The sequence below is a fragment of the Lepisma saccharinum genome, chromosome 1 (genome assembly GCF_977018435.1).
Source record: "Lepisma saccharinum chromosome 1, izLepSacc3.1, whole genome shotgun sequence".
NCBI classification, from domain to species: Eukaryota; Metazoa; Arthropoda; class Insecta; order Zygentoma; family Lepismatidae; genus Lepisma; species Lepisma saccharinum.
Genome location: NC_139229.1, coordinates 889,907 through 1,849,444, shown reverse-complemented (window position 1 = coordinate 1,849,444; position 959,538 = coordinate 889,907). Strand labels below are relative to the sequence as shown.

Sequence of the window (959,538 nt, the reverse complement as noted above, 5' to 3'; positions counted from 1 at the left end):
AGGCGGTGCGCGGACTCTCGTGTTAAATAAATTGCTTATCACTGCCTGCGAGCGTGCATGACCCAACAAATTATAATTTTTAACTTGTGCGAATCAGTATGTACGCGCGCGATTCGTGATTAAAGATTTTGGACATTTTAATTATAAAGTATTTGGAATTTTATTTACTGTCACGTGTCGCAATTCGGTGGTTTCCTTCCTGGAGGAAGGGTGGATCGTCTTAATCCCGATCCCTGGGTGAGAACTGGTGCTCCCAACTGACCAGCCGGAGCAAGGAGCGGTGTGTTGCCAATTCGGATCTCCATACCCTGGAGTTACGAGTGGTGGCACGTTGCAGCTTTATACTCCGAAGTCGATACCAAAGGTTCATGGACGTCTGAGGGATTTTTTTTCCAGGGAGGGGCAAGCAAGGTACTTTTTTTTTTCAGGGGGGGGGGGCAAATAAGGTGCATGTTCCCCCATAACAGTGTTGTCTCCTCAAAAACCATTGCTTTAATTTGAAGTTATCATGTTAATGCAATAATTAACCTATATTATTATAGCTAAAATGCAATTGCGCGATATATATAATTTTTGGTTGACTTTCCTTTTCCAGGTGGGTCGTGCCCTTGCCTCTCTTTCGGACATTCATGCAAAGGTTCTATTTTTATTTCGAGTCTACCACTTTCGGTTAATCGCGATGATACAGGATGTGATAGGTGATGGAAGTGGTATAAAGACAAATGACCCATCCATATTTTCTAATCCGACATTAGACTTCGCAGTGTATTACGCTAACTAATTTTCCACGGGATCGGCTTCTTCGTGTTTGTCTGCTCATAAAATGATTGATTAGTTATTCAAACTATATAGATAGCAAAGCTATATAAAATAACGAAACAGGAAAAAAATCCGCTTGACGTCTTGTAGTACTATCATCAACCTACAATTTCATGCTCACAAATCCACACAGAAAACTTCTTGTGGCATTAGTTTTACGGAATGGCCTTCGGGAATAAGATCGCCCATTACCTGGTTCAGCTCGAAACAATTCAGGTGACTTATCGAAGCTGCTCTTGAGCACGCAGGGTTTCTAACCTACTTCGCCGTAATTCAGTTGTTGTATCTTGTTTAATATGATGTATTATGAATTCAATTACAATTTTATGATCTGTAAAATAATTAGGGCTGAGCCGATACCACTTTGAACCGATACCGATGCTGATACTCTCACCGATACCCACCGATACCGATACTTGAAAATTGCAATAATTAAAATTTGTTCAAAATATTGATCAATATTGGTGTGTAAATATTCTTCTCCAATTATATGTATCGATTTACCAAGAAATTTGCTTTATAATATTCAAGAATTGCATCAGAATATTAAAATATATATTATGTCATAAAGAAATATAGTTTGTCTTGCAAAATTGGTGCAAAAATTGGTGAAAAGAAAATTTGAATTTTGCATAATTTCCAGGATAATTAGACTCTACGAAAGGGTTGCGCGGCATTTTTGCGGATCTCGTGAAGGACCAAAATGCCGGGAAAGTGTCGGCTGATATCGGTGGAAGAATTCTCTTAATAATATTAATATAGGTAATATATATTTTCCTAATGACTAAAGATGAAGACATGCCTCACCTTCCTGCAGACAAAAATTCTTCGGGCGCCCTAGGTCGTCAGAGGAATGAAATGAATTAACTTTACTCCCATTTTTATGTGATAAATTAAATAATAATGTATTTATGTTTTTGGGTATTTTTCAAACACCATAGCCTACATTACCGTTTACCAAAGTCTCCAACGGGGGGACATTATCGAACAGTAGGTCTCTGTCTCGTCTCGATTTTACAAAGTTTGTCTTGTTCTCGGCCCTGTCATTACAATTTTGAATATTGAGATGTAACAAACTTGTACCGATCCCTTCGAGTTCTGAGGTCTCGCGCGATTTTGGTTTAGGTTAATTTCTCGAAGGCCACACATTCTGATTGACCAGCTATCCAACGAGACGAGAGTGTCGAACAGTAGGTCTCGGTGTTTTCAGTCTTTAGAGAAGCACGTCTCAACGTTGGTCTCGTCTTTTGGAAGTCAAGGCAAAGTTCCCCGTGCTTGTAGGACCGTGCAGAGGAGGCACATTTAGTGGATGTGGGGTATAGGGCCCCACATATTCTCGATCTCGACCGCTTTGGAGGTGATGTTATCAGCACCACTCTCCGACCGCCTTCACCTCCCACGGTTTCCTCCAGGTAACCACTGATTTGAGGCTGGGTGAAAACCGGAGCCGTTTTAAGTGGGGACAAGGCCGGAAAAATTCCAACCTTAATCGAATCCGGGTATCTCGCATGCCAGTCAGATACCATACCGACTAGTCGCAAAAACCTGCCCTTCACTCAACCGGTAAACTATCGTTTTCTACTGAATAATAAGTTTCCTGGCTTTCTCCCACATTGCTGATTTGAAAATCGCATTCTAAAAATGTGACCCATAAAGAGCATCCGAAAAGTAAAAAAAAACGCCAAATGAGAAAAGATTACACACACACACACACAGAGAGAGACAGAGAGAGACAGAGAGAGACAGAGAGAGAGAGAGAGAGACAGAGAAATGTGTGTGCGAGCGTACAACCATTATATACACATACAGGGTGGGCCAAAAGTCGCAATACATAGGAAAAAAAATTGCTTTTAAGTTTCCATATTTATTTATTCTTTAACGTGTTCATTTCTAATGGTTGTTCATCAAGAGTGGGAGAAACGTATTGCAAACCAGTGATAATGACGTAGAGCATATTATATAAACACGTTGTTTCTTAACACAACATATTTATTTTTCCTATGTATTGCGACTTTTGGGCCACCCTCTGTGTGTTTGTATATATATATTATACCAGTGGCGGCTATTATATTAGGGAGGCGTTGAGGGCAGTTGCCCCCTACTTTTTGTCTCCGCACTATGGCCTCTTATTTATCAAGAAAAAGTAAAGTGTCCTTCCCTCCTAGTTTTGGCACCCAATCGCCTCTTCTGTATATTACCATATAACCAGAACATTTTGAACTGCACATATATTCTTGTTCTAGAAATCGAGATTTGTGCATATTGTATGATCTAGGGCTCGCGTACATTATACCATGAAGGTCTCCGCAATAATATTTCCTTCGGAAAATAGATCAAAATATTATATTATTTACTATTATTATTATTAACTACTATTTGTCACAACACAATTTACTGCAAACTAAAACCATGAGTCAGGTTAAAAAAATAAAGATGTAAGTAATTACGTTCAATTTCACAGATAATCACGCAAACCACACACACATACAAATATTCATACATAATTTGTCTGTGTAACATATTCAACACGTAATTACTAGAAAGTATAATAATATCATGGCTGAGGTTGAACATTAGGAAAATGAAAAAAAAACATAAGTGATGCTAAAAATCTATTGAAATGGACAGATATACAATACGTCATTGTTATGAAAAATTTACAATAACTTTGAAAGTGAGTTATTATTCTCTTTCGAAGCAAAAAAAAACCTGTTCTAATCAACATGTACAACTGTTTTAAGTGACCGAAACAAATACAGATACTTTTTTTCTCTTACGAAGATTGAAACTTTTGGCAACACAATATGGCAATTTTACGCAGAATACATAAACTAGCAGTATTAACAGTATTAACAAAACCTCTCTGTAGCAATTTACTTGAAACCCACACATGTTTATTCAAGATATTTCAAAGACCTTCACCTTCATTGACAATTTTCATGGAAATTGAAATTTGCACATCCTTTACATAAAATCAGGCGATTACTATATCGACTGTGAAACTTTGTCAGAATGTTCTGCGAAAATATGCAAGAAGATATGCTTAGTACGTATATTTAGGACTAACCATTAGATTTTTGATTTGAATTCACCAGGTTATGAGTCAGAAATATGAAGAAACATTCTATCATATATCATAACTACATATTCTATTATGAAGAGCGTGAAACGTCACGTGGAGTGAGGATACAAAAGTAAATATTGTGAACATACGATACTTTGGGTCAAATAGGCTAAAGGCTAAATATCCTGCTTATATTGAAGCGAAAATACAACAAGCGGCATAGTAGGCCAACTGCTTCCTATTTTGATCAATCGGCTTGTTTTACAGCGAATTAAAAAGAGATAACCAAGAAAGCAGAGGACACGCTTTGCCTCAATAGCAGCACAATGGATATTCAACTTGACGTCATCAGGCAGTGCACTTTGGGAAGAAACACTAGGTAAAAGTTCTGATTTGTATGTGCCAAAAGCTCACCGATAGAGTAGCTGTAACCCATAGAGATGTGTCCTTTTGTTTGTTCATAAATAGATTTACACTGTCCATTGTAAAACACATGAAGTTGAAGGAGAAATTTGGAAAACAAAACTGTGGGTACCAACATGAGTACATTTTATTTCTTTAAAAGCACTATGTAAAATACCAGTTCATTTTGGGGGTTAGGCGTAGAGCTGACAACTCTGCACTGTAAAAAGACATGTCAAGAAACAGCAATATAAGGCCATGGATGTTCCCAAGGTAAAATATTCCGGAGGTAAAATAGTCCCCCGTTCGGATCTCCGGGTGGGGACTACTTTGGGAGGTCCCTGGACTAAGGATAAGATCTACGTTAGGAATAAGGATATTAAATTAGGCACCTGGAATGTTCTGAGCCTTTACCGACCTGGGGCATTTCAGTGTACAGTTAATGAGATAGTCAAGTATAAATTAGATGTAGTAGCTGTCCAGGAAGTTAGGTGGCCAGGAGAAGGGAATTGTAAAAGTAAAAATTATACTTTTTTCTATGGTGGTACTGAAAATCATAATTTTGGAACAGGCTTTTTCATAAATAATAGAATTATCTCGGCTCTTAAAACAGTAGAATTTATTAATGATAGGATATCATATGCAGTTTTACAGGGTAGGTGGTGTAAAATTATTTTAATAAACATACATGCACCAACGGAAGATAAAGATGATAATACTAAAGATGATTTTTATACAGAGTTAGAACAGGTCTTTGATAAATTTTCTCAATATGATATGAAAATTCTGTTAGGTGACTGTAATGCACAGATTGGCAAAGAAGAGACATTTAAACCCACAATTGGTAAAGAAAGTCTTCATGAATTAAGTAATGATAATGGTATAAGATTGATTACTTTTGCAACCTCAAAGAATTTAATTGTGAAAAGTACCACTTTTAAACATAAAGATATCCATAAATATACCTGGTCTTCTCCAGATGGTAAAACTCATAATCAGATAGATCATATTCTCATTGATAAGAGAAGGCATACTAGTATAATTGACGTTCGTACACATAGAGGTGCTGACTGTGCCAGTGACCATTATTTAGTAATTGCTAAATTAAGAGAAAGACTCTCAGTGATAAATCATAAGCAACAAAATCTAAAAGTTCTAAAATTTGATACAGGAAAGTTTACTGATGAAAGAATTAAGAAAGATTACCAAATTAAACTGTCAAACAGATTTGATGTTTTGCAGGATTTAAATGATGATGAAAATATAAATGAAACAGACGTAAACAAGAATTGGGAGCACATACGTAATGCAATAGAATCAGCAGCTAAGGAAAGTATAGGATACCATAAACCGAGAAAAAGTAAGCCATGGTTTGATAATGAATGTCATAACCTAATAGAAATAAGAAATCAGGCTAGACTTAGGTGGTTAAATAACTCTGATGATACAAATCTAAGCAATTATAATAGAATAAAGCGAGAAGTTAACCGCACGTTTAGAAGTAAAAAAAGAGATTACTTGAAAAGCAAAATTAACGAAATTGAAACAAACAGCAAAAATAAAAATATCAGAGATTTATATAAAGGTGTAAATGAGTTTAGAAAGGGGTGGCAACCTAAAGTAAACTTGATAAAAGATAAAGACGGTGATTTTCTAGCTGACCCAAGCGATATTCTGAATAGATGGAAGAACTACTTTAATGACCTTTTAAATGTCCATGTAGGAGATAAATCAGAAGTGAATGAAGTACACACAGCAGAACCTTTAGTTCCAGAACCTAACTTGACTGAAGTTAAAGATGCTATTAAAAGGCTAAAGAATAACAAAGCACCTGGCATTGATTTAATACCAGCTGAGTTAATTAAATATGGTGGAAATTCATTAATATGTCAAATTCATAAATTAATTTGTTTAATATGGAATAAAGAAGAAATCCCTCAACAGTGGAAAGAATCCATAATTGTTCCTGTGTTTAAGAAAGGTGATAAAATGAACTGCAATAATTACCGTGGAATTTCTCTACTCTCAACAACATATAAAATATTATCTAACATTCTTTTAACAAGACTAACCCCATATGCTAATGAAATTATAGGTGATTATCAATGTGGATTTAAACGTAACAGATCAACTACAGATCAAATTTTTCACATCAGACAGACACTTGAAAAAAAGTGGGAATATAATCAAAATGTCCATCAGCTATTCATTGATTTCAAAAAAGCATATGATTCGGTGAAAAGAGATAAATTATATAATATATTAGTAGAGTTTGGAATACCTAAGAAGCTTGTTAGTATGATAAAAATATGCACCAGTGAAACAGAAAGTAAAATTCGTGTGGGTATTAATATGTCTGACAAATTTACAATTCATGATGGGTTAAAACAAGGAGATGCATTATCTCCATTGCTCTTTAATTTTGCCTTAGAATATGCTGTTAGGAAAGTAAAAGAAACTCAAGAAGGACTAAAATTAAATGGTGCGACTCAGTTGTTAGCATATGCAGATGATGTAGACTTACTAGGGGATGATGTGAATACAATTAAGAATAATGCTAAAATATTTTTCAAAACTGCTAAAGAGATAGGTTTGGAAGTTAACAAAGAGAAAACTAAATATATGCTTACAGGCCGAAACCAAGTGTTAGGTAATAATCAAAATCTAATTATTGATAACAAATCGTTTGAAACAGTTTCCAAATTCAAATACTTAGGAGTAATATTAACAAATGAAAATTATATTATAGAGGAAATAAAAAGTAGGCTTAATTCAGGAAATGCATGTTACTTCTCTCTTCATAAACTTTTGTCTTCTCGTTTAATATCTAAGAAACTAAAAGTTAAAATATACAAAACCGTAATTTTGCCTGTAGTATTATATGGGTGTGAAACTTGGTCCCTTACATTGAAAGAGGAACATAAATTGAGAGTATTTGAAAATAGGATCCTTAGGAAAATATTTGGACCTAAAAGGGATGAGGAGACAGGTGAGTGGAGAAGGTTACATAATTTAGAACTACATAATTTGTATTCATGTCCAGACATTATTAGAATGATTAAATCAAGAAGACTTAGGTGGGCAGGCCATGTGGCACGAATGGGAGAGGAAAGAGGAGTTTACAGGATTCTTGTTGGGAAACCTGATGGTAAGAGACCAGTAGGAAGGCCAAGACGAAGATGGAGGGACAACGTCGAGATGGACCTAAGGGAAATCGGTAGGGATGGAAAAGAGTATATAGATCTTGCTCAAGATAGGGACAGATGGAAGGCCTGTGTTGCTGCAGCCATGAACCTTCGGGTTTAAGAAGGCTAGAGAGTTAGTTAGTTAGTTAATGTAAAATACCAGAAAAATTGTGAAAAAAAATGTGCACATATATCTTTGTGGGTCACGGTATCAACCGGGGTGTGAATTGATTGATTTGTTGTTTTAAGTCCACTTTATGCACAGTAAGGCTAATTGGGACTGGACCTACAGTTTAAAGTGGGATCCGAACCACTTGTGCCTCCACCGGGTATCGAACCCGGGACCCCTTGATTACAAGGCAACAACGCTACCACTGCGCCATCGGGGAGGCCCCGGGGTGTGAAATCGTTTCCTGGTACCAAGTTTTTTTTATTTTTATTTGCTTTATTTTACTTCGCTTTTTGTATTTTGGCTAATTTGCGAAGATGGAGATGAGTGATGACATGATGAAATTGATGAATGGACACTCATAAAGATCCATGCCCAGGCCTGGATTCGAAACCGGAACCCCTAGCGTCGTAGGGCGATGTGCTAACCACTCCACCACGGGAGCCGGCACCTGGTACTAAGTAAAAATAATCATAGCATTTCATTAAACTCTGATAATTTCCAAGGTATTTCCAAGATTGAAAATGAATTTTAAGAAACAGTTGTATGCTTGAAAGTAGAACACTTAATGTAATATTATAAAATGTTGCAAATTCATTGTGAAATTTACATTCAGTAATAGCTAAATAAAGTTTCAATACACAAAAATCCTGTCTACTTATCGTCCAAAATATAAGGGCCTTTCAAAATTATCCGAATATTTTTCTTTAGAAAATTTTAGAAAACATGAAAATTAAATAACATGATTTCATTTCACACCCTCGCACCAATAAATCATCGTTCTGGAAGCATAGATGTCCCAAAGCTTAAAATACATTCTACGGAAACGGCAAAATTTCAATGAGGAGAAAAACAGGTTTTAGTACACACATAAGTTAGTTCAAACGTTTTTGTGGCCACTGAATTCAAATCCATGAAGAATTGCATAATTGTAATCATTCCAGGCGTTTCCTGCATTTTGCCCATAATTTTCCAGTTGTATTCAGGTACGTAGCTACTCCCTGCTGTCTGCTTTTCTTTTTCCTCCCTTTCTACTTTCCAGAGCTTCCTGGGCCTCCTTGACAAACCTGGGCTCGCGAATCCCACCTATATTATAGCGCGGACTTGCGAGCTCAGGTAGCAGACAACAGTGGTAAAAGCGATGGAGCTTTGGGTACATCACACTATTCCAAAACGTATCATCCCTCACAATTCTTTCTATCGAGGTCCCCTTCGGAGTCCAAATAACAAAATCGCACCACTGTCTTCTTGTGATGTGAAGTTGTCCTTGGATCTGATAGTAATAATTGTGCGAGACTTTCAAGTGCAGTTGATTTCCAGGATCAACTACACTACAAAATTGCTTCAGACACCGGGGAGCCTCAACAGGTGTCATATTTCTGGCACTGAAAGGACATTTCACCTCCAAAACACCTTCATATGGCGATAGCCAATAGCAGCGCACTGCAGCGCGAAGATGTGAATGGGTGATGATATGATGAAGATACACTCATAAAGAACACCCTAACCGGAATTCGAACCCGGGACCCCTGGCGTCGTTGCACGACGTGCTAACCACTCCGCCACGGAGGCCGGCATATGTACTGTTCAGTTTGAAGATTTCCGTCATGTGAAGTAAAGTTGAAGTTGTTGCATTTTTTCTCCATAAGGAATGAATGGGATTCTATAAACATTTATTCATCATGATTTTCGAATATAGTGTATTGCTAATGGACTAGAAATCGCTTGCACTTGCAACATGGGGAGAAATTCACACTATATCACGTGGTATGGTTATATTTTAGTAGCAGTACCCATTCCGACGATGTAGAAATAAATGTACACCTGGTACGAAACTGCCAAGTCTTCTAATATATGCAATTAATATGAACATCAAACCCAAATATGCACAAAGTGTTTCAAATCGAGTCAAATGAATTAATTCGTTAAAAGCATTTGAATTTTCCTCAAGGAAAAAAAATATGCAAAAATTCGCCAGCGAATCATCATCACTCATCTTCATCGTCGCCATTAGTAAAAAGTGGCAAAAAAAAACAACGGTAAATAGCAAAACTTTAAAAACCAAGCGGGACTCCAACCAAGTATAAAAAATTGAAGGGAAGGACTTCACTTCTCTATACATTGCTAACAAAAGTAACAAGAGTGAAGTACTGGTCTGGGTTTGTAAATAAAGATACAGAAGGTTGGAAACATGTAGGGGAATTCGTACCTGTAAGTCCCATGACGTTACTAACATCTTATACTAACACGACGCCCTCTCTTTTTTACTCTTGGAAACAAATGATTTTCAAATTACTGACTAAATGTTGACATTCCTACAGTAGCAACCAATGCCCTGGATGTTAGCTCCCAAACAAACTTTCACACCCCGCTTGCTTCTTGCCTTTGTCCTTGAAAATGTATCAGAAAGAGGTAACTTTTGTTACAGTGACAACAGTTAGAAAATAAAGTATCAGTGAATATATAGAATATATATATATATATATATATATATATATATATATATATATATATGTGTGTGTGTGTGTGTGTGTGTGTGTGTGTGTGTGTGTGTGTGTGTGTGTGTGTATAATAATAATAATAATAACCCATGGCTTAAATAGCCCTCGAAGGGCCTTGGCCCTATCTCCCGTATATATATTAATACTTACTTACAGATTAGGGGTTAATTAAGTAATAACATAAGAAAATCGGATTTAATTTTGTAAATGCATGGGAAATTGAAAACTGATTATTAAAGGTTATCTTTTGTTAGAGTGACAGAAGTTAGGAAACAGCTATCATGTATCAGTGTAAACATTAGATTCTGGAGAATGCCTGGATAATTTGCCCATTCTTCGCAGATTAGGAGTTTATAAACAAATGATGCAAGGAAACCGGATATTTTTCAAAAAACGATTGATACACACTCATACATACATAGAGAATGAACTTCGATGGAAAATATACCACTTTCAAGTTTTCCAAAATGCACTTTAGATCCACTTTATGCTCAGGTAGGCAAATCGGGACTAGACCTACAGCTTGAAATAGGATCGAAACCACTGAGTCACGTGCCTCTAGCAGAAATCGAACCTGGAGCCAGGTCACTGGCACTGTCACGCTTAGCCAGTCCATTGTTCCTCAAGGACTCATCGGTTATGACGCACAAGCGGCTAGAATCAGTATTCCTTGAAAAGCATAATGTTTGAAAAATACACGAAAAAATCTGACAAAGTTTGTCAATTTGTGGATCACTGTATGAATCTGTTTGAAATAGTTCCCTGGTACGAAGAAAAAGTAAACATAGTATTCGATGGAATTCTGATCATTTCCAAAGTATTTCCATGATGGAAAGTAAATTCGGCAAAATACAGAGCGTTCCCTGACATTCGGTACGAGACTCGGCGGAAAGCGGCTCGGCATCGGCGCTTGTCTTTCCCGGTGAATGGGTCCGCGACAGTCGCTTATATTAAACCTCGTAAAAATGTTTAGAGTAACAGGGTCAGTTCTGAATAAAAGAGGAAAGAAAAATGGGAAAGTAAAGTATACAAAGACAATCCGCACACCATCCGTGAGTTAAAAGAGAGTATTGTACGAAAAATTGGGAGAATTACAGTAGACGAACTTGCACGTGTAAATGTCAATTTCCTTCGGAGATGACAGGAATATGTTGCAGCAGAGGGACATCATTTTCAACACCTTCTGTAGTCAAGGTTAGTACACAATATAAAAACTGTAATTTTAATAGCCGATTCTAGCGACTGTCGCTGACCCGTTCACTGGGAAAGACAAGCGCTGATGCCGGGCAGCTTGGCGCCGAGTCTCGTAGCGAATGTCAGGGAATGCTCTGTAGTAGTATGCTTGAAAGTAGGAAATGCAAAGTTTTTTTTTATATATATAAACATACGTTCAGTGTGAAATTCACATTCAGTAAAAGCAAAATAAACATTCAATACACAAAAACCTGTCTATTTATCGTCCGAAATCACAGAGCATCCCAAAATTATCGGAACAATTTGTTCAGGGAGATTTAAAAGAGCCCTGTGAACAAAATAACACCGTTTTATTTCCCACCCCAGCACTAATAAATCATCGTTCTTGAAACAGAGATGTCCCAAAGTTTAATATATATTGTGCGGAAACGAAAAATTGCAATGAGGAGAAGTACAAGTTACAGTAAAACAATAGGTAAACAATGGTAAACCAAATAAATATAGATATAATGTAAATATGTACTGTATTTGTTCGGTTACATATATATTGAGACAAATCCATGAAGAATTACATAATTATTATAGTAACTCCATGCCTCTCCCGTATTCTGCCCGTACTTTTCCAGGCATGTTCAAGTACGTTACTGCATATTACAAGAAACTGTATAATATGTTTCCTGCCTTTCTACCTGAAATCTATTCCCTGCTGTCTGCTTTTGTTTTTCTACCGTCCCTACTTTTCATAGCTTCCAGGGCCTTCTTGCCTAGCATGCCTTGGTCGCGAATCCCACCCTGCAAGCTTGTTTACTCTGGTGGACCCTTCAGAAATATTTTTCCTCTAAAACGAACATGTGTTTCTCGTTCGGTGACCAGTAGACAGACCTCTTCTCGCCCCTCCCCCTCTGCCCTCCGCGACGAGCCTCGAGGGGTGAAGCGTGTGCCGGGGTAGCTGTAGCAGATAGGCAGAAATTTAACATTACGCATATGGGAGAATTACTTTACTGGTTCTCTTGGGAATATCAAACTTCCGATGGCGGAAAAAAACATATGATGTGGTAGAGGATCCATTGAAGATTATATTTTCCAAAGGAAAATACAAAACTCCCATTGGTTTAGCCGTAACTTGAATTTAAAGTTGCTCCTCCATAAGGAATACATGGGATTATGTAAATACTAATTCATCATATTTTTCAAAGACCGTATAAGGCGTAATAATCAACTTGAGAAACCGCTTCCACTTGCCACATAGGGAGAAATTCATACTCTTCATTTCTGGCGGAGATCTTTTTAGTAGCATTGCTCATTCCGACGATATTGGAATAAATGCATGCCTGGTGCGTAATTGTCCCTCTTCGCCTTAAGCAGTAAATAAGGTCTTAAACCTTCCCCGGAAGCGTATTTACAAACCCTATAGTACTGCAGAACCTCCAGCGATATTTGGCTTCTGATTGGTTGCCATTCCGGAAGTTAATGCAGCGTTTCTTCAAGTTAACGCTAGATGGCAGGGTTCAAATTAACAGTGTAGATTTCAAATATCCATTCCAGAAAGATAAGAAACCCATTTATACTAAGGTTGATATTTTAGCACAATTAATTAAATCAATGTTTTGGAAAACAGAAATCAGAACTCATCTTGAAGTGAATGATTTTTCTATTTAAATTCACATTGTAACTACCAATGACAATTGAGAAAATTATGTATGTTCAACGTGTATCATTTTAAACATTATATTTATTATATAAACTATATTTCTTAACGTAATATCGACAATCTGATTACATACTTTATTACTATATAATCACAAGTCTTATTTTTGCATACGAATAAACAAGGAACAATGGACTCGGAACATAAACACTTCCGGTGCACACAGCCAATAAGAAAGCTTTATATACCTCTGGTTCTGCAGCACTATCGGGTTTGTAAATACGCTCCCCGGAAGACTTCATTCTATAAAAAAGAACCCCTGCTACGTGTTTTCTACCCGCTGGCTGCGACATTTGCTCACCAGATGACGTAATGAGCTGGAAGGGACGAGTCGTCCGCCGGATGAGCCAACCTACTACTCTTAGAAGTTAGAACCATCCATGAGTAGGAGGAGAGACGTCCAGCCTCCGGAGGCCGGGCCTCATGCGAGGCTGAAGCCGTGTGAGGCCAAAGCCGAGTTGGAGTTCGGAGGCTGAGGTTGCGTGAGGTCGGAGGCGTACCTTGAGCTTGGAGGCTGAGGCCGTGCGAGGCTGGAGGTTGGGCCTCGCAAGCAAATCAAATGAACAGCTCTCGCTACACGATAGCAGAATCCGATTTGCATCTCGCTTCCAATGGATTGTACACTGGCCTCAACTAGTAGTCCGTTTCCCTCCCCCTCCCGAACCGAGCCCCGGCTAAATGAAAAACCACGGTTAAGGTCTCAAGGCAGCCAACTGAGCGTGGCGTGTTGTGTGTGCGCGAGGGGGGTGGGGTAGGGGGCACAGAGACACGCACGCGTTCATCGAAATGTAAGACACACGTGTCAAACTCTTGACTCACACTGCTGAGTTACATGGTGGACTGGTAAGCAGAGCACACTACGTCAAGGACCCGGGTTCGATTCTCTGATGCCTGGGAATGGGTGTTCTTTAGGAGTGTCCCTTCATCAATTTCACCATATCGTGATTAGCCAATAGTAGCAGAAAAGCGAAGAAAACAAACAAAAGCAATCAATCAATCAGTCTTAATCCCCTTTTCTCATACGTGACACCAAAAAAGTCTCGACATGAACCCCTCCCGGTTATTCTTAAATATAACTCAGGTCTTCTAATGGTTGTTAACATATTTTTAAAAACAGAAAAAGAAAGCACGAATGATTTCCCGATTACGTGCGTTTCATGACGAAAAATTTGTTAAAAGTTTATCAAGCGATTAACATGCAGGCCTCCCCGATGTTGTACTCGTAATATCGTCCCTTGCAAACGAGTTCAGTTTCAATACTCGGTGGAGACACATAATGATTCGGATCCCACTTTAACCTGTAGGTCCAGCCCAGATTAGTCTGTCAGCATAAGAAGTGGACTTAAACAACATCCTAACAAACTAATTTAGCTGCTGTAATTATTAATATTAATACGTGGCTAAATTTTCAATTATTAAAAACATTTTAAAATTTCATATCGATAAAGTAACGATAATAATGGAAAATAATGCAATCCAACATAAATAACTAACTTTGATTTTTATTTTATTTTGCGTAAAATAAACTAAATCAATCAGTACCTTCTTATATATTCTGAAAAGGAAGAGAGCCTAAACTTTACTTTAAAACAGCCCTCCTTCGGGGCCGTGATGTCTGAGGCGCTGTGCTTGGAATTCCGACTGCGGGACGGCATGGGTTCTGGTCTCTTACAACGGCTGAGGGTTCGACGTGCTGACCCCACGTCACCCCATTACCGATGGAAGATTGTGAGAGGACGACTGGCAGTCGGGAGATAGACCAAGGCACTTCCTGGCCTGTAGAGCCATGGATTATGTTAAAATTTCCAACATATTTTTGGTTTCGTTTTCCGTTTGATTCCTTTGGAAGATTCACGTCTGTCCGATGTTCTAACCTGGGACCTCTGGATTCGTAATGCGTTATCCTTAGCACTCCAAAGGCCGAGAAATATATACGTATTCGTATTAATTTCATTAGGCGAAATGACTTCCGTCCGTAGAACATCATGTAACTAGTGATGAACTCCTAACATGTGCAAACCGATGCCCAAATTACAAGCAAGGAAGTGTGCACGTGTAGAAGATGCATTTTTCTACCAAAGGTAAAGCACGTCGATCACTGACAAACTTAAAATACCCCTCCCTCCACCCCATTTGCAGGATGAAACCATACGTTTTAGTTTACTTGAGTTTTCATCTCTGCCATATGATCTCCGGCCAGATGTTAGCCTAACTACTCATTTATTTAATCCGTAGCGATTCAAGGAAGCAATGGTCTTTACCCTCCCGTCACTTACAACCAATCAGACAAAAAAATCTATGATAACATGTTGAATATTTCTTGAAATATACGTATCTGTGAGATGTGACTAATATTTCGGCGCCCACAAAATATTCGCCCCCATCTGTGACTCGCCACATACGCCTCTCTGTCTTTAATATACTAATGATCATACATAATTTAAGTTCACAGGTTGCAGTTTCACGGATATTGCTAATTATTAATTTTTATTTTATTTATATATTTAAAATTTACAATGACACACAATACTATTATTTCCCTTGGACCAGGCTTTGAGATGTCATCTGTCTCTCTAGAAACTGGCATTTTTCTTATTTAACGTCGCTTCTCTCTGCCGCTCTTGCCCTTTGGCAAGGATGAAAATGAACGAATGTTGGGTGACATTTGTGAAAGGGCACATCCAATGGACACTTCTATGTCCAAGCCGAGACTCGAACCCGCTACATTCGACGACGAGATCGTGAAGAGACAACTAAGGCAGCGAAGGTTTTTGTTACTTTGTACGTCGCTTTTCTATATCCTATGTTAATATGGACGATGAGAAAGAATGAACTGATGAAATGACGACAGCACAAATCATTCGACTGACAAGGGTTCGAAGCTGGGACCTCTGTCTTTGCAACGCATAACGTTGTCCATTTTTTCAGATATCTTGATTTGACTCTTAATTTCCTTAGATTTGTTGTAATAAACATATTTTTTGTAACAAGATCAACACGTCAAATGCTGTTTTCGAATTGACACTCACTCATCTTAGAGATTACGTGTGTGAGCGAAAGCACACGCACACTAAAACACCAGATACACACATTTGTCACTATCATACAGAATCCCAACTCCCACAGATACACGTAGATTCATGCCCCGTGTTGCATTTGTAAATCCACCGTTCCTTTTTCTGGTATGATAATATTACAGTGAAATTATCCTGTATTAAACTGTAAATCAGTCGCGATTGGATCTGCATGAAGTTGTTTTCAGGTAAAAAAAAAAGGTGTTATATTTGATGTATTGTTGCCGGTGCATATGAAATTAAATAGGAACATATTCACGGGTGGGCATACGCACGCAAACATACCTGCAACCACATCACTAATGTATTTGTATTTTTTGTTATATCGAGTCGCTTTTCTACCACTTCTGGCTAACGTGATGATCAGGATGTATAATATATTAGATGGAATTAAAAACATTCATGTGCAGACCGTGAATCGAAACCGGGAACTTCGGTGGCAAGATTGAAAATCGACTACGTAATGGCTTTGGCTATCGAAGGGGTCCATGCTTTAGAGGTCTGCACGGGCCTAAATTGTAAGGCCCGAGTCCGGCCAGGCCCGAGGAAAATAAACCCGAACCCGAGTAAACATGAGTCCGGCCCGAGCCCGAAAACATAATTAAAATTACTTTCCAATTCAGCATTTGAAAAAAAAATGGGCACTGTTGTACTTCGTTAACTAGCTGTTATAAAAAAATGTAAACAATCGATGAGAAAAAAAATACTGTTACTTTTGCTACATCTACTATTGGTGAAACAAATATTAACAAAACATGCGCTACTTTAAAAAAAAAAAAAAAAGATGTAGGCCTACTTACTGACTGGTTACTGGTTAGTGTCCCATGTTACTGTGCAGAAAAAGTACAGAGTCCACACTTCGAGAACTGAGGCTGGTTCGTCTCTGTTGGATCAGCAACCCAACTGCACTAAAATTCCTTTCACTGCTAGCACTTGAAGCTGGTATACATAGGAATTGTCTGGCAAGCCACGTTATATACGGTAACTCCTGTTCGTGATCTTTCCACCATTCCACTAGGTCTTTAATGTCAACCGAACCATAAGTATGATTTAAATATTTTTCAATTTCTTCGGCCTCGTTTTCACTTCGGGCATCAATATTTTCATCTTCGATACTCGTGAAATCCAGTATTTTTAGTCTTTTGGCAACTTGAGATTGAGAAGGGACGGAAGAACTATTTCACTGAGAATGATCTTTACGTTGGGATTCTGGCTCTGTGCTCTTTAGATCCCGTATTAAGGAACACACATCGAGTCTTGTCTCCTCTTTCTCTGTATTTTAAAGCATTCTCAACTGACGGAAATTAGGCCACAAGAAGCAAGCAATCTTATGAAATTTGTGCAAAACAAACTTTTCTGCGAGTAAATTTAATGCAATTTGTTTTAACTGCAACAGATCCTCTGGATCTGAGAGATTCTGTTCTTTAAGGTGATGTATTAAATTGAATCGCAAAGGAAGCACAAGTGGTAGTGTGGGGTATGTATCTGCTTCTAATTTCAGAGAAGCGTCTTTGAATGATAAGCATTCTCAGGATATCTCGTTAAACGTGTGCCATTCTCCCTTCTTCCTGGCGTTCGATTAGAATATTTTCAATGTCATTGTAGTTGACATCAAAAGATTTGTACATGTCAATCCTACTGTACCATCGAGTTTCACATTCTTGATATAGGGTAGTTTTCAAATGTTGTGTAAGACCTGTGTGTTTCATGTACCGCACTATGTCCTTTACCTCTGTTGTCAGTGTGTCTATATACGATAAATGAACTTCCGCCGAGAGTTTCTGGAGTAAGTTCCTCTGTATTGTGTTAAGTAGATGGGAAAAACAGTTTAATTTGATGTACGCCTGAAGGGCACTCACGATGTTACTTCCCTGGTTCGATACAAAAACAATTTGAGAAAGACTGCCTTGTTCAAGACCCACTGAAACTGCTTTTCGATTTAATTCTCTTTTTATGTTCATTCCCGTTTTCTGGTCAGGTGTAAATTCTGCTGTGAAAAGCACTTTACTACACAACCCCCATTTCTCATTAACGAAACGAACAGTAAGAGTTATGTAAGAAATGTGTTTAAAATCATCACTCCACATATCAGTAGTAGCAGCACACTCCCGCCTATCAATCATTGTTTGCACCGTACGAGCCAGCGATTTTCGGAGGATTTCAGCGTCTTTCACTACATTACGTGACACTGTGGTAGGGTGGGGGAGCAATTCTTTTATGTTCACATTACCATGTTGGGAACCTATTTTAACCAATATCTGAGAGTATTCTATGATTCCTTCACCTTGCACAATGTCAAAAGGTCGTATATCTTTGCAACACAAAGAGACACATGCTTTTGTAACTTCATCTTTAACATTTTGTGGAAGACGCGATGAGGAAGACTGAAAAAAGGATAGAATTTTACCTTGTCCCGAAATTACTTTACAAACATGCCTTCTTAAATGAGAACTACCGGTTTTCGAAGCAGAATAACTTAAAACCACATTGCACTTCATACACTGCACAGCACAAATCTTCTCATCGCTATCCCTCTTCTTTATCTCTCGAAACTTTTTCCACGCGTATTCTCCACTAACACATATTCCCCATCCTTCAGTTTAGTTTTAATTTCTTCTGCGTTCATTTTCGAAAGTAAAAACAAAACCCGAGCGCGTACAACAGAACAACAAACACCGGCACTTGACTGACGAATGAACGATGCACACTCTCTTGCCGTGGAAAGGGGAAGTCCCAAATTTTGCTGACTGCTCGCCTGGCGCCGCTCTGGCTGTGTGGCGGTTAAGCTTGGCGACAGTGAAACTTGTGCACACCTGACGGCAAAGCTGAGTTCGTGCAGTCCTTCAAATGACGAGACATTTAAAAAATGCTCCTATTCTCGTTCTCGAAGTAAACCATAATTTCAATAATTAAAATTTTTTTTTCGATGACAATAATCGCTAACAAAATAGCCACGAGGCCCGGGACCGACCCGAGCCCGAGAAGTTCTGGTTATTTATGGCCCGAGCCCGTGCAGACCTCTACCACGCTTCTCAACTCTCAAGTGAATATCAGCGATACTACACTCCCTCTCCCCTCCTCCTTTTGGTTCTGTAGATCGTGAGCATTCAAGGTCTTGTTTGCATCGTGTTCGAGCGATAAACAGTTGGCTGGTGTGGGTGGAGTGCAGTGGCGTATGCTGGTTTTAACTAGTGGGTCATCTCCGACACTTCTCCCTGCAAATTTACCTCAACATCCATACAGGATTTATATATATGTGTGAAAAATTTTACCTTATTGTTGCGACCACTGTCGAATATTGTGATTGCACTTGCAGTTAATCTAAGTTTAGAATGTCAAATAATAAAACAAGAAAATATAATAAATCTATAAGAAAGAAACCTGTAACAAAGAATATGAAAGGAATACGGTAGTGAAATAAATACCCTCAATATTAATTGAAGCGTAAAATTCAAGTTACCCAAGTACCCAGTTGCTCGTGCATTCTCGATTTTTGTTTTGTTTTGTTTTAACACGGAAGTTTAAGTTCAAAACCTGTGGCACAAGAGATGCTACTGGCCTACCTACATTAACTATTTCCAATTTCTCCGGAAAAGATCCCGTTCCAAATATTTTCAGACGCAAATTGTGAGGCAACCACCACTTTAGTATTTCTTTTATTTCTTTTTCAATAATAATATACATATTATTTTTCTGTATGTGTGTCGTGTGTAGTTTGCGCTCTTCTCTGGAGTATAAGTGATCCAGTCAAGGAGGACTCTGACGAGAAGGTGCGGGTAGAAATTTCGTATTATAGTTATATATATATTTTTTTTCTTGGGTTTATATTCAACATTAATCTATTCCTATTCTCCTGGGGTATTTGGGTTATAGTTAGGGATTAGTTGAGGTCCAGTACTACCAGTGTACCCTCATATACGGTCCATAACATTTTACGGGCAGCTAGATGTGGAATTTTAACATGTAGTGTAACAAAATACGCAAGGGGGCAGCACCTCGTGTGACTGACCAAAAAGGACTCTTGTTGGACACCCCTCTGCCGGTCAGTCCAAGAACCACCCTAGGAGGGAGAAGGGGGAAGTTTTTTTTATGTTTTTTTTTTCTCTCTCTTCGAGGAGAGAGTCTACAAAAGGACAACAAAGATATAATATGGCGGAGTAGAAGGACATAGTAAAACCAGGGGCGTGCCGTGACCTTTCGTGATAGGCAAGCGATGGGTTAATTTTTCGTTTTGGTTAATTATAACAATTTCAAATATAATATAAGCCTACACACATCCCTATCTACAATAATGTGCATAATGGTGAAGTATCGGGTTTGAGCGTGTGAAGTGCATACATACCGTAAAATCAAATCTTCGCTGCAGGTTTATAAAGAAGAAAAAAACCTCTCGATATAAAATTGTAAATTTCAACCATGAAGAAAATAATGATTTACTTGATATTTGAGGGCAACTGTAAATTTTACGTTCTTTTTTAACCCTAAAAATAATAAACATCCTATTAGCATAAAGTTTCAATCTTAAATAAGCGGACGGGTTTCGGTTTCTTACTTGGCTAGAATTATGAATCATGACTTGTCTTCAGTTGGATGCAAGCGTAGATGTGATTCTGGGAACGTTCATGTCTTTGCACTGCATTATAAAAATTGCTCAAGTCACTGTAGCTTGTTCCTAAATTTGTATTGAACAAAACACATGGCCAACAAAATAATTTATTAAGATCGTTGCTACCACATAATATTGTTGTACTGACATGTTTTAAACTGCCTAATGAAAACTTTCCCATCTTTCTTAGTTGGTTTGGTTGTGCACAGTTCAGGACACGGTCGCTCGACTCACAATCACAAGCTCCAACTTTACACCATATGTTCTCGAACTGAATGGTTTTCAAAGAAGGTCCCTAATCAAGGCCTTACCTGCAGCACTGCAAATTGATGGCTCTTCTGGTATGTCAACCCTGGCGGAAATTTTCAATGTACTTTTACACCAGGTACAAAAACACGACACAAAGAACAGGAAAAAACATCACAATATCACAGTAAAAAACAACACGCAACAGCAGCACACACGCTTCTAAATTAACCTTCCTTTTCACCCTAACCTGCAGTGTTACATACCCTCCATATTTCCGAGTAACCGACCACATGACGAATATGTTCAAGTACCGGCTGTGATTTCATTTCTTATAAATAGCATACGACTTGTGATCACTGGCTAACTTCATAATGTAATTTGTTGATTACTATAGAGTTTCAAACATGAAAATCGTACCGCGTTAGGTGGTGCTACGGATGCACAGAAAATTCTGGAAGTTAGCAACACTTGTGGCCCGTGTGGACGAATTCTTTCCAACACCCTTGCCAAAGACAGATGCGGTCTTGGTGTTGCTTGCCCTCGGCCTTTTTTCTTCGTGAACGGGGATGGACAGTGTCCATGCAAGAACTGCATAAGTCACTCGAAAAGCGGGGAGAAAGGCGAGCAGTCCTCTTCTTCTAAACGCGGTCAGTCGTTGCGCATCGCCCAACGTCGTCAAGGGTGTAGCCGGTTTATGTTTCAAGCCAAAAGAACAGAAAATAGAGGAAATGAAAATTCTGCAATGTAAATATCTTATAGTAAATAAATTCCATTCTAATGTGTATAGAGGCATTGAAAAACACGAACTTTAAATATCAAAAGTGTTTTAAAAAAGAACGCAAGCGGCGCTTGCCCCGCCTTTCCTTACCGCACGCTTCTGAGTAAAACAGCCTGTAGAGAGTGTGCGAGTGGGCATTGGGCAAATAGTGCGGATAAGGATTTTTTGACATGTGTAATATCGAAGCAAGGATCTTAGGAAAGGATTGGACATAGTGAAAGAAAGAAGCCGCCGAAGGAAAGTGTGTAAAAGAAGAGGACTGGACTAGCTTAGAAGGAATATGCAGGTGAGAGTGCAGTGAATAAGGGCCCCAACGAAAGGCGCCGGGACTTAGTTAGTGTGTGTGCATGGAATAAGTAAAACAAATAGTAGAGGCCTCTAATAACTAAGACGGAACTGTAAATACAACAAGAAGCAAAAGTATATACTTATAATGTTCATAATCATTTAATCATCTTTTTTTTAACAACGCAGAAATAATAAATTCAATATTTGTATAAATATTATTGTCCTAATTGTTTTTTTTTTATGAACAAATTATAGTGCTCACGGCGGCGAGGTGGGGAAAGGGTTAACACCTACGTAAACTTTCATAAAGAGTCTCATGCCATCCCTTTCGCCTCTCCCCGTTGTGCGTCACATGGCGCCCAATAGCGTGGCGCGAATCCACGTGAGCTGTAGAAAGAATCAAAAGAAGGAAACGAAAGATTAGTAACTCAGTTTTAAATCTGAAAAAATGAAAATCAAAATGCCAGTTCCGTTGTATTTGCCATGGATCGTATGTGAGGATGCATGCTGTAGTGTAGAATAGAAAGTAAATTTTATAAGTAATTTTAAATCTTTATTTCAGGACTTAAGCAAAGTTATATTTTTGTGGGGTATTTCTAAATTTGTGTTGTTGTTAGTGTTTTATTTAAAGTGAGAAAAGGAATAGATTCATGTCTAGCATTATGGGGAGGTGTACGCGTGATAATGTCACGTCTAGTTTTATTCCTTCTCCAAAGGGTCCTCCTAAAGACGCCACTGTGGAGGGAACGCTTAGTCCAGAGAGGAGTGCTAAATGCACAGGGGCGGTTCATAAATCTGTCGGTGGTAATTGCTTGGGGGGAGGCCAGATAACTAATGAAGAAATTTTTGCCTTACTCCAAAATGTCCAAGGTACCCTGGAAGAAATGAAAAAAGATCAGCAGGAAACACGGAAGAGGTTAGAAAAAAATCATGAAGAGCTTCAGAAAAATCATAACAATTTAAAAGATGATGTAAAACGCTTGGAAAGAGGTCACCAAGAACTAAAAGGGGAAGTGAAGAAAAATTTTAAAGATTTGTCCCAATCCAATAGGGGTATTGAGGAAAGGATGGGTCAGCTTGAGAGCGAATTCATTGAGATTAATCAGATCACTGGCTCCAGAATAGATTGCGTAAGCGATAGGGCAAACAAATTAGAGGAAAGGGTCACCACTCTCAACAATAATAGAATGGAGGATATACGTATCCACACAGGAGGTGATTGCGAGAAAACTGCACAAAGTGTAATACAAGCAGCTATGGCAGAATTCAACAACGCACTGCAGCAACAGTATGACGCATTCCATCAAGAGGTTGCTTTGTTGAGAGAGGAAGTGTCGGGCCTTAAAAGTGACATCGTCTCTGTAAGAAAGGATACAGAATCGGCTATCTCCGCGGTCACTCGACGGTTAGATACTTTCATAGATAAAGGTGAGAGGCAAAGTTCACGGCCAAGCTCAGTTACGCCCTCTAATAATGGCAATAATGCATACTTACATAGAGATTTGAAATTGCCCACCTATCACGGAACAGAGGATGAATTAAAAACGCACAATTACATGCAAGAAATGAGGACATATTTAGCGTTGTCTCAGGTACCCTACGATCAACAAGCCCAGGTCGCGGGGCTGTCGTTGAGAAACGCGGCTGCTAATTGGTTTACTATCCACAAAGGCAATATTACGGATTACAAGGGGTTTGAAAGCTGTTTTTCTCAAGAGTACCTGAGTGAAGAGAGACTCCTGAGACTGCGTGCTGAGCTCTTTACTTCTCGATACAATCCAGCCGACGGGAAATCTTTATGTGAATATGTTATGACCCTTGTCCAGAAGAACGCAATATTACCTTCGCCGCTCGATGACAGGATGTTAGCTAAAATGGCTATAAAGCAATTGCCTGCGTACGCTCAGAGGTGCCTCATAGGGTCACCGGTCGACGCCTCTAAGCAGCTAATTAACCTTCTTAAGGAAATCCAAGAAACGTCGCATGCTGCAACTTTTCAACCAAACAATAGAGCGAGGATGAGACAGGTAAATTCGGTGCGTGGCGGAGAAACTGATAGAGACAGACGGAATAATTACGTCAGCCCAAGTGCGAGTTATCCTCGCGACAATGAGAGGAATGTCAACAGGTTCGAGAGTCAACCGCCTCAGGGCCCCAGACCCTTCACGCAGCAAGGCCGAGGAGGGGGGAGCTACGGCAGACGTAATGGTGGCAACCACGGGTCTAGGGGGGAGGAAGAGGCTAGTCGCGGACAACAGAGCTCGCGGTTCTTTTCTGCCAACAGTGTTTCCGTGGTAAGGCGAAATGAGGAAGACTGTCCCTCCAATAATGAAGCATGACAAAAGGGAAATATCCGAAATTCGGAAAGACACATAGGAAACCGGACTGCGATAAATGGATCTTTTGATTTATCTGGGGAAGAAAATACAAATTGTGAGGATGAAATGGATGAATATGAAACTAAAGTAATGCAAGTTTATACGAGAAATGCAGTAAATATTAACCACAATAACAATGGAAATGGAGACGTTGTTTGTTCGATATTTGACCAGCTCCTTCAGGATGAAAATGAAGATTCGAAAAGCGAGGTGCTAAGAATGCCTATTATTTCAGTTGGTATAGGTGGAAGCCATTATGAAGCATTGGCCGACTCAGGAGCTATGGTCACTTGTTTATCAGAAGAAGTGTGGTTAGAAATAGTAAAATGGAAGCCTGATATCCCTCAGTTAAGCGTAGGGAGCATCAAGGTAATATCAGCCTTTGGCAACAAAGCATCAAAGGTGGTGACGCGAGCATACGTTCCGCTGTCATTTGGGGAAGTGACCACTGATGTCGTGTGTCTTGTAATTCGAAATCTAGTGAAACCAATTCTATTAGGATCAAATTTCTTGAAGGCATGTCGAGCTGGCATTGATTATGATCGAAGCATTGTAGCGATGACAATAGAGCAACAATGTGTTGAAATTAAATTCTTGTCGCAGGAAGAGGTGCAAATAGCCGACGGGGTGCCGACCCTTTTTCTATCTTATGAATGCAAGGAGCCTATATGTTGTGACGAGGCTGAGATAAAATCGTTAAGGGGTTATGTAAATGATAGTTTGAAGAAAAACATGAACTCTAAGGAAGCGAAACCTCAAGTGACTAAGGCTGACGTGTATGTGTGCACAATGGAAAATAATAGCACAAAAGCATCTCCGTATGAAATATTTTTCAACCGGAAACCTGATCAGGATCTTATGAAGCTGTTTCACTTGCCTCAGCTGAACGCTTCCCCTCCATATGAGTATAAACTTCTGAAAGTTAAAGAGAACATACAACTAGAAGCAGAGAGAAGAAAGAGAATATATGACAAACATCATACAATATCCTACAAACCTGGTGATCTAGTTCTCCGCAAGACCAACGTGTCCTCGGAGGTTGCAAAAGGGGTCTTTAAGAAGTTCGCCCAGCTGTACGAAGGGCCCTTTTCGGTCAGAAATGTTGTAAGAATTAATTCCTATCAGCTGTGGGACGTAAGAAACAACAAAGACGCCGGGGTTTATAACAGCAGCCATTTAAAGCCCTACGTCACGGCCCAGGAAACAGCCGGAGAAAGCCAAGGAGGGTCGAGGTGAGAAGAGCTGGTCATACAAGAGACCGTATTGTGCCGCTGGCATTGGAAAAAGAAAGAAAAAAAAGAAACAAAATAAAGTTCACAATTTTAAAGAATATTAGTGTTATAATCTTGTTCATGTGTGTAATATAATGTTGTAATATCAATTTGCATATATATTTCTTATTAGTTATTATGGCGTAGTCTTATAGGTAGCAGGGGCTATGTCCCCCTAAAAAAATAATAAGAAGAATAATCATTTATTAAATTACAAGGAGTACGAAATCATACTGTAGAGGGCTTGCCCTACTGTATGATTACGTAGGGGGGATGTGAGGCAACCACCACTTTAGTATTTCTTTTATTTATTTTTCAATAATAATATACATATTATTTTTCTGTATGTGTGTCGTGTGTAGTTTGCGCTCTTCTCTGGAGTATAAGTGATCCAGTCAAGGAGGACTCTGACGAGAAGGTGCGGGTAGAAATTTCGTATTATAGTTATATATATATTTTTTTTCTTGGGTTTATATTCAACATTAATCTATTCCTATTCTCCTGGGGTATTTGGGTTATAGTTAGGGATTAGTTGAGGTCCAGTACTACCAGTGTACCCTCATATACGGTCCATAACATTTTACGGGCAGCTAGATGTGGAATTTTAACATGTAGTGTAACAAAATACGCAAGGGGGCAGCACCTCGTGTGACTGACCAAAAAGGACTCTTGTTGGACACCCCTCTGCCGGTCAGTCCAAGAACCACCCTAGGAGGGAGAAGGGGGAAGTTTTTTTTATGTTTTTTTTTTCTCTCTCTTCGAGGAGAGAGTCTACAAAAGGACAACAAAGATATAATATGGCGGAGTAGAAGGACATAGTAAAACAGCCTGTAGAGAGTGTGCGAGTGGGCATTGGGCAAATAGTGCGGATAAGGATTTTTTGACATGTGTAATATCGAAGCAAGGATCTTAGGAAAGGATTGGACATAGTGAAAGAAAGAAGCCGCCGAAGGAAAGTGTGTAAAAGAAGAGGACTGGACTAGCTTAGAAGGAATATGCAGGTGAGAGTGCAGTGAATAAGGGCCCCAACGAAAGGCGCCGGGACTTAGTTAGTGTGTGTGCATGGAATAAGTAAAACAAATAGTAGAGGCCTCTAATAACTAAGACGGAACTGTAAATACAACAAGAAGCAAAAGTATATACTTATAATGTTCATAATCATTTAATCATCTTTTTTTTAACAACGCAGAAATAATAAATTCAATATTTGTATAAATATTATTGTCCTAATTGTTTTTTTTTATGAACAAATTATAGTGCTCACGGCGGCGAGGTGGGGAAAGGGTTAACACCTACGTAAACTTTCATAAAGAGTCTCATGCCATCCCTTTCGCCTCTCCCCGTTGTGCGTCACACAAATATTGTATTATATATCCATTGCCTTTAACTTCATTAAACACAGCACTAGCACGAATACTAAACCACTAACAGCTAAACAAATATTAAATTCTCGAATCGCTACAACACGCATTCAATTCCCTGCGACAATCTTCTATTGTGGGTCCTTCCTGCTTGACAGAGAATTAAATTCCCTATGTATGCTGAAAAATTCCCTTTCCCAGCTTTATATTCCCTGCCATGCGCGATGTGTTATAAGTTGGAATCATTGCGTTTTTTGTTTATATATTTTACATTCAAACATCTTTTATCATTATGATCATTATTAATCTAAAGAGGGGGGAAAGCAACTTAAATTACCTAATATATGTGTACGTATATATATATATATAATTTATTTCTGATAGCTTTCCCTTTTAAAAATTATTCATTTCTGTGAAAGAAGTACTCTCACTGGTTTTGAAGGCTACAAAGAAAGTAATCACGCATTTTAAAATACAAATATGAAAAAAGTAAGCATATAAATAGTTTAATTACTTCATTAATCGATTGATTAAATTGTTATTTGACGTCGCTTTTCTACCACTTTTGGCTAATCACTACGAGTGATGATATGAAATCAAATACAGTATGTAACATTCTATTCATACACACAGATTTTCAAAGAAAATGCTTTAATATCTGAAAGGAAATACACTCTTCTGAAATTGTTTCTTTACAATTCAACAAGTAATATCATGAGGAACATAAAATCGAACCCTGGAGCTCCGGCGTCGTAGGGAGCTGTGGTAACCACTCCGCCACAGGGTCGGTGTAATTTCTTGAATTTCTAGTTAAAATTTTAATTTATTTAATTACCTTCATCTTCAATATTAAGGTTTTTTTCTTTGACAATATCTGTTGAAATAGCAGAGATCAGGAAGACAGACTCAAATGTAAAATGAGAATTAACATAGAATTGGTTCGCAAATGTTGTTCAGATTTCCCTGTTTCTCGCGCATCTTCAGATGTATTTTCCCTACTTTCCTTTTCAGTACGTAATTTGTGAACCCAGAATTCTGTTTCCTGAGAAATTTCCCTGTCGTAAACAACACAGCTCCTACGATACAAAGGCCATCGGGGAAGAATGGCAGAAGAGGGTGCCAACCGAGGGAACGGCAAAGGCTCTGGGGTGGAGAGTGCGACCGATGGACTCTCTCCAGAAGGAGATTACCCTTGCCACGGAATCACCGCGCCTGAGAAGCAGTGTTTCCCTTTCCTTCCCCTCCCTCCCGTCAAGGGATTTAAAGGGAGCCGGTGGAATCTCACCCTGACGTCACCAGATTCCACCAGCTGGAGAAAAGGCCTCACGGACATTCCGCGGCAACCGGTTGAAAACATTCGCGCGCTGAAAGCAAAGAAATATGTGAATCAAAGATAGGTTCGGAAGAATATTGCGAAGAAATAAAAAACAACTTTTTTTAAAAATTATAGCCGGGTCATCTCCGATTACCTAGGTGACCCAGAGTATACGCCGCTGGTGGAGTGAGGCCTCGGACATGTTTTCTTGCTAGCCAGGACTGCATTAGGTAGCACAGCATTATCAGATTAGATAAAGGAGTTCTTTCTGAGCTGACTGTACTACGGGAATTTTTAAGAAGTTCGAACTTTATGAAACTGTCTTGTTCTTCAGAAAGGAAGCCCGCCTTCTATCAGTTGTTGATATGAGCCATGCCAGAGGTGATTTTTGGCCTCGAGGGTAGGTTGCATTCCTTTATTTGGCATCTCGCTTGGCTCTCTGTGGCGTAGGGTGCAGTCTTCCTTCTTCTCCGTTTTACTTTTGTCAGGTGTTATTTCGAATGTATTCTGAAAAGAAAGTCCGTAACTTCTGGACTATCTAGAAACCATATCCAGAAATTGTACAGTCGTTGTCGCGTGCCTCCTGGAAAGGAAAGTATGCTCCTGTTCACCACCTCTGTTAGGAAACTCGAGCACAGCAGACTATAACTAAGGTTCTTATTAGAGTGCTGCATCGAGGCTTTTTTGCTCGATCGTCTAATAGTTCGCACGGATGACACTAGATGGCTTAAGGAATGTACAGTTTCTTTGCTCGAGCGAATAACGCTCGAACAGGCAAACGATCGATATACGCTCGAATTCCAGTAGTTCACGTACAACAGTAATTTGTCTGTAGTAGTGGACCTTCAAATATACTTCGTGAAGTGAAAGACGCAGTGAAATTGAAGCTCAAGTGAACATAGTCAACAACTCCATGTTAAATTGTAATTTAGTCTATCTGACCTTAATAAACTTGATCTGAACAATACATAGCAATATATGAAAATGAATAGATGATTATGGGCTGAAACTACCAGGACGAATTTTACACATATTTGTACGATTATTGTCACATTGAAATGATATTTGATATTATATATTCGAGCGTATCACGCTCGAGCGTGGGAGATTCGATCGAGTTTGAGCGAGCGAAAGTGGTTCAATGCAGTACTCTAGTGTTTATGTTCTGAAGAAAGTGAAAATATAGACACGTTCCATACCTCGTAAAATTCTATGTTAAATCTAACATGATTATTAATACGGGTGTGCTGGACAGAATTTTTTTGGTTAGGATGGGAATATTTTTTAATCCCGATATTCGGGGAACATTCGCCATTACCCGACAAAGTCTGGAAATCATAGCAATTTCCCGAAGCTCTTAAAATCTCGAATTCCACATGTAATTTTCACTATAAGTGATTGTTTTTGCATTTCTGCAATAAAAACTAACAATTTGCGATAAGTACCAGAAATTTACAATGCAGGAAACGTAAAAAATTAAAGACTTTTTAAAATTGCCATTCGATATTTCCCGATTGCTCGGGATCCAGAAAAGTCGGGAAGTCATTTCCCGAAGTCGTGATCGCGACGGGAAATTTTTTTCCCGATCCTGGTCCCGACTTTTCGGTATCCCGCACACCCCTGATTATTAATATTGTGTAATCATTAGCCCCTTCTCTTAACACACACAGGGTTTCCCATGAACTGTAGAAGAAATTGGCCAACTTCTTGTTAGATCAGCAGAGATGTCCAGGCTCATGAGCCTTGCGAGGATGAGGCCGAGTTGGAGTTCGGAGGCTGAGGCAGTGTGAGGCTGGAGGCCATGATTGAGCTTGGAGGATGAGGCCGGAGGCTGAGGCCGAGTTGGAGATCGGAGGCTGAGGCTGTGTGAGGCCGGAGTCCGACCTTGAGCTTGGAGGTCAGAGGCTGAGGCCATGTGATGTCAGAGGCCGATCTTCAACTCGGAGGCTGGGCCTCGCGAGGCTGAAGTCAAATGGTCATCTCTGGTTGGGAGTTGGAAAGAGAGGCAGTTGGAGTTTAACGAAGTGGTTGGTTTTGAGTTTGGAAGAGAGTCTGTTTAGCTTGAAAAGTAAACGAGATCTGAAAGTTGTCCGGGGAAGAAGTAGTTTTAAGAGACAGGTGGGAGAGTGTGTGTGATAGTTGATTTTGGACTTATTGATCATCTCTTCGAGAACGAGACAGGTAATATCTTTTTCTATCAAAGCTAACATAGCCAATGCAGTCTTAAAATCATTTACTAAAATGTGTGAGTTGCCATTCATTTAAGAGTTGTGTAGGTTACACTTTTATCTAGGTACCTCCGCAGAGATGAAGATTTCAGCTAAGTGAGTGCTTATGAGCTTACATAACCCCAATGGTAAGATCCTGAACCTTTACGGTTCCTTACATCCTTTTTGAGGTATGATACGATATTATTATTCTTGTTAATAAACGGTTTTCTTAGCCACCTACTTTTCTCCAAGTTGCTTTCATATCAAGTTGTGCTCGGGAAATTATTTAATGCAAGTTGTATCGTGACGGGTAGTTTTCTTGTTAGTACATTCTATTTGTTCTAAGTAACATGTCTGGTAAACATGCCATTTCAGACTCTTACAAAGAGGCCTAAAGTTCGCGAAGAAATGTTACAGTTTGTTGTTGGGAAAAGTGCGACAGAAGGAATTTTAACGAAAACGAAGTTGCTGTTCACTTCACGTATTGTCCTGACAACGTGCTTCATTATTACTAAACCATGGACATGGAACAGATCATATGAACAAAGTAGACTTTCAGCCACACCAGGTCCGTACCCAGGGGAGGGGTAATGCCCCCCTCAAACTATTAAATATAATACATGAACTTATAAAAACCTACAAAAATGGCATCGGCAAATTTTCATATTTTCCAAGAATTTCAATTTCGTTTTTGCATAAATAAATGGGCTTATTGTGAAGAGAGGCAAGCTCCAGAAGTCTACAGTCTGCAATATTGAGTAAATTTAGTTTTATCATCATCGATGTGAAGCTACCAGACTTTTAGTTGGGACAGTCCATTCTATTTTAATCCCTGTTCCAACTTCATTCGAACTGTAGTTGTGTTGAAAAAAATGTATCTTTTTTTTTTATTTACTCATATTTTCTTTACTTTCATAAGCATTGCCAATACGTATAATTTAATTTTCAATAAATTTGTTAATTTTCGGAACACAGTACTATTCGAATACTTCTGAGAATTGAATGTAAACAATAATCAGTGAACTACAGATTTATCTCCCATGGGCAAAGATTGGATACCTTCATGTTTGATTGATTGACTGAGTTGGTGTTTGAAGTCCACTTTATGCACAATATGGCTAACTGGGACAGGACCACTATGTACCTCCACCAGGTATTGAACCCGGGACCCACGACGATGCTACCACTATGCCATCGGGATGGCGATACCTCCATGTTAGAAGCATAATTTTAATATATTTGATTCCAGCACCATCGCCGGGAAAATGTTAAAATACATATTATTTGTCTCCCTTCAGAAAAGATTGGATACTCCATGTTAAAAACAGTGATTTTAATATAGTTGATTCCAGCGCCATCATTGGGAAATTGTTGAGCTACAGATAATTTACTTCCCTTTGGAAAAAAAAATGGATACTCCATGTTAAAACCATGATTTATTACGTAGAAATTTCAGTGAAAAATGCAGGCTTGACCAGGACTTGAACCAAGGTGTCTTGCATACCGTGCCATTGCTCTACCACTGAGCTACCGAGCTGTAGTTCAGCCATATTCATCTCTTGTGTATTACTATTACGTCTTAAGACTGTTGCAGAAGTTCTGGTGTGGGGACTGAGAATTATTGTTTTGGGAGGGGCAATATCCACTCTTTAATGTCAACAGTACATCTAAAATGGGGATGGAAATTTTGGTGGGAAGATTGAGTATTAAATGTGAGGGGGGGGGATATGAAGCTCTTGATAAAGTGTTTCATTCTGTCTGTTTTATATATATAGTCTATATATATATATATACAGGGAGGTTATTTCAGTCGTTCACCGCCTACGTGTCGGCCGTTCGGCGGACTCTTCATGCAACAGGTCCCGGCAAATTGCGTTCAGGAAGTCCGTAACAGAAACAGCTTGTTTTGTAATGTTTCCACTTTTCACAATTACAGTTACAATTACAATTGAAATAAGCACGTACCTTGTCGCAAGGATGCTGTGTGTGTGTGTGTGGAAAAGGTGTCCTCCCAAATACAAATATTTCTGGCACCTTATTTCTGACAGAAAATCTTAGATTAGACATCGCTACTTTATCGTCAGTTGTCAGAAAGGGAAGACAGCATCCCGGCGCATAAAGCAAACCGAAAGCGTAAAATGATATTTAAAAGTAATAATAATGATGATCACTAACCTCCTGTGTTATAAGAGATGTTGAAAATGACCTCCTTTAACAGCAATACAACACGTTTCTTAGGTTGAAGAGATCCTGTCTATCGTAATTCCCTGACCACTTTTCTGCAAGAATTCGTTTTCACGTAATTATCGTACATAAAAACTCTCTGTTCAAGACTATATTTGTTTAACGACATAACTAATGAATGAATAACAATTAACACACAATAAAGCACTGGCCATGAGTAGCACATTACAATAACACAGTATAAGCAACACGTGTACTGATAAACGCAAACAGAAGTGAACATGAAAGTACACTGACGTCTGGTAGCCGACAGTGTTGCTAACCATTTTTCGGCAATGTCCCTACAGACGTAGTCAAAATGTCCCTACAACTGACCAAATGTCCCTACGCCAAGTAAAGCGACTAAAAAAATTATCACCTCATGAGCATGCAAAACAGAAGATAAAATATACACATTTACTTACCAAATCTTTCTGCTCGGTGCTTCCACAATTAATGAAGGAGCGAATTTACATTTGCCTATCCTAACTTAACCTAACCGTACCTGGAAGCGGCCCCGGCACCTACCCAGCGTCGAATAACATGGGCACCTGGGGGAAACCCTGGGGGGTAAAGGCGGTCAGGGGCGTGATGTGATACCCTCACACCCCCTATACGCCTTCATGGCGTGGTGCTATGCACAGGGGAACACTTTACCTTTTTTGTACCTGAATGGTTCGTGGGGCTATCCGTCAATGGTTTGTTGGGCTACCCGTTTTTCGAGCCCAAATTTTAACTATGTTTGCCTTGCCTAACCTTACCGAGAATGCTCAGTGGGGCTATTCCTGAATGGTTTTGCGGTAATTGTGATTACGAACCGATAAAAAATTATTTTTTTCGTAGCACTTTAACATCATCGAAGACGCCATTTTCGTATCCTGCAATTTTATGATTGATGTAATGTTGCCAAATTTACCTGTAATCAAATCAGTTCTTCTACATCGTGATTGTCGCTGTCACATGTAAGCATGTTCTTTGGGCAATATACTGAAATGAATAAGTTTATTAATTAGCCCTCCTGCACACTTCACCTAACAATCTGTATAACATTAACAACTTTTTTACTGTTCTCTTCCGCTATTCTTACACAATCCATGCTCTCCAAGTATGAAATCAACAGTGTGGCAACGCTGTAGACAGCGTAACTAATTGTAATTTGTTCATATCAACAAATATGGCTACCATACTTGTATACGGAGAATCATTGCGAGAATTGAAATGCTTATTTTACAACTTTTACACGTTAATTAACATTTTTTCCCCCCTCACCCCAACATGTTAACTTGAGATAAATCATCACGAATAATTATTTCGTGAGTATAAGACGTAGCATAGAAATTACAGAAGGGTCCGGTATTGGAAATTCTTGCCTTAATGAATAATAGGGGTGTGCGGGACAGAATTTTTTGGGTCGGGACGGGATCGGGACGGTAATTTTTTTAAATCCCGACATTCGGGACTGAAAAATTTGCAATTTCCCGACCAAGTCGGAAAATTTTCGGGACGGGAAATGTTCGAAATTTCCCGAAGCACTGGAAATCTCGAATTTTACAAGTCATTTTCACTTTAAGTGATTGTTTTTGCATTTCTAGAATAAAAACTTACAATTTTCGATAAGTTCCAGAAACTTACAAGGCAGAAAACGTCGAGAATTAACGACTTTTTAAAGTAAAGGATCCCGCACACCCCTAATGAATAACGTTGAGTCGTTTACTGTTGATTATGTTATTTGAAGTCATACATGCTGCTGCTGTGCAGAGATAGATGTTGGTTGGTGATGCTGTATTTCCTGCAGTCTTTAACAATTCTGGTCCCATTTTATTTCCCTTTTTTGTTTGTGTATCACTTAACATTGAAAATATTCTTTCCGTTTCCACTTTAGAATGTGGCAATGTTAGCACTATTTTCGCGAGAGTGGAAATGTTTTCAAAAAGGAACTTGCCTTGAAAGTTTTTGGTAACCGATAACATGTTCCAAAATTCTGATGGAGATTTGTTAGTTAGTTCTTTTTTCTCCTCTTCGCTAAAGTATCCAGATAAACTAATTCATAAAATGTCATTTACCAAGATTGAAAAAAGTACCTACGTTTTCCCTCATTTGGCAAAATCTGTCCCTACGTTCCTACGCGGGCGAAATTTAGTGAAAAGTCCCTATGCTTAGGGACATGTCCCTACGGTTGGCATCACTGCCGACACGTGCAGTATGAAGCACCCTCTCGCGGCTGACAGACAACTCACCCAACCCCCGATAAGCTGCCGGCGCTGTCGCGACAACTGAGGATAAAGTAGCGATGACTAATCTAAGATTAGATGTCAGAAATAAGGTGCCAGAAATATTTGTATTTGGGACAAGGCACGTGCTTATTTCAATTGTAATTGTAACTGTAATTGTGAAAAGTGGAAACATTACAAAACAAGCTGTTTCTGTTACGGACTTCCTGAACGCAATTTGCCGGGACCTGTTGCATGAAGAGTCCGCCGAACGGCCGACACGTAGGTGGTGAACGACTGAAATAACCTCCCTGTATATACACACACACTTTACTAGTAAACAAGATGTGAGATAATGCAGGGTTGCTACCCATAGCTGGAAAACCTGGAAAACAGGGAAATATCAGGGAATTTGGCAGATCATCTGGAATTTATGTGAATTTTGGAGTCTGCAAGAGAAAAAGTTGCAAAATGAACAAGCAGTACACTTCCACTTCTGGATTAGGTTCTTGCGATCCACTCCCAAAAAAGATTCAGTTGAAAACTAGTTTCTTTCATTCTCATGATTCTCAGTCTTGTGCAAAATTATGGTTCCTTCGAATTTCTGTAATAAATTTTCAATTTTATAATACTAGATATTAGAAAGAATATCAAAGTAAAACTTGCAGTCCAGATATCTGATTGATAACTAAAGTACATTGACAATATGATCCTAATTATTGGAAAGGTTGGTGAAAATGAAGTTATCGTCTATTATTTTATAGATCTTAGTCTTGTTGGCATTTCCTATAGAATTCTTATATGCAACAAAAAAGTTCTCCAGATGCTGTGTACTTATAAATCAAAGCAAGAAAGCAGCATTTTCTATGACATTATAAATCTGCCAGAAAAAATACAGTAGTGTATGGTTTACGAACTTTTTCTGTTTTTTATATATACAGGATGTCACCTAAAATTACCACCAGAAATATTTCGTGAACAACAATAAATATTGAAAAACTGCTTCGCAGATGAGAGAGGCTAATGAAATTAGTGGGCACAATACGTTCAACTATGTAAGGAAATATGATTTTCAACACAAACTTAGTTTCTTTTAATTGGAAACCTCATTTTATTTTTAGCTCATTTGAAAGTATGGAAAAATTAATTAAGAATGATGTTTGTTACATTGTAATATGTCAAGTAGTTCTGAAGTAATTGTAGCATGAAGTTGACGCTTTAAACAAATATTCTCGCAAGTTGATTCGTGAGTCGTAGCATACATATCCACCTTTTGACGCCATTCGTGATCATAACATGTTACTCTTCTGCATACTATGCGTTGAGCTTATGAAAGTTGTTACGTTCGAACAACTGCGGGTTACAATAAAATGTGTAGTTAGTACATAAGTAAGCTTTGACAAATTATCTAAATGGTTGTGATACATCTTTCTGAGTTAACAAATATTTGTACATTAAAAAGTATAAATTTAAAACATTCCGCCATCAGTTACATACATAAAGGTTAGTACATTAACATCTTTCTAAGTTTTAATTGCCATTCATTCATTTACGTTATAATTTTTAGTACATCGGAACTATCAACTCTTCTTGTTTGGCCATGACAAATCTTTTAAGTTTTCAACTTTTTAACTTTGCACCTTATACATTTTTTCTTTATTTCAAATTGATTTATCAAATTTATCACATAAAGCAAGGGTGTAACAAAGTGCATTGATTAACCAGACATTTGTGATAGTATACGTACGTCAGAACTGTTTCTGAGAAAATAGTATTTTCAAACTCTGAAAAGGCCAAGATGATACTTATCTATGGCGAGTGTAGGAAAAATGCAGCACAAGCATGCAGGCTGTGTACACGACGACATTTGCCCTCGGCTCTGCCAACAGGCATAGTGGGGATGCGCCTTCACGCTCAACTTCACGTTACAATTACTTCAGAAGTACTTGACATATTACAATGTAACAAAGGCCACTGTTAATGAATTTTTCCGTACTTTCAAATGAGCTAAAAAAAATTGGGTTATCATTTAAAAGAAACTAAGTTTGTGTTGAAAACCATATTTCCTTATGTAGTTGAACGTATTGTGTCCATTAATTTCATGAGCCCCTCTCATACCTTTACATCTGCGAAATCAGTTTTTCAATATTTATTGTTGTTTACGAAATATTTCCAGTGGTAATTTTATGTGACCCACCCCGTATATAGATATATTGTGGAGATGATCTGTTAGGGTGAAATAATGTACCTCTTTTACCTTAGCCTGAAGGCTAGATGCACGTGATTTTTCAGGGAAATAACTATGGCATCGGAGACTTCCATCCTTCGTCTTCAAGCAGTGTCAGTTTTGTGTGCTAGGTGGCAGTAGTTGAGTGACAGTGCCTGAAGGAGTAAGACGTGTTTCTGATACTGCCTGGGGAAATGGAATTTCCACTTGAAGAGCAACGGGTAATTGTGAAATTCCTTACCACAGCTGGACGTTGTGCAGCCGATATTCATCGCCAAATGGAGGCCGTGCGTGGTGATAGTGCTCTTGCAGAAAACACTGTTAGAAAGTGGGTGCGTGAGTTCAAAGATGGACGAACGAGTGTGAAAGACGAGCAGAGGTCTGGAAACATCAACTGATGCTAACATTGACCATGTTGAACATTTTATCATGGAAGATAGGCGTGTCACCATGCAGGAGATACCCTGGGGCTAACAATGGGAACAGTAGAACGAATAATCACCAAAGATTTGTGCCTAAAGAAAGTTTCCTCTCGCTGGGTTCCACGATTGCTTAGTGACGATCAAAAAGATGCTCGCGTTCGATCCAGTGTTGCTAATGCTGTGACCTCATTCTTGGCTGACCACGGTATTGAACTTCTGACACATCCACCATACTCACCAGATTTAGCCCTGAGTGACTTCTGGTTGTTCCCAAACCTCACGAATTCTCTTCGTGGACGCCATTTTGCCAATAGATCATCCCTGGGAAGTGCTGTTTTCCAGTATCTAAAACATACCTCCAAATATGACTATGCCGCATGCTACACAAAATGGACTGAGCGATGGCAACTATGTATCAATAAAGAGGGAGAGTTTGTTGAAAAATAAACACAGGTTATTTCATTGTATTTCATTTTTCTTGAAAATTAGAACGAAACGGCACGTACTTTTGGTGTACACCTCGTATATTTAATTGAAATACACAAGGTTCAAGAGCAAAAATCATGATGATAAACATGTCTGGAAAAATTTCATTTGTGGACTGGAAAGCCTGGAAATGTCAGGGAATTTGATAGTCAAAAAATTGTAGCCTTAACTTCACCATGTATATAAAGCTGAAATACAGGGTGATTTAGAAGTGAAATAACTAAATTGCTCTATGTTCTTTGGAAAATTTGGGCCAAATGATGGAATGGACTGAGGCCTCCATATCCCCACCTCTTCCATTGCATTCATATTAGTGTGAAATAAAATTGATACATAATTTCAGATTTTCATATGAATTTTTATGAACTTCAAAATCGTAAATCCTATAAGGTTCTTTCCAAATTCCTGATAAATCATAGTTTCTAAAGTTGAAATATTGATTATTATTAACATTTTACCACTGCAGGTATGTATATTCTTTATTTATTATAGTCAGTGCTCGAAAAATATTCTTCCGAGCTAGACGCCAGGAAACCACCTGCTAGCAATTGTGCATACTATAATAAGTTGAGCATCACCGTATTCAAAACATCGTTAAATCATGTGAGAAAGCGGGAAATGCGGGGTTGGGAGACAAAGAGTCACAAATTGTTTCCGATTCTATGGAATGTACACAACGTTGATAAAAGAATCATTTGCTAACTTACGCTGTACTGCAATTTGAACTTAAAATCCAATTGTTGTTAGCATCAAATGATGCACTTAACACATTTATAAAACAACACATACAGCAAACTTTCTTTTATAGTCTCTAAAATTTACACCATTGATCTAATTTTGTACAAGGCACAATTACACCATTATACAAGTATTTCTTCATCAGAAACAAGTAGTTATAAATATATAAAATCACTTCAATACAAACATGAAAATATAAATTGCATGTGATGTAAATATAGAACACTGACATGGTATTTCAAGGTGAGCAGTACAAAAATATTAACATTATACAGTGCATTCAATTTAAAATTGTACCCATCAGAAAAGCATCCATCCTCTCCCCTCCTTTCCTCTTCCCCTACTTCCTTGCCTCTTCATCCCACACCAAGCAACATGACTATACAGCAGGCGCGGTTGGCCCTATAGCGCACAGGATCAGTGAACCCCCAGTAATATACGATAATCACCTCGAGAATGAACAATGAACAATGTCTTTAAATTTTCATATTATTTCGCTAAAAATTCTACACAATAAGTCATGTATTTGTGCCCGTAACACGGCGAACTCTCTTGCTGAGAAGAAGAAACCGCGAATCGGCCGCCCTGATACAGACCCTCAGTTGAACCCCCACAGGACAGCTCGTGCCATTGTGAAAGCTTCGTGCGGGAGCAGAAGCGCGAGGAGGGTATAGGACAAAATACATGGGAGATGAGATTCCAGAACCTATGTCTCTTCCCAACGGTCATGCGCAGTTCGTTCTCTCGCACAAGCCGCGGGACAAGGCTCCTTTCTCGCTGCTTCCTCCCTTCCAGTGTTGCTGTGTGCGGTTCAAGTTTGAAGCGCACACATTACATATTCAATCTTCTCTTGTATCATTTTTGCACCGAACTTCTTGGAATAAATGCAAGATTGTGTCAGAGATGGATGAGTGGAAACAAATAGAAGCTGGAATTAGATGCGATGAATTAAAATAAAGGAGATAATTACCAAAATACCTTGTGCATGCATTCAGAGGTTTTTCCTTAAAGGTGGAAACACTTCGGGTTCGCGAAAGAGAAAGAATGGCGCGAAGACGTGACTTGCTGTCGCTCGGTGTCAAAGTCTCAAGTTTTTTAGTTTTTGAAGTGCTTGGATACTTGTTGGAAAGTATTAAGTGATGCTGCGAGTGAAACGAGGGATGGACTTTACCTAGGTTATGTCATTTGATGCAGTGTAGGCGTTGCTGTCCGCGCAGGTAAGAAATGACCGATAGAAATGCACATAATTAACGTAAACAAACTTCCTTGTCCACTGAAAAAAAGTGTGTGCTGGTCGATCAGCCCCAAATTTGAACAAACCTGTCGCGTATAAATGAAAGGGTCTCAGGTTCGATTTCTAGTATGCGCATGCCATTAGTTGCCATTTCCCTTTAACAAATGTAGGACCAGTTCTGATTAGTCAGCATGGACGTCCGGAAGGGGAAAAGGGGGCCGCCCCCCCATGGAAATTGAATGTAAACCAAAAATTATATATTACACGCATATAATTTAATTTCAGTCACAGTAATTTTTGGTAATTATTATAAAAGCGTTGCAGTAACTTCAGACTGAAGGAGTGTTTTTTGCTCCTCGTGGGGAAAAAATATATTACTTGCCCCTACTTGAGGACGTCCATGATATTCCAACAAAACTCAACTTTTTTCATAAAGGCACAATTTATTGTAGTTTCAGCCCTAAATTTATTCGCACACCCCTACAACAAAACCTTATACTCCCAGATAAAAATAATTCTTGACAAAGCTTTTAAACCCTCCCCCATCCTTTTGTTGGGCGAAGGAAGTATATTTTGCGGAAAGTGAATATATGTCACATCACTTCAGTGAACCCCCGGGTAAATAATGCACGAGCCGCGCCTGCTATACAGCCATTCGGTTACCATTGCAAACAAAATAAATGCATTCCATTACGTATTCAGAGTACAATTTTAAATTGAACAACCTGTACATTTTAGATAACTTTTGAATGACACATATAATCAGTAATTTTCAGGTTAAATGTAAATCTAATAACAATATTATTATTAGTTTGTTTCTATTATATACAGGATGTCTCTTGTTTGTTTCTATTATATACAGGATGCATCTTGTTAAAAGCAATGTTTGTGTATAAGTTTAGGAGATTAGTTTATGAGGGAATGTTAAGGCTAATTTGGATATAAACATGTCATGAGAATTAATGAGAATGTTTGCTTATTGAAATTGTAATTAAGTTGAATGTTAACCATTCACCATTTAGGAATTATATGATATCAAATGGCATTTGAATGAATACAATTGAACCATGATTTTATGTTTCTCGGGAACAAAATGTAAAATTCAGGAAAATTTTATAACATGAGTTTGTATGAGTTTATGGAGACTAAATGTATAATGTAGGAACATAAGTAAAATCTGGCAACAAGTAAAATCACCAGTCAATTTAGCTAAATGACATGGGGAAAGGGGAGGCTTATGGAAAATGTACATGAACAACCTATTTTTGCAGTTTTCCTTAAAAGAAAAAGAACATGAGATACAATAAAAACATGGACAAATAAGAATGTCATATCTTCCCCATCTCTATTCCTTAATATAGCTTTTCAAAATATTTTTCCACTATTAAAATTTCATTCATGGTTTTGTCTTTATTCTTGTGTACAGAATTGTACGCTATTTACCATATTTGCTGGCATACACATTTTTCAGGAAAAAGCTTAGTACACTGAATTTATAATTAATTTACAGCATTTCAAATATAAAGTAATATGCTATGCAGGTCTACTTTCAACAAGTAACTTGCATAATCTAACTAGGAGAGAATACATTTAAATCTTATTCATCACACACCACAAGGAAATCATCCAACTCAGAACAGAGACATGTTCTAGAAATGAAAGTAATCAAAAACTGATTATTGATATGTAAAACGTACCCTGTTTTTCAGACATATTTTTAAAGGTAAAAAGTGTGTCTTATACGACAGCAAATACGGTAATTATTAATCCAATTTACAGCCTTAAAATTATAGTTTTACAGTGGTTAATATCCTACTTTAGCAGAGAGTGGTGTATTTCTGGAACTAATGATTAGCTCAAATGCCTATTCGCCTATGGTGTTAGCAGGTTTTTGGGATTACATGCTGACCTCAAAGGTTTTGAAGATTATCATGTTCCATGATGTGACTGGAGATGGATGTGGTCATATTCCAAGCCCTTTCCTGCCAATGGCTAATTTACCCAAGAGTGATTAACTGTCTTCAGTTTCTTTCTGCCATGCTTGCATTGCTGTTTTGTTAGTTTCAAAAATATCTTGTGAAGTTCAGAGAGAAACTTTTGTGAGCATAAAGAGTGATGGCACCGGAAAGGAAATGAGTTGGAGAGCCACAACTATTTTGTATGGGGAAGAGAGGGGTGGGTTGTGGCAGTCGCATTTCTTACCACATAAACTAAAATACCATTTATTTTTAAAGTTTCTTGTACCTAGTTATAGTTATTCATTTAAAAAGTAACTTGGTTATGGTTACTGGTACTTGAAATGTAAGTTACGTTTATTGTTACTTTCTACTGCAAACTTTCTTGCAAGCAAATTACGCATGAACAATGATCATTAATTGTATTAAAATACAAATATGAAGACTTACATATGCTTTGAAGCAAGTCTTGAAGCTTTCCTGGTGACGAATGATGAAAAGATACTCTCGTGCGACCAGGTGAGATGTGGCGGATTCAAGCTTTTGAGAGCTAACATCACTCTCATCCTCAGGGCAGAAGTGCAGTGCCGAGCGTCAACCAGGTGTATATAGATTTCAGCAACACAGAAATTATCGCAAAATCATCAAAGTACTGGGACCTTATCATCGAAGATGAAATAGCCATTCAGGGGCAAAAGCAGAATCTGAATCGCGACATGGGGATCGAACTGGACCCGGCTTGGTCAGCGGTAGTCAACCAGGAGAGAGGATGCAACAGCTCCCGATTGGTCTACCATCTTCACCAGGAACCTCCAAATACATATACACTGGGTTGTCAGCACAGAACATCTACCCTGAAGATGAGAGTGACGTTAGCTGTCGAAAGCTTGGAATCCTTTCGAAAACTCAGCTCCTCCAGTTTGAAATTGCTAGGAACACTAAGTGTACTACAATTAAATTTAGAAAATAAGCTTATGACGACTTCCGTGAATTAAAATTAGCATTCTTTACACAAATCCAGTTTAAAACGTATTGAGTTTATATTACACATAATGTTTTTATAGAAATGTAAATTAATTTTTTAAAAAAAATAGCTCAGAAAATGAGCTGAAAGGCACCAAATACTTGTAACTTTCTCCTTGATTATGGGCCATAAGTCTAATCTCTAAAGCTTTTACAACAGTTCAAATTGTAAATGCAATTATAATATAAAATTCTACACTATATTTGAAACACTATTGATGTAACGATCAGCACACACCAACAGCTTGACTTCATAAAAACAACGCATTAAAATATACATTCTGAAGTAAAAAATTTAAAATATCACAATACTTGGTTATTACAACAAACAAGCTATTTCACTTGTTTTCAAAAAGTTCTTTGATTTCCCTCAAACTCTCAAACAAAAGTGACATAAACCGTTCAGAATCTGTAAGCTTAGACGAATGTTTGGATGATATATGAAAGAATATCTTTGCCTCAGACGGAAACATGTAAGACACGCCATAACCATCATCAGACACTGGACCAAATCCACCACCTGGGCAAATCTGAAAGAAAAAAATAACATGTTCGTAAACATTTGTATTTATGTTCAATTTCATAATGGCTAAATTTAATTGTTCACAGAACGTATTACAATCTGGAACATGAATGCCGTATTATGTATAATCAGTAGGGGATGGATTTTAAGGTGCATCACCTTTCCAAAAATTTAGCCGTTTTCATACCGATCGTTTGAGATACATATTTTAGGACATGAAATCAATTTCAGTTGGTGTTTTTAAGTCCACTTTATGCACAGTAAGGGTAATCGGGACTGGACCTACAGTTTAAAGTGAGATCCGAACCACTTGTGTCTCCACCAGATATCAAATCTGGGACCCATTGATTACAAGGTGGTGACCCTACCACTCCGCCATCGGGGAGGCCCACATGAAATCAAGTAAAATAAACACACTTTGTTGCACCTTTTCACGAAATCAACACATTTATCCCCTTTTTACCCCTTCAGATGCTTCAGCACCTTTTTCTTTCATGTTTTGTTAAAACAATGGACAAAAAAATAAATGATTTTCACCAGTGGCGGAGCGTGACCTTTCCAACAGTGTAAGCCTAGCATGATGAAGGCTTGTGTTTATTTTTGGGTTGGGTCAGTGATTTATCCACAATCATCAATCCCTCCCCCATTTTTTCAGAACACTTCCCTGAAATTTTTCACATTACCCTAATTTTGGCACTAAATTTAACCTTACACCCTTTAAAAACGAAGTTACACTAAATCAGATTAAATATTCTGGATAAATCCCTGAGCCTGGTGTTTTCTTTGCTAGGCTGTATATCTCCTACATTTCAACTGATAATTACGTCACTTTTATTCCTATCGCAATGAGTAACGTAACCATAAAAAAATGCAATGTTAGATAAAATGAAGAATAATGATAATAAAGAAACGAAAACCGAAAGAAACAGAAAAGTGCTGAATACTTTTTACAACCGCTGCATAACCAAGTATCAGCTCGTACCGAATCACAAAATAGGGGCACTTTATTTTTCGTTTCTGTTACCGTGCCTGCTAGAGAAGTGGTGGTGGGCCTACCTACATCCACAAGTTTCTTCTTGGCAGCAAAATCCTTGCTGGACAACGGCGTCTTCAACAAGTTCTCCACCCCACCGCACAATCATACTCGTTTTCTTTCATAATGCAGTTGTTGTTGTTCACTATAACACTACAGCAGAGGAATGACAGCCCCCTTTTCAATGGATGGAAGTCGCAAAGAAATACCGCGAGACTTTAACCATGCACACAACACATGAAAGGGGAAACAAAAACAAATCACATCCAAAAGCTGTCACTGCTCAATGCACTGATGTTTCGGACTCAGAGGGGAATATCCCTTTCGGACATAAATAAATGCCCTCTCTTGCCTTAAAATTCCCTTATATTTCGTTAAAAAAGAAACACAAAATAAAATATGAAAGAAATGCTCGCTAATTCTGAGGATTTATCCAGAAATTTCTGTGAAAGGAGATGTAAGTGCTATCTAAGGGTAGTGTAAAAGAAAATCCTGCACCTGAAAGACCATAAACAGCCATTTCGTACGTTGTTCGAAGAGTGTTTAAACCACGGACTATGTAATTAATAATATTTTGTTCACATTTGACATGAGATTTATAAAACTGGTTCAATATTCAGTTTTAATTAAACATTTTAATTTTTGAAAAAGTTATTGCACTCAATTACTACCAGCTGAGTTCAAATATAAACGAAAAATAGAAATCTTAATGTTTCGAATGTTTGTGCTCTCCTACAAGCGAAAAACAGAAACAAGAGTTTGTATATCTAATTTTCCCGTTTCTCACTCATTTTTAGGTGTTTCTCCTTTTCCCCCTTCCTGTTAGTTTTTTGCTTCAGAATTCCCTGTTCCTGAAAAAAAAAACCTCCTTGAAACACCTCTGGCTCAAATTTCCTTTGCAGCCAACCATTCATTCATACCCGACAACGCTGGAGAACTCTCCTCTTGCAGGACCTGGGTCTTGCTCGCGCGTGTTCACGGTTAGCCAGTGAAGCCAACCCAAGCATAATGGTGCTAAATCTCGCACAAGTTTCAAAAGTCGTTTGGAAGTTGGGGATATAAATTAAACAAGAGGTAGTTGAATTTTCTCAAACTTTTCACGTATGACGTCGAACTCATCCCGTTGGTTGAACCATTCGAATTTATATTTATTTCTTGTTACAAATAAATATTAATAATATGTAGTAGTATGTAGCATAATTACGGAGTTTAAACGAGACCATGGATGTCCAGAAGGGGCAAGGGGAGGAAGCTCTTCCTGGAAAATGAATGTCAACCATAAAAGAATATATTTCACACATATCATTTCATTTCAGCCACATCAAATTATGTTAATTATTGTAAGGGCGTTGCAGAGAAATGTTAACTTCAAATTGAATTTGTATCTTTTGAGGAGGCAACTTTATTATGGGGAAAATATACCTAGTTTACCCCCACCCCTGAAAAAATTACTATGCTTAATCCTCCCTGGTGGAAAGAAATACTGCGGACATCCATGAACAACACTTTTTGTAAACATATGGTTTGCAACGCTGTTGTAAGCCTCTGGCCGGAAGGTTTACACACGTGGGTTTTGGCCCGCTCTTCTCCACCCAGAGAACGGGCCTTGCACCCAGATAGGGTAGGCACTGCTCGTTCGCGGTCAGAAATTTGTAAGGCAAAATTCAGAAGGCTTACAGCTTTCCACAAGCAGAAGGCGGGAGATCCCATGTGCCGCCTGGCGCTGAAGTGTTGCAATCTAACAAACATGATCTCGAACATTGGTGTCGACCCGATTTGAACTTGGAAGTTGTTTACGAATTTTGCCATATAATTACATACATTTTACTAGAACTAATGAAGTGTAAGCCCGGCTTACACGGCTTACATGGACGCTCCGCGCCTGATTTTCACTCTTCTTGAGCAGCTACATAAAATCCTATAGTCTCACCTTGTAGAGCAGAACGAGAGCTATAAAGTGGTATAATATAATCATTGCAGCCCCAATAGATCCCAAGATAATGTAGCAAAACCCGCGAGAGACAACACAAACTTCAACAAAACCTATTCGGCAGAACCTCAGTTCTCTATGTGGTCTGCGCGCATTATATACAGAAGGCGTGGAAAAAGAGAGCAGTGAATAAATGTATTTTACCAGTGCCCTTTTTTGCATCTCTTTAAAAACATTTTCAGAAGCTTGTTTTCCCTTTCCCAGCCATAATCTTGCACCTTACAATACATTCCCTAATAATAAGGCTTTACTGGATCTTTGACCTGTGTCAACAAAACTTCTTGAAAATATTTCACATTTTGAAGAAAGAAAACAAAAATGATATTCTAAAATCTTAAAGAAATACAGTGTGTTCAGCTATTTTTCACCATATGCGTTCGCACGGGGGTAATCGTTTGGAGCAATCGCCCCCCCCCCCCATAAACATGGACGTTCTCAGTTTTTTTCCACTAAGGGACAAGCAAGATATTTTTCCATGGGGCATATTACCCCAATAATAGTGCTGCCCCCCACTTGAATTTGTAATTATCGCATTCCTGCACCCCTCCATTAAATAATAATTAATGTAAATTACTATGACTGAAATCAAATCATACGTGTGAAATATATACTTTTAGGTTGATATTCATTTTCGAAGAGGGAGGTGTGGTAATCCTTGCACCTCCTCTTCCAGTAGTTCAATGCCCTACATTATTATACTTTCACCTAGAAATTTAGTATAGAGGAATCTTATCACTCTTATTAAACAGTATTATAGGAGAAAATGAAGTATTTTTAAGCCCATGAAAGTTCAAAGCAACTACGAAGGAAGGGGGCACAGAGGGGGAATTGCCCCTTCGACTTCAAATTTTATAGAAATAAAAATACATTTTGTAAAATTGTCTTGCTTGCTTCGCTCACAATGTCAGTTTTTCTTAGTCTTGTCAACTTCCTAGCCATAGCTAGGAAGCAGAGGAGTTGTCCCTGGGTGCCAAACAATCTGAATAAGAAAAATTGTAAAAGAGAATGCCATGGCCTTTCGTGGAAATTTTTGCACTCTATTAAATCAATGCTGTTTTCAATTTACAAAAATTTGGTTGAAAGAATTTTCTTGCTCGCTTCACTCGCAATTTCTTTCCTGTAATTCATTCTATATTACCAGAGAGAACCAAGAAGAACTAAGTGCTTCAGACAGTTGCTGTTTTGACAGTTTGGTTTGGAGGAAAAGGAGCGCACACATTTCAGATACCATTTAAATCATTTTTGCTGTTGGTTTGTTATGAGGCAGATGAATTGATTATGTATTGTATTTAAGTAATATATATATATATATATATATATACACACACCCCCATCAATAAAACTAAAATGGTGAGATAAAATGAGGTTTTTCTTCACAGACTGAACTTTCAAGGCTTTTACCCCCCCCTAATCAGAGTGTGTGCGCACGCCTATGTTTTTCACCCCATAAAGGTTGTCCACAAGAAACTTCCTACGCAAGTGGAGTGGTAGTCATTAGTACTGTATTAATGTGAAGAACATCTAAAAGAAATTTTTTGCATGTACTTGGCAATTGTGGCACTGCATAGTGAGAGAACGGTGAACTTCGAGGTCATGCAATAAAATTCTTTGAGTTTCTCTTTCGTCTAGTACCACTCACATTCCACTATGTTTCATAACACGCTGCATATATGCAACTGCACAAAAGTTTTTCAGAATTCTCTCGCAGAATTTCTAAAATTTCTTCCATGATAGACATTCAGAATGGTTCTTCAAAATGATACATTTTGAAAATGGTCATAGGTCTAGCAGAACCTTAGATGCCATAAAGATAGTTGATTCCACAGAAAATATAATTTTAGGAAACAAAGAATAAAAAAAAATAATTAATGTTTCAGTTCTATGACCATCATGCTATGATCTCTATACAATATTTGCTTAGATCTCCACGTTAGTTAGTTAATTAAAATATGCATTCATCACGTAAATCTAGGATGTCAAAAAGAGGTTAAGATAGAAAAATCTAGTGCAATTCATTGCATGAAGTAGTATACTTTGTACATAATTTATATCCACAACAAAAAAATCTCTAGTGAAATGTTATCCAATGACAACCATGAATGTACTTATTCTAAAGGTGAATAAAACTATCTATCTACTTTAACATATGACATTATCAATAATTTATTCAAAAAATGTGAAATTTAATATAATTACTAAACTTACCATACAACATTACACAATTACACATCATATTATCAGTTTTTTTAGGGGGTGGATAAACTGCACTATTGGTTCATGTTAAAGTTCAGCTGGGCCTCAATTAATGTATGAATTTCTTCAGAAGCCTGAAGATTATCAAATATTCTTTATGAGAACTTCAAATGCAAGAATATCTAAAATCGACCACAAACTGCTGACAGTTGGAACCATAAGCACAATTATTCACAAACAGATTATGCAGGAACCAAATTTATCAGAAACAATCATATCCTAAATCTGCAGCAAAGCACTTGTAATGAAATAAAGAAAAGAAGTACTACCTTGTCCACAAATACATCCAAGTTGCAGTCAGGAGTCTCCTGGAGTTGTTGATGTGGTTGCTGACTTGTGGACAGGGTCCATGGCTTTGATAGAACCTCTTCGAGAAATGGACTCTTCTGCAATTGCACGGAAACAAGGAACTTTTAAGTAAATCAAACAGATTAAATTTGTTAAATACTATGTCAACAGAAAGGACAAATAAACAAGAAAACAATTTATCAAGCATGGTTCTGTGATTCCATCGTTATGGCAAATAACCGTGCCAATACATGTAAGCCACAGAATGAATTTATTAGAAATGACACTACAAAAATTGGTATTCTTGTTTAAAAACGCTCCTTGTTTTGAAATTGCTTGCCATCAAACTTCTTAAAAAATTGTGAATCATTAACAAAGAAATTCATTCCATTACAGAGTTTTATCATGTATATCAAGCATTTAAATATCTTAAATAGTGATGTAGAGATATTATAAATTATCGTTTTGCTATTAAGAAATCTCCAATTCATATAATTTCATCACAAAGGTTACATTGCATTCAATTTTTTTTATAGAAAAAACACTACCACAATACACACATAAAAAATAGAGAGTACATAGCACACCACTAGTTCCTGTAAACTGGTCAAATTGGGTGACTGAGTTGCTAAGTTGTTTCAAAACCGGTGATAATGTACAGGAATAGCATTAAGCAAAATTTTTAAACTCGTGTTCTGAATTTTTATAACTCAAATATCAACTCAGTCAACTTTGAGTTGTCAATAAAATACTAAAATAGTTTTCTCTAGGATTCTAGAATACTGGAATGTAGGGAGCAACTTTGAATATTTGTATGGTTACCAGGAGAAGAAGAGAAACAGAAGGAAGAAAGAGAGAGAGAGGAGAAAAAGCAAGATAGAGAGGAAAAGAAAAGAGAGAAATGATTAACTGAAGAGGCGGAGAGAGAGAACAAACAAGCAAACAAAAAAAGAGATGAAATGAGTAAGAGTACTGGCATCAGTTTGGGTATTGGATCGAAGTGGGATTAGCTCAGCCCTAAATGAATGTGTTAATTAGTCAAGCATTCGTCTTAATTTACCTTATATCTTTTCTACCCGTATTATAAAGGATTTTTATTTATACTAGATATTCACAGTGTAGATATGTACCAAGACTAAAGATGGACATGGAAGAGTTGAGGGTAGTGGAGAGTTTCAAATACCTAGGAAGCATAATTGAGAGAAGTGGAAGAATAGATGAGGAGGTAAACAGAAGAGGACAAATGGGTGGTGGACTATTTCAAAGCGTTCGAAGACTAATATGGAACAGGGATGTACCTATGAAATGCAAGAAGGTAATATAACACATACCATGTGCAAATAATTATGTATGGAGCAGAGATTTGGTCAATGACAGAGAGAGACAAAAGAACGATGCAGGCAATGGAGATGAAATTAATTTTGAAGGATTATATTGGTGAAGACTAGAAGGGATAGAATAAGGAATGAGGAGATCCGAGAGACAGTGGGTGCGGTGAAGCTCTAGGATAGATCAGGCACAGATGAGGTGGTTTGGACACATGAAGAGTGAATGCAGAAAGACTACCAATAAGAGTTTACAATGCACAAGGAGTGGAAATAAGGCCAAGGAAGAGACCAAGGTGTCGGTGGAAAGAGCAGATAGCGGAGAATGTTAGGGGAAGAGGACAAGATTCGAACACCGTGGAAAGAGAGGAGTGGTGGAAGACCAGGAAAAAATTGAATGGCTCGACTTCTATGCCAACCCAGCCAGAGACAGGAAACGGCAAAGAATGATGATGATTCACAGTGTAACAAAAGAACATCCAACTATCCCATTTTAAATTTTGCTCTTACTGAAATCTGTAATCGAATGTAGATGTAAACAAGTGAAAGACTTACATAGCCCCGGCCTCTGCAGCACACATACAAGGCAAAGAGGTGTCTGTCTACTCCCCTCCCACACATTGCGTCCTTCGCCAGCTCTTGGTGCCTGTCTGCTGCTTTGCATAACAGTTGAACCTTCTCTTGCGTGCTCACTTCATTACTCATCATTGCTCTGAAGATGAAATTTAGTAAAACTTGAATACAAAAACAACTTTTCTTTTAACAAATAATAAGTAAAATCTATAATATACAGGCACTAGGAGATCAAATCAAGAAAATTCCTGAAACTCTATATTAAGAAAGGTATCATTCATGAGATTGTTTTTAATGCAGATATGTAATTCATACATGTGAAATATTTCATATTATGTGAAATACTTTGTTAAAATGGACACTTAATCAATATTTAAAGGCATGATGGATGTTCTAAATTAATATTTAATAGAGATCAAACCAATTTACTGGTACTGATTAAAAATAGAATATCGAGATAATGGTCAATAATTTTAACGATCTTGTATTTTATAGATATTCTGCAATTGAGTGCACAATTGTGCCATTTTGTTATACTTCTTATGAATATAATATATAATGATTCATGTGCACTACTTTGTTCAAATAATATTCTATAAACTGCATTTCATATTTGTTTAGTTTATAAATGGATGGTTTTATCTATTTTGAACAGCAGTTGTCATTACCAGGAACATTTCCACTAGCAAAATGCATTTTACTTCCTGGTCTCTAATTCTAAAATTGTAGCATTCATAGAATTTCAAACCAATATACAGACTGACTTCAGTAATTAAATATATCCAATAATTTTCACCCGACAGAATAAATTTGTAAACTGACAATTGCATTTTAATCAGGGCATATGCTTTTGCTGACCATGTAAGTACTTGCATATCTAGTATTAATTGTTTGATGTGAATTCATTATAAGATTCTATTGTATCAACAGAGTATATTAAAATGAATTTGAATCTAAGTACCAACAGAGCAGTTTAATGTATGCTATCATAAATTGAAAGAATTATAAAACTTATTTAAAAGCTACGTGAAAATTATATCTCAACCAGTGATCAAAGTAAAGGGAGATGTTGGGGGATGGTGGCTAGCAAAATTTTCAACCCAGCTGTCTTATTGTCACCATGTTAACCCCCTCCCCCCCAAGCTAACAATTTCTACTTCAAGCACTGGTAGGGCCTCACTGATGGTGTAGTGGTAATGTCGTCACCTTGTAATCAAGGGGTCCAGGGTCGAGGCACATTACACAGTGGTTTGGATCCCATTTTAAACTGTTCAGTCCCAATTAGCCTATATGTGCATAAAGTAGACTTAAAACTCATATTAAAGAACTAGAGATCTTATGTGGGCCTAGATAGATATTTATGTATGTTGTAGTTAAGTCAGGGGTTATCTTTTGAATAGGATACTGTATACTCTGAATATCATAAGTTATTCCCATTCAAGTAACTTGAAATAGCCTATATATAGAAAATATTGTTAGTGTAATATTAAAAGTTAAGAATACTTTATAAAACAAGGAACATGAACAACTATGACTCACTTAACAAAAGATACCGCTTCTTCTGTACACGAACGGACAGTTTCTGTTCTCCCATTGAGGAACAGCCTGGTCATGCTTGCCTCGTACGTGAGCACAAACTTCCCCGTGTCTTTGTAGTAAGCAAGCTGCAGGGCCATTTGAACAAATGCATCAGGACTGACTTTGCACTTTTTCATTACCCCTTTGCCAAATGCATCATGGTCCTTCACGCACAGATCGAGATCATCATTGTTCTGCAAGGAAAAGACCACGTACATGAATTAAGACTAAATGTTTCAAAATTTATGTAAATCATATTGTTTCATTATGTGCTGTGCTAATTTTTAAGTTCTGCTGCAAACTTAACCTGTTGTAGCTCAGATCCTGCAGATTACATTGAACCAAATAAAGTCGTGAGGAAATGAAAATGAGTCTCCATGGAAATGACGTTCTGGTATTTTAAGGTACCAGATCATAAGCACATACCCTCGTATGTATGCGGGTGGATGTATCCAGGGGTTCTCCCCTGTCCATTCCTCAATATCATCATATCATCATTCACCCCCATCTTCACGATTAGCCAAATGTGGCAGAAAAGTAAAGCAAAATAAACCAAATCAATCAATCAGTGGGAAAAAGGGAAAACCCTCGGAGAAGAAAGGTTATTTTTAGAGCAGCTACCACTATTAGGGTATGCTAGCAAATGAGAAAGGTTTTGTAACTGATCATGTTTTTATATTTTTTATTTTATGTTTGTTTCTTATTCATGCTTCTCTAAAGCAGATCTTTTATGCTCTCAGTAACCCAGCTGTCTCACTAATCTGCTAGGTTAATACAAATCAGATGTACTAATAAACTATATTTAATTTAAATTATCGTGGCTTAAAATACACAAGATGAACTATGAATAAAATGGGATACTTTTGAACATTGTAAGACTTACACTTGCTGCTTTTTTTGAGGGGCAGGAATGCTCTCTATTGCTGTCATCAGATTTAAGAGGGAATGTATATATTTGCAAGAAAATCCACTTTATTTTAGGGGGGCAGATAATTGCATATTACTACAGAGCATTCCCTGACATTCTCTACGAGACTCAGTGGCAAGCGGTCCGGCGTCAGCTCTTGTCTTTCCCGGTGAACAGAGTCCACAACAGTTGCATGTTACAGGGTGTCATTTTAATGGCACCCACAGAGCACAGATTTGTATAGAGGACATCAAAACAAACAACTTTTCTCAGTAACATTTTTCTCGTTGGTGCGTTGTTTCGGCGTTACAGTCATTCATAAACTCCTGTTTTGCCGCCTGAATGCTGGCAACCACACACAACATTTGATCGTATCTGTGACGTGATTTCCCACAGAGACACAGCGCACGGCAGGGTTGCCAGGAACACACAAATTTTGTGAAAAATGACAAACTACCAACCACATTATTAGTTGTAAAACGAAGCGAGAAACACGTCCAGTAGACCGAACATCATAGCCAGAAGATCAGCAGTCATCTCAGAGGAAGGGGGAAGTGAACAAATGATATGAGAAATGGTAAAGATACGTATTCAAAATGAAGTGCCAATATTGGATTTTGTCTCAGCCTACATGTCAAATTTCAACAACAATAAATTTTATTGGACTTACAGCTTACATGTGGCTGTTTACGCCCAGCTACATGTCAATTATATTTGCTTATCTCGTTGCAAGGTTGATATCTACAGGTGTGTGTCAAGATGCCTTGTGGTACTTTTGTGCTGATAACAGAAATATCCGAGGTTCACGTTGTTACATTACGGCTTAAACACATACAACCACAGTAACAATCTAATGATGAATCAGTAGCGAATATACTGCCCTGTTCACAATTGCAAACTTTTACATGTGTATCCGGTGCGTAGATAAACACAGTTGTCGGAGAGTTTGTTTTACTACTACTTATATCCAGAGCTAGGAATTTTAGGTGCTGCACCTTAAATTTTTTTGTGTGAAAATGGGTAAAAAAGTGACTCATCCCCAAAATAAGCATGTATTGAACTTTACTCATGGTGTTTCGGTTGCACCTTTTTGCACCTTTTTCACAATCTCGGAACCTTTTCCACCTTTTTCACAATCTCAGAACCTTTTGCACCTTTTCGCCCTTATTGCATCTTTATCATTTTTTTAAATACAACTCGCGCGCTGTTTAACTCCACCTACATTCGAGGCACGGCTTCTTGGCACGCGATTCTTGTTTACCGCACAACAATGAATCGGCTTTCTTCAGTTCTTGGACATTAATGTAGTAAGCACGCGGACTTTAAACTGTGTCAACAATGACGCATTACAATTGCTAGAAGTTGTGCTCTTTTTGTCCTATGCTGTATTGTTTACGAATTGTTGTAGGAGAGCTGTTTTGTTTTCGTTTCTTTCTCTTGTCTCAGCGAGCAAGGTAACTGCAGTCTGTGATCGACTGATCGATGCATCGGATTTGCTTGTTCACCATGCCAAAACATAAAGTAAATGTTGGGAAACTGCAGGACATTGTTAAACAGTTTAGCGGTGACGGCATTCAGAGTGATGGATCTGTTCTGAGGTGTGATGTGTGTGATATTTCTATTGCTGTTGATGACAAACACCAACGCACTCGGGTTGTGCAGCATCTACAAAGTGGGAAGCACGTCAGGAATAAAGAACTACGAGATGGTAAAGATGGGAAGCGACAGCAATTCATTGGTGAGGCGCTTGCATCTTCGAGTTCCAGAAATAAAAATGAATTTTTCAGTGAGACAGCAAGGACATTTATAGTGTGTGGAATACATCTTTCGAAACTTAATAATCCTGTCATGAAATCATATTTGTAAAAATATACTGGGAAGTCAGTTCCAGATGAGACCACCTTAAGGAAATCTTACCTTCAACCTCTATATGAAGCTAAACTCTCGCAGATCAGGCAAGTAGTAGCTGACCATCCAGTCTATTTCATACTAGATGAAACCACAGATAGGCAAAACAGGTACGTTTTGAACATTTTAGTAGCACCTCTCAATGGACATCAAGTGAAACCCATGCTTTTAAAAACTTATTTTCTCGGCAAAACAGATAATGCAAGTGCAATGCAAAGTTTCAATGATGCATGTTTTGTATTGTGGCCAGAGGGAGTAAAATATGATAGTGTGTGGTTAGTTCTTACAGACCAAGCATCTTACATGTTAGCTGCATTTTCTAATCTAAAGAATATGTACCCTAACGTAAAACATGTGACCTGCATTGTTCATGCTTTGCATCGAGTTTGTGAAGCTCTTAAAGATGAATATACATATGTGAACGAATTTGTTTCTAGTATTAAGAAAATACTGAAAAATGCTCCTTCTAGAATACAGAAGTACGTAGAAATTACGAAACTTAAACTACCACCCTCTCCCATCCTCACTAGATGGGGTACATGGTTAAAAGCTGCAGTGTTTATTTGCAATCATTTCCATACAATATCGAAATTTTTAGATGCTTTCCCTAGTAATTCCTCAGCTGTAGAAAAAGCCAAAAAACTTGCACTTAAACAGGAATTGCAAGATGAACTTTATATTGTACATTGCTTCTCTTTCCTTACTACTGCAATCACAAAACTGGAGGAGCAGTGTCCTGAAAAGGAAGCACAGTGGGCTGTTTTGATGGATGTGCAACGAGAGCTGCAAGGGGTCGGGAAAAAGAAGTTAGAACAAAGTTTAGCCAAAAACCCTGATGTTCAAGACGTCACAACCAACAAGGATGTGGATTACTGGTTGAAAACAAAATACACACCACTTGTGTCTCTTGACGTTGAACGTTCTTTTTCAACTTACAAGTATCTGCTTAGTGTCCTCAGATGTAGCTTCACTCAGAAGAACATAGACATTTTGAATGTAATCTATTTTAACAGTTTTCTAGATGACTAATTCTAAGCAAGTAAGAAGAAGCATGTTTTCCTTTATGTAGCTTTCTAATGTATCAGAGAATTTTCTTTGCTTAGTTATATTAAACGATTTAAAACCAGAGAATACTATATGTGTTTAATCCAGACAAGTTCAATCATATATGTATGCACTGCTCACAATAAATTTTACATCTGAAAATTAGCACCTATTTTAGCACCTTTTTTGTACAAAAATTGGCACCTTTTTTGCACCGTTATTGGCAAATTTTTGCACCTAAAATTCCTAGCTCTGCTTATATCCCCGTATTTTCAACCATTTTTGCCACTTGACTCATAATGCCCTGAATATACATTATATTATGTGTTGCTTATCTTTGGAATTTTGAGTCCTTCCATTTCTATTTTGTCATGTGTTCAGTGTGTCACAGACGAAGGACGAAGTGGATAGACTAAATTGTAGATGCCAACTTGGTAACTAGATTTGCAAATATTTGACATGTAAGCTGAGACAAAATTCGATATGACCACTTCTACTTGAATTATATTTTCTCTCTACCATTTTTCGCATCGTTTCTTTACTTCCTATTAGGTTACAGAACTTGTTTTCTCGTTTTGTTTTACAGTACATAACGTGGCTGATTGTAGCTACATCATTTTCAACAGAATATGTGTTCCTGGCAACCCTAGAACACATTGCTTCACGATGGGATATGACGTCAGAAATGCAATCAAATGTTGTGTGTGGTTGCCAGCATTCAGGCGGCAAAATGGGCTTTTTTGAACGACTGTAGCATCGAAACGATGCACCAATGAGAAAAATGTTACGGAGAAAAGTTGTTTGTTTTGATGTCCTCTATACGAATCTGTGGTCCATGGGCGCCATTAAAATGACACCTTGTATAAGATCAAATCTTATGACAGGGGTCCCCAAACTGTGTGCCAGTGCTGTGGCTGGCTTACAGGGTCACCACGAAATGTTCCAAATTATATGCCTGTTCCAAATATGTGCTCATTTAGTAGTTTTAACACATTAACTGTTTCTGAATTTAAAATATGTTTATTTTTTAACTCAAGGCAAGAAACCTAACCACACTAACTGAACATTGCAAGTGTTAGATAGGAGTACATTCTGACTTGGGTGCCGCAGAAAAATCTTGAAACACTAAGAATGCCGCAAAACGGAAAGATTGGGAACACTATCTTATGAGAAGGAAGTAATATTTCATTACATTTAAAGATACTACACACTGAATTCTTCAGCCATACCTTGACAGCGAAGTCATATGCTTGACAAATTGACTTATGAAGTTCCAATGGCACCTCCCAGATTAAAGGCTTTGGCAGTCGAAACTTCCCTTGCTTGAATCCTCTAGTCCCAGGCATGCAGTGTCCCCCGTCAGTATACTTCCTCTCCAGGCACCTGCAAGACGAAAGCCAATTAACATGGTTTCAACTGTACACATGTAATACACATTTCACTTGCAAGTAAGGTAATAGTGTACATAAAGTCGTCAGGCATAACACACTCTCTAGTCTTCTTAAACCTGAAGATTTATGGCTCCCGCAACACAAGCCTTCCATCTGTCCCTATCCTGGGCAAGATCAATCCAATCTTCTCGATTCCTACCAATTTCCTTTAGGTCCATCTCAACTTTATCCCTCCATCTTCATCTTGGCCTTCCTACAGGTCTCTTACCATCAGGTTCCCCAACAAGAATCAGGGCCTCCCCGATGGCGCAGTGGTAGCGTCGTCGCCTTGTAATCAAGGGGTCCCGGGTTCGATACCCGGTGGAAGCACAAGTGGTTCGGATCCCACTTTAAACTGTAGGTCCAGTCCCGATTAGCCTTACTGTGCATAAAGTGGACTTAAAACACCAAATCAATCCAATCCAAACCCAACAAGAATCCTGTAAACTCTTCTTTCCTCTCCCATTCGTGCCACATGACCTGCCCACTTAAGCCTTCTTGATTTAATTATTCTAATAATATCTGGACATGAATACAAATTATGCAGTTCTAAATTATGTAACTTTCTCCACTCACCTGTCTCCTCATCCCTTTTCAAAAATTCAGTATGTAACTTTTGTAGGAATCTGAACATTATTGGACCTTTCTATGCTAGATCATCTTGGATAATACAGATATTATGGCCCCTCCCAACTGCCAGATTTTTAGATATATTACCATTGCTAATGTTTTTGAAGTCTCAAATGTTCTTTCATCACGGAGAATATTTTTAATTTGATTAAAACCCACTTTATGCCCATGATAGGCCTATTGGAACTGGATCTACAGTTTAAGTATTGATTAGAATCACTGTGGAATGTGCTTCAAAAGGGGTCAAACCTGAGACCCCTTGAGAGAATGTCTTTGTTTTCTTGGCTTATTTTCTTTACTCCTCATACCTGATCATTAAATTTACCATGGCAATTGGAGGAATTATGTAAACAACATACAATAATAACTATGTATTCAGAGCCTCCCTGATGGCGTAAGGGTAAGGTTGTTACCTTGTAATCAAGGGGTTCAGGGTTCAATATGAGGTAGAGGCACATACAGTTTTGCATTCCACTTGAAACTGCAAATCTAGTCCCGATTAGCATATCTGTGCATAAAGTTGGCTTAAAGCAATAGGGGTGACCTTCCACATAGTACACCCTGGACTCAATTTTGCAGACAGACGAAGCTCTGGCATCTGGACCAACGGCCAGTAAAATCTTCGTAGGACCGTGTGTGTGTTGTCCTGTGTTTTGTCCTTACGTGTGCCGAGTGTCCCTTTACAGCCTCAGCTTTTAACCTAAGGCAGAATATTTAAATGATACATTACAGTTATGTTATGGTAAGGGGCTGGACCCTTTATAACATGACGGGTGCAAAATAGCCTAAGTGCTGACGCACCTAAAATTTTAAATTCAAATTCGAATAAAGCAATAACCATCTATTTCAGCCCTGGACTCCTATTTTTGCAAAACAATATGTCAATGGAATATGGAAATCTGCTTACTTCCTGTTCACACTACTATATACACTTTATATATAAAACAGTGCAAGTGTAGGTTAGATGCGATTCTTGGTGAGGTGTGGTACCTGACTGAAATTCGCCCCTCCCAACTGGAACTTCTGGATACGGGAGAGCCTGGAATTACTCCTATGAAATATAAGAAAATATAATGAATCATATGATTACCTTCATGAAGTTTTCCCGAGATATAAGCTAGGTGATTTCCGGATAGGCTTCCAAGCTTTAGAGAACTAACGTCACTCTCATCTTCAGGGATTGAAGTTGAACCCAGCCTGGTTAGCAACTGGGAGCGCGAACATCGCCACCCGATTGGCCTGCCACCTACACCTGACCCATCCCGCACCAAACACATATAACCTTACCCTGACATATCTGCACTTCAATCCCTGAAGATGAGAGCAACGTTAGCTCTGTAAAGCTCGGAAGCCTATCCGGACATCACCTGGCCGATATCCCGAGAAAACTTCCTCATCATTCGCCGCCAGGAAAGATTCAAGAATTACTTCAATATGGTTACTTTGTTCATAAGTACTAAAGTGTCAACTTACTCTTTTGACAAGATAAGCTCCCAAAGATGGCAGAAAGCAGGGGCATCAGCCATGGAGTGCTCGACGTTGAGGCCACACTTCGCATTCTTGAAGACTATCACGTGGAAGCTCTTATCAAACCATATAGATTTCCCATCACCATGCAAATACCATTTCCCTTTCTCTGAGAATGTAGAAGGAGCATCGTCGGACAGAACAAGCTTGAAAAATTGAAAACAAATGCCCTATTAACATCTAAATATTCATATTTATCTTTAATCCGTAAATGTACGTACTGGAGTATTTCTCACAAGTAAACTAAACTATTTGGATCTTGAAGGGCCAAAGCCTGCCAATGGCATTGGCAAGGAGTTCCAGGTTCGAATCCCATCCTGGGTATGGGTGTCCCTTCATCATGTCATCACTTATCTTCATCTTTGAAATTAGACAAAAGTGGCAGAAAAGCAAAGTAAAATAAAGCCAATCAATTAATCAATACTTGAAGTGGAAATTCCTAGGTAAGAGGGATGCTTGGTAGTTTGGTTTGATTGATTGGTGTGGGGTTCAACATGGATATTGATTGATTAATTGAATTGGTGTATTAAGTCCACTTTATGCACAGTAAGGCTAATCAGGACTGGACCTACAGTTTAAAGTGGGATCCGAACCACCATGTGCCTCCACCAGGTATCGAACCTGGAACCCCTTGATTACAAGGCAATGACACAACCACTGTGCCATTGGGGAGGCCCTGGTTCAACATGGAGAGAATGATTGATGGTGTTTGCCTTTTAATCAAGGGGTTCCAGGTTCAATACTCGGTGGAGGCACAAGTAGTTCGGATCCCACTTTAAACTGTAGGTCCAGTCCCGATTAGCCTTCCTGTGCATAAAGGGGACTTAAAAACCAAAACTCGTGAGAGAGTGATGCAGATATGGTCATATTTATGGAAATTATTCTCGTTGGGGGAGGATTTATGCAAATGTTCTTCACCGTGTGGTAGCCTCTTGGACATTCCACCAACTTCGAGCACTGGCCATACTAAATATGTATTCGCCTTCATGAATTATATGATTCTCAAGTCATATAATTACTTGCCCCTTGCACTAACAGATGAAAATTATACAAACATACAATGGATTTAAACTTGGAAATTTAGCATGTTGTCTTTCGTATCAAAGATGACAGATTCTCAAGTGAAAGTCATAAAATATTCTAAATATTGGAATTTCAATATAAATAAATATTTCACATAAGTTCACATACTTATAGATATCACATTTCCGTGATTGAAGTGTACTTACTGAATAAAACTTCAATTCAATCAGACACAATTGAGAACAATTTATTTGTCAGTTCTTTTTTTAATTTCAATTCACTTTATGTTGTGCGAGATTTAAATAATGCTGATCAATCATCTTGCTGAAAAGATTATGTATTATTAATAGGCAAATACTACAAACAACTTTCAATTGTAAATACATCAATATATATATATTTAAAAAAGATTCAAACTATGTATTTATACAAGGTTTATAACAATACTCACCACAAACACTGCTTTTTCTATATAGTCCAATGTTTCCTTATTAATGCCAGATGAAAAGTTATGTTTCTGAATTTTCCACCATTGGACTCTGGGTAATGCAGTCAAGGCAGGTATCTTATGAGATTCCTCTGCCACATCATCTGAAATGAACAAAAAATATCAGAAAATAAAGTGAAATGAAACACTTTTAGTGCCGGAAATTATTACATATTTTAATTATGAAAAAACACAAAACAAATTACTCTACTAAACTCTTCCATGTGCTAGGTCAAAACCAAAAAAGCTAATAAATATAAACTTTCAAACATCTGTGATGATAAGTGAATGTACAAATATATTATTCTGATTATGCCACATTTATGGAGAGCCTGATTTGATTTGATTTGATTTATATTACAGCGCCTTTTGTGCCACTTTGGCTAATTTGCGAAGATGGGGATGAGTGATGATATGATAAAATTGATGAATGGACACTCGCAAACATCCATGCCCAGGCCAGGATTCGAACCCAAGACCCCTGGAATCGTAGCACGATGAGCTAACCACTCCACCACAGGGGCCGGCTATTGAGAGTTTTTATCAGATAATGTAGAAGAAAATCTCAAGATATATACCTATCAAAGATGTTGATTGATTGACTGAATTAAAATTGTTGCGAGCATTGGCAAATATGGCCACTTTGCACTCTTTTATGTATATGGGGAAATATCCCCTTATCTAAAATTATTACTTAAAGGTTAAAAGAACGAGTGTAAGAAGCCCCTTGAGAAAAATTAAAAGTGCAAGGTTGTAATTGACTGATTGATTGATGTACTCTATTTTACTTTGCTTTTTGTGCCACTTTCGGCTAATTTGCGAAGATGGGGATGAGTGATGAGATGATGAAATTGATGAATGGACACTCTCAAACATCCCCGCCCAGGTTGGGATTTGAACCCAGGACCCCAGGTGTGGAAGCACGATGTGCTAACCACTCTGCCACAGGAGGCCGGCGCAAGGTTGTAAGGGACCTGCGCAAGACAAACACAACACATTAAAAAATCAAGACAGCGGAAGAGTCTGACTTTTTGCAAAAAGTTAAAACGTTTGATAAAAAACTGTCGTCGTCTCCCAACAGGGATGACAAACAGTTGGGAAGATTAAAAGTCTGCCTGAGGAAAGCAAAATTTCCCATTCAACAAGAATATGCTGAACACTTTAAACGACATTGCAGACATGACACATTGGAAGGTCCAGCACTTGCAGCAAGCAATCATGGGTTAGACGGTTCTTCTTGACAAGAGGGATGGGACGAGGAACGCAATGCACCTATGGTGGGCTTAATAGCATAAAGCTTGAATTCCTCGTTACTTCATCCTACTCTTCCTGCCAAGTGTCAAGAAGGCAACAACGAAACACATTCTGTAGGTTGCTAGCTGGCAGAAAGTGGATGAGAACATCGCAAGAAGTATTAGTGTTTATGCCAAGGCTACTCCATGGCAAGACTAATGCAGTCGATATCGAGTGTCCATAATAAGGGTCAATCACCTCTTCCCAAACACCACACCATACTACTGTTTATCCCCACACTGCGTGCTGCCTTCATTTTATTCCTTGAGCCTGTACGAGCCATAAAGGCTGATTTATACAAGGAGGACATCATTAGAAAAATCCCCACTTGAAATCACCCCCCACAGGCATTGAATCTGTGTCTCCAGCATGGGCAGGACATCCCCGATGGCACAGTGGTAGCGTCGTCGCCTTGTAATCAAGGGGTCAAAAGTTTGATACCCGGTGGAGGCACATAGTGGTTCGGATCCCACTTTAAACTGTAGGTCCAGTCAAGATTAGCCTTACTGTGCATAAAGTGGACTTAAAACATCAAATCAAATCAAATCAAACCAGCATGGGCAGTCTGATAGTCACATGACTGGACCACTTCAGTTCTAAGATATCTGAATAAAAGTAGTAGTGTGGAAATAAGAAAGTATTTCTATCTTCATACAAATTATTTCTGTACCTGATTACTGACATAATGCAATCTATCAACAGAATGTGAATTAAAAAGATCTATCAACCTGCCTCAAATTGATCCAAATAACAATAACAACATCCCTGCCTGATCTAACCCCCCTTGAAATAACAGTCACATTTCTAACAGTGGATGACATGTATACGGTAGAAAATTACTACTGAAAAAGACATACAATGATGTCTATGAAATGACCCTTAGGTCTCACATATGGTATCCAAAAATTACTGTTGTTTAAAACTGATACAAAACTAAAAGTGCAAGTTACACTTAATAAAATGAAAAGCTTAATTATTATTATTATTATTATTATTATTACTATTATTATACAAACCTTTGTGTTTTTCAGAATGCCTCAAAATCCAATTGAACTGGTCTTCTAAGTTATGGGGAGCTATTATTTGATTTTTAGAATCGTAAACATCACAACTGTAGTATATGCCACGTGAATACACGACTATGTGCCGTGACTCGGAAGAATCAAAATGCACTAACTCGTCTACATCTTCTCTTGGTCTCCTAAAAGAAGTGGAAAGAAAATTGGTAATGCAATGCATAATTGTTTTTCTTTTATTACATTATGAAAAGAACTAGTACTTCATGATATAAACATGCTTCCAAAAGTTAAGCATGCGATGGCATAATCAACAAAAATGGAAAGTAAAGCTCTGATTAACATAAAATTGCACATGAAAGTAGCAAATGTGTTCATGCATTAAAGAAAACAAGAATTGTGCACAAAGATAAAAAAAAATATTTACTTTTCGTAAGTTATATGATGACGTCATATTTGGGTCATTAACATAATGTTGTTTAAAGGCAAACAAAACTTACATTAATATGGTATGTGACACCCCGGACCTTCACACAAACTTTACAACAATTTTCCATGCTTTCAATGAGGTGATCAACCATCGCAGATGCAAGCAAAGGCCATTGCTCTATTAGGGCAGTTTCCAACTCTCTGAGACTGACTGGAGGAGGTAAACGTACAGAGACAGCACGCTCGAGGACATCCCAAAGATTTTCAATGGGATTAAGGTCGGGGGAATATGCCGGCCACTCCATACGAGAAATGCCTTCACTTTCCAGGTACTCATCAACGATATTGGTTCGATGGGGACGAGCATTATTGTCCATAAGGAGGAAATCAGGACCAACTGCTGCAGCGTAGAGACTCACAATGGGGTCTAGGACTTCATCCCGATACTGGGCAGCCGTCACAGAACCACCTTTAAAGATGTTCAGATCGGTGCGATATCCCATTGAAATTCCAGCCCACACCATGATGCTGCGACCTCTGAATGCATGATTCGATGATGTTCTTGGCCTGATTGCGTGTGCCTCGTTCTCTCCAGACCCTCACATGCTTATCATCTGATTCCAGGACAAATCTGGACTCGTCTGTGAACAGGATGTTGCACCAATCTGAGACAGTCCAATTGACATGCTGACGACACACTTTAATCTTGCCCCTCTGGCTTGGATGGTTAGTGCAACACAAACACGTGGTACTTGGGCGTACAATCCCTTCATGTGGACACACAGTACTGGCAGATATTGTCTTACCAAGTGCCGCTCCAACCATGGATGTAACAGTTGTGGAGGTCGCTCGTTGATTCCGCTTGGCTACTATAGCAATATATCGATCATAAGAGGGGGAGTTAACCCTTGGACAACCGGGCACAGGTCTTCGGACAACTGTTTGACTTGTTTGGAATTGTTTCCATAATCGAGAAATTACCGAATGATCAACGCCAAAAGAAATAGCAACATCTTTGATTGACTGTCCTGCTTCAATGCATCCAACAGCATGCCAGGGCTCACTATCTTTCATTCGTCTTTTTTCGGCCATAGAAACACGAATGTTATCAAAAATAATCCTACAAAAGTTATAAACACTTCGTATCAGCTTTTAAATGCACGTCAAACCCTTCAGAATACTGGTGTCTTCAACGAGTGTGATGATTCTTGCACGAAATCCTTGCTCTTATGCCATTTCAAGAGCACAAATTAAGCACCTATTATAGGTACAGATGATTCACTCTACTCTCTACTTACAAAAAAGGAAGCTACACATAAAAACTTACATCTACATACGCAGCGATTTTCAGCCACTCAAATTCAAATACGCTCTCGAAAATTTGCATTGCATGCTTAACTTTTGGAAGGCAGTGTATTTCATAAAATATCTACTTATTATTTTATCTTTGCCATCCATGTGAAAAATTTCAAGATATCTCTTCATTACATAACATTTAATAGCATTTCCTTATCAACTCAGCTATGTAAAAGAACTATATTCCAACACATTTTATTTCAATCTGAACTTGAAAACCTTTGTTCTGTCCAGCTATACATTTTTTGTAAATATATATATATACATATATTTCCTTTTTGTCAACACTTGGATTATACCTACAACTTTTTTTTTTTTGTACAAATATATTTATAATCATGATGGAAGAATAGATGAGGAGGTAAACAGAAGAGGACAAATGGGTGGTGGACTATATCAAAGCATTCAAAGATTAATATGGAACAGGGATGTAACTATGAAATGCAAGAAGGTAATATATAACACATACTATGTGCTGATAATTATGTATGGATCAGAGACTTTGACAATGACAGAGAGAGAAAAAACAAAGATGCAGGCAGTGGAGATGAAATTTTTGAGGAAGACTAGAAGGGATAGAATAAGGAACGATGAGATCCGACAGACAGAGGGTGTGGTGAAGCTTCAGGACAGGATAGATCAGGTACAGATGAGATGGTTTGGACACATGAAGAGGATGGATGCAGAAAACCAGTAAGAGCTCGACAATGCACACGGGATGGGAATAAGACCAAGGGGGAGACCAAGATGTGGGTGGAAAGAGCAGATAGAAGAAGAGGACAAGATTGGAACACCATGGAAAGAGAGGAATGGTGGAAGACCAGGGAAAAATGGAGAGGCTTGACTTCTATGCCGACCCAGCCAGAGACAGGATACGGCGCAGCATGATGATGATGATATTATTATTAATAATAATTCAATTATTTGTATCATTTTATCATATGCATACCCACATGCACTTACAAATACTCATACCCCATCTCCCCTTACACACACACACAAACACAATTCACATTTAATAGATGTGTCATCATTAGGGAACAAATTTTAAGGTGCAGCACTTTTTAAAAAATATAGCTGTTTTCATACCGATCGTTTGAGATATGCATTTTGGGTGTTACCCCCACACCCCCTATATGCCTTCATGGCGTGGTGCTATGCACAGGGGAGCACTTTCATTTTTTTATTTTAGGACATGAAATCAAGTAAAATGAACGAACTTTGTCGCACCTTTGGGCACCTTTTCATGAGATTAGCACATTTATCTCCTTTTTCCTCCTTCCTTGATTCTTCAGCATCTTTTCCTTTGCTTTTCCTTCATGTTTTGTTAAAAAATTGGACAAAAAAATAAAAATGATTTTCACTCTTCTTGAGCAGCTTCATATAATCCTATAGTCTTATTTTGTAGAGCAGAACGAGAGCTATAAAATGGTGTAATATAAACATTACAGCCCCAATAGTTCCCAATATATTGGTGCCGAAAAAGAGAACATTCAATAAAGGCATTTTATCAGCATCTTTTTTAAAACATTTTCAGAACCCTTTTTTGCCCTTTCCTGCCCATAATTTTGCACCTTAAAATCCTTTCCCTAGTCATCATCACTCTTCACTGTTTTCAGTCTCTGGCTGGGTCAACATACATGTCAACCCTCTATCTTCTAATCTTCTACCACTGCTCTCTTTCCACTGTGCTTCAAACATCTCACTCTCTCTACCATCTGCACCTTATATAGACACTTTCTCTCCACTCCCTGTGCATTGCATGCTTTCAATGTCACTGTTTCTGGTCCTATCTTTTAATATGTCTGAACTATCTCATCTGTACAGTTTCCTGCATGGTGATTCATATCCCATACTCAACTGTAAGTTCAGTCTTGATTAGCCTGCATGTGCATCAAGTGGACTTAAAACATTAAAAAAAATTATATTAAGAACACAATAAAAATATCATATAAGAGCTATTTTACTTACGTATCTGTGAGTCTACTCCTTGAGTTAGCTACATTTTGGGGAAGCGACTGCCCCCTTCTTCAGGCGTTCTTTAAGCATACAATACTGCCATGCCATACTGCATGATTAAAGAACGCCTGAAGAAGGGGCAGTCGCTTCCCCGAAATGTAGCTAACTCAAGGAGTAGACTCACAGATACGTAAGTAAAATAGCTCTTATATGATAGTTTTATTGTGTTCTTAATAGAAATATTTTTAATATTTAATAATGTGAGTAATACGCACCAAATCAAATATGGATTTTGAACTTAAAACAACGCTAAAAAGAGAACTCTTCCCTGCAGTTTCTCAATGCACAATCTGTTGAATATTTTCTCATTTCTTACTTTGTCTCTTCTTGTCTTCCTCCTAGACTCCTTAAGAATTTCATCTCCACTACCTGCATCTTACTTCTGTCTTGTGTTTCTCTTCCTTATTGCCCAATCTCTGCTCCATATGTAGGATGTGTTACTTCCTTGGATTTTACGGGCCCCGGTTCCATGTCTATCTCCCAACAGCTGGATACAGTGCACTTTTCAATTGTCCTTTTGTGATTATGTATAAGTAAACTAATTAACCCATAATGCATCAGCCCTTGAGGGCCAGGGCCAACCTACCGACTGCCTACCTCACTTCCTTTCACATCAGCAGAGGCGAGCGATCATTCAACATATTACAGGGTGACGTGAGATCAGCGATGGACCCCCATTCATTGTTGTAGGTTTCCATAATCGGGTTATGCTACTCATTCACAGCTCCCCAATTTCCTCATGATGGTGGGTGGCCACCAGTCCCTTACACTGGCCAAAATCTCAGAAGAAAAGTTGTTACACCCCCCACCTTCCCTTTCCCCAGGAGACTTGAACCTGCGCACGTCCCGTAGCCAGAGGCTGTATGGCCATGGTATGGGACATGTAAACTAATTACGATACTAAAAATTTTAGTAGATTGTTAGACTGAAGAAATAAAAGTCAACAGTAACTGTGCATCTCTCAGAACACATGGATATTATAATGTTTATGAATGTTTCCTGGCACCTGTTTTCAATGAAGTCTTTGAACAGTTATTTTTTTCCTGTTTGCCACAGTAGTTCAGTCTTTATAGCACCTGACTACCTTGCGAGAGACCCGGGTTCGATCCCCAGCAGGGGAGAACTGGGATTCTTTCCACCTGTTCAAGTGGCTCTGGTTGTATAAAGTGGGTACCTGGAAGAAACTGTTGGGGGGGGGGGGGTAAAAGTGGCAAAGAGCCTGGAGCTGATCAAATCACCCCCAACTTCGGTCATCATCAAGAAAGTGTGAGACCTTAACTCCACACCCTATATGACTTCATGGCATGATGCCCTACTTTTTTTTTTTTCTTTTTTTTTTTTTTTTTTCAAATAAGATATGTGTAAAATTCAATCTCCATTCATGGTTTCACTAAATTCTTCACAGCTCGTGGAATTATTGGCATTGCATATGAGAAGAAACTTTGAAAATGCATTCAAAAACTTACCTAATAGTTGAAAACAGCTTCTCATACTGTGCCATGCATATGGGTATTGTGCTCCTTAATAGCAAAGGAGGCATCTCTTCTCGATCCAACATTCTCTTAAATAACAGAATATCATACACTATGCTGGCAGCCCTTGCTGTTTGGAATGGCGTAGGATGCCAGTAGCTGTGGTCAATCCCATAATAGTTGGAGTTCACAGGCAATGGTACACGTGAACTCAGGTACACATACTTTTCCCTAAAAGTGAAGAAGGTTACTTCATTAATCTCAAATTAAAAAATAATAGGACACTAAAATTATACACAGGAGGAAAGCAATGAATTTAACATGAAAGAAACTGTAACATCACTACTGTAACATAGCAGATGTTAATAACAATAGTCTTGGTAGCCCTTCAGCGTATATTGATAACATAAAATGCATGAGCGTTAAGTTACTACTGTAATTGTTATTACTACAATACTGCATGGTATGTATTTTACATTTACATTCAGTAGTAGCTTAGTGAGATTAGCTTAAGTAGCATAGCGTGATTCACAAATGATTACATAAATAAGCGTATTATTTTTACAATTACCTTTCATTAGTAATAAAATAATGATTATTTTCTTGTAGTTTACGGTTATTACAAGCATAAGAAAACAGTTTTTCTTTGTGACGTTTCAGGAGAACACACGCTCCTTTCATCAGACATTTATTTTCATTTTGACTAAAGATACAGTTATAACAATGGTTAGTAATTTTTAAACAAAAAGAATCCGTTATATAATGGACGTTGTCAATGTTACATTGTTGTAATATAGCAACTTAACTGTGGAAAAAAAAAAAAAAAAAAAAAAACAGTCTGTTGTATTTTTATTTGAGATTTTTTAAATTATGAATCCCAAATATCATCAGGTAATTCAAATTCATCATTGTTTTCACACAGTCTCTTGATGTTTTCTGTTACATTAAATTTCAAAGATGGTGGCTTACTCCATTTGTGAAAAAGAAAACTCCATACTGGATCTACATTACCATTTTCATTATTTAATTTATTCCAGTGTTCTTCTGCAATGAACGAAGCTTCCCAGACATTCAACTCTGTGTTTCCCGTTAATCTTTTTAAAACCCTTCTCTTTTTAATCAAATGTTTCTCTTCGATGATATGAGTTGACAAACCTGTTCTTGGGTTTAGATTTATAATGTCCAAATCGTGTTCGTGCCATCTTATTGCCATTTTCCTTGCTGTTTGTCCCACATAATCCTTTGAACATGAACAACTTATATTATATATTCCTGTGGTTTCCGCATCTGGTAGAGAGTTTCTCATTTTGAATTCATTAAATGTACATTCCAAACTCCTTGGTGATTTAAAAACAATTTTGAAATCAAAACTTCTGAAAATTTTTGCAATTTTATGTGAGAATCCCTTGTGGAATGGAATGCACACAAATTTCTTTTCAACAGATTTTTCATCTTTGTCTGTATTTCTCTTTTCCTTTAGTTTTCTTGCTACTTGTTTTTTGATTTGGTTTATTCTGTTAGTGTGAAAGCCATTTTCATTTGCTATATTAAAAAGCCTTTCTTCTTCATTTTTGATATCCTCATTATTAGAACATAGTCTTTGTGCTCTCAGGAAAAAATTTAAAAATATGTTATCCATTGTTATACGCGAATGTTCTGAATTGGCATGGATGTATTTTTCACCCGCTAATTTTTTTCTATGGACTGATGTTTGAATTGTTGAGTCAGTTGTCTTAATTTGCAGATCAAGGAAAGAAATTACATTGTTATTCATGGGTTCACAAGTGAATTTTATGCGACGATGTGATTCATTTAACAATTTAAATACGTCCATGATGGTGTTATCATTTTTAGCAATAATTAGCACATCATCTACATATCTGATGTAGAGTTTGATATCCGCACCTATTGCATTAACAATTGGAGATTCTATGTAATGAAGGAAAATGCTGGAGATGATTCCGGATACTGGGTTTCCCATTGATAGACCATTACTTTCCTGATAGATTTTGCCATCAAATATAAAGTAATTGTAATTTGCACATACAGTAAACCATCGAACCATTTCCCATGATTCTACTGGGTTAACCTTCATCTCAATAAGCCATCTGTGTAATGCATCTGTGGCACCTTCTATTGGGACACTTGGATATAAATTTTCAACATCAAAACTTGCAATACGATACTCATTATTCCAAACAATATTTTTTAGTTTCTGTTTCACTTCATATGCATTTTTAACACTGAATGGTGTTTGTTGTTTAATTATAGCAAGTCTTTCAACTAAATATTTGGATAGTTTGTATGCAGGATGTGTGAAAGTTGCAATGATGGGTCGTATTGGAGTTCCTGGTTTGTGAGTTTTTGGTAGTCCAAAGGCAATCGGCAGGGTTGAATTTTTGACAATGAGTTTTTTCTTCATTTCCCTTGGTATCGTGATACTGCTTTCAATTACTTTCTTTACCTCATTTATTATTTTATTTATGGGGTTTCGAGAGGTTTCTGTGAAATTGTTTACTTTGAAACATTCTTCCATTTTTTCTTTATAGTCCTTAATTCGGATAAGGACAGGTTTATTTTCCTTGTCTGATTTTATTAAGAAAATGTTGTTTTCTTTCAACCAGATCTTGAAGCCATGAACTTTTTTCCCCAACCTTATATGCTCTTTCTCCCGTTCTGTGTATTTTGGACCTCTGTTATTTCTTCTGTTGTATTCAAAACTTAACCGTTCATCAAGAGCATCATGTGTGAGACTTCGTAATTTTCTCTTTTCCTCCTCATCATCTAAGAAATTCAGTGCTTTTTCTATTGAAATCACAAAATCTTCTTTGTGTATATAAGCATTACCAACTGCAAATTTCATTCCGAATTGAAAAATTTGTATATACTCATCAGGTACCTCAATATCCGTAAGATTTATAAATAATCTGTTGTCAATGTTCTTAGTTTCTATTTTACCAGTGACATTAACTGCTTCTCTTCTTTCATTGTTGTTGTGTGTAACTTGTTCTTCTTGAATTAGCTGGTAGAATTTCCTATCAAGTCTCCTTTCTGAAAGCTTGCTGTAGTGTTCTACAACTTGTTGTGTAGCTCTGTTTACTTTATCCCATATGAGTGGATGCAAAGAATTTGACAAGGTGATGTGGAGATCATATGTCTTTCGAGAAAGGCTGTCCAATTCTGAGTACGAGTCCCTCATTAGTCGTCCTATCATTAACATTTGTAGCTTGCCTTTAAATTCACTGGTGTAGGTATTACGAGTTCTAACTTTCCACTTCAAAAAATTTGGCACTATATTGTTTAACTTGCATCTTCTCAAAAATCTGATTCTCTGAAGTGTTGTTTGAATCTTGATTTGATATTTCTGGAAGGTACGTACCTCTCTCCCCGTAATAGATGAATAATAGTTTTTCTTGTATGTACGCATTGCTTGCATTATAGAATTATTTTCTTGTAGTTTACGGTTATTACAAGCATAAGAAAACAGTTTTTCTTTGTGACGTTTCAGGAGAACACACGCTCCTTTCATCAGACATTTATTTTCATTTTGACTAAAGATACAGTTATAACAATGGTTAGTAATTTTTAAACAAAAAGAATCCGTTATATAATGGACGTTGTCAATGTTACATTGTTGTAATATAGCAACTTAACTGTGGGGAAAAAAAAAAAAAAAAAAAAAAAAAAAAAAAAAAAAAAAAAAAAAAACAGTCTGTTGTATTTTTATTTGAGATTTTTTAAATTATGAATCCCAAATATCATCAGGTAATTCAAATTCATCATTGTTTTCACACAGTCTCTTGATGTTTTCTGTTACATTAAATTTCAAAGATGGTGGCTTACTCCATTTGTGAAAAAGAAAACTCCATACTGGATCTACATTACCATTTTCATTATTTAATTTATTCCAGTGTTCTTCTGCAATGAACGAAGCTTCCCAGACATTCAACTCTGTGTTTCCCGTTAATCTTTTTAAAACCCTTCTCTTTTTAATCAAATGTTTCTCTTCGATGATATGAGTTGACAAACCTGTTCTTGGGTTTAGATTTATAATGTCCAAATCGTGTTCGTGCCATCTTATTGCCATTTTCCTTGCTGTTTGTCCCACATAATCCTTTGAACATGAACAACTTATATTATATATTCCTGTGGTTTCCGCATCTGGTAGAGAGTTTCTCATTTTGAATTCATTAAATGTACATTCCAAACTCCTTGGTGATTTAAAAACAATTTTGAAATCAAAACTTCTGAAAATTTTTGCAATTTTATGTGAGAATCCCTTGTGGAATGGAATGCACACAAATTTCTTTTCAACAGATTTTTCATCTTTGTCTGTATTTCTCTTTTCCTTTAGTTTTCTTGCTACTTGTTTTTTGATTTGGTTTATTCTGTTAGTGTGAAAGCCATTTTCATTTGCTATATTAAAAAGCCTTTCTTCTTCATTTTTGATATCCTCATTATTAGAACATAGTCTTTGTGCTCTCAGGAAAAAATTTAAAAATATGTTATCCATTGTTATACGCGAATGTTCTGAATTGGCATGGATGTATTTTTCACCCGCTAATTTTTTTCTATGGACTGATGTTTGAATTGTTGAGTCAGTTGTCTTAATTTGCAGATCAAGGAAAGAAATTACATTGTTATTCATGGGTTCACAAGTGAATTTTATGCGACGATGTGATTCATTTAACAATTTAAATACGTCCATGATGGTGTTATCATTTTTAGCAATAATTAGCACATCATCTACATATCTGATGTAGAGTTTGATATCCGCACCTATTGCATTAACAATTGGAGATTCTATGTAATGAAGGAAAATGCTGGAGATGATTCCGGATACTGGGTTTCCCATTGATAGACCATTACTTTCCTGATAGATTTTGCCATCAAATATAAAGTAATTGTAATTTGCACATACAGTAAACCATCGAACCATTTCCCATGATTCTACTGGGTTAACCTTCATCTCAATAAGCCATCTGTGTAATGCATCTGTGGCACCTTCTATTGGGACACTTGGATATAAATTTTCAACATCAAAACTTGCAATACGATACTCATTATTCCAAACAATATTTTTTAGTTTCTGTTTCACTTCATATGCATTTTTAACACTGAATGGTGTTTGTTGTTTAATTATAGCAAGTCTTTCAACTAAATATTTGGATAGTTTGTATGCAGGATGTGTGAAAGTTGCAATGATGGGTCGTATTGGAGTTCCTGGTTTGTGAGTTTTTGGTAGTCCAAAGGCAATCGGCAGGGTTGAATTTTTGACAATGAGTTTTTTCTTCATTTCCCTTGGTATCGTGATACTGCTTTCAATTACTTTCTTTACCTCATTTATTATTTTATTTATGGGGTTTCGAGAGGTTTCTGTGAAATTGTTTACTTTGAAACATTCTTCCATTTTTTCTTTATAGTCCTTAATTCGGATAAGGACAGGTTTATTTTCCTTGTCTGATTTTATTAAGAAAATGTTGTTTTCTTTCAACCAGATCTTGAAGCCATGAACTTTTTTCCCCAACCTTATATGCTCTTTCTCCCGTTCTGTGTATTTTGGACCTCTGTTATTTCTTCTGTTGTATTCAAAACTTAACCGTTCATCAAGAGCATCATGTGTGAGACTTCGTAATTTTCTCTTTTCCTCCTCATCATCTAAGAAATTCAGTGCTTTTTCTATTGAAATCACAAAATCTTCTTTGTGTATATAAGCATTACCAACTGCAAATTTCATTCCGAATTGAAAAATTTGTATATACTCATCAGGTACCTCAATATCCGTAAGATTTATAAATAATCTGTTGTCAATGTTCTTAGTTTCTATTTTACCAGTGACATTAACTGCTTCTCTTCTTTCATTGTTGTTGTGTGTAACTTGTTCTTCTTGAATTAGCTGGTAGAATTTCCTATCAAGTCTCCTTTCTGAAAGCTTGCTGTAGTGTTCTACAACTTGTTGTGTAGCTCTGTTTACTTTATCCCATATGAGTGGATGCAAAGAATTTGACAAGGTGATGTGGAGATCATATGTCTTTCGAGAAAGACTTTTAATATAGCAAAAGAAAATGGCTTTCACACTAACAGAATAAACCAAATCAAAAAACAAGTAGCAAGAAAACTAAAGGAAAAGAGAAATACAGACAAAGATGAAAAATCTGTTGAAAAGAAATTTGTGTGCATTCCATTCCACAAGGGATTCTCACATAAAATTGCAAAAATTTTCAGAAGTTTTGATTTCAAAATTGTTTTAAAATCACCAAGGAGTTTGGAATGTACATTTAATGAATTCAAAATGAGAAACTCTCTACCAGATGCGGAAACCACAGGAATATATAATATAAGTTGTTCATGTTCAAAGGATTATGTGGGACAAACAGCAAGGAAAATGGCAATAAGATGGCACGAACACGATTTGGACATTATAAATCTAAACCCAAGAACAGGTTTGTCAACTCATATCATCGAAGAGAAACATTTGATTAAAAAGAGAAGGGTTTTAAAAAGATTAACGGGAAACACAGAGTTGAATGTCTGGGAAGCTTCGTTCATTGCAGAAGAACACTGGAATAAATTAAATAATGAAAATGGTAATGTAGATCCAGTATGGAGTTTTCTTTTTCACAAATGGAGTAAGCCACCATCTTTGAAATTTAATGTAACAGAAAACATCAAGAGACTGTGTGAAAACAATGATGAATTTGAATTACCTGATGATATTTGGGATTCATAATTTAAAAAATCTCAAATAAAAATACAACAGACTGTTTTTTTTTTTTGTTTTTTTTTTCCCACAGTTAAGTTGCTATATTACAACAATGTAACATTGACAACGTCCATTATATAACGGATTCTTTTTGTTTAAAAATTACTAACCATTGTTATAACTGTATCTTTAGTCAAAATGAAAATAAATGTCTGATGAAAGGAGCGTGTGTTCTCCTGAAACGTCACAAAGAAAAACTGTTTTCTTATGCTTGTAATAACCGTAAACTACAAGAAAATAATTCTATAATGCAAGCAATGCGTACATACAAGAAAAACAATAAAATAATGGTTAGGTAGTTGTAGGCTCGAAAATATTTATCCACAAACTGACTCAAATGATGGAATCTGATGAAGGTTGACATTTCTTTATCACTGACAATCTTTGGAAGTAATTAGTTAATTGTAATACAAGTAACAGTTACTTTCTAAGAGTAAAAGAAACTGTAACTGAGTTACTTTTATCAAATAACAAGTAGCAAAATTAACAATCACTTTTCCTTACTTTATCTCTGGAAGGAAATTTTGGATTACTTCGAATTTTCTTACCTGTTACAATGAATTAATTACAATTTAATGGAATTATTTAACGTCAGCTGGTCATTATTGAAAAAAACCTAATTGCAGTTATTAGAGTTATAATTTAGAATGAAATATTTTTATGTTGCTTTTCTGCCATGTTCATGGGAATGAAGATGAGTGATGACTAAATGAAAGTGATGAAGGGACACCCATAAAGAATATCCATGCTGTTCTTAGAACTCAAACCTGGGGACATCAATGGTGAGATAGAATAAAGTAACTGTTAAAGGAACTGCCAGTTACTTTTAAGGAAACCTGTAACTCAGTTCTTCTTCAAAAAGCAACTTTCCGAAAACTGATCAGGGTTAAATATGAACTTAAAGTTAGTAATCTACTTATTGTTACTAAACTGGATGAAAATTTACAGTAATATGATGAAGTAAAACATATCTTACATCTGATTTGTAAAATATGATGAGAATCTACAATATGGATATTGTTTTTCAAAACATTCTCCATTGGCACCGAGACATTATTTGAACTATTTAACAAGGTTCAAAACGAGTGCTAAAGGTCTTTTCTACTGTTACGGCGGCGGATCCTCATGCTGGCAAGGGAAGTGGGGAGCGGGGAAGCCACCAATCCAGCACGATAAGAAATGCAGCAGCCAGTAGAACGAGCTGCACGTAGTACTTCGTACCGCTGCGTTGTAACTCTCGGCGCCACCGCCGTTGTCTGGTTGGTCTGCAGTGTAATCCACGCTCCCCACTTCCCTTGCCAGAATGAGAACCGGCCGCCGTAAGAGTGGAAAAGACCTATAATAAACAATGCTAGACTTTGAGCAGCAACTTTGACTATTCAACGATGCCAATAAGAATCAGTTAATAGTTGTATGACAACATATTTCTCTTAGGCAGGGCTTATTGTAATAAATATTCCTTTCTGCAGCTTTGCTTTTTGAGTCTGCAAATGCTTTCATCACAAGTCACCAATGTATTCTTCACCATAAGTTTATTGGCTTCAAAAATATAGCTATTGGAAACTTATTTGGTGGCCGCGGTGGCTCAGTCGGTAACGCGTCTGACTACCATGCTAAAGGTCCCGGGTTCGATCCCCGGCCGGTTCAAATCCGGGAACTTTCCTAACGTTGGAAGCGGCCCCGGCACCCACCCAGCATCGAATAACATTGGTACCTGGGGGAAACCCTGGGGGGTAAAGGCGGTTAGGGGTGTGATGCTGATCACATCACCCCCACTCATGACCGGATCAAGAAAGTGTGGGGCATTACCCCCCACCCCCTATACGCCTTCACGGCGTGGTGCTAAGCACAGGGGAGCACTTTACCTTTTTTTTTATTGGAAACTTATTTATGGAGAGGGCTGTAATAAATGCAAACTACATAATTGAAAGACACCGATAACACCATACTATATTGTTGCAAGCCATACTCACCACCAATCTGTTACATAGTTAGGAACCCATAATCGCCTTAACACTAACATCCTTTGAAGGACGGGGCCAAGATTAGCTTCAAAATCCTTTGCTCCTTTTTCCAACTTCTCAAATTCTTCTTTTGTACATACAGGCCTTAAACTTATCATTAATTTTTCTGAAAAGAGGAAAATATGAATGTATTATTTTCAAATAATATTTCAAAGTATGTATATAATATTATATTGCGATTGGTTATGAATATACAGATATAATGAAGAAATTACTACTACTACTACAGAGATATGATATTGTGCCACTAAAATTCCAATTATGTTGTCTAGAATGGACGACTTCAGAAAATAGTGGAAGTAGTTGATTATTCATGATTTGAACATTAGATCTTGATACTCTATGATATTACCAACGATTAACCAACTTGCCAAACCAAACTTCAGTCACGCCACACAAATAAAGAAATACATAGCTTGCAAAAATAATATTAATTTTTTTTAATTTTGATATTTACTAAGATTTCAATGTTGCGCATAAAAGCAAAGGTAAGTGTGGAAGTCTCAACACTTATGAGAAGGAAGCTAATAAGGATTGATGGGGGGGATCAGAAGTTGGCACATCATCCTGAAAAAACTAGGGTCATGTACCAGGTGTTCCATATAATTGAGTGGTTACAAAAATTTATTGCAAGTAAACTATTGAACTTACGATAATGAAACCAGTTCAGAACGATCGAGGAATGCAAACAGTTTGTGTGTGTATGTTTTGTTAAGCTGAGAGTTCACATCTGAAATCACCCACATCACTCACAGTGTTTTGTGCAATGTTTTGGTCCCCAAGATCACCGGACCTTACACACTGTGTGACTTCTCTTTGTGGATTTTCATGAAACACAGTGTATTCGTCTCACCGATATCGCGTGATATCGCAGCCCTAAGGGAACGTATCATCGCAGTGATAGACACTATCGACAGGCCCACGTTGATGTGAGTGTGGCAAGAATTAGACTATCGTGTCGATGTGTGCCGTGCCGCCCGTGGTGCATACATTCAACATTTGTAGCTGTTAAAAAAACTGTTGGAGTTCGTCGATCGTTCTGGACTGGTTTCATTAACGAAAGTTCAATACTTTACTTGCAATAATTTTTTGTAACCCCTCAACTATTTATGAAACACCTGGTATTTTTTAATTTGAATTTGAATTTAAAATTTTGGGTGCATCAGCACTTAGGCTATATTGCACCCATCACGTTATATGGGGTCCAGCCCCTTACCATAACTAAAATAACGTAACTGTAATGTTGTATAACTAAAATCTTAAAATATTCTGACTTAGGTTAAAAGCTGAGGCTGTAAAGGGGCACTCAGCACACATAAGGACAAAACACAAGACAACACAAACAGTCCTACGAAGATTATACTGGGTGTAGATCCAGATGCCAGAGTCTCGTTAGTCTGCAAAATGCAGTCCATGGTGTATTATGTGGAAGTGAGGTTGACAATTGGGTGTATTATGTTGATGTGTCACCCCTTTCACCCCTAAGGTCATGTATAATAAAACAGTTGCTTTAATCTGTCCTATTATAAGAGGTAGATCCACGGTGGTCTAGCCAGTATGGCATCTAATTGCCATGCGCGAGACCCGGGTCGATTCCCAGGGTGGGTGGTCAAAGGTCAGAATGTTTTTCAGTAGCTGGTTTTGACCTATGCAACTGAATCTAGGAACTTTTTTTTTTATTATCTAGCATCCTCCTATCTATAAGCCACAATGTGTAGCCCTTGTCCTGTACAGCACATTCATTTTAACAATTAATTTTCTGACAATAGATATACAGTACAAATTTCCTTACCTAAAGTTTGATGGAGAGGAGGCACTGGAAGTTTGGGAAGAGATCGCTGGCAGCTGAATAGAGACGGATGATACCCTGACACAAATTTCACTAGAAGTCCCCATATTATCATTTTAATTGGCATCTTCCTTTGGGATTCATCTGGAATGATAACACATATTGAAATTTCAACTCCTCTTTCTAACATGTTGAAGATTGATCTCGAGTCACAAGAGCAGGGCCAACCTTAAGGAGGGACAACTCAGACACTTACCCAAGGCCCAGTGCTTCAGGCAACCCTGCACCAGATAAAAATAGTGGTTTGTGTGTGATTTGTTACAAGCTTATAGGATGCTATTGCTTATTAAGCCCGCTTTAGATTAAAGCATTTCCTTTAACATCTTTGCTAGAGTACACGTCAAATCTCCTGCATATGGTGATAGCCAATAGCAGCGCACTGCAGTAGTGCCATGTTTTACATGGAAAAGAGACAGCGTGTTCGAGCGAAACGCCTTGTCACAGAGAGCAAGGAACTAGGCAACGCCGCACGTCTGTGATTCGCTGGTGCTGTTCAGACTTTCAAGGCCATATGCAGGAGATTTGACGCGCACTCTAGCATAATTGCTATGTAAATACTTCCAAAAATCTTATAGCATTACGGAAGCATTTCATGTAAAATTTCTGTAAGCTTTTGCGATTACAACGTATAACATATACAGCACAAAAGACACGTTGAGTTACACCATCTATGCTGAGTGCAGGGTGTTTAAAATTGAAACAACTAAAATATTCTTCCATACGTGCACAGTTAATGTTGTAAAGTATATATTTATGGAACGCCATTGTTTTGTACCTAATATTGTTTTATATGAAATGTTATTCCTCTCGGTTGAATAGTTATCGGCTTTTAAAAATGTGAAGCGATGCAGTGTTTACATCTTGCGCGGCTGCCATTACAGCTGCACTCGTGACCTAGAGGTCACTTCTGATTGGTTATGCTATGAAAAATGCTACGGAAAAAGGACGGGTTCTATCCATGAGAAATGCCATAAGATTTTTCACCTTACACGAACATTTTGGTCATAGCGTAAATGTTAAGAAAAATGCTAAGGAAAATGCTTTTGTCTAAAGCAGACTTTAAGCAACTAATTTGATTTTTCTTCATTTCATGCACTGTTTTGACACAGTTCAATCACAGTATTATTACTGCAATCATATTTTAAACAAAGTACTATATAAAACTCATGTTCAATTTTTTTCAAAAATAGAATGAAATCATCAAGTGAAAATATAATTTTACATAAGAAAATGTAAATTCAATACAATGTCAAAATTCAATTAAAATTAAAAAAATATATAAATTAATTGGGTATAAATTAAAATAATGTTCAAATTGTGATCATATAGGATGCTTCTACTTCAGACTAAGGAACAAAAAACTCTAATTTTGTTTACATCTCTGAAAAATTTTGGTTATAGGTCGTGCATATATTGTATGCCCGAGGCTCCACACCCACCTAGGCCCCAACCTGCACCAGACAGATCTTCTATTACATCTCTTCTCATTGATCTCCCCTCTATACTGATATTATATGCATTCTACAATAAATACTAAAATTTAAGGAGGGAGAAAACTATCATTTTGTTGTAATTATTAATATAATGAGGTGACAATCAATGTGTTCTGGTGGTTCATTCAAATGCAAAGTTAATTTTTCTGCATTGTTCTAAGCTTGACTGTAATGAAGTGCAAAAATTAACACAATAACAGCAATTCACGTGCCTCATGTATACCAGTGGTTCCCAAAGTGTGCACCGTGGCACCCTGGGGAACCGTGGGTGGCTTACAGGGGTGCCGTGAAATGTTCTAATATTTTCACTATAAGATTGTTCCAAATATATGCTTATTTAGAACTTTTTACACATAAAATGTTTCTGAATTTGAAATATGAGTTTATTTTTTAACTGAAGGCAAGCAACCTACCCACACTAACTGACCGTTGCAAGTGTTAGATAGGCCTACATTCTGACTTGGGTGATGCAGAAAAATCTTGAAACACTAAGGGCGCCATGAAACGAAAAAGTTTTGGAACCTCTGATCTATTGTTTCTATCAACTGGCTGTTATGAAATGATTAAATAAAAAACGAGAGAGAAAACAAATCATACTTACACATCCACCCGTGGTACGAGAGTAAAATCTGCAGCAAATATTGGCGGACTTTCATCAGAATCAAGAAGAAGATTACAGACACTGTTAACGCCACAATTATGGCTTTCAACCATACTGGAGAACCTGGGAAAAAGAAGCACAACTTGCAGTTAGAATTGTACTTACAATAGCGTCTATTGTTGACACAATATCAAAATGTCAAGCCTTTCACAAAAACACTGATACAAGAGAATTACTAGTTTTTGGGGCAATACTAATTTGATAGTTAAGATTAATTAATATAAATTATTTTAAAAACAAAACTAAAAACTTATAGGTACATGCAAAATACATCAGAGAGCTGTACATCTATCTAGAAGACAATGATCATTGTTACAAAGTATTCTGTGATGAGATTGTGAGTTGCTACTAGAAATTGAATTATTTATTTATTTATTTTACTTTGATTTTCTGCCACTTTTGGCTAATCGTAAATATGAAGATGAATGGTTTGATTGATTGGTTGTTTTAAGTCCACTTTTTGCAAAGATAGGCTAATTGGGACTGAACCTACAGAATAAAGTGGGATCCGAACTACTATGTGCCACCACTGGGTATCAAACCCCTTGATTACAAGGTAACGATGTTACCACTGCACAATCAGGGAAGCCCTAAGAGGATGAAGGGTGATAAGATGAAATGGATGAATCACAAACACATATGGACAACACAACACAGGCCCATGGAGGATTATAGTCGCCATGAGTCGAGCCACCAGAGCCTTTCTAGTCTGAAAAATTCATTCCAGGGTGTAATACGTGGAAGGGAGGTTGACATTAGGGTGTCCCTTACACCCTTGATCACTAGAAATGTGAATCACATGATATTTATGGTAAAATAATAGTTTGGTATTGAATACACCTACTTTGCAATTAAATATAATGAACGTGGTACCAGTGGCACATCAGAAATGAAGAGAAACGCTACTTTAGAAACTTTTACTAACCTCTCACAATTCTTGGCTTTTACCTTCAACACCTGTACTTCATGTTCCGGGTTCGATACTTGGTGGAGACACATAGTGGTTCGGATCCCACATTAAACTGTAGGTCCAGTTTCGATTAGCCTTCTGTGCATAAAATGAACTTTAAAAAAACTCAAACCTGTACTTCAGACAAAGGGACAAAAAACTATGAAAATTTTTGGTTATAGGCCTCTTGTGTATTGAATGCTCCAGGTCTCGCACCCATCCAGGACCGGCCCTATAGGACATAATGAACGGAGAGAGATAAAAACAGGCGTAACTGAACTATGGCTCGAGTGCTAAAGAAATTCAAATGACTTTGAAATGGCCTCTAAAGATATACCCTGTAAAAATAAAAACATTCTACTACAAATTAACAAACTCTGCTTGCAATTATCTCGTACGATGATAACATGGTTAAATAAATATATGGATATTGAAGGTTTGGTTCATTATCATTATATATCAACAGGGTGTACCAAAAAATGTATACACACTCAAACAGGAATTTCAAAATCAAGTGTCCATGCATTTTGAAGCACTGACATTGGAAGAGTTGCATTCCAAGAAGAGTCCATGCTCTCAGTCCAGATGGTCCAGACCGGAGATTGCAGTTTTGAGAGTGGTACAGTCAACGGCAAATATAATTGTAGGCAAATTGTCCATCACTAACTTCATTACTTTTTATTCCACATCTTGTGTTGTTCTAAGGAATGGAATTCTGTTGATGCAAAGCAGGTGTAGCCCTCTGCCGATAGACGTTTTTATTTCAATTTATGATTATCACATTGTGGAAAACGGAATGAATGAAAATGGTGGTGGACAATTCACCTACAATTTATTTTGTTGTTGGGTGTACTTGGCAAAATGTGCAGAACAGGTGACCTGAACGACGGGGTACACAAGAATGCCATTCGCATTCACCAAATCTCACACCACTAGACTTTTGGGCCTCTCCGATGGCGCAGTGGTAGCGTCGTCGCCTTGTAATCAAGGGGTCCCGGGTTCGATACCCGGTGGAGGCACATAGTGGTTCGGATCCCACTTTAAACTGTAGGTCCAGTCTCGATTAGCCTTACTGTGCATAAAGTGGACTTAAAACACCAACTCAAACCAAAACCACTAGACTTTTTTGTAAGGGATACATAAAATATAAAGTTTACCGCACAAAACTGGCAAGAGATGACGAATTGAAGGCACTATTGAGAGAGAATGCGCAAAATATGATTCTTTGTGTTTGCGATTCTACTGCTTCGCGTTTCCAGCAGTGCCTGGACTATAACGGCCATCAGTTTGAATTGTGTACACATTTTATTGGGACATCCTGTATATATTTACATACTTTATTATCAAGCAATTTCCCAATTCCTCCTCACGATGCCGAGTCCGAAATTTTAGGATTGCAACGTGCGATCGTACTAAGGATCGTTCGCACCGAAGGTGAGAGTGCTAACCATGCGTTTACGCGGAAACGAGCTGGCCTATTAATTTTTTAAAGGGGAAGAAAAATGGATAGAAGCGTGACACACTTTTCCAATCCGAGAGGACATATTGATGCATATTTTACACACAATGGACACACGAGACAAATGCTTAATCATCGAAGTAAACACAAGAAAAGAAGCACGCTTTACGGCGCATCATGCAACCAACACAATGACATTTCCGCGCAGCATAATGTTTACGTAAGGTATCGGCAGCCTTGCTTTTGTCCCTCAGCGAATAGGTTACACGGGTGAAGAAGTACTTGTTGTTGTATTACGTAACATACACCTTAGACTTCTAGCAGCTTGACTTGTAATTTGTGAGTCACTCTACGAAGGAAGTTAGAAGGGGCGGCTCGAAATAAAATTTGCACCTGGACAAAGTGGCTTTTCCATCTCCCTGTTTTAAGCGAGCAACAAATTTTACGAAAAGTATTTTTATTTGCATAAAATTTGAAGTTGTGAGCGGTAATTGCCCCCTGCAGGTACACTTGGCCGTCAAAGTTTGCCCCCCTAGAATTCATTTCCGTCCAAGGTTGGGGGAGGGGCAATGCTACCCCTGCACCCCTTGTGGTTGCTCCACTGAGAGAGAGATATTGATTTTTGATTTGGTGTTTCAAGTCCACTTTATGCGCAGTATGGCAAGGCTAATCGAAACTGGGCCTACAGTTTAAAGTGGGATCCGCACCACTATGTGCCTCCATCGGGTATCGAACCCGGGACCCCTTGATTACAAGGCGACGACGCAACCACTGCGCCATGGAGGAGGCAGAGAAAGTGTGTGTGAGAGATAGAGTAGATAAGCAACAGATAGAGGGGGGAAATAGGAAAGAGAAATAGAAAAGCGAGAGGTACAAATAGGAATATAGAAGAAAAAGGCAAAAAATAGAGAAGAAAGAGGAATAACAGAAAATTGATAGGGAGAAAGAATAAAGACGATATTAATAGAAGATGGGAAACAAAAAGAAATCGTCAAGAAAAGATGAAGTACTAAAAGTGAGAAAATGTCGAATGTTGGGAAGACGATACAAGAAAAGAGAGACAAAAGAGTTAAAAATAAAAGAGGACGAGGAAGTAGGCAACTTTTCCTATGCCCATAGGCGTAACTTGGCGGGGGCAAGGGGGGGGGGGGCACTTGCCTTCCAAAATGTTCAGGTTTGCTAAAATTTACAACTTAAGGAAACTTATGTTTCCAAATTCAAGTACTTAGGAATAATACTAACAAATGAAAATTACATTAAAGAGGAAATAAAAAGCAGGCTTAATTCAGGAAATGCATGTTACTTCTCTCTTCATAAACTTTTGTCTTCTCGTTTAATATCTAAGAAACTAAAAGTTAAAATATACAAAACTGTATATTGGTCCCTTATATTGAAAGAGGAACATAAATTGAGAGTATTTGAAAATAAGATCCTTAGGAAAATCTTTGGACCTAAAAGGGATGAGGAGACAGGTGAGTGGAGAAGGTTACATAATTTAGAACTACATAATTTGTATTCATGTCCAGATATTATTCGAATCATTAAATCAAGAAGACTTAGGTGGGCAGGCCATGTGGCACGAATGGGAGAGGAAAGAGGAGTTTACAGGATTCTTGTTAGGAAACCTGATGGTAAGTGACCTGTAGGAAGGCCAAGACGAAGATGGAAGGACAACGTTGAGATGGACCTAAAGGAAATCGGTAGGGATGGAAAAGAGTATATAGATCTTGCTCAGAATAGGGACAGATGGAAGACCTGTGTTGCTGCAGCCATGAACCTTCGGGTTTAAGAAGTCTAGAGAGTTAGTTAGTTAGGGATTATTTTGTTAACATCGTAAGACCTGAGGAGCTAAGTAATAAATAATAATATTTATGATTTCGCAAATGTAACAGTTATTTAGCAAATAATCCTGGACACTATTCTTACGGGATGAAAAATTTTCGACTCCCCCCCCCCAAGTTAAGCCTCAAGTTCGCACCTGCCCCCCCCAAAAGTTAAGCCTCAAGTTCGCACCTGCCCCCCCAAAAGTTAAGCCTCAAGTTCGCACCTGCCCCCCCCAAAAGTTAAGCCTCAAGTTCGCACCTGCTCCCCTAAAGTTAAGTCCTAAGTTACGCCCATGAGTTCTTATGATGAACACAATAACAAACCAAATTGAAAAGCACCAGAACCATTCGTTCCTTTAAAAAAAAAACAAAAAAAAAACACTGAATATGTGTAATTTTTACTGTTCCTCGTCATTTTGCTCGAAAATTGATATCTATACCACGTGATTATTCAGAAGCACTGATTGTTTGACAGCGGTTTGAATGGTACTTCTAGAGCCGTTCCTGAAATAATATAAAATGTCAATTATGGCCAATTTACTTTTAAAAATGACGTCAGTTATGGTGTAATTTCAATTCAGTGGGTTGCTTAACGCACCTGTTCAAGCTCTCTTCAATCGTGCGGAGTATTCGCCTTCATAATTTCCGACATTTCACTGTCCCGGCAACAGGAAAAATGTCCAAATTTTAAAAAGAATTTCGTACCAACAGGCTGTGCATAGCACACTACCGTACTTCATAATCGACAAGCCAATAAATTCCAAAAAAAATTATGGGACATTCTCCATTGCAAATAGCAGTAAAATATGTAAAATTTCCATGACTATTTCAGCCGGTTCGGTAACCGTGAGCGTAAAGTGGTGGACTATAGGACTCCACACCGAAGTACCCGAGTTCGAATCCCGGCCTGGGCATGGCTGATATTTATGAGTGTCCCTTCGTAAAATCCATCTAAAGACTAACTCATTCTCGTCGTAGCGATTAGACAAACGTAACAGAAAAGCGACGCTAAATCACAGCAATGCAAATTATACAAACATAATGCAAGTGATAAAAACACAACAATACAAGCCGGCCCCCGTGGCGGAGTGGTTAGAACATCGCGCTACGACGCCAGGGGTCCCGGGTTCGAATCCCGACCTGGGCATGGGTTTCTGCGAGTGACTATTCATCAATTTCATATCATCACTCATACTCCATCTTCGCAATCAGCCAAAAGTGGCAGAAAAGCGAAGTAAAATAAACCAACAAAAAAACCAAATAACCATATCAGATTACTATAAAATTTTGCACATTTATAGTGATGAAAATTAATTGATTGATTGATTGAGCTAGTGTTTTAAGTCCATTTTATGCACAGTAAGGCTAATTGGGACTGGACCTACAGTTTAAAGTGGGATCCGAACCAGTATGTGCCTCACCGGGTATCAACCCGGGACCCCTTGTCTTATAGTGAAAAAAGGATAAGATACATGGGAAGTAAAAGAAACTAGAGAAAATTAGATCAGATGGATTTACAGGCATCCCCAATGGCGAAGTGGTAGCGTCGTCGCCTTGTAATCAAGGCAGAGGGGTCTCGTGAACGCATGCGTCAATTGTGGGAAAAAGGACAGCTTGCTCTGCAACGACGTTCATGAGCATTTCTACATTCTAAGTTCTTCATATAGGAGAAGTATTTATTTTACACGAGAGCGCTCAACTAAGCTTATATTACATTTCTTGGATCTCAAGTGAAAGAAAGTAATAATTATTTTCCCACAATTGACGCATGCGTCACTTCAGATCCAAGAAATGTAATATAAGCTTAGTTCAGAGCTCTCGTGTAAAATAAATACTTTTCCTATATGAAGAAATTAGAATGTAGAAATGCTCATGAATGTCGTCGCAGAGCAAGCTGTCCTTTTTCCCACAATTGACGCATGCGCAGCAAGGGGTCCCGGGTTCGATTCCCGGTGGAGGCACATAGTGGTTCGGATCTGCAAAGCGTAAACTAACCAACTCTTTGATACTCTGTGGAGCAAGCCCGCGCATAACGGTAAAGAAGGGGAGAAAGCGAGTGGGTGGAGCTAAGCAGTGCGCGCAGGTGTAAACGGCTGGTGGCTGACACGTTTTCCCCTCTCACGCGTTCAGTGGTTGAGCCCTGTTCAGTCCTTCTTGCGCAGATGACTTGTTTTCGTTCACTTGCTCCAGAGATTCCCGAAACATAGTGTAAACATGGGGGATTGTCGTAACATATCATTAAACGGTTACACTTATGGACGTCCGCAGGATTTTTTCCAGGGAGGAGCAAGCAAGGTAATTTTTTTCCAGAGGGGGCAAAGGAGACATATTCCCTCATAATAGTGATGCCCCCTGAAGAAACACTATTTCATGTTTCTTTAACGAATCTATAATAATTAGCATAAATTACTGTGACTGAAATGACATTATGTGTGAAATATATTCAAATAATTTTTAGGTCCCCTTGCCCCCCCCCCCTTTCCGGACGTCCATGGTTACACTACGCTTTTCTGCCTATTTAGACCAATCGCGACCACGATAATAAATTATGATTAGATGAAATTTGGGACACCCAGAAAGAAATACATACCCATGCCCAGGACAGGGCTTCAACCTGAAACCTTCGGCGAGTCTTCCATTTAGGCACCCAGGCAGCTCATCATAGGCGTGCTAGACCCCCTGATTAACGGGGACAAAAGCCGGGATGAAAGTTCAGTCGGAGAAAGAAAAACCTCATTCAATCTTATAACGGTCAAATATTGAGTGGCAAGTAATTATTCTAATTGCCCGTTAGTAGGAATTAATTGCAATTGGTAATATTAATATCCGTCGCGAATACAGGTGTCTAGCGAACTGTCTTAGCCAGCACTAGCTTGCTCAACCGCCGTTTTTCGCCCGAATTCGGATTTACATGCATTCTTATGGGAATATCAAGAAAAATGCAACTTCTAAACCAATGGACCGAATTGGATGAGATTTCAACCAGCGGAAGACCACATCATCAAAGTACTGATTCCAAGATTTGAGCCTAATCAGAACAGAAATACGGGAGTTATGATTTATTAAAGATTCATCGCTGGATTGAATAGAAGGCGGAACCCTACTGAGTTGGCCTCTCTGAACGTGTCGAATACAATGGAGGAAGAGTTAGCCTAATCTCTGCGCGAGGGGCTGCTACCAGGGGTTAAGGACCGGAGTGAGCATTGACCAGGATAGGAGGACAACGGTCAAAGCACCAGAAACAATAAACAAGCACCTGATCATAGAGGGTACAGCGTCACTACGTTCAAATCTGGAATAAAAGGGATGATTTGGAATAGCGAGGGACAGTTTTGACACAGTTTTGCCTACAATCGCCACCGGAGTGTGACCGAGCTGCGAGCAGTGTTGCCACAATATGAAGGCACAATTTCCCTTTCAAAGGGGAAATATTTCCCTTTTTGGACCAATTTTCCCTTCACCTAAGCAAATTATATAATAATAATTAGTAGTAGTAGTAGCGGCATTATTAGTGGTGGTGGTGGAAGCAGTAGTAGTACGTAGTAAAGTATTCCGTTGAATTCGTTATTCTTTGAATATAAAATATTTTTTTAAAAAAATCACATTTCAGTTTCATCAGTTCCTGACCAGATGTCCCAGGTTTGAATCCTGGTCAGGAATCAATTTAATCGTTAATCCTCATCGTTACTATTTATCCAAAGATGTACCAGGTGGTTATAATTAAAGTGACGGTGTTCAGAGTGGTACAGCACGGGCTGTAATGAGAGTAGCAGTCTGAAACTTCGTAGATATGCTAATGAAGCAATGCGCTCGCGAATTATGAAAAAAAAAAAAAAAAAAAAAAAATAGTTCCAATTCTCGCCACCAGGGTAAAAAATGGTGCTGTAAGCAGTCAAAACGTGGAATTTTCCGTAACTCTGACGTCAAAGTCGGTGACATTGCCTAACCATTGTGTGAGCTCCCTGGTTGTTGTTGGTGACGCTTGTTGATTTTTAATTTAGTAATGTTCATGTAATTCGAATAGTGAAATTGTAGCGATATTTTATTACAAAGAGCATTGTTTTCTGCGATTTATAGCGTTTTTCCTGTAACTATACCAAGTTGTGACTGCTTACAGCGCCATTTGTTACCCTGGTGGCGAGAATTGGAACTTTTTTTTTTTTTTGCATAATTCGCGAGCGCATTGCTTCATTAGCATATCTACGAAGTTTCAGACTGCTACTCTCATTACAGCCCGTGCTGTACCCCTCTGAACACCGTCACTTTAATTATAACCACCTGGTATAAAAGCAACGTACAATAGACTTAAAAGGAGCACAAACATGTAAGAATAGCAAAATAAATAAATAACATAAAAATGTGGATATGAAAATCGAAATTAACATAAACTGTAGTAATGTAGTCAGATGACCTTAAAATTTCCCTGCAATTGTGGTATTTTTCATCAAAATTCCCTTTTCCCTTTTGGCTCAAATTTCGGTCCAAATTTCCCTGCAAAAGGGAAATTTCCCTTCATGTGGCAACACTGGCTGCGAGTTGCAAGCAGACTCGAGGTCTGGATTTGTTTTTCCTCGAGTGAGTGTTTCAGAGCCATGGAGTAGAGCAGAATAGAACCAGGGGTTCGTTACTCCCCCTCGCCGTCAACGCATCCGTGCACATACGTGTGGTTATGTGAGAATAACGCCAGACACGTCCACCCGTGTCAATCGTCCGAAACAACGTCCAAAGTAGTGAAAGTTAATAACATTTGATATCCATGTGAAACCGCGAATGGCTCATCGCGTATATTCGTCTCATCGCCCAAGTCACGTATCTGTACTTACGAGTGACCGCGAAGAACTGACCTATTATTGCGCAAGTTGTCGTATGGAGTCGACAGTGAACGTGTACCGTCCGGGACGTCCCTGCGAAGTGCACGAGTGAAGCCAGGATCCGATGATGCCAGATGGAGCCGCCGACTGATCCACTTTCGCCAACCAGGATAACCGTGAAGTGCAACACTGGAGTGTGGAGGCCTTCCAGAACTGTAGGACCACTTTCACCCAACCCAGGTCAGAGGGAATGCAGCGAAGGTAAGATCCAACCATGTGCGTGTGTGAGAAAGATGACGACTATCTACCGCGAATCTGCGTAAATCAAATCATTGCATAACTTAAATCAGTGCTATGGCAACCCTAGACATCTGTTTTCCGGCGGAGTAATCAAATGTTAAAGATGAGAGTTTATGTTAACAGCAAACAATAGTTCATTGAATATATTTATACCTTCAGAAAAGATAGAAGGGGTTCGCACAAGGAACAATTATTCACTTTATACTTAAAATCCTAAACGATAAATTGTAATAGGCAATGTAGCCAAGACATAGCAAGAGTATGGTCAAAGTAGTAAATAATCTAACCTTTGTATTTGTCATATTGTCGCAATATGCCATAGAATGAGAGAATGAATGTGAGATCGAGTGAAAGAGGGCAAGATGTAATGTGTATTTATCTGTGCTTTAATATATGTGTATATTCAGAAACACCGTAGTATTATGTAACGTCATTTCAGGTATTTAAAATCAAATCCTCCTAGGTTTATTCTTGGTAACTCCGACTGTTAGGCACTTATCCTGACCGTATTATATTTCATGTAATGTTTAATTCGCCCAGCAGGTGAGGCGAGCGATTCTTCGTTGTTGCGTTGCTAAGCTCAGTTCAGTTGAGTTAATTGAGTTAATTAGTTAGTTATTAAATTAGCAGCACGTAACAATCTCACCGTTTTATTGTATTGATGGGCACTGAGCAACGGGTGTCCGGACCCACCGAAATCACTGTATTAGAAGAATTCCAGCTTTCGTGGGACAAAAGTTCTGTTCTCCTCCTCTTTTTTTCTTCTTTGTGGTCCAGATTAATTTACACATAAACATGATTTAGTACAACAGATTCAATACAACTATACATAATTTATTCATTTCCAAGTGTGACCAATTTATTCTGCGACGACACAGGTGTAACATAACTAGGCTAATGAATAAAATGCGCGAGTGTTAATAACAAGTAATTTGCTGGAGAACGAAGTTACATAGGAAATAAACCCGCCGTGGTTGCTTGGAACTTTCGTCGGCTTGAAAATTCTATATTTTAAAAGAGAATAATATTGTTTAATAACGGTAATAAGATATCTCTACACTAAATTTCTGAGTGAGAGTATTAGGAGGGGCAACTCCCCCCACACACTTGCAACCCTGTGCGCATGCCTATGCAGCTGTTATTTTATTTAAAATTTACAAAAGGTTATCAAGGCATATCTCAATGAGAGATGTAGCAGCCGGCCGGACCCATTAACGCCGTCTCCTTGTAATGAAGGTGGTCGGTCCCGGTTGGGACACACTACACAGTGGTTCGGATACCACTTTAAATTTGTAGTTCCAGTCAAGATTAGCTCACATGATAGTGCATTAAAACCGCTCACCGAAACTGTATACGATATCTTCACATTTTCTTCAATAACCTACAATTTCAGCAGGGAGTGTTGTAACTTAATAATACGATTTCGATTTCAGATACAGGTGTTTCTGTGTGTGTACACGACCGAAAGATAAACTCATTCCGGCAAAACACAAACTTAAACTATGTCGCCAAGTCAACAATGTCACAATCCGAACCACAAAGCCTCTAATCATTGAAGGCCTGCGCGGCATGAAACCAGCCATCGTTGTTTACTATCAGCGAACTCTAAAAATGTATCAACAACGGGAGTCACCTCTGTGGTATGCCATGGAACTTTTCCACGTGTAGCGAGTATACTCCGCAAACTTTGATTAATGATACTGTGCCCTCACTTTTCAATCCAAACCTCAAATGAGATGATATCATAAGGCGAGACTATCTTGGACACACACTGCCGCCGGCGCAGGAACAACAATTGAGGTGTTAAAATTGAACCTACCCAAATTTTGGAAAAAGGCGTACTAATACGGCGAATTGATATTGTATTTATACATTCACTTTCATAAAATCACATTAAATTACTTACTGAGACTTGCATTTCACATTTCAGATCAATCTATTTAATCTCCATATTTCATTGGCCAGATAAGATGCGACCGACTTTAGTGATGTGCGAATTTATTGCTATCTGATCACATGAAAATTACAGAAGTTACATTTACCATTCATTTAATTGTTCAGCACAAGCCCGAAGCCAGACTTATGTTGATTAGTATTTAGCTAGCCTATACAAGAAGATGCAATGTTACAAGAAATAACTGAAGGGAATTACAACATATTATAAATGCATTTCAAACATGGTTTGTAGTCTAAATAAAAAATAATAATTCAGCGTTACTAAATTTTGAGCTTAGACACAATGTATGCATAAAAAATGTCTAAATCATATAATACAAATTCGTTAAAAGATCCGTGCATTCTCATAAGTGAAGAGTTGTGATAATTCACTCTGGAGAATGGAGTGTATAAAGTTGTTGTATGCCTTCAGTTACAGTTCACCTGTAAAACATGTCACAAAACATTTTTTTCCAGCAGTTCTGTACACAGTCAGTCTTGCCTTATCTCGTATCTTTCAAAGTCATGAGTTTAAAATGACTACTTTAAGTGACGTAATCCTTATTATCATATTCAACATTGCCGGCCCCCGTGGTGGAGTGGTTAGCACATCGCGATACAATGCTAGGGGTCCCGGGTTCGAATCCTAGCCTGGGCATGGATGTTTATGAGTGTCTATTCATCAATTTGATCATATCGTCACTCATCCCCATCTTCGCAAATTAGCCACAAGTGGCACAAAAACCGAAGTAAAGTAAAACAAATCAATCATATTCAACATTGATTTTTAAAATACCATTTCACCATCTGCATTTTTTACAATTTCATACAATTGCCATTTTTTGCTTGTTTGCTGTTCGGGAAAATTGGCTGATTAGGGGGAGCCCGCTCCCCCTTTCCGAAGTCGCATTACGGTGTAGCATTCGTGATTATTTTTTTCAACAAGGTCCCAGCACACTTTACAGGGGGCAAAAAAAAAAAGCCGCGCTACGTCACTGTCATTATATTAATACTTATTAAAAGTAGTAGAATAAAATATGTTTCTTACTTGCCAGTTACGTTGGATAAGCAAAAAATGCTATTCTGTAACGGTTTACAAATTTGTGATTGTGAAATTGTTAAGCTTTGCCTCAAAATGAAAAACCCAGTACACTTACTTGGTACCAAAGTGCAAGCACCCTGTCGTGTACACAGAAAGGCAGAAGTGTTAATAATTTAACTCAGAGTAAACAGCGGTAAGTGCAATTTTGTGTTTCAATCGCAAAGCGAATAGCCCATTAAATTATCCTTGTATCATTCGCCATCTGCTCTTTCAAACAGTTGTTAAACGGAGATAATGCGAGGAAGACTGGCGATTGTTGAAGGATGCTGTATAAAAAGCAGGTGCTCAACTTTTATGGCATTTATTTTATGCCTTATTTACCATGTTTTATCCAGTAAATAGAAGTGACCTCCTGGAGGGGGCGGTGCTCTTGTGATGTCGACCAATGATTTACTTAACGGTCTGCCCGGGTAACCTATCACCGAGCGGCAACTTCATTTTCATGCAGTTCTAGATTTTAGTGCTTCTAGACCAGGGGTTTCCAACTGGCGGCCTGCGGGCCGCATGCGGGCCCCGTTGCCTTTTTCTGAGGCCCGCGAAGCCAGTTTGCAAAATACATTAATTTTATTTATTAAAATACGTTTTTTACTGAAGGAACGGATGTTCTGTGAAGAAAGACAATATCACAGGTACAATTGATTTTGCAGTCAATAATGATAATCAGAAGAATCTAAAGTGACGTAACTTTCTCTTCACATCATGCATTCCACCCCTTCGCTATGTGGAATGAACTCTGCCGCTTCACTTTGTGTTTAGAAACAAACTGCAGAGCGGCGCTATAGAGATCTGTTTTACTACGCACGAAGTACGAAGAGATTTCCAGTGTTCCAACTCGGATTGTACTGTGACTGATTGTTAAAGTTTGTGCAAATATCGAAATGAGCAATATCTCCAAAAAACGTATGATTGAAAATTAAAATAGCTTCTCTCCAACTTGAATTACGTGATTTGCAAGGCGATGTGTTCCTTCAAACTAGGCAAGAAAAGGAGCCAGAGTTTTTCAAATACCTTTCAAAAGAACGCTTTCCAAACCTTCGTAGTTTTGGGCAAAGAATGACATCGATGTTCGGCAGCACATACACTTGTGAAAGTGTTTTTTCTTCAATGAAGTTCATCAAGAACCGCCACAGAAGCAGACTGGCAGATTCTTCACTGCTTCACCTTCTGAGACTTTCAAATACAGAAATTTAAATACAACTTTAATAAAAGAAGCAGATCGGGCTCAATTTTCACATTGAACACTTACTATGAAGGATTCTTATTTGTATGGTGTGTCTTTATAATTTCTTTCAATTCATCAATAAGTATTGGGTTTTTGTGAAATAAATTGTAATTATACAATTTTGATTTGTAATTCCAATGTTTTATTGCCTCATTTTAGAAATTTAGGTCATGCGAAAGTACTACATTTTCAGTTCAGTACTTACAATTTTTGTAATTTTTAATCTCCACTCCCCCTTCCCCAAAAAATAATGCGGCCCGCCTATCAACTGCTGGATATAATTTTGGCTCTCACTGTTCTAGACCAAGTGTTGCTAGATCAATATTGTTACATTTAACTTGTATAATTTTCAATTGCCTTGATGGAACTTGGCCTCTCGAAGAAGAAACTATTAAAAATAACCTCAGAAGAGTTTTTGTTTTTAGTTTGATGGAATTTGTAAAGAAGGAACAATGTGAAAATTATTAAATTATTATTATTATTACCGAGTGAATTGCTGAAGTCAAGCGTAAACAGGAAATGATTTTGCACGGATATCCATCTCTTTGAGATATATAGAGTGGGCCAAAAGTATCCTTACAGTTGTTTCACTATTCGTTTCACGTTTATGATCTAGTTTTTAAAATAATTCCGAACCAGTATTCTTACGAGATTAAACTGTGTTAGAAAGGTAAGTGAAGTGTTAAATAAATGTGCATGAAGAGTATTGAGCATGTAAATGTACTGTACAGTCCATATACTAAGTGTAAGGTTACGTTTGGCCCACTGTATGAACAGGGTAGAAGTTCAATCTAATAATCCTTAACCGTATCATTTCATTTTTAATTTGACGCTAGTGCACATTTATGTTACATGTATGGCAAAAGATTTAGCAATTCTCTCATGAGTAAAACAAGTTATCGAATAAAAAGATCAAAGTTACGGCAAAAACTATATAAGTGCAAGAGTCAGTGATGAAAATCTCAGATTATGCCATTAAACTATTAGAGGTCGTGTTTTGTATTCTAGCATAAGCTTTGCACGTCTGGGGTAATGGGCACACACACCTGAGTGGAGTAATATTAATATATTCCAACGTCACTTCCTTCGCTGAAAGGGTCAAGGAGACCTGCACAGTCACAATGATCAAGGGAAACAGCGGCGGCTTCGAGGCCTTTGTGTTTGTCACGTGCTGTTGGCTTCCAGAGTGCTCACGGCACGTTTAAGACTGCAATAACGAACAAGTGTGAACGATATTGTCACTCTGTAAGAGTCAACATCAAAGGACAGCAACGGCCTCCTTTTGAAAATTGTGTTTTAAACAGGGATGCCAACCTTTGGAGGGTTGCCATCAGTTGGTAAGCACGGGCAGACCCGGCCCTAGGAAGGGCCAACTCGGGAAGTCGACCAAGGATTCTCGCTTCAAGGGTTGGGGGGTTGCCAGATGAAAATAATTGTTTGTGTGGGGTTTATTACTACGACGCCGGTGCTTTCAATTAAGCAATTAATTTGATATATCCTCACTTCATGGATTGTTTTGGCAGTCATTTTTTTTTTCAAAAAACCTTGTGGGTACAGGGGCCCCATCCACTTTTCGGTTTGGGCATTGCCCACCTTGTCCCCCTCCCCCTATAGCGTCGCTACTGGATGTAAGTTTGTTTTCAGATGAGTATAGGGGTATATTTAGCGCCAAACTGGCCTTAAATCGCGCCTTTGTGAAATATTTGAGGGTGTGTGTGTGTATAAATCACTGATGAAAACAACGTTAAAGGAAAATGAAGTTATTACAATCGAGAAAATTAAATAATATTATCACTTTCAGCTTAATATCAAGGTTTCAACGTTCTTATTGGTTTCAGTGTTCAAACATTGAGATATTAAAATGTCTAATTACATTTTTTAAAAAGAACGACGTTTGCTAGTAGTTTGTATGATATTATGATCAACCAATACGCTTCCATGAGAATATGTTATCACACTCAGATTTTAAAATGAGTATGCGATTTTTGGTAATTTGGCAGTTTCAGAAATTAGGCCATGAATATATATATATATATATATGTTATATGTATGTATATAATACATATATTTTCGATTTATCTGAAAATGAAATACTACAATTGTTACTTAACAATGTAAAGTTCTGTCCCCCTTGTAGCCTAGTCAATAAAGGTTACATGTCGGGAATTAATTCCGTAAAAGCTGAATTTTGGTCACTTGTTAGAACACTACTAGTAGTAGTGTACCTCCCGGCGGTGCTTCCCCCACAGCGACCCTCCAAACATCAATTTCGCAGACTCTCAGTTAATGACCGATATCTCCGTATTAGTGAAATTCGTTTATGGATGGGTTCGTTACCCGGTGGAGGCACATAGTAGTTCGGATCCCACTTTAAACTGTAGGTCTAGTCCCGATTAGCCTTGCTGTGCATAAAGTGAACTTAAAACACCAAATCAACCAATCAAATCAATTGTTTATGGATGGCACGAGGGTTCATGCTACTAAACGGTGGAAAGACGTAAGTGTTGTGAACAAAGTTTTAGTGCTTCCGGTCAACTTGTCTTCACTCCCTCGCGGCGAAAGTGCCGGATATTTCACATTAAAATAAAGCTTTCTCCTATGCTTTCCAAGACTCGGCAACGTGCTTTGAATTCACCCCTATTCTGTTATTCACGGGAAATGAAATTACGGAACATGCTAGCGTAGAAACACAAGACATGAGGACATTGCACTGTCCAAGTTTCAACGTGATAAGAAGGCAGAATGTGACGAGCCCGATTGTTAACACTCTGATAATTTCTTCAGGGGTTTATCAAGAATTTTCCATCTGGAAGTGTAAGTGTACATTTAGAGCCAAAATGACTATAAAGTGGGCCTTTGTGAAAAATTTTAAGGAGTGTCAAGAAAATTTGGGGGTGTTCAGTGCCGTATTTTGAGTTTCCCCGCAAAATATCAAAGGCCCCTCTATTTATCTACTTCTATACCTACATGAGCGTGTGCGTTCGACATAAAATACACGTACTTCTGAAAAGAAATGTCCAAGCTTTGCTTTAATTCAGTTTGTGCGTGTGTACGCACACACGGCAGGGGCGCCTTCTTTATTTGAGTTTATTTTTAACTCAGCTGTATGCACAGAAAGACTAATCGGGACTGGATCTACAGTTTAAAATGGGGTCTGAACCATTACGTGCCTCTAACAGGCACAAAGAGTTGGATTTATTTTTGACAATAATTAACTGAAGTTACAATTGCATAACATAATGAGTATATTGCAAAATCATGTAGCAATTTCAGCCAACAGATTGCTGTTATTTTTATGTCATTGTGTAGATTAAATAAACACATACTTAAAACAATAAACGTGTTCTTTAACAGTAGAGGAAAATAACCAAACTGGACCCCACTCCCTAAGCCGGACCCCCTTCCTGTTTCCGTAAGTAGGTGCTGCCAAGTGGTGACAATGGGAGAAAAGCGCCAAGAATAACGAAAAGATTGTGTAGGGAAGGTATCAGCAGTAACTTGCAAGTATCAGGTGCTGTGGTCCGCCATGACTTGTTTTTGTGTGAATGAAAGTTTGTACATCGGTGCACAACAGTGGGAATTTTGCTAATTAAGAGAGAGGTAAGTAGCAATCTTGTTACAATGTAGACACTAGTAAGTATTGTACTTTGAAATTACGGTAATGGTTTGTTTGAAGATACGTGTGGTTTTATTGTATAAACAATAAGACTCCACGAGTAAAATGCCCTAAGTAGGACCGCTCAATGAATGCCTAACATTACAATTGTAATTGAAGCAAAGGGTCTTCACTCGTTAGTTAAGTCCTTTAAATATTGTTTCAAATGTTCAAGGGAAAAGGCAATGCAGGTGGGAGAAGGTGGGATGTCCAAAAAATGGAAAGGGCGATTGACGCAGTTAGGATATTGGTAGTCTATATTATATTACTTTTGTACATCTATATTCTTTACGCAAGCTCAATAAATGTAATTCATTTACTAAATATCATATATTTACATTTCTTTGCGTCTTTTCCAATTTTTGGAACTTGTTAAAGGAGGGGTCCGACTTCGGCCACTTTTTCTCCGTTGTCACTTTTCGTCCCTTTTTACAGAAATGCTTACTGGCAAAGCAGCATGCGCTTTAAGGTGGATTAAGTTACTCAAAACGTTAGCAAACATATCAAAGAAACCATTTTATTAAATTTCTAACAGGAATAATATGCCATAATGACACCAAGGATGAAAAACAAAACGGGGGGCCTACTTTGGTCACTTTCCTCTAACATTTGAAGTATTTTAGAAATAAGGCTATTATTCTTCGTCATTAAAACCGTAAATATATGACATGGTCATGTTTTTATTAGGAAAAGGTGGAACATAGGAGGATCAGGGAAGAAAGATGGGGGGCAGGGTGGAAAGGAAAGTAGGGGGGGGTGAAAATTTTTGAGCTGCCCCTGAGTGAAGGCTAATGGAAATTAAATAAGTGAAGCAAACAGAATGTCAGCGACAGTAGCCAACAATTCATCAGATATGACTGACAAGGTTAATTTTCGAACTGATTAAAACACAAATATGTAATTCGAATACAATTTCCATAAAAGATCATGAGGATAACATATTAAACCTTGCCCTTTGTACGTACACAATGTGAACAATGCAAGTGACGTGATCAAGGCTTAATGATAATCTACGCACTACGCAGAATACAGGACAGAGGACAATGGTACCTGACCTATACATCAGTATTGTTTCCTTGTTTTGATAATAACCTATGTCGTAAGTTGTTCTTTATCAAGACTTGAAGTCTAGGAATGTATTAGTTATATCCATTCATCCTTCTCTGTACTGAAAAATTGCTGCTCAGTGGTGTTTGCCACCCTTTCGCGTCCTGTCCTTTTGCTACCTCATACGAAGCCTGTCCTTATGTGACCCGTCCTTTTGTTACCCTCTTTTGCGACCTGTCATTAGATTACCAAATAAACTTAGAAAAAAAAGCCCTCGATTTTGGTTCTATTATGTTTTTCATATTTTACGCTACTTTTCTACCTCTTGAATTAATGGCGACGATGAGGATGAATGATGATATGGACAAACACAGTGATACATCCATGCCCTACGCCAGAGGCCGGCTGACCATAATATTTTGATCCAAAAACAGGACATCCCAAGGAGGTCAGTTCACACCCCCTCCCCCTCCTGAAAAATCTGTTAGACTAATTATAAAATAATAGTTATTATTAACGTATTATTAAAGTATGGATCACATAAACGATATACCATAAACAGTAAATGAAATATGATCGCCCGTTTTCAATTATTATAATCTCGGTACGACTTACATTGCGTTTCTCGCCCCTTCAGATCAACCTTAGATGGTAGTCCTACGCTGAAGTTGAGGAATGCCAGTATTTATCAGAACAGCTTTATTCGTCACCAACCGTTCATAAAACTCCCCACATAACTGACACACAACACGAGATTTGTCTTTTGAGTTTGTGCCATGATGCAGGAATTTAAATTCTTGTGGCAAGTCCGTATTGAAACTACATGTACGCTTCTTCATTGCTCTAGAAATAATGTCACACACACCAAACAACACGACCTGACATTAACTCAAACAGTAAACTGCTGTCTGGTCGAATGTTCTCGACGATAATGGAGCGTTTCGATTGTTATGAAGTGCTTGAAATACAGTACAAATTCCGTCAACATTTTATTTTAGGATGAAATGTCTCTCAAATGTAGACTTGGTTTTCAAGTTATCTCCTAAACTTTTAAAAAACGGGACAAATAGCGCGTTTTAAACAATATCGACAGGACGATCGGGGCACGCCTCTGGAACGGGACTTATGGTCACACTAGCTAGGTTCGAATCCCGGTGTGGGCAAAGTTGTTGTTTGGGAGTGTCCTTCATCATTTTCATATCACTCATCCTTATCGTCGCGATTAGCCAAAATTGGAAGAAAAGACGTAAGACGTAAAATAACCTGATATAATCAATCAAACAAACAGGGTTTGAACCTGGGACTTCTGACTTCCCAGCGCCTGATGCTAACCACTTTTTTGTGTGGGGAAGATACAGAAGTGATATGTATACTACAAAGAAATATGTTTTAAAATAGGTTTATTTATTTATTTACTAATTATTATACCGGGTGTCCCAGAAGTCTTTCCCTGATTACAAACTTTATTCATATCCGCTACATGCAATGTAGAGAAGCGCTATATGCAAATTAGAGATGTGAAAGTGGTGCCAAAATGTTGGAAAACTAACCAAGTTTATGTGTTGCATGTTTCAGTAATGTGGCTGTAGTGTAGCAGTGCCAGTGCAAGGAATCCGGAATTAAAGCTCTTGACATCGGGTGGGATCTTTCCATACAATGTTTCTTGGACTTGACAGGATTTGGGAATGAAGATAAATTCAATTTTTTTAAATACCAACTTATTGATGGCAGATATTCTAGACGAAAGTATTCTGTACATTTGAAAGTTCCTCTGCACTGTTATTGGTGACCGGGTCTCTTGATACCAGAGGACATGCTGAGCTTTTTCCTGATTTGTGAACATTTCCGGTTTTCTGGGAACTGGCACTGCTACACTACAGCCACGTTACTCAAACCTGCAACAAAAAAAACCTTGGTTAGTTTTCCAACATTGGCACCACTTTCACATCTCTACCTTTCATATAGCGGATATGAATAAAGTTCGTGTCGTATATTCACACGCAGAGGTTAATTGATTCACACACGTAGGTACTTCACAGTATAAAGATAAAAACGAGGATACAAAATAACGATTTAATAATAAACTTACAATAACAATTTTAAGATGGCTGAACTCCCAATTTTATCAATAACAACTTTACAAACAATTGAATATCGATTCAGATATTATGCACATTTAACATTCCCCCTCTTCCTTATTTGACTTAGTTATATTTCAGTCTATCAGGCGGTTCTCTCTGTCGAGAGGACCTCCTACACTGATGCTGCTGTTGTCGCTGATGTTGGCTGGAGGAATCATCCAAGTACGAGGTAGACGGTTTGTCATTTGCCGCAGAAGCTTCCGGCGCCACAGAACCACTGCCATTACATCCACTTTTTCCTGTAATGAATAAGTCTTCATCGCAGAAAACTGATCCGCCGTCTTGACCTGTATCTGGTCCATGAATTCGTTCATCATTATCCTCCTCCTTCTTCTGACTTTCAAAATGATATCTATCTTTCTTGTCTTGTATCCATTTTAACTGATCTTCATGCACGACCCGGTTTCTACCTTCAACATTCACCAGCCATGTAACTTTGCTTTTCCGTGCTATAATTTTTCCCTTGACATACCTCAAAGCAGTTTGTAATCAGAGAAAGACTTCTGGGACACCCGGTATTACCGAACTTCAATTATTTTTTTATCACCCAAAAATTACCATAACGAGGCGGGTGTCATGACACCTCTCTTTAGGCGCCCCTTCAGTTTCAAAAGTAAGGGTACTATTAAACAAAAATGAATTATTGACTGAAAAAACTGACATCATCATTGTCTAAGCATGTTTCTTTTATTTAGTTACGACAAATAAATACAGCTAAATTTGACCGGTTTTGTTCATTTTACAAGGGAGAGAAATGAAAACCTTAATTTGTTTTTGTTTCTTATGTAGTACATTTCTGTATGGAGGGTTGCACAAGTATGCTGCATTTTAGTACAGGCCTATAGCTGATCTACATATATTTTCAACTCTGAGTTACTACCTTTAGAAGAATAAGTCTTTGGGGTCCACGTGCAGTCACTGCGAGGACCTTTTCACCCATCTGTCTGCGAACTGAGGCCATTGTCGAACTTTCTCCTCCATTAGCAAACTTGCTCGTGTGGTAAACATGCACAGAGATATTGAATTTTCATTAGGCGAGAAATATCTGTAAGTTTTAGTCTGAGTGGGCAAGACACCACCCTTCTTCACTGGTGCAAGTGTATACGGAAGGCGCCACCTTTAAAATAACAAAAATGGCGTTGAAGCTCACTTGATTAATGTTGAAGCCTTGATCGTTTTGTAAATAACAGTTGGTATCTCATGTAAATTTTGAGCTGCATACAGTCTGTCCTACAATTTTTATTGGACTTTTTAAGGTTTTTATTTGACTCTTGTGATAGATTTAAAGCACGAATCCTTTCTCCGACGAAAACGATGAACTGACGATCCAAATAACCTCAGGAATACTGAACTCATTAGAAGCTTCTAGAAAGAATTGATCACAATACCACTGGCGTCCTTATGTCCTGTAATATTTCAACAATGAGCTTGCGACCCATTCACGTCTATGAAGCGGAAAAGGAAACTGCCACAATGACCGATTATACCCAGGAAGTCCATTGTTCGTGGCAGTATCATTTGCAGTACCCTGTGTTAGCTTCTTCCCGTTCTCTATATACAAATACAGTATATGTGTGTACAATATACTTCCTTTTGATTGCACGGACAAACGTCACGAACCGGAAACTCCATAACACATTCAACAATAAACTTTAACAATATGAAACCTTATGTAGTCCACACAACTAGATTTATTGGAGGCGAAATAAGAAGAACAGAGGCTGACATCGGAATTAATTGCAATACAAGTGATGCACAGAAGTAAGAGATCATCCAACCAGTTACGGGGTGACGTGTGGTACGCACGACGAACCCCCAGTCGTTGTAAGTTTCCATGACCGGGTTACGCTACTCATTCGTAGCTCCCCAATTTCCTCACGATGGTACGTGACCACCGGTCCCATACACAGGCCGAAAGGAGAAAAGTTGTTACTCTTCCCCTAGGAGACTCGAACCTGCGCGCGTCCCGCCGCCGGAGCCCAAAGCTTGCGCCACGCCGAGGGACACTCAGTAGAACAGTACGTCAAAAATCCACCAAAATCTATGCAAGCAGCCTCAAAAATCTAGAAAAACTCTTGGATTTTTCTTTTAAAAAACAATAACTACTGAACGGTTCATTTTGCTGGGAAAAGGGAAGATGATGAAATTGGGGAAGGGACACCCACAAAGACACTCGCCATGCAACAACGAAAGCAGATTCTCGTGAATGGTCTAGAAGGAGTTCTAAGTAATTTCTCTGATTTTTGGGACGTTATAGCGGTTTTCGAACGGAGGAAAAAGTGCGAAAAGAACTGCCCTGTCTGACTCGAGTCGAGTCTTAGCGTATTATGTTATCGTTAATACAACCCTGTGAGGTTATAAAGAAAATGTAATATTTATCTTATAATTGTTTGTATTAACGTTTATATCATGAGATTTATATAGGGCTGTCATTTCCTGTTCTCGCGTTAAGTGGCGCTGACGTAGACCACTTTTGGCTAATCGCTAATTCATGAAAGGGATCTCACAAAGAATGCCCGTGCAGGGATTCGAACCCGGAACCTCTGGTGTTTATTTTAGACGGATACATATGCCCAGTTCCTCCCTCCCCCCTTTCCTGCCCCAATGCAAACTGAGGACATTTATTAGCCACAAGACACGTAAATAAATGAATAAATAAATAAGAGACTCACCCCGTATAAGAGGTAAGTACGAAGATACCGGCCACAGCCACCGAGCAAAGCCTGAGGGATGAGGGAGCGGGTCTGCCAGGAGGACGACCAGGGCGATCACGAAGGCAGAGGCCAGGTTGTTGGTGGACGTTGGCCACGTGCCATTTCGGATGGAGTTCCTGAAAAGAAAGGGAAAACAGCTCTGAAAAAGATCCACACTAGAATAGCAATCGCAAGAACGGTTTATTTATACAGCGCGGAGCAAACGCTCTCGGGATCAAAGCCTTCCTCACGCTTAATGAAGCTTTACTCAGGGTTGTTAAAGGTCCAGGGATTTTAAATAAATTCAATTCCGGTCCAGGAGAGAAAATCAGCAAGCGTAAATGGGTTCTAGACCGTAAAGAACATTTTTATCTGTAAAGTATTTCAATTCAGTCCAGGAACCTTTTTTCCGGATCATTTTAAATACGGTCTAGGAACTTTTCCCGAATCAATTTAAATACGGTCCAGGAACCTTTTTTCTGGAACAATTTAAATACGGCCCAAGTTCCGTATTGAATGAAACAATACGCAACTTGGACCGAATTTAAATTGTGCGAGGAAAAATATTCCGGTCCTGTTGCGGAACCCATTAGAATTTATGGGTTCCTGGACATTTAACAACTCTGGCTTTACTCATAAGAATTAAACCTTTTTTGCCGATTCCAATAAAGTAACATGAAATTTACCGATACGGTGATCCAGGCCCGTACCCATGGCCCCCCCTCGAACCATGAAAAATTTCAATTTGAACGTATAAAAACCTACAAAAATTACGTTGACGGTTTTTCAAATTTTGCATGAATTTCAATTTTGTCCTTGCGCAAATGAATAGGTTATTTCTGGACAGAGGCAGGCTCTAGAAGTCTGCAGTCTGCAATATTGCGCTATTTTAGTTCTATAACTACTGATGCAAAGCTATCAGACGTTCCGATTTAGTCAGGACAGTCCATTCCTTATTAATCAATGTCCCGACTTTTTCGTCTCGGCTCGGACACTACTTGCTATAAGGGAAGACAGACTCTTGCGCCACTACAGACATTGTACTGGTTATGTAGGAATTTCTGTAGAATACTGTGCACATTATTAAAAATGTCTGAACTTTTTATGAGTCAAAAACAGTTGTTTGACACTCCACAAAATAGGAACCCCTTGATTGTTGAATGGTTTCTTCTATTACAGTGTCACACATGTTTCACAAAATTAGAATACAGGGGAATTTTCTATACTCTTTACAGTATGGAAGAAAGGTTCCTCAATGACTGCAATACAAAACCTACCATATAAGGGGCATTTAGCTCTCCACCCGCACCACAAGCTCTGTGATCCCTTTTCGCCACCACTGAGCAGAAGGACAAAAAACTTTGTTTTCTTTCTCCAACATCAGGGGTTTTCTGCAACTGATGTCCATTCTACCACTCAATGGCTTAGGGTTAATTAATATTATGTAAATAGGAAAATCCACTTCACAGCCGAATCCTTGCTAGATTTTTGGGGCAAAAAATTGCCTGAAGTACGTTTAAGGTTTAACATATATTGTTAATATTGTTATTTGTCCAAAACACTAGAAATTAAGTACATTATTATTTACGAAATTCTGTCAATCGAGATTTGTTTTACTGCAAACTTTCTTCTTTTCTACTTGTAATTGTCGTGAACATAAATACACGGGGGTGTGACCGTACAACAGACAACTTTCACAGTGCGCAGAGGACATCAAGGCCAAAAAATTCGATGCTAGGAGCCTTTGAAAATGGCATTTTCTATCCCACATGTATGCATCCCCATTTAATAGCTTCTTGGTTGCCACTGGCATTTATTTTTACTGTCGAATAAGATTCTAAAAGCGAAAATACACCATAGAAACAATATTACGCCAGCAGACACACTGCCAGGGTGAGGTCACTTACACGTTCCTTCAGATAATTTATTTACAGGGTTTGCACTGACTCCAAAGTACTGGACAACTGTAGGAGTCAGGAAAACAAGGCTAGGACTGAGGTCATTGGAAACAAATTATTTCTTAAAAAAAGCTTTCAAAACCTGGAAAAGTCAGAGGAATTAAATGATTTTTGCTTGGCAGAGTTTGTAACCGGAAACACGTTTCGTTTTATCTTCCCAACAATCTTCCTTTTTGGGTAATATTGCTTAAAAAGGTTGCTTCATTTTATTTTTCATTTATTTTGAAAGGTTTTCAACAAACGTGATTCATTTGATTAACTTACAAAGTTGAAGTGTAACTCTTATTTTTCAGCACGTTAAATCATTACACAGCTATGTAAAATACCTGGAAAAGTCAGGGACTTTGCAAGATGGGTGTGAACCCTCATATATCAACCTACACACACACACGTTGCTTTTCGTAGGCTATTTGAATTGCTTGTATTATGCATAAATGTAGTCTACCCGTATCCTACAATTTTTATTTTCAGTCTCTGACAGAAACAAATGTCAGGGTCAACTGCAAATATTTGTCATGTGGTTGTTTATATATAGGTTAGAAAATGCTGTTCTTCAACAATTCGTAGCAAAATGAGTAAATTTATCTAACCCCATATATATATATATATATATATATATATATATATATATATATATATATATATATAGTGTATAATATGAGAGAACATTTATGGGAATTCGCCTTAGGGTCTGCCCCCCGCCCCGCTCAAAAAAATCCTGGGTACGGGCCTGCGGTTATCTGAAATAAAATTGTTATATGAAGAATATTCTTTAATTTGAATTTTGGTTTTAAGTCCGCCTCCATCGGGTATAGAACCTTGAAACACTTGATAACAAGCCGACGACGTTACCACTACGTCATCGGGGAGACCCCAATATGAATGGTTCATTTTTCTATGGAATTAACGCCGGACCCTGTGGCCGAGTGGTTAGCACATCGCGCTCCGACGCCAAGGGTCCCGGGTTCGAATCCCGCTCGGGCTTGGTTGTTTGTGAATGTCCATTCATCAATTTTCATCATTTCATCACTCATCCCCATCTTCTCAAATTAGCCAAGAGGCACAAAAAGCGAAGTAAAATAAACTAAATTAATCCAATCCAATCTTGAATTAATGTATGAAACTAGGTAAAAGTGATACTTTTTACGATAGAAAATTGTGCTACATCATTAAACCTTTAGGTACAGCCACCGGCAAAAAAAATCGGACACCTAGATTCTGAAAATGGTCGCTTCCCTGCAAGATGTCATGTGTGTTGCCTAAGTCTACGGCGAAAAGTGGATTCTAATAGCAAATTTTGAATGGCAACTTCTACCAGCGCCGTAGGGTTAGGGAACACGCCTTGCAGGGAAGCGTGTACGAAAGCAAAGCACCCACTCGAATGCAACGAATGTTGATATTTTGGGTTTATCTCCAATATTTGGTAGCTATTCTATTTCAAACTTTAACTGAAGATCTGGGCAACTGGGCACACAACATTTTGTTGCACTCTAAAAGGACAAAATACCTCTTGAGCGGACCTACCTAAACACTGTGCACGTTATACATATTGTTCAAGAACAGAAATCATATCTAAATACGTATGGTATATACAGTAATATTTTATAACTGAAAACAAAATAATAATCGTAGAACAGTTCATGAATGTGTAAAAATACACTTACAAAATGAATTAAAGATGAAACAAATATCTTAAAAAATATATTTGTCTAATCAGAAAAGCAAGGCAAATACTATAACTTAAAAAATATAACTAGATAAAAGATAAATGTAAAATAAGAAACATTTATTATTATTAAGTACCAAAAACATGGTAGATTACAGTTTAATACACCTTTAAAGGACCATATTAATGCACTCAATAAAAGAATGCTAATTGAACGCCATTCATTGTGCATTACATATTATTCAAGTGTGCTAACGCTGTCGCCTTATAATCAAGGGGGTGTCGGGTTCGATTCTCGGTGGAGACGCTAAATACAAGGAAAACACGAAGAAAATGTTTTCTTTTATATTTAATTACGTGGGAGGTTGACTAAACTCAACCTAGTGCTTTGTCAATATTCTGATCACGCTTCGCCACAAACTTTAATTTGGACCTGCACAGGTAATAAATAACCCAGGAGGTCAAAAGTCAGACATGCGTGTTAGAGAACACGCATTAAATAGTGTGTACGTAACTCTTAACAGAACAATGACGTGCTTCGTGAGAATGACATCTGAAACCGACAGTTGTTGAATCAACGGACTTAAGAAATCCTGTAGGTGGAGCAAGTTTTACGTGTGAATTTTTTAGCCGGAAGTGACGAAACAACCTGAATTACACTAGTCCAATTTTAGGTTAAGCTATAAGGGCAATGTGCTCCAGATCAGAAATGCGGCTGATCAAGCAAGAACAATGTCACCGAAGAGAGGGAGCTTATGCTCCAAGACAACTCAACTTTGCAGCAACACTTCACAAGTCAAAACGTATTCGTTCGCGCAGAATATAGTTCTGCATACAAATGCCCTATTTTCGCAGTATCGACCTAATCGGTTGCAATCTCTTAGCACGCGAACTTGGGACCATACTTAGCCAAGTGGGCGTTCGACTGAAAGAAGAGCTTATCTAGATTTGTAATATGTAACACTGAAACAGCTGTCTGACGATGTCTTAGTTTCGCTTGCTCAAAGTTGGGTCACAAGTCGCGCTGCTGTTAAGCACATACTTGGAACGTTTGCAACGATCTGAAAGTTGTGGCGCTACTTATTGGTTGGCAAGGAAGCTATGCAAAGTAATGATGTTTCTTGTGTCTCTGGGACACACGTGATACGACAGAGTAGCCAAAACTGGGGAGTACAATGCTTGTCAAACACCCTTAGTTCCCCCAGCAAAAATAATCCTACCTCCAGGATGCGAAATCCTGGGGGGACTGGAGGAATTTCCCCCTCATCAACAATCTTGACCTCAAACAACCCCACGGAAAATTTCCTTGGGGGAGTTTTTGTTACAACAACAGAAGATAAGCAATTAGTTTTGACTTCAAATATACTTTACTAAGGATAATATCGAAAACACGCAAATAGTAGTGTGGTTGTGAGTATTGAATGTTCTCTCTCTCTCTCTCTCTCTCTCTCTCTCTCTCTCTCTCTCTCTCTCTTTTTCAAGTAATCATTAACAGATCTACACCAATAACAATATGCGCATAATAAAAGTAACGCAAGAATGCAAGACAAATGCCGTATAATTATGAAATCTAATTGATTTATATTGATAGAATGCAAAAACTAAAACAAAAACCTATCATAATAAAACTTTTCCAACTATTTCGTAATTTATTAACATATTTAACCAGTTAGTAAATGAATTAGTTTGCTACTTTATAAATTTCTGATATGTATAAAAGTAATAAATTAATTCCTTAACATGTAATTATCAATAATGTATTTTAAATATGCAGTAACATGTATAACATTATAAATATGCATATCATATAATAATTTATGTATATGTGTGTGAAGGGGTGGATCGTGGATTAATATCTGCCTCCCTACCCCCGACCAGTTTTCAATAATGTCGCACCCTTCCCACCTCTACTTCACATCAAACTTCAGAATTATTGTGAAAGCTTTGGGCAAGAGTAGCAACACTTTTCTGCACATAAGAAACAAGTTTCCGAAACTGGGTGAATCTAAAGTAACGGAAGGGGTTTTGATATGATCACGAATTAGAATTCTCCTCAATAACAAGGAATTTGAAGCAGTATTAAACACAGTTGAATCAGCAGCATGGAAATCTTTTGCAGTTGTGATCTGGTTTCTTGGGAAATACGAAGAAAGCAAATTACGTGCAACTGGTCAATGTTCACATTGAAACATTCCTTGTGTTAAGGTGGCGCTTGTCACTTAGGATGCACCTACTGCATTCGCAACTGGAGTTCAATGTGGCCGGGGGGCGTTTTCATCAGAACATAAGTGAAATGGAAAGATGATACCAGTTTTCGGACTTTTTTTGTTTTCTCTACAGGCAGTCTACAAGTAGAGGAGCCCACTTCCAAATGCAACATTATGATTTTTCATTTCCAAACATAATACTGTATATACTTTTGCTCCATGATTCCAAATATATTTCGTCTTCTTGTAACGTCTTGTTATTCCTTCGGAATATTATACTTAAATCATGAAAGCTTGAAAGATATGCTGCCTCATTGGTGACACCTTGTGCATCTAAAACTGTGACGTGGCACGCGATTTTGAAAGTTATTTCTGAAATTAGTATATACAAATTAGAAAAAAACATCTCATGTCGTTTCTTGTGCAAAGGAATAACGGTAAAATTTGTTGCACTATGTGACTATGCGAAGCGAGTCCTGTCACTATCTGCTTGCTCCTGGTGAGAAAATCAGGTGTGCTTGCAACACTATCTTCTCACAACGATGAAGTAAAATGACGTAAATAAACAGCACTTTTAGTTTCTTCATGCAATGTAAATTTATCCTCGTGTACATAATTATATATATTTTGCTGCATACACTTCGCTGGTAATTGACTTTGTCTACATGCTTTTTAATTCCACGTTATGCACAGTAAGGCTAATCGGAACTGGACTTAAAGTTTAAAGTGGGATCAGAACTAATATGTGCCTTCACCGGGTGTCGACCCTTTGATTGCAAGGCGACGATGTTACCACTACGTTATCGGGGAGACCCTATATATTCGGCTGCCCTAAATGCCCTAAATATATTGACCAAGTTCAAATGGTTCCGGCTGGTTGCGAAATGTCGCACTGCACGCTTGTAACTTTGGTCCTATTCTGGAAGTTTCATGGAGATTCTCGTCAGGAGTTTTTGGAAACATTCCCTGTACTGTACTGTACGTACATGCACTGAGAAAAAAGAACATGGTTTCTTGTTATTGTGGGTATGGCTTGACACAGACTAACTCTCTAGCCTTCTTAAACCAGAAAGTTTATGGCTGCAGCAACACAAGACTTCCATCTGTTCCTATCCTGGGCAAGATCAATCCAATCTTGTCCATCCTTACCGATTTCCTTTAGGTCCATCTCAACGTTATCTCTCCTTATTTGTCTTGACCTCCCTACAGGTCTCTCACCATCAGGCTTCCCAAAAAGAATCCTGCAAACTATTCTTTCCTCTCCCATTTGTGCCACATGACCTATCCCCCTAAGTCTTCTTGATTTAATCATTCTAATAATATCTGGAGATGAGTACAAATAATGTGATCTTTCCCATTCAACTGTTTCCTCGTCCCTTGTAGGTCCAAATATTCTTCTAAGGGTTTTATTTTCAAATGCTCTTAATTTATGTTCCTCTTATAATGTAATGGACTGAGTTTCACATCCACATAATACTACAGGCAAAATTACTGTTTTGTATATTTTAACTTTTAGTTTCTTAGATATTATACGAGAAGATAAAACCAACACGCAAATAGGCGTTCTCAAAAGATTTCCTCATCCTAGTGTTTCCTTCCCTTGTGAACACAGAGGCAGCCTGGATACGAGGGTCACTATTTATATTTTGAGCCTAACAATGAAAAAACAGGAATTTGGCATTGAAAACTGCTTTATTGTTTTTCGAAGTATTCTCCTTTATGGTCAATACACTTTTGCATTCGTTCGAACCATTTGTCAAAGCAGATTTTCCAACCTTCTTGAGACACCTCCATAATATGGTTTTTGAACGCATCAACGGCGTCTTCCGCCGACGAAAATCGTTGTCCACGCAATTTATTCTTGACATTCGGGAACAAGAAGAAGTCATTGGGTGCCAAATCAGGACTGTACGGTGGATGACCCATCAATTCGATTTTTTGACGGTTCATAAAGTCGGTTGTTAGACGAGATGTGTGACAACTGGCATTGTCTTGATGAAGAATGATCCGACGGCGTTTGTTTGTTTTCCGTATTTCACCGAAGACCTCTGGCAAACAAATTGTTGTGTACCATTCAGAGTTGACCGTTCTACGTTCCTCTAAAGGCACAGTTGCCACATGACCAGTTTTCCCGAAAAAACAGGCGACCATTTGTTTCGATGTGCTTCGAGCGCGAACAACTTTTGTTGGATTGGGTTCATCTTCAAACATCCATACAGTCGACTGCTGTTTACGTTCCGGCTCATATGCATATATCCATGATTCGTCACCTTTTACAATCTTATATACGTCTTTTGAAGCACCACGATTGTATTTATTGAGCATTTGTTTGCACCAATTGACGCGAGCGTCTTTTTGAGTTTTTGTCAAATGGTGTGGGATCCAACGAGAACATACCTTTCTCACAGCTAAATGATCATGTAATATTTTATATATGCTGGTTCAACTAATGCCTATGGTTGCCTCAATCTCACAGTATGTCACATGACGATCTTGCAGTATTAGGTTTTGAACAGCATCAATGTTTTCTTGAACAACAACTGATTTTGGACGACCTTCGCGAATCTCGTCGGTGAGCGAATGGCGGACACGATTAAATTCGTTATACCAGCGTTTCACAGTGGCAAAGGATGGGGCTTCATCGCCAAATGTGGAAGTAAGTTGATCGATGCAGTCTTGTCTTGATAATCCACGTCGAAAATCGTAAAAAATCATCGCACGAAAATGTTCACGAGTTAATTCCATTTTATTGTTGTCGCGCAATCTCCAAGGCAACATAAACAACACAAATCAAGCTATTGACAAAACATTTGAAGTACATTATGGTCAATAATGCCAGACGATTCCGTGCAAACGTCAAATCGCGCCTAACTTCAATCAGTGTTGCCAAGGCTCAAAATATAAATAGTGACCCTCGTATTAAAAAGCGCGAGGTCAAGAGCGAAATATTAGGTGCGAGGCATTTACACAAAGTTTCTTCATTTTGAAAAGTGAAATTACAACTTCATTGCCAGTGAGGACACTGAAAAGAGGGCTGTTGGCCAAGTTCTTCCTTCAGGAAATTAGATTTATGCTACTCCGTACTACAAGTTTCAAAACAAAATTATTTTAACTATCGATATACCGATATCATCTTTAAAACGGTAATCCCACACTTGAACTTCCAGAAATTAGTGTAGTCGCCTTGTAATGAAGGGATCCCATATGGAATGGAAACATAATCCAGTCAATGAAAGCATGGTCTCCACTTATTCCTTCTGAAAATGTTGTAACTACACGACTGGAAGTATGATAAAGAAATGAAAGATGGAATCTTTATAGACTGGAGACTGAAGAAGGGGAGTGAAAGTAATCTTCAATAGAAGATGGAAGATGTTTCATATATAACATATTGTGTTTCGCTACTGTGTATCCGCGACATGCTCTTTGTTCTTATCGCAAACTGATATTTCGTTGATTACACAATCTTAAACTGACAAATCAAGTTAAATAAACTGGTTTATCGTACTGTCGGTGTACCAAAATATTCTCTTTGTCTTTATAATAGTATAAAAAAGATTAGTATATAATAATAGTACTACACACACACACATATTAAAGTGCTCCCCTGCGCATAGCGCCACGCCATGAACGCGTATAGGGGGTGTGGGGGTAACGCCACACACTTTCTTGATGCGGTCGTGAGTGGGGGTGATGTGATCAGCATCACGCCCCTGACCGCCTTTACCCCCCCAGGGTTTCTCCCAGGTACCCATGTCATTTGACGCCGGAGCCGATTCCAACGTTAGAACCGGCCGGGGTTCGAACCCGGGACCTTGAGCATGGCAGTCGGACGCGTTACCGACTGAGCCACCGCGGCTCATACACACATAACTATTAGACATTATTTCATAATAGTATGTGGCACGAATGAGAGAGGAAAGAAGAGTTTACAGGATTCTTGTTGTTGGAAAACCTGATGGTAAGAGAGCTGGAGGGATAACGTTGAGATGGACCTAAAGGAAATCGGAAGGCTGGAAAATATTTGATTGATCTTGCCCAGGATAGGGACAGATGGAAGACTTGTGTTGCTACAGCCTTCGGGTTTAAGAAGGCTAGAGAGTTAGTTAGTATTGCCTTTATAATAGTTAGTAAGTATTCAATATAGATTCTTTCGAATAACGAACACAAAACTGAACAAGCTAATGAGAAAAGATTAGCCAACCGTTGCAGAAAAGCGAAATACACTAAACCAACTCAATCAATCAATCAATCGATACAATTTTTATCAGAGTCCTGGAATTGCGTATTTTCGTAATACTCCAGAAATGGGATTTTATCTGCAAATCTAGCCCTCTTAGCTACTTTAGATTTAGTTGCGACAAATTTTATGCATTTTTAGCTGCGCGACATCACTCCAGCAAATGTTTATGGAATATAATTTAAACAAAAGAATTAATTTACATTTTATACAATAGAGAATACAAATTTTCAAACCTGTACGTTTCTTAGTTGTAACCCATATGTGTATTTGTCCACTGATGCTGCAGAACTAAGCATATACAGGGTGACTGGTAATTAGATGTATTCCCTGAAAGGGGTTAAAGTAGAGACAATTTGCAATAAATTTGACCATATGATACCCCGTCCGAAAATTAGTAGTTTTCGAGATAATCGAGTTTCTATTGTTTTTTCTAAAAATGACAATTTTCCACATAAAAAGATGAATTGAGAAAAAACTGATAATTGTAGGGAACTTATTTAAGCGTTTTCTGATAGCTAACAAACAAGTGGTTCGTTTAAAAAAAAGTTTTTCCAAATAACAATCACATGTAAGTACCGGGTGGGTCTAAACTTACAAGTGATGATAAAAAAACGCACTCTTAGTTTACTTGGCAACGTATTAATAACAAAAATGGTATGACACGAACCGTACAAATTACTTAAATTACTTCCTTCAGTCATCAGCTATCCAACAAGGTACAAATGTTGCTAACATTTACATTTGTGTACAAGAAATAATACTTCATTCATCTTCATGTGTATGGAATCAATGAACAATACAATTAAAGAACATTACACGTCTTGCTCAAAGTGGGCACCTCCGTTACGAATGCAGGCACGTAAGTTTTTACGGACATTTGTTCTCTTAACTCGTGATGTGATGGTGACCTTGACGTGTTGACCAGCTGTTAAGATCCTCTCCCTGAACTCTTCTTGCGAGTTTACCGGTGCCTTGTCATGTGGCTCCAAATGTAAAAGTCGCAAGGCGTCAAATCGGGGGATCGAGCCGGCCAGGGAATCGGTCCGCCTCGGCCAATCCATTTCTTTGGGTACTTTTCATCCAGCCACTGTCGCACGCCCAGGCAGAAGTATGGATGGGCGTAATCAACAATCATTTCATCGAGCCATTTTTCCTGCCCCAAATCTTAAATGGCATCGCTTATGAACATTTTTTGCGGAACGGGATGGCAATGTTGTTGGAGGATGTGCCTCTAGCTACAAGACGTGACATGATTTATCAGCATGATGACTGCCCAGCTCGATCCCCCGATCGATTTGACGCCTTGCGACTTTTACATTTGGAGCCACATGACAAGGCACCGGTAAACTCGCAAGAAGAGTTCAGGGAGAGGATCTTAACAGCTGGTCAACACGTCAAGGTCACCATCACATCACGAGTTAAGAGAACAAATGTCCGTAAAAACTTACGTGCCTGCATTCGTAACGGAGGTGCCCACTTTGAGCAAGACGTGTAATGTTCTTTAATTGTATTGTTCATTGATTCCATACACATGAAGATGAATGAAGTATTATTTCTTGTACACAAATGTAAATGTTAGCAACATTTGTACCTTGTTGGATAGCTGATGACTGAAGGAAGTAATTTAAGTAATTTGTACGGTTCGTGTCATACCATTTTTGTTATTAATACGTTGCCAAGTAAACTAAGAGTGCGTTTTTTTATCATCACTTGTAAGTTTAGACCCACCCGGTACTTACATGTGATTGTTATTTGGAAAAACTTTTTTTTAAACGAACCACTTGTTTGTTAGCTATCAGAAAACGCTTAAATAAGTTCCCTACAATTATCAGTTTTTTCTCAATTCATCTTTTTATGTGGAAAATTGTCATTTTTAGAAAAAACAATAGAAACTCGATTATCTCGAAAACTACTAATTTTCGGACGGGGTATCATATGGTCAAATTTATTGCAAATTGTCTCTACTTTAACCCCTTTCAGGGAATACATCTAATTACCAGTCACCCTGTATAGACTACTGCGAGATATGACGTCACTTCCGCCCGTCAAAGGGTAAAGATCTTGCAGTCGTATTGAAATTTTTTATGATTCACCTAGTTGAAATTTCGCGACTTGGTTGTTAATGAAATATACGGAAGAAATAGAATGTCAATACGGAAGCCGGGAGGATAAAAAATAAATAGCTCTAATACGGGAGATTCCGGGAAATACGGGATCAGGGTTAGTGTTGCCCACGGGACGAGACGGGACAGGCTTTTAAAAATTCGAGACGAGACGAGATTGACCATGTGTCATAAGGCAAACGAATATTTTCGAGACGAGACAGCATTTCCACGAGACTCCACGAGACGAGACAGGCCAAAGTCTCGTCTCGTGGGCAACACTAATCAGGGTTGTTAAAGGTCCAGGAACCCATAAATTCTAATTAGTTCTATCGGGTTCCGTAACAGGACCGGAACCATTTTTTCTCGCACAATTTAAATTCGGTCCAAGTTGCGTATTGTGTCATTTCAATACGCAACTAGGACCTTATTGAAACTAATTCGGCAAAAAGGTTCATTAACCGTATTTAAATTCATCCGGAAAAAAAGTTCCTATACCGTATTGAAATACTTTACAGGTAAAAAGGTCCTTTACGGTCCAGAACCCATTTACGCTTGCTGATTTTCTCTCCTGCACCGGAATTGAATTGGATCTTTGCTACTCTTATTACAGGCGGGTTTGACTTTTAAAACACACTATGATCACTACAAGAGCACGAAGACAAGTTCGTATAGGTGGTTCCTTGAAAGTGATTTCAAACTCCTTTTCAGGTGCAATTAAGTTTATGCTCTGGCAACACATGTAGTGGACGCGGACTAGCTTTCCTCATAAGCAAACTAAAAGCGTTTCGTTGCGTCAGGAGATAACTATTAGAATCTTTAAGACTATAATTTAACAACAACAATAACAGGTTGTAAACGAATTACACCTTGTCGAAAAGGTACGCAAATAAGCTGTTTTTTCAACAGATGGCACAATCATTACACGTATTAAAAAATTGCCCCATTTTGCCCTCGCGCCATGTGGTCAATGGTTGAACAATAAATCTGTGTGCATTATTTTTTAATTCTCTACAACTTCCATCTTAACGACGAGCTCCTCGTTTGAAGTATGTATATAGTCTCATAGATAAGTGCTTGTAATCTTTCTTGTTCATAAAAATTTCAGTAGTAAAATACTGGTTGTAAATCGAATCCTCTTTAGAATGACTTTAACGCATTTAGAAGTAGAATAGTAGATTAACATCAAGTTTGGACTTATGTGTTAGCTGAAGCGAAATGCATACAGGTTGTCCAGAAAGTAAGGTGCAATTAACTATAAAATATGATAACTTTGTATATTGGCTACACATGAAGTCACCAGTACACAGTATATTCAATAACAATTTAGGCCGGCCCCCGTGGCGGAGTGGTTAGCACATCGCGCTACGACGCCAGCGGTCTCGGGTTCGAATCTCGGTCTGGGCATGGATGTTTGTGAGTGTCCATTCATCAATTTCATCATATTATCCATCACTCATCCCCATCTTCGCAAATTAGCCAAAAGTTGGTGGCACAACAAGCGAAGTAAAATAAAGAAAATCATTCAATCAATAATAATTTAGATTTTTCCTTGCATCATGAAGGATTTTCAAAGATTTGTTTTTCTGTCAGCCGAGACAAAAAAGTGACAGAGGTATATGTGTGATATATTTAGAGGGTGTATTCCAAATAAAGAACATGGCAAACAATTATGTGGCTTACCAGCGGGTTTGTATCATGTGTATTGACTTGTTGAAGAATTTATTGTTACAAATTCCTTGTAACAATAACAAACTGTTTTCGCTGTGGTGTGGAGTGGATATAAGTACAAGTAGTCAACCAATCAGAATTAGGCTAACGTTGCAGATTGTACATGTTTCTCAACAGATGGCGTAAATAAAAAATAATGACGTTATGCAACAAAAAAAAATGGCACCACGAAGCTTCCTTATAATGATGTACCCTGTAATGAATGATGAACAACGTGTAAAGATACGAAAATTACAACCCGGGAAAATGTATCGACTTGAAGCGAAATGTGTTCTGTCATTTGCCTCACAGTATCGGCCTTTGCACGTCTAATTACCTTTATCGCTGATGCTCCTGATTCTTCCTATTTGAATACAAGATTTGCATGATTACTAGTCATAGACTGGTGATCCGATTCCAAATTCTGCTTTATCGAACTCCCATAATTCATTTCTTGACTTGCCTCCACTAGTAAACTAGTAATTAGATTCACGGTTCTCTTTGGCTCAAATCCCAGATCTAATTTTCAGTTTTGCACAGAATATTCAACGAACTTATGCATCTCGAAGCTGTTTCTGCTTTCTTGCCAAGGTGAAATTTGATTTCTGTTCACGAGAAACAGACAAGTTTCTTAATTCGAAACGCGTGTCACATAACAAAGTGTTTGTCACAGAGAACTTGCAAATATGTATACGCTCTGTCTCGGGAATCTGTGGCGCGCATAACGGTATAGAAGATGAGAAAGCGAGTGGGTGGAGTAAAGCGAACGGCTGGTAGCTGCAGCCGCGTTTCCCCTCCATGTGCTCACTTCCCCTCTCACGTGTTCATTGGCCGAGACCTCTCGAGTTTAACTTGCGCAGAGGACTTGTTTTTGTTCTCTTGCTCCAGGGATTCCCGGGACATAGAGTAGACTCGACAATGACACTGTTGGTTGCAGTGGACGGCTACTGGACGACTTTTAAAGAGTTTGGATTACGACGTGATCCAAACAATATTGGATTTATTATAAAAAAATCATAGGAAGTCTAAATATTGGAAGACTCATAGATGGGTAGGCCATGTGGCACGAATGGGAGAGGAAAGAAGAGTTTACAGGATTCTTGTTGGAAAACCTGACGGTAAGAGACCTGTAGGAAGGCCAAGAGGAAGATGGAGGAATAACGTTGAGATGGACCTAAAGGAAATTGGTAAGGATGAAAAAGATTGTATTTATCTTGCCCGGGATAGGGACAGGTAGTGGTGATTCGTGGCTTTTTCGAAGTGTAGGAAGAAGTTATGGTAAACTGAGGAATGTTTGAAAAAATGCTTTCAATTACAGTCGCACAAATCGCTCGTACTATCCATTGCATTTAGAATGTTACCTGCAGGCCCACGCACAAGGTAGGGCAAGGGGGCCCTGCCCCCTTGAACTATGAAATTTTTCAATGTGAACCTATAAAAAACAACGGAAATATATGACGATATTTCAGATTTTGCAAGAATGTCGATTTTGTCCCCTCTCCGTGTCCTGTGGATTGAGGATAATAAAAGGTGCTGCTTAAACTTTGAAATTATGATAAATGCTTCTAAATTGTGCTAGAATTTATTATTAATTACTTTTTTCGGATAACTACAGTTTGAAGTTCAATTATGCATATATTTTTTCGAGTTATGAACTTGCGTTACTTATTATTCACTACACAAAATTGTGTAGAATGGCTCAACAAACTAGATGGGTTGAGCATAGAACTTGAAACGGTTTGAGAAAATGGTTTGTTTACCGCCAACCTTCTATAGATTTACTCCCGTAAAATCTCCTCAGGAAATCGACAGGATAAAGAAAAGATAGAGGATGATGGATCGTCACTTGGTTGTAAAAAAGCGTGTCGCTGTGTATGCATACTCCCTTTTATTTGAAACAAGTCCGCTGGTGAAGTATAAATAAGATTTGAACGTAATTTTATTTCAATTTCCTGAAAAGCTATTCCTTTGAATTCGATTTCCCTCTCCCAGGGACTCGCGTTTGCAGATTATACTAGATTTGACCATTATGTCAAAAGCAGGATGTTAGGGGCCAACGAAGATCAAACTGTGCTACGTTTAGTTCAATTTTGATGGGGTTGGCACCACTGATGTAGGAACCCCTCGACGATTCCTCGCTGGATGCTTTAAAACCGCTACCTTCCTTCCCCCTGCCCCTTTCCCACTCCTCACCCATCTGTTTGTAGTGATACCAGCGAGGTTCCTCAAGAGGGGCAGCAAAGTGTGTGTGTCCATCTCCTTTTGGCTGCGGCTGGAAGGAGCGCCACCAGTCAACTCTTGACAGTAGCTAACCTAGTCAATTGTACGTACATTGAGCTCATAATTTTATAACGCGCATTATTATTAAACTCCTAAAAAGTAGAGAAATGGAAGCAAGTATAAATGAACTGTAGGAAGTTCCTCGCTTCCTACATGGAGGAATCGCCCCTGCGGACAGGTGGAAGGCTTATGTTGCTGTAGCTATAAACCTTCTGGTTTAAGAAAGCTAGAGAGTTAGTTAGAGTTAAATATTGGGAGCAAAAATTAAGCAGAATCAAATGTTGGATTTAAAATATGTTAAATTTCAGGTTGAGACCTCTACGATCCAGGAGTGTGCTTCGAAATAAGAGATTCTAGATTCAAATTCCGTATTGATATTCACATTGTTATTATGAGAACCATTATCTTTACTGGGTCAGGCCGACTCTTGCCGACAGCAGGGTAACTTGGAGACTAAATCTGAGGAGGCGGGGGGGGGGGGGGGAGCTGATTGTCAGGTTCCAGAAAGTTTAATACCGTCCTCTTAACATGCAAATTTTACTAAATAACTAAAGAATACAGTTCATGTGCCCGCTCCAAGGATATTCCACGAATGCATTTCACTTGTATAACTTCTTTACAGTTACATCACCCGAAAAGTAATATAAAACATTTGTAGATTAATAAATAATAAAGATAATATTTATTTGCTGTCCGAGATCGTTCCAGCGGCATCAAGACCGTCTGCAACTCCTTAAATATGCTATTGTACACTCATGTAGACGTATAGTGGCACGTACTTCAACTGTTAAACCCCACAATGAATGCCACTTTATGTGACATGGGGTATACATTCAGATCAATGAAATTGTCAGGACATGTCTTATCGATAGTGGCAGGGCACCTCCTAATGTGTCCTAAAAATTAACATATCGAAACTTCCACTGAAGTAATGAAAATACTAATATCCGTCCTTTTTTTAAGTAAACTTTTTCATTTTAGATGCCTCTCTATCTCTCTCACTCACACCCCGCACACACACCAAAACAATGTGATACTGCTTACTATAATAATCAGTAGTAATCATGTAGCAAAAATGATGTTCTTCACTTTGCAAATAGCAAATAATTAAGTGATCATATAAATTTTATATTTTATTAACTAATGCCCATTAGAAAACGAGAAAAACTGAAGCTACATATTTATGTAATGCTGAAGTCATTACGAATACTCAGATAATGTTCAAATTTCATCTTCATACACCTAATGGTTTCCATATAAAATAAACATGAAGTTATGACAATTAGGCTAACATTGTCCAGATAGGCAATTAAAATCTTCCTGTTAGGCGACCAGGTTATGACGTTGTAAATCAGGGAGGTGCATTTCGGTGGATCGGATACCCTTGAAAACTGTTGGGTCGGTCCCGATTAGCCTCTGCATATAATTTATGATGATGGTATTCGAGAACACCCATGCGTTGCCATTCCGAACGTACCAACGCCATGAATCAATCGTGTGCGCTGTAGCCACGTTGACCCGACTGACATTATGAGATATGAAAAGTGCCGTTGCCCGTTGCTGAATAATCCAGTGTAGTAAAGCGTCGTAACGGTTCGCTCTGCAACACCACGAGGTTTGTGCGATGCATTAAAATATTTATGGCTGCACTTAACTTCTCGTCAGAGGAAGGAGAAAGGAAGCACGCTGATAAAAATGATGCGAAGCAGGGGGAAGTTAAGAGAAGAAGCTTTTGCTGTGAGGTTGAGAATTTATCGTCAAGTGGATGGACAATTGCGAAAATTTTACCGCTATGCTATGGTTACAAAATTAACTGTAGTAATGTACCGCTCGGATATAGAATGGTAAATATTTAGGGTGTACGGTGGGCGCCCTCTTAACCGGTCTCGCTCAACCGGCAGCTCAGCTGAAAAAAAATATTGATTTCCTCTAAAATACAGAACAGCCTTCTTTATATACGTTTAGTTACTGTGTGTAATTTAAAAGATGTAGTCTACAATTGTTTTATCTTTAAAATGCGTACATAATGTACAGTGATACACAGTGGCGCCGATTGGGTTCCAAAACTGGGGGCAAAAGTTGGGGGGCAACTGCACCTCCCACGTCTCCCCTAATCGCCGCCACTGGTGATACATATACAGTAGTTTCCTGTGTTCTTTCCTGCCCATCTTGTGAAGTGATGTTTACTGTATTCCATTATATAATTCGGTTTAACTGGCCAAGGCTCCGGACCCGTGGTGACCGCCCCCGATGACGCAGTGGTCGTCGTCGCCTTGTGATCAAGAGGTCCCGGGTTCGATACCCGGTGGAGGCACATAGTGGTTCGGCACCCACTTTAAACTGTAGGTCCAGTCCCAATTAGACTTACTGTGCATAAAGTGAACTTAAATCACCAAATCAATCAATCGTGGTGACCAGTTAACAGGACGCCCGCACTGTATATGCAAACCTTGGACAATTAATTCTTCTCCAGCCAGTGTTTGAATTTACAAAATACCATTTCTGTTTCCACCCTTAGATAATCTTAGGTATTACTACTCTAAAAAGTATGCAACGAAAGGGGTGTAACACCGTAACTGGTGTAACGAGGCCTCAGTGGCGGAGGGGTCGCGGTTTCGAATCCCATCCTGGACATGGGTGTTCTTTGTGTGTCCTTTTCATCAATTTCATCATATCATCACTCATCCTCATCTTCGCGTTTAGCCAAAAGTGGCAGAAAAGATAAGTAAAATAAACCCAATCAATCAATGTTAAAGATATCTATGCTTCATGCTGTTTGAGAGTGTTTTTTCTTAAGTTTCCCGCGTTACCCAGATGTGCATGGGCGTCGCCTTGGGGGGAAATGTGGGTAACTGCCTGAAAGGGGGTTATCTTCACATGAGGTTCTTCTGCCAATTTGGCAACTGTGGAATAACCATGGCCACACTCCTCTAATGTTTCACAAAAATCCTTGTGAATGTCTCACTTCGCCATATACTTCAAACATCAAACACAAATATTTGATTACGGTCGGATTTCGTTTTGCTACATTCTTGGAATTTGGACTAACGTTCTTCAGAATCCAGCTAAAGTAAAACATAAAAAATGAATCAAGGATGTAATTGGGCAGGAAAACTTCCAATCAGCTGTAGTTCGATTTACCACACTCCTTAACTTTCGTTCTGCGAACTCTTTGATCGGTCCTCGTAAGTTTTTTTTCGCGGTGAAGTCCTTGCACCACAACAGAGAATTGAACTATTCACTGCCTATTGATTAGTTAGAAAGTGCTTCAGGTACGAAGACAAGATACTACTAAAATTCGTAACAAATACTATGAACATTTCTGGTCCTGATTAGTAGGCTAGTAATGAAGCATATGCGATTGTACAGTAAATACAGGTTCAACTTGTTACAGGTAAGCGCATGACACAAATTCAAGAACAGGAAACTGATCGCTGTCAGTTGTGAGGCTAATACCATGTAAAGCCTGGAAAACGGAACAAATTGAATCGCTAGTGCCTCCCCCGCCCCCGAGTAGGAGCTGTCCCTTTTTTTATTATTATTATTATTCAATTTGCAAGTAGTAAGACCCGTTCAACAGTGACGTATTTGGGGTTATCGAGAGTGAACCTCCCACAAATATCTTCAAACTGTAAAAATGATGGTTATAAACCCTAGTTGGCTTACAAACGTAATGCAATCGGGCCACCACAGTAGAGTACCATTTGACACTGTCGCCGTGTAATCAAGGAGTCCTAGGTTCGATCCCCGTTGGAGGCAGATTGTACGGTGGATCAGGTTCTACTTTAAACTGTAGGTCTCCGATTAGCCTACGGTGGCATAAAGCACTGGCGTACTCCGAGGAGGGGCTGATAGGGCTACATCCCTCTACGAAATATTGAGAAAATCAAATTATTATGGCAACGAAAGCATTGAGGTTATTTGCCACCTTCACTTAGACAAAAACTCAGTGAGCTAACATCCATAGAAGAGTGGTTATAACAGCGCGCTACAACGTAACGGGTCCCGGGTTCGAATCCCGGCTTGGACATGGGTATTCTCTTCATCAATTTCATCATAGCATCACTCATTGTGATCGTCACGATTAGCCAAAAGTGTCAGAAAAGTGACTTAAAATAACCTAATTCAACACACTCCTTGAAAACAAAAGCATATTTGAATCAGAAGATAAAGACGAAAGTCTTGACGTAAACGAGTGTTGAAGTACCAAAAAACACCACGTCTTTGATTCAAAATTGGCGCTGCACAGTGCACTAATGAGAAGACATAGAAACATTTGAGTATTCATAAAATATCACCCCCTTGCAGTCTACGCCTCTCAGGGAGGTCGAGAAATACGACTGTAAGATATAACCTTGACGTCTCGCTTGTTATCACACAGTTCCTGCTCAATAAAAGCACCCAGAAGTGCAATGGAACACACGCAACACGTTCCGAATTCTATTTACACACGCTGGCACGGGAATATGAATCCATAAAATTAATTCGTACAATGTCCGCTAGAGAGAGTGAGAGGTGGAATGCCGCTTTCAATTGTTTCTTACGTAACCGCGCTGTGTTTCCGCCCAGGGGCAGGAACTAACGTAGCCCCGAATCGACCCATCGATTTCTCTCTTCGTGACTTTTGATGACCGATGTTGCAATAAGTTTTGAAACTGTTATTTTGGGTCCTTTCACTTCTTAACGAGTTCAAGTATTGAGCTGGCGTTTCCCAACGAGGTGTCAGGATTTTTAAGCTGAAGTTGGTGGCATACAATTACATCGTACTACAGCAGACCACACATGCCGGTTTCAGGACAAACATACAGTGGGATCAATGAGTATTACCGTGCAAATTGTCCATGACTATTTTCATTAATTTTTCTCTTGCATCCTATAAGTTTTTAAGCGATGAATTTTTATGTATGCTGCTGCAGAAGTTGTCAACAGCTTGTTTTGAGTTTTCTTTTAATTCTTGAAGCTCTTATTGGATCAAATAAAGTGCACGAATATGGTGATGGATAATTTGCACGGTAACACTCATGGATCCCACTCTACTAGCGCAGAGGATCATATGCATAACCAAGTGACGAGGGTTGTTAAAGGTGTAGAAACCCATGGGTTCTATTGGGTTCCGCAATAGGACCGAAACCTTTCTTCTCGCATAATTTTAATTCGGTCCAATTGATTGATTGTATTGTTGTTTAAGTCCATTTTATGCACAGAAAGGCTAATCGGGACTGGACCTACATATTCAAGTGGAACCCGAACCACTATGTGCCACCAACAGGTATCGAACCCGGTACTCATTGATGAAATAAAATTCGGTCCTAGTTGCGCATTGTTTAATTGGGTTTCTGGACCGTATTTAAATTGATTCGAAAACAAAGTTCCTGGACCAAATTAAAATACTTTACAGATAAGAAGGTTCTTTACATTCCAGAATCCATTTACGTTTGCTGATTTTCTCTCATGGACCGGAATTGAATTTATTTAAAATTCCTGGACCTCCACTAACCCATAAATTCTAATGGGTTCCGCATCAGGACCAGAACTTTTTTCCTCGCACAATTTAAATTCGGTCCAAGTTGCGTATTTAAGTTGATCCGGAAAAAAAGGTTCCTGGACCGTATTTAAATTCATCCGGAAAAAGATTCCTGGACTGTATTTAAATTCATCCAGAATAAAGGTTGCTGGACCGAATTGAAATACTTTACAAATAAAAAGGTTCTTTACAGTCAAGAACCAACTTACACTTGCTGATTTACTCACTTGGACCGGAATTGAATTTATTTAAAATTTCTGTACCTTTAACAACCCTGCCAGTGACGAAGATATAATACAAGCAACGCCACAATGGTTTACATTCACATAAATTAGAAATACAACGGGGTCGCCAACTATGCACTCCGATGTTACGCTTTTTGCTACATTCAGGTAAGTGGGTTGAAAAAATATGTCAGCAAGGAGAGGGTTTAACCATCATAGTTACCCATACAATAAAAGAGAGAGAGAGAGAGTACTTTCTAATAAATAAGGTTATGTTTGTTTCTCGTAAAGATAATTGATATATCCCGGGGTGTGATACCCGGAGGGAGCACATAATGGTTCGGATCCCACTTTGAACTGCCGGTCCAGTCCCGGTTACTCTATCTTTGCATAAAGTGAACTTAAAAATTCAAGATAATGGATTATATGCAGTGGCGTGCTCACGATTTTCATAAGGGTTGAATCTGTGCATGTGCATACATGGCATCAAGGCATATAGGGTGATGTGATAAACATATGCCCGGCCGCCTTTAACCCCAGGGTTGCCCTCAGGTACGTATTGATATGAGGCTGGGTGGGCCTCAGAGCCGCGCACAAACAGAGAAATGACTGGAAAAAATCCTGGTCCAGATCACCTATTCGAACCCAGGTCTTCCTCATGGTAACCAGATGCTCTACCAAATGAGCTACCGAAAGGAGAAGTTATCAATCAATTCATTTCTAGTAGAATCTCCTATATTTCGTCATCTTCTGCTATGTTTGAAGTTCTATGTTTTTACAGAAAAGCTGGAACAAAGGGAAGTTATGACTCCCACCAACCCCTCTTGGAATATGTACAAATATACAGCGCGATTCAAAAAGAATATACGTATTTCTTACGTTTACATAAACAACCCGTGTCTACGAACTGTCTATACCATCTACGAATGTTCCATTCATTAGGAGGATCGATTTGGTACTCCACACGCAAACGTCTTTGCACTGCAATCACCGAGTAACACTTAGCAAACTCGAGGACACAAAACGCGTTCTGCGGCTGAGTCGCCATTTTCACTCTGACTGAATCAGTGGGTGAAACAGCGCCACACGAGCGATTTAGCGACAATTGATTGAAACTAGACAACGTTATCTTCCGCCTGGAAGCGCCATGCTGTTCAGTGATCAGTAGTTTCGACAACATACTGGTCTAAAATAAGTATATTCTTTTGGAATCGCCCGGTATAGTAAGAACAACATTTTCAAATTTTCAAGCGTACACGAATTGGTAGTTCAAACAGTAAACGAACCACCCTGCTCTGGGGTGCACTCAGCCTCTAATCAACGGATACTTTGGAGCGGAAGGGAAGGCATGGTGTTGACCACGTCGCTACCACTCAAGTCGTGAACGTGTGGGGCATTACGCATTACGTCCACACCAGCAATATGTTTTTATGTAACAGTGCAATGTACGCCCTACAGCGGAGATCACTCTTTTATTTAATCAATTTAGTTTAAGAGGAGAAGGCGTTCATGCCCAAGAGACATGCGTTCAGTATGCCACTAGATTGATACATTCAAATGAACACAAAAATGAATGGCATTATTCCAAATTCGTCAAACTGGGTTTACTTGAATAGCTAAAGATCTAGAGCATCATTTCTCAACCTATAGGGAGCGACCCACTGCTGGGTCCCGAGGGGGCGTTTGGGGGGCGCAAAGTTGGGCTTGAAAATGTATTTACTGTGTCTTAAAAAACTGATTACATGTAAATTACTAAGTCTTTAAATTACATATTTACTTTTCTAGAATGAAGTATGTGTAATTTGATTAAGCATAAAATAGGGCTTCTTCAAGTACACGATGTTAGCAAAAACATTATAAACTGGGTGCACACCCCTACAAGTAATTCTGCCGGCGCCCATGCTTATGGGTCCCATGAAGTGTAATATTCAAGGTGGGTCCCCGACTGAAAAAGAGGTTGAGAACCACTGATCTATATTCCTTTTCCGGCATGTCTGGAGTAGGGACGCGCAGAGGCGACAGCTTGTGGGCGGGGCCAGTTTATGCGGCGCTGTCCTGAATGCAGAATTCCCACAGAACTACTGGACGGCGCATGACCAGTCGAGTCGCCCCCTCCGCGCGTTCATTGGACGAGGCACACGCCGCAACGTGCGCGCAGGACGCGTTCGCGTTGTCTTACATTCCGGAAAAGGAATATAGTGTATCGTATAGGAAACTTTCTGCAATCCATTTTCATTCAACAACAGAAATATGTCAATTTAGTCCCATAAAGAGTAAGAAATTAACATTTTTTTAAAGCTCCACCAACGGTGACAGCACTAACCAATAGGCTACGCGGGAGCTCAACGGTTAGTAACTAAAGATGATAATAATATAAGCAACCATAACAAAAACAACACATTAGTACAATGATATCTATTCGATATAATAGTGACCTTAGGTTAATGAAAATTAACTTTTCCCATTACAGGGTCAAGTAGAATGGGTGAGGACCCTTTAGCAATCTTGTTTTCCGTTTTCATCTCATAGGACAAAGTACAAGCTTATCATTTCTTAACAAGAATATTTATAATTGTGTCCACGTCTCAAAGTTTATCAGCACGGACTTTAATAACAGTACGTAAGTGCTAACAGGATACAATGATTGGCTTACCTCCGAGAACCTTGCTGTGAGGAAAGCTCATAGTTAAGAAGTTGGGGCTCAGATAAGAATGAAGTTTGCAAAAGAACGGAGCAACATTGCCTTGCCGGAGAGGTGGGAGGGAAGGCATAGCATGTATTCGTGGAACACAAGGATGTATCAGATATCAGGAAGAAAGTGCAGTGTTCTCAAAATGTTGTGCCTCTTGACCCAAAGGTCGAAGGCTAGATACCAACGACATATTTGAACCTCAGGCCAGGATTGTTAAAGGTCTGGGTTCCGCTGCAGGACCGGAACCTTTTTTTTGTAGCACAATGTAAATTCGGTACAAGTTGTGTATTGTTTCATTGAAAAAAGGTTCCTGGACCGTATTTAAACTGATCCGGAAAAATATTCCAGGACCGAATTTAAATTAATCAGGAGAAAAGGTTCCTGGACCGAATTTAAATTCAGCCAAAAAAGGTTCCTGGACAGTATTTAAATTGATCCGGAAAAAAGGTTCTTGAACCAAATTGAAATATTTTACAGATAGAAAAGGTTCGTTACGGTCTACAACCCATTTACACTTGCTGTTGTTCTCTCCCTCACGGAAATTAAATTTATTTACAATTCCCGGGACCATTAACAACCCTGGGATTGTTAAAGATCCAGGAACACATACATACATTCTAAAGTAGGCGTAATGGGTTCTATTGGGTTCCGTTAAGGCCCGGAACCTTTTATCACGCACAATTTTAATTCGGTTGCGTTTTGTTTCATTTCAATACGGAACTTGGATCCTATTTAATGTGACCCTGAAAAAATGTTCCTGGACCGCATTTAAATTGATCCGGAGAAAATGTTTCTGGATCGAATTGAAATACTTCCAGAACCCATTTATGCTTGCTTACTTTCTCTCCTGGACCGGAATTAAATTTATTTAAAATTCCTGGACCTTTAACAACCCTGCCTCAGACCTGATATTGGCGCTATTGTCGCGTCGCATGTTTAAATAACAGTGAAGAAAAGTACATACGGTTCGCGTAACTTCGGAGGTACAGGTATCTTTGCGTCATAGTAGACTCAGGTTTATAGATCTTGCAGTAGAATTCTTTGGCATGTTTGTCAATAGAATTCGAATGACCCAAGTGCCCAAAGAGTGACGTCATAGTGAAACTGGCCGGATTAAGTGAAATTCTGCAATCCAAGCCAGTTGCTCCATATTTTTAAAGGCATGTTTTTTAACTGCCTTTCTTTCAACTAGTGCAGCTAAGCATGACTGGTCATATGGCGTTTTGCGACAGCGGTGCTACCAGTTTGCCATGCAATTACTACTAAATGCTATTTTATCACCCAACACAGTGATGTGTTGGTGTGTAAACTTACATATTATAAGAACCAGCCCCCGGGTTCGAATCCCGGCCTGGACATGGAAGTGAGTGTCCATTCATAAATTTCATCATGTCATCACTAGGGGCATGCATATTTCGTTTTTGACGAAAAAACGAAATTTGAAAAAACACATTGTAGTGTTAATTTTTCATGTTTTTGAAAGGTGTGAGATGCATTTTGCTACCATGTTTTGTCATGAAATAATGCGAAATTAACTGCAAAATGCGAAATTAACTCTTAAACACGAAATTTAGGGTTTATTTACCTACGCGATACCTTCTGAGGTCTGAATTATCCTGAGAGTTATGCAATTCATGGAAAATACACACACGCATGATAACATGTGAGATAGCCTGAATAGCTATTACCGTTAGGAAGAGCTAAATGTTGATAAACACAAACTGTGTTTACCGCAGAATAACCCCGTTAATAGGAAGACTAACCGTTGAGGGCAAGCACGAGGAAGGAGATTTCAAATATTGACATTTTTATGCTTATGCCGACGCACTGGCTTCAGAGCACGTTCTGTTGTTCTGTCCTCTGAGTGCAAACTGCGAAGTCAATTCTGCATATTGCGATTGTAATTAATTTGTATGACGAAATAATGCACCGAGTCGAAAGCAATTATACATATCTTGATTTTAAATAAAACGTATCTATGACAAAATATTGCACGAAGAATGTCAAGGTGTGCATTCTTACCGTGACGAAGCTTGTGGCCTCAACCAGGGTTTCTATTGAGGGGCGAATCGGAATCTATCATGGATTCGGACATTGATGATTTGAGGTTCGGATAACGACTCGACCATGGATTCGAGATTTGGATAGTGAATCGATATTGGATTCGAGATTGGCACAACCAACTGATTCCAGACTCGAGATTCGTATAGCGAAAAAATGGGTGTAATAATACTAGTATACCTAGGTAGTTAGTTTTTTTTTTATCGTTAATCGAACGAAAAATATTGTCCGTGACAGATAATAATGTTGTACAGTACTATGAGAAGCACGGAAACCTAATTGAGAACCAGGTAAGATTTTACATTTTGCAATGTACTCTTTTAATTGTATAGATACTATCTTTTCTGTGACTTTTGAAAATATTGATAGAACGCTGATTGGTCTTAAATCGCTTAGAGGTAAACGTCTGCTTTTTGGGAAGCAGAATAATCGAGCTTCTTTCCATGCATTTGGAAATTGGCCGGTTTTCAGAGAAAATTTTTTGGTATGTGTGAGTGCCGTAAGTATGAAGGGAAGGGCCAGTTTAAGCATTTTGCACGTAATGTTGTCCACTCCTGCAGCATTTGATCGAGTCCTGTACACTGCCTTTTCAACCTCAGAATCTTGAACCTGGAGAAAGGATTATTCTTTTGCATCGTTTCGAAAGCAGTTCTCCAAGAAATACTTGCACTGGTTTGCAATAATGGCGTTGTCACGAGGAACACAGTCGTAGACATTTGCAAAATGTTGATTAATTTCAGAGGGACTGCTCAGATGAGGAGGAAGTTCTCGCGCGTTCCGTTTGCTACCGATGCCGATTGTTTTCAGGCTATTCCACATATTCTTTGAATTTCTCTTATTGTTATTTACAATAAAAGAAAAATAAGCTCTTTTTTCTCTTGCCTCATAACAGAGGTGGTAATATTTCTTAATCTTTTAGATTCGTCCCAATGTAAAATTAATTTACTTCGCTTGTATTTACGCTGCGCACCATCCCTCAGTTTCATAAGCAGCTTAAGATTATCCGTTAGCCACGGCGCTGGCTCTTTCGTCACCCAAACAGTTCGTAACGGGGCGTGAACATTAAACAGGTCGACAAATTTTTTCTCAAGAAATTCTATTTTAGAATCGATATTTCCAAGTTTAAACGTTTCATTCCAATTGATGTCTGCAGCATTTAGACAAAAAATTTAAATTATTATTAAATTATCAATTATTAAATCTAACAATGTTTCGGAAGATTCGGTTATTCTAGTGAGTTTATTAATCAATTGTGTTAAACTATACGATGTAATAATATATTTAAGAAACGGGGTCTACGCTTTTTGTGTGCTGAGCATATCGCAATTAAAATCGCCTAAAGTTGACGAGCTGTATCTCTGCGGGTGACCTTGACTAATTGGCGCAGATACATGTCCGTAGATGCTACCTACTCGCCGTTGAGTGGTCGACAGCTCTTACAAAGTTAGAGGAGAATGACACCCATTGGCTAACGCAGCCGGTAGCTCCTCCCTTTGCTACTGCGCAGCCAGTTGTGGTCAAGGTTCACCGCAAAGATACAACTCGTCCACTCTAGCATGAGGAAAGTGTCTACACTGGCATAGTTATCTGTAATAATTTCTTCCATGATGGCGAGATTTGTATAGGCTACATTCGGTGGACGGTAAAACGTGCAAATACCAAATTTTAAGTCACTTACACTAACTACCATGTTAATATATTCAATGTCATTGGCTTCGGATGGTCGGAAGTCTGCGAATTTTACTTATAGCGCCGAGAGGGTAAATATGGCAATACCCCCGCCTTCTTTCTTGTTTCTGTCGTTACGGAAAACCGAGTAACCGGGAATGTTGATTTCGTTCGTCCCGTCTGCGCTACAGAGCCACGTTTCCGTTATTGTTACGATATCGTACGCACGTTGAGAACCTTGCTGTGAGCAAAGCTAAAAGTTAAGAAGTTTCCAACGCTAAGCATACAATAGTGCAAACAACCTTCACTTGCAATTAGCATATGCTACCTGATAGGGGCACTTATTCACCCTACGTATGCCCTGAAATAGCAAAAGAAGGCACCATACTATAACATGAAAAAAATATTTCTAATGACCTAAAGTAGTTTGGATCTCACTTTAAACTGTAGGTCCAGTCGCGATTAGCCTATCTGTGGATAAAGTGGGCTTAAAACCCTTAAACTGTAATGGCCTATGTACCTTGCATGAGAAACGATGTCAATTTGTGTCTACTGATTTAATTTTTTGTTGTTTCATTCTTAAAAATCTGCAGCTTTATGTAGGAATGTAACCTTCCTTGAAATAACCACGAGTCGTTGCACTTGAACATAATTGTGATTACTAGGATTTTCATGACTTAGCATATTTTTCTTGGTAAGGGCGATGTGTTCCTTAAATATATAGAAATTCATATTATGAAGAAACTTAATTGAATTAAGGTGCTTTTTTTCAGCATATTTTGGCATATTTGGCCATTTCTACGTGATAAAGCATATTTTGATGGATTTTCGCTTTTTCAAGAAATATACAGTCATTTTCCAAGTGGATTCGTTCTTACTCCCATGTTCACTCGAGTTTGTTTTTTTTACTGCAGCAAAATCTTTTTCTTTTAATTGATTGATTGATTGATTGATTTAGTTTATTTTACTTCGCGTTTTGTGCCTCTTGGCTAATTTGAGAAGATGGGGATGAGTGATGAAATTGATGAATGGACATTCACAAACAACCAAGCCCGACCGGGATTCGAACCCGGGACCCTTGGCGTCGCAGCGCGATGTGCTAACCACTCGGCCACAGGGTCGGCCTTTCTTTTAATTGAAAATTTACAAAAAGTATTAATGCACTTCAACTAATCAGGGCCCATAAAGTGAACTAAAATAGTATGTAAGTATATGAAAATATTTCAGCATAAGTTAGATATTGATGTTTGAAACAGTCTAGTTATAAGGGCATATTTTTCAAAATATAGTGCATATTTTGTAAACTTTTAGGTCATAAGAGCATATTTTATTTTGCTATTTTGGTGATTTTTCGGTCATAAAGTCCTATTCCTAGTGATTACTAACCCACCCATGGTAGCCAACATTCCTACATGACTCAAAATGTCTTCCTTGTTGACACGTGTCTAGACAGACGATCTGTGACAAGTTTTAAAAATGATAGAAAAAAAATTGCTACTTTGATTCCAACGAAAACTATAGAATAAAAATTTAAAATGAACAGTAAACAACACAGTTCGACAAAAACATCATAGCACTTAGACTGAGGAAAAAATGTGTAATGGGTCCACCTCTTCAATCACAACACATTCACGTCGACATTTATAAATACCCTCTTCAACATGGCAAATAATTTTCACGTCACCATTATTTGCATTCTTAATGAAAGTCCTAAGTTCATATTAATATCTAAAAGCATGTGGACTTTGTGTACTCCTTGAGTGTGGCAACTGGAATCTTTGGCAACTGTTGGAGTGTTTTGACTGACGTTTTAGTACATTGACCATTGAAACTAACAATCTTTGCAAGTACATTGAACATTGGAACCTCATTACTGAAGAGATAAGTTTAATTAGAAAACAAAGTGTCAAGTAAGCTTCTATTTGATAGGAACCATTTTTGTTTTGACACTCAAATCACGTTTCAGTTTTATCTTCTTTGAGGTGTGGAAGACCGTACCGATTCAACTATGCTTGGATCAAAGTACAACGTTCCAATCAGGTAGTAAGGTGGAATGCGAGCAGTTGGAACACCTTATCTACAGGCACGTAGCCAGGAAGAGGGCTAAGGGGGCTGAAGCCTCCCCCAAATTCTACAAATATCTAATTTAAATATAGTATAGTGGTAATTAATTTTACTTCATTAGCAGAATTAAACGTCTTGAATAATAAGTTGTAATATACTGAAAAATTCATTTTCAGGGATTCCACACCAGTGATGTGCGTCTACACGTAAACAACGATAGTCTACACTCTACACGTAGATAACGTAACCTATGTACACAACATGGCGAGAAGTGGTGACTTAGCAAAGGGCGGTGTACAAGTTAAACAAAATTATACTGGGTATTAGTTGCCGGTGTGTGAGAAGAACCTTGTGTACTCTTCTTTAGGATTGCGAACAATTTCTCACCGAGGAAAAAAACGCAACGTACGAAATATTCTAGTGTTTTATGAGAAAAATACTACTTTTGCCCCACACCACCATTTGTGTTTTGTTTTTTCAGGTAATTTCGCCTTTTCACAGTTGATTTGTAGAAAAAGAGATATTTTGTTGTAAAAAAGATTCATGTCAGTTCGTTAGGAACAAATCTAGTTGAAATTGTCACTTTCCTTTTACGAAAGCCTTGAAAATTAATTTTAATATAGTTTAGATTGTATGTGTAGTCTATGTAAACTACAATCCAATGTAATCTAAATCTACACGTAGATTCCATGTAGACAACGCATGTAGACGTAAACTTGTAGTGTACGGCACATCACTGTTCCACACCCATTTTTTCACCTTTACATGGCGGCTGCTGATGGGTGTCGGGAGCGGAGGTCGAATGGGTCCGTCGACCCCCTCCCCAGGAATATTTACATCCTTCAAGTTTTAAAAAATGCATATGTTACTTTTACTGTTAATAACAGAAATAAAGTTATAACCAAAGTAAAAACTGCATTAGATCGAAAAACATTTAGTGTATAATAGAGGAACCAGATTATATTATTTATATTCTACCATTTAATTTTATTTTTTTTCATTTAATTTAATCCAAAGAATAAATGGATCGACAGCTCTCAAAATATGCAGTTTTCTTTGTGAGAGGTCACGCAATATAAACTTTATGACTAAAATTTGCCCCTAACTTTTAGAACCTTTTTTTGAACGGAATGTATAAAAGTTAATAACAAAATACTAAGAAAAATAATGGACAACAGTTGTGTTGGATATTCACTCACACGGTGGATCGAGTAGCAAAGTCTATCCATTTATATAATAACAATAAATTTGGATTAAAATTGGTTTATTCTTTAATAACTTATAATAGTTATTGTAAAATAGCAATTATAACAGTGTTAATAATCATTATTTCTACTAATCAATGGCCTGATCTGACCCCACCGAAATAAAATTCTGGCTATGGGCCTGATTCGGTAATGTAGAGATATCTCGAACTGTCTTCCGCATAGTGTTTATGTCGATTCTCAACTAAACAGCCCCGTTTACATACCTACACGGAAACGAAGGGACGTTGTTCAAGTATGTTTTCTTAACAATACAAACTTCACTGTGTGTATTTGCAAAAGAGGGGTGTGGTATAAATGGACTTCTCTTACGTTACGGCATTTAAACTTGAAGATTACGAGCCAAGAAGAACCTCGTGTGCAACCACACAAGGCAGTGGCTTGACAGTAGTCAGGTCGTTATAAGATTGCATGGAACAATACAATGAATATGCTTTACAAGGTCTATGAAGGTTACAGAACATATTATCGCTTCATGATGGCGTTACTCGTAAAGTTATAGAATAAAACTATGGAAATATGGCGAGGACAAATAAATATGCAACGTTACACAATACTAAATAAATAAATAATATTTTTAAAATAGAAACTTCACAGTATGGACAGGCAAGTATCTAGAAATAAATTTTGGGGGGTCCAGGAATAATAATAATAATGTCTGAATTAAAATAATTTTATTATAATTATATTAAATACAATTAACACTAATTAAAATATAAATTAATTAATGTTATATTATTATTACATGAATAGGTAAAAAGACCGAATAAGAATAGAGATATAACAGCACGTATTCATTATCTAGCTTATCTGTGGTTAAGATCGGCATAATTTGCATAAAAACAAGTCACCCTGGCAAATAAATTAATGTCAAATGGAGGAAGAATAGAATATGTATTGAATAAATAAATGATGCTAAATTCAGCTGGCGAAAAGTGAAGTTCCTGATTAATATTTTACGCATATTATTTTAAATAGTAGTGTGCAAGTATAAATCTTTGTCACTGTCCTTCAAAGCCGTACGATCCCAATATAATCCTTGCCTTCCAATAAGTTCAGAGGAAATTATAACCATCGATTATACAATAAATGCTAAACAATATTTTCATTATTTAATTTTAGTACTTGGTAATTCTTTCGGGGGGAAGGGGGTCCGGACTCCCTCTCCCCTACATGCATCCTTGAGTATGAAACATTCGTTTGGGTTCCGTGCAGTGGCGTACCCAGGATTTTCGAAAGGGATGGGTTTTGTATACTTTTTCTTGGTAGTCACCCCTCATTTTGTCATATTTTCCTACCTTTGACGTTCTTTTCTTTAGGAATACTGGACGAAAGGGGGGGGTTATAACCCCCATCAACCCCCCCTTGGGCACGCCACTGGTTCCGTGCGACTCGCCCTAGCGGTTTCCCCACCTCTGCAGGAAAGCGACGTTGAACAGCTGAAATACAAAAAGCCATGCCAGGGCATTCCTGCTAGCGAATGACTAAGAACGGGATACAGGAAAACCGCTAACACAAACACACCAGAAATAATCTAAACCCAAGGCTGGTCGCCTACCAACAGCCTTCACGGCACAGCGAGAGCACGAATGGTGTTCTTCCACAAAAGCCGAGAAAACGGTGTTTGTTCGCTTCAAGGGCCCGCTTTCCTCTTTAAAACTTCCAAGCATAAACAAATGCCCATTTTTAAAACAAAGCGTCCCTCGAATACGGCTTATGCACAATGTTTTTGAAGGCTTGGAAGGGAACTGCGTTGCCAACAATTCATCGAGAAATGCGTTGCAGCAGTGGCGCTGGTAAGGGACCCAAAGATCTCGAGGGGGGGGGGGGCTAAACGAGTTCTACAAATGATTGGTTGGTTTCGTACCCAAGTCATCAATGATTGAGTGATTTGCTTTATTTTACTTCGCTTTTTGTGCCACTTTTGGCTAATTTGCGAAGATGGGAATGAGGGATGACATGATGAAATTGATGAATGGACACTCACTCGCAAACATCCATACCCAGGCCGGGATTCGAACCCTGAACCACTGTCGTGGTAGCGCCAAATGAAACTTTGTTCTACCCATTCATAATTTCATGACCAGGCTACTTACACTGAAAAAGGATATCATACTGATTGAAACAGCAATATTAGCATCCTTCTTTTCTTTTTATGGTTACATTAATTCATTCTCAAACTGTTTTCATCTTCGCACTTAATCGACTTGCATTTGCTCAAAATTTCATACATAATACATTATTTATCTGGATGCAATGGACAAGACGCTTCATATATTTCCGAAAAAAAAAACTGATTTAGTTATAGGGTACAATTGTCTGGTAATATGAAGGCTAATCTTCTTTCGAAAAATTAAGCATTCGCCAGTCCGCTATATGCTCAGATGACTTCAATCTCTGTGCAATGTGCCTCCATCGAGAATCCAACCCAGAGCTCCTTGACTACAAAGCGACAACGTTACAACTATGATATCGAGAAGGCACTCGTTCAATTTCTTGGGCGATATATTCCTCTGTATTAACTTTATAACATAGCACTGTTATCCTTTACCGATGTTTCTTTCAGGAAGCTTCTTTATGCGAGGGAAATTAAAAATTCCAAGATAGTCTTCGGTGCGGAAAATAAAATTTGTTAATTTCATGCACACGAGGTCGCCAGTACGAAAAAGTAAGTTACTATGATCGATTTACTTTCTTTTACTTCGCATTTCTGACACTTTTGGCTAATTGTGAATAGTGTGCCCACGAGACGAGACTTTGGCCTGTCTCGACTTGTGGAGCCTCGTGGAAATGCTGTCTCGTCTCGAAAATATTCGTTTGTCTTATGACACATGGTCAATCTCGTCTCGTCTCGAATTTTTAAAAGCCTGTCCCGTCTCGTCCCGTGGGCAACACTAATTGTGAAGATGAGGAGTGATGATATAATGAAATTGATAAACGAACACTCACAAAGAACACCCGGAATTCGAATCCGGAACCTCTGGCATCGTAGCGCGCTGTGCTAGTAAGTTATTATGGGCTGCTGTTCCAACGCGTGGCTGAGTTAAAGAGCTCGTCATTTTTTGGGCAGGAGATCAAACTGATCTTCCTAGAATGTAATTCTGAAAATCATAGCTGTAACAGAATGGGTGTAACTTTATAAAAAGAACACAGTATAATACAAGGTGGCACAGAAAAGGTAAGCGAACATATTAAGTAATCAGTATTTTGGGTGTCTTTTTGGGTTACCCTGTATATAAAATAAAAGTCGATTATCCCATAAAGCCACTGCTACAATTTTTTTTGGCGAACATAACGATGGGAAAATAGGTACCATGAATATTTCTCAAAAAGGGTGGCCCATCTTGCCCACAGCATTCATTTGAAGTTGGGGCACTGTTAATAACTTAACATGGCTACCAAAAAACGTTCTTATTGTTATTTTCTGAAAATTTCCATTGTAGGTGCATTAACTATAATGCTCACCCTCACGCAGCCTCCTATTTTGACAATGACAGCCTTGGACGTTAGCCATCCAATAAATTTTCTTTCTCTAGCGTGAGTACTATACGTATTCAAATATCGATTATGCAAACACAGCCCATAGCAGTATTTTCCCGAAGTTGCTCTTATAACAACAGTGTGTGTGTTGATTCTTTTTCTAATCAGTACATGACGACAATTTCCTGTCATGTGTAAATCGAAGTATTGACAGTAAACAAAATCCTCAAGATCTAACAAGCACTTTCACCTTGAACTCAACTATCTGCCTTCGCGGGTTTTTCGAAGCTATTTTCACTCGGACGAACCTGTTGCTTTCAAGTTGCCCACTTGTGATTATTTACACTCGAACCACACCGTCCAAGACATGTTTACAAGACTCGTATACGCTAGGAATCAACATTCTTTGCATAGCCTATTTGTCAAAAGCGCTATGTTTAAGTTCACCTTACCTGGTTCTGTAATATCGGCGAAGCATTGACTTTCTAAAGGCACGTAAAAAGTCATTCCAAGAACTGCGTCCCTCTTCCATATCAGGTGGAACGTGTAGTTCACTAACAGCACTTCTAGCTTCAGCCATTGTGTGTTGTTTTATGACACTGTCACAGCTGTTGAAAGTGGTAAAGAATGTTCATAAACGGGCAGCTTATTACGCGTCAACCGCGCTACAGGTGAGCACGATATAAACAAAACATTCCGTGCGCTTGCTTCTGTGATACCACCACCCGATACCGCCGCGTCTACTGCTGCTCAGCTGTTTCTGCCAATACGTAATTAGCCTCGTGACTATCAGTGCCATCTAGTTGAAACTGTCCGAACTCCTTCCATTGTGTTTCCTGCGTCAGCAAAGGAAAGTGCAAGATCAAGGTCGTGTTCATTACGTGACAATGACAACAGAGAAAAAATTAACTGTTGGGAACTTGATTTTGCTTGTTATGCAAGTAAATAACCCAATGGCCCAAGCCGGTTGGTCTTTAGGTGGAACTTGATGGTCTGCAGACGAAAGGGTGCAAGGAACTGTAACGGGCGAGATCAGCAGTTAACAAGTAGTGAAATAAGGAAAGATTAAAGAATGTTAAGAGGAAAACTTTTCTCACAAAGAATAAAATAGACAAATGCATTACTACCTAATCAAGAACTATTGGGAGTTTTCTCACCAATCGTCATTTGCGAAGAAAACTTGCAAGATTGTTTAAATCATACAAGAGGTCCGAATTCTCTCACAGGAATGAGATCCTTTTCTTTTTTAACTGATTGGAGTTGATCTTTTTGCGTGTACGATCGGTTACATAAAAAAAATATTTTCTGCAATAAAATACTATTGAATAACGTGTTGGCTAACGGATTTTTTTTATTTGTTTTTTGAATCACCTTACCCCGAGTGGGTGATCTAAGGTCGGAACTTTTCCGCCCTTGTCCTCGCATAAAGCGGCTCTGAGGCTCACCCAGCCTCAAATCAATGCGTACCTGGGGGCAAATGCAGCCGGAGCGTGGTGCTGAGCACATAACCTCCGAGATCGATAATGTGGCCCTGCCCTAACATTTGCCATCATGGCACGGTGCTATATGCACGAGGATCTTTTAACCTTTTCTCGTAGCACGCACTTCAATCTAACCATGATCTCATATCAGGGATCCCAGGTTCGAATTCCGGCCTGAGCATGGGTGTTCTTTGTGAGTGTGAATTCATCAATTCCATCATATCATCACTCATCTTCATCGTCGCTATTAGCCAGCGCCGACTCCATGGGGCTTGGGGGGGCTCGAGGCCCCCCCCAATGTTAACGATGTGGGGGCAGAGCCTCCTAATAATTTTGCTTTAGAGGATCTAATGTATTATTTTGCTTCTCTTGTAAAGTTTACTCTGAATTGTGCCACATGAACTTAACTTTAAATACACATTTGAAATGTCCTAGACTAGACCATCAATTTGATGGGCTGAGACCGCTAAACCATCAACTTTGGGGGGGGGGGGGGGCTATGACCAGAGACAGCAAAACACATGACTTATTACTATATACTAAGTATGTAATTATGAGTATTGTTAAAATTTTTACTAAAAAGAGTTTCAAAAGACGATGTGCATGAACTAGGATAGTGGATGAGACTTTTGGGCTACAAATGGCTCTAACATGACATTCAGAACGAGATCATTGATATATTAGGGAGATCTGTTTCGCGCTCCGTGGTAGCAGATATTGCAAGTCGGGAATATTTTGCTATTATGGTTGACGAAACTTGTGAAATATCCATTCGTGGGCAATATTAATATTCTGCATTAGAACTGTGAAAAAAATTTTTGATATTTTTGAGGAATTCATGGGCTTTTACGTGATTCCGAACACTGAGATCAAAACTTAAAAAAGGGAGAGAGTGAGTCCGTCATTCATTAATTTATTCAGTGATCAGAGCCCCCCAATAATTTTGATAAGTCGGCGCCCCCGGCCAGAGGGGGCAGAAAAGAGACGTGAAATTTAATCAGTATGATATATTCATGATACAAAAGTTGTGGTCAGGGCCGTGCAGTGTCCTCGGCACTTGTGTTATCAGCTGATGTTGGGTAAACAATTCATTTTAAAATGTGTGTATGCACAAATCGACATAATTAAAATGTTCGTGATTAGTGCTTTAATTAAAGCATTGTGCATCCCCTCTCCTATACACAAATACATGGACTGCAGCGTTATTTACTTAACTAAAAGTTCTCACCGGCCCTTTGTACATGACCTCTGTTTGACACTTAGTCCGGAGACCGAAGTCCCCTTCCTAGGTGCCGGGCCCAGCTAAACGGTTTGATTCCAGGGTACGTGTGACCGGATCGGTTTTTACCCCCGACGAATAGCCGACTCGTGCATAAAGTGACGTTGAATAATAATAATCAATAATAATAATGACGTAGATAATAATAATAATTGATGTTAGCCAGCAGAAATGCTTTGCTGACTTAACGTTGACTAAAATATAAATACCAATAGTTATGAGGATTAGTATACTATTTGTATGAACACAAATCATAGTCAAATCATAGATAACAAAAATGTATATTATATAACACACAAAAATAATACCTATTACACAACCCCTCGCTATCACTCAGCATTCACACACTCTCTCATACCGCAGGGGAAAAATTACATTAACATAAATACATTGGCCCTTTTTAGACACCATGCAATATTTAGTTTTTCTTATGAATATTAAACTGCGCCCGAAGACGTTAATTTGCTTAGAATTAAAGATACTAAACTTTCATCTGCGCGTGCTCATTACATTCTGCCAACGGGCATGACACGTAAACTTTTTATTCTTGCAATTTATTTAGACATTTAAATAATTGTGGTAGAATTATCACTAATGCGCCTTGGAACTTCAATAACATTAGGCTTAGATATCAACTGCAAGGCACACATGTTTACAGACTGAAAAGTGAAGACACTTATGTATGAATATATTAAAAATAGCACGAAGTTAACTTACTTCCTCACTTAGCAAACTTGAGAGGTGATCTCTGCAAGAGATACACGATTTATGCCGTTTTAAACAAATATTTACCGAGTAAAGCATATAAGGTGACATCAATAAACATTATTACTCAACAGCTCGGCGCAGAGCGTGGAAAAACAACAGTATGCTGTGAATATCTCTTCCGAATTAGCAATTGTGAAATTTAGATGATGTTGGCAAGAAATAATTTAATCAATACCTTTGCGACTTTTAACTTTAAATACTGGTATCTTTCCGTCCGACGGCCGATCTTGGATTCTTGGGTAGATGATCACTCACACATATAAAAAATTAACAGTAGTATACTATACCATCTCGGCGTTATAGACGTTCCAGCGACGTTTACCGTAGTCCTCTAAACGTCGGTGTGACGTCAATCCGCGGTCCTCCTTGCGACACTAACACTTCCCCACATTACTTATTTGTAGTGGCACTTCGCAATCTTCTTGGACACACCTTCCTTCTACGCTTCAACATCACGGCGATAATCTTGTCGGCCTCGTAATGGAGTGATTAATTGCTTCGCATCGTCTCTCTCTCTCTTTCTGGGGGGACGGCGAAAACGGGCGAAGTTTCTTTACCGGGGGTACTCGTGGATTCTCGCTGCTAATCTCACGCGGGACGTCGGCGTCGTCTTAAGACGCAGTAGGCGTCGCTTCATTATCTCAATCTTCTCTTCCAGACGGTAGATCTAAGTGTGGGCTGGTGTCGCTTCATCTTCCAATTTCTCTCTCTCTCTCTCTCTCTCTCTTTCTCTCTCCGTAGAATTCTCGTCGGGCGTCGGCGTCTCGACTGGCGGCTTTCGGCGGTATCATTTCATGACTTCTAATCGGGCTGTGGGCGTCATTTGTGGCGATGTGGCGTTTGTGGCTTTTGTGGCGGCGTTTTAGTGGTGTGACGTCGCGACGCTGAGCGATGATCTGCTGCGTTGTCGGCTTCATGTAGGCTAGGAAGACCCATAGCCCTCCTTCTCTTGATTTTAGCCCGCCATAGTTGTATTAATGTTCCTCGTCACAAAACGAATAACGCGAATCCAGTGCACAGGTCACTAATTAACACTGCGTATTCGTACACCTAGTCACTGTCACTCACTCACGCAGGATAAAATACACGGCGCGGTAGAAAAAAGACAAAGTCCCGAATCTTTACTCCGACTGTCGCAGAGGTGTTGTCGGTTCAAAAACTGGCGGTAGACTGTACGCGTTTGTTCGTTCTGCCACTATTTAAAGACGACTTGAAATTTCGAATACAACAGACTGACTTTTAGGCGCGGAAATCTGAAGTTACGACGTTGGTGGTCAGGCGTCCCTTTTTGGCTAGGTCCAGCTTCCTCAAGCACACGTGTTGCGTTAGAATGGGGTGAAAAGAATAGTTCTACCCTCATCCGGTACGTAACATGTTCCTCCAGTAATTGGCCTCCCACGTGGACTTTCCTTCGCCGAATGCACAAAAGTCGCTCAAAAATAGTGAAAGATTTATCACAGCACATTGTTAGTTCCGAGCTCCTACGACCGAAAGGGGGAAAAGTCGACAAAGGCAGAAAAACACAAAAGGTTCAGAAACGTGGTGTTTTTCTACCGAAGCTTCAAGCGGATACAAAGGTTATCAAAAAAAAAAAAAAAAAAAAGTATGTGACAAAAACTGATTGTCACAAAGTAAACTTCCTAACGCAACAGCACTTCAAGGGCCAAGACACATTTCATTAGTCAGAGCATCAAGTCCCATTGTTGCTGTTCTCTGGCATGTTGGATAATAAGTGCATGTAATATAAAATTTTCAATGGCAACTTCTACCATCACCGTGGCCACTGAAATAAGCCAATGCTATTTTGAACTGCACGCAAATCACATGCGTTTGAAAATATAACCCTCATATCACAGTTGGTGGTTGCCAGCTTGAGCTGCAAGTCGCTTCACCCTTCCGGCTCTTACTCGAGAAAGGTCCGATTGTAAACCTCCAAATTTGGAGGTGGGAAGCAACTTGCATCCCGATTAGGCTGTTTGATCCATCACTGCTTCTGACGCGAAAGGCAATCTTTCTATAGTGCGACCACAAACAAAAGAACCTTCGGCGAAAAGTATTGGAATCACCTCCCCCTTCTTCCGTTCAACTCGAGCCACAAGGAAGCATGTTCCACTCTGCCCCTCCCCTCCATGTGGGAGTATGGTGCATAGGAGTCGTGGGTCTGCGCAGGCTTCTTTGCTTGTGGTTCCACTATAGGCGGTTGCCAGCCTGTACTGCAAGTCGGTTAACCCTTCCGGCTCTTAATAGAGTTTGAGTTTGTGTTTTAAGTCCACTTTATGTACAGTAAGGCTAATCGGGACTGGACCTACAGTTTAAAGTGAGATCCGAACCACTATGTGCCTCCATCAGGTATCGAACTGGGTCCCCTTGGGCTCTTAATCGAAAAAGCTCGATCGTAAACCTCCAAATTTGGAGACGGGAATCAACTTGCATCCCGATTATGTCGTATGATCCATCATCGCCATGTCGCGAAAAGACATCTTCAGGTTCTAACTAGCAAAAGGAAAGTATAAATGCAACAGCATTTTTTTTAAACTTGGCAAATAACCTGGTACTTTAACAAAACTAATGAAATTCAATAGGTTTGGATATTTATGTTTGTTTGAAATTAAAAATGGGTCATGTTGACTTCACATTCTGTCCACAAATTCGTATCAATCCCTAAGATTATATGTTTATTTTATTTAAGTCTCTCTGAACGCTTCACGTTGACCAGGGCATTCACTTGTTTTTCTCAGTTGTCTCAAGCCTCTGAGGCATGTTTACAATGCATTGTGTTGTGCCATGCAAACCTCCTGAGCATTCAGGAAACAGGTAATACTTCTGGTTATAGAGTCAGCGGTTTGCATGGTGGCAATTAATAACACGATTCGGCATAGAGGAAGAGCTCGATGGCCTAGTAATATAGAGGTGAGACAAGCTGAGAGAGGACTGACTTTTGGGATTGAGTTGAGAGAGAAAAGGTGGTCAGCAAGGCAGTAGGTCAGAAGTGGAACGACGCTTTGGTCGACGAATTGGAGAAGCTTACAGAGGACTTCACTTATTTAATTCAGCTTAATACTTCAGATAGACAGGTAATTATCCTAACACCCAGCCATGATTCAGGTTCAACGGTTCACAAAGCCCAACGAGTGACCATTGTCTTTTCTGTAGTTTAGTTCCTTAGTGTGATTTGGTACCTTTCGCATTGCCAAGCCTTAACTCGTCATGCCCATGACGAGTGGTCTCATCAGAGGATGAATGATGAGTAATTTACATCACCCCAGCAATTAATTGCATAAACAACTGGTTCAGATCCCCTCATTCTTTAGAATGACACGCATTTATATTTGGTGCGGAAACTGAAAATCAGTCAAGTCAACTTCGCATTGTTGATAAAACTTGTTAGTGTGAATGAAAAGTTTGATTACTTCTCTGACATTTCTAGGTTTAAACCCATGCAGCTGTGGATCTTTGTGTGACAGACTGCTAGGACAAAAGTGACATAGTTTGTTCCACACAGTCAGTAGCATACGCAGGATTTCATCAAGGGGGGTGTTATTTCTAAAACTTTTTTTTCCAAATTCACATTACCATTGTTTTATTATACTTTAATTAAATAATAATAATAATCAAAATTAATTAATAATACTTATAATTAATTAATTCGCTGAATTAATACTAATAATACTACTAATACCACTACTACTACTATTAAGTAGTAGAGATCTACATCTATTAAAATTACTTAGGAGTAATATTAACAAATGAAAATTATATTAAAGAGGAAATAAAAAGCAGGCTTAATTCAGGAAATACTTCTCTCTTCATAAACTTTTGTCTTCTCGTTTAATATCTAAGAAACTAAAAGTTAAAATATACAAAACTGTATATTGGTCCCTTATATTGAAAGAGGAACATAAATTGAGAGTATTTGAAAATAAGATCCTTAGGAAAATCTTTGGACCTAAAAGGGATGAGGAGACAGGTGAGTGGAGAAGGTTACATAATTTAGAACTACATAATTTGTATTCATGTCCAGATATTATTAGAATAATTAAATCAAGAAGACTTAGGTGGGCAGGCCATGTGGCACGAATGGGAGAGGAAAGAGGAGTTCACAGGATTCTTGTTGGGAAACCTGATGGTAAGAGACCTGTAGGAAGACCAAGACGAAGATGGAGGGACAACGTTGAGATGGACCTAAGGGAAATCGGTAGGGATGGAAAATAGTATATAGAACTTGCTCAAGATAGGGAAAGATGGAAGGCCTGTGTTGCTGCAGCCATGAACCTTCGGGTTTAAGAAGGCTAGGGAGTTAGTTAGTTAGTTAGATCTACATAAATATAGTATTTATGAAAACAATAGAACGAAATTACTTTCTAGTCATTCGATTTTTATCAAATCCTGGGAGCATTTTTTTTTTTTTGTTTCTTTGTTACGAAATAATTGTCTGGTCAACGAGGTGAGACATTTCAAGGGTGAAGAAGATCCATAAATACAAGAAAATATATTAAAATAATTTGAAATAATCAAAGTATGTAACTCATCCAAGGAGCTGCAGTGATCTGGTCGGTGGAGCGTCTGGCAAGTAACAATAAGCGTGAGATCCGGATTCGATTCCTGAAATTGGTTGGAATTTTTCCGGCTTTTTCCCGATAATTCACATCTGGATTATCTCACTGTTCTTACCAACAAAACATTTTACAATAGTTAAAGTTATTGTCCTTTGAATAATTGTCTAGTCAACAAGGTGAAATATTTTAAAGAGAGGCATTCAAACGTGCTGCGGTAAACAATACAATGGGAAGGCAAACTGGTGACTGTATTCTTGTCCGCCTAGCCTTTGTCTATACAGGGTGTACCAAAAGTCCTATTACCCTCCCCATCCCCCCTTTGAATTGTAGACAAACCTGCAAAATGTTATTTTAACAGCATGCGTATGATGAGAGGATGGTATACCATGAAATCAGACCAATGACCACCATTTACTCCAGAGGATCTGTGTGCACACCGCCATTTTCATGGCACAGTATTATTCGCCTCCAGGTGCAATGTGAAATCCTCCGTAACATAAGATGTCAGATCTGGATTTCGAAGCGGCCATTTTAAGAGAATTCCTCAATGATGTGTTCAGAGACAAATGGATTGGACGAGGATCGCCAAATTTACCAGCACCTCTAAAATTGCCACCCCGAAGTCCAAATCTGACATCTTGTGATAATGCGCTATGGGGGCACATCAAACAGAAAGTAGCCCATAATCGTTATCAGACAACTGAGGAACTTCAAGAAGCTGTTCACAGTGCGTTTGCTTCCCTCACGCCAGCCATGTTATGGAGGAAATCACATCGCACCTGGAGGCGAATAATACTGTGCCATGAAAATAGCTGTGTGCACACAGATCCTCTGGAGTAAATGGTGGTCATTGGTCTGATTTAATGCTATACCATCCTATCATCATACGCATGCTGTTAAAATAACATTTTGCAGGTTTGTCTACAATTCGGGGGGGAAGGGTTAATGGGACTTTTGGTACACCCTGTACATTAGCCTCTTTCAACGAACCAAGAACTTTATTTAGTTAATTCTCATTGTTCACACACAAAAAAATATATGTTCGTTGAACACTGGCATACGTAGAGGGATGGCTGATGTTGTTCCAGCCCCTACCGAAAATTTGAGAAAATCAGAATTTTCAAATAAAAATCCGTTAAGAACTTTAAAAAATCAAAATGTGTAAATGCGAAACCTCTTTTAAAGTAAATTCCGATTACCATTTTTGACTTTGAATGCAATTTTAATAGACTGAAAAGCTCCAAAAATACGAAATATTTTATTATGCATCTATGCATCCTGCCCTCCAATATTCCAGCCCCTCCCGAAAAAAAGAATCCTGCGTACGGCAGTGTATTGAACATTGTTGCAAGTGAGATACAAAACAACTTTTTTCTCTTTTAAATCATAGTTACCCTAACCTAACCTCATAAACTCGTGTTTATTTTTTGAAGGCATCACTCTGAAAGACGCGTGTCTTTGGAATGCTGTGCTTTTCTCCATGCTGCATGGAAATAATAATTCAAATTATTATTATTATTAGTAGTAGTAGTAGTAGTAATAGCAATATTATTGTCCCAGATCTTTGACTGAAAAATTGGCCATTTATTTTTTTTCCACAGCAATTTTCATATTTCACAAGCTCAAGGGGAGTGGGGGTTAAACCACCGTACCCCCCTTGCGTACGCCACTGCACACAGTTCATTATTTCTTGGGGGGAAATAGCAAATCATAATGAAATATGTGTACTTTTACCTGTTCAACGGATTTCAAGATTTTTATTTTACGTTTCTAAACAATAGTTTTAAAACAACTTGGGGGCCTCCCAATGGTATAGTTGTAATGTCATCGCCTTGTAATCAAGGGGTCCCGGGTTCGATACCTGGTGGAGGCACATGGCACAGTGGTTCGAATCAAACTTTAAACTCTAGGTCCAGTCGTGATTAGCCTTTCTATGTATAAAGTGAACTTAAAAACAAGAAATCAATCAAACAATAAAAACAACTTCAGCAGAGGATTAAGGTGAGGTAAAGTTCACACATTACGCATATATTATTTTTATTGTAACTTTGAAATGATGTTGCAGATTCAGAAAGGAGTCTCAAACGTCTGTTTATAAAGTGGTACTCAGTGTTGCTATTATATGTACTAGAGTGCTGAACCGAGAGTAGTACATGCATAACCGTAATTTGCCTGTTTGATTGATGGATTTAGTTTACTTTACTTCGCTTTGGTGCCACTTTTGGCTAATTGCGAAGATGGAGATGAGGGATGCCCAGGCTGGTATTCGAAACCGGGACCCCTGGCATAGTAGTGTGATGTGCTAACCACTCCACCGTGGGGGCCGGATAATTTGTGTGTGGTAGTGCACTCTCAAATATGGACCGTGATGTAAACGACGCAGTGAAATTAAAGTTTAAGTGAACATAGTCATCTCCATGTTAAAATGTACTTTAGTCTTTCTTACCAATACAAAATGATAAATGAAATAGATGATTGTGGGCTGAAACTACCAAGACGAATATTTTACATGCCGGGTGGCCAGAATTAAAGTTACCCAACTCAGAGCCCTCTGTAGCCTGTTTGAGGCATCGTGGAACTCTGAAATTTGGTGAATCCACTATGCAGACCATGGGGAAGAGGATGGCAATAAAAAGAAAATAGTTCAATTTTCTGCCACCAGGTTGAAATGGGCACTGTACTTTCATAATGGCTTGTAATAATGACATAAACTGCCCCAATTGGTTATGGATTTGCCTTTACTTTGCAATAAATGAGAGATTATTTTTTTGCAACTTCCAGCCACTAACAAATGAAGGGCTCGGATGTAAAGCATGGTAAGTGACAAAATGCAGGTTTCGAGATATTGGAAATTGATGTTTCAAAAAAATCTGATTTACAAATTAAAATAAATTTCTAAATGATTTACAGCAAGTATAATTCACTTGTATGTTTACTATCATACAAACATGATATTTCATCCGAAATTTTTTTTTTGGTGGTGCTACATGCGATTTGTTTGAGGCTTGTTCAAGGAATTGTTGTAGTTACCATGCTTTACATGCAACAATACAGTATTATCAAAATGAGTGATCACACATACCACTTTGATGTCAGTTCAATAATAATATTTTGACATTACTTTTTATAGCAAGCTGAACAATTTGTAACACAAAAATGAAAGCCTTTAATAATAATAATAATTTCATTCAATAAACAATAACCTGAGTTACTTGTTGTAACAAGTGTTTGCATTAATAGTTTTCACTGATATTTAGCTCTTATGGATTAAAATAGTTATAATTTAGAACCAAGAAGACATATTTACAATATGAACAATAAAATAATTTGCTAAAGAAATCTCAGCTATTTGAGAGAATGGAATGAAAGGCCGCGAACTGCAACTGATGGAGGTCATCGGAATAGTGTTCAGCTAGGGTTATCTTTATGAGCATGAACAGCCCATGATTGCACATTACTGATGTCTACACATTCATCCCCATAAAGTGCCCTCAGTCTCAGATGAATGTCAATTTGTAGCACATTTTCTGCGTTTAGAAACTCAATCACTGCACGCTACTTCAGGTGCTCCACCGACATTGCATGGTTACATGCTGACATTTTCCTCGCAATAATTCAGCACCCCCTGGCGATAGAAGTTTGAAACCTTCAATGGAGAAGCGGGAAAGTCTTGTAAGTGCAATGTATGGTTGCTCAAAATCCAAAATGTGTTTACAAGGTAACAAAGAAAATAAAAACATAGGAAGTGTTTCTTTTCAGCACACCCTCGTATATATACTTTATTGCAGAGCCATTTCAGGATTGTAATGTTGTTCATTGACATTCCAAATTACAGTTTGCAGAATTTCAACACAAAATATTAATAAGAAATGAAATTAGACATGCCATATTTAATGCAAAATGTTGAATTTTTCACGAGTTTTGTATCTCTTAAACTAATTAAATCTCAAACTCAAAATTTTTACTGAAGTTACTTATCCTGAAGTACTGTATTGTGTACAAATTTCAGATTTTTAAACAACTGCCCACCAGAGATATTTAACCCTGAACTTGGAATTTTTTAACAAAAAGTACATGTTTATGACCCTGTAGAAAAACAAATATTAAAGTCTCAAGTTTCAAATAATTTTGACGTACTCTATTGGTACACAGGTACGTGCACAAAAAAATTCAAGTGTCAAGCAAACTGCCTTCCCCCTCAAAAAAATGTCCGAAACTGTCATTTTGAGCGATTAAAATACACAATTTTAACCTTAAAATTTATTATAAAGGAATAATATTTTGAAAATTACACAGAAATATAATTGTAGCCTATAATGTGCTTAACATCACAGATTTTGTCTCATTGTCGTAGGACTTACCAGAGCTGAGACAAAAAAGTTGCCGCTGATGCTTACGAATGGAGAAAATGACGCGCGCCATGATCAAAAAATGCCCACCATGTTCAAATCGGTGATAGTAAAAATAAAATAAGAGTGGTTCTGAACTGTCAATATATGAGGCTCACACCACTCAAAAAATAAACTTTTTTAAAAATGGTCAAGAAACCAGGTTGTATGACTTCATATGGATTGACCCAAATACGTTATTAGGTCCACCATAAAAATATTATAACTATTAAAATGCGCATTACAGATTTTTGAAAGAATATTTTATAAAAAAACTAAACTGTTCCAAATAATTGATATGATTCAGATCAAATTACGTATTCCTTAAGCGTAATATATTTTTGACGTTGCTTGTAAGGCATGGTACCTTAAAGCAGGCTTAAATGTGCATACCCACTTAAAAATCAAACGAATTTTTATGTGAGTGCAGTTATTTATATCTAGTAGAAGAAAAGTATGTGCTTCTCTACTAGATCGCAGTTCACATCCAGGTATGAGAGCAAAATTTAATTCGAAACTGTTATTATGAGCACTGCTGCATGTAAACAATGGTATCTACAGTAGATACCATGCTTTACATGAAATAGAATGTACGTGGCCATGCACAGTTTTAGTCGCATTTTTGATTGGCAACCTCTTCATTCTCCTCATTCTTAGTCGGTTGTACATATTCCGGGTCATTATGGGAATCATATACACTTTCTAACTCGTTCTCATCTTTGCTGTTGCCTCAATACTCACAAACGTCCTGAGACACGTTGCAATTCAGTAACAGCCGTTTCGCCGCCTTCTTTGCTACTTACCATACTTTGCATGAAACAACTGGTAGGTACCTTAACTTTAAACACGTCTAGCTCTGTCATCTGTTGACGAAACGAAACACTTCGAGTACGATGGTAGTGGAAAATTGAACTATTTTTTTTTATCGCCATCCTCTTCGCCATAGTCTGTAAATTCGATTCACCAAATTTCAGAGTTCTACGATGCCTCAAACAGGCTACAGAGGGCTCTGAGTTGGGTAACTTTAATTCTGGCCACCCGGTATGTTTCCACGATATGATTCTCTACACTCGAGGAGACTCAGACGATTACAAGTGAGCCAAAGAGGTCCCGTAGAGTACTCTAATGTGTACTATGTCACATGTAACCTATTGAAAATGTACAAAATGAAAGAAGTAAAAATAAAATGATTATTGGTACTTTGAAGAATCAGTATATTGTTGTCTCATTCCAATGCACATACTGTTGGTCTCCCTGATGGCATAGGGGTAACCTCATCGCCTTGTAATCAAAGGGCCCCGGGTTCAATATCCGGTGGAGGCTCACAGTGGTTCGGATCCCACTTTAAACTGTAGGTCCAGTTCCGATTAGCCTTACTGTGCGTGTAGTGGACTTAAAGAACAAAATCAATGAAAGCAAATACTGTTAGTATTGGTTTCGGACAGTCCGTGATGTGGATTCTTTCATGTATTCAGAAGTCTTCAGTCTATTATTTGCAATAAAAGCATTACTTGGGTGAATTAATTTTTACACAATAGTTTTACATTAGCAATAGTTCAACAGAAAATCTACTAGTATTTTTTAGCATTTATTTAAAAATGTACAAAAATCGTTATACTGTACAAACTTACACATATATACATATTTACATCATGTAAATGAAAATTTTGCAACAGTCAATTAAATTGTAGGAAACCATCCTGTGGTTAATTTTTTTAGAACAATAATACATTGAAAAGAAAGGATCATTCTTTGCAATGTTTCCAGTTTTAAAATGGCAAATATTACCAATTGAAATTTATTAGTGTTAATTGGATATAATATATTTTGTATTCAAAAAGAAGGATGCTGATTTTATACGTACACCTATATTTGCATACTGCACTATGATTGTATAATAATTATTGTAATGATTCATAATGGGGTAGAGTTTTCACCATCCTATACTAATACTGGAACCACTTGTAAATATTCATTAGTGACAACAATGTGCATTCAGTCTATTATTTCCTAAAGCTCGAATTTATTGAGAATAAGATCATACTGTATTAAACAATTTCTATATTTCTTGTAATGAGTCTAATAACCATTACACTACATAATAAAAAATGGTGTGCAATCTGGTACCACGTATATACACCATTGTATTAAAACGTAATTACTGTGATCAATTCCCATAACTTAATTGACAAGGCTTTTAAAACTTAACAGTGTAGTATTACTGAATAAAAATATGGCACACTAACATTGTAATAAGATCCAATTGCAGAATATACATTTTTTGTTAATGTTCTGTAGCCCTTGTGAATTTAAATTGTGTATACATAATACTGTTTATATCAAAAAGCTACAAAATTCTATCCTTTCAATAGAAACATATCATTTTTAACAGACTATTCATGAAACTAATGTAATTATTATAATTGAAAGTAGTAATATAAGAAAATAAGCTGAACATTTCTATATGAACACATAAATGCATGTATTCTTAAAGTAACTGTAACATGTGAAGTACAACTTTCGTTAATCTGCAAGGATTTCTATCACGATGTTCTAACTTTTCATTCTACATATCATCCTGCTATCAATTATACTATTTTTTAGAAGTAAACAAGTGGAAAACTTAGGCTAACTTATTCTGTTAATACAAAATCTAGAACTTTGCTATTTACAAGTTCTGGGACGGGAGATTTGTTTGGCAGGGTTTGCTGAATAATTCAGCTGAGGAACATTTAAGTACGTCACCATTTGTAACAAGTATGAAGAAACTAAGTACCTGTGCTACCTGCAGAACTTTTCTTCTTCAACTTCTCTATCTTCTTCTCGTACATCTTTTCTATTTCAACAACCTTCCTTTCAAGTTCCTCATTTCGTTTTGTGCACACGTTATCCATCTTTTCCTTAACCTTCAACAATGAATCCTTAAATCCGTCTTCTATACGTTTGTATTCACCTCTGTAATGGCTTTCCTTCTCCACAATGTATTTCTTGTATGCTAGGACCTTTTGCTTCAAGGCTTGCTTTTTAGTTTCCATCTTCTCGTACTTTTCAGTCTCACTCGACAATTTCTCTTTCAATTTTTGTACTTCCTCAGTCCATACTTTCAGTGCATTGTCCATAGCTTCTTTCTCCTTGACGATCTGTTGCTCTTTCGCTCGTAAGTTGTCCGTAAGCTGTCGAACTTTCTCTTCCAGTTGTTTAACTGCTGCTACATGCTCAGAATTACTCGCGTCTCTTTCCATTTCAACGTTCGCTTTCAGTTTTTCCTGTTCTTCAGCCATGGCTGTCTTCAGCTTCTCAATCTCCACCGCTTTAGACTCCATGATGGCTTTCAAAGCTGACAAATTATTGGTGTATTCCGTTTCGGCATGAATCAGCTGAGAGTGAAAATCTTCCTCCTGTTTTTGAAAGTTTTTCTCCAGCTGTTGTATCTTTTCCTTCAGCACTTTCACCTGCTGTTCACCTTCTTCAAACATATTCACTGTGTTAATGCCCTGTTCTCTATGTCTTACGGGTGACGTAGCTATGCATTTCGAAGGAAGTCTCCTCCTCTTGTCTACAATTGATTGGATGTCTCTGTCATATCTTTCTACAAAAGCTGCCTGGAAATAACAAATATGACAAGCCTGTAAAAGTGATGGCCTACAATAACTGAGTTACGTTAACCAACAAATTCAGGGTCTGCAAGTGAATCGGGCAATTTGGCAACAGTGTTTTCTATTTTTAGCATGAGCGGGGAAGGGGAATGTTACCATCAGGTGGCATGCCTTGAATAACATTCAGTTTGAAATGAAGTCGTGGACTGGCACATAGTGTCGTAAAAGCATTTTATAAGAACAATGATAGCTATGCCATCAACGTGAAATTTTGCAAGAATTCAGGATTCATCATCGAAAAAGTAAAGTACTGTCAGCTCAGGCCATAAATATTTGAGTAAACAACTTTGAAGAGACCGGCTGAACTGTTAAGAACAAAGGTGGCAGTGTTAAAACTGTTCACACCCCACAGATGTGTTACGTATGACCATGAGTAGTGTTGCGATTGACTTGCTGAGTGTGTATGCAGAGTAATGGAGAGCATCTTGAGGATGTAATATTTAAGTAATATTTTCAGTGGAATGATGTGTTATGTTTCATTCTGCAAATGCTCAGTTATGCACTTCCTAATAAATGTAACTGTATCATGATATCCAATACTCAGAGGCATGCATATTTCGTTTTTGACGAAAACAGAAAATGTGAAATAACACAATGTAATGTAATGTTTATTTTACATGTTTCTGAAAGGTGTGAGGTGCATTTTCCTACCCTGTTTGTCAGGAAATGAACTGAAAAATGCGAAATAGACCCCTAAACACGAAATTTAGAGTTTATTTAGAGACGCGACACTTTTTGAAGTTTGAATTATCCTGTGAGTTATGGAATTCCCGGAAAATGGATTAATTCTGCTGTAAATATTTGAAAAGCAAAAATGGACCCTTTTATACAGGAATAAACTTAATATTCTGGTAATGACATAAATGTGCTGTTAGAAGGGATATGTTTATTTTGTGTAGTAAGGGCAGTTTTTAAATCAAATTTTGGATTATATTCACATTTTTAAAACCAAAATCTAATTTTATATACTGCTTTTTCACCGCTATAACAGCAAAATGTTATTTTATTTACAGCTTTCGAACCCGAAATTGACTCGGTTTTTGTACGAAAGTTTTGCTTCTTTATTTACAAAAACTATGTGCCTCTACCAATACTTTTAATATTGTGTTAACACTTAAAAATCACCTCATTCACTGGCAGACCGTGTATATACTGCTTTTCAAAGCACTCTATTTCAATTGTAACTATTGTGGGTACAGACAGCAAGTAATATGAAAGAAGGTGGAAGAATCAGAATTCTTGTCCTTACACTGAAAAACAGAGTATTGCCATAATCCTGAATAAAAGTTAACAACTATATATCACCAATGTAAAACAAGGTCTTCATACCTTTATAATTTTGTAGACCTGTTATTTGTCGTTCCTGCTACTTTTGTCTAATGACAACAATTGTTGAAGCAACACTCACAAAGAACCACCCATGCCCATTTTACACACTAGATATTTAGAATGATGGTAATGGCATACCAACACCAGGTATGCGTTTCCAGGGGTCATGTACGTAAGTCCAATAAACCAGTCAAAAAGGGTTTCCGTCTAGTGTTCTATGAGCGGTGTTCATTAGGATGGTCATTTAGCCTAGGCTCATAATTACCATTGTACATGGTGGACGTGCCGGGTACCGATCATAATGGATCTCGCATAAGGGTTAAGACCTGCCAAGCAGCTTTTCATTGCATGGTGCGTGGTCAGTACAGTGTTTTCTGGCATTTCAGACCGGAGCCAATGACTTCTTCTTTTCAAGCAGCTTCCCAATTGTACTCAATATGCTGGGTCGATTGATTCTTCTCAGCTCTAACCAGGAATCGAACCCAGGACTGCTTACACAAAAGGCGAGAGCAGTAACCAATTGGCTACATGGGGAGTCCTACACTCTTTATGAACTTTCAGTAAACCATATATGGAACTAAGCTGTGGAGGCTTCATGATAGGATCGAGTTGGTGTTTTAAGTCTACTTTATGCACAGTAAGGCTAATCGGGAATGGACCTACAGTTTAAAGTGAGATCCGAACCACCATGTGCCTCCACCAGGGATCGAACCTGGGACCCCTTGATTACAAGGCAAGGATGCAACCACTGCACTGGAACTGATTCAACAAACTATGTAACCCACAATAGTGACCCACACAAAAAAAAATGATTGGGTATGATGGTGCAAATGAAAGTTTGCGAAACATTAAGTGAAAAAAATAATCAATGAATACAGTAGAACCTCAATTTTACATTTTTCAGGGGATTGAATTGGAAAACAAATGAAACTGCAGGAAAATATAAAATCTGAGAAAACTTTAAAGCATTTTGCTCTACTGCCACCATGAAGATTGAATGTATTATTCAGGAAGTCTAAATACAGTAATATGTAAAATTGGAGTCGCACTGTGATAATGTATTTTCCAGCATAAGGTATAAAGCAATTTCTTGTATAAGAATACATGTAGTTTCCACACTTTGATTTGATTTGTGTTATTTTACTAGCAATTCTGCAGCGCTGTCCTGTTTGTGGGCATCTGGGCAGTGATTCTTATTGCATGACAATGCAAGGCCACATAGTGCTTTATCAGTGCAGGAATATCTGGCCAATCATCGTATCTCTGCTGTACCACTTGCTCCATATTTACCCGACCAGTTATCATGTGATTATTTTTTGTCTCACCGTGTGCAAACACCGCTGAAAGGGAAGATATTGGTAGCAGATGTGCTGAGAAGCATCCTAGATGAAGCTTTCCCTGCTTGCTTCCATTACCTCCAGCAATGGTAGCAGCTGTGTATAGATAGCCGAGGGGAATATTTTGACAAAACCTAGGACCATTAGTTCCTAAGTTGAATAAATTATTTTTTACGAGCTCAGTCCTGGAACTTTTCTGACAAAGGTTTATATCTTCACCTTTGCTCTATTCAGATCTGTCATGTTATCTAGGGTGATTTCCATGAAGTACAACATTTGCTTTCTCAAACTGTAGTCCAGTAATATAGCTGTGATGAGATATTTTAATGATACTACATCTTGTGTACCACCTTGTAGAAATAAGCTGCCAAACTTCAGCTGCATAAAAATGGCAGACGTTGTTAAATCTTAGAAGGGTGGATAGAAGCTCTTCTTCCTAGGATATGTTTAAACAAAGCAGTCTGAACTGAAGAATGTTATAAGGTGGAGGTGTGCTGATAAGGAAAATTTCAAGTATTGAGGAATTCCCAAAATGAATTTATTGATATACATTGCTGACCATACAAATCAACATAAATATTTTGCTGTGGTGTCGCAATGATACAAAGGACAAAGCCAAACTCATAACTGATGTACCATTCTTCAAGAGCGAAAAGATTGTGTATGCAGGTGACTACCTCCAGAAGATACCTGCAAATGTACTGTGAGGAATCAACGTGCTTGTAAACCTATGACATTATAAGAGTTGGTTTTAGGAGGTAGGAGAGACTATTTTGTAAAGTAGAAATTAACTCTTTGAATAGAATTGCCTTTATTCAGCAGGTGTGTTTCGGCCTCACAGGCTGAAAGTAATGAACAATTTCTTATCCATGATAATGGTGCTAACTCTCGAAGTTGCATCCTAATATTTGCTATGATGGAATGCCTGTAATTTCTTACAAAATTTGAGACTTGGTTTATGGATAGACAACATCTGTTCAGTCAGTTGTATGTTATACTGATGTCACTAGGATAAATTTATGTATTAGTTGTCTACTAACTATACTGAAAATAAAAACACAGGTCACTTGAGGAATTATTTGAGGTAAACAAAAGTTGTACGAAGATTTGATTCATTTCTAAAAGCACAAGAAGTCAAAGAAGATAAAAAGGTTCATTTATACTTTACAATATCCTCTTCCAACTTTTGACGAGCTTTATCATAAGTTAGGTTCATATAAGTGGTATATGAAGATTGATCTACGTTCAGCTTTTCATCAATTATTAGTCGAAGAAAAAGTCTCAACGTGTTCTTACCATTGTAAATGAAGGTCATTTGTATGTACATAAACGTTTACCATTTGGAACTAAAATAAGTTCTCAAGTATTTCAAAGAGCCATGGACACAATACTTGGTGGTATTGATGGAGTGCTATCATTTATTGATGACATTCTTTTAGGAGCAGATACATTGTATGACTGTTACAAACTAACTGTATTAGTTTTGGAAGGATTGATGCAGTACAATGTGAAAGTAAATTTGCAGAAGTCTGAATTTTTTGTTCATGAAGTAAATTTTCTAGGAAGGAAATTCACGGAACATGGAATTTTTCCTACGAATGAACATGTTCTGGCAGTGTTAAAATGTAAGGTGCCTGAGAATAAAAAGGAATTGGCGACTTTCATGGGTTTAGTGGCGTAACATGCACGATTTTTGCCTAATTTGAGTTCTAGGATACCTAATCTTTATTTATTGCAAAAGAAGAGTGTACAATTGTTTTGGAACGAAGAATGTGAGACGGAGTTTCAGCTAGTTAAGCAGCTATTAGTTTCTGCACCTGTTTTAGTAGCATTTGACACTTGATTGCCATTAGTTTTAGTCACGGATGCAAGTGGCTATGGGATAGGTTGTCAGTTGATACATGAAATAGAAGGAGTGCTGAAGCCTATTGCATGTTTTTCAGCTACTTTAACAGATAGTCAGAAAAGTTACTCTCAAGCTGACAAGGAAAGTTTGGCAGTAGTGGAAGGTATAAAACATTTTCATATATATATTTGGCAGGAAACAAATTTAAAATTCTAATAGATTCTTCATTTACAATATCCTCTGTGTGTGTGTGTTTTTGTTTGTTTGTTTGTTTTTATATTGTGTAGTAGTTGTGGTGTGTGTGTGTTTATATTGTGTTATAGTTGTGATGTGTTTGTGTGTGTCTTGTGTAGTAGTTGTGATGTGTTTGTGTGTGTCTTGTGTAGTAGTTATGCTGTCTAATGTGTTTGTGTTCGTCGTGTGTAGTAATTATGCTGTCTAATATGTTTGTGTTTGTCTTGTGTAGTAGTTCCTCCATTCATATTGGGGGTTAGGCGTAGAGCTGACAACTCTGCACTGTAAAAAGCCATGTCAAGAATCAGCAATATAAGGCCATGGATGTTCCCAAGGTAAAATATTCCGGAGGTAAAATAGTCCCCCGTTCGGATCTCCGGGTGGGGACTACTTTGGGAGGTCCCTGGACTAAGGATAAGATCTACGTTAGGAATAAGGATATTAAATTAGGCACCTGGAATGTTCTGAGCCTTTACCGGCCTGGGGCATTTCAGTGTACAGTTAATGAGATAGTTAGGTATAAATTAGATGTAGTAGCTGTCCAGGAAGTTAGGTGGCCAGGAGAAGGGAATTGTAAAACTAAAAATTATACTTTTTTCTATGGTGGTACTGAAAATCATAATTTTGGAACAGGCTTTTTCATAAATAATAGAATTATCTCGGCTCTTAAAACAGTAGAATTTATTAATGATAGGATATCATATGCAGTTTTACAGGGTAGGTGGTGTAAAATTATTTTAATAAACATACATGCACCAACGGAAGATAAAGATGATAATACTAAAGATGATTTTTATACAGAGTTAGAACAGGTCTTTGATAAATTTTCTCAGTATGATATGAAAATTCTGTTAGGTGACTGTAATGCACAGATTGGCAAAGAAGATACATTTAAACCCACGATTGGTAAAGAAAGTCTTCATGAATTAAGTAATGATAATGGTATAAGATTGACTACTTTTGCAACCTCAAAGAATTTAATTGTGAAAAGTACCACTTTTAAACATAAAGATATCCATAAATATACCTGGTCTTCTCCAGATGGTAAAACTCATAATCAGATAGATCATATTCTCATTGATAAGAGAAGGCATACTAGTATAATTGACGTTCGTACACATAGAGGTGCTGACTGTGCCAGTGACCATTATTTAGTAATTGCTAAATTAAGAGAAAGACTCTCAGTGATAAATCATAAGCAACAAAATCTAAAAGTTCTAAAATTTGATACAGGAAAGTTTACTGATGAAAGAATTAAGAAAGATTACCAAATTAAACTGTCAAATAGATTTGATGTTTTGCAGGATTTAAATGATGATGAAAATATAAATGAAGCAGATGTAAATAAGAATTGGGAGCACATACGTAATGCAATAGAATCAGCAGCTAAAGAAAGTATAGGATACCATAAACCAAGAAAAAGTAAGCCATGGTTTGATAATGAATGTCATAATCTAATAGAAATAAGAAATCAGGCTAGACTTAGGTGGTTAAATAACTCTGATGATACAAATCTAAGCAATTATAATAGAATAAAGCGAGAAGTTAACCGCACGTTTAGAAGTAAAAAAAGAGATTACTTGAAAAGCAAAATTAATGAAATTGAAACAAACAGCAAAAATAAAAATATCAGAGATTTATATAAAGGTGTAAATGAGTTTAGAAAGGGGTGGCAACCTAAAGTAAACTTGATAAAAGATAAAGACGGTGATATTCTAGCTGACCCAAGCGATATTCTAAATAGATGGAAGAACTACTTTAATGACCTTTTAAATGTCCATGTAGGAGATAAATCAGAAGTAAATGAAGTACACACAGCAGAACCTTTAGTTCCAGAACCTAACTTGACTGAAGTTAAAGATGCTATTAAAAGGCTTAAGAATAACAAAGCACCTGGCATTGATTTAATACCAGCTGAGTTAATTAAATATGGTGGAAATTCATTAATATGTCAAATTCATAAATTAATTGGCTTAATATGGAATAAAGAAGAAATCCCTCAACAGTGGAAAGAATCCATAATTGTTCCTGTGTTTAAAAAAGGTGATAAAATGAACTGCAATAACTACCGTGGAATTTCTCTACTCTCAACAACATACAAAATATTGTCTAACATTCTTTTAACAAGACTAACCCCATATGCTAATGAAATTATAGGTGATTATCAATGTGGATTTAAACGTAACAGATCAACTACAGATCAAATTTTTCACATCAGACAGACACTTGAAAAAAAGTGGGAATATAATCAAAATGTCCATCAGCTATTCATTGATTTCAAAAAAGCATATGATTCGGTCAAAAGAGATAAATTATATAATATATTAGTAGAGTTTGGAATACCTAAGAAGCTTGTTAGTATGATAAAAATATGCACCAGTGAAACAGAAAGTAAAATTCGTGTGGGTAATAATATGTCTGACAAATTTATAATTCATGATGGGTTAAAACAAGGAGATGCATTATCTCCATTGCTCTTTAATTTTGCCTTAGAATATGCTGTTAGGAAGGTAAAAGAAACTAAAGAAGGACTAAAATTAAATGGTGTGACTCAGTTGTTAGCATATGCAGATGATGTAGACTTACTGGGGGATGATGTGAATACAATTAAGAATAATGCTAAAATATTTTTCAAAACTGCTAAAGAGATAGGTTTGGAAGTTAACAAGGAGAAAACTAAATATATGCTTACAGGCCGAAACCAAGTGTTAGGTAATAATCAAAATCTAATTATTGATAACAACTCGTTTGAACCAGTTTCCAAATTCAAATACTTAGGAGTAATATTAACAAATGAAAACTATATTAAAGAGGAAATAAAAAGTAGGCTTAATTCAGGAAATGCATGTTATTTCTCTCTTCATAAACTTTTGTCTTCTCGTTTAATATCTAAGAAACTAAAAGTTAAAATATACAAAACAGTAATTTTGCCTGTAGTATTATATGGGTGTGAAACTTGGTCCCTTACATTGAAAGAGGAACATAAATTGAGAGTATTTGAAAATAAGATCCTTAGGAAAATCTTTGGACCTAAAAGGGATGAGGAGACAGGTGAGTGGAGAAAGTTACATAATTTAGAACTACATAATTTGTACTCATGTCCAGATATTATTAGAATAATTAAATCAAGAAGACTTAGGTGGGCAGGCCATGTGGCACGAATGGGAGAGGAAAGAGGAGTTTACAGGATTCTTGTTGGGAAACCAGATGGTAAGAGACCTGTAGGAAGGCCAAGACGAAGATGGAGGGACAACGTTGAGATAGACCTAAAGGAAATCGGTAGGGATGGAAAAGAGTATATAGATCTTGCTCAAGATAGGGACATATGGAAGGCCTGTGTTGCTGCAGCCATGAACCTTCGGGTTTAAGAAGGCTAGAGAGTTAGTTAGTTAGTTAGTTAGTTATTTTACTATGCATTTCTACCACTTTTAGTTAATTACAACGATTAGGATGAGTGATAAGACGAAACTTACGAAGGGACACTCATAAAGAACACCCATGTGCAGGTCAGGATTCGAACTCACCATCATATTCTCTTATTGAGTAAAGTTGATTGATGGAGATGGGTTTTTGGTCCACTATATACACAGATAGGCTAATCATAAATGAATCTACAGTTTAAGTGAGATCCGAACCACTGTGTAATGTGCATCCAACAGGTATCGAACCAGGAACCCCTTGATTACAAAGCAACAACATTACCACTATGACATTGGTAAAGGCCCTTATCGAATAAAAATATGCATAACAATACTTATATTCATACATCTGACATGATACTTGTACACAACCTAAAACATCCTATTACAAATGATTTTATTTTATTATTATTATTTCAATCTTCCTTAGGCAATGCCAGGACTTGACGATTCAAAATGTTACTTGCATATTTGCCATTTGCTTTTAAGTACACTTTATGCACAGGAAGGCTAATCAGAACTGGATACAAACCACTTGTACCAACAGGTATCGAACCCAGGATGCCTTGATTACAAGGCAACAACATTAACATTAAAAATGTTACCTGCATATTGTCTGATATGTGCTCCATTCTTGTGGCATGAATTGCAGACTTACTGATGATACTTTTTGGAGAAAAAATATTCTAGTGTAAAAGTTATGCTTGTTTTCTGCAAGAAACTCAACATTCCGAAAGATATCTGTGATCATTTCCTGAGTCAAAGTATATTCCAAAAGTGAAAAACATTAAATGTGACATATACAGGGTGTTCCGGGAGGAAGCGGCAATACTTTGGGAACTGGTAGTATGGGTGATTCTAAGCAAAAAATTTCATATGAACATGGGTCCGATTTTGAACGATAACGGAGATATGAACAGAAATAAAAATGATGTAGGAAAACGTAAACAAAAACAGTAACAAGTAAAACATGGCAATGTAATGGTAATTGTGTAAGTAAATACGAGAAGGGACATGCTGATATTTATCTTTATTGCATGAATTTGTGGTGTAGCAGTAATTAAGTAATGAAGCAAGCAATAAATGTAGAAAAATGAAATGTTAACACCTGCTGGTCAGTACTCACATGAACGAATGTAAGGAGGGAAAAGGCCACAGAAATGATAGCAGGTCAGAGCAGATTCTCTGAGCGCACCTCTCTGCACTTCTGAGCATATCAGAGGACATCTTGTGTTGCACTACAAAGTTCCCGATGATGTTCCCAGATTAACGCAGCAGCATTCATAATGCAGTTCATCCCTTGTATTCACCCTTTCCCGGTAATCCTCCTGCTTCATCCACCCCCATAAACAGAAAGAGGAGTTAGGTTGGGAGAACAAGGTGGCCACGGAACCAGACCACTACCACGATGACAACGACCAATCCATCGATTAGGGTAGGTGGAATTCAGATGCTGAATGATCAACTGACTGGAATGAGCAGTTCTACATTTATTGCTTGCTTCATTATTTAATTATCGTGTACTAATTGCTGCTACACCACAAATTCATGCAATAAAGATTAGTATCAGCATGTCCCTTCTCATATTTAGTTACACAATTACCATTACATTGCCATGTTTTACTTGTTACTGTTTTTCTTTACGTTTTCCTACATCATTTTTATTTCTGTTCATATCTCCCTTATCATTCAAAATCGGACCCATGTTCATATGAACGTTTTTGCTTAGAATCACCCATACTACCAGTTCCAAAGTATTGCAGTTTCCTCCCGGAACACCCTGTAATGTCCAGGCGTTAGCAACCTCACCTAAATGTGACACACGTCACATCAGGAATTTAAGGGTTGAGCCTGGCAAACACTTTCAGTGCATCTGGTCTGTTGGTTGAGGAAAGAGGAACAAATTTTGTTTCATTTCCCAGCTAGGGATCCTGATGAATTTCAAATTATCTGATATCCATTTTGAAAAAAACAGATAATCTGGGTATCTGAATATCCAGATAAGCCAGATACAGCTGTATAATTTGGATATCCAGATAGAAGAGGTTTGATGAAGGATTTGTAGAAAATCCATAGAGTGAAATATGAAAATGACAAATAAAAGAATATGAAGATAGCCCATAAAACATATAAATGATAAAACAGTCCGGATAATTCACAGATTCGGATAATCAGACATTTTAGATAATCCGAATATCTAGATAATGCAAATATTCAAATAATTTCAATAATCCAAATTTCCAGATAATGTGAACGATTCAGACATCTAGATACAGTATCAGAATATCTGATATCCCGATAGAAAAATATCCAATATCTGGATAAAATTTTAACCAGATTTGGCCATCTCTACTCCCAACATTGCTTTCACTTCACAATTATTTCACACTGAACTCATCCGGAAAATACAGAGACCATGAATCACAGCCATAAATTACATAATGAATAATAATAAATACCTTTTCTGCTTCAACCTGCTGCCTCATCTCCTTCATCAGCTTCTCTCTCTCCTCCTCGATTTTCTTGATCTCCTCTTGATACTCTTCCCTCAGTTTCTGTTCCAGGTCCTTCTGCTGACTTCTTAAAACCATTTTAATCGCCTCTTCGGACCTAATTTTCATCATCTCCATTTCTTTCTGATGATTCTGAACCAAGAGCTGGAGCTCAAGTTTCAGTTTCTTGCTTTCAGTCTGCAACTATAGTTAATAGAATTATTATTAATAATAATATATTTATATTTATTTATATATTTATATATTTATTGTCGTTACTATTACCACCACTTGCTGACTGATAAAAGGTATTTCTGAACATCAATGCATCAATAAAATAGCTTATAATTTTAGTAATCTGACATTTCTATAAACAGTCTATAATTGAGTAGTCCTGAGTCGATACCGATACATCGTGGTATTGGTACCGGAAAGTATCAGTTGTAATTTATTTACTGATACCAGCTGATATTTTTCCGACATTTTGGACTTTCATGAGGCTTAAAACTTTGGTGGAATATAATTTTTCATAAAATTATGCAAAATTCAAAGTGCCTTCTTATTTTACAACATTTTTGTGTGAAAAACTTAATTTTGTGACAACATAACATGTAGTTTATTATTCTGACATAATATTGAATATTTCAAATAAAAAAATTTGGAAATTGATGCATATAATTGGAATGAAATAGTTACAAACAAGTATAATCAATATTGCGAACAACTTTTAATTAATTATTGGTATCGGTGAGACTATCGGCATCGGTTTAAAGTAGTATCAGCTCGGCCCTATAATTGTGTACATGTAAAGCTGCCCTCCATGGCAACATAATGGTTCTCAACCTTCGTGCAATTGTGACCCGGCAAATTCTTATTTTTAAAAGCCAATTGTATTCATAAAAAAACTTCATATCTTTTTAATGTTTATACCTTAATTAATGTATGCCCTTGAAATTAAATATTAACGAATAAATTATGGCACCATCATAAGGAGTATTAGTTTAATTATGTCTAGATTTGATGACAAATAAAAAAAATGGTTTAAATTAGTTGACAACTGGATCTAATGGAATCTTTTAGTATCTTCTGGCCAATACCATTAACTCAATTTGGTTAAGTGCTGATTTTCTTTCTCATGTTGCATTTAGGATACGGAAAAATTACAATTAATCAGAATATTTCCACTTCAAAATATTTCTTAAAGAAAACAGCTGCACAAGCTAAAATGACACTCTTCATTGATTCCACATAAACTCTCGCAGCCTGGTACAACTGATGCCAGAGCCCGGCACCACGCTGTGGCCTCGAGGTTGAAAATCACTGAGTTAACAAATTGCACTATGATGTCCGAGCCTGGGCATAGGTGTTCTTTGTGAGTGTCCCTTCATCAATTTCATCATACATCACTCATCTTCATCTTCGCGATTAACCAAAAGTGGCAGCAAAGCGAAGTAAAAAACAAACAAATCAATCAATAATTTACATAAAGTGACTTTCAACACTGCCAGTACTAGCTACAATTGCCAGAGATGACATTTCTAAGGTATTCCCTTTCTTGCCTGTTCTAGCAAAATCAGTATTACAAATACAGTGGAACCTCGAATTTAGATTTTTTTCAGGAGACCAATCTGAAAGAACTTAAAATGCGGGAAAACATAAAATCCAGGAAAATTTCTCAATATTTTGCTATGTTGGGACCATCTAGAATGAATGTACCGGGTGTCCGAGAAGTCTTTGTATGAAAACAAAAATTAACTGTATCCGCTATATGCAACATAGACATGAAAAAATGGTACCAAAATGTTCGGAAATTATTCAAGTTTTATTGGCAATAGGAAAGAAAACAATAAATCTCCACGTGAGCACCCTTGGTAGCACGGAGTACATCTAGTCGAAATTCAACTTTTCGCCATGCATTAGCCAACATCAAAGGAGGGATTGATGTGATGACTTGGGTTATCCGTTGTTGCAGAGTTGCAAGATCGGATACAGGAGTTCTGTAGACATTGTCTTTCACATAACTCCATAGAAAAAATCTAAAGGGGTTATGTCTGGAGATCGTTCAGGCCACGCCGTCGGTCCATCTCAGCCAATCCATTTTCCAGGAAATGTCTGTTCAAGGTAGGAACGAACCTCCAGACTCCAATGTGGCGGTGCACCGTCTTGTTGAAAGATAACATCTGGGTGGTATTCTAGCAATTGAGGAACAGCAAACAATTGCAACATGTCGAGATACACTCCAGATGTTACGGTGTCCTCACAGAAAAAGAATGGTTCGATTATTCTGTCATGCAGCACCGCGCACCAAACGTTCACCTTCAGGTTGCCCATGGTCGACTTCCTCACCTCATGAGGGGGCTCTTTACCCCAGATACGCACGATGTTTGAAACTGTCTCTGCACTGTTTTTTGTGACCTGCTCTCGTGAAACCACAGGACACACTCAGCCATTTTCTGATTTGTGTACATTTCCGGTTTGCTGGACACTGGCACTGCTACACTACTGCAACGGTACAGAAATCTGAAACAAAAAAACTTGAATAGTTTCCGAACATTTTGGTACTATTTTTTCATGTCTATGTTGCATATAGCGGATACAGTTGATTTTTGTTTTCATACAAACACTTCTCGGACACCCGGTATAATGCGGAAAAATGTAAAATCCGGGAACGTAAAATCGGGTTTCACTGTATGCAGGGTGAGACAAAACTCATAACAACAATAATGAATGCAAGATACCTGACTCATCTTCTCATTTTCTTCCTGCGAAAATGTGCAGCAGCCGCCGTGCTCTTTAAGCCACTCCAACTTGGCCTCTGCTATGCCCACCTGCATGTCTGCCTTCAGCTTTTCCGCATAGTCTTGCTCGAGTTCTTTCTGTATTTTCTCACATTTCTTCTTGCACTGAAGCTCCATTTCTTTTGTTATTTGAGCTCTTGCTGCAAAATAAATATGCAACACTATAAAAGTGACAATTGACATTAAGAAAATGTTAAATGGGAATTATTTCATGGAGAATTCTAATATATATTCACTTCCCATCCCTTTAGATCACTGTAAGTGATCACAAGTGATGGTTTCTTCTTGAGAAACCATGCAATGGAAATTAGTAGAAGCATGTAACACAAAATGTGAAATAACACATTGATCTTCACTTTTCATGTTTTTGACTGGTGAGGTGCATTTTTCTACCTGTTTTGTCACGAAATGATGCAAAATGTAAAACAGACTCTTAAACACGAAATTTATAGTTTATAAAAGTCTATAAAAGTGACAATTGACATTAAGAAAATGTTAAATGGGAATTATTTCATGGAGAATTCTAATATATATTCACTTCCCATCCCTTTAGATCACTGTAAGTGATCACAAGTGATGGTTTCTTCTTGAGAAACCATGCAATGGAAATTAGTAGAAGCATGTAACACAAAATGTGAAATAACACATTGATCTTCACTTTTCATGTTTTTGACTGGTGAGGTGCATTTTTCTACCTGTTTTGTCACGAAATGATGCAAAATGTAAAACAGACTCTTAAACACGAAATTTATAGTTTATTTACTGACCTGACACTTTCTGAACTCTGAATTATCCTGCGAGTTATGCAAATCACAGAAAATTGATTAATTCTGGTGTAAATATTTGAGAAGCAAAAATGAGCTTACACAGGAATAAACTTAATACTCTGATAACTGCATAACTGTGCTATTAGAAGGGAAATGTGTGTAAATCTTGTGTTATAAATATAGTTTCTAAATCAAATTTACGTTTTTATTCACCATTTTAACAGCAAAATGTCATTTTATATATCACTTTGATCCAAAAATGTGCCCACTTTCTGTACCAGAATCTTGACCTTAGAATGAATAATGATATGAAACAGTTGAAAGGACAATGCAATGAAATATCCATACCTTGGCCAGGACATGATGAGATTGTAAGGTGAGCATTGAACATGCTCAACCGTCAAGATGGTACTGAATCAATATATTAGCCAATCAGAGGACTTTCCACAGCGTTAAGACAACAAAAATGAAGCAATGAAGAAATACCTCTTGAAATCTCCTCTGTTGCTTTGGAAGAAGAGAACTCCTGAACCATTTTCTGCTGCTCCTCAAGGAACTTTGCCTTCTCCTTCTCCCAAGCATCAGACATCTTTCTAAGCAATAATTCCTTCTCTTCCTTGAACACTTTGAACTTTGCTTTCTCTTCCTCTAGTTTCTGTTCGCAATGCTGCAACTGAGCTTTCATTGCTTGGAGAACCTCCTCAACATGTTGTTTTTCATTGCTCAAGTCTATGTATGCTTGTTTCACCTCGTCACAGTCTTTAAGGGCACGCTCCAGGCGGAAGCTGAAAAACAAGCATATAGTTATAACAACATGATTCAGAATTAAGAAACTAATTTATTATAAATTAGGGTGATCCAAAAAAAAAAATTCTTTGAATTTTATTTCACATAGTTGCAAATTTTGTTCCTTTCCCATGAACATATTTTACTGCAAAAATTAAGCCACATTAAAAAAAAAAAAAATAGAGGTCACTCAAGCAACATGAAGTTTTACCATAAGGATGTATAGTCACGGACACTGCTGGATTATAATGAATACATTGACTTTCAATGGAATCGTTACAACCCGGCAGTGTCCGTGACCGTACATGTAACGTATATGGGATATATGTGACATTTGCATTCATAATTAATAAAGAAATTGTACAATTTGCACCATGAAATGAATCACAAAAATACAATTATTTATTACAGAATTGCAATTCATTACAAAAATAAATGATAAATTTAGATATTCAATGGGTGTTCATTTCAAAATCAACGTTTAAAATCCAAATCCAAGTGTCTGAAACGTGACTTCCATGGTGCCCCACAACCTGGATTAGGCTCTCCATTTCACTTTTTTCCTTATTAACTCATTAAAGTTGGATATAAGAGCCACTGAACATTCAACAGCATCGCTGACAACCACCTTCAGTGACAACAATTGGTTTGACTTCTTAGAATTTGTACGAGTCACTCCAGCTGGAACCTGAAATCAACATTAGCTGGAAGCAAACATAAGATGCAAAGACTAACTAACTAACTCTCTAGCCTTCTTAAACCCGAAGGTTCATGGCTGCAGCAACACAGGCCTTCCATCTTTCCCTATCTTGAGCAAGATCTATATACTCTTTTCCATCCATACAGATTTCCTTTAGGTCCATCTCAACATTATCCCTCCATCTTCGTATTGGCCTTCCTACAGGTCTCTTACCATCAGGTTTCCCAACAAGAATCCTGTAAACTCCTCTTTCCTCTCCCATTCGTGCCACATGGCCTGCCCACCTAAGTCTTCTTGATTTAATTATTCTAATAATGTCTGGACATGAATACAAATTATGTAGTTCTAAATTATGTAACCTTCTCCACTCACCTGTCTCCTCATCCCTTTTAGGTCCAAATATTTTCCTAAGGATCTTATTTTCAAATAAGATGCAAAGGGAGACTGAATTAATAAAAAAGATATGTAAAATTGGGGTTTTATTGTTTACATTCTTTAACGTACCTCAAATCCTTAATTTTCATTTCTAATTCCTCGTTCTTTTCTGCTCTGATTTTAGCCACAGCTTCATTATGAAAAGTAAGAAATTGGGAGCTGTACGCTTCGGAAGTTTCAGCTTGTTCTTTCTTTGACCTTTCAAGGACCTCATCCAACTGTTTCTGCAGTTCTTCATTCTTCTTCCTGAAATTGTCGTTTTCTTCAAGTAGTCTATCACTCTCTCTCTTCTGGGAAGCTAGTTGTTCTTCAAGAGTGGATCTGAGGTTCTGAAACTTTAGCAGTTCATTCAGGTTGTTGTTATTACTGCCTTGAAATGACAGCTTTTCCTTCTTAAGTTGAGCCAGCAACTTCTCCGTATCAGCCTAATAAAGAATTGAAGTCATCAGCTAGTTACAAATCCCTATTTTTCCTAGCACAAAAATTACAAACATCTTAATAAATACGGAGAACCTTAGTATTCACTTTTTCCATGAAGCTGCTTTTGGTAGTTCTATTAATTTCTACAGGAGCATGCCAAGGAACAGTGTAATAAGTTTCACCGAGGATGGTGGCAGTGGCTACCAAATTTACCAAAAATCAGCTTCGGGGAAAACGTGAGCACTAAGGTTCTCCGTATTTATTAAGATGTGTATAATTTGTAATTACTACTATCATGTCTCTCATTTCCAAAATATAAATATACACACATCTTGCTTGCTTAAATGTCTTAAAAATAAGAAATCTTACTAGTTTTAAACATAAAAAAACACTGTACTATTCACTTTCAATAGGGATATACAATTGTAACCAGTACCTATATATAGGGCCACATATTTATGGTAATAACACATTAAAATGCTGACCAAGGCAAACTTTTATAGTATAAAAAAAATATACATAAAAACATAATGTTTCCACCCTCTAACAGGATCTTCTTCACACAAAATTTCACAATAAATTTATTTTAATGTTTTATTAACATGGAAACAAGGCTTAACAGTGTTACCATATTTATGGTGAGTAAAAGATCAAGATTTTGGTACAAAAACTTGGCACATTTCGGAATCAAAAGTGGTATACAAAATGGCATTTCGCTGTTCAAATGGTGACTATAACCCTAAATTTGTTATTATACAAAATAAACATTTCCCTTCTAATAGCATACTTATGTATTAAGTTTATTTCTGTGCAAAATAGTCCATTTTTGTTTCTCAAATATTTACAGCAGAATTAATCAATTTTCTGTGATTTGCATAACTCAGGAGAATTCAGACTTCAGGAAGTTTCACATCTGTAAATAAACTCTAAATTTTGGGGTTAAGACTTTATTTTGGAATTTGCAGTTCATTTTGCATCATTTCATGACAAAACATGGTAGGAATATGCACCTCACATATTTCAGAAACATGAAAAATTGAACATTACAGCATGTTATTTCACGTGTCATGTTTCCATCAAAAACGAAATAGGAAAGTCTCTATCTATAAATTACACAACATTGATACGAGATATTCTATTGCTATGAAATATAGGGTGGTCCAAAAAAAGGTAATAATTTTAGTTACCTTATGTTTCGGTTACCTTTTTTTGGGCCACCCATTATTATATGGCAAACAATCCAAGCAGTGCCTGAATTAACTCAATTTTACAAATGATCCAGATGTCTTTGTTTCCTTCAGTTATTTTGCACTACTTTTCTAGGCAACCATGGGGAGGGGGGAGGGTAAAGGTGGCCATATCAACTCCAAAAATGGCTGAGATTAAGAATGTGTGGAGTCCTACCCCCACATTCACTAAATGTGCCTTCTTGGCATAGTGCTATATGCATGGGAAACTTTACTTTCATATCTTCTAACACCTCACTCTTTGCAAGGGTTCCACATCTATACTTACCTTGAATCTTTCTACTTCCACGACATATTTCTTTTCCTGCTCTTTCATGTGAAGAATCTCCTTCTCCCTAGTTTCCAGCCTCTTCGTCAACTTATTGATCTCTTCTCGTTTCATGCGTTGCCCAACAAGGCTTCTTGTCAGTTCCTCTCGAAGCTTGGAATTCAAGTCATTCGTGGGATGTTTGGAGACGGCTTTCCGCTTGCTCAAACCAAGCTGTATGAGGGAATCGCTATCCGTATCCCCTTCAAGATTTACAATTCCTAACTTCATTGCAGTCTCATAGTGTGACAGATCCGTATGAACACTTTCATATTGTTTCTGAAAAACAGAAAGACAAGAATGACCAGGACTTGAAAATTAACTCCCAGAAGCATTAAAAATACCATATTTACGCATGTATAATTCATATGCATGCATAATGCGCACCCTGGTTTTTGATGGGGAAAAGCGTCAAAAAATTGTATCTCGTATATATAGTGCACACGGGTTCAAGAAATGACTTTCTTAGTTGAAGGTCATAAAGCTGTTGCTATGCTGATCAAGAGCGAATGACATCATACCTATTCGATGAGTCATCTGTTGCTATGTGGACCAAGACTAGACAATAGTCTTGTGTATACTATGAGTCACCAACCCACACTAATAAAAATTCTAACAATGCACACAATATTTTGCAAAAAGATTTATATAATTGTACATCATCTATAATTCTGCAAGGGTTTGCAATCCATAGTACTGTAAACATGCTGTGAAAAAAAATTAAGCCAAATACATAATTCTTCAATTCTAGTTAAAATAACAATTTTTTTTTTTCTTTTTTTTTAACTGTGAACATTGCTACTTCATAAATAGTAAATTGACTCATGTCTAGACATAGACCTTCAACTAAAATCAGAATTTTTTTAACCTGCCTGCAGGAAATAAAAACTAACTAACTAACTCGCTCTCGCCTTGCTAAACCCAAAAGTTTATGGGTGCAACAACACAAGCCTTCAATCTGTCCCTATTCTGGGCAAGATCAATCCAATGTTTTCCATCCTTAATGATATCCTTTAGTTCCATCTCAACATTATCCCTCCATTCTCGTCTTGGCCTTCCTACTGGTCTCTTACGATCAGCTTTCCCTACAACAATCCCGTAAACTCCTCTTTCCTCTACTATTCGTGCAGGAAATAAATAAGCATTACAAACTCTACATACCTGTAGTGATTTATATGTTTCTTCTAAGGAGATCTTCTCATTCTGAAGGGCATTCAACTGAACCTTCAAAGAAATGTTTTCTTTGCTTAATTCGGAAGACATCAGTTCTTGGCACTGCTTTTGGCTTTCACTAACAGTCTGAGCAAGCTTGTTGATTGTTTCAGTCTTTTCCACGAGAACAGTGTCACGATTCTTCATTGCTTCCTTCAGTTGGTTTTCAAGGCTTTTGCACTCTTCTTCCTGCAGAGAATTGGTAATGAAACACATTGGGGTCTAAATTTCAGACATTTTTTTAAACTTTTTTCTGGAACAAAATTCATCTTTTTGGGAGCATGCCTTTATAATCTGGTTAATACTGAACAAAACGAAGTATGATTTCTAATTGTGTTACAATTGGTTTTCAACGTCAATATTTTTTAAAAAACATGTTTTGTTTCTATATATACACAAGGCATGATAATATTTGTAATCCAAAAATTACAAAATACATTAATATGTAGACTTCAACATCAACCACTCAGCTTGTAGTTATGGTTTTCATATGGAAGTCAACAAATTAAGCAAATTTTACACACATTCCAATACAAAAAAAAAATAATTTTCGTATGAACCCACTGCTATCTCATTTTGAAATTTTGCACACAAATAATGAATTGATCTCATCTCTCTAATACATATATCTATATCTTTTCAAAAAAATTAAAGAGGCAGTTTTGAGACTTTCAAAAAAATTTTGAAGTTTTAAAGAATTTCAAAATTCAAATAGCACAGTCATGTTGCATTTCAAATTAAAGCTCATTAAAAGCAGAAGAGAATGACATCAATTTGAGCTCTCTAGCGCAAATAGTTTTTGATCTACAGCTGTTTAAAGATTTCAAAATGTCATCAAATTTTTTGAATTTTGCTTTTTTGAAAGTCAATAACTCAAAAAGTAAGAGCCCAAAACATCTGACATTTGGCAGTTTTTGTACTGTTGATAGGTACAATGAATAAACAAAAAATCTTGAAAATCTGAATTCTAAAGGTTCAAAATATTTATCCTATTGGTTGATTTGATATAGAATGATTAGACTATCTGAGCATATCATTGCCAGCACCTACATCATCTTTTTCTGCCACTTTAGGCTAATCGTGAAGATGAAGATAAGTGATATATGATTATATTGATGAAGGGACACACACACACACACACACAAATAGCATCTATGCCCAGGCTGGGATTCGAACAAGGGACCCCTGGCATCGCAGAGTGGTGTGGTGTGCAACCCACTCTGCCAAGGAGGTCCGCTCAATCATTCACGAGCCGCTGAAAATATCCACATGAGCTAGTGCTACTAGTAGCTTGCAAAAAACTGTTTTCCAACTCTGTTCTAGAATAACACATACAGGAAAACCTCGTTAATACGATATTGGTTAATACGAAGTACCCTTTAATCCGAAGTTCTTCCTATTCCCCAGCCGATAAGATAGGATTTATAATGTATTTCAGTACGGATAAATCGAAATACGGATAATTTTTAATACGAAGTTGTTTACAAGCCCCTTCCGCAAAACTGGTTTCGCTTAATTCGAAGTAGACACCTGCGTAAGTCGACAAGAGAAGATCGAATGTGGAGAGAGCTTGGACGTTATTTTAACTTGACCTTGACATGTTTCCTTGTCCTAAGAGCTGCTGACAACTCCAGGGAAGTAGCCGAAATGCCCGCTGGACATTGACATTCTTTGTCAATGTGCATGGGAGGTCAAGCTCTTTCCCCGCTGAATGCGCCACCTTGGAAATATTCACCAGTGCTAGGTGAGACATGCGAGATAAGATCGCACGAATGTTCCAAAATACAAGATGCGTGGCACCTGGAAGTCTCACCCATCTGTCTAGATCTGAGCTCGAGATACAGCAATTTCCCGTGAGCGAGCAACTTTTGGCCTGGTAGCCGACAACTTCCGGTAACCACTTTCATTAAAAGCATGTTCTTTGTGCCCTGTAGAACTTCATTAAAAAAAGGGAAACTGTTACAGATAATCAAAGCCGCATAGGCCAACTAAAGATCGTCAACCTGCTTAATGCGTTGTCATCTAGGTTTCCCGCAAAAGTTGACGTCGATCTTATATGTTGCAACTCCAGTTTCCCGTTTCATACGTTTCTCAACTGTGCCGGTCATAAAATTTGCCAAAACAGTGTTTTGTTGTCTGCATGACTTCTCCCCTTTTGCTATCAGCAAATGGGGGGGGGGGGATCCCTTGCTAATTGTTTCGGCCACAATTTTCTTGCTCGTGGGCGCACACTGGCTCCTTTCCTTTGGCGTCTAAAGAAAAGCAAACAGTTCTGATACCTTCTTCAAAACGAACAAAAACTGCATGATAAGTAAAAGAAAAGTGACCCCTTCCTTCTACTACAACAGCTCATTATCCGCCACTGGTGTGCATGGTAATGCGATAATTGCAGAATTCAGGTCCCTCTTTCTTGTTTGAATGCAGCTGTCTGGATAGGAAATATTGCCCGTATTATTGTCTGTTGTATGGTAAAAGGTAATACAAGGATCATTTTTTTTCACACTGCTGATAAAAGTTCGATCTTTGACAACTGCGTTATCTTTAAAATGCCCATGATTTCCCTTCTCCCACCTGCTGCTCTAACTTCCAGCCGGTCTCATTGTGTTTACGCTGCAGCTGGCGCCAGTGTTTAGTCTAGCGTCTGGAAAACTCTCGCTTGCCGGTAACTGCAATGACTCATCCAGTGCTAAGGAATAAGCATCATTGTTTTGAATCTCGCAAAGCCATATAATCCCCGCTTTTCTTCAGAACCATTAGCGTGCTGCTGTTATAAAAAAAAAAAAAAAAAAAAAAAAAAAAATGCTCAATGTAGGAATACGAGAGTTTTCGCGGAGCGAGTGTTTGACCTCCAGAATACTCCTGAAACCTACAATAAATTGTCGATTAATCTGAAAATACGCAAGTTTCGTAAAGCTTGTTTTTAGTTCATTTTATGCTGATGAGCTAAGCGGGATTAAATATACAGTTTAATGTGGGATCCAAACCAGAGTGATTATCGAGTGCGCCGTGCAAACAGATCGCAAGTTGTGTGTTTACTTTTTCAAAGTGGATTACAATGCAAGTTGAGGAAGAGTTTGAACTGATCTCTGCAAAGGGGGAGGGGGGGGGGGGCGATTATGAAGTTAACTGAAGCAAAGAATACGTGATTTTTTTTTTGCGATGTCTTTTTAACAGCCGAACCAGAACGAAATTTACAGCCCCGATTTTTTTGTTTTTTGCCAGGGAAAGGTTGTGTTCTCTCCCAACAGAATCTTCTGTTACCAGTTAATCCTGTAACGGACAATGTTCTAGTGAACGCACATAAAATCCAATATTCATTCTGTCCGATTATCTCCCGTCTCTTGCTTGCGCCAGTGACTATCAAGATTCTTCGGAGTTTCACTTCTTGCAGTAAACGAGATTGTTTTCCTTTCCCTAGGTCTCCTGCAAACGGGTTTCTTATGAACTAAAATTGTAAGAATTTCGTGGAAGAGCAACGACTTTGCACAATTAAAAGAAAATACCGTTTGTTAAAAGACTTTTTGCCACAACATGCATTCCGTGCATAACCGGTTGTATAACTAGGCAGGATAAATGGTGTTAACCGTCTCCTTGGAATCTTTGTGTCCGCGTTAAGCTCCGTGTTCTAATTTTGTGTAACATTTTTTACACTTTCTTTAAAACATACAATATTATTATATAGTACATATAAAGCTTATTTTCTGAGCTACCACCAAGTATAAAACAGATGTTGGGGGGGGATTTATACTCTACTTTATTTACACCTGAAAACAGGCACCATCTTGAAACGTTTGGATAACTCGAAGTCGTTTAATACGAAGTTGACATTTTTTGGTCCCTTGAACTTCGTATTAACGAGGTTTTCCTGTATAATGCTACACAATAAAGTCTCATGAAATAAAGCATAATGTATTACCTTGTGTTTCAATTTCAATTCGGTGGAACCGAACTTTTCTTCAAGGGCAATTATTTCCCTCTGGCAGCGTTCCTGGAGAGATCTCATCTTTGTGTCATGATCCTTCTTCAAATCCCTTATCGTCGTTCCCTTTTCAATCATAACAATCTGCTGCTGAAGATCTGTTATTGTCACTTTGGAAATGTCAAGTTCTTCTTTAAGCTGTCAAGTAAAGAAGCCACTTTTGTTTACAGGTTTATGCATAAAAGTACACATGATTGTTCAAAAGTTTACATAGATTTGTGCCACACTACTATTTATCTAAAGCTGAACCAATACAATATGTATAATGATTAAAGCTCTGATATTTATATAGTCAAAACATGCAAAATGTGTACATAAAATATTTAGAAAAAATATCACGGTAATTAGGGGTAGAAAAAACTAAAAATATTTCAGGCACCAGCCCCTTTTCTTAGGAGCCAGCATTTTTTTTAAACACATGCTAAAAAAAGCCATAAATACAACTAAGATAATTACGTACGTGAGATTTTCCACGTTGCGATTTAATGGTTAAATCCTATTAATTTCAGACTTCATTCACTAACAGGCATCTGAAGTGGAGACAGTACCGTGTCACTGCTTTCTTTGTTCCCATGCGGCGGCAGTTGCAGTTTCTCCCGTTCAGCGGAGCTGGCGTGTGCATCCTGGTTTGCATCGTCTGCTGTGCTTTCTGCTTCCTTTTGCCAGGTGGTGCTGCCGGGTGGTGATTGGGGGTCCAGGTTGAGTGCTGGTTTCTGTTGGATGATAGCATGGGTTTCTATGACAGAGCCGGTTGAGTAAAGTATGGATGTGGAGGAGATGGTGTGGTTTATGGAGTGGAGGTGTTGAAAAAGACACACCAAAATCAGGCCTTTCTCAACACCTCCACTCCACAAACCACACCATCTCCTCCACATCCATACTTCAACCAACCGACTCTGTCTTATAAACCCATGCTATCATCCAACAGAAACCAGCATTCAACCTGGACAATGGAGAAGCACACCCGACTTGGCACCCCATCCTCAAAAAGATCCCAGACCAGAAAAAGAAAAGAAGCGGTGTACATACTCGAACCGCCTCCAACCACGCGGGGAACAGGAATTGCACCGAACAGAGCAGCACGGACCAGCCACCCAACCACCACCCGGCAGTGCAACCTGGCAACAGGAAGCAGAAAGCACAGCAAACAATTCAAACCAGGATACACACCCCAGCTCCACCAAATGGGAGAAACTGCAACTACCGCCACACGGGAAGAAACAAAGCAGTGACGCGGTACCGTCTCCGCTCCAGACACCGTACCCTTAGTGAATGAAGACTTTGAAATTAATAGGATTTAACCATTAAATCGCAACACGGAAATACGAAATTTCACGTAAGTAATTTTAAACCACGTTTACCGCATCAATCATGAATTCAACTATGATCAATATAAAATATAGTCATAGTCACTAATATACCGGGTGAGTTTTTTAGCTTGACACAACGAAATATCTCGAAAAGTACCATCTGATCAAAAAAAAGTTCTGAATGAAATTTGTTCGTCTCGAAGGGGCTCATCCAATGATGCCAACTTTCCACCCCCACCTCCTGGGGGGTGGGGCAAGGGGCAACATTCAAATCTCAAATGGGAACCCCCAATTTTTATTGCAGATTCGGATTCTCCAGACAAAAATACGTAGGTTTTGTCTGAAACTTTTTTTTTGGATTTGTGATAGATGGCGCTGTAATCGCAAAAATGAAATATTGCGGAAATGGTAAAAAATGCACTTTTAATCGCAAAATGACATGAGGCATGTTGAATTTTTATAAGGAACTGCATTTAGCATAACCCAGGAACAACGACGTGGATGTAGCAGTATTTTGTTCCCATCGAGGTGCTTTTGTAAGGTGAGTCCCCTCGCCTCTCACCATCAGGGTGCTTGTTTGTAATAATCATTTTACAATAAGTGCTCGAAAATGTCACCACCCACTTCGATACACTGATTTATCTGCACTTGGAATGATTGGACACAACTGAGAAGTGTGCCCGGTGTAATCTTTCGACATGCATTGGTGATTCACTCAATCATGTTCCCACACGTTGTTGGCAGTTCATGATAAACTTCACTCTTCACGTAGCCCCACAAACAAAAGTCAGGCGATCTTGCAGGCCAAGACACTGGACCACCTCTTCTGATCCACCGACGGTTGTACACACGATCTAATACTTCCCGTGCTGCAACGGAATAATGTGCTGGTCAACCGTCATGTTGCAACCACATTGTTTGTCGCACGTCTAAGGGAAGGTCTGCAAGCAATACTGGATGTTCGGTCTGCAAGAAGTTTCGATATTTCTCACCATTTAAGTTCCCATCGATAAAATATGGACCAATAAGCTTATCGCCAATTATTCCACACCAAACATTTACATTCCAAGGGCGCTGATGTTCAACTTGGCGTAACCAATGCGGGTTTTCGACACTCCAATAATGCATGTTGTGTCGATTAATCGTACCGTGGTTTGTAAGGGGTCTCCTTGTATTTGCTGAAGTGCCCATTGACAGAATGTCACTCGGTTCTGAAAATCATTGCCATGAAGTTCTTGATGCAACGAAACATGAAACGGATGATATTTTCTACGCTTCAGTATTTGGCACACAGTAGTCTGCGAAATTCCCAATTCACGACTTATTTGTCGAGTACTAACGTGGGGGTTATGAGCCACTGCAGCTAATACTGCAATTTCATTATTTTCTCCAGCAATTGTTCTTCAGCGATTCCTTTTTTTTTGGTTGTACAGTTTCCTCGGTGGAGAACTGTTGAACAACTCTGCGCAAAGAAGCGTGCGATCGCACCCGGTCTGGAAAACGTTGAGCATAAAGAATCACAGCATCATTGATATTCTTGTCACTTTCTCCATAAATGTACAGCATTTCAATTTTCTCTTGCACCGTTATAGTCTGCATTATAACCAATAATGGAGTCACAGAAGAAAAAACACTACTTCCGTCCTCTTCTCCAGGCTTCGTGGCAGATTATGCCGTGTCTGCTTGACTAGGAAACAAGTTCAAATGGTCTTTAGGAGAAAACATGCAGTCTTGAAACATGCTCGGCAATCTGTTCAAAACGTTGTTAACCACTTATAAAACTGTAAAACGTTGAAGATTTCAAAGCTCCGTAAAAACCTTTTACCATGTGAAAATAAACAATCTCACTTCTGCGGAATGGATCGTCGAGTTAGTCGTCTTCACAGCTAATGTTGTGCTGCCGATGGCTGGTACTGGCCCCGCCCACTTGCTTCCTCCCTCCCCCCTCCTTTTCCCTGCTACTCCTGAATTATTACGTCATCCCTCCGCCTTGGAACTCCTCTATCATCATGAACGCTCGTGCCATTTTCTTCGTTACATTAAAGCCTATTTGTTTTTATCTTCTTCCATTTTGTTTAACATCTTTATCCATCTTTCCTCTACATTCCCTTTCTGCAACGTTTTACAGTTTTATAATTGGTTAACCTCATTTTTAACAGATTGCCGAGCATGTTTCAGGACCGCATGTTTTATCTTACAAACCATTACACCTTGTTTCCTGGTCAAACAGACACGGCATAATCTGCCACGAAGCCTAACAAAGAGGACAGTGTATTTCTTGAGAATTGAGCAAAATCTTACATTTTGCAATTACAGCGCCATCTATCACAAATCCAAAAAAAAGTTTCAGACAAAACCTACATATTTTTGTCTGGAGAATCCGAATCTGCAATAAAAAATGGGAGTTCCCATTTGAGATTTTAAAGTTGCCCCTCACCCCACCCCTAGGAGGTGGGGTGGGGGTGGAGTTTGGCATCATTGGATGAGCCCCTTCGAGACTAACAAATTTCATTCAGAACTTTTTTTTGATCAGATGCGTACTTTTCGAGATATTTCATTATGTCAAGCTAAAAACTCACCCGGTATATGTATAAAAATGGATGTATGTATGTATGTATGTTTATATCGGCATAACTCTCGAATGAATGGAGCGATTTCAACCAAACTTGGTATATGTATTACTTGCAATCTCGAAAGAAATACTGTGTGGGTATGACACCCCTGGAACCCCTAGAGGTGGGGGTGGGAAGGGGTCATAAAATAACATTCTGTTGCATGGCATTTTCGTGTTATATCCTGCAACACAGCACTGCAAAGTTGGTTGCCTGCACATAAGGTGAGATATTGCTATCCTCGAGCAATTTCAACACATATCACTTACAATCTGGAAAGAAATACTGTGGGGGTAAGACACCCCTGGGGGGTGAGGGTGGGAAGGGGGTGACATGTAAAAATAATCAAAAATCACTGATATTAGTGTGGAATCCATAGTTTTCGGGGTCACTAAGATGAATAGTGACACTCCCAATGCATTTCAACTCCAAGTTAATTTTACACTATAGTTACAATTCATTATTTTCCTGTCTAATAGAAGATTGAGATAAATAAATACCTGGGCAACGATGGACAATCAGCTAGTAAGTTATAAAATGTGATCTTAAAACGTTTAAGTTATTAATTAATACCAGATTGGATAAAAAGTAATTAATTTTTACACCCTGTAACGACCCTGTGTGGTCACCACATTTAACGATCCTGCATGATCACCATATTCTTTAATGTATAATTATTAATGCTTGCGAAATGCCCTGCAAGGCTTACACTTTTGGTTTATCTTTATCTAATTTTGACTGCATTGTTGTTAAGCATGAAACATATATTGTTGTGCATAGTTTATTGTAACCTATTTAGTTTGGGAAAGCATGGTAAATGCCCTGCGAGGCTTATGCATTCAGTTATCTTTTGTTTAATCTTAAGCACAGTAATTGTTGCTTAATATGTAACTTGCATTGTTGAATCTCTTTGTCTTGTGCATAGATTGTAAAATCATTACTGTAACGTGTTTAGTTTAGCACAAAAGTGTTAAGTTTGTATCGCCACATGCTAGTGGCTTTAACAATGAAAAACATGATAATTCATAGCGCATAGGTTGCTACTCTTAAAATTTAAGGGAGTTTGCAATGCTGCAGCCGGCTTAGTTCCAATCTTCTCCACCTGCCTCAGTGCTGCCACCAAACAGTATATAAATGGAGCAGCGAGGCCCAGAGCTCAGTCGACTGCCAGTTGTGAAAGACCTGGTTCCCAGATCTAGTCTGGATGCTTTTCCCCTACCGGGATCAAATAGCTAAGCAACCAGAAGGAAGGAGGAGAATAAGAAAAGCAGATTACCTACCTACCTGGTCTGCCCCATAAGAGCTTGGTGTGCTACCCTTAGGTCGTGGCAGCCTAAGCCCAAGTCTCCTGGGTGCTCCCAGACCTTCCCTTTGTACCTTGCCGTCTCTTGCTACTGACTGGACATACCAAGGGACCGGACCGGACCGTTCCCTTGCAGTAGCCTGATTGACTTTGCGGCATCCTTTCAGACAAACACCCTTGTGAACCCGTGGGCCTCGGTCCATCCCTCGCTAATTATTGGACGCTTTCGCATGTGGTCCCCAGACGGCGTGGCACGTGACGACTACCAAGGTTGCTATTGGTTATCTGCACTAGTTGGTTACCCCTAAATTAGATAAGGTCACTAACACTCCCCAGGTACCTCACTGTGAGGAAATAAGGGTGTATGTGCTAAACTGATAATTTACATGCGTGTATAAATAAACTTTTACTAGTTGACTTTTGACCTTTCCATACTAAACCTCGCAAGCCCCGAGATACTTTGAGTTCATGCCTTCGGCTGGCTACAAGCTAGCATATATGGGTACACTTTTGCACCACTTCATGGTGTAGTGTGCAGTGTTCCGGCACGAACGTTGCAACCAGAATGGCATTCCTAAAGAAGGTTCAACTGGTGCTTTGCACCATGCCATGAAGGCAAAAAGAGGGTGTGGAGTTACGGCCCCACACTTTCTTGATCATGGGCAAAGGCGGGGATGATGTGATCAGCACCACGTCCCTGGCTGTCTTTAGTCACCAGAGTTTCCGCTAGGTATCTACTTTATATGATTCTGGGTGAGTGCCGAAGCCACTTGTACAGGTGGAAAAAATCCCGGTTCTTCCCCTGCTGCAGATTGAACCCGGGTCTCTCACATGGTAGTCAGACAGAATGTATAACTATGCAATGCATTCTAATATATGGCCATCTCTACCATATCACTGCAGATTTTATAATTCCGCAAGCAAAAGCGCAAACATTTATAATCACATGTTTTTATTCTGATTTAATGATACACATGATACAGAAAACACAAACATTAAAAAACACATACTGTACTTAATGACTCCAAATTATAAAGCCATCTCTAAATTGCTCTATAAAATAAAATATTCAACGCCTATTATAACTTACATTTTGCTATTAAAAAAAGTAATGGAAATTTCTGTAACAGAACTTGAAATATATATATATTTTAAAAAATTAGTACTGAATTTAAAAGTATTTCTCTACCACTGACTGTAACATATGAGTAATAAAATGTGTCATATTTTTGAGTGTTAAGTCAGTTCCTTCATTCCTATGCCATTCTTTAGGTTATCACAGTAAAAAAAAGTAAACTACATAAACTTTTTATTTTAAAAAAAAGCTACTTTGAAATAATGAAAATGCTATGAGCTTTTTTCTTGTATGTAAGCATTGCTTGCATTGTAGAATTATTTTACGGTAGTTTACGGTTATTACAAGCATAAAATAATATGAAATGAAAATAAAACAGACTGCTTCTTTTCACAGTTAAGTTGCTATATTACAACAATGTAACATTGACAACATCCATTATATAAGGGATTCTTTTTGCTCAAAAAAATACTAACCATTGTTATAACTGTATCTTTAGTCAAAATGAAAATAAATGTCTGATGAAGGGAGCGTGTGTTCTCCTGAAACGTCACAAAGAAAAACTGTTTTCTTATGCTTGTAATAACTGTAAACTACAGGAAAATAATGCTATGAGCTAAATAACAAAAAAAAAAAATGTCATTGCATGATGCTGATAGCTTCACTAAGTACCGAAACACTTAAAAAAATAAAAATGAATATGCACTGGAAATAAAATACTGCAAGTTTGCAGCTTTCTTGTTGAAATTTCACTCCAACCAGACATAATTTCCTTGGCAGGAAGATTGGTTTAATGATTTGGTGTTTTAAGTCCACTTAATGTACAGTAAAGCTAATCGGGACTGGACCTATAGTTTAAAGTGGGATTCGAATCACAATGTACCTCCACCAGGTATTGAACCCAGGACCCCTTGATTACAAGGCAACGACGCAACCACCGTGCCATCGAGGAGGCCCCTTGGCAGGAAGAATTGCAAAAAAATCAACCACTGGCTCACTCACCTTTGATTTGGCTTCTTCTAACTTGAAATTAGTTTCCTTCAGACTTTTGATTTCTCTCTCCAGTTCACCTATCTTTTCCTTGCTATTTGCTAAAATAAAATAAATAAAACAATAATTAAGGAAAAAGGAAGTCCACATATCAAATATAAAATAGGTCTGTTTTGCTGACCAATTTCACACATGCATGGGCCTGCACCTACATTTGGGGTGGGTGAACTGCAGCCCTGCATACAAACATATTTGTGCTTGGAAGTAAATACACAGTTGCTCTCTTACACCTGAAAACACAATAAACATGAGAATATTATAAAATTCAGGCAAGGAAAAAATTTCCCGTATGTGAAGGCACATTTTGGGAATGTGGGGGTAGTGATGTGATCAGCACCATGCTCTAGACACCTTTACACCCCCAGGGTGAGCCTCAGAGCCATTTTATGTGGGGAGAAGGCCAGAAACTGAACCTAACCTAACCTCAAATCACCCACCCAGGAATCGAACCTGGGTATTCTGCATGGCAGTCAGATGCCCTACTGACTAGCCCACCTTTAGGTTAACTGCATGATCTTATAAAATTACAATCATAATTTAAACACAACATATGCAGAATGTGTTGAGTATTAATTGAAGGGCTCAGGTGTAAAACATGGTAAGTGACATTTTGGTCATTTTGGAGTTACAAAGTAAAATGCGCCATCCTTCAATTTTCGAGTGAAATTGCCACATCATACAATTTGCATTGGACTCAGTAAAGTCTTCTGAAATTGGTAAACACAACACAGAAACAATTTATCTACAGTGTAGCTTATAAAAACCTTTTCTCTTAATGAACTCAGAAATGACCAAAATGTCACTTACCATGTTTTACACCAGAGCACTTCAATTTTATTTTAGGGCTGACCCGATTTGGACAGATATTGTTATCTACAGATATCACAATATCATCACTGACACGGTAACAGTTGCATAACTATGAAGCTTTGCTTCATTTTACTAGAAAATTGTATGAAAAAACAGAATCTATGGTATTGTAGACCAAATTCTCCTTCGTGGACATAACAAAGTTCTATTGTAATATATTTATGCATTTATAAGAATTTATAAATTCCTTAAATAGTGGTAGTTTAACTAATCAGTGGGCTAACCAAAATGATGGGGTTGACCCAACATTGTGAGTGAGGACAACTGGGTAGTCACTTGAAATATATAGATAGTAGCAAAAAAGCTGCTCAGTAAACCTTGGCTTCAGAATCATTGTTCAAATGTTGCACAACAGCTCTTGAGGGCCTACCTATTGACTTCCAGCCTCACTCCCAAATGCCTCAGGAGCAGGAGAGGTGGGAGATCATCCAACCTGTTATGGGGCAACGTGTGGTCAGCACAACGAACTGAACTCCCAGTCATCGTAGGTTGCCATGACTGGGTTCTGCTGCTTGTTCATAGCTTCACAATTCTGGGTGGACACAGGTCCGATATATACTGTCCGAAATCTCACGAGAAAATTGCCCCCAGAGGCTAAGCAGCATGCCTTCCATAGCCCGAGCCCAAAGCCAGGGACCTTAGACCACACAGTCATGGTGCAGGACAAAAAAAAGTCTAGTCTAATTATAAATGGTTGAAATTTTCATGAAGCTGTAGGGGTATCAGCAAAAATCAGGAGTTAAAAAAGTTCATTTTTAATCCACTTTATACTGTTAGGCTAATCAGGTTTGAACCTTTAAAGTTTAAAGTTGGATCTGAACCATTGTGCAATGTGCATCCACTAGAGATCAAACCTGAGACCCCTTGATTACAACGCAACAGCATTAGAAATCAATGGTAGCAACAGCATCTGTCATAGCAAAAAAGTGATGTGTGCTTTTACCTAATATTGAAATTTTTCTCCATGTATACAAGCAATACAATCCATGTTACCATTCAGTAAAAGTGCTGGCAACAATGATTTTCTCACTTACCAAGCAAAGTCTGTGCCTCATTTCGAGTGAGCTGAGCACCCGTTTTCTCCGCTTTCAACACAGCAACTTGGTGATGCAATGAGCGTATCTCATCATTTGCCGTCTCCCTTGTTTTCTGCAATTCTGAATGCAAATGGTCTATCTCTCGTAGACGGACATCATATAAAGTTTTCAGTTGCTCTACACTGTTGTAATCTAAAAACAAACCCATGTAACAAAAAACAAAATAAAATAAACAAACTGGAAAATAAAACATTCAAAACTAAAAAAATATGTAAAATAAACAAACTGGAAAATAAAACATTCAAAACTAAAAAAATATGTATCTAAAAACTAAATACAGAAAGTAACCAAAATAAATAAGAAACATTATATATTTTTATAAAAAAACCTTATCTAATGAGAAATTTCGGGTAGATTAAAAACATGCAGTGTGCCACATAAAAGTATTTAATATGACACTTTCATATTGAGAATTTTAATGAAGTATTGTTGCATGAATTATTGAAATACTTTCAGATCTTTCAGTTCATTTTGACTCAACAAAATTCACAACGAAAAACTGTTTTCTTATGCTCGTAATAACCGTAACCTACAGGAAAATAATTCTACAATGCATGCAATGCGTACATACAAGAAAAACTTTTAATTAAGCTGGTCATTGGATAATACCTTTTTTTCTAACTGCCAGATTTTGAGCAACAAGTGAATTTGTAATTTGGTACTTACTTGTGCGAGCATGTTAGAGTTATGTTTATTTTATATGCACGTCAAACCAAGGGTAAGTTACATATGCTAGATATCCTTATTGAACAAATGTTTGTTCTCATTCTTCACTTGTCATGTATCCATGCAGGAGCTGCATTGAGGTTCCAACTTTCAGGTGTTCCGACAAACGGAACAAGAACCTCCACCACAATACTTGTATCGTTCTACTACTTTAGTGAATAGACAACCAGGCCTCTGATGAAATACACGCGTTCCTCCCTTTTAAGCTTTAAATTATAAGGGTTAGCAAGTAGAACGTTACACATTGTAGAAGAAGATGCAGACAAAGCTGAATATGTCAGTGAGACTGACAAAAGACTAATTTCTTTTGTAGTGAAAACCGGTATAAGTTTCAAGTATAAGTATAATATTCCAGCAGTATGTGATAGAATTTCGCAACACAATATTATGCCTTGAAGTCTCGCTCTGAGATTTTGATCAAATTGTATTTGTGTTATTTTTCTTATTCCTGTGTTTTATAATTAATATAATGAGTATGTAATTATTAGCACATTTGGTCATCTCTTGGTAAAGGGTTAATCAACTGTCATTTTAACAATATTTAACAGTATGAATCATCACCCATCATACTACTACTTTGACAAAAAATTGTATGAATTCACTATTTTGATACAGACTGTTCACTTTAAATATAACTGTTCTTATTTAACATTTGAATACAGTAGTCAACCAGTACAAAGGATCACATACCTGCAGCAAGATATTTCTGTTCTTCCCCTTGCATATCACCTGATGAAATATTCTTGGCATTTTCCATACTTTCGTGAGTCTGTTGGAGTACATGAGCCTGTTGGAGTGCATAAGGAGATAGTCGCCAACCTTGTAAATAATGCTGACGTGAAACTTCAGAATTATCAACAGCAAACTGTTCCCCATTATAATTCATTGCAATCGTTGGATCATAATGGGCGTTGTACCTGACATCCTGGGGCATAAAATGTGATGCGTCTCCACCTGCCAGGTTTCTAAAAGCTCCGTTAGGAAATATTTCACTTGGCTGCTCATAGTTTGTCAAATGTTCACCATTCTTTGAGGTTTCGGATGCACCTGCGCTATGATCTTGGATATGATGTTCTTCACCTAAAACAATAATGGTTCATTAGTGATGTTACAAAAAGTGTGTTAATAAAAATAAATAATTTCATTTTTAATTTAAAGTCCCCTGTGCACTTTGTACCATGCCATGAGGGATATATATGGGGATGTGCGGGTAGGGGCCAACATATTCTATCGACCTCAGCCATTTTGGAGATGATGTGATCAGCAGCATGCTCTGGCCACATTTACCACCCAGGTACCCATTTAATTGAGGCTGGGTGAGCCCCAGAGCTGTGGGGACAAGGCAAGAAAAATTTCGAGCATATATCACTCACCCCAGGAATCGGAACCGGGTCTCCCGTGTGGCAATCAGACACCCTACCGACTAAAACATCGCGGCTCCTTAAGAAATAATTACAGTATTGAAAACTTCAAAGTTAAATTTTTATTTACTTACTGTTTTTACTCAATATACTAAAACCCCTTCCTATAGTCCATGTTACTACTATTTTCATAATAAAAGATTAGGTCTGAGTTAATATGACTTCAAATTGATAATGATCTCAATGCTGATTATCTTACACTCTCTCACTGGCCTCTGTAGAATAGTGGATAGGACAGCATGCTTTGATGTCAGGGGTCCCTGGTTTAAATGCCAGCCTGGGCATTGGTGTTTTGTGATTGTCCCTTCATCAATTTTATCCTATCATCACTCATTTTTGCAATTAGCCAAAAATGACAGAAATGCGAAGTAAAATAAACCAAAAAAATCAATCTAACAGATTCACATCAATACAGACACCAATATTTGAAAACTCTAACGACTGGAAATAGTTCAGAATATTTATAATGCTAACTTTGATAACAGTATTAAGCCTTGTTTCCATGTCTAATGAAACACTCAAAATGCTGACTAAGGCAGAATTAATTGTTTACGGTATGTTTATTTGACAATAAATTCTGTCTTGGTCAGCATCTTGAGTGTTTTATTCTAACTTAGAAATGAAATACAACATAAGAATGATAAGGAAAATTAATGCATTAAAATTTAAGTATTCCAAGCAAAAATAACAATTTACTAATTTCAGGGTGCTCCCAGTATCCCTCGTTGAGAATCACCGATAACAAGATGGTTCGAATATACAAATCATTTGGATAACTGGAAAAATAGAATACCCAGGTAATCTGGATATCTGAAATTAGGATGAAATATTATCCCATATCAGGATAACATTTTACTGGATATGGTATGGATATTGTCCACACATACAAAATAATTTCTACAGGTTGAACTCATTCCCATACCATTTTCCAAAGAGAGGGACAGTTAATCGCCTGATGACAACTGCTGCATTCAAAAAAATGTGCATAAAAAGATAATCTGTGTCTGAAATATAAACAGAACACACGTAAGTGTTCACATATATCTGTTTGATATATGTATATAATGAATATAATGGCACAAGGTGTTTTCTCCGTATTATTAAAAAATAAATTTATTGTCGTGAAGTTAAGTTGCGAACAGGGGGATGTATGATGTTAATAATTAATGAATAATAAAAATGTAAACAATGTATTGTGCTTGCAAATAAAATTCAAACATATAGGAAAATTCTTTCTGAATTGCTGAAATTATTAAATGTTGGTAAAGCTTTGTAACTAGCAGTCTTGTTTTCCACATGTACGAGGGCTGCTGGAAAAGTTTATGCAACCAATATGAAAAAAGACATGTGAAATTCAGGGAATGGCTTTATTGTTTTTTTTTCAAAATATTCACCCTTAAGATCGATACACTTTTGCATATGCTCAAACCAATTTTGAAAGCATTTTTTCCACTCTGTAGCTGATACCTAGAAACAGCTGTTCGGAATGCATCAACAGCTGCTTCAGGTGACACAAATCGATCATTTCACGCACATCATCAACATTACTGGCTACAACAGATGTGGATGGACGACCTTCACGAAATTCATCACTGAGAAATGTGCAACCATGCTGGTCGGAAAACCAATTGTACACAGTCCTATTGGATGGTGCTTCAAACCCAGAAGCCAAATGAAGTCGCTCGATGCATTGTTTCGGTGTTAAACTACATTTGAAATCATAAAAAACCATTGCCTGAAAGTTTTCACAAGAAATTTCCATTTCTCACACGAAACTACTTCTTCAAACTGCTGTGAAAAATAAACAAATAGGCTTAAGCAAACAAAGATAATTTAAACATAAAAAAGGTCTATCTTTCAGATTTTTATAATAGCGGAACACTAGCGCCACTGTTGGTGGTAGTTTGCAGAAACTTTCCAGGCAACCCCGTATAGTTCATTTAAAAGTCATATTATTTCTACTAGCTGGAATTGTGAAGGAGATACTGCGAAGGGTCAGAATAACTTAAAAAGGTTCACACTTACATTAACATCAACGTTTATTCTACAATAAATGTATACTCACTTTGACTATGGTCTCCATGGTTCATGCTGTCAAAGTTTGGTGTGGTCCCTGCAGTCGTATGTCCTTCATCTCCATCACCAGCACTCTCATCATCATCATCAAATTCACTCAGGTCATCAAATGCATTTGTTATGATATCCTGAAGCTATAAAGAACAATTATAGACTGTTAGTTTATTTAAATTGAAGAATGTGCATTTTTCACAGTTTAATTCAAATTTGCACATCTTTAACTTTGATTACTTATACTGGAAGATACTCCGTATTTAAAGATACATAATGCAGTGGTTTCCAAAGTGAGTGCTGCGGCTAGCTTTCAGGTGCAGCGTGAAATGTTCCAACATTTTCACTGAAATGATAGTCATCATCATCATCATCCTTTGCCATTACTTGCCTCTCGCTGGGTTGGTATAGAAGTCAAGCCTCTCCATTTTTTCCCGGTTTTCCACCACTCCTCTCTTTTCACGGTGTTACAATCTTGTCCTCTTCTCCAAACACTCTCCACAATCTGCTCTTTCCTCCGACATCTTGGTCTCCCCCTTGGCCTTACTCCCACTCCTTGTGCACTGTAAGCTCTTACTGGTAGTCTTTCTGCATCCATCCTCTTTACGTGTCCGAACCATCTCATCTGTGTATTACCTATTCTGTCCTGAAGCTTCAATACTCCCACTGTCTCTCGGATCTCCTCATTCCTTATTCTATCCCTTCTATTCTTCCCCAATATGCTCCTTAAAAATGTCATCTCCACTGCCTGCATCTTTCCTTTGTCTCTCACTGTCACTGTCCAAGTCTCTGCTCCGTACGTAATTATTGGCACATAGTATGTCTTCCGTGTCCATCTTTATTCTTGGTTCATTTCTGGCTCTGTTTCTTGTTGCTATTAACACCTTGCTCTTTTCTGCACTGAGTTTAATTCCTGCTCTTCTGATTTCCTCATTCCAACTATCAAGCTGTCTCTGTACTTCTTCACTGTTTACCCATATAACTAAGTCATCAGCGAACAACAGGGCCCTCATCTCTTCCTCTCCTATCTTCTTCCCCACCTCTTCGTTAATTGCATCCATTGTATTTATGAAGAACAGTGGGGAAAGAGCACTTCCCTGTTTTAGTCCATTACTTATACTGAACCACTCCGTTCTTCCCAATGGTGTCTTCACACAGCTCGGGTTGGCCTTGTATGTGTCTGCACTCTACACACCATCTCTTCCTCGACTCCTTTCTCTCTTAGAGCCTTCCAAATCTTTGTTCTGTCCATGCTATCGTATGCCTTTTCAATATCTAGGAATGCCATAATCAAATCATTTCCATACTCTTAGTGCCTTTCCTGCATTTGCCTTATGGTGAATATCAGGTCTACTGTTGATCTGCCTCTTCTGAATCCATACTGTTCCTCTCTCATGTTCAGCTCTGTCACTTCCCTTACTCTTTTCTCTAATACAGGGTGCGGCACTTAAAACCAGCCCGTCCATTCATAAGATATCATTAGATGAACAATTTGAATGATTAAGTGAAATTAAAACAAAATCAAACAAAAGCAATACACCAAATGAAATTTAATGTTGTGTGTTAAGATTTCTCACCTTCACAACAGATGCTGAAAGTGTCCTCCACCCACTTCAACACACGTCTGAGCACGTTTCAGGAGATTCATGTACACCTTTGTTAATTCTTGAGTGGTGATGCTGTTCATGATATTCTGGATGGAGGTCTTGAGTTCTTCAATTGTGTGTGGATTTGTTTGGAATACTTTCCCCTTTAACATTCCCCACAAGTAAAAGTCACAAGTTTTACAAGTCGGGTGACCGAGGAGGCCACAGGCCTTTGCTAATTGTCCTCTCTGGAGTAAACATTTCATGCACATGGGATAGTGAAGCATTTGATGTGTGGCTTGTTGATCCATCCTGCTGAAAGTAACAGAACTGACGCTCCTCTTCTGTCAATTGTTCATAAAACTCTTCCAGAATTCCCAAATACACGTTACTGTCTACTGTGGTTTCAAAAAATATGGGCCCCATAACACGTTGTGCAGAAATTGCACACCAAACACCAATCTTTTCGTCATGCAATGGCTGCTCGTGGATTACGTGTGGATTCTGTGTCGACCAATAGCGATTGTTTTGGGAATTTACGTATCCCGACAGGTGGAACCACGCCTCGTCACTCATGATGAGCATCAATGGATCCAAAACACCTCTGGCAACATTCGTCAATAGCCATGAACAAAAATCCACCCTCTTCCCCGGGTCAAGCTCCCTCAGTTGTTGCACTACACTTATCCGGTAAGGTTTTAACTTCAGCACCCTTAACACACGTCTACAACTTCACTCACTAATCGAGGACTTCTCGCCATTATGTTCTGCACCTGCCTCCGTAATTCAGGTGTGCAGACAGATGGTCGTCTGTACCTGGGAGCATTTGCAACAGATCCTGTATGCCTCCATTTCCCAATCAAATCCTGTATTGTGCATTTTGCTGGGACAGGACGTCCTGGAAATTTCTCCTGAAACAACTTCCTTGTTTGCACAAAGGATCCGGTGCACACAAAAGCTTCAACAATTGCAACACGCTCAGGAATCAAATACGGCATTATCACGGCTTCACCCAACAAGGCCTGATTCTCAACTACTTTCACTCGACCACGGGTTCACAAGTCACCTGTTGGTGAGAAACAGAATTAGTAACTCATGCAACGCCATCTTCTGTTGACATGTTCATTAGCAAAGCAATTACATCGGGATTACAGAGGGCTGGTTTTACGTGCTGCACCCTGTACTTTCTCATACACCTTTGCTGAGTGGCACATAAGTGTTATTCCTCTGTAGGTTTTACATTCCTTTCTGTCAGCCTTCTTGAATATGGGAACTATTTGTCCCTTTGTCCAATCTCTTGGCACTTCTCTCTCTTGCCACACTGTTTTCAACACTCTGTACAGCCACTACACACCAATCACACCTGCTCCTAGTATAATTTCCACTGGCACTTATTCTACTCCAGGTCCTCTATCTCTCTTCAGTGCTTCCAGTGACGTGCACTGAGAAGTAGCTAGTCTAGCAGAGATAGATCAATCAATCTCAAATCTCTAATTATTTTCAAATCACAATATTTATTGTTTTATTGAAGGTACAGTTCATATGCAACACTTTTTTCACGCGCTTCTCGTCCCTCGGTGTGTTCAGCTGCCTAGCTCGCTCTTTCTCCACCTCACAGTTCCAGGTAGAAATGGGTTTTCGAAGGGAAAGGCAAGATTTCTGCCTCTACCTCCCTTGCCCTCTCGCCCCCGCTCCCACAGTTGGAAGCCCGTGCTTTCAGGTCCTCCAGTCTATCTCCTATAGGACAGATAAGGGATTGGATTCCCTTCGCTTCCTTTGTAAATCCTCTAAAGAACTCAGGGGAAAGTTTTCTGCAGTACTTCTGTTCTCTGTATTTACACTACATTTTACACGTTGTACAATATGTATGTATAATATGGGATGTACTTTTATTATTTATGCAAATGGAACGTCTTATGTGCAGAAAAAATTTTATGCTTTTTTTTAAATATGGAATATATAATTATTAGATAACAAATAATTGCTCACGCTCTCTCTTGCTCTCGTTTTAGTAGTGTTTTATTTAAATATACTAACCTCTTGGCCTCCAATTAAAAAATGGATAAGCTAAACAATCATAAATACGGAAGTATTTATTTGGGCAAGTGAACGCGCGTTCTAATTCTTGTTGTTGGTTTGATTTCTTTTACTTTGCTTTTCTGCCACATTTGGTTATCGCGAAAATGAGGATGAGTGAAGATATGATGAACGGACCTCACAAAGAACAATTCAGGCCGGAATGCGTGAGGAGCATGCATTCTTGTTCTTGTGTGTTGTACTCTGCCTGCAGTGAATAATGAAAAAAATAGAAATGAAAAATGTATCAGAACTCAAAAAGCCAAATGAATATCATTGAAGAAAGTACAAAAAAGGTTTGTTTAAAGGTGTGTTTTGTTACCCATCGCTTTTTCTAGCTGTATAGATTTAATCGGAATAAGTAGCTAAGAGCTTGGAAAGTCGTGAGGGACAATCATAAACAGAGAATTCTAGGCTCCTGGTTTCACAGTGCCCTGCAGATGCACTGGGAGGAGATTATTTGTATTTTCTTCTCTCTCCCATCGCTTTACCTAATTTCTGCCATGACGATGAACGTTGATTAAATTAAACGGGTGAAGAGTGGTTGCAAGAAACACTCATGCAAAGGCCAGGGCTCGAGCCCGGATCCTTCAGTAAAGAGATCGTGAGATGGGGAAATTAAGGAAATCAAGCAATGCAAAATTTTTGAAAAAACGTTAATCATAAATAAAGATGGTATTTAAAAAATTTAATTGAAAATTACTACTCAGGAAAAATTCAGTTTGCTTTACCAATACCCACGTATCCGAATGGTTAGCGCCTTCCTCACATGTTTGTTGTCGGCCGACTTCCATGGGGGAGTGCAAGTGGTCCCGGATCTGTACCCGATGGAGGTATATAGTGGTTCGGATCCCACATTAAACTAGAGGTCTAGTCCCGATTAGCCTTTCTGTGTATAAAATGGACTTAAAACGTCAACTCAACCAACAGTGGGGGAGTGGTTACCACAGCGGGCTACAACACCATGAGTCCCGGGTTCGAACCCCTACCTGGACATGGGTGTTCTTTGTGTTTGTCCCTTCATTACTTTTGTCGTATCATCTTCGCGATTAGCCAAATGTATCAAAAAAGCAATTCAAATCAAATCATTCATTGATTGATTGTTTGATTTTGTTTATTTTACTTCGCTTTCCAGCATTTTTGGCTAATCGCGAAGACGATATGATAAAAATTGATGAAGGGACACACAAAGATCACCCATTGCCAAGCCGAGATTCAAACCCGGCATCTCTGGCTCAGTAGTCAAATCAAATGGTTTTTGATTTTCGAAAGTGGGTGGAAGTTATGTGTACAATTTTTTGTAGTCATTCCTAACTTTGCAATTTTTCCTGTATTTGACGTTCTTCTTTTAGGAATACTGGGCCCTAAAAGGGGGGGGGGATTATGACCCGTTGGGTACGCCACTCATTGCTACCCCAAGTGTCGACGTCACCGCACGTCACTGAGTGCTTCCTGCACTTATTTCCATGCGAGATTCATTTTTTTCTTTACTCCTTCATGTTCATTTAATTTTTTCACATTCAGAAATTTCTTGAAATGATTTCTCCACATTTCTTCATCCTCTTCTACCATGTTTTCCCCTTTCAGCCCTTAACTTATAACTGTCTCCTCTTTATCTTCTCCACTCTCTCACCAATCCATACAATACTTACTTGTTCCCATCTACATCTTCTTCTAGCACTTTGGCCCATTCTTCCATCCACTTTCTTCTTTTCACGGTGTTCCAATCTTCTCCTCTTGTACTTTACTACTGTTCTTGCCTCTTTATTCTTTTCCATGTACTCTTTTTATTTTTCACTGCCTCTCTAGTTCTTTCATTCCACCATGGTGTTTCTTTCTTTTCTTTTCTTGCTTGTCCTTCCACATACCTTTTCAGCTGCCTCTACTAATTCTGTTTTAAATCTTGTCCATTCTGTTTATACTCTTTTCGGTTCATCTCTTGGCACTTTTGTTCACAATATTTCTCTTATATCATTTTATCCTTCAATTTCCACACTCCTACCCTTCTCTCTTGTTGCTCCCTCCTATCTTTTACTTTCCATCTCCTCACATCTCCAACTAGTATCCTGTGGTCACTGTCTAAGTTCTCACTGGGTATTACCTTAATGGTGTTCATTTTCTTCTTTACTTCCTCGTTTACCAATATATAATCTATTATGGATTTTGTTCATTACTTCAACTGTATCTTGTAATCTTATGGCTGTCATATTTCTTCTTAAACCAGCTATTACCTACTAATAGTACATTTCTCTTTCAAAAGTCCAGTAGCTTCCTTCCCTTCTCATTCCTCTGTCCCCATCCATCTGCTCCAAGTACATCCATATACTCTTTCCTGTCTCTTCCCACTTGTGCATTAAAATCACCCATCACAATTTGCCATTCCTTTCCTACGTATTCTTCAAATTCTTCTTTCTCCTCCTTTGTACATCCTGTTTGTGGGGCATACACTTGAATTATTTCTATTACCTTCCCTCTTACATTCATTCTTACTTTTATTATTCTGTCATTTACCCTTTCTACTTCCTCACTTATTCCACTTCTGACTACAAATCCAACCCTACTTCTCCTGCCCAGTACAGTTTATAGTCTTTACTCAATTTCATTTCTCCTCTTCCTTTCCATTTTTCTCATTCCAAAGATGTTGATTCATCTTGTGACTGTTGTTAATATGAATATGATTGTTCCAAATATGTAAATATTTAGCACTTTTTACACAGAAAATGTTTCTGAATTTGAAATATATTTTTATTTTTTAACTCAAGGTTAGCAACTTAACCACACTAACTAGTGTTGCAAGTGTTAGAAAGGCCTACATTCTGACTTGAGCAGCACCGTGGAAAAATCTTGAAATGCTAAGGGTGCTGTGAAACGAAAATGTTTGGGAATCCCTGTTATAAAGAAAGCTTCATCCATTTTAGTTGTTTTTTTGATTTTCTTTAAGTCTGCTCCGTGCAGGTGGAACACTTTGTGTTTCAAATATTACACGACAAGGAAAACCAATGTAATTGTCTCATCAGTATTTAAAAATGTAATTAACTTAAAGTGCTGATTTTGCAGCTTCATCACTCAACGTGTTCTGTCACTGAGGCAGAACAATATAAATATATACAAGGTAATCATTCAAAAATAAAATAAAATGGAGTACCTTCCGATTTACCTTTGATCTAAAATAAGAAGAAATGAAAAGCAGAGAGAGAATTGTTGTGGATACTTTGTAAATTATATAAATTACCTCCTCATTTCTTCTTTTCTCTTCCTCCAGTGCTTCTTCTTCTTCATCGTGCTGGTTTGAAGGATCTACGTTCAAATCAACTACACCATTGAACAAAGAGATTCCAGGATTGTCCATAGCAGGTCAGTCATGAGACTATATGTGAAGAAATTAAGATAACTAAATAGACAAAAATTACAAATAAATTTAAAAATATATCCGGTAAAAGTTTACTATCCATCGGACACCTATAAATTCTGAGTTTCGTCAATTTTTGACATTCGTACTTACCTATCTGCTTTGCGGAACCTTCCGTCCTGGAATCGGTGCAAAATTTAAACAAAAAAATTATTTTCGTTTGAAATTTTTGAGTCCAAATTTCCCACTGATTCCGAGCTACACCCCTGGGGTAATTGACTTACCGCCCCCAACTGCTAACGTGGCCCCACCTCCGCTCCGGCTTTTTCTATAGACTCCCTGTTAAAGGCATGTTAGAAATTGGCCGGAGTCACCTGCCTACAAATGAGCCCCAAACTTTTAAATTTGAAGAAATCCGTTTCCATGATAAGGAAAACTTACCTGAATTTCACACAAAACACCTTCCCGATGTTAGACAATACTACAGGAACTTATTACGGTAAGTAGTTTCTTCTGTAGAAATGAAGAAACCTGTCTGACGGATAGTAAACAAGTACCGGAATAAATAATCAAACATTACTAACATTTTTTATATAAAACTTTATCTTGGACGGAATTTAAGATAAGGCACATTTGCATTTTGATATCTTTACTAGGGCTGAGCTAATACCGATGACCCGATACATCGGTATCGGTTGGAATTCATTTACCGATAACAGCCAATACTTTCCTGGTTGATCTTTTACTGGGTCCGCAAAAATGTCAGGTGACACTTTCGTGGAGTCTAATTATCCTGTAAATTTTGCAAAATTCAAACTTTATATTATTTTACATCAATTTTGCACAAAAAACTGTATTTTGTAATTACGTAACATTTATAAATATTCTGAAGCAACTTTCTTGGTAAATTAACGTGCACATAATTGAAAAATATTTACATATCAATATTGATCAATATTTTGAACAAATATTAATTATTGATTATTGGGTAAGACTGCAGAATATGGGTTGCTTAGGAGGAACGTGGTTCATAATTTTTTGGTAACGTTTTGTAGTTAGTAATCGGGAAAAGTAAGTTTTAAGGTACAGAAAAAAATGTTTTCTCTAAAGAAAACAGAAAAAAACGTGTCCAGGTTGGGCGGTATTGAAATCGTAGCAACGAAGGAAAAGGCATATTCCTGCACAAATCAAGTGAAAGCAAAAAATGCCTATGTTGTTAGGTAGCTAGGTTTAGTTCACTTAGCCTAAATAATAATTAGTCATTGTATTTATGCTAATGAAACCTAACCTAACCTTGTTGGCATTCCTCGAAGAAATAAGGAAAGAAACTGTGCGTAAACAATATGGACACGAACGAATGGAGAAATGCATTGCTTTTAGTAGCAGGAAAAACATTTTTCATTGTATTTATGCTGTTGGAACCCAACCTAACAGGCCTAACCTAACCTTGTAAGCATTCCTCGTCTGAAATAATGAAAGAAACTGTGCGTCTGTGGGTGGAATCTGGAGTGACAAATCAACTCGAATGCCGTGAAACGAAGGGTCTCACTTATCGCACAACACTTGAGCGCGTAAACAATATGGACGCTAACAAATGGAGAAATGCATTGCTTTTAGTAGCAGGAAAAACATTTTTTATGGGCAATAATATAATAGTAATCGTAAAAGGAACACCGGAAAATGGAAGTAGAAAGTACGTACTTTCAAGGGATATAAATTTTGTTCGTCTATTTAGAGGAAAAAAGCAGCCCATGTTCTGCAGTGAGACCTAATTATTGCAATTTTAAAGTATCAGTATCGGTTGGTATCCAATACTGGTTGAAGATCTCCACGCTTAGAGGTGACGAAGGAAAGCGTGGGAGGGAGACCGGCAGTCGGTAGGTATGCCTAGGCCCTTAATGGGCTGTTGCGCGACGGATTATTATTATATATCGGTTGGAATCGGTAAAAGTATCGGCATTGGTTCAAAGTGGTATCGGCTCAGCCCTAATCTTTACACTGTTGCATTCCAGCAGTGTACTATGAATTTTTCAACAATAAATGTGAATGATATTATTGGAAAACTGCCATGTATGTTCTAATTCACCTATATTAATGCAATTAAATTTAACAATTCAAATATCTAGTTAAAATCCGCACATTTTAAGAACGTAAACTATTTCAACAGGGAAATTATTCATGTATATCTTCCGAAAGAGACAAAAACAATTGTTCATTTTATACTCACGATGAGTAAACACCTATATCCAGTCGTTTCGCACGCTATTACATACGATCACACGTTCAAAAAATAGAAAAATAGAGAAATCACACACTTTTCTTTACTTTGCGGCCTTTCGTACAGCCATCATTTCTCGTACAGTGTACACAATCGAATATGTATGCTTTCGATATAATTATCCTTTGCAAATTATCGATATGCGACCACGGCAAAAACTCTGCACCTGGGACATATCTTTAAAACACTCCAAGCTTATGAGTCAACTACAGTTTCAATGAGAAAATATGTTGAATGTTTCCATAATGAACCTATAACATAACTTTCTAACAGCTAGAAATTGAGAAATCCGATATCGAGATCACGTCGAGAGCTACCTCGATATGTGGGGTCTCCCCAAACGCTCAACGTTGGAGATGAGAGAGGGTTGGACGTGTTTCATGGCAATTGACAAACATCTTGCAATCCATGCTGTTCACACTGCACCTTAAACTTGCCTTAATTTAACAAGAAGATCTATTTATATTAAAAAATTACTACCGTGGCTCAGTCGGTAACGCAACTGACTATCATGCTCAAGGTCCCGGGTTCGATCCCCGGCCGGTTCAAATCCGGGAACTTTTCTAACGATGGAAGCGGCCCCGGCGCCCACCCAGCGTCGAATAACTTGGGTACCTGGGGGAAACCCTGGGGGTAAAGGCGGTCAGGGGCGTGATGCTGATCACATCACCCCCACTCACGACCGGATCAAGAAAGTGTGGGGCGTTACCCCCACACCCCCTATACGCCTTCATGGCATGGTGCTAAGCACAGGGGAGCACTTTACTTTTGTAGCTGCGTGGTCCTCTGTGCACCATGTTGTCACCAGCATATGACTATTTTGACCGCAGTTAGTGCTTGGTCCTCGCAATATCCAGGGAGCAAGTGGCCCCTGTTGTATTGCTACCTTACTTTGTTCCAACGTTGAGCATTTCTGGAGGCACCCGAAGTTTTGTTTTGCTTTTCGAGTGAAGATGGCGGACAAGGAAGTGAACGGTGATGATGTGCAGCAAGAAAAGAGCCAAAAGAAAGCCGCGAAATATGATAGTGGTGCTGCGGATCTTGAAAAAGTTACTGATTACGCAGAAGAGAAAGAGATCTTCTCGTCAAATGATTTTGCAGGGGTAAGGAAATGCAAGAATTCGTAAGGAACTATTTCAACATTTGTCATGTAGACCACATGGAGCAGATGTGTTACTGAAATGTTAATGCACTTCTTTTTTTTTAAAAAAAAAAAAAAAAGCTCATTACGAATTACTGTGTACTGCGTTGTCACCGTATCGTAAGGTAAATCACTAATGCAACACCGTTAACCATGGGTCATGGTTTGTGAGAATTGCATAATAATTTACAATGTTTTTTGGAGAGCCACCGAACTCAATAACCAGCTCAGAAAATACATAAATAAATGGCCCCTCAAAAGTTTCGAATTCTAATTCTTTAATCCGGAGATCTCGATGTTTTAAACAAAATTGCAATCAGCATCAATTCTAGCACCCCTCCCCAAATGCAACAAATCTTATCAAGAAGAGAACCTAAAGCAATATGGCCACCACGAATTTCACCATGTGGTGAGAATAGCGTATGTGGCTATTTTCATCAGATGGTGAGAATAGCAAAGTGTCGAAAACCAGAAATCACATGATAGGGTTTTGGAAGTAATTTTGGTACTATTATGGTATGGGTGAAACACCTACGAATCATATATTTCGGACTTCTTTACATTGCTAACGTGTTGCGGAACATTTCTTAAGGCGAAATAATGCATTTCTAACTAAGATAATGTTTATTTTCTCTATTTACGAGTACTTACTGTTACTTGTTGTTTCGAATCTGTAACACATTATGGCCGTGATAGCATACTGGTTTAGGGGGCGTTCTGAGAGTGTTTTGTCGATTTATGCAGTGGTGCAACCTCGTTCACCGGAAAATATCTACTTTTGTGCCCCTATTTGAAATTATGCTAATACGTCGCATTTACGTGTAGAACTTGTAAAATAACCTTGCGATTTACCACGTTCGGTAACACTTTACTATACCTGAGACGGATTCCTTCAAAATTACAGGAGAAAGTACTTACGGAATTCATTTTCTGGAGTGTTGTTGATGTTCCGGAATGTAGTTTTGGTCCATTTTAATGCGAATCCATGTGGTTTTATACGAAAAAATCTCTCTCCAACGTGCTATTTCTGCTCCCGCCATTTGCTTTTTACAAGAGCACAATACGCGATATTGCTGCTGCTACAAGCCGATGTTGCCCGTATATGCTAAATTGAACGAAAGAAGTGCTAATGGAACCTAACCTAACAGGCCTAACCTAACCTAGTAGGCATACCTCGTCTCCGTAAGTAAGTAAAAAAGTCAATTTAAAATTCCTAAAGTGTTTTTAATTTTTAAAAAAATTATTTCCGACGCGCTATTTCGATCAACGGTAAGCTACCGCCATGTTTTGTGTGGAAATAAACAAGAACAGTAAGTACTCGTAAATGTAAGAAATATACATTATTTTCGTTACGAATTCCATTATTTCACGTAAATAAGTGTTCCGGAATGCAGAATAGTACGTTAGCAATGTAAAAAAGTGCGAAAGGAATCATTTCCAGGTGTCTCAGGTATAGTAAAGTAGTACCCCACGTTCATTGTCCATACACAGCAATTCGGAACCATGTTTCTTTCGCAATTCGGAACCATCTTTCTTTCGCAATTCGTTAATGCTCTTCCTTTACGCACAACACTCTTGCAAGCTTGAATATTGACGTCAGACGAGGAATGCCTACGTGGTTAGGTTAGGCCTGTTAGGTTAGGTTCCATTAGCATAAATACAAAGAAAAAATAATATTTTCGCTAAGAGACGCGTTACCTTTGTATTGCCTAACATGAAAAAGGTCTCTCCTGTGACGTCAGAACACAATGTTGCTAGAGTGTTGTGCGATAAGTGACACCCATTCGGGTCGGAACCATCTTTCTTTCGAAATTTGTTTATGCTCTTCCTTTACGCACAACCATCTTGCAACCTTGAATATTGACGTCAGACGAGGAATGCCTACGTGGTTAGGTTAGGTTCCATTAGCATAAATACAAAGAAAAATTGTAAAAACAGCTCTATCCTGTGACGTCCGAACACAATGTTGCTACAATGTTGTGCGATAAGTGACACCCATTCGGGGAAAAATGGCTTGTTCCGAACTCGACAGGTGGTTCTAGTGAAAACACGGTGAGGCTGAAACACTGGCTACGGGGTTGCATTGTCTTAACACACGGAACATTGCACTCTCATGCAAAAAGCAAATGGCAGGAGCAGAAACAGCGTGTCGGACAGAGATTTTCGCAGAAAACAAAACGCATTCACATTAAAATGGATCAAATCTACATTCAGGAACTTCCAAAACGCTCAAGAAAATGATTTCCATAAGTACTTTCTCCTGTAAATTTGAAGGAATCCGTTTTACCCATACGATAATGTTACCGTAATTTTAATTCTAATGTCCTTAAACCTAACCTGCCGAACCTAATAATGGTAAAAATTTACTATCCTTCGCACCTCTAATTTTTTCGTTTCGTCAATTTTTGACATTCGTACTTACGTATCTGCTTCGCGGAACATTCCTGAAGGTGTATCAACGTTGTTTTGATGAAATTTGAACTATGTTTCCTAACCTAACCACATGCCAGTGGTTCACAATTATTTCCAATTTCTAGTTCCTGATACTAACACGACACCAAATTTTAACTATGTTTCCTAACCTAACAGAACTAACCTATCCACGAGCCAATGGTTCGTGGGGCTAGCTATTCTCCGTCGAAGAATTAATTTTCAACGAACAACATGAATTTCAGCTATGAAACATTCCCACATCACACAAAACATTCCCGATGGTCGACAATGCTACAGGAACTTATTACGGTAAGTAGTTTCTTCTGTAAAAATAAATAAATGTGTCCGAAGGATAGTAAACAAGTACCGAAAGTACTTACGGAAATCATTTTTGAGGTTCGGGAATGTAGTTTTTATCCTTTTCAACGCCAATTCAGGTTTTCTTCTGGGAAAAATCTCTCAAGACACGGAATTGCTGTTCCTGCCATTGCTTTCTGCACGTGAACACGATGTTCCATGTTTTAGATGACATAACTTGCAATAAGTGTTGCAAATCACGCCGTATTTTCGCAAGAAGATGACGTGTCTATGGTGCGTCGTGAAGTTTTTTAACTATGTTTGCCTAACCTTACTCGAAATGGTGTGTGGGGCTAACGAGGTATTAGCATAATTTCCAATCCGGCCACGAAATTAGGTATTTTTAGGTGAATAAGGTTGAACTGCCACATCGCGCGATGAACCATTACGCTATCGCCATATTGCATGTTAAGAGAACCGAGAAAAGGAAGAAGAGTAAGTACTCGTAAATGTAAGAAATATACATTATTTCCATTAAAAATTCATTTTTACACCTAAAGAAATGTTCCGCAATGCAGAATTGTACGTTAGCAATGCATAAAAGTGCGAAATAAATAATTTCTAGTTGTCTCCACTATACGGAACTAGTACCAGAAAATCCTTCATACCTTCGTCATGTGTCATTTTAACAGGAGCAGTCCATATTGGAACAGCTTGTGGTGTTTTCCAAGGCCCAAGTTCCTTTTGTTGGTGTGCTGCTGTGACATGTGTAGGCAGTTACATGAATCATACTACAAACACTAATCACATGAACAGAGTGACTAGCTTCAGAGCTATATTCACCATGTTTTAAACTGAAACTGTGCATGGACATAATCCACTTGGCATAAGTCTACCAGAACATTAGAATAATTTTTCAGCGAAAAATGCAGGCTTGACTAGAACTCGAACCCAGGTCTCTGGCATACTGTGTCATTGCTCTACCACTGAGCTATTTACCCGGTCTGGCCTCGCCTAATTTTTCGCTATCGCTGTTTTACCTGCATGGAATCATCTCTGCCAGTGCTACCATAACAGGATCTGTTGCCTTTGAAACACAGTAGACTTCGACGTTGCCTGGTTCTTCCCAGCGTAGAACTCAGTGGTAGGGCAATGGCACGGTATGCCAGAGACCAGGTTCGAGTCCTGGTCAAGCCTACATTTTTTGCTGAAAAATTTCTACGTAGTACATCTCCTGTGTGTGCCTAATCTTCAATAATTAACATCTCTACGCTGGGAGGAACTAGGCAACGTCGAAGTTTACTGTGTTTAAAAGGCAAAAGATCCCGTTGCAGTAGCACTGGCCAAGACGATTCCACGCAGGTAAAACAGCAATAGCGAAAAATCATGCGAGACCAGGCCGGCTCGGTAGCTCAGTGGTAGAGCAATGGCGGTATGCTAGAGACCCGGGTTCGAGTCCTGGTCGAGCTTGCAATTTTCGCTGAAATATTTTACATCGTACATCTCCTGTGTGTGCCTAATCTTCAAGAATAATTTTTGTTTACACATAATGAAAATTATTGCATATGTTAGATTCCGTAGACTACAGAAAATAATTGGATCATGTCCGTTTATAATTTAAACTGAAACTTTCTAAAGCCAATATCACTGAACATACAACACTGTTATTAAAACAGAAGGTACTTGAGAGCAATTCCTAATGTGAGATTGATGTAATGTATGCAAGTTATATTTGTTTCAACTTAAAACAGAATTGTTTTTAAGCAAAACCAGTGGCGTATTCTCCCATGTTACCTGGTTGACCGCCAATAAGCTAACTTTCTTTCACATATGCAGAAATTGCCATAAAATTTAAAAGTTGTCAGACTTCTGTTTTTATTTTACTTGCATTGGTGCTTTATTTCTATTATATCTAATTATGGTAAAAATTTAATATCCTTGGGACACCTATAAATTCTTTGTTTCGTCAATTTTTGACACTAGTACCCTAATTACAGTAAAACCTTGTTAATCTGGGCTAATGGGGGGATAAGTTGACCGGTGTAACGAAAGTCACATTACGAGTACTTTTTTTCCCCGTAGTCTTTTCGCTTGCCTGAGACACAGTATGGTGCGTACAACTTCCTACATAATCACACGTTGTGCTTGTGTTTTGTCGATTTTCAATCGTTATGCAGTGTTTCAACCTTCGGAGCCCAAGGTGAACAAAACTCATGTGATCTATTTTTTTAATAACTTTTTCGCATTGTTTTATGAAGAAAATTGTAATGTTTCGTGGTGCTATCCGTGAATGGTTTTTGGGGCTATCCATCCCGAAATTGGTGGGAAATTTGAAGTATAAAATTCTTTTCATTCGAAATTTTTGAGTCCAAATTTTCCACCGATTCCGGGCTCCGCCTTTGGGGTAATTGCCCTACCGTGGCCCAGCCTCCGCTCCAGCTACCCGGCTTTCTCTATACAATCCCTGTTAAAGGCATTTTAGAAATTGGCCGGAGTCACCTAACCCCAAATGAGCCCCAAACTTGTAAATTTGAAGAAATCCGTTTCCAGGATACGGAAAATTTACCTGATTTTCACCACGCATCCTCGACACGTCATATTAGGCAAACATAGTTACAATATAATCATGCACATTTCAGCAGGTTAGATTACATAAACATACTTAAAAACACCTCATCAATAGATAACATATATTATCTTTTTTCCCTTTGCATTATACACGTTTTCATCAAAACTTCTCTTCAAATCTGCAAAAGTTCTGCACTTACAATTAAAAAATCCACTGGATCTTCCACACCCGGTACAAACTTCACCATGCATCCACAACATGTCATGCTTCTAACTAACTTTCGTTGGAAACCCAGACGGTTCGAAACACTGGATACCCAATGAACATGAACAAAACACAATCACGACGTGTGATGATGTACGAAGGTGTACACACCAAAGGCTATTCTCCATCGGAGAATTAATTTTCAACTATCATACATTCCCACATCGCACATATCATCTTCCCGATGTTAGACAATGCTACAGAAACTTATTACGGTAAGTAGTTTCTTCTGTAAAAATGAAGAAATCTGTCCGAACAATAGTAAACTAGTACCTTTAAAGGGCAGTACAGTACAAAGTCTGCGGAAAACAGAATTTCATCAGTGCTTGCATTCTGTTTTTTTCCTGTCCGGATTAATGGGGTTTTACTGTAACGTGTAATAAATATATGTAATAAGTAAGAATTGTTGAAGTAAATCACGTCAAATTTTCGGAATAAGCCACTGAGCAGTACTTTGTGTGCACAAAGACACCCTGTTGATGTCTTCTTTATCTGCTGTAATTTTGTAAAAAATTATAATTATCCTCCATTTTGTTTCATTTTAGGCAATGACTATAATTGGTGACAGACGAAATAAAGAAGCAGAAGCAAAGTTGGCTAAAGAACGAGAGCTGGCAAAAGTATCAATTAAGAAAGAGGACGTAGAGCTAATTGTGAGTAGCCTGTATGCTTTATTTTTCTATTTCTATCTATAATTTGATTAATGTAATGGTTCTCATTGCAGTGTGCAGTGTCTCGAAGCTGACACAGTTTTGACTGTATTTTTGCAGTGGAAGTTATTATAGGGGCATTCCAGCATTACGTGTGTGACATTCCACACACAAAATATAAGGTTTGTGAGACATGAGACTGGATTAAAATATTCAGAAAGAACTGAGTTCATAGAATTATGAATTCCTTTGTGGTGTCTGTTACAAATGAAAAAACAAACCTTGCGTATGATGATATTAATGCAAATATGTTATATGTGTGACACTTTAAAAATGTAACAGAATTTAACTTCATTTGTCTGTGAAACATATGGGGTTCAGATGCTAATAATAATTTGTGTTGGTGAAATATGGAAATTATCTGCGTTCAGAAACATTTAAAACTTTATGTGATTGAAAACAACAATGATTTCTGGATTAATTAATTTTGTTCTTTACATGAAGTAGGGCCCCTTTTCATGGAATGGCCCTATAATTGTTCCTCAGCTTATTTAAAAATTAGAAAAACAAACCAACTTACATGTTCACGTAAAAAAAATCACTACATATTTCATAACAAACACCACTTAATGCTTGGTTAATTATCACAAGCACTAATTGTATTGACGAACTTTTCTCGGGATATCAGCCAGATGATTTCCGGATAGGTTTCTGGGCTTTCGAGAGCTAACGTCAAAGTGCTCAGTTGTGAACTCTGCATCCTGGAAAAAGTATTTATTCTAGTTTACCAAGCTCTGGCACCCAGATCCACTGTTTTGCTCTCAGCTTTCATCACAAGTATTGAGATTGTAATTTTGTTCCTCATAGACTTTTAGGCTATACTGCATAAGCAACCCTTGTGTTTTACCGTTTTGGAATAAAAAAGAAATATGTTCACTCTTAGAACTTAATTCGTGCTTTGAATTGGCACTGTGCATTATTTTTTCACTAAAAAGTTCCTGTTCTGTGAAATAAAATTAAACTTTCTTACGTTACTTACCATAGCTGTTTTCCTGAATTGAAATCCATGTTGTAAACACACAGTATTGCCAGATCGAACTTTGGTTTTTATGTTTATCCTTTTGAGTCCCAAGGCCATTTTCACATGTAAGCCTGTTGGTACCAATCCAATTTTGAGCAAAATGCAGAGTTTGAATTAAATGAGTGTAGATCGGAGACTAATTGCCCTAGAGAGATGAGTGATATACCGTTGTACGCGGAATGAACCAGAGATTCAGACTATATGAAATGTATGCAAATTCGGCATATATGTGGCAGGGGGAAGGAGCTAACTCTCAAAATTCCAAAATTTCAGAAAAAAAATTTGGTTGCCCCCCCCCCTCCCAAGAAAAAAGTACATGACAGTGTCGACATGCACATAGAAATGATCGCTGACATGTAAGGAACACAAAAATATTTGCATTATTATCATATGACCAATGTAACTTGAGTTGTACCCCCAAGAGGAATGGTTTGCACGCCACTGATTCAAGCTTCAAAATGCAGCGGTACCTTAAAATGACTTTAGCTCAGAGACTATTTGCCCTGGAGATATGAACGATATACCGTTGTACGCAGAATGAATCACAGATTCAGACGATATATAATTTATGCATATTCGGCGTATATATGGAGGGGGAGTGGGGGAAAATCCCCTCAAAAGTACTTTTCTTAAAAAATATGGTGTTTCCCCCGCCCCCCGAAAAAGAATGTCAAAATGCACATAGAAATTATCGCTGGCATGTAAGAAACAGAAAAATATTTTCATTTTTGTCATATGACCAATATTACGCGAGTTGTACCCCTGAAACGAAAGGCTTGAACGCCAGTGTGTCAAGCTTCGGAATTGAGCGAACTGCAGAGTTACATTGAAATGACTATAGCTCAGAAACTAAATGCCCTAGAGATATGAAAGATATACCGTTGTACGCAGAATGAATCACAGATCGATATATAATTTATGCACATTCGGTGTACATATGGAGGGGGAAAGGGGGAAAATCCCCTCAAAAGTACTTTTCTTAAAAAATATGGTGTTTCCCCCGCCCCCCGAAAAAGAATGTCAAAATGCACAAAATGCAAAATTTATGCAAATTTGGCATATATATGGAGGGGATGGGAGAAAACCCCCAAAAATGATTTTAAAAAATTGTCACCACCCAAAAAATGTCCGCACTTGGGCACATTGTGGCCGCGGTGGCTCAGTCGGTAACGTGTCTGACTACCATGCTAAAGGTCCCGGGTTCGATCCCCGGCCGGTTCAAATCCGGGAACTTTTCTAACGATGGAAGCGGCCCCGACGCCCACCCAGCGTCGAATAACATGGGTACCTGGGGGAAACCCTGGGGGGTAAAGGCGGTTAGGGGCGTGATGCTGATCACATCACCCCCACTCACGACCGGATCAAGGAAGTGTGGGGCGTTACCCCCACACCCCCTATACGCCTTCATGGCATGGTGCTATGCACAGGGGAGCACTTTACCTTTTTTTTTTTACTTGGGCACAAAACGACACCTATGCACAACATTCACGGATGAGAAGCTAGAATGCAGTGAAAAATGAGCGCCAATTCTTGCAGCTGCTTGAAATTCAATTTTTAGACAATGCTGGGTAACCCCTGTTGCAACTTGTGGACACTTGTGCTAAAAAAACAAAGGTTTCCTTCAGCGCACTTCGAAATTCCATTCTCACAACGCAGATTTAACAACCAGTCTTCCCCCTCTCTCACCCCCCACCCCCTGCTTGAGCCCTCAAGGAAAACTTCCATTTTGACATCGGATACTGATGAACAAGTTTCCTTCGAATGCAGTTAACAGCTGGGAGTGAAAAGCATTGCTTTAGAACAACAAAGCCCATCTTCCTTTGTCGGCAAAAAGTTGACCTTGAAAAGAGACTCAAAAGAGAAGTCCCCTTTTCCCGCCCTTTCACCTCCATTTTCATGAAGAAAAAAAGAAGTGCAAGAAACATTTCTGTTAAATACATGTGTTAGGAACAATATAAGAAAAAAATCGAAATTCAAGCCAAAAATAGAAAAGTTATAACGTAAAAACTACGACCTTGACACAGCATCTCGATCAAGATGCTTGGGACCGTGAGGGTTACATTTGGGTATCTCGATCGAGACGCTTGGGAAACTAAAGGTTATGTGTGTGTGTGTGTGTGTGAATTTCCACTAGGATTGAACTTTCTATATTTCGTGTTTTCATCCATATTTATGATTTTTATTTCATTTTGGTATATTGAAGTTCCCATTTTTTAATAACTGTAAATTATTTTTGTTAATTTAAATTGTTTTTCTTTAATTTCTTTGAGGATGTATGTTTTTTTTTTATTGTTGAAGATTGTCCTAGCTTTGTGCAATAAGGGAGACCCAGCCTTCGCTTGTCTCCCTTATCGCACAACTTGAGGACAACCTTGCGTTGTGACGTTTGTCGAGGAATGCCTATCTTGTTAGGTTTGGTTCTCTTAGCATAAATACACTGTAAATGTATTATTTATGCTAAGATAACTAAACCCAACGAGCCTAACATAATAAGTTTAGCCTTACATCTGCATGTAAATTAGGCTCAGTATGTTTAATATATAATGGTGGTTTCTGAAACTTATACTACGTTTATTTTCCACTTCCAATTGTTTCCTCACCGTAAATCCCACATTTCTGGAATCCTTGATTCATACTCTTTCCAACGATGTATCATACATGTTTCTCTTAGGAAAGGTCGATTCGACAACCTTACTGCCTTTTATTTTTGCCAGCCTCCGTAGCAGAGTGGTTAGCACAGTGTGCCACGACACCAGGAGTCCCAACCTGAGCATGGGTATTTGTGAATGTCCCTTCATCACTCATCCTCATCTTTTGCGCGATTAGCCAAAAGAAGCAGAAAAGTGAAGTAAAATAAACCAAATCAATCAAATTCTTTTATTCTAATTTTTGCATCATACACTTTAGTTGGAACACCTTAATTTGTGGGGTGTCCCCTAAGTTTTAGCATTTATCTCCACATAATTGCAATAAAAGTGATAATGCATCCTGCACCCAAACATGGTGGAACTTTCAATGGTGGAAAAATTGGTCAGTAATGTGGCTGCAATTTGTAAGGTCTTTGTTATTGCATTATGATGAGCACTACCAGGTAGCTGCCCTGTTTTATGAGTATCTTGCATGTCAAGCTTATGACAATCCAAACATGTACAAAATAATTTTTCTAAATTTTAGCACACACGGTTGGTGCACTTGAAAAACCTCTTGTACACTACTTATTAATGATGAGCCTGAAAATCATTTATAGAAGTTTTATGATGCTGTATCAAAACTCTGTATTTTTTTCTGAAGTAATAAAATAACAAATATGGAGATAATTATATACAAATTGTAACAAAGAAATTCCTGAATTCATATTTGGGAAATGAGAGATGCAGTAGTAAATCAATACAGAAGGTCGTTTCACGTCCATGGTAACAAAGTTAGAACCCACCTCACCTTAAGAAAAACCGTGACATCACGAGCGGTGATGCTCGACATGATACCCCTGTCTTGCAGCTATGGCCCTGCAGCGGAGTTTCCATTGGAGGAGACTGCGTTGAAGAACACATTAGTCCAAACGATCGTATTCCTCCTAACAAGCTTTCCAAGGCTCGTTTCAACAACGGAAACCCACAAAAATCCATTTAAGAGGCATCGGGGGATTTCACAGGGATGTCTGTAAAGGGGATTGCATGAATGCCCGTTTCACGTGCCATCCGATCCATGTATGTCTGCGTGGACTTTGCCGTATGACTGCAAGCCTTGTCCTGGTGGATGACAACACGAGATGTGTCGCTGCCATAGAGAGAAGGAATATCATGTCTGTAAATTGGCTCCAAAATATTCGTCTGGTAATAGGCTGCATTTATTTTAGCCTTTTTTCCCACTCTGCGCAGTGGAAGTTTGCCGTTATGCAGTAACCACCAACAACCATGAACCCGCGTGGAAAACTTTCAGCACATTCACGTACCCACTCAGATCGACCTCTTGCATTACGTCGACGATAGTAGATGGCCCTTTTTTACCACATCCCGACAGATACACCCATGCTTCATCCAGGGACACCACATACTTCCAGCGGTCCCCTGCCAGATGGCGTTCGTAGAGCTTCCGACTGTTGGTCTTCCTCTCCTGGACATGTGAGGCACGCAGTTTATGAACTTGAGCCTTGTGCTTCCGCACAAGTTGTAAATCTTGGGCTATGATGCGATTCACAGTTGCAGGGAAACATTGCACTGCCTGTGCAATCACTCTTTGCGTTGCAGGCTTTTCACATCGCACCAAGGATCTCACTTCCCGCACAACATCGGAGGAACGCTTGGGCTTCCGATATGTCCGAGTCCCACTTTGACTGGTTCCAACAACAGGTACGGTGCAAGCTTTATGGCGATTCAACACTGCATTGATGCCCTTCTTTGACACATGGAATGCTTTCATGTGGCACTGTTTAATTATCTGGCTATAACTATAACCAACTTCGGAAAGGGCACAGATGTACCCCTCCCAAAAGACTGCAATTTTTGGTGCCATATAAACACTCACTCACACACCAACCATCGTCCTTGAAAGTCAACACACAGTACTTTCGTCCTACTGGCTCTGGCTGCTCTGTGCTGTGCCTACGTGCTGCTCCCTGGTGATCGAAATCGTTACCATCAACGTGAAACAACCTTCTGTACAAAGAACCTTAGTACTCATTCTTCTGCAAAGTTTTTTTTTTGTAGTAGTTCTATTAATTCGGTGGCAGGCTGTCACCATCGTTCTTGGAGCTTTTTGTTTGTTGTGCTTCTGTTTTTGTTTAGTTTGTCAGCTGCCTCTAGGTGCGCTGTTGTCTGCTATTGCCCATTGTTAGCTGCTGCATTAGGGGAATAATCCATGTGGGGTGTGCTTGACCTTTATTGTTTAGCTCGTGTGTGCTTGACATGTACTTTTGGGGTTTTTATGGTTACTGTAGTTGATGCTTAGCAAGTCCAGTGGTAGGTTGGGCTTTTTTTTTGCATCGGGTATTGCTGGATTATTTCATTAATAGATCTGCCAATGTAAAGTTCCTTGCACTCACACTCCGCATCATACACATGCAGCTTATCAAGGGAAGGGGGAAGGAAGTACCCTTTATTGTTTGATCAGTTTGTCAACTATTTTGGTGGTAGGCTTGTGTGGTACATTGATGCAGGGGAGAAGGGCTTTGGATAGGCAGTTGGATGTGGTAGGATGGTAGGGGAACCACTTGTACTTGCTGTTGGGAGTTAGTTGTGGCTGGTCAGGGTGCCTGAAATGTAGTTTTGCTTTACTGCACCAAGTGGAAAGTTGGGATTCTGCATAACCATGTTTTAGAGCAATTTCAGTAATGGTGGCTATCTCTTCCTGTAGATCTTCTGCTCTCGAAAAGTAGGAGAAGGCTCGTTGATAAAAGTTAAGCCACACGTTTGTTTGGGTTCATGATTGGATAGAGCCTATACTGGTTCCCTGCATCTGGTTTCCTACAGACAGTAGTTATGAATGTGTCGAGTCTGCATCTGATGGTGAGGCCTAGTAAATTGAGTCTGGGATGGATGCTGTCCAGTTTTTGCACTAAAAAGTTGAGCTCTTCTGTTTGTTTTTTGTATGTGACTATATTAACATTGTGCAATAGCAGACGACATGTACACAGGCAGCACACCTAGCGGGAGCCTAAGAACTAGAAACAATAGAAGCGAAGCACACCAAGCAACCATGCAGTAAGTTGCGATGAGGTTGGCAGTGAATACCAAAAAAAAATAGAACTACAAAAAACAGCTTCACGGGAAAGTTAGTATGAAGGTTCTCGCTATTTATGAATTTCCTGAAGTTTGAAATTTCATATTGAGATTTATTGATCATTCTTTTTATGAAAGTATCTGTATGGTCAATCAATTCATTTCTTTCCAGATGAGAGAGATGGAAATATCGAGAATAAAGGCAGAGCGCACATTGAGGGAACACCGTGGAAATGTTGTGAATGCTTTAGTGGCTCTTACAGATTGAAAGCTGTTGGCATAAGTTAAATTTCTTCAAAAGTTCTCTGTCGAGAATATGTGTCATGTGACAGCTGGCAGAGAGCATGTACATTTTTACTATATTGTATAAATTTCATGTCGTTTTGAATGATGTATGTATGTGTGAATAACTTGGGCTCTTTCATGTTTTTTTGCAAATAAATATTCAATTTTTAAAACTAGCGTTTAATTTTTCTATGTATTAGAATGCCTGACTAACATGTCTGTCTGGATCCTAAAATCAATTGCAATAATATGTAGATGATGTACAGACATGTACCACTCTCAAAATTGATCGGACACCAAAAAATTTTAAATCAATTTCTCAAAAAAATTATTCCCAAAGTTAATCTATCCAAAATTTTCAGAATTGTCTTGCAAAAAAAATTCTCAAAATTAATCAATTCAAAAGGAGCATGAAAACCATGCTTTGCTACCAGGAATTTTGTAATGTGCTGCTTGAGCGTGATAAAACTGGACCAGAGGTCTATCGTGGAATTTAATTGAACTTAGCAGAACGCACACATTTTTACGTTGAAGTATCTGCACCAGGGTTGTGGTACACTTCAGGGTTCGTACAGAACCTCCATTGCAAATTTATCGAATAGTATCAAGATCCTATGATTCATCAATAGGAAAACGAGGTGGGGTGGATAAGAGTACTTTCAATGATACCATTCAACTTATGGTACACTCTAGATCAAGCATTTGCGATCCGTAGGCATTCTACAAAATAACCTGGTAAAGAACAATCTCATGGTTGACAGACAAGTTATTAGAATATTCACTATTATGCATACCCAAAAACCAATTTACATTCTCACTTTTCTTGGTATTTGCGTCACATCCATAACCTGCCCCTTCAATCTTTTATACTCTTTCCTGAAACATAATTTTAGGATGGAAGAATGTTTCTCAGAATGTTAATTTTAACTATTTATTCTCTCTCAAAATTAAGTAACAACAACGAGATTATAACAATCAAACGCAAGCTTCTCACAAAATTGTTCTATAGATATGTGCAACATATACTAACGTAAAAATCTGGAATAATCTTCAACAAACAAACATGTCTCAACATAATTGACATACAACCATGAAGGTTATTCATTTACGTTTATTTAGATTGATTATTACTTGTTCCAATCATTCATTCATTCATCTCGATATTTCGACCAGTGAAAATATAAACAAGTTATTTCCAGCATTAACACACAGATATTCTTATTTAGATAATAATAATAATCTGGTTTAATAAAAGAACGTACGACAATTTTGCCTCTCTCAACAATTTAAATCCTCATTTGATTTAGACAGAAATTTGGCTAGAAAAGAGAGAGAGTTCGTAGTTCGCTTTCAGTTGCTCATTTCTGCCCAAAACTCGCAATAGTGTAAGTTGTATGATTACGCGACGTTTTTTCATGAAATCCATTTGTTCCAAAACATAATTTTGAACATTACATATCTGTACTCTTGTTTCTCATTAAACACTTTTCGAGAGTGAACAACATGCACTTTCCGATATGCAAGAAATCCTGATAACACGTGAAAAACATCACCTAGTTGGTTCACAACTACACTGTTGCCACATATACTTCTGGTTAGAATGGTCCATCAGAAAGCCATAACACCGGTAGATTTTCGTATCCCTCCAATACTGTAAATCACGGCTGCTAATGACAACATCTAAGTTACAAGGAAGTAGCCTCTCAAAACTTCCATGCATCCATCAATTTCCAGTAGGCATACAGAAGAAACTTGGCAACATCGCTTCCTCGTGGTAGTTTTCTCGAATCTTCAATTCACCTGTGACTTATAACACCATAAGGCATAGGAAAGAAACTGCAAACTTCCGTAAACTCCAGCCAGAATGTTCTTATACGTATCTCTTGTCAAAATTACAGGAACGTAATATTCTTTACACTTTGACGTTCACCCAAAATGGTCATCTTTCATTTTTCTTCATCTAAAATCTGCACGGCTATGCACAGAAGTGCCATCGTTCTACGTGCATGTTCATTGAAAGAAGTCAAATGCATTTCGTAACAAAAATAGGAGTCCATTGTACTTCATGTCAGAAAATAACACCTTCATGCTGACCGTTGTAAACTTGTCTTTTCATTGTAGTTGGCCAAACTCGAGAAACTTCGTCGTCTAACTATCTTGTACACCTCACATCCACGTAATATGCAACCAAGTCCAGCAGGTTGATGACGAGGAGAAGTTCAGCATGAAGTAGATCAAATTGCTGTGGTTGCCGATAGAAGGTCTAGTTCCTGGCAGGCATAAAGAACAACTGTTTCTGCGTTGTAGAGATAACGACAACATTTTTTTTATCTTGCCAGACAAAACAAATCGACATCAGGCACAATACTGGCATCTAGCGTAATCAAGGTGAACCATTTACAAATAAAGGGGAATCATTGCGGCCTTACCAAGAACAGGGTGGGGGGACAACTGAATTGTGATGGGAAATCACGTAAATGTAATTTAAATATAGTTTGCTTCGTGATTTCCATCACAAGCTTGACCCAAACTTACACGTTCCAAAGCCCAGATTAACATCACAGTTGGGTCTCCCTTGTTATAAGTTTTAGGTCAAGTTATGTTATGATAACAACTCGTTTGAAACAGTTTCCAAATTCAAATACTTAGGAGTAATATTAACAAATGAAAATTATATTAAAGAGGAAATAAAAAGTAGGTTTCATTCAGGAAATGCATGTTACTTCTCTCTTCATAAAGTTTTGTCTTCTCGTTTAATATCTAAGAAACTAAAAGTTAAAATATACAAAACCGTAATTTTGCCTGTAGTATTATATGGGTGTGAAACTTGGTCCCTTACATTGAAAGAAGAACATAAATTGAGAGTATTTGAAAATAAGATCCTTAGGATAATATTTGGACCTAAAAGCGATGAGGAGACAGGTGAGTGGAGAAGGTTACATAATTTAGAACTACATAATTTGTATTCATGTCCAGATATTATTAGAATGATTAAATCAAGAAGACTTAGGTGGGCAGGCCATGTGGCACGAATGGGAGAGGAAAGATGAGTTCACAGGATTCTTCTTGGGAAACCTGATGGTAAGAGACCTATAGGAAGGCCAAGACGAAGATGGAGGGACAACGTTGAGATGGACCTAAATAAAATCGGTGGAGATGGAAAGGAGTATATAGATCTTGCTCAAGATAGGGACAGATGGAAGGCCGGTGTTGCTGCAGCCATGAACCTTTGGGTTTAAGAAGGCGAGAGAGTTAGTTAGTTATGTCCGATGTTTAGTTATATTTTTACCACACATCTTATATTTCATTTTGAAAGTACATGGTGACATGACCTTTAGCATGAAGCGTTTTTTATTTGGTTTATTTTACTTTGCTTTTCTGCTACATTTAACTAGTCACAAAGATGAGGATGAGTGATGATGAAATTGATGATACCGCTACCGCATGGGAATTTGTAATCTCACTGCCAAATATTCAGGATTTGGGGGACTCCCCAACAACATAGTGGTAACATTGTCACCTTGTAATCAAGGAGTCCCAGGTGGAGGCACATTTCATAGTGGTTCGGATGCACTTTAAACTCTGTATGTCCGGTCCCAATTAGCCTTTCTGTGCCTAAAGTGGGCTTAAAAGAACAAGTCAATCAGGATTTGGGTCCCAGGTTGACCGGTTGGACATAGATGTTAACTCTGCCAGCATCATTTAATCGCTTGCAATGTTCCCCACTGTCGACAGCTTAGCTGTCTGAGTGAATGTGTATGCAAGCGCACACAGAAAGCAAGGTGATTTCAACTAGTGTAACTCGACACTACACAGGTAGATGGGATTACGTCCCCTTCTCACTGCAAAGTGTTCTCCATAATGCTTACTTTTTACGCCATCATGGCATGAGACTGTCTTATATACAAGGATCAGCTGAAAGTACACGCTTTAAAGAAAGGAGTCTAGCAGGCGCGGTTGGCCCTATAGCGCACAGGATCAGTGAACCCCCAGTAATATACGATAATCACCTCGAGAATGAACAATAAACAATGTCTTTACATTTTCACATTATTTCGCTAAAAATTCTACACAATAAGTCATGTATTTGTGCCCGTAATACGGTGAACTCTTTTGCTGAGAAGAAGAAACCACGATTCGGCCGCCCTGATACAGACCCTCAGTTGAACCCCCACAGGACAGCTCTTGCCATTGTGAAAGCTTCGTGCGGGAGCAGAAGCGCGAGGAGGGTATAGGACAAAATACATGGGAGATGAGATTTGCAGAACCTATGTTCAACCCAACGGTCATGCGCAGTTCGTTCTCTCGCAGAAGGCGCGGGACAAGGCTCTGATCTCGCTGCTTCCTCCCTTCCAGTGTTGCTGTGTGCGGTTCAAGTTTGAAGCGTACACATTACATATTCAATATTCTCTTTGTATCATTTTTGTACTGAACTTCTTGGAATAAATGCAAAATTGTGGCAGAGATGGATGAGTGGAAACAAATAAAAGCTGGAATTAGATGCGATGAATTAAAATAAAGGAGATACATTACCAAAATAGCTCGTGCATGCATTCAGAGGTTTTTCCTTAAAGGTGGAAACACTTCGGGTTCGCGAAAGAGAAAGAATGGCGCGAAGACGTGACTCGCTGTCGCTCGGTGTCAATCGTCTCAAGTTTGTTAGTTTTTGAAGTGCTTGGATACTTGTTGGAAAGTATTAAGTGATGCTGCGAGTGAAGCGAGGGATGGACTTTACCTAGGTTATGTCACATGATGCAGTGTAGGCGTTGCAGTCCGCGCAGGTAAGAAATGACCGATAGAAATGCACGTAATTAACGTAAACGAACTTCCTTGTCCACTGAAAAAAAGCGTGTGCTGGTCGACCAGCCCCAAATTTGAACAATTTCTCTATCTTGTATCAATGAAAGGGTCTCAGGTTCGATTTCTAGTATGCACATGCCATTAGTTGCCATTTCCCTTTAATAAATGTAGGACCAGTTCTGATTAGTCGGCATGGACGTCCGGAAGGGGAAAAGGGGGCAACCCCCCATGGAAATTGAATGTAAACCAAAAATTATATATTACACGCATATAATTTAATTTCAGTCACAGTAATTTTTGGTAATTATAATAAAAGCGTTGCAGTAACTTCAGACTGAAGGAGTGTTTTTTGCTCCTCCTGAGGAAAAAATATATTACTTGCCCCTACTTGAGGACGTCCATTCCAACAAAACTCAACTTTTTTCATAAAGGCACAATTTATTGTAGTTTCAGCCCTAAATTTATTCGCACACCCCCAATACAAAACCTTATACTCCCATATAAAAAAATTCTGGACAAATCTTTTAAGCCCGCCCCCCCATCCTTTTGTTAGGCGAAGGAAGTTTATTTTGCGGAAACTGAATATATGTCACATGACTTCAGTGAACCCCCGGGTAAATAATGCACGAGCCGCGCCTGGAGTCTAGGAACATTGGATGGAATAGGTAGGCTATCTCCCATTGGTAAATACTGCTGTCATCATTTGGAGGCCGTAACTAGAGTTTCGCTCCACCTGACGTAAGTCCAGTCCACTACAAGTGCCATAGTCTTTTACAGGGAAACTGTTGGCTTTGAGGACAAGGGCATCAAGTAAGGTCACACGGTAACCGTCGTAATTTATTAGGCCTGTAAATTTACAGTCTAAGGTACATCTTGCCCTTTGAATAAGTATTTACAGAATGGATACATCTTGCCCTTTGAATAAAGTATTTACAGAATGGATATTTCATGCAAATGACAAATAAAATTGACCACTGACATGTGCGAATCCTGACGTCAAATGAAACCAGCGGATGCTCTAAGGGGAGAGCCGCCGTGCCATGGCTCTACCCTCAGAAAGAGAGAAAGCACTTGCTTTGCCAAAATATAGTTAAATTAATAAATTTACGAACGAGGAGATTTGAATCTCGTAAGCGTTTGAGCTTACGGTCGCCTCAATTCCTGCGCCGCATCCCCAGCTGTTCTCTCACTTGCTCTGGGCCAGCATAGTCTGGCCTGTGCGCAGAGGCATGAAAAAGTCTCCGCAGTTAACAAGCGAGGAGGTGGTAGCCATAAGAGAACCAGCCGTGCCCCTTTTTGACTGGCACGACGCGAGAGCTTTCGCATTGTGTTGACATAGTCGCAAACTTCACAGAGAAGTGACATCCTGACCGATTTGTTCGTTGGAGGAGTAATTCTCGAGAAAGATACTTTCCTGCATACTTGGCAAGAACGAACGTAATATCTTCCCCAAATGTATATATCTATTTAGATAGATGCGTCTAAAGATCCATCCAGACTTTTTTGTTATCGATTTCTTCCTTAAGAAAAGATATATCCCTTGCTCTCACGCACCAGACACTCATGTGTTGCAACTGACGTTGACAACATTGAAGACATTTTCTGTACAAAAGAATTGGCTAAATATCAAAGGGAATTCACATCACCAGGTTATTTTTTACTTTAATATTTGTAAAGAATCACACGGAAAATCTATCAGTATAAGAATTTCACTTGGAGATAAAATTCAATTTCTTGCATTGAATTCTAAAAATTGTAGATCTACAGTTCATTTAGGAGATAATCATATTTCAGTTGTTAGTAACACCGATTTTTGATGTACGTCTGCCGTGCTGGGGTTGCAAATTATAAACAAAGCAAGGCGAGAATACCGTGATCGACTCCATGTCTCAAGTTGTTCAGTGTTTTTCTTTTTAGTGAAGTGAAAGTGTCGGATGGTGTGTGAAAGGAAGGGTAGTTAGTAAAGATCAGATTAGAACATTATTACATACACCGTTTTCCAAGGTACTATAGGATATTAAATTAAAAGTTAAACAACTTGGTAGTCCCACGCCAGATTTAAACATCAATTCTATTTAAAAATATTAAAAAAAAATGGTAAAGGTGACAGGCCTCGAAATTTTAATAGTCGCATTTATTTCCCAGAAACTCTGCCCGACCTCCGCACAGCATGCTACGACGCCAGGGATTGCGGGTTCGAATCTCGGCCTGGGCATCTGTGTTCTTTGTGAGTGTTCACTCATCCTTATCTTCGCGATTAACCAAAAGTAGTACAAATGCGAAGTAAAATAAACCAATCTTAGGAACTCTGAATTTTTGTCTGCAATTTTAGTAAACAAAGTTCCATTAAAATTACATCTTTCATTAGATTTCTATGACATATTTTAACAAATACCTCAATTGCATGCACCATTGTTCACAATAAAAAAGAAAATTGCACTCTTTTAATAAATAAAAATGCTTTAAAGGATGTTCTCATTAAAATTTCTCTGAAAAAATGAACTTGTGGTACCTATTGTGCTAATTGTGCACAAATAATTCTCAATAGTTTGAATTAAAAGAAGGATAACATAACCTGGTTAACTTAAAGCATTTACATTACTTTTTTTTGTACGAGTATGTGACCTGTTTATCTGTGTATGCGCATGAAATTTTATAATAAATCATATCGTTTGAATTGGTGTAATTTTCTTTGTGCAATATGAGGCCACTAAAGTATGTTTTTCACATATCTTAATCTCAGGATTGTTGTATTCGGAACTGAGGTAATGTTAGATCATAGGCGTAACATGGCGGTGGCAAGGGGCACTCCCCCCCCTTCATTTTCAAGTTTATTAACGTTTACGAGTTTTTGTTGGCCTCCTGTGACCTGAGAAAAAGATAAATAATTAAATTTTATAATTTCCGAAGTGTTGCAAACTAGTTGTGGACGTTATTCTAATGGAATGGAAAACTTCTCGATTCTCCCTTCCCCATAAATGTTAAGCCCTCTATTCGATTCCCCCGCCTCCCGATGTTTGGTCCCAAGTTACGCCCATGTGTGAATTGATGGCTCGTCACAGTATCCATTGTTCACCATTAAACTGTTTCTTTCCGAAAAACTCAAAAACAAACTCTGTCCTGGAAACATTTTCAGATTAGTCGGAAACAGAGATGTCATGTCCAGCCTCCTAAGGCCCGGCCTAGAGCTCGGAGGCTGAGGCCGTTGGAGGCCGGAGTCCGATGGGGAGTTCGGAGGCCGACCTTGAGCTCTGAAGCTGAGGCCGGAGTCCAAGATGGAGCTCGGAGGCCGGACCTCGCAAGGCCGAAGTCAAATGGACATCTTTGGTCAGAGCCACAGGCATCATGGCAGATGGATAGATTGGCTACGAAATTTTATGTTTATTTTTCCTGGAATGCCTAGACACATCGCACAGGTGTTCACCATCGGGAGGGCGACCCTCATCATCATCATCACCGTCCGGAATATTTGTTAGGGTGAGAGCGGGCCGTGAGATGAGGCGTACACCGCTCGCATTTCTAGATGGCGGCTGGGAAACAACGAATCAGCGATCAGTTCAGTTCTCTTCGACTGACATCGGGCATTTTCGTATGTCAAGGTACCCGAACATCGTCGAATGCACCGCATGTTGCCAAACGTACTGTAAAGCTTAAGGCCCACTGAGACACGGAGAAACGCGGCAACAGAAAGCAAGGGAGCTTCTGTTGTTGTCTGCTTCTATTGAAATCAAACGGTGCAACGCCCAATACAGAGAAACGCGTGGGACCGAAGCAGGAATTTCCGTGCCAGAAGTTTGCAGGGTATCTTAAAGGTTATCGCCCACTGAGACGCCGGAAACGCTTCTGTTGCCGTGCCTCAGCGTGCGTCAAGCTTAAAATGGGAGAGAGAGATTGATTGAGTTGGTGTTTAAGTCCACTTTATGCACAGTAAGGTTAATCGGGACTGGACCTACAGCTTAAAGTGGGATCGGAACCACTGTGTGCCTCTACTGGGTACGGGGGAGAGAGAGTTGATCAGCGCCGGATAAACGTTGTACAGTAGTACACAAAAGAACCAACAATTAGTACATAAACTAATAAAAACAAGTGACAAAAACAGACGTACGCTTGGCAAAGTTGTAGCGATGTTACTCCTACAACTTTTACTTCGCAACTGAGGTTGTTGACACTCATCGAGCCACACACCCCCGAAGACGATTGGTGGGGACAGAAGGTGCTATGTAGTCCAGCCGCCAGTTGGGCCTGTATAATAATGATGACGGCGACGTCAGTTCGAGAGGGTCGGTGCAAGGGAAAGTCGTAAGTGTGGTTGATTTAAAATGAACACCTCTGCTCTGATCCAGTGATTTATCCACACACACCCCAACACCCTCCCAAATTTTGACGAACAGAAAAGTGGAACACCCCTTGCAGGGGTGGTGTAAATGTGGATCTTTATATGAACAATAGAATGACAACACCTCAACATAAAGGAATCATTTGTATAGCTACAAGGAGCGAAGTCCAATTCAAAGAAGGAGGGTGGAATGTTCAGCATGGTCATTTCCTGGAAACACCAGGCTCCCTTAATAAGGCTTCGGTCAGCTTTAGGGAAGGGGCACTGCCATCTGGAAAATGTCAAACTGACCTCTCGCCCTCCATCCAGGGAGACATACCGCACACAGTGTTGACAGTTCAGCGTTTGAATACCTAAATAAATATTTCTTAAATACGTTACAGATTTGTAAATTCAACCCCCGAGTCAATGAAATTTATATTTCGTTGCATTTTCCTTTCGATTCCGTCATGTGAAAAATGTACGATAAAAGTAAGGGAAGAAATTCAAAGATACAGGTTTGACTACTCGTAGTGAATTGTGTTACTATGGTTAGCAACACTATTTTCTGTAACTTGGGCAAGATGGATGATTTTGGAGTGGTAAAAAAGAGAACAGTCAAATGGCTTAGAACTTAGGTCAGTCTTAGTGTAGCATGTCATTTCGTGTGTTGTCGTTCTGCTTAGTGTAACAATGTCTGAAACTTTACTACAAAACTGGCTGAAGAAGGTAGAGAAAATGAAACCAGACAGAAAGAAACCGAAAGTGGTGAGTAGAAAAGCAGTGACACTATATGTAGGTACAATTTCTTTCAACGGATATTCATAAAGTACGAATATAAAATTTACTGACCGAGTATTCGATATAAAACGGCAAGTAAACCATGAAGAACCTAAGTGATTCATTCACGTCTATAGTTGATGCATGTAACCATTTTTGTGGCTCCAAGAGTTCTTACCTTTGTAAAATAAATTATATATTAGAAAGAGAGTTGTAAACGGAAGGAGGGGGGGGGGGCGTTTGGTCGCAAAGCACAAATGGGCTGCCGAACAAGCAAACCGATATAAATAGAAAAGCGTAGTGCCCTGTGAAATTACTGGCACCCTATTGAATTAAAGTTATTGTCAGTTTGCAAAGATATTGTAAAAATTGTCTTCCTCTTTCTATCTAGTCTGTTCCCTGACATAATGACATTTAATTTTTTCCAACTTTGCAGAAGAACAAAGGAAGTATAAGGAATTAAATATAAAAATAAATTTTATTTACATTAAGTCCCAAATTTGTATTAGACCCCAGGCGCACCAGTGGGGGCACGACGGTGCTTGTCACTGCCTGCTGGAAAACGTGGAGAGAAAATATTAGCTTGTTTCATTGTGCTCTTTGTGTTGCAAAGTGAAATAAATGCTATTCAGTTTCTAAATAATTGAAAATACAAGCATTACATCAAATTAGAAGTGAAAATTCCTTGTCTTCCCTTTGCAGCTAACATGCCATGCGTTTATTTGCACATGTTATTTCGTTTTATTTTAAGGCAAAGAGGCACAATTCCCTAGAGTCTCTCGTTCAGTATTTGAAAGATAAACTCTGAACAGCGCCAAGCGTATTTTCCAAAGTTTTGTAAGGGTATAAGACTTCAATATCAAATTCCTTGACCGATTCCATTCAAAAGCAATACCAGGTATCTATAAAACGTGCATCCAAACTTCCGACTATATTTTAAAGTCTTCATGGCCGTGCTAGAGTTTCATTACTTTATTTTAGTTTTGTGAATCATTGTTTAAACAGAGATTTGAACACACTCGCAACATAGAATTATTATTATTATTATTTTATTATATATTCATATTTTCTAACTGAAGCTGGTCTCTCTGATGGCGCAGTGGCAGCGTCGTCGGCTTGTAATCAAGGGGTCCCGGGTTCGATATCCGGTGGAGGCACATAGTGGTTCGAATCCCACTTTAAACTGTAGGTCCAGTCTCGATTAGCCTTACTGTACATGAAGTGGACTTAAAAGACCAATTCAATCACTCAATAAATCTAACTCAAGGTAGAACAAGAGGGGGCAGGGGGCATGTGCTGAGGTAAAGAGGACACCGAAAGCAAGATTCTACAGAGTAAACGTACTGTGAAATGAAAGTATTGTCGCTATGCTTAATTAATAATATGCATTATCAGTTTGCAAATAAATAGTTCTAAAAATTTTCTTGGTCGCTTCGCTCGCAGTATGGTCGTTTATTTAAGAGTCATATTATATCTGTAGATACATGCACTTATTACTACTACTTCAGACAGGCAAGAGCGCACGCACCCATGCAATGCATTCTCGCCAATATTTCATCAATGAATTGGGCTGAGTTACACCTACGATAAGAACCATACAAATACAGTAAAAAAATATTGCGCAAGTGTTCCTAATTTCTTTATAACCAGCTGAAGAAATGAATGAAATAATCCCTGGTAATAATATGTTTAAATGTTGTAAGGTAGGTGTGCGCAATTTCGCCACGTTAAGCTTTGAACGACCGTTACAAATTCCTGATAAGTATGATGATAACGTCTGTACTGGAAATGGATAGTATATATGTTACGGTATGTGTGGGGAAAAAAACACGTTCATGCGCTATTATTCAGGTACTTCAAAAGACAAAAGAAAAAAACCTTGCAACTGGCGAAATTGCATACACCCTGTACACAATTTTGCCACCCACTGTAAACAGAGGGAACAGGACAAACCGCGCTACAAAACAAACATATTTTCACCCCATGAATATAATGAAAAAAGTATAGATAGTAATGACATACATAATATACAGGGTGGGCCAAAAGTCCCTTACCACCCCTTGTAAAAATCGTTTTAGTGGAAATTGATGAATAACAATTTGTGTGACCACATTAAGCCTAGGGGGAAGTCATAAGGGGGGTGCCCTTGACGGCGGCCATCTTGAAAGCCGCCATCTTGGATACAAGTCCAGTTTTGTAAATAGGAAGGTAGGCATGCGATACATGGCGAAATTGCAAGCACTTCCAATGACTACACAAATGGGGTGAAAATATGACTCTCAATGTATACGACACAACACTACACATATCATTGTAGGCAGAAAGCGTTCGTCTTCACAATGCAATACTTGCTACATAGCTTCGAACCCTCCTTCCTGGACAAAAGGACCGCACTTTGTTGCTCTCGATCTTGAAAGCCGCCATCTTGGATACAAGTCCAGTTTTGTAAATAGGAAGGTAGGCATGCGATACATGGCGAAATTGCAAGCACTTCCAATGACTACACAAATGGGGTGAAAATATGACTCTCAATGTATACGACACAACACTACACATATCATTGTAGGCAGAAAGCGTTCGTCTTCACAATGCAATAGGCTGCCTGTCTTTTCCGTCTAGCTCCTCCCCATCAACATGAGACAAAACACGATCAGCGTGCGCTACCTACCTATACACTAGCACCATCTGCCGACTTAGGCCGACGTGTTGGGAAATACAGGTATCTGGCAGAATTGAAAACATGGCGAAATTGCGCACACCCACCTTATTTGTCACTGTCATGACTTGTGTTTGTCTAACGACTGATTGAATCAAGTACATTATTGAACATTATTGGAAAACAATACTTGAAAAGTTAGACTTAAATGTTAACATTACCACAAAAATCTATTTTCCAGCATTTGACATCTTTTCTTCTTCTAAAACGTTACGTGAAGGGAAGGGAAACATCTATGAACAAATTGAATTAGGGCGAACATTTTAAAAACAGTCCAAAATATGCACATAACATCCCCAAACGTACACCCCCAAAAGTTTCCAACACTCCCCCCCCCCCTCCCAAGGGAAAAATCCTTGATAAACCCCTGCTCTGATCACAGGTAGATCTGTAAATCAAGTGCATCAAGAATAGCCGCAATATATTTTCAGCAAGGAAGCAAGGTATTCAATTTCCAAAACATTACTACCAGACCCATAAATTAAAGTATAGGGGCGGTTGTCCGGGCGCCGAGACAAGGGGAGTACCAGACGAATAAAAAATGGAAAAAGTTTGATAAGTTGTAAACATCACGGTGCCCCGCGAAAGTATTGCCGCCCTATTAAATAAATATTATTGTCGATTTTTGACTGTACCAGAATTTGCAGTACATTTTAAACTTATTGCTTAAACTTTAAAAATATATATAAGTACTATTTGTTCGTTGTTATATATGTATGCTACTGTGTAATGGAGAAGTTTTGAAATTACAAACGGGCAAAACATTGTTTGTTTTAACCAATTATAATAAAACATTGTTTGTTTTAACCAATTATAATACATTACGTCCTAAGTGTTATCACAAAACCTGCGGGAAATATATCAGAGTGACGTGCTTCTCACGTCACGGAAGATTAGATTGGGATATCGATGAGATAGTAACTATGGTATCTTAATCAGGTGGGCTTGGATAATGGGCTTGTAATGCAGTGCTTTTAAAATGGCCCGTGATTGTTCTAATTTTTTGTTATTGTGTATTTTCCCAGTGTTGTTTTGCTACGTACAAGTAGATAGTTATGTGCCTGGAATGATTGGTAAGTCATATTACAGTTCTTTTAGTATCGACACATCATCAAAATGCAAAAAAAATTGTTTCAATTGACAGTGAAGGCTCCAATATGGCTTACTTATGAAACGAAATCGTATTGTCATAGATACATACTAATCGCCCCCTTTGCTCGCCTGTTTAGAGAATACGAAGTTAATTTTGAAACATGCATAAAAGAATTTTGCCACAAACTTGAAGTTTCGAAAAATATTCTCGTACTTAAGAGAAACAAGAAGACTTATGCAAGTCTAGGCGCCGACAAAACGCTTCATTTTCAGATAATTAATGTATCTTCTCAAGCAAATTGTAGATGGCGGCACGATATGTGTCTCCTTGCGCTTCAGACGGGCTCGTTTAAATACTTGTGGAATTATATATGCTTGACGTGCTGTTATTAAATTGCACTTTAATTTTGAGAAATTATGTCGCAAAATGATATATGAATAATCAATCATTTCTTTAAAACTAGGATTTTTTAAAAAAATATATGGTCTTTGACAACAGAAAAGGCATCAGAATTAAAAAGAGAAACTTAAAATTTGCATAATGTTTGTTTACGTCACTTGCATTTTTTTACAGTATTTTATTGTAGTGAGTTGGCGCGTTAAAGAATAATATTTTACTATATTTCACTGTATCCATGAATTTTATTTCATTGCATTATTATATTGCAATGTTTATGATATTGTAAACACATATTGACATGTCCGATATCACAGCATGTGAATGCAAACAAGTGATTCGTGGACGAAATAAATCTATTTATCTATTCATAATAATTAAGTACGACTGTACTTACATTTTCATGGTTGTTGTTAATAATCGACTTTTTTACATGTCACACTTTTCGACGTGGTTAGTAAAAAAGTGGTCCCCCTGTTCTAGAAATTTGTCAAGAATAATTATTTTTAAAAATCTGTTTCAGGTCTCGCATCTTCTAGGGCGTTCATATTTACAGAAATTATAATTTGAAAAGTGTTGTAACAAAAAATAGGAGAAAAGTAGAAGGGGAAAATGTCTTCTTAATACAAAGGAAGCGTATGTTAACATTAAATTATTGGAGAGGACATACTGTATAATAATAAATATCATTGGCGTACGACATTCCTTTCTGCATTATTGGGAGCAGTGATTTATCCACACACCCCTAAAATGCTTTACAAAGGCCCAATTTTTTGGCCAGGATCTTAACTAGGCTGGGGTAGCCGGGTCCCCCGATCTAAAGTGTCCCCAAAAGGGGTGACGTGTGAGGCCCAACGCCGGTGGTTTCGTTTGGATGGATGCAGTAATTATGCCACAATTTCCCATTATGCTGAGCAAAGAATGCAATCTTTTCCTGCCTTTCACTTTTTTTTTCTGGGCCAAAGGGGGATGCGTTATGTGTGTTGCCTAACTCAACGGTGATGGCAGAACTTTCTATTTAAGAAGTTGCTATTGAAGTCGATTGATGGCCGTGGAATTAGGCAACACGCGTAAAGTAATGCAGGAAAGTGAGTATTTCAGGATGTATATGCCCTATTTTTATTACCAGTGACTGTATAGTCCTCGCGTTTACTTCTTTAACGTCGCAGAACTGAAGAAAGCTGCCGCCACGAACGTGGGTGGGGATAAACAGCGGGCGAGCTGTTTTCGTCCAATCACACTCAACCTTCAGCCAATGGGCGCAGCTGTCATTCTGCTCGTCTACTCCACGTGGAGTCTCAGTCACATGACTGCAGATACGCTGTTGCCGTACTTTGCAACTTCAATGTGGAGACGTGGGAAGGTGCTTGTGCGCGGAGGGACAAGGTGGCGTAGAGTAGATGTGTGGCAACACTGTGCGTTGAATGTGATTGTTGCAGCTGGTGGGCGCGCTCCGTGGACTTCAAAGCCAGCCGGTCGTTAACGTAGCTAGTGCGTCGACTATACCTTACTGTTCCTTTCACAGCAGCAAAGACAGAGAGATCGTTTCGTAAATTTAAAATTATTTGGAAACCTATTTACACAGTACTAGGAGTCAGAAACGTCTTAGTGGTCTGGCTTTATTTTCAACTGAAAATGACAGAGCCAAATAGAATCAAGTTTAAGAAAGTAATCGATGCTTTTGCGCAGGAACGGCGCCAGGGGTGGGCACGGGTGGGCAAGCGCCCACCCAAAAATTCCTGTGCCCACCCGATTGCCCACCCAATCAAATCCAATAAGTACATATACTTGGAGATATATGAATAATTCGATAAATAAGTGTATTCTGGTGTTCATAACATGTACTATATTTTACTTGTGAATATTATCTATGCTAGAAATATTCATATCTTATCAACCGATAAAAAGCCAATTTTGTCATTAGAAAGTGAAAGTAAATACTAGAGCTATTGAAACAAAAACTGTGATCAAATGAATACTTCCATGATTAAAAGCAGCTAGTAGGCTTAGGAGGTTCAAAATTATGCAGGGTATGATCAAGATTAGATCAGAATTTAGGTTGAACTTGTGGACTGCAGCTCCGAGCCTCCACATTACGTATATAAATTCCGGCTTGGGTATGGTTAAAATAATATCCAAATAAACAAATAAAAACATCATCTTAGCGTTACTTCCTCCGGCAACACAATACATTAGTTTGATTTTTTAATTATTATTATTAGAATAATTTAATCAAGAAGACTTAGATGGGCAGGCCATGTGACACGAATGGCAGAGGAAATAAACAGTTTACACGTTTCTTGTTGGGAAACCTGATGGTAAGAGACCAGTAGGAAGGCCAAGACGAGGATGGAGGATAACGTTGAGAAGGACCTAAAATAAATCGGCAAGGATCGAAATCATTGGATTGATCTTAACCCGAATAGGGACAGATGGAAGGCTTCTGTTGCTGAAGCCATAAACCCTCGGGTTTAATTATGCTAGAGAGTATAATATAGTTTTAATTAGCTCTGCATTAAAATTCCAGAAGTGTCCCTTTTTTATTTCATTACAATTTTTATATATTTGTTATCTTCAAATATCAATATGGTATGTGAAATATCAACTTTATATTCATTCTACTAATAAGAAGGAATCATAATAATCACTACAATACTGCAGTGAATAAATTTTAATAAACCAGTTATGTATGGAAAAAGCTACACAATTATTCAATTGCTAATGAGTGGCTTATCCTATTTAGAAATCCTCGTTCCACACATAAATTTTGCCACATGAATCAGCCGAAAATGTCAACAGAATCGGTAGATGCAGCTCAAGTATCCAGAAGACGATTTTATTAGTTTGTTTTTAAATCCACTTTTATGCTCAGATAGGCTAATCGGGACTAAACCTACAGTTTAACGTGGAACCGTGTGCATTGTGCTTCCACCAGAGGAGGGGGGAGTGGAACACAGGACGTCTTCATTATAATGCGACAGCGTTATGCCTTTGGGGAAAAATATACAGAAAGATCTCGCACCAAACGTGGCATTTTATCACCACAGAAGATGCGTCCATTTTAGGAGGGTGATTGCCTGAGACAAATATTTGAGACTTTCGGAAAACAGCATCATTGTTCACGGAATTAGCTGCCTTGACTTGATCCACTAATGAAACGCTGTGCAATTGAAACTACCTTCTCGACTTTCTAAGAGGTATGAACTAATGCAACTCCATTTTTGGAAGAGTAAGTTGTGGTTGATTTTTTATATTTAACCTTTAAAGAGCCGAGCCGGTTTTCGAAAGTAACCCCCTCTCGCGGCGGCCTTTGCGCGCGATTTTTAAATTTTTACACTTATTTCAGAAAAAACGTTATATCTCTGAGACTATTTGAGCAATCTACTTCGGATAAATTTTGTTTGAAAACAAAAACATCGGAGCAGGCGACCGTGTACAATTTAGAAAACCCAAGTGAAAAAAACGGGGTTGGGAGGTGCCAAGTTCCCAAATTTCAATGAAAAACAAATCTGGCGTTCGCCCCCTCTTTTCCCGTTATTTAGGAAAAAGGACGCAAACTTTTGCATTGTTTTCAAAGAGTAGACCTTTTGAAACAAAGTGAAACTTGTTTCAAGTTCTAGTTCTCATACAAGCTGAAATATGACGCAATATGTACAATTTTCATTTTGGCTAAAAATAGCTAATTTGCATATTAGAGAAAGGGGGAGGGGGTGGGTTTAATTCCACATGGCATTTCAGTCTTATCTCAACATCTGTCAGCGTTTACAACCTCACATACAAGTATGAAGGTCCTAAAAGCACGTGAATGTTGTAATCGGCACAATGGGTCATATATGACCCATTGGCTGTTTAAAGGTTAAAGTCATTTTTCTGCTAATTTTGATAATGATGACGGTAAGGTTCAATGGTGATTAGATTCAAGTTAGGAAGGGGCGAAAACAAACACAAGCTGACACTCAAAATACAAACCCTCATAAATTATTACTATGACAGTAGTTCCAAGCACCAGGGACTCGTTGCCCTGAAAGAATAAAGTTTCCAGGGTATGCTGCACAGGATAGAGGTTGACATTCTAGTGTGTTCGAAATGGTCACGCCATGCAACCCAAGTCATTATAAAAAATATATGAATTATTACTGGCACGGTGATCAACTTCGATGAATTCCTTGTCCTAAATCATTTTGTTACCTCAAAATTATGTTCATGTAACCAACCATACGTGTGTTGCTTCACCCGTATTAGTAACATGAGAGTTCAGAAAACAAATAGCAACTTAGCTAATAATCTCTTCAATTCTGAACAGATTTTTTGATCTTACTTGTTTGTGAGTGATAGATATTCTGTCAAAATAGCCTTTCATTAGCCTAGGAATACTTCATGGAAAATGAACAAAGAATCTGATTTCGGTGTGTGTTTTAAATCATTCCTCATAAGAAGGTGCCAGCGATTAGGAGGAGCGAGAAGTGGGGGATGCAGTCCCACCGCCACATTTTGCCACTTTTTGCCCCCGCACTATGGTCTCTTTATGCTAAGCCTTTCCTACCAAGAAAAGGTATATTGTCCTTGCCCCTCAAATGTTGGCACCCAATAGCCGCTACTACAAACATTCAGTTAAGATTTCTCAGTTGTACAAACCTTGTAAGCTAAGAAAAGTGACCCCCAAGGAGTAAGAAAACTCTTTCAGTCAAAAACTCATACGATGAAAATACTATGCTCAGGAACATGCATTTAAATTACGAGAAACTTCACGATTGTCTACCGTCGCACTTTCTATCATTGACGTCGAATACATAAAATCAAGTATGTGCCTTGTATTTGCAACACAAGCTTAAACCTAATTCACATTTATTTCACTGTATTAACATGCATGATAGAATGTGATTTAGAATATATGACTGGGGTATGGCTGCAAAAAAAAAAAAAAAAAAAAAAGGTAAAGTGCTCCCCTGTGCTTAGCACCACACCATGAAGGCGTATAGGGGGTGTGGGGGTATGGCTGCGCATGGGTAAACACTTCCTTGAAATAATTGTGTCCATCAGAGACAAAGCGAAAGGAAATGGAACAAGATTCGACAATAGATTAGAAAAGAATAAAGAGGAAAACAAGAAAAGGAAAGGGAAAAGAAGTAAGAGGAAAATCTGGAGTGTGAGAGAGAGGGGGATACATACGTCTTACGTACACATACATGGTCTTACATTTATACTGCCCACCCTAATATATCAATAAGGAGCTTCTGCCCACCCGGTCGGAAATTTCTGGCGCCGCCCCTGCTTTTGCGTAAATGATAGTAAATTAATCTATAATGTTATCGTAATCATTAATCTTAATTGTTAATGAGTATAGAATTTATTTCACAGTATCTATTTTATTAGTTGTTTTGTACTATTCGTCTCTAGCATTTATAAAAAACAAACACTTGTTTAGTTATAACAAAGATAATTATATTTGCTTATGCGTTATGTGCTAACTCTTCGCGATAGCAGAATTTTGTATTAAACAAAGTTGCTATTGAAGTCGGCTGATCGCCGTAGAATTGGGCAACACAAACATCGTTTTTTTTTGTATACGTATATCCAGCCACTATAATACTGTAGCAGTAACTGGGTATATACCCACTATGGTAGTCTGCCATGGAGCCCCCATGAGTCTCGTTACGACCCGTACATCGCCGTAAAAAGGAACCTACACCCCCAAAATGAATAACTCTGGATGATCCCCTGTTGGAGAGTTTCTCCGATTCTGATACCCGCCTTTGAGTTCCAACCAGAAATAACCTAAAACATAGTGCAGGTAGAATCTACATGTTTGAACTGTGAGTCTACGGCAGCTGAAAATGACCCAAATGACAGTGTTTACTGTTTAGTGCTCTTTGTGCATAAATATGCTCTATTTACGCCGTTCGAGCTACCCCTGCATTTGAACTTTAACATGTTAATTCTTAGTTTCGCAAGAATGTCATTTTCGGAAACTTATGAATTGCTACATTAGCTAAAAGGTTTACGAAACATTTTTGTTACAGCTCACTTCGGTGAAAATAACGTTTGAACTTGGGGTAATCAACTGACGGACGAAATTTGCCAAAGACTAGGGTGATCATACGACCTGTTTTGACAGGGACAGTCCCGTTTCAGAGTTATGTCCCGGTCGTCCCGTCGATATTATTAAAAACCTCTATTTGTCTAGGAGTTAGCTTGAAAACCAAATATAAATTCGAGAAGCTTGAAAACCAAATATAAATTCGAGACATTTCACGTTAAAAAGAAGTTGTATTGCTTTGTGTGCGTTCCGTTATCTGTAGAGCAGTGAATAAGCATCGCCTACATGAGTTTCAATACGAACTTACAACAAAAATGTAAATTTCAGCACCTTGACTCAAACTCCAAAGACAAATCTCGCGTTGTGTCAGATATGTAGGGCTAATTTTTCGGGAAGTTTTATGAGGTGAAGTATAAAGCTGCTCTCATTCACTGCTCTACAAATATTGGGTTGGTGCGAATGAAATGTCCGGCCCAGGTGCGTCATTGCCAAAGGCCAAAAAAATCAAAAGTACAATACCTGGTTAATCAAAATAGTCGCCGTCTGCAGCCACACACTTTTGTCATCGCTCAGCCAACAATTGGATTTCATGGCGAAAGAAGTCTGGAGTGTGCGACGCAAAGATCTCCTCCACGGCATGTTGCACCGCTCGAACATCAGCAAAGTTCTTCCCTATCAGGAAGTGATCGAGATGCCGAAAGAGATGGTAGTCAGTGGGAGGGAGGTAGGGAGAATATGCTGGATGAGGAAGGGTTTCATATTGCAACTCATGGAGAGCCTGCACCGTCCTTTGCGCGACATGTGGGGAGCATTGTCGTTCAACATGAGGACACCATGTCTGTGGACCATTTCTGGATGCTTGCGGAGAAGTTTGCGGTGCATTTCATGGAGTTCAGCACTGTAACGATCTGTATTGATGGTTTCACCTCGCCTGAGAAAGACATGATGGATCACATCCACCATAGACCACCATACCAGCAACAACACCTTCCGTGGGTGGAGAGGTGGTTTCGGAAACAGCCCTGGACGTTGATCACGACCCAACCATTGTCCTGACCGTTTACGATTGTCATAGCAGATCCATTTTTCATCTGAAGTGAGAATCCGATGCAGGAAACCATCCCGGTTATTCCTTACACTCAGAGAACTGCACACCTCCAGACACGCCGAGTCTTGTTGACCGGTGTCAATTCATGTGGTACACATGAGTCCAAATTTTTCACTTTACCGATCGCACGGAGCCGCCGAACGACAGTGGTATGGTGTATGCCTAACTCGTCTGCAATGGCCTGACCGGAACACTTTTCTGAGGGTCCGCTTCCACGGGGTTCCTGATGAGCTCATCCGAACATGATGTTGGTTGATGACTACGGGGTTCATTTTGCAATGCTGTGTCACCGGAATGACACTTGATAAACTAGCAGCGAATGGTGCGTTCATTTACCATTCCTGGCCTAAATGCACTGTTAGTGTTTTTGGTGGCTTGCTGAGCAGAATGTCCCAGTTTGAATTCGTAAAGACAAATCACTCGCAATTGTGTGTTCTCCATGGTGCACTTTCAGACGACCCTGTCCAGCAACACACTGCCTCCTGACTATCTGGGTGCTTCAGCCTGTTTGCTGGACATATACAGAGTTTATGACGCTAGACCTGTGACCTCAGTCAATCCCCGTGTTGTGTTGTTGAGGTGAGTTTCCCACCAGACGTCAAAGCGGACATTTCATTCGCACCAACCCAATACTTCTGGCATTCCTCAATGTCAACATAGTACGAACATCAAAGCTGAAGGACCAGAAACGTTATGTGAGTTACACCGAGTTTGAAAAAGGGAGATCATATTTGTATGAATCATTTATGAGATCCATATTTTAATAAATATTAATAATACGTTAATGATTGATAACAATAATTTTATAGCCGGACCCTGTGGCCAAGTGGTTAGCACATCGCGCTGCGACGCCAAGGATCCCGGGTTCGAACTTGGGCTTGGTTGTTTGTGAATGTCCATTCATCAATTTCATCTCTAATCCCCATCTTCGCAAATTAGCCAAGATGCACAAAACGCGAAGTTTGAGTTTGAGTTTGTGTTTTAAGTCCACTTTATGCACAGTAATGCTAATCGGGACTGGACCTACAGTTTAAAGTGGGATCCGAACCACTATATGCCTCCACCGGGAATCGAACCCGGGACCCCTTGCTTACAAGGCGACGACGCTACCACTGCGCCATCGGGGAGGCACTACAAAATGCGAAGTAAAATGAACTCAATCAATCAATAATTTTATAATTAGGCATAACAGAATTTTCAGGAGGGGTGTAAACTGACCTCCTTCGATGAATACATTTAGAATGTTCGAAAATACTTCGTAACATATAATGTTGATGTGGAAAAATCACGTTTTTAGGCAGAAATTTCAATTCGGAAGCATGGGAAACATCGCACCGCAAATGTCGAAGTGATGCAAGAACTTGTTCAGTGCAACATTTTTTTCACCAGATGTGTGCGGACTGCTTCATCCTTTCCTATCGCCTTTGCTGATTAAAGCTGCGGTGATAACGATAAGAAGTATGCACAGGGACTTATTTTTACTTTATGTCAGAGGAAGCTTGAAGTGTGTCCTTTTCTTCTTTCTTTCTTAAGATAGCCAAAACAACACGATTATAAAGGACATAAATTTGAACGGCCACAATTTACAATGGAATATTACAATGAAGTGACCCGGCCTGACATGGGTGTTCTTTGTGAGTGTCCCTTCATCATACCATCTCTCATCCTCACCGTCGCGATTAGACAAAAGTGGCAGAAATCGATGTAAAATAACCAAATCAATCAATCATGCAACTGAATATACGAGGGCGCACTGAAAAGTAATGCGTCCTAATTTTTTTGTTACTGTGTAAACGCACTTTGGATTTTGAGCAACCATGCACTGTACTCATCAGACTTTCCCGCTTCTCCATTGCACGTTTCATACTTCTATCGCCAGGGGTAGCTGAACTATAGCGAAGAAAATGAAGGCATGAAACCATACTGTGTCGGTGTTGAAGCAGTGTAAGGTGATCGAGTTTTTAACCGCAGAAAATGTGCCCTCAATGGACATTTCCACTTTGACATGAAAAACATTTTAAATTTATTCATTTTACGAATATGATACAAATATGAAATGTTTAAAATATCTCGGCGATATTTGTTTTTGTTCTCGAGAAACACGCCTTCAAACACCGCTGAAATTCACCTCCTACGTCACTGATTTGAAAACGTCCTCTGCACAGACTAGAGGTCCTCTGACGTCACCACGTAGATATGCGTGCAGCTCAACTTAGCATGAGCCGTGAAAGCGACAGCAAAGACACTTGTTACTGTGTAAAACAAGTATCTTGTAACTTCCAGTGCAAAAATGTGTGCTCCATTTCTAGGAGATGAATTATGTCCTAAAAGTGTAGCAGTATTTACTATAATTCAGCCACTCGGTAGAGGGTTTTCCCATTAGGCTGACAAAGCAAAACATGTAACAGTCAATGGCTGAACACGTGAACAGCCTTGTTCATTGCGAATACATAGGTTGGTTCTGACTGGCAAGAATTTATTGTTATAGCAATGCCTTTTCTGGAATTACAATTATTTTCGTCATAATATTTTCTGCGCAAATTTTAAAATAACAATACGTTTAGAACACTCTGATTCACATGCCAATTTCTGCAATATAAGAGGTGATACGGTATAAAAAGGTACGAGGAGTTTTTTTTTTAATTCATCGGAGAGTTATGGCTTTGTTATGGGATGAATGTGTAGGCGGTGCGACGCTGGGCTGTTCGTGCTCGTGATGAAAACCCCAGCCGATGAACTCCCAACGTGTGTGACAAAGAACGGAGTGGAACGATCTTCTTGGACATTGAAGGTGTAATGCACTTGGAATTCATGCATAAAAGCCCGACCATAAATTCCGACCAATACTCTTAAGACTAACACAACTGAAGGCAGGCACGAATTCGTAGAGTTCATCCTGATATGGAGCAATATCTCCTTCAGCACAACAATGCTCGAACTCGTAGTCTTGGTTTCACTGTCGTAAGTCATCCACCATACAGTCCGGATCTGGCTCCGTCAGATTTTCACGTGTTTCCAAAGCTTAAGGAACACTTGAGAGGAGTTCACTTTGATTCTGATGATTCAGTGCAAACAGAAGCGAGACTGTGGCTTATCGAGATCGCCAATTCTACAGTGATGGCATTAAGGGGACAGTTACAGTCTCGCACCATTTGTTCATTTATCTCAGCATCGTCCGAATGGACACTTATATGCGTAATCCTTATAGGGAATCAACTTCAAGTTACGGCTAATCAAATTGAAGTTCCGACTTTTAAACCTATCAATTACATGTTCAAACTGTCCCCTTCCCGTTGATTTATTTTTCTATGCCATCGGATATTCCCAAGAGAACAAATAAAATAATACTCCCATGAGCGTAATGCATTTCTCCTTGCCTCCTACAGCCATCCTGGCAGTGTTGCCAAACGTGATGGCCATGAAAGAGCTAAATTTCACCTTAAATGGAGTTAAAACTTACTTTCAAGGAGCTAGATTTACGAAGGCTGGATAAAGTACCTCCTAGGATAATTTTAGTTGTCAAGGAGGTGGGGGCCGCTGATATTACCATTACCTTTAAAGCAATGCAATTTATTCTTAGTTTTCACCATCTAGATCTGGAGGCATCACCCATCTCAATAATCCACCGATGGTCGTATGAAATCGAAAATAAAGTATTCCCGGACATTACATAAAAGTAGCTGGGGAGATAAGAGGGGGTGGGGTGACGTAGCCAATATGACAATATCACGTCACGTGCAAAATGTATATATATGGTTAAATTTGGTCTGTGGGCCGGAGCCAGTGATGGCATCATAGTGGGGCACGGAGGGCGGGCGCCCCAGTTCGCAGCCAAACGAGTCCACCAAAGAGCCAGATCTGGCTCCAAAAGAGCTAAGTTGGCAACAGTGCCGCAGAGGGAAGAGCCTTACGGAAACTGTACCTCATGCACTTAAGAACCTGGTCTCTCGTTGGCAGACAGTTGATCGCCAGGGTGATTATGTGGAAAAGTAATTGTGTAGATGTGGACAATAAAGTTCTAGAAAGTTACCTGCATTTTTTTCATTCAAATAAATTCAACCATTTTCCAATAATAAAATTAGGAGTCACTACATTTCAGCATGCCCCCGTATATGCATTTATATTAATGGCTCGTGCAAAAGTATAATCTTTTATGAATACACTTGTCACAATTTGATTTGATTTTTGTTTTTTAGCCTCACTTCTCTGCCACTTCTGGGCTTCAATACCCGGATGAGACACATAATGGTATGGATCCCACCTTAAACTGTAGGTCCAGTCCCTATTAGCCTTTCTGCGCATAAAGTGGACTTAAAAACAAACTCAAACAAACATGGGGTGTCAATTATACATGTCTGTCGTGTGACCAGAGGCGTCGCCTGAAGGGGGTTCACAGAGCACACAAACCTCCAACCGAAAACGGAAAATTTTCAATTTCTTTTCTTTTCTGCAATATAAAACACTACATTTCAATATACTCATTTTACAAAGCAGCTATTTTCATTCATAAAGTCTTCACAATGCTTAAAATTTCCCAATTTCCCCCGACTGTTGACAAGAAAGGCTCACCAGGTTAGGCAGCGAGAGCCCGGGTCACATCTGGCGTTGTGGACTCCCTCTGCTGTATTCTTCCCGTGTTCTCCTACAGGTAAATTTTAAAACAATAATTTTAAGTTTCGCGAATTGTTTGATTGATTGATTTGCTTTATTGTATTTCGCTTTTTGTGCCACTTTTGGCTAATTTGCGAAGATGGGGATGAGTGATGACATGATGAAATTAATGAATGCACACTCACAAACATCCATGCACAGGCCAGGATTCGAACCCGGGTATCCACTCCGCCACGGGGGCCGGCTCGCGAATTTCAATTCTCATCATGAATCATGAAGTTTGAGCATTGCCAGGGGCTTACTTACCAAGCCAAGCTGCTGTCAAATTTCAAATGGCTATCGAATTTTTTTTTTTAAAAAAAATCAAACATGTTCGTCGATATCACGGTTAGTAGAAATGGTGGAGGTTAATTCTTAGGAACAGGCAAAATAATTTCCAATGAGGAGAGAAGTAAGGCATTTCAATATCTTACACGGGAAAAAAATATATTGTTTATCTTAGTAATGTCCCCATGTTTTTGAGGGCATTGAAGGGCGAGGAGGGGGGGGGGTGTTAAGCGGAAACTATAATAATTCACAGTAAATGAAAATTGGCCTGTGTTTTTTTGTAAATGGATTTTCGTTTGGCGTTCTGGCGGACTGGCTAGCACAGTACAAGGTCCCATGTTCTTCATAAAACATGAATTATTATAATTATTCATATTTCTTGTTTTACTTTAATTTATTATTTTTTCTTGTACTCTAAAATTTATTAAATAAATATATTCTGACTTCACTAGAACAGTTCTGTACCGTTTAAATGTGTATAACTAAAATATAAATTTTATTATATATATATATATATATATATATATATATATATATATATATATATATATACATACATAATAACCTATGGTGCGACATCCCTCGAAGGGCCTTGGCCTATCTCCCGAATGCCAGTCTCCCTCCCACAATCCTACCTAGAGGTGTGAAGTTCTTCAACCAGTAATGGGGTGAAGTGTGGTCAGCATGTGTTCTTTCTGAATTAGTGGTTTGTGTATCAGTGATTCACATTTGGGAGGTCGTGGGTTAAAATTTCGTGGCTCGACATTCTGAGGTTATCCGTGGCCTCCTTCAGTCACTCCCGATGGATGGTGGGGTGATACATTTGATGAACGCCGCTTACCACTTTCTAGGGCTTTCCTGCGTTCTGTCATAACGTCGAGATGAATGACGTTAATCAAATCGATCAGCATAGGTTCTTGTAGCCTTGTGTAAAACTTGGTAAACAGTGATATGTTTTTGCGAGTATTGACGCAGAATAGTTGATAGTTGTTGGTAGTGTCAATTTGAAAAGTTTCAGCTCTTAATGTTTACTAAATTTGCTTACTATTTTTGTCCTCAGAAACTCTATACAAATACCGAGATAATCTTGTTACTTGGCTAATGTAGGGTACTCTAAAAACGGAAGTCATAGCTTCGATTCTTGTCTCAAATTTCGCCTTTTTGTATGCTCAATTAATCAGTTGTCCACATTTACCGTTTTCTTCTCTGTGATTGTGATCAACAAATTGGTTCTCAATGTGTTTGTATCCCCCCGGTCTTGGGAAGGGGGGCGGGGTAAAATTTTCTGTGAATTTAGGCTGGGTGTGAACACGGGGGGGGGGGTAAATTTTCTCTGAATTTAGGCTGGGTGAACACCAAACGCGACGCCACTGTGTGTAACCCCTTGTGATGCAACCTGCATGGTGTAGGTTTACATCATCTTGGAAGGCAGTGATCATGAATATATCTCGTGACTTTGGTAACCTGCAAATTCCGTAACTTTGAGCACCAGCATGTATAAAGAGAGTAGTCATTACATGATTTTTTCTTGATATTTCTTTGAAAGAATAACAATATTCTTGATGTGCTTTTACCTCAATGCACTCTTTTGCACCTTTCATATTCTCACTAAAATCAAATACTACATAAATTTTTTTCTATGAACCAATTTTTACCCCTGTTACCATAAATATACACTAAAAATATAAATTGAAAACAGATTTTCTGTGAGGACAATTGCACAGTATTTTAAAGTAATTCACAGTTTTGGAAAATATTTTAGAGATAAATATAAAATGTGTTTATCAACTAATTTCTGTTGAATTTCTTTTAGGTTTCAATTTTTCGAATGGTTTATACAGCTTACTTTCTGAAGACTTTATTCGCGACAATTCAAGTTTTACATCAGAGGCTAATGTTGAAGAGGAGGAAGATGAAGAAAAGTATGAAGTGAAAGAGCCAGACAAACATCATAATTTTGGATATTCTTTTACTACCCTGCCAGAAAGTAGTAAGTGTTCACATTGTTACTTCTGATTTTTAGGCTGAGAATAATAAAAATTTTAAAAAAATTATTAATAAACTTGGATTCTCTTCTCCTTGTTAATATTAATTTATTTATCGCACTGTTGTTATTGAAAAACAGGGGTGATGGGATCTGATGCGCCGACCACGTGTCACCCAATGAAAAGTCATTCTGGTAGGCCCTGGCACTTCGAGGGTTGTTGCACTACGGACTTTAGTTTTGGTTGTTCTGCAGCTGGTTCATCAAAAATAGTTATTATTAGGAAATAATCAAAATTAAAAATGTAATTAATTCAAACAACTCGTTTGAATCAGTTTCCAAATTCAAGTACTTAGGAGTAATACTAACAAATTAAAATGATATTAAAGATGAATTGAAAAGCAGACTTAATTCAGGAAATGCATGTTACTTTTCTCTTCATAAACTTTTATCTTCTTGTATAGTATCTAAGACACTAAAAGTTAAAATATGCAAGACAATGATTTTGCCTGTAGTATCAGGAACGTCGGAACCGGGAGGAGGAGGGGGGGAGACTTGCCCCTACTCATCATGGAGGGGGGCAATATAGTATTTTTGCCCCCCCCCCCCGGTCGCATGCTAAAAATGAGACTATATTTCTTTCAACTTACCTCTGGTTTTTAAAAAATGGGAAAAAATGTTTTGTGCTAGTTGGATCAACGTGACACAAAGATTGACGTGTAGATTAGAATTGCAGCCATACTTACTTACTTACTTACTCCTTGGCTGCTACAGCCCCTAAAGGGCCTTGGCCTCTCTCACAATGATAGCCCATTCTCTTCTGTCTTCTGCTCGACGTCTCCACCGTCTTACTCCCATCCTCCTAAGGTCCTCCTCAACGTCCTCCAACCATCTTTTCCTTGGCCTTCCTCTTAATCTTCTCCCTCCTGGTGTCCCTTTATAGACCTTTTTAACCGCTCTGTCTTCAGGCATTCTTTCCACATGTCCTAGCCACCTCAGTCTCATGCTTCTTATATAGGAAACTATATCTGGTTTTTTGTAGAGTGCTCTAATTTCATCGTTTCTCCTTATTCGCCATTGTCCATTCTCATTTACTGGTCCGTATATTTTCCTCAGTATCCTTCTTTCCCATCTTCGCAAAAGTTCTTCATCTGCTTGCACCAAAGTCCATGTCTCTGCTCCATATGTCACCACTGGCTTTACGACTAGCTGATATACTTTGATTTTCAAATTTCTACTCAGGCTGCGAGATTTGAAAACTCTTAACAGTGAGAAATAACTTCGATTACCAGCTGCAATTCTTGCTTTTATTTCCTCCTTAATATTATTATCCATGGTAACTAATGTTCCAAGATATTTGAAACTTTTGCATTTTTCATAGGTGCCTCCATTAAGTTGTATATGTTGGCCTTCCCTGAAATCCATATTTCGCGCTGAGAACATGTATTTAGTCTTGGGTTGGTTTACTTGGAGTCCCATCTCACTAGCTGTGTTCTCCAATCTTTCCAGTCCTTCCTTCACTTCTTGCAATCTTCGTGCCATCATATCAATGTCATCAGCATATGCTAGATTTTGGTTCACTCTATTGAAGAGAGTTCCTCCTGGGTTACACCCTTGACCCACTCTTCTCATGATCTTTTCTAAAGCTATATTGAATAATATCGTAGATAGCACATCTCCTTGTCTCAAACCTTGGTTCACTGCAAATTCCCTTGTGAGCTCTCCTTCAATCTTCACCTTGCATTTAGTACCCCTAAGCGTCATTCTGGTTAATCTTATTAGCTTGCTTGGGATCCCTAGCTCCTTCATTGCCTCATACAATTTTCCTCGTATGATACTGTCGTATGCCTGCTTAAAGTCTATAAATAACTGATGAATATTAATGTTATATTCATAACATTTCTCCATTATCTGCCTGACCATAAAGATTTGATCCGTAGTGGATCTGTTTGGTCTAAAACCACACTGATAATCCCCAATTATTCCCTCAGTCAGTGGTGACAATCTTCCTGCTAGGATCTTTGCAAGCACTTTGTATATTACGCTCAGTAGGGCTATACCTCTATAGTTCTCGCAGCAGGTTTTATCGTTCTTTTTATGTATAGGGCAGATTATTGCCATACTCCATTGATCGGGCATCTGTTCATGTTCCCATACATCAGATAACAATTTGTGTATATACTTTATTAGTTGATTTCCTCCGTTCTTAACCATTTCAGCAGTGATATTATCAATCCCTGGGGCTTTGTTATTCTTAAGAGACTTAATAGCTGTTCTAACTTCTTCTAGTGTTGGAGATGTTCCGGTTTCGCCATCATGGTCCTTATCTGGGTACTCCTCTTCATCACTCAATTCTAGATCTTGGAACCCATCTTCCACATTAAGTAGCTGACTGAAGTATTCTGCCCATCTCTCTAAGATCTCATTTTTCCCGCCTATTAGGTTTCCTACTTGGTCTTTACAGAAAGCTGTCTTCGGTTGGAAGCCTTTCCTTATATCCTTCACCCTCATATACATTTTCCTTACTTGCTGATTACTATTATATTCTTCAAGTTCCTCAATCCACTCTTTCTCAAAGCATCGTTTCTTTCTCCTGCACACACAGTCTGCTTCCTTTCTTTTAAGTCTATATTGTTCTGTGTTATATCTGGTTTTTCTATTAAGCATTCTCTTTCGTGCCTCATTTCTTTCATTTATTGCTGTTCTACATTCCTCATCAAACCATTTACCTCTTCGGATCTTCGTCTTCTCTCCCAGTACTTCCTGTGCTGTTTCATGTAGGATATCCTTTATTATACTCCATTTCCCTTCAATACTTTCGCTTTCCCACCTTTGACTTGTTTGTTGAAGTTGGTTGCCTATCATTAAACGGAATTGTTTGGCAATGGCTTCATCTCTTTTTAACTTCTCATCATCATACCTTGAGGTCACTTTCGCTCTTCTTCTATCCCTATATGTCGCTATTCTCTGTCTGTATTTAATGCGTACTAAATAATGGTCCGAATCACTGTCTGCTCCTCGACAGCTATCTACTTGTAGTATATCAGAGGCATGTCTTCTGTCTATCAGCACATGGTCAATTTGGTTTTGTGTTACACCATCTGGTGAACACCATGTCATTTTCCTCACGTTCTTCCTTTGATGCCAGGTGCTTCTAATGACCATTAAGTTACACATAGCCAGATCTATCAGTCTCAGACCATTATCATTTGAAATTTCATGCAAACTTTCCTTTCCTATAGTGTCTTGGAATGCTTCTTCGCGTCCAACCTTGGCATTGAAGTCTCCCATTATTATCTTAATGTCATGTTTTGGTATACGATCGATTACCTGATCCAGCTGCTGGTAGAATCCATCCTTTTCATCTTCTTCTGCCTCTTCCGTTGGGGCATATACACATACTAAGGTAATGTTGAAGAACTTGGCTTTCATTCTCAGCGTACATAGCCTCTCATTTATTGGTTTGAAGTTCTTTACTACAGTTTTATATTTATTGTTTACTAGGAATCCTGTGCCACCTCTTGTACTTTCACTGCTTCCACTATACATTAATGTATAATCCCCAGTAGATAACATTCCATTTCCTTGCCACCTGATCTCCTGCAATGCCGCTACTATTATTCTGTATGTCTTCATTTCCTCCTTTAGGTTTTGCAATGCACCTGGTTTACTTAATGTTCTAACATTCCATGTGGCCAGGCATATATCATTCTTCCGTTTACGTAGTCCTTTAGCATGCCTGTGTCTTTCCATAGAATCCGTCCGGCTATCATTGTTTCTGAGTTCCGTAACAATGTTTGTTTTATGGGATAGGGTCGTTAGCCCCATGCTCAACCCCCAACCTGGAGGACCAGGGTTTGTATCAGGTTTGCTCCTTTAGAACGGTTGCCATCACTACGGCTGAGGAATCCGCTCCATCCCCCTCGTAACCCTGAGGATGGGACTAGGGACTAGGTAGGAATATTGGGATAGGATACAATAGGTAAGATGTGACGTTGCAGAACGCCTTAGTCTGGCTTCTCTTCTGAGACCTGTCCAGCATGGGTGACCCTGCTGGTAGAAAATCTACCGCTGGCATAGCTCTCAGCCTCAACAAAGCACGCAAACCCCTCCGCCCGCACGGTCAGTGCTACTATAAGGCGGCGTTCCCTGGAGGGGAGAATTGCAGCCATGTCTCCACAAATCAAGTGTAACATGGAATAATTCCCTTATTATTATTCCCTTAGGAATTAGCTGCCTCCGTTTCCAGGTTTCCATTGAATCTACCACAGGCGAGGTCGGTGTGAAACAATAAACCCAGTGTACCCCGGTGAGAAAGGAGTGGGAGACAAGGGGGCAGAGGACAGCTTCATTTTAAATCTCTTCTTTTCCATCTACAACTACATGGCAAGGGCTCCGAACAAGGGGGTACATGGAGCTTGAGCCTTTTATGTTAAAAATTCAAGGTGGAAAATATTCGAGACGACCTCTTAACAATAACGATAAGACGAGACTAGATCCTCCAAGACTTGTAGAAACAAGACCAAGAATGAGACAGACCTCTGTAAAGTCTAGAAGGAGAATCGAACAGAACGGCTATTTACACTTCAAGACGAGACCAGTACATGATAAGCATTTAGAACTGGAGACAAGGCCGAGAACGAGGTAAACCATTCCTTCGACACAAGACGAGAGACTGACAAGTACCGTCTCAATCATATCGATGCTGTTCCCTCAGTGGCGGAATAACAACTTTACGGCGCTCCCTTCCCAACATAACAGAAAAAATATATTTCTCCTGTCCTCAATTATCTCCACCATTTGCCTTAAGTTTTTCCAGTGTTTCGATCTTTCGTCCCCGCCCATCCTCACAAAATTCAGCACATATGCCCCTTAGTTACAGACCTACCATGCGTTTCGTAAAATGTCACAGAATTTGCTCTTATTCAATCTAGCTGTGCAAATTATTTATCAATATCAGAGAAATTTGAATTAGCCGCCCCTTGTGATCCACGCAAACACACACATACACAAGATCCTCAGGTGAAAGTTGACACCCCACAGCCTGCCCCAATCTGCTTTTGCAGAAATTTTGGCAATAAATTCTCTCGAAATTACTTATCTTTCAGCGCCCGGGGCCACAGTCGTTGTCAAGCTAGGGTTCCCCGGACCAACGCTTCTCCGAAAATTTTGAAAGTTATCTGGAAATTGCTCTGGAGCCGTTTTATGCAGAAACAAGACCAAAAACTTCCCACCCTAGGAATCGAACTCGGGTCTCCTGCATGGCAGTCAGACTAGACCACAGCGGCTCCAGGAAGTTAACATTTCATTCCAACTGTGCAAATTATTTTTCAAAATATGAGAAAGATAAAATTAGGCTCTTCGTAGAAGACGCTCACGATGCCTCCTCAACTAGCTTCAGAGGGAAGTGGTTAGTCTATTTTGAAACATACAGCAATGAGGAAGTGAATATTCCAACTTTTTTTTTCAAATCGTGTTCAGTTTCTTGACAAACTAACATTCCAAGCTGAAGCAAGAGATGATGTAGGTCAGGAAGCCGCATTCACTTTGCCAACACAGTAGCCGAGGACTCGTTCACGATTAGAGTAGTTTCAGATCAAGATCCATTTGGAAATATCCTGACCGCTACTTTGGTCTTTGTGGAAATAATCCCTTGTTAGAAACCTCCACAGTCAAGAAGGTCATTGGCCATGCGAGAAAGAGTACCCGCCTCCGACATAGTACATTGCATGTTCTTGGGAATTCCAGTCCCTTTCCAATGACCGAAAGTACAGGAAAAGTCAGGTGGGAAGATCACTGTACGAAAGTCAGTACCCTGACATAGAAGCAATAGACTGGTAAGTTGTACTTCTCTCCTTGCATTTTATTGACTAATTTGTTTTCTGTGTTGAAGGACAGATAAGGACGAGACGAAGTACCGTCTCAATATATCATCCCTTCTTCACGCTCTCGGTATTTAGTGCTGCAAACTTTGAAGTGTATATTTTGTTGTTTATATTCCAACCTATAGTAATGAGAAATAGAAAATTGAGATATGAAAAAAATCTTGTCATTCATTTTTTTTTTTTTACAAAAGACAACATACTACACTTGTGACGTGGAAAGGGAAGAGCAGATGACCTTTTATTTTTTTTTTGTTCTCTTAGTTTTGAATGTCGTGTCTAAACGAGGCTGAATGCTCACTTAGTTTTAGAAGTATCGTAATTTATTTTTATGTTCACGGGTTATTTAATTTTACTTCGAGAGGGTGATTTTGTTTTCGATATCGACAAGGCATGATCTCCTTCTTTCACATCTCAGTTGGGGGGGGGAGGGTAATTCGCTTCCTCCGCCTTCCATATCATTCTCATGAAAAATTTATTTCAAATCTGAAACATCTGACCTAAGAGTTATTGATTTGTGAAGGCTTGTGAGGTTGAGAGGGATGAAAAACAACACCTTCTGGTGCAATTTATTTTTTCACACTAAGCAATGTGTTTGATAGCGAAAATATTAACAATATTATATATTTTTTTGTGTGGATAAATTGGAGATGGCCTATGAAAGTGAAATGTGATTGGGAATAATGCATATTACAGAGGAGGTTCTACCAGAGATAGTTGAAAATACACAGAGTTTGATAGCATGCACCTTCGATAAGTCACAAGGCACTGCTGGTATTACATATATTTATGTTGCTTTTAATCATTTTGGTACTATGATATAATAATGTCCGTGTTAGATAAGTGATGTGAATTATATTAAATTTAATGAATATCTTTTCAGAAACTACAACTTCCGAACAACCATGCGATCACTATGGTCAATGTGGTGTTACTTGCACCTGTCCAAGTGGGTACGTTTGCAAAACAAGAAACTGCGAGTGAGTAAAATTGCTGATAATTAATCTTGTGTTGTCTTCATGCTTCATTTCTTATACAGGGAGCCAGCCCCGTGGCAGAGTGGTTAGAACATTGCTGCGACCCCAGGGGTCGAATCTAGGCTTATGCAGGGTAGTTTGTGACTTTTCATCAATTTCATCATATCATCACTCATCCCCATCTTAGCAAATTAGCCAAAAGTGGCACAAAAAGCGAAGTAAAATATAGCAAATCAAATCAAATCTTATGCAGGGAGTAACACAGGGTGCAAAATCCTGGGGGGACAGGGGGGGGGGATAGCCTCAAAAATTTCCAGGGGGGGAGAATTTTTGTTGTAACAACAGAAGATAAACAATTAGTTTTCACTTCAAATATACCTTACTAAGGATAATATTGAAATAGTACACTCAGCTACTGGACGGGTCACAGGTGGCGGATAGTGAAACCTCCCTCAGATATGAGGGGGAGCTGCGAATAAGGGAGACCCAAATAAGCAGTATCAGACCGAGGTGGCAAGGCTATCAGGGTGTCCAGCGGCATGGACATACTCAGGAAATACCACAGATACCCATCGACAGCCTTGTGACATGGCAAATAAACACCGCCATAAAAGTGTTTGCCCCCACTGCCTTGTGGGCCTGGAGGGATCCAGAAAGGCTAAGGGAGTTGGAACCCTGACAGAAAACAAGGGTGTACCTGAGAACCCACAGGTGGCAGCCCCACCACTCAGGTGTAGGTTGTGACAGGCCCAATTAGCCGACAGCCAAAAACAAAACAATCGAGTAAAGAAAGAAGCAAGCAGGACTGGAAATTGTATACGACACGGGCTACGAATAGGGACATTGAATATTGGAACACTGACTGAAGAAATTGTGGATCTAATGGAGAGAAGAGGGATCGACATCTTTGGAATGAGCAAAACAAAATGGAATGGAAGAGAAGAAATGAAATTGAGGAAAGACTATAACCTGTTCTGGGCAGGAACTGAAAAGGGCAGGAGAAGTAGGGTTGGATTTGTAATCAGAAGTTGAATAAGTGAGGAAGTAGAAAGGGTAAATGACAGAATGAACAAAAAATGAATGTAAGAGGGAAGGTAATAGAAATAATTCAAGTGTATGCCCCACAAACAGGATGTACAAAGGAGGAGAAAGAAGAATTAGAAGAAGACTTGAAAGAACACGTAGGAAAGGAATGGCAAATTGTGATGGGTGATTTTAATGCATAAGTGGGAAGAGACAGGAAAGGGTATACAGAAGTACTTGGAGCAGATGGATGGGGACAGAGGAATGAGGAGGGAAGGGGGATACTGGACTTTTGAAAGAGAAGCAGACTATCAGTGGGTAATAGCTGGTTTAAGAAGAAATATGACAGCCATAAGATTACAAGATACAGTTGGAATCATGAACAAAAATCTGTAAGAGAATATATATTGGTAAACAAGGAAGTAAAGAAGAAAATGAACAACATCAAAGTAATACCCAGTGAAAACTTAGACAGTGACCACAGGCTACTAGTAGGAGATGTGAGGAGATGGAAAGAAAAATATAGAAGGGAACAACAAGAGAGAAGGATAAGAGTGTGGAAATTGAAGGATAAAATGATAAAAGAGAAATATCAAAAAAGATTACAAACAAAAGTGCCAAGAGATGAACCGAAATGAGCAGAAACAGAATGAACAAGATTTAAAACAGAATTAGTAGAGGCAGCTGAAAAGTTATGTGGAAGGACAAGCAAGAGAAGAAAGAAACACCATGGTGGAAAGAAAGAACTAGATGGCAGTGAAAAACAAAAATGATGCATTTAAAAATGGTTTAAAGTTAAATCACAAAAGAGTACGTGGAAAAGAAGAAAGAGGCAAGAACAGAAGTAAAGGAGGAAAGAAGAAAGTGGATGGAAGAATGGGCCAAATTGCTAGAAGAAGATGTAAATGGGAACACGAAAGTATTTTATGGATTAGTGAGAGAAAGAGGAGACAGCTGTAAGTTAAGGGATGAAAGGGGAAATGTTGTAGAAGAGGATGAGGAAATACGGAGAATGTGGAGAAATGGTTTCGAGAAATTGCTGAATGTGAGAAAAGGAAATAAACATGAAGAAGTGAAGGAAAAAGAAAAGAGGAAGGAAAAAGTGAATCTCACATGGAAAGAAGTGGAGGAAGCACTGAAGAGAATGAAGAGAGGTAGAGCACCTGGAGTAGATGAAGTGCCAGTGGAAATGATACTAGGAGCAGGAGTAATTGGTGTGCAGTGGCTGTACAGAGTGTTGTAAACAGTGTGGCAAGAGAGAGAAGTGCCAAGAGATTGGACAAAGGGACTAATAGTTCTCATATTCAAGAAGGGTGACAGAAAGGAATGTAAAAACCACTCAGCAAAGGTGTATGACAAAATATTAGAGGAAAGATTAAGGGAAGTAACAGAGCTGAATATGAGAGAGGAACAGTATGCATTTATTAGAAGCAGGTCAACAGTAGACCTGATATTCACCATTAGGCAAATGCAGGAAAGGCACTACGAGTATGGAAATGATTTGATTATGGCATTCCTAGATATATATAAAAGGCATACGATAGTAGCATGGACAGAACAAAGATTTGGAAGGCTCTAAGAGAGAAAGGAGTCGAGGAAGAGATGGTGTGTAGAGTGCAGAGCACATACAAGGCCAACCAGAGCTGTATGTAGACACCAGTGGAAAGAATGGAGTGTTTCAGTATAGGTTAAGGACTAACACAGGAAAGTGCTCTTTTCCCACTGCTCTTCATAATTACAATGGATGCAATTAACAAAGAGGTGGGTAAGAAGATAGGAGAGGAAGAGATGAAAGTTCTGATGTTTGCTGATAACTTAGTAATATGGGGGAACAGGGAAGAAGAAGTACAGAGACAGCTTGATAGTTGGAATGAGGAAATCAGATCAGGAATGAAATTCAGTGCAGAAAAGCGTGAGGTGCTAATAACAACAAAAAACAAGCCAGAAGAGAACCAAGAATAAAGATGGACACTGAAGAGTTGAGGGTAGTGGAGAACTTAAAATATCTAGTAAGCATAATTAACAGAAATGGAAGAATAGATGAGGAGGTAAACAGAAGATGACAAATGGGTGGTGGACTCTATCAAAGCGTTCAAAGATTAATATGGAACAGGGATGTAGCTATGAAATGCAAGAAGGTAATATATAACACATACTATGTGCTGATAATTATGTATGGATCAGAGACTTTGACAATGACAGAGAGAGAGAAAAGAAAGATGCAGACAGTGGAGATGAAATTAATTTTGAAGGAGTATATTGGGGAAGACTAGAAGGGATAGAATAAGGAATGATGAGATCCGACAGACAGTGGGTGTGGTGAAGCTTCAGGATAGGATAGATCAGGCACAGATCAGATGGTTCGGACACATGAAGAGGATGGATGAAGAAAAACTACTGTAAGAGCTTACAATGTGCAAGGAGTGGGAAAAGGGCCAAGGGGGAGACCAAGATGTCCGTGGAAAGAGCAGATAGCAGAGGGTTAGGAGAAAAGGACAAGATTGGAACAAAGTGGAAAGAGAGGAGTGGTGGAACACCAGGAAAAAATGGAGAAGCTTCACTTCTATGCCAACCCAGTCAGAGGCAGGAAATGGCAAAGGATGATGATCTTCAAGAGATCATTAACAGATCTACACCAATAGCAATACATTCATAATAAAAGTAAAACAAGGTTGCAAGGAACACACAAATTTTGTGAAAAATGACAAACTACCAACCACATTATTAGCTGTAAAACGAAGCGAGAAACACATCCAGAAGACCGAATATCATAGCCTACCAGCCAGAAGATCAGCAGTCATCTCAGGGGAAGGGGGAAGTGAACCAATGAGAAATATGAGAAATGGTAAAAAAACACATTCAAAATCAAGTGTTAATATCGGATTTTGTCTCGGTTTACATATCAAATATCAACAACAATAAATTTTATTGGACTTGCAGCTTACATGTGGCTGTGTACGCCCAGGTATATGTCAAATATTTGCAAATCTTGTTGCAAAGTTGATATCTACAGGTTTACGTCCAGATGCCTTGTGTTACTTTTGTGCTGATAACAGAAGTATCCAAGTTCCACGTTGTTACATTATGGCTAAAACACGTACAACCACAGTAACAATCTAATCATGAATCAGTAGCGAATATACTGCCCTGTTCACAGTTGCAAACTATTACATGTGTGTCCGATGCAGAGATAAACACAGAAGACGTTGGAGAGCTTGTATTACTACTACTTATATCCCTATGTTTTCAACAATTTTTGTCACTTGCCTCATAATGCTCTGAATATACATTATATTATGTGTTACTTAAATTTGCAATTTTGAGTTCTTTCAATTCTATTTTGTCATCTATTCAGTGTGTCGCAGACAACTAGTATCAGAAGGACGAAGTGGATAGACTAAATTGTAGATGCCAACTTCGTAACTAGATTTGCAAATATTTGACATGCAAGCTGAGACAAAATTCGATATTACCACTTCCATTTGAATTCTAATTTCCTTCTACCATTTTTCGTATAGTTTGTTTACTTCCTGTTAGGTTACAGAACGTGTTTCCTTGTTTTGTTTTACGTTACATAATGTGGCTGATTGTAGCTATGTCATTCTTCACAGAATATGTGTGTTCCTGGCAAACCTGGAACGCATCGCTTCACGATGGGATATGACGTCAGAAATGCAATCAAATGTTGTGTGTGGTTACCAGCATTCAGGTGGCAAAAAGGTTTTTTTTTGAACGACTGTAGCACCGAAACGATGCACCAACGAGAAAAATGTTAGTGAGAAAATTTGTTTGTTTTGATGTCCTCTATACGTTTCCGTGGTCCGTGGGCGCCATTAAAATGACACCCTGTATATATATATACAGGGTGTCTCATAAGTAATAGCACAAACTGACACAGGTGAAAGTACACTATAATAGAAGCAAAAAAGTCTCAGTAAAAATGGGTCTGCAAACGAGCAGTTTGAGAGCCGTTTGAGATAATTGTGAATGTATGATTACAAGCTGCCACTGACTTCATTGTTTGTAAACATCGTCCTAGTTCGTAAAATGCTAATAATGTCTGCGAATGTGTGGTTAGAAGCTGTCACTGATCGCATTTTGTAAACACCGAGTGCTTTACTCCTTGCGCGTTCCGAGGTTTGCTCTTCGTTTACAAAACAAAACATTTACGAGAGGTAGCGTGGGAATCAAACATATATCTCTGTGTGCACATGTATGTAAATTAAGATGTTTCTCTGCCTTCCCCCCCCCCCCCTGGATAACAGATGAAAAATTGTGTTTATTATGTCTCACACACTTTAGAAAGATAACTAAGTAATAAATATGGACACCAAAACGAATTAACCATGATCTAATCAAAATATATGTATTATATTAACTCTATATACTAATATCATCATCACGAGTATTCTGCAAACAGATTGTGCTACTTGTTTTGTCTTTCCTCTTACATTTCGTCCATTTACAATGTAAATGTTCTATCTCCAAATTGTAAAGAAATTGAGATGATTTGGCTGTGGTCTATTTAGGATACAATTATTTCATCTCTGCTGCAACGGTATGGGTTGCATGTCCCCATGTCTACCGTTAGGGAAACGCGACTCAGATGATTGGGTTTGAGCTGTAAGAGAATACACTGATTATTTAGGTAGAATTTTAATCTTAAGTGGGAAGACATGTAGGGTGTAGACTCAATTAGACACACAGATAACAATAACAGGGTTTATTATAAAAACAGTAGCTGTCGATATATATGGGGATTGTCTCGACCTAAGTGTTAGAGGTAAGAGAGCTGCTTGGAAAGAAGGGTACAAGATTAGTGATAAGTGTAAGTGTTGGTCCTTGTCCATCTTCTAAATCTCTGCAGACAGCCTGGATGTGACTGGGTGGATAGCCATCCAGAGTAAGAGACTGAACACCACCTCTGGCCACTCTTCAGTTCTGTTAGTCGACTTCCACACCACTAGTCTTGTGACGAGAGTTTATATACTTCGGGGTGCTTTGGGTGTAGCCGTAGCAGACACATGCAGGGTTATTTTTGTTGCCACGTGTCTATCTCAGAAAGTCTAGAAGGTCAGGAATATGTGAACACGAGGGTTGATCGTCATCGAGACACTAGGGTCTTTCGCATGTGGTGTCCTCACATGTAGGGTTTCTCTTATGTGGTGTGGCTGATCGTAATTGGTGCCAAGTAACTAGCACAGTAACCATAGTTTCCTGTCGTTATTGACCTTACTCCTCTGAAGGGTAGAGAGGGCAAGTAGACAGCGGTGCCTGGCGAAGAGAGAATCTACAGCACCTTGGGTGGTTTCTGTTGTGAACTGCACCCAAAAACCAAGTTGGCAGAAAAGTTATGAACATTCAAAAACTTGCACGTTACACTGCTAATCATCTGATGCCTACATACAACCAATATTGATATATTGAGTGTTTTTGGTTCATCTACAAAATTTGGAAACAGCCACGAGAATGCAAACGTAAACAGTCAATGAAAATTTATCTCGACCAACCACAAGTGCTATCTGAGTATGAGATAAATCACTTGCATTCTAACCTTAGACACTTATGGGAGCTGCTTAGAAGTAGTAGTGGACTTCTGTTCTTACTTTTGTTGTTAACAGACAAAAGTTTTGAATAAGAGTGGAATCAAAGTAGTTGATTGATTGAATTTATTTATTTTATTTTGACAAATTTATAATGAAATTGTTCCATCTCCATTACAGAACAACTACCTAATCTCATTTCTAAAATGCAGTGTTCTATCTGCCACTGCCTATCACTTTCATTTATCCACAGTGACTTCAAAAGTTGTTTTCAGAAATTATCACATTTTAAACTATTGACTATGCAGTTATGCTGTCATCCAGCCATACACATTTTCAGATATGCATTTACGAGGGTCGTTCAAGGAAAAAGTTTCCCCCTTTTTTTTTTTGGAGAAAGTATGAGCCCGATAAATGAAATGAAACTAGCAATGTGTTCTTTCGTCTTTCCTCTACATTTACACACAATGCAATGTTTGTGTGGGCTACAGCGCATAGCGTGAGCCATGCAGTGAGAAACGTGCCCTGGCCATAAGGAGTAGCGAGTCATGGCGGAACGTGTTTTGGCGGTGTGGAGTAAAGAAGAGATTCGTTCTGTGATCCTGTATGAGTGAGCAAATGGTCTTGCTCCTATTGACATCCACAGGAAGCTGGTTTGTTGTTTATGGAGACTCTGTAATGTCAGTGCAAATGGTGCGAAGGTGGTGCAAATTGTTTTCTGAAGGACGAACAAGCATATTCGATGAAGATCGGCCCGGTGGCCCACCTGTAGTCAGTGACGCAACATTGGTTGATAAAGTGAATGCACTGGTTTTGGCCAACCGTTGAATCAAGGTTCGTGAAGCAGCCGCTGATTTGAACATTTCTGTCGGGACTGCACACAAAATCATCCATGAAAAATTGGGATACATGAAGGTTTCATCGCGTTGGGTCCCACGACAACTCACTACAGAACATCTCACGACACGTATGACATGTTGCCTGGATTCTCTGACCCGGTACCACAATGAAGGAAACAACTTTCTCTGCTGTATTGTGACTCAGGATGAGAGCTTCGTTCATCACTAAATTCCAGAATTCAAACAGACATCGATGGAATGGAAACAGCCGTGAAAAGTGTTCTTCGTTCCCTGGACCCCAAATTTTGTGCAGATGGCTTTCAAAAACTTGTGCAACGATGGGACAAATGATTGTGCCACCTTGGAAATTATGTTGAAAAGTGAGAAAGGACCATGCTACTTGGTGCAACTTGATTCTTGTCTGTAAGTTAAGAAATAATTTTTTTGCAACATAGGGAAACTTTTTCCTTGAATGACCCTCGTATCTCTAGGTGCAGAAATTTAACCGAAAAATAGGTTAAACTAAGATTTTTACTCTGTTCTCTTGCATAGCATACCATGGTTTTAACAACTGAGATGGCTGGTTCGGTAGTTCAGTTGGTAGAGCATAGTATGTGCGAGATCCAGGTTTGAGTCCTGGTCAAGTTTGTATTTTATATTTGCATTTTCTGGAATTGTTGTTAAAAACTACATAAAACTACTATTTGATGAACCAATATTTTAGATTTTACTGTATTAATTCTTGATGTTCTGCCCATTAGATTTGATATATAATACCATATGTTATTTATTAATAGTTTCCCAATGAAAAAGAAAATTGATACTATCAATTTGAGGAAATTTAGCAAAATATTTCTTTAACTTGAATTTAGCAAGTGACCATTCTTGAAAGGCAAAATATTAAATACAGAAATACGTTTCTTAACAATGATTAAATTTTAAAGTAAATTCAACACAAGTAGAAGCCTAAAAGTAAATGTTCTCTTTGAATATGCATGTACTAAATTGAATTTTATTTTGCAGGCCATACCCACCATTCATACTGGCAGCTGAAATAGCAGTTGGATGTGCCCTGGTCATAGCAATTGCAGCTTTAACAGCCATTGGTTGGAAAATGTGCCTTAGGTATGTTCGAGTTTATCCTTTTATTTACTAGATCAACCTCATTCAAACTGAGCCAGCAAATTAATTACTTTTTTTGTGTTTGTTTTCACTGGCATATTCTGAAAATTTGACCTGGTTCACTGCAACAATTCTTATTTATTGTATCTATTTATACTCACATTAAGCTGGAGACTGCGCTAAACAAAAGATATTCCATCCCATTTTTGTTAACAGCCAGACTGTTACATTTTAATGGTAGAAAATATTTGCTTTGATGGTCTCTACATGCTGTCAAATTTTGCCACTGTTTGCGTGTGCATACATAAAAAAGTAAAGTAAAGAGTAAAGTTCTCCCCTGTGCTTAGTACTACGCCATGAAGGCGTATAGGGGGTGTGGGGGTAACGCCCCACACTTTCTTGATCCGGTCGTGAGTAGGGGTGATGTGATCAACATCATGCCCCTGACCACCTTTACCCCCCAGGGTTTCCCCAAGGCACCCATGTTATTCGACGCTGGGTGGGCGCCGGGGTCGCTTCCAACGTTAGAAAAGTTCCCGGATTTGAACCGGCTGGGGATCGAACCCGGGACCTTTAACATCGTAGTCAGACGCATTACCGACTGATACATAATAAGTACATAATACCAATGACCATCTTGGTTTTAGTGCGGAATTTTTATGGGAAACTGAAGTTGTCTATGCTTTCACATTTAAAAAAAGGCTTCACGGATTTAGATAGCACCGGGCCTCGCATTTCTTAATAGCTGCCCTTCTTTTCGTTGTAAAATTATAACATATATACAGGTGTGAACTATATTAATAAATAACTGGTTGCACAACAGACCATGAGGGCCAGGGCTTACCTACCGACAGCCAGCCTCATTCCCACCTGTGAAGGTGGAAGATCATCCAACCAGTTAAGGGGTGATGTGTGGTCAGCACGACAAACCCATTGTAATTGTAGGTTTCCATGACTGGGTTATGCTACTCATTTGTAGCTCCCCGATTTCCTCACGGTGGCCACCGGTCCCATACACAGGCCGAAATCTCAGGAGAAAGGTTGTTACACTTCCCCCAGGAGACTCGAACCTGCACGTGTCACATAGCCGGAGCCGAAAGATCGCACAGTCACGGTGTGGACGAACTAAACTGCAATAATACAGATAGAATTTCCAGTGTGAGGCACTGGAAAAATTATATTCTTTTCAGTTGGCAAGCAATGAGGTTAAGTAAATTTTGTTGGTGTATTAGGGAGGGAGGCAGCAGGGGTATAGTAGTTTTTAAAATTCATCCAGACCAAGAGTTTTTTTTTTACATGCTTTGATCGCCCCAACTATCTATCTCTAGTTCACAGTGGCATGTTTCTATCTTTCAGGAGAAGAATTTGTGGTTTTAACTCAAGACCAAGAGAGCCAAGTCTGAGTTCCGTTGATCGTTACGTTGTTGAAAGACTACAAGATAGACCACCAAGTTATTATGAGGCAGGAAATTTCCCAGAGAAGCCTCCATCATATGACCAAATTGCTGGGGTAATGTAGCACAAAGTTTTTTTTCTAACATATTCTACTTCCTTGTTTTCATTGACAGTGTGGTTAATTCACATAAAAACGTTTCTTTTCCAGCACTTTTTGACAAGTTACAGGTATATGTAACCCGTTGGTGTGTAATCTACACACACACATATTTCAGGAACAGAGCTACTACATGGATAAGAGTTATTTAAAATTACACTATTTTACTTTAGATATCTTTGGCAAGTTATCCTTTGTTCGTAAAAATGAAATTAAAACAATGTATCTTTATTGTGGATTTTCTTTTCTCAAGTGTAATATTTCAACTATAATGCACAAATCTATAGCAAGTAATATGTTAACTTTCTTCAGACAGGAAAAATGTTCATTAAACTGTCACGTCAATTTGACGTATTCAATTTTAATGTGTATTCACAAGTATTATGTGCATTTTTTAAATATCAGCACAGTTTTTTTTTTTAAAAAAAAAGAGCTTCATATAATGGTCACACCCTGCTTTTTTTCAAAACAATTTGGTACAAAAGCTGTGACGATATGCAGTGAAATACGGTAATCTATATGCTAATGAGCCCAGAGATCTCTAAATCATCAATGTGTTAATATCATTGTTACCATTACAGGCTAGTGGCGCAACTGAATTAGACAATCCTGGCTTCAGTCCAGACGATGCGAGCCCTCCACCAGCATACTCAATGGTGATGGAGGAAGCAGAAAATTGCCCACCGCAGAGTCCATATAGTGAAAGCAATAGCAACCAGTCAATAGAGTTTACAAATCCTTGTTTTGAACCTACATCTATAGATGGTTTCATAGAAGTGTTGCTTCGCAATGCAAGAGGAGCAGACGGGGCATGTCAGTTTGAAGACTGCTACAATCTTGAGAGTCGTAACAACAGTGCAGATTGGGTGCAGTTTTCCGATGACACAGGTGATGACGTTAGACTGGCAGAAGTAACAGATCAAGGCCTACCCAGTTTCTTCAGCATTTCAGGAAGTCTGAATCCAGAGGATAATTCTTCGCTCTCAAATTCATCATAATCTTATATACGTAATTTATGATATTCAAGATGTATTATCACACCCGGTGATAAGCATTTCTTCTGCGTGTACATCACTGTGATATATACTGTCGTTGTTGTGCTCATTTACAATAATGTGGACATTCTTCAGAATGCAGAATTAAGATTATGCGAGGCAGAAATACAATTGCGTGGCTTGGGAGTAAAACTTGATAACCCACAAAAGTATGAAACTGAGAAAAAAGCAGATCAAAGTTTGTCCATTACAGGTGTCTTATGGGTTACGTAGATGTTCCTGTGTGTTTGTGACCATCAGTGGTTACTGAAGGAACTTTATTCACTATTGTACAGCAACTAAATCCAATCTTAACTCAATATTGAATCGAGTATGGGTTATCAAGTTTTACTCCTGAGCTGCTCAATTAATAATATAGTTATATAATTTTGTTACGGACCGAATAACATGGACAATACTGACAACTCTTAACGGCATTAATATATCCTAAATTTTATGTGTATGTATGTATGTGTAGCAAGAACATGCACAAAAAAGTGGTATTTCATGTCACACGTCATAACAAATTAAAAATGAGAAAACGTTTGTCTTCCAAAAACACACATCTTGAACTTTAAAAAATTATGTTCCCTGTACATTACTCTGATAGTTGTGCAACCCCCTCCCTCTCCTGGGTAAATAGTTTAGTTCACATGACTACACATGAATTGTTACCTATCTAATAACTAAGCATTGTGATACTTGAGTACTGGGAAAATAATGTAGAGCATGGGTCTCATATATATTTAGATCAGCAAGTAATAAGTTTCACAACAATAATGCATGCACACACATTTATTTACTGTGCTCAGATCTTAACTTCATTTCTGTTTGCAGGAAATGTTTTCTTCATACAATTTCCTGTATTCAAACTTTCCATTTGGAACTTCCTAGCCACGGTGGCCTAGTCGGTAGGGCTTCTGACTGCCACGTGGGAGACCCAGGGTGGGTCATCTGTCGGAATTTTTCCAACCTTGTTCCCGCATAAAGCAGCTTTGGAGCTCACCCAGCTTCACACCAATGGGTACCTGGGGGTAACCCTAGGGGGTAAGGGTGGCCAGAGCATGGCGATGATCACATGAACTCCAAACTGGCGGAGATGGAGAATGTGTTGAACCCTACCCCCACATCGGTGACATGTGCACCGGGAACTTTACCTTAACTATCATTATTATTACAACAGAACCATTGTAGTGTGAAAGGGGAAAGGTTGATAGTAGTACTTTGACTTTTCGGTGTCATATTTTCCAGTAGTTTCACATATCCTTTTATGATATGTGACAAGTAGCAAGTATTAAAATTAGATAATATTTTTTTGTACTTGTAATTTTTATGCATTCCTTTTATGTGTATTCTTAGAACATTTTCCCACTGCTGTAAGTCAATGAGCATTTGCAGAAGTATAGCAGTCTTAGGTAACTAACTAACTAACTAACTAACTCCCTAGCCTTCTTAAACCTGAAGGTTCATGGCTGCAGCAACACAGGCCTTCCATCTTTCCCTATCTTGAGCAAGTTCTATATACTCTTTTCCATCCCTACCGATTTCCCTTAGGTCCATCTCAACGCTGTCCCTCCATCTTTGTCTTGACCTTCCTACAGGTCTCTTACCATCAGGTTTCCCAACAAGAATCCTGTAAACTCCTCTTTCCTCTCCCATTCGTGCCACATGGCCTGCCCACCTAAGTCTTCTTGATTTAATTATTCTAATAATATCTGGACATGAATACAAATTATGTAGTTCTAAATTATGTAGCCTTCTCCACTCACCTGTCTCCTCATCCTCTTAGGTAACTTAAGCAGAGAATAATGGAATTCTGCAAACCTGCAGTACTCACAATTTGACAATACACTCTTCTTCTTTGTAAAAATCTGATAAATGACACACAAAATTATAAAATAAAACAACGTTCCAAAGATGGACTGACTGATTATTCTGAATGTGTTGGCATCTTGCTATAGATGCACCAAGCTTTCTGAAACCTTGGAAAATATGCGAATTATAGGCTTCCCCATAGTTTTAAGTAGCGATACTTGCGCCACTGCTCCTGTGCCAGGGTTTCAGATGGGTTGGTGGATCTATACTTACTTCTTGAGAGGCCTGTCTGACATTACATAAACCAACAGTTGAGAGACAGGTGAGCACTGGATAAAAGACAAACCTGTGTTTCAATTGCCAGACTGGAATATTCATTTGAGTTTACTGTATCAGTATATCAAAATAAAATTATCTAGATTCACAATAATAAGTTGTACAAAAATACAAATAGTAAGTTGTATTCCATCAACAGTAGTTGAATGCTACTTCAAGATGCCTCGATACAGAGACGATTGTGGTTATAAAACTGTAACTTCCATCACACAAATGTTAGCACAACAATGAACTGCATTAGCTGATTATGAATGGTACGAACAAAGTAAGTGGAATTTTATGGAAAAAATGCAAAACAATTGTATGTACATACTTGTAACTATTAAATCAAGAAAGGTTATCTTGCCAACATCTGTTCATTTCTTTGTTTGGTCTGAGATGGTAAAACACTATGAAAGTTGTACAGTGGAGCCTCAATTTTAGCAAGGAAAAAAAAAATATGTGTGAAAAAGTAAAACTGAGGAAAATTTTATGACATTCTGCTTTGTTGGGACCATCAAGAATGAATGTATAATTCGGGAAAATGTAAAATGAAAAAACGTAAAGTCTGGGTTCCATGTATAATAAACTATGGAATGCAATTAGTAACTGCTCACAAAACACAAACTTCTAATTGTTTATGAATTTTCCGTGAACAAATGTGAGGGAGAGATGAGCGAATGTGTTGAAATGTGAATAATAAAGATATTTCTTAAGCTTTACGAAGGCCTTTTTGATTTAAAAACAGATACCGCGGGAAAAGCCTATGCAGATACATAACCATTTGCATTGTCTATAAAAATGATCTAGCATGCCAAAAGTTGGTTGTTGGTGCTTTAAACTTTAGCTGACGGAGTCTTGTCTCTGTAAAGACTCTCTGAATGAGAACTTTTCAAACTTGTCGCACATATCTAGGGTTGTGCTAGATCCCGAAAAGTTGGGACTGGGATCAGGAAAGAAAAATTCCAGCCCCAGATGGTCATTTTAAAAAGTCATTAATCCATTACATTTTCTGCATTGCAAGTGTCTGGAACTTATTGGAAATTGTTAGTTTTTATTGCAGAAATGCAAAAACAATCACTTAAGATGAAAATGATGCGTGGAATTCTAGATTTCGAGAGCCTTGGGAAATTTTGAACATTTCCAAACGTAGTTTGGAAACTGCAAATTTTTCCTGTCCCAATTACAAAAATTCTGTCCTGCACACCCCTACAAATATCATAGCTGTCGCAGAGAGCTGAATTATTTTGCATCAGATGACCTTTTCTTTTTCTTCTTCTCCCTTTTGCAGTGATAGAGCTTTTATACATTGTACCTCCTGGTAATGAAAGTTAAAGGAAGAAGAAAATTGAAATATTAAAAGAAAATGTTGTTAGGCATGCTCCTGTGGCCACCACAACAGACCGTAGTGAATGAAAAATGCAGTATGTAGAAGTGGTACATTCCTATTACCATGCAAAGTTTCTTTGAAAATAAGACTCATACTTTGCGAGGGGAAAAAGTAATAATTGCAAAAATAGATAATACGGGAACATACTGGTGCCTATAAAACTCTCTAGAAACAACTCACTGCCTACTCGCACTCTAAATTAAAATAATCTCATCAATGTACCCATGCACAGATTTACCACACTCTCAAGATACTCTTTGCTGGTTTTTCTTGTATGTACGCATTGCTTGCATTGTAGAATTATTTCTCTTGTAGTCTACGGTTATTACAAGCATAAGAAAACAGTTTATCGTTGTGAAGTTTCAGGAGAACACACGCTCCCTTCATCAGACATTTATTTTCATTTTGACTAAAGAAATGTCACAACGAAAAACTGTTTTCTTATGCTTGTAATAACCGTAGACTACAGGAAAATAATATTACTCTTTGCTGTTTTACATGTGTGGAATTGTATGTTAGTGTTATTACAAAAAGATCTGTTGCCTCTGAAACAGACAATTTCACACAGGCACTGGCATATGCAGATTTTTTTTTCGGAGGGGGCTAGAATTGTAAATGTGGACATTACAAGGTTGCATTCTAGAGGGGGGTACACTGTAAAATATTTCTTAAGTACCATTTATAACCTTTATCTCAAAGATTGTTCAAAGACAAAAAATTGCAATTGGCGGTTATTTTAAGGTGGTGTTTCAGTTATGACTTTCGTTTCCTGCTTTCTTTTGAGTATTTTGATTTTCTCAAAATTTTGGGTGGGGCTGTAGTCCCCCCCCCCCCCTTTACTGTGTATGTCAGTGCACATAGATAAAACAGCAAGAATATTGATATACCAGAGACCAGAGTTCTAGTCCTCCGATGAAATTTCTGTGTAATGAAAGAGAAAATGTTAACAGTGATCTTTAATGAAACACGCATGCCTGCTTTGATAAATTTATTCCTGAAAACTGCTCTACAAACCATAGAAAAAATGTAGTACCAAATACCTGACCATTATGCATCTACAAAATGTATTTTTTTAAAAAGCTCCAAAGCTAGAGCAAACAATATAAAAACATCGCTACTAAAAAATATTAACATCACAATGTTTTGATTACTACTGGTCACTATTTGCAATGCATTGACTACAAATACTAACAAAATAATGTAAAGCATTTTAGAAAATGGTAAACTAAACCTACTGAAATGAGTAATGGAAAAAAATAATTATATGAATAGGGTCATGGGTCTCACTAAAATATCTTAACAAGAATTTGCACCATGCATTAACGATATATACATGTCACATTCGTAAATCAGTCTTATTTACAAGCATGTACATTTAATTAACAAGCTTATTTTGTGAATTATATTTTCATACCTCTAAATAAATGTTAAAGAATTTGACTAGACAAGCTTTCCTGTCTTTGCCTGTTGCAAGATATTTGACTTAAGGCATCTCGAAGATATACTTTTCAATTTCAGAAATAATTATTCCATCAAATATTTTGGTGTGTGGAATCTATATTGTACTCATTTCTGATTTACAACAAAAATATAAGAATTAACAATTTCATTATTCATACCCATCATAAACTCCCTTAAACATTACAAAAATATTCTGAAGCTCTTTTTTTTCAGTTTGTACAAAATATGGAAACAATGTTCTATATTTAAACATACATATATCAATGTACTCATTGGTCATTCACATTACTACTATAAATATTTGAAAAAAAAAACACCACTTTTACAAAATGCCACTAATGCAATTAGAGGAAATTAGCCATCACTAATTTGCAGTGTATCCTACTATAGACAGATTGTTTGCACCAATCATTTAAAGTTCTACAGCATGTATTTGCCTTGTACATCACATTCATAGAACACATTTCCACTATACCTGACCTACAGAATAACATGTATCACGCTCGCAACTTGAGACCACCCACTTTGATATTTCACTAGCATGCCTGGGATTGGGGATCTATAATGGTGTGTAAAAAAGAACATTCAACATGGAAAAAAGGGAAAAAAATAACCACCGAGTGCTGATCCTCATCTGAAAGGGTGCATGCCAGTTATATAGGCTGGGCGATTGAACCATGCAATCACAAAAGTACTACCGCTAATGTTAATATAACCCATATTTCAGAATTTTTGCTTTAATATGAAAACTGGGTGGGAGTGGCACAGTGAATGCTTACTGAAAATGTACCACTTGACAGGATGATGTTTTAACAATTCCTAAGTAATGTACAGGCCTTGCCTCACTTTTGTAACAATAGCCAGAGTGTTACTTGAAAGTCAAGAACAAAACATTAAAATACAAATAACATTTCTCTGTCATCTTTGAGGATTGTGAGCATGGAGAAACTTAAAAGGTTGTTACAATAGATGATTACTTTTGTTGCAGGAACGCACAAACATTTCAAACCTTACTTGTCACATCGGGCAATGCCAAAAATACATAGTTTCCTTCCTGGCCAGGATTTGCAAAGATGTGCAGTGTGTCCAACTTTGATTAACAGCAACCATTCAAAAACCCTGTAATATTTCTCGGCAACAATTATGAGTGTCAAAAAGAGCAGCAAACTAGACAGGGCCATTGAGCTGTGTATTGCCAATCCAGTGTCAGGCTGGCGCAAGGAAATTGTGTTCAACGAAGAAGACACTGTATGCAAGACTGGTAGTGTTCAAGTTTACAATTTTCAACAAATATCTTCCCTGCTTTGCAGAAATTTCAACGAAAAATGCAGGCTCGACAAGAACTCAAACCCGGGTCTATGGCATACCGTGCCATTTCTCTACCACAGAGCTAAGGAGCCTGCCTGGCTTTGCCTGATTTTTTGCTGCTGCAGTTTTAGGCGAAGCCAAGCCAGCTCAGTATGCCAGAGATCAAGGTTCGAGTTCTGGTCTAGCCTGCATTTTTTGCTGATAGTTCTACATAGTAAATTTCCTGTGTGTACCAAAACTTACTGAATTTTCCCTGGTGTTTTTAACATTGATTTGATTGGTCAGAATGTACCAAGTGACTGTACACCACACTGTAAACTTCTCCCAAATGTAGTGCAAATGGTGCAGGCCTGAAATACACCACGTGACACCAAATCAACGAAGTAGAAGACTGTTCACTTCATAACCAACTAAACACGTTAGTGCACAGTGAACTAAACAGGACTAATGTGTTCAGTACTGTGAGATAATGTACGGAAATAGTAAGGTAATCAAAGCAAACTCACCTAACCCCTTTCCTTATGATCTCAGAATAATGTAATCAAAACTTAGTTTTAAATTTACCTATCGACAAATGAAAATGTGTAAAATAAGCAAAACTTTATAAAATTAAGAAAACTTATCCCAGGAAGGCACCAAGCTGAACCAGGGAGCATTCCCATGCTCTAAATCTAAATCTTTAGCCTGTAATAAAAAATTCAAAAATATTTGCAGAAATTTTAAGTAACAGTAATGATTTCTTGCAAGTGTTATAACAGTATTAGGAAGTATATTAGAATGCTGGAAATTATTGTGGAGCTAAGTTCAAAGCTTTGAGAAACTAATTAGCACAGTTAAAAGTGTCACTAAGTACAACTTACAGGAGAAATTGTGATTTGAAAAGTATTTATGGATGTAAATATGTATGCATCAGTCCACATCCAAGACAACATTAATCTAATGGCTCCTTGTAAAAAAAAAAAAAAAAAAAAATCACAGTAGTATATGGAAGGGAAAATAATTATCCAGAAACATCCAGCAAGTAATCGCAAAGACACTGATGTATGTGTTAACAAACAAATAAAAATCGAACCATGTAAAAAATATGTGGGTAAAACTTCGATAAGATCCCAACGGATTTCTTCATTTTTACACAAGAAGCTACTTACGGAAATGAGTTTCTGTAGCATTTAGAAGTTCATGCAGGTATTTTCTTTCATCGTGGAATCTATTTCACCGGGAAATCATGTATTTTTGAACAGAAATATCTCTCCGACATACAATTGTCGTTCCTTTCATTTCCTTGCACTACGTGAACCAAATGTTGCAAATGACATAACTCCCTATCAGTGTTTCCAACCATGCCGTTTTTTGCAAGATGACAATTTTAATTATGTTTGCATAACATAACCGAACCTAACCTAACCTTGCCGTGCATGGTTTGTGGGGCTATTCATGAATTGGGGCTATCTGTGAATGGTTTGTGGGACTAAGCGTGCATGGTCCTTGGGGCTATCTGTGAATGGTTCGTGGGGATTTTTTGGTTGACGAGGTTGGAAACACTGCATACCCAATGATGATGTACCACGCTAGTCAAGCTGTCTCACCATATTGGGTAAGATTATCGTATGAGGGAAACAGATTCCTTCAAATTTACAGGAGAAAGTACTTACGGAAATCATTTTCTTTAGCGTTGTGGAAGTTCCTGAATATAGATTTGATCCATTTTAATGTGAATGCGTGTTGTTTTCTGCGAAAATCTCTGTCTGACATGCTGTTTCTGCATGAGAGTGCAATGTTCCGTGTGTTAAGATGATGCAACCCCGTAGCCAGTGTTTCAGCCTCGCCGTGTTTTCACTAGAACCACGTGTCGAGTATTTTTAATTTTTTTTTTTTAAAAATGCTTGCCTAACCTAACTTAACCTAACCTTACCTTACGGAAAATGGTTTTTGGGGCTAACGTGAATGGTTTTTGGGGCTAACGTCAATGGTTTGTGGGGCTAACGTCAATGGTTTGTGAGGCTAACGTCAATGGTTTGCGAGGTATTAGCATAATTTCAAATCCGGGCACGAAAGTAGATATTTTCCAGTGAATGAGGTTGCAACACTGCATAAATCGACAAAACACTTTCAGAACGCCCCCTAAACCAGTACGCTATCACGGCCATAATGTGTTACAGATTTGAAACAACAAGTAACAGTAGGTACTCGTAAATAGAAAAAATAGACATTATCTTAGTTAGAAATTCATTATTTCACCTTAAGAAATGTTCCGCATTCAAAAATAACACGTTAGCAATGTAAAGAAGTCCACAATATATGATTCGTAGGTGTTTCCCTCATATGATAATAGTACCCCATATTGTGTTACGGAAGTGAAATAAGTAAAAACAATAATTACTCATGTCACAAATTGAAATTATTTTCGTGACAAAAGCAAATTACCACCTTGAAGAATCTTTCGTAATGCAGAATACGTAAGTACGAATGTTAAAAATTAAGAAAGAATGAGTCAGACGTCTTGGGACCATACCGAAGTTTTACAAATGCGTGTGTACTATGATTTGTTCGGAATTAAACAATGGAGACTTGGGCAGACTTTAGTTTTATACAGACTCGTCTTGACATTGCATTCTATTTTACTTTATAACTATGACACACTGTATTATCAACTGACACACACTTTCACTTATGAACATGGTCATCTTTATGTGCATTCTTTACTAGTAGGAATACTGACTGCATCCTGTAATGATAATGATTAAGTAAAATATTCTCCAACAATCACATCACTATATGTTACTAATTACTAAGTACCCAGTACTGAGTACTGTACCCAGCACCTTGTTGATTATTGCTTCCTGGTATGTGCAGTTTGGAGAAATTACGGTTGCATTCGTAAAGCGCCATCTAGACGTATAACCTCTCCATTCAATATTGGGTTAAGTATAATGCTTTCGACAAGCTGAGCATATTCATCAGGTTTCCCTAACCTCTGAGGAAATGGTACAGTCTTTGCCAGAAAAGCTTTTACTTTATCTGGCAAAGCTGCCAAAAGTGGAGTGTTAAAGAGTCCTGGTGCTATTGTACAAACTCTAATACCCTGAGTTGCCAGATCTCTTGCTATGGGCAGTGTCATGCCTACAATAGCTCCTTTGCTGGCTGAATAAGCTGCTTGTCCCATTTGTCCATCATAAGCTGCTACACTTGCAGTGTTAACAATAACACCTCTTTGGCCATCTTCATTAGGTTCATTTCCCCCCAACAAAGCACAGGACAGTCTAATGACATTAAATGTTCCAACTGTATTAACCATTAAAACTCTAGTAAAATCTTCTAGTTTGTGTGGGGTGCTTTTGTTAAAATTGTATGTCTTAAAAGCAACACCTATGCCAGCACAGTTTACCACAACATTCAAGCTGCCAAAGTTCTTCTTTGTAAGCTCTAGAGCATTGAGGATATCATTCTCAGATGTTACATCTGTTGGTGCAAATATAACATTTTCACCTAATTCTTTTGCGACAGCCTCCCCTTGTGATGTGGGCAGGTCACAGAGCACAGCTCTTCCGCCGTTTCGCACAAGTCGTTCAACAGTTGCCCGTCCGAGTCCTGAAGCTCCTCCCGTTACTAAACCAACAACTCCTTTCAACATATTGTAAAATAACTATGAAAATGACTGAAGTAAAACAATCACTGACAGAGAACTCGACTACCTAGTTTAGGCACAACTATTTGTTACAGATAAAGTCTTCTGAATGCACTTTGGAATGCAGAGATATGATGGACAGGACATGCAAAGTTCCCGCAAGTCACCAACACAACGCAGCAGTAATTCTGTTTGTTCAGAGCGTGACAAATTGTCCATGGCTATTTTAACTAATTTTATTTATGTAATGGATCCTACATGTTTATAAGGACAGTGTTTTTACGTATGCTTGTGCAGAGTTTGCCAGAAGGTTCATTTTTAGCGTTTCGTTTTATTTCAATTCTTGAAGCTCTCGTTACGAGAGAATTAACATGGGGATGGACAGTTTGCTTCGTTATGCCTATATATTTCATTCTACATTTACACCGTAATTGAATTTTGCAGATCATTTCAATGTCTTTATCGGAAAATATTGTTACATATGTTACTTTGGTATCTTTTGATATCTTTGTAACCAATTAAGATCTTTATTTAACAGTTAGTATATGTAATATATTATTGTTGAAATTCGTGCGAATCGTTAACCAGAGTGGTCCTATTATTGCGCCTGGCGATTAGGTTTCGTTTTATTTTACTATTAGACATCTGACTAACATGGTGCATCTCAGATGAATTCTGTGGCTCTTGATAATTGTTTATTCTGATGATAAAAATGTATGAAAAACTCATTTATAATACATTCATGTGTATATATCGGCACAGCAACTAGTTTATTCGGGCAGGTTACTGAGGTGAGTTCCTGAATGCTGAAACAACACTATTCTCGTATGTTACTTGCACTATTTTGTTTTAACTTTCATCTCTATGAAAGAAAGTAAACGTCTTAAAATTGGATTAATTTGCTGTGCTTGTAAAATGCCTTGCACTGAAAATAATCATCAAACCTCAATAATTCAATTTGCCGGCCTGACTTTCGATTGCTAGAAACTAATATCTTTATTATATATGCGTCTGTACTACAACATGCTAATTCTCTACAGATCCAAGTGATTATACTAAAAAGGTGTCATGATAAAAGCGCTATTAAGATAATCAAATCAAACAATCCTAACTTAAAATGTATGAATAGTAGCACCCCAAACGCACACGAGATATAATGCTAGGAGCACAAAACCTGATGTAGGCATGAGCATATATAAGTGGTACGGAAAATACAAAAGAAACTACTTACGGAAATGAGTTTGTCTAAGGTTTACAACGTTCGTCGAGGTATCTTCTTGGTAAATTTCTCGTATCGGACAAACTGCTGAAATTTGCTAGTTCATTTAATTTGAATATTTGTACTTACGTATTCTGCATTGAGAAACATTGCTGAAGGTGGCATTTCGATTATTTCATGGAAATAAGCTCTATTTGCGACATATCGAGTAAGTTTTCTTCTTTTCTTTTTGCCTTCGGTAACACGCAAAATGGCGGTCACGGTTTCACTTTTCGTACTCGGCATGCAGTGTTTCCACCCCACTGCACCCAAAAATACCTGTTTCCACCTCACTGCACCCAAAAATACCTATGTAGCCCCACAAACCATTGATGCATAGCCCCACGAACCATTTCCAGTAAGGTTAGGTTAGGTAGGTTCACGTATAGGTTACAATAGTGAAAAATTGGTTTCGAAAAAAATATGCATAGCCCCATGGACCATTGACACATAGCCCCACAAACCATTTGCGGAAACGTACCTTCTTCAGTTACAAAAACACGTGTTTGGAAACACTGACCGGGATTACATCATCACACACAGGCTACATCCAAATGGAAGTATATGGATGCAAGAGCTTTCATGCATCGGTCACACATTTATATTGAAAAATAGATGATTTACCGGCCAAATTCAATGAATGATGCGAGAAAACACTTCCCCGAACTTCCACAAGTATAAAGAAACTGCATTCAGTAAATAATTTCTCCTGCAAATTTGAAGAAACCCGTTTGTCTCATACAAGAAATTTACCATTTTCTTTCATCGTGGAATATATTTGACCAGGAAATCATGTATTTTTCAAGAGAAATATCTCCGACTCACAATTGCCATTGTTTTGATTGGTAACAGTTTCATAGATCGGAGACACATTAAAATCTGATATTTTGTGTTTCGCATGGTTCGTATTTTCCAATTGTGTATTGTGGAACATAGTTCATGCTGCCATTAACTTTTTACACGAAAACAAATGCAATTTTTCACATTCTGAGTGCTTTTTTATTTCTTTCTTCGCTTCCGGAACACAATATGGCGGGCACATCTTGACTCATGTTGTGGGTATGCAGTGTTTCAAACTTCTGCACCAAAAAATACCTACTATCGTGTTCGTCACCGGTGGAAATTATACATTATGCACGAGTAGCTGACGGATAGCCCCACGAACCATACACGGATAGCCTCATGAACCATTCACGGATAGCCCTATGGTTATGTTAGGCAAGCATAGTAAAAGAAATGGGAGTTGAAACACTGACAGAGGGTTACGTCATCAAATGTACGCAACATCTGGTTGTCGTAAGGCAAGCAAATGAAAGCAATGGAAATTTTGTGTCGGTGAGCTATTTCTCTTGAAAAATACATCATTTCCCGGTCAAATATATTCCACGATGAAAGAAAATACCTCAACGAACGTTGTAAACCTTGAAGAAACTCATTTCCGTAAGTAGTTTCTTGTGTAAAATTGAAGAAATGTGTCTCTGATGTATGAAACTGTTACTGTTTTCATTTGCCTCCCGTACCTAAACCAGATGCAGCGTACGTTTCATGACGTAACCCCCCCCTGTCAGTGCTTCCAACCCCCCTTTTTTATTTTCACTGCTTGCCTAACCTAACCTTATCGGGAATGGTTCGTTGGGCTATCAGTCAGCTACCATGCATAATGGTTCATGGGGCTATCGTCAGCTACTGTGCATAAAGGTTCATGGGGCTATCAGTGAATGGTTCGTGGGGCTATCCGTCAGCTACCCGTGCATAATGTATAATTTCCACTGGTGAACACAATAGTAGGTATTTTTCGGTGAGAAAGGTTGGAAACACTGCATACCCACAACATGAGTCAAGATGTGGCTGCCATATTGTGTGTTACGGAAGCCAAGGAAAGGAATCAAAGAAATCACTCTGTATGTGAAAAATTGTGTTTGTTTTCGTGTTAAAAGCATAATGGCACCTTGAACTATGTTCCGCAATACACAATTGGTAAGTACGAACCATGCAAAACACAAAATATCTGATTTTAATGTGTACTAAACTGTTACCTTTTATTTAATCCTACACTGAATGTTTGTCTCATATTTACATAAAATTAATGAAAATCATTCTTCAAAGGAAACTTAAATCAATTCCCATTTCTAGGTATGTGTACGTATCATCTTATTTGGATCAATCATATCTTTCCTTTCCATGTAAAAATTGCTTTTTTATTATTTTTTTAAACTTTATTATTAACCTGAACATAACTATTGAATTAAATAAATAGTAATATTCCATTGGAATTGTTTGGTATAAAAGTAACTGGAGAGGTTCATGTTGTGATAACCTTCTAGGATCCAAGGCACTCAGACTATTTGGGTGGCTCAGTGTCACAGGTGACTAAGTGCCAATGGTCTATTTTGAGCTATGCAGTCCAGTGAGCAGTCAAAACTACTCTTGTGTGTTCCAAACAGTGATAGGAACGATTTTACCTGTCTGAAGGTCCAGAAACATTAACAAATCTTGCTCAAAGGTCCCAGATTTTAAATGTATTACCATTTTACCATTCGTTTTCTCAGAACTTACTAATGGCACTTAGTCGACTGTTGCACTGAGTCATCCATTTAGTGGTTGATAAATGGTATGAGAGCCATGATTCATTCATGTCTAGTATTAACAAATTAGGTTTCAATATATATTTCCATGAGATATCCATCCACCCCTGGTTTTTCAGGTGGTACTAGTTAACTATCCACAAACAGATTTCTTCATTTTTACAGAAGATACGACTTACAGTAATAAGTTTCTGTAGCGTTGTTGAACATCTGGAGGGTGTTTTCTGTCATGTTGGAATGTGTCATAGCGGAAATTCATTATTTTTGTTGAAAATTAATTCTCTGACGCACAATAGCCTTTGGCACGTATTCCTTCATAGATTGTCGTGCTTGTGTTTTGTCGATTTTCATTGGGGATGCAGTGTTTCCAACTACGCCATTGTTTTCCGAAAATATGACGTGTCGTGGATGCGTGGTGAAATTCATACTGGGTGTGGGAAACCATTGACGGATAGCCCCAAAAACCATTCACAGATAGCCCCATGAACCATTTCCGGCAAGGTTAGGTTAGGCAAGCATAGTTAAAATTTTGTTCGTAAAATGATGCAAAAAGAAAAAGTTAGTATTTTTTGGGTTTCGAAGGTTGGAAACCCTGAATATCGAATGAAAATTGACAAAAAACAAGTACGATGCGTGATGATCTACTAAGGTGTAAGCGCCATGTTGTGTCTTAGGCAAGCAAGAAAACTAAAAGAAAGAAGTACTCGTAATGTGAAAAATTGAAATTACTTTCATGAAAAAAACATGAATACACCTTAAAGAATGTTCCGCGAAGCAGATACGTAAGTACGAATGTTAAAAATTATGAAACAAAGAAGTTACACGTGTTTGTGGATAGTAAATTTTTACCCTAGCCATTATAGCTTCCGGGTTCAAACTCTAGCTTCAACATGGATATACCTTTGGATTTTTCCCTTAATTAATTTCATCTGGTCATCCATTATTCATCGCAAACACTTAATGAAGTCTAAAGACAATTAAAAATAAGCAGAAATGCAAAAGAATCATTTCACTTGGTGGTATCATTTGGTGCCTTGTTTTTTTTTAAAGCAAGATTACATTTTGTTTAATTTCCTTTTCATTTCAATTTTTAACCTGAAGCTAACAAATTTAATGGTAATTTCTTTGCATTTTTACGTCATTTTCCTCCATTTTTTAGGACATTCTATAGGTCATATACCTATATTTTTTAGGTCATCAACTTCCGCTCCCTAGCCATATATTTTATAGTATACACAGGGTGTCATTTAAATGGCATAGAGGACATCAAAACAAACAACTTTTCTCAGTAACATTTTTCTCGTTGGTGCGTCGCTTCGATGCTACAACCGTTCAAAAAAGACCATTTTGCCGCCTGGATGCTGGCAACCCAACACAACATTTAATCGTATCTGTGACGTCATTTCCTGCGGCGAAACAGAGCACGGCAGTGTTGCAAGGAACACACAAATTTTCTGAAAAATGACAAACTACCAACCACAATATTAGCTGTAAAACGAAGCGAGAAACACCTCCAGTAGACCGAACAACATAGCCTACAAGCCAGAAGATCAGCAGTCATGTCAGGGGAAGGGGGAAGTGAACCAACAATATGAGAAATTATAAAAAACATATTCAAATTGAAGTGTCGATATCGGATTTTGTTTCAGCCTATGTATCAAATATTAACAACAATAAATTTTATTGGACTTACAGGTTACATGTGGCTGTTTACGCCCAGCTACATGTCAAATATTTGCAAATCTCGTTGCAAGGTTGATATCTACAGGTTTGGGTCCAGATGCCTTGTGGTACTTTTGTGCTGATAACAGAAGTATCCGAGGTTCACGTTGTTACATTACGGCTAAAACATGTACAACCACAGTAACAATCTAATGATGAATCAGTAGGGAATATACTGCCCTGTTCACAGTTGCAAACTATTACATGTGTAACTGGTGCGTAGATAAACACAGTCGTCGGAGAGCTTGTATTGCTACTACATATATCCCTGTATCTTTTAGTCATTTTTGTCACTTGCCTCATAACGCCCTGGATATACGTACATTAATTACATAATGTGTTACTTATGTTTGGAATTTTGAGATCTTTCATTTCTATTTTATCATCTGTTCAGTGTGACACTGACAACTAGAATCAGAAGGACGAAGTGGATAGACTAAATTGTAGATGCCAACTTGGTAAGAAGATTTGCAAATATTTGACATCTAAGCTGAGACAAAATTCGATATGGCCACTTCCACTTGAATTGTATTTTCTTTCTACCATTTTTCGTATCGTTTGCTTACTTCCTGTTAGGTTACAGAACATGTTTTCTCGTATTGTTTTACGGTACATAATGTGGCTGATTTAACCTATGTCATTTTTCACAGAATATGTGTGTTCCTGGCAACCCTGACACGCTTCGCTTCACGACGGGATATGACGTCACAAATGCAGTCAAATGTTGTGTGTGGTTGCCAGCATTCAGGTGGCAAAACGGGCATTTTTGAACGACTGTAGTGCCGAAAAGATGCACCAACGAGAAAAATGTTACTGAGAAAAGTTTTGTTTTGATGTCCTCTATACGTTTCCGTGGTCCGTGGGTGCCATTAAAATGACACCCTGTATAATTCTCACTTCGTTGCATACTTAAAGGATAAATTTTGAATTATCGCAGTTCCAAAATTAAGTGTTGCCATGTCAACAAGAGTTACTTGTTTTCATGACCCCTAGCACCTCATAGTTTAATTCCTATATCTCAGAATCATACAAAAGTTTGCCAAGGGTCCCGGGTTTGAATCCTGGTTGGGCTTGGTTGTTTGTGAATGTCCGTTCATCAATTTCATCATTTCATCACTCATCCCCATCTTCGCAAATTAGCCAAGAGGCACAAAACGCGAAGTAAAATAAACTAAATCAATCACTCAATTAAATCATACAAAAGTTTACTGTGACATCAGTTCAGTGGCCAATCAAGTAGAGTGGGTTACTTTTGGACTTTCCCCTGAAGATTCAAGGTGTCATGGCCTCGGCATGGGTGTTTTCTGTCAGTGCCTTCTCCATCATTTTCATGTAATCATCAGACCTCCTCGATGGCACAGTGGTAGTGTTGCAACCTTGTAATCAAGGGGTCCTTGGTTCGATCCCTGGTGAAGGCACACAGTGGCTATGATGCCACTTTAAATTGTAGGTTCAATCCCGTTTAGCCTCTCTGTGCATAAAGTGGTCTTAAAACACAAACTCAATCAATCAATCATGTAATTATCACTTATCCTCATAGTCATGATTACCAAAAGGGGCAAAACGGTAGTGCTAAATAAAAAAAATATATAAATAAATACAATTTTTCTGTGGTTGTAATTTTGATATTTATGTTTCTTGCAGTGTTGACGCAGCTAGATGATGGGATCAGTATTTGGCCACTCATCACAGTTCTGGTCAAAAATGAACCTAGGTGAGTACATTTTTAGTTAGTTTTTTTTTGTAAGTTGGGAATCTAATTAATGCCCAAGAAAGATGTTTGAAAATTATAATTTTCTGTTCAATAGGACTTGTAACAGTGATTTTGTTCAATAATTTTGATTTTTTTTAGTAAGATTCCAAATTAGAAGTCAGATTTTCACTAGGGGTTCCATTTCATTGTAGTAGAACTCTCCAATAGTTGGCATTATTCCATTTATATTAATCCAGTTTCTGTCATTCTCTTTCAACGATTTCAAGCTTCGGAAGTTTTTTCTGTTCATTTGTTATCTGTGAGTAGCAGATCAACATAATTGCTTTCACATTCAGTGTTTTATTTGATATTTTCACAATGGTGGTTTACTTATTCAGGGTTCCCGGGTACCTGGAAAACCTGGAGAACCTTGAAATCTCATGGAAAATCATCAAACTGATCGGTGTGTCCCAACGAAGCACATGTGAAGGACTAGAATATACTCCTGATTGTTGATAATAATAATTTATTGTTGATAATAATAATTTCAACTCATATTTAGCCTAATTACAGCTTCAGTAACTTGCTTTCCTACTTTGAAGATGTTGGCTTTATATATATATATATATATATATATATATATATATATATATATATATATATATGTGTGTGTGTGTGTGTATGTGTATATATATATATATATATATATATATATATATATATATATATATATATATATATATATATATATATCAAAGAAGGTAAAAGGAAACACTCACCGGACAGTAGAAAAATTCAAAATTTTCGCTAATTTCATAGCATCATCGCTTCTTCTTCAATGGGGACCTGGCAACTCTGCAGTGCCCCAACTTCCGGTTCCGTCTATTTCTTCTCACACCGATGATGCTATGAAATTAGCGAAAATTTGGAATTTTTCTACTGTCCGGTGAGTGTTTCCTTTTACCTTCTTTGATTTTTACTTAGCCCTTTTGGCCCTCATTGCTTTTATCCATTATATATGTATATATTTATGTTTATTTTGCATTACAGATTAATTGTTATTGCATTCATTTGTAAATCTGTGTTTAACAACATTGTTCTACATAGGGTGACCCGGGGTAAATATTGGACAGGGAACAAAAACAATGTTCTATCATAATTTGTGACATCTAACCAATCAACATTTGTTAATTGCATATCCAGCAATGCTGTGATTAATTATTGGGATGAGATTAGTACATTTTCTCAAAAAATATATTAATAACCCAAAGCATTTGAATAAAATGATTTTAACATTTTTTCAAGTGAAACAAAATTGTGTATATGTTTGTTTTCTTTTACTTAATCTTGAATTTTGTAATGCCTAGTCTTGGATATGTGTATGAAGGTGATTTGACACATCAGAGTAATTGGTGGACATGCTATGGGGTAATTATTGGACTGCATATTGCATCTCGTAAACGGAAACTTGATCAGAAAGCAGCTGTCATTACATCAGAAGAATACGCAAAGGAAATTCCAAGAAAAAGAAAAGTAAATTAAGGAAAAACAGCTTGAAAAAGAAAACAAGCGAAAACTTAGAGAAGAAGCAAAAAAGCAAAGGTGGATTGCATTGGATAAAAGAAAGCAGATCAGGTAAAGAAAGCTCAAGAGAAAGCTTTATGTAAGAAGAAATCAAAAAATAACCCCAAGAGTTCTGAACAAGCCAAAAAGAAAAAGAAGTTAGCCCTACGTACACCTATTTCTTCAGATTCTGAGAGTAAAGACAAGTATGAAATTGAATTACACTACTCGACAGATATTTCTTTTGGTGAGTCTGATGGTGAAACCAGTGTACTAGCACAATATGGGAAACGTACACCACGAAGTGTTCGACAACTGAAACTTCACATTCAGAGTGTGAGTGAACATATTGAAGAAGATCGTATATATGTTGTGTACTACGATACAAGTTACTCTTATGGAAAAGTACAAAATATGTTTTATGAAGACAAAGAAGAAACCTCAGACAAATTACTTAGCGTTTAAATGAAATTTCTCAGATGGTTTGGAAACAACAGGTACTGGTGGCCAGCGGTGCCACAGATTGAAATTGTGTTTTATGGTCCTGTGCAAACCATATCAGTTAATCCATTTCAAATAACTTGTAATGATGAAGTAAGGTCAATGCTTCAAAGTATCTCTAGACTCGGGAACGAAATAATCCCTTTTATGTATTTAGTTGTTAGTTATAACTGTATTTAGTTCTAATCAGTTCAGTTAGTTAGTTGTAGTTTGGTGATAGACAGCACCTCAATATGCTTAAATTTAATTGTTATAGTTTGTGTGATTAAAAAACAACATTTGTGCAATGTTTGTACTTGAACAAAGTCAAAATGATTAAAGGCTTGCCCGAAATATGAAAAGTTTTGCTATTTTTTTATTAGATTTCACTGTTATACATGTTTTACAGCAGTCATGTGGTGTTCAATAATTACCCCTCACACAGCACCTATAGTACACAACATTGTCCAGCATTTACCCCCTGTAGCTCATCTCTGTACTGTGCAGAACAGATTGAAAACTACTGTCCAATATTTACCCTGCTGTGTCCAACAATTACCCCAAGAGCGGGGTAATTCTTGGACACAGTTTTATTATTTTTTTTCTACTCCTGAAAGGAATTAGTAAATTTCAACAATGGTACCCGACAGATATATCAAATAGTAATTACAAAAAAAAAAAACCTGGCTAGAAAAGTACATAAATGTGGGAGCTATGGTAAAAGTTTGATTTTTGTCCAATATTTACCCCAGGTTACCCTATATGTGTCATGTTTGAAATTTATTTTGTGCACTGTAATACATTTTGAAAACTCCCACAAAAACCTGCAACCTAAGTACTTGATTACAAGGGAGAGTCAGATGAGGCGTATTTTTTAAGTAAGTACCGTTTTGATATGTACAAAAAACAAGTAAACTTTTTGTAACGATTTTATTGTTACATGAAAGACCACACTTTTATCTACTTTTCCACATAATTGCCACCTATATTAAGGCACTTATCATATCAAACCACGAGCTTTTGTATTCCGTTGTCATAGAAGTTTGCTGCCTGAGTTGACAGCCACTGCAACACGGCCGTTTTGAGGCTATCGTCATCATCATGGCGCTGACCTCCGAGATGCTTCTTCAGTTGCAGAAACACATGGTAGTCACTGGGTGCTAGATCGGGGCTGTATGGAGGATGTTCAAATTGTTCCCAGTCACCTTCAGCTTCATAACGCACAAGAAAAGTCAAGGCGCTACCTAAATGTTTGCTTTTGTGTGCCTCAGTTAACATTTTTGGTACCCATCGTGAGCACAGTTTTCGATAGTTTAAGCATTCGGTAACAATTTCATAGATAACACTTCTTGAAACTTCAGGGAACTCTTCTGATAACGAAGAAATCGTGAAGGGTCTGTTCTCTTTCACTTTTTTTGTCGACTTTCTGTACCAAACCGACAGTGATCACTGAGGGTCGCCCACTCCTTTCCTCGTCATGAACATTCTTTCGGCCATCTTTGAAAGCTCTTACCCATTTGCGTACCATTCCATCACTTGTAATGTTTTGTCTGTACACTTCACAAATCTGACGGTGAATTTCAACTGCTTTCACGCCTTTAGCACTAAGAAAACTAATAACAGTCTCAATCGGCGGAGGCATTTTAAATATGCAAAAGCAAATGTATACACGGTCGATCGTTGCTGCAATGGCGTCTGTGGATTGCCAACAGATGTAGGTAGACAGTGCACATGCACGGGACACCGACCGCAGCGCTGCAGTGGCGGAATTTCAAAACTGTACTTACTTTAAAAATACGCCTCGTATATGTAGATCAGCAATATGTCTATACTAAAATGTGGCAAGCTTTTCAAGCCTACATGCAGAAATATATATAAGAGGGATGATCGAAAAAAATAATACAAAGCCTGTAAATTCCAGTGGATATTTTTTACACCAATAAAAATTGACTCACGAGAAAGGACACTTCATACACTACTTCTCAACTTAGTCTCTCCCTGGGTCAGGCATTAATCCCAGTGCTTCCATGAGGGTCATGATTCCTGTCTCGTAGAATTTGAGTTCCAGTTGTCGGAGCCCAACTCTTATGTCCTGGCCTGGCGAGTTTTCGGGTGGCATTTGCTCCATTATCCAGCATACCTCCTGGAGCTTGCTCCGAGCAATTACCATCCCTTCACTGCTTTGAAGAAGCTTCTCAGAGGATGCCGGTTTCATTCAGATGATGTTGTCAAGCACCAAGCAAGGCTTTGGAAAATGCATGTTTAAACATTCACTTTACAAAGCTATGACAAATCAATTATTGTTTTGTTCATAAAATTAATAACAAGATGGCAGAACATTGCATTAAATTACCTGCTATTCATAAATACGTCACGTTGGTAATATTGCTGATATTGTCAATACTGAGTACAGATTAATTTGTCCCTACACTAAAAATAATAAAGAAGGTGAGGATGGTATAGCTATTAGGGGAAATGTAGGTGGCTGTTGTAAAATAAATTCAAATAGTAATGTACTAGCAATTGAGTACTCTGGGAAGAAAGTGGGATTCTGGAAAACTCAAGGAACTCTCATGGAAAATACATTCGGAGTTCATGTGAGTTATAATTAAGATCGTTTTGGTCTATGTATGAAGAAACGTTGTTTGAGATTTGATTTGAGTCCACTTTATGCACAGAAAGTCTAATTTGGACTGGACCTACTGTTTAAAGTGGAATCCAAAGCACTTGTACCTCCACCAGGTATCAAACCCGGGACCCCTTGATTACAGTGCGACAGCATTACCACTATGCCATTGGGGAGGCCCCTATGTTTTAAAAAAGTATATCGTAATTTGATATCAAGTTGTAGGTTATTGGGTTCAAGCTTGAGTGTTTCCATTGCTTTCTTTGTTCTTTTGGTAAAAAATCGTGGACCCATGTCTCGTGGATAGTTACCAATCAATGATTGACAATCATGATACAAATTCATTTTGCATTTCAAATTAAAGTTAAAATCCTTTGAAATATATTTGGAGCTAAATGGGATGAGGAGACATATGAGTGGAAAAGGTTACACAATTTAGAACTGCATAATTTGTATTCATGTCCAGATGATATTAGAATAATTAACAAGACTTAGCTGGGCATGCCCAAAGGCACGAATGGGAGAGGAAAGAAGAGTTTAAAGGATTATTGTTGAGAAACCTGATGGTAAGAGACCTGTAGGAAGGCCAAAACGAAGATGGAGAGATAACGTTGAGATGGACCTAATGGAAATTGGTAAGGATGGAAAAGATTGGATTGGTCTTGCTCAGAATAGGGACAGATGAAAGGCTTGTGTTACTGCAGCCATAAACCTACGGGTTTAAGAAGGCTGGAGAGTTAGTTAGTCCCAAACACATGTGAATTTGGTTGGGCAATTTCACTTTCCATCAGAGGCTCGCACAGGAACGCACAACCCCCAACTGAAAAAAAATTCGAAATTGTTTTCTTTTCAGCACATCATTTTAAGTTATGTCTTTCGTACAACAGTTTTTTTGTTTTGTTCATAAAGTCATTTTGATGCTTCAAATTTCACAATTTCCCCCTATTTTTTGCAAGAAAAGAATAGGGGGAAATGTGCACAAAACTTGCCTGGTGAACCTCTTTTGCTTCCTAGCTTCACTGAGGAAGCCAGGAGAAACAAGAGAAAGTTGTCACAAAGATAGGAATAGATGCACACTGAGCGCTGTGAAGTTCTGCGAAAGACTTCTTTCTTGTAAGAATTTACAGAAATATCAACAGATGGCAGCAACTTTTAATGGCACAGATCTCTACTCTGTAGTGTTGAGGGAAAATACACAGTTGCACTCTGCACTACTGTAATAATTATTAGGATGTTGTAGCGTTACGTGTGTCACATTTCACACACAAAATGTAAGGTTCTAGACATGCGATTGGATTGAAATATTCCTAATGAACTTATGTCATAGAATTATGGAGTATTCTGTGATGTCTGCTAACAAACGAAAAAGAAAAACTTGAGTATGATGACTAGACCTAGGATTTTAGGTTTTTAACCTATTTTTTCCTTTGCAGGTAAATAAGAAATAAGTGATGTCAGAGTTTCATTAAAAAGTGCAACAACTGACAAAGTTTTATAGTGCCTAAAATAACCTATTTTGCTTGTTAGAACCTATTTTTGGTTTATGTGCCTAAATTAAACCTTTTTATTAGATTTTACAGATTTTTATATATCACAGAGGTATTGAATCTGTTTGGTAACTAAGAAATTCAATGATTGGCATGTTTGAAACATGTTTTCTGTCAATTTCTCTCTCGTTATTAATGTTCTTTTTTTTAAGGCTCTGAACAAAAACACAGTGGGGACGATTAGAGGGGGCAATTTCCCCCTACTTTTGCCCCTGCACTAACGACTCTTTAATGTTAAGAATTGTCTGCCACGAAAATAAACTGTCCTGGTCCCCCTCCTTTTCCCAGTTTTGGCACCCAATCGCCTCTACTATCTGCAACAGTCCAAATTGCAAACTTCTGTTCCATGTGGTCTTGCTCACTTTCACGTCAGTTTGGTCCTTTTGTGGCATTCATGCCGTGCGAAGTACCGTTTCAGTATTCAAATTTTCACTACTGGCTATGTTCCTGTTGAAATATAATTTTCAGCACATAAAATTATCCTTACAGACAAAAGATGGGGCTTGACTGTGGATAAAATTAAAAAAGTTTCAGGGTGGTCATTAGGACCATGTGCGTCCGGAAGGGGGGGGGGCAAGGGGAGGCCGTGGCCCCTCCCTGGAAAATGAAAGTCAACCAAAAATTATGTATTTCACACATATAATTTCATTTTAGCCACAATATGTGTTAATTATTTCATCAACACCATAAATTCAAATTTAAGCAATGTTTTTTTTAGGGACCAACACTATTTTTGGAGAAAATGTGCCTTGTTTGCCGCCCCCCCCCCCCCGTTGGAAAAAAAATACCTTCCTTGCCCCTCCCTGGAAAAAATCCTGCGGACGTCCATGATTAAGGACCATGACAAAATTCAAGTGTAATTCCCAGTTTTCAAGGCAAACTTTCCAAAAATTCATGGGTACAAGCAGATGTTTTCTCTATTCCAACCAGACTCTCACCCACCCCCCTCCACACAAATATATTAATAATATAAAGGATCTGTGTGATTCCCATGCTCTCAAAAATTTACCTAATCAACTTCAAGATATCTTATTTTGCAATAATCTTCTGTCAGATAGAATGTTCTGCAAAAGACACTAACAAAGTAAACAGATTGAGAAAATTCTGTTTTATTTTCCACACAGCATTCTTTTTCTTCCTAGGATTGATAAAAGTCTACGTCTACGGAGAAAAAATTGTAATAGAGAAAACATCTACTTGTACCTCTTTTTCATGTTTTTCCAAAATTTATGCATAATTCCCAGAGCCAATAATTCACGTATAGTTCCCAGAACTCAAGAAATTCCAAGTCAGTTGCCACTTTGATATTTTACATACGCAATTAATTTTTCACATCAACAAGTAACTTTTGCTAACAGCACAAGTATAGTATTACAATAATTCGTGGATAATTTGGAAAATGATGCAAAGAAAGGAAAATTTGGCTAGAAAATTAATATATACACACACACACATTAAAATTTCATACGGTTCTTGTGAAATTTTGTTTTTAACGATTGTATCTAATCAGTAGTTTTCGTGAATATTGTACCATTTTAAGTTTTTTGGAACCTGCTTCAGGATTTTTCAATCCTAACGTAAGGTTTTTAGAACCTATTTTAAGATGAGAAGCATTAACAAAAATGTGTTACGTGTGCATGTGTGAAGCTTTAGAAATGAAGCACTCTCATCTTTTACCCTGAACATGAGAGTGATGTTAGCTCTCAACAGCTTGGAATCTTTTCCACAACTGACCTGGTCGATAGCCCGAGAGAATCTTTTTATTATTTGTCGCCAGGAAAGCTTCAAGACTTACTTGACTTCTTTTGTTTGTGAAGCATATAAGCTACAGTTGCTAATTAATAATGCAGGACACTTCCAGCTTGCAACAAATGCTAAGATCTGTCGATCTGACCCTCCTAACCTAATCTGCTGTGCAGGCAAGTAGCCAGGGGGAAGGCTAAGGGGGCTGAAGACCCCCCCCCCAATCCTACAAATGTCTAAATATTATTTTTATTGTTAATAGAAATAGAGTTATAACCATAGTAAATACTGCATTATGTCGTAAAAAGCTTAGTGTATAATAGAGGAACCAGGTTATAATTTTATAATCTATCATGTAATCCAAAGAATAAATGGATCCACAGATTCCAAGACTCACAGTTTTATTTGTGAGAGGTCGCAGAATATGAACTTTGAGTAAATTTAAAACTAAGTGGTAAAGCCTTTTTTTAAATGATTGTGTAAAAGTTAATAACAAAATACAATAACTATAAATTTTAGTACACTAACTGTACACAATACTATAAGAAAAATAATGGAGAACAATTGTGTTTGATATTCACTGATACGGTGGATCGAGTAGCAAAGTCTCTCCATTTATGTAATACTAACAATAAATTTGGATTGAAATTGGTATATTTTAATAACTTATAATAATAATTGTTGTAAAATTAACAACCGTTATTGGTGTCATCATTATTTGTGCAAGTTGTATGTATGGCCTGATCCCCTCCACAAATATTTCTGGCGATGCCCGTACTGATAAGGGATGACACCCCCCCCCCCCCCCGGGCCTGATATAAAATTCTGTCTACGGGCCTGCTGATATGCATTATTAGACCTAAGCAGAATTGTAGGTCAGGAATTCGTTAGGTTAGAAAGGTCAGGCTTAGAGCTCATAGCATTTAGAACAATAGAATTTGACATTCCCCTGCACGGCAGTGGGAGTCAATGATCATTTCTTGGCACGTAAGTCACAAACTCCATTTTTCTGTCAGTTTCCATCCAAGTCACACTGTGTCAATTAAAATAAATATTAACAGCACAATTTTACATTGGGCATGTGTAAATATTGTAAACAAAAAACTTCTCTCCTGTAATATTGCTTTTTTTTTGGCTCTTGTTCTCCCTAGATTTATTCGACGAAAGGAATATATATTATTTTTCCCAGCTCAGAAAAAAAAAGCTTGATTCTAATATGTAAGTCCTATATATTTCAATTTTCTTTGCAAATTTGGTATTCGCTGAAGTAATCTTCCTTCATATGGCAACACTGACTGAAAGTTCGTTGCTCGAGTTGCCAACAGATGGCAGAATAACCTCATAACCGTGGCGCTCCAAGTGGGAGGATCGGGAACTAGAACGAGATCTTCAAGTACTTGTCATCATCCTCCTTGCGCACGTCCTTCGCGTATATCGACCTTGTCTTGTGTTTTCCTCAACCTTTTTCGTTTATCCAGCATAAAAAGAAAGCTACATCGAGTTTCAACTTCCCAGATATAATTTGCATTTGAATTCAATGAGAACCAAGTAAATAAAATGTAAATGCTGTTCACTGGCTGAACATAGAATGCCAACTGTTGCTAACTCACGTTTCTTTGCGTATGCGCACGTTAGCAGGGGATCAGGAAGGATTTTTCCGAGCACGCTTCATCAGTGTCTTCTCTTCACAGATAAAACGTACTTTGCTGGTGGTTTTGTAATAAATCGGGGACGTATCTAGGCTGATGTGTTTCGAGGAGAGGGGGCAAATTTGAATATGTGTGTGTATCATAATTATTCTTTTAAAATAATAATGAATATTAGGATCCAATATCTTTTTTGCATTTCACACAGTCTGAAATGCATAGTTATTCTGTTTCGACCTCGTTCAAGAAAAAGTTTCATTGTGGAATTGTGAAAACTGTGGAACTATTTATTTATTCTATGAATTAACTTTAAATGGTAGAATATCAAAACCTGGTTCCTGCATTTTACACTCAATTTGTTCGATCTAAGGCAGTTTTTACTGAGGTTATTCCGTTCGAATATAAGCTAATTGAATTTTATTTCCTGTTATTAAATAATAAAGATAACAAGCTTTCTTCTTTTTTGTAACTTGAAATAAACGATGTTAATTTCCACGGGAGGGTCGATGCTCCCCCTTCCCTCCCGACGTCCATGTAATACGAATACCTTGTAATTAAAATGCAATGAAAAAAAAAACATTTGCAAACACGTAGTGGTGTGGTTATTTGCAACGAAAATCTGCGTTATCCGTCCTTAAGGTGTAATATGGTTCGGGGTACTAAGAATGTCAACCCACTTGGTTTATTTTCGGTGTGGTTCTGTTTTGGATGTAGAACGCGCTTGGTTGCAAGAAAGGGTTTGCAGTCTGCGTCAAATGGCGCGCTAATAAAGGCAGAGCTATATTAATCTTGAGGGAAAGGAGTGGCCAAAAATTATTCGTGGTACCAAGAATGTGTGTCTCGTTCTTGGGTCGTGGATGAAATCAGATACCATTAAAAGGTGACAAACGTTCCATAATAGCCATGACAATCAGGCCTGTAGCCAGAATTTTATTTCGGGGGGGGGGGGGGAGGCTCATCCCTTTTGAGCACGGGCGTTGCCAGAAATATTTGTAGAGGGGGTCAGGCCATAGATACAATTTGATTAGTACAAATAATAATGACTAATACTTATTGTTATTTTACAATAATAATTATTATAAGTTATTAAAAGATACCAATTTCAATCCAAGTTTATTATTATTACTTAAATGGTGAAACTTTGATACTCGATCCACCGTATCAGTGAACATCTAACACAATTGTTGTCAGTTATTTTTCTTGTATTTTGTAGTTAGTGTACTGAATTCATAGTTATTGTATTTTGTTTTTAACTTCTACGCAATCGCTCAAAAAAGGCTTTTAACAGTTAGTGGTAAGTTTTACTCATAAAGTTTAAATTCTGTGACCTCTCTCAAAGTAAACTATAAGTTTTTGAAGCTGTGGATCCATTTATTCTTTGGATTAAATGGTAAAATAGAAAAATATAAGCTGAACCTGGTTCCACTATTATACACTATTTTTTCGATGTAATGCAGCTTTTACTGTGATTATGACTTTGTTCTATTATTAACAATTGAAATAACATTTAAATTTGATATTTGTTCGATTTCGGGGGGCTTCAACCCCCTTAGCCCTCCCCTAGCTACGTGCCTGATGATAATTCCTTTTTGAGTCTTTGTCCCGATATTTTGGGAACATAAAACGAGAGTCCAAAATGTCCCTTGATGTGACAGTGACTTATCGGCATAGAATTGCTGCAACAATACAACTTCTCTGCCATTTCTATGAACTAGGGTATTGTTGGGTAGAAATTCTTTCACATTTCAATGACAACAATTAGTCCAATTTTCTTAAAATATCTGAGTTTCTTCTCTGTTTATCTGGAACTAATGCGAACGAGTGTTTTCGTAAAAGGGTGGTTTGTGGGCAAGTGACAAGAACGCTTTTTCAGTATAAACTTTGAAAGCTATGTTCATTAATAATGTGAACTTTAATCACACATGTAAACTTTTACAAAAATATTATTTTAAAGAAGGGTGGACTGAAGAAGATCCATTTATCGGTAAAATATCAATGAATGACTTCCGATTCTAAAGAACGGCTTGATTGGTGTGCAGTGCGTATCACCATATTATGTACGATATTTAGGAAGTATTTAGTTATTTAGTAAATACTTTTTCAAACATACGTATTTGTGACGAAACAGATTGTATATTTAAATGTGTATATTTTGCCTTTCCGTCGTGCCTTCGGGAAAATGTGAAAATGTTCCGTTTTGTTGTTTTAAAAATCTGGTCAGCTTAGATTAAGTACATGATGTTCACGGGGCTAGATCTAAGCTTCGTCAACAATACACTTGCCTTGTGGGAAATTCTGTTGGTTATTTCGATGGCAGCTTGCCGGAATCTTGCACGTAAGAATACAACGCGTATGGTACGGTAAAACCTAACCACTCGATATCGTTTCGATTTAAGATTGTAGTTGTTTGATCTTAATGGGTATGTAGCTAATCTGTTTTCTGAACACTTATTTACAGCATTTTTTTTATAGCGGGGGAGTAAGCCTGACAAATCAACTGACCTAAAATTTATTATGATTGTTTTAAAACTATGCATTTAGTAACAACAATAATATTAAAGTTCTTTAAACAGCACCAGAAAACCTTGTCAAGTTCATTCCGCTTACATTTTCCGAATTGTTGAGCATAATACTAAAAGCTTCAATAGAAAGGTTGAAACACGCTTTCAGGTTTATGAGATGAGTATTAAGTGTTTCCAAATACCGCTCATGGACAATTTCAAAATAAATTGGATTTTCCAGATTCTTGCATGATTTTGATAGTTTTTGTGCATTTGAAACTTTGTCTTATCAGGTCTGAGGAGAGTAACAGCGGGGCAAACTAAAGAAAAATATCACTAAATTTGGTCGTACGCTTTTTATATTGAGTTTATTCGGAGATATGAGAAGAATTATCAATATGATAATTTTTCACGTTTTAAGTAGTAGATAGGCTTCTATATGCTATCAGGCGACACACGATGTTGATAAATATAAATATCTTGATGAAGGACGTTGGAACTGCATTATGGTTTGTTAAGAATAGATACATTTGAAGATTCCACTTTCATTTTTAAGTAGGTTTTTAACTTTGCGACAGGTTACTGTATATTGAAGTGCGCGTCTATCGGTCTTTTGTTTACAAAATAAATAATTGTACTGGTTGAAAATAGTAACATTTTAATAATTTGAACCGGGATAATAGCTTTCCATCTTCATTATTTGATAAACGTGACGCTCATATTCAGATGCGTTTGATGCAAGTTTTCTTCTGTCCTCTGATGGGTTTGCATATAGCCCGTAATTATTTTTCTTTATTACGATCTGAAGTAGAATTTTTAAAACCAGCTGAATGTATTATAACTCCCATACCTGTAGTGTAACCAACTTGGAATATATCGTTAAAGGCTTGTAAGACAAACGATTCAAGGGTGGTCTAGTCTAGTTGCTAGGACGTCTGGCTTCCACGCAGGAGTCTCGGGTTCGATTTCCGGTGTGGGTGATCCAAGGTCAGATTTTTTCCGGCCTTGTCCTCGCACAAAGCGGCTCTGGGGTTCACCCAGCCTCAAATAAATGGGTAACCGCGGGATAAAGGCGGCTAAAGCGTGGTGCTGATCACATCACCTCCAAAATGGCCGAGGTCGATAATGTGAGGCGGCTGGCCTCAAATCGGTGGGGTGACTGGGGTGTAAAGGCGTCAGGAGCGTGGTGCTGATCACAACATCCCCTAAATGTGCCTTCATGGCACGGTGCTATACGCACGGGAACTTTAACTTTGCCTCATGGGGCGTCCAACCACAAAACTAACACAAGTTGTTCCTAATTTATTTATTAATAAATTTAATTAAATCCATTTTCATGCCTGATTGTACAAGTATATTCATCTGAGACCCTCGCTTTAGGCGCAAAAGTTCAGCATGACTTTTTTAGTTCGTTGAATAACGTGACCAAGATAAGCTTATTCCTCGTATTCGGTTTCTGGGAATGTCTGCTTGCTCTTACAGTGCGTTTTGGTGTCTGCCGTATGTTGCGACGTCACGTGGCTGAACGGTCTCGTTATGAAACAAATCTTTGAATCCCCGCGCGTGTAGACCGTGGTTCGGCTGGGGTCTCCCTTATCGCACAACACGAGGACAACCTTGGGTTATGGCATCACCGGGAAATATTTTCATTGTTGACTGCCGGTATCCGTGCCGGTATCCGCGCTACGACGCCAGTGGTTTCGGGTTGGAATCCCGGTCTGGACATGGATGTTTGTGAGTGTCCATTCATCAATTTCATCATATCATCACCCATCCCCATCTTCGGGATTAGCCAAAAGTGGCAGAAAAGTGAAGTAAAATAAAGCAAATAAATTATTACTTATCTTTACTCCACAGTATACATACTGATCAATCCAATGTGTTATTTTATCATTGTATAATCGTTATTGTATTATCATGATCATTACGTTTTTCCTCTTTGTTTTTATTGATTTATTGTATCTCTGACAAGTGTTGGTTGTAAGAGCGGCCCCTGAGGCCGAAACACGCCTGCTTAAATAAATACCATTCTATTCTAATAAGTATATTTATTGAATACATATTCAATTCATTACACAGGTCTGCAAATAATAAAAAAAAATAACAGCTGCATGAGTTCTTTTTAGTGAATTTTATGTTTTTTGGTGTGCTGAATCTGTATATGACCTCCATTTTTTCCCCAGCACGTATCGTTTTCTTGCAAAAGAAGAGAGAAGGGTATTGAATCCACAATTCTCGGTCAAAAAGCATAATGTTATTATCAACTAAAACACAATTAAATTTGTCATCCATGAAACACAGTTGATTGATACATGTTCAATATTCACAATGTTGACCTGGGTGCGCTTTCGTTTCTCGGTATTTCCAGTTTCCCGCTTAAGCCTCCAGCAATAGTCGGCGGCCATCATATTCACGTCTAGTGTTGCCCACGAGACGAGACTTTGGCCTGTCTCGTCTCGTGGAAATGCTGTGAAATGCTGTCCCGTCTCGACAATATTCGTTTGTCTCGGGACACATGATCAATCTCGTCTCGTCTCGAATTTTTAAAAGCCTGTCCCGTCTCGTCCCGTGGGCAACATTATTCACGTCCCATCTTCCTTGGTAGTGTTGCCCACGAGACGGGACAGGCTTTTTAAAATTCGAGACGGGACGAGACTGACCAGCTATCTCGTCTCTTTTTCGAGACGAGACACGAGACGGGACGAGACGGCTCCTGAAAAGTATCGTCTCGTCTCGAAAAAATATAAACAAAATAACTAATCAATTGCATATATTTATTTATTCGGAACAAAGTATTTTGTTTGGAAACCCAAAACAGCTTCTATTACAGGAATAGAGATCTGTAAGATTCCCCCTCGAAAAATCCTAATTCGTCACACGTTGTCCGTAACGAATTTGCCCAGACTTTAGCCTCGTGTCCATTTCCTCATGGTAACTATCTGCTACCCCAACCATACTGGCGACAATCGTCATAAAATTTCTCGCCCAAACAGACCCTTCTTTCATTTGCGACCGTCTTCTCAAAATCCACAGCAGCCTCGAGTGCTGGTTGCAAACTTCAAAGATTTCGCACTAAAACTGTAGGTAAAGGTAAAGTTCCAAGTGCATATAACACAGTGCCATGAAGGCACATTTACGGGAAGTCGGGGAAAGGTCATTTTGGAGGCGAAGTGATCAGCATCACACTCCGGCCGATTTTGCCCTCCAGGATTGCCCACATGCACCCATTGATATGAGGCTGTTGAGACCCTGAGCTACTTTATGAGCTACTACATGTGTCGCGTGTCGCTCCGGTCTGAAATCTCCCTAAAGGAGAGTGTCGCTCGTTGCTTTGGTGTGAAACCCTGTGTCGCTTTGTCGCCTGTCACTTCAACCTGAAAGCTATCTTGAGGAAATTTCGCACCGAAGCGACAATTCATACCCAACTGACAAACGGCACGTAGAATTCAAACCCAACCGACAAGCGACACAATTCCCTTCAGTCTGAAGGAAAACATACACCCCACATCCGTGAACAACGGACCGAGGCTACAAGAGACACGTGCAGCTTTTCGTGTGTCTTCTGTTCGAAAGGTTGCATTGACTACTGAAAGTTCGCTTCCAAGCGACTCGTGTCGCTTGTCGCCTGTAACTTTGGTGTGAAGAAATCTTCCTCACAGGAATCTCTTCGAACCGAAGCTGCACGTCTCGCTTGTCGCTTGCTTGTTGTTCTGCTTAGGCCGTTTTCTGGATACCGTATAGACAGTATAGTCGCGAGGGTTGTTATCCGCGTATGCGCGATGAAGGCTTGCTTATAAACTAAAGTGTCCCTGTCGTTCGTTGCTTCAGTGTGATACTTCCGTGTCGCTTGTCACATTGAACAAACCACAGGAGAGAAGCAACAAACATGTTTCGCTTGGATACGAACCCTCAGTAAACGTAATCTTCCGAACCGAAGCACCACGTGTCTCTTGTCGCTCAAATTGGGCCGTTTTCTTAATATCGAGCGTAGAATCGCCTCGATCTGTTGGTACTGCCCGTGCGGTGAATACTTTTATCATAGACGGAACGGAAGATGATCCTGTCGCTTGTAACTTCAGTGTAAACCCCTGTGTGGCTTGTCGCCTGTCGCGTGTTCCTTCTGTCTGAAAGCTCCCTGCGTGTACGATGGATAAAGAGTGGATGGGAGCTAGAAAAACAAGGCAGATTCTATACATTATCTAGCTATTGATAATCAACAAACTTTATTTTATATACTCATGTTCTTATGATTAAGGAATCATATTTATTCTCACTATAGCTACAGTGAGCAAAGTGATTACAGGTTTAACCAATTTTCGAGAATAATATTTGTGATGTCTCCCAGTTATAACTTTTGTTGGCATAATATCCTGGAGAATTTTCACGAGACGGGACGAGACGAGACGAGACACGAGACGGGACAAACGAATATTTTCGAGACGAGACAGCATTTTCAGGAGACGAGACAGACCAAAGTCTCGTCTCGTGGGCAACACTATTCCTTGGCAACGTCTCTCCATTTCCATACCATCTTGATGGAATCTTTCCCCCTGCTCCTCACTGTAGGCTCCTAAGTTTTCAGGAAAGTAGTCCACGTGGGAACCTTTTAAGTTCATGTTGCAGCCTTGAGCTTTAAATGCAGACAGCATTCGTTCTACAGTGTTTTTGTAATCTGGATCTTTGTTATTTCCCAAATTTTTGTGCACTTTATCTTTAAATGAATCCTATGCTTCTCTTTCAATTTCATTCATGGAGTCTGGAAACAAGGAATCGGACGAAAGTTTACGTATGTCGGGTCCTACAAAAACTCCCTCTTTCAACTTGGCTTCAGACAGTTTCGGGAACTTGGAGCACAGGTGTTTGAAACACTCCCCATCTCTTGGTAGAGATTTCAGAAACTGCTTCATAAGTCCCAATTTGATGTGAAGAGGTGGGAGTAGAACTTTTTCACGTGGAACCAGGCTTTTACTTAGGACGTTCTTTTCACCAGGAGACAGGGCACCTCGAAGTGGCCATTGGTTTTTTTTCCAATGAAGATCTCGGGCTCGACTATCCCACAAGCACAGGAAGCAGGGATACTTTGTATATCCTGACTGTTGGCCCTCCACAAACCATCCAGCGATGACCCGTACTTGATTTTCTCAAGAATTAGATGCACCGAGTGTCCAACAGGAATTGAAGCGAATTCATTTCCATTATGCAGCAAGACTGCTTGCTTTGAGACTTGTTTTGGAAGAGTCTATAAATAAGCGCCATTGGAATGATTCGTATTCTATGTCAAATTGCCTCATGAGCCCAGGGACATCACTACAAAATGCAAGATTTCCCACTTTAGAATAAAACGATGTGCAATCTCTCTATGTACCACGAAAACGACGTTCCAGGTGATAGAATGTTTTTATTCTTGAGTCTTGATCCGAACAATTCAGCAGATCTTTTGAAAGGCCCAAATCTCTAACAAGATCATTTAACTCGTTCTGAGGGGAAAGTAGACGCAACTTCATCGACAGAAAAAGCAGAGCCAGAATCTTCCTGTGCTGGTATTGCACCTTCTTCTGATTCCAATCTGATATCATCCAAATTAGGGGGTGGATGTGGTATTGGTATTTCGCTGGAGTGAAGGACTGGACGAATAGCAGGATTTAGGTTTGGGTAAGTTATTTATTTTTTTGTTTCGTCTATTGAAACCTTTAACATTGACCGAACAAAAGTAACAGTTATTACTGTGGTTCTGCTGTTCACGCCACATCATTGGGATGCCAAAACTAAAATATTGCTTCTTACCCTTATACCATAAGCGGAGATCTTCTTCGCACCTCCTGCACACCTTATGGGGAGCCTAGGCCTTGCCTTCATCCACAAGTTTCAGTTTGAAGTATGCGAAATAAACTTTTTTCACAAAATCACTTATGTTTCTTCGTTGCTCTTTAACAGTGTGTTCTCCAAAAAATAAAACAAAAGCTATCCGGAGAAATAACATAGCCTCTTGGAGCCATATTTCGCGAAGATGAAAAAATCGTACTGGCAGGCTTGAATGCAGAGCTAGTAATGATGGTAACTGTTCGTACAGTTACTGAATAGAACAAGTCAGGGCTTGTTTAATCTTGTCGTCACCCACACCTGCATGACAACTTTTCCCAAGAACCGATTGAATCACGTCAAGACATGATGGCCCTGTGAGCTGGCCCAAATCCCCCTCCCCCACAATATCCAATCCACTATTTGCTTCTCCTTTCCCCTTCACTGTCCTCCATTTCTCTTTTTTTAATCTTTATTTTAGAAGTCATTTTCGAATAAGAATTTTCAAGTCGAGAATAAATTTCACGATTTTTTGTTCAGTGTAAGATTCCACAAAGAACAACTTTTGCGAGAAACTCTGACGTGATGGAATTTTCCTAATATTTTTCCGTATTCAGCATACAAAAATCTATAATAAATAGTTTAAATATCCTATGCATTTTTTGTTGCAGACCTGTGATCTATTTGATATTAATTTCCTAGCCAGGGCAGTTGTTTTTGTGCAAATTTTGGCCATTTTAACTGCACTTAAGCTAGATAATGAATACATGCTGTTATATATATATTATTGTACCGCTTTTTTATCTACTCATGTAATAATAATACAATATTAATTAATTTACATATTTCATTAATTTTAATTATTTTATATAATCAGTTACATCGGGTAAAGTTCTCCGTGCATACAGCACCGTGCCATGGAGGTACATTTAGGCGATGTGGGAGTATGGCCTCCACATATTCTCGATCTCGGCCATTATGAAGATGATGTGATCAGCATCACGCTTCGGTCGCCTTTGCCGCCCTGGGTTGCCCCCAGGTACACATTGATTTCAGGCTGGGTCAGCCCCAGAGCAGCTTTATGCAGGGACAATTGATTGATTGATTTGCTTTATTTTGCTTCGCTTTTGTGCCACTTTTGGCTAATTTGCGAAGATGGGGATGAGTGATCATATGATGAAATTGATGAATGGACACTCGCAAACATCCATGCGCAGGCCGGAATTCGAACCCGGCACCCCTGGTGTTGTAGCGCGATGTGCTAACCACTCCGCCACGGGGCCGGAAGAATTGCGGCCTTAGATCACCCCTGGAATCGAACCGTGGTTTTCCCGCGTGACAGTCAGACGCCCTTCCGACTAGACTACGGAGGCTCTAAAGGAATATGTGAATAGCCCGTCAAACGGGGAAAAAACGATACAACTGTCCGGATAATGCATACACGCGCAAGCAGTTGTCCTCCTGTTGTGCGATAAGGGAAACACGTTTCGGCCAAGCGCACGACCCGTGGCTCCCTCTCCCGCTACACTTGATCTTCTGCGAATGGTTCAATGATCGCATGCGTTGGCAGCCAGCATCGAACCAGTGTCTTCGGGCCATTGCCCCGGCCAGCGAGATTCATGCTGGAGCCACGCTTGCAGCAGTGGCGCTGCATTCCTTTCGGTGGTTGTTATCCTCGCCTACAGTCTCGTGGCCAGTAGTTTTATCCGTTCGCAGTTCCTGTTCTCGGATGCGGCCAACCCCAATCCCCCCCCCCCCACTCGTTCGATTCCGATTAACGTCGGCCTTGTGCTTGTAATGGTCACGAACAGCGGTGAGAGGGAGCGGTGTTTCCACCCAACGGAGAATATCCCTAGGAATAATTCCCTCCAAGGGAAATTGGACATTTTTTGCTGTATTGTGTATCTAATTTTTTGTGGCTTTTCTCCCTCTGTGGGCTCATCGTGGACAGCGCGGTACTAGGCCAGGGGTTCAGGGTTCGAATCCCGCCCTCATCATGGATGTTCTTTGCGAGTGTCTCTTCGTCAGTTACATCATATCATCACTCATCCTCATCTTCGCGATTAACCAAAAGTGGCATAAATGATAAATGTAAAATTCCCCGTGCATATAACACCGTGCCATGAAAGCACATTTAGGGGATGTGGGGGTAGGGCCCCACATATTCTCGATGTCGGCCATTTGGGGATATTATGTGATCATCACCACGCTCCAGTCACCTTTGCCCCCAGGTATCCCTTGATTTGAGGCTGGGTGAGCCCCAGAGCCGCTTTATGCGGGGAAGAGGCCGGAAGAATTACGACCTTAGGTCACCCGCCCCGGGAATCGAACCCGGGTCTCCTGCGTAAATGTCCGACGCCAAATCGCGAATTAAAATATACCAAATCAATTAATCAATAATCGCGACGATGAGAATGAATGAAGAATGGGCAAAATTCATGATGAGACGAGTTCTACACCCGGTGGAGGCACACAGTGGTTCGGATGCCACTTTAAAAAGTATAAGTTCAGTTCCGATTAGCCTATCTGTGCATGAAGTGGACTTAACAAAATCTCATGATGGGACACGCGCCCAAAGGAATACCCCGCATATGCAGGGACTCGAAGCCGAACTTTCGGAGGAATCCACTCTATGCTCTCGGCCGTCTCGCTGAAATTTGCTGCTGCATTTTCAAGTTTTGGTTTGATTTTTATTTTATATAATTTTTGTTATTTACTGTCGCTTTCGTGCCACTCGTGTCTAATCGCGATGATGATTGATTGATTGATTTAATTTATTTTACTTCGCGTTTTGTGCCTCTTGGCTAATTTGCGAAGAAGGGGATGAGTGATGAAATGAATGGACATTCACAAAGAACCAATCCTTGGCGTCGCAGCGCGATGTGCTAACCACTCGGCTACAGGGTCCGGCGTATAGCGACGATGAGAATGATTGATAATATGATGAAATTAGATAGAAAGGGGCCGACCTCCGATGCGTGGGGTCCCGGGTTCGAATCCAAGTGTGAGGATGGGTGTTCTTTGTGACTGTCCGTTCATCATATCATCACTCATCCTTGTCGGTACAATTAGCTAAAAGAGGCAGAAAGCGACTCTATATAAAAATAAAAAATCAGATCAAATTAAAAAAAGGGATATTTTGAAGTTTCGAACGGGAATTTTGTATCCATCGCGTGGCAACACTGAAGAGATCCTTTGAACAAAATCCAGCTAGACCTCTTGACACAAATAAGTGCCGCTTTAATGCTCCAGAATAAACAAGACCTGAAATGTATAAGAAAGCGTGTGATCTTGCGCGGGTGCGTAATGATGCGTGCGACGGAGTCGAATATGCACAGATGAAGAAAGGAAGGTGTGACCTAGCTGATGGCAACTGGAGCGCGGCTCGCTGACTCGGAGCGACCCCGATTCGACTCACCCACTTCGTATGTCACGCCCTGGCCCGCCTAACACGTATTCGGATCAGGTCATCGCAGAAAAGTTTATTTAATGAAGCGTGACTCTGGGTCGCTTGCATTATATTGGCCACTTGTTGCTTTTGTTTTGTTTTTCCCCCCTCCCTTTCTCTGCAACCTCGGAAATATTGCTTCATTAAAAGTGGGGAATAAAGTTCCCTGTTCTGGCGTCGATTGCGGTAAGAAGGAAACTGGGATACGGAGGATAATTAAATTCTTTTTGCTGGTCTTTTGTAAGTGGTGGAAGCGGCTTAGCATTGGCACGTTTTGCGTGAACTCAATCCCCCGATTCTAATAGGTCTAGAGCGATATACTGGATAGATAGTCGTGGATGCACGCCGCGTTTCGGAAGGTCACTGCTTTTTTCATGGCATTGTTTCCTTCCCTCCGGCTCCGCCTAGCCAGTTGCGGATGCAGGGGTTACGGTTGGGAGGGAACCTTACCTCACGGAGAATCAATTGTAACCGACACTTGGCTTTTTGTATACCGTAAACATGAACCGCAGGAGGATTTTTTCCAGGGAGGGGCAAGCAAGTAATTTATTTTCCAGAGGGGGGCAAGCTAGTCATATTTTGCCCCCATAATAGTATTTTCCCCTAAAAAAACATTGCTTCAATTTTTTAGTTATGTTCATGCAATAATTAACGTATTATTGTGGCTGAAATGAAATGTGTGAAATATATAAACTCAGGTTGACTTTCATTTTCCTGAGGGGAGGGGACGTTACACCCCTTGCCCTCCCCACCGGACGCCCATGCAGGAACCAAACTGGCTTCCATGTTTTGCAAGAATAGCGGTCCAAGAATAGATGGGCATTATTGTATGTCGTTATCATAATTGCATCCATTGCCACGATAAATGAACGACAAGATGAATAGTAAAATGAATAAACAAGAGACAAAAATCTATTCTCTGAATTGGTCTCAGGTTCGATCCCCCGGTTCGAAATTTAAACTCGTAAATGTAATTCCGATCAGCCTATCACGAGCATCAAATGGACTTCAATCAAACTTTAGAAAATGTATGTTAAACTTAGTGAGAAAAAACAAAAGTATTAGGTATAATAATATGTACAAGATCGTGGCTGTCGGGAAAGGGGGGGGGGTGCGATCGCCCCTATCGCTCTCCCCCTGGACCACATTCGTCTTCATCTTGAGCATCCCTTCGTATCATCATCGTTGCTAGTTCAATTTAGGCAGGAATTTTAAATAAATTCAATTCCGGTCCAGGCGAGAAAATCAGCAAGAGTAAATGGCTTCTGAACCGTAAAGTACCTTTTTATCTGTAAAGTATTTCAATTCGGTCCAGGAACCTTTTTTTCGAATCAATTAAAATACGGTCCAGGAATCTTTTTTTCCGGATGAATTTAAATCCGGTCCAAGTTCCGTATTGAAATTAAACCATTCGCAACTTGGACCAAATTTAAATTGTGAAGAAAAAAAAAGGTTCCGGCCCTGTTACGTAACCCAATAGAACCCTTTCGAATTTATGGGTTCCTGGACTTTTAACAACCCAGATTAAGGGTATGGGCGAAGATGATGATGACCCATGGTCAGTTCATGAGTGGTTCTACAATTATTTTGATTTAGAAAAAGATTGAAGGTCGAAAACTTATGAATTTTCTCCTTCATACCAGATGTAATTCAGCACAACTGAATTTTCACTAATAACGTTTTTTTTAATTATTGAAAATGTTCGTGCTCCATGCTAATGATGACAAAGCAGATATTTTGGATTTTTCTTTGCTGAACGTTGAGTTGAATGACCTCCAGCATTGGGCTTCTGATTTCAAATCATTCAACAAGTAAATTCTAATGTTGTTATAACTTTATTATTACTCTGCTGAATGAAACTTAGTCCACGCTCATGACAACAAATTAGTATACTGACTTTGGTTTCAGAAGAAAAGTATTTGTAATCCAATCAGTCAAACACTATTCCTCCAGAGCACATGGTCATTCTCTCTACCTTGCCTATATATTATATATTTTTCGCAGCACGTACATTACCCTAAATCAGCTTTATTTTTCGATTTTTTTCTCGCTGCAGGGTGGTTGCTCACCGGGAATTCCTTGAATTCCAGAAATTATGCGTGAATTATTGAATTTTTCTCCGTAGACGTGGAAAATTGCAACTTCTATTAATTGAAATCCCATTGAATTTACACATAGCCTATTTATAAATGGCCTGAGGTACATTTTTCATAATTTAACTTCTATTTTTATCGAAGAAAGAAAAGAGAAAGCTACGTGGAAAATAGAACATAATTCTCTCAATCCGTGTACTGTGTTAGTGTCCTTTGCAGAACAATCTATCTGACAGATGGCAGAATATTGCAAAATAAGATATCTTCAAGTTGATTCGTCAAATTTGAGTGCGTAAATTAGTATATCCCGTGACATTTGTGACTTGTGTTCGTAGATGTATTTCCATTCTGAGTATATATTTTAAATATATATAACGTTTAATTGAATTAAATTAGATTTTTGGGATACATTGGAATCTCACAGACCCTTTATATTGTTAATGTACTGTATTTGTCTAAGTGTGTGGGTGGTGAGAGGCGAGAAAGAAATAGAGAAAACATGAAAAATTTGCCTCGAAAACCGGGAATTATACTTGAATTCATCATGGTCCTAGCGTGGCCGGCCACTCTGCATTGCAGATTCACAGAAAGGCGAGAACTTGAACCATTCGGATTCAGGAGTTCCATGTTTGTAGTTTTAAAAATTAGAATGTAAGCATTTTGACCCACAAAATGTTTTCAAAATCCTCTCTGATTATTATTTTAAATATCGTGAAACATTAAAGAACTGTGAAAGAACTATTCCCGTCTCTATCTTCGAAGCCAACCAGACTTTCGAGATTCCAAAAGTCGGAACTGTTAGGGAAATATTCACGAACGACTCATCCATACAAGCCAGTCGCTGCACAATCTTCAATGCTCTAAAAAGACAGTTAATTATGCCTAACTAACAACGCGCCAGTTGTGAAGGAGACCGCCTATATATATTTTTCGCAACGTCTACATTACCCTAACCCAGCTTTATTTTTTCAATTTTTTTCCACGCTGCAGATTCACCGATATCACCGCCGCTTGGACCGCTGGAAAGTGAAAACGTCCTTTTTCCAACCGCCGTGAGAACCGTCGAACAGAGTTCCTGACACAGTTAACAGAGAAACAATCATGGCACATTAAATATTCAGGTCTGTGTGCGTGAAATTACGGTGAAAATTGTAGCGGAAAGCGAGGGAATATGAATGTAGGATTGGAAAGCTTGCCGTTTACTTTCTCGTATATCTTCGGGTCGCCCTCTTGCGGCACAATTGACACAGATGAGTATCTATCGGTTTTTAAGGTCAAAGAAATGTCTCGGGGTTTTCTTTCGCCGTCCTTTCCCCCCGCAATCGCTAAAGTAAATATGCCATCATGTGTACCAGTTGCCACTCTTTTGGGGCCTTTCTCCTTCGTAATTAGCGTGGATTCGCACAATTACTGCTGCACTTTCTTTTGTGTTTTTTCTTAATAGAAATGCGTTCTAAATTGTGATCTTGCTCATGGCACGGGGCAGCAGTTTTTGCCTCTCATTTTTCAAGTGTTGTCTGAAGTAAGTGGGAATGTTTTAAGGCTACGGGGGCCAGTTTCGAACCAGTGGACTTTTTTTCAATAACGTCGAAATGTGAACTAACTAACTCTCTAGCCTTCTTAAACCCGAAGGTTTATGGCTGCAGCAACACAAGCCTTCCATCTGTCCCTATCCTGGGCAAGATCGATCCAATCTCAACGTTATCCCTTCGTCTTCGTCTTGCCATTCCTATAGAGTCTCTTACCATCAGGTTTCCCAACAAGAATCCTGTAAACTCTTCTTTCCTCTCTCATTCGTGCCACAATAGGAAAGCCTACCCTCCTAATTCTCGTAGATTTAATTATTCTAATAATTAAAAATGAAAACTGCTACTGAAAAAACTGCATGCAAAAGAGATGATACATTTCTTCCCATGTTCGAAGTTGAAGCGGTTTTTTGGTTGATTATTAAGCCAGATACGATCTGTGAAGAATATGACGAATAAGTATTTACAAGATCCCATATATTATTTATGGAGGGGCAACTACAACTTCAAGTTACGTCTAATCAAATGGATATTTCGACTTTCCCAACCGGAAATGAAATCTTCAGACTCTTCTTTTTCCGTTCATATGTTTTTCTACACAATCGGAAGTTTGGTATTCCCAAAAGAACAAGTAAAATAATACTTCCATAAACGGAATGCTAAGTTTTCTCCCCCTTCTACAACCATCCAGCGCACAGACCTCTCTTTTTGCAGCTCGCATCGGGGAAAGGTCCTCGCGTCTGGCTGGATACAATCACTGTTTCTCGTGCCCTTAACAAATAGGAAAGCAAATCACGTGGTTTTCTTTACATTGACTTCATCCCTGCAGTGGAGAGAGGATAGAAGTCAGTTATCATAAGATAATTATTCTTTGTCTGTAAAAATTTATGTCAAGTACTATTCCACTAACTTTGATTCAGGGTGCCAATTTTGTCAGTCCGTTGCATTCAAATTTATAGTGCTGGGAGAATTTATTTGAAGAAATTTTGCTGTGCATGAAGAAACTACTTTTATATTTCCTGGGTTTTATTTTTTCATTGGGGTGTAAGGGGTGACCCTTTGCGAAGACACCCAAATGTCAACCCCCCTTTCACGTAGTGCACCCTAGACTGCATTTTGCAGACTAGCGAGGCTCTGGCGTGGCTCTCGTGTTGTCTGCTGTCTTTGTGTGTTTGTGATTCTCATGGATTTCATCATATTAACAACCATTATCATCTTCGCGATTAGCCAAAGGTGACAAGAATCCGAAGTGAAATAAAACCAATCAAACATGAGGGAAATTATATCCTCAGTCCGCCCCTTGACAGATCGACAACCCGAATTGCTTTGCAGATTTGCGGGGTTGTCTATAATTCAAGGATATAACACATGCTCGAGAGCAGAGTGCTGCTATGCAGCGATTTTTTTACATCAACTTTACTACACCCAATCTCGGTAACTGTTCGTATATCCTCAAGATGTTCAATGTCATGCTTCCATTCTCCGTAACATCCTGTGAGAGCCTTCATGAGGAGGTGCTGTAGATCGCCTATTTACGATGAACGCGCGTAGGATGAATCGAATTCGAAAAAAGCGCTTTGCAAAATGAGGGAAGGCTTCAACGAGAGTGTCTTTGCAGTTGTTGCTGGAGCAATGTATTAGCGGGCTTCCGTGGCGGAGTGGTTAGCACACCGTTCCCGGGTTCGAATCCTGACCTGGACATGATTTAACTAAAAGAGCAAATAATAAGTTCACATGAAAGACTCGAAAGCATTCGCGTGATGCCTCTCAGGGTATGGGGTCATATCTCTCTGCTAGTTCGTCAAATAAAAATCAAAGTTGAGTTTGCACTAAGAAAAAGGAAGTCTATTTTACTTATTTGCAAACTAAATACTTATATGCCTAACATATAATCCATTTCACTCCAAGAAATTGAACTTCTTATAATTCAACTTGATCACTCTATTTAAAAACCGAGCTCGAACTTCAAAGTCAAGACAAAACACACTCGTAATTGCCATTGTAACAGCCCTTACAAGATAAGTATATACAGGTTAGTCACTATCCTGACATCAGTGATAGGTAAATTACAGAAATTAAGATTAAAGAACAATAAACATTTGTACAAGAGAAAATATAATTAATAACAATAAATATTAGTGCAATGGGAAAGGACGTGTCAGAGTGTCTATGCAGTTGTTGCTGAAGCAATGTATTAGCGGGCTTCCGTGGCGGAGTGGTTAGCACAGCGCGCTACGACACCGTTCCCGGGCTCGAATCCTGACCTGGACATGGATGTTCTTTGTGAGTGTCCCTTCATCAGCTTCATCACATCACTCATGCTCATCTTCGCGATTAGCCAATAGTGGGAAAGAGAGGTGAAGTAAAATACACCAAGCAGCCAATCAGAGTAATATATTGCATTGGCAGACCATTATGAATATATTTCCTTTTGAATGGTATCTCGTCTCGTTCTTGGTATCATCTAGGATTTTAAATATCTTGCACTCGGTCTCGAGAGCAAAGTCTCGGTCAGTCCCGTAGCCAGAATTTTATTTCGGGGGTTGGGGGCTGATCCCTTATCCGAACCGCCTTCTTAAGGCGAAGAAGTGTTGGGTAGGATCCCTGAAGATAAATTTCTCAGTATATTACAACGTATTGTACAATATGTTTGTTTTACTTATTTATATTTATTTATTTTTATCGGCTTTGTATAGCGAAATTAAGGCTTTAATTTATGCCTTTTCTTCACTTTACCATCTACTTACATTTGTTTACAAATAAAGTATGGAAGAGAAAAATAATTTTAAAAAATACTACTAAGGAAGTAACATTAATTACCACCATAGGCGTGCACACGGGGGACAAGAAGGGCGGGCAGTTGTCCATCCCTAATCCTCTCACTGAGAAATTTAGTGGAGTGTAACCTTATCACCGTTAGTAAACAATATTATACTCTTTAAAAAATTAAGTATTTTCAAGCCGACGAAATTTCCAAGCAGCTACGGAGGGGGAGGAAGGTGTATTATTTCCTATGAAATTGAAATATCCAACGTCGGTCTCCAGCAAATTTCTTGTTATGAATACTTACACCTTATTCGTTACTTATATTACCTCAGTGCGTTTGCAGAATAAATTGTCCCTACATTGGAAAATCGGCGTTTGTGTGACAAAAGTGGGGAGAGGCCAAGGACAATTTATTTTCTTTTTGTAGACATTAAACTATGGAATAGAACTGTGGGGGTTAAGGGGGGACAACACAATAATTGGCATACAAACAGAATTTTATAAGAGAGTAATGGGCGTAAGCAGAGGCACGGCCAACTGTGGGATTCTTAAGGAATTGGGACTGAACAGAGACGCGGTACAAGCACGGATGAGGGTTGTTAAATATTGGATGCGATTATCACAAGAGGGCCAAACTACGCTGAGGGGACAATGTTTGGAAATACAGACAAGAGAGCATAAAGTTTACAGCTGGGGCCTGGAAGTGAAAAATCTCTTATATAATAGCGGAATGGGTTTGGTATGGGAAGAGGCAGGAAGGGGGGGCATCTCAACAGAAAATCAAATCAGGGACAGGTTACTCGACATAGACAGACAAGAAATAATAGCAGACTGCCAAACAAAGACCTCAATCAGGGAACAGCTAAGAGTAAGAGAATGGGGGAAAGCGAAATATATCCAGGTTGTGGGGAAAAGTGAAAGAGGCGCGCTGGCATGGTTCAGATTAGGGGGATGGAAACAACTAAGAAAGAGAAACGAAGCAGGGGAAACGATATGTCCTTTGTGCGATGGGGAGGAGACGGACAAGCATATCCTACTGAACTGCCCTTCTACACGTGACCTAAGGGACAAATGGATGACAAACTTAACAGGTAGTGAGGTGATAGAAGTGGTAGACGACAGAATAAAGATAAAAGAAGCGGGGCAGCAAGTGGGGAAATGCCTGGGGGAAGTAAGAGAACGGCGGGGGAAAGCTATTAGAGAAGGCAACGAAATGAGTGATCATGCTCCAGACGAGCCATCTTTATAGTGTAAGTGTGTGTAAAGCAACATGTATGCGTGTTTTGGTGAGAGTGCAGGAAAAGAGAAGTGAGGAGAAAGACTGGAAGAAGAACTGTCGAGGGAGGGGAAGAATGTGTATATAGGGAACAAAGTAAGAGACAGCTTAAACGAAGACTAAATGTAACAAAATAGTGTAGAAAAATCAAAAATATGTAGTGCGTACAGCCTATGGCTCGCACAAAAATAAAATAAATCTAATCTAATCTAATCATTAATAGGCCATAGTGAGGGTGTAAAAAGTGTGGGAGACAACTGCCCCCCGCGCCCCCTAATCGTTAGTGCATTGATTTTCGGCGGGTCCGGGCACACTATATACGCCCCTTTTCCATACCGATCAATACAATAAAACAGTGAGATGAAATGAGGTTTTTCTTTCTCCGATTGAACTTTCAACCCCCCCCCCTAATCAGAAGGTCTGCGCACCCCTATGATTACCACTATACACTATTTAAATTAGATATTTGTTGGATTTCGGGCGGCCGGGGATTCAGCTCACCGTGCTCATCCCATGGTTACGTGCCTGATCTCGGTGTTTGGGGCCCGATTTGCCCTTCATTCTGGGAAATCCTTTATCTGCACGTATTCTGAAAAGAAAAATCGAGATTCCTCAGGTACTTTAACAATCGATTCAGTAGTTCTATTTACTTTTGTTTACTGACGAAAATCCCCCCCCCCCCCTTTCCTGTAATAGAGTTCTTGCTTATCTCAGACACGGTACCGTTGATGCGACGAAGAGAAAGTTTGCAATGTTGAAAAGGAAAGTGTTCGCACGTGTTTACCGCTAGAGGGAACCCGCGTAGAACTCCTGCGCTTCGGATATCATCGTGTCCACATGGCTAGGAAGGGTTCTCCGAGAACATCAGTGTTACCATCCACGTACAGAATGAGCTGACTGCGAGAGAGCGTCGGAAGGAAGAAGGTAAAATGCTATTGACCCCTAAAGTGACGTTCAAGCCAAGAGAGGAAAAGAAAGGCGCATTCACAAATTATCGTTGGCATTTTTTTAAACCGTCTCTGTAGCGAGAGATTTAAGAGGCCGGTGCATGGATGTTCCTTTGTAAGCGTCCCTTTAATAATTTCATGTAATCACCATTCATCTTCGTCGCCGCGATTGACTTTACGGCAGTGGCGTGCGGTGACATTTAAACTAGGGTACGCAACATGGGCCATCCGAAATGGATTATGGGGACCAGAACCCCCCCCCCTGGCCATCATGTTATTCAGAAAATAACTTCTTTCTACAATTTTATAATGGAAAATTTCTCGTCCTTGTATCAATATCCAAATGTAACGAGGTAAAATATATGTATGATATTTTATATTCGGAAATATATTCTGATAGTAGCTACGTAGAGTCCAACAATTCAACTTCGATTATTTCCTGCATGCCGTGCGATGAACATTGAACGGAAAGAAATGGCACAATCATTTTCCGTCCTTTCAAATTTCATGTAATAAATTTGATAAATCTCAGTATCCTCTACTATTTCACACCTTTCGCAGAGGAAACCAACCAACGAATAAGGCCAACAATAAAGTTTCACTGTTTTTCTACTGTCAATCACTCTGCAGAGATATTTTTTTTTCTTCTCAAAAATCAAAATGCCTAATATACTACTTACCATCCTTCACAACTCCTGCCTGAAACAATTCTTCCAACTCAGGAACAGACCTTCCATTTCGGATTGTTTACACTTTTTTCGTAAATTCCGAAAATCCCTTCTCCAGAACGTCATCAATAACTCCCGTTCCCCCTATTTTATCACTTCACAGCACCGACAAACAATAGAGATCCTGTAATGTAAATAATATGAACGAAACACTCGCTGCAAATTTCACACGACAGAAGAAAGCAAAAGTCAACCTCCCACGGTATGTTGTGTCCGGTCCCGCTATGCCCGAAAACCACGCGTTCTTGTGGACGAATGAATCGGAGTTGCCAGTCGACAAAGTATTTTGTAGAAGGGAGATAATTAAGGACAAGTAGAAAATACGTCAGCATAGATCCCAGAACACTTCAAAAGCTAAACTACCGTACATCACTTTGCAATGTCTGGCGGGAGGGGGTCTCATTCAAATCCCATTGTAAGTGTTGTGTTTTATTATGTTTTTCTTTTATCATTCATTCATATCGTCGGGTCACCAATCAACACCCATGCTATGGAACTCAAAGGAAATGTTGATCCCGAAAGGAGATAAACAGATACTTTCATACACTGAGAATTGTGCGAAACTTGAAAATTGTTCACATATTTTCCCCTCGACACAGTGACAGTCCAGTCTGGTCCTCACCTCCCTATACGAAAAAAAAACCTTGCTAGTGTAACTTTACCCTCACATAAATATTTTATATGTGATAGTTTACGCGTATATTAAATATGATCTTCCACCACTACATATTCTTGCCCTCCTCTCTGATTCCTGTATCACTTTTTATAATGTATTTTTATTGCAACCCAACACAGTGATCTATCTACGCGTGGCTGCTAAATGCTAGTAAGCTAAGCATTCCAGAAAAAAATATATGTTGACTACTGTCAACACTGCATACGCTGTCAAAATCTTGGGTACCCTCGCCGCTTAGAACCGGGAAAAAAGTGGGAGAGAGGGTAAGCGCGGGCGAGCGCGGGCAGACCCAAACACGTGTTCGGGGCTGATATGAGCCAATGGGGCTACCTTCCGAATTTCTAGGGTACCAAGCAGAAGAAACAGCGTCTTTCTGCGGAAATCGGCAACGCGGATCGGGTGGGTGCCGAAGTCACAATCGGGATCATTCGGGACTGCCTTCAGGAAGGCAGCAGCGTGTTCGTGCGGAAATCGGAATTTCTTGCAGTGGAACTGCTTTCGGAGCGATTACTGTTGAATTTTCATGTTCGGGGAAGACGAAAAAATGTTCATTTTTTCTTATTTCGTTGTGGGTACGCAGAGCGTACCTTGCGTATCCCGAATGCACGCCGCTGCTTTACGGGACAGAAAAGCTGTGCAAAATAAAAACACAAGTTTTTTAACTGCGCAAGCTGAATGACTGTTTATCAGTATACTGCAGAAATTATTTAGTTCAGCTTTGTATACATGGCGAAATTAAGGCTACAGTACCTTTTCTTCCACTTAAGCATTGCTTCGACATTATCTCACACTTGTTTACTAATAAACTATAAAAGAAAAAGAAAAAAAAATAGAAAGTATACTGCTTCTGGATGTTCAGGATTCGAATCGTAGTTGGGCACATAGTGGCTCGGACATCTCTTTCAACATAAGTCCAGTCCCGATCAGTCTGCCTGTGCATAAAGTGAATCTAAAACTGGAGAAGTATAATAGAACGCAACAGCCACAGCCACAGGCTGAACTTCGCCCATGAATAAAGAAATTCTAAATTCTAAAATTCTAAACAACAATACCGATGTTAATAATAAAAGTAATAATCGTATTTATAAGAAACGGTGTGTTAAAATCCTCATTGGTCGCCGTGGCGGTGTGTTAAAAAAGCGCGCTATGGCGTCAGGGGTTCCAGGTTCGAATCCCAGCCTGGGCATGGGTGTTGTTTGTGTGTCCCTTCATCAATTTAATCATATCCTCATCGCGATTAGCCAAACTGGCAGAAAAGAAACGTAATAACCTAATTCATTAAATCAATCAAGACCTCGAGGTTTGCTTTACGATAAGCACTTAAAATATATATATATATATTTATGTGGAGCAGTGCACAAATGAGAGTGAGCGATATTTTGAGACGAATGTTAGTTATGAATGAAATTGGTAATAAAACAGAAAACTGATATATAACCAATTACTGCTCACAGATCAAATGAATCATGTTTCAATTAACCACTGTAAACTTTAAAGGCAAACACAGCTAAGATTTTTTTTTTACTGAATTATCAACTTCTCCCCGCAGAATCGACAACTCTTTATTTTGTTTTTATCGCGCGTGAAGTTGGAAACACTGTCGTTTCCCGAGCGCTGCAGTCACATAGCTGCAGATATTTCTGGGAGGTTATTGACCCCGGCTGGCCGAGTTCGGATGCTGTGTGCTCTTGATGCTGGCCTGTGTCATCTTTTCCACTTTTTTTATTCTTCGTTTCTTTCTTCTGCAAAGCGGGACTTGCTCCACTTCGTGAAGTGCCGGCAAACACCTTGCATCGGCAGAAGGTGATTGTCCGGGGGAGAGAGGGGGGGGGGGGGGTCGGGGAAAGCGAGCGCTCATCCATGCCAATCTCACATCCGTTGCTTTCATCTGGTTTAATCACAAAACTCCAGGTTTTTTTCAGCCCTCTTTGTTCTTTGCTCACGATACCTCCCCCCCATCTTTCTGTTTTTGCGAGTCGCTCCAGGTTCCTTTGTTTTGTATCAAGCAGGATGGAGCTTCGTTTACGGCGTGTGGCGAGCGTACATACATATTACGGTCCAAGAACTTTTTTTCGGATCAATTTAAATACGGTCCAGGAACCTTTTTCCCGGATCAATTTTAATACGGTCCAGGAACTTTTTTTCAATGAAAACACATAACATGGACCGAATTTAAATTGCGCGAGAAGAGAAGGTTCCGGTGCTGTTGTGTAACTCAATAGAGCCCATATGAATTTATGGGTTCCCAGACCTTTAACAACCCTGCTTTTTTCTTTCCACGTCACAAAAAATGTGGTACAGCAAGGTCCATAGGATAGCGCCAAGAGATAGTACTATGAATGCTGATCTGAAAATAACCCCAATTGGCCTGTTCGCAGTGTGAAGGATGCCAAACTCTTGTCTGCTCCCAATAATCGCACGGCCAATATAATACATCGTCGCCGATGGCCTTAATATTCACTTACCCATGGGTTCAGAGCGATGTGACCCTTTCTTGTAATCCGGGTCGCCTGCGATTTTGTATTGCTTCCCCTCCCGCCGCTCGTCGTGTATAATTTAGTGGCGTGTCAGAAGAGGTCAGGCCTGTTTCTCACACGGTTGATCCGCTCGCTTCACATTAACCCACCTACTCGTTCAGCTGGCAGCGGTTCAAATGCGGGGCCCTAAAAAGTCATTGGAGCCCGGACACTTATGCAAACGGGGTGCGTTCGATCGGGGATCGGTTTTCTTGACTTTCCATCGCGGGCCTTCAAGTGCGGGTGCCTGGTTTCGCCCAGAGGCCGCGGTAGTCTATACTCTGTCCAGGGAATCCGTGCAGCAAGGGCGCGCGTAAGAACAGCGATGGGGAGAAAGCGAATGGGCTGAAGCAGTAGACCTTGCTGCAAAGGCTGGTAATCGCAGTCGCTTCCTCCCCTCCACGCAATCCCATTCCGTCTCGCGTCACTACTTGCCCAGAGACTTGCTTTCGTTCGCTCGCTCCGGAGATTCCCGGGACAGAGTATAGTCGGTATTGCGTCAGACTGCCACGCCGGAGACCGGGGTTCGATTCCCGTCGTGGGTGCCCGAGTTTTCCCGGCCCTGTCCTCGCATAAAGCGACTCTGGGGCTCACCCAGCCTCAAATCAATGGGTAAAAGCGGTCGGAGCGTGGTGATGGTCACATCCTCAAAAAATGGCCGAGATCGAGAATGAGTGAGGCCCTACCCGTACATCCCCTAAATGTGCCTTCATGGCACGGGGAACTTTACCTTACCTGATGTTTATTGTCGACCTCCGTGGCGCTCCAGGAGTCCCGAGTTCGAATCTCGGCCTTGGCATGGATGTTCTGTGTGTGTGTCTTCATCAATGCTATCATTCATTCATCCTCATAGTTGCGGTTAGCCAATAGTGGAAGAAATGCGAAGCTAAATAAAGAGTAGCTGATATTGACACTACTAGCACACACACATGCGTGCGTGTGTGGCCATATGTCGGTGAAAAGACGAGAACGTCCACCAGACAGATACCATGTCTAATATAGCAATATTCCAAACTTTTTGTGAGGAGTATATTTATATATATACTCGCCCGAGACCCTTCGCCAGGCCATTCCCATACAGAATAAAAATAAAATATTTATCCTCATCGGCAAATGCAATATTAAAAATACTTGTAAGATGATACTTTTGTTTTACATTTACAATGCGTAAAGGTGCATGACTCAAGAAGAATTATCCAAGCATTGGGACATAACATTGAGCCATGGCGAATGTCGCGATATTATTGGCGGTGATTTATCTTCAGAACTGAAAGTGTTCCGTGATCTCTTATCTCAGGAAATTGAAACAGCAGAAGAAGCCCTTTCAGACTTCTTTCCAAACACCTACATTGCATGGAGAATTTTGCTGACAATACCTGTTACTGTAGCTAGTGCTGAAATAAGTTTTTCGAAGCTTAAAGTTATCAATTGCTTGAGATCAACGACGTCGCATTGGGAAGAGAATTTCGTCTCTAGATTCCTGGGACCTCATTAAGAACTTTGCTTAAAGAAAGACAAGAGAAGTGAAATTTTGGTAGACAAAGTAATACATAATGCCAGTAAATGCAATTAAAGTGAAAAATGGAACACGTAAATGATACTACGTAGTTTCACATTACCCAAAATATGTAATAGCTACATTATTGTTTGTTATTTAGGGAATCAACTTTCAGAATGAGCAAGAGTATATCCAGAATTTTCGATTTTGACGGCTGTATGTACGATTTTTATGGGATATACGTATAAATCAATGAGATCTCGGATTTTTAAAATAAATCGGAACAATTTTCGTTGTAGGCCCCGCGCATGTTAATGTGCCCTAGGCTCCACACCCACCTGATTGAACCCATCGAACAAAATCGTCTGCAGCTTTAAACAGAGGAGGTCTCGAGTTTCACGGGCCGTAGTTTTGATAGTCTGTGGTGTTTTTGGGTCGAGGGTAACTCCATTCCAAGCTTTCTTTTTCAGTTGAAAAGGGGAACCTTTTAATAAGTGGGGAAGGGGAAAGAGAGAGACTTTCCCTCTGCCAGGTCAACTATATAAATGGATTTGGATGAATTCCACTGTGTACCTTTCAACCTCCTATGGTCCCTACCTGAAATGCGAAGGAAAAATGCAGGGTTGCCAGGCTCCAAAATATTATAGTCTGAATTTGAAAATTCCATTGTATGAGAGTAAATTGAATTCAATAATAATCTCGGCTTATTCCGGACATGCCCGTAGCTGTAATTGATATCCAGGGGGAAGGGGGGTTTTGTAAACAAAATCATTTTTTAAAAAAATAACAGTATTGAATGAAGGTAAATTATGTGTGTTGGGGAGGAAGGGGTCATTACGTTAATGTAAAATTTAGAAATATACATTTTTTTCTATATCTTCTAAAACATCTCTTGAGGTGTTAATTGACTGCTACTGACATCATCCCTTACTCCATACAACTTTGGATGATACAGATATTTATATCATACAGGAAAAAATGCACAAAATTCAATCATTCCACCCCGGCCGAATCAATAAAACTCCCCTTTGTTCGCAAAACTTGGGAGCTGTTGACCTTTGACGCAGATGTGGAAGGAATGTAGATGATGACGTTAAAGTCACAGTTTTCTGTCTAAACAGGAGACTGCAACAAGGCAGCGAAGGTACAGATGAAGAAGCTGTAGCTCGCCTACGAAAGAACTATCTAAAGTCTAGAGAATCTTCTAAATACTTGCCGCTGCTTAGACTCATAAACAAGATGAACGAATGTAATAGCTGCTGTTCAAGTTCTCTGTCTGAATCTATCTTTCACCAAGTTGTGAGCAAAATAATATCTGCTGTCTACATTTTCACTGTTCAGTCCAAAGAAATTCTACACCCCTGCCTGGCTACGGGCCTGAATTCCGGCTCCCGACCGTTTTGAGGTTAATCGTGTTCGGGTCTCGGTAGGGTGTTTTGTTACCTTCTTCCCGTGATGCCTTGCTTCAATGGTTCGTCAGTTTCGGAATCCGAGGGTTAAAGGAAAAAGTTCTTTGTAGCATTTTGAAAGCGGTTGCCCTATTTTTCTTTTTCTTGGTTTAGAAACACACAAAGTGAGTGGTAGGTATCCTTTCTTGTAGTTTTTCATTTTGAAGACAAACGTGGAAAAAAGGTTTTGGTCTTCTTAGCACAGCCTCGTCCCGTGAAAACATGAAGCCTCTATGAAAGTACGCATTTAAGGGAAAGGTCCAAGGGGGGGGGGGGGGTTGGACCGGTTGGAGCCCCTCCATCGAAATAATTACGAAGTATAAATAATGAAAATATACTTGTTTAGCATTTGTTGTATAATCGATGGTTATTTATTTGTACCGAAATTGTTAGAAGGCATGAATTATATTGGGATCATTCGATTTTCATTGACAGTAAGTACACTCACCTCAATACCTCACCTCAGTACTCTGACAGTTTGTTTCTTCATACAGCATATTTGCAGAAGATACAATTCAATCTACAGGTGTATCAATATACGCTGTATAAAACACCTTATTACTAACTTCGTTGACCCTGTACCAAGGAAGATTCGTACACGCTACTACTTACAGTAATATGCATAAACTATTCATCAGGAACTTTACTATCGCCAACTGGATCTAATATCCTTTTTTATTATTCAATAATTATTCAATTGAAGTTATTGCTCTTTCACTTGTGGAATAAAAACTGTCAATTAAAAAAAAATCTAGACGCTTATAGTGCAGAAATTACCAGGAATTAACCGCTTTTAAGAGCGAACCTTTGAAATTTCTAGACTGTTTGGGATACAGAAAAATCAGGAAATGTTTTCCCGAAATTGGGATCTAGCCTTGACAATTCACGAGCAGTCATTTTGAATTACCTTCGGCGGGTAAAAACCTGGATCAGAAGTACCATGAAGGGAGAACAGATTAAATGGTCTCAGTTAGATATCTGTGAAAAAGGACTAAAAGATAAAGAAGTGGTCAAGAACAAAGTTATAGACATTTATGCCAAGGAAGCAAAGCGATTCACTTTCTATTTAAATTGTGGACTCAAGTCTCAAAATGTCAACAACGCCAAAGTATTTTTAATTCAATTACAATTTTACGATGTTACAATACTAATAATAACATTAGGCGCATCCAGAAAGTAAGCTTCCCTGGGGTTGTGCACAAAAAGGAAACATTATTTCATTCAATGATTTATTGCCACAGATACAGCACTTGTCCAGTTACTTGTCAACATAATTCCCGCCGAAATTCAGGCACTTCTCTTAGCGTGGGACCAACTTCTGTATACCTGCGTCGCAGAAGTCCGCCGCCTGGGCGCCGAACCACTGAATATCTTCGTCGCTGTGAAAATGTTGACCGGGCAGGAACTTTTTCAGGTGCAAGAACAGGTGGTAATCACTGGGAGCGAGATCCGGGCTGTACGATGGATGATCGAACACCTCCCAACCGAACCTGTCCAGAAGGGCTGCATTGAGACTAGCCATATACGTTTTCCTTTGTGTTCGGGCGTCAGTTGTTTCGGCACCCACCGGGCACACAATTTCCGGAACAAGAGGCGTTTGTTAACAATGTATTGCAACAACGACCGAGAAATCTCCTGGAAATGGCTGGTGAGTTTATTCCATAACGGCCAATGACCACCCTCTGCGCTCGCCGTCATGCACATTTTGCCGGCCTTCAGTAAATGTCCTGCACCAACGACGCACCATCTGCTTGCTCGTGACGTCTGGCCCATACACCTGGCATAGCTGACGATGAATTTCGATCGGCTGTATGTTTTGTGCGTTCAAGAACTTGATCACCGAACGAACCTCGCAAGCGGCGGGAGATGGAATAAGAACCGCCATGTTTCATCGCTGCCGCGACGCTACGGAGGACTTTCGGTAGGCGTCTTCGACTCTTCGAGGACATTCAGTAGCCAGGGCATGTGCCTATCACGCATTCGCAAAACCGGTTTCAATACGCATGGCCTGCCACCTGTGGGCGAGTGGGAATCTTATTTTCTGGATGCGCCTAATATAATAACTACAATAATAATGATAATACCACAAAATGTAAAATTTAAGTTTCTATGACTGAAGAGAAGATGTGAAATCGCCCTTCAGGTTGCCAGAAATTAATATTTGGCGACTGGTAGCCTTATTCCGAAGTATTTCCATGACGTTTTGCACGTCATCGATCTCTTGCGACACGCGTTCTACATTTTGGTGCGAAAGTGAAGAAAAGGATTGAAAATGTAGTGGCAAATTTTCTGCCCAACCTGGAGGACGCATGCATCAATAATGAAGGGTGCTGTGCCACATAACTTAATGCTTGGCGAACTTTTCATTCACGTAGCAGGGTTTCCACCTCAAGGGAATATTTCCCTCAGCAAACCAAATATATGTATTTTTTCCCCGTAGAGAAGGGTTAATTATTTTATTAGGATTGATGTAATATCTTATTCTTTGTTTTTTACTTAGTATTTGAATTTTTTTAAAAAAATATTATAGAAGCAGCCGTAGCTTATATTCGATCTTATGTATTTGCACTCCTCGTTGGTATTTATTCTAGAGAATCCAAATAACTAATGTCAACGAGCCACTCTTACTACTAGTGAGAGTAAAAATAAAACCTTAATTTGATTTTGTTTATGTAGTAGATTTCTGTATGTAGGGTTGCACAACTTCGCTGCATTTTAGCACAGACCTATCGCTCATCTACATATATTTTCAAGTTTGAGTTACTGCCAGTATACCTTAAGAAGAATAGGTCTTCGGGGTCCACTTGCAGTCACTTATGAGTCTTTCCACCCATCTAAGACCATTGTCGAACTTTCTCCTCCATTAGGAAACTTGCTGGTGTCATAAGCATGAACAGAGGTAATGAATTTTCATTTGCCGAGAAATTTCTGTAAGTTTTAGGCTGACAGAGGGCAAGAAACCACTCCTCTTCCCTGGTGCAAGAGGCACCATCTTTATGATGGAATTTTGAAGCTCATTAGATTAGTGTTGCGGCCTTGAGGTCATTTTGTAAATAACAGTTGATCTCTTGTAAATATGAGCTGGATACATACAGTCTGTCCTGAAATTTTTATTGGACTTTTAAGATTTTCATTTGACCCTTGTCATAATTATCTCAGTGCATAAATACATCTCAAATTATAAATACTTTATATCGAGAGATTTAATTTTATTTTCAGCTCTCGTGGACCCCCCCCCACCCCCCACAATGAGGGGAATATAAATAAAATGCAAAAGAAAACATTGATGGATTCGAAATTCGAACTTAATATAATCTGTACTAATACCCTTTTTCGCTAAAGGGAAATTTCCCTTCGTGTGGCAACACTGCTGTGTGATTGTGGGATCTGTTATACTTTGCTTTCTGTGGAGCGAAGAATATGGGAAATTTGACCCCGACCGACTGGCAACACTGGCGCACAGGGGTTTGTAGAACGACGGAAGGGTCTCTCTGTCCTTGCTGGCGCATATTATGCTCTGAAGCCCTTGAAACAGAAAAAAGGGAAGAATAGGTCGCATGGGTCGATGCTAAGAGGAAAAGTAGGTTGACCCAGATAGCGAAGAATATCACTAATTCTCTGGCAGGCATTGTCACTGAAGAGAGGCCGGAGGGAAACGTGGTCACGTAGTTAGGTTCCGAAAGGTTATTTCCGTTGTTTATTTTCCCCGTCCTGTGCATTGACAGTGTGAATTGCAGATCCGCGGGCCTCCCCGATGGCGTAGTGGTAACGTCGTCGCCTTGTAATTAAGGCTTCCCGGGTTCGATACCCGGTGTAGGCACGTGGCATAGTGGTTCGGTTTCCACTTTAAACTGTAGGTCCAGTCCCGATTAGCTTTCCTGTGCATAAAGTGGACTTAAAGCAACAATTCCATTAATTGCAGATCGAAGCCCGTAGCTAGAAGCGATATCCAGGGAAGGGTTTTTTGGGGGGGTGGGTTCACGGGTTATCAGGAGAGGGCTTTGTAAACAATGTCCATTTTCCAAATGATTTAGAAATATCATGCAAATACTACAGTTTTTTTATACATCTTGTAAAACATCTCTTGAAGTGTTAATTGACTGCTTCTGGCATCGTCCCTTACTACACACTCCATACTACTTCTGATGATACAGATATTTAAATCATACAAGATAAAATGCACAATATATAATCATAGTTCCTAATCGTACATTCCACCCCCGGCCGAAGCAATAAAACTTGACCTTTCACGCAGATGTGTCAGGAATGTAGATGATGACGTCAAAGTCACAGATTTCTTTCTTAAACTGGAGGCTGCAACAAGGCAGCGAAGGTACAGATAAAGATGGTCCCCTGTGAAGGAACATTCTAAAGTCTAGAGAATGATCTAAATATCTTGCCGCTACTTACACTTATGCTCATAAACAACATGAACGAATGTCATTGCTGCTGTTCAAGTTCTCTGAATCTATCCTTCACCAAGTTGTGAGCAAAATAATATCTGCTGTCTACATTTCACTGCAAGCAAATTGTACAATATAGTTTTACCTAATGTCAAGTTGCTGACGGCGGGGGGGGGGGGGGGCTCAGCCTGCGCAGATCCGGCTGTGCTTTTGATGAAACTGTGCAGTGCTTAGACAAATAATGTACTGTACACGTTTAACATACATAGTTGTGCCCTGTATATTCAATTGGTTCAAATTACCGACGGAGCTGTTAAAGTGACACCAAACGACCTGAAGAGCCTTAGTTTTGAATCTATTTATAAATGGTGAAGTCTGTCTTGTGTGTTCTTTGTGAGTGTTCTTGCATCAATTTCATCACTTATCCTCATCTTCGCGATTGTCCAAAAGTGGCAGAAAAGCTAAGTAAAATAATCCAAATCAATGAAACGAAGAAGTGGTCCTCTGGAATCTTCTACAGTGTGTTTCAAAAATCACGCAACCCAAACTTAGAAAACAAGAAAATCGTAAGAGATATTTACACCGGCTTTTTTGCATTTTAAAGCCTCATTCATTGAGATATCTTCTAGTGCTTAGTTTACGCCAAACAGAAATTTATGTAAATTAAAAACTGACGGAAGCAGCGTTAAAAATTTTCCACAATGCCACTTTTCGGCGAGAAAAATATACAAGAAATTATCAAAGGGTCATAGTTAGACGTCCGATGACTGGTGACATGTCAATTTGTCATTTGCAACCAATATAGATCTTGTGCAGCATTGGGTGGACTCGCGATTATATGGTTTATGTGAAAAAGTGACATGTTAGAGACATATTACCTTAGCTGGCAACATTAGTGGGTCGCAGTTTTGTCAGCTGACGCAAGCAACATGCGCCTAATTATTGTAGAATAGAACAGAAAATTTAGTTTATACTTAGTGAGGATTTTGATTAGAGATAGATGCAGATAATATAACACCAGTGGCACTCTAAATAAGGCTGTGATTTCATCCTATTTCTATGAATCATCATGTTTGGTTTGGAGTTTATTTCCCTGGTGGTGTAGAACCTGCGTGGCTTAAGCATGTGTGCAAATGGTGCGTTATCTGCAAGGGAGCGGCCCAAAAGTGGGGCATTTTCTTATCAGGACACAACGGAAAGCTCTCGCGGAGATACAAGTGGGGAATCAAGGCTGGTTAATGATATGGTAAAACAGGGGAAGGTACGAGTGGCGTAGATTACGCAATTGAGAACATCTGTTAACACTTGTAGGCTTCCCTGTATCTTCGTCGTTATTTGTAATGTCCAATTATAAAGTAAATAACATTTTCAGGAACATAAGGGCAGATATAATTTTTTTGAAAAAATCCCTTGTATGGTCATTGATTCTACGTCAACTGGGTTTCCATTTACTTTAGATTCCTGTTTTCCAGAATTTCAGAAATATATACTCCAGACCACTTTGTAATGTTCTGACATACTTGTAAGTAAGTGTTATATTTTGAAAAGTGAATGTCAATTAAATAAGAGAATCTTCATGTAATTCGAATGGTGAATTGTAGCTTGAAAACATGGACGAGGGGTGCCAGGAAAGACTAAGTGGTCTCTTATGTATGTGTGCAGTGAATAAGTACAAAGAGAGAAAGATTTGTTCAACAAAGTGGTAGATATTTATGGAAAGGAACTAAGGCGAATCCTGTTTTCATTAAACAGTGGACTCGCGCCTGAACTTGAAAACAACAACAAGATATTTCTAATTGTTTCATTTTTATCTTTTTTTATAATAATTATACTAAGTCACTCATTCTCGAGCTTTCTTAAACCCGAAGGTTTATGGCTGCAGTAACACAAGCCTTCCATCTGTTCATATCCTGGGCAAGATACAATCTTTTCCATCCTTACCGATTCCCTTTAGGTCCATTTCAACGTTATCCCTCCATCTTGTCTTGGCCTTCCTACAGGTCTTTTACCATCAGGTTTCCCAACAACAAGAATCCTGTAAACTCTTCTTTCCTTTCCCATTCGTGCCACATGTCCTGGTGACCTAAGTCTTCTTGATTTCATTATCTAAAAATATCAGGACAGGAAAAGAAATTGTGCAGTTCTGAATCATGTAACCTTCCCCACTTACCTGTCTCCTCATCCCTTTAAGGTCCAAATATTTGTAATTTGTAAACTGATAATAAAGTGGCCGCGGTGGCTCAGTCGGTAACGCGTCTGACTACCATGCTCAAGGTCCCGGGTTCGATCCCCGGCCGGTTCAAATCCGGGAACTTTTCTAACGGTGGAAGCGGCCCCGGCGCCTACCCAGCGTCGAATAACATGGGTACCTGGGGGAAACCCTGGGGGGTAAAGGCGGTCAGGGGCGTGATGCTGATCACATCACCCCCACTCACGACCGGATCAAGAAAGTGTGGGGCGTTACCCCCACACCCCCTATACGCCTTCATGGCGTGGTGCTATGCACAGGGGAACACTTTACCTTTTTAAACTGATAATAAAAGGTAATATATGAGTTTTTATGACTGAAGGGCAAGATATGAATTTGCCCCCAGTGCTGGAAGTAGAAATTCCTACCCGGGAAGGGGGGGGGGATGTTCTGCCCAGTTTGGGGACAGTTGCTTGTTATGCAAATTATCCTAGTGGGGCGGTGCTTTATGATAAGGGGTTACTACATCCACCCAAGTTTGAGCACTGCTTCTTCCCCTGAGAAGAATTCCACGGGCCACACCATGATATTTCCCGGAATAGGAAATTGATGTCACTTGGCGGGAGATAAATCAGAAGCGAGGAAAGTAGGAAGGCGAATCGAGGCAAGGCGAGTCTTAGAGAAAGGAGGAGGATGATCTGCGAGGAAACGACTTATTTCGCGCCAGTTATACTTTTGAGCGTATGTAACTGGGTCTTTGATCGAAGGCTCTACGGCAATCGGACCAGAAATGGGCATTTAGGTCGGGGTTCAAGAGCTTCAGACAAGAAGATGGCTCGGATTCAGAGCAAGGAGAGGCTTCGAAAGTCGGGGGAATTGCAAATGACAATGCATCGTGCGTGGAAATCGATCTTCGTTCCTTTCCTTTTGCGCCACGTGCGCCGGTTCTACCGTGCTGGCTGCGATGTTTGTACGCTGCGTGGGGGGGAGTAAACCAGGACGCAATTTTCCGCCATGTTCACTTATTACCGTCTTGTCGGATGAAAAGAGAGCATCTGCATTGTTTTTATGGTTCCGTTCGTCAGAGCTGCCCACCCGTACGTGTCAACTGTCCTCATCTCTGCAACTATTAGAGCTGCGGCGATGAAATTTTGGGGCAGAATTGAATTCAAGTTTGATTGATTGAATTAGCACTTAGGCTACCCGTCACTTTATACGGGCCCCAACCGGATAACTAACTAACTCTCTAGCCTTCTTACACCGAAGGTTTATGACTGCAGCAACAGAAACCCTATCCTGGGCAAGATCAATCCAATCTTTTCCATCCTTACCGATCCCTCCATCTTCGTTTTGGCCTTCCTACAGGTCTCTTACCATCAGGTTTCCCAACAGGAATCCTGTAAACTCTTATTTCCTCTCACATTTGAGCCACATGGCCTGCCTATCTAAGTTTTTCAGCCCGTTACCATATCTAAGATAAGAACGTGTCTGAGGATTAAAATATTCTGACTTCAGTTAAAAGCTGAGGCTGTAAAGGGGCACTCAGCTCATATAAGGACAAAACACAGCCCTACTGAGGATTATACTGGCCGTAGATCCAGACGCCAGAGCCTCGTTGACCTGCAACAATGCAGTTACCGAAACACGCCCGCTCAATAAATGCTATATTATTATTATTAGTTACCACCCCTTACACGACCTAAATTGAAGTTTGCTTTTAGGCTAATCGGCACTGGACCTACAGTATAAAGTTAGATCCGAACCAATGTTGGCTCCACCGGGTGTCGAACCCTGGACTCCTTGATTACAAAGCAACGACGTTACCACTACGCCATCGAGGATGCCCAAGACATGACCTGGGGTCAACCCTGGGGGTTAGAGTCGTGGTACTGATCACATTACCTTCAAAAAATTACCGAGATCGAGAATGTGTGTATCCCCACATCCGCTAAAATGTGCCTTCATTGCACGGGGAACAAAGAAAAGGATAAAATTACAGGGTGGCCCAAAAGCAAGGTAACCGAACAGACAAGGTAACGTTCTATCTTTCGGTTACCTTTGAGCCACCCTGTACTTTCAAGTTTATTACCAAAATGATTCATAATGTTGAATCACCACTGAAATTTTGTTTATGTAATCGGAACCGATTGTAACTAAAGGCAATTGCCTCAATTTTTCCAATATCGTCCACATCCATTTTGATATTTCTCTTGTTCCATCCTTGACCTCATCACCACTTATGGAATCATCACGATCTTGTAAATCATCTTTAACCTTCCAGTGTTACATAGAGTGGAAAGTAAACCCACGTCCTTTTTTTGTCCTGTCCTGTAGTAGGCATGCGTCGGTAGATCAAATTATAGAGTAGAACCAAACAACATCCCACATTCAACTTAACTCGGAGATTGCCTCCTTTCTTCAGTTGCCATTGCCAGGTTTAATGCTATAAATAATGATGAGCGTACAATGGAAAAACTTGTGATTGTTGCCCACTACCGCATATTCATTTCTGACTACTACATGATATCATCATATTTGCCCCTTTAACTGCATTTCTATTCGCAGGAGACTTCCCTTACCAGCTATAACTTTAGAACTCCATAAGTGTTCTTTCAATTTTGATCGCATCATATACATGCAGAGAAATAGTACTATTTTTACAAATACAAATGATACTATATTTATATGAAGAAATCTGTTTGTTTTTTTTTAGTCCTTGAATGGCAATCGCAGATCAATGACATGGTATAGAAGTAATCACATAACAAACGCTTGTAATAAATGATATTCGGTGAAATAGACATTAGAATTAGTTTGCTTGTAGTTGTTTTAGAGCAACGAATAAGATAATGTCTCACAAATTGTGAGGATTCAAGAATCGTCTAATGAGTTATTACTAGTATATTAGTGAAAATTTGACTTGGAAACCCTCTTACCGAGAACACCAGACCCTATGTTAAATTCGCATGAACAAAATAAACAAATCGGGCTCATTCATTAACGAAGTAACTCTGTAGCTTTCTTAAAGGTTTATGGCTGCAGCAACACAGGCCTTCCATCTGTCCCTATCCTGGGCAAGATCAATCCAATCTTTTCCATCCTTACCGATTTTCTTTAGGTCCATCTCAACATTATCCCTCCATCTTCGTATTGGCCTTCCTACAGGTCTCTTACCATCAGGTTTCTCAACAAGAATCCTGTAAACTCTTCTTCCCTTTCCCATTCTTTGTCACATGGCCTGCCCACCTAAGTCTTCTTGATTTAATCATTCCAATAATATATGACAGGAATACAAATCGTGAAGTTATATATTATGTTATCTTCTCCACTCACCTGTCTCCTCATCCCTTTTAGGATTTTACTTTCAAATACTCTTAATTTATGTTCCTCTTTTAATGTAAGGGACCAATGTACAATGTTGTCTTGAACAGCGAAGAAGATAATGACTGATGTACTGATTGCTACGAAATTGATGATAACGACACCAAGATGTGAAAAAGTTGAGATTGGTTGAGTGATTGATTCAATGATTGAGTTGTTTGTTTTAAGTCCACTTTATGCACAGTAAGGTTAATTGGGACTAGACCTACAGTTTAAAGTGGGATCCGAACAACTATGTGCCTCCACCAGGTATCGAACTCGGGACCCCTTGAAATTGAGATCCACAACAGTGATTGATATTCATTCTCCCAACATCCTCTGTGGACCTACACACATAAACACATAAAGATATAAATTCTGATAATTTTGGTTTCTTCCCTGAAATTAGGAAATTTTACCTGGAATGAATCACCAGAACTAGCATCGCATAAACAAGTAAACTAATTGGTCAGAATTCATTACTTGATCTTTTCAACAATTAAACTGAATAACACTAATATTTAATAGAAAACTTGTTTTTTCGCCGTTGAAATTTTTTTCCGCTTCCAAAATCATTAACAAACTATCAGTGCAGTTCGTTGAGGCATTTATTATTCCGGAACTTGTTCCGTGCCAGGCGTAACCCTTATAATGTAATTTTAGGGCCCTGCATTAATAAACAATTAGAAATTCCTCCTGTGTATTACTTTCGAATCACTTAAATACACTTTACCGTCCATTCGGGCATGTTAATGTCACGGAAAGAAGCAAAAAGCGGCTGCGTTACGATTTTTATTGCCCAACTTGGGAATGATGGACACGTCCAGGTACTTGACTCTCATAACTTTCGCATGCTGCTGGGTGTGTTCCTAATTGTTGCTATATTAACGTAATAATCCCCGTTCAGTCGGGAGGTCCTGGATGCTACCGATGAGCCTAGTGACTAGCGCTGTAATTGCTCCTAATTGTTGCTTTGACGTGCTATACTTATTGCAAGAGGCCAGCAAACTCATGCATGCTGGTTTTTTCCTCTCTCCTTTTTTTTCCTGCTTGACGTGATGCAAAAAAGACGTTCGCCCAGAACCTGTTTGACCGTCCACCTGAGTTCGAGAGTGGTAAAAATTGGAGATGATGTTGTACTGCACGCTGTTTTTTTCCCAACTTTTTTTTTTCAAGGTACCTAACCTTTAGCGGCGGGTTCAGTGTTCGCACACTAAGCCCACGGTGCCACGTTTGCTTATAGATGGGTGTGATGCAGAGTACCTAGGGCCTATAAATCAGGGTAGAAGAAATTGCCCACAGTGTTTGTGGTTATTCAACCGCAGTGCTTATAAAGCGAGTAATTAAGAAAGCCCGTGCTTTTTCAGTAGTATTATAGGGTGTCTACCTGTCAAGAAATCAACAGGTAGGTCAAAAAAAGTCAAGAAATCAACAGGTAGGTCAAAAAAAGTCAAGAAATTATGTTTATTGTCAAAAGAATTTTTGCTATTTTTTACAGTAGCCTATAGTGAATGTACACGACACATCTGTACTGGGATTTGATAAAATTCGATATTCGGAAATCTAATATTGTATTATTGAGTTGTGGTTAAGATTTTTTCGCTTTGTTTTTTAAGAATTACATTCTTATATGTGAAACGTGAAGTTTTGTAAAAATATTAAAAAGTAATGTGGCCATTCTACATCCAGGATGAAATCCGAAGCATTAAATTTTACATGCACTAATAACACAGTGCAACAAATTTGAACTTTGTGTCTTGCCGCGACATGAAAGAAGGTGTTCTTTATTAAATCAAATACGCTGATTACGATTTTGATTTGATTTATTTTACTTCGCGTTTTGTGCCTCTTGGCTAATTTGCGAAGATGGGGATGAGTGACGAAATGATGAAATTGATGAATGGACATTAACAAACAACCAAGCCCGACCGGGATTCGAACCCGGGACCCTTGGCGTCGCAGCGCGATGTGCTAACCACTCGGCCACAGGGTCGGGCGCGCTGATTACGAAAATGAAATCAGAAATGTTCCATCACGTACCAATTTTTCTGGAAAAGATATGTTACATGTACCACTTAGCCTATATTTCATATAGTAAGCAATATATTGTAATTCATAAAAAACAAAGTAGCAACTTTCGCGACACTTGGAAACTATTCCATTACAGTACAGGAGGAACCTGTAGCTGGATAAAATACAGATCATGGAACAGAATTAATTGTTTGTATTACAAAACATAAAAAAGGTACGAGAAAGCTGCAAAAAGCTTGAAATGTATATATAAGTTAGAAACATGTCCTGGAAACTTTCCGTTTGTGAGGGGATGGTGAAACTTCTTGCCGAGTGTCCAGCAGTAATCTCCCAAAAAGTTTGGTGACTATCTTCCCTTATATCATCTTTCCATGACAGCGATATCTTGGTGAAATCGCTCACCATGTTCGTCACCCACATCTCCGAGATTAGGCGTGAAAAAATCCAAATGAGAATGCAGGAAATGTATTTTGAAAGACATGTTGCACCCCACAGCCAGTGGCGTGCCCAGGGGGGGGTTGGTGGGGGTTAAAACCCCCCCATTGGTTTCGTCATTTAAAAAAATTCAAAGCAGAAATACATTTTATTTCATAAATTGCCAATATTGTAAAATGTTTACATTTGGCAATGAGAAATGTATTTGCTTCTTCAATTACTTTTGATAATATTGGAGGTGAGTTACAGCAATGCACAGCATTCCTTAGTCACTGAAAACGAAGGAGAATTTCCTTCTCAGTATGGTCAAGGAAAGAGCCGTAACCCTTGGAATGCGAACTGAAGGAATCCCTCCTCCCCTTTCTTTCACCCACGATGACCCTCTTAGGAGAACGACCCTCCCTTTCCTGTTACGACAGTGCTGCTAACTTCCCTTTTCTTTCTTTCCCCTTCTTATACCATTTATACCAGCAGAGCAAAGTTCTGTGAGATTTGAATCACTACAATTACTAGGCAAAGTAAGTCAAAATCTTATTTTGCACCTGGATGCATATTTATTTCAAAATATCAATAATTATAATAATAATAATAATAATAATTGTTGCAGGAAGTAGCGAAGCATGGTTTTACGAAGGAGGCAAGCGATGTTTTGTACAATAGCATGCCGGGAGGAAGGGAGGGGTAAAGGATGCGTTATATAGCCCAACTGGCCCAGTCAGTTTCATAAACAAAATAAAAGCAATTAATATGCCAAAATATTATACGTTTTACTCTTGTGCTCTTTACAAATTAGATATTTTTTTCTCAATCAATTTCCAGCCTTCAGTTTATTGAATTTTCTTGTAACATGTGTGAAAGATCTCACTTGAATTTGTGCGTAAATAATTTAGCAGTTGCCAACACTACTGACACTGACACTACTGGTTGCTGTCAACACTGGTGACGTAATTTGAGCTGGACCAAGCTGGATGCATGGTTCAGACATTCGACCGCCCGGTATCTTTGTCCCAAGTCCTGGTGTTCACTGGGGTTGTAGCGAGTTGCAGTCTGCAAGGTAGCAAGTCGAAGTGGTCGTGTTGTGTGTTACGTTTCTGCGTGTGTAATAGAATTTTGACGTGGAACTAAAGATGGATAGAGAAAAGAGGAGAAATACATATTAGATTATTTCCAAAAGAAACAAAAAATGGAAGTTGAAGCTTCACCTTCCACAAATAGAACGTCAGAAAAGATCGATTTAAGTTCAGAGGAATTCCATCCGAATTGCGAGCGTGAAACGTGCGAACTTTCAGACTCTTGATATTCAACAAGAAGGCATAACAGAAGATATTGCAAACCTTGTTGCAAAATTATGTCAAGGAACTGTGGAGGTAAGTGACGTTCATTATTTGATAGCAGATATATCCATAGGCGGATTTAGAATTATTTTTCTGGGAGGGCACAGCATGTGCTGTAAGCATACAATCGTGTGTGTGCAGGGGAGGGGGGTGCCCGCGTGTGTATGTCTGGAAGACGTGTGTAGGATGTCACCCTATATCACCAATAAACTTTCGCAGGGCGAGAGAACATTAAGATGAACAAGTTTCCTCAATGATTTCAGGGGCCTCACCGATGGTGGTGTAATCAAAGAGGTCCTGGGTTTGATCCCCTGTGAAGGTGCATTGCACAGTGGTACGTATCCCGATTTAAACTTTAAGACTAGTCCCGATTAACGTATGTGAATATAAAATGGACTTTAAAATCATTTACTTTTTGTTTTGTTCACGAACCCTCGAAAAACGATATTACCTATCTTATAGATCCACCAAGGCATTTGAAACCCTGGCGTCGAAGCAGTGGCAGTAGTGTCGCTAGTTAAAGCCACGGGGAAGCCTGTGGTTCACGTATTTTCCGAGGTCCCAGAAAGCTTGGTGCTACTATACAGTGTATATGTATGCAACCACATTATAAAATCACGGTTGCCATGGACAGTTTTATTATTTTGTAGGAAAGGGATAAAATTTGTATTACGACACGGGATAGACTAGGTAGGCATCCTATGAACTGTAAATATTCCTTACAAATCTTCTGAATATTTCTCTTATACAAACGCAACAAATACAATAAGTAATATCCGTGTGCAGTAATAAATTCATTTTCTGAAAGCATCTTTTCTGGCATCAGTGGTCGAAGTAGGGGATGCTGCCTTCAGTTAAGAAAGTTTCACAAATCATACCCCCAATTAGAATAATTTTCATATTGAGCATCCTCCACCTACTGTATTGTCTCCATGTTGATCCGTACAAGGATGTACCCCCTCGTATTTCCAAAATCGATCAAACATCCCCTCCCTTTTCGGCTACGAATTTGCATTTCGAGCACTGTCTGGCAAGATTTTGTCGGGCTCAGTGACAGATCCTGTGGTGCGGTACTGGGCTTCGGAGGGGAAGGGGGGAGTGGCCCCTTCAACAGTTGGTTTCGCAGTTCCATAACGTTAACATTATACAAATTCCTCTCCATAGACCTAATATGAAAATGAATATGACACATTAATGACACTGTAGTAGAAAATGTTAATTACTGAAGAGGTTCGTATTTGTTTGTCGAATGTCAAACAAATGTTTTGACCAATAATATAATAATACAATGCCAAAAATGTACACAATATTTAGCAAAACCATCTCCACAACAAGTACAATGTTGATTGAATTGATGTTTTAAATCCACTTTATGTACAGTAAGGCTAATCGGGACTGGGCCTAAAGTTTAAAGTGAGACCCGAACCACTATTAGCCTCCACCGGGTATTGAACCCGGGACACCTTGATTACAAGGCGACGACGCTCACACTGAAATGAAACTGTGGTATCGTCATCTTGCAGCAATGCAAACACGTCCAGTAAATGCTCTTGAAGCAATTGATATATGCAGTGAAGTAATATTTCCCTGGGTAAACACACGTTTGCGCATATTATGTACAATCCCGGTAACAACAACATCAAATGAGAAATCATTCTCAACTTTGAGGCGGTTGAAGACCTATCTTCGAAATACCATTTGCGAAGAAAGATTAAATGAGTTAGCTGCTCTGAACATTCACTGGGATATAAAAGTTACTTGTGACGACGTATTGTCAGAACTCGCACAGAAATCTCGATGCCTAAATTTCAGAATTTAAATTGTTGAACTGTGGTACCTTATTTATTACTGTCTTTAAGACATCAAGTAGTATTAATCTCTTTAATGTTGTTACAATGTTGAGTGTACATATTTTTTGTTTAAAAATTATATTTGAGGAATTAAATATAAAATATTAATAATTTGGAAATATTCAAGCAGGTGCTTTTATATGATGCAATAAAAACATGAAGCATCCATAGCAAATACATTGATTGCGTTCATTGGGGTAAAATCCAAGTATATTAATAATCTAATTTATTACAAGAAATTTGACCTGTGAACTGGAAAATGTGTTGGATTCATAACCCCCCCCCTTACGAAAATCCTGGGCACGCGCCTGCCCACAGCCTTGTAACAGTCCAGCATGTGTTCCGTCAGTTCCCTGTAATTGTCAGACCTGACGTTACCCAAGAAATTGTTGCATACATCTTTGAAGGCAAGCCAAGCTGCCTTCTCAGTATCTGTCAGCAACTCTTCGAAGGTTGTGTCATTCATCAAGTCACGAATCTGAGGACCAATGAAAATACCTTCTTTAATTTTTGCAGTACTAATGGCAGGAACTTTGGACAGTAAAAATTTAAAACCCTGCCATCTTTGTCCATTGCTTTCACAAAATTCTTCATGAAGCCCAATTTCAGATGGAGTGGTGGTAACAGCACACTGTCTTTGTCAACAAGCATGCCAATTCTGCCTGTGACAATGGCCGTGGTTGGGGCTGTGATGTAGATGGCGTGTAATCAAGATCTTCGTGATCTATTGGATGGTCACTACCATCGTCTGTTTCATCTTCCAGTGTCCATTCCGTTGGTGGTTTTGGAACTGGGAGAGAATCGGAATGCTGAACTCGGCGCACTGCAGATTCCCAAATTTGGATATGAAACTGTGTGTTTTGATTTACTTGAGATTCCAGTTAGTTTCATTAAACAAAAGTAGCAATCTGTTACGTGATCTCTATGTTCGCACCACAACTGTGGTACGGCAAATGGCATAGATAGGTGGGTTCCATGCAACCAGCCTCTTAAATAGCAAGAGTAACGTGAGCAACAGTTCTGTGTTGACCAACACTTACAATCATCTACCTTTGATTTAAAATACAACTCGTACGCCTTTTTGACAAGCGGGGATGTCTTTGGGACTTCGTCGTAAACTCACCACACACATATCAGAAAAGGTTTGGTAAATTAACACACTTCCTAGCCATCGCTGAACACAAGAAACACGCGAACACGCACAAACAGTATTCTTCACGTTAGGGGTTTTGCATGACACACACTGCAGGAAAAGACACTGGGTGATCCCACTAGCAACTGACGGATGCAAATAACTGCAACCCCATTATACCTTACTATACCTCAACCAAGTGGCTCTCTATCCCTTCTCTCTCCACCCTCTCCCCTATGCACTGTCGAGCCCTAGTAACAGGCTGTGCTGATAAGTGCCGCAACAACAATAACATGCAGTCGTGCGCTGATAAAATTGCGTTTCCAGAGAAAAGTTTAGGTGATATCGAAAAACTGTTTTCACTATCGTCATCAGGGCACTGAAGTCCATAGGAATCACATGTTTTTGTTCTGCGGCAATTTTCATTGTCGCACAGTGTAATTAAAGCAAGTGTAAATCTCTTGTTAAAGTACAGCTTCAATTTTCATCTTAACCGGCCTTGTGCTAATGGGTTTTCATTCAGTAACAAATATATATTTTCGTAATTTAAATAAATGTTAAAAAAATGGTCAAGAAAAAGTAAAGAATTTTGGATGTGTTATTTTGGTACGATCTCGACGCGTTAGGGGCATTCTGGCACTGGAAAATGAGATATTTGTTACAATCATGCAGTCATAAATTTTTCCTTGATTAAAACCCTTCTCCATTGCATTTCACGTGAAATTTAGCCTGATTTCATATATCACATAATCCCCTTCCCATTTAAATATTTTGAGTTGAATTCAATATGGCGGCCACCAATATGACGGGCGTCCACTTGGAACACACCAATATTGTTCCCCTTAGACCGGTTAACGAAGTTAGTAATAAGGTGTGTTTTATACAGCGTATATTGATACACTTGTAGATTGAATTGTAATTAATGCAATATGCTGTCTAAAGAAACAAACTGCCGGAGTACTAATTGAGGTGACTGTACCCAGCCTAACTCGTTTACATTTTATAGGGGGTGTTAAGCGACTTTTGAATCACCCGTCTTTCCCCCCCCCTTTTTGTAAGGTAAAGTTCCCCGTGCGTATATTTAAGGGATGTGGAGTAGGGTCCCGCACATTCTCGATCTCGGCCATTTTGGAGGTGATGTGATCAGGATCACGCTCCTGCCGCCTCCCCCCAGGTATCCATTGGTTTGAGGCTGGGTGAGCCCGAGAACCGCTTTCTACGGGGACAATCACCCACCCCGGGAATCGAACCCGGGTCTAGGGAGTCCGGATCACCCCTCCCCTTCGAGAGACTTACCAAGTACTAAATTAAATAATGAAAATATAATTGTTTAATATTTGTTACATAATCGATGGTTATTTTTCCCGCTAACTTATTGGAAGGCAAGGAATTGGGATCATATAGCTTCGAAGGATTGTTCCAAAGATTTATGCACTCTACTGCTTATGATAATATGCATAAAATATTAATCAGGAACTTTACTTTTCGATCTAACTCCTTTTTTTTATTATTCAATAAATTTTCAATTCTTTATCTATTTGACATTAATTTCCTTGCCAGAGCAGTTGTTTTATACAAATTTAGATAAGCTAGATAATGAATACGTGCTGTTATATCTCTATTCTTGTACCATCTTTTTACATATTCATGTAATAATAACAATACAATATTAATTAATTTACATTCGTAATTTTAATTATACGATTATTATTATTATTATTGAGACACTTGATCGGACCCCCCGCCCGAAATGTATATCTAGATACGTACCTGCACATGCCCTACTTCTAGACCACCGCGGCTTTATTATTATTATTATTATTGTGGAGAGGGAATTGTATGGTAGAAAAGGGAATTTTGTGGTATATGGCAGGGTAATCTTCTTATTGGGCAGGAACATCACTGTCGGTGAATGAGTGATTGGTAGGAGACTCCTGAAGACAAAGGCCAGCGAGGGTCGTGAAAGCTCTGCTAATCTGGGTCTTTTCCCACAAATGTCGAAACGAATGACTTTCTAGGCGGAGACCGAAATACGGCCGGCCACACCAAATCCATACGAACTCAAAACTTTCACCACCCGCAACAGATCCCACTGTCTTCTTCCGTAACGCACTACACACGCGGTTGGCCTCGTTTAACAGCCATGCGCTTAGTGTTGGCATCACTTGAGACACAAAAATCACTAAACCACTACGTGAAAATTAGAAATCTCCAAGATTATTCATAAAAAGTTTTTGGATGCCCGAATTAATTTAGTGTTTGAGCTGCATTACTCTGACGACTGGCAAATCGTACAATAGTTACTATCGAGAACAAAACTATTTAGCCCTTTGTTTATTATAAAATTGAAAGAAGAAAGAAAATTACTTAATGGGAAAGGCAAGATTGTCTATTTTTAGAGAGAAGTGGAACTACTCAATTTTTCACTCTAAATCTATCCAATGTACAGATTTTGCTTTTATCTCTAACCATTTCCGAGTTAGGAAGATTTCCTGGTGTTGGGCGTTATATCGTCCAGACAATATATCGCGATATTGAAAGAAATATTGTCCAGGCGATATCAACTAGACGATATATCGTCACGATATTTTGCTGATTTATCGTGTCGGCGATATATTGTCACGATATTTGCCAATATATCATCACGATATTTTGGAGATATATATATATATCGTGTCGGCGATATATCGTCACGATATTTTGGAGATATATATCGTGTCGGCGATATATCGTCACGATATTTTGGAGATATATATCGTGTCGGCGATATATCGTCACGATATTTGGCGACATAAATTGTGGAAACGATATATCGCCGATATCACGATACGGAAAAAATATCATGTATCGTCTGTGACGATATATTCTTGATATATCGCGATATCGTCCATCCCTAGATTTCACATAAAAAATCGCTTTTATATTTTATGCGTGATTATTTTGGAATGTGTTAATAAGATCCGATCCCCGTGGCGGAGTGGTTAGCACCTCGCTATGGCGTCAGGGGTCCCGGGTTCGACTCGCGGGCTCTGCATGGGTGTTCTTTGTGAGTGTCCCTTCAAACCGTGTGCAAGGCATGGATGTGCCATTTGTCCCGTTCTCCATTTCATCTTCATCGTCCGGATTAAGCCAGTAAATAGAAAGTTTGTTCTGGTGTCTACCAGTGTTCCAACATGCCCATTTGGCTTACAAACGCTTGTAAATCGATGTCAAGACGTACTGTAATCATCCACTTATCCGACAAAGTAGCTAGATAAGCCTGCTTTCATTTTCCATTAGAAATCCACCAGATCTAGCTTCTTGCAGCTGCAGTTGGCAACTCTGTACACGCTCCTCCATCGTCGCTGGGTCCCACCTATTTGTCATACTTATACAAAGCAACAACAGGCTTCACGCACACGCATGTTAACAGCAGCTGTGCTTTGTTCAAATGGAAGGCTTTCCATTCTTTGATCACCCATTACATAGATATTAATTCATGTCATTTACGTATGTTCAGATGTAGGTGGCATTATGCGTTTTGTTTGTGCAATCCTGTTAACCTATCGAGGAGACTATACCGAATGTTTAAGTTCAATGATCGATTTTAGTGACAATTACAGTCAGTCCATTGCAATGTGCACCGAAAGGAGTCTCTATTTTTTCCTCGTGTTACAACACCAGGGATTCCGGGTTCGAATCCCGGCCTGGGCATTGGTGTTCTTTGTGAATGTCCCTTCATCATATCATTACTCATCCTCATCTTCGCGATTAGACAAAAGTGGCAGAAAAGCAAAGTAAAATAAACAATGAATCAATCTACTTTCTACCCAACAACGTGATAATCAGATGGGAGAGATGAAGGGACTATCAGAAAACACGTGAAGAAGACACAAACCACACAGAGAATTATATTTGTCGTATGTCCAGTCACCAGAGCTTCGTTTGCTTGCAAGAACGTAGTTTTCAAGGTGTACAACTGGAAAACAGGTTTATATTTGAGTGCTCTCCGAAAATGCCATCCAATTTTACCCCGAAGTTGTGGACTGATGAAATTGTTGATGCTTTGCCACTTGTACAAATTACAGTTCATTGTTGTGGTTGTATCAGCAACAAAATATGAGGAATAAAAAAAGAACTTGTAATTTTTAGAATTGGAAACGGCCTTACCCCCACATTCTCTAATGTGCCTTCATGGCACGGTGCTATATGCACGGGGAACTTTACATTTTTAATTTTTAGAATAATATGCCACTTCAATATATTAATGAGTTCAGTACGTTAGGTTAGATTCGGATCCTACTTTAGGTGCAGTCCCGATTAGCCTTTCTGTGCACAAAGTGGACTAAAAACCAAACCAAATTCAGCATATTAATTAATACCTATAAATGAATACAAGTTGAGCGGAATAAAGTGTAAAAATATAGTTCAGAGCCACATGTATACCGTAAAGTGTGAGTAACGAGATATGAACACGGAAACTGCGATGTGGAAGGAAACGGCAAGAGTCGAATGCAAGGTCAGCAACCTCGTGAACGCACCAGTTCCTCATTGTTACCTGCTACAGCGGAAGGTAACCCGTTTGAGCACTTTCCCAGGCGGTGCAGTGGCGAGAAAAACGGTGCTGCTGGGAGCAATCTCAATGTCTTTTAGATACGTGCATATCCCCACACGATTCACGCAGCATACCCGGGTATACAAAAACACTAAGGTGTTGACCAAGGCAGTTTATATGAAGATTTAAAAACACTTTACATGTAACATTTTAACCAACAATGTATCAGGGTCTTCCTCAGACTAAGAACTAAACTCAAGTTCTTAGTCTGAAGAAGGCCCTAATACAGGGTTGAAACGTTACATGTAAAGTGTTTTTAAATCTTTATATAAACTACCTTGGTCAGCATCTTAGTGTTTTTAATATGGAAACAAGGCTTAATTATATTACCGAGTGTACAGTGTCGGCATGAAGTGAGGTTATACCATTTGACCTAAAATTGAAGAGTCAATCTTTTCGGAAGGCCCTCAAACGTCGACCACTGAGAACATATTGGGAACTGCATTTTTTTCAGGGTGGTTAGGATGAGTACTCAAAATGACTGGATTCGATTTTTGGTATTTAGCGTCGCTTTTCTGCCACTTTTGGATAATTGCAAAGATGAGGATGAGTGGTGATGTGATTAAATTGATGAAGGAACACTCGCAAAGAACAGCCATGCTGAGGCCGGGATTCGAACCCGGGATCCCTGGCGTCGTAGCTCGCCGTGCTAACTACTTTGCAGCTTTCCCTTTTAAAAAGAAGAAACTTCCATAGTACAAATTACCTAATTTCAGATGCTAGCTCTAAAACCGAAATTATTCTATATGCTTTAAGTACTTGTACTGCTACATCTTCTTAACATATTCATGCTAATCCTGTACACAAGGCTTTGAAAGTAACATTGATTTATTAATTCGGAAATGGGACCGTATATCGCCTTTAGTAAATAACTAACTAACTCTCTAGCCGCCTTAACCCCAAGGTTTGTGGCTGCAGCAACACAAGCCTTCCATCTGTCCCTATCCTGGGCAAGATCAATCCAATCTTTTCCATCCTTACCGATTTCCTTCAGGTCCACCTCAATGGTGTCCCTCCATTTTCGTCTTGGCCTTCCTACAGGTTTCTTACCATCAGGTTTCCCAACAAGAACTCTTCTCTCCTCTCCCATTCGTGCCGCATGGCCTGCCCACCTAAAGCGGCTTTAAACGATAGCATTTCCTTTAACATTTTTTCTAGCATAAATGCCATGTAAATTCTTCCAAAAATCTCATAGCAGATAGTATACTTTTCACGGAAGCATTTCATATAACTTTTCGTTTACCTTTTGTGATTACAATGTATAATATACAGCATGAAAGGCACGTTGAGTTACACATTTATGCTGAGTGCACGGTGTTTACAATTGAAACATCTAAAGTATTCTTCCATGCGTGTACAGTAAACGTTGTAAAGTATGTATTTAAGCAGCGCCATTGTTTTATACCTAATAATGTTTTATACGAAACGTTATCCCTCTCGGTTCATTACTTATCGGCTTCTTAAAATTTGAAGTTATACATTGTTTGCATCTCACGCGGCCGCCATTACAACTTCACTTGTGACCTAGTGACTAGTGACCGGGATTAGCCCGGACAGTCCTGTTTTTTTAGTGCTGTCCGGGGTGATGTCCGGGATTGAAAAATGTCTGGGGTTTTGAGAATCTGAACATGAAAATAGCTACTGGTATTGAATAGTCACCACCAGAATTTATGACAAGGTAATTCAAATCCTGCAGGTTCAAGCTCTGAAGAAGTACCAGATACTATTGAAGAGAAGTGGCAAGCAATTTTTAAGGTGTTTCAAAAGACTGATATTTCATGTACCAACATTTCTAAAATGGTTGAGTTTGCTATGTCTTTGCCTGGAACATTTGCTCCAGCTGAAAGAATATTTTCAATTATGGGGAATATTTGATCTGCAGAAAGAGATAGACTTCTAGTATCCACTGTTAAACATCTGCCGAATGTTAAAAATAATTCAGAACTTTCATGTTGTGAATTTTATGATGTTATTAAAACAAACAAGCCATTTCTATTAAAGTCATGTCTTGTGAAAAGTACAACTGAATCAACTAACAGATAATGCTACCTAGAACAGAGAGGCTTCCTAAACATCAGAAAATGTATTATTCAATGAAACATTTGAAAATTAATCGATTGATTTTAGATAATAATGTTAATATTTTTTCTTGTACAATTTATGGTTTAATGTTCCAATAAAATGTTAAGGTTTTTAAGTAATTTCAATTTATTTTTGTAAAAAAAAACAACATGAAATTCAGCAGTAACGACTTGATTGCGAATATGCCCTGGGTTGGACCCAAAAAAATATGGTGAGCCTACCTAGAGGTCGCTTCTGATTGGTTATGCTACGGAAATAGGACGGGTTCTATCCTTGAGAAATGCCATGAAATATGCCATGCCATAAGATTTTTCACTTTACACGGTAGCATTTTGGTCATGGTACAAATGTTAAGAAAAATGCTAAGGAAAATGCTTTCGTCTAAAACGGGCGTAAGTCTTCTTGATTAAAAGGTTCCACCCCGACGTTAACCCTTCTAAATACAGCCCTACATGGTACTGGGTTTCGAAAGTAACGTGAAATGAAAGTGTTTCATACCGACTCCTTTGTTACCTGACGTTCCAGTCCGTTTGTTTAATGCATTGTTATCAATGAACGCAGACAAATATCCTGACCTTTAAGAGTTGTGGGTGAAACTTTTCCCCTCTCCTTGCCCTACATCGGAGTAAACTTAACCCTTGGAGAAAGAAAGGTGTAGCTGTCCCATATTTAACGCCAGTTTCAATAACCCTACTCTGACGTTCCTCTTGGTAAAAAAAAGAAAAACAGTTTGTGGGTCATGGATTTTTCGCTTTCTCTCTCGCTCGGAATTGTTTAATATAATACGTGGTAGGTCTCACCTCTCGCTCCCTGAGTGCTGGCTGGCTTTCTCAACAGGCGTTTCGGAGTATCTCACCCGGCCATCGTCCTTTCACGACCGTCTTTTGTCACCATTGTTGTCGTCGCCAAATATCCTCATTGTTTGGTTTGATGGTTGGGAAACTCGTTCTTATAATCCTTGTCGGTAAAAGGTTTTGTTATATGGAATAGAGGTTGCGGATTACAATCCCCATATTACACACACATACATACATACACTGACGTATGGAGGAGTTTTCACAGTGGGGCTGGAATTCTATATTACATATCTGCGTTCTAAAAATAGCTATTTTATAATTACTATTTTTAACGGTAATCAGGGTTATTTTAAGGTTGCTTTGCATTTAGTATTTTGTTTTTTCCCTAGTTCTTTTATTGCTTTCAATGTAAAATTTTGATTTGCTCAAATTTTCGGGAGGAGCTTTACCGTCATCAGCTCCCCCTCTCCGAGCTCCACGTAATTAAAGATTTTATAAGTACAAGAAAAATAAACTTTCTTATATTTATGGAAAGAAATGTTTTCAGGATTCTTGTTGGGAAACCTGATGGTAAGAGACCTGTAGGAAGGCCAAGACGAAGATGGAGGGATAACGTTGAGATGGACCTAAAGAAAATCGGTAAGGAGGGAAAATTGATTGATTGATTGATTTGGTGTTTTAAGTCCACTTTATGCACAGTAAGGCTAATCGGGACTGGACCTACAGTTTAAAGTGGGATCCGAACCACTATGTGCCTCCACCGGGTATCGAATCCGGGACCCCTTGATTACAAGGCAGTAACGAGGGAAAAGATTGGATTGATCTTGCTCAGGATAGGGACAGATGGAAGGCTTGTGTTGCCATAAACCTTCGGGTTTATTAATGCGAGAGAGTGAGGGAGTGAGTAAATATATTTATTCCATATAAACCAGCACCTTAAAAGTGGAAAATGTTAGCTGGAACTTATCGAGCGTTGTGGTTAGATGGAGGCATGTTACTATGGTTTAACATGGTGACAATGAGAGAGCTGAGGAGGTGCTTGGCGAAAATTTTGCTAGCTGCGGGATACCATTCCATCCCCTCTAACTTCGAGCACTGATAAGCAATGACGGTACTAAAATTTATTTCTGATATCTGCTTCGCATAAGAATATTTTTTCCAAAGCTTGTTTTTTTTTTAAGTCCATGTAGGTATGCACAGATAGGCAAATTCAGATTGGACTTACAGTGTTAAAAGTTATCCGATCCATCATGCGCCTTCACCAGTGATCGAACACGAGTCCCGTTGATTAGAATAATTTTTGCAAATTTTCATTTCGGAAGCTTTTAAGAATTGCTTTGGAGGAACCTGGACTTGGGTGTCTCAGTAAGCGTTTTCCTGGTAGACAGGACTTACTTACGAAAACTGGGACGCTTAATCGGGCCAAGCAAGATCTTCCCTTCAAAACAAAATTGCGCGTCGATTCTTGTCAGGGTTGCATTGTTACCTACAATATGTGAACTTTAAAACCAGATGAATAATCTAGTCAGGGAGCTCCTGAAGCACAAATTGCCTGTCCTCCCGGCCAATAACAGCGAAGTGGAGCAAGCGAGGCATTCGCCCTCCACAGAACTCGAATAAAGCGAAACACACACATAAAGCATGACCCCATTCAGCCCCCGCCAAAATAGGTCGCGTACAGAACTTTTGAGCAGGTTGCGCCCTCTCCAGGAGGAAGATTTGAGTCGATTCCGCAAAGTAGGTGAAGGGGATTTCAGATTACGGGCCCCCGCTTACCCCCCGCGCTGCTCCCTTCCAGCCTTGGCGGTATCGATCAAATATTGTTAACGTGCGTGCATATGCGTACGTGGAGCCCAACCTTCATTAATAATAAATTTGAATACCTTTCTTCATGGCCTCGTCATTTTAATGGTCAGCGCCATTACAAAATCTATAATAGTGGTGGAGAGGTTGGTTCGCGCACTGGGTTTGTAGTAAATCACAGGTCCGTCGTAGGTTCGAACCTCATCACTGGCCTTGTTAAACCCGAAGGTTTATGGATGCAGTGACACAAGCCTTCCGTCTGTCCCTGGCCTGGGCAAGCAAGATCAATCCAATCTTTTCCATTCTTATCGATTTCCTAAGTCTTCTTGATTTAATTGTTCTAATAATATCCGGACATGAATACAAATTATGTAACATTCTCCACTCACGCGTCTTCTCATTCCTCTTAGGTCCAAATATTTTTCTAAGGTTTTTATTTTCAATTACTCTGGAAACGTAATGATAAAATAAGTAAAAGTTTAAGCAGTAGACAATGGATCATGTCCAATTAACATTGCGTGCTAGTGTACAATCATTGTCAATGATATTCATGGAATTATTAAGTGGTGTCTGATTTGAGGTAAGTCCATATTTTTAAACAGGTAAGCTAATCACGACTGAGCCCACAGTTTAATGTGGATCGGAGTGTTTCCACCGGGTATCGAGTAGTGGTGAGATATTGCACATATTGGAATATGACAGAAACGCCATTGCATAATGGTACTATTTCCTGCATTTTGACGATCACCACTGCAAATATCGTTCTTACGTGCAGCTGGGCGTAGGAACCGGACACAAGGCAGCGAAAATCCCTTTCTCCTCTGAACGTACTCTGAAATGGAGAGTGGCAAGGCTCTTACGTAACAACACGGAAGGTCACTGATACGCTCTTCCTGCTCGCCTATCGTGTACTTTACCGTGACTGCAGCTGTGAGCTCAGGTGCGTGTGTGTGTGTGTGTGTACTGGCTCGCAGATTAGACCTAAATCCATCGCATTTGGAAGTACCCTCACGTTTTCTGCGTTGCAGTGGGAAGCGCTAAGATGGAGAGGTAAGCTCTTTGAGCACAGATTACGTGTTAGTTACGTAATCAGGTCGTCATTCCGATTTTTTTTTTTAACGATTCCTCTTTTACGTACAGCCTCCGTCAATGAGGTTATGCCTTGGTTAACCACCAAATTCAAATAAAATTTCCCTGCGCTGAAGGGGCTGTTGCACAGATCAAGAATGCTTAGATGGTTGGCACGAATGGGAGAGGAGAGAAGAGTTTGCAGGATTCTTGTTGGAAAACCTGATGGTAAGAGACCTGTAGGAAGGCCAAGACAAAGATGGAGGGATAACGTTAAGATGGACCTAAAGGAAATTGGTAGGGATGGAAAAGATGATATAGATCTTGCCCAGGATAGGGACAGAGGGAAGGCTTGTGTTGCTGCAGCCATGAACATTCGGGTTGAAGAAGGCTAGCGAGTTGGTTAGTTAGAAGGTGTTGTTACACACAGGAACTTCCCCAAATGTTTCTCTACGTGGATTTCCCCATGAGGAAGCTCGTTGGACACTGCTGCTCTTGTACGCATCTACTTCCCCATCATTTTATCAATCTTTGTCGTTTTGACGCGAGAGTATAGTGGTATAGAACAAGTTGTGATTGATTTTTATATTACGGTCGTATCAGCACATAGCTAGACTCGTTTTGCCCGTCAAACAACAAGGGAGTAAGCCCCTTAACGAAAACAAGAAAATAAAATTTCTTCACTCAGTTTTTAAAGCTCATTCGTTCATTACTTATCAAGAACTAAAACCACTGTTTTCGTGGACAAAATCTCCTTACCTGTTAAGAGCAGAGGCATTCAGGACAGACAAGGACAAACACAGGATAAAACGACTTCACAGAGGATCCTGGCCGTGGGTCCAGGCACCATATCCTTGTTTGCCTGAGAGAATCAGTTAGCGGGGAAGTGAGGTTGACTTTTGGGTGCCTTACCAGAAGGTCACCCCTTAAAAAAAAAAAAAAAAAAAAAACTTCTCGCATACTTTGCACGGTAAAATGACGTCAGCAAAGTAGTACATAATAATAATAATAATAATAATAACCCGTGGCGTAACAACCCGCCAAGGCCTACCTGCCGGCCTCGCTTCCATCTGCTGAGGCGAGAGATTATCCAAGTTACGGGATGACGTGTGGTTAGTGCGACGAACCCCCAGTAATTGTAGTTTTCCATGACCAGGTTACGCTACTCATTTGTAGCTTCCCAATTTCCTGGCGATGGTGCGTGGCCACCGGTTGTTGAGCTTCCCCCAGGTGACTCGATTGATTGAATTGCTTTATTTTACTTCGCTTCTTGTGCCACTTTTGGCTAATTTGCGAAGATGAGTGATGATATGATGAAATTGATGAACGGATGCTCACAAACATCCATGCTCGGGCCAGGATTCGAACCCGGGACCCCTGGCGTCGTAGCGCGATGTGCTATCCACTCTGTCACGGGGGCCGGCCCTAGGAGACTCGAACCTGCTCACGTCCTGTAGCACGAGCCCGAAGCTTGCGCCACGGTGCGCAGCAGAAACTTTGAGTAGCTTTGCATAATTTTCAGTTTTAATCTTCAACTGCAATACGAAATATAGGCTATTAATTAAATGTAATAATGTTTATATCTGATTTTATGTAAGGTGCAGCACCTTTTCAAAAATATAGCTGTTTTCATACCGATCGTTTGAGATATGTATTTTAGGACATGAAATCAAGTTGAATGAACATACTTTGTTACACATTTTCCTGAGATTAGCACATTTATCACCTTTTTACCCCTCTTTCATGCTTCAGCACCTTTTTTTTCCCTTTTTTTTCATGTTTTGTTAAAACATTGGCCAGAAAAATAAATGATTTTCACTCTTCTTGAGCAGATTCATATAATCATATGGTCTCATTTTGTAGAGCAGAACGAAAGTTATAAAATGGTATAATACAATCACTGCAGCCCCAATATGTCTCGCGAGAGAAAACACAAACTGCAACAAGACCTATTTGCCAGATCCACAATTCTCTATGCGGTCTGCATGAATTACGAGATACAGAAGGCGCAGAAAAAGAGAGCATTGAATAAATGTATTTTATCAGCAGGTTTTTTTTGCACCTTCCCCCCCCCCCCATTTTCTCGACCATAATTTTTTCACCTTAAAATCCTTTACCTACTGATTGAGACCTGCGCTTTAAAGCCCCGGACCCACCTAGGGCCGGCCCTGGTTGTACCCAATTCAATACACTTGAGGTCAATTGATTGGGTCACATTTTGGTACGTGCCTTATCGTATTACCGCCTAATCGGAACGTATCAATCCCCCTCTCCCCACCATTTGCCCTGTGTACTTCCTTTCTATTATCTTTCCGTAAGCTGGCTGCGATAACGTCAGACACAGTTGCGTAACCCATAGTAAAAAGTCTGACCTTCACGTATTATCCTGTTTGCGCTCGCAAGTGTGTGTGCTTTATTGCTAATTGTTATCGATCATTTGTCCTTGGCGGTGAGGCTTAACGACTTTCTGCACGAATAGGACACAAGAGCTGTCGTGTGTGTGTGTGTGTGTGTGTGTGTGCCCCCTGCTGAAGTGCCGGGCGGATGAAGGAAGTAGGCCATGATTCTGTCTTGCAGCGGTGAAAACATTGGGAGAGATAGTTTCTAATGTCGCCTTTATGCACAGGAATTGAGTTTTAAGTCCACCTTATGCACACGTAGGATAATTGGGACTGCGCATGAAGTTTAAGGGATGCGAACCACTTTGTGCCTCCACCGAGTTCCGAACCCGAGACCCCTTGATTACGAGGCAACAATGTTAACCACTACGCCATCGGAGAGGCCCCTCATACACAGGGAATAATTGGTTGATCATTTGGTTTATTTTACTTAGCTTTTCTTCCACTTTTGGTCAATATGAGGATGACTGACGGTAGGAAGAATTTGACGGAGACACTCACAAAGGACACCCAGGCCGAGATTCGAACCTGGAACACACTGAGGGATTAATTGGGTCTGAACCGGTAGTTTTAAGTGTTGTCCAAAGCAGTGGATTTACCTTAACCAGGAGTCGAACTGAGGACCTTCACTAACAATCATTGGTAACAATTTGTATTAAAGTATATACGTATAATGAGATTGTTGTTATTATTGTTACACGATTATAACTTTCATAAATTGTAAAAATGAAAAATTGTATTCCACTCGATTCACCAGTTGAGGGAACATCGAGCACAACTTTATCATTTTAACATTTTACGCAGTTATTCTGTACAGCTCTGTCTAAAAAACAAACTTTAAAAATTATGGGAAATTTTACTCAGGAAGTTTTTGTTGTGTGACCAGTCAAATAAAACTCTAATTGTTGCAACTTTTAAAACTATGGATCCATTTATTATTTGGCGTTCCCGATGGCATAGTGGTATTAAACTGCAGGTCCAGTCCCGATTAGTCTATCTGTGCATAAAATTGGACTTAAAACTCAAATCCACATTCATTTATTATTTGCTTTCTCTCTTTCTTACTGGCTTCCAGTAGATTCACTGTCTTAATTCCTTCTTTAGCTAACTTGAATTTTTCTCTCTCTCTTCTTTTTCTCCTAGATCACTATCCAACATTTGATATACCATCATTTCATACTCTTATCCACTATCAACTCCCAACTACTAACAATAGTCGGTATATTGTTCTGGTTACCTAAATATCTGATCAAATATATTGTATTTGCTTTTGTACGTAGTATCATTGTATTGTAATGAACTATGAAATAAAAGAAAGAAAGAAAAGGGGGGGACCGTAAAATTCCGCGAATAGGATGCCCTGATTTATCTTAAAGGCACCAGGGCACTACCCATTAATGTTTCTGTATGTGTACTTGCTGTACTGTGTCAGAATATATATACTTGTATATGTGATTTATATGGCAGAATATGAAAACAATGCAATTGCCATGTGTTTTGCATAAAGTTTTCGTCAGGCTAAGTAACTGTAAGGAAAATGCTGTTGGAAAATGGAAAGTTTTAGCGAATATTTCGAAATGATGAAAAGAAGAAATATCTAGCGTTTCTGGTCATAAGCAACACAAGCGAAGAAAGCTGTTCATGGGTTTGAAATCAGGAAGAGATTTGTGAAAGCGTCATCTGTGAAATAAATTTTTACCGTTAACCGAAAACCAGGATGTATGTAGTTATTGTTACTTAACGCTCGGTAAAGTTGTACATGCAAGTGACAGTGGTAAGTGGGTGGTTGATCGCACACGCTTCCTCATGATTTCTGGAGTTCCCAGGTTGAAATCCTAGGTACTATGATTGTTTTTGCCCCACCATGTACTTCATAAGAATATCATGGTGTGGATGATGTGTTGTGTAATTGGAGAAATACGAGTGCTGGGGCATAAGTCATGGAAACTATATATTTTCTCAAAGTTAAACGGTAGTTTCACAATATGATCGTATGTCCGGGAAATATGGGACTTGTTTTCGCACGAAACTAATATTCAATTGCAAAATAAGCGTGGATGTTTTTAATTTGGCCTGGTTTGCTTTCCTTATTGCGATTCAACGAAAACCCTTTCACCTTAGCATCCAGAGAAGACAGGCGAAAACAGACATGCCAAATTTTCAAGTTCTTAATTTCATTGTCGTGAAGTAACTGTTGATAATGTTACTTCAATTGCAAGAAGTAACTCTATTACAGTTACAGTTATTTACTTTTAAAAGTAGTTAGTAAAAGTTAGAATTCCTAGGGGAGAAAGTAACTGTTACTTGTAAGTAGTTACTAACAAATTATGCTTCAGGCTCTTTAAAACGTTAAATACAATACCGATTAACCGTGTATAAAGCAGGGATGACTACAAAATCCGGATTTCAAATTATCTGATATTCGTTTCGGATGTAACGGGTAACTCGGGTATTCGGATAGTACAGATTTGATGAAGGATTTGTAGAAAATCCTTACAGTGAAATACAAAATTGACGAGTGAAAGAATATGTGGATAGCCCGTGAAACGGATATACCACAAAATGTCCTGATAATGCAGATATTCGAATACCAGGACATTTCGGATGGGAGAGGAGAGAAGATTTTACACGATTCTTGTTGGGAAACTTGGTGGTAAGAGACCTGTAGGAAAGCCAAGAGTAAGATGGAGAGATAATGTTCAGATGGACCTAAAGAAAAGCTTGGAAGAACTTTCCCAGGATACGGGCAGATGGAAGGCTTGTGTTGCTGCAGCCATAAACTTTTGAGTTTAAGAAGGCTAGAGAGTTAGTTTACTTTTATAATCCGGATATCAGAATATCCGATACCCGTATATTTGAAATCCGGAGAGAAAATTATCCGATGTACGGATAAAATATTATCCGGATTTGGCCATAAAGCAGACGTGAACACCAACCTTCGCCCGTAATATCTAGTTGTTATCCTAATGCCCACTGCTCTGTTTACAAAGCTGTCGCACCACTCCGTGGCATTGGGATTGGAATAACAGGGACCTTGTCATTCAGGCAATTTATCTCTTGTGCACAATTTTGCTCCGCCGTGTTTTTCACGTGATTGAAAAATAGGGGGAAATGTGGATCGGCCTTCAGATCTCCCGAGCTTCCTTCCTGGTATGAACACGCAGGGTTGCCAACTACTCCTCCTTTCGTAACGTCCCTTCGGTCGGATTCTTTTGCTCAGATAGCCTGTTAACGTCATCACATTCTAATCAAGGGGCCACAAGTTCGTTACCCGTCAGAGGCACATAGTGGTTGGGATCCCAGTTACGATCTATCTGTGCATAATGGGACTGAAACTGAGATAATCTGATCGGGACTGGAGTTTTTTATTTTATTATTATTATTAATTTTTATTACCTTAATAGGGTTACAATAAGGCCGCACAATATTTCATTTGATACATTCTTAAACAATTAATGGCTTGATTTCATTTTAGTTCTGGGTCTGCCCACGCTGGGAATCAAATTTCAAGGGCCCCGTGATTATATAGTGAAATGAAGACTAAAATTGGTAAACGCTGTAAGTGCCACAATAATTCAAACACCGTTTCCCACGTTAAACTGTGAAATGTGGCATGCTTGATAATGTAGTAAACGTGAAATGTGGCTGGTAGCCCTCTAAGTAGTTCAAAGGGCGTGTAAAGAGGTCTTACGGGCTGATGTGCGGAACGATGCGATTCCCCAACACTTTCGCTTTTGGCACTTACAACGTATACCACTTTTAGTCCTCAAATGTCTCTATAATTGGCCCTAAATGTTTCTATTTGACACACGTTAGCGTCGTGTTAACGTCATTGCCTTGTAATCAAGGAGACTGGTTCGATACCTGATGGAAACACAAGGGTTCGGATCCCTAAACTGTTGGTTCAGTCTATCACTGATAGTTCAGGCCACTGATAAAACTTGATTAGTAGAAATAATAATGACAATAATAATTACCACCACGGTTATAATTGTCATTTTGCAATAATAACTTTTAAGTTATTAAAACAACCAATTTTAATGCAAATTTATTGTTATTATTATTATTATTATATCAATGGAGGGACTTTGTTACTCAATCCACTGTACGAGTGAATATCCAACGCAACTGTTGTCCATTATTTTTCTTACATTTTGTAGTTACTGTACTGAAAATCATAGTTATTGAATTTTGGTACTAACTATTACACATTCCGTTAAAAAAAGGCTTTAAAAGTTAGGGCCAAATTTTGCTCATACAGTTTATATTGTGTGACCTCTTACAAAGAAAACTATAGATACATTTTGAGAGCTGTGAATCCATTTGTTCCTTGGATTAAATGGTAGAATGTAACCTGCTTCCTCTCTTATACACTAAACTTTTCTCGATGCAATGTTTAATCCTGCTAAGGATGTAAAATTAATTACCACTGTACATTATTTAAATTAGATATTTATAGGAATTCGGGGGGGCCTTCAGCCCCCTTACCCCTCCACCTGGCTACGTGCCTGCTATAAGTATAGTCATGCTAGTTATTTCTGGCTCTGTAAAATCGAAAAAATATAAACATTCATTTTATAATTGTTATTATCATCTTCTTTCTTCATTTAATATTCTATGTATTTTTCGAACATATTTACATGACCAGAATTCCGTGGCGAAGTGGTTAGCACAGCGCGGTACGACGCCAGTGGTCCCGGGTTCGAATCCAAACCTGTACATGGGTGTTCTTTCTAAGTGTTCCCGCATTGCATCATTATTCATTGTCATCTTCGCCATTAGCCGAAAGTGGCTGAAATGCGAAGTGAAATAAAGGAAATCAATTAATATTTTTCATTCTGTATGTTTCATGAATCATATAAGAAAGCAATAAAATATAAATAAAACTGCTTCTAAAATGTCAGTATGTTACCTCTGGAATTGCTTTTCTATACTATGTTTTCAAATATTATTTTGTATAAATCGATATGCATACGGATGGCAACAGTGTTAGGGCATCTAGAGCTACGAGCGGAGGAAAACTCGGATGTGTATACACAAACCTTGTGGCTTGACGACACACGTCAGATACTCTGGGGCAGTCAAGGTTATAAGATCTAATATTGTACCTCGGTGTTTAGAGGACGTTTGCTTTTGGAATATGTCAGAAGGGGGAACTGACGTTCGTAGATGAAGGTCGCATACTTCCTTACGCCAGTGGTGCCAACTGAGCTAACTTGAACTTCCGTACAATCTTGGAAACGGACTTTGAACCAACCCTAACCAAACTTTGGAAAATACACACTACGCGGAAGTGCCACCTCATGCGAGAAAACTAAAAGTGTATTGTAATCGCCTCACCAGTTTGTTATTAAATTGTGAAAGTCCTATTGTAACATTGTCAAGTTTGCCACTTCCTTGGCTGAACGTCTTGTGATTCTGGGTTTGAATCCACTTTATGCACAGAGAGACTAATCAGAACTGGACCTACAGTCTAAAGTGGGATAAGAGCCACTGTGCAACGTTTCTCCATCCAACGGTTAACGAACCCGGGACCCCTTGATTAAAAGGCGACGACGTTACCACTACGCCATCGGGGAGCCCCTCCCCCCATGGGTAGTGAGTTTTACTCCGAAAAGATGAAAATACTTCTAAATTGTGCCCAAATTTTCGTAAGCGAGCGATCTACAAGGTGGTGGAGAAGTCGCCGTGTCCGAAAGTTGCAAGACTTGAACTGGAAACGGAAATCTTTCGAATTGCACTTCGACCGCAGCACCAAATACGATAGGTAGATGAACACATTGTTTTTTCCGCGTTTTAAACACTTGTTTTTCACTATAGAAATCGCATAGCTTTTTAAAAAGTTCTTGTACTTACATTTCCACACATTAGAAGAACGACAACCAACATCTTGCTGATCTTCGACTTCCACGATTTCAAACAAATGAACAACGAGTGCAGGAGTCAAGTATTCAAGCCTGCAACGATTCGTGCCCCACGCTGTGTGCTCGATTACTTGTCTACTTGGCGCTTTCGAACTGCACTTATTTGATGTCACTTCCGACAAGATCGTACTTCAAGACTGTTTTCTGGCCCTTTTGGACAGCCAAGGTAGTAAGTACACTGATTCAAAACAGACCCAGAGACCCAGAACGGACCTTCACACGGTATCTGAGGATGTATTTTAGTGTCTCCTTGCCTTTTTAATGCGTTGTTTGATTTTTTTTTGTTTAAGTACACTTTATGCGCAGATAAGCTAATCGCGATTAGACCTACAATGTGCCCCCAAAGGTTATCGAACCCGACACCCCTTGACGACGACGTGTAATGTGTTGTGTTTTCCATGTTCCCCTCTACTACCTTGCACTTCTGGGTGGTAGGTGGCTTTTCCCGAAGATTCTATTTTGCAGGAAAATCAGTATATCATCGCTTGGATTAGGATGCTTGTTTGTGAAGTGTACATCAAGAAATGTGAAGTGATTTGTTAATTTTCTTATCTTTCTCATTTGTATCCATCTGCTAATCGCTTGCCCATATCAATGAGAGTTCATAGTACAAAAGGTAGTAGGTTAATATATGAATACTGAGGACGTGCCTCATTTACAGCAATCCCTCCCCGTCATATTTTTTATCAGAGGAGAAGTTGCTTACATAATTCGTCTCTCATCATATTATTCTCTCTTTCGTAATCCACTTAGGTTGCTAAGTTTGGACAGTTACTGTACTTTAATTATACATTATTGTTTATATTTTTGTATAGTTTCATGAATGTTCGATGAAGACACACTATGTATATTTTAAAGAATATAAGAAATATGCCATCTTGAATGTAACTTTCAACAAACCATAATAATTGCATGAAATTTCAATATAATATACCAAATGGAATGTTTTATGTATGATCTGTATTTCAGAATGCTATTGTAATTTTCATTTTAGATCTTTTTTTAAAGGCCACTTAGTTGCCATGTTTGTGTATTTGAAAGCTTCATCAAAAGTTGAAAGTTCAATTTGTTTTATAGACAAAGAACCCTTCAACTGTTCCTGTCTCCTGCACCGAATAAGGTCTTTCTCTTTGAATCGTTACATTTCTGCGATCACACTTTCTTTGCACAAGTAAGAAATGGTGAAAGTGCATTGCTTTCCTTGGAAAGCGCATTTGGAAAAGTGAGCGGATCGGGGCAGGTGATAGCAGGAAGTTTTGCAGGCGTCAGAGACTTTTCAAGGAGACATCTCCGAACTCAGTCATGGTTTTCTTCACTTCAGGGGCAACGAAATCCTTACTCGATATTAGAATGGAGGAGCTTCGGACTGCCTAACAGTTACCTTAATATTCTTGGTAAAGGTGGTCCTTGGTTCATTGTCCCTAGAGTCAAACCCCCCCCCCCCCCCCCGCAGATTGAGTCCTATCGAATGAGGTGTTACTCGACCGCCTTTTATAAATTGTACATGGAATTCCGCCCTGGACAGAGCGTTTTTTGTAATTGTCCATCCCATCAATTTTATCACATGAACACTCGTCCTCATTTTCGCATTAGCCAAAAATGGCAGAAAAACGAAGTAAAATAAACCAAGTCAATCAATGAATACTTTCGCCTTGTTTCTTAGCTGCTATGCTAATCCGTATTTCTGAAGTTGTTGTATTAACTTCGATGTTGTTTCAAGTTTTTAGACTATTCTTACGTTCCATGTGTCAAAATTAATTTCCATTTTTCGTTTGTCTTGTCTTTTCCATTTTTGACGTCACTTCCATTTAGAAGCTTATTCTCTGGTTACGAAACATGTTTTCTTTTACCTACACGAATCCCCACACTTGGAGGACCCGTTAGAATCTATATTTAAAAAAATGGAAAATAGAAAAACACCGCTCTTCCTCGTGGAAGTCTGTTTTATCATTTCTAGGTTTGGTTGTAAAATTTCCCCAGAAGTTTTAACTTGTATGTTTGATTGATTTGAGCCACTTTTGGCTAATCGCCAAGATGAAGATGAGTGATGATATGATGAAGGGACACACACAAAACAACACCCATGCAGGCCGGTATTCGAACCCGGGACTCCTGACGTCGTAGTGTATTTTCCAAGTGATGTCATTGCTTATTTTGCCTCTACTAAAACCGGGGAAGGGAGGAGTGGGGGTAGCCAAATTTCTAGACCACTCTGTATGATACATGTATGTATGTATGTATAATAATAATAATAATAATAAAATCGCCTTTATTGGAACGGGCGTGTTTCGGCCTCTAGTGCCATTCTTACAACAGACCCTTGTCTGGGAGATTAATACAATGGAATAAAGAGTATACATTGAGAAAAAAATAAAAATAAAAACATGAAAAGGATTACATATCAATACAAATAAATATATAGGTATATATATATATATATATATATATATATATATATATATATATATATATATATATATATATATATATATATATATATGAACTTGCTGCTAAAACAAGCAAATTGCTTGCGTCGATACGAAAACGAAGCAGACAGAGGAGACTTAGGTGCAACCGCGTTTCGAGTGTGTGTTCCCACCGTGTGAAGCACCGAACCATATGGTACGCGGCCGCCGTATGTTTAGTTTGAGGGCACGCCGCTCCCCCCATCTTTTTTTTTCCTGCTCGCAGCATCATCGCACGTGTACGTGACGACACAAAGAGGCATTCCTCTCGGTTCAATTCTAATTTTGGAAGGTTTTCTCCCAACCTCAATTTGGGGGCGCCTGCTTTTTTGTGCGGGAACGAGTAAGATGGAACGTCGTCTCCATTTGCTTAATATTGAAACACTATACTTAACAAAAATACGTGATTAAGTGTGTTTCATTTATATATTTATGACTGGGAAGTTTCCATTGGGGATTTTACGGAGACGGGTTTGGAAAAATCGAGACAGATACGAGGCCAGACCCTTCGAGACGAGACACACACTTACTTTTCGATCTTGTTCGATTGATTTGGTTTATTTTACTTCGCTTACTGCCACTTTTGCAAATCGCGAAGAAGTGGATGAATGATGATATGAAGAAATTGATGAAGAGACACTCACAAAGAACATCCATGCCCAGGGCAGGATTCGAACCCGGGATCCCTGGTGTCGCAGCGCGCTGCGCTATCCACTCCACTACTGTAAGACAGTTGAAAACCAAAATTATTTCACTAGAAATGTATTTCGCGGAAGTGTCCCGATCCAAGTGTCTCGGAAATAATAATAGTAATAATATACAGTTTTAAATTAATACAGTAATATAATTTATAGGTCTATTCACAATAATTAATATTGTATCGTTATTATTACATGCGTAGGTTAAAAGGCGATATAAGGATTGAAATTTTTGTGGAAATTGTTGCCTACGTCCGTAGCGGAGTACTTAGCTTCTTGCTAGCACAGCGCGCTGCAACTCTAGGGGTCCCAGCCTCGGCATGGGTGTTCTTTCTGATTGTCTATTCATTATATCATCACTCATCCTCATCTTCGCGATTAGCGAAAAGTGTCAGGAAAGCAAAGTAAAATGAACCAAACCAATTAATCCTACTTTTTTTTTTTAGAATGTGAAATTGAAAGCAGAACATGTGTTCGATATCTGGTGGAGGCACAAGTGGTTCGGAACCCACTTTAAACTGTAGGTCCAGTCTCGATTAGCATTCCTGCCCTTAAAAACTCAAAGAAAGCAGGGCATGGAAACCAATCCTCACCCCCCCTCCCAAAAAAAGGATTCCAAATTCTTCGCTAAAATGTTTTCATGGTGCCCTCGCTGAGTAAATGTCCCTTCTTCTCCCAACACTTTGAATTGATTCTTTGTTTCCCAACGTCGAGGGAATTTTCCCTGAACCGTCATTGGATTTCACAAGCTTTGCCTTTACATAGTTAAACCACGCGGTTACCTCGTCCCCGTCCAGTAAATATTTACATCCTTTCGTAAGTCGAATAAGTGGAGAGCGCTTGTGTATAAGGTTTGGGAAAGCCCTACGCGGCCATCCATCTTGTCCTCGATGCGATGGGCCTTGCTCTAGCCTCCCGTATCCAGGTCACTTCGGGAGAAAGTGCCAAGGAAGGGCGATACTCTTTAAAAATTCCGGCCATTTTGTTTCCTGGGGAGGACAAAAGAGCTCTGTCGCTTTATTTCCCTTCCGCCAGAAGCCACAACCCTAACCATTACATGTGACGTCACTTCCTGGGCGAGAAAGTGATGGGCTTCACACATCTGGCGTCTCGGCACTTGGGAGAGACGGGGGCTATGTCGAGGGAAACTGCCACTAGGAGTTCTTCAACCCTAAAAGTGTTGAGGGCAGAAAGAGAACAAATATTACGGTGCTTGATAGACAAGGACGTATTTAGGGGAAGGGATCTAGGGAGTCCGTACACCTCCCCAAAGACCAATTACAAAAATTAATGAATAATATACTTGTTTAGCATATGTTACATAATCTAGTGTTATTTATTTCCGCCGAAGGAAAGGATTGTATTGGGATCATACGGCTGTGAATGACAGTACCAAAAAAAGATTATGCACGCAGGAAATTTAGTTTTTGTCATCTGAATCTAACATCATTTTTTTTTTCAATAAATATTAAATTATTATTCAATGTGCCTCAAAAGGGGATCGAACCCGAAACCCCTTAAGAGAATAGGTTTTTGTTTCCTTTGTGCATTCTCTTAACTCCTCATCGGAACGTTCGGTTTATCGTGGCAATGGGAGGAATTGTGAACGGAACATGCAATAATAACCATATGTTCCTTTTGCAAAACAGTCCTCTCATCTCTAGAAGAGGGAAGCAACTTAGTTCCTTTTTACAGTACGATGCACTGTTTACATGAAACAGTGCATTTACAGGTTACAATTGATTCTCGGTGATGTGGAGTATTCGACTGAAATTCGCCCATGCCAACTGTAACTTCAGGATCCGCCACTGGTCCCAACCCTCCGCGAAAGACTTACCAACTTCAAACTTAAATAAGCAAGATACTTCGTTACTGTTGTATTTATTACCGCAGAACTTACAGAAGAAGTAGATAGTAAATACAGCTTTGCGTTGACAGTGCCTGCGAAAATTTATGCGTACTAACTCTCTAGTGTTGTTGGCCTTCCCGATGGCGCAGTGGCAGCGTCGTCCCCTTGTAATCAAGGGGTCCCGAGTTCGATACCCGTGGAGGCACATAGTGGTTCGGATCCGACTTTAAACTGTAGGTTCACTCCCAATTAGCCTTACTGTGCATAAAGTGGACTTAAAACACCAACTCAAACAAACCAACTCTCTAGTCTCGTTAAACCCGAAGGTTTATGGCTGCAGCAACACAAACTGTCCCTATCCTGGGCAAGATCAATCCAATCTTTTCCATCCTTAGTTTACACATCCTTATGAGTACCACCACTACTAATAATACGCATATAAATAAGGATCTCGAACTTTACTTTTCATCAGCTGGGCCTAACAGCTTTTTGGTATTCAATAAAGAAACCATTAAAATATTTTGATATTAATTTCTTTGGAGGAACAAGTGCACATTCTAGTGATCTTAACTAGGCATAAGTTTGATAGTGAATACATTAAGCTTAGTTTCTGAACGCAGTGTACAATTCAAACAAATCAGTTTTTTCTGTGTGATCCTAGTGCTCTTGACCTTATGTGTTGTCCTGTACAACCGAACCAAAAAAATAACCTATTAAGTGATCTGTAAACTAAGCTAAAGTCCGTTTCTTTTCACTTTTTTTACATGCTAAGAGTGCTTAAAAGTATCGAGGTGTATGACGTAACTGACGTAGGCGTTGGAATAGAAGTCAAGATGTCTTGAAGGCGTTACTAACAACAACGGACTGTAAATATGTCCTGATTTTCCAAGGCGTAAATAATGGCGCAGTGATTTCATACTAAGCTTGAAAAAACTGAACAAAAAAAAATTATCTGGAGAGGCAAAGGATGGTTTTCCATTCTCTTTATGCGAGGTTCTGTATTTCGTCACAACTGATGTGAAAGCGTGGATACACCGTTGCTAATGCTCATTCCGAAGACGCCTTGGGCTTGTCCATGTAAGCTTTTGTCATTTAAATATTACAGTAATACAGGGTGTCCCCAAGATTAATAAGTAGTTATAAATGCAGCGTTAAATTCAATTTACAAGGTGAATTTTTTATTGTCATTATTTGCAACATCTTGCCTCCTAAGCTATGAGTTACTAACTATATATTATTTATCTATGCTTATGTAGTGTATCGACTAATTACCCATGTTTATCCTGGTATTATCTAGTAGTTATAGGTTGACATGTGGCAGCTGTACAAATATAATTAGGCCTGTTGGGAGTTTGTAACAATATTAGAAGAGAAAACTTATTCATGGATGGTAATTAGCTATTTATCAACGCGGGCATGGACGTCCGCAGGATTTTTTCCAGGGGGGTCAACGGTAGCATATTTTTCCCCTTAATAGTGATGTCCCCTTAAAAAAAAAACACTATTTCAGTCTGAAATTATCATGTTCCTTCAACGTATTTATAATAACAAATTACTGTGGCTGAAATGCAATTATGTGCGAAATATATAATTTTCAGGTGGACATTCATTTTCCTTGCCCCCAACCCCTTCCGGACGTCCATGAATGCAGGATAACGTATACTAGAATCCCGAATTGATTCATAAACATAAAATGCGGCGACGATACATTAGTGTAGATTACTAATCCAGATATATTTTATTTATTCCACAGGTGAATGCTGTTTACTGCTGCGTGCGAAAGGTAAGTGGGATGATATATCTACAGTTGCGTGTTCTGAAAATTTGACCTGGTTTATCGCAACAATTATTTATTGTACATATTTATTATATATTAATTAGACATAATATAAGTAAAACACCAATGCGGCTTGCAAGTAAAACAAAAAAGAAATCCGACAACTTCAAAATTGCCAGCAATTTCTACATGTGCGGAAAGAGTTGGTTTATTGGCGGGAAACCAAGTAACGTGAGAAAATACGCCACTGTCTGATACATACAAGGTGTTGCCTCTGCGTTTTTGTAGGTTTTTTTTTCTCTCCCTAGAACCTAACACCGCAGCAAAACAAAGTGGATGAATAAGTGGGTTCACAATTTGAGGACGTGTTTGTTCTTTTAGCCAAGGTATGCTGTTTTTATGAAAATAAATATGAAATATGCCCAAGACTGGGAAATTTCAGGAAAAGTGGTCCTACTCCATGTAAATAACGTACCGTGTTTTTAAATCGCTTTAGGATTTAAGTGTTTGTGAATGCATATAATTTGCATATTACACCAACAAAGATATTAGTATTGTTAGCCTATATGCTTCACAGACAAATGAAGTCCAGATTTGCTACATTTTAAAGCGTCACACACGTAACTTCAAATGTGGTTATGTTATAGTGTAACCTTGTGTTAACAATATATTTCAGTTCCAAGGAAATCGCAGATATACATCTTCAAAAGTTCAAGGTCCAAAGGTCGAAGTGCTACCTTCAAAAGATTTTATTCGAAATATAGTGATGTGATACACCGTTGGAAAGCTTATTTCATGTCCTTTCAAACAAGACTACAAACCAGCTCTCTACGTCAATTAGGGTAAGAGCAATTATCCATGAAAGTCTCGAGCGCAGACTAAAAATCGACATTTTTTTGTATTTTCGAGCCCCCAAAACTCCATAACTACGCCACACAGGAAGCTACAATTTCTCATGATTTCATATCTTCATGAAGACTACCAAATAGTAGTGTTCCAGAAAAATCCGAGATGGTCGGGTCAAAATTGACACTTTTTTTTTTGTTGTTGATTAGGCGTGGAATGACCCAATTATTTCTATTACGCAGATTATTTTTTCTTATATTGAATTGTATTTGACCGAGAAAGAAGCTGTTGTCTAAAACACCATTAATTGTTTTATACAAGTACAACTGTTCTAATATTTTCCTCCTATTACTAAGACTCTTAAATCCAAATATGTCAAGCAGATTATTATAATTCACGTTATTTTGTCGTGGGGACATATCATATTTTTTTGTAAAACAGATACCTTAGGAACCTTTTCTGAATTCTTTCTATGCTATTTTCGTACGATCTATACATTGGAGACCAAACAGATGCGTATTCAAGTTTACTTCTTACTATGCTATTATATAGAGTTTTGTAATACAATGTATACTCTTAAAATCTCTAGAATTCCTTATAACAAAACCTAATGATCTGTAGGCCTTATTTACCATATATGATATGTGTTCTTTGAAGGTCAAAGCAGAATCAATGTCACACACCTTGATGCATTAAGCTTACTTTGTTTGATAACTAAACCAAGTCTGGATATGGTGTTTCCTTCTTTATGTGGATTTTCTAGTGTATAGAAGCCCTTCTTCGGTTTTGTAATCAAGGTAGGGACATTCCAACGAAATTTTAATTTGATATTTGTTCTGATGACGTAATGAGCTCTGAATTTTGTTTGTGGATTTGCCACCGAACGTACTTCACGTGGTACTTTCCACTCTTGCCAGAAGATCTAAAAATACGCCAGCACCTTGGCAAAGGTTTCTCAGTGCATGGCATAACTCTCAACGGGTTGTTTGTCGAGTATAAAGCGGCATTCATTCCCCAATTAACCATAAATATAGAGAGGCGCCCCCTTTCGTCACAGCTTGATTTTGGTCGTTAAAAGTGGTGCTTTATTGTTAGTGGCCCAGTAGTGGTTCCGGTTTGTAATGTGGTAAATAATGTTCTGACATGATCGCGTGTGTTCGATGTTCGATACTAATTGCAGTATAGAGAACGAAACATGAAGTACTTTAACATGCGTCCGGTATATTGAGTAAACGCGTTATCGGAGAGTGGTACACACTTCACCACCAGTGATGAATTCAGGTGGTGGCCCGTAGGGGGGAGGGAATCCCCGTCGAAAATTTCAATACCTGGCATGTCAGAGCATTCGGACAATAGCGAAGAGATTTGACAACTCTTTTTATGGCGTTTTCGTATTAACAAGCCCTGTTTCAGTACTCTTTATAATTGAAAGTCAAAATAATGAACGAATTTAAATTATCGCCCGTTTCGATAACTGCTAACTAGTACTACATAATAAAATTCAATTTCATTGAAACTCGGCAACGGACACGTGTAGAGCGACAGGGCTGGTGCAATGTAAGTTTCTAGTCTAACAAATTTCAACTTTCAGCTATTTTAACGGTTAGTCGGTCAACAGTTTGCTTAGGAATGGTCTTGTGGAAGCTTATAGAAATTTACACTTAATTTAACTACGTATGAAGCGTCAATGGCTATGTGTAAATAATAAAAAAAAAAGTAAATCAAAACAACCGTGCGTGAATTATCGAACTCAGGTGCCGACTTTGAGAATTGATTTCAGACTTTTCAGGATCTCAAACAGAGGAGAAATTCCAAATGATCGTATTGGAACGTGGTTATTTATAGGTATTGTTTTGCACCAAAAGGATAAAAACTTTATTTAAATTAACGGTTTCTATTCCAGAAAAGGAATCACTTAGAAGGGGGGGGGGGAATAGTGTGTGGAACTCGAGATTTCCACCTCGTCCGTAAATTTCTAAAGTTTCCCGAAAGTAGTCTGAAGATGTTGATTTTTGTTCAGCCCCGAACGACGGTAGTATAAAGAGATTTCCCTTCCAAATCCCGTCCCAACCAAAAATTTTCGTCCTCCACAGCCGGCAGTCAAGATGATTCTAATGGCTGTTGTGAAAACGTTCATTCTTTATTTTGTTTGATATGGCAGCAATTGCTATAACTTTCAGTCTGCAAGCTACATAAAACAATATTATTTATAATAAAATATCACCACTTGAACTACATTTTTTCAGATATATCTGAGGAGGGGGGTCAACTGCCCTCCCTTCTGTCCACCCTTTGCGAGCGCCCATGCAATGACGTACCCACCTTAATTCGTAACATCAGTCGATCATTTTAGTTGTCAAATTCAGTGCATGCGTGAATGGATTTATGATCACTAAATTTACATGTTTATAACATCGCTGGAAGTTAACGGGATTGGCCGTAATAATTGCTACTCAGTATCGACTGCAAGGGAAAGCAGAATTCTTCTTTTTCTTGTATGACTTCCCTGTCAAAAGTAGGCTATGGAGTTACAGGGGCCCCTTCATTTTTATGCATTTTTCTCCTCTTTATTTGATCCACTTACAACTTTCAGAAAAAAATATTGCACTTTCGCTTTTTTCGCAACGTACAAATTAACGCTCTTGTTTGGCGAATGTTTCCCTCGGTTGTAACCTCTCCTTTATTGTTGCGCTCCTATCAATTGCCATTGTATGGACAATGTAATTGGTGCGTGAGAATTTCGCAGTCTATAAAGCTGTAGTTGTATTGTTGAGTAAAACACCTCAAGACTTGTAGGTTCCGAAACATTAGCTTTGGTAAATGTAAGAGGGAAAGTTTGGCGCTTCGTGATATGAAAGAGAGAGAGAGAGAGAGACATGAAATCATTGTGTGGGGGAGGGATGACGCAGTGTTACTAACTTTATCCAGAAAAAAAATTCCGCTCAATCAGAAAGTGAATCTCAGATACAAATTCAGTTACTCTGCATTTGTGGCATTTCTTCATTTTATAGTGTTAGTATCGCGGTGGCTCAGTCGGTAACGCGTCTGACTACCATGCTAAAGGTCCCGGGTTCGATCCCCGGCCGGTTCAAATCCGGGAACTTTTCTAACGATGGAAGCGGCCCCGGCGCCCACCCAGCGTCGAATAACATGGGTACCTGGGGGAAACCCTGGGCGGGTAAAGGCGGTTAGGGGCGTGATGCTGATCACATCACCCCCACTCACGACCGGATCAAGAAAGTGTGGGGCGTTACCCCCACACCCCCTATACGCCTTCATGGCGTGGTGCTATGCACAGGGGAGCACTTTACCTTTTTTTTTATCTATTTTAGATTATCGTGTGTCTTACAGGTTGCGAAATTTGTAGGGAAATTTAGAGATAAGTAGAATGAAAGTCTCTCACACACGGTTACCTACGTTATTGTATGTCTTGTCTGTCCACCGAAACAATCGATTGCGAATTACTAGCACACTGAATTGCTGAACGCTCTAAGAAAGTTCTGAGCATATACTGACAACGATGAGTAGCACCAACTTCTAGGGCCTTGTGGGGTGTGATCTTTGTTTAACCAGCCTAACATTCGACTGGGGTGACTGACGTAAATACTTATGAATCTGTCAGTAGGATCAACGGCAGGAAGTTTAAACTGTTGAATTTTAATATGTATCAATTGTTGTTTTAACACTAACTGCCAGGTCGAGATTTGCATTTTCTTGTAGGACAACAGAGCTATTTTGATGGTGTGTGTAATTATTATGCACACGGTCTGTCCCAAACACTTTTTTAAAATTTCTTCGTCCCTAGGCCATGTGTATAAAAATTATACCCTCCCTGTAGAGTGAGTGAATTTTCCTGAGTTTCTAGTTGTGGAAGTGTTTCCCTGACTTCGATCTGATTTGATGGTTTGGTAGTGGCGTGTAACGGTGGTTGTGTCTCTGGTTACACCTGTAAGTCTCGCTAGAAGTACGATCGGTGATGCTGGTTCTAAGTAGAACCGGAGTTGTGGTCCAGAAAAGGGCGGACTTGAGTTGTGGTCCTGAAAAGGGCCTACTTTTCCTGTGACAATTTCTTTTATTTTATCTTTTGTCTTATTGTCCAGTCATTTGTCTATTTAGAAGACTCCTTGTGAGATGATCGTGAAGATGGTTTCTGTGATGATTCGAAGTTTGTCTGTATTGTCTTCTGTCTTTTGGAGTTGGTCTTTGGCTTTTTTGACGTGTGATGTAAGTCTCTTGTCTTGTAGTTTTCTCGTTAGCCACTGGATGGTCGGTCTCATCTGGTTCTTCTTGGTCTTTGCTTGGAGCTTGTAGTTTCTGGCTGTATTTTGGTTCTGTCTGTGGTTCTGGAATCGTTTCCTGGTGTGTTGTTTCTGGTTGCTGTTTTTTCTTCTCTTCTGTTCTGGGAGTGAAGTTTTGTCTTGTTTGTTTCGCCTGTTGGACCGACAGAAACATTCTGCATCCTCTGTAGTTGGCTGGGTGATTTTTCCCACAGTGGCAGCATTTTGCGGGGAGTTGTCTGTCCTGTTTCTGGCACTCGGAGGTGAGGTGGTTGGCTGCACATTTCCCGCATCTTGGTTGGGCCCTGATTGTCCCTGCGAGTGCCCGATCCCCTGGCACTTATGGAATTGTAGTGCCCCTGGTGACCGATATGGTTCCACTCGTATCTTGTAGTGCAGTAGGTATTCATGTTTGTAGATGTCTGATGTTTTGTGGCATTGGTATCCTGGCGTCAGTTGGATGCAAGTCCACCTAAGAAGAAGAGAGATCCTAAATCTGAGCTAGCTCGGCCTTGATTTCTTCAATCGGTGTGTTGATTGGCAACTTCCGCAGAACTACTTTGATTGGTCGTTATCTTCTGAGTTTTTCCGTAGCGTAGCTGTTTGCAGTAGGCAAAGTACGCTTGTCTGGAGTTCAGCTGTATAGCTTCATGCATCATGAAGTAGTCGGATTTGTACTTCATCGTCGTCGCCGTTGTTCGTCACTGTTGAGGTGACTTGGTGGCTCCTTTCTGCGTTGTAGATGTAGACAGCTGGTGGCTTCTTTGACATGTTGTCTGTGGAGTCATCTTCGTTGTCAGAGAGAGGGTGGAAGGTATTTGAGGTGACGGTAAGTTTGGCTTTCAGGGTTGGTTGTGCACGGATTGGCTTTTTAGGATACTTGTAAGGTTCGTCACACGTGACTTCCTCGTCCGAGGTATTGCAGGGTATTTTCCTGTCTTGATAACGTGGACTTCCTTTGACTGTGGGTTGGCGGTGCACTCCTTTTCTCTGGAGAGGGGGCTTGTGGTTTTTGTGCCCCATCCTGGCTCTTCTTCTCCTTTCTGATATCTCTGTCCAGATTGGTTGTTGTCGACTTATTTCCTATTCGACCCCGACCGTTTTAGGTCATCTGCGCTGATCGTACAGAGTTTTATGCATCTCATATCTCTTCTTTTCTTCTCGCTGGCATCCTGGGAAACAAAATCGGTCTTCTCGGATCTAAGTCCCAACGAAGAATTCCCCTTCCTGTAGAAGCAAGGAAGTTCTGTTTTCAAAGAAACTGTGTACATGGGAGCACCTATGCGACAGGTGACACGTGTTGCTTGGGAACGAGCCAACCAACAGCAACGTTTCACACCATAGCGGCATGACAGACCGCACAAATATGCGGTCGTTTGGTGAAATCCTCAAGCGGCACGTGTCGCCTGTCGCTCCGGTGTGGATTCTTCCTAAGAACTATACAAGCTGCCTCCACAATGATACACATGGCCTGGTACAGGAGACGCCCTGTGTCAAATTGATACACATGGCAGTTAAAGTGTTGTGACAATTCTACGTTATGCACAGATATGCTAATGGGGACTGGACTTACAGTTTAGAGTGAAATCCAAACCACTGTAAAATGTGGATCCATCGGGTTTCGAGCCCAGGACCCCTTGCTTGCAAGGCGAAGACGTTACCACTACGCTATCGGGAAGGCCCCTCTAAACTGTTGACTTGTCATGGACAGTGATTAGGGTGCGTTGGGGGTGGGGGCAGTTGCTACTTTGCGATACCAAAATTCTAGCAACAACGATCATATGATACCCCTTCTCGCCTTGTAATGAAGGGGTCCCGGGTTCGATACCCGGTGGAGGCCCAGTGGTTCGGATCCTACTTTAAACTGTAGGCCCAGTCTCGGTTAGCCTTTCTCGGCATAAAGTGGACTTAAAACAACAATTCAAATTCAAAGATACCGCTTCTAATACGTCCTTGCCATCAATAAGAAATCTGTCAGAACGAAGGAGATCAAATTAGGAACATGCTGCTTGAGTTGGCACCACTGGGGTGCAGGAGTATTCTGATTTTCGTCAGTCCTAAATAAATGGGCGAATAACAGCCGCCTTCTCCTTTGTTGACCTGGGTGGGTAACGGTGTCTCGAGGAATGGAAAGTGGGACTTGGAAGAGGACTTTCTCCGGTCGCAAGGACCCAGTTTCGACCTCGGCTTCACCTGTCCCCGATGGTCCATTGTGGCGGCCCTCAAAAGAAAAATGGTCGGCCAGAGACTTTCAGGTCGTTGTGCAACTGCCGCTTCTCCATTCTCCAGACTCGAGTAAATGTGTGTTCATTGGAAGGTTTACGGGGGAGGGACGGGAGGAGAATGCTTTACAAGCTCGGCAGTGATGCCAACTGTGGGTTCTTGACTGATGGGACAATCGAGGAGAGTTATTTACGATATCGGCCCAGCAGGGACGGGGGATTATAAAATTTGGGCCCCTAGGCTATCTTTGTTTTGGGAGCCTGCTGACATTTTTATTCCTAACAAAAAAAAAAAAAAGTAAAAAAAAAGTAAAGTGTTCCCCTGTGCATAGCACCACGCCATGAAGGCGTATAGGGGGTGTGGGGGTAACGCCCCACACTTTCTTGATCTCGGTCGTGAGTGGGGGTGATGTGATCAGCATCACGCCCCTGACCGCCTTTACCCCCCAGGGTTTCCCCCAGGTACCCATGTTATTCGACGCTGGGTGGGCGCCGGGGCCGCTTTCACCGTTAGAAAAGTTCCCGGATTTGAACCGGCCGGGGATCGAACCCGGGACCTTGAGCATGGTAGTCAGACGCGTTACCGACTGAGCCACCGCGGCCACCTTTTTATTTTTTTGTCTGCCGTTCCCGACTGTACTGCAATGCCGGGCCGACAGGTGGTGAGGGTGTGGCAAGCCACGACCGCCTCACCTGTTTCCAAAAATCAGTTTAATATACTGGACCTGCAATGCAGGTCGTATCAGATATTAAGCTGATAAGAACAGATACTACACTTTGATCTTAGCCAAAAGGCCGAGAAGTTTTGTTATCATGTTACTTCACTTTCATTAGAATCCGGCCGTCGTACCAACCGGTGTGCAATCACAGCGCAGAACGGTTATTTTGCTAAAATCCTGTTTCCCTGTTGGCTGCTTCCAGGAGCTTTCATTGTTGCCGCTTCTTGCCCAAGAACTAGGCCTAATTTGTTTGTTTGACCGCGACTACAGTTGCCATAAAGGCGGATCCTACGCCGTCCCGGGAATAATTGCATTGTTTTAACCCTAACTTACCCGTGCCGTACGAGAAACTTACCTGAGGGGGAGCCTGACAGGCCCACAATTTTTTTTATCATTAAAATTCAATAAATCATTTTGTTATTGAATCACGTCTTCCTTTGTTAAATATATATGATCAGTTATTTATTAATTATAATAATTACCAAATTTACCGTCATTACCAACCAATTGTACACTGTCACTAGCACGAGTTTCTCGAATGGCACGCATTCAAAGATGGCGCCTTGTTGGCCCTTCTAGTGCATTTTGTCTCCATTGCATTTATGTATTTATGAACAAAAGTAAGACATAAATATTGGAAAACACTAGGGAACAGTATAATTTATTTTCAATTTTTTATAAAAAATTTCAGTTGAAAAATGGAAAAAATAGAGGTAGTGGGCCTGATAAGGCCCCCCCCCCCCCATCAAGTAAGCTAGGGCTAATAACACTTGTAAACTTTAAAATATAGACACATCTGATTAAAAATTATCAAAATGTATACAATCGTTTCTTCGAGGAACAATTGTTTACTGTTACAAGACCTAGCTTGACTTCCTTTGCAGTCTGCCATACAAACTTGCACTCCGGTTAAAATGCAGTACTGAAAATAGGGTTATGGTTAGTGCCGGCGATTAGGAGGGGCGAGGTGGCAGTTGCACCCCCACTTTTTGCCACTTTTGTCCCCGCATCATGCGTAACTTATGTACCAAGGGAAATTAAACTGTCCTTGACCCCCCACTTTTTGTACATTTCCCCCTTAGTTTTGGAACCCAATCGCCGCCACTGGTTATGGTATAAGAAGTTATTTAAACGTAGAAACTCCTTCCTTCTACCGTCTTTCACGAAGTAAGCAAGTAAAAGGACTTGACATGTTGTTTTATCTTGTTATTATGTTAATAGTGGATGGTCTTTGTCACTTCTGTCCCTTCACCGTCTCTTTTTTGTGCGGCCCCTAGGCTATAGCATATGATAGCTTAGTGGCAAATCCCCCCCATCGGCCCAGTCAGGAGCCGTTGTTCTCAAATCGACGTGGGCGAACCATTGAAGGTGCAGTGAGATTGATTGGTGTACTTTATTTTACTTCTCTTTTCTGCCACTTTTGGCAAATCGCGGAGACGAAGGTGAATGGTGATGAGGTGGATGAACATATAGAGACGATACAACAAGAGCCCCACAGAAGATGCTGGGCGTGAGTCCAGACGTCAGAGCTTCGCTAGTCTGCAAAGTGCAGCCCAGGATGAACTACGTCGAAGGGAGGTTGATATTAGTGGATCGCCTCTTGACCACCGATGTCACTATTTGAATTTGCAAACTTATTCTCTATCAGTAATGGAAGTCTTGTTTGTTACCTATTCTTATTTATGCTCTGTTCTTTTTGATTGATTGATTGAGTTATTTTATTTTACTTCGCGTTTTGTGCCTCTTGGCTAATTTGCGAAGATGGGGATGAGTGATGAAATGATGAAATTGATGAATGGACATTCACAAACAACCAAGCCCGACCGGGATTCGAACCCGGGACCCTTGGCGTCGCAGCGCGATGTGCTAACCACTCGGCCACAGGGTCGGGCTGCTCTGTTCTTTTTTCCTGTTTCTAGGTGTTTGTTCTCATTTATGTAATAGATGAATTTTCATCGCAAAAGAGAGGCAGACGAGATCAACATAATGCTTGGAAACGAGGCACCTTATACACCAGGTTAGGCGCACTAAAAATGTCGGATTTACTAGATACGAGAATTAGGGTTTTTAATAAGGTCCAATATGCAACACTGCCCATATTATGCGAACACTTGTATGTGGAAGAGTTGAATTTTAAATTAGTGTCTTATTCTCACCTCTTAACTTGACTCAATGTCTTCCTGTGATCGCCGAACTGTGCTACGCATTCTATTTGCATACATTATTATATATGGAGACATCCTTTCGTGTTCTAAGGCGCCATGTTACCTTACTTGAATATACCAACCTCAAACATAAGAAACTGCAATGCAAACTAGAGATTTTTCTCCGGGTCTTTTATAGCTTGTTAACATTTTAAAGTTATATTATCGACTCGCGTCTTGTACGCTCGCATGCTTGACCTTCGGCCACGTTCTGAATGCAATCACGTTATAGATAGGGTTCCTCAATGATCTTAATGACTTTGAAAATGTCTGCATGTTGTATTGGATGATGGGGAACATATGTATAACTTTGAAATGTTTAGAAAGTAACTTTATGTATGTATAGGCTCTAATAAGGTACAAATATTCAAACTATTATTGTCTATTTTCTTCATAATGAACTGAGTAAGTAATAACCGTTTCAAGATAATTAGTTGGATGTTTTGCATCAACGAATTGAATAGCGACTAAATTGAAAATGCAATATTTACGTATTTTGTTATTTTCACATTTTTGAAAGTAATTGGATAATAACTGTTTTCCGTCATTCCCCTAAAATGCCTACCTTGCCTCTGTAATAAATTCTGATGCTCGCATGTTGAAATTCGAAGAGTCTAGCATAATTCCCTTACAGTAGTTTTCGGGGTGAAAATAAACATTCTTTAAGTTCCCTAGCAACGTTCGTTTCCATGGACAACAACAGGCACGGCAAGCTCTAAGGAATTGCATGTCATTATACCCCCTAAACATTTAGTTAAAACAAGCACGATGTAGATATTTACGCATTGAGTATAACAATATATACGTAATTGTATCTGGGCTGAAACTCCTTATTATGTAGATGTCACCCTTGTTTCAGGCACCTTTTCAAAACCACGAGTTCATTCATCTGTGTGCTATTGATCTGTGAGAAATATAATGTAGCTAGACAATTAAGAATTGAAGGAAACAATTTGTGCTGCAAAAAATGCCCGTGGCAACGGTTGCTAAGGACGTGAGAAAAGGGCATTTTCACCCTTAAGGAAGGGCCGATTGAGCGATTTTTGAATTTTCTCGACCTTTTGGGACAATTACATGGGGGGTCGTAATCGGGCATTTTTCGCCTCCGGGGCTTCCTTCATGGAGAACATTTATGTCAGTGAGTCAGTGAGTGAGTGGTGGGATTGGGGCTTTATATATATTGGATGGACGATGTCTTGCAGCACTGTCGATCTTCATTTTTGTGATTGAGAATAGTGTTGCCAACATACATATTATGCATATCGTATATGTTTTATTGATATGCTGTAGAGACCAACGCAAACCATAAGTTTGTGTATTGTGTGAAAAGAAAATGTATTTGGATAAATATTTTGAAGAAATTACTTTCACAGTTGTTTGATGAAGCACGAATCAACCAGTGACAAGAACAACTTCTTCACCCGGGAATGTTGTGAATAATTTCAAATTAAAAAAAAAATCTTGCTAAAATTGTGCTTATATTACAGCAATTATTAGAAAAAGAAAACTTTTATTATTAGAATAAATAAATCAAGAAGGCTTAAGTGGGCAGGCCACGTAGCACGAATGAGAGATGAAAGAAGAGTTTACAGGATTCTTGTTGGGAAACCTGATGGTAACAGACCTATAGGAAGGCCAAGACGAGTGATGGCGCTTGAGATGGACCTAAAGGAAATCTGTAGGAATGGAAAGGATTGGATTGATGTTGCCCAGGATAGGGACAGATGGAAGGCTTGTGTTAATGCAGCCATAAGCCTTCAGATTTGAGAAGGCTCGAGACCTAGTTAGTTAAGAGATCTACTGTTTCTGACCGAAATATGAACGTGTGTTCAACCTTTATAAATGTATAGAGTTACCAGACGATCTGTTTTTAGATACCTGGTGGAGGCATGTATAGTCCAAAGAATTCCTGGCAACAAAGGTAAATTTTTATCCTCGCCAAGGATAATTTTATTCCCCTCATAACAATAACATAATAAATGTTTAATAATATAACAAGCATTTCCATTCGTGGTAATTTGTTTAGGATACGAGTATCGTTTGATGATTTGAAATGTCATCAAACATCAATGGAACCGATCACTGCAACATGACATGGAGGCAAAGGGGATGGTAGTGTGTGTGTAAGACCCCACACATCCATATATATATACTGTGTGTGTGTGTATGTATGTATGTATGTATGTATGTACACATACCACAAATAAAATATGTGTCTTATTTTTTAAAAATTACATTTTCTGTACGACAGGAATATAACAATATCATGGATGTCCGCAGAACTTTTTTGCAGGGAGGGGCAAGCAAGATAATTTTTTCCCATGAGGAAGCAAAGGAAGCATATTTTTCTCCATAATAGTGACGCCCCGTCAAAAAAACACTGCTTCAGTCTGAAATTTTCATGTTCCTTCAACGCACTAATTAACAAATTAGTCCGACAAGTGAAATTATGTGTGAAATGTATAATTTTTAGGTGGACAAACATTTTCCAGGGGGTGCCGTGAACCCCCCCCCCCCCTTGCCTCCCTTCCGGACGTCCATGAACTATATATTGATGAAGGAATTGGGCGTCACGCTACAATATATACCGGTAGTGTATGTGTGTGTGTATTAATCAGATTCATCATCTTACTGTTGGGAGAAAATTTGCCATTTTACTTAATATTTAAAAATTGCGATACAATTCGCGATAAATGAAAATCCAGTGTAGCAAACAGTGGAACGATGAATAGCCGGAAAGATATTTGTGTGACGAAATAATAATAATACTAATAATAATAATAGACTGATAGTATGCATAATGGTGGTACTCAGTTTCCAGTTTGTTTGAAGTGTCCCTCCTTGCAGACTGCTCCGCATTTGAGTTGATGGTCAAACCTCTTTGTGCTTGATTGCACATATATAAACTAATATACCCGCAGGAGAGTTTCACGGCCAATCGCCCCTTCTTTCAACATGCTTGTCCCCATTCAAACAAATGGCCACTCGAGAGGCAGGTGGTGGTATCAACCTCTCTATGCTTGACCTCAACAGGTGAAGGAGCTATTTCTGTTAAGGCCTATCCCGTCATTAGCAGTTTGCATTGCACAATCCGAAGTGCCTATTCTCCCCTAAGGCTCGCTCCTTTGCCTCAAAATACTGTCACACTCACTTTCTCCTTCTGGGCATGTCTTCCTTCACAAAACCATCCGCTAAAGCGCCCAAAAGTCAACCTCACTTCCACGTAGTACATTTGACGAACGAGGCTCTGGCGACTGGCACTATGGCCAGTATAATTTTGTGCGTGTTGTCCTGTTTTTTTGTCCTTTTGTATGCTGAGTGCCCGTTTACAGCCTCAGTTTTTAACGGAAGTGAGAATATTAGTTATGCAACGTTAGAGTTGTTATTTGAAACGGTAAGGGGCTGGACCCCGGATAATGTGACGGGTGCAAAATAGCCTAAGTGCTGACGCACCCAAAATTTTAAAATCAAATTCAAGATTCAACGTATCTAGTATTTAAGGGGTGTTCGAACCAAGTCTCAAGAAATAATAATAATATGATTAAATTAAATTAATGACTAATTAAATATGTAAATTAATTAATAATATATTTTTATTATTATGTGAATAGGTAAAAAGACGGTTTAAGAATAGAGATAAAACAGCACGTATTCATTATCTAGCTCAGGTGTAGTTAATATCGCAAAAATTATATAACAACAACTGTCCTGGAAAGAAAATTATTGTAGAAAAGAAACATAATTGAATGTTTATTGAATAACAAGAAAGGATGTTAGATTCAATAGACAAAAAGTAAAGTTCCTGATTAATATTTTATGCATATTATTATGAGTAGCAGTGTGCATAAATCTTCTTTGACGCTGCCCTTCACAACCGTAATCATCCTTGACTTCCAATAAGTTCGCCGCAAAGAAATAACCTTCGATTATACAACAAACATTTAAAAATATATACTGCATTTTCTTTATTTAATTTCATTACTTGGTAAGTCTTTCGGCGGGGGAATGCAGACCCCCTGGATCCCCCCCCCCTAAATACGTCCTTGCTAAGATAAGAGGCTTTCAACTAAACACACTAAAATGTTGTTTGGTAAGCTCAAAGTCTTATTCATCAATAAGCTTGGGATTATGATTTCATTTGCTTTATTTTACTTTCCTTTTCTGCCACTTTTGGCTAATTGAGGAGATGGGGATGAGTGATGATATGATGAAATTCATGAATGGACACTCACAAACATCCATGCGCAGGCCGGGATTCGAACCCGCGACCCCTGGCGTCGTAGCGCTCGGGATTATGACATCAAATTATTTTCCGGTGTGGCACAAATAGATTTTCCAACGTACCGATTGATATCTTGTTCATGGATGTACATCCGATCACCACCCTTGTGTAGGGCTGCCATGTTTCTCCGTTACCAATACAAGGCACTGAACAGCGTGTATGCATGAAAACACAAACAATAATATATATTCTGTAATGTACATTACATTTGCATGTTACAGGACCTCCCCGATGGCGCAGTGGTAGTGTCGTCGCCTTGTAATCAAGGGGTCCCGGGTTCAATTTTCGGTGGAGGTACATAGTAGTTTGGATGCCATTTTAAACTATAGGTCCAGTTCCGATTAGCCTTACTGTACATAAATGAATCATTTATATGTTAGAATAAATACATAATATAAACTTTCACAGCACATCAAAACGGATTGTGGAATACAGGACAGCCCAGTAAAGCACAGAATTTGAATTTTCCTTCAAGTCATGCACAGATAGGCTAATCGGGACTGGGCCTACAGTTCTATTTTACAAGATGTCGCTAAATTCAGAAATCAACTCAGGCCAGATGACGCCATCAGCGAAGGAGTTTTAGTCATCAACAAGTCAAATATTTAAATTGTAATACATGCAGGTGGACTATCTATCGTAATTTGACCTCCGAGAACAAGTGCCGAAACTTGAGATGATGCAGTGAAATTCATTATTAGTATTCCAACAGATTTTTAAACTGTATATTCTATTTAGGGATTACGGATACTCATCTGAATTCCAGCCTCACAAAATAAAATCTATAGTTTTGTGCGAGATTTGCTCAGACCTGATTTCTATCAATTGCCTTTTGAAATGTAAGCACGTATGATGCATTAAGTGAAAAGCAAAATTATATATGCATTCGAAACATTAACACTTATTGACTTATTTGTATTTGTGGTAATTTTACAACACTGTGCATGCAACACTCATGTCTTATCTAGGATTCGAACCTATGACCCCTCGTTTCTTAGCGCACAAATGTTTCAAACTTCGGTCTCAGTCTTGTCTTGTTATTGATTTATTTATCACGTTCAACAGAGCTCTGGCTCCAATACAATAGGCATACATAGAGTAATCACACAACATAAATACCAATTATAGCAATGGAATACCACAGAAGAAGGAAGGAGGAAAGGGAGAAAACTCAACTATGCTGATGATTGCTTAAAGAATACGAGAACATTTTCATACAGTGCATAAATCAAATAGAATCATATTTGCAAAAATATATCCAGATAGATATAAAAATACCCATAGATATAAATATACCCATATTCAGGCTTAATATATATATATATATATATATATATATATATATATATATACACTCACATATAAACACACATACACGCACACAAACATACTTACATACAAACTCATGTACAGAAGAAATGTAATTCTTTTAGGGGTTTAGGCCTTCCCGATGGCGCAGTGGTTGCGTCGTCGCCTTGTAATCAAGGGGTCCCGGGTTGATAACTGGTGGAGGCACATAGTGGTTCGGATCCCACTTTAAACTCTAGGTCCAGTCCCGATTAGCCTTACTGTGCATAAAGTGGACTTAAAACACCAAATCAATCCAATCAATATTTTAGGGGTTTAATTTATTCTTAATGTTCTCTGAGGAAAAGAAAGAAATTGCTTGAAAGGCATAGCAAAATCCAAGTCTCCACCGTTTCTGTTTCATTGTGTTTAATACATAGTCTTAGAATAGGCGAATTCTGGCGTACTGGTGAGTGAGATTTTCCGTAATAAGAAGGCTTCCTGAACCGTAACAAATCCTTCTTAGCATTAAAATTAAATATTTGGAAGAGTCTTGGGCTGTCCACTATCGTGTCGATACTGCTCTGTACCATTTCTAGTTATTAGTAAAACAAGTTATGAAAGAACAGTGTATGTGAAGTTGTGGGTGCAACCTGGAAAGCTACAAGCCCTAGAAGTTCGTTCACCTATTCACATGTTGGTGACGCAGAGCAATGGTGTAAGTGAAATATCGAGGGGCAGATCCGCTGAACCTTGCAGCTGTTAGGTATTTGTTATTTTCCTTTAGTTGAGGCGTTATTGCTACGTTTGTCAGTTCGCACCTGCTGTATTTTAATGAATCGGCAGCTTCGGTTTGCGTCATAGGTGTAATATTCGACGTGCAGTTGGTGCATGCTTCTAGTGCGTTGAATCCGTGATGTCATTGCAATGGATTGAGTGTACTCTCTGTTGTCCAGAGAGTTAATTTACATCACGTGAAGATTTGCCTATATGAATACTTTATTTCTCTCCCACTCATATGCAGTTCATGATTTTTGCATAATTTCTGAGACACTAAGGGTCAAAAGTACACATGCATCTGGCATTCCAGAAACTAGTTGATTTCTCAGTGATGACTAGACCTCGGATTTTTACGTTCTAAAAAGTGTACACACGTGTGTATCAATTTGATATGATAGTTAAAGTGTTAAGGAATATATTTAATTTAAGTGACTATGTCAAATTATGAGATACAAAATTGAATACATAAATAATTTTGTACAGTAGATCATACAAAAGGATATATCATCAAAAGTTCATATTGTAGCTTTCCACAAGTTCAGTTATTAAACATCTGGTATTTTTGTGAGATGCTGGAGTTGAGATATTCCTCGTATTCCACTTAGGAATTTTATAAGATACTTATATTATTCGAAAAATATTAACTATCGGCCAGTGGATCCCAAAGTGTGCGCTGCGGCTCCCTGGGAGTCATACAAAGTATATGGCTGGCTTACAGGGGCACCGCGAAATGTTCCAATATTTTCACTGAAATGATATGATTGTTCCAAATATGTGCTTATTTAGTATTTTTTTTTTTTTGCACATAAAAATGTTTTTCTGAATGTGAAATATGTGTTTATTTTTTAACCTGAGGCAAGCAACCTAACCAAGCAAGTGTTAGGTAGGCCTACATTCTGACTTGGGCGCCGCGGAAACATCTTAAAACACTGAGGGCAGGGCACCCTGAAGCGAAAAAGTTTGGGAACCCCTACTCTATCCAATTGAAAATACAATAATAACTTCTGTACAAAACTGTTCCTTTTTTACTTTTCTTCTTTCATCTAAGGTGGAAATGTCTAACTGTGTTAGTCATTCGGAATAATGCTGTTCATAGTAATTATGATTAAACTTTCTACATAGTAATGTAATGAAAAGTTTATAAACCGATTCTGGCCTCCCCGATGGCGTAGTGGTAACGTCGTCGCCTTGTAATCAAGGGGTTCCCGGTTCGATACCTGGTGGAAGCACATGGTGGTGCGAATCCCAGTTTAAACTGTAGGTCCAATCCCTATTAGCCTTACTGTGCACAAAGTGGACTTAAAACACCAACTCAATCAATCTAAACTGATTCTACTTTTTGAAGGTGTATATTAGAGTGCTGCAATGAGCGTTTTTCGCTCGAGCGGCAAGCACAGGCAACGCTAGATGGCACACAGAATTGATAGTTCTTCCGCTCCAGCGAGAAACGACCGAACGAGCTAAATACACTCGAACTGTCGAAACCTATTAGTACGTATTTCCGTCATTTGTCTGTGGTAGTGAGCCCAAAAGACGAAGTGAAACTGAAAAATAAGTGAACATAGTCATCATCTCCATGTTAAAATGCAGTTTTGTGTATCTTACCGAGATACGTGAAAATGAAATAGATGATTATGGGCTGAAACTACCTACGCTGGCATTTTATGTTTCTACGATTATATTCACATTGAAATCATGTTCGATTGAATGTTATAACTGCGTTTTATTATTTCGCAGAATATGATGATCCTTTTCGGTAAGTGAACAATGATGTGCACGTATTTCTTGCGCTGTGATACGATATTTGTAATTGCTTAGGCAGGTCTCTCAGCATGTGTATCCTCCATTTTACGTTTCGGTCTGTAGATATTGCATACTTTCATACATAATATACGAAATTATTATTTAGAATTGGTTTCCTTCCATGTATGGGTTTTAGGTTGACAGTGCTGCTTATTAGGCTCTGAAATAAGGGACGATGCCAATCGTTCCACTACGAGTGCGGTACGTTCGAGCGTAGCACGCTCGAGCGTGGGAGATCCGAACGAGTTTAGGCGAGCGAAAGTGGACCGATGCACTACTCTAGTGGGTATCTTTAGAGCCAACAACCATAATTCATTCCAATATTCCACAATGGATGTCCATGGACGGACTATTGTTTCATACAGGTATAGTATTTAGGTACTATATTTTTTTAAATATTTACTGTCATCGCCTTCTAATCAAGGGGTCCCGGGTTCGATACTCGGTGGAGGCACATAGTTGTTCGGACCGTAGGTTCAGTTCGTATTGGCTTTACTGTGCATAAAGTGGACTTAAAAAACACAATTCAATCAAACAATGAACATTTTTCTATGAAAGAAAATATACTAATGGGAATAGCGATATCTTCGATGTTCTTTTACTCGAAACCACATTGGGGAGAATTTTGTTATTGTCATTGCTATTATTATACCACGACAACGAGGATAATGTTTGTCGGTAGAATGATAGCAGGATGTAATGGGTTTGTAATTAGTAACGTCTGCCAGAATTTATAATTATACTTCCATACTGGATCCGGTCCTTCCCTTCTCATTTTTGGCAAAGCTCCCCGTCCACCGTAGGTAGGGAGAAAAAAATTAGCGTCGGTTCTTGCCATTCCCTGGAATGTCTGCGAATCTTTGGTCGATCGTTCACCTCTGAGGTCACGTGAGGAGACCACGTGCTAGATTCTCGAATCATGTTCGGCTATTTTTTTTTTCCTTTCTTGCCAGCGAAACCAAGTCGGAATCCTGCTCGCGAGCCCATGTGCTTGAGAGTTCATCTCTTCTTACGCTCACGCTGTGCAATCTCGCAGACCAGCGGCGTGTCGGGGATTTATATTACTGGATGACGAGAGGCGGGGTTATAGCCCTCGCAATCCCACCGGACAAACCATTGACGTAGATCATGGATTTTTTTAAGAGAGAGAGTTAGATAGACCCCGTGAGTTTTTGGCATTGAGCGACAAAACAAATCCTTTTTTTCTTTTTGTTTCGGGCAGTTCATCGCTCTATAAAAGGTGTTTGCATTGGCGTCGCCATAAATTTTTCTACCGGCCTGCCTCCGTGGCAGAATGGTTAGCACATCGCGCTACGACGCCGGCGATCCTGAGTTCGGATCCCAGCCTGGGCAAGGATGTTCTTTGTGAGTGACCCTTCATCAATTTCATCACTCATCCTCATCTTCGCTCTTAGACTACACGTGGAAGAAAAGCGACCCTGAAAAACAAAATTCAAAATAAAATCATGCCCCCCCCCATCCTCCCGTTGAAACTATGTTGCAGAAACTAGCTTCGGAGCGCTAGGAAAACGCAGAAAAAGTTGGATGTGTTCACAGTATGGCGAATATTTTGCGGGGTTAGTATGAATATTTTCTCTTGCTTCTGCAGGATTTAATCAGGGATATTAAAGGTCCAGCAACCCATAAATTCTAATGGGTTCTATTTGGTCCCGCAACAGGACCGAAACCTTTTTTCTCGCACATTTTAAATTCGGTCCAATTTGCGTATTGTTTCATTTCAATACGGAATTTAGACCGGCTTTAAAATGATCCCTTTGAAACTATGTTGCAAGAAGTAGCATCGGAGCGCTAGGAAAGCACAGCGGTTCCGCAACAGGACCGAAACCTTTTTTCTCGCACAATTTAAATTCGGTCCAAGTTCCGTATTGTTTCATTTCAATACGGAACTTAGACCGGTTTTATATAGACCCGAAAAAAGGTTCCTGGACCGAATTGAAATACTTTAAACATAAATAGGTTTTTTTTCGGTCCAGAACCCATTTACACTTGCTGATTTTCTCTCCTTGACCGGAATTGAATTAATTTAAAATTCCTGGACCTTTATGAACCATAGATTTAAGTGTGCTCGTAACATGCGATTTCTGTGCAAAAGCTGACTAAAGCCGCTCACACTAGGAGGTAGCACATCGTAGATTGACACGTGTTTTTCTCGTCCGTGGAAACATCAAGTTTTATTTAAAAGAAGCTATTGCGGTTCTATGTGGCTGGAAATGCATGCAGCCTTCAAACCAAAACACACAGCGAGCTGGCTGTTAACCATTTTTAATGGACCTGTCGCTGTCACTTCTGGTGACGGAATTCGATACTATTCCACAACTCTAGTCAAACTTGATGGCACCACAGCAAGTCCTGTAACGTTTTCAAATATATTTTTTGTACACTTGCGAAGTTGTAGGGTCTTTTTTGGACCACCCTGCACTTTGCTTCGTTTCGCTGGGTATTGCCGTACAGGAAAGTATCGAAATTCATGAATAGTGCATCTGTTCCAAGATTGTGCTTTATAGTCCCTTATTGATGCAGTGTACCAAATTAGCATTGAAACTGACGATACTATGCATAAAGTTATTGAAGCGAGGAAGTGCAATAAAAAACTTGCATACGTCTCTTTCGGTTGATTTCCTTGAATGTTTCCTGCTGTTCAAAGATATCACGACTTTGTTGTTTACAGATTTCTTCGGTGCACTAATCCTATAGGAAAACAGGAAGCATTATGTTTGCATAACCTCGGTGTTGTAAGTCAGACATTCCGTTCATAGATCCAATTGCATATAAATACTGAAGTTGGACAGACGTATCTTTATTTGTATTTTTGTTAATTAGCTTGGCTCTTCTGCCACATTTGACTAGTAGCGACGATGATGATGACTGTTGATAATAATAAATTGAACACGCTTTTTTTTTCTAACTGCGGGGAGGCTTTGCGAATATTTTGCTAGCTGGGTGAATACCACCCCCGCCCCTCACTTCCAGCACTGGTAATGATAGCATGAAATTAATGAAGGGACACTTCCAAAGAACACCCATGCCAAGAACATACAACCCCTGGTGTCGTAACGCGCTGTGCTAACCACTCCGTCATGGAGCTAGGCGAAAATGAACTTTTGTATAACTTTTCCTCGGAAATCTTTCTTGGTCGGTAGGATACTGAATATTGACTTTTGAGTCCACTTTACACAGAAATAGGCTAATCGGGACCGGACATGTAGTTTAAAGTGGCATCCGAACCACGATGTGCCTCCACCGGGTATCGAACCCTTGACCCCTTGATAACGAGGCGGCGACGTTACTGGTACGCTTTTGGGTAGACCATTTGTTCGTTTCACTTCCATGATACCTCACAGTTGATGTTTCACACCTTATCGCACGATTCGGAGCACGGAGAGAATTCGTTTACGTGGACACGATAGTACTCAGCGACGCATATGTACCAAGTCAACTGACCAATGTTCAAGGCTGATTTCAACAGTAAACGAGTGTTGCAACGTCAGGTGACTGCAGGCCACAGGGACTTTACGCAACGTCCGAAGCCCTGCTTCATAAAGGGAGTAAGTACTCTCCATTGTCTTAGCTTTCGTTCCTAAGGCCACCTTGGAGAATTGTTTTCCACGTGTATCAGCCCCGTAACCAGATATTTTGGCTCCCCCAACACGAAACACGGACATTTTATGCGCCTCCGATTTTTTCTTCTTATTGTATGGTTTGTGATATTTACATCCTACAAACTTTGAATGAGGAAACAAAGAATACTCATGAAAGGAATAATATAGGTTATATTTAAGGTTGCACTTCTTATTTTAAAAAGAAGTTTAGCATATTTTAGAATATTTCGGTTGTATCTTACTGTCTGAGGAACATCTTTAAAAACGTACTATTATCACTGCTGGGAGAAACAGATAATTCCAGCAGTGTGTTATCAGAATATAAGCATACAAGGAAAGGAAAGAAAGGGTTAAGACTATAATAATTCAAATAAATAATACAGTGTGCAGTATGGAAATTTGTAATTTAAAATTATTCAACTCTGCTTGAAAAAGTAACATAGTTATAAACTGTGATTTACACATTATTCTAAGTAGAATTTACAAAATATGTTTCAAACAGGGAACGACATGTACCGACTTGAATGGTGGTCCCCTAAAGGAAGTATCTACGTGTAACTTCGTCACTTGAAAAGTAAAGTTAAACGATTAACCCCTTCTATGTTTTCCTTCTCCCCTTACCTCTGATAAGTGTAATTGTCTCCGTGGCATATTCTGACTTCGTTGTCTTAAAAAGCTTTGAACAGCGCCCTAGTGTTCGGCCCCCCTAGCCTATACTAGGGATGGCCAAACGGATCCGGATCCGAAAAATCCGGATCCATTCGGATCCGGATCCGGATCCAAAAGTTACGGATCCGGGTCCGAAAGTTTCGGATCTTGATCCGGATCCGGATCCGGATCCGAGAGTTTCGTATCTCAATCCCATTATAATATTACCACATCTTAAAAGGTATTATGATCTTCGATTACAAAGAAATTTTTCATTAGTTAGTCCTACAATAATTTTTTTCAAGTGTTGTTCCTAAAATACTTTGCTACGCATCGGCTAACACACTCGTGCACAAAAATAATCTTACTTCTTTAACATAAAATGTCAGAGGTGATTTTGTAAATACCATTGAAACGAATATGAATTCATTCGAATGTATTGGAAATGGAAACACACACAAATGTGAGACATTCCCTTCCAGGATGAAACCTTTAACACATTTAACAAGATAGAAATATTATACAAAAAATTTACAATTGTTCTACAGTTACAGTTTTAAAAATTAAAATAAAACATTATAATATATGCAGTGTTATACCGGGTGGTCCATTTATAATGATAGTATGGAATATCGCTTGCAGAATGCATCCAATCGAAAAATTGCACAGAATAAAAGTTTGATACTATTGAGGGGATAAGCCAATGCCGCAAAAATTTCGTCGCCGCCACCAACCCCTCAAGGGAGGGGGGGGGGGTTAAATTTGAAATTTCAAATGGAACACCCCCATTCATTTTACATATTTGGATTCCGTGTTGAAAAAGAAGAATTTTTTGTTTCAAAAATTTTGTAAAAAAATTGCAAACTTCGAACATTTATAAACATTTGGTAGTTTCACATTCATTTTGTTCCCTTTATGTAATAACGGTTTTGGTTTCCGTTGAGAACATTGCATAAACGAATTTTATTCAAAAAATGTGTGCAAAGAATTCGGCAAAAGAAAATTGTTTGCAATTTATGTTTTTGTGTAACAATAAATAATATTAATTTGTTCCAACTCTTTGGTTTCAAGGAACAATTTCATATGAACAACAAAATTAAGTATGTTACTACAAATTAGTTATCATTTGAGGTACACAAATAAATGTTTAAAGGAGCAAATGTTCAAAATGATGACCGTTCTCTTCAATGCATTTCAAAACACGGTGTCTGAAGCTCCACGCTGTTCGTCCCAAAATGTCTAGAGTGATAGAGGCACAAGCATCAATAATTCGTGCCGCATGTTTTCTAGCGTTGTTGGAACTTCGTGTAACACTTTTCCTTAAGTAGTCCCCAAAGGCAGAAATCAGGCGACGTGAGATCGGGTGAACGAGCTGGCCAAGAAACGGGTCCTCCACGTCCTATCCATCGACCAGGAAACTTTGTGTCCAACATGGCTTGAGCCTGAATGGAGTACTGAGTAGTGTTGTTCATATGAAATTGTTCCTTGAAACCAAAGAGTTGGAACAAATTAATATTATTTATTGTTACACAAAAACATAAATTGCAAACAATTTTCTTTTGCCGAATTCTTTGCACACATTTTTTGAATAAAATTCGTTTATGCAATGTTCTCAACGGAAACCAAAACCGTTATTACATAAAGGGAACAAAATGAATGTAAAACTATCAAATGTTTATAAACGTTCGAAGTTCGCAATTTTTTTACAAAATTTTTGAAACAAAAAATTCTTCTCTTTCAACACGGAATCCAAATATGTAAAATGAATGGGGGTGTTCCATTTGAAATTTCAAATTTACCCCCCCCCCCTTGAGGGGTTGCTGGCGGCGACGAAATTTTTGCGGCATTGAGTTACCCCCTCAATAGTATCAAACTTTTATTCTGTGCAATTTTTCGATTGGATGCATTCTGCATGCGATATTCCATAATATCCTTATAAATGGACGACCCGGTATAATTACAAAGTGCAAGACTAACAAGGGAGGTTATCTAAGTGTCCCCCTCCGATTTCCATGAAATTTGGCAGGTGTATAGAGAGGTCCTATGCCCCCTGTTTCTTCCTATGCCATATTTACGTGGTTTCGGGGTCAGATCCCCACTTCAATTTCTCCTCATCTTGACATTTGAGGGGGAGGGGGTTGCCCCCTAAAACAGTTTTTTTTATCTGAAACACAAAAACACGTACTTCTTCCTTTGGGCCCCTTCATACACCTGCCAAATTTCATGGAGATCGGAGGGGGAGACTTAGACCTCCCTTGTAAGTGTATTAATTAATTACAAATCGCGCACGCGCGCACACACACTATATATATGTGTGTATGTATGTATATTGTATAGTATATATATATGTATATTAGCAGGTAACAATATGTTATAAGCACATTCTTACTTTCCAAAGAAGCGCATGTGGGATGACAAAACGGATCTGGATCCGGATCTGAAAATTCCGGATCCGAAAAATTTTAGGATCCGGAACCAACCGGATCCGGATTTCGGATCCGCCGGGATCCGGATCTGGCCATCCCTAGCCTATACCCATTGCTACGGGTCTGATATTTATAGACAGTATAACGAAACTTGCACAGAAGTAAGTTTCAGGAAATGTTCAAAGGGTGTCTTCCAGCACGGTATGGATGGTATCTAAGACGAGCCAAGGCGAGAAGAGAAGACACGAGATTTGGCAGTCTCTCGCTCTCGACTCGTGAATGAAGAAGCTCGTATCGAGCTTACTTCATTCTCGGTCACCAGCTAGATTTGTAAATTAAATGTCCAGTTTCGATCTCGCTTCAAAATAATGGACGGCAATTGTAATAAAATACTTATGGAAAGAAACTAAAAATCGAAGTTCTGCACATTCATCAACAGTAACACGATTAAGCCTTGTTTCCATGGCAGAAATACACTACACTTTCTGACCAAGGCAGTCTATTTTTCAGTAAAAAATACTGAACTACGTTATGTTTCAACCCTCTATCAGGGTCTTCTTTAGACTTGAAACCGAACTTTAAAAAAAAAAAAAATAGTAATCACTCTGCCACGATGCTTATAATCGTTACATTTCTTTTAATATTCGATGTTTGCAAAATATAGAAACCCAACCCTCATACAAAACCCAAAATGGTGTCTATTTATTGATTGAGTTTGTGTTTTAAGTCCACTTTATGCACAGTAAATCTAATCGGGACCGGACCTACAGTTTAAAGTGGGATCCGAACCACCATCTGCCTCCACCGGGTATCGAACCCGAGGCCCCTTAATTACAAGGCGACGACGCTACCACTGCGCCATCGGGGAGGCCCGGTGTCTATTGAAACAAACATATTAGCATAGTAATGCATTAAAGTGCATGGTGGTTCATCAATATACGTACACACAGAAATGCAGTTGAGAATATCAGAAACGATTGTTTAATCGATGTCAGTTGATGCACGAGAACTTCATAATCCGTCATTTGATGCATTTCGAGTCGGCTCGGTGACCGAGCGTTTGGTGGTTGACTTTCTATCTCGCCACCGAAGTTCCCGGGTTCGACTCCCTGCCTGGGCATGGGTGTTCTTTGTGAGTGCCCTTTTCATCAATTTTATCAAATCATCATTCATCCTCATAGCCAGAACTTGTAGAAATGTCACGTAATGCAATAAAAATACCATGCATTTGTAGTTCTTTGTGCTGGACCGCTCGTTTGAAAGGTGTGAGCGATATTTATTTATTTGTGTCTTATTTAGTATGGCGGAGATTCAGGCTCATGCCTTCTCTCACACTCAGTCTTAAAAAAGTAAAGTGCTCCCCTGTGTATTGCACCACGCTATGAAGGCGTATAGGGGGTGTGGAGTTAGGGCCCCACACTTTCTTGATCACGGCCGAAGGTGGGGTTGATGTGATCAGCACCACGCCCCTGGCCGCCTTTACCCCCCCCCCGATTTTCCTCCAGGTACCCACTTTATGCGTCGCTGGGTGGGCACCGGAGCCGCTTGAACAGGTGGTAAAATTCCCGGTTCTTCTCCACCGGGTATCGAACCCGGGTCTCTTCCATGGTAGACGCCCTAACCACTGAGATACCGCGGCATCACACTGAGCCATAAAGTTCATAATATAATACACACATATAAACATAGAAAATAATGAACATACATACACCTTTCACATCAGATAACCCATAGTAAAACATATGCATAGCAGGCCATAACACGTACTATTTTTTGTTGCGCATTTATTAAATATTCCACAATAAACCGAAACCAAGAATAAGGGTATGTAGCCTATGTATCTATAAGATACCTATTGAATTTGATGTTCTTATATCCATTATTGTGTGTGTATATGCACACGGACACGCACATTGAGAGAGGGGAGAAAAACGAATTGCTGTCACAAATAAGATAAAAAGTTTCGTTTTAATATGTGTTTGACAATTAGATATGCAACCTGCATTGCGAGCTTGTCACTAGATTTTCTCAACGAGCACTTGATTCTTTACAGGAGCGTAACCCAGTTGGGAACTCTTTCCCCAGGTCTTTTGACGACAGCCCCACTTCGCTAAACGGTGCTAATAAGGGAGCGGGTGATCGAGGTCAAAAATCATCGGAACATTATCGGAGAATCTCAGCCTTGAAACGTGTAAGCCAATTGGCGGTTGCGCGAGGTTCCGTGACCCTGAGTCTCCGTCCTGGGCAAAGGTATTGATCGCCCCTCCCTGCGCCTTCCCTATCGATCCCTCCCCGAACCCCCTTCGGATGTGGTACGTGCCCTTGCATCCCTGTTGCACTCGCGAGAGATTGGCGGGGACCCGGTGATGTCGCCCTTCGATGCTAGGCGCTAATGGTGTCTGTTTCAGAGTAACTATATTTGGAAGTGGGATTCCGGGAATTACGCTCCTGGAATTATCCGTGATTTTTTCCTCCGTAGACGTGAAAAATTTATTGCAAATTTTATTAATCCAAATCCCACTGAATTTATACATATTTATAAATGCGCTGATGCAAGTATTTCGCAGTTTAGTTCTTGAATTTTTGGATAGTTCGCCTTGAAAACCGAGAATGATACTCCAATTTTATCATGGTCCTAGAGTGGCCACCCTCTAAATTGATTTTTGAAAGTTAGGAGACTGAGATAAAATACACATTAGTCATCGTGAGGAACTAGATACAAGTTATATCAATGTATGGAGTGGCGTGCCCATGATTAATGCAAGAGGGTTACGTATATCTTTTTTTTTAGTAGTCAGCCCTCATTGTGCCATATTTTCCTGTCTTTGAGCTTTCTTTTTTTAGAAATATTGGGCCAGGGGGATGAAGTATGACCCCCACCAACCCCCACCCTTGAATATGCCATTGATTGTAGCAGTAACTTTTAAATGCCTCAATGTATTTATGTCCTTGCCTCGTCGGTGGAGGAGAAAACTAATTTAAAAACAAATCAAAAGCGTACAGGGCGCAAAAGTTGTGCCACGTTGAAGATTTGATTTGTCGTAGGAAAAGTCTAAATGTCCTTTGATCAGCTGTAAGTCGAATTTAACTCTCCATATATAGGATACTGCAAATACTTATTCATCACATATTTCACAGATCGTATCTCACTTAAATGAACTTAAAAATCAGCTTCCACTTCCAACATGGTGAGAAATTCATTCTCTCTTTTGCCTGTCGTTTTTTTTTTCAGTAGCAATTCACATTTCGACATTATTGAAATAAATGCCCGCCTGGTGCGAAACTGTCCCTCGTAGCCTTAATGTGGGATGCGAACCGTTAGCGTATTTACAAACCCTATAGTGCTGCAGAACCAGAGGTATATAACACTTTCTTATTGGCTGTGTGCACCGGAAGTGTTTATGTTCCGTGTCCATTGTTCCTTGCTTCTTCATTTACAGCAAAAGTATGAAAATATATGACTTGTGATTATATAATAATAAAGTTTGTAAACAGATTGTCGAAATTATGTTAAGAAATATACGTTTATATAATAAAATATATTATTATTATTAAGTAGTTGTATTTACGGTGGGATTAGGACCGGAAAGTATGAACCCCCTCTCCAGCAGATTTGCTACACTTAAAACAGGCTCAACATGGCTATATGAGTGTTTTGCTCTAGTGTAAGTACCCTGCCTAATCCAAGATTTTTGTGAAAATGCCCTCAAATATTTTTCGGAAAGGAAGAGCTTTTTCGGAAAGGAAGAGCTCCCTGTCTACACTTACAAAAGGCACTTCTGTGAGATTGTTGTCCATAAATTTGTTAAAAATATGCCCCTCTTGATGCCTACACTTAAAACTAGGCCACCCACACCTACCCACATACACCCACACCCACACCCACCCACACATATCTACTTCCGGTCCACTTCCGGTTCACTTCCGGTTCACTTCCGGTCTACTTCCGGTCCACTTCCGGTTTGCCTACTTCCGGTTTGCCTACTTCCGGTCCACTTGTGGCCAAGTTGTGGCCTATTTCTGTTTTTTTTATCCAGCATAGAGTTTTGATTTGAATCCCAAGAAATTGTATATAAATACCAAAGCCAAAAATATTCACACACATACACACATATACATACTAAATATACAAATCACACTGCTGAACCCAACTGATATTTCTTATTAAGCATAGAATTTTAATTTGAACCCCAAGAAATTTTATATAATATAGATACCTGAACATGCAAACATATTTTGAAAGAAGAAATATTGCAAGATATATAAAATCAGACCACCTGTTGGATTGTTTTAGGGAAAAATTTGAAAATCTATCAGAGTATGATTTTTTTAAAGTGCAAAATGAAACAGAGGCAAGATGGGTACTTGACAGTGATGTTGGGTTTGGGTATGTGAGCATAGAATTGGGTTCTGAATATGATGAATTTGAATCCAATACATACTGGCATAGAATTGATGCATACATGTTGCATTGTTATTGGGGAAAATATGTTGCTTTTTTTACAAAAAGTACTTCAAGTTTAGAAAAATTTAGGTTTTACAAATTTTTCCATGATCATAGAATTTATACAAACAGCAGGTGGCCTGTTGATGACATAACATGGGACACAACAATTTCCATACTTGATGAGGCAGGAAAATTGGATGTAAATTCTGGTTTATATTTTAATGAGTTGATTATGTACCTGCTTAAAAACAATATCAATTCTGGCTTATTCAATACAAGATGGACTTAAATAATTACACAAAATATTTTTTTGTAGATGGAACCTCCACCAGATTATAAGTTAAGTCCATGGATTCTGTCACACCTATTCTAATACAATTAATATTACAAGTACTATTACAAGGCACGCACTGCATAAAATCATAATTCCAAGCGATGGCATGGATTCCACGATTCCATATCATACATACTGCAATTGGAGCTTCAGCAGTTCGGGACTGTGCAATATATTGTCTACAAATGTAGGATTGTACGGGTTGCAAACAAAACTCCCAAAGCTTATGTATTTCAGGTTTCTTAAATTTGAAACAGAATCCAAACTGTCTGGAAGTTCATAAAAGTGAAGCCATTCTACAAGCGGGTCTATCTCAGCTTTTGCATGATATATTTGAGCAAGAGGTGATGTGTTTATAATATTTGTTGGTATAGAGGTTTGTTCTGAATCTTATTAATTATGAACAGCTCTGCTGCATGTTGTGATGATGAATATCTAGTCCCTAAACCTAACAGAGCTGTGCAGTGATGTTGTTATTGGGAACAGGATTCAAATCCTACACAGATTTATGGAAGAATTAATTTTTGCTATGAAATTATATCTAGATCCCTGTGCAATAATGCTGTTATTGGGAACAGGATTCAAATCCTACACAGATACAGATTCTTGCTGAGCTTAATAGGTGATTGTCATGGAAGATACTCAATATTTCTGCTGTTATTAGGTACAAAATTCAATTACACAGACATAAATAATAATGCATACAGAACTGTGGTTTCTATAAATCTATACTCAATATCCCTATACCTGACAGCTGTGCGGTGATGCTGTTATTGGGAACAAGATTCAAATCCCACACAGAAACAGATTTTTGCTGGGCTTAGAACTATTATGGATAGGTGATTGCCATGAAATAATATCCCTATACCTGACAGAGCTGTGCAGTGATGCTGTTATTGGAAACAATTTTAACAGAGCTGTGGTTTGCATAAATCTATACTCAATATCCCTTTACCTGACAGAGCTGTGCAGTGATGCTGTTATTGGAACAGGATTCAAATTTGCTAAACTTAGAACTATGCCATGAACAAAACTGTGCGGTGATATAATTATTGGGAACAAGCTTCAAAACCTCGCACAATGCCGAGCTTAGAGTGAAGATACCAGTGATATAATTATTGAGAACAGGATTCAAATTTTGGATAGGTGATTACCATGAAGATACTCAATATTTTTGTTATTAGGTATAAATATTATTTTATTCAATTCTTCACCTCCAAATTTATAACATCTCTGTGTAATTCCATAACAGTTCCATGATCAGCTCACAAACAAATCTCATCTAACAGTTCCATAACAGTTCCATGCTCAGCTCTGTGTCTGTGTGAGGCAAACACAGCTCTGTTAGAGATAGGGATTAAAAATTATTTCATTCTTCACAACTAACAGTTCCATGCTCAGCTCTGTCTGTGTGGGGATTTGTGCCTAATAACATCAAAAACAACACAGCTCTGTTAGTTCAATTCTTCACATCAATGTCCATAACATCTCTGTGTAATTCCATAACAGTTCCATGCTCAGCTCTGTGTCTATGTAGAGCAGATAGGGATATTATATAAATTTAAAAATTATTTTATTCTTCACAAACAAATCTCTTCTAACAATTCCATAGCAGTTCCATGCTCAGCTTGTATCTGTGTGGGATTTGTACAGCAACATTAGAGACAGAGTAGATGGGTATAAATATTATTTTATTCAATTCTTCACCCCCATATCCATAACAGCTCTGTATTTATAATCTAACAATTCCCATAACAGTTTCATGCTCAGCAAGGCTCTGTGTCTGTGTAGTTTCATAACAGTTCCTGTGTGGGATTTGTACAGAGCACAGCTCTGAGATAGGGACTAACAGTTAGGGTATAATTAATTCTTCACATCTAACAACTATAACAATTCCTCCTATCTATTGAGTGTCTAGATGTTATTTCATCCCTATGCCATGACAGTTTCAACTCTGTATTTGTGTGGGATTTAAAGCTTGTCCAATTCTTCACATCTCCCAATGTGTGGCATGAAATTGTGTTTTTTGCCAAAAAAATCTCAGCATGGCCCTGTGTCTGTGTGAGATTTGAGGCCTGTTCCCGGTATAGGTAGATTTGAAATAGGATCTGTGCCTCCCGGCTTGAGAAGAAAGGGACTATGCATATTGTTTTGAGGTGGGATCTGAATCTCAGCAAAAGCCCTAATCACAGCGGGGCTGTGTCAGGGATCATAATTGATAGGATATAATTGTATTCAGAACAAACCCCCCTATAAGATATGATAACTTTCAAGCTCTGCTGTTACAAACACTTCCCTGTATACATACTGGGCTATCACTATAATAATATTTGCCACATGTTCTGTAATCTTGTAATAATTATTCCTGTCGGTGATAAAAATATTGTTCAATTCTAACTAGTTCAATTCTTCACAATTCCCATAACAGTTCCATGCTCAGCTAGCAGATATGGATATTATATAAATTTAAAAATTCACAAACAAATCTCATTTAACAATTCCATAACAGTTCCATACTCAGCTCTGTGTCTGTGTGAGGCAAGCACAGCTCTGTTAATAAATTTCATTCTTTCCAATTGTATAATTGAGCATAGCAAAAAATCTCAGCATGGCCCTGTGTCTGTGTTTGAGGCCTGTTCCCGGTATAGGTAGGTACAAATCTGGCAATCACATAGGATCTGTGCCTCCCGGCTTGAGATATGCACATTGTTTTGAAACCTTACTGGGTGGGATCTGAATCTCAGCAAAAGCCCTAATAAAATATAATTTGGATGTGTTTCTGTATTTTTCAAGCTCTGCTGTTACAAACACTTCCCTGTATACATACTCTGCAACATATGGGCCATCACTATAATAATATTTGCCACATGTTCTGTGATCTGTAATCTTGTAATAATTATTCCCGTCGGTGATACAAACATTGTCACAAATTTCCTGTCTTGAGGAAATATCAAAAAGGCTTATTCTTCACAAACAAATCTCATCTAACAATTCCATGCTCACCTCTGTGTCTGTGCGAGGAGGATTTGTACCTAATAACATCAGTACAGCACAGCAGCTCTGTTAGAGATAGAGATGATTTAATTATATTATTATTGAAACATCTAGAAATTATTCTTCACAAACAAATCTCATCTAACAATTCCATGCTCAGCTCTGTGTCTGTGCGAGGATTTGTATTTAATAACATCAGTACAGCACAGCTGCTCTGTTAGAGACAGAGCAAATAGGTATAAATATTATTTTATTTAATTCTTCATAACATCTTTGTGTCTGTGTGAGGCAAGCACAGCTCTGTTAGAGATAGGGATATTGAGTATTGAAAATCTAGAAATTATTTCATTCTTCACAAACAAAATCTCATCTAATAATTCCATGCTTAGCTCTGTGTCTGTGTGGGGATTTGTACCTAATAACATCAAAAACAACACAGCTCTATTAGAGACAGAATATTCAATTCTTCACATCCATATCCATAACATCTCTGTATAATTCCATAACAATTACATGCTCAGCTCTGTGTCTGTGTGAGGCAAGCACAGCTCTGTTAAAGATCTTCACAAACAAATCTCATCTAACAATTTCATAACAGTTCCATGCTTAGCTCTGTGTCTGTGTGGGGATTTGTACCTAATAACATAAAAAACAACACAGCTCTATTAGAGACAGAATATTCAATTCTTCACATCCATATCCATAACATCTCTGTATAATTCCATAACAATTACATGCTCAGCTCTGTGTCTGTGTGAGGCAAGCACAGCTTTGTTATATGATAGGAATATTAAGTATAGATTTAAATTTCATTCTTCACAAACAAATCTCATCTAACAATTCCATAACAGTTCCATGCTCAGCTCTGTGTCTGTGTGAGGCAAGCACAGCTTTCATTCTTCACAAACATATCTCATCTAACAATTCCATAATAGTTTCATGCTCAGCTCTGTGTCTGTGTGGGATTTGTACAGCAACATAGCTTTGTTAGAGACAGAGTAGATGGGTATAAATATTATTTTATTCAATTCTTCACCTCCATATCCATAACAGCTCTGTGAAATTTAATCTTCACATCTAACAATTCCCATAACAGTTTCATGCTCAGCAAGGCTCTGTGTCTGTGTAGATAGGGATATTAATATTTTATTTCTTCATAACAGTTCCTGTGTCTGTGTGGGATTTGTACAGAGCACAGCTCTGAGATAGGGATTAATAGTTAGGGTATAATTAATTCTTCGCATCTATTGAGTGTCTAGATGTTATTTCATCCCTATGCCATTACAGTTTCAACTCTGTATTTGTATGGAATTTAAAACTTGTCTGAAAAGTGCCAATCAATGCCCATTGTTTCTATATAAACGTTTCAACATATGTAGAAGCTGTGTCTCTAATTTAAAACTTGTCTGAAAAGTGCCAATCAATGCCCATTGTTTCTATATAAACGTTTCAACATATGTTTCAACAGAGTTGAAACTGTAATGGCATAGGGATGAAATAACATCTAGACACTCAATAGATGCGAGGAATTAATTATACCCTAACTATTAATCCCTATCTCAGAGCTGTGCTCTGTACAAATCCCACACAGACACAGGAACTGTTATGAAGAAATAAAATATTAATATCCCTATCTACACAGACACAGAGCCTTGCTGAGCATGAAACTGTTATGGGAATTGTTAGATGTGAAGAATAAATTTCACAGAGCTGTTATGGATATGGAGGTGAAGAATTGAATAAAATAATATTTATACCCATCTACTCTGTCTCTAACAAAGCTATGTTGCTGTACAAATCCCACACAGACACAGAGCTGAGCATGAAACTATTATGGAATTGTTAGATGAGATATGTTTGTGAAGAATGAAAGCTGTGCTTGCCTCACACAGACACAGAGCTGAGCATGGAACTGTTATGGAATTGTTAGATGAGATTTGTTTGTGAAGAATGAAATTTAAATCTATACTTAATATTCCTATCATATAACAAAGCTGTGCTTGCCTCACACAGACACAGAGCTGAGCATGTAATTGTTATGGAATTATACAGAGATGTTATGGATATGGATGTGAAGAATTGAATATTCTGTCTCTAATAGAGCTGTGTTGTTTTTTATGTTATTAGGTACAAATCCCCACACAGACACAGAGCTAAGCATGGAACTGTTATGAAATTGTTAGATGAGATTTGTTTGTGAAGATCTTTAACAGAGCTGTGCTTGCCTCACACAGACACAGAGCTGAGCATGTAATTGTTATGGAATTATACAGAGATGTTATGGATATGGATGTGAAGAATTGAATATTCTGTCTCTAATAGAGCTGTGTTGTTTTTGATGTTATTAGGTACAAATCCCCACACAGACACAGAGCTAAGCATGGAATTATTAGATGAGATTTTGTTTGTGAAGAATGAAATAATTTCTAGATTTTCAATACTCAATATCCCTATCTCTAACAGAGCTGTGCTTGCCTCACACAGACACAAAGATGTTATGAAGAATTAAATAAAATAATATTTATACCTATTTGCTCTGTCTCTAACAGAGCAGCTGTGCTGTACTGATGTTATTAAATACAAATCCTCGCACAGACACAGAGCTGAGCATGGAATTGTTAGATGAGATTTGTTTGTGAAGAATAATTTCTAGATGTTTCAATAATAATATAATTAAATCATCTCTATCTCTAACAGAGCTGCTGTGCTGTACTGATGTTATTAGGTACAAATCCTCCTCGCACAGACACAGAGGTGAGCATGGAATTGTTAGATGAGATTTGTTTGTGAAGAATAAGCCTTTTTGATATTTCCTCAAGACAGGAAATTTGTGACAATGTTTGTATCACCGACGGGAATAATTATTACAAGATTACAGATCACAGAACATGTGGCAAATATTATTATAGTGATGGCCCATATGTTGCAGAGTATGTATACAGGGAAGTGTTTGTAACAGCAGAGCTTGAAAAATACAGAAACACATCCAAATTATATTTTATTAGGGCTTTTGCTGAGATTCAGATCCCACCCAGTAAGGTTTCAAAACAATGTACATATCTCAAGCCGGGAGGCACAGATCCTATGTGATTGCCAGATTTGTACCTACCCATACCGGGAACAGGCCTCAAACACAGACACAGGGCCATGCTGAGATTTTTTGCTATGCTCAATTATACAATTGGAAAGAATGAAATTTATTAACAGAGCTGTGCTTGCCTCACACAGACACAGAGCTGAGTATGGAACTGTTATGGAATTGTTAAATGAGATTTGTTTGTGAATTTTTAAATTTATATAATATCCATATCTGCTAGCTGAGCATGGAACTGTTATGGGAATTGTGAAGAATTGAACTAGTTAGAATTGAACAATATTTTTATCACCGACAGGAATAATTATTACAAGATCACAGAACATGTGGCAAATATTATTATAGTGATAGCCCAGTATGTATACAGGGAAGTGTTTGTAACAGCAGAGCTTGAAAGTTATCATATCTTATAGGGGGGTTTGTTCTGAATACAATTATATCCTATCAATTATGATCCCTGACACAGCCCCGCTGTGATTAGGGCTTTTGCTGAGATTCAGATCCCACCTCAAAACAATATGCATAGTCCCTTTCTTCTCAAGCCGGGAGGCACAGATCCTATTTCAAATCTACCTATACCGGGAACAGGCCTCAAATCTCACACAGACACAGGGCCATGCTGAGATTTTTTTGGCAAAAAACACAATTTCATGCCACACATTGGGAGATGTGAAGAATTGGACAAGCTTTAAATCCCACAGAAATACAGAGTTGAAACTGTCATGGCATAGGGATGAAATAACATCTAGACACTCAATAGATAGGAGGAATTGTTATAGTTGTTAGATGTGAAGAATTAATTATACCCTAACTGTTAGTCCCTATCTCAGAGCTGTGCTCTGTACAAATCCCACACAGGAACTGTTATGAAACTACACAGACACAGAGCCTTGCTGAGCATGAAACTGTTATGGGAATTGTTAGATTATAAATACAGAGCTGTTATGGATATGGGGGTGAAGAATTGAATAAAATAATATTTATACCCATCTACTCTGTCTCTAATGTTGCTGTACAAATCCCACACAGATACAAGCTGAGCATGGAACTGCTATGGAATTGTTAGAAGAGATTTGTTTGTGAAGAATAAAATAATTTTTAAATTTATATAATATCCCTATCTGCTCTACATAGACACAGAGCTGAGCATGGAACTGTTATGGAATTACACAGAGATGTTATGGACATGGATGTGAAGAATTGAACTAACAGAGCTGTGTTGTTTTTGATGTTATTAGGCACAAATCCCCACACAGACAGAGCTGAGCATGGAACTGTTAGTTGTGAAGAATGAAATAATTTTTAATCCCTATCTCTAACAGAGCTGTGTTTGCCTCACACAGACACAGAGCTGAGCATGGAACTGTTATGGAACTGTTAGATGAGATTTGTTTGTGAGCTGATCATGGAACTGTTATGGAATTACACAGAGATGTTATAAATTTGGAGGTGAAGAATTGAATAAAATAATATTTATACCTAATAACAAAAATATTGAGTATCTTCATGGTAATCACCTATCCAAAATTTGAATCCTGTTCTCAATAATTATATCACTGGTATCTTCACTCTAAGCTCGGCATTGTGCGAGGTTTTGAAGCTTGTTCCCAATAATTATATCACCGCACAGTTTTGTTCATGGCATAGTTCTAAGTTTAGCAAATTTGAATCCTGTTCCAATAACAGCATCACTGCACAGCTCTGTCAGGTAAAGGGATATTGAGTATAGATTTATGCAAACCACAGCTCTGTTAAAATTGTTTCCAATAACAGCATCACTGCACAGCTCTGTCAGGTATAGGGATATTATTTCATGGCAATCACCTATCCATAATAGTTCTAAGCCCAGCAAAAATCTGTTTCTGTGTGGGATTTGAATCTTGTTCCCAATAACAGCATCACCGCACAGCTGTCAGGTATAGGGATATTGAGTATAGATTTATAGAAACCACAGTTCTGTATGCATTATTATTTATGTCTGTGTAATTGAATTTTGTACCTAATAACAGCAGAAATATTGAGTATCTTCCATGACAATCACCTATTAAGCTCAGCAAGAATCTGTATCTGTGTAGGATTTGAATCCTGTTCCCAATAACAGCATTATTGCACAGGGATCTAGATATAATTTCATAGCAAAAATTAATTCTTCCATAAATCTGTGTAGGATTTGAATCCTGTTCCCAATAACAACATCACTGCACAGCTCTGTTAGGTTTAGGGACTAGATATTCATCATCACAACATGCAGCAGAGCTGTTCATAATTAATAAGATTCAGAACAAACCTCTATACCAACAAATATTATAAACACATCACCTCTTGCTCAAATATATCATGCAAAAGCTGAGATAGACCCGCTTGTAGAATGGCTTCACTTTTATGAACTTCCAGACAGTTTGGATTCTGTTTCAAATTTAAGAAACCTGAAATACATAAGCTTTGGGAGTTTTGTTTGCAACCCGTACAATCCTACATTTGTAGACAATATATTGCACAGTCCCGAACTGCTGAAGCTCCAATTGCAGTATGTATGATATGGAATCGTGGAATCCATGCCATCGCTTGGAATTATGATTTTATGCAGTGCGTGCCTTGTAATAGTACTTGTAATATTAATTGTATTAGAATAGGTGTGACAGAATCCATGGACTTAACTTATAATCTGGTGGAGGTTCCATCTACAAAAAAATATTTTGTGTAATTATTTAAGTCCATCTTGTATTGAATAAGCCAGAATTGATATTGTTTTTAAGCAGGTACATAATCAACTCATTAAAATATAAACCAGAATTTACATCCAATTTTCCTGCCTCATCAAGTATGGAAATTGTTGTGTCCCATGTTATGTCATCAACAGGCCACCTGCTGTTTGTATAAATTCTATGATCATGGAAAAATTTGTAAAACCTAAATTTTTCTAAACTTGAAGTACTTTTTGTAAAAAAAGCAACATATTTTCCCCAATAACAATGCAACATGTATGCATCAATTCTATGCCAGTATGTATTGGATTCAAATTCATCATATTCAGAACCCAATTCTATGCTCACATACCCAAACCCAACATCACTGTCAAGTACCCATCTTGCCTCTGTTTCATTTTGCACTTTAAAAAAATCATACTCTGATAGATTTTCAAATTTTTCCCTAAAACAATCCAACAGGTGGTCTGATTTTATATATCTTGCAATATTTCTTCTTTCAAAATATGTTTGCATGTTCAGGTATCTATATTATATAAAATTTCTTGGGGTTCAAATTAAAATTCTATGCTTAATAAGAAATATCAGTTGGGTTCAGCAGTGTGATTTGTATATTTAGTATGTATATGTGTGTATGTGTGTGAATATTTTTGGCTTTGGTATTTATATACAATTTCTTGGGATTCAAATCAAAACTCTATGCTGGATAAAAAAAACAGAAATAGGCCACAACTTGGCCACAAGTGGACCGGAAGTAGGCAAACCGGAAGTAGGCAAACCGGAAGTGGACCGGAAGTAGACCGGAAGTGAACCGGAAGTGAACCGGAAGTGGACCGGAAGTAGATATGTGTGGGTGGGTGTGGGTGTGGGTGTATGTGGGTAGGTGTGGGTGGCCTAGTTTTAAGTGTAGGCATCAAGAGGGGCATATTTTTAACAAATTTATGGACAACAATCTCACAGAAGTGCCTTTTGTAAGTGTAGACAGGGAGCTCTTCCTTTCCGAAAAAGCTCTTCCTTTCCGAAAAATATTTGAGGGCATTTTCACAAAAATCTTGGATTAGGCAGGGTACTTACACTAGAGCAAAACACTCATATAGCCATGTTGAGCCTGTTTTAAGTATAACAAATCTGCTGGAGAGGGGGTTCATACTTTCCGGTCCTAATCCCACCGTAAATACAACTACTTTATTATTATTTATTATTTCCATAGGGTTACAATTAAGCCATACAACATTTCATTTTGAACAAAATTAATACAAATAATGACTTGATGCCCTATATAGTAAAAAAAAAAAATATGCAAAAGCTACATCTAAGGAAAATGTGATGAATTTACATTAGTATATATAGTGTTCTATAGTAGCAATGAAATAAAGAAAGTTTGAGAGTTATACGCATTTAGAAGAAAAGAAAGTGTAAAGGAGTGTGGGTTTGGATATGAGTGTGTATGGAATTGCTGTTCGAAGTACAGGGATGAAAATTTTAAAATATATGTGTGTGGATGGGGTTGGTGAGGAGGGGGGGGGGGTAAGCACTGAAAATAATATTACTGGAGTTAGAATTTATAGACATGTGAACGTAGAAGACCACAGAACTGCGCTTTGCTGGTACTGAGTTTGATCTTTGTCGGGAGTGAATTCCAGGTTACCGCTGCTAAGTACGAGAAAGACTTCTGACCAAATCTGCTTTTGTTGGGTTTGGGGATTACTAGGTCTCTATGTAAGGACGATCTGGTGTTTCGGGTGCTGAACTCTGAGCGGAGCTTAATCCTATTATGCAATGGAGATGATTTGTTATGTATGCTATGGAATACCTTATTCAAGTAGATGTAATGTATTCTCGAAGTGACTGTAGGTATATTGTAAATCTTGCGCAATTGTTGGGAATTATATTCTTGGGGGTGCATGTGTATGATTCTTAAGCAATTGCTTTGGATAGTTTCAAGCTTCTTCAGATGAGTTATGTTACCGCCAAAAATAAGACTAGCACCATACTCGAATACGGGACGAATAAATGAAAGGTAGAAATGTCTACTCAGATTTCTATTAAGATATTTACGAATTTTTCGAAATATGCAAATATGGTGATAGATTCTACGAATATAGTTATTTATTTGATAATTAAAATTTAGCTGAGGGTCGATAATGATTCCGAGATATTTTAAATGATTGCTCAAAGGTACTCTGGCGTCATTAAGGGTAATATCTATGGTGTTAGCCGGGATTCCCTTACCGGTGTGAAGCACCATGGCCTTCGTCTTTGCAACGTTAAGTTTCAGGTTGTTCATGTTGTACCACGTTAATACTTTGGGGAATGAGTTTTCCATTTTCTCCTTTACATCCTGGTACGTATCTCCAACATGGACGAGAAGGCAGTCATCTGCGTACAGAGTAATCGATAAATCTGAATTTATTAGTGTGATATCGTCAATAAATAGGTTGAATAATTTTGGGCCAAGTATAGAGCCTTGTGGAATGCCTGCAGACACTGTCTGCTCGGTGGAAAGTGAACATCCTACTTTCGTTGATATTTTTCTATTTGCGAGAAAACTTTCCATCCAGAGAATTGTTTTGCTATTGAAACCAAATCTGTTCTTTAATTTTTCTATTAGCAAATTGTGATCAACGGTATCGAAGGCTTTGCATACGTCCAGGGAAATTAATCCAACTAGGGAATTGCTTTTTTTGTCCAGTGTCTCGCGCCATTCATTAATTAAACTAAGTAATAATAATTCCGAGGATACATCCTTCCTGAATCCGTACTGTCGATCAGACATCAGATTGTTGGCTTCCAGGAAAGTTGTCAGTTGCTTCTCTATTACTTTTTCCATAACTCGGCTTAATGTTGGGGTTAAGGAAATCGGCCTGTAGTTACACGCTAGGGTAGGAGATCCAGATTTGTGAATTGGGGTTATTATGGAGTGCTTCCAGTTCGTTGGAAATTGGCCACGTTTGAAGGACGTGTTTATTATGTCGGCGAGGGGCTCCGCTATAAGTGGGGCCAAAACCACCAGAACGCTGTTGGGAATGCCGTCCGAACCTCCTGCCTTTTTTACGTTTAATTTATTTAGAATTGCCAAAACTTCATCGACCGTAACAGATTTTAATGTGAACTCTTCAATTTGTTGGACAACAGCTGAATTAGGGTCTTTTCTTAGAATATTTATGTTCGAATTGCGAGGATTAACTTGCGCCGATGCTTTGCATATATTAGAAAAATGAATATTTAAGTAATGAGCTATGTCGGACGGGCTCGTTAGGAGGACATTGTCGACTAGTAAATGATTAATTGTAGTTTTTGATTCTCTACCCGTGATCTCATTGATAACCTTCCATTTGCAGTTGTTATTGCTAGTGGTCTGGTTCACCATATCTCTGTAGTAATTTACTTTTGCCTGCCTAGTAATTGTTGTGCAATGATTTCTAAAAGATTTGTATTGGTCCGTCCCACGTATAGTCACAAGAAGGATCCAAATGTTTAGAATGCTATACATTGGATATACATGATTTTCTCAATAGTCATTGGTAGTTACAATGTTTGAACTGATGTGACTTTAAATAGAAAAATCATTCACTTCAAGGGAGTTCTGATTTCTGTCTTCTAAAACATTAATTTAAATAATTTTGCTAAAAAATTAACCTTATTGTAAATGGGTTTCTTATCATGTTGGGATGGATATTTGAAATCTACACTGTTAATTTGAACCCTGCCATCTAGCGTTAACTTGAAGGAACGCTGAATCAACTTCCGGAATGGCAGCCAATCAGTAGCCAAATATCGCTGGAGGTTCTGCAGTACTATAGGGTTTGTAAAATGCGAACCGTTATGTGCCTCCACCGGGAATCGACCCCGAGTATTTATGTTTGTGTGAATTGTGTACAGCGTAAAAACTCCTTTAGCCTTGACATTTGAAAGTTCATGGCTGATATTTATTACATTATTTATGCATATTACGTGAGGGATTAGGTTCGGTGAATTCCGGATTGGGGTGATTCCATTGTCTTCGGGGGAGGAGGTAAGGACGTGTGGGCAAAGCACTTGATTATTTTAGTGCCGTTTCGTCGAAGTCGTTAACGTGAGAGCACGCTGTTTGATACAGAAAGAGCCATTTTTAGATAACACCGGCTGCGTGTGGTTCTAGAACGCTGTCCACTGCACGGAAGCCGCAGTTTGGATGGCAAGGTCACACGCTTTCAATTTCTTAACATACTCCAGATGTGCGATTCTTTCGAAGAAGTGCAAGGTCACCCATAAGCATTCTATTTCTGTTGGCTGATTGTGTATCTATCAGTTGAGCTTTTGACTGTGGCCTTGTGGGGCACGAAAATTGTTCTCCGTGATAGAGGCCGGTCACAGGGGACAGGTTAGGGGTAACAAGTGAAAACATTGCGAAATAGTACTTATCTCCCCAGCTTCTATCTGTCCGGTGAACACGGTCCTAATAACTTTTTCGTTTGAAACATAAATACTAGCGTAAGCTGCAGGGTGATTCCCTCGCTAGAGGCGCCAAACTTTTGTCTATAAAACTGCCATTTAGTTAAAGTTTGTATTGAAAATTTGTATGCACATACCTTGAACAATGTAAAACAGGATCCGCTCATATCCGATGCTGAAAATGGTCCCCTTCCACATGCAAGCACTCTTGTACACGTCTCTCCAAATTCTGGAATACTTTTCTTAAAGTGGCGTAGGTAATGGCTTCGAGCTTTTGACGTATAGCTTCTTTCGGGGCTGCGATTGTGCGGGGTTTATTTCTGTATACTTTTTCCATCAATATGCCCCAAAGAAAGAAGACGGGGGTGGGAGACAATGGTGCCCGCAGAGGGGCAGCAGTGCTCAAAGGATTTTTATAATGTATCTCCCCACTAGGTTAATTTGCATAGGTATCCTACACCCATAGGATAGAACTTGCTCAAGATAGGGAAAGATGGAAGGCCTGTGTTGCTGCAGCCATGAACCTTCGGGTTTAAGAAGGCTAGGGAGTTAGTTAGTTAGTTAGTATCCTACACCCACTGCATTTTCTCCCTGTTGATCCATCCATACAAGCATCCTCAACCTTTACCCAAACTGGGCAGAGGACCCCTGCAGTTAGTGTTGTCCACGGGACGAGACGGGACAGGCTTTTAAAAATTCGAGACGAGACGAGATTGACCATGTGCCCCGAGACAATATAATATTATCGAGACGAGACAGCATTTCCACCAGACTTCCACGAGACGAGACAGGCCAAAGTCTCGTCTCGTGGGCAACACTACCTGCAGCTAGGAATTTCCACTTCGAGCATTTGGGGGCAGAATAGTAATAATAATTCATTCATTCATTGTTTTCTGCCCAGGGGCAGGTCTTTCCTTACAACTTCCCTGCTGTTCAATCTTCAGCCCTTCGCTATGTAGCAGCGTAGGACCCCTTTATTTTGACGTCGTCAATCATTTGGAATATTCTTCCCCGGATTTTCTTTCCCTCGACCATTCCTTCAAAAGCATCTTAGGATACTGTTTCGTCTCATCCAATGACCCAACCAATTTCTTTTTTTTCATGATTATCTCCAGCATTGATCTTTTTCCCCCAACTCTTTAATTTCTCGCTCTTTCTGTCCATTTCACCCGTTTCATTCGTCTCCATAACCACATTTCCAGAGCTTCCAGTCGCTTTTTCTCACTTGTTCTCAGTGTTCATGTTTCCTCACCACAGAGCTACACCCCATACAAAGCATTTCAAGAGTCTCTTTCTCAGTTTTTTTTGTTCTTGATTGCTGCTAGATTTATCGTGAAATTACCTTTGAAGAAGTGGCTGAAGGAGTCATTGCATTCATCCAAGGTTACTCTACGATACGAGCAAGAGAAACATTTTGCATTACTAGGCTTAGGCTTCATGAAGCAATATTAGGTTTGCAGTTTATGCTCAGATGGAAAATTCTCGGTGGGGGTAGTAAATGAATGACTAACGCTTTGGAATGAATACCAGTTGTTAAGTTCCTAAGTTCAACGCTTCGCGTCTCTAACGTGATTCATGCACGATTATTCATGTAACTGGACGGGAGGAAGTTTCCACAGAATTCCATCTGCTGTTACACATACTCGAAACATGTAGAGGCTTGCAAGAGAATTAGGAATAGTATATAGTTCGGTAGCATCCACTGGCGTACAGACTACGTCGGATTTTTTTTTTCGGGTGGGGGGAGGGCTGGAATTGTAAAGGTGTTTACTATATGGCTGCTTTCTAGAGGGGGCGGGATACACAATAAAATATTTCGTAATTTCAATTTTTAACCTTCGTTCTAAGAGTTGTTCATCATTTTTAGGTTGTTTGTATTTAACACTTTGGTTTTTCCCGAGATCTTCACTGCTTTCATTTGAAATCTTTGATTTTCTCAAAATTTCAGAGGGGCTGCAGCCTCATCAGCTGCCCTATGACGTACGCGTGTGGTAACAACTTTGGGGTTTCATCATAGCATCTCAGTCTGTCTCAAACAATTCCCAGTTTGACGTTATATATTTGGACATTTCAAAAGCTTTCGATAAAATTAACCATAATCTCCTTCTTCCAATGGAGATTTCACATCCATGGTAAACTTCTATCTTTGCTAACAGACTATCTGCATGCACGAGAGCCGCGTGTTATCATCTCTGGCTCCTCTTCCAGCTTTCTACCCTTCATGTCCGGTGTCCCCCAGGGGAGTGTCTTAGGCCCACTTTTGTTCCTTCTTTACATGGATGATCTGCCCGACAGACTGTCTTCTCTTCCCATAAATGTACTTCTCTTTCTCGATGACTGTAAACTCTTGAAAGAAATTTCATCGGAACGCGATTCTCTAATCCTACAACAAGCTCTCACAGAACTACTTGTGTGGTGTCACCAGTGGAAACCTGAATTGAATCCTCGAAAATGCTCCTGCCTCACCATTTCCTTAAAAAGGAACAAACTGATCTCTCTTTATACTCTCGAAAACTGTCCCGTCAAAAAATGTTTCCTCTCAAAAAGATCTTGGTGTTATCATCGATGAAAGGTAAACTTCAATGATCACATTAGTACATTACATATACTACTAAACGAGCCATGCGTCTCCTTGGTATTCTGTACAGTTCCCTGAAATCCAAAACCAATCAGCCATTAGCATATTTTTCAAATCCTTTATCTCTCCCATTCTTGAATACTGCTCCCCCATCTGTACTATGGCTTCTAAAACTAATCTTTCCAGGATTGATTCTGTCCTCAGCTTTTCCTCGCAATTGCTCGCCATAGAATTCCTTCTCTCAGACATCTCCATAAAACAGATAGTATGTCTATTTTTGAAGATCCAGTCACCACACACTCGTCACGAACTAGCAGACATGAAATTTTTGCATAAAATCATTAATGGCAAAATTAAAACCGAATTCCTTGTCAACCAATTTCATCTACGGGTACCTGCACGGCCATCCCGCAACATAAAGCTTTTTCACATTCCCGCTACAAGGCTCTCTCTCCTACAGCGGTCTCTTTACTATAGGCTCCCCACATATAATAACCTGCCTGTAAATGTAGATATTTTCTTGTCAGAACACAGTTTCCGACAATCGCTAAGAATGTACGTGTAACAATATTTTTTTTTCGTCTGCCATCTTGTATAGTCTTGTTTTGTTGTTGTTATTTTTATTTTTATTATTGTTTTTATTTTCTTCTTGTTGCTACAGTTTCAGTATAAAATGGTCTTTCAGTACTGTATCTGAAACTTTAATTAAATAAATAATGTCAAGAATGACAGGAAGTAGAACAGCCTTCAAAATCTCAATGGCATAAGTTCGAGCTTCATTTGTTGTTTTTTTTGTTGTTGTTTTTTAACATTTTCTTGCCTTTTTAAAAAGTTATAGCTGTTAATGCATTACTTTTATTGACATTCCGCACGTATAAAATTTTTGGTTTTTCTTGTTTTGTGTCCATTTTTTGTCACTTTTCGATAATCGCGACGATGCGGATGAATTGTGCTTACGTGAAAGTGATGTCACTGATAGGAACGTCCTTATCCAAACTGTGATTCGAACATCGAACTCTCGTGATTCTACTGCCCAAGGTGACCTATAAATCACTCTAAGCAGCTATAGTGCAATGATATATTACTCCTTTAAACGTGTTCATAATGGCAGTGTATGTTGTTATATCTGAAATCGTATTAAGAATTAGTGAAGCTGAAGGAGACGTGAGGAGTGTTTGCTCATCGTTAGGTGATATTCCACGACCCTTGAACTTTGAACGCAAGTGAAAGGCTTGACCTGCAACCATCAAAATCCGTTTGCTCATCCTCCTCTCGACTATGTCGGTCTTTGGGTGTACAGAGCGTAGCGTTAGAAAGTACTATATCGTTGCATTTGCATCACAAGAAGTGAAAGGGCATGGATTCACACGCGTCAGAATCGGTATTTGCTGTGCGACTATAGATCTTTTAGTACTGTGCAGCGTGATTTTAATATCCATTATCACGTTTTCAGTTACCTTACATCTAGAAAACGCTGTGTTAGTTGATGGGTTAACACACTGCAGGAAAGTATTCTGAAGGACTATTCAATACAAGTGGGCTTAATGGGCGATTCGAGGCGATAAGGGGTGACCATTTCTAAACACACCCAAAGAAAAGACGGCCTCCCCGATGGCGCAGTATATAGTAGCGTTGCCGCTTTGTAAGTTCGTTACCCGGTGGAGGCACATAGTGGTTCGATCTCACTTTAAACTGTAGGTCCAGTCCCGATTAGCCTTATTGTGCACAAAGTGGTCTTAAAACACCAACTCAATCAATCAATCAACCAAAAGAAAACAGGCTTCTTTCTTGCCATTCCAGAATTTAACTCTCCCCAGATGTCAACCTCCCTTCCACATACCTTGCGTCCATTTCGATCTGCAGCCGAGAGATCGGGAGAAGCGTGGCGGGCGGCACTGACGGAGATGCCGACATTTGCGGCCTGAAATGCCCGCTTATTTTTATGGACATATGCAGACATTTATATAAATATTGCAAAACGAGCACTAACCTGTGTTATAAGAGTATGGTTTTAATGTTAGTAGCTTAGTGACTGTATGTGCCGATGATTTTGACACGCCCACCTCTTGTGAAACACGGCGTAGAGGTTTGTTTGGAGAACGTTCTAACGCTGCACCAATATCATCGAGTTTTGCTTCGGTTAGAATCCGTCGTTTTTGCTTAGGTGTTTTAAAATTTAACGATACAGTTTCTCGTAATTTAAGGACAAGATGTCTAACCGTATCTCTGTGTGGAGTTGAAACGCATGGGAATTTCTGTACAAATTACCTACACACGTCTCGACACGAGTTTGTTTTCACGTAGGTACGTGTCATACATAAAATAATATTTGTTCTAACGTGAATCTTGCGGCTGGCATTCCAGTCGTCTCACTGACACGTCACACATACACACTACAATAACACAAACAAGTAACTGCAAGTAACCAAGAATAACACTCTTGCGCACAGTACGAAATTAACACGCTCTAGGTTTACATTGCTCGCCACTATATTTACAACTCTGACTTCATCTAGTCGCGAAGGAACAAAAAACTCGAGCTCTGAGATTTCGGATTGCAAGGAAGCTCACGAACACTATTGACTTTTAACGGTTTCTTCTACAGCGTAATCTTGATACAGTGTTGCACATTCAAAACCTCCAAACGATCCCCATCGGCACAAAACTCTTTCAAGGATATAAACTTAAGCAGGACGTTACTGGTCAAAACTATGATTAAAATGTTTTATTATCTGTGGCTCTTAACATCGTTTCTAGAGCGTATTTTTTTGTGTATATAAGAGCAGAACTTGGATGAATTACAGAAGAACTTTTGCGTGTTATAACACAGGTTAGTGATCGTTTTGCAATATTTATATAAATGTCTGCATATGTCTATAAAAATAAGCGGGCATTACAGGCCGCAAATGTCGGCATCTCCGTCAGCGCCGCCCGCCACGCTTCTCCCGATCTCTCGGCTGCAGATCGAAATGGACGCACGGTAGTACACCTGGACCGTAATTTGCAGACTAGCGAGGCTCTGGCGTCTGGACTCACGGCCAATATAATCAATCCTCTGTGGGGCTCTCGTCTGCTGTCCTTGTGCGTTTGTGATGGTTGCATCTTCGGCTAAAAATGCATCAGTTGAGAAGATTAACTATCAATTGATGCATGATCTTTATTCGATGCATTTCGAGTTCTGTGTGTAAACAAATTGCACACCACCTTCTAAAGGACGAACGCATGGGAAACAAAGCAGAAAAAAGAGAATAAAGAATAATGAAGTGAACAGGGCCAATATACGGCGAGGGGAGAGTAAAATTCGTCATTGGCAAAAGAAGAAGAAGCTTGGCCAAACCAAACTTCATGTCGAACTAGTAAGGGGGTTTACACGTGAGGATCCGACCATTGAAATGTGCTCCACTGAGAATCGTACCCAGGTTCTTTTGATTACTTGTGTGTTGAGAACGCATGCAAGGGTTATGGATCTTTAGAGGCACGTGCCGTGAGTCTCACCTTGTATATGAATTGCCCAATTTTTACTCCCTCGGGCCTCGGCAGCTCGTGGGTTAACGTTAAAGATAAAATTAATAGCCGAAGCCGCACCTGGTGTCTAAGTGCAAGAGGGCATCTTTTTAAGTCTTCAACTGGCAGGTGTGGATTGCAGAGTTCCTTTGTTGCTTGCCTCACTTGGAACCAACAGCTGCTATTGAAGCACATCTCCCAAGCTTCGGATGATAGCAGCGCTTGTCAAGTGTACACTCTAAGAAGGCACGTATGTAGAATTAAATTTCGTGCGGGATCCGAACCAATTCTTTCATATGTAATAATAAAAATGACAATAATTAAATAATAAAGTAATAATAACAATAAAAACTTTTTAATGAATATATTAATAAGATTAAAATAATACTAATGATATTTGAACAGGTAAATTAATATTGATTATTATTATTGTTATTCCATGAACAGAGAAAGTCATGTATTCTTTGTCCTTATGTGTAGCTAATATTTGTATAAAAACTGTTTTCCTACCAAAGAAAATAAATATTTTGCTTATTTAATTTTGGGGACTCAGGTTCCAGGAGGTTAACAAAGAACCATTAACTTGTAACTTCATAAACCTGAAAATTTTGGGGGAAAGTGCTCCCTTTGCCCCCGCCAAGTCACTCGTGTGTCTTTCTCTCCCAATTTTACCTTTCTTGCATGAAAATTCTTCGCTCCTGAGAAATTTCCCTTTAAGGAAAGTGATGTTTTGGTCCTTCCGAAATGCCTTTTCTGGTTTGGCTGAAGGTAGCGAAACCATTCAAGCTGAAGTGGACTTCTTGTTTATCACTTTCCGTCGTTTGCTCGGGGAGGGAGAATCGATTAGCTCCTCCTGAAGGTTGCCAGAGTTTTGTGAAAGCAAGGTCCGAATGGGTGTTGATGTTCCAAGGCTTCCTCCAGAGAAGAAAACACGGGGGCGTGCAAAGGGTCATCAAATGCTCAAGTGTTATTGTTCTCTTCAGAACGACAGGGCAACAGGCTGAAGGTTTTTGGTGTCCTTTGTGTCGCGTTGGCTGCGGGTGTTGATTTTATTGCACCCCCTTTCTTTTTTATGCCATGGGTTTTATGATAGGGCAGAGAGTGCCGTCTTTTTTTCGCGTTCAGTGACTTGATTTTGCCATCAGCGTTGCCAGACCACCGCTCGACAGTTTGCAACGCCATTGCTTTCCTCCATAGGCGTAACTATCAGGCTTGGTGAATATTTGCACTCCTTGGACCTGGTACAGTGTCTCTCAAAAGTTTTAGGACAACGACATTTTAAACTAGGCAACCCAATTTACACAAGCCGTTGGTGGGTTGCGTGCAGAGTTAGGCTCAATTTCAGGGTTGCCACATGCACGATAGATATTTATAAAATACGTGAAAGAAATATAAACAAGTATTATTGTATAAAATTATTAAAAAATATCACTATTATATCGCAAATGACAAAATTCTTTCTGTTTCATCGCTGATGAGTCTACAGTAAGGAAAAGAGGTGAGAGGAAACGAAAGGTTACAAAGGAGGGGAGAAAGAGAAAGCGAAAGGAGAAGAGGAAACGTAGAGGAGAGAAGAAAGATAGGATAGACGAGGAGAGGAGATGTAGTGAGGAGAATGGAAAAGATTCGAGGAGAGATGAGGAAAAAAGAACAAAGAAGAGAAAAGAGGAGGAAAACGAGAGGAGAGGAGAGGAGGAGACGAGCAGAGGGAAGTGGAGAGTAGAGTAAAGGAGAGAAAAAGAGAAGATCGAAAAAAGAGAGTGCAGTGGAGTCGGAAATCTAAGACAGGAAAGAAGATAAGGGGAGTGGAGAAGAGTGGGATGGAGATAAGAATGCGAGAAAAGTAGGGAAGGCGATATGAGATAAAAGCAGAACAGAAAGAGGGGAGAGAAGAAGGAGAAGGAACTGGAGAGAAGAGGTAGTTGCAGAAAATATCGTCTGAGCGTCAAGAATGGATGCATTGGTCAAATTATCGACATGAAACAATCAATAACATTTTGAAATGTATAGGAGAATATATTAGATCGGTGCGAAATGCCTTTTGGCTGAGTTCAGAGAAATTTAAATCTTCCATGTAAGATCTTTGAATTTACCTGCGATTACACCACTAAAAAAATGAACGTAACTTTTAATATTTATAAGAATTATTCAATTTTTCTCCACTTCTCGGTTCGTTGAAATTGAGATTTTGTAATTCAATATTTCCCCTCCCCCCATCGTTAATTCCAAACTGAATCATTCCGTTTCACACGGCGTGGACAATGAACACAATGGGTTATGTCTAAAACTTACGAAAATTTTCTGCCACCGGAAGGGTTTGAACCTACGACCATCAGATTGACAATCCTGAACGGTAGCCACTACCCTACAAGCTTTCCAGGACTACTACACCACGCCTTTACCTTCGAATGAAACAACAATTTTTTTTTAAGCATTCTGTCCCCCCAATATTGTAAGTGTCGTTTGGTATACGTGTAGTTGAACTTTTACTTTAATTTTGATTTGCTTTCTTGTAGTATAACCGATATCTTCGCGAAATAATTTTCGAAGTGATTAAAAACGAGAATATTGGTATTTGTGAAAATGCGAGTTATTTCCAGTGACGTGCACTGAGGAGTAGCTAGTCTAGCAGAGATAGATCAATCAATCTCACATTTCAAATTATATTCAAATCACAATATTTATTGTCTTGTTAAAGCCACCGCAGCTCATATGCAACACTTTCTTTTCCACGCGCTTCTCGTCCATCGGTGTTCTCCGCGGGCAAAGCTGGCTGGATACCCTAGCTCGCTCTTCTTCCGCCAGACCAGTTTCCAGGTAGAAACGGCTGGCCCAAGGAAAAGGAAGATTTCTACCTCTACCTCCCTTGCCCCCTCGCCCCCCGCTGCAATGGTTGAAAGCCCGTGCTTTCAGGTCCCCCAGTCTATCTCCTATAGGACAGATAGGGGATTGGTTTCTCATAGATTTTTTTGTAAATCCTCTAAAGAACTCAGGGTAAAATTTTCTGCAGTTCTCTGTATTTACACAACCTTTTACACGTTGTACAATATGTATGTATAATATGGGATGTAGTTTTATTATTTATGAAATGGGAACGTGTTAAGTGCAGACAAAAATGTTATGCTTTCTTTCTTTTTTCTTTTTCAAGTATGGAATATATAATGATTTAATTACAAATATGTGCTCGGGCTCTCTCTCACTCTCGTTATAGTAGTGTTTTATTTAAATATACTACTCTTGGCCTCTAACAGTCATAAATACGGATGTATTTATTTGGGCAAGAGAACGCGTGTTCATATGGTTGTTGGTTTGGTTTATTTTACTTCGCTTTTCTGCCATATTTGGTTATCGCGAAAATGAGGATCAGTGATGATATGATGAAATTGATGAAGGAACCTCATATGAACAATCCAGGCCAGGATTCGAACCCGTGATGAGTGCGCATTCTTGTCGTATGTGCTGTACTCTGCAGTGAATAATGAAATAATTTGGAATGAAAAATGTACCTCAGAACTCAAAAAGCCGAATGAATATTATTGAAGAAACTACAAAAAGTGTGTTTTGTTACCTGTTTTGTTTCTGTGCATAAAGTGTGCTTAAAACATCAAGTCAACCAACTGTGGGGCAGTGGTTATCACACCAGGAGTTCCGGGTTCGAACCCCGTCCTGAGCTTAGGTGTTCTTTGTGTTTGTCCCTTCATTAATTTTATCGTATTATCTTCGCAATTAACCAAATATGACAAAAAAGCGACGCTAAGTAACAAAAATGAAATCAAATCATTGATTGATTGCTTGATTTGGTTTATTTTACTTCGCTTTTCCGCCACTTTTGACTAATCGCGAATATGATACGATAAAATTGATGAAGGGACACACACAAAGAATACCCATGGCCAAGCTGAGATTCGAACCCAGGATCTATGGCTTAGTAGTCAAATCAAATCATTTTTATATTTTCGAATGTGGGTGGGGTTTACGTGTACTTTTTTTTAGAACTCATTCATCATTTTGCAATCTTTTCCTGTTATTGACATTCTTTTTTTTTTAGAAATACTGGGCCCTAAAGGGGGGAGGGGTGTGACCCACACCAACCCCACCCCTCCTTGAGCACGCCACTGACTGCTACCCCAAGTGTCGACGTTACCGCACGTCACTGGTTATTTCTTCTAACTTCTTATTGTGATTAGACATTACTAATGGAAAATATCTAGAGGCTTGAACATTACAGGACGATGTTCTTTTCCTGTGATACTGTAACAGACAAAATGCTTGTTTACTGATGCAAATCTTGTGTCCAGAAGAGTCGTATGAAATGTATTTGCTGTTGCGGAAGGTAACACGAAATAATTACACCGTGTGCGAACTACCAAATCTGTGCAACGTTATACGTAAACAGGCGGAAAATTTTATTCATAAAATCATGTCACATTTGAGAGTATTAGTCAAGAGAGACTCGTGGGACACTGTGTTAAGGTGCTGGACTAAATCCTTCTAATTTTTCTTCCTCGAAGAACAACAATTTCTAAGGAAGAGCAACAGTGATGATCTTTCTTATTTCTTTTAAATGCTTGCACTTTCCTTTAATTGGGTTAAAAATAAATAAGAATATTGCTTGCATTTCTGTCATTGACGTAGACCAGAGAGAGAGGAGACAGACAGACAGACAGATATTACAAAATAGTTCAAATAGTGCGAGCGCCATTAAAAAGTCATGATAATTCTATGTTGCGTACTTAGAATTATTCATACAATAAAGAACATGTCTAATTATGAGTTAACAAAAAAAACAATAATAAAGAGACATTTTCGCATCACGATTGCAGTTCGAGAAAGTCGGGACAGGGATTGAAAGTAACGCACTGTCCTGACTAAATCGGTGAATCGGACGTCTGGTAGCCTTGCATCAATGATTATGAAACTAAAACCACTCAATATTGCAGCTTAAAGACTTTTGCGCAAGAAACAGATTCATTTATGCAAGAGCAAAATTGAAATTTTTACACATTTCAAAAATCGACGATGTTATTTTCGTATTTATTTATTTATAGGTTCACATTTAAATATTTTAGGGTTCGAAGGAGGAGCATGGCCCACATGGCCCCTCCCCTGGGTACTGACCTTACGTAGACAGTGGAAGAGAAATTTTGGAGAACCTTTCTATTAAATTTAGTATTTACATTCACTTTATGCTCAGATAGGTTAAACCGTTTATTGACAATCGTGAACTTTTCGTTTAATAGATAATATTTGGTTTTATACGACGGGAGAACATTGGTCGAATTTCCTTTCTTGCTCTTTTGAGAGAATATATACTTCTACAATAGCAATCGCGTTCGGAAACCGTGAAAAAAATGACTTGGTTTTCAAAGGCAGACAAGCTTGGTAGTCTAGCTTGCTCGCGATCAAAGTGACTCACTCACGCTATTCAAGGACGCTTCTTATCGCAAAACACTGTGCTTCGATGCACAGTGTCTGCACCCACTACGTCACAAGTGACCAGAGTCGAATTTTAAAAAGAATCTGAACAATGGTAGATTTCATCAGAGGCGGCTAGGTAGGCACCAGCTCAACATGCAGTAGTTTAAGTGATAATTCCTGACAAACAAAAAACCGTATTGAATAATTATTGGGATAGTAATACGTGTATCCGCTGCTTTTTAACAATGTAAACTCAAAGACAATCTGTATTCCATTTATTTATATTGGCAACTTGGTCAACCGGAGGTTATTTTATCGCCTTCGATAATCGAATTGTCTGATCGATTATTTTTTGTTTACCCAGGAACATGCCCCATAGGAGATTTCCGAGACCGGGTTACGCTACTCACTCGTAGCTCCCCATCCTCACGATGGTGGGTTGCCACCGGTCCCATACACAGGCCGAGAACCTAGAGAGTGAGCATAGGCGGACTCGAATCCATGCCGTCCTGCAGTCGGAGTCCAAAGCACAGCTCCTTAGACCGCACGGTCACGGAGGAGGACTTTTCTTATTTTATCTTTGGCTAATCGCGACGATGAGGATGAATTATGAATAGAAAAATAAAGAAGGCCACGCACAACGTAGAGGACGATCTTCAACCCCTTAGGTGACGAGTTCAAGCCCTAAATATGAGGATTTCAACCTTAGACGACCTCAATTTCAAAATTAGAAACAAAATGCCTACTTACACTGAACTTCTCATCAAGGCCAAAATAGTGTGTAACTGTGAAACTACCCCTGAATACAAATTGACATTTTTTTCCATGTGAGTAAGAATTAAATGTGTGGCATACAGAGATAGATGATACCTTTTGAGAAACAATTAACTGTACCCTGTCCCAGCATTTCTGGAGCAAAGCCGCGCATAGCGGAAGAGAAGTGGAGAGAGGGGAGAGGGGATCGAGTGGACAGAGCGAATCAGTGAACGCTGCTGGGAAGGCTGGTAACTGCAGTGGCTTTCCTCCCTCCACGCAGTCCCATTCCTCTCACGTGTTCATCGCTGCTCAGATACTTGTTTTCGTTCACCTGCTCCAGAGATAAGTGGGACAGAGTGTAGTTGGCATACATGTAGCAAGTAAAGAAACATCCCAGAATGAAAATTCCACATAGTTTTAAAACGTTTGTTTAAGCAATGAATGATTGGAAATCTTGCCAAAATCTACTGGTCGAAAATTAATTTCAAGACATTTCATATCTATTCACCATATTCCAAGTTATAAGGAACTATTTCGTAGATGTTCATGAAACCGTTATAAAATTACAAATAAAATATATTCACAAGCTTAGATATACTACTAATACGAAGAAAGAAATTCAGAGTTAAATTTCAAATGCATGTGTATCAAGTAATTCTAGAAGTACAGAGCTATATCTGAGTATTTAACTTTTTTTTGCAGATAACGTTCACAATATTGAGGCGACAGAATAATTAGGAACTGTAGCTCCAAGAAAACAAAGGGCGTAGTGTATTTGTTAGAGTTCTTGAAAGCATTGCGGTCCCATGTTCGATCCTCCATACTAGATGTTCCTTAAAAAAGAATCCCTTCCATTAAACAAGAGCATGGTAACATTATTTATAATAGCAGTATATAGTGGCTACATTGTTCTGCATATGGAATTTATAAGAAAAAAAATAAACAAATAAATGAATTGACACACGTTCAACGGGATATTTTTATATATAAGATCGTGAATTATGACACTATAACGATAATTGTGTACTGCTTCAAAGACATTGACAAATGTTAATGAAATAACTATTTATATGTGTGGCATTTCAGGACATGCTAATTTTACTCCTTTTCCCACTTGAGTTCAATGCAAGGATACCTCCGCAAATATCGAATGAAAAGTTCTCAAAATGTGCAATTCTCCATTAAATGTTTTCGCCTAGTCGTACTACTTTCGTTTTCTTTGTTACAAACAATACTTGTTTGCACGTTACATGCAGCAGAGTTACATCTACATTTCACATTGGTCAGCTCCTTCTACCTGGCTTAAGGAGCGAAAGCTTGTAGGGTAGTGGCTACCGTTCAGGTTTGTCAATCTGATGGTCGTAGGTTCAAACCCTTCCGGTGGCAGAAAATTTTCGTAAGTTTTAGACATATCCCATTGTGTTCATTGTCCACGCCGTGTGAAACGGAATGATTCGGTTTGGAATTAACGATGGGGGAGGGGAAATATTGAATTACAAAATCTCAATTTCAACGAACCGAGAAGTGGAGAAAAATTGAATAATTCTTATAAATATTAAAAGTTACGTTCATTTTTTTAGTGGTGTAATCGCAGGTAAATTCAAAGATCTTACATGGAAGATTTAAATTTCTCTGAACTCAGCCAAAAGGCATTTCGCACCGATCTAATATATTCTCCTATACATTTCAAAATGTTATTGAATGTTTCATGTCGATAATTTGACCAATGCATCCATTCTTGACGCTCAGACGATATTTTCTGCAACTACCTCTTCTCTCCAGTTCCTTCTCCTTCTTCTCTCTTTCTGTTCTGCTTTTATCTCATATCGCCTTCCCTACTTTTCTCGCATCTTATCTCCATCCCACTCTTCTCCACTCCTCTTATCTCCTTTCCTGTCTTAGATTTCCGACTCCACTGCACTCTCTTTTTTCGATCTTCTCTTTTTCTCTCCTTTACTCTACTCTCCACTTCCCTCTGCTCGTCTCCTCCTCTCCTCTCCTCTTCCTCCTCTTTTCTCTTCTTTGTTCTTTTTTTCCTCATCTCTCCTCGAATCTTTTCCATTCTCCTCACTACATCTCCTCTCCTCGTCTATCCTATCTTTCTTCTCTCCTCTACTTTTCCTCTTCTCCTTTCGCTTTCTCTTTCTCCCCTCCTTTGTAACCTTTCGTTTCCTCTCACCTCTTTTCCTTACTGTAGACTCATCAGCGATGAAATACTAGACAACCTATTTTTTTCTTTCAGAAAGAATTTTGTCATTTGCGATATAATAGTGATATTTTTAATAATTTTATACAATAATACTTGTTTATATTTCTTTCGCGTATTTTATAAATATCTATTGTGCATGTGGCAACCCTGAAATTGAGCCTAACTCTGCACGCAACCCACCAACGGCATGTGTAAATTGGGTTGCCTAGTTTAAAATGTCGTTGTCCTAAAACTTTTGAGAGACTCTGTACAAGGGTCACTATTTATATTTTGAGCCTAACAATGAAAAAACAGGAATTTGCATTGAAAACTGCTTTATTGTTTTTCGAAGTATTCTCCTTTATGGTCAATACACTTATGCATTCGTTCGAACCATTTGTCAAAGCAGTTTTTCCAATCTTCTTGAGACACCTCCATAATATGGTTTTTGAACGCATCAACGACGTCTTCCGCCGACGAAAATCGTTGTCCACGCAATTTATTCTTGACATTCGGGAACAAGAAGAAGTCATTGGGTGCCAAATCAGGACTGTACGGCGGATGACCCATCAATTCGATTTTTTGACTGTTCATAAAGTCGGTTGTTAGACGAGATGTGTGACAGCTGGCATTGTGTTGAAGAATGATCCGACGGCGTTTGTTTGTTTTCCGTATTTGACCGAAGACCTCTGGCAAACAAATTGTTGTGTACCATTCAGAGTTGACCGTTCTACGTTCCTCTAAAGGCACAGTTGCCACATGACCAGTTTTCCCGAAAAAAACAGGCGACCATTTGTTTCGATGTGCTTCGAGCGCGAACAACTTTTGTTGGATTGGGTTCATCTTGAAACACCCATACAGTCGACTGCTGTTTACGTTCCGGCTCATATGCATATATCCATGATTCGTCACCTGTTACAATCTTATATACGTCTTTTGAAGCACCACGATTGTATTTATTGAGCATTTGTTTGCACCAATTGACGCGAGCGTCTTTTTGAGTTTTTGTCAAATTGTGTGGGTTCCAACGAGAACATACCTTTCTCACAGCTAAATGATCATGTAATATTTTATATATGCTGGTGGAACTATGCCTATGGTTGCCTCAATCTCACAGTATGTCACATGACGATCTTGCACAGCATCAATGTTTTCTTGAACAACAAGGGCCTCCCCCAAGGCGCAGTGGTAGCGTCATTGCCTTCTAATCAAGGGGTCCCGGGTTCGATACCCGGTGGAGGCACAAGTGGGTCGGATCCCACTTTAAACTGTAGGTCCAGTCCCGATTAGCCTTACTGTGCAGAAAGTGGACTTAAAACAGCAACTCAAACTCACACTCTTGAACAACAACTGATTTTGGACGACCTTCGCGAATCTCGTCGATGAGCAAATGGCGGCCACGATTAAATTCGTTATACCACCGTTTCACAGTGGCAAAGGATGTGGCTTCATCTCCAAATGTGGAAGTAAGTTGATCGATGCACTCTTGTCTTGATAATCCACGTCGAAAATCGTAAAAAATCATCGCACGAAAATGTTCACGAGTTAATTCCTTTTTATTGTTGTCGCGCAATCTCCAAGGCAACATAAACAACACAAATGAAGCTATTGACAAAACATTTGAAGTACGTTATGGTAAAAAATGCCAGACGATTCCGTGCAAACGTCAAATCGCGCCTAACTTCAATCAGTGTTGCCAATGCTCAAAATATAAATAGTGACCCTCGTACAGTGATGTGCCGTAGACTATAAGTTTACGTCTACATGCGTTGTCTACGCGTAATCTACACGAAGATTACATTGGCTTATAGTTTACATAGTCTACCATAGACAGTGGAAACAACAGGGAAGAAAGAAATCCCAGTGCTCTTTGAAAGAGAAAGTATTTTTTTCTTCAATAGTCTGGGCCTATAACCAACTTAAGACCATCCGACGTAATCAAAGTTATCGAATTTTCACTAACGAGGGGAAAAGGGACTACCGGAAGAAAAGCAAATGACAGTCATAGTGAAAACTGACATTATTTTTTACACTGACAAAAGTTAAGGCTATATTATTCCACGTGTGAAATGGTGGAAATAGAAGTAAAACAAATCTTGTCATTCTACGGACAACGCATTTTCTTTTTGATATGTCGCGACAAGTTCATTTTGCAATTCAATTAATACCTAGTGAATTGGTTGAACGTGAATAAATACTTCAAACACTTATTTCTGGACAGTGGAATACTTCACGCTCTCTATGTCCACCTGCTGATGCTGGTTGCTGCTTCTAGAACGCCGAGCGCCATGTTGTCTACGTTGATTACTTACATTATTACATAGTTTACATTGTCTACACGTAGAATGTAGACCATCGTTGTTTACGCGTAGACGCACATCACTGACCTGGTAGCAAGTAATAAAGAGTAAGTAAGTAAGTATTTATTGCTTATCTCATGTGCGAGCCATCGGCTGTGCGCACTACATCTATTTGTAATACACAACTATAATTTTCCTTACAAACTACACTTTCCATTACATTCCGTATATGTGTAAAATAGCAGTTCTGGTCTTTTTAACTGTTCTCACTTAAACTAACACTATTCTTCTTCCTTATCCCGTCTCTGTGCAACACTTATTTTCCCCCCTAACTGTTTGTAAATATACCCCCACTTTTTCCAATAGTTCCATGTTTCTTTGCACTACGATTGATTTGAACACAGTTTCCAAGCTGATGTTGCGTAGCTTCTCCTCCTGCAGAACGCGCGTGTCCTGACGTAAGAATAAATGTTCTGTCCCATCATCACCATTGCATAATACGCATTTATATATTCCTTCCTCATTTTTTACTGTGTTGTGTCTCCATCCCCCTAGCCTCATCCATGCCAACCCCTTTCTTGCCACCATGCTCACCTTCTTGATGTACGCTACTTGTCCCCATTCCCGCGGTCCCCTTCTTTGGAGTTCGAGCGATCTCTTGGTTTCACATTCCGCTATTATTTCCTGCCTATCTATATCCTCTAATCTTTGTTTCACTAATTGCAATGTCCCCGGGTCGACGTGTTCCCCCTCCCAGATCCATCCCAGTCCAATTTCGTATAGTTTACCTCTGAGTACTTATTGTGATTTCACAAATGTCGCAGTTATTTCGCAAATAATCCTGGACGCTATTTTTATGGGATTTCGTCCCCCCCCCCCCAAGATAAACTCAAAGTACGATTCTGCCCCTCCAAAATTAGGCTCCAAGTTACGCCCGTGCTTTCCTCGTTCTAGGTTTCTCGAGGGTAGTTCAATTATTTTTTAGCGAATCGTCTTGTGATTTTTTTAATGCAAACCGTTCAGAATACTACTTTATAGCAGTTCAAACCGGGACTCCGATGGCATAGTGGTAACGTCGTCACCTTGTGATCAAGGGGTCCGGGGTTCGATACCCGGGGGAGGCACGCAGTGGTTCTTATCCCACTTTAATTTCTAGATCCAGTCTCGATTATCCTTTCTGTGAATAAAGTAGACATACAACAACAACTGAAGTCAAACCGTGCAAGGCATCATAGTCGCAAACCAGACGTGCCCTTCCAAGCGGTAAAGGAAAATGTCTCTTGATGCAGGGAAATTCAGGCAGAATTTTAGGTTAAAGGGTAAAAGAAATTTCATGAAAAAATGTAAAAAATTCAGGAAAATTTGAAGATTTCCTGTTCACATATTAAATCTCATGAGGATGTGAAATATTTTTTTCTTTTCCTTTGTCTAGTAATATATCCCTACCAAAAAACAAACTGTATCGCCTTCTAATCAATGGGTCCCGGGTTCGATACCCGGTGGAGGTCTATGGTGGCTCGGATCCCACTTTAAAATGTAGGTCCGGTCCCGTTTAGCCTATCTGTGCATAAAGTGGACTTAACTCAAACATATTTTGTGTAGTGGCGCGAAGTGTGCAATTTGTTGTTATCAATAATCTTCATTATCTGCGAATTCCTCCTTTCAATCAATCATGCTATTTCTGCGAATGAGTGTTTTCTGCGAGTAAATAAACCACGCAGCCGCGCAGGTCGCCTGGTAGAAGCAGGAAAACAGAAACGCTTTTAGAAAATGGAATCGTCACAATGAAATTATTATCTTCATGCAAGTTTTTTTGGCGGAACTAAACTACATAGTAATAAAGAACACTTAATTTAATTTTAATGTCAGGCAACTCTTTCCAGACCCTCTGCCCCCTTTCCTTCTAAATCCATACTTGACCGTAATGGCAAAACTAATTTTTGAATCACTTACACGTATGTCCTTTTCAGGCACGTATCTAGAAACACATTTCGGTGGGTCCGACCAAGTGTCTCGATAAAATAATAATAATGATACAATTAGAATAATTATATTAAATTAAAATATTAATAAGTAAAAAAAAAGTAAAGTGTTCCCCTGTGCTTAGCACCACGCCATGAAGGCGTATAGGGGGTGTGGGGGTAACGCCCCACACTTTCTTGATCCGGTCGTGAGTGGGGGTGGTGTGATCAGCACCACGCCCCTGACCGCGTTTACCCCCCCAGGGTTTCCCCCAGGTACCCATGTTATTCGACGCTGGGTGGGCGCCGAGGCCGCTTCCAACGTTAGAAAGGTTCCCGGATTTGAACCGGCCGGGGATCGAACCCGGGACCTTGAGCATGGTAGTCAGACGCGTTACCGACTGTGCCACCGCGTATGTAAATTAATTAGTATTGCATTGTTATAGTTACTGGATAAGTAAAAAGATGGTAAAGGAATATATATATAACAGCATGTATTCATTATCTAGCTACGTGCAGTTAAGATCGCCAAAATTTGTGTAAAACAACTGCCCTGGCAAGGAAATTAATGTCAAATAGATAAAGAATTGAATATTTATTGAATAACAAAAATGGAGTGAGATCCAATTATAATAGGTAAAAATAATTGTACGGTAATTACTTTTAATTGCCTATTACAATTAACGAAAAGTAAATTTGCTGACTAATATTTTATGCATATTATCATAAGTACTAGTGTGCATAAAGCCATATGAGCCAAATTCCTTGCATTTCAATAAGTTGCGCGTAAACAAATAACCATAGATTATATAACAAATGCTAAACAATTATATTTTGATTATTTTAGTTTTAGTACTTTTTAAGACTTTCGGGGGGGGTTCGGACCCGCTGCCAACCCCCCTAAATACGCCCTTGGTCCTTTTATATTCGTTTCAAACTCCTCTCGAAAAGATTACATTGACGTGGCCTAAGAGAACCATCTGCCATAAGGAGATTGGTCACTGCTTTCCTAAGTGCAGATTCTTCATTTTTCAATCCTTTACCATGAAGTCGCCCGTAAGTGACCAATTTGCGGAACCGATGGAGAGATAAATAGTTCACTCAAAGCATGATGCCAACTGCTCCACTTCCAATCTCGATTCAGCCCCCCTTCCTCCCCTGCCTCCTCGCACGCGAGGTAAACCAAGGCTTTGTTATCAAGGAGACGGGGGCTATTTTTAGCCTGCTTTTTTCACGCGGTGATGTACCATAAACTCCGAGTTCTTGGGCCTCTTTCCGTGGTGATTATTCCGTGTGTTTTACTGTTTTTATTTTCCGTCACCAAACGCAAGATCGGTCGGAGAAAGGTTTCTCTCCGAGCGCGTGGAATGAAGATTTATCATCAGAACACTCAATGCAGCCAGGCTGTGTTTAGACATTTTCCATGGATGAGGAAAATAACACAGTGGTTAAAGGTCTAAAACAGAATTTTCCATGAAGGTTCAAGGTATTGGAATTCGTCATCTGTTTAGTATTATTTTAATATAATTATTATTAATCCTCGGAAATTTATGAAAAGTCATCTTTTTTCTGGGCCTTGCAGAGAATGCTAAACTTCATAGTAGTCCATTTAACTTCAAGTAGATGCAGAAAACATTGTTCTTATTTTACATATTTTTTTTTTTTACATTTTTCGATATTTTTTTTCTTTTTTGGCTTTCGGGTCATTTTCCAGTATTTTTTGCTGTTTTTGTTGCATTTTTAAATTACTTTTTAGGTTTCTTTTTTTTGTACCATCCCTCTCCGGTTTTTCATGAATTTTAAATACATTTGCTAGCATAACGTTTATATTTAAATTTCCTAATACGGTATTTTTAGCAAGTACGCCATTTTTCAAAAATATAGTCAATCCAAAGAACAATATTATTTTTAAATAAAATCTGGCGATGGATTTAATATTCAGTTGATTGATTTAGTTTATTTTACTTCGGTTTTCTGCCACTTTTCGCTAATAGAGAAGAGGATGATGAGAGGTGATATGATGAAATTTATGATGAGACTCTCGCAAAGAATGCCCATCCTGGGAATCGAATCGGGGACCCCTGGCGCGCATGCGAAGCAAAATACACCAAATCAACACAACACGGGCTATTTTATTTATTTATTTATTACCTATAACAGAGCCCTGGCTCCAATTACAATATGCGTACATAGAGTAATGACAATACAAAAATGCCAATTATAGCAATGCAATACAACAGAAGAAGATAGAAGGAAAGAGAGAAGACTCAACTACACTGATGAATAGAATAATAGTTGCAAAGTGTACCCAGATACATGTCCATATACAGGCATAGCCTATACATATACAGGGGATGGACAAAAATATGGAAACACCTGCGAAGAAAAGCCGGAATGCTGTAGCTAATAAGATGCAGGACCGCCTTTACCTTCCAAAACGGCCTGCAGTCTCCGACGAATGAACAAACAAAGTCTTGGATGGTGGATACTGGGATCTTGCACCATTCTTCATGCAAAACATGGTCACAATCCTTCTCAGTGTCCATCTGTCTCGTGTCACGCAGTGTACATTTTCGTCCACGCAGGTGTATATCTGATGATGTCTTTCCGGACACACTATTATGTCATCATGATCTTGGACAGAGTCCCTCTCGATACGCCAAATAACATGGCTACTTTGGTAACAAAGGCCCCTGGAAGGCGGGCACCGGCAATTTGCCCTCTCTGAAACACTGTCAGCTCGGATATGATTCAGTGTCTACTGCACTGCACGCCATCTACAATGCAACTGTCGACTCCTACCAGTCCGACAGGGCCCTATCTCACGCCCCAAAACGAAAGAATGTCGCACCGCGTCCGATTTCAAGTGGAAAAATTGCGTCAATATCACCCGGTCCGATGTCGTGGTGTTTCCATATTTTTGTCCATCCCCTGTATATATATATATAGTACTGAATTATGACTTATGATGTTTCACTTAAATGTTTGGCCAATATGTAGGCACATGTTGTTTGCGTTTGCTAGTGTTGCCAGTTAAGGTGTTATGTCCCTAAAATGGCATCCAATGGCAGATTGACATGGCACTCATCAGACGTCTAATTATGACCTTTTGATAATTTCTTGTATATTTTTGTCACCGAAAAGTGGCATTCTGGAAAACTCTTAACGCTGCCTTCAGCCAGTTTTTATTTATATAAATTTATGTATGGCGTAAACTAAGCACTAAAAGATATCTCAATGAATGAGGCTTTATAATGCAGAAAACCCGGTTTAAATATCTCTTACGGTTTCCATGATATACATTTTCAAAGTTTGGATTGCACCACTTTTGAAACACTCTGTATAAACACATATGTCCAGCAAGCATATTTACATACATACTCATACACACAAAAAGTACAATTCATTTAGGAGTTTAATTTATTTTTAATGTTCTTCGAAGAGAAGACATGAAATCAAAGTCTCCACCTTTTCTGACCATTTCATTGTGCTTCATACATAGTCTTACAATAGGCGATTTCTGTTGTACTGGTGAGTTCGTTTTTCCGTAATGTAAAGGCTGGCTGAACCGTAATATTAGCATTAAAATTTAAGGTTGGAGGAGGATTTTGTATAGTAATTTTTGTCAAGTTAAGACGCGTTTACACCTGGGTTGCTAACACATGTTACCAACAAATGTTGGTAACATTTCGAAAAACGCTTGTGAATTTGTTATCAACATCTCATGTTAGCAGCAGATTTCCCGTGTTGGTAACAGAACTTTTGTTATCGACAAGAAGTCTGTAAAGATCAAAGAATATTAACAACATTTGTTACCAACACATGTTAACGGAGCCATTTCGATGTTAGTAACATTTTCCCCGCTTCTCCTCCCGCCACCATCACGCCAGTGACGACCAGCCGGCGAATGCGAGAGCACCTTTTCGTGTTAGGTGTGTTTTGTTTTGTAATTTATTTATTATGGAAAACCTCAAAGGATCAAGTGCTGAACTTAGTTGAATTGTTCCGCGAGAAGCCTGTCCTTTGGGGCCAAACTTGTCCACAATTTAAAAGACAAAACCAACAGGTCACTTCTGCCGTAATTAGTGAAGGTCTTATGCAGAATCTTCTTGGTCTCCTCTGTTGCGCCAAAATGACACATGCTGCTGCAGCGAGTACAATTTCCTCCACACTCGACATCTTGCAGCCAACTGAGGTAATTCAGCCAAAATGTTAACAAAAGTTATACAAACAAAAATATAGTGAAACTAGTGTTCTGTTTACCAACATTTGTTGACAACTTCTGTTGGTAATAAAAAGTTGATAACATTCGGTGTAAACGCGGCTTTAGAACTTGAGTCCATATCATTGTAATGCACATACTACTCAGTTGTAACAAATGCACGTATTGCCTTGGAGGAGCGTACAAATCACGTTCTCCGATTGATATATGTCGTAATCAACGACTCCATACACTTACGACACAACCGTCTTTATCCCTTTGACTTCTGACACGCGCATTTTGCATCGAGGAGTAAATTTTTGCAAATAACTTCCGGCTTCTGTGAAGGTTGGCGTGTGACGTCCGAACTTGGAGGACACCGTAGCCATTAGGCCAATACGGGCTCCGTGTATACACTCGTTTCCATCGCTACCAGTCGACTGACTAATACCAGCTAGCGTAACCTCCGCTGCCGCCCCCCTTTAACCTTCTCCATTTTTTTACTCTGCGTTTCCGTTTCTAAATTTCGAACTTACATAACCGGCCTTTTAATGCGTTTTACGTCCTGTTAGCTTTTGTGTCATTGAGCAAGGACGAGTGGCTTCAAGGCTGCTAGAGACGCGAACGTATGCGTGTAGGTCTTCTATTTCCTACTGGTATACTTCCTGGCTGGCGAGGAGCTAGTAACCGGTGCCTGTTTTGTAGTGTGCAAACTAAACGTTCTGCTTTTCGGGGCGGAGGGTGTACTTAACTAAACTCTGTAGCCTTCTTAAACCCGCAGCAACACAAGCCTTCCATCTGTACAAATCCTGGGAAAGATCGATCCAATCTTCTCCATCCTTACCGATTTCCTTTAGGTCCATCTCAACGTTATCCCTCCATCTTCGTTTTGGCCTTCCTACAGGTCTCTTACCATCAGGTTTCCTAACAAGATTGATTGAATAATTTAGTTACTTCGCCTTTTGTGCCTCTTGGCTAATTTGCGAAGATGGGGATGAGTGATGAAATGATGAACTTGATGAATGGACATTCACAAACAACCAAGCCTGAGCGGGATTCGAACCCGGTACCCTTGGCGTCGCAGCGCGATGTACTAACCGCTATATATATAAAGGAATACCCGTATTCGGCAGTATCCCCCGCCATCACACATTTTCACAATCTTTCGCACATGTCAATTTTCACTGTATTCACATTGGTTTTCATTATTCGGACAAACACAAACATCCAAGCCCGAGCGGGATTCGAACCCGGGACTCCTAGCGTTGCAGCGCGATGAGCTAACCACTCGGCTACAGGTTATGGATTCCCAACAAGAATCCTGTAAACTGTTCTTTCCTCCCATTCGTGCCAACGATCTAAGTTTTATTGATTTAATTATTCTGGACAGCAATACAAATTATGTAGTCTGAATTATGTGACCTTCTCCACTCACCTGTCTCTTCATCCCCTTTTAGGTCCAAATATATTTTCCTAAGGATTTCATTTCCAAATGCTCTTAATTTATGTTCCTCTTTTAATGTAAGTGTGTACTTCATTCAGATTATTTTACTTCGCTTTTCTGTCACTTTTGGCTAACCATGTCGAAGATGAGGATGAATGATGATATGATCATATTGATGAAGGCACTCACAAAGGACACCCCCCTGGAGTATTAGCACGCTTTGCTAACTACTCCGCCACTGAAACCGGCACTCTTACAAACAACACCCAGGCCGTGATTCGAACGCAGGACCCTTGGCGTTGTAGCGCGCTGTGCTAACCACTACGCCACGGAGGGCAGCGGTGATACGATGAAATGGATAAAGAAACAACCACAAACACGAATGGACAGCACACAACACAAATCTCACAGAGGATTATACTGGCTGTGAGTCCAGATGCCAAAGCCTCGCTAGGTTGCAAATTGCAGTCCAGTGTGTGGAACGGAATCGGAAAATCCGGTAGGAAATCCAGCCTCGTGTGATTTTGGCATTAGTCTGGACTTCCATGGATGTTCGTATTTCTGTAAGCCTCAGTGGGATTGGCTTTTGACAAGGTATTTTTTAAAATGTCGAAATACATTTACAGCAGGGTGGTTAAAGGTCCAGGAATCCATTAATTCTAATTGGTTCTATTGGGTTCCGCAACAGGACCGGAACCTTTTTTCTCGCCCAATTAAAAAAGAAAAATTTGGTCCAAGTTGCATATTGTTTCATTCTGAGACCGGTTTTAAATTGATCCGGAAAAATGGTTGCTGGACAGTATTTTAAATCATACTTAAAGAAAGTTCCTGGACCGAATTGAAATATTTTAAACATAAAGAGATTATTTACGGTCTAGAACCTATTTACACTTGCTGATTTTCTCTCCCGGACGGGAATTGATTTTATTTCCAATTCCTGGATCTTTAACAACCCTGAGATTGTTAAGGATCCAAGAATCCAAACATTCTATTGGGTTCCGCAAGAAGACCGGAACCATTTTTCTCGCACAATTTAAATTCGGTCCCGGTGGCTCGGTCGGTAACGCGTCTCACTACCATGCTAAAGCTCACGGGTTCGATCCCCGGCCGGTTCAAATCCGGGAACATTTCTAACGGTGGAAGCGGCCCCGGCGCCCACCCAGCGTCGAATAACATGGGTACCTGGGGGAAACCCTGGGGGGTAAAGGCGGTCAGGGGCGTGATGCTAATCACATCACCCCCACTCACGACCGGATCAAGAAAGTGTGAGGCGTTACCCCCACACCCCCTATACGCCTTCACGGCGTGGTGCTATGCACAGGGGTACACTTTACCTTTTTTTCCAGGTTGCGTATTGTTTCATTTCAATACGGAACTTACACCAGTTTTAAATTGATCCGGAAGCCGGTTCCCGTCGCGGAATGGTTACCCCATCGGCATTGCCCTACGACGCCAGTGTTCCCGGATTCGAATCCCGGCCTGCGCATGTGAGTGTCCATTCAGCAATTTCATCATATCATCACTCATCCGATCCCCATCTTCGCAAATTAGCTAAAAGTGGCACAAAGGCGAAGTAAAATAAAGCAAATCAATCAATCAAATTTATCCGGAAAAAAGGTTCCCGGACCGTATTTAAATTCATCCGGAATAAAGGTTCCTGGGCCGAATTGACAAACTTTTGCAGATAAAACTGTTCTTTCTGGTCCAGAACACATTTACACTTGCTTATTTTCTCTCCAGGACCGGAATTGAATTTATTCAAAATTCCTGGACCTTTAACAACCGTGATATAAAGCAAGCATGGGTACCAAAATGAGGGACAGAACGATTCCTTTTTGTTTTTACTCGAGACGGGAGACAGAGACAAACATTCTAACCCCTAGACGAGAACGAGATTGTGTTTGATCTCGTCGCCGTTTGGCATTCGAGGAAGGTTCCGTTCCGCCCCCTTCCCACGCTGCCCAGATATGAGTTCGCCTCCGCTGCTGTCGGTTGTAGGCGTACTGTTTACGTAACTTGAAGGTTAGCATTTTGGGAGAGGCGCAAGGCTAATCTAAATTGTTGGTCATTCGCACCAACAACGTTGAAATAAAGGCTGAGATATTGAAGCGAGCTGTTGCACGGCTGAAGTAATAAACTGGGTCATGACGGTTCACGAACCAGTATTGGAGAACGACGCGCATTTCGATAGCAGCCCTGGTTTCATGTTACAGGAATTCCTTCAATTAGCCGTAAACCAGATTTGCCTTGTTCTTATCTACCACCTGTGTTGTGTAGGACCTGTAACGAATGGCATATCAGATAACTTAAGTGCACTTAATCAAATAGGCACGTATCTAGAATTTAATTTCGGGGGGGAGGGGGTCCGAACCAAGTGTCTCAGATGTACAGTCAACGGCAAAGATAATGGTAGGCAAATTGTCCACTGCTATTTTCATTACTTTTTTATTCTACATCCTGTGTTATTTTAAGGAATGAAACTATGTTGGTTCGAAGCAGGCATTGCCCTCTGCTTATTGACGTCATTATTTCAATTCATTATCATCACATTGTGTAATACATACAGACAGAATGAAAATGGTGATGGACAATTCGTATACTGTTTCTTTTGCCGTTGGGTGTATTACTTTTTCCGTTGGGTGTATTACTACTACTAATAATAATAATAATAATAATAATATAATAAAATAATAATAGTAATAACGTTAAATATCAAAATATTCATGAGATTGAAATATTGATAATATTTTAATATGTAAATTTATTATTATTATTACTGTTGTAATTTGCAGGAACAGATAAAGAATGGCATGCATTCTTTATCTGGCTTATGTGTAATTAAGATCACTAACATTTGCATAAAAATAGTTGTCCTACAAAAGAAAGAAAGTATTTTTAAAATTTAATTTGGACTTGGTTAGTCTTTCGGCGGGAAGGAGGGTCCGGACCCCATGGGCCCCTCCCCTAAATACATCCTTGTGCCGAAGGTCCTTTATTCTATTCTGAATTGGGCGGACTTTTTTTTTTAGTTTTCCAGATTATATAATGATGTTTAATTTCTTCAATTTACTGGTACGAAACAACAAAATCCTGTATTATGTGATAAATGATTTTTCAATGAAGGTCCGTAAGGAGACGGAAGGATCGCTCTCCCCCTCTGTCTTCGACACACACACAGGGATTGATTGATTTGGGTTATTTTACTTCGGTTTTCTGCCTGTTTTGTCTAATCGCGAAGATGAGGATGAGTGATGATATTGATGAATTGACACTCATGAACACCTTGTCCCTTCCGTGATTCGAACCCAGGACCCCTGGCGTCGTACCGCGGTGTTATAACACTCCGCCTCGGAAGTCGGCCGGAGAGCATTGGTATTCTTTATGAATGCCCCTTCATCAATTTCATCATATCATCAATCATCCGGAGCCGTGGTGGTCTAGTCGGTAGGGCGTCTGACTGACACGCGGGAGACCCGGGTTCGATTCTCGGGGTGGGTGATCTAAGTTCGGGATATAGCGGCTCTGAGGCTCACCCAGCCTCAACTAAATGAGTATCTGAGGCACCCTGGGCGGTGAAGGCTACCGGAGCGTGGTGCTGATCATCACATAAACTTCAACATGCCCGAGATCGGTAGCGTGTGTGGGGCCCTTCCCCCACAACTCCCTCATCGCATTGTGCGAAGTGTACGAGAAACTTTACTTTTTCATCTTTTTACCACTCTCTCGGGACTCCCCGATGGCAAAGTGGTAACGTCATCGCCTTGCAATCAAGAGGTCCCGGGTTCGATTCCCGATGGAGGGAAATAGTGGTGGACGCATTCCACTTTAAACTGTAGGTCCAGTCCCGATTAGCCTTACTGTGAATAAAGTGGACTTAACACCAACTTTTCAATCAATCAAAATTTTACCACTCATCCTAAACGGTTGCGATCAACCAAAAGTGGAAGAAAAGCAACGCTAGCTAAGAAAAAAGCAGATGAAAGAACTGAAAATCCTTCCTGCTTTTTTTCCCGGCACGCCCCAGGTGCGTATCGCTCTACTGGGCCACCGATGGTGTTCACCGTAATATCCCGTGCCGTGTTTGGAAAGCTATTTTGTGGGAAGATCCCAATAACACTCCACGGAGCGTGGCCTTCGTACGAAGGGTGCTCAAGGATAGATTACGCGGGCTGTTTATCGACCGTTCTAGGAAAATCTCGATTCGCTAGATAAGCTGCCTTCGTCCTATGTAACCTTCGCTGCTCAACTTCATCGCGTGTTGACAGGAAGCTTCAGACTAGCCGGCACTTTCACAGTTATTTGAAGAAACGTGGCTATTCGATCACCCTCTGGATACAGTTCCTAGCTTTTTCTCATTTTTGTATCTTTAGTTAGGCCACCCTAACACTTACTAACTGTCTAGCCTTCTTAAACCCGAAGGTTTATGGCTGCAGCAACACAAGACTTTTCCCTCTGTCCCTAACCTGAGCAAGATCAATCCAATCTTTTCCATCCTTACCGATTTCCTTTATGTCCATCTTAACGTTACCGCTCCATCTTCATCTTGGCTGTCCTACAGGTCTCTTACCATTAGGTTTCCCAACAAGAATCCTGTAAACTCCTCTTTCCTCTCCCATTCGTGCCACGTGGCCTGCCCATCTAAGTCTTCTTGATTTAATCATTTTAGTAATATCTGGACATGAAAACAAATTATGTAGTTCTAAATTATGTAACCTTCTCCACTCACCTGTCTCCTCATCCCTTTTAGGTTCAAATATTTTTCTAAGGATTTTATTTTCAAATACTCTCAATGTATGTTTGTGACAATTACTTTTGTCACCAGTCTTTTTTGTACTTTATGTGAGTGTATTTTAGAATTTCGTAAATACTCTTTAACAACTTTCTGTAGCCAGTTGTGCTTTTTGGCTTTTCTTGTATTTTCGGTTCTAGACGGCGAGGGTAGGAAAACAATACCGACTTGTCACTAAGGGTGACTTTTACTTGTTCAGCGAAAGGAAGAACGTCCGAGTTGCCGACCGAGGGGGAGTTCTTTCGCAACACGTGTGAGGACTGCTCTGTTTTTTTCTTCACCCCCAAACCCCCCCAAGTAGACAATGAGGCTGGAAGAAGGACCACCGTCCAGCATTTTTTCTAAGCTAACGAACTGCGAGGCGGTTGATTTTTGAAGTTTCAAGATTTCCTTAAATACCCCTGGACTCCAGAGGACCGACACAGTTTAGCGCCATATTCAGACCGAACACCATCTCCGCGTCACTTTGCGCGAGATACAGAACTTTGCTTTGTTTAAACTTTTCGACCGCGTCGTGTTAATTGTCGTGAGTGTGTGATCACAGTGACAGTGCCAGGAATTGAGGCCGTGTTAATTACGTGTTTCACGTGCTCCAGGTTTGTTTTTTCCTTTTTTGTAAGGAGGGACATTGAATAAATATGGGCGGCTAAAATTACGAGAGGGACGGGACCTTCGGGTTTCCGATTACTGCTGCCATGAAACCAAGAGAAGAAGCCACGACGCCTGCTTATGTATACGACGCCTTAAATCAAGAGAACCGCACCACGACGCTTGCATAACGGCGTCTGAGATGAAAGCCACGCCGCAGCGACAACTCGCATTGCCAACCCAGGTGGGAGTCGACAGTACAACAGTGAGACGGATGTTACGCCGAGAAAAGGAGAAGAGATGAAGAAAAAGAGAGAGATGAAACGACGTCCGCCCTTAGACGACCCGACGCCCTGCGTATCCCCGAACGGCCATTGAAGCCATGATCGGATGCAACGCCCCGAGCAGACAGATGGAAGCGAGGTGCTTTTCCGCACATCTTCGTCGCCGCGATGGAAAAAGGGAAGAAAAATTAATGTTACGTCTAAGTCGAAGAGACAGTTTTCGCCCGCCAGGAGGACAGACTGGCATAGCCACGAGTATCGTCGGGACGCCGCAACGAGGACCGTCGACATCAGCGAGGACCACGCCGCCAATGACTCGGTATAGTATCCTCCAGTTATTTCTTTATGTGTGAGAGTGAACATTTGTCCACCTACGTCGCCACTGGTTCGTCATAACACAAAGCGAGATGAAATCGAACAATGTCGCCTGCAATTACTAATTATTTTGGCCAATCCAATCAAAAGTACTATAAATCTTCAAAAATTAAGAACCTATTTCGCTCACCCTTCGAAATTCTATAAACGTAAAGACCTACAATTTGTTATTGTTTTTCCTATTCTCGCGCCGAGTATTTATATGATTAATTATAGGTGTGTTTTAACTTTTTTTACCGTGCTCTTTGATATATATATATATATATATATATATATCGGAAAAGCTAGGTACTAAATAGTATAGCCGACTTAATCATTTTTAATATATCCTAGTTTATATTACAGTCGTTTGTATTATCAGCACTCGTGTACTTGTAATCAAGTTATTTCCTCTTGTCATTCATTTAGTGTATGCTTATTCTTTTTGCATTGTAGTGCCTCAACAAGTGTAATGTCAATTATTATTTACTTTTGGTAACTATGACGCCTAGCTAATCGCGTCTCACACGCGACAGAGCGAACTCCGCTTTTGATATCATCCCTCATCATTGCAGTGAAGTGAAGTGTAACAAAATATTGTGCTGTTCATACTAGTGCGCGAATTTCCAGCCCTCAATGTTTTCAGACCGTTGCCCAAGACTGCTACCATACAAGCGGTGAGGGGCATGAAGAAGAAGAAGAAGAAGAAGAGCGCTAGCCGCGCGTATTTACATTGAAAGCAAGCCTAAGGGGCTAATAGAAATCTCAAATATTCGAAGGTACACGGGAAATAAACCAAAGAGGCGGTTAGATATTTTATCATGTAATGGTATATTGTGTTCACCCCTGCAGCGTGTGTGTGTGAGTGCATGATGGAATGAGAGCGAGGGGATATGTACAAGTAATGTGTTATATTATCATTGTTGTGTTTATTTTTGCCGAATACACGTATATATTCGTTATCCTACATGTGTTCTTGATTCATTTATATATATGTATAGATGTATATCCTCGTATGGTCGATATTTTTGGTTTTAGTCCTGAGTTCGAAGCTGTATAGCTTGTCTCCATTGACCAGAAGGGTTATAGTTTTCTATTATTACAATTATTATTATTATAGCTATAAATGAATAACAGCACCACTTTATGCACGACGTGGCTTATCGCCGGAGGTGTAAATAACCGACCCGGTGACATGAACCTGGAATTAAACCGTTAGCTGGTGGTAGGATTCGTGTTTCCTTAACCGGAGACGCGAACCAAGGACCGGCGACCGTCCAATCGGGCGGCCGCGGAACCCTGAACCAACTGACCAGCGGTAGAGTTGTTTGGCACCTCGAACTGGGGTCTTCGGTCTCCCGGACGAATGGTCAAACCCTTTACATGTTCCTCTTTCAATGTAAGGGACCAAGTTTCGCATCCATATAATACTACAGGCAAAATTACTGTTTTGTATATTTTAACATTTCTTAGATATTATACGAGAAGATAAAAGTTTATGAAGAGAAAAGTGACACGTATTTCCTGAATTAAGCCTGCTTTTTATTTCCTCTTTAATATTATTTTCATTTGTTAGTATTACTCCTAAGTAGAGGTGGAAGTGGTCGGAAAAAACCGGAGTTTTTTTCCGCGGCTGTTTTGGTTGGGCTTTTATCGTCTTTTTTCACAAAAGTGTCTCAAATCAATGAAAATACAGGAGTTGACAGTATTTTTTCTCTTCCATGGTTTTCGTTTATCTCCCTCCTGTAAAATAGACACTCATTTCTAAATATAAAATACAATTTACAATATGAAATTCGTAGCTAGACATAAACAGTGTTTTCAAGAAAACTGGCTTTTTTGAATGGGCAGTTCTTTCCGAGTGTTATCTTCATATTTCGGTAGGCTTATTAAATATATCTATGTAGTATAAACATATTCACATAACTAGAGTAGTTTTGTATGTGTTTTTAATAGAACCTAAGAGTATAATATGATTTACAATGTTTGATTTGTTATACGAACATGTACATGAAGCAAAAAATAAAATACTGCTCTACCTTTTGAAAATCTATTGTCAGATCTCTTTACATTAAATTTTGTGTTCAGTAAAATATATATTTGTATTGTGCCTTTCCAGTACGTCATGTATAATTTGGTTAAATGGCCACTAAACCTGGTCATGGAGCAACTAGTGATGTATTTTGGGTTCTTGGTGCAGTGGTTCTCAACCTTTGTGAGATAATAGCCCAGTAATTTATTTCTTACAAGTCAATGACCTGATCCCAACTATTCACTCATAAATACATTTCTGATCTTTAAACTTTATATGGATATTAATATATCAAGCATGGCATAATCATAGTTCAATTATGTATGCATAGACTTCCTGTCAAATATAAAATTAGATTTAGAAAATTAGTCGTCAACCCCTGGGTGCAACAGACTTTTTGCGCCCTGGCAGTTGAAAAACACTGGCACTAAAACTGGATAGAAGCACATAAGACTGGACCTACAGTTTGAAATGAGATCCGAAGCACTTTGCCTCCACTGAGCATTGAACCTCAGACCTCTTCTTATTACAAGGCAACACTCCAGAGCGTCATTCATGATTATAAAAGGAACCTTCTATCAAAAGCCGGCCTTTTTCCAACAACAGTACTTCCAATTTATTCTCTGTGATTTACAGGCTAAATGAAATCTTGAAATAAGCTTGTCAAGTATAGAGAACATTCAGACCGAAGCAATACATGACAGTAAAGGAGTAAAGGGGGGGGGGGGTCACATTTAAGTGGCAAGTGACATGGACCCCTTCAGTCTGTAAGCAAGCATCCACCAAGGATGCACAAACAAGACCGAGGCTACATGATGCGTGGCAATGAAGGAGCTTTCAGACTGAAGTCACAGGCGACGCAGTCTCCTTCAGTATAAAGCAAAACGTTCACCGTGCAAGCAAGAACAATAGACCGAAGCGGCACGATGCACACCATTGAGAAAACAGTGTTTAGCTCGTTGTGACATTTCGGTTCAAAAGGTTGAATGAATTACTGAGAGTTTGACACATGTCACTTGTTGCTTCGGTCTGAAAGTTCACTGAGAAAACGGTAGAGGCCAAGTGACAAGCGACCCTTGCCTTGCCAATATCTGTCCCTTGGTTGATTGATTTAATTTGTATTTAAGTCCACTTTATGCACAGTAAGGCTAATCGGGACTGGACCTACAGTTTAAAGTGGGATCCGAACCACTATGTGCCTCCACCGGGAATCGAACCCGGGATCCCTTGATTACAAGGCGACAACGCAACCTCTGCGCCATGGGAGAGGCCAATCTGTCTCTTGGCTGCTACATCATGTAAATTTCTATTAGCTAGTTGTAAAATATGTCACTACAAACGTGTAAACTCATAACAGTAACTTCAAATGAAAAAAAAAAGCCAAAATTTGCTGGTATTTTTCCAAAAAAAGCCTGCTTTTTATCGGAAAAAACCGTCCATTCAAAAAAGCCAGCTTTTTTGCAACTCTACTCCTAAGTACTTGAATTTGGAATGGTTAAAACTAGCTGTTATCAATAATTACATTTTGATTATTACCTAACACTTGGTTTCGACCTGTAAGCATATATTTAGTCTTCTCCTTGCTAACTTACAAACCTCTCTCTTTAGCTGCTTTGAAAAATACTTTAACATTATTCTTAATTGTATTTATATTATCCTCAAATAAATGTACGTCATCTGCATATGCTAACAACTGAGTCACACCGTTTAATTTTAGTCCTTCATTAGTTTCTGTTGTAGATAATACATGTCCTTGTTTAAACCCATCATGACTTGAATATTTGTTAGACACATTTTACCCACACGAATCTTACTTTCTGTTTCACTGTTGCATACTTTTATCATATTAACAAGCTTCTTAGATATTCTACACTGGCGGTCAGGGGCGTGATGCTGATCACATCACCCCTACTCACGACCGGATCAAGAAAGTGTGGGGCGTTACCCCCACACCCCCTATACGCCTTCATGGCGTGGTGCTAAGCACAGGGGAACACTTTTACACTGAACTAATATGTTATACAGTGGAACCTTGATAACTCGAACTCGATGGGGAAAATAAAAAAAAAATCGAGGTATCAAGGATTTCGACTTACCAAGGTTCGAGTTATGAGGGCCAAAATCGCCGACTTCGAGTTATAGAGGTTTAAAGTTTACTGACCCTTCTGAACGTGAGGGAGTTCAAGACCCAACACGATTGTTGATCACCTGACATTGTACGTACGCACCCTGCACTTGGACTTATTCAATTGAGGTCCGTGCGGCTAAAACTTTGAGTTATAGAGGTGATTAGAATTTAACTTCGACTCATAGAGGTTTTTCATACTCTACCTTCGAGTTATTGAGCTAGAACGGCATCGCATAAGCTGTACAAAAATTCGTCTCATCAAGGTTTTATTCGAGTTGTTGAAGTTAATTTAGTAGTGAGTGTTATGGACAATTCAAGGTGATTACAAAAAATTCGACTTATCAAGGAATTCGAGATGTTGAGGTTAGAGTTATCAAGGTTCCACTGTATAATTTATCCCTTTTAACCTAATCATATGCTTTTTTGAAATCCATGAATAGCTGATGAATATTTTGATTATATACCCACTTTTCTTCAAGTGTCTGTCTCATGTGAAAAATTTGATCTGTAGTTGATCTGTTACGTTTAAATCCACATTGATAGTCACCTATAATTTCATTAGCATAGGAGTTAGTCTTGTTAATAGAATATTAGATAATGTTTTATCTAATAGAGTAGAGAAATGCCACGGTAATTATTGCAGTTCATTTTATCACCTTTTTAAAACACAGGAACAATTATGGATTCTTTCCACTGTTGAGGGAGTTCTTCTTTATTCCATATTAAAGAAATTAATTTATGAATTTGACATATTAACGAATTTCCACCATATTTAATTAACTCATCTTTTATTAAAACAATGCCAGGTGCTTTGGTATTCTTTAGCCTTTTAATAGAATCTTTCACTTCAGTCAAGTTAGCTTCTCGAACTAAAGGCTCTGCTGTGTGTCTTTCATTTACTTCTGATTTATCTCCTACATGAACATTTAAAAGGTTAAAGTAGTTCTTCCATCTATTTAAAATATCGCTTGGATCAGCCAAAAATCCACAGTTTTTATCTTTGGTCAAGTTTTTATTTAGATTGCCATCCTTTTCAAAATTCATTTACCCCTTTATATAGTAACACTGTTAAGCCTTGTTTCCATGTTAATAAAACATTAAAATGCTGACCAAGGCACAATTTATTGTATAAAAAAATATACACTAAGATCGTAACGTTTCCACCCTCTAAATGGGGCTTCTTCAGACGAAGGTTCACAAATTTAAAAAAATAAATATAATTTATTGTGAACCTTCGTCTGAAGAAGACCCAGTTAGCCTGATTTCATATTTCTATTAGGTTATGACATTCATTATCAAACCATGGCTTACTTTTTCTTGGTTTATGGTATCCTATACTTTCTTTAGCTGCTGATTCTATTGCATTACATATATGCTCCAGTTCTTATTTACGTCTGTTTCATTTATATTTTCTTCATCATTTAAATCCTGCAAAACGTCGAATTTATTTGACAGTTTCTACTTCTTGGTTCCGCATTTTGCCTGAAGGAGCTGTAAGAACACTGCCGCACATAGTGGTGCCAACTTGCACAACTATTTGGTGGAATCAAAGTTTATATGAGCTCTATTTAATTTTTGTTATTTAGTGTTGCTTTTCCGCTACGTTTGGCTAATCGTGATGATGAGGGTAAGTGAACCGAGGATTCGAATCCGTTACGCATACCGGCTCTAAACTCAATTTCAATTTCAAATTTTATTTATTAAAGGGCGAGATTCAGCTTATGGGTGATCGATTCTATAGCTATTCTCCCACTAGTGGGGCGGCCAAGGAGGGATTGATTCCTTTGGCCCAGCATTTCTTATAAAAAATCGGCAAAGGCATATCATGATGGCAATATGAGGGCTGACTACTAAAAACGTATAATGGCATCTGTTTCCAATCCAGGTACGCCGGTCCCCGTGGCGGGTGGTTAGCCCATCGCGCTACGACGCCAGGAGTCCCAGGTTCAAATCCTGAACTGGGCATTGATGTTTGTGTGTCCATTCATCAGTTTCATCATATCATTGCTCATCCCCACCCTCGCCAAAAGTGGCACAAAAAGCGAAGTAAAATAAAACAAGCAAGCAAGCAAACCGATCCAGGTACACTCACTCATCTCACCTAGTACTCCGGTAGTTTGTTTCTTTATAAAGCATATTGGCAGAAAATTCAAATCAACTTACAAATGTATTAAGTGTATACGCTGCATAAAATACAACTTACTACTAACTTCGTTGACCCTGTACCAGTTTTTTGCTTCATATTTCGGTTTCAATCCAAACTTTTTCTCAAAGGGCCAATTTATTGTCATTTTAGCCAAAAATTTACACTTACACCCCAAAGATAAACGGTTCTGGATAAGTGCAAGTATCCAGGCGCCGGCCTCCGTGGTGGAGTGGTTAGCACAGCGCACTACGACGCCAAGGGCTCCGGCTTCCAATCCCGGCCCGGGCATGGATGTTCTTTGCGAGTGTGCCTCATCAATTTCATAATTCATCCTCAACGTTGCGTTTAGCCTAGATTCTGTGAAATGCGAAGCAAAATAAACTCAATCAGTGAATCACGTCAACCATGTGCCTTGCAATCAAGGGGTAACGGGTTCGATACCCAGTGAAGGCACATAGTGGTTCGGATCCCACTTTAAACTGTAGGTCCAGTCCCAATTAGCCTTACTGTGCACAAGGTGGACTTAAACCAAAAAGTATCCAGGCATCTGGTGGACCTCTCCGGATCCGAGAATCCGCAACGAGAAAGTATCATTGTCTTTTAATCCGATTTATCATTAGCATCATCATCGCTGCGAGTAAAAGTACAATGCGTGAAACAGGCAAAACAAGAAGGAATCTTGCCTCGTTGCTTTGAAGCAGTTTGCCAAGCTCCGAGAGAACGTGTAAAGGAGAGGAAAGGGGGGGGGAGGCATCGCGTTAACCTTCACCAAACGCCTACATCCGTGTTACAGCTCCGCAAACACAGTACCCATTTCTCTCCCTTATCACCGGAACTCTCCTCTCCAATAGCGCAGCACGGATGGCCTTCCGAGCCACACCGTGTTGCCACGTGCACGCTTCCCGTAGTTCTCTGCTCTCTTTCCAAGGAGTAACATAGCCGGAGAACCACCGAGGGAATGTTGTTACATCCGACAACAACAGTCTTGTTCTAAAAAAAAATCCCAGCCCGCCAAAAATTTCGGGGCGGGGGAGTTTTTGTTATAAAAACTAAGATAAACAATTAGTTTTGACTTCAATAATACCTTACTAAGAAATATTAAAAAAAACCTAAGAACGAATTATAATAATATCTGTGACTGTGTGTGTTTGTGAATGTTGCATGATTTCTCTCTTTCTCAAAAAAACAATGCCCCCATTTTTTTTTTCCACTTTTGCTCCTGCACTAAGCTAAACCTTATCGACCAAGGCAGAGGTTCCCAAACTTTTTTCGTTTCACGGCGCCCTTAGTGTTTAAAGATTTTTCCTGGGCGCTCAAGTCAGATCTAACAAGGTTACTTGCCTCGAGTTACAGAATAGACACAAATTTCAAATTCAGAGACATTTTATGTAAAAAGTTCTAAAACCATGTTTACACTAACAAGTAAGTATGATTTCAGTGAAAATATTAGAACATTTCGCGGCGGCCCTGTAAGCCATCCGCTGCGCACACTTTGGGAACCACTGGACCAAGGGAAAGTAAGCTGTCCTTGCCCCCTCAGTTTTGGAACCAAATCGTCGCACTGCAGGAGGCCATTAATAGATCTACACCAGTAACAATGCATGCACGATAGAAGTAAAACAACAATGCAAAACAAACATGAGTATGAAATCGAATTGATTAGTACAGTTGCGTTCATTTTGACTCGGGGCCGATATAGCACGTGACTGAATACGGCGAGGCGTGGCGCAGATGTCCCTAACTGGTCATTAGTCAGTAGTCCCCAAACACATGATATGTGTATGGGGGGTGGGGGGGGGGAGGCCTCGATGTTATTGATATAGTCGTCGCCTTGTAATCAAGGGGTCCCGGGTTCGATTCCCGGTGGAGGCACACAACGATGCGGATCCCAGTTTAAACTGTAAGTCCAGTCCCGATTAGCCTTACTGTGCATAGAGTGGACTTAAAACAATAACTCAATCAATCAATCGATATGATATAATTATGGATTCTTAGGTGCTAAAACAGAGGGATTTAGGTGCTTATAATAAATTAATAGATATAATTATTAATTAATAATAATTTTATGAAATAACTAGTTTTACATGCAATTTGTATTCAAAAAGGCAGTATTTTCAGTGCAATGAATTCTGTTGAATTTGTCGAATATAAAGACTTTATCGCGCTGCACCACCGTAGCCTATGCTTTTCAATGTTCCATGTGGTGATTTTTTCAAGTCGTCCGTGGGTAGATGCTAGTACTTACAGTGGGATCCATGAGTATTACGGTGCAAGTTGTCCATCACCAAGTTCGTGCACTTTATTTGACGCAATAAGAGCTTCAAGAATTAAAATAAAACTCAAATCAAGCTGCTGACAACTTCTGCACCAGCGTACATAAAAATCCATCGCTTAAAAACACACAGGACGTAAGAGAAATTAATGGATCCCACTGTACATGAAGAAACCTCTCTCCACGCCGCAGGAAGTTATTGGTTCAAACTTCATAAATGCAACTGTTGCTTATTCCTAAGGCCGGTTCAGGCATCCTCGATAGACGTTGTCGCCTTGTAATCAAGGGGTCCTGGGTTCGATACAAGGTGGATCCCACTTTTAAACTGTAGGTTCAGTCCAAATTAGCCTTACTGTGCATAAAGTAGATTCAAAACAAAACAAAAGGAAACTCGTACCGAAAAAATAGGTATGCACCGAGAAATCCTTTCCCTAGATTTAATAAATTATATGATAGAAGCCAAGTTCATGGGATGATGATTACACTCTAAAAAATATGCAACTTTCTTGGCACCAAAAGTGGTGTTCACAGAACACTCCTTTTGGTGATAATGCGGAATTGGCGTTGTTTAGCAACATTTTTGGTACACCACCAAGTATGGAGGCCTTTAACACCCGATTAGATGTTGTGCTACACCAATTACCGTGTTTGTGATGCACCAATTACGGATTTACACCACTTTCAGTGGCAACTCTGTTGAATATTTTTAGAGTGTATTTTTCGGTATATTTTTCAAGATATTTGCACTTATTTTAGTAGCAGCCCCCTTCAAAATACACCAGCCGCCACTGCATCCTCTGCTACTCACTGACTCTTAGAGTGTTACATTTCACGTTTTCAGGCGATAAACTCTCTCCCACAGAGATGCAAATATTTGTATTGCCATCAGAGCCAGATGTGCGTTATTGTTTTCCACGTCGCAGAATGTTCCACGGCCGTGTGGCAGCCTTGAGCGTAAGTGCCAAATAGTGAGGCAGCCTTGTACTTCTATCTGTCAAGGATGAAGAGTCTCATCTACATCAGCCGGTGACAAACATCACGCAGCGGTAAACAGGCTACAATTGGGGATTCTTCTGATGTTGAGATGGAGATTAGGACAGGCGACGAAAATGGTTCTGTAGGAAATGTCGTTGCGTCAGAGCTCACGATAAATCCTGTGGAGGATTGTTCAAGGTCCAGGAACCAATAAATTCTAATGCGTTCTATTTGGTTCAGTACCGGAACCCTTTTTCCCAGCACAATTAAAATTCGGTCCAAGTTGTGTATTGTTTCATTTCATTACGGAACTTTGACCGTATTTAAACATCCGGAAAGAAGGTTCCTGAACCGTATTTAAATTCATCCGGGAAAAATGTTCCTGGACTGTATTTAAATTGAACAGGAAAAAGGTTCCAGGACCGTATTTAAATTGAACCGGAAAAAGGTTCCTGGATCGTATTTAAATTGAACCGGAAAAAAAATCCTGGACCGAATTGAAATACTTTAAACATGAGAAGGTTCTTTATGGTCTAGAACCCATTTACGCTTGCTGAGTTTCTCATCCGGACGGGAATTGAATTTATTTACGTTATAACCCTGGGGTTGTTAAAGAACCCATAAATTCTAACAGGTTCAATTGGGTTCAGCAACTGGACCGGAAATTTTTCCTTGAACATTTTAAATTCGGTCCAGGTTGCGTATTGTTTAATTTCAATGCGGAACTTGGGTCGTATTTAAACTGATCCGGAAACAGGTTCCTGGACAGAATTTAAATTAATAAACAAAAAATGTTCCTGGACCGTATTTAAATTGATCAATAAAAAAGATCTCGGTATAGAAAATTGACTCTCGGATTTGATGTTCAGTAGTTAAAAAGGTGAATGTTGCAGTAGAGACGAATTTCTTCTCGAACCCAAGCAAAAGTCTAGTAATCGTATATCCGGCTCTGATAAGCATTTATGTACATGTCCTGGAATGTTATTGACTTAGCAATGCTATAAATGCGAATAATAATGGATTTTCAACGCAAGGAATATGGGCAAATACCAGGGGAACGAATAGTGTGGGTTAAAGGACTGTGGAAGCGAATAGCGTCTTCCCTTGTGTTCTGGACACAGGCATCCAAATATCACAGGTGAGCTTATCAAAATATTTTTCTCATATACATTTACGTTCACAAGATAAGATAGACGGGAGTGGAACTGTATTTTAAAGTGGGATTGAACTACTGTGTAATGTGCATCCAGGATCGAACCCTTGTGCCATTGATTACAAGGCAACTGCTTCAGCAGGCTTATCAATTAAATGTTAAATTTGCTCTGGATTTGAAATTTTATGAAATCCCGTGGCGTACCTGAAATAGCAAAATTAAGATTTTCTAAAGCTCAATCTTTATTTTCATGTTAAGGTATTTAATTAAAATGTTATTGCGCCTTATATATAAAATTTTAGGTGGTAGACGGTCAACAGTGAAAAGAAGAATAGCTCGCTTGCAATTCATGCATGGAAATGTTATACCAGTCATATCTTCTACATAAAGTAACTATAAAAGTAATGGTAAGTGTAACTAGGTCACTCTCTCAAATGAGTAACTGTAACTTGGTTACTTTTGGGCAAATATAGTGTAAGGCTTTGTCTTTAAAAAAAATAACTTACGAAAAACTGTGTTGTATATTGATTGCAATGAATAGATTCTTTCAGTCACCATCAACATTAATTTTCAACACGGTCGCAAAATTGTTACCATATTTATTGACCAACCCTCGTACAAAAAACAATTAAGCTTGCGTTCAAGATTTGCCCTAACACGCACCCGCATTGCTGCAGATTTCACTGGTCTTTCCATAGGTGGCTTTTCTCGATCGCAAGGTTCCAAATAGGCTGCACCAGGAGAAAGCGTGCGAAAACAGGAATTATTAACTGTCGCAGCATTTAAACTCCAGTGTACAATGTGACGATAAATTTAATTTTTATAGCGACGCTCTTTAATCGCGGAGACGAGGTTTCGGGCAATTAACGCCGTGACTTTCATGCGAGAAAATACGCCTCTGCACTTTCCACTTTTTGCTCAAAGACAACGAGGACATGAGAGACATTGCGTCAATCTTCCAATTACTTGCCCAGTCTCGGCATATTTTCAAACCTTTTACTTTGGGCATACCAAAACTCGCGGCAGATGTATTGAAATTTCTTATCAGCTTGGTGTACCTGAATACGTCAACAAGTTAAATTAAATTTGGTTTAGATACATTTTGCACAGTTTTGTCGTGTTCTCCGTATCTTCTGTTATGGATTTTACTGTTCTGTCTCGTTCTTTATTGTTATTATTAGGGACCGGATTTTAAGGTGCAGCACCTTTCAAAAAATATAGCTGTTTTTATACCGATCGTTTGAGATATGTATTTTAGGACGTGAAATCAAGTTGAAATAACGCACTTTGTTGCACCTTTTCGCGAAATTAGAACATTTATCCCCTTTTTACCCCCTCCTTGATGCTTCAGCACCTTTTTCTTTCCTTTTCTTTCATGTGTTCCTTCAAAATTGGACAGAAACGTAAATTATTTTCACTCTTCTTGAGCAGCTACATAAAATCCTCTAGTCCCACTTTGTAGAGCAGAACGAGAGCTATAAAATGGTATGATATTATGAATTATACCATGTTTACCATAAATTATATTATTTGCTACAGTGTTGAATAAAGAATGTTAATGCAACTGGTTTAGACCCGAATAAAGGCATTTTATCAGCACCTTTTTGAAAACATTTTCAGAACCTTTTTTCCCCTATCCCGACCATAATTTTTCACCTTAAAATCCTTTCTCAAGTTATTATTATAATTACGTCTTATTTATCATGGCGAAGTTAAGGCTTTGTAGCCTTTTCTTCCACTTAACCATGCTTACATCGAAATTTTAGTATATGAAAACTAGAAAACAACATTGAACCCATTACATAGAAAGGTAAATATTACAAAGAAACAAATACGTACAGGAATGCAGGAACCTATACGCACGGGTATACAATAAGAAAATCACGCACACGCTCACATATTCATGACGGTAATTTGGAATATCGAGTCGAATAAGAGGTTTCACTTAACTATTCAATATGTCCCTTGCGTACAAACTTGTTCAATCTATTTGTGCCTTGTGTAAAATGTTTCAATTGTGCCTTAAAGACATACGCTGAAGATGCGTTCTGGATTTCGAGGGGCAGTGAGTTCCAAAGTCGGTAAGTGGAAACTGTGCAAGATTTTGAATAAGAATTTGAGTTATGAAGGGAGATGAATAGTTGAGTTTCTTCTTGAAGCTTGATAGTGTCTCACCTCGTACACGGCCGTCCCAGTATCTTCTCGTATCTCCCTATTCTATTTCTTTAAATTCATGTTGTTTTTTTGGACTAACTCCCTAGCATTCTTGAAGTCGAAGGTTTATGGCTGCAGCAACACAAGCCTTCCATCTGTCCCTAACCTGAGCAAGATCAATCCAATCTTTTCCATCCTTAACAGATTTCCTTTAGGTCCATCTCAACTTTATCCCTCCACCTTCGTCTTGGCCTTCATACAGGTCTCTTACCATCAGGTTTGCCAACAAGAATCCTGTAAACTCTTCTGTTTTCTCCCATTCGTGCCACGTGGCCTGCCCATCTAAGTCTTCTTGATTTAATTATTCTAATAATATCTGGACATGAATACAAATTATGCAGTTCTAAATTACGTAAACTTCTCCACTCACCTGTCTCCTCATCCCTTTTACGTCCAAATATTTTCCTAAGGATTTTATTTTCAAATACGCTTAATTTATTGATAACAACTTGTTTGAATCAGTTTCCAAATTCAAGTACTTTCGAGTAATACTATCAAATGAAAATGATAATTAAATAGGAATTAAAGAGCCGATGTGGTCTAGTCGGTAGGAGGGCGTGTGACTGCCACCGAGAGACCCGGGTGGGAGATCTGAGGTCGGACACCCCCTCCCCCTAAGTACCTTCATGGCAGGGTGCTATATGCACGGGAACTTTATCTTTAAACTTTACCTTTATTAAAGAGGGAATAAGCAGATTTAATTCAGGAAATGCGTGTTACTTTTCTCTTCATAAACTTTTATCTTCTCGTATAATATCTAACAAAATAAAAGCAATTGTACAGTAATTTTGCCTGTAGTATTATATGGGTGTGAAACTTGGTCCCTTACATTGAAAGAGGAACATAAATTGAGAGTATTTGAAAATAAGATCCTTAGGAAAATATTTGGACCTAAAAGGTATGAGGAGACAGGTGAGTGGAGAAGGTTACATAATTTAGAACTACTTCTCCAACTCTTTCTCCGTATCGGCTGTAAGACTATGGAATCAGTTGCCAGAAAGCACTAGAGCAGTAAGCTCCGTCGCTTCCTTTAGCAGATTTGTTCGCCACTCTCTTCAGAGTAGTCGTTAGATCTTCCCCTGTCAAGCAGACTAAAAAGCATGTGCAAGTGAACGAATTCTTAAAATACCTTGCAGTTACTTAAATACAATTTTAAATTTTGCATTCTTTCATTCCATATTTAGTTTTTTGTGTATTATATATTTTGTATTTTGTGTGTTATATTCAGGGCTTTAAGACTTGTGTGTATGAGTATAATGTGTGTGTGTGGACCTATGTGAAATGACTTAATGTACTCTGTGTATAATATAATAATGTAAAATTTTAAATGTATGGTTGAGTGGAAGAAAAGGCTTTGTACGGCCTTAACTCCGCCATTTAAAACAAGGCATTAATAATAATAATAATAATAATAATAATTTGTATTCATGTCCAGATATTATTAGAATAATTAAATCAAGAAGACTTAGGTGGGCAGGCCATGTGGCACGAATGGGAGAGGAAAGAGGAGTTTATAGGATTCTTGTTGGGAAACCTGATGGTAAGAGACCAGTAGGAAGGCCAAGACGAAGATGGAGAGATAACGTTGAGATGGACCTAAAGGAATTCGGTAAGGATGGAAAAGATTGTATCTTGCCCAGGATGGGGACAGATGGAAGGCTTGTGTTGCTGCAGCCATAAACCTTCGGGTTTAAGAAGGCTAGAGAGTTAGTTAGAAACTCGGTCCATTACGTTGAAAGAGGAACATAAATTTAGAGTATTTTTATGTACAGAATTTTGAAAATTATACACACAGTTTGTTACCTTTCATTTTCAGTACGTTTCAATACGTGAGCGTATCGCAAGAGATAGTGCAATGGGAAAGTGGTTGTCCATTGTTGTCGGTTGCATCTGTCGCCAGTGTCACGTTCTGCAAACGAGGTGCTCTGAAAAAATAGCTGCAAACGAGTGCGCAGAATGCATTGTTGCAGGAGAATCGTGGGAAATCTGCGTCCGCAACAGATAGCGGGCTGCCTCTTCTCTGTACATGGGCAAATGTGCGGGTGTTTGGGTCAATGCTCCATGTTGTGTTTGTGGACGGGGTTAAGAGCGGGCGTTGGCCTGTCAAGGTTGCTGGCAACTCTGGAAGGGGCTATAGGAGATCATTGTCCGGCCTGCAGGAGCAAGGCAGACCCCCCCCTCCTCCCCCCCTGACAGCTGCCGTCCTGCGTTGCCCAACTTGCTACTGCCCCTTGCTTCCTTGCAATGCTCGGTGGCTATAGTTGGTTTTGTTGGTCATGTGTTTTTCCAAGTCACTTTGCCGACCCTCGCGACGTTGTGGTTATCACACCGCGCTGCGATGCCAGGCGTCTCAAGTTCGAATCCTGGCCTGGGCAGGATAGTTTGTTTAAGTTAAGTTTGTTTATTGTGTTAAAAGAAAATGTATTTGGATAAATATTTTGAAGAGATTACTTTCATGAAGCACAAATCAACCAGTGACAAGAACAAGTTCTTCACCCGGGAATCTTGTGAATATTTTTAAAAAAAATCTTGCTAAAATTGTGCTTTATATTACAGCAATATTTTTTAAAATAAACTTTTATTATTAGAATGATTAATACAACAAAACTTAGGTGAGCAGGCCACGTGGCACGAATGGGAGAGGAAAGAAGAGTTTACAGGATTCTTGTTGGGATACCTGATGGTAAGAGACCTATAGGAAGGCCAAGACGAGTGATGACGTAGAGATGGACCTAAAGGAAATCGGTAGGAATGGAAAAGATCGGATTGATCTTGCTCAGGATAGGGACAGATGGAGGGCTTGTGTTGCTACAGCCATAAACCTTCGGGTTTAAGAATGCTAGAGAATTAGTTTAGTTAGTTATGTCTTAGTCCCTGTAGAACATCTTTAGAAATGTGCTATTATTACTACTTTGTGAAACGGAAAATTCTAGCAGTGTTTCGAGAATATACCTGTGCCAGGTGTAAATTTCTCCGTCGCTTTTTTTTTTTTTTATATATATTAATGGCGCCCTGTGCCTCAGCCGCCTTGCTACGAGCCTGCTGCTCCCCGAATAAATATGTCCCTGACCTGATGCGATCCTTTGACCTTTCCCCGACAGTGTTTCGTTCCGTGAATGACGTCACGACGGAGATCTCCTTTTTGCTCGCCGTGGGCCCGCCCTTCGTCCCTCTCCTGGTGAAATGAGTTCGTTTGGGAGCTTCACAGGGTCGTGCTCGCGGGAAACGTGATTGTTTTCTTTTGACAGACAAGTAACGGAAGTTCCAATGAGTTCACCTCTCTCTGTCTTCCGCATTGCCATTGGCGAGAGAACCGATGCAGATGCCCCGGAATTACCATAGTAACGAGGAACACGTCAGGTCCGTGACTGTACTGCGCAAACGGAGTGCCACGCGGGGTTGTGGAAAAAAGCCTTTCATGTTGCAGCGACGATTCCAGAACTGAACGTCCTGGAAAAACGCTGCGTGGCGATTTGCTGTTGCGAATTTCGCGCTGTTGGACCATGCCGGTCGGAATTTGACTCCCTGGTTTTAATTCAGATGTATATTGAGTTGGTGTTTTAAGTCCACTTTATGCACAGTAAGGCTAATCGGGAGTGAACCTACAGTTTAAAGTGGGATCCGAACCACTATGTGCATCCACCGGGTATAGAACCCGGGACCCCTTGATTGCAAGGCGACGACGCTACCACTACGCCACCGGGGAGGCTCCACCGGCAATACAAATGGGACACGTCCACTTCCTTACAAGGGCGATATGTGCATTTTAATAGCAAATTTTGAGAGACAACTTCTACCACCGCCGTCGAGTTAGACAACACACATGACGCCTTGCAGGGAAGCGAGGATTTCAGGATCTCTGTATCCCATTTTTATTGCCGTGACCGTACATTCGCTAGGAATCAATTCCGAATCCATAATCCTTTCCGTGTAATGCCATTCTCAGAAATACATGGCTATCGCAGATGTAATCAGAAAAGAAGATGCACGCATTTAAACATATGTGGTGTATACAACGTGATAAGTATTTCGTACGGGACATTCCAGCGTTACGTGTGTATCATTTCACACTCAAAATGTAAGGTTGTAGACGTGAGATTGGATTAAAATATTCGCAATGAACTGATTTCATATAATTATGAAGCACTTTGTGGTGTCTGCTAACAAACGAACTTGAGTATGATGACACAGCCTGAATGCATGAAAAGCATTAACGAAAATGTGTTACGTGTGTGACGCTTTGAAGATGTAGCAAAATTTGACTTTATTTGTTTGTGAGGCATATAGGTTATGCTAATAATTTTTGTTGGTGAAATATGCATTCACAAACATTTAAATCTTAATACAATTAACAATGTTCAGATGAACTCAGTGGTTCCCAAAGTGTGCGCCGTGGCTAGCCTACAGGGGCACCGAGAAATGTTCCAATATTTTCACTGAAATCAATCTTACTTGTTAAGTCTACACAGGGTTTTAGAATTGGACTATCGCATCGATCCAAGCATTTGCTTATGTTTCTGAATTTGAAATATGTGTTTATTTTTTAACTCGAGGCAAGCAACCTATCCACACTAACTGAGCGTTGCAAGTTTTAGATAGGCCTACATTCTGACTTTCCGCGGGAAAATCTCGAAACACTAAGGGCGCCGTGGAACGAAAAAGTTTGGGAACCCCTGGATTAACACATTTTGTTTTTTACATCAAGTAGGTTCACTTTTCGTGGAATGTCCTATATGTTTTTGTTTAAATCCGCACAGCACTTCTATATTGATTGTATTTTTGCTCACTCATGACGGTGCTATCGAATTTCTATTGCTGGGGGTTCTGTCGTTTCACTGAAGTCCGGTATTTTGGTATACGATATCTCGCATAAGGGGTTTGATACAATTCGAAATTTTTATGGTGCATATTAGTACAATTTAATGGAACCGTCAGAACCTCAAATTTCGAATATCGAAAATATCATTTCTCTGGAACCCGGAACTTTGATATACAATATCTAGTATAAGGAGCTTGGTACAATTCGAAATTTTCGTGGTACAATTTGAATATTTTTTTCTTTCTCTCTTTTAGTTTCGTTGTTGTGTGGATCCAGCGCTAATACCCCCTCCAATCCCGTTCACTAGAGCGAAGTGAGGATATATAACTAGTAATATTTCGAGATGGCAACACCAGCCTGTCGGTAGTAATCCTGAATGTGTCTTGTTCGCGAAGCTATCTGCGCTTTTCCTGCCCCTTCAGTTCATTCCATTTACCCAATATCAATGTAGCAAGTCAAGATGACCCGCAAGCTTCCGTAAAATCAGCTCTAACCCCCTCGGCAGGAGAGAAACGACGCTGGCACCAGGGCAGTCGCAAGAAGAGGCCAACCAACATCTCAGCCTCTCCGGTGACCCTTGGAGAGCTCTCCGGAGTGAAAAGCAGACTCGACCCTCGCTGGAATCGGGGCCACCGTCGACTATCGCCAATTTTGCAATGAGAAAGCGGAACATGGAAAAAGCTCGACCATGGCATATTATTCGTTTGTCATGGACGAAGCTTTTCAAAGCTGGAGCCTTGGTTTTTATTTCGACCATAGAGGGCGCTATTCCGGATGCGGAGGGATTCAAGAACTATGCGTTCGGTCGCGAGACCACTCGTGACATGTGCGTAAAGATCACCCACTGTTCCTCGCTGGTTCGTAACTCCCTTCCTCAAGATGGTGCTGCGTTTTCCGGTAACGTATCGATAAAATGCAAAAGTTTCTTGAACCTAAACTTGGCTGGACCTTTAATCGACGTCGGTGAAGCCGTTTTGGAAAATGTCCCTCCTTTCCAAACGCGTCCTTGATATAGGCCCGTAGCCAGAATTTTATTTCGGGGGGAGGGGTGGGGCTCAGCACGGGTGTTTCGCCAGAAATATTTGTAGAGGAGGTCAAGCCATAGATAAAACTTGATTAGTACAAATAATAATGACAATAATAATAATTATTTTACAATAACAACTATTATAAGTTATTAAAAATATACCAATTTCAATACAAATTTATTGTTATTATTACTTAAATGGTGAGGCTTTGCTACTCGATCCACTGTATTAGTGAATATCTAACACAATTGTTGTCCATTATTATTCTTATATTTTGTACAGTTGCTGTACTGAAAATCATAGTTATTGTATTTTCTTATAGACTTTTACACAATCGCTCAAGAAAAGGCTTTAATAGTTAGTGGTAAATTTTACTCATACAGTTTATATTCTGTGACCTCTCACAAAGAAAACTATAAGTTGTGGAATCTGTGGATCCATTTATTCTTTGTATTACATGTTAGAATATAAAAATATAACCTGGTTCTTTTATTATACACTAAACATTTTTATGAAAAACTAAATATGCTGACCAAGGCAGTAATTTATTTTATTAAAAACATAAACTAAACGTAACGTTTCAACCTTCTAGCAAGGTCTTCTTCAGACTCTGTATCAAGTATCAAGTACAAAAGCATATTTACTTTTTCATAATCATGGAAACATGGCTTAATGGTGTTTAATTAAACATTTTTGTTCGATGTAATGCAGTTTTTACTGTTCTTATAACTGTATTTCTGTTACTAACAATAAAAATAACATTTAAATTAGATATTTGTAGGATTTCGGGGGCGTGCTTCAGCCCCCTTAGCCTTCTTCCTGGCTCCCTGGCTACGTGCCTGCTTGATATATTTGTCTCAAAATTACACCTGCTTAAAATTCCTTCAAGAGAATTCACGTGGTTAGCTTTCGCAATGATTCCGTGCCTACGTAAGCCTATTAAACTATTGCAAGTATAAATATACTATCAGGGGAATTAATGAAGCTAACATTGAGAATATAATGACAACCGTTATTAGGAGGGAGAGACCGAGAGGAGAGACGCAAATAAGGAATCTGGGAACGTTCCTATAGGAACTATGTCTGGGCAAGGAGAGCAAAGAAGCTTAGTTGGGATAGCGAAAATGAGTGAAATGGGGTTACTAAATAAAGAAATCTAAGAAAAATCTAGGAATCACTTAGGTAGGAGTTTAGTGAAATACTGTAGTGAAAGGTGCAAGTGTAGTGGAAGTAAGGGAAATGAAAGACGGTGTTTGTGAACTCCCAAGCAGTGCCAAGAGGAAATAGACTGGGAGGAGAAGGGGTGTAGGTAAATTGCACTAAACTTTTTTTTTTATCCCTGTGTGGTATGCACAGCTGTAAAGGCTCTTACTTGAAAATAACTTATATTCTATCTAGATAACAGCGAAAGGAATCCACGCGAAGATTCACGTGAATGCACTAGGAAAAATTCTAAGCAGATGCAATTTTTCAGAATCGGTTTTTCAAAAGGACAAGACATTTCGAAAACTGCTTTCCTGGCGTCGGCCAGCGAACGTTACGGACCAGTCAGTATAATTTATATCGTAGTTCCCTGGTACTCGCCGGATCTTCAGAACAACAAATTTTGTCTTTGTGTCCACAGTGGTTTCTGTTGTTGTTGTATTGTAATTTTACGTCGCTTTTCTGAAAGTTTTGGCTAATCGTGATGATGAATTGAAATTGACGAAGTGCACTCACAAAGAACATCAATGCTAAGGCCGTTACTCGAACCCTGGACCTTCGGTGGCGAGATGGAAAGTCGACCACTTATCGCGCTCGGTCAGTGGTTTCTGACTGACGAATAGATTCGATTTTGTTTCATTTGCTTCTTGTTATTTAATATAATAACAATATTTTAAATAATTCTTAAATGAAGGGCTCGGTGTAAAAACATTTTGGTCATTACGGAGTTCATTAAGAAGAAAGGTTATTAGAAGCTGTACCGTAGATAAATTGTTTTCGTGTCGTGTTTACAAATTTCAGAAGGATCTATTCTACATAAGTATTTACAAGTACCAAAAATGTCGCCAAAGTTTTCCAAATATAATGAATTCGTGTGTGTTAGAATCGCATACATTTCTCGAGAAAAGGGGAGGATTGCATTAGTGTAAAACAAAATCTAAGCTCCTGCGATAACTATAGGCCCCACCCCACTCCTCGGCTTTGTAGTCTAAAAGATTCCGGATTGGGAAACATGTCAGTAGTTCGGGTCCCGATTCAAACTCTATGTCCAGTCCCGATTCGTCTACCTTTCCATACTTTACAACGAAGTTAGACAGACAGCAGGGGCGACCGGTGAGTGAGTATATAACCATTCTTACCTCATATTCTGCTATCATTATGCCCCCTCCTCCTTCTTCCCTGGAAGCTGCACTACGTCATCAGCGTGTCTTCACCGTGTCGTAGGATTAGAACGCAACTTTCGCCGGGCTATAAACGGGCCTCGAAAGAAAGTGAAAACGTCATGAAGCAAGGTGTTTGATTTGCGAAACCAGGTCGTGGCGAGCGTGTTGTTTACTTTTTCTTTATATCAGAGCAAATATGTTAGAAAACGCTCGACATTTCCTTACGTTCGTAAGCTCCTTGTCGCTTGAGCATCTCGGCCGTCGTTAATTCCAATCACTCGAAAGCGCGTCCTTGCGGAGAAGTGTGTCAGTCGTATAGTTTTATCGGTCCTACTGCCATAATGTAATAAAAAAGTTTTGTAATTTGCCAACAGCGCAAGCCGCGTCACTTGTTGGATGAACTGTTCAACATTGAACGTTGGGGACTCATCTTGCACATCATGCTAGATAAGTTTCTTTGAGTTAAATGAAATTGCAAGTTAATCTGCAATGAAGACTTTAGCTGAGTAAAATAGGGGTGCTAGAAATATGGATGTGTCAAAAGGATATTGACTGCCGTAGACATATGCGTGCCCTCTTTGTAATCAAGGAGTCCCGGGTTCGATTCCCGATGGAGGCACATAGTGGTTCAGATTGCACTTTAAACTGTAGGTCCAGTCCCGATTAGCCTTAATGTGCATAAAGTGGACTTAAAACAACAACTCAAAGAAACAAACAAAATAAGCTTTAAGGCAGAATCGAACTTGGGTCTTAACCTTAGGGGTGAGTAGAATCAAAAAAGGTTTCTATCCCGTAGAAATAGCTAAATAACTTTTAAAGTTGCGAAATCATTAAAAAATACTAATTACTTTCCTTCTCAGTTCCTAGGGGGTTCAACAGAGGTTGAACTTGTAAATTTATATTAACCTGCAATTTTGAGGCAAGTGCCCCCTTCATTTACCCGCCAAGTTACGCCTGTGTGTAGCGTAATATGTATTGATCATATGTGTGTGGTTTGTGGAGCACTACATGCAGATACGAGAAGCTGTTAATGCATTCGACACGGATGCTAACGGAAGGCAGCGGTCACCTCGCGAGGAGGAATTCTTGTGTGAAACTGAATTCTTAACGCGCTGACCTCGTATTTCCTTATGCGCTGGGCTGCCGCTTCAAAAGCAGTGAGATCACTTCCGGAGAGACCTCGGCCTGGAAAAGCGGATCGGCCTCCACGCAGAATGGGACTTTCTACACAAGTCTCCCACAAATTCCCTCGCGCGCACAATTTATTTATTTATTGAGAAAATTTCAGATACAGCACGTAGCCATTTTACATTGAAATCAGTAACAATGGAAAGAACAAAAATAAATATAACAATTTAAGACAATATTAATATAAATAAGTCAAGATAGCACAATTAAATATTATTTAGCAGTATATGTTCTGATGGTTGACCGAAAGGCATACTCTGTGGAAAATACACTTGATGGGAGGTCGTTATATTGAGTGGGAAGTCTGTGGAAGAGCGACCTTTTTTGAATTTCCAGTCTAGGCTTTTTTGCGTAAAATTGATTTGTGTTGCATGTTGTGCGCATAGGCACTCGAAAGTGGAATTCCTGGAGGAGCGTGTTGCAACGGATTTTGCCATTGACAATTTTGTAAAGATACCTAAAATCGTTCAGTAAACGGCGCTGATAGGGAGTCTGTAAGTTTAGAAACTACAAGAGATGTGGTGTTGAAAAGTTGTGTAATGATGGAACCCTGTAACGAACTATAGCAAGGAAAAAGTTAAGAACAGAATCGATTCTGGAGAGGTGAGTGGGACATGCCATGGACCAGACGGGAGAGCAGTATTCTATTATTGGGGAGATGAATGATTTGAAGTGCGAGGTGAGGGCTGAGATGTCACTAATTTCGGTGAAACGATACAGTAAACCTAAGAGACGCATGGCCGTTTTTGTCGTGCCTGTAATATGTTCTTCAAATGTGAGTTTTTGGTCGAAAACAATGCCTAGGTCTTCATGAGAGGATACTGCTTTGATGTTATTGCCAGAGGTGGAGTAAGATGACTTTAACAGATTATTTTTGAGAGAAATGGTGAGAGTAGTACATTTGTCAGGATTTAATGTAAGTTTCCATGTCAGGAACCATGAAAAAAACGTTGTTATGTCATTGTGGAGAAGATGAGTATCGTTGGAAGTGGAGATTTCTCTGAAAATCTTAGTCATCTGCGAAAAGAAGGTAATTACTAGAGGTGGCTGTGAGATGGTCGGTAAGGTCATCGACGAATAATATGAACAAGAGGGGTCCTAGAACACTGCCCTGTGGTACTCCAGAAAGGACGGGAAGAAAGATTTTCCCTCTATATGGAAAAAATGTTTCGATTTTCAATTTTTTTTATTATGGATGGTGCAGAAACGATCTTGTAAAAGCAAGACGAGAACGTGATTGTTCCGAGACTTCGGTTCGATATGATATTCCAAAATACTTACCTGATTTAAAATTACTTTTCTGCACGACTTCTTCACATGTGTGGGAACCAGAGGGCCGTAACTTCAATTTATCAAATTTACAGGAGCGAGGAAATGTTGTCTATTGTTAGGAATACGTTTGACTCTTAAAACGAATCATTAACCTGGAGATACGTGACTTCACCTCACTGCTAAGGATTAGGAGTGGAGATATGTCGATCTCACTCCAAATAGAGCTCAATTCATTGGAGTATATCAAACTAACTTTCTAGTCTTCTTGAAGGTTTATGGCTGCAGCAACACAAGCTTTCATCTGCCCCTATCCTGGGCAAGATCAATCCAATCTTTTCCATTCTTACCGATTTCCTTTAGGTCCATCTCAACGTTATCCCTCCATCTTCTTCTTGGCCTTCATACAGACTTCTTACCATCAGGTTTCCCAGCAGGAATCCTGTAAACTCTTCTTTTCACTCCCATTCGTGCCGCATGCCCTGCTCATCTAAGTCTTCTTGATTTAATTATTCTAATAAGATCTGGACATGAATACAAATTATGTATAGTTCTAAATTATGTAACCTTCTCAACTCGCCTGTCTCATCATCCCTTTTAGGTCCAAATATTTTTCTAAGCATTTTATTTTCAAATACGCTTAATTTATGTTCCTCTTTTGATGCAAGGGACCAAGTTTCACTGCAGGCAAAATTACTTTTTTGTGTATATTAACTTTTAGTTTCTTAGATATTATATGAGAAGATAAAAGTTTATGAAGAGAAAAGTAACACATATTTCCTGAATTAAATCTGTTTTTAAAGTGCGATATATGATTATTTAAGGTCGGTCAAGAATATCTTGTTTATTGTAAAAGCCAGCCAATCCATCACTGCCAATTGTGAGCCTGTTATAGGCATGGTTGCACATATATTCAAGGGTTATATACGTATCTAACATAACATGTATAGATGTGTGCAGATATTATGTGAAAGAATCATACCCCAGATTTGAGGGACAGTGGGGACGAATTCCTCTCAACACGTATGAGTAATATAAAAAGAATCTCCTGGTCTAGTCGGTAGGGCTTCTGACTGACACGCGGGAGACCCGGGTTCGATTCTCAGGCTGGGTGACCTTGTCCCCGCATAAATCGGCTCCGGGGTTCACCCATCCTCAATGGGTACCTGAGGGTGGGTGTAGAGGCGACCGAAGCGTGGTGATGATCACATCACCTCCAAGAAAATACAGTCCCTAAATGTGCCTTCATGGCACGGTGCTGTATGAACGGGGAACTTTACCTTTACTAGGAACAAGAATGTTGAAGAAAATATTATTCCCGGATACGCAAACAGCAGTTTGGTACAAACGAACGATTGCTCCATTGTTTCAAAGCCCATATTTTTAGGCACACTCTGGATGAGGGATAATTGTAATCCGGATCTCAGATAAATATACGGATATCACATTTTTTTTTCATCCGGATAAACAAGTGTTATCAAAATAGAACATCCTGTTTTCTTGAGCATTTCTAAGTCCTCCCAATGAATTGGTAAAATCCCGTCTAGTGTGATTATACAAGACATAGTAAGCTATTAATAAGTGTAGCATGATATGTATGGAACGGTACAAAAATCTGCACTATGCAATAAAAGTATCCAAAATACACCCTAAAATATATACTGCTGGACAGAAAAAACCGGACACTTGCATTTTTTGTGATAACGCAATGGGTCGATAAAAGCTCTGGTACAAGGGCTAACTAAATGTTGCAGAAACTGAATTAAGTACGAATGCATAAACAAAGTCCGAGCCTATGAATGGTGCATATGGTACTACATGATCTGCCGAACATTCTGGAATATACCTGCGAGCTGTTATTGCAATTCAGATGTCAAATATTAAAGTGTCCGGTTTTCATTGTCCAGCAGTATATATACACACCACAACGAAAAAATCAAAACAAGAAGTCAACATTTAAATCTTGGAATTACACAATCCATGAAAATAACTATTAGTGTAAATGTGATGTATCTAATAGTGTTAAAGTAAGCCAGATTAAAGATTTTAATTGTCAACCAACGTGAAAGAAAGTAATTTGTAATCGTATTGGTAACTGCAGCCTTGAAGGCCAACGAGGCTATGGCGCCTGGACCAGTAGAATCCTCTGCGTTTTTTCGGGGGGGGGGGCAAGGTCAGTTTACTTGCTCTTATTAGACAAAACTCAGCTTTAAGGGACAATAGTAAGGACTAGGAAAAAATCGGGGGCAACTGCCCGCCTTAATTGTCGCAATTGGCCAAAAGTGACAGAGATGCGACGTTAAATAAACTAAATGAATCAATCAATTGTGCATACAGGGAAAAAAAAACATGAGTATAAGAATTGCCCTGTTTTCGGCAGTTTTTTAAAAATTCTTATAGGTAATAAAACCTTGCTTGAGGCTAATCCAAGACAAATAAATTGATGATAGTTCCTTCAGCACTGCCCACCAGACTGCCACCTCATGTGTCTGCTTGAACATCTTTTGTTATCGATGTAGCTTTTTTGGAGAAATTGCTCCGAAGCTCACGGTGATTCGAAAAGGCCTCGCCGTAAAGTCGATGTGCTACTTTCTCGGCATCGCGACTCCAGGGTTCCCGCTAGGTGGCAGTCGCGTTCGTTCGCGAGGTTAAGTGGCGTTGCGAAGCCAGTCTGCGTGCAGGCGTCCGTGAGTTGAGTGGTGCTGGCGGCCGAAGTGATTGCAACAGGAGAGAGGGGAAAAAAGTATTACAAGGCTCTGCAGCCCCGATTTTCGGTTGGGGCTTCGATCGTAACGAGAACACCCGTGGATAATACGTGTACGAGTGAAGTGCAGTGCAAATAACGCGTGTGTTTGTACCTGCCACCATGGATACTGACCCCGGGGAGGGTTCAGTTGCGGCCTAAAGCCGTGCTTTTCCATCCACAATGGCGCTTGTAAGGTAAGCAGAGAGCTTTTTTTTTTAAGCTTCTTGTTTGTCAATGTTTCGTGTAGCAGTAGCCACCGTGCTGAAAGTCCTGGGTATTTTCTTCTACGTGCGCGTTTTTAGTCGGGAGTAACCTCTCTCTTGAGGGGAGTGGGGAGGTGGTGGGAGGGGTGGATCGGATCTCGCGAGGACAATGTCTGCTTCCCTTGTCTCCTCTCGGAGGTAGCACCGACTGGGTGAATCAGAACAGAAGAGAAGGGTGAATATACTCTCCCGGTGCCCATTCGCGTGACGTCACAGGTCATCATTCTCGCTCTCGACCGAATGAAACCGAATTCCTAGCCCGAGGGTAGAGCTGGCTGGCATCAGCTGCAATCTGAGTTTGGCGTGCAGTGAAACTCGGGACGTCAGTGAGTGTGGTGGTCGAGTGTTGTGTTGTCGGTACCTCAAAAGGAAGTGCATGGGATTATATTGTTTTCGCAAGTGGAGATGATCTTTGCTCTTTTTCCTAACACGGAATGCGACAGTTACTACTCAAGCTCGGGTAAATATTTTCATTTATTTTCCAGCTATTACTTGTTTTGAGCTTGTGTTGTGTTGTTTGCGTCATTGTGACATCATCATCGTTTAGTGGAGTTGTGATCACAACCGTTCACGGCAATATGTGAAGTTTGAAGTGATTGAATTTTTAGTCAACGAGGATTATAGCTTCCTACAATTGGACATTATCACCCCACCACCAGGTTCTGTGTTCGAATCACGGCTTGAGCATTGGGGTTTATTTGCGAATAGTCAGTTTCATATAACATCATCGTCATCACGATTAGCCAAAAGTGGCATAAAGGCGGCGAAAGAAGAAATACATTGTTTTCATGATTTGACGTGTCGAAGCAATGATAGGGACCTTACATAAATCAGTGTCATTTTCAAGATCCATCGAAACTACTCATGTGCTTGTTCACTTCGTGCATGAGCACCGCTAGGATATACTCGATGGTGAAAATGGATAAGGGTCGAAAGTACAGTAATTATTCTTATCCCACCAGGACCATTGTCGGTGCCCTGTTGCATCTCAATCGTTCAGCATTCCTTCGCAAGGCCGCTGTTCATAATTGCGCACCCCCTGAGAGGTGAGAATACTTCCAGTGGTTCCAGCAACAAGGTTGTGCGTCGGGATTATATACCTTGACCGGCCTATTCAACAGCCAGTAAAATGTTTGTGAACGTCCTTTGTGTTCGCAGGCTGACGGGCTTTGCTGCTTTGCCAGCCGGTTTCTTTGTCAGTACGCCTGCCCGATCGTAGACCAAGGTCGCCAACTCGGTGATAAATCGCCAAATCTGGTGGATTTGTTGTGATCTATAAAGTTCTTGAAGTAAAGAACCCCTTTAAGGTGATTTTTTGAAACAATTGGTGTAGTTGCTAATCCGATAGTTGTTTCGCGTGTTGATTTGAAGTCAAAAGTTACAAGTTTTACAATGTCATATTTCATCATTCTCCTCGTTGCTACTAAATCGCGCAGATCTGACCAGAATTCTCCGTTAACATATAGTGAATGTTTTGGTATTTTATATGCGTACAATTATACAAAAATATTTAGGAACACTGAAAAATGTTTTGTCTGGAAACGTGACGCGTCGCCCATGTTCGTGACTTTTTATATGGCTTGAAACTTGAAGCCCAAATATATTAAAGGTTGTTTTTGTAATTTTAATTTTTCTTCCATCATAAAAGAAGTTTATAGAAATATTTATGGGGAAAAAAAAACTTTTTCGAAGGCTGGTAGGAAAACCGTAAATTAATGTTCCCTTCCTCGTAATCGTGCAATGTATGTACATTAGTGCCAACCTTTACAAACTCTATAAGTTGAAATGGTCGCTTTCTATCCCCCCCCCTTTTTTACGGCAGTGTAAAATGTCTCATGTTTTGAGGACATGTGGTAAATGCCGTTCATCTTCCAACGGCTTTATTTCTCCATTTTGCTAGGGTATTATTGAACACACAAATTATGTCCTACGTTTAGTTTTAGATTTGATATGGAAATGTAGTGGATTTTGTGCCAGTACCGTTAGCAACACTGTTCAAAACAGCCTTGGATGCTTCATCCGGCAGCGTTGCCAAATGGCATAAGTTTCTCAGGCGTTAACACCTCGTGTGGCTTGGGAGAAGGCGAAGAAGCGCAAATAGGAAGTAATTAAATTAGATGAAGAGGGAGTTGTGATTGTGTTGCATGCGCACCGGTTGCCCAACCGTGGTGATTTCTTTTCACTAAATTGTGAGTTTTTCTCATTTTGTTTCCTTATTTTGTACGATCGATTCGTTAACCTTGTGAATGAACCTTACAATCAGCGTATGCAAATCTAAACCATCACACTTTTGCAAAATACATATTAAAATTTAGTATTATGTAATCTCGAAAATATTTACACGAATATAGTATGCGATTTGCTATTTTACTTCGCTTTTTGTGCCACTTTTGACTAATTTGCGAATATGGGAATGAGTGATGAAATTGTTGAATGGACACTCATAAACATCCATGCCCAGGCCGAGATTCGATCCCGGAACCCCTGGCGTCGTAGCGCACTGTGCTAACCACTCCGCCACGGAGGCCGGCGAATGTGATATGTGGGTATTCATTGTGAAAGGAAAACATCACATCATTGAAAACATGTGACATAGTTGTCAAGTACACTAGACAAACAGTAGGATTGTCGATATGATACTGTTTGTAGCACATCTAAGTAAGGAACTAAGTGTTGATTGTACTGACGTGACAGCTCATCCTTTGTACACACTTTTCATTCATACAGGCCAGTACAAGATCAAGTTGATCATTATTGTATAACTTTGCATGTTATAGAGTTCTATATGGAGGGACCTAGTGGTTCGGATGTCACTTAAAACTGTAGGTCTAGTCCCGATTAGCCTATCTGTGCATAAAGTGGCCTTGAAACTTGAACTTAACTCATCCTATACGAATAAACTTTACTTGATTTATTGATTTGCCTCCAACAGAGAAAATATCTCCATTTACAGAAAAGCTTACACTAATTCTGTATACACTTTTGTATATGTCAGTAGTCCCGGCTTTGAATCCCGACCTGGGCATGGATGTTTGTGAGGGTCCATTCCATCATATCATCACTCATCCCTATCTTCGGAAATTAGCCAAAAGTGACACAAAAAGCGAAGTAAAATAAAGCAAGTCAATAATAAATAAACAGTTCTGTATTTAAATAATAATATAGTCATACACAAACATATATCTACATAATATAACAAAGTAAGTATACTGTCAACCATAAGCTTAGATATATAATACGTATATGGGTTGGATGCAATCGTATTTAATATTGTAAAAAAAAAGTTAAAGTGCTCCCCTGTGCTTGGCACCAAGCCATGAAGGCGTGTGGGGGTAACGCCCCACACTTTCTTGATGCGGTCGTGAGTGGGGATATGTGATCAGCATCACGCCCCTGACCGCCTTTACCCCCCAGGGTTTCCCCCAGGTACCCATGCTATTCGACGCTGGCTGGGCACCGGGGCCGCTTCCAACGTTAGAAAAGTTCCCGGATTTGGACCGGCCGGGAATCGAACCCGGGACCTTTAGTATGGTAGTCAGACGCGTTACCGACTGAGCCACCGCGGCCATTGATTTCAATATTTACTATTGAAAGGAAATCGATAATAATAAAATATGTAACATACATGTTCACTATAAATATTGAAAAGAAAATACAACGTATATAATATTGAGTGAAACAGATGTGTATAAACAACTACAATTTACGTTTACCGTTCCATTGGTGTTCCCAGTGCGACCTGTATGTATGCACCTTTCACACTGTCATCGATATGTCCTTAAATCTTGTACCGGCAGTATTTCAGAGTGTAGTCACTGTATGTCTCTAGAGTCACCTTTTCTGGATTCTCCAGCTGTTACCCTTGAAGTTGTTTTTTCTTTGCCACCTATTTCCGGGAGCATTCTAGATAAGCTCCGCTGACATTTGGATTTTTTTCTTTTAATAAACAGGCACGCGTTCATGTCATCACGTTTTCCGCTGTTGCAGCATAATCTGGTATTTAAGTCTAATCGCATTTCGCCGTTACCAACTTTTGACATACACAGTGTCTGCTGGGTATTTTATGTGCTGAGAAATATTGCCTGTGATTGTTCGCGTGCATATTTGCAGGCATTATAAACTTGTCAAATAAGTATAAAAATGAACGTGAGCTGATTTTTCCTTATTTCGAGTTTCCCTTTGCGGCTTTGACTAATCGTGACGATGATGATGATAAACTTTGCCTTGAGCTGTAAGTGTTTTCACTTCTGTACTAAGCATAATTTCTGATGTACAATTATCCGCTGTACTTGGAAATTTTGTAGGGAATTTCATTACTTTCGAACAATACATAATGGAATGACTTTTGGACAGGATTAAAATGACATTCGCTGTCCTGTATCCTTCCATACGCAGAAATACAAGAACTGCGACAGATATTCAAAATCACTGTGATTGGTTTTAAACTCCTATGGATTTACACCCCCTTCGACAATTTGCTCCCGTCTGGGAACTCTGGGTCAATGACCTATCCACACACCCCAAAATTTCCAAATGACCCCCCCCCCCCCCGCATAAAGGTTTTCAGAAAGGCTCAATTTATGGTCGTTTTGCACCCTTATATTCCTCCTAAATACGAACTTCCACTCCCACGATTGGAACAGTTTGGATAAACCCCTGCGCTGGGTGATAACCAGAATAGCAAGCAGTACACGCACCTCACTTAGTACTCCGGCAGTTTGTTTCTTTATACCGCATATTTGCAGATGATACAATTAAACTTTACGCTGTATAGAACACACTAACTTCGTTGTATGTACCAAGTTGAAGCCTGATATGCCAATTGTCGTGTATATATGTGACTAATCATTCCTTGAAAAAGTGTGTGTGGAATTAAGACAGTCACGAACAATTCTGGGTTTTAACAGTCTCGTTAAATTTCAGTGTACTCATTATAACCCAGAAGTGTCCGTAACTACATATGCGTATAATGCCGTAGAGTTTGTCTTGGTAAAGCTCACATCGTCCCATAAAATACCTGAAGGTTTTCTGCACAAGGTTATCTGTCGCGTAGGCACGGAAGATGACAGCTGGAAGTAGGATTGATCTTAACTCTTATTTGCAAGGACATTGCCACGTGCGTTTACGATGAACAGCGCGCGTGGCAAGCGGAAGTTGGTATTGTTCGAGCCTGTTACTTTTGATAAGGCGTTGAAAGGTGGTGATTATATAATTGAGTTTTGGATTAATTTAAACATCTTCGTATCAGGAGTTTCTGATAGATTTGGATGTTTGTTCGCAGAAGGTCATAGATATAGAATGGATGAGATTTCGTAATCTGTGTACACACACACAAGGAGGGTCAAAGGTTGTAGCTTCAGATAGATACAGCAAGCACTCTTTGTTCATGCTTCTCCTAATTACACTAGTATTTATTTTCCCTACCTTTTTGTCTCAATTTTCCTCTCTCTTCTTTGTCTCTCTTTAGTCTTTGGCAATTATAATAATAAAATTGCAAATACACACATACATACACAGTGCTTTTTTTCTGGTAAGGAAATTTCCGCTACTCTTCAAGTTGGTTTGTTATTGCGTTCATAATAAAAACTACTCAGAATATTATGACAGGTTCATCGATGAGCAGGGGAGTTCTTGCCACTAGGCTTTCCTAGACTGTAGCCTAGGGGCCGCAAGTCCAAGGGGCTCGCAAAAAAATGAGACGCTGAAGTGACAAAGACCATCGACCGTCAGTGACCCTGGCATATAGGGTCACCTCGTATTGTTTGCATCCAAATTGTGCCCTCGGTGTCATTTGAAGGGCACAAAGAGCTACCAAGGGCGCCCTAAGGACATTTTCTCATTGGAGGTCGTAGTAAGATTTCATATGTTGCCCTTCGGTCATTATTATTATTATACAAGTCATAAACATTGAAATTGAATAGGAAATACCTTCGCGTTATTAAGTTCAGACTTGAGTCGAGTCCACTATTAAAAAACTAGATTCGTCTACGTCCTTTCCATAGATATCTTATCACGTTGTTGATGGACAGTTCTTCGTCTTTTAGTACATTTTCACGATGCATAGATATGAAACCACTTAATCTGCTGTCTTTCATTACACGCCTCGTCCATGTTTCACGATATAATTTCACCATTCGAAATCATGCATGATTTTTTTTCCGGATGTCTCCGGGGGAGCAGAAGTCTGAAACTGAAGCAATCTCTTCAAGTTAAAGCACTGCAATATTATCTTCTGTTGCAAATTTCAGCAATTTCAGAATTTTGAATATTAGTGAGTCTAGAATGAGCTCAAAACAGAAGTCGCAATTTAAAATGCCTATTGGAAAAAGAGATGTGTGTATACTATTTTGTAATCAATTTTTTTTTGAAAATCCACAGCAGGGAAAATATGTTCGACCCATTATGTATGTATGTATGTCTCATTATCATTGTGCAATCCAATAGGCTCTGTAACCGACCTCCGTAGTGGAGTGGTTAGAATAGCACGATACGACGCAGGGGTCCCGGGTTCGAACCTCGGCCTGTGTTCATGAGTTTCATCATATCATCACTCTTGTTGTTATCTTGGATTGGCGGAAAAGGGAAGTGAAATAAATAAATCAATTTCTTAAGTTTTTGCAGCAAGAAATCGTGTTTTGATGTCATTGTGATTGGATTCTGGTAAGATCTGTGCTTCAAGTTGATGTAATTTGGGTGTGTCCGTATTATACCTCGGTTCTTCACGCTCCGTTGCTGTTAGTTGGAGGGGCGTGACGGAGACACCCTCTCCCCCTGGTTTACCTGCTGCATTACTCTCCTCTGAGTGTAGGCCTTCACAATCGGTGAACCACAAAATTCAGACGCTTGCATCCGGGAATCGTGGATCCGAGAAGAAAAAATGAAGGGCCGGAGAGTCATTCGGCTCGTGTCTTTGTTTGAGGAAATAGCGCATGCAAATGACGTGGGCAGCCGCGTTTAACGCGAACGGAGGGAGGGAAATCACTCGGCAAGAAAAACAGAACATGGCGACTGGAGGTATGTGAACCGACCGGCTGTGAATCAAGGCGGTTTAGGGCAACCGGGTCACCTCAAAACATCGGTTGGAACGCATTGTCTTGTATTTGCGGGTACAGGGTCAAGTTGGTGCGTTCTCCTTCCTCGTAGGTGATGATGAGCATAAATAGTCGCACAGTTACCCTGCTTACGTTTTTTTATGTTACTTTCCTTCCCCGGTTCGCACTCGATCAGTGTTGCCTACGGTATGTGCATATATCTAGGCGTAGGGATTTGGGACTTGTCACCGTAGCAAAACAACGTGCGAGAGTTTTGGTTTGATTTACGTCGCTGTTCTTCTTCTTTCGGCTAATCGCGACAGTGGGGATGAATGTGATGAGATGGATAAAGGGACAAACTCATACAGATCCCACTTTAAACTGTAGATCCAGACCCGACTAGCCTTACTGTGCATAAAGTGGACTTAAAACATCAAATCAATCAATCATACAAACGACTCAAGTTCCACAGAGGATTTCTCGCTGTTGTTCCAGTCAACATAGTTTGATTGACTGAATATGAAAATTTGGGTGAGTCAGCACGTAGGCTATTTTGCACCCGTCTCGTTATACGGGGTCCAGCCCCTTACCATAACTAAAATGTAACTGTAATCTCTGAGAACTAAACTATTCTTACCTGGGTTAAAAGCTGAGGCTGTGAAGGTACACTCAGCACACATAAGGACAAAACACAGGACAACACACACATAGCCCTACAGAGGATTGTACTGGCCCTAGGTTCACACGCTAGAGCCTCGTTCGTCTGCAAAGTGCAGTCCAGCCAGGGTGTAGTACGTGGAAGTGAGGTTGACGCTTCGTGCCTTCAAGAAAGGTCACTCACTCTCTTACCGCCCACACGATTTTTAGACCGTTTTTTTAATACCCATCAGTCCACAGGTTTTGAACATTGTCCTTTCTGGGGAACATTGTAACTCTACTGTCCTATCGCAATCATAATGGTGTGAACGAAAATCTGAAAAAGCGAGAAAAGTGTTTGAAGTTCTTTCTGAAATCGCTCTACATGAACGAAGATCAGCAAGCCAAAGCCAAACGGAACACGTCTGTGCTTTTAAATAACATGATCTTGATCAGTAACATACGCGGTGTAGTCGTTAGTGTGTCACCCTGTAATGTAGTGGCTATTTATGTCTTCTTGTAATCAAGGAGTCCCACGTTCGATTCCTGGTGGAGGCCCATGGCACCGTGATTCGGGTCCCCCCCTTTAACTGCACGTTCAATTTCAGTCTATCCGGGCTTTCCCAATGTCGTAGTGGCAACGTCGCCTTGTAATCAAGTTGTTCCGGGATCGATACCCGGAGGCATGTTGCCTTATCACAGTGGTTCGGATGCTATTTTAAACAAAACTCAATTAGTCTCTCCCGAGTATGTAAAAATCCCACGAAAATGCCATCATCATCCGTCCACATCGTCGCGAGTAAGCTAGAGAGATGGAAGTTCCGACAACAAATTGAAACATCAAACGCTCGCATATTCCACGTAGGACCGACCCAAGCATAAAACCATGACTGGTGCTTACGTTTTCACACCATTTGCTGCATACCTAGGTTTATCGAAGATCGCTCGACACGGGAGTATTTTCCCGAAACCGGATGGCATCACTGGTTGCAATTTGAGCGAGGATGTCAACAAGGGAGCAAAGTTTTCACGCTTCGGATCGAGGTATTTTTGCTCAATTCGCCAACGGCTGTCACCGTTACCTACTTAATCCTGACAATGATTCTTTTTTCCCGCAGTTGCGGTTCGCGTAACAAACGCTTTGCAGTTCGGGTAGACGATCTAGATTCCCCCTCGCGGAGACCCCGTAAGTGGGCTGATTCCTCGCAGATAGCGCTTGTGTTTGTGACACTTGTGCAGTGTTACCCTTTCCCGATCGCGATTCTTTGGAATCCCAAGTATTCTACGGATGACACTTTGCTCTCCAGTAAAGCCCCACTCCTAAGCAGTGGTGCCAAACTCAGCTTAAGTCTTGTTGGCACCTTGCATCGTTAGATTCACACCGAATTCCCCGCTCGGTGCTGTATTTGCGGTAATGTGCTGCGAGAAACAAATAACATTGATTTATTGATTTTGTTCATTTTATCCCGGATGGCGCAGTGGTAACGTCGTCGTACCCGGTGGAGGCACACGTGGTTCGGATCTCACTTTAAATTGCAGGTCAAGTCCCGATTAGCCTTTCTGTGCATAAATTGGACTTAAAACAGCTATTCAATTCGGTTGGCTAATCGCGATGATTAAGATGAGTGATGATATGGTTAAACTGATGAAGGGACACTCACAAAGGACCCGGAATTCGAACCAGGGACCGTTGGCATCTCGGCGGGCTGTGCTAACCAACACCATTCAGGTCACATGGTTTGGTTTACTGGTCGCTGATTCGTTGTTTCCCAGACCCCAATGGGAGCAGTACAGGAAAAGATAAACTGTTTTACAAGTAGCATATGTTAGTGTTTGCAGCTAGAAAGGCGAGGTAAATGAAATTCACACGTTCCAAATATATTTCCAAAGTCCGCCACTGACTTTCTGTGGGTATCACGGTCAGTAGCCAAGAATTTTTTTTAAGGGCAAGCGGCAGTTCGTTGAAGAAGCTCTGTAGGAAAAGAACACGAGCAAGCCTCACTGTGAACAGGTGAGCGTGGCTTTGTGGAGATCTGCCTGCACGAAGGTCGCGGTGTCCGGCCTTCACCCGTCGCAGGAAGAACATAATGAATTAGTGGCCCAAGGCCTCCGCCAGCCGCCAGTTTCAAGGGAACTGAATCCTTGTGGGGGAAGGGAATCGGGATATTGAACGGTTGCTTTGTTTTCTAGGCGTCTTCTTTCCCCTCGCGACCTGGAAATTTCCGCTCTCCATCGGCTCCGGAACGAGAACCATTCCTTCATACAGTGCTGGTTTTAGAATAAATTAATTCGCTATTGCCGTGGGCGAAATCGTTGGGTTAGCTTGGCAATACTCTGTGCCTGTAACCACATGATTCGTTCATAACGAATTTGTTCGTTGACGTGAACTGTTCCAAAAGAGGAAGTAGTGAGTTTCATGATTGTTAATGCACTTATTTTGAACCAAATTGTTACGACCAGGCCCGTAGCCAGAATTTTATTTATTTTATTGCGTTGCTCCAGAGATCGCTGGGACAGGGTATACCTGCCTGCATACGCACCAGTGGCGGCGATTGGGTGCCATCCTGGTAATGCAAGGAAAGTTTACTTTCTCTTGGTAGACAAGGCATATCAGTGAGGGGCCATAGTTCGGGTGTAAAAAAAAGGGGGGAGGAAGCAACTGCCATTCCCCCTGATCGCCGCCTTGTACAACAGTATAAACTCCTTTACAGTATTATTTTTGGAAATAGAACGAGACGAAATTCTGATGAAATCTGTATAGTTAGAAATTAACATTAAAATTATAACACGCCCACCTCCGTAGCTCCACTTTGCCACCATTGATTGCATGCCTTTTTATGGCTGCACCCATGGAGAATTTTTTCAAGGAGGGGCAAGCAAGGTATTTTTCCGGGGGGCAAAGGAGGCAGATTTTCCCCTTAATAGTGACGTCCCCCTAAAAACACTATTTCAGTTTGAAATTATCATGTTTCTTCAACGAATTTATAATAACATAAATTATTGTGACTGAAATGAAATTGTGTGAAATATATATTTTTAGGTAGGCATTCATTTTCCCGGGGCGAGCATGCCCCCTCCCCCTTCCGGACGTCCATGGCTGCACCCTCGCAGATCATAAGCATATAACAGAAGATTAAACATGAATGGAACTATGCTTACATTCCTTAGCCGTGTTTTTTTCTTTGTGTCTTAACATTCTTGTGTGTTGAGCCATCTCCATATGCTTTGCAAGCACTTTGCGAAAGGTTTTCTGAATTTTTTGTTTCACAATGCTTCTGGGAATAACATTTCGTTGGGTTTTGTATCTTGGTTACCAATATTTTCTTCACTCGAAATCCCTCCCAGTGATACTGTGAAATCTTAAAAACCATCTGGAATTGCAACAAATATGCTCATTATTATGGCTAGGATTTTCATGACAGCATATACATATATGTATATATTTTTTTTTGTTCATAAAAGTGATGTGTTCCCTAAATATATAGAAATTCTTATTATGAAGAAGCTAATTAAATGAAGGGTATATTTGGCCATTTTTACGTGATTGAGCATATTTTGATAGATATTCGGTCATATTCAGCATAATTTCGCTTTTTTCAAGGAATATACAGCCATTTTCAAAGTGTATTCGTCCTTACTCCCATGTTCACTCAAGTTGTTGAATTTTTTCAATTATACGTTTAGGTTTATTTCCTGAAAAATGGGTAAATAGGTTTGGATTTCTTCCTGCTGCTGTAGCTGCTTTGGAACAATCAGGAGTACGTCTAGATAGAAGTTGTGAATAAAACTGTGAAGAACTTACGTGGTGCTTGTGGTGAAGTGGTACAAGTGTCAACAAAAATGTGGAAAGTTTTGGGGAAAAAACAAAGTGTATCATACATTTCGCTCTATTGCAAAATAATGTCATTGGGAGAAAATTTTCTCTCGATACTACAGAACTTCCGAATGACTACTTTAGATATGCTCCTTCGTGTGTCAGCCGAAATAGAAAGAAGTTTTTCTCAGTACATAGGTGTCCCAGGTTCGAATCCCGGCCTGAACATGGATCTTCGCAATTAGCCAAAAGTGGCAGAAAGGCGAAGTAAAATGAAGGAAATCAATGAGTACAAAGCTTTGCTGGCTGACAACAGGCAATCATTTTTATTTGAACGTTTACAGAAAGTATTCATTATACATTGCAACTCGGGCTCATTATGTGAAAAAAGAATCAATGCTAGCGACAGCACGTGAGGAATTATAACCGCTTGTTGACCCGCAATGGGAAAATTAATATTTCTGTGCCTCAAACGCCGCAGTGGCATTGTGCCATAAAGATGGCGCCCCTGTTGGCCCGCCGTCCATAGAGCTGGTTTTAGCGAACCCAGCCATATTGGATCGCCTGGTCGGGACCCTCCGATGACTTCTATTCAAGGTCGGTCGTCTCTTTCTGACACTGACTGGTTTTAATTCGTGAATTCTCCTCGTGGTGACCTTGACGGTCTGTCTTCGGACAGAGGTCGCGGACTCGGCAGGGCGAGCCAAACATCTGCCTTCCCTTCCCATTGTGCAAATGCATCGGGATGCACGTGTTGTCGGTTCCTTCTGTCGAATGTGACATTGCATTCCTGCCACGTATGCTATTGCAGCACCGGCGTATTCGTGCACTTACAGTCTCGATAACTGCCTTGATGCAGCGTTAACAAGGTTCTGGAATTGGCGAAGATAATGTGTAAGCATGGGTGGAACTTCCCTCTCGATATTTGTTTTATATTACTTCGCTTTTCTGATACTTTTGGCTAATCGCGAAGGTTAGGATGAATGGTGGTAAGTTGAAATGGATGAAGAGGCGGTCACAAGCATGGACGACAGAACACGAGCCGTGAGTCCAGACGCCAGAGCCTTGCTAGTCTGCAAAATGCCGTCCAGGGTGTACTATATGGAAATGTGCAACCATTTATGGTCATTACCACCTATGGGTTAGAACAAGTGGTTTCACACCGAAGTGACACGCAACATGATGCAAGGTCTTCTCCCTGGTCCTCGTCTACTACGACGACACCGGTTCCCGGTATGCGTGTTTGTGAGTGTCCATTCATCAATTTCATCATATCACTCATCCACATCTTCGCAATTAGTCAAAGATGACAGAAAAGCTAAGTGAAATAAAGCAAATCAATCAATCCTTCCTCCATCGTCTAGTGACGTCAGGATCAATACTTTATTTGTTAGGCAAGGCTTGTTAGGTTTAGTTTTCTAAGCATAAATAATAGCATTTTGGTCCGTGCTGACGTCGCTACACGATGGGCTCAAAACGGTGTGCGACTAGTCCGACCGCAAACTACACGGCCCCATCCAGTTTGGAGAATAGCAACGGTCGCCGGACCGAGGCGACACGATGTACGATATTGAGAAAACGAGCGACAAGCGGGCGCTTGCAGTTTGCCGTGTCGCTTCTGTCCCACGCTTCAAAATTCTGTAAAGCGATTTTTTTTTCTTATGGTAAGCCTCTCAAATGTCGCATTACATCCCTCACATTAGTGCCTTTAAAAGTTTGTCATCTCCTAAACATTGGCGTGCCCAGGTTTTTTCGAAGGTGGTTCGTATGTTGTTGTCGATATCGTTTTTGTCTTGGACTGAACTTTCTCTGTTGATTGAACTTTGAAGCTTGTTAACTATAGAAACTAAAGGACGCTAACATTTATGAATCGTTTCTGTTTGCTGGCAATAAGAAGGGTCTTGCACAATGGAGCGTAATTAATCCATATCAGTGCTTCTCTTTTTTATTTCTTTTATCATCGAGATTGAAGGCCAACATCCTTGCCGTGCCCTTGATACCCACCAAGCATCGATCTTGGTGGCTACACGCGCGATGTGGCAACCCTGCCGTTACCATAGCAACGGCACGAGGCAGCGGATTTGAAGCCCATCCAATAGTCTGCAATGGGCGTGGGCGAAGTGTGACGTTGTTATCGCCTGGGCAATACTTCTCGCCGCTCCCCCTTTTCACCTCGTGTTAAAGGTACTTGAGATATAAATACACGCTTTGCTCTGAAATTTTCCAACCCCTCATGGGTTTCCTTGGACGCGTTCCACAGTCTCCGGAAATATATCGTGTGCGCTCTTTTGCCTTCTGTGATGCTCGTCTCTGTACCCTATCCGAATGCCTGTGCGTAGTTTTTCATCAGTAAGGCCCGGATTTTTATGTAATTACATATTTTTTCCCTTGTATGTAGCCAAGCAAAAATACAAATATCGGCGAATTACGATGATAGGAACAATATGTGAAGGAACAATATTTGAATTTCACGTTACATATTTTGAGGTTTATTACATATTTCCCGTTTACATAACATTTTACTTAAATGAGGAATTTGGCCGGTCTTTCTTATGTTTAATAAGGAGCTGTAATTGTGGAACAAACTTTCAGACTTTAGATTTCTCCAAAAATGAAATACAAAAGAAATGTATTTAAACAAAATCTCTCAAAATGTATTTAGTGGTGCACTGTGCATCACATTGACATGAATGTACTGAAATACAAGCGTTTTATTTCTTTAAGAAGCATTCTTTCATTAAATGTACATTTTATTTTTGCCTGACAAACAATTTTGTTTATTCTGTAAGAATATCCCTGAGCATTGTAGAAATTTGAATGCATCTTTCGCGGTGAAGAATATCTGGCAACACTGTACTCAAAACTGTTGTTATTCACATTATCAGTTTATCAGATTACGAATTTTCCAATGTAATTTAGCACATTAGAATGTTATTATTGCAAGATAACTTTTAAAGATATAATAATATTGAGAAATTAATTTAGTATAAAGATATTTCATCGATTTTGTCTACATATTTCGCATGTTTTTTCTACTTAAAAATTCGGGCCGTAGTGATTGATCATTGAGTTTTTCAGAAAAGAACTTCTTTGTGGAAAAGCTCCATTTGCGATCTGGTTCCGCTGTTTTCTCGATTGTGTGTGTGTGTCAGAGAAACTGGACCATTCGAGGTGTCCCCGATCACACAGCCAGTACCCGCGTTCGCGTTTCAGCTCGTGAAGCGTGCGGCTGCCCCTATGGAATCATTCCAGGTAGCGACCGCCGTTTGCCTACTTGCCTAAATTTATGTAATTTTTTCCTGGTTTTCTTCTGCGCCGTGGTTATCGAGCGCTATCCGTTCCCCACGGTGGATGTTGCTCGCGAATGCATCCTTGATGTCGCGGATGTGGCGAGGGCGCAGTGTTTCCAACCGCTCAGGGGTTTCTTTCTGTACTTTTCCCATGGTGGTGGCCGTCAAGACGTTTCGAGGACGCGTTGTGGCGGCCAAATAAGACGGCCTTTCGGCTAGGGAGTATGGTTCAAGTCCTCGTTGGAACGCCAGTAAGATATATTTGGCGTAACTCGAGAAGAAGCCGACCGGACGCGTATCTGGTTTCGAGCCAGCACCCGCTTTTCTGAGAAGCGGTTTTGTTACTTTTACCTGCACTGTTTAGAAATCCAACACGAATATACATTCCCAAGGTCTCCACATTGTATAAAACAAAAATAGCTGAACACGATAACACTACCTGGCAAATAGAACCGCAACCTCGCGTTATGAAATCTCTATTTTCTCCACGTGGACTTGACAAGTACTGTCAGTTCTTCCACGGACGCTATTTGTGGGAAAGGTTTGAGGGGAAAATTTGCTGCGACCCATGTGGACTCGACATATAATTGTCAGAGGGAAACTGTCTTTGAAGTAAAGTGGCATTTGAATCAGGACTTCAACTTCACCACAGATGATGCATCAGCGTCCAACGAAGTATGTAAATATAACTTTTCGTCTAGTATTCTATTATTTTCACGCAGGCAATGTTTTCGTGACGAAGTCGACTGGAAGGAAATTCCACTTAAGGCCTTGGCAACACTGCTATGACGTCCTTACAGCATCCGGAACGGACAGCACGCGGCCGATGCTGAGTTGTCGGATGTTCTCAGTCGGTCAGACTATCGCGGGGGTCAGGCGTGTACATTCGTAGAACGTGACTGGTCGCATAGTGAGAGGATGTTATAGCAATTATGAAGCTGGTCGCCGCCCGGAGGCGATTCCACGTTGGGGTTCACATTTCGAATCGAGTTAGCAGGTCGCATCTATGTGGATGTTTCTTTGAGCTTATTCGCACGAGGGGAACTTTGTACGGTTCCGAATTATACAAAGTAAAAAGAAGCTCTGTGTACAGGAACTGGATCAGGAATCCAGGGATCATATGTTTCATAAATTTCATTCGGGCCCACAGGGCGTGATAAACTTAGATAGCATTTTCTTAATCAAGGCTTTTGTAAAGATCACTAGCTTTGTTCACGTTTCAAAAATAACCACATAGCCACTAGCAATTAACCCAAAGGAACAAGAATAATGCGTGACATGGTTTCTGCACATGACTTACATCATGTCAGCACCAACTACGTATTATTTGTGTTCATTTCTGTAAAAAAGGTGAAACTGATTTGCCACCAAAAGTGGTGTAACACTGTGGTGCGTACAACACATAATCGGGTGTTAAAGGCCTCCATACTTGGTACGGTGTGGCATCAAATGGCGTTAATCAACCCGTATTAACACCAAAACGAGTATTCTGGGAACACCACTTTCGGTGGCAACTCTGTTCCATATTTTTTATTCTAAACACACATTGTTTCGGCATTTGACTTAGCCTACAATTATTTGAACACAATTTATCTCATTTGTGTTATATTCTAAACACATTGTATTGCAAAGAACGGTGATCGGATAACAATTTGTTTTCTATATTCCTTCTCATTCGAGACTACTGTTGTTTTTTTATTATTATTTTTATTTTTAATAACAAAATATTGTTCGAATTGTCGACATTCCCATCCGTCCTCAAATCTTTTCGGGTTCTTCCAGCATTCGAGCAGCGAGGCAATTGTCACCTGTAAAAGTCATGGATATTAACTTTAGAGTGAACAGTCATGATTTTTTTTTATAAAAAAAATATTATAAAACCAGGAAAAGTCTCAGACATTTGATATGTATATAACACTATGTTCCATATCCTGGTGCCTACAGTCCAACACCGTGGAACAATCTGCCAGTAATGGTGCAAATCAGGTGTTTATGTAGTGAGTTTTTTTTTAAATTTCCATCTGCGCATGGCATTCACTTGAACATTGTTCTTGGTCGCACGGCAAGGTTTCCGTTCCGGAGTTGGCAGGCGGCGACCTTGAGGGTGGAAAGCGTGTTAGGATGTTTTTGCAACGATTGTGGCAGCCCCGTATTGGCGTTTCATGGTTAGCAGGGAGTGTGTTTTCTGTCCTGTTCGGATAGCATGATGTTGGTAGACGAAGGTCGACGTCGGTGGATACAAGGAAATGGGTGGTTGTCAGCTGACCTAGGACTCTGAACGATCAAAGAGCTCGCATCATTAGCAAACGTTTACTTCTCATCCTCTCCATTTCCGTGGTGGCAGAAGGCAACCCCAAATTTAACTTTATTTTGCGTCATGTGCTCTGTGACGTTGCAGGGTGTAATTTACAAAGAACACAAGTGCCACATTCTTGAGATTAAGACATTACAACTATCTGGAGCACGGAAGAGACGGCTCGAAGTGTGACAGTGTCCGGGATGGAATTCCAGCGTGTACCCAGCTCATCAGTTTCATGTGATCTTCCTCAGCCTTGCGTTTAACCTAGAGGCAAAATAAGAAAGACAATAACATATATTTTTCATACAGAATTCATACAACTCTAACAAGCTTTCCAATGACCTGGAAATCTAGGAAAAGTCTGGGAAATGTTTTTTTTTTTTCTGTTACCTGGATTGGAAACTGAAAACTCATTTCACGTTTTCCCAACTAGTTTCTTTTAGTGGATACAAGAAATGTTCTTTTTTGCCATTTATTTTCAACAGCGTTGAATAAAATTTATTTATTCGATTAATACGCATAGTTGAAGGCTTATTAGGATATTAAATCATTACAGAGTGGTCTAGAAATATATTTAAAAGTGCCAGAAAAAATAATCATATTTCTCTGATTTCAACTTCCAAGCCCTCTCTTCTATTTGTGCACAATGCCAACCTCCGTGGCATTGGTCACGTCAGGCGTCAGGGGTCGCAAGTTGGAATCCCGGCCTGGACATAGGTGTTCTTTGTGAGTGTCCGTACGTAAATTTCATCCTATCACTCATCCACATCTTCGCGAGATTGATTGATTTGGTGTTTTAAGTCCACTTTATGCACAGTAAAGCTAATCGAGATTGGACCTACAGTTTAAAGTGGGATCCGAACCACTATGTGGCTCCAGCGAGTATCGAACCGGGATCCATATCTTTGCTATTAGATGAAAGTGACAGAAAAGAGAAATAAAGTGAGATATGCAGAATTCTCCTTTTATTTGCGATAGTGAGGTAGTATTGGTCGATATTTTTTTCTTCTTTCATCATTGACACCAGCAAAGTGAAAGTGAAAGTGATTGTATTGAGACAGGCGGTGGAGTTTAACGCGGCAGTTCTCCCATTTACGAGGTTGCCTTGGATGTACTTGCCGCGGGGAGATAAAGATTGATTACCTTACGGCATCCGTCGCTGGGAGACGGGCCGTAGTAGGCGAGGGAATCGGCTCCATGCTTAGCTGGTGCGTTCGTTGCCAGCCCCCCGCGCCGCTGATTCAGTGAGCGTCGGTGACTCATTACTTGCGTAACTCCAGCCCACTCCGCTTCGCCAACGAAGCCTGCTCAGTCAGTAGCTTTGCTTCCGGGTGAGACTCCGGGGATCATCTGGGAGGGGAAAGGGTGGAGGGAGAGCTCTGACACGTCACGTAGGCGCTCGTTGCGTTTTGCGATGTGGACATCATGTTCTGTTTTTCCCCGATCTCGTTCAGTCTATTCGACGCTGCGGTCTTGTGATCGGGATCGTCACGATATTTTAGCGATATACGTCGTGGAGACGATATATCGCCGATATCACGATACGGAAAAATATCTTATTGTATCGTCAGACGATATATCGTGATACCAAATTTCCCATACCGCCCATCCGTAAACTGGCCCCTTGCGTAGCACAGCGCACTAAGATGCCGAGGGTCCCGGATTTGAATCTCTGCGTGGGTGCTCTTTGTGAGTGTCCCTTCATCAATATATTCATATCATCACTCATCCTCATCTTCGCTATTAGCGAAAAGTGGCAGAAAGGCAAAGAAAAATAAACCAAATGGATCATTCGAGCTCTGCACCACTGCATGCCAGATCAGTCTGCTCTCGCACACACTAACAGGAACAATGTAGGAAGGGTCTTCTACCGGTTTTCCCTTTCATATCTAGGTCATTTCCGCGATGTTGCAGTGTTTCGGTCTGATGCCACCCGTGACACAGTAGAGAAATTGTTTTCTTATTTGTGGCAGGTGGGTATTTACAATGTACGTGCGTAGTAGCAGCACGCTGTTATTTGCTGGGACAGCAGTTCTGCTCCGGAAGATAACGGCCCATTATTATTATTGAATATTTCCGTAACAGTGTTGTATTACAGTACTTGCTGCCGTTTAAGTATTGTGTAGTTTTTAATAAATTATATTTTTTATTCCTTTTGTTATAGTCAGGAGCAGAAGTGATGTTTGAGGCAAACCAATCTAAAAAAAGAACTTGAAATTTAAATGAACTGCCCTGTTTACAAGCGGAACGTAATCAAGGGGTCCCGGGTTCGTTATCTTTTCTGAAGACACTCAAATGTCAACCTCACTTACTCGCTTCAATTAGTATTCCGGCAGTTTGTTTCTTTACGCAGCATATTTGCAGAAGATTCAATTCAACATACAAGGGTATCAATATACTCTGTATAAAACACAACTTATTACTAACTTCCTTGACCCTGTACATTATGGGCTGAATTTTGCAGACTAACGAGGCTCTGGCTTCTGAACTCGCTGCCAGTATAATCTTCCGTATTTTGTCCTTTTCTGTTTGCGATTGTCCTTTCGCCCATTTCATCTTATAGTTCAACCTCATCTTCGCGATTGGCCAAAAGTGGCAGAAAAGCGAAGTAAAATGAATAGAATCAATCAACAAGCGGAACCAAAATGTTTGTGCTCTGCGGCAGCAAAGTCGTTTTAAAAAAAATCAACAATATGTTTTTAGATTTCCTTCAAGAGCATTCAAGAAAACTTCGTGTTGCTATGTTTCACTATTCTCTAGATATATGTGATAGACACCGCTAAACAACGAGCCAAGGTACAAATCATTTCAGTGATCTAGAAGAAATTCTAAACATGTAATTTGTCAGAATTTGGAAAAGAAAAGCTTCCTTTTTAAGTCAGGAATTTTGGAGAACGATTTTGCTGGAACAGGCCGAAGGTCCTCCGTAGCATGGAGATTTTTATGATTGAAAAGGACACTTTTTCATTGGTTTCCAACATTAGAATGCAAGTAAGAACAGACTGGGAGATGAAACACAAGAGAATATCTTTGGAAGTAACGAAACATGACCTTCCCGATAACATAATGGTAACGCCATCGTCTTTTAATCAGGGGGTCCGGATTCGATACCCGGTGGAGGTTCGTAGTGGGTGTGATATATTTTAAACTATAGATCCGGTCCTGACAGTGGCGTGCCCAAGGGGGGGGGGTTGGTGGGGGTTATAACCCCACCCCCTTTTGGTCCAGCATTCCTAAATGAAAGAACGTCAAAGGTAGGCAAATATGACAAAATGAAGGCTGACTACCAAGAAAAACTGCACATAACCCCTCCCTTTCGAAAATCCTGGGCACGCTACTGGGTCCTGAGTAGCCTATCTGTGCATAAAGTGGACTTGATATGGATGATTTTGATTGGTTGACATTAGTTATTTGGAGTCTCTAGAATAAATAGCAACTTCTAAACTAATACGAACATCTAATATGTGTGCGCGTGCGGGACAGCTGATTGATTTTTACTTCCCTTTTATGCCACTTTTGGCTGGTCGCGAAGATGAGGATGAATGGTGATAAGTTGAAATGAGAAAAGAAATATCACAAACATATATGGACAACACGACAAGAGTCCCACTGAGGATTATACTGCCTGTGAGTCCAGACGCCGGAGCCTCGCTAGTCTGCAGAATGCAGTCCAGGGTGTACGTCGAAGGAAGGTTGACATTTGGGTGTCTTCGATCTCCTCTTACACCTCACGTGACAGCCGATTCAACTCCAAAGTTCACCCGCCTCCCCGATGGCGCAGTGGTAGCGTCGTCGCCTTGTAATCAAGGGGTCCCGGATTCGATACTCGATGGAGACACAATGGTTCGCTGTAGGTCCAGTCCCGATCAGACTTACTGTGCTAAAAGTGGATTTGAACCGATGATCAGCCCACTTACGTTCGTGACTGTACAATGAATAGCGCTGTTAATTGAATGTGACATCGTTAGGCGATGGTATCTGGGCATTTTGTGCTGCTAATGGCTTCGGAGATTGAGCTGTTAGCGAACACCCTTCGACGCAACGTGGCTGTACTTTTCTTTCCCCACCCGTCTCGCACGCAGCTAGCTAAGCGCATCACAATAATAAACCGTGACGGAGTGGAAGAGCTCTGGTATCGGTGCGTAGCGTGGAAGGAATTCTCGTCGAAGGTTGTAGGCCTAAAATGCAAGCGAAAGTGGAGCAGTGTTGTCCTCTTTTTCCCCCTCCTCGTGGCGCAGCCCTGAACTCGAAAGAAAAAATTGAAAGTGGGACGCTTCGGATCGCCTCCGCCGTTTCCTATGCCTCGGAATCGAAGGGACCGGACGGTCAGTGTTCGCTTTCGTTCGAATGTAGGTTGATGCCTTGTCTGCCATGCGAACCAAGCCCATTTTTCCCTCTCGCAAGTCCCCTCGTCGGATCGACTCCCACGAGTCGTTGCAAAATGACCTACTGTGCACCTCGGTGTTGCCAACTCTTGCAACAAGCCGCCAAACGTGGCAGATCCGACGGGATTCACGACTGATCGCCTTTTAAAATTCTCTTGTCGCACTCTCATTTCCTGGGATATATATAAAAAAAACCTCCGATGTTCACAGTGTTGCCATCTTGACTGCGAATTTTGTAAAAAAAAAAATCTACATTATTTCTCCTTCATTACGTTTTGACACCATGAGCTTGCTTACTGGTGACAGAAGTTTTAAACTTCTTGAAGCTTTGACGACGAATCCACACCCTACCGATCTCCGTGGCGGAGTGGTTAGCACAGTGCACCACGATGCATTGGTAGTATCCCTTCATCAATGTAATCATATCATCACTCATCCTCATCTTCGCGATTAGCCAAAAGTGGCAGAAAATCGAAGTAAAATAAATGAATCGACCATATCCTTGTCGTGTAGCACAAGGGGCGGAGAGATTTAAATACACGCTCTACTCCGTCCGTCTTAATATTTTGTTATTTAACGTCACTTTTCTGCCTCTTTCGGCTGATCGCAACGATAAGTGATTACGTGTATCTGCATAGTTATCAATGAATATCACCCCCTCAGGCTTCTTATTGTAGTGATTAATGTATCAGAGCCTTTGGTTGGAGTCTTGATTCCTCGAAATAATATTTCGTTTTTCCTTTGTTTTATTGGTTTATGATCTTCGTCGCATAATTAAAGGGACGTAGCTGTAAATTGTAACTAGCTCTGTTTGTCATACTGCTCTTTGATGCTTTAGGCATTTTTCTGGTGACTTATTTGTAGATGTTAGAGAGTTGTTGAATGTAGAGTTGGTAACGTTGACGTACCTGGTAGCTCCGCTTGCGAAATGTTTTGGCGAGATTTAGTCTCGAGCTGCGTAAAGTAGGTCTGAGGTGTGCATATGAAGTTTAGTGTGTTGGTGCTGTGGAAAATAGAGCTGCGAACAATGCAGGCCTGTGTAAATAAGACAGTAGCAGCGAATTTTGTTTTCGTTTTTTTTTGTTCCCTTTCTCACCCATCTTGCGTTTTTTAGGCCTTTTATCCGTATTTTGTGACCAGTTCTAGATAAAGTTATCATCCTCTTGTACAGTCATGGCCACTTCTGGGTTGTAACGATTCCACTGAAAGTTAATAGGATTGTTACAATCCAGAAGTGTCCGTGACTGTACTTGCCGTTGCTGAATGCACTACTGAGGTGACCAAATGTTCTTTCTCTTGTAATTCGTAGGATGTCACACTAAAACCTCGTTCATCCGTTTAGGATAATCCGGAATATATTCATGAAACATGTACCTGTACTGTACATTGAACAATTAAATTTCAATTGTAACTTATGTGAATTTGTTTTTATGAACAGAGTTAAATTGTTGTTGTTAAGTTCACTTTATGCACAGAAAGGCTAATCGGGACTGGCCCTACAGCTGAAAGTGTGATCCTAAACACTGTGCAATGTGCCTCCACCAGGTATCGAACCCGGAACCCCTTGATGATGTTGGCAATACGCCATTGGGGAGACTTACAGGATGTATTACTGTATTTGTTCGGATGAAAGCCGCCTCGGTGGCTGAGTATGTTCATTGAATTGTTATATTTCAATTTCACTTCGCTTTTCTGCCACTTTGCTAATCGCGAAGTTGAAAATGAATTTTGCTAAGATGACGTGGGTGAAGGGACAGTCACCAACATATAAGGACGACACGGCACAATCCCCAGAGAGTATTATACTGGTTGTAAGTCCAGACGCCAGAGCCTCGCTAGGCTTCAAAGTGCAATCCAGGGTGGTTGAAATTTGGGTGCCCTCGGAAAGGTCTATTACCTGTTACATCTCTTGAGTACATCGAGTGGTGACCTACAACATCGCATGTACCAAGTTCGAATCCCGTCCTTCCCCGATAACGGAATGGTCCCGGGCTATATATATATTGAATACAGCAACATAGAGGCAGCATAACTGACTTCTGGAAAATGAATGTGGACATAAAAGTACCTATTATTTCAGATGTATGAGTTGATTGCAGTCACAGTAATTTACATCCATTATTATTATAAGGACGTAGGAACGTGATAATTTCAAACTGAAGTGGCGTTTTCTGAGAGGGCAACATTATTACGGGGGTAATATGCCTCGTTTACCCGCCTGATAAAAATACATTGTTTCCCCCCTCGCTGGAAAAAAATCTGCGGACGTCCCCATGCTCCCCCCCCAGTGCGCACGCCTATGCCCCCCCCGACGCCTCCGAGAACATCGTTCATCCGCTACTATTAGATCTTCTAGTTTCCCAAGGAACAATCTCCCGATTTTTTCAAGTCTGACCTGGCTACACTGCGCCGAGCCGATAACGGCAGGGAAGATGCGCGATCGCTTTTGACGGAAGGTTTTTTTCTTGTGGTCGAGCTATATGGATCGTTTTAAACTACATGTTCAATCCCGATTAGCCTATGGGCATAAAGTAGGCCTAAAGGAAACTTTTACTTTAGATTTTAATCATCATTCACCATCTTCGTCGCGATTAGCAAAAGGGAAAAGCAACGTAAAACTACACGCCATTTCCGCAGCTCCAATTCACACTACCGATTGGTTGGTAACGTGTCCCATCAGCGGAAGCCAAGAGCGTTGAAAAACTTTTGAAGGTCGCAGAGTGTGGCGAGCGCTCGATGTGTAATCCAGGGCATCCCCATTTCTGCGGCGATAAGCACTTTTAGTCCTAGATGCCTGTCCTGCTTAACCGGGAAATGTTACGTACAATAACTTGAGCTCTTTCGTAACCGGGTTCGTGTTTTTCTCTGGTCGAGCCTTTGCACCGCACAAGCATTCTTCGGTTTCTTCCGTCGAAGTGGGTGTGCGTTCGGTACTCGGTTGATGTAGGTTAGCGCTCTCAAAAATCGTCTCGTGTAGAGGGATCTGTCTTGTTGCACGTGCTGTCTGCGTAGTGAGCGACGCAGCTTTTTTGAAATCAAACATCACCGCCAGTCACGTATCTAGGAATATATTGGGGGGGGGGGGAGAAAACATGTAATAATATCGGTGATCCGCTCTGGGCCTCACCCAACTTCAAATCAATAGGTACGGGGGGGGGGGGGTAAAGGCGGCCGGAGCGTGATGCTGATCACATCACCTAAAATATTGCCGAGATCGAAAATGTGTGGGGCCCTCCTACACCCCACCTCCCCTTCATGGCACGGTGCTGCATGCACGGGGAACTTTACTTAATATAATTGATTATATAAAATAATTATATTAAATTAACATTACATGAAATATGTAAATTAATTTTGTATTATGATTACAGGAATAGGTTAAAAAAACTCCTTTAGGAATGCACGAATTCTTTATCTAGCTTACGTTAAGATGGCCAAAATGTGTATAAAACAACTGCCCTGGCGAGGAGATGTCGGAAATTATTTCCCTCGTGTCCATTTGACCACATAATACGATCAGGTGATAGTAATATTTATGATGTCATAGACAACTGGTTTAAGATAGAAAATAAACAAACCTTAATGTGCCAGGATTTATCAACAAAAAATCACGATAGCAACAGGTTAAACTTAACAAATTTATCGAAAAAAAAAATCACACGAGGAAAGGATTTCTGTTTGTTGCTTTAATTTTGGACACTAGTGTAGATAGAGAATTGGATGTTTATTGAAAATAAATGTTAGATCCAGGACACGAAAAGTAAAGTTCCTGACTAATATTTTATGCATATTATTATAAGTAGCAGTATATAAATCGTCTATGATACTGCCTTTGAAAGCCGTATGATCCCAATATAATCCTTGCCTTCGGTAGAAATAAATAACCATCGATTATACAACAAACGCATATATATATATATATATATATATATATATATATATCATTATTTAATTTCAGTACGTGGTAAGTCTTTGGGTGGGAAGTGGTCCGGATGGCAGAGTAGTTAGCACAGCGCGGTACGAGTCCAGGAGTCTCAGGTTCGAATCCATGCATGGGTATGGGTGTTCTTTGTGAATGTCCTTCATCAATTGCACCATGCCACCACTTATCTTCGCAAACTGCTGGTAGATGCAGTCCCATCCCCCCCTCCAGGCACTCACGCGTTCATTGGTCGAGCCCCCTCTAATGGCTACTTGCGCAGACATTTGTAAACCGTTCGCTCGCTCCACATATTCCCCAGTCGGAGAATAATTGAATTTCGCAGCACCGAGAGAGTTCGCCTGGCAACACTGCTTCCCAGACGTCTCGACCTTCAGCAGCACAGCCGAGTTGAACTCCATCTAGCGCCAGTCCACCGACTTCTCTATTCAGCCAATGTCCCCTGTCGCACGCGAGGCATAGCACGCTAGGATGAAGCGTTACACTGCGGCTGAGGAAGATAGGAATGCAGTTCTTTTGTTTTTCGTTTCCTGAAGAGTCGATGTTGCACTGTTGGACGGCAAAATGCGGCTCGGGTCCCGTTTGCGCTCCGAAAAAATCAATGCAACTCTGCCAGCACGAAAGGTTTTCTCCCCCTTGCCTTCACGGTGACGTCATTGGAACTTACCAAACCGAGAAGTTGCGGTGCCCTTTCCCCCGACTGCAAAGATCGCACCGACTGCATTTATGCAGATCGTTCGAGAAGAAAAGGAGAAGTTACTTCTTCGGGGTCATTTCTAAGCCGGAGACAGGTGGTCAAGAAATTTGTTTGCCGATGTATAAAAGTCCGTAGACATTAATTGGCATTGTACTTGGTCATATATCGAGGTGGCAACACTGAGTGCAATTGTGTCAATTGTCATTTTCTGCTAAGTTACATTGGGTTGCCTTATGATAAAAGCAGGGTTGTTAAACATCCAGGAATCCATTAATTTTATTGGGTTGCGCAACAGGACCGGGGCCTTTTTTTCTCGCACAATTTAAATTCGGTCCAAGTTGGGTATTGTTTCATTTCAAAACGGAACTTGGACACTATTTAAGATGATCGGGGGAAAAAAGGTTCGTGGACCACATTTAAATTGATCCAGAAAAAATGGTTCCTGGACCGTATTTAAATTCATCAGGAAAGAATGTTCTTGGACCGAATAGAAATACTTTACAGACAAAAAGATTCTTTACGGTCCAGAACCCATTTAAGCTTCCTAATTTTCTCTCCTGGACCGGGTCCCAGACCTTTAACAACCGTGGATAAAATCCAAATCCAAGCGTTCCCGTAGTATTTTTTTTCCTCAAGGAAGGCACCGCAGATTTTACATCTTACCTACCCCTCAATCACACCCATTTATATTTTACCTCGCAGTATTATTATTATTATTACTATGCAAATCTTAAAATGGAAATTGAATTGAAAGTACTTTGGCGTTTTCGGGATCTTGAAGAATTGAGAAATCCCAAAGGATTTTATTTTTAAAGTAGTATTGATATTTTGTGCACAATAAGTGTGAAATTCCTGGAAATTAAGGGACCCTTGAACATCTCTGCTTGTCATGAAATTATCATCCGGCCGGTTCAAATCCGGGAACTTTTCTAACGTTGGAAGTGGCCCCGGCGCCCACCCAGCGTCGAATAACATGAAAACCCTGGGGGGTAAACGCGGTAAGGGGCGTGATGCTGATCACATCACCCCCACTCACGACCGGATCAAGAAAGTGTGGTGCGTTACCACCACACCCCCTATACGCCTTCATGTCGTGGTGCTAAGCACAGGGGAGCACTTTACCTTTTTTTATACGGAAGAATTTAGCGAGAACTTCTGAAACCCGCCTAATTTCATACCCGTCCGTTTAATTGAAGATAAATTCGGTTCACGCAATATTAGCATTAAATTTTGTTTTTCAGGATTACTCAAGTGTTGAAACGTTAATGTAGTCTCAACGTGCATTCTGGTCAGTACTCAGCTCTATTGTTTGTAAGAATACAATGAGAACGATGTAGCGAAACTGTTTAGCTTACAGCGCGCTATGTTTCTTGGTTTCAATAATTACATTGTTGAAAGCACACTCAGTCTGTCGGCAGTGTGTGTCAGCTGTCGTGCAGAATTCGATGGTTGTGGAACGGAAGCACAAAGCTGTTGTCGAATGGGGAATTGACGTTGTGAAAGACCTTTTTTTTGGCAAAGAATGCGCTCACTACACCTTGGTCACCTGGCAACCATTAAGGCAGCAAATGTGAGGAAGAAGTGAAGCAATATCATTTGGAAACTAGGTCATTCCGTCTTATAAGTTTTGTTGGGTGAAAATAGCTGCGTAAGATCAGCGTCAGTTGTGTTTGTGCTGCGACTATTTGCCTCTTACGGCGCTATGACTTCCTGTGATTGTTTTGACTAAAATTGCAATCGGATTTCAGAATTTTTCAATTTATTATTATTATATGAGGCCACTGGCGTACGTAGGATTTTTTTTCGGGAGGGACTGGAATTATACAGGTGGATAGGGCGGCGTACACAATATATGTCGTATTTTTAGAACTTTCCAAAGGTTATTTTAAGGGTGGTTTGCATTTCCCACTCTAGTCCCCCCCCCCCCCCCGCGTTCTTCACTGATTTCATTTGAAGATGTAGATTTTTCTCAAAAATTTCGGAGGAGGCTGTAACCCCATCAGCCTTCCTGCGTACGCCATTGTCTGAGGCCACACATTATAAACTTGTCGCTATTGTTGTTGACATAACAACAAAAACATTAAATCCAGTCTAAGGATGTAGTAAGAAATCTTCATGGGAGAAACAGCAGTTATAACTTTTTGACTCCAAATTATTTTTTCGTTATGGCCTGCGATATACGGTAAAGTTGTCATCCTGATTCCATGCCCACTTTACTTCAAAGAAAGTTCCGAAAGATCAGTTTTCCCCCTAACAACCACATGTCAGGTCCACGCGGAGTCCAATAAATCGTTCCCCTGAAACCATTCCCACCAATAGCGTTCGTCCAAGAAATGACAGCATTTGTCAACTCCACGTGGAGTAAATGAGATGTTGCTAATTCAGTTTCTTTAGAGATTTCTTAACGTGAGGTTACGGTTGCGTTATCTTTGCTAGGTTGTGTTATTGTGTTGTGCTATTTTTTTATACAATATAAAGGCCATGGGAGTCTATCTAAGCATATCTAAGCACTGTAGGCAAAAGTGACAGCAGCGCTTATCCGAAAAACCGGTGGTGGCTCTCTCTCGGTTTGTCAAAGATGCCGAACTGGCAATGCTTTCAAGACTTCAGCTTTATGTATTTCTTTACTATTGTTTATCTTGAATAATAGCATTGAAATCATTTGATTTTGTTTGTGTCTAATTAATATGAAACCCCGAAAGGTTCTTTAAGTGATCGACACCGAAGTTTCCGGACTTGAGTCCTGGCCTAGGTGTGGTTCCTTTGTGGGCGTCCCATAATCTAATTTGTTTGAGCGTTATTCATATCATTCTCATCGTCTCAATTAGCCGAAAGTGTCAGCAACGTAAAATAACAAAAGGCAACATTTCGGAGCACATTAATACAGGATTTCATGTTAAAATATCCGGGAAAATCGCACAGAAAACCCGGAAAAGTTATGGTATTTGCCCTCCCAGGCGGAGTGGTTAGCATATCGTGCTAATTCGATATTACATACTCTATTTTCTTGTTTCTTCACGTTACACATTTTTTGCAAAATAATGAAATGGCTTTAAAGAACAGGAATTGTGAACGGTAGCGACGGCAGAAGACAGACAGAAAAGAGTGCACAAAGTTTTAGCCGACCTGCGTGGAGGAGCGCTTAGCACAGGGGTCCTGCGTTTGAATCCCGGCATGGGTGTTTGCGAGTGTCCATTCATCATATCAACACTCATCTCCGTCTTCGCGATTAGCCAAAAGTGGCAGAAGAAGCTAAGTAAAATAAACCAAATCAATCGATCAATCTTCTTCGTGAAAGAGTTTCTACTTTTCTGTCGCACATTTAAAAAATATATATACAGAAAGCATAATCACGTGACCTTCCGTAACTAGGTTCTCAAAGGAAAGCCACTTTTACTTGCTATTACAGGAGGAAGGATGCATTTTTCCATTCCGAAACTGAGTAATTTGAGCAATTTCCACGATAGCTGACCTGCATTTCCCTCGCTTTCCATCGCCTCCGTTGCGCAACCTGACCTGCCGAAATCGAACAATCGGCAGCGTTCGTTCCAGAGCCTCACTTTTCGTTACCTTGACCAGAAACCGCAGACTGGGTCAGCCCCGGAGATAAGCACGATGATCTGGTCCCTTTCGAGAGTTACTGCGCTTTTACACTTGCACTTCTCCAAGAGGAAGGATTCGCACACATTCCACATAAATTGCACGCTTGTCGTTTTGCTTGCTTCGTCTATCTTCGTTCGCTAATGGAAATATCCAGGGGCGCCTTGCTAGTCGTTTTGATATAGGGTAATGTGTCGTTGCGAATCACTCTCGCAACCGTTTTTAAGCGCAGCATGACAGTGACACGACAGGAACGTCGTAGATCGTCGGAAATTAAAACTTTAATCCAGTCTGATATGGCATTAAGCAATTCGAGTCGACGCGACACAATCTAGACACTTAGTATCCTATGTGGTAATTGACCTGCAATGTTTCTTTAGTATTTTTTGCACACTTGCCTTGTAACCTACAGCATGTAAATCCCCCCCCCCTTTTTACACACTCAAATGCATTGTTAATATTGGTCAACATGCAAGCAATTTATAACTGATTGTACAGCGCGAGCAGAAGTGAGTCGGATGGATGGGCTTTGAATTAGATTGAACCACCAGCCTCTGTAAAGCAAGGCAACCCACATCACACAACAAACTGACAAATATTGAATTCTTGGACTCTTAAACCACTGTTTCTAGTTTCTAAATTGTACCCACGTTTCAGACACTCGTGTATTTGTTTATATCGTGTCATCTGGCAGTAGTCCCCGGACACAGGGTGTGTTTGAGGAAGGTGGTAGGATAATATATCTGTGCCCGAGGCTCCGCCTCGTCTAGTAGTCTGGGCAAGACATGTTTTGGGTTTTACAGGAAACCTGCTTATCTGTAATAAATAAGTTTAGCGAAAACAAATTTAGCGTTGTTATAGAATTATTGAAGTACTCGCTGAAAATCATACACTGTATTCTTAACTGGAAGACAGCGAAAAGCCTACTGTCTAATTGATTGTTACCGATATTTGGGTTGTCTCTGTTTCATGATTTGATAACTAAAGAATTCTGCTGATCATATCATGGTACCTGTGGAAAACTCATGCGTGAGTGAGTAGCTTGATAAAACACTCCACATGCTTTCCAAAATATTGCGTCGTGTTGGCAGTTTTAATCTCTCCCTTTCCTTCGAACGTGAAATTGAAACTATCCTTCAAGTTAGGCAACGTGCCAAGTCGCTGTGTCTTGCGGGTTACCTACCCCGTAGGATTGGACGGCTGATTAAAATTCCAAGTTGTTTGTGTTCCCTCAGAATTTCAACCACTTTTGTTCGCTAACAAAAGATTGAAGAGCCACCCTCCGTGGCGGAGAATTTAGCACAGCACGCTACGACGCCAAGAATCCTGGGTTCGAATCCCTGCCTGGCGTGGGCGTTTTTATGAGTGTCCCTTAATCAATTTTATCACATCATCGTCTTCGCCATTAGCCAAAAGTGGAAGAAAAGCTAAGTAAAATAAAACAATTAATAAAAAGTATATTTCCAATTAAATGAATTGAAATTTTTTTTCGGTGTGTCAGCACTTAGGTTATTTTGCACCCGTCACGGTGTCCAGCCTCTTACCATAACTGTAATGTAATCTCGGACGACTAAAATATTCTTACCTGGGTTTAAAGCTGAGGCTGTAAAGAGGCAGATATAAGGAGAAAAAAACAGGACAACACACACGCAGCAGTACAGAGGGTGATTATACTGGTCGTAGGACCAAACGCCAGAGCCTCGTTTGTCTGCAGAATGCAGTCCAGGGTTTACTACGTGGAAGTGAGGTTGGCATTTGGGTGTACTATTTGGAAGGGTCACCCCTTACACAAGCGGACCCGCAGGATTTTTCTCATGAGGGCAGAGTCACAGAAACTTTCATTATTATTATTATTATTATTATTACTATTAATATTATTGTTGTTATTATCCTTATTTACTGCTATTATTGTTTTAATTATTATTATTGCATTACCATTACTACTACTACTGCTTATGTTTATTTAAACTACATACTTTTGTAATTTCCATATTCTGTATATCTATATACAATTTTCATAACTGTATACTTAGCATTGATTCATGTAGGACGAAAAGCTGTTTTTTGTAAAGTAAACCGTAAGCTTAAATCTAACCCTACTTCAAATAATAATAATAATAATAATAGTTGCTGTAACTTACGGCCTGTAAGTCACAGAATAGAATAAAAACACTAAGATGTTTTATATCTTAATAAACTGCCTTGGTCAGCATCTTAGTGTTTTTAATATGGAAACAAACTTAATTATATTAGAAAATAATACTTTTTGTTATAAAATATCTTTACAATTCCACCATTCGAATTATATTAAATCTTTCTAGAAATCTCAGGTTGGGCAAGTGCCCCCCTGGCCCCTCACTGGGGCCGCTCATGCCCTTACACCCTAGTATATTTCCAAGAAATAACAGAATCCACGGGAGGGAAATTTTTGAAGTGATACAGCTCGTCCACCGTAGCGAAAAGTTACCGCCTGGAAAAAGAAATGAAGAAACGGAGTAGAAAGTTGGAGATGTCGCGGGAAGCACAACTATTTCCGCAAAAAAGTTGCCCAGTCCCGTTTTCTTGTGCAGCGTTTCATAATGGCCTCTGGTCGCTTTGGCTGTTTTCGGTTTCGTTTCGCAGATCTTCCTCAGCGGGAAAAGAAAGCGAGCGATTTCTGTGGCAAAGATAGCGTCGACCCAGTTAGTGCGATTAGAAAGTTAAGTTTGCCGTCCATCCCTCGCTGTGATCCACGACGCGGTAGAAGCAGCATTTTTGCAAACGGAAAATGCGATTTCACTCTGCAGTGTTGCCACTCATTTTTAAACATCTGCAGTCTCCGTCGAAGAATAATAAAGAGTTCTTGTCCAGTGCTGTTTATTATTTTATTGTAGCGTGACGAATATCCTGTCGCTATATGCTTAGCGATAGCGGATGTTTTCGAAAACAGATTTATCTTCATGATATTTTGTGACAGACAGTTTTCCTGCGAGTTTGTTTTAACAGACGCTTCAGTTTCTTGCAAGGAAGGGTTGCAGGATGTGGCAACTTGTACAGTCATGGACACGTCTGGGTTGCTTTAACTTTTAATGAGGCCGTTGCAACCCAGAAATATCCATGACTGTATTTTATTAGATTTCTGTCGTGTTCGTCGTCGCCTTGTAATGAATGGGTCCCGGGTTCGAAACCCGCTGGAGCCAGACAGTCGTTCGGATCCTACTTTGAAACAAAAAAAAACAAACACTCATTTCTGTCGTGTTCATAAGACGAGCATCAAACTTTACTCATATGTACTGGTAAACTTACGCCAACATACTCAGTATATGATAAAGAACCAATGTCTCCTCACCGAGTTTTTCCATGCTAACGAGGCTATGGTGCCTGGACGTACATCATGTGTGTAAGGTTGCGTGTGTGTTGGACGCCTCTTTACAGCATCAGTTTTTATCAAGAGTTGTAATAACGTTAAATTTTACATGTGTTTTACATAATACTTGATAAGAACCTCTCCATAAGATTCGTTTTAGTTATGATGAGTTATTCTAATTTGCTGACTCAAATTATCTGTTGCGTATGTTAAGGTTGTATCCATGTAGTAGGAACTTGTACAAGGCTGCCTGTAAGCTTCAAAGTGTGATGGTCTCCCCCGTTGTTTTGTGTTGTTTTTTATCCGTCACTACACTGGGGCTTTCCCCAGTGGAGAATTATTACACATTGGTTCGGATCCCATTTTAAAACTGTAGGACCAGTATTTGTGCACAAAGTGGATTAAAATAAACTGTCGCTACACTTGATGACTTGTTCCTCTCATCATTTCCAGGGATTTTTTCTTCCCCGTTTTAAATTCCATGCGTTGTGGAATACGATCCCCCAAGACCTTTTGTTTGATTCGACGTAACACACTTTAAATCCGCTTCTACCAGTGTCACTGCACAAAAATTCACCCTTTCGATGTCAAAGTCCATTTGAACAGCAACGAAACGTTTCAATTCCGCTAAATTGCAAAGCAGCCCTGTAGAGGATTTCCGTGATAAGTATGATTACTACTCTAAAGGGGTATAGTGGTCAAACCCTCTGCTTGGAAGTACCACTATAACTTTCGGTCGTGTGAACGTGCCCTGAAAGTTTTGTCTACCCTCGTACAAATAAAGAAAAAACATCAAAGTAAAATATAATTTCAGCAGAGAGAACTGTGTTTCGGTCACTTTTTAATCCCGTTTGGTATACCATTAAGTAATTCCTGACGATGTGATACAATTTGAAGATAATAGAACACAACCCCTATATGAAAATTGCGTAATGTTAACGCAATGTTTTGCGCGTACCACAAGTTGAGTACCGCTACCCTGAAACGAATACAGTGCTCGTCGCTTTTCTCTAGAGTACTGGACGGTATCGTAACGTCACGTTGACTTGGCAACACTGTTGATAGCCACTTTATCGTATAATTTAATTGATCCATTCGTAATCGTATGTACAAGAGTGTGAGGTGTATGTGGAAAAACGTTGAACCTCCGGAACTCCCCGAACTTCGGTGTAGAGGTGAAATAGGGAAGTTGCCCAATATGCCCTGACCTTTGGGGTAGTCGGAAATGAAAGGCGTGTTGGAAAAACAAAACGGTGCAATAAAAAAGTATACGGAATACCAGTAGCAGCAACGTTGCGATGGAGTTTTGCGTCCAGGAAAACGATTATCAATCTTCGTTGCATGCCCACGGCTGTAGTAATCCCGCTCGCAGTGTTGAGTTTGTTCGGTTGCGTGTTCAGGTGATTGAGACTGCAGGCGCGATGCGATGTACGTTACGAGGCTCGTTTGTAAGATGCATCAGAGTTGCCAGAAGGATCACGGAAAACCATTACCGCCTCACCGTTTCAAAACGTCCCCGCAAAATCACGGGGTCGGGTACTGTGAAGTTTTTCCTCTTGTGCTGTCAAAGTGGCATTTTCAGATGATTCCTTGATGTAATACGTAAAACATTTATTTCTATACTTGATATTAGGTAGAATATGATTATAAGTGCGGAAATAGGTGTGAATCCACACACACAATTCTACAGTAGACTGTGTTGGGCATTTCCCCCCCTCGTAAAAGTATAGTGCTTGCTAATGTTTTCGTTTTGTGATGTAGAGGTCTGGTGTTCGCTTCTTTGCAAAGGCAATTTTCTTCCTCATCAGACTTATTTTATTTAAACACGCACATGAAGAAGGCGATAATGGCTACAACTAATTCTATTCTGAAAGTATCGGAGTTTATTGATTTTTTTTCCCTCACGACACGGGACAAACTAATATTTTCGAAACGAGACGGAACATACCTAAGTCTCGTCCCTTGGGCAACGCTAGAATAATCCTTATTTGAAGGTAATATACGAGTAGATGTCATGTTGTTGCACGTGTTGTATCAAAGGTTTTTGAATCAACTTACTTTCTGATGCAATTTTGTTTCATTGTTCGAACTCTGTATTGTAATGATTCATTTGGGTATAGGTACTATTTTTAGTATTCTCATGGTGTCGTGTACAGTGTGACATTTGAAACGTTTACAGACGCTACTCTTGAAGAAATTTTATTATTGATATTATATAAGCCATACATGTAGTGCCGACCTTCGTGATGGAACGGTTAGCACAACGCCAGAGTCCCCGGGTTCGAAATCTGTCCTGGGTGTTCTTTGAGAATGTCTGTGAATGTCCCTTCGTCAATTTCATCATATCTCGTCACTCAACCTCATCGTTACGATTAGCCAAGACGGCAGAAAAGCGACGCTAAATAAAAATCAATTAATATTCCCCTAAGAGTAAAAAATTAGAACCGGAATGATCAATTCTCCCTTCATCCCCCTTCAAATGTCATCCTGATTTTGCTTAAGCCTTCATTTTTATAACCCCGTGCCATGACTCATTATGCCTTGTAATAGTCTTGTATGATTAATAAACCAAAGCCTGATGTTCTTTGTTTTGTGTTTGCAGGCTGCCGGTGGTGAGCGAGTGTACGCCGCAATCGGCGCGGGGCAGTTCGAGCACGAGCAGTATGGCGGTGTCCCGCGTTCCTAGTCCACCCCCGCCGGAAGTAAACACACCCGTTGCTGAGAATTGGTGTTACACGCAGGTAGGTGCCGTTGCCATCTTTAATAGTAATAATAATAATAATAATAATAATAATAATAAGGCCTCTTGTAGCTGCAGGCTTGCTTAATTCACGGAGAATAATCGATGCGGAAGGGGTGAACTTCAGGTTTATACCTATATTGCAGGTATCAGAGGGCGTTAATTAAAAGTTATGTTGTCTGCTTCTATTGACATCAAGTGGTGTAACGCCCACTACAGGGAAACGCGCGGAATTTCCGTGCCAGAATTCTGCAAGTTATCTTAAAGGTTATCGTCCATTGAGACGCCGAAAACGCGTCGCGTTTCTCTGCTTCTCGGTGGGCGGCAAGCTTTATGGTCCAAGGTTTTTCCTCAGTGACATGAAAGGGTGAGGTTTATGAGGATATATTACGTGTACGCTGACATCCGTGGAGGAGTGGTTAGCATAGCGCGCTACGACGCCTGGGGTTCCGGGTTCGAATAACAGCCTGACAATGGATGTTCTTTGTGAATGTCCCTTCATTAATTTCATTATATCATTGCTCATCTTCATCTCCGCAATTAGCCATATGCAATGGCGTGGCCAGGGGGTGTTGTTTGGGGCATAACCTCCTTAGACGCAGTACTCCTTAAAAAAACAACCTGAAAGGCAGGAAAAGGTGGCAAAATAAGAACTGACTACGAACAAAAGTGTACCTAAGCATCCCCCCCCCCCCCAAGCCTTGGAAAATCCTGGGTACGCCACTGGCCAAAAGTGGCAGAAAAGCGAAGTAAAATGAATCAATCATAAAGCTTACGTTGTAAACAATATGAATGTTTCCTCTCGGACCAACTTTGTATCGACGTACCAAGTATTAGAAGGGTGCATGCCACTACATGGTGCGTTTCAAAGTGAAGCGGGTGCAAGGTGAATAGCCTGCCTCTCGGTTCACTCGGGGGGGGGGGGGGGGGAGAGCGAGAGCACGGCATGATACGTTGACCCGCCGGACGTAACGTCCGTGCGTGCTGAATCTCCATCCATTCTGGTACTAGGAGACAAGTGTTGCCAACTCGAGGGGATTGCGTGCTTTCTCTGCCGTGTTCATTCAGACAGAAACACGAGAGGTGACCCTCTATTTGTCGTGCTACCAGCGGACACATTTATTGCTAGACACACAACCAGGCTTGAACTTTCCGAGCGGCTTCTCGTTGGGTAATGCACGGTCGAGGCATCGAGCCCCGTCGGCGCTATGATCGGACTTCCAGACCGGAGACCGCTGCTCTTCTTTTCAGTATACAGTCCTCGCCATTTAGGAACATCGCCTCTCTCAACAGCTAATTATTACTATACACAATTATTCCTAATTTCAAAACTAACTAATAAAAATTCATGTAATATCGTATCTGTTACCTCTTTCATTCCAACAGAATTTTGCCGATCTCCGTGGCCGAGTGGTTGGTTCTAGGTATGGCCAAATCCGGATAAAATTTTATCTAGACATCGGATATTCTGATATCCAGGTATTCTAATTGTTCGGATTATCCAGATATCCAAATTTTTCGATATCGCAATGTGTCCTATCAACATATTCCTCATATTCGTATTTCACAGGACAAAGATTCTACAAATCCTTCATTAAATCTGTACTATCCGGATATCAGAATTATCTGGCTATCCGTACTAATCGGATTATCCGTCCGGATGTCCGTTATCCGAATTTTGTTACCATCCCTAGTTAGCATATCGCGCTACGACGCCGAAGGCCATGGGTTCGAATCCCGGTCTGGGCATGGGTGTTCCTTGTGAGAGTCCCTTCATCAGTCTCATCATATCATCACTCATCCTCAATTTTGCGAATAGCCAAAAGTGGCAGAAAAGCGGAGTTAAATAGATCAATCAATTAACCCAACAGATTTTTTTAAAATTCTCGTCCCACAAGTTTATGAGACATGACCGGACGACACGATACCATCTTGGAGCTTTGCTGGTTAGTACCCTCAAAAGTAATAAATATTAGCAGGCCGTATGGCACTTTGTTTCCTAAAACTGCTTCCACAGTGAATGCTTTCTGAAACAATGGCTATGGTAATTTTCCATGTAGGGCGTGACAGCAGTTCATGGGCAGACACCGTGCTCGCAAGGTCATTGGAAGACGGGTAAATCCCAGATGTACGTTTGTTTGTGTGATACGAATTATCAGGAAAAAGGTGCGTCAGTATTGGCCGTGAAAAGCTTCGACCTGTTAGTCGAATTTATTGGTAAAACTGTATGGTATGTGTACATGCAACGAGTGTTCGCTGATTCAGCGGCTCAACGGGGAAGGCAAGTTCTGACATGTTTGATCAAATCGCATTTCGCTTTTATTTCAATGGATCGTTGATTCAGCGGAGCGGATGAAATGAATTCTGAAAACGGGAACTGATTTGGAGTTGCAAAAAATTTACCAATGACAACTAAATACAACTGTTTCTTTTTATGATGCAATCCGAAGTAGATAGGGATTGTATCGAGTACAGCGCCTTGAATAACGTAGTGTGGAAAACGGCACAGTTCTGCGCGCTCTGGTTGGTTCCACTCGAAAATGATCAGCTAGAGGCGCTGGTGTTGAACCCGGTGCTTGGTTTCGTCTGCTTATAATGGAAGTAAATGGAGTTTTCGCTGCAACGTCTGATTCTTTTACATGAAGCATTGCTATGAATGTGATAATTGCTATGATATTTGGTACAGTGCTCGCGAAGATATTAACGAACATTCTAGACAGTCGACGACGTCCTGTTATCGTCATACTTTCGTTAATAATACGGGAGAAAAAATACGCGTGGAATGCTCTTGGCAACTAAATTTTTGTGTATGAATTAGGTTCATTATTATTATCAACATCATCATTTTCTTTAAAGATATACACACTGAAGCATTTGTATTTAGGATATTTACTCTCTCTTTTCTTCCGCTTTAAACTAATCGCGGCGATGATGATAATGATCATACCATGAAACGACAAGGGGTACCCCACAAAACTTTCTTAGTGCCATCGACATGAGTGTAAGGAAACTTTCAAACCAATGGGACAAGCGACACAGGATGTTAACACTGTCACACTAGTGACACACACTTCCAGACTGTAAAATAGCATTCATTCGCTGCTAATTGTGCGAACAACAGATAGGCGACACGAAAAACCGCACATTACAACAACAGATCTAGGCGACACGATAAGTCACACGTGTCGCTTTGTCGCTTGTGCGTCGCTCAAACTGGGCCATTTTCTCAATAGCTTGCAACATGTTGCCGTGGTTTGTTGTTCGCGCATCCGCGATGCAATGAGTGTCTTGCTTTAGGGAGATTGTGCACCAAAACGACAAGGGGCACGCGACACTTATCCCTTGAGGATTTCACCAACCTAACGCTGGCCTGTGCTTCCCGTCATGCCGCTACGATGTGAAATGTTGCTCTTGATTGGTTCGTTTCCAAGCAACATGTGTCGCTTCGGTGTGAAAGTTGCCTTGGACCGAAGGACCCGTGTCGCTTTGGTGTGAAATCTCCTTGAGGAAACGGTGCAGTCAGATCTTGTGTCCCTACGGTTCGAAAGGCTGCACTGATTACGGACTGCTCGCTTCCAAGCGACACTTGTGGTTTGTCGCCTCGGTATGATATATCTCTCAGGATACTATTTATATTCTAATAACATAGAAAAATAAAACTCTAGTACACAATCCAACACCTGACGTCCGGAATCACTTTGCGATGTTTCTTCTTGTGTTACGCACGTATGCTATTTATTTATTAATTTTATTTTACTTTTCCTTCCAAATTAATGTCATTTCGTGACTGCAAATCACTCCACAAATATAACTGTTTCCATCAATTCACGTACCGCCTTTCAAGACAAACAAATCTACATAATATATTCTAAAACTAACACAGCCGCATTACTTTCATAAGAAAATTAGCACCGACATTGATCGCACTGCCATCTATGTTTCTCATCCGTCTGGGGAACCAGTTTCTTGGGTCGTTTTCCACACTACGTTATTCAAGGCGCTGTCGAGTCAAGACTTGTCACCTATCAGAATCCAGTGTCGTTTGAGAAGAGGTTTCAAGGTCTGTAAGGTTTCAAAAGTTTCAAAAGTTATTGTAAGTTTCAGAAGTTTCTCTTAAGGTTTCAAAGGTTTCTCTCATGTTTAACCGTATAGGCTTTCATATCGTATGTAGGTCATTTAGGGAAGGTACATTTCTCAATAACGATTTTAACTCTTGGTTCTGACGCCACAGACCCAGGGTTTTTTTTTTTCTGGATGTATGCAACCACGTTGCAAAGGTTCAAAGTTACCACTGCATTAACTTTCAAATCACGATAAACTAAATATATGACCTATCCATAAATTCCGGTGCCTGAATAAGTTACATAAAATAATTAGGGGTTCAAATATCTTAAATTATATAGTTTACCAAAGTCTCGATCGACTCATTATGGGCCTTCCCGATGGCGCATTGGTAACGTCGTCGCCTTGTAATCAAAGGGTCCCGGGTGCGATACCCAGTGGACGCACGTAGTGGTTCGAGCACTTTCAACTAGGTCCAGTCTCGATAAACCTTTCCATGCATAAAGTGGACTTAAAACAAAAACTCATTATGGTCTCGACTTTTAAAAAGATTGTGTCTGATTCACAATCCGGTTTCGAAATCTTGGAAACAGCGACGATGGGACTTGATGTGTCACCCAAGGAATAGCCGCTTGGCCGGCCTTGCCTTTCGAAGGGCTGTTGCACCACTGCGTGCAGTTAGTTCCAGTTTATATTAGTTTTTAGTGTCCCTGTGTGGCAGATCCCTACGATCGCACTACCACACACTCAAACCACTTCAGATTTTATTGGATTTCTTCCTGTGCTCCCAAAACACATACCAGCGATCGAACCACACATGCACACCTGCCTATGGAATGAACTACCTCCGTCCCCACCTATCATTATACCGCCCACGAAGTTATTGTTACTAAGTCAATCTAAAATTTCGGGCGTGAAGTTTCCACTTGGAAAACGCCAGAGACCGGAAGGCAGGGAGGGGATGGAATTCGTGCGTTCGAAACCCCCATTGAGGTGGGAGGACTGACCTTCTCTCACTCCTGGATTGGCGTCCACTTCGCTATATAAACAGCTTTTGAATGAGTCACGTGAGTTTCATCCCACGTGTTCCCGGTAGCTTTATTGCAGCAATAGCAGGGCCCAGCAAGTCTGTACTTGCAAGTGATGACTTTCGGAAACTAAACTTGCGCAGTGATTCGCATCAAAATTTCAACTGTAGGTCCAATCCCGATTAGCCTATCTGAGCGTAAGGTGGACTTCCAACAATTTTCTAATTCCAATTTTTCGGTCGATTTTTCATGATCAAATTACTTTTGGCCCCGAAAATATCAAGATTCCATTCTTGACACGAATTCGTTCCCTGCTATACGTTAGATTGTATGGTTCTGCGAAGCGTGGAAGGGTTTTGGGTCCGCGACTATGGCATGGAGGTTGCTCGGTGGCGTGCCCAGGATTTTCAAAGGGGGGAGGGGATTACATATCCTTTTTTGTTAGTATGCAGTCCTCATTGTGCCATCTTTTCTGCCTTTGTGGTTCTTTTATTTATATAGAAATACTCCCAGCCGATCACGCCACTGATGTTGCTCCTCGTCTCTGGCCGCAGACAGGCAGAAAAGTGCGCGAAGTAACAAAAATAGAATGGCTGCATATTTTGAGAAATTGTGGTTTCATCCCCGTCATAGCTGTTCTCGATCCGTCAGCCGCGTGCGCTTTTAACCCATACAGTCAGCGTCGAGGCATTTCTTTGTTTATAACACGTCTATTTTTATGGGCATAGAGGCCGGTGTTCAGTGGCAGAAGAATAGTGCGTACAGAAATCACAGTTAAAGGATGCCAAGCTCGGCTGAAATTTTCAATCTTTGGTTTCGGTATTTTGTTATATTTATAATATCCATTACCTAAACTTTTCAAATGCTCATGCCTTTATGTCCAGAAAGTTACCTGAACTGAAAATATAACATAAACTTTATTGCTAAAAGCCCCGAAGTACGACTTTCATTAGGTATTTCAGAAGAAAAAAATTCTTCCGCAGCAAAGTGTCGTTTACATAAATAATAATAATAATCTCATAAGATCAAATATAAACTGAGATAATATTCTTTGGAACATTTGCACAAGCATGATTTTGTGAACAATGAACAATATTTGGTGAAAAATTGAAAACCCTAAATATCATCAAAAATGGAAGAAGAGACCAGTGTAAAAATATAACTTCGTAAAAATCCGACTATTTTGTAAATTTCTTTCTAAATTAATCTTAGTTGTGGAAGCAAATGAACGAAGTTAGTATGTAATGCAAGGATAAAATTCGCGAACATTTGCTTCACTTTATCATATATGTTTAAACCTGTAATAACCAAATTAACTGTAGAAATGTACAATTTTACTTTGAACGCAATTCGTACCGCGAATTTTCAGGTCCGTAGTTATTCTGGAAAAGTCCCGGTAGTGATAAGCAGGAAATGTCCCAACCTTGATATTTTCAAACATGGGTATTTTACGGTTCTTTCGCCCGGCATGGTTCTAGGAAGTTAACACGACGGAAGCGAAGTGGATTGTTTGACAGATGACTTTATACCTCCTGCTTATGTTATCGGTCGCGTGGCCTTATCTTGCAACGTCTTGTACAAAGTTGTACTGACTCGCTGTGAAGTTCCCAGTCATTGAATGCTGAAAAAGACAACTTTGTGTCGCTGTTTTAACAGGTCCAGGAACCCTTAAATTCTAATCGGTTCTGCAACAGGACGGGAACCTATTTTCTAGTATAATTTACATTCGGTCCAATTGCGTATTGTTTTATTAAAATAAAGTTCTTGCACCGTATTTAAATTGATCTCTTTAAAAAGGTTCCTGGACCGTATTTAAATTGATCCGGAGAAAAGGTTACAGATAGAACGGTTTTTTACGGTCCAAAACCCCTTTACGCTTGCTGATTTTCTCTCCTGGACCGGAATTGAATTTATTTAAATTTTCTGGACCTTTAACAACCCTGGTTTCAAGTACTAAGTAGTATGCATGTGTGTTTTATTCTACGAACTAAAAAAAAACCCAACAAGTTTGGTGTAGATGGGAGACTATTGTGTAGCTCTGCTGTCAGTTGGCCAGTGAAGACGAAAGTTCTCTTCCAAAATGTATAACATTCACGGTTTGAAGGGCAGAAGATGCATTTATACAAAAAACAAACTGAACAGCTGTGAAGGAAGACTTGGATTTTGCATATTATTAACATTTGCTTTAAGATTCCAGTTCCTTACCTATTTCCCTTTACGCACGAATTTTTGCCTCCAAATTTCCTGGCAGTTGTTTTCAACAGCAAAAAGAAACTGGGTGTAATTGTCGATCTCGCTTCCTCGTGGTACACCCTGGACTGCATTCCTGCAGACTAACGGGCCTCTGGCGTCTGGACTCGCAGCCGGTATAATCCTCTGTTATGGGTTTTGTTGTCCATATGCATGGACGTCCGGAAGGGGGGAGGGGGCAAAGATGCTGCATCTCGTATCCACATCCTGAGTTCTTTTTGGTCATTTCTACGGATGGACGATGTAGGAAATTTGATATCACGATATATCGTCAAGAAAATATCGTGACGATATATCGTCTAGTTGATATCGCCTGGACGATATTTTTTTCAATATCGCTATATATCGTCTGGACGATATAACGCCCAACGACACTCGTTTCCTTTCTGTTCATTTTCGCTTGCGTATGGAGTTCTCTTGACATTTCCCCGCCATAGGGGCATAGAGCGTACTCGCGGTAACCTTGTAGGAAACATGTTCACCTTGTACCGCGTTGACCTCAAGGTACTTCCGAGCTTGTTGGAAGATCTTTCGTCCGTTATTTCTTCCTTCCTTCCGAACGATGAGCACAGAGGGCGCCCGAGGATAGGGTGTCTCAAATGTTCATGGCCACCCTCTGACGCATGCGCTCATTCCGAGAATACTTGCACAGTCTATATTCAAGGTTAGACTTTATTATATGTATTTCTCAACCGTGCTGATTAAGCAATACGAAGATGTGTTGCGTGGAAGGGATATTGTGATTATACACAGATACATTGAAGTCCATTTTGTACTCGGGGACAGGCGAATCAGGACTGATCGCGCTGTAGTTTCAGGACCAGGCAAATCCTGGAGGGGACAGGGGTGATTTGACCCACCAACAATCTTGGCATTGTTGAAAAATTTCCGGAGAAAGGGAGCTTTTTGTTACAACAAAACATGAGCAATTAGTTTTGACTTCAAATGAATTTTACAAAGGACGAAAAAAACACACACACACACACACACACACACACACACACACACACACACACACACCCACGCACGCACGCACGCACGCACGCACGCACGCACGCACGCACGCACGCACGCACGCACGCACGCACGCACGCACGCACGCACGCACGCACGCACGCACGCACGCACGCACACACACACACACACACACACACACTCTCTCTCTCTCTCTCTCTCTCTCTCTCTCTCTCTCTCTCTCTCTCTCTCTCTCTCTCTCTCTCTCTCTCTCTCTCACTTTCAAGAGACCATTAACAGATCTATACCAATAGTATTTATACAAATGAAAGTAAAACAAGACAGATATAAATATGAAATTATTTCACTTTAGTAATAGAAAGCAAAAACTAAACAAAAACTATTTCATTTAAACTATATTACATATTAAAACTATTTCATTTTTTTGTATTTTTTTACATCCTTAACTAGTTAGTAAGGGAATTAATTTGCTACTTTAGAATGTGTGTGTGTGTGTGTGTGTGTATATATATATATATATATATATATATAATAGTAAGAAATTAATTCCTTTATATGTATTTAATAATAATGTATTTTTAAATATTTAGTAATTTATTTTAGATCTAACAACATTATAAATATGTATATCATATAATAATTATATGTATTGAGAGTGGCAAGTTTTTAATATACGAAATATTGTGTATACCACCTCCCAGAAAGCAGCTATGCACTTTTACAGTTGCAGCCCCTCCCGAGGATAGGGTGTCTCAAATGTACTGCGTACGCCAGTGGTAAGAATTTATTCATTGCGACGTTATGAAACGAAAGCAAAATTTATATCACTGTAAACAAGGCACAAATTGGCAAGATGGATGTCTGTTAATCCAAGATAAAAGGCCAGATGACATTTAGATTATTTCAGATGATAAACCTCGCGCCCATTGTTTAGAAGCCAGCACGTATGACGCTTCTGCCCGTTCATTGTTGGGAGTGATGCACCCTGTGGGGAGCTAAGTGTTATGCTTGGCGCCGTTTGGTTGGAACTTTTGCGCGAGTTCACCAAGATTTCTTCTTTTTCTTTCGCGCAGGATTTTGAACTTGAGGAATCGGGCTGTTCTTCATGCATTGCAATTATATTCTTGTATTAAACGACAAAGGAAATGGCATTTTTTTCGGAGCAGCGTGCCAGACTGAAAACAGCGTTTCGACTTCAACCTCTACTTAAGAGGGAGGGGATACATAAGCTTCGTTGGCTTCACACATCAGCTGGAGGAGTACAAGAAAAAGGGACCCATTCCCTTCTTTCTCTCGTGTGTGTGTGTGATTGAGAGAGAGAGAGATGTGATGCATATTAAAACGATGCAACGAACTCTCGTGATCCATTTTACAACTATCGCAGTGACAATGCCGGGGGAGAACACTTCTCTTGTCAAGCCAGGAAACGAGTAAAATATATACAGTAGCGTGGCTGGGATTTTCGAAAGGGGTATTAAGTATCCTTTTTGTTAGCAGTCAGCCTTCATTTTGCCATCTTTTCGTGCTTTTGACATTTTTTTCACGATTATTGAGCTAAAGGGGGTTTATGACCCCAACAACCCCCATTGGGCACGCCACTGGATATGTAATTAAATGCTCCGCTCGCCAAAATACGCATTTTGAATGGTATTTATGAATATATTACCGACCTTTATGGCGGAGTGGTTATCACAGCGCGCTACGACGCCAGGGGTCCTGGATGTTCATTGTGAGTGTCCCTTCTTCAATTTCAGCATATCACTCATTCTCGCCGTCGCGATTAGCCAAAAAGTAGCAAAAATGACGCTAAATCCAATCAATTCTGGAGATACCTAAACCCTCCACACTTCGTTGTTATTATTATTGTTATTTTAGTCCTTTGTGGCACTCGCCGCTTTGCAATCAAGAGCTCTCTGGTTCGATACGTGGTGGAGACGTAGTTCACAGTGCCTCGGATTCCATTTTAAACTGTAGGTCCAGTCCCGATTAAAGTGGACTTCGATTAACTAAACCCCATCAATATCAATAACAGCCTGCCGAAAATTTTCGAAGCTTTTAGATGCATCTCGAATTGCCCTGAATTGTCGGTTGTTTTATCTTCCAAAACTAAAGATACGGCAGATTGCACATGTTCGACGATGAGCCGGTTGTAGAATGACTTAACTTTCGAGCAGGAGTTATTCTCCTAGAAGCCATCAACTCCAGGTAAGCCCAGGCACCTGGCGTCCTGGTGTGTGGGAATGAGGCAAGCGAGGTTACTGAAACCTTAATGTTCCCCCAAAATAGACAAGTGATGAATGATCTACCGCAGCTATTTCGTGTGGAGTACAGAGCGCCGCATGAACTCGGAAGTTTCTTCGATAACTCTTAACCTGATTTATCGATATTCCCAGGTTGGTATTTGTTAGGAAATTTCTTCCTGTGGTTGTACTAGTGGCATACTATATGTACAATTTCTGTAGTTGAAATTCCCCAATCACGTGACACAATGATGTTCCTTTCACTTGGTGTCGAGTTTCATTCACGTAATAATGAAACATGATCCTTCTTTAATCCGGAGCGCTCCATTGCTTATTGCTAGTATTCGCCGGCCGTAGTGAAGCATGCTGATAAAGTGTTTACTATTTGCAGATGACGGAACAGCAGTTCCGGTTTACTTGGGGCTGTCCCGATTTTGACACTCGTGAAGTCAGTCCCGCCTCTCGTCGAGATGTCTGAAGTTCCTCTACAGTAAGAGGCATGCTCTTACTGTACAGTCACCGGCAATACAAATGGGACACCTACATCCTGAAATACTAGATTTTATGTGTGTTGCGTAACTGCACGGCGCTGGTGATTTTCTCTAAAGGTCCACATATCGCCTTAGAGTTGGACAACACACACAACTCCTTGCAGGAAAGCGAGCATTTCAAGATCAAGGCATATATTTATTGCCGCTGACTGTACATCAGTGATTCGTAACTGCGAAGCGCGGGGAGTATCGAGACGGGCGTGTAAAAATCGAGACTAGAACGAGACCAAGACTTTAATACGATATTGAAAATTTTACTTCAATCAATTTACTTTACCTGATTATTTATAGCATTTTGTATACAATAATTGCAAAATCAGTCTGTTAGTGGCAATTGTGAATTCTACAACGTGGTTCCACATATATTAAGGATAAAGTAATGTTTGCGAGGTCTCGTAAGCAAAGGACTTCATTCAGATGAGTGCGAAGTCTGTCTCGTCTCGATACCACCCCTAATGGGAGAGGGTGCGTTGGAGGGAAGCAGGGTGTAAAGGTTTATCTGTTTTCAGAAACCCAGGCATTGGATAATCATGTAGTTATCCATCATGCGGATAGCAGCCAGCATAACTCACTATGAAACCATGAGCCCTTTATAAAGACACCTGAGTCCAATCTCTCTTCCAGAGTTTGATTAATTTCTGCGACGATATTTCAATTAATGGAACTTTCTGTTCTCAGTTTGTATTCTTGGTAGCCTTGTGTATTTCCATTATCAGGTTAATGTAATATAGAACGAGCGTCGGGAAATAATCCATCAGTGTACAGTTCTCGCCTTAACGTCCTTATTGAAATTCTGGATTGCAGCGAGTACGTTATCATAATGACCAGATTTAGCTTCAAAAGAGTCAAGTTGGCACCACTGTACTTAGGAGTTCCCATTTGGAAAAGTGGAAACTAGTTCGGAACAGCTGTCTGCTAATATAGACATGCACGTTCAACGCTGAAGAGTTCAGTAGCCTCCTTGTTTTTGTTTGGGATTGTTCCGAGGGGGAAGGGGGATGCGTTCGGTTTTGCCCACGTGTTTTTATAACAAGCCTAGAAACTTGAGGAGAAATTTGTAAGTATAGTTGAGAAACGTGTCGAAACAGTTAAAACTAAGGGAGTCATAAACTGGATTCTCATTTCTGGAACATTTGTTCCGTTAATGATAATGCAGAAAGATTAAGACTCCTCCAAGAGCTTTCTCTGCCTCAACTTGCTGTGTGTTTAGCTTTTGCAGAGGCGAGTCGGTGCTATTTACTCAGATAAGCAGATCGATAACATTGTTTCCGTTTGCTCTTTTTGTGGAAAGCTTCGTAGAGGGGGGAGCAGAAGGGATCGTTGTTTGGATGCCATACTTTTTGTTTTTCAATCCGTCGCGGTGAGATTGAGGTGTTCTCTCTCGAGTGCATGCATGGCTGGGTGAAAGGCCCCTCCTGGTGCAATGACCGACCGGCCGCTGACACCACAGCCACATCCTATCTTTCGTCCAACGCCTTCACCACTCGTTGCCCTCGAATACTTTCCAAGTTTTTGCTCCTATCTTGACGAGGGAGTGGAAGTGATAACCAGGAAGTGCGCGAATTGTCTTGCTGGCGAAGTGGAGGATTCTGGGATTTGCTTTCTCGAGCTTGAAATTTAGGAATTTACCTTCCCGAACCGTGGTTTGAAACTTGACTTTCTCGCTACCGCGTCTTCCACCATCGTCGGCAACTTGCATGGAAATTAGTGGTGACGTCACAGCAGACAACCGAGCACGATTGGAGTCCGAACAAGGTTGTCATGCGGTTTTGTCGTATACTGTAGCATTCCATCGCAAGGGAGGGTTCCGGGTTCGATACCCGATGGAGGCAAACCGTGGTTCTGATCCCACTTTAAACTGTAGGTCCAGTCCCGATTAGCCTTTCTGTGTATCAAGTGGACTTAAAACACCAACTGAAACAATCACTCTATCGCAAGGGATTGTGACAGGACCTATGGAGCAAAATTTTGATATGCGTATTTATAATGTTATTAAATCCAAAATAAGTTACTAAATATTTAAAAATACATTATTAAATACATATACAGGAATTAATTTGTTACTTTTATATGTTCCAGATATTTACAAAGTAGCAAACTAATTCCTTTACTAACTGGTTAAAGCTGTCAATAAATTTGAAATAGTTTTAATATGTAATCGTTGAAATGAAATAGATTTTTAATTTTTGCTTTCTATTAATGCAAATCAGTTAGATTTCGTACTTGTATTTGTCTTGCATTCTAGAGAGAGAGAGTGAGAGTGTGAGAGTGAGTGAGTGTGTGTTTTCAATATTATCCTTTAGCACTGTCTGATTTCTTCTTACACCATTGGCTTTCGAACTCCTACACCAGATATAGAGATGACACTTCTTTTCTAATCGCGACGATGATAGTGGATGGTGATTAGATTAAATCGATGAAAGGACGTTCATCAGAAAAAATACCAATGTCCATACCGGGATTCGAACCAGTGACGAGAAAGTAAATCGAACACTTAATCGCACTTGACCCATTCTCAAAGTATCTAACTGACGAATTTAACACTATCTCCTTCTAAAACTAATCTTTCCAGGATTGATTCTGTCCTCAGCTTTTTCCTCGCCATTGCTCGCCATAGAATTCCTTCTCTCAGACACCTCCATAAAACAGATATTATGTCTATTTTGAAGATCCAGTCACCACACACTCGTCACGAACTAGCAGACATGAAATTTTTGCATAAAATCATTAATGGCAAAATTAAAACAGAATTCCTTGTCAACCAATTTCATCTACGAATACCCTCACGGCCAACCCGCAACACATTCCTGCTACAAGGCTCTCTCTCTCTCCTACAGCGGTCTCTCTACTATAGGCTCCCCCACTTAATAACCTGCCTGTAAATACCGATATTTTCTTGTCAGGACACAGGTTCCGACAATCACTAAGAAGGTACGTGTAACAATTTATTTTTTTCGTCTGCCATCTTGTAGTGTCTTTTTTTTGTTGTTATTTTTATTATTGTTTTTATTTTCTTCTTGTTGCTACAGTTTCAGTATAAAATGGTCTTTCAGTACTGTATCTGAAACTTTAATTAAATAAATAAATAAATAAATAGAATTTTTCATAAGTTCCATTCCCAATGTTTCTAACTGACGAGTCGAACACAATATCTCATTCCCAATGTTCGTAAACTAACGGAACTACGCGTATCGACCAAGTTCATTGTAAGGGTACCCGAGTAAAGCCGCATAGAGGAATAAACAACTTCCGGACTTGTGTCGCCAGTTTAGTCGAGTGGAGGTGAGAGCACCGTTACGTGAGCAGCGGAGGATTATCGGAAACTTGCTATTCACGCTTCCGGTAACAAGTGGGAAGTGTTACGGGAGCCGATAAAAATTTCCATTTTTAGATGCGGTGGAAAGCCGTTTTTCCACGCGTACCGAACAGTGAGTGAATCGTTTTTTATTGCAAATGTTTAAAAAGTTTAAAACACTGCGTTTCAAACATTTTTTTAGACTTGTTTAAAACACATTTTAATACTCAATATTTGATAGTCTGTAGTTATTTGCGTGTTTTATAACTTTGTCTTTTCATTCAACCCGTGTCATTTCGTTTACTGTGCACAAAAATCTCTTCAATGGCTGAAAATTATATTCAGTTAACAAAGAAACGTATCTAATGAGTACCCGCAGGCTACGTTTAAAACACCTGCCTAAGGTTTTTTCTCTTTTTTACAAGTGTTTACTAAAACATTTTAAAAATGTAATAGTATATGGATGAACCACTTTTGTTTTTCAGTTAACTAACATACTGCACATAGTTTTTAATATCAACATTTTGTTGCATTCACGATAAAATGTCGTATTTTGTAAAACAGAGTAACTACCATGTGGATAGAGGGGGACCTGGCAACTGTGCATTAGTTGAAGCTTCTCAAACAGCCTACAAACGAGATTTAAGACTAACATAAATATAGTTGTATTTTAAGTAGTTAGTCAACAATTTACTTTATAACTAGGATCCTTCCTTCCTTCCTTGATGATTAACAGCGTCCTTATTAATCATTATTCTAGAAAATAAATGTCTTTGGACGTTTTGAACGTTTTGTTTGTTTAGAACATGTTTTTGTTCTTGATTAAAACATTGTTTAAAATGTTTAAAACAAAAACTGTTTTATTTGTTTCTTTTTAAAAAATCCAATCCTCCATATGCCCAGTGCTCGAAGTGAGAAGGGATGGTATCCCCTAGCTACCAATTTTTTAGAAAGCCATCTCTCCAGTTGTCTGATTGTCAGCTTGTTAAACCCCAAGGCTCGACCAAACATCCTCCCAGCTAACACTCCACTGCAGTCCCTGCATATGCCAATTTCTTCATTTATTTGCTTTGCCGGTGAGAATTTCGCGGAAACAAGAAATTGGTTTTCAACTCCGAAGACTATTTTTATGAAATTTCACTCCACCCCCCCCCCCCCTATTCAACCCCCGTTTCCGATTTTCAGAAGAACCAATTTCAACAAAGCTAGAGAGTTTGTTTATTGATTGTCAATATATGTCTAGATTTTCACAGTTGTAAGTTATCTATAAAATATTGTGGAAAATATTAGTAAAAATGGAAGTGAAGCTCACCATAAAAATAATTTTAATTTGTAACTTCTACAAAATGTTTGTAGAAATGAATAATGTTTATGTAAGGTTTATTCAGTCCATATCAACTCAAAATAACTTTTAGAAAAAAATTGTGTTTGCCCACCAGCACCCAGAATCTATTTCATAATTGTAGAAATTTTAAATTTATGTTGATGTAAAATTTGCGATAATTGATTTCCTGTATTTCTCTCTTTTCTCAGGTGAAAGTGGTGAAGTTTAGTTATATGTGGACCATTAATAACTTCAGTTTCTGCAGGGAAGAAATGGGTGAGGTTTTGAAATCCTCAACATTTTCTGCTGGGGCCAATGATAAGTTGAAGTGGTGAGTCACGTTGTTTCTTTATTATTTCTGATATGTAGTTGATGATGAGACTTAATATAGTACCTACATATATACAAACTCTAGCAGAAGGAATGCTCCTTTACAGGTGTTTGTAATCTGTACTAAATCTTTTGTGATAATGACGTGTGTTTAAGTGCACTTAAAAAGATTACAGTTCAACAATACGTCATGGACAAAATAATGTGTACAATATCTTTAGGTTAAATGTTGAGAATTATGTGCTTCTCTTTTGAAACAGTCACATACTCTGATCAACCCCACTCATACAAGCCTTAATCCATAATTTCTGATTAATGTCAGACATTTCGTCCCAAATTGTGTCTGGCAAAAATCATCAGTGGTTTGTTGTCTGGTCTGCTACACAAGATCTTTAAGGACACCCCACCAGAAAAAATAGGGTGGTGTTCGGTCCAGTGATCAAGGCGGCCACTCCAATACGTATATGGACCATTTTACCTTGGAAAATCTGGAAAACAAACGCTACTAACTCAATTCGTTAGTTACAATTAAAACATCTGGACAATATTCGCTTTGTAATTCACTGCTAAGAAAAGGGTGAATTTCTGCTGGATCTTGAATTATTATATGTCACCTAACAATGGAGTGAAAGTACTCTTGGCTTCACTTCTCATTGTTAAGCAAATTTAATAATGCATTATTATGTAGATGTGTATTTTGTAATTTGAAATGTGTCTTCAATTTCGATTGAAAGCAAAATATCAATTTACTTCGATATATTCTCACAAGTAGGCAATGCAACATTTGCAATTTTTGTAAGAAAAATGGATGACAGATTCAATGTATTTGAAGCACTATAGAGTGGTGGTGTGCACAGTAATGTATACACAGATTGTACTTTTGTTACAAAGCAATTTTTTTGTAATTTGTAATGTGTGAACAATTTTTGTTGTATTTGGTCACATCTCGGTAACCTTCTTGGCAGCAGTGATAGAGTCCATAGCTGAAATTTGTTTGTGCATGGATGTGTTGGGGGGGGGGTTAACCTTGGAGGGTAGAGGGAGGGATCACTTAGTGGCCTGAAAGATGCACTACATATGCACACAAATATTGATCCTAATGTAAACAGAATTAATGTTTTAAGGTGTTTATCAACAAACTTGGAAAAGTGATTGTGTAATCAAATGGCTGACAGACCTGTAGGAATTTGTTTCACGATGAAGAAAATTTCTATTTGAATACATTTTGGTGTTTATAAGAATTCTCCTCCCAATGGTGTTCAATCAAATTGATGGATGCCCATGCAGAAATATGCTCATAGTATGCATATAAAAATGAACATATATTTGAAAATGTTGAGTACTTTCACTAACTTGATAGGTGCTGTTTTATCACCACCTCAGATGTGTGTGAAATGGAAAATAACGAAAGATACTGTAACAAAAGGGTATGGTAGGAGTCAGATATTTTTCCACAGAGGGCAAAATAATGCCTATGGGGAACAGCAGCCCTTTGCTAGGGCTTGGTCGTGGTTAATCTTATATCACAACTCTACTTGAGTTTTCAAGTAATTTTGTTTAACAAGGTACTAATTTGGTAGAAGTATGCAGAGTGGTATTTGGAATTCCCAGGGGGGAAATTCTAATAGCTCTTTTGAAGCATTGTGGTATTTTATGTACAAACCATCCTCAACGAGGACTAAAAATTTACAACCAGAGGAGGGGAATTTCCCCTACAATTATATCAGCATGGAAGTAAGTGTATACTCCAGAGTATTGTCTGAGGTTGAGCTGTGGATCACATTGTGCTTAATTTTTACATTACTTCTTAACTTTATTATTCAGCTAACTTCAGCATACTCAGAAAGTTAGTTCAGATATTCAGCTTTGTTTACATGACAATACATATGAATGTTCAATTGTTTTATCTGGCAGATATAACAAAATAGTTAATTGGAAGTCCATCACATCATATTCTGTCACAATCAAATGACTGGGTTGTTTTATCTGTTTGATTGATAAAGAAGTGCCTAAGCCTGTTTGCGATTTATAATCAGCAAAGTTGTCTTGAGTTTTCTGTCGAGTAACAAGAGGGAAATCCAAAAAAAAATATTCCGTTCGTTTCTTCAAAGACTTAATATAAAAAAATACAGCATGTTTCAGAAGGGTGTGACATATTTGGTGGATGTTTTACTCTGATTTGTTTGAATCTAGTTGGAATAATTGATTTTCAACATAAAGTTTCTTTTGTTGTTTTTGAGCTTATTAGATCCTTTGTTCTACATATATTTTAATTGTTGCTTTTATACATCTAAACCAAATTTGTCACATTTTTTTCTGGAACGCACTGTAATTTTGCACTCAAGAATTTTGAAGCAAGTCTCTATTTTAACGTGCACCTTTTTCCTTTGCAGGTGTTTACGTGTGAACCCTAAGGGTTTAGATGAAGAAAGCAAGGATTACCTCTCTTTATATCTTCTGCTAGTCTCATGTAATAAATCTGAAGTCAGGGCCAAGTTCAAATTTTCCATTCTTAATGCCAAAAGAGAAGAAACCAAAGCGATGGGTTAGTAGACATTTTTTTTATTTATGCTTGATAATATTTATTGCATATGGTGGAAGTATGGAGTACATAAAATTATTTTAAATTCTAACGCTATGCAAATTTTAGAGGTTCAAATAAGAGACAGGGCAGGGAATAGCTGGAAAAAGGACAATATTTGAAGATTGAAATCATATGTTTTATAGTTTATATGGTGATATACAGGGTGTTTCCATGACCTTGATTCAAACTGCCAGGGTGGATGGAGACTGACCCAAGTACCAATATGAGATAAAGAACCCCTGGCCCGTAAACGCTTCAATAGAAAATTATAAGCCAAAAGTAGTGAGGGCTGCCTATGTCAGTTGAAGAAGACAACTGAAAGATGAGGCTTGTAATACGGACATTACTACTGTGTATCGTAGCATTCTATGACGAAAACGTTACAGTAGGTGTTCAAAATGGAAGCCCCAGCATCGATGCAGGCACAACAGCATGGGAAGAAGCTCTGTTGCATTTGCTCTAACATCAATGGAGTCATTCTGACGATATCACAGGCAGCAAGGATTCTTGCCAGGAGGGGATGCAAGGGGTGTCCCTCGGCATCAGCCATTACTGCCACGCAGTGCCCCCCTGAAAACTGCTTGTACAAGCCGTATCGTTCAGTTGTTTTTTTGCACTGTCGCAGGCAGCCTCAACTTTTGGCTTATAACTTTTAAATGACGCGTTTCTGGACTGGTGTTCCTTATCTCAAATTGTTACTTGGGTCAGTCTCCATCTACCCTGCAAGTTTGAATCAAGGTCACAGAGACACCCTGTATATTTTTAAAGGAGCTCTAGGGATTAGAGTCACTAGGAATGTTTGTGCCACAAAAATTAATACCGTAGTTATCATTGGTTGGCTGGAAATTGTTCACTAAAACATGTATTTTTGCTAACTAAGGCACTGCACTTATTTTTTAATGTTAGAATTTCTAAGACAACTTTGATGGTGTGAACTGCATACGTACTAGACAGACAACATTCATGGTATGGCTGAAAAATATCTATAATGGACAATGGACTGATATGAAATTTACCACTACTGACATTTAGGGACCTGAAATATTCACATGCACAAATTTCAGGAAAATCCTATTTTTTTTTTTTAAAAAAAAAAAAGGAAACGATTTGCTAAAATGATGTTTGTTAATTTTTTGTGATTTTATGTTTATACACAAATGTTGCCACACAACATGAATTTCCCTGTGAATTCTTGTATTTTCCTTTCAAATATGAATTTTCTCATGCCAATTAATTTGTAAATTTTATGTATTTGTATTTTCCTAACTTTACATAACTTCTGTATATTATTAGGACATTTGTGACAATGAGAATGAATAATGAAACACTACGGCACATTTATGAAAATAGTACAAACAGAAGTTTTAATAGTTTTGTGTTGTTTTTTTCTAAACTGAACTTTTTCTGTGTAGAGAATGAGCTTCACTGAGTAATGTCAAATTGATTTTTAACAATAATTTTTCAGATTTTTGTGTGCAGTTTTCCTGGTTTTCAATTTTTTATATGCAAATTTTAAAGGTCAATACTGGTAATATATATTTTTCTGACGAGTTATAAAATTTCTATTGTTCCATGAAGAACATCAACGGGATATTCAACCTTAATTTATGTATGTAACATGTGCTATTCAGATGCCTACTTTACAAATCCAACATGTATTAATAACATATTCATAAACACAATGGCAGTTTTTACACCAAATTATCAATTTTACTAATGCCCCAATGTTTCTATATCAGTTTATATCAATTGAGAATCAGTTTTTATGAAAAAGTTGTAATAAAAAATTCAGTTTGAAAATTCTTTCCATGTATATCCACTGACTAGTGCATTGTGTTGCAAATAGGAATGCCTTCTTAAATACTGAAATGACACCACACCAGAAAAATGATAAGTAAGAAATTTGCATTATTCTCCAAACTTTCTATGTTTGAATGAAAGTCTGATATGTTAAAAGATTTAGCCAAAATTGTATAAGTATCTTAAATTATGTGGTTTATTTCTTTTATTTATTTACATTATTTATTGCACTTTGAATGCAGTAGTGAGCTTTCAGGCCGAAGTGACAAGAACCACGTGACATACGTCCCTTCAAAATTAACCAATCAATAACAACTTTTCACACAACAATGAGGTCACAACCAGGGTTGTTGAAGGTCCATGAATTTTAAATAAATTCAATTCCGGTCAAGGAGAGAAAATCAGCAAACGTAAATGGGTTCTGAACCATAAAGAACCTTTTGGTCTGTCAAGTATTTCAATTCGGTCCAGGAACCGTTTTTCCGGATCAATTTAAATTTGGTCAAGGTTATGTATTACAATTAAACAATACACAACTTTGACCAAATTTAAATTGTGCAAGAAAAAAAGTTCCGGTCCTGTTGCAGAACCCAATAGATGAATAGAATGTATGGGTTCCTGTACCTTTTAATATCCCTGGTCGCAACCTGCAGAAGTCTGCAGGTGATTAGTCAATTTTCAAGTTACAAGCAACACTTGTCACTTTGGTGCGAATCCTCATGTTACTGAATTCAAATGTTTGTGGCTATTGGTAAGAGATTTGTGTATTGACAAATACGTAGTAGAACCATTAATGAGTTGAAACTGTTTCTTGCAGAGAGTCAAAGAGCGTACAGGTTTGTTCAGGGCAAAGACTGGGGCTTCAAGAAGTTTATACGTAGGGACTTCCTGTTAGACGAAGCCAATGGACTACTGCCTGATGATAAATTAACAATATTTTGTGAGGTGAGTTTTTAATTTATTATGTATGAGGGTTGTCCAGAAAGTAAGGTGCTCACTTGCTCAATTTTTACGTGTTTCCCAGCATAACGAAAGAGCAATATTAGTGGATTTAGGTGTATTGGCAGTAACGTTTTTCAAGAATGTAGCTTGTCTGCATTATATTTTTCTGTATCTTGCCTTAGCAGGTATAAAACACTAAACACAGCCCAAAGACAAACGATAAAGGTTTTTGACAATGTCGCAGTGTCAGGTTCTGAGAATGGAGGCACCTAGTGCTATTCCTGATGATGACACAGGAATAGGTTAGTTTTTTACTCTTTGTGTTGCTTTAGACTGAGCCAAACATGAATACAGTTAATATTGCTGGGAAGTTTGTGTCAGAATAATTTTAACCAATTTTTTTTTCCTATTTTGACTATTAAAGTTTTACAGTTGATGATACAGGGTGTCTACCAGTCAAGAAAAATCAAGAAATCAACAGATAGGTCAAGGAAGTTGAAGAAACTGTCAAGAATTTTTGATACTTTTTATGGTATAGTGAATTTTTACATTCCTATATACCTGTACTGGGTTTTTCTTGTATGTACGCATGAAAATAAATGTCTGATGAAAGGAGCGTGTGTTCTCCTGAAACGTCACAAAGAAAAAAACTGTTTTCTTATGCTTGTAATAACCGTAAACTACAGGAAAATAAACCTGTACTGGGATTTGATAAAATTGAATATTTGGAAATCTAAAATTGTATTTAGTTGTGGTTAAAATTTGTTCACTTTGTTTCTTAAGAATTACATTCTTGTATGCTACAAGGTCTGTAAAAATATTAAATAAAGTAATATGTCCATACCCCATCCAGGATGAAGTCTGAAGCTTTTAATTTGTACATGCATTAATAATTTAAACAAGTCTAAATCTCTTATTAAAGTACAGCTTCAGTTTCCATCTGAATCGGCGTTGTGATATGGGTTTTTCATTGAATAAAAATATAAATTTTCTTAATTTCCAAATATACCTAAGTAGGGGGCGATTAAATGTTAAGATAAAGGAGGGGAAAAAGTCATGAAAAAGTGAATAATTTTGGATTTGTTATTTTGGTAGACACCCTGTGACAGATAAAATTGCAAGTTTTAACAGTTTTTTTGTTGGTGATGTGTGCAGTACACACATTTCTAATGATTGGTGTATTGAATTTCAAATTGTGAACTGTTCCTTAAACACATGTGATTTGCTGTGACATAGATAATTTTTTTACCTGTACTATTTGTCGTATTTCAGGTTAGTGTAGTAGCGGACAGCGTGAATATCTCAGGTCAATCAAATGCCATACAGTTCAAGGTGCCAGAGTGCCGCTTGTCGGATGACCTGGGTGCTTTGTTCGAAAACCAGAAGTTTAGCGATGTGACGCTATCAGTTGGTGGAAGGGAATTCCAGGCTCATAAAGCAATCCTAGCAGGTAGGATATATTTGTATACCTTATGTAAAAAAGGTAAAGTGTTCCCCTGTGCTTAGCACCATGCCATGAAGGCGTAAAAGGGGTGTGGGGGTAACGCCATGGCCGTATTTAGAGGGGGGGTTCGAGGGTTCAAACACCCCCCCCCCCGAAACTTCTGACATGTTGGATTAATGGATGTTCAGAAACCAAAATCTGTAACAAATTTTCAATTTTTTTCGAAGCATCACAAAAATACAAGGAGACAATGTTGAAACGATCGAGCTAGAATTTTCATACATTTGGAATTCTGAAAGTTGAGTGAAACAGGATTTATTCTCGGAATCGCAGCCCACTGGCGACCCGTCCATTATCACTTCTGCTGTCATCTTTCCAGTGTTGCTCCTGCGTCACAAGGAATATAGACTGAAGATTCCCTTACGATTGTCCCAAAATCCCCTTTCCAGCTTTTAAATTCCCTGTCCGATAAAGTCGAAAATCCCCCTTGATAGGAGTTCAAACCTAGGATCTCCAGTTTTCTAGCGCATTACGTTCGCGATTGAGGTTACAATCCATGCACCAGGCTAAGTTTTTAAAAAGAATAACTGGTTCCACACTTTTAGAAATTCCAAAAATTTAATTTTAAAGTCAAACAACAAAAACTTTATGACTAAAATTTCCATCTAACTTTTTAAGTTTTTCTTGAAGGTTCTCACTGTATGAAACGTAAAAAAAAAAAGAAACTTATGCTGGATATTCACTCATCTGCTGGATTGAGTAAGCCCCCTCAAGGATATAACAATAATATAATAATAATAATTATTAGTATTATTATTATGGAATAAAATTTTTATTATTATGACATTTTAATTATTATTGTACAATTATTATTTCTATTATTCAAATTTCTGGCGACGCCCTGGGAACAATTATGAATGACCCCCCCCCCCCCCCCGAAAATTTTTCCTTCCTACGGCCATGGGTAACGCCCCACACTTTCTTGATCCGGTCGTGAGTGGGGGTGATGTGATCAGCATCACGCCCCTAACCGCCTTTACCCCCCAGGGTTTCCCCCAGGTACCCATGTTATTCGACGCTGGGTGGGCGCCGGGGCCGCTTCCAACGTTAGAAAAGTTCCCGGATTTGAACTGGCCGGGGATCGAACCCGGGACCTGTAGCACGGTAGTCATACCTTATGTAGTTTGTGAAATAATGTATCCTTCTATGCATGACGCAGGGATAGGCAAAACTAAAAATAATTCAGAAGCCAGCCCCTTTTTCTGAGGAGCCGGCATGTGACCTCAAAATATTTTGTGGTCTTCCTAAAGAAGGCTCAGCCGGTAACAACTTGAATAACTATGTAATACATTCTAATATATAGCCAACTGTTGTATCACTGCAGATTTTAAAATTTATGTTTATTATTCTGATTTAATGGTACACATGATATAAAAAAAACATACTGTACTAGTTATTTTTTTAAAAAAAGTAACTGAAGTTTCCATAAATGGACACGAAATATTACCCCAAATAATTTTTTAGGACTGGATTTGAATATTTAGGCACCATGTGAAAATTTTCAAACACCATGGCTACCGGGTGCCCTATATTTTTGTACCCTTGCTTCTAGACATGTTCTGGAATTATACAATTACTTATATATAAATAGAAGTACCGTCCTTTGATACCATTTGAAACATAGACACAATTTACGATTCAAAACTACCATACAGAAGGGATTTTCTTATTGTGTGTGTCCAACTTTTTCTAATAACTAGGGGCATGCATATTTATTTTTGGATTGAAACACGAAATATGAGATTACATCTATTAATGGTCTCTTTGGAATCTTTGAAAGTTCTGCGGGGGTATCTTTTCATATCATATTTTGTCACGAAATGTCACAAATGAAGTGCAAAATGTAATATAACCTATTTTCATGGTACTTAACGAAAAGAGAGTAATTTTCGTTTCTTTGCTATCACAGGCCAAAGGATTTTATTTTGCAAATTAAAAAATGATCTCAAAGCCACACTAAGGAACGAAGAAAACATGATTCCATTGCATTGCATATTTGACATCCTCATTTTATGTTCACGAGTCAACCAAAGCAAGAATTACATTTTGGTCACAGCACTAGGTACAGAGGAATCTTTGTCATGTTAGCCGATTTGCTCACAAATGTTCAGTTAGTATGCCAACGGATGTAACACATTGAAAATGGCTTGTCTATTTGCACATGAGGATCTGCATATGTTGCAACGGTGGCAAGATGTTACAGCAAATGACCAAACGGTACCAGAAATATGCCTGGTTCTGTTCATCCCTCTTGCAGCCATTGGGTTCACTTGTAAGGCATTTTTCTGATGCTTAATCCAAATAAAATACTTGTTCAAATCTCTGGGACAACAATAGAAATCTCCTCTTCAGTCTTGAATTTTAAATGTCCTCCACAAGTTTTATTTTATTGTTCTGTTTTATTGAAATGTTAAAAAGTAATTTCATTTCTTTCTTGCAGCGAGAAGTCCTGTTTTTGCTGCCATGTTCGAACATGAGATGGAGGAAAGAAAACAAAATCGGGTTGAAATTACGGACGTGGATCACGAGGTCCTCAGAGAAATGCTGAGATTTATTTATACGGGAAAGGCTGCCAATTTGGAGAAAATGGCAGATGACTTGTTGGCAGCGGCGGATAAGGTTAGTAGATGCTCGGAGGAAAAAGTACACTTATTTACGCTGAATCTGTGTGAACTTTGTGGCGATGGAGTATGGATATTGGGGGTTGAAATGGGCCGGAGATGACCGCTCTGTCTCGTGACTAGTAATCGGAGATAAAAAAAACAAACGGCATGTTGACAAAAGTAAAGCGTTCAGTTTTGTGAAAATTCCCATTTCAAGTCCTGATGGCATAGTTTCATTTCAACAAATACACATTCTTTTTAGTTTGTGCACATGCACACAAATATATTTATGTATATTTAAGAAGAGGAACCATGTATCCTTAAGTCTGAGTTCTGGTTTAACTTTTTCATCTTATTTTCCTTCAAGTTGGTTAATTTTATTTTGAATTTGCATTAAACAAGATGCGCAGTCTATTATATCAAAATTGAAACTTTCATACAGTACTCGTAATTCAGTATGGATTATTATTAGGGCTGAGCCGATATCACTTTGAACCGATACCGATACTTGAAAATTACAACAATCAAAATTAGTTCAAGATATTGGTCAATATTAGTGTATAAATAATCTTCGCCAATTATATGCATGAATTTACCAATAAATTTCCTTTAGAATATTCAAGAATTACATCAGAATATTAAAAACAGATGTCATGTAATCAAAAATACAGTTCTTTCATAATTTGTGCAAAATAAAAAGAAAGTTTGAATTTTGCATGATTTCCAAGATAGACTCCACGAAAAATTTGCGTGGCATTTTTTTCGCACACCGTGAAAGACCAATGTGCCAGAAAAGTATCGGCAGGTATCGGTAGATGAATTCCAACTGATACTTTCCAATACAATACCGATAACAATACATCGGCATCGGTTCAGCCCTAATTATTATCCTTTCGTTTGGTGAACTATTCGAGTCACACTTTTCATTCGTTGTGCTGGAGATCACTTGTGGGCATATGCTGTGTTAACAGTGAGCAGAATGGAGATTTTTCATCTGGCTAATTTTGGTTACCTAGCACTACTAAAGATAAAGTTAAATAAATTACAAGGAACACAAAGTCATCTTTAATTCTAGTGAATTAATCTAAACACGATCACTACAAAATTCGAATTAAATAGTTTTACCAGCTGGGTGTTCCAATAATTTGTTAAGTTTTTTATGTGAATGTCATGTTCACATATTATGTCACTATTTTTCTTCACTTTCTTAATTGTTAAGGTGTTTGTGCATTGAGGATAGGGGCCCGGCAATGTTCTCTGTGTTCCTGAAATTTTATATAATCAAAGAAATTCAACAGATAGAGTCCCTTATTAAAAAAGAGATATTTACAAAACAGAAATCTGGTTTTCAGTAACATATCGTATGATTATGTCTGTGGATAAGCAGTAGTGTATTGTCTCAGGCAGAGGGGCCCGGGAAAACTTGACATAGGTGCTCTCCGAAATGCAGAATTACCTTACTTGTTCGCAGATGGCAATCAATAGGAAATACCCCTCATCTCATACCTTTATAGCTACTCAGTTTGTCGTAAACGTAGTGTACTGTAGTTTAGTGTAGTACAGTTATGAATCCAATAGAAAGATTCAATTGCTCAACCAGTCGATGCCTTATTGGTGCACAATAAACAATCAAACTTGATAATGCAGGACCTTTTACCAGTAATATAATTTTACATGTGATATTTAAAATATAACTTCCCACCAAATATTTTCAAGGGGCCCCAAGCCTCAATATGAAATTGAAATAAGATCCGAGATAAATTTCACACATTGTCCACGCCTGTTACGTTTTATTCAAAGGAGCCCCAAAACTCAGTAGGCGGAGCCCCGTTAGGGCCAGTAGGCCCTCTTCTGCTACGCAGGGTATACAGCGTATGAGTTAAATGTCACCAATATTTTGGAGGAATTTGTGTAATTCATTTTTCTTACATATTTTACATATTGGAATTTTGAGGACATTTCTGTCGAATCAGTTCTTTCTTTCCAGTTTGTTACCATTTTATAATTTACAGTGCTCGAATTGAAAATTCCTAGCTGCAAATTTGCTTGTTCGAGTTTGGGGATAGAAGAAAGGATCCTTACATGGATCAACTTGAAGACAATGCAGTAGGTGGAGGAGGATGCTTATGCAAGTTATCTTTGGTGGGGGTTAGTTTACTTCATGATTTTTTCTTAGCTGGGGGATAGCATTCCCTTGCATCCGTTTCCCCACACATTTCTAGCACTGATAATCTATTATAAAACGGTTCTTGTTTCATGAACAAGTCTTTAAGAAAATACAATGGTGTATCGAAAAGAAATTGCATCTTTAAAAGTTATGAATAATAATATTGAGATCCACTAACACCAAAATTAAACACCGTGTCCGCATGGTGACAACCTTTCTGTTGGTCGTCGGTATTTCGTTGAATGACAAATTTTCAACGAATAAGAGTCCCATTGCTGCTTTATTATCTATATCTGAAGACTGGAGTCTGCTGCTATTTCTTCGTAGCAGATTGCAATTGACCTTCTGATGTTAGGCACCACTGACAATCTAAAGGTCCAGTTCAACCCCTCTAACTAAAATGATAAGTTTGCTTGAGTATATTATTCACCATTAGTATTAGAAGGCTAATGTGAGCGGCTCTTACGTTGAACCTTGGCCGGGCGCAGCCAAGGGATGGCTTTTGGGGCTGAAGGCGTATCAACCCCAAAGTTCAAAAGATTGATCGATTGATTTGGTGTTTTAAGTCCACTTTATGCACAGTGAGGCTAATCGGGACTGGACCTACAGATTTAAAGTGGAATCCGAACCACTGTGTGCCTCCACCGGGAATCGAACCCGGGACCCCTTGATTACAATGCTACGAAGCGACCACTGCGCCATGGGGGAGGCCCAAAGTTCAAAAGAGGAGTGTTTACTATTCATTAAACAATTTCATTTCCTCAAACATTATTTTTGTAATATCTGTGTATTATATGTAACCTAATAATAAAAATGTTTTAAGCAAAAAATACAAAGGATCACAAACAAAATATTTGTCTGCTTGAAACCTCCCTCTCCCCCTCCTCCAAGAAAGGATCCTGGCTGTGTTGAAGTAAGAGAAAATATTTCTAATGTCTTCTTTCAGTTATTGATCAGTGAATTAGAAAATCCTGATTTAGTTTCGAGAAGCTCGTGTAAGTCTTTGACAAGAAATGTGTAAGCAAAGTTTTGGGGGTAAAAATTAATTTATTTTTAAAACTGGGGGGAGGGGGCTAGCTTCTAGTCTATCCCACTATGGCATAATCAAGATAATTCTTTTTTCACTAAAGGGGTCCCCCAGAGAACTGCGCTCCACCACTGATGTAAAGTGTTAATTTGTATGTAGAAAGTGAAAGTGTACCGGATGTTTTATTTTCGTCTTTGTTTTCAGTATGCCCTGGAGAGGTTAAAAGTCATGTGTGAGGAGGCCTTATGTTCCAACCTGTCTATAGAAAATGCTGCCGATATTTTAATTCTCGCTGATCTCCACAGTGCTGATCAACTGAAAGCACAAGCGATAGACTTTATTAACACGTGAGTAATGCTATGTTGACAGTGTGCAATTAGTTTTAGATTTATTGCACTGAGTAATAGTGAAATGAGGTGTGGATCGTTTAAAAAAAGAACAGAAATCCTTTGAGCACAAACAATTTGCTTTTCAAAGGAAATTAAAATTCTTGTTAAATAAAAAATGGTAACTGAATTTCATGGTTCTGTTTATTCGGGAGTAAAAAGCAGGTGTTTTTCTCATAATGGTTTAGTATAACAATGATTTTCTGGGCTGCCTACTGAATACATACATAGATTTCTAATATATAATGACTTTCACATTTAAGTATGTAAAATGCAAATTTAGTCCACATGATATATAATGTAAAGATGTTCAAACCCCCCAAGCTCAGTCCCCTCTACATGTTTGTAAACTGAATTTTGAAACACCTTATATGTGTATGTGAAGGAGAGATCTCATGTGGCCTATTTCATTATTCATTAAACACAATTCATTTTGGGGACCTGTGTTTGAAGTCATAGATTTATGAACAATAGGGACAACAGTCCAGTTAAAAATATAACACGAGAAAAAGATACACTCTTTCTATAAATGTCCTCAGCAAATACTTTTCAAGAATGTTCCTTGTGTCCAAGAACTGCTATGATATTTGAAATTCTGAAAAATTACACCTGTCTAGAATTATTTCTAGAACATGCAGAGTTGTCTAGATGCCAGTAATAGTTCCATGGTTCCATAAGCCTATTTTCCATCGCAAAAAAAAAAAAGTTTCTGCCTATATTGTGTAGTTAAGTAATGTTGTGCAACTGGAATTTCACACGGCTTCCTTCCATTTCCAGTTGCATGTATTCTCTGCTGTCAGAATTTTGTGTTGCTGTATCTTGGCAAGATTGATTGTTTGAGTTAGGTTATTTTCTATCACTTTTGGCTAATTGCAGTGGGATACTCGCAAATAATGCTTATGCAGAGGCCAAGATTTAAAGTAGGAATGACCACAAAATCCATTTAATGGATATCATCATCCTTTGCCGTTTCCTGCCTCTGGCTGGGTCGGCATAGAAGTCAAGCCTCTCCATTTTTTCCTGGTCTTCCACCACTCTTCTCTTTCCACTGACATCTTGGTCTCCCCCTTGGCCTTATTGCCACTCCCTCGTGTAAGCTTTTACTGGTAGTCTTTCTGCCTCCATCCTCTTCATGTGTCTAAACCATCTCATCTGTGCCTGATCTATCCTGTCCTGAAGCTTCCCCACACCCACTGTCTGTCAGATCTCCTCATTCCTTATTCTATCCCTTCTAGTCTTCTCCAATATACTCCTTAAAAATTACATTTCCTTTGCCTGCATCTTTCTTTTGTCTCTCTCTGTCATTGTCCAAATCTCTGCTTCGTACGTAATTATCGGCACATAGTATGTGTTATATATTACCTTCTTGCATTTCATAGGTACATCCCTGTTCCATATTAATCTTCGAACACTTTGATATAGTCCACCACCCATTTGCCCTCTTCTATTTACCTCCTCATCTATTCTTGCACTTCTCTCAATTATGCTTCCTAGGTATTTGAAAAACTCTACTACCCTCAACTCTTCAATGTTGATCTTTATTCTTGGTTCATTTCTGGCAGATTTCAAATTATCTGATATCCATTTCAGATGCAACAGATAATCTGGATATCTGGATAGTACAGATTTCATGAAGGATTTGTAGAAAATTCGTACACTGAAATAGAATATGTTGATAGCCCATAAAATGGACATATTATAAAACTGTCCGGATAATGCACCACTCATTGGATATCCAGATAATTTGGATATCAGAATATCTGAAATGTGGATAAAATTTTATCCAGATTTAAACCTGAGAGCCCTGGCATCATAGTGCATGTGCTAACCACTCTACAAGAATCTAATCCTTGTTTTTAATTGTAAACGTATGTAAGTAATGTTGTTTTCAGAGTGTATAGATGTATATTAAATGTATAATTTGAAAACTTTTATATTCCAGACATGCTACCGATGTGATGGACACAGCAGGATGGAAATCCATGATCCATTCTCACCCCCACCTCATAGCAGAAGCCTTCAGGGCCCTCGCGACGCAACAGATCCCCCCCATCGGCCCCCCTCGGAAGCGTGTGAAGCAGAGCTGAAAGTAGCTCAACGGAGGACTACCTGGACACACATCATGAGTGGATGTTGTAGCTTCTAGAGGAACTATTTCTTGGACGTTCAAAAGAAAAGAGAGGAAACATTACAAATTAATCTTTGTGCAAGGCAAAGGATTACGACCAAATAATTCATACCGCAATATCTTGTGGTGAAAATGTGTTCAAATATTATAGTGGAAAGACCACATATGTATATGATTTTTTTCATGTGTACGTGTGTGTATGTGTTTAAATCGAGTGTTCAATGCAAGGAGAGGTGTCTTTTTTTTCTTCCGTTGGTTTTCAGTGAAAGTTTCGATGGTCAGAAGACTGAATCGTGGCCATTTTGAACTTTGCTTTCCCACCAGAAGAAATCGTACGTCGAAAGGCGTGTACGAAAATCGTATCTCATTTTTTAAAAGGAAGAAGCAACTCGAGGTGTGTCGTTCTGGCAAGTTGCTGACGTACAGTCTTGCATGTCTCCATGGTGGCTGCACAAAGGACAGCAGTATTTATTCCACGCTTTTTTTAAGAAAGGAAAAGTTATTTTTTTCTCTCCCCTTTCCACCCCACACCTTCCAAGAAAATTACTGCCCAGTGTTTGGTGTTTGATCTCCAGCTCCGACGCAAATGTTCCTGTCGTACGTCTCCACTATCTTTGTAGCCCACTGTTCGAAAAGGAGTTTTTGTCATTGTGACAGTTCACAATAAGAGTCCTGTAACGCGATCGTGACAGCTTTCATGTGGAAATTTAGTTGATTTTTTTCTTCCTGTTAAGTCTCAGAAATGGAACTTTATGCTAGATTTTTAAAATGTCATGACAACAGCATTGTGTAATTGAAAGAGGAAAAGCGGATAAATTACTGTAAGCATGGAAGTCGAATGAGATGTTGCCTACAGTATTCTCACTAATAAGAAGAAAGCAAATCTGGCTCGTAAAAATAATCTGTTTGTACTTACTCTTTCTGGTAAAATTTCTAGTTTTCTTTATGTATATTATTTCTTTTGTTTCCTTATTTTTGTCATCCTCGTGTTAATGGATCGGGGATTATTTTTTAAAAAAAATACAGTATTTTTTGTTAGTGGTAAATATTGCATGGTAACAGAATTATTGTCAAAGTAATTTGCTGGATATATGTGTAAGGACCTGTCCCCCACGCCATATGTGTTCTGTGATAAGTGTTTTTCTTTTTATTTTATTTTTTTAAATACCTCCCACCTATGTTAGAGCTAGAAGAAGCAATGGTTTGAAGACAGGCATATAGAGGGGATTGTGTTAGTTTGATTTTTTGAATACAAATTCGAAGAGAAAATAATTGGATGATATTTTGCCAATAGGACTGCACTTGTAAACATCCAATTTTATTTTAAGAAAAAAAAGGAGCAAATGAAAAAAATATTGAAGTGGGTTGTTAGATGATGGACAGGAGTGAGAAGCAATTTTCTAGAAAATTTGGAACAAGTACAAGTTATAGATATGTGTTACCTCAGTAAGGTGTGATGTATTATTAAAAACACTGATGAGCGTCATCTCCTAAACCCTCCTTGTTTTCCCAAAGAACCAAATTTCTATATTTTCTGTGAATGTACTGAAAAAATGAAACTGTTCTAAGTGGTGATTACAATGAAAAATGTCCTGCAATCATAAACTCATTTTGATTCTCATAAAAAAATTCATTGCACCTTCATTAATAAATGACATTTTCATTAACAGTCTTCTTGGTGTTTATTTGCAAGTGTTCAAATTTACCCTTCATTTTAATATGTTCTATTTAAGATGATATTGTGGTTTGTGGATTAAAAACCACAATTTGTTTGCAGGCATTAACTCCATTTCTTCCAATAGTGGCTATGCAGAATAAATACTATATCAGGATCGTGATGCCTTGTTATTCAAACTAGTAATATGTAGAGGCACATATTTTTGGTAAATAAAAGAGCAAAATTTCGGTATAAAAACAGTCAATTTCGGGTTCAAAAGCGGTAAATAAAATAAAATATCGGTGTTATAGTGGTGAATAATCACATAAAAAATGCTATATAAAATGAAATTTTGGTTTTAAAATTGTGAATATAATCCTAAATTTGATTTAAAAACTACACTTATTCCACAGAATTAACATTTCACTTCTAATAGCCCATTTATGTAGTTATCCGAGTATTAAGTTTATTTCTGTGTAAAGGAGTCAATTTTTGTTTCTCCAATATTAACAGCAGAATTAATCAATTTTCCGGGAATTGCATAACTCTCAGGATAATTCAGACATTAGAAGGTGTCGCGTCTGTGAATAAACCCTAAATTTCGTGTTTAAGAGTTAATTTCGCTTTTTGCAGTTCATTTCGCATTATTTCGTGACAAAACATGGTCACAAAATGCATCTCGCACCTTTCAAAAACATTAAAAATTAACACTACAATGTGTTTTTTCAAATTTCGTTTTTTCGTCAAAAACGAAATATGCATGCCCCTAGTAATATGCTACTAGGGTATGCTACGGGTGAGACTTTTGAAGTCCACTTTATGCAGATAGGCTAATCAGGACTGGGCAACCAAGTGTGTTTAAGAAGATTAAATTATTTCCATAAAACTTACTTGTAAATGTTCGATTAATTTTGGTGGCCTCTGGTACACAAGCTAATAATTTTTGTCAGTGAATTATGGAAACTACATGCATTCACAAACATTTAAATCTTAATTACTGATTCATTTTGTTATTTACATGGGAGTGGAATAATTTTTATGGAATGCATCATTATCACTAAAACATCTATTCCACCTTGTTGGCAACACAAACTGTGAAGGGGATGTCAAAACTTTTTGGAGTGGAAGGGGTAATTTGCAACTGCATCAGCACTTGTCTATCTAGTGACTGCACTCTTTTGCCTGCCAGCAGAAATCGTTTCGCATGATTTCACTCGGTTTGCCTCAACAAAAGAAAGATTATTCCCAGCTTTACCACAATTCAATACTCATTGATCTAAACAGAATAATAATAATGAAATACAATGTTACATTCTATCATCACTTGTAACTAGGTATGAAATACTGATACTGGAATAATTTTAGACTAAAATTGGTAAACTCTGCAAGTGCTAAAATAATTCAAATAGTTTTCCACGTTAAACTGTGAAATGTTCCAGGGAGCCCTCTAAGTAGTTCAAAGGGCATGTAAATAGGTCACTAGTGTGCACGTTCTTATGGGCTGAATGATGTGATTTCCCAACACTTTCGCTTTTGGCACTTACAACGTTTTCCACTTTTAGTCCTCAATTACTACATGCTTCAGATTTTGTTCACAGCGATAAAGGTTAAAACAAAAGAACGATTACGAAGCTTTCTTTAATTGATTGCACATCTAGCACAGGGAACATGCAAAAATATGCACAAAATTCAACCTGCCGTACAGCTGTAAATTAAGTATCCACTCTTTGACAAACTTGATATACTTTTTCAACACATAACCATATTTGTAACACTAGCAATTATACATGACAGATATTTTGGCACACTACATACTTGCTGATGGCAATATTTGTGTCTTATTTTGTTCAATCTAATAAACATGAAATAATGCAACTGTGTTCTTAGTCCCCTTAAACAATTCAAAGTGCCCTTCTTAACAACTGTACTCTGAATATCTAAAACTTAATTCATCCAAGCATGGAATTCAACAAATGAAATAAACACTAAAATGATGAGAAACCATTCTTTTGGTCATTGTTATTAAATTTGTTTTCATTTTTGGCAGGAAGTCCCTGCTACCATTATGAACACATGAAACATTTTATACAAAAACTTACAGCCCTAAATATGGGATCACAGTTTTGCAAATAACAAAAAAATCCTATACTCTTCCAATATACACAGCAATGCTTGTTACTCCCTTTAGTATTGGTAGACCAGCTGGAGATTGGAAACTATTTTATACATATACAAAAATTGTGCTGATTAAATTACTGTATATAAGATATACATTTCTTTGCATAAAATCACTGTATACAAGATATAGATTTCTTTGCATAGCCGACAAATAAAGAATAAAGCCAAATCTAGTGTATACAGGAAGGGTGAATATGATTGATACTTCTACAATAAATGCTTAGTAGTTCCATAGATACACTGGCATATGCAGGATTTTTTCGGGGCTAGGTGGGGTCTTCAATTGCCAAGGTGGATAACACACAGCTGCATCCTAGGAAAGGGGGAGGGGGGTACACAATAAGTTATTTTGTATATTTAGAACTTGACACTCAAAAATAATTGATTTGGTTTGTTTAACTTCACGTTTCTGCCTCTTTTGGCGGATCGCGAAGATGGTCATGAGCGATGGTACGATGAAATTGATGAAGGGATGGTCACAAAACATCCAGGTCGGGATTCAAACCGGACACTCCTGGCATCATAGCAGGCTGGCACTCGCAAAAATGACCCTGTTTCTTTACTGCTGCGTTTTCATTTGGCACTCGCAAAAATGACCCTGTTTCTTTACTGCTGCGTTTTCATTTGAAAATGTTGATTTTCTAAAATTTTGAAGGGGGCTGTAGCCCCATCAGCCTCTCTGCGTACGCCAGTGCATAGATGTTCCAGCTTTTTAGAACACCACTTGGATAGAGAAAAAGTGAAACCGAGAAGAGAGTGACAGAACAAGTTTACAAAGGTTGAGTGAACATATAAAGTGACATGTAAAAGCTTAAATGTCAAAAAAAAAGTTTTTCTTTGCTATTTTGTGCATACAGTTTAAAATGAAGCATGGGAACACCAGAATATTTCACCATATTGAGTTTTTTACTCTGGATAATGAATATAACCTCACTGTTTATCATTCAACTGTAGTGACTAAACTTGATTAGGTTTTCCTTTAGACCAAGTAAAGTACATGCTCTATCCATTTCAATTGTTTCAATATACAGGGTGTCATTTAAATGGCACCCACGGACCACAGATTCGTATAGAGAACATCAAAACAAACAACTTTTCCCAGTAACATTTTTCTTGTTGGTGCGTCGATTCGACGCTACAGCCATTAAAAAAAAAAGACCGTTTTGCTGCCTGGATGCTGGCAACCCAACACAACATTTGATCGTATCTGTGACGTCATATCCTGCGGCGAAACAGCGCACGACAGGGTTGCAAGGAACACACAAATTTTGTGAAAAATGACAAACTACAAACCACATTATTAGCTGTAAAACGAAGCGAGAAACGCGTCCAGCAGACCGAACATCATAGCCTACCAGCCAGAAGATTAGCAGTCATCTCAGGGGAAGGGGGAAGTGGACCAACGATATGCGATTTTGTCTCAGCCTACATCTAAAATATCAACAATAATAAATTTTATTGGACTTACAGCTTATACGTAGCTGTTTATGCCCAACTACATGTCAAATACTTGCAAATCTCGTTGCAAAGTTGATATCTACAGGTTTGTGTCCAGATGCCATGCGGTACTTTTGTGCTGATAACGGAAGTATCCGAGGTTCATGTTGTTACATTACGGCTGAAACAAGTACAACCACAGTAAAACACTAATGATGAATCCGTACCGAATATACTGCCCCGATCACATTTGCAAACTATTACATGTGTATCCAGTGCATAGAGCTTGTATTACTACTACTTATATCCCTGTATTTTCAATCATTTTTGACACTTGCCTCATAATGCTCTGAAAATACATTATATTACCTGTTGCTTACGTTTGGAATTTTGACTTATTTCATTTCTATTTGTCATCTGTTCAGTGTGTCACAGACAACTAGTATCAGAAGGACGAAGTGGATAGACTAAATTGTAGATGCCAACTTGGTAACTAGATTAGCAAATATTTGACATGTAAGCTGAAACAAAATTCGATATGACCACTTTCACTTGAATTCTATTTTCTTTTTACTATTTTTCGTATCGTTTGTTTACTTCCTGTTAGGTTACAGAATGTGTTTTCTCGTTTTGTGTTATGGTACATAATGTGGTTGGCTGTAGCTATGTCATTTTTCACAGAGTATGTGTGTTCCTGGCAACCCTGGAACGCATCGCTTCACGACGGGATATAACGTCACAAATGCAATCTTATGTTGTGTGTGGTTGCCAGCATTCAGGTGGCAAAACGGGCTTTTTTGAACGATGCACCAACGAGAAAAATGTTACTGAGAAAAGTTGTTTGTTTTGATGTCCTCTATACGTTTCCGTGGTCCGTGGGCACCATTAAAATGACACCCTGCATAACAATCATGTAATGTAAGTACAATGCATACAAGTTTATTGAAGACCAAGATTTAAATATAGATTAAATCATTCTATTCATAGTTAAAAGAAATCCATTTTAAATATTCCTAACATGATATATTTGCAAACCATATCAGGATACAGATCAAATCTATGTTGAAATAAACAACTGTAAGATACGAATTTCTTATTGATTGAAGTCTGAATTCACAACAAAAAAAATAATGAGTAGACTTTAACAGAGCAATATCATATAACTTCAGTTTCCTGTTGATAATTTTTGTGTATGTATGTGCTCAAATGAATAATCTGCAAATATGTTTGAGAAATAGCTTTTCCAGATTTTGTATACATTTTCATTCATGTCCATGGATATGTATTGTCTTAACGAAAATAAAGCACTTCATGTGCAGAATTTAACTAACTAAAAATAAGAAAATGCATTGCATAATAATACCTTTATCAACCAATTTTTTCTGTCCTCTGTTTACTTTAAATTTCAGTGAAATTAAACTGTTACTTCTTTACATATTTAATAGTTACTCATATCTACTCCCACTGTTTCTTCATTCAGAGTGAAGTAAAGAAGTTAAACCAAAACATATTAATGCTCTGAAATGTCAATTAACATAGATGCTACACAAAGAACAACAATTAACAGATTATTTTACAAACATCACTTTACAGGTACCTGCAACAATCACAATACTTTATTTGTAAATTTCTCAGAGTGTACAAACGTCAAAGGTTTGTGTATTTGGACAAAAAAGTTATACAACACAACATTAACTGAAAATTTCACAGAAGACAAAAATTCATTGCATACAGTAGATGAGGTCACAGCACGTATTTGTGCATTTGGCAGTTAAAACATTTTTGAGGTATTTAAATGTGTTTGGCTCATAATACAGTTTCCACAAGCTGCTTTTTAATAATTCAAATCTTAAAATCTTGTTTGATGAAAGAAAATACGTGAGAATATATACATAACACCTATGTAAAGTACGGCATTTTCGCATGAAAATCTCAATTATGATACCCCCCTATTTCAATCACAATTTCAAAAAATTGTCAATTTCCTAACAAGCATAATTCCTTGTTCACATTATGCGATACACAATACCCTTGACATTAACAAAAGTTAATGTAGGAGTATATTGTAACTTATGAATGAAAAATGTTGGAACATTTAATTTTGTTGTTGCTTTATCACTGACTGAAAAAAAAAACTCGTGCCAAATTGTTTATCCCCCAAGACAATTGAAAGAAGTATAGCAGATTTTAAAGTAATGGTTTTTAAAAGCTTCCAAACTCTTTCATCATAAATTTATACCAGTGTGCAGGCAATTCAGCAATGTCAACACTAACATAGGACCATGACACAATTAGTTCTAATTACTCAATGATCAATTCAGCTAGTTTCGATCAAATAACAACTTATCTTTTGTAATGTATTAAACAGAGTATTAAATTCAGCACAATGACAAATAAGTTAATAATATATCCATTTCAACAACTGTTCATAAAGACTGCAAAAAGTATGCCAACTCATAAAAGAGATTTTCCATTTTAGTCCTATTGTGTAATTCAGAATGTTTACTCACACTTGGAATCTGTACAATGGAACTCGTGGAGAATATTTGGCAACACAGAACTGTTCAATTTGATTCCAAATATCCACATCACACAGCCAATTACATATAAGAAAAAAAAACCTAAAGGATATGGTGATAATTAGCTACCAGTGTTCAATTATCACTGACACAAGACAGCATGGCTGTTTCAAAACTCACAATTCAATAACCATTTGTTTAATGTTTGCCAAAAACTTGTGCTAACATCAGTATGTAATTTCTACTTCTCATTTTGACTAAATTAAGTGTTTATAAAACCTCCATACTATATTACAAAATTATTAATACTCATGAAAATTAGCCACTCATGTAGTTTACATTACACATTTTTCCTGTAGTGGCCTGCAGGGGGAGAAGCAGCTGCTATCTAAAGGCAAAAAAGTGTGGGGGGGTAGAAGCTCTGAATATGAATTTCTCAGTATATTCAGATTATTATACAAAATGTTTAATATGGTAAGGAAGTAAAATTAATTACCACCATACACTATTTAAATTAGATGTTTGTACCCCAGAGCCCTCCACCTGGCTACGTGTCTGCCTGCAATGCTGGAGATCTCGTGTGTTTGAGTCACAAGAATTATTCTTTGCAAGTGGCTCTCAGGCCCACTCAGCTCTTGCCAAATAAGTACCCGGGTGCAATCCAGGAGGTAGATATGCAATTCAGCCTCAGCACCAAGTTCATGGTGATATATTTTCTTTTACTTACCAATTTTTTCTTTCTTTTATCATTTTCTATTTGTTACCCCTTTCTCATTGTGTCAATTCAGATTTATTTCATTAATTTAAAATTGTTGCCAAGTATCAATAGTTATGAAAGTTTGAAAATTAATATTATATTGTAAACAAGTTTCACAATAAAAAGTTTGCTATTTCATTTACCTACACATTTCTTCATTCTGTAATTTTTAAAGAAGTTAATTGTGCACTAGAGCCTCCCCGATGGTGCAGTGGAGGCACAAGTGGTTCGGATCCCACTTTAAACTGTAGGTCCAGTCCCGAATAGCCTTTCTGTGCATAAAATGGACTTAAAAGAACCAAACAAACAATTATGCACTAGAAGAAGATATGAAATTTACAGGTGTATCTTGCAATTACAACATCCTGAGTTTCAGCAATTTTAAACTCAAGCAAGCTGAAGCACTGACATTATTTATAACTTATTATACCTTTGCAACTAAAAGAAAAAATGCAGGTCTTCTCTTGAAATAACAACAGTAACATCAGAGTTTGGAATTTATTTCGTAGCACCTTGCTGCTAAAAAGCTAAAATTCCTGTCCATGTTTAATGCAAAGTACCTATCAATCTCGAGGCAAAAACAATAATGAAAGCATTGGATACGCTCTTCTGTGTCTCATCTTACAATCAACTTGACTTTTGAAATGGGATTCATCGAGATCAATATTTTACCAATAAAAAAATAACAAATAATACTAACAAATCCATTGAAAACTTCTCAATGATGATGTTATGTTTTTCATAACAAGAAATACAGTAAGCTACTAATTCATTGCATTCACAATACCTGAACATATTCACATGACAAATCTGGATATTTGCAAAATATATTCCACGATTATGCATAGTTGACAGTTTATTAAAATCATGGCAATTTATTAACCCTTAAACTACAGCTTGTTCCATAATGGAACAAGGAGCTTTTTCTCGTAGTATGTGACTTTTAGGACATACTGTGACTCGGATAATGGTCGGAGATACACATTTTAAGTTCTGCACGAGTCTTGAGGTTTGTAATTAGCAATTAGTAAAGTTTAATTTCATTCTTGTTATATTTGGGAGAAGCATGGGGGGATGTCCTGAAAATTATGGGCATTTTATTGTTTTGTCTTTTTTCCACTAATTTTGACAACATCGCTCTTTTCTCAATTCTGGTGTTTGGAAACACACTTTAACCAAGTGAAAGCAAAAAAGAGTTTTGTTTTTTTCCACGGTAATTGATACCGTATCAGTAGAGGCACATATTTTTGGTAAATAAAAAAGCAAAATTTCGGTGTTATAGCGGTGAAAAACCAGTATATAAATATACATTTTGGTTTTAAAAATGTGAATATAATCCCAAATTTAATTTAAAAACTGCACTTACTACACAAAATAAACATATCCCTTCTAAAGGCACATTAAATTATTACCAGAATATTAAGTTTATTCCTGTATAAAGGGGTCCATTTTTGCTTCTCAAATATTTACAGCAGAATTAATCAATTTTCCGTGAATTGCATAACTCACAGGATACTTCAGACTTCAGAAAGTGTCGCGTCGGTATATAAATAGTAAATTTCGTGTTTAAGAGTCTATTTCGCATTTTGCAGTCCATTTCGCATCATTTCGTGACAAAACAGGGTAGGAAAATGCACCTCTCACCTTTCAGAATCATGAAAAATTAACATTACATTGTGTTATTTCATATTTCGTGATTTTGTTAAAAACGAAATATGCATGCCTGATACGGTATCAGGCAATATGCAGATACTATTTTGTACCTTCACGTCCTCGCGTTGCCTGCATAGGGGTTTCATGAATTTCAAATTTCATGAAAAAATAGTTTTCTTTTCATCTTATGACCAATTACGGAAAATTTGTCTTTTCTATCCCAGGCTTATAGCGAAATGTGTACCGAACAAAACTAAGTATAATTTGTAACACTAGTGTTCTTAGCTCCAGAGATATAAAATTTCATTAAAAAGCATGCGGAAGTTTAAATTTTCCGCTGAAACATGTCCGTAGTTCGCAGGTTCACTGGGAAACGTGCTCTGTTTAAGGGTTAATGGCGTTACATAAAAACTTCACTGCACCAGGGAATCGAGCATTATGTGATGGAGTCACATGTAACGGAAGTTCTACTTATGAATAACTCGTTTTTTTTTTTTAACATATTGAATTCCTACTGTCGTGTTAATCATATCTCTTGCCATCACATCAACTCTCAAACCAAGGGAGCTGCGACTTTTCATCAGGTGAATGATTTATCTACAAACTGGAGAGGACTTCAATTATTCCCACTGTAGAATACCAAACGATTGGCTGCAAATCGAGAAAAATGGCGAAAATTTGCAGCGAGCCTCTTTCCACAAATCTAGCATCACCAAACAGTGTGCAAATATCCAGACAACAATATGTTTTCCCAAACCTCACGCACATTCCTAAAAACCTTTAATAGCATCTATCTAATAAACTGACCACTATGATGTAATGAACACCATGAAGAAAAAACTATGCTACAAAATAATAAACAATGTGTGGTACAATCTGGAGAAAATATTTCCCCCCAAAACAAGTTAAAAAATTCACACGATCATAGTTAAACGTCTTCAGGAATAAGATGATGAAATAAAGTGAAAAACATATTATACAGGTCATCTTTCCAGTAAAATAGTAACATATTATAATGAATCTATCAAAAACGTCTCACAGTTGCCATTTTTTCATAACGATAACATACAGCTAATTTCATTTCATTTCAATTACCAGAGTTTATCAACACTGCTAAATGTTCATGGGTAATTTCAAAATAACATAAAGCATCTGCAAACCCATCTACAGACAACTACATAAATTCACTGTAGTCAAGTAACAGAAAAGGGAGTTAGTGCTGAACATATGCACACTTGTATGATATACAACATAAACTATAGTATTTAACTCTACTTATAGCTGCATTGAAATAAGAAAAAATGTACAAAGCATAAATTGTGGGGAATGGAATTTTTCTCATTCACATCTTATCTGCAATCACAGTACAAAACTGTCCCTTTGAAACACCAATCGCGAGTTGACCCTGTGTGAATGTCCCTTGTACTTGCACATATGATCTACCAACCACTTTACTGTAAGTACAGACCAATATAATGTGCTTTGTTTACATTCTCTCTCACACATACACACACACACGTACAGCTATGATTATATGTTCACATGTACAAAACAAACAAAAAAAAACTTCAGTCTTTAAACAACATATGCACACAAAATAGTCTTCAGCAACTGCTCAAAATAAAATCTTTTTTTTTTCTTAAAAAAGAGAAAACTACACTCTTTAACAACACCCATCTTCAAAAAGCTGCACTGCTATACACGTACCCTGCGATTATGCATGTGAAGGCAATTGTTTATATGCAAGAGAAAAACACGCTAGTTTCTTTGCTGGTATTTCCATTACGTGCGACCACTTAGAAGAAAAAGAACACTTCCTACGTAAAGAAGCCATCCTCACACACACACGCAAAGGACAGAAGATAATTCTTGGAGCTTCTCTCTCCATCTGAAGCTACTTTTTGATCACTAGCTACCACGCTTGCACGACATCTTTGATTTTGCATAACGAATAGCAGCTTGTTTGGTTGCGCTTCCAAAGTGCTGCTTGGCAAAAAAAAAAAGGAATAAGCATTTGTTTCCAATCTTCATTACTTGAATTTCGTAGCGGACAGTTTTTGTATCTTCTCTTCGAGTTCTCTTATTCGTTTATCCTTCGTAACGAGCTGGTTCTTCATGCTCTTGATCTCCTCACACTGTCTGTTGTATGCTTTCCGGAGCTAAAGAACAAGATAAGGTTTTATTTAAAAAGGGCCGGTGGCAACAGAATTGACAAATTTAGCTCTTCCTCCACATTACACATTTTCAAGTTAACAATTTGTTGTGAAGTAACTGTTCATAACATTAACAGGATTGCTAAACTGTATTACAAAAAGTAACAGTTACTTGTAACTGTGTTACTAATAACTAGTTACTTCCAAACACTGCTTTTGGTGGCACCTAAGACAGTTGAAACAAATACCAAGGCAATTATAGAGACATGTTGATTATGGGTCATGCTATAATAGTACTTTGTTTCCTAAATTGACTTTGTAACTTTTAACCATTTATTGATGAAGGTAATTATCCTCATCCATACGCAATGGAGTCAACGAAGCCCTGAAAGTACTCACCTCAAATTCATTTCTTGGACTTTCAATTATCTCCACTTCCCTTTCTTCGCTAAAAGTGTAAGAAGACTGTTTGTATGCTGCTGCGTCGTTGTCGATTACTATTGGGCTGTTTATTCCGTTTGTCTACAAAAGACAAGGCAATATTACACATATATCTCCCATCCTCAGTTAATTTACTAATTATTATTATTATCTGTGTTCATAATGCTCATTTTTTAAAGCAGTTCATGAAATGTAACTGAACATTAAAACTGAAAATTCAAATTCATTATGTGACGTTAACTTAAATGTAATTGCACAATACTACCACTGGTCGAACTAATTAACCTGTATCAGACAGAAGTCTCACACACCAGTAAACATTCTCCGGACAGGAACTTTTGAAGAACTCACTTCTCAAATGTGCCAGAAAAAAAACCTAGCTTGAGAACTAACTGTCATTGAGAGATGATATTTTTTTTGTAATGACAGGGCTCACAGGCTCATACTTTGTGGGGAAAATAATAATAATGTATAAGAGTAGCAGTGTTGCCAGCTTATGGAAAAAATCTGGAATTATGCTTTCAGCATCAGCCCTACAGATGCTGGACAGATCAAATTTGCAGGGAAGCATGATAAAAGACCACTGAATAAGAATTTTTTAATGTTGAAAACCTGAAATTTTGCAACATTTTCGAATCTTGTAATTTTTGGAGAAATTTGAAAATTGGGGATTACCCCCTGGATCTCTGTGCATTTTATGTTGTTCAAGAGTTCTTTGGTTCTCACCAATACATGTAAAAGAATAATATATCAGTAAAAAGTGGTTGTCGAGGAGTTACAGCTCCTTTTTTAACACGTTCGCTGCCACCTAAAAAATGGCATGCTTCTGTCAGGGGACGATTAAGGTTAAGTAATTTTGCTTTTCGTAGTATAAAATGGATTGATTTACACAAAATACATTGTAAATTTGCAATTTTAATGTAAATTTTACAATGACGCTCATGCAATATAGTATGAATTTTTGTTACTCTGTGCTGCATGATGTGCAAACGTGTCATGTTTTATTGACATAGATAATTTTTATTTTTGCACAGAGTGCGATATTTTCACAATATTCTCCTTTTCTTTATTTTGCATGTTCCTCAATACAAACTGTTATATTACCATGTAATAGACTAGTTTTCTTTATCTCTCTTAGTTGGTATTTTTATATTAAATAATAAAATAGGAGGGTTATTATATACTCCCTCTGTCCCATAATTATTGTCCTGTACACTTTTGTTTGTTGTCCCATAATAATTGTACGATATTCAAACTGTGACATTGGTGTATACAGAAGAAGTAAATGAAACACGGGAATGTGTCACACAACGTTATTACTCAAGGATCAGTACAAATTGGCCGATCAAGTATCCAAAAGAACATAAATAAAAAGTCACCATTTTGGCATACCGGACAATAATTATGGGACAGAGGGAGTATATATTTAACTATGTTAATATTGATATTAATTATTTAATTTGATACTAGCATCGTAGTGTGCTGTGCTAACCACTCTGCCACGGAGGCTGGCAATACTTTGTTAGATATTAATGTAACATGACAATCACTTGTAAGAACAATGTTACACTTGTAGGTTTGCTTGTGGAAGTCCAATGATAAATTTCAAAAGTTCCCATACATTGACTTCACTTGTGGTCAAGAGCAAAAAAAAGTTTCAATGCAAAGTCCTGTCTCCCCTGGACATTCTAACCAACAGAATGCAGTGTTTTTTCTCTATTCGTACAGGAAATATAAATTGTAATGATTCAGACTAACAATGTTACCAAGAATAAAAAAAGAAAAACAATTTCTTTGCTGTCAAACGATGCCTTGATGCATGATAAAAAGAACTACAGTAACACCTCGTTAATCAGGACTAATGGGAAGGATAAGTTGACCCGGTTTAACGAAAGTCCAGATTAACTGAAATAACCTAAAAGAACAGTAGAAAGTGCATTAAAACTCAGTTTATAGCAACAAAACAGATTTATTATGGTGTATTTAAAGGGCATAGGCCTAAATCTCTTTCTAAATATAAAAATGGATGTGTGTGTGTGTTTGTTCAGCAATAACTCTCGAACACCTGGAGCGATCTCAACCAAATTTGGTACATGTATCACTTGCAACCTGGAAATAAATACTGTGGGGGTAAGACACCCCTGGCACCCCTAGGGGTGGGGTGGGAAGGGTTGAAATAATCGAGAACCACAGATATTAAATTGCGCACAAACAGACATCCGTGACTATGCAATCCGCACAACAATAGTGTTTCTCAGGTTGTCTAACATTCAGGCTGTGTTGCGAATGGAATCCATAGTTTTTGTGACACTCCCAATGTGGTTCAACTTCAAGTTCATCACCTATCAGCATGGGGGGTGAGAGATGAAAAATAAAATGCCACAAATGACCTACATTAGTGTCGAATCCAAAGTTTTCGGAGTCGCTAAGGTAATTGGTGACATTCACGATCACATTTAAAATTAGTTACATTTTACACTATAGTTAGAATTCATTATTTTTCTGCCTAATACAAGTTTGGGATAAATAAATATCCCAGCAATGCCAGGTAATCAGCTAATACACTATACAGTACAGTACAAAGTCTGCGGGAAACAGAATTTCATCAGTGGTTGACTGCCTTTTCTTTGGGAAATTATCTTGTCGACTTCTAGCCACAGTTAAAACCTTGCATTCTGCTTTTTTTTTTCTTGCCTTTTGCCTGTCCGGATTAAGCGAAATCCGGCTTATTGGGGTCTGTATTAACGAGGTTTTCCTATATAATGCCGATTGATGCAACAATGCTAAGAGAGACACACAAATGAGAAACCAAGTTAATATATATTTCAAACAATCCTTCAGCAATGTACCATGAAAGAGTTAAAAAGCCAACTGTGCAGTTCCGCTGATAGGCAAGCATTTGAACAAAGTAATACATATGACGCAAATATGCGTCACCAGCAGTGAACATGTTAAGATCTACCCCCGTGGTGGCTCAGTCGGTAACGCATCTGACTACCATACTAAAAGCCAAATCCGGGAACTTTTCTAACGTTGGAAGCGGCCCCGGCGCCCACCCAGCATCGAATGACATGGGTACCTGGGGGAAACCCTGGGGGGTAAAGGCAGTCACATCACATCACCCCCACTCACGTCCGGATCAAGAAAGTGTGGGGCGTTACCCTCACACCCCCTATACGTCTTCATGACGTGGTGTTAAGCACAGGGGAGTACTTTTTTTTTAACCTTTACCCACATTACTCCAAGGGAGAGGGAAAGAAAGGAGTTTTTTCAAACTCTACATGTTAACAATGGATATTTTGTAATTCGAGTATATTCTTGTGTTGCCATTTACAAGAAGGATGCAATAGCCTCAGTGCTTGTGCAGACCATTAAGATTTCATAAATCAATCACTGGTGACAAGAATTCACCTAGTGTATACCCATTTATGGGGTAAATAGACACATGCTTACTATTGAAGGGTGGAAGGAACAGATTGTGGCCAGCCAGATGTGATGACCTAAACTACACCTCCCCCCCCCCCCTGGGGGAATATCAAACTTCCTGTGGTATAGAATTACACAAACGGAAAGAGGACAGGTTAAAGATTTCATTTACAGGCAAAACAGTTGAAACTACCATTTCATTAGCCGTAACTTTCACCTTAAGTAAAAAGCTTTACTTGCCTGGTTGCTGGAAATGTTTCCCCACATCTGCTGGATCTGGTGGAACTTGGTGCTCTGATTCGAGCTTGTTTTCTGGCTCTTCTCGGACTGTGTTATGCTCCTCATCTGGAATTATCCAACACACGTCACCATTTCTATACATTAAAATCTTGCTCTGTGAAAAAACACTTGGCAACAGCCTTGTTTTCACTTGCCAACTTTCATTATTCTGTTAACCCTAAAAGAACGTACTCATGCTATTTACCCTCACCAAAACCAACACCGAATATCTACCTACAATGAAATATGCAGTAAAAACCCATATTTTTTTATAAATATATTACCTTCACAATTTTCAGGGAAACCGGGTGCAAATTCATACAAAAATCAGAAAAGAAGAAATGCTATGTAAAAGGAAAGAATATAGAAGGCTAAAACATTATTTACATGTTTAACCAGCTGCTACAACATCACAAGCAAATGGAATATTAAAGGAAACTTAATGGCTAATGCAAATGGAACTTTGGTTAAACTGCCCTTTTGATGATTCTGCAAATAATCCACTTCTGCTGTTGTCTACATATTGTCAATAGTTGCACATGCTTACGTAGCCCGAGACCAATATAAGCAACAGCAGAAGCAAACCACATGAAAATGCATGTGAATATTCTAGAAGAAATTCTAAGCATATGAAATTTTTCAGATTTTGGGATTCCATAACAGTTTCCCTGGTATCTTTTAAGGTCCAGCTGAACCTTGACAGACAATAACAAAATAAGTCAATACGAAATATAACCATACTACTACTTTAATTGTTTTTTTCTGGCACAAGTATGACGCCATTAAATCTAGTTCCTTTATATATTCTTGTTACTTGTATCCTGGATTAAATATACCAACTAATGAAACATTCACGCTCAAACCATGTATCATCCATTTGTGTTATAAAAAAACAATAACCTTATCTTTATTCATACATTATGTACATTATTTGAACAGTGCAGAATGCTTCGAATATTATACTATTCTTACATGAAATAGTAATTTTTTCTACAGTTGTTTAGATCAGTGTGCAAATTAGGCAAAAAATCTTTCGCTTTCTCTTCCCCTACATGAGGGGATGGGGAAAATGCTCCTGGTTACAAATTTTAGTCCTGGGTGGGGGAGGTTATATAATAGCCCAATGATTAGAGGCACATATTTTTGGTAAATAAAAAACACAAATTTCGGTGCAAAAACAAAGTCAATCTCTGGTTCAAAAGTGGTAAATAAAATAAAATTTTGCTGTTATAGCAATGAAAAAGCGGTATATAAGATGACATTTTTGGTTTTAAAAATGTGAATATATCCCCAAATTTGATTTAAAAACTGCATTTACTATGCAAAATAAGCATATTCCTTCTAATAGCACATTTATGTCCTTATCAGAATGTTTATTCCTGTATAAAGGGGTCAATTTTTGCTTCTCAAATATTTACAGCAGAATTAACCAATTTTCCATGTATTGCATAACTCGCAGGATAATTCAAACTTCAGAAAGTGTCTCATTGTTATATAAACTAAATTTCGTGTTTATTTCACACTTCACAGTTCATTTCGCATTATTTCATGACAAAACAGGGTAGGAAAATGCACCTCACACCTTTGAGAAACATGAAAAATTAACTTTAAAAGGGATGAGGAGACAGGTGAGTGGAGAAGGTTACATAATTTAGAACTTCATAATTTGTATTCATGTCCAGATATTATTAGAATAATTAAATCAAGAAGACTTAGGTGGGCAGGCCATGTGGCACGAATGGGAGAGGAAAGAGGAGTTTACAGGATTCTTGTTGGGAAACCTGATGGTAAGAGACCTGTAGGAAGGCCAAGACGAAGATGGAGGGACAACGTTGAGATGGACCTAAGGGAAATCGGTAGGGATGGAAAAGAGTATATAGATCTTGTTCAAGATAGGGAAAGATGGAAGGCCTGTGTTGCTGCAGCAATGAACCTTCGGGTTTAAGAAGGCTAGAGAGTTAGTTAGTTAGTTAGTTAGTTAATGTGGTATTTCACATTTCAGGTTCTCATCAAAAACGAAATATGCATGCCTCTACCAATGATTTAAAAGAAATTACCAGAATTTTCTTTTATATGTTTTTACCATATATTTGTGTGTGCACAACTTCCCGATCAATTGTGTTAATTATGCACATGAATTTCCACACGTGTAAATTGCGCGAGTTAAATCTGGCTATATTCTTTTAATTTCCAAGTACCATATTGTTTTGTTCTTGTGTATTTTTTTAGATGAGTGCCTACCTTCACTTTTTTTAAACTAACATTTTTCCAGCTGGCAGTTAGTTAAAGGAGTTGCTTCTTTACAAGCTGTCTGAACAATGATCAGGGAAAGAAAAGGAGTTCTTTTTATGTGATGATGATATTCTTTTGCAGCAGGACACTGCTACACCAGAAAGATAAATAACTTCTACTTTCTAGAAAGCATTCCATATTTCTTGTAAATTTTAAGAATGGCAAATTGAATTTTTCATTACTTCATTAACTTTTGTTGGCTATAAAGCCTTTTTAAAAGCTCATTTTATTTCATACATATTTTACACATATTTAATAAATATGGTTCGTGTCTTTCTAGGAATTTATGTTCACTTTGAAGCATTCTGCACATGAAACTTACCAGCAATGCAAAAGCACCTGTGCAAATCTTACAACCTTAACTTCCACACTAAGCTTGTTACAAATGTGTATGGTACAAAACAGCAAACCCACCAAGGTGGATACATAACAAAATACAAGCTTTGTATTATTGGTGTAAAAAACTCGCCATTTCCACCCTTGTTACTGACCACAACCATATCCCACGTTACCCAAATATGGCTCAATGGCTTCTCTTATTTACCAAATTGTCATTCTCTCCACCTCGAGACTGCTGTTCCAGAAATTCAATAATCTTGTTAATTTTTTTCGAGTTTTCCACCTGGTCAGGAACTGGGGTGTCATGATTCTGCTCAATGTTAATAGGTTCTACATGCATTAACATGTTGAGAGCATTTGACTCGTCATGGTACGTCGAGTTATCGTACGTCGTATCTATTTCCTGGAATAATAATGCACACGTTACATCTACAATACAAATGCAGCTGTCGTTCTCTTAGTTGAATACCTACTCCACAATATGTTATACAGGGTGTTAATTTTAATGTTGTTATATAACAATGGAAAATATCTTGGTACATACAGGGTGACAGATCTATTTTTACAAAGATTCAACTGTGATTATTGCTTGCTATCTGATTGCAAAATTATATTTATGTGAAAACTCAAGACTTAAGATTAAATGGACGAATAAATAATCACCATTCTTCTTTGCCTCATAATCCAAATTTCGTAATCACATGTGCTCACACTACACTAAAGTGGGATATGAACAACTGGGTATTGAACCTGGGAGTCTATGATTACAAGGCGACAACACTATACCACTATGCCATCAGTGAGGCCCTCAATTTAGACCTGGATGGAATCGTTCTGCAGAATGTAATTTGGTATTTTGGTTACTAGAGAAGGAATAACCAAATAAAGCATCCTGTTACACAAAAAAAATGTCAAATATTGAGCAAAAATTAGAAGTAAAATCTATTAATGGGTGACTTTCAGTTATGTATTTTTACTATTGGATTATCTGTGATGAAAATAATAATTGTAATTTATCATGGAACATACAAATACGATTTGACTTTAACTTCTGCGAACACCAAAATATCGCTATCAGATGACATTGATGACAAATATCAGAGTTTGATGACCAAAAGCAAGCAACGTTTTTTGGAATCTGTGGGACGAGCTCCACATGAATGTTGGAATAAGGCCAGAATAAACTGGCAAGGACTGTATGCAAATAAACCATGATAACTGTCTTTTGTTAATTCTCTTAACACCCTGTACATTTCTCCCTGATGAATCAGGAGTACAATTAGTCCAGTTTACACTTTCAGATTATAACTTCACGCACACAAGGTGCTTACCAAATACTTCTTGCAAACCAATCTAATAGTTGAAGCACATACAACACAACATAAGGAGATGTACTGGTGGTACAATTCTGGGCTACATTTCCAGGTTGGCAGTACTTTACAAAATAGTATGCTAACAGAATAAAATGGAGTTTCTGATAATGACATGACAAAAAATATTTCTCTTACAGAATTTTATTTGAATTCTTTAGAAAATGTGAAAATATAGTCTTTGACTAACAGAGTAAGCCACTTGCACAGTTCTTCATATAAAACATCCACCTTTTGCACATGGAACAATTCAAACTGGTAATATTTGTTGAACGTAAGCACTGTACACTTGTGTATCTTAACTAGTATGCAAATTAACATGAGGTACAAATAGATCTCATGTGATTCCAATCCCAGAACAAAACATCCCCAGTTTAACAGGGATAATTTCATGCTCATCCCTTGCTCAAAACAATCTGCTCCTGCTTGTTGAATACGTTAATGAACACAGGACATTTATGGAACGAGACTGATACAGTATCCTATTGAATAAGTGTTTTGTCAACCCTTTTAAATACAGACAATTAACTTTGTTGAAGGACAATGAAGTTTTTTGAGTTCACTTTAAATTGAGAGGTTCACGTGGGCTGGATCTATTGTTTAAAACCCACTGGGAGTTGAATCCAGAACCAATAAATCCTAGGTATCTAGAAAACAAATGACTAGATACATGAGCCCAGCAATCCTATACTGTTAGTGCAGGAAAAATATATGAGATTGCCTCCAAACAACTACCTAAACTTTAATTCCAATCATAGTACAAGAAATAAATACCCAAATACTATAAATGGAGAAACACATTCACACCAGAACCAGAAGTAGCTTGACATTACAACTGACAGTTCTTTTTCTGTGATTCCGGTTTACAGTGGAACCCAGATTTTACGTTCCTCAGTTCTACATTTTCCCACATTATACATTCAGTGTTGATGGTCCCAACGTAGCAAAATGTGTTTACATTTTCCCACATTTTCAGTTTTTTCATCTTGGTCTCCTGAAAAACGTAAAATCGAGGTTTCACTGTACTTCTTTCCAGAATTACATCGTAAACACAACACCATAAAACTAACACATCTACAAGACAATAACCAATAACAGTTTACGACCAACTATAAAATACACAGACACAAAATTACATACATATAGCAGTATTTTTATTTTGAAACTAGAAAATGTGTCACGGCTTCACACAATATCTTCTTCAGATTAAATATTTAATTTAACACGTAATAATGTCCCCTAATCACTGGTTCACAATAGTTCTCTACAATACCAATTAACATCATTGGAACTTATGCAAACAAACGTACATTATACAAACACCACCACACTTACATCAGTACACATATGACAAACATACACTGAACGGATTCTTAGGAACCATTCCAGCAGTGACATGTTGAGCAAGAGTAATCCTACAAACTCTGACCAATTTAAAAACTATTCAAATATATTTTATCATTACCTGGAAAACCTATCCCAAGAATTACCCAACTCCCGAGAGCACTATAAAAGGGCCACAGAATCTGCCTCAGGAGGAGAAGCAAGGAGAACGCCAGGAGGCCGCCAAGGGATCCACGTTGAGTCGCGAGAGTGTGACAGCTGCCAGGCATGTCAACCACGTTACAAGCTAAGGTTCCATCCCAGGGCAGGTCCCTGGAGACTCAAACAGGGGCATTAAACCTTAGTCTTTGTATTGAAGAGTAGTACCCGTTAAACAACGGATGACAAGTCCGAGGTAGAGCAGTAAATTAAGTAGCACAATTTCAAATTGATTGTGTTTATGTAGTTGGCTTACCTTAGCTCGTAACGATATGGGCTTTGTATTTGATTTAGAAGGATGCAATATTTATACGTAAGTTATGTAACATAAATAACTTTTATGAAATAATATGTTCTGAAAGGTGAATGACTACAATCGTAGGAACTGTAGTTTAGTGAAAATGCACTCCACCTAACTCATTTCATTGGTCAATGTAGCAATCACAGAATAACTATTATTGCACTCGGAAGCTGAGAGCACACAGAGAGGCAGGGATCTACAGATAATTAACCATTAGGTGCCCGATCGTCTCGATCGAGACTCTTTGTCAAGGTCGTAGTTTTTACGTTATAACTTCACTATTTTTGGCTAGAATTCAGATTTTCTTTTTTTATATTGTTGTTAACACACGTATTTAACAGAAATGACTGTTGCAAGTTTTTTTTTCATGAAAATGGCAGGAAAAAGGAGACTTCTTTTTTGCATCTTTTTTCAAGGGAAAAATTTTGCCGACAAAGGAAGGCCGGCTTTGTTGTTCTAAAGCAATGCATTTCCCTCACCCCTGGAAACTGCATTCGAAGTAAGTTTGTTTATCGGTACCCGAGGTCAAAAGGAATGTTTCCCATCCATGTGCATAGATTTTATATCGTCTGAATCTGTGATTCATTCCGCGTACAATGGTATATCATTCATCTCTCTAGGGCAATTAGCCTCTGAGCTACAGTCATTTTAAGGTAATGCTGCATTTTGAAGCTTGAATCAGTGGCATGCTGGCCATTCCTTTTGGGGGTACAACTCACGTTATTACATTGGGTCATACGACAATAATGCAAATATTTTTGTGTTCCTTACACGCCAGTGATAATTTCCATGTGCATGTCGACACTGTCATGTACTTTTTCCTTGGGAGAGGGGGGGAATCCCCATTTTTTCCTGAAATTTTGGAATTTTGGGGGTTTTCCCCTCCTTCACCCGCCACATATACGCCGAATGTGCATAAATTTTATATAGTCTGAATCTCCGGTTCATTCCGCGTACAACGGTATATCATTCATCTCTCTCGGGCAATTAGCCTCTGATATACACTCATTTCATTGAAACACTGCATTTTGCTCAAAACTGGCTCTGGCAGCAAGGGGGTTAAATGTGAAAATGGCCTTGGGCTCCTAAAGGTTAAAGGAACACTTGGTCGTTTTAAGCTACGACTCTCAGAATGATGTCTAGACACTGTAGTTACAAGTTGTGCTTTACACTGTTTTCTCTTACATAATTTAATATTGTTTCAGAAAACAAATTTGTACATAATTAAATACTGTAATTGTATTAAACTGGTGAGAGCAATTTCCACAACTTCCGATTTTTGGGAGGAGTCAATCTTTGATACAACACTTACCACAAATTTAGAACTTTCATGAAGTCACATTCTCAGGGTCACATCTTTCTGTTGAAAGATTTTATGTAAAGGATCAATTGAATAAAAACGTAACTTCAAACTTCACGAGACAACAAACACACAAACAATTACTAACAGGGAAAGAAGAGAAACTACCAAAGTACAATAAAATAATATAGTGCAAAAGATAGCAAAAGATAAGATCTGATAAATAAATACATATACTTAGCAATATATACTTGTGTAACACGACTGTCTGTTCTAAACAGTGGAGATTTCCACAGGAAGTACATGTATGGAAAATGAAAACATCTTGTAAAATTAGATTATTGGGCAAAATAGCATTATTTATCATCATGCTTCTTATCCTATCAGCATTCCTGCACATTTTGTAAAACCAATTTCACACACTTTTCAGGTACTTTTAAATATCTTTGCAGACCACTCTCATTATGATGTAACTTGCTATTAAATAAGGATTATGTCTTCAAATTTGCAAATGAATCAAACTTACCAAGGTTATTTAACATTGTTGAAAAGATACACAGAATAAAAACATTTTTATGTGGCATTCTCCAAAAAAAAAAAAAAAAATGGGAGAAAAATATGTAAAAAAAAGTTTTGGTTTCCAATCCTGGAAAAAGAAACGTGTCTAGTTTTCCAGATATTCCCAGTCGGTAGGAAGCCTGCCTAAATAATAAATGTGCTGATCATTTCATTATTTATATATGATTGATATTTGTCATAAGAAAATTACTGAAACAGGCAACAAGGCCTTACTGGGACAGCCTTCAGCTGAGGTCTAAAGACATGATTAAATAAGTAAAAGTAAGCAATGGTTGAGCTGAACCATTTGAACTAGGGCTCGGGTGTAACCAATGCAGGGGTGCCCACAGGGGGGTTTCATGATGCGCCTGCGTCATGGTAATTTTTTGGGGGGACAAATTTTTATACCAATTTTGTATATCTTCACACAAAAATGGGGGGATCGTATCGTTTGATTGACTTCTTATTGATTTCTAGTTTTGGTTAGTTTTTCTACCTACCTGTGGGTGATGGGTTGAAATAAAACACCACCTCTTATGCCTTTAGAATCGGTTTGGATGGAGGGGAGCGTGGTATTCGCATTAATACAAGGTTAGTGGAGCAGAGAAACTGTGCGGAATAAGGTTGACGAACAATGGCAGTGAGCCTAAAGTATCTAAAGTAAACATACATTGCTTAAACATGTCTGTATTATACAGTGACGCAACCACAGGGGGCAGGGGGTGGGGGGTCATTGCCCCCCCCCACCTTCGACAGAAGTCAATTCTAGGGTAGGAAGGGGGGACAAACATTGACTGCCAAGGGCACCTGCAGGGGGCACAGAGGAGCAATTACCCCTTCGATTTCAAATTTTATGCAAATGAAAATTCATATTGTAAAATTTTCTTGCTTGCTTTCTCGTTTTCGTCAAGTTTAGAGCTGTAGCTAGGGGTGGCGGGAGTTAGCCATGGGTGCAAAATGATCTAAAAAAAGAGTTGGAAAAGAGAGAAAGCCATAGTAGTATAGTAATACTAATAATAAATCCATTATTATTTGGTCTAGGAATTAATTCGTGCGCCTGGACAAGAGATGGCGTAACGAGCATATCGTCCCACAGTTCCGTGTATCCACACATGCGTTGAAAACTCCTGTCAGTGTGCATCGTTCGTAGTATAGGGCAGTTGATTGACGTGTCAACAACAGCATTTTGCAGTCAACTGAACATGGTGCAGTTCGTGCCAGATAAAGTGTTTTTGCAGGGTGTTCTGCTTCATTACTTTAACATGCAGAAAAGTGCTACCGAAAGTCATCGTATTTTGGTGGAAGTGTATGGTGATCATGCACTAGCTGAGCGAACGTGTCAGAAGTGGTTTGCACGGTTTAGAAGTGGTGATTTCGGCCTGGAAGACCAAGAGCGACCTGGACAGCCAAAAAAATTTGAAGATGAAGAATTGAGAGCATTGCTTGATCAGGATTCGTGTCAAACGCAGGAAGAACTTGCAGAAGCATTAGGCGTTGATCAAACAACAGTTTCCAAACGCCACAAAGCCATGGGAATGATTCAAAAGATGTCACATTGGGTTCCGCATGAATTGAAAGACAGAGACATTGAAAGACGAAAAACCATTTGCGAATTGCTGCTTCAAAGACAGAAAAGAAAGGGGTTTTTGCATCGCATTGTTACTGGCGATGAGAAGTGGATCCATTACGAGAACCCGAAACGAAAAAAGGCCTGGGTGAAGCCAGGTGAACCAGGTCCATCACAACCGAAACGAGATATTCACTGTGCAAAGGTTATGCTGTGCATATGGTGGGATATGAAAGGTGTGGTGTACTATGAGCTGCTGCAACCGGGTGAAACTATTAACGGAGAATGTTATCGACAACAATTAATGCGTTTGAAGCAAGCTCTGGCCAGGAAACGACCAGAATGGGAGAACAGACATGATAAACTTATTTTTCAACATGATAACGCTCGCCCACACATCGCAAAACCGGTCAAAACCTATTTAGAAAATGTCTGATGGGAAGTTTTACCCCACCCGCCGTATTCACCAGACGTTGCTCCTTCGGACTACTACTTGTTCGATTGCATGAATAACGATTTGATTGGACAGCGGTTCACTTCTTCAGAAGATATCGAAAAATGGGTCTCTGACTGGATCGCTTCAAAGGATGAGGACTTCTTTCGCCACGGAATCCGTAACTTGCCTGACAGATGGGCGAAAGTGGTGGCTCGCGATGGACAATATTTTTCTTAAGGTATTTATGTATTTTGTGTTTGAACTACAGCTTCAATGTGTGCGTAACAACCGCACGAATTAATTCCTAGACCTAATATTATTATTATTGGTGCGTTTATCCTAGTACTTGCCCCCCCTCCACCAGATAAAAATTCGCGGTTGCACCTCTGGTATTATATTTTTCCGCAAATTCTGTCTCACAAAAATAATTTGAGTAATTAATTCGGCATAAACGAGGGAGGGGATGTTCTACCTTTTGGGGGGAGTGCATCATGGGCCATGGGGGGGGGGCGGATGGCCACCCCTAAACCAATGTGTCTATATTTGTCAACGTCAGTGAAATTGCTATCAAGAAGTATTCATTCAAAATTAACCACCACTACTAGCTGATATTTTTACCATGTTTTGGATATCTTGTGGGGTCCGTAAAATGCTGCACAGAACACACGGAGTTTAAATGTCTCGAAACTTAAGAGTGAATATGCAATTTTCGTTAATTATGCCAGTCTTGTATGCAATATAAATGAATTTATTGATTAAATGGCAGCTATTTTAATATTCTAATTGATTTGATTTGGTTACTTTACTTTGCTTTTTGTGCCACTTTTGGCTAACTTGCGAAGTTGTAAATGAGTGATGATATGATGAAACTGACGAATGGACACTTACAAACATCCATACCCACGCCAGGATTTCAACCCAGGACCCCAGGCATCGAAGCATGATGTGCTAACCACTCTGCCATGGGGGCTGGCTAATATTCTAATTATCTCACGTGCAAAACTATGAATATTTTAAAGTAAAACTTGGTTGCCATAGTTGAAATTGAAAGCCTAACATTTCCAAATATTCCCATAAGACTTATGGTATTAAGGTTCCATGGGGGAAGTTTTTTTTTCATGACTGTACACTTTGAGCAGCATTTGATCTGATGAATGGAAATTAATGAAACCCAATTCATCAGAATTGACTCCACTGTAGTAACAGAATATATCAACCCATGCATGAAATTTGCATCGACCAGAAACAGTATTACAATTATTAAATATAATTGCTACCAAGAAAACCCTTTTTGATCAAGACGACATAATTGGCAGAAATCTTGAGAACCAAACCAAAAAGAAACATGCTAAGCTTACCTCGACTGGCCTATAATCTGGAATCGTCTCGTGAGACAAAAACGCAAACTTTTTCTTGTTGTTATTTCCAGAAGTAATCAACGCATGTTCACTTGGTTTGTAAACAACTGGCTTGTGTGTCCTTACAGCAACACCTAGGGAAAAATGGAAGAAAAACAGTGTCAGTTTAAACATTAATGTAATCTAAATGTACAATATTTAGTTATTCATTGCCTTCAATGAGACCACAGAATTATTGCATGAAGTTATAAAAAAAAAGTGTCTGCACCCTATTTACTGTGTTCTCTGACCATCACTGCATAAAAGTTTTCTACACAATATTAAATTCCATGCTTAATTGTAGCACATGTAATATTCAGAGCAATCTGATGATCAATCCGAAAAACATGAAATTGTACCTTCGTTCATTTACTTTTGCTACACGTTTACACCCCTTGGTTAATTGTACTTTTTGGAGACTAGAATCTGATGATTTTCTGCACTAAAAACATGCAAAATAGAAATGAACATCGAAAGCAATGATGAGAGATTCTACTGCCATCATACAGAATATAAGATTAAAGGTAATGTGTAAAAGTAGAAATTTTTACTGAAATAAAAGTATTAAGAATAGACACATGCATATTTTGTTTTTTATAAACACTAAATGGGTAAAATATGCAAGCTTCCAAATCAAATTTCATGTGGTACTCAGCAAAAAAGCACTGAAATTTTAACCTGAAATGTAGTCAGTTTTCAAACCAAAATTTTGATATGTGTGTGTGTATATATATATACAAATAATATACACATAATATATACAAATAATGAAGGAGACAGTAGACACTTACCACACGAATAGAAATAATTCAATATTTCGTGATCTGAGTCGCATTTTCAAGAAGGTAGATAAAAGATCGACGACACTTTGAGTAGAGGCACAGAATACTGACCGTAGCGTCTCTACGGTCAGTGTTGCCAGAAATAGTTGAAAGGAAACACGAAATACTTTAGCCAGTGTTTACTGTAAGGTGGGTGGGTAGTTTGGGGGAGTTTTATATATATATATATATAAAAATACAAATGATGAAGGAGACAGTAAACACCACACAAAGAGAAATAATTCTATATTTCGTGATCTGAGTCGCATTTTCAAGGTAGAAGAAAGAAAGATCGGCATCACATGGAGTAGAGGCACAGCAGATACTGACCGTAGCATCTCTATGATCAGTTTTGCAAGAAACAGTTGATAGATAACAAAAAGTACTTTAACCAGTGTTTACTGTAAGGTGGTGACTCGAAGCCTTGTTTATATGATCATCACCTGGTTCGCGTCCATTCCATACAATTTTGGGATTTCTCTCCGATAGATAGGTGTCTCCATTCAATTTTGGGATGTCTCTCCAATAGATAGGTGTCAGAATGGAGTCTTGGAAGTATCTGGCATTCACCTTCAAGTTTTTGTCCACCTTGCGTATCATCAACTTACCACCCACCTTACAGTAAACACTGGTTAAAGTACGAGGTGTTTTTTTTAGAGGGATAGAACATGAACATGAAATAAAACACCTTACACTTGTGGTACTGGCCATGATATTGGCTTTATTGGAAAGATAATTGTATGCCATTATTGTTTAAAGATGATTTTTGGCATATGAGCACCGCGGATGGCGCAAATATAGTGCAATCTGGAAGTCCAATTGTCAACCATCTTTTTGAGCAGCTGGGGCCATATATCGGCAATCACGAGACGAATGTTGGCTTCCATGTCGTCCATCGTCTCAGGTTTATTGGCATAGACGAGCGACTTCACATATCCCCTCAGAAAATAATCTAAAGGTGTTAAGTCACACAATCTTGGAGGTCAATTCACAGGTCCATGATGCGAAATTTTGCGCTCATCGAATGTTTCCTTCAATAAAGTGATTGTGGAGCGCGCTGTGTGGCATGTTTCGCCGTCCTGTTGAAACCACAGCTCTTCCACATTGATGCCAGTCAATTGGGGAACGAAAAGGTTCTGAAGCATGGATCGATAGCACTCTCCATTGACTGTCACGTTCTGGCCGGCATCATTTTTGAAGAAATAAGAACCAATGATTCCACCAGCCCATAAAGAACACCAAACAGTCACTTTTTGTGGATGTAACGGTGTCTCAAGAATGGCTTGTGGATTTTCGCCACTCCAAATGTGGCAATTTTGCTTGTTGACGTAGCCATTCAACCAAAAATAGGCCTCATCACTGAATAAAATTTTGTGATGAAACTGAGGATCACGGACAATCTCGGCACCCAGGCACCGAACTCACGATGCATAGGGTGGTCAGGTGGCTTTAATTCTTGCACAAACTGGATCTTGTACGCTCGTAAACCAAGATCTTTCTGCAAAATCTTCCATACAGTGGCCTCTACTCCATGTGACGCCGATCTTTCTTTCTTCTACCTTGAAAATGCGACACAGATCGCGAAATATACGTAGAATTATTTCTCTTCGTGTGGTAAGTGTTTACTGTCCCCTTCATTTGTATTTATCTGCCCTTCTGGCACCTTTTCTGATCCTATTCCTGTGTGTGTATATATATACCACAAAAATTTGTCTACTTATGAGTTATGATATTTTTTTGATGGCGCTACTGCTGCTGGTAACTTGTTAGGTATATTATTTGTATGTTGCCTCACCTGTTCTCATGGAAATCAGGATTGGTCCTTGATTTTTGCCACTGATCCATTCTTCGGCTGTGATTGAAGGTGTTGGTGCAGCTGTGTCGGGGAAGAGGTCATCCTGGAACTGGTCACTCTGTGAAACAAATAGGAACATGTTTCAATGTTCCCTTCCTTACACATGCACCTACATGCAAGAAGATTTATAAACTAAGAACTTAAGGGCACAAGAAACAGTTTCCATGTCCAGCCAGATGCAAGGATACAAAACTGCTCCTCCCCCACCACCTTTCCCTGGGGCGAGCTGAGAGAGAGAGAGAGAGAGAGAGAGAGAGAGAGAGGTCTGTGCGCTGGATGCTTGTAGGAGGGGGAAAACTTAGCATTGTGCTTACGGGAGTATTATTTTAATTGTTTTCTTGGGAATATCAAGTTTCCAATGGTGCAGAAAAACAACATGAACGAAAAGAGGACAGATTCAAGATTTTCTTTTCCTTTGGAAAAGTCGAAACTTCCATTCGATTAGCCATAACTTGAAGTTGTTTGGCCATAAGGAATTTATGAGATTCTGTAAATGCTTATTTGTCATATTTTTTACAGATTGTATATAGCTTAATGATCAACTTAGAAAACCATTTCCAGTTGCAACATGGGGAGAAATTCATACTCTCTTGTTCTTTTCAGCAGTAGTGCCCATTTTGACAATATTGGAATAAATGTATATTTGATGCGAAACTGTTAGCCCCGCTTTAGACGAAAGAATTTCCTTTAACATTTTTGCTAGCATAAATGCTACGTAAATGCTTACAAAAATTTCTGTAAGCTTTTGCGATTACCATGTATAACATATACAGCACGAAAGACACATCGAGTTACACCATCTATGCTGAGTGCAGGGTGTTTACAATTGAAACAACTAAAATATTCTTCCATACATGCATAGTAAATGTTGTAAAGTATATATTTATGGAACTCCATTGTTTTGTACCCAATATTGTATTACAGAGGTTGTTCGCTTTATATCCGACCATTTTCGATTCGGTGCTGCCACCTGGCATATCATGCTGGAACTATGGGTCTCCTGGCGGAAGCAGTGTTGTGTCTGACCTTGTAGGTGCGTGAGTGTTGGTAGTGAATGTTATCAAATGGTGCCGAAAATCAACCGGTATTGGGAGGGTTACATAATGGCTCTTTTCCATGCTTAGTTTTCATACGTATGCATTGTGAAACTGTATGAAAAGTACCTTGCGTGTTCCAAATGGAAGAAAGTTGTCTCAATGGATGAATCACATGTCCATCTCACTGCTGGTGGTCACATTCGGGTGATCACATACCGTGACATTGACTGCAAGGGGTGCAGCAACTTTGTTCGTCAGTGCAGGGAAAGTTTCCCTCGTGGCTTTATGGTTGTGACGGGATTCGGATATGAGGGTAAGTTGATGATACGCAAGGTGGACAAAAACTTGAAGGTGAATGCCAGATACTTCCAAGACTCCATTCTGACACCTATCTATCGGAGAGACATCCCAAAATTGTATGGAGATACCTATCTATCGGAGAGACATCCCACAATTGTATGGAATGGATGCAAACCAGGTGATGGCCCATATGGACAAGGCTTCAAGTCATACCGCCAGAACATCACTACGTTTTTATCAGGAAATGGTAGAGGAATTAGGAATACGTGTCATTCCGTTTGAAGACATTCCTGTGAAAAGCCCAGATGCCAGTCCAATGGATTTTTGCGCATTTGGACTGTTGAAACAACGTCTTCAACATCGCCGCCCGCGCACCCTGGATGGTCTATGGAAAGCTTGCAGGGAGGAGTGGGACAGAATTCCCATGCCTGTCCTGCACCGGAGCTTGCTGCAATGGAAACTGCGATGCCGGGCGATAGTCCACAATGCTGGGGGTCCAATAGAACATGATCGGTGGTGGCGGCGCGGTATCTCTTAAGGTGAGTACCCGTCAAACATGGTCAGATATAAAGCGAACAACCTTCTGTATATGAAACGTTATTCTTCTTGGTTAAATAGTTATCGGCTTTTAAAAATGTGAAGTGATACATTGTTTAAATCTTGCGCAGCCGCCATTACAGCTGCACTCGTGACCTAGAGGTTGCTTCTGATTGGTTATGCTGCAAAAAATGCTATGGAAATAGGATCGATCCTATCCTTGAGAAATGCCATGAAATATGCCATAAAATTTCTCACTTTACATGGTAGCATTTTGGTCATAGCATAAATGTTAAGGAAATGTTAAGGAAAATGCTTTCGTGTAAAGCTGGCTTTACACTTCGCCTTACCTACACCACATAATTTGACTTGTCATTAAGGAACAGTAAACTGGTTAAATGACATGAGTTACAACTGCTTGCACATTTCTAGTTGCTATAATTCTGAACTTTCTTAATTTTTACCCATTACAACTTTCTAGACCAGACTATCTTATTTCTTGAAATTCAAATATCCCTCCCAAAACACCACCAGCAGGTTTCCAAAGTTTCCACATTCCAAATGTGGAGGTATTAAATAACATTTCCTTTATGTTGGGAAAAGATGTAGCACATATGGAAGTACCTGATATCTGGCAGTAATTATTCTTAAAACATTTATTTTAATCATAACTAGCTACATGAAATAACCGACCTCCAATTTTAGAGAAAATGCTTCTTCTGTTTCCAATGAAATAAACAAGAAACAATAAAATATCATGTAAGTTTCATGTTAAAATTGCTGGTAATTTATTTATTTATTTACTCAGAGTTTCAGATACAGTCTTATTTGGCCATTTTACACTGAAGAAAGTAGAAACAAAAAATAACAAAAGATAAAAACAATAACAAGATGGGATAGATTTACATGTTCTTGGTCAGTAATATACAAAAATTACGTTCTGGAAGGAAAATATCTACATTCAGGGGAAGTTTGTTGTAGATTTCTAGGAGCCTGTAAAACAAGGAGCGTTGTAGAAGGGATAGCCTAGTGGTGGGGTTGTGGAAGAGTTGCAAGTTGCGCGTTTGCGTTTGGGGTACCCTAAGTGTGAATTTACTGATTAGGACATCTGTTCTGATTTTGCCATTTATTATCTTGTATAAAAATTTCATGTCAGCTAGATCACATGGAAAGTTTTACCCTAAAATGCCTATTATGCCTGTGAAAATTTTTCGTTAACTAGGTAATTTTATGAATTTGCTTTTGTTTAGATGTTCCAAACTAATTTTGTGTAGAGAAAGGCCTGCTGTAGGATAAATAGTGTGTGAAAAGGGAGATTGTCTACATAAATTGTAATGCAATCTTTGTCCTAGACGTCACAACCTGTGTTAATGAAGGCAGTTGTTCTTCAAAATTAATCAAACACCAACAAGAACAGCAACGTGGTAATACAGAACTTCCCAACACAATACCTTCACTATATTTACCATGCCAAACCATGAATCACATGTATTTTACATTTGCCCCCTCAAGAACATGTACTTTAGAGGCAATGGGGAAAACCTTTACTAAACAGATGTTTGTTGTCAAATAATTAAAAACTAAAATAAAGGGTGCACCAAGAAAAATTGGGGATAGAGCTAAGGCTAAATGGATGATTGTGATGCAGAAAAATCTTGGATTTGTCACTAAGAATGCTCTATTTCACGCAATGAGAAGAGAGGATATAATTCCTACTTTACTATTCTTTAAGAGAGACTAAGTTTTACTTCATAAAATTTAGAGGATATTACTGCCATACGCTATAGAACTGAATATGAAAAAATATTTACTCCTTAATCTCAACTGAAGTAGACGTGTCTTTCACACACACATTATTTTTAGGCGTACTATTAAGAAACAAATAATTATTGTAAAACATGTACATTTAGTTTGACATAGCCAGAGAACAGTAGCAATTGGACTCAATGCGCTGACCACCCAATGGAAAGCCTTGGTTCTCAAAAGGCCATTGCACAAGTTATTTTTAACAGGAAAATAAGTTAAAGTTCCCTCTTAAAATTTTCTGGCAGTCCACAGTATGTATTATTTATCACTGTTCCCAGAACTACTAAATAAATTTCAGCTGAGCTGACATTAAAATATTAGAGAAAAGAGTAAGGGAAGTAACAGAGCTGAACATGAGAGAGGAACAGTGTGGATTCAGAAGAGGCAGATTAACAGTAGACCTGATAATCACCATAAGGCAAATGCAGGAAAGGCACTACGAGTATGGAAATGATTTGATTATGACATTCCTAGATATAGAAAAGGCATACGATAGCATGGACAGAACAAACATATTGAAGGCTCTAAAAGAGAAAGGAGTGAAGGAAGAGATAGTGTGCAGAGTGCAGAGCACATACAAGGCGAACCAGACCTGTGTGGAAAGAACGGAGTGGTTCAGTATAAGTAATGGACTAAAACAGGGAAGTACTCTTTTCCAAATGCTCTTCATAATTACAATGGATGCAATTAACGAAGAGGTGGGGAGGAAGATAGTATACTGCACACCTTTACTTTGTCATTATTATTATTATTATGCTTTTATTTTTCATATTTTCTTTCCTCGTTGGCAAGCCTATCATTTTCTTTTCTTTGTTGCTCTCGGTTTGACTGTTTCTTGCATTTTTTGTGTGTCATGCACAGAAGACAGAGAGGCCATAGGGCTACCCCAAACTCTGCATTCCAGCGACACCCCATGACCCAGTATAACCAAACCCCTATATAAGTAACTGAAATTTTACATTTTCATAATTTGGACAATTAATTAATAATAGAATCCTCTATCCAGTGCATAGGAGTGAAGGGTGGTTATACATGTAATAATAGAGTACAAAAGCTACAACCAAGAATGCATACAGTGAAAGGGGAGGTCTTCAAGAAGTGACTTCTTTTCTATTTATTTATCTTTGTGCAAAACCCGGTAAAAGGAGAGGAACCATGAAAGACTGTTGACCATTGGTCCAAGGGAGGACAGAGGAGCCAAAGAGCGATTGAACCGACAGACTGATCGGCTTTATCTTTAATTTTTTCAAACTCTGGAGGAAGAGAGGCGAATGTGTGTTTTTTCTAGACAGTGTGTTTGAGAATCTGACGAGAGGAGGAGTGCAACTGTGTTAAGTGTGGGAAGGAGAAGAGTGCTAGTTGTGTCTTTTGGTGAGGTAAACGGAAAAAGATGATTTATCTTCCACTGAGTTGTGCTATACACCACCAGAACAATTTAGTGCCCTGCAGGGGAGGATAGCTGCTCCAGGCATGTAAGTTGAGTCAGACTACAGTAGTGACAGTGGCACATCCTACTATTGCTCCTCATCTCCTGGACCCTCATGGACAGAGGAAATGTGGAAGCTAAGCGTGTGTACCTCCACTTTATCAAGGTGAAATTTAACGTGCACGAACTGAACAAAATTAAAAAAATCCAAACTTTTTTTTTCTCTTTGGTCAACGGGAGTTCATCTTATGTCAAACAAATGGGTTATTGGTTTTGGTTATTTTATTCTATAGAATAGATTATAGTATAAATCAACAGCTATTTATTTTCATTGTTGACCAAGAATAGTAACAGAAAATGGCAGCATCCTTTTCCAGTGCCTGGTTGGTGGCAACGGAGGAGAGTTAACCCTGGTAGTCTCATGCTATGAAAATTCTTCACCCCTTCGCTACCGAGGCTCAGTCGGTAACGCATCTGACTACCATGCTAAAGGTCCCGGGTTCGATCCCTGGCCAGTTCAAATCCGGGGACTTTTCTAACGTTGGAAGCGGCCCCGGTGTCTACCCAGTGTCGAATGACATGGGTACCTGGGGAAAACCCTGGAGGGTAAAGGCAGTCAGGGGTGTGATGCTGATCACATCACCCCCACTCACGACCGGATCAAGAAAGTGTGGGGCGTTACCCCCACACCCCTTATACGCCTTCATGGTATATGCTTTTCTTTTTCTTTTTTTTTTTTTTTAATCTTTGCTACCGCTCTGCCCAGCACAATAGGAGAGGAAGAGATGAAGGCCCTGTTGTTAGTTAATGATTTTGTAATATGGAGGACAGGGAAGTACAGAGCAGACTTGGACAATGACAGAGAGAGACAAAAGAAATTGCAGGCATTGGAGATGAAATTTTTAATGTGAGTATATTTAGTAAGACTAGAAGTGACAGAATAAGGAATGAGGAGATCCGACAGACAGTGGGTGTGGTGAAGCTTCAGGACAGGATAGATCAGGCAAAGATGAGATGGTTTGGACACATGAAGAGGATGGATGCAGAAATACTACAGTAAGAGTTTGCAATGTGCAAGGAGTGGGAAGAAGGCCAAGGGGGAGACCAAGATGTCAGTGGAAAGAGAGGAGTGGTGGAAGACCAGAAGAAAATAGAGAGGCTTGACTTCTATGCCAACCCAGCCAGAGGCAGGAAACTGCAAAGGAGGATGATGAGCTGACACTAGTATCTACATGACAAAAGGTCTGTAAGCTACTTAAACTATGCAACCATGATCCCACATCGCACATGCTACAGTCAAATGCCTTTAATTTCACTCATTTTCTCCTTCCATGGCTTTTCCCCCCCTCAGGTTGTGTAATGGGGGGGGGGACCACTTTATTTTGCACTACTGAATACTGCTCGATACAAAAAAGAAAGAAAAATTTGAATCAAACCACCATGGAATAAATATTTGTGGATATTATCTTAGAAGGTCTGAAGAATTATGGGTGAATACAGAACAATTACAATGTGCCATTAAAATACATGTGCTTACCTTCCTTGGTACAATCATGGCGATCGGCTCACACATCCCTTTCATTGCATGCAGCTTATAAAACCGGAAGATCTCGCACTGACTCACGTCACAGCCTCTCTTTGCCATGAAGCCCAATCCCCTCTGCGGAGAACCAGATAGGAACTGGTTCAAATAGTAAACCCACGGAGCTTGGTCCACTACCTCATAGTAACGAATATTGCCGTCACCCTGTAAAAGTAAATCAAAGATTTTTAAATATACTATATTCCTTTCAATCTGCAAATGGGTTATGGTTTAGCGAGAGATGTTATTTGAAAAATATGCATTAATTATGCTTCCATAAAATCATTCTAAAGTTCAGACATCCTGTGAGTTTTTAAAATTACCTATGTAGCAAAAATCTTGGTTTGTCACAGTAGTCATATAAATGAATCTCTGCACTTAACACACTAAAAAGTAGGATCCAACCTATTGAAATGCAAACTCCTCCCAATAGGAAATCAAATAAGAACACCTTGATTACGATGCAAATAGGTAACATAATGCACTATCAGGAAGGCCCAGACAAGGATGAAACATTATATATTTTACTGCTGAATACTGTTTGGGAACTTTTAATGCATCATTGTGTAATTACTTCAGATATATGAATAAACTGCATTAAAATATTTCCAGATATAACCAATTATACATAATATAGTTGCTAGATATCATTTATCTGTATTTACATTAACCCTTTCGGGGTGGGGCCTATAGATGCCAGAAGTAACTCAAGGACGGATGACGAATATTTCGTCAAACAAATGTTTTGGTAATAAGAGATTAATAAACAGGATACAGAATTAAAAAAAAAAAACACATGGAATCTTTTTTGGTTTATTCTCTAAGCTTTCACCTCACATCTGCAGTCATTGCCGAGTAGACTCTGAGGTCATTCTTGAGTCGCCAGGCCAATTGTTGTGCTGTTGTCTTCACCTTTATATAACTTGGGGCAATCAGCGACTAGTGGCGGTTTGACCTGATCAATGGGCGCCAGCCAATGGGCTTGATTTGGAGTTCTTTCTTTCTTTTTTTATAAAATTTACTATTTGTACTATAGTATTCACCTTTATATAACTTGGGGCAATCAGCGTACAGTGGCAGTTTGCACTTTAATTAAAATAAAATAAAAGTTATTGTACTCCGTTCTAAATAGAGGTGTGCGGGACAGAATTTTTTGGTCGGGATGGGAAATTTTTTTAATGCCGACATTCGGGATGGGAAAATTTTCAAGACTGGAAATGTTCAAAATTTCCCGAAGCTCTGAAAATCTCTAATTCTACACGTCATTTTCAACTGAAGTGCTTGTTTTTGCATTTCTGGAATAAAAACGAACAATTTCCGATAAGTTCCAGACACTTGCAATGGAGAAAACGTCAGGAATTAGCAACTTTTTAAAATGACCATTCGGTATTTCCTGACTGCTCGGGATCTCGAAAAGTCTGGATCAGGACGAGAAATTTTTTACCCGATCCCGGTCCCGACTTTTCAGGATCCGCACACCCCTACTTCTAAATATCAGAGGAATTAGCAACGCTTATTGCTCTTCTGAGACGAACAAAGACAAAATGTTGATCACTAACCTTTTGTGTCCCAAGCGTCTCGATCGAGATACCCAAATGTAACCCTCACGGTCCCAAGCATCTCGATCCAGACGCTGTGTCAAGGTCGTAGTTTTCACGTTATAACTTTTCTATTTTTGGCGAGAATTTCAATTTTTTTTAATATACATATTGTTCCTAACACATGTATTTAACAGAAATGTTTCTTGTACCTTTTTTTTTTCTTCATGAAAATGGAGGGGAAAAGGCAGGAAAAGGGACTTCTCTTTTGCGTCTCTTTTCAAGGGAAAATTTTTGCCGACAAAGAAAGATGGGCTTTGTTGTTCTAAAGCAATGCTTTTCACTCCCGCCTGGTAACTGCATTCGAAGGAAGCTTGTTTATCAGTATCCGATGTCAAAATGAAAGTTTTCCTTGAGGACGCAAGCAAAGGGTGGGGGTGGGGAAGGGGGAAGACTGGTTGTTGAATCTGCATTGTGAGAATGGAATTTCGAAGCACGCTGAAGGAAACCTTTGTTTTCTAGCACAAGTGTCCACAAGTTGCAACACGGGTTACCCTGCATTGTCTAAAAATAGAATTTCAAGCAGCAGCAAGAATTGGCGCTCATTTTTCACTGCGTTCTAGCTTTTCGTCCATGAATGTTGTACGTAGGTGTCGTTTTGTGTCCAAGTGCGAGGACATTTTTTGGGTGAAATGACAATTTTTTAAAATCATTTTTGGGAGTTTCCTCCCTTCCCCCTCCATATATATGCCAAATTTGCAAAAAATTTGCATTTTGACATTCTTTTTTTTCGAGGGGGCGGGGGGAAACACCATTTTTTTAAAGTATTTTTGAGGGGATTTCCTCCCTTTCCCCTCCATATGTACGCCGAATGTGCATAAATGATGTATCGTCTGAATCTGTGATTCATTCTGTGTACAACGTTATATCTTTCATATCTCTAGGGCATTTAGTTTCTGAGCTATAGTCATTTCAATGTAACACTGCAGTTCACTCAATTCCGAAGCTTGAGACAGTGGCACACAAGCCTTTCGTTTCAGGGGTACAACTCGCGTAATATTGGTCATATGACAAAAATGAAAATATTTTTCTGTTTCTTACATGCTAGCGATAATTTCTATGTGCATTTTTAACTTTTCATATCCTTTTTTCAGGGGGGAAACCCCTTGTTTTCTTTAAAAAAATATATTTTTCAGGGGATTTCCCCCCTTTCCCACTCCATATGTACGCCGAATGTGAATAAATTATATATCGTCTGAATCTGTGATTCATTCTGCGTACAACGGTATATTGTTCATATCTCCAGAGCAAATAGTCTCTGAGCTAAAGCCATTTCAAGGTACCACTGCATTTTGAAGCTTGAATCAGTGGCGTGCCGACCATTCCTTTTGGGGGTACAACTCACGTTACATTGGTCATATGATAATAATGCAAATATCTATATGTTCCTTACATGTCAGCGATCATTTCCATGTGCATGTCGACACTGTCATGTATTTTTTTCTTGGGGGGGGGGAGACCCCATTTTTTTCCCCGAAATTTTGGAATTTTCAGAGTTAGCCCCCTCACCACCACCACATACATGCCGAATTTGCTTAAATTTCATATAGTCTGAATCTCTGGTTCATTCCGCGTACAACGGTATATCACTCATCTCTAGGGCAATTAGCCTCCGATCTACACTCATTTAATTGAAACACTGCATTTTGCTCAAAATCGGCTCGGGACCAAGAGGGTTGGTTACATGTGAAAATGGCCTTGGGACTCAAAAGGTTAACTTAATTCCAAAGGACAGAAAGTGTCTGCAGAGAAACGTTTTTCGCGTTCTTTTTATCAACTAGTCCTGATCTCCAGTTTCCGCTGTTTGTTGCAAGTCTATTTTCATAGTTTCAAATGTTGCAATCAGATTTTCAGTGCGGATGTGAGTTTGGAATGTTCATGTCATCGAAACCTGAACTGCTCCACAGAGCCTCTTTATTTGCAGATAGGTCCTCTCAGATGGCATAGTAGTAACACCGTCATCTTGTAATGAAAGGGTCTCGAGGTCGATACCCGGTGAAGACACACAGTGAATCTGTTCCCACTTTCAACTGTAGGTCCAGTTCCGATTAGCCTATCTGTGTATAAAGTGGACTTCAAAGAAAAATGCATTTGAAAATAGGACGCAAAGCCTACAGTAGAGTTTTAATGCTCTTCTGCAACCAAACTATTCCATCTTCCATATTGGTCTCGATTAAAATGAACATGTTGTTTTCTTTATTACACTCGGTAGAGTTTAAATCAGGCATTCAAAACTTCTAGATGTCAGGCCCTGGACAAACAAGTCTTTCCAGAACTCGGCTATGCTTTATCCCGCACCATCAGCTGGCTGCCGCAAGATGCAGAATGAGTTCTGCGGATTCATTCCCTTCGAGTCCATTGAAGCGCAGTGATTTGGCCAACTGTTAAGAGTGATTTTTAAACATGTGTTTTTCATACAGATTCCAGGAATAGCGCACATGAAATTCACAGGAACAACTCAACACAAAATTTGCTGTAACTGAAGAGAAAATATTACAATATAAATATTTTTAGGCACATTTAACTCACAAGAAACTGTGAGCCTGGAATGAGTCACGGTCATGCGTTCCCTATGCCAAAGATCTACGAAGAATGCCAAGGCACAGAGCAAATGGCCGAAAGTTCCTTTTCCCCCAAAGTGTCACGAAATATGCCAAGGGTGAGCAACATACAGGCGAGGGAAAACCTCTTGTGGCTTTTACAACAACCCTTAGAAGAAATGTGAAAGAATGGTTTGAAAAAAAAAAGTAAAGTTCTCCCCTGTGCATAGCATAACGCCATGAAGGCGTATAGGGGTATAGGGGGTGTGGGAGTAACACCCCACACTTTCTTGATCCGGTCGTGAGTGGGGGTGATGTGATCAGCATCACGCCCCTGACCGCCTTTACCCCCCAGGGTTTCCCCCAGGTACCCATGAATGGTTTGAATGAAACTAAAAATAAATTTACAACAAAAACACAGTTAATAATCTAGCATGTGTTCTACTTTGTAAGGGAATGACTCATTCCCTTCATTTCATGGAATAACCGCCCATGGTGTGAGGTGCATTTTCCTGCCCTGTTTTGACACGAAATGAACTGCAAAATGCAAAATAGACTCAAACACGAAATTTAGTTTATTTACAGACACGACACTTTCTGAAATCAGAATTATCCAGTAGGTTATGAAATTTACAGAAAATGGATTAATTCTGCTGTAAATATTTGAGAAGCAAAAATGGACCCTTTTATACAGAAATAAACTTATTACTCTGGTAACTACATAAATCTACTATTAGAATGGATATGTTTATTTTGTGTAGTAAGTGCAGTTTTAAAATAAAATTTGGGAATATAATCACATTTCTAAAACCAAAATGTCATTTTATATACCGCTTTTTCACCGCTATAACAACAAAATTTTATTTTATTTACCGCTTGTGGACCCTAAATTGACTCTTTTATTTAGCAAAAATATGTACATCTACCAATCTACAATGAATAGCAATCAATCCCTTGGCCCTACCTTTCCTGCAAGGAAGACAATCTTTGTATCATGGTCGTAGAAGGGAAACAGAACTCCAGAAGACGAATCTATGGTCTCGATGCATAGTGGCTGACTCAGGTCGCTCTGAGACCAAACTGCATACTGGCGGTCGGAGTGCCTTGAGAACCCCGTGCTGAACAGCCTGCCAGTGCTCCCGAGGAACACAACTTTACTGGCCTTTGTACCTGCATGGCACACTCCCTCCTGGAAAATATAAATATAGTCCATATATTCTCTGCAAGTTGAAAATCATGAAGATGTGAAAATAATAACATTTACAACTAAGAGACTATAATAATGTCTATAAATTCAAAACTATTTCCATAACTACGATAAATATACATACATCTTTCAATCTCAAACTGAATAGTTTTTAATTATAAGTCCAGAAAATCATGGAAAATGAAACTATAAATTTATTTTTGGGGGAATTGGACTTATTATTACTGAGAAGAAAAACAATTCTCTTTCTTTGACAATAGTTTTAACTATCAAGCACAGTGGCAACTCGTGGTTTTTTTGGAGCGTAGGAATAAGTTATGGTAAACCGAGGAAGGTTTGAAAAAGGGGCTCAATTACATTCACACATCTTGCTTGCACTACCCATTGCATTTACAATGTTAGATGCAGGCCCATGCTCAAGGTAGGGCAAGGGGACCTTGCTCCTCACTTTGAACTACGAAATATTTAAATGTGAACATATAAATATCGATGAAAGTAACATTGACGATATTTCAGCTTTTGCAAGAATTTATATTTTCTTCCCCCTCCCTGTCGTGTGGATTGACTATAATAAAAAGTGTTGCTTAAACTTCGAAATTATGCTACAGGCTTCTAACTTGTGGTAGGATTTATTATTAATTATTTTTTTCCTTCAGATAATTGTAATTCTGTATCTGCTTTTCTAGAGTTTTGAAAGTGTATTACATACTTTTAACAGTTATGTAATAGTGTAAATTCCCCTCCCCCCCAAATTGTTTAAAATGGGTTCAACATTGAACATAAAAAGGTTTGAGAAAATTGTTTACCCCGACTTTCTACCGATTTCCTACCATAAAATCTCCTGACGAACTAAATCAAGCAGGATGAGGAAAAGATAGAGGATCGATCGTGGCATGGTTGTAAAAAAGATTGCCGCTGGATCGGTATACTCCCTTTTGTTTGAAACATGTCTGCTGGTGAAGTAGAAAAAATATTTGGACATAATTTTATTTTTATTTCCTGAAAACATATTCCTTTGAATTCGATTTTCCTCTCCCAGGGATTGTCGTTTGCAGATTATGCTAGAAACGGTGCTAAGTGACAACCAAGATCAAATTGTCCTTGGTTTAGTAACATTTTGTTGGGGTTGGCATCACTGATTAAGGAAAGTCTTGCTGGTTCCTCGATCCTTGCCAATCTTTGTAACCTCTTTCCCCACTCCCTTCCCCCCCTTCCTTTCCCCTGTCTGTAGGATGACCGCCGAAGTTCCTCAGCAAGCGGCAGAGAAACCCATGTCCATCGTCTTTGGACTGCTATTGGAGGGACCGAGAGCAGTCAACTCTCGACAGTAGCTAACCTAGGCAATTGAACGTACATTGTGCTCATATAATTTTATAACACGTATTAAACTCCTAAAAAGTAGAGAACCGGAAATAAGTGAAAATGAACTGTAGGAAGTTCCTCACTTCCTACATAGAGGAATTGGCCCTGATCAAGCATGCTTAGGATAAGTTTAGTTTCGTCACAGATCTTAATTAAGTACTTATTCCCCCATCTCTCTCAGTCTTTCTCTCTCTCATGCACACATGTAAGTATGTAGGCACCTGCACACACACACACACACTCATGGCATTTGACATGTCTATTTATTTATTTATTTATTTATTGAAATTTCCAGTACACCAGAAAACATTTTAAACTGAAAAGAAACAACAGTAAAACAGTACACTAGTGTTAAAAAAACACACAGAATAAGACAAAAAAAAGCCAAAATGGTAGCTACCAAAAATAGTACTTCTATTCATGTCCAGATATTATTAGAATAATAAAATCAAGAAGATTTAGAAGGGCAGGCTATATAGCATGAATGGGAGGGGAGGCAAATTTACAGGATTCTTGTTCGAAAACCTGATGGTAAGAGACCTGTAGAAAGGTCAAGATGAAGATGGAGGGATAAAGTTGGGATGGACCTAAAGGAAATCGGTAAGGATGGAAAAGACAGGGTTTGCACGTGAACTTGAAATGTATTTTCCCTGAGTTTTCCAGAATCTTTAATATTGTTTCCAGAGTAGTCAATACACAGTGCAATATTGCTTTTTTTTAAAGCCTCCATTTCCCCACATAGCCATAACATCCACCATCTTGATTTTATTATTACAGATGAGATGGACTAGATGATTGATTGATTTAAAATTTTTGGGTGTTTTGGTCTTTGTGGCAATTTTGCACCCTTCTAAGTATAGTGGCCACGTTGGCTCAGTCGGTAACGCGTCCGACTACCATGCTAAAGGTACCGGATTTCATCCCCAGCTGGTTCAAATCCAGGAACTTTTACAACGTTGGAAGCGGCCCTGGCGTCCACCCAGCGTCGAATGATATGGGTACCTGGGGAAAACCCTGGGGGGTAAAGGCGGTCAAGGGTGTGATGCTGATCACATCACCCCCACTCACGACCGGATCAAGAAAGTGTGGGGTGTGACCCCACACCCCTATACACATGACATGGTGCTAAGCACAGGGGAGCACTTTACACAGACTGGTGTAACGTGATTTGCAATGAAAGTCTGTAAAAAGGGTGTAAAGAGACCTTTGAGAAAGGTTAAAAATGCAAGTTGTAAAGGGACTCCCACAGGACAAACATGAAATTTAAAAAAGGCAAGGATGGCCTAAGAACTTCCTCAGAAACAGTGTAAAAGGCCCAAAGGCTCTTCTCAAAAAAGATAAAAACATTTGGTAAAACACTGTCACCTCACATGACACCTCATGGATGATAAATCGTTGGGAAGGATAAAACACTGTCCAACAAAATTCAAACCAGCACATGCGAGAAGAATGTGCCGAACACTTAACACAACATTACAGGTACGGCACAGTAGAGGGTCCAGCCCTTGCAGCAAATGGCAATGTGTGAGATGGCTGTGTCAGATTTGAAGCACAGTTAAGATGACTTATTCTTGGCGAGAGAGAGAGAACGAGAACAAGGTGGACGATCGATTGATTTATTTTACTTCGCTTCTTGTGCCACCAACTTTTGGCTAATTTGCGAAGATGGGGATGAGTGATGATATGATGAAATAAATGAATGGACACTCGCAAACATCCATGCCCAAGTCAGGCATGGCAAGGGACTCCTGGCATCGTAGCGTGATGTGCTAACCACTCCGCCATGGGGGCCAGCGACAAGGTGGACAAGAAGGTCGCCATCTGCATCAACAGACTTGGCAGTAATATCACCTCCTTCCTTCCCGTTGATGCCTACATGACTGGGGACACAGCAGAATCAAACTAGTTGTTACTATATTGGTATGGATATATCTGTGTATCGGTAACATTACTGATAATTTTAGCCATTTCTTATTACTTTTATGAATAAAAAAATACAATTTGTATGTCATGGTTTTGTGAAGTAAATGTCTATATAAGTAGTTCATTATTATTTATTAAAGTAAATCATATTGAATCACTGTTCCAGGTTCGATACCTGGTGGAGGCACATGGCACAGTGGTTCGGATCCCACTTTAAACTGTAGGTCCAGTCCCGATTAGCCTTTCTGTGCATAAAGTAGACTTAAAACAACAATTCAATCAATCAAACATATTGAATCACTTGGTTATATTCATTGAGGAGAAAGTTCTGCATGATTAATTTGCAATTTTGCATTGGCTCAAGATACGGAATCAGTAAATTTTATTTCAGTAGTTTATCAGCACTGGGAAATACTTCATATCAGTTCACTTTCTGAAAAGAAAATAAATTAAGAATTCCTGTGCCCATATAATTAAGCACTACGATTACAGATATTTGTCAGAGTTAACACATTTTCCTACTATATTGCAATGCACAAAATAACATTCCAAACATACAACATATAGAACAAATATTTTCACACTTTTGAGAAACAGAAATTTACAAATGGGCACAATATCAATTAATCTGTAATGCAAAATAAACATATTTTACAAGCCTATGTCTTCAAGCAGCTTGTGTGAAGAAAATCAACAGGTAGGAGAATATTCTAGCCCTTCAGATGTACTTCAATGCGACTCATTGATCAATTAGGTGATTTTCCCTGAGAATTTTACTTTTTTCAAATTCCATGAGATTTCCAGGTTTTTCCAGGTGTGTGGGAACCCTAAAAAGATTGGATAGATCTTGTTCAGGATAGGAACAGATGTAAGGCTTGTGTTGCCACAGCCCTAAACCTTAAGATACAGTTGAAAGCTAATGGTATCGTTACAACCCAGAAGTGTCCGTGACTGTACAAGAAGGCTAGCAAGTTAATTAATTATTTCTATCTCAAAAACTATTAATTTAATTATTTCATGTATTTCTCATACTTCCAATCCGATACCAGCAGGAATCAAGATGTGAATGACTGGGCAGTATGGAACTCACACTAAGAACAATGCCTCTTCTTGGTTCTATCACACGAAGCTTTTTATCCTTGCAAGTCGTAGCAATAAGGCTTCCATCCCTGTTAAATGACATTGAGTATATAACATCTGGATGGCAGTCTATCACGTTCACTGCTTCCCCTCGGCTGATGTCCCACACTATTATCTGTAAAGATAATACCACAATGAACATTCAAATATCCTCATGATTCCCTCAACACTAAATTTCAGAGCTTCCTTCAGATACTAATAGCAAGAGTAATAATCAGAACCCCAACGAGTACACAATAAGAAATAAGAATTGTTACTGCAATGTCTTTATACTGTAACTGCAAGGTATCTCACATACCACTTTTAACTAACACCCACAGATAACAATGCTTGAATATTGTAACAATTAGGAGTTGTTCAAAACATTCATTAATATTAGTTTGTAAGCATGGTCATCTGGAGGTGAAGGGGAGTTGAGTAGGTCCATCGACTCCCTCTGGAAATCAGCATCATTCATTTCAATTTACAAAAAATCAGACAGATTTTTATTTTCATTGTTAATAACGGAAATAATTTTCAGATAGTTACTAACCGAACAGAATAACAAAGTAAAAATGTAAAAAAACTGAAAAAAAATTGAATGTAAAATACATATTCTACTATTGTAACAAAAGAATAAATGGTTTCACATTTTAAAAACTTAAGTTTAAAAAATTAAGAGTTTTGTGTGAGAGGACACACACACACACACACATAATAATAACTATTACAAACTAATTTTATTCTAAATTATTATTATTGTTTTTATTATTATTATTCTACTCGATCTACCAGACCAATGAATATCCAACATAACTGTTTTTTTATTATTTTAAATTTCATGCAGTTACTGTACTGAAATGCATATTTATTATATTTTGTTAATGCATAGTTATTATAATGTATAAACATTATGGATAAAATTACCCCTGACATTTAATTCTTTTTCTTGAACGAGGTGTTTAAAAATAACAAAATATAATAACTATGCATTATGCATTACTTTAATAATAATAAAAACAACAATAATAATTTAGAATAAAATTAGTTTATAATAGTTATTATTTTGTAATAATAATAATAAGCATAATAATTAGTACTATTATTATTTCTACTATTCAAATATTATCAATTGCTTGACAACCCCCCCCCCCCTAAAAGTTTCTGGCTATGCCCGTGTTTGTAAGCATTCCACTTTAATCTCTTCTTCAAGTAGCTCCACAATTGTCCTCGCAGTGCTACAGCCTACACCAAAATTTTAGGAGTTCCCACAGGTATCACTTGCACTAAAGGCAAGAGCAATAACCATTAGGCTACGCAGGAGGCCAGGTAAGTGGGTAAAACATTGAAAACCCTACGAGTGTGGTGAGGGAGGAATCAGCTCGCTATGACTTCACTGATGGATTGCACAGTACAACAACATATCTTCAAATTTGCAAATACAAGTCCATATGATTATTCTTTCTAAGTGAAACTAATCTGATAATATTTGATCTACCAGGCTACCTGTACGTGCTAGCATGAGGAGCAAACAAAACATACGGCAAATGCTCACCAACATGGCAGTGGTACATTCTGTCACATCACGTGAAATCCAACTATAGTGAATTCATCAAGCATTGAACGAACATTAAGCAGCACCACTATGTGTTGGCCTCATTACGCAGTTGTACACATTTGCTACAGGATTGTCAAAATACATTTATTCAGAAAATCAGTCAGAATTTTACTTTCTTTACGTTCCTTAATCATACTTTTAGTATAAATATATTTTCAACTCCACAGTAATTCTAAAAAATTCTGAGAAAATCAGACTCATCTCAATTTTGTAAAAAAAATGTTCTCATTCGCAGGTTTTCCAAAATTTTCCAGGGCAATTCATAACACCCCATAGTGTTAGCTAAATTATAGTGATCTTCTTACACACATGTTTACGTTTAAATATATGAATTGCCCTGAAAAATTTTGAGAAACCTGGAGAAGGGAATTTTTTTTTAAATTTGTGATGTGATAATGGAACGAACACAGTTAACACAGAAGCCATTGTTTATAAAAAATATAACAATTATAGCATAACTAATACATAATTATAGTACAATTTAGTAATAAAAATCTGTGTTAATTCGAACATCTACCGAACACAACACAAAAATTGCAAAAGAAAGTGGGGAATTCCAATGCACACTTACTGTAGTAGATTTCTACATGAAAATAGTTCAAAATGTGCCCTTACTCTAGAGCAGTGATTCTCAAACTATTTTCTCATTGTACCTTTAGTCATAACCAGTGGCATAGCAACATATCGCAAGGCCCTGGGAGAGATTAAAATGCGAGGCCCCCTTCAGTTCTCTAAATTTGAAACACAGTGTTGTTCGATACAAAATCTCGTCGTATGTTAGCCAAATTTTAACAATAATAATAATAATAATAAACTTATGAAAGTGAAAATATTATCATTTTATTTTACTCACCCTAAAAATGTCATTCTCTGTTCTTCCTGGAGATGAATTCGCTCACAATTTCTGAATAGTCCAGAGTTGAGGAGATATCGTTCTCAATCAATAGCATGGCGAGTTTTTTAGCTTCCTGAATACGTGACTGTGTTACATGGTCAATAGAACTCCCTTCTAACAAACACTGTTCTAATTCAAGCCACTTTAACATGGAGTTGATGTGACTTTCACGGTTTTCATGTTTTGGTAACGGTTCCGATTGTTTTATGATTTCTCCAGCACAAAGACTAATTATCGTAGATTTTTTAGAAATCATTGTCACACGAAATTTGCACCTTCCTTAAAGTAATGAGCACTGTTTGGACTCTAAAAAAGTTATTTATGTTGAAAAAAAACAACTTTAAAATTACCTTACGAACTTCTCATGAACAAGATAATTTTTAGTCGACAAGCGACAGTAAATATCGTAGGACAGTAAATATCTAGAAGAGTGGGAATGAATGTAGAAGTAAATCGGAACCTTAGTAGAATGCATTTAGGGACTTTATTTTAATGCTAAGGGAACCAAACCTAACCTGCCTAACCTAACCATGAAAGCATATATTGAACAAAACCTTAAGTAATTGCTAAAACTCTGCAGTATGTGTTAACAGACGTACATCAAAATCAAACCATGTAAAAATTGCATTTGTAGCTGATGAAATCACAATAAAACAAAAGGAACTTGGGCCGAGAATAATCTACACGAAAAACAATAAACACAATTGTTAGAGATGGAATATACTAACCAACGTCTGTTCAAGTTCTCGCCATTTTTAATTATTCTCTGATAGTGAAAATTGCTAAAATGTCTACTCTGATCATCCTTTGGGTACTGTTTGTCACTCAGCAAAGGGCGCAATGGACCGTTGCGTACTATTTCGCAGTGCTGTTGATCACTTACAGGTAATATCCACTTAACTGGATCTTTGAAACTTGGTTCCGCTAAGTCTTTGCTTACTGACGAACAGGAACTCGAATTATCTTCTATAGCAGCAACACAATGTAATTCACTTACACTATGATCTATACCGGTTGAGACTAACTCATCTTCATGTATTTCATTAACATCACTTGCAACATTTTCCCCTGCATTTGTTTTCAGATATTTCATCAGTGAACCACATGAACTTTTATTCTGTTTTGTTATTTCAGCTTTTCTTTTTCTCTTAGACGCACCGGAAGGGAATTTTCTTCTCACATCGCAATCTCTACTGACATTACTGTAATATCACTACCGTAACACTAAACCAGGTGGAGAGTTAATAAAGCGAGCAACGCTAAGAACCGCTTGTTACCGTGCACAACATTCTGTGTGCATTGCTGTGTCTGGCTTCAAGGCTTCAAAATATGTCAGCAGTGAAGATCTTACAGTTACAACAATCGCAATAACGCTTGTGTTTAACAGAACTCCAAAAAAAAGAAAAATTGTTGTCTCTCTTGTTGTCGCCGTGCTACATAAGGTTTGGATTTCAATGCATTGCGACATCTACCGCTGTGGGTTGCAAGTTTGTAACAATAAGTAAGACTATTCTTTCGTTTGAGTTTCATGATATCAGAATTCAGATAAATATATAACACACTGCCGTAAAATCTTTCGTGAATTTAAATTTTTAGTAACCCTATGTGTGTGTGTGTGTGTGTGTGTGTTTCAAATTCCTTCGTCAAGCTTAAACCAAGCATACAGTTGGAGACAGAAACCAGCCCGTCTTATGTTCAAAGGTTTCCAACACTGCTTTCAAGAGCATAAAACGAATGAATAATAGACAGAGAATTGATAAAACGGAAAATTCTTTTATTCTTAGTTAGTTTTTAGAAATGTGGCTTCTCAAATGCTAAACATGTAACGTACTCAGTATTACTTTTATTGCCGGGCAAACAATATAACTTTTTCACATATTTTTCTCACTTCTAATTATTATATTTTTTTCTTATAAACCTGGGAGCACGAGGCCCTTTCAGGTGTAAGACACCGGGCAGTCGCTTACCTCGCCCATCCCTTGCTATGTCTCTGATCATAACTATACATCTAATGTAATTGCCCCCCCCCCCAATAGGTTTTCTCTGGCAATACAGCAAAATGGCATTTGGGGTTGTATATGGAAAGATGGTAAACAAATAAACATTAGAATCCCACGTTATTTTAGTGGGTGTTCCTACATTTACAATCTTCATGATTAGTTACAAGAATAAAAATATGAAACGCATGTATGCTAAGAACATAAAACACTTTTTAATTTTCAGACATTTTTTCCAAACTTCTTCAAAAAAAGTAAAGAACAACAATAAGTTTGTAAAACTGTCAAGCACAATTTTGGAGTTTTTATTGTAAAAGCTCAGGGTTTGTAGGGAGACAGATGTACCTGCATAGCCTGACACAGTTTCTTCATGTCTGGTTGTTCACTTGAAACTTTCAAATGGAGATTTGGCTCCAAATTTAGTCTATTATAGATTTCGAACGAGTGTTTTATTTCAAACAATGTGAATACATATAAGTGTGCAGTGACAAAATCAGACTTATTTTCCTGTTGAGTGTTGAAGTTATGTACTCTGCTCTACACACCTGTAGCAAAAATATTGTGGGTAGTCTCGACATTTCTGTTCTGAGCTGATTGCGTACACCCCTCAAGTCGTTCATGTACCAATGGCGGTATGAGTACCACAGTTTGAGAACCACTGTTCCGGAGTATTTAATAGGGCTGAACTGATACCGATACCAGTGAAAAGTATCAGTTGGAATTCATCTACCAATACTAGCTGATACCTTTAGTCTTTCACGGGGTGCAACTTTTTTTGTCTCATTATCCTGCAAATTATGAAAAATACACTTTTTTACTTTGCACAAATACTGTATTTTTTTGATTACATAACATCTATTTTAATATTCTAATGTAATTCTTGAATATTCTAAAGCAAATTTCTTGGTAAATTGATGCATAGGATATAATTGGAGAAGAATATTTATACACCAATATTGATCAACATTGTGAACAAATTTTAATTACTGCAATTATCAAGTATCGGTATCAGTGGGAATCGGTAGGTATCAGCTTAGCTTTCTTGCTTGCCCTCTTTCTCTGTGTTCAAAAACCTACTTTTAATGTACTACTAAAAAGAAAAACAATAAATTTCCCCGACACTTCAATGACTTTTCCAGAAAGATATTATAAAATATAAGTGCTCCAATGCTACGTACACACAAAAGTTCAACTTCAGTGTTACTTGCAAGTTAAAACACACTAATACTTACCAGATGGTCAAATCCTGCACTTAGTAATATATTCTCAGCCGTTGGATGCCATTCAATGTAGCCGACCCTCCTTTTGTGCCCGTGAAGATCTATCAACCACTCGTTTAAATGTGTTGATAAACCCCCGTCAGGAATATACCACAGTTTCACCTGAAAAGAATCATCAAAATTATTTTTCCACGCAAAATCTGGGATTGTAATTTTTCAACTTCTTCACATCTTTCTATAATTAGACGTAAGCAAGTTACAAATTGTTATCTGCGAAACACACTTGCAGAGGTTCTATTAATTGTATACAACAGTACCTACCTGATGCAAACAAATCCCAACCCACTACCAAACTAGCAAGGCACCAAAAGTTCAACAAGCACAACATCAAAACAGTTTCAGTCAGGTATACAGTACACACACTGAATGGCACCAAAATAAGAGAGAGACACGCAATTATGCATTTTCTGCATGATCTTAACATCGACAGTGGACAGGCGCATCAAGTTTGGCTCCCGCTGTTGCAACAACTTAAACCCACCACATGCATCGGACAAACTGGCTACACCAGCCCTCCTAGCAGCACACAGGGGAAACAACAAGACCTGGAAGCCAACCCAGCAGTGAAGCAACAAGTTCCCAAGCGGATGGTGGCAGAGGCCACCAAAATTAAACCTCTAAGTTTCGCAGATTAAAATTAGTAACTCGCTTATGTCTAATTATTATCAACCGCATATTTTATTTCCCTTAACATGAATCTCTTTCCTAAATGGAAAGCAACCATTCTAGAACATTGTAATCTAACCAGCAACAAGAAATGCTCAGTTTTTATTTGTTACTAGCAACTACATGATTTGCAATCAAGATATTTTGTAGCAGTTTCGGCATGTTGATGTCGATATGTATTTATCACAATGTTGCAATAGTAGCATTTAACAGGCAATGGCATTACGCATGATACAATCAATGGAATACCAAAACTTATGTTGACCGAATTTCCACTTATCCCGCTAAAACAAACAGCCCAACTTTCCTTTAGAACACACTGTAATTTTTTTAACTTACTTTAACTTGGATTTTAAAAATGACCTACCACATTGTGCTGGAACAGTCATGTTCTACTTGCCTTGAAACAGGCAATGTAAAAGATTGGTTCAAAACCCGGTAGAGGCACATAATCGTTTGGATCCTACTTTAAACTGTGGGTCCAGTCCCAGTTAGCCTATCTGTGCATAAAGTGGACTTAAAACAAAAGTCAAATACTATTAAAATAAAGCATACAACACAAATGCTTTAAAACCAGGCTTTATACGCATGCATAACTTGACAAACAGTGGTAATTCTCTTCAAGAAATTATTCACACAAAGCTATATAGAAAGGAAAATACTAAAGAAGAACTGACACCACTTTGAATTGATCTGATAATCTAATGAATTCTGACTAATACCAATTCACAAACACAGCGGCAATTCCAAATTGTTCACAATAGTTACAAATGTTACTATTTAAGTATTATACTATAGCTATAAAATAATCAGTATCCTTGTTTAAAAAAAAATATTGAAACTTTTTTTTACAATTTAGTATCACATGTGCTATAGTGGAACCACAAGCAAAGAAACCTGCACAGACCCTCGACTCCTGTGCACCCTACTCCCGCGAGGAGGGGAGGGGAGGGGAGGGGAGAGTGGACCATGCTCCTTATGGCCCGAGCAGAACGGAAGAAGGGAAAGCTGCACGGGGACTTTTCGTCCAAGGTTTTTTTCCTTGTGGTCGCTCTATAACATGATAATGTGAGAACTTCCTGAATAACAAAAAAAAATTGACTTTTACAGTATTTATTTTAGGGAGGGGGTTTCTGGAAAAAACCCTACTTGTCCCACTTGATCGAAGGTGCTACTTACTGTGCAGTCATCTGAACACGATGCAATGACGTTGTCGTTGAAAGGATTCCATTTGATGTCCAACACTGGACCTCTGTGTCCTGTTACTTTGCTTGCATTGAAGTCGATTCTCCCAGTCTACAAACAACAAGGAAAATAATTTAACGTGAATTCAACAACGTAGGCCAAAAATACATGATCCAGCTTCAGAGTACAAAACAGAAGGCATGTTGAAGTTATGTTCTCTTGTGTTTATTGTTATTTTTTATATATTTTTTTCACAAATTTCAAATCAATTTGACACAAATAAAAATATCTGTTAAATACATATTTGTGCTGCTACAATTCTGTTTTTAATCCTTCCAATTTTTCACATGGCAATCTTTCAATACTTGAATTGAGTGAGAACTCGATATCTCTTAAAATGATAAAGTGTTCAGGCACATGTAATAATAATATGCTCCATACTACTAATCAGTACATTGGCCCCACTTTAGACAAAAGCATTTTCCTTATCATTTTTCTAAACATTTATGGCACGACCATAATGTTATCGCGTGTAGTGAAAAATCGGATGCCATGCATGTCCCAAGGATGGAATGCTATTTTCGTAGCATAACCAATCAGAAACGAGCTCTAGGTCATGAGCGCAGATGCAATGGCGGCAGAGTGAGACGTAACAACGTATCACTTTACATTTTTAAAAGCCTATAACTATTCAACCAAAAGGAATAGCATTTTCTATAAAAGGTTTTAGGTACAAAGCAATGGCTCTGCCTAAGTACATTACTTTTCAGCACACCCTCGTACATACTTTATAGCATACACAGTGCATGTATGGAAGAATGTTTTAGTTGTTTCAATTGTGAACACCTTGCACTCACCATATATGCTGTAACTCTACAAAGTATAATACATACAGCACGAAGGGCACGTAATCGCAAGAGCTAACCACAATGGTCCATGAAATGCTTCCATGTAAAATACTCTCTGCTAAGAGATTTTTGGAAGCAAAAATGTTAAAGGAAATGCTTCCATCTAAAGCAGGCCTTATACCATTCTATTGAATTGATGATAGAATAATCATTATAACAAATGATTAGGATTTTAATCCATCATCATACAGCATTATCCGTTGCCGCCAAACACTGATGACATCGACCTTACTATTTGACACACACAGGAAAAGTACTACATGGAAATTTCAGTGAAAAATGCAGGCTTCACTAGATCTTGAACTCAGGTCTCTTGACACACCATGCCATTGCTCTACCAACTGAAGCGACAGGTCCTCTTGGGATTGCATTGGCACAGACAATTTCACACAGGTAAAACAGCAGCGAAAAATCAGGTAGAACCAGAGCTGGCTTGGTAGCTCAGTTGGTAGAACAATGGCACGGTATGTCAGAGACACAGGTTGGAGTTCTAGTTGAGCCTGCATTTTTGGCAGAAATTTCTACATAGTACATCTATGCACATCTAAAAGTAAAGTAATTTCCAATAATATATAGTATTTTTTGTAACTGCAATATATTTAACATGAGTAGTAAAAATGTGAAGAATAGGTAAAAGGTAAAGTGTTCCCCTGTGCATAGCACCACGCCATGAATTTTTACACAGGACTTCTAAAGCAACGAACAAAAGAAAAGGAGATGTCAAAGGACATTTTACAATATTTTGAAGAAGAATTAACATATATTTCCAGAATTATAATTTCCTCTTAAATACTGGTTTAATTATTATTTCTTATATTTGGATTTGCTTACACTGTAAAGTACACATTTCCTTACGAGCAAATATTTGGCCATGGTAATTAAAAGACATGAATTTGGAAGGTGTATTGAGGAAGATAACATGCTCTTACTAACATATTCACAGTTCCACACTTTCCTTTAAGGAATAATTTAGTAAAAGTATAGTAAATATTTAGTCTTGTAGTTTTACTGTAGAATATACGAGGGTCATTCGGAAAGTAACCGTCGTTTGACTGTAAATAAAAAACTGCATAGATACAACAAATTTTTACTTTACATCTGAAAGAAATAACTGCATAAAACTCGGCCGCCTGGAAACTCAACCAACCTGTCACAGCATTTTGAAGATTCTCATCGTCAGCGAAGTGCTGTGCCCCAAGCCACTTCCTGTGAGTGAACAGATGAAAATCAGAAGGAGCCAAGTCCAGGCTGTATGGGAGATGATAAAAAACGTCCCATTTGAATTGGCACAAAAGGTCTTGTGTTCGCCTAGCAGTGTGAAGGCGAGCGTTGTCATGCACGAACACAACTCCAGATGTCAGCAGACAGCGACGTTTGTTCTGGATGACTCTTCTCAGTTTCTGCAAACGGTTACAGTAAACTTCAGAAGTGATTGTCGTACCACGTTCACGATGAATGTCTGCAGCTTACAGATTTTTTGCCCAAATAAATCTTATCACTCTGCGTACCTCGCATTTGGCGGGATTTTCGATGGCAGCACACATTTTGTGAAGTTATAACCAGTACACGCGCGGCACTACGGATGCTCTCACTAGCATAACTGGAAGCTTACTTAATCACAGATTGCGCTCTCCCAACTAATACTACCGCGACGCCACAACGGCGGTTACTTTCCGAATGACCCTCGTACAAATTATATATTGGAAGAGAAGACTAAAACTTACCCTGTCAATAGGTAGAACCATAAACGCTCCCCCTCCAGCTACTTCTGTCACAATAGCAACAAACTTTGGGTTGACTGCACAAAAATTCGAGTCATGTGCATTTTTTGTTATTTTAATGTTTTCGTAACATTTTTCCTTCTTTGCAGGGTTGCCATACACATGACGGAATTTTGAACTCCGCACTCCTCGGAACGACAGCTGGAAGAAAACAAGCAAACATAAGCTTACAGTATATTTAAACTTCATAAGCATCAAATCCAAACATAAGCTTCCAACTCCAGCAATGAAGACAAAAAGTATGGGAAGGTGGGGGAGGGTGATAATTCTCTATCCCAATTGGATTCATTAAAATACATAGCACTAGAATTTTTTTTAGGTAAATAAATACATTCTTGTATTGAGATATAATGTGTAATTGAATGTACAAATTCTGAAATGATAACTAGAGCATAAATACAAAATTTTGTTTATCTAAAAACGCATTCTCCAAATTGTTTTATGTAAATTAATATTTCTTAAGTACAGTGAAACCCCAATTTTATGTTCTCTGATTTTACATTTTACACTCATTTTCAAGGTCCAAACATAGCAAACTGTTATAAAATTTTCCTCAATTTTGTTTTCCTGCATTTTAGGTTTTTTCGGTGTGGTCCTCTGAAAAACGTAAAATCAAGGTTCTACTGTACATGCTTATTTTGTCAAAAATTTTCACCAAAAATTTTATATTTGGTAAGGTTTTATCAATTTACCACAATATAAAGATGAAAATTGTAAATTTTAATGACAGTCACAAACTGAATTAATTTCATAGTAAATGAAGACCGTGACAACAATTCTTGGTTGTATTCCAATTCACTTGGGTATTCTGATTCATCATGTATATATGCAAGACTGGGTATAGCTTTTGTGTTGATATGGGACATACATAAAAATATGCCATGTAATGTGTTCTGTCAGCAGTGATCATGACACATCCAAGTCTTCCTTGGGGTCATGAGCTGCTTGAATAACAGTGACCAATCTTACAATGAAATATTCTAGGATCGAATCCTATCCTGGACATGGCTGCTTCATTGTATTCATTCTTTCACCTATTTATCGTTCATCCTCATCAATTTTTCTGATTCTTTTGTAGATTTGTGTAGGGTGTTTCGGTTCACTGATATCACTAAATATAGTTGATCATCCACAATTAAAAAAACGAACTATATTGGAACCAAAACCAGACAAATATATTCCACATGCAACAATAAAGAAAATAAGTAGGCCTGCATGAAACTACAGACTGTTCATATGTATGTATGCATAAAAAAAAAAAAAAGTAAAGTGTTCCCCTGTGCATAGCACCACGCCATGAAGGCGTATAGGGGGTGTGGGGGTAACGCCATGCATGTATATTTATAATACATTACAAAAATGTTACAATTTCAAATATATATTTTAGCATGTCGAAAATAAAATATGTATTCTATCTAATTATATGATTATTGTTTCATTCAATCTAGAATTGCCTTATAGTAGAGAGTTCTTCTGCAGATCTCAACTCTTGCAATAAACAGATGATGATAATAATACTTGTTTACCTGAGATTGTGCCGTTACTTGGAGGTTTGTCATGATACCCGTTTTCAGCACCATTGAATGAAGTGGTTTTTGCAAATGCTACAACTGAAATCAAAATACAAACATTCCAATAAATAAAAAGTGCTTTTACACATGGAAATAAAAATAACAAGCAAAACTCAAATTACATGTAAATAAAATAAATAAATAAATACCATAAAACAATAAGGTGTCTTTAAAAAAAACCCATTAAAATACACCATACTTTCATGCACTATAGAGTGCAAAATGGCCTAAAACGTCGATGCACCCAAAAAAATTAAATCAATCAACTTACATGCATTACAAAACAAATTATTCTAGCTAAATAATAAACTGTGCGAATGAAACTCATCTGCTAAGAGGAAATGTTTGGCGGCCACACAAGTTTCCGCAATAACTAATGTCTTTTGTCTGTTCAATGTCTCATTACCATGCTACGAACCACCAAAAAACTTTCATCATCAATGTATACATATATGCCGAACATTCATACATTTGGTACTGATAAACCTTGCAACTTGATAATCAAAATATGTGCATGGCCTTCCTAATAGGTAGTATAGTAAAGTATGTAATGATAGAATCACTACAAGATCCTTTCTTCTTATTATTTTTTATGTATGTTTAATATTACTTTATTTAGTGACAGCTATACTTCTTTTTTATGCAGTTTCCAATGTAACCTCTTACTAGGGCTGGCCTACGTGACGGTGAAAGCCAGCCGGCAGAAAGCTGTTAGTTTTAAAATCTTGTCTTTTCAACCTGAGGGTGGTTGAAAAAAGTTCCGTTTACTGTTTCCCCCCCCCCCCCCGAATCGCCTATATAAGGGAACCGATTGAGTAACGGGGGGTTTCTTGGGCACGAGGGGAGACCTTTGGAAGGTGTCGTCCTAATTGCGAACACTTCCTGCCTGAACAGGAATATACTAGAAGGGGTGCGTCCTAATTGCGAACACATTTTTCTGCCTCGTGACCTACAACTTTCTCTCACACTTCCCGAGACCTTTTTAACTCTTTTTAAAAGAGACTCAGTGACCTGTGGGTCCTGTTGAAACAGTTCCACATATCGTTTGGCAGTAAGGGATATTTGAGAAACCGGTCCACAAAATAGACTAAGAACTTCACGAGGTTTTCATTACGAGGAGCTTGCTCGTAAATATGAAGCCATCTTTCTTCATGATCTGCTAGTTTTAGAAAAACTAAAGACGCACACATACGGATGCTCCTCCTTATTTCTTCATCTTCTTTGTAAGATGTTGTCATGCCAATTTCTTGAACTTTCCTCCAAAGACTTTGTGTAAAACGGAAAAAAGAACCGTGAATGTTAATCGTGGTTAAAACCTCTTTTAAAGCAGAAATAGGAGCAGCCTCGAAGTCAATGTTCACCATTTCAGGGTTCCACTCTGATATTTCCTCTCAAGATTAATCGAAACAATCGCAAAGACTAGAGGTACAACATTTACTTCTAAATTCGTACATCCCAAGTCTGCATGTATGGTATTATATAAAAAAAAACTGGGTAGCATAGCCTTTGAACATTCCATTCCATAAAAAAAAAAAGTGTTTGGGTCTTCAAAGTCTCTCTTCCTTTGGTGCTGGCCAAGGCCAGAATTCTCGTGTCTTACCCTTAGAAGTTTTGAAAAACAGGTTTTCAGTTCTGTGTGTTCGCAATTAGGATGTGGAAATACTTCTCAGTTTCATGTGCTCGCAATTAGGACGATTCAGGCGCTGTTCGCATTTAGGATGCAACCCTTTGGAAGGTTCTATCGGTGCCGGTAGAGCGGCGGGGCTAGTCAATTGGCTAGCGGTCACGGATCAACCATTTTCTTACATCGAAATACGTACATCGATAAGTCCACGCAATTTTTCTTTATTCGTTTGGTGAAAAGTTAACGCTTAGTTTTCGGTTTTCGTATTATTCTTAGAGAATCCGAGGGGATTAAGGGACGCGTTTAATTACAAGTATATGTCTATCCGTTGGTAACAAGCCAAGTACTTTGTTGCGCAAAAATATTAGTTTCAATTTGTAGATTCAACACTGTCAAGGTGTCCGGTTTTTATTTAATCTGGGATTAAAGGGACTGTGTCAGGGTGGAATAGGAATCGTATCAGTTTTGTTTTTATATTTTTTCAAGAACAGCGCATAATTAATTGTTGTAATTTCATTCAAGTTTAGTCTATTTTTGCGTGGCAACTTTCATTATAATCAAGAAAGGGAGGGAATTAGAGAAACATGTCATGTATGGTGACAAGCTAGATACATTTTATAACTAGTACTGCTGGTCTAGGCCAGCGCACGAACCTCTCATATATAATATATATATATATTACAGTGTTTCAATTAAAGAGGATCCTGTCATTTCTTATGTGGGGGTTATTTCATATGTAATTCTTTGTACATATTTAATCAATGAAATAAATAGTATTTTTATATATTTTTAAACTGAACGTCTGATCTATCATTCAAGTTAAAAGAACGAGTTTTCCCTAATATCCATGGTTAAGAATATGGTAGTTATTCTATGTATTTTAATTCGATTGAGCCGTTTTTGTTAGTTTTTTTAAGTGTTATGCTAATTATTTTGCCTGGGGAAATAACGAAAATAAGTAACAGGTCTAGTCAAGGCAGGTTACTCTCCCCAGAAGAGAAATAGAGCATAACAAGTAATATAACCGAAACTTTAGGACTCCCGGTCTCGTCTCGTCAGGATTTTGCACATGTGTGTTTCAATCCCGGCCTCATCTAGATTATTGAAAAACTGCTTTGGTGTCAATACCATCAGTGAGGGGGGAGGGGAAACGGGGGTGGTATCCCCCAGATAGCAACATTTTTGCAAACATCCCTCCTACTGTCTCACTGCCACCATGTTAAAACATAAGCAGCTAGACCCAAGGCTCGACTAAACATCCCTCCAGCTAGTAATTTCCACTTCACGAGCAGGGCAACATCCCCAGTGACCCCTTATTTCATAGAAACGCATGTTTTGTCACTATCGCTAATTTTCTAGTTCGTCCAATCTTTCTTCTCTACAAAAACGGTTAAGAATAAATGGCATTCCATTCAGTGTATATCTAGCGAGCTCATTACACACAATTTCCCTCTGTTTATATTTTAAAAAGGAGAAAATTTGCCATGTCCAATGCATTTTGCATTATTTGATGTTTATGTAAATATTTTAATATTAACTATATTTAATTTTAATACAGCACGTCATTTCAGTAGTTTAATTCGCTGCTGTAGTAACCAGAGTAAAAAAAAGACAGCACCAGGTTAACGAAAGTAAAGCGTTCGGTTTCGTAAAAATTTCCATTTTGAACCCTGGTTCCAGCTATTCCCGAAATTTTGAGATTAAAAAAAACAGTAAAGAACTCGGAAAAAACTACCTTAAAATAACCCCGAACCACAATTTTTGTCTTAAGAGTGAAAAGCTCCAAAAATACGAAATGTTTTATTGTTTATCCCTTCTCCTACTCTCCACCTTCACAATTCCACCCGCCACCGCAAAAATCCAGCGTACGCCAAGTCCTACCGTAATACTACTTCTACCACCACTACTACTTCTACTACTACTAATAATAATATTAATAATGCACTTTATCAACAATAGAAATTAGCCCTCGGAATTTTGACTTGATAGATGGTCAACATACATGTCTGATTTAGCTGATGCCAACTGCACAATCTCAGAGACTAGAACAAGGAAACTTCCAACTTTTCGTTTCATTTGATAACTATCAGTGCGGCTGGGAAAAACAGTCTCCGTCTTGGTTGTAACAATAATGAAGGAAGGGAAAGAACTTCGATCGTATCTGGCCGACAACTGCCAGGGAGTCTCAAAGACATTACGCGCTGCTTTACGCAGACTTCCTACTGGATTACTTAAATATATTGCACAGACTTTCCCCGTCGCTTAATTTCACTTCCGATGTCCGTGGGTCTTGGAATTTATAGAACCTGATTCTTGTGAGAAGTTATTCTCAGATGAATGTGATTAACCAAGTAGAACATAAAATCCACATTTTCCGGCATATATTCCTAACATTTGACAAATATTTACGTATGCATTTGGGGGGGGGATCTGAACACTAGTTAGCAAAGGAACAGATTGCGGGGAGGGGGGAATAATGGTGCGTGCGCGCATATATATGTTTATGTCCAACTTATCCTCTCCACTTTATTTCAAGTCGGTGCTACTGACCATAATGGTCATTATAATGCAGTGCCTGTTCAAAGTGGTGGCAAACTGCGTCACACATTATCGTTTAATCCAAAGATTATGTCATACGTGACGCTTGCTTTCTTTGATTTGATTTTTTCGCTTTCGCTGTGTACGTTTTCCCCTTCACGATGATACAAACAGTTGGGCACCGAATAAAGGTGAAGAACGGCATTTTGGCAACGCTAACCGCACCATCGATCTCTGTGGCCTGAGCATGGGGTGTGTAGTGCCCATCAATTTCATGATATCATCACTCATCCTCATCTTTGCGAATAGCCAAAAGTGGATGAAATAATAATTAATAACCCGTGGCGCAACGGGTCATCCAATCCAGGGCCCGTGTCTACCTATCGATTGTCGGCTTCACTCTCACCTGATCTTACTCAAGGTGGGAGATCATTCAAACAGTTACGGGGTGACGTGTGGTCAGTACGACGTTGACGGTTCTCATGACCGGAAAAGCGACGGTAAATAACAAAATTCAAATTAAAGTGCAGATAACTTATTGAGATACACAATGGGGATCGTTGTCTGATTTGCGTTATTTGTAGTGCAAAAACCTCTGCATTTGTTTTAATAATGCATCTACAATATTACCATCTGGTGGCAAGATGACACTATGTTAAGTTTTGTCTAATCTCGCTCGGTACCAACTCTATTATTCGCAAAACAACACAAACACGAAAACTTGACGGGCGCCATGAGTTTTAGTAAAGCTTTTTATAAAATACACTAATGCTGGTAACAGAACATTTGCGACAACAATGAAGCACGTCAATGCGTGTTTCATTAATCGTGGGTCCAATTAGAGAGAATCAGCAGCCCTGCTTCAATTAGACGACACTAATTAACAGACTGAGGAGGGCGACAATGGCTTTTTGGTTCAGTGTGTCGCAAAAGACACTTTGAAACGAGCAGCGTGCCATTTAATCAGTATGCTTAGGGAGCGGAACCGCTTAAAACACAAAGAACAGTGTACCTTTGTTGTTTTGCCGTGTTGTTGCGAAAGGCCACCGAGTATTATTTTGCAATGGAAAAAATGCAATTCAAACCAACACAACTCTCAAATTATTTAGCTACCAAATATGCACTTTATCACATTACAACTAAATTGCTATCGCAGTAAAAATGTATATTTTTCCTTTGTAATTCTTATGGGGAAATACCCACTGTCAAGACACGGGGCAGTAAACGAAGTCATTACAACTGAAAAAGATAAAATCACCTGAAAAAAACAGCAAAGAGGAAAAAATGCTAACATGCAGTGGCGCCAAGTTAAGTGGACCCGTGGTACCAGGGTTGTTAAGGTCTAGGGATTTTAAATAAATTCAATTCCGGTCCAGGAGAGAAAATCAGCAAGTGTAAATGGGTTCTGGACCGTAAAGAACCGTTTTATCTGTAAAGCATCTTAATTCGGTCCAGGAACCTTTTTTCTAAATGAATTTAAATACGGTGCGGGAACCTTTTTGCCCAACCAATTTAAGTACGGTCCAGGAACCCCCCCCTTTTTTTTTGGCCGAATCAGTTTAAATAGGATCCAAGTTTCGTATTGAAATGAAACAATACGGAATTTGGATCGAATACGGACCTGACGATAAACAATTAATTATCCACTTGCAGTGGTCGGAAGTAGAGCGCTACTTGTAGCTACCTACAAAATCCGTAGCTGTAACGGTAGCGAAGCTACAAAATTCCTGTAGTGGTAGCGAAATTTCGCTACAGTTAAATTTCTTCTCAGCATTTTGGGGCGAAATATTTTGAATGTGACAAGAGCGTAAAGCAAAATTGACAATAACGCTTACTTTTGCAGGAGGTTCATAAAGACGTCTATTACATAGAAATACAGATAATCTAGATTATAAATACCTTGATATCGCAGATTATAGATATCCACGTAATTTATTTTATTAGTACCAGAATAATTATAATATGAATATATTCCGGCAAACAGCTGTTTTTTTTAGCTGCATCTCTATTTTGGGAAGCAACATGCCTTGTTTGCGGCACCCCTGAAAAAAAAAAATACCTCGTTTGCGCCACCCCCGGAACATATCGTGTTGATATCCATGGTGTAAGAGGCAGCAAAGTGTCATTAATTAATGTGTAACACAAAACTTGCAGTGCAAAAACGAGCGATCCATTTTCCACTAGAATGACATAGCAATAGTGCCAGCAATCAATGACTCAGTACGTTAACCATTTTCAGGATATAGGATCTCACCAGCAATACATTATTGTTACAAGAACGATAGACATGAACTTTCTGGAATTACAATTATTTTCGTCATAATATTTGTTCACAAATTTTCAAATTACAATGTGTTTAGATCACTCGAATTTACAAGTTAGTTTCCTCAATATATTTCTGTTTCGCTTGCTAATCATCACAATGAGGATGAATGTTTTATTTAGTAATTCTCTTATCTAGAGTCGCTTTCTGCCATTTTTGGCTAATTGTGAGAATGAGGAAGAATAATGAGCAGTGTGGGGAATGGAGGAGGATCCCATCCTTCAGGCATCTTTTCTAGATTTTATTTTGAGTCCACTTTATGCACAGATAAGCTCATCGAAACTGGTTCTGAACCACCAACTCAACATTTATTCTCAAGGAAAATGTGTTGATATAAGAAATGTAAATAATCCTACCAAATTTTATTTGTGTATAGTTGTAATCATTAATTTTGGTATCATCCTAATTGCAATATTCATATATCAAAATTGAATTGATGTGTCGCTTACAAAAGGTACGATATTATCAAACACTATAGTAAAAATAAGTAATTAAAGTAACACTGCTATCAAAATTATCGAATGATGAGAATCATGATTATAAATAAGTTAATCTATTTTCCAGTAAGTACAACTGTCATGCTAGGGGCTTCTTTGGAATATCCATAGGGTTTTGAGTTTCTTTATGCAGAAGCAGCGGAAAAGTAGCGAGTAGCACACACGAGTAGCGTAGCGAGCTATTTTTTGGCAGCTGTAGCGAAACTACATTTTGGAAGAGTAGCTGTAGCTTTTTCCAGAATGAATTTCAATCCGGTCCAGGAACTTTCTTCAGGAACAATTTAAATACGGTCCAGGAACCCTTTTTCAATGTAACAATACGCAACTTGGACCGAATTCAAATTGTGCGAGGAAAAAGGTTCCGGTCCAACAGCAGAACCCAATAGAACCCATTAGAATTTATGGATTCCTGGACCTTTAACAACCCTGCGTGGTACCCGAGGATTTATGAGATTTTTTGGCGAACTTATAACTCAAATGTTTGAACCCACCCAATGTTATTGAAATGTTGGCGTCCCTGCTAACATGGGTACTAAAAGAAGGATGAAGAATAAAAAAGCAACAGAACAACGAAAGAAGAAAAGGATAATTTTCAAAAAGGGCCCTAAAATTAAAAGTACTAAAAAACGGAAAGAAACATTTAAAAAAAAATGTATCCGTCTAGAAAATGTAACATTGAAATAAAATTTTCATACTGAAATCTGGAAAATAAGTTCGCATCATGAAATTGCTCTATACGAAGTGAAAAGGGCAAAAAAGGGCTTATGAAAGCACAGAAGAATATAACCCATACAAAAAAAAAGCAATTTATTTCCAGAACAGGCAGACGACCTAAAAAGTACGTCATTGATGTTGAAAATTCTGAGCGCAGAATCGCTTGGAGACCTAAAAATTTGGGGGGACCCCTTGCCCCCGCTAATGGTGGTGGGGGGGGGGTATAACCATCTCTTTTGGTTCAGCTTTCCTTTTAAAAAAAGTCAGCTACATGATAAAAATGGAAAAAATTAGGAATGCTAAAAAATGAAGCTACAATTCCTTCCCCTTTTGTGACCAAGTTCCCCTTATAAAAAAATTGGGTAGCCACTGTAAGAGTCACCAAGAAAAGAATATAAACAGTAAACCCTTCTAGGTTAAAAAAAAATCCTACGGTGCTATGATTATCGCAAGCGCAAGCAAGCACGAGTCTTCTGTTGAACAGAAGAAAATCGCGTCCAATTGGCCGTTACGCCGCAATAAACCACTAAACAAAGTCGTTTACACCCACGCAAACATACAAAATACTACAGCTCCAATTGTCAAGACACTAGTTCCAGCGATAAACACAACCCTTCCACTTGGATAGCATCTAATTCCCACGCCATCTTGACAAGACAACTCCCGCGCGTGGGACAACCAGCGCCTCCCACGGCAGGAGCAGAACAGCTACCGAACAGTGTCGCGACAGAAGACGGCAAGGTCGTGCCCCGCCCACAATGACACATATGTAAACAGGATACCGGCAATATGGCGCGATGACACAGCATGTAAACGCAGGCATCGGCCTTCGATGACAAGTGATACAAAGTTTCAATGGAGGATTTTAAAGAAATAACTCCTTTAAATAAAAAATTCATACCTCACAGACAGAGCTCTATATGACATTAATCAATTGTAAATTAGATTGGATACAAATGTCAAATATACAAAGCTGACGATATCGATACCCATAAAAAATGGGTCAACGGATGAATAAAGATTATAATTATGATTATTATAGGGAGTATAAGTGCCTGCGTGCGTGCGTGTGCGTGCGTGTGCGTGTGTGTGTGTGTGTGTGTGAAGGGATCACGAAACTTTCGGGTTCTAATAAGATTTATAATACTTCGAAATTGCAAATTTTATTTTGTAATTATTATTATTATTATTATTACAACAGGTATTTGGTTACCACAGCATCAGCACAGGGCAGAATTTCAAATTATCCGATATCCGTTTCTGATGCAATGGATAATATGGATATACGAATATCAGGTTAATTTGGATATCCGGATAATCCGTATGTGCAGATCAATATTTACTTTTTGAAGCTCAGTAACTTATTTGAGTAAGAATGGTTTCTGAAATTAAGGAAATAATTACCAAATGAAGGTTCGACATACAAAAAGGTAAAGGTAAAGTGTTCCCCTGTGCTTAGCACCACGCCATGAAGGCATATAGGGGGTGTGGGGGTAACGCCCCACACTCTCTTGATCCGGTCGTGAGTGGGGGTGATGTGATCAGCATCACGCCCCTGACCGCCTTTACCCCCCAGGGTTTCCCCCAGGTACCCATGTTATTCGACGCTGGGTAGGCGCCGGGGCCGCTACCACCGTTAGAAAAGTTCCCGGATTTGAACCGGCCGGGGATCGAACCCGGGACCTTTAGCATGGTAGTCAGACGCGTTACCGACTGAGCCACCGCGGCCACAAGTGTTAACATTTAAAGAATGTGCTGAGAATCCGTAAAACGGACGAACGAAGACATTGGATGACGGAGTTGCGAAGCCTCACGGAAGAAATACGATCGATTGATTTGATTTGATGTTCCAAGTCTACTTTGTGCACAGTAAGGCTAATCGGGACTGGACATACAGTTTAAAGTGGGATCCTAACCACTATATGCCTCCACCGGGTATCGAACCCGGGACCCCTTTATTACAAGGCGACGACGCTTTGGTGGCGTTGGTTCACACGACCGTCACAAGATCATGGTAACACCAGAAGAGGCCTCGAATGTAAGAAATATTTTGTAATTACACGAGCTTCTAATCGAAATGCACATTTTACACAATTAAAACGTGCCTTCTCGCAATATTCACTACGTTCTCCAACCGTCTCTCAAGTAACTTTTTAGCTGCCGATGCTAATGTCCAAAAAAAAACCTGGCCACACCCACCCACTTGATCGCACGCAATGCCCCGCGAGGCGAGAGATTACGTCGCCACTTTCACGCACCTTGACCTTGAATTTTGAGCAGCGCTATTTAAAAAGACGTGAATTTCTTTGCCTCCGGGAAATGCCTCTTGCTTGCAGTTCCTTCAGAAAAGGCAATGCTCTGAACCCGGTGGCTGTTTCGGGTGGCCGGCACGGTTTCAATAAAGTTATATTTCTAGGCTGTTTGGGAAAAATCATTTTAACAGCAGACATTTTCTACACGTTTATTCTCATAGTAGAAAATATTACAGATAAGATATATATATTGGATCGTCACTGTTCAGAATCTGTGCACATGCCACATGGGCGTCGCCAGAAATTGTTCCGGGGGGGGGGGGGGTAGTGCAAATGATAAAAGTTGAATAACTGAAAAATAATAAGTATTATTACCATGGTTATAAATGTTATTATACAATAATAAATATTATAAACTTTTTTCGAAATAATAATAATTATTATTATTATATAAATGTTCTTGACCTTGTCATCATCACCTGGACTGAGCAAAACAAGATCTAAAACTTCTAAACTTTTATATGCAATATAAAACTTCTCCAATATATATGCTTGAAGCGTATGGACTTGTGGAGTCATCAATGGTTGCAACTACGCGTACAATACATTTCGTCGTGGCATCTGATCGACTTTTAAAAAAAGTACCGGTCCACGGTCTCAAGAAAGTTGAGAGCTACTGGTGTTTGTTTTCAGTGAATACTCCAGATTTCAAAATAATCTGCGCAGGAGATTAACTGTGCGTAATCGCAGCTCCAACTCCTACGAGTGTGTGCGTGGAGGGAGGAGAACATCACAAATTATGTTGCTTTCCTGCTTCATCCACAAACACTATCTCCCCCACCCGCGAAAGAAGTGGGAATTTGTTTGGTATCGTTAGGGGGAACATTCAACCAGTTGGGGGAACCTTCTGTAGATAACAAGCTCTCCCATTACGTTGTGGCTTCCCTTGCAATTCGGCGCTTTGCTGACGACATGCTTCCTCATGGAAAAAATGAGTTGTCTCTAAAACAGCACGACAGAGAAGGTCTGCAGAAACACTGAAATCATGACCGTAAATAAAGGAGGGTTTTGTAAACATTTTGCACTAATTGTATAATCAAATAAACAATCATTTCATTACATTACTTGAAAGGATTTTGAAAAAATATATATATTTTATGATTTGGATGGTCACATATTCTTAAATTACAATAATATTTTCTTCATAACCTAAGCATGTTTCAGAATTTGTTACGGAAAAAATATACTGGAACTGAATTGCATGTAGTCTCAAAAAATGAAAATTCAGACATACAGTAAAACCTCGTCAATCCGGACTAATGCGGGGAGGGGGGGATAAGTTTAGTGAATAATAGAGAAATCAGGTTATTTACCATTTAATCCAAAGAATAAATGGATCCACAGCTTCCAAAACTTATATTTTCTTTGTGAGAGGTCACAGAATATAAACTTTAAGAGTAAAATTTAACACTAACTGTAAACGATTGTGTAAAAGTTAATAACAAAATACAATAACTATGATTTTCAGTACACTAACTGTACAAAATATAAGAAAAATAATGGACAACAATTGTGCTAGATTTTCACTGATACATTTATGTAATAATAAATTTGGATTGAAATTGGTATATTTTAAATAACTTATAATAGTTATTATTGTACAATAACAATAATTATTACTGTCATTATTATTTGTACTAATCAAGTGTTATCTATGGCCTGGACCCCTCTACAAATATTTCTAGCAACGCCCGTGCTGATAAGGGATGAACCCTCCCCGAAATAAAATTCTGGCTACGGGCCTGGTTCCCTACATCTGTGTGTTGCGTCCGAGGTCACTGCTAGGGAACAGGCTAACACTTTTTCCACCTTTCACTTTTAGCTGCTTGTTATCCTAAAACGGCAGAAGTCGACTATGAAGCATGAGAAATAAACAACTGACGAAAGCAATAGAGCAAATGGTGAAAGTTCCGCACGTAACATACTAATAAACCAGCAGAGAGAAAAAAAACGCACGCATGAGAAAGTGATTACCCTCCATCTCGCCGTGAGACAACATTATTAAAAAAAAAATTAATTGCTTGTCATTTTGACTACCATTGGCATTTCGACGTCCCATTTTTCCTTTTAATTTTCCCGTCGATATTCTCTAACGAAGAAATAAAAAGAAATGCTTCATTCAAGTTCAAAGCCAGAATCCAACTTTCACAGCATTTGCATACAGTTCGTGAACTAATTCCGGCGTCTTCCGACATTCACTCTCTGAATAAGAAGACTGTAATGAAGGTAAAAAAGGTTGTCCTTTCATTATCAGTGTTGCCAATCTGTGGAGAGTTTTACCCAAATCTAGTAGTTGGTAATCATAGTTGTCAAAATTGTGTCAGCGGGACAAGCAAACTTAAATAAATGCCCCTTTTCGCTCAACTAAACATTTTTGTGTGGTGGTAGAGGTATGTTTGCGCCTTAAAATGCGAATGGTTTTAAGTGCACTTATGCACAAGAAGGCTAATAGGAATTGGAACTACAGTTTAAAGTGGGATACGCACCATTTGGGTCTCCACCGGGTATCGGACCCGGGGCACCTCGATTACAAGGCAATGACGTAACCACTACGCCATCGGGCAGGCCGAGGGAATGCATGTAGCGAACCAAAGATAAATGTTCATCTGTGAGCGGCCCCATATTGTCAGCAGTGTCAAATGGTGCATCAAACAAGGGGCAAATACATTCATGTTAAATATATAATTTAAGAAGCAAGAAAATATACTTCTTTTGGTAATCGGGCACATGTACATATATTTTCGCATGTAAACTGTAACTTTGTAACCCTATCTCAAAATAATGAAAGGCCGAGGATGTATTTATGGGGGGGGGGGGGTCCGGACCCCTCCTGAAAGACTTACAAAGTACTAAAATTCAATAATAAAAATGTACTTATTTAGCATTTGCTTGCATAATGGAGGATTATTTCTGTCGAACTTATTGCAAGGCAAGGATTATATTCGGATAACACGACTTTTAGTTCAGTAGCAAGAAGATTTATGCACACTACTATTTATAATAATATGCATTAAATTTTAAGCAGGAACTTTACTTTTCGTCAAAAGAATCTAACATCCCTTCTTGTTTTTTCAATAAATATTCTATTCTATATCCATACATTACTTTTTCCAGGGCAGTTGTTTTTATTCAAATTTTGGCGACCTTTACTATACTAAGCAAAATAATGAATACGTACTGTTATCACTATTCTTATACCGTATTTTTACCTATTCATGCAATAAAAATAGATTAACTAGTTTGCACATTTTAATTAATATTGTTTAATTTATTTATTTATATTATTATGAAACACTTGGTTCGGACCGCCCAAATATATTTTTAGATACGTGCCTGTGAAAGACTATTGTAAATTTGTTTTGAACCATCCTTGATCCATAGCTAAACCACCAAAACCCGACCACAATTTCTTGCTTAATCCTTGCAGCTTTTACTGCAACTGAAAAAAAAAGTAAATACGTTTTTTTCGGACCTGATTTCTTGGTAAACCTGATCAGCCAACCATCAGAAAGTCGACACACAAAATGCGGAGAAATTTAATAAATTCACGAATTTGAGATTTCCCTGTTTGCGTGCAACCTCTTCCGACCTAATCGAATCTTAACGCATCATCGGTTGCCACGGTAAACAAACCCACCGTCCTGGTTTCCAGATCGGGCCGACCACTTTCTACTAGCCTCAATACAGATTCACTTTTGATGATGTTGAAAGTGGGGCGGGGAAGATAAGTAACGAAAATAAAGGGTTAAACTGCACCTTAAAAGTCTGCAATCATCGTACGGTGAGGTCATCACTAGTATTTTTATTGATGATATTCAACTTTAGAACGCAGTAACAATCCGAAAACATGAATCGTAGAATTCATGGAAATCATAATTTATTTCATTATGATCATGGAATGGTATGCACAATCCAAAACACATACAGCAGAATTCTCCTACACGGATATTGCACTTCACTAAGTGACTTTCGTTGTTTCTAATACTTTAGAAGATTAATTTCTTCCAACGTCATGTTTATTTTGCAAGAAAATTAAACTCTTCGAAACATTTTTTTTCGATATTTATATTATCATCTCATAACGTGAATATTTATGTCAGTAGTTTCATCTCAAGAAAGACGATGAATTATAAAATTATAAATGTCTTCCAATACTGAAATAGGCCACTACAAACAACGCAAATTGCTGCCGTTCCCACGAAAAAAAAAAGAAATAATGCGAATCATATGGAGATAAACTCGTAATCAAGAAGTAAATTTATGCAGTAAACGTCCACTCACATGAATAAAATAACAATTATATAATGTACTAATATTTTTATCGTATGTATATATATATATATATATATATATATATATATATATACACACACACACACACACACACATACATATATATATTACATGTAGTGTTATCGGGCTATTCAATGTGACTGCCCCCCCCCCAGTCACTTTTCCCTGGCGCCGTCACTGGTGTGTGTGTGTATATATATACTATACTGTGTTATGTATCATGTACTGCAAATTTCTTTTCTACATCATATTTTCAAAACTAGAGACCATTTTAAATGTGGTATCGGTCTGAAAATTGACACATTTTGTTACTGTTAATATTAACATAACCAGTACTCGAAGTGAGGGAGGGTGTTGGATCGAATCGTACCATCCCTGTACGGTAACCAATAGCTTGATTTCGTTACCGAACAGGGGTAAGTTATCTTCACCCTATCTGCCATTCCCACTTGCTCAGTCAGAAGTGTGTAAATCTAAAACATGGGTTTTCCAATTTATTATTAAATGATAAGCTAAGTATTTCACACCTGGCCCCTTCAGGGCCGTCTCTACCATCAAGTGTTACAATTATGGGGGCGGGGGGGGGGGGGGGTTACATCCCTAGGTTCTGATCCCCGCGCTCATGATGGAACACTACGGAATGGCAACATAAAGACGTCTTGCTCAAGTTCAAGAACTGATTCTACATATCAGTTTTTGTTACCTGTATGGAAATAAATAAGCAACACAAAGTGAAAATGAGAATATAATGTTGACGTTAACCCAAATCGAAAGGTATAGCAGAGGCAGAAGTTCTTAGAATGCGTGGTCCTTCCAGCAAACACGACGGCCTGCATAGAACCCGTAGACTTTCTGCACCAGAAGGCAAAAATCACGAAAAAGGAAGTAACGTGCAGTGCAAACAGTCACGCACGCCGATGAGCCAGTGGGATAATTACTTGGTAAACAAAATGAGCTCAACAGAGAAAGAGAATAAGTGTTTAAGTAAACCTCCTTCCGGAAAGAGATACGCCCATAAAAATTAAACCTCCCGACAGGCGTTACCCACGCAAATTACCAGATGAGTGTCAACGCTTCCAACCATGCCGACAAGTCGCTATATTCCAAACAGGTTGACTGCATCCGTCAGTCTATAGGTATACAAAGTGGGTAAGGAAGGTAGAGTCAACGCCTTTTTTTCATTCGTTTCTATTCTATATCCTGTGTTGCATTCAGAAATGAAATTCTGTTGATAACAAGAATATATAACAAAGTTTGTAAAATGCTATGAAAACTTATAAAAATGAACGAATATATATATATATATATATATATATATATATATATATATATATTACAGGGGTAGACAAAAATAAATTTATTCAAGCGCCGGACCCCTTTTCTCAGGAAACTGCTTTTCAATTTATTTTTTAGTTTATGCAAATACGGGCTAAGGAAGCCATGAATCCAACTAAGATAATCTATGAAATGTGATCTTAAAACATTTAAATTATTACTATAAGATTGCATTTAAAGTAATTACTTCTTGCAATCATAACAGCATGTATAACCATGCAGAACATTTCTAATATATGGCCAACTCTACCATATTGTTGCAGATTTTAAAATTCGGCTAGCAACAGTGAAAAAAATATAATGGCATGTTTATTATTGTGATTTAATGATACACGCTTAACAGAAAAAACACAAACATAAAAAAAACACAGTGCTCGTTATTAAAAAAAATAGTTATGGAAATTTTCATAAGCGAATCCGAAATATTGAAAAAAAAGATATATTATTTAGTTCAGGGGCCATGGCGACAGGCCGCCCTCTATTTTCAACCACTGCCTCCCCCCCCCCCCCCCGTCTCCATGTTGATTCATACAAGCAAATGGTGTTATAAGCAACTCCCTACCCATTCCCAAACTCTAGCAAGCATTAGGAATGGACGATATCGGAAATTTGATATCGCGATATATCGTCACAGACGATAGGATACGGTATTTTCTGCATATCGTGATATCGGCGATATATCGTATCCACGATATATATCGCCAAATTTTCGTGACGATATGTAGTCTCCATGATATATATCGACAAAATGTGACGATATATCGCTGACACGATATATACAGCTAAAACATCGTGACGATACATCGCCGACACGATATATATCGCCAAAATATCGTGACGATATATATCGTCAAAATATCATGCCGATATGTAGTCTAGTTCATATCGCCTGGACGATATTACTGAATGAACACTAGCAAGCATCCCGTCCCTGCAAGCAACCTAAAAAATTTCACTTCAATTCGTGGATAGCTTTCGATAAAAGAAGAACACGACAGTCGAATAAAGATACGTGCGTCAGTTTCGATTACCAATATTCTAAAAATGAGAGCATCTAGGGGCAGTAAATCTGAAATTCACTGAGAACAAGATTCCTTTAAGGCTCTATCTTTTTAGTACGTCTTAATGCGCCGGAAGCAGCAGTAAGTTACACGCCGAAGGCTGGGCGGTATTCCTCCACCACACTCCGGTGAGCACGCAGCCAAGCATACGTCACTAAACATGGCGCCCTACACAACAGAGGCCCCTGTTAACAAAAGGAAAACACGATGGCAACAACGACCACGAGATGTACGTTTTGAAGATTTTTTCACATACGTAACAACCAAATTCTTACACCAAGCAAAAGTTGCCCAAACAAATTAGTAATCAAATGTTTCCAGCAGTGGCAATTCAGAGGTTTATCCAGGAATTTCCATCTGGGGGAGGGGGTAAGTCAGGGTTGTTAAAGTACAGGAATTTTAAATAAATTTAATTCCGATCCAGGAGAGAAAATCAGCAAGCGTAAATGGATTTTGGCCCGTAAGGAACCTTTTTATCTGTAAAATATTTCAATTCGGTCCAGGAACAGTTTTTTTCGGATTAATTAAATACGGCCGGGAACCTTTTTTCCGGCACAATTTAAATACGGTCCAGGAATATTTCTTTCTCTGGAACAATACGCAACTTGGACCGAATTTAAATTGTGCGAGGAAAAAGGCTCCGGTCCTATTGCGGAACCCAATAGAATGTATGGGTTCCTGGACCTTTAACAACCCTGGTTTAAGTTGGTATTTATGGGGGTGTTAAGTACAAATTTGAAGCCAAAAAGACCATAAATTGAGCCTTTGCGAAACATTTTAGGAGGGTATTGAGGGAATTGGGGTTTTTGGAGGTATGTGGATAAATCAGAGTGGCATGACCAGGATTTTCTAAAGGCTGCGTTACTTAAGTAAAATTTGAAATGAAATAGTTTTGTTTAATAATTTTTTTCTATTAATTGATTATCTTTTGATGTCATAACAAAAGCTCTCTCCCGGGAATTTTTGGTAGGGGGGATCTTTGAGGCCACGACTGTTGGTGGGGTCCCACCTCCCTAGGATTTCACCACCCTGAGTTTAGAAACTTATTTTAATAGTTTGCATAATATCTAACTCTCTAGCCTTCTTAAACCCGAAGGTTTATGGCTGCAGCAACAAGACTTCCAGCTGTCCCTATCTTGGGCAAGATCAATCCAATCTTTTCCATCTCAATGTTATCCCTCCATCTTCGTCTTGGTCTTCCTACAGGTCTCTTACCATCAGGTTTCCCAACAAGAATCCTGTAAACTCTTCTTTCTTCTCCCATTCGTGTCACATGGCCTGCCCACCTAAGTTTTCTGGATTTAAATATTATAATAAAGAATAGAGATTGTGCAGTTTTACACTATGTGAGCAATTACCCATATATTATATTAAAGTTAAATGTATGAAAACACCGACGGTAAACTCTATGACTTGGACAATATGCCACAGCTAACAACGCTTGTGGCAATCCACTCCGTAAAAAAGGTTAGGTTCAGGGACTTGAAAAAAAAATTCTGAGGAAAAAGTTTCTTACGTCATGCACACGAAGTACACATTGTAGTTCTGCGACTTGTTGCTTTCCTCAGGAGAGGAGGCAGCGAGTATGACGACCACGAAAGGGCCTCCAACTGAGCGTGAAACAAAGAAACAAGAATGAGTTCCAGGAGGCGTAAAGTTCACAAGTGTGTGTGGCGGTGGAGTTATTTCCTTCCTAGTTCAACGTGCGTGGTTCACAATGAACAACTTTCACATGGTAATTAGATTACAGCCAGATAGGCAACCTAACAGGCTCGTTTTCTCGTGTGATGCTGATTAATTTACAACCGTCTTCGGGTATATGCTGAGCGGATGAATCAGTTCAATGGCGTACTTCCAAGGAACCTCCACTAAATCAAAGGTACTTTGAAAGGTAAAAAAATGTACATGTATGAAAACAGACATAGCTTAAAACAGCAAAGAACTTGGGACCGCAATGGATGATATTCAACTTTACGTCATCAAGCAGTGCAATTTGGGAAGAAACAGCATCAAGTTGGATAAACAGGTTCGCGTATGAGAAAAATGGATATCCCAGGATTTCTTCCAAGCAGGGGCAAACAATGGACATTTGAAGTTATCATGTTCATGCAATAATTAACCATATATTATTGTGGATGAAATCAAATTATATGTGTGAAATATATAATTCTAGGTTGACTTTCATTTTCCTGGGGGGGGGGGGGTGCTGGCCCTCCTGTCCACGATGAGTTCAGTTGGTGTTTTAAGTCCACTTTATGCACAGTAAGGCTAATCTGGACTGGACCTACAGTTTAAAGTGGGATCCGAACCACTATGTGCCTCCACCGGGTATCGAACCCGTCCTACAGTGAGAAATTTCCTGTTATTTATAAGTACACATTTCTCATATGATTATGATGAATCACACCTTGAATCACTTCGGAAAATATCATACGCACAATGCCGTTTTAAATTTCGTTCTTTACATTGCGCTACGACCCAGGGGTCCCGGGTTCGAAACCCGGCCTGGGCATAGATGTTCGTGAGTGTCCCTTCATCAATTTCATCATATCATCACTCATCCCCATTTTCGCGATTAGTCAAAAGTGGCTCAAAAAGCGAAGTAAAATAAAGCAAATCAACCAATTTCGTTATTTTTATACTTGTTTGCTTCCTGCTATTCATTCTGACATAATAGTTCATCCTCGAGAAGTAAGTTTTATAAGAAAAACACTAATCAGAAATGTATGTAGCTTTTTTGGGAGCCATCTTATGAAAAATTAGTCATAAATGCACGAATTCCCACACATTCTGAAGATCCCGGATGAATGCATATTGTTTCCACCGTAGAAATCAGTGACGTGCACTGAGGAGTAGCAAGTCTAGCAGAGATAGATCAATCAATCTCGCATCTCGAATTATATTGAAATCACAATATATATTGTTTTGTTAAAGCCACAGTTCATATGCAACACTTTCTTTTCCACGCGCTTCTCGTCCATCGGTGTGATCCGCGGGTAAAGCTTGTCTGGATACCCTAGCTCGCTCTTCCTCCGCCTGACCAGTTTCCAGGTAGAAACGTCGCCCGAAGGAAAAGGAATATTTCTACCTCTACCTCCCTTGCCCCCGCTACAATGGTTGAAAGCCCATTCTTTCAGGTCCCCCAGTCTATCTCCTATAGGACAGATAGGGGATTGGTTTCTCATAGATTTTATTTGTAAATCCTCTAAAGAACTCAGGGTAAAAGTTTCTGCAGTACTTATGTTCTCTGTATTTACACAACCTTTTACACGTTGTACAAAATGGATGTATAATATGGGATGTAGTTTTATTATTTATGAAATGGGAACGTGTTATGTGCAGACAATAATGATTTCTTTCTTCTTTTCTTTTTCAAATATGGAATATATAATGATTAAATTACAAATATGTGCTCAGACTCTCTCTCACTCTCGTTTTAGTAGTGTTTTATTTAAATATACTACTCTTGGCCTCTAACAGTCAATAGGGATGTATTTATTTGGGCAAGAGAACGTGTGTTCATATTGTTGTTGGTTTATTTTACTTCGCTTTTCTGTCACATTTTGGTTATCGCGAAAATGAGGATGATTGATGATATGATGAAATTGATGAAGGGACCTAATATGAACAATCCAGGCCAGGATTCGAACCCGCGATAATCGCGCATTCTTGTTCCTATGTGTTGTACTCTGCAGTGAATAATGAATTAATTTGGAATGAAAAATGTATCTCAGTACTCAAAAAGCCAAATGAATATTATTGAAGAAACTACAAGAAAGTGTGTTTCGTTACCTGTTTTGTTCCTGTGCATAAAGTGTACTTTAAACACCAGATCCACCAACCGTGGGGGGGGGGTGGTTATCACAGCGCGCTACGAGGGCCTCCCTCATGGCGCAGTGGTAGCGTCATTGCCTTGTAATCGAGGGGTCCCGGGTTCGATACCCGGTGGAGGCACAAGTGGTTCGGATCCCACTTTAAACTGTAGGTCCAGTCCCGATTAGCCTTACTGTGCATAAAGTGGACTTAAAACACCAACTCGAACACAGCGCGCTACGACACCAGGAGTTCCGGGTTCAAACCCCGACCTGGGCATGGGTGTTCTTTGTGTTTGTCCCTTCATTAATTTTGTCGTATCATCTTCGCAATTAACCAAATGTGACAAAAAAGGGACGCTAAGTAACAAAAATGAAATTAAATCATTGATTGATTGCTTGATTTGGTTTATTTTACTTCGTTTTCCCGCCACTTTTGGCTAATCGCGAAGATGATACGATAAAATTAATGAAGGGACACACACAAAGAATACCCATGGCCAAGCCGAGATTCGAACCCTGGATCTCTGGCTTAGTAGCCAAATCAAATCGTTTTTTTTTTATTTTCGAATGTGGGTGGGGGTGTACTTTTCTGCAGTACTCATTCATCATTTTGCAATCTTTTCCTGTTATTGACATTCTTTTTTTTAGGAATACTGGGCCCTAAAGGGGAGAGGGGTGTGACCCACACCAAACCCCCACCTTGAGCACGCCACTGACTGCTTCCACAAGTGTAGACGTCATCGCGCGTCACTGGTAGAAATGTAGAAAATTACAATTGGATATGCATATGCTCAGAAGTAGCTGGCGATAACGCGTGTTGTGTTGTAATCAAATGGCGTTGCTAAAACGTCGCTTTATCTAAAAAGCCGCACTAAAATCTTGCCTGTCCTCGATTAGCGACCTTGTTTCTGGGAACAGAGGTGGATGTACACGACGAACGGATCAGGGCTTCATTGAACACGGTGATAATGGCCTCTCCAGCGAGCTAACTTCATTTTTATAACTCTCGACTTCCTGCTTCCACTTTCGTCTCGCTTCGCATCACAATGCTGTTATGCGATCCCACCTATGGATCCTCACCGTTATCAAAAAATTGAAATTCGCGCCGTTACCTCATACTGCTTCTGCTTTCTCCTCCTTATCTCGCCTTCGATTCAAGAAGGTCCCAGCACACCCCCAAATGGCTCTTCAACAGACCACGCCTCATACAAAAAGAACATATGAACGTCTGAAAGCAATTCTCCGATGCGTCTTGAGTGATCTTCCCAACGACACGTAAATCCACATAATAGCTATAATTGATGCCGACCTACGTATTAGTATTGTATTTCCCTCGTGTCTGAATCATACTAGTCAAATACAAAGACGTTAGAAATCGTTGATTATTAAAGCTTGTTACAAAGTCCAAGGGTCTTTATTTGTATTATTGTTGTTTATCGTCGACTTTCTGCCCCGTCTGATTCTGTCTCTTACATTATACAGTGCTCTTGACTCTGGGGCGAGACAGCGCGTGACATGCCGGCATTTTCGTCCCGTAACGCCTCGCTTATTTACGCACATAATATCTAGCATGTAGACAATTATATTTATATTGCATAACGAGTACTAACCTGTGTTATAAGGGTTGTTCAAAGTTGTTCACACACTATCTCGGCCCAGAGTCAAAACAAGCTCACTGTATTTTGTTAATTTCACTTTTATTAGGGTTTTTGTTCTTATTCTAAAATATGTACACACTTTCCTGCATGATAGGAAATAAAAGTTGTTACTGTAATCTGTAAAGCTTCTTCTTTCAATTGGCGTTGATATCAAAGTTCATACGTCGAACAGTAATGATTTGGTCGCAAGATATGAAGCGGTAGGTGTAGCCTGCTGACAGATATATTTGAACCCGATATGTGTTCAGGACATGTTCCACAAGATTCGACAAATAAGTAAATACATAAATAAAAATATGGTTGGGAAGACCAAAATTTTAGGTTCGACATGGGAGCATACCATATAGATTTTGCGAATTTGCTTTTCCAGCAACAGGAAAGCTTGTGTGCATTTTTTTCAGTTGCATTCTTATTATCTTACAATGATAAGAGCATACCAATTTTTGACATATCTAGATAATATTCTTCACACATTAGCTAAAAACAAGTCTTACCAGTTGTAAGGTAATAATAAATCATGCAAAGAAAATCAGGTTAAGGACATCCAGGCAAGTTCACAACCAGATTATTCATATATTAATGTGTTGTTATCTATTTTGCCTTAGAATATGCTGTTAGGAAGGTAAAAGAAACTAACGAAGGACTAAAATTAAATGGTGTGACTCAGTTGTTAGCATATGCAGATGATGTAGACTTATTAGGGGATGATATAAATACAATTAAGAATAATGCTAAAATATTTTTCAAAACTGCTAAAGAGATAGGTTTGGAAGTTAAAGAGAAAACTAAATATATGCTTACAGGCCGAAACCAAGTGTTAGGTAATAATCAAAATCTAATTATTCATAACAACTCGTTTGAACTAGTTTCCAAATTCAAATACTTAGGAGTAATATTAACAAGTGAAAATTATATTAAAGAGGAAATAAAAAGTAGGTTTAATTCAGGAAATGCATGTTACTTCTCTCTCCATAAATTATTGCCTTCTCGTTTAATATCTAAGAAACTAAAAGTTAAAATATACAAAACAGTAATTTTGCCTGTAGTATTGTATGGGTGTGAAACTTGGTCCCTTACATTGAAAGAGGAACATAAATTGAGAGTATTTGAAAATAAGATCCATAGGAAAATATTTGGACCTAAAAGGGATGAGGAGACAGGTGAGTGGAGAAGGCTACATAATTTAGAACTATATAATTTGTATTCATGTCCAGATATTATTAGAATAATTAAATCAAGAAGACTTAGGTGGGCAGGCCATGTGGCACGAATGGGAGAGGAAAGAGGAATTTACATGATTCTTGTTGGGAAACCAGATGGTAAGAGACCTGTAGGAAGGCCAAGACGAAGATGGATGGACAAAGTTGAGATGGACCTAAAAGAAACCGGTAGGGATGGAAATGAGTATATAGATCTTGCTCAAGATAGGGGCAGATGGAAGGCCTGTGTTGCTGCAGCAATGAACCTTCGGGTTTAAGAAGGCTAGAGAGTTAGTTAGTTGTTATGGATAGTGGAATTCCAAGTTCACTTTATGTTTTTATATATGTTGCAACGTTTCACGAGAATTGTGAGGAATGGTATATTTGGATACTGCCTTAGTATCTATAAAGAAGTTACTCAAGCACAATCACGACAGGAAATGGGGTTGGAGTTCTGAAGTAAAAAAAATACAGAAAGAACTTTAGATTTGAATCTAGAAACCTAGATAATTCCTTAAATTGCACAGCATAAAATGAAAGACTGATACACGTTGAACAGTAGTAATTGAGTCATTCCATGCCAAATCAACACAGCCTTCAACCTAACCATCTCCGATTTTCATGAAATTTGGGGAGTTGAAACTATGCATGGAACTTAGTAACTATTAAAATTTTTAGTCTCGTGCGTCTTGTAATCGTTAAATTATTCAAGGTCAAAGTTAGCAGAAATTGCCCTTTTTGAGCCCGCTTAGCTATACTAAATGTGCTGTAACTCCGCCACTATTTCGCCTAGAAAGCTTATTGTACAGGGAATTGAACAACCTTTTCAGTGATATATAACAAGCCCACATTTCGACAAAAATATAATTTTGTCACGTGATCTTGACCTTTGACCTTGAATATCTCAAAACATGTCATCACCAAAAATCGTGAAAAAATATATTTGATCCCTCATGCCATACTCTAAAACATATCAAAAAATCATTCTGGGACTGCCATGGGATCAGAAGATACAAAATAATATGTTTAAGTATGTGACTGATAAAAGCCTCATTACATGAACTATGACGAGTCAAAAGTCCTTTAACACCCCCTACAAAATGTAAAGGAGTTATCCTGGTCACTAAAGAAATAGGTTAGGCACAGGGAGATCTCTAGCTGTGTGTGTCAAGCGCAGGTCCGGCATATTGTTGACCGCCATATTGAATTCAACGCAAGCATTTCAAAGGAAAGTGGGTGATGTGATATATCAAATCAGGCTAGAATTTCACGAGAAATGAAGTTGCGTAGGTTTTCCCAACTTATTTTTTGGCAGCAAAACGTTATACGCATATCTTTCACTTATGATATATGCACTTTATAGTGTTGTCAATATTCCTGTGAGCACACTCGTTGACGTCTCTCACACTCACATAGAACATTTGGCAATGTAGCAGGTGCAACAACATCACAAGCAGCAACTATGCCTTCTCTCAGATGGTCAATATCATGGACGTTTAGTGCATGCACCATTCTCTTCAAATGTTTCTGAAGGTAAAAGTCCTCCTAAGATGTTAGATCACTTTCCTTTGAAATGTTTGCGTTGAATTCAATATGGCGGTCAACAATATGCCGGACCTGCGCTTGACACACATAGCTAGAGATCTCCCTGTGCCTAACCTATTTCTTTAGTGACCAGGATAACTCCTTTACATTTTGTAGGGGGTGTTAAAGGACTTTTGACTCGTCATAGTTCATGTAATGAGGCTTTTATCAGTCACATACTTAAACATATTATTTTGTATCTTCTGATCCCATGGCAGTCCCAGAATGATTTTTTGATATGTTTTAGAGTATGGCATGAGGGATCAAATATATTTTTTCACGATTTTTGGTGATGACATGTTTTGAGATATTCAAGGTCAAAGGTCAAGGTCACGTGACAAAATTATATTTTTATCGAAATGTGGGTTTGTTATATATCACTGAAAAGGTTGTTCAATTCCCTGTACAATAAGCTTTCTAGGCGAAATAGTGGCGGAGTTACAGCACATTTAGTATAGCTAAGCGGGCTCAAAAAGGGCAATTTCTGCTAACTTTGACCTTGAATAATTTAACAATTACAAGACGCACGAGACTAAAAATTTTCATAGTTACTAAGTTCCATGCATAGTTTCAACTCCCCAAATTTCATGAAAATCGGAGATGGTCAGGTTAGAAATTGCACATATGTGTGTTGATTTGGCATGGAATGACTCAATTTCATCGCTACTCAAAATTTGCAACGAAGCCAAATTACGAATTTACACGAAGTAGTACACCAGATTCATACTTACTGTAATTGAAAATAGTAGTCTCCTTACCAAGATATTCTTACGTATCACAAACCTCACTAGAATTTCTCGAAGCATTTGCTGATGACGCTCTGCTCGTCTTGTAACATTGTTTCGGATAAGCACAACACTAAAAATTCTACTTGGCTGCCACAAGATACGGTCAAATGTCTTATATCTATCTTGGAGATAACGAATCGATAAACGCTTATCAGCTTTATCAAGGGTTGATCACAATGTGTTTCCTTATAAATCAATATTTCAGTTTATCCACCGACACAACCAAAAGATAAGGCTTATCTGAAGAGGCCTCTCTTAATAACTACTCATTGGCATGCAATCAAATAAGTACGAGAAATAATGAGCGGATGATAATTATCGATTCGACGCAGAACAAAGGGGGTAATATATCTTCACTAAGGTAAGGTAATGCCGTGTGCGAATTAACGAAGGGTATGCCGGGGATTATCCCTCACAAAAAATTTACACATTACATTTTCATCTCATACGACCTGCACTCCACCAGTACATATATTTTGTTCCCATTCACATACTTTTCCATTAGAGTACCTAAGAGCCTAAAAAACACCATTGAATGATTACGAAATAAATGTACTTTCACCAAAAATGCTTCCGATATCTACATGGACTCATGAACATTATCTAGATTATTTCTTTATTTTTAAAGTGACTTAAATCACTATTTTTTTAAATCACACGTTATCAATCTTGATCTCAATCGCGATTTAACATGACTCAAATCAAACGACCTTTTATTTGACCAAGGCTACATTGTATCTATAAGGTGTTTGTGTTTGTGTACCTAGGTAAAGCGTCTACCAATTTGAACGTCAGAACTTTAAAATTAGATAGAATGAAAACTACAAGTGATAATGACACTTTTTTATTTTATTTTGAAGAGCAAACAATGGCATTAAGTTTTTCAGCACGTCTGCACAGATATTGAGCGGTATAGCCTCAATGGTTCGTTCGATGTTCCGTTTCAGGTCACGAACTGTGCGTGGCTTAGTCTCATACACCTTAGATTTCACGTAACCCCATAGAAAATAAGCCAAGGGGGTTAGATGACATGATCTTGGTGGCCAGTTCACATCACCCTTTCTGAACAGAACTCGTCCGGGGAAGAACTTTTCCTGCAATAATTGCATTGTTGGCCAGCTGTGTGGCAAGTTGTTGGATAAACACATTCTTGATGTCAAGATTTGCCAGTTTAGGCCACAAAAACCGCACCACCATATTCCTGTATCGCTCCCCATTGACAGTCACGTGATTTCCATGTTGGTCCTAAAAAAAATAAGGCCCAATAACGCCAGTCACTTCTCAGGATGAAGGGGTACGGCCAGAATCACTTGCGGATTTTCATTACCCAAATCCTACAGTTTTGTTTGTTAACGTAGCCATGACGAAAAAAATGTGCTTCATCGGAAAATATGATTTTCCAAAATCTGGATCGGCATCCAACTGCTGTAGAGCCCAATTAGCGAACTCCCGACGCAGATGATGATCATTAGGCTTAAGTTCTTGAGTCGGTTGCACTTTATGAGCTTTTAGGTGAATATCGTGAAGCAAAATTCGCCATGTTGCCATCTGTGAAAGTCCCGAGTTGTTGCGAACGCCGTGAAACAGACAGGTTTGGATCGTCCACCACGCTCTGGCTTATCCAAGCGATATTCCCAGCTGAACGACCGACTCGACGATGGACAGATGTTGTTGGCTCGTTTGCTACTGCGCCTGTTCGTTCAAATTTCTCTACGAGGCGGTAAATATGGCGTTCTGTCGGTCGATTATGTTGAAATGTCGAAATGTCTGTCGAACTGAACACGAATTTTGATAATAAATTCGAATAATTTCTATGCGTTGTTGCATTGTGTATCTCTCCATGATAACGTGCCACAGACTACTGCAGACAGATGTCACAGTTCAATCTCGTCATTTCAGTCAGTGTTGCCACGACACGCTTTCAAAGTTCTGACGTTCAAATTGGTAGACCCTTTATAAGTGGACAAATGAGCGTTACTGTTTACCAGTGGCGAAGCGTAGTGCCGCTGGAAGGGTAGGCACAGGGGTGTGAGTTCGTGTTGTTATGGGTGCGACGTTTTTAAAATATAAAAAAAATATAACCTTTAAAGTTATTTTTGAAAATGCAACAACATATTCTTGCATCTATTAACGTACCTGAATAGTAACGCTTGACGTGTGCTAACCCGTAAATCGTATTTCTTCATTTTATTGTAAATTGATCATTTAGATGTCATTCGGTAATAGGCTTTTATGCTTGTTTTGGTAGCATTCCAGAGTAATACAAGTCATTATTCCGCTTTCTCACTTCACGCTCACATCGCGCTACGGCGCCAGGGGTCCTGGGTTCGATTCTCGGTCTGCGCAAGGGTATTTCTGGTCAATTTCATCATATCAACACTCTTCCCCATCTTCGCAAATTAGCCAAAAGTGGCGCAACTTCGCGAAGTAAAAAAATCAATCGAAGAATAAAAAAAATAAGATAAAATATAACAAAAAAACAACAACGCAACAGGAGTAAATCTAGAAACTAACGAAAACGCAAAACATTGGGATAGAAACGTTTTTTCCGTCCTCGGAACAAGTTGTCTTTGCCATTTTACCCTCACCTTCCCTTTCCCCCGCGCTGGACAAGAAAAAGATGTGAAGCCTAGTTTGTACCGTGTGTCCAGCGTTGCCAACCTCCCAATCAGGAAAAGTGTGCTGATTAAACTCTTACATTTTGCTAAATTCAACCAAATTGTGCTCGCATGACTGAGGTCTTAAGTTCATTTTATGCATCTATTTTGGGGGCAGTTTTTGATGTGAACATGCGTTGTTCATTAGTTAAACAATATTGGTAATTTCTTCCATTAAATTAGTTACATTGATTTAACCAATATAATTGGTTCAATATAACGCTTGAAAAAGTTTGAGAAAATTCGAAGACTACAAAATACGGCGGCTTGTTTTATCTGTGACCCCAACTTTCTAGCAATTTCCTTCAATAAAATGTTCCTCGTGAGCTAATTAAGGAAAGATAAAGAAAATATGAAAAGAAGACGGTGGACCACATGTAGCTGGATCGGCATGCTACCTTTTGATTGAAACAAATAAGATTTGCTATTTTATTTAAATTTATTTTTCAAAATATATTCCTCTGAATTCAATTTATCTGTCTCCCAGGGGTGCATGTTTATAGATGATGCTATATTTTACCATTATTCCAAACACAGGGTGCTATGTGCCAACGAAGTTCAAATTATACTACGTTTAGCACAATTATGCTAGGGTTGGCATCACTGCGTGAGGCCGGACTCGCTGTGTTCATTTCGGGCGAACGAGCCCCTGAACTTATGCTCTCCCGCACGAACCACATAGAATGTTATGGGACCAGCTGAGGCCCTCGGAGAAGTGGCTCAACATGCGACGATATAGTCTCTGGCAGGGATGGAAATTATCGTAAGGCCTAGAATGTTAGTTTCATGAAATTATAAGTAATAAAATAATCCGTAATAGCCAATTATATTAGGGTAGGCCCGGCCTCCGGGCCTTTTATGACGCTTCGCCACTGCTGTTTACCTACAAAGAAGTCACGTGCGAGTTTAATTGAAAAACAACGCCTTGGCTCTGTGCCTCAAACCAGACGACTTTCATTCTTCTTGAAGTTGAAGTCGCCAGCCTAGCTCTAGCAAGAAACAAACAATGAAGAAAATATATCACTACTGAAGACCATAATTCAATTCAAGAGACACACTGTAAAGAAATAAGGAGGAGAGATGAAGAGAGGAAAAAGGAGCAAGAGAACAAGGAGAATGCCGCAACGTCTTCCGCAGATACTTATCTACCCTGGTCCAAAGTATGCAGATGATCCAATCTCGCTAGCGTTCCAGGGATCTGAATTAGAACTGAAGCGTTGTTTACAAGTCGCAAGTGACGTGACGAAAGCGAATTTTACGAGGTTAGTGGACTTCAAGTGTGGAGACCTCCGAATTCTTTCTGGCTAAGTTTGGATCCCCACTTTTGCGTTGAAAGGGAAATAAAGGAATCGAGTAATTCACTCCTTTTCGAGAAGAGCATTCTATTCACCTTCTTGCACTTTAGATCGCGTTTTCAATACTTTTTAGGGCCAACCCTTTCTTCCTTACCCGTTGCATCGTAGAAGTTAAGAAGCACGTTTGATTATATTTTAAGCCAGTTTGCTGCGCTATCGGCTTATGTCAAGAGGTCACATGCTGCACCATTTTTGACAGGTATTGTCAGTCGCCTGAGCCATTGGCAAAGTTTCGGAAGCAATTTCCAAGGAACTATTAGGAACTATCGAAAATGGTGCCCGGAAAAAGTTGGAACAAATATGTGGCCATTTGGAGAAATTACATCAAAATAAATTAAAGATATGATGCCAAAAAACTTAGTAGAATTTCTTTATTGAGCAGACCTTGTGGTGGCAAGGTAATGATCGAATACCTTTCGGAACGAAAACAACTTGCCTAACGTAACGCACCAGACATTAGTAACACCTACATTTGCGAAAATACGAAGAAAGTACACCCAAATACATGCCAATTCCAATCTTATAAGTCAGAACTCGATTTAGGACTGCAGCCCCATACAACGAGACAGGCAGATGCTCAACCCCTGACGAAAAGTGTGACCTTAGCTTGCGAAAGTTTAGAATCTCCTCCAGAACTAACCTCTTCATCAGTGTTGAAGAAGTGTCTTGGAGACTGGCTCATTTATGATTTAGTTTATTTTACTTCGCTTTTCTGCCACTTTGGCTAATCGCGAAGATGAGGATGGGTGGTGATAAGATGAGGGAACAAACACACACAACACGAACCCTACAGAGGGTTATATTGGCTGCAGGTACAGGTGCCAGATCCTCGTTAGTGTGCAAAATGTGGTCAGACCATGTTACGTGGAAGGGAGATAACATTTGAATGTCCATAGAAAGGGACACCCATTACACCTCAAGAGTCTTGGAGAATACGTGCAAATATTGACTGGATATTGACTTATTTTTGGCAGCTGTCTTTAAACTACCCAGTCAACGAAGCTATAATGCTTCCAGAGAAATTTGCGCAGTAAAATGTGCAGTAGCGCTCTGCACATGCGCAGACAGGCAATCTTGTAGCAGTCTGCTTGTAGCTTCTTTGTATTGTAAAAAGTTATATCTACTTGTATCAAGAGCGATACAATGCTATCCACAGTTTCAATTGAATTGGCGCTTACGGACCACAACATAATTTATCGTCACGCTTCAAGATGCATCTTCTCACTGAGGGCACCGAGCAGCACCCTGGTGGCTCTTCTGAAAGGATAATGTAAAGCATCTTTTGGAGATCGCTCTCGTTTAAGGTTGAAGAACCCCGCACTCAGTTCACCTGACACTTTCTCTTGTTCCGTCTCGGACTACGGGGTAGGTACAAGACAATTGCTTTGTCTTCTTAAATGCATTGTAAATAATTCAGACTTCATCTGAATAATCGTGGTGACGTAGGTGGATTGAGATGCAAATGGGGGACAATACGTCTTCGGTGGAAGACAAATAATCACGGCTTCCAGCGAATATGGAAAGTGAATCCGGCAAGTAGGTTGCCAGAGGAATACAGATGGGTCGCTCCTGCGCCAACAATCGTGCGTTGGCAGGGCAGGACACATTTATATAACGGTAAATACAAACGATATTGGTTAATAATGCATAATCCTAATGAGGATTACATTACTAGAAGTTTATTGTACCTGAGTGTACATATATCATTTCAAACGTAAAGTGCATAGCGCGTGTTCTTAACGGGAGATGTTAATGAACTGTTGAGAAATATGTGGATTCATCAAATGCCTGATAGTAACTCCAACAGATATGATTAATGCAATATTGTTTCCTTAAATGAGGAGCTCAGAATAAAAGAGAAAGGCGTGACTGTATGTGTATTTTACTTGTTTACTTGGCGTCTCAGCTTTGTGCTCCGGCTACGGGACGCGCGCTGGTTCGAGTCTCTTGGTTGAAACGTAACAACTATTCTCCTGGGATTTCGGCCTGTGTACGGGACCGGTGGCCACGGTGAGGAAATTGGGAGCTACGAATGAGTAGCGTAACCTGGTCATGGAAGCCTACAACAACGAAGGCGGGTTCGTTGTGTTAACCACACGTAACCCAGTAACTTGGATGATCTCCCACCTCAGCAGATGGAGTGAGGCCGGCAGTCGGTAGGTAGGCCTTGCCCCTCGTGAGAAACGCGTCATTGTCATCATTATTTCTGTTACATTTGGCTAATCGCGATGACGACGATGAATCATGGCTTGATGAAATTGTTGAAGACACACTTACAGGGACACATAGATGCCCTTCCGTGACTTGAATCCGGAACCTTCGACGGCAACACCGTGAATGTGTTAAAAAACTGCTATTATTCTGAGTAATACAACCTATCCTCATTTTCTACATTAACAAAATTAGAGAAAACCATATTTGAAAAAACGTAACTGACCTTTAATTAAACCCCTCGCTATGGACTATTTGTTACTCCAACACCCTCCCCTGACCGATAAGTGGCCTACCAAGCTAACATTGCTTGCTGGCCAACTAGATCATATTCACTTTAGTTACTTACTTTACTGCTCGATGCTGGGCCTGATAATCAAAACCGGATAGGAATTTTATGTAATTACATGTTTCTATCTTATTTGTAGGTAGCGAAGCAAAAATGATGAATGTCGGCGTTTCGTGTTACATTTTAAGGTATATTACGTATTTTGTTTTTAGAGTAAATTTTTTACAAAAATTACGGTATTTGCCCCATTTCTGTAGTGCCTCTTTTCAAAGCCTTTTGACCGTTTTTCGGCCGTAGCAATCCGGACTCTACCAACGATTAATCAGTCTGCAAGGTGTGTGAAGCTATTTATTATTTACTTAGAGTAAATTGTCCCATTACAACGCACAAATAACAATGGCTTCTTCTGCATGAAAAAAAAATCCTGTTCATCTGTCGCATTCAGAACGACCTTCGCACGTCCGCGTTCAAAATGCAAGCCAGTTAGCGACGACGCCTTACCTCCCAGCACGAAATACCTGCGTTGAAAATTTGCATGCTCTAAATACGTCAATTCCACCAGCCACCGGAATACCAGCTGTCAGCACAAGGAGTGAAGAATTCCCTTCGGACAGCAGAACAAGAATGACGAAGCAGGATGGTGGAAGTGCATCGCAGTTTCGTAAGGAGGGAGTACACCGTGGGTGAAAACAATCTCCCAGGAAAAAAGAATTTATGTGCAATAAGCACAGATTCTGCAGTTAAAAATAAGATTTTTAAAAGGCATTAAAGGACAAGTTAATTTAAATTTACCTCTCCCATACACCCACCCGTCCTCAAAGTAGGCAATTCACTGATCTTTATACTAAGGTCACATCAGCACATGAGCTATTTTTCCCCGTCACACAAAACGGGGATGAATCCCTTAACTAAAACAAGATTTAGGACCGGCCCTTAACAAGAAAATAAAATATGTATTTTAAAACTTCCTTACTCAAGTTTTAAAATTAACTCATTCATTACTTAAGAAAAACTAAAACTATAATATTAGCGATATCTGTGTCGAAACAATCGTATGGATTTATATCAAATGCTATGCTTTACTGGGACTACTTTCATTCGCTTGCACTCGTTCGAGTCTCCCACCCTAACATTGTACAGTCAACGGCAAAGATAATGGTAGGCACCGCTATTTTAATTACCTTTTTATTCTACATCCTGTGTTTTAAGGAATGAAACTATGTTGCTTCAAAGCAGGTATTGTTCTCTGCTAATTGACGTTATTATTTCAATTCATTGTCATCACAATGTGTAATACAGACCGAATTAAAATGCTGGTGGACAATTCTCCTACAGTTTCTTTCGCCGTTGGGTGTACAATGTATTATTTGTTAATGCGATCATAATCGTAGACACATGCATGTAAAATATCCTCCTTGGTCACCCTACAATCAGCAATTTCATTATCATATATCGCCGGACCCCGTGGCGGATCGGTCAGCACATCGCGCTACGAAGCTAGGGGTCCCGGTCAGGGAATGGATGTTTGTGAGTGTCCATTCATCAATTTCATCATGTCATCACTCATCTCCTTCTTCGCAAATTAGCCAAGAGTAACACAAGAAGCGAAGTAAAATAAAGCCAATCAATCAATTATCATATATCACTCACATGTGAAAGACTAAACTACATTTTAACATGGAGATGATGACTATGTTCACTTAAGATTCAATTTCACTGCGTCTTTCACTCCACGATCCATATCTAAGGGCCCACTACCACAGACAAATGACGGTTATTCGTGTACTAGCGAGCTTCGAGAGTATGTCGTTCGTTTTGCCCATCCCATTCGAGCGAAGAAGCTCTAAGTTCCGTACGCTATCTAGCGTCGTCTGTGCGAAGTATTTGGCGCTCGAGTGAGCGGGAGAGTTACTGGGACGAGTTACTGGTCTGTCTGCTCGACTCGACCCTTCTATGGCGAGTAGCTGTTTACACACTTTCTACTGGACTCCAGAAAAGTGGGAGAGTGGCTGCAGCTGTTTGGTGCTCCTTTCACAGAATTAACCCATCGACGTCGTTGTCGATTTTTTAAAAAAAGTTCTGAAACTGTTTACACACTTTTTTTTCACGAGAAATGAATACAATGATGCACAAGGACATGTCTGAAAAACAATCTTTGATTTTCTATTTTCGATCAATCTTGTTTGAACGTAAATTCCTTATTTTTAATTCTATTTCTCCTGCGCCAAATACATCAAGTCTCATCTCATGAACTTCATACACCCGTAGTTTTTTGTTTGTTCCTATAATCGACAAAAATTCCATGGACAGACACAACACAACAGAGACTCTATACTGTCATCAGAAAGCGTTTACTCGGTCGAGTCGCTTTCCTCCGTGGACAGCCACTCGACTGTCCTGAGTACTCGCTCCAGTGCTCTCCCCAGTTGTTTACACGGGGAGAGTAGCTCTCTTTACCCCACTCGCTCCAGCTACTCTCCCGCCTACTCGACCAATGTAAACCAGCCTTTACTACGTAGGATACATACTAGATGAGGCATGGCGTAACTTGGGACCTAATTTTGAGGGGGCAGAATTAAACTTGGCCTAATTTTGAGGGGATAGAATCAAATTGGGCCTAATTTTCAGGGGGCAGATTTAAACTTTGGCCTAATTTTGAGGGACAATTTTAAGGGGAAGAAGATTTAATCTTCGGCCTAATTTTGAGGGGACAGAATCAAAACTGGGGTTTAACTTTGGGGAAAGAGAATCGAAAAGTTTTCCATCCCATAAAAACAGCGTCCAGGATTATTTGCTAAATAACTGTGACGTTTACGAAATAATAGGTATTACTCTTTATTACTTTGCGTCTCAGGTCCCCTAACTTGTAAATTTTAATAAACACACCTGAATTTTCTTTTGGGGGACAAGTGCTCCCCGTTGCCCCCGCCAAGGCCAATGGGCACGGGTACTCATCTCCCTGTGTACTACGTTACATTTATAAAAGAGCCGTACTTCTGATTAGAATGTCTTTCTGGGCAGTTCTCCACTCGTACGAAAGTTCCATCCACACACTTCAACGTGACACCCTGCGGAATAAAAATGGTTTCCCACGGTCCTTCATTTTCTCCATCAATTGTCATTCTCAATTAACCGCAGAGCAACGAAAAATAACATAACATGAAGAAAAAGCCACTTAAGATACACGACAGAAAAACTCAAGACGTCCATGTACCCAGAAAAGAAACAAAAGAAGAATGTTCTCCGACGTGAAAAATAATTGTACCTAAGTGGGCAATCAACGTTTCTTTCGGTCTGCAATAACAAGAAATGAAATTACAACTTCAGCAAGAAGACAAAAACTAAAAATGGCAGACTTCGGAAGCAATGTGGAGAGATAGGAAAAAAAGAAAGGCACAAACAAGTAATTTCTGTAAGAACTCTCGCTTTTTTTTGCGTGCTTGCCCTAAAGGGTCATTTCGCAACGCACATACAAAGCAGAGAAAAGAAAGGTTTTCATGGAATTAGCATACGAACCTGGGAGATTCACACTCATATATTACAGTTCCCACAATTCTCTTCTAAGCACTACAGCTATGGGGGATAGTAACGTAAGTAGCTTAGTAAGTGAAAGTTCCAACTGCAACAAATTTCTAGTTAAGTTTCCCGGAGAAAGTCTACAATTAAGCACCTCAGTATGCAGAATCAACGCCCGAAATTAAAGTTGAAAAAGCTCAACCCTTGGATCTTGAAGAGGGTTTAGTGAATACCCTTTCATTCGTTGCGCTAGACTTTGTCCCGGGAATCTCTGGAGCGACCAATAGGTGCGAGGGAACGGGATTGCGTGGAGGTGGAAAAGTGACTACGGTTACCAGCCTCCGCAGTAGCGTGTACTGCTTCGCTCCTCCCACTCGCTTTCTAGCGTTGTGCGCGGCCTTGCTCCAGAGATTAAACCAAGTGAGAGCAAGCCATCTACAATACAATGAACTGTTTTCAACTGTGTTAAGAGTTTCCCCGACCCTGAGATGATTTCTGAGCAGACCCAGGAGGAGTCCGTGCTAACAAATACTGTTCTCGGGCAGGCCCGTTGCCAGGCGTGGGGCAGGGAAAGGCTCAGTCCTCCTTGACATCAGGTAAAACTATTTTGAATAATTTGTTTGCAGTGAAGAGTGAAAATGTAGACAGCTCACAACTTTAAGGATAAATCCCCAGAACATGAACAGCAGCTATTACATTCGCTCAGCTTGTTTACGAGTTGAAGTATAAGTAGCTGCAAGTATTTAGAGGATTATCTAGACTTTGTAAGTTCTTTTATGCGGGAGCTTCTTTATCTGTACCTTCACTGCCCCTGTTGCGACCTCCCGTTTAGACAGAAATCTGCGACTTTGATGTCATCATGCAAATTCCGTTCGCACCTGCATCAAAGGCCAACAGTTCCCAAATTTTGGGAACGAAGGGGAGTTTCATTCCTTCGGCCGGGGGTGAAATGTACTGTAGGCACTGTGATTGAATACTGTGCATTTTTTCTGCGATACAAATCTCTGTATCATCTAAAGTAGTATGGAGTGTGTAAGGGATGATTTCAGTATCAGTCAATTAACATTTCAAGAAATGTTTTAAAAGATGTAGAAAGTGTAGTATTTGCATATTTAGGAACGTTATATAACTTAATGATACCCCCCCCCACACACACAATTTTCCTTCATTTAATACTGTTATATTTTTTTTAAAAAAAAATGGACTTGGTTTACAAAGTCCCGTGAGACTCACCCTGATAACCTGTGAGCTCCACCTGGAGATCAATTCTAGCTACGGGCCTATTCTGGGGTTCGTAGCATGGTGTGTTCTAGGCGCAAGGACCTCGTTCGCAAAAAAAGCAGTTTGTAGGCTGTATTAGGTGAAAGAGAGGTTTCCTTTGAGTGCACTTTTCAGCTCTCTACTTCACGAACAACCGAAACCCAGGTTCATGGAAAGAAACACCACATGGTGCTTCCAGGATACACAAGTTCACTGTACTTCACAGCCTCTCAAATTAGTTCCTTCATGCAATTTTACTTACACACACATACCCGTGCACGAAACACGTGGAAGGGGACGATGTAATCCGTACCAAACAAAAACCCCGCTCACGCGACACCCGGTTATTATCCAATCTCGGGACATGCTTCTGTGCATAGCAGCACGCCATGAAGGCGTATAGGGGGTGTGGGGGTAACGCTCCACACTTTCTTGATCCGGTCGTGAGTGGGGGTGATGTGATCAGCATCACGCCCCTGACCGCCTTTACCCCCCAGGGTTTCCCCCAGGTACCCATGTTATTCGACGCTGGGTAGGCGCCGGGGCCGCTTCCACCGTTAGAAAAGTTCCCGGATTTGAACCGGCCGGGGATCGAACCCGGGACCTTGAGCATGGTAGTCAGACGCGTTACCGACTGAGCCACCGCGGGACATGCTTCTACCGTATTGATTGAGAACCACGATAAATTCATTAAGGAAGTAACGAAGTGTTACGCAACCGTGGCGAGGTGTTCAATGTCCGTCAACTTGACAATGAAAAATTGGTCAGTCCGAGGCCTTTTGAGCAGAGGAGATCAACTACAGCAAGTTCTCTCTACTTTTCCAGGTATTTTAAAAAAATGAGGCCCACATTCCAGTGTTTCGAAAGAGCTGTTTTATTACCATGCGCAATCATTGTTATACTTATCTGCTGTTACGCCTCTGAGCACGGCAGTTTCTAAGAACTTTTCCCTCGCCGCTCTTCCTGCGAAGCTCTACGTGAGAGCATCAATGGGCAGTTGTAGACGGTGCTCGACCGTTGAATAGTAGAGAGATCAGGGAAGACTAGAGATAAAATTTTCACCCGGGCGAGGTCGAATTTGCTCCCCCCCTTCAGAAGTTAATTTCTAACTTTCCACCACCCGTTCAAAAACATATGAGCATGTTCTATATTTACAGTTTTAACTAGAAAAATAATGTCCTTATGTTTTGAATACCTTAAGTGTTACTGTTAAAAGAACATGTTTATTGTACCCATATAATGATATCAAAATAACAGTACAGCTTGCATGATTTTGCAATATACTTGTGTTATGCAGTAGTAACTTTAATTAATTTTTATCTACACAAATTCAACTCTTTCAAAAACAAATAGGCATGGTTATGTAATCAGAAACAAGGCTCGCTTTTGAGAACGGCGGCGCAGTCGACCAGTCGACCGACCCCTGAGTGTTAATCCCAACAATTTAAAGCCATTACGGAAAAGTTCCGGCAAACTATCTTCCAAAAGAGATTAACGGCCTCGTTGGGGTGTGTACGTACAGGACAACATTGGTAAGACATTATATAATAACACAAATAACGCAAATGAAATCACTAACGTGCCATAAATTTTGATCAGCTGTAATAAATAGTAGATATGCTGGTGTCAGGTAAATAGCATAAAAACCAGGCGCTCTACTGCCGTTGGAAAAACCTTTCCGAGCCGGTCAATTTCTAGAAACACCGAGGTTTGGAGAGATTTCACTCGCCCGCAGCCGTCACTGGGAGGAATCAGGGCCCACTTACCACCAGCATGCATCCGGCACGCACGCAATTAATGACAATGCCCCACGGCTCGCGCGCCTATTCACGGGCACGCTGCTTGCGGTCCAAAACGGTTCTCGCTCAATGGATCCAGGGTTCGAATCAACAATGAGAACTATTGATTGATTTAGTTTATTTTACTTCGCTTTTTGTGCCACTTTTGTCTATTTGCGAAGATGGGACAAATAGAATGAGTGACGATATGATGAATGGACATTTACAAACACCCACGCTTAGGTCGGGATTCGAACCCGGGACGCCTGGCGTCGTTATAGCAAAGAATGAGAACGATTCTGGAGTATAACGTTGTTTAAATGATAGGCAAACAGCAAATTCGACGATTTTTCTCTCCTGTAAAGGACCAGCTGAAAAAAATTGGATTTGATCTCTTTGTTACGATTAGGAACTGTTTAAGTTTGGGGAAGAAAGAACCCGCAATCTACGCGTGCCAACCTATCTAAAAAATTGACAAAATTAGGACCTTGTTATCCATGACTTCCATTCAACATTGAACGTACAATATTGTCATATTTCCTTATTTTAAGAAGCATAGATTTTGCCATAGATTTCATTTAAAATATATTAAAGTGTGCACGAACCTTTAATGCTCCATCCACCAGCACATTAAATTATTGTATTTATAATTAATGAAGGGTTTATATTTCATGGCAACAATAATGAAATTGACAACTTGCTAATTTTGAAAAGTGAAAATGAAATTTCAAATTTGCGTATAGACACCCACAAACATTACATCATCATACCTTTGCAATGTGGTTAAATTTAAATTATGGTCAGTTGAAATACGAGTTGAAACAATAAATACCATCTCTACGTGCAAAGGCAGGAAGCGAACAGCATTATTTGCAAACTACAATAAAAAACGCCAGCAGATCAGTTGCAAAAGGACAACATATTTTCTTAAAAAATTGACATACTTATATATATTTCTTCTCTGATGAAATAACACTATTTTTATTGTGGAAAGATATTTTCATTTCAGCTTCTGTTTCAAATAAAGATATACTGATATTTCGTTACAGTAGAACGTCGTTTATCCGCCTCAATTGGGACCGAAGGTTATGCGGATAACGATAATCAAACATGTGTTTATTTAACAAAGAAACCACGTACAGTACAGGTTTATTTCATACATACAGTAGACAGTACAAGAAAAGAAAAGACATGAGAAAATACTTTTAATATAATTACAGTACTGTACCTGTACTGTGTTATTTATGCAGAACAATAATTAATCAGAATTTTTTTGCCGCTAAATCTCGCATCCTTTTCAATAGAACAACCAATGTACAGTTGAAGAAATTTGCTTAAATTTGTTCAAAAATGAATCTTGCTTTTTTGAGTGTGCGGATAACTGACGTTGCGGATAATCGACGTTCTACTGTACTTGTACAAATAAATTTCGATTGTGAGCGCTCCAGAAGCATCGTTCTTATCTCAGTTGGTCAACAAACATGACGCGTAACATTTTTGATTGATTGTGTCGTAGCTATCTATGAGCAGGCATTTTAACTCTCACTCGAGTTCTATTAGGTTAGGTTAGGTTCTGATACACCACAGAATATTTAGAGTGGCTTATCTACAAAATAAATTAACCTAAGCCAATGCATTTATTAAAATGTTTGTAATATGAAATTGAAATGGAAACATAATGAATAAATAACCTTACGATTCAACAACATATATACAACTAATTCTAATGGTCTTGTAGATGTGGGCCAGCGTTATCGCAGGATAATATTTGACTTTCTCAAGCTATTTCGTATCACACGGGGCATAGTTTCAGATCAGAAGACTAAGGCGTAAAGATATGTGGGCATATCTCATAGCACGTGACGATGACGTTCGACAAACAAATGGATCAATCGAAAACAATTAACGGATTTATGGTTTCTGAAATATCAAGTGGACTAAAAAATTATGTTTTTCATTTTAAAGCGTTGTGCTCAGATATATTTATCGGAACTGGGCCTACAACCTTAAGTAAAATTGAGCTAAAATAAACGCATGATGAGGGATACTGAAATGGTCTTTGGCGAGTTCTCAACTACATGGCTGTACATTGGCACACCACATATCGAAGTACATCAAGCAATATTCAAAGAGATAACACGTTTCCAAGACCGACCGATACACGCTCCGAAGACGTTGCAGAAAGGTTTCTTCTTCGCCGATTAGAAGCTTAAATAAAAACATAAATGCCACCGTGTTCTTGGTGAATGTCAACTGATATTTAATGGCATTACGTAACAACAGGCATCTTGAGTAGAAACAAACAAAGAAATGTAATATCCTGCTTCGACACAACGAATTGCACATGCCACGGGTAGCTTACCATATCGTTACCATAATCTTTCACGGCAACAAACAACAGCCTTCATTCACGTGTCCCGCAAGCTGTCACCTGTAGCAAAGTGTTACAACGGCCTTGTCGAGAGAAAAACCATGTAGCAGCAGCCTGTGCTGGGACGTGGAAACAGAAAAGTATGGATTAAGTGGGGAATAGAAAGGATAATTATTTATTTATTATTATTATACCATTTCTAAAATGAAAGGTAGTTCAGGTGTGGAGGTATGTATGGCCCCACACATACTCAATCTCGATCATGTTGGGGGTGATGTCATCAGCACCAAGTTCCGGCCGCCTTTAGTCCTCGGGGTTGCCCCACCCATTGGTTAGAGGATGGTGAGCCCCAGAACGCAGAACTATTGCTAGAAAATCTCGCACCTGAGATCACCCACACAGGGAATCGAACGTGGGTCTCCCGCATGGCAGTCAGACGACTGGACCACAGCGAAACAAAATAGTTTACTTAAAAAACAGAAATACAATTGTAAATCCATATACATACGTATATTATTTACGAACAAACCTGCCTTCCGATTGCGTAGTGTTAACGTCCTGGCCTTGTAACCAAGGGGTTCCGAGTTCCATACACGGTCGAGGCATACTACACATTGGTTAGGATTCGGCTTTATAAACTGTAGGTCCAGTTCCAATTAGTCTTTCTGTGCACAAAGCATTATTACAATCAAACTCAACAACAACAACAAAGAACACGTTTTCAATTGTTAAGTGTTTACTTAGGATTTTGTAACCTCCCTAGATGGTCTTCAGAAAAAAGAGAAAAAGAACAGCCAGTTTTTGAAATTCATACATATATTTTTAGGGTTCTTGAAAGCTAGAATGAAGTTACTGTATGAGAAAACTGTATGTAATTCACATATTTTTACAAAGTACCTTTCCATTGTCTAACAAGGGGTGTAAGTGTGACTCTTTCTAAAGACACCCCAATGCGAACTTCTCTTCCACGTAGTACACCCTGGACCTCATTTGCAGACTAGCAAGGCTCTGGCGTCTGGACTTGTGTCCTGTCCATGTGCGTTTGTGATTGTCCAAATAGTAAGAAGGAAGAGCAAAAACTCGCAAGAAAATTTGCGAATGATACATACATGTATTCTGCGTGGAAACGGTTTAACACAAGACAAACAATATATATGTCAAACGACAAAGTATCACATGACACGCTTTTTAAGACAGCGGAGTGTAGTAAAACAGAAAAGCTAGAAACAAATTTTAAAAAGGTTGATGGTCTGTAAAGTTAACCAATATACGACACAGATCAATCAATCAAAGACTAAGAATAGAATCTATACGTAAATACTTGAAACATAAAAGTACTTTTTATACAAAATAAACTTATTGCACGAATTTAGGCTGAACTGCAATTTCTCCTTTAATATTATTCTTATTTCTTATGTAAAAATGACACGAAAACAACGAAAGTAAAAATCCCCAGTTAATTAATTAATGGGTGAGAAATTGAAATAAATTCAAGAGCTTCAAACAGAATTATGCATACGAGAACACCATTACGAATTAAAAAGGCTTGTTCCATTGTCTTTATAGTAATAGTCGCAAGCACGACTAATGCGAAAGCTCAGACTAATCTCCAGTTGGTGCCCAAGGATCGTGCCTCCTGCTATCAGTTTCCATACAAATCGCTGCCCCCAAGCCTTACTTCATTTCATATGTGGTGAACAATGGTGACGATAGCGTGCGTTCGTCATGAATTAACGAGGTTGCTGAACTGTTCTACATCGCTAGCTAAACAGACGGGAGCTTTTTCATATGATTTAATGCTCAGCCGTCAAGTGCTTGAGTGCAACACACACAACAACTTTGTTGCTAGAATCAAGTATGTAGGGGGCGGTCGCGACGGGCGTCGAGGGCAAGGAGGCGCCGAACGAGTATTAAAGTAAAAAGAGTAAACGCACTGTGCAATATTAATTTTAATTTGATTGACTTGGTTTATTTCACATCGCTTTTCTGAGACTTTTGCCTAATCGCGAACGTGAGGATGAGTGATATGATGAAATTGATTGATCGAGTTCGTTTTAAGTCCACTTTATGCACAGTAAGACTAATTGGGACTGAACCTACAGTGTGAAGTGGGATCCGAACCACTATGCGCCTCCACCGGTATCGAACCCGGGACCCTTACAAAGCGACGACGCTACCACTGCGCTACGGGGAGGACCCATGATGAAATTGATGGTACACTCACTAAAAGGCCCAGGCCGGAATTCGAACCCGGTACCCCTGGTTTCCAATTTGAAAACATTATTTTTGGCTAAAACAAGTAACAAACTTGAAAATTTCTCACATATTCAAAATATGTAACATAAATGTTGTATCATTCACTTGCATTTGGTTAAAAGGTACAGGAAAAACGTATTATAATTGAGCTATACTGTACTTCGCCAATACAAAATTGCATTTTCATATAAATCTTCAGTCTAGTCATAAATTGGGAAAATAAACGAAAGACACTATATCCGGTGAACTTGAAGTCATTAAAATACTTTCTTGATGAGTATAATGTAATAATTACATTAATACGTTATGCTTTTATAACATACGGCGGTATAATTTAGATGTAAGAAGTAGTAGAACGATGCCAAACATTATTTTTTCAATATTAGTTCTTGAAAGGAAGTCGAGAGATTTCAACATCTAGCTGAAAGATGTCAAAAAATAGTTTGAGACATGTTGATCAACTATAAGGAGTAAAAATCAAACATATTTGTTATATGATAGACAATAGTGTAGTGCTCGTATCAAACAAATGGAACATGAAAATCTGATACCGTAATATCTGGCTGGAGTGGAAACGTGACAGGATGCAATACGTAAACACCTGTAAGCTCATTGCGTGGGCAGGATTTTCATGGCTCGATAACAATCCCAATTTAGATCTCGTGCAGTGCAATAGGGAAACCACTGTTAAGCTGCAAATAAAAATTAAACGTCATTAAATATTACCCTAGCCAGGCGGCACGATATTAAGTAGCAATTAAGTAAACGATAAAACTGTTCGGAAAATGTGATATTCATTTGGTGTTTTAGGTCCACTTTATGCACATAAGGCTAATCGGGTCTGGACCTACAGTTTTTTAAAGTGAGATCCGAACCACTATGTGCCTCCACCGGACATGGAACCCGGTACCCATTGATTACAAGGCAACGACGTCATCGCGGAGATAAACATTTCGGATAATTCGAATTATCCGGATAAAATTTTATCGAGGTTCGGCCATCCCTAGTTTAAATATCGAAAACTGCCAATAAATCGTGAGATGAAATACAAAGGATGAAGCAAATGATTTTCGATGAGGGTAGTTGCTTGAATCAAAGACCATCTCAAGCACTGGAAATGCAGAAGTATTACTGCAAAATTACGGATAAGATACTATCACAAAGATATGCATTATCAGTTTCATTTGCAAGATAACTTTCCACGTTATCTCCGGACTTGTGTGCGTTTCCAATTTCAGCCAAACTTTATAATCTCTCTTCATTGAAATTTCACAATGTGATGACTAGTGCCCGGAGTTTTTATGCACTTACTTACTTTTTTGCTTTGTACTATATAGTACAGCGAAAATGTAAAACACTATTAGGAACGATATTTATGAATTTCATGTAACATATTTTCTACTAAAATGTGGTATTTTCGCATTTCCCTAGCAGGTGTGTTTGTGAGGCAAACATTCAAAATATGAATTTCTGGCAAAAGTCCAAATTTTATCCGAATGTATGAGCCCCGTCAAATTATATTCACATAATCCTCTTACAAAGCAAAAAAATCACTCAGAAGAAATCAAATCTATTTTTTGAGGGACGATAACACCCTATAGATCTTCATTTTATGTTAGTAGTATTTTTGTTGGTGGTGTAAATATACATATTATGATATTAATTACTATTTTGCAAAGCGCAGAATTAGTGCCAATTGATGAACTATTCAGCAACTGTTCTTTTCAAGTGAGCTGTGTTCCCAACTCAGGAAGCGCTTCTAATTGCCTCGGGAGGGAAGGGGGAGATGTAAGTAACGGTTTTTGAGAGGTTCTCATCTTTACTGCGGGTGGGATGACTGACTGTGTGTGTACAAATATAAATTTGTATAAAAGCCATGTGTAAATTAAAACTAGTGTTGGAATTGAAGTCACTACATCAGGGCCTCCCGGATGGCGTAGCCATGTAATCAAGGGGTCCAGGAAATAGAGAAGTAAAGTAATGTTGCATTATTATTTAATACAAACCGTCCGAACTGGTTCAAATGTTAACAAAAATTGTTTGAAAATGTGTAGCTTTGTACTCTTGTATAATGAGAATGTTACCGATACTTCGTCGTTCCCAGAGATAATTGCAAGGACTTGCCGAGTTGGGAAAACATTTGACCGAAATATCCTCCTGGCAAAGATCGGTTCCGTCCCGAACTGTACCCATGCGGTTCCGGGGTCATGATTCGGGCTCCGGCGACGGGACGCGCGCAGGTTCGAGTCTCCAGGGGGAAGGTAACAACTTTTCTCCTGAGATTTCGACCTGTGTATGGGACCGGTCGCCACCGTGAGGAAATTGGGGAGCTACGAACGAGTAGCGTAACCCGGTCACGAAAACTTATAACGAATGAGGGTTCATCGTGCTGACCACACGATGGACCTCACTGGTTAATAATATTAAAGATCAGTTTCTGATACGGCGCCGTTTTCATGCGAATTCCCATAGTTCCCGAGTTGGGAATAAATCGTCACACCGTCGCTCAGACACTTCGGCGCCACGGACGAGCTACGGGAGCAGCGAACCGACAATTAATTACTTATGCTAGCCACCGCTTTCGAGTATGTGCACACTTTCTTTCTGCACGTCGCACACCTAGAGCGAAATCTGGGCGACCAACCAAAAGTTATTCAAGTACTCACGTCCTTCTCCAGCGACCTGCTCCTCTGAGATGCTGGGACGAATCCTGCTAAAGCATGAACCTCGATCACTCGCACCGAACTGAACAAAACACACGGACACTCGCGGGAAACGACACCCGCGTTCACCAGACGAGGAATCGCTTACGACTGTCACGGACCGTGATTAGCTGGCGTACCACGTGCTCCGTTCCTCCCCCTCCGTTGCATCACGTGACCTGACAAGTGGAACAGGTGGTTCGTAGCAGCAGCTGTTTCTGAATACCTTACCGACGCTTTCGGTTGTCAAAGTGGGGAAACTGGATTGGAAGCAAATCACCTTCCTTTTGCCTCTGCTGGCACAGGGACAAAGGTGTTGACGAGAGCAAGGGAAGCTCCTGAACAGCTGCGAACGATTGCTTCGTTGGGAAATTAAGATTTCCTGATCAGAGGAGGGCGAAGGATTTCTCCTCGAGTGAGATCAATTCTCGAATTGTGTGTGTGTGTGGGGGGGGGAGGGGGGGATGCAATTTTAATTATTTTTTTCCTTCCATAAAATGCAGTATTGGAACCATCTTTCTGTTTTGTGATGGATTGAATTGGTTTATTTTACTTAGCTTTACTATCACGTTTGGCTAATTTCTAAGATAAAGATGAGTGACGATACGAAAATATTGATGAAGAAACACTCTCAATGAACATCGGTGCTCCGGCTGGGACCGAACCAGAGACCCCTGGCGTCGTTTTCTGTTGAAGCACATATGCTATTTTTACCCGTCATGCAATACGGGGATGAGCTCCTGAACTGAAACAAAATTTGAGGACAGCTTCTTAGAAGACATTAAAATATGTCTTATAAACTTCAATAATCAAATTTTACAACTATTCCATTTATTCATTACAACAAGAACTGAAAACGATACTGTCTTTGAGAACCAAAATTTCTCAACCTAGGTTAAAGCTGAGGCTGTAAAAGGGACGCACACAAACAAGAATCACAGGACAACACGAAGGATTATATAGGCCAGGAGCCAGATCCTGAGCCCCGCAACAGGCCAAGTTTACAGCAACTTTTCGCATATATAGACCCAAACGTACGCACATTGATTTAGATCGCACTTAATGGTTTTCATTAGGCTCTAAAAAAGAAAAAACAAAATATATGTACTCATGGTGTGAAGGTCATACAAAAGGAAATGTAATATGTAAACTGTAAACACACTTACATTTATTTCTCTTCATTTAAAATTCAATAATTTTTATGGGCAAAAACAGCAAACATTTTCTGTAGAAAAATATACAAAATGCCAATCATGTTAAACCGTAAATAGTGTTATTATCATTAAACTAAATAAATATGGCAGCTGATATTTTGCAAACCTATCACAAAAAAAATAACAAAATTCAGCTACAACGACTACAAAATATTTTAAGTTACAATTATACAGTACATCCAGAATGTTTTATTTTCACTAAAGTAAAGTTACTGAAATGTATTATAGTTTTATTAACACTATCAACAAACATTTCAATAGTAGGTTCATATACAGTATCAGAGAAAAAAATTACAATTACATGTAATATTTATTTGCTTTAATCAAACTGTTCAAATATTTTACAGAGCCGTATATTACAAACAACCTTTCTATAAAAAAAACATCTTTATGTAGTATGGTGCCCAAAGCCATACAAGCAATTTTAAGCGTGTTTTTTTTAAAAAAAATAGATTTAAATAAAAAAAAAATTAAAAATTATTTTTTAAATAAAAATCTTGTTATCCACCCTGGCACAGAACATATTCTCCTGCAGGACTGCCGATTATCACTGCCTGTGACATGAAAGATCGACAGTTGAGGCAAGACTGGCACGGGAGATGTCGCTCTCGTGTGGATTAATATATAAAACCTGCTTCAAACTTAACCTGTGGAGGGGCTAAGTTGGCCTTCTCCCTCTCAGACAGAAGAAAAGAGACGAGAAGCTCTTTCTCAATACCTATCAAAAGCTTAGACCCCTTTCCTTACGAAGAGTTTAAAGGCACCAGGTACACGGACAACTCCGACCAGTTGAGAATCCCGTCAGCCAACGGGAAGGACTGCAAGAATCGGAATTCTTTGATGCTGGATTTCTGCCCCAGCGTACACAATACAGCTCAAACATTACATCGCAGGAGCAGATGTTCGAGGCAAGAATTCTCTCAGAGTGAAACCATCTTCCACAGTTAGGTAATGTTACGCAGCAGCCGCTAATCTCGAACGGCATCGATGGCGTGCTGGTTCTCCATTTTCCTCGGCCCTTTTCTCCCACGGACACGGAAGGCACATCTAGCATTCAGCCGATAGATATTCTCTCGCCACGCTAATTAATTCCTTCGGGTCGAGCAGTGCAACCTGTTACGTTGCTGTAACGGAACATTTCTTTGTCCTTACACAATGCAACTCGCGTGAGTATGTAGCCGGATGTGTTTCGTGCCTACGAGGGAATTCCAGTATTTTGGGAACCTTTCTTCAAGGCCAAATACTCCAAGGTAATTCTTAGAAAAATTGGTGACCCTTTCCTTATTATTTTGAACCATTCTCTGGCATAATATCATTTTCGCAATCGTCAAAATGCAGTGGAACGGGCTCCGGGTTTGAATCCCGGTCTGGGCATGGGTGTTTGTGAGTGAGTGTCCCTTCATCAATTTCATCTTATCATCTTCAGGATTAGCCGAAAGTGGCAGAAAAGCAAAGTAAAATAAACAAAATCAATCAATCAATGCAGTGGCACGTATTAACCACACGAAAAAGATGCAAAAGAAAAATATTCGGCCAAATGTTTTCCTGCAGTCTTACAAAATAAATAAAATGCGTTAAAATTTGGTACATGCGACCTTAAACGTGTACATTTCCAAGAATTGTGCGGGGGAAGCAAGCATAGACGCTTTTATACATACGCACACGGGAAATTCTTAAGGGGTGGTTCGTAACAGGTCTGACGAATAGGGTGGATGATCAAGCAGAGCTGCATACTTTTTTTTAACGGAAAAGTATACAAAAATTGATATTGTTGTGCTGGTTCAAAGTTTCCTAGTTTTCTGATTAGTAGCCTAACACTTGTGGAGTTAGACTGTTCAGGTTTTAGGATTAGCAGCCTAAGTGAAACGGTAACACAAATGCATTCGGAGTACAGAGTAAAGCTTTCGAGCTGCGATTGTCATAACCTGAAAGTATATTCCATTCAATAACTCCCCTCCCCCGTTCTACTATGAACAGATGATAACTTACATGTACAGCCTAGTTTTCCTTCTTATGTATGCGTCAATTTTCTTTCATTCCTTTACTGGATTGAATTACGCAACTGTTCTTTCCAACGACCCCTAACAAACCGATTTGACCACGCACTATCTGAACGTTCCTTCTAACCCCATGGATCCAGGGGTAGACAAAACTTTAAATCAGGCGCCAGGTTTTTTTTATACGCAAATAAGACAAAGTTACACATTTTGAAATGTGATCTTAAAACATGTAATTTATTAATTAATACAACATTGGATTCCAAAGTAATTGATTCTTCCACCGGTGTGGCCCCTACAGAAACCTCTACCCGTAACAGCCTGGATAACTATGCAATACATTCTAATACATGGCCGACTCTATGATATCTCTGCACATTTTAAAACTCGGCTAGCAACACTGCAGACATTTATAATGGCATGTTTATTATTCTGATTTAACGATACACGTGATACAGAAAACACACACACAAGTTAAAAACACATACTGTACTCGTTATTTTTAAAAAAAGTAATGGAGATTTCCATACGTAAGCGAACTAGAAAATTTAAAAAAAAATAGAATTTAGAACTGAATTTGAAAATTCACGTGAAACTTTTCGGGCGCCCTATATTTCTCTACACCTGATTTGTATTCCCAAGATTATTCCTAATCCACTCATCCATTTCATTTCACTCTTCGCTACCATCTTCACACCGCCAATTATCATCCACTTTCTCCAGTCACCTTCGCAGAAGATAACGATGACGCGACACAGTCACTGCTTCTGCGTCATTGTTATTCACAGTTAAATCGTGTCCATTGTCTTCCGTAAGGAGCAACTAGTGGGACGTCTGGCCTTCAAACTGGTTTTGCCCAAAGGTAAACATTGCAAGTGAAGCGAAGGCGGTGGCGTTTAAAAACACTTTAAGCGACAGAGAGGTTGTGGCAACTTATGCACACACAATTTTACGTGTGGAGCAACACAAATACTAATCATTGCTTTATCATACTTTGCTTCCTATAAATGCTGAAACATCGATTTCTTCTTACATGGACGTAATGTTTTGTCTTCGGCGTGGAATAGGCTTGAGAACGTCAGCGGTGTGAAAAAATGTAGCGGTAAGTGGAGAACAAAATTAAGTTTCCATCATTGTTTGCTACAAAGAAAGTTACATCAGTGGATGTTATGCAACCCGCTATACTTCAGTGTAATTTGGTTTGTCTATCTGTCTATCGAGGGTAAAATCTCAATTATTGCAGAGCAAATAAAGGATTAATATTCGCAATAAATAGTTGCTCCAGATAAATGTAAATCGAACTGGAATCGAACACAGAACCTTGGCGCGTGGAACTTATACGTTACCACGGGGCCAACGGGACACTTGTTAGTCCGAATCATGAAATGGACATGGAAATCTTTGAAACTTTGAAGCGTATTTTCTCTGGAATGGCTGGCTAGTGCGCGCTAGAACCTTGGCATATCAATACATAAGGGTGCCTTACCATTACAAGCAGTGGTGTGCCCAAGGGGGAGATTATAACCCCCCCTTTTTGCCCAGTATTCCTAAAAACGAGAACGTTAAAGGCAGGGAAAGATGGCAAAAATTAGGGTCGACTATTAATAAAACGTACACGTATCCCCTCCCTTTCGAAAATTCTGGGCACGCCACTGATTACAGGAAGTCCCGTCCAAAACTCACTTTCCCAAGCCTTGACTCACCTTGTCAGTACCGGATACGTGATTGACTGATTGAATTAGGTTATTTCCTTGCACTTTTGGCTAATCGCAACTATGAAGATGAGTGATAAGATGAAAAGAATAAGGGGGCACTCACAAAGAACACCCAGGGATTCGAACCCAGGACATCTAACCGCCCCATACTAAAACTTATAGGAAATACTTTTTAGTCTCCACCTAAATCATTTCTGACGTAATCAGGCGATGCAAAAAACCAGAGGAGGGGTCCCCTCTCGCCCTCCTACAAATATCAATATGGTTGTGTTACTAACAAAGTACCGCAAGAATACCCAAGTAGCAGTAGTATAGTGGAACCACGAGCAAAACGACTTGCGCAGACCAGCGACTCCTGTGCACCGTACCCCCGCGAGTAGGGGAGGGGGAGAATGGAGCATGCTTCCTTATGGCCCGAGGTGGAGGGAAGAAGGGAAAGCTGCGCGGGGACTTTTCGTCCCAAGGTTTTTTTCCTTGTGGTCGATCTATACAGATATTTTTCTTTAACATTTAGTGGTGTGAAAAATGAAACTAAGTTACTAGATTGAAGTAAAACTTTTACCACGGAGAAAATTTGTTAAATCGGAAAATAGGCCGGCACCCGCCACATATTATAATGAGACAATGATTTCGCGTGTCCCTCACACCGCTTACTTATACTTTTACGAGCTAAACTGTACACGTATTGGAACAACAAGAATATGAGAAAAATACGGGAAAGGATCAAACAGCATGTACTCGCACAATAGCGGCATTTTCTCCTTGCGAAGTGTGGGATGTGGGTCGCTCTCAAACAAAAAAGTTACCTTAGCCTCGTATCCTTTGCATGTAAGGAAATGTACAATTGATTGTGATTGTATTGTGTTTGGGGGCGGGTTCGCTTAATTCGGAAACGTGCATTGCAAGCCGTAATGGAATATAAAGTGACCTGCTGAAAGGAACAAATGTCTTGAGAAAATCCAAGTGCTAGTGGTGACACACTCGAGATGTGTTGACACGAGTTTGCTCTTTTTCCCCCACGCGTTCGTACACTTCATTTGTTTCTCAGTAACTGCAGAGGAAATAAATAATTTGTATTAAACGAGTCAGAGGCTCTTCGTGAGCTAATTAGTGAAAACCTATTAAGGTTGGTCATTAGGATCCTGTTTAGATATGTGAACAAAAGATTTCCTGAAAATTCAAAACTTTACACTCGGCAACGTATTCAGGGTCGCCAGGCTTCGAAGCACATGGTGGTTCGCATCCAACTTCAAGAAGGCCCAGTCCCGATTAACCCATCTGTACATCAAGTGCACTTAAAAATACTATAAAAAGGAAGGCTAGTAGCAGCATCTGCCCAGTGCACAGGTGATTTTCGTTCAACCTTCGTCACACTCAACTCGCCATTTACCCTCACCCTCACAAGTCTTGGGAGGGTGGGGTCTGCCCTCCGGAGGGTGACCACCTCTGGCCCGGGGGATGAATGTGACGTTCGTGGCCGAGCTGTTGTGTTTCGTTGGATGCGGGCGTACGGTCACCGGCAAAAAAAAGGGACACCTACATCCTGAAATACTCGCTTCCTTGGTGGGCGTTGTGTGTGTTGCCTAACTTTACGGCGATAAATGGATTTTAATAGAATCTTCTATCACAGCCGTAGAGTTAGGCAACACGCATACCGCCTTGCAGGAAAGAGTATTTCAGGATCTGGGTGTCCCATTTTTATTGTCGGTGACCGTACATGGACGGATTGAGAGTGAGACCAAGAGAGTGCCAGTCCTAGATGCCCACGAACATCTCTAATCCCGGTGAAAGGATCAACAGCACCAATCATCTCTGTCGGATAATTCAGCAAAGATGGCCTGAGAAATGGGGCAAACACGCCTTCTTTTACACGAAAACGCCAGATCCCACGTGTCTGCACAGGCTAGGGCTAAACTACACGAACTCGGGTATATCCTGAAACTTCCTCCATACTCCCCGGACCTTGCACCCTCTGATTACGCCTTGTTTGACATCATAAAAGAGCAAATACCTACGCGGCCGGAAATTCATCGATGCCGTGACCTTACAGGAATCTGTCCGCTCCTTGTGTCGTACCACCTTAAAAGACTGGACCCACTGAGCACTTCACGCAGATGGCGTCTATACTCTGTCCCGGGAATCTATGGAGCAAGGCCGCGCATAAGGGGAGAAAGCGAGTGGGTGGAGCGAAGCAGTTCCAGCTGGTAGCTAAAGCCGCATTTTCCTCTTCCTGCACTCACGCATTCATTGGTCGAGTCCTCTCGACTCACTACTTGCGCAGAGACTTCTTTCCGTTCGCTCTCTCCAGAGATTCCCTGGACAGAGTATACAGTTACTCGCAATGTTGTTCGTACAGGACCAACGTATCGACAGAGTCGGATTTGCCAAAGAGCATTTTCATAAGGATCAGGAGTTTTGGAACAACGTGATTTTGTCCGATTAAACCAAAATAAACCTGCACGGATCAGATGGTGTGACCAGTGTGGAGGAAGGCAAATACGCAGGACAATGTTGCCAATACCATACAACGCCTACGGTAAAACATGGTGGAGGATCCATTATGATCTGGGCTTGTATGTCCACTAAAGGAGTTGGGAAAATGCAAGTCATTGTTGGAAACATTGACAAACATGTCTGTAATAATATCCTTAAGAATAACATGAAAAAGAGTGCCCAGTAAATGGGGTTGCCACGTGTGTTCACATTCCAGCAGGATAACGACAGCAAACATACTGCTCAACTCAACAGGGACTGGCTGATTTTGACTACTAAAGCAGTTGAAAACACTAGCTCCAAGTTCAGATCTGAATCCGATTGAGCATTTATGGACATTTTTGAAGGAACGTGTCCATAAACATGAGAGCAAGTCAAAAGATCTGAAGAAGGACGTCGCTTTAGAGTGGGAGGGAATCAGCACAGACACCTGCAAGACTTTTGTCGCTTCTATGCAGAGGAGATGCCAAGCAGTTATTAACGCCAAGGGTTATGCATCTGGCTATTAAACTGTCTCATTTTGTAACAATTTTATGTTTGTTTTTATGTTTCAATTGCAACTGTACGAACAGAAATGTGGCATCAAAGTAGCATGTTTGTGTTAAAATGTATGTTTTTTTTGTTATTAATAAAGTTTATGGGGGACAAAGGGTTGTAAATAAATCACAATACAATATGTGTAATAACTACATGTAGGGAGAATACCTCATCTAAGTACTAAGGCTTATTGTAATTTTTGCTTTCGTTTATTTCTCACACTTCATCTGTACGAACAACATTGTGAGTAACTGTATGTATTGAGGCAGAGGAAGAATACGTCCAGCACGCCTCAAAATCTCAAGTTTCTGCAATGGGACCTTCACGTCCCCATCAGTCGATTCTCATTCTAATCCGGGCGACCATTATTTCCATTAGATTCTTGTTACTTCCATTCGTTGATTGTTGTTTTAGTTACTTACAGACAGCATAGTAATTAAAAGGTTCGAACTGAAATCAAGGGTTCGATTCCTGATGGGAGCAAGTTTTTGTGGTTCAGATCCGCTTCAAATTCTAGATCCAATCCGGATCAGCTTATCTGTGCGTAACGCTGACATAAACTTTTGTTAAACACTGCTTTAATTATGCTTGCACCTATTGAGCGTTTAAGTGCTGTTAGTGATTGCAGCGGTCCCACGTGTTGAACCAAGATAACCCTATTGAAGAAACCACGAATAATTACCCCACGTGCAATTGCCTTTTCACGGTGCAGAGACTGATTACACTTTCGTTTCTCAAAACTTTAAAATTTCCCTGCTGATGGCCATGTCTACTCGTGAGCTTTCCCAACCTGAATACTAACTAACGCTCAGAGAAAGAATCAACTGCTCTTGCAGTGTTGCCAAACTACGAACACATAATTTCCCTGCAACCAGTGATCGAAGTGAGGAAGGATGCGGGTGGATGGTATCTATCACCCCAGTTAGCAGTTATTTCGCAAAGCATCCTCCAAGCTGTCTCACTGTCACTTCAGGCACTGCACAGAGGATTATTTATATTGGCTGCGAGTCCAACCAAATAAGCTATCTTTCATGGAAACGAACTCCACAGATATTATTAGAATAATTAAATCAAAAAGACGTAGGTGGGCAGGTCATGTGGCACAAATGGGAGAGGAAAGAAGAGTTTACTGGATTCTTGTTGGGAGACCAGATGGTAAGAGACCTGTAGGAAGGCGAAGACTGGAGATGGACCTAAAGGAAATCGGTAGGAATGGAAAAGATTGGATTGATCTTGCCCAGGATAGGGACAGCTGGAAAGCTGGTGTTGCTGCAGCCATAAACCATCGGGTTTAAGAAGACTAGAGTGTCAGTTAGTATGTTACTTCATTAAAATACTTTACATTTGTCTCAGATTCTGAATGTTCACTTCTTCCAGGATATTGAGACAACAAACAACTTATTACTTCTCTCTAGTCTTGAGAACCCACCCTATTTATCAGATCTGGCTTCAGACAAATTCTGGAGTTGTCATTCCTTATATGTGTTGCAGTATTTCCAGTTTCGTAAGGACTCACTATTTTACACAGAGAAGAGGACAGGGAAATTCACGAAATATACGACTTACATAAAATACAAAATGGTACATATATCGGAAAATGTTAATCTAATTTCCAGATTGTCCATAACAATTATTTACTGCGTATCATGAATACATCCTAGCTGAATATATTTATATGTGGCAACACTGTTCTCTTTTGCCTCGCAGAAGAAAACGAATGAAAGTTACACCCATAAGTAAGGGGTTACATGTAATCAACGAGAAGACTGATTGAAGATCTTCTACATGCTGACTGTCAGGTTAGAAAAAATGAAGAGAAAACGTTAAAGACAGTAAATTGTGCAGCGGACTAAATATTTAGTGTACTACATATGGACTTCGTTGCCAACTATCAACTTTTACACCATACGAGGCAGCGCTTAAGTTAAATTTCTATTTTTCTTTTATTTCTCAGATCCCGGCTTGGGCATGGATGTACTTTGCATCACTTCATTAATTTCTTCATATCATCACTCACCTTCCTTACCTTCCTACCACTGCGGGGTGTGAGAGACTCGACACTGTATCTTAACAGACACACGATGTGATAAGAATTGAGTTAATTACCCACAGCTCCTGTAGTCAGCAACATGAGGACTCCATCAGTCCATACTGGAACCATCTCAGTTGAGTAAAAGGAAAACTCGAACTATAGGATATGAATTTAACCAGTTTTTATTCTTGAAAGTTCATTTACAAACATACGGAAACTAGGAGCGCGAGACTGAGAAATCGGGTCCTTGAGAAACGTGATTACTGTTTCGATTTCTTTGATATCCGACTGAGATCGTTCATGAGAGCTTTGCGGGGTGTGAGCGACTCAACACTAGGCCTGGTAACAGACCCACGCAAGAGCGGATATCAAGAAACCACTCCTTTTTACCATGAATTGTCGTCGTATTTATACCCGATTTCTGTATTCTCGAACCCCTGACTAGTAGGTTATAAAGACAAAATATTTTTTCATGTACACTACAATGTGTAGTGATTACAAAAGTTGAGTTTGATACATCATTCAAAAGGTTTTGATACATCTTTTACTGTTAAGAAATACTTGCACATTTATATCAAATACTTATACAATAAAAAATATAAGATTTAAAACTTCCGCCATTAATTTATTACATAAAGGTTAGTACATCAACTTCTTCTGACATTTGATAGGAGTTCATTCAATTACGTCATAACGTTTCATTTATTGGAACAATCAACTCTACTCTTTTACAATCTTTAACTTTTAACCTTATACATTTTCTATTTCTTTCTTTTATAAATGTTGTACTTAGTGGCCGCGGTGGCTCAGTCGGTAACGCGCCTGACTACCATGCTAAAGGTCTCGGGTTCGATCCCCGGCCGGTTCAAATCCGGGAACTTTTCTAACGATGGAAGCGGCCCCGGCGCCCACCCAGCGTCGAATAACATGGGTACCTGGAGGGTAAAGGCGGTCAGGGGCGTGATGCTGATTACATCACCCCCACTCACGACCGGATCAAGAAAGTGTGGGGCACAGGGGAACACTTTACCTTTTTTATAAATGTTGTACTAAATTTATCAAGATACACAGGGCGTAACACCTTCATCCTCGGGATTAGCTAAAAAGTAGCAGAAAGGCGAAGTAAAATAAACCAAATCAAACAATCTACTTTGTTTCTTTCACGTCACTTTTCTATATGTTGGGTTTACCGCGACTAGAATTAATGATGAGCTCGATGATGACGACTGATTGGTTGATTCATATATTTCATTTTACTTCGCTTTTCTTCCACTTTTAGCTAATCGGGAAGATAAGGATGAGTGATAAGATGAAGGGACAGTCGCAAAGGAAATCCAATCCAAGATCCGAATCTTGGAACCTTGGCGTTGTAGCGCGTTGTGCTAACCACTCCGCTACGGAGGTTGGCTAGATGATGACGAAAACACAACGATATGTGTTTTTCAGGATTCGAACCTTTTAAAGGACTCCATTTCCCACAGCGTGTTTCACTAACCAATCTGCCAGAGATGGTGGCATTTCTAGGTGGCACTTATTGGTTCTTGCTGTGGGCATAGTCGTATTACTGTCGCCTTGTAAACAAGGGGTTCGGATTCGATCCCCGGCGGAGATAGATTCTACAGTGTTTCGGGTCCTATTTGAAACTGTCGGCCCAGTCTCAAGCAACGCACGTGAACAGAAAAAATGGACTTAAATTTTGTATTGTATTTTTGTATTTTCCACCGCTTTTCTGCCACTTTAGGCTTATCGCGACGATAAGATGAAATTGATCACAAGAACAACCATGTCCAGGCTTGGATTTAGACCCGGGAATTTCGGTGGCGAAATCGAAACTCGACCCCGTTTCTGCTATTAGTTGTGTGATTTTTATCCTTGAGCCACATAAGGATTAAAGAAAAGTGTTCTCCGAGTCTATATGAAACTCGATTGACGGAAAGTAACTATGCCCAAAAATAAATGTCAGGGCGAGAGGGTGGGGGGGCGGGGGGGTGGATATTTCGTGACGTGGGAGGTAGTCCCACCAATTTAAACAAACTTAAATATGCATGTAAATTTTCGGTAAAATTCCATTACTGCATATTTTTAGTGCATGCAAATCGTGTCCGGTAATAACACATGGCAACACTGCTTCAGAGTTAGCACAGTCATGAAGGAAAGTGACGAAGTAGGTTCAAAATCACCTCGGGACCAAGAATGGATCGAAAGCTTTTCAACAGATGTTCCCTGCAGTGACACGGCGATTGAAAGAAACACCCTTGCAGCTGCCCCACTTGTTGCACCTCACCTACTTACGTCTCGCCTGTGCATTTAAAATCCAAGGTGTAACTCCCACGTGAAAATACTGCACGGAAAGTACATGCAGTGAATACGCTTTCTGTAAATAAGCAATGCATTCGCTTCTGTGTGTAAGCAAAGAACAATAAACAAATAAACCAGTTTTATAAGTTCATCGAGTAAGACGTTTTCTCGCACGTAAGTGCCTAACAATGGTGTGCGATGAGCTTGTGTATTGGAGTTGCAACTACGAATCAAAAATTATAGATACTAGAGTTTGGATCCCAATTATACCGGACTTACAAAGAAACAAGTACATCAAAATTTGTCAAAAAACTGATATTATCAATTTTTGGAAACAAACTTTCTTAGTATTCGGTACTCCTACAAATATAATATTGGTCTTGTGTTGAAGCTCCTTGCATCTGTTAATAAAAATCAATTATCATTGTCAATTCACATTGCGACCGATTTTATACCATTTGTATTCAACAGAGTAAAGATGTACAGTGGGATCCATGAGTTTTACCATGTTCGTGAACTTTATTTGACCCAATAAGAGCTTCAAGAATTAAAAGAAAATTCAAAACAAGCTGTTGAAAATTTCTGCACCAGCATACATAAAAATCCATCGCTTAAAAACACAGGATGTAAGACAAAAATTCATCAAAATAGTGATGTCCGTTGAACCGTGGAAACTGTAGGCTGTCACTGCTACAAATTTTAAAAATCTAAAAATTGTGTTTAATACCTATCTGCCTGCACCGTACTAAAATTTCATCACGGTCGGACAATCCATTTTTTATTTATAGAATTTCAGAGAGCCATCGTTTGGAAACAAAAGGCCCTTTCTTGTTCTCGCGATGATAAAAAATCGAAGACATACTCGAAAAAAAATCCCTTCCCGAAATTGTCAGAAAATCAACATTTTCAAATGAAAGCATTAAATGAACTAGGAAAAATCCAAAGTAGTAAATGCAAACTTGCCTTAAAATGACCCCCGACCATTTCTGTCCTTGACCAACTTTTTAAACGAAGGTTAATGTTGTAATTACGAAATATTTTGTAGTGTACCCGGTCTCTATACCTAGAACGCAGCTATGTGATATCCACTTTGTGATATCCCAGCCTCAGCTGATAAAAAAAAAATCTGCATACGCTAGTGGTTATAGACAAAATAAATTACGCATTTGAATGGGATTATTCATTACAACTTTCACTAACTTTATGCATTGCTTGATCATCCTGAGTTTGAATGATCATTATTTTTGGAACAGTGGTAACAAAGGTTTCTAACTTACTGACGATGTTGAGGATGTTTTCTAATTAATTTCTAATTAAATACATGCACTGAATAGTTTTTAAAAATTCACAGTCATTAATATCTTCAGAAACAAACCGTTCTTTCACGGATAACGGATATGACAGCAACAGTTGTAGAATGTTTTTTTTTTTTTTTTTTTTTTACAAAATTTCAACGAATATGTACATTTACACAAGAAGGTTCATATTAGCTACAAACATTCGAAATAATGTTTTATATGTAAGTCTTATTATGCACAGATTAGCCAATTGGAACCATTGAAATTGTGTACTGGAAACACTGGCTTATACAGAGAGGGAATGATGGGAGCTGCAGCTCATCCGAAATTGAGAAAATCAAAATTTTCAAATACAAACAGTGAAAAACTCGGGTAAACCAGTGTTAAATGTAAACATCCCTTGAAATGACTCCCGAATGTCATTTTTGAGTGTGAAAATATCTAAATAAACGAAACACCTAATTGTATATTCCACTCCCGTACAAAGCAACAATGTACAGTCAACGGCAAAGATAATGGTATGCAAATTGTCCATCTCTATTTTCCTTACTTTTTGTTCTACATCCTGTGGTGTTTTAAAGAATGAAATTATGTTGGTGTGAAACACGCAATTGTCCTCTCCTTATTGACGTCTTTATTTCAATTCATTATCATTACATTGTGCATTACAGATCGAATGAAAATGGACAATTCGCGTACTGTTTCTATCGCCGTTGGGTGTACTATTCACCTTTGCAATTCCAGCCTCCCCGAAAAAAATTCCGGGTACACCAGTGACTGGAAAGGTAAAGTAACTCATAAAAAAAAGGTAAAGTGCTCCCCTGTGCTTAGCGCCACGCCATGAAGGCGTATAGGGGGTGTGGGGGTAACGCCCCACACTTTCTTGATCGGGTCGTGAGTGGGGGTGATGTGATCAGCATCACGCCCCTGACCGCCTTTACCCACCAGGGTTTCCCCCAGGTACCCACGTTATTCGACGCTGGGTGGGCGCCGGGGCCGCTTCCGTTAGAAAAGTTCTCGGATTTGAATCGGCCGGGGATCGAACCCGGGACCTTTAGCATGGTAGTCAGACGCATTACCGACTGAGCCACCGCGGCCACTCACGCCCAATTAAATATTATTAAACATATCATGTGGAACTATTTTTAACTTAGTAAAAACAACGCATAAAAGACAGACCCTCGTGAATTTCAAGATATTTCGCCACAATTTAGCCACTCTGTTCCCCACGTCAGCAGTGATAACAGCAGTCTTTTACATATCAATTTCACATGACTAAATCGCATGCCGCTTGTTCGTACGTACTGACGATCTATAAATACGAATCGCCTGCTCCCTTTCTCGAAGCGGCTATGAATAATTCAAAGGGCCAACCCGAATCTCCGCTACAGATCTACCTGATGCAATCGCCGCCAAATTACAGACATCAAGTTCAATGCTCCAATTATCCATATCTTCTAACCCGCTGTTATTTCCAGAAATTTCGGGCAATTACTTGCAAAATAGGAGGGCACTTAGGGCAAAGTAAGTATCAATTGTTGCTAAAAGATTTTGCTGGCGAGGCTACGTGAGGATTCAAAGATGTAATCTCCACTGAACCGTGAAGCATCGGCATTTGCTAATGCTTCTGATTGGTCAAAATGTTCCAGCATATTCCGCACCAATGCACACAGCGCTACAAACATGCGTACACTTCAGGTAACAATGTTGGTAGTTCAACCGCAAGATGACCATGATTGGCCAGCGAAACAGTTAGACTAGGGTTACCCGAATTTCTAGGTGGTTTGGGATTCCCGACAGTTATGGACACACAGTTATGAGTTTAAAAAATGCCATGGCGGATATACTTCGTTCGGAGCCTGATGTCCATTACATTTTGGGGGGCGTGGGATAACCTATCTTATTTTAACAATTAACATGCCATGAGTCTTGATATTTTTGTCACTGAACTACAAAATTCCTCGGGAATGTGTGGAGCAAGGCCGCACATAACAGTCGAGAAGGGGAGAAAGCGAGTGGGCGGAGCAAAGGAGTGCGTTCGCTTGCTCCAGAGATTCCCGGAACAGAATGCATGTTCTTGAGTGTAATGCGATCTGGAAACAGAAATTGGAAAACATAAATAAAAACTACTTTCGTATTCTTTTCGATATATTGTGACACATTGGTTCTCTGTATCACAGAACAAATGCCTACCACCTCACAAACAAAATGAGTGCTTTCTTCCTACAGAGTGAGCTATATTCTTTACAAGGGGCGTACCTGTGCTATAACCATCCACGCTCACTCCATATCGACTTGCTCAGAAACAGAAGCTGGCGTGCTGCACGACACTTCTCGCATGTCTTCCACCACGGGTCAACAGCCAATGCAGACGTCATGGAGTAACACACGACAGGGTGGACATGGCTATTTTCATGCAGGGTTTCCAGGAACACTACGTTATGAGGTTTCGGCACAATCTTCTGTTATAAGTTATTCCACTTTATATGTAATAAGGAGAGTGTTTTTAGTTTCCTTCATATACAAGGTGGGTGAGGTCTGGAATTCTGGCAGGCCATTCGTTAGATCCTTGTCGTCCCAGCCAACGTCCCGGAAAATTGTGAAAATGTCGAATTGTACAGACTGTGTGCATTTACAATCAAGTCATTCTTTTGTACTTCTGGAACAAAACCGTCAATTTCAAGAAATTTCAGACACTTGTAGTGCAGCAAATATCAAGAATTAACCTCTTTTTAATAAGATCCTTTGCAACTTCTAGACTGATTGGGATTCCGGAAAGTCGGGAAATAATTTCCCGAAATCGGAATATGAGCTTGATAATTCACACACCCGTAATTTTGAATTATTGCTTTGTTTTCCCAGAAGCCCTCGGCAAAAGCATGGATCAGAGGTGCCCGAAGGACAGTAGATTAAGTGGTCTCTGTATGATGTCTGTGCTGAAAAAGCACAAAAAGACATAGAACTGTTCATCAACAAAGTGATGTCTATGGAAATGAAGCAAGGCGAATTCAGTTTCTATTTAAAGCTTGACGCGCACTGAGACACTGGAAGCGCGGCAACAGAACGGAACAGTTTCGCTTCCGTCGTCTCAATGGGCCATAATCCTCAAGATAACCTGCAGACTTCTAGCCGGAAATTCCGTGCTTCGGTTCCGCACGTTCCCCTGTAGTAAGCGTTACACATTTGATTTCAATAGAAGCAGACGACAGAAGTTCTGTTGCCGGATTTGTCCGTGTTTCTAAGCGTCTCAGTGCGCGAGGTTCTTAAATAGTAGACTGGAACTCAAGGCTTCACGAACCTTGACTGGAACTTGTACACAAGGGTAAAATATTTTCAATTCAATAGAAATTTTAAGGTTTGTAAAATATAATAATAATAAGTTTCTGTGACTGAAGAGCAAGATATGAAATCTTAATCCACCCTCCCCTGCCTGAGAAAAATCCTACGGGCGACCGAGGCTTCATCCCTTGTTTTCAGGACAATTTCCTGGAAAGCCTTTTTATTATCAACTCTGGCAAAAGTCCACGCCCAAACATTGGCGACACCGTGTCTGATGCTGCATGTAACAAAGGATCAGAGTCCAATCAATCAATCGGTCATTGCTTCAGCAGACGGAGGGGCCTATTTCTAGGTAGACGCTGACAACTCATGCACGAGCCTACCCTATATTTAATCCTAGACAATGCACAGATTGTGGCATCCTGTTGGGGTTTCTCCTCTAACAGACAATGGGAAGGTAAACAAACAACCCCCACCCGTAAGGAACATCTACAGGAGTCGGCTGTTCCTTGCAACCAGGAGATAGCATGAGTCATACAAGCTGATGGCCTGAAGTTGGCACAGTTGCCGCACAGCCAGATTTAAGCCTAGTCTTTGTCCGTTCTAAGGATGAAGTTAGAGTTATATCCTATTGGTTGTTCCAAATTTTGCTGTGCAGGAATCTTGCGCGCCGGAATATAGTCCATGTGATAAAGCCACGCCACTCTATTGAAGTAGTGGGACTATTTATGACCTGTACAGTTACAACCAATATATTAATGAGCCAGGTAACGACAGGATTAACGCATAAGAAATTATATACCTCAGGTCCGCTTTTGAACCACACATCCGCCCCCTTCCAGATAGCACGTAAGCTTGTGGCAAGCTTGCAATAGCTTGTCACAGTAATGGCAAGCTGGACGCAAGTTCGATGTAAGTGGCACTCGGCAAGTGTGTGTTTGCAAACACTTTTGCTTTGCAGAAAGGCTACTCCGAAAGCTTACATCTAGTTACTATAAGCTTGATGCAGACTTGCTTTGGCAAGTTTGCTGTAACTTAGACTTATGGTAACTAGCTGGATGCAAGCTTGCTTCAGGCTTGCAGCAAATTATCTGAGGGAGAGGAGGGTACTAAACAGGTTCTTGGGATTACATTATACACAATTTTAACAATTATAAGCATTAATAATAACAGAAAATCCGGGGAAGAAGACTCCAAATGATTGACGACATCAAAATAATTGGGTCCTACGCTGCTACAAAGCGAAAGGCTCAAGAACGAACAGAATGGAGGTTGAAAGGAAAGACCTGCCCCTGGGTAGAAAACAATGAATGAATGAAATTGTTTGCCTTAACTTCTGTAAGCTGTAAAAAATCATGCGCTGACATGTTGCTTTTACCATGCATTTCGAGACGAGACCAAAATTTTGTCCTTCGAGAACGAGGAAGACATATTTACAAGTCGAGACAAGAACGAGAAACGACGAAGTCTCGTCTCGCCTGGATGTCATCACTGACAAACTAAGTGGACTGATCTATTTGGTTTATTTTACTTGGCTGTTCTGCTACTTTTGGCTAATATCAAAGATGAGGATGAGTGGCGATACGACAGGACACTCACAAAGAACACCCACGTCCAGGATGGGATTCAAACCCGAAACCCCTAGCGCCGTAATGCGCCGCCAACACTTCCAAGAGTATTACCCAGACAACCTGCAGGTTTGGAAATGAGAGTTCGAGCCGAAAGCATCCTCTCTCTCGATGAAGAAACTAGCGTGATTTGAGGTTTTTGCCGATTTTAATATTTGACAAATCTCCAGGGTTCTCCTTTAAAAGAGCCTTTTTCTGGGGAAGTGGAATTGAAGTGGGGCGAAGAGAGTCTGCACGCCATCCCACGCGACAACTAAACGAGATATCGATTTTACTTTACGACGGGTTACAAACGTCGCACGTCCATCTTGTCGCCAACTCTAAGGTCACGGGGAAAGGTCAGTGGGCAACGATCTCTCGGAATACAAACGTGGGGTAGGGATATGAGAGAATCACCTGTCGGCACCGTCCCACAATGCGTACGTGCTGTCATTTTTTATATCAGGAGAGTCCAATATAAATTGTAGGGCAGACTGTATACAGCTCAAATAAACATGTGGTATCACAACTGTTATTTACAAAACCACCTCAAGACTGTAATACTAATCAAGTGAGCTTCAAAATGCAATTTTGTCATTTTCAAAGATGGCGCCTCCTGTACACACTTGCACCCTCTGTCAGCCTAAAACTTACAGAAATTTCTCGGCAAATGAAAATTCAATATATCTGTGCATGCTTAACACACATGCAAGTTTCCTAATGGAGGAGACAGTTCGACAATGGCAGATGGGTGGAAAGGCCTTCGCAGTGCCTCATAAGTGACTGCACGTGGACCCCAAAGACTTATTCTACTTAAGGTATACAGGCACTAACTCAAAGTTGAAAATATATGTAGATCAGCGATAGGTCTGTGCTAAAATGCCGCAAACTTGTGCAACCCTCCATACAGGAATTTACTAGATAAGATACAAAAACAAGTTAAGGTTGTTATTTGACTCTTCCTTGTGTGTGTGTGTGTGTGTGTGTGTGTGTATGTGTGTGTGTGTATATATATATATATATATATATATATATATATATATATATATATATATATATAAAAGCAGAAATGTCACTCTTGCAGAATTAGTAATAAACCTACTAAATGCAGAATATTTTAAGGTACTTCTCCATGGCCCAAGATTGATTGATTGATTGATTTGATTTATTTTCGTCTGCTTTTCTGCAAATTTTGGCTAATCGTGAAGATGAAGTAGTGATGATATGATGAAATTGATGAAGGAAAGCTCACGAGGAACACCGATGCCGGGATTCGAACTCAGGATTTTTGCGTCATGTGCTAACTACTAACGCCACGGATGCAATTTTTTTGTCTTTCTTTCGTCATCGTTGCTGTTAACAGTTTCCTTGGTATATTCCAGTGGCGTCTCGTGGCCTCAAATTTGGCCGGGGCTTATTTTTTAAAGAATTTAAAATATAATGACAATTCACATGAATTACAAAAAATAGGTATTTTTTTCTTCTAGACTACAAAACTGGACTTACTTTTTTGAAAGAATTTAAAATGTAATGACAAATTACATGAATTACAAAAAAACGGGTATTTATCTTCTTCTAAACTACAAAACTGGACTTATTATTTTAAAGAATTTAAAATATAATGACAATTCACATGATTACAAAACAAACAGGTATTGTTGTGAAACATACCTTTCTACGAACGTTGACTCCTGTTCTTCTGCTTAGCAAATTTTGTTATTACTTTTTTGTTGAAGCCCTCTATGTTTGAAATGTATTCTATCTCTATTGTAAGCAAGTGCCAAGGCATTTGGTCTGTCTTGTCCCATTGTATTTCTTAAGCAGGTTTTAACACGCTTCAATGTGCTGAAACATCGTTCAGATTCAGCTGTTGCCACTGGAGTTATTAAAACTATGTTTGACATTTTTACTATTTCTGAAAAGGTACCCTCTAAACAATTTTAAATAAAAAATGAATGCAATCTACTGATAGAGTTTATGTTTTTCAACTCTTCACTACAATAAAGAACACGAAGTTCATGTCGACCACAGAATTTTAAGCAATCGATAATTCTATTTAATATATGCCTATTTTTCCGGACAAATTCATTGTGTCCTGTAATTGACAGCCTATGTCGTTCATCAATTTGTGTTCGAACATCAACCCTGCCAAACTCACTCAAACATAGCGAATGAAAGCCACCAAAACACTACAGAACAACACGCGAGATCGAACGCGACGCAACGGAACTAGCCCCGAATCAGCACTCAAATCCATTGCACTCTCCCCTCCTCTCTCTGCTAGCACGTGACCTTCACTGTAGCGTAGGTGGGTGTAAGCCACGCCTTACTTTGCGACGTGCCCCGGAAAACTATAATTGACATCAATGCTCCTAGGAGCGCTGTCGTATCCATTGCAACAGACGATGAATTTACGTGGGTAAAAATAGCCTTTTAAAAGACTGTGTGATAGTTATGCGTTATGGTGATTGATAATTACATGAATACGTCCGTTTTTCTTTAGGGGCTAAGCCCCGGAAGCCCCAAGGGACGAGACGCCACTGGTATATTCATAGAAGCTTACAAGAAGTTGATAGGTATTTGATGCAGTGGTTAAAACACACATACAAGTTTCCTGTTTTCTGTTTTCAATATAGCACCCCTAGACGATTAATCTTGGCATCGCCACTGTTGGCATAAAAGGAAGAGGACGAAGAAAACTAGATTTTCATGCTTTCTTTTTTAGTAATATTATTTCATATATTCCGGAATTGAACCCCCAAATCCCTCTTTTGAGACGTCCTTGCCATCAAGCAATGCAGGACGGTAGAACAGACAACCATTTCACAAGGCTCCGTTAAACCAAGACACTTCAGTATGGCCTGCTACACGCGGTGAGATCGAGTATTGAAAGCACTTTAACGGCAGTTATGCACATCCATTAACGGATCTGAATATAAATAGCGGTTCGGTCGAAGTGGACGCATGCACTTATGCACCGGTGCGAAGGATGATGTAAAAATAAAACTTAATACACTGCACGTTAGAATAACAATTCTGCACAGCATACATCTCTATATAAAAAGTAAAAGAGCATACTGTGTAAACGTGAATGACTTGCAGCATCTCCTAGCGAGGTGCTTTCGACATTAGACATGCGTTAGATGAACGGTATCCCTTTCTAAAGACAAAGAGGGTATCAAACGAAACGCCTCCCTCGTGTGCTTTTCCATACATTGATTTCCCCATGGGGAAGCTGATCGAATCCCCCATAATTTTATCTGCCATTAACATCTGGTGGGGATATCACAGCAAGCCACGATCAGGTTGTGTTGTTCCAACTCCACGGATTCGTAACGTGATCCGAGTAGCATGACAAAGCTTCCCCAGACCATCAACCTGTCTGCAAGTAGTCTGCGGCGCAAGTTCGTTTTCAATTTACGTTGTACAGTCACGTGATTCTTGTTGTCACGATCCCATTATCACGTTAGCTGGTTTGTGATATTGAGATATTTGTGATTTCATAACAGGAGGGAGAGTTCCCATATTCAGCAAATGTATTGAAAATTTGGTTTATTTCACGTCACTTTGCTGTCATTTTGGCAAGTCGCTACGACGAGGATGATGGCAGGGTTGTTAAATTCTAATGGGTTCCGCTGCAGGACCGGAACCTTTTTTCTCGCACAATTTAAATTCCGTCCATTGAAAAAAATGTTCCTGGACCGCATTTAAATTCAACCGGAAAAAAGGTTCCTGGATCTTATTTAAATTGATCAAGAAAAAAAGGTTCCTGGACCGTATCTAAAATTAGCCTGGAAAAAAGGTTCCTGGACCGTATATAAATTGATCTGGAAAAAGGTTCCTGGGCCGAATTGGAATACTTTACAGATAAAGAAGTTCTGTACGGTCCAGAACCCATTTACGCTTGATGATTTTCTCTTCTGGACCGGAATTGAATTAATTTCAAATTCCTGGACTTTAACAACCCTGGATGATGGTGGTTATATGAAATGAATGACGGAAACAAACAGAGGTTTATATTGGCTGAGGGTCTACAAGGGTTTCGGTGTACTACATGGAAGGGAAGTGGATATCTGAGGGTCATCCAAAAAGGCCAACATTGAGAGTTACATAATTTCTCTTAGCATTTTTGGGGGAGTAAGGGTGATGTGTTTAATAAATGTATAGAAATTCTTATTATGAAGAAACTAACGAAATTAAAGTGCTTTTCAAGGGCATATTTGGCCATTTTTAGGTGATATTTTGATAGATTTTCTGTCATATTCAGCATATTTTCGCCTTTTCATAGAAGATTACATGTTCACTCAAGTTGCTGGATTTTTGTGATCTATTGTAAACATTTTCTTCGGAGGAAAATTTTCTATACTACAGAACTTGAGCCGAATGACATTGTTTACTTTAAATATGCTTCTCTTGTGTCAGCCGAAATAGAAAGAAGCTTTTCTCAGTACAAGGCTTTGCTTGCTCACAATAGGCAATCTTTTCCACTTGAAAATTTACAGAAAGTATTCACTGTACATTGCAACTCAGGGTTCATAAAGGGAACTAGTGAAAATATTTTAGTATGTTAAATATTGATGTTTGGAACAGTTCAGTTGTCAGGGCATATTTTTCAAATTGTAATGCATATTTCGGTGGTTTTCATGTCATAGAAATCCTAGCCACGAACTCTAAAGCCGAAGGGTATAAACCGGTAATTTTTCGAGTAATAAAAAATATATATTTAACTATTCAATATTTTACCAGGGTTCACGTTCAAGAAATTCCTTCAAAACACGCTACAGAATGTGAAATAATTTACTTTATTCACTTTACCGTAACAGAATGCCGAAATTATTCAATAGAGTTAGTGTAAGGAATTTGCCACACAGTATTAAGCATTAATTATATCGACGGAAAAATATTTGGTATTTTTTTTAATTTACCAAATAGCGTTTTGGATAAAATAACTTTTAATGTGGGTAAAGAAGTGGAAAATGATGCCCGAAAAGATGTGACGTAAAGAATAATACATTCTAGCAGTTTTCTCCAGCCAGCGAACATATTCTTTCAGCAGCGCGAAGCCCGGCCTCACAATAGCGTTGCTTGTCCTTTATCAACTCACAGAAGACATCCCGAGTGCACGACATCGAATTTTAGCTTCAACAAGAAATCCGCGTATTTGGTGGATTGCGGGCCCAGCCGGCGAGAAGATTCTGGATAAAGCGAGCACCATGAGACCGCAAAGTGAAAATAAACTTTCACGCACGAGATACGCAAATCGCTTTGCGGTATCCCGACGATGATGGACAGCCTCCCTCGCTGCATTGTCATAAATGAATGCTAAGGCGCTGCTTTACAGAGTCAGGCGTACCAAAATCCACTGTTACGAAAACTGAAAGTTCCCACTTTCTCTGTTACCGTTATTCATTTTTTAAAGCACAAGTTCTAACACCTGGACAGGTGTCTCTAATGACCGACCGAATTGACCAAGGGATATTCTTCAAAATGGTTTTTGATTTTCGCAAATTTACAATTGTATTTTTCATTGCCAAATCTTATGTGGAAAACCAGTCTTTGTGACATCATGTGAACAATGTGAAACAGGAACTACAGTTTCAAGTATATAAATATTACTTCGCTTTTCTACCAATTTTGGCTAGTCGCGAAGTTGAGGATGAGTGATTACATGATGAAGGAACATCCATGCCCAGGCCGGGATTCGAACCCGGGACCTCTTGAGTTCGAAGTATAGGATCCAACCAACGAACCAAGTTTCCACAAACACTACTACAACATATGAATCCGTTACCTGCTAATCATGATACAAACTGAACGTACCTTTGCTGCCGGTGAGCTTATTCGTATTACAGACTTGCTCCACGAAGGCCACAAAATTCGGATTTTAAAATATCCGATATCCGTTTCGGATGCAACGAATAATCCGGATATTCGAATAATCCTGTGTATCCAGGTCGCTATTTGCTTTTTTCAACTTCAGCAAGTTATTCTGGTAAGCATGGTGTTTGAAATTAAGGAAATAATTACCAAATAAAGGATCCAGACACCAAATTGAGAATGTTATGTTCTAAACTGTAATTCCTTTACGGCGGAAAACTTTGTGCATTTATACTGAACTTAGTAATGCAGAGTTCTGTTTTAGGCAAAAACCACTTAAAGAATATGCAAAGGATCCGCAAAACGGATGAACAGACAGACATGATTAAGGCTTTGTAGAGAATCCGTACAATTAAAGTACGATCATGACCGACCAAAAGAAGATCCAGTAAAACAGATAAACCATAATGCGCATATTCGGATATTTCGGAAAATCCGACTATCCAGATATCGAATAATCTAAATATCCGGATAGAAAATTATCCGATTTCCGAATAAAATTTTATCCGGATTTGGCAATCCCTAGTAATCAAGCAATCTAGAATCACCATTCGTTGAAACTAAAATCTTCAACGCAAGAAAGAGTGTATTGATATCCTTACCTTGTCCTCCGATACAAAAGGAGAGAGTGGATTTCTGATTGACTTACGATAGAGTGACTGCTCAAGCGAAGACAAATTCAACCCAGCCCATTTATTCCGTTCAAAAGACTGTGACGCATCCTCCTTCGTGGTGCAAGGGATTAAACGCCCGCAAAAAAAGATGTTACAAAAGCCAAGTTCGTTCGGTGGATTTCAACCTGACGAAAAACAGCGTGTAGAAAGCGCTCAAGTCCACTTTATGCACATATGGGCTAATCGGGACTGGAACAGGCATCTGAAGAACGAGGCTCATTTTTCGCACACTTCTGGAACATCTGGTCAAGTCCCGCCCTTCGTGTTTTGACGTCCTGCTAAATGCTTTCGTTGTTATACTCTGTCCCAACTATCTCTGGAGCAAACGAACGAAAACAAGCCTCTGCGCAAGTAGTGACGCAAGACCGCTCCCCCAATGAACATGCGAGAGGGAACGTATTGCGTGAAGGAGGGGAGAGCGACAGAAGTTACCAGCCTTCAAGCAAACGTGTACTGCTTCGCTCTGGCTACTAGATTCCCCCGCTTCTCTGACGATATGCGCGGCCTTGCTCCAGAGATAACTGGGACATAGTATAGGTGTAGGGCTCATAGCATTAATACAATGGAATCTTTGTGATGTTACAAGTCGATAGGCAGGTCTTGACCAGAATGGTTGTTCAGAAGTGTGCTATAAGTGATACCCTCTGAAAACATGCTTCCTTGAACAACGAACCCCGGTAACCGCAATGTTGAAGGCCAACAAGGTACTGGCGTCTGGGCCAGTAGACCTAGTGGCCCGGTACCAAGTCAACATTTGAGGCTCGGTGAGGCTCGCTGTGTTGCCAACGGCTTATTCGAAAAAATCACCAAGGTTTTTGGTCTAACCTAACCTAAAAAGCAAGGAACCGGCAATTTTGCTTGAGAGTTCACAAACCGGAAGTGAGGCTCGATCGCCTTAATGGATTTCTCTCGTAAGGCGCAGTGTTGTTAACTTCTTACCCGAAAAAAATCACCAAGGTTGTGGCGCTCGTCGTAGCTTTTTATGATGTATATTTTGAGGGGTAGAGTTGGCAAGACTGTGGGGGCACTGTAGCCTTTTATGAGGGGGGGGGGTTATTGTTTTCTGTTTGCATCTGGCAACACTACCGTAGATTGACAGTGTTGTTAACCTACTGGGTTTTTTCACTGTAAATTTTCATCAAAGGACCTGAGGGGTCCATGTATTTTTTATGTCTGGCAATACTGTTGGGGGGCCTAGTGTTGGCGACACTGTGGGTTTTTACTGTAGTTTTTTATGAGGGGGTCTATTGCTCTCTTTTTATATTTGGCAACACTATTGGATGTTTTTTTTGAGGCTCGAAATTATTATTTGAGGCTTGAAATTATTATTTGATGCTTGTCGGTGTTGCGTACCCACTCTACAAAAATTCCACTATATGATTTTTCACTGGCTAAGCTAACCTACAAATAGAAGTTGGCAACACTGACTTATAAACCCACTGGGTCCTCTTGGCATGTTTTTTCATGATGTGTTGCCAGGCTATTGAGCATCTTGGCGTATACAATGTATATATTTTGAGAGGGGGGTTATAGCTTTTTATGCGGTACGAATACTAAAAACTTGACAGTGACAACCAACAGAGTAAATAAACCTACATGCAGAAACTAACAACACTAGTTTCTGACAGTGAATTTGAAATAAAATATTAAACAAAATACATGAGTAAGCACTGTGATTACAAATAATACCAGTGTTATGCCCCCAACTCCAACTATACTATATATATAAGAATATACTTGTACTTACCGAACACAAAATAATAAAAAGCACATGTGAATGTTTGCGTGTGTTCATGTTATATGACGACTGAGTAAAAAATAATGTTGACTCCCCGAAAAATAAAATAAAAGTTCCCGGTTCGACATCAGATGCATGCAAATTTTATGTTTTGCTCTCCAAAATCTTGATTTTATGTTTGTGCTATTTGTCATACAGCAGAGGAGAAGAGGGGAGAGGGAGGGGAGGGGGTACTATTAGCGTCATCTATTAGCAAACAATAGAAATAAAAAGTAGGGTCAAACTTTTTCAACACCCAAAAATTTTAAACGTCCTCGCTTAGTAATACGATCTAGCTGAAGATGTTTAAAGGAGTACTCTTAGTCGACGAAGCTAATTGCTAGGGCCCATATATTGCTAAAATGTTCTTTGATTTGCATATTTCTCATACCGCCACATGTTGTTCTAGTTGACTTCTTCCAAAAAAATGCTAATTAGCGAGAGTTAATTAAGCAAGGCAAGTAAAAGAAGCAAATAGGACAATGTGTAGCGGCGTGGAAATATGTAAAAAATTCGATTCAGAGGTGGATCGAATTAAAGTTGGGGGATATTTTGCATTTTTTCCCTATAATGTACAAAACATTTACCGTACATAATCTTTTCCATTTACAACAGTATAAAATAAGAGGAATGTGTGACAATATCCATATTAATTAGGAAGGTATGTTGTATGCTAGGTTAGCTAATTGTGTCTTCTACAGCTTCACTGTATAGAGGAAAGACAATATTGTACGTTCGTGAAAATTATATATAAATAAGGCATAAGCGTATTATCTACTTTCATGTTAGATTTTCCCAACCTGTGAGCTGTAGTGTTTAGGTGACAAGCGACCCGCTCAAATATAATACTGTTGACAATAATTGTACGCCCCGTGAAAATTATATATAAATAAGGCATAAGCGTATTATCTGCTTTCATGTTAGATTTTCCCAACCTGTGAGCTGTAGTGTTTAGGTGACAAGCGACGTGCTCAAATATGATACTGCTGACAATATTGTACGCCCGTGAAAATTATATATAAATAAGGCATAAGCGTATTATCTGCTTTCATGTCAGATTTTGCCAACCTGTGAGCTGTAGTGTTTAGGTGACAAGCGACGTGCTCAAATATGATACTGCTGACAATATTGTACATATATTGTATTGTATAGGAGACTAGAAGCATATAATTTGGCGAAAAAAAAAAAACCCGGGTAAGGTCATAGAAAATAGTTAAAAAAAAAAAAAAAAAAGTGAACAATTATATTTTGCATTGCACAGCATTAGGTATTAAATAACATACCCCCAAAAAATCTCTGCATTATGCGTTCTGTAAAAAAAATTACCCTACGTGCCAAACTGCTGTCAAAAGCACGGTCGTACTTGTGTGCCGGGAAAGCAAATATGTACGACCAAACTGTGCTCTAAGTGTGGAAAAAAATATTTCTATTGCCAACTTCAAGTTGTTTTTTTGACACGTATATATATTATTATTTTTTTAACAGAGGAAGAAAGTCCGTGCTTCGGAAAACGCGTTGATGTACGTAATGATATCTTTCTTCTCCTGCTCAGACTTGTACCAATCTACTGTGTACCGTCTTCTTCCCTGCATCGCCTCGTACAGTTCGTCCGACCTCTCGTCCAATTTTTCCCCTGCAGCCGAAAGCAGAATGTTGAGATCACCGCACCTCAGGCCGCTGATCTCCCGAAGATGGTCCTTGAGAACCATTTCACAAGGGATGCGAAATTCCGGTGTCGTTTTTGCTATGATTATAAGTTTCTCTACATCCTTACAATCTCCGTTTACTGCATGTTTAAATATTTTACATAGTAGCTCGGGCGGCAAATCAGTTATACGAGACATGTTGTTATTATTATTATTTTTCACTCTATGTTATTTATATACCCTACCCCAATTTTTGTTTCGTGTTCATAGCGATGGTGGTACCCAGTGCGGCGACCCGTTCACCCAGCAATGCGTCTCTGCTCACGAACCATTCGAAAGCTGCGTGCTCTAACATAAATAAGGCATAAGCGTATTATCTACTTTCATGTCAGATTTTGCCAACCTGTGAGCTGTAGTGTTTAGGTGACAAGCGACGTGCTCAAATATGATACTGCTGACAATATTGTACGCCCGTGAAAATTATATATAAATAAGGCATAAGCGTATTATCTGCTTTCATGTCAGATTTTACCGACCTGTGAGCTGTAGTGTTTAGGCGACAAGCGACCCGCTCAAATATAATACTGTTGACAATAATTGTACGCCCCGTGAAAATTATATATAAATAAGGCATAAGCGTATTATCTGCTTTCATGTCAGATTTTACCGACCTGTGAGCTGTAGTGTTTAGGCGACAAGCGACCCGCTCAAATATAATACTGTTGACAATAATTGTACGCCCCGTGAAAATTATATATAAATAAGGCATAAGCGTATTATCTGCTTTCATGTCAGATTTTACCGACCTGTGAGCTGTAGTGTTTAGGCGACAAGCGACCCGCTCAAATATAATACTGTTGACAATATATTGTACGTATATTGTATTGTATAGGAGACTAGAAGCATATAATTTGGCGAAAAAAACCCAAATAAGGTCATAGAAAATAGTTAAAAAAAAAAGTGAGCAATTATATTTTGCATTGCACAGCATTTGGTATTAAATAACATACCCCCAAAAAATCTCTGCATTATGCGTTCTGAAAAAAATTGCCCTACGTGCCAAATTGCTGTGTCAAGTAAAAATTTTCAAAGACACTGTCGTACTTGTGTGCCGGGAAAGCGAATATGTGCAACCAAACTGTGCTCTAAGTGTGGAAAAAATTTTTCTATTGACTACTTCAAGCGACACCAGGTTACTTGCAAGAGCACTGGAACATCTCTACCGCAACCTTCCAAGCGAAAGGTAGAAGTAACCTCCCTCGATGCATCGCCACCTGCCAAACGCGTCAAGCTGGCGAAGAAAGCAGACCGATTTGCGTTTGAGCATTTATTAGAAGACTTTAACATAACATCGGACAGCTTCTGTAATGTGCGTAGTTTTCTGGAGAGCGAGCGAGCTAAGATAATATCCATCCTCAACGATGCATTGGCTACATACTCCACTAAATTCTATGCCGTGCTATGCTGCAAGTATAAGAAACCGTCTGATGAAATATATAAATTCTTCCATGCCACAAAAGCAAAAACACTGCATCAGGCAGATGTCACTGACCTCGACAGCATCTACAACAAGTTTGTCGAGGAGTTTGTGGCAAAGCACGAGGAGCATCAGGCTAAAGGCTCGGGCGGTTCGCTGTGTGGCGACCCCCACGAACTTTGTCTGACACTTAGCAAGTTCCTGCCACTGGCAGGGTCTAGCTATATTGCGCTGCCACCCGAGGTTGAAGCAAGGAAAGCTGTTCTCAATATTCAGAACAAAGACACCAAATGCTTCCTCTGGTCGGTGCTGGCAGCATTGCACCCTGTTCACTGGAAAAACAGTCCACGCCGTGTTAACCACTACACGCAGTATGAGTCGGAACTGGAGGATGCAATGGCCGGGATTGCCTACCCTGTAGAAGTCTCGCATATTCCCAAGTTTGAGGTTCGTGCTCGTGACTTGTTGGGCCTGCAATTAGCCATCAATGTTTACGGTCTCACCGAGAACGAAAATGAGGTCCACCCCATCCGGGTGAGCAACGTGAGCAACAACAACGAGGTACGAGAAATCAACCTCCTGCTCATCAAGGACGAGACCCATCACCATTACACCCTTATCCGTTCCCTCTCTCGGCTTGTTTCGAGCCAACGGAGCAAAGGCAAAACCCACGTCGAGGTGTGTCGCAGGTGCTTGGCTACATTTCATAATCGAGAACAGCAAAATTACCGGCGCATCAGAGGACCCAACATTGCTGCTGAGAAGCTAGCTCGCCACATGTTCTACTGTGGTACCAACGAGCCTGCACGAATTATCCTGCCCGAACCTGGTGCAGTAGAGTGCTTTCGCATGCACAGTGCTATGGTGAAGCATCCTGCCTATATTGTAGCAGACTTCGAGGCCTTTCTTCAACCTCTGTCTAACTGCGAGCCCAACCCCGAAACATCCTCTACCATTCCTTTCCAAATCCACGAGGCCTCGAGTTACTCCTATGTTGTGGTGTGGCGAGACCAACATATTGCCTCCGAGCCCTATGTGTATCGCGGTCCCGACCCGGCCAAACACTTCCTGGAGAGAATGCAACGGGAAGCCATCAAGATAGGGAAGGTGCTGTTGGCCCCCAAGCCCATGCTGCCTCTGTCTCCCAAAAACAAGCATCAGCACGAAATGGCTCTAAATTGTCCTGTTTGCAAGTCGGTCTTCACTGACGATAACAAAAAGGTCCACCACCATGACCATTATGGGACCGGAAGCTACATTGGCCCGTGGTGCAACAGATGTAACTTGAGAGCCAGGGACCCGCGCTTCATACCGGTCTTTTTTCACAATGGCTCGGGATATGATTTCCATCACTTGGTCACACATCTAGGGTACGACAATGCGAGAATCAATGTCCTGGCACAGAACGAGGAGCGTTATATTAGCATCAGCAAGTGGGTGCCGATCCCCAACTCAAGCAACAGCATCGAGCTTCGGTTCCTCGACTCTCTGAGGTTCCTCCAGGCAAGCCTCGATGCTCTTGCTGGGAAGCTCAGAGACGACCAACTAGCCATTACCACATCAAGTTTCCCGAACTTAGATGTCGCACTCATCAGACGTAAAGGGGTCTACCCCTACGAATACGTCACAGACCCTTCCAAGTTCGAAGAAGAGTTGCTGCCTCCCCAGGATAAGTTCTACAGCCAGCTGAGAGGTTCTGGTATTACCGACGAGGAGTACAAGCATGCTCAGTCTATGTGGGTCGAGTTGGGTTGCCGAACTTTCGGTGATTACCACGATGCATACCTGAAGCTTGATGTGACGCTTCTTGCCGATGTGTTCCAGGCGTTTCGGGCGACTGCGATAAACATTTACAACCTGGACCCTGTATATTTTTACAGCCTTCCTGGACTGGCATGGTCGGCCATGCTCCTGCTGACTAAAGTTAAACTTTCACTTATCACCGATAATGATATCATGCTTTTCATCGAGAGAGCTATCCGGGGCGGCATGGTCCAAGTGTCGCAACGCTTCGCACACGCCAACAATCCCCACATGGCCACTGGTTACGACCCCTCCCAACCATCAAGCTACATCATGTACACTGACGTGAATAATCTTTACGGGCACTCCATGATGCAGCCACTCCCAACAGGACAGTTTGAGTGGGCTGACCCCTCCAACTTCGACATCGAAAAAGAGTGCGACGAGTTTGGGTTTTTTGCCGAGGTGGACCTTGACTTCCCCGAGAAGCTGCAGGATACATTCTGTGACCTTTCGCCTGCTCCGGAATTGAAGTGCCCACCTGGCTCGGATCAACCGAAGCTCGTCATGGACTTGGAGCCCAAAAAGCGTTATGTGCTACACTACCGGAACCTCCAGTGGTTAATGCAGCAAGGGGTCTCGGTCAAAGCAGTTTACCACGTGCTCTTGTTCAGGCAGTCTCCATGGTTGAAGCCGTACATCGAACTGAACACCAACCATCGCACTGCTGCCACTTCGGAACTTGATCGCGATTTTTTCAAATTAATGAACAATGCGGTATTTGGGAAGACCATGGAGAATGTGCGAAATCGCGTTGATGTGAGGTTGGTGACGAAGAAAACACAGTGTCGTCGACTTGTTGCAAGCCCGCTGTTCAGGTCTCGAACAATTTACAACGAACAGATGTCTCTGATTCACATGAACCGGGGCAAGGTGCTACTCAACAAGCCCATCTATGTGGGAGCTGCAGTTTTGGATCTGAGCAAGTTGTGCATGTTCGAGACATATTACGGCATACTACGTGCACACTACAACCACAATATCTCGCTCCTCTACACAGACACGGACAGCTTGGTGTACCATGTTCGCACGGCCGATGCATATGGTGATATAGCCAAAGTTCCAGCTCTTGTCAAGCTCTTCGACACATCGGGCTATCCCCAGCTAAACCGGTATGGAATTCTGCCCCGAAACAAAAAAATACCCGGCAAACTCAAGGACGAGAAAGACGGGGATGTGATTGTGGAGTTTGCTGGACTTCGTGCCAAAGCCTATGCGATCCGGGCTGAGGGTTCAGTAACAAAAAAAGCAAAGGGTGTAAGCAGGCAAGTGGTTCGGGAGCACCTCAAGTTTGAGGATTACCTCGAGTGCCTCAGAACAAAATCGCCTATTCTACAAAAAGAGCATCGTATCCAAAGCGTCGATCATGTGCTTACAACTAATATTGTCAGGAAAGTTGCTCTGGATGCACACGACGACAAGAGGTGTATTCTTGAATGTGGGGTCCATACACTTCCGTGGGGCCACTATCGCCTCCAAACTAGTAAGGCCTGCCCAGAGTGCAACAAAAAGTAATAGGCAATGCGAAAAAAACAATTTTAATTTACTTCCACTTCCTCGATTACATGCATGCATGGCACAGCAAAATTAAACTTCTGGAAACTGCTAATTGCAATTTGTACTTATATATATAAAATTCCACATTTCTTATTGTGTGCTATTTTTTTTATTTATTTAAAACTGTTCAGTCACTCTTTCATTCTTGACGTCATACACAAATGTTTTCTCTGCAATAAGAATGACACTGCACAGAGTATCTGCAGGCAAGGCATCGTGGAACTCGCATACAATCTTGATGTTGGTACGATCGTTGCCCACAACCTTCTTCCTCTTAGATGTGTTGATGACGGTCATGGGTCTCCGTGCTTTGAATTCGCTGGGCGCGTAGTACACGTCCACGCTTCCCTCGGTCACGCGTTTGTAAGCCGTGTAAGCTTCGTAAAGTTTGAGGTAATCGTCTTTGGTCACGTCGAGGTTGTAATTCTCGCGCGGGAACACTTCGTTGCGTCCATTTTTGAGGTAAACGTTCTTGATCTTGCAGTCGTCGAACTTGCTGGAATCTTTTTCCTGATCGTTATCGCGTCCGGTCTGAAAAAGCACTACGACAAAATCTGGCATGTCGAACTGTATGTTGTTGAACTGCGTCGTCACGTCGAATTCCATGTGACTTCCCGACGCCATCTTCTGCACGCACTGGTAACCGTGAAAGTGAATCGGCACCTGCGGACTTTTCAAGATCTCCGCTTTGTACTTGAGGGCGTAGTTCGTTTCGTATTCCACCACCGGCATTCTCAATTCCATGCTCCGGATGACACATTTCGCCGCTTCAGGTAAAGTGTTGGCTATCGGCGTGGTGCCGTCCGGACCCAAAGTAGCGTATCGCATCAGTGCGTCGTTGTCGTTGGCCGCTCTTCGAAACGTGATCCTCAGTCCTCCCTTCCACATGATCTCCTTGTAGTCCGAGAAGAAACCAGGCAGCAGACGCATGGGAAAGAGCACCGTGTGACTTTTCGTCGATATTTTGGTTCCGGCTTCGAATCCCCCGGCCTGGTAGTACGCTGCGTCCGTTTTGGATAATTTCAACGTTCCCACGGCCGTCGACGTGATGCCTGGATAATCTATTCTGTCGATGACGGTGTTGTGTTTCCTCACCTCCACCTGCGAGAACAGGTGAGGCACGAAGTTGTCCACGAGTATCAAGTTTGCTGCTGCGGGAAACGCGTCTCCGCTTTCCTTCTTCACCACGTCGAATTGAAGGTAGAGGTCCGCTCTGTGAGGATGAATGAACCCGTCGCCTACGTCCACGTCGTATTCGATCTCCCTGTTCGCTTCGTTCAGATTGGCGAACGTGCGACGGTTGGGAGGGAAAGATTGCAATTCGTAACTTTCGATTTGCTCCATTTTACATGTATGGTTATTTATTATACGTTGATCTCCACGATGGCCGTCGTAGTGGCACCTGCGAAATCCACCACGTCTCCTTTCTCGTTCGTCACCACCAACTCTATGTCGTCTATGCGGTTGCGACATACTGGAAAATAGATCGGCGAAGAGGGCGTGTAGATGATCGGTTCCATGAACTCGGAACTTGGTTTGAAAGTGGCTATGATTCCCGTCTGCTTGTGACTTCCTAACAATCCGTCCGAAGATTTCGTGATCATACCTTCGGCCACGTTACAGTGCACGTTCAGAGTCTCTATGGCCAAGAATTTAGGAATGTTGGTTGCTACGTGCTTGATGCCAGCTTCGAGTTTGGTGTCGTTCTCGAAACCTAAAAGTTCTCCCATGGTGCCCAGGTCCACGGTCTCCGTCGCGGATAGGATTTCCACTCTGTGCGTGACCGAATTTTGAGAAAGGTATGTGCCTTTGGGTAATTGAGCTTGCAAAGTGGAAAGATTGTATTGTCCTGGCGTGACGACGATGTGTTCGCTTCCGACGCTAATTTTGTTGTTGTGCTGCGTGACGTTAGGTATGAGGTACATGCTGTAGAATGCACGCAGAGCCACGGATTTAGGATAGACGATGTCGTCGTGCAGCGTGAGTTTCAAGATTGAAGATTCGCTCGTGAGATGGAAGACGCCCATCCTAGTGATGCTGTTTGAGGTTCCACAATGCTTTCTGGAAATCCTCGATCGTAGGGTTATTTATTTTAGAGAGAAACGCGAGCACGGAGAGGCAGAGATGACCGCAGTTCACGTCTCCGAAATTTTGAATGCGTTCGTCGTTGTAGTATATGGAGGTTTTGTTTGTTTTCAGATAATAAATTAAATTTGTAGGTGGGACACCTCCGAAAGAATCGAAAACGAATGCTTTATCATTGTCGTTTTTGTGGTAACATATCCAATGCGTGCCTGGATTTTCTTGACCGTCCAAATTGACTACTCCGCATTCTTTTCTTTTGACGCTTGAAGGTAACGAGTCGGACATGAAAACTCCTCTGAAGTGTTTGATTTGTAACGGTTCGATCAGAGATTCAATGTCTCGGTTGGTGAGTGCTTCTGTTTCTTTTTTTTAAACTTCTTCATCACGCCCTTCCCTTTCTTCTCCATGGCCAGGTTGTGACGTTTCTGTTCTTCCAACTCGGCCTTGTTCTTCTTCGAGTCGATGACGGTTTTCGCGATGGCGGCACTTCCGCCGGCCAAACTTCCAACGGCCCCCAATGCTGCCAGGATGGCCGGGATGCTGAATATGAAACCTCCGACCTTTTGCTGTTTCCGCGAACGCTGCAAGCGTCTCAATTGAGGTGTGCTGAGCAGCAATTTCATTCCATGTCCTTTCGACAAGCAAGAACGTTTCTTCTCGCGTTGTTTCTTGGTGAGTAACCCATCGAGGGCACCTAGATTTTTAAGATTGGAGTATGGTATCTGGTACACGACACCCTTGGGCTTCATGTTGATGCTCTATGTGTTATTTTCACGGTATGTTATTTATATATATATTCTGATATTTTTTTCTTGTGTAGTTTTTTTACGGTATGTTATTTATATACCCCACCCCAATTTTTGTTTCGTGTTCATGGCGATGGTGGTACCCAGTGCGGCGACCCGTTCACCCAACGATGCGTCTCTGCTCACGAACCTTTCGAAAGCTGCGTGCTCTAACTTTCTGTCTGCTTCGTGACGTGCGTCCAGATCCGTCTGCGTGGTGTTGTAAGCGATGTCGTGATCTTTGCATGCCGCGTCCAACGGATTCACACCCTTGTCTCCTCTCTCCAATCTTTTCTCGAGTTTGGTACCCGGTCCGCAGTACTGGTAGCCAGGTAGATGCATCTCGAAAGGTAACTTGTTGATGATGTCGTTCACGAGTCCCTTTCCTTCGGCCACATTCCAAAATTTCGGAGGCAGCGTGTTGATGATTTTGATCAGGTAACCTATGCCCTTGTCGTCGTTCACGATGAAGTTGGAAAGTTTCGTGCTGATCATGTCCACGATGCCAACCTTCTCGTAGAAATTACGGTTACCTGCATTCTCTTCGCCGGCTATCACCAACAATCGGTCCACGAGTTTCCTAACGTCATCCACCCAAACGAATTCTTTGGGTAACGTGTTGTAGCGTTTGACGCCGCTGCCTGTTTTGACCTGGTTCCAAATCGGTTTGATGAGATTCCTGTACTTCTCGCCGCTGCTCGATTTCACCCTATTCTGCGTGGCGTCGTTGTTCTGGTACAAGGCATCCGTCATGATCAGAATTTCCTTGTAACTTTGGTAATCTTCGTCGGTGTAATCTTTCGGCTGCTTTTTGGCGACGAGTTCCCACAGTCCCACCGTACCCGGATACCTGGTCCAACTATCCTTGTCACCTAAATTGACTTTAATGTCGTTGCCTTCGAAGGTCACCTTCGATTTCCCAATCTTCCACACCACACCGCCGCCTTCGCTGGTTTCCATGCTGGGATACAATCCGAACACTTCATCCTTGTCGAATTTCCCCGTACTCAGGTAGTCTCGTGCCAAAGGTCCCAACTCGATTTTATCCGAAGACGACGACGTGCTACCAATGGCTCGACGTCGTGCCGGTGCATCCTTCAGTTCGAACGGCGTCGAAGGAATGCTCGAAATGGGTGTGGGTACGGCGTAACTTTTAGCTGCGAGCGGTACGAGTTCGTTGATCAAATTTTTATTTTGTTCCGTGACACTTTTAATTTCTTTACCTAGACTGCTGATGGCATCGATCACGGGTTGATCCTGACGTTTCTTCTCTTCGTAGAATCCGCGATTCTCGGATTTCCAACCTTTGAAGCGTTTCGCGAGGTAATCGCGAAGCTTGAGATTTTCGTCTTCGATTTTTCGTTTCGTCATGACGTTATTTATACACGTCGTTTCTCACAACGTTGCAACGTTTAGAAAGTCGTTGATTTTGTTTCTGTATTTTCCGTCGTTGGGTTTCCTCGTCATGTCGATCGTCACAAATCCGAAATCGTCACCGTTCCAGCAAGTAGAGCAGCAGCGTTCCGAAAATTGATTGTAGTTCATGTCTCCGCCTACGTAGTCATCGTACGCGTGCTTGAGGTTGGTGTGATCTTGACGAAACAAACATATGAAATTGGCGTTGTCGCGCACTAACTGTTTTGGAATTTTGGAAAACGTTTGAGCTAGGTAAAAACAATCCATTCCTTTGTGACGACCTTGCGTGAAAAAGTTGCGAATTTCATTTTGATTTTCCAGGATGGCGTCGTCGAACACAACGACTGAATTTTCACGACAATCGTCGAGTGGTTTTATTTCCGAGGCGAACGTTGCAATGTCCAGACCATCGTACAGTTTCATCAGTTGCTGGTATTTGGATTGCTCCAAACTTTTCGAGAACACGTACAGGTGCCTGTTCTTCCAATCTAACCAATTCGGTGCGAGGAGAAAATTGTCCACGAGCAGTGTCGTTTTCCCACACCCCGAAGGACCTACGATCAGACAGCGGATGCTGTCGGGAAGCAACTCGCCGTTCTTTTTTTTTCTCGTTTGACTTTCCGGATCCGGTAGACGCTTCACCACGTTCCACGTACTCACAAGATCACTTCGTCCGCGTCGATCCAACTCTTTTCCGGAAGTCCCAGCCATTTGACAAACAGTTTGTCACCTTTCCTACGCAATACTTTCTCGATGAGGTACGTGTCGGGGTGTTTTGTTTTAGAGAGTTCCTCTTCGTAAAATCTTCCTTTCAAAATCTCGCCGCCACTATCTTTTATTATATACGTGTGTCGGTTTCCGGGTAGAACTCGAACCACCGTAAAGAGTTCCGTGCTCCAATTTTTTGTGAATCCCTTCTCGAAGGTGCGTTTGAATTTGCTGATCCTCACCCGGTCTCCAATTTTGTATTTAGCTTTTTTTGTCGTGGGTGTGTACTTTGGACAGTAAACGGTAGAAATTAAACGCTGCTCGTCGGACTTGGTAACGTCGGCTGGCTTCATGCCTATCGTTCTGTGTACCGTATCATTATAGGTGTCGACGAGTTCCGGCAGGATGTCGACCCATTTGTAATTCCCCCGAAGCGTGAATCGTTTCCACATGTGTGTTTTCAAGGTTCGATTGAATCTTTCCACGATGCTGGCTTTGATGTGACTGAAGGTCGAATAATGTCGAATCTTGTGTTTTTGAATAAACTTTTGGAATACGGCGTTGTAAAATTCTTTACCGTTGTCCGTTTGCAGAAACCGTGGTCGTCTGCCGCCGCTTTCGCGAAAAATTGTCTTGAATGCTTCCGTGACGCACGTTCCCGTTTTCGCCTTCAAAGGTAGAGCCCATGCGAATTTCGAAAACGTGTCTATGACGGTGAGGAGGTACTTGTTGCCCTTGTTCAATTTATGCACGTTTTTCAAATTGCCGCTACTCATCTCCACGAGGTCACTTTGCCAGAGGTCGTCGATGCCCTTGGTTACCACAGCCAAACGTTCGTAGTTGCGGCGTGCAGGTTTATGCAATTCTTCGACGATGGCTTGCCTAGACATTTTTTTTAGAGATTACGTTTCAAGAGAAGCACAAGCGTGATGGGATTCAAAGAGGGTGGCACTTCGCTCGTGTTTTGAATGATCAGCTTATCGCCGGCACTCACGTCGAAAACGGTGAGATCTTCGTCTTCGTGTATTTCATATATGTTGCGCGTTTCGTTCCAACGTGCCAGAGGAATGTTTCCTGCTTTCTGGACACCACGATTCGATATCAAAGTCATGGTGGGAACGGTAGCTTTTCTACCGTGAGACCAGTACGAAAATTCGTTTATCTGAATCGTGCCATCGAGGAGAAACTTGTAGTACGGATGATAAGGATGCAACATGTACAGTTTGTTACCTTCGACGAACGTGGAGATTCTCTGTTGATTGGGTACGCTGTTGATTTCGATGGCTTGCAGAGAATGCAGTTTAGCGAATTTAGTGTCGACGCCGAGCAGATTACTGTGAACTTGTCCGAGTTTATTTTCGATGGGCAGCAAATGCTCGATTATGGTATCCGTTACGGCAGAAAACGACGGTTTGATTTTCACTTCCACGTTCAACTGCTTGTAGTTTTCGTTGAGTTCTTGCAACTTGGCACCGAAAGAGGCTAGCGTCGATTCCTGCGTGGATTCCAGCACTCCGACTTGATCTCTGATGTTGACGACGATGTTCTGAAGGTTCTCGACTTGATTCAATTTCGAGCTCTTCTCGGTAAGATCGTTCACGATGCTTCGCATCTCTGTAAACTGCGTGTGAAGGTCGGCGACGCTCTGCGAAGTGGGCAGCGTCGACACCAGCGAACTAATTTCGTCTCGAATCTGTTCCACGTTCGCCGTTTCCGTTTCCAGTCGTTTCAGCATTCGAGATATGTTTCTTTTCAAAGCGTGCAATTCTTTGGAGGTGGGGAGATTGGCCACCCTACTCTCGAGATCGCTCAATGAACTTTTGATGTCGTTCGAATCGGATAGTGCCGTCACCGCCGTTTTCAATTTTTCCAAATCTTCGCTCGAAGGCACGCTCGTCCGTAACGATTCCAAGTCACCCTGTATGTTGTCGAGTACGTGATGAAAATGAGCGAGATTCGTTTCGACGTTCAAATTTTCTAAATATTCGATCTTCTGCTGAACCGTGCTCAACGTGTCTTGAATGCTCGTCAACGCTCTCGCTTCAGCGTGAATATTTTTAATTTCTTCGTTGATCAATTCCAAGGACGCCTGAAGCGTGGCGATGGTGGTTTGAATGTGTTCGAAATCTTGATAGGCCTCCAATTGAATTTTTATGTTCGCGACGCTTTTACCGATGACCTGCAGTTCGTCCGACGATGGTAGGTTCGTCATTGTATCTTCCAAAGTCTGCAACTTGGATTTAATTTCTTCCAACGTGCTGGTGAATTCTTCTTGTAATTTGGAAACAACGACATGCAAGCGTTCTGCATCTATATCGTTCACGACGGTTTGAAGTTCAGAGAAATTCTTTTCTATTGCGGAAGTTCGTTCTTCGATTTCGAGTTTCAGTTTTTCCAAATCTTCATTTTTCGATTGAAATTGCTGTAATTTGGCCAAATCATTTTGAAGCGAATCCACGCTCAACTGTATATTTTGAACGCTGTCGTAAGAAGGTACGTCGACATAATTTTTTATGAGCGTTTTCAGTTCGGAATCGATTTTCAGAATGGGGTCGAGACATTGCGTTTGGAGCGTAGCGATTTCCGACTCTAAACTTTTGTTTAAGGTCTCCTGCAAAGCAATCAAATCGGTCCTCAACTTCTTAACTCGAATGTCCAACATGAGAATCTCTTCTGCGTGGTCTACACGCTTGGTGTTGCCGAAAATGTCGTTAGGCATTTTGTTAACGGTTATTTATAATAGGATAGACGATTCGTAATTCTACAAAAAGAGGAATAAGTTTGTCGTAATCTCCGAGAAGTTCCATGTAAAGATAATCTCCTGCAGAAACATCGTACGTAATGTTAGAAAGCATCTTGTCGTGCTTGATTCGAAAAATATTCTTGCCGGTAGAAATTTTGATTTCGCCTGCGTTTTCCGGATTCACGGTGATTTGAAGTTTCCCGTCGATCGGAATTTCGTAGAAATGTAAATTGTTATTAAAAACATAAAACATCTTGCCCACATCGTCATTCAGTTTCGTCCAAATGCTGTTGAGATGAACAATCAGTAAACCATTGAGTTTAGATAATACGGAAGGTAAGAGGTTATTGGAATTTGGTGGTGCAGTCTCCATGTTGATCTGTTTGCGGAAGCCAAAAAGATTCATTGTCTTTGTTAGTTATTTAAGAATACGGTCAAAGTTTTTTTTTTGTTTGCTTGCGTCTCAATACAGGCACGCGCGCGCGCGCGTGTGTGTGCGACACATTGTTCCCGAAAAAGATTTACAAAGGTCACGATATATAAACATTTGGTCCCACAGTTGGAAAATTACGATAAGTTGCATTCAAAAGTTTCAAAATATCATATAGTAGAATTTTTGTAGAGTGGGTAGGCAACACCGACGAGTCTTGAATTATTATTTGAGGCTCGTCGGTGTTGCCAATTCCTATTTGTAGGTTAGCTTAGCCAGTGAAAAATCATATAGTGGAATTTTCTTCGGATGGGTTGGCAAAACCCAAGCCTCAAAAAAAAACATCCAATAGTGTTGCCAAATATAAAAAGAGAGCAATAGACCCCCTCATAAAAAACTACAGTGCCCCCACAGTGTCGCCAACACTAGGCCCCCCAACAGTATTGCCAGACATAAAAAATACATGGACCCCTCAGGTCCTTTGATGAAAATTTACAGTGAAAAAACCCAGTAGGTTAACAACACTGTCAATCTACGGTAGTGTTGCCAGATGCAAACAGAAAACAATAAACCCCCCCCCCCTCATAAAAGACTACAGTGCCCCCACAGTCTTGCCAACTCTACCCCTCAAAATATACATCATAAAAAGCTACGACGAGCGCCACAACCTTGGTGATTTTTTCGGGTAAGGAGTTGACAACACTGCGCCATCAAGTGGAGATCATGCCTTACGAGATAAATCCATTAAGGCGATCGAGCCTCACTTCCGGTTTGTGAACTCTCAAGCAAAATTGCCGGTTCCTTGCTTTTTAGGTTAGGTTAGACCAAAAACCTTGGTGATTTTTTCGAATAAGCCGTTGCCAACACAGCGAGCCTCACCGAGCCTCAAATGTTGACTTGGTACCGGGCCACTAGGTCTACTTGGGCCCACGGCTAGTATAACCATCACACCCTGGAAGTCACAGCCATTTCGGTCAACAACCTCCTACTCGTGACGTAGTGACCGACAGACCCTTGGGGGTCGAGGAAAAGGAGGGTGGAAATTCTCCACACCCTGCAAAAATGCTAGTTAGTTGAGGCTACAAAGTGCAAACTTGAAGTATGGTCTTGGCGGAAGTGACGTCACCTAGTACAGTTCGAAAGCGCCAAGAACAGGACGCAAGTACACAGCGTGCAGTACAGATGGTTGGTGAATAGGTCACGTGGTTTCCACACTCGTTGTTCGTTTGTTTAAAATCACGGAGGCAGGCCCGTAGCTAGAGGGGGGGCAGGGGGGGCAACTGCCCCCCCTGAGAGCCTGCCTTGCCCCCCCTATGAAAAATACAGAACATATTCCTACCTGGGATTCTCACTAATCTTTACAATTATATTCTGTATTACTCTAGCATCATAACAAAGACATTTGTTGATTTTGTGATTTATGAAGGTGGATTTCGTATAATGTCGTATCAGGATTTGGGGGAAAGAATTCCCTTCCAGCTTCAGACTTCGGGAAATGATTTCGCAATTTTCAGTATATAGTAGAACAGTTGTGACATTTTGAATAGTCTTGTATTAAAGGTGCCTCATGTGTTTAGATGTTTTTCTTGGATGTGTTGGTATGAGGTTTGAACTGCATAATTTTTTGTTTCGCAAGTCTACCTTTTGGTAATAGCGATTCATGTGATAAAGAGAGGGAGTGTTTTTGTTACTTAGCCTTGCTTTTATGACACATCTAGCTAATCGTGACAATGAGTGATGAGTGACGTGAAATTGATGAAGAGACACTCACAAACAGTGTTGCAACCACAGGGAGGCAGGGACAATGTCCCCCCAATCTTGGACGGAAGTCCAATCTAGGGGGGGCAAACATTGAAGTAAAGAAACATGAGTAGCAGAATCTAAGAATAGCAGAACAAATGGATACTCAAGATGGAATTAGTTTTCAAGTGTTTCTCGCACTTTTCTTCCAGACGGCTAAGGACACTTGCAGGGGGCACAGAGGGGCAATTTCACTTTCGATTTCAAATTTTATACAAATTAAAGTACGCAAGTCAGCCTTTGGAGCCAAAACGATCTAAATGGGGGAAAAAATGTTAAAGAGAATGCCATGGCGTCCGTTATATTAAGCCTGAATCACACGGAACTGGATATCCAGTAGGAATGCTCTAGTTGACGCTGGACTGGCTACCCATTTGCTAGTTTTCGCCTCACACGGTACTTGTTACACCGTACTTGTCGATAGTCTTTCGTTCCCATAATGGCGGCCGCGCGAGATGTAAACAACGTATCACTTCACACTTTTAAAATACGATAACTATCAACCGAGAGAAATATCGCTTCGTATTAAATGGTTTTAGGTAGAGAAAAATGGCGCTGATAAAATACATACTTTGCAACGTTTACACGTATGGAAGAATATGTTAGCTTTTTCAATTGTAAACATAGCACTCGGAAACCATAGACAAAAAATGCTACTTTGCGAACTCACAGATTATCTTCACATGGGCAAACTTTGCTCTGATTGGCTGTTCCAGAGAATCTAGTCGAAGAAAGTTAGTGGCAATTAGAACATGTCCTATTCCTCAAAACCAGTCAAGCAGTCAGCCAGGCGACCATGATTTCTACCTAGAATGTTAGTTCATCGCCAACTAGGGCATTCCAACTAGATATCCAGTTCCGTGTGATAGGGGCTTTATTTGCGCCCTATTAAATAAATATTGTTTTCAGTTTGCAAATATTTGGATTAACGATTTTCCTGCTCGCTTCGATCCCAATATGATTCTTTGCTGTAATGCATTCTAAATTACCCGAGAGAGAAGGAAGGCCAGATATACTGTATACTTCAGATTGTTGCTGCTTAAATGCATGAACAATTGTTTTGAGAAAAAGGAGCGTCCACATTTGATAGACAATTTGGCGGAGGAATTGATCATGTGGCCTAATGTATTTAAATAATATATATATATATATATATATATATATATATATATATATATTAAAGAAACTTTGAATACGTACACAATTTAGCATTAACATGTTGCATACGTATTTTCTTATTTTACGTTGCTCCATGTTCCATATGTGTAAAATATATGTTGTACATGGAAGTTATATCTGTCATATGTACAAAAAGAATAATGTTCGTCATGCATATTCTGTCTTTCAAAAATACAGTTTGTATGCTTGTTTTCCATTATTAGCTAATATGAAATTGAACTTGTTGGAAAAATATTTCAAATCATTTGTTGAAAAACAAATGCTTTAGCACCGACTTCTACCCCCTTTTGCATGATTTACGACAATAATAACATTTTTTAATGCTACTATTATTACTACCACTACCACCTCTATAGTACTGTAATTATTATTTGCACGTTTGTCCTGGTACTTGACTCCAGATAAAAATTTGTGGTTTCGCCTCTGCCCACAAAGAACACTCATGCCCAGGCTTGAACCTGAAACCCCTGGCTTCGTAGTGTGTTATGTAACCATCCCAATATGCAGTTCGACTAGTGAAAGATGTAGGACGCAGCTTACTGTCTCAAATTATTATCAGACACGATAAAAATGTGATAGTGTTTCACATTTATTATTTCGGTTGGAAAGCGATAAAATTTGTAGTTTGATACAGGTTACACTAAGCATCTGATGGAGTGTAAATATCAATTTCAAATCTTATGAATCATTTCTCTATGCAAACGCATCAAATATGATAAGCAACATAGGTATGTGTTATGATATCCATTTTATAAAGGAAAAATTAAGTTTTAACCCTTACTGTTTGCATGATATCGTTTCTACAGCATGTTATATATTGCTCTCAGAATTTTAAAGGGCAGTAAAAATTAATGCCATTTGCAACTGTGAAGCTATCAATGGTATTGCATACATTAAGGACAGAAGATGCCATATTTCGATTGCTTGTAACATCGAAAGAAGAATTAGACAAGCAAATAGTGACTAAGAAGAGTTGCTTGCCTTGATGTCCTGTACACACTGTGAAAGTTGTCTGTGTTATTAGGCGGCACCCTATGAATATAGGTTCAAGAAAATGACAAGTAGAAAAATGCTGCAGTGAAATAAATACGATTGATTGATTGAATTGGTGTTTTAAGTCCACTTATGCACAGTAAGACTAATCCGGACTGGACCTACAGTTTTAAAGTGAGATCCGAACCACTATGTACCTCCACCGGGTATCGAACCTTGGACCCCTTGATTACAAGGCAACGACGCTACCACTGCGCCATCGGGGCGGCCCTAAATACGATTGAAAATCTCTCAAATTATAATCTATTTACATTGTGTGTGTTGTAGACGTTGTCTGTTAAAGTACCTCAGGCACAACCTAATTTTTTGACAAATTATTATGTCAACTCTTCTTGTAAGGAGTGGATTCTCCTAATTTTATTCATTCTATCTTAAGCCATTCTGTGACTGGCAGAAATCAGTATCAGCATAAAAAAAAACCTGATATTTGGGGTTTGTACGCTTCTGCTCAAAAAGTGGTGACGATAAGCGGCCCAGAGACCTCGTGCCGCGGAAATGGGGTAAGCGAAGGAGGTCTCTTATATCGTTCGGTTTCGTACCATAGTCATTAAGGAAGGTATTTTTCATAATGTAAAGAGGATACAACATTTCCCTCTATAAAACTTGATATGAAATATTAATGATGACACTGTAATTCAAGAAGCCATTGATCAATCAAGGGATTCCTATTTGATTGTCGGGTGTCAAACACATGTATTTCAACAACACAATATTTTGCAAAATGGTTAACGTAACCAGCAGGCAAACATTGTCTGTAGTGATGCAAGAGTCTTTCATTTGAAGCAAATATAATCTGTGGTGGAGTAAGAGACCCATGCTTCAATGTTTTAGCAAGTAGGCCTACAACAAATGTACTACACATTTTTACACAATTCATCAGTCTAGATAATATGTAACCATTATTATTGAATTAATTCGATTTTTCTCGCATAACACAACACAATGGTGTTGTTGGATTCTCGTTAGATTCCTTTTTGCATAAAAATCTTGCATACTGGAAACTAGAGGGAAACATTATGAAGCACGATTTATAAATGACTTCCTTAATCAGTTCTGCGGAGAAGCCCGAAGCTGTTGGTACACATTAATCGTCTATTAACATTATTGACCTGTAAATATAAAGTAGATACAGTCCCGATTAGCCTATTTATGTTACACTTTATCTTTGTATTCTTTGGTAGTCCAAAAGGTTATTATCGAAATATTGTTATTTGATGTTGCTCGAACTTTTTTTGTTTGTTGGAGTTTCAAGATAACATCCCTTTCCTGTTACTTATTCAGGCCCGTAGCTAGAGGGGGGGCGGGGGGGCAACTGCCCCCCCTGAGACCCTGCTCTGCCCCCCCTGTGAAAATTCACACCACATTCCTACCTGGAATTCTCACTACTCTTTACAATATTAAATCCCGTATTACTCTAGCAACATAACAAAGACATTTATTGATTTTATGATTTATGAAGGTGTGTGGGATTCCATATAACGTATCAGTATTGGGGGGAACAATTACCTTGCAGATTCAGATTTCGGGAAATGATCTCGCAATTTTAAGTATCTAGAACAGTTGTGATATTTTGAGAAGTCTTGTGTTAAAGGTGCCTAATGTGTTTGGATGTTTTTCTTGGATGTGTTGCTATGAAGTTTGAACTGCATAATTTTTTGTTTCCCCAGTCTACGTTTTGGTAATAGCGATTCATGTGATAGAGAGGGGGAGTGGATTTTTTTTTTTTACTTAGCGTTGCTTTTCTACCACATCTAGGTAATCGTGACAATGAGTGATGACGTGAAATTGATGAAGAGACACTCACAAACAGTGCTGCAACCACAGGGGGGCAGGGGCATTGCCTCCCCCCAATCTTGGCTGGATGCCCATTCTAGGGGGGGGGGCAAACGTTGAAGTAAAGAAACATGACTAGCAGAATCTAAGGATAGCAGGACAAGTGGATACTCAAAATGAAATTAATTTTCAAGTGTTTCTTGCATTTTTCTTCCAGACGGTTAAGGGCACTTACAGGAGGCACAGAGGGGCAATTGCCCCCTCGATTTCAAATTTTATACAAATAAAAGTACATTTCGTAAAATTTTCTTGCTCGCTTCGCTCGCAAAGATAGCGCACGCACACTTGAGAGACAATTTGCCGGATGAATTTATCATGTAATGTATATAAATAATATATATATATATATATATATATATTAAAAAAACTTTTAATACTTACACCATTTGGTGTTAACATGTTGCACATGTATTTTCTTATTTTACGTCGCTCCATGTTGCATACGTGTAAAATATATGTTGTACATGAAAGTTATACGCGTCACATGTACAAAAAGAATAACATTCGTCATGCATATTCTGTCTTTCAAAAACATAGTTTGTGTGCATGTTTTCCATTATTAGCTAACATGAAACTGAATGTGTTGGAAAAATTATTTCAAATCATTTGTTCAAACACAAATGCTTTAGCACCGACTTCTACCCCCTTCTGCTCGATTTACGACGATAATAACGTCTTTTAATGCTACTATTATTTCTACCACTACCACCACTATTATTATTATTATTATTATTGGCACATTTGCCCTGGTACCTGACCCTCTCCCCTCCAAATAAAAATTTGTGGTTTTGCCTCTGCTCACAAAGAACACTCATGCACAGGCTCGAACCTGGAACCCCTGGCTTCGTAGCATGTTACGTAACCATCCCACCACCATGGAGGTCGGCTAGTGAAAGATGTAAGACAGCTTACTGGCTCAAATTATTATCAAACACGATAAAAATGTGATAGTATTTCACATTTATTATTTCGGTTAGAAAGCGATAAAATTTGTAGTTTGATACGGGTTACACTAAGCACCTTATGGAGTGTAAATACCAATTTCAAATCTTATGAATCATTTCTCTATGCAAAGGCATCAAATATGATAAGCAACATAGTTGTGTGTTATGATATCCATTTTATAAAGAAAAAATTAAGTTTTAACCCTGACTGTTTGCATGATATCGTTTCCATAGCATGTTATATATTGCTCTCAGAATTTTAAACGGCAGTAAAAATAAATGACATTTGCAACTGCGAAGCTATCAATGGGATTGCATGCATTAAGGACAGAAGATGCCATATTTCGATTTCTTGTAACATCCAAAGAAGAATTAGACAAGCAAATAGTGACTGAGAAAAGTTGCTTGTCTTGATGGCCTGTACACACTGTGAAAGTTGTCGGCGTTATCAGGCGGCACCCTATGAATATAGGTTCAAGAAAATGACAAGTAGAAAAAAGCTCCAATGAAATAAATATGATTGAAAATCTCTCAAATTATACTATATTTATTTCTTTATATTTATAATATTACATTGTGTCTGTAGCAGATGTTATCTGTTCAAGTACCTCAGGCACAACCTAATTTTTTGACAAATAATTATGTCAACTTTTCTGCTATGGAGTGGATTCTCCTAATTTATTTATATATCTTAAGCCATTCTGTGACTGGCAGAAATCAGTATCAGCATAAAAAAAACCTGATATTTTGGGGTTTGTAAGCTACTGCTCAAAAGGTGATGGCGATAAGCGTCCCAGAGACCGTGTGCCGCGGAAATGGGGTAAGGCGAAGGAGGCCCCTTATATCGTTCGGTTACATATCATAGTCATTAAGGAAGGCATTTTTCATAATGTAAAGAGGATACAACATTTCCCTCTATAAAACTTCATGTGAAATATCAAGAATCCAAGAAGTCATTGATCAATCAAGGGATTCCTATTTGTTTGTCGGGTGTCAAACACATGTAGGGCCTTCCCGATGGCGCAGTGGTAGCGTCGTTGCCTTGTAATCAAGGGGTCCCAGGTTCGATACCCGGTGGAGGCACATAGTTGTTCGGATCTCACTTTAAACTGTAGGTCTAGTCCCAATTAGCCTTAGTGCACAAAGTGGACTTAAAACACCAAGACTTAAAACACCAAATCAATCCAATCAAACACATGTATTTTGCAAAATGGTTAACGTAACCAGTAGGCAAACATTGTCACAAGAGTCTTTCATTTGAAGAATATATAATCCGTGGTGGACTAAGGGACCCATGTTTTAATGTTTTAGCAAGTAGGCCTACAAAATATGTATTACAATTTTTTACACAATTCATCAAAGTCTAGATAATATGTAACCATTCTTATTTAATTAATTCGATTCTTCTTGCATAACACAACACAATGGTGCTGTTGGATTCTCGTTAGATTCCTTTGTGCGTAAAAATCTTGCATACTGGAAACTAGAGGGAAACATTATGAAGCACGATTTATAAAGGACTTCCTTGATCAGTTCTGCAGAGAAACCCAAAGCTATTGGTACATATTATTCGTCTATTAATATTATTGACCTGTAAATATAAAGTAGATACAGTCCCGATTAGCCTATTTATGTTAAATTTTATTTTTATATTCTTTGGTAGTCCGATAGGTCATTATCGAAATATTGTTATTTGATGTTGCTCGACCTTTTTTTGTTCGTTGGAGTTTCAAGATATCACTCCTTTCCTGTTACTTATCACTTTTGGAGGAGGGGGGCAAGTGCCCCTCTGTACCTTGCTATATCTGCCAATGCAACACAATATATTACAAATTTGCCCCCTCTAGGATTGACTTCGCCCCTCCTACTAAGAATTTCTGGCTACGGGCCTGTACTTATTACTTTTGGAGGAGGTGGGGGGCAAGTGTCTCTCTGTACCTTGCTATAACTGTCAATACAACACAAAATATATTAAAAATTTGCCCCCTCTAGGATTGACTTCGCCCCCCCTACTAAGAATTCCTGGCTACGGGCCTGCACGGAGGTAGAAAGCGAGCAGCACAGGTAGATATACGTTATTGGCCAGCAAGTTGTTGGTTATAGTTCTTCTAATCTGTGGAAATGTATGTGTACAAGCATTTGAAAATGCTCTGTGATTTCTATTGTGAAAAACAAGTGTTTAAATGGCGAGGAAAACAACGAGTACTCAGTTTTATCTCCTGATCGTATTTGGCGCTGAAGTCGAAGTGCAATTCAACACTTCCAGTCCACGACTTGAAGACCGCACTCCAAGACCATACTCTGAGGATGCTCGCTTCAAGTACGGTCTTGCACCTTTCGGACACGGCCTGTGTTTCTAGCTGCGTACTGTCTTTTTACCAGTGGCGTAGCGTTATACTACGCCCATACGCCCGGCGTTCCCTGATTTAAAATTTCAAAAATACGTAAATGCTGTAAATATAAAGCAAATCTTGACTAATATCATATGTGTTTGACCTTCATGGCATTATAATAGCTATTTTTTGCGATCCGCTTGCAACGCTCCACTAACAATACTCATTCCAGCATTTTTTTTTCAATGCCTTTCCTGCCTGGACGCCGGGCAAGTTCGGCGTAAAGAACTCTATATTCCTTGCTGTCTTTCTGGAGGGAAAGCTTGTACAGGCTTGGAACTCTACAGCACGCGCGCAAATGCTCTCTCGTACGCCAGCGTATGGAGCAGAGGGCTACGTGATTGGTTCATGTGACCCTTCCTGCCTTCTGAAGCAAAAGACAGCGGTAGAATTCCTACCCGGTTCTTCGCGCTCGTGCCACTCGTGCTATGGTGATGCTACAATACGCAATATTGACTGACGTAACTTTACTAAACTCAAATATACAATTTCTTAATGACCATTGCATTGTATAATTTATCACACGAACAGCGATGAGTATTAAAAACTAAAAGATAACACGGATTTTGTCAAATAAGTTGGTGAAGTCCTCGTGGTAGAAGTTCAGCCTGTGCCTGCTCTACCACTTAACCCGCAAAACTATTCTTTTTTGATTATTATTATTTTTTCGTTAGTATCTAACTGCTTAATATTGTGTCAATGGAAATGTTTAGCATTCATTTGAAAACTCTTAACATCGAATGGTCTGTGGACAAAATTATTTTAAAATGTTTATCACCATTCCAAGATGCAATAAACAGTGGTCTGAATTACTAATCGGCACTGTTACGTCAGTAGAGTGTACGATAGTTGGATCAACCCAGGATCAACCACCCACATCCGTGTCAGTGTGTTTTGCACAGTGCGCCAAGACGACAGAGGGCCCTGGATCGAATCCCGGTGTCAGCACGGGTGTTCTTTATGAGTGTCCCTTCATCAAGTTCATAAATATCATCACTCATATTCATATTCACGATTAACCAAAAGTGGTAGAAAAGCGAAGTAAAATAAACCAAATCAATCAGTACTTAAATCGCCCACAACAATGACGTCTACTGTTGTTCAGAGGCGCTTGTGATTCAGGTAGGTTTTCTAATAATTTGCGTCATAGCGAAAAGTATAAAACACCAGAGTTCAAAACATTTGTAGCATAGTGAGGCATCTCATTTTCTAGTTAAAACATGCATAGATGACGTTTTATTGAAAACCCAGCTGACTTCAGGCAAATAAACAATACCTGTGGCGACTAATTCCATAAGTAAATTATTAAGCAAAAAAGGGCCGACCTTTCCTTCGGACTTGGCGTTCCCACCCGAAATGCTCATGCTACGCCACTGGTTTTTACAGGTGGATGTGTTATTCAAGAAGTAAACTTTTGATGGCATCATGCCATCTCGTTGTTGTGTGCCATATTGCAAAGGCAATTACGACAATGGGCCAACAGCGAGTGTTCTCGCTTCCAAACGATCCAGAAAGCCAAGAAAAATGGATTAGAGCTATCCACAGGAAAGATTTTACACCAACAGCTTCAAAGGTAATTTCAAGTAGCTAGTATGAAATCTTGTTTGAAATAGCGTTTTGAAGTTGTCTTTCTATAGGCCTACTCCTAAACAGCTAGCAATTCCTCTCCTTCGTTTAAAATTAATTCAAGAGTAATAAACTAGACAAGAATCTATGTTCTATTCATTCTTACAGACAATACTAGTTTTCTCTAGATGTAGTTCTCTTTATGACATTCCTCCACTTGCACATGCTTTACGCTTCATTATGCTTAACTGAAATAAACGGAAACTCGCCCTTGATACTTTTTCACTCCTCTCTAATATTTAGTTGGGTAAGCCTATAATAATACAGAAAACCAATCTAGTATAATTTTGTGTTTTATAAAAATGCTACGTTGCTTTTCAGACTCTCTAGGTTAATCACGATGATGAGTATGAACAGTGAATTGATTAAATATATTAACGAACAAGCAGAATGAAGTGCTTATGAAACCAAGAACAAGTCAATTTTTTCCAATTCGAGACGAAACCAAGAAAGACATTCATTTCAAACTATGACGAAACAGAGAACGAGACAAACATTTACATCATATTCTGGTTGTTATCCATACTTTTCTCATGTTCTAGACTTGAATTGATGTTTCAATCTCCTTCTTAACCTTTCTTCAGGAGATCTTTCCTCAACATCATTTGAGCTGCCAAACAAAGTACTCTACAGTTTTCTACAGAGGTAAGATAACTGTAACATACGTGTTAGTGGGGCCCTCCCTTCGCGGGACAGTTTGTGTTTCTTTAATTTTTAATGTTAAAAGCTGCAAGTCATAGCAAAATTCGTGTTCACAAACGGAAGCTTACGTGGCAACATCTTGGTCAAGAAATCAACAAACATTTAGTGGATGTGGGAATGTGGCCCCACATATTCTCGATCTCGGCCATTTTGGAGGTGATGTGATCAGCACCACGCTTTGCCAGTCTTTACCCCCTCCCAGGGACACATTGATTTGAGGCTGAATGAGCCCCGGAGCCGCTTTATGCGGGGACAAGGCCGAAAAAATTCCGACCCTACATCATCTACCCCGGGTCTCCCGCGTGACAGTCAGACGCCATACTGACTAGATAAAACAAAGCTAATTTTCGTAATAAAAAAAAGCTTTATATGATATTCAACTATTAATTGAAATCCCGTAGCACAATTATCAACATTTTAGCATTTTCGTGAAAAAAATGTTTTTAATTCCACTGAGCTCTGTGCTTGATATTGCTTTCAAATCAAATATGTATCTTTAAAATTTCGGATTCACCTTCTCTATATCTGGTCTCAAATCGCTGCAGCAATCAGAATCCACAATTGGTCTCATTCCGGAAGTTATACGCTTTACAAACTGAAGTAATGCAGTATCCCGGAAAAAAAAATTAGGACATAGATTTGGAAAGTCCTCCCACGGCGATCAATCACTTGCGACAACCATCTTGTGGTCGACTGCACTTAACAATTCATTGATCTTTCCGCATTTGGGATAAGCGCCGCTATTCCACAGGGTCTCTGCGATTTTTTAAGTAACAGTGAAAGTGAGGGGAAAGTTCTTTCACAGGCAATTGAACATTTTTACTTTTTACAACACTCCGCGGTTTTTTTTTAATAAAAATTGGCCTATAAAGACAACATCTGAGACAATTACAGAACTTTTTGTGCTGTGACGAAATCCTTCGCGTTCTAATACGACTGGTAAACTACAGAAAGGAGTTTATCTGAGGACAAAGATCACTCTCAAACCAAAGAAACCCAATTTTACATTAACTTAAAAAAAAACTTACAGACTGAGCTTCTCAATACGCTTATATTTCATAAAGTTCATACATTGATTCTCCTGCCTAGCAGAATATATTTCTTTAGTAATTCACTTAATTCAGCTGGTACCAAGTCGCTTTTTGCATATTTTAATCCCTTAGAAGAAAATGAAGAATTTATGGGGTAGGGAGTGGGGGGGGGTGGAGATCAAATAAAGTTTTCAATAAAGCTTAAAAAAAGGAAAGCAGTAGACATGTTGTCTTATTTCGCATTAAAATGCATAAAATTACCTTTAGCACATAAAACACATATTTCTAGGGAAAGAGCATAAAATGCATATATTTTAGAGCATTTATTTTGCTTCGCATTTCAATCTCCTAAGACGACCGCCACAATGGCTTGAGATCCAGTCCGAAACTGACACGTCGCCTGGTGTGTGGCCCGATTCTGTTGGCAACCGCAGTTTGTGTCTCGTCTGCTCCTGTTTTAAAAACTGAAAAGAGAGTCAGTATTTTTCTTCGTGGGAAGTCAAACTTTAGGATTCTGGCAACCCTGAATAGTGCAGTTCGCCGTCTATTTTTGTTTCATGCACAACGCAAGTTCAAGGTTACAAACTGAGACCGCAAGCAATTATTTGCAACACGCTACACAACTCTGCAGCTAAAATTAAAAATGAATAAGAGTCTGTCGTTGCTGAATTTATTTTCTATATTTCAGTTTCAAATAAATAAATAACTAAAGACAAAATATTACTTCCGAGAGACGGGCAGTCCCCCCCCCGAAAGACTTACCAAGTACTAAAATTAAATAATGATAATATACTTGTTTAGCGTTTATTGTATAAACGATGGCCATAATTTTCTCTGAACTAATTGCAAGGCAAGGATTATGCCGGATCATACGGCTTTGAAGGACAGTACCAAAGATTTATGCTTGCACACTACTATTTATGATATGCATAAAATTCTAACCAGGAACTTTGCTTTTCACCAACTGGATCTAATATAATTTTTTCATTTAATGTATATTCAATTCTTCATCTATTTGACACTAATGTCTTTGCTAGGGCACTTGTTTATACAAATAATGCCGATCTTAACTGCAAGCAAGCTACAGGTAGATAATGAATACGTGTTATGTCTCAATTCTTATTCGGTCTTTTTACCTATTTATGTAATAATATAATATTAATTTATATATTTCATTAGTATTAATTTGATCATTATTATTATTCCGACACGTACCTGTCCGAGGGTAATTGGAAGAGACTTTCCATTGTCTTGACAAATTTCATTTCCACGTTTAGCGAGTGGAACAAGTTTCAAGACAAACGAGCAAACTGCTGTGATAATACACAGCCAGAAAGAAGCTGTTGCACGACGCCCCTCCCCGTAGGCCTACCAACCAGCGACTTCTTTTCCACAGAACGTCCCAGTTCTTGAAATGTCACTTCACAATCAATCAAATAACTCATTTCCTTCGCAACACATTCTATTTCCTTTCTCACGAAGACCTGCGCGTAAAAATTACAGAAAAAGTTCTCACAACATCAATACACTCAATAAACTAACGAATATCATTCTTTATATCTTCCTTCCTTCATTTTCTTGAGCGAAACAGTTATATGGACAAGGACTATCTACAAAAAAATGTGAAATTTTCCTAATAAATGTAAATACACTAACATAAGTAATTATAATTACTATAATACGCCTTCATGGAGTGGTGCAAACCACAGGGGAGCTCTTTACTTTTTTAAAAGTAATTATAAGGGTATGCGTTCAATCAAATAATAAAAACAAATCAATCATGGACGTCCTCAGAATTTCTTTTAGTGGGGGGAGTAAACGAGTCTTATTCCCCCCATAATCGTGTCACCTTTTCAAAGAAACACTCGGACAATATGAGGTTATAATGTTCATGCAATATCCTTTTAGTAATAAACACAAATGACTGTGACTGAAATAAAATTATATGTGTGAAATATATACTTTTAGGTTGACATTCATTTTCCAGGAAAGGGGGCACAGGCCCCCTTGCCATGCTCTCCGCGCATCCATGAAAACATTATTGTTATAAAAATTTGCTTCAATGATATTTTGAAGCTAGATTCTTAGATTTTGAGTTAATTTGAAAAATATTACATCCGGTGGCCATTTTTTTTTAAAAAAATTAAATAAGTTGCCATATTTTCAGAAGGAATGAAAACAACATCAATTTTATTTCTGGGCAAGTTAGATCATATATCCAAGTTCATTTTAAAAATACATGTTATAGTGTTGCTCCTTGTCCTTTCAATGATAATTCAAATTTTAGTGAACCTTGATTTCAGCCAAAAAAAGATAATATTTCATTAATTTATTGGTGTACTAAAATATGAATGTGATATGTTGTCATATTTTTTTTAGAAATCTTTATTGTTTGGTTAACATTGTTGTGAAATTTCAAAAACAACGAATAATTTATGAGGGAGATTGTATTATTCTTCTAGGACCAAGCTCACACTTGGAGGCTCTGGGAATAAGATGAAATGAGGAATCACTGAAAATTTGAGGGGCTATAAAAATGAAACCACAGAAGGTAGACAAAAAAAATACATGTGGTTTCTCACCACCAGGGAAGAATTAAATGTATCAAGTTTAATGAAAATCTGAGATAATGTGTTCCAAAATCCCCTTTTTTGGTTGAATGACCCATATGATTTATTACTACATTCTTCAATTAGTGATATTTTAAAATTCTACTCAGGAAAGTGATGGTTGTTTATTATTCAGGCCAAGCCCAGAGCAATTAATGACAGCATGAAAAATTCAAGAAGGTTTCAGTCCTGTATTTCCCATAAACACGGTAAAATTTCTCAAATTGTAAATGTATATCTTTTAAAAACTAGTGGTTCCCTAAACTAATTTATAAAAGTAATATCTTATTATAAGTAGGCAAAGTCCAACGGTCGCACATCTTTGATACATGCATGATCCATGGTCGTAGATAGGAAAACGTTCTGGATTATAGTTGTTCCCGTGGTTGTCACAATAACTTTTTAGGAGCGATCAGGCAATTGATAAAATGTGAATAATAAAATTAACAATAATAATTAACATTATTATGTAATGGTAACTAAAATATAAAACAAACTAATTTTATTCAAAATTTAATATCATTATTATTAATGTTATGATATCCTGGAGGAGACTTTTCTACTCTTTCGACCAGATGAATGAATATCCAGCACAACCGTTTTTCATTGTTTTTTTTACATTTCATACAGTTTATGTACTAAAATGCATAGTTATTCTATTTGGTTATTAACTTTTAGATACCCTGCTCAAGAAAAAGCTTACATGTTTTGTGAACCACTATTGTGGGAATCGAACAGGTAATAGTATATGCAGTGGCGGCGATTGGGGGCGGGGAGGCAGTTGCCTCCTCACTTTTGCCCCCACACTATGCTAAACCTTATCTACAAAGGGAAATATACTCTTTGCCCCCTGGTTTTGGAACCCAATCGCTGCCACTGGTAATATGTGTATTTTCGTCAGAAATGATGCCATAATATACAAGGCTGCCCAAAGGATTATTTTCTTTGGGGGGGGGGGGGGCATGGAGGTGATGTTATCCTCCACTAACTAACTCTGTGGCACTGCAACAACACAAGCCGCCTTTCATGTGTCCCTATCCTGGGCAAGATTAATCCAATCTTTTTCCATCCTTACAGATTTCCTTTAGGTCCATCTCAACATTATCAATCCATCTTGACCTTCCTACAGGTCTCTTACCATCAGGTTTCCCAACAAGAACCCTGTAAATTCTTCTTTCCTCTTCCATCATTCCCAAAACGGAGTAAAACATCTCCCAGCTAGGAATTCAGACTCCGAGCACTGGGGGCAGGGTAAGATTTCAAATCTTGCCCTTCAGTGATACAAACTCACAAACCATAAAATTGAATTGAAATTTTATTCGACCTGTTCCCTTTCAATCACTGTGTTCATCAACAGCGCTTTTTGCTTTGTGTACTTTTTTCACGATGCACATATGCACAGAGACCACTTAATCTGCTGTCATTCATAGCACCCCTCATCCATGTTTTGACGCTCGCTACAATTTCACTATTTGAATTATATGAAGACTGTCCAGATATCTCTTGCCCTTTTGCCCACATATTGCAGCAGATGGACCTTATGCAACTAAATATGATGCACAGATGATATTAAATAGTGAATGGATATCAATCTTATTGCACAAACCAGGATAAAAGTTTATAGTTCATTTTTAGCATCGAGCAGGAAATAAGAGTGAATCACCATTACTACTTTACAGAGATGATAGTGCATGCTCATTCATATTTCCCCATCTTTCAATGTTGTTAAGTTGTTTAGTTTGAAGATGGATTTACAATTTGACAACGTTAAACACAATTCAATATTTCCTCAGCTGAGAACATCTATCTCATCCTTCATGTTTTAGAAGACAAATGAGATCAACACCCTCCCTTTTCTGAAATAACATACGAAGCTGATTTTACATTACTGTACCATAAACCAATAATTAAACGTAGTGATACCTGCGATTGTATATAATTTACATAATTTTGTGAAGGTAGTTCCATAAGCCAGGGGTTCCCAAACTTTTTCGTTTCACAGCACCCTAGTGTTTTTCCCACGGTGCCCAAGTCAGAATGTAGGCCTATCTAACACTTGCAACGCTCAGTGTAGTTAGTTTGCTTGCCTTAAGTTAAAAATAAACATATTTTAAATTCAGAAACATTTTATGTGTAAAAAGTACTAAATAAGCACATATTTGGAACAATCATATCATTTCAGTGAAAATATCAAAACATTTCGTGGTACACCTTTAAGCTAGTCATGGCACCTCAGGGCGGTGCGGTGCACACTTTGGGGACCACTGCCAAAAGCAGTTTCACTCCTTTAAGATCAATGGTGTCGGACAGGACGGAAAATTAATGCACAAATGAAATTAAACAAGTTATGAGTGAATCGTGGTGTCTAATTTTTTCCAGCATGTTTTCTTAGTATCAAGCCAAAAATTTCAGTCAAAATACAAATTTGACTGTCAATTTAGAAGCATTAACAAAGAATGATAATCTCAGGCTCTGCAGTTAATCAGTGCACATAGGTTAATATGTTAACATTCCGAGTCAGAACAAATCTTGTTTCATGTTAGAAGCAGGTAAACTCTACCCATGCAGTAGTGGCAGCTCATGCCAATAATATTTAGTTTTTCATTCATTTTATGTCTGTTGAACATGTGTTCTCAAAAAATATTACATACAAAGTGGTTACTAGCTTGTAAAATAAAATTAAAATTCTATAATGCAAGCAATACATACGTAGATACAGTATGAAATTTTTAGTGTTCTGCAGAGAACCGTAGTAGTAATGGCATGCCAGGAGTTGCAAGATGTTCTTTTCATTTCTTTTAATTAGCTAATCTATATTTTTAATGCTTTTCCTTGAACGATGCATGTAAAAGTTAACAACAAAATAGAATTACTATGCATTTCAGATATCCTGATATAAAATGGATTATCTCTGTATTCAGGATTTTTCAAGTAAATAAAAAAAAAAACTGTTTCAAATTAAAAAAAAAAATTAAAAACAGTTTTGTGGATTTTCACTCATCTGGTGGATAAAGTATAACTTTCCTCAAGGATATAATAATAACCATTACAATAATATTTCTACTATTTAATATTTATCAATAGCCTGAACCTCCACCCGCAAACAAAGTTTTCTGGCGATGCCCGTGCAACCAAAGCTTCAAGTCCTGGTCAGATGAGAGTCCTTTCATCAATTTAATTTAAACTCATTCATCTTGGTTGCAATTCACCTGAAGGGGCAGAAAAGTAACATAAACACCTTCACAAGATAGAGGCACAGGAGTAGTTAGCAGCAAGGCAGAGAGGACATGTATGTTCCTGTCCAACTTAATATGTCAAAATTACTATTCAAATTCTTCTCAGTTGGGTACATCACATGGCAAAGAAAATGAGCAAGGTTCAATTCTTGAATGGAAAATATCCATAAAATATCAGGAAAGCAACATCAATAAGCCACAAAATTCAATAATCATAGGTATATTGTTAATATATTAATAATAATAGCACTGAAAATGATAACAATTTAGGTTAACTCACGGGTGTTTTCTTTTACATACTACTTAAATGAGCAGTTTCTTCCCCCACCCCCCAGAAATCAAAGCCTAAGATGGTCTCCCATAATAAGCAGAAACTATTGACACCTACGGTTGTAAGCATACCTAGTGATACAGTGGAAGGGGGAGATATGAAATTGCAAATGGGGGGATTATCTTTACAGAGTAACTATGTTCACCAGGTGGTGAAGCTAGCTTCTGAGCTATTTTCACCAGATTTTAAACCAGGGGTGCCCACAGGGGACGATTATGGCTCAGGTTGCGCCATCGAGATTTTTGGGGAGGATTTTTTCCCTTCAAATAATATAAAATTGAACATTTATATATTTTTCCAAAATATATGTAAAAATTTAACACCTCTAACTCTAGGTCTTTGATTGTGGCGGGTATTTTAGTTGAGCATTAAATTGAGGAGGGCATCCAATTCTTGTGTATTACTATCGTCTTATACTGTTTCGGAAATTCTGGTGTGGAAATTGAGAATTAATTTTTCGAGGAGTCAATATCCACTCTTCAAAATCAACAGTAGGTCTAAAATTGACATGGAAATTTTGGTGGTAGGATTGAGTATTAAATTTAAGGTGTGAAATATGAAGCTCTTGATGAAGTGTTAAATCTTAGATTGTCAAGGGATTTCTGTAGTGGAGAGAGAGTCCGAACATTAAATTTTGGAGATTGTATTGTATTGTATAATATCTAAATCACGACATGGTTTCCGTAAAGGCAAATCAACAACTACAGCAATATTTAAATACATCGAACATGTCAGACAACTCCTGGAAAATAGGGAACAGTGTGTAGGTCTATTTCTTGATTTATCAAAAGCTTTCCACACAGTATCACATGACCAACTTCTGAAAAAAATTAAATTAGTATGGAATAAGGGGTATAGTAAACACCTGGCTTAGATCTTACCTGCAAAATCGCAGTCAAGCTGTAGAGATCTTACATGTAGAAGGGACAAATACCAATGCTTCTTCCCATATCTCTAGGCCAGAAGAAGTGACATGTGGTGTTCCTCAAGGCTCTATTCTAGGGCCAGTACTATTTACCATATACATAAATGACCTGCCTTCAAACTTATCCTCAGTTAAAACTACCTTATATGCAGATGACACGAGCATTGTGCTAACTGGCAAAAATGAACAAATTCTAAATTCAAATATAAAAAACACCTCAAACGAACTCTGCAAATGGTTCCCCACAAATAACTTGACGATAAATAAAAACAATGAAGAACCAGTAATAAAAATAGAAAATGAACACATCAAATATACAAATTCCATAAAATTCCTGGGTATTTAGATACAGGAAAATCTCAACTGGGACATACATATAGAGCACCTAGCAGGGAAATTAAGCAAAACCATATATGGTATACGAACCTTAAGAACCATAATAAACAGGGAGACAATAAGAACAACATATTTCAGACTTTTCCAGTCACAAATAACATACGGAATTGTATTTTAGGGGAATGCTAGAAACAGGGCAAAAAAATTTATTTTGCAGAAGAGTAGTACGAATTATAGCAGGAAAGAAAATAAATGAGCGATGTAGGAAAATGTTCAGGGATCTTTGCATTCTACCATTACCTTGCCTATATATATTACATTTACTGTGCTATGTAAAACAAGGTATGTCTAGTTTCTCCAAACGTATCAAGGAAGTACATCAATACAACACAAGAAAAAATCACAATCTGGTTATACAAACTCATAATACCACTCTCCTTGAAAAAGGTCCTAAATTCTTAGGTATCCACCTGTATAATAAATTACCATGAAAACAATCACATCAAGTACCCAATTTAAGAGGGAATTAACAAAATTCTTATTACGACACTGTTTTTTATTCAATTAATGAATTTCTACATTTGTAAATATTGAATTACATAAATTGTCAACAAAGAGTTCGATTGTTCAGAAAATGGAATTATACTATTTATATTATCATGTACGAAGAATTCACTATATGCTATTATTGTGCCTAAATGATCACTCATCGGTTCTCTATATATATTGCATTCTTCCATGTTGTATATGTTACATATTTACTTTTACATTTTATTTTTACACTAAAAAAAAATTATTCGCTTATTATTGTGCTCGGCTTAAATATTGTATGTAATTTCACTCTAATAATGTATTCTTCTTTTATTTGGATTTCCTTCATGTAGAAGTTCTTCAAATCATTGCTGTAATTCTTGTCTATAATTGCGTTAATATTTTATTAGTGAATTTGGATTTCCTTCATGTAGTAGTTCTTAAAATCATTACTGTAATCCTTGTCTGACATTGTATTAATATTTTATTACTGTATGTATTGTTATATGACAATTTCCATACCTATGGACATGGGTCAACGGAAATAAAGAATATGAATATGAATTTAGCAATATGGTACCCACACGTTTTCGACCCCGAACGTGAAAAAAGAGAAGCTGGAAAAGACGAAATATTTGGGGATCCAATTTTCTTTTGCTCGCTTCGCTTGCAATGATTTATTGTTTGGTGCATTACTGAGGTGAATGTGAAGTTGTATACTATAGTTGCAATAGAAGACAAACGATATTCTCGATATTCATCGCCGTATTATATTATCGCCCTGGGTTTAAGAACTTTAGCTAGGGTTCTGTAATGTCTCGTGAAGCAATAATTGAATCGGTCACAGGGATGGTCCATGTTACTTGGTTTGCCAAGGTTGAATTTTCTATCTTTAACTTAACTTAACTTAAGTTGTGTAACAATTTGTGATAAATACTCAAATTCTGAGTTTCATAAACCCACTCACAAACACTATTTATATACATATTTACATAATTTAATTTACTACCTTTAACCAATGAATGTGCTAGCTTTAAGTTTTTTTGAAAATCGAGCAATTTAAAAATCTGGACAGTTTAACATGGCATTTCATTCAAATAGACATCAATTATTATGTATTCATTCAAACTATTTTGGGGGATAATGATGAACGATTTTAAGGGTGGTCTTTGGTGATCAGCACCCCTGTTTAGGGAGGATGGGCAGATCAAGTACAGTAATTAAATACTTTGTGGGATTACGATATGGTTTGAGGGCACGAATGATATGATTGGGAGGGACACGTGATATGATCTGGGGGGACACATGACATGATTTTGGGAGGGGATGCGCCATTGGGCTTGGGGGGATGGGCACCCCTGTTTTAAACTGCACATGTGCATGATCTACAACCTGGCCTGGCATGCTACACAGATGTGTGTAGTATTCTTTAGTTGTTGTAGGCTATGTGTATGAAGCTTATATATGAGTGCATTTATTTTTGTGAAGGAGACTGGTGCTTTTTTCTGCACGCCATGGAGTTTGAAAAATACAACAAGGTGTTTTCATATGTCCTGCTAATGTGTCACATGACACCCGTATGAAAGGGTATTACCTTCCTAAATTCCTTCGTTATTAGGTAAGGCAGGTCAGATTTAGGGCTATTAGCATTCAAATTACAGTAAAGTTTTCATCTCCGAGAAACTTATTTCTTCAAATTTACAGGAGAAAGTACTTACCGAACTGACTTTCCGTAGACTTTTCAAAGATCATGGAAGTGTTTTTCCCCATCGTTTAATTTATTTGGCCAGTAAATCATGTATTTTTTCAAGATTAATGTCTCTCCGATACACAAAAGCTGTTGTGTCTATGTCCTTCTACTACGTGAACCAAATCTTGCATGCGTTTCATGATGTAACGTCCGCACAGTGTTTCTAACCACGCGGTTTTGTAACTGTGTAAACATTGCAGAATTATCTTGAATTTTTCTGATGTTGAATAACAATTTTAACTATGTTTGCCTAACCTAACCTTGCCACGCATGGTTTGTGGGGCTATTTATGAATGGTGTGTGGGGCTATCCATGAATGTTTCATGGGGTTTTCGAACCTGGAAAATAATACAAAATCAGTAACACAAAATTAGGTATTTTTCGATGAAAAAGGTTGCAACACTGCACACCCACTGATCATCGACAATGCTAAAGTCGTTTTCACGTTCAGAAGACACAACGGCGCTTAAGGAGAAACCGCACAGTGTTGCCAATACAGCGCTAGCTCATGTCGCCGGGAAATGATGACCTTCCTTCACAATGAAGGTGTTACATATTTTGTATATATAATGATAATTATATGTAATTATTAATATTAATATTATACTGTGAACGTTACAGTTACCCTTTTTACTATGATCCATTGCGATCACTACACACGCGAGTGTAATGCACGAATATGACACTTCAGAAATCACTTAAAAAAGTAAAAATCACTGAGAGCTCACACAACTGAAAACACTTTTTCGGGAGAGGGAAAAAGTCTATACAGACCAAAGCAGATCTCTCACTCAAGTAAGGGGAACCTGACACATGGGTTAGATTAAGTTGCAACCCAAACAAACAAATGAGTTATGGCCCACGTGAACTGATAAGACGTGAATGACTCAAGCAAGGCATGTCATATTTCTATCTTGAAGCCCCATATTTTGTCACGTGTTGGAAAGCCTTTCAAAGGTTAATATGGTGACTATGAGTTTATGTGTACCTTGGAAACTGAAAGGTGATCTTCATTTCAGTATTAATGTCGACAGTAATGTAAACGAAAACAACGTGTATTTGCTACAGCACTAATGTTGCTCACAACAGCAGCATTGGAAATAATTGTCAATTATTAAATTTAAGTAATTTCAATTCTATTATAACAAACAGCATGAAGTTCATATTTTTACTGAATGGAAATAAAATAACTCGAAAACTTGGTGGTGATTAGCCGGAATGCTGCGGTGAGTCAGCTCAAGATGGCCAGACAACGTCTCCTTACTTCGCGCGCGGTTCGGGTTAAAAAGAAACTCCAAATGCATGGAAGTAATATTTCTGGGAACCTTTGAGTGGTTATAAAAAATAATTTCATTATTTTCTCCACAACTTTGTCGCTGGAAGTTTTTACTTGGAATTACAGAACAGAAAATGGCCAGCGACGACATTTTCTACTGCACGAATATAAAAAAATCTCCACATACTTTATTTGAATATTTTTAATGCAAATATGCTTTAAAGTATTGATAAATTCTGAGTACCACCGTCACCTATGACAATTAAAAAACAGTGTCAATTTTTTTCATAATGAAAGCGTCAATTTTACGGCATGTTTCAACGTTAGGAATGAAAACAATGTAAAAATTGTGTTTTCACAGAAAATTTGCGTTTTTAATTTATCTAAAATTATGTAAGCAAGTTACCAGTTTTTTGTGTTCACCATCGTATTCTCTACAAAATTTCCTGCAAAACTGCAGGTACCGATTTTACTTAAGCTATATTTGTAAATCCAGAAATTTTACAACAGCGCGCTCGTATTTCCCATAAGAAAAGCATTGCCCATAAGAGCCCATTGTGTCTTCTGAACGTGAAAACTACTCTAGTCAAGATTTCTCCGCCATATTGCGTGTAACGCAAGCGAAAACGAACAAACAAAAATTACTCGATATGTTGCAAATTGTGATTATTTGCGTGAAAAAAGCCAAATGCCACCTTTACGGATCCTCAGCAATGCGGAATATGTAAGTACCAATATGAAAAATAAGAAAATAAACGAATTTGAGACGTTTCCCGGAGATTAAAACGGTAATAAAATTACTTCTGTAAATACTTCCCAACACCTGATAATGTAGTTTTTGGTATTCAGCACTTTCCGCTATTCGCACCATCTGGTGACAGTAGTAGTCTCTTTTCGTTTAAATAAATTGTTAGCAGAATTAATATAATAAAGTAACATTAGTGGCGTAGCAGCAACCCTCGCAACCCAGAAATTCAGCAGATAGTGCCGCCTATTTAAAAAATGGATTTAAAAAAAGATTTACTTTTGCTATTGAAAATGCTGGTGGTGCTATTTTCACCACCTAGTGAAAATAGTCGCGGCCTTATATTTATACGCTGAAACATCAAGAGATTAACGCAGAGAAAAATTCTGACAAAATATGTACTTTATATCCAAATAATTAAATCACGACTCGTAAAAAGTGTATCGCTGTATACCACAGAAAATATATTCTCATTTCTCACATAGTCTTATTTAGTTATTTGTGTAAAAATCAAGCCTGCAACGGGGAAAAATGCAAAATGCTTACTTGTGAAACTAACGTCAAATGTATTTTTAATGGTAACTCAAGTGAAACACTGGGGTATTCATTAAGACCTCGTGAGAATCCACACAGCGTAGGAGTGGCACACCAGCTGTGATTTTAGATAATTTTGTAAACATCGCTTGCACCTTGCACTGCGAGTGCGGTACTAAGCTGACAGCCTACGTACAGGATCTGAATACAAAATCATGTTCTGGAGAGTAATATTCTACAAATTTGTCTCCGCCGCAATGATATTTATGAAACCTTATTTTAAAAAAAACATATCACAACAAACGCATGCAACTTGTTAGCACTTACCCTTTCTATGGGCTTGTTGCACGCTCTGACATCCACCATTTTTAACGTAGTAAGATAGCTTCAGAGGAGAACAGTTGGACGAAAGGAATCCTTTATTCCGCACGATTTCAAATCTCTGCAATACGAGGTGTATTCAATTCAAGGTCTTTTCACAAATATGTAACAATAAATCTTTCACTCACTCCGTAGGTCTCAACACCGCCATGCGAGCAGCAACCACGCGAACAAAGTAGAAGCGAAGTGCGCAAATGCGCCGAACACCGCAGGAACTCATCAGAAGCAAACAACCCTTCTACGCCGGTCTCCCGAACCGCAATACGCTTGCATCTTCAGAGGTCAAAGAACTTTCCGCGAATATGCTGGCTCAATTAAAATGCAAACACGCGAATCCCAAGGTTCAGTAATTTCGTGGGGAGAAAAGAAATTAATTGTTGACGATAAATGTGAATATATTTGCTCGTATGCAATTTCTGGAGGCCATGCTGACGTTACGTTACCGAGCGTGAATAGCTGATACAGATTTTCACGCAATATTACTATCAGCAGGTTTTTATTTCTATTCCCTTCTTTCTTATATTTATAATTCCTTTTCCATCTTTTTGCTTCCTATTTTCCATTCTTCTGGACTTTCATCCTTCCTTCGCACTAGCGGCGATTGGGTACCAAAACTGGGGGGCAAGGACAGTTTACTTTTTCTTAGTAGCCAATCGTCTCCACTGCTCCTTCGGATATCGTAGGTTATATTTTTCTTGCTTACTCCCCACTCTCTCTTGCTGATATTTCTTTCCTTTTCTGTCTCGTTTTCTCTCTCTCGCTCGTTTTTTTCTCTGGAGTTTCTCGTAGGCTATTCCTCTCTCTCTCTCTCTCTCTCTCTTCCCCTACTTCCTTTCATTCACTCGGTTGCTCTCTTTCTATGGTTCTGTATTGCCTCTCTAACTTGTTTTTCTCTCTCATTCACTTGATTTCTTTTCTATTAACTTTACCCCTTCCCTGTCCTCTTATTTCTCTCTCTCTCCAAGTACGTATATACAGGGTGGCCACAAAGTGCCGTTACCCCTATGTAAAGTATAATAAAAGTATACACGTATTTGTTACAGTTTTAGACCGTACGGTAACACTGACGAATTGAAAGATGCTGCGAGATAGGCTTTCACTCGTGTTATGCCAACATTGCTCCGCAAAATGTGGTACAAAACCTGGCTGCGGATTATCCTTTGCCATGAGAATGATGGTGCACAGACTGACCCCTTAGATAATTAATGGTTTATATCACAGAGGTATTTAGTACATTCATTGTCTGTTATCAATAAAAACTAATCAAAAGAACTGTCGTTCATTGTGTTTGCGTATTATAGGGGTAACAGGACTTTGTGGCCACCATATATATATATCACAATGAGCACAATTTTTGATGTTGGCTGGTCCCTTTTCTTTTTTGGAAATTTTCTGCAGTCCCCTAGAATGCAGCTATGTAATATCCACCTTATCAATTCAAGGTAATTGCTGAGTTTCATAAGTTGGCCTCTGAAAGTATAGATCAGATTCAGAATTTTGGAGCTCTCGCAACTAGAGGTAAAAATTGAAATGCCTGGACCTAATTTTTGTTCAAACACAATACCGAACAAGTCATCCACCAAGGTATATACTGCTATGACATTCGGCAGCTCAAAAACTAAATTTACACGAATTATAATGGTTACAAAATTCTTGACTAATCTCGCTCTGCCTGGAGATTAATCCAGCTGGATAAAGCTATTCAAATATTCATCAGCAAACAGTTGGAAACATTCATGCAGTGGAAGCACAGAATTGTATGAATGAAAGACTGGTTCGAAAGAATATCATGAAGAAATAAAAACTATAAAAAAATTATAGCTGGGTCATCTCCTATTATCTAGATGACCCAGAGTATATGCCACTGCTCCAAAACGCTAGTGTTGATCAGTGGCATGCCCAAGGGGGGGTAGTGGGGGTTATAACCCTTTTGGTCCAGTATTTCTAAAAATTTGAAAAAGAGATACATACATACTATTGTATTGGTTCTTACGTTTCACTTTTAGCACCTCAATGCACCCACATCTCTTGACTTACATTGAAAATTGGTAGCTCCTAACACATCTCTTACCTTCCCACACCTTTTGCTTTTTTAGGTGTCTTTTCCCAGATTTTAATTCTTTAAATTCATCTTTCAAAATGCATGCCTGAAGGTAAAGGCAGTTTGGATTCCCTGCAGGGTGCTGGTTGGTAACAACCTTCAAAAATGTGATGCAAAAGTAACTAAATCAAAATACACCTCTTTGCAACCACTCCAAAAATTTGTGTCCTGGCCGAGTAGATTTGAGACGTGCCACGAGAGAAATAATGAAGGTGAAGAAACAAAAAAACAACAGCTAAGGCAACTTGTAATTTGTTTTATTTACATTACGTAAAGTTAAACCTGAATGATACAAAAACCAAACCAAATATTTCCCATCGTACAAGAGAGGAACAATTTGGACCATCAGATCTACATCACCACACATTTCATTGACCTCACAGGAACAAACTTAATAATAAATGTTATGCTGTAACTAACATTTATATGTATATATATACACAATAAATTACACTACAGTCTTCCATTTAACCTTTACACCATATGAGCTGAGCTATCACTCTTTCACCACCACATGACATACGAAACAATTTTCCAAAATAACCAGAACACATTTCTCCCGTTTTCCCTATTCGTTTCATGTTGACATATAAAAATACCTTCTCTAGATACGGATGGAAAGTATCCCTGGATTTTCATCACACAGCATGTTAAAAATATCTTTCGTTTTTCTTTGCAACTTACACAATTTGTACTTGCATGCAACAAAATGCATTACTACATTTTACTAATATGCACAAACTCGTTGGACATTTTGATTTTGGAACAAAGATTCTACTTAGGCCTTTTATTATAAATGAATGCAGAAATTTTATGAATACAATTTTTTTAAAACTACTGCTTCATCAATTGTGATTTTACAATTCCAATTATGACAAGTCATGTTGGGAAAACTTATACACAAAAATTCTGCGTCAAATGTTACCATATAAATAAATAAATTACTCGTGGTGCAACAGCCTTTAACCGCCAGGTCCTACATACTTACCACACTCCCACATGCCTCAGCAGAATCGGTTATGAGGTGATGTGTGGTCAGCACCATGAACCTCCTGTCTTTGTAGGTTTCCATGACCAGGTTACGCTACTCATTCGTAGCTACCCAATTTCCTCATGTTGGTGGGTGGCCACTGGTTCCATACACTGTCCAAACTCTCAGGAGAAAAGTTGTGATGTTACCCCCGAGAAGACTCGAACCAGCATGCATCCTGTAGCCTGAACACAAAGCCTGATGCCTTAGACTGCATGGCCACAGAGCGAAAACCAAGCGCTACTATATTTTACTACAAGAACACATTTACGTATAATTAATTTTGATTTATTTTCTAGGAAAAATTCTCGTATTTGCTTAGTGAACATTATATTATTTATTACACTGAACCATGAACATGCTCACACCAATTCTGATAATCTTATTTAGTTATGATGAGGGTAATCATAAAAAAATTCTGTTGCAATCAAGGCTTTTGCTAGAGAAGATTGTCTTTTAATAATAAAAGCTTATTTATCTATACATTACGTTATTAAGGAAAAAATAAATTTCTATGAAAATAAAGTTTCCTTGGATCTAAACCTTGGTATTTTTCATTAATTTTATATTCATGTTGCTTTATCTAGTATTATTATACAGTTTATTTTTTCTCAGTGGTTATTATTCACTGATATTGAACCTTAATTGAAAATGTCACTAAGAGAAGTCTCTGTAGGTAACAAAATAATTAATCCAATTAGAGCTGTTATTTCTGGGTTGAATTAAAGCACTAACATTCTCTTATCTGCTTATAACAATGTCACAGAACAATACAGGTAGTAGCACAGTGCTCACTTTGTGACTGACTGCCAGTAGAATGATGTAATTTACATGTTGTTCCACTCCATTAATGTTTTGCTTTATATATAATGTAAGAACATGGATGTCCGCAGGATTTTTTCAATTTCAGGCTGAAATTATCATGTTCCTTCAACACCCTAATAATAATTAACATAAATTACTGTGACTGAAATTAAATTATACAAACATTTTATGTGGACATTCGTTTTCCAAGGGAGTCCATCTCCCCCTCCCCGTTCTGGTCATGTAAGAAGACAAATGGTACTAATAGGTTGACACTGCAACAAAACTTGCGATTATCAAATAAAAAACAATCACAGAACAGGTTTATTCATTTACAAAATCAAATAAATTGAATATGAATTTGTTCATTGTACTTTATCGTTGTAGTCTATGACCTTCTAATTATGCAGAGCTTCTAAAAAAGTGAGTCAACGAGGCTCATTGCATGTTCTGTAACTCTGTACCTTTAAAATTAGACTCATCAGCTATATTTAAACAGAACTCTCTTGAATTGGAGGCATTACTTACTAATACTATGTGATTTCTTCCCCGTTATCCATTCTACAGGAACAGAAAAGCAAATACGACTACTTGAGAAAAGGTCATGGTACTGCAGCATCTTTCCTATTCCTTCTCAAAATGTATTGTTACAATTGCAATTTTAATTTTCTAGCATTCAATAGAAGCATTGAATTATTCCATGGATGCAGGAGAACCATGAAAACATTAACACTGGAATAGTAATTGGAAAGTTACTTTTACTCATTTTGCAATGTAACTCCCAAGTTAATGTAACTGTATATTATTTTAACAGTTATATAATTGCAGACAAGCTGCACGTAGAATGTGTTGCAGGCAGTAACTACAAGCAAGATGTTATTATTTTTTTTAACGATGTGACTATCTAAAATTTACATAAATTTCCATTAAATTATAAGAAAATTCGAATCAAACCTTATGCTTGCAAAATTAAATTTGCTTGTAGCAAATGAATAATGAAGGTTAACATTTTTCTTATTTATTTAGCAAACCACAACTTTTATCATTACTGTTTAAAAGTACACAAAAGTAACTTAATTTTGTTACTCGTTACCTGAAGACAGTTACCGTTATTCAGAAAAAGTAACTGTTAGTTCCAAACACTGACTTGACAATATCCATTTCTCATTTGTTTCCTGCACTCAGACAGTAAACAAACTACCACACACATATCTGGATGGTCGTTATCTATTTTTACAGTATAATATTATATAAAAATAAAACATTTACCAACCTAATAAAGTGATTCTGTGTGGATGAACACTAAGTTTTGATAAAGACCGTAAGATACACGATTTTGCTTAAATTAACACTTACATTTACAATACACAAAAAAATACACAATAATTGACCACTGAACAGAAAATATTGACTAGACACACAATTCTACACATGACCAGAAAAATTTAATTTATTTAACTTGTTCTGTTTATGTTTATGAGCATGCAGGAAAACGTATCTATTTGGCACTCATACGAACACACATGCAGCACTAACAACGTAATTACCCTCCATGGAACCTAGGAAGTGGAAGCTTATATATGTTAGGAAGCCTAGTGAGTTTTCCTTTGAATGTGTTAACAACTGCTTGTAGAAAAATATATTTTCGTGAACAACATAACAAGAAAAGTGATTGAGGAATTCTGTTATGGACACAAGAATCAACACAGAACAGTTTACTAAAGCAAGACTACTGCAGTAATACTAGGAATAGTTTTGCAGGCAAAAAGTGGAGAAACATACATTATTAACATTTATCCTATACATTTTAAATCTAAAATCCACTACTGTTATAAATGTATTTGCATTAGGCTTATTCTAATGTTGTATGGAAATTGAAACTCTCAGAGAGTCTTGTGAAACTATTAAAAGTAGATATAGCTGCATGAACGGTAGTACTTGAAAGAATAACAATGAGAAAAATTACACAATATTGGTGAAATAGTATTTCCATTTTAATGAATGGAATGTGAATTAGTAAAATATTATTACTTTAACAATTGCCATCTTTACTAAATACAAGTCATTGTTCTAAGTGGAAAGAAAAAGTTTGAATATATCCATGAAATATTATAAAATTAATAAATAAATGAGTGCCACATTATGATATATAATACATGAAATGAATTAAATCACATTTTACAGTGACTACATAACTTATGCAAAATAATAATAAAAATAATTAAATGGTTTCGAACTAAAAAAAACTTACTTAGTATCAATACTAATAATGAAGTTTTGTTCTAACTAAAATAAAATCTCAAATTTACAAATAATAAAGCACTATTCAGTCTCTGGTGTAGGAACAAGCTAGGCAAAAATGCAAACAAAATATTGTTCCTAGTCACTTCACAAAATGCACTGCTACTGCTGCCATTTACACTTACCACTATGTCTAGAACTAGTTATGGGGGAAAATATATTTCCAAATTAGACGATGAACTATCTAAACTCTCTAGAGCAAAGGCTCTTTGTGGGTCAAGAACAGTCTGATGGTCTTTCTTTGGGTGATGCGTGGTCTCGGGTATTCTAGACCAGAGCCCATTACTTCTTTAATTCAAAAAAGCTCCAAAATTATTTTTGCCCAGCAGAGATCGATCCCCGGGCTGCCAATCATAGACTACATGAAACCATGTCTAAATGGAGGAAAAGGAGCTCGCAGGGGAAGAAGAAATTTAGAATGGAAAAACACACTAAAATTTCTAAGGTTAAGTTTGCAGCAGGTTTTATGTATCAATCCGCATGTTAGAAATAGAAAAGCAGTATTCTGTGTATTTGCTTGATATGAGTATTCTGTGTATGTTTTTGATGTGAATATTCTGTGTATTTTTTGCGGGATACTTATTCTGTTACCGGCAAGAGAAATGTCATGGACTGGATGTCTGTGTGTGTGTGATTAAACCTTAATTTACATATATTGGCATTTTGTTTCTAACACCGCGTGAAATCTGAGCTCTGAATCTTCCGTGCCAGTCTTGCCTCAACCACCGAGCTGTTTACATTGCAGACACTGAGAAAATCTGCAGCATTACCAACTGCACAACACATCAAAACCCTCACATGCATGTAAAGCGGAATGTATTTTTGCCTCCTGAACCATACAGTTTTTAAAGCTGCACATAGATTATGTAATAAATGTGTCATTACTTACTATAAATCGCGAAATATCTTCGAAACACAAGGGCATGTGTGAATATTTCGAGCGCACAGAAAAGAAAACAATAAACAAAGGGTAAACGACAGGCCCCCTTTGAATTTAATGACGAGTTATTGTTTTTGGTTTCGAAATAAATATATGAAGAACTTGCTTGCTTCATTCACAATAGATCTGTTTCTGTTTGGTTTCAATTTATGAATCACTTCAAATCTTGGTCTGTCCATTTCTTGGTGATAATCACCCTTCTCTTTCTTTGCACGGAACAGTAAACATGCATCTTCTCTTCAACAAAGCCTTCATTGCCGCAAGTGCGTTAAACAATAAGCCTCCCCCCCTTCCTATCCAGTCGGTTGCTTTCAGCCCTGGCGGTGATTTGCACGGTGGTATCCTCCCACGCTTGATTCAAAGTACGCCTTGCATTCACGCACGTTTCGTCCAAATAATAAACATGTTTCTTCTCATGGCAATATATTTTAATACCACGTAAATTATTTTGTCGTCAAACAACAAACAATGGTTTCCTCTTCCTAAACTCAAACTGCAAATCATTCAACACCTGAGACACAGTTCACGTGCACATTGGCGGCAAATCACTTCACGCCCTGTTTTATTTTGGTCTTGTTGCCGTAAGGAGAATTATGCATTTAAAACAACTTGCTTGATTTGAAGAGCTTTTCCCTTCGGATGAAACCCAAAATAACACTGGTAAAACCGCACGCTGAACAGGGGACCTCGATTCAGCCATTCTCACCGCTGTATAGCACCATTATTAATCAATCACAATAAACGTAGGGTTAAAATAGTGGGATGTACAACACTGGTATCACGGATTCCACGCGCTCTGCAATGTATTTAGTCTTGCTAGACTCGCTCAAGAGTTTCAGTGTCTCTTCAACGCAATAGACACCCCAGTTGGCGAATCTGCGTTTCTAAGTTTGTCTGCACAATGATTGCAACCGATCAAGTCCATACCTGCTAATGGATGTATTATTTTATCTGTATATTACAAATTAAATAACTGTTTTCTTGCAAGTATGCAGTTGTGTCGGAATAGAACCCGTCTAAGTGGAACTATATTCTGCTCGAACGTTTGGATCTACATATGCGAAAACCTGCTGCAAAGTTAACTTGACGCACAGCTTACATGTTCAGGGGTGTGCATGGGGGTTTCATGACGTGCCTGCATCATGGGAATTTTTTTTGGGGGGGGGGGACAAAATTTTATACCAATATTATATATCTTTACTTCACACAAAAATGGGGGGGGGGCATTTCGTTTGATTGACTTGTTATTGATTTTTAGCTACGGTTATTATGTACAGTTTTTCTACCTTCCTGTGGGATGATTGTGGTATGGCGATAGGGTTGAAATGAAACACCACCTCTTATGCCTTTAGAATCGGATTGGATGGGGGGGGGGGCATGTTGTTCGCATTAATACAAGGTTAGTCAAGTAGACAAGCTGCTAAGAATAAGGTTCAGTACACTAACAATGGCAGTCAGTCTCAGCAGTTTTGTACGTTTTATGTTAGCAAATATGAAAGTGACCAGCCTCCCCGATGGCACAGTGGTAGCATTGTAGCCCTGTAAGCAAGGGGTCCCGGGTTGGATACCTGGTGGAGGCACATAGTGGTTTAGATTCCACTGAAAACTGTAGGCCGTCCCGATTAGCCTTTCTGTGCATAAAGTGGACTTAAAACACAAACTCAAATAAATAAAAAAACTCAAACATGTAAGTGAACCTGAGCCTAAAGTACCCAAAGTAAACATATATTGCTTAAATATGTCTGTATCATATTGTTCCTCACATTTTGTCTGATCAAAATAATTTGAGTAAATAATTCGGCATAAAGGGGGTGTGTGAATGTTATATCCTTTTGGGGGGAGTGCATCATAGGTCTTGGGGGGATGGGCACCCATGTACATCTTACACCCCTTTTGAGTTGAGGCATATGATTTATATTCATATCATTGTAACAAAATGCCAGAATTTTGCACTAAATTACAGGCTATTTATAAATACTGTGTATCGGATTGGTAAAATGATTTTACTGATAAACTAATATGCCCAGGTTGACCAATACCGATACAAGAATTTATTCTAAACTCATAAGAATTTATCATGTTGCGTAAAAAACATGAGCGAGAAATTAAAATGATTGAAAAACTACTGGATATTACATTTCATACCTACTTTGTTTGTACTCGTACAGATTTTCTTACACAGTCTTGACCCACAGATGCATAAAATAATATTATTTTACAACTAAAATGAAATACGTAATGCAAAACAATGTTCTTATATGCCAATATGTAAAAAATAAATATATATTTTCCCATAAATTAAAAGCTAATCTGTGCAATTAGCAAATTGGAGAAGCCTTGTTGTTTAGCTTGTGTGCGAGTCATTAAATATTCATATTCACTTCCAGTAATGACTTTTATGTGAAACTACTCTTTTTTTTAAGTAATTATTTTGTCATTCTTATTTGTAATAACCATGTGCAAAATAACAGAAAATGCAATATAACAATTCAAATTAGTTTGAAAAATATTGTACCTTACTGGAAACATTCACAAAGCCAGTCTTTATATACCTTCAGTTTTAATTGTTATAATAATTTTCTACAACATTACATTCATACACAATGTTACTCAAATTGCAGTTTTGAAGTGTAGTTGCTTAAAATGTCATATTTTAAAATAAAACTGGCTTGATAGGAAACGTAAATTTTTGTGAACATTTCCATTTACGTTTTTATGAAAATGCAAAACGTGCTTTTTCCTTTAATTTAGGTACACCTTATAATGTCATTTATATGACTAGTTCTAGTTTCAAGCCTAAAATTTATTAACAACTTTTTTTTAATAAAGAAAAAGGTGATTTGAATTTTGCTCTAAAAATCCTATAGTTTACAGCTGTCCTATAAACAAATAAATATAATAATAAATAAAAATCAAATATTCTCTATGCTACACAAACTAATACACTGGGTGAAACTATGAAAAAATATCCATATATGCACATATTGATTTCTGATCACTAATAATATATTTCCAGAAAATATTACTTTAAAATAAATTAATGACTCTATGCTAAAGTTTCAGGAACCTGCCCATGCTGAACTAGACTTTCATGGAATTTAAAGCAAAAAACATTTTTCATACAGACTGATGTTAAGGACTCATGTGCAAGTGATCACAGTTTTACTTGTTAAAGCTTCAAACATCTTGATGTGCATGGATACTACAGATACAGCAAACTCACTGTTTTGAGTTCTGCAAGACAAAACAAATGAATTTATGGCAAGATACGCAACAGATAGTCCTAGTTTCTAAAATTACCATGAGTGTATCAACAGGTCTCGTGCATTTTCAATAGATCTAGATGCAAAATTATATAATACAGTTATTTTTAGTGGTTTTTATTTTTCCTATGACATTTCATCCTGGTTTCCCAGAACTTTTTCAAGCTTACACAAAGATAAACACACATAACCTTACATGGCTAGTCACTCTACATACAATACGTGTACATGTGTTGTGTGTGTGTTAATCTAGGTGTAAGCTTGAAAAAGTTCTGGGAAACCAGGACAAAACATGACAGGAAAAATAAAAACCAGTAATAATAACTGTATTATATTATTTTGCATCTATAAAAAGTGGTTACATAAACCTTTAAGAAGAACATGGATACATAGATGTAAAGATCTGAAGAATAATTGTAAACATACAGTCACATACCATTCATGTTACTTTTTAGTGATCTTTAAAGTATATTTGGATAAAAAGAAATGCTACTAAGAGCAGAAAATTGAAAACTGGTCACAACAAATACTTTATGTATTAGAACCAACCGTAACTCTGTTTGTCGCTCTATTGGTTCAATCGGTACATAACCATTGCCGAGTAACATGGCACCAGTTCCTTCTAATGTGAGGCAACTGCACCATACTGACCACATTTTGAAACTGGAGTGTCACTCAATACATTGACATTCAAAACAGCAAGCGCTTTGCTCTCCTCTAGCTGTTTCATTATTGTCCTGTATCGCTGTAGATCATTCCTAGTCCTAGATGCATATTTAATTAAGTTTACTTAAAACGTCACTTTGCATACACTGTAAGAACATGTCATCTCTTCTAAAGTATTTATGATAAAACAATACCATACACAGGAGTCATGTTATATTTGCTCTGCATAGACCTTGCGCAAAGAGTAACTATTAGTATTTTCTCATTTTACGTTTGTTGATAACAAATGAACCAGCATTCGCCTATCACTAAAATATAAGTTCTCACAGTAAAATGAACACTTAATGAACATTGATATGTGTACAAATGCTACATCATATAAATGCTAATGGTACATCATACTGCTTCTACATATAGTGAGCATTAAGGTTTTGTTTTTTTATTTACTTGAGATATAGATGGACTCGGCCTTAATCGTCTGAAGGTGGATCCATTCCGCATATGATTGCTTTCATGACACTCGCAGCAGCTAGAGATGCATATGGCTGCCATTCCTTCTTCCTTGTGCCATCCTTGTAGTCCGCAATGCCTCTTATCGTGATGAAGTTCTCGCGACAATTTCCAAGAATGCTCTCAACGACGGCATCAAATTCTGAATCGAAAGCGAGAACTCCGTATTGGGTAGAGAATGTCTGCCTCAGCTGATCCTCTCTTGCAATCTGCCTTCCTGAAGCTATAGGCCCTAAGTGGATCAGTGGGTAGCCTTCCTTCCTGCAAGTACAAATGCTATTCAACACATTTTGTGTAGCTTAGAGCAGTGGTTCTCAACCTTCATGAGCCTGTGTGGCTGGTAAATTCATTTCTTAAAAGTCGATGCCCCGATCTCAACAATTTTACTCGTAAATAGCTTTTTATTTTTTTTTAAACTGTATGCATCAGTTGATATGTATTCTTGAAATGTAATATTAATAAATAAATTATGGCATAATTATGTCTAGGTTTGTTGAAAAATATAAAATTTGGTTTAAATTAATTGACAACGACTGGGTCTAATGTAATCTTTTAGTTTCCGCTGGCCAATGTCACTAAATTTATTTGATAACAGCTGATTCTCATTGGCATGTTCCATTTTGAACACCGAAAAATTCCAATTAATCAGAATAGTTCCACTTCAATATATTTCTTAACCAAAATTCCTGCGCAAAATAAACTGATCATGGTGCCTGTTTGTTAGCTTCCAAATTTGTCTCCAGTCCCTTGAAACTTTCGGCTCCAACTCAACAAAGGCCCATCATATAATAATATATCCATAAACATTTAATAATACTTTTTTACACTGTTCATAATGTTGAAAACTTAATTTCTTTCATTTTTGGAATAAAAATGTTGATGCTTATGAAATAGTATTAATTTCTGTTACCACTTTTTACTTGTCAAATATCTGTGAAACTACGCAATGAATAGAAAAATGGTTTCTGTAAATCTTGTTTATTTTTGTAAGGGGAATACAAACATTATGCAAAAAATTAGGTTTCCATTTAAAGAATGTGACCTTCAAAATGGCTGCCTACTAAAACATACATAATGGCATTCTCTTCCCCCCCTTAAAGTCAATTAACTATTATTTATAACATTTCTTTTGAAAATATTTATAACATTTCTTTTGAAAATGCTTCGTTTGTAAGATATTTTGAGTTATCAACTTAAATGGTCCACCTTGTATAACACATACCTGACTTGCGAACCTTCCTGTGGAGGAGGATGAGCTACCTCAATCAAATCCTGGTCGCCAATTGACATATACAACTTGTCTGTTTCGGAAGGAGGGTGGTTGAAGTCATGCTCCGACTCTGACTGCAGTCTTTGCAACCCTTCAGCCAAGTACGTGGCCCATGGAATGGTGTTTATATCCAAATCCGCCTGGAAATGAAAAATAAAGGGCAAATAAGGACAGCAATAATTTACTTGATAGTTGATGCACATAAACGTGTTTCAATGATTAAGATCATCAAAGAGCAATTGAATGAATTCAGTGAGTGAAAAGTGTGCTTCAATATAGCAATTGATACAGGCATATCTGTAAACTTGCTGATAAATTTACCGATCCGATATATTTAAAAATACTGATTCACCACCATATTTGAAACCCTGGCATAGAAATAGTGGTCCTAGTGTTGCTTAACCCTTTTACTGCTACCGGCGAGTCCAAGGAATAATACACTCATATGCTACGGATGAGTATACTTGACCAACTAGTTTGCTATTTTTAGATTGGCGTCAGCACAATGCAGGTTCAAATTTGTTGATCACTGACAGCTACTGCCATCTTGGAAGTTACAAAGCAACTATAACATACTGAAACCTCTAAGCTCTGCTACGGGCGAGTATACTGGTCCTAAAGATAAGCCTATGTTTTTTGAGTTGTGGAATTACCATGTGAGTTTATGAAACTTGTTGTTGATAACTACCGCCATCTATAGCGAGAACGGTCGTTGTTTTGTATACTTTGCACATTATTATTATTTGCAATGGCTTCTAGTCGCGCAAGTACAAGTGCTCTTACCGATGCTGAAATTGCAGAATTTATTACAAATGATGAAAGTGATGAGTCAGACAATGATTTACATGGTGAAAAGGAAAAACAGGGTCACGGCAGGCTTTCTGATGATTCCCCACTTCGCCTTACTGAAACACATTTTTTGACATTAGTTCCAGCTACAGAAAAGAAGAAAGAACCTACCAGAAAATGTCATGTGTGTGCCAATTCGACTACAGAACCCAAGAAGAGAAAAGAGTCTCGTTATATGTGCCAAAAATGTAATGTCGCACTTTGTGTAGTACCGTGCTTTGAAAAATACCACACTTTGAAAAACTAACATTATGTGTGTATTGTTATGTGTATATTAGATAGATAAATGTTAAATTGTTTCCCAACAAATTTTAGGAGTGCTTTCTTTTATGATACAGTTTCTTGTACATACATTTATAATAATACAGTGATTTCATATACAAAAAAAGTTCTTACAAAAATATATATATATATATATAGTTACCTATGTGTTTAATTTTTTTGGTGATAAATAATAATATGTACAACTTTTTAGAAGTTTTTGTTTGTTGAAACACTCTAAAATCGTTAAAATTTAAAGGGAAAAATGGTACAAATTAAACTGTTAAAATCTAAAAAGTAGTTAGCACAGCATGGTATTACAATTGAGAAAGTCCGTAGCAGTGAAAAAGTTAACAACCTATAGTTAGCATATTTTCCAAGGTTTCTGATATCTTGGTGCTAGTATAGCTTGTGATTTAGTGAACGATTCTGCCACTTTGTTATTATTTTTATGTTTATAATATGTAGTTTTTTCAATGTAAAACTAGTTGATATTAGTTGATATGTTGTTTTAAGTCCACTTTATGTACAGTAAGGCTAATCGGGACTGGACCTACAGTTTAAAGTGGGTTCCGAAGCACTTGTGCCTCCACCGGGTATCGAACCCGGGACCCCTTGATTACAAGCTATGACGCTACCACTGCGCCATCGGGGAGGCCCCCAATGTAAAACTACTTCAGACACCTGGAGGTTAATTAAACATTGCAATTTTGTATCAGATCGATTGAATATCGGTTATTGCTATTGGTAAATTTTATTTCAGTAGTTTATCACTATTAGCAAAAAGTCTATATTGGTCCATCCTTAAAATACAGTTACCTGGGACTTCAGTTGTGCGGCAATTTCCTGTAGCACCAAATTGGGAGGTCTCCATTCCTTGGTTTCAAATTCATGTCCACCACTCCCTGTTGGCTTAGCACTATCACAATATACATATATGTTCCTGCAAACACAAAATTTGATATTAGTACCATAAGTCAGTTTTACATGAACACAAATAGTACATCTAAAATTTCAAAAAAATCCAGGTGCATTTCCAAAGGTTCAAGGTGTAGAACATGATAATATTGAAATAAACAGGCAGAGATTTTCCCATCCTGCCTACTCAATAATCAACTTTTCAGGTGGCAAACAATTTATAATAGTAAGGATTTTAATGAGCCCAATTTCAGTTTATTTGCAGGGGTTGGACAGGGGCATTTTCCTTACTCCAAGGCATAGAAACTGGTATTATCAAGAATAGCGTTGGGTGATATATCGTCCAGACGATATATCACGATATTGAAAAAATATCATACATCCCTAATCAAGAATTCCCGAGCTCTTGCCTGGTAAGCAATGAACTTTCTATGTGGAAAACAATCTGTATTATGTTTTCTATACCCTAGGAAACAGAACGTGTACAGTGAATGGACCTACAGTTTGGAGTGGGATCCAAACCTCTGTGTGACTCCATTGGGTATAAAACCTAGGACCCCTTGATTACAAGACGATTATGTTACCACAATGCCATCAAGGAGGCCCTCACTTTGCTTTCAATATTACATCTCATTACAAATATTATTGCTGTGCAGGTCCAACTTTTACAAAATCAAAATATTGTCTTTAATCTATGCACTGTTTTCAAGACTTACTTGCGATCCTTTGCAGGATGTGACACAACAACATCTCCAAGACGAACATGTTTGTTGTAGTCAGTGTAATGGGGCACTCCTCCACCAACACCAACCAAGAACACAAAGTCAACCTTCTGAAAGGTGCCTGGAAATAGATAAATAAATACATGTAATAACATCAAGTTCTCCCAGGATTTCACACTGTAAGTTTACAAGAACCCTGTGGTTTTCCATGACTGTGACTCAAGGTACAAGTGGTTGCAAGGAAGGGGTTGGAAGGATTGCAAAATTACCATGCACTAATAATAAGTTGGGGGGACATAATCTCTCAACTAACTTTAGGACAAATTTTCTCAAGCTCAATTTACTACTTGCATTCCATTTCCAAAGTTTTATCCTTTCCTTTCACATTTTGTTGAAGAATCAAAATACACACAAAACGCTCTGAAGTGAAGTGGCTCTAGTTAGGCTCATATGTAGAAAAATATTTCAGGGGTCAATGTCCAATCCAAGTGTCTCAGAAATAGTGATAACATAAATGTTTAAATAAAAATAATTAAATTAAATATTAATTAAACTATGTAAATTTATTAATACGTAGCATTTTTATTATTATATGAATACGTGAAAAAAATTGTATAAGAATATAGTGATGAGATATACTGAGTGAAGTTAGAGAAGAGGCTCGTTTAATGCTCTCCTTACACTGTTCATTAACCTGTTGCCTCCATCGACTGCCTTTAGTTATCCCAATAATGCACTGGGTTCCCTAATGCCTCCGTGCTGAGGTTGTACGGGAGATGACGAAAGTACACCGCCGAAAGAGGACTTGAGGAGTAATAACCTCTAGTCCAGCAGGAGTATAAAGCGTAAGATCCGGAAGGACATCGCTCTCAGTTAACTCAGTAATTCAATCGATACACTTGGCGTGGGATAACGGAGGAACATCGGTCAGAGTTTAAGTACGGACTCTTGACTAGTATGGATACAACTTGCACATTTGTCTAGGGCAGGACTCTTGAGGAACAAAGGACAGGTACGATAAGTGTGGAGAGAGCATACTCACTCAGTTATAAGTCGTAAGTCATCTTTTCCTTCATTGACCTGGGTGGGCCCTTTTACGGTAGTAATGAACCGTAAACCTCTCGCTTTATAATTTGCTACTTCCCGGTGACTCTTGATCCCTGATCTTTATGAGAGTCACACTTCAAACAGCACATACTTATTATCTAGCTTGCATGTACATAAATTGCCAAAATTTGAATAAAAACAACAAAATTAATGTGAAATAGATAAAGAATTGAATATTATTGAATAATAAAGCATGTTAGATGAAGTTGACAAAAAATAAAGTTCCTGATTAATATTTTACGCAGATTATCACAAGTAGTAGTATGAATAAGTCTTCGTAGGTCCTGTCCTTCAAAGCAGTACGATCTCAATACAATAATCCTTGCCTTCCAAGTTCAAAGGAGATAAATAAATATTGATTATAGTACCACAAATGCTAAACAAGTACAGTTTCATTATTTTCATTTTAGTATGTGTTAAGTCTTTCATATGGAAGGTGGGGCATCTGCACCCCACCTAAATATGTCCTTGATTTTAGTTTAGTAAAGTAAATGTCTAAATACACAATTTCTTTTTAAAGTAAATTCATTAGTTGCCTCGTTACATTTTTTAACCCTGTATTGGTCATGCACGGTCACTAGTGTTTTTAACCTCGTCATTCATCAATGATTCTTTGGTAAACACCATCCCTCTGATTAGCTGAGTTTCTAATCTTCTTCTTTTACAACACGATTTTTTATTCAGTGTTAGATCTTCGAGCTTCTAGGGAGGGGTTCGTTGAAGCTCCTTGCTGTTCAACTATGGGTGTACCTAGTTAACACTGAAAATCCAGTCTGCCTATCTGTGTCCGACTAACAAAAAGTGCCTTTTTATAATTTTATAGAATCTCAATTGTTGGAAGAAAAGATCTAATCGTAATAATTGAGGGTTTGGAGTTTTGGACCTTTAATTGAACATATTTTAAGAATCCGGTCTCAGGCACCATGCACGATCATCGACGTCATTTTTCTCACGTGACCCACGAAGGGTTAAGGACATTAATGAACGGTACTGCAATCAGTAAATTTTATTTTATACCAGTAGTTTATCAGTACCAGTAAAATTTACATATTCATCTATCCCTATATACACACATGTTTATATGTCTGAACCCTTAGAGTTGTTTCTCTTTCTATTTTATCAAATGTAGGACAAGGGGTATAAAATATGTGCAGGCTTATTGGTAGCAATGTCAAAGCACAGTTGCCTTGGCATGCAGAGAATATCAAAGAAAACACCATTGACATTCAGAGATTTACGTGGTTTTGGAATACTACAATCTGCCTTCTGCAATGAAAGAGAGATTTGCAATACCCACCTAACAATCTCGTTGTAGTGTTCCCAGCAGCTGTCATGGCTTCTCGCGTGTGGCCAACGGTAGGAAGCTTTGTGCAGACTATCCTATGGGCTCCAATATTGCCAAGTGTGTATACGTTGGATTCTCCTGTGGATTGGAAACAAATGATAGGTGATTTTGGTTACTATTGGTAACATATTTTACTTAGTTCTTACTTGAACACTGCACAATATTATTTTCACAGAAGTGGTTTCTATATTATCCTCATTTATCTCTCCCTTTACACACAAAAATAAAGTTCATTACTCTCCCACCTGGAAACTTTTCCAATTGGTTCCGATAGCAAATGAGTTTTTAGACACTCTATGGGAACCAATTGGAGAATTGTTTTGAATTGTGTAAAATTGGAAGCAATTGGTGGATTGTAATGAATTGTGTTCAATTGGAACCAATTGGTGAATTGTAACGAATTGTGTTCAATTGGAATCAATTGGTGAATTGTAACAAATTGTGTTCAATTGGAATCAATTGGTGAATTGTAACGAATTGTGTTCAATTGGAACCAATTGGTGAATTGTAATGAATTGTGTTCAATTGGAACCAATTGGTGAATTGTAACGAATTGTGTTCAATTGGAACCAATTGGTGAATTGTAACGAATTGTGTTCAATTGGAACAAATTGGAGAATTATGTTCAATTGGAACCAATTGGTGAATTGTAATGAATTGTGTTCAATTGGAACCAATTTGAGAATTATGTTCAATTGGAACCAATTGGTGAATTGTAATGAATTGTGTTCAATTGGAACCAATTGGTGAATTGTAACGAATTGTGTTCTATTGGAACATATTTTACTGTTTTCACTATATTGCTATATGAAAGCACTACTGTTATCTAATGAAATAAAATTGAGATACAACAAATGCAATGGAGAAATCACATGAAACAAGTCTGGTAAGGCATGTGCAATTTGCTACTTAGGAATACTTTCACACAACAAGAAAAAAGGAAATATAATGAACATTTTTTTTAAGTATGTAGCTTCATACACTTGTAGAAAATTTAAAAAAATACTACTTCAGTCAGGAATTGACATCATGTTCTTCCTATATTCATGCAAAAACAGCAAAAAATTAGGTTCAACATAAAACTGACCAAGATGCTTGAAAAAGTGAAAAACAAAACGCTGTCGACTGGTTGGTCAAAAGAATGCTCATATCTGCAATAAGAATAACCATGAAAATTCCATGTGGGAAAAAACAAACTAATACAAACATGTATTCCAACTAGTATCTGTTTTAAGGTTGAGTTACCTCTTAAGAAAGAGTTCTATTCACTTATTCATTAAGATGTACCTGACTTCAGTAGCATTCAGAATAAATTCGCTTTATATGTGATGTTTTTCAGATGCACTTCCAAATCACTGGAAATGTGATGTCAAGAAGTAAGCTATCTATGCTGGGAGTCAATATGACAACCGACTGAGATACTCTGAGCTCACCACAATATTCACTTCTCAGACACACTATGCATATTATGTCTAACTTAGGCATGAGTATTAAGGGTGAGATATATCTTTCTTGATATCTAAATTTAAATAAGTCTGATATGTACAAAACCAACAATGACTGTTCAATAAACATCTGCTACAGAAAGACAAAAAATTCAACTCGTCTTCTTCCTTGAGAAGTGGTTATTAATTCACTAATCCACTCAGACTTTCTATTCTCTTGGGAACATCTTTTCAGAACAATAAGATGACTGGATATATCCAAGGATATATAAAATGTTACTGGAATTGTACTTAATTATTAATATCCTTATCAAAAGCTGCATTTTCCCCAAGTAGTTAAATAACTGAAGAAAGACAACAAAAGCTCCAAACATTACAAAGAAACTGCCATTAATGTTGCAAGATTTGAAGAAAAAAAAACTGCTGCTGTTAGTCAGTATATTTAGTTTACTATAATTTGAAATTAAAATTTATAGAAACCCTAAATAAGTTAGAATCAGGATTGACATATTAGCACTGGCATTACTATATATTACTAGATTAAAAAAAATTATAAAAACATATATATAAAAGACAATAACTTACAAGAAAAGCTATTAAAATATGCAAAAAACTAGCAACACAAAAAGCAAATTAAAATAAGTAGATATTCTTGAAAGTGCACTGTGTGCATAAACCTGGATGCAGTGAAGCAAGAATTAAGTATGTAAGTACAGGAAGACAATTCCACCACCAACACAGACATCATATACCATCTGACAAGAAACCTAACAAATCAAGTTTGTACAAAAAAATATTGATTAGGAATTTTTTTTAAGGTAACACAGAAAAAGAGAAAATGGGAGAATGCTGTCCTACTTTGAAATCTCTTGAATGTGAACTGCTTTCAAGAAAATCCTAATGAAATAAACTTTCAGTTGAAGTTAAGGGATCGTACAATTACTTGATGTCCTCATCCAGCTTTAGGCAGTATAGTGGTGGCACAATTTGCCAATAAGTTCAAGACCTTTGCTTCCCCATGGTCTTCATAGTCTCTATACTAAATTTCACCACAATCAGATTCTTCGAAAGGGCTTAAAGGGCTCCGAATGGGGCAAATTTAATTGTAACCACCCTGTACTTGCAGGTCTTAGTACTCAGAAATTAAGAACTTACGGATCCATGTTAAAAACTTTTTTTTCTTACGTACACATGAGGAATCCGTTCCCAGAGTTTTGCCCCATATTTTCGTTACACCCTGTATACCACTGTTCAATGAAAGTACCAAAACAAAACCTGCAACAGAGTTACTAGAGTAATCATTTATTTCTCTTATCATCAGGCATCAACACCCTAAAGTTCATTCAAATTAGTCATGTTGCTTTGGTGTTGTACTTTCAATAAACAGTAATGTATAATTTCAAGGATGTCCAGAAAGTTAAAAGTTATCAAAATCTGTTATAAGGAAAGGGGGAGGATTAGTAATTATGCAAAATACAAATACTACATTGTGCAATTTGGACAACACTGTAACAATGGTAGAAAGGCGTAATTAAGTTCTGTAACAAAGACAATTATCCACATCATAAAATTTTTGTTTGCATACTTAAATACTTGAACAACATATCATCAAAGCCTCATTGATGCATATAATGCCAAAGCATGTAAGCAAAAATTCTTATATATTGTGAGATAAACATTAAAATGCTCTGGCATAAGCTCATTTACATTCCTTTAATTTCATATTAATTTATATTACATTTAAAAAAGTATATGATGCAATTTTAACGTTTTATTATTTTTAAAAAATTATTTTAGAAACTGGCAATTTACTGTGTCTCATGCTTTGTACTCCAAAGCAACTTTTAATATTTTCTGTGTTCTGAAGGCACCCCGAAAAAAGTATCCAGGACTTCGGATAGCACATTTTTTATTAAGTTATTCAAATTGAAGAAGTAAAAATGCTCGCAATCTTCAATTTTGGAGAGGAATAAAATCTTACCTCCTGCAAACCATTGGAACCAATCAAAAAATCAACCATTAGAAACCAATCACCATTCATGCAACCCAGTTTTTTAATATTATCCCAACCTAAAACCCATGCAAATACATGTACCCATAATATGTATGGTTCCTACCTTTGGATTATTAGGGAAAGGTGGGGTTAGTGTAAAATTGCAACATATAAAACTCCCATTAATATCCATGGCAGACTGGATAAACATTTAGTGCATGAATTATTCCAATCATTGAGTGAAACTATCTGCACATGGGTAATCAAATGAGATATTAAATAGTATATGCAGCATATTCTATGACCTCAGTAGCTCAGTTGGTAGAGCATCTGGTTACCACTCCGATCACATCATTCCAACATCAAGAATATGTGGAGCTCTACCTCATGTGCCTTCATGGCATGTGTCCACATGCACAGGGATGCCTTTACGGTATCTTTACCTTACCTTTACTTTACTCAAACTCTACTGGACTATTAAATTTATATACTTTTCATTCAAAATGGTACACATGGTATGCAAGACAATGTTTACAGGAATCCTACAGAGGAGTAATATAATACATGAAATGTACAAGGGTGGACACCATGATGGTCTCAAAGCATAGTATTATGATTTTAAAATTATAAAGAAATACCGGGTGATCCGTTTGAGATGTCAGAAAAGTAAACCTTTATACACAAGAGGTTACTGTACGTATCTCAAAGCAGCTTATTGTAATATAAGCACAAAGAATGAAGTTTCGAATGAGTGGAGGTTTACTGACTTCAGCTGCATGGCGGCAGTAGCATGCATGGAATACTAGAAATTTCGCATACCATACAACATACTGTGTGCACTGTTGTGCCGTGATCACCATCTTTGTTACCATGCACATTAGCGCCACCATGTGGCTGAAGTCTGTAAACCTCCACTCATTCGAAACTTCATTCTCCACTCCACTCCACTCCACTCCACTTATATTACAACAAGCTGCTCGGAGATACGTACATTAACCTCTTGTGTATAAAGGTTTACTTTTCTGACATCTCAAACGGATCACCAGATATATAAAATTGTTACACTGTTGCAACCTGTTCATAAAAATCATAAATCTGAATTGAAAGATTCTGTAAATGAAATTCAATTCTATTTATACACAAGATGGATAAATAGTTCTTACTCAAAATAAAGGGTCTGGTGGATTTCTTAAAAGTAACATAAAATATTAAATAGTGCTCATAAGTAATTTCTTCACAAGCATTTAATATATTAGCAAAATTCATGTATATAGTAAAAAACAACAACTTTGAAGTAGATTATAAAGTGTATTTTTGTTCACGTTGCACATGGAACTTCGTAGGCCAGTGGAAAATTAGGAGTGACAGCTGGATAAAGCAACATTTCTAGAAATGTAGACTTTCTTATTGTAAAAGAAAGCAAAATTGGATGCAAAATGTATTTACTTATGAAACCTATTCCTTTCTTTCGTAAAATAAAATGAGATTCTTGCCTTCTTTTTTTTCTACAAAAGAAATCTCTTATAATTTCAACATAGGTGGTTTTCCAGTGGTATTCCCAAGAAGACTTTTTTTTGTTGTTGTTTGTTTGTTTTCAGCTCATCAGCTCTCTGTGCCTGGAGAAAAGCTTTACATCTTGGTCCAAAATAATTTAATTTGATTTGATTCTAATAGTGTTCGACATTTGATTCAAAATCTGTAGATTTTGAGTGATATATATCCCAACATGAAAACAAACCACACAACACACACAATACTAGGGATTCCTCATGAGGCAAGAATTGGCCAGAATTGAAATTGTGCATATTCTTGGTAAGGCATAGATGTGCCTGGATATTGGTGTTCTCATTTTGAGCCAACTTTGGTTATTCTTGAGCTGTATCATGTAGGGCAAGATTTAATGATGACAATGACGACGACAACTGTGATGGTGACAATGATGATGATAACAGTGATGATGACAATGATGATGATAACAGTGATGGTGACAATGATGACGATGCCACCAGCAACTTTGTACACAATGTTTTGACTAGATTAAAGAAACTTCATCAGGTGAAGTTGAAACAAGGACATACAGTCAAGCTTTAAGCCAGTGACATTGCTTCTTTCTCCTCTCCCCTTCTGTCGTTCTTTTTTCTAGTTTCCCTTTTTCATAATTTTATTTTGTGTTATCTTTACATTTCAACATCTTGGTTTGATTGAGTTGATGTTTCAAATCCACTTTATGCAGAGTAAGGCTAATCGGGACTGGATCTACAGTTTAAAGTGGGATCTGAACCCCTGTGCCTTCACCAGGTATCAAATCTGAATCTGGGACCCCTTGATTACAAGGCGACGACACTAGTACCGCGCTATCAGGGAGGCTTTTCAACATCTTGGATTTCCAAGATAAACAATATGTAGAGGATACTGTTCTGTCTTAAAATCAATATTCTGCTATTGCTGTAGCACTGGGACTACATTTTGTAACAGTTTTTATTCCCACCCTACACGATGCAACTATCATTTTCCACCCCTGAGGAAGAGCCAAGATTAGATTAAAAAAATATGGATGCTGACATCCAGGTAGATGTTGAGTAATAGTCCACTTCTCATGAGGCTAACACATGGTGTGCTTCAACTTGTTTATAGAATAAACATTGTTACTAGTTAAAAAGAACACAAGCTGTTACCATTTAATCATGGCAGTCACAAATATGTAATGCAAAGAAAATGAATATGAACCAAAACATTAGTACATTGTCTTTCCAAACAGTACCCAAGTAACCACAACCCTTGAGCTAACTGCAATTTTTACGTGGGAAAGGTTGGTTTTATGTTGGTTGGCAAATTGAAGATGGTCTTACATTGCTCAGCCATGGAAAACTGAGTCAAAATCAGTTATATAAACTACTTTCATGAGTATGCTGTAACACTTTCGTTTCGAATATTTCAGTCACAACACATATTGGAAACATAATATTTTGTTAATAAAAGTAGAAGCTATTTTTAACTTGTAGTCACTCACAACTCACACTCCAGTCCTTTGTCAGCTACCATGGATGAAAGACACATATATGTGCTGGAAATTGCTTATTGTTTGTCTGTTTAGCTGTAGCAGAAAAAGAACATTCTTACAGGTATTCTTGTGAAGATGGTTAAACAATGTTATGTGCAGACTAAATTTCATGAAAGGTGGAAAATTAAGTAAACTCTAGAAAGCTTTTTGTGCTACCACTTGAAGGTACCTCGAAAACAATGAACGAATGAGAAAGTGTTGTGTATTTTTTATTTTATAGAATAATTTGTACTAGAGTTTATAATTGCCCTCACAATAAATTATATATATATCAGAACACAAACCTATCTATACTTTAGTTTTCAGTACATTGGTCCAATGTAAAAACCACACATTGGCCCAATGTAAAAACCACACATTGACCCAACATAAAAACCACACATTGACCCAATGTAAAAACCACACATAGTCCCAACATAAAAACACACATAGTCCCAACATAAAAACCACACATTGGCCCAATGTAAAAACCACACGCTGGCCCAACGTTGGAACCACAGCCAAAATTACCATTGCCCAACGGTATGTTCTTACATTTGACCAACCATTTTCAGTATGGTTGGCCCTACGTTGAAACAACCACTTTTGATTACTTGGGTAACAAACCCTCATAGTCTAGTCCTAATGTTCTTAATAATCCTAACTGTCCTACAATACATTTATGTGATTTGCAAATCAGTGTATATTGTGCATGTAATGTGCAAGCGTGCATGAAAAATAAAACTATTCCATCATTCCCAAAATTTCTCCCCATCATTCGTTTAACTTGCACTGCCTTTCATAACATTAGAAAAAAAGTATAAATTGTTTGCTAGCAGCAGAACATTAGATATCACTTGGCACTATACAACACAAAAGCGACCAGACACATTGCTGTCTATGAAGCTAACATTATTGACATCACTATGCAGAAGCTAAGTTCATTGCTTGAATCTGCCTTACCATACCAATAAGTTCTTTTCTCATTCCGACCATCCTTGTTCCTGTTCAGTGAACCTGCATTTGAAAAACACGCTGAAATATATCTTACACATTTCGTGGGATGGACAGTAGTGCAGAGTTTCTCAATACTAAATGCCATGACACACACGCAATTTTATTGAAATGTTTTGCCATGATAGCATGTCTAAATCACATGCTTGCTTCATGGTAAAACATAATGGTTGAAAAGGGTTAAAACTAGTATTTTCAGTAAGAGTCAGAAATTTCTATGGTTATATTATTAGAATAATTAAATCAAGAAGACTTAGGTGTAGCATGAATGGGAGAGGAAAGAAGAATTTACAGGATTCTAGTTGAGAAACCTGGTGGTAAGAGGCCTGTAGGAAGGCCAAGATGAAGATGGCGGGATGACGTTGAGATGGACCTGAAGGAAAGGATAAGGATGGAAAAGATTGGATTGATCTTTCCCAGGATAGGGGCAGATGGAGGGCTTGTGTTGCTGCAGCCATAAACCTTCAGGTTTAAGAAGGCTAGAGAGTTAGTTAGTTATATAAGTTTTTAGGATGTCAGTCATGAAATGTTATTTGTATATTAGTGCATATTTGTCAAATATGCTGAAGTTATATGACTGAGGAAAAATGAGTTGTTAATAGGATGGCATTCTTCTTCAAGGAAACATTAATTTTCTGTTTCCTTGTACATAAACTTGAGATGTGAAAAGTTAATGGAGATCTGGTAAACCTGTAGCCAATTCAGACTGTGACAGTAGCTTAGTAAAAGTCTATTTTAAGTCCACTTTATGCTTGGATAAATTAATCGAGACTGCAAGTACAAATCATCACCAATGTGCAATGTCTCTGCTAGGATTGAACCACAACCTCTTGATTACAGGCCACGGCATTATGCACTACACTATCAGGGAGGCATAGTAACTTCGCATATATTATGTTTTCAGCAACAGGAGTAACAGATGCACCATTGATAGTAATGGTATACAGTTTTCATACGCTGGTTTCATCAAGTTTTTTGAATGTGAACTGTACTTGTTCACTCACAGTGTAAAACACTTTCCATTTCCCTTGCAAAATATTTTGGTCATAATCCAATGGTGGTAGCAGTGCAAATTGGTATGCATTAATATGTTTTCAAAGCAACATGAAGTTTTTGTTTTTATTGATTGATTTGGTGTTTTAAGTCCACTTTATGCACAGTAAGGCTATACGACACACTGTTTTAGAAGCGATATCGGGCGGAGCTACAGAGAGCATGTCCTTGGCGACCAGCCAATGGCAGGAATGCAATGTTGTACAGTAAGGAAACTGCGGTGAGCAAGTTAAATGCCGTACTCTTTATTTTTATTGCATGAAAGAAGTTTTCAAAAACTTTTCAACTTTAAGGTTCATCATAAGATGAGGCACAACATTTTGAACCTGACTGTCCAAATCCCATGAATTTCCGTCGCCTACAGCCGGAGTTATCGTTTCTTGAAGAAACACTGGTAACAGCACGTTTCAACCCACACACACACACATAATAACGCTTTCATTTTCCTTCCGTCTGCTGTTTTCAATGCCACTGTGTTGAACTCGCTGAGTTGCTGTGTCTTGGTAAAGCTATGGGTGTTAAATTCGGCTGAATATGCACAATAACCCTTTATTGTTGTGGACGTTCACGAACAATGCGAGTCAGTTAAGTCAGTTTGAGTTCAGCATTTTCGTAACAAGAGCAGAGTAAGATCATTTTACTTGTACGCCACGAAGAACAGTTGTGAGAGGATTCAATACAGCCCTTATTGATTTATTTATTTTACTTTACTTTTCTGCCACTTATGGTTAATTGCGAAGATGACGATGGGTGATGATATGATGAAATTGATGAAGGGATACTTACAAACACCTATGCCCAAACTGAGATTCGAACCCGGGACCCGTGCCATCATAGCACGTTGTGCAATACAGCCCTTATGTTCGATAGTTGTGCAATAATGTGTGTTCTGTGAGTGTTATTTAACAATGTCGCGTGGCCCCCATGGTGGAGTGGTTAGCATATCGCGCTACGATGCCAGGGGCCCCGGATCCGAATCCCAGCCTTGACATGGATGTTTATGTATGTCCATTCATCAATTTAATTATATCATCACTCATTCTCATCTTCGCAATTATCCAAAAGTGACAGAAAAGCGTAGTAAAATAAAGCAAATCAAATCAAATTAATGATGTCGCTCTCGAAACCTAGTACTAGTAGTACAGGCACCAAGGGTAAAATATTACGTTCACAAGACAGAAATCTTAGTTTTAAAGTGTATTCTTACTTCAAGGAATTTGCATCGGAAGAAGTGCATGCTGAAACAGTGTTTTCTCAGAGTCGAGAACTTACGGCTAAAGCATGTGGTGTATGTGTGCATACTGTGTTGTGTATTATAAAACAGGGTAAAATATCTACCCCAAAAATCGGTGAACCCCTATTCAAATCTCCTGGGAAACCAGAAAACAGAAACGAGAGTCATGATGATGGCCTTGCAGTTGTTGAATTGTTGTTTTAAGTCCAATTTATGCACAGAAAGGCTAATCGGGACTGGACCTACAGTTTTAAAGTGGAATCCAAACTACTATGCCATGTGCCTCCACCAGATATCGAATCCGGGACCCTTGGTTACGATGGCCTTGCAGTTTCTCTAGAATAAATACCTTCAAACTTCTTTCAGGTACGAGTTTATCTTATATGCTGCAGTGATATGATATAAACCTGTGTAGAATTCTTCACTATATATTTCATTGTACTCAAATATCACGTGCATGCATTATATATAAAAAGTTGAATATTGGACAAAACGAATTCTGTTTCCCTTCCACTAGCAGTTGGTTTGGCAACAGCCCAACAGCACTGGCTGCGGTATTGACTGAACTCATGTTCCTTCTAAAAATGTACACCGTTTAATCGGGACTGGACCTACAGTTTAAATTGGTATCCGAACCACTATGTACATCCACCGGGTATTGAACCCAGGACTCCTTGATTACAGGGCAACGACGCTACCACTGCATCATCGGGTAGGCCTTTCTTTTTTTGTTTTTAATGTGAGTGTATTTCAACTGTTTCTGTCATGGTCAATCACATCCGTAAGAAAAGTAAGAGATCAGATCCCTTCCTCCCTCCCAGGTAATGAAAGCATACTCTTTTCCTACATACAGGAAATAATAGATCATTAATGAACAATATGAACACATGAACAATATGAATTCTGCATTATTTCATGTTGGTATACTTAATATTACTAATTACCCACAAAAATAATCCCCCACCACTTTCCTGCTTTTTATTCTGCTATGGCAATGATAATGGACTAAATAAAAAGATCGCGAAATGTGAAAAAAAGATGCAATTTTGAACATCCTGCACGTAGCTACACCCCCAATGATGAAATATGCATGAGTTTTATTCGCGAAGTAATGCAAAATGTCTGCTTTTCCACGAAATGAACGCTTTTTCGTGAAATAACCGTGAAATATCATCAATTTAAGTAGAAAACACGCAAAAACCGGCAATCGAGGTTGTGCGTGCAAACTGTCGATTTGTAACGAAACGTTTGCCTAAAGTTTCCTACCACTTGCAGCTGAAGAACGTTTTATCATCGATCACATCAGGAAGATGCGGCAAATTGGGATTTCCCATGCACATAATCTCAGTTCGAAAACTTCGCTCCCTGTCAAGCTGCATTCCTTTCTTCCCCCAAATGTATACTCAAATTCCAGTTTCATTGAACTTGCTAGCTGTAGCAGCGATAAGATTAGTCTGTTCCCGCATATCAAGGGAAACAATGGTGTCATTTGTGTTCAAGTCATGAATGAATTTTGTTTATTATCATGCGAATTTCAACATGTGTTTGTGTATGTGCAGTAGTGATTATTTTATTTGTTGGACAGCAAGGATTTCCTTTAAATACATACAATGAATAAATCACTTGAGATATGCAATTTAGAAATGAAGTGATTTTGTGTTGATGTTTTCTTTTTGGTTGGACAACTAAGTACTTGTGTATGTGTACAGTATATAAAAATGAAGTAGTTTATCAATTTATAGCTCTTTTGTATGTTGTTTTCACTCATAATGAAAAAGTGTGTGCCAATTTTTTTTTTTTTTCCACAGCTGGTATATACCGCTGATCTAACATTTTATTTACCGCTCTCCTCAGTTTTTATTTACCATAAATTTGTCTCCCTACTTATGACTTACGTTAATCTGCACTAAGTGCTTCCTGTCTTTTACCAGGTTAATAGACCAGTTATTGACATGAGTAAATTGTATGTCCATATTTTATTGATGTTGCAATAATTTTTATTTTAGCACACACCAGAAATGTACTACATAGGAATTTAAGTGAAAAATGCTTATGGTAAAATAAGGTAATGTGTAGCTCAATGTAGATGGATATGATGTACAGTTGATGTTTGTATAAGGGATAGGTAAAACAGCGCAAGTGAAAAATCAGGCAAAGCAAACTCTGTTGGTAGAGCAATGGCATATTGTATTTGAATTATTGTTTAAAGTTCACTTTATGCACAGATAGGCTAATCAAGACTGCACCTACAGTTTAATGTGGGAACCCAACCAGTGTTGAATGGGTATCGAACCAAGAACCCCTTGATTACAAAGTGACAATGGGTAGAGAAATCGCATGGTATGCCAAAGACTTGGGGTTGGGTCTTGGCTGAGCCTGAATTTTTTTTGCTTAAATTTCTTAGTGTTGAATTAAAATGATATATATATATATATATATATATACAAACAACACACTTTCATTAGCTTTATCTGTTTTTTCTCTCTGAACAGAACATCGTAACTGTCAAAACTTCTATAGATGTATTGAGTTACAGGCTACTGATAGACATATAAAATAAAATTGTTGCCTACTTTACTTATAAAATGAAAGCAGATTAAGCTCTAATTTCTGGTGATAAGATGATCATTTAGAGGTATAAAGCATATTGTACTCAATACCGAATTGAATGACTTACAGCGTAATTATTAGTTAATTTTAAAGTACACATTGAATAACATTATTAGCTCACTTACTTTGATTTATCATAAAATTTTAGGTGAATTTAGTAACAAAGTCCTGTCATCTTACCTAAAGTACTCTAAAAATATTCTCTATCAGTGTGTCATATTGTTTTACAGAAAGCCATATACCTAACCAAAACCAAATATTTGCTGCATGACATGGCATTTGAGTTGAGAACCACTGGCATACAGTCACAAAGCAATTATTGAAACAAGACTACATTGTTGCCGAGAGAAATTACTGCAATTAAAAATCTTCCAGTGAAAACAGTAAACATTAACTAAATATATTGCATACAACAAATACATGCATACATTTTAAATACGTTTCAACCCATTGGCATACTTTCACATCAAATATTTATTATTCTAATGTTATAGACAACAGCAAATTAACAACTGTAGCTTATGCAGTAGGGGTGCTTGTTTGAGAGAAAACTAAAAATTGAAGGTTAACAAAAATGAAAATGATACCTTTGTTCCAGATATGCATAAAATTCATAAGATATTAATATAAGACGTAAACGAGTTACTAAAGCTACATCCGCGAAACTTAATTGTATATTAATTTCGGTGGACTCTGCCACCATCCATCCTCTGTAGAGGCCACCGAAATTAATAGAACATTTACAAGTAAGTTTCGCGGATATATCTTTAGTAACTCGTTTACGTCTTATATTATCAACCACGTTGTTTATTCCCCTCAACATGAAAGATATTTATATTAAAAAACACTTGAATGGCTTATTGCAGAAAGGGACCTGAGTCACTTTTGCACAATTCTGAGAAAAACAATGAAAAATCGTATAATATTAATAGTGTAAGAAAGAAATGTGCAGTTGTTGGCTCAAATATTCAACATAATGAATAGTTAATTTTGCAACCCTCAATGTACTCCCCTGCAGTATGCTGCTAGACACAGTGGAGATGAAAAAATTAACTCCGATACCTCAAAAATGTGACTCAGGTCCCTTTCTGCAATAAGCCATTCACTTACATTATTTAAAAGTGGAAAATTGGGTTTCATCAGTATTGAATGCAGCAATGGGGTATTTGAGATATCAAGCAAACATCTGAATTCATCACAATTTCCATCTCCTTAATTTCTGCAGATGCTACCTCTGTTCTAGGTGATTGATATGCTTAGGATTTTTACAAAAGGAATTGTTGATATGCATATATGACATTATATTTTCAGAATGAGCTTAAGTGCTAGAAGAAGATGTAGATGGGAACAAGTAAATATTGTATGGATTAGTGAGACAAAGGAGAAGAGAAAGAGGAGACAGCTGTAAGCTAAGATATGAAAGGGAAAACATTGAAGAAGAGGATGAAGAAATAACAAATCATTTTGAGAAATTGCTGAATGTGAAAAAAGGAAAGAGTATGAAGAAGTGAAGGAACAAAATAAAAGAGGAAGGAAAAAGTGAATCTCACATGGAAAGAAGTGGAGGAAGCACTGAAGAGAATGAAGAGAGGTAGAGCACCTGGAGTAGATGAAGTGCCAGTGGAAATGATACTTGGAGCAGGAGTGATTGGTGTGCAGTGGCTGTACAGAGTGTTGAAAACAGTGTGGCAAGAGAGAGAAGTGCCAAGAGATTGGACAAAGGGACTAATAGTTCCCATATTCAAGAAGGGTGACAGAAAGGAATGTAAAAACTACAGAGGAATAACACTTATGTGCCACTCAGCAAAGGTGTATGAGAAAATATTAGAGAAAAGAATAAGGGAAGTGACAGAGCTGAACATGAGAGAGGAACAGTATGGATTCAGAAGAGGCAGATCAACAGTAGACCTGATATTCACCATAAGGCAAATGCAAGAAAGGCACTAAGAGTATGGAAATGATGATTTGATTATGGCATTCCTAGATACTGAAAAGGCATACGATAGCATGGACAGAACAAAGATTTTGAAGGCTCTAAAAGAGAAAGGAGTGGAGGAAGAGATAGTGTGTAGAGTGCAGAGCACGTACAAGGCCAAACAGAGCTGTGTGAAGATGCCAGTGGCAAGAAGGGAGTAGTTCAGTATAAGTAATGGACTAACACAGGGAAGTGCTCTTTCCCCACTGCTCTTCATAATTACAATGGATGCAATTAACGAAGAAGTGGGGAAGAAGACAGGAAAGGAAGAGATGAAGGCCCTGTTGTTCGCTGATGACTTAGTAATATGGGGAAAAAGGGAAGAAGAAGTACAGAGACAGCTTGATAGTTTGAAAGAGGAAATCAGAAGTGCAGGAATGGAGTTAAGTGCAGAAAAGAGAGAGCAAGGTGCTAATAACAACAAGAAACAGAACCAGAAATGAACCAAGAATAAAGATGGACACGGAAGAGTTGAGGGTAGTGGAGAACTTAGAATATCTAGGAAGCATAATTGAGAAAAGTGGAAAAATAGAGGAGGAGGTAAACAGAAGAGGACAAATGGGTGGTGGACTATATCAAAGCATTTGAAGATTAATATGGAACAGGGATGTACCTTTGAAATGCAAGAAGGTAATATATAACATATACTACGTGCCAATAATTATATATGGAGCGAAGACTTGGACAATGACAGAGAGAGACAAAACGTTGAATTGTTGTTTTAAGTCCACTTTATGCACAGAAAGGATAATTGGGACTGGACCTAAAGTTTAGAGTGGGATCCAGAGAAAGAGAGAGAAAGAGAGAGAAAGAGAGAGAAAGAGAGAGAAAGAGAGAGAGAGAGAGAGAGAGAGAGAGAGAGAGAGAGAGAGAGAGAGAGAGAGACAAAAGAAAGATGCAGGCAGTGAAGATGAAATTTTTAAGGAGTATATTGGAGAAGACTAGAAGGGATAGAATAAGGAATGAGGAGATCCAGACAGTGGATGTGGTAAAGCTTCATGATAGGATAGGATAGATCAGGCACAGATGAGATGGTTCGGACACAGAGGATGGATGCAGAAAGACTAAAAGTAAGAGTGTACCATGCACAAGGATTGGGAATAAGGCCAAGGGGAAGACCAAGATGTCGGTGGAAGAGCAGGTAGGAGAAGAGGACAAGATTGGAACACCATGGAAAGAGAGGAGTGGTGGAAGACCAGAAAAAAATGGAGAGGCTTGACTTCTATGCCGACCCAGTGTGAGGCAGGAAACGGCAAAGGATGATGATGATTTTCAGAACATTTGAGGCAATGGGGAGGATATAATCCATACCAATAATTTGCATTTCTAACTTAGCTTTCTTAAGGCTGCGTTTAGCCTTTGGCCTATAGTAAAAAACCATTTTCACAACTTCCTCTCCTTTCAAAGAAAACACTAGGATATTCCAATTCTGAAAAATTACATATCTTGAGAATTGCTTTTAGAATATTCGAGTTAGTCTTCTTGTGGTTTGCTTTTGCTGTTGTCTAGATATTGTGATTTTTGAAAGAAGAGGAATTTTTAAAAGTGACTGCTGGCACAGGCCAAATGTCGTTATACAGACTCATATCTATACCATTTGGCGCTACCAGTATGCCAATGGGTTAAATAAAATAAATAATGATAATTTTCTTAAAGCATTGCTGTAGCCTTGCAGATGCAAAAACATTAAAAATGAGTAACACCGAATTCATTACTATTACATACTAAGATAGCACGATAATTTGAATTTGATTTTAAAATTGTGGGAGCGTCAGCACTTAGGCTATTTTGCTCCCGTCACATTATACGGGGGCCAGCCCCTTATCATTACAAAGAACAACTCTAGCGTTGCATAATTAAAAATCTTAAAATGTTCTGACTTCTGTTAAAAGCTGAGGCTGTAAAGGGGCACTCAGCACACACAAGGACAAAAGAACAGGACAATACAAACAAAATTATACTGGCCAAGGGGCCAGTCGCCAGAGCCTCGTTAGTCTGCAGTCCAGGGTGCACTACGTGGAAGTGAGGTTGACTATTGGGTGCACTACGTGGAAGGAGCACCCCTTACACCCCGATAGCACGATAACTTTTATCAGTCACAATATCTTGTGACTTACACTAGTCAACTACACAATCATTTTTGAAGAATTTAATAAAAAATATATTAATAATCTATTCATAAATTACAATGCAACATGTAAGTTCATAAGTTAATATATCAACGTGGACAAACATACATGTATTTAAGTAAGTGCTCGTGCAAGTTCAAACATATAATTGCCACTTATGATTTAGCTTGTAGCACAACAAAAACATTTGTTAATCTACGAAAAATACTAAAAAAAAATTTGTCAATGAAGTGGTGCACAATATAAGCCTCTTGAATTTCCTTTTCTGCCTGCTTATATGTGCTACAAAAATACAAGCAATCTTTTGATTAATTTGGAGAAAAAAAAGGGGACATGCAAAATCATTAAAAAACAAAATAAAAAAGTTTGTAATGCAATGCATGTGTTTTCTCAGTACTTTTAGTACTGCTTGTCTCACAAGTAATTCAATAAATAAGTATGTAGTACTTTATTGAAATTATAGACATGATATAAATCTGTATTCGGATATAGTTTGAAAACTTGGGGACATGGAACACATCATGAGTTCATTTCAAATGATGTTATAATCTAAATATTACTTCTTTGTGCTGCTTGTGTACACATTTCAAAAGCAAAATTTGGAAAGCGTGATGTTAAAATAGTGTTTCTAAACATTGTTGGCACTGTAACTGTCTTACTCTCCTTTTTCACCACAATGTTTCTGATCCTACATGTAATGAGAACTTTTCCACTGTAATAATGTTTCAAATCTAATCTTCAAGTATTAATTACTATGTAAGTAACATTGTCTATGTGATAGATAAAAACATTGGTGTAGGCAAATAGTAATATCCAATATTTCATATAAGTGCAGACTGGTGTAATTTACTTACCTAACTGTGCATTGTACGGTTAGGATAGCCTCACACCGGATCTGGCACAATGAGAAGCGACAAGTCATTCTTGTAGCAAACCATCTAGTCTCAGTGAAGGTTTTATGGGAGACTGCACACCGGATGACGCGTTTGACTCAACCAAGTTGTGATGGTTTGCGACAAAACAACGAAGGCCCATGGAATTTGCCTTGCATGGAGAAGCTTGTGACAGAATGATCTGAACTTACACCAGTCCATTGACTTCAGACACAGACATCTAATCACAGACCGGAAACTGGGACAACTTGAAGCCAGCAATTAAATGTACGTAATCATTGAATCTTACATTTAAATGGTTAATATCATATTTTCTGACCAATTATTTGCTAGAAATATCTAGAAATATATTCAATAAACTGATATATCAAATCAACACACACATTGATACATAGATTCTGCTGTAAACTGTTATACTTATAATGCATCGTTACTAGCTTCTCAAATTAAAAAGGCAGACCTAGACCTACAGTGTACACGGACGAAATCTGCAATCAGATTTTAGCCAACAAATTGAATCGTCTTGCTGTGTCATGTTGTGACTCATTGTGTTGTGTTTCATCGAGGCATGTCGTGTCATGTTGCATCTCATCATGCCAGATCTGGTTTGCGGTGTAGGGTGTTTTTGTCAATAAACATATAAAGTGTACAAACGAGAATTCAAGAGTTAATATACTACATAGGTTGTAGTCTGTGTAAAGCTGCACTATCGATGTTCAACTGTTTTGGTTCTCGAATATTTTTTTTGTAGCACTTGTGTTCGTCTGAGTGAGAAGCACAATAAACTTCTCAGAATAAACTGTAGATGTTGTTTTATTAAAGCAACATGCGGTTGGCCTTAGGAGTAAATTGTCATTGTTAAGAAAGAAAATACTGGAATTCTTACAACTTGCAACCCTATCCTGAAAAACAACCTTCCATCATGGGTTGTCTGTCATTCAGTGAGTGTTTTAATGATTCCTTAACAATGTCATTTTTTCCAGACTCTACATCCCACTCAGAATAAATATCCACATTGCTCTTGAAGAAAACAATCTTCTCTTATCAAAGGCATGACTTGAAAGCATAATGGAACACTGAAGCCATTTTCCATGTCATCATACGTAGCAGTTATTCGCAAAACAAAAGGAACGTATTTATATTTTCTGCATGTCCATTTTTCTAACTTCTATTAATTTTAGTGGCTACCACCACACCCTTACCGAAACTTGTTGTTTGGAATGTACAAGTTCCAATGGCATGGTGTAGGTGAGGGGAAGTAAGGTGGCAGAGACCACTAAATTAATAGAACTTAGAGCAACTAGATGTGTAGAAAAAGAAAATATGTTTTTGCACTTTAAGAATCATGTTCATCATGTCAAGCATGATTAAGAATTACATTCTTCATAACGAACATCGTAACATTACTATAGAATAATCAATGACAAATCATTTATACAAGTGAACATAAAAGAAAAGTTAATAACTCACCTACTGTTGTGTACCTCACAAACGTTTCCTTGTTCTCTATCATTGCATCAACAGCCAGCTTTTCACAGTATTGAGCAGTTATTATGGCAATTGTGGGTTGTTTTGAGCTGACAATTGTAGGCATTTGTTTCACAATCTGAACAAAAGAGGAAGAAAATATCAAATCAATGACCAACAAAGCTGCTTTGAATATATTAGTTAACTTTCAAATGCTAAAAACAACATTTAAAGTTATGCAGCAAATAGTTGGCAGTGTTTGGCAAGTTCTACATCACAGAAAGTTTGTTCACTTGAAATGTAAACATATTTGACTCATAGAAAGCATGTTGCACTTAAAAGTGAGGTTCTCACTCCAAGGAAATTATGAAAGTGGTTGACAGTGATTCATTTGAAAACAGCACGTTTGAAATCAATTGTGCAATTGTAGGATTCACACTCGTTTTAATAATAACAACAACCTGTGGTGCCACAGCCCATGAAAGCCACCGACTGCTGGCTTCACTCCCACATGTCCCAGCAGAGATGGCCGATCATCCAACCAGTTACGAGGTGACCGACGTGTGGTCAGCATGACGAACCCTCAGTCGTTGTAGATTTCCATGACCAGGTTATGCTACTCATTCACAGCTCTCCAATATTCTTAAGATGGTGAGTGGCCACCGGCCCCATAAACAAAAAATCTCATGAGAAAAGTTGTTACGCTTCCCCTGGGAGACTAAAAAAAAAACAGCATGCATAATGTAGCCCAAGCCCCAAGCCTGATGCCTTAGACCACACTGTCACAGCGCAGAACTCACACTCATTTTGGCAAAGTAAATTCCTTTAAATTCCTTGATATTTCCAGGTTATTCACCATATTTAAAGTAAATTCCCAGACCATTTGATGGTGCGTTAACATGCTATTAATCAAGTTTCAAGTGTTAAACTGCAATTGCTATACAACAAAATCAAATTTATTCAGCATTGTTCAAAATATATGATCAAATGTTGATATCATTGATATATTTATGTATCATATGATATATTTGCCTGAGGAAAGCTTAGACACTGCAAGGCAAACAAAACATTTCCTTTTGCTTGTTGGCACTTTTCCGAAAGACTTCATAAATATGTTTAAGTTACCTGGACATCTGTGTCATCTTGTACAACTCGAGTGAAAGCACCATTGTCCATATTTTTAATAAGGCCTTTGTTGAGTAGTTCATCCAGCAGAGGCTGTATCTCTTGTTGTTCCCACTGGTTCTCCCTGTAAGGATATGCAAAGCAATAATCAAAATAATTGGATAGTAAGGACAACCAGTACTTTCAGAATTTTTACAAATGTTTTCATAGCTGCAGTTCACTATCACATCTTAGAAGTTTAATACAATGAAATTTGAATTATACATTACATAGAATAGACATAATGGTGTCTATGGTGAATGAAGACCATTCAGCTTCACACAAGTCCAAAACATTTATCAGAAATGAAAATTTAATAATTACGTTAACTCGTGGTGCAACAGCCTGTGAGGGCCAGGGTCTACCTACTAACTGCCGGCCTCACTCCCACCTGTCGAGGTGAGAGATCTCTCAAACAGTTACGGGGTGATGTGTGGTCCGCATGAAGAATCCACAATCATCGTTGTAGGTTTCCATGACCGGGTTATGCTACTTTTTCGTAGCTCCCAAATTTCCTCATGATGGTGGATGGCCACCGGTCTCATACACAGGCCGAAATCTCATGAGAAAAGTTGTTAGCTTCCCTCAGGAGACTCAAACCTGCATGTGTCCCGTAGCCAGAGCCCAAAGCCTGATGCTTTAGACCGCACAGCCACGGTGCGGGAGTAATGTTTATATTAGGTTAGATTAGATTGATTTCTAATGTTTTGGCCATGTTACAGTGAATCTCATGCCACAAACACAAGACATGCCACAAGACAATTATAGTAATAAAATTATATAGAATAGTAAAATTTTACATTGATTCACAGATCAATAATAGGAGCCCTGGGTACCTCATGGGCTATACAATGACATACATTCAAAGCCAGGAAGTACAATTCATGATTAAACATTACATGTTTATTCCTTAACTTAATAAAAATTATGAATCAGCAAATATTAAATTGATGGTGTGATTCTATCTTTCTTATATCACTTGAAAGTTTGTTGTATAGAAGAATACCACTATATTTTTGCCTTTTTTCGTATAACATTACATTGTGTTGAAGTATCACATAATTATAGTCACTCCTGTATAGCCAGCTGTGTTTTTGTTGAACTTAAAATTTTGTGTCGAATTCATCAAACTAAATTTGAAGTTCTATCCATAATAAATGGAAAAATACATTTTCCGTTTAGTGTACAAAAGTAACTTCTACACTAAAATTGAAGATAACTGTTCAGAGTAACAAAATGTTTATTTAAGAATGTATTTAAATTGCAATGTACATAATTTTTCAAAGTGCGTTACTCTTAGAAGTTACTTTTTAAAATCTTTGGAATTACAATTTTTCTTTTCTTGTATGTACGCATTGCTTGCATTGAAAAAAAGAAGAAAAAAGTAATAATTATCTGAAATAAAAATAAAACAGACTGCTTCTTTTCACAGTTAACTTGCTATATTACAACAATATAACATTGACAACAACCATTATATAATGGATTCTTTTTGTTTAAAAAATTGCTAACCATTGTTATAACTGTATCTTTAGTCAAAATGAAAATAAATGTCTAATGAAGGGAGCGTGTGTTCTCCTGAAATGTCACAACGAAAAACTGTTTTCTTATGCTTGTAATAACCGTAAACTACAGGAAAATAATATTACAATTATTGTTAGAAAATTGTGTCTTAACTCGAATTTTTTGTTTTCAGCTGTCCGCTATTTTTAAGGAGTATATTGGGGAAGACTAGAAGGGATAGAATAAGGAATAAGAAGATCCGACAGACAGTGGCTGTGGTGTAGCTTCAGGACAGGATAGATCAGGCACAGATGAGATGGTTTGGACACATGAAGATGGATGCAGAAAGACTGCCAGTAAGAGCTTACAATGCACAAGGAGTGGGAATAAGACCAAGGGGGAGACCAAGATGTCGGAAAGAGCAGATAGTGTAGAATGTTAGGAGAAGAGGACAAGATTAGAACACCGTGGAAAGAGAGGATTGGTGGAAGACCAGGAAAAAATAGAGAGGCTTGACTTCTATGCTGACCCAGCCAGAGGCAGGAAACAGCGAAGCATGATGATGATGTTAGAAAATTGTCATTTTGCAATTAACTCAATTACAGTTACTTTAAAAAAAGCTTCAAGTTACTTCTGTGTTTCCTTGATGGAGACTCAAGACACATTTATGACAATTAAAAAAAAATATTCATGGGAGATGTTTCAATCATAATTTTTATAATGAACCTGCAAGTTATTTTGTATGAGCATCTACAGCCAGCTAAAGAAATTTAATGAGAGTCTGAATGCTCACTTTCTAAATGCAACTGTGTTATTCACAGTCAGGGACATAGCTAGGTTCATCAGTTTGGTGGGGGGCCCAAATGTCAAAAATTTATCGATCAAACCATTAAGAAATTTAACAACAACCAACATTATGTATGTATGTGGGTATATATGTATGTATGTATGTGGGTATATATGTATGTATGTATATGAGTATATATGTATGTATATGAGTATATATATATATATATATATATATATATATATATATATATATATATATATATATATAGATATATATATATAGATATATATAAAGTGAAAGAGGAGAGAGGAAACAAGGAAACACTCACCGGACAAAGAAAAAATTCAAACTTTCGTGATGGTATGTCACATCTTCAGGAGTAGAGAGATGTTGTAGAATTAAGTGACTAGAGGGAAGAGTAAGCATGACCTGCAATGTTGCCAGGTCCCGAAGGGGGAAAAAAGTGTTGACAGTACCACAAAAATATATGGTTCTTTCGCCTGGCTTGTCGAAAACTGTGAGTTGTAGGGGGGTTGGTTGGGAAAAGGTGGTGGTGAGGGGATGAGGGGCGTTACTGGGTGGCCTTGTTCAGGCCTGGAAGTGTGGTTGCATTCATGGTCGATATGTAGACCCTCTTCCATCTTCTACGTATTGAGGTGTTGGTGGATTGGGGCAAGGAGTAGCCATCCCATTCTCCCTGGCCCTCAGACGTCAACGCCTCAACACCTCAGCCACCTCCCAACAGAACTATAACCTCTGCTTACACCAAGCCTTGACCAACCATGGATATCCTTCCACCCTTGTCACCAAACAAATATCCCGAGCTGCTTCATACACTCCCACCAAGAAACCTGCCACCAATCCCCCTGCACTTGTCACCCAATATCACCCCCACCTCAACAAAATCAGACACACTCTACGTTCCCTCCTTCCCATCCTGCACAGTGATCCTGACACCAGAAATATCTTCCCTGACAAGCCCAGAGTTGTCTTCAAATGCCCTCCCAATCTCCAAAACATCCTGGTCCACCACAATCCACCTACTCACAATCAACTTGCACCTGCCCACAAATGCAACTGCCCAAGGTGCAAAACCTGCCCCATATTTGTCACTTCCCGCACCCTCCAGATCCACACTGCCACCGGCAAATTCACCCTCTACCCCAAAGGAACCTGCAACAGCTCTAACCTAATTTATATCCTCACGTGCAACATCTGTCGGAGTTTCTACCTGGGGGAAACATCCACAGCCCTGAACCTCCGCATCAACAACCACAGCTCCTCTACCCAAAACCTGGACTTTGCTGTTGCCATTCACACCAATCACCACAATATTCCTTTTAATGACTGCTTCCAGGTAGCGATCGTCCATTCCTTGCCCCAATCCACCAACACCTCAATACGTAGAAGATGGGAGAGGGCCTACATATCGACCATGAATGCAACCACACTTCCAGGCCTGAACAAGGCCACCCAGTAATGCCCCTCATCCCCTATCCTCACCCTCACCACCACCTTTTCCCAACCAACCAACCCCCCCTCCCCACAACTCACAGTTTTCGACAAGCCAGATGAAAGAACCATCTATATATATTTTTTTGTGGTACTGTCAACACTTTTCTTTCCCTTCGGGACCTGGCAACACTGCAGGTCATGCTTACTCTTCCCTCTAGTCACTTAATTCTACAACGTCTCTCTACTCCTGAAGATGTGACATACCATCACGAAAGTTTGAATTTTTTCTTTGTCTGGTGAGTGTTTTCTCTCTCCTCTTTCACTTTTTATTTAGCCCTTGTGGCCCTCCTTCCTTTTATTCTATATATATAATGGATAAAAGCAAGGAGGGCCAAAAGGGCTAAGTAAAAATCAAAGAAGGTAAAAGGAAACCGGTTCCGTCTCTTTCTCCTCACATCGATGATACTATGAAGTTAGCGAAAATTTTGAATTTTCCTACTGTCCGGTGAGTGTTTCCTTTTACCTTCTTTGATTTATATATATATATATATATATATATATATATATATATATATATATATATATATATATATATATATATATATAATGGATAAAAGCAAGGAGGGCCAAAAGGGCTAAGTAAAAATCAAATAAGGTAAAAGGAAACACTCACCGGACAGTAGGAAAATTCAAAATTTTCGCTAATTTATAGCATCATCGGTGTGAGAAGAAACAGAAGACGGAACCGTTGATGCTATAAATTAGCGAAAATTTTGAATTTTCCTACTGTCCGGTGAGTGTTTCCTTTTACCTTCTTTGATTTTTATATATATAGCAAAGGCTAAATGGGATTTCTCGACCTTGAGTCAAAAACCCTGATGGAACTGATATGCAACCTATATCCAAACACCATACGTTTGGTGCAGTGAATTTCGGTGAAGTCCGGAGGGCTCATTTAGTCAAATCCACTCTCCTCACCTCCTCGTTGGGGCCCCCTGGGATCTTTCAAGATGCGAAAGAGAGAGTGGTGTGCGGAAAGCAACGGGAAGCTACCGCATATATCTTTTCCCTAGAAAAACTGCAATCATGATGAGTCATTCCAAGGCAAAATATTCCGGACGTAAACTAGCCCCCCATTCGGATGTCCGGGAGGGGGATGTCTGGGAAGGACACGTTATGACAAAGGACACTGATGGGGAAAAGAGAAGCAAACAGAAGGTAAGATTAAGGATTGGAACGTGGAATGTCAGAACCCTGTTACAGTCGGGAAAGCTAGAAAACTTAAAGGCAGAAATGAGAAGAAACAAAGTAGATGTTATGGGAATATCAGAAGTGAGGTGGGAACAGAATGGTGAAATAGTGAGTGATGAGTTCAAGATGTTTTATTCTGGAGGTGATCAACAAGGAAACCGTGGTGTGGGAATAGTGCTAGGACCACGTGTGAAACATAAAGTTATAGCAGTGCGTTATGTGGATGACAGGATTATAATGGTGAAACTTCAAGGAAAGAAGAAAGACTTAGTGTTAATTCAAGTGTATATGCCACATAGTGGGTTGTCAGAAGAAGAAGTGGAGGAAAACTATGAGAAGATAGAGGAATTGATGGAAAAAGAGAGAAAGGGATCGTGCATTATTGTAATGGGTGATTGGAATGCTGTAGTAGGAGAAAGGCAGGATGGAAGTACAGTAGGAAGATATGGATTAGGCGAGAGAAATGAGAGAGGGGAAAGCCTGGTAAATTTCTGTAAAATAAACTCCCTAATTGTTGGAAACACACTGTTCCAGCAACATAAGAGAAGGAGGTACACCTGGATATGTCCAAGAGATTGTAAAAGATACCAGATAGATTACATACTGGTACAAGAAAGATTTCGAAATTGTTTGAAAAATGCGAAGACATTGCCAGGAGCTGACATTAATTCAGACCACATCTTGCTAATAGGAGAAATCAATCTTACATTGAAGAAGATAACCCAAAACCAGGTGAGCAAGAAACCCCACTTAGAGAAGCTAAGGGAAGAAGACGAAAGACAAAAATTTGCAGAACATTTCCAAGGAAACTATAATAAGTTTAAAGCTAGTTGTAACAATAAGGATGAGATGTGGGATGGAATAAAAAGCTGCTTACAGAAGGCAGTGGATGAAACAATAGGCTACAGGGAAAGGAAAAGTGCAAAGAAACCATGGATTACTGAAAGTATGCTGGAAAAAATGGAGGAACGGAGAAAATGGAAGAATGTAAATACAGAAGAGGGAAGACATAATTACAAGATACTGAATAACCAGCTAAGAAGAGAAACTGACAGGGCAAAAGAACAATGGATGAAACAAAAATGTGAAGAAATTGAAGAACTGGAAAAAAGAGGAAGGTATGATTTGATGTATCGTGAAGTAAACTGCTTGGGCTTCCAAAAGAAGAAATGGAAAACAATGTGGATGATAGAAGACGAGGAAGGATGTGAAATCACAGACAAAAAAGGAATATCGAATGTGTGGGGAAAGTACGTTGAAGAGCTCTACCAGAAAGAGAATCGCCCAGACAGTCTGAATGTAGAAAATGAAGACGACGTGCCTGATGATGAGAAAGGATACTATATCCTGAATGAAGAATTTGAGCAAGCACTCAAAGAAATGAGGAATGGGAAAGCAACGGGCACTGATGAAATTCCTGTTGAACTTATCAAATGCCTGGGAGATGGAAAAAGAGAAATACTACACTTAAGCAATGAAATCTATGAGAAAGGGGATTGGCCACAAGATTTCACGGAGACTGTTTTGATACCTCTACAGAAGAAAAGCAATGCCAGAAAATGTTCTGAGTACAGGACAATCAGCTTGATATCTCACTCGTCAAAAATTCTTCTAAGAATTCTGAACAGACGCCTATACTCGAAGGTCAGTGGTGAGTTAGAGGAAGAACAGTTTGGTTTCAGGAAAGGAAGAGGTACAAGGGATGCAATTGGTTTACTGAGGACCATTGGGGAAAGATATTTAGAGAAAGGAAAGGAGGTGTTTGTAGTATTTGTAGACCTGGAGAAAGCCTTTGATAGAGTGAATTGGGTTAAACTTTTAGAAATTCTGAAGAAAATTGGTGTAGATTGGAAAGAGAGAAGACTTCTAAGCAACTTATACATGAATCAACGAGTTAAAGTGAGAACAGGAGACGAAATGACAGAAGGCTGTGAAATTGGAAGAGGAGTACGACAAGGATGCTGCCTATCGCCTACTTTGTTTAATATCTATTTAGAAGATATAGTGAAAACTTGTTTCCAGGGCACAGGAGGTGTCAAATTGGGAGGAAGAAGAATAAACTGCATAAGATTTGCTGATGACATGGCATTATTCGCTGAGGATGAAATAACCATAAATAGTATGTTAGAAGAGTTAAACAGCAGCTGTGAGCAGTATGGAATGAAGATTAATGTAAAGAAGACAAAGGCAATGGTTATAGGACGGAAACCAAGGAATATTAATGTGAGAGCAAACAGTGAAAGAATCCAGCAAGTGGATAGCTTCAAGTACCTCGGATGCACTATAAGCAGTGACATGAGCTGCAACCAAGAAGTGAAAATGAGAATCGCAATAGCAAAAGAAGCTTTCAGTAGAAGAAAAAATGTTTTTTGTGGACCCATGGACATAGGTCTAAGGAAGAGATTAGTGAAATGTTTTGTGTGGAGTGTAGCACTATATGGTGCAGAAACCTGGACATTGAGAAGAAATGAAGAGAAACGACTCGAAGCTTTTGAAATGTGGACATGGCGAAAAATGGAGCGTGTAAAATGGACGGACAAGGTAAGAAACGAAGCCGTACTGAAAAGAGTTGGTGAAATAAGATCAATACTGGAGACCATCAAGAAGAGGAAAAGAAACTGGTTAGGACACTGTCTAAGAAGGAACTGCCTGCTAAGAGATGCCTTGGAGGGAATGGTTGAAGGAAGAAAAGTCCGTGGAAGAAAGAGATATCAGCTTATGGATAATATTAAATTAACTGGGTCGTATGCTATTACGAAGCGTAAGGCAGAGAACAGGGAAAGCTGGAGATTGCAGTGAAAAACCTGCCAATTAGGCAGAAAACAATGAATGAATGAATGAATATATATATATATATATCGCACATCACGCTGCGATGCCAGGGGTCCCAGGTTCGAATCCCGCTTGGGCATGGTTGTTTGTGAATGTCCATCATCAATTTCATCATTTCATCACTCATCCCCATCTTCGAGGCACAAAACGCGAAGTAAAATAAAATAAATCAATATTATATATAATATATATATATATATATATATATATATATATATATATATATATATATATATATATATGAGAGAGTGAGATAGAGAGAATGAGAGAAAGACTGACAGACGTTGTAAAATTAAAATCAACTCACAAGCATGCCACTCACCATCGTACGCAGGATGTGGATAATACGATAATACAGTCTCAGGGGTTAAAATTATACTAAGAAAAAATTATAATCGTGGCTAATTTTAATGGGGGTTTGCTTGATTGAGTTGGCATTTTAAGACCACTTTATGCACAGGAAGGTTAATCGGGACTACACCTACAGTTTAAAGTGGGATCCGAACCACTGTGTGCCTCTGCTGGGATCTGAAACCGGGAACCCTTGATTATAAGCGGCGAATCTACCAATGTGCAATCGGCGAGGCCAGTAATGGAGGTGTGCTTGCTTGATTGATTTGATTGATTTTACTTCGCTTTTCTGCCACTTTTGGCTAATTGCGAAGATCAGGATAAGTGGTGATATGATGAAATTGATGAATGAACACTCACAAACACCCATGGTCAGACTGGAATTCGAAAGCGGGACTCCTGGGTCGTAGCGCGATGTGCTACCACTCCATCAGGGGGGTGGGTGGCTAATGGGGGTTTGCATTTGCCACTTTTTTTTTTTCTTTCTTAGGTTACCAGTCCAAATTCTCTGACAGACCAACACCGAACAGCGGCATATTTATTTTATTTGTGAAACAAAGTTTCTACCAATTTCCCGTCATAAACTATTTCTGGAAAGAGTACATTCGTGATTCTATTGTGTTCAAGCTGCCAGAGACAAATTTGAGGGTACTGCCCTGCACACTTGCATTTAGGGTGTGAGCAAATTGAGGAAGGATGAAAAGGAACGGATAGACTGTCGGCCAAACGTCAGCATTCAGGGCCAGAAGCCAGAAGGTCCACTGGGCTCTTTTCCACTCTCTTGTGTTTACAACCGTGGGAGGGTTTCTCTGACGTCAAGATGAAACTGCCTTCAGAGTATCTCATACTTCAGTACTACAAAGCACGTAGTGCTGTTGTTTCTTAGAGAAATGAGCAGGGGTGTAGATTTATAGACGCTAATAACTTTTAAAACGGCAGGCAAATAGGAACCCAACATGATGAAAATACACGTACGCACTTGATGGCACAAGTGTTGACTTGATTGTTTTGGTATTTTTCTTATATTTGCGACACTTTATTTACAGTCAGTTAAACGCAACGAATATGATGAATAGTAGCTAGATGAAATTGATGATAGGGAAAATGCTTTATTCAAATAATAATAAGAAGAAGAAATGTGAATTTGACCACATTGGAGGGAAGAACTTGGAAATTGTGGATACATTTACTGCTTTGCTTCATTGTTATCCTCCCCTTTTATTCCTACGATAATATCTAGTTCTCAAAACTGGCATTAATCGTGGCGTTGAGTATGAATGATGATAAGATGAAAGGACAATCATGAAGGAACATTGACAAGACAAAACAGAACTAGTTATAGGATTACACTGGCTGTAAGTCCACATACCAGAGCCTCATTAATTTGCAGCAATGTAGTCCACGGTATACTACTATATACCAGAATCGAACCTAGCACCTTTAATTTCGAGGTGATCGTGTTACCCACTACTTTCGGGGAGGTCCCTGTCTGTTTTCCAACTGGTTGTGAACTTCAAGAATGATGACGCTGGTTAATAAATTTTACATACGTTTATGGTATAATTTCTTAAAAAATAATCTTGTTTGTGACTGAAGAACTAAATATTTGATGGCACTGGATATAACAGATTTCGCAGAGTTATTGGCTAATTTTATTTTTATGCGTGAGCCGAACATGGTTTTTTTATGCACCCAAGGATGCTACTTTCAGCCCACTTCTACAGTTTTTACAAAATTCCGCTTCTGACATGTAAGCGTAATACGTTATGAAACCAGATGCCCCAGGCTCTAACTCTGGTCAGGCATGGGTGTACTATGCTTGTCCCATCACCATTTCTTCAGTTCATCATTCATCCTCACCGCCGCGATTAACAAAAAGCAAAGAAAAATAACCAACCTAGAAATGGAATTAGAAAACGTTTTCTCAAAATTGCACAAGTTGAGTACATTACCCCATGGAAAGAAGATTTCCGCTTCTGTGAGTAATGATTGATTGACTTGCTCTTTTACTTCACTTTTTGTGCCACTTTTGGCTAATTTGCGAAGATGAGGATGAGTGATGATATGATGAAATTGATGAATGAACACTCACAAACATCCATGCTCAGGCCAGGATTCGAACGCAGGCCCCTGGCATCGTAGCGTGATGTGCTAACCACTCTGCCATCTTCCTTGAGTAATTATACACATGATAACAGAAACTGCTTTAGAATTTGAAAAGCTAATTTATCTAAAGCATGTAGATCATTGTTAATAATTTAGTACATACTTCGTTATCATAAATGAGGGTTGGCTTATTCTTCATTATAGCCATGTGTTAGCGGCAATCCCTCTCCCCCTGAAGTTTTATCTTGCAACATCTATCACGCACCACACTATGACTGTCTCTGTAATCTCAGACAGGAATGAAAATTGTTTCCAAAGAGCTCCAGAAGGAGTAATGTCGATCCCGAGGGACATTTGTTACCGCTTACCAGTCAATCGGCCGAATTTTGACCTGGCAGGGATGAAAAGTACATTTTCAAAAGACCTCCGAATTTCCTTAACGGAATGGGCTATAAAATCATTAGCGGCAGCTCCTGCGTTGCATCTGTTTTCGACAGGTAAGAAGTAGAAAAATGAGTACAAGTCTTGCTTTGGCGTTCATGCCGTGGGAAATTTGGGAGCAGTGTTTCAAACTGTAAGCAAAATTTACTGAAGAACAATTTTGCAATATTTGCCATCAAATTAAAATTTCCAGTAAAATACAGAAACATTTGCAGGGGCCATGTGGGCGTTTGCAGGGGCTAGTGCCCCCCGTGCCCCCTCTAACGACGTACCTGTTCACAGTTAGAAAGCTAACTGTTTCTTGTAATGGTATTCCAAAGATAGATAAAAACTATTACATCCTAATCTTTATCAATTTCATCAACGAAAGCATACCTGGCAATGTCAGCTATCGTTATGGGATTTGGATAAGACGACTCTATCAACTCCAGCACTTTCTCTTCTGTCAATGCGACCCTCTTACCCAGAATGCTCTCATCAGCTGACACTGGAAAAGATAAAAAATTAAAATTACAGCATCTGACAGTAAATATTATTATTAGTAGTAAACTTTAATAAACGTTTGTGACCTACTTACTGACTTACCTATCTAATATTAATTTTCCTGGTCGTACACAACAAACATATTACAATTATTTCCCAATTTAAAATTTTCAAGCAATTAGCTGTTGTTTGCATTTTCTCACTTTCATCTTTTTGCAAATAACAAGCAGTGAAACTGTTTGTATCTGAACTTTTCTACTGATTTTGCTCCCACAGACTGTAACAGAAGTTGTTTCCCCCTTTTGACCCTTGTCGATCACACAACATTCTGTGCAATTGACTAGGCAAAGGTGGGGGAGATGAGGCTGATATCTCTCCATTGGCATCAGCTTACTGCCAAAAAAGACTTGAAAAAATTGGTGTCCTGAAATATTTTTTGATCAAATCTATCCATTACAAAATATCAGAGAAACTCCTGTATTATCCTTATGTTCATGGCTGCTATGGTAACATGTTCATTGGTGAAAAAACCATCAAAATAGTTGTGTAAATACTTACAAAGTGTTGCAAACAATTTCAAATGCAGTCACATTACAAGGGAAGACTTCACGTACAATGTTAGTTTTTTCAAAGTTCTATTGTATTAAACAGCTGCAGACATAATTTTAAGAATAAAGTTGCACACTTAATAATTGCATACCAAATTATTATGCTGGGCTGCAAAACATTTTGATAAGGCACCATGCACAAGTAATTCATTAAGAAGTACTCCCTAACTTCCATGAGACCACACACACATATCAGGATTATTTACACACCTGTGCTTCTAGTGGGGTAATTAATAAATTAGACACTAGTCAAACAGCAAAAAATTCAATGCAGTTAGTGAACACAAAACCTGATTCAAACCTGAATCTGGCTGACACGTTCCAATTGTGTACCAAACTGCACCATGGCGAGCTAAGAAAATTGTACAATGATGTCACATAGTGATACAAAGTATCTCCTTATTTACATATACTTTTTCAGTTTACATGTATCATAGGGGGACTTATCATCCATGTAGCACATGTTGCTGGACCAGTGGCGTGGCGTGACTTTTTCAAAAGTGTTACCGGTTACCGGCTATCAGTATGACGTTATCACCCCCCTCCCCCTTGGTAAAGAAAGCATGTCTTTAGGCTAGATATTTGTTCATTTCATTCTTGTTTTGCAATCAGCACAGTGATTTAGCCACAAACACTCCTAGAAAAAACTACCACTCATGAGTACCACAAAAATCCAATGAATAGTGGTAGACCCTTGTCAGTTCCTCATCTGTCTCTGTTTCTTTGCAATGAGGTGTGAAGGGGAAGAAGAAGAACCACACTTTTCTCGGGTCAGTTAAACGTTTGTGTGGTGAGCACTGAGCAGACGACAGAACTCCGCTATTTGTGGAATGGAAGCTCAGCTGTACGCACTACTGTTCCCAACTTAGTATTTTGGAGCAAGGTTTGTCCAAATCACGAATCACACCAAGGAACTATATTTTCGTCTATTACCTAACTGGTCTCAGTTGTAGTTCAATCCAGCCTTGGCTCTGCAGTCTACCTCTAGTTGCTTCACAGAAATGGTATTCCTATTTTAGGTGGGATTTAGCTCTTTTCTGCCAATCTAATGTGACAACACTGGCTGATCTGGTAGGTCTGAACGGCAACAGGGCCCCTTAACAGGCATATGAATAACCCCATTGCACACTATGCCCCAAAGTCCTCTTTCCCTGTTGCCTCTTCAGGGTAGCGGAATGGCCTCCCTCTTCGCTTCTGTCGGCTGCAGAAAAAATGTCCTAGGCAATATCTACTTGACGGCAACGGTGTTCATTAACGTATTTAACAATGTTGTCATTTTATTGAAACAACTTTTTAATTCTTTACATTTTGCTGTTACCTGCGGTAACACTGGCTACAGGCTGTGTTGTCCAGCCTCTGTGCTGGACCAAGATTGGGAGACTGTCGGTATGGTTGGGAAATAGTTGGTAGTTTTTCCCAACAAATATTTTACATACGGCCAGTGATTAATTTTGTTGGCAGATATGGTTGTTAATAGCGATAATATTGTACATTGGACCAATATTAATTTGCATTGTCGCAGTCAAAGTTATGGTTGCCCCACTGCTGGGAAATAGTTGCTTGGTAGATAGATGGCTTGGCGGACATCGCCAACAATTATTTTGGGTCTGATGCGGGGGCAAATGCCAAAACTAAATGCTGGCCCTCCTAACCTAACAATTCCTGACCCACAATTATGCTTAGGTCTAATAATGCATGTGCAGTTAGATTAGGAGGGCCAGGTGTAGAGCTTAGAATTTAGTTTTGGCATTTGTTGCAAGCTGGCTGTGCCCCGCACCAGACCTAACAATTCTCCACCATTGGCACAAAATAGGTACCAATTTGCCAACACTGGGCCAACATTTTTGTGCTACATGGGCAATGTATGAAGTAGTATAAAACCAATAATCATTATTTACTTTTTAATACATCATTATTTTAACAACAGTAAACAATAAAGTGGTACATGTAAACAAGCCTAAAAATAAATATTGCTATTTAAATTGACATTTTGTACAGTCACGGACACTTCTAAGTTGTAACGATTATATTGAGTCAACGGTATTGTTACAACCCAGAAGTGTCCCTGACTGCACATACAAATAGTAAACTCTAAACACAAAAAGCTGTTTTCAAGAATTCCATTCATCATTCTCACTCCCCCCCTCACCCCTCCCAATGCACACATATTTTCAGCAATATGAAGAGTAAGAATACTCTTGCAAGTATAATATGTAGTAGAGTAGCAGAATTTAAATATATTCACTACATTCAATATATTAATTTTTCCTCAAGTTTTTGCTTTGGTGGCAGGTTATTCACCTAGTTAACAATGTTAATAATGGCTGATTATTATCTATTTTATTATATTACCTTATGCATCACATTTCACAAAGTTTGTTAAATTCATGTGTTGCACAATGAACTACACAAGACTGAACCTATAGCTGTTTCACATTGTAACTGCACAAAATTAAATACTAAAAATTGAATCTAGGGAGCTTCGTTACTCTGTCAATTTCGTCATGTAACTTCTAATTAATTTATATGAAAGAACTGATATTTCCTTCTGGACTAAAGTCAAAAACTAAGGTCTAAGAAATAATTAAGAAACACAAATACCCTACTTAGAACATAAGGAATGCAAAAAGAAACAGTTTGGACCCACTTGCGACGTTTTTACCAGTGAGAATGTCACACTAGGAGAGTACAGACTTGCTGGCAGAGAATGTTTATACGATGACTATGCAATTGTTATGAAAATATTTTTTTTACAAAGATGGGTGACGTCCCAGAGCTTTCTATGGTAATTTCAGCAAAACTACTTGTAACTTTCCTTTAGGTATTATCTTCAAGGAGTGCAAGAAACGTTAACATATTCAGTGAAGGCATATATTTTTCTCACATTACTGAAAAAGCAATCTTAACTAAAAACCCTATGTTCCAATGAACATACAACATATAGAAATACACCACAATTAATCACCTTATTTCAAACCCAAAATCAGAAGTTTTTGTGTATGATCTTTTTCCTATTTACAGAAACAATTAAAATATGATTATAAAAAACAAATAAACATTGCAATACTTACAAGGTCGCGTAGGGGGAGCGTATGATTCGTCCAACTGTCTCAACTCCACTTCAAGCTTCTTTATGCTTGTATACCTGTGCTGCATTAGCTTCATTACTTTCTTTATAAAGCCTACGTAATCTGAAATATAAAATATAGCGTTCATTTTGAACAGTATATCTTACTGCAACTAAAACTGACCTGATACAAATATTGATATTTTGACAATGGATGACATTACCGATATCATACCGCAAAAAAATGTTTATTAGTCAGGATATTCCAAAGATATCCAAGGAGCCAAAATATTTATTAATTCTCTCAGGACATATAGCACAAATGGGAGAGGAAAGAAGAGTATACAGGATTCTTGTGGGGAAATCTGATGGAAAGAGACCTGTAGGGAGGCCAAGACGAAGATGAAGGAATAACGTTGAGATGGACATAAAGGAAATCGGTAAGGATGGAAAATATTGGATTGATCTTGCCCAGGATAGGGACAGATGGAAGGCTTGTGTTGCTGCAGCCATACACCTTCAGGTTTAAGAAGGCTAGAGAGTCCGTTAGTTACTTAATTCAGTGCTCAATGCGGAAATTTGTAGCTGGGAGGATGCCTAGTCAAGTTTGGAATGGGTGGGGGATGCTTGTATGGATCAACATGACAATTGAGCAGTTGGGGAGAAGCTTGCATAAATTATCCTAGCTGGCGAGATGCTTCACACAGATTTTCTTAACCATGGGGATAACATCCCACCACTTTGAGCACTGATCCTTCTGCAGTACTGTGATTAAATTTACTTCGAAAGGGAGGACTTACATATACTTTCTTTCTAATATTCAGTCCTTATTTTGTCATCTTTTCCTGCCTTTGACGTTCTTTTTTTTAGGAATACTGGGCCAAAGGGGAAGGGGGGGCACTGCATTGGAAGGCTACCCTTGCCAGCTGCAAACTACACAGCTGATAGATTAGTAATGATACATTGTTAGATATTGTGACAGAAAATATTTTACAGAGACCTTTGTAAGGTACCTGCCCAATTAACCATCTGAATAAATGAGATGTATTAGTAAATATGAAGAGTTCTGCAAGGCTGGTGTCAGTACTTACCTCGCGGGAATTCTTGTGGACTGACGAGCTCCTTGAAGAACTCCTGAGCTGCCGTTGGTTGTTCTGTTTCAGGAAAATCCTCCTGAAACCAAAACTGAAGTTGCCTGCTTTCCTGCGTGTGTAGCCCTGTTTGTGCACTGACAAGGAACACTCGGAATTCCAGAGACAACTGCGCAGGGCTGGCATTTTCATCATCTAAAAAATATTACACATAAAAACAACTTTGGATTCTCACAAAAGAAAGACACAAGCAATTAATTCTTTCAATATATTGGGTTGGCAACTAAGTTCCCGCCATTTTTTTTTAATTGGAAAAATCTCTATGACATTAAATACGTTTTTCACGAAGGTGTACATCATGCGAAAGAGAATATATTGTTCTACCTAAATTTATGTTTCTTTGTTACTAAGACACATTTTCTTGTTATTTACAGATCATTAAAATGGAATGTCAAGTTGAGAAGAATGAGCATTTTCGACACCTCCTCCTTTTTGCCTTTAATCAAGGTTCTAAGGCCGCAGAAGCTGCTCGCAACATTTGTGCTGTGTATGGAGTGGGTGCTATAGCTGAAAGAACCACCCGTGATTGGTATGCGAAGTTCAAAAAAGGAAATTTTGACCTCAAAGATGCATCTTGTTCTGGCCATCCAGTTGAGTTCGATGAAGAGCGATTGAACCACCTGTTGCATGAAAATCCGCGTCAAACAACAAGGGAACTGGCAGAGACAATGGGTTGCTCCCACACTACTGTAGAGAAGCATCTTCACTCGATGGGAAAGGTTCAGAAGTGTGGAGCATGGGTGCCTCACACTTTAAGTGTCACCAACAAAAATCAACGAGCCACAATCTCTGCTGGTTTGCTTGCTCGGCACCATGCAACCCATGGACACAAGGAACGATTTCTTCACCGAATCGTTACTGGCGATGAAAAATGGTGCCTTTACATGAATATGAAGCGGCTGAGCCCCGGGAAACAAGCGACCCCACGCGCGAAACAAACTTCATCCGCGTAAAACGATGTTGTGCGTATGGTGGGACTGGGAAGGGATTCTCCATTTCGAATTGCTTGAAAGGAACCAAACGATCAACGCGGAACTCTATGTGCAACAAATGGAACGACTCAACATGGCTATTCAAGAGAAAAGACCGAATCGGCAGCATGGTGTTCTTTTGCTGCACGACAATGCCCGCCCTCATATCGCCAATATGACCAAGGATGCCATTCAAGCTCATGGTTGGGAAGTGCTGCCACACCCACCATACTCTCCGGATTTGGCACCAACGGATTTTCACCTCTTTCGATCTCTTTCAAATGCTATGCGGGGAGTTTCGTTCAATACTGATGCAGAATTGAGAGCTTGGTTGGATGACTTTTTCGAGTCTAAACCACGTGATTTCTACCGACGAGGTATTGAAAACCTTGTTGAACGTTGGCAAAACGTTGTAAACAACACAGGAGAATACATTATTGATTAACTACTTGTATCTGTTTATTGAAAACTAACCTTTCAACACCTTCCTTAAAAAACGGCGGGAACTTAGTTGCCAACCCAATAAAATAATCAGATCCCCCTGCCAGTTACAGCACTCAGTAAAATTAAACCAGGTTTTTGTCAATTGCACTGTGAAAGATTATAAGAAGAACTGCATAAAGAAACAGAAGTGTCTATTGACCATCATTAATCAAGTTAAAAAGTGTAACGAATCTGAGTGTTTAAGGTTTTATATTTGTAAAATGTTAAGATTTTTAAATGATTGTTATTTCAAATAATGTTCAGAATATCACAGACAACTATACTTAGACTGGTAAAGTTGTTGTTGAAGCGTGTACATATGTTTTGAAATGTGTCATCATCTTTTATTGTTGACGTTACTTTTTCATCTCAGCAGAGGAAGTGAATGAACCTGCCTGAGTGTGAACCTACAACAGTGTCTGCATGTGTGAACCTACAACAGTGTCTAACTTAAGATAGTGTTTTAAACCCAGCAAGCCCTAGAGTGTTAGTCTCATGTTCCCGACATAAGGAGCAGTGGACTAACTTTGTAGAGGATGTTGCAAAAGTTAATTTTTTTCTCTAAGGAATCATAAGGGATAAACATACAATATAATATCCCATTTTAAACCATGGGAGAGTAGACATTTACCTATAGAAAAACAGGGTAGGTGATACATTGATAAAAAAAATAATAAAAATTCCAGAATTTTCCACTAATTACAGACTCTTTGGATTGATTGACTTGGTGTTTTAATTACACTTTGTGCACAATAAGGCTAATCGGGACTGGACCTACAGTTTTAAATGGGATCCATACCACTATGTGCCTCCACCAGACTTTGGAGAGCTAAATTAAATTACTGACATTTTTACCAATATACTCATATAATACTGAGGCACCAATTAAGCTATCCCATGCAGGCCAGGGTTGGGGGGGAGGCTTAGGAGCATTACAGTGTCAACCTTCATCTGCAACAGGGTCTCCAAAAGAAAAAAATGTATTCTTAAAATGTGGTAAAAATATTAAAAAATATAATTAAACTTCAGACATGACTTGACCTAATAGTTCTAACCATGGGTGTCTGGAAGGGGGGACAAGGGGGGCCATGCCCCCCATAGAAAATGAAAATCAACCAAAAATTATATATTTTTCACATATAATTTCATTTCAGCCACAATAATATGTGTTAATTATTGAATGAATATGATAAATTCAAATTTAAGTAACGTTTTTTGAGGGAACAACCATACGAGTACATTAGTATTTCTTTAGACAGACACATGACTGATAAGTCATTGATTGATTTGCTTTATTTTACTTTGCTTTTGTGCCACTTTTGGCTAATTGGGGAAGATGGGTATGAGTGATGATGTGATGAAATTGATGAATGACACAAACATTCATGCCCAGACTTGGATTCGAACTCGGGATCCCTGGCCCAGACCCGTAGCCAGAATTGATCTCCAGGGGGGGGCTCACGGGTTATGAGGGGGGGCTTTGTAAATCAACTCCATTTTTCAAAAGTTTAACAGTGTTAAATTAAGGTAAATTATGTGTGTGGGGGAGGGGGGGTCATTAAGTTACATAAAGTTTAGAAATATCACACAAATACTACATTTTTTCTATATATTTTAAAATATCACTTGAACTGTTAATTGACTGCTACTGAAATCACCCCTTACTACACACTCCATACTACGTTTCATGATACAGATATCACACCACAAAAAAGTGCCTAGCGTACATTCTACTCCCCGGCAGAAACAATAAAACTTCCCTTCCTTCCCAAAACTTGGGAGCTGTTAGCCTTTGACGAAGATGCGGAGGGAATTTGCAAAATGACATAAAAGTATAAAAGTCACAGATTTCTGTATAAATGGGAGGTTACAACAGAGGCAACGAAGGTACAGATAAAGAAGCTGCTCCCCTGTGAAGGAACTTTCTGAAGTCTAGAGAAGAGAATCTCCTAGAGTCGTTTTCACGTTCAGAAGAGACAACGGCGCTTATGGAGAAACCGCACAGTGTTGCCAATACAGCGTTAGCTCATGTCGCCGGGAAATGATGACCTTCCTTCACAATAAAGGTGTTACATATTTTGTATATATAATGATAATTTTATGTAATTATTAACATTAATATTATACTGTGAACGTTACAGTTACCCTTTTTACTATGATCCATTGCGATCACTACACACGCCAGTGTAATGCAAGAATATGACACTTCAGAAATCACTTAAAAAAGTAAAAATCACTGAGAGCTCACACAACTGAAAACACTTTTTCGGGAAAGGGAAAAAGTCTAAACAGACCAAAGTAGATCTCTCACTCAAGTAAGGGGACCTTGGCACATGGGTTAGATTCAAGTTGCAACCCAAACAAATGAGTTATGGCCCACGTGAACTGATAAGACGTGAATGACTCAAGCAAGGCATGTCATATTTCTATCTTGAAGCCCCATATTTTGTCACGTGTTGGAAAGCCTTTCAAAGGTTAATATGGTGTCTATGAATTTATGTGTACGTTGGAAACTGAAAGGTGATCTTCATTTCAGCATTAATGTCGACAGTAATGTAAACGAAAACAACGTGTATTTGCGACAGCACTAATGCTGCTCACAACAGCAGCATTGGAAATAATTGTCAATTATTAAATTTAAGTAATTTCAATTCTATTATAACAAACTGCATGAAGTTCATATTTTTAGTGAATGGAAATAAAATAACAACTGGAAAACTTGGTGGTGATTAGCTGGAATGCTGCGGTGAGTCAGATCAAGATGGCCAGACAACGTCTCCTTACTTCGCGCGCGGTTCGGGTTAAAAAGAAACTCCAAATGCATGGAAGTAATATTTCTGGGAACCTTTGAGTGGTTATAAAAAATAATTTCATTATTTTCTCCACAACTTTGTCGCTGGAAGTTTTTACTTGGAATTACAGAACAAAAAATGGCCAGCGACGACATTTTCTACTGCACGAATATAAAAAATCTCCACATACTTTATTTGAATATTTTTTAATGCAAATATGCTTTAAAGTATTGATAAATTCTGAGTACCACCGTCACCTATGACAATTAAAAAACAGTGTCAATTTTTTTCATAATGAAAGCTTCAATTTTACGGATGTTTCAACGTTAGGAATGAAAACAATGTAAAAATTGTGTTTTCACAGAAAATTTGCGTTTTTAATTTATCTAAAATTATGTAAGCAAGTTACCAGTTTTTTGTGTTCACCATCGTATTCTCTACAAAATTTCCTGCAAAACTGCAGGTACCGATTTTACTTAAGCTAAATTTGTAAATCCAGAAATTTGACAACAGCGCACTCGTATTTCCCATAAGAAAAGCATTGCCCATAAGAGCCCATTGTGTCTTCTGAACGTGAAAACGACTCTAGATACTTGCCGCTACTAGACTTCTTATAACTAAGATAAACGAATGTACCTAATAGCTGCTGTTCATGCTCCCTTTATTTATCCTTCACCAAAGTTGTTAGCAAAATAATATCAGCTACCTACATATTCACTCTTCACTGCAAACAAATTACACACAATATTCATATATTCATATTCATATTCTTTATTTCCGTTGACCTATGTCCATAGGTATGGAAATCGTCACATAACAATACATACAGTAATAAAATATTAATACAATTTTAGACAAGGATTACAGTAATGATTTTAAGAACTACTACATGAAGGAAATCCAAATACACTAATACAAATATTAATACAATTATAGACAAGAATTACAGCAATGTTTTGAAGAACTTCTGCATAAGGAAATCTAAATAGAGGAAGAATACACTATTGGAGTAAAATTACATACAATATTTAAGGCGAGCACAATAATAAGCAAAGATTTTATTTTTTTATTTTTTAGTGTAAAAATAAGATGTAAAAGTAACTATGTAACTTATACAACATGGAAGAATGCAATATCTATACAGAACCGATTAATGATTATTTTGGCACAATAATAGCATATAGTGAATACTTCATACGTGATAATATAAATAGTATAATTCCATTTTCTGTACAACCGAACCCTCTTTGTTGACAATTTATGTAATTTAATATTTACAAATTTAGAAATTCATTTATTGAATAAAAACAATGTCGTAATAAGAATTTTGTTAATTCCCTCTTAAATTGGGTAGTTGATTCCATTGTTTTCATGTGATCAGTTTTATTTAATGTCAAGGGGGCTGACCTCAGTGCCAGGGGGGGCTGATGGTAGTTCCAGAGGAAGCTCAGCCCCCCTGGCCCCTGCCTGGCTACGGGCCTGCCCTGGCGTCGTAGCACGATTTGCTAATCACTCTGCCACAGGGGGCGGCTAGACGGACACATGACAAATTAATGTTAAATAAAGCACTTTGTGAGGTATGCCACAAGATCTTATAGTCGTGTGGTATCTTATCATGTCGTAATTAAATTTGGGTCTGATCACATTCTTGCAATACAGCGATGAGAATTCACAAGATTGTGTAGTCTTATGTCCTTGCACTTCATTTTAAAAATATTACCTGGAGCTACTTCTTTATTAATGATGATCCCTTGATGATCTCCACCAGCTATGTGAATTTTGTTGTTGCCTTCATCAGATTTCAGTTTTTTCCTCTCTATCAACAATGTAGTGGACTTTGGGGTTTTCTTCTTTGGGGTCATCACAATATGCTCTGTAGGCAAAAAAGAAAAGTATAAGAAGACGTGTGCACTGAACATATTAAATATTTATTAACTTTTTCATGATGTCTTTGATTATACTCTTTTATTTTAGTGTAACTTGGGTAATGCATGAACATTAACAAAATAATAAAAAAGGGGAAATATTACTAAAACATACATGCACAGAAGGCATTTGAAAAAAAATTAATCATAAACTTGTTTTCGTATGAAAATTGTTGGAATTACTGTTTATAAATTATATCAACACAGAAAACTCAAAAATAACAAGGAAGATGAGGCACAAAGGAAAACGTATATCAGAGAAATCACACAACGAAGTGAATAATGATCCACACATATATGATACGGCACATGCATAAAAAGGCTAATATGTATCACTCATAGCTCATGTTTCATGTTACCTCCTTGCTTCCTCCCCCCTCCCCCCACAAAAAGATATGGAAGTAAATGGTTTATCACTAGTTATTTGTAATGCAGTTACAAGTAACAGTTACATTTTAAGGATGTAGTTAGCTACTTTAAAACTACGGAGCTGCAACTGTAACAGAGTAACTTTTTTGCAATAGAATTAACGTTATCAACAGTTAACTTTATGACATTGAAATTTCTAACTTGAATCTTTGTAACGTGGGGGAAGAGCTAAATTTGAAAACTCTGTTTCCAATTATGTGTTTTCCCTGGATGCTAAAGTTTAAGGATTTTCATGGAATTGCCTAAGGCAAACTAGCTAGACTCTGTTACTAAATTTAGATTATCCACGCTTTATTGCAATTCAACATTTGCCGAATTTAAAGTAACTCTTTATCAAGTATTATTCTGTTCAGGAAGGAATTGAGCTGTCACCACATAGGGGTTACAATTTTGAAATTCATTTGCTGTTAAAACTTAATAGCAACTTCACATAATAGAATTGAATATTGACTGTAAGCTACCAGTTCCCTGCAAAATTATTTTGTCTTTGTTACTATTTTTTATGAATCATCAGGAATTTATAATTATAAATAATGATAAATACGTAACATAAGTTAGAGACTATTTAAAATACATATTCATGGTTACACTGATTTCTAGTTGTATAATAATTAATAAGAAATGAAAAGTATACTTCATAACTATTAAATAGAATACTTCTATTTTGCATTGATGTATCTGATATTTGTATTACCTCAAAGAACTGAATATTATATTTACTTTTCTAATAAAAAATTGTAAATTTATAAGCGAATTAATTTTCTTGCTTAATAAAATAAAGCTTTTACCAGAAATTTGCAACATCAGTAGTTGAACATCAGAAACTATTATTTAAATATGGAACAACAGAAGATAATATACTTTATGTGAAGGTTATTAGAATTATAGTGTACGTACCTATTACTTTTTCATTCATTGTGGATTGCTATAATGAGTCCTTCTGGCAAAAATGAAAGATTCTTCTAATTTTCTGGTTTCATTGGGTCACAATTTTGAATAGCTAACTGTAAAACAAACAAAACAAAATAAATTATATAATTTGTAAGAATAATATGTTGCAAAAGTTATATGTATAAAAGAAGGTAAAAGGAAACACTCACCGGACAGTAGAAAATTTTGAATTTTTCTACTGTCCGGTGAGTCTTTCCTTTTACCTTCTTTGATTTTTACTTAGCCCTTTTGGCCCTCCTTGCTTTTATCCATTATATATATATATATTTATTTATGCACAATTAATTGCACAAAATGCAGCATTCATTTTTTCTGTTCACAAATTTCATCGATAATAATATGTATATTAATATATTACAAAATAAACTCCTCACAAAAAGTTTGTAATATTATTATATTCAATTATTATTTATTTATTTATTTATCGAACTCAACAGGTACATACCCAATTACAGAGCCCATGTGAAGGATACATAGTGAATACAATTACATATATTTCTGTAATATATATATATATACACACACACACACACACACACACACAACTACATAAAATACATTAAAATTATTTCCTATATATATATATACACACATACACTTGATCACATATTATTTCATTAGGAAATTATGTGTTTAAGCTTAGGTTATTGTGTTAGTAGTGGCTTTACTGAGGTCCCTTAGGTTCATAGAAAAGATGTCAATGGTGTTATTCTTGAATAGCAATTTATTGTAACTGGTGCACATTCTCCACAATGGAGATTTCTTTTTAATTTCCGATCTAGCCTTCTTTATAAGAAAAACTTCGTTCTTGAGTCTAGTTTTCGACGACGGGATTCGAACATTTATCTGGCAGAGTAGATGTTCAGCATCTACTTCGTTATTTAACAACTTCCACAAGAATACTATTTCCTGTAACGTTCTTCTATGGCACAGCTTTGTAAACCGACTTTCATATATTAGGTTGACGTAGTGTTCAAATGTGGGGTAAACTTTCTGAAATTTGTATTTTAAAAATCTTAGAAATCGTGATTGGACTCTTTCAATTGCTTCACTGTACTTTGCTGTGTCTGTATTCCATATAACAGATGCATATTCGAGTTTTGGTCTTACATACGAATAATACAAAACTTTTAGTGTGTCTATACTCTTGAAATCCCTCCCCATTCTAAGAATGAACCCAAGGCTCTTGAACGCTTCACTAATTATTTGTTCTACGTGTTTATTAAAAGTAAGATTTGAATCAAAAATAACCCCTAAATCCTTGACTAAGAAATTTCTTGCTAGAGTATGGTTGTATATTTGATACTGAAATTCAACTGGGTTTTTCTTTCGAGTATATGATACAAAATGGCATTTATTGATATTTAGTGTTAAATCATTGTTTATTGTCCACGTTTCTAAATTTGTAATATCATTTTGAAGTTGAACAGTATCCTCTTGTTTGCTTATTTTCCTGTAGAATTTCAGGTCATCTGCGAAAAGCAATTTGTGTGAATTTTCAAATGAATCAGGCAAATCGTTAATAAGTAACGTGAAAAGAAGTGGCCCAAGGTTAGACCCCTGGGGTACTCCAGAGGTGACTCTTATCTTTGAAGATGTGTGGCCTTTATACGTCACGTACTGCTTACGGTTCTGCAAATAGGAAGCGAACAATTGGCGCAGTGGTTCAGAAATATTGAAGCATGCTAATTTACTTAATAAGATATCGTGGTTAACCAAGTCGAATGCTTTGCAGAAGTCTGTATATATTGCGTCAACTTGACCTCCTTCGTCCAAGGTTGAACTTATAAAATTGGTAATATCGGAGAGATTGGTCAACACTGATCTACGTGGTACAGTGTCTCTCAAAAGTTTTAGGACAACGACATTTTAAACTAGGCAACCCAATTTACACAAGCCGTTGGTGGGTTGCGTGCAGAGTTAGGCTCAATTTCAGGGTTGCCACATGCACAATATATATTTATAAAATACGCGAAAGAAATATAAACAAGTATTATTGTATAAAATTATTAAAAATATCACTATTATATCGCAAATGACAAAATTCTTTCTGAAAGAAAAAAATAGGTTTTCTAGTATTTCATCGCTGATGAGTCTACAGTAAGGAAAAGAGGTGAGAGGAAACGAAAGGTTACAAAGGAGAGGAGAAAGAGAAAGCGAAAGGAGAAGAGGAAAAGTAGAGGAGAGAAGAAAGATAGGATAGACGAGGAGAGGACATGTAGTGAGGAGAATGGAAAAAGATTCGAGGAGAGATGAGGAAAAAAGAACAAAGAAGAGAAAATAGGAGGAAAACGAGAGGAGAGGAGAGGAGGAGACGAGAAGAGGGAAGTGGAGAGTAAAGTAAAGGAGAGAAAAAGAGAAGAACGAAAAAAGAGAGAATAGTGCAGTGGAGTCGGAAATCTAAGACAGGAAAGGAGATAAGAGGAGTGGAGAAGAGTGGGATGGAGATAAGATGCGAGAAAAGTAGGGAAGGCGATATGAGATAAAAGCAGAACGGAAAGAGGGGAGAGAAGAAGGAGAAGGAACTGGAGAGAAGAGGTAGTTGCAGAAAATATCGTCTGAGCGTCAAGAATGGATGCATTGGTCAAATTATCGACATGAAACATTCAATAACATTTTGAAATTTATTGGAGAATATATTAGATCGGTGCGAAATGCCTCTTGGCTGAGTTCAGAGCAAATTAAAATCTTCCATGTAAGATCCTTGATTTTACCTGCGATTACACCACTAAAAAAATGAACGCAATCTTTAATATTTATAAGAATTCTTCAATTTTTCTCCACTTCTCGGTTCGTTGAAATTGAGATTTTGTAATTCAATATTTCCCCTCACCCATCGCTAATTCCAAACTGAATCATTCCGTTTCAAACTGCGTGGACAATGAATACAATGGGATATGTCTAAAACTTACGAAAATTTTCTGCCACCGGAAGGGTTTGAACCTACGACCATCAGATTGACAATCCTGAACGGTAGCCACTACCGTACAAGCTTTCGCTCCTTACGCCAGGTAGAAGGAGCTGACCAATGTGAAATGTAGATGTAACTCTCCTGCATGTAACGTGCAAACAAGTATTGTTTGTAACAAAGAAAACGAAAGTAGTACGACTCGGCGAAAACATTTAATGGAGAATTGCACATGGTGAGAACTTTTCATTCGATATTTGCGGAGGTATCCTTGCATTGAACTCAAGTGGGAAAAGAGGTAAAATTAGCATGTCCTGAATTGCCACACATATAAATAGTTATTTCATTAATATTTGTCAATGTCTTTGAAGCAGTACACAATTATCGTTAGAGTATCATAATTCACGATCTTATATATAAAAATATCCCGTTGAACGTGTGTCAATTCATTTATTATTATTTTTTTTATAAATTCCTTATGCAGAACAATGTAGCCACTATATACTGCTATTACAAATAATGTTACCATGCTCTTGTTTAATGGAAGGGATTCTTTTAAGGAACATCTAGTATGGAGGATCGAACGTGAGACCGCAATGCTTTCAAGAACTCTAACCAATACACTACGCCCTTTGTTTTCTTGGAGCTACAGTTCCTAATTATTCTGTCGTCTCAATATTGTAAACGTTATCTGCAAAAAAGAAGTTAAATACTCAGATATAGCTCTGTACTTCTAGAATTACTTTATACAAATGCATTTGAAATTTAACTCTGAATTTCTTTCTTGGTATTAGTATATCTAAGCTTGTGAATATATTTTATTTGTAATTTCATAACGGTTTCATGAACATCTACGAAATAGTTCCTTATAACTTGGAATATGGTGAATAGATATGAAATGTCTTGAAATTAATTGTCGACCACTAGATTTTGGCAAGGGAATTATGTGTGATCCGTTTCCAGTCATTCATTGCTTAAACAAACGTTTTAAAACTATGCGGAATTTTCATTCTGGGATAAGTTTCTTTACTTGCTACATGTATGCGAACTACACTCTGTCCCACTTATCTCTGGAGGAGGTGAACGAAAACAAGTATCTGAGCAGCGATGAACACGTGAGAGGAATGGGATTGCGTGGAGGGAGGAAAACCACTGCAGTTACCAGCCTTCCCAGCAGCGTGCACTGATTCGCTCTGTCCACTCGATCCCCTCTTCCTTCTCTCCACTTCTCTTCCGCTATGCGCGGCTTTGCTCAAGAGATGCTGGGACAGAATACAGTTAATTGTTTCTCAAAGGTATCATCTATCTCTGTATGCCACACATTTAATTCTTACTCACATGGAAAAAAATGTCGATTTGTATTCAGGGGTAGTTTCAAGTTACAAACTATTTTGGCCTTGATGAGAAGTTTAGTGTAAGTAGGCATTTTGTTTATAATTTTGAAATTGAGGTCGTCTTAGGTTGAAATCCTCATATTTAGGGCTTGAACTCGTCACCTAAGAGGTTGAAGATCGTCCTCTACTTTGTGCGTGACCTTCTTTATTTTTCTATTCATTATTCATCCTCATTGTCGCGATTAGCCAAAGGTAAAATAAGAAAAGTCCTCCTCCGTGACCGTGCGGTCGAAGGAGCTGTGCTTTGGACTCGGACTGCAGGACGGCATGGATTCGAGTCCACCTATTCTCACTCTCTAGGTTCTCGGCCTGTGTATGGGACCGGTAGCAACCCACCATCGTGAAGAAATTGGGGAGCTACGAGTGAGTAGCGTAACCCGGTCTCGGAAATCACATATGGAGCATGTTCCTGTGTAAACAAAAAATAATCGATCAGACAATTCGATTATCGAAGGCGATAAAATAACCTCCGGTTGACCAAGTTGCCAATATAAATAAATGGAATACAGATTGTCTTCGAGCTTACATTGTTAAAAAGGAGCGGATACACGTATTAATATCCCAATAATTATTCAATACGGTTTTTTGTTTATCAGGAATAATCACTTAAACTCTTGCATGTTGAGCTGGTGCCTACCTAGCCGCCTCTGATGAAATCTACCATTCTTCAGATTCTCTTTAAAATTCGACTCTGGTCACTTGTAACGTGCTGGGTGCAGACACTGTGTTTTGCGATAAGAAGCGGCCTTGAATAGCGTGAGTGAGTCACTTTGATCGCGAGCAAGCTAGACTACCAAGCTTGTCTGCCTTTGAAAACCAAGTCATTTTTTTCACGGTTTCCGAACGCGATTGCTATTGTAGAAGTATATATTCTCTCAAAAGAGCAAGAAAGGAAATTCGACCAATATTCTCCCGTCGTATAAAACCAAATATTATCTATTAAACGAAAAGTTCACGATTGTCAATAAACGGTTTAACCTATCTGAGCATAAGGTGAATGTAAATACTAAATTTAATAGAAAGGTTCTCCAAAATTTCTCTTCCACTGTCTACGTAAGGTCAGTACCCAGGGGAGGGGCCATGTGGGCCATGCTCCCCCCTCGAACCCTAAAATATTTAAATGTGAACATATAAATAAATATATACGAAAATAACCGTCGATTTTTTAAATGTGTAAAAATTTCAATTTTGCTCTTGCATAAATGAATCTGTTTCTTGTGCAAAAGTCTTCAAGCTGCAATATTGGGTGGTTTTAGTTTTATAATCATTGATGCAAGGCTAGCAGACGTCCGATTCACCGATTTAGTCAGAACAGTGCGTTACTTTCAATCCCTGTCCCGACTTTTTCGAACTGCAATCGTGATGCGAAAATGTCTCTTTATTATTGTTTTTTTGTTAACTCACAATTAGACATGTTCTTTATTGTATGAATAATTCTAAGTACGCAACATAGAATTATCATGACTTTTTAATGGCGCTCGCACTATTTGAACTATTTTATAATACCTGTCTGTCTGTCTGTCTCTCTCTCTGGTCTACGTCAATGAAATGCAAGCAATATTCTTATTTATTTTTAACCCAATTAAAGGAAAGTGTAAGCACTTAAAAGAAATAAGAAAGATCATCACTGTTGCTCTTCCTTAGAAATTGTTGTTCTTCGAGGAAGAAAAATTAGAAGGATTTAGTCCAGCACCTTAACACAGTGTCCCACGAGTCTCTCTTGAATAATGCTGTCAAATGTGACATGATTTTATGAATAAAATTTTCCGCCTGTTTACGTATAACGTTGCACAGATTTGGTAGTTTGCACAAGGTGTAATTATTTCGTGTTACCTTACGCAACAGCAAATACATTTCATAAGACTGTTCTGGACACAAGACTTGCATCAGTAAACAAGCATTTTGTCTGTTACAGTATCACAAGAAAAGAACATCGTCCTGTAATGTTCAAGCCTCTAGATATTTTCCATTAGTAATGTCTAATCACAATAAAGAGTTAGAAGAAATAACTCGCATTTTCACAACTACCAATATTCTTGTTTTTAATCACTTCGAAAATTATTTCTCGAAGATATCGGTTATACTACAAGAAAGCAATTCAAAATTAAAGTAAAAGTTCAACTACACGTATACCAAACATTTACAATATTGGAGGGACAGAATACTTAAAAAAAATTGTTGCTTCATTCGATGGTAAAGGCGTGGTGTAGTGGTTCTTCTACCTGGTTTAAGGAGCGGCAGCTTGTAGGGTAGTGGCTACCGTTCAGGATTGACAATCTCATGGTCGTAGGTTCAAACCCTTCCGGTGGCAGAAAATTTTCGTAAGTTTTAGACATATCCCAATGTGTTCATTCTCCACGCCGTGTGAAACGGAATGATTCAGTTTGGAATTAACGATGGGGAGAGAGGAAATACTGAATTACAAAATCTCAATTTCAACGAACCCAGAAGTGGAGAAAAATTGAAAAATTCTCATAAATATTAAAAATTACGTTCATTTTTTTAGTGGTGTAATCGCAGGTAAAATCAAGGATCTTACATAGAAGATTTTCATTTGCTCTGAAGTCAGCCAAAGGCATTTCGCACCGATCTAATATATTCTCCAATAAATTTCAAAATGTTATTGAATGTTTCATGTCGATAATTTGACCAATGCATCCATTCTTGACGCTCAGACGATATTTTCTGCAACTACCTCTTCTCTCCAGTTCCTTCTCCTTCTTCTCTCCCCTCTTTCCGTTCTGCTTTTATCTCATATCGCCTTCCCTACTTTTCTCGCATCTTATCTCCATCCCACTCTTCTCCACTCCTCTTATCTCCTTTCCTGTCTTAGATTTCCGACTCCACTGCACTATTCTCTCTTTTTTCGTTCTTCTCTTTTTCTCTCCTTTACTTTACTCTCCACTTCCCTCTTCTCGTCTCCTCCTCTCCTCTCCTCTCGTTTTCCTCCTATTTTCTCTTCTTTGTTCTTTTTTCCTCATCTCTCCTCGAATCTTTTTCCATTCTCCTCACTACATGTCCTCTCCTCGTCTATCCTATCTTTCTTCTCTCCTCTACTTTTCCTCTTCTCCTTTCGCTTTCTCTTTCTCCTCTCCTTTGTAACCTTTCGTTTCCTCTCACCTCTTTTCCTTACTGTAGACTCATCAGCGATGAAATACTAGAAAACCTATTTTTTTCTTTCAGAAAGAATTTTGTCATTTGCGATATAATAGTGATATTTTTAATAATTTTATACAATAATACTTGTTTATATTTCTTTCGCGTATTTTATAAATATATATTGTGCATGTGGCAACCCTGAAATTGAGCCTAACTCTGCACGCAACCCACCAACGGCTTGTGTAAATTGGGTTGCCTAGTTTAAAATGTCGTTGTCCTAAAACTTTTGAGAGACACTGTACAAAGCCATGCTGAAACGATGATATTACAGGTTTTACGTGAGTAAATATGTAACAGTGCATGATTTTTTCGAATATTTTTGCTGGGGCTGATAGTATACTTATTGGTCGGTAGTCTTGTACGTCATTAGTGTTATTGGTTTTGGGAAGTGGACAAATTGCCGTGGCTTTCCATTTTTCAGGGAATTTGTGCTTTGCAAGAATTAAATTGAAAATTAGATACAATGGGTATTTCAACACATCACTACAACCTTTAACTACATAGGGAGGTATCTTGTCCGGTCCGGCTGATTTCTTGGGTTTTAAATTTTTAATGGCTTTTTCTATGTCTTCAATTCCTATCTCTGTAATATTAAGATTATCCAAAGTTTCATATTGTTTATGGTTAGGCAATACTTTCATGTCGTATCTAGGGGGATCTTTTTTATACACCGACTGAAAATGCTGTGCAAAAGCTTCGACTACTGAACGTTGGTCTGACAACACTTTATCCTTGAACAGTACAGGATCTTTGTTGCTTTTCTTACGTTTATTTGCAACAAACGACCAAAACTGGGTGCTATCTTTTGCAATATTTATTTCCGAATTGGCAACATAACTATTGTATGCATCAATAATTTCCTTACTAACTATTGTTCGAAATTCGCTAAATTTATTGTAGTGGTATCGAAAGTCTCCCGCCTGTTTTTTCCACTTCTTGTGGTGGTAATGCTTCCTACTTATACTTTTAATAATGCTGCTCGTAAACCAACACGGGTACTGTCTTTTGCGGCTTTTCTTTAAGGGGACACATTCATCGAATATTCATCGATGTCTCTTATATAACAATATTCCTAACTTTTTGTGAGGAGTGTATAATTACACATACTGAATGGCGTATTCTCTCATGTTACCTGGTTTATCGCCAGAAAAACAACTCTTTTTCATATAACAGAAATTACCGAATAATTTGAAATTATTGGACTTCTGTTTTGGCGTCACTTGCATGCCTGTATTGGTGTTCTATTTTTTATACATCTAATTAATATGTATTAAATATAACAATAAATAAGAATTGTTGTGGTAGAACACATCAAATTTTCAGAATAGAATAGAGAAAATTATTTTTTGGTATTAATAACAGCATTCTGGATATAGGTATTTGGGTTATTTAGCATCACTTTTCTGCTACCTTTGGCTAATCACGACGATTAGTGATGATATGACGGAACTCACGAAGGAACACTCACTAGAAACTCCTAATACGGGATTTGGATCCGGGATCTTCGCTGGCGAGATCGCAGGGGCGGCGCCAGAAATTTTTCACCTGGTGGGCAGAATCTGTATATTGATAGATTAGGGTGGGCAGGTATAAATGTAAGGCCAGTCCGCGCGTTTATTATGTCCCCATCGGCAACCCTTTTATAAAACTTAACACTGACAACAATAGCAAACGATAGCCAAGCCGTTCCCGATAAGCGCCTGCACTCAGACGTTGTTGCCACATTTTCTTTACTTACATTTCTTGTAGTTGCAAGGCGCCTCTCATTATTTTTGCTCCATAACCACGTGCGGGGTTGATTTTATTTAACTAGTTGTGTTGTGTTATGGTGCTGTTTTGTTGCTTTGTTATAGTGTTGTGCTTTAAGTTTTTTCCTTAGACTTTGCATAATGCAAGTTATCACACACGGCTGCTAGTGAAAATCCTAAGTATGAAGACAAAACTGCAGAATACTATTTCTTTCATGGAGAGCACAGGTGCCCACCCTCCTCAAAGCCAATGGCGCATTCCCCCCAAAAATCATGTCATGCGTCCACCCAGATTATATCATGTGCCCCCCCCCCCCAAAAGCATCATTCGCGCCCTCAAACCATATCGTAATTCCCACAAAGTATTTAATTACGACAGTGTGTCTACCGAAAGTAACTTTTTCTTAGCTTGACAGAACACTATACTTGATCTGCCCCTCCTCCCTAAACAGGGATGCCCATCACTCAAGACCACCCCTAAAATCGTTCATAAACCCCCGAAAATAGTTTGGATGAATGTGTAATAGACGATGTCTATTTGAATGAAATACCATGTTACATTGTCCATATTTTTTGATTGTTCGATTTTCGAAAAAACTTAAAGCTAGCACATTGATTGGTTAAATGTAGTAAATTAAAATATGTAAATATGCATATAAATAGTATTTTTGAGTGGGTTTATAAAACTCAATTTGAGTATTTAACACGTTTAATTCAGAATCCCCCCAGAACACCGGTGTCAATTAAGGCCTAATATGTAAGAGTTGGATATTTCTCCTCCCCCCTTCGATAATACCCTTAAACACTTCCTTTTTAATCTTTATCTGTATTTCTTTTTTCTATCCATATTCTTTAATCTTGTTTCTCTTTCTTTTTCTTTTTTCCTTACAATTTCCTTCTGCTTTTCCTCTTTATCTCTTCAATTTGGCAACATCGTTTTCCTACTCCAGTTTGTTACTTCTACTTCAAAAGAAAACCGCCAGCTTGGGTGTTTCTTTTAACAAAGAGTACCGCTCCCTTTGTTAACCACTGGGGATATAATGAACGCGCGGACTTTTTTTCATCTTTTCTTTTTTACTCTTTAATGCCTTCTTATATCTCTCTGCTTGTTACCTCTTTCTGCTTTTCACTTTCTCTCGTTACATTCTTCAAATATTTCTCTTTCTTTTCTAATCTATTCTCGCATCTTGTTCCACTTCTTTGTCTCCGATGGACACAATTATTTCAAGGAAGTGTTTGTGTGTGCGCAGCCATACGTTCTAATCACATTCTTTCATTCATGTCAATGTAGTGAAATAAATGTGAATCAGTTGCATCAGATTTTGTCCTTCAAGTGCAAAAAATACAAAGGCACATACTCAATTTTATATATCCGGCGACAGTGATAGAACGTGTGATGGTAGACCAGGCGCGATACCTCCATGTAGGAAGTGAGGAACTTCCTACAGTTAATTTATACTTGCTTCCACTTCTCTACTTTTTAGGAGTTTAATAATAATGTGCGTTATAAAATTATGAGCGCAATGTACGTATAATTGACTAGGTTAGCTACTGTCAAAATTCGATTGGTGCCTTTCCTTCCAGCCGCAGCCCAAAGACGATGACACACATACTTGACTGCTGCTCGCTGAGGAACATCGGCGATCATCCTAGAGACAGATGGGTGAGGAGTGGAAAAGGGGCGAGGGGAAAGGTTGCGGTTTTTAAAGATACAGCGAGGAAGCACCAAGGGGTCCTCAAAAGTGGTACAAACCCCATCAAAATGGTACTAAACGTAGCACAGTTTGAGTTTCGTTAGCCCCTAGCGTCCTGCTACTGGCATAATGGTCAAATCTAGCATAATCTGCAAACGCGAGTTTCTGGGAGAGGGAAATCGATCCATGCTCTATATTTTCTTTATCCTCAAACAGTTTCAAGTTCTATGCTGAACCCATTTCGTTTGTTGAGCCATTCTACACAATTTTGTGTAGTGAATAGGTCTAATAAATAACGCAACTTCAAAAGTATATATATAATAAAACTTAAAACTGCAGTTATCCGAAACAAGTAATTAATAATAAATCCTAGCACAATTTAGAAGAATTTAACATAATTTCAGAGTTTAAGCAGCACTTTTTATTATCCTCAATCCACACGACAGGGAGAGGGGACAAAATCGAAATTCTTGAAAAATCTGAAATATCGTCAATACTATTTTCGTTGGTTTTTAGTATATCTTCACATTTAAAAAAATCATAGTTCAAGAGGGCAAGGGCCCCTTGCCCTACCTTGTGCGTGGGCCTGCAGGTAACATTCTAAATGCAATGGACAGTACGAGCGATTTGTGCGACTGTAATTGAACTCATTTTTCAAACCTTCCTCACTTTACCATAACTTTTTCCTGCACTCCAAAAAAGCCACTGTGGTAGACAATGGTGAAGAAATAAATTACTTTCTCGTAATTTAAATGCACGTTCCTGATCATTTTATTTTCATCATATGAGTTTTTGACTGAAACTTGGGGGTTAATGTTCACTTTTCTTGGCTTACAAGGTTATTGCAACTGACAAATGTATCTGAATGTATGTTTGCAGTAACGGCGATCGGGTGCCAAAACTACGGCCAGGACAGTTAACTTTTTTTGTAGAAAAGTCTTAGCATTAAGAGGCCATAGTGCGGGTGAAAGAAGTGGCAAAATGTGGCGGGGGAAACTTTCCCCCTTTCTCCTCCAAATCGCCGGCACTGAATATGTTGATTAAAATTAATGTCTTATTGGGGACGCACACACACACGCGCGGAAAAAAAGACAATTCTTTCTTGATTCTGCATAAAGTATCCCAAGGCTTATGAAAGGCTATTTTGACAAGACATCGCTCAAAAGTAATAATCTGTTAAGAATTGAAGAGATTATTTGTTAAGTTGCTATTCGTTTTCTGAAGTTAATCTTCGTTACTCGTGCGGGAGAAGTAACACACGTATGGATAGATGAACACATGCTCTGAGGTAACAAATAGTTTACATTTTGTAGAATGCAATTTTGGACACAAGGAATTCATCGAAATTGATCACCATACAAGGTAATTCATCTTTTTTTCATAGATGACTTGGGTTGTATGCCGCGACATTTTCGAAAGCGCTCAAATGTTAATCTCTATCCTGCCCAGATTACCCTGGAAACTTTAATCTTGCAGGTGAACGAATCTCTGGCCCCTGGAACCACAGCCAAAACAATAATTTAATTGTGTGGGGTTGTATTTTCAGTGTCTGCGTGTATTTGTTTTCGCCCTTCGTCACTTTCACATAATCACCATCGAACCTCATCGTCGCCATCAGCCAAATTAGCAGAAAAGTGACTTCACATAGAACAAATCAGTCGAATCAGCAACAATTTACTCTTTCAAAAGTGGAGTTTCATTAGTTCATACCCCTTCGAAAGTTGAGGTGGTAGTTTCAATTTCACATTCTTTCATTCTTGAATCAAGGCAGCTAACTCAGTGAACATTAACGTTGTTTTCCGAAAGTCTCAAATATTTGTCTCTGGCAATGCAAAACACAAATATACTTCGTGACACCTTTTTTCTTTACTTCATCTCAGGGGCGCCGACTTGTCAAAATTATTGGGGGGGGGGGGCTCTGATCACTGAAATAAATGAATGAATGACTCACTCACTCCCTTTTTTAAAAAATAAAAATTACGTCCTCATATAGCAATGTTTAAGTAGCTATTATATTCCTCATGCAAATGAAATTTAACAGGAAAAACGTTTAGAAAATGTTTCAATGTTTCTTTACGTCTTTTGTGTCTGCTCATTTGTTTTTTAGATAACAATTAACATTTTTATTGAAAAGTACGAGACATTAAGAGACCAACCTAACAGTTTTATGCTGGCCTAGGTAGCCGAGCGTGTTGGGTGGTCTACTCAACTCGCTTTGATCCAGAGGTCCCGGGCATGGGTGTGTTTTAATGTCCGCAACAGACATGTGATGGGTTGCAAATAACGAATATTTAACAGTTTTATTTAATTATTTACATAAATGCTAACACAAATCGCAGGAAAATAGTTTTACTTGTTTTTTCTTGCTACAATACGTATTTTACTTTTTAAATTTAATTTTGCAATAATAAGAAAATAGCATGTACACTAGATATAAAGTGACATACACAACAAAACATATGAACATGATTTAAAAATGAAGCAAAAGTTGCTCTACGCAGTGGGTTATTTTTTATGAACTTATCAACGAGCGGTCTCAGGTCCAAATTATCAAGCACAGTTTGATGTATGTGGAGTACCGCTAAGCTGCTTAGTCTCTTCTGCCCCATTGTAGATCTCAAATATGTCTTCAGTCAGCTAATAGCACTGAATGACCTTTCGGCTGTGGCTGTCGTCACTGGCACAGTGCGGAGAACCATCATGAATTTGGCTTCTGGAGGGCGGCGACTTCCAAAAGAAACTTCCTTATGTCACGCATGGTAGTTAGAATCACTTTCTTCTGTATGGCGATATCACGAAGCATGGACATGTGTAAGGAGAGCCTATCGGCATCCAAATCTTGCCGAAAGAATTCTCGCGTTTGCTGAAAGTTTATTGTGCAACTGTTCACAGCTGAGATGCATTCTTTCTCTACGGCTGTTACTTTTTGTAGTCCTGTACATTCATGCCCTTGTTTAACACATGATTTTGCTGTGTCACACACGTCAGTGTACGTATATTGATTTATAATACTATTTTGGAGTGTAGAACTTGTGATGTTTGGCAGCATCAGGATTTTCAAGTCTCTTAGGGACGTTGCCGGGGCAATTCTGGCTCATCAACGAGGCTTGATTTGCCCTCTGTGCATTTCAGCCAGAACTGCTCAAAACTCATTCGCTTTTCTTGAAAGATGTCAGTCAAGTATTTTAGTTTTGATTCCACTTCTGTAGAACCAATGCGTGGAGACTGAATCTTACAGTTTACCTCTTCTATTGGACCCATCACATGGCAGTAGAGGGAGAGAAAGAAACATGTCTTGAAGTGAAGCATTGTCTCCAGGTATCCAGCACATTTTAATGCTGCGTCAGTAGAATCTTCTTCAGAAAATTTCTCAAGAAATTTGAGAAGGTTTTCATAGTTCCTTAAGATCTGTTGCATACTGGAGGCTCTCAACGTCCACCGACGAGGGCAAAGTGGACGCAGTCCAGTATGGCCAGCCTTCTCATTCACATCAATAATATTCCTAAATATTTGCATTCTTTTAGGGGATTCCCAAACAGTCTTTAACAAGTCGTTGGCTAAATTCATTGTTTCTGATTAATATATGTAAAATAGTAAATAATAATTATATACTTAGTATATAGTAATAAGTCATGTGTTTTGCTGTCTCCGGTCATAGCCCCCCCCCCCAAAGTTGATGGTTTAGCGGTCTCAGCCCCCCCAAAGTTGATGGTCTAGAACATTTCAAATGTGTATTTAAAGTTAAGTTCATGTGGCACAATTCGGAGTAAACTTTACAAGATAAGAAAAATAATACATTAGATCCTCTTAAGCAAAATTATTTGGGGGGCTCTGCCCACACATCATTAACATTGGGGGGGCTCTGCCCCCACATAATTAACATTGGGGGGGGGGGGGCTCGAGCCCCCCTAAGCCCCATGGAGTCGGCGCCTATGCTTCATCTTCATCTACAGATTCTGTTGACCTTTTCGGCTGAACCTCTGATGCTTCTTTAAACCATTCTCATAGTGATTGATTAATTCTCTGACGACCTCAAAACAAAGCTTTCCTACCAACCCCTTTCTTCTTTTAATTCTACGTAAGTTAATCACAAGAAAAATTGCATGATTACGTAACTGATAGGCTATTATCAATTCAATAATTCTGTAGCTTCTTCCAAACCCACATAACTGTTAGCCTACATCAAAATTTATACACCTCGGTATTGTAGTGATTATTGTGATTACTTCTTATTAGTATTTATTAGTTTGGTTTGCTTTGATTTGGTGTTTTAAGTCCACTTTGTGCACAGTAAGGCTAATTGGGACTGGACGGGTATAGAACCCGGGACCCCTTGATTACTAGATTACAAGAAACGACGCTACCACTGCGCCATTGGGGAGACCCTAGAATTTATTAGTAGGACGAATACAAAGTCGTCGTTTGTATACCACGTAGATATTTGAATATGACATGTACGTATGTAAAAATTGTAATGAAATATAGAAAGAGACACTTCTGGAATTTCAATGTAGACATAATTAAAAAGTCGAAATAATTTATTGTGTTGCTGGAGAATATTGTTTATTTAGAGATTAGATGCGCAGGCTGGGATTTACAAAGATCCCACCCCAATCCCCTCCACAGTTTCAGTTATAACTTTTCGCTAAGCTACATGAGGTGGTTAGTTATACTACAGCGCCTTGAATAAAGTAGTGTGGAAAACGGCACAGTTCTGCGCGCTCTGGCTGGATCCACTCGAAAATGATCCGCTAGAGGCGCTGGTGTTGAACCCGGTGCTTGGTATTCGTCTGCTTATAAGTAAATGGAAGTAAATGGAGTTTTCGCTGCAACGTCTGATTCTTTTACATGAAGCATTTCTATGAATGTGATAATTGCTATGATATTTGGTACAGTGGTTGCGAAGATATTAACGAACATTCTAGACAGTCGACCACGTCCTGTTATCGTCATACTTTCGTTAATAATACGGGAGAAAAAATACGCGTGGAATGTTCTTGTCAACTAAATTTTTGTGTATGAATTAGGTTCATTATTATTATCATCATCATCATTTATTTTAAATATATACGCACTGAAGCATTTGTATTTTGGATATTTACTTTCTCTTTTCTTCCGCTTTAAACTAATCGCGGCGATGATGATAATGATGATTCCATGAAACGACAAGGGGAACCCCACAAAACTTTCTTAGTGCCATCGACATGAGTGTAAGGAAACTTTCAAACCAATGGGACAAGCGACGCGGCATGTTCACACTGTCACACTAGTGACACACACTTCCAGACTGTAAAATAGCATTCATTGCACATGAGGGTCCAAACAGCAAACGACACGTTCATAAGGCGTATTCGCGTGCTACTTGTTACTTCGGTCGGAAAGCTCTTTAAAGGAAGGGTGCTCAGACCGAAGCGACGCGCTACAGGGGGAGTTCTAACTAAGTGACAGGCGACATGGTGCCTTCAGTCTATTGGCAAGCGTTCGCTGCTAATTGTGCGAACAACAGATAGGCGACACGAAAAACCGCACATTACAACAACAGATCTAGGCGACACGATAAGTCACACGTGTCGCTTTGTCGCTTGTGCGTCGCTCAAACTGGACCATTTCCTCAATAGCTTGCAACATGTTGCCGTGGTTTGTTGTTCGCGCATGCGCGATGAAATGAGTGTCTTGCTTTAGGGAGATTGCGCACCAAAGCGACAAGGAGCACGCGACACTTATCGCTTGAGGATTTCACCAACCGAACGCTGGCCTGTGCTTCCCGTCATGCCGCTACGATGTGAAATGTTGCTCTTGATTGGCTCGTTTCCAAGCAACATGTGTCGCTTCGGTGTGAAAGTTGCCTTGGACCGAAGGACCCGTGTCGCTTTGGTGTGAAATCCTCGTATCGTTTGTCGCATGTCGCTTTGGTGTAAAATCTCCTTGAGGAAACGGTGCAGTCAGAGCTTTTGTCCCTACGGTTCGAAAGGCTCCATTGATTACGGACTGCTCGCTTCCAAGCGACACTTGTGGTTTGTCGCCTCGGTATGAAATATCTCTCAGGATACTATTATATTCTAATAACATAGAAAAATAAAACTCTAGTACACAATCCAACACCTGACGTCCGGAATCACTTTTGCGATGTTTCTTCTTGTGTTACGCACGTATGCTATTTATTTATTAATTTTATTTTACTTTTCTTTCCAAATTAATGTAATTTCGTGACTGCAAATCACTCCACAAATATAACTGTTTCCATCAATTCACGTACCGCCTTTCAAGACAAACAAATCTACATAATATATTCCAAAAACTAACAAAGCCGCATTACTTTCATAAGAAAATTAGCACCGAGATTGATCGCACTTCCATATATGTTTCTCATCCGTCTGGGGAACCAGTTTCTTGGGTCGTTTTCCACACTACGTTATTCAAGGCGCTGTAGTTATACGTATTTCTATATTTTTCATCACATCCGAAGTACCTCCTTTTTTTTCTTTATGCAGTACTTTTCAAAGCAGTTTTCCCCAGAGAAGGCCCAGAGCTGCAGCCCTCAAGGTCACCCTAAATCCTGATCTCATCTTGACCATATCCTGCATAATTTTGCACCTCCTAAGCCTACTAGCCGCTTCTAATCATAGAAGTATTCAATTGATGACAGTTTATTTTGTTGCAAGTTCTCCAGTAATTCTTTTTGGTTTCTAATGACAAAGCTAAGACAGTTTTTTATGGGATGATGATATGTGAACATTTATAGTATAGATAATATTCATGAGTAATGAATATACATGTAATGAATACCAGAATATAATTATTTATTGAAACATTCACATATCCCCAGGTATATGTACTTAGAGATTTTGATTGGGTGGGCAATCGGGTGGGCACAGGATTTTTTGGGTGGGCGCTTGCCCACCCGTGCCCGCCCCTGTCGCCGTCCCTGCGAGATCGAACGGCGCTCGACCACTAAGTCGGACTGAAAGATTCATCCTGTTGTCAGATTACAAAGAAATACACAGAGATAGATAGATAGACAAGACATATTTGCTGCTGTCATCGGTTCATAGAAAATATGTTGCTAGTGTTAGAAGAGGTAATCGCATCTCTTTAAATTGATTATGTAACTTATTATAGGTTAATCGTGGAAGAAATGAAAAATTGGCTTTCTCTTGTCGTGGTTAAACAAAATCAAGGTAATAATCGATTCCAACATATTATTTTATTTGGGCCTAACAGCTATTAAGCCGTTTTTGGTTCATTATAATATGCATATCAAACATAGCCTACATATTTGCTTTACATTACTAATATCACAAAGCAAAACATTCCCCTTTACAATTGTATGTTACATTTTCTTCAAAATGTTATCAAACTATAACCCATCCGAATTGACAACAAAATTTGTCAAATTTATTGGAAACTGAACCTTTAAATTGTATAGTTTTAAATATTACATTTCTCTATTACATTTTGGGCATTCCCAGTAATACAGAAGGTCGTTCGGGATCTCTGAGGACAATGTTGGAAGGGTGATAAGTTTATGAAAACCCATGTCGCCACCAACGATCATGGTCAATTGGAAAACCAGCATTCCACGCTATAGCCCGACAACGTAATTTCCATTGCAACAGACTTTTCCGAAGAGTTATCATGTCCAACTTTTCCCACTCCTCTTGACAGGCTTTCCAGAGGCCATCGAGAGTGCGTGGACGTCTCTTTCCTAAGGCCCGTTTTAGGAGTCCAAATGCACAGAAGTCCATGGTGACCCATCTGGCGCTTTGACCGGAATGTCGCTGTAAGGAATTGCACGGATGCCAGTTTCCACCTCCATTCGCTGTAAGAACAGACGAGTCGAACGGGAGGTATGGCTGGATGCTTTATCTTGGTGCACCCAGACCTGGTATTTGGCCTCCCCATACAGTGCCGGGATATCTATGTTATAAATGGGTGTTAAAACCTCATCCTGATAGTACGTGGAGTTCACCTTCACATTATTAGCTACACGGCGAATTGCTAGCTTGCCATTATAGCAGTATCCAGCGATGATCATAAAACCCCGAGGAAAACTTTCCTGGCATTCTCGATACAATGTTTGATAATTGTTTTTGTCGCTAGGGCGGTAGTAAATCGCGCGGGGTTTGTGACAGTCACTAAGGTAGACATATGCTTCGTCTAATGTCACCACATTTTTCCATCTCTTCCCTGCAAGATAGGTCTCATAGAGCTTTCTAGCGTTCGTGCGACGTTCCGCAATGTGACGAGGCAACAGCTTGTGAACTCGCCGCTTATGCCGCATTTCTAGTTGCAGGTCCTTCTTGATTATGGTGTTCACTGTTGACACAGACATTCCCAACTTACGTGCGATACTCCTTTGGGGGGCAGGGTTACCACCTGACACAAGGGCCTTCACTTTTCTCACTATGTCCAGTGTACGACTCTTAGCTGCTCGTGGATTTGCCTGTTTCTTCCCCTGTGGAATTAGGCCCAGTCGGCCTTTGCCTTTTTTGTTCAATACCGCACCGATCCCGTTCTTCGATATCACAAAACCACGCTTCTTGCACATTCCTTTGATTGCCGAATAGCTATATTTAGCATCGGAAAGGGCTGTTATGTAGCCCTCCCAGTATGGTTCAATTTTCTTCGGCGTCGTTGTAGGTAAATGGCAAAACACTCTGCACACGCGTTCTCGGTACTGACGTGACTCAGCATGCACCTTTTGGACGGACTGACGTTGATAACAGCGCCGCCAGCGGCTTTCAAAATCGTCACCAGAGATCCCGAACAACCTTCTGTATATGTTTCTCGTCTGCACTTTCCCCAGCCACATTCCCATCTCTTATTGTTCATTATTCAAATTCTGAATAAATGTTGCCTAATACATGAATGATCCGATCTCAGGCTGTTAATTAATACAATTACATTTCTTGTACACCCCTGTTCAGATAAAATGTCACATACTTCAACTGTCCAACCTTACAAAATGTACCAGTTTATGTGAACGGGAGTAAAACATTGACATGATGAAACCATGATTTGTGTGGCTTGAATTCAGCCAATGACCTGTATGATTCTCCAACTGTACAAGTTAATTTCGACACCAATCAAACCATGCATTCAAAGTTAGGACTTTAGTTAAAGCAACAATATATATGAATGAGATGAAGCTTGTAAGATCTAACAATGCTGCTCGGTCAACAATTACCAAATATTTCTATGGATAAAATCATAAATTTGACAGAGAAAACAGGAAGAGCGGTTAGGCAGGAAGAAAGTCCGAATAGAAACAAAATGAATGGCAAGTCACAAGCAGTCTCAAAGCAAGCAACTTCCAAGGCTCCCTCATTGCCCAGGGTTGAGGAAGAAGATGAGTCCGATAGTGACTACATTTCTTCTGAAGGATCAGATTATGACGAGTCCTCAAGCTATGGCGACTATACCGATGCCATGTCAGAGAGTGAGTCGGAACTTTCCGAACGTAGCAGTGCCACAGGGAAGCGACGTTCCGACTCCCCAGTCGTTCCACAACGCGAGACCAAGAAGCGCCGTACCAAAGCAGACGCTAAGAGCAACGTCGTGAAGCAGGATCCGAATGCAAAGATGTCCGAAATGGTACTCACCACCGTGAAGTCAATTCAGAAGGGGCAGTCTGGTATCTCGTTCAAGGCTATGCAAACTTCGATCGTCCAGACTCACTACGATAACAACATAACCACTAGACTTCGTAACCAGATGAAGAAAGCTGTGAAGGCTGCCTTGCAGGACAACCAGTTGGTGCAAACCAGAGGAAAGGGTTGCAATGGGTCCTTCAAACTGGCACCAAAGAAAAAGTAAACGATCTGTCTCTTCACTGCCAAATCTTCAGAGTTGAATAATTTGTCATAATAAAGTCATTTCATTTTTTTACGAAGATATACCATATACACACAAAATAATTTAGACTAATTGTGCAAAACTTGATATTCTTCCGATCAATGTATGTTCTCATCTCTGTATATTGTGAACCATTCACTGTAATTCTAAACTTGTTTGCATCTTTTAAGATTGTTCAAATATATATAAACCAAATTTGTTGAGCACATTGATATAAATAAAATGTATTTATACAAATAAGGCATCTTATTGAAAAGATCCATATCAATAGAGCAAAATGCATGTTGTACAGTCACGAACACTTCTGGGTTGTAATAATCCCATTAACTTTCAGTGAATTTGTTACAACCCAGAAGTGTCCGTGTCTGTACATGAACGCACTCTTGTGGGTTGTAACGGTTAATTGGCTTTCAATGGTGCCGTTACAACCGTCACTGTACGTACAATACAGAACCAATGTATATTCACGAACCAAAGACCATAGAACGAAAAATACAGTTTAATTCTCGCTTATATGTCTCAGCGTATCATATGTGCACTGGCGGTGATGCGCGAATTTATTTCTAGTTAGAGCGCAGGTCGCTTTCTCTGATTGGCTACTAATTTTTCCCGCCTCCAATATTTGTTAGCTTTAAATCACAGCAAATGCTGTGACAAGACTGTTGACAGAGACATCTGTTGGGTTTAGAGGCGCAAGGACCAATTTTTGTCGGTGGGGGAGTAAGTACCAGGATAAACGTGCCCATAATAATAATAACAATAACAACACAAATAATAATAATGCCATATCATATCCGATCTTTATTGCAGAGTGGTTATCACAGTCCGGGTTCGAATCCCGGTCTGGGCATCATATCGTCATTATGCCTGGACTTCGCGATTAGCCAAAGTGGCAGAAAAGCAAAGTAAAATAAACCCAATCACCCCAAACATTGTATTTACTATTATTAACTTAAAGGCCTGAGCTTTACTACACGAAGGACGATAATTGAAACTTTTCACTTCCATCCAAGAAATAGCATCTAATGGTGGCAACCCTGCATTCACGAAAATGTGATGTGGCAGGGAAAGCCTCTCCCTTGAGCTTTTCGTCCAATCCTGGGACCACCGCCGGAACAGAATCACCAAGGAGATTACGACCCCAGGGGAAGCTGCAAATTTATTGCTACATCAGAGGCAGTAAACAACTCGGCAAGTTGCGTGATCTTTTCCTTCTATTGTTTCAACAGCCACGCCTCTGATGGCGCGCTCTTGAAAATATATAGGGAAACATGGGGCAAGACGAGGAACTAGCAGACACGCATCTAGAAATATATTTCGGGGGTCTGAACCAAGTGTCTCAGAAATAATAAAAGTAAAAGTAAAGTGCTCCCCTGTCCTTTGCACAACACCATGAGGGCGTATAGGGGGTGTGGAGTTTGCCCCACACTTTCTTGATCACGGCCGAAGGTGGGGGTGATGCGATCAGCACCACGCGCCTGGCCGCCTTTACCGCCAGAGTTTCCTCCAGGTACCCGCTTCAACAGGTGAAAAAATCCAGGTTCTCTCCGCCGGGATCCAACCCGGGTCTCTCGCATGGTAGTCAGACGCCATAACGACTGAGTTACCGCGGATCTTATAATAATAATAATAATAATAATAATAATAATAATAATAATAATTTATATAACTGTTTATTGTTATTATTATTATTTATAGTAAACCTTTTATAAATATAATGATTAACAGTATATAACTATTAAAATTTTACTATCCCTGGGCTGCTATAAGTTGATTGATTGATTTGATTTATTTGCTTCGATTTTCTGTCACCTTTGGCTAATCGCGAAGATGAGGCTGGTGATATGATGAAGGGACACACACAGAACACCAATGACCAATCCGGGATTCGAACCCGAGAACCGCTGGCGGCGTAGCACCTGCTGAAAATTGAACCCTCCCATTAACATAGAGAAATGGTCATGGTGGAAGGTGTAGTGGGGAAAAAATGAATACGGATGATGCGGGCTGCAACGACTTGAATTCGTTGAAGCAGCAGAAAACGTTCTTGATTCGCCACTCTACCTTCGTGTCTAAATAACGGAGGGAGAAAAGACGCCTGAATCTCGATCCACAAATTCAATCTCCTCCCCATTTCTCTTGGAGAACAATACGCACGAGTCACGCATGGAAACCTTCTACCGCATTGCAGCCACGTCTCGCCGCCCTTGCACGAATTAAAATGCCGTAAACAGAAATCCGGAGACAAAGACGACTGGGGGCGACATTTTACAATCGGGAAACTTCAAATCAACGCCTCGATTTGGGCCATTGTTCCGAGTCTGAGAGAGATGAAAAGGCAAATTGCTGGGCTGGAAGATTTGGTACCCACGGATGATTCTCTAAAGGAGAGGAGAGTGGGGGAATCAGTATCGAAAAGAAAAGTTGTGTTCATAAGTAGGAAGTATCACGTGTCTTCGAAAAAATGAAACGTTAGGGAAAATAAGGAATATGGAACTCAGAATGAAGAATACGAAAATGAAAAGAATTCAAGAATAATAAAAAAAGGTAAAGTGCTCCCCTGTGCATAGCACCACGCCATGAAGGCGTATAGGGGGTGTGGGGGTAACGCCCCACACTTTCTTGATCCGGTCGTGAGTGGGGGCAGCATCACGCCCCTAACCGCCTTTACCCCCCAGGTACCCATGTTATTCGACACTGGGTGGGCGCCGGGGCCGCTTCCATCGTTAGAAAAGTTTCCGGATTTGAACCGGCCGGGGATCGAACCCGGGACCGTTAGCATGGTAGTCAGACACGTTACCGACTGAGCCACCGCGGCCACCAAGATATTCAGGAATATTCAAGAATAAATATCTGAATGTTAGTGGCGTATGCAGAGGATGGGGGGGGGGGGCTGATCCGGGTACAGCCTCTCCTGAATTTTTGAGAAAATGAAAATTTTCAAATGAAAGCACTAAAGTAGTCGGGGAAAAACCAAAGTGGAAAATGCAAAATTCCCTTAAAATAACCCCCAATTACGTTTTTGTGTTTGAACAACTTTTAACACGAACGTCACAACACAAACGGTAATTACAAAATAGCAGCGTATCTCGCCTCTGCTTAGAACGCAAGTATGTAATATACACTTTCACAATTCAAACTCTCCCTGAAAAAGAATCCTTATACGCTAGTAGTTAGTGGCACTGTTCTCTATTAGTATCAATGGCGTACGCATGGGGGAGTTAGTTCATGGGGCTACAGCCCCCACACAAAATTTTCAGCAAAATCACAATTTTCAAATGAAAGCAGTAAAGAACTCGGGAGGAAAACAAAATGGTAAATGCAGCTCTCCTTAAAATGGAGCATGATTACCATTTCACTTTGAGTACAATTTTAATAGAGTGAAAAGCTCCAAATATACGAAATATTTTATTGTGTACCCCTAGAGTACAACTGGATTTCAGTCTGCCACTTTCCTTGTATATAAAAACATTAAAACCAATTTTTGAAACAGACTAGATATACATATGTGAATCCATTCTACTGTGCATTATTTTCTACTGTACTGTGCATTATTTTCAATAATTCTGAAATTATTTTACCTTCTATTTTCCTTACTCTTCTCTTGTATCTATAGTGACTATGTATGTCATATATGGGTCAATCCATATGAAATCATACCAGCTGGTTGCTTGACCATTTTTAAAAAAGTTTATTTTTTGAGTGGTGTGAGCCTCATATATTGACAGTTCAGAACCACTCTTGTTTTATTTTTACTATCACCGATTTGAAGATGGCGGGCATTTTTTTTATCTGGAAAGTCTTATAAGTGCAATGTATGGTTGCTCAAAATCCAAAATGCGTTTACAAGGTAACAAAGAAAATAAAAACATAGGAAGCGTTACTTTTCAGCACGCCCTCGTATATATACTTTATTGCAGAGCCATTTCAGGATTGTAATGTTGTTCATTGACATTCCAAATTACAGTTTGCAGAATTTCAACACAAAATGTTAATAAGAAATGAAATTAGGCATGCCATATTTAATGCAAAATGTTGAATTTTTCACGAGTTTTGTATCTCCTAAACCAATTAAATCTCAAACTCAAAATTTTTACTGAAGTTACTTATCCTGAAGTACTGTATTGTGTACACATTTCAGATTTTTAAACAACTGCCCACCAGAGATATTTAACCCTGAACTTGGATTTTTTTTAACAAAAAGTACATGTTTATGACCCTGTAGAAAAACAAATATTAAAGTCTCAAGCTTCAAATAATTTTGACGTACTCTATTGGTACACAGGTACTTGCACAAAAAAATGCAAGTATCAAACAAACTGCCTTCCCCCCAAAAAAATGTCCGAAAATGTCATTTTGAGCGATTAAAATACACAATTTTAACCTTAAAATTTATTATGAAGGAATAATATTTAGAAAATTACACAGAAATATAATTGTAGCCTATAATGTGCTTAACATCACAGATTTTGTCTCATTGTCGTAGGACTTACCAGAGCTGAGAAAAAAAAGTTTCCGCTGATGCTTACGAATGGAGAAAATGACGCGCGCCATGATAAAAAAATGCCCGCCATCTTCAAATCGGTGATAGTAAAAATAAAACAAGAGTGGTTCTGAACTGTCAATATATGAGGCTCACACCACTCAAAAAATAAACTTTTTTAAAAATGGTCAAGCAACCAGCTGGTATGATTTCATATGGATTGACCCATATATGATATTTTTTTTTTTATTAATTTTTCCGTTCAATACTATGTGAAGGCTATGTTCTGAACAATGGATAGATGTGTATATACTTGGATATATGTTCCTTTCCTGCAGTACTTCACTTATCTTGTGTGTATAAATGTGTTTGTGTGTGTGTGTTTGTATGTAATCTACACTGTTATATGTTTATTATTTGAATATATGTAAGCTTTCCTGTAATTGGAGATTCTTTCTGTTGGAAGCAAACGAATAAATAAATATACTATCTACATTTGCAATTCCAGCCCCCTCGAAAAGAAACACTGCGAACGCTAGTGATTAGCATGCAATGTTCATTGTCCATTGTTTAGTGTTTCTACTATTAATACCTATTTTAACACTATTCCCTCATCAGATAATTTCTTTTTATCGGTAGAGATCGAAGACTACGAACCTGTGATTTTGCTATAAATCTGGTGCGCTAACGAACTTCTTCACAGAGTCCCCTGAATTCTATACAGCTTCTTGCTCCATCGTAAACGCTAAATTGGTGTTACGTGAAATGATTCCGTGTAAAGTATCGTATGCTATATTCACACCAATAAAAATGCTATAAGATTTTTGATGCTAGCAAAAATGTTAAAGGAAATGCTTCCGTCTAAAGCAGGCCTAAGAGAAATAGTAACTACTGTGCTGTTATCATCTTCGATTAATTATGCGTATAATGTTATTAACTGAAGAATATTATTTTTCGGGATTTGCGAAGGTCAAGCTAAACTTCTATGCGCTGATTAGACACTAAAATTTGATATTACCTCAATATTTCTATGAATGTAATCGCAGCAAATCACTTTTCGATATATCACAGCTGTTATTTCTGTTGCTATAGCAAGAACCTAATACAACTTAACATTGATAGAAAACAAACGTTACTGAACATTAAAATAATTGCATAATAGTTATTGAACATTTAAAAATGAACATAATAAAGAAAAATGAACTTATGATGTAATAGAGACGAGCCACACCACCAGAAAGCAAAATGCTGCCTTCGCAAAAATGGTATTTGTAGCACACACTTGTAACATGACACACAGTTGCTCATGGTACGAGCTGCTGAAGGAAATGTGCCCCCCTACTCTGCCAGCCATATTAAGGACGCAGGATAAGCCTACTCTACCGTATTACCAATTTGGTTGCCCTTGTTCCAATTTCTCACAACCATCATTTACAGAGTCGTATCATGTTTCACTTCATCCCTAGCAAGTGCTCAAGGCACAGTACGCCGTGTGCACCAGTTTCAATGTTTTTTCTCCTACGTATAATGGAGCTTTGTTTACCAACCGAAGAATTCGCTCGCAAAAAGTTGCCATCTAATGTCGAGTTTTAGCAACTTAAAGTAGATTTTATCTTAAGTTTACATGCACTGATTATGAAATGTATCGCAGAACAAACGCAAAGAGACACGCGTGCGTTGGACGGGACTCAAACGCGGAACTTTCGGAGGCAAGATCGTGAACCGAACACCGAATTCGCCCGATTAGAGAAGTATCACACAGAGGATAAACATTCCGAAAATTGAAAAGAGTATACAGTGGAACTTTGATAACTCGAACCTCAACAACTCGAATAAAACCTTGACAAGACGAATTTTTGTACAGTTCATGGGATGCCGTTCGAACTCAATAACTCGAAGGTAGACTATGGAAAACCTCTATGAGTCGAAGTTAAATTCTAATCACCTCTATAACTCGAAGTTTTAGTCCCACGAACCTCAATAAGTCGAAGTGTAGTAAACTTTATACCTCTATAACTCGAAGTCGGCGATTTTGTCCCTCCATAACTCGAACCTTGGTAAGTCGAAATCCTAGATATCTCGAATTCCCCCCCCCCCTTTCAAGTTCGAGTTATCAAGGTTCAACTGTAACACTAGTCGGTTGGGGGTGACATAGACATGCAAGTAAGCACCCAAATGTCAACCTCGCTTCCACTGCATTTTTACAGACTAACGAGTCTCTGGCGTCTGGACTCACAGCCAGTATAATCCTCTGTCGGTCTGGTGTTCTGTTCTTGTGTGATCATCCATTTCATCATATCACCTATGATCCTCATTTCGCGATTAGCCAAAAGTGGCAGATAATCGAAGCAGAATAAAACAAATCAATCAAAACTACGGAGCATTACTAATGTGGTGTCGTAGGTGCAGGTCCAACGCGCAAAGACGATTCAATAACGCTCACTTTGCAATATCCTTGCCTACTTTCGAAAATAAGTTAAAGTTTGTGGCAAAAGATCGAGGCGATTCATTCTATAACGTGTAGGCCGAGTACGAGCATTTCAAACAACCCTCGTACGAGCCACTAAGTGTACACAGCATCCGCTAAAGCAGAATGACAGCCGACGAAATCCATCCGGTCTGCCTACAAAGAGACAATTCATGTTCGATGCAGAAATCATCGAATCAGTTCACTGATAGGCTTATCGCGGGCGTTCCCAGCCTGTAGTTCAAGGCTACCAGAGAATGCGTCTCTTCAAGTTTTCATGAGAAAGCGACTGTTGCCTGTATTCAACGTAATGCAAGTGCGGAAAACACTCTTATCTTAGCGACTATTTATTCTCCCGCTTTTCGAACCCGAATCCCAAGGTAAAAGGTAATGCTCCCCGTGCATATAACACCGCGCCAAGAAGGCATATTTTAGGGGATGCGGGGGTACGGCCCTACACATTCTCGATCTCGGCCATTTTGTAAATAATGTGATCAGCACCACGCTCCGGCCGCCTTTACCCCCCGGGGTTGCCTCCAGGTACCCATTGATTTGAAGCTGTGTGGGCCCCACAACCGCTTTATGCAGGAACAAGGCCGAAAAAATTACGACCTTAGATCGCCCACTCCTGGAATCTAATAATAGTTGTAGTAGTAATAATAATAATAATTATTATTATTATGGAATATTTTTTGAATATTTTACAATAGTTATTATTGTAAAATAAAATGTGATAATAATAATAATTATTATTATTTCTGCTATCAAGTTTCATCAATGGTCTGAGCCCCTATAAAATTTTTAGACAACGTCCACCCAACCAAAGTAATAATCTGCAGTCCTTTCGGGCACAACGCCAGTGTAGCCAAGTCCTGACTCGTGCCAATCACAGAAGCGAAGGCGCGCAAGCAATCTAATTACAAGGCCCATCTTGAGATTGTGGTCGCATGCTGCATCCATTAGCAATACGTTCTCCGAGTCTTCATATAACTTCCAAGGACTGTTTACACGGAGACCCACTATCCATTGTGACTCCACACGTCTCCCTCTTGAACATCGCACAATGGATATCACGCCACGAGTAACTGTCAATCCTCCACACGATAAGGCATTATCTCTTTGCCCCACTAAAGAAACGGGTTTCCGGAACATGAAAGAAACAAAGTTGCTTTTCTGCTTACACAAAGTAATTAAAAAGAAGCACATTCCATGTAATACAAAACAGTTTCAAAACGAACAGGCAATAGAGTTGGGTTTGTTTGAGTTGTTTTAAGTCAACTTTATGCACAGTAAGGCTAATCAGGACTGGACCTACAGTTTAAAGTGGGATCCGAACCACTATGAGCCTTCACCGGGACCCTTTGATTACAAGCGACGACGCGGGGAGGCCCGAACAGGCAACAGAAGATGATAATTGGGGTGTAAGGGCCACGTAGGCGCCCAAAAGTCAACTTCACTTCCACGCAGTACACTCTGGACTGCATTTTGCAGACGAACGAGGCTCTGGCGACTGGCACTATGGCCAGTATAATTTTGTGTGTGTTGTCCTGTTTTTTGTCCTTGTGTGTGCTGAGTGCCCGTTTACAGCCTCAGCTTTTAACACAGAATATTTTAAGATTTTTAGTTATGCAACGTTAGAGTTGTTATATGTAATGGTAAGGGGCTGGCCCCCGTATAATGTGACGGGTGCAAAATAGCCCAAGTGCTGACGCACCCAAAATTTTAAATTCAAATCAAATCAAATTAAAAGATGATAATTAAGGTGCAAAGGAGATCGGGAATGGCGATGAATCGTTAACAGTTAATGAATAGGAATATGTGCAGCGAATACAGGAGTAGCCTACTACGAGAGGAAATTAAGAACTAAAGAGTTTACAGAGCAGAAGGAGAGCAATACATACGGGACATGCTCTTTTAAGAGAGTCGGTAAATTGAAGATACTTGAGTCCACTTTACTGCTAAGGATTAGAAGTGGAGATACGTCGATCTGACTGCAACTAGAGCTCTTCAGAGGAGATTATTTAAACAAAACTGAAAACAGAATTTTTGAAGTTACGTTCCTCTGGTACAGTGGGACCCATGAGTATCACCGTGCCAATTGTCCATCACCATGTTCGTGCACTTTCTTGACCCAATAAAAGCTTCGGTAATTAAAAGAAAACTCAAAACGAACTGTTGACAACTTCTGCACCAGCATACATAAAAATCCATCGCTTAAAAACACAGGATGTAAGAGAAAAATTAATGAAAATAGTCATGGGCAATTTGCACGGCAATACTCATGGATCCCACTGCACTTATATACGACGCTATATAATACTATGCTTGTTTTTGTCATAATGATTACATCGCTATAACGATCACAGACTATATGGTAATATTAATTTTAGGTAGGACTTTTATAAGTTAATATAGTATTACTGCAAAGCAATCTACTTCAACGAACTCCCATCACTTCAATGAAAATCGGAAATGTTTCTCGGAAATGTTTCTCTTGTCCCTCATTGCACGTAGTCCCGTATTCAACGGTGTCAAACTTGAGAAAGGAAAAGTAGATCCAAAATACTGGCAACAGGACAGCGAGTTCTGCGTTGTAGTAATTATAGCCTATATGCATTACACTCCCTTGGCAGTAGGTGTGGCAGTAGTACTTACGGGCTGCTCTCAAAATTGGAACCGGAAATATCTCTGATAAGAGAAGGAAGCAAGTACATAATACGATTAACAGAGAAGCTGGAAGGAATACGCGTACAGTGGAACAGCAAGTATTCATTTTTCTTTCCGATCGAGGGAATTGTCTATTTCCTCCTCTTTTGATCCCTGGTTCACTTAATTTAGCACTTATTCTCTTCTTTTCACTGCCTACTTTTCCTTGTTTTACTGGGCACAGTTCCCCTTTGTCATAGACTTCGTTTTATGCCTCACTTCCTTTCTATTCCCTTCTTATTTCACACAGTTACTGCCTCTTTCCCCTCGATTGGTTCCTGGTTAACCTATTTCAATATCCCCACTCCACCCTTGCACCTCTTTCTTTTAGCTCCTTTATTTTATTTAGTACCAGTGTCTCATATTTCAATATTTTCTCCATTTTGCTGTTACTTCCACTATTTTGTGGTTATCACTGCGCGCTACAATGCCAGGGGTCTCGGGTTCAAATCCTGGCCTGGAAATGGGCGTTCCTTGTATCACTTCATCAATTTCATCACTCATCCTCATCTTCGCGAAGTGGCAGAAAAGCGAAGTAAAATAAACCAAATCAATTACTCAACTTCCACAGTTTAAATGTGTATCTCCCTTATTTTTTACTCAGTAAACTCTTCCTAAGTATACAGTATTTCCTCTCTCCTTAAATTTCATAAATTGGCATTATGTCCCTCTAGTTCTCACATGACGCCACGCCATGATGTAACAGATATAACTTGTGCCTTTGGTGTGAGAAGTTCAGGGTTTGATGTCAATAACAGAAGGACCTAGATTTTGGGATTCTAGTCCAGAAAACCAGAAGTGCGGCGATGGAATTTTACAATTTGATTTCGCTGCTCGTTTGTCACGTGTCGCCCAATGAAAATCCTTGGCAAGTCTTTGCCCTGAAGAGCTGCATTGCCTCGGATCCTTATTAAATCACATTAACTATCTATAACAATTGTGTTATAGTAAAAACAACCACAAAACTGAGAAATAACAGCACTCCCTCGAAATAAATATCTGAATCCATTGATGATAAACTGCACATCTCCGCAGTCGCTAAGGGTTCCATGCGTATACTGGGTCTCCTCTAATAATCCTCCTGAAATAAGCAACCTGTTTGCTCTCGGTACTTTTTGCAAATCCTTTGTTTCATCTAAAACTGAAAACTGTTCTCCGATCTTGTCTATGGCATGCCCCTTAAACTTAGATTCAAATTGAAATTCCATCCTAAATTTCTTCTTGGCCATTCTTTGTCACCGAATTCCATCCACAAAACACTTGCAAACAGTTTGCGTCCTAATTGCGAACAATGCCCAAATGTTCCTAACTGCGAACACATAAAAGTGAAAAAGAATTCCATGTCCTAATTGCGAACACATGTAACTGAATAACCTGAATAACAAATAAGGGCACTGACCCAGGGAGATGGGTAGTTTGACTTGTAACAAACGTAGCCAACCTGATTAACAGCGGTAACAGCGTTATGTTTTGAAATTTGATTAAGTAAAGCTAAAATTTATATTATTGTATTAACTATTTTCAGGTTACGAATTGTGCCGTATGTACTCGTACAAAGAAATCACACTTTCATTATTAAATTGTATATACTTCCACGACGACTTTTCTACATATTCTAACTGACATGCTTCAATGTGAACTGTAACTTTTAAGCCAACACTCAGCTTTAAGGCACTGGCCAGTGTCAAATCAGCAACTGAGTTTAAAAAAAGAGTTAGGAAGTGTAAGAAAAAGTTGTAGTTCCAAAAGTAGAAAAATGTGTTCGCAATCACGACATAACCCTTCCAGCTAATATAAGAGTTATTCGTGTTCAGGTAACAAGTGTTCGCAATTAGGCCGACACCCTTGCAAACGCTCATCCTTCTAAAACTGTTAAATAGCCATTCATACTCGTGACGACAGACAAAAACTGGCAGACCATATACTCCTGCATAAAATAGCCAATAGGAACATCAGAAGTCTTCAGGAAATTCATTTTCGAGTGCCATCTCGCACAACAAGAAGTACTCAACTTTTCGCTTCTGAGAAACGAAGATAGTTCTTCATCCAGCGTTCCCCGTTCCACAGAGTAGCCAGCAAATACATTAATTTAGCAAATCTAAGACATTTTTGAAAATCAGGCACGCTTTAGAACGCCATTGTGAAAAAAGTGCAAGTCACTTTACCGCATGCATTTGTAGTTCATGTTATTTTCTGTTAGCGCATTCCAATGTAAAAGGACTAATACTGCATTTGGAATCCCCTGTCAAATAATAAATAGCATTAATATTCTTAAAATGTTCCATCCTTAGTACGTGGAAATTCAATGCTAACTATGCCAATGCTGAACACTGTTTCTAGGTATAAGAAAGTCCTCTGCAGCGTCTCATACTAAATCTTGTTGAAAGTTTAAACATTTTGACAGCTTCTTTTGAAAAATGATCAAAGAATTTGGCGAAACAGAACAGCCTTGAGGCTCTGCAGACTGTTAATTTTAACCCTCGCCACGGCTATGGATGGAGTTGCTTGTGGAGGTTGTTAGTCACGTTCAATTCAAGCCATTTGGTCAACATCAAAGCGAACCCTAAGCCTATTGATTGTTGTTTATTGATTTGGTTAATTTTACTTCACTTTTCCGCCACTTTTGACTAATCGCGCAGATGGGGATAAGTGATGATGTGATGACATCACAAAGAAAACGCACGGCCAGGCCAGGGTTCGAACCCAGGACCCCAGCGCCAACCATTGCATAATAATAATTAGTAATTTTAGATGTAATTCCGGAAGTTGCACAGTGAGAGAGATCAGAGTTGTAACGGGACAATTGAGAGGAATCGTTGTGTACGTACACTCATTCATGCCCAACGTCATTATTTTCGGAGGATTGATCGATTGATTTGTTGCTTTAAGTCCACTTTATTTACAGTTAGGCTAATCGGGACTAGACCTACAGTTTAAAGTGGGATCCGACCCACTTTGCCTCCACCGGGTATCGAACCCGGGACCCCATGACGGGACAATGCGACGACGTTACCACTACGCCATCGGGGATGCCCTGTTTATTTTCGGAGGACTATTACATATTGCTTGTGGATGAGTTTGGGAAAAATATTATTTCGTGAAGAGATGGGGTAATCTGCATTGTATCTACAGTTGCAGTGGGATGCGAACACCAAATTTGTGACCTAACCTTGAGTCAAAATCGAGACCTTTATGTTTTGATGTCAACCCTTTACCGTGTGTTGCTTGGAACGAGCATTAACTCTTAACAAGCTCGTTTCGCGGCTGAAAAAGAAAGAAATGAATTGATGCTCTAAAATTACATCAACACAACACAATAATAATAACAATACTAAAATTGAAAGCAAACCAACTTATCTCGAACTTTTTCCAATTGCATAACCCAGCCTGTCGCCGTTCAAAGCTCAAGGTTGTTGTATTACGTGTACGCAAGTCCAAGCGAGCGCTGGCACGGAGTGTAATTTCGAACACTGGATCGTAAAAGCAGCGATATTACTATTTGCGGTACCACCACCAGATCGCACCACCGAACTCGACCTAGAACGCACGGGGCTGGTCAATAACCAGAAATCATGAAAACTACTTCCCCGATGGGAGAAAACGAATAAATTATTTGAGAACTGTTGACGTGAGCCAGATGGAAAATAAATTTTATCAGAATCGAGTTTCGAAAAGTATTACCCAAAAGGAACAACTGAATGCATTTTTCTATATTTATCCCCACGGATTGTTTCCTTAAGAAAAACAAAGATCAGGACTTGTTCGCCTAAATCCTGATTTTCTTCAAAACTGTTCGCAATAACCAGGCCCGTAAGGAGGGGTACGGTAGGAGGCTGAAGCCTAGGGCGCCAGGCAGAGGGGGCTTTTTTTTCGACAATGAGTGAATGGTTAAATAATCTCTCAATATTGTCAATTAAAAAAAAATGCAAAAATTATCAATTTTGATATGATAATTGATGATTTTTGTTCATTGAAAGCAAGAAAAGTTAAATTTCAATTATTTGCAGCAGTCGAATTTTGTAAAAAAAAAAAAAAAAAACTTATAACAGATTTTGGACTCACATTTGTGGAATCATAACGGTTGAATAATGGCGGTGATTGGGTTCCAAAACTGGGGGGAAGCAAGGTACCAAAACTAGGGGGGCAAGGACAGTTTACGTTCCCTTGGTACACCCAACGGCGAAAGAAACGGTAGGCGAATTGTCCACCGCCATTTTAATTCGGTCAATATTACACTGAATTGAAATAATGACGTTATTTAGCAAAGAACAATGCCTGCTTCGAACCAACATAGTTTCATTCCTTAAAACAACACAGGATGTAGAATAAAAAGTTATTAAAATAGGAGTGGAAAATTTGCCTAGCATTATCTTTACTGTACATAATGTTTAGCATAGTGCGGGGGCAAAAAGTGGGACGGGACAATTGCCCCCCTACGCCCACCCCCCTAATCGCTGCGGTTGACATCTGGCTACGTTAGAATTTGGCACACACAAGAGATGTACGCACTATATGCCACAGACCAGACTTCGAGTCCTGATCGAGCTTGCATTTCTCGGCGAAATTTCTACATCTGACTCTATGTGTTATGGAAATTCCCCAGTACATAGATTTCACGTGCAGTATTATTTCAGGAAATTGTGTACGCAAAATAAATTCATTATTCACCTATTTGTCATATTCAACGTTACCATTGTAATGCTTCCAACAATGCCTGTATTGTCGATTGTTTGCACGCGCCATATCGCTCTTATCTCTGGGAGAATACAAGCCTCGTCAAATAACTGTCAGGGCAGGATGGCAATCACTGAAGGCTGCTTCCAATTGGTGCCGCTGAATGACAATAATTAGAGGTGGCGAGTGTCGTGTAATTCACAGGAAAGGGGCGCTAATATCAAAGGCCTTTTATAGCGCCCGGAGCGACTTGGGTTTTTTGCAGCCGAGAGGGAGAGAGACAAAGGGACGGTCTGGATTGGACGGTGGGAAGAGTAACATCTTCTTTCATGGAGCGGCACGGGTGACATTTTGAAGAGGCGAAGATTACATAGGGGTGACTTTGGTGGCGGCAACTCTCAACGAAGCGTGGACTGATATGTTGAACGTAGCCTACGCCGATTTTTGTCAACGTCGACAGGGTGTTCGGAACATAGGAATTAGAAAATAAAACACTTTTATCAGGCACGTATCTAGAAATACATTTCGGGGGGAAGGGAGTCCGACCAAGTGTTTCAATAATAATAATAATAATAATAATTTGAATAATTATATTTAATTTAATTAAAATAATACCATTAATTAAATATGTACGTTCATTAATATTGTATTGTTATTATTACGTGAATAGGTTAAAAGACGGTAAAAGAATAGATATATAATAGCACATATTCATTATCTAGTTTACGTGTAGTTAAGATCGCAAAAAATGTATTAAAACAATTGCCCTGGCAAGGAAATTAATGTCAAGTAAACTAATGTCCAAAATTATAGCAACAAACGCCAATTCTTTCCCGTGTGTCCATTTGACCACATAATACGATCAGGTGATAGTAATATTTATGATGTCATAGACAACTGGTTTAAGATAGAAAATAAACTAACCTTAATGTGCCAGGATTTATCAACAAAAAATCACGATAGCAACAGGTTAAACTTGGCGAAGTTATATAAAAGAAAGAAGAAATTAGATCCAATTGACGAAAAGTAGAGTTCCTGATTAATATTTTATGCATATTATATATCATAAGTTGTAGTGTGCATAAATCGTTGGTATTCAAAGAAGTGTGATCCCAAATCCTTGCCTTCCAATAAGTTCGGCGGAAATAAATAACCATCGATTATATACCATATGCTAAACAAGTACATGTTAATTGTTTAATTTTAGTAGTTGGTAAGTTTTTCAGAGGTAGGGGGGTCCGGACCACCTGGACATCCCATAAATACGTCCTTGACATTTATGTTGTTTTTTCTTCTTAGTCTTTCGAAACACAGTCACTTTTAAGTACAAGTCCCAGCCCCGTAGCTAGATATTTGGGCGCCTTAGGAAGGATTGTGGTTTGAGGCCCCCTCCCCCACCCCCGCACTACCAACAAACATTCGCGTCCTTCGATATTTTATTATTGTGCCATGGTTTGTGATATTTACATCCTACAAAGTTTGAAATGAGGAAACAAAGAAAAATTCATTAAAAATAATATGGGTTATGTTTAAATATTCGATATCTAAATGTTTTAATTTGGTTCAGAGGTTGGAACGTCACATTCATAGTGTGTTATTTTACTGCCTTTGTCAGGTTTTTGACTGATTTATTAAACTTGGAAACAAGGCTTAATAGTGGAACCCATTGATTTGAGGATGGGTGAGCCCCAGAGCCGCTTGCTTTGTGGGGACAAGGCCGGAAAACATTCCGACCTTCCCATACAACACAAATCTCCAAAAGATATCCATTGGATATCCACAATGTCCAAATCAGATACATGGATATTATGGATATCCATTAGATATCAATTTCGGGATATCCAATTTTGGATATCAATTGGATATCCAAAACAAATTCAATTTTGTATATCCAAAACACATCCAAATTTGGATATCCAAAACATCTATATCTGGTCCAAAAAGAGATATCGAAAACACGTCCAATTTTGGATATCCAAAACATATCTTGTCCAAAACGGGATATCTAAAACCCGTCCAATTCTGGATATCCAAAACATATCTAGAACTTATCCAGAACTGGATAACCAACAAAAGACATAAATAGGATGCGTTTTGGATATTAGAAAATGATCATAATATTTTCGTTATGTATACTCTTTCATACTTTATCCTGCAATTGAAACAATAATTTTATTGAAGCAGCGTTTATAAACTTATTTACCTGTTATTTAGTGATTCATTTTCTTTTCTTAGAATCAGAAAATTTCGATTTAGCCTTACTCAACGCTAAAAGACAATCGAGACTCAAATCGAGTCAATTCTGCTAGGGTTACTCGCGATTTAGACGAAAGCATTTTTCTTAACATTTGTGCCATGACCAACATGCTACCGTGTAAAGTGAAAAATCCTATGGCTTTTCAGATGTTATGACATATTGCATGGCATTTCTCAAGGATAGAACCCGATCTATTTCCGTAGCATAACCAAATCAGAACGTATTTAGAAATATGCTTTGGGGGGGGGGGACCAAGCGTATCAGGAATAATAATAATGTTTAAATTAAAATAATTATATTAAATTAAATTAATACTAATTGCAATACATAAATTAATATTATATTATTATTAGGCTACACGAATAGAATAAGAATAGAGATATAACGCGCATATTCATTACGTAGCTTACATGTAGTTAAGATCGGAATACTTTACATAAAAACAAGTGCCCTGGCAATGAAATTAATGTCAAATAGATAAATAATTGAATATTTATCGAATAATAAAAATGATGCTACATGTAGTCGGAGAAAAGTAAGTTTCTGATTAATATTTTATGCATACTGAGTAGTAGTGTACATAAATCTTCTTTGTAATGTCATTCGAAGCCGTATGATCAAAATATAAGCCTTGCCTTCTAAAAAGTTCAAAGGAAATTAATAAACATCGATTATGCAACAAATGCTAATATTTTCATTACTTAATTTTAGCACTTCGTAAGTCTTTTTTTGGGGGGATCCGCACTCCTGGACCCCCCTAAATACGTCCTTCCTGTCCTTCAAAGCCGTATGATCCCAATATAATCCTTGTCTTCCAATAAGTTCAGAGGAAATTATACAGCAAAGACTAAAATAATATATTTTTCATTATTTAATTATAGTACTTGATAAATCTTTCGGGGGGGTCCGGACCCCCCTAAATACGTCCTTGCAATAGAGATACTCATTAAACATAAACAATAATGACAAAATGAAATAAAACCGAAAGACAGTGTTATGAAGTGAAATGTGGATACATTATGATGTTGCTGTTACCTTCACTCGCTAGATGGCACTGGCAAAATCCAGTGGCGTCTCGTGGCCTCAAATTTGGCCGGGGCTTATTTTTGAAAGAATTTAAAATATAATGACAATTCACATGAATTACAAAAAATAGGTATTTTTTTCTTCTAGACTACAAAACTGGACTTACTTTTTTGAAAGAATTTAAAATGTAATGACAAATTACATGAATTACAAAAAAACGGGTATTTATCTTCTTCTAAACTACAAAACTGGACTTACTTTTTTAAAGAATTTAAAATATAATGACAATTCACGTAATTACAAAAGAAACAGGTATTGTTGTGAAACATACCTTTCTACGAACGTTGACTCCTGTTCTTCTGCTCAGCAAATTTTGTTATTACTTTTTCGTTGAAGCCCTCTATGTTTGAAATGTATTCTATCTCTATCGTATCGTACCCAAGGTATTGGGCAAGAAGTATAAAGTCTTAGCATAGCAGGTATCAGAGAAAGGAATGCTGAATAAGTAATCAGGCAAAGGTCGGGTGATTGACTTGGAAGTCGTATGTGGCATGAGTGTTGGAATTGTCAGGAGGTGTGATCAGTTGGCGAGAATACGAGAGAGAGTAAGGACTACGGATTGTGAGAGAGGAGCAAAGTGGGGAACGACTATTGGACGATGGTGTGTGACAAGAGACAAGTGATAGTTGAGAGGACAAGCTAGGAACAATCTCCATATATTTGTAAGGCAAGTGATATCCTTTCCTTAACCAATCCACATCGGTTCAGTCATGGAGAGTATAAAACCCATATTTAATCTAAGCTAATTTCTATCGCCATTCCTTTAAAAGGTAACCTCTTGCATTTATCACATTTAGGCCAAGCGAGTGATAACCATCTGAGAGATGAATGAGGAATAGCTACATCACCCAATTAAATCTAGAGGTTCTTGGTTCGATCCCAAACGCAGCATGGGAGTTGCGTTACGTGGTGGAGGCTGCTTAGGGCTTCTCATCCATTTTTTTGCAAATGCGATGCGAAAACACTGCAGTACGTGAAATACTGCGATTTTCATCTATTTCATCCCGAAATATGATGAAAATAATAGAGCCTTCTAGCTTTTCAAATTACGTACGTGCGATATGGCGCCGGAATTTTCACTTGTTAGCGCTTCACGTTGTGTTAATTATCAATTGTTACCAAAGATCAATAAAAGAAAGCCAAAGGTAGGCCTAGCAATATGATACGCGGTAAGGCGCAAATAAATAAGAGTAGAGTTTTAACTAGGTTATTCGGCTATTGGCTTGTGAAAAGATGAGAATTAACATTAGGATGTTGCATATAGGTTGGTTAAATATTTTAAAGATGTGTTCGGTACTGTCGTCACTCTGTTACGCGATTGTTGAACCTAACTTATCAAATTTTTGGGAGAGTAAACAATTGAATTGCTGATAATGTCCTGTCAAAGCCACGGGGGGATGAGAAAAGAAAACAAGCAACTTAGTGCTAATTTTAAGCTAATCAAGCATTTTTCCTGCGCATAGGCTAATCATAGAATTATGACGCAATCTAGATTTATCCACCCCGACATTTTCAAAACTATCCAGTTTCAAGGTAACATTCACGAGGATGTATTAAAATTCATTGACAAATTTGAAAGTTTAGCTATTCTTAATGAGTGGAATGACTCAAAGAAAAGGCAAATGCTACCGGCATTTTTGGCTGATTCAGCATTGGAATGGTTCAATACTTGGAGTCGAACTCAGGAAGCACAGGATATAGATTTTGTAACTTTAAAAACTAAAATTGTGGAAGAATTTACGGAACCGGGGGACACTTTTCAATTAGAAGAACAAATCAGATTACGCTTCCATCAGGAAAATGAACCTGTTTCAAAATATGTGAGAGAAAAACAGTTATTGTTATTAAAATTAGATCCTGCCATGGACATTTGTGAGCAAATTAAGCAAATAAGCGGGGGTTTACAACCTAACTTTATGAAAGAAGTTTATAACAGGGAATATGATTCAGTGCATGAAATGTTACGAGACCTGAAACATGTTGAACAATTCAAATATCTTGTGAAAAGACGTAAAATTCTAGAAACTGAATGTGAGACAATGAAAGCTCTGTCATTTTCTGAATCGAGTCGAGCATACATGCCGACTCAGCAAGCTATCACGTTGCAGCGCACGGTCAATGGTCATGTTGACATAAGTTATTCTCAGGCTAATCGGGAGATCGAGGAAAGATTAAATGCACTACAACAAGACCTTGATCAATTACAGTCGAACACGGGACTCCAGTCTCATGAGTCAGATTTAGTTTTGCAATTTCAGAATCTTGAGGCTAAAGTAAATGCACTTGCAGAACATCGGAAAAAACATTCATTCACTGAGTCATCATTCTCATATCCAGTTAGAGAATATGAACATAGAGATAGAAACAATAGGGGAACCTATTATAATAATAGTAATCATAGAGCTCAGAATAGAAATACTTGGCATAACAACCACAATAATAATCTCGACACACAGTCGCAAAGCTCGCATAGGGGGCGATGGCGCAATGGCGGTAACCCTCGATTTCAGCGTTCGCATTTTTCATCTTCATCGCCGCGAACATTTTTGGAGCAACAACAGGGACGCGAAGATCCAAATAACCCTACTAATCAGGTTGTAAATACAAATCATTCTACTTTTCGTAAGAACAGAAGCAATTTTAAACGAGTAAGACCTGCATATGACGGTGACCTAGGTGTAGGACCTACGGGGAAAACTCTAACGGTCTCTACTTTTCCTTCTGAAGATCTGATTTACATCAATGTGAAAGTAGATGGGGAAATTCGACAGTTCATCCTGGATAGTGGAAGTCAAATTTCGGTAACGGGAGATAAGAACATACCAGTCAATGCCAAGCGATTTAATATAAATACTGCGATTAGAGGGGTCACTAATAGTCAACTGACAGTTAAGGAAATTGTGTTGCTACCATTTTCTATACATAACCAAACATTTGTTCATCCATTTAGAATCGTTAAGGATTTTAATCAAATTACTATATTAGGAAATGATTTCTTGAAGGGACAAAAGGCTAAGTTAGATTTTGAGGAAAATAAGCTTACATTGCATAGATTCGGCACACCTCCTAGAAACCAAATTAAAAATGAGAATAAGAAAGCTTTTGACGTGTCAATCAAAGTTTCCCATTTGTTACAGCATGTTTTGCAACCAGAATTCGTAGCTGCTAAAAAGATAAAAGTAAAACCCAGGACACATTTGTGCATTCCATTGAAATTGGCTAATTCATATGACAAATATAGGACACTCTTGGAACCGGACCTACAGTTTCAAGAGAAAACGGGATTGATGGTTGCCAGAGCAATTATTAATCCGGATTCGAATCTCATTTGGATCACAAATCCTTTAAATTATAATGTTACAATTAAGAAAGGCACTATTATCGGGAAAGCTGAAACATGGGATAGGCCAATCATGAGTAACACTAATGATGAGAATAAGGATGAGATTGGTGAACAGGCACAGGTTTTTGCGACGGAAGAGTTAGGGAACGTCAGTGACGCACGGGCGGACCCTAGTCGGTTTGATGTGAATCCGAATTTAGAACCTCAGCAAAAAGAGCAACTTTTGGCTGTTTTAACGAAATATCCACATGTTTTTGCGTGGTCAAAGGATGATATAGGTAGAGCCACGAATTATAAACATAGAATTCAACTAAAAGATGACACAGAATTTCACTTAAAATCCTACCCGATTCCAGTCCACCTTCGTGATGAAATTAAAGATCAGATTGAGACTTTATTAAAGCAAGGTGTTATTTCTCCTACAAAATCACCCTTTAACTCTCCAGTTATCCTTGTAAAGAAGGCAAAGGGGGGTTATAGATTATGCCAGGATTATCGCAGATTGAATGTTTCGTCTGTATTTGACGCTCTGGGTGTGAATAACATCAATGAAATATTATACAATATGGGGGGCAAGAAATACTACTGTACGGCAGACTTGAAGAGCGGATTCTTTAATATTCCTCTCACCGAGGACAGTAAGAAATATACAGCATTTACAATACCAGGAATGTCACAGTATCAAATGAACGTCGTGCCACAGGGCCACGTCAGTTCATCAAGTGCGATGACTCGTTGCATTCACCTAGCGTGCTCAAATTTGGATCCCAATCACTTTGCCCATTATGTGGACGATTTATTTTGCTTCGGAAATACCTTTGAAGAAATGCTCGTAACTCTGGAGAAAATGTTACAATGTTTACAGGCCGCGGGATTGAAGCTTGCAATAGAAAAATGTCACTTCGGATACACTGAGATTATTGCTTTAGGACATAAAATTTCAAAATTTGGCTATCGGATCAATGACAAAATCATTGATTCTATTAAGAAATATAAGACACCGACAACTGTGAAACAAGTTCGCACATTTCTCGGATTAACATCTTATGTCAGGAAGTTTTTAAAATCATATTCCGAGATGGCACTTCCCTTGCAAAAATTGATAGGAAAAAAGAAGAAATTTCTCTGGGGGGAAGAACAGCAAACTGCGTTTGAGAGGTTGAAAGAGGCTTTACTTACAGCTCCTGTATTAATGGCATATGATCCATCCAAAGAAGTAAGGGTATATACGGATGCAAGCAGTAAGGCTATTGGCGCGGTGATTTTACAACCGAATGCGAACGGTGATTTTCAGCCTATTTCCTACTGCAGTAGAGTTTTAAAAGACCATGAAACTCGACTTTCAACCATCGAGCAAGAATTGTTGGCAATCATATATGCATTTAAGTCATTCAGATTCTTTTTACTTGGGAGACATTTCGAATTATTTACCGACAACCAAGCAATCACATTCATTCGCTCCTCAACGCAACTTTCAAACAAATTATTTAGATGGTACACGTTGATGGCCGAGTTCGATTTTACGCCAATTCACTGCAAAACTACACAAAATATGGCGGATGCTATCAGCAGAGAAACAGAACATGATCCAAAGGATGAAGATGAGGAGCTTCCAGAGCCACGTACATTGTTATTGCTAGATGAGACAATTGATGTTGCCATACACCAACGAGAGGATTCTTTTTTTGGAAATATCATTAATATTTTGGAAGGAAAAGAAGACGAGGGGGGCAACAACCCACCCAACCCCTCCCTGCAGAGGCAAGCTTGCTATTATGTTATGGAAAATGGACTTCTTTATAGACAACATAAACTGGGGGCTACGACTAAGAAATTATTATGTATACCGAAGTCACTTCGCAACACTGTTATTGAGACATTACATAGTTTACCAGCTGGAGGAGCGCATTACGGCTTCACTAAAACATACAAAAATGCACTAGATAGGATTTACTTTCCATTTATGAAGAACCATATTCAGCAAATGGTCAAGGAGTGTGTAATTTGTCAGCAGAATAAGCGCATAAAAGGAGCACCATATGGAGAACTTTTAACGTTCAACTCACAGAAACCATTCGATAGAATCGCTTTAGATTTTAGCGGACCGTATCCACCAAGTGGTTTGCTCCGCCATAAATATATACTAAGTGCAATCGATCATGGTACTCGATTTTTAATAGCTCAATCAGTAGCAGATACTTCAAGTGAGACAGCAGCTAACTTCCTTTTTGAAAATGTAATTTTGCGCTACGGATGTCCGTCTCATTTAGATACAGACAGAGGTACTTCATTCACAGCTAGTTTATTTAAAGAACTATCGGAGAAATGTGGAATCCATCTGAAATTCGCTCCAGCAGCTAATCACAATTTAATTGGATTATTGGAACGATCACATGCTATTTTACAGGGACTTATGAAAAACTTCGTGAACTCAAAACACACAGATTGGCTTTTATACTTGCAATCGGCCGTGTGGTCGTACAATGTTAATTACCAGGAGAATTTGAAGAACAGTCCATTTTTTCTTCTTCATGGATTTACGCCTAGATTAGTCTGGGAGAGCGGACTACATTTAACGCCCAGTGTGAATGTAAACAACGAGATGAGATTCAAGATTCTCGAAAAAGCACGAGCAGCAGCTCATGAGTCTCTACAGAAACGCCACCGACAAGCAAAAAAGTACTACGATAAACGTCATCAGTCCATTGAATTTACGCCAGGAGAATTGGTTCTAGTATACGATGGCAGTCATCGTGTACACACCGCTAAATGCTTTTCGGGAGTATATAAAGGACCTTGTAAAATTATAGCAAAAGAAAATCCCAATGTTTACAAAGTGGAATATAAGACAAAACGGGGACAGACAGTCGTCGACTCAATTTCGGTCCAGAGATTGAAGAAATACTACGCTTCGGAACACGGTAGCGGCGATGAGAATGTAAATGGTGAGGATAAGACTGAAGAACAGGAACAGTCAGGAGTGAATGAGTGAGAACATACCTTTTACCCTGTACGTAACTTCCTTTTCAGTACTCTGATGCACTAAATAAATTTTACATCTTGCAAATATTTTTTTTTAAACGAACAAACACTAAAATTATGTGAAATATTATTGTTTAGCCCTTAATAATTGCACGGAAGTGTAAAACTAGTTATTACCACACTAAAATCATTAGTTATAACACGTAGACATCGAGGTTTCATAATAATGAACAACAAGTACAGTAACGCGCAAAAATAATAATAATTAATATTATTGTATTCACGGATAGTGAACAAAGGGAATGTTGATGAATATAAATTGCGCGCAAGGAATTTTCCTCAGATTTCTGTAGGCCTGCAGAGAACTGATGGAAATAATCTTTTGTGAACTACAAAAGATAAATAGTGTAAGTCAATAATAGACTTTAGTATTTTTTATGAATAAAATGTGTTAAACACATTCGGTAAGGAAAATGAGAATTAAAATTCTCTATGATTTAGCGTGGTTAGTCAAAATAGGGTTTAAACAATTGCACATTTTAATATTTTAATCGTTAAATTTAAGTTAATTACATTTATAATTTTAATAACTAAATAAATGACAGAAATATGAGATTATCAGTTTTATAAGATTTAAATAACGTTAAATAAAGAGAACAGTTATAATAAGAGCTGACTACGCGTACAGCCAGTAAATTATTCAATTAAACAAGTTACAGATCAATAATAACTAAATAAGAATTGCGATAATAAGAATTATAATATAGATAATAATAATAATAACGAAGAGAATAGTAAACATATTGAGTTCTTTGATATTTACGACAGTCTTGAAGAAGTAAAGTATCTTTCATTAAACATGTACATTACATTGATCCATCTAATTTGGGATATTTCATTCCAAATATCACTCTACAATTATTGAATGTTATAATCAAATTGCTTAGAGTACTTCCTAAGATATTTTCCCGTATTGTAAAATCCCACTACCATAAAATTTCCCTCACATGTATTTCACATTCTGAAAACGATATCGCAAATCAGCTTCGAACGTCTTCATGGTAAATTATCTGTCGTCAGCAAAAGGATAAAGTTCAACCGGGGTGCAACGGAAATGTCCTTCCTCCTTAAGCAATGGGGAAACTTGAGTTACATTCAGAGAGACCGAACAACTGAAGAAATATGCAAGTTAGGCATTCTATTCGTTTCTTGCGGCAACGATATCTACCTACATCGGCAGGAGCAAAACTCTCTTGACATGAAGTAACCAACACGTTGCAAATTAAACAGCAGATATCTCACATTCCACATTAGCCGGGGAACTGAATAAACTGCCGACAGAGCATTCTTTCAACTCAGGCTACCGACTTCAAGGATACAAAAGAACATGCAACCTTATGTCCGTTCGGAACGATATTTCTTCATCTGGCAACATTTAGAATATAAATTGTAATTAAGTTTTCATTTTGTCATTTAATTTTAGGTGATTATATATATATAGTTAAACACTACCTATTGTCAACTTTCATTTTTTTGTCTCCATATTTTTTTTGTATACACAATTGTATATATATCTTTAATATTCTTAGACTGATAACAATATCATTAGGGGGGAAAGAGTCAATAATGGACAACGAGATTTCGAATTCTTAGAATATTATTTTACGTATTTCAATTTATGTGGACAATATTAGCAAAGTACACAGGATATTTTCCAATTAATCTTTATTAATGACGTTATTTTTAACAATATTATACTAACAGAAGGACGATCGTTCGACACATTATTTTTTTAGGTAATATTTGAAGTATTTAATTTCATTCAATTGTTATTTATAGATATTTTCAGTTAATTTAAGAGTTCATATATTTTCAGAAATCAATTATACGTAATTTAAATTTTGCAGTAGTATACAGTCAGTATACACTCATAACATCTTTAAGAGTATTTACAGCATTACATTCTATTCATATGTAAAGTTCAATTTGTTTTTAGTAATTATTAGTAGTTATATTTTTTCTCTTTTCAAGATTCTAATTATATTTGGCGTGTAAAGGATGGCATTCATCAGAATTTGGGTAATTTATATTAAGAGTAAATGTTATGACTGAATCGGTACTCCTTTTCAAATTCCATTTCCTAAAATGTAACAACCCTCAACTACAAGATTTTTCATACTTGTAATATTTACAAGCACTATTTTTTAAAATAAGGGTGATTTAGAGGCGCCCTTGTCTCAACAAAACCTCTACACAAACCGACACATTAAGTTCTCTCACAAACAACATTACACTAACGATCAGGAGGAAATGCCTGTTCGGTATATGAAGCAAATTTCCTTTCCAAAACCTACCTGAATTGCCTCACAGATAACTCAAATTTTAACGGTGAAATGAACGTTTTAACAATATTATGAAACCATGTTAACAGTCCTCAGTTCAACTTTTTCACAGATGTCAACGTCTAGAGATGGTCACCAGCTAAAACCTTGGAGAAATAAGAAATCAACACGATTTACACCTGAAAGACGCAGAGACATTATTATTTTGGTCTACGATTTTTTTTTTGAGAATTTCTCAAGATTTTTATTTCTGAGATTTTTCTTTTATTTTTTCGACACGTGGAAACAGGAATTACAATTATACCTTTCATCAATTTTAATTACGCAGTTCAGCGAAATCAGTTGATAAGCAGCAAATCGTTTAACATGGATCTCCTTCATTCTATTCTAATTAATTCCTACTGAAGTCAAGTAGTAGTGAGACCTGATATTCAACGCTGATAATACATACATCGATTTGAAGGAATATTTACATACAACTAAATACTTCACATTCACATTTCGACGATATGCAATTCTTTACTGTACGTTTTCATCAATGACAATATTTGTAGCTGCAAAGTTAATGCATCAAAGTGAAAAACATTTTTCACGGCCACAAGGAACTAACATATACATATATACGTGGTTTGGTTCAAGAAGAAACTTCATTGCTATGCGCAAAGACTATTATGTGACGATAACAAGAGTAAAATTATGGTATTTTACTTGAACTCTTTGTGAGAATCAGAATCACTCAAGCATTAATTTTATGGACAAATGTTAGTGCTGTGATTTTATCTATCGAACACTATTATATTCTTATTTTCAAATACATAAATTCATGTACATATATTATTATTCAAGGACAGTTATTGATACAGTGTATATCTTTTGATTAACTTCAAATTTTCTAACTAAATATTTATTGTGATAGTTGACATATATTCTAAATAAAAACGACAGCGATCTTTAAATGATACAATAAAATAAGAGACGGTGAAATTTACATCGATAATGACATATGTGTGCAAGTGTAACTCGGATGAGTATCACAAACTTTGCCGATTTTGTAAATATTAACTTCCAAATACACAACAGTGTTGTACAGTGTCAGTGCTTGCAGGATCGATTACACTACTTCGCTAGTGTGTCATTGAGACATAAATTTTGACAAGATCCATTCTTATGGAACAATGCTTTTATAATTTTCTCACGTGGTGTCAGTGTGTTGCATGCTTATGCACGGACTTCGCTACGTCATCATGTAGTATTGGAACTCAGATGTGTAGCGTAAGCCTCTCAATGAATACGCGCACGAGCAGATTGACGAGTTAGCATAACAAACTCACGTGCCAGTGTTTACCTTTTATATGCTTTACGCAGACATGTATTTTTTTTTCTTCACTTTGTTTCTATCGGGACTTGTGATATATCTATTTTTCAGGATCTATATTATTCCATTTACATATATTCTGGGTAATGGTATGTTATTACAATATTTTTAGTATACTATATTTTATAATAATAAAAAAAAATCTCTCCATAGAATGAATCGATATGGAATGCAACTTTAAATCTTTCATATTTAAGTGAAAATCAAAAGATTTTCTTTAGGGGCTAGAGGAGCGTATCGTACCCAAGGTATTGGGCAAGAAGTATAAAGTCTTAGCATAGCAGGTATCAGAGAAAGGAATGCTGAATAAGTAATCAGGCAAAGGTCGGGTGATTGACTTGGAAGTCGTATGTGGCATGAGTGTTGGAATTGTCAGGAGGTGTGATCAGTTGGCGAGAATACGAGAGAGAGTAAGGACTACGGATTGTGAGAGAGGAGCAAAGTGGGGAACGACTATTGGACGATGGTGTGTGACAAGAGACAAGTGATAGTTGAGAGGACAAGCTAGGAACAATCTCCATATATTTGTAAGGCAAGTGATATCCTTTCCTTAACCAATCCACATCGGTTCAGTCATGGAGAGTATAAAACCCATATTTAATCTAAGCTAATTTCTATCGCCATTCCTTTAAAAGGTAACCTCTTGCATTTATCACATTTAGGCCAAGCGAGTGATAACCATCTGAGAGATGAATGAGGAATAGCTACATCACCCAATTAAATCTAGAGGTTCTTGGTTCGATCCCAAACGCAGCATGGGAGTTGCGTTACGCTATTGTAAGCAAGTGCCAAGGCATTTTGTCTGTCTTGTCCCATTGCGTTTCTTAAGCAGGTTTTAATACGCTTCAATGTGCTGAAACATCGTTCAGATTCACCTGTTGCCATGGCCGTAAGCAGGAATTTTTTTTTTTTTTTTGGGGGGGGGGGGTCATTCATAATTGTTCCCAGGGCGTCACCAGAAATTTGAATAATAGAAATAATAATAATAATTGTACGATAATAATTAAAATTTCATAATAATAAAACAATTTTATTCCATAATAATAATACTAATAATAATTATTATTATATTATTGTTATATCCCTGAGGGGGCTTACTCAATCCAGCAGATGAGTGAATATCCAGCATAAGTTTCTTTTTGTTTTTTTTACGTTTCATACAGTGTATACTGAAATGCACAATTATTTTACTTCGTCATTAAGCTTTAGATACCTTCAAGAAAAAACTTTAAAAGTTAGATGGAAATTTTAGTCATAAAGTTTTTGTTGTTTGACTTTGAAATTAAATTTTTGGAATTTTGAAAAGTGTGGAACCAGTTATTCTCTTTAAAAGATTAGCCTGGTGCATGGATTGTAACCTCAATCGCGAACGTAATGCGCTAAGAAACTGGAGGTACTAGGGTTGAACTCCTATCAAGGGGGATTTATTTTCGACTTCATCGGAAGGGGAATTTAAAAGCTGAAAAGGAAATTTTGGGACAATCATAAGGGAATCTTCAGTTTATATTCCTTGTGACGCAGGAACAGCACTGGAAAGATGACAGTAGAAGTGATAATGGAGGGGTCGCCGGTGGGCTGCGATTCCGAGAATAAATCCTGTTTCACTCAACTTTCAGAATTCCATATGTATGAAAATTCTAGCTCGATCGTTTCAACATTGTCTCCTTGTATTTTTGTGATGCTTCGAAAAAAAATTGAAAATTTGTTACAGATTTTGGTTTCTGAACATCAATTAATCCAACATGTCAGAAGTTTCGGGGGGTGGGGGGTTGAACCCTAGAAACCCCCCCTCTAAATACGACCATGCCTGTTGCCACTGGAGTTATTAAAACTATGTTTGTCATTTTTACTGTTTCTGAAAAGGTACCCTCTAAATAATTTTAAATCAAAAATGAATGCAATCTACTGATAGAGCAGAGGCGTGGCGTGCATGTAACCGGTGTTGCCGCAGGTAACAGCAAAAGATAAAGAAATTAAAAAGTTTTTGTCTCAATAAAATAACAACATTGTTAAATAAGTTAACCGACAGCGTTGCAGTTGGGTGTATATTGCAGAGGATTTTTTTTCTGCAGCCGACAAAAGCGAAGAGACAGGCCATTCCGCTACCCTCAAGAGGCAACAGGAGGAAAGTGCGCCAATGCAAGGGAACAGCGGAGGCAAGTGTGCTAGGGGGTTATTCATATGCCTGTTTAGGGGCCCTGTTTCCGCTGCGTCATACCGAATCAGCAAGTGTTGTCACATTGGATTTCCAGAAAAGAGCTAAATCCCGCCTAAAACGGGGATACTATTTCTCTGAAGCAACAAGAGCTAGACTGCAAAGCCAAAGCTGGATTTAACTACAACTGAGACCGTTTACGTAATAGACGAAAAGATAAGTACTTGATGCGATTCGTGATTTGGACAAACCTTGCTACAAAAAACTAAGTTGGCAACAGTAGAACGTACATCTGGACTTCCCTTCCGCCGCTGGAGGAGGGAAATTCTGTCGTCTGCTCACCGCAGAAACGTCAAACTGACCCGAATGTGTGGTTCTTCTTCTCCTTTCCACCTCTTTACAAAGAAACAGAGATGGTTGACAAGGCTCGACTTCTATTCACTGGATTTTCGCGGTAACTCTCATGAGTGGTAGTTCTTTCTAGGAGTGATTGTGGCTAAATAAATCATTGCAAGAAAAAGGAACGAAATGAACAAAAATCCAGATCAAAGGCATGTTGGTTTTTTTTTGGGGGGGGGGGGTAGGGTCAGTGATGTGCGTCTACGTGTAAACAACGATAGTCTACATTCTACACGTAGACTATTTTATACACGTAGATAACGTTATCTAAGTAAACAACATGACGAAAGATGAAAACTTAGCTAAGGGCGCTGTAGAAGTAAAGCAAAATTATACAGCGTATCAGTTGCTAATGTGTGAGAAAAACCTTTCATACTCTTCCTTTCAATTTCAACAATTTTTCACTCAGGAAAAAAGTCTAACATAAGAAATATTTTAGTGTTTTGTGGGAAAAGGACTACTTTAGCCTCACGACTGCCATCTGTTGTCTTTTTTTGCATAAGATTTATTTTCTTTCGAGAGGAGAGAAATCTTGTTGTACGTAAATAGGAGTCTTGTCAGTTCGTTAGGAACATAGTTGAAAATGTCGCTTTCTTTTCATGAAAGCCTTCAAAATTATTTTTAATGTACTTTAGATTGTCTACGTGGTCTATGTAAACTACAACCAAATGTAATCTACGAATAGATTACGTGTATACAACGCATGTAGACGTAAACTTATAGTGTAGAGTCCAGCGCAGATAATTCTGCCGTGCAATGCGCGACAGAACTAAAGAAGCAGTGTTGCTAATGGAGCAGATAGAAAAATCGCTGCGGTGCGCCGATGCACAGCTGTTACGTACAACAATAAAATTAGAGAATTCAGGTCTATCTAACGTTGAGTTTTAAACGTCATGCATTATACCAGGACTAGGATTAATATGTACTAACAAGTGACTATGTATGTAGCTACATACATATGGACTAAAAATTCGCAAAATATGAACTAACACATAAGTAAAATTACCAAAAATGCTGCAAAGAAGACTTCTTCATACGATTCCTTATTTGAGTGATTTCAAACAAAATAAAAAAATATATATATTATTTTTCATTGCATTAATGCACTGGTGGCGTTCTAACTTTTCACTCCCAAAACCCGTATACACTGGTATGGAACTGCAACGGCAGATAATAACATGCCAACGTGTTAAACCGCTACAATTGCACCATAACACTCCTCCTGAAGCAGTATTATTATTTCCTCTCTGAGATCGGCGACAGTCGGTTGCCTTTGTTGTACATTTACAAAGGATGCCGGCTTCCACAACAATAACAAGTACATATACTGCCACTAGACGATAAGCTGCGCGGCTTTTTCTTTTGTTATGAACCAGGGCCGGCGCTAGTCATTTTGCCTCCCTGGGAGGTGGCGGCAGATGCCGCTCTATTTCGACCCCCCCGGTCATTACGCAGCAACGGAAAATTGAAAATCAATATATTCCTAACTAAAACATCAAAATATAAAATAAATAATGAGACTTCTTATGCTATTTCAATACTATTCAGCGCAAAAGAATATCTCGCTCGATCACAGTTTTCAATAGGCTTATTTTTTTCTTCTCTTCAAATTTTGCCGCTCTGGGCGATGGGACGGTTCGCCCTCCCCTTCCGCCGGCCCTGCTATGAACTTGGTCACCCATCAAAGCATGGCAATTTTAACACAGAAAACAATATGTATCGCATTAAACAGCAAAAATGACAGCCTCCTCTATGCAATTTCTACAAGAACACGTGCCGGAGCCAGAGTTGAAATGATGTTGGAGCCACATAATTTATTTATTTTGAATAATTCCAAAATTATGAAATATGAACAATTTGTTGCTGCTGTTCGCTGCTCTCTTGCCAAAATGCTTTATTGGGATGCTAACACCATGACTGGCTTCCTCCTTCATGAACTCGTGCACGTTGCTTAGAATTTCCCGAGCTTGGCTATGCAAGGTTTTTGATTTCAACTTCGACAGAACTGGAGGCATTATGGAATTTAACGTTCATCAGCAAACACACACTTTTACATAAACACACGCAATACGCGCACACAACGTCAAACCGGTCAAATACTTAGTATAAAATAAAAATATGGTGCTTCCAATCCAACAAAACTCACCGCCACTTTACCTGCTTTCCCCTTCCGTGACAGAAATAGTGCTTCATTATTACAGTTGGCAACACTAGTTACTAGCTAGCCAATGAACATGCACTGCATAAAAGAAGCAACGACTACGCCGTGCTATATTGCCACATTGCCGTCCCTGCTGACCGGTGGGAACCGCGAGCTGGAGCGCTGTTCAATTGTTTTCAATGAAGTTTGCGCGAGTGTGTCCAGGAATGGAATGACAATATGGCAACAATAGCGAAGGTTTTCGAGCAGGGTAGAACACGTGATGCTAAGAGAGAGGGAGACGAAACGAAAATACGTTTCTACGCAACGGCAAATTTACGTGTGTGGCACTCTACGGCACATCACTGGGTAGGGTGGAGATGATAACATCTGATGACCGGTAACACTTTTGAAAAAGTCACGCCACGCCACTGTGATAGAGTTTATGTTTTTCAGCTCTTCACTACAATAAAGAACACAAAGTTCCCTCTTTAGTTTTCCCTCTTCTATGAAGGGTTAATAAATCTGGGAAGATGCCTCATTTTAAAGATTGTTCTCTTTCATTATGTCCTCGTAGAGCAAGTTCATGTCGACCACAGAATTTTAAGCAATCGATAATTCTATTTAATATATGCCTATTTTTCCGGACAAATTCATTGTGTCTTGTAATTGACAGCCTATGTCCTTCATCAATTTGTGTTCGAACATCAACCCTGCCAAACTCACTCAAACATAGCGAATGAAAGCCACCAAAACACTACAGAACAACACGCGAGATCGAACGCGACGCAACGGAAGTAGCCCCGAATCAGCACTCAAATCCATTGCACTCTCCCCTCCTCTCTCTGCTAGCACGTGACCTTCACTGTAGCGTAGGTGGTTGTAGGCAACGCTTTACTTTGCGACGTGCCCCGGGAAACGATAATTGACATCAATGCCGCTAGGAGCGCTGTCGTATCCATTGCAACAGACGATGAATTTACGTGGGTAAAAATCGCCTTTTAAAAGACTGTGTGATAGTTATGCGTTATGGTGATTGATAATTACGTGAATACGTCCGTTTTTCTTTAGGGGCTAAGCCCCGGAAGCCCCAAGGGACGAGACGCCACTGGCAAAATCTATAAAAGTAACTGAAGTTTTCCTAACACAAATAATGGTATGTTTGATTATAAATATAGACTAATGAAAAATTGTGTTTTAACACCCTTCGAAAGATGTGTGAACATTAAGCTACAAGGATGAGAGGAAAATTTAATGCAGTAAATAAAAGTGAATTAACCATGACCAACCCTTCTGATTCATGACTATACAATCAGGAGCTATGTGTGGTTTGATCAACGCAGATGAAAAACTCTAAGCGACAGTGGCAGGAGTGCAAGAACACAGATATACTACCAACACGTCAATAGTTAACTCGACATAGGAACAAATAGAAGCCAGGACTGATAAAGGCGATACTTCACAAAAACAATAGTCAAATAAAGATCAGGCAGGTGGTGAAAAACTGACACATTTGCTCAGAGATCGGTTAGTTCATTTGAACTTTTCAGCAGTGACGTGCACTGAGGAGTTGCTAGTCTAGCAGAGATAGATTAATCAATCTCACATCTCTAATTATTTTCAAATCACAATATTTATTGTCTTGTTAAAGCCACAGTTCATATGCAACACTTCATTTTTCATGCGCATCTCGTCCGTCGGTGTGATCCGCGGACAAAACTGGCCTAGCTCGCTCTTCTTCCGCCTTAGCAGTTCCAGGTAGAAACGGGTTTCCGAAGGAAAAGGGAAGATTTCTGCCTCTACCTCCCTTGTCCCCTCGCCCCCGCTGCAATGGTTGAAAGCCCGTGCTTTCAGGTCCCTCAGTCTATCTCCTATAGGACAGATAGGGGATTGGGTTCCATTCGATTCCTTTGTAAATCCTCTAAAGAACTCAAGGGAAAATTTTCTGCAGTACTTATGTTCTCTGTATAGGGGCTATCCACCGGAAGGAAGTACCATCGCGCGGACGCCATACTTGTAGCACAACAACTTTCGGTTCGTATGCTCACAACATGCGCTAAAGGGAGCTGACATTGTGTCATGTATGAAAGGAACGAATGGGTGTGTACAAGGAGGATGTAAACTACGATCAGGGCTAAATATTCTTTCACGGATCTCTCTTCATCCATTTCCTCGAGATCTAGGCGCCAAATTATTGCATTCAAGCTGTCAGGCGTGAAAATTGGAAGCCCATTAGCAGGAGTAGACTCCGCAGTAATGACAACGGATGTGCAGGAACCCAAAAAGTCGGGATCTGAAAAAAAAATCCCCTTCCGATCCAGACTTCGGAAAAAATGATAGAGTTTAAAAGTAGTTTATTCCCTACAACTTTTTTTTTTTTTGTACTAAATGTACGAAATTAATTGAAATTAGCAGTTTTTATTTCAGAAATGCAAAATAAATCATCACCCGAGGGTGAAATTGTGTGTATAACATTTTTTTTTTTTTTTTTTGTAATGTTGAATATTTTCCGCCCCTATAATCTCGCAATTTAGTCGGGAAATAACATTATTTTTACCGTTTTGATCGTCAGGACTTTAAAAATACCCCGTCCTGTTTCCTTCCCAACCAAAATGCGTCCCGCACCCCATGCACTTCATTAAAGGTAGAAGAGATATCATTCAAATCTCGATTTTGTCTCTATTTTAGTGATATGAGCAAAAATATTACTTTTCCTTTCGAAAGATCCTCGGTCATTGTCAGATAGGTTACATCTATTCTATGGTTACACGTTACGTTCTTGAAGTACACACGAACTGTATTAAATTTTTGTGTAACCAGATTTTTTTTTGTGTGTATGTAACCAGAGGAAATATTTTTTTCTGTAACCAGAAAATTAAGTACTATTATTAATTTTCGTCTTTTGCAATGGAGGTTTGAACACTATGGTCAGGCAATGGTGTGTCATTGTGTTTGTCCCATCATTAATTTTTCCAGTTTATTATTCATGTTCATCGTCATGTTTAACACAAATAGCAGAAAACTGACTTAAAATAACAATGGGCGTTTTGTATTTATGCGTTCAAACGGGAACGAAACCTGCAAGTGTGCATTACTGCATCCCTCTGACTCGCCCTGACTGAAGAAAGAATTTAAAAAACTCCTTTTTCCATTTTTTATATGTCCGTACATCTCGCACTTTTTCACTTAAAACATAAATGTATGCATCCAAATATTTACATGCTTTAAGCGCTCTCGCTGTGTAGGAAAATTACTTTCTATTAAATATGTAGACAAATATCGCCAAATGCAACGACGGTCAGCAAACGGATCTCATCCTGGAATAATGCCGTATTACTTCTTAGTTGCTCATCCAATTGATATGCAAAGGCCTCTACTTTGCCCTGATATCTCTTATTCTCCTCGACGTCAAGTGCTTTTATATGATCCATTCCATCCGATATACAAAACGAGAAGAAAGGGCACAAGTGCGCGCTTGAATTACCCGGCCGCCGTGAACCGGAAGTTGTTGTGCTACAGTTCCACAATCGATTGTGCCGTTCGATATGTTTTTGTTTACTCATGGATAGCCCCTATTTACACAACATTTTACACGTTGTACAATATGTATGTATAATATGGGATGTAGTTTTATTATTTATGAAATGGGAACGTGTTATGTGCAGACAATAATTGTATCTTCCTTTATTTTTTTTTATTATTTTTTTTTCAAATATGGAATATAAAATGATTATATTACAGACTCAAGCTCTCTCTCGCTCTCGTTTTAGTAGTGTTTTTTTTTTAAAATATACTAATCTCTTGGTCTCCAACGGATGTATTTATTTGGACAAGAGAACGCACATTCATATTGTTGTTGGTTTGGTTTATTTTACTTCGCTTTCTGCCACATTTGGTTATCGTGAAAATGAGGATGATGTGATGAAATTAATGAAGGGACCACGAACAATCCAGGCCGGGATTCGAACCCGTGATGAGAGTGCATTCTTGTTTGTGTGTTGTACTCTGCAGTGAATAATAAAATAATTTGAAATTAAAAATGTATCTCAGAACTCAAGAAGCCAAATTAATATTATTGAAGAAACTACAAAAGAAGTGTGTTTTGTTATCTGTTTTGTTTCTGTGCATAAAGTGGACTTAAAACACCAAATCAACCAACCAGGGGGGAGTGGTTATCACAGCGCGCTAGGACACCAGGAGTTCCGGGTTCAAACCCCGACCTGCGCATAGATGTTATTTGTGTTTGTCCCTTTATTAATTTATCGTATCATCTTCGCAATTAACCAAATGTGAGAAAAAAGCGACGCTAAATAACAATAATCAAGTCAAATCATTGATTGATTGCTTGATTTGGTTTATTTTACTTCGCTTTTCCTCCACTTTTGGCTAATCGCGAAGATGATACAATATAATTGATGAAGGGACACACTCAAAGAATACCCATGGCCAAGCTGAGATTCGAACCCAGGATCTCTGGCTTAGTAGTCAAATCAAATCTTTTTTTTCCGAATGGGATGGGGGTTACGTGTACTTTTTTTTAGTACTCGTTCATCTTTTGTAATCTTTTCCTGTTATTGACGTTCTATTTTTCGGAATACTGGGCCCTAAAGGGGGGAGGGGTATGAGCCACACCAACCCTTCCTTGAGCACGCCACTGATTGCTACACCAAGTGTCGACGTCACCGCACGTCACTGCTTTCCAGCATACACATTACCAGTGCGTAGTTACAAATCGGTTAGTTCATCGAATTATCCAACTTGACTAGTGCATATTTTAAGGAGGAGCAAGAAAACATTGGTGGTTGACTGATGCATACATCTTTTCATATCGAAATACTATTAAAATGAGATCCAAATGTAGTCCAAAAATTGTACTTATCGTGTCCATACAATATCCAAATACGTACAAAAACGAGCCTAAATCAAAGCATATAATGTCCAGATAACGTCCCACTTGATGTCCAAAAGTGATCCGGAGATGTCCAAAACATAACCATTTCTGGATATCACGTATGCGGACAAATTGATATCCACGAGATATCCAATGGATGTCTTTTGGATATTCCTGGATATCTATTGGATATGCAGAACTTCCGACACAAATATCCAAAAGATACCCAATGGATATCTTTTGGACATTTGTGTGCTGTGTGGGTTAGATACGTAATGCAATAGAATCAGCAGCTAAAGAAAGTATAGGATACCATAAACCAAGAAAAAGTAAGCCATGGTTTGATAACGAATGTCATAATCTAATAGAAATAAGAAATCAGGCTAGACTTAGGTGGTTAAATAACTCGGATGATACAAATCTAAGCAATTATAATAGAATAAAGCGAGTTAACTGCATGTTTAGAAGTAAAAAAAAGAGATTACTTAAAAAGCAACATTAGTGAAAATGAAACAAACAGCAAAAACCAAAATAACAGATATTTATATAAAGGTGTAAATTAATTTAGAAAGGGGTGGCAACCTAAAGTAAACTTGATAAAAGATAAAAACGGTGATTTTTTGACTGATCCAAGTGATATTTTAAATAGACGGAAGAACTACTTTAATGACCTTTTAAATGTTCATGTAGGAGATAAATCAGAAGTAAATGAAGAACACACAGCAGAACCTTTAGTTCCAGAACCTAACTTGACTGAAGTTAAAGATGCTATTAAAAGGCTAAAGAATAACAAAGCACCTGGCATTGACTTAATACCAGCTGAGTTAATTAAATATGGTGAAAATTGGTTAATATGTCAAATTCATAAATTAATTTGTTTAATATGGAATAAAGAAAAAATCCCTCAACAGTGGAAAGAATCCATAAATGTTCCTGTGTTTATAAAAGGTGATAAAATGAACTGCAATAATTACCCTGGAATTTCTCTACTCTCAACATATAAAATATTATCTAACATTCTTTTAACAAGACTAACCCCATATGCTAATGAAATTATAGGTGATTATCAATGTGGATTTAAACGTAACAGATCAACAACAGATCAGATTTTTCACATCAGACAGACACTTGAGAAAAAGTGGGAATATAATCAAAATGTTCATCAGCTATTCATTGATTTTAAAAAAGCATATGATTCGGTCAAAAGAGATAAATTATATAATATATTAGTAGAGTTTGGAATACCTAAGAAGCTCGTTAATATGATAAAAATATGCACCAGTGAAACAGAAAGTAAAATTCGTGTGTATATTAATATGTCTGACAAATTTACAATTCATGATGGGTTAAAACAAGGAGATGCATTCTCTCCATTGCTCTTTAATTTTGCCTTAGAATACGCTGTTAGGAAGGTAAAAGAAACTACCGAAGGATTAAAATTAAACGGTGTGACTCAACTGTTAGTATATGCAGATGATGTAGACTTATTAGGGGATGATATAAATACGATTAAGAATAATGCTAAAATATTTTTCAAAGCAGCTAAAGAGATAGGTTTGGAAGTTAGCAAAGAGAAAACTAAATATATGTTTACAGGTCGACACCAAGTGTTAAGTAATAATCAAAATCTAATTATTGACAACAACTCGTTTGATCCAGTTTCCAAATTCAAGTATTTAGGAGTAATACTAACAAATGAAAATGATATTAAAGAGGAAATGGAAAGAAGGCTTAATTCAGGAAATACATGTTACTTTTCTCTTCAAAAACTTTTGTCTTCTCGTTTAATATCTAAGAAACTAAAAGTTAAAATATACAAAACAGTAATTTTGCCTGTATTATTATATGGATGCGAAACTTGGTCCCTTACATTGAAAGAGGAACATAAATTGAGAGTATTTGAAAATAAGATCCTTAGGAAAATATTTGTACCTAAACGGGATGAGGAGACAGGTGAGTGGAGAAGGTTACATAATTTAGAACTACATAATTTGTATTCATGTCCAGATATTATTAGAATAATTAAATCAAGAAGACTTAGGTGAGCAGGCCATGTGGCACGAATGGGAGAGGAAAGAAGAGTTTACAGGATTCTTGTTGGGAAACCTGATGGTAAGAGACATGTAGGAAGGCCAAGACGAAGATGGAAGGATAATGTTGAGATGGACCTAAAGGAAATCGGTAGGGATGGAAAAGAGTATGTAGATCTTGCTTAGGATAGGGACAGATGGAAGGCCTTTGTTGCTGCAGTCATGAACCTTCGGGTTTAAGAAGGCTAGAGAGTTAGTTAGTGGGTTAGATCACCCACCCCGAGAATCGACCCAGAGTCTCTCGCGTGGCAGCGAGACGCCCTACCGATACGTTATCTCTCTAAAGCCGCTTAGTATGTCTGAAGAAGTCATGCGGTAAAGTAATTTTGTTTTTCAAATGTCGTACATTATAATTAATCAAAGTTTAGAACTGGCCCAAGTGTCTCGGACACCATATCCTCTCGTCTCGACTGTAGAGATTTGTCTCATTCTTGGTCTCGTCTCGATTTTTAAAAGCCGTCTCGGTAAAGTTGAAGTCCTGATTCGAACGCCATTTTACTTGAAAGAAAGTTCCGAAAGATCAATTTCCCTCTGACAAGCATAAGTCAAGTTTACGTGGGCCCCAGTAAATCCTCCCATCAAACCTTTCCCACCAATAGCGTCCGTTGTAGGAACTGACAGCTCTTGTCAAGTCCACGTGGAGTAAATGAGATGTTGTTAATTCAGTTTCTTTAGAGATTTCATAACGTGAGGTTGCGGTTATCTTTCCTAGGTTGTTATTGTGTTGTGCTATTTTTGTTTCATACAATGTGGAGTCCTTGGGAGTGTGACGTCGTCGCAGATCGTGCTGGATGTCTAAACACTGCAGGTAAAAGTGCCAACAGCGCTCCTCAGAAAAACGGGTACTGGCTCGAAACAGATACGCGTCCTGTCGGCTTCCTCTTGAGCTATGTCAAATGCACCGAACTGTCGTTCGAATCAGGACTTCAACTTTACCATTCTACTTCGTGTGAAAACTAGTTTCTACGGACGTTGTTCAAGTTCAAGAGCAAGAACAAGATAAATCCTCAAAGTCTGGCACGAGATGCAGGGAACTTCATCGGCCGCGTATCGTAAACGCACTCAGGATGTCAGTGCAATTGGCGCCCTTCCCATTCTAAATGGCTTTCTGAGTGTCAGCCGTTCACGGCTGGAATTCCTAGTTGAAAGCATTAGGTGGGGAGAGAGACCTAACCTACAAGGGTTCGTGTCTGGAACCCCGGAACGGATAAAAAGCACGCTGGAAGTCTTCCGTACCTTACCTTCTGATACACGAACAATTTCTCATACATAATAAAGCCATTTTAAGTATTTTGCTATTTACAGACATTTTTAAGCAGTTAGTAAAGGAATTAGTGTGTTACTTTATAAATTTATAATATATGAAAGTAACAAATTAATTCCTTCATCTGTTATCTGAGTAACTCTAAATTAGTAACTCTCTTGTAATGCACTGCCGAGTACCCACAAGCGGTTGTCTAAACCTACTCTAATACAGGAAGGGCTAGATTCTTAGGAGCCTGATCGAATCCGGGATTCATTACTAACATTTGCCCGTACTATCAGTATATTGTGTTCTTATGGCTTCCTGGTGGGATTTGACCACAAGATTTCATCTTGCTTTGGGATTTTGTCTGTTCTTCAGTAGTGGCACGATTCAGAACAGCGTATGACTCATCGCACGTAAGTCCAATACCTCGGTCAAGCTCAAGCGCGGAATGTTTTCCTGGTTACGTTTGTCTTCATCATCATCCTTCCCCGTTTCCTGTCTCTGGCTGGATCGGCATAGAAGTGAAGCCTCTCCATTCTTTCCTGGTCTTCCACCACTCCTCTCTTTCCACGTGTTCCAATCTTGTCCTCTTCTCCTAACATTCTACACTATCTGCTCTTTCCGACATCTTGACTCCCCCTTGGTCTTATTCCCATCCCGTGTGCATTGTTAAGCTCTTACTGGTAGTCTATCTGCATCCATCCTCTTCATGTGTCCAAACCATCTCATATGTGCCTGATCTATCCTGTCCTGAAGCTTCACCACACCCACTGACTGTCGGATCTCATCATTCCTTATTCTATCCCTTCTAGTCTTCCCCAATATACTCCTTAAAAATTTCATCTCCTCTGCCTGCATCTTTCCTTTGTCTCTCTCTGTCACTGCCCAAGTCTCTGCTCCGTATGTAATTATTGGCACATAGTATGTGTTATATATTACCTTATTGGATATCATAGGTTAGTCTTGTTAGGTTTAAATCTCTAAGGTGTTTGACTTACGTGCGATAAGCGAGACCCTTCAGATCCAATCGAGAATGAAAAGCTGCTCCAGTCGAGTGTATGTCAGCGTTCCGCTGTGTCACTCCGCATAACCTTCTCTTCAATGGGGAAGAAGACAGGCAAGGGGTTTGAACCAGTAAAACAGGTTTCGACAACTTCCTACTGAAACAACTCAAGACGCGGAACAGGACTATTTATGGTACAGAGGAATCGCTCACCTTACCTTCCTCTTTGCGCCTACCTTCCTCTTTGCGCCTGAAACACGAGTGCACACGCGTCTGCATGTCACTTCAGAGGGGAAAAAACCTCGTCGTCTCCATGCAACCACCAGATCGGTATTTATAGGACCTTGTCGAATATAGACTTCCCTCTCGTCTATTTAAAACATTCTCCAGACGGCACAGAGCTTCTACATAAAGGAATTACACATTTTAAAAGATAAGCCTTAATATCAGTAGTCAGCATAGTCGGTCAAAATAAAAATTTGGGGGAAAAGTCTAAAACGAGAAGTAGTTTAATTTGTTTTAAGTCTAAGAGCTGTTTCTCTACTTCTGAGGTGGCAAGTACTGCAAAAACTTTGTAGGCTATTAATTTCATCTACTCATACGTCATAACTTTGGGGGCAGTGTCTCCCCCTCTTCTAAACTTGCGTAGCTTAAATTCCAGTTTATTCTTTGCGTATATACACTGGAATCATAAAATCTTACATGAATTAAAAGGAAGTAGGCGCAGATATATCACATATGTGGACAAAACAATAAATGAAGATCTCGTACTAGGGTTGTTTTAGTAGAAATCCTATACTTAAATGTTTCCAAAAATCTTGTAATTTTTGTTCACGGCAGACGCTACTTTCAGTACTTATAAGTCTATCGTTTCTGAATGTGAAGAAAAAGTTATATAGTGTAGGCCAAGCCAGTGGCGCAGGATTGGGGGTACCTTGTACCCCCTAAAATGTACGACCCTAAAGTCGTCAATTCACATTATAGTCTCTTCAAATTCGTTTGATAGCGAAAATAGGCACAGGTGGTAGAAGTAGATTTTGGTAACATAAAATATACCTTTGGTAATTGTATTTTCTCCATGTTACGTACCCAATAGGACCAAGTAAGGTGAATAGTTTGCCAAAGACGAATAGAGATGGCAGCACCAGGCGTGCATGGTTAAGAATTGGCATAATATATGTGAATAATTTTACAAATAAGAACAAAGCAAATTGGAAAGATGAAAAACAATAGAATATATTATAAGAAGACAAAGAATAAATATGAAAAGTAAATTAATATATATATTTTATAAATCAAGTCAGTTATCACATGTAAGTTAATATGAAAATTAAGGAAGTCAAAGCACTGATACAAGTTTGTGTCTTTGAACAGATATTGCATCTGTATGATTGATTTACCATTCCTATAGGGGAAATTTTGTTTACATCAGTGGCGAGCGCGTTCTGATCGACGCCCCACAGCACTTTTTGGTTGCGCAGTTTAACTGTAGCACCTACTTGGATGCGCGTGTAAATCGTTTGCACCAAGTATACACTCTGTTGTACCTAGTTAGTGGTGGCGCGTTCCAATTGCAGCCCCAAGGGAGGATATTAGTATTATTTCCAAAGCTTAAAGGAAAAAGTTGGAAAAGGATAAAGGAATTCGAGAAGGAAGACCAGATCCAGAACGTCCATTAAGGGAAGTCCAGATCCTACATATTGAGAAGGAAGTCCCGATCCAGACCGTCCATTGAGAAGGAAGTCCCGATCCAGACCGTCCATTGAGAAGGAAGTCCCGATCCAGATCTGTCCATTAAGAAGGAAGTCCAGATCCAGATTTGTCCATTGAGAAGGAAGTCCAGATAGAAAAATATACAAATAGAGAAAATAAAATAATACAAAGCATAGAAGAAAGTAGCATATCATGTAAATAATCTTACTCCATGTATCCTGTGTTTAAATAATATATTCGTTTAAACGTCTCCATTGGAAGGCATCCTGTCTGGTTTCGTTGTCTACAAAGAACCCTACCCTGTAGATAAGCTAGCTGAGTTTTAAGATTAAGGTTTATGTACCTTTGCACCAAATGAAGGTAGCATCCAAAAACATGAAATTCCTGTTGGGAAACATTCACTTCAAATCAAATTCTGCAATATTTCCCATACAGTGATTTCGTGCAAAAGATTTCAAGACATCTTACCGAGTTCCTCCGAAAGAAACTGAAAATTGTCACGAAAATGCTCTTTAGTTTCAATCTGTTCCGATGTGACACCGGTATCTTGAAGAGAAAAAAGCAGTTTTCAAAATGTGTATGAAGTTTCGTTGTTGGAAATTTGCAGATTTCGCATATTTCATAAGGATTCGAAGAGGGATAGGGGCTTCATTGGCGTGTCCAAGGGGGAGTTGGTGGGGTATAATCCCCCTTTCGCACAGTATTACTTAAAAAAGAGAATGTCAAAGGCAGGAAAAGATGTGAAAATGACGACTGACTACTAACAACGTTTACGCACTCCCCCTCCCCCCTTGCAAAATCCTCGGCATGCCACGCCACTGAGGCGATTGAAGCCCAATTGTGTATAGCATCGTATATGTTTATCAGAAATGTTAAAAAAAATGTGAAGGAAAATGCGGGCGTTGGTCCTTGGTAGTGACTGAACACGCTGATAAAAATGTAGCTGGTCCGCACGAGCGAACATTCCAGCCAAATTATATTACGAAAAGCCCTGGCACTGCTGATTGCAGAAGGAAAGGATAATTTTGCATCTGCGTCGAATTGGGAGTGACGGAACGGCCTGTTTCCAGAGAAACCTGCGAAACGTCGCCGTGAAAATTGACATTTACGACCTGCACGAAATACACACAAAAGCTTTCCTTGAACACTGCCCAGAAGGAGAGGACAAAAGAGAGAAATTTCCTGAGCTCTCACAGTTTCCACGCTTGCACAACACTTCTGTCCTCCGTAGAAAAATATTATTCTGCGCAAAACCCTTACAAGGAACGTAACTTTCAGAGCGCTTGCACACGTATCGATATTTTGTCGGAGTCGTTATCGGCGACGACACTGACACCGGCACGATTTTTACACACGCGAGAACTCCGAACAAGAAGTTATGGGCAAAGTCTGAGAGCCGAGATGGCTGCTGCCTGGATCTTCGACGTAAATACAACCGCGATAGAAAGACAACTTTACTGGGTGCATTCTGGAATGCGAAATCGTTGAAATAATCGCCGCAAGATCTCCGGAAGCTATTTTCTCTCCATTTTGTGGAAGGCAGGATCCAAGCAAACAAAATCTCAATTCCAGACTATTTGCTTTTGCATGTGACCTTCGAAAGAAACACTGGCTTTGTCCCGAACGTGGGGGGGGGGGGGAGGGGGTATTTTATCAACACAACTTCTTCCTCGACACAGCTGAAATTTATGACTGGGGGTCTGTGTCTATTTCACAGCATATCGTGCTGGACCACGTGTGCAGCTATGCCATTAACCTCCGTTCATTTCTGGATCTGCTGACGCTATCGGTTTCGGAGACGACACAGATTTTATCGGTACGTGTGCAAACGCTCTCAGGCCGAACCTATGGAAAACTACTCCGAAGTAGTCCGTCCATGGTTATTTCTACATCTTCTTATTAATATCGGTGAGGAGTGGATGATAAGGTACGGGTATAGTAGACCTTGCTACGCAACAAACACAACGTATTGCATCGTCGTCGCTGCCGACCAAGGCGAGTAGAAATAGGCGGCGTTACATAACTCTGGAGCGTAAACAAGTCGTTAATGACATCTCGGGCGTGAATGCGAGACGCGACGTCTCAAGGACAATGACTGCGAAAACACACGGTACATGATGGCAATTCGGCTTTAAATCTATTACTCCGTACGCACTGTGACGTCACTGCTTCGCGTGAGTCCCAGTTCCCATGCGTGACCGGCCTAGGCGGGGAAGCGGAAAAGAGGCTGCTCGAGGAATGACTCTTGCGACTTCCGTTCACAAACACCCCCCCCCCCCTCCTTCTGCATTGGGTAAGCAACTTTTATGGTTCTCCGCAGAACGCGTGGCGATAATGGAACAGCTGAACCCTAAAGACCCCTTCCCTAGGGGAGAAGGGGACAGGAACAGACATAACAGACAGCGAGTAAGGGTCGGCACAAATTTTGTACATTGAAATTCCATCGGTAACTTCCACTCTGTCCATAGGCGTTACTTAGAGAGGGCAATCACTCCCCCCCCAAAAAAAATCATGTTTGTTAAAATTTACAAGATAAGGATACTTTTGTTAACATCCTAAGACCTAAGGAGCTAAGTAATAAATAATAATATTTATGATTTCGCAAATGTAACAGTTATTTAGCAAATAATCCTGGACACCATATTTTTATGGAATGGAAAATTTTTCAACTCTGCCCCCCCCCCAAAGTAAAGCCTCAAGTTCGTACCTGAACCCCCCAATGTTAAGTCCCAAGTTACTGTCACTCTTTTGTCCCGCATACACGCTCCCTTTTCAAGCATTTTTTGGTATCCCTAAATAAAAGAAACACGCTGCACTACAATTTTTAACGATACATTTCATTGTTTTTTAAAAATGCTGCTCTCAGTGTACGGAAAGTTACCTTTACAGTTATTTTCTGATAAACTGCAAACAAAGGCATGATTACATTTGGTAACGTCGCGTGGCAACGACAACTGAAGTTGCCACCAGCCATGGCCGTGTTTAGAGGAGGTGAGTTCTAGGGTTCAACCCCCCCCCCCCCGAAACATCTGACATGTTGGATTAATGGACTTCAGAAACCAATATCTGTAACTCATTTTAATTTTTTTCCGAAGCATCACAAAATACCGTGCGTCCATTTCGATCTGCAGCCGAGAGATCGGGAGAAGCGTGGCGGGCGGCGCTGGCGGAGATGCCGACATTTGCGGCCTGTAATGCTCGCTTATTTTTACGGACATATCCAGACATTTATATAAATATTGCAAAACGACCACTAACCTGGGTTATAATTCATCATCTGTAATTCATCCAAGTTCTGCAATTATATACACAAAAAAATACGCTTTAGAAGTGACGATAAGAGTCACAGATAATAAAACATTTTAATCATAGTTTTGACCAGCAACGTCCTGCTTAAGTTTATATCCTTGAAAGAGTTTTGTGCCGATGGGGATCGTTTGGAGGTTTCGAATGTGCAACACTGTATCAAGATTACGCTGTAGAAGAAACCGTTAAAAGTCAATAGTGTTCGTGAGCTTCCTCGATGAACTCGATGAAATTGGGGCAGCGTTAGAAAGTTATCCAAACAAACCTCTACGCCGTGTTTCACAGGAGATGGGAGTGTCAAAATCATCAGCACATACAGCCACTAAGCTACTAAAATTAAAACCATACTCTTATAACACAGGTTAGTGCTCGTTTTGCAATATTTATATAAATGTCTGCATATGTCCATAAAAATAAGCGGGCATTTCAGGCCGGAAATGTCGGCATCTCCGCCAGCGCCGCCCGCCACGCTTCTCCCGATCTCTCGGCTGCAGATCGAAATGGACGCACGGTACAAGGAGATAATGTTGAAACGATCGAGCTAGAATTTTCATACATTTGGAATTCTGAAACTTGAGTGAAACAGGATTTATTCTCGGAATAAATTCTCCCGCGAACCCTCCATTTTCACTTCTGCTGTCCTCCTTCTAGTGTTGTTCCTGCGTTCACAAGGAATATAGACTGAAAATTCCCTTATGATTGTCCTAAAATCCCCTTTCCAACTTTTAAATTTCCTGTCCGATAAACTCGAAAATCCCCCTTGATAGGAGTTCAAACCTAGGATCTCCAGTTTCGTAGCGCTTTACGTTCGCGATTGAGGTTACAATCCATGGCTAAGGCACACTTTTCAAAATTCCAAAAATAAAGTTTTAAGGTCAAACAACAAAAACCTTTACTAAAATTTCCATCTAACTTTTAGAGCTCTTTCTTGAAGGTATCTTAAAATTTAATAACAAAGTATAATAATTGTGCATTTCAGTACACACTGTGTGAAACGTAAAAAAAATGTAATAAAATAAACCTTGTGCTGGATATTCACTCATCTGCTAGATTGAGTAAGCCCTCAATAATAATAGGTTAATTATTATTATTATTATTATTATTTTGGAATAAAATTATTATTATTATTATTGTATAATTATTGTTATTATTTCTATTATTCAAATTTCTGGCGACGCCCATGGGAACAATTATGAATGAACCCCCCGAAAATTTTTCCTGCCTACAGCTATGCCACCAGCATCAGGTTACATAGGATTAATGATGTAAAAAGTGTTGTTTGTGGTCACAGGTTAAACTGTGATTGCTACAGAACTTGTGTTCTCACATGGTCGATGTTGAATACATGAAAAACAAATGCATGAAGTAGGTGATCCATACAGTGTAAGGAGCTCGTAAATTCTGATTTCTCATATTAAAGGAGAAGTAACAGTAGTCAGATCGATTTACAATCCAATCGCACTCGATTCTCTCCCGTAAAGAACTTCATTATAGGACCACGATTGGAAGAGACTTAGTTATTGCAAGAAAACTGTTCAATCCCAACAAGTAGGGAACAAAGGCAGCATACAAATGGGGTAGTTGATGCCAACAGGAGTAAATACAAAATGTTTGCCACGCGAACTGATAAGCCGAGATCAAGCGATTGAGTCTGCCGGACTTGGCTTTCGTCCAGAACAATATCAACTGCATGCTCTGCATCGGATCACGATTGAGAAAGGGCTAGAAAAGGAAGAAAAGCTGACACAGATCTAGAAAAACATAAAAGAGGCGACGCTCTGACCACCCAACGTAAAAGTAGACTATGATGTAGCGGAGTGGTTAGTGTCTCGCGTTATGACGCTAGATTCGACTCCTGGGTAACATGGGCGTTCGGAAGAGGGGGGGGACCATTCCCCTTGAAAATAAAAGTCAACCAAAAATGATGTATTTCACACATATAATTTCATTTTAGCGACAATAATATGTGTTAATTATTGCATGAACCCCATAAATTCAAATTTAAGCAATTTTTTTTAGGGAAGAACACTTTTTTGGGGGGAAAATGTGCCTTGTTTGCCCCCCCGGAAAAAACACCTTCCTTGCTCCTCCCTGGAAAAAATCCTGCGGACGTCCAGCTGGGTAATATTATTGTTTATCTTATCATTCCTCCGATTACCCTGGAGAGAAAAAAAACTACCCTAATCAAAATAGAAATAGAGGGGAAAAGTAGACTAGCAGAACTTGACCTTATGAGCTTTCACATCTAAATAACAAGGGACACGCAATGCTGGTCACAGAAGTGACATGCTATTTGGAAATGAACCTGTAAATCTAAATGCAACTTTTCGAACAGTAGCGACGTGAATTTTAAAAACTGTGGAACCATTTATGCTATGTTTGGTTTGAGTTGGTGTTTGAAGTCCACTTTATGCACAGTAAGGCTAATCGGGACTGGACCTACAGTTTAAATTGCGATCCGAACAACTATGTGTCTCCACCGGGTATCGAACCCGGACCCCTTGAATTTATGCAATGTATTACCTGTATTTTACACTAAATTGTTTCGATATAAGGCAATTTTTTACTTACGTTATTCCTTTCGAATAGAAGCTAACTGAACTTTATTTCTGTTCTTAACTATAACAATAGCAAGCTTTCTCCATTTTCTCAACTTGAAATAAACTATGTAAATTTCCAGAGGGTCAACGAACCGGTTCGAACCCCCCCCCCCCCTTTCCCGACGTCCGTATGAAAAAGTTATTTACTACGCAATAATACAATAGTTAACAACGTCACGAAATATGAATGAAACTTTTCTATTTATACATGTTTTCAGTGGCGTACGCAAGGGGGGGTTACCGGGTTTAAACCCCCCCCTTGAGCTTTTGAAATATTATGGAATATGCTGTAGAAAAAAATGGCTAATTTATCACAGTCAAAGATCTGCGACAGTAATAATAATAATAATAATAATAATAATAATAATAATTTGAATTATTATTCCCATGCAGCATGAAGAAAAAAACAACATTCCAAACACAATCTAAGCGGCAGCAAATTTCAATTTTGCAATTTTTTTTTTGCAAAATGACGCGCAGTGACTCTCGCGAGAATTGTGAAAATTCCTTGTTTCGTCGCTGTGTGCCGACCTTATTGCAAACGTTCTTCTCTGTACTGATTTCGCATCCCCTTGTGAACTCTCAAGTGATGCTGAGTCTACATCCACATCATTAAATAATGTTGAAGAAGTGCTTTGTGAATCACCTAGAAGTGATAAATGTGTTGGAATGTCTATAAACTTACTTTTCAACGAACACATAGACTCAGTGGAATTTAGCAACATGTATTCTCGCGCTTCATCATCATCCTGGGCGAGTTCCATAGGTAAAGGTAATGTAAATTCCCCCGTGAATATAGCACCGTGCCATGAAGGCACACGTAGTGGTGTGGTGGGCCCCAAAGATTCTTGATCTCGAACTATTTTGCAGGTGATGTGATCAGCACCATACTCCGGCAGCCTTCATCCACCAGGGTTGCTCTCAGGTACCCATTGCTATGAGGCTGGGTGCGGAGACACGGCTGGATAAATTCCAACCAGTTCCGGGAATCGAACCCGGATATCCCACGAAGTTGTCAGACTAGACCAGCGCGTCTCCTTGAATGAGTTTCATATTTCGATTATTTCAATAAATTTAATATATTTGCTTGTTTTTATGGATTTTCTTCACACTTAAAATGTCTCACTTATCATATACAAATAACCGTTGACTAGACAATTATTTTGTAACAAAGAAACAAAAGAAATGTAATTTTGTTCTATTTCTGTCATAAATAGCAGCTGCATTAATAATAATTATTAGTAGTAATTAAATTAATTATAATAATAATTAATTAATTAATTAATATTAATTAATTAAATAAAGTATAATAAAACAATGGTAATGTGAATTTGTAGAAAGTTTTCGAAATAACACCCCCCCTTGATGAAATCCTGCGTACGCTACTGCATGTTTTAATATTATTTTGCTTGGATAATAATGTGATTTATCACTTTAGTAAAGGATTTTGTTTGTTGTGTTTCCTCCACGTACTTCCAAAGTTAGGTCATTTCGTCAACTAATGCTCGTGCGTTGCCTTAATTGACTCGGCTGTGTGCACCTGCTTTGCACCTATTAGAATCGCTTCTTGTGGAGTATTATAGAATGAATCTACAGTTTAAGTGTTATCCGAACCTCTGAATTGTTCCTCAGCAAGTATAGAACTTGGGAGTCTCTAAATTACGTGTCGATTGCCGTTCTCAAGCAAACCCTGAAAACGGCCTCTGGCGTAAGGCTAAATGGAGCCAAGGCGTACAAAGGCAACTCACATTTACGTTCGGAGACAAATACCTTTCCTGAAAACCATCATCGGGGAAGCGCTATTAGCCGTGGCAAGAGCCTTGTTCTTTGACATTGTCGTGCAGGAGAAACGGTTTCGACATCAGCCCAAGGCTACGGTGACGTAGGGAGTATGGTGACAGTCACAAAACGTGCTGTTGGGACATGGCACGGAAGTTCCCAAAACATCCGCAACAAATTTACCAATCGGTGCAATAAAAAGATACGCACGCCATTTCAGACCAGTTTTCCCGTCTTGCAACTTACAAAGTTTGTTCCAGAAATGATGCTTGTTTACCGAAACTTCAGACTAGTGCAGTTGCATCACACACTCCAGTAAAGTTAAAGTCCTGATTCGAACGCCAGTTCGGCATCTTTGACATGGCTCGAGAGGAAGCCGACAGGACGTGTGTCTGGTTTCGAGAAGCGCTGTCGTCAATTTACCTGCAGTGTTGAGACATCCAACACGAACTGCGACGACGTTACACTCCAAAGGTCGCGACATTGTGTATATATATAAGAAAATATTCTCCCACCTTTAATATTCTATTGTCAAGTAACAGACCATACCAGGCCAGGATCTATATACTTGACCAACTAGGGCTAGCAAAACCGCGAGATCTCCTATCTGTGTGTCGCAATTTATCATACGTCCAGTTCTGTCAGATGCCGTATGTCTTTCTCTTATTTTTTGGAATTTCTTGATTTCAAGGAGACGGATATTGACAGAAAGGGTTGGACAATTCAAAATAACAGAAGATAAGATAACGTAGGCGAGCTTCAAAAACTATCGACCTGCCTTTGAAATGGAAGAGCAAAGATAGGATGTTGCAACAAAAACTAATCTCATGAGCAGATAACAGAAATCAAAATTTATGGATTTATTTACAATGAGCACTGTATCCAGTGGAGTAATTACGATTTCATTTCGGGGGCTTCTATTTAACGATGTCAAATTGTTTGTGTTCAGTCTGCAGTGGTACTTTGAGACAGTCCAAATATAAGAGCAGGTGCTATATTACTCATCGTCGCTTTCTGCCATTTTTGTCTAATCGCGACGATGGAGATGAACGATGATTAGATAAAGCTGAAAGGAAACAAAACAACAATTTCGAGGAAGCTCAGGCAAGCACTTCGTGCGAAGGGATATTACTTTGCACAAATAAAAATTAAATAAATTTAATTTTGAGGAGGAATATTTGTGTTACATCTAAATTCTATTCACTCCTCGATCTATATACTTTATTGATTGATTGGAACAAAAATTTAGGGTGCATCAGCACTTGCGCTATTATTCGAGGCCCAGCCCCTTACCAAAACAAAAATCAATGCATGTCTGTAATGATTAAAATCTCCTTCCCTAGGTTAAAAGCTGAGGCTGCAAAGGGGCACCCAGCACATATAAGGGCAAAACACAGCCATGCAGAGGATTATACTGGCCGTAGGTGCAGACGCCAGAGCCTCGTTGACCTGCAACAATGCAGTTGCAGGGGAGGACTTGGTGGTCGTGAGGTTGACTATTGCGTGCGTTCTCAGGGCACCTTTTACAAGCCCTATCTCTATTCTTTGTATCGAGCTATTCCTCAGGTGATCACAATCATTCAACGGGGATAGATTATCTACAGCTTCAAATGATCAATACATCAAAAGAAAAGACGAAGGGCTGGGAGAATATTTCCGTGTTTCCCACATTTACGTAAGGATGGAACTTCCTGGAAAGAGCAAATTAATATTTTACAATTTACTGCTAATTTCTCTGGCATCTAATAAAGTTTTCTACAGAAACCACGAAATATAAAGATTTACGTAATTCTTAATGACCGTTAAAACATTATTTTCTACTTGGATATGCTGGTGATTCATAGCCAAGGAAATTTAAAATAGAAATGAGCGTTGAACTCTAATTCGAAGGTGTTGACTGATTGATTGAATTACTTATTTAGCGTTGCTTTTCTGCCACTTTTTGGCTGACCGCGACGATGAGAATGAGTGACAATATGATTAAATTGGTGAGGGGCATTCATGCCCAGACCGGGATTCAGAAAAATCGTAGGGATTTTTTCTATTCACATGTCGTTTCATGTAGTTGTCAGAATTGTTCCATGTATAGCACACATCATAGTTTTTATTCCATATTTTTTTTGAAAACGTGAGCGTTATACGAGCGTAAATATTTTTCTTAAGCCTGAAACACAAGTAATGTTACACTTTCGCGGTATTTTAATATTTTTCCCACGAAAAATGTTGAAAATCGCAAAAAAGGACATAATGTGTATTTTTATGCCAAATTCGCGTTATTACGCTACTGTAAATACATGAAAAAGTTTTTAGAATATACCCTGCTCATAAATAAACATTATTTTTTGCAACAATTCAAATTTTTCGGTGTTATCGCGCTTGCGGGGAAAGAAAAAGGTCCCTAACTATAGTTTATGAAACACTCGATGAAGACGATATTGTCGGAGAGTAAGTCGCGGTCTCGTCTCGTCCCAGTACAATCTCTACCCGCCCTGAATACTGACCTGCAATATACAAAAAAAGGTAAAGTGCTCCCCTGTGCATAGCACCATGCCATGAAGGCGTATAGGGGGTGTGGGGGTAACGCCCCACACTTCCTTCATCCGGTCGTGAGTGGGGGTGATGTGATTTCGCCCAGGTACCCATGTTATTCGACGCTGGGTGGGCGCCGGGACAGCTTCCATCGTTAGAAAAGTTCCCGGATTTGAACCGGCCGGTGATCGAACCCGGGACCTTTATCATGGTAGTCAGACGCGTTACCGATTGAGCCACCGACCTGCACTATACACGTCCAAATATAGCGACGCCCACATGTTAGGACCTGATGGGACACGTATTAAACGTCTTTAGCACCTGCACAAGATAGGGGGAAACAATTTACAACCACCATTAACAACACTTAACATTTCAACGCAAAATGCAGCGTCATGTCACACCGGAACAACTTGCACATATCTTCGCTTCGGCGGGAAATTACCACGAGGGGGCGAAAGATCATACAATGACGTCACCGTACAGGTACATGGCGATTAATTGTGTGGACAGGATAATGGCATCAACTACTAAACGTGAAGGAAAACTGCTGATTCTTGATACATACAAGCATCATATGGACGATTTGGCCTTATATAACTCTCAGGTTTTTCGAGAGGGGGAGGATTACGTATACTTTTTCTTCTTTTCTAGTAGTCAACCCTCATTTTGCCATATTTTCCTGCCTTCGACGGGTATTAGTAACATTAGTATTGAGCAAGCAAGGTATTTTCTTCCCAGGGGAGGGGACAAATATTTATTTTCCCACATAATACCGTTGCTCCCTAATAAATAATCTTCACTTTGAAGTTTCTGCAACGCTCTTGTGATAATTAACATCAATTACTGGGACTGAAATGAAATTATTTGTGTGAAACCTATAATTTTATATTGACATTCATTTGCCAGGGGTCAGTGCCCCCTTGCCCGTCTTTCGGACGTCCATGACCCGCAGTCTACCTACGAGTAAAGTTTGGGGGATGTTACAGACGAGTGAAGCTTGGTATTGATCACACCATCTTGACCTTGTAGCCGAAGTGGGTAGATACGAATACTGCTATTCTCAGGCCTTCAGTTTACTTACTGTTGACATGATTATCTTATAGTGCACTGATCTCATAGGATACATGTATTCATATTTAAAACCAAACATCACAATGTAATTTCTACGAAAAGATCATGTAGTTGAAACTTATGAGAGGGTCCCATATTTCTGGGAAGACTGTTTAAAATAGATTTTGAATGAAGATGGATGGGCGTATTTTCTTCTTTCCACGAATCTACCTTTTTTACCACGCTTATAACTAATTCAACATATATTTCAAGACGTTTATACGTAAAACGGTTGACAAAGCATGTGTGCAAGTCCAATTTTTGCACACAGACTAATCAGAACTGGTTACACGGTTTTTATGTTGGATTCAAACCACCAGAATTTTTGGCACACCTTGGAATCAAACCCGGAACCCCTAGATTACAAGGCAATAAATACGGATTTGTGATAGTCACGTCGAGCAGAGTTAACCAGTTTATGTCATGCCCTCTCTGTTTTCTTCACAACATCACAAGCCAATTAATAAATTGATTAGCAAGGCAAAGTATTTTCCTTTCGATACCGAACGCAAAACACTACAGGAATAACCTATGGAGGAAATCTTTGCATTATGCCTTCTTGTTATCATCTTGCATAACTTCACAGAACGAGAGAGATAATGGTTATCTTTCAGAGAAAACAAATGACATGCGAAAACCTGTTCGTAAAAAGAGACACAGAACTGTCACGACTTCAGCTTCACAGGACCCAGCACACTTGCAGTTAGGCCTAACGGAATATGCTGCTAGCTCAGCATTCTGAATGCACCAGATTTCTCTCCGAGACATCGTCTGCGATTTCTGCAATGAAAGGATCAACGAATTTCACTCTACTTACCAACAAAGTCCAGAGCTTCTGCCGGAGACGTCTGAAGCCAAGTGTCGACGTACGTATCCGCGAACCACAGGCCAAGAAACACAAGTAATAATCTCGGTTCTTTCTTCCCGACCGGCTTACTTTCGTGCAACCCGCTTATCGACCGACTCTCTACCATATGTGCAACGCACGGCCCCGCCCACCGTTCTACCATATTTGGGCATCTAGTGACGTAGATTCTGAACAGTGTTGCCAACCTCTACTGTACAAAATTCGCTAAACCGTCGCGCAAAAATCTTGACTTTCATTCTGTAATACAATAAGTCCAGAAAACATGTGATATTTATTTCTTTTGGATCAATAATTTTATTTGTACTGTAACTTGCGTAAATTTGTTTCGATGAGGACAGATGGAGCACCAATACATATTTGTATTTTCTATCATTGTCACTTTTCTGCCACTTTTGGCTAATCGGAACGATGAGGATGATTAAGATGAAATTGATGGACACTCACAATGGACAGCCATTCCCAGGCTGGGACTCGAAGCTCGGTGGGTAGATCAAAAGTTGAACACACTCAAAATTTCCTCAACATTTCTCTAAAAAATATTTGAGTCAGGCCCAATTTATGGCCAAACTTACCCCCCCTGCAGCCCCGGATGAAAAATTCTGGATAAACCCTTCACGTGTTCGAGGCTCGACCACAGAGCTGGCACAACTATAATACATAACTGGCTGCCTTAGTGGCCAATAGCGTTGCATGTTTTACTCACCATCTCGATATCTATCACCTAAACTTCAAGATTCGAATCCTGGCATGCAGTGGCGTGCCCAGGATTTTCTAAAGGGGGGTAGTCGGACTTCATTTTGCCATCTTTTCCTGCTTTGACGTTCTTTTTTATGAAAACTGGGCTAAAGGGGATTTTATGATCCCCTAACCCTCCCCCCTAGGCACGCCAGTGTGTGTCCCTTCATCAATTTAGGTAGTGATTGCTGCTACAACTGTTTCAAGCATTCCCATTGGCTGGTAGCTTTTTGGGGTAGTAAATAATCTGTGGTGGTTAGGTTAGGCTACTTAGGTTTGATTATGTTAGAAGAAGACGACGAAAAATGGTTGTATCAGCAATACGACCACCAATTTATCAGTGTCCATCGTTGCGATTAGCTTAAAGAGGAACAAAAAGGAACAGAAAATAAGAATAAATGCAAACACAATCTCGATACCAACTGTTGTTTGCAAATCAGAAGTTTTTTTTTTCATTCGGAAATGTGTGAATATATTTTTAATGAATGTATCAAGAACAGTTACTGTAGAAGTCTCCAAATATAATTGTGTAAAATACATATCAATACTAACTTCGTAAAGGAAAACTAAAGTTTCACATGAATTGATTAACGAATTGGTAATGTTAAGGTTTCAAAATGTCACGTCTATAACTATAGAACTATCCTATATTATGTAATAGTTTTAAAATGGTGTTTTATAAGACAGGTTAGTTTTTGATAAACCATCCATTTAGTGGTTCCAAAACCACCAGACCTTGAGAAATACTTCTGGAGATGGCAACACTGAGCCTGACGTCAACTTGAAGAGTTCCGAGCAAGAGGAGCGGATCCTACGGAAATCTGCAGGTTTCTTCCTGTCTCGTCGCAGCCTCCCTGTTGTGACACCTATGTCACCGGAACTCGCGCTGACAGAAATATCCCCCGCCCGTCGAAGCAGACGACCGCCACAGAAAGCGGGCGGTTCGGAAAGTGCCTACAAAAAGCTCATCTGCATATCAGGAACAGGAGCTGACGATGGTACTGCTCGCTGAGAGATTCTAACGGACAGTGACGTGACATGATCGACACACTGTCCCGCGCCTCTCAACTGCTGGTACACATGTCATTACGACGAATATTTTTGGAGAGTGAACTATTCTGCCCCCTTCTTTCTTTGTAGGTGGAAGGGGGTTTACTGCAATGATAAAACTTGAATAGTAGAAATGACAACAACGTTGGACCAAATGTATCATTAGTATTTATCATCAGGGCTTTTTTTCTGGCGGTACGCAACGGTACGTTATACCGGTACCTTTTTAGAAGGGAGTATTAACGTTCTATTTTAACAAATGAAGTGTGTGTGTGTGTGTGTGTGACTATATGAATGCACGATAATTTATGAACATTCTACAATACAGCATGTTCAGTTCTTACATGGACCCGCGCAGAAAATTCTCAAAGAGTGTCAAAATGGAACAACTGGACCCTTAATTCAGAAGCATTGACATCTTTCAGGATCGTATATTCCAGCCTAGCTAGGCTATCTGCGAAGCCTAGAAAGTAAAATGCTCAAGAAAAATCGATTAGAAACTGTGTGAATTAACATGAATTAAAAAAGAAGATAATAGCGATTCTGAGGTTGGCAACCTGAATTCTTAGGAGTTGGCAACCTGAATTCTTAGAAGTTGACAACCTTAATTCTTAGGAGTTGACAACCTTAATTATTAGGACTCGGCAAACTGAATTGTTATAAGTTTGCAACCTGTCATCGTTGGGATGGCAACGTGGCTTCCTTGAAGACGTCAAGAATGAGCCTAGTCTTCTCCCTTCCTCCATAGCCTAGGACCAGGCGTCATAGTGAGCTAGTCCAGATCGTATTAGACTCAGCATACGCCACTGCCTTCTTTATATGTCATTCTACAAGAAAGAAGAAGAGAGATGAAAGAAGCGTAGAGAATGAGAGAAAGAAAGACAGAAGCGAGAGAGAGAGAGAGAGAGGGGGGGAATGGAAAAAGAAGGGAAACAAAAGTGAGAGACAGTTTAAAAAGAAAAAGAAAGAAATAAAGAAGCAAGGCAACACAAGCGCGCGCAATGACAGATTTTTGAATTTGGATTTAAAACTTTGGGTGCGTCAGCACTTAGGCTATTTTGCACTCGTCACATTATACGGGGGACAGTCCCTTGTCATTACAAATAACAACTGTAACGTTGCATAACTAAAAATCTTAAAATATTCTGACTTCTGTTAAAAGCTGAGGCTGTAAACGGGCACTCAGCAAACATAAGGAAAAAAACGGAACAACATACACAGAATTATATTGGCCATAATGCCAGTCGCTAGAGCTCGTTCGTCTGCAAAATGCAGTCCAAGGTGTAATGACAGAGATAGAGAGAAAGAGGAAAGCTAGAGTGAAAGATAAGAGAAACTAGAGAGAGAGAAGAAGGAGTAGAAAAGCGAGAGAGAGCGAACAGATACATTTAGAAAAAAACCTGCAGAGAGAGAGAGAAGGAAAGAAATAACTAAAGATAGATTCTTAATCGCAATTTTTGTTGCACAGCGCGCTACGATGCGTGTTCGAATCCAGTCCTGGGCATGCGCGTTCTTTGTAAGTGTCCCTTCATGAATTTCACTCGTCCCCATTGTCGCAATTATAGCCAAAAAGTGACAGAAAAGCGACCCTAAATCACAAAATCAAGCCATTTTTGTACGCAAAATTTGTCAGGTCCCCGTGTAATGGATGCCGCTTTGAATTTTGAGAACACATATTGTTTTTGTTTTTTTAAATTATTATTTCGATTATTTTGTCTTACCTGAAAGGTATATTTTGACCTTCCCCCCTGTCTGTTCTGTTCTTTCGGCACTTCGTCGTGACTCTCTGAGAATGTTATACCGATCGGAGGTCCAACTGGCGGCTGACCTACAAAGCTTCATCTGTCCACCAATCGTCTTCGGGGGTGTGTGCCTCTATGAGTGACAACAACCCCGGTTGCGAAGTAAAAGCTGTAGAGGTAACATCGCTCTTTTGTTACAACGTTGCCAAGCGTACGTCTATTTTTACCAGTTGTTTTTATTAGCTTGTTTGTGCAGTGTTTGGGTGTTTTGTGTACTAATTTTCCGTTTTTTGCGTACTATTGTACACTTTTTCTTCAGTAACGGCTTCTCCGTTTTACAGTACGTTTGGCAACATGCTGTGTATCCGACGCTCATTTGTTTCGTCGCGCCTGGAACTTCTGGTGCCTTGTGTGCCCGATGTCAGTCGAAGATAATTCAACTGGTCGCCGATTCGCTGTTTCCCAGCTGCCAGTTGGAAATGCGATGAGTATAGTTACTAATAAATCAATTTTTCCACTGCCTCTCGTGAACCACAAGGCCCAAGGTTCTTCCAAGACCCATTCCCACAGTTCGGTCGCGTGTGTGAAAGAATGGACTAATTCGACAATTACCACTCACGGACGAGAAGGGATGGAGGGCCGCTTCGGATTGCTTCCGGTGTCCCCCAGGGGAGGAAGGGCCCTTCTGCTGGGTGATGTGGGAGTCAATAAGTATGTTTCCACCGCTCGTGGGCTTCTCAGGATGCGGTCCATTAATCATACTGGAGATGCTGTATCTCATCTGAGGCATGTTTATCTAGGGAGCTTTCACATCGAAGAGACAAGCAACTAAGCTTGCCAACCCCCTCCGAACTGAACTCTCTCTCCTGTACAAATAGGCAAGATTTGGTATTGTTATATTTTTTATTGTTTTAATTTCATTTTGGTACGCATTTGACGGGCGAAGAAATTTGTTATTGCACACCAATCAATTAAACTAAACTTCACAATATTATTTTGAAGACTCGTGATCGTGAAGGTTAGTCATCTGTTTAAAGTGGGTGGGAGGAGGGAAAGTACAAAGTTTAAACACATTCTTTGGTCCAAAGCGTTTGAATCCCATCTAAAGCATGCAGTTTTCTTCAGGGAGCTTTCAAACCGACGAGACACCATCGGATTAAAAATTATGGATAGTCGAGTTTGGACTCTAATTAAAAATTAACAAGTAGCCTATATTTAACGTAAATACAAGTTACACCAAAATTTACCTTATTCAATTCTGCGTTACGCTATGGTAACCATTCCTTTTAATATACCTTCGTCGGGAGAACAAAAAAAGTGTATTTTTTTTAGTTCTGCAAACGACCGCCTCTCTTTGAAGTTCTATAAATAAAAATCCTGTGGTCCGATCGTCATGAATAGGGAGCAGAAGTTGATGAAATGTCATCTTTTTCTGACATCTCGGACACGATGCCCATTAAATATATACAATATTACACTTAGTCTAGAACCAAAAAAAGGTAATTGTAAAGTTGTTTTTTTTTCATTTTTCTGTCAATTTTCAGGTTTTATGAAATTTTTCCCGATTTTCTGCATTTTCCCGTCATTTTTCGCAATATTCGGTGTATTGTCTAGTCATATTTCGTCACTTCTTTCATTTTGGTAATATTCTTGAGTCTTTTCACCAAGGTGATCATAGGCCTATATATATCTCGCAGGATTGCAATTTATGAGCAAATGAAATGCTGAACTGGTGACAGTCTTTGTTGTCTCGGGGGAAACTACTTTTTCATTATTATTTTTTTAAAATTATTAGGTTCTTTCCATTTGAAATCCTCCTTGCATATTTTAATTGAATGTGGTATCATTTGGTGCCTTTTTTTTATAAAGCAAGATTGCATTTTGTTTAATTTCCTTTTCATTTCATTTTTTAACCTGAAACTAATAAATTTAATGGTCATTTTTTGCTTTTTACGTCATTTTTCCATTTTTTAGGACATTCTATAGGTCATCAACTTCCGCTCCCTAGTCATGAAATTTAAATACCATGCAAATAGAAAGATTTTAAACACAATTCTTAATTTTCAGATATTTTTTTTTAAAAAAAATGCCGAAACAAGGTTCTTATAAATTTCGTGAAACAACTTTTTTCTTAGTATTGGGTAGTCCTACAAATACGATCATGGTCTTGTTACGAAGCTCTTTGCAGCTGCTTTTAAACCCCATTATCATTGTCAATTCACAGTGCGAAATAGATTTTATACAGATTTTTATTCAACGGAGTAGATGTGTCTGTTCAACGTGGTGACACAGCTCGCAGTGACAGCGTGTAGTTCCCACGGTTTAACGGACTTCACGGCTGTGACGGAACGTACGGTGTTTCCACGTTCCACGTAGTACAGTTGTGAAAAGAAATACTTCCCCTGTAAGACTACTGGTATTAAGACTCTATGGGGAAGTACTTTTTTCCATGATTATACATACATCTTTATACTTGAAACAAACTTTATCTATTCGTCAAAGAAACTCCTGATAGGCTAGTAAGGATTCTGTTAATCACGGTTCGTTATCAGAAACGGACACAGCCGGGCCCCGTGGCAGAGTGGTTAGCACATCGCTACGACGCCAGGGTTCCCGGGTTCGGCACAGTAAGGCTAATCGGGACTGGCCCTACAGTTTATAGTGTGATCCGAACCACTATGTGCCTCCACCGGGTATCGAATCCGGGACCCCTAGATTACAAGGCAACGACGCTACCACTGCGCCATCGGGGAGGTCCGCATGGATGTTTGTGAATGTCCATTCATCAATTTCATCACATCGTCACTCATCCCCATCTTCGCAAATTAGCCAAAAGTGGCAGAAAAGCGGAGTAAAATAAATCAAATGAATCAGTCAATCAATCAATCAGAAACGGACAAACAGACCGATCGTGATTTAGGTTGACTTTGTAGGCCATCAACATCGGTGTCCTAGTTATGCTCAGGAAAATGCTTAGAAATAATAGTCTCAACTGTGTGAATAAATATTGTGAAATCTGTCTTAAAATACAAGGTAACCAAAAACGTTCTTGCCGTTTTTGACGTTCCATTAATCATGCGCTCACAGAGAGGAAGCAAAATGACGCACGTGCGTGCCAAGCGATCGGGAGTTAGTCTGACCATCGACTGTCAGTAATACAGGCACGTTTCTCACACACAGCAGTCATAGCTCGTCCAGTGTCGAAGAGAAATTCCGTTCGGGAGATGTGAGCCTTTCGGATGAACCTCGCAGTGGACGACCACATGTGTTGGATGACGAGGCCCTGAAAGCAGCCATCGAGGAGGACAGTGGTCTAACGTGTGATGAACTTGCAGAAAGGTTCCATGTTTCCGCTGAAACCTGCATGGGATAGGGAAGTCATACAAGTTAAGCAAGTGGGCACTCCACACATTGTCGGCAGCAAACAAGGAACAACGAGTGACAGCCTGTTTGTCCTTGCTCATTCGGCACCTGAACACGCCCATATTTGATCGCTTGCTCACTGGTGACGAAAAGTGGGTCCTCTATGACACTCCCAAGCGAACCAGACATTGGTTGTCGCCACGTGACCCTGTTTCTCACACCTCAAGACCACCTCTGCACCCACGAAAGGTTATGCTCTCTGTATGGTGGAATTGTCGGCAGGTGGTGCATTACGAGCTCGTTCCACCTGGTCAGACCATCTCTGCTGACCTCTACTCTCAGCAGTTGCAAAGGGTGCACCGTGCATTGCGGCAGAAGGAGCCGGCACTGGTGAATCGCAAGGGTGTGCTGTTCCTGCACGACAATGCCACGCCACATGTGGCAAAGAGGACCCGGGAGACCTTTCAGCAACTTGGCAGGGAGACACTGTGCCATCCTCCATATTCACCGGACATTGCACCAACAGATTACCGCCTGTTTCATTCCCTCGACGACCACCTCCGTGGGAGATCCTTCGCAAATGAGAGAGACCTGCGGAACGCACTCACGGACTTCTTTGCATCCAAGCCCACCGAGTTTTATCACCAGGGCATTGTGCAGCTGCAGGAACGTTGGCAAAAGGTGTTGGATGCTGATGGAGATTACTTCGAAACCTAAAGGTACGTACCGTTCACTGTATTGCTCTTTGTTTATCACTGCTCTAGAACGGCAAGAACGTTTTTGGTTACCTATAAAAAAAAATTGGTAACATTTTCGCTTTGCAGGATGTTATTTTGAGTATCGCAGATTTTTGTTGCAATTTCCAAGTATGCGTTGGGTATTTCAGTCTACCAAATTTCAGAAACGCAAAACGTATGGACAAATGTGTGGGTTTCGGAACCCCCCCCCCTCCCAAAAAGTCTAAGTGGGTTTTGGAGTGTACCAAAAATGAGAAAATAGTACACCTGGGCTGTAGGCCAAAATATTTAAACAAACAAACAAACCAGAAGACGTTCCTCAGTATCCTCGAGCGCCGGCAAATCGGAAGAAAAAGCAAACGGCCACAAAGTACACAGACAAACTTACGACGACTGCTGGACTACAGCCAGACTGCTCAACAAAAACAAACACTAACACTGTGATACAATCTTCAGATTCTCCTTCCGCTCAGAGACTAGTTTTCAAATATTTATCTTGGAGTTGTTGGTAATATATTCAAAATACATCTTGTAAAGGAGAAAAAGTTACAGATTTTTTTGCATTATGGTAGATTTCACACTTAGTCGAAACTAGATGAAGATTTGGCACACACAGAAGTTGCAGTATGTAGAATTCTCAGCGAAAATATCCGGCTCGACCAGGACTCGAAACCGGGTCTGGGAGGAACCAGGCAACGTCGACGTCTGCAGTGTTTCAAAGGCAACAATTGCGGTAGCATTTGCAGAGACGATTCCACGCAGGTAAAACAGCGACAGCGAAAAATCAGGCGAAGCCAGGCCGGCTCGGTAGCTCAGTGGTGGAGCAATGGCACGGAATGCCAGAGACACGGGTTCGAGTCCTGGCCGAGCCTGCATTTTTCGCTGAAAATTTATACGTAGTCAAAACTGTTCGATTTCTTGGCGTTATCATAAATGACAAGCGTCACGTACTTATGAAAGTGCATGCGTAATTCGACGTAATCGGATATTTGGCTTAAATGCTGAACCTAAGGGGAGGGGGCGTATACTTAAATTCAAGATTATTCGGGAATGACCTAGAGGCCAGAATTTAGAGTGCTGAAATTAAATTATAGCATTATTATTACGTGGTTAAAAGTAATGTAACTTTTTTGTACACAAATAATATTATCACAATATTTAATTTTAATCTTCCTTTGTCAATAATAGAAGAGTTCAGTGTAATAGGCTAATTTTGTTATAAATAACGAAACACTAAAATTATTTCCTCTATTTGTACAAGTTAATGCTCGTTTACGAGAATTTTAAAGTAAGTTGAACAGAATGCAATTGTTACGCCTTAAAATATGATCGGAAAACGACTTCAAAATTACAGAAAGCAAAAATTTAATCAAGTGGAATTGAGTTTAATCTTCTCAAATATTTATCACGTTTAGAGTCTGCTATCTTTACCGCATTTACGTCACGCTGACAGATCGATGGAGGGTCCAAAGGTCACGGAGGTCAATCGGATGATATTTCTCCCTGAAACAGACGGGGATTCCCTTTACTTATTCCATTTCGTCACCAATCGCTCGGGGAAGTTGGGTGGGGCCGTTTCTCGAAGCATTCTCAGCATGCAACAACTGGATTCTCTCGCGACGTTACGTGCTTCGCAGGAATGTGTCAAAAGGTATGAGCTCCAATACAGGATGTTAAAAAATATTACGTACTATTTTGCGATTTCTTAAAAATCACTCTTTCTGTTGGGATTTCGATGGGTAAGGGTTAATCTATATTTTTGAAAAAACAACAGTTCGTAAAGACATGGGTGGATATGCATGCATGTAACATATTATTAACCATGGTGAAACTACAAGACGTCAAGGGTCCCTATAGAAATGACGGGGGACGCTAATAGGGGATACAATTGTCATCCTTCCTGAAATATTTTCACAGCCCAGCAATGTTGAGAGAATCATCTTGTATGCAGAGGCGCCAGCCATTCAATTCATCGCTCAAAAAAATTTAAACATAACTTTGCGGGAGGGGACTAACAGGTCCGAGTCCTGGGGCTGACAATGAGTGTTACTGTGCCATTTTCTTTTTTCAAAACTTGCTCGAACCCTTGAGAATAGTAGTAAAATTTATTTCGGTCAGGTTATTCGTTTTCGGCACGTATTGTAAAATCTCGACCGACATTCATGATCCAGATGACACAGAAAAAGCCTCTCCCTCCTGTCTCTGGGGCTAATAAACCACCGCTCTTTGTTTTTGTCTCGTCTGAAGGGCTTCCACGCTCCAGTCGATGCTAACTGGACGGTGACCGTAGCAACAAAGAACTGGTTCCAGGCGCTTCACTCGACAGCGTTTCGAACGAAAATAAAATTCTGTCACGTTCTGGAATTTCTGAGAGGTATTTCACGTTGAAACCGGGATTGATAATTTCCAAGCGTTCTGGACATTTTCCAGTTCATGAGAATCACAGATACTGTAGTTCAGTCAGATGAAATTAGGCACACACAGGAAATGTACTACGTAGATTTTTCAGCGAAAAATGCAGGCTCGATCAGGACTTGAACCCGGGTCTACCACTGGTTGTGTCCTAATTGCGAACGACGCCAAAATCGTCCTAATTGCGAACACATGAAACTGAAAAAAACCGTTTTCAAAGACAGATAAGGTAGTGATTCAGGGGGGACAGCTGGTTTGACTACCAACAATAGCCAACCTGATTGACTTATCATTATATTTTGCTTTGCAAATCCCTCCAAGGTCTTTTCATCCTTTCAGTCTGTCCACGTAATCTGACTTTAATTCGTGTGTTAATGACTCGAAACCCCCTTGGTGCCTAAAGTGATGTGGAACTGCTTCAACACGAAGCACCGGACAAATAATGTATTGGAGGGATGGAACCACAAAATCAACAGTGAGCTAGGTATTCCACATCAGAGAGTGGAAGAAGACCTTATACAGGGTGGCTACAAACAAGCAGAAATGAAATTCCCTGACTTTTCCAGGTTTTCCAGAACAAAATTTACATTTTTCCCTGACAATTACAAACTAAACTAAATCGATGTTTTTGCAAATGGAAATAATAAACTCATACAGATCCACGTATTGTTTTGCCAAGTACCAATATTATCTTATATTAAATTGACTTAATTTCTCTAATCTCTATGATTTGAATTCAAACTGCAAAATAGTGAATTTGGAAAATTATTACAATTCACAAGCTAAGGAAGGATTATGGAATTTTGTCATACGCAGTAAGTTTAGAATAAAATACTTGATTATTTTTAAAGTTACGACTAAATGAGGTAAGAGTGAAGAGTGATTGATTAAGAAATACAATTTGTAATTTATCAATCTCCTTATACATTCTCGGCATTATATGTTGATATTTCCACTGAGGTTTGGAACCCTCTGCTTGCAAAAACTATGAGTGCGGACTCATTTTTCAATGCATAAAGTTACTTTTCTCTTCTGTGTAAACCAAACAACTTAACTCTTGCATATAAGTGAAACAACTGAATCAAACAAAAGAAAGTGTCATATTTCCTTAGATTATCGATGGGATTTCTGCTTCAGTACAGTATATCCAAGTGAAGTGCTGTGAAACTGACAACATGCAGTTATAACTTTAATGCTGACGAAAAGGGTACGTAAGTATTAGAAATTTAACACAAGGAATTTATAGAATTGCATTGTATATGTACCTGATTTAGCTAACCAACACATTAAAACAGGAACACTCTAATAATAAAAGCTTCTGAAAGTTCATATACGAGGGGCATCCTGGAAAAAGCTCCAATGGTGCCTATACGCAGAACTAGTGGTCGGAGAGCGACACACACACATGCAGGCAGGAAGAAGTGGCATGTAGCTGTAATCTGGTACAGTTGCAATGCAGCCGGTTTAGGGCAGTTCTAGGTTAAAGATTGCAGCTCTCATAAAGTCGTTTGCGAAAAATCAATGTACCTACTAATTGGAAATTACTTTCTGGCCGCCCCTCGTATAAATCAGTAGATGGAAAGTGAAAATTTAGCAGGGCTGGCAGAGAAAAGTCAATTCTTGAAGGAAGTGATCTGCTGTTATGCCTGAATGATTCGAGTAAATATGATATTAAAATATTTACGTATTTATTATTAGTATTTTATTTCATAATATTGGACATTAACTTCACTCAGTGAGAGATTTAAGATCATCTCTCGCGAGATTAAACAGACAGGACAGAGAGTGGCGTTAATTTCATTGCAATACTAGTGTTGCAGTAAATTTGAGGTAGGGAGCATGCACTTGCCAATTTTTATAACGTTCACCAATGTAGATTTATGTTTTGCTTTTTCGTGATAGTATTCAATATATATCCCGTTTAGTTGGATTCTTCTTGATATCTAAGAATATTGCAATGTCATTGTAAACGTATGTTAACTTGTGCGAAATCAGTAATACGTCAGGGTGATAAAAGAAAGCCTTCGTAAGGACTGCTACATTCAATAAGGTGAAGTGAGCCAGAAGAGTAATAAAATTCCAGCAGCATATTTGCAGTCTAAAGCTCTTCTTGTTTATGCATGCGATATTTGTTCGATGTTGCAGTCCATGCAATTTCTGTCGAATGTTGTAGTGAGATACTTTGTCGGGTGGCGATATTCAACAAAAATCGTATGTATCAATGGAACATATTTGTTTCCATGTTCCTTCAGTTTGCCCAACAAAATGCCTTACTACGACGTCCGACAACTATCGGACGGCGCCACCCGCTCTTATCGCCTCCATCTGTTGACAAGTCCCCTTACTACTCCCATATGGACAAGGAAAAATGATAATTCAATGCATTTTCCACGTAATATTTAGAGGCTTAACCTTTACTCCTCCGATGAGTGTCATCAGAGTAAGGTCGTACTGCCCCGATGATACCATATGGTATCATGGTGCTGATTACAAAATGAAAGTGCTTTTTGGACCTTCATACTCTTATGTTTGGGTGGAAACTCTGACACAGGTCTGGAACAAGCCTGGGAAATTCATATTGATGACCAACCTCCCCCCTCTCCGCAACATATCCATGCCACATTTCCGAACAGAGTTTCATATTTTGGCTCATCATTCAACTTGTATGGCACCCAGGAACATAAAACATGTTTTAATCTCTCTGGAAACGTCCATTATTTGAAGAGAATACTAAGGTTTGCGCCTTCTCCCCAAAATAGCGGGAGAAGAGGAGGTAAACCCCAGATTTTTATGTTTTTTTTTTCATTGAAATTCGGTGGTCGCCCCCCAAAACCCCCCTTCCTCAGTTCGGTGTTCTGAATTGTACACGGTTGCATGCTATGATGTTTTAGCTGAAAACCAAAACTTATTCGAAGTAGATTGCTCCCATAGTAGCCGAGTTATAACGATTTTCCTCCAAACATGCAAATTACGTATTTTTCGTAAAAAAAACAACAAAAAAACACACATTTTGGCATATTATTCAACTTGTATGCCACCAAAGAACATGAAACATGTTTCATTCTCTTGAGAAATGTCTATTCTTTGAAAAGAATACTAAAGTTCGCGCCTTCTTCCCAAATAGCGGGAGAAGAGGGGGTAAACTCCAGATATTTATGTTTTTTTTCATTGAAATTCGGTAGTCGCTCCCCCCAAACCCCCTTTCCTCGGTTCGGCGTTCTGAATTGTACACGGTTGCATGCTATGACGTTTTATCTGAAAAACAAAACATATCCGAAGTAGATTGCTCCCTTAGTGCCCGAGTTATAACAATTTTCCTCCAAAAATGCAAATTACCTATTTTTCGTAAAAACAAAATTCACATTTTGGCTTATTATTCAACTTGTATGGCACCCAAGAACATGAAACATGTTTCATTCTCTTGAGAAATGTCCATTCTTTGAAAAGAATGTAGCAAACTCCAGATTTTTGTTTTTTTTTCATTGAAATTCGGGGGTCGCCCCCCCCCCCCCCAAACCTCCCTTCCAAGGTTCGGTGTTCTGAATTGTACACGGTTGCATGCTATGATGTTTTATCTGCAAAACAAAACATATCCGAAGTAGATTGCTCCCTTAGTGCCCAAGTTATAACAAATTTCCTCCAAAAATGCAAATTACCTATTTTTCGTAAAAACAAAATTCACATTTTGGCTTATTATTCAACTTGTATGGCACCCAAGAACATAAAACATGTTTCATTCTCTTGAGAAATGTCCATTCTTTGACAAGAATACTAAAGTTCGTGCCTTCTCCCCAAAATAGCGGGAGAAGAGGGGGCAAACTCCTGATTTTTTCCCACTGAAATTCGGGGGACGTGCCCCCCCCCCAAGCCTCCCTTCCTCTGTCCGGTGTTCTAAATTGTACACCGTTGCATGCGCTGATGTTTTAGCTGCAAAACAAAAGTTATCCGAAGTAGATTGCTCCCATTGTGCCCAAGTTATAACAATTTTCGTCAAAAGAGTGTTGGAAGTCAATGAAGACGAAATTCCCTGACATTTCCCTGACTTTTTTTGACCCCTCAAATTCCCTGACCTTTCCCGGTTTTCCAGGTTTTCCAGGTCTGTCGCCACCCTGTTATATAAAGCTTCGAGGCTGAGGCAGAAAAGTCTAATGGCATGATTCTTAGGATGGTTTGATTGCTTGAGTTGGTGATTTTAATTCCACTTTATGCACAGCAAGGCTAATCGGGACTGCACCTACAGTTTAAAGTGGGATCCGAACCACTTTGTGCCTTCACTGGGCTACGCTACCACTGCGCCATCGGGGAGGCCCGATTCTTGGGATGGAAATGAGCCTGGAAGATGTAAAGTGGAAGAAAAAAATGTGGCTTTGTTATTTTGGACGGGAGGGTGACGAGGAGCAACTTGTTTACTAACAAGTAAAAGGAGATTGGTGATATTCTTAAAAAACATTTTTGAAATTTTAATTTGAAATTTAAGTAAAGTTAATAATTGTATTATTAAATGACGAAGCTCTTTTCCGTTAAGAAGTGTGAGGTACGTAGTATTATTAAATTATAAATACCGGGTGGACAGAATTAAAGTTACTCAACTCAGAGCCCTCTGTAGCCTGTTGTTTGAGGCATCGTAGAACTTTGAAATTTGGTGAACCCACTCTGCAGACCATGGGGAAGAGGATGGCGATAAAAAAAATAGTTTAATTTTCCGCCACCAGATTGAAATGTGGCGCTGTAATAATGAATATTGAAAAAAATAAGTGATTTCGCTGAGTTATTCATTAGAAAGACATTTGATAGTGGCTGGAAGTTGCGAGAAAATAATCTCTCGTTTATTGCAAGGTAAAGGCAAATCCATAACAAATTGGAGCAGTTTACGTCATTATTACAACCCATCATGGAAGTACAGCGCCACATTTCAACCTGGTGGCGGAAAATTGAACTTTTTATCGCCATCCTCTTCTCCATGGTCTGCATAGTGGATTCATCAAATTTCAGAGTTCTACGATGCCTCAAACAGGCTACAGAGGGTTCCAAGTTGGGTAACTTTAATTCTAGCCACCTGGTACTTTGGCGACTACTTTAATCATGTCGAATTTTCTATGATCCAACAAAACACTGACCAGTCTCAAGTGTGGAAATGAGTTCCTTTAAAAAAAATTGTTAAACAGACTCGGGAAGTGAGAGAAAGTTGTAGCTCCCAAGGTAGAAAAATGTGTTCGCAATTAGGACACAGCCCTTCGAGGATATTTCTGTTCAGACAGCAAGTGTTCGCAATTAGGACTGTTCGCAATTAGGACGACACCCTACCACTAAGCTTCCGAGCCAGCCTGGCAAAGCCTGATTTTTCGCTGTCGCTGTTTTACATGTGTGGAATTGTCTCTGTAAGTGCTACCGCAATGGGATCTGTTGCCATTGAAACACTGTAGACGGAGACGTTGCCTGGTTACTCCCAGCGTAGAGATGTAGATGTACTGTCTCCAACTCATCTCGAGTTTGCAATGAAGTGGCGACGATTAGAGTGGGCCACTTCACATAGAAAGTGGCTGCCCCTTAGGTAACACCCCCCCCCCCGCCCATGTTTTTTTCTGAAAAAATATTTAGACTATTAATATATAATAGTATCATTACATGATAATATTACCTATAGAACTAATTTTTGGATATTTTCGAAAATATAAGGGGGGTAGAGAGAGAGAAAGTATGCAACACTCAGAAACACACACACACACACAGACATTATCCTTTGTTCCTTCTATGAGTTTTTTTTGTTTATTTCTTCGTGAAGTGGAAGTTAAAACTAATTGCTTATATTCGTTCTTATAACAAAAACTCTCCTCCCCCGGGGATTTTTAGTGGGGGGGGGGGAAATCCTCCCTGTCCCCCACAGAGTTTCTCAACCTGTTCTCTCTCTATAGATACTGTATATGTTGAATTGGATAAAAATCTAGTAAAAAAAGCCAATGATATTTTCAATTAGGACCTCCTCTTTCAAGTGTTATGTAGATCATTCCCATACGATGTACAGTTCAGGAAACAGTCGTATGAAATTGAGTCCATCTTTTTGAACCCCTCTGTATAGACAGAATAAATAAAATGAATTGTCAATCAAAAAAACCTGACTCCTTGTTCCATCATTTTTATTTGTTGTAATAATATAAAATACAGTATGTACTAATAAATTTCCAGCAGAAAGTAAGCAGTTACTTTTCAATTACCAGTCAGTGTAACTGAGTTACTTTTTAAAACTAGTAACTGTATCTTATAGTTATCTTAGTCACTTTTGAGACAAGTAACTAGAACTGTAATTCACTCACTTTTTTTAAAAAAAAATATATTTCTAACACTGAAATTCTTTGGGCGTTTCACCGTCATCTCGTCGCCACCGACAGGCAAGAAATGGGTAAGGAGGAGAGAGACTTCCCTCACAGCACTTATCTGCCCAATTCTCCCAACCCCATTACACATCACCCTCCAACCAATCAAGGGGTCATCAATCGTTAGATTCATTTGCAAATGGAGTAATTAATATCATGCCTACAGCATATCCGCTCCAAATTTTCATCACAAATTAAGATCTGTAGTTCCGGGGGGGGGGGGGACCCCTCAGGTGGCGGGGCCGGAAATTATGATAATCTGATTTCGTATCCATTTAGACTTTTCAATTTTCCTGCTTCTTGGTGCAAATTGCCAGAAGGAAGAAATATGCTGAAATATACTATCAACTTTGCAGTGGCGTGCCCAAGGGAGGGTGTTGATGGGGAACATAACCCCCTCTTTAGTCCAGTATTTCTAAAAAAAGTCAAAGGCAGTATAATACGGCAAAAGGAGGGCTGACTACTAAAACAAGGACACGTGCCCCACTTTCGAAAATCCTGGGCACGCCACTGCAACTTTATACAATTTTCCTTACTTATGCCATTAAAAAGTGGGATCGGAACAACAATATGCCTCCACCGGGTATAACCCGGGATCCCTTGATTACAAGGCGATGGCGTCACCACTACGCCACGGGAGGTCATGTGTTCGTCCCATCATCCCTTTCATCATTCATTCTCATCGCATTAACCGAAGAAGTGGAAAACATGCGCCAAAATAGAAATCGACTTGTCCTCTTTGTCATCGCTTGCTTACCGTCGTCCTATTCAGGTCCCGTTGTTTTCTTTTAACATGAAATGTTGCAGCACTGGAGAAATACGAAGCTCCGATGTGGAAACCATGACGTCACCTGTATAATGTCAGCGCACTAGCCCACACAGCTTACAAGGTAGTCTAAGGATGACTCGAAAGTAACATCATCTTCTTTGATTCGATTCGATTGAAAGGCTCGTTCAGCCAATTCGCTTTCGAGGCGGGACTTGGATCCTTGCACAAGAAGATGGAGTTGATGGATTTTTATTTTTAAAAATCCTTTTTTTTTGTTTGTTTTTTTAAAAAAATTGAAATTGTCTGTATGGTTTTTGGCACCATACACATACATATATAATTTTTTACTGAAAGTATTATCCTGGTAAACGGCACTATAAACTATATGAACAGTTTGATTAGAGCAAATAAAAATTATATGTAAATATACATTTTTCAGTTTCTGTATATATGAATCCAATGTTTGTTGAGTGTGTTAATGAAACTATAATAATTTCAGTAACTATTCCAATGAAAATTAAACATTCTGGATGTACCATATAGGTACATCCTATAGGTACTTAAAATATTTTTATAGTATTTGTAGCTGAATTTCGGTAATTTTTTAATGATACTTTACAAAATATCAGCTGCCATGTTACTTTACAGTTTAATGATAATGACACTATTTACGGTTCAACGTGATTAGTATTTTCTATATTATTCTACACAAAATGTTTGCTATTTTTGCCTATAAAAGTTATTGAATTTTAAATCAAGAGAAATGTGTGATTACATATTACATTTCCTTACGTATGAGCTTCACCTTACCAGTACATATATTTTGTTTCCTTTATTTTTCTTTCTTAGAGCCTAATAAACACAGTTACCAGATTAATCTATAACTTTCAACAAAAATGATTCTGATATCTATAAAATCTTTATGTACATCATTCTATGAATGATTTCTTCAAAGCGATTTAAATCAGTGTCTTTTTTATATCACCTGATTTAAATCAACCCACCTTGTTGGAATTACTGAATTTTGGGAAGTTCACATATGTAAAGAGCGAACAAATGGTCATTTAAAAATAGGCACCATATTTGCTGCTAAACAAAAGAAAAGCTAATACAAAGTGCAATTACAATTCGTTGAAAAATATCCATGTATACCAACGATGAAATGGTGAATTTTTTGAAAAGTTATTAGTGTGAGAAAATGCAGTTTCTTTTTTATTATTTTAATGTTTTGTGATATATATTTCTAATAATATTAATATGTTAATTTATCGTTTTTAAAACGATTGATTAACTTAGGATATTTTACGTCCCTTCTCTGGAACTTTTGGCTAATCGTAAGGATGAGGATGCGTGATATGATGGATGTGATGAAGGGACTCTAGCAAATAACATCCATGCCCAGGCCGGGATTCGAACCCGGAACCGCCACGGAGGTCGGATAAAACAAAGAGAGAACGTGTCCTTTCATGTTTACATTTGCATCGGCATTGATTGCCATCCCAACACAGCGATGAACAAGATGACAGGGCAAACAGCCGGACCCCGTGGCGAAGTGGTTAGCACATCGCGCTACGACGCCAGGGATTCCGGGTTCGAACGCGACCTGAGCATAGATGTTTGTGTGTGTCCATTCATCAACTTATTTAACTCATTTTCTAAGAATAACCCAAGAATAGACTTATTTAAATGTAATTGTAACATTTGATCTAATCTTTGAATTTTTAAATATAGTGTCCTGTTCATAGAATTACAGTTTCCAATTAGCTTGTAAGGTTATATCCCACAATTTAGTTTCATTATTATTGTCTTACCTCTCATTGACGTATTGATTACAAGGCGACAGTTAGGTAGTTGTCAGTATTCTTCATCTCGCCGGTATGTGCGTATTTAAGGAGAAGAGTTACAATTTCGCACAGTTGTGCATTTATTTTAATATCGTCGGAATGGGCACTGCTACTGAAAAAAACCCTTAACTATACAACAGAGTATGAATTTGTCTCTACGTTGCAAGTGGAAGCGGTTTTTTAAGGTGATTATTAAGCTAGACACGATGCTTGAAAAATATGATCAATAAGTATTTACAGATTCATGAATTCCTTATGGGAAATCAATTTCAACTTCAAGCTACGGTTAATCAAATGGGAGTTTCGACTTTTCCTACGACTAAGACATTGCTCAACGTGTCCTTTTTCCGTCCATGTATTTTTCTACGTCATTGGATATCTGTTCCCCAGAGAACGAATAAAATAATTCTCCCATAAGTGTAATGCATTTCTCCTTGCCTTCTTTGGCCATCCTTAAAATGTTGCCAAACCTGATGCGCATAAAAGAGTTAAATTTCACCTTAAATGGAGCTAAAGTTATCTTTCAAGAAGCTAGATTAACGAAGGCTGAATAAAGTGCCTCGTAGGGTAATTTTAGGTGTCAGACGGATGGGGGCGCTGTTATTGCCGTTAACTTTAAAGTGATGACAATTCATATTTAGTTTTCACTGTCTAGATCTGGCGGCATCACCCATTTCAAAACCCACTGATGGTCGTATGAAGTCGAAAATAAGGGATTCCCGGATAAGAATATTGTCATCTTCATCTCAGCTACGGCGATATATAAGGGTAGCTGGGGAGGTAAGAGGGGGTGGGGCGACGCAGCCAATATAACAATATCACGTCACGTGCTACTCGAACAAAAGTTGGTGTATGTGGGCCGGAGCCAGTGATGGAATCATAGTGGACGGGGGGGGTAGTTCACAGCCAAACGAGTGCTCGAAATAGGTGGCTCCAAAATAGCTAAGTTGGCAACAGTGGTCCCCATCCGCCGCAGAGAGGAGGACCTCGAGGAAATTGTAAGGGTAAATTTCGCGAAAATAACCACACATTGGGTATTTAAAATTTTTGGGGGGAACTGTTGAGAGAATTTGTGCGTTGGGGGTGTGTGGATATGAGCGAGAGAAAGGAACACAGAGAAAAAGGCACAAAGGAGATACTTATGTTTAACTCTAGGAATAAGTTCGCAAGTGTAAAACATGGCGTAATCAGCTTTTGCTCAAGTTAATCTTCACAGTATAAAATAAAATGTTTGTTCATATGCTGTGAACAATGAAGATATAGCTATTTACGTTTTCCAGGTTACAATGGAAGTACTCAGTTGATAAGAGCCTATTGGGAGGTGAATTTACAGCAACCTATTGATAATCTGTTACACTGCAATCGCTTCCCCGTCAAGGTCAGTCGTATTTATCAGTTACTTTCCATAACGAAACGTGCATTTTTACAACTGCAAGCAACAAAACCGTATTCATCAACACAAATGTCTGGTAATTTCGAAGGGGGAAAAGTTCCTAGCTATGCATTTTAAAAGATAAGCATAAATCATCATAATGCAGAATTATATTAAAATTTCCGTGAAATCCCAACGCCTTCACGCAACTTCAGTGGCGTATGCAGATGTGAATTCTCGAGTATCTAACCGAGAAGAGAATCTAAAATGTTTACATAGTTCTTATGGTCCTAAATGACGGCCAAGATAAATATGGAATGACAACATTGAGATACCTGCACAAAATTGGTATGAATGTTCAAGAGTGGACTGGTCTTGCCAAAGATAGGGACAGGCAAGCTATGTATTTGTTAATCTCTATTCCAATGTAAAATGGCTAATGCTGTATTTGGAATCCTTTTTAAGTAAATATATAATCATGACATAAACCCCTTAAAGTATTAAATTACGACAGAAAATGTCTACTACTATCCTATTACTGAAAGTCTCTTTTATTAAGCTTTACTGAACACTTTATTTGATCTGCCTCCCCCTAAATTCTTATTTTCCTTCATCTAACGGATTAAATATGGTGTAGCTAGTAGCAAAAGTGACACGTAGCTACATGTTGAATTTTATATTTTTTTAAGGGGAAAATCTCCCTAAAAATTTTTGATGCTGCGGTTTGCACCATTAACTCCTGTGGACACCCTGAGGACAGGCAATGTAGATGAGGCAATAAACCTTCAGGTTTAGGAATGTCAGAGTTATAAGCTCTAAATTCGATTCTGTCCCCCAAAGTTAGGTCCCAAGTTACGCCCTATGACGGCGAGAAAGAATAAGTGCAAAAGTAACAGAAAAGAGAAACGAGTGAGAATAAAAAAAAATCGGTAGAATGATCGGTTTCACACTCTGTTCTTTTGTAGAACCCAACACGCACATGCTACTTCCGAAGTCAACTTACTTTTTAATCAACTCTCGAGCTGAACACCACGAACCTCTAGCTCTTGAAAAAAAATTCCAGGCAGTGCATTCACAGACGGAAACTGCTTACTTCATTGCGACAATTGGCTTGCAATCTTGAAAACTGAACAAGCATTGCTCAAGAGACGAACATCCCATGCTGAATCGGCAACCAACTATCCACACGTGCATGTCCCCTTCCCTCCATTCCACGCATACCAAATCGGGCAGTGCAAGAGCAATTAGTATGCAAGGCCCCACCTGCATTCTCCGATCATATGTGATGACGTCGCCATGACACACATGTGCTGCAGTGAGAGGGAAAGGATGAGCTCCAAGGTGAATCACTGCAGAGGGTAATCATGCAAATCATTCCTGCTTCGGTAAACGTGACACATTACCCCATCATTTCCTCCAATGTCCCACGTAGAAGGTATTTTGGGCCGTGAAGTCAACGACAGTATTGGAGAGAGGTGCATCGTTCACTTGAAGTTACAAAAATCAGAAAACTTGTTATTCTTATTCTTAATAATAACAGAAATAAAGTTCAGTTAGTACTTGAACAGAATAACGAAGTAAAAAATGCGTTACATCGAAAATATTGAGTGAAAAAATACAGGAACCACTTTTATATGTTCATATGCTACAATTTAGCAAAATAATAAAACACCAACTCAATCAATCAATCATTTAAGTCCACTTTATGCACAGGTAGGCTAATCGGGACTGGACCTACAGTTTAAAGTGTGATCCGAACCATATGTGCCTCCACCGGGTATCGAACCCGGGACCCATTGATTACAAGGCGACGAACACTACCACTGCGTCATCGGGGAGGCCTTAAAATAATAATAAATGGTTTCACAGTTTTCAAAATTTTCATACTTCGAGTTTTACGTGACAGGTCACACAACATAAGGGACAGTTTTAGTCACAATGCTTAACTTTCAAAGCTTTTTATTGAACGAGGTGTGTAAAACTTAAAAACAAAATGGACAGTACAGATATCAGTACACTAACTGTATGAAATACAAAAATAATTAAAAACAGTTGTGCTGAATATTCACCCCTCGGATCACTGGCGTACTACGCAGGATTTTTCTTTTCAGGAGGCTGGAAATTTACAGGTGGGTAGCACATAGCTGCTTTCAGGGAAGCGGCATACACAATATGAAATTTCGTATTTTTAGAACTTTCCACTCTCAAAAATGGCAGTCAGGGGCAGGCACGTATCCAAGGGGGGGCTTAGGGTGCTCGAACCCCCCAAAAGTTTTCGGTTTACACTAGATAAAATGTTTTTTTTGGTTTCTTGTGGTGTGAAATAAAATAATGTGACGTTAATTTAAGGAGAGAAATAATTATCGAGGCAAGACGGAGAATGTTCTATAACCCTATTATTGTTAATAGCAGGTATCCAAGGTGGGGTTCAGGTAGCTCAAGGACCCCCCCCCCCACCAGAATTGTTTTCAGTTTACACTACATAAAATTAGGTTTTTGTCTTCTTGAATAATGTGACGATAATTTAAGAGAAATACTTATCAAGGCAAGACGGAGAATGTTCTATAATCCTGTTCTTGATAATATTGCACTGCACGTAAACTTTTCTTGCTTTTTCGGGGTTGTCGCAGCGAACTTGAACACTATGTAGATATTTGTCAGCATTTGGAAGCTGCACAACAAAGGTAGCGCCACACGTAGGGCGATTCGTTGTAATTTTTAATCTGTGGAAGGCGCGAGAGGGAACGTTCATGAATAAGAGAAGGAGCCGAACTACTGGCAATATTTACGAATCGTTCTAGAATATAATGAGGATATAAATACGAGGCTTCAATTTCCCGGTTGATCTGTACAACAGAATCGGTTAATGAGACTTCAGAGGTAAGTGTGACAATTCATACAGTCGATTAGTGATCAGTTACTGTCGATTGGTTGCTTTATAAGATCTAGTGATTCGAAAATGAAAGGGACTAAATACCATAAAGTAACAAAGTCTACTACTAGTTCTAGTTCGGGTCAAAAGCTGAAGACATTGAGGACAGCGGAACTTCCGGAGCATCAGTGTAATGGGTCGAGGGCCGAAGAGATCGAACGAAAGTCTCTCTCTAAAGTGAATATTTCAGCAGTGGCGGGTATTAGAGCGGTTTATTAAAAAATAAATAAGCTGCACAGGTGATGATTTAGTTGTGCCAGGACCAAATTTCGTGTATGCAGTCCGATAATTTCATGGCATAAAAAAATACTTTTGTTTAAGCCTGGGTTCGACACACACTCAACAGACAATTTTGAACAACTGCGAGTGCTTAGGCCTGAATATGAACCATTTGGTGGGTTTCGAATTTGCAAACATGGGAGGACAAGACAGATTAGTGGCGTTCAGGCTCGAATCAGAGTGAAATATTCGAGAACTGTCAGCGTCCAGTTCGCAGCCCACAGTATGAATTTCGTGTTGTCGAGTTAATTGTGCATCCCGTGCATGTGTATAACAGCTTTGTAAAAACACTTCTGGTAGCTACTACATAGATGGTTCCGTTACAGCATGGAAACAGAGGAGTTGAGTGGTAGAAAGTGTTCCGATTTCACGTTCTGATGAAAATGACACCCTTAAACAGTGGCGACGATTTAGGGGATAGTTGCTCCCCATTCTTTGCCTGCACACTATCACACTATGGCCTCTTAATGCTAAGCCTTGTCTACCAAGAGAAAGTAAACTTTCCTTGCACCCCCCCCCCCCCCCGTTTTGGCACCCAATTGTCACTACTGGCCTTAAATATACAATTGTGAGGTTCTATCTATACCCCTTTAAAAATTGTGTTCAGCCCCCCCCCCCAAAGGAATTCCTGGATACGTACCTGGTCAGGGGTCATTTTAAGGGATGCATTTACCACCCCCCCCCCCGGAGTTCTTGACTCCCTTTATTTGAAAATGTTGAATTTCTCAAAATTTCGGAATGGCTGTGGTCCATCAGCCTCCTCTTGCGAACGCCAGTGCATCTGATGGATCGAGTGGATTCTTCCCACCGCAAGATTTGATTTGACGAAATTCACGAAGGGACACTCACAAAGGAACACCCATGCTTACGCAAGGGCTCAAACCTATTGCCATGACTACAAGGCTTGCCAATTAGTAATCTCCATTAGATTAATGCTTTAAATACGTTAAATAATTTGTACCTAGGTATGTATGTAACGAAATTCTACGTAGAAATTTCTCTATTTGAGACATTTGAAAATACGCTATTTAAAAAAAAAATAAAAAAAAAATAACGGTCTCCGTGATGGAGTGGTCAGCGTCACGCGCTACAAAGGCAGATGTCCGAAGTTCGACCTCTGCTCAGGCAAATTCACGAGTTCATCATTTATGCTCATCAACGCCATTAAGCCAAGAGGCAGAAAGTGGCGCGAAATAACCGGAATGGAAAAAATAATGAAGAGATTATCTTTTATGATCTAGTTTTTTGATGAACAAAGAAAGCATCTTGCTCAATTTGAAATAGGATTTAACTTACTTTTTCCTCCACTGTGGTTTCCAAAACTAATTGTCAAAACTGTCACGTGTTTAAAAAAAATAATTATTGAAGCTTTCCTGGCGGCGAATGATGAAGTGGTTATCTCAGGATATCAGCCAGGTTATTTCCGATTAGGCTTCCGAGCTTTCGAGAGCTAACGTCAGTCTCATCTTCAGGGATTGTGATCGAATTACGACCTTGTCATCAAATATTGTGTGTTCGATTGTTTGAGTTGGTGCTTTATGTACAGTAGTAAGCCAGTCCCAATTAGGGACTGGACCTACAATTTAAAGTGGGATCCAAGACACTATGTGCCTCCACCGGGTATCGAACCCGGGACCCCTTGATTACAAGGCGACGACGCAACCACTGCGCCATTAAAGGAGGCTTATTCTGTGTTCGAGTCCCAACCTGGGTATTCCTTTTCCGAGTGTCCGTTTATCATTTTCATCTACCAAGTAGCCTATTCATCCTCAATGTCACGATTACCCAAAAGTGGAATAAAAACGACGCTAAATAACAAAATACAATAATGACAATTGGACTTCTTCAAGAAAGGGGACGAGGGACAACTTATGTTGTTAAATCAAGAGTGGTTAACCATACGGTTACCCTTTAACAACCTTGTTTCAGCCTGAACTTTCTTACTGCTGATAAATTAAAGAACTTACTTAACAAAACAAAAATATCAAGACTAAACTAAGCAAAATATACAATCAGTATTTTAAATAATATTTACTCACCAATGCTTGTTCCGTTGTCAGATTTTCACTAGTAAAAAATTCACAGAAAAACTGGAAGTATAAATACTTTTTAATTTCCAAGCGCCTAAACAATACTCATCACTGACATTGCTATACTTTCACGAACAGTTACGAGACGAGTAGAGCATCACATTCACAACATCTACATTCGAAGTGCACGGTTCAAAACAAAGTAAACCTTGCAGCTGTCGCTTCTAAACAAAACAATAAACACTTCCGTCAGTGTTGGTAGATAGTACGTAAAGTGTGTGATAATGATAATACTTAAGTGACGCTTATAAATTTACCAAGAACGAAAATGTTGTTACATATTACATAATGTATTGTAAAATATCTTACCTCCTCAGTCAAAAGTAATAAATATATGTCCATTACAATGCCTTGAAGAAAGATCTTTTTACAAATATTTATAAGCACGACTTGCACACTGAGGTATTTAAAAATGGCTCCCGGAAGTTGAGGTGTTTGTGTTATCATGGATCATGCAAAGGATTACGTGAAAAATATTCGAACTTCGAAATTAAATTATAATGAATACGTTCTACATGAGCGTAGACTGTAATGAATATGTTTTCTGTTGTAACGTGACAAAAAATTTTCCGTATGTCCGAAATGGAACTACTGATTAAATGGGTTGTGCTGTCCATACATACTATTTAAATGATGATATTTTATTTTAAAATTGATGTAAGTTCACTTAATAATCAGAAAGCTTATATGCATACATGCTATATTGGGTAAGACTGCAGAATATGGGTTGCTTAGGAGGAACGCTGTTCATAATTTTTTGGTAATGTTTTGTAGTGTAATCGGGAAAAGTAAGTTTGAAGGTGGGGAATTTTTTTTTCTTTAGAAAAAAAAAACGTATCCAGGTTGGGCGCTCTTGGAAGGAAAAAGTGACATGGTGTCGCTCATTCCTGCACAAATCTAGTGAAAGCAAAAAGTGCCTACGTTGTTAGGTAGCTAGGTTTAGTTCTTTTAGCCTGAATAATAATTTGTCATTGTATTTATGCTAATGAAACCTAACCTAACCTTGTAGACATTCGTCGTCGAAATAATGAAAGAAACTGTGCGTAAACAATATGGACGCTAACGAATAGAGAAATGCATTGCTTTTAGTAGCAGGAAAAACATTGAGCCAATTTTACATATAAGATAACTTTCATCATTGCAGAATACCTGAGTTGATGTATCATATTGTCATTTTTCAGTGCTAGTACTCTGTTACGCATACTATAGGATAATGAAATAAACATGAGCCCAAAGAATAATTTTTCATTGTATTTATGCTAATGGAACCTAACCTAACAGGGCTAACCTAACCTCATAGGCATTCCTAGTCTGATGTCGGAACACAAGGTAGCAAAACTCTTGTGCAAAGAGAAAGACCCCGAAACAAATAACAGCAACTGTGCGTAAACAATATGGGGTAGTAAATAGGCGATATCGCCCGGACAGATTTCTTCAAATTTACAGGAGAAAGTTCTTACTGAAATGAGTTTCTTTAGCATTCTGGACGTTCTTGGAGGTATTTTCTTTCACAGAAAGTAAAAACTTCGTAGTTTAATGCTGCCGAACAAGAATTAATCACTTTTTACGTAAGAAATTGGCATTGCCTGCCACATTATGCCGTTGTTTCCATTATGTGCGTGCAGATGGCGAGAGCGTTGAAAGTCACGCGAAATTTTCTATTTTTAATTATGTTCGCCACGCTTTCTTTTTTCGATGAATTTAGGAGTGAAATGAGTGCTAATGGAACCTAACCTAACAGGCCTAACCTAACCTTGTGTGAATGGTTTGTGGGGCTATCCGTGGATGGTTTTTGGGGCTAACGTCAATGGTTTGTGGGGCTACCTATGGATGGATTTTGGGGTTAATGTCAATGGTTTGTGGGGCTACGCGTGGATGGTTTTTGGGGCTAACGTGCATGGTTTGTGGCGGTAAACATGAAAAAAAATCGAAATAGTACGTAATTTTCCATCATGAAGGTTTGAAACACTGCTTGCGCACTGAAAATCGACAAAAAACAAGCTGGCGCGTCATGACGTGCGATGATCCATTATGAGTGCACGCCATATTGTCTATTACAGAAGCGGAACAAGTACGACAAATAATCAATCGTAATATGAAAATTGATGGTATTTTATGGAAAAAAGGCATAAATTCACCTTAAAGAATGTTCCGCAAGGCAAAATAGGTAAGTACCTGTGGTAAAATTAAGGAAATAAATGAGTGAAAGGTGTCCGGGCGTTATCGCATATTTTACCCAATATGGACGCAGACGAATGGAGAAATGCATTGCTTTTAGTAGCAGGAAAAACATTTTTTACGCGCAATAATATAATACTAATCTGAAAAGTAACACCGGAAAATGGAAGTAGAAGGTACGTACTTTCAGGGGATATAAATTTTGTTCGTCTATTTAGAGGAAAAAAGCAGCCCATGTTCTGCAGTTCTCGGAGATACTCCCTGTATTCTGTAATTATACCAACATACTGTACACGAAATAACTACTTGAAAGTTAATACTTCCTGGCATAGTCCATATCAATTCAGGCATGTAGCTTACCTTCATAGTCTCAGATGTTATTGAATTAAACATATGTTAAAATTCAGGACAAAGTAAGAAACCCACGTATATTTTTTTGTCCAAAAAAAGTCCTGGCCCGAGATACAGGCTGCAAAAATGGCACCTCTGGCATCATTTTCAGCAAAATATTAAAATGCTCTATCTCTGGAATGGTTCAAGATATTTTGTTACTGTTTTTTTTTTTATTTGAAAGAGAATCATTTTCTGATAAAAATGATCACCTCAGTTTGGAAATATGTGTCCAAGTTCTCTTGCTGTAGCCTTCTGAATTTTTTTTGAAAAATAATATATATATATATATATATATATGTATATATATATATTAATATGCCAATCTCAAAAATTTTGATTTTTTTTACTGTTGTACCATACAGATACAGGGTAACAGTATGGTATAGTGAAAACACATTTCACTCGTTTATTTCCTAATTATTTACATTTGTACTTACCTGTTATGCATAGCGGAACATTTTTGAACGTGGGATTTTGCTTTTTTCACTGAAAAAAGCGTAATTTTTTACATTACAAGTATTTATTGTTCGTTGCTAAATCACTTTCGTTACACACAATATGGCGGGCAAATCTTGACTCACGTTGTCTATCGTCAGCTGATATGCAGTATTTCCAAACGTATTAACCAAAAAATGCCGCACAAACTATTCACAGAATGTTTTTAAGCTAAAATTGATCCACAAACCATTCATGGAAGGTTAGGTTAGGTTCAGTTATGTTAGGCAAACATAGAAAATTAAATTGAAAAAAAAAACCCACTCACACGTCATCTTGTAAAACTACTGTGTGGTTGCTACACTAACAGGGGGTTACATAATCGAACGCACGGAACATTTGATTCACATAGTCGACGGTAATTGTGGCGAGAGCTATCTTGGATCGGAGATACATTAATGTCGAAAAATACATGATTTACTGGTCGAATTAGTTGAACGAAGGGAGAAAACACATCCACGAGCTTCCAGAAGTCTACAGAAACTCAGTTCCGTAAGTAGTTTCTCCTGTAAATTTGAAGAAATGTGTTTTCACTACCGTACTGTTACCCCATACAGTACTACATTCCCTGAAAAGGAGAACTTCCACTTTTGAGTTTAACAGGTTTTATAAACAATTTAAAATTTTGCCATACATTAAACCAGTTTGCATTACCACATTCTCACATATTGGTCTCATGAAATCAAAATCTAGTCTTATTTGACATGGCATTTTAATTTTGCTTAAAGATAGTAACAGACACAGCTTTCAAAACATATTAAAGCTTCCAAAATATATGTGCAAGTTCCATGTTACAGGTTCCAAAGCATACCACTTCTGTGCACTCTGCTTAGAACTGAAATTAGCAATGCACTGAACTAAAAATTTGTTCAACTGCATCAGTATCCTCCTTTGATATTGAGTGATGCCTTCGTGTTGAACCAATAGGAACTGGGGCACCCACAATCTTTAAAACATCGGGAATTGAAAGTGAGCACTGGTGGTGGTGGTGCTATCTTGTATCTGGAAATCTATATCCAGGAGCCGGTCCATGTGGTAGCATAAAGTTCACGACAATTTCATTTAACTCACAACTGATATCTGTAACCTCTGTAATCCACCAGTCACAGTCATACACACAGGCCACAAACGTCCCCTTTTGTAGGTTGTGAATCTGAATATTCTCCTGCCGTTTCTGAGATCTTGGTTGGACAAATGAAATTTCTTCTTTGTTGCTCTTTAAAGTTTGTGCAATATAGGTTCACCCATTACTGTGAGTCCAGACATGTCTCTTCTGAATTCCTTTCACAGGGGTAGTTTGGTTGGACCATTCTTCTATTTTCTGCTGGCGGAATTCTTCACCTTCCTCTTTGGGCAATAGGATGAGAACTGTTGATGTGTATGACTTCACCACTCTTGTAAAATACTCTGCATTCTAAATTGCAGCTGTACTTGGGCTGGAAATATTATGTTTTGTAGCGTGGTGCTTCAGCAGGCCTCCTATACCATCGCAAGGCCCCTTCCCATGACCAGTAACACTGTATACCCACTCCATTGGCACAAGCGACTTAGTCAATTCTAACAGTTGGTAATGATTTTTGAAGTGACTAGGGGCACTATTAGAAATAATGATGATCTTTTCTGCCTGTGATTGTAGCTGTTGTTGAATTTTGCGTATTGCCAACAATGCATGTGCTGAGTCATGTCCTCTGTCATCACTTATAACTGCAACACTTGTGGTCTTACGTAGAAAGTTTAAGCAAAAAAATGCAGGCTCGACCAGGACTCGAACCCGAGTCTCTGGCATACCGTGGCATTGCCACCGAGCCTGCATTTTTCGCTAAAACTTTCTAAGTAGTGCATCTCCTGTGTGTGCCTAATCTACAATACTTGTGGTCTTGTTTTGAAAATATATGACTCCTGTAAAAATTGAAACTTGGTCAATACTCCAGTGATACCCTTGTACTTCTTGTGGCAGAATCACAGACCAGTTCTCAGCAAAATCACAGTGAAGCACTAAAAATAGTTGTTCAGCCTCTACACGTCCCTTCACTTCTGCAATGTGTTGTTGTTGCAATTTCTTCAGATGTTGGTGTGTTACTGCTTTCACTGTCCATTTCCCAAGTTCGTCAGTGACAACAGTTTTCTTAATCTGTTTATTTTCCTCCCATGTTGCATATGTAACTTCCGAAGAGTCATCTGCTATGTTTTTCAGACCAAGCGTCTGTAAGGCAAGTCCTCCCTTTCCAGGGCAGTCCCCACATTCCTGAAACAAACAGGTCTCTCGCTCTACATCACAGACTACTAACGACTTCACACATCCAACCAAGGTGTCATATTTCACGCCTTCAAGTAAGTTCTTGAAAATTACCATGCAAAGTTAAATATTGGCACAATACACACACACACAGACATCTCTAAGTAAGTGTATAGATTTTGATTTCATGAGACCAATATGTGAGAATGTGGTAATGGAAACTGGTTTAATGTATGGCAAAATTTTCAATTGTTTATAAAACTTGTTAAACTCAAAAGTGGAAGTTCTCCTTTTCAGGGAATGTATGATACTAATGAACAGTAAAAAATATTTAAAAAAAAAAAATCAGAAGGCTACAGCAGGGGAACTTGGACACATATTTCCAAACGGAGGTTATCATTTTATTCAGAAAATTATTCTCTTTCATATATATATAAAAAAAGATCTTGAACCGTTCCAGAGATAGAGCATTTTAATATTTTGCAGAAAATCGCACGTGAAATTACAGCCGAAGTGCCATCTTTGGCAGCCTGTATCTCAGGCCAGGATTTTTTTTTGGACAAAACAAAAAAATACAGGTTTCTTACTTTGTCCTGAATTTTAACATATGTTTAATTCAATAACATCTGAGACTATGAAGGTAAGATTTTTTTCTTTCCCTGCCTGAATTGGTATGGACTATGCCTCCTGCATATTGAAAACACACTCATTAGTTTCTACAAACATCAACTTTAAATTCCAGTTTTGTAGATGAATTACTCATCCTTCTATAAAACTTAAAAATATAATTACACAACCTGAACTCTACCACTAGTGTCTAAAAGATGTGATTGACCTAGTAGACCAAATGAACAGTTAGGTGCCCAGGAATTTCATCTGGTGTGTTATGGTTTATCCATTTAGTGATTGATACTATATTTAACCATATTTTCATGTATGGGACTTTTTTCTTTCTTGGACAGTGAACCAAAGTATGGCATTTTATCCCCCAGCCACTTTTTGGTAAACTTCTCAAATATAGGTAACATTATCGTATGAGGGAAACGGATTCCTTCAAATTTACAGGAGAAAGTACTTACGGAAATCATTTTCTTTAGTTGTGGAAGTTCCTGAATGTAGATTTGATCCATTTTAATGTGAATGCGTGTTGTTTTCTGGGGAAATCTCTCTCCCGCCATTTGCTTTCAGCTCGAGAGTGCAATGTTCTGTGTGTTAAGATGATGCAACCCCGTAGCCAGTGTTTCAGCCTCGCCGTGTTTTCACTAGAACATGACGTGTCGAGTATTTTTTTTTTTTTTAACTGTGCTTGCCTAGCCTAACCTAACCTTACGGAAAATGGTTTTTGGGTCTAACGTGAATGGATTTTGGGGCTAACATGAATGGTTTGTGGGGCTAACGTCAATGGTTTGTGAGGCTAACGTCAATGGTTTGTGAGGCTAACGTCAATGGTTTGCGACTTATTAGCATAATTTCAAATCCAGGCACGAAAGTAGATATTTTCCGGTGAAAGAGGTTGCAACACTGCATAAATCGACAAAACACACTCAGAACGCCCCCTAAACCAGTACACTATCACGGCCATAATGTGTTACATATTCGAAACAACAAGTAACAGTAAGTACTCGTAAATAGAGGAAATAGACATTATCTTAGTTAGAAATGCATTAGTTCACCTTAAGAAATGTTCCGCATTCCAAAATATTACGTTAGCAATGTAAAGAAGTCCGAAATATATGATTTGTAGGTGTTTCCCTCATACGATAATAGTACCCAAATATATTTGAAAGTTCCATATTTTGTTTAAAAGGAGTGTGGAATTTTTGTATTAATCTGCAAACTTCAATATGAACTTCAAAACGAAATTGGAAAGTCACATTCCCAGTTGAAACATGAAAACTGGATTTTGGTGGCACCTCAGAGTGGGACATGAAAAGATGTCTATGGATTGCATAATTCTGATCATGATATCCACATGTTTGTGCATAGATCGAAATCTACTGCATTTTATGAAACAGTTTTTCTGTTCTCATCTTATATGAGTAGGTTAGGTGAGTGAAATTGAGCAATCTTATCATTATAATTATACTATTTGCTTGTGGCATTATTTTTTAACATATTACTCTTATTTGACCTACCACAGTATTAACAGTATTATTGCCTAAATTATTTAGAATTAAATGAATCATGTGAAATAGAATTAAGAGAAAAACGTACATATACAGAGTATCTCGTTCCTCCCATAGCAATACATTCATTAATAACTATGTATTGTTTATTTGATATATACTGCTAAATTTTTATAAATGAAAAGTGACTAACAAATGTGTTCTAAGTGTATTACTTTTATGTGCGTGTATAGATAAGAAATATTGATTTTTTCTTTTTCTTTTAAACAAAGGTGCTCTTTCAGTAAATAATATTAACTTCAGGGCTGAACTAATTGTAATATGAGTGCTGATATTATTATCTATTCCCACTGTTAACTGATATGTAAACATAGTATGACAGATTATTTATAAATTGTAATATGAAAATATTGCATTGAAACTATATCATATCAGTCCACCGAGTTTTGCTTTCAAATATTAAAATACTAGACATTTAATCACAATATATATGTATATACGAAACTGGTTCAAAATAAATTAAATTTGTATATTTTTTTAGGATATTTTGACTGAGAAGAAGGTCTTAAACTGTATTTAATACCTCCATAAGATACCCAGATTCTGGGTGACTGATATTTGATCAGTGCTAGTTAAATCTCCGTGTAACATGCACCAGTTAAAGTTGTTTACTTTGCAAACAATACAATAAAATTCTTGCCTGCTGTTTACTATTAAATGTAAATCGTGTTTTAATTTTTTTGAAACTATGAATATTTTTAATGCTAAATTGTCTATATTTTTTTTACAGAAATGCTGCTTTCAGACATGCCAGACACTCAAATTGTTCTTTCACAGAAGGATGCTTCTGCATATGAAGGCACTCGCGAAGGTTAGTTCTTCCCATTGTCTTTTTCCTTTTTTTATTTTGAGTGTGTGTGCACATTTTCTGCACTATCTGCTTACTGTAAAATACTGCGAACCATTTTCAAAATATAATATTTAGAACAAAATTTCCACTTTCAAGATACACACTTGTTCTTCAGAATAACACTTTATTTGATCAATTAGTCCTGGGTCTTATACATTTTCTCTGTGGTGGGAAAATTATCTTGTTTTGGGGATACTAGGATGGAGGATTGGGTAATAAGGAACAAAATTTATATACAATACATCTCTTATCTGAAGTCCTGATTTTGTTCGCCATTCTATTTCACAATAACAAGAAACTATCCCCACTCCTACCTTGCTAACAATTGAAGTCAGATTTGTCTCAATAGTATACTAGGGATGGCCAAATCTGGATTTTTTACTATTGGAATCCAGAGAGTAAAACCAGGGAATCTTGATTTTGGAGACAGTTCACATTTCAGAGGGAATCTTGACGTTTAAATACAATTTACTGCAAAAGCGAAGCAAGTGCAAACACAAACCTATTTTTACGTAAGTGCGTAACCTACTTTTGTTCACATTGAATTTCAATAAATTTAAAATTTCCTGCTTTTCTGTTGATCCATTGATAATTTTGTACAATAAATTTTGCACGTGGTTTATCTTCTAGTAGAATGTATTATACTATTTTTTTTCTAGCAATTTTATATGTAGTATCTGTATGACGATTTTTTTATAAGTTTAATAATGCAGTGTAATTAACGTAAGAACCTTTTGGAATATACAGCACTAGTAAAAAGTATCCCATATTATACAGGCATATTCCTATATGCTTCTAACGAAACTATTAACATTTAATTATTAATAATTAAATAATTTAATTAATGCCTCTACATTGTTAATGTCTTTTGTATTTGTTATAATAAAACCTAGTACATGATACAAGGTATTACATACAATATTTTTTCAATATGTGTTCCGAAAGACGAAAGTTAACTTATGATTGATCATTGATTTCTCTCCTCCTTTCCAAAATATTACCATCCACCTTACACTCTAAGCAGACGAAATCTACCTTTCTATTGTGGCACCACGCTGGTGCCGTAAGAACCTTTCGTCTGTGAAGTTAAGTTATTGAGAGACAATCAAAACACGTAATCTGTTACCTCTGAGAACAAAAGTTAAAGAAATGCATAATAATTTTTGCAAACATCTTCCCCACTAGCTACTGTGTTAACCTTAAAAATTAAGATTTTTGGTCCTAAGTATACATACCAACATTAGCAAAAAAAAGAAGAACAAAAGGAAACAACCTAGAAGCCACAAAGAAGAAATCGGGATCTTCAGAGTTCCGAACAGTATAATTACATGTTTAATCCTAATAATTGATTTTCTTTGGGGGACAATAAAAGAGAATTTGTCTCTTGCTTTTAGAATCATTTACACGACCGGAGGTGGCCGCGGTGGCTCAGTCGGTAATGCGTCTGACTACCATGCTAGAGGTCCCGGGTTCGATCCCCGGCTGGTTCAAATCCGGGAACTTTTCTAACGATGGAAGCGGCCCCGGCACCCACCCAGCATCGGATAACATTTGTACCTGGGGGAAACCCTGGGGGGTAAAGGTGGCCAGGGGCGTGATGCTGATCACCTCACCCCCACTCACGACCGGATCAAGAAAGTGTGGGGCGTTACCCCCACACCCCCTATACGCCTTCATGGCGTGGTGCTATCTATGCACAGGGGAGCACTTTACTTTTTTTTTCTTTTTTTTTACCTTACACGACCGGAAGTATGAGAAATGGGTGAAACTAGAATTAGGTACGACTACTTCACTCAAATACTCACCCAAAACGTATGATTTGGTTAACTTTTTTTCTCAGGGGCGAAATGTTACGTGTTCTCATTGTCTCTCAATAATTTAACTTCACGGACGAAAGGTTGGTTAACTGAAGTTTCGTTTTGTTGTTGTTAGCCATACCTAATACTATATGTAGTTTTGCCAAGAAATGTCCAATTCTTGCAGCAATATTTTATTGTGATTTCAAAAGAAAAAGCCAGGAGAGAAGCAAAGACAAAAACAACACTATAGCTGACATAACTAAAGCTATCCAAAATTCAAATGTCAATATCTCTAGTTTCGAAACTCGAATAGCAAAATTTTTTCACTATGATACTGTTCGGGAAAAGTGTATAAAAACAGCCTACAAGTAGGCCGTTTTTCATTTATTTCAATAACTCACCTGATTTCGAACGTTTCAAAAAATTATTCATGAAAGTAGACTGACGCAAGGTAGCCTTTTCCCTTTCTCTCTCTGCCTTTTCCTATTTTCTGCCCCTGACAGTTTTTTCCTTGCTGTACTCATTTTCATTGGATGAGAAAACGGAAAACCAGAGAGAAAAATTCAGAAATATGCAAGCTGTTAAAACCGTATTCTTCTAATGCATGCAATTAACTCACAACCAGACCACGGCAATACTACGAACATTTTTTTTAAAAAAAATGTTTATTGTTCCACTTATTGTTGCAGATTATTACAATGTTCAGAAAAATCCAGTAGCCCTTCCGAACAGCCGCCTGCCACGTTCTGAAGCAGTGAACGGAAAAATAAACACCGGCAATTTAATTCGTAAAAGTGAGAATGATCTTATAAGGGATTGTAGGACAGGTTCCACACAATTGTTGACAGTTGATTGAAGCAGCAAACAAAAAGAACTATGTTTTTGTATTTTTCCTCTTACATATCTCCAAAGTGTTTCCACTTTGCAATGTGGAAGTTGCATAGCAACAAATATGTGCAAGAACAAGTTTACCCCAAAGGATGCATTCAGTAAATAAAACCCGGCTACATTCTGCCTTCATGTCGCCCTGGCATACGTGAAACAACAGGGGTACGGCCGTACCATCGTATCCCAACTGGAGCCACCGGTGGTAACAAGGTCTTTCACCGGTGTGTATCATTGCTTGCATTTGCAAGAGACCACAATATAATTGCAACTTCATGGTGTGAAAATTTTGATGTGATGGTAGTGAGGCGGGGCTCCATCTTGCTGCAGGTAAAACATTTCATCGCCAAATAGGGTTCAGATGGCAGGCAAAATCCTTGACTGAAGCATTTCAAGATACACCTCACCGGTTACGGTACCCTCGAAGAAGAAGGGACCTATCAAACCACGCAATGACAGACCACACCACACGTTAAGCCCCGGTAGATTCACCACCTTCTCCACATAAACGTGAGGATTGACGGGCGACCAGTAGACACAATTGTGGCGGTTCACAGTACCGTTAAGTTTGAATTGCGCCTCGTCAGACCACACAACTGTCCCTGCAAATTCCCCATCCTCGTGAACCATGTGCTCAAACCATTCGCAGTATTCGACCCTACGATCCGGATCGTCCTCGTTGATCGCATGTAGCAGTCTTGGAATGTACACTTTCCACTGTGCACCCTTCAGAATGCGTCTTATGCTAGACCGGCTCACCCCACTTCCGCGCGCTCCCTGGTTCACTGATTTTTGCGGTGATCGGGTGAAATGTTGCAACACAGCAGCACTGGACTCTGGACTTGTAGCTGTTTGTGTTCGACCGGATCTTGCCTTGTGCATATCATAAACAGTTCCGTCGGATTCGAACTTTTCACGAATACGGGCTATTGTTCGTCGTGTTGGAGGGCCGTGTTCCAAACTCATTCTGCCACTGCCGTTGAACCTCTTGAATGTTCTCGTACTTCCAGAACCATTTCAATACAGTCTTGCGTTCCACAAATGATAACCGTACCGCAGCCATTGTTGCTACTCGACTGTCTTCCGCTGTACTGGCGTGATCGCTCCAACACTCGCGCATGCGCAGCGCAAATTGCCAGCGCCACCTACCCGTGACAAATTAAACAGTTACACTACACGTCCACATGAGATTAGTATTTGTAAGTCTGTTTGTTTCGAAATTATTGCATTACAAACAGTGTGTACATTTTTTTGGACCCCTCTGTATATACTGCTATACAACCAAGACGAAGCATGCCTAGATGATCATTATATTAGAAGACGAAAGTTATAATGAAGCACCTTGAGAGTTTCATTAAAAAAAAATTCCTGAAAATGTGTGGAAAAATTATTACGAATCCTGATTGCCTCCAAAATCTGTTTTGCCTTATCATCATTTGCTGCCATGAAAACTTTGCTTCAATCCCTGAAGCTTTCTAATGGTTGAAACTCTATTTGGAACCAACCTGGCTAATGTGCTACACATATACATAATGTCATGAGTAAAAGGATGTGAAAAAGATTTAAAATTCTCTAAAAAGTACAGTGTAATGTCACTGAAGCATTCATCAAGTAAAATTTAGAAGCACACTTAACAAAGAAGGTAGACAAAATAGATGGAATGGTAGCCACAACTCTATAATCTGTAGTTTTAATTCTCTCTACCAAATGAGTGATTTTTGTATCTATTTCAGATGAGTCAACCTGCCCACAGTGTGGTGAGGAACTTAATGGGTCCAAATGCAGGCTTGTTCAAGATGCATGTGGCCATAGGAAATGTCGCATGTGTCTCCTGAGGGAAGAAAATGGCTGCGAAACTTGCAAGAGCCTGAATGCAGGTAATGAAGAATTTAAACTTACTGAAAACTTTTGAGTGTCAGTTTATTCTGGAAAGTTCTGGAAATTAATGGGTCGGTTAGAGTCCTTTTTTCCAAGAATGTCAAATACATGGAAGAGAAAGGGATAAGAAATATCGCAGTGTCATAATTTTATTTTGTGACTAATGCCATGGTAATATGTGGTTTGTTACGTATAAGAGTCATCTCTGATAGAAACACTGTCAAGCCAGAATTTTGTTCACAGATGCAGCCACCATGTGCCCAAGTATGAACCATAGAATCACGCGAAAGCTAATAAATCATAATTTAGCCCTGAAATGACATTTCTGAAAAGATTCCCCATCACCTGGCTACCCTGGTGAGACTTTTCTATTCTCCATTACAGATGAAACAAGATGTCTGTCTCAGTGAAGAAACAAACAGTGAGAATTCTCGTTTCATCCTTTGTGGGGAGGGTAAGCTGATCTATGACAAATACATGCATCCAAAGCAGTGGTATTCAAACTGTGGGAGGAGGTGCCGAAGTTTCACTGTGAACTTACGAAAAAATATTAACTTCTTTTCTGAAAGTTTAAAATGTAATAAAAAAATTTCAACATGATCTTCTGTATTATCGCAATTCATATTGGTTGTCAATTGGGACCGCCTATCTCCCATGTTTTTGAACTGAGACAGGAACTACACTTGTTTCTTTTAGAAGAACAATGCTGAAAGCTTCATTGATAACGCCTTTGTACAGAAATTGTCATACCTTTCTGATTTTTTTCACAAAGTGAATGCTTTGAATGTATCTCTACAAGGTGCAAGGAAATTCTGCACCTATCAGACAAGGTGTTAGCCTTCAAGAGGCAATTGCTGTTTTCTAAGAAACGGATTAAAGATCAAAGCATTGCTTTCGTACATTGAGCAAGTTGTAAGAAGAAACAGGACTACTATGAAAGGAAAAATACAAGCAAATAAGAGAGGTGCGTGCAGATTTTAGCAGCGGAGGGAAGAATTCAAATTTCTGAAAACTGAGGACATCTTCAAGTTTATCTTACGTACTTATCCACTTAATAATTTTAGTTTTCATACTTTTTGACCCACAAAGGTGAACATGTGCCATGTAGAAAGTAGTTATAGAAAATTTTCATAGCCTGTCTCATTGATAAGTTGTTAACCATAGCATTTTTATCTTCGCTCTGTAGCTGATCATAAAGTTGTCAAAAAAGAAATTATCGTACCGTCAGTGATCGCTGCCTGTGAGAATGGGACCAAGAGTACAGAACAGCCACTGGAAGCAACTGCTGCAGATTTTAAAGAAGAAAACACTGATAGAGGAAGCATAATTACTGTTCAGAGCAACCAATCAACTCAAGTGGATATCCCACCCTCAGCCAATAAGAATACTGTGAAGAAGAGAAAGCCACTGATTATCTACAGCCATATTAATGTAACACCAGGTATGTTTATTGCAAAATGCTCGAGATGAAATTGAATGTGGAGAAACTAGTACTCACTTTATCCCAAAACTGTTTTTTCTTCTTTGTTCTATTAATTTCAGTGGCCACTGTCACCATCCTTGTTGGAACTGTTGCTTGGTGTGCATCTTTTGTTTGTAGTTAATTGGCAGCCGCTAGGTGTGCTGTTGTTAACTACGTCTGTTGCTATTTCCCGGTGTTAACTGTTGTAGTAGGGCAATCCAGGTGTGGTGTGCCTGTCCGCTATCGATATTCAGCTCATGTGAGAAGTGCATTATGGCATGCGTTTCCTTGATTTTGGTGTCTACGAGTGTGTGGGAAGTGTGTTTGACTTGTACCTTTTGAATTTTATGGCTATGGTATTTGATGTGTTTGGCAAGACCAGTAGTGGGTTGGGTTTTTTTGCATCCGTTAGGTGCTGTTGGATTCTTTCATTGACAGATCTGATGGATCTGCCAATGTAATGTGCCTTGTACTCACACTCTGCATCATATACACCTGGGTTGTCAAGGGGGAGAGGAAGTACCGTTTGTGTTTGTTCAGTTTATCAGCTATTGTGCATGGGGTTTGTGTGCTACTTTGATGCCATATGGGAGAAGGGCTTTGGATATGCGGTTGGAAGTGGTGGGATGGTAGGGGAAGGCAAACCATTTATATTGGATGTTGGAGGTTGTCCAGTGATGGTGGCTATCTCTTCTCGTAGATCCTCTTCTCTGCAGCAGGAGAAGGCTCTTCGATAAAAGTTCAGCCACACGTTGTCTTTTTGCTTGGGGGGGGGGGGGGCGCGGCTAGAGAGAGCATGTATGTACTGGTTGCCTGCATCCTGTTTTCTGTAGATAGTGGTTGTGAATTTGTTAAGTGCGCGGCTGATTGTGATGTCCAGGAAGTTGATCTTACCATGTTCCTCTTGTTCTACGGTGAAGTTGAACCTGGGATGGATGCTATTTAGTTTGTTCACTAGAAGGTTGAGTTCGTCTGCCTTTTTGTAAATGACTATTGTATCGTCCACATACCTTCCATATCGGATGTATTGCAATTCTGGAGTGTGAAGTATCTCATACACCTAGCTGAAAAAGAGATACTCTTCACTACCTACTACAGTTTCGCGGGTAAAGTGAGTACTAGTTTCTCCATATTTATATACTACCATGTCTCTTTTCCCAATTATGAATGAAATTGAAAGGGAAAAAGTGCCATATTGTGATTAACTCATGATGCATGCATGTTTCTCTGGATTATAGTATTGTGCTGCTTCAGTCACGGACACTTCAGGGTTGTAACAATCTCATGGAAAGTCACTGGAGTCGTGACGACTGTAAGTGATAAGTAGTTAACTTATAAGTTGTGACAACTTATAAGTGTCCATGTCTGTATGAGGTATAAGTAGAGGCATGCATATTTCAGTTTTGACGGAAACACAAAATGTGAAATAAGACACACTAATATTCATTTTTTATGTTTTTGGAAGGTGTGAGGTGCATTTTCCTCCCATAAATAACAAAGCAGTGTTTGTATATGTATGAATTTAATGTGGCCGCGGTGGCTCAGTCGGTAACGCGTCTGACTACCATGCTCAAGGTCCCGGGTTCGATCCCCGGCCGGTTCAAATCCGGGAACTTTTCTAACGGTGGAAGCGGCCCCGGCGCCTACCCAGCGTCGAATAACATGGGTACCTGGGGGAAACCCTGGGGGGTAAAGGCGGTCAGGGGCGTGATGCTGATCACATCACCCCCACTCACGACCGGATCAAGAAAGTGTGGGGCGTTATCCCCACACCCCCTATACGCATTCATGGCGTGGTGCTATGCGCAGGGGAACACTTTACCTTTTTTTTTTTTATGAATTTAATGATGTCTGAATTTCCAACCCAGTAATCACTATATTTTTTTTCACAGATATAAATTTAGATAAAAATTTTGTTAAGAAGTGCCTAATCACTTAAGGTAATTTATGGGTGAATGAGCCATTTCAAGTCTTTATGGATCATGGAAAATGTATGTAGCCTTCAAGGAGTTCGGACGTGCATGAATAGCTCTCTCTTTCCACTTGAGTCGCCCGCTGTGAACCGGATGTAAGAGGGTCCGTCTACCCAACTCGAGCTTGCACAGAGGAGGAAATACTGCAGCAAAAGTACTGACTTTGTTGTAAATTTTTTAATTGTTAAGAGCAGTATTGCCCAAAAAATGGGAATCAGCAAAGCTGAATGGCACAGATTGAAAACTCCATCTCGACAGCCATAGCGAAGGAAATAAACCAACAGTTTGGAGACCTGGAGAGACGCATTGCCCTGGCATTTGCAAGTAATGCGGTGTTGAAATTAAAATTAAACCAGCGCTGACCACTGCAATTAAAACTGCCGTGGAGGATGCCATTCAAGAAGTAAAAAACGATCTCGAGGGGAAAATCTCCGAGCTAGACAATCAAGTGAAGCAAGTGCGAAGGGATCTGAATTCCCTGGAAAAATATGACCATCGCCTGAACCTTGTTTTTCATGGCATCAATGAAAGTGAGGGTGAAAAGTGTGAAGTGATTGCTTCAAAAATCATCAATGAGCAGGTGAAAGTGAAAGTGCCACAAGATGTGTTTCATCGTGTTCACCGACTGGGAGCACCGCGACGTGATGGAAAACCCCGTCCGATCATTGCCTGCTTTGTCACCTACGCCCAGAGAGACTTGGTCTACAAGAACAAGAAGAACCTCAAGGCTACAGGGACAGGAATCTTCATAACTGAAAACCTTACAAAAGCAAATTTGGACTTTTTCACAAGGTAAGGCTTAGTAAAATATTCGAACGAGTATGGACAACCGATGGAAATGTACTTGCCCTACACAACGGAAACGTGGTTAGGATTAGTGACCCGGAGGACATCGCAAAGTTCAGCAGAAAGTAACGCTGTCCCACCACACTCCCCTCCTAACGGTGGTGTGTTTATTTTTGGAACTGCTTCCCCCATCAATGACGTACGGGCAACAGTGACCAGTCAAAAGTAGTGGGGAGGGGAATGCAGGAGAACATTCCACGCCGAACCATACAAAGCTTGCAATCTTGCAATACTCTCTGCATTCCTCAATGGTGGCGAAAGGAGGGCAAGAACCTGTCACATAATAGACTGTTATATAAATGTAAACAACCCTCAGCTTGTATTCTAACTCACGCCAGAATATATCGGCAAGCTCAAAAATCTATATTTCTCCCATTTTTAGTTAATCAACAAATATTTTCATTTTTTTCTTTTTCTTTTGTTAGTATTCACATTTTTATACTAATTTTTACTTTTTTATTCTTAAATTTTTCATTTATTTTTTACATTTTTAAAAATTTGATTGTATAATAAGTCACTATGATAACTAGCACCTGTTTTTTTTAATTAAGTGTTATACGTATGCACATTTTCATTGTTATTGCCATATACAATTCATACTCGGAACAGAATATATTCTTCATGACCCCACCAATGTAGTCAATGGTGCAGAAACGCCACTCCCAATCAGAATTCACTGCAGTTACTTTGATGAGTCGCCCATTAATATCCACAACAGCAATGACAGTATAAAGGAACAGCTCGAAGCTGAAATAAATGGATCTGAAAATGGCTTTAAATTATGTCATCTAAATATTCAAGGCTTACTCAACTCCTTAGACGAATTTAAAGAAATAATATTGAACTTAAACTTTGACCTGATAGCCATTACAGAAAGCTGGTTAAAACCGAATATTAGTAATAATATAGTAGACATCGAAAATTACACATTAGTTTGACAAGATAAATTAAACAAATCTAGAGGTGGTGTTTTTATACATATCTAAATCGCTTAAATAGAAACTTTTAGACGGGTTCGTTAATAATGATATCGGCGTAGAGTAGAGTACCTTGTAATCGAATTAACTATCGATAGGAAAAAAAATGGAATTATGGTAGCATATAAACCCCCAAATGTCAGCTACTAGACTCCTTCAGGGTATAATCAAGGAAGTTCATGGGAAACATTTAATTACAAAACCAACCAGAGTGACAGCGACGTCAAAGTCATTAATTGATTTAATAGTTTGTTCACAAGATTTAATTGTAAAGCAAGTTGGGCAGAGCGAGTTACCTCGAATTACAGATCACCATATAACATACTCCATATTTGACCTCACCAAAGCAATTTAAAAAATTATCAAAATGAGAAATTTCAAAACCATGGACTTGGACAAGTTTTGTAAAGACACGGAAAATGTGGAATGGTACGGAAAATGTGGAATGGTGTAAAATCGAAAGAACGAGGACGTAGATGCAGGCCTTGAATGATAACATTATCAGATTAATAGATAAGCATGCCCCCAAGTGAAAAATTTGTGTAACCAAACCTCCCGCCCTCTGGATTTCAAATCATGTAAGGGAATTCTGGAAGTTGCGCAACTTCTTTCATCTGAGATATGTAAATACAGGAGACCCAGATGCTCTCCTATCGTACAAATACTTCAGAAACAGAGCCAAAAAGGCAGTCAGAAACGCAAAATTTAAACACTATAACGAAACGGTGAATATGAATGTAAAAAATGCTAAAAATATATGTTCTAACCTCAGAAGCCAGGAACTTTTACCAAATAAAAAGAGTAATGCGCTCTCCTCAGATACATTTTGCCCGAATATGGTAAACAAGTTCTTTGTTAAGCCGAGTGCACCCTCAGATAGCAAAGCAGTGGTGATTGATGAAACTAACACTTATCTTGAGCAACCCAACAATGACATGTTCTTTTTTACCCCAGTAAGTAGCGAACAAGTACGTAAAATTTTTAACAAAATGAAATCAAAAGCGTGTGGTTATGATGGCATAAACCTAACTGTTTTACAATATTGCATCCCCTTTTGCTTAGAAGCTCTTACGCACATTATTCATCTTTCCCTTTCCAAAGGTTGGTTCCCTCAAGAGTGGAAAAAATGCGAGGTAACACCTATACCTCACAGAAATAAAAGATCTACGACTTATTAGCATTCTATCCACAATGTCCAAAATACTTGAAAAAGTAATTTATGAACAAATACTTCCACAGATTCAAGGTTTCCTACCACACTTTCAATCTGGTTTCAGAAAAATGCATAGTACTTGCACTGCGCTGGTAGATATCGTAGACAATGTAAGTAAAGGAATAGATGAAAATGAAGTTACACTTTTAGTCTTGTTGGACTATTCAAGAGCGTTCAACTCGATCAATCATGAATTGCTATTGGCCAAACTGTATCACTATGGCGTTACTGGAAACGCGTTAAATTGGTTTCGATCATATCTCGGCAACAGGAAACAACGTGTGAAATATCAGGAACCGGAAGTCACATACTCTAAGTGGTTAGTTGTTCAACAAGGCATCCCTCAAGGAAGTATATTGGGTCCACTACTATACTTGATTTACGTAGCTGATTTCGACCAATATTGCCACTACCATCAGTATGCTGACGATTCGCAAATCTATATTCAGTGTAATACAGAAAACTACGATAATGCGATGACCAAACTTCAATTTGATCTTCATGCTATAACAAATTGGTCACGGAGAAACTCCCTTCAATTAAATCCATCAAAAGCTTGCTTCATAATCATAGGAACTCATGGTACCCTTAAGAAACTTCACAAAATTGCACCTTCTCCTCCAACTCTTGGCAGTATACCGCTAAGCGAAGTGTATAAGCAAAAACTTGGGGATTGTGTTCGATAGACACTTAAATTGGGAGGCACAAGTCGAATTTATTGTGAAAAACTGGATGGGGAAACTTAAATCTTTGTATCATTTAAAACATACTCTGGACGCTAATGTTAGAGATCGTTTTATACAAGCACTCGTCCTATCCACATTAGACTATTGCGCTCCAGTGTACAGTAATATATCCCAGGGCCTAAAACTATAAACTTGAAAAAATTCAGAATTGTTGTATACGTTTCATATTTAACCTAAACAGAAAGGAACATGTATCCTCCTATGTAAAGAAACTTTCTTGGCTATACATTAACAATAGAAGAAAATACTTAACACTCACCTTGATGCACAAAATACTTAAGAGTGGCTACCCAAATACTTATCCGATAAGATCTGTTCTCGTAGAACATCAGCCGAACATAATATCGGCAAGAAGCACAATCTAAAAATCCCCAAACATAAAACCGCCACATATAACAAGTCCATCATTGTTACAGGGATCAGGGAATGGAACAAACTGCCTGCACCATTGACTAACATTATTTGCCATCAAAGTTTTAAGAAAAATCTGAAGAACTTACTATTGTCCCAACAACTTCATTAACCTTCATATGTTAACAATTGCACCTGCACTTATACATCATATATTGCATACCTAACCTACCCCCCCCCCCACACACACACATTGAACTACTGAAGACTTATTACTTATCTTTACTCAACAGTATATGTACTAATCTATTCAATGTATTATTTTATCATTGTATAATCTTTATATTATCTTTATTGTATTATCATGATCATTATGTGTTTTTTCTTTTTGTTTTTATTCATTTATTGTATCTTTGTCAAGGGTTGGTTGTAAGAAAGGCCCATGAGGCCGAAACACGTTTGCTTAAATAAAGACCATTCTATTCTATTCTATTCTATAAACATTATTGAATTTCCATTATGATATCTTGACAAAGAAGCATGTATTGAAATTTTGAGATATGCAGTATTATTTTTTTTAGGGGTCTATTGAAAGGCAGGCAATTTACAGAGATTCAAGATATTTTAAGACCTTTCTTAGCTGTTTGCATTGTCTAGGATTGCTCAATACCCAGCTGAGCCACACAGTAATATGTCTAACACTCCTTACAATCTACAATCAACCTATGTCTTATTGGGATAACGCAGTGACTGTTCACAGGTCTAATCTTATATACAGTTTATTTACGTAACTCTCTCTTATGTACAAGTTCTTGGTTGTGATCCGGTAAATCCATAATCTACCTTACCTCTTGCTCTTTTTCAGAAAATGGCCTTTAAGTTACTCCATGCTATGAGCACACTTGCTGACTTGTTCGCACAGTTTAGCACATAGAAGTCCTTAGACAAAGGTTCTGCCATAGTATGGCCACTATAACGTAAAAATATCCGTCTCAGATTTTCGTGCGAGTAAGCTACCACAAGCAACATGCAACCCACTGTATCCAAACTTCCCTGGTGAAGGGAACATACTACTTCCCCATGCACACTGTCTATTCCACCTTCCGTAAGTGAACTGCCAATTAAACCTTGTCGAACTTTACTTCTTCTGCACTGAATGCTAGGATGTCAGGGTTCCCAGGTTTCAATCCCAGCCTGCGCATGAGCATTCTTTGAGTGCGTGTCCCTTCATCAATTTCATCACGATTAGCTCAAGGTGGCTGAAAACTAACACTAAATAACAAAAATAAAATAAAATCTGGTTTGGGAATGGGGATTTATAGATGTGGAAAACTGCCTGGAACGAAGACCTTTCATTAAGCTGATAGCAAGCCATTGGGGAGAAAGCTAGCATTAAAATTCATGGCTAAGTAGCAATGGGTGCTTAAAGAATAGACCCTATACAGAGCCATATGCATTTCACACATGACTTGGTTTTGACAGCTGCTTATGTTAAAAAACACACAACAAAGAATAAAACATACTCATGTGGCTAGTGACAAATTGCCCATGTATGTGCACTGAATTGTGACTTAAATTATTGTTATTGAATACTGTTGCTCTTTTTCTGTGGTAAATGTTTACATACCGTTGTTTACTGTAACAGGTAATCCTCCACTCTTCCAATGTAACATCTGCAGGAAGGTTTTCAAAACCAGGGGACACATACGATACCACGAGTCATGTCCTACAGGAGAGAAACCCCTGCAGTGCGAGATATGTGGCCAGGGATTTGTCTCAAAGTCCCATTACGAGTACCACAAAAGGAACCATACAGGTACAGTAGAACAATGCTGTTTTCATTATACTTTTGCATGCATATAGATCATCCTCCTCCTACTTCTCAGTTTCCTGCCTCACACTGGGTCGGCATAGAAGTCAAGCCTCTCCATTTTTTCTGGTCTTCCACCACTCCTCTCTTTCCATGGTGTTCCAATCTTGTCCTCTTCTAATACTCTCCGCAATGTGCTATTTCCACTGACATCTTGGTCTACCCCTTGGCCTTATTCCCAACACTTGTGCATGATAAGCTCTTACTGGTAGTCTTTCTGCATCCATCCTCTTCATGTGTCCTAACTATCTCATTTGTGCCTGATCTATCCTGTCCTGAAGCTTCACCACACCCACTGTCTCTCGGATCTCCTCATTCCTCATTCCATCCCTTCTAGTCTTCCCCAATATACTCCTTAAAAATTAATTTCATCTCCATTGCCTGCATCTTTCTTTTCTCTCTCTCTGTCATTGTCCAAATCTCTGCTTCGTACGTAATTATTGGCACATGGTATGTGTTAATATTACCTTCTTGCATTTCATAAGTACATCCCTGTTCCATATTAATCTTTGAACGCTGTGATAGAGTCCACCACCCATTTGTCCTCTTCTGTTTACCTCCTCATCTATTCTTCCACTTCTCTCAATTATGCTTCCTAGATATTTGAAGCTCTCCACTACCCTCAACTCCTCAGTGTCCATCTTTATTCTTGGTTCATTTCTGGCTCTGTTTCTTGTTGTTATTAGCACCTCACTCTTTTCTGCACTGAATTTCATTCCTGCTTCTCTGATTTCCTCATTCCAACTATCAAGCTGTCTCTGTACTTCTTCTTCCCTGTTCCCCCATATTACTAGGTCATCAGCGAACAACAGGGCCTTCATCTCTTCCTCTCCTATCTTCTTCGCCACCTCTTCTTCTTCTGGTATAGGTCATATCAGAAATAATGTAAGAACAGTCATGAAATGGAAAAAGTGTTTGTGGTGTAACACACCTGTATTATTCTAAAAAATATTCAATAGGGAAATTTTTGTAAAAGTATACTTAGTGTGTGCTAACCTGGTTTTAAATCTTGAGCAGTTGCATGGACTGTTTGAATCATGAGTTCAAATTCTTATCATTACAATATTCCTGGTAGTGATGTTACAAAATGAAATTTCTGATCCTGAAGTATTTACCAAAAGGAGGACCGGAAGGAAATCGAAAACACCAGACACTGGAAAAATTAAATTTTCACAGCTGCAAGCTGCATCTTCAGTCACAGAAGAAAGTACAAAGGCTGTCGCAGAGAAGGTAAGACTAATTCCTGTATAGAAAACAGCAACCTCCATTGGCTAGCAAATGTACTAGGGTGAAAATTTGGTTCATTAGCTGCCGATTGAGACCAAAATGAGCGCAATAGGTCAAAAAGTCATGACTGGGTATCAGTTAAAAGACAAGCATGTACATGGACCCCTCCAAGAATCATTAAAATGAAACAAAAAAATTACAAACCACAAAATTTTTATTCAGGATCAGCCATATCGAGTAGATGTGCATCTTTTTCAAAATAGGCATCATTCACGTCTAAGCAAGCATCCATACGCTCGTGCCACTTTGTGAATGTCTTTGAAAATTCGTCGTCAGGTAGTGAAGTGAAGAAAACTTGCGCTGCAGTGATCACTTCTTTGTTCGTCATGAAATGACGACCACGTAAAGCAGCCTTTAAAAGTTGAAATAGCCAAAAGTCGCAGAGTGCAAGGTCGGGGCTGTATGCTGGATGCAGGAAAATTTCTATTTTTCTCTTCGTCGCGTAATCCTGAAAAGCCTGCGCAACAGTATTCACTAGCGTCTCGTTAATCACGGTCGGTCTTTGTCCAGGATGCGGCAGCAAAGGGCCTGATTCGTGCCCATCTTCGAACAACTTGTGCCATCGGTACACTGTGCCTGTACTCAGTCTGTCTTGATCGACATATGCCTGTTGAAACATTGCACATGTTTCAGCAGCACTTTTCCCTAAACGCCAACAAACTTTTATGGCATGTCGCTGTTCATCTTGAATACTCATCGCGAAAAGCAATGTTATACACAAAAACCTGGAGGGGTAAACGAAACATGTTCCATGTAAATCAACACAGCTGCTCACTAACGTGGTTTTTCAACATGTGACAACTTGCTACGGAAACAGAATGAGTCATCCTACACAACGTGACTAGTGCCGAAACCATAGTCAGTGTTGCCAAGCCAGGAAAAAATCTGTCTCACCTTCTCTGCGACAGCCTTTGTAATATGGCAAAATTGGAATTGCCAAAACTGAAAGTTAAGACCTATTTATTCTTGTTGCTTGACTTAATTAATGGTTGGTTGTTTCAATTGCTAATTTTTCTCTATCTTCTTAGGGGACAGGCCACACGTATGCGGATTGTGTGGAAAAGGATTCAGTCAGAAAGGGAAACTGACAAGGCACTCTAGATGTCATACTGGTAGGTTTATAGGATATTATGTGTGTCAAATCGTCAACTTTTAAACAAAAGTATCACTATTTTTTTTCTCCCTGATACTTTGCCACATTTTTATTCTATATGTACCCAAGGATTAGATGAAGTTTCTTTTCATTAAAGTAAATTATAAATTTCTGAAAGTAGAATTAAAAACTGTGTTGTTTGCTGTGTGCAAAGTATCAGCAGTGTTTATTGTGGTGCCAGCACTGATGTGCCTTACAGGATGTGCAACATAAACAATTACTGTTGCTGGTAATGCACAGATATTTATTTTCTGGTACTGTCAAATTCACAGATATGTAGATCCGAATCATCCATGAATATCTTCATTGGTTTTTCTTTACGTACAATGAAATATCATGGTATTGAAATCTTGAACCTAAAATTGTACGAACAAAGTGCGCAGATGTGGTGATTAACAATTTTGGAACATGTATGTATGAACTTTATTGTGTAGCTGGTCTTCATCAGAATGCCAGTTGAATATTTGACACACTGGAAGCATATCTGGGTTCCAAACCAGCACCACTTTTTCTGAAAAGAGCTGTTGTCACTTTTACCTGCAGTGTTTAGACATCCATTCATTCACTGCGACATTATACTCCCAATTTTAGTTTTAATGACACAAAAAATATAGCTTAACTTTGTGAGAAATGACCAAAATTTTTTCCATTTGGAAAATTATGCCACTAAATATGAAATGGTTATTCAATGATAACACCTAAATCTTTGAACACAGTCATACACACCACATTTCCCTAACAGTTTCAAAAAATCCCTCTGCAACCTCAAAATACTGTTTTGTGTACACACACACAGGGCCGGATTAAGATGAAATTGGGCCTGATGCTGCTGTGCAAATTGGGCCTGATGCACCTACATACTATGATTAACATATATATTTTTTGTTTTTCTATTTTAATGTTTTTTTCTTGTTCTTTATGGTTTTTTTATTATTATATTTGTGATTATGATAATGTACCATGAAATGATTATGAGAGGTGCGCTAGTGCTGCTTACTTATATTGCTGTTTTTCGAGCCTTAGCAAGCGCGAATTCTTCGATCGTGTCAGTGAAGTCAAAGCTGCGCAGCAGTTCATTCTCAATGCTCATAAGCTCCAGCATGCTTAGCCTTTCCTGCCCCATTGAAGACCACAGCTCTCCTTTGACTATTCTCAACTTTGAGAAGCTCCGTTCGCCGGAGGCATTGGACACCATTATGCACAGATAGATACGCAACACAATCTCGACGTTTGGAAATGTCCGAGAAAGATTCAATGATGACAGAAGCCTGTACATGGTAAGCTCTGCTGATTCGTTCACAGTCACCGGTTTCTGAGTGCTCATAAATGCAGCAAACTGTACCAGCTCAGCCGCCAGTGTGTCTTCCAAGTCATCTGGATACGAGGACACAAGATTCTTTGCTTTGTCCTCGATCTGTTCAATGCTCAATGACGTTAGCTCCGAAAGAAATCCGAATGTTTTACAAATATCGTCAAAAGCCTTCATCCGCTTTTCCAGTTCAGCTAACAGACTGTCGATCATGACCAGATACGTCTGAGTTTTGAACGTTTCCCTTTGGCTGAGATCTGCTTCGTTTGCAGGCCTCGACACTGTTCATCTTTGTATTTGCCGTGTTGAACCTTTTCGGTCGCCATTTGTTCATACATGTTAAATCTATCCCATGCAAACTGAACCGTGTCGACCAGTGATGCCATAAAACCAGTGTCCGTATTCAGGCTGACTAGGATCTTGGAGGCTAATGATCGTACTGTCGAGACGGCCAAGGGTATTGTTTCAGGCAGTCACCATAACTGCTGTCTCAAGTTCAACTAACTTTCAAGGTGAAAAATTGACTACGTCGTGCTTACCGAACAATAATAAAGTGGCAACAATCACCAAGATATTGCAAAAAATGCAGCTAAATTACTAAGTAAACTGTTTAACGTAAAATTGATAGCATTAACTTGAAATCTTCGGTGAACAATAAACACAACGATGTTTTAGTTACATCACAGCGCAAAGAATTATAGTAACTGTATAATATTAATAATAAGTAACACTGTGTCTAGGCATCCGAAATTGGGGCTCCAAATTTCATTCTAAGATTTATTTTCAGGTTAATATAGCAAAATAAAAGTGTTCAGCTTTCGGAAAATTCTCGTCTGTTTTCATCTGGGTCTATTTCAGGAATGGGCCTAATGATGCAGCATCAATAGCACCCACATACATGCCTCCTCCCTCCTCTGACACACAACACAACTACTGCTTCTCCCTGAAAATTTTCCCATTCCTATGAAATTCCCGTCTTCCGAGTGAATTCTATTTCGTCATGTCTGCACCAAACTAATAAATGAAGGGTGATAATCTCTTTTGAATCGAACTATCACCAGTTACACTACAAATGACAGAATAGAGCTTCAGAAGTATTATCCTCAGTTTATATTGCACATTTTGCAGCATTTTTCATGTTAAAGTGCAAAATTCGGTGTTATTCTGAAAAATGGCGTAATGTGTGTTATTTCACGATTCCAAAACTCTGAAAACTTGCCTCCTTAACCTACCCAAATACATGTTAACACTTTATTTTGTTATTTTACCTTCCTCAAATTTTCGATGTTATCGTTATAAACAAAAACTACACATCCATACCTATGAAGTGCGAGAATTTAATTCGCCAAATGGCTGGAGAACTGTTTTCAGAAGGAAAAAAAAACCCTGCATAGATGGTGCCTCAAATCTGGACAGTGGCCAGAAGCAAAACCGGCTTATAATTTCATCTGATGCAGAGATGTTTGATAGGCTTAATATGTGAATGTGTCAGTATGTATGTGTGTGGTTGTTACTGTTTGCTTTATTTAAATTGATCACGCAATGCATGCAGGCCCAGATTTAAGGTGGTGCTGTCATAAATTGTAGATATTTTCATAGCAGCCAGGTTGGAGGTTCGGTCTGATTGTAATCTGTCAGTGAAATGGGCATGAATGGGAGGAGGAAAGAAGAGTTTACAGGATTCTTGTACCTGATGGTAAGATACCATTGGCCGTGGTGGCTCAGTCGGTAACACGTCTGACTACCATGCTAAAGGTACTGGTTTCGATCCCCGGCCGGTTCAAATCCGGGAACTTTTCTAATGTTGGAAGTGGCCCCGGCGCCCACTCAGCATCGAATGACATGGGTACCTGGGGGAAACCCTGGCGGGTAAAGGTGGTCAGGGGCATGATGCTGATCACATCACCTCCACTCACGACCGCATCAAAAAGGGTGGGGCATTACCCCCACACGCTATACACCTTCATGGCATGGTGCTAAGCACAGGGGAGCACTTTACCTTTTTTTTTGATGGTAAGAAACCTGTAGGAAAGCCAAGACGAAGATGGATTGATAACGTTAGATGGACCTAAAGGAAATTGGCAAGAATGAAAAAGATTGAATTGATCTTGCCCAGGAGAGGGACAGATGGAAGGCTTGTGTTGCTGAAGCTATAAACCTTCAGGTTTAAGAATGCTAGAGAGTTAGTTAGTCAGTGAATTAAATTACATGATGGAGGATAACAAGCTATTTTCCTCAATGATGTGTGGATTTCAAATTCTATAAATTTATAGAAATTGACCTCAAATATTTATGACAAATAGATACTATGGAGGGCTGTTTCAGATTTCCATTTGAGTGACAAGATGTTTGGGGGGGGGGGTTAACTTAAAACCTAGTGTAACCAAACTTTGGACAATATACTTTGTGTAGTGATGTGTGGAAGTGATATTTGTATGATTTAGGCTTGTTCCCCAACACTGTTTGTAACAGTATTATACTCCCATCACCGAAAAAAAAAGGGCTTACCCAGGTAAGTCTGTGAGTCCAATGTCCTGGTGAGGTTTGCCTGAAAAATGAAATTAAACACTAGCACCATCCACTTCACTTCACTTCACTTCACTTCACTGACTTTACACTTTCCGGAATAAGTCTCACCGAATGTTCCTCACTGCATCCTGTGATCTCTGGAACCGGTGACATCCTAATTCATCGTCGGGAAGTCTCTATTTCCAGGTTTGGGCTGTTTGACATCCATGGCAAGGACGTCCTCTTCCAGGCTGCTTCCTTCTTGTGAGGTTCTGGGATCGAACCTCTTCCCATCCACTCCTAGGGTAGGAGTTATATCCAGCACGTGAATTCGCGGCACTTCTCTGCTTAATTACTACAGAAAGTGCAAACACTCGCGAGTAAATATGTGCCTCCGAATAAAAATAAACTTTTAACTAATGGAGATTTCAATTAGAACTGTCCCTTTAAAGAAACTATTTTTAAGGGATGCGGCAAAGGAGAGAAGACTGGTTTGTTATGGTCTACCCAGCTGTTTCCCCCGAAGCTCCATGGGGTGTCTCTGGGTCAGCTGACCATTCTTCCCGGTGCATTTCGTTTCCACTAGAAACCGTACGTCACGCTTCAGGCATCCTTTCACCTGGTTGTTCACTGTGAATGCAATCGAATCTTAAGTTTTCTGACCACTTGCTGTGTTCTGTGCAAAACTTGGCCATCGCTCCCTTTACCGTCATAATTGCTTCTTCTGCGAGATCTGCTTGTGGGCGGTATGGAGTAATGTAAACGGGTTTGCAGTTGATGGTTTTCAGTACTTGACGAAACAGACTGCTACGAAACACACTTTGATTATCACTGGTAAATATCGATAGAAAGCCGTAAAGGTGACAATATTTCAGTAACGCATTGGAAATTGTCCTAGCTGTCACTGTTGTCAACGGTGCCAAGAATATGTGTCTTGTGAAAGAATCTTCAATGAGAAATACGTAGCGATAACGCTCCCTAGAGCTGGTCGGAAATTGTCCAAACAAATCTCCCTACAATTTCACTCCTGGGCATGGCTGATTGCGACATCTCATGAATCCCATCTTTTTAGAAGAATCAGGATTGTATCTCAAACATTTGAGGCATGATCTGCAGTAATCTCTAACATCAGAGTAAACATTTTTCCACGTAAACTGTTCCAAAATCTTGAAGAGCGTCTTAGTTACCCCTGGATGTGCGGCGTGAACTTCGTCATGGGATATTCGCAGCACTTCCGGTTTCAAGGAATCCGGTGTCCAAATCTTTTGCTGCTGTCCAAACATGGGAAACATCCCCTTCCCTTCTTCTATGTTTCTGTAGAGAATCTCATCTTCATCCAGGTAAGAAGTGCTCAGATGAAAATCGAAAACTTTCTTGTTCAATTTCTCATCCAATTGAACTTCCTTTCCCTTAAGGCACGCAATTAACAAAGACAAATATGGGTCCTTCCGTTGCTCTCTTGCCCATAATCGCTTATCTTCCAAGTTTATATTGCCGGTTGTTATTTCGTTTACTTCCAACTTCTTTGCATTAGGTTCTATTGCTGATTGAATGAAATTGTTGATTTCGCCACGAGGCTCAGGTGTTACATCACCAAGGAGTTCAACAGAAGCGGTGTCAGGGTTGTCTCTCAAAAGATGTTTAAAGAAAACAGAGCAATACAATTCTTCATCTTCGCTGTTCCGTCCATCATCATCCGAAGTAGCAAGTGACATTACATCCTCCTTAATGTCCACTAAGGTTACTTTCTCTTGTTCCGTTCCCTGCACAGCCGAAGGACCGGGACTCGAACCAGAGTCCTCTCTTACCAGGCAAGTAGGCTTCTTTCTCTTCCTCTTTTCCTGGAACTTGCTGAATTTCTCATTCACATCCTTCTCGAATTCGTGGTGATATTTATATCCACCATCCGGGCGTTCAAAATGGAAATAACCTTCATCCTTCAGGTCGCTAATCGGAATATGATCTGCTTTTCCTTTTGCTTTCCTCGGCGGTAACCTTTTCTTTCTCTTGACTTTTTCAGCTCTGGGGATTTGCAACACTTCTTTGTCGCGGTTCTCTTCTATGTAAATGACAGTGGAAGACAGGAGGTTACTAGTTTTCTTCTCTTTCTTCCCAATTGTGTCAAAAGGAATAATATTAATATCGTCCCTTTCATTCATAAAAGCCCAACTGTTCAACGCTGGTGCAATTAAAATCTTCGCCCTCGCCATAAAACTTCTACCGGCGATCAGGTCATTCTGGGCGTTCTCCAAAACAAAGAATTTCTCTCGAACCCGTTGATCATAGAAAGTAACATTAAAAAAGACATGTCCAACAGTTGTTGTTTTCCCTTCAGCTAACTGTACATTCAGCTTACTATAATGTAATTTCGCCCCCTTTTCTTCCAATTTCCGAAATAAAGAAAAACTCATGCATGATATATTAGCGCCGGTATCCATATACATATGGATCTGAATTCCATTTATTTCTCCAAAAACGAAAGGTTCCTGAATTTTACTATTTGACATCTTTATTGTTGAATTACAGGCACGTCTCACTGTCATGCCCTGTCCTTGACGTTCTTTTGACACTGAAACATTATCTTTCCTTGCAGCTCGGTGAAAACTTGCCAGATGTGCAGTTGATTGACAAACGTAACACTTGCGTTCTTTCCCAGACATTCTTGGGTGGTCAGTAGTCGCTTTTGTCTCCCTCGAAACAGCAGGGGGTTCCTTCCCTAACTTAGAATATTTCGCTGGGTCGAAAACATGTATTAGATCCTTCCCTGTGGCGATACTCGCCCCTCTAACGGCCACCAGCCCCTCAGACTGAGGAGGTGTGGCACCTCTCAAGGCAAAGTTAATGATTTCCTGTTCTGTCTCATACTGACGAAACGTAGCGTTTTCCAACATCTCTCCCTGTAGCTTCAAATCATACTCGTAAAGATCTTTCATGCTGTTGAAATTCTCACATCTCTCACGATGCACAGGGTTACATTTACGCCGAATAAAATTAACCTTCTCTTCAACTGTAGCGGTGGATTTTGCCCTCTCGAACCATCTATCTATCTTGCGAATATAGACTGCCAAGGACTCGCTCTTTAGCTGAAAGCGAGAATCCAAGAATCGCTCTAATTCTCGTTCGTGATCCAACCCATAAAAATTCTTGAGCAACAAATCCCTGAATTGCACATATCCTTCAAACGGGCTTGCAAAATGAAAGAATTCCTTCGCCTCTCCTTTCAACGCTAACGGAAGATGATAAAGCAATAATTCCTCTTCATTTGTGCCCAAAAGATCCCTGTAAGCATCCAGTTCATCCAAAAAGCTATACACTTCCATCCATTTTGTTTCCCCATTAAAAGTCGGTAACTGTACTCTAATGTCGTCTGGAAGAATCCTCGACCTGTTTGTTATTCTTGCATTATTTTCTGTACCCATTGTTGGCGTCGAACTCGTTTCCCCATTAACGGACGACAACGCAGATTGAGCCCTTGTCAACATTTCGATCCTTTTACAGCAACTGTTTCCCTTTCTTTGCCTGTGTCCTTTCACACAAAAAATCCAAGGACGAGACCCCAATAATTCTCTGTTCCGCAACACTCCACCCTTACCGGGCCGCTTCTGGCAGGAAAACCCCAATAAACAACTAAATAGGCTCGTTAGTCCTGGGTTCCCATCCCGTTCCCCACCAGAGCGCTCGGAACCAAAGAATCTATCACAGGCAAGAACTTACTGAATTAATGTTGCAGGGTGATTGCTGAAAACTTGCAGAAATGGGCTTGATACATTTATTTACAATTTAACAAAACAAGGCTCAGATTCTTCCAATAATTCTCTAATTTACATTATTTACATTCCTCTAAATTGACCCCCACGGCAGAACTGCCAAGTGGAAGCTAAGCATCGGCAGAACTGCCTCGGGATGCTTTTTCTCAAGGAGGCCACTGGAGCCCGAAGATCGCTCTCCCTTCTGCTATCCAGTTCCTAAACACACTCTCCCTGTCCTCTGTCAGAGGCCACATTTATACTTCCTCCCGCGTCGCATGGGGGAGGGCTGAAAGTTCAAACCTTATTGGCTCTTTTAAACTACACAGAACCATGGAAGAAACCCAAGCATACAAAATCATACACAATCACAAAAGAGAAAAAAAAAACAAATACTGTTTGTAACAGGCTTTAATATAGGTTTTCTCCTGTATGTTTTAGGTGAACGTCCATTCGTGTGTGACTTGTGTGGGAAAGGCTTCAGCAACTCCCATGCCCTGAGAAGCCATAGATTAATCCACACTGGTGAGAAGCCCCACTCCTGCCATCACTGTGGAAAGAGGTTCACGGAGCAGACAAATCTTAAAAAGCATCTCATTGTCCACACAGGTCAGACTTAACATCACACGAGACTTTCTAGTTAAATATTGTAACATGTATTTCTATTATTATAAATTCTGTCTTAAATCCAAAATATAATTAGTTACTTTCTCTTATGTTCTGTACAGTTTAAATTCACCATTTTAACATTGCATACGGAGGTCAGATACTTATTGCACGGAATAGTAACATCTACAAGAAATAACTTCATGGATTCTTTTGCTGGCAATATAAGCAGAAGCAAAACATACTAATGAAGCCCCATTGTGTAGATTAGACTGTGAAACAAAAGAGTACAGATGTGGATGTGACAATTACTCATTTGAAGTGCATGTTCGGATGAGTTAACCATGCACATTATACAGTTGAGACTGTTTTATATGTAACTCAGTTCTGCGTAATTTTGTTTTATATGTAAATTACTGTAGATCCCAGCAAAATATAATTTAAAAACGTGTAAATTAAACCTTATTTGTACGTAATGCATTCATATGTAATTCGGTGTTATGCATACTAATTTTCATAAAATACAGTTAACTTGTATGTAACCAAGCTACAACAATGTCACAGAAGTGAGAGTTTTCAGTAGCTACTAGCCATGGAGAACAGAAAGAGGAAAAGTTACACGCTTGACCAGAAAGTAAAAATTATACAGGAAGTGGACGCTAATCCACATAAGACTAAAACTGAAATAGCTGAATTGCTTATACCACACTTTCCACAGTCTCATTAGTAAAAGAAATGCTATTTTAGACGATTCTTTAAAATTGGGTAGTAAAACTATAAAACTACAGTGTCCACTATAGTATTTCAGTATCAAAGTGTTCACTAATAAAGTGGCAAATGTAGCATATTTAAGAATCAAACTTTTAGATTCGTTAATTTACCACTTTATGACAGAAATAACCTGTATATCTTGTTCTTCAAAATAGATACAATTACAGTATTTTAATAATGACATGGTTCTAAATCTGATTTGGAAGTAATTCAGTTATACATATTATTTTTTCTTCACCTTGACATATGTATAACTCAGCTTCAACTGTATATTACAAATACTATATTTTACCTTTTGGCAACGTTAAAACTCATTCACATGCTCGTTTATTCAAGCATTGTAACTGATATTTAATGCAAATCAAAAACCAAAAGGAAGCCTGCATACAATGTGAAAGAGTGTGCCTAAACATGGGTGAATCTCTTTTTTGAAGATATGCAGTAGAACATTGTGTAATCACACACTTTGCATAGAGAGCCCGACCCTGTGGCCGAGTGGTTAGCACATCGTGCTGCGACGCCAAGGGTCCCGGGTTCGAATCCCGGTCGGGCTTGGTTGTTTGTGAATGTCCATTCATCAATTTCATCATTTCATCACTCATCCCCATCTTCGCAAATTAGCCTAGAGGCACAAAACGCGAAGTAAAATAAACTAAATCAATCAATCAATCAACTTTGCATAGAGCACGTGCAAGGCTCAGCTAGCCTCTTATCATGGGCCCCTTTGGTGTTGGGGTGGTACAGCCAGAGTTTGTTGCTGGCCACACTGCACAGGGGATAGGTTTTGTTTCCTATATAGTAGAGTGGAAAGAGAGAATGAAGCGGTACCCTTAATGTTGTGGCATAGAAACTGATGAAGTTTGTGTGTTGGGAATTGGTTTCACAACAGATGCACTATCCGTGAAAAAGGCACATTTTATGCTGAATATTGAGAAATGGAAAAACATCATGCACAAATTATTATTTTTTTTATTTATATATAATTATATTTTTTGGGTTGATGCATAAGTTCATAGCGTTTGTGTTTGGTATGGCAACACTGCGCTGTTAGGAGTTTGTTTATCATGTAATGTTCATCATTTCCATTCCGACATATTCTTCTGTCTGAGTTTAACATAAGGGCAAAGACAGCGGAGGCAGCTCGAGACATTTGTTCCTTGTACGGGGAGAATGCCAACGGGAAAAGCAAGACAAAAGAATGGTTTTGTCTTTACAAAGAAGGCATTTTTGACTTAAGCAGAAGCACATTCAGGAAGATCATTGGGCCTTAATGAAGACAGTTTAAACGCTTTAATCCACAAGGATCCACATCAGTTGACTCAAGAATTAGCAAATGTGACCATTCAAACATCGTGAGACATTTGCATACTCATGCACCCTTGGATTGCTACCTTTTCACCTCTCAATCTATCAATCTTCAAGGAAGCTCCTTTGGTGACGAAAATGCTCTTCAAACTTGGCTTGATGACGCTTTTAATCCCGAATCAGCTGATTTCTTCAGGCGTTGAATTGAAAAACTGCCCCAGCATTGGTAGACAGTCATAGACAATGAAGGAAAATATATTACTGATTAGTTTAAATCTTTTGTTCATCTCAAATTATTATCAAATAAAAATACTTTTGCCACAGTGAAAAAAAACCTACAAACTTATGCATCAATCCAATATATACATTTTTTAAAGAAGTTTAATATTCGCTACTCTAATTTCATATGTGATGCTTTGCAGGTGAGAAGAAATACATGTGTGAAGACTGTGGGAAGAGCTTTGGGTTGAAGTGGACACTTGACCTCCATCGCCGCATTCACACAGGAGACAGGCCCCATTCCTGTTCCCTCTGTGGGCGTTCCTTTGGGAATGTCAAAGACCTCCGAAGGCATTCCCTTATTCATTCAGGTACTCTCAATAATTTATTTATAAATTTTTGAGGTAGTGGGGTGCATCAGCATCAAGACAGTTTGCATCCATCCTTATATGCAGGAAGAATCCCTCTAATAATGAAACTTACGGCATATATCACCTATTTCTAGCATCAAAACATTGAGGTTTTGTTTTAAGTCCACTTTATGCACAGAAAGGCTAATCGGGACTGGACCTACAGTTTAAAGTGGAATCGACCCACTGGGTGGTATCGAACCCGGAACCCCTTCATTACAAGGCAACGATGCTGCCACTGCACCATCGGGAACCCCTCAAAACATTGAGGACAACACAAATACTTAGTGAAATATCAAATTATGTCCTAAGATGTTAAACATGCAGTTTCAATGCATACATGTAGTAATTTGTATTAGCACAAAGTTTAGAAATTGGTTGAAATTTATTCATTTATTGAAGGAATTGAATGCAACAAGTATGTTACCCAGTTATTGTGTTCATTATACAATAGTTGAAGAAAAACAATACAACACAAATCAATATAATATGTATACACAGAAACACACATTTAAAAAAAAAAACGTACAAGTGTCAGTAAGTCTTGAAGCTTTCCTGGCGACGAATGATGAATAAGTTCTCTCGAGCTGTCGACCAGGTTAGTTGTGGAATGGTGTCTGTTCAAAATGGTGATATTTTCAGTGCGTTGGAGGCAAAACAGTTGCTTTCTCAGTTGTAACTTGCTTGAGGGGATGCAGAAATTCAGCCATGTCAGGGTGAATGGAGCTTCGATTTGATTATTTACGATTTTGTGAAGGTGCATGATTTGTCTGTTTTTAAGTGTTGTTAAATTAAAAAATATTTAGGAAGGCTCTCACAGGATTCCGTGTAGGGGTAACTGCCATCTAATGAATTTAGTTTGGAATTTGTTGTATTTTATTTATGTCTTGCTGGGTTTGAGGTTGCCACAGTATACATGCGTAATCTATCGTCAGCATTATAGAGCATCATTAAGCTTTTGAACTCCTTGCATGTATAAAACCCAGAAGTTTGTGAGCCTTGTGTTATAAAGTGGACGTGCATGTGAAATGTAAGTTTAGAATCAAACAGAATTTGTATATCTTTGATTGGTTCTACTTGTTTTTGTTTTTTTATGCCATATTTGTATTTTCTTGATATAGTGTGTCGAATATATGACATTTCGTAACATTTTTGGCTATTTAAGATTAGTTTAGTGTATTCTCACCATTCCAAAAGGCTGTTAATGTAGCCTTGTGGTTACCTTATTTGCCATTTGCCCATATACAATTTCAGTGTGGATATTAAGTTGTCTGCCACTTATATTTTTACATCTATAAGACTAACAAGCATGCATCAATTAACAACCAACCTCCATGGCAGAATGGTTGCTACAACAACTGGGGTTCCAGGTTCGAATCCTGCCAAGGTCATGGATGTTCTTTGTAAGTCTCCCTTCATCAGTTTTATCATATCACTCTTTTGGTCACTTTACAGGTGAGCGTCCATTCAGCTGCAGCGTATGCGGAACCACTTTCAGACGGAAGGACAATCTGGAACGGCACATGAAAAACACTCATCCCGAACTGAGAGAATCGTACGCGATGCCCACATCTGCTACTCCAGTGCAGCCAACTAATTACCAACCGGTGTCCGTGATCAACAACACTTGCAACGTAAACAATACCTACATGGTCCCGCCTACATCTCAGCCTTCACGGACGGAAGACAATATTATAAGTAATTGCGTGTCAACTATAACCAAGGCAGCCCCTTCCCTGTTGTCCAACAACGACGCTTTGTTGGGAAACAGTGTTCAGGATTTGTTGCAATTGGAGAACTTGCAGCCTTCGCCACCGAGCATGCAACACGATCAGGACAACATGAGCATTACGCAAGTAGATCAGTTAAACAGTGTTAGTGTCGTTACGGCAACCAGTGGACTTTGCGACGACATGATAGAAATGCCAAACAGTGTGAAACTGCAGTGTTTGAAAACGGTTGACATTACCAGTGTGAATGTGATCCAAGAAGCAGACAGTGCGTTGAAGACGTTGGCAGATGCTGCCAGGACCAAAGATGAACTGATGTCTCTCCCACCGGAGAGTGTGATTTTTGAGACTGGCAAACAGAACTGTAGCATTAGGTACAACATACTCTATCCACCGAATAATAATAATTATTATTGATACAAAATTGATGCATTTTTATTGATTTCCAGTAAACAGCATTATATGTGATTATTACGGCTGAACTGATACCGATACTCTTGCTGATTCCCACCAATACCGGGACTTGAAAATTGGAATATTTAAAAATTGTTCAAAATATTAATCGATATTAGTGTGTAAGTATTTTCCTCCAATTCTATGTATCAATTTACCAAGAATTTTGATTTTAAATATTCAATAAATACATCAAAATTTTAAAGTACATTAATGTTGTTAATCTTTCCATGCAAAACTGGTGCAAAATTTTAAAAAACTTCAAATTTTGCATAATTTCCAGGATACAAAATAATTAGACTGCGAAAATGTTGTGCGGCATTTTTGTATACCTGTGAAAGACTAAAATGCAGTAAAAGTATCAGCAAATATATTCCAACTGATACTTTCCGATACCAATACCACTGGTATCAGCTGATACCAGCACATCAGCATTGATATAGGCTCAGCCCTAGTTATTAGAAAACTGTAAATTAGTCAGTGGTAGCTTTGAAAACATTTTCTGTTTTAGCTACTAATTTGCAAGTCTGGATAAAAATATTATTTATTTTTATTGTCATAAGTAAAGTAAAGTGTTCCCCTGTGCATAGCACCACGCCATGAAGGCGTATAGGGGGTGTGGGGGTAACGCCCCACACTTTCTTGATCCGGTCGTGAGTGGGGGTGATGTGATCAGCATCACGCCCCTGACCGCCTTTACCCCCCAGGGTTTTCCCCAGGTACCCATGTTATTCGACGCTGGGTGTGCGCCGGGGCCGCTTCCACCGTTAGAAAAGTTCCCGGATTTGAACCGGCCGGGGATCGAACCCGGGACCTTTAGCATGGTAGTCAGACGCGTTACCGACTGAGCCACCGCGGCCACACTAGCCGTTCCAAAAGTCCCGTCGTGTCATTGTCTGTCTATTTCAAACATGCATTACAAGTGCAATACATTAGCATAGCCACACATGGATTTACTCAATGAGCCTTTCTGAAATTCGTCAAAATACACTGCTCTACAATATTAACCCTGCAGAATGTGCACTGGGTAAAAATAAAAAAAAAGCAAGCAAAAATTGCTTCTGAAGTCTGAACTTTAATTGAAGGGCTCGTGTGTAAAACATGGTAAGTGACATTTTGGTAATTTTTGAGTTACGAAGTAAAATGTGCCATCCTAAATTTTCGAGTGAAATTGCCATGTCATACAATTTGCATTGGACTCTGTGAAGCCTCATGAAATTGGTAAACACAACACGAAAACAATTTATCTACAGTATACCTTGTATTTTTTTCTTAATGAACTCGGCAATGACCAAAATGTTACCATGTTTTACACCCGAGCTCTTCAATTGTTTTAAAGCATGTAAATAGTACTTCATTGATAATTCTAATTTTATTAATTTTGAACATTTGCATTTAATCACAATTGATGTTAATGAGAAAAAAAGAACATGTTGAAATACCAAACTGAAATGTGTAAGCACGCATTGGGCAAAATTTACCCAGGCAGTGTTTCTATGACCCTATAAGCAGAACTAAAGAACTAACTAACAACAGATTCAAGGTCCCGACACTCTTAAGGGTTCACTGGAAAGGTACTGAGAAGGGTGGCCTCATACACTCATTGGAACTGACCTAAAAATTATTTCAAAATCACCTGGGTAGTTTTTACCCATACGTGCATCCTTACAGGTTAAAGAAATGGAAGGATCTGTTTTTATAAATTTTTGGTGATGAATTTGAAAGTAATTACTTTCATGTTTTGCAAGAGGGCTGTAACTGAAGGGGTTCACAAATGTTGCATTGTACGACCTACATGTAGAGAACTTGACTTCAGCAGACACCATAAAGTAACAGAATTGTTGCCCAAAATTGTTAATTGGAGTAAGTGACATGCTAAACACTTTTTCTAATTCATACTAAGTTGCAATATGATGGAAATTTAGCATTATAAGTGATTTTTAGTGTTTTTCATGAATTTCACTACATTTTGCAAAAGCCAAAAGCCTAAAACCATCATAGCATAATGAGTTCATGTTCAAAGTGCCGACTTCCATGACAGAGTGGTTAGCACAGTGTGCTCCGATGACTGGGGTCCCAGGTTTGAATCCCAGCCTGGTCATGTTTTCTTTATGAGTGTGCCTTCATCAATTTCATCATATCATCACTCATCCTCATATTTGCGATAAGCCAAAAGTGGCAGCAAAGCGAAGTAGAATAAACCAAACAAATCATTGTTCAAATTGAGTTTATAATACTGAAGAACGAATCAAAACATGCACAAATTTAAAATCTCTCGCATTGTTGTAAGTACACTTCAATTCAGGTAACTGGTACATTTGTTTGAGTCCACCTTCGGAGGTGATTGACTAGGCAGTAAACCTAAAGTAAAAGTTTGGGGATTCTATCCTGCAGTGCTGCTTACTAGCAAACTTTATACCCTTATACCATGAATTTTCTGTCTTGTACAGTCAAAGAAGAGAGTAATGGAAAGCTTTCACTAAAAAAAATGCACTCAGCTATTCAATCGAAGAAAATTTGTAAGATAATACAAATTGTATATTTGAAAAATGCATAAATGTATGCTGGTTGGCCGTGGTGGCTCAGTCGGTAATGCATCTGACTACCATGCTAAAGGTCCCGGGTTCGATCCCCAACCGGTTCAAATCTGGGAACTTTTCTAAGGTTGGAAGTGGCCCCAGTGCCCACCCAGCGTCGAATAACATGGATACCTGGGGGGTAAAGGCGGTTAGGGGCGTGATGCTGATCACATCACCCCCACTCATGACCTGATCAAGAAAGTGTGGGGCATTACCCCCACACCCCCTATACGCCTTCATGGCATGGTATATATATATAATAAATGTATTACCTCCTTTCCCATCCACTTTGGCAAATTTAATTGTAAACTTGACACTGCATATGCAGATAGGAAAATAAAAATTGAAAAACAATCCCTTTCTGTCACAGCCAGCGAGGCATGTGAGAAAAGCAAATAACCTCTCCAAGTCAGTGATCCAGGCTATTACCAATAAGTCAGTGATTAGCCTCTACCCGACTGACTTTTGGATCCTTTCTTTTATTCTCGAGCATGAGATTGAACTCAAAAATAGAATAATAAAGCTCACAAAATCAGTACGAGCTGAATATATGTATTGGTAGGTAATAACTATTCTTCACAAAATAAATATTTTAAAAATATATGCAACTCACTCAGGTACATAGCCAGGATTTTATTTCGAGAGGGGCTCATCCCATATCAGCAGCCACCATCTTGGTGAAAAAAGTGGGGAGGTAGAAGCCACAGGGGTGGTACCAGAGGATTGCAATGGGGTACTTGCACACCCCCTTCAGCACCCCCTATTCAAAACCTATGTTGAAAAAATTAACTCTTACAGTGTCGTACGTCTTAGTCACATTGAGCACCGCAATGTTAGGTATTGTGGTGAGACCACTGTTATTGTATACAATAGCCAAGCATGGTTGGAAAGAGAAGCCGCATGTATTTGCATGTACTGTTGGCAATCTCTATAATACAAACTTTAGGCTAAAAGACTAAAAATCGGCAACTTACGTGTGTGAGTATGAGATTTTTCGTACTACGTTTCGGAGGTTGCACTACCTCCTTCTTCAGGTTGAAACGATGTTATTCAGACACCTGACATGGTGCCTCGTCGTGAAAGTGAAGGTTAAGTTGCCGATTTTTAGTCTTTTAGCCTAAAGTTTGTATTTAATTGTGAGTAATTCGCACATTACCAGTATGCAATCTCTATAAAGATCAGAGGCTGTTGTCTTTTCTTTCGTCATTATTGTTGTTAAGAACTGTTTCTTCTCTTGTTTTTTTTTTTTTTGTTTTAAGCAGTCTGTTTGTGTTTTTCGATATTTGCCTACAGCTCAGTGAGTTCTTTATTTTTGGCATTGTTGTTACACAGTTTTATTTTCTGCCTACTTGTTGTTCCTCTTTTCTCCTGGAACAAAGATTTCAACTGCTTTCAAGAAATCATCAGGTTGTGCTTGGGAACATTTTTAACGCGAGTTGTATCATGACAGGTAGTTTACCTGTTAGTACGTTCTAGTTGTTCCACGAAACATGTTTAGTAAAGTACCATTTCAGACTTTGTCGAGGAGCCCAAAGTTCGCTACAGTTTGTTGATGGGGATAGTGTGGCAGAAGGGGATTTTAACAAAGATGAAGTTGCCTTGCACTTCATGTTTTGTCCTGCATCTGGGGCAGACGGAAGATAGCCAGTGGCGCAATCACAGAGGCATTACCTACCCCCCTCCAACCTTGGTCCGAAATCAATTCTAGGGGGGGCAAGGGTAAAAAAAGGAAGATAGCATAATCTAAGTGTAGCAGGACAAAATGATACTCAAGATGTTATAGTTTTAGATTTCGTGTATTTCTTTATTTTTTCTTCCAGATGGCCAAGGGTGCCAGAAGAGACGGGAAGGCAATTGCCACCCTCGATTTCAAATTTTATGCAAAAAAAATATATATGTATTTCGTAATTTTTTTTCATAAAACGTTTATTCTGGTTCTTGCACCCCAGACAAAAATTCGTGGTTGTGCCTCTGTTGAAACACGCATGCATATTTCATGTTTTCTTTATTTTCAGCATCGCAGACCCTAAATTTTATTCCACACCCCCTCAGCAACCCCAGATGATTAATCCTGAGAATTAATGAGAAGCCATGAAGATGAATATCTCAGTGTATTACAAATTATTAAGCAAGATGTTTATTACTGATAAGGAAGTAAAATTAACACTATTTAAATTAGATATTTGTGGGATTTGTGGGGGTCTTTAGTCCTCCCCCTGGCTATGTACCTGAACTCACTCTAATAAGTTTGGGTTTTACTTTTCAGTGCAGTTTTTGTTCGCGATCGATTTCTACACCTGTCTGGTGGCTTTTTAAGGGATGTAGTGTTCTGAAGGAACCAAAGATCTAGCTCATGTGCATGCAGTTTGAGCTTTGTACCTTCGTATTTCCGCCATTAATTAATATGTCATTTGTTAGCAGTTATTTGTATTTACATAAAAGGAAATATAACAATGATTCTTTTCACAACAATGCACAGCACTATGGTTTTAACAATATTGCTTTTTCATTAGTTTCATAACACAGGTTCAGGTATTATTAGAATAATTAGATCAAGAAGAGTTAGATGGGCAACTCATGTGGCATGAATGGGAGAGGAAAGAAGAGTACAGTATTCTCGTTTGCAATTATGTCATATATAAAATATATACTAGTGTGCACCAATTTGTAAACTTCTGAGTGGGCAAGCTGCATGCCTCTGGCTGTGCAATAACACCATAGTGCATTTAAAAAAAAGAGATCGGATGATTTCAAATCAATGTGTGATTCTGAAAGCTGATTATGGAAATGACATCCATTTTTTCCCATCACGTCAGGATTTTTCACAATTTCACAATCAAGATTCTCATATCGCCATTCCATTATGCCTATTCCAGAACTCGATAAAATCAGTTTAAGCAAAGGAAATTTTGGTTGTTTACAAACCAATAGGTGATTCTCGAAGTATTTTGAATGCTGATGATGGATATGGCATAATTTTTTTCCCATCACGCCAGGATTTTTCTCCATGTCATTAAATTCAATCAATCCACTACATTATAAAATTGAGTTTTGGACATTTTGTGAAGAAAATTTTTATGAGGGATTTCGAAAATGGAACTTACGTAATCAAGGTTTACAATTTGTATTCTAGAAAACCAATATTTTACCATCATCTAAACAGGAAATTATGGAACAACACATTTTATTGTGAAATTAAGGCAGTTAATGTATTGCTATTTTCTGCAAAAACTAGACGTGATGGGTAAAAATGGATTTCATTTTTGGAATCAGCATGCTGAAATTATTCAGAGACAACAGTCACCCAAATAATCATGGTTATCAATAGAAGTATGGATGAGTAGAGAGTACGGTAGAGCATTGTCAAGCTTGTTTTTCTGTGATGTTTACTGTAATTGAGTTAAAATTTTTGGGTGCGTTGGCACGTATGGCCATTTTGCACCCTTCAAAGTATAGGAGGAAAACATCCTCTTATCTAAAAACCCTTACCTTAAAGTTAAGAAAGGGGTGAAAAGAGTCCCTTAAGAAAAGTTAAAAGTGCAAGGTTTTAATGAGACTTGCACAAAATAAACAACACATTAAAATAGGTAGGGAGAGTCTAAGAACTTTATTACATCCAGGGACAAAAAGTGCAGCGAACCAGATGAGGCTAGTGTCCAAGATCCCAGTGTCTTGCATACTAAAATAAAACTTGAGAAAATAGTGTTTTGTACACTTCTTTTAAGTGACAACATTTGAACCAAAGCTCTCCATTTTTTATACACAAATGGTTAAATCAATCAGAAAACGCAGGCATTTGTAAAATTAACTTGTTATTGAGATGCACGTTGCTTTTACAAATTAAACTGAGATGCAGAAAGCCGATGATAAAATGGATATTCTATCTTCACGTGATCAAAGTCCTGATGTAAAATGAATTTTGTAACAACATGATGTATTGCTACACTAAGTGTGTTTTAAGTTTGCATTAAAGTTTACGATAACTCATCTAGTTCAAAGGAAAACAGCTCATACCAAGTGTTGCAAATATATCATGTGGTAAAACGCATTGCCTAGAAGATATTTACAACAATGTTCAATCTCTCATCCCTCTCTGAAAATATTAGATAAGCTGGCCTTCTAAGCGTAACTTAGAGTATTTTTCAAACGTGATACCATTTTGTTCAGTTTAAGGTCTTTTTCGTACATAACTTTGTTGGATTTTCGATCAGGAGCAGTTTCAATTACATTTAGTCAGATAAAAAGTTGGCAATCGACTTGGTATAATGTAATATGCATTGCAAAGGACTTGATGTTCAAGTTGCTTTTTTCCTTGTTGCTTGTGGTTCAGAGTGGTTATTTGAGATATTTTGTGCCTGAAACTAAGGGAATTTCTACAAGTGGAAGAGGACCAGTGGAAATTCCTGGGGAGTCAAAAGTAAAAACTGTCGTCTCCACAAATTTTTAAATGTTTTGTCAGTTTAAGTCTTTCGTCTAGGTAGGTACGTATATAGTGCTATATTTTTATTTCTGTGGGATAGAAATCTCCTTTCCCTCAGATGTGTTACACCATGGTAGTATGAGACTTTAAAAATATCCAGTCACTTAGAATCCACATGTTCGTTCATAACTTGGATTTCAATGAGCTTTACTCAGTCAGAATACTGTAGAAACATCCTGTGTATGTTGATTGATGGATTTGGTTTATTTTACTTCGCTTTTCTGCCACTTTTGCCTAATAGCAAAGATGAACGGACTCGCACAATGAATGCCCATAGCCATGCCGGGATTCGAACCTGGGCCCCTGGAATTGTAGCATGATGTGATAACCATTGCACCAAGAAGGCTGGCTCAGGCTCATTCTGTGTATGTAATGGCGTACCCAGTATGAGGAGTGACAGGAGGTACATGCATCCAAATTGGTTTAATTTTTAAAAGGTGGGACAGGAAATTATTCTTGTGTGCCTTCTCCACAAATTTTAACAATTTAGTATATGTAGGTGAGTACATAATTAAACCATGCAAGAATATTTTACAAAGAAACCGAACATGTTTTTACATAAGTCGATGAGAAGATATTTTACAATTACTCGACACTTATATTTTCTTTCCATTTTAACTTAATTCACCAAATGTCAAGCTGATTCTGGTTTGGAATGACTTCCGAATCATTATCAACGAACTACATGGACTTCTTTCTTCTGTTTGTACTTCTCCCACGTTCAGTGAGCGTACACACAGGATCATTATCTTTGCTTTTTGTGTCCGAGGAAAGTTTGAATGCTTTGGATATCATCAAGAGAGTTTGTTCAACACACTTGGACATAGAAAAAAGCCTTTCAATCATAATGTGTTCGAAGGATAGAGATGTCATCATTGAAAACCTTAAGGGACTCCATCAAGATTTTGTCAGTCATGATGCAGAGTATGATATTTCTTCTGCACGATGTGCAGTTAAGTCTACAAGCTCTTATAAAGATGAGAAGAAGTCCGGTTTTCTTCTGCTAGCAGACGACTGTAGGTTACTTTCTGACCTACTAGCGCAACAAGCAACCTGCCTTACTGGAACTCAAGAGGAAAGTTCATAATTTTAACCAGAGAGTTGTTTCAAAACGACAAGAATATCATCCCCACCTTCAACGCGCTTTGGAACGAGAGGAAAGAACGATACAGATTAACGACTATTCTTTTTTACATCAAAGACGACTCTGGAGTATTCAATGAAGGCGGTACATTGCAGCAGACAGGTTTTCGAATAGTGTATTCAACTTCAGTGGAGCATATGAATTTCGCCCCCTGCCAAATGGCCTCCAAACTACAAAGTCCGTAATGGAATATCAATTGTTACTATTGGAAGAGTCATACCTTCACGTCCAGATTTTACCCCCAAAATTTTCTATTTTGAACTACAAGTCATTTCGAGTTGTTGATTTCCTTTCAGCGACTCACTATTCGCGATTAAAATTATCCGATATGCCATCTGGTGAGATTTTCAGGAACCACTCCACGTAGGACACCTTGCTGCACTTCGCCGTGTTGAAGCCATTCAAAGCATGGGGAACATGCGAAAAAGTAGCGTATACTGTTCAGTTTTTGCTCTAAATCGTTTTGTGGTTCAGGACAAATGAAAAGCTTACATGTGTTTTCCACCCCGTGGAATCAACAAAATGAAATGTTTAAATAAATCAGAGAAAACAACTGATTGAGAAGATTGGCATAACTGAAATGCGGCAAGGAAATTACGAAGCATGTACGAGTCTGTACACACTATTTTCCGAAATAATCTTTCGGAAAGATGATTTTATTGCCATGAAAGTAAGTTTTAACATCTTTTTTTCGAAAACAATGTATTATGTATGTAATTTGGAACAGGTGCAAGTCGATTAAGCGCAAAGATGAAAATAGTTTTTGAGAATTAATTAATGTCCGTAATCATAAAGGTAAGTCAGAAAAACATAATTGACATGCTAATGTTGCTGTTTCATTCAGTATGTTAATTTTCAGTGAAGACTGAAGATAGCCTCAATGAAATTGTTGTTATTGTTATTATTATTCTTATCATTATCCAGTGTTGTTATTAAACCAGCCTGCCTCTTTGGAGGAAAAAAAACTGTAACAGCATGTTTTCATTTATTTCCTCCCAAGCTTTGCAATACAGGTGAATTGCTCTATTTTCAAATCATTTCTGAGAGCCCCAGTTAGGCAGTTACAACCGAGGTGCAGTGCAGATGAAACAGCACCGCTTTGAAAAACCAGTGCGTATACATTAGTTTCGTGTGCCTTTTCCGTGTTATTTATTATCATAATTAAATGCTTCGCTCTCAGCACAGCTTCACCTTCCTGGAATTCACATCGCATTCGCAATATTTAAATATAACGCGTAATTTAAACGTTTATTCCATACCAGCAATGACAACACGCTGCTATTACGTAGTACTACTGAATGTAAACAAAGATCTATCCTACGTAGAGCGGCCATATTGGAAGCGACACTAGCGCTCAGGTGGTAATTTTAATCGCGAATAGTCACTTCTGCTTCCTGGTACCGAAAGCTCCACTCATCCCACAATGGATGTGCTTCTTTCGTCCTTTTCGGCTCAGCCTATGGTTAGCCATGTCAGGCAGACTCAGAAAGAGCCGTTTGCAGTCTTACTACTACCTGAATATTGCATGATGCATGGAATGGTTCATTTTACAGAACGCATAGAAGCACACACTTGAAAACTATATTCCAGTTTGCCGTAGTTTATTTCATGATCATGAGCACTTGCTCAGAGGCGTCGCCTGAAGGGGGTTCACGGACAGTGGCGGCGCCAGGATTAATCATCTGCGGGTGCTGAGGGGGTGCGATGTTGAAAATAAAGAAAGCATAAAATATGTATGCATGCATGTTTTAGCAGAGGCGCAACAACGAATTTCTGTCTGGAGGGGGGGCAAGTACCAAGATAAACGTGCCAATAATAATACTAATAATAATGACATTATTATTATTAGTAGTAGTATAGTATATATGCTCCACCGAAGAAGCCAAGGGGGCAAGCTGGAAATCGGAGCACGTGCTCCTTCCGAAAGAAACTGTCAACAGATGGCAGCAAATCTTATATGTGCGGATAGCGGCGGAGGCACGATAGCGGCTTTTAAACACCAGGAGATAAATTGAAGCCATTTCGGAAGAGGAGCTGATACGTGTTAGTGAAAATTTTCTAAAAAGGCACCGTATATATGTGGATGCAGGAGGACATCATTTCCAACTCCTCTTGTAAAGAAGTACGTGCTCACTTCTATTGTCACTGTGAATGTAATTGTACGAGTTCATTTCATTAAATAGCTAGCGGTTTCAGTTACGCGGATGTTGCATCCAGTTTGCCGGCAGACGCGCTCTCACTGCCCGGCGCGCTAGTCGCCGCTCCACGGCCACCTCGACAGTGAAAGATACTGTAGAAGCCCATTAGGTCAAATACTGAACTCAATGTAGGTAAATGATTCTGAGAATTTCTCGTGCAGGATACTTGGGTGGGCTATTTTATGAGCGGGATTGAGAGTGTATCAACGCAGACGAGAGACCACCCTCACCCACCTAGTGCTGACGCACTTGCATTTACTATCCGATTAAAAATTATAGATACAATAGAAATAAATCAGTAGACCTACGTTAAAACAAGTTACATAAAGATTTAGCTTATTCAATTCTGCGTTAATCTATACTAACCATTTTTTTTTCGAGTGTGCCTTCTATTTTTTATCATCGTGAAAACAAAAATAGGGCCTTTTTTTAGTTTTAGCAAACGATCACTATCTTTGAAATTCTGTAAATCAAAAACGGGTTGTCCCGTCCTTATGAAATTTAATTTTAGTATGGCTCAGGCAGAAAGGTTTGAAACACAATTATTAATTTTAAGGTTTTCAAAATTTTTCAAAAAACAGTTTTTAGCAATTTGGGAATCAACGTTTACTTGGGTAGTCCTACAAATACAATATTGGTCTTGTTTTGAAGCTCTTTGCATCTGTTTGTAAAATGCATTATCATTGTGAATGCAAATTGATAATGCATTTTAAAAACGGAGTATTGGAAATTCACATTGATAATGCAATTTACAAACAGATCCAAAGAGCTTCAAAACAAGACCAATATTGTATTTGTAGGACTACCAATACTAAGAAAACGTTGATTACCAAATTGCTAAAAACTGTTTTTTGAGAAATTTTGAAAACCTGAAAATTAATAATCGTGTTTAAAACCTTTCTGACTGAACCATACTAAAATTTCATAACGACCGGATAAGACAACCCGTTTTTTATTTACAGAATTTCAAAGATAGCGATCGTTTAAAAAAAAACACAAAAAAACGGCGCTTTTTTGTTCTCACGACGATAAAAAAATAGAAGGCATACTCGAAAAAAAAAATGGTCAGCATACATTAACGCAGAATTGAATAAGCTAAATTTTGATGTAACTCTGTTTAATGTAGGTCTACTGGTTAATTTTTAATTGAAGTTCAAACTCGAGTATCTATAATTATTAATCCGACAGTAGACACTATCGGTAACTTTTTCCTTTAGGGTTTCCTACTGCTGTCAGAAATCAAGACCCATTTTCGTTGGATGCCAAGCTCGAATTCTCTTCCACGTAGCCTTGAAAGTATAATTGATATCCTGCCAGACGGCATTGTGGGTCAGGCTTCGCTTTCGGGTCACAAATCGCAAACAATACCTGTCTCCGTTCGCTAATCGTGGACATAAACACATGCTCCACCTGCAACCACGCGAGGGTGTGTCTTAATAGCTGGTGGCAGAAGCAGCAAGCAAAAAAGCGACAGAGAAAACAAAAAAAATCCCTTTCACTCTTCTCTCCATACGAAACACACACATACTCAATTATACCAGCTTTCATCTTCGCAGGAAGTAGTAGGCCCTATACTTTCCATGTTTCCCGATGACAATATGACGCCCTTACACAATAAAATTTGAATGAAAAGCTTGCTTGAATTTACTTGGTTGGTCTTCACCGTTCTATGGCTACTTTTTAGCCAGATTGTCTTTCCTTTTTCTTAATTTCTTTTTTAATTTAAAAAGCTAACTAATAGTCTTTCGAAGTGGCGGCGATTGGGTGCCAAAACTGAGGAGCAAAGGAAGTTTGCCTTGTCTTGGTAAACAGAGCTTAGCATTAAGAGGGGTAAAAGTGGCAAAATTTAGGGGGGACTTCCCCCCATAATTTCCGCCACTGGTTTTTTGATGCAATTACAAGTAACAGTTATTTTTTCGAGTAACGCAAACTGTCACTAAAGGAATTGTTGGCAATATGAATCACATCTTTCACAATATTCTTATATTTAATATTAGACTAGAGTTACGTTCTTAATTTTCAGTTTTGCGAATTATGTATTAAAATATGTCATTGTTGGTTTTCATTTTTTTTTCAATCATACATGTAGTTATTGCAAATATATATTAACTGTATGGGTTAATATCGTGCTATTTTTCATACGATATCCTATGCGGCTGCTGAGGAAAATTACATTAAATAGGTTGGGGGATTATTGCATGGACAATGCAGTAAGTGGGTGCCTATGCAAATTATTCTATCTGGGAGGATGTTTTGTGAAAATGTTCTTAACTCAAGGTATAGCATCCTCCGGCTTTACCCCCACTTCGAGCACGGATTTGGACTTATTAATGCAAAGCCCCTGCTTGTTGAACCCATTAATCCCTTCCTTCTCCGTACGTAATTAACAATTGAATAATTTTACATTAATTTTTCAAGTTTAAAGTTTAGTTAACATAATATAAGTCGTGCCCAGCGAATGGGGTTTGCCACATGTGTTCACGTTCCAGCAGGATAACGACAGGGACTGGTTGATTTTGAATGTGCCAAAGCAGTTGAAAACACTAGTTCCAAGTTCAGATCTAAATCCGATTGAGCATTTATGGACATTTTTGAAGACACGTGTCCATAAACATGAGTGCAAGTCAAAATAAGATCTGAAGAGGGCCGTAGCTTTAGAGTGGAAGGAAGCAGCCCAGACACCTGCATGCCATTCGTCCCTTCTATGCACAGGAGATTCCAAGCAGTTATTAAGGCCAAGGGTTATGCATCTGGCTATTAAACTGTCTCATTTTGTAACATTTTTATGTTTTCATTACAACTGTATGAACAGAAATGTGACATCAAAGTAGCATGTTTGTGCTAAAATATAGGTTTCTCGTTATTACTATAGTTTGTGGGGGGACAAATACAATACAATACAATATGTGTAATAACTACATGTAGGGAGAATACCTAATGTACTAAGGCTTATTGTAATTTTGCTTTCTTTTACTTCTCACACTTCATCTGTACGAACAACATTGTGAGTAACTGCATGAATTAAAAAGTAGGAAGTCAGAGTAATGTTTCTGTATTATTTTGCATTTAATACAGAAGGTTGTAACTTGAGTGCTGCTGGATAAATTAAATGGCGAGTTTTGGAATAATGGTAAACCCAAAACTCAAGTGTTCATCATTAGCCCCCCCCCTCCCCTCCCTTACATCTGGTCATCGATCTCTGATGACACCTCGAGGTCTTCGGGTGATCTGTCGTTTAAATGCAAATGGATAGTTAAAAGCCCATTCGGCTATTAGGAGTGATTCTCGAGCTGTGTTCAAATGCCTTAAGACTTTCTCCATTCCTCGTGTGTACCAAAGAATGCTTTTCCTTAACAATGGGAGGTCAAATCTTCCAAGACCCCCTGCACGTCAGACGATTCAATTTCCGGCATCGTATTGTTTTACAACAATGACGGTAATAAATGACAAGCGTATTGAAATATTACTCGATTTTTATTAGTGGAATCGGCTATTTTTCCGGCGGGGAAACTAGACATGTTCAACAGTCACTACGAGGTGCAGCTCCAAACCCCCCTTCCATTTCGTAACGAATAGTTACGATATGATATTGTATTGTATTTATTTGCATTTTCCTTGTGCGAGCTGTACGCTGTATGCACTACATACACTTTACTTTATACACACTTTCTCTTCCCCTAAAGTCATGTATTAATATTGTAACCTCTTTACGTTAATATACAAATTACTCGTAGTAGTTCATCAGATACAAGAAAATTAGACATAATAAGTATAGTTCAACAATCCAAATATTGCACATGCATGCAAATAAAGTTACGTGTCCGGTTCCTTTGGCCTCCAATCTCTATATATCTGCACTCCATTTCAATCTTTCACTTCCCACACAAACTTCCCCCTTTGCACTATTTTTCTTTTACGTTTGTACTTCTCGGGCTGTCACACTTCCATTCTCCCTTCTTCGTTATGCGATAAGGGATGTTTACACTTTACGTTACACTTTTGTGTGTCTGCCAAGCCTTTTCCAGAACCAGTGGCTTAGCGACCACCCCCGCAATACGGGGGTGCCCCGAGGTGTAGAGATATTTTCTCTCTCTGTACTTCTGAAATTTTATATAATACAAGAAATTCAACAGATAGTGTCGCTTATTTAAAAAAAATGGATTTTCGAAACAGAAATCTGGTTCCCAGTAGGTAACAAATCATGTGACGTCTGCGATAATAAGCAGTGGCGTATTGTCTCAGCCAGAGTGTCCCGGGTAACTTGACATCATGGGTCTCCTCTGAAGTACAGAATTAACTTGAAGATGACAATCGAAAGGAAAATTCTCTCATCTCATACCTTTGTAGCTACGCAGTTTATCGTAAACGTAGCCTCAATATGAAATCGAAATAAGATCAGATATAAATATCCCACATTGCCCACACCGCTTACGTTTTACTTCAAAGGGGCCACAAAATTCAGGAGGTGGAGCCCAGGGACAATTACAGTGCTCGAAGTGAAAATTCCTAGCTGTGAATTTCCTTGTTCGAGTTAGGGGATATAGATCAACGTGAAGACAATGCAGTAGGTGGAGGAGGATACTTATGCAAATTATCATAGCTCGGGGGGATGCTTTGATTTTTCTTCTGAGCTTGGGGATAGCACCCCCTGGGTCCTTTACACCCCCCTTTACACACGCTCTTAGAGCTCTGATGATCTATTAACAAAATGGTTCTTGTTTTATGAAAAAAAAAAACTCTCAAAGAAATAAGAGTGGTCTATCGAAAAGCAATGGCATCGTTAAAACTATGAATAATAATATTGAGTTCCATTAACATTAAAATTAAACACCGTGCCCGTGCGGCAACAACCTTTTTTTGGGGAGGGGGGAGTCCAGTCTTTCCAATCGGCATTTCATTGAGTGACAAATTTTCAGTGAATAAAATTCCATCCCCGCTTTATTACCTATCTGGAGTCGTTGCTATTTCTTCGTAGCAGATTGAAATTGACCTTGTGACGCTAGGTCACCATCGACAATCTAGAGGTTCAACCCCCAAAACTGAAATGATAAGTTTGTTTGAGTATATAACTCACTATTAATATATTGAAGCGGAATGTTAGCGGTTCTTACGTAAAATCTTAGCCTAGAGGAGCCAGGCTTCGGGTGCTATAGGCGCATCCGCTTCAAAGTCCAAAAGATTTGATTGATTGATTTGTTGTTTTTAAATCCACTTTATGCACTGTAAGGCTAATCGGGGCTGGACCTACAGTTTAAAGTGGGGTCAGAACCACTTGTGCTCCCACCGGGTATCGAACCCGGGGCCCCTTCATTACAAGGCGACGACGCTACCACTGCGCCTCAAAGTCCAAAAGAGGAGTGCCCTTTAATCAATTTCCACAAACAATATTTATACATGTGTATTATTATGTAACCTATTTTTTTTAAAAAAAAATGTTTCGAGCAAAATATGCAGATGATCACGAACAACATATTTGGCTGTGTGAAGCCTCCCCCCTCCTCCAAAAAAATAATCCTGCCTGTGCCACTGCGATGAAGCAAGAGAAAGTATTTATAATTTGTTCATACAGTTATTGATCAGAGATTCAGACCATTCTGATTTAGTTTCGAGAAACTACTACACTGATATACACTCTTATGTCGATGACAAAAAATGGGAAGGCAGGGTATTTGCGGTCAGTAGCGTACGCAGGATTTCATCAAGCGGGGTGTTATTTCGAAAACTTTCTACAAATTCACATTACCATGGTTTTATTATACTTTATTTAATTAATTAATAATAATAATAAATTAATTAATAATTATTATAATTAATCAATTTAATTACTACTAATAATTATTACTAATGCAGCTGCTATTTATGAAAGAAATAGAACAAAATTACATTTCTTTTGTTTCTTTGTTACAAAATAATTGTCTAGTCAACGGTTATTTGTATATGATAAGTGAGACATTTTAAGTGTGAAGAAAATTCATAAAAACAAGCAAATATATTAAATTTATTGAAATAATCGAAATATGAAACTCATTCAAGGAGCCGCGCTGGTCTAGTCTGACAACTTCGTGGGATATCCGGGTTCGATTCCCGGAATTGGTTGGAATTTATCCAGCCTTGTCTCCGCACCCAGCCTCATAGCAATGGGTACCTGAGAGCAATCCTGGGGGATGAAGGCTGCCGGAGCATGATGCTGATCACATCACCTGCAAAATAGTTCGAGATCGAGAATCTTTGGGGCCCACCACACCACTACGTGTGCCTTCATGGCACGGTGCTACATGCACGGGGGAATTTACATTACCTTTACCTATGGAACTCGCCCAGGATAATGATGAAGCGCAAGAATACATGTTGCTAAATTCCACTGAGTCTATGTTTTCGTTGAAAAGTAAGTTAATAGACATTCCAACACATTTATCACTTCTAGGTGATTCACAAAGCACTTCTTCAACATTATTTAATGATGTGGATGTAGACTCAGCATCACTTGAGAGTTCACAAGGGGATGTGAAATCAGTACCGGGAAGAACGTTTGCAATAAGGTCGGCACACTGCGACGAAGCAAGGAATTTTCACAATTCTCGCGAGAGTCACTGCGCGATTTTTAGCAAAAAAAAATTGCAAAATTGAACTTTGCGGCCGCTTAGATTGTGTTTGGAATGTTGTTTCTTTCTTCATGCTGCATGGGAATAATAATTCAAATTATTATTATTATTATTATTATTATTATTATTATTATTATTATTATTACTGTCGCAGATCTTTGACTGTGATAAATTAGCCATTTTTAATTTTTTCTACAGAATTTTCCATAATATTTCAAAAGCTCAAGGGGGGGGGGTTAAACCCGGTAACCCCCCTTGCGTACGCCACTGTTTGCGGTAAACGTTAATTTGATTTAAACTGGGGGGCAGGGGGTAGCTAACTATTGTGCGCCTCGATATTTTTTTTCACTTAGGGACCCAAGAGAACTGCCCTACGATACTGGCCAGAACCATGCGTGGATCCACGGAGAGGGCGATAGGGGCTATAGCCGCTCGCATCTGCCAGGTTTTTGAATATATTATTATTCCTAATATTTTTAAGTGTGTTTTATCAAAGTTTAACACGGTCCCTAGAAGAGGCGGCACATACTGGTTCGGATTTCGCTTTAAACCGATTAGCCTATCTGTGCATAACGTAGACTTGTAACTCGATAATCATTTCTTTCAGCCCTAGATTCCTATTATTGCAAACCAATTCATTCGCTAATCTCTAGAACATAGAGGTCTGCTTTATTCCGATCCACAGTAGGTTTCGGTGTCAGGTATCCGACTGAAATTCGCCCCTCCCAACTGTAACTTCTCGACCCATCACTGGCAGAACAACTGATCTGAACTGCTGTGACTGATAAGGCCACTTCAAGGACATTGCCCTGCAAGCTCTGTTTCCGGTGCCTTTGAAGCCAGTGGGCGGAGCTTACGTTTGTCTGCGTAAGATGGCCGCATTTACTTCAACCAATGACTTCAACAGACAGAAGAACATCGCATCGGCTGCTGCAAGCGCACGCGGCTGGAAGGAGCATGGAATTAGGCTCCAACTACAAACGCAAACTCGAGGTTTACTTTACACTTAAATACTACAAAACAAACTATAACTAGCTTTATTTGCATATGGAATATTAATCCTTCAGGTTTCCTGTCGCTTCTGTTAGTACAGCCGTGTGTGGAGCAGGCACCATTGCGTCCTAAATCTTATTCAAAAGTACACAAAATTACATGCTTTCTTACGGCGTCTTCGAATGTTTTGGTCTGACTTCTCCCGTTCTGTCACGTGACCCGGCTTCAGAAACAGCGCGCAGGGCTTACTCCTCTTCCTTTCTTACCTCCATGCTCTGTTGTGCTTTACCGTCTGGAACAGTCCTCGGTAGTATAGTGGTTAGTATCCACGCGGGAGACCGGGGTTCGATTCCCCGACGGGGAGGTTCTTTATGTAGATTTGCTACCTTTGATTGATTTATTTTACTTCGCTTTTTTGCAATTAAAGCTGTAGCCAGAATTTTATTTCGGGGGGGGGGCTCATCCCTTATTAGCACGGGCACCACCAGAAATATTTATAGAAGGGGTCAGGCCATAGATGAAACTGGATTAATACAAATAATAATGTCAATAATAATTATTGTTATTTTATAATAATAATTATGTAATTAAAAATTTCCAATTTCAATCCAAATTTATTGTTATTATTACATAAATAGACAGAAACTTTGCTACTCCATCCACCCTCTCAGTGAATATCTAACACAATTGTTGTCCATTATTTTTCTTATATTTTGTACAGTTAGTGCACTGAAAATCATAATTATTGTATATTTTCTTAACGTTTACACAATCGTTAAAAAAAGGCTTTAACAGTTAATGGTAAATTTTACTCATAAAGTTTATATTCTGTGGCCTCTCACAAAGAAAACTATAAGTTTTGAAAGCTGTGGATTCATTTATTCTTTGGTAGAATATAAACATATAAACTAGTTCCTCTATTATACACTAAACTTTTTTCGATGTAATGCAGTTTTTACTGTGGTTAATACTTTATTTCTGTTATTAACAACAATAATAACATATAAATTAGATATTTGGAGGATTTCGAAAGGGGGGAGGGGTCTCCCGAAACTTAACGTATATACCCTCTGAAAATTTTGGGACTATAGCACTTAACAAAGTAGAAGGACATCAGAAGATGAAAAGGGTTTACTTCTATGTCCACCCAACCATGGACTGAAAATTGAGAAACCATACGTACACTCACGGACACTGCCGGTTTGTAATGAATACATAGACTTTCAATGCAATCGTTACAACCCGCAGTGTCTGTGACTGTACAACGAAAAACGTGCCGACAACAACCATGTTTACAGATTTCGACTGATTAGTAGAAGCTGTAGAAATTTCTGAACAAGCAAAATAGCAGAGAAAATATTTAAAAGCTAACAAGGAAACTGAGATCGGTGTTATTTAATTTTTATGGAGGCGTTTGTGAGGGAAATGAAGACTACCAATTTTTCCAGTTATATAAAATTGAAACCATTTATTCATTATATTGTCTTCGCATGCGACGCTTTCTAAATATATTACCGTGAGAGCCCGCAACTTCCTCTGACTACTGTGGCCGACCTCATTAATTCTCTCCACCCCCTACATGTTAAAGGTTCGTGTTGTGAAGAGCACGTGGTTGCTCGTGGGAGAGTAATTTAGATGCGGCTGATTAAGTGAATAGGAAGTTACATTGAGGAATGCTGGAAAACATTCTCTTATTCCCCTTTCAAAGATCTTCGGACTGCTTGACTTCAAAGCGTGGTCCAAGAGAGGAAAGATAATATCTCAGTCTATTCGAGAGTTCACCCGCGATCTGCCAATCCATGTTTTCTTTCTGTGGTTTTCGTCAGTTAGTCCAGGTGAATGGTAATTATACATAGGATATGGATTTTTTCTCCTGTTACCTTGTCACTTTATTCCCATCATGCTCTTCTTCGTCACTGGTAACCTAATGGTAGAATCCGTGTTAAAATTTAAGATTTTTTTTTTCTGAAAAAGGCTTTTTTCCTAATCTGTTCTAATTGCGAACAATGCCTAAATGGTCCTAATTTCAAACACATAAAATTGAAAAATATCCTAATTGCGAGCATATGTAACTAAAATATCTGTCTTAAAAAAAAAAAAAAAATAACGGCGGTAACCCATGGAGGCCGGTAGTTATCTGTTAAGAAGAAAATAATAAAAAATATAATACTACCAAATCTCGTCATTCCGGGAGAGTTATAGTGTTACCCATGAGACGAGACTTTGGCCTGTTTCGTCTCGTGGAAATGCTGTGAAATGCTGTCTCGTCTCGAAAATATTCGTTTGTCTCGGGACACATGATCAATCTCGTCTCGTCTCGAATTTTTAAAAGCCTGTCCCGTCTCGTCCCGTGGGCAACACTAGAGAGTTAGCAGACCTATAGTTCTAACTGACATGATTCAATCTGAACTGCAACTTTTAACCACCAATGACCCATAAGTCACTACTAAATAGTTTCAAATCTGGAACCGAGTAATTTTAAAATTTCGTTATAAAGACTCAGGAAGCGCTAGAAAAGGTAATAGGTCCAAAGATAGAAATATATACCCAATGAGGATAACCCTTCCAGGTAATATAGTGTTATTCGTGATCATGCGGCAAGTGTATGCAATTGTCAACAGTACCTCCCCTTTCGTTTTTCCCAGATGGTTTAAAATTGCTGCAATTTTTGTGTTTCATTCATGAAAGGTGTCTACAATTTCGTAAAAACAAAACTTCTTGATTTTTCCAGACCAAGTATTAAAGCAATTCAAATATTTACAGATTTGTGTAAGAAGGACACTACATTTTAGTTGAACTTTTATTATAAAAAATCATATCAATCATATTGTTGGGTGGAGGTTCTTCAGTATGCCGGAGTGTGGAGGAAAGAACCAGTAGATTCAACTAGATTGAAGTCACAAACAAAAGTGTCTAATTCACAAACTATTCAACATGATATGCAAATTTGCAGCATGCATGATGAAAACGAGACAATAGAGCAACGGTAGATAACATAACAGAGTAATACGAGTATAAGGTCTGGCGCACACAGATGACACAGATCAGGTATAGTCGGTATACGACATAGATATATAATACATAATTATAGTACAGTGGGATTCATGACAGTGGCGTATGCTGGTTCTAACGAGTGGGTAATCTCCGACCCTTGATCATCAAACTCCAAAAGTTTTCGTGCATTTTATATCAGGATCCATATGGGATTTAGGAATATTTTGTGGGAATGTTTGTCTTATTGTGGCGACCACAATCAATTAATTCTCATTATTGCAGTTTAATATACGTGTAGAATTTCAAATAATAAAACAAGACAGTATTATAAAGCAAAATAAAAAAAAAACTGGTGAAATATAAAATGAAAGACATGCACTAGTGAAATAGAAACCCTCATTATTAATTTAAGTGCAAAATTCAACTTACCCCAGGACCCGATTACTTGTAGTTGAACTCCAGTCTTCTTATTTGAGAGTTGAACTTCCCAATAACGACTTCATGAAATGGAAAGGTGGGGTTGTTCCGAAGATTACGTAGCAACTCCTTTTCAATTGATAGCAGAGCAAGTCCACTTAACCTGTCCTGTCCTTGGGTTGATCTGCAGAGTGATTTTATTCTTTTGAGTGCCGAAAAAGAACGTTCAATAGAAGCTGTAGTGGATGGTATAGTGAGAATGAGTGTTGCCAACTTATATACTTCTGGCAAGGCAACAGTTAGTTTGTTCTTTACCATATTAGAAACTATCTCGTAAATTGGCTTCCCAGTAAAATTGAGATCTTGAGATGCATAGAGAACGGTGAGTTCATTTTTCAGCCTCACAGAATCAATGTGTGCACCATATTTTTCCAATACAGACATGAAAGCTCTTTCTGGAAAGTTACTCTTAAACGCTGGGAACTGAAATGAATCCAAGAGGGAAGCAAAGTGCAATGTATGAAAATCGCCAAATCTATCATAAAGTTGACCATGTAATGTGTCGATCACTTCATTAAACAATCCTCCACCTGGCTATGTGCCTGATGTGTTTCTTCCTTATATGTTTTAGTCGTTCATCTTCATCACTATTAATCTAAGAAAGTGGAATAGTAACTTAAATTAACTAAAATATATATAATTTATTTATATATTTTCCTTTAAAAAATATTCAGTTCCGTGAAGGAAGTACTCTCTCTGCTTTTGAAGATTAGAGAGAAGAAACAATCACTATTTTTGCAAATACAAGAATGGGGGGAGTCAGCTTATAGGTGCATTAATTGCTTAAGTTTTGAATTTTAATTTAGTTTGCTTCATCTTCAATATTTAAGCTTTTTCCTTTTGATAAATTTCTATGTAACAGACATCAGCAAGACAGAAGTAAATGTATAGTGAAAATTAGCGTAGAATTGGTTTGCCTATGTTATTCATATTTTCCTGTTCTTCGAACTTTACCGGGTATGTTTTCCCTATTTCCCTTACAGAAGGCAATTTGTGAACCCAAAATTCCCGTTCCTGAGAAATGTCCCTGCCATAAAAAAAAAAAACAACACAGTTTCTATGTTTAGCGACGACATAGCCTTCGCCTTCGGGAGAGAATTGTGGAAGAGGGTTGTAGGAGGTCAATGGTCGCCAGCGGAGGGAAAGGCAAACTCTAGGGGTTGAGACCGGTGGACTCTCACCAGAAGGAGCTTACCCTGGCCACGGAATCGCCGGGCCTGAGAAGCAGAGTTTCCTCCCCCTCTTTTCTTTCTCTTCCCTCCTCGCCAAGGGTTGTAAAGGAAGCGGGTGGAATGACGTCAGGGTGAGATTCCCTAACGTCATTCCACCAGCTGGAGAAAGGTTCCCGGACATTTAGCGGCAAACGGTTGGAAGCATTCGCGGCGCGCTGGAAGCAAAGAAATGTATGCATCGAAATTGGTTTGGAAGAATATTGCGAAGAAATGTATATATTTTTTTTAAAAAAAAAGAAAGAAATACAGCCGGGTCATCTGCGATTACCTAGATGACCCTAAGTATACGCCGCTGATTCATGAGTATTACCGTGCAAATTGTCCATGATAACTATCATTAATTTTTCTCTTACACCCTATGTGTTTTTAAGCGATGGAGTTTTATGTATGCTGGTGTAGAAGTTGTCAACAGCTTGTTTTGAGTTTTCTTTTAATTCTTGAAGCTCTTATTGGGTCAAATAAAGTGCACGAACATGGTGATGGACAATTTACCAAACATAACCAAAAATTGCAACAAGAAAGTGAGTGGTAAGATGGCAAGTTCAAAACATGACCTCTTTTCCTAGAGTATTTAACATGCAATTTCTACTGTAACTGCCGCCTGCCGGTAATATTCACTATATATATATAATCCACAAAAAATTTAAAATTACTGTACTGGGTTTTTCTTCTTTAAGAACCTATCTTTAGTGCACTTCCACAAAAATAATCATTTTCCCAGAAAAACAGTAAATTTCCCTGACATTCCCATGCATTTTTCAGGCTTTTCAGGCTGGTAGACACCCTGTTATCATTGCATAATCCCCAAATTTCACTCTTGAAACTGGTAGAAAGTGCCTCCATTCACTCTCAACTTCCAACAAAGAAATTAAATCGAAAAAACAATGCGCAACAGCGTAAAGCAGTGCATATCAGCCTGATCAAAGGAGAAAAATAAAATATTCCGCTTCCCATCAACTTCTTCTCATTGTCGACTCCGAACCAAACCACACCACGTGACCCTTCACACATCAGAACACAAGTACGTAGCACGTGCAGTTTGCTGAATCAGCGTTGTGTGCGTTGGGAACTTGGGTTTCCGTAAAGGAAGTGTATTGTTGTCTATCAACTTGAGATTGCATCACGACCTTCATTGTTTACCCTTTGAACGGTTCTCAAGCACATGCACTTCTTGTTATGCGATTCTCACGTAATTTCTTAAAAGGGATATTTAAAACATCCAATATGGTATTTCCTTGTCCATTGTGAACAATAGATTACGATTTTTATTGGCAGCAATTAGAGTAACTGCTTGCGGAAAAATCGCAGACATGAAGCGAATATTGGTCAACTCAAGCCACAAAATGGAAGCTTTTGGAATTAACGAGCTACTTGTGAGACTGTCACTTTCAAACAGCCCCGTACCCAGGGGAAGGGCCACGCCCCCTTAAACTATGAAATATATGTGAACCCTTAAACCCTACAAAAATAACATTCACAATTTGACAGATTTTTTATTTCGTCCTCGCATACATGAATGGGTTTGTTGCGAAGAGAGTAGGTGCGAAATCCTGGAGGGGGACAGGGAGGATTCAGCCCCACCAACAATCTTGTCCCAAAAATTCCCCCACCAAAAATTTCAGGGGGGAAGAGCTTTTATAATAACAACGAAAGATAAGCAATTAGTTTTGACTTCAATATGTTCTTTACTTAGATTATTATCGAAAAAACACACATAAGTGTTGTATTCTCTATCTCTCTCTCTCTCTCTATCTATCTCTATCTATCTCTCTCTCTCTCTACATCTATAACAATATACGCACAATAGAAGTAAAACAAAGATGCAAGACAAATATAACTATAAAATATAATTGATTTATACTAATATAAAACAAATCTTATGCATAATAATTAAGAATCACGAACATGGTGATGGAGAATTTGCACGGTAGTACTCATGGATCCCACTGTATAGGTCCCTTTACAATCTTTTACTTCTAACCTTTGTCAACGGGCTTTTTTCGTCGTCCTTTTTAACTCTTACTTTATGTAAGGATTCTTCCTTAAAATTATATAAAATTCAGAACGTATACATTTTTCTAAAATATATGTAATAAAAGCTTACACCTCGGCACCAGGCTGAAATGTGTGCGATGAGGATACGGTCCAGTGAGTACGGCCCCCCTCCTCCCCCTAAGCACTTACCAAGTACTAAAAATAAATATACTTGTTTAGCATTTATTGTATAACCGATGGTAATAATTTCCTCTGAACTTACTGGAAGGCAAGGATTAGATTAGGATCATATGGCTTTGAGGGATAGTGCCAAAGAAGATGTATGCAAGCCACTACATACGATTGATTGATTTGCTTTATTTTACTTCGCTTTTTGTGCCACTTTTGTCTAATTTGAGAAGATGGGAATGAGTGATGATATGATGATATTGATGAATGGACACTTACAAATATCCATGCCCATGCCAGGATTCGAGCCAGGGACCCCTGGCGTCGTAGCGCGATGTGCTAACCACTCCGTCACGGGGGCTCTTCTACTTATGATAAAATGCATAAAATATTAATCATGAACTTTACTTTTCGAAAACTGCATGCCCTGTCATAGGAATTTATATTTTATTTTCCTTTGTAATTTTGGTTGCGGTTTGATTCCATTTATTTAGATGTAAATATATGACTATTTGATACTCAATATGCATGTGTGTACGCATGTATAGCAGGTGAAGCAAACACTGACTATAAAAAACCAAATCTTAGCCAATTTGTCTCAAATAAATAACATTGAGCATGCATTCATTTTAATATATCGCTTGTATTTTATATTATATCTTATGCCTGTAGTTTTATAGATGTATTCTATTTGTACATGTATAATGTGACAATCCCAAATTTTTGTGAAAGTTGAACGGATGCTAATCAATCAATCAATCAAACTTGATCTAACGTCTATTCTTTATTATTCAGTAAATATTCAGTTCTTACTTTAAAAATTATTATTATTTCTGAGACACTTCGTTCTGGTCTCCCCCCCCCCAGAAATGTATTTCTAAAAACATGTCTGTCTGAATATTAGCTACAATGTTGCTAGCTTTGGATTTCTTACGTGCGAGAATCACGTCAAAGAAAATGCTTTAATATCTTAAAGGAAATACACTCTTTTGAAATTGTTTCTTTACAATTCAATAACTAATATCCAGAGGCGTGGCGTGCATGTAGCCGCTGTTACCGCAGGTAACACCAAAATATAAAGAATTGAAGAACCTGTCTTAAAATATTATTACGTACGTACATAAACTGGTAATATTGTCGTAAAGTAAACACTGCAGACTGACATTTTTTCGGACACCGGCAAAAGCGAAGAGGAGAACTGATCCGGTACCCTCCACAGGCAACATGAGGAAAGGGCCCTGAGCCCACCCAAGGAAGACTGTCCGTCGCGGCAAAGACTGTTACGGCGGGAGGAGGAGGCGGGTTATTGGCATGACTGTTTAGCCGCCGCAGTTGCCGGTGATACTTACCGGATACAGATCAGTGCTGCCAAATTCAATTAACAGAAAATAGCTAAGTCGCCTAATCGGGTCTATCTTACTCTGAAGGTGTCCAGTCACACTGGGGAACGATGGCGCAGTGGTAGCGTCGCCGTCTTATAATCAAGGGATTCCGGGTTCGATACCCGGTGGAGGCACAAGTGGTTCGGATCCAACTTTAAACTGTCCCAATTAGCATTACTGTTCATGAAGTGGACTGAAATCGCCAAATCAAAATTTAAAAAAATCAAATCACACTGGGGCAAAAGCAAACTACCAAGTGATATTTTGTATTTACACTAAATATCAGCGATTATGAAAGTCCTCTTTGTCCTTCTTCGACATCATGGGCGAGAAGGAGAGGAGAGGGATCGGTATGGTCAAGGGGTCCGCTGTCCTTCTAAAAATGTCAACCTAAAATTCTATATTTCACACATACAATATTATTTCGGTTACAGGAATTTGTGATAATTGTTGATAATACTGATTGAGATTGACATACGTTGTCGCAGGAATGCGATAATTTCGGATTGAAGCAATGTTTTTTAAAGCTGGTAGAACTGTTTTTGGGTGAAAACATTACTTACAAGCATAATTTCCCGATTGTTATCTTAGCACGCTCTGAAGTGTCAGGTGTCGCAGGTTCGAATCCTCAGCAAGAAATGGTTATTTCAAATTTTGTTGTTATTATTTTACTTTCATAATTATAAAAATTAATAATTACATACACAAAGAAATAATTTTATTTCAATAATTCACCATGCATCCTCATCGCCACGATTATCCTATAAAGCGAAAGCCTTAAAGGTAGCAACGGACGTAAGATATACGAAATAGTAGTGGTGTCAGAAATGAGATTTCAGTGGTTTTAGCGAAACATGGGAGTGGGAGTAGTTAGGAAACAGATGAATACTACATCTACTCTACATACGTCTTATTTGAAAAGAAAAGTTTCGCCATTTGGGCAAATCTGGTTTCAAAAGAACTAAGATGGCAACAGTAGTATAATTGGATTCTTGCAGGTTCCGAAGGAAATATTGGGGAAGCGCCGATGCTGAGAGGGGAGGGGGCAAGGAGAGTGCTTCACGTGTTACAAAAGTAAAAAACTGTTTGCGGGAGGGACTGTGCAGTGCGAGTTTTGTGAGTGGTGTCTTTCGTCTTTATGTTGTTTTCGGGTATTGGCTGAATGGAGCTTGCTCCGAGTTCCGAGGTGGCGGGTTCATCCTATCTGAACAGTGTGTGTGTCATTGTGCGATAGAAGATATCAGGCGCGGAGCGTCCATGTAAGAAGTGTAAGTCGGACTTACAGTTTATTAGTTCTAGTAAAATGTATGTAATTATATGGCAAAATTCATAAAAACTTCAAAGTTCAACTAGGCCCGATACCAGTCTTCAAGATCCTGTTTGTTAGATTGCAACACTTCAGCACCAGGCGGCACATGGGAACTCCCGCCTTCTGCTTGCGGAAAGTTGTAAGCCGTCTGAATGTTACCTTACAAATTTCTGACCGGTAAGGAGCAGTGCCTACCGTATCTGGATGGAGAAGAGCAAGGAATATAGGTAGAAGAGCGGGCCAAACTCTAAGTTTGTAAACCTACTGCCACAGGCTTACAGCAGCGTTGCAAACCTCATGTTTAGAAAAAGTGTTTTTCATGGACGTCCGCAGTATTTCTTTCCACCAGGGAGGATTAAGCAAAGTATTTTTTTTTTCAGGGTTGGGGTAAACTAGGTATATTTCCCTTCTCAAACTATATTAATTCAATTTGAAGTTAACATTTTTCTGCAACGCCCTTACAATAATTAACAATTTGATGTGACTCAAATGAAATTGTATGTGTGAAAATGGTTGATATTCATTTTTCAGGAAATGTCTCCTTGCCTTGCCCCTTCTGGACATCCATGGTGTCGTTTAAACTCCAAAATTATGCTACATACTACTAAATTGTTATGTGATTTTCATATTATTAATATTAATTTATATAACAAAAACATAAATATAATTTCGAATGGTTCAACCAACGGCATGGGTTCGACGTTATACGTGAAAAGTTTGAGAAAATTCAATCACAACGAAAAGTGGCCCTCTTGTTTTATTTATATCCCCAACTTACAAACGAGTTTTTAAACTTGTGCGAGATTTAGCACCATTATGCTTGGGTTTGCTTCCCTGAATACGCGCCAGCGAGACACAGGTCCTGCAAGAGGAGGGGCTCCAGCGTTGTCGGGTATGAATGGTTGACTGCAAAGGAAATTTGAGCCGGTGGTGCTTCAAGGAGGTTTTTCCAGGAACAGGGAATTCTGAAGCAAAAATCTAACAGGAAGGGGAAAAAGGAGAAACCTAAAAATGAGCGGGATACGGGAAAACTAGATACACATTGATGTGCTAAATTCTTGTTTCTGTTTTTAGCTTGTAGGAGAGCATAAACATCAGAAATATTAAGATCTCTGTTTTCCGTTTATGTATGAACTCAGCTGGTAATAATTGAGCTAAAAAGTGTAAAAATAAATAAATAAATGTTAATGAAAGCTGAAGATTGAACCAGTTTTACAAATCTCATGTCAAATGTGAACCAAATGTTATTAATTACGTAGTCCGTGATTCAAACACTCATCGAACATCGTTCGAAAAGCCTGTTTATTATATTTTAGGTGCTAGATTTGCTTTTACACAGCCTAGCAAGGGAAACACCAATCCCAGGGATTTATCCAGTATTTTTAATTTGGTAAACAATTCCAGGGAATCGCTCTGAAAAAATGGGGGGGTCGATGTGTGTGAATAAATCACTAACCATGTCAGCCCAAAAATAAGCTCAACGGGAAATAACATTCATCATGATAGGCTTACACTGTTGGAAAGGTCACGCTCCGCCACTGGAAGCATGGCCGTATTTAGAGGGGGGTTTAGGGTTCAACCCCCCCCCCCTCGAAACTTCTGGCATATTGGATTAGTGGAAGTTTAGAAACCAAAGTTTGACACATTTTCAAAAAACTATTTGCAGTTTCACAAAAATACAACAGCGAGACAATTCTGAAATGATCGAGGTAGAATTTTCAAACATTTTGAATTCTTCAATTTGAGCGAAACGGGTTTAATTCTCAGAATCGCAGCCCACCCGCGACCCCTTCATTTTCACTTCTGTTGTCCTCTTTCCAGTGCTGTTCCTATATCAGACTGAAAGTTCCCTTGTGATTGTCCCAAAATTCCCGTTCCAACTTTTAAATTCCCTGTTCGATAAGGGTTTAAAAACCCCTTTATAAGAGTTCAAACCTAGGATATCCAGCTTCGTAGCGCATTACATTCACTACTCTTCACCCAGCGATCGATATAGTACATACATTTAACCTATATGCGGTCGTATAAAGAACATACTTGTATAGTGTGTAGTGGTTGTATATAATGTTGTTTGCTAAATATAGGAACAATATGAGCGTCGGAAAGTGGGATCGAACTGGTCCATAGAACCCCCTCGCCCCGAATTGACATCGTTTGTTGCAAGTTACAAAATAGCAGAACGTTCGTTAGTTTTATTGTTAATAACGAAAATAATATCCAGTTAGTATTCGAACAGAATAACCAAAGAAAAATGACGTTAGATCGAAAAATTGAGGTTACAATACAGGCACCATGTTATGTTTTACCATTTAATCCAACTGGTTCCACAGTTTAAAAAAAAAAAAAATTAAGTTTTATGTGAATGGTCAAGCAACATAAACTTTATGACTAAAATTTCTCTTACTTTTAAAGCTTTTTCTTGAGAAACCTAAAACTTAATAACAAAATATAATAACTGTGCATCTCAGTACACATTGCATGAAACGTAAAAATAATAATAAAAACATTTGTGCTGCATATTCACACCTCTGATGGATAGAGTAGAAAAGTATCCTCAAGGATATAAGGACAGTAATAATAATAATAATAATAATAATAGTACGTTTGTATAAATTAGTTATTTATAATGAAATTGTAATTATTATTAATTAATAATAATTATTATTATTTCTATTATTCAAATTTCTTGCGATGCGCATGGGAACAATTATGAGTGAACCCCCCCCCGAAATGTTTTCCTGTCTACGCCATGACTGGAAGATATTTTCAAGCAATCTTTTGGTTCGTTCTTTTGCAGAAAAAAGCGAAATTGTGGCGAAAGGGAGACCAAAGCCTATTTTGAACGATTGACAAACCAAGTCGTCTGCTGGATATGACCGACATTTCAATGTTTCGTGGTATAACGACTATCCGTGGTTATGTGGATGTGCGCAGTTGTCGAAACTCTTTTGTTGGCCATGTACTCTATATTCGGGTGAAAATAAGTGTGGAATTCAGGTGTGGATAACATGGACCATGACCATGACGCACCCAAAAATTCAAATTCAAATGAAAAACTTCACTTTATGACAGCATCATAGAAGTTTTTTGATTTGATTTGATTTATTTTGCTTCGCTTGTGCCACTTTTGGCTAATTTGCGAAGATGGGGATGAGTGATGATATGATGAAATTGATGAATAGACATCACAAACGTCCATTCCCAAGCAAGGATTCGAACCTGGGACCACAGCATCATATAACTATTTTCAAAGAAGAGTCGTCGGATTGATCTGCTCTATAAGTAGCCTTCGATGTTTCTGTAAGTATCAAAGTACGTATTATTTTGTCAACAACCAATGTTTACGATTTCACTTCAGTCCTTATGTCAACATTTTTTTTCCTGATTAATAACTTTACCAAAATCTAGTATTGAATTGCAGAAGTGCCAGATTAATATTATATGAACTACTTGGAAGACATTGGGGGGGGGGATGAGGTGGGGAGGTGCCCAAGTCTTACGGCTCCTCCCTTAAATGTCCTACTGATAACCGGTAACACTTTTAAAAATCCCACGCCACGCCACTGCTAATATCATTAGGAACATAAAATCTTACTCAGATTCTGTATAACCAATGACAATAATAAATTAAATGAAACTGAAAGAGAAACATGCCATTTTTTGTACAACTTTTCTATTCGTACACTTAATGATATAAAAGAGAAATGTATATTCAGAACAAATTGACTGACAATTCTAATACTTTGATGAGTATCCTTTGGCTTTAATTACTGCTTGACACCTGTTCTTCATAGAATTAACCAGTTTCCGACATGTTTCACAGCTTATTTTATTCCACTCAGCTTGCACAACAGTTTTCAACTCTTGTTTGGACTTGACACCTGCTTTATGGACTCGCCTCTTCAAAATTGTCCATAAATGCTCAATGGGATTTAATTCTGGACTTTGAGCTGACGTTTGTAGTAGGTAGTAGTTTGGGCACATTCCATATTAGACAATTCATGTTAACTCGCGCCTTATGCTTACAGTCATTGTCTTGTTTGAATCTGTAGATAGGCGGGATGTCTATTTTTTGGGCACTCTGCTTTACATTGTTCATCAATATGTCCAAATAGACATATGCATCCGTGATACCATCAATAAACTGGATGGTACCAACACCTTTGGACGACATACAGCCCCAAATCATTAATGACCCAACACCGTGTTTAACTGTTGGAACTGTGTTAATGTGATCATTGTCTATATTTGATTTTCTCCAGACCCTATTTTATCCCATCTGACTCGTATATATTAATCTTGGACTCGTCTGACCATATGACACTATCCCAAAATTCCAGGTCCTTGTGGATGTGCTCTTTCGCGAATGAAAGTCTATTCCTGCGATTCACCTTATTTACATACGGCCTCTTTCGTGGTATTCTGCCATGATATCCATGCTTCCACAAGGCACGTCGGACAGTTTGATCGGACATCATCTTGCCAGCAACATTTTCTACTAACGGTCCTAACTGAGGAACACTTAGTCTGGGGTTTTCTCGCACTCTTTTTCAAATAAAGCGTTCATCACGTTTATTCAACCATCTCTCATTTTGTTTGCTCGGCACATTCTGTGTTGAACCTTCCTCTCTAAATTTGATTACTATGTATTGAACTGTGGAGTGTTATTTATTGACTGTTTGTCCAATTTTTCTTAGCGAATAACCTCTAAGAACCAAATTTATAATAACATCCTTTAGATCGGAACTAAGTTCCTTCACCTTGCCCATTTCAAACATGCTGATAGATAGACGATAGGCCTACAACAACAATACCTAGCCAGCATTCCGCTTGACGGGGAGCACGCCTGCATGTTCAAACTTGTCACAAGTTGCAAACTGCACGAAATCGCCCAAATAGGGGTGGCGCTGTATGCCAGCAAGTTTGAAACTCTTGCCTGTACGAATAACAATGTTGCATGAAACAGTGTGTTTTTCTCTTTTCACACAAATTATATCCTCTGTTTATACACTTTGAACATACATTTTTATTGACATTTGTTGGTGAAACCTTCATTAACATTAATTTCCAGGTACATATGAGAATGATTATATTTACTAGTAGATATGACATTTTTCCCTCTGAAATTCTATGTGTACGAATAACAATGTTACATACTGTATAAAATCTTTCTTTTGCGTTCTGGTAAAATATCCAGGCTAAATTCAATGCTGGCAGCACGTGCGGTTATGGTGCTATTTTCATCACAACTAAAGACATGAAAACAACGTCCTAACGATGTATTTAAGAGACAGATTTTCTTTACTTTCGTGTTACGCATGTGCATTATAATAAACATAGTAGAATATACTACACTCTTATCGAACAGGAAACACGCTTGGGACGTTTATTGGTTACTGAGACACGTGCAACATCACTCACACCAATTAGAAAGTGCACACATACTCTTGAAGAAACCTTCAGAAACATATGTTTTACAACCGCTTGAACTACGCAAATAGTTTTAACAATGTTTCACTTAAGTTCTCTTTATGCTAAGAAAGCGTAATTGGAACTTATCTACAACTTAAAGTGAAACAGATTTACTCTGTTCAGTGGCGGCGATTAGGAGGGCAGTTGCCCCCCTTTTTTTTACTCCCGCACTATGGCCTCAGGAGAAAGTAACTGTCCTTGCACCCACAGTTTTGGCAACCAATCGTCGCCACTGACTCGGTTATTTCCGGACAGGTTTCCGGGAAACCGGGAGAGAACAATTGATATGAACCATATTTTATGTGACGTCACCATTACTAATGTAGCCGGTTATAAAATAAATTGTTTTTTCTGTATTATTGTGTATCATATTACACATAGTCGTGTTATGTCTCTGGTTTACTATGGATTGTGTTATGTATTCCATTTCGTGTATCTATGAATATCTATAAGTAATTGTATCTATTTTTATAGTGTTATTTACTGAAATATATACTAGTAATACATTTTATTTAATACCTGTAACTATCATAGTAATATTACGTATTTGTTTTGTTTCTTTGATTGTAAAAGTTTTGCAGGTTAAATGGTAGAGCAGCCAGAGGCTGAACTTCGCCCATGACTAAATAATTCCTAATTCTAACATTCTGGTTTCCTAATTTTGCCTATTCAATTGTGAAGCGAACATAGCGTGACAGATAATGAGTGAAACTGGTATATTGGCATTTTGTATGAATTAGGATAAGAAAAATATTTCCTATCTAACAGGATGCACTTAAGTTGATTCTACAACTAGAGTCACAATGAAATAGAAAAAGCAACCAGTAGACATCGAAACAAAGTCCAAAACTGTTGAACTCTTGAGAAGCCGCGTTCGATTCTCACGGAAATTCTACACTGCTCAAGCTTAGCTTAGTTTAGTTCGAGAATCAAACGGGTCATCAGAACAATCCCGAAAGTGAACTTTTCGCAATTAATCCGTTTGTGCCTTATTCCGGTGCTCAATATTTGATTGATTGATTTGATTTATTTTATTTCGTTTTTGTGCCACTTTTGGCTAATTTGGGAATATGATGATGAGTGATGACATGATGAAATTGATGAATGGACACTCACGAACATCCATGCCCAGGCCGGGATTTGAACCCTGGACCCCTGGCGTCGTAGCACGATGTACTATAGTGGAACCACCAGCAAAAAAAACCCTGGACTCCTGTGCACCGTACTCCCGCGAGGAGGGAGGGGGAGAGTGGAGCATGCTTCCTTATGGCCCGAGCTGAAAGGATCGAGGGGAAGGTGCGCGAGGGATTTTAGCCGAAGGTTCTTTTGTTTGTGGTCGCTCCACCACGAGGGCCGGCGGTTTTCATATTTGGTTTCGCGTTTAATCCGTTTCGCTGTAATTACTTTCGCGGTTATTCCGTTTGCGCTTAATCAGTTTCCAGTTTAAACTTTTCGCTCTTGTTCCTTTCGCGTTTAATTCTGTGTTCCGTTTCGCTGTTGTGCCCTTTCGCATTTAGTCCGTTTCACGGTTGTTCCTCCACCCCAATCAAAGCTGGTAGTACTTGATTACAAGAATAGGGACCACACAACTGGGGAGGCCCATCTTGAACTAAGCGGCTATGAGAAAAAGCGCTCCCTTGCAAGATGATGGATCGGCGGTTTTCCCGTTATAGTCGAACACCTGATCGCCTGAACAACTGAAAAATACATAAAAACAAAAATTTGCGTCTCGTTTCCACAATCCATGCTTGCCCCCCAGAAACAAAAGAAGGAACGAAGGAAGTCATAGGAACTAATGAGGCAAGCCTCGTTAAACGCCTAAGGATGCTTGCGATTCACATAGCGTTGCTTTCTTCGCTTACTTTCTCTGTCAAACAATGCTTTTCAACTGCAAGTCTGCCATTCTGGTCGAAAGCTTTCCTTTCCGAAGAGCAGCCATTGATTTTGTATTCCTTATGGCGAAAAGTGCAGCTGCCAGCGGAGCATTTCTCCTGAAACATAGTGATGGATAGAAATGGGTGTCCCACATTCTGGAAACGTTGAAGTTCATGGCTCGGCTGAACCCTTGGCCGACGCCAGGGCTGCTTTTTTCGAATTTTCCTTTCCTTTCTAAAGACCGCTACGATATTCCAAAATCTGAACAATTACAACTGTTTAGAATTCCTTCAAGAGCATTCACGCGAATCTTCATGTGGTTTGCTTCAACTGTTGTCTAGATATTATCAATAGTTTAATAGGCTTAAGTGGGCACCAAAAAATGATAATCTTGTTTACATATAGGCAAGACCAGAAGGAAGAAGGCTCAAGGGCAGACCAAGGAAGACATATGAGGAACACAAAGGAAGAAAAATAGGGAAGACATTCCAAGAAATAAAGAAGATGGCCAAGAACAGAGAATGGAGAAAGTTGGTCGAGGCATCCCGACGCTGTAATGGCATAAGGAGTAGAGAAAGAAGAAGAAGGGTAGTTATGAAAGGTAAAAAAATCAATAATTCAAGCATAATAGACTGCATTTCTTGTTTGTTACTGCATACAAGAAATGACAGTGATAATAAAGGAGTTATTGCGTGTATATAAAGCTAAATAAATGTATAAATCTGGACATCTCTCGCATTTTTCTGTCCCCATGGTTGTTTTTTTTCAATCACTTGTTATCAATTTCACTTCATCTATTCTCTCGGTAGTGGAAGGAAAGTCGTTGGCTGGTAAGCTGAAATGAGGCCGAGACCTGTATGTAAATATATGGTAAAGATATTCCCAATACGCGTTATTCGTACTTTTTCGCGAACAAGAATAACGAGGAAAAGCAAGCCAAACAACAAATGCACAAAAAAGAAAGAAAGCGTCAAGGTACTCACCGTATCCGGTCCACGTCTCTCCAGGAACGCCCCTGTGGTGCATCGTCAAATGGTTCGGTTTTCGACGGCGTAATTTTACTCGTGGGTTCGACCCCACCAACTCACGCGCTGCCGGCCCGCCTGGTCGCCAGGTGAAGCGATCTCACAGCACGGAAGCCAGCCACTCCCGGCGAATAGAACTTTACCGCGCACTAAATACATCTCTTCCCTGCTGAAAGGCAAAGGACAAAGATTTTGAGACACTTTGCACTTACCTTATAATCACGGTATTCCGACATTTCCGTCAAAGGGTCCGGTTCACAGGACTAGGCTTCAGGGTTGCAGCAATGGACTTCGTCTCAGATCTTGCATCCCATGTGATGTTAGGATGCGCACAGCCTACACGTTTTCGGCCAATTATATTTGTCGCTTGCAAGGAAATATCCACCACAGCGTTCGTTACATCTGCACCAACTGCACGTTTGTTAGTATCTTCAGGCCGCCCGCTTGACTTCCGTATGCTTACAAGAACTGGCCTCAAACATGGCTGTTCGAAGCCACAATGCAACAGTTTGTGACGTAGGTGAAACACACCTCTTGTTATCAAAAGGGTGATTAAAACTGAACACTTTTTGCCACAAACGGAAGATAATCTCTCCAAATTTTGTGAACATATGTTACAAGTTTATTGTCATACGACCTGTGTGGCCGAGTGGTTATTCCTGCATGTTCACCCTGAAGACCGAGCGAGGTGCATTATCTGGTTCAATGAATGCGTGCACAAGTTACACCTCGTAAGTCTTCGGTTGCAAACGCTTATAAAGCACATCCCACATTGCAGAGGGATGCCACTAAACTCACGGCTCGCTTTTCCACCGAGTACCTGGGACTGCGCTGGAAGGCTTGCTGAATCCTATCCACTGCCTCCACCAAACACGACGGACAACCAGTGCTTCTACCTTTGCAGAAGTTTCATTGATTGATTGAATTGTTGTTTTAAGTCCACTTTATGCACAGTAAGGCTAATCGGGACTGGACCTACAGTTTAAAGTGGGATCCGAACCACTATGTGCCTCCACCGAGTATCGAACCCAGGTAGCAACGACGCTACCACTGCGCCATGGGGGAGGACTACCTTTCTCCCGAAATTGGGTATACTAGTGCTGAATGGAGTCATTATCCGTGCTCATTACACGTCTCTCCCCACACTGGTTACCTAAAACGAAAGAGATGAAATAGGTACAACAATAATAATAATAAGTCGTAGTAGTAGTAGAAGTAGTATTCTATATGATTGGAAAATTTGGGCGAAAAGAAACTTAATTCAAAATGACGGCTCTTGAACTGTCAAGGTCACATCCCAAAACCTGAAAATGATTTCCAAGCGTTTTTTAGAATACCCTTCGGTGCATAGAGAAACATTGATCAGCGGGGCCACGAAAGAGAGTGATTAAGTGGTCTCTTATATCTGTGCATCATGAAAGAGTACAAAAAGACAAAGAACTGTTCATAAACAAAGCGATAGAAGCAGGGTGTGAAATCCTGGGAGGACAGGGGAGATTTCCTTCCCACCAACAATCTTGGCTTAAAAAAAAAACCACTAAAACTTTACGGGGGAGACTTTTTAATATAATAACAAAATTTGAGAAATTATTTTTTACTTCAAATATACTTTACAAAGGATAATATCGAAAACAAATACAAAGTAGTGGGTTTGTGAGTGTTGCATTCACTCATTCTCTCTCTCTGTCTCAAGATACCATTAACAGATCCACACCTATAACAATATATGCATAATTAAGTTAAGTTAACAATGCAAGACAAATATAACTATGAAACATATGCGATTTATATTAATGGAAAGCAAGAACTAAACAAAAACTTACAACTATTTTGTAATTTATTGACATCCTTAACCAGTTACTAAAGGAATTAGTTTGCTACTTTAGAAATATCTGATACATGTAAAGGTACATATTTATTAACCCTAATAATAATAATGTATTTTAAATATTTGTTAATTTACTTTTATTTTATTATAAATATGCATTATGTATATAATTGTGTGTGTGTGTGTGTAGATTAAAATCTTCCTTCCCCCACCAGTCTTCAACGATTTCACACCCTGGATAGAAGTTTCTGGAAAAGAAGGAAGTCGAATCCAGATTCTATTTAAAAAGTGCACTCAAGTCTGAACTTGTCAACAACGCCAAAGTATTTTCAAGTCAATTCCACTTGTATACTTAAAATGATAATAATTATAACAACAATAATAAAAGTAAAATATACATTTATATGACTGAAAGGCAACATATAAAATCTTACTCCGCCCTTCGCCTGAGAAAAAATCCTAAGGGCTAGTTCTGCAGAATGGAGGGGGAAAGGACATAGTCGATTCATTTGGTTCATTTTGCTTTGCTTAACATCTCTACCACTTTTGACTAATCGCGAAGATGAGGATGAGTGATGATATGATGAAGGTACACTAGGGCCAGAGTCGCAGTCACTGATCCGTGACCAAATTATTCACAGTGATATTGGCCAACTATAAACGATACCTTTTCTCGGTAACTCATGCTTACTTCTTCAATGTTTATGACTTTCTTTTTCACACTTAATCCACCAAAAGAAAGGAAACAAGCCTAACTCCGTGGCGGTGTGGTTAGCACAGGGCCAGAGCTAGGCATTTTGCCTCCCTGGGAAGTGGCGGCAGATGCCGCTCCCTTTCGAACCCCCCGTCATTACGCACCAACGGGAAATTGAAAAATCAATATATTCCTAAGTAAAACATCAAACTATTAAATAAATAATGAGACTTGTTACGCTATTTGAACAATATTAAGCACAAAAAGATATCTCGCTCGATCACAGTTAAACTTTAAAAAATGCTCCATTAATTTTACATTATTATTATTATATTTTATGAAAACTCTCTCTCTCTTAAATGTATTAACAAGTAAGCTATTAGGAAAGAAATGAAGGCCTGTCTTCATATGTTTACCGTTGTAGATCTGTGATATATGATTGGATCTTTAAAATGTAATATTCCCGGATCTCCCGTGTGGGGGATCTAAGATCTGAATTCTTTCCTGCGTTGTCCCCGCATAAAGCGGTTTCTCCCAGCCTCAAATTAATAGGTACCTGTGGGCAACCGCCACTTGCCACGGTTACTGACAAAGTTAATACATTCGAAGTTGTACACTCACATTAGGTGAAAAATCATGACCCTTTATCAGTTGAAGGTCTCCTCTGGTGTAATTGTTTTGTTATAGCTGAAAGCACTTTTAGTTCATCTTTTAATTCAGTAGCCTTCATGTGTTAACATTCCGGAAAGTTTTGTACATAGTAGTGTAATTGATGCTATAGCTATCTCGATAAATGATGAGCCCCCCTCAGGCAGATTTGGCTACACTTAAAACTAGCTCAAGATGTGTATATGAGATTATTGCTCAAGTGTGGTACTCTGTCTAATCCAAGATTTTTGTAAAAATGCCCTCGGGAATTTCCCGTGAAATGATGACCCCCCTCAGATTGATTTGCCTACACTTACAAAAGCTACATCCGTGAGATTGTTGTCCATAAGCTTGTCAAAAATATGCCCCTCTTGATATTTTTTTTGGCTACACCTAAAACTAGGCCAAAAAGCCACATACATCCACACCCACCCACACCCACAAACACACACATGTTTACTTCTGGTTTATTTCTATTGCATTATGTTGTGCAACAAATTATTATCCAATATTATGCAACAAATTATGATGCAAGAGCTTTTGCATTATGTTGTGCAACAAATTATTATCCAATATTATGCAACAAATTATGATGCAAGAGCTTTTGCATTATGTTGTGCAACAAATTATTACCCAATATTATGCAACAAATTATGATGCAAGAGCTTTTGCATTACATATCAGTTAGTATTGTGAGAGTGGCTGAGGAGTACAGATGTGTTGTTGCATTGCTCCTCATACAGGTCTGATATTTGACACATCTTGCTTGTTTGTTGTAATCCACTCATATTTGGAGTCAGGCTTATATCTGCCCCAGTTTGTTATACATGATACATGGTATTAGGTCATTGCCTTTATAGGACATGCCTGTGTAGACATGCTTTTGTGCTAGGGCAGTGCTTCTGTACTTATTCTACCTTTGTGCATGTAGGCTATCAGCTTTATACAACCTGTCATAGGTTTATTAAGTATAGAGTTTTGATTTGAACCCCAAGAAATTTTATATAAATACCAAAGCCAAAAATATTAACACACATACACACACACACACACACACACACACACACTAGGTATACAAAGCACACTGCTGAACCCAACTGATATTTTTTATTAAGCATAAAGTTTTGATTTGAACCCCAAGAAATATATATAATAAACCAACAACAAAAATGCCAAATCAAAAATATTGTAATCAATGCAATAAGAATATATCCAGCCCCAATTGGGCCAGGCACCAAAGGAATTGTGATCCAGACAAATGCAGAACTCCCACTAAACTATGCCCTAAATGCCATAGAAAATATAGCATGGAATATTTCACATATAAACATATAGATACTTGTTCTGCACAGTCATCAACATTGCCCCCACAACCATCTACATCTGGTCTGAAAAGGAAGCATGAAACACCTGTTAATGCTAGAGCAGCAAAGCAGCCACGCTATGAACCCATCCATAGCAGTTTTAATGGCCAACTTAGGGATTACCGGTTTGTATCAGAGCAAAAATGTGATATTAAGAATTTTTTGAACAGTATAAATCCTGATGTGCAGGCAATTCTAAATGCACAAAATGGCTCTTATAAGCTGTCCCTCAAATTGTTTACACAATATAAGAAGCCAAATGACACAAAATTTACACAGCCCCACATAACAGAAACTGTAGCTGTATATTCAAATGCAAATTCAGACAAAATAATAAGCAGTTTGATAGATCAATTGAATATTAAACACTCTGAATTTGCTGGAAAAGAGTCAGGATGGAGCCTATGTGGATCTCCACACAAGCTCTATGTTAATATTTCTGAATTCAGCCCATTACAAGGATCTACATATCTGCCATTACCTGCCAATATTAAAAACAAAAAAGCTGTGGTTAACATAGAAAATAATGATGAGAAATGCTTTCTGTGGTGTATTTTAGCTGCTTTGTATCCAGTTTTAAGGAATCCTCAGAGAATAACTTATTATAAACAATATGAACACAATTTTGATGATGCAATGGAGGGCTTAGAATATCCAATGTCTGTTCAGAATATTGATAAATTTGAAAAAAAGGCCAGGGATATCAATGGTAAACAATTATCTATTAATGTATTTATTTGTTCTACTGGCCGTGGCAATTGCTTGATAGCACCTCTCAGAATCAGTACACTTGATGATGATTCTGCTGTTCCGATTGATCTGCTCTTAATTGAAAGGGATGACACATATCATTACACTCTGATAGACAGTCTTGAAGCTTTAGTCAGAAAACAACAAGGCAAATCCAATACAATATTCAAGTTGTGCCGAAAATGTTTAACTGTATTTGATGGTCAAAAAATGGTAAATGGGGTTCGTGAAAAAAATGCAGAAATTGCTAAAAACAAGTTAATTGAACATTTAAAATACTGTGGCAACCATAAACCTGTTCATATGCTTATGCCTAATCCAAGTGAAAATGCCAAATTCAAAAAATTTGAAGCCTTGTTGGAACACCCACCATATATAGTCTGTGATTTTGAATGAAACCTCAAACCCCTTGCATTCTGCAGCCCAGATCCTGATGAATCTTCAAGTACATCATACCAGTTACATGAACCTTCTAGTTTTTATTATGTTGTTGTACAGGATGGTGTTGTTAGTAAAGAATATTTATACATGGGAGCAGATGCCATCAAAGAATTTGCACATAGAATAGAAAATGAGTGCCATGACATAGCATCTAATGTCTTATTAAAATCAAAACCCATGTTGCCTTTAACAGAGGATCAGATTGAAGATTTCAACAATGCAGAAAAATGCCCGGTATGTGATTCTGAATTTTCAGATATAAATATCAAGGTGAAACACCATTCTCATACAGATGGTAAATTCTTAATGGCCCTGTGTAATAGCTGTAATATTAAGATCCAGAGACCAAAATTTGTCCCCATATTTTGCCATGGTGCATCCAATTATGATTTTCATCATTTGATCAGGTACGAGGGGTTTGACAATCAGAATTTAAATATTTTAGCAGAAAATGATGAGAAATATATTGCTATTAGCAAGAAAATTGAAGTTAATGGTGTTTCTATTCACTTAAGATTTCTTGATTCCTACAGAATTCTGTCCGCTAGCCTGGCTACACTGGCCACTCAATTATCTGATGATCAATTCAAAATCACATGTGCTTTGTTTCCAAATCAGGACCTGAAATTAATTAGGCGCAAGGGTGTATATCCATATGACTATGTTACAGATTTTTCTAAATTTGATGAGTGTTCTCTGCCACCACAACAAGAGTTTTACAGCAAACTCAGAGCATCTGGAATCACTGATGAAGATTATCACCATGCCCAGTTGATGTGGAACAATTTAAAATGCAAGACATTTGGTGATTATCACAAGGCATATTTAAAACTTGATGTCACTCTCTTAACCGATATACTGCAGGCATTCAGAAAATCTTCCATGGAAAATTATAAGCTGGATCCAATGTATTTTTACAGTGCACCAGACCTAGCATGGTCTGCAATGTTTTTGAACACTAAAATGCAATTGGATCTGATCCAAGATCAGGACATGTATCTCTTTATGGAACAATGTATAAGAGGGGGCATGGTGCAATGCTCTCAGAGATATGCCAGAGCTAACAATAAATATATTCCTGATTATGATCCAGCACTGCCATCAAATTATATACTGTATGTAGATGCCAACAGCCTGTATGATTATGCTATGATGTATAAACTGCCATATGCAGGGCTTGAGTGGGTTGAAGATTTCAATATTGAAGATCTTAAGGATTTTGATGACAGTGACTATGGTCTATTCTTAGAGGTTGATCTGACAATTCCTGATGATTTACACAACACATTTTCTGATCTGCCCCCAATTCCTGAGGTTGAGTGCTCACCTGGCTCTAAACAGAAGAAATTGATGATGACTCTAGAGCCAGGTGAACACTTAACCTCAGGAATTGGGGGCAGATCAGAAAATGTGTTGTGTAAATGATCTGGAATTGTCAGATCAACTTCTAAGAACAGGCCATAGTTACTGTCATCAAAATCCTTAAGATCTTCAATATTGAAATCTTCAACCCACTCAAGCCCTGCATATGGCAGTTTATACATCATAGCATAACCATACAGGCTATTGGCATCCACATAAAGTATATAATTTGATGGCAGTGCTGGATCATAATCAGGAATATATTTGTTGTTAGCTCTGGCATATCTCTGAGAGCATTGCACCATGCCCCCTCTTATACATTGTTCCATAAAGAGATACATGTCCTGATCTTGGATCAGATCCAATTGCATTTTAGTGTTCAAAAACATTGCAGACCATGCTAGGCCTGGTGCACTGTAAAAATACATTGGATCCAGCTTATAATTTTTCATGGAAGATTTTCTGAATGCCTGCAGTATATCGGTTAAGAGAGTGACATCAAGTTTTAAATATGCCTTGTGATAATCACCAAATGTCTGGCATTTTAAATTGTTCCACATCAACTGGGCATGGTGATAATCTTCATCAGTGATTCCAGATGCTCTGAGTTTGCTGTAAAACTCTTGTTGTGGTGGTAGAGAACACTCATTAAATTTAGAAAAACCTGTAACATAATCATATGGGTATACACCCTTCCGCCTAATTAATTTCAGGTCCTGATTTGGAAACAAAGCACATGTGATTTTGAATTGATCATCAGATAATTGAGTGGCCAGTGTAGCCAGGCTAGCAGACAGAATTCTGTAGGAATCAAGAAATCTTAAGTGAATAGAAACACCATTAACTTCAATTTTCTTGCTAATAGCAATATATTTCTCATCATTTTCTGCTAAAATATTTAAATTCTGCTTGTCAAACCCCTCGTACCTGATCAGATGATGAAAATCATAATTAGATGCACCATGGCAAAATATAGGGACAAATTTTGGTCTCTGGATCTTAATATTACAGCTATTACACAGAGCCATTTTGTATTTATCATCTGTATGAGAATGGTGTTTCACCTTGATATTTATATCTGAAAATTCAGAATCACATACCGGGCATTTTTCTGCATTGTTGAAATCTTCAATCTGATCCTCTGTTAAAGGCAACATGGGTTTTGATTTTAATAAGACATTAGATGCTATGTCATGGCACTCATTTTCTATTCTATGTGCAAATTCTTTGATGGCATCTGCTCCCATGTATAAATATTCTTTACTAACAACACCATCCTGTACAACAACATAATAAAAACTAGAAGGTTCATGTAACTGGTATGGTGTAATTGAAGATTCATCAGGATCTGGGCTGCATAATGCAAGGGGTTTGAGGTTTGATTCAAAATCACAGACTATATATGCTGGGTATTCCAACAAGGCTTCAAAATTTTTGAATTTGGCATTTTCACTTGGATTAGGCATAAGCATATGAACAGGTTTATGGTTGCCACAGTATTTTAAATGTTCAATTAACTTGTTTTTAGCAATTTCTGTATTCTGTTCACAAACACCATTCACCATTTTCCTGCCATCAAATACAGTTAAACATCTTCTACACAACTTGAATATTGTCTTAGATTTGTCTAGTTGTTTTCTGACTAAAGCTTCAAGATTATGTATCAAAGTGTAATGATATGTGCCATCCTTTTCAATTAAGAGCAGATCAATCGGAACAGCAGAATCATCATCAAGTGTACTGATTCTGAGAGGTGCTATCAAGCAATTGCCACGGCCAGTAGAACAAATAAATACATTAATAGATAATTGTTTACCATTGATATCCCTGGCCTTTTTTTCAAATTTATCAATATTCTGAACAGACATTGGATATTCTAAGCCCTCCATTGCATCATCAAAATTGTGTTCATATTGTTTATAATAAGTTATTCTCTGAGGATTTCTTAAAACTGGAAACAAAGCAGCTAAAATACACCACAGAAAACATTTCTCATCATTATTTTCTATGTTAACCACAGCTTTTTTTGTTTTTAATATTGGCAGGTAATGGCAGATATGTAGATCCTTGTAATGGGCTGAATTCAGAAATATTAACATAGAGCTTGTGTGGAGATCCGCATAGGCTCCATCCTGACTCTTTTGCTGCAAATTCAGAGTGTTTAATATTCAATTGCTCTATCAAACTGCTTATTATTTTGTCTAAATTTGCATTTGAATATATAGGTACAGTTTCTGTTATGTGGGGCTGTGTAAATTTTGTGCCATTTGGCTTCTTATATTGTGTAAACAATTTGAGGGACAGCTTATAAGAGCCATTTTGTGCATTTAGAATTGCCTGCACATCAGGATTTATACTGTTCAAAAAATTCTTAATATCACATTTTTGCTCTGATACAAACCGGTAATCCCTAAGTTGGCCATTAAAACTGCTATGGATGGGTTCATAGCGTGGCTGCTTTGCTGCTCTAGCATTAACAGGTGTTTCATGCTTCCTTTTCAGACCAGATGTAGATGGTTGTGGGGGCAATGTTGATGACTGTGCAGAACAAGTATCTATATGTTTATATGTGAAATATTCCATGCTATATTTTCTATGGCATTTAGGGCATAGTTTAGTGGGAGTTCTGCATTTGTCTGGATCACAATTCCTTTGGTGCCTGGCCCAATTGGGGCTGGATATATTCTTATTGCATTGATTACAATATTTTTGATTTGGCATTTTTGTTGTTGGTTTATTATATATATTTCTTGGGGTTCAAATCAAAACTTTATGCTTAATAAAAAATATCAGTTGGGTCCAGCAGTGTGCTTTGTATACCTAGTGTGTGTGTGTGTGTATGTGTGTTAATATTTTTGGCTTTGGTATTTATATAAAATTTCTTGGGGTTCAAATCAAAACTCTATACTTAATAAACCTATGACAGGTTGTATAAAGCTGATAGCCTACATGCACAAAGGTAGAATAAGTACAGAAGCACTGCCCTAGCACAAAAGCATGTCTACACAGGCATGTCCTATAAAGGCAATGACCTAATACCATGTATCATGTATAACAAACTGGGGCAGATATAAGCCTGACTCCAAATTTGAGTGGATTACAACAAACAAGCAAGATGTGTCAAATATCAGACCTGTATGAGGAGCAATGCAACAACACATCTGTACTCCTCAGCCACTCTCACAATACTAACTGATATGTAATGCAAAAGCTCTTGCATCATAATTTGTTGCATAATATTGGGTAATAATTTGTTGCACAACATAATGCAAAAGCTCTTGCATCATAATTTGTTGCATAATATTGGATAATAATTTGTTGCACAACATAATGCAAAAGCTCTTGCATCATAATTTGTTGCATAATATTGGATAATAATTTGTTGCACAACATAATGCAATAGAAATAAACCAGAAGTAAACATGTGTGTGTTTGTGGGTGTGGGTGGGTGTGGGTGTATGTGGCTTTTTGGCCTAGTTTTAGGTGTAGCCAAAAAAAATATCAAGAGGGGCATATTTTTGACAAGCTTATGGACAACAATCTCACGGATGTAGCTTTTGTAAGTGTAGGCAAATCAATCTGAGGGGGGTCATCATTTCACGGGAAATTCCCGAGGGCATTTTTACAAAAATCTTGGATTAGACAGAGTACCACACTTGAGCAATAATCTCATATGCACATCTTGAGCTAGTTTTAAGTGTAGCCAAATCTGCCTGAGGGGGGCTCATCATTTATCGAGATAGCTATAGCATCAATTACACTACTGTACACTTTTCAGAAAAAAGATCAGATGGCATGTCTTTATGCTTACTAATATCATAAAGACATTTTAAAAAATCTCTATGATGTTTAAGCTGCTCAAATCTTTCTCTAGAGCTAAAATACTCGTCTAGGATCTGGTAATAAAAATCAACTTTGTACCGGTTTTGTGGATCTTCAACAGCATACGGAAACTGCTTGTTCTTTCGATTTCGTCCCTGTACAGTGTTTCCTATCTTTGGACCATCTACTGTATATCTAAATTCGATGCGAATTCTTTCTCTTCAACCGGGACTCACAGGTCGCCGCCGCCTCCACGAGTGAAGGGAGGTAGGCCCTGCCAAGCTCCCAAGTGGCGTCTAAGAAACTTTGACATTTTTCATCAATCGTGCTTTTTTTCAAAGCGCTGATATGTTTGCAAGAAATCATCTAACAGCATCTAACACATCGTAGGTTTTTGAAGACATTTGCTCATTACATTACGTGGAATCTGTTTTCCCAATTTTGGTGTTAAAATGACACTACTGATATGTTCCTTCAAAACGGTGGGTTGGCATATATTAACTTCCAAGTTAAATGTATAATATAATATAATATATTATAACTTTCAAGTTTTCAATAGGCTATTTGTTTCATCTGTTCAAATTCAAATTTTGCGCCCTGAAAATTTGCCGGTCTGGGCGATGGCACGGTTCGCCCCCCCCCCCCTTCCGCCGGCCCTGGGTTAGCACAGCGTGCTACGATGTCAGAGGTCCCGGGTTCGAATCTCCCCTGGGCATGGGTGTTCTCTGCAATTGCCCCTTCATCAATTTCATCATATCATCATTCGTCCTCGTCCCGATTAGCCAAAAGTTGAAGAAAAGCGACGCTAAATAAAGGAAGCAAATCAGTGTTTCACAAGTTTGAGAAACTTTTCCCCCACTGATCTCCTGCCAAGACAGATGAATCCGCTGAGTCGTTGAAGCAAACAAGCGATCAACTTCCGCGTGAACAGTTATCACGCCGCTTTCAGCGGGAGAACAGAAATCCCACGCAGATTTTCGAAGTTGTTAATGTAATTAAGACAAATGTTCTCAATTAATGCTTATGGGATTTTCAAGTCACGAAGCTTTTACTTCAGGTTTCTCTTTTCTTTCCGTTATCTCTCGATACCACAATTCTACCTGTTCCTTATCTCTTTGTACAGTGTACTGCTGTATGATCGACATTACGTGGCAGGAATTCACGTAATTGAATAATAAAGCCGTCCGTACACGCGTCAAGTAACATAAAAACAGAGCTTTCAAGGCGCAATAGGTGTGTTTCGCCTACGTCACAAACTGTTGCATCGTCGCTTCGAGCACCCATGATGGACGTCAGTTCTTGTAAACACACGGAATTCAACCGGGTGGGCGGGAGATTTGAACCTTGTTTACGATGGTACATTGTGCAGTATTCGGTTGTTCACGTTATTTCACGATATTTCCTTGCACGCGACAAACAAAATTGGCCATGAACGTGGCGATTGTGCGAATCCTGACGTCACATGGAACCCACCTATACATTCCATAATCAAAATGCATTGAACAAGGTTGTTACAAAATAAAACTTCATTTCATACTCGTGCACCATCATATACATGTACTGATTTGTCAGTAATTATTTTATTATTTTTACCAAAATTCGCGGTAAAGAGAAAATGAAAGACTACTTTCTTTACACTCCTCACAAAAAGTTTGGAATATTTTTAAAGCAATAGGTGATAGGCACGGTGTCATATGGGGAAAAGACGAGAACGTCCACCAGATACCACGTGTTGTTGCATTCCAAGGCCTGTCACTTATTGTCTAATACAACAACATTCCAAACTTATTGTGAGTAGTGTATTATATCCAAAGGATTAGTAATATATTCATTATTTGACAGACTTGTGATGTGAGGCAAAATACAATTAATTGTAGAAAATAAAAATGTCTATCTCTGATTAGAAATTATTGACAAGTTTTGACTCCCATTTCAACAAGCTAAGTGAAAGTAAGGTGACTTACAGAAGAGAATATTTTCAGCTGGGTACCTCACCTCGCCGAGAATCAATTCTAGCTACGCTTGCACAGTTTTATGTAAGCAATATATTGTGTGGTATTTTACCTATAAACGAAAAGTTTACAGCATGGTGGTTGAAGGGAAAGTTATTGTTGATTGAACTTTGTTTCTAGTATTTATAGTTTCTTAAATGACCGTAACTTATGATTTATTAAAATTATTATTGTCTTATCGGCGTTTTAATCACAAAATATATTTCTAGTTTTATTCACGTTATAATAACATTGCAAATAAAACATTGTGCCTTTTAGCTTTCGTTGTTAGTAGTTTACAATTTGCAAAAATAACATTTAATAACTAGTAACTTAAAATACCACCCATTTCAGTTCTACATGGTATAAAAGTGTACTAAAACTGTGAGAAAGCATCGTGTTCATCTTCTTGGAAGTCTTACACTTTACAATATGGCGATCTTAACTACTAAAACAGCCAAATCGAGATAGCAATAACGCAACGAGAAAATTACGAGGTAATTAAACACCTGTAAGAATGTAACGGTAATGATTTCACGCATTAGTAAAAGCTTGTATTCTACGATGTATCTTTTCTTATCGCTGGTTGTCTTTAACTGTAACGAAGTCACAATATCTCAATCTGCAATCTGTTTGATATTCTTCGGCGGAAGTCAAGGACTTCTTAACCTACTTATCTACTAATTTGGAACCTGCGTTTCTGAGTGTCAAACCCATACAATAAATGGCATTTAAGAGTTAAGAGTATAGCTTTCAAGTTCGTACTAATGTCATTATCAATACAGAGGTAATTTTATTTTCCTTGCACATGCTTCTCATGTCTCGACATCGCAAGTTTGAAAGAAAGTAAACTTGTTGTGTCGCGACAAGAAAAAAACGTATGTCGGAAATAAAAAGTTATGGTTGGTCGACGCAGGATATATCTTCCAATGATAAATTTCCCTATATTAGGCTTGGTAATTGGTATCGATAGGATCTCATCACAAAAACTTGTTAAGTGTCTGTCTCATTCTGCAGCTCGTCTTGAATGTTTAGCTATTCATTTCGTTCTCGTATCGGTCTCGCAGATCAAGTCTGGGCCTTGTCTAGTCTCGAAACATATAGTGTAAACAACGGCCAAATTATCGGATATTCTGACACATTTCTATGTCCGGATTATCCGAAATGTCGAGATATCGCAATGTGTGCATCATCCGGACAGTTTTAGCGTTTATCCCTGTTTTACGGGTTATCCAGATATTCTATTATTCGACATGTTTGTACGGATTTTCTACAAATCCTTCATCAAACCAGTACTATCCGAATAATGCGGATATCCTTACTATCCAGATATTCTGATTATCGGGATATCCGAATTATCCGCATATCGAATTATCCGGATAACCAAATTATTCTGATATTAGGATATCCGGATTATTCGTTGCATCTGAAACGGATGTCGTAGAATTTGAAATCCGTTATGCCTAGTGGAAACTAGTGGACGATATCTAAGGAAGTCATTCACCCTCCTACGAGAGAAAATAGTTATTCCGGATCTTCATCTCCGAGAGGTCACGAGATATGGTCAAATAAGAACGGAAGAAGAAAAATTCTCCACAGAAGATTTTGGAGAGACTCTGGTCCAAGAAATGTGTGAGTCAAGCTCCTTCGCGGTCACGAAGCGCGGACACCCACGCACTTCGCTTGCTTTCACCGAAAGCGAAGGAATCCGAGCTCCCCGCTGCACGTGTCCTGGTGGCTGAATACGGGGATTTGCCTCGCTGCTCTCCCTTTGGGCTTTGGGTGGGATTCTACGTGCGTTGGCGGCTGAGGGAACGTCACTTCTGCCTTCCTTCGTTCACGGGTTTTGCCAGAATTTTTGGTGAGGAGTGGAAACGTGTCGAATGTGCATTTGAAGAAAAAATTACAGTGAATTGTTGAGAAACATCACGTTACCAGGAGCGTATATTCCAGGCTAGCTAGGCTAACTGCGAAGCCTGAAGTCTAGAGAATAAAATAGAAGAGAAAAATCGATCAGAAATTTTAAATAATATTATTCATATTAGTGAGATGATGATGCTGATTCCGAAGTTGGTCACCAGATTTCTTATGAGTTGGCAACCTGATTTCCTATGAGTTGGCAACCTGATTTCCTATGAGTTGGTAACCTGATTTCCTATGAGTTGGCAACATGATTCCCTATGAGTTTGGCAACATGATTCCCTATGAGTTTGGCAACCTGATTTTTGATGAGTTTGGCAACCTGATTTCTCATGAGTTGGCAACCTGATTTCTCATGAGTTGGCAACCTGATTTCTCATGAGTTGGCAACCTGATTTCTCATGAGTTGGCAACCTGATTTCTCATGGGTTGGCAACCTGATATCTCATGAGTTGGCAACCTGATCTCTCATGAGTTGGCAACCTGATCTCTTATGAGTTGGCAACCTGATCTCTTATGAGTTGGCAACCTGATCTCTTATGAGTTAGCAACCTGATTTCTTAGGAGTTAGCAACCTGATTTCTTAGGAGTTGGTAAACTTATTTCCATTCATAGCCTAGGACTACGTGACATAGCCCAGATCATGTACTCAGTATACGTCACTGCAGGTTACACAAATACACATTGGAGGATTTAGCGGAAGGGACACGTGGACATCTCAAAAGTGATCGTCCATTGTGCAGTGATTCGGATTCCACTTTGAAAATCCAATCCCGATAAGGTTCTATGACAACAAATTATATCTGAAACGAACACTTGTAATTGTCATGGTTTACGTCCACTTTACGCACACATATAGGCTAATCGAGACTGGACCTTCAGTTTAAATTGGAAACCGAACCACTATGTGCTTCCACTGGGCATCGAACCTGGAACCCTTGAATAAAAGGCGACGACGTTTCTGCTACACCGTCGGGGTGGGGGATGGGGGACCGCTGAGTATATTAGAGGCTGTTTTAGTATCTAGAAAAATCTGCATGTTATATTTCGAATGTTACATCTTATATCGAGTTTGATAGTCGGTTGAGGCACATGGTGGTTGGGATCCCACTTTAAACTGTAAGTCCAGTCTCGATTAGCCTTTCTGTGCATTTAAACTGGTCTTAAAACAAATCAAACATCTTATGTGGTTAGAATATATTCTGTGTCCCTCCCAGGAAAATATTATACATCCGCGTATGCACAGACATACAGGAACTCACAAACACAGTGCTTTTTTTTCCTGCATCGATAATCTTCGCCTTGGTTTGTTATTGTGTTGACTTGTTACCAGGGCCGGATTAACCTATGGGCAACTGGGGCAATTGCCCGGGGCCCCCACCGAAAGGAAGCTGTGAAGGGCCTCCACCAAAAGAATATTTTAACCAGCTGGCTATGCTTGTGAAAAATTACAAAAGAAATTGTATTTTAAAAATATAAAAAAATCAATATTGTCGTATGTCTACACTCTTCTGGATCCACCACTCGCCTAGTGAACATTTCAGAGTGTAAAGTTTCCTACCAGTGATTGATCAAATCACCTCATCACTCGTAGACAGGATATTTCCTTATGAAACTGTCGCAAAGAGGTTCAGCATTCTAAATGAACTTGCAGTGGCAACTCCATCACAAATTACATCTGCAGCTCGCGAGCTTGTGAGCATCTACGAGGAGGATCTGGAACCCTCGCTAGAGAATGAGCCGATACAGTTTGCACACCTAGTAAGCAGTAGCAATGTCAAACATCAGGAAGACATCCCGATGGAACGGTCTATGTATAATATTGTATGTAAGGACCCGTTCCGCAGTATATTTCCCAATGTCGAAATTCTCTTTAGAATGTATTTGGTCTTAATGGCAACAAACTGAAGCGGAGAAGGATCATTCTCAAAAATGAAATTAGTTAAAAACAGGCTTCGTGCTGCCATGGGACAGGATCGCTTATCCAATGTTTGTTTATTAAGCATTGAACATGAACTTCTTCGTGAATTGGACTTCGATGATATAGTAGATGAATTTTAGGCAAAAACGGCAAGAAAAGTGTGTCTACTTTGGGAATTTTCTTGAAGAAAGTGTAGTTACTACATTTTCCACAATGAACCTGTTGGTAATTATTGTCCATATGTGGTGACATATTTACTCTTCATTGTAAATAATATCATTTATGTATAAATTATGTACGTAAGTACAGTCTACTGCTGAGTTCTCTGTTTCCGTCTGAACTATATTGTAGTTACGGTATTCACTCTTCAATATACTGTAGATATTTAGACGCAGAATTTTACTGCTGCTATAGCGCTGTAATTTTCGTCCTGTAACTTTATTTTACAGCGCTATTCTCCCTGTAAACCTATCTGCGATATGTTCGATTGTGAATGACTACTGATTTTAAAATTAGGTCTACCATTTCAACTGCTGAAAATTAATGGCTAATAAAGCTCCTAGTAAAAAATAATAAAAAATGGGGGCCCCCACAAAACATTTTGCCCAGGGACCTCCACAAACCTTGATACGGCCCTGCTTGTCACTGTGTTTGTCACAAGAACGTATGGGCGTCCGCAGGGAGAGTAGAGGGGAGTCGCTCCTTCCTCCCTCCCTTTGATTCTTTCTTTTCTTGTATCTTTTTTCTAAGCTGGACATTTTCTAGGTTTTAGTACAGCTTCTTTCGTGTTTACTTTCTCTCTTCTTGACCTTGCTATTCCTTAGTTTTCCCTCTCCTTCTCTGTCAGTTGTTTCTGTATTCTTTCTCTGTCCATCTTCTGCTGTTCCTCTTCCTTCTCACTATCTTTTTGCCTGTCTTATTTCTTCTGTATTCTCTTTTCTTCCTCTTTCGTTTTTCTACTTTCTTTCTTCTCTCTCCCTGTCACTTTTCTATCTCCTTTTCGCTATTCTCTCTCTCTTTCACTTTTTCCCCCTTTTCTTCATTCTCTATGTCTTTCTGTATCTCGCTCTTCCTTCTCAATTTCTTTATCTCTTTCGCTTTTTTCATATCTTTCTCGCTTTCCTATTTCCCTCTCTCTCCCTCAATGTGGCTTCTTATCTATCTTTTTCTATCTCCCTCAACACTCTTTCTTATGATCACGTGTAAACACGACCTTCAACCCGATTGGATTTTTCTCTGCGCAATATATACTCGTTTGTTCAAAGGATTAAGAAACAAACCCGTTTGTTGGTCTAGTGTTAATCTACGTCCTTGCCGAAATGCTTGCGATTTCAGAATATATGCGCCCCTCCCCGCCTAGCCACAGATGGCAGTACTAGCGTCTTCAATAAGCCGGAACGTCGACTTCCCAGTGTCTTTGTGCCCAAGGTCTAACTAATGAACAAACATGCCAATAACGATTTCCGCTTTTTCATTGCAAGCAGGCGTGTGCGTGCATTTGACGGTTTAAACGTGTTTGCATACGAAAGGGAAAGCTCCTTTTCTTCTCTGCTAATCGCGCTAAACAAAACATCCATCGCCATAATCCTCAGATGCCTTACGATCCTTCTGCTGGGTAAAGGCTGTAAAACAAACGTAATATTCCTAGACAGCTAATGATTTGCAGCTGGTTCCTGGAAGAAAATGGCTGTAATGTTTTGAGAAATTGCAATTTGCAAGGGTTTGAGTAACTTTCACTGCTAAGAGAGAAAATAACAGGCTGCACAGAACGTAAAGTGGTGTGCCGAGAAGGTATGGGGTTGGGGGTTTGATCGCCGAAATAATTAGGGGTGTGCGGACAGAGAATTTTTGGGATTTTTTTTATCCTGAGATTTGGGATGGGGAAATTTCGCCACTTCCTGACTAAGCCGGAAAATTTTCGGGACGGGGAATGTTCGAAATTTTCCTACACTGGGAATATCTTGAATTCTACACGCCATTTTCTCTGATTGATTGCTTCTGCATTTATGAAATAAAAAATAACATTTTCCGAGAAGTTCCAGACGCTTACAATGCATAAAACATCAAGAATTAACCACTTTTAAAAATGTAGTACTAATAGTAGTACTAATAACAAAGCATGAGAAATTAACTTTGTTGCTCTACTTTTACATTGCAATATTGAAATAACAAAACTTTATTTTTTGCCTGCGGATGAAGCTGAAGTGTTGTGTACACAGCTGATCCCACTCTTGTAATGGAAACTTTCTTAAACTTAAAATCGAGTCGAGTAATAAGAATATAACTTGAACAGTCCACCAGTTCTCATCAAAGTATGTGAAAACTAATGCGATTTTTACCCTTCAAGTGACGGAGAAAGTGACACCACACATTTCAAGTTTTTGCAAGTTACTCATGAAAGGACAAGTATCAATCCATACTTCAGACATTTCTTAAGTATCTCAGCACGTAGAGATATTTTCTGCGAGTAGAAATAGCATCATGATCAGATATGCATGGTATGTTTCAGAAACACAAGAAAATTGTGCCAACGCTATTTGATACCATTCCAGGTTGATTCAGTAAAAGCGTGCAAGAAGGAAACAGTAAATACTTGATGCACCAAGGGCGTATTTAGGGGGGTCCGGACCCCTCCCCCGAAAGATTTATCAAGTACTAAAATTAAATAATGAAAAATATATTATTTTAGTCTTTGTTGTATAATTTCCTCTGAGCTTATTGAAAGACAAGGATTATATTGTGATCTTACGGCTTTCAAGGACAGGAAGGACGTATTTAGGGGGTCCAGACCCCTCTCCCACCCGAGAGACTTATTAAGTAGGAAAATTAAATGAAAATATATTCGTTTAGCATTTGTTGTATAATTTCCTTTCAACTGTTTAGAAGGCAAAGATTATATTGAGATCATACGGCTTTAAATAACATTACAAAGAAGATTTATGTACACTACTACTCAAAATAATATGCATAACATATTAATAAGAAACTTACTTTTCTACAACTACATGTAACATCATTTTTGTTATTCGATAAATATTCAATTAATCATCTATTTGACATTAATTTCATTGGTAGGGCACTTGTTTTTATGTAAATTATTCCGATCTTAACAACAGCTAGCTACGTAATGAATATGCGCTGTTATATCTCTATTCTTATACAGTCTCTTTTACCTATTCGTGTAATAATAATAATATAATATTAATTTATGTATTGTATTTAGTATTGATTTTATTTAATATAATTATTTTAATTTAAACATTATTATTATATTAATTAAAATAGAATTAATTAAAATATTCAAATTAATTCGTATAATATTTTATTACATGAATAGGTAGGTAACAAGCTGGTGTAAGGATAATGATATAACAGCGCGTATTCATTATTTAGCTTACGTGTAGTTAAGGTCGGCAACACTTGTTAATAAAAGAGCTGGCTTGGCAATGGCAAGGAAATTAATGTCAAATAGATAACGAATTGAATATTTATTAAATATCAAAAAAAGAATGTTAGATCTAGTTGACGAAAAGTAAAGTTCCTACTAATATTTTATGCATATTATTATAAGTAGTAATAAATCTTGCATAAATCTTATTCGGTGCTGTCATCCAAAGTCGTATGACCCCAGTTGTCTTCCAATAAGTTGAGCGGAAATAAATAACCCTCGTTTAAACAACAAGTATATTTTCATTATATAATTTTAATAATACTTACTAAGTCTTTCGGGAGGAGGTCCGGACCCCCTGGACGTACAATGAGTAGCGACATTATTGGCAACTAGTGACATAGCATTGACAAACAGGTGTTAAGAACATACAATTAGGCACCTCACAACAGTTATTCAAAATGACGGTGACCAATCAGAATGCATGACAGCAGTGTAGCAGATTATGTGATACAACCTTTCTGTGGAAGACAGGAAGACAGCATCCGGATGGTTGCGGACATCCACACTGAAGTGAGGCGATGATCCGTATATCTCCGTACGCTGGCTTCTCCAACTCCCTATGTCAAGATTCAGTGGTGCATCACGTATTTCCTGTTTCCTTCTTGCAAGCTTTTACTGAATCACCCTGTACTTATGCATGTGGCGTATATATATAGGGGTAGGAGGTGCATGTGTATGCTTTTGAGTAAGTGCTTTAAAATAAACATCTTTACACCGATCCCGTAAAAATCGAAAAGCTGCATGCTTACGTCATCAATGATGACTCATCATAAGACAAAAGTGCTTGGAGATAGAAATATAAAACTGAAAGAAGTGGTAGACAATGAGAGAAAGAAACAGAATTGGTGAAGCCACAGAAAGAGGGAAAAAGAAAGAGACGGGAAACATAAGTGACAGATAGAAAAAGAAGAGAAATCGTAGAAGCGAGATAACACACACAGAGAGAGAGAGAGAAAGAGAGAGAGAGAGAGAGAGAGAAATATAGGGAAACGAGAAAGAGCTAGAGAGGAGTAGAAAACGAGAGAGAGAGAGAGAAAGAGAGAGAAAAACAATATAGAAATATGAAAGAAATAAAGAATCGAGAGAGGAAAAGTCGGAAAGATAGATAGAGAGAAGGAATAGGAATAGAGGGAAAACAGAAAATGAAATGATCAAAAAGAGAGGTAGTAAGCGAACAAAAAACTGAGAAAAGGTGAAAAGCTAGGAAGAAGGAAAAGGGAAAGAAGGTGACAAAGAGTTACAAATGAAAGGGAGCAATGAAGGAGGATCATTTTTTTCTTATTCGAAAGGGGGTGAAGCCTGAAGCGACTCCCTTTACCCTACATAAGTACTTATGAACAAAAGGAACAAAATTGTGGAAGTCAAAAAAATAAACTGCCACTTGCGGTATCGTAAAATCCACCCAAGTGAGCAGAGTTCATTTCGGAAGGGTAATTGCTGGAAAAGAGACCAAACGTCTTCCGTGCCGATTCACCGTTTTACACGCTGTCTTCTTGCCGCTGAAAAACTCGTAAAACTGTTTTCCCAGAATGTGAACTGCGTGCGGTGAGAAATGTGATGTACGTCCGTCCTCCAACGAATAAGGCTGGCGAAATCAACTCTCGTTACCATGGCGGTAGGCTACTTTATTTGGCAATGAACAGAAAACTTCAGAAGAGAAGTAGGATTCGATTTTCCCCGAATGATTTTTCAGTGGTGCTTCTTCCATAGTTCAGAAATGTTCAACTACGTATACTGTATGCTTTCATTTCCAGTTTCTATGGCGGAATAAAAACATCCATTGTTTTGTTCTGCCGGGGATAAAAAAAATTGTGGGGGGAATCCCAGGCATCTCCCCGTTAATTTGCACACTGCATAAGTGCATTAATTGTTTTGAAGGAAAGCATTTCAACTTAATATTAAGGCGACGAGTGACACTTTTGCATGAGGTTTACATTCAGTATCGCCAGAATGGCAAGTGCTACTGAAAAATACCCCGGCTGGACAAGAGAGCATTTCTCTCCATGTTGCAAGTGGAAGCGGTTGATTAAGGTACCAGGTGGTTATAATTAAAGTGACGGTGTTCAGAGTGGTACAGCACAGGCTGTAATGAGAGTAGCATTCTGAAACTTCGCAGATATGCTAATGAAGCAATGCGCTTGCGAATTATGCAACAAAAAAAAATAGTTCCAATTCTCGCCACCAGGGTAACAAATGGCGCTGTAAGCAGTCAAAACTTGGTATAGTTACAGGAAAAACACTATAAATCACAGAAAACAATACTCTTTGTAATAAAATATCGCTACAATTTCACTATTCGAATTACATGAACATTACTAAAGGAAAAAGCAACAAGCGTCACCAACAACAACCAGGGAGCTCACACAATGGTTAGGCAATGTCACCGGCTTTGACGTCAGAGTTACGGAAAATTCCACGTTTTGACTGCTTACAGCGCCATTTTTCACCCTGGTGGCGAGAATTGGAACTATTTTTTTTTGTTGCATAATTCGCAAGCGCATTGCTTCATTAGCATATCTGCGAAGTTTCAGACTGCTACTCTCATTACAGCCCGTGCTGTACCACTCTGAACACCGTCACTTTAATTATAACCACCTGGTACATGCGATTTGTAAGAAAACTACGATGAATAAGTATTTACATAATCCCATGTATTCCTTATGGACAAGCAACTTCAAGTTAATCAAATTGAAGTCTCGAAACTTTCCCAACACAAACAAAATCTTCAACCTGTTCTGTTTGGGTCCATGTGTTTTTCTACACTATTGATATTCCCAAAAGAACAAATAAAATAATGCTCCCATGAGCGTAATGCACTTTTCTCCCCCTTCTACCCCCATCCAGCGCACGGACCTCTCTTTCCCCTCCTCGCGTCTCGCTGGACATGGAAACTGTTCCTCGTGCTTCAAAGCTTAACGCCAACTGAGACGCGGAGAAACGCGACAACAGAAAGCAACAGACGCCTTTCCAGCGTCTCAGTGGGCGATAGCCTTTAAGATAACCTGCAGACTTCTGGCACGGAAATTCTCGCTTCGGTTCCAAGAGCGTTACATCATTTGATTTCAATAGAAATGGAAGTTGAAAAAAGAGATGAATAAGAAATACAGGAACTAGGTTGTATTTCCATATTCTACCATTTATTTAAAAAAAATAGTTCCACTCTCTTCGGAATAAAAAAAAAGTTTTAGGTCACACAACATAAATCTTAATTTTTTCCTACCTTTTCTTGAATGATAAACACAATACAATGACTGATCTTCAGTGCAGTATCTGTATGAAATATTTTTAAAGAATTAAATAACATTAGCGCTGGATAGTCACTCATCTGTTGGATTGAGTACTGAAGTCTCCCCGTTTACATAATACAATATTAATAATTTGGAATAAAATTCCTATATTTTTATTAGTTTATAATATTAATTTCTGTATAATTATACAGGGTGTTTCCGGGCTGATGATACAAACTTTCAGGGATGATAGAGAAGGGCACATGTATCAATTTCAGATAAGGAACCCTGGTCCGAAAGCGACTTAGTCGAAAGTTATAAGCGAAAATCGGTGTATGAAGATGTAATACTTTTATTACCTGCACAAGTTTCACAAGATGCTACATGCACAACAGTTGTTCAAAGTGGCGTCCCCACTTGATTTCTTCTTGTGGGGTCATGTGAAAAGTCTTGTGTACGAGACACCTGTCGAGACTGAAGAGGATCTAAAGGGAACTTTTCTAACGGTGGAAGCGGCCCCGGCGCCCACCCAGCGTCGAATAACATGGGTACCTGGGGGAAACCCTGGGGGGTAAAGGCGGTCAGGGGCGTGATGCTGATCACATCACCCCCACTCACGACCGGATCAAGAAAGTGTGGGGCGTTACCCCCACACCCCCTATACGCCTTCATGGCGTGGTGCTATGCACAGGGGAACACTTTACCTTTTTTTTTTTTTTTACTATCGAAGTTTTATCATTGGCTTGACACCCCTTGCAAAAATTTCTGGTGACGCCCAAAAGGCTCTGCTGCAAGTTGTGCATGAGAGAAATGCATAAATAAATCTTTCTGCTCCTTGTATTTCCATGGATCCAGGTGCAACAAACAGCCTGACGTAAGAAAGCATTCCTCGCGCCTTCGGT

General features: G+C 38.8%; 10 protein-coding genes and 1 non-coding gene across 23 annotated transcripts; 4 read left to right on the top strand and 7 right to left on the bottom strand.

Annotated features, from left to right (window-relative positions):
• Nucleotides 1–38,926: 38,926 nt before the first annotated feature.
• LOC145992107 (carnitine O-palmitoyltransferase 1, liver isoform-like) lies at nucleotides 38,927–141,023 on the bottom strand. Its single transcript, XM_083128352.1, has 14 exons — nucleotides 140,718–141,023; nucleotides 105,101–105,258; nucleotides 81,925–82,047; nucleotides 79,774–79,914; nucleotides 77,931–78,087; nucleotides 69,189–69,425; nucleotides 63,919–64,103; nucleotides 61,574–61,713; nucleotides 60,046–60,245; nucleotides 57,742–57,895; nucleotides 52,615–52,847; nucleotides 51,058–51,214; nucleotides 49,159–49,275; nucleotides 38,927–43,620 (listed from the first exon to the last, which is right to left on the bottom strand). Exons 1-14 carry the CDS (start codon nucleotides 140,843–140,845, stop codon nucleotides 43,429–43,431), a joined length of 2,322 nt encoding a protein of 773 aa, XP_082984478.1. The 5' UTR covers nucleotides 140,846–141,023; the 3' UTR covers nucleotides 38,927–43,428.
• Nucleotides 141,024–154,363: 13,340 nt separating this feature from the next.
• Nucleotides 154,364–169,984, bottom strand: LOC145992115 (uncharacterized). Its single transcript, XM_083128364.1, has 3 exons — nucleotides 169,789–169,984; nucleotides 167,018–167,254; nucleotides 154,364–156,339 (listed from the first exon to the last, which is right to left on the bottom strand). Exons 1-3 carry the CDS (start codon nucleotides 169,963–169,965, stop codon nucleotides 155,506–155,508), a joined length of 1,248 nt encoding a protein of 415 aa, XP_082984490.1. The 5' UTR covers nucleotides 169,966–169,984; the 3' UTR covers nucleotides 154,364–155,505.
• A 1,055-nt stretch (nucleotides 169,985–171,039) lies between these two features.
• Nucleotides 171,040–202,597, bottom strand: LOC145979604 (uncharacterized). The gene is made up of 11 exons (XM_083112572.1): nucleotides 202,471–202,597; nucleotides 200,127–200,261; nucleotides 193,231–193,375; nucleotides 190,435–190,824; nucleotides 188,956–189,150; nucleotides 187,004–187,092; nucleotides 179,639–179,839; nucleotides 175,672–175,911; nucleotides 174,472–174,789; nucleotides 172,606–172,961; nucleotides 171,040–171,400 (listed from the first exon to the last, which is right to left on the bottom strand). Exons 2-11 carry the CDS (start codon nucleotides 200,241–200,243, stop codon nucleotides 171,040–171,042), a joined length of 2,412 nt encoding a protein of 803 aa, XP_082968698.1. The 5' UTR covers nucleotides 200,244–200,261; nucleotides 202,471–202,597.
• Nucleotides 202,598–203,446: 849 nt separating this feature from the next.
• On the top strand, nucleotides 203,447–217,130 carry LOC145986581 (huntingtin-interacting protein K). The gene is made up of 3 exons (XM_083121187.1): nucleotides 203,447–203,624; nucleotides 209,771–209,878; nucleotides 216,846–217,130. The coding sequence occupies exons 1-3, from the start codon at nucleotides 203,475–203,477 to the stop codon at nucleotides 216,939–216,941; spliced, it is 354 nt and encodes a 117-aa protein (XP_082977313.1). The 5' UTR covers nucleotides 203,447–203,474; the 3' UTR covers nucleotides 216,942–217,130.
• Nucleotides 217,131–230,514: 13,384 nt separating this feature from the next.
• Nucleotides 230,515–264,045, top strand: LOC145985319 (uncharacterized). Of its 2 annotated transcripts, none has more exons than XM_083120146.1 (6): nucleotides 230,515–230,642; nucleotides 244,955–245,131; nucleotides 251,891–251,960; nucleotides 260,413–260,514; nucleotides 261,868–262,021; nucleotides 262,645–264,045. In XM_083120146.1, the coding sequence occupies exons 1-6, from the start codon at nucleotides 230,549–230,551 to the stop codon at nucleotides 263,059–263,061; spliced, it is 1,014 nt and encodes a 337-aa protein (XP_082976272.1). In that variant the 5' UTR covers nucleotides 230,515–230,548; the 3' UTR covers nucleotides 263,062–264,045. The 2 variants fall into 2 exon arrangements, with proteins under 2 accessions (XP_082976272.1, XP_082975700.1); XM_083119574.1 differs by having other exon boundaries at nucleotides 251,891–251,987.
• A 3,546-nt stretch (nucleotides 264,046–267,591) lies between these two features.
• LOC145992101 (3-hydroxyacyl-CoA dehydrogenase type-2-like) lies at nucleotides 267,592–273,169 on the bottom strand. The gene has a single exon (XM_083128338.1). The coding sequence runs from the start codon at nucleotides 273,015–273,017 to the stop codon at nucleotides 272,250–272,252; it is 768 nt and encodes a 255-aa protein (XP_082984464.1). The 5' UTR covers nucleotides 273,018–273,169; the 3' UTR covers nucleotides 267,592–272,249.
• Nucleotides 273,170–273,530: 361 nt separating this feature from the next.
• rdx (BTB/POZ and MATH domain-containing protein rdx) lies at nucleotides 273,531–528,017 on the top strand. 4 transcript variants are annotated; one of them, XM_083128308.1, is made up of 11 exons: nucleotides 273,531–273,548; nucleotides 280,221–280,290; nucleotides 359,262–359,291; nucleotides 495,012–495,150; nucleotides 511,084–511,205; nucleotides 513,598–513,749; nucleotides 516,406–516,533; nucleotides 517,803–517,980; nucleotides 520,475–520,653; nucleotides 524,036–524,178; nucleotides 526,160–528,017. In XM_083128308.1, exons 3-11 carry the CDS (start codon nucleotides 359,266–359,268, stop codon nucleotides 526,302–526,304), a joined length of 1,212 nt encoding a protein of 403 aa, XP_082984434.1. In that variant the 5' UTR covers nucleotides 273,531–273,548; nucleotides 280,221–280,290; nucleotides 359,262–359,265; the 3' UTR covers nucleotides 526,305–528,017. The 4 variants fall into 4 exon arrangements, with proteins under 4 accessions (XP_082984434.1, XP_082984425.1, XP_082984452.1 ...); XM_083128299.1 differs by lacking the exon at nucleotides 273,531–273,548 and adding an exon at nucleotides 273,624–273,802; XM_083128326.1 differs by lacking the exons at nucleotides 273,531–273,548; nucleotides 280,221–280,290; nucleotides 359,262–359,291 and adding an exon at nucleotides 459,045–459,302.
• On the bottom strand, nucleotides 367,245–367,437 carry LOC145979766 (U2 spliceosomal RNA). The gene has a single exon (XR_014440818.1). It is a non-coding gene; the product is annotated as a U2 spliceosomal RNA (small nuclear RNA).
• Nucleotides 528,018–532,962: 4,945 nt separating the features above from the next.
• Nucleotides 532,963–698,007, bottom strand: LOC145992070 (coronin-2B-like). Of its 4 annotated transcripts, none has more exons than XM_083128256.1 (14): nucleotides 697,707–698,006; nucleotides 584,917–585,000; nucleotides 583,334–583,531; nucleotides 580,696–580,812; nucleotides 578,803–578,952; nucleotides 573,032–573,196; nucleotides 568,414–568,638; nucleotides 563,267–563,476; nucleotides 556,564–556,681; nucleotides 553,909–554,042; nucleotides 545,682–545,879; nucleotides 542,807–542,911; nucleotides 539,099–539,221; nucleotides 532,963–538,705 (listed from the first exon to the last, which is right to left on the bottom strand). In XM_083128256.1, the coding sequence occupies exons 2-14, from the start codon at nucleotides 584,968–584,970 to the stop codon at nucleotides 538,577–538,579; spliced, it is 1,926 nt and encodes a 641-aa protein (XP_082984382.1). In that variant the 5' UTR covers nucleotides 584,971–585,000; nucleotides 697,707–698,006; the 3' UTR covers nucleotides 532,963–538,576. The 4 variants fall into 4 exon arrangements, with proteins under 4 accessions (XP_082984382.1, XP_082984393.1, XP_082984404.1 ...); XM_083128267.1 differs by lacking the exon at nucleotides 697,707–698,006 and adding an exon at nucleotides 631,062–631,195; XM_083128278.1 differs by lacking the exon at nucleotides 584,917–585,000 and having other exon boundaries at nucleotides 697,707–698,007.
• A 2,090-nt stretch (nucleotides 698,008–700,097) lies between these two features.
• LOC145992054 (uncharacterized) lies at nucleotides 700,098–861,568 on the bottom strand. Of its 4 annotated transcripts, XM_083128231.1 has the most exons (15): nucleotides 835,711–835,849; nucleotides 759,400–759,506; nucleotides 757,869–758,021; nucleotides 751,843–752,037; nucleotides 750,756–750,875; nucleotides 746,969–747,080; nucleotides 735,826–735,949; nucleotides 734,704–734,839; nucleotides 723,289–723,342; nucleotides 715,800–715,925; nucleotides 713,390–713,516; nucleotides 712,575–712,698; nucleotides 710,598–710,785; nucleotides 709,313–709,636; nucleotides 700,098–708,170 (listed from the first exon to the last, which is right to left on the bottom strand). In XM_083128231.1, exons 2-14 carry the CDS (start codon nucleotides 759,416–759,418, stop codon nucleotides 709,336–709,338), a joined length of 1,779 nt encoding a protein of 592 aa, XP_082984357.1. In that variant the 5' UTR covers nucleotides 759,419–759,506; nucleotides 835,711–835,849; the 3' UTR covers nucleotides 700,098–708,170; nucleotides 709,313–709,335. The 4 variants fall into 4 exon arrangements, with proteins under 4 accessions (XP_082984357.1, XP_082984349.1, XP_082984340.1 ...); XM_083128223.1 differs by lacking the exon at nucleotides 835,711–835,849 and adding an exon at nucleotides 861,407–861,568 and having other exon boundaries at nucleotides 700,098–709,636; XM_083128214.1 differs by having other exon boundaries at nucleotides 700,098–709,636.
• A 314-nt stretch (nucleotides 861,569–861,882) lies between these two features.
• On the top strand, nucleotides 861,883–899,417 carry LOC145983702 (uncharacterized). Of its 3 annotated transcripts, none has more exons than XM_083118337.1 (9): nucleotides 861,883–862,114; nucleotides 869,676–869,756; nucleotides 874,213–874,356; nucleotides 875,544–875,798; nucleotides 883,571–883,741; nucleotides 886,111–886,194; nucleotides 894,240–894,407; nucleotides 896,903–897,070; nucleotides 898,565–899,410. In XM_083118337.1, exons 2-9 carry the CDS (start codon nucleotides 869,678–869,680, stop codon nucleotides 899,254–899,256), a joined length of 1,761 nt encoding a protein of 586 aa, XP_082974463.1. In that variant the 5' UTR covers nucleotides 861,883–862,114; nucleotides 869,676–869,677; the 3' UTR covers nucleotides 899,257–899,410. The 3 variants fall into 3 exon arrangements, with proteins under 3 accessions (XP_082974463.1, XP_082973990.1, XP_082973116.1); XM_083117864.1 differs by lacking the exon at nucleotides 861,883–862,114 and adding an exon at nucleotides 868,648–868,807 and having other exon boundaries at nucleotides 875,586–875,798; nucleotides 898,565–899,417; XM_083116990.1 differs by lacking the exon at nucleotides 861,883–862,114 and adding an exon at nucleotides 868,648–868,807 and having other exon boundaries at nucleotides 898,565–899,415.
• The last annotated feature ends 60,121 nt before the right edge of the window (nucleotides 899,418–959,538 follow it).

Coding starts and splice junctions, on each gene's coding strand:
- LOC145992107 (XM_083128352.1), bottom strand. CDS start 140,845: ATGGCTGAAGCTAGAAGTGCTGTTAGTGAACTACACGTTCCACCTGAT. Junction 60,246..61,573: donor TAGAAAAAGCAGTGTTTGTG/GTGAGTATTGTT, acceptor CAATTTTTCAAG/CTTGTTCTGTCCGACGATGC. Junction 52,848..57,741: donor CATATGACTTCGCTGTCAAG/GTATGGCTGAAG, acceptor TTTTCCTTGCAG/AACAATGATGATCTCGATCT.
- LOC145992115 (XM_083128364.1), bottom strand. CDS start 169,965: ATGGAGCTTCAGTGCAAGAAGAAATGTGAGAAAATACAGAAAGAACTC. Junction 167,255..169,788: donor AAAATGAGAAGATGAGTCAG/GTATCTTGCATT, acceptor TATTAACTATAG/TTGCAGACTGAAAGCAAGAA. Junction 156,340..167,017: donor AGCAGGTTGAAGCAGAAAAG/GTATTTATTATT, acceptor TGTTATTTCCAG/GCAGCTTTTGTAGAAAGATA.
- LOC145979604 (XM_083112572.1), bottom strand. CDS start 200,243: ATGGACAATCCTGGAATCTCTTTGTTCAATGGTGTAGTTGATTTGAAC. Junction 190,825..193,230: donor CCATGGAGACCATAGTCAAA/GTGAGTATACAT, acceptor TTATTGTTTTAG/GTGAAGAACATCATATCCAA. Junction 171,401..172,605: donor ATGAAAATTAAGGATTTGAG/GTACGTTAAAGA, acceptor CTTGTTTTTCAG/CTTCCGCCTGGAGCGTGCCC.
- LOC145986581 (XM_083121187.1), top strand. CDS start 203,475: ATGGCGGACAAGGAAGTGAACGGTGATGATGTGCAGCAAGAAAAGAGC. Junction 203,625..209,770: donor CGTCAAATGATTTTGCAGGG/GTAAGGAAATGC, acceptor GTTTCATTTTAG/GCAATGACTATAATTGGTGA. Junction 209,879..216,845: donor AAGAGGACGTAGAGCTAATT/GTGAGTAGCCTG, acceptor ATTTCTTTCCAG/ATGAGAGAGATGGAAATATC.
- LOC145985319 (XM_083119574.1), top strand. CDS start 230,549: ATGGCCCGTGATTGTTCTAATTTTTTGTTATTGTGTATTTTCCCAGTG. Junction 251,988..260,412: donor TGCAAAACAAGAAACTGCGA/GTGAGTAAAATT, acceptor TTTATTTTGCAG/GCCATACCCACCATTCATAC. Junction 262,022..262,644: donor CATATGACCAAATTGCTGGG/GTAATGTAGCAC, acceptor TTACCATTACAG/GCTAGTGGCGCAACTGAATT.
- LOC145992101 (XM_083128338.1), bottom strand. CDS start 273,017: ATGTTGAAAGGAGTTGTTGGTTTAGTAACGGGAGGAGCTTCAGGACTC.
- rdx (XM_083128308.1), top strand. CDS start 359,266: ATGCTGTTTACTGCTGCGTGCGAAAG. Junction 516,534..517,802: donor AATTAACAATATTTTGTGAG/GTGAGTTTTTAA, acceptor GTCGTATTTCAG/GTTAGTGTAGTAGCGGACAG. Junction 517,981..520,474: donor TCATAAAGCAATCCTAGCAG/GTAGGATATATT, acceptor TCTTTCTTGCAG/CGAGAAGTCCTGTTTTTGCT.
- LOC145992070 (XM_083128256.1), bottom strand. CDS start 584,970: ATGGTGCTGAAAACGGGTATCATGACAAACCTCCAAGTAACGGCACAA. Junction 583,532..584,916: donor AAGTAACGGCACAATCTCAG/GTAAACAAGTAT, acceptor GTTTTCTTCCAG/CTGTCGTTCCGAGGAGTGCG. Junction 573,197..578,802: donor GTGCAGGATTTGACCATCTG/GTAAGTATTAGT, acceptor TTATCTTTACAG/ATAATAGTGTGGGACATCAG.
- LOC145992054 (XM_083128223.1), bottom strand. Junction 752,038..757,868: donor TAATAAAGAAGTAGCTCCAG/GTAATATTTTTA, acceptor AATATTTTTTAG/ATGATGAAAATGCCAGCCCT. Junction 710,786..712,574: donor CCGCACAACTGAAGTCCCAG/GTAACTGTATTT, acceptor TTTCATTTCCAG/GCGGATTTGGATATAAACAC.
- LOC145983702 (XM_083116990.1), top strand. CDS start 868,732: ATGTTTGTGCATAGATCGAAATCTACTGCATTTTATGAAACAGTTTTT. Junction 868,808..869,675: donor ATCTTATATGAGTAGGTTAG/GTGAGTGAAATT, acceptor TTTTTTTTACAG/AAATGCTGCTTTCAGACATG. Junction 875,799..883,570: donor CCATATTAATGTAACACCAG/GTATGTTTATTG, acceptor TTACTGTAACAG/GTAATCCTCCACTCTTCCAA.